Consider the following 900,630-nt stretch of genomic DNA (forward strand, 5'->3'; position numbering starts at 1 on the left):
TTAACGAGTGCCGCGGCCCGGGCGGTTTTCGATTTTCGGTGCCCCGTTCCTTCTCGGACCGATCGCTCCGGTGATTCGTGTCTCACTCCGCACAGTGGAGCTGAGAGTTCCTTTATACTGAGAGTCAAGACAATGTGAATCCAGTTCTGATTGGTTCCCGTATTTTAGGCCTTCACAGTGTCACAAACGGGAAAAAAGATTACATTTTCACCGATTGCAAAGATTATAATCTGGAATGGACCAGGGAATTACGGGTTCGGCAAGGAACAAACGGAATGAGAGAAGGAACGGAGGAAGGAATTTGAGAATGGGCCGATCAAAGATTACGAAAAATCGTTCAATTTCTGTAATCTTTATTCCCGTTTGTGACTCCATGAGCCGAATTGTCTTGACTCTCAGTATAAAGGGACTCTAGTCTGATTTAACGAGTGCCGCGGCCCGGGCGGTTTTCGATTTTCGGTGCCCCGTTCCTTCTTCGGGACCGATGCTCCGGTGATTCGTGTCCCGCTCCGCACAGTGGAGCGAGTCCATGGGAGAGATCGGACATGATTTGGAAATTTCAAAAGCCTGAATCGTAGTTGCTACGAAAAGTAGAAGTTTGAAAAAGGCTTTGTTGGTTTTTCCGTAAAGTTTCCTTTGAGAAGCATCCTAAATCAAAGCGGTCGAATTCAAAATAAAACGCGGAATTTGGAGTCATAGGCAGAGAATTAATCCCGAATCTGCGTTTGTTCCACTGTGCGCTGTTGTCGACTACCGAGGAGGATCTACCGATTTCAATCGTCAACATTCTTCTAATGGGAAATTGGCAGGGGTCTGAAATTTGATGATTTTCATGTGCAAATGGAAACTAGTTACTGGTGTAAAAGACAATAAGTTGGAATTTTTTAGCAGACGTGCGTTAAAAATCAGCATAAAGCTTAAATTCTCAATACAGAGGGTAAAAGCTCAGAGTCATAACTAGTGTTGCACCGAACATCGTATCTCTTTGAGGGAAAATTGTGCTCATTTGAGCTTTTTCCCTCTGTATTGAGATTTTCAGCTTTATGCTGATTTTTAACGCACGTCGGCTAAAAAATTCCAATCTGCTATGATACATAAAAGCGTTTCAATGGGAAATGCCACCTTATGACGTCACAACGTGGTAAATTTGTTTACATGTATGCCTATTTTCTTCCAATCCCCAAAATGAAATAAAAAATTATAGAAAAATACCGAGAACTCGGTTCAGCAAGCACGTTCATTTGAAGCAGTCGTGCAAATCCTCCCTTATAGAAGGAGAGTTCAAAACATCTCAAACTCCATCAGACCCATTGCGATTGAAGGAGGCCACCAATAAGAGGTACAGGAAGTAGAGCTCAAGGTGGAGGATTTCGTTGCTCCTCAGACGTAAGGGCATACCTCGATTCCCTCGTGAGCCCTGTTCTCCGTATAACTCTATGCTTTCCGGGGCTCATGTAGAAATTGAGATACGCTCTTTCGCCAGAGGAGCGACGATTTGGTCGAGGAATGCGAGGAAACGCACAACGTGAGCGGTGCCTGCCCCGTGCTTGCCATTAGAGCTCCAACCCGAGTTGGTCCGCTAGGCCATCTCCCCATTCCCTATTTCCCATTCGGACTCATCTATTCAATTAATACTCTCTAAACACTCTAAATGATGACTCCGACGCTGGACGAGTGGCGCTCACGCACTGAGAAAGGTAATTTCCAGCCGCACGACTCTGCTCGCACCGTTTCGGGATGATGTCACGCCTCGTTCACGCGTGATATGATGCTGTCCCGTTTTTCTGTGCCGAGGAAAAACGCCGTATCGACATTCGAACGTTGCGAAATCTCCTCCAATAAAAAATATATTTTTGAGGAAATTAATGAATTTTTCTCGTTCAATATGGAGAATTTAAACACATATTGCTTCGTCCAAGACTGCTTTATGAGCTGAGTTCGTGGTATTTTTCATAATTTTCTTCTGAAATGGGAGACTGTATAGGAAAATGGATTTAAAATCGAGAGAATGTGCCTTTTGAGGAATTCATGAATTTTTCTCGTTTAATGAAGAGTTCACGCACATTTTATTGCTTCGTTTGAGACTGCTTCATGAGCTGAGTTTGCAGTATTGTTCATAATTTTCTTCTGAACTGGGAAATTGAATAGGAAAATGGATTTAAAATTGAGAAAATGTGCCTTTTAAGGAAATTCATGAATTTTTCTCGTTCCATAGAGAGTATACACAAATTTTATTGCTTTGTCTGAGACTGCTTTATGAGCTGAGTTCGTATTTTTCATAATTTTTTTTCTGACATGGGAAATTGGAGAAAAATTTATTTAAAAAAGAGAAAATGTGCCACCTTATGACGTCATCTGGCAGAATTTCCCATTTAAACACATGTATTTTAGCAGAATCGGTTATTTTGTCATATCTCCTCCAATAATTGCTCAATTTATGAATCAAGGGTATCCTCGTGTTCAGCCCACTCAGTAGATTCCACTTAATCACGAAATTCATCAAATTTCAGACCCTCCCTGGAAAAAAAAGACATTAGATCTAGAGTCCAGATTCTTGAAAACATCGACAGGAAAAAATACTCTTGATTCAATCAGATTTTCGCTTAAATCAAAAGGAAATCCGCTCAAATTAAGAGGCTTGGTTCTTGATTTAAGCAAAAATCCGATTGAATCAAGAGTATATTTTCTTGTCGATGTTTTTAAGAGTCTGGACTCCAGATCCAATGTGTTTTTTTCCAGTCCTTGCAAATTCGTCATCGGTGATTTTAAAAAAGGAAACAGGATGGAAAGAATAATGGATACATACCTCTTCGTAGTCAAGCCGGGCGGTGAGGGTGAAGACACCGGTCTGGGGGTTGAGGGAGAAGACGTCATTGGCCCAGTCGGAGATGACCGAGTACGTGACGAGGCCGTTGACGTCCTGATCCTCGTCGACGGCCTGCACTTGTCCCACTCGCGCCCCGCGCACCCAGTTCTCCGGCACGTCGAACGAGTACGTCGCCTCCTCGAAAACCGGCGCGTTGTCGTTCGTATCCGTCACCTGTCAACATAAAACGCACGATGTTAGTCTCACTTGATAACAATAAAAATATTATTACAATCAACGGTAAAAATCCAATTACGGCCAAAAAATTTGGCTTATTTTAAAAAAAACTATAATAAATCAATTTACATTAAACATGTTTAAAAACGAGATAAGTATACTAGATGCATAGGGTATAGAGCTGGTAGCATAATTCAGATTTTGATGTTCGCAAAACAAGGAAATATTTGTGGAGGTTGGCATTAGGTTATACCGAGAACTATTAACAAAATATTTTTTTACACAGTAAACGTTATAATTTGTTTAGGATTGAGAAATATTGTCGGAAGAAAAAAACTCGGACGTCAGAGAAAGACATAGTATTTTGAAAGGAATAGTTGGCTTGAAGATCGGTTATTAGGTTGGATGAACGCATGCTTTACTGCTGATTGAAATAATTTAACAAGATAATAACTCCTCGCTTGACAAGTGCAAAAATTGCGCTTGAAACCACTGGGAAACACATTGAGAGTGTTTTCAGCGATAACAACTACAAATGGAGAAGATATCTGATTATCGATTCTGAAATCTTTATAAGTCTTAAATAGACCTGGTGGAAAGAGAAAAACTCAATTGAGAACAACTACAGATAAAAATGACATTCTTGAAAGCGCTCCATGGCATTGGCGCAAGGATGCGGTAGTATCCGAAACGATTCAAGTTCAGCCAGGCATCCGTCAAACTGGACTTAAATCAACGATGCACATTAAAGAACTCGGTAATTTCTCTCCAGAGTTGCCAAATTTCGATGGAAATTAAGATCATCGAATTTTACGAAAAATCTTTTATACATATGACGAAAAATGTGATAGATTCAAAGTGTATTATTATAGTATACCTCGTGTCACCTTTCACGATTTCGCTTTTCAAAATACCCGTACTCATCCAACGTATCGATTCCGACAAATTTTGATAGAAATGCTGACTATCTCTTATTTGGTGTGTTTGAGTCCGTAACTTTTTCTGGCTTCATAAAAAAAAAAATCCTGATTACTTGGTACATGTACCGAAATTCTGTAACGGGGCCGTCCCTAAATTACCTAACGCTCTAGGGGGAAAGGGGGGATCAAGGAGAGCGTTACGATATTTTGTGTTTACGTGTTAAGGGATAGGGACCTACGTCACAAAAGCGTTACGGAGGGAAGGGGGGGGGGTCCAAAATGACAAAAAATTGCTTAACGTAATTTAGGAACAGCTCAAATCACCATCAGCCCTCAGCTCTATGGGGGAAAAATCCCCGATCATGCATGCTTCAATTCCCTGACTACGAGAGACTTCTCTGCGGGCTGAATTTTGAAATTGATAGACAATACGATAGACCTAGCGATAGACACAGCAAACACAAGGAGTATGGAGTGATCCTATTGGTTGAAATGGGTGGTTTCCATAGACTAAGAGAGAAAATGATGGAATAACTATATATGGGATCTCTCGTGGGTTGCCGTTAAGCCTATTACCTACCTCCTTCCTCCAATGCAAACACCCGCTTCCACCAATAGGATCCCTCATATCCCTTTTGTCTTCTTTGTCTACAGCTTGTCTATCAATTTCAATAATTGGCCCGCTGGAAAGAGAAAGAGGGAGAAAACCCGTACGATTACAACATCGAGACAACACGATGGGAGTTCGACTGCAGTTCTTGATCGGGAAAGTTGCTTTTCTCGGACTTGAGGAAAACGGTTTTGTGTTTAATCATTTGAAATCTTCGCAAAACTTAATTTTGCAACCTAGCCTCTCTCGATGATCCGACGGCATCAGGCACTGGTATGCTTAATGACCAAAAAACCCGGGGTTCAAGTGATCCGGACGGTCCCCTCGTTTGCCGGATAGCGAAGAGAGCAGTAAATGGATTTCTGTATGAGCCATGCTTAGCACATGCTTTTATGTGTCTCGAGGTTCACCCTAGCATGCACTTACTGCTCTCTTCGCTATCGTGTCCCCCCTCAACGGTAGATGCTGATGCAATAATCCGCTTGTCACCGATATCGACGATAGAGCAAGTTACCGCGAATAGACATAACAGGCGAACGCGCCGCGAGACGCCACAGACGCAGGGCGCAGGCGCAGCCTCGGCGCCATTGGGACAAACTTCGCCAATCCATCTTGTCCATTTCCCGTAAATATATTATCTCCGCAAGACATCGCTAAATAAATAGAATATGCAGATTCGAGTGTTAATGGTGGGCTCCAGTGTGGCTTTTCGCTAATAATCTCTCTGCTTTGGCTTTGATTTACGGATTATGCGACCAGCGCTCCGACTCCCCTTCACCCCGAGTCCTCCGCCTCCCGTAACTAGCACCGCGCTTAGCTAGCGTGAACCGGTTGCAAAATTTCATCGGGAATCAAATTTTGAAATTTCGCAAGTAATTGAGATTGTATTTTCAAATAAGGTACCACTGTCTCTGGCTCCTCCATAAAAGCACATATCTGCATTACACTGAAAAAACAAAAGAAAACACATTGGATCTAGAGTTCAGACTCTTAAAAAGATCGACACAGAAAAAATACTCTTGATTCAATCAGAATCTAGCTTAAATCAAGAACCAAGCCTCTTAATTTAAACGGATTTCGTTTTGAATTAAGCTTAAATCTGATTGAATCAAGAGTCCTTTTTCTTGTCAATGTTTTCAAGAGTCTGGACTCTAGATCCAATGTGTTTTTATTTCCAGTGTAGGGAAACCAACGGCAAGTATTTTGTTTCTGTAATGCGCCAGAAATAGTGGTTCCTTACTGCAAAATGTGATCCAATTCATGTTCAATGGATAATCTTGATTATTTTTGGGGAAATCCACGCGTGAGATTAAAAAGGCCTTCTGACAATTTGAGAGGTAGCAGTACCCGAAAGTATCGTCAACTTCATATTTGTTTAGAAATAAAGGTGAATTCCAGGATCTAGGAGATTAAAGTTTGTGAGTATGTCATTAAATGAGGTTTCAAATCAAGCTTTTCATACCGGTCCCTGTATGTCATCAAATAAAATACACCGATTTTTCCATTCCTTTCATCTCTCTATTCCAGTCAGTGTTTGTGTCAATGGTTTTATTCGGAATTCCAAAATGTTCACCTCTGGGATTTTTATATTACGAATTCAAATCAGGTCATTTTAATTTCAAATAAATAAAAGTAAATCATTACTATACATTTTTTTAAAACATGAATTTTTAGGTCCCAAAACAAACGTCTGATGATTAAGATAGCCAACAGACGGATAAGTGTGATCAAACGAAATAATTAGTCATTGGTTTATTACAAAATGAAATTTTAGAGTGGCGTTCTTTTAAAATTTGCGGGATCATTTTCAGAAGAGTCTCCGAGAGTATCTCTGAAATTTCTGGGTCATCCATCTGCAGAGAAATCCAATCGCTAAATTTTAATTGAGCTTATAAATAGATACGTAAACCCTATTCCAAACTGTTAAATGATTGGATCCTTCAAAATAGAGACGCTAAAATTGACAAATAAAACCATACCAAAAACTTACACGAATCAGTGAGAACGAAAACACACCAACTCGGTAACTCCAAAATTCTCGCTTTTCATTAAAGAGAGTCAGTTTTTCATAAAGGTCATTGAAGTTAACGCATCTTTCCCAATGTGGACCTTTTAAGTGTTCATAAGTACGTGTGTTTCGGCACCGAAAATCTTTTCCTTGTGCTAACTTTTTCAACTGCTGCGCAGTTTTCCGAGTGTCTTGATTATTTTCATTTTTTCGAGTTGGTGTGTTTTCGTTCTCACCGATTCATACTTCTCTCGGTGTAAAATGCGCGGTTTTCTAGCCCAACGTGACAACAGTGCCTCAGCGCGCGCAGCGGGCTCAATCATCCGTAGATGTCATGTGCGCTTGACCAACATACCACTGCTCATTTGTACTCATAATTAGATCGACACAATTTTAATACTTTATTATATGATATTTTTTTCTTGTGTTTTCCTGCGTCCGCTGATTCCCTCGATTAGCATTCATTTGCATTCCGGTGCTGCTCCGCTACAATGATCTCGTGCTATGTGGGGCTCAGACTGCGTCTGGACTAAATGGACGTGCGAGGCTGCGGCAAACTATGAACTCCAATCCGACATGAGCCCTCGATATCATAAGATTGCGGTTTTTTCAAGGCTCAACCGGTGCATCCTCTGAGTCCTTTCTCCGGATGAGGTTGTGACTGACTTCAGTTTTTTGAGCTGCAAATTGGCACGGTATAAGATTCGAGACTTTATCGGTGGTCTTAAGACCACGGACCGCACGCAGACGTATGATGCAGATGCATGCATATTTATCGTTAGATGAATACTTAGAAGCATGTTCTTTTCTAATTTGTTTACCAGTTTGATGATGTTCCGAGAGGTGGTGGACGAGAATGCAGAGGAAGGGGAAAATAAGAATAATTGATGGATACAGAAAGATATGACACAAATTGAATACGGCAGGGTGGGACACTTTTTCTCATGAAAATTCGATTCTAAAACCTCGCCAATCGACTGGCATCATTTTTATACCCAGGCAAAAAGCTCTCAATGAAATTTGCTCTTTTTAGGGGGGTTTTCTACTCTAGCGCAGCGAATTAAACTTTACGCTCATAACACTTGGGTTGTGGACCCATTGAAAAAGTCATTGGCTAATGGATTACTGTTTGTACTTAATCTGATCCCTAGGGGAAAAAAATCGCTATTGTGCATTAAATTTTTGGCGGTATTTACCTCGTAGCTGCAAGTAAACATGACAATATGAATGATTACTGATTAGCACTGATGGAAAACTAGTAGTGGCTAATAGATTTCTTGAGGGTCATAAGGACGGATTCAACTAGAATCAGCCTAGCATGCAATCGGTTAAATCTAATATGGGGCCAAGGAGCGATAGAAGTGTGCATTTTTCGATTAGATAACTATTCGCGCTCTCCAGTATGTTTGTTGCCTATCCGGCGAAATTGAAGGCGGATCTTAAGTGGACGATATCTATCAAGAGATATACACATCGTCTATTAGTTCTAGCAAAGCTCAGGGAGGAAAAATCTTCGTTGCTTTTCATTTTTTCTGTTCTCTTGTTCCTCGTTGTTTTTCCTTCCTCTTATTTTAGCGTCTTTCCTTTATTGTAGTGGTGCCTGGTGCAGTCATCCCTCATCATTCGTCATCCTTAAGCCGGCCTTGCTCCACGGTGAAATATAATCCAGATTTCAAGTTGATTTCTAATGATTTCCTCGCATAATTTTTCAGGGAAATAAACAATAAAATCGAAAATTCTCGCTTAAGGCCTAAAATCCCGATCTCCAACCTATGAAAGAAACAAACGGCAATGCACACCTACTCTGTGCATAAATAACGGTGCAATGTGATCTTGGCCACTTGAAATGCATCAAAGGGTAACAATGCGCGGTCAGTGAGTCATAAAGTGATAAGGTCGCGACTCGCGGCACACGCAGTCACTCCGACAGCCGGCTAATTACCCGATAGCGCCAACCTGTTCTGCCGTCCTAAGAAAGAAAGCCGTATGCGCTTTTCGACGTTGCCAAATTTCCTTTGATAACTTGAGAAACTAGCGAGTATTTTTCCTCTAATTTTTCAGCAAATTTCATTCGCGATTCGATCTAGATTATCTCAGAATTTCAAGAAAAAATATTTGTAACTTTTCCAAAAAAGAAAGATTTTATCATGGGAAATTTGACAACGTCCGAATGCTCATACAGTATTCTTCCTCAAAACAGCAGCATTTAGCGCCGTCGCTGTCTGCTGTCGATCCAGCGCAAAAGGGTTGCGCCACGATTCTATGCAAAGAGAGATCATTCCTCAGACGCGCCCTTGTGCACGCGCAGTGTTGTCAATGAGCCAGACATAGAGACAAAATGGACAATCTTCAGCCATCTAGAAACATCTTTATTTGAGTGTTTTACGTGCTTCAATATGAACGCGCTTTTTCGAAATCTTTCATAAAAACAGAACCCATTGACTTGAGTCAAATGCCCCTTGGTTTGATGCCGGTAAACCTGATCCAGAGACGAAATAGATTTCATCAAGCGAAAATAATACACCTGCAAAAATAGTTTTAATGGTACCGCATGATGATTTAATTATTTGAGGTCGTGATTCTTTTGACGGCATAAGGTAAATTAGGAGAACCAAAACCAGCGATCTTCATTGCCCTGTCTAAAAATTGTGAAATCATTATGATTTTAATATTGGAAGAACGTCGAGAAAACCTCTATGTTCATGTTTCCATGTAAATTATTTGTTATTGAGCGAGGAAATTCAGAAACTTTTAAAAACAACTAGAAGTTTTGTTAGCTCCTTGCAAAAAATTGATATGATTGCACAATTGAATCGGTCAGTTACAAAAAGGTTCAAGCGCCAGATATAAAAATACGAAAAAAACGATAGAAACTGTATAAACCAACCCGTTTTAAATTGCAGATCAGTTAATAATGTGATTAATTAATTCATCGCTTAAATATTTCGGAGCTGAGAAATTTCTACAGGATCCATTAAAATAGTTACTACCATTTTTCTCGAAGTGTTATTTTTGGCGCTTGAGAACTTTTGTAACTATGACCGATTCAATTTTTAGACAGAGCAATAGACATTGCTAGTTTTGGTTCTCGACGCCTCAAATGATATATTTTTAGAAAATTTTCTGACTATGCGTAACGTACTTAAGTATGCGAGTGAACCTGCTGGCGGGGAACTAGTCGTGGCAACGGTTGATTCGCACACCTATTACGGACAGAACTACCCACGCGAATTTGTCGAGAAACTGCTCAGGATCCTTGAAACTTGTCTCTTGCGTCAATGTCTCCGAGACATAATCTTGTGCAGGCTACGCCCGTTTTGATACATGTAAATAGGGAATACATTCATAGACCTCAGAATTGGCATAAAATTGCACATATTTTGCAATGATTGTCCGTCACATCAGAGACTCGCGACCGAAAAATAAAATTTCTCCGCGATTGATTGCACTTTGACCCCACACTGAAAAAAAAGGGTTTGGATTTTTGCCGGAATATCGGTGTACAACACCAACTCCGGATAGCTGATATGGCCCCAGCTAGTTATTTTGGATAGTAGGCAAACCCGATTTTGGGTTCTACGCTGACTCGGAAGTTTAGCTAATATCTAAACTAGTTCGGCAAAAATCTAAACCTGGTTTGGATCGCTAAATTGAAGCATCGGCAGCAAATTTTGGGGTTTGTAGCCAGGGGACCGTTGAAAAGAGCCCCCCAAAATGGATTATTTACGGAAATAATGTCTAAAACCGCGAAAAATAAGGTCCACGAGATATTTGGAGTAACTTTTCTCGATATATACGTGTAGAATTTTTTTGGCCTACGTCGGGATTTGAACCGGGGACCTACCTAACCGAAGACGAGGATCCTACCTACTGAGCCATGCCGAGAACGTAATTACGGGGACGAAAAACCCGCATTTAGCTTCCAATTGAGAGGGCAGCCAGGATATCTCGACCAATTTACATAGCTTTTGTTCGATTTTTATTTTAATGCATTATTTTACTTCATTTTATTTTTTCACTTGATTATATTATTTTACGTCATTTGCTTTATTTAATTTTGTTTTTTTAGTTGATTTTCTTTAGACTTCAGGTATTTTATGTATTTACTTTATTTTATTAATTTCCTTTATTTTATTTATTTACTTAATATTATTAATTTACTTTACTTATATTATGAATTTACTTTAGGTATTTTATTTTTTACTTTATTGTATTTTTTTAGGTAGGTGCTTCGTTTTACTTGTTTTTATTCAACAGGGATGAAAGTAATTGTTCATCAAATTTTGTTATAATCAGCATTTCCTTACTCTCTCTAAAATAGGAAAAAATGATGAAGGTCTTAAATAAAAAAGATTAGCTACAAGGGAGGGAAAGTGGATAGAATGCCTAGTCAAATTCTGAACACACATTATTCCCTTATTATGCAGTTCCAAAAGGTCATACCAGAAAAAATATTTTGCTCAGTTTCAAGGTATTTTTTGGTAAATGATAACAATCCTGGCACGGAATAAGAACCCAGTGTATGTAGACAGCATCAAAATAATATCACTGAAATTATTGATTTCCGTTATGAATTCATTTAACAGGTACTTGTGAATTTAAATTGAAAGTAGGACAAGCATCCATCAATTTTTTTATCATCAATCGATCAAATAGGTACACTACCCACCCATTACAAATCTGATACCTAAGTAAACTCAAATCATTAAAATACAAGAAATCAGAGGATAACAGGGCTCTGGCTTTTCATCACCACATAATTCTCTGGAAATTAAAATTTTGGACATTCTAATGATGTAGCATTAAATGGATCGGTTCTTCTCCAGACTTCTAATCCTCTACTCTTGACTCCTGAATAATGGGCACAGAAAAACACAGCTTATAGGAAGACAAACCTGGAGTCATAACCGGTTCCATGAAAATGAAACATATTATTAATATTGCAACTGAAAATGGGGCTAGATATGTAAAGTTGCTAGTAGGTGTATATGTACTTAAGTACTTACGAACTTCTCCTCCGGACGGACGAATCATTGTTGTTCAGTTATCTGCGAAGTAAGTTCTGCAGGTTGGAAGTGTGAGTACATTGAAGGATATTCTGCTAACTGTCAAATTATAGTTCCGCAATTTAATTGCAGTAAAGAGCTAGAAACTATAATGTTGAACTAAGCAGGTTTGATGGATCAATATTCTAGAGAAGATGGAGAAATGAGTTGAAATAAAATGATTTCAGGGCAGCCTTCGAAAGAATTCCTCCAGAACTAATCTCTGGTTGTGTCATATGAAGTGGTAAAACTTCGAACCTCTTTGCCTGAATTTGATTTTGATGCGACTTGGTACCTTCCTACAAAATACAGTTCATTTCATGGATATATTGGATCCGCAGTGACTGTTATGAAAGACCAAGGCGGATAAAGAATGAAAATATATTTTGAGGTTAGCTTTAATGAAAAATAAACACTTGTGTTCTGGCGCTGAGCGGAGATGTGAATTGATTTCTCAGTTGTTATACGAAGTTAAAAATATTACAGATGAGTTACCTGAGAAAAAATTGTCACCTTAAAATCTATGTGCCGCTGAAAGAAACCAAAATATTGAGCTTTGATACATACATGAGGTCCTGATTCTAATTAGGAGCGACTCGTAGATATGTACACACTGTTACTATCCCATGTATTCAAACAATAGCACCGATATCGAGCGATCAAACGATGATTTGGATAATGCTGATGTTTCTTGATTTAACAAACTGATGATAAGAATCACTGGCAGACTAAAGTCCTCCGGTTTCGAACGCGAATTCTTGTCACGCAGCACGCCGCTCGAACGAACAGATTAGTTAAACATCTACACTCTTGGACAAAGGAATACTGGTTTACTTGAAAGATTAATAGAACAGTAATGATGTTTTCGGATGTGTTTCGTTTAATGATTAAAGAATTAGTAACATAATACCTTGACTCACCCACCGGGATGGTGATATCAGTTTCTGTTGACATCAACTCAACAGCACTGAGACTGAGAGTTAAGTTCTACTGCCTTCAGAGAGCGCCACTGACGATTCCGAATGAGCGGTGAATTTGAAATAGCACAGCACTTGAGATAATTAATTTTTATTACTTTTAATTCGTCAACCGACTCGATACGACCGACTCGCGACGCCATTAGCATTTCAACTGAGACTGAAAAAGTAACGGACTTTTTTAAACGCACGTGATTCGTCACTGCACCTGCCTAAACAGTTTGTGACGGTATATGGCCAGCAGTTTGGATTATAGCCGAACTAGTTCAGCTACTACCTAGAAGTGGTTTAGATACAACATAAACTTTTAGGTTTGTGATGAATCTAAAATGAGGTTTAGATAGTATATAAACTTGGTTATGCTAGGAGCTCAAAGATTTTGTTTACTACTTCAAACAGTTTGCCTATTAGCCTAATCGCCGCTGAACTGACCAGTTCGGCTAAAATCTGACCCTTTTTTTTTTCAGTGCAGTGGCAACAAGTGCAGCAGATAGTTACTGTCAGCAGTTGGCAACAATTCCTCTCCCATCTATAGTAGTCACCGTTTTCGTGCCCTCGGCAGGCCTCAAGAGGTCAAGTCAGTGTCAATATTGTCACTCTCTTCATAACCATACTGTAAACCAGGAGCGTCATTTGGGGAAGGAGCAAAGAGTGAAAACTCCTATACTCTCTTTCATTTCAAAGACCTTTTTCGGGGGAAAATGGTTAACCGCCTTACTACATCGGAAAGAAAACACATTGGATCTAGAGTCCAGACTCTTAAAAACATCGACAAGAAAAAATACTCTTGATTCAATCAGATTTAAGCTTAAATCAAGAACCAAGCCTCGTAATTTGAGCGGATTTCCTTTTGATTTAAGCTTAAATCTGATTGAATCAAGAGTCCGTTTTCTTGTCAATGTTTTCAAGAGTCTGGACTCTAGATCCAATGTGTTTTTTTCCCAATGTACTTGCGAGAGGGTAAGCAAGTCGGCATTAAAGTTTTGAAGTCTTTCGATCGATAGGCGTGTTTGTTACGTCATCCGGGACCGACATCCTCGGAGACTTAAATGCAAGGGTAGAAAAGTAGGAAGGAAGCTGTTTTCAAGAGTCGGGACTCTAGATCCAATGTGTTTTTTTTTTCCAGTGTAGGCAGTATGATAACTCTGCATTGAGAGAGGACAAACATTGAAATATCAAGCAAATTTTTCGAGCTTACCGATCTTTCTCAAAACTGCAGGCAAAAATCAAACCCTCCACGCCTAAAAGCACATTTTAGCTGATATTCAAAGGAAACACAATTTTGCAAACCGTAAAATATAGCTAAAAATATCTGAGCGCAAAATATTACATTCGGTTAGCCAACTGAACGGTTCGGCGTTGATAACTTTACCAACGTATGCGCTCCAAACTTAGACTAAAACTGAAGTATCATCATAGATAGAAAGAGCCCATCCGAGCACAAATTTTCTCCGAAGAGAGTAATGCTCGGATGAGTTTTTTCCCTCCAGTACGAGATATCAGTTGCAGACTGAGTTTTGAGCGCACGTAGGCAAAACCACACTGGAAAAAAGCACATTGGATCTAGAGTCCAGACTTTTGAAAACATTGACAAGAAAAAATACTCTTGATTCAATCGGATTTTTGCTTGCATCAAAACGAAATCCGCTTAAATTCAAAACTTCGGTTCTTGATTTAAGCTAGATTCTGATTGAATCTAGAGTACTTTTTCCTGTCGATGTTTTTAAGAGTCTGGACTCTAGATCCAATGTGTTTTTTTTTTTTTTCCAGTGTACGAATCGTGCGCCGATCCGCATTTTTGTTTGTACCTGAACGGTTGCTCTTTGCGTTAAGATATTTTCAGAGCCAGGGTTTTTCACAAAATTTAATTACCCTTTTCTCTGACGTTCCAATTTTCCTTAGCCCTTCCAGCGAGAGTTATCTAATGGTTCTTGTGGGATAATCAGTTGCTCTTCTGGTCCCTAAGAGCTCCATTTTCATGTTTCGGCAAGTCCATACTCTCTTTAATCAGGTACTCTAGTCACAGACCCTGGCAATGACGCTCTGCAGCGTGGCGCAAAGTTCCGGTCCCGGGAAATTTCGCAGTTTCCCTCACGAAAGAGCTTAGCTATATTTCACGGTTGCCAACTCCCTCCGCGTAAATTACACTTTCACAAGGAGAACTTCGGGAATTTCTTCTTGAAATTTCACTAATTTTTCTACTGATCTCACGCAAATATCATAAAAAATTTGAACTGAAATTGCACAGGTATACTCTTGTGAAAAATTGCATTTTTTCAAGAAATTTTGCGACCTTGGGGTTGAGTTACGTTCCTTCGTCGGGAAACGAGAATTTGTGCAAAATCGGGCGATTCCAATTACGACCTCGAATACGAGCGCTCATAATTGTAGCGGGAGTCGTAAAAACCGCCGAAGGATCCGGGACCCGGGACCTGGGAAGAGGGAAAGAGGAAAAGACCGACGACCGAGTTAATGTTATGATAATGAACGGAATTCAATTCACCGCCACGCCGCACAGCGGGTCGAGTCAATAGGAGAGGTCGGACAAAATTTGGAAACTTCAAACGCTTAAAACTCTATTTATACGAAACTTGTAGGTTCTAAAAGTGGTTCCACTGGTTTTCCCGTGAAATTGTCTTCAAGAGGCACTTCTTGGAATCTAAATTGAACGAAATGAACATCAAAATTTGCAGTTTTAGTCAAAAATTTCATGTCCGACTTCTCTGACTGACTCGATTCAATGTGCGCCACGGCGCGCAGCGCCGCGACGCGACGCAGCACCGTGCCAGACCAGCATCGCGCCCCGCTCTCCTCGGCGGAAACCGACGAACTCCACGCAAAATCAAGCGTAAATACGCGGTTTATGCGCCAAGTTCGGTCAACGCTCGGCGCAACAGTTCGGACCTGGGCCCGTCAAGCCACGCCGTTGTTTTACATCTTTTCCGAATGACACCGGTTTTCGTTCTCACCTCCCCCTCCGTTCCGCCCCATTGGAAAAATTTTACTTTTCCGAAAATGTAACTATGACCAGGGCCGGATTAAGGGATGGCCACATGGGCGCGGCCGCGGCCCATGGCGGCAAATCTAGGGGGCGGTAAATTTTGCAATTTTTTTAAATATAGGTATAAAAAAAAATCGAATTTAGAAAAAAAAATTGCAAACGAGAAAAAGCAACAAAATCTCTCATTTCCTGAGAGTATAGCAATTTATAATTTTGTCGTCTTTCAGTGATACAAGAGACAGCACCTTTAACTAGTCGAGTTAAGAGAGAAACCAAACACGCAATTTGGCCTGGAATGGCGCGACTTGGAGAGAAATGATGACGAGGACTTGAGATGGAAAGTCCTCGGTGTGGCGGTCGGCATGTAACACATATTAGCGCCTACAGGACTACACGAATACTTCACGCATTGCATCAAACACGGTGCGGTCACTGCTGTCAGCGTGAAACGGATAGCGCCTACAAGAATGCATGGATACTTCACACATTGCGCCAAAGACAGTGCGGTCAGCATGAAACGCTTAGCGCCTACAAGACTGCGTGAATACTTCACGCATTGCGCCAAACACAGTGCAGTCTGCGCGGCGCAGCGGCGGAAGAGAGCTTTGAGTTTCTTGTGAGCGGGCAGTTCTAAGTCCCCGTAACCAATGTGAAATAAAAACGTTAATATCTTCGTTAGGAGTTGGTGTCAGTCATTTCCGTTGCGCGAATCGTGTTTTGCGTGAAATTTTGGGTAAGAAATATGTGCCAGAATCCTTTAATTCGTACCCTGTCTGGTGGTCCATACTGACAGTTGTCCGAGAAATTGGCAGAAAAACAATCCAAATTCTGGTAGGATGAATGAAAGTGTGAACTAGTTCTTATCATGTGAGCCCTGAGTATGAAGGATCCGACTCTCAATTGCTCAGCTTCGCGGACATTCCTACAATTCGTCGCTTGGCTGACACAAGAACGTAACTCCATTTAGAGATAAGCCAGGAAAATCCTCGAGTATTGTGAACGACAGGGGCCATCGCCAAGTGCAGTTACGTCCTTTTGCTAGAAAGGCGACGAATCGAGCACAGTTAACCTTAGTCCTTCCTCGGCGGGATGGCGGAAATCGTTCAGCAGCGGACCGGAGCTGGGTCGCCGTAAGGACCTGAGTGAAGCCAAGTTGGCACGTCGCTACGATAATAAATTCCTACGGTTGTTCTGCAACACGATACACAACACATTCAAGAGCTGAGCCTCCGCGACGCTGCCCAACTTCGCCGAAACCCCACGAGACCGCGACGAACGAGGACCGGAAATTTCGGAGCATCCGACAACGTCGCGTGTGTTTTTCGTCCCATCGAAACCCATCGAGTCCCATCCTCCACTCCAGTGACCAACCAATCCGCCATTAATAAAACGTAATATAAATTTGATTTAATGCTCACCGTGAGCTCTGCGCGCGGCGGGGGAGGGGGAGGGGGCGGGGGGAAAGCGAGAAAAATCCGGGATCGTGGTATGCTGAAATCGACCCGGGTATGACCCAGCGGCGGGGTCCGAACTGTAACCATTACGAAAATGACTCGCTCGGTGTGAGTTTCCGAGGTCGCAACCACCGCCGCGGCGCCCCTAACGCTAAGTCAAAACGTCGTATGAGCATTCGGATGTTGCCAAATTTCCTCTCGGAAAATGTTAATTTTAGAAGATAATCATGTGTATTTTTCCTTGAAATTTTGAGACTCCTCGAATCGCACCACGAACGAAATCCTCTGAAAAATCGGAAGAGAAATATTCACACATTTTCCGGAAAATTCGAGATTTTTCGAGGGAAATTTGGCAACGTCTGATGGCTCATACGGCGTTTCTGCTTAGCAGGGCAGAACGGCCGACGCGACGCGACGCTCTTCGGCCGCGACTGATAACATCGAATAATAACACTGGGGTTACGATCGCTGCCATTGAGACCTCAACCGTTCTCTTCCCTGAGAGATATGTTAGTGTTTATTGGAATTTATCATCATACCGTCGGGCTTTCGTCGTTTCGCTTCAGAAAGTTGGAGAGAAAACCAGAAGAATAGATATTTTCACTTCAACTTTTATAGGGATAAATTAAATAGGGAGGCGCCGGAGGCCGTTCTTTTTGATCTTAAAGAAAAATTACTATTTCGGAAATCGGAAAAGCAAATTGTCACAGCTACATGTATATTAAGTAAGGAAATCCCATGGTTTAAACGGCTATGGTATTACATGAGTGAAACATCAAGTTTTTTTAAGCACCTTCTAGGGCAAGTTTTTCCACAACTCCCTTTACATATTTCCTTTATTCTATTTTTGAAATCCTCGAACATTTTTGCTGATCCCTGCCTTTCCTTGGCCTGCAAACGAAACTTCCAATTTTGCCCCTCTTTTATCTCTTCTTTCTCTTTAAACTCTAAACCAAATTCCGCTTTTAGAAATTCAAATTATATGAAAAGGTTCTTAGCAGTAATGCGGAAAGGTACCGACGATTTTACTCTTCAGTTCATAACAGACACAACGCGTGAGGAAAAATACTCCCTAATTCCTAAAACACAACAAGATAACTTATGAGAATTTTCCAGTTTTGAAAATTCAAGCGTTTCGTAGGAACTTACCGACAAATCAAGCGTTAATTGCGTAGCTTTCACGGCCTAGTGATTCAAGATGTTACCTTTAAGGCCAATATTTTTTAAAAAAAAACCCCTCCCTTCTAAGTGTGCCAAAAGCTGTTGCACCGGGTGGTGTTAAGATTTTCATGTGGCATTGAAGAATTGACCCCTTTGAAACACAATACATACCGCTCAACTCTCAAACGCAGCGTTACATCGCCACTTTGGAGACTTGAACGCAGCGGCAGAAAAGTAAACTGACCAACGAGTTGTTTATTTTCCTTCTTAAGTGCTACCATTATAGTGGCTTTTTTTACAGTTTATGTTCTGATGTGCTTACATCTTGCTGGTTTTACTTGTGTGGTTGTGATAATCGGACTAATTAATTGTGTCATTATGTTATCATTTCTAATTGTTTAATCTTACATCTAATATTTTGATTCTTCCTAATTTCGATCAACGCGTTTTGATGACTATACCTTGTTTTCGTCTCGTTTCTTCCCTAGCTTTTGTTTTTCGTGCTGACGATAAACTCGGTGCTCGAGAGTATATTAACGTTCAATTCGAAGTTGAACTTTTTCATACATTTGTCTTTTTCTCCTTTCTTCTTCTTGTTTCTCTTACTTTCTCCTTCTCCCTACTTCTTCCTTCTCCATCTTGCTCTTTTCCTCCCTCTCATTTCCTTCTACCTCCATCAGGGACGGACTGGCCGGGGTGGCGATGGGGCGATCGCCCCACTTTCATCGGCCAAAATGGGCCCCGGAGGGGCCCCTTTTGGCCGATTTGAAGGGCCGTATTTCGCCGTTTCGAAGAAGCGCCCGAGGGCTTTTTCGGTTCGTCCTCGAGAAAGGGCCCCGAGACTCCTGAGAGGACAGGACACTTTATTGCCGATTCGGAGAGCGCCCTGAAGGAGCTTTTTTATGCCGTATCTAAGGGCGTTGCATTTTGAGAGCCCTTTTTTCTGATTCGAATAAGTCCAAAGGGGTCCTTTTTTGTCATTTCGGAAGAGCCCTGAAGGACTCATTTATTGCCGATTCGAAGAAGACTCGATGGAGCCTTTTTTTGCCGCTTCTAAGGACCTTAAAAGAGCCCCTTTATCTGATTCGAAGGAGTCCTTTTTTGCCGTTTCCAAGGGACCATTTATTGCCGATTTGAAGAGGCCTTGATGCGGTTTTATACCGCCTCTAAGGACCTTCAAGGCACCGGGCTCTTTCTCGCCGATTCGACAAAAGGGTCCTTTTTGCCGGGGGCCCTTTGGTACTGATTCAGAGAGGCCTCGAGGGCGCATTTCTATGCAATTTTGAACTTTGGAGGCCCCTAGTAGGGAACCTTTCCTACCTTCCTCAAGGGATTTCGTAGGGGCCTTCGGCGATTTTTCCCCCTTTAGCGAAATCCATAATGGGGGCTGTCCATGTAATACGTAACGCAGTTTTTCCGATTTTTTTACCCCCATCCCCCCTCCGTAACGCATCGTAACGCAAGCTCGAACCATCCCCCCCCCCTCAAAAAAATAAATAAATACGTAACACAAGCCTCGCCCCTCCCCCCTATTTTGGTCAGTTTTTTAAATTAACAGGGAAAAAAAAGGTCTTACGGCAAAAAAGAGTTACGTAACGTTGGGCTTCTGGTCTCTTTTTGGATAATGTTTCAAAAATAATATTAAAGAATAGGGTCTAAAATAGCGTAAAATTCATTCTAAAAGGGCCTAATTTTCAAAATTTTCCGGGGGAGGCCCGGACCCCCTAGGGGCCCGCCCCATACTTAATTTAGGGCCAGTCCGCCCCTGACCTCCATCATCTTTTCCCTCCATCACTCTTCTTCTTGCTGATTCTCTTTCCCTCTCCTCTTCTCTCTTTCTCCTCTCTTCCCCCAATTATTTTCCTATCATGTTTACTTCTTATCCTTCCCTCGACTTCATCGTGTTGAATACATTCCTATGAATATCTGCGGGTTGATTATTGAAATTGATGGACAAAGCGAGAGAGAAAAAAGACAAACTGAAAATAAAGCAATCCTACTGGTGGAAGTAGGTGGTTGCAATGGACATAAGAGGTAACTAATAGACTGACTGGCAACCCGCAAGAGACCCAATAGTTAGTCCATAATTTCCCTCTTAAAGTCTACGACAACTACCTGTTCCAACCAAGGTTCGCTCCATGTTCCCTATGTCTTCTTTGTCTATCGCTTTGCCTATCAATTTCAATAATCAGTCCGCAGAAGAAACTTCAATCGGATGGTGGGCCAGAATAAGCGGCCGGATCCACGGCACCGAAAATCGACGGGTCCGAATCGATGGACAAACACAGCGATCCGTCGACGGGGGCAGTAGGCACACGGCTGACGTTCATCCTACTCCCTCGCCCCCCGCCTCGCCACCCCGGGGCCCCGCCGCCCCCCGGGCCCACCCCGTCCCCTGCGCCACCGCGGCTCCGGCGCTGGTCTCGCATCCACCGAGTGACATTGACGGATCGAAGTCGTTACTTTCCTTTAACGAATCGTTGAGAGTGGACTGTGGACTGTGGATTGTGGAACTTGGTCCGACTCCGAGTACCGGACCCGCTTCCTGTTGCCATGTTGTCGGAAAATCCTCGGCTCCGTCCACACGCAAACCTGCGGAGTGATTGTTGAAATTGATACACAAACCGATAGACAAAGAAGACATAGGGAGTATGGAGCGGTCCTATTTGTTGAAATGGGTGGTTCCTACACGGAGAAAAAAAAACTAGTGCGCGAGACCCGAAGTTTAGGTCATATGGATCTCTGAAGTTTTCAGATTGAGCATTTGAACACTTTATAGGTCTAGCTGTTTTAAGCTTTTACGAGTTTTAAGCTTCATTCAAGACTTAGGAAAAAAAGCTTCCTTCTTACTTTTCTACCCTTGCGTTTAAGTCTCCGAGGATGTCAGTCCTGGATGACGTAACAAACACTCCAATCGATCGAAAGGCTTCAAAACTATAATGCCTATCCTCTCACAAGTAGGTTATCTTAATTTATCCTTGCCATCCTTTTCGGAGTTATTGAATTTTACACATTCGTAAGAATCGCTCCTACCGAAGTTGCTCCAGTAGATTTCCCATCCCTCCCAACGCGTGGTGTTGGACGCAGCACTGATTATGTACATAGTATAAAGGAATGATAGGCGTTTCGGCAACTATGTGTCGTCCTAAGTAGCCGCGTTAACCCGAATTCTTCGAATATTTCCGGGACAACTAATAGCAAATACGAAGTCCCACACCAAAATTGGCAACGTCGGTTCCACTCCCGGCTCAGACAGCATCACAACAACGCCGACCGTATTCGCCAGACCACGTAAGATGGCTCTGCACCACTGATGGGGAGACGATCAGTATCCAGCCAATCCAGCTAATTATCGTATTTATTTCCAGTTGATTGCGGTTTTGTATGAACCTAGACCGAAATTTGGAAAACTGTTCGTTTGGTGCATACCAAAACTCACCTACTGAAACGGGTTGTTTCAGTAGCGATTTTGCAAGTTGGCATAAAGTTTTGAAGCCTTTCGATCGATAGGCGTGTTTGTTACGTCATCCAGGACTGACATCCTCGGAGGCTTAAATGCAAAGGTAGAAAAGTAAAAAGATAGATGACTGTTGTTCCTCCATTGAAATCCTTCAAAAATATCGATTTAAGGGAGGCAAAGTGCCTCACCAAGAATCGATTGTTTCACATACATTTAAATGGAGGGAAAACAGTATTCCCGACTTTGCAGAATCATACCGCTGGGTTACTTGAAGAAAGGCGTAACCGCCAGAAGTCACTCATGTTTTCAATTTTTGACCAAGACGCCGGTTTCCGTCGTGTCGTGTCTAGAAATGCCACGTTTTAATTGTGAAAATGCCGTGCCAGATGACCGAATAAACGGTTGACCGAAGCACGGATCATCGGTGCTTTGCTGTATTTCCGAAGGAAATTTGGCAGCATCTGTAGGCTCATCCGGCGTTCTTCCTTAGCACGGCAGTGTTTCTCTGATAAATTAATTTAACATCGAAGGAGGTAAGACTTCTCGCGTGTGAAAGGAGGCTAGACTTTCGATTCGAGGAAAAAATCACGTTGGCAATGGAATGGAACCGTCATGTGGCATGGACTATTTGGGAGCTGTGGGTGAATGCAAGCGGGGATACGGGGCCCAGTTATGGTGTTGCAGGCATTGCGCTTCCAAATGGCCGGCGTTTGCATAAGCCAATCTAGATGACTGCGTAGATACCACGCCGATCCGCTATCGTTATGAAGGATACACGACATTTAGTGACGCGGCTCATATTCCAGGCCAGTGACAAGGGATCCGATCCTGCGTCTACCGTGCGCCCATTACGAACAATACGAACGAGGATCTTACATACATGCACTGTTGTCATTTTTCCCGAGAAATAAACCGATTTGCATTGTGTTATAACTTGCAGGTCTTTGCTTCGTGCAAAGTTCCGCTACAGTTCTCATCCGAAGCAAATGTGATAAAATTTGGCAAATTGAGGCGTTGGGTTCAGAAATAGCAATTCTTGTTTGTAGTGTTTCAGAATCTCCACTGCTAATTTATATTTTAGAGAGGAAACTACGGGGCAGATTATCTGCAATTTTTATTTTCCAACATATTAAAATCATGAAGAAAATTCAGTAAAAGTTTTAACGAATTCCATGCATTCACTTTGATGACAGTGGGTGAAACGTTAACGGAGATCCTGAGACGAGAGAATTAGATCAAATTCGACACATTTTAGTTGTGGCTAGGTTCTTTTCCAATCACCGCGAAAAACGGTCAATTTAACGAGGAAACATTAAAATTTCTTGGATATGGATAAAAATTTGATATAGTTTTAAGAAATTTTCTGGGAAAACAAACAATTTAGACGAAGCACGTACATAGTTGTGCTGAAAATGCTTTCAATTTGAAAGAGTTGGATTAGAAGTTGATGAACTGTTAAAACATAGAGCACAGATGGATTTGATTAAGCTCAAGTGAGTGTTTTGAAAAACTAGTGATGGCTGCAATGTTCTTTAGAAATCCGTGACAAATAATTAAACCTAACTTCTGTTAGTTTGACTGAGATGTTGATCGTGTTCCACAAAAATTGATGGAACTAAAGCTCAATTCAAGAAGAAAAAAAGAATTCTAAACATATAAACGGATGTCGAGCTTAATAAACGGTCATAATAACAATAGATTATTGATATTCGGACAGAAGTGTCCACATGCCTCGGAAATTTAACGTGGGGGATTGTTCTTTATGGACAAGTATACGCAAAAATGGCAACGCTGCTTTTATGACTAATGAACCGCGGTGGCGTTTCCTATTGAGGACAAGGTAATCGCACAACTTTGCGTGCCAAACCAGCAGGGATCAAATCATTTCTTCTTATCCCCTTTCCCCCGAGTCCTTCTGTTTGTCAATTAAGATCGAAGTTAGATTGTGCGTCGAGAGAAAAGGACGGTCGATCGAGCGCATGATGTTGACGAACCGAAATCGTGGAGCTACGGCTAATTGTTTTCGTCATCTGGGGCCTTATTAAAGCGCGGAGCGATCAAAGACACGCGCTCCGGAGAGACAGCTCAATTAAGATCGTCAAATTATGAAACCGGGGGACAGTCGTGAAATAAGCGCGGCTGTCCGCTCGTGTCCTCAAACGAGAGCGCAATAAAAGACAAAAAACGGTTCAGGGTCGTTCCTTCGTATTGTCTAAAAAATGAGAAAGTTACCACGAGGAGATGTCAAAAGCTTCGTCCCCTCTTGAATTTTTTATCTTGTAAAAGATCTACACAATATTTTTCAACTACACTGGAAAAAAACACATTGGATCTGGAGTCTAGACTCTTGAAAACATTGACAAAAAAAAATAGTCTTGATTCAATCGGATTTATGCTTGAATCAAAAGGAAATCTGCTTAAATTAAGAGGCTTGGTTTTTGATTTAAGCTAGATTCTGATTGAATCAAGAGAACTTTTTCTTGTCGATGTTTTTAAGAGTCTGGACGCTGGATCCAATGTGTTTTTTTCTCCAGTGTAATTTTCGAGGGTTTCAGTTAATATTGGTTAGGTTTTTTTTATTTTTTATTTTTTTTTTTTTTAGAGTCAAACATTTTTGAAATCTACAATGGTGAAAAGACTGATAAAAATCAGTATTTGGCGACAACTTCCATTTCAGAATTTTAAAACAAATTCAATTTTTTTACTCACACCTTTCTATCATGAAACAGTTCATACTTCGTCGATAGTACACCTATCCCAAAAAATGCAGATATGTTTCGGAAATATTCTCCTTCCTTTGTGAAAGTGTAAATACACTGAAAAACTGAAAAATTAGTGGAAAATTGGTGAAAAATTCGTAGTTTCTGAAAGATCCGCATCTCGACATACGGTAATACCGCCCGGAAGAGGGTGCATTCGACTTGGTGCAATAGAGCGCACACGTTGCGTATGGCGAAGGGAGGAGAGGAAAGTGGGGAGTCGGAACGAAGCATCCAGCGAATCAAGCCGAGAGATGATCGACGTGGCATTCGCGGCCACGACACTGGTATTCAGGCACCCCGAGTAAGAACCGCGTAATAACTCCCCGCGCGACCCCTTGGAGATAGGTCGTTTTGCCGGACGCGGGGACGCGGGGCCGAGTGGGATCGTTATGCAACGAGTCCCGATAAAATAATGAAAATATTTTCAAATACTCGCCGAGCACTGGGCAAATACTGATTGCTCATCGGCACGGGCGCAGGTACGTCCATGCTAATTTTTTGTCACGCTCCGCTCCGGCGCACAGTGGATCGAGTCAATGGGAGAGATCGGACAAAATTCGGAAACTTTGAACGCTTATAACTCCGTTTGTGCACAACTTCGAGGTTCTAAAAGTGGTTCCATTGGTTTCCTGGTGACATTTTCTTCTACAAACACTCCTTAAAATTTTACACTGATATAACAAAACCTCTTGGTTCAAGAGTGCAGTTTCTTGTCGCCGGATTTGAGAGTCTGGACTCTGGTTTCAATGCAAAATCTGCTTGATACAAGAGTTCAAGACTCTTAAATCCGGCGACAAGAAACTGCACTCTTAAGTCAATGCACCGCGGCATTGGTCCAAGACGTTTTTTTTTTTACCAGTGTAAAATATAACGAAATAAACATCAAAATTCGCAAGTCAGATCTCTCTGATGGAGAGTTAGCATGCAAATTTTTTAATGCTTCATATAAAAGAGTTAAAAGAGCTGATTTCACAGTATTTTTTACAATTTCTCTCTGATATGGGAAATATTATAAAATAGATTTAAAAATGAGAAAAATCACCGCCTAGTGATGTCATCTGGCGGCATTTCCCTATAAACACGTGTATTTTGGCAGATTAGATCATTTTGTCATATCATCCCCAATAATTGTTCAATTTATGAACCGAGGGTATCCTCTTGTTCGGTTCACTCAGCAGTTTCCACTTGAACACGAAATTCATCAAATTTCAGACACCTGCAAATTCTCTTTCGACTCGATCCACTGTGCGGCACTGGAACACGGATTGTAATTATTTCTAATGTAAATTTATCATTTTCTATTTGGTGGACGCAGTTTCGCTCGCAGCGGGCGAACTAACTGAGTCCTAATGCCGGATTTTTTCCCCCAACACCGGTTAACAAGAACTCTTGCTGTGAACTCGGGGCCTCGGACATAAAGTAAAGAAATAATCTGCTTAAGCCTCGCACCAGCCAGCGCCGCACAGTGGATCGAGTCAATTAGAAAGGTCGCACATGAAATTTTCAGCTAAAACTGCAACTTTACATGTTTAATTCGTCACATTTTAAAGTGTAGGGGGTGCTTCTGAGAGAGAATTTCACGAAGAAACCGATGGAGCAACTTTTATAATGTCAAAGTTTCGTATAGACGGAGTTATAAGCGTTTAAAGTTTCCAAATTTTGTCCGGCTTCTCCTGGTGACTCGACCCTGCGTGCGGCGCAGCGTTTTTAATCTCGGGGCCCTCGTGCCGTGTACGCACTGGGAGATGGAATTTAAAGTTAGCACCGGCCGAGGCCGTTTCTCGCTGCACTTCAAAAAGCTCCATCCCCGCGCTCGCCGGTCCCCGAGCCCGGACATCCCGGCATCCCACTTAAGACTAGCGGCACAGCGCTCCTTTTCCCGGCCAGTTTGACGACTGGACCTGCTCCGACGACCCGCTCAATATTAATACAGCCCTCCCCGGGATTTCAAAGCCTCCACTATCTCCAGCCTCGCAATTTATTCATACACTGAAAAAAAAGTTACGGGCTAAGTCACAGGATGTATAGACATAACGGATTTTTTCATCGATTGTGTTCTGTTCGGCTTCATAAAAATTCGGGAAAGCAAAAGAAGTGACCCTACAGCAAGAAAAGTAAACAGAAGTTGGGAAGTTGAACTTTCCCATCCTACATCTTTGGCCGTTCATCCGGACTGAAAAAAAAATTACGGGCTACATAGACATACCGTCCGTTCCGGGCTTATAGAGGCCGAAAGTTCTGGGTGCTGGAGCCGTAGCTTCGATTATTCCGGGTGCTACGCTCGGAACTTTCGGCCTCTGAGCTCGGAACGCGGACGGTATGTCTATACTGCTCGTAAATATGTATGGCTTCCACGGCCGGAGTTTTTTTTTACAGTGTGGTAAAGGTCTCTTGGAGTTCCTTTTTTTACACCAAGGACCATACCGACATACATTCGATAAAAAAAAGGAAATTCAGATCCCACCCGACGAAACAAACGAAACCATTCTTATTTTAACATGCATCGAGGTCTGTTTTTTCGGTGGAATAGAAATGAAACGGAGAAAGAGTACTTACGGTAATAGTTATGATGGTGTCAGTCGTTTGCACCCCATCACTAGCCCTAACTTTGAGCTTATACACATCCTTGGTTTCTCTATCGAGTGCCTCTTTGAGGCGAAGCGTTCCCGTCATGGAATCCAAATCGAAATGACCGTCGTCTCCGGAGACCAAACTGTACGTTATCGGGCCCGGTAGATCCGGGTCTGTCGCGTGTAGCACTGTCACAATCTGACCACTTGGAATATCTTCCGAAACCGAATACTCTAAGAGCATGCCCTCGAAAGATGGTGGGCTGTCATTTCTGTCGAGAACTGTGATGCGAATCTGTAACAAAAAAAGATCAAACAATTAATAATACAATCTGGGAGCATTAAAACAATTCAATATGTATTCAAAGTTCGAATGAAAAACCATCGTGAATCGTTAACGCACAAAATGCCTCTCCGACGTCAATGAACGTGACTGAATACTTCCGGGAGAAATTCCCTGAAGTTTCAGGTTTTCACCAAATTAAAAGACAAAAATTTAATGACTACGTATTTTATCAATCATTTATGAATATGCGTCTAGAATAAGTCCGATTCTTTCTACTAATTTTAAAATTTCTAAACAATACTTTGGTGCACTCATAAGGGCCGAAAATATATTTGAAGTTCGCGCTCTCAATTTTAGAATCTTCCTCTTGACGCTTATACTCACAAAAAATAGTAAGATGAAGACGAAACTGGTAAGGGGAAACGGTTGAATAATATTTTTGATATTTCCCGGATATCTTTGAGCACGATATTTGCTTGAGATTCGTCCTGTTTTCCAGCTTTATGGGTACGGTTTCAACTACACAAAACCGACACAATCGAAAGTTATCGGTAAAACGCGTACGATCTGAAATTTTACCATGTTCTTGATAGACTTCTATGTAAGCATAATAAAAATTACTTGAATACATTATGACATACGTGGATGATCGTAAATAAGGCAATAAATAATTAGTGAATTTATATCGAATCACCGTAAAAACCTTTGTTTTTTCAGAGGCGGGTGGCGGGGTGGAGGGGGAAGATGGGAATTTCCTGGAAATCACGAATAAGCTCATGCAAAATTGGGCCCCTAAATCGCAGTAGAGTGTATCTACCGTTTATTCAAGTTTTCTACTGAAACAGTATTCCCACATCTCACCATCGGGTCGAAATGAAAGTCGGCCGCGCGCGTTCGAATCTCTAGAGGCGATTACTTCCTGTCATGTCATTGACACTGACTCGCATCCATGTACGGAAACTCACACAATTTCGACTCAGATATAGCTGAAAAAACAGTGAAGACATCTCGTTGATCGTTAATGAGAGGCCATTGTTTACAGTATATATGAGATGAATAAACCGTTAATAAAAAAAAAAAAAAAAAACTCCGTTGATGCTTCAAAATTCAGAATTCGGGCTGGAATCACATGATGCTACATAGTACACTTGAATTTGATCAAATGAACCTGGCATGAAGACCGAATGTTCCCGGCTGCCGTGATAGCGAAGAGAGCAATAAGTGCATGCTAGGGTGAACCTCGAGACACATAAAAGCATGTGTAAACCATGGCTCATACAGAAATGCACTTACTGCTCTCTTCGCTATCCGGCAGCCGGGTTCCGCAGCAAGAGCCTAGCATAATATGGCATAACCTAAAATACCTAACCAAGCACAAGGTAACATTACCGCTCATTTTCACTGGCACGTTTGGCAACAATGAGCCAAATCAAAGCGGACCCGCTCGGAAATAAAAACCTGCGTGACGATAAAGTTATAAAATTGCGAGTTGGCCACCACTCCGCCACCCTCTTCAGCCTGACTGCCTTTGTTGCTAAACTTTCAGTAAAATACAATTTAATACAATTTTTGGATCAGGAACCCGGTGATTTGAACCCATCGGGTGGGTTAACCTAGCGAGTTGTTCATGGGAGGCTCAACTTCCGCTCTGAGCTTTACGGTCAAATTGCGCACAGGGATTGGCCTCGAAATAAAATCTTCAAATTTTAAAATATTCAGAAACTTGACATTCCAGCTTCGCAGTGTTGCCAGTTTTCGCGCGGAATTCTCATTGCACGGCGCGGAAAATGGAAGGTGAGGGAATTTTTCACAGCCATCTGCCACTGGTTCTGCTCGTCACAGGCAAGCTTTTTACGATACATGAATTAACGAGCCGGTTGTTTTTTATAACTTTCCTCTCCTTTCATCCTTCATAACCCCCCCCCCCCCCCCCGGCCCGGTCACCGGCCCCAACTTATTTTCCTTTGTGGTTCCTGTGACTGTCGTTCCTATCCTGATAAAGCTTCGCCTTCCGTGCCCTCCCACCGCAATATCCGATCCCCATGAGTTATTGGCAGGCAATATATTTCGTTCGGGAATTAAGTTTCGAATAATAGTCGGCGGAGTTTAAATTAGGAAAACCTCATCTTCAGCCTCCATTCAAAATTTGAATAGAGGCGAAAAAGAGTTAATAGTGACTTGTGATGTTATTCAATCATTAACGACATTAGTTCTGCAAAATTATTGAGGACGAAAGATCGGTCCTGCGAGTCACGCCGACAAAAACTGCAGATACATGCAATTTATTATTGGCATACCGATTTTTCACTGTAAGAAGGGGCCACTAAACTAGGTCTGAATAATACAAAAATTCACCAATCTCTTCAAAATTTCACTTAGAAAACGATCCACACAATCGGAAACCCGAAAATCAAACTTATGGGCGAGATATTATCAAGCGCATTTTTATTACGGATCAAAGGGAAGTTAGATTATACAAAAAACGTCATTTGTGTTTTTGGAATAACTTAACCGATAATGATGGTAAGTTAATTTCTAGACTTCCGGGTGTGTGATTAGCTTTTCTCATGAGATTTTGGAAAGTAAATTGTGGCCCAGTGCTTTAATTCATACCGTGTCTAATGGCCCATTACGGTCGGCTTTTTATAAAACCGAGAAAAAAAAATAGAATAGAGTCGCTCCCAGACAGAGGCTCTTCTAAGAGGATCCAGCTAAAAAGCTCGTTACTGACAGAAGAATATAAGGGGGAAAACGATGTACTGGACCCGATTTATTGTAAAATGTATTAATTTGTTGCGGCAATATGCGAGCAATAAAAAATGAAACATTGCTCTTGAGCTTTTGCGCCATTTTACCTGTAAAAGCACCATTACAACCGCGATGGCGAATCCAAGAATATGAATAGTGAGATCCGGAAAATACAGGTGTCACGGATCGCTGTACTGCCGTGCTACGGAAGAACGCCGTATGAACCATCAGGCGTTGCCAAATTTCCTTCGATGAATTACGAATATTCAGGAAGATTTGTGAATATTTCTCCTCCGTTTTTACAGAGGATTTCATTCGTAATTTGATCTAAAAAGTCTGAAAATTTCAAGGAAAATATTCATAATTTTCTTAAAAAATTTGTATGTTAAAGGAGGAAATTTGACAACATGCGAATGATTATACGGCGTTTTTACTTAGCATGGCGGTTTAGCTGACGGAATTCGGCTGTCTACGGATCTTGTCGGCGCGGGGCGGCGGAATGCAGTCTTCAAGAGAAAGGCGACCGAAATTTTAGTCAGCACGACTCACGTTAATGCTCACGGTTTGGACCAAAGCTTCGTCTGGAAGCACACAGAGGCCAAAAACGCAATCTACAGGTCCTTGGCTTCTTAAGGAAAGACACACATGCATTCCCGGTCGAAACAACCGTGGTTCCCTGTCAAGGCCATTCAAGAGAAAGAGGAAAATTATATTTAATCGGATTCATTGTCCTAGAATTACCTTCAGGTGAAGGCGCATTCTTTTTCGACAAATTCTAACGGATCGAGTTTGTTGGAAGTATGGTTACATGTATGTATAACGTGAGCTGAAGGTCGAATCTGGCCATTTATCAATCGTCCGGACAGGTGGTTACATTTTTTCTGTTATCAAATTTCGCTATTTACTTCGGCATTTGACTTCGATGACCGGGCACTCGGGTGGATGGACGCGGATACGCCCTTCTCTCGAGAAATAAAACGTAAGACAGTATGCAGATCTGAGGCCGAAAAAATACTATTTTTCACGGCTTTTCCACGTTTTCCTGACTTAGATTTTAATAGAAACACGGGGGTGGGGGCAGGGCCGGATTAAGAGGCTGGCCACATGGGCCGCGGCCCATGGCGGCAAATGTTGTATGTTGATGGATGTTGTTTTTTTCAAAAGTAGGTATCAAGAAAAAAATCTGATTCAGAAAAAAAATCACAAATGGGGAAAGGCGAAAAAATCTCTCATATCCTGAGAGTTAAAGTATAGTCATTTCTAATTTGTTCGTCTTTCGGTGATAAAAGAGACAGCGCCTTTCATTAGTCGAGTTGAGAGAGAAACCAAACACGCAATTTGGCCTGGAGCGGCACGGCGCAGAGAGCAATAATGGCGAGAACTTGAGATGGAGAGGAGAAGCCCTATCGGCGCACCGGTCAGCATGAGACACATATTAGCGCCTACAAGACTCCATGAATACTTCACGCATTGCGTCAAACGTTGTGCGGTCAGCAGCGGTTGGCGTGAAACTCATAGTGCCTACAAGACTGCATGAATACTTCAAGCATTGCGTCAAAAACAGTGCGGTCACTTGGTCAGCAGCGGTCAGCGTGAAACGCATAGCGCCTACAGGACTGTGGGGATACTTCACGCATTGCGCCAAACACAGTGCGGAAGTGGATCTAGAGTCCAAACTCTTGAAAACATTGACAAGAAAAAATACTTTTGATTCAATCGGATTTTTGCTTGAATCGAAACGAAATCCGCTTAAATTAAGAGGCTTGGTTCTTGATTTAAGCTAGATTCTGATTAAATCAAGAGTACTTTTTCTTGTCGATGTTTTTAAGAGTCTGGACTCTACACTGGAAAAAAAAAACACATTGGATCTAGAGTCCAGACTCTTGAAAACATTGACAAGAAAAAGGACTCTTGATTCAGATTTAAGCTTATATCAAAAGGAAATCCGCTCAAATTAAGAGGCTTGGTTCTTGATTTAAGCTCAAATCTGATTGAATTAAGAACATTTTTTCATGTCGATGTTTTTAAGAGTCTGGACTCTAGATCCAATGTGTTTTTTTTTTCCAGTGTAGATCCAATGTGTTTTTGTTTCCAGTGTGGTGCGGATTGGCAACGGCGCTGAGATGGAGTGGCACGGCGCGAATAAAATTACTCGGGCTTTGCTGCTGTTATAATTACAGGTTTATTATAACAAAGCATCAAAAGTAATTTTTTCATTACAGGCGATGGCGGGCGGCGGGACGGGCGACGAAGGAATAGAGATGATTTCGAAACTACAGGTTTTCCGGAGTGGAGCGAGTCGGACGTCGGGCCCGGGACCAGGGCAGGGAGCTTTGATGCGCCTCGAAATGTAATAAGTTGTGCGGCCGGAATAAAACCGCGGCCTCGACAGGAGATGGACACGTGGGTGCCACCCCGCGAACGCAACGCCGCGCCCGGCACCCGGACCCGCCGCCCCATGCCGCCAAATCGGACCCCGGCCACTCCGGCACTGACCACCACTACGAAATATTTACCGTACTGAAAAAAAAGTTGTTGACTATATGTATAGATATATCGTCCGTTCCGGGTTCAGAACCTGAAAGTTCGGGGTGCTGGAGCCGTAGTTCAGATAACTCCGGGTGCCTCACCTCGAACTTTCGGCCTCTGAGCCCGGAACGTAGACGGTATGTCTAGATACAGTCCGTAAGTACGGCTTCCACGGCCGGAATTTATTTTTTAACTCGTCAAACTCAAGGCAGACGCCACAGATCATGATAACACACGAACTCCTACTTTTCTATTTCTGCGTTTAAGTCTCCAGACTCAAGGAAAAGAAACCAGATGATAACTCCTACTTTTCTATTTCCGCGTTTAAGTCTCCAGACTCAAGGGAAAAAACCAGATGATAAAGAGCACGCACAGCTAAGGACTGAAACGTGTATCCCATTTTAAGACATTACAAGTCTGCAATGTTGATGGAATTTTATCTTTCTTTAAGAGATTGTTCACACGTACATCTTGAATCTGTGCATTTTATTGGATTTTTTGGTGTGTATTTTTTATTTTGTTTTTTCACGCCGTGCTTTGCCGTGAGTCTATTATTAAACCTATGGAAAAGAATAGACTATCACGGTGCTCGCAACAAACCTCATTAATTGATTCTTTGCCATAGTGTCAAATGGAAAAATATAGATAGTAAATCATTCACGCCTCGCCATTGGCTTCTAGCTCCTTGCATTGAGACGCATTTTCCCGTGGACGTAGAGGATCACAATAATTGAATCACATTTTCAAGAGTCAGTTTAACTACAACTAAACAGCCTAATTTTCCTAAGTGTTGGTTTTGCAGAGGAAAACTAGACAAAATCACGCCTTGAATTTTTGTGAGTGTGTTATTTGCACGAGATAGAAAATTCATGTGAAGTTTCGAGGTGCTGTGTTGCTTAGTGCTTCTGTATGGGGAAAAAAGCTATAGGAGGAAATTGGGCAATATGAAATGCAGTTAGGTTGCTTCTGTTTATGTTTGTTCCACGAAGCGATGGTCAAAACGCAACCACGTGTCTTCATTCACGAGGTTGCATACTTCATTGTTTCCTTGGAAAACTAATCAACGTAAATTCTGAAAAAAACTTGATTTTTTCTTCTCCGTTAGCAGAATATTCAGTAAAAATTTCAGGCTATAAAGTTTCCTCGTTTCTCCTCGAAAAAATAGAATAGGAGCGGACATCTTGGACATCTTGAAACACTGCAATGGAGATACGTGGTTTTTGACTTTACACGGGGAAAAAAGTACCACAATCCCAAGTATACTCATGAGTGATTTTGGCGCCAAATATAAGAGTAGTTGCACCAGTCAGAGGTGGAATCGAGTCTGCCAAAAGTGTGGTTGGATCAACCATACCTCTGGCTAGTGCAGCTAGCTACTCTTATATGTATGTATATGCCGCTTTCACGCCGCGCTAGGACAGTCTGCGACGCCGACACGCCACAGAAATCTGTCACGGTAGAGATTCTTCGGAAGCTGGCATCTCTTCATCTCTTCACAGATGCCCTCTACCCACCACTACTCTTATGTCTAACGCCAAAATCAGCCAGAAGTGTAATTGGGATTGTGATACTATTTTTCAAAGTTGGCCATCGATATGTAAGTACATTGAATTTCGAGAAGGGTTGAGCGGCAACCAGGGCCAGGCTGGTGGTTGCGGGTGCCACTCTATCATAACTCAGATGGACGCGCAGACGGAGACGACTAGTTCTCAAGTCAGAGATGAGATGCTGCTGGATGCTGGATGTTGGATGGTGGATGGTGGATGGTGGATGGTGGATGCGCCACGGATAACACGATATAAGGATGACGAGGCGCGCGGCGCGGCGCGGCGCGGCGACCGGGGCCCGACTCCCGACAGGAGAGAGCCCGAGCCGGACGGACGGACCCAATGGGAACGAGAGAACCAGAGGGATTAGGATAATAACAGTAGAGGAGCCACTCGCCTGTCAAACTGTGACAGCTTCTTTGGTAAACTTTACAAGGTCAGTTCTTTTTATTAAACTATTTTTCAACTTTATCCTCTCTTATGTAACCCCGTGTACAGCACACTCGTCCGATTTTTACACGGCCGCTCCACCACATGCACATCCGACTTCCAAACACCTACGGAGCGGGGTTGCCACCGCCTGTATATTCCCTTACAGTGACGTTTCCTGCAAAAACGCCGGAGAAGTACTTCATCTCCAAAGAGTTTTCAGAGTGAATCATTCGTTTCACAGTTTACAGTGTTTACTATCTATCATGGAGAGTTAAATGGGAAAGCAGAGCTAACGTGCACCAACCGGGGTATTGGAAGAAACCAGCGGGCTGATTGTTGAAATTTATAGACAGAGCTATGGGCAAAGAAGAGAAAAGGGATGTAGATGGATCCTATTTGTGGAAGCGGTTGGTTGCAATGAACAAAGGAGGTAGGTAATAGACTCACTAACGACAACGTACGAGGGACCCCATACTTGGTCCATCATATACCTCCTTAGTACCACCCCTTTTAACGAACAAGATCGTTTTATACTCCTTATGTCTTCTTTGTCCATAGCTTTGTCTATTAATTTCAATAATCAGCCCGCTGGGCTCGATTAGCGCTCAGGGGCCCGGGGTGCCCCTAACCCTAAAACCATGTAACCCAAAATTTCAGTCTTTGAGCCTCTTCAGGTCTGTCTTTTGGACTTTTAAAACCCCTAGAAAATCTAGAATTCAAAAAAAAAAAAAAAAAAAAAAAAAAAAAAAAAAAAAAAAAGCCCGGTAAAATTTAAAGGCATACAGTTGTAGTATTCAAGCATCAATACAGCATGGCGCATTCATCCGATAGAGAACTCAACATGGAAAATTCGTTGATTTTGAGGCGACATCGGCAACGGCGAGCGGATGAACGCGGACATGTGCTCCGTACGTCCGTACGCAGATTCGCGGACAACGACCAGACTGGCTGGGGGGAGGTGTCCCCATGGGAAAAGGGAGCATGGGGGGGGGAGTGTGGGGGGATGGGGAGCGTTGCCCCGTCCTACCCGAGTTCGCCTAGATGTGCATGAGTCACATTTTTCACGAATCCAAACTAGATGCTTTGAATATTTGCTGTGGGCGGGTGATCTGCGTCCTGCGTCCCGCCCGCCGATCCGAACAAATCGTCGCCCTCCAGAAATAAAGATGTAACTGCATCTCGCGATGAGCCCGGAAAAGCGTTGAGTTGAACGGGTGACAGGGTTCATTGCAGGTTGTAGATACGCCCTTGTGTCAGGAGGGCGACGATGTAGAGCTCCGGACTCCGAGCACTGCACAGTCCCGATTCATCATCTTGTATGCTCGGAAAAGCCAATTAATTTAACGGTGAGGTTCCCTCTCATGACGTCATCGGGAATTGAACGGGTTATTCGAAGAAGGGCATAACCGCCAAATTTTCAGAAATTGAGTTTTCGATGGAATACTAATATTAGAACCGTGCTTAACCAAGCCACATCGGCTGTTGCCAAAGACTGGGAAATTTAATTTTTTACAAGAGAACGTTTGTGCGGATTCCTTTGAAAATTTTGGTATTTGCTTCGTACAATGGAGAAAATTCACTGAAATTTGCATGAAAATCCGCACAAGAATTTTCATGTAAAAAAATTAAATTGCCCGATTAGTATAGTCAATACTAAGCACAGTGCCAATTAAGAGTCATTGTGGAGTCCCATGAACGACAAGAAAAAGAACTTCTGCTGTGTTGTTTAACGGGGAAAAAGCCCAGAAGTTTCATTCCCTCAATTCGCACTTGGGAAAAATCCCGTGAAACGTTCCGTGGAGACAAGGCGTACGATCTATGGGAATGTATCGATACTCCTCGAAGAATCGATACCTGTCGATTGGCGGTTCATAGGTACGATCACGCTACGGTCGTAGCTAATTCTTAAAGGGACGAGGGCTGGGTGGATAGGACCGAAGGGACAGAGGATCCATTACTACGCAGGATAAATGGACCTCCGACCCGTACATTTTAAACTTTATAGTGATCCAAGCATCGATATATTTTATGCGTTTTTATTCTATCATGAAGACATTTATGCCAACAGAGCGGTCGGCCGACAATCCCGAGCACGCATCCGTCGAGCGGGCATAAAAAAAGGTTTTATCTGCTAAAACAGCCGTTCGAACACCTTTACGAAGGTATATTCATCAATAGACCCATAAAATTTTTGATTGGGAGGGGTTCCGATTTGTTTTCCATTAGACCGGGAGGGGGTGGTCGGGCAACGGTGGTCCGTCGAGGGGGCGAGGGGGGACGGGGGACGGGGGCAAGGGGGCGAGGGGATAGCACAGTAAGCCGCGTGCATACAATCTGTTTGCTACGTATACAGGGTAATCCAAAAAGTTGCGACACTTAAATGATCGCAGTTAAAGATTTGAACCTTCTTGAGAAAGAGGTTGAAGAAAGAGAAGAAGAATCTACTTAAAGGTAAAATATGGTAAATAAGACTGCCGTATGATGAGGCCAACGAGATGTTCAGTAAAATTTAAAATTTCCGATCAAAAACTTAGCAAAAACTTAAAATTCCGATTAGATAAAGAACAGGAGAGTTATTTAGGAAATACAAAAGGGAAGTAGTTGTCTTCCTTCTGCATTTTGAAGTTGACTATTGAGGGAAGGGGACGACGTCAATTTTGATCAATTTTGATCAATTTTACGGCGTTTTGGGAGATTGTATGAAATTTTAGCTAAGGCGGGTTTGCCTTCTCCTAATAACTTCTTCCTCCTCTCTTTCCTTCTCCGGCCTTGGAAGCCGTCCTTACGGGCTGCAGCCCATAATAGCCTGTAGCCAGGGTCTACGCAAAACCTCTAGAACCAGAAGAAATGACAGTAAGAAAAATCTCGTTTAACACAGCAAGTGTAGTTTTGTGTACTATTGCCATTTTATCAAGATTTTATTCTAAAGGAATTATTTTAGAGATAATGATAATTAAATCGATTGACAACATTGTAATTTTGATTGTCATTACATTTATAAAAACAACTACCACTTACTCTTTAAAAATAATAGTAACTACGATTTTAAACAAAAGTTCTTTATTATGAAAATACCCGTTGCGCCGACCTTCGATCCCGGAGCAGTCGAAGCTACGGTTCCAGCACCTAAAACTTTCAACCGCTGAGCCCGGAACACACGGTGCGTCCAAATAGCCCGTAAGTACGGCTTCCACGGCTGGATGTTTTTCTTTTTCAGTTATACGCTAAAAAGACGCCTCTGGCCCAGATTTTCGGATCACCCTGTTTGTACACGCCATATATATATATATACTGCATGTAGTACATGTATATTAAGTGGAGTTGTTCAGTCTTAGCGCGTTTCCCACTCTGGATATGACATTTATTCACTCACCAACTTTACTTTGTTATTAACGTTTGCGGCCGTGGCTCCGGCGACCGAGATTAGAGCTAAAAACGAGTGAGCGTCCGTAAACTTGGTTGTTTGTGGACCCTCTGCCTCGCACTTACTCTATAACTCGAGCGTTTTGTATATTCATATGCTGCCTATTACGGAATGAGGATGCTCTCGCCGCGCGCCCGGTGACTCCTGAACGCAAAAACCACGTAAATTTCGTTAAAATTCAATGGAGGTACGCGATTTTTGTTTGCTTGTCTTCCAATTCGCACTCCCGGTTGATAGGGGAATTATGGATGGTTGTGTCCGGTTAAGGTTGACGGGTATTTTGCGTGTCATTTTTGATGACGTCACGCGGCGCGGTGCGATACTGCCGTCCTTAGGAGGAACGCAGTATGAGCCTTTAGACGTTGGCAAGTCTCCGCCGATAAGATATTCATTTTGGAGAACAATTATGTATATTCCACCTCGAACTTTTCAGATATTAAAGATTAAATTGCGAACAAAATTGTCTGAAAAATTAGAAGAAATTATGTATTCAGAGTTTTCTCGGTAAATTCGGTTTTTATCGACGGAAATGAGGCAACGTCTAAAGGCTCATGCGGCGTTTTTCCTCAGCACGGATGGGTAGTGCTTTCATTTTTCGTTTTGAGTGCTTTTTAGAGAAATGTATGGAAACTTAGCTTTGCAAAGTTTGCTTAGGGTCAACAAATGGCCGGAACTTCTGGTGAAAGAAGAGACATTACGAACTTTGACACTTCTCACCTGTTACATTCGTTGTCATCATTGCCACTAGACAGAAATAATTAAAAAAAAAAAAAAATCCGAATGATCCAAATATCCTAGTAATGTTGGCTTATTAGGTTTTTTGCATAAAAAGGCAACTTTACGCTTTTACGTAAAAATGCAACTTTACACTCTCACGTGAAAATGCAACTTTGCACTTTTACAAATTAGTTATCACATTACTTTAGTAAATTTTAACAAAATTTTAGTTTCTTCGTTGAATATTTTGAGGGTGCGCTTGCAGCCTCAGGCCGTTAGGACGCGTAGCGACTGGAGGGGGGGGGGGAGGGCACCCCCTAGTTTTTACACAAAGGTCCTTTCACCAACCCCTACTTTTTTCTGCGATCAACATTAGGAACTTTAGAAATCGCAGCTATTATCCTTTCTCGTGTGATACTGTCCTAGCTACAAATAATGACTCTTCAATTTTGACAGACCTCCCTGCCTAGCTTCCGCATTGGCAAAAGGGTTCATGGTAATCTGTACGAGCTCCCTCACAAAAAATTAAAACACAGAGATCGTCGCTCCTCTGACGTAAGATCGTATCTTTATTTCCACATGAGCCCATAGGAAAGCATAAAGTGATAAGGAGCATACGACTCACGTAGGAATCGAGATACGTCCTTACGTCAGAGGACCGACAAGGTGGCGCCCCCGCGCGGAAAAATTTCTTACCACAAGTCGCTAGAGGTTCACCTAAAACTAAAATTTGAAAAGTCTGATACCATCCAGCGTACTATTGCTCAAGATACAAGAGAGGGCTGGAACATGATCTTGCAAGAGCGGACCTTTAGTTGGAGCGCGGACCTACTTTCACGGTGACCGAAGTGGGTTCAAGAGGAGCCTTTGGCGAAATAGTTCGATGTACGGTCGGATGGATGGATGAACGGATGAATCACGGAAGGAGCGGAAGACGGACGAGCGGGGTGGGCGGCGGGAAAAAGGCACCATCTGAAAATGTATACTTAGAGGCTAATCGAGCCAGTAAAATTGGTGAGCAGAGATGGTAAGGCATGAGAGAGATATGGGAGCATGCGCGAGCGAGCAAAGAGGCATAGGCTATATTTAAGGGAGATCCGAATAAAGAGTTGCCGCATTATACTTTTTTCGCGGCGTGGCGACGTACGCATTAGAGTCGTATTAAATCAAAGCTGTAAGAATATTATGAAACGGCCATATTGTGTATGATATTGAATACTTCACATTTTATACTCGATATAAAAGCGGGTAATAGCAATGTGCACGGCATAATGGACGTATATCGCATAGCCGGAGTACATAGGCTACGTTAATAATATCTAATATCTAAGTCGGATCCAGGAGAGCTCCGTCGGTCTGGGGCCGCGCAAAGGCCCTAGGGACCGATTCGACATCGCTATGAAATATCTTAAGACAAGTTTCAAGTTTTCATCTCGGGGACAAAATAATATGCACTCGTGCGCTTGCAATGTGCCGGGTATCTCGGCGCGCTAACGCCACAATGCCCCCCTGCCCCCTTCCCCGCCCCCCGGTGCAGCCATCCCCCGGACCCCCACAACACTCAAATTAGGTGCAGCTCCAATAACGCCTAACCCCCGGGCTCACTCCAGATTCAGAATCTGGATCCAGTTTCTCCACCATCTTTTCCGCGCATCGCTCTCGCCCCCGGTGCTTTCCGCCTCAGCCCCTAATCCCCCCCCCCCGCCTCCCGGCCCCCTCGGATTCCTCCCCGCCCCCTTCGGAGCTTTCTCATCGTCCGTCTTCGCTCGAGACCACTCCCAAACTTACCGCCCGTCAGTTACGCCCACGTCAATCTGCGTCACAATTTCGTCGCCTCCCCGACACAAAGGCGTAACTGCATTTCGCGACGAGCCCTGTCGTCCGTTTAACTCGATACTTCCCAAGGCTCATCTCGATGTGCAGTTGCGCCCCTTCGTCGGCCGAGCGACGATTTGTCGTCGTGTAATTAGGGGAGATTCCTCGCCGGTCTTTGTAACGAACCTTCCTCAACACCTTGCATATTGCGGCGGTCCCGGGCTCTGCTGGATCTTTAATACCCGGCCGAGTATTTATGGGCTTTCTGCCCTTGCACTTAATCAAGGCGGAGTGTCAAAAGAGGAACCCCCGATGAAAGATGAGACAGTAATTTGACCGCCCGTCAAAGATGGCTACGATCCCAGGTTCCTGCCATCTTCGACCGTGGAAAAGCGCTAGCCTCGCTCGCGATTCAAAGCGGGGGTGTGAGATCCGCGACACCCATGACCTCGATCCATGCTGCCCTTTGTCCATAAGGGGAGAAAATGAGTTACTGAGTAGGCTGAAATTCAGCTCTCGTTTTAGCCATATCATGCTGGAATTCGAAAGAAAACCCGTCTTCCCTCTGAGGTCAAAAAGTTAAGCTTATATAAAGACTTTGGAGCCTTATAAGGCTCCCTATAAGAGGCCCACCTGCCAAGATGTGACCCACACTTCCAGAGGACCGCTTTGCGCCAATGAACTTGTATTGCCACGCGGTCTACGCAAACTACGCGGTCATACTGCCACAAAGCGGGCTGGTCTGCAGGCATTATCATTGCCGGTGATCGAAACATGATGGAAATCGGCCTTAAATCTTAATATACTATACCTTCAATGGAAAAAAAAACACATTGGATCTAGAGCCCAGACTCTTAAAAACATCGACAAGAAAAAATACTCTTGATTCAATCAGATTTAAGCTTAAATCAAGAACCAAGCCTCTTAATTTGAGCGGATTTCCTTTTGATTTACGCTTAAATCTGATTGAATCAAGAGTCATTTTTCTTGTCAATATTTTCAAGAGTCTGGACTCTAGATCCAATGTGTTTTTTTTTTTTTTTTTTTCCAGTGTGCATACCTACAGCAAGTGTAATTTTGGGGAGTCGGTGAGCCTAGAAAGGTGATGAAGTTTTACGAAGTTTAAGTTATGTTGTGTTGAATAGTTTTAAAGTCTGGAAATCTTTCCTCTGACATGGGAAAACGACGATTATCAGTTCTGGTATTCTAGGATTTTACTATATTAGTCACCATCAGGTGACGATACCAGCTTCATTTTTTCCTTGCATTTATTTTCAATTCTCTTCGAAAAATGCGGAAATTTTTCGAACGGAGGATCATGACTCCAATCAAAAGGGACGACTTGAGTCAGGGTGACTCGAACAGTTCGATTTTTCATTAAAAGCTTTTGAGCAATTTTCATTGAAAATTTGTCAAATTTTTGCAGGAGATCAGAGAAAAAATCGGTTTAATTTTCAGTTAAGTATTTCCAACATCCTTCTGGTATAAATCAATTTATGCAAGAAAATTTGGCATTATTGAAATGCAATTACGTTCTTTGTTAAGAGAAACGACTATTTGTGTTAGTTACTACCCTGTGGTTCATTTTGCACTTTTTTCCGGCCCGATTCATCGTCATTGTCTCTCTTCTTCGACAAGTCGTTCAATCGCATTATTGAAAACCCAAGACTTACCAACCCTGCCTGATTTTATAGCTCATCAGCCACGGCAGCTTGTTGCACTTGCTTTGAGGCAAGTTGACATCTGATAACATCCCAGTAATAATTTGAGGATGCAAAGATTACTCAAATTAACATTACTGCAGAACTCGATGGAACTAGTTTCTCTCGAATTGAACAATCCGCAAGATTCCGAATTAGCGATTTGGCAAGGGTTTTGATTGCAAAAGTTGATGAATCTCCTTCGCCGACTTCATTTAATTATTTTCCCATTCTTTTACTTCCATCCGGACGTTCGAGTCACATAAAAGTCCTGTATTAAGTGGCATGCATCTTAATAAAACCTGGAGAGGCACCGATCAAAAGTAATAAACTTGGAGGGGATTCAACCCCGAGCATGAGTTTATCATTTCATAATTTTTATCCCATAATAAATCTACAGGCTTTTCTCGTTCTAGGCGTTTACTTCAGATTGTGATCAGTGCTTTTCACACCCATTCTGTCAAACCAGTTTTGAATCCAAAAGATTCATTGCGTAACCCTGAAATGAAAACCAGGGACAAGGAAATGTTTACGCACTGCTCTAGGTATTCCTGCTTCTGAGCATATGGAGAGGGAAGCATATGTAATCTTCCTCTTCGCTTTTTCTGAAAGTGGCAACAACAGCTATATTGACGAATAATTTTTAACGCCCATTACAAATTTTACGCTACACTCAGAGTTTGAGGTGTATCTACTATGGTACCGCTAATTAAATCCAGCCCTAATTTATGACTTACGAACTTGAGCACTTATTTATATCGAAATTTTTAGTGCGTTGTAAACTGAAGGGTTTTTAAAATTTCTATTGTTAAAGTTTAGAGGGAGTAAAAAATAAGGAAACCTCGTAGATTTGATGAATTTTTCTTCAAAACATTCAAAACTCGAGACTCCTCCGTCAAACAGATACTACAATGTTTACAATGCCAAACTTTAACTAGAGTACCTATATATAGGGAGAATATGGAGCTTTCAGGGCCCAAAAGGCCAGCCGCCCTTTTATACAAAAAATATTACTGCGAATCTTCAGATTCCAGTGACAAACCAGGATGTCCAAGAATGTTGCTTAAATAAGCATTTTTCCTCAAAAATGAATAAGTTCATGAAGAAACCAAGTCAAATACGTGCTTTACAAACGACGAGTCCTGAAAATTGCAATAATGAATCACTGGATAATTTGAATTCACGGGTTGGCTGCTCTAAGGGGCCCTAAAAGTTCACTGGAAAAAAAAAAAAAAAAAAAAAAAAAAAACACGTTGGATCTAGAGTCCAGACTCTTGAAAACATTGACAAGAAAAAATACTCTTGATTCAATCAGATTTTTGCTTGAATCAAAAGGAAATCCGCTCAAATTAAGAGGCTTGCTTCTTGATTTAAGCAAAAATCCGATTGAATCAAGAGTATTTTTTCTTGTCGATGTTTTTAAGAGTCTGGACTCTAGATCCAATGTGTGTTTTTTCCAGTGTTCCATGACCTGATCTCAAAATTACCGACATGTCAGTTCTCTCCCAATATAGGCACCGACATCCTTCAACTATTTACCTAAGACACACACACATTAGGCCGACCAGAGATCCCACGGAAGGAGGCCATGCGGACGAGCGAACGAGGGAGAGAAGAGGAGTCGGAACGGCGCGAGCGGGCTCGCGTGGGCGGCGCGCGAATCGATCAAAGGGCGGACAAATGGGGGATTGTCCGTCGTCGCGCTGCAAAGGCGGAAGGGCGGAAAGCGGGAACTCGGAAGGAATCGCGAAGAGGGAGGGATGAACCCGCGGTCCCGGTATCCAGAACAGTGCTCGCAGACAATTCATGCTCTGAAATGTGTGATAAATATGGAACCGCGTGCAATATCGAATCGAGCCCATATTTCAGCCCAGGCCGCGGCCGGGGCAAGGAAGCTTACGGTGCATCGCGAAACGCGCGGAGGGGGGGGAGGGGGTGGAGGGCTGACAAGGCACGGGACGCCCGGGGGTCGCTCAGGGAACGTCGATCACGCGCTGAGGAGGGGAGGGGAGGGGGCGAGTAGAAGCGGCGAACGGCGAGTCGACTCGCAACTCGCGGAACTGCCCTCCTGGGCGAGAACCGCGCAACTCCGGGTGGCAGTGGCGTGGCGTGCTTTGCGATGTATCGATTGTTCTGCCTTTTAAACCTACGGAAAAGTATCGATAAACAGCGTGTTCGCAGCGAACACCTTGATAATCGATTCTTTACCATGGGTTTAAATGGCATAACAATCGATATAGCGCAAAACTCCGGGTGGAAACCCCTGCGAAGGTACGCGATCCCGGCGGAAGGGACCGGGGTCCGGGGACGCCGGGGACCCGCGGGCTCGCCACCACTCCCCACATTGTCGGTAATTTATTTTATAACACACTATACTTAACAAACAATTTTTCTTTGAGATTTTTATTCGAGCACATCGAGCGCACGCACGCGGACGACCACGAGCGGGTATTTTATATACACATAATTATGATGCATTTTCTCGACTAGCCGGGTCGCCGCCGCCGCCGCACAGTGGATCGAGCACTGGAAAAAAAAAACACATTGGATCTGGAGTCCAGACTCTTAAAAACATCGACGAGAAAAAGTACTCTTGGTTCAATCAGAATCTAGCTTAAATCAAGAACCAAGCCTCTTAATTTAAGCGGATTTCGTTTTGATTCAAGCAAAAATCCGATTGAATCAAGAGTGTTTTTTCTTGTCAATGTTTTCAAGAGTCTGGACTCTGGATCCGATGTGGTTTTTTTTCCAGTGAGTCAATAGCAGAGGTCGGACAAAATTTGGAAACTGTGAAAGCTCCTAACTCCGTTTATACACAATTTTGAGGTTCGAAAAGTGGTTCCGTTGGTTTCCTCGTGAAATTTTCTTCTAAAACCACCCCTTGATCTTTAAAATGTGGCGAAATGAACACCAAAATTTGCAAAAATTTCATGTCCGACTTCTCTGATTGACTCGATCTACTGTGCGCCGCGGCCATCATGCCAGCTCGGGACCATCGTCTATATCATTATCAGTTCCATTCAAACGCGTCTCATTTTTCACCCTTTTTTCGCCCGACCAGCTGATCCCATCCAGATTCGGTATGATTAACGTATTTTTATTGTTTCCTCCGTTCGGTTCCGCCGACGATACCGCAATCCCGCGATAGGATCGCCCGGACACGACAACTTTACCGTCTTCGGAAAAACGCCGTAAGAACATCCGAGAGTTGCCAAATTTCCTGTCATAAAACGGGTATTTCAGAAGGAAGCCATGCATATTTTTCCTCAATATTTTAAGATATTTTAGATAAAAAAGGGAACAATATTGTCTGGAAAATCGGAAGAAAAATATTCACAACTTTCATGGGAAATTATTATTTCATCAAAGGAAATATGCCAACACCTAAAGGTTCATACGGCGTTTCTTCTTATAGCACAGAAGAGCTGTCCTCCAGTCTTACCGTCCGGGCCACGGGCGTTATACTCCCCGTACCCTCCCCCTCCCCTGCCTCGTCATCCCTCGCATTAATTCCGGTTTCGGGACGTGAACAAGTAACCCCGAGAAATTAAGATACGATCCATCCTTCTCGATACATCCTATAAATAAATATTCGTAAAAATTCCTCCGTCCGTTCATCACTCGTACATACACCACGCACGGAAGACTTCGTCGTCCTCCTGACATAAGGGCGTAACTACACTCCGGAACGAACCCCGTTGCCCATACGCTTTAATGCTATACCAGGCTCATCTTAATAAGTGGTTACGCCCTTTTGTCAGCGCAGCGACGAATTGGACTACAGTGAAGGGATCTCACAATTTTTGTATGAGCTAGCTGTCTCATTAGAGAGCCTCTTCACCAAGGCTCTCCCGAATTGCAGACGTTCAGTATACTTGCCAATAAGAAACTTTCCTGCCATATCTCAAAAACAACAGATCTACCATTGATTTCTTTACGCAGACGGTTTATGGTTTAAAAAATAGGTCAATGGTCTTGATTCCTTTCCGATGAATGCCATCCGATTGGGAAGTTTATTTATAAAAGAGCCCAAAGGGCTCGAAAGCGACAGGTGGATAAAAGAAACCGAGGCTCAAGGGTGTTGGACGTTTGGGTGGTTTTAGAACTAATCGATTCGATTTTGAATGAGGGTTATCAGACATTTCTGATCTGCAAGGCTGGAGAAACCCCAAAGGGCTCTTGTTTGTGCGCCGAAGTTCGTGTTTGTTATGCGCTGATAACGGTATTAGTTTAGGTAATTACTTATTTTCTCGGGAATTAGCATAATAAGAACGAATTTAGCGCGTACTCGATGAAACTACTTCGTGCCGGCCGTTATTCAAATTTTCGCAGCGTGCGCCGAAATATCAGAACCTGTACTGTTTATTATTCTTAGATTTGATCTGGATTGCGACAACAACCCTAGCGAGGGTTTTGGGTACTTGGATGGCGCTAATTTTGAGTATTATGCTTATAAAATCATGCATGCGAGGTACCGCGAAAAGAATGCTTTTTGATTATTAACCGCCGTTAGAGGCTCAAACGATTTCTTCGCATAGAGAAGAAGTAAAAAAATATTTAAAAAATCTAACTGACATTGAATTCATTAATTTGCAGTGAATTTTACTGTGTTGGGCTTTTATTCTTTGATCGTATGACTTTTGAAGAAGTGAGGATCCCACGGTCCATCTTCACACATCTTTTGAGTGTACAACGATTATACAAAAAGTTCAAGGACCTGGACAGTCGGGCCAATATTGACATCGTTGGCGTTAGTAAAAGCGTTGTTGTTCGTACATTGGGAAAAAAAACGCATTGGAACTAGAGTCTAGACTCTTAAAAACATCGACAAGAAAAAATACTCTTGATTCAATCAGATTTAAACTTAAATCAAGAACCAAGCCTCTTAATTTGAGCGGATTTCCTTTTGATTTAAGCTTAAATCTGATTGAATCAAGAGTCCTTTTTCTTGTCAATGTTTTCAAAAGTCTGGACTCTAGATCCAATGTGTTTTTTTTTCCAGTGTACGTAATAAGAACAGCCTCAGAAATACAACCAAAATAAATTGGATAAAATTCCAATCTTCAGAACCAGTGTAGATAGTCTGGGGTGACTATCGATAAATCCCCATTTGAAGCTGTAGTGAAGAATTGATTTTTAAAGTTTTCGTTGTGTACACCGTGTTCATCGATTCTTTTCCAAAAGTTTTAAGGACACATCAATCGATAAATTGCGATGCACGCCACGCCACTGGATTGGCCCTACCTCCCTCCACCCCCGCCCACGACACGATCTTCCTGAGCTGCTGCTCCCTCTTCGCGAACCTACTAATCGATTGCTGCAAATTAAACAAACCCATTTCTTCTTGCCTATTAGAATAATTAGGCACTTGGACGGCGGCGGATAAATGAGCGGCTACCGATATCGACGCACGGCAGTTGGCGAGCCGATTACGTTCGTAAAGAGAGCTGATGAGAGCAGCCGAATGACGAATAGGAACCGAGCTGTATTCTCAACAGAGACAAACGTTTTAGAGATCCCGAGCTTCAGGCTCCCTGCGATGTCAAAATTACTTAGGAGACCTACGGTATTTATCATATAATAGCGACTGATGAGTGGTATGTTGAGCAGTTTTTCGAAAAATTGAGGTCTAATTTGATTGAAAACTGCTCAACCTTCTTGCTGTTTCACTGTATACGGCTGTGCATTAAAATATGAATATTAAGGAATAATTAAAAATGTATTTTTAAAGGCACACATGTGGGGGATACATAGAAACTTCGTACTTTGATTAATTTGTGCCAAAAAATCCAAAAACAATGATACTAAGGGAAGCAAACTTTTCGGAGAGGTCAATTATTTTTACCTCCAAAACGAACAAATAGTTTAACGTATGTATTTGATGATAAAACAATTGGACACTACCAAAATTCTGAAATTTTTCACCTCTCTTAATTTAAAAATCAAAATTTTCGCATACACTCCCATTTTCAAAATTCTCTGTAAAGACGTTAATAGCCTGTGACGCTGAATGTCTTAAAATATACTAACTAACTAATTTTTATCCACAGTTTATGTACAAAATAACATCTTAAATGATAGTGTAATAATGGCAGTTCATCGCTTAACAAAGTATGGAGAGGAATCCAATCATTGATAGATTGTTTGGCTACCGCCAGAATGGCAAGCGAGTTGGAAGATTGAGCAACTTCGCAGACGTAATTGTTTTAAGCGTTTTGAAAGTCTTTATTACTCTCGATTTGGGCCGTAATCAGTGTAAAAGATTTGATCATCACCGGTTGAGTAAGAATACCGTACGAGGAAATTTCGAATTTGTCTCAAGGCGTGGGCCCACTTGCGAGGAACCTACATCTGAAATTTCTCCCGGTCATACCCACAGACCAGTCCTACGCCCCGGCCCCGTGGCCGCTGAACAATACAAAACAAATAGTGTCATCAATCAACTCTGATAAGGTAGTCAGGAGTCGGCCCCTGACAAAACGGATGCGCATTGCGTCTCTTAGGATTTGTTCTCTATGGCTTCTCGTGCACAGCTTTTGGCCAACCGATCTCACAACCTGTAAAGCTACCTGCGATGGGTCTGCGGACTGATTATTGAAATTGATAGACGAAGCTTTAGACATACGAGACAGAAGGAAAATGAAGTGATCCTATTGGTTGAAATTGCTGGTTGAAATGGACAAAGGAGGCACGTAACTAACGGCAACCCACAAGAGACCCTACAGTTAGTCCATCCGTCCCCCCTTAATCTACGAGAAGCACCCGTTTCAACCGATAGGATCGCTCCGTACTCCCTATGTCTTCTTTATCTATCGATTTTAGTAATCAGCCACCTGTTGCAAACTTCAGCCAGATAGATGAAGAGGAAAAAGCTTGTAGGATTCCCCGGCAATCTTCAGATTATATAATTCAGCCCAAGATGGCCAAGAGTGTTTAATAAAGAGCGTTTCTTCGCAAAAGTGAGTGAATTTATGCAAAACTGAGTTAAAAACGTGTTTTACAAACGACGGATCCTAGCAATTGTAATGATAAATCACTCTGAATAATTTGAATTTATAGATTGCTTGCCCTTTTCGGCCCTAAAACTTCCATGACCTGACCTCAATATTATCGGCATGTCCGTACTCTACTTTAAGCTAGGATACGTCGCAGGCAAATAGCAATCGCCGGCAATTTGCAAGCCACCAGTTAATAAATGTAAAAGCATAAAATTCAGAAATAGAGGAATGAGATTAGAGTACGGATGATTCTGCTTCAAATGTGAATAGACGTTTTTTCCTCCGTAAAAACATGGTAGTAACAGGCACACTCGAGAGAGCGTGTAGTGATATCCGTTACTTGGGTTTAGATCAGGCAAGCAACTAAACTAACTCCGTGACGAAGCGTGAAGTATCGCAAAAACTGAAGGCGGTCCAAACCGAGATCATGCATTTGAAGGCCATTACCCATTTCATTGTATTGATACGCATTATTGCGCTTTATCGAAAAAACACGTGGGCTACTTGCAGATTGCCGGCGACCAAGGTTGCAATTTTCCATGTAAAATAAAATCTTAAAATTTCATGCGAAATAATTCATGAAATTTCAGAAAAATATTTTTCGAACTTAAAAGCAAAATTAAATTGAAGGCGACTAGTTTTTGCTTTTTGGTGTTTTTTAGTGCGTGTTGCATACCCAGTCCCTAAGAGTTTGCTTCATATTTTCTACCAATTCGTGAAATTTCATGAAATACTTCACGGAAATTTTCCAAATTTGGACCGCGTTTAACAGAGAGGAACCAAGACACATCAACTGTCGCCAAAAACTGGGCAACTCAAGTTTTTACGAGAGAACGTTGCTGCGGATTCTTTTGAAAATATTAAGGAATTTACTCAGTACTATGGAGAAAATTCGCTGAAATTTGCACGAAAATCCGCGAAAAAGTTTTCATATAAAAAAATGATTGCCCAATTAAATTTGGCTCAGCTGATGTGGCTTGGTCCCTTTCTACTTAATGCGGTCCATTTTTTTCCATGTCACCTGTGCAACCCTGCCGGCAATTGCTAATTCTGCCGTGCTAAGTAAAAATGCCGTATGATCATTCGAGAGTTGCCAAATTTCCTTAACTAAAGTGTTTACTTTTACGGAAATAATGAATATTTTTCCTTGAAATTTACAGGATTCAATGGTGAAATTGCGAACAGAATTATCTGAAAAACTGGAGGAAAAATATCCATTAGTTTACCGGACAGTTTGTGTTTTATCAAAGGAAACTTGGCAGCGCCTGAAGGTTCATACGGCGTTTTTCCTCGGCACGGCAGAAATCCCTGCGACCTGTACTGCCATGCCAAGGAAGAACGCCGTATGAACATTCGAGAGTTGCCAAATTTCCTCCGATTAAATGTTTGTTTTGGAGGAAAGTTATGAATATTTTTCCTTGAAATTTTCAGGGACTTAAGGTAAAATTGCGAACAGAATTATCTGAAAAATTGTAAGGAAAATATTCACAAGTTTACTAGGGAATTCGTGTTTTATGAAAGGAAATTTGGCAACGCCTGAAGGTTCATACGGCGTTTTTCCTTAGCACGGCAGTATACACGAGCTCTAGTCACTAATTTTTGATTAGAGAACAGACTTTTTCAAGACAAAGAGTAGACCAGGGCCCAGTCTGACGCCGCCGCTTTATTAATAGCACCGGCCGAGGAGGACTCAGAGCTGAGAGCTGAGAAGGACCCGGGCAATGGCGCGAATAAGTAGCTCGGGTGACTCGGGCAGGGCTCCATGCGATGCCCGGGCGTCTCACGTGAAAGCTCTCATTTAAAATTGTAAAATTGTATCCTGCAACTGGTAGCCGCGATTAATCACGGCAACTTGTTATTTTATCTGCGCAAGCGCCATCCGTATTTATTGCCAATATTTTCCTTTCAAGTCCCCGATCCCCGGTTTTCTCCTGTCCGAGTCGGCCGTTTATCAACCCGCAGTCACCGCCACCACCGCGCCGCACAGTGGACCTAGTCAATAGAAGACGTCAGACATGAAATTTTTGACGAAAATTGTAAAATTTTACGTTTATCTCGTCACAATTTCAACTTCAAGGGGTGTTTTTGACAGCAAATTTCACGAAAAAATCAATGGGATCACTTTCAGAACCTCAAAGTTTTGTATAAACGGAGAGATGAGCTTTTAAAGTTTCCAAATTTCGGTCCGACCTACCCCATCGACTCGAGCCAGTGTGCGCCGGGCCGCAGTCCCGTCCCGGGCGGGTGCTTGTGATAACGTCGCCCTCTGACGTGACGCCACATCTCGATTTTCACATGAGCCCTGATTCACGTATGAGTCCATGCTTCCTGGGGCTCATCCGGGAATCGAGATACGCCGGCTGGCCGGAGGAGCGACGATAACAGAAAGTGAGCAGAGCCCGCCGCCAAGGTCGTTTAAGGAAACCTTGCTGCTATGCCAACTAAAAAGCCTCATGCAAAGTAGACAAAGTATTTTAACCCCCATCGCCCGAGTACTTCGATCGCCGTGCGGAAACGGGGGTGCATTCGGACTACATTTCCCGAGTTTTGTTCGGATCGCGCCGAGCAGAAAGGAACCAAGTCACGTCAGCTATTGCCAAATTTAACTGGGCTGTCTGATTTTTTACGTGAAAACGGTTGTGCGGATTTTTGAATAAAAATCAAAATCCGAAGGATCCACTGATCAGTGGATTTTCCTGCACATTATGAAGCAAATTCCTTAAAATTTTCGGAGGATCCGCACAAACGTTCCCTTGAAAAAAATTAAATTGTTCGCCCTAATAAAAGTGAATCAGCCTATAACGTCAGGCTGACTCATTTTTACTGGGGCAGTTAAATTTAGCAATAGCCGATGTGGCTTGATTGCTTGGTTCCTTTCTGCTAAGCGGTTTCTATGTCTTACTCATTTAAGATACATCATGTGCGCCATCGGTTTACCAATGCACGTGAGTGTTTTTACAGACAGGCCAGGAAAATTGGATCCTTTTTAAAAAATGTAGCCCATTAGACGTCACTAAATAGAACAGCGGGCTGATTATTAACATTGATAAACATACTGGACGAGGAGAAAGTGAAACGATCCTACGGGTGGAAGCGGAGGGTTGCAACCACCGGTGGGTCCTACTCCATCTTCTTCTCCCTTGTCTAAAACAACCACCCGTTTCACTTTCAACCAACAGGATTGCTCCATTTTCCTTTCGTCCTCTATGTCTATAGCTACGTCTATACATTTCAATAATCAGATAATCAGCCGACAGATCTACGGTACGATAAGGGAAATGCGCATGGGTTCTTTAGCGCTGAGGAACACCGATCACGATTTTAGCAGCACATCGTGGTGATAGCGATGTTTTTCATTCCAAATGGATAGCGTTAAGCAAATCAGTCATATTTACACTGCGAATTTTGAAAAAGAAATAAATGCAATATTTCTTATCGATACGTTTCTGCTGCTATGTCACTGGAAAAAAAAAACAAATTGGATCTAGAGTCCAGACTCTTAAAAACATCGACAAGAAAAAATACTCTTGATTCAATCACATTTAAGCTTAAATTAAGAACCAAGCCTCTTAATTTGAGTTATTTCCTTTTGATTTAAGTTTAAATCTGATTGAATCAAGAGTCCTTTTTCTTGTCAATGTTTTCAAGAGTCTGGACTCTAGATCCAATGTGGTTTTTTTTTTTTTTTTTTTCCAGTATGCAAAATCGTCAGTTATCAGATAGGCGATATTGTTGCTTAGCCGTCGATATTTGTACATTGCGTCTACGCTAAGGATCCAGTCTAAGGGAGGGAAAGAAGGATGGAGGCCATTGCGGAGCCACTGAGCATGAAACCGTTGCTAAAAAGGCCGACGACATTTTCAGCCCACGCGCGGCAACGCCACCAGCTGCGCGTTTCTTTAAAAGGGAGAGCTCACGGCGTGCGCATGCGCAAGTGGAAGCGACGCGACTCTTTTATCAGTGCATTAGTGCCAATGATAGCGGTGGTTCTGGTGGCCGCTAACTAATGTACCCAGCTCCCACAACCTCCATCATTGCACGAACACTCACTTGAGGCATTAACGCTGGCTACCGAGAAAAATTTACCTGCTCCTGCCCGCGCGGCCCAAAAGCGAACACTATCCTGAGGAAAATAGCGACATAAATGCGGACTATTCACGGAGAAAGAGACCGTATCACACATGAAATTCCAAATCAAGGTATTGATGGCGCGTCTGACTCAAGACCAATTGGTCACGGATTCAAATCCCAGTGGTGGCGACAAATGTTTAAGGAACTAAAGAGTGGATCTGAAGAAACAGATTCCACTCAGCCTTAATCCCGGAAAATTTGAAAACCTGGAGCAAGGATGTGTACTAACCCTGCCCGATGCTCATTCAGGGTTGCAGAATCTTCAAATGGATTAAAAACCTCGAATAACTTGAAAAAAAGAAAGAAAAAGAAAAAATAGGTATTAATGACACCGCATAGTGATGTGACGAAAATTTTTGGGGGTAAAAAACGGCCAAACATGTGAAATATAATGTTTCTGTTACCTATCAGATGCCTTTTCGCTAAGACTGCCTGGAGACGATAACGCAGAGTAAAGAAAAGAAACACATCCATCGAGTTCCATTCGTATAGCATTTTTCGGAGGAATGAGTTATTCCTTGGTCCTCAAAGCATGAATTAATACCCAAGGAGTACACATACGCCTCTTTTAAAGTTGCATGGAGACTTCAACGCAGAGGTAAGAAAAACAGCGATTTAGTGACCCGCGACCTATGGAGGCAACTTTCAACTCCTCCTAAACCCGATCAAAGGTACGGTACTTTATAGTTACATACTAATATCAGAGTTACCACAGAATGAAAAAATTGAAATTTCCTGACATTTTCCTTATTCCCCTGTCACATTTTGATAAAATTCCTTGAAAATTGAAGGTACGCTAGATTATTAAAAAGACACAATGTCAAATAGTTTTCACTCAAAATCTATTGTTTGAAACGTCAAACCTAGTCTAGAAAGCAAATAAAGGTGACTTGAAATTTCCAACATTTTCGTCATTTTCCCTGACAATTCCAGGTTTTCCCAGACTTTTTAAAATTCCCTGACATTTCCCGTTTTCCCGGTATTCCCTGACTGCGGTAACCCTGTAAAATGCTGTGTGAAACGTCTCAAAAGTTTAACACGTAAGGTCTTAAATTGGGTCACCGCGATGCTTTAATGGACTCGGACGGGGTATGCTTGGAAAAGTGAAGGAACTAGAGTTGCTCGCTAGGTCCTTAAATGATACATGCATACGATGTGACACCGTTTGAGCTTCAACTTGCAAGACCTCTCAGTATTGACAAAGTCATCAATTCCACGCGGCAGGTCCACATTTACATCAAACATACATTTTCAAACTACTACATCCTTGATAAAATCAGTCACTCGGGGTTGATTTGCATATCTCCAGAATGTCTACAAGTCGTCGGTCGCTGTACGTATCCGCTTTTCTTTCGCGCGAGTGGACGCCATGTTTTGAGAGCGGAACTCCAAAATTAAACGGACGCGCGCTTTCGGTCATCTCTGATTCTGATAATAAAGTCGAACTACAACTGGATTGCATTTTGCAAAAAGGAACCACTAGCATTGCAATGTTGCTAAGATTGTGCAACTTCTTTTGTCTTGGAGGAAAAACCCGATTATCCATTAATAGTTTCTATTTTACTAGCTAAAAACTGTAAATTTAAGACCAAAATTACCATCTAAATTTCATAGTTTTTCATGATTTCCGTAATTTTATTGCAACGGATGAAGTTGCACAATCTTAGCATCATTGTAATGCTAGTGGTTCCTTTTTGCAAAATGCAATCCAACTAATGGTTGGAGACCTTAGATGCGCTGTTAAAATAAAAAAAAAAAATTGACTCGGTCAATGAAACCCCTCTGATGCAAATGAAGCAATTTTCATTGGATTTTGAGACGTACCTATCGAAAGCTTTCGAATATGTCTGCACACAAGATTAAACATCAGGAATCGTTACTTCTCGAAAATGGTCAAAAGCCAATCAACTTACCAACTCATCAATTTGAAGCTTGATAAACTAAGTTGCACATATTTTTGAGCATATTTTTTTCAAATTTACGATTCCTAATTCTAACTCAAAGAACGTGAGTGGATTATATTTTAACATCACATGGAAGAAATTCGAATGCTTCTAATATCCTTGAACGCGGTGAAAATTACTAAAACTGCTAAACTTTACCATAAACTGCTTATACTTTGCTGACTTCATCTGACACGGCAAATTCTGTCTCATAACTTGTACCAAAATAAAGAGGCTCTAAAATTGCATGGCTTACGAACACGGTGAGAGGCAAAACACGATTCGATGGATTTCAGTTGATTTCGAACTAATAATAAAACTAATAAAATTTCTTACGCTGATTATGAAAGTTTGTAGGTTAAAATGAGTCATTTCTTACGGTTTCAACAGAATAATGGCAAAGCAGCGTTTTACCTGAAACAGAACGTAAAAAAGAATGTAAATAACAGTTTTAAAAATATTCAGTTTTTCAAAGCTTAGAAATTTCAGACGAGTTTTGTCCCTTGAACATGGCGGATTGGAATTTGTAATATATCTTCCCGAGACTATTTATTCAGTATTAGAAACTCAGTATCACTATAAATTCGGTTTTGTTTGACATTTTTGGGTGTCCCTCGTCCCAAAAATGCTCAGAGAGCACTTTTCTTTGTTCTGATATAATATTTCAAATTTTGAGATTCAATAGAATGAGGTCCCTTTCCCTGCGGACAGTCAAATATGCTCATATTCAGTGGCGTGGCGTAAATATATCATAGATATTTCCCCGTTTTTAACTATGATAAAGAATCTGTTATTAAGGTTTTCGTTGCGAACACCTTGTTTATCGATCTTTTTCATAAGATTAAATGGCAGAAAAATCGATACTTCGCAAAGCTGCTCGTATTGAATTAGTTTCGAAAATTTTTACCGGGATGTGTGAAATTTTCATTTCTGACCCCTAAAGACATAGTTTAGATTAATGGAAGAAATTTTTAATTTAGAGCTAAACATGTATAAAAGCGATTTCTCTATAGATTTAGATGAATTTTTCTCCTGCCTCACGGAAGCGTTGAAGAATATGATGCATTCCACGCTTTTATCTGCACGATTTGGTGACCGCGGGTTGGAGCCTTGCTCGGCGGGAAGAGGCGCTGGATGAATTGTGAGAAAAATAATGATAATAATTTGAAGCCGCGGGTAACTGGTCCTTATCAATCGCATGCTATCGGCCATCGATTCCTCGCTCTTGCTCGCCAAGTGAAAAACAAAACAACACACGCTCCGAGACACAAAATAGATGGACAGCGCGCGGAAAAAATGGATAAAAAACAAAGAGAAATAACGTTGGAGAGCAGAGCGGAAGGAATGTTCGTTAAAATATGAACCGGATAATTATAAGCTTGCAAGTGATAAAAACACGCCCTGATGCATTTCGATCAGATGCGGAATCGGAATCGCAGTCGTAAATAAACCAGAGAGATCTAGTGCATCCTCTTGGTGACCTTTCTTCGAAAACTCGCACTCCATTCTGCTCTGAGGTGAATTCATGACGTAAACTTGACAACGAGCGTTAGAGACTTATTTTTTCCGTCCTAATTTAAATCCACATGCGGCAACCATAATAAAGAGGGTCTAAGGCCTTTACGGGACGTTTTCATGGGTTTTGTCCCAAGTTCGAATCGAAGGAATGAAATTCTGGGATTTTTGCCAGTTACAATCTCCATGAGACGGGGCTCACGTGTTCCTGCGACAAGTTGGCGCAGAAAGATAAATTAATGAAAATCGAGTATTTAACCGGGAATAAGATATTAATTGAACAGGATCAGCAATTAGACAAATTATTCAAGTAAAAAAAACACGAACAATTGAGTAAACGACAAAATATCGCACATTAGACCCCTAGACAAGGTACAAAGTTAATCATTCTAATACGAGTTTCCTGGCCAAAATTTCACGTAAAACACGATTTGCGCAACAAAAATTACTTATATTAACTCCTAGTAAGATGTTTAATATTTCTTGACACGTGAATTCAAACCTCCCGCAATATTTTAAATTCATATATGATTTGAAAAATGAATATCTGAAGCACTAAATGAAGAAATGTGTGTATTTAAGGAAAGAATTGGTGAAAAGTAATGTTGCAATAAATACAGTTAAAGGCAACACGAGCTCGAAGAGAGCGAACCGTGGTATACGCGCAATGCATGAAGTATCCTGCAGCCTTGTAAGGCGCTGCTATATGCGTCACGCGCACCGTGCTGTATGCGCAATGCATGAAGTATCCTGCGGTCTTGTAAGGCGCTATGCGTATCGCGCAGTGCGCGCCAGCTCCGCGTCGGCCGAAATGTGTTTGACACGATTATTCGAACTTGTGGTGCGTATGATTTTAATTTTTGTTTCTTTTTTTACAGTTTGTTGGAATTGTTGTGCTCATCTCTGAAAATCTGGCAACCTCAATCTTGACGCTCTGGCTCAGATATAACAAATCGTTTACAATTTGAACGATAAAGGGTGGGAAAGGACCATTCCTCGATTGCTTATGGGACCAATTTCAAACTCCTTGTTCAGTAAAACGGGAGCAAAACTCATACTGATAAAATCATATTTTTACGGAAACTCTAGCACAATAATACTCGAGTGGTGGAAGGCACAGCAAATTGATAAACGATATTAACTGACACTATAGCACTTTTCTAATAATATTTACTTCCTGCAATTTTAGAGGGTACGTATGTATATAGAATGGACGCAGTTGATAGAAATTCCCCCCAATTTGAATACACAATATTAACTCACGAAAAAGGACACTTTAAAGCTAATTTTGAGCATTCATACAAACGCACATCGCCGAGAAAGGCATGATGACGTGCAAGATTATCCGTTTCGCTACGGGTACACTTTTTGACAGGGTGACTTCTCTCAGAAAAACGCAATTTTTCCAGCTTTCCCATTTAACAATAACGTTTTCAGGGCATTCTCATTTTCACTCGCGACCAGCCCGGTCGCGAGGTCAAGAAGTTTTTGCACCTCTAGAATTTTTGTCTTCCATTCTGCCTAAAACCACGCATTTCATCTCGAGGAGAACAACCGTTATGAATCACAATCCGGAGGTTTGACCCTTAGGTTGCCCCACGGAAAGTGTGAAAGTGGCGCCTGATGCGGGACCAAATGCAAATGGACGTATGGATGAAGGAACACGGTTGAAATTGGATCTCGTTCATTGGCGGGTGGTGGGGTGGGTGTGACCAGGGGACTCGGCAGTGCGGCAAAGAGGCATACGCCGATTCCCGCATGAGCCCCCGAACGCATGGGTTTATATGTATAACAGGGCTCACGTGGATACTGAGATATGCCCTTACGTCTGAGAAGCGACGAATGGTAGTGCGGAGATACATTTGAACATCAGTTTAATTACGCAACGTTGACAGCGCGTTGGTCCCGATGTCCGCGGACACTGCCCAGCAACGCTGCCGTGCTAAGGAAAAACGTCGTATGAACCTTCAGGCGTTGCCAAATTTCGATTGGTTAAACACGAATTTCGGGTAAATTCATGAATATTTTTCGTCCAGTTTTTCAGATAATGTTGTTCGCAATTTCACCCAAAGTTCCTGAAAATTTCATGAAAAAATACCCATAACTGTCCTCAGAAATGAAGATTTTACTAAAGGAAATTTGGCAACTCTCGAATGTTCATACGGCGTTCTTCCTTAGCACGGCAGAACTGCTCCTGCCTCTCGTTCTAACCTATTTTTTTCTTCTTTCGTTTGCTTTTTTTACGTAAACCCAGATAGGCAAACGGACTGTCATTATCCGTGGACGTCGAGTATCCACTGTTCCTCATCTATGACTGTCGCGGATTGGTAAGAAAAAGTAACCAAAATCCTGCGATGGTATAGGAATTAAAACACGAAGTAACACAGGCTGTTGGATTATTTTTTTGTGTTAGTTTTCCCGTGTCAAATTGACCGAAACTTTGGGTTGCGGTGACCAGTTTGGCAGGACACTTTCTTCACGATCCGATGTTTCAGAGTAACTTACGGTTTGGGCCGATTTAAACACACAATAATTGTGTTGAGTAACCGAGTCCTTTAGGCTGATCTGACGCAAAAAAGTAACACGAGACATGGGAATTTTTAACTGTGTACGTCACAGAAAAGCGACTTGTTGATGGCTGAAATAGAGTTAATCATCATCACAGCAACGTTTAAAATCCTCGATTTTGTCTTAGTCACTTGAAATAAAATTAACGGAGGTATCTCCTTGAGATATTTTACAGGTATTTTCTAATGAGGGAGGAAAATTCACGGACAATTTAAAAAAAAGATTTCTTTCAGAAAAATAAAACCTCAAATTCAATACGTTGTAGTATTAGAAGTGGCCTTTTCCATTTCAGTCATCGATACATCAATATAATTGTTGCGATGGAAGTTGGTTACCTCAAATACTTCACTGATAAAGAATATCGATGCATAAGAAACGCCTTCACTGTGAGAAGATACTTCCTGGTGTGGCCTCAGAGGCCGAATAGTTGTATCAATTAAAAACCTATGCGATCAACAGAATAGCACCGTGAATCAGGTATTGGGGTTGCTTGAGACAATTTTTTCATGAAGAGTAACGGCGCATTAAAAACGCCTTCATCGTGACAAGATACTTCCTAGCGTGGCCTCGGAGGCCGAATAGTTGCATCACTTAAAAACCCAATCAATAGTGTAAGGGAGTCACAGGGATCAAAGAAGAACAACTTTTGGGTGCTGGGTGCATTTCATTGCATAATGCACCACTGGTTCTGCCGGCGGAGCCAAAAAACCGGCGATTTCTTCACCTCCTTTTGGTTTGTGACTTTGCATCCATTGAAACTTTTGATCGAGAGAGTAAAATCTGGAACATATCAGGAATTCAGTCGAATAGCACGGAGCCCTTTACTCCATGAGGTTGAATTCCTGGTCCTTCCCCGGTTAAAGGTCGAACAATCGTTATTTTTGTTTTTAAACATTTAAATTTTTCGCTCGAATTGCGACAAAGAAGACAAAAAATGAAAAAAATTCCTGACCTACTTACGGAATTTCGGCATTATTTCAGTACTTCAGGGCCGCCCTTGAAAAATCACTACTATTTCCGGACTTGTAGACACCCTGTTAACGTACAAATAACCCGTAAATTTGGCACCGTGTGCCGGCGCGGCAGAGGCTGAGGCTGAGATTGCGGCTCGACTATGCAGTGCCATTCGCCCGTGGCCCGCCCGATGCACAATGCACATTGCACATGCGGGACCCGCGCGCTGAACTTGGACCAGTGCAAGTGTGGCTGCGTGGGTGAGTCACTCGCTGGCAGGCTTGCCATGTTTGCCAAAAACGCATCTTTAACAAATCTGCAGGCAAGTTGTCAAAGTTGCAACACTGACCCAAACAATCTAATATTGCACAAGAATATGATCATAAAATCTCTGTCCAAAATTTTGTTGAAATTTGCGAGTCATGAAAAGAAATACCGGTGAAATTTTCAATTTCTGGTAAAAATATCGTTTGCGAGTCAAATTTTGCGACCCTTAAATGCAGTTGCGTTGAACTCGTTGTTCGAGTTGTGGTTGAAATCCCTTTTTTTCAATCTTCGGTTGATCTTAGGGACGGACCTTAGTGAAACTGCAAAAACTCGCATCTTGGTTTGCAGCTGCAGTGCTGCTGACTTTCTATCATATTTCCTCTTTTAAATGAAAAAATACTAAATTTCGTGCCTTAAAAACTCCTCTAATGTTTCCTCTCCGTATGAAGATCAGTACATGCAAATTTCAAGCAATAGTGTCGGTCCGTGGATAAAATTAAATGAGAGGGGCGGTTTTGGAACACAGCACAAAACATTCTGCAGTTTCAAGTTTCTGCAGTTTTACCGCAAATACTTGGGAAATCAGCAAATCTGGCAACGTTAGATGCTAGTTTTGTTGCTTGGTTCCCGGTGCCGGTGCCGCACAGTAGACCGCACCATCCGGAGAAGTTGGACATGTTATTTTTGGCTGCAGCCGAAAATTTTGATGTTAATTTCACGAAGAAAAGGTGTTCCACGAGAGATTTTTCACGAAAAATTTGGCAGAGCCAGTCCCAAACTTTTTCTGAATAACATAAACCTTAAAGTGGAATCTAAATGGTAGAAGAAAAGATTCCCGGTTGTTGAACAGATTCCCTGATTTTTCCCGGGAATGTATCATTCCCTGATAAATCCCGCTTTCCCCGGTTAAGACACATTCCAAGGCAGCATGTTTGAAAGGTGCAATACTACGTCCGACCGCATCCATTGACTCGCTCCACTGTGTGGCGGCTCTCAATTTGTTGTTTACTTCGTTGTTAGTACAATTGAAATGAATAACAAATGGGCGTGGGCGTGTCCGCGCCCATATCCCTCGCCGCCCCCCCCCCCCCTCAGCCGGCCCCAGCCCCGGCTTCTCGCCCTCTAATCACAAATTTGCATTCGCTCCCCTCAAAACCCAACTTAAGTCCTACGTTGACCTATCGCTTGTGACCTTTCCCCGGAGCTTAAAAATAGGCCACCCCACACTCACAATCAGCTTGACTTTTGAGTTAGGAAATACTTCGCAATCAAATTTCGGTCAGTGTTCATGTCACATGCGGGTACTTGATTTACTCTGAGTGGATAGCCGACGTGAAAAAAAATCCAGCGCGAATTTCGCGCCGCACTCTGAGTGAATAGATCAGAGCGTAAATATCACCAACGCAGGGCCGGATTTACCTACTTGCCGCCCATGGGCCGCCTGTATTTTGCCGCCCCCTTCTCATTCGTATTGAAACATCAATAAAAATCATCAAGTGAACGTGCCAGCGGGGGAGGGATGCTTAAGACGCGTTTACTCGTGTTGAACACATTTTTTGGGAATGATTTTAACTTCCGCCGATGCGCCGCGCAGACCGCACCGTGTCTGGCGCAATGCGTAAAGTATTCGCGCAGTCTCGTAGGCGCCATGCGTTTCACGCTGACCGCACTATGTTTGGCGCAATGCGTGAAGTATTCATGCATTCTTGTAGACGCTATCCGTTTCACGCTGACCGCAATGACCGCACTGTGTTCGATGCAATGCGTAAAGTATTCATGCAGTCTTGTAGGCGCTGATATGTGTTACATGCCGATCGCCGCGCCGATGGCTTCTCCTTTTCATCTCAAGTCCTCGTCATCATTGCTCTCTGCGCCGCGCCGTTCCAGGCCAAATTGTGTGTTTGGTTTCTCTCTTAACTCGACTAATTAAAGGTGCTGTCTCTTGTATCACTGAAAGATGACAAAATTAAAAATTACTAATGAGAGATTTTGTCGCCTTTTCTCGTTTGTAATTTTTTTTTCTCTAAATCCGATAGTTTTTTATACCTACATTTCCTACATCATTTCACGATGATGCCTTTATTCGAGCATGCAGGAGCCGATGCTGCCTATGCTAAAAATTGAAGGCGAACTGGAATGGCGTCAAAGTAACCTTTTCCGTTTGATAAAAAGCTACTTATTGTGTGGGTTCCGAAGCACCGTGCCATTTCATGATATCTGTTCAACTACGTGAAAGCCCATGTTGCCTTTGTGAAAAGTTGTAGGGGAATGCCATGACATGAGGTCGCCTCCTTCCGTAGGGGAAAAAGCTATCTTTTTTGTGTGTTCCGAGCAAGCTTCCCGTTCAGGATGATACCATACCATCCGACCACGGGGGAGCTGGTGTTGCCTCGCAGCCATAAAATCGGCAACAGAGTTCTGTCATAACCGCGTTCTGATATGGGCTTGACTTGGCAGTCGCTTCCCCCGAGCACCTCCTGACAGGGGGGGGGAGAGGGGGGCCATTGGTCAGGGATTTAAATTCCAGCAATCAGCACACCATTTGCTACTTGGCCCACATCCTCATTATTTGCACATAAATAAATAATACCGCGCTCAGCAACGCTAGGGCTTCGACGTCGACGCGCCGCAGAAAATATATCGTCGCTCGCCCCGCAAAACCCACCAACTCCACTTCGAGTCCAGCCGCATCGCGCGCGTATCTCCACGCTGCGTTGGATCCGCGTGAAAATGCAGTTACGCGTTTTTGACGTGATACGGCCCCGCGGATGTCAAACAGCGTTTAGAAAGCGCCGTAATGCTGGTTGCCGTGCTTGGCCCAAAACCGCGTACGTCTCATGAAAACTTTACGCGGATCCGTCGTTTTTGCGAAGGGTCCGCAGATTTCCAGGCACGTCTGGCAATGCCAGACTATGGGTTCCCCTTTCTCGGCTTTAAAGGCTACGTCGTCGTCCCTCTGACGTAAGGGCGTATCTTGAAATCCGCATGAGCCCTAGAAAGCATTGATCCATACGTAAAATAAGGCTCACGTGGACATTAAGATACGCGCTTACTTCGGAGGAGGGACGGTATGTCATACACGGCGTCTTATGAGGTCAACGCGAAAAGAAAAATCGCTGGATAAGGCAAGTCTGCTGCTGCGACCATAATTTGCGCCCGCAATATCGAAGCCTCGGAATGGAAATATGCAGGCGTGTTTCCGTTAGTCGTGGTTTTTGCGTATATGCGGGGGAGGGGCTACACCGGCGAGAATAGCAATAGGCAGATTCGCTTGTAAGAATGGTCGCAAGGAAATTGTCCTGGCGTCGGGACCCATTTTTTTTTAATGGACAGAGGGCCGATCATTGAAATTGATAGACGAAGCGATAGACAATGAAGACAAAATGGATATGAAGAGATCCTATTGGTGGAAGCGGGTGGTGGCAATGGACAAAGGAGGGAGGTAATAGACTAACTGTTAGCAACCCACGAGAGACCCTACAGTTAATCCATATCAGAACCATTAGTTCCAACCGCTTTGCACCAAGAGATTTGGTTCATTTAAAAAAAAAAGATTTGGTGGATCCAACCGAAAGAAATACAAATCAAAAGAAACTGAAGCTGAAATTCGTGTTGCTGTGTATTCCGTTTCCCACATAAACACAAAAGGGTTACTTTTCCTTACTATTCGTGAATAGGCGGATCAAGACACTTCGAACGGGAGACGGAAGGGGGCCCAGGGGCTTCCCCCAGAGAATTTTCGAAAATTCACAGCATCTAAGATGTAGTTTGAGTCAATTTCGTCATGTAAAATTACCAAATAAAAGAGACCTTCCTTCTTCTTCACTCTGATCCTTCCTACTTTCTTTTTGCCCTTTTTCTTCACTTAGTGGAAAGAAAAACACATTGGATCTAGAGTCCAGGCTCTTGAAAACATTGACAAGAAAAAGGACTCTTGATTCAATTGGTTTTAAGCTTAAATCGAAAGGAAATCCCCTCAAATTAAGAGGCTTGGTTCTTGATTTACGCTTAAATCTGATTGAATCAAGAGTATTTTTTTTTTGTCGATGTTTTTAAGATTCTGGACTCCAGATCCGATGTGTTTTTTTTTTTTTTTTTTTTTTTTTTTTTTTTTTTTTTTCCAGTGCTGAAAAAATCTACGGGCTATAAGGACATACCGTCCGTTCCGGGATCAACGGCCGAAAGTTCCAGGTACTGGAGCCGTAGCTTCGACTGCTTCGGGTGCTACGCCCGGAACGCGGACGGTATATCTATATAGCCCGGAAGTATGGTGGGTGATCTACCTTTTCCCATAAACGGTCACGAAATTCGAATAAAACGCGATTCTGAGGACATTGCGAGATGACCACCATTAATGGAGCATTCTAGAGTGCATTGACCGTCCTTCCTCGTGAGTATTCAGATGAAACATCACTCGAGCCGGCCACGAGAGCAAATCCTATGCCTTTTGTACGACAGCAAAACTGCGATGCTGCGGAAAAACGCCGTATGCACATTCGAGAGTTGCCAAATTTCCCCGGATAAAACACGTATTTTTACCATCATTCATACATACTTATCCGTGAAATTTTCAGTTGTTTTAGATTAAATTGCGAAGAAAATTGTCTGAAAATTTCGTCGAATAATATTCGCAATTTTCCCGATAAATTCGGGTTTTTACCGGAGGAAACTTGGCAACGTCTGAAGGCTGATATGGCGTTCTCCCTCAGCGCGGCGGAATAACAGGTGCGAAAAAAGAATAATCACGACGAGGAAAAATTATAAGTGAAACGAAGCCGCCCTCGGGGGCGATGAAAATTATAAGCCAATTGTTCAGTGAGAGATAACGCCGCGCTACTCGTGAGGCGAAATGAAGAAAAAAGCGCAATGAAAAGCGGGAGAACCCTCGGGGAATCGGGGGGGGGGGGGGCGGTAAGAGGGGGAGAGGAGGTAAGTCGGGAAACGTCAAGTGGACAAGCAGTAGCTCCAGGCGGGTTCAACGCTTCGTTGCCACGTGAGGAGAGGGAATGGATGGATTCGGACCTAGTGCACTGATGCAGGGAGAGTGTTCCGTCTTGATACGGGAAACGCCGTATAGTATGGTGCCGTGCTAAGGAAAAACGCCGTATGAACATTCGAGCGTTGCCACATTTCCTTCGATAAAATGTTTATTTTTGAGGAAAGTTATGAATATTTTCCCTTGAAACTTTCAGGAACTTTAGGTGAAATTGCGTACAAAATTATCTTAAAAAATGATTGGAAAATATTCATTAATTTACCAGGAAATTTGTGTTTTATCAAAGGAAATCTGGCAACGCCTGAAGGTTCATGCGGCGTTCTTCCTTAGCACGGCAGTATGGACCGTGGGACGTCGTCAGATCTCTTCGGATAAAATAAGAAATTTCTGAGAGACTCAAAAATGACTCTGCTTTAAAATTTCCAGAGAATTTTATTCTCGAATCAATGGATTGTGTCTGAAAATTTTAGGAGAATCTATCTACATCTTTTCTTAGAAATAAATATTTTGTTACGGGAAATTTGGCAACGTCTAAATATTGATACTGCGTACATCCTTAACGCGAACTCCGGTGCTGCCGTGTTTATGCTGATCTTTAATCTGTCCACTAGTTTCAAGTATTTTATGGAGCTCTCAGGGTCGAATGTAAACATTCCTTAACCTGGATTTGTACTCCCCAAGGAAAAATGAATGATTCGAACCGTAGGAGGGTAATGAAGCTCTTAAATGTCATTCGAATTTGCGATTAAAGTACTTTTTTTCGAAAATTTTGCAAGGAACACAAAAGAGCCACTGATTTTTTCTGAAGAAAAAGCCTAGTCTTAAAAAAAACCTTTTAAAAATAATAGTTAAATGGAGAGGATTGCCTACGTTATGGTGAAAGTGCATCACTATGCTCATTCACGCACTTAGTTCGCCGATAGGGAAGACAATCGATGCTCAAAGCATCCGTGCTTAAACATAGAGGAGAGTTATTTCTTGGTCTTTAAAACGACGTACTGCACTGGTTTCCTCTGATGAAATTACCTGGAGACTTTAACGCAGAGTTAAGAAAAACGACCATTCTATTCCCCTCGTCGCGTTTTCCTTTCGGTCCTCAAAACCACGCTTTAATTCAATAAAGCACTTGATTGTACACATGCCTCTGCTAAAATTGCACGGAGATTTGAACGCAGAAATAAGAAAAACAGCCATGCCTTCGGCTTGGAGGCAACTTAAAACTTAAAGTCGATCTTGAAGGTAGAAGGTTATTATTTTTACCGGATACATAAAAAACATCATTTTCGTAAAGAGTGTACATGTATAAGTCTTTTACTCATGTGTCCATTTTTGAGTGCGAACTCACGCCGAAGTTTTTAGTGACCGAGAAGCAGTTCGAGACAAATGAAGTAACGAGACACGCTCGAAAAAAGGTTTTGATAACATCACAGGGGATCGTCTTGCTCAAGCAAAGCACCGGACATAATTCATCAAAAAGAACCCTGTTAAATGCCGTACGACGAGTAACGGCAAAGACAAAACATTCAATCACTTACTCATCTCCATTCATACTAATGTGCACGAGGAGCCTCCTAACGCGCACGATAGGCGGTGTTGCAAAACTGCAACAAAACCTCCATTCCTGAGAACACCTCGTATAATATGAATTATTTCGATCTATTATGCAACACAAGCGGGAGATTTTAGAGGCTGGGCGCGGAAGTTGAACCTGATTGTGTGCGGTCAAAGTGGGCTGATTCTAACTATTCGAGCGCCGCTGCCAGACGAGCTATATTTGCCTGACGACATCCGTGGTTTTGGCGGTTTTGAATATTTACTCGACAACGCTTCGTTCGACAAAGGTGGCAGGGCATAATAAAAACGTTTAACCGCTAATAATGGGAAATTCGTCCGAAACCGGCCGCATAAGATCGGTCTGGTGGACCGCTTCAATTGTTTATTACTTCAACGTTGCCAGTCCGTGCTGGAGGCCCTTAGAATACTGCCGAGCTATTAAAGAACGCCGTGATAGCCTTTGGACATTGCTCACATTCCTGGAGTAAAATATGAATTTTCTGGGAAACCCGGAAGAATTTTTCCTTCAATTTTTCAGAGAATTCTACTAGCAATTTGATCTTGTGTATATCAGGAGTTATTCTTAAGAAAAAATATACACGAGTTTCATTAAAAATTAATGCTCTATCGAGGAAGATCTGGCAACATTTGAATGTTCATGCGGCGTTGTTAGTTACCACGGTAGAATACACTGAAAGCCGATCTAAAATACGCATTTCGTATGGAGTCGTTGAAAAGTATTGACTCGGTCACATTTGATTTGGTGAAGCTGGCTGTAATCCTGACCACGCATTCCCTTACGAACGTGCACACGAACAATCAGTTGTTTGCTTTTTAATCCGCCATTATCTTCGGAATTTATGACTCGGAACGAAAGGGCTAGAATTGTTTTTTCCCCGCTACGAGAACGTGCAAGTCTCCCAAGCCGTACTTCGTATTTGAACCAATGCGTGGACTTCTACAGCCAAAAAAATGCTCGGAGAAAAAAGTTATTTTGATTTTTAAAGGGTTGTAGCTAAGAAGAACGAGAAATCCTGAAAATTTTACCTAATTTTCGCTCAATATGTTTTTAAGAGAAAATGTTTAGTATCACAACTTTTGCTCCCGATAATTTTAAACGAAAATTTTGCCACAACACAGGCCGCGAGATCCTTATCGATAAGCTAGCATTGGAAAGGAAACATCAGGTTATGTTTTTTGTTTCATAATAGTTCAAGGCAATGATTACGATTTCGAAAGAGCAAAAAATGTCAAGAACGTAGCAGAGGTGATTTGAGCGAGTAAAGTTTTCTGAACGAGAAAAAACTTTTGTTTTAGTTATGAAATTAAAAAATAATCGGATAATAAAGCCAAAGGATAATCACCTTTCGTGACAGAGCAATATATTGTAAGACACTGATAACTGGCTCCTAATTAGATCATTGTTAGAAAAAATAGGAATGATAACGAGACGAAACGCTGGGAACTTAACAGACCAGTTTCTTGCGAAAAAACACGGGGAAAGTAAAGTTGCTTCGTTAAAATTCTTTCGACTTTCATTCACCGAGAACCGAAACGATTTCATCTCAGGATGCCTTATAAATTTAATTGACGGTAATCTCCTTGACCTCCTTGAACCTGAATACCGAAACTAACTGGCATTGGGAACTTTGGCTAGCGTCTCGGAGCTTTTGAATCTTCATGAGCGCAGACTAGCCGCTAAAAAAATTGAAAAAACGCAGAGCTTTCACTACGGAAACAACCTCTCACTCTGCAAAGAATGAACTGTCATCGAATTATCAAAGCCATTTCAATTTACTCTCTGAAATTTTCTGAAAATTTACAGGCACCGTGGTTCAAATCTTGGAAGAGAAAAACATCTTGAAGTTCAAATTTTGGAAGAAAATTTTGTTTTCATTATGATTTTTCATCAAGTTCAACTTAAAAGGCCCGCGTATTCTTTCTACTCTTAAAGGGTTTCAATTTAGAGTTTTTATTTGTAGACGGCAACAAGTTATGGATGGCGCGGCGGAGTGCAGTCGGATAAAGGGGGGGGGGGGAGGGGGAGAGACTGATGAAAGAATGGAGGGTATGAACAGGGCAGACAGTATTAAAAGCCGAATTACCATCAGTTCCTCGTATTATTGATTCCATTGCTGCCGATTTTAGACGTTCCTTACAAGGACTCCCTAAATTTTTTCGAAGCACCCTCGAAACATGATAGATGCTTTTCACCTTCGTATCGATTTTTGCCTTTTATCCAATGTTCAAAGCTTCTCTTAAAATCTCGGGAGATTTGGTGACTGCGGAGGTTCGTACGGCCCTTTTTCTGAACGGGGTAAAGTAGTGCTATCCTTGAAATTTGACGACGTTTGAGGGTTTACACGGCGCTTTTCCCTACCAAGGCAGTACTCTACTCTAGATGGTTTTAGAGATGAACTAGGTCATTTAAGAATGGAGTATTTATATAGGGAGAGTAGGGACATATCGAAATACGGAGTTCCTAGGGCCCAATCCCGAAAGGGCAGCCGATCTTTAAATTCCGAAGTCAAACCACACGGAGAAAAAAACCTCATGCGTGGGACCCGAAGTTTAGGTCATATGGAGCTCTGAAGTTTTCAAATTGAGCATCTGAACACTTAAGGTCTAGCTGTCGAGGTTCGAATCACACATCTGAAACTTCAGTTCCTACATCTGAAGTACTTTGGTTTTCACATCCGAAAAACTTCGGTTCTCACAACTTGTGAGGGTTCTCACAACTTGTGAGAACCGAAGTTTTTCGGATGTGAAACACAACTGAAGTATTTTAGATGTAAGAACTGAAGTTTCAGATGTCACACCTGAACTTCGGCAGCTAGACCTTAAGTGTTCAGATGCTTATTCCGAAAACTTCAGAGATCTATATGACCTAAACTTCGGGTCCCACGCACGAATTTTTTTTCTCCGTGAAGCGGGACGCCCAGTGAGTGCTAGCTCACTGAGGGGCTTTGGGGGGATAGAAATTTGACGGCTGGGTGTCGCAGAGCGCCAAAGAGCGCAATGAAAGCGGCTATTATGTCATGTTTTATCACTCTGAATAATTTGAGCTCATAGGTTGACTGATGTTTTGGGCCATCAAAGCTCCATGACCTAACCTCAAAATTCCCGACATGTCCGTCCTCTCCCTATATACTTAAGAATTTGGGGAGGCGAAATAACGGCAACAGCGGGCGGGTTGCTTTTTATTAATTCTCCGGGCGTGCTGCACTTGTATTCGATGCGCCTTCTAGGGGTCCGAGAGCGGTCGCTCCCTCCCGCGTCCGGCGAGTCCAGCGTGGATTCCGACCCGGACTGGATCCTCGTCCCCCGGTCCCCGGCCCGATACTCGCGGTCCGAGACTCCGAGTCCAGTCTCAATCTCGTCTAATAACCTTTTTAAGAAATGGCACGCGAGTGCGAGTCCCGCCGCGCAACGCTGCCCTGCTGAGGGAAAAACGCCGTATGAGCCATCAGACGTTGCCAAATTTCTTCCGATAAAAACCGAATTTACTGGAAAAATTGTGAATATTATTTCCCAAAATTTTCAGACAATATTGTTCGCAATTTAATCTAAAATATCTGAAAATTTCAAGGAAAAACATGCATAATTGTTGTCAAAAATACATGTTGTATCAAAGAAAATTTGGCAACTCTCGAATGTTCATACGGCGTTCTTCCTTAGCACGGCAGAACGGCCGAACCCCCGATTCCAATGCCCACTCGGAAAACGTCGTAAGAGCATTCGGGCGTTGCCAAATTGTGTTCGATAGAACACAGATTCCCTGGTAAACTTATGAAGATTTTTCTTCTAATTATTCACAGAATTTTGTTCGTATTTTGATCTAGAGTCCCTGAAAATTACAAGGAAAAATATTCTAAACTTTCCTCGAAAATAAACATTTTACTGAAGGAAATTTGGCAACTCTCGAATGTTCATACGGCGTTCTTCCTTAGCACGGCAGCGCTGTCCAGAGATCCCGATTCCCGGATCCCGGGATGCGCCGCCGCCGCCGAGATCCCGGTCTCCGTGACTGACAACTCACAGCCGCAGCCGCCACCGACTGGCCTCACCACCGTTGCCGATTCGTGCGAAGTTAAGCGCCATTCTTAACTGGAATTCGCCCGATTTATGGCTGTACTTGGCAACGGCAGAGCTTTCGCCAAAGGAAAGAGAGGTGTTCCACCCTACGGTGGGATATATCGTCGTTCCTCTCATGAAAGAACGTAACTACGTTACAATGTTGCCAGCTTCATCCGCGCAGATTCAATTTTTACTCGGAGAATTACTGACTGATTTCACTGATTTTTCTTCTGATCTCAACTCAACTGGAATTCGCCGAATCATGGCTGTAGTTGGCGACGGCTGAGCTTTGGCCGAAGAAAAGAGGTGTTCCACCCTGCACTTGGGATATATCGTCGATTCTCTGATGAAAGAATGTAACCACATTTCAATGTTGCCAGATTTTTAGCGCTAATTGCATTTTTACCAGGAAGAATTTCTGATTGAAACTTTCACGTATTTCTCTGCAGATCTCATGCTGACATTGCCAACTGATCTCATGTCAACTGGAATTCACTGATTTATGGCTGCAGTTGGCAACGGCTGAGCTTTGGCCGAAGAGAAAAAAAGAGATGTTCCGCCCTACAATAGGATATATCGTCGTTTCTCTCACGATAGAACGTAACTACATTTCAATGTTGCCAGATTTATCCGCGCAAATTGCATTTTTACCAGGAAGAAATTCTGACTGAAAGTTTCACGAATTTTTTCTTCAGATCTCATGCAAAAATCAGACAAACTTTTGACGACGATTGTGCAAGTTTGTTCTCGTGAAAAATTGAATTGTTCGAGTCAATTTTACGACCTTGGAATGTAGTTACTTTCCTTGGATCTAGTGCTTTGACGATGATTCAATCCCCCAAGGTCTTGCGCTATTGGTTGGAGGTGTTGAAGCAACTTTGAGGTACATTTCTGGATTAGATTTTACAAGAATCAGTCTAAATTCTTATTTTCTTTCGTGTTTTATTTTTTAGAAAATTAGACAGAGGCCTGAATTTCATCCGTACACCTTTCACCGTCCGCCATTTCACACGTGGTTTTCAAAAGCTCGTATGTCCTGTTATTGCGTAATCTTTGTTACGTTTATAGGGTGGAAAAGGGCAGCATTTGTCGAACCTATACTTTTATCTGAGAAAAGCTCAAAAACAACGTTCATCAATGTAACATGCATTGAAAATATTTCTATGGGGTCCGAAAGGTCACCGTAAAAAGGTACTCTGCTTCTGCTTGTTGATTGTTGCGAGAACAATGCAAATTACACAGGAAAAAAAACTACTCAACGTTGAATAGTTACGTTGACGTTTAAATTTACGAGAAAAAGCTGCGTTTGAAGGAGAAGAGGTCAGGCACGCCATATGAGCCATTAGGCGTTGCCAAATTTCCTCCGAAAAATCAAGAATTTCCAGGAAAATTTTTGAATATTTCTCCTCTGATTTTTCAAAGGATTTTGTTTGTAATTTAATCTAAAACTTCTGCAAGTTTCAATGGAATACATTCATAAGTTTCTTCAAAAATGACTATTTTCAAGGAGGAAATTTGGCAACGTTCGAGTGCTTATACGGTGCTTTTCCTTCGCACGGCGGAGAAAGATGGATGTCCCCGACGAGTGGGACTGTTTGCGGTTAACCCCGCGGGACGAAGAGCTGATTGTCTCGTGCACCGAGGCAATTGGAGCCGATATTCGGACGTATTTATGCTAGAAGGAACTATGTGCACGGGGTTGGCGTGAGACATAGTTCCTTTTGGCATGAATCGTTCATTTTCAAAGATGTTAACATGGATTTTAAACGGGTCGCGCAAACCGCAAGTCCCGGGGCCGGGCGGGCTCGAAAAAAATTTAAGCCGCTCGAGTTCTCTCGCCGCGAGGAATGCGCGTCGCTCAGTTTGGTCGTGCTTCATTTTCACTCCGATGGGTTGCGCCGAGCGCGACGTGGTAGTTTTTCCACTTCGTTTAATACTTTGTGCGTTTGTGTGTATCTGGGCATAGCCGCGCTTACATGTGTGCGTACTACTCACTCATGAATGTGTATGCAAATTATTGGACAGGTTGACCGCATTTATTCGCTCAACGGTCCAATGACGTTCCGTAATTGAGACATAGAAACGTCCAGCCTCATTCATCTGCGCTGCGATGGCGTTTTCAATAATCGCAAGAATGCTGGCGTTTCGCCTTGCAGGTGCATGGGAAATGCGGAGGCACGGAGGTATGTATTCTAAAGCTGCTGAGATTCTCAAGTTCTTGTTTTTTTTTTTTTTTCATAATTTCCTTCTTCATCTGACATACTTTGGTCGTGGTGCTGAATGGAATAACATTATGCGCATTTCCATAGCAAAAGATTAAAAGTCGTCTCACTGGAAAAAAACACATTGGATCTTGAGTCCAGACTTTTTAAAACATTGACAAGAAAAAATACTCTTGATTCAATCGGATTTTTCCTTGAATCAAAACGAAATCCGCTTAAATTAAGAAGCTTGGTTCCTGATTTAAGCTAGATTCTGATTGAATCAAGAGTACTTTTTCTTGTCGATGTTTTTAAGAGTCTGGACTCTAGATCCAATGTGTTTTTTTTTTCCAGTTCTCAGTTCCAATTTGCTTTTTATGTCAACATTCTCCCCTTGCATTCATGAAGATCTGATGATCAAAAAGTCACCACAAAAATTTTAAAGCTCTTCAAATAAGAAAATCTCAAAAAAGGTCATTTCCTTGACTCCGACGTAAATAGCCGTAGTTGCTGAGTATCGTATTCTATCAACTAACTAATCTACAGTCGTCGGTTCATATTTTTTACTCTCCCTATGTACATCTTTGAATTTGAATGGAATTATTTAAGCGGACCGAAAAAGATAGATAAATGATAAAAGTTACTAGAAAACAAAACTAGTTTTTTTTTCTACTTGGAAATAAATTACAACAGCAACTTTACACAAAATCGCAAATAGAGATTTAAATCGTACATTAATTTGCTTCTTTCGAGTAAAACCATCGCTCCTCCTCTGCTGACAAAACCGTTGATAAAGCGAAAACTAAGTCTGGTGTTTCTATACCTCAAGATTAAAATCTCATCCCGGCTTGAGTTCATGCCTCCGACTGTAGAGTGTACATATTGATTACTAGAATGCATTTGAGGACTAAATCATTACTGATCTGAAAAGAGATGTCCTCATACCAATAGAATTTTATGAGCTTGACACAATTATCATCAAACTATAAAAAATGTTCGAACACGAGCTAGAGGGGATGGCTTCGGGTCGATACATACAGCGGACTGAGCAGCTTATAAGTCAGACAAAATTTATTATCCTAGATCACTTCCATAAAATTCAGTTTTCCTACACCTTTGCGGTGTCTTCTTTTATACGCAGGCAATAATGCCATCAAATTTTAACGACGGATGGCATAAATTAAATTCAAACCGATGGAGAAGTCAAAGAGCTTTGCATTGTATAAATATGCGTATTTAAAATTATCGGAGTTTGGTTAACTGTTTGGTTCCAAAATCAAATGAAGATGGTCAAGATTGTTCATAGATGAGCGGTTTCCCGCAAAGGTAAGTGAAATGCAAAAACTAGGGTAAATCAGGGTCACCACAGAATTTAGGAAATGAAATTCCCTGACACATTTTGGTGAAATTCCCTGACAATATTGAGCCTGGGATATGCCAGATGCCTAAGAAGACATGATTTAATATAGTTTTTGGGAAAAAGTTGTTCAAAACGTCAATCCCATTCTAGAAAGGAAATAAAGGAAACTTGACGATTTTTCCCTGACGTTTTCGTCACTTTTTCTGCGACATTTCCAGGTATTCCCTGACTTTTTAAAAATACCTGATATCTCCCCGTTTTCTCTGTATTCCCTGACTGTGGCAATCCTGTCAAGTAAACATGCTCTGCAAACAACGGGTTGTAATGCGTGTAATAATAAATTATACTCTACAGGATAAATTGAATTCAGAAATTACCTGCCCTCTTGGGCCCTAAGAGCTCCATGCCTCAGCTAACCTCAAAATTACCGATAATGGAGTTGTTGCATGTGGGAGGAATTTGCGATTTGACTGTTGATTCTTATGTAAAAGTTCGCGAGAAACACGATGGTGCCACTGGTTTTCTCTGAAATCAACTCCCAAGCTCAAAAAAAGCTCTCAAGTTGAGGCCAAAATGGAGGGAATATCCCACGCTGTCCTGAGAGTCCACCTCCACATCAAAACAAACTCTCCATGCAAAGATAGGGAGCAAATAGATTAGCAGGGTTGCCACCTTACTTGGGGACTCTAAAAACTGAAAACACGGCAACCCTGCTAATATATTTGCTCCCTACCTTTGCATGGAGAGTTTGTCTTGATGTAGAAGTGGGCTCTCAGAATTGCGTGGGATCTTCCCTCCATTATGGCCTCACTTGAAACTGATTATGAGGGTTGTGAAATTATCTGTGGCTGAAAGGGGGTTTGGTTGGGGAGGGTGGGAAAGTAATGCGGTCGGTTGAGTGGAGGAAGATCCAGTTGATGTTTTCGGAGCCGGTTGAAATCGTTGGTGTGGGTGTAACTCGCGATCGGTTTTGGGTATACAGCAGGCATAGAGCCAGGGGCGCTAGGTGACAAGGATCGGCAAGGTGAAAGGTAGCAGGGTGCGGAGGCGTCGCGAGATGGGGGTGGGGGGGTGGCGGGAGACAGAGCGGGAACGCCAGTGAAGGTGAATCGTTTAGAGGGAGGGGGGGCTTGCATGGTCGAAATAGGCAGGTTGGTGGGGCGAGGGCGGGGTTGGGGGGGGGGGGGGTGGTCTTGGTGTACACGTTGTGGAAGTCAGATTTGCACAATTAAATTGTAATCGGTGAAATGAGGGGGGGGTGAGGCGGTATTGAGTAAGTTTACGGGACAACAAACCGGGGGAAAATACCGTGATGGATTTGGGGGGAGTGTTATTTTACTAAGGGGGGAGAAACGTAGGGGTAGTGTTCACTGGGGTGAAAGGTTTGGGAGGGTGGGCGTTGGGGGGGCCTTATGTGGATTGGCCTAGTGGGTGGGCAGTGGTGAGTGAGCGGGTAATGTATGAGTTTTTGCGGGGGGGAGGGTGAGGGGGGGGGGGGGGTGTAGTCGAACTGAAGGTGATTAGGGGGAGTGTGGTTGGAGGGAGGGTAGGGGGGGGTAGGAGGGGTAAGGGGAGCGTGTTTGTTGTAATAGGTGTGTATGAGGTGTGTGGGTGTAGATAGGAGGGGGAGTGGGGGAGGGGGGGAGGGGGGGGGAGTGGGGGTAGGGGGGGGGGGGGGGATGGGGGGGGTGGGGGGGGGGGTGAGGGGGGAAGGGGGTGGGGGGGGGGAGGGGGGTAGGGGGGGGGGGTTGAGGGGGTGGTGGGGGGGGGGGAGGGGGGAGGGGTGGAGGTGGGGGGGAGGAGTGGGTGAGAGGGTTGGGAGGGTGGTGAGGATGGTGGGGGAGGAAGGAGGAGGAGGGGGGGGGGATGGAGTGGGGGTGGGGGGGAGTAGGGGGGTGGGGGGAGTGGTGAGGGTGGTTGGGGGGAGTGTGGGTGAGAGTGAGGGGGGGGGGAAGTAGAGGGTGAGTGGGTGTGGGGGTTGGGGGGGGGGGGGGGGGTTGTGTGGGGGGTGGGGAGGGGGGGGGGGATGGGGGGGGTTTGTGTGGGGGAGGTGGGTTGGTTAGGTGGGGGGTGGGTGGGGGGGGGGGGGTGGGGGGGGGTTGGGTTGGTGGGGGTGGGTGGGGGGGGGGTGGGTGGTGTGTGGGGGGGGGGGGGGTGGGGTGGGGGGGTGGTGGGGGGGTGGGGGGGGTTTGGGGGGATGGGGGGGGTGGGGTGGTGTGGGTGTGGGTGGTGGTTGGTGTTGGGTGTGGGGTGGGGGGGGGGGTGGGTGGGGGGGGTGGGGGTGTGTGTTGTTTTTGGGTTGGGGGGTGTTTTTGGTGGGTTTGGGGAATAGGATTGGTGAAGGGTTTTTAGGGTGGGGGTTTGATTGGTGTTTATGTTGGTGTTTTTATTTTTTGATGGAGAGGGGATTTTAGGAAGTAATGGGGGGATAAGTGGGGGGGTGAGGTTGGGGAGAATTAGGGGGATTGGGTTTGATATGGTGTAGGGGTTTTAGATTGGTGGATTTTTGGTTTAATGGATGAGAGGAGGTATTGATATTAATGGAGGAAAAGGTCGTCACGAGGTTAGGTTTATTGTCGCCTACACTCCTACAGTCGCATTGAAATTACAGGAGACTTGAACGCAAGGGTAAGAAAAAAGGAAACTATTCTGGTTCAGAAAATCTTGCCTCGTTCCAACAAAGAGCATCACGAGTGTAACTTTATTGTCACCTACAGTTACATTGAAAAACTGATTTTGGGTGTAAAATTCCTGGAGACTTAAACGCAAAGGTATAAAAAAAGAAAATCATTCTCGTTCAAGAACTTCCGAGGGTCGTCACGAGGTTAGGTCTATTGTCGCCTACAGTCGCATTGAAATTACGGGAGACTTGAACGCAAGGGTATGAAAAAAGGAAATCATTCTGGTTCAGAAAATCTTGCCGCGTTCCGACAAAGATCATCACGAGTGCCACCTACAGTTACATTTAAAAACTGATTTTGGGTGTAAAATTCCTGGAGACTTAAACGCAAAGGTATGGAAAAAGGAAACCATTTGTGGGAGTTTTTGGTAAATTTTTGTTAATTTGCCTTTGTAAGCGATTGAAACGATTTCTAAAAACACTTTAAATCCTCGCCACCACAACCATATCACTCCTATTCGTGCCCCATGTTAAGAGTGTAAATTACAGCCTTTGTTGCAACTGCGGTTGAATTCGTGATTTAATCGTTTGTGCGTTGGTCACCGTGCTGCAAGAGGATTAGAACGCGACTGGAGGGCATAAGCTTCGACCCGATGACAAACCTGTCGGCGAACTAATAGCTGGTTGTAACCTGGCACTTACTAGGAACTAATGATAGCACGTGTGCGGGTCTCGTGAATGGGCGCGCGTCTGCGCCAGGTGATAAGAAATTCAGAGCTGACTCGTAATATTCTAATGAGCCGCGAATAAACTGTGTCATTGTTAATACCCTTTTTCTTATCGCGTTCCGAATCGCTTGTTGCTCTCACTTTCCGCCCATTGATTAAGTACATCAGTGGCGTGGCGTGCTTTGCGATACATCGATTGATCTACCATTCACGGAGAAAAAAACTTTGTGCATGGGACCTGAAGTTGAGGTCATATGGATCTCTGAAGTTTTCTGATCACGCATCCGAAAACTTGAGGTCGAGCTGCCGAAGTTCAGGTCAGACATCGAGGCACTTCGGTATGTACCGGAGTACTTCAGATGTGTGTCCCGAACCCTTCGGTATACATCGAAGTGCTTCGGATGTCTGACCCGGACTTTGGCAGCTGGACCTCAAGCTTTTAGATACTTGATCCCAAAAATTTACAGATCTATATGACCTTAACTTCGGGTCCCACGCACAAAGTTTATTTTATCCGTGTTTAAACCTACGGAAAAATATCGATAATCAGGGTGTTCGCAACGAACACCTTCGATTCTTTACCATAGCTCCAGATGGGATAATATCGATAATCGATCATTCGCGCTTCACCCCTGTCTACTTCGTGTTATGCATGGACGAGGTGTGATATTAGCTATCGCACTAAGGGAGGAACCTTATAGTTTTAGATGACTTTAAATTTCGGCGTCTATAATCTAAATATTTTCTTAACGATCTATATACACGAAAAGAAGAAGGTATTCAGCTTTTTTTATCACCAACTACGACTTCAGTCAGTGTGACCAATAAAAAACCAAAAAAAAAAATTGACGATGAAGTGTGTGTGAGTAAAGGCTAAGTTACCTGTTAACATTGTGTTCTTTCGAGTGCCGAGTCAGTTTTGCTCTGGTGATTGGTATATTAGTTCAGGTGTTCGCGTTACGCCGCTGGCGTTTCTCATAAATTAACCAGGTAACGCAAGTGGAAAAAATGGATGTTATCTGTTCATCTGTGTTCATTATGAGTTGTCAACCAGGCGTTTCGTAGTATTACACGCCTCTATTTTAGCGGCTCTGGTGCTTGCACTAGAGCTGCTATTCCGGACGGTCCCAGCTGGGGAGTATCATTGGACCATGTTACATTGGAGAGACCGCGCGTTGGTTAATGGGAATCGGCGCCATTTTCGGCTATGTTCCTTGTCATGACTTTATTTTATTGCATATTGTTTTATTGTTAGCCAATGCTATGTTGTGTAGTGTATTTTTGGAATCATGGTGATACAGTCAATAATTCAAAACTTGTCTGTGCTTTAATCTCGTGATGGAAAAAATGTACTTTACGTTCAAAATTTGAAAATTTGAATTTTAAAGTTTTCGCGGTTAAGGAAGCTCCAACCACTGGGTTGGAGCTTCCTAGTCATATTACTCGATATCAGCTGATAGCAAACAAAGGTTACCAAGGAAACCGTAAACGTCTAATGCCGTCTGCCCACGTAGCAAATGGGAGGCGAAAATGGAAGTCATCAGTGCATCGTTGAGTGTTGACGCCCGATCCCATTTTCAGACATGTTCACACGTTTTGCTTGCAAAGAAAAAAGGCGGCAAATCAATTTTTATTATTGGACCAATGAGTGTTCTCCAATTTGAGTTTGTAAACATCGTGGTTTCTAGGTTAGGTTTTTGGCTGTGTGATAAATGATATTATGCCGTCTTTGATTTTGTTAAAATGACTCGATATATGTTATTTGATAAACGATTGGAGTTTTGATAAAGTAAGTTGATTTGAATTAAAAATTGTGTCCTTAAAAAATGGATGATGAGGTGATTTGGTTAACATGGGCATTTGTGGTACTTGCGGCGTATTGGGAGTTTGTATGGAAACGACGTGGCAGTAGTCCACACTTTTTACAAGAAACTATTTTGTACAAAGTTCTGTACAAATTTTACACTATTTATACAGTAATATAATACAAAAAAATTATGTACTTTATCACAACTCACATAGCTTCAAAACAAGATAGAAAATGATGGATGCTCAGCCCCGACACATCGATGATCGCGAAATTTGCGCGGCCCGCGCAATTTTCACGTTCAACACTCACCGATGCACTGATGACTTCCATTTTCGCCTCCCATTTGCTACGTGGGCAGACGGCACACAACTACCGTGGCCATCGGGGCGATTATTGAAATGACATCGACTCTATGTCGCCGCTTACGACAAGACATATAGCCCTATCTTAACCGTGTAATATATCGCAATTCGATATTCAAAACCATTACCTACAATTTCAGATATAAAAATGCAAATTTTTTGCAGCCTCGCTAAACGACTTATCAACCATGCATTCCAAAGTTTCTTATCACAGGGCTGTGAAAATATACAATCTAATAAATACAAAATAACCAAATATCTAAAAAGACAAAATTTCAGTTACAGTCAGTTTCAGTCTTATTGTTGCACAAACTAGTTATTTGACAAAAAAAGAAGATGATCACTCAATTGAAAGAAATTGGCGCCCAATCACAACGACAAGTTAAAAAAAATACTGTGGGAGAAATTTTTTAGGATGCGGACCTCCAAAGAGCCTTCAAAATTAAAAGTATACAACAAGTGATAGTGCCATGCATTCTGCATATCAAGGGCCAATACACATTTATACACCGGCTACGTAAATCTGCTAAGTTACAAAACATGAATCGACAGTTGTCGGATTGTACATCAGTGACAAAATGTGTCTAGGCCCTCATTCTTGACTACAACTACTGTCGCCAGAGCCGCTCTCCGATGCGAATGCGTTGGAGCTTCCTGCTTGTTTTTACACTCTCAGTGAAATTACTTGAAAAAGTTAACAGCTTTTTCCCACACTTTATTCCTCTCATCTTGAACAGAAGTTCCCATCGGGCTTGACGTTACTTACGTTAGCTTCTGGCCACTAGAGCACTTGGCTACACTCCATATACACCAATGAACTGAACTATAGATAGAGCTTGGTTATATGCACCGAAGATTTGGTTGCTAGAACCGAGAGTCAGGTTAAATGAGCCGAATAGTAAGGCTGGTACGACGATGCATTTTTTGCTGAGAACTTTTTTCTCACGATCAGTGCACTTCAACGTATGATCCGTACCATAACTTGAGAGGTGCTTACATCTAACTGGCTGTGTCGTTGATAAAAATAAGGGGGAAAAAATTGTATGAGCTTATAATTGAATTGAAATAACCTGAAGTTACGAGAGCTTTCAATCAATCCAGACACGGCATTCATGCATTGTTTTCTTTTTGAGCGAGAGGCACTGACGGGTACAACGCCAGCTCAACAACTTCCCTCGCACAGATTCGAAGTCGAGGTTAGGTACCTCTTTTCTGTTACTCTTAATCCTATGATTGACATTAATTCCTGGTTTCTCCGCAACAACTTTCTATACGAGCGTGAAAGGTCTTACGGATCAGGTATTTTCTCCATTCCCTCCTAGATTTTTTCACTGTTACCCTCATCGGCAGGCGACTTCAATATTTCCAAGCCGATCGAACACGGAATACTCTAGATGCTGAGATTGAATGCGTGAGGAAAGTTGAAAATAAGCTGGGAGTTATAATGACTCCATTAGGCACATGAAAATATTATTTGATCGGAAATCGGTTGAAGACGAAGGAATACCTTCAAAATCACATTTTGAAGTGGAGTGTGAGAAAAATACAGAAACGTGATGAAACGCTTGAAACTTAGATAAGTTTTGAGCGTGATGTTAATACTATCATTAAATCAATATTTATAGTGAAGTCAAGCATTACTAAAACTAGACTTTTGAGCTTATCCGCCAAATGATCTGTTTACTGTACTTCTTTTTGTATGCATGGAACAATGTGCACAGGGTTACATGCAAAATAGTTCCTTCTGATATAAACGAGTCTGTATTTCATACGCATAAGGAACTTAAATCGCGAAAAAGAAAAATTAGAAGTTTCAAAAGTTGCAGATAATTATCTTCCGTTTAAATTTCAAAAATGGAGTCCCGACATTTTTTTATGAGCAATAGGTAATATTGCAGCGCGAATATTCTGAATTAAGAGAGAGATTAAAACTAATGTGAATGAAACGAACACGATCACTTATTCGGACGGGTTTTCTCCCTTCATAATTTCCCCGGACGCAACTAAGTAAAATCAAAGGTGAAATAAAACAGAGTCACCCGGCGGGAATCATATTCATTGGTCGGAATGCGAGGCGCGGTGAAGCGCAACCGCAGCGGTGCAGTTGCAATTTGATACCGGGACAAAACGGTCAATGCGAAATCAAAAGGGCTTGGTTCCGAGATCCGAGAGCAATGCGTGACCATACGCTTCCTCGGGGTGTTTAGGCATTAGATATTTAACGATACCTAAGCAGGACCCATAAAGGTGAAAGATGGAATACATCGGGACTTCGATCACGCTGACCAAGGCTCTGACCAGTGGCGAGGCCTGAATAATCGATTATCGATATCTTCCCATTCAAAGCTGTGGTAAAGAATCGATTACTAAGGAACACCCTGTTTGTCGATCCTTCTCCGTAGGTTTAAATGGCAGATCAATCGATACATCGCAAAGCACGCCACGCCACTGGCTCTGACCATCATAAAACCCGGTTAATAAGCCCTTAGTTTTCTCACAGATCAGTAATGAACGAATGCCCTTTAAGGTGGACCCCCGGGGGCCCTCCGGACCCTCGGACCCTCGACGCTATGGCTGCGTTGTCAAACGTGGCAGAGAAATACTCGGAAAATTACAATTACATGACGATAATTATCAGCGAAAGTATACACTCCGCAAAAGTTATACGCGGGAAGTTCGGTTTATGAACAAACGCCTGAGTTTTTCAGTTCAGGCAATCAAAGATATCGGTCATCTCGAATTATGGATTGCTCTGTCATTGGACTGGTTGTAGGGACGGGGGGGGGGGGGGGACGGGACTAAAGCGCAGTGATTAGCCCTCGTGGGCTATTAGAAGTAGTAAAAAAAAATAAAAATAAAAAAAACCTATGGAAAAGGATCGGTAAACAGGGTGTTCGCAAAGAACACTTTCATAATCGATCTTTGCCACAGATTCAAATGGGAAAATATCGATAATCGGTCATAAACGCTCCACAAATGACACCTAAGCTGGCTGACCAAAATTTGGTTCATGTGACGGAAAACTTCGATTTCATCAACTGGAAAATTTTGATGTTCGATAAGAACCGAAGTTTGTTTTTCTCGATAAATGAAATCCATGCTTGAGGGACGATAATGTCACAATGTTATCGTTGGAACTTCCATTTTCTGAGCAGCTAGAAGAAACACGATATCTTCAATATTACTGATAAGAGCCAACAAACGTAAATAAATGTTCCTATTGTATTTCCTAAAAGAGGAGTTTAAACTCCTTTTAGAACTAAAGAACCAACCTATTTTTAATAAAAACCTGAAATGTATTGCTCCACGCCAAACGTTGAGGTAAAGTGGAGTGATCTATGGAAGGGATAAAGGTTGAATTCAGTAGAAATTTGGAAAATTTACTTACTGAGCGTGTTTTTATGTAACATCAAATTCAAATTTTGTGAGAAACCAGGATTGTAACTCTTACCTGGAAATAAAAAGAGAAAAACCAAATAAATTAGTGCACATAGAAAAATATCAATAAAATGGGAATATATAAACGGAACAAAGCAATTAAGTAGCATTATACTTTTATTTTTCGCAAGCCAAAATTTTAAAATAACGAACCTTGTTTTGCGACGGTATGCCATTTCCTTTCTTATTTTATTATTAAGGAGACAGGCTTTACCCTTGCAACTTTGTAAAACCACTTTGATTCTTCTTCAACAAGTACAAGAAAATATTATCCAAAAATGTGAGGCAATAAAGTTGGTTTATTCTCCGTGAAATGATTTAAAAAAATGCGGAATTGATACTGGTTTTAATAGTTAATTTTTACAAAACTCAAATAATTGAAGTCAGGTGAATCAAGACCCGGTTTTGTTCTAGATAAGCGTGCAGCTGTTTCTCTTGTTTGAAATATAGTGGCAGTGACCCAAGAATGGAAATTCCGATCAAAGAGTCAATAAAAATTATATGCAGCTATTGCATTTCGGATTTCATACAGTGAACGGCAACATTACCTAGCGCTTGAGATATTTCGAAATTCAAATTTTTAGTTTTCAGATAAAGCTGAAAAAACACCTCTGAGTTGGCAGTGATAAGCTAATGTCACAATCAAACGATACTAACAAGATATCAGTTAGGTCAAATGCTGTGATTGGTTCGAATAAGCCGTCATCGAAAAAGCCGATCACAACGTTTGACCAATGACCATGATATACATTGATAACACAATTATTTTATCGTGTGACATTAGATATACGGATCAATATGACCTAGAAAGTCTATAGAGGGAGGATTGAGGAAGAAAGCTAAAAAGTTCTCGGGAGTAGTGCTGGTGACTTCTCAAAATAATAGTGCTTAATATCAACAGAGTGCCCTGCATTTCATGCGCCATGCTTCGGAAATTGATTTTTGTGGTCAAAATAAGAATTTTTATTTGTATAAAAGTTTTGCCTAAAACTATTTTCCAGCACTAGAACCCGGCAAAATTGTCCATTTTTTCAGAAATTTCTCGATAACTGTTCTCCAGAGCGTCAAATGTTCTTTCAACTTGAGTCCTTGAGGTATTTTTTAGCATACTTTTCATTTCTTGTGGTTTCAGAGGTTTAGAGTTTTATTGAAAGGCGGTAGAGAAAATCTCTACATTGAAATGAGTGAATATTTTTCAAAACAGTTTTTGCCTGTTTTCCAATGAGAGCGTACATTTGGAGCCACAGAAAAACAAAAATTACACCCTGCTAGAGCTCGTTTCAGATTACTTTTCCTTTTTTTCTGTAGGCGTGAAATAGGGAATTCCCTGTCTCGAGCATACGAAAAAAGAGGAAATGTAATCAGAAACGTACTACACCAGTTTTTGCTAATATTTGCCGCTTTGGAAAAGAGACTTGGCCAAAGTTCAGAAAAAATTCACAACTCTGACAGTCTTTAGCACTAGACAATTTTTCCCCCTTTTTTTCTTTTTCTTTCCACAGAGACAAAGAATAGCCCTAAATTGATCCCAAAAATTAATTCCCAGGTAAATGGCTCACGAACTTCCGGACACCCTGTGTGTACGTATGTTCATGTGTTAAAGTTTCCCGAGAATGTAGATTTTGTCCGGAAACTCTCGGGAGAATTCCTACTTGGTTCCAGAGCAAAGCACACACTGGAAAAAAAGTCTCTTGGATCCAAAGTCCAGACTCTTAAAAAATTCGACGAAGAAAAAATACTCTTGATTTAATTGGATTTTCCCTTAAATCTAGAGCCGAGCCTCTTAATTTAAGCGGATTCCCATTTTGTTCAAACAAATGTCTGATTGAATCAAGAGTACTTGTTCTTGAAGAATTTCTTAAGGGTCTGGACTCCAGATCCAAGATACTTTTTATTCCAGTGCAAAACTCCCGCTCCTATAATAATAACCCAAAATTAATAATTCCTGAATAAGGAGACTGTACACTGGAATAAAAAAGAATCTTAAATTTGCCGCCAAGAAGTATTTCTTCTTAAATCAAGAATTTTTCTGGTTAATATAAGCTACTTTCTTGCTTAGCCCCCCCCCCCTTTTCTTGTATCAAGAAAAAATCAGCTGAAAGCAAGAAAAAAAAATTCTTGGCGCCGGCAAATTCAAGAATCATCATGCTTGATCCAAGCTACTTTTTTTTTTCAGTGTGCTTAAATAAAAATTTAAAAAAATAAAATAAAAATAAAACAATCCTGCTGGGTTTTCTTCGGCGCGGCAACACTGTTCCGGAGTCAGCGATCATCGGCATAATTAGATTTTTGATTTTAAACTGGGAATACAACGCCTCGGACGGTCCGAGGTCCGACGGTCTCCCCATCATCCCCATCACGCGGCTTTTTATCTGCCCGTCTTCTGGTCATAAACTCGTGAGCGGTCTTAAATCAATCTCGTCAAAGTTACGTCCTCCGTGGAAACGGTTTTCAGTCGAGAACAAGACATCAGTCAAGCGCGCACGGAATATTTGAATGGGGTGTCGGCTATGAACGCTCGCTCATGTCAGATGGTGCCCGGAAATTCGCAAATAGTTTCACGGGCCAAAATCAACCTAGCAACAGTGCTCTGCTCAGGAAAAATGCCGTATGAACCTTCAGGCGTTACCAAATTTCCTTTGATAAAACACAAATTTCCTGGTAAACTTATGAATATTTTCCTTCTAATTTTCCAGATGATTTTGTTTGCAATTTCTTTCACCTAAAGTCCCTGAAAATTTCAAGGAAATCTATTCATATCTAGCCTAAAAATATGAACATTTTATTGAGGAAACTTTGGCAACTTTCGAATGTTCGTACGGCGCTCTTTCTTAGCACGGCAATACAGAGTCTTGGTCCTCAAAACTACGCACGAATTAAAGGAATCAACCAAGGCTTAATCCGCAGTGCTAAGGATGAACGCAGTATGAAGATTCGTGAGTCGCCAAATTTCTTTCAATAAAATGTTTATTTTTAAGGAAAGTTATGAATGTTTTTCCTTGAAATTTGCAGGAACTTTAGGTGAAATTGCGAACGAAATTATCTAAAAAACCGGAAGGAAAATATTCGTCAGTTCACCAGGGAATTCGTCTTTTATCAAAGGAAACTTGACAACGCCTAAAGGTTAATACGGCGTTAGTCCTTAGAACGGCAGAAAGTATACGTATGCATGCCTCTGCTGAGATTGCCTGGAGACTTCAACGCAGAGTTAAGAAAAACAGCCATTCAGTTCCCTTCGTCATTTTTTTGGAGAGGGGTTACTTTTCTAAACTAAGAGGGTCCTCAAAACTAAGAGGACCGAGGGTTCCAATCCCCCAGACCAAAAATCGCCTATACTGAACTTATCAGTTTGCACAACCGAAGTTTTTTTCTCTGTGCAGGACGCAAAAAAGGGGGAAAGATAAAGAGACAGGCATAGAAAATACCCTTTGAGACATCGTCGCTCCTCTGACGTGCTGTCATGCTAAGGAAGAACGCCGTATTAACATTCAAGAGTTGCCAAATTTCCTCCGATAAAATTTTTATTTGTGAGGAATTTTATTAATATTTTTCTTTGAGATTTTCAGGAACTTTAGATGAAATTGCGAAAAAAATTTACTGTAAAACTGGAATAAAAATATTCATAAGTTTACCAGGAAAGCCGTGTTTTATCATAGGAGCTTTAGCAACACATGAAGGTTCATACGGCGTTTTTTATAGTACGGCAGCGTAGGAGCTCATCTCTATTTCCACGAGAGCCCCAAAAAGCACGTGGTTATATGGATAACAGGGCTCACGCAGGAATGGAGATAAGCTCTTACGTCAGAGAGGCGACAACATACCATAGAACTGAAAGGGACAAGAACGGAACAAAACGACAACACGAAGGATGCGATAGTTTTGTTCCTCTTCGGTCCGGTCGGTGAAAGGGGGCAGCGAACACCTCAAAGCATAATTAGACGGCTCGTATTCTGTTGGGAAACCACCAAGTGCGAGGGAGGCGCGCTCATTGTTCCAATGCACGCGTCGTTTGAGGAGACAGAAAAAAATCCGAACCCTCACACGGAGTTCACGGAAAGAGCTGAAAAGCTGCCTCGGCGGCTAGACTCGAGACGTCCTCGTCGTCATCGGAATCCGATTAGAGCGAATCAAACTTTTAAAGGGAAGAGCGCGGCAGTAACTTAGCGCACTTAATTACTATTTGCAAAAATAAATTACGTAATCAGAGGACGGGCGGGGGAAATAATTGCCAACTCAAAAGAACTCACACAAGCATAAACGCTTTAATTGCGCCGCGCGCGGGGCGGACGGGGGATCGGGTATGCTTTTAAAATCAAACGTTAATTCCTGCAAGATTGGTCACACAAAACGGGCGTGGGGGAAGGTTTAACTCACCGCGCTGAGGACGCAAAAAAAAACCGCGTGCTTTTCTTTTGCGCTTCTCGAGGAGGGAGAGGCGGTGAGGGGGGAGAGAGAAAAAACCCAAATGTCAGAAACATATTTCTCATTGTTTGTATTTAAACAATGGGGGGAAAAAACTCAGCCTGGGCCACAATTTTTCTCCTCCGACCCGCGACTCCTCGAGAGAGGAGAGAAAATGAAATCGGAACTCCTGACTAAAATTAAATTCCCGACATCTGTAACAATTCCGCTTAAAGGAACGATTTCACACGAAACTAGCCGGGGAGCATAATTCCCCCACTTTGATCTCTCTTCTCTCCTTCTCCCCCGGTCTTCCTCTCTCTTCCCTTTTGATTTTATTGCCGACCTGCCAACCGAGTCCTCCTGACGACCGGCTAGCGTCCCGTCTTTGAAACTCCTTCAATTACAAGTCCGGCCCCAGTATTCCATCACGGGAGGGCAAAAAAAAGGAGGACTAAAAAAATCTTAGCATTTTCATTTTACGTGACACGCATTGACAAAAAGAGAATCTGGAAGCCATCCGCGGCCGTACGGCCATTTGCAGAGGCCTTCAAATCGACGCCTACGATGCGAGTCTCTCATGACTCTGTCCTTGCTCTGCCTTGCAACGAGCGGTAGTAAACATCTACGACTTTGCGTTGTTTGAGGGCAACCGTTTAGGGAAATGATCTAATCCTCAGCTCGAAGTTTATACGGGCAGTGTACACAGTCGTTCTTTAACCAGTTCTTTCTCTGGAGGAGGTTCCAGAAGGTTTACAGTGAGGTTAGGAAGGTTTTAAGGGGAATTTTACTCGGCACAACACAAGTGTGACATACGAGTATCACACGTAAGATGTAAGTGGGTTTGAGTAAGTGGATCTTACTAAGGATAAAAAAAATTATCCTTCATAAAAATTACAAAATACCAAAGGAATGCCGCGTCTTAAGACCTTACAGAACGGTGAAACCAAAGCTCGTTTTCAGTTATTTCTTCGTTCTTGTGGTTCCCGATGTAGAGTAACGTACATTAGCTGGACTAAATATATGCTGCTGCCTCAAAAATAAACCTTGCATCAAAGGAAATTTGGCAACTCTCGAATGTTCATATGGCGTTTCTCCTCAGCACGGTAGAACTGACCCAATTTTCAATTTTCCAAAGTATCGCTCACCGGTCGAGAATGGGCCAGTTGCGCTGGTCACAGAATCATGTTTTGATGCTTGATTCTTGTAGATTAGCTAAAACTAATAATATCCGTCCAAACCGCAACTTTCTACGTTTAATAACCGAGATATCGTCCTCTGAAAAGTCGGGTTTTCGACGTGATCCATCGCGGTACATAATATGAACTACCGCGGTGGATGAAGTCATGAATCGAGTTTTTCGAGGCGCGATATCTCGGTTAATATTCAACGCAGAAAGTTGCTGTTTGGACAGATCTTATTATCTTTAGCTAACCTACAAGAACCAAGCATCAAAACAAGATTCTGTGACCAACGCAATTGACCCATTAAGAGAGCTCACAGGGGAGGATGACATAGGGAAACCAAGGGTGTCACTGCTGCGGCGGATGACGTCAAAACCCCGACTTTTCAAAGAGCGATATCACAGTTAATATTGAACGTAGAGGGTTACCGTTTGGACGGATTTTATTATTTTTAGCTAACCTACAAGAATCAAGCAACAAAATACGATTCTGGGACCAACGCAACTGACCCATTAAGAGTGCTCACAGGGGAGGACGACATAGAGAAACCAAGGGGTGGATGACGTCAAAAACCCGACTTTTCAAAGAGCGATATCACAGTTAATATTGAACGTAGAGGGTTGCCGTTTGGACGGATTTTATTATTTTTAGCAAACCTACAAGAATCAAGCAACAAAATACGATTCTGGGACCAACGCAACTGACCCATTAAGAGTGTTCACAGGGGAGGATGACATAGAGAAACCAAGGGGTGGATGACGTCAAAAACCCGACTTTTCAAAGAGCGATATCACGGTTAATATTGAACGTAGAAGGTTGCCGTTAGGACAGATTTTATTATTTTTAGCTAACCTACAAGAATCAAGCATCAAAAGACGATTCTGGGACCAGCGCAACTGACCCATTAAGAGTGCTCACATTGGAGGATGACATAGAGATACCAAGGGTGTCACTACTGCGGTGGATGACGTCAAAAACCCGACTTTTCAAAGAGCGATATCACGGTTAATATTCAACGTGGAAAGTTGCCGTTTAGACAGATCATAATATTTTTAGTTGATCTGCAAGAATAAAACGTCAAAATACGGTTCTGAGACCAGCGCAACTGACCCATTACGAGAGCTCGCAGGGGGGGATGACAGTGACGGACGCGGGGTTTCCGCGGGGACGGGGTGGGCGGCGGGGTCCGTCTGGGGCTGGGAGTGGGACTGCGCGAGGGCACCGGTCGTCCGGGGATGAAGTCCTGCTCGTAGTCGAGCAGAACAATGGCTCAAGTGACGAGCCGAGGTCATTCGGAAACCTGTTCTTCAACATTCCGGCACTGATTCTGCCCAAGCTCACTCCTCGCCGTGCTCGGAACCTCCGCGGTCCTGGATCCCGGGCCGTCCCCGGCCGTAGTCCCGGTCTCCGCAGACTCCGCTCCGCATCCCCCCCCCCCCCCCCCCCCCGCCCCGCCCCCCGGCCGTAAACCGCGCATGCGCAACGACGAACCGCGGTCGCATCCGCGGTTTCTCCGCGCGGGGCGGAATCTCACTCGTCTCTCCTCTTTCCGGCAGGCTCCCTCTCCCGGCGCTGCTTGTTTGTTATCATGACGGAAATAAAGCCCGCGATAGTTTTTACCTCCGCTTTGTTTCCTCATTTTCCTCTCATACGCATCCCCCCCCCCCCCCCCCCGGGGTGGGCTCGATGATATCGGCTCTCGCCTACTCCAGTGGGCCACGAGAACGATCCTCCCGTTCTCGCCGAAGCTCGAGTACCTATATACGGACATGGGCGGATCTAGCAATTTGGCAACACCGGATTTTCTCCCTTTAAACCTATGGTAAATAATCGATGCTTGTCGGCGCACCTGGCCCCTCCGAGAATCGATACATTTCCGTAGGTTTAAATTGAAAATAAACAATGTTGCCGATTTTCTGGATCCGCCTATGTATACGGAGAGTACGGACTTGTCGGTAATTTTGAGGTTAGGTCATGGAGCTTTTAGGGCCCAAAACACCAGCCAACCTATGAATTCAAATTATCCATAGTGATTTATTATTACAGTTGTTGCGGCCCGTTGTTTGTAAAGCACGTATTTGACTTGGGTTTCGCGTAACTTCACCAATTTTTGCGGGAGGACGCTCGTTCATGAACATTCTTGGCCACTGTGGTTTGATATTGGAATCTTAAGATTGGCAGTGATATTTTTTGTGTTAGAAGGTTGGCTGCCTTTTTGGGCCTTAAGAATTCGTCATTTCGACATTTTCGTACTTTCCCTACAAAGTTGCCGTAGCCAAAGCTCTAACGGCGTGAAATAATGGATCGGAATCGGGTATGCATCACTGATTCGTAAAATAAGAGTGACAAAAACCATTGTGTACATTTGCAGTGGTGACGGTAATTACGTTAGAAAAGAGATTTCTACTCTGCGAAGTCCTTATCGTTCAGTAAATTCTACTTAATTCTTCTCTTCCTTAGAGATGCGATAGATCAGAGGTGCAGAAATTTGAAGAGACGTTTGCGCATTCCGTTCCCATAAAGCTATCCTGAGGCCATAAAGCTACTTCTGGACAGGAGCCATCGGAGGATCCCCATATTATGAAGCAAGTCCAACAGAGGATCAAGCTAATGATTGTACCCAAATGACTCTCAATTACGAAGGAAAAGTCTCAAAACTAGTTCAAGTCGGATAAATTCCTCGTCGAGTGAAAAAGGCGTGGGTATACTGGGGTCAGAGAAGAGAGGAGAATGCAGCGTAACACAAAAATATTACACTTGTCACAGCGATGAGATACGGAGCCTTAAGACGGACGAAGGGAGAGCGACGGTAATGGGAAACCAGTGCTGCTGGATGACATTTTTTCCGAGCGACTTAGACTGCAGGTCCGAGATCAATCAGGACGAATTGCAAGCTCTCCCCGGCCTCGCTAAATTAAGTAAGCTTGAGCAACTGCGATACGTGGACATTAGATGTATCGAATTCCGACGATAAACTTGATGAATGTGCCCACGGTTGCTGGGTCGCCTCGTCATTCCACGCTCGTTGAGCGAACAGTGGGGAGGCGAGAACGATCGACTATCGATATTTCCCCATTTGAAGCTATGCACTGAAAAAAAAAAAAATCTCGGTGTATTTACTAAGAAAAGGGTAAAATTACCAAGAATTGAGGGTTCTATTTGATCCCAGTTTTTTCTTGGTAAAATTACCATTTATGAAATTGGTAATTTTACCGAGAAATCTCGGTAAAACTATTGAACTTTCTCGGTAATTTTACTGCACCTTTGGTAAAAACGCCAATACTTTTTATCGACTGTGGTAGAATTACCGAGATAAAATGGCAAAGTTACCGGGAATTGATTACCAATAAAAGTGGTATTCTTACCTGAAGAAAACAGTAAAATATACCGGTTTTTAGGTAAGCTTACCAGTCTGTCTCGGTAAAATTACGAATAAATGGTAAAAAAGTGAGATGGTAAAGGTACCAACGGACCTTGGTAAAAACGCCGAGAATTTTTTTACAGTGTGGTAAAGAACCGATTATTAAGGTGTTCTTTGCGAACACCCTGTGTATCGATCTGTCATAGGTTTAAATGGCAGATCAATCGATAAATCGCAAAGCACGCCACGCTACTGATCGAACGGTTTTCCTTCGAACGGCAACCTTGTCGAACGGACTGGGCTATTACTTGGCACATAAGCTTGCAAGCACAAGCATCCGGCACAAGCTTGGAATTAGGGGACATCCAGGTCTCAGCAACGCATCGACTGTAGCAAACTGACATCGTTCGGATGGAATGAGATGAGCGAATGCGATGTTCGGTTTGATGTGATTGATGACACACGATGTGCACGATGTACGAGTGTACGGTGCTTGTCTGCCGCCCTGAGGAAGAACGCCGTATGAGCCTTCAGATGTTGCCGGGTTTCCTCCGATTAAAACCGAAATTACTGGGAAAATTGTTAATATTATTTTCCAAAAATTTCAGATAATTTTGTACGCGATTTAATTCAAAATATCTGAAAATTTAAAGGAAAATTGAGCATGAATGTTGTCACAAATACATGTTTTAGCAGGGGCAATTTGGCAACTCTGGAATGTTCATACGGCGTTCTTCCTTGGCACGGAAGTTGTGCACTGAGCTGGCCATTCGTCATCAATGTTGTCAATGCATGATGGGCTAACAGAGAAGCTGTTATCAAAATAAGCAAATCAGAAGAACTTACAACAATTTATTTCTGACTTTCGTCAAAGGTTTCGATTCGATCAAAGAAAAGAAGCCTTTTCTTTTCCTCTTTTATAATTTGTCTTCCATTTTTGAAACCGGTGGCACAACTGCAGAGCTTTCGTTAAATCGAGATGTGAATAAAATTCTTGACCGTCTTTAAATGAGATCCACGATAACGAACTGATCACCTTGATGGTCATGCTTGCCAATGTTTCGTATCAAGCCCACCTGCCATGAGTAAAAAATCATAAGAGATGAACCAGCTCTCAATTAACTATATACAGGGAAATCCCTCAGCATTTTAGGTGGCTCGGACTCCGCAAGACGGATTTCACAAATCCATTCAGTTCAGCCCAAACGAATCAGTTGTTTTTCCTACCCGCGCGTTAAAGTCTCCGAGGTGACAGAGCCATTTGAGATCAAAGCGCTGGACCAGGAGACACCATTTTTGTCTATCCAAGCTTACAATACTACAAAATGATTTAGAAACATATATCCTATTTCTACTTCAAATTTTTCGTGATTTTTGCTTTAAGTAGATAGTAAGATGGCACTTTCTTAAGGGGATGCTGAATGGAAAGCGTCGGCTCCTAACAGTAGTGCGTTCGTCCTACGGTCATGTTAGCCAAAAATGACCAATGTCTCCAACGTCTTGTAAGTTACGCTAACGGTCAATTGAATCGGGACGTGCAAAAACCGCTAATGTCCATTTTTCCAGTCTTCAGATGTTTTGAGTCATAAAAGAGTTGATACAACCATAAAAGTGATGAAAGGACTCGTTTTGGGATTAAGATAACCCGGAGACGAGTATTAACGCTACTTTCATGGTTACATCCGACTCCGAAAAGTATTATCAACTCACAAAAACTGAAGACTGGAAAAATGGACATTAGTGATTTTCCCGATCAAATTGTCCCGATTCAGTTGTAATGCATATACTTAAATCTTCAATTGAATAGTGACTGGCAGCCCAGTCAACAAGCTAAAGTCATTATAGCTCGACCTCTATTCATAGCTTCCTAAATGGTTTCATTTTCAACAAGGTCTAAATCATTACAATGTCTTCGATCAGGAGTTACAAACTTTGAAAGTTCAGTTAAATGCCAATGATGTCACACACGTGATATAAACAGAAACACATCATCTGCGGTAAAAGACGGAGGTCTCCACGCGACGGTTCTACCCTTGGATTGGAGTTGACTATAACCTCGGGTCCCGAAGTCGGGCGGCAGAAAGGCAGAAACGTGGTTGTTGTAGCCTATCCCGAGGCGGATGGGCATGCGCATCAGTTAGGAGTTTAGACACGGGGTTAAGTGTGAGCGTGAGAGCACGCCAGCATTTGTTTTGCTAATAGTTTTAATTGTGTTGACGAGCCATGAGTTGGTGAGAGCACCGCAGCGGATCGATTGTTGAACCGCTATCGAACGAACTCGATCGGCAACTCCCTATCTTCGCATTGCTACATATCGATCGAGGTCATTCGATATCGATTTAACAATCGAGCCGCTGGACGCTCCGCTCCAGCGCTGTCGGCTTTCCTTCACGCAACGCAATAAGCTCGTAAAAAAGAGCAATACACTGGAAAAAAACACATTGGATCTAGAGTCCAGACTCTCGAAAATATTGACAAGAAAAAATACTCTTGATTCAATCGGATTTTTGCTTGAATCAAAACAAAATCCGCTTAAATTGAGAGGCTTGGTTCTTGATTTGAGCTATATTCTGACTGCATCAAGAGTACTTTTTCTTGTCGATGTTTTTAAGAGTCTGGACTCTAGATCCAATGTGTTTTTTTCCCAGTGTAAATCATGAGAATCAGGCAACGTCTGGCTAAATTGAAAGAGTTCCTGCAAAGAATCGGTACATCGTGATTTGACCGACTAATTTGAGATACATTTTTGCGAGGAAGACGATGGTGCCGCCCTTAGTTTTGGCTGGAACCAAGAAGCTGGTTTTTTTGAAAAACAAGAAATTACTTATTTTAATTATCAATACGAAGAAAACGCGGCAACACGGATGAACTATCAGGATAGACATGTGTGGGCGAAAAAAGACGCGAGATGCGGTTTGCGCCGAGGAAACGCACAATGCCACGGCGCGACCGGCTCGGGCTAGAAAAGCGCGGAACATGTTGCGAATGTTGCGCGCATGTTGCAGGAATCCCGCTTTTCCGCACACTCATCGACAACTTCGGGATAGCACCATGCACGCGCGCACGTATGTGTATGCGAAAAGCGCATGCATGTGCTAGGAGTACCGGCGAGCTGCCATTGGCGAATCCGGCAAAATAAACATGATTTATCGGGCAAAATAAACTCCAATTTGTTATACATTAACCACTTAACCAATAACTCATAAATGTTCCTTATCGTCTCCTTTGCTCCTCCGACAGTTCGTCCGGCTCTTCTCTCCCCGCAACCACCTGCGCGCGGGGTGTCCCTCTCTCACTTGGTCGACTCACCTACACTGCCGTGCTAAGAAAAAACGTCGTATGGACATCCGAGAGTTGCCAAATTTCCTTTGAATAAATGCTTATTTTTGCGCATATTCCTTGAAATTTTTAGGAACTTTAGGTGAAATGGAGTTGTTGCATGTGTGAGGAATTTGCGATTTGACTGTTGATTCTTATGCAAAAGTTCGCGAGAAACACGATGGTGCCACTGGTTTTCTCTGAAATCAACTCCCAAGCTCAAAAAAAGCTCTCAAGTTGAGGCCAAAATAGAGGGAATATCCCACGCTATCCTGAGAGTCCACCTCTACATCAAAACAAACTCTCCATGCAAAGATAGGGAGCAAATACATTAGCGGGGTTGCCGTGTTTTTAATTTTAGAGTCCCTAAATAAAGTGACAGTCCTGTCAATGTATTTGCTCCCTATCTTTGCATGGAGAGTTTGTCTTGATGTAGAGGTGAACTCCCAGGATAGCGTGGGATATCCCCTCCATTTCGGCCTCAACTTGAGAGCTTTTTTTGAGCTTGGGAGTTGATTTCAGAGAAAACCAGTGTACCATCATGTTTCTCGCAAACTTTTACATAAAAACCAGTATAGTTAAATCGCAAATTCCTCACACATGCAGCATCTCCATTGTGCACAAAATTATCTGAAAAATTGGAAGGAAAATTTCTAAAAGTTTACCAGGAAATTCGTGTTTCATCGAAGGAAATTTGGCAACGTCTAAAGGCTCATACGGCGTTTTTTCTTAGCAGAGCAGTACAGTCCCTCGTGGATCCTCTTTTGAGCGTGGAATGAATCTTCGGCCGCGAGAGACATCAACAACGAAAACCTGACGCAAGATAGATTACAAGGCTTTGGAAACTGAGTCAGAGGTTAACTCGCCGACTCTGCCGTGTTAAGGGAGGACGCCGTATGAGCTTTCAGGCGTTGCCGAATCTCCTTCGAGAAAACTCGAATTTACGGGAACATTTGTAAACTTTTTTCATCCAATTTTTTTTAAAAAATTGTGTTCGTGATTTGATCTGAAGTGGAAACAAGGAGAAATATGCATAACAGCAATCAGAGATGTATATTTTCTCAGAGGAAATTCAGCAACATTCGAATGCTCACGTGGTGTTTTTCCTTAGCACGGCAGATCTCTGCTCCGGGTTCTAAACTCATGTTTCAGGAGGGACCCTTATTTATATTATGCACGTAGGCAGTGGCGATTCTTGCGAGTTGGCAATATTATGTTTCCTCCATTTCAATCCGTTGGAAAAATCGATTTTCGTCGAAACAAGCTGCCTCGCCGAGAATCAATTGTTTAACATACATTTGAACGGGAGATGATCAGCAATGCCAACTTTCAATGATTCTCCACATTGAAAAAAAAACACATTGGATCTAGAGTCCAGACTCTTGAAAACATTGACAAGAAAAAATACTCTTGATTCAATCGGATTCTTGCTTGAATCAAAACGAAATCCGCTTAAATTAAGATACTTGGTTCTTGATTTAAGCTAGATTCTGACTGAATCGAGAGCAATTTTTCTTGTCGATGTTTTTAAGAGCCTGGACTCCAGATCCAAGGTGTTTTTTTCCAGTGCAATATTAAACCTTTTTTTTTGCTGCTTATACAATTTTTACGCAGAACCAAAAAAAGAATGAAACGGTGAACGATTATGACACATCTACGACAACATGCTTAAATTTGAAAACCTGGCTCCGACTCAACGTACCACAAGAAATCGTCACTTCGCTTCAACACATCCTAATTAACGCGCTCCCGTAACGTAAACACGAAAGGACCACGCGGGGCTCCTACCTGAATACCATAAAAAATGGCATTTTAAAACCTGACAAATTCATTGAATAACTTTTTCGCGCGTCACGCACGGGCAAATTATTATCCATCGATGCGGGACAATGGGCGATGGGCCGAAGACGCCACCGGCCGCGGACAATGTCAAATTAATCACACGCTCATAACTCATCGAAGAGGCGCTTAAGTGAAACGGTCAAAGTCGATTAATTACTCAAATGCAGCTTAAAATGGGTTGCGTAACCCACTCATTATTTGCCGCGGTTTTTTTTTGTCTCGTTTCACGCGTCCATAACTGGAATTTCTGACCTAAAATATTAATTGCTGTGTCACTGAATATTTACAGCTAATTTTTTCCCGCGGATCCGCCGTTGAGAAATCGAAATCGGTAATCGTTGCCCGCCTCCCGACAGAGATTCGGAGACGGCTTTACTGACAGCTTTCGATTTATGGCCTTCCGCTCAGGAATTACGATGCCACTTGGGGCTTTTTATCAATTAATGTATCGTAATGAATCAATTAAGCCCGGTAAGCGCCGATCAACTTTCCATACGACACTGAATCAAATCAATACAACTATTCGATAGAGCGATACAGACACAAGAAAATGGGAATCAAATTAAAAGGTCGATAGGAGCTTTAGTGTGATGCCACATCACGAACCAGTGCCGCCTATTTAATTAATAGATGTTTAAACTGGGTATTTACAACTCTTGAAAATGGAAATCGATTATTTTTTTAAATACATTTCGATAATCATTAGAGTTTAATTACGTTAATTCAGAATAGAGATTTTTTCGAGTGACGCTTAACATTTCATAGTCATTTTGCTTTCTTTCTTACAGTCTTTCAGGAGTAACATTTGATAAATACTTAGCTGAAAATGTTGAAAATCAGCATTCATTTGTTCACTTCCCTCTTAAAAAATTAAAGCCGAGCGAAGTTTTGATTGGGAAACGTCCAAATCCGAAAAATGCATCTTTCAACTCTGACCTTCGAATGGTAAAGTCAACCAAAAGTTTTAAGAGTTACATTTTAACAATATATGCTAGGATTTATATAAGAATAATGAACCTGTCTTCTACATCGAATAACTTAGAGTAGACGTTTATGTGTAATGCATCAATAAAATATAAATTGAACAATGCAATTTTTAGAATTTACGATCCTTGTACAGTTTTACTTTTAAATAGTCTTAATTGGTTCTCTATTCTTTCAATTTGATTTTTGGGTATTTTTGGCACAGTATGTCAATTTTTCCATTGGCCTTTATGGGAATGAAATCAAATTAATCAAATTTCCTGATAGGTTGATTCTTTACGGACTAAGGACCTTGGTTCGTGTAGGCTAAAGAAATAAGCCTGATTTAAATTTTAAATTCGCATTTTTGAATTAAAGCCTCGAGAAGGCGAGTGCTTTGGCAACAGCGAAACGAAGTGTGCAAGAAGTGATTTAATGATTCCGGCCAAACTTTCCTCGCCGGATGCAACGCGGGCAACAATTTATCAAACCATGTTTTCGCACCAACTTAAATTAGTATTTCGGATAATTTGTTGTCCTTCTTTTTTCCGTTTCATTTTTTCAGTTGGGTTCCTCTCACTTTCACCATTTAACGCCTTTGCCTAATATTTTAACATGCTGCTTCGACTCGATACGTTCGCACCTTCTCCTTCGACTCACCCACTCCCCAAGGACATTCACGATGACGTCACACTGAGAAAAAACTATGGTTTATAAACCTATTAGAGGTAAATATGGAACACCTATAATAGTCGTAAATAAACTAATGATTCTCGGTCTGTGAACCATACTAAGGTCTCTGTACCTAATTAAGGTACCCCGTACCATAACTAAGGTATATGTGCTATTATTATATGTAGAAGGTACTACTATTAGTGGTGTTCCATATTTACCTCTAATAGGTTTATAAGCCATAGTTTTTTCTCAGTGCACTCTGACCCCAGCTTCGGCTACCCACGGTGCCAGGTTTTGGAGATATAATATCGAATGAAACAAGAATCTGCTAAAAATCCGTCTGTAAATCATGACGAGCACGTCAAAAAGTTCTGAAATTCACTCCTGGACGCGGATTTCAGGTGGTCAGTACCACGAATTTTCAAATTGACCCACTTTCCCTTTCGTTGTTAGCAACCAATATGCCTACTGAAAAATGATAACCTATACTACAGACATGTACGAATAGTATTGCAGCCTATTCAGCCACTTTTAAACATTTGTTTTTAATAAGCACTGGAAAAAAAAACCACATTGGATCTAGAGTCGAGACTCTTAAAAACATCGATAAGAAAACGTACTCTTGATTCAATCAGATTTTTGCTTGAATCAAAAGGAAATCCGCTCAAATTAAGAGGCTTGGTTCTTGATTCAAGCAAAAATCCGATTGAATCAAGAGTACTTTTTCTTGTCAATGTTTTAAAGAGTCTGGACTCTAGATCCAATGTTTTTTTTCCCAGTGAGTGAAATGATGTTGCCCAACAGTATTTGGCAGCGTTTGGGTGATCACCTGATTTGAGGCATTTTTCCATCATGCTTCATAAATTTAGGAAGTTTTCAAAATATTTGTATTTCTCGATAGTAAATTTTATGAAAGGTGATCTAATTTAAAGGCTGTGCACTGAGATAAACATTTGTGTTATTGTATTTTTTCGGTTATTATAGGAGGAAATACACAAATCAACCCCAATTCTGTGTTGGTTTTGGTACAGTTTGCGGTGAATTTAGCGCAGTAAACAATGGAGGGATCAGGAAACCTCAGAAACAACCAAAGACTTGGGTTATGCTATATTTTACTTCCCATATTAACCAAACTTTCGTGTCGAGTTTTTCTGTGAGTGAGTGCAAGCTTGAGTGCGATGTGACAAAGATGCGAAAAATGTCGCACAAAAAAGTATGCAAAAGTCGTTGACGCTTGGATGGTCGACAACGAGTCCCACAGGGTTCGTCGAACAAACAGGAAATGCATTGTTAGCGCGCTCTACGACAAAAAAGCGGGTTAAAATGTCTTTTCCCCTTCATTTTCCTACCGAGGACGGATATCCCCCGACGCGGACAGCTCTCGACGCGGCATCCACACCCACGCACGCGGGACCAGATGCAAGTTGCTATAATATTTCTTGAAAAAACATGACAGGTTTCTTTCTCATCAATCTTCCCGGCCGCGTCTCCGCCGCGAATAGTAGCATCATTCTCATCGCGGCACGCATGTTTTGTCCGACTCGTCCGACCGGCAAAAATAGCATCAATCGACCTGTTAGAATGGCCCGTGAGAGGAAAGGTTTGGGCGGGACGATACGATGGGCAGCTTAGCGAGTCACAGAATCGTATTTGGATGGTTGAATAGATGAAAAAAGGAGAAAAAATGTCTGCTTGGATGGCATTTTTGTGCCTAAAGGGACACGACGCGACGTTGGGAACGTATAAGAATTCAATAAGCCGGTCAAACGTTTGAAAGACTCGTATTTTGATGGTTGCATCCGATAAATTAGCAAAAAATAGCAGTTTGGGCTAGGGAAGTAAAACTGAATCCTTCTATAATTTAACTATTCGCCCCATTGTATAAAACCAAATTAATGGTATTTAATTGCCAAGCCAAATGAAAGGACCAAACCCTCAATTTCCCAGGAGACTTTAACGCACGTGTAGGAAAAATGAACCATTTTGCTTTAAAATTGAATCGTTCAAAATTTAATTATTTAATACTCAAAAACTGACCTACTTTGCGCAGACGGTTGAGGATTTAGACCTCTCTCTCGGACTTGTAAAATTTTAAAATATGTCATTTTACTTACGGTCATGAATCGATTCTGAATCAAATCAGTTTACAGGATAAATCGAATAACTCTCAGCTGCTGGCTTTATAGAACGCATGCAAGAGATCGTCCGTTAAAGTTCTTACCTGCGAACACAAAAGAATAAACAATATTAACAAGAATACTTTCAGTAAAACACAGCCAAAATTATAAGCATAATACATCAAATTCACTTTGAGACGCTGTCATAATTTAAGTTTTGATTGGGGTTGAAAAAGAATCATTGGTTAAATGGCCACTAAACCTGTAACATAAAAGTGTAGACTGCTATTTTGAGCACATCCTTAAGTATTCTTGTCTTATATATTAGGCTATCGATGTTTGAAAGCTTTGGTCTGAGTGGAACTTGCCCCCGAGTTGTCGTGAACCGAAATATTTCGGTTCCTAAGAGCTAAACCTTCGGTGTGTTGAATTAGATCTCGATTCTGTCAACTAAAGAGATCGGTTCGGACAAATGAAGGCTCAGTCGTTAAAACAGAAAACACCCACAGAGTTCCTTGATCCACACGATAGAGGCTTTTCCTCTGTGAGGAAGAGTAGCGATTCTCGAAAGACAGTTTTTCCTCTATTTAAATTATGTAAAACAATCGATCCTTGGTAAGTCAGTTTGCTTTACCAAAAGTTCGATATTTTAAATGCATTTAAATGGAGGAAAAACAGGGTTGCCAACTTGCAAAATTGCCACTGGTGCAGACGGATCGGTCGATTACCTGCGTCATAGGCGGTACGATCGTTTCTGCTTTCTATCGATTTGGATCCAAACAAAAAGAATAGATTACCTATTCCAGGGCTTCGAATGAGAATAAATCGATTTATATCGATCCTCTATGACGCAGCACCAGCTAATAGATTCCAAAAGAGGTGGGAGGCTGACGGTGCGGCGCTCGGGCACTATGAGTTCCGTTGGACGACGCCGGACGGTCAAGCATCCCGGTGCGCCCAGCAAAAAGCGCATATCGCCGTAAGGATTAAATGGGAGTTGCGCGGTTGTTCCGCAAACCCGACTGGCGAGGCGTTAAAGGCGACGCTATTATATTCGCGGGATAAGTTACGAGCGGCGTATTATTCAATATTCATTTAAGCCATAACGTTGATTGTAAGAAAATATAATGCGAAAAACGCGGGCCCGGTTTTTGTGTGGGTTTCAATGCGATAATAAAACACATCTTAGAGGAACATATGACTAATGCAATAATGTATTTATGGATTAGGGCAGTTTTGACAAAAAAAGAAAGAAAATGTTAACGATTATAATCTGAAGTGATGTCCCCGCGACCGGTCGTAAACCTCTAATCTCCGATCGGGCGTAAGGCCCCGCAGGCTCGTTCTCCGTGCCCTTGATGTCACATCTTGTCCGAACCCGTCTTTTCACCTGCCAACCGTAGATTGATTTCAAAGCTGGGAAAATCAGTGCTGCCATTTTGTTTTATCAGAAGATTCCGAAATAATTCCGATTTCCGGAAACATATTCCGATTTGCCAAAGTTCCGAGAAAACTTCCGATTTTTTCAAAACTTCCGGGGAAAAATTCCGAAATACACCCGGATTTAGTTCCGAGGATCTTCAAATTTGACCAAAAAGTCCCTAAATTTGATCAAATATATGGTCAAACTGGCGAAAAACCGCAAACTTCGAGGAAATTCCGAAAATAGCTCAAAATTCCGGGACAAGTTCTGATTATTTGAAAAGTTCCGAATTTCGGAATTAATTCCGGGAAATGGCGGCACTGGGCAGAATATTTGCGCTCTTGTGCGAGAATTTACAAAATGCTGAATTTCCCGCTACAGCAGTTACTTTAGCAATGCCAGGATGTAAAACTAACTGCTGTGGCAGGTAATTCACCATTTCATAAGTTCTCGCACACTTTTCTTACATGCAGAATGTTAAATCAACATCACTTTTTTTCGGTGCGGAGGGACTATTCTTGTTTTATCACTACAACGTGCCAACGTGAGTTGAGTTTAGCTTCCAGCTCTTGTCTTCAGCAGACCTAGAGGTCGATAATCTATATTGGCTACCAAAATGCCTAAATGCCGACCATCTGACGTCAAAGCGGCGGTCGGAGGCTGCGTTGTCAAGTTGGATTCTATAATGATTTTCCAGATTTTAAATATTGCTGTTAGAATCAACAATCTGGGCCACACTATATATGGCCTCTTTCTTTCTTCCTCTTACTCTCTGTGTGTTTTGGTGCAAAAAAGGGTAGCATTACTTGAAGGGAGATGTCTCCTTTGTACCGATGTCCATTCCATGCACATAAAATGGGACAGGTGAAATCAAGAAATCGGAATGTGAAATCCTTGATAGACATTTAATTGTCGAGAAATCTCAAACCTTGGCGACTGATTTGCCAACGCTGGAAGCCAGGAATGCACTTCAAAAACCGACGAATGTCACGATTCTCTTCGGTTTGAAATTTTCCTGACTCAGTTTTATTGATTTTACTTAACTCTCAACACTTCGTGTTGATTCAAGCCACTGCACCGTAAAATTTACGACCGGGTGCACTTAACCGAACACCGAGAAATCCTACTTGGATACACCGGGGCAGGTGTACGGAGATTCCTGAAATTCGGCTGCAGTATGAACTAATCTCAAAACGCTACTAGTGTCAAAATCCACAACTAGAATAAATGCTAATAGGAAGATTATAATGAATGAGGCATTTGGCTAAGAGCAAACAAAAGCGCTTAATTTGTCACACGTTATTTACTCTTTGAAATGTTACGTAGAAAATCAGGCACAAAACGAGAGGTTTGGAAATCAACCACTTAGGAAGACGTAAATTGTTGTATTTAGCATAAATTAACAAGCATAGAAATGACGTCATTTTTGTGTCACGTTAATCAGTGTTGAGCTAATGTCACACGATCAACCAGCTATCAAAATATTAAGGTCAGGTGTCGTGATTGGCATATTCGATGACTTGGACCAATCACAGCACTTGACCTTAGTATATTGATGGCAAACGATTTGATCTTGTGACACTAGCTTTAAAAGTTTGAGTTGAAAGCTTAAAAGATGATTTCGGAACTTTTTGTTGCGTAGATCACTTTCTAAATACAATTCTGAGGCAGAAACATGCTGGCTTAATTATTACCTTATGCAGTGGCCCATTGGACATCAATCTTAGGCATGAAACGTATACTTTGGCAATTAAATTAAAGTACAGATCACCACAATCACCATTTAGCTCGGCCGGGAAATGAAAATGGTACATTTACATTCGCGCACATGTCAATTTCTTGTTTGTTGTATTGGAGAATTTTCACGAGCAAATTTTATTACTGCAACTGAGAGTGCTTGACAAACTGCTTTCGCAGTAGTTTTCATAACTTTTTTCTGATTTAGAATATTATTGTAAAATAGATGTGCAAGTGAGAAAATTTGCCCCTTTATGACGTCATCAGGCGTCATTTTCCATTTAAATTTAAACATCACGTGTATTTTGGCAAATTAGGTCATTTGGTCATATTTTATCTGATAATTCTTCATTTCAGAAACCAAGGATGGTCTCAAGCTCATTTCGCACAGTAGTTTCTTTTGAAACATAAAATTCTCCAAATTTCAGATACCTGCAAATTCTGTATCGTGATTTCCTATTTTTTAAGCGTATCCCATTTGTTGCTGAAAATGTTTTTTTCTCTTTTTTTTCATTTTGCTATTTGTTGGATTGTTTTGTTCAAAAGGAACAAAACAATGTTGAGGGAACGTGGAACGTCCTCTCAACGTATGAGAGCATTCTCGATGAACGAGTGGATCCAACATTCACGCTGCCGTGCTTAGGAAGAACGCCGTATGAGCCATCAGCCGTTGCCAAATCTCCATCGAGAAATCATACATTTTCGGGAAAATTAGTCACCATTTTTCTCGATTTTTCCAGAGAATTTTGTTCGTAATTTAATCTAATAATTCTGAAAATTTCAAAGGAAAATATTCATAACTTTCTTCAAAAATAAACATTTTCTGAAAGGAAAGTCGGCAACTTTTGAATGTCCATACGACGTTTTTCCTCGCACGGCAACATGGACGTCCACGACAGAAAGGACGAGCAGATGGGAATTCCAGGGAACTTTGATGAAAAATGAGGGGGGAGCATGGCTCGGACAGGGGCACGGGGCTGGACGCTGGAGTGGCGCACAGTGGATCGAGTCAATAAGAGAGGTCGGACAAACTTTGGAAACTTTAAAAGCTTATAACTCCGTTCATACAGAACTTTGAGGTTCTAAAAATGATCTCATTGGTTTTCTTGTGAAATTTTCTTCCATTGCAGTAGCACCCATTAAAATTTAAAATGTGACGAAATAAACATCGAAATTTGCAGATTTTGTCAAAAAGTTCATGTTCGACCTCTCTAATTGACCCGATCCACTGTGTGGCGATGGTCGGGCGTCGCACAGTGGATCGAGTCGATTAGAGAGGTCGGACATGAAATTTTTTACTAAAATTGGGAATTTTCATGTTTATTCCGTCCCATTTTAAACTATAAGGGGTGCTTCTAGAAGAAAATTTTACGAGGAAACCAATTGAACCACTTACAGAACCTCAAAGTTTTGTACAAACGGAGTTATAAGCGTTTAAAATTTCCAAATTGTGTCCGACCTCTCCTATTGATTCGATCCACTGAGCGTCGGTATGTCGGTAGCGGCTGGCGATGCGTGCAGTCGGGGACAAGCTTCCGTGAAATATTGAGCGCGTCATTTGTCCGACGATATCTCTTCGTAGACAACCAGCATTTCTCAGCCTAGTGATATCATAGCGGGCTCGAAACGGAGCAATATTTCAGATGTTAGCAACTTGATTAAGCGCCGCCTACGGGGCTGCCAGAATTCACGCACTTCGTATCACTTTGAATGCGACGCCAATAATGTTTAAAATACTATCCGAAAAGCATAATTTGAGAGTGTGCGATACGAACTACGTAAACAGTGCGTATTCAGGCGCTGAATTTCTGCCGACATCACACGCTAAAAATGGGAGCTGGAAATGGGAGCTGAAAATGGAGGTCACCGATGCAGCGTTGAGTGGTCCCCTGAAAAATGGACCAAAACACAAAATTTTCAGCGATCGATGAGATCAGTATTAATCAGCCATCAATTCACTTCTGTTCTTAAAATGGCGACCTGAGTTTTAATGTTACGCGTAATATTGTAAAAATTTGTAAATTTGTACAAATTCGTAATATTTTTCGTATCAAGTGAACATTAGCTGAAAATGGGTCTGGAGTATCAACATTCAACAGCGACACCGATGTACCCTTATCAGGACTCCATTTTCAGCGTGTAAAGTCGACTCTAGTTGGCTCTTTCACATGGGGGTGAAACATCCATCGAAGAGTCCGAACCGCACCACCGGCCAATAACAAGCGCTTAGCCGGACCCAAGTGCAGTTGAATGACTACTTTTTGGGCCCTATAAAAGCTCCATGACCTAACCTCAAATTCATCGACATGGCCGCACCCTCCCTCTAGCTTTTACTCATGAAAAGTCTAGACAGTTGGCTGTAATTATTGTTTGCAAGGAATCGCTCTGGCAACTCCGGGCGAGGGTCCGCAGAAATCCAGCGTAAAACAATAGCTCATCGCAGGTCCGAACCCGGTCGGTTACAAATCAAAATGCCGGGCTTTGAATAGGGAGGAAAGTGAAAGTGGGACTGAAATTATGATTCCCTGCAGCCCGGTTCGGGACCGTTCGTTGCAGACTCGCGCTCGGTCCTCCGCACAGTGGAACGAACTGATGGAAGAAGTCGGACATGAAATTTTTGGCTGAAATTTCAAATTTTTATGTTTATTTCCTCGTTAATTCAATTTCAAAGGGTGTTTCCGTGAGAAAATTTCACAATAAAACCTCTTTGGAACTGTTCTGTTTCATATTTCCGAAAATATAAGCTTTCAAAGTTTCCAGATTTTGTCCGACCTCTCATATTGACTCGATCCACTGTGCGGCGCGGCGCGCGTTTCGCGGCATTGCAGCAGCGCGACGTCAAATTCTAAGTTATATCTTCATAAATTTCTATTAATTACTTCATAACGCTGGAAATGACACTCGGAGCTGGGCTACGCGCCACGCTGGCGCTTGACTGCATTACGCGCAGTCGTCCACGCTCCTCACTGGAAAAAAGTCTCTTGGATCCAGAGACCAGACTCTCAAAAAATTTGACGAGAAAAAAAGATTTTGATTCAATCGGATTTTTGCTTGTATCAAAAGGAGATCAGCTTAAATTGAGAGTCTTTGTTACTCGATTCAAGTAAAAATCTGGTTAAATCAAGAGTACTTTTTCGGGTCAAAATTTTAAGAGTCTGGACTGCGATGGACGTATTTAGTGGTGACGTCACGGAACGACACTGTCGGTTTGATACCTGAAAAGTCTAAACGTGCCCCAAGAAACAAGCATAACCTCCAAAACGAGCAACTGACGAAAGAATGCTAAAACTCGCCTAAAACCAAAAAGTTAATCGATGAGACTGTAAAATTATGAAAGCTGGTCATTTTCCAAAACTTTTGAGACCACATTCACAAGAATTGATGATAAAATAAGCTCGCGCTAACGTACTTCAGTCATCTCACGAAGCCCCCCCCCCCCCTCCCAATCCTCTTGTCTATTTCCCACGGATTCCCGTGAAATTTCCTCTAATTATTCACTTTGAGGTTATGTTCGTTCGTTGGGGCACGTTCCGACTTTCGAGGGATTGAAACCATATCGAGATGTGACATCACACTGAATGCATGTATGGAAGCGTCTACTGGGGGTTGGGCCGCGGAGCGACCAAAGTGGCATGCCCCGTGGTATTTTATAAACGCACGCTTTCAGCACAACAGAGAGACTACGGCGCGGTGCTAGGTTCATCGAGTTCTTGACCGAACAGAGCCTCCGTCTTTAAAACGAAATTCACGAGGGTCACAAAACATAAGTATTTAAATTTTCTCGGCACGATACTTGCTGCCGAGGCTCCGTTGAACTTTTCAAGTTCATGACTAAAATGAGAGTCGTAAAGTGTACGATGATCCCGTGGCACTATCGTCGTTCAGGAAAGGGCAATTTCATTTTAGGCCATAAAGCGAGCTCGTAAAACGGACGCGAGCATAAGCAAAAAATAGGTTAGGAATCGATTCCTGGATTCCGTGTCGCGGTATTCCTATTGATCGAATCGTGCACGAGATCCAACAGCAAAACTTTCTTATCATTACTTTTATTGGTGCCTTCGATTCCATCACGGGCCGCCCGATCTTGCCTCTGCCATCTCGTCGCACAATGGATCGAGTCGATGTGTGAAGTTCGACAAAATTTGGAAACTTTAAAAGCTCATAACTCCGTTCGTACAAAACTTTGAGGTTCTAAAAGTGGTTCCATTGGCTTCCTCGTGAAATTTTCTTCTTGGCGCACCCCTTCAAGTTTAACATAAGACGTAATCAATATCAAAATTTGCTAATTCAGTCAAAAATTTCATGTCCGACCTCTCCGATTGACTCGATCCACTGTGCGTTGGTTGGACCGCAGAATTCTCGCTTTCATGTTTAACTGCAAATTCGTTTGCTATCCCGAAGTAGGGCAACATTGCATTGCGATCAACAACAATTCGTCGCTCTTTTGATAGAAGAACATACCTACACTTCGCGATGACCCTATCCTGCCGTACTGAGGAAGAGACCTACATGAGCCATCAGGCGTTACCAAACGTTCCAAAACAAATCGCGAAATTACAGGAAAATTTGTTAATGTTTCTCCTCCAATTTTTCATATAATCGCATTCGTAATTTAGCAAAAAAGTCTAAAAATTGCAAGGAAAAATATTAATGACGTCATTCCGAAATAAATATCCAAAGAAGAAATTTGGCAACAATCAAATACTTGAACGGCATTTTCACTTAGCACAGTAGTATTGTCGATATATCGTCGTTCTCGTGACGTAAGGGCGTAACTCGATTTCAACATGAGCTCCGGAAAGCATAGAGTTAAACCGAAAACAGGGCTCAGTTTGAAATAAATACGCCCTTACGTCGGTGTAGCGACGATATGACTCAATGATTTCCCGGGCTCATCTCTAGGAGTAGTACACCCGTATGTCAGTCAAAGAATAGTCGATTCCCGGACGAAAAACTGTTTAAAAATGCGAATTTTCCACTCCGGAATTTTAATCTTGCTGGGGAACTGTCGACAACTTTTGACTTAAAATTTCACTGATCTTCCTGCAAAATTTCTGGGGGAGCACTGCGGACGCTTCTTACGCCCCCCTCTCCTCCCTTTCAGATGTCTTGATCCGCCTATGTGCTGGTTTTGCGATTTCCACCATCAATTTTGAAAGTTCCTTTTAACCTGCACGAGGGGATTTCTCTGGGCTGTTCGGCCGGCGCGGTGATATGGTGACCCAAACTGCATTTGGGCAGCGGATCTTTCTCACGCACGAAAGCGAAGGAGTCTTCGAGCAGGATAGCTGCCGTCCTGAAATAAAACGCCCTACGGACATGCGGAAGTTGCCAAATTGTTCTCATTAAAAATCGGATTTTCTTAATAGCTTCAATACCTTTTTCATTGGTTTTTTCGTCTAATTACAGTACACTTTCGTCAAAGGTGTGCGAATATTTAAGGGAAAAAAATTCGCAAATTACCTTACAAAATAAATGATTCAAGCTGGAGGTTGCCGAAGAAGGTCCTTGATTGGGTTCCTCCTAGGAGGAGACGTAGAGGACGCCCAATGAGAGGTTGGAGAGATGAGATTGAAGTACACTGGAAAAAAAAACACATTGGATCTAGAATCCAGACTCTGAAAAACATCGACAAGAGAAAATACACTAGAATCAATCGGATTTTTGCTTAAATCAAGAACAAAGCCTCTTAATTTGAGCGGATTTCCTTTTGATTTAAGCAAAAATCTGATTGAATCGATAGTATTTTTTCTTGTCAATGTTTTCAAGAATCTGGACTCTAGGTCCAATGTGTTTTTTTTTCCAGTGTAGAAATGTTAAGGTGCTCAATGCCCGAAGGGTTATGGTTCGACGGAGGGCAGTGGAGGCTAGGTGTCGTAGAGCGCTAGGGAGTGCTTAAAAGCGTCTTATTTACAGGGTTATTCAAAAGTCACGCACCACTGGTCATGAGGGGGATGGCCATTTGAAATTTTTAGTTGCCCCCCGCCCCCTTCCTCCTGAGGGGGTAAAAAACTGGGAAGTACCTAAAAAAGTTTTCCTCTCGATATGAGAAAGAACGTCACAAACCGCGAATCGATATCTTACTTGGAACTAAAGTTATGGCCAGTGGTGCGTCACTTTTGAATAACCCTGTATATGTAGGAAATTTGGAAACGCTCAATGTCGTTTCGGCGTTTTTCTTCGCGGGGGGAGATAACGAGGCGAGGGTCGTCGTTCGGCCGTCTAGGGACGCGGCCCTGCCTGACGTGTTCATTATCATAGCGACATGAGAAAGCCAGGCAGTGAAATCGGGACGGGAGTACGGGACGCGGCGCCGGGCCGGAGATGGGAGAATGGGATTCAGGGGCATGTAGTGGTCACTGAAAGTGAGAAAGTGCGGGGCTTATCTGCGCCTATCATCTGATCCGCGGCTGGCATAGGTCACTCGGGGACTCGCACATTCTAATCCTCGGTTGTTAGTATTGTCCGAGTGCTCCGGGTCCGACGTCGAGACGTGAGTGTCGTTTCCGCGGCCCGGCCGGCGCTACGACTCCGACGTCACTGACGTCGGCTTCCCGCGCTCATGATGATATTACACGCCTTTGATTGATAGTCCGCTATCGCGCCCACATCCAAAGCAAATATTAACTCGCTGCCCCGCGTCGACGTGTTCCAATAACAAGATATCCAGCAGCCCGAGCAGCGAATTCTAACGAGGGGCGCCAACTTTCGCCTTCGAATGTGATTCACTTTCAGGATTGGTCACTGGTAAAAAAAAACCTCTTGGACCAATGCCGCAGTGCATTGACTTATTAAGAGTGCAGTTTCTTGTCGCCGGATTTAAGAGTCTTGAACTCTTGTTTCGAACGGATTTTGCATTGAAACAAGAGTCCAGACTCTTAAATCCGGCGACAAGAAACTGCACTCTTGAACCAAGAGGTTTTTTTTTACCAGTGGCATGGTCAATTCTCAGCGATCATTTTTTTCTGCATTTAATTCACAGTTCGGTTATAAAGGGACATTTGGAGTCTCGAAAATCATACACTATTTTGATTAAACTCGGCTCAAACCGACTTTTCAAACGATGACAATTCTGGGCATAAAGTATAGCATTGATAAGGTTTTCTTGGAGACTTTAACGCAGTGTTAGAAAAGTAAACTATAACATTTATATGCGTGCGGAACTTCGTCAAAAAATGTATTCAAGTGTGCTAGACATGAATGTTAAATGAAACATGACTTACTCTGGACGTGAAGCATAGAATTGATGAGGTTTTTTTTGGAGACTTAAACGCAGAGATAGAAAAGTAATCTAATATTTCTGCGGGCAGAAACTTCGTCAAAAAACTTGGTAAAGTGTATTGGACACCGATGCTAAAATTAAACACAACTTATTCTGAAAATACAGCAGAGCATTTGTGGAGTGTTACTTGGAGACTTAAACGTAGGGTTAGAAAAGGAAACTAACATTTTTGCGTGCAGCAATTTCGTCAAAAAACTGTGAACAAGTTTACTTGAAACCGAGGGCATCAAGCAGAGCATGATAAGATTTTCTTAGAGACTTAAACGCAGAGTAAGAAAAGTAAATTGACATCTCAAGAACTATTAGATACATACCCTACGGACTTAGCTGATAACAACCACCCGTTTTAACCAAAATAATCACCCTATTTTCCCTATACTTTCTTTACCTATCGCTTTGTCTATCAATTTAATCAGCTCAATGCAGGGAGAAAATCGTAAAATCCTTACGAACTCGGCTCAATAAGAAGGAAATATACTTTTTGCGAGAAAAATCCTCCATTGCGTGCACTGAACAAAAAAGTTACAGGCTATACAGACATACCGTTCGTTCCGGGCTCAAAAGCCAAAAGTTCCAGGTGCTAGAGCCGTAGCTTCGACTGCTTCGGGTGCTACGCCCGGAACTTTCGGCTTCTGAGTCCGGAACGCGGACGGTACGTCTATGTAGCCCGTATGTCCGGCTTCCAAGGCCGGAGTTTTTTTTTCAGCGTGGCCGACGAAGAAAAATGAAGGACAGTTTGGGAGAAATAATAGCCGGAATGTGAGGACAGGCGAAAAGTGAAGACAAGCAGGGGACGAGACGCAAAACCGGAGGAGACGGGTACGGGAAGGAAAGGACGGTAGCGGGGGGAGGGGCGACGGGGGCGAGGGGGTTGAAGAGAAGATGGAAGAATGTTAAACTAGATTTATGATGATCGATGACTCATAAATTACGGTAATGTCCGAGACTCGGCGAGTCCCGAGCCGGTGAGCCGCGGGTCTGCCGCGCGGCCGTGTCTCCGGGGTCCGGGACCGGCGCGGCCCGGCGCGGCGACCGGCTCGGCTATGAAACTCGAATATTTCCGCCACGGCCACGGCCATGGCCACGGCTCATGTTGCCGCGCTCCGCCGACACTCCCGTCCGCCCCTCGTCTTCATTAACCATCCGCACCACCCTTCCGCTCCTCAACTATTCGCGAATTTATCCCACCAAATAGAGAATTTGCATGAAATTTTTTTAATGCTTCATCTGAAAGTACTTTAACACTTAAAAAAAATTCTCGGCGTTTTTACCGAGGTCCGCTGGTACCTTTACCATCTCACTCTTTTTACCAATTATTGGTAATTTTACCAAGACAGACTGGTAAGCTTACCTACAAACAGGTATTTTTACTGTTTTTTTTTCAGGTAAGAATACCACTTTTATTGGTAATCAATTCCCGGTAACGTTGACATTTTATTTCGGTAATTCTACCATAGTCGATAAAAAAAATTGGCGTTTTTACCAAGGTCCAGTAAAATTACCGAAAAAGTTCAATAATTTTACGGAGATTTCTCAGTAAAACCAATTCCATTAATGGTAATTTTACCAAGAAAAAACTAGGATCAAATAGAACCCTGAATTCTTGGTAATTTTACCCTTTTCTTAGTAAATACACCGAGATTTTTTTTTCAGTGAAGAGCTGATTTTACAGTATTTTTCATAAATTTTTTCTGATATGAGAAATAGTATGAAAAAAATATTTGAAAGTGAGAAAATGCACGGCCTAGGGACGTCATCTGACGGCATTTCCCATTCAAACACGTGTATTTTAGCAAATTAGATCATTTTGTCATATCTTCTTCGCTAATTGTTCGATTCATGAACCAAAAGTATCCTCACGTTCAGTTCACGCAGTAGTTTCCACTTAAACACGAAATTCATCAGACCTGCAAATTCTCTAATATCCTACACATTTTGGTGATGAAATTCGACGTCTTGAAGGGTTTCCTGAATTTCTTCATTTTCCGATTCCCAGGTTTTCCCTGAACCTCGAATTAAACTTCCACGCATATATCTTTTTCTGTTTTTGACTCTGTTTTTGACTTGCCCACCCTCTTCCTCTGCGGACTTCTGCGAAATGCCACTGGCAAAAATCTCTAAATGTTCTTATGAATTCCAGGGTTTCCATAATTCCCTCATGTCTCGATTCCCTGACTTTGCCATGATTCCAAATTGTTGAACTCCCTGACTTTTTCTGACAATTGAACAAGACTCCCACTTAGAGCATCCTCTTACATTCTGCATCTTTGAAATTGTCAATTTTGGGAAACTTGTCTTCTTCAATGATGCAAAATGACTACTCTGCGCAATGATATAATTTCATGATTTGCATTGTACACATATGTCGTGGTCAAATCCCGAATCCTGGTCACATCGCATGTGACTGGTCAAATCCACTTGTGGGTTAGGTTAGGTTAAGTCAGGGGAGGATCGCCTAGATTGGAGTTTATTCATTGGTTTTGGACATACCCCAACCGACCGTTTTCTGGGACACATTTGAAAGGAATCAATATGAGGGGCAACTTTGTTGAGGGACAACGTGGTTGTCTAACATTGGGTAAAATCCCAATTTTACAATGAATGAAACGAAGAAAATTTGAAGGCTCGGGTCAAATCGTGTCGAAGGGTTGAATGAATCGGATGATTAAGCTATCACTCTGCCGTGAGTGGTAATTGAGGTTAGGTGGTCGGTGAATAGGTTGCGCCCGGAGTCATTGTAGCTGAATCACTGTATCGCTCCTTCGTTCAGTTTTCGTAGCTTCAAACTCGGCCTGTCAGTCCAAGATTATTTCCAATGGCAGCCAGCTTCGTTGCCAGCTTCAGAGGCTATTTTGATCGATTGTGATTTCCTTCCAATTCATGAGGAATGGGTCGTTCCGTTCCCAAATTTGACACCACTGGCAGCCGCTTTAAGTTTATTACTTGGTGTCCCGTCCACCGGCCAGCTTCTGAGTGCCGGGACGAGGAAACTGTTTCCCGACGTTGACAAATGGGCATATTTTTTTCCTTTTTGAGATAAAAATGAGGAAATTACTCGAAAGCTTATGTCACACGATCAAACCGTGCCATCAATAAATCAAGGTCAAGTGATGTGATTGGTCCAAGTCATCGAATGAGCCAATCACGACACCTGACCTTGAAAATTTGATGGCTCGATTTGATCGTGTGATATCATCTGAGGGTTAAGATAATTATGTGAGGGATCATGAAAAAGAGGGATCAAAACGAGGGTTATATACCTATTTCGTATTGTTACGATAGTAAACTCGAAAACGTACATTTTTCCAATTTTAAACTGCTGAGTGATTATACTCGATGGCCATGAAAATTTTCCTGTTTGTGATGCTGTGTTAAATGTTTCCTTTAACGTCCTTTCATCATAAAGTGAACCAATTATTGGGCCTCGGGCCTCCCTACAAGCTATTCGTAAAGAACAAATGTGAATCCACGCTTTAGCTTGACCATCAGACAATTCTATCAGGCCTAATTAGAACCCATAATTAAGGTTTGATTCCAGAGGCCTCGAGTAGTACACCTACGTGTTTTTTTTTCCTTGTTCTGATGGAATGACGAGATATGTCTTGATGTATGGCAATTTCTCCTTAGAAATTTCGTATCGGGGCTACATATCGTGAACGAGAAATTTTCTGAGCGGCTTGGAGTCATCCATCTTCGTCTTTACATCCAGAACGCACAATCTACTTGCTCAGTGGACGCACGGTTTCTAAGCCGGGTAATACAATTTATTCTAACCAACAGAAAAAAATATTCATGCATTATCAGAGGACTTGAGGAGGGTACACGGATCTTTTTCGGAACCTAAATCAAGGACTTTCAAAAAGGTTTCAATAGGGATATTAGTATAATTTGTCATTTCCTAGACGAAGGCACGTAACTCCATTCCACGAATGCAAAACTGACTCAAGCGGTTAAACCTTCTACAATAGTTGGACTTCGCATATTATGTCCAAAACTTTGCAGACTTTTACGCGTCACCAAACGAAAAAATACTAATAAAACTTTGAGTTAGAAACGATGGTCAGTTTCCTGGGGAAATAAAAATGTCTTGGTGGAATTTTGCGGAGTTGTAAGGAATGTAGCTACGTTGTTTTGCCGAGGAGACGAAACCTTAAAAGGGGCCGAAAGTTTTTCAAAAGCGGTGCTTTCGAGGTAATACAAAAAATATCAATGACCTTAAAAATGGCGCCTAAGAGCGGCAAGGCTAAATTCATTCGGAATTGGTGCAGGTTAATTTGCTCTTCGTCGAAGTATGGAAATGTAATATTCTTACGGCAATCGGTTGACAGAGCATTAAAAAACTTAGATTTCAATCGGTAAATATAAGTGAGAAGTCAGGGTTTTTTTCTACTGCACTTTACTGAACTTTATTTTCCGTCGCGGATGCAGCTATTCTTCTGTCAATTCGCAATTTTACAATGTGCTCTGTGCGACCTCGGTTTACAAAGCACGAGCGCACTTCAGACAAGCGTCAGGAAAGACAGGTCCAAGAGATTATTTTCTTCTTGTTAACGATATGACATTTAAACAAAGAGCTCATAAAATTAGTAATATGACCTATGGTAGGAAGGATGAAGGTTAACTGTGACACAGATGGTCAACCTACTGCGTTCATTGTGAACTTGGTCCTTGCTACGCCGTGAGAGAGGGTTTCTTGTACAGGAGCACATTAGTGAAGAAAATGTACTCATGCAGCCATGCAAACTTGTTTTTCTTCTCTTTCACTCTTCTCCTCGTCTGAGCTTTTGATGACATACAGGCTCTTGGCATTTATTCTCGAAAATAATAGAAAAGCACAGGAAATAGAATTTGCTGATGCTGTTTTTACTACAATAGTTATCGTGTTAGTAACAGTTACCACGTTATCGTGTACAAACGATACACATATCATTGCCATTGCAAAAACACCATGAATAACTGTATAATCGTTTAAAAAACACACAAACATCGATGAATACTTCGGTTACAATAAAATATTGGGTCTCGCTTTAAGTTAGTGGTAAGAACTCTCAGAAAAAAGCTAAAATAAAGTTCGCACAGAAAAAAAAGGGTATGGATTCGACGGCGTAAGTTCGCAATCACATATCTCGTTTGCGGTTTCTGAAAATCTTCGCCTCTATGTTATTTTTTTAAAGGAGAACAAATTAACATCATTCCTTGGAAGTTTTTGCAGAATTTTCTTTGAACAGAGAAGAAAAATCACGGCAGTTTTAAAGATTGCCGTTGAGTAGTTTTCCGTTTAAAAAATAAAGCATGACAGAAAGTCTGCGAGTTATGTGATTGCCGACTTACACCGTCAATGTATTGGGGAAAATTGTGGTATTACCCCAATTTACAATTAATGGTAGTAGTTCCGCAACTCAAGTTGGGGTAGTACCGAAACATTTCGGTTAGTAACTTAATTCATTTGTATACTACCACAATGAATTGGAGAGGCCCAAGAACCCCTCTCTTTTTTTTCCGGGCAATTTTTCAAAACTAATAGTCCCTGCCTACACTCAACTCCAGAAATGAATGATACTCTGCTGAAGCGACTTGTTTCAAAAGTAGGCTTTGCAAGGAACCGAATTTGAAGAGACGCAAAATTTTCTGCGAAAAATGTGGACGAAGAAAGGATGAAAGAGAAAGAAGAGACGAGGAAGATTGGATATAGCCATGGGTGGAAAGTTGAAGGGTAAGATTAGCGGGTACTGCTAATAAGAGCCGAGAGCTTTCCTGCATTGTGTTCTATGGCAGCTTAATGACGTGCAAAGTGGTATCAGCGAGGCAACGGATGCAAATTGCGCTACGAATGCGGCGGACGAAGGAGAGGAGGAGGAGGACGCTCGAAAAGGAGGAGGCAAGAGCTGGGCGGGGGTGGACGGGGAGGCGGGGTGAGTGGGGCGAGCTTTGTGATTGGCGTACGGAAATAAGCTCGGGGCTCTAAATATGGCGTCCGCTTCGTCATACCGTGTCAAATATTATAACATATTTACATATCTTTATATTATAATATACCTAACTGCTATAAAACAGTACTTGAGCCCGATCGTTGGATGCGTTACGGCCCGGCGTATAGCATCAGATTCTTCCCGTTTTCATCATCACATCTAATTTTGCAGCTTTATACTTCTGCTGTCGGGCTATCACGGGCCGGCCCGCTCCTTCCATAATGGCTGATAGGCTTCAGCCGCGATGTCCCGAGCTCTGTTTCCTAGCCTCACATCTTGATCATCGTCATGACTCCATCGGGAATATCTTAGCCAATGTTTTCCCAGTCTTCCGCTCTTCATGCAGAAAGGCATCCGTCAAGTAGTGGTGGTAGTAGTAGTTCCGCTGTTCGCAGGACCTGCTTTCTTGAGCAAAGTTGATCTCATGGATGGTAGTGGTTTCATAACTCTCAAAATAATTCACCAAAAGTGGGAGAGAGGCCACTAAATTACTCAAAGTTACCGGGAGTTTAAAAATCGTGAGCAACTGACTTTGACATATTATTTTAAGTAGAAGGAAAACGGGAAACAAGGCTAAAATACACAATGAATTAAAACCGAGATGTTTCGACTCAAAATTGAGTCATTTTCAGTCGGAAATACAATAAAAATTTATAAAAAACGATGAAAACCTGAGCCCCACATGGTGGTGGCTGGGATCCGAGAAAAACACATTCGGTTCGTGTGGCTGAAGATTTTTTCACAGTGTAGTAGCCCATCAGCGAATGAAAATTTTGCGACGTGGAAATGTAGTTACTTCCTATCGTCTGGGAAACTACGATAAGTGGATTGCATTTTGCAAGAAGGAACCGGGAGCAATGCCATGTTGCTAAGATGGTGCAACTTCACCCTTGGCAACGAAACTACTGTAATCATGCAAGAATATGAAATTTATACGGTAATTTTTGTCTTAAATTTGCTGATCTTAACTTGTAGAATAGAAAACGTTTATAGATGATCAGGGTTTTTCTTCCAAGACGAAAGAAGTCGCACAATCTTAGCACCAATTGCAAGGCTGTTGGTTCCTCTTTGCAAAATGCAATCCAAGTCTACTATCCCGATCCGAAATATAAATCTACTCTAGTTATGTCTTCATTAGTTAGTTCCATCGGATCCACGGGACGGAAAGAAAGTCGAATGTGGGAAGACGGCAATAGATGATAGGGTTTTTCTTCCAAGACGAAAGAAGTTTCACAATCTTAGCACCAATTGCAATGCTCTTGGTTCCTTTTTACAAAATGCAATCTGAGTCGCCAATCCCGATCCGAAATATAAATCTACTCTAGTTATGTCTTCATTAGTTAGTTCCATCGGATCCACGGGACGGAAAGAAAGTCGAATGTGGGAAGACGGCAATAGATGATAGGGTTTTCCTTCCAAGACGAAAGAAGTTTCACAATCTTAGCACCAATTGCAATGCTCTTGGTTCCTTTTTACAAAATGCAATCTGAGTCTCCTATCCCGATCCGAAATATAAATCTACTCTAGTTATGTCTTCATTAGTTAGTTCCATCGGATCCACGGGACGGGAAGAAAGTCGGATGTGGGAAGACGGCAACTGCGTGCGTGAGCGCTCTTTCGTGATGCTGCCGGGCCGGGGAGCTGGCTCATTTGGCGAGGTGGCAGGGCGCGGCGCGGCCCGGACGATATAGCTTATAAAATTTATACTAGCTAATATTATAGCCTATTTTTCTTGGTCACTGGTCAGCGCTCGTTTTGTCGCGGTTTGTTGCAGATTAGTGCCGGGGCCCGGAGAGCATGCGCATGTTCTCGTGCGCTCGTGTCCAGCTCGTGTCACGCGCAATTAATTTACGATCATGCCAAGTGTCATCCGAAAATGAATAACCGGGGCCCGAGCCCCCCGCCCCCCGAGCCCCCCGGTGCCTCATCAAACGTCGCTCGTCGTTTATTGTGCCCTCGCGTGTCCCTTGGCTCCTTTCGAGCCCCGCGACTCGCGAGCGGGCGAGCACCGTGCCCAACCCGCCTCGGCTAGAGACCTCGCGTGCTATTTTTATTTTTAATTTATTTCATTTTTTTTCTTGCTTTTTTTGCCGGTGCCACATGCATGCAAGTACGTCCTCCCTGCTCCGCTGCCATGCTGTCCCTTCAACTTTCAGTCCTGGGAAAAAGCTTTAATCTCAATAGAATCAGTACTTTTAAAGGGGCGGAAGTCCATTTTTCAAAAACTTTTTTTTTTTTTTTTTTTTTTTGCAGTTTTGAACTCTCCGGTGGTCCTCCGGTTACCCCAGAAAGAAGAGGGAGCGACAGGCTTAGAAACGCAAATGTCATGTAAAAAGAACGTCAAAAATGCAAACAAAAAAACAAAAAAAAAACCATAAAATTGAAAAAATGGACTTCCGGCCTTTTTAAAAGTATTCATTCGATAGATATCATACGGATAGAAAAAACTCGAAGTGGTGGCCATGCAGGGACATTAAAATTTAGATCCTAGAAAAATATGCTCGCGCCGAAATTCATTCCAGGATCATTATTGGATTCAGCGATCAAAACACTTGGAGTAATCCTATCAGACATCTGGGAAAAGAGGAATTTCTTTTCCCCTCAGATTCAAAACGATTTAGATGGTGATTCTGAATGAGTTCTGTGCACTCGATGATTAGCAAATTTCAAAAACTTAACGGCTAAATCGAAATTGATGATTAATGAAACAGAACAGGACAGAATCATCAAAATATACGCACGGAAAAAAAAAGAGTGAGGGGTTGTTTGATGATATGGGCATCTCCACTTAATTGCGGTGGTACTTTAATAAATTAGGTTACTAGCTTGAGTTGCGGTACCATAATAATTAATTGGATTATCATATCGTCCAAAAAATTTGGGTTCTACCACAATTTTAGGGGATAACCATAGCACTTTTTTTCCCGTGTCAACTATCAAAACACGCTCCTGCAATGTTCGCAATTCTAAATATAGTCTGATTTAACGAGTGCCGCGGCCCGGCGGTTTTCGATTTTCGGTGCCCCGTTCCTTCTTCGGGACCGATGCTCCGGTGATTCGTGTCTCACTCCGCACAGTGGAGCTGGAGTTCCTTTATACTGAGAGTCAAGACAATGTGAATCCAGTTCTGATTGGTTCCCGTATTTTAGGCCTTCACAGTGTCACAAACGGGAAAAAAGATTACATTTTCACCGATTGCAAAGATTATAATCTGGAATGGACCAGGAATTACGGGTTCGGCAAGGAACAAACGGAATGAGAGAAGGAACGGAGAAAGGAGTTTGAGAATGGGCCGATCGAAGATTACGAAAATCGTTCAATTTCTGTAATCTTTATTCCCGTTTGTGACATCCATGAGCCGAATTGTCTTGACTCTCAGTATAAAGGGACTCTAGTCTGATTTAACGAGTGCCGCGGCCCGGCGGTTTTCGATTTTCGGTGCCCCGTTCCTTCTTCGGGACCGATGCTCTGGTGATTCGTGTCTCACTCCGCACGGTGGGCGAGTCCATGGGAGAGATCGGACATGATTTGGAAATTTTAAAAGCCTAAAGCGTAGTTGCTACGAAAAGTAGAAGTTTGAAAAAGGCTTCTTGGTTTTTCCGTAAAGTTTCCTTTGAGAAGCATCCTAAATCAAAGCGGTCGAATTCAAAATAAAACGCGGAATTTGGAGTCATAGGCAGAGAATTAATCCCGAATCTGCGTTTGTTCCACTGTGCGCTGTTGTCGACTACCGAGGAGGATCTACCGATTTCAATCGTCGACATTCTTCTAATGGGAAATTGGCAGGGGTCTGAAATTTGATGATTTTCATGTGCAAATGGAAACTAGTTACTGGTGTAAAAGACAATAAGTTGGAATTTTTTAGCAGACGTGCGTTAAAAATCAGCATAAAGCTTAAATTCTCAATACAGAGGGTAAAAGCTCAGAGTCATAACTAGTGTTGCACCGAACATCGTATCTCTTTGAGGGAAAATTGTGCTCATTTGAGCTTTTTCCCTCTGTATTGAGATTTTCAGCTTTATGCTGATTTTTAACGCACGTCGGCTAAAAAATTCCAATCTGCTATGATACATAAAAGCGTTTCAATGGGAAATGCCACCTTATGACGTCACAACGTGGTAAATTTGTTTACATGTATGCCTATTTTCTTCCAATCCCCAAAATGAAATAAAAAATTATAGAAAAATACCGAGAACTCGGTTCAGCAAGCACGTTCATTTGAAGCAGTCGTGCAAATCCTCCCTTATAGAAGGAGAGTTCAAAACATCTCAAACTCCATCAGACCCATTGCGATTGAAGGAGGCCACCAATAAGAGGTACAGGAAGTAGAGCTCAAGGTGGAGGATTTCGTTGCTCCTCAGACGTAAGGGCATACCTCGATTCCCTCGTGAGCCCTGTTCTCCGTATAACTCTATGCTTTCCGGGCTCATGTAGAAATTGAGATACGCTCTTTCGCCAGAGGAGCGACGATTTGGTCGAGGAATGCGAGGAAACGCACAACGTGAGCGGTGCCTGCCCCGTGCTTGCCATTAGAGCTCCAACCCGAGTTGGTCCGCTAGGCCATCTCCCCATTCCCTATTTCCCATTCGGACTCATCTATTCAATTAATACTCTCTAAACACTCTAAATGATGACTCCGACGCTGGACGAGTGGCGCTCACGCACTGAGAAAGGTAATTTCCAGCCGCACGACTCTGCTCGCACCGTTTCGGGATGATGTCACGCCTCGTTCACGCGTGATATGATGCTGTCCCGTTTTTCTGTGCCGAGGAAAAACGCCGTATCGACATTCGAACGTTGCGAAATCTCCTCCAATAAAAAATATATTTTTGAGGAAATTAATGAATTTTTCTCGTTCAATATGGAGAATTTAAACACATATTGCTTCGTCCAAGACTGCTTTATGAGCTGAGTTCGTGGTATTTTTCATAATTTTCTTCTGAAATGGGAGACTGTATAGGAAAATGGATTTAAAATCGAGAGAATGTGCCTTTTGAGGAAATTCATGAATTTTTCTCGTTTAATGAAGAGTTCACGCACATTTTATTGCTTCGTTTGAGACTGCTTCATGAGCTGAGTTTGCAGTATTGTTCATAATTTTCTTCTGAACTGGGAAATTGAATAGGAAAATGGATTTAAAATTGAGAAAATGTGCCTTTTAAGGAAATTCATGAATTTTTCTCGTTCCATAGAGAGTATACACAAATTTTATTGCTTTGTCTGAGACTGCTTTATGAGTTCGTATTTTTCATAATTTTTTTTCTGACATGGGAAATTGGAGAAAAATTTATTTAAAAAAGAGAAAATGTGCCACCTTATGACGTCATCTGGCAGAATTTCCCATTTAAACACATGTATTTTAGCAGAATCGGTTATTTTGTCATATCTCCTCCAATAATTGCTCAATTTATGAATCAAGGGTATCCTCGTGTTCAGCCCACTCAGTAGATTCCACTTAATCACGAAATTCATCAAATTTCAGACCCTCCCTGGAAAAAAAAGACATTAGATCTAGAGTCCAGATTCTTGAAAACATCGACAGGAAAAAATACTCTTGATTCAATCAGATTTTCGCTTAAATCAAAAGGAAATCCGCTCAAATTAAGAGGCTTGGTTCTTGATTTAAGCAAAAATCCGATTGAATCAAGAGTATATTTTCTTGTCGATGTTTTTAAGAGTCTGGACTCCAGATCCAATGTGTTTTTTTCCAGTCCTTGCAAATTCGTCATCGGTGATTTTAAAAAAGGAAACAGGATGGAAAGAATAATGGATACATACCTCTTCGTAGTCAAGCCGGGCGGTGAGGGTGAAGACACCGGTCTGGGGGTTGAGGGAGAAGACGTCATTGGCCCAGTCGGAGATGACCGAGTACGTGACGAGGCCGTTGACGTCCTGATCCTCGTCGACGGCCTGCACTTGTCCCACTCGCGCCCCGCGCACCCAGTTCTCCGGCACGTCGAACGAGTACGTCGCCTCCTCGAAAACCGGCGCGTTGTCGTTCGTATCCGTCACCTGTCAACATAAAACGCACGATGTTAGTCTCACTTGATAACAATAAAAATATTATTACAATCAACGGTAAAAATCCAATTACGGCCAAAAAATTTGGCTTATTTTAAAAAAAACTATAATAAATCAATTTACATTAAACATGTTTAAAAACGAGATAAGTATACTAGATGCATAGGGTATAGAGCTGGTAGCATAATTCAGATTTTGATGTTCGCAAAACAAGGAAATATTTGTGGAGGTTGGCATTAGGTTATACCGAGAACTATTAACAAAATATTTTTGTTACACAGTAAACGTTATAATTTGTTTAGGATTGAGAAATATTGTCGGAAGAAAAAAACTCGGACGTCAGAGAAAGACATAGTATTTTGAAAGGAATAGTTGGCTTGAAGATCGGTTATTAGGTTGGATGAACGCATGCTTTACTGCTGATTGAAATAATTTAACAAGATAATAACTCCTCGCTTGACAAGTGCAAAAATTGCGCTTGAAACCACTGGGAAACACATTGAGAGTGTTTTCAGCGATAACAACTACAAATGGAGAAGATATCTGATTATCGATTCTGAAATCTTTATAAGTCTTAAATAGACCTGGTGGAAAGAGAAAAAACTCAATTGAGAACAACTACAGATAAAAATGACATTCTTGAAAGCGCTCCATGGCATTGGCGCAAGGATGCGGTAGTATCCGAAACGATTCAAGTTCAGCCAGGCATCCGTCAAACTGGACTTAAATCAACGATGCACATTAAAGAACTCGGTAATTTCTCTCCAGAGTTGCCAAATTTCGATGGAAATTAAGATCATCGAATTTTACGAAAAATCTTTTTATACATATGACGAAAAATGTGATAGATTCAAAGTGTATTATTATAGGTATACCTTTGAGTCATCCAACGTATCGATTCCGACAAATTTTGATAGAAATGCTGACTATCTCTTATTTGGTGTGTTTGAGTCCGTAACTTTTTCTGGCTTCATAAAAAAAAAAAAATCCCTGATTACTTGGTACATGTACCGAAATTCTGTAACGGGGCCGTCCCTAAATTACCTAACGCTCTAAGGGGAAAGGGGGGATCAAGGAGAGCGTTACGATATTTTGTGTTTACGTGTTAAGGGATAGGGACCTACGTCACAAAAGCGTTACGGAGGGAAGGGGGGGGGGTCCAAAATGACAAAAAATTGCTTTACGTAATTTAGGAACAGCTCAAATCACCATCAGCCCTCAGCTCTATGGGGGAAAAATCCCCGATCATGCATGCTTCAATTCCCTGACTACGAGAGACTTCTCTGCGGGCTGAATTTTGAAATTGATAGACAATACGATAGACCTAGCGATAGACACAGCAAACACAAGGAGTATGGAGTGATCCTATTGGTTGAAATGGGTGGTTTCCATAGACTAAGAGAGAAAATGATGGAATAACTATATATATGGGATCTCTCGTGGGTTGCCGTTAAGCCTATTACCTACCTCCTTCCTCCAATGCAAACACCCGCTTCCACCAATAGGATCCCTCATATCCCTTTTGTCTTCTTTGTCTACAGCTTTGTCTATCAATTTCAATAATTGGCCCGCTGGAAAGAGAAAGAGGGAGAAAACCCGTACGATTACAACATCGAGACAACACGATGGGAGTTCGACTGCAGTTCTTGATCGGGAAAGTTGCTTTTCTCGGACTTGAGGAAAACGGTTTTGTGTTTAATCATTTGAAATCTTCGCAAAACTTAATTTTGCAACCTAGCCTCTCTCGATGATCCGACGGCATCAGGCACTGGTATGCTTAATGACCAAAAAACCCGGGGTTCAAGTGATCCGGACGGTCCCCTCGTTTGCGGGATAGCGAAGAGAGCAGTAAATGGATTTCTGTATGAGCCATGCTTAGCACATGCTTTTATGTGTCTCGAGGTTCACCCTAGCATGCACTTACTGCTCTCTTCGCTATCGTGTCCCCCCTCAACGGTAGATGCTGATGCAATAATCCGCTTGTCACCGATATCGACGATAGAGCAAGTTACCGCGAATAGACATAACAGGCGAACGCGCCGCGAGACGCCACAGACGCAGGGCGCAGGCGCAGCCTCGGCGCCATTGGGACAAACTTCGCCAATCCATCTTGTCCATTTCCCGTAAATATATTATCTCCGCAAGACATCGCTAAATAAATAGAATATGCAGATTCGAGTGTTAATGGTGGGCTCCAGTGTGGCTTTTCGCTAATAATCTCTCTGCTTTGGCTTTGATTTACGGATTATGCGACCAGCGCTCCGACTCCCCTTCACCCCGAGTCCTCCGCCTCCCGTAACTAGCACCGCGCTTAGCTAGCGTGAACCGGTTGCAAAATTTCATCGGGAATCAAATTTTGAAATTTCGCAAGTAATTAGATTGTATTTTCAAATATGGTACCACTGTCTCTGGCTCCTCCATAAAAGCACATATCTGCATACACTGAAAAAAAAAAAGAAAACACATTGGATCTAGAGTTCAGACTCTTAAAAAGATCGACAAGAAAAAATACTCTTGATTCAATCAGAATCTAGCTTAAATCAAGAACCAAGCCTCTTAATTTAAACGGATTTCGTTTTGAATTAAGCTTAAATCTGATTGAATCAAGAGTCCTTTTTCTTGTCAATGTTTTCAAGAGTCTGGACTCTAGATCCAATGTGTTTTTATTTCCAGTGTAGGGAAACCAAGGGCAAGTATTTTGTTTCTGTTATGCGCCAGAAATAGTGGTTCCTTATTGCAAAATGTGATCCAATTCATGTTCAATGGATAATAAAGATTATTTTTAGAGACATCCACGCATGAGATTAAAAAGGCCCTCTGATAATTTGAGAGTTAGTAGTACTCGAAAGTATTTTCAACTTCATATTTGTTTAGAATAGTCATTGGTTTATTAAAAAATGATATTTTAGAGTGGTGTTCTTTTAAAATTTGCGAGTTAATTTTCAGAGGAGTTTCCGGGAATCTCTCAGAAAGTTCTGGGTCATCCATCTACAGAGAAATCCAATTGCTAAATTTTAACTGAACTTATAAATAGATAAGTAACTCCTATTCCAAACTGTTTATTGATTGGACCCTTCAAAATAGAGACGCTAAAATTGACGACTAGAACCAAACCAAAAACTCATACTTCTCTCGGTGTAAAATGCGCGGTTTTCTAGCCCAACGTGACAACAGTGCCTCAGCGCGCGCAGCGGGCTCAATCATCCGTAGATGTCATGTGCGCTTGACCAACATACCACTGCTCATTTGTACTCATAATTAGATCGACACAATTTTAATACTTTATTATATGATATTTTTTTTCTTGTGTTTTCCTGCGTCCGCTGATTCCCTCGATTAGCATTCATTTGCATTCCGGTGCTGCTCCGCTACAATGATCTCGTGCTATGTGGGGCTCAGACTGCGTCTGGACTAAATGGACGCGCGAAGCTGCAGCAAACTATGAACTTCAATCCGACATGAGCCCTCGATATCATAAGATTGCGGTTTTTCCAAGGCTCAACCGGTACATCCTCCGAGTCCTTTCTCCGGATGAGGTTGTGACTGACTTCAGTTTTTTGAGCTGCAAATTGGCACGGTATAAGATTCGAGACTTTATCGGTGGTCTTAAGACCACGGACCGCACGCAGACGTATGATGCAGATGCATGCATATTTATCGTTAGATGAATACTTAGAAGCATGTTCTTTTCTAATTTGTTTACCAGTTTGATGATGTTCCGAGAGGTGGTGGACGAGAATGCAGAGGAAGGGGAAAATAAGAATAATTGATGGATACAGAAAGATATGACACAAATTGAATACGGCAGGGTGGGACACTTTTTCTCATGAAAATTCGATTCTAAAACCTCGCCAATCGACTGGCATCATTTTTATACCCAGGCAAAAAGCTCTCAATGAAATTTGCTCTTATTAGGGGGGTTTTCTACTCTAGCGCAGCGAATTAAACTTTACGCTCATAACACTTGGGTTGTGGACTGGGGAAAAAAACACATTGGATCTAGAGTCTAGACTCTTGAAAACATTGACAAGAAAAAGGACTCTTGATTAAATCAGATTTAAGCTTGAATCAAAAGGAAATCCGCTCAAATTAAGAGGCTTGGTTCTTGATTTAAGCTTAAATCTGATTGAATCAAGAGTATTTTTTCTTGTCGCTGTTTTTAAGAGTCTGGACTCTAGATCCAATGTGGTTTTTTTTCCAGAGTTGACCTGCCCCTTTTTTCAATTTTACTCCTGCACCAGTTCAAAGAACGTAGGTTAATCCGATAGTCTACTGGGTGCATACTTGTTGGATTTTCGCGCAAAGGGCTCTAGCAAGTATCGGATGATGGCGCATCGTATCATATAGATTCCGTACACTCCGGGGCTGTCATCCGGAGTCCGCGTTCGAAAGGCTCGATTTCGGTCGTCAAAGGTTCAATCGCCTCGGGCACCTACCTCGCGGCCGGAGCCAGACCGTTCAACTGAATCCGGCACCGACCTAAAACCGAGTCCCTCCAATGGACGCCCAACGCGCGGATACGCGGTTCCGACTTAGGGTAGGGTTGCGGCGAAGCTTGCGGTCGATCCTTTGTACGCAGTTAGCGTCGTAACTCGAGACGAGGCTGCTTACATGCATGCGTGAGTGAGCGAGTCCGACTTTCCTCCTGCGCTTTGGAACGAAAACCTCGCATCTCCATCGGATTTCCCCCTGGAGGCGGGTGGTTCTTGGTCGGGAGGACCTCTCACCACTCGGAAACGTTATTTTACGGACAAGCGGGGGTTGTTGTTCTTCCCACCCGTTCGTTCGAGTCCCCAACTCTCAAATTGCTCCACATACACGCGGCGGACAATGTACGCGCGTGAGAGGGTGTGTGTGCCGGTGCATCGGTGCATCGGTGTGCCGGCGCGTAATGGCGCGGCTAAGCCTATCGTGGGCTCGGGGCTGGGGCTGGGGCATCTCCGCGGACATCGGACACAGTTGACTGGGATTCTTTACAAGAATGCAATCTAAGCATGACAAGTGACATTGGCCGACGTCATTGTTGCCACGTCATTTCTGGGAATCGTGGTTTCAGCGAGTGGGGAGTAGAGTACCTTCGGGAGAGTATGGACAACTCAAAACTATTTGGAGGTTAGGTTTGATCACACGGAAACAAATAGTTCTGTTCACAGGGCTCCTGCACTTCTTTTGTATAACAGTCACCGAAACTTCCGTTATGAGGACAGAACACTCTGTTCCCACGACTGAAATTCTGTTCTCGCAACAGAAAAATTCGGTAAGTGTAACAAAGTAACTGCAGGAGCCCTGTGAACAGAAGGTTCTGTCGTCAGCACCATCTATTTTTTTATGTACAGGTCATGTAGCTCTTGGGGCCCTAGAGGGGAGCTAACCTTTGAACTCGAATTATCGAGGATTCCAAAGTTGGAACCACGGCAACCCTGCTAATGTATTTCCTCCCTATCAGCGCATAGAGTTTGACTATACAGGTAGAATCTCAACGTAACGTGGGATATCCCCTACAATACGGCCAGAACTTAGGGAACTTTTCTTGAGCTTGGGAGTTGATTTCAAAGAAAATCAGTGGCACCGTCGTGTTTCTCTCTAAGTTTTACACAATACCTGGTCCTTACAAGCACAGTTTTGGAGAATTAGTTTCACGAACTAGGGTTTTGCAGATCAAGTTACAATAAATTCCTGGAACAAGTTCGCCAGAAGTTCCACGCACCTCGCCCGTGTGGACAAGGCCTTAAGCACTTGAAAAAGCACTTACACAGAAAATCCCTGACGCATGCAAGAACTCCATTGGATCAGTGGCGTAGCGTGCTTTGCATACATCGATTGATCTTGCTAAATTGAACATGACTTATTTCAAACACAACATAGTTTTGATAAGGTTTTCTTGGAGACTTAAATGCAGAGTTAGAAAAGTAAACTAATTTTTATGCCAGCAGAAACTTCGTCAAAAAATCAGTGGCGTGGCATACTTTGCGATGTATCGATGGATCTGTCATTCAAACCCGTGAGAAAGGATCGATAGACAGGGTGTTCGCAACGAAGACCTCAATAATCGATTCTTCACCACAGCTTCAAATGAGGGAAATATCGATAATCGATCATTCGCGCCTCGCCACCGCATTGGATCCTCGGCGAAAATGCACTTCGAAGCGGGATCGAGGCAACAGCGGGATATGTGAACAAGGGCGGCTATGAAATATCATATTCGAAGCGAAAATATGCGGCGCGGCGGAGGAGCGGAGGGCTGCGCAGTGGACTAGGAGTGCAGCGGTCTCCGGTCGCGACTTGCGGTGCAGCGTGGAGCGGTGGAGCGAGTGCAGCGTGCAGCGTGGCGGCTCCCGCTCCCGGCGTGCCTCGAGTGCCCGAGTGCGTAGTACAGAGACGCGAATTATGTTTTATGGCATGCCGATACCCCGCCCTGCCCCCCGTCCCCCCCCCCCCCCCACGGCCGCCGGAGCACCTCTCGCCCCGACTCCCGCCGCCTTCACAATCGACGCTCAGAACCGCGTATCTCCATCGCGGCGTTTCCAAATTTCCGCTGTTATTTAATGTTAACAGGGAAACAGGAGGAAGAAGAAGGGGAGAGGGGAAGAAAGGAAGAAGGAAGGAACGGAGGAAAGAAGCAGGAAAGAACGAAGGAAAGAAGAAGGAAAGAACGGAGGAAAGAAGGAGGAAATACGCTTCGTCTTCACACTCAACGCTTAGAACCACGTATCTCCACCGCGGCGTTGCTAAATTTACGCTGTTCTTTTGATTGTTCATAGGGAGACAGGAGGAAGAAGAAGAAGGGTAGGGAAGAAAGGAAGAAGGTAGAAACGGAGGAAAGATGATGGGAATAAGGTCCACCTTTACACTCTACGCTCAGAACCACGTATCTCCATCGCGGCGTTTCCAAATTTCCGCTGTTCTTTTGATTGTTCATAGGGAAACAGGAGGAAAAAGAAGGGAAGAAAGGAAGGAGAAAGGAACGGATGAAAGAAGAAGGAAATGCGCTCATATTTGGTAATTATTCTTGACGAAATTGACTGAAACTGCATATGTGAATGTGATGCTTTAAAATTCCCCCCCCCCCCAAAAAAATTGAGGGTAAAACCCCCCCTTCCGGCCCCTTCGTTCAAAGTGTCTAGGTCCGTCTATGTTCTAGATCCCTGCGCTGTTCTTCTGAGTGTTAAACAAAATGATGGAGTATTGATAAGGGTTGTTTCTGTGCCCACCCTGAATACCCTCGACTTGACGATTTTTTGCTTGTTACTGAAATGTTTTGCGGAATGCACCCTGATTTGATTCTTTTTTGGTAAATTACTGACCGAAACATGGATTCAAAGGCCCAATTTGACGAAAAATGAGGAATTCGAGGGTTGACGGTCGCATGCCAAAAATCCACACTCATCACAAAAATCGGCCCTCGAAATCGTGTTTAGGCCCGTGTCAGGCCCAAAAAGAGACCGGAAATGAACAAATTATGATGCATTTCGTAAAATAGAGACCTTCAATGGGCAATGAAAATTAGTCGATACGAATCGCTTTTCCAGCGCGACTCGACACTGGTCGGAACGCTTCAACAGAAATCGGGAACGTTGGAATCGGCAACGCTCGATGAGGGAACGGAGTGTGCAGTGACCCCCGAAAACTACAAACTTTAATTATTATCGGGAGCTTCAGGTGCTGGTCAGGAGGCGCGCGACCGCAGTGTCGACGGCCGGCTGGAGCGGCGCACAATGGAAAAAATCAATCGGAGCATCGGAACAAAATGTTGAAACTTTACAAGCTTATCGGTACGAAAATATAAAATTTTGATGGTTTTAAGAGCGGTTTCGTTGGTTTTCTCGTAAAATTTTCTGGTGGAAGCAACCCTTAAAATTTAAAATTTGACTAAATTGACGTGACAAGTTGCAATTGCAGTCGGAAATCTTCATGTCCGACCTCAACCTTTGATTCTTTCCGCTGTGCGGCGCGCGGACCAGAACTTGCTGTCGGCTCCATCTCTGGACTGAAAACCGATGTTGTCGGACCTCTCTCGCGATTATGATTTTCGAACCGCCTTTCGTACTGATACTCGCGCGAATGCAGATGATATAGGAAAAATTCCTATTTGAATCGGAGGGAATTTCAATTGAATATTTCCCGCCAAGTTATAGTTCTGTTGCGCATAGGTGCAAATCCCTACCGCCACGTAGTTGGCGCTAGTTTGTTAAGTTTTAGGGCTTGGCGTTAAGTTGTTTTTTCTATGTGTATTGCATGCCTAATAGGTTTTTCCTGCTATGTATGCTAACAAGATTTTCCGGTCAAATGGCATGGTCCGCCCACATACCTCCATGTGAACCGGCCCGTTCGTTTTTCATCTAAATTATTTAATTCGGAAGTCTATGAGGGGCTCAGTCCAACGTACTTCTTCCTTCTTGCACAGAAAACGACCTTGGTTGGCCAATATCAATCATAAGATGTGCTGCTGCATAAGAAATTCACCGAGCCTTTACGTCAAGATCAAAAATTGTCCATTCCGACGAGATGGCTCCAAATGTTGAGTAAAATCTGACAAGCAAGCGCTGCGCAAATGATCACCGATCGAAGATAGTGCGATAGAGAGCGAGCTCGGAATTACATTAAATCTGAATCCTTTTCTCCCATGTTACGGAAAAACGGCATATGAGCGTTTGCATGTTGCTAAATTTTCATTGATGAACTAAGCGTTTTTGGGAAAACTAATAAATGTTTTTCTTTCAATTCTTCAGAGATGTTTGATCGGAATCTTAACGGAAGCATCTTAAAGTGTCAAGGAGTATCATCCATAACTTTCCTCAAAAGTAAAAATTTTACGGGGGAAATTTGCCAGATAGATAGACAAAAGAACCACGCTGGGAACGTCGCCGCGTTGAGGCGTTCTCTGTGCTCTTCAGTTGGTGGAGGTCCATTTTTTTCACGGGACAAATTCCTACCTTTACTAATCACTCCTTGAAATGCACGGTCTTTGGTGGCTAACAACTTAACGAGAGAAATAGTAGGTATTGTATCTATATATTTAATATCCTAAGGCCTTTTTTGGCCTCCAACAGTTTGTGCTAATTCGATCTCGGAAACTACTGGACCGATTTTCCTCGGATTTGTTTTAAATGAAAGCTCTTACGCTGTAGACGTGCCAACATCCTTTGGTTTTTCGATTTCCGCGACCGACGTTGCAAAATTTACCTTGATTTGATAACGACATATTTGCATTTTTGGCGCTGGACAGTTTGTGCTAATTCGATCTCGGAAACTACTGGACCGATTTTCCTCGGATTTGTTTTAAATTAAAGCTCTTAGGCTGTAGACGTGCCAACATCCCTTGGTTTTTCGATTTGCGCGACCGACGTTGCAAAATTTACCTCGATTTGATAACGATATATTTGCATTTTTGATGCTGGACAGTTTGTGCTAATTCGATCTCGGAAACTACTGGACCGATTTTCAGAAACTTCAGGTGAAATTGCGAGCCAAACTATCTGGAAAATTGGAAGAAAAATGTTCACAAATTTTCCCAAAAATTCGTGCTTTACTAGAGGAAATTTGGAAATGCCTCAAGTTTCATACGGCGTTTATCCTTAGCATGGCAGTATGCATCGCAGACACAGTTTTAAAAAAGAGAATCAGCTTTCCTGCTGTCTCTTCCGAGCCTTGTACCGTTTCACGCGGCGCGAAAATCCTTCACTTTCGAGACACTGTCTTCCTCTCGAAAATTCCGACCGACAAAAACACATCAAAGGGAAACAGGTGAGAACGCGGCTTTGAGCCCGTCTTCCCGCCGCATGTTAACACCACCCTGATAAAATAAAACCGCGCATCTACGTGCGGTCTCAATCTCGAGCCACGCGGTTTATGCCAGAAGCGGCGGAACAGTTAGCCGGCCCGGCACGAAAACCATGCCATGACGTGCACATGAACCGGTCCGTGCTAAAACCGAGCATGACCTCCCATCGATGAGCCCCCAAGTCCAAGTCAAACCCTCGCATTAAAGGCTCATCAGATGTTGGGTCTTATTACGGACCGATTTATGCAATGCGCGCACGGTGCATTTTAATTACACCCGCCCCGCGCCGAACGGAAAGCACGTATGAACGTATTTATGCTAAAAGGAACTAAGTGCATAGGGTTTGCGTGTAACATAGGTCATTTTAGCATGAACGCGTCCGGATCAGCATTTGAAAGGACCCTGAGCGACGGAAAAAAGACGGGGGGAACAATTTCGGATTATCCGAACGGGTTTTGGGCCTCAATTAGCGAGGATTAGCAAGGTCCGGGGTTACCGGTTCGCCCAGGTTTCCCGTCCAGGTGGGTGGAGTTTTTGAGTTTTCTCTGATAACGTGTCAAGCCTGCATGAGCCCTCTGTAATTACTCCAACATTTCACACGGCTGCCGGGTGCTGGGGTGGGAATGAGCGGCGGGTGAGCCGCTCCGGCTCCTCATTTTCTCAGAGATGGATTCTGTATAGATTGATTAATTAATTAAAAGGTGGAGCAGCAAATTTTGGAGAAAAATTGAATAAGCCTATAAAGCACTGGACTTGGCCAAACCCGAAAAGGATGATTGCCCCTCAGAGCGTAATAGCGAAATTCTGCTTGGATTCTCGGAAAATCAGTTTCGAAAACTGATTGAAAACCATTAATAAATTAACGATGGTGTATGCATGGGGTGAAGAGCCGAATTGAGCATCCTCAGCCCTTCAAAGCGGCGATGGCCATACAAACAGGGTTAACGCCTACTTACTCAGAGGAAGTAGGAAAATAATTTTTTTTTTTCCTTTTTTTTTTAAACAAAAATAATACTCTTAGTGCCAGATTTATGAATTCCTCACTTTTAGTTTGAAAATAAAACCGAGTTTCATTTAAAATAGTAAGAGTAGCTTTGCTTGAATAGGGTTGCTCTAGAGCAACAGCCTCATCTCGAAGGCTTTTTTTCAGCCGTACTTTTTACAATAAAACGAAAAAAAAACTTCGAATAACTAAATTAATTACAAAATAAATTTCCTGAACCATTAAAAAAATGAACGCCTGTAAACCGAGACTTCTGCGAGGGTTGTAAAGCAGTCCGTAAAAGCAACACTTAACGAACGGATTGCTCCTTCAATTTCCGACCAAATCGCGCACCGCTCTCCGACCCACTAATCTCTTGGATGCCTGAGCTTGTTTTCGCTGCGGCCAATTTTAATAATTATTCCGAAAAATGAGAATTATTATTGGGCTGAGTTATGTGTGACCGGTTTTCGATAATTAAATAGTTTCAACTCGGGCTCCCTCACTCCCGCCGGCCGATGGCCTGACGGTCGAGTTTACAGCGCTGTTGTAAAATTTACGGCAAATGAGTTCCCACGACAACTAAAAAATGTATGAGCAATCATGGGAACTTTAACGCTGGAGTAGTAATATAGTCGATTATAGTGAAGCAAACTAATGCTGGATTAGGAGTGTGGTCGAGCATACAAGGAAGTGACTGAGGGTCCGGAGACTCTAACACTGGTTAGGAATGTAGTCGAACTTACAATGAAGTAAACGACCACTAAAAAGCTTGGGAAACGGAATAGTTGCTTCACTCCTGTATTCAACTCACCACATACGCAAGATGGTGAGGATAGTCTAACATTCTAGCTATAATAACGGTTTTACAGGAATTTTCATTATAAATAGCTCGTTGGGCGAAACTGTACAGCTAAAAAATGAAAATTCACGAATAGGAATGCTGTCAATGAATCAAATGACCGCTTGGAAACTTTAACGCTGGATTAGTGTGTATACTCAATTCTATAGTGAGGTGACTGAGTATTCGAGAGGCTCTCAGTAACCCTTGATTAGGGGTATGATCTACACTAAAGCTAATAAATACCTGGAGACTTTAAGGCTTGATTAGGAATATGGTCGATCCTCCAGTTATGGATGCGTAAATAGTCGGAATCTATCTTATAAATTGAGTTATACGAAATGCATATTTATTAATATTTGATAACCTTACCATTATGGTGAATTTTACGGGAAAAACAAGTTGACGTACCTGAAAAAGAAAGAGAAAAATTATTAGTGAAACGCGAAGAGAATAGAATTTAATTTTTAAAAAAAATATATTTTCGTCTTACAAGTCATTTCAATTATTCTGGGAGCCTGTTCTTGGAAAGAGAACAAAACAAAACCGAAAGTTCCAGGCGTAGAGCCCGGAACTTCCGCCCTCTGAGCCCGAAACAGACGGTATGCCCATCAAGCCTGTAACTTTTTTTTCAGTGTAAGTTTGTTATATTTGAGCGCATTGCGAAGTAAAACAAGTAAAGATCTTTTCAAGCATGATTTCACTAATGCCTGTGACAAGTGAGAGGAACCAATCGAAAACATCCGCATTTATGCTGAGTATGGCAGCTGCGGAGAAACCTAAACTTTAATTGCCGGTTCTGTGCTTGACTGTAATTGTTACTTTTGTTTTGGTGGGACTAACACATTTTTGCGAACAAGTCAGATTTATATCTTCCTCCCTTTGCAGACGCAATCACCTCTCGGGAAAAACACAGAACTTGCTTCCTCCAGATTTTGCTCACTGCGGGTCTTAGTCCACCGTACTTGGAGGAAAACATCCTCCCTACATTTTTCGACTAAATTTTGCGATAAGGTAATATTAATTCTGGCTCCTTTTAGAATGATCCATAAGTTTCCGTACGTAGCTAGGTACTTTTATGGAAGAGGCGGAAAAAGTACGTAGTTCCTCATTGCGAAATATTGTTCATTTGAAGAAGGCAACGTATTAATGAGTCACACTGAGAGAAGAGAAATGAAAAACCAGTTTCATTCAATTGCCTACGGATAGTTACAGATAAAAGAAAATCTCCGGAAATTTAATGAGTCCTTAATAATTTTGCCATGCTTGGTGTAAAATAAAGTTTAAAAAAAGTTTGCGATACGATACTATGTGATATTATCCAATTTGACTGCATTTTGCTATAAGGAACTAAAATGTCCAGCTCACGCATGAAAGCACCTTTCTATATAGGGAAACTAGCGGCGCATATGCTGTTCCTAAAAATGAGACAACAATATTGTAGTTCCTAATTGCAAAATGTAGTCCATACTGGGTCAAATAATAGAAAGACGAGGAAATTACCAAACATTCCCTGTGATCAGTGATCCCTATGATTACCAGTATTTTTCACAAGTCTATGAATCGTTCGATACATCAAACAGGTGAGATTGTATCGATATCGACTGGTTCAACATGTAAACATAGCCTCAAAAGTCAATTGAGCAATCCGAGGGAACGGGTTTCTTGTGGTGGATTTTTCATTCTTATATGATTACAATACTTTACTTTACACTTACTTACTACACACACACACTTTTACACTTTTTTTTACTTTACTTTATACTTTACTTTTTTCTATGGCAATGCAATGTAAACTTTTTAGGAATTTTCTCATTCTCACTTTTTCCAACTTAAATCCCAAAATTTTTGTTTGAGGATATGTTCTATTGTTTTGAACAAAACGATACATCGAACCATTATCGAATGCAAGCTATTGATATTCTCTCTGTGAAATTATTACTTTATGAGATAAAATGAGGCAATACGTTGATCTAGCCATGATATCTGAAACAAGGAATCCGAACCACCGCACAATAAATGGGATTTGGATTAACCCGGCGAGGGGGCGTATCGGTATATTTCTCCACTCACTTTGTCTTCGTACGTACTTCCTCTCGTCTCGTACCCTTGCCCCTTGGACCCTTTCGTCTCGATGTCTCTCCTCACTTGATACTCTGTTTCATGCTCGGTTCGTAGCCGTAATTAGTTGATGTATGGGTCGCCGGCTCAGCGGTCATCAATTGTACGCTGCCATCCTGAGGAAAAACGCCGTATGAACCGAGAGTTGCCAAATTTCCTCCCATAAAATACGTATTTTTGAGGAATGTTACGCGTGCATTCCCTTGAAACGTTCAGATGATGTGGATTAAATTGCGTATAAAATTGTCCGAAAATTTGGAGGAAAAATATTCACATATTCGCTTATAAATTCGTATTTTATCTGAAGAAATTTGGCAACGCTTGGAGGCTGATACGACGTTTTTCCTAAGCACGGCAGCACGGTGCTTTAGAGTTCCGGTGTTTTTGCTTTTTGTCGCTCGTCTCGAAGCGGGCTAACGCTCGAAAGGGGTACCGCTGTGAGAGAATCAGGTGTTGGGCCAGGGGCGAGACGAATCGAAATTAATTGAAAAATGTAGGGGGAGTCTATGATGCTCCCGGGAAATTATTATCGAACCCTCCCATTCAGAGGGTAGAAATTACAGCTCAGTGAGTTTTTCGGGTATTTTTTCTCTCCTTTTTCGTCTTTTTTCATTCGAGAAAAGATGGTGGTTCTCGACTAGGAAATCGCGTTTCAGGAATACGGGAGGTAATTTCCTACACAGTAAAAATGAAACCAGCAAGGTGGTGATTTTGACGGAAGTCTGGATGAGAGTGTTATTGGACGAAGTATTTTAAAGACCTTACACTCCTGTAGACCTATTTTTTTCTCTCTACGGTTTTAATGGTGTAGATTCCGTTCGGAACCTACGGCCAATTATAGACATATCGTTGAACGTCATGCAGAGGATATAGGCATATTGATACTTTGGGTTTTTCAAATTTTAAAAGATTAGGCCGAGCGGAATCGGTTGCAGAAGACCTACTCGTCAAACCGGGGAAATTTGTCGCTACTACCAGGATCCAAACCTGGAATGGACTGATCTACAATCAGGGGGACTGAAAAAATTTAGATAAAAAATTTATTTCCGGGGATTGTTACTTTTGTGCCTAAAATTGACACATGAATATTGCGTTGAGCAACTTTGTCAAAGTAAGTCTTTCCTTGGAGCAGATTCTCAAATATTTCGTTAATCACTTGTGGACTTGCAACTTAAACACACGGAAAAAAGTGTTAGAGGTCATCCCCTAAAACTGTGGTAGCACCGTAATTCAAGTTGGGATAATACCACAACATTTGGGTTAGTAACCTAATTTATTTAGGTATTACCACAATTAATTAGAATTTCTCATTCATCCAATCTTAGAGTTTTCAGAAAATTCATTATTGGCGGAGAGAAAGAGATGTAAAAGGTGTGCAATTCATCTTTCTCATCTCAAACTACGTCTCTGATCCCAAATATTTTAGAAATCTATCCATGGAAAAAAAACTTCCGATGTAAAGTTTTTTTGTCTCTCCCACCTCCTCCTCCTCCTCCTCCTCCTCTTCTTCTTCTTCTTCTTCTTCTTCTTCTTCTTCTTCTTCTTCTTCTTCTTCTTCTTCTTCTTCTCCTTTTTGCGTTCACAGACTACAAGTATATGCACCGTTTCCTGGGGTTTGTTCCCGGTGACCCGATTCGTGCGAGAAACGGACCCGCTTGTAACATAGGATCCGATGGCAAATGCGTTACCGCGAGTCAAATGAATGGCCGAGTCGCGGCGGCAATAATACGAGGAGACGAGACCTGAATATGGCCGATCGGAATTTGTCGAGAAACGGGACGATTTAAGGCGGAAGGGGTCCAGGGATAGCGGATGTTCCAGGCGCGAAACCGCTTCGTCGCGGCAGGTTGCGAGGCGGAGATGAAGGCGCACTAAAATACACAGCGAGCCGAGAGCCCGATCACAGGTGTACAAGGATCCGCCGGAGCTAAAATAGGAAAACAAATTACTTCATCCGAGACTCGAAGCCGGAATGTTTAATTTGATTGTAGGGCACGCTTCCCGCTCGTCCGAATGAGCGACACCAAAGGAAGCGCGAAAATATTCGCGAATGCGCACCGTAAAAGTAACGAGCTGCGTCCGGATAAAAATGCAAATAATCCGTCAAAAATCAGTCGCTGATTGACGAATAAATGAAGAGGGGTCGCCGCGACGGGCCAGGAATCGGGGGGGGGGGGGTGTACCGCGGACCGAAGGGGGGAACGGGGGGCGAAGAGCTTGGTCCTCCGGTGCAACGAGAAGGAACGTGGGAAAAGAACCTCAAAAGAGGAATGAAAACTAGACTTTATTCCGCTGACGACCGGGATGAAAAAATTAGCATATTAAATCATTACGGCTCTGTGTTCCTAATGTACCCATTTTTCTGCGCTATGACCACCAATAATTTATTATATAATGAATACACACATAATTAAGGCCGCTTTGCCTCGTATCAAGCACTTCCATTATTATACTGGCTCTCTTTTTTTTCTCCTTTTCGCCATGTGAACTTGAGCGCGGATCGTACGCGCGCGAAGGGTGTGAATACAATGCGAGTGCTTATAAATTTTTCCAACAAATCCATCACCTTTTTCCGTCTGGACGCTCTCCGTTGCTTTCCGTCAACACCACGCACTATTAATTCCACTTTTCCCTCCCCGTCCCCGCCTTGATTTCCCGTCGCTGTGCCCCCCTTCCTTCCTCCCCCGCCGACCCCTTGCGCTTGCCCGCGGTTCACCTGGTTGCCCCCCCCCCCACCCCCCAATATCCCGCCTATTTTGCCGGTGAGTTATTCTTCTGATGGAAGCGAATTATTTACTTTGACACTTGCAAGAAACCAAAGTCTCCTGAGCCTAGCACCGAGATTAGAGTTAGGGTAATGAGAGGCGAAATTGCCGAAAGGGGGATTTCTCAAGGGTCCGAACGTCCCTGAGTTCTGAAAATATTCCCCAAAAAGGGTGCTTTTTGCAATTCTTATCTCATTCATTTGTTGTTATCAACCACGATTGCCACAGAATTTGGAAAATTGAATTCCTTGTCATTTCCCTGATTTCCCTGACATATTTTGGTTAAATTCCCTGGCAATAGGACAAATGCCCGATTTTTAAAAAAAACACGGTTAGAAATAGTTTTCAGGCAAAAGTTGTTCGAAACGTCAAACCCACTCGAGAAAGCAAATGAAGGTGTTTAGATTTTTTCCTGACATTTCCGTCATTTTCTTTGGCACTTCCAGGTTTTCCCTGACTTTTTAAAATTTCCTGACATTTCCCAGTTTTCCCGGTATTCCCTGACTGTGGCACCCCTGATCAATATATTAGAGTGTCGCCCAAACGAGACTATTTCTAGAGACTGATTCAATAGTATATGCGATACTTGATTTCCATAACTTCAGCGAATGGAAAGCAGTCTCTGGTAAAAGAAAACATTTTCGAAGATCCTTAGAGGTACAAATTTCAACGATTAACGCAACATTGCTACCAGATTAAGATACGGTCCGTTGTTTTCATGCCTGGGAACTCGCGTGATCCGACACGTAAATTCCAGGTAAAGAAAACCAACGGAGCATATCTCAATGCTATTAACGTGTCATGACAATCATTGAACATCTTTTTGTACCTCTGAGGAGCACTATTAGTTCTTAGTTAGGATGGATGACACGATGACACATGAGGTTTCCATTTAATTGAACACCAGAATTTTACCATTTTTAAAGAAAATTTACATTATATTTAAAGCTACTCACGAACTAGAACTATTCTTTTTTCTCCATGATAAAAATTTTATCGCGGGAAATTTATCAACATTTGATGCGTATACGTGGTTACTGGTTAGCACGGCCAGGTAGAAGTCGTCACTTTGGCGGAAAAACGACGCAAGTGCAACATGACTTGAACCCTCGGAATTTCGAAGATACGTACGAAACAGGGCTCATCTAGTTGCGCCCTTGTGCCGTTGGAGTGACGATAGGCTGATTAATCCGGCGCACAGTGGATCGAGCCAATCAGAGAGGTCGGACACGAAAGTGTTTACTAAAACTGCAAATTTCGATGTTAATTTCGTCACATTATAAATTATAAGGGGTGCTCCTGAAAGAAAATTCCACGAGAAAACCAATAAAACCACTTTTAAAACATCAAAGTTTTGTATGAACGGAGTTATATGCGTTTAAAGTTTCCAAATTTTGTCCGACTTCTCCTATTGACTCGACCCACCGTGCGGCAACCGCAGGAGACATATTTCCTTCTGGGTCACGAAGAGAGCTCGCACCAAAAAAGGAGGTCTTAAAACAATAAATGTCTCGGAGATAACGAGCGTCCAAAATTTACATTCCACATTTTCTTTTTTCTTCTTTTTTTATCACCGGTGAGAACAGGGATTTACATAATCTTTCATCTTTTACGGAGCTCATCTCTTTTATAACTCACTGTTCCCGGCCTCGCGGTATCATTTTCAGCGTGACGGCGGGTTTCGAGTTTTTTCCTTGTTCTCCGCGTTCTGGCTTTTCTTCGATACTCGTCAGTTCCTAAAAAATTGAGACGGGACGACGCCTTTATGGATAAATTAGCGTGCCACCGCAAGTGGACAGGAGACAGATAGACAGAGGACTCGAGTCGCTGATGCGAACTTCAAAAAAAAAAAAAAAAAAAAAAAAAAAAAAATACTGTGATAGGTTTCATGTCTAATGAGACTAAATCGAGTCTACCGAGCATGGGGGAAAAAATCTGATAAAATATGGAAAACTAGCGAAAAACTTGTTTTTAAATAATCGTAAAATTTTGCTTGTAATTTAATATGGAGCGTTTGAAAAACTTCAGTGAAACAAATTTACTTTCCAACGCTCAAAACATTGAAGACTTTAATATCTTAATCAAAAAAATTTGGCAACGTTTAAGTGCTCAAATGACGTTTTTACTCAGCACGGTAGTACTCAAGGAGAGGAAAACATTCAAAAGTGTCGCTTCAATTTTTTATATCGTAACCTTCTATGCCTGGCTATATATCAGTTGCCCGTGACAAAGGATTGAGTTTTGGTCACTGAACCTCAGAGATTAGTAGAAAATAATGAATGATGCTCATGTCCAATAGTTACGAGATGCTAACCTCCGAATTGAACAACGGACTATGTCTCTCACACATAGGGGTGTGTTTTCGTATGCAAGTTGCAGGTAGGTTGAAAATAGCTAAAAAATAGGGCAATGATTGGCTTCCAGAGAAAATCGATGTCAACGTTCATTAGACTGGTCCCTCGCTCGATCTCGTTATTCACAGTTTAACAAATTTTGTGCATTTAAATCCTGGCTTCGTGCTCAAAACTGACAACAATGTTGGGATGAATACGATCTGCTCCGGCGCGGCGGCGCTTCGAACACCGCTACGCGACGGTCAAGTTCACTCAGTCTTCAAACAACAGTAACGACACAATTGCCAACTTTAGGTACACTTTGCAAAACGATGTCAAAAATTTTAAGGCAAGCTGTACATAACATCAGCGTAAGAAAAGGAGTGACACAAACAATACTAATTTACATTTTTTATCGTTCGTGTCAAATCAAGGAATTAGTGTTGATTGTCCTCGAAAATCCGCGTGAGAAAAGAGCATTTGTGATAAAGTATAGTGACAGAGAGAATGAGGAGTGTCTAATATTCCAGCTGTAATATAACAGTTTCACGTGAAGTTTCATTAAAATCTTACAAACTTACAACCATCGCTCCTATTTTTACCCAAATGCTTCCTTTTCAGTCATAAAGCATTCGATGATTAAACGCTAGGCTTGGAATGTAGTCGATCCTAAAGTAAAGGGTATGGGCAGGAACTCTAACGCTGGATTAGGAATGTAGTCGATTCTCAACGGAAGCATATTATCGCTGGATTAGAAATTTGGTCGATCATACAGGGAAGTGAATGAGTACTCGGAGACTTAAACGCTGGATTAGAAATGTAATCGATTTTATAGGGACGCATATTAAAGCTGGATTGGTTTCGTCGATCATACAGTGAAGTGAATGAGTACTTGGAGACTTTAACGCTGGATTAGGAATGTAGTCAATTCTATAGGGACGCATATTATAGTTGGATTAGTTTCGTCGATCATATCGGGAAGTGAATAAGTTCTCGGAGACTCCAACGCTGGATTATGAATGTAGTCGATCCTACAGTCAAGCAAATGACCACTACGAGGCATCGCAATAGTTTCTTCAATTCTGTATGCTTATGCAACCCACCAAATGTACGCATACACGAAGAGGGGCTCAGAGTTATCTCCAATTATAATAACCAGTTATAATAACGATTTGAAATGAAGTTTCATCATGAATAGCTCACTTGGGTGACACTGTACGGATAAAAAAATTGATGCCGTCAATGACCCGGCAGTGGACCTCAAAAGCGTTCACCAACACGCTCTCACACAATTTCCCCGACGGTTGGGTGTCCAATAGATGGTATTGGAAATGCTCTTTCTACACAGGCCTTATAGCCTGCATGGGTTGAAGTGTCTGACACGTCTACTCTCCTCATGGAGATACTGTAGAAAATCGAAGGGTGCTCCAAAAGCAGCGACTTCCACGGCTTGCATTCGTACGTTTCTGCCGATGCGGAGGCCGAAAGTGAGGCGGAATGGAAGACCGCTGGGTGGCGGGAGCGGCGCGAAGCGGAAAGGGGGGCAGGGGGGCTGAACGGAGCAAGAGGAGTAGGAGCCGGGAGAATGCGCGAGGTTGTATCAAGTGATAATTAAATTCAGGCGCTCACTTGATGTATAACGTTCTCTAAAGATTTGAGCATCATTTTCAAGGCCGCGCTGGATTCCTCTTCTTTCCGGAGCCACGGCGCGGTTGGGGCCGGGGCCCCGGGGGAAGGGGGGCGGGGGGCGGGTGGGCCCACTCACTCGGAACATCGAAGCTCATGCAGTTTCGACTCGACTCCCGATCGCCCGCTCCAGCGCCGGCCGCCGCCGCAGTTGTGGCTCTGCGGTCTTGGCCCACCTCGGCTCCAGTTGGCCTGCTTTTCTTTCGAGCCTCGCCCAGAGACAATGTATGAGGAGAGGAAATTGAAAATCTGGTAAGCGCCGTCAGGCGCTACCAAAAAGGTTGGACTACTTCTTCTGTCATTTCATAGGAATTCAGTTCAGTGGCCTAATAATTGATGCTTATGTTAAAATTAAGGCCAAAGTTTTAAAAAAAATATGCCACAACTAATCAGGCCGTGTTTAGCAAAAAGGAACTAAGCCACATTAGCCATTTCCAAATTCAACTGGGCAATTTAATTTTGTACAAGAGAAAGTTTGTGCGGATTCCTTTCAAACTTTTCAGGGATTTGCTTCGTATTGTGCAGAAAATTCACGGAAGTTTCCACGAACATCTGCACAACCGTTTTCATGTAAAAATAAAGATTGTCCGATTAAATTTTGCGATAGCTGATGTGGCGTGATTCCTTTCTGCTTAACGCGGTCCAGTTCTAAGGATCAGAGACACTTCTGTCCTTTCATAGTGAGATATACCGATACCATGCTCAATTTTGGCGACCAGGCACTTACCAGGTTTTGAATTTTCACTATTCATAGCATAGAAACACCGCACTCAAAATCTGAGCAAATGTAATCGGATGAGGCAACAACTACACCTAAATGGTCAACGCTACTTTTAATGATGCTTGATGAGTAACTTGTTGAGCACACTCACTCAAATAAAATTCGCCAAACGATGACTGGGTGTGAGCACTTCGCCGAGTGAGCTTTTGCAGATTAGGTTAGGATTGCTAAACCAATGATCCACGAGGTAAGCTAGGAGTTAGACGTCTAAAAGACATGTGTTCCGGTCAAAATTCCATGCAGAACTTACTGATACATCAAAAAATCCCCAAAAGAGATGATGCTCACTTTCATTAGTTTTTTTCAGAAAAAATGTTAAGGGACGACATTCCGCGACATCGCACATCGATTGAAGAGTCATTTTCACTCCTGTTACCGTTAAAATGTCGCATTTTCCGGTGGATTGCTCATTTTACCTAGCGTGAAACGTATAAGAGGAGAGGACCGGTCGTCGACAACTCCGAAACTCTATCGGAATTGGGCTAGTTTTAATGCTACTGGTAACTCGCTCCAGGAGTCGTGACGATTACTCCCCCAGGCATGACTAGGCCGATGATTGGTCCTAGCGTGGAGAGAAACACCTAATCCTGTTAAACGTTCCTGAACCTGAACCTGAGCCACTCTTCTTTGAGGTTCCGTTCGAGCCGAACAAGGGGAAGGTCGCGTCGGAACGCTGCGCTTAGCGGCGTCCCGGCGCGACGTGACGCGTCTGACCAATTTCCTCGGCGCAGACGTCTAGACGTCGCGATGATTTCACGGACGATCAAAGCGTAATGGTTGAGATTCCGAGGCCCAGCCCCGGAAACACGAAAACCGCGCAACCGAATACGATTCTCCGTCGGAGTTGTGCGGTTCGGGTTCGACGGACGTCGCGCCGCGTCGCGTCCGACGGCGGACGTTTTCATTGTGCCGTCATTATCTTATTATTAAATAGTGTTGGCGGTGCCCGGCCCGGCTCTCGGTCTCGCCGATCCGTGGATTCGAGGATTCGACCTCCAAGGCCGAACGACTCCGGAGAATGCACTTCGGTGCACTAAATTCCTCGAACGTCGGGCGTCCCCCGGCCCCGTCCGGGACGCGCCGAGATGCGGTCAGTGTAACGCACCGATCCCGCCCGCCTCGATGTCACGACTTCGAACAAAACCGAGTTATTTCGCGCGCTACTTGCGCCTCGAGTTCAAGTAGTATGGGGATAGTACGGAAATGCCGGTAACTTTGGAGGTTAGGTCGTGGAGCTTTCACAGCCCAAAAGGGCAGCACCGGAAAAAAAACACATTGGATCTAGAGTCCAGACTCTTGAAAACATTGACAAGAAAAAATACTCTTGATTCAATCGGATTTTTGCTTGAATCAAAACGAAATCCACTTAAATTAAGAGGCTTGGTTCTTGATTTAAGCTTAAATCTGATTGAATCAAGAGTATTTTTCTTGTCGATGTTTTTAAGAGTCTGGATTCTAAATCCAATGTGTTTTTTTTCCAGTGAGCCAACTTATCAACTCAAATTCTGTAGATTCGTTATATTTTGCAATGAGAAACCACTATTACTAGCTCATTTTAGAAACAACATATATGCTATTGGTTTCCCTACGCAGATAGGCGCTTTTAAAGAAGAGCCAGAGATAGTGGTTCCTTATTGCAAAATGTAATCCAATTAGTGTTGTTACGATCCGTCATTTGTAAAGCAAGTATTTGACTTCTTTTTTGCATACATTTACTCATTATTGCGGATGGACGCAAATTTTTTTATCATTCTTGACCATTGAGGTCTGAAGATGGGCAGCAACATTTTTCTAGTGTTTTTCGTGTTAGAAGGTTGGTTGCCGTTCGGGCCCTAAAAGCTCCATATTTCGACATGTCCATACTCTACTTGTGCCCTTCACAAACAACACTCTGAGCCCTCTTCATAATCATTCCTGAAACAGTTCCTTCTGTCGCGGCCCCATACGGTTTACATTTTTATTGCGGGCTTCGTCGAAGAAAACCATGACACGGAACTTTTGGTCTTAAAGCTCTTCTCTACGTTCAAACTGAGGGCTTAAAACGAGCACGTCGATTACCCGATCTTGCATTCCTGGTCAATGAGAGGGCCAGCAAAGGCATCATAGAACCACTCTGAAGCCTCCAGACTGAAATAGGTCTTTGACAATGGTTCGTTAAAAGGACAAGTTTCACAAACCTCATGTAAGTCATAGCAGGTAGATCTTCTAGACGTCTTTACCAGTCTTAGTTTCCAGACTTTCTGGAGAGTATATATTGCTGGCACTCACTACCGTTTTGAGCTCGCCCACTCGGGAGAGCTCTTTGCGATCGATTTCTTTTAGCATTGGTAGTGTCCGTGGCGACAAATGGATGGTTCTCGTTGCCGTCGGAGGAACGGCCAAAATCCCATTGATTTCAAGGTCTAAAAGTTGAATTTTCGCGGGTTACAGTTTTCCTCCGTCGAACATTTCCGTTCCCTCATTCAACTGAGGATTAATTGTTCCTCGTTTGCTACACTAGAGAGCAGCACTTTCCAGTGGCCGAGTATATCATAGCATGTTGCTATGGTTTTATAGCAAATTACCTAATTGTATGTTATCATCCTCTTATCTTTTCAATGCAGTTTTTGTGTGCAGTTGTACTTGCAATTGTTATTATTTCTTAAAATAAAAAACATGGTGACCTCGACGTGATTTAATAATTTGTTCAATTAATTTTAAGTTACTAAGACTAAGATTGAGATTTGCGCATAATTAATGGATAATCCTTAAGATTGCCGTTATTGGTACCATAGAAGGTTAATTAACCTCAAAATAATTGCATGCTTGAGAGCTCGGTTGAGACTCGCATTGGGATCCTTTCAGAGTTTGTTTAAACCTCATATTAAGAATGCTTTAGGATTCGTTTGAGCCCCTCGCATTAAGAATGCTTGGGAGTTCGTTTGAGCCTCGCATTAAGAATGCTTGAGAGTTCGTTTGAGCCTCGCATTGAGTTTCTTTAGAGTTCGTTTTAACCTTAAAATACAGATGCATGAAGTGCTCTTTCGAGCTCCGTGCTATTTATAGTGCGCGAGGTGCTCCATTGAGCCACCGCATACATACAAAGGCGTGATGTGCTCCATTGAGCCACTCGCATACAAAGACTTGAAGTGGTCTTTCGAGCTCCACGCTAAAATTCAAGTGAGTTCCTTTTCCGCTCTTAGTGTATACCATAAGTATTGTGTAAGAATTATGGCAGAAACGTTCCTCCGAACCGTGCTCAATTATAGTTTCTTTGAACTCTGTGCCGATAAAAATTCAGAATTTCAGACTGCCAGCTTAACAAAGTATAACCTTAATTCAAGTTGGCGACTTGATTTAAAAAAAAAAAAAATTAAAATTAAATCATATGGTTTCATTACATTGTTGACAAGTTAAGAAAAAGCTTATCAACGATGAAAGCCAGAAACAAAAATGCGATGGCAAAAATAGCCATTGCAACATTTGCCGCAAAATCACATTCATAAAAGATAATTCCATTTCTCTCTCTTTATTTCTCTTTATTTATTGAAATGTGAAAAATTTGACTTATGAAATTACGTCATAACATTTTGCATCGGCATGTAACCTCTGATAATTGGGTAAAGATTCATTTAATACGTATACAATTTTAGAAAAAAGCATTAATAGTTGTTAATAGTTTCCCAAAGGCGAGCTCTCCAACACAGTAGTGTTGGAACCAGCAGCTTGTTTTCATATCAAGATAAACTGAGAAAAATCTAATACACTACAAATGAGACAGTACCCTCGGGTGTTACGGAATTTAGTACCATTTTAAAATATTTTAATTGGTGCGTTTCGCATAGCTTACAAATTATTTCGCACAGAAAACCGCAGAAACCGATTTTTTTACACAAATGCAAGTACGGGATGAGTTCACGAGGACAGGAGGTTTGTTCAAACACAGCACACTCTTTGGCATAAATGAGTAATTTTCGAAATTACTCATGTGTCAGAACACCACCAGTTCAGAGACTCTACCCCGGGGGATAGATTCCGTCACTCTTCTGACGCAAGGACGTAACTCAATTCTCATGTGGGCCCTGGAGCGGTTGAAGTAATACGAACAATATGGCTCAACCCAAATTGAAGATAGGCCCTTACGGCAGAGGAAAAGCGTTATGAGGGATGTATGGAAGAGGCCAGGATAAAAAGAGGGAAGTTTGGCAACGTTGCCAGGCGACGACGGACGAAGCTCCTCCCGGAGGGGCCATTTCTCATGAAAGAATGCTATGCCTCGTTTCCGATGATGACCAAGCTTGACATAACCGGCTTGAGTTTTCCTGGATTTCTCAGGCCGCTTACGTCATTACCTGGTAACTCCGCGGGAACCGAAGCATGCAAGTTGGACATATTTTTGGGCCCCCCGAGCGACAGGCATTTAAAGAACAATAGGCACCTGAGATGCGTACATAAAGACTTTCGCAATTATACACGCTAGCTTGCTCGTCTTCGGAAGACCAACTCATGCGAGGAAGGAATGTAAACACTGGAGGGGTGGGGGGAAAAGACGGGGAGGGTGGATTGAGAGGACAGTCAAAAATTACCGATACGACTTCATTTATATGTCGTCAATGGTTTTGAAAGAGAACTGTGAGCAAAGGTGATCAGGTGAAGTGCATGTAACCCCACCGCTCTTGAGTGTGGCTGGTATACAATTCTGGGAGAGGGGAGGGACAAAGGGCCTAATTAGTAATTATCTACTAGAAATGAAAAACAATGCTAAATTACGGTAAACGAGGCTGAAAGGGTAAAAAACCCAAGACGTTTCAGCCGATTTCATAGCTATAAATAACCAGACAAAAAATAAAACAATAAACTTGAAATTTATAAAATAACCAAAATCTGTAATAGGTATATTCAGGCCTTACAGGTTTTGATCGATTTTCATATTTTCCAGGGATATTTACGAGTGTTATATATCCGAGCAGGTCTGTACTACAACAGGTTTACAATACTAAAACCGAATGATATGGCTCAGCCGCCGATTACCCTGGAGACTTAAACGCACGTGTATGAAAAACGAACCCTTTTACTAGTTCACTCTTCGCATCGTCGCATGTTATAGTAAGATGCAAGAAATACAAAAAATAGTTATTTCCTGCAAGCTGCGCTATAAGAGGGCATAAATCGTCGTTTCCCAGACAAGACTACAATTTAACGGACGCGAATCAACTACTTGTTATAGAGAGTTTCCATGGAAACTTAGATAATTTGCAACGTATCAAACTAAGATAATAGTTTTTTACATTCTACAGTCGAAGCCTGCACGGAATTTAGGAAGTATACTTTGGAGACTTTAGTGTAGAATAGAAAAAAAAAACTATTCTAGTATAATTGTTTTTATGTAATTATGAACATGAGACTTTTTTCAAATTATCTTTTCAGTTTCATCCGTTTTTTATCGAAAATAATCAACCGATCAAGTCTAAGTCACCAAGTATGTTAAAAACTCGTTGAGGTGAGTGAACTTCCTACAACTATGGATAGAATTCATTGTGTCTCGGGTAAATGACTACGAAGCGTTCGTTTAAACGATGACATGAACTATTATCTAAGTTGACACTGTCTGAACGGGTCAGTCGAACTTGCTCTTGATTACACGACCATGTCTTGATTGACAAAGCCAAAAATGGAAAAAAGCTGCTCCATATTAATAAAAGCCGTTACTCGCCGCCGTTTTTATAACAGTGCGAGTCAGTCAAAGAGGTCGGAAAAAGCCGATCACATTGATTACGCTTGACTGGCGATGCAAAATATGCATCGTAATAGGTCATCGTAAAAGGTGATACGTAAATTGTAGTCACATCCTCTGAAACTCTAGCACAGAAAGAACAGCCGGGATTTAGTGATCGGGTCTATGGGAAAGCATCTATACGCTAGTAATTGACGAATGTCCCCTTTACTGGCCGACTTCTAACGAATAATTAGCGGGATTTCGAATGAAACTTAAAAAGACAGAAATAATTTACAGATTATGTAAATGAATTTTACAATTTTTTTCTATTTTTCTTAAAAGTTGTAAATGCAAATTCATGAGGGTTTTTTTTTTTAAATTTCCTTTAATTTGCAATATCTTGAGTGTGCGTGTTACATACCCAAAAATTACAGGAGTTTTCACTTCACGAAGACTGACTGAGCTGGCTGCGGCGCTTAGATGCGACAATTCGTGTTCCACGGATGTGCGTGTTGCATGTTTAATGTTGAAGGCACTTTCGCTTTTCTCATTTCTTCAGAAATGCATGTTTGTAGTTGTTAGTTGTAGTACTCGAGTAACAGTTTGCGTACGCAGAAAAACTGGGTATTGCATTCCAATCATTTGAAAAAAATACCGTTCTCTGTATTATTAATACATTTATTAATTATAAATAAAAGTTCAGGTAAAAATAGCTTCAATGAACTGATTTATTTTAATTACAGGAAACTAACCCAGGCTCCATTTATTGTTATCTGATCTTATAAATAACCCTTAAAACTATAGGATAGATGTATTAATTTTTAAAATATCATTGCATCAACGCATATTTTATTTACTAACACACAGAAATGTCCCTAAATCACTGACCAAAAGCTTCAGCTACGCGAACCGGAAACTTCGGTAACTAAAGCTGTCCTTAAGTTTTTTCTCTGTGCACAGTCGGGCAACAAAGACGTCTGCCGCACAATAATTTATACGGAGTTCTTTCTATTTTATTTTTCTCCCCTTTTTTACACGGCGAAGAACATGGTCGTCCGTTGGTCTGCGGGAGGCTTAGTTGTCGTTTAACGATTTCGCGGCGGCACAAGGCGAGACCCGATTCGAGAGATCCGCGCGGGAATCGAAGAATCAGATCAGCCATCAAATTTGGTTTAAGTCCTCGAGTCGTTAAAATCGATACTTTATCTCCGCTCTTGATGCATTTTTCCCCGTGCAACATTCTCGTTCCTTGCACGCTCGCGCCTAGGTGATGCATGTTAACGCCGAGTTGCCGACTTCGGTAAATTCCGGAATTTCGTAGTCTCGATGAGAATGAATTTCGAAAGCGTCCGATTTGGCAACCGATATTAAACAGATGAGTTCGTCGTTCGACGGATTCGTGGTGCCTTCAGCATGTTGCCAGAATCAGAACTCACATGCGTTTAACTCCAAAAATTCGGAGAGAATCCGGGATGGTTCATGAGTTGAAACGATTGAGAGCCCAAGTAAACTTAGTGAGCTTTGCTCGAATAAGAACTTTGTTTATTATTTTTTCAATCGATTTGTTATCAAAACGACAATTTAGAAAATTTTCTAATTTGTTTATTATTTTTCCGGCCAAATCTACATAACATCTTATAACTGGCAGCGCCCTACTCTTACATCGGGTCGAACTATCTCTTATGAGATACACGAAACCTTAATGAGGTTGGTGACAGTTGGTTAAAGTTTGGTATCTGTTTGCGAGCGTTGAGAGACCTAAGAAAATACTAGAGAAGCGTTTAATAATACGTACCGATTTCCATAATATTTGTAGTTGCATTTTTACATAATTAAGTATACGTGGGCGTTGGGGCCTGGAGCCGTGAGTTTGGGTGTCGCAGAGCGTGCAGTGTAGCGCTGTAAAAGCAGCTTATCAGTAGTAGTAGTTTACGTGGGGGTTTCATAAATTTTGGTAAATTTGAAAGGTTTTCTACGACACGTCTACAAAACTTTACTCGTATTTAAAAACCACGCTTGGCAGTGAAAAATGTAACTCAAAGATTAAACCACGCGTAAAGATAAAATAAATTTGTAAACGCGCGGCTCCAGCCAAAACTCTTGTCTAGCAGTAACGTTGGCAACGCTTCTTTTCTCAGCCTTGTTTCGGTGGGTGGAACTTACAAGATCCGCCTGGTGGACAGCTAATGACCACAATAAAATGGGCCCGTAGAGGCACTTGTTTACGTTTTTAGCATCGGCGATCCATAAAAGCGTATTAAAAACTCGCCTATCTCGGCTACGCAGTCATTTTTGTGGGTCGTTCTTTCTTGACTTCCTGCCGTTCATTTTTCGCGGAAAACCAGTAAAATTCTGCGAGCCATTTGATGTGTTAATCAACTGACTCTTCCTTTCGCCCTGGAGCGATAGAGCTCAAACTTCTCTCCACTTAAATTTTCTCCATCGAAGACGAAGAAAAATTCGCGTGGTAATGGATTTGTATCGAGAATGTCACCGATACGTGTTCTATTGATTGAATTTGACAGATCAAAAACAGGAAAAAAGTTCTCTCCACACTTTAAGTTTCTGCGTCCGACAAACTCTGAAGTCTTGCCAATTGATACTTAGAATGGATGACGTCATATGTCACCATCTCATTCATGAAGTACCGGTGATATTGTTTTGTAAATTTTGCATGTACTGCCGTACCTATTAAATTCGACACGATCTACGTAATTTGCCGCGTTGTAGGAAACAATCTTAGAGATTCATGTTTCTGAGAATTACCCCATTCCAGGCTGATTCTAAACTCCGACAAAGCCATAGGATGCATACTTAGTTGAGCGGCACTCACCTACATGGCGTTCACAAAATAATAAGATAGGGCTTTCCAGGCTCCGTGGTTTGGAAAGCAGGAGTAGAGCGATTCCTGAGCCGCTAAATGGATACATTCTGGTTTCTTAGTCACTGAGAGTTTGCTAAAGCCCAAAGATGTTTGTAGACTTTTAAAAATGGGCAATGCTATTTTCCTCCCAACCACCAACTGCCAAAAATGTTTCATTCAAAGGACAACGTTTCAAAAATTACTAACCGGTGTTTTAGGTGTACAATTGTACATTCAAGGTTCAAAGATTCAAACATTTAATCAATAATAACAGAATTATCGGAGAGAGAGCAGAGTTGCTCACGGGGGCTCAGCAGGGCCTCGGCGGAGCACCCCGCACCTCAGCGGGGGTTTCAAGGGCTCCGTTTGTGACGTCACATTAAAGGGTGCAACCGACTCCCTTGAGCCCCTGTCTGACCTTCCTTCGGCGCACCACTGCTAGCAGTGATTAAGATTAGAGCGAGCGGAAGGTAGATATACCGCTGGGTTGTCAGGTTATTTATAGAAAAGCAATATCGGAGAGACTAACTTGATCCAATTAAATTCTAAGTCTCAAATCAGCGGGCTGCAGCCGGATTGTTGAAACTTTAACTGGCTATGTCGGCAAGATAAGATAAGACATAACCCTGTCTGCGCCGTGTAATATATCGATTTTCGATTCTTCTTGTGCCGACATAAATTTCAATAATCAGGCTGCTGGTTGTTGAAATTTATAGACAAAGCAATGGACAAATAAGACACAAGGAGTATGTCGCGGTCCCATTGGTTGAGATGGGTGGTTCTTATAAACTAAGGGAGAAAATGATGGACTAATTTACAGGGTCTCTCGTGGGTTGCCGTTAGCAAGCCTATTACTTATACCTTTTTTTGTCCATCGCAACCACCAGCTTCTACCAATAGCAGTACATATCCTTTTTGTCTTCTTCGTCTATCGCTTTGTCTTCCAATTTCAAAAATCAGCCCGCAGTTTTAGGACCTGAAGAAGTGGATGGACAACTTACTCGACCAGGAATCTTCAAACCAAAGCCGAGTATTATTATTCCTGAATTGCAATTTAGTTACACGCGATTACCAAAAATTCGTTTAAACCACGTTTGCGCTTGCCCTTTTTTTTCAGATTCGATACATTCATGTCGAAATAAGAAGCGAAAAATGAGGCGAAGATACGGTCAAGATAAAATCAGGACGTCATCACTTCGGGTGAGGGCCATAGGTTGAGGTTGATGACAATGATACGGGGCGGTGCGGGGAGGGGTTGCAGGGTGGCGTTCGTAGCAGGTGGGGGGAGGGGGCCCTCCTCCTCCCCCGGCTGAAGAGGCTCGGCTAATTGGTATGCCGAGCGGTAAGAGTTCCGTGCCTCTCTAGAGGCGAGAGAACCACGAGAGAAGGCTCAATTTGCATATGCACTCATGTCACGGCGAGAGAGGGAGAGAGAGACGGGAATGCAAAAAAACAAAAGAGGGGAGAGGCGAGGAGGCGGCTCGTATGCAAAACACTCGGGAGGCCTTTCCAGCGCTCCGCACTGGTTTTCCTGTTATTACACTGTTGTCTCGGAGTCGCCGCACAGTGGATCGAGTCAATTAGAGAGGTCGGACATGAAATGTTGGACTAAAACTGCGAACTTTCATGTTTATTTCTCCATATTTTAAATTTTAAGGGACGTTTCCAGAAGAGAATTTCACGAGGAAACCAATGAAACCACTTTTAGGACCTCAAAGTGGTGTATAAACGGAGTTATGAGCGTTTAAAGTTTCCAAATTTTGTCCGACCTCTCCTATTGACTCGATCCATCGTGCGACGGGGGGACGCCGCGGCGGCCCGGCGGAGATTCGGCACCCGCGTCGGGAATGCTTTCGCGACCCGCGACTATCCTTCACTATTTGCACCCCTCCGAAATTCAATTACTATTACAACCTGTTTTATTTACGCTCTTCGGATCCGACCTTTATTTCTTTATTTTCTTCCGCTCCGGGTCCCATTCATCGGCCGGCGTTCCCGTTGGAGGACGGAAATCCTCTGTCCCATTGACCGGGAGCGGGACTCGCCCGGCTCCGTGCCGGGGCGGCGCGGGCGCGGGCACGATTCCCGCCGTCCCGCCCCTCGCACTCCCTTCGTCTTCGTCCCGTTTTCCGTCTTAAGGAAGAACAACGTATCGGCATTCGAAACTTGCCGAATGGAGATGTTGCATGTGTGAGAAATTTGCGATTTGACTGTTGATTCTTGTGGAAAAGCTCGCGAGAAACACGATGGTGCCACTGGTTTTCTCTGAAATCATCTCCCAAGCTCAAAAAAAGCTCTCAAGTTGAGACCGAAATGGAGGGGATATCCCACGCTATCCTGAGAGTCCACCTCTACATCGAGACAAACTCTCCATGCAAAGGTAGGGAGCAAATACATTAGCAGGGATGCCGTGTTTTCAGTTTTGGAGTCCTCAAATAAGGTGGCAGCCCTGTCAATGTATTTGTTCCCTATCTTTGCATGGAGAGTTCGTCTTGATGTAGAGGTGGACTCTCAGGATAGCGTGGGATATCCCCTCCATTTTGGCCTCAACTTGAGAGCTTTTTTGAGCTTGGGAGTTGATTTCAGAGAAAACCAGTGGCACCATCGTGTTTCTCGCGACCTTTACCATAAGAATCCATTATTAAATCGCAAATCCCTCACACATGCAACATCTCCTTTCCATCCGGACAAATATTTATTTCTGACAGAAGTCATGAATCTTTTTGGTTGGCATGTTCAGATACTTAACACTGGATTAATTGTTACATTCTCTGGAAAATTCAGAGGAGAAAATTCGCTAGTTTTCTGGGAAATTTGTCTCCTATCAGAGAAGATTTGGCAACGTCCGAATGCTCATGCGACGTTCTTCCTTATTACAGCAACGCTGTCTCTGGACCCTGCATACAGCCGATGCTACGACTAAATCTGCCGTGCAAAGGAAAAACGGCGTAAGCACATTCAATCAGACGCAACGAGCATTGATACTAATGGGTTTTCTTGGAGACTTAAACGCCAGAGTAGAAAAGTAAACTATAATTTCTGCGTGCGGAAACTTCGTCTAGAAATTGGGATCGAATGTATTAATACAGATACTAAATTAAGTATATGACTCAGTGCAGACACTGCAGAGCATTGATAAGGTTTTCTTGGAGACTTAAACGCAGGAGTAGAAAAGTAAGCTAACATTTCTAAGTGCCGAAACTTCGTCTAAAAACTGTAATCGAATGCATTAGACACCGATACTACATTAAAAATGACTCAATTTAGACACGGCAGAGCTTTGATAAGGTTTTCTTGGAGACTTAAACGCAGGAGTAGAAAAGCAAACTAACATTTCTGAGTGCAGAAACTCCGTCTAAAAAGTGCGATCAAATCTGTTGGACACCTATACTTTTTTTAACATGACTCATTCCAGACAAAGCAAAGAATGAGGCTTTTTTGGAGACTTAAACGCAGGAGTAGAAAAGTAAACTAACATTTCTAAGTGTCGAAACTTCGTCTAAAAATTGTAATCGAAATGTATTAGACACCGTTACTAAATTAAAAATGACTTCTTCCAGACACAGCCGAGCACTGATTCAGTATTTGGTTGTCTGGTGCGGAGAAATACCCAACCGAGGGTGAATATGTTCATACGTTAAAGTCCGTTGATACAGCCTGCTCGCTTCAACCCTGATGGAGTGATGGACTCGAAAATCAGCCGGTGAGTAAAAGTGTAATTACAACGGCGTAGTTTTATAACGAGTCGTTGAAGACGTGATTCAAGGGTTCAAGGAAAGTTCGGAGAGTTCGGGAAGAGGGTGCAATCAGACTCAAGCGAGATGAAAGAGGCAGTTAAAAACTAACGAGTATGACAACGATTTTCGGTATCTGTTTGTTTTCGTACGCCATCAAAGCTCATAAAAGTGAGACAATTGAAATCGGGGATCCTCCCGTCGACCACGAAAAGAGAATAAAACGCGATATAAAAGCAGCGAAACAATGGCGGAACAGGGAGGCGAGGAGAGAGGTAAGAGAGGGAGGGAGAAGTGTTCAAATGACCACTTAGAGCTTCTTGTCATGCAGCAATGATTTATCCACACAGATTATTCAAAAACGTTCAATTAAACCATGAGCCACATTCTTGATTATTTTTCTTCTTTTTTTTTCGTTTCGTATTGTTAATCATTTCTTTTTCGAAGATTTTATCTTTCTTGGGAGCCGGGCTCACCGTTTAGGCTTTTTCTCTGAGGGAGGGCTCGAAGCTTCTAGGCGCACAAGGGATCGAGTCAATAGGAGAGACCGGACGCAATTTGGAAACTTTAAACGCTTATAACTCTGTTTATACACAACTTCGAGGTTCTTAAAGTGGTTTCATTGGTTTTCTCGTAAAATTGTCTTCTGAAACACCCCTTGGAATTTAAAATGTGACAAAATAAACATTAAAATGTGCAGTTTTAGTCAAAAATTTCATGTTCGACCTTTCTAATTGACTCGATCCACTGTGAGGCGTTTGGATCCTAGGTACGATCCGCCGCCTTCCTACCCCTCCCCCACACCTCCGCCTTCCCCCGCACAGCCCCGCCTACCCCGCAACAGCGCTGCCGTGCTACGGAAGAACGCCGTATGAGCCTTCAGGCGCTGCCAAATTGTCTCTGATAAAACCCGAATTTCCTGGTAAACTTGTGAATATTTTCCTTCCAATTTTTCAGATGATTTTGTTAACAATTTCACTGAGAAGTCCTGAAAATTTCAAGGCAAAATATTCATAACTTTCCTGAAAAATGAACATTGTATCGAAAGAAATTTGGCAACTCTCGAATGTTCATACGGCGTTCTTCCTAAGCACGGCGGATCGGGCTGCGGGTTGCCCTACTCACCGGTCCATGTCAGGCGCCTAAATGCCCACTTTCAACTTTTACTTTAATACCTCGTCTAGTGTTTCCCAAAAACCGAGCGGCGCATCGCCGTCTTACGCTTCACGTTTTTTGCGTTTCCTCCGCCTCCTCCGTCGTGAGGACGCTTGTAATCGGCTAGAAAGCTGCGCGGCCTCGATCCTCGAACCCGAGCCAAAATCCAAAAATCCACCCATGTTTTCCTCGCTTTTACGTGGAGCTGGTTATCGTAAACTTCCTTGCGAACGCTCTCCTTTAAGTTCCCGGAATTCGCATTTGAGTTCATTGGTTTCGTTCAGTGGGTCGCGCGGAAGAGTTGGACTTGTTCTCTAGGTTTGGCTACCGATTACTTTCGTGCTGAATGTCTTGGCCGAATTTCTCGTTAATGTGAGTGAAACTTAAACAACTGACACGCATGATTATAGTGGGGAAAATTCATTGATTGTAAAATGAGGAACTTTTTATAAAACAGGAACAGGCATACAACCTGAATAAAACGGAAATTTCAAAGAAATTAAAAACTCTTTTGAAATACCCACTTCTTTACGTGTTTTCTTTACGAGCAACACCCGAAACCCGTTTATTTAGCAAAAAACAAAGGGAGAGAAGTGAGTTTTTTTTAAAAAAAAAAACATTGTTAATTTTTTGTTTTTAATTTTTCGTTTCATTCAGAATTCATTGTTTTGACACGTTGATCATTCATCATTTCACCACACAATCCTTAATTCAGCCTTTAAAATTAAATTTGACCCCTCACGAACCTCATTCTTTGTAATTATATTACTGTAACTGGTTCAATTAGATTTTTCGATTGATTTTTCAGCAAGAGAAATTTTGATTTTTAAATACTAAATTCTACTTGAAGATCATTCCAATACGATTACAGATTAAATAAAACGAAATTATACAAACAAACGAACAAAATAAATAAAAACAACTTTAAATGACGTAAGTATAAAAACTAAGGTTCTCCTTAAACTTAATTTTCAAATACAAAATAATATGGAGATTTTAAAGACCGGGAAAAAACCAAGAAGCTCGACTCAAAATTCCGTGCATTCATACCTACGGAAAATGAACGATACGGTGGATACGGAAAATCCGTCGGATTTCCGTGCCACCGTGCTGAATTTTCAAAATCCGTACTTTACCAGTGTAAAAGTACCCGCCTCGAGCTTTAAACTCATTGGGAACTATACTGCCGTGCTAGGGAAAAACGCCGTATGAACCTTTAGGCGTTGTCAAGTTTCCTATAATAAAACAAAAATTCCCTAGCAAACTTACGAATACTGTGCTTCTGATTTTTCACATAATTTTTTTTTGCAATTTCACCTAAAGTTCCTGCAAATTTCAAGGAAAAACATTCATGTCTTTCCTCAAAAATAAAAAATTTACCGAAGGAAATTTGGCAACTCTGCAATGTTCTTACGGCGTTCTTCCTTAGCACGGTAGTATACTGCCGTGCTAAGGAAGAACGCCGTATGAACATTCGAGGATTGCCAAATTTCCTTCGATAAAAGTATTATTTCTGAGGAAAGTTAAGAACATTTTTCCTCGAAATTTGCAGGAACTTTAGGTGAAATTGCAAAAAAAAAAATTATGTGAAAAATCGGAAGGAAAGTATTCGTAAGTTTACCAGGAAATTCGTGTTGTGTCAAAGGAAATTTGGCAGCGCTTGAAGGTTCATACGGCGTTTTTCCTTAGCACGGTAGTATATGGATGATGAGTTGAAGCGCTCTCCGGAGATTTTCGCGTTCATGAACCATGTGCAAATAGGCTGAGGCCTCCGGGCCGTGTCGGAGGAGGGGGAAAAGGAGAGACAAGAGATTGCGCGTCGAGGAGCGCAGCTCGGCGGAATGAAGAAAATAATGGTGCGAAAAGAACACGGATTCGCGAGAACAAATTTGCATTAGGAATTATTTACTGCGGGAGAATGAGTGTTTTATTTATTTAAAGCCGAGTAATGCTGCGATGGAGCCGCTCGGATTGACTCGCTTGCAGTCGGGGGCGGTTGACCGCATTGTTGTCACTACTGTGTCGCTCCTGTTCTTCCACCTATGGTTTTCCTTCCTCTTTTGAACTTCAATTAACTTCAACAACCCTTATATTTGGACCGCGTTAAACAGTAAGGAACCAAGCCACATCAGCTATTGCCAAATTTAAGCGGGCAATCGTGCTTTCGCCACAAAGTTACGGATTTCTTTACTTAAGAGAATTGAAAACTATAAGAAGAAATTGTGTGTATTGCGTCATGGGCCCTGACATGCGTGTATGATTATGGGTCTCAGGGCCCACTTCACGATAAAAATTATTTGAATTTATAGATCGTTATAAATTAAAAAGTTGGTCTCCACCGATTCTCTGTTATAGAGGATACAATTAGTTAACGTTATCAGCCGCAGATCCAACACAGTATACATCTCTTCCTCTAACATTTGAATGGTACACAAACAATTTTGCCAATTGAAAATAAAGGCTGAGCACTGCAGAAGAGACGAAAATAAAAAACAAAAACGAGGATACAATCCGTCAATTCACACAAAACGTCGCTCCTCTCACGAGGGCGTAGCTATGATTTCAGAGATGAGCCCTAACGTCCATAAAACTTCCGACTGTCCAGAGCTCATAAGAAGATGAAGTTGCACCCTTGGGTCAGAAGGACGGCGAAAAATGAAGCTTCCTCTAAAATATAGGGTGACAAGGAGATTGCGAAATATCTCGACAGGCCATTGTAGTACACATAAATCCTGGGAAATAAAAAAGAGCCATTCAAAAACTCAAAAGAGAGGATGTCCATGTCAGAGGAGAGAGTGAATGAAAAATGAGGGGTTAAAAAACGGATGATGGCCGGCGCAGAGTCCCCCGCGAAATCAGTCATAAAAAAACCGACAGGATTTAAGATGGCTGTCCATGAAAAAAAATTATGACACAGCTAGCTCGACCGAGGAACGGGGGAGATGAACCCCCAACCCCCCCTTTGTCCCCCTTTTCTCTGCCAACAAAAACAGTAGTGATGCTTCAGTCACCACTCATAATCAGATGGCAGCTCAAGATTGTTCGCGTTTGCGCCCGGTCTTATGGCCTAACAAACGCTCATTTTATGAATAATGGTCAAAAATGTTTTGACATTTCGCACGGATGCCGGTAGGTAAAGAAAATTCGCATTGTCTTTGAAATGGTGCATTGTGAACGCTGGTGGTTGAAAATTACAGACTAGCAAAACATATCAAGATATTTTTCGCTAGTTTTAACCCCTTCTAACGCAAAATGGTTTCACACGGTGGTACAAGAGATTGTCTTACGAAATAATATCGTCCTCACAGGGACTGCTAGTATAACTTTTACTCGTAGCTGGTCGATAAGAGCGGGGTGAAAGAAAATACGTCAAGGCGGTACTGAAAAGGCTGACGTCGTTTACCCCATTTTTAAAAGGGTAACATACTCGTTGATATTGAACATGACAACAAGCAGTTGGAACAGATTTATGATTTCCGTTAATTGTAGAATTCCATCACGGAAATATGATTATGAGACGCACGCAACAGTTTATCTGAATAACGGTCAGGACAAAAGTGAAGTTTGGAAGAAAGAATTGCTTTTTAAAATTGGAAAGAATTTCGTTCACATCTCTCACTGTGCATGCATAATCATCCAACAAAATTGTAAAGACGGTTTAGAATTATTTTATCGTAAACAGTGGCACGGCAAATTTTTCTCATAAATTGCAGTGAGTCTAAGGCAACGAGGCAACACTGGGTCTGGAAGCAAATAAGGATGGACCCACGGAAATCTCCACTATAAAACTAAAAATGCGGAGACGAAAAGCAGGCGGAACTAGTTCGAATCGTAAATCGTTCCTTTAATAAGCCCGATAAAATATAAGGCTCCAGCGACTGTTTTGATAATTAAAAAGCCGTTCGGTTTTAGCTGTGACGTCTCCGAGGAACGAAAAGAGAAGGAAATGGAAGAAAATTATGACCGCATAAAAATGAATTAAAAAAATTGACCGCGCGGAAAAGAATCGATAAGATTCTCGCGATATAAATAATTTAGTTGTTTGTTTCTCCGGTATAAAATACGCGGAGAATTGGAGTTCCGTTAATTTTGCATCGAGCAAGAGATCATAATTCAATTCGAGCAGATAAAATCTGCAAGCGGAAACTTCCCTGAAATTTGATAGGTGCAAATTTGCACGATATATTTTACATTGTCTGAGGGAAAGAGCGAGAAAAGTAGAGGAGGGCTTTAGTAATTTGAATTATTCTCATTTCTGGGCTCTTAATATCACAACTTAGGAAAGGGCTAATTGCTCGACGAAAATGATTGGCTAATTTCATTGCTTCAGCAGAAACCATATTGTCGATGAAGGCTCTAAACTCATTTATCTTTTTATTTTAAAGACTATGGTCTTAACGACCATTTCATTACTTCATTTGGATTGTTTGCTCACCTATGCTGTCATGCTATGGGAAAACGCCTTATGAGCCTTCAGACGTTTCCAAATTTCCTTTAATAAAATATGAGCTTTAAGGGAAATCTAGGAATATTTTTCTTAGAATTTTTCAGTGAATTTTATTCGTGATCTAATCTAAATTATCTAAAAATTTCAAGAAAAAATAACCTTAAATTTCCTCAAGAAATTCAATATCTCATGCCAGCACTACAGCTGGCATCTCCCGAAAGCTCATAAGCGGTCGAATACTTATTGCAAGCTACAAAGATACTGCGGTAATGCAGCAAAAAAATGTGAATAAAGGACTCGTAATAAGGTTAATTAAAGTGTGGGATAATTTTCTTACCTCAATAAAATAAAACCAGCAAGAATATGTTAATTTCTCATATGTATACTACAAAGTAAGAGTGATTACTGACCTGTAACAGAATAAAAGAAAAGAATCAGAAGGTACGCTCGACGATGGTGGAAGGCAGAAACGCGTAGAAAATGTTTTGGAACTTTTACTAGACTTGGATTTGGAATCCATCAGAAAAGGAACAACTAAAGTAAAGTTGCATTAGAAGAATACGATTAGGATGGGTGACTGTGTGCAAGATGAGGGGTGTGGGTCAAGAGTCGATTATTAACCTAGAGCTAAAACCGGTTCTCTAAAATAAATGAATTAGCCAACAGACAACAGCGTTAACAATGACTTTCGCGTTTATCATTGGACTAGAACCGAGGTGGACGTCGAAATACTCCCGAACTTTAACACCCCCTCCCCCATCCCCATAAACATCCCACACATACGCGCACTAAACAGGGAAAGAGGTGAAAAAATCAATTTTTGCGCGGGGTTAGCGAATACTGCCTACGCTTACTACTCACCAGCTTAGCTCATTAAATTGCTGTTGCCGCGAGCTCCGAGTTTGGCACAGATGTTGCTTTACTTGCTCCAGATCAGCAACAGTTGTTTTTGGCTTTCGTCGGTCAAATTTCTGATTTATTTTCGCGCTCGCTGGAAAGGATTTATTATAGCTTGATTTCCCTTGCTCTTTCTCCACGGTGATATATTTTTCTCCTTCGATGAGTGGGACCTGGGACCGCCAAAAGGTACTCCGTATTTGTGAATTAGTTGCGCGTGCCTCAGAGTAGAATTTTTTCATACGTGAATGTCATTTCCGACAAAAACGAATCTATTCAGTACAACCGGAACCGGACTATCTCGATAGACAACCGATAAAACAATATCATTCACCAAATCGCTTGATAATCTCACAATCAGGTAAAGGTCATCTGAAACTAGTGAGATGAATACGAGAGGTAAAAATTGTGGGATTATTCCGTATAGACTGCTTAAACGAACAGAAAAAAAGAGCAGTTGCTACAAGCGCATTAAAGAGCATAAAAGAGCATTAACTACATTTCGCATTGATAGAATTACTATTTTTGGCTAAAATAAGCAACAATACAAGTACCCCCAGTATCCATGTCTAGAGGGATGATTTCAAGCATGAGCTGGAAATAGTGATTTTTCATTGTAAAATGAAGTCAAACTGTAACAGCCCTGATTGGCACTTACAAGATTTTGAATTTTTCATGCCCTTTGACTAAAGTAAAAGACCAGCGACAAAACCTACTAGTCGAATAATCAAATCTTTAAGATCGAGCGATAATGAAGAGCTCTAATTAAAATACGCCGAGCATAGACAAAAACCGCTCAAATGTTAATTTGATGGCCTTTGACAGCCGTTTAACAAGCCCTAACGGTAAAAATTACATCAATGCTGCCGTGCTAAGGAAGAACGCCGTATGAGCCTTCAGGCGTTGCCAAGTTTCCTTTGATAAAAAACCGAATTTAATGGGAAAATTGTGAATATTTTTTTCAAAATTTACAGACAATTTTGTACGCAATTTCATCCAAAATATCTAAAAATTTCAAGGACAAATATGCGTGAATATAGTGAAAAATACATTTTTCATCAAGTGAAACTTGATAACTATCGAATGTTCATACGGCGTTCTTCCTTAGCACGGCAGAATGGATGACGTCATCAACGAGTATTGAGAAAACGGCATATCTTTGTTGATATTTGACTACGCATGTTGGAGGAGTGGGAGAAAGTCAGAAAATAGAAAGTAAACAATCCCCCTGGCAGCCTACCTACAAATCACGATTGCACAAATATGTAAACGGACCGAACGACCGTACGCATGACCATACGTCTCTTGAAAATGTTAGCGAACGAAAGCACGCGACAATGTGACATATGGTAAAACTGTCATCGCACTTGCACGTAACGATTGCGGCGCACAGTGGATCGAGTCAATAGGAGAGGTCGGACAAAATTTGGAGACTTTAAACGCTTATAACACCGTTTATACAAAACTTAGAGGTTCTAAAAGTTGCTCCATTGGTTTTGTCTTGAAATATAATTCAAAAAGCACCCCTTAAAATTTGAAATGTGACGAAATAAACATTAAATTTTGCAGTTTTAGTCAAAAATTTCATGTCCGACCTCTTTGCTTGACCCGATCCACTGTGCGGCGTGGACAGGAATCGCGAGGAATGCGGGGCATGCCCACACCGCAATCGAAAATGAAAGTCGCGAGACAAGATCGAACCGAACCACTCTGAAGATACATGCTTGAGTAATGCACCGTTCGTCACTACGCCTTAATGATATTCCAGATCCATGCACATCGTGTACTTCTGAAATGCAAATTAGAGAGGAAAAAGGGGGAAATGTGGCATCGTTGGAGACGGCGAAGGAGTTTGAGTAAGATGCTATCTGAAATTGGGCTGACGTGATTAATCGTGGGTGTAAGTGGGTACAATTCGGCCGTGCTAAGGAAGAACGCCGTATGAGCATTCGAGAGTTGCCAAATTTCCCCGGATGAAACATGTACTTTTGACGGAATTCATGCATATTTTTCCTTGAAATTTTCAGATAGTTTAGATTAAATTGCGAACAAAATAGTCTGAAAAATTGGAAGAAAGAGATTTACAATTCCCCCAATAAATTCGTATTTTATCAGAGGAAAATTGGCGACGCCTTAAGTTTTATACGGCGTTTTTCCTTAGCATGGCAGAATACCGATACGGTGGAGCGAATTTCTGTCCGTAACCATAACCTGGAGACAGTATGGAAACCGCGTTCTGTTTGGCTAAGCCATCTTAGGCTACAAAGGGCCTAAAAATGGCGAACCTTTGTCCAGGGGACAAGTTTCTTGGATTTCAAAATTTCCTGACTTTCGAATGTTAAAAATAATTATTTTTAGCAGTTTCAGATGTGAGTGATTTGCACAAAACTTAATAGCGCGATGTCTCTTTCAATAAAAAAAAAAAAAAAAAAAATTAAATTTTGAGAGCTGAGAGACAGAAGTTCAGCCGATTCTGGCTCAATGTGTGAGGACAATTAACTCAAGGATACAGAGGAAATTGCCAAAATTTCCCTTCCATTTTACATTGTCAGCAAAAGAATGATTTTTTTTTCATGGTATGACTTTTTCACTAATCGACAAAGCACTGCGCGCCCGAATAAATCGCCCGTAAAGGCCAAGGTCACGCTGTGAGCAGCAAAAGGATATCCAGGGGGAGGACGAGAGGGAACGTGACAATGGACAGGTAGAATGGGGGAGCGGAGGAGGGGTTAGGGGGTGACAATAACAAAACAGGGGGAGATGTTGCCGTGCCTACTAAAAATTAATTATTCTGCAGAGATTTAGGACTCAAACCCAGGGACATTCTCGAGGATCTCAAGAAAGCTTGAGATCCACCCTAAAAGAGATGCGATCTATTTCAATGGTGAAACTTTCAAACCGTGTACCTCGATTTGCGACGTTGTAAGCTTCCTGTCACACATACTTGTTTAGGTGAAGAATTACTCAACGTCAATTCTTAAAAACTTCCGTGATATTTCTTATCCGTGTGAAGTAAATTCTGAGAAAACTTCAAGGAATGAAGTTTATTTGCTCTCTTAAAAAAATAAAACAGGAGTGGAGGTTTTTAAACACTGCAAACGGGATACGAGGTTTGGGAGTTAGACCGTCGATTTTTAACCTCCCCACGATGAAGGATAGAATTTAGGCCCTTTTCACCAGATTTACCAGATTTTTTCCCTCGTCTCTTTTTCAGTGCTCCCATTTCCCGGAACTAGTACCGAATTTCGGAACTTTTCAGATTTTCCTGGATTTTTTCCGGAACTTTTGAACTTTTTCTGGATTTGTTCCGGAAATTTTGAGATTTTCCTGGATTTGTTCCGGAACTTTTGAGATTTTCCTGGATTTGTTCCGGAGCTTGTTGAGATTTTCCAGGATTTTTTCCGGAACTTTTGAAATTCCCGCAATGTTCCGCAATTTCTTTTGCATTTTCCGGAACTTTCTCGAAACTTTTGAAAAATCTAAAAAGAATCCCGGAACTTTTGACAGTCATGGAGTGGGAGAAATTGGAACAAAAAAGTTCCGAATCCGGGAACTTTCGACGGACAGGGAACGGGAGCACTGCTCTTTTCGGCCCGGACTGGCAATGGTGTTGCGACGTAAGCAGCTGGCGGCTGGGCTCCGGGTTCCAGGTCCCTGGGACGGACCCACTCGGTGCCCCTGCCGCGTATCGGTTTCAACCCCGACCTTTGCTTCGAACGCATGGGTGACGCAAGGACGGAACTACACCTTTTCTACCGTCCACGCTCCAGGCTGTGATGTGATAGCATCCTGCATCCTGCATCCTGCCGCACCAATCCCGACACGAACAAATTGAACGGATTTAGCCAAACGCGTATGCTTATGCGATTTTTGTCCAATTTATTACTGATTTTCCGTGTGGTCAAAAAGGAAATCAGTGGAATTGACAAGTAGAAATTTTGAATAGTTTTATGGTGAAAATGTAATTTGCGATGAACAATTCTGCAACGATGGAAAAGTGCAGTTACGTTACTTCATCTACAATGTTAGAAACGTCTCCCTCAATCCAGTGGCGCGGCGTGGTGTGAATGATCGATTATCGATATTCCTCCATTTGAACGTATGGTAAAAGATCGATTATATTAATGTGTTCGCTGCGAACAACCTGTTTATCAATCCTTTTCCATAGGTTTAAATGGCAGATCAATCGATATATCGCAAAGCAAGCCACGCCACTGCCTCAATCCGAATACGAACGAATTGGGCAGGGAAGGTCAGGAACCTTCCAACGACCTCTGGACTTTTTGCCCAATTTTCTGCTGATTTTTTCGTGTAGTCCAAGAAAAATCAGTGTTGACAGGAAAAATTTTTGGTAAAAATAGAATTTAAGAAAAAAAATTGCAACGTTGGAAAAGTGTAGTAACGTTACTTCATCTACAGTGTTAAAAATAAGGGTCTAGGACATTAGTTAATCCAAAGTTCGAGTCAAACGTTCTACACTTAGGCTAGAAATAATTTTTTTAAGGGCATTTCATTTGTCTAAAAGCATTTGTTGTAATGTTCTTAGGTATCAAAAAAAGAAGGAAAAATAAGAGGAAAAGTTACTTCATCGGGGAAACGGCGAATGGACCGTTCCTCTTCGTTCCAAGCTTCATTATTACTGAAACTAAGTCGATCATCCTGCGCTAAAAATGACGAAAATTAACCTTGTTAGAGTTGCTAGCATCAATTTAGGCGACGAAAGGAACTGGACTATAATCAGGATCACTTTAAAAATTCCTCGCGGAGCATGCAGCGGTAAAAAAGAGCACAGGCAGTGCAGCTTAGTATGTAAATTGCCTTCATTATCAAACCATAATACAGACATACATTACGTCCCAACACATTTCACACTTTAGTATCCATTTACTTAGAGAGCTGCGCGACGTAATAATAGTTCGAAAACAATTTCCAAAGTGAGATGAACAAGGGAACTACCCGCCGCGCCGGCTTTATTATGGGAAACGACATCTGGAGAGGATCGTTCCGAAATTTTACATTCACCCGTCGAAAGTGGATAAAATAACCGTGCGAGGAAAATACTTTCGTGGCTAGTCGTTAGAAATTCACACGCGAAAGCACAAGTTCCAGTTTATAGCCTCGTTGTAATTTGTAATTGTAATGAACTTTGGACCTCAGAATTTTATCTGAATGACTAAAAATTTAGAGCTCCTCCACCTTAAAAAAGAAAATGAAAACAATTCTTTACTGTGAAATGCCATTGGGAAAGCATCATCAAATAATACAGATAAGCTGTTCACGCCTCGGCAGAGAAATGTGTGTCGCGAGCTTGACAAAAATTTGCGATACTTGGGGAAAAAATATTAACCAATCCCCCGTTATATGTGTGCCAAACCAAGCCTTTCTAATATGTTTCCATTTGACCTCAATAGAGGCATTTCCTGTTTAAAGAGGCATTAAAAAAACAAACATTTTTCCTCATTTCTCTTCCGACCGCTATGGACTTTCTACGCATTCATCTGATAAATATTCTGAATAGTATCAAATTCAAACTCTTTGTTTACAAATTTCAGGGGCCGTTAGCAAAGCACTGAGCACGTCCAGTTCTGTTTAAACGCCGAACAGTGAAACGAGCCATTGGAAAGGTTGGACATTAAACTTCTTACCGAAATTGAACATTTTGATGTTTAGCTCGTCACAACTCCAATTTTTAAGGATTTTTCAACTACTCTCCTAACCCCGTCCAATGAGCGTCTTAAAAATGATTTTATTAGAATGGAGAGGATGTGCGACAGGCAAAATTTTCACGATGCAGCAAGGTCCACGGGTTGCTCTTCAGACTACAAAGCATCTTGCGTCCTATTTTTAGGTGAGGTTTAGAAATCGACAAATTTCAAGGCTTTCAGACGTCAAGAGACTTTATGAGACAGAAAACACCGCGGAATGTCGGCGGTAAAAAAGGTCCGTAAACCTGTGCCACGGCCCGAACGGGGAACGTCTAACAATGCATGAATATTTATCGTTTCGTAATTTAGTTAACACCGCATAATAAGCAGACGCGACGAGGCCCCGCCGATCCGCCATTTTTACCGCAAAAATGACGTCATAACTGCACCGACAATGGTCGTTTTTACAAGGCCTAGGTCGGACTCGGAGGGTGGGGAAAGAATTTAATCGCTCTCACCTACCCTAACAATGGAACTATTCGGTTAGCTTTGATTTCTGTCTCAACCTTACGTCTTCGTTTTAATTTGATCGTGGCTGTCATAGTGTTGAAGAAATTCTGGTCTCACGAAGGGAAATGATTGACCACTCTTGGCACGATTTGACTATAACGTCCTAGTCCCTCTCTACAAACAATGGAGGATTCCGTGCGGTAGGGAAGGTTGTCAAATATTTAAACACTTGTACACCGAGGAGGCCACCGCGAAGCGGTGGCAAGGCGCTAATGATCGATTACCGATATTTCCCAATTTGAAGCTATGGTAAAGAATCGATTGTTGAGGTGTTCGTTGCGAACACCTTGTACATCGATCCTTATCCATAGGTTTAAATGGCATATCGATCGATATGTTGCCAAGCACGCCACGCCACTGCCGCGAAGATTCGGATGACGTGTTTGCGCCGTTGTTGTCGAACGTCAATGCTTTAAAAAAAAAAAAAAAATCCGAGGTTTTTACCTCAGGGAGGAGGGGGAAACAACGCGTGCCACTGAATTGTGTTTTAATGGTTTGATTTTTAACTGGCGAGAAAAAAATGATTAGAACTGTCTGAAAGCTAACTTTCTGCAATTGAAATTCGCGGGAATTTCACTCTTTGAAAAGGACACAGGATTACGTTATGACTGCGTTCTCCAGACGACTATTGTTCAACGTCAGAGCTGATGATTAGACAGATCTCATTGTTTTTAACCAGTTTACAAAATTAAACTATCAAAGCAAAACTTTACTGCCGACTTGAAAGCTTTCTCGGGCGATTTGCAGACACCACTCTACGAGTGGATGAAAGGAGTTAATTTATCGTTTTATTATGGCATGAGATTCAATACGACAGACTAGGTTTTCCCTTTCCTCGGTGCAAGATCTCCGCCCGTAACTGTTAACGCAGGAAAACTCAGAACTACTCTCAACACAATTTTCCACCAAACGTGATACGATTCCTCCCTACTCAACTCAGCTCTATTGTAAGCGTGAATCCAGCGAAGAACTCATTCGCGTCCGAGAAATCCAACGGAAGGTGTGAGCAAATTTCTTCGGATACCCAGGAATAATAACAAAGGGTGGATCTTATTAACAGAGTCAACAATTAAACACGCTCTTTTTACTCGCTGGCGCACGATCGTAAATCAATCAGCCTGTGGGCAGCGGGCGTTTATTCGGGGTTGAGGTCATGGTGGACCTGCCTCTCTGCCCTCTCCCCCGCCACCCGCCACTGCGGACCGGCCCACAGTGGATCGAGTCGATAGGAGAGGTCGGACAAAATTTGGAAACTTTAAACGCTTATAACTCCGTTTATACAAAACTTAGAAGTTCTAAAATCTAAAAGTGGCTTTTTTGGTTTTCTCGTAAAATTTTCTTATGTAAGCACCCTTTGAAATTTAAAATGTGACGAAATAAACATCAAAATTTGCAGTTTTAGTCAAAAATTTTATACCGTATTTCTCTAATTGATTCGATCCACAATATGCAGACGATGAAGATTTCCGTGGAGACTTTAACGCGCGTTTATGAAAAATGAAAACATGAAAATTTCGATCAACTCCATTTTATTGCATAAGTAATCGATGTGCTTGCCTTATTGAAATCTTACGAAGCTAATTTTGAATGGTTTACTTTTTCACAGCAATCAAATGATGAAGCCAGCGGTGATCTTCTAGATATTTCCTCTTCCGAAAAGTACAAGTCAGTAACGTTTTCGACGTTGACGTTTCCTTAAAAAAACACCCCTCAAAATTTACAATGTGACTAAGTAAACATCAAAATTTGCAGTTTTAGTTAAAAATTTCATGTCCGAGCTCTCTGATTGACTGGATCCACTGTGCGGCGGCGGCCACGGCCACCTCTCCCGGTTCCCGAAGAATGCAAGGCGGGCACAATGACCACCGATCGCCCAGGTGAGCGTGCCCGAAACCCGGAGCAACAGGTAGGAGAAGAAAAGGCCGAGAAATTTCTCTCGACCGAAAATAAAGCGAGTCGGTGGATGCAGTGCGGGGTTGACTGCCTTGAGTTTGAGCATGAGCACTCTTCTTTGGAAAGACTACGAGGGTGCGGAGAGGAGTTATTGTTGGTAAAAAAAGAAGGATGCAAGGATGCCATTCGTCGATCAAACACTGGAAAAAACCACATTGGATCTAGAGTCCAGACTCTTAAAAACATCGACAAGAAAAAATACTCTTGATTCAATTAGACTTAAGCTTAAATCAAGAACTATGTCTCTAAATTTGAGCGGATTTCCTTTTGATTTAAGCTTAAATCTGATTGAATCAAGAGTCCTTTTTCTTGTCGGTGTTTCCAAGAGTCTGGACTCTTTTTCCGGTGTGTTTTTCTTTTCCAGTGAATAACGTGAATTAATTGCACTAGAAAAAGAAGTCTCTGTGTCCGAGAATCCAGTCTCTTAATTAATGCAAGAGAAAATACTCTTGATTCATTTGGATTTTTGCTCGTCAAAAGGAAATCCGCTTGAATTAAGAGGCTTGGCTCTGGATTCAAGAAAACATCCGATTGAATCAAGAGTACTTTTCCTTGCCTTTTGTTAGAGTCTGGACTCTGGATCCAAGAAACTTTCTTTCTAGGGCGGAATTTCAGAATTATAGGCAACGACTAATCTTCTTTGAAATCATACGTGACTTGAAACAAAACACAAAAAGCCGAAAAATAACGACTTTCATGTGACTAAAAGAATACCTCCACACACTGTCTTAGTTGGAAAAGAAAAATCGTAACTACTTTTTTACCGGATTAAGCGTCAGCCGAGATTACAAACCATACGGCCAAATCCCCGACACTCCTGGAGACTTTAACGCACGTATATGAAAAATGATCCATTCTAAAAGTGGGAGTATTCGCCCCATCGTCTATAACCAAATGATTTTAAATTGTCAATTAACCAAACAATATGGCCAGACCTCCAACTTTCCTGGAGACTTTAACGCACGTGTATGAAAAATGAACCCTTTCCTTTCATAAGTTAAACTGTTCGCCTCATCACTTCAAACCAAATTTTCTTAAGTTTTCAAACCAGATGCAATGGCCAAACCACCGATTTTCTCTGGAGACTTTAACGCACGTGCATGAAGAATTAACCCTTTAATAAGTTAAATAAACTATTCGCCCCATCACCCAAAACCAAATGATTTTGAATTTTCAAACCAGATGAAATGGCCAAATCACCGATTTTTTTTTTTTTTTGAGACTTTAACGCACGTGTATAAAAAATGAACCCTTTTATGAATTAAACTATTCGCTCCATCACTTCAAACCAAATGATCTTCAAGTTTCAAACCAAATGATACGGCCTTTTTACCGATTTTCTTGAAGACTTTAAAAGAAATCCGATGAAGATTGATTCAATTGTCGCTGAACGTTTCTGTTGACTCGTCCTATTTTATCAACGTCATCAACGCATCTAGACTAAACTGCGACTTGGCAACCCCGGCCGGAGCTACCCCCAACTCGGGACCAGTTGAAGTCGTTGGAACTGTTTGAGGAGGCCAGATAGGAGCCTTTCTCCTCGGTTGCGTCTGCTCTGGGTCCAGCGAGTCTGCTCGCCATTTCCAGCATTATAAATAACAACCAAATAGGTAGATCACAATTCACACCTCTACATTCTGGACAGAACTCTGGGCCTCTGCCCTGCACTCGTAGTCCTCCTGTGCTGAGCCAGCCGGAGAAACTGGCTCAGCTTAACAAGACAAGAGACCCGTCGCCCCAGCTCTTCACTCTCTGCCTCTGTTGGTTGCCCTAAGTAGGTATCACACAGTGACAATTCTTGCAAGTTGGCAACGCTGTTTTTTCCGTTTAAATCTATGTTGAAAAATCGATTCCAGGTGAGGCAGCCCGGCTCACGTCATAATCCACATAGTTCCGTTTGGCAGAAATACATCCAATTAATTTTCTATCAGGGAAGATTTAGAAACATCCGAAGATCAGGGTTGCCACAGAATTTAGAAAATGAATGACATTCCCCTGATTCCTCTGTCACATTCTGGTAAGATTCCCTGACAATTGGACGTATTTCTGTCAAACGGACCTAGGCGCCAATTTGAGTTCCTTTTGAGGATTTTAGAATGCCGGATAGCGCGTTCTGTCAAACGGACTTAAGCGCCATGGAAAAGCTTTGCGAGTATAGGACGGAATGAGCCCGACGCCCGGTTCCGCCGCCAATCCAAGCCCCCCTCTACCTTCTTACCCCTATGACGCTTAATTCCGTTTGACAGAAATACGTCCAATTGAAGATATCTCAGATGCTTAAAAAGACATGATTTAAAATATTTTTCAGGCAAAATTCGTTGCTTGAAACGTCGAACCCATTCTAGAAGGGGAATAGAGGCGACTTGACAATATTGCCCTGACATTTTCGTCAAATTTCCTGACATTTCCCTGACTTCTTAAAATTCCCTGACATTCCCCGGGTTCCCTGACTGTGGCAACCCTGGAAGGTTCACACGGCGTTCTTCCTTTGCACGGCGGAATGAAAGAAGTGAACTGGTAGCCTAAATGCTGCGAGGGTGATTACAGTGAAGTCGGTGAGCCGAGTCGGCGGTGCAGGAGCGGAGGGCACGTGAAGATATGAGCCGGAGTCGAGTCGGCCACCGTCCGGGACGAATCGACGGATGCGTTGGGGCGGCACGATCGCCCTCGTCGGGAGGCGTGGGAGGAGCGTAATACGCGAAAATGAGCTAAATGAAATAATTACAAGCGGGTAAGGTGCACTGAAAGGTGCTAATCGCGGAAGGGGCGCGGCGAAACGTGGAGGGCGGAAGGCGGAAGACTCAGGCAAGCCGTAGAGCGAAGCCAGAAAGGAAATGGAAGTGAAATTGGAACACATTTTGCCATAAGGAGCAAATATTTTAGGCTTGCTTTAGAGCTAACTTAAGTGCTTTAAATGTTCCTATACAGATTGATGCTGTTGCTTCTTCTTCTTCCTCCTCCTCATCTACTTCTTCTTCCTCTTCTTCTACCTCCTTCTCTTCTTCTTCCTCCTTCTCTTCTTCTTCCTCCTCCTCCTCTTCTTCTTCTCCTCCTCTCCTCCTCTTCTTGCTCCTCCTCCTCCACTTCTTCCTCCTCCTCTTCCACTTCTTCCTCCTCCTCATCTACTTCTCCTTCTTCCTCCTCCTCTCCTTCTTCTTCTCTTTCCTCTTTCTATTTCTTTCGTCGTTTCCGAGACGAAAGAACGTAACCCATCCCGAAGTTGCAAAATGAACTAAAATAATTTAACTATTTACACGAATGTTTGTACCTGTGCAATTTGTGTCTAAAATCTTTCTGAATTTCGCACGGGACCAGTGGAAAAATCAGTGACGTTTTCAGTTGGAAAAGCCAAAGATTCTCCGAGTAAAAATGCAATTTTCTGGGAGAGATTGGGCAACACCGCAATGTAGTTACGTTCTTTCGCTTGGGAAACGACGATTAGTTCCTCCTCTTCATCTCCCTGGATTAAACCTCCTCTTCCACTTGGATTTTCCGTCCGCAGATAGGTGCTTTCACTGTGGGGCCAGAAATAGTAGCTCCTCATTGCGAAATGTAGTCCAATAGAATTGTGGTTTTATTGGTATCAGGTCTAAGAGCGGAGTCACGAACCGGAGCTTGTCGATAGAACAAATAACAAACCGAGGAGAAGGAAAGAAAGAGAAAAAAAAACCTGTGGAAATCTACATCATCTTCTTCGGGTTTATTTATTATTGCACGTCAGGGTCGGACGTCGAGGGTTCGGGCCCTACTCCCCGCGGTTGACTAATCGCTGGATCTCGAGTATTTTCCGCGGCGGCGGCGTCGCCAGGTTGCCATGGAAACCGGGGCCTCGTCCGGGTGTCTCGAGGGCCCCGTGGGCCCACCCGGCAACCGGCGACGGGGGCGATGGGCCCGCCGTTGCCGACCCGCGGTCGTGCCAACATCTCGCCCAATCCAATCCCAGTCACCAACTTCCTCTCCCGTATCTCCTTCATCCATGTGTCTATTATGTCTGTTCCTCCGTCGCCGCGCGCCTGTGTGCGTGCGAACACGTGTTCTCGCGGCTCGGCGCGTGGCTGTGTGAGTGCGCTCCCCCGGCTCCGCCAATCAGGAACACCATCCGCGAATCTGGACCGCGGACGCCGAGTCCCGACTCCGCCGGGGACCGAGATGCAAATTACTTTCAATTAAATCACAAATTACTTATCCGGTCCGCCAGAAAAAACAGGAAACTCCCGGCGTTCCGGTGACAAGACACACTCGTCCTAACGGGAATCCCACGTTTTACACCTTTCGGTACGTGTGTGTGCGGTTCTTAGTAGAGCTAGAGCTCAACACTCCGGTGCTAGACAAAAACGCCGTATGACCATTCGGATGTTGCCAAATTTCCTTCCCTGGAAGCCGACTTTTCAGAGAAACTTGTTTGTCATTATTGTCGATTTCCGGGAGAATTTTACTCCCGGTCCAATTTGAAGTATCCAAAAATTTCAAGAAGAAATGGTCGTATATATGCTACAGGAACTAGAGTCGGGTGGGGAATAAAGGGTGCGCTCGTTAGTAAACGGCCGTAAAAATGAATGGAAATTATAAAGCGCCAGTGACGTCAGCGGCGACGACAGGAGCAACTCACAGGTCTTTGACTCATGAGCCCTGTCCACATCGCTCTTGTCACATTGGCAAGGCTCAAGCATATTACGGTGCTTGGTCCCTTTTGATTCATCGTAAAATCCCACTTTTCCATTTTCCCAAAAGGAACCGCGCCCACTTATACATTGCCTCTTATCCAGCTCCCACGAGCACACTCCTTCTTTCCTAACTATCTCTAATTCCTTTTAGCATAGATAGTCCAAATATACATTTAAAATGCATATTAATTGAGGCAAATGTGGCAACATTCGGATGCGCATACGTCGTTTTCCCTGCGCACGGGAGAATAGAGGGCGGATCTGGCTCGCCTTCCTCTTATCCCGGTCCGGGGTTTCGCGGTATCGTCGCTGTATTATCGTCGCTCCTTTGACGTAAGGGCGTATCTCATTTTCCACGTGAGCCCTGTCTCCCATATAACTCCATACGTTCCAAGGCTCATGCGGAACTCGAGATACACCCTTACGTCGAAGGCGCGACGTTATGTGGAACGTCTCAATCAGGCCTCGTCCTGATACATCGGAGACCCGAATAATCTCTTCGCATGCCCGCCGCGTGACGTCGCTTGTCGCGTCCATGTCCCGTTCTGGACCCTCCCGCCCTCCCCCGAGTTCCTCCACCCTCTCCCGCCCTGGAGTCCTCTGCACAGGCTAGATTCGTATCCGGGTCAGCAGAGGAGATATCATGGATTTATGCAGATCAGTCGTAGTTTTGTTCGCATGGGATCCAACATTGTTGCTCTGCCTTATCTCAAATCTTGGACTCGAAATGCCTCTCTGAAAACTGATCGAAGGGGTTAGGGACACCTGAAATTGGGTCAGCCGGGCTTGTAACAAATTCGAACTTCCATGGTTGAAAAGTAATGATGTCCTACATTCACGCCGTGAAACTACGTCCAGGATCAACTTAAATGTCACCTTCCGAAAACCCGGTTGATGTTGACGTCATCTATGCGTTATATTGCACACCAAAATCTCTTCTTTTCTGGTCTCATTCATTCATAAGGAGCCACCAGGGATAAGAAAGATTCATTATTGATCAACGTGACTGAATACTAGTGAGTAACTAGCATTGGTGCTCAGTAAATGCTATTATAACTTGGTCAAAATGTTAATCCTTTAGTAGACTTTAACGCGCGAAAATGAAAAAAATGCATTTTTCTTCTATAATTGTAATACCCAGCCCATGTTCATAATCAACATGCATGAAATAAGTAAAGTCACATTAGCTTCTAACAATTGGGATACCATATCAAGACCACAATGTTATTTTCTTCAGAGACTTTAACGCACGGTGAGAAAAAGAAAACACTACTTCTTGAGCTCTATAACTGTAGCTCATTCCGAGACGAATTTAGCGTTCGCTGGGATCCAAACCCCCGACTTTCCTGGAGACTTTAACGCACGTGAATGAAAAATAAACCATTTTATCAAGTTCTAGACGATGGTGTAAATGAATAATTTAACATATTTAAGAAATTAATAAGCAGTTATTCCCGACAAGCTGCGTTACAAAAGCACACATAATCTTTTCCCAAAAAAGACTACATTGGACGTTCACTTGTAAGAGGTCACGCAAAAATCAACGAATTTTAGACACAGTTGCAGTCATAGTCTCGTTAAATGTAGGTTGTTTGGGTCAATTTATCAACCTCGGAATGAAGTTACCTACGTTTTTTTGTCTAGGGAACGACGAGATGACACCACACACGAATCATGTTGCAGAAACAGTAGGAGGGACAAAAACAAAATCCTCATCGAATTAGAATAAATCATGTGAGTATTCTTTTCACATCCAAATTAAAACCTAATCGAAGGCTATAAAAGTCTCGAACTACAATACTGAGCGTGGGCGAGAGACTGAGAAAGAACTACGACTGGGATTCCGTCCACGTCGATTTGACAAAATTACAACTGCTACGCAATCATAACCGGCCGGCCGGCGCGACGCAGCGCGGTGATATTCGCCACAGGCGCCATTCATAAATTATCATTCATCATTTCGTTACTTAATAAACTTATGCTCGGAGCCCGGCAGTCGACGAGCCAATGATAAACTTAATAATCAACCGACGCCACGCCGAGCAAGAAAATAACTTACTGAGCCCATCGAGATGCGGGCTTGGGGTAACCAAAGTTTTGGTAACGACGTGGCAAGGATGTCCTGATGAACGACTAAGGAAGACATCTGATTCGATAGACAGGTCTCCATGGCACTAACCTCGTCCAGTACTAGTTAAGTCATCAATACTAGGAATCTGGGAATTGAATTAAATATCGGGATTTTATACAATGAGGGACTGTCTTGACAGCTGGTGTCGGGATATTCAGTTGGAATTGTCGATAAGGCACTATCAAATGCTAATTTTTTATTGAAATTTTGCGGATTTATTTCGGCCGGTCTTGTCCTCGGGTGGGACCAGCCGATGTATTCGACTACATATTGGTCTAGGATGAGAACAGACAAGGACGTGAGATCATTTCAAGCATGAAAAGCTGTGAAGGCTCAGCCTGCGGACTGATCATTGAAATTGATAGACAAACCAATAGAAAAAGAGGACACAGGGAGTATGAAGCGATCCTAGTAGTTGAAAACGGGTGGCTCCTAAAGCCTGAGGGGAGATAAGATGGACTAACGGAAGGGTCTCTTGTCGGTTGCCTTTAGTTAGTCTATTAATTACCTCCTTTGTCCATTGCAACCACCTGCAAAGTCTTCTTTGTCCATACCTTTGTCTATTGATTTCAGTAATTAGCCGCAGAACAACGTGTTTCTCGTCGAAGATCTTCAGGAGCCAAAAGCGAGCGGACAGCAGCAGCATACTCAATCTTTCTTCAAGTAAATGAGGTCATGGGGCGAAGCTCCGTAAACTTGTTATTTAATTATTTATTTATTTATGAATGTGTGCCTATCAACTTAATAAGCGATTCGTAGACGATTTCACTCGGACTTAGACTGCCACTGCGAATACAATACATGACACCGCGACGTAAATTGTAACGTGGTTGCCAGGTTACTCCATAGGTTTAAAATTAAATTAACACTTCTCATAAAATCTCTAGTAAACTTTCGTTACTTGATATGGAGTTTGGACCTAGTTCCGTTACCTGAACCGAAGAGTTTGTTAAGGCGTATGAATGGACTTTAGGTTGTTTCAAACGATTCGCTGAGAATGTCATTATCTCCCGTTCCACAATCATACTTTATCGCATTTAACGATCTGGCGACAGCCGTTAGCGTAGGTGACGCAATGCAGTTAAGAGTGAAAGGGCCTAGGCAGGCCCTAGGCCTCGGAACGGTTGACAGAACAATGTAATATGATAAACGTTGAAGGAAGATTGGTTATGACCCATTGTGTCGCGGGCGCAGGCGCCGCTGACAGAGACCCTACAACTCCAGATGAAATCGGTAAGGGCAGCCGTTGGCCGCAGCTTTTGATTGAGCTTAATTGGTGGCAGAAAGCTCCGACAAATGCATGGAGGAAATGGTTTTCGCGCCTACTCGGATTACTTCGCGAATTGAACCCGTTCTCGACGTCGGCTGGAACCGATGCTTCAGATGATAAGCACTCACACACATAACGTATAATTATCTAATACATTCAGGTCAAAGGCCTAAAGGGCTCGCATGCGGACTTGCAGCTCGAATGAAATCGAATTAAAGCTTATCTTGAATCCTGCGGATTTTGTCAACCGCACAGTGCAAGTCTCCGTCTGAATGAATTGCATTGAACTTCGATAGCACCTCGCTGAATTAATGCGAATTAGTTTTTTAACATGAATGCTTGAGGTTTTATTCCCAGCTGGTTTATTGGTCTATGCGGAAGCATTCAAGCTAACAGCTGAAAAATGCAAAGTCGCCTATCTCTCCCTCCGATTGTAAAACTTTCAAAGAGTTTAGTAAATGTTTAGCTTAGTGGTCAGCGCGTCAGGCTCTATGTCAATAGGTCCAGCACTCCCGCGTACGAATCCTGGTAGTGGCGACAAATTTTCACGGAGCAGAATTACAATCTGCAGTAACAGATTCTACTCGGCCGTAATCCCTGAAAATTTGAAAGCCCAAACATGGACGTACCAATCCTGAGATGATGGCTACAGACACTAAATAAAATCTCTGGTTGGCTGAAGGTTCCAAATCGGAATATTAGCTAACAAATCAGCAAAAAAAAAAAAAAGGAAAAAAAATTAGTGAAATGCGAAACCTAACCGATAGATAATTAGAATCCAATCGATAACATAAGTCAATCGATGCTAACCGGTTTTGAGGGAACTCCAGTTCCAGTTACAGTTCAGATAGTTTGGTAATTTTAACCTCACTGGAAAAAAAAACACTTGGATCTAGAGTCCAGACTCTTGAAAACATTGACAAGAAAAAGGACTCTGGATTCAATCAGATTTAAGCTTAAATCAAAAGGAAATCCGCTCAAATTAAGAGGCTTGGTTCTTGATTTTAAGCTTGAATCTGATTGAATCAAGAGTATATTTTTTCTTGTCGATGTTTTTAAGAGTCTGGACTCTAGATACAATGTGTTTTTTTTTCCAGTGCAGGTCGCTTATGATGAAACATCGGAAATCTCGCTGCAAGCGCAAAGTTATAAACACAGCGCCTCGAGAGACGCCATGCTCGACGTTCTTCCCTTAAAAATTGGAATACCTTCAAGTTCCTTAACCCACGACTAATAATATTCCGAGCGAGCCGCGGTGGAAAGTCGGTTCGGAGCGAATGGCATCTGTGAGAAAAAGGTACGATATGTCCCCGGCTCGGGACGCGAGATTACATTCGGTTGATAACTTAATTAAACAGCGATGGAAAAAATAAGATAAGTAGTTCAGCGGTTCTCCGCTGAGGTCGTCCACTCATACACACGTCTCCGTCGTTGAGATTTTTCTCCGGCTGTAAATCCGCACTTAATATTCACGACTCGTTTCCGTCTGAATGGGCCGTGTTCTACGTGCTGAGTCGACGCGCGCCGATGTGATGGTGATGCGCGGCGTTATGAGTCTATCGGATTTTCATGCGTCCGCAATCGCGCATCTCCGAGACTTTGACATCACGTTCGACCACTCAAAATCTGATCGGGACATTACCTAATTACACGTGACCATTCGCGGCCAGGGCCCAAATTTTGTCAGTTCTCTCACGGAGACTTGCAACATCCATGCATCGATGCAGTGCTCCCATTCCGTATCCATCAAAAGTTCCGGAATCCGGAACTTTTTTGTTGCAATGTCTCCCACTCCATGCCCGTCAAAAGTTCCGGGATTCCTTTGACATTTTTTCAAAAGTTCCGAGACATTTCCGAAAAATTTCCGGAAAACTCGAAAGATCCGGAACACTTCACTGGAAAAAAAAAAAACACATTGGATGTAGAGTCCAGACTCTTGAAAACATTGACAAGAAAAGGGATTCTTGATTCAATCAGATTTAAGCTTAAATCAAAAGGAAATGCGCTCAAATTAAGAGGCTTGGTTCTTGATTTAAGCTTAAATCTGATTGAATCAAGAGTCCTTTTTCTTGTCAATGTTTTCAAGAGTCTGGACTCTAGATCCAATGTGGTTTTTTTTCCAGGGCATGTATCGATGCAGTGCTCCCATTCTGTACCCGTCAAAAGTCCCGGAATTCGGAACTTTTTTGTTGCAATGTCTCCCAATCCATGCCCGTCAAAAGTTCCGGGATTCCTTTGACATTTTTTCAAAAGTTCCGAGACATTTCCGAGAAATTTCCGGAAAATGCAAAAGATCCGGGACACTCCGGGAATTTCAACAGTTCCGGAATTCGGATGTCGATGGCCGATGGTGCGCGCGGTTCGAACTCACCGATGGTTGTTGCACTTTTATGTGTAAGTGGCGATAAAATTTGGCCTCTGCCGTCCGCAGAAGAAACGCTATACAAACGTCCAGACTTTGTTATCTACCAGTATGCCAGGATCTAATGAAATGCAAAATAACTCAATAATTTCAGTGAATTTCCCACAGGATTTCACCCGAGGTTGTATCCGACGTCCTTTCAATTTTCAAAGAACTTTCCTGGAAAATAAATATTTTTTAAGGGAGATTTGGCAATGTTGAAACGTTCAAACGTATTTTTTCCGAAGGCAGGGTTGGCCAGCGCGGAATTTACATCGTGACAAGTTCGCGGAACCGTCAGGCGTTCTCATCCTCGCCGGGATGACGGGATGTGACAGTCCATATTTCGCGTTGATTTTTCCTTCTCTTTTCCTCGCTGGCGTTTCCCAATTCTCTTCAGCCCCTCTTTCTCTTTCATAGTAAATACCCCTTTCGCTTCATTCTCGGCTATTCCTTTAATCTTGCGCTTTGTCTAAAAGGGTCTCACTTCCTCGAATTTTGACCGAAGGAGTACAGCTAACCGGTTGGTTCTCGAAACCTCTCCGGAGACTTTAACGCCAGGATAGAAAAATCGAACAGGACTCCAGATTCACAAAAATCAGCTGAAGAATTACGACAACGTCGCATTGCACAGGTGCCACATATCTGATCCGGTCAGACCTGTAGATTTCATTTTCCAAAGGAGGAGAATTGTTTATCTAGCCCTTAAATGAAATGGATTCCGGCAACGTTGATAGAATCAAAAAAGGGAGCGAGACTGATAATTAAAACTGGACGGCGAGGCGGCCGGGAGACGGGCAAGGAAAAGGATGCTGCACTTAATTTGGGAACAGTGACGTAGTGCCACACTGCCACATCATCTCGGTGCTTCTGGTTCGTGGTGAATGCCTATCCTAGTGCCCAAGGTCGGTTAAAAAAAAAAAAAAAAAAAAAAAAAAAAAAAAAAAAACCGCACCCCATAATAATTATGAATACACGAGTTTAGCTAAAAAACGTTTTCACGGTTGGAGTGGGGGAGAGGGCAGGAATGGGCATCCCCTTGGCTACACCCATAAGAGTTTCTACACTATGCGACACTGTTTTAGGGACATAATACCCTTTACAGTGACTCATTATTGAGGTATAGTCAGACAGGAAAAAAGCAGCATGACCCTTGCACATTTTTTTGTAAACTCCTTGAGTATAAAAAATCTACTCACAAATGAAGTTCATATTCGGAACATTTTTTTTTTATTTTGGTAATAAATATGAGAGAAAATTAGGAGACATCTCATGTACTTGGGCTGATTCTGATTGGTACTCTATATTTCGAAAGAAATTTGATGATTTTGCCAACGTGCGGTGGAGTTCGGTTTAAAACTGCAGTTTCCTTTTTGAACCGCAATCAGTTTGTACCTTTTATTCCTTAAGACAATCCACTAAAATAGGCTTTCCATCTCTTAAGTGTATCACCCTCGACTTTGCCCGTGCATATTGCCTACACTGCGGGAGTTATGCCGGGCCTCTAAAATATTCGGCCTGCGGGCTGATTGTTGAAATTTATAGACAAAGCTGTAGCCAAAGAAGACAAAAAAGATATGGAGGGATCGTATCAGTGGAAGCGGGTGGTTGCAATGGACAAAGGAGGTTGGTAATAGACTAACTAACGGCAACTCACGAGAGACCATTTAGTTAGTCCATCATTTACCCCTTTAGTCAATAATAACCACCCAAATTAACCAATAGGATCGCTCCGTACTCATTGTGTCCTCTTTGTCTATAACTTCGTCTATCAATTTCAACGATCAGCCCGCTAAGGGCTCACACTGGGTAAGCTTTCAGCCGGACGATAAGTACGGCAACAAGGCGCAAAACGTGGCTGCGGTCATGTAGAGGGTAATAAGTTGGGCTACGCCTCCGTACGGCGCGGCGGCGGCGTCCCGCATCTCGGCGGCCGGCCGCGCCGCTCTGCGCCACCGCATCCCAGGTGATCTACACGCGTAACCCGGCAGCCGATGGATTGAGAGGGTGTTGACGCAGCGCTGCCTCCGCCGCCGCGCGACACCGCGCCAACGCTCCTCAACGCCGCGGATCCGGGCCGTGAAAATAAACTGCCGAAAGAATCGTGGACGTTATTTCGTCGCCTTCAATCCGATCGCAAACCAAGGGGAAACATGATTAACTCAGACGGAAACCTCGGTTTTACCAACCGATCAGTTCAAGAGACGCTTTCAGGTTTAGAAGACTCAGCCCTCGGTCGAGCAGACCACTTCTTCGGTTGACGACCTGCTATCATCCCTTCTTAGGACGTCTTCTTCTGCGGGGTGAAAATGAACGCCCGAAAGAATCGTGGAAGCTGTTTCGTCTCCTTCGATCCGATCGCAAACCAAGGGGAAACATGATTAACTCGGAAGGAAACCTCGGTTTTACCAACCGATCAGTTCCAGAGACGCTTTTAGGTTTAGAAGACTCAGCCCTCGGTCGAGCGTCTAGACCACTTCTTCGGTTGACGCCCTGCCACAATCCCTTCTTGAGACCATTGGCGGATCCAGCAAGTTGGAAACAATACTTTGTCTCCGCTTAAACCTATGGAAATGTATCGATTTTTGAAAGGGCCAAGTGCTCCGACAAGAATCGATTATTTAGCATAGGTTTAGATAAAGGAAATCCGGTGTTGCCAAATGCCTGGATCCGCCTTTGCTTGGGACGTCTTCTTCTACGGGGTGCCCTATTCAAAAACTTGTTTGGGAGCCATTTTCTCCGAAATTTTTTTCCACGTGTCCTTACGACACTTGCTGACTTACTGACTGACTTAAAAGGACAACATTTAGCAATTTGGAACTAACTAATGGTACGTGCGTTGTTACTAAACTAAGGTAGAAGTTGTAGTTCCTAACTGCACAATTATATTCAGTTCTTCCTCTACGTCTTAATAAAGGGACTACATTTGGCATTAGAAACTAAAATCTCTCTCTTAGGTTAGAAACAACGTATGGACCATTAGGTTCCCCATGTACACGCGCGCATGAGGGATTCCACGGGTGAGCCGCCACGACTTGTAGTTCGCGAGTTGCTGAATGTAATTCAAATCTTCCACAGGAACGCCTACGCCAAGATTCATGTAAGAACTGGGAGCTGCTCCGTTAACTGCAACTAGACATCAGTTTTTGACATATTGTCAAAAAGTCAAGAATGGCAGGCTTCAAACGAGGCACTATGAGGACGCGGCGCTGGGCGGGATGTTCCTGGAGCGGCGAGTGGAGAGGACCACGAGATTAACGGGTGCGATAGTCAATGGAGCGAAGGTAAACTGGATGATGCGCCGAACGACCGGGGCGCGTCGCGACGGCCAACGGTCAATATTCAATTAACAAAGCTGGCAATTAATTGGCCGCGGCCATACCTCTGATTGATTGGCTCGTCCGATAGAGAGCGATGCGTCCTCTTTGCAACACTTGCGAACCGCGCCGCGCCGCGCGGCCGGCCCGCTCGCCCGTTCACCCGTTTGTCGTTACCTGATTGGCTGATTATTATACGCGGCAGTGTTGCCACGTCCAGGCCGTTTCCTCTGTTTATTTTTATACGAGTGAGGAGTGACCGATCGATGTATAGACTTGTGGAAGATCGGAGTACAAGGGGGGAAAAAAGTTATGTTTACTTACTAGACTGTCTGAATAAGTATGATCTATAGGAATCCTGGTAACCAGAGCCAGATTCACTACAGGTAACCATGTGTCAACTAAATCTGGTGCTGGCTACTTGATTTTGTAGGAACCAGTTGTAGAAAAGACTGCCTCACTGTTTTCATGTGCGAGAGTAAAGCACTACTTTCCCAAAGAAATGTGAACTTTGTCACCTTACCGACCTTGAAAATTCCGCACTTTTCCAGTATATTCGTGTTTTTCCCCTACGACAGAGGCCGATTTTAGTCGACGGTTCAGCGCCAAAATGCAATATCTATTAATGAGCTAAAACAAGATGTCTACTGAAATTTCATTTTTGATTTTTCTAACAAATTCCTGATATTTGAAATGAAATTCACTGATATTTTGTGCGAATACATTGACGCTTGTTTGATTGAACAAACCCACATACTTGATGAATTGGATCGAATGTTTCACGTTTACCTGTGCTAAACTACATGTAGTTGAAAAATGTTTGAAGCATTTGTATATCCTGATTCATGACCGAATTTCCAGGTATGTTTCTGATTTCTCCTGATGACATTAAATTTCTTGATATTTATCGGTTTTTTCTAACGATAGACACCCTATAAGAAACTGCACCGCCAGCAAATCAGAAGATCTTTCAGCACAGTGTGACTCATTCTGAGTTTCATTAGGAGCGCCCGTCTTCCGCAAAAATTCGGTCCCTGCTCGGAGGGCTTTCGAAGAATCGTGCCGGCAACGCCGTTGGCGACTTGATACGCACATTCGCATCTCTTACCGCTTACCGGCTTTACCGACTTACGACGGCCATTCTACGGCATTATCAGCTCCGCCGTTCGGCCTCCGCGATCCCCCGCTCGTGTGCCTTTCTCCAACCGGTTCTCGGGGCTTGATTGGGCACCGACTCCAAACTGGGCGCTCTGGGCCCCGCTCGCGATCTGCCCGTGGTCACCACATGGTCACACACCGCCGAACCCCGTACCGGTACCGCTGACATGGCGTTCGCCCGGCTTCTCCTCGAATTTCCCTCTCCTCGATTTGACCCCGGATGGGCCTATTTTGGAATACGGATCGATGATTAAAATAGGAGGAAAAATGAGGGAAAAGAAGGAGAGCCAGGAGGAATGAAAGAAGAAGAAAAAGAAGATAAGTAGGAAACAAAAGCATCATTTTCAATCACTGGAAAAAAAAACACATTGGATTCTCTGCTTCATGTCCAAAGTAAGTCATGTTTCATTTAACACTCATGACATGTCTAGTACACTTGAATAAATTTTTTGACGAAGTTCCGCACGCAGAAATGTTAGTTTACTTTTCTAACTCTGCGTTGAAGTCTCCAAGAAAACCTTATCAATGCTAAACTTTATGTCCAAAATTGTCATCGCTCACTGGGGGGGGGGGGGGGGGGAACACATTAGATCTAGAGTCCAGACTCATAACAACATCGACAAGAAAAAGTACTTTAGATTCAATCAGAATCTAGCTTAAATCAATAACCAAGTCTCTTACTTTAAGCGGATTTCGTTTTGATTCAAGCAAAAATCCGAGTGAACCAAGAGTATTTTTTCTTGTCGATGTTTTCAAGAGTCTGGACTCTAGATCCAATGTGTTTTTTTTTTTTTCCAGTCCATCATTTTCAAGCATGAAGAAGCTGAAATCGACATTGCTTTACGTGCATTTACAAAGGCTGGTGCAATTAGTGTGCAGTAAGTCAAAACACCTTCAGCATTTTGCACATGCAATGCGGCCATTCAGCGAGCACGAATAGTTGTATCCCGGCACGGACATCTTTGTGTCCGTCAACAATGACTGGTGAAAATTGTTTGCACTAAGTCAAAACTCGAGGAGGAAGGGACCGAAATGAATCTGAAAATCTAAAATGGGAGAGTTTCCATTTCTCAAAGGGTTGTGCTTTGATGGAGAAAAGTGGAGGTTATTATAGCAGGGGTCGTAGAGCGCCAAGGAGCGCTGTAAAATGATAAACATATTTATGGACTTAATTTTGCAATACGGTACTACTATTCTTGGCTCTTTTTAGAAACAGTATATGAAACGTTGGTTTTCTCCATACAGTTAGGAGTTTCTATTAATGAGTCAGAAATAGTTCCATATTGAAAAATACAGTCCATATATTAGCAGATTCCCAACGTATGGACGCAACGCACGGTACTAGTATTCTGAGGGGGACGACTCGAAATTAAGTTAGCATCATCTATGCTGGGATTGCTGGGCACCAAGGTTTGGGCTGCTAACACCCGTCTTTTTAAGGAAACCTGCGAGGAGTGGAAAAAACCCTAGACTTAGATGGTTTGTTTAAAAATAAACTGGTTTAAAAACTGGCTATCTACACGCAAACGGTTAGATAGAAGATAAGGCGATCCTGATAAGGAAAAGAGTGATGACCGGCTGATGGATAGTAGGATCATCTCTACCCAGTGGCCTTATTTTGTAGATCATTGAAAATGGGATGAACGTATTAAAATCGTGGGTTGCCAAACGTTCTTCCCCCGAGACCATCGGAAAATGCTGTCATTTTTTCGATCACTCCCCCCCCCCTATTCCACCGATCGGCCACCGGTATGTATCGCACTTTCTCTGATAAGGCCTTATCAGTACCAAGTACCTAATTTATACCAAATGGTGGCCTTTCCACCCAATATGATGCAATACTGGATGATCATGTGAGTCGTTGTCAAAAATAATCAAGCTATTAACACTTCTTAAAATTTTTGACTTACGTGAAGAAGCTGTGTTCGAATAGTATGCAGTAAATTGCTGCTTACCTGGAACAAAGAGAAAAACGAACATTGATTAAGATTCTGTGACTGACCGGGTTTTGACTGACCTTATTTCACTTGCTTGTGTTTTTGGTGAACGAACAATATTTTTTTGACCAAAGAGAAGGATAAATACACGATACTTTAAATACATGTTGTACTTAAAGGCGAATAACTTGAAACCGGTCTCAATTCTGAAGAGATTGATGTATAAAAAGGCTGAAATCCGAGATAAAAATTGTACCGAACTTTAACGACTGATAACGCCGGCTTAATATCACCCTAAAGGGAGATTCATACGTTTGATCAGAAAAAAATACGATAAAACCATGAAACATCATGTTTTATGCGCAATATCGAGGGGTAAAAAACAACGGCTCTTCCAATGTTATACTGAGGCGCAACTTGTTTGTGATATCATCACAGCAAGCAGCGCCCTTTTTCACTCGTGGCCCCATCAAATGGTAGCGAGGAATTATCTTATCAATCCGTCATGCTTCTGACATTTAGAGTTTACTTAAATCGTCTCCCGATGATTTAAGTGGGTCTCTTGAAGTGACTCGTGACTGACTAAGTTTTTCAATTAGGTATGTGCAATCTCTAAACCGCTTTAGAGTCATTCGTTACGTCGAGAGCTCGAGGTTCGATCGGTTAGTCACATTTTTAAGGAAGAACTGCAGGTCACTGACTAAAAACTACTTCTTCTAACCAGCAAGTGGCAACTCTGGACCTTGAACGGGTCTTAGGACCTCTTCTTCGTCTTACCAACCAAAGCATCTGGTAAGCAGAGACAAAATCCAAGTTCTTCCGGCTTTTACTGGTCAAAACGATTCTTAAATACTTCCAATCAACAATCTAAAGCCAACTGTTAAAAAGGAGCAATGTTTATCATACTTCCTGTAGTTACAATCAAGTTACCTCACAGGAAGAAGAAAAGTTAGGAAAATACTAATGATTAAGAATAAACATAAAAAAGAAACCTTGATGCTATACATTTTTTAAAAACAGGTGTATCTATTTATTACTCATGTGTTGCCGAAGCTTTTCTTATGATTATCTGAAAAAAGATGTTAGTAAATAAAACTCTGGGTCAGAATTCAACTGTAGGAACTGTGATCACTAAAAAAAAGTTTCTATCCTGTAAGATATGGCAACGTCATCAAGTGGACTCCCTCGAAATTCATTTACATAGTGAGCGTTTCCTCGGATTTTTCTCAACCCGCGCTCCTAGCTTTTTTCGAGTTCCTGTTTTTATGGACGCCTTTCTGCAAAAGGAGAGGAATTTCCTGCGACATTCCGCGTCCACTATCCATTTAAATTCAGCGCTCAGTTCTCACGAATGATTTTTCGTTTTTCGAATTTGCTTTTTTGTATGGTTCTTTCGTCCTGGCTTCAATCTTTACCGCCTGTCTCCCTCGGGTTCAGGCGGATTCTTGTTTTTATTGTTCCGCGTAGGGCCGGCAGCATCATTAAAATTTTGGTTTTACTCGGCTCTGTGAGTTCCCTCCGCTGTGTCGCCGTCACCACGTCATTAAAGTTGGGCGACAGCACTGCCAGATTGGCGTGAAGAATCCATTTTTTCCCTTCATTTTGTCACGAGGAGGAGGTCGGAGGAATCCATTGGTAAACGACGCCCAACTTAGAGGCTAAATGTACCTCGGACTTCAACTTTCCTAAGCTCCTGGCAGTATCAGATCATTACCAACTAAGAGCCTACAAACACGCAACTACTATGTAGAGGCAACCCGTAGATTTCTGAGATATTTTGTACCTCCTCGTCAGATACAAATTATTTCCGAATCCATGCATCTCTAGGATAATTTTTTGCTGCTCCCCAAATTCAAACTACTTCCAAGACCAAATATATATAAGATCCAAATAATGTAAACAGCCATAATAAAAATTAGAATCGATATGATGAAAAGCTGTGCTATTATGCATGGCGTCATCAGTATATTCTAGGGTATATCCAAACGCTGTTAAAAGTTTTAAATCGTTGATAGTGCCCGCGGTATATGTATGTTGGTTGAAATTAAGTTACCACTTTCTCAGCACTATGGCGCTGAATGAGTTAGCATCGTAGTAATAGTCATTTTTACAAGGAGTGGGGGACAAAGGTACTTTCGGTGAATCAATATTTCCTGACAGAAAGCAACAACACCAACACCACTCTTTTCCTCATAGTGTCGAATGAATGTAGCGCTCAGCAGTCCACCCAATAGCAATTCTGTGAAGACTTGTTTTGTTCGCTAAAACAGATTTCTGAATAAGTAGCTCATCCATCGCCATTAACCAAAAATGGAGGTAGTAGCTTCAGCACTTAAAAACACGAAAAAGTTGCGCTCACAAGTCGCGAATAGAGGCCAGAAGTAGGCTTACCGACAGGTTTAGCTTGCACGACTATCAGAGGCGATTTTTGCGAGTTAGCAACATAGTTTTTTTCTGCAACAGCAACTTTCAGCGTTCAATATTAACCGAGATATCGCGCTTTGCAAAATTCGGTTCATGACGTCATCCACCGCGGTAGTGACACCTTTGGTTTCATCAATCAGAGAGACGCACATTTGCACCGGTTACTCAACGCGGAAAAAACGATACACTGCTGAGCACCAACTGTTCAGGTCAAATGAACCCAGCTGATATGGCAGTACTACTGAGACTTACAGCCTGTAGGGCTGGACCCTGAAGTTTTAGGGCTCAGCGCTACTGCCATACTAGCTGGCTCCATTTGATATAAACAGTTAGTGCTCAGCACCATATCATTTTTTCCGTGAACGTGAATCTTGGATGAAAGCAATGTGGAAGAAACCAAGGGTGTCACTGCCACGGTGGATGAAGTGATAAACCGAATCGTTCGAAGCGCGATATTTCGGTTAATATTGAACGCAGAAAGTTGCTGTTCGGACAGATATTATTATTGTTTGCTGATCTACGAGAATGAAGCATCAGAACACAATTCTGAGACCAGCGCAACTGACACTTTGCTCAACTCGTTGGTTATCGGTTATCTTCAGACGAACCATCGCGACAAATAAAGGGGCTCTAGTCATCGAGCTCTACTCCGAGGTGGGAAACAGGTAAACGTGACAACGGCGTAGCTGGTGGCAAGCTACACCGAACGATGAGTGCTCAACGTTCATCGCACAACACTCACCGGTGCAGGAACCACTGGAAGCAGGAACGGGTACCGGGGAGGCTGGTCGGGACGGCGGCGGTGGTGGATGGTGGAGCGAGCGAGGAACGGAGCCGGAGTCTGGCCGAATCATTGACTCGGCGAGCCGAGGCCTCCTCATTCCTCATTATAAATTCAAAAAGTATATTCGTCTACTTGTTCGTCCGGAGAGATAGACACAATTATTCATGCACTTGACGTGTTCCACCATCGCGCGGCGCGACGAGTGCCAACCGGCGTTGCCCCCGCGCCCCAAAATCCCCGCATTTCCCCCGTCCGATCCCCGCCGCCCGCGACACACGCGTCCCCACAATGCTCCCGTGCTAAGGAAGAACGCCGTATGAGTCTTCAGACGTTGCCGAGTTTCCTTCGATAAAAACCGAATTTACCGTGAAAATTGTGTGAAACAATTTCCAAAATTTTCAGACAATTTTGTACGCAATTTAATCTAAAATAACTGAAATTTTTTTGGAGAAATACGCATGCACTGGTAAAAAAAACCTCTTGGTTCAAGAATGCAGTTTCTTGTCGCCGGATTTAAGAGTCTGGACTCTTGTTTCAATGCAAAATCCGCTTGAAACAAGAGTTCAAGACTCTTAAATCCGGCGACAAGAAACTGCACTCTTAAGTCAATGCAATGCGGCATTGGTCCAAGAGGTTTTTTTTTTTTACCAGTGTGGGTGTCGTCAAAAGTACATGTTTTATCACGGGAAATTTGGCAACTTCTGCATGTTCATACGGCGTTCTTCCTTAGCACGGCAGAATGCGATCCTTGAAAAAACACTCCTCGACCACCACCTCGGCTTCCTCGGGCCCCCTTCCCTCCCGCTCAGCCGCGGCCACTGAAAAGCTCATTAGGAAAAACTTTAAACAAAGAATTATGTCACTCCTGGGCCCGTGAAATACACGCCTCTTGACTGGACGCTTTTCGTCGCTCTTCTGACGTAAGGACGTATCTGGATTCCACGCGAGCCCCGGAGAGCATGCATTCATATGTAAAACAGGGCTCGCGTGGATATTGAGATACGCCCTTACGTCAGAGGGACGACGCTTCGTGACCACCCATGGGGAAAGGGACGTAGATCCATTTAAACTCAAAACTGATTTACTGGTTACGAAAGCTTAAAAAAAAAATTTCCCCAAAATTTTAAGATGAAAAAAACCGCCAAAGGCGGTGCACTGGCACACCGGATTGACATGCATCATTGCGAAATAACAGTCCAAGGCTTGATCAATAAAGTTGGGGGCCGTCCCTTGATGAAGTAACGTTCTAAGGGGGAGGGAAGGGTTGAGAGGAGCGTACGCCAATTTGTTTTTACATGTTATAGGAAAGGCACCTGCGTTAGAAAAGCGCCACAAGAGGGAAAGGGGGGGGGGGCAAAACCCGAAAAAGTGCGTTATGTGATTTAGGGAAGGCCCCTTTTGAGATAGAGCCACAGTTAAGAATGGATAAATGCCTGTAATTGCCGAGTGCCAGATGTCTAGCGGTGTTGATCATGTGTCCAATGATGACACTTACGTGTGGTTTCGTATGGTTTGTACACATGGTTTTGGTCCACACTACGGGGCATTTAGTGCTGAATACTAGATTTCCCGGACTTTATTACGAAGTTACCAGGAATCAAGTAACCACACCACTTTTTTTGTATCCCCTCTTGCAAACGGTCATCACATTAGAATGACAAACAAAATATCCACATTGGAAAAAAAAACACATTGGATCTAGAGTCTAGACTCTTGAAAACATTGACAAGAAAATGGACTTTTGATTCAATCAGATTTAAGCTTAAATCGAAAGGAAATCCGCTCAAATTAAGAGGCTTGGTTCTTGATCTAAGCAAAAATCTGATTGAATCAAGAGTATTTTTTCTTGTCGATGTTTTTAAGAGTCTGGACTCTAGATCCAATGTGTTTTTTTTTTCCCAGTGGACGTTTTGAACCATTGAATTTATCAACACTCCGTATTCTATGAGCGACGCGCTTGGAGGTCCCCGCGTTCTTGACGTCCTCGCAGGCGACAAAGACGCGCCCGAGCAAACAAATTCGACTTCTTCGACAAGCACCTCTTGTCTTGGCCGCCCCACCTTGGGTCAACACACCGTCCACGCATCCAACATCAACATCGCCACGATTCGAAGAAGCCGGCGACACCCGTGCGGTCGGTGCGGGAGTCGAGTTGGAAGCTGCTGCGAGGACAAGGACCCTTCTCCTACCCTTTTCACCGGCCGAGCCGTAGTAAGCTCTTCGAGAGCACAGGGGTTCACGATTTCTCGAGAGGGAGGATGAAGGGGCAAAATTGTCGCCCCTCTGACGGAAGGGCGTATCTCGATTTTCTACGTGAGCTATGTTGTCCATTTAACCCCATGCTTTCTGGGGCTCAAGAGGGATAAGAGATACGCCCTTATTTCGGAGGAGCGACGAAATAAGCAGCGTGAGTAAGCGAATCTCGGAGTCTTTTTCGAAGCCAACGAGCGCAGTGGCGTGGCGTGAATTGCGATGTATCGATTGTTATGCCATTTAAACCTATGATAAAAAATCGATTATTAAGGTGTTCGCTGCGAACACCCTGTTTATCGATCCTTTTCCATAGGTTTTTATGGCACAACAATCGATATATCGCAATTCACGCCCCGCCACTGAACGAGCGAAGCATCCCCGATCGATGAAGAGCCAGAGCTACCGTACTAGGGAAAAACGCCGTATGAACATTTGAGAGTTGCCAAAGTTTCTCGGGAAAAATGTTCATTTTTAAGGAACTTTATGAATATTCTCTCTTGAAATCTTCAGATGATTTAGGTCTGATCGAGAATAATTCTCTTTGAAAAATTCGAAGAAAAATATTCACATATTTCCCTGAAAATTTATGTTTTATCGAGGGAAATTCGGCAACGTCAAAGGCTCGTACGTCGCTTTTCCACAGCACGGCAAAATGGAGCTCCTCAAATAGGTATACCGATCACCCACACGCAAAAAAAGGGAAAGAGGAAGATCATCCTTCACATCAGAGTCTGGAAATGGATGTGTTGAATTCTGTCTCTTTATGACGCAAGGGAAAATATTAAGAGGAGACAACTTATGGGTGAAATTAAAAAAGTCCATCGAAACTTGAAAGTTTGGGAGAAAAATACACACCTGATCGGGCGAAGCTCTGTGAGAAAACCTTAAGTTTTTTGTTTAGACTTTTTGTCTGTGAAAATAAAAATAGTCTTGAGAGACTTGAACGCTTGGAAAGAAAAGTAAACGACCAGTTCCTGACCAATAAGTTTTGTGAGGAAACTAAACGTTTTTAAGTATGAGGCAACTCATCAGTGAGAATAAAAAAGTTGTGAGAGACTTGAACGCTCAGAAAGAAAAGTAAACGACTCAGTTTTGCGAAGAAACTATACGTTTCTAACTACAGAAAACTCACTGTGAGAATGAAAAGAGAAGTCGAGGGAGACTTGGGCGCTGAAAGAGAAGTTAAACACCCTGCAACGATCGACTAGATCTAAAATTAGTTTCGTAAAGAAACAAATATCCGGAATTACCATCAAATTGGAGAACTTTAACGGCGTCCAAAGTTGCTCTCCTTAGACTTTTTGGCGAGTAATAAAATGTCTCACACTCAAGCACATGACCAAAACACGTCTGACATCTTGTGCGGACAATTTACAAAAGCAAGTTAGACGTGCATTCAAGACGTCGAAAATGTTGATACTGCGGTTTTTGCGATCGCGGTTTTTTTAATTTATTAATTTTTGACGGTGCATGCACCATCAAACGCATTAATTTATTCGGGTATGGTCGCTCGCAGTTGCAATGACCGGTCGCAATGGGTACTAACTACCCGCTTGCTCGGTTACTTGGTTGTAGGTTGCCGGATGGACCTGAGACTAAAGCCGCCGGCTATAAATTGATGATGACCGAATAAGTGTTGCCAAATTGGTTGGAAAATCCACCAAATTCGACAAAAATAGTTGCCAAACACCTGCCATAAAAGAATAAACGGAGGGACCGACACAAATACGTCATTTGGAGAGGAGATGGGGATGATTTCTTTACCCCTGTATCTTAAAATTTAACTATTTGGGATCGGTGCTGATCAATTTTAAAAGAGTTTCAGATGTTAAATCTCCCCCACCCCAAAGAAAAGTTTTGACTATTGCGAATAACTTTTACTAGGGTCGAAGAATGCATTTATTCAGACTGAGAATTAATCTTTTTTTATTTAAAAAAAAAAAAAAAAAATTAAAACTGTGATAACCACCATTCGCCACGGCATGAACATATTGCAATGCAAAATTGAAAATTTTAAGGGATCAACCACCACGATCTGTGCTATGCGTATGCAAGATATCATTGATTATAAGGTTGATATATAACCAATTTTTGTAGCAAACTGCAAATTCATGGTAAATCTATTATGAGTTATGGTGTCAGCGGTATTTACGCGAATCACGGTTATTTTTTTCTTCGTGAACATTACATGAGAATGCAACGATCACAAAGCAACTTGAGACACCAATGAGCTCCACGACTAACCGTTTACAGTAAAAGACAATAGACTAAAGATCTGACAACCAGGTGTCTACAGATGAATGGACAGTTCGATAAAACCTGGTACACTTTGTATACAGGATAATCATCATAATAATAATTATTACCATTAGGATAATAACAGGCCTGCAATAAGACGAGGGCGAGAGTTATACCGGGTGTTCCAATAAAACCGCTTGGCGGATCCGCGGAACCACCATTCCGCCGATTCGCTCGGTGAACCGGAATTCGATATATCGATATCGCGATACGCGCTAACCTGTCCGTTACAAGTATCGCTTGGCGATACATCGATACGTCGATAGGGTACGGACATGAATCAAAACTCGCCACCACAATAAACCGTCGCACCCGTTCTTTCCTCCGACTACCCGCCCGATCCTTTTTCATATTTTATTCTGGAGACCAGGTTTGCCATTTTTGAGCTTGAGCTCACTTACTTTATGTTCGTTTCAAAGGGTAAAATCGAAAAATTATTCGCAGTTTGGCACCGCAGCGCAGATCAAATCGATCCCGGCCTCTCCCCGCCCTCCGATTTTTGCAGCGCCACCGTTCTGGCTTAACGCTGAAGGTGAGGTGCATTCGCAAAACTTGTCTATTTAGAATAAAAGTTTGAGGGGATGATGGTTCGGCCTCTGTCAAATGGGAATTTTCTTGTCTGGATTAAAATAATCCGGACACACAATATTAATAAAATATGGACAAAATTAGTTTGGAAGAAGGAGAAAAAAATCGCATTTAAAATTGAATAGTAGGTACAAAGCCACATGACTTGAATTATGAAATAATCTCAACACGTTTTCGTTTATCTACGTGAATTTGGCGATCAGACAGGAACGCGTGTGACTGAAATGAATGTGCTAGGACAGGAGTGGTGTTCCTCATAATGACAACGGTAGAAAAGGAAGAAAATAGATTGGAGGGTCATATAAATGAAAGAAAGATGGGTGAATGCTTATTTCATAGAGGAATTTAGATTTGTATTATTCTATCGAAAAATGTAAAATTCATGGTCAACAAACTAGCTGTCAGCCTGCATCTGAACATTACATGCGAAGGGTAGAGCATAATAAAAATAAAAAAAGGGGGGGGCGACCGACGTTGGTTCGAAAATCAAAAATTGGTACATCAAGTCAATGTATTGAGATTCAGTCTGCTTTGAAACCATTGATTCAAATTGGATAAACTGAAGATAGGCTTATAAAAGATCTGTGCACAAAAGCTTGAAGTAAAGAAATAATATACCATTGAAAATTACAATGTGAATTGATTCTCTGCAAAAAGATCTGCTTACAAACACATTTAAAATAAACCGATTGGACACATTGCGAGATCCCATCCTCTCATTCATCGAGTTTCCGTCGTTTCACGACCATTGAGGGGGCTCCAAATTCACACGATCGACAAACAGGTGGTCATTCATGGTGCTGAATTTAAAAGAGGGGGGGGGGGGGAGGAAGGAAGGTCATCCAAATACAACACTGACTTCAAAAAAAAAAAAAAAAAGAATCCGAATCCGCTACCTATCGATTAGTTTTTTATATACCGATAATTGGCTGGGGAAGGCATCAATTTTAATAACTCGAATCGTTTTACATGGTCGCGTTGCAGCTAACCGAACCAGTTCACTGCAAATTTGACCGAAATTTCGCCGGCAGTCAGAGTTAGCTGTGAATTTTAATGATTTTTTTCCGGGTACGACCGACCGGGACCTACTGGCCGGCACATCAGTCGGCGTACGAAGAGAAGGAAATGTAAAAGTGATAGGGGTATTGATTACTGCAGAATAAATTAGTCACACTAGAATGGGATTACTGCATTCGTTCTTACGAAACGGAACATCCACACAAACCGCGTGCTTTTAACTTTCACTTCGTTTTTATCCACAAAAACTCGCCGTCTGCTCGGGATAAAATTTGGATTCGCGCCCAACGGATGGAATAATGAGTCTTCTTGCGAAACGATTGGTGGATCAATTCCGGCTTATTGGGTCAATTAGAGCAGTGCCTCCTTCCACGCCTTTGCAAGCCTTTTTTACGACGTGTTACAGTTTTTATTTCATCGTTCATAATGATCTGACAGCCTCCTAGCACCTAAATTCGCTCGTAAATCAAACTGGTCCGGTGGTAAATTTTTACTAATTACAAGTAGTCTAAAGAATCATAAAATTTAGTTCACGTAATGCCCATTGTCGAAATCGCGAACTATGGCGTTCCGTTAGCGTTGAACCTTCAGGGAAAAATTATGCTTACTTTAGAATTACGACATGTGCGGTTTCGATTCTAGTTTCAGAACTTCCAGTGGAAACTTCCTATTTTAAATGTCTGGTATACAAAATTTCCGATGTCGAATGCCGATGACAATAATATCCGCTTCAGAATTGTCGATTTTTCCCGATTAACAAAAAATTCCTTTAAATATTCAATGTCCCAATGGTCGCTGCTAAAATTGGTAATGTTGAAAAAACCCACGCGCAGTAGTGGGTATGAGAACATTTGAAACTAATACCCGCAATAGAACATAACAACGCAGCGAAACAAAATGATGAGCGCTAGTAAGTTGTCCGGGAAAATATAAGTTCTTTAAGATGGGCTGAACTAATTTGCGGCCAGGGGGGCCTGCACCCCCCCCCCCCCCAAAAAAAAAAAATTTACTTGGCCTCTTCCAAGAAATATAAGAGATTCTGCTAAATAAGTGTGCGGCACACTTTTCACTTTTGATACAATCAATATGTTAGTGAAAATTCCTCTTTGCTCCTGAGACGACTCAATTTAAAAAAATGTTCCAATGGAGGTCCTCTTCGGGACTAGAGTACGCTTTGTTATCAGTGGCGTGGTGCACTTTTCGGTAAATCGATTGATCTGCCGTTCAAACCTATGGAAAAGTAGCGATAAGTAGGGTGTTCGCAACGAGCACCTTAATAATCGATAGTTTACCACAGCTTCAAATGGGGTTATATCGATAAATCGCGAAGTACGCCACGCCACTGTATTTTATGAACATATTATCTTGCGATTCCTTTCCCGTGGCAAAAGAGCCTCCCAAAAAAAGAGCCTTTTTTGGCCCCTTTTCTGAAACTCGGGGATTTCATTCAAATGTGGCCTAAACGAAACCTTATGATGACCTAAGACTCCAGTAAAAATTTTAGCTTGAGTATACGTCTGGTTTCGGAGATACAGCGTTGCAAAGTTTGCATATTTAAGCTTTAAAAATCTTCATAGTTTCAAATATTATCTTCCTAAAACCAACATCAGAGTGAACTTTACAATCTAAAACAAAGCGTAAATGAAGCATAATGATAAAAAAAGCCTCCATCAAAAGTTTTAGCTCATGCATGACCCCTGTTTTGGTAGTGCAACGTTGCAAGTTTACCTTTCTGAGCTTTAGATGCTCATATTTTTAAGTTTCTTGTTTAAAAACCAATTTTAGTGAATATCAAACTGCGTTTTGAGGGATAAAATTAACCCCTAGTGATACTTTTGGATGCATAGTTGCATTGATAAAAGGCTACAATGATTTCAAGTAACACAGCGTTGCACAGTTTACATCCTAAATCTCTGAAAATGTCTTTTCTCTTGTTTTCTTATGAGAGACAACTCCGATCAAACATGTTTCGATATTGTAAAGTGAAATACAAGGAATCTTGTTAGTTCTAAGTGACAGTTGGTGTAAAAAATGACACTGTTGCCTATTTATCTTTTTTTTATCTCAACATTTAATCATAAAATAAAATTAAAATTAGGATACTTCCAATAATTATCTAATTTCAAAATCAAATTCAAGAGACTTTGCCATGCTCGATGAAATGCTCGCAGCACCAGCATTGCTTTCAAAATCCAAGAAATTATGCCTCGCCATAGTTGCCAATTTAACCGTTTTTAAAGTAAAATGAAAAAAATAAACATAGAATACAGAATTTGCCGAGTTTTTTTAAGTATAAATAAATATTGATCTAGAGAATACATTTATTATGCCTTGCAAAATAGAGTACCTCCACTGTTTTTTTTAAAAAAAAATGAAAATATGAAAAATATTGAAAAAACTTGAAAAAATTAAAAATATTGTAAAAAATTGAAAAAATAAAAAAAAAAATCAAATAAAAATTAAAAATATTGAAAAAATGGAAAAAATTGATAAAATCAAATAAAAATTAGAAACAGTAAAATAATATTAAAAAAACAAAATTAAGTATCAATTATTGGAGGCATCTTTATTTTAAAATAATTTTATTATTAATTGTTTGAAAATAAGTATTAATAAACTTAGCAAAAGTATTTTTGCGAATACCAATCGTCACTTGGAACTGACATCAGCCCTCGACATTTTTCCTTGATATAAGGCCTGACACCCATTGACGTCCTCTTTAACTAGCATAAATAATAATTTCGAGAGTTTAAAGTTGTTAACTTGGCAACGCTGTGTCACCACCAATTAAAGTATCCCTATTTAAATACAAACATAGAGCTACAAATGACACATTTGGTAGATTTCATGCTTCAAATTCTAAAGAAGATCCACGAAAGTAGCTGTTTAAACGCGGGACTTAGAAATATAAACATTTTTAAAGCTCAAATGTATAAACTTAGCAACGCTGTATCATTAAATCTGTACTTACGCTTGCGGTAAGGCCTATACAAAAGACTTATCATATTATAAAGTTACATCTAAACACCATACACAGATCTGTTGGTGATCAATAAGTTCGTTTTTTCATTCAGAAACTTACAAAAATGAGCAATTTTTATAGGTCTTTGGTGTCAACTTTGCAACGTTGTATCAAGAGAATCAGCAGTATCACCGTATCAATAGGAATATAGATTTAAAGATAAGACTGACTGTAGGTAAAATGTCACAAAATAACAGATTATATCTGATGGAGTTGTTTTTTAAAGTAAGATATTTGAAAATATGCAAATTTTTAAAGCTTAAATATGCAAACTTTGCAACGCTGTATCTTGGAAACCAGACGTATACTCAAGCTAAAATTTTTACTGGAGGCTTGTCTCATCATAAGGTTTAATTTAAGCCGCATACGAATGAAATCCCCGAGTTTCAAAAAAGGGGCCACTTTTTGGGAGGCTCTTTACTTGGGGTGCGTCCGCTTATGAAAATAGTGCTTTATTGGATATTAAGATGTCTGCGAAAGGAGGAAGATGAAAGGGACAAAATTTTGTTCCAAGGCGATATATCTGTCAAAAAGTAAAATATGATTGGGCGGGGCTGTTGCACGTGAACGAATTGAATTCGTCAGTCAAGCGCCGTCACTCCGAGATTTCCGTCGATGTCAGTGATGCAACTTGAAAAAATGCTAGGAATCAAACGTTATTGCTTCATCGCAAGCCAAGAAATTTGAACGAGGGAGAGGAAATCTCATTTTATGATTCCACTGTCGATTCGAAGCTCCGACAACCAATTAAATTAATCACTTGGACGAGATTCAAACGTGATCTTTTGCTCAAAATGTTTTCATCGCCATTAGTCTAACTACACGAAATCCGTTTCCCTGAGCAGAATATTGACATTAGATGCAAGACACAAATCGTCACTCTTCTGATGTAAGAGCGTACCTGCAAAGTGAGACGGACCTCGTCCTTCGTACAACTCCATCACTTCTAGGGCTCACGTGAAAATGAAGTTACTTTCTTAAGTCGCAGGAGCAACAAAATTAGAGAGAACAACTCGTGGTCTTAAATTGACGACGAACAAAGTCGTTGACATAGTATACTCGCCACGGAATGCAAGTTTTCCTCTGTGAACATCAAATTAGTAGATGCCGATTGATGCTGGTCTAATATTGGGACGTTAAAAAGAGACATCAAGATTCCATGATATCTCTCGAGGATCAATCAAAGGCAGAAATAGAGCCACAAAACGCAAGTTGGCATTTTTCTAACCCATAGGTATGCCTTTCGTTGTATTTAAATGTCCTTAATATTTAAATCTGAAGCCATCTAAAAAATGCCAAACTATGCACGATAGCTCAAAGGCACTGAACTTAGAATAATACGACAAAATGAGTAGAAAAACTGATTCGGATCAATGCACATGAAAAGAAACTATATTTGCATCTGATTAATTGAAAAATGAATGAACTTTCAACAGAATAAGATAAAAGTAGAATGAATAAATATACGTTCAATGACTTCCATTTCGAAAATACACAAAAGACATGTACAGTGTACATACGTATTCACTTTCTGAAACGAAAATATGCAAAGACCCAAAGGAATGAGAAAAAAGTTTCGAACCCATTGGGAGACAATGCGGTAGCTGTAACCATTGGAAGCCATGAAAACCATTGCTGCATTCGTCAAAAAGGTGAATAGAAATGCATCTCTCGCGAGAACCGCTTACGTTCCAATTGAGAAACTACCTACCTAGATGTACAATCGGCCATTAAATAAAAATTTCCTCGTAATAATTAATTTTTCTAGATTCAGGAAACGTCGGGATAAAAATTCGTTTGATACCGGCTTTAGTTTTTAGTCTATGTTCTTGTATGTATTCTTTTGACAAATAATAAAATGCACTGGAAAAAAAAAACACATTGGATCTAGAATCCAGACTCTTAAAAACATTGACAAGAGAAAATACTCTTGATTCAATCAGATTTTTGCTTCGATCAAAATGAAATCCGCTCAAATTAACATGCTTGGTTCTTGATTTAAGCAAAAATCCGATTAAATCAAGAGTATTCTTTCTTGTCGATGTTTTTAAGAGTCTGGACTCTAGATTCATTGCAATGTGTGTTTTTTTTTTTTTTTTTTTTTTTTTTTTTTTTTTTTTTTTTTTTTTTTTCTTCCAGTGAGCTACTCAAAAGTGTTCATCGTGCTCTACCTATTTCATTAATAATTTGACCGTCCAAAGATCGTCGGGCAAAAATGACTCAGGGATGCAAAAATGTATTGTTGAGAGTTTGACTTTTAAGACTGGGTGCAAATTATATTCGGAACAGAAAATCAGGAACGAGCGGAGAGAAACTCAAATTTTTCAAAAAGCAAGCTGATTTGTAAAACCATCTCGTAAGACTCAAGGAGCACCACTGCTCATTCGGGAGGTCGATAATGACGGTTAAAAAACTCCCTTTTCAAAATTTGTTGTTTCCGCGATTTTTCCTGACTGCTTTAAACTTGCTCGTTCTTTTTGACGCAATATTCTTTGAGTTTCTCACCCGATAATTTCAATAAGATTCACGGATAATACTGACAAAACTAGTTTTGGAAAGCATCTCAATAACCGATACATAAACAAAGAAATAAATAAAGCACAAGGAATAAAAAGTTAGTGAGAATTATTGATCTATTTACTGAAAAAAATATAGTATCGACGGAGAAAATCCGCAACTATGTATTTTTGTTTGCGACATTAAACTGCTTGTCAAATTTGACTTTCTGAATGGAAAACTACTAAAGCTGTAACTTTTTCTGAGGCAGTATATCAGCTGTGATTTAAGATATGTTTTTAAAACCAAATGAGATGGCCAAACTCCTGATTTCTCTGGAGACTTTAACGAACATGTATGAAAAATGAACCTCTTGTATAACTTACACCTTTCGCCCGATCGCCTAAAACCTAATAGTCATACATTTTCAAACCAAATGATATGGCTAAACTCTCGATGTTCCTGGAGACTTTAACGCACGTTTATGAAAAATCAACCATTCTATAAGTTAAACTTTTCACTCCATTGTCTAAAACCAAAAGATCTTGAATTTTTAAATCAAGTGATGGGGCCAAAAAGTTTCGATTCCCCCGGAGACTTTAACGCACGTTTATTAAAAATTCACCCTTTTATAATTTTAACTGAGAATTCTGCAGTATAATTAATTTATGTGTCCAAGAGGCTTTTTAGCCATGTATTTTACAGAGTAGTCTGTTTTTTCTTATTTTTTTTGAAGCACGGTGGTTCCGTGAACTTAGAGGATTCGCATAGACATTGTCAAAAATTTTCCATTTACCGTAGGCAAAATCTTGCCTTTTAGTGATTAATTGTCGAGATCATATTACTTCTGCTAATTTTAACAAGAATTAATTGTTAAAATACGATTCAGTGACTATCACTTACGACAATTGTGCTTACACATCACGTGCTATTTAATTAGGTTTCAAAACGTTCGGACTTTCCTTGACAGGAATTTCCGGCGTTTTTAGGTCATTATTTCGATTGTTTATGTCCAGAAAATTGTCAGAAGAAACCAGAATCATATAACATCGCGATTTAAGTTTGAATTCTCGACTAAGCAGATTCAGACCCTATGTTTTTTAATCAAAACTGCTGTTCTAAAGCTGTAAATACGGCTTTCAGAAAAAAGTCGACGTATCTTTAATCCATGCGAAAAAATTGTGATACATATAACGCGTGACTGTTAAAATCCTTTAGGCATTGATATTTGCATGTTTTTGCTAAAAATTAGAAGCATTTAAGTCTGATTTTAATGTTTACAGTTGTCGTAGTCATAATTTTTTTAAATTAATACTCACGCATGTTTTTATTTTTCACTGGAAAACTTATGCACATTAATTCATTTCTTTCTGTGCAACAAAAATTTTCCTCAAATTTCAAGTAAAAAAAGATATATGACCGGTCGAAAATGAAAAAATAGAGTCGAATTTCTGGACTTTGAATGAAGCTAGTTCCCTACAACTGAAAGCAATGCCAACAGGGAATCACCCAGAAAAATTCAAATTGATTCCCGTGTTTTTGCACATAATTAATCAACCAGGCTTCACAACACTGCTACTTAGATACCTATCAAGAATGTAATTTCATAAAAAGTTTTGTGTCACAGTGAAGATATTGTGTCCTAGTAAAAATATTGTGGCACATAGTGCGTTCTTGATGGCACCAAAGACACAAAAATGAACCGTGAGAAAAACCAATCCACTGTTCTTATTGTTAGTACAGGGCTGAAATTTATTTTAAAGATCAATAAATCTTACCTTTGTTTTTTCGGTTTGAGGCTCTCTGGCGTTGGTAACGATGGCGTAAATCTCCACAATGTACCAATCAGATCCGGCTTCGCGGTCCAACACATCGGCCGTAGAGATTATTCCTAACTTGGTATCGACGTCGAAAAAGCGATCAACCTGCCGGCCTCCTTGGCCGGTCACATTCGTAATGTAATACTCGATTTGTGCGAACTTATTATCCTTCAGTTCGGCCCGAACGGTGAGGACCGAGGTGCCCGGTGGCTGGTTCTCGTAGACGTTGGCGCTGTACTCTTCGTTCTCGAAAACCAGGCCGTTTTTCGGGCCGACGGCGAAGACGGTGATGTAGGCGTCCGAGGACTTCCTATCCGACTGGACGGCTTCGTCGGTGGCTTTGACGGCGATCTGATAGCGCGGTTCCGGGTGTCGGATTGGGTTCCGGAGGGTCACCGCACCTGTCGTTCGGTCCAGTCGGAATAAGTCCGTGTTCCCGCTCACGAGATCGTACGTGACGAGTCCGTTCGTGCTCGAGTCGGGGTCACGAGCCAAAACGTTCATGACGAGCCGGTTGTCGTTGGAGGGCGATGGCAGGACGGCAGCGTTCATCGAGACGAACGAGGGTGCGTTATCGTTAACGTCGACGACGATGACAGTCACGAGCTTTTCTGCCGACAGTCGAGTGGATTCGGGTAAAGCTTGGTCAGTCGCTAAGACTGTGAGCCGGAAAGTGTCGACCAGCTCTCGGTCGATGGGCAGGAGGGTGTGGATGACCCCTGTCTTGGGGTTGATCTGGAAGTGGAATCTCCCAGGGTGGTGGATGTCTTCCGGTTCTTGCTTTGTGATTGCGTAGGTGATTTTACCGTTGATGCTCGAGTCTGGATCCTCAGCGGTGGCGGCCGTGATGGGTGTATTGATGGGGATATTCTCAGTGATCTGGCGGACGAAAGCCGTGTTCGGGAATGCGGGTGCGTTGTCGTTGCAATCCTCGACGGCGACGGTGAACATGATCGTTGTTGACAGTCGGGGGTTGCCACCGTCGGAAGCTGTTATGTTCAGGACGTACGACGTTATTTCCTCGTAATCGAGCTTCTTATGCAAGAACAGGGCACCGGTGACCGGATCGACGTGGAAAGTGTCACGTCGATTCCCAGATCCGATCGAGAAAACAATTTCGCTGTTGACACCGAGATCTGCATCGGAAGCTTGGAACTGGATCAGCTTTGAGCCGATCGGGGTGTTTTCGAGCACGGAGATTTTAGACTCGGTCTCGGTGAATTCAGGTGCGTTATCGTTTTCATCCAGAATATCAACCACGATTGTTGCCGTGGAGCTTAGCTGGCCGTTTAGTGCGGCATCATGAGCGATCACTTGCAGTACGAATCTGGACGTTGTTTCTCGATCTAGCATTTTCACTACGCTGAGCTGGCCGGTTGCTTCATCGATCGCGAAGCACTCCTCTTCATTTCCTTTAGAAAGTAGGTAGAAAACATCCCCGTTGAGCCCCTCATCGAGGTCCGTGGTGAATACTCTCACGACTTGAGTGCCGATGGAGGAACCTTCCGACAGCTGAACTTTGTAGGGCTGCCTCAGGAATTGCGGTGCGTTATCGTTCACATCCGTGATGTAGACGTTCACTCTAACTTTGTCGCGGAGCCGAGTCAGGCCGTTGTCACTAACGATGGCTTCGAACGACACAAAATTCTGACCCGAAACTTGGATCAAGTTTTCTCGATCGAAGACGTGTAGCGTTTTGATGAAGCCGTTCCGCGGGTCGATGACGAAGTCGTTTTTTGAATCCGATAGCGAGAAAGTTAGCTCGGCGTTTCTACCGATGTCCAAGTCTGTGGCAGTCAACTTGCCGACGAAAGAATCGGGCGGCTCGTTCTCTTTGATTCGGAAGTTGAACGTGGAGTTGGTGAATTCCGGGCGATTATCGTTCTCGTCGATTACGTGGATAACGACTGGAACGATGGAACTGCGAGGCGGTTTTCCATGGTCGGTTGCCGTTACGACTAATGAATAATAATCCCTCGTTTCTCGGTCTAGCGCACTTTTCACGTACATGAAGCCGTCTGGGAAAACGCCGAATTTTCCTTCTGCGTTACCTTCGGAAATGGTGTAAGATATTTTGGCGTTTTCGCCAAGATCGGCGTCAGATGCTGCCAATGCAAAAAACCTGTCGTTCACTGGAGTAGACTCCAACAAAGACGTCTCGTAAGAGGTATGGTCAAATACTGGAGTGTGATCGTTTACATCCTCAATTATAACAGAAACAGACTGTTTGGATGATAATGCTGGTTCACCGGAATCCGTGGCTGTTACCTCAAGATGTAGCACGGTGCCTGCTTCCGCGTGTATTGGCCGATTCAAGGAGACAACACCGGTCGCTTCAAAAATTCTAAACTGGTCGGCTGGGTCGGAGGATAAGCTGTAAGTTACTCTACTGTTTATGCCAGCATCTTTGTCTTTCGCTCGAGCGAGAAATACTTCCTGTCCAACGGCTGCATTCTCCGGAATTCGAATTTGATCCTTTTTCTGCATGAAGACTGGCTCGTTGTCATTAACGTCGAGCACCGTAATGTTGACTGATGTTTTGCCATACATGAGTCCCGATCGTGCTATCACATTCAAACTGTAAGCTGACACCGCCTCTCGGTCGATCAACTTGGCCGTTCGAATCAATCCGGATCGTTCATCGATTTCGAAATTCATTTTCGGATCACCGTAGACTATTTTGTACCGGGGAGGTTCAGTTTTATGCTGGCTCTCAAGTCGCACCTTCACTCGACCCACTTCGCGGTTCTTCATTGGTGTTTCTTCGTTGGAGTGATCCTCCGTGATTTGAAATGAGTATCCAGTTGGGTGATCGAACTCTAGATTTTCCACATGCTCATCTTTTATTATTTCAACCACGGCATCTTCCGTCGCCTTCTTGTCACCCTTGTCCCTGGCTGAGACCCTCATAGAGAAGAAAATTTTTGACGACTTGGTGAGAGGAGCTTTCAGTGAGATGTTGCCGGTTTTCGGGTCGATTTGAAAAAATCCGTCACTGCCGCTCTCAATTGCATAGTTGATTACTGCATTTTCACCCTCATCCTTATCAGTGGCTACAACTTGCAAAATACTTGTTCCAACTTCAGTATTTTCCTTCACACGAATTACATATAACAAGGGATAAAATTCAGGGCTATTGTCATTTACATCCAGCACATTCAAAGAAACTGTAGCAGTGGAAGATTGGGGAGGAATGCCCTGGTCTTTGGCGATGACCTTGATTTCATAGGAAGATATTTCTTCCCTATCCAGCTTCGATCTAGTGGTTAACTGGCCTGTCAACGAATCGAGATAAAACATATCAGGATACAGCTGTTCAATTTCAGGCAACAAACCGTACGTAACGCTGCCGTTTGTGCCTTGATCGTGATCTGAAGCTGTCAGCATAGCGATCAGTGTATTGGCAGGGGTGTTCTCAGAAAAACTCACGTTCAAATGTTCTTGAGAGAACTGCGGCCTTTCGTCGTTTTCATCCAAAATCATTACTTTGAGCTGTGTGAAAGACCATTTAGGGTTCGGACCACCGTCTCGTGCTGAAACTTTCAGTTCGACGGTCCCTTGCTTTTCTCTGTCCAGAGCTTTCTTAGTCACAACAAGCCCGGTATGCATATCGATATCGAACCACTGCTGATCATTCCCTGAGACAAATGAGTAAAATATTTCAGCGTTAACACCGGAATCTTCGTCCGCAGCCTTAATTCCGGCAACGTAGGTTCCGGGTGGTGACAATTCGCTCAAAATTACGGAGTACTCACTTTTTTCAAAGACCGGTTCATGATCGTTGACGTCATTCACGTGGATGATCAAAAAAGCTGTTGCAGTGCGGGGAGGACTGCCTTTGTCCGTCGCTACGATGGTTAGATTGTATTTGTTAATGTGCTCACGGTCTAAAATACCATTAACGCGAACGATGTCAAAACTCTGCGTTGACTCCAATCTAAAATGATTCATTTCGTTTCCTGACCGTATTTCAACAGTAGTTTCACCATTTGAGCCCTCGTCGGGATCTACGACTGAAACAGCAGCGACAACTGATCCATTCAAAGCGTTTTCGTCAACGGTCGCCTGACCCGCAGTCGATGGGAAGTATCTGAATTTGATCATGGGATTGTGGTCATTGGCATCGACGAGGTTCACAGTGACGTAGGTTCTGCCATCTTGCCGCGGCGAGCCGTGGTCTCTTGCGAATACGGTGAAAACGCAGCTCTTCGGGCAGCCACTGCCGGCTTTCTGCTGCAAGGTCTGGGGGCAGTTTTGGTACGGACAATCGAGCTTTTCCGAGGTAAAAATTTCACCAGAATCAGGATCTACGGTGAATTTTCTTTCACTTTCGGAGAGATAGTACGTGATTTTAGCATTATCTCCGATATCACTGTCGGTGGCCAGAACCTGCAGGGCTTTCGTGCCAGGGGGCACGCTTTCATTCAAGGAGACACTGTAATCGCTGTGGTCGAAAATTGGAGGATTATCGTTGACATCTAAAATGGTTACGTTCACTTGAAGATACCCATGGCGAACGGGCGTTCCTCCGTCCTCTGCAGAAATATTCAGCTGGTAAAAAGCCTGAGTTTCCCTGTCCAGCTTGCCAGTGGTTTGGAGATGGAGGTAGGTGAATACCTCACCTTTTCCATATGCTGTTACTTCTAATCGAAATTTTTCATTGGTGTTGCCAGCAACTATCTTATAGTTCTCCGTGACTCCATTTGGCCCACTATCCCTATCAGTGGCAGCATCAAGCAGTAGTTTGGTCCCTGCGGCTGCACTTTCAGAGAATGAGACTGATATACTAGGTTCGGGAAATTCAGGTGCGTTATCATTAACATCAATAACAACAATTCTAACCTCTATAGGATAAGTTGGCTGACTAGATAAAATAACCAGATCGAACCTGTCGTTGACCAACTGTTCACGATCTAGCACGACGGTGGTTCGTATTTCGCCGGTGGTGGAGTTCAGGGTGAATTCTCTGGGCGGTTCGTTGAACCGATAGGTGAACCCTGATTTGATGGGTATGGACCCGACGATGGTTCCTCTGGGCTGACCTTCCAAGACATCCAATTGAATCCTAGTGTCCACTGCTCGTGACTGCATTTGAGTGTCCCCCGGTATCATCGGGGATCGCTTCTTCGCCGGTCCAGGGCCGGGGCCCTGAGCCGCTATCACAAGGCATTGCACTAATATTAGGCAACCTGCAATGCACCTTCGCCGAACGCACAACATTGTACCGTGTCACCTGTTCTGAATCATGGTCACTAAATAACCGCACTTGCACCGGATTCAACAGCGACGCATCGAGCTGCATTCATGACTTTAGTGAAGAGGGAACACAAAAGTAAAACGGACGATTATTTACAGTAATTGAGGCGAAAACACCGAAAGACCCGATTTAATATTTCAAAACAATAGAACGGCACTTTTTTGGGTTTGATAAACACACTTGTAGAAAATTGAGCACGGTATCAATACAAAATCATCATTCAACATAAACGAAATGGCAAAAGAAGATCATTGGCACTGGGTTGATTTCCAAGAGATGAAACAGAGGCCGGGGTGCGGCGCGGGCCGATCGAAAACAACGCGAGGCGCAGGGTATGTTACGGCGATCACAAGACAAGAAAACAACACAATCGTTATTGATGAGAACTAAGCGAAAACGGCACAATCTTAAGCTCCGCAACTCCGAGAGGTTAACATTATAGTAAAGAGAGGAGGAAATCGGGAAAACCGAACGGGACACGAGACTGCGACGCGGTGGAAATTGTGGAGAGAGGTTAAAAAACTATGGTAAATGTGGCCGGGGTGTTGCCAGGCAGAGGCAGGAGCACAGCCTCGATGGAGCGGGAGCGATACGCGTCGCGCGTTCAACGTACGGGCCCGGGAGACTGGCGTAAACTGGTGCTCCTCACAGAGTTGAAGACTAACATTCTTGTTGCCTCTCCCCTCGCCCGCCGGGGATTTTACAGCCGCAAATAGATGGGCCACGGCACAAGAAGTATTCAAGATGGCGTTCTGTCTCTCGGGCTCTCCGTCTCTCTCGCGCGGCCGCTCTCCCTCGCTCCCGTTGTGGAAGAACCGTCCGGTCGAATTTATGCGCGGCTTTTTTTTTCTCTCTTCTCCTCCTCCTTTCTTTCTCTTTCACTCGTATGAAATAAAGAAAAGAATGTTGAGAGCCGAGAGTTATTCCCATCCGACCTGTCCTTACAACCGTAAAGGTCAGACCCTCCTTTGGCCTGGACCAAAATAAGATAATGTTATGATAATTTCCTCGTCACACCGGGCATTTTCTTCACAGGTGACTCTCTTTCAGCTATTTCCTATTATTTAGAATTGGCTGTCTCTTTTTCCACCCTCTAACCTCTTGGTAATAGCCTACTATGTTCTAGCACCTACTCGCACGCAAAGCCACCTTTCATCCGAGCTGTACTTTTCTCCTATAACTGAGTTCCGGCATTAGTGGTAACATGTGACTAGTTTTGCACCTCAGTCTAGTGAGTGGCACTGTGGTGTGCATGGTTGAGACCTCAGATAACGAAATCGACTTTTTAGAGACTAAAGAATCCAAGAAAAATTGAATTATGGAGTATGGAGACTTCAACGACTGACAAGAAAAAAGGTCCACTGATTTAAACTTTTAAGTTGCGTGTTTCATGTTTCCTTTCTTTTAAGTTTTACACGATTTTTCATGGAAACTTAAACGCCAGACAAAAAAAGTAGTAGTTGTTCCTTTTTTCTAGATTTGTGTTGTGCTTATTTATTTTTTTACTGGAAATTTTCCCGCACCCTTCGCAGAATTTTTGAAAAAAGCTGCATTGTGGATCAAGGGAACAGTGTGTAAAAAACACCATTTTTTGTGATCAAAATTAAAGACTTTATCAAAGAAGTATACTTTCGTGCAAGGTGACAAATTTTCTTGGATTTCATATGCCTTTGATCGAACAGTTGGAGAAAAATTTCTATATTCTCAGAAATAGCTACCTGACGAAACATTTCACCAAAGTGAGGTCTGTGGAAATGAGAAACAATTCTAAACCCACAGACTTGCTTTTTGGCGCAAAGAAAAAATTTCCAGGTTGGCCAGAGAATTTCCTTGACCTTTTGTGCCTTTTCACGGTTGATTCTCCATTTTATTTCGTTGATACTTAACTTTCCTATGATATAGATAGTGCCTACATATTCGTTGTTTCAATTTCGTCTTAAAAAAGACATTTAGCCATCGACTTATGGATTTTTTTTGCATTCACGAGGCATCAGTTCTGTCAGTCTGATTTTAAATCCTGCTTTTGCAACTCCGTTCTAATGCTGCAAAATTGACGCAATAAATTAAACAATTTTCATACGAATGAACCTGTGCAGTTTTCGTCCAAAAGTTTTCTAGTTTTTGCGTTAAAAATAGCAAAGATTCTCCTCGTAAAAATGCAAATTTCGAAGAAAACTTTTTTTTTTTTGGAGAGAGAAACGACGAAAATAATGTGAGTTGCGACGAAAAGGTGCTGCTGCGAGTCATTGGTGCGTTACTAAGCGGTGCCCTAAAATTTGTGCGATGCGAAGAATTTTCAGCAATCGGCCGGTCGTCAACCATGTTTGAATGTATAAATTCAAATTTAAAAATAGAACTCAGATTTAAAAAATTACGACTGACGCGCAGCGGCTAATGGCTCCAACTTCCAGCGCATGAACTCGACAAAAATAAAACTCACATCATTATGTCATAAAACGTGACAAAGATTACGCGATTTATCATTGTTGTTTGGATGCATAATTTTCCTCATCTCTGTCACATGTGTTTCACGTATGAAAAAAAGAAATAAAAATTCAGAGTTATATGAAGTAAAAAAATAGCGGTTTTCCAATTTAATGTTCTCTAGTGCTGATATCATCCCCCATCCTAAAATGAATGTATCATATTTTTCAAAAATTTCACGGCCCGATGGAATTTCATCAAATATTTCACGAACATGTCCGATCTTACAATAGTTTTTTTTTTGTTCATGCCATCCTGCCTGGGACAAATCATCTTAAAACGAGCTCCCCCGAGATCCGAGAGAGAAAAGTATGGAGGGTCAGTTCAGAAGTGTTATTGTCGTGTAAAAGTTAATATCGGAAGTTAATGCTCTGATTCGCCCCCAGCTCTTTAAAGACCAAATAAAGAGTTAAGCAATCAGTTTAACATTTCTCACCTGATTCGCAAAACGTCGCCTAGTAAAGTGCTCGCCGCGACATTCTCACTGGAAAAAAAACACATTTGATCTGGAGTCCAGACTCTTGAAAACATTGACAGGAAAAAGGACCATCGATTCAATCAGATTTAAGCTTAGATCAAAACGAAATCCGCTCAAATTAAGAGGCTTGGTTCCTGATTTAAGCTTAAATCTGATTGAATCAAGAGTATTTTTTCTTGTCGATGTTTTTAAGAGTCTGGACTCTGATCCAATGTGTTTTTTTTTTCCAGTGCATCAGTCATCATTCGGCGGACTGTTTATGTTCAGCAAATTACTCATCAGTCATCATTAGACGGAAAGTAGCGTTGACCTCAGACCTTAGCATTTGCCTCCCCTCATTACATTGCTCAGGTTTCTAGTCTATGGGGTCTCTAAAATATCGTCCCCTTCCGGCCCATGTATCACAAGCGCCATGCGACGTTTCAAAATTTCCGCCGTCATTTTATATTTTTACAGAAAAATTGTTGGTTGAATCTGTTTCAAAATTTTACTGAATTTTACCGGCAGCACAAAGAAAATTCAATGGAATTTTCGGACAGCTTCGTTGAGCAATTGGATTGCGTTTTGCAAAAAGGAACCAAGAGCATTCCGCAATGTCGCTGAGATTGTGCAACTTTATTTGCCTTGCAAATATAAACAGATTGTCTAAACAAATGTCATCTTTACTTCCAATGAACTATAGCTTCAATACGAAAATAACCTTTGTAAATTTAATTTTTTGCACGATGTCAGTAATTTTATTGAAAAAATGTAAGTTACACAATCTTAGCAACATTGGAATGCTCTTGGCTCCTTTATGCAAAATGTAATCCAATTCCTCTGTAAAAAAAATGAAATGGCGGCGGAAATTTTGAAACGTCGTGCCGTCTCTGGGCCAGTTTGATGCACTGGGAAAAAAAAACATTGGATCTAGACTCTTGAAAACAATGACAAGAAAAAATACTCTTGATTCAATCGGATTTTTGCTTGAATAAAAACGAAATCCGCTTAAATTAAGAGGCTTGGTTCTTGATTTTAGCTGGAATCTGATTGAATCAAGAGTACTTTTTCTTGTCAATGTTTTCAAGAGTCTGGACTCTAGATCAAATGTGTTTTTTTTCCCAGTGTGGGGTTCGAACGAAGAAACAAACCGGGCAGCGGGCAGATGACGGCCGGCCGTCAAAATCGCGGAAATCAAATCTAGCGGAATCCGGATTGCATGGGAGTTATATCGATTTGGATGCGGCGAAAAGTTTTTACGAGCCGAGGCACTGTCATGCGAGTGATTGATAATTTATTCCGTTTCATCGGATGATAAAAAGAAAGCTCGCGGTGAGCGGAATGAGCCGTTCTCTCACGCCGCGTGCGGCCTGACAGAGTCCCCGACGATATCAAGAAAACTTGGCGCATTCCTTCACTTTATGACAGGCTCGGTGCATTAAAGGCAGTATTCAATACGCCCTCGTAGCCGGGCCCGCCTAAGTTTTTAACGAGAGCCCTTTGCTTTGTGAGTAGGTGCGCGCACATCCTCATTTTTACGATGCAGATATTTCCATAGAGTTTTATGTTACGCGATCGGATGATAATGAGAGCGAGAGTAGAGGACATCTGCGACAGGGTGACAGTTTTTTCTTCTTTCTTTTTGATTTGCTGACTGGGACTGTTGCACAATGTTTATTTTTATTTTTCATTTTGGAACTGCGCGCGAGGAAACGTTTTTATTTTTCCACTTGCATTTTTCGCAAAATTTCTTTTCTCCTGAATATTCTTTCTTTAAATACACATAATTCTTAATATATTACTTCAAATATTCACTTTTTCATAATATTTGAACTTAATGTATTATCCTTGCCAATTTATAGAGACCATATAAACTTAAGCTTACGACCCACCTTCCCGCAATACAACTATTCGGCTTACAACTATCTGTTGGTCTATCGGTTCAAATTGTCTAGGATTAGAATTACAGGCGAGCTATTAAAGCTTTAAAGTCCCCTCTTCGCGTCTGTTGATGATCCGAGAAAGCGTGACATTTACGCTGATACCACTGTTCGACCACGTAAGAGCCCACGTTGCCTACCCTAAAAGTCGAAGGCGAACTGACACGGCGTTAGAGTCACCATCTCTCGTCTGGTAAGAAGCTATCATTGTGTGTGCATTCCGAGTAAGCGTACCATTTTACGATGATACCACTATTCGACCACGTGGGAGCCCAAGCTGCCTACTCTAAAAGTTGAAGGCGAACTGTCATGATGTTGAAGTCACTGCTGCACCTCCGGTAAAAAGCTATGTTTCGTGTGTATTCCGAGTATGCGTCACATTTACAGTGATACCACTATTCGACCACGTGGGAGCCAATGTTGCCTACCCTTAAAGCTGAAGGCGAACTGACATGGCGTTACAGTCACCGCTTCTCGTCCGATAAAAAGCTATGTTTAATGTGTGCGAATACAACTGTGCAATTTTTGTCCAGAATTTAACTGATTTTTGCCAAAGAAGGCGAAACATTAGTGAAATTTTCAAGTCAGTAACGTCCGACTCTTTTCTGGTGAAAATAAAGTTGACGAGTGGAAATTTTGCAACATAGAATTATTTCCTAACCTAGGGAACAAGGATTTGCGCCTTTGGAGCAAAAAGTTTAGGGAACAACTGTATCTTAGGCGACAGGGCGAATTTTTCAACTCATGAAAGAGTTCATTTTTCATAAACGTGCGTTAAAGTCTCCAATGAGATCGACATCGGCCACGGGTTTGGCCATATCATTAGGTTTGATATTTTAATACCATGTGGTTTTAGGAGATGGGGCGAACATTTAACTTGAAGAAGGGTTTATTTTACATACACGTGCGTCATTGATACGATCATATTCCGTGATTATTTTAGAATAAACAAATCTACATGATCTGGATTCAAAATTTTTACACTGTTATTGCAGAGCGGTAAAGAAAAACCAGAACAAATCTTTAACCTTTACCCTGATTTGTTTCTTAAGACAAATAGTATGCAAGAACTTTTGAAACGATGCAGTTCTGCGATTTTGAACTTTAGATATATTTGTGACTATCAAAAACGTTACTGACCTGTACTTTTCGGAAGAGGAAATGTCTAGAAGAACACCGCTAGCTTCATCATTTGATTGCTGTAAAAAGTAAACCATTCAGAATTAGCTTCGTAAGATTTCAATAAGGCAAGCACATCGATTACTTATGCAATAAAATCATGCGATAAAATGGAGAGATCTAAATTTTCATGTTTTCATTTTTCATAAACGCGCGTTAAAGTCTCCACGGAAATCTTTATGGTCCGCATATAGTGGATCGAGTCAATTAGAGAAGTGCGACATGAAATTTTTGACTAAAACTGCAAATTTTGATGTTTATTACTTCGTCACATTTTAAATTTCAAAGGGTGCTTACAGAAGAAAATTTTACGAGGAAACCAATGGAACCACTTGTAGAACCTCAAATTTTTGTATAAACGGAGTTATAAGCGTTTAAAGTTTCCAAATTGTGTCCAACCCTACTGTTGACTCGATCCACAGTGGGCCGTGAGTCTGAGATATTATTCGGTCTGATATTTCAAGACTATTTAGTGTTGGGTAATAAGTCGATTAGGTTAGCTTGAATAAGGGTTCATTTTTCATGGACGTACGTGTTAGTCTGCTCTTCAAGAAAATCGGGGGCTTGGCCCAGTGGCGTGGCGTGCTTTGCGATATATCGATCGATACGCCACTGAAACCTTTGAAAAAAGATCGATTATCAGGGTGTTCGCAGCGAACACCTTAGTAATCGATTCTTTACCATAGCTTCAAATGGCGAGATATCGATACATCGATCATTCACGCCACGCCACTGGCTTGGCCGTATCATTTGGTTTGAAAATTTAAAACGTTTGATCATAGCTACCGCTGAATTCGCCATTCAATTTACAGCTTGCTCTATATTTTCGAGAAATTTAAAGGCAGTACTGCCGTGCGAAGGAAGAACGCCGTAGAGTCCCTTTATACTGAGAGTCAAGACAATGTGAATCCATTTCTGATTGGTTCCCGTATTTTAGGCCTTCACAGTGTCACAAACGGGAATAAAGATTACATTTCCACCGATTGCTAAGATTGTAATTTGGAATGGACCAGAGAATTACGGGTTCGGCAAGGAACAAACGGAATGAGAGAAGGAACGGAGATAGGAATTTGAGAGCGGGCCGATCAAAGATTACGAAAAACGTTCAATTTGTGTAATCTTTATTCCCATTTGTGACTCCATGGTGTTGTCTTGAATCTCAGTATAAAGGGACTCTAGAACGCCGTACGAGCCTTCAGGCGTTGCCATATTTCCTCCAATACGAAGCGAATTAACTCGGAAATTTTGAATATTTTTCTTCAAATTTTTCAGATAATTTAGTGTGCAATTTGATCTAAAGTTTTGAAAATTTCATGGGAAACATGTGCGTTATTTTCCTCAAGAATACATGATTTATCCGAGGAAATTTGGCAACTCCCGAATGTTCATACGGCATTTTTCCTTTTAGCAAGGCGGAGTAACCCACAACATTTTTTTGGTAAAAATACAATTGACTTAGGAAATTTTAAGATGTTGAAAGAGGTGTGTGAAAAAACGGCCAAAAATGCCTCAAGGCATTTTCGAATTTTGATCACTTGGGGTGATACAGTAGCTTCCCAGACGCCCAAAACCGGTCGCCGTTTTGCTTAGAAGCGCCGGGTTGCGACGTTGCCATTTTTTAAAGTGGAAACCTTTAAAAATTCATATCTCCGCCGCATCTCAACCGATTTCAATGAACTTTTTTTTTAAAATGTTCCTCTTAAATAGAGCTTTCTAGTGGTATATAGTTTTCTGGGGTTTACTTGGCTTTAAGTGGCACTTACGCGGTTTTAGCACTTCTTGATAGACACAAAAATGTAGTTTTTATTTTACCACGATCGTGGAATCGACGGAATCTAAACAAAAACCAGTCTAAATGAAAGTTCAGATTCTCACCTTTCTAACGAGCACAAGATCATCCCGGGGAAACGTTTAGTTTCCGAGATATGACCGCTCAAAGTTGGTCACATGCGCTTTTGCGCAATGTGAATGCGCCTTATCACTAAGTCATTCGCGAACTGGGGGTCCCTTATGTTCAATTTACGTTGAAATAATTACACAGAGCAGTAAGGTGTACAACACGAGCCGTATTTTCACCTTCGGCTGCTGATGTGCGACGTTGCCATTTTTTTAAGTGAAAACTCTTAAAAATGCATAACTCCGCTGCATTTCAACCGATTTCAATGAACTTTTTTTTTAAAATGTTCCTCTTAAATAGAGCTCTCTAACGGTATTTAGGTCTCTGGATTTTATTGACTTCAGGGCGGCACTTAGGTCGTTTATATGGTTCTTTGCAGAGATTTTTCATATAGAAAATAGTGTTGCTATTTTTATTTTTTATTTTTTTTTATTTTTTTTTTCCGCGGGTTGTGGGAGGGTTTGAAATGGCAAAATTTAAAAGAAAGAACTTTGAAAAAAGGGATTCTTTTAATCACTATTCTTACGTGTACAAATATTGAAAGCGACGCTCTCATTGTACAAGGGAAGTTGGTGTTGTTAATTTACCAAGATTTTTGCATTATACTTTAAGCGATGGTGATCTTCCGATCTAGTTTGAATGTTAAAAAAAATCGGGGGAAATACAGACCCCCTTCCGAAAAAAAAAGAAAAAAAAATAGCAACTCAATTATTTATATGAAAAATCTCTGCAAAAAACCATATAAACGACCTAAGTGCCGCCCTGAAGTCAATAAAATCCAGAGACCTAAATACCGTTAGAGAGCTCTATTTAAGAGGAACATTTTAAAAAAAAGTTCATTGAAATCGGTTGAAATGCAGCGGAGTTATGCATTTTTAAGAGTTTTCACTTAAAAAAATGGCAACGTCGCACATCAGCAGCCGAAGGTGAAAATACGGCTCGTGTTGTACACCTTACTGCTCTGTGTAATTATTTCAACGTAAATTGAACATAAGGGACCCCCAGTTCGCGAATGACTTAGTGATAAGGCGCATTCACATTGCGCAAAAGCGCATGTGACCAACTTTGAGCGGTCATATCTCGGAAACTAAACGTTTCCCCGGGATGATCTTGTGCTCGTTAGAAAGGTGAGAATCTGAACTTTCATTTAGACTGGTTTTTGTTTAGATTCCGTCGATTCCACGATCGTGGTAAAATAAAAACTACATTTTTGTGTCTATCAAGAAGTGCTAAAACCGCGTAAGTGCCACTTAAAGCCAAGTAAACCCCAGAAAACTATATACCACTAGAAAGCTCTATTTAAGAGGAACATTTTAAAAAAAAGTTCATTGAAATCGGTTGAGATGCGGCGGAGATATGAATTTTTAAAGGTTTCCACTTTAAAAAATGGCAACGTCGCAACCCGGCGCTTCTAAGCAAAACGGCGACCGGTTTTGGGCGTCTGGGAAGCTACTGTATCACCCCAAGTGATCAAAATTCGAAAATGCCTTGAGGCATTTTTGGCCGTTTTTTCACACACCTCTTTCAACATCTTAAAATTTCCAAAGTCAATTGTATTTTTACCAAAAAAATGTTGTGGGTTACTCCGCCTTGCTAAAAGGAAAAATGCCGTATGAACATTCGGGAGTTGCCAAATTTCCTCGGATAAATCATGTATTCTTGAGGAAAATAACGCACATGTTTCCCATGAAATTTTCAAAACTTTAGATCAAATTGCACACTAAATTATCTGAAAAATTTGATGAAAAATATTCAAAATTTCCGAGTTAATTCGCTTCGTATTGGAGGAAATATGGCAACGCCTGCAGGCTCGTACGACGTTCTAGAGTCCCTTTATACTGAGATTCAAGACAACACCATGGAGTCACAAATGGGAATAAAGATTACACAAATTGAACGTTTTTCGTAATCTTTGATTGGCCCGCTCTCAAATTCCTATCTCCGTTCCTTCTCTCATTCCGTTTGTTCCTTGCCGAACCCGTAATTCTCTGGTCCATTCCAAATTACAATTTAGGTACGTTCTCCCAACTAGGGAACGAGAAATACAACGTTCATTTAAGAAATTACTCCACCCGCGGCCTACAAAAGCTCCGCGAGGACATTCCGTTCCAAAAGTTGCGACTCGCGCGTCTTCGCAAAGTGCTAGCTAGCAACCCCTGTATTATAAATTGATAACGCCGCGCATTTCTCGGGCGCATTGAATACATCAAGGCTCAGCTTTCTGATTCCGCGGAATCAGCCCGAGCTCGTATCAAACCGAGACTCACTCGGAAATATTGATAGGGTGCATTAGGAGGCTCGAGTGTCGACCGGAGCATTCCCAGCCGAAGTTCTGTTGAACCAGTTTAAAGCCACATTAATTTAATGGCAATTAAAACAAAGTGTAACTAAATACATATACTAAGTATGCGATGCAAATAAGTCCACAGGTGCCAAGGCAGATAATCTAATAACTTTATTTTAACTCGTGTAATTACCGAAAGCACTTAATGTACGTTATTCTTGTCCTTATCGACGGTTGCCTTCTTCGAGCTACCTCTAAGCTTTCGGCCCGATGCGCGCCACGCGGCCGCAAAGAGGTTCGACCGAGTCGCATTCCACCCACTAATAGATTATCAATTACGACCACCGCGCTGAAAATTGAAAAACCGGTGCATTCAAAGCCCAGTTTAAAACGTTTAAAATGGCTCCGCTTCCATAGGCGAGTATACGGGAGACCGTGGAGAAGGATAAACGCCAGCCCTTGAGAGACGATTCCAGAGCTTTTACCGACACACCGCGGAGAATGAATTCTTGAGCTAATACTTTAGTATACTCGAGTATACTTTAGTATATTCGAGTATACAGGAGACCGTTGAGGCGGATAAACGCCAGCCTCCGAGAGACGACTCCAGAGCTTTTACCGACGCGCCGCGGAGAATGTGTTCTTGAGCTGATACTTTAGCCAATGATAACAACTTTCTGGAACACACTTCAGAGAACGTTTGCTTCAAAATAAAGGGTGAACATACGGAACAAGGCTTTTCTTTCATTCCATTTTACTCCACTGGATTGCACCGTTTTCAAGGTGACTTCATACCGAAAATGAACAAATATCGAAGGCTATAGTCGTAAAATGCCTACATCCAATCGCAACGTTACTACAGTTTTATTTATTCATTTATTTTTCTTTTAAAAAAGAAGAAAAAATTAAAACTAATTAACAGTGTTTCTCAAAAATTTCCGGGAGTTTTAATATGCAAAAATTGGCAGCTAGTGGACAAACGAATGATGGCCCCCTCCCATCCAAAATCGCCGCCGATAATTGGCCCTACCAAGTATTCATTGGTCCTACTTTCCAAACTTTCTTCATGAAGAGATACTATACAATCGTCTTTGAAGTAACAACTCGTAAATTCTGACAATACCACTGTTCTTGACTGAATTGGTAAAGGAACGTAGTTAAGGTTAAAATTTTGCACGACCAAGACTGGGATACACCGACCTTTTAGTTGTCGTAGTTGTCATGCTAATCCGCAACCCAAAACGCCCACGGGAAATGAGGGTTATTTTTCTTTTAAACTTGATAAGAAACATTCGGAGAAGGGTCGCTGAGGATCAGCGACGTTGTCGATTCTAATTTAAAAGCAGACAGAAAACTTTACATCGAAGAGCTAGTTCGAGCCAAAGTGTTAACTATTGGTATGGGTTTAACTACTGTGCTTTGTAATCTTGGGACGTACTTTCAAAGTTACTCCGGAGAGTTTCTCGGTCAAATCTTCCGAAATATCTGACGGCCTACAGGGTGATGAAAAAATCGACAATATTTTGGTAATTGTCTCCAAATCAGACATTTTTATTATAAAATCATTGTAGGCGGTGCCTTATAAACACCTTAGAGGGCTAATTTTTGAGTACCTCGAGTAACTATGTGGAAACATTGCTTTCCATGGTCACAGTCCATTCTCACGGAATGAATCAGGCAAATACTCGCGTTTTGATTCAAGGGTTCTCTGGCCAAATAAGGTTTCAAATTCTTTATCGAGGGAAACCCGACAACAATGTGCTGTCTGCTGGAGGCTCTGCTGGGCAGAGGGTCCTGGTTCCTTTTCAGGTGCACTGTGCCGCTCCATGCGACACTTGTTCCGCTTCGACCGCATTGGAATTGAAAATTCGAAAATGGAAATATCCTCGGGAGCGGGGTGACAACATACAAGATTAACGTCTCCTCTTGGGTTGGGATTAGGACCATGGCCATCACTCCCGAAATGTGAAGACCGTGGATTTTGAGGGGCCACTTTTAACACCGTTGATCAAAAATGGGGGTAGGTAGATAGGTGCAGCCCACACAGCAGTTCGGTTATACACTGAAAAAAAAAAAAAATCTCGGTATATTTACTAAGAAAAGGGTAAAATTACCAAGAATTCAGGGTTCTATTTGATCCCAGTTTTTTCTTGGTAAAATTACCATTTATGGAATTGGTAATTTTACCGAGAAATCTCAGTAAAATTATTGAACTTTCTTGGTAATTTTCCTGGACCTTGGTAAAAACGCCAATATTTTTTATCGACTGTGGTAGAGCTACCGAGATAAAATAGCAAAGTTACCGGGAATTGATTACCAATAAAAGTGGTATTCTTACCTGAAAAAACAGTAAAAATACCGGTTTTTAGGTAAGCTTACCAGTCTGTTTTGGGGAAATTATCAATGATTGGTAAAAAAAAGTGAGATGGTAAAGGTACCAACGGATCTTGGTAAAAACGCCGAGAATTTTTTTTCAGTGTATTTTAGAGGCGGCTAGGGGCGACAAAATAGGGAAGTCGGCTTCGTGTAACTTCGGGTAAAAAGAAAAAAAGAAAAGGAGAAAGCATGTTGCAGTTTTGATCATTTCTCAAATCTGCATCTGAACATAATGTAATGAGATTGATGTATTAAGATTCGTACCTTTTTCTCTGATAACCCTCTCTTTCTCGATCAATGCAATAAACGCTTTCTTTGCATGATCATGTTTTTATGACGTTTTAGCTCTTTGGTTTTTCTTGGATGAATATCCATACTGTATCGGTATATTTTACGATAAGTTTACTGCATTTTTTCAGGAATACTCCAAAAGGGAGCCTCTTTTGGACAAGACTGAAGACGTGTGGAATCTATCTCTGATTTTCTTCCATACATGAACTGTGGCTAGCGCGAGACTCTAGATCAATAGACCCTGGGTCCGAATCCTGATGAAGGCGTCAACTTTTCACGGTATTGACGAGTGAATTTGCAGAACCAAATTCCTCTGGACCCTATAATCCCTGAAAATTTGAAAAGCCTGGACCATGAGTGTACACTCTGGTGTCCTCTGAACCCTTGGTTGGCTGATGATTCCTAACGGAATATATGTCAAATAGACAGCGAAGGGGGAGAAGAAGAGGAAAAACACTTTATAAAAGGGCTTGATGGGCTGTATAGGTTCCTGAGGGAATGTAAGCCAAATAATTAGCGAAGAGGGAGGAGAAGGAGAAGAAGGAGTAAAAGAGGAACAAAAAGAAAATAAGAAATAAGAGGAAAGAGAGGAGGAAGTAAAAGCAAAATAGAAGAGGAAAAAAGAGAAGAGGAGGAGGAAGATATAGGAAGAGAGGAAGAAAAAGAAGAAGGAGATGAATAAGATGAGAGAGGATAAGAGGAAGAATAAGAAGAAGAGAAGAGGAGAACGAAGAAGAAAATGAGGTAAAAGAAGAAGACGAAGAAAAGAGGAAAAATAAGAAAAAGAAGAGGAGAGGAAGAAGGAGAAGAAAGAGAAGAAAAGAACGAAGAAGAAAAGAGGTAAAAGAAGAAGACGAAGAAAAGAGGAAAAATAAGAAAAAGAAGAGGAGAGGAAGAAGAAGAAGAAAGAGGAGAGGAGAACGAAGAAGAAAAAGAGGTAAAAGAAGACGAGGAAAAGAGGAAAAATAAGAAAAAGAAGAGGGGAGGAAGAAGAAGAGAGAGAAGAGAGGAACGAAGAAGAAAAAGAGGTAAAAGAAGAAGACGAAGAAAAGAGGAAAATATAAAGAAGAAGAAGGGAGGAAGAAGAAGAAGAAGAAGAAGAAGAAGAATAAGAAGAAGAAGAGGAGGAGGAAGAAGAACACTTCATACAAGGACTATTGAGTTCTATGACGACCTATTTTGAGGAAGCAATGAGAAAGGGGGACACAAACGTCCATAGACTCCGTATGTGGGTACTCCGGCGAGGGCCGGAGACGTGGCTCGCGACACCGGAGCGGCCGGCACCGCGGCGAAAAAACCTTTTGTTGGGGCAGGCCGGACATTTTTTTCCTGCTCGGCGACCCGACGGCGACTCAAAGCGCATCGGCGCGGGGTTGCCGCTTTCCGCCGGGGCTGCCCGCGCCCGCGCCGCGCTCCGGAAACGCGACGGAGACGACGACGCGACGCGCGCGGCCGCGGGCGAAACCGAACGGCGCGCCGCGATCTCACGAACATGGTCGAATTAGAAGATACAGGAACCCAATCAGAGAGCGCACAGAAGGCCGCCGTTGCCAGGCCGCCGCGCTCCCCGCCCCGGCCGCCTCGGGGAAAGCACCGTTTCCCGGACGATCTAGCGGCCGCACAGAAGATAGACCACAGATCTGTGGATTCTCGTCAGGTTCTGGATCTCGAGAATGGGCCGGAGGGGCTCCCAGCACCGGGGGAGGGGGAGAGGGAGGGGGAGGGAGGCGGCGCACTATGGTGTCCGCCCCGCATTTAGCTCGACAAGGCTGCGTGCCTATACGGGGTGAGTCGGTCCGTGTCGCTCTTCGTTCATCAATTGGACTGCATTTTGCAATTTGGAACTATAGACTCTGGCTCTGGCTCTTCTGGAAGAACACTTATGTGCATAGGGAAACTAATGGCACATACGTTGTTTTTAAACCGGGCTAGACGTTATAGTTCCAAATTGCAAAATGGAGTCCAATTTTAGGGCTAAAAGGATTGAGATGACAAACTCTTTCCTGCAGGCTGATTGCTGAAATTGACAGGCAAAGCTATAGACAAAAAAGACGAAAGAGATCCTATTGGTGGAAGCGGGTGGTTGCAGTAGACATGGGAGGTAGGTAATAGACTCACTAACGGCAACCCATGCACGAGAGGCCCTACAGTTAGTAATTCATTTACCTCCTTAGTCTATAAGAACCACCCATTTCAACCAAAAGGATCTCTCCTATAATTTCTACGTCATCTTTGTCTATCGCTTTGTACATCAATTTCAATAATCAGCCCGCTCAATTTTTCCCCCTTGCGAGTTAATTTAGTAGTACGGGGTGAGTCGGTCCGTGTCGCTCTTCGTTCATCAATTTCAGGGCTAAAAGGATTGAGATGACAAACACTTTCCTGCGGGCTGATCGTTGAAATTGATAGGCAAAGCTATAGACAAATAAGACAAAAGAAATATGAAGTGATCCTATTGGTGGAAGCGGGTGGTTGCGGTAGACATACGAGTTAGGTAGTAGACTAACTAACGGCAACCCAAGAGAGGCCCTACAGTTAGTAAATCATTTACCTCCTGAGTCTAAGAACCACCCATTTCAACCAATAGGGTTGCTCCATAATCCCTATGGCTTCTTCGTCAATCGCTGTGTCTCTCAATTCCGACAATCAGCCCGCTGACATGGGTAAGCTGGTGGGTCGTGGGCGATCGGCTAAATGTTGACGAAAAGTTGAACTCTGACCGGAACGCAGGATCACACGTAGATCGCTTAGTTGGACTACCTTTTGCAATTAGGAACTACAATTTCTGTCCCATCACTAATAACACTAATGTGCATGGGGATAATAATAGTACATACATAGTTTCTAAACTAAGCCGGATATTATTGTAGTTCCAAATTGCAAAATGCAGTCTAATTATACCTCATACTGATGACCATGTTGACTGTGCGATCTTGGCCCATTAAAGGAGCAGATATTCCTCTTCTTTAGGGATTATGACTAAAACTTCTTGACCTAGTTGGTCAAAAGCCATGCAACCAACGGAGGTTCGAAAAGAATTTGAAAGAAACTTTCCTTCGTTAACTTTGAAATTAACTTCGTAGTTCTTCGCGTTTCGTCTGAAGTTTTGATTTTCCTAGGTTCATCTTCCGACGGGAGTCCAATATCATTAGATGAGGAAAACGTGATCAGCAAATTCTTGCAAGAATTTTAAGTTAAATTTCCTTCCCTTGCCTATTATCTATTTCACGTGCCCCTTCTTTCTGTTCAGACCCTGGAGCAGCATATTCAGTTTCGGAAGGAAGGAGAAAAGGTGGGAAAGGAAAGGGAAGAAGCAAGAAAGAGCGTCAATAGGGGCCAGACCCAGTGCTAATACATTGTGGAAACTTAAAACGTGATTAAAATGTGTCTTGGAAGTGGTCTCTGCTTTAAATTTGACCACTAAAGCTCAAGAATAATCATTCACGGCGAGAAACAAATGGATACAAATTGTGTTAAAAATAATGTTGGTATTCAAAATGTTCTGAAGGAGACCCTTTAACTCCCCTTCATGCTGTAGAGTATTCCTCAGGCCTCCTGATAGAACGCTGAGGGAAAATTTTCCCATCATTTGTTCGAAACGTCTCCATTCGCCGATGTGAAGCAGAGATACAAATAGGAAGATAAATAAAAGGAAATTTCACTGTATTAATGGCATATTGGTGAAGAATCTTTACACGATTTCCAATAATCAGGGTTTGCCGATGAAACCCGCAACAAACAGCCCCGAATTCGACCTGGTATCTCTCTACTCGTGATTATTATTTGTCTTTAAAATTCGGAGTTTGCACCATATTTAGGGGTTTCTCCCCTTTCTGAGTCTACGAAAAATATCATTATTTCCAAAAAAAGAAATGCACTTTACCACAAAGTCACCTGATGGGCTACTGGACTGATTAAAAAATTGAGCACCGTGTTTTCGTGTTTCCGTAGTGATATTTTAAAGAGAATACCTAGCATGAACGCACTGGAATTTTTCGAATACAATTCACAAAAGAGAAAAGGTTTTTTTTTGCGAAATTCGATTTACATTCTCCGCTGAGAAAATAGGTTTAAAAGTCAAACTTCCCTAAGGGGTGAGTCCGGATTCCGTCCCGAAGACTCCGAATTGCGTCCGGCGGGACTCTCCGAACTGCGTCCCAGATCACGTCCATTTAATTCCTAAGAAAAAGGTGTAAATGGCAACGTTGCTCACCTTTTTCTCATGTTGATACCAATGTCCGGAAAGCAGAATAAAATAAATAGGAATAGAGCGGTGAATGGTAGGGTTCGGTTGACATGAAGTTCCCATTTTACAAAAACCGTTGGGCGAATGGAGATCAAGAGAGTTTTTGGTGATTGTGTTTCGTATTAGATTCAATAATTTAGCCATCGATACTAACTTTTAAAAAACACCGGGAATTGTTCACTGAACATGTCCGATCATCATCGATTGACATCGCCTTTCAAATGCGGTGTTGCCGCATTCCCGATATATGCGCCGGACGCAATTCGGATGGAGCTCGGGACGCAATTTGGAATGGCCAGGGACGCAATTCGGATACAGCCTCCCTATGTTCTGGGAAATAAATTGTTTTTCCTGCGTTTTGGTAACGGTATGGTGCACTGAATCTCATGAAAATTGGCACGCAGGCATAACTTGGTGACGTTAGAGAAATCGAAATCTCAGTTGAAAGTGGGATTTCAGGATGGGGGGGGGGGGATGTCCGTAAAATACGATCTTTACCTGCAAAAAACCAAATTACTGACCTCTTGAAGTCTAACACCTCAGATATCCCCAAAAATCACATTTTTAAGTGACGTATCGATTTCTCTGGTCATCAATGAATTTAGCGAATCAAAATCTGGGTGCATGTCGTTTTTCAAGGGATTCAATACATAACCGTCGCCAAAATGCATGAAAAATAATTTTTTTCCGACAACTTTGGAAGCAAAATGTCTTATTTTGACTCATAGAACACTCTCGTGAGGTCAGGCGGGGGTAACTTGGGATGACCCTGAATAGATTCGCCTCATTTGGATGGCCTCATTTGACCTCCGTTGATTTTAGGTTTTTCGCGAGCGGGAAGATCAAATTTGCCGTCCATAATGTGAACTCCTGACGTTAATTTCTCACTTAGGAGTTACTGTTGAAAGTTCTCGATGTGTTAAAAGTATTCTGCAGGAAAAGATAAACGAATCAATTCTTGCAGAGGTCCATTCCTTACGTTGTCCTGTGGTACACTCACCCTCCTCCTGCGTGCGAACCACGCGGCGACTTATCCCAGGACGCGAATCCGGACCCTGGACCACAGTGCGCCGGGGGGGGGGGGGGGGGGGGGGGGCTCCGAGCTCTAGACGTGAGTATGGTATGCCAACACGGGGCGGGGAGCGGTGAACGGAAAAAGATAGCGCATCAAAATCATTCTACGCCTTCAGACATCGCGCTGCGGCACTGCAGCACTGCACCGGTTCGCCAAGTTGCCAATCACGGCCGCACCGTCGCACAATGAAGTCGACCGGTGTGTGTCATCGTCGTCGCAACGTCGCGCGTCGTCAGCGGAAGAGCACGGAATTTTCACGGCCGAATTTTTTATCCGATCGAAATCGTACTTTGATACGTACTGAGGACGGGTCCGAGGCGATATTGACTAACCTATGCTATAACAGGGGGAAAATTTCACTTCGGATTTCCCTGTTGTTTTAAAAGAAATTTTTTGAATTTTTGCGCGAATAAACTGAAACATGTTTGATTTTACGAACCAACATTCTTAACGAATGGAGATGTTGCATGTGTGAGGAATTTGTGATTTGACTGTTGATTCTTATGTGAAAGTTCGGGACAAACACGATGGTGCCACTGGTTTTCTCTGAAATCAACTCCCAAGCTCAAAAAAAGCTCTCAAGTTGAGGCCAAAATGGAGGGGATATCCCACGCTATCCTGAGAGTCCACCTCTACATCAAGACAAACTCTCCATGCAAAGATAGGAAACAAATACATTAGCAGTGATGCCGTGTTTTCAGTTTTAGAGTCCCCAAATAAAGTGGCAGCCCTGTCAATGCATTTACTCCCTATCTTTGCATGGAGAGTTTGTTTTGATGTAGAGGTGGACTCTCAGGATAGCGTGGGATATCCCCTCCATTTTGGTCATAAGAAAAAAAGCCGGTCGAAAATGCCGGCGTGGCTTATCACCTGAAGTCTCCTTGTTCGTATACTTATTGGTAGAATCATCGGTCCCCCACCTGAAGGGAAAACTCACGTATAGTGTTAGGAAAAATCCGGAGACTTAAACGAAAAGTTAGGAAAAAAGTTGCTTGAAACTGCCAGCGCAGCGTATCACCTGAAGTCTCCTTGTCTCGCCGAAAATCGATTTTAAGTTAGTTTTGACTCATATATTAGTTTCTGATGCGTGGTACAGACAGCAAAATTCTTTGTATGAAAATAAAGCCAAACGCTTGGTAAAATTGCACAATTTCTATATCATTCGACTAATTTTAGATTCGCTGCCGGACGAACGACGAATTCCACCGTGTCATCGCAGAGAACAGTTAAAATCGGATTTTCAGAATTATATATACCATTGATTTAAATAAAACCAAGCTTTCTAAAAAACCAAAAATCCTAATTTTAACTAATAAGAGTCGCCTAAGAGCAATAAGCGTCTTATCTACTCGAAATTGCTCCGAATATGCGAGTGATCGGAATCTATGTTTCTTGCGGAGTGACTTACAATATTACGGAACGGAATCATATACTATTTTCGCGGAGTGTCATACGCTTTTATGGTGCTGATTTCACTTCGCATTCATATCACTCGGGATATTTAAGCGCCATGTAGACTGAGTAAGCGTGAATTTCGCGCCGGGATTTGTAACAGTGTGATTTTCCCTATAATATTTCATTCCCTGATGAGTCCTAATTTTACCTGGTTATTCCCAGTCATAGACCCGGTCATCTTAATACTCAACTCGCTCAAGAGTGTTACCCTTTATAAGTGCTGTGGAAGGCAGAGGTGGTGCCAGTGAGCTTGTATCGAAGGAATTCCTCTACGTCATCGTCCCGGCGCGCACGGGTCGCCTTGCGAACGGAACCCCCGCACTTTTGATTTTCGCCCTTGGAGCGAGATTTTTGATTGAGAGCGAAAAAAGTGGGGCCGACTTGGAAGGGGGGCGGGGGGCGACGACGGTATTTTTCAGGGTGTGCGAACGCGGAGCCGGGCGCCGCGCCGCGCCGCTTGTTACAGCGGTCCCAGCTGCCGTGCGTGGGCCGCGCACTCTGCATCGCCCTGCGAAAAGCTCGCAGCTCGGCGTTCAACACTCCGTTGTCAGATGACAGGATAATTCTACCGCGTTTCCAAGGAGAGCCAGCACATTCAAAAATGAAGCTCTATGAAGATGGGCATAGTCATGGTTACCACAAAATTTAGAAAATGAAATTCCCTGACACGTTTGAGTAAAATTTCCTTACAATTGCGGATGTGCCATGATGCCAAAAATACATGATTTTAAACATTTTTCAGGCAAAATTTGTTGTTCTAGATGTCAACTCTTTTCTAGAAAACGAAAAAAGGTGAATTAACAATTTTTTCCTGACACTTTTGACATTTTCCCTGACATTTCCAGGGTTTCCCTGACTTTTTAAGATTCCCTGACATTTCCCGGTTTTCCCATTATTCCCGGTATTCCCGGACTGTAGCAACCCTGCATAGTGATGTAATAGCGGATTTCATTGAAAAAAGCCTTCCGTAAAAATTCCTTTTCGTAAAAATTTCAAATAATGATCCGAATGGCCACACTGATGCACTGGAAAAAAAAAACACATTGGATCTAGAGTCCAGACTCTTAAAAACATCGACAAGGAAAAGTACTCTTGATTCAATCAGAATCTAGCTTAAATTAAGAACCAAGCCTCTTAGTTTAAGCGGATTTCGTTTTGATTCAAGCAAAAATCCGATTGAATCAAGAGTATTTTTTCTTGTCAATGTTTTCAAGAGTCTGGACTCTAGATCCAATGTGTTTTTTTCCAGTGTGGCGATCGAAGAGTGAAATTCGGTGCCGGAGTCTACATGGCGCTTAAATATCCCGAGTGATATGAATGCGAAGTGAAATCAGCACCATAAAAACGTATGACACTCCGCGAAAAGAGCATGATTCCTTTCCGTAATATTGTAAGTCACTCCGTAAGAAACATAGATTCCGATCACTCGCATATTCGGAGCAATTTCGAGTAGAAAGGACGCTTATTGCTCTCAGGCGACTCTTACCAGTTAAAATTAGGATTGTTGGTTTTTTAGAAAGCTTGGTTTATTTAAATCAATGGTGCGTAATTCTGAAAATCCGAATTTAACTGTTCCCTGCGATGACACGGTGGAATTCGTCGTTCGTTCGGCAGCGAATCTAAAATTAGTCGAATGAAATAGGCACTGGGCAATTTTACCAAGAATTTGGTTTTATCATCATAAAAAGAATTTTACTGTCTGTACCTCGCATCAGAAACTAATATATGAGTCAAAACTAACTTAAAATCGATTTTCGGCGAGACAAGGAGACCTCAGGTGATACGCTGCGCCGGCAGTTTCAAGCAACTTTTTTCCTAACCTTTCGTTTAAGTCTCCGGATTTTTCCTAACACTACGCGAGTTTTCCCTTTTATGTGAGGGACCGATGATTCTACCAATAAGTATACTAACAAGGAGGCTTCAGGTGATAAGCCACGCCGGCGTTTTCGACCGGCTTTTTTTCTTACCTTTCGTTTAAGTCTCCGGCCTTTTCCTTAAGATCTAACGTGTGGGGGAAAGAAGTGGATGTCGAAGTTTCCCGTGAGAGTCGAAGTGCTTATGTAGGGAGAGTATTGCCACGTCCGTGCCGCTTTCTAATTGGCTCACCGGTTTTTGACCTTTCGTGAAGCTCTAAGGGCCAAATGTAAACGCGTTCGAATGCTAGGAATTTGTATTCTCCAGGAAAAAGAGACGTATACGCATACGAAAAGGGTAATTCTCAGCAAAAATATTAGTCAACATTTTTGTGGGGGCCGTTAATAAAATACCTAACGTTCTAGGGGGACGGAGGGTCTTAACTTGAGTTCCGGAACTTAAGGGTGCGTTACAGGGGGAGAAGGCGTTTAGAACTGCGTTATGTAACGTTAGAATGGGAACTTGGCGATGATTTATCGCAAGTCTAGGATGAAAAATCGACCCGCAGTGACACATTTTTATCCAAATGTCATAACAATGTGCCACTTTGAGGGGAGGGAGTGGGTCAAACGAAGTTTTAAGTAATCTCTTAGAAGGGTAGGGGTTGTATATCTTCAGGAGATATTTGCAGTTATTTTCGTTGTACAGATCGTGTTTTACGTGGAATTTTGATGGAAAAACATATATCATAATATGTACTCAAATTCGCACCTTCTCTAATGGCACACACAGAGCATGGAGTTCCAAATCTCTCTTTCCTACTTTTCTGGGCGGCACTCTATTTTCCCCCTGTTTGTTTCGTCTGCTTTTGAAGGGGGGCAGGGGGGCGTTCAGGTAAAGAGTACCGGTATTCTTATCCCCCCACCCTACGTCATAGTGTTTAGTTGCACCTACTATATAATTATTATTTAATGGAGGCTGATCTTACATGTTAGCTGAAAGTTATGACATCGGTTAAGACGCCGATTTTCGTAGTCGCAAATTGGCCTAATAGGGTATCTTTAAAGATAATCGCAGCAACCCATGGTGGAACAGTGCGCTAAATGCCAAATAATTACATTGATTTTTTAAAAGTGGAAATAAGGGAAGGAGCTTTTCCTTGCTTTTTACTAGATCCGTTCCATATCATAGCATTTTGATGCTTCCGACGTTTCAGTCTAAGAAATCCTTCCCTCACGTGATGTTTAGAAGTGAACTGAAGATTTATAAGTCACACGCAAGTAGAGGAAAATAGAGAAAAATTAGTTTCGTGAACGAAAACATCGATAGAACAACACGTTTTGGACGTGCGTGCAACGACTAAAATCGAAACTCCTTCAATCACTGATGATACCAAGTTATACACTTGTGCCCTAATAGTTGCATACACCAGCGGAGTTAATGAATCAACGTAAAACACGGTGAGGACACCGAAAAACTTTTAAAACTTTTTTTGGAAAAGAAGAAAAGCAAAACTCAGTTATCGAACAGAAAAAAAGAGAGGAAATAAATAACTAATGTCATAACTACCAGGGCATTTGATGGATGGGTCAGTTGCGCTGGTCACAGAATCGTGTTTTGTTGCTTTATTCTTGCAGATCAACTAAAAATAATAAGATCTGTCCAAACAACCGAATATCAACCGAGATATCGCGCCTTGAAAAACTCGATTTATGACGTCATCCACCGCGGTAGTACATACCATGTTATGCACTACCGCGGTGGATGACGTCAAAAATCCGACTTTTCAAAGGACGATATGTCGGTTAATATTGAACGTAAACATTTACACCGAGATAAATCGGGTTCATCACCGTAAGAAAACAGCGCATCACCGCAGATTTTGGTTACGCTGGAGAGAAAACTTGCTGTGCCCAGTAAGCTTTTAATTACTTATCTACGCCAAATCAATTTCTAGTTGAGACAAAGTTTCCTCACCGCGACAACATTGCTTTCACAATTGACTTGGTGAAATTGAGGTGGATTTCCAGCATTTGTGAGAACAATTCATAAGTCGATCACTTAATTGATAAATTCTGGATTGAAGAACAGTATTTCAAAAATGGCGCGGAACGCCAGAGTACGTTGTGCGAGTGACTTTAATGTCTGCATTTCAAATATCCCTAAAAACCACATTATGCTGTTTTACGTCGGGTATTTGGGCACGATATTCGATTCAGAGGCACTTTGAAATTACTTAGAAATTGCGTCCCGAATGAATATTGCAAATCGAAAGACGCAACCATTCATGACAGAGACCAACTTTCAGAGATTTTAAAGTATTTCTCGCTCAAATCTCGTGCACAGATACTGCTACTTACAGTCAGATCTGGCTTCTGGGCAGTGGCAATTTTGAAAGTTGGCACTATAGTTTTTCTTTCATTTGAATCCGATCAAAATATCGATTTTAGATGAAGCAAGCTGCCTCATCAAAAATCGATCGTTTTACATACATTTAAATGGAAGAAAATCAGTATCGCCAACTTTCAAGAATCCCCACAGCTTTCTGAGATTGTTGAAAATTTCCTAAACTGCAGAGGACATAAATTGGATCGCATTTAGCAAAAAGTAACCAGTGCGATTACAGTGTTTTCCAAAATCGTGCAACTTCTCGTTTTCTTTTAATAATAATTAATGTAAGTACAATATTACAATTTACGCACGATTATTTCCCTTTAAAATCAACAATTTTTTGGTGGGAAGCCAAAATTATTTGCTATTCTAATTTTTTAGATAATTATGAAAAAGCAACATTTTCACAACACTGTAATCGCGCTGATTCCTTTTTGCAAATTGGACTGCATTTTGCAATTGGACTGCATTTTGCAATTTGGAGCTATAAATTCTGGCTCATCTGAAAAAACACTTATGTGCATAGGGAAACTAATGGCATATACGTTGTTTTTAAACCGGGCCGGAATTTATAGTTCCTAATTGCAAAATGTAGTCCAATTGGGATCCAATCGATCGATCGACAATCGAATCGCTCTCAACACAGCACGATCCAGCTTCATCTTTTCCTTGAGGCAGCGAGTGTTTCCTTTAGCGCAGCCAGAAGAGGCAAAAGGAAAGCTGCACTTCACTGATAACGGCCATACTTTTCCTCGATGAAGGTACTTAACATCAACCCCTGTCCAATAGTCCACTAGCGGCGGAGACTAGGCAACGGCGACCCAATGTTGGGGCTCGCGACGAGATAAATTGCATCGGAGTAATAAAACTGCAATTTACATTTCGTGTCATTCGGGCGCACCTAGCGCCGGTGTTGCCGCGACGGGCACGAAATACCCCCATTTCCAACGGTTGAGACCCTGAGAAGCGACCGCGGCGGCAACGGCGGGTGGCGCTGAGTTAATGCGACCGAGTTTCGTCCGGCGCGCGCGAAGCGTCTCGAAAAATTGGGAATTTTTTCGTGGCGATCCAGCCGCCCTTGCTCCACCTTCCGAACGACACTGGTCCTGGCAGACCCACTAACCGATAAACTCCCGTTTCTCTCGGGTACTTACGCTGCACTTTACGCGGCTCCGCTGATAACGACGATGTGTGAATGTGGATTCCTCGAGTGCACTGGACGGGATAGTCCAATTATTCCAGCTGTCCTTAAATTACGTAACCCGTTCTGCCGCTGCTTGAGAAAAACGCTGTGTGAACTTTCAAACGTTGCCACTATCTTTTTTTATGAAAGACGAATTTTCCGAGAGACTTGCCGAATGTGTATAATCCAATTTTTGGGAAATTTAATTTTAGATTAAATCGCCCCGAGAGTCAGGGCCGGATTCACTTACTTGCCGCCCATAGGGCCGCATGTATTTTGCCGCCCCCTTCTCATTCGTTTTGAAACATTAATAAGAACCATCAAGTGAACGTGCCGGAGGGGGAGGGTTCATAAGACGCGTTTACTCGTGTTGGACACATTTTTTGCGAGAGCCCTGTCAACACTATACTAGCAAAAGTTCACGGAACTTAGTGCGAAAGTTATGTTCCGTAAACCTATCTCTGTGTGGACAAGGCCTTCCATTTATATGAAATGAACGTAAAAATAATGACAGAACAAACATAAATATGGTTTAATTTAACTTCCGCCGCGGCGCCGCGCCGCGCTGACCGCTCTGTGTTTGGCGCAATGCATGAAGTATTCCTGCAGTCTTGTATGCGCTATGCGTTTCAATCCGACCGATGCTGCGGCACGCACTGCGTTTGACGCAATGCATGAAGTATTCATGCAGTCTTGTAGGCGCTATGCGTTTCACGCCGCTGACCGCAGCGACCGCGCACTGTCTTTGACGCAATGCGTGAAGTGTTCATGCAGTCTTGTAGGCGCTAATATGTGTTACATGCCGACTGCCGCGCCGAGGGTTTCTCCGTTTCATCTTAAGTTCTCGTCATCATTGCTCTCTGCGCCGCGCCATTCCAGACGGTTTGTTCGGTTTCTCTCTTAGTCTTGACTCGACTAATTGAAGGTGCTGTCTATTGTATCACAGAAAGACGACTAAATTAGAAATATACTCTCAGGAAATGAGAGATTTTGTCACCTTTTCTCGTTTGTATTTTTTTTTTTCTGATTCTGATCTTTCTTTATAGGTACATTTAAAAATATTTCAAAATTTGCCGCCCCTTAAATTTCTCAAAGTGTATTCCAGAGGAGATCGGCGAGTAAAAGATCACTCTAGATCGATCAAATTCGAGTGACAGGTTCATTGCGACTCGGAAGTAGTGCTGCATTATCCAAACGTGAATCATCAGAGGGCTGTCTACGATATTTGCCCGAACCTACCCTCGACAAAGAGGATCTGACCTGCTGTCTAGCTTTGATTATATTCAGGCATTAGGCTATGGACGATTTTAAGAGAAAACCAACTGCATATTACAAGTTTTAAAGTCCTGCAATGAATTATTAATTAGGTAGAAAAATAAGGAAGAATTTCCAAATAACTTGATGTATTTTTTTTCTCCATATCAACTAGGTACAAAGGTGAATAACACACTTATGTCTAGAAGATTTTAGCGCGGTGACAATAATTGATGAGACGAAGGTAAGTAGTGTGGCAAAACTTAATGCTAAGTAAAACGCAACCTGAACGGATTTATGCCAAGAGGAACTAGGCACAAATCAGTTAAACCAAAAGGAACTATGAAACATGCAAAACGCAAATCCTACGTGAATCAGTAGTTTTTAAGAGGGGACAGGACTTTTTTTTTACGATTCCTCAAGTGCATCAGATACGTGCAAACTAGGATTTATCTGATGCGGAATTGTTCTCTTTTGAAAACAAATGACAAAAGTACAGAATTCCTTTTTACCTAATTTATTTGTGCAAGTATGTTATTGTTGTTTCATGCATTTACGTCCTTACGTAAAAATAAACGTCCAACTGTTATCGGATCATAACCTCCTGGCCAGGCATACAAAATAGGTGAAACCTTGCTGCTTGCGATTCAAATATCGCAGATGAACTGTTACTGGCTACTGGCGCGCGTCAGAGAATTGCGTGTATTGCAGTAGAGCATGAAGTATATCCAGGAGTTTGCAGGCGTTTTGAGCTGTGCGCGCCGATTTTTCGCAGCGCGATATTTCAAATTCGCAGGGTTTACATAACGGGGTATTCGCGCCGACATACGACAATTGCCGCGCCGGGGCTATCTAGTCTTACCTTGGAAATTAATTACTTATATCGAATTAGTGAATACTGCATAGCAATGGCTGTGGTTGCAAAATGCCCACATCCATTGCAAAGTCTCAAAATCTTCATGTTTTATTTTGTTAATAAGGCACTAACCATAAAATACTTTTAAGATATACTGCATACATATAAATGCAATTATATCAAGATCAGTAATTCACACAAAATTTCAAGGAAATTCGTCAATTAATTTTTTCTTATGAAAAACATGAGCGGAGATTTGCACATCTTTAAACCTTGGTCATAAATGAATTTATTGCTATTTTCATTTGATCTAAAGTAAAGAGAAATACTAAAGTCAGTTAAAACCGACAATTCCCAGGGCAAGTGATGAATTAATGATACCTTAAATAAATTTATGAAAATGCAATTGTTCCAGAAAAATTGCAACAAGCGCAATGTTATTGATGAAATGGCAGCATCCATGGTGTTCATGTTAATTACTGCAACTATGTTATTTCATGGTAAATATTTATGCTCACCAGACCTTGGAAAAATTTGCAACATAAGCCCTGGAAATGGTGGTGATTGTATACACCATGGGAGAACTTTTGCACTTCTAAATCTACCTACTGGAAGCCATCCACAAATAGGGATTATGGAGGTGCCTCCTTTCTTTTAGAGATCATGGAATGATACGATCCCCATGCATTGGCATCATTATGATATTCTCAACAAAAGAAGCACTGGTAAAATATTGCATGGGGCCAAGAACCCATTTAACCTTCATGGGGATTTACTGCTATTAAATGTCTCATACATGCCGCCACAACATTTCTGAGTAAGAGGGGAGGGAGTTAACCCTACTCGGACCTTTTTAGCTGCGTGCATGATTCTCAATAAGGATTTTACAGAGTATGTGAAGTATACTGGGTACACTGAGCGCACAGCATATCGACGGTGAAACTACCAAACCAGTATCTCGTTTGCGGTGTTTAAAAATCTACGCTCACATTTTATTTTTTTGAAGTAGACCAAATCAATATCATTCCTTGAAATTTTCACAGAATTTTTTCCGCACGAAAAGGAAAAATCACAGAAATTTTCAAGACCGGACGTTAAGTAGTTTTTCATTTAAAAAATAAAGTATGACAGGAAGTCTGCGACGTCGCAAACCGAAATACGTGGTTTGGTAGTTTCACCATCGATATGAAGTATACTGAGTTTAGTAACGGTATTTTTACCCACATTGTTAGAGTTATTTCATTTCAAAAAAAAAAAATGGGCACCAATCTTACCTGAAGACACTTTTTTTTCCTATCCTTGGCTTCCTCCAAAGGATTAAAAATATCTCTGCAATTACTTTTCTTAATTGACTTCACACTATATTAGCAGACAAATTTTATTCTTGAAATTTCTTCTTTCCCTCAAAGTCGAACTGTAAACAACGAAAATCAGGAGCAGAAGAGTGAATACATTTTTGTAGCATAGATTTCTTAACCGCTCATTTTACTGCCTGTGTTGAGCTTCCAACTCGAAAAGTTTAACTTGAATAAACAGCGCGTTTCATTATTTAACAAACTAAATAACTGCACTGACAACGTCTGATGTGTGTAAGCTTGCTAGAGACTGCACGTCTAGAATTCTTTGGTCACTTCATACACTAGAAGATCTGGAAAAGAGAAAAAATCCCATGTATTGAATGTGGTAAAAAAGCTATGAGAATAGTGGAATCTGGTATCCAAAGAAAACCATCTAACCTAGAAAAGAGGCATTAGGTAGGGCATAACGTACAAGAAAAGCATGAGCAAAAATGGTTGTGGAATATCTTGTAAAATTCAAAGAGAAATCAATTTCAGCACTCTTAAATTGAAAATTAGCGATTATTGCTTGCATAAAAATCAGTCAATGCAAACTTCTCAATTGTGAGAAAAATAAATATCTTTGTAAACAAAATCAGTCAGTAGAAACAGGCATTTCCCTCAACGGATAATTAGGATAGGATTTCACAAAAATTTTGTTTCTCCCCTGATAAGTAATACTTTCAGTCTTGTCAAGAAAAATTCAGGACGCTGAAGAAATCATTTAATTGTAAATGCATATACGTAAAAGTTATTTCAAATTGCACGATTTGATTTACGTAAACTTTAGATTTTCAGTTAGCAGGTGGCTAGACTTTACAAACTTAGAAAACGCTGAATTCTCAATGAATAGTCTAATGATTTAGAAATTTCCAGTGCATTCGCCACATTCATTAGGTGCTTATTTTTTTTTAATGGCTAAAAAGGTGCATTTTTCATGGTACATAGAGTCGTAATGTAAGTGGGAGAGCTGGCGCCACTTTTAAGCATTTTCCATGTCCCGAATTCCGAGACTCCTGTGTGACGCCGGGTTACTTTTTCGATACATAATCGATTGTTTGCGATACACGGGTACCCGGCCATCCGATGACTCCGATGACAACAACAACAACAACAACAATAACAACAACAAAGGAGATAGGAATTACCGCGTATTCCACACCGCCATTTTGGATCGAAAATGTATCTAAAAAGCGACCCGAACTCGGCGCACACCAGGCTCGGAATTAGTCAAGCAGAACATGGCGCCAGCTCTCCCACTTACATTCCGACTCTATGTACTCTATGGATTTTTCTTGGAAGGAACTTTGATGATTTTCTCTTAGTTATTAAAATTTGTTTGTAAAGAGAAGAAAAGGAGAGAGACTTCACTAACCTTTGTTCACAGGTGATTCATTTTTCTTGGCATTTTTTTCTTGAAACCAGGTTTGAATCGAATGATGTAATTTTGGATCGTTGCACTGCTCGGCTGCTTCTAAAAATTTTCGTCCCGAGATTTGCACAGTATTGGTGCAAGAGCTAATATACCTAAAAAGCATAATGATAAATGATGAGCAGTGCATGGTTTGAATTGATATTTTGAATTAAATAGTAGTTGTTGTACCAGCTATAAGACCTATTTCAAAACTTCACTTAGTAAATACCAGATTAACTAAGCAAAAAATACAAATGGTGATTATAATACAAATAATAATCCCATAGAAATGAAGTGTCTGCATCAGAATGTCAATGATTTCTCAGTAATTGAAGGTAGAGACCTTGAGTGAGTCATTGAATGGACCACTAGACAAGGTACGAATTCTAGCATTCTGATACATGTTTCTCAACCAAAATTTCACGTAAAACACGATGCGCTCAACGAAAATTACCGAAATCAACTCCTTACGAAGATATTTAATGATTCTTGATGCGTGAATTCAAACCACCCGCTCATGAAAACTCAATGCTCTGCGTGATTCACATCGTGCGCTAAACGTTATAATGACAGTCTCTGCGATATAAAAATCTGCAACCTCGATCTTGACGCTTTGGCTCAGCTATGGCAAATTGCTTGCACTTTGAACAACACATGGTGGGAAATGAACATTGCTCGATTGAGAAGCTTGCTGAAACCGTTATAGTGCGCGATTTGACTCACGTAGAGCTTTGAGTTTCTTGTGAGCGGGCAGTTCAATTTCCTCGTAATCAATGTGTAATAAAAACGTTAATACCTTCGTTAAAAGTTGGTTTCAGTAAGTTTCGTTGTAAGAATCGTGTTTTACGTAAAATTCTGGTTCAGAAACATGTATCAGATTGCTTAAATTCGTACCTTGTCTAGTGGTCCATTATTATTCAAAGCATAGCTATCCTGGCGCAATGTATGAAAAAAAAACTAAACTTTTCTTATTCCAAATTTTTTAATTCCAAGTAAGCAAAAGGGCAAAGGCCATAAAGTAAATAAAAAAATGATGAGGACACAACAAATTACCTTAAAGCTGGGACCACTTGCTGCTTAGACAGAAGAACTTCAGTTATTTCATCAATTGCTCCTTTACGATGCAACATGTCTAGGGCCAATTGATGGGCCGACGGTACAATGTTCTCAAGAGATAACAATAGGCAGGCCTGAAGAAGAAGATATTCAAAAAATTACAGACAGGATAAATGTTGACATTGAGTTAAATTAAATAAATATGTTATAGACAGGATTTTTTTGAGGGAAACGGTGTCTTGCAATAGGTTTTTCTTCAATGAAAGTTAGAACAGTCTTTGTATGGAGATTATTAGGAAAAACAATTATGTGCACGGTCTGATTTATTTTACTTTTAGAGAATACCTGCCTTAAAAACAATTTTCCTGCCCAGAGCTCTGAGTATAATCATACATGCAAGCAAGTTAAGGAGAGAGACAAAAGATATTCTTTTGAAAATTATTCGACAAAAATTGAGAGAGGGGTAGTTCAATGGGTTACAGTTCACTAGTAAACAAAAAGGTGTAAAAAAAAAAAAAAAAAAAAAAAAAAAAAAACAGACAAAAAACCAATAGAATTACTTGCAACTTACCAAGGGTTTCGAATCAGCCATTACATTATATTGGAGAAGCAAATAAAGCTGAGAGTACTCTTTATTTTGGACTAGGAAATTGATGATGAGTTCAAATAAGAAGTACTGAATTGGTTTTGCATGATCTGTAAGCGATCGAATGTACTCTAAAAGGACCCATACTACATACTTTTTCCACCCTGAAAAAAAGCAATTCACAGGATGAATTGAAAATATGGATTAAACTCACTTCATCCATTCAGTTATTGAATAAAAACATCATATCAATTAGTATAAAAATTTCATCTAATCAAATGGTAAAACACATTTTAACGTAAATGTTTACTGGATACTAGTTTTTTAGTGAATTCTTCCATGCCTTGTCATGAAGTGCATTCAGGTTCTACAGTATTACACATTCTATAATATCGAAGTATTTATTTGAAAAGAGAATGATTTGGACTTGAAATTATTTCATTACTTTTAAAATTATTTTAACTGAGTTACTTACGCTTCAGCTTTGGGCAAGGCGCCAGGTTTTGGACATGATTTACTAAACTCGACAATACACTCTTGTACACATCGATTGAGTTTATACAAGTCTCTTGAGCTGAGGCCTCTGATGAGGTGGGACTAGGTAAAAGCTGGACAGGCTGGCCTATTTGACTGTTAAGTGTTCCTTCGCAGTGCTTGCAAAACGCACCATTGATAAAGTCAAAAATTTCTGCTATTACTTTCAAATTAAAATTACCATCAAGAACTAAGTCGTGCATCACCTGCAATAAGAATAATAAAAATTAAAATCAAATTAAATCAAAGGTGCCAGTAAAAAAATTCAGAGCTAAAAAGAATTACCACATGTTTTCTCTTCAAAATCTGAATCTTGCATCGATTCAAAGAGCAGGAAGTTCGAAATCAATCCCAGACCTTGAAATGGATGCGATATGCAACTACTCAAGAAATACAAATCCAAACTTCATGTTGACTGAATTTCTGATGAATGAAACTTGAATTAATTGCCAAAAACTCTTCACCTAAGGAATTAAACTATATTTTATGTTCATCTTTTTTCCGGTTTTTCTGTCCCTCCTTGTATTTTTCTTTAAAACTTCTTTCTACTGTACCTTGATTAATATTTTTAGGTATTCACTCTGATTGATAAAGATCCAAAATTTGTGTACAAAATCTATTCACTGTTCAGTATTTCTCTTCCTCCAGTGGCGTAACGGACTTCCGCTGGGCCCCCCCGCAAAATTCTTTCTAGCCCCCCCCCCCCATGTCGATAAAATTCCAAAATTATTCCCCCCCCTCCCGCCCCTTCCCATTTTTTTGCCCGAGACATCTCAAATCACGGACTTGGAATGCCTCACCCCTCACCGTCCCGGATCCCTTACCCGATTAAATGGGGCCCCTAAAGGATCAAGGATCTAAAGGGTGGCAGGGGCCCAGCCCAGGCCCAAGGATCTACAGAGGGGCGTAGGCCCAAGAATCAAAGGGCCCCCAAGAGCCTTGGGGCCCTTTAGATTCTTGGATCTCCCAAAGCCCGAATTACGAAAAGTGACAAAAAAAGAAAAAATGTTTAGTAATCACTGAGTGGACATTGGAAGGCAGGGGCCCTCCAGCAAACAAAAAGTTAGGAACAGTCCAAAAGAGGTATAAAATACCCCGTGCTAACAATAAAAATCAGAGGAAGAAGCGCCATCTCGGTAAGTAAAGGCCCAAAGTTTGAAACCAAAGCTAAGCATCGAAAAGAGAGAGAGAAAAAAAAAAATTCCGGCGGCCGAGGGCCCCCTAGGCGCCTGGGCCCCCCTGCATAGCAGGGTCTGCGGGGGCGCCCGTTACGCCACTGTCTTCCTCCTATGTCACTTTATAGAAACATTAGATCTATTTCTGGTCCTTCTTTCAGCTCGTTATTGAAGGTATTTTTTTGTCTGAAAATTAAATTTTTTATCAAAACCAGGGGGATATTGGCTTGGCTTCACTTACAGAAAGGATGATATCCTTGGACTGAGATCGACGAAGTAGAAATCTGACTAAATCACTTTTGTCAGGAATGAGTTGTACAAAAGAATCCACACATAAATTAAGATACCTGAAACAGATTAACAGATTTTGTCAGTTGAAAACATCAAAAGCACAAAGTGAGAAGACTAAGAAAATACAGCTTGAGAGCAAAAATTAGGGTGTCTATGAGCTTGGCGAGAAAAAAAATCCCTGACTTTTCTAGGCTCTCCATGACCAAAATAATCAAAATTTTCTGACTTTTCATGTTAACAATTTGCACCAGTGGAACTATGGATATAAAATTGTTGACAATAATTTCTTTGCAAATAACAAATGAAATTTTTTTCTTCAGGCATTTATGATTTAATTGCAATTATTTATGAAAATTGTTCCTCTATTTAATGCCTGCTAAATAAATTAAGGACTATTGTAGGAGAGTAACAAAGAATAGTACAAATCTGAAAAAAAAAGGTAGTAGGGCAGCAATTGGTCGACCCTTCTAACCTGATACCTACTTGACACTCACTCCCTAGGCATCTCTCACTTTGAACTACTCATAATTATTTCATCTTTTCCCTTCAGCTTGCCTTTTAAAGAATTTTTCTAATTCTTCATTCCTCTGGAATTCATCTTTTAACGGATAAATATTTCTTCAAGCACCATATACAAAACTAAAATAGTGGACCTATTATTCCTAGCAAAGTTCTAGTGTTGGTTAATAAATTAATGAAGTAAAAAGACTTAAAACTAAGATTTAAAAGTGTTGGACTCTGTTTCAAATTACAAAGACAGGAGCATGTAACTTTCTCCAAAACCTTTTCAAATTCAAGGATACGCATGAGATTTTGATTTCCACGTACCATAAGCACCCCAATTTAACGTCCATTATTATGTTTGGCTGTAACATAATCCATGTTTCTGAATCTAGATATGGACTTAAGGATAAATTCGATTGGAATTTTGATTTAGATTCAAACTGAGCAAGAAGCACCTTTTCAGGTAATATTCATACAAAAGACAGTGTGACTATCAAAGTCGATTCAAAGACACACAAGACAATGTGTGAATTGGCGTCATACATTTTAATACTTTATGTAAAAAGCAATTCACGTGACTGGAAGTTTGGAAATCAAGTCCCGAAAGAAATTCAAACATGCATACTTGACACTGATTACATGAAACATAAATCATATCAAGTTTCAGAACATTAACAAAGTACGCTTCCACATTGACTGGGCCTCCTAGAATAGTTTTGTTATCATTTTTATTAATTATTGGTAGGCTTTTTGAAGTGAGGTACAGAAAATTGAGTATGAGAAGGATACAGAGCTCCCACTTGTGCTGTTGTCCAGTGTCAGTTTTTGTGAAAGGTTTGATTGATAGACCGGTGCCAATAGGTTTGCAAATTTCATCAGAGGTCATCATTATATCAAAGATTAAAGATGTCTGCAAGAAAAAATAATTAAGACATTACTGAAATTTTCATCATTAAAACATTTAAATTAGTGTATGAATGACAGAGCAAAATTCCCCCCCCCTCCACCAAGAAGAGGTCTAAAAGGTCTCCCAGGAATTATGCAAACACGTTACCTAAAAATTGCTGCAACTCAGCAGATTTCTGACCGAATAAACTCAACAAGGTTGCATTGGAGACCTGTTGTTCCCATTGGAGACCTGATGTTCTTTAGATCATAAAACTCATGCTTCGCTGGCTTCATTTTAATAACTGAATTATGTATTTATTCACCGAAATTTCTTCAATCCTTGAGATACTTCACTTGAGACATTTATCTTTCTGATCATTGATTCTGAGCTAAAACTGCCATTTTTAAATTTCAGCAATTTTAAAGAAATTATATAAAAGAAGATGAGATGGATGAAAATGTATGATAATATTTTAGGCTTCAAGATATAACAATATGAAGCTGCACAGGATTTTTTGAAAGATTAGACAAGCAAAAGGCTAACTGAGAGCACGTTTGTTCACAGTATTTGAACTGAAAATTGAAAAGCTTGCATCCAAAGTGTAAACCAACAGAATATAAATAAAATCCTACGAATTTCTTGCTATCAAAATTTAAAAAAAAGTACTCCTTGTGATACTGGCTGCAGCTGAGTGAATAAGGATGAGGTCTAGTCATGAGAGTGTTAAAAACTGTCAGGAATCAAAAGCTGTCTTACCATAGAGGCTTGATGATGGACCACCACCAAATTATCGACAACATTTAGTGCAAACGAACCAGATCTACCAAGTGACAAGACATGGGTTTTTTTTATTTCAGTCGTCCTAAAAAAAAGGCAGGAAATAATCATTGGAGAATTAAAGAAATGGCTACGTCATCAGCACATGTTAAAAATATTTTTTCAAACGTGTCCCATTTTTGGCATTTTCAAAACGAAGTTTTTTTGCCACTTAGGGTTCAAAAAAGTCTGAAAATGTCTAAAAGCTTAGTTCACTCTGTACTTTCAGAGGGTGAACTGAAAAATGAGTGCCACTGTTCCATTCATCAACCAGAAACTATTATCTCATCATTGGTGAGGTATGACATTTAAAATAGTGTTCCCAGGACTTTCTTATGACAATTGAGATGGATTTTTGGCGTAGTTCAGGCAGAGTTTTAATGAAGGATCACACTTGGAGTGCCTGTGTCTCCATTCAGATAAATGAACACATCATAACCAGCGATGGATAGAGTTGTTCAAGCACTAATGTAAAATCTCTTTATTCACATAATTGTGATGAATTAAAATTGAGCAGTGTTTTAATGGACTTACTTGTTTGGTTTGTAGGATATTGTGTAAACAAGAACACTAGCACCTGAGTGATTTGGAGAGTCACGAGAATTGTGCGACATCACTAAGATCCTTTGCTGTTTGTACAACATGGCTAAAGCAACATCTCTCTGCTGAAATAATAATTTCTTCTGTTTGGTTGCAGGAATTTCAACTGAAAGGAAAAATATACCAAAAGTTATGATTGAATTCATAGCTACGCAATTCCAAGACCAAAATTTGAAAAGCTCCAGGCTTTTAAATACTTTAAAGTTGAACATAACACATGGTTTTCGTTCACTGTATTTATAAAAAAGGCATTAGCTCTATTTTTGGAGTTTTACATAAGTGTCTCAAAGTTTAGTCATAATCTTGAGTTGACTCAAAACTTTATATTGGTAATAATAAGAGAGCTCTTTCGTAACCATGACTGTAACTCGTCAATGGTCAGCTAGGATGAGCCATATGCAACCCTATGTTTGCAGCAGAAGCCTCAAGTTCACTATGCAGTCTAGGGGGGCGCTAGAGGATTGTATCCGCACTTTACTTGGCCGTTTGTAGGTTTCCTGCTATCGATACGTCCAAAAGAACAACATGTTTACTCTAAAGAACCCTACATTAATGATGGCCATTCAGAAACGACAGTGCTCTTACCAAAATACCAACTTTTAGATATGCGTTCTTGAGACTGTTCGAGAGACCTCTAAAATGTTTCTAGAGATATTTTTCAAGGTGATTCTTAATTTAGATACACTGTAGCATATTTGGAGCAAACTGCACTTAAAATTTTTTCAAATTTAAAAAATATGAGCCACCCTAACTTACGGCGATACAAAAAGACCATTACAAAGTATTATATTTCTGTAAAAATAACCTTTATGCTGATCATATTACTCATACGACCACTGACAAGAACGCAATTCATTGTGAAAACATTTAAATATTGTGAACATCGATGCCAAGTTGACTGTTGGCTGATCGTCAGAGTCATAAGTCAACTAGCCGAGAAAGGGCAGTATTACTGACTGGCTGTCAATTGCCAAGTCAAAATATTTTCGGAGAGAAACTTACTTTCAAATTTACTCAGTTTGATGATATTTCCTGCTTTAAAAACTAAAGGCTGCATCGTGTTACCACAAGGACCAGAGGACACCAACATCATCATAGAGACTGGACAATAAACATACCAATTGATACTGATATTTAGAGACTGTAAGGCTTTCACATTCAATTTGACAGGGTCCACCTGGAATAAAAGGAAGCATTTTATCAAAACAAGATCAAACAGAATCGACACCTCAACATCACATGTTATGCAAAAAAAGAAATTAGTTTGACTGACAATTAAATGGATGCAGGTACAGCATCATCCCCTGCTTTACCATGGTGCGGGAGATTCTTCCATTGAATGTAAGAACTTTTCGAGCTCCATGGGACTTGGATTGTGGCCTCATTCAATTGTGAAGCATTGAAGAGAATAAAATAAAAATTTGATTGAATGTTCTTTGACAGGAAAAAAAGAAGAAAAAAATAAGGCTGAGAGAATTAAAGTCTACTTTCTTTTCCATCAATTAACAATAAAGAGAAGAAAATAAAATGAGACCGAGAGAGAGGGAAGAAAAGCTGAGACATGCAATAATTACAAGTAATACATTTCTATACATTTGTCATGCACAAAACTTGAGTCCAAAATTTAATTTCAGCCGTAAGACTAAAATTTGCCCAGAATCAATGATTGTTTTTAGGTGCTCAAAAGTACTTGTATGTGAATACAAAACTCTTGAAGGAGTAACAATGGCTCCTGAATGTGAGAATGTGAGATTAAATTGGTTCTGCTACGATAAGAGGTTCGGTGGGGCATCTGATAGTGACGCTCACTTGTCTGACAGATAATATAAATGCATTTTCACAAGAAACAAGTGTTTGACTTAGTAACAGCTTCTTGTACGTACCCTGGGAGATATTCTAAAAAAGAAATCATAGAAGTAATAATTTGGGATCTACCTGATAGAATTCAACGGATTGATCAGTTACAAAAACTATTTCAGAGTCAGAAATCCACTGTAGTCCTAAGATGTTGGCATGTGTCTTTTTACATGGCTGCGTAAAAGTATTTGCTGGTTTCCCATCCACAAATTTCAAAAATTTCTAGAAGATAACAAAATAATTGTCAGTAAAAGGCTCAGATAGAGGCAAATAGAAGTAAAACAAAATTAAAGGTTGTAAGATACTTAATAACACAAGTTATCATTGCAGATTTTAATAATTCAGTTGGAGATGATATTGAATAAATGGGTAAAAAATATTGAAAATAAATGCAAGCTTAAATTTTTAGTATTGTTATAGCTGGGTACCTGATTATTTATTTTCTTCCTTCAAGAAACATGCGTTTTGAAATTAGCAATGCAAGGCTTGCAAGCATGCCTTATTAGACTGGAAGGGAACATATATAATACTGTTCCTGTCATAAAACTTGCCTTTGACATTTATTTTGAACAAAATACTTATCCTACAAAGTGTTACCCGATCAACTCATTTCAAATGACATCATAATTAACTAAGCATACAAGATAACACTTAAAAATTACTGAGGTATTTAGTGAGACAGTGTAAATACAGACCGCTAAGGCAGGTTTTTTGAGCACACCTGAAATTGAATTGGTTTTTTGTAAGACAGGCATTAGTTCAAAAACTCATGATCCCTAGCGTCCTGCATGATCAGCAAAAGCCAAGACTTGTGACTTCTTAAACTTACGCCTGTCTAACAAAAACCGATCCAATTGTGCATGCTGTATTTTATTACTGTGCTTAGCTTTCGTTTGCTCCATTCATTTTTTACACCACAGTGACAGATCCAGCTTTGTAAAATAGAATTGATATTACTTTGTATTGAAAAATTAATTATGATGAAGTATCAATCAGATTTGAACTTTTATCAATTAATCAGGAAAAAGCATTCTTTAGAGATGATTTTGTTTGGTTTCGGTTGGATATCGTACTTATAGGTCTAAAAATTACTAGGTAACAAACAAATAGGTCTGCATCTTACTAATGTAGAATTCCTGTAAAAAGGCATTTGTTGGAAACTTAAGTTAAACAAATAGAAAGATCAGATAGGTCTTACCACTATTTGCTCCGTTTGTTGGATAGCCAAAAACTTCATATCTGGAGAGAACTTCATATACAGTACACAGGCATCATCATTGGTTTGGAACTTCAAACAATGACTGGGCAAAAAGCTGTGCACAACAAATTCGGTAACCTCTCCTGTGTAAACAGTTGTCACCTAAAATGTAATAATTAAAAAGAACATCATTAGACGACTTTACTCACGGGTGAAAAGCTATTAAAACAATATGGAACGCTTGGGTGCAAGAAATCTCCGATCATGAAAAAGTTTGTGCTTCGATACTGCGTTGTAAGTTTGAACTCTAGTGATGTTCGGGAGTCAAGGTAAACATGAGGAGATTGAAACGCGTCATCTAATGTTGGTTTGCTTTATCTCTGCCAAAAAAACTACAACGCTTGCTGATGACTAAAGTGAAAATTACTAAAGCTTGTCCTGAATGAAACTTGTCAGTGGACGGATCGGTATGGTTAGATTCTTAGCAAGATCTTAGATAGAGCAGTTCAAATTCTGAACTGTGGCCCATTTTACTCTTCGGCCGTCATTACTCAATGAAGGAGTTATTTTTTCAAAACTTGAAAGAATTATTTAAGCATACCTGTAGATTTTTCTCGTCTACGAATACCGCCGTAGTCTTACTAATAGTTTCAAATCTGAGAGGTTTGTCTGAAAGCTCCAAATAATACGGCGGAGGATCACTTGATTCTGCCATTGCTGGAACAGATTAGGAACAGATAAGGTATGACGTTGCTTTTGCTGGTAAATAAATGCTATACTGGATTGACTTTACGTGGAAACTCTTACAATTCTTCAGAGAAAACACAGAAAATAATTTATAAATATGAACTGAACATGTGTTCGGTTTGGAATAGTGTTTTATCACTTATCAGTGAATGAATGATAAACATAACCTCAAAAAGTCTGTAATCATTGCTGCCGTTTGGTATGAAATTAAAACATTTTTAAATGGACAATTTAGCTAAATTCGGCAACAGCAAGGATATTCAAATGTTTTGGTTTTAATGTTTACATTTTGAGGTTATCTGTAATCTGTTATCTACACGGTGCACAGTGATTTTGTTTGAAAAGAACATATTTCTCTGTTTTTTAAGTCTTAGTGCTCTAGAGCTTGGTTATCAATACCATTCCAGCATTTTTAGTGTTTTTGCTACTCATTCATCTTTAATCTTAGCAATTTCTGCGTTGATGATGATAATTCATGTACTTTCATGGCCAGACTGATGATGTTGATCCAATGATGAATAACCAAGGTGGTTTCGAAATCTATGTAAAATTCTTTTGTTTTTCAACTTATTTCAATTGAGACAAAGATTCTCTGACATGCCGTGCTTCACCGGGTACAAACGAATATTGTTCGACTCAGTTCTTTCTAGCATTTTAACTCCGGTTTTAATACTTTTTGCTGCACACGGTCTGATCTCTTCAGTGGTAATTTTCTCGACCATATCTTTGTGCCTCTATTACACCACTTGTGTTGTTAATAGACTGAATAGGACAGTACCATTTTTCTTCATTTGGTTCATTACGTCTATCATTTACATTCTAATCAATTTTGAATTTGTTGTTAGTCCTTTACTTTTGACAGATTCCAGCGAGAATTTTTTATTCCTATCACTGATATCTTTAGCCCTTTACTGTCTTATTTATTCCAAGTTTTTAAGCTCTCAAATATGTCAGTCTTCTCCTTGCACCAAAAGTAATTGCAGTGCTCTTCTTCCTGGGGAAAACATCGATACAGAAAGTGCAAGTCGGAAATGGTCCAGTTTGACACCTGATCCGTGTCCATTTTTTGGCATGCTACCTTTCTGCAAAACAACACGCTGTTATTTCTGCAAAGCTTTAACGTTTTCAAAACAACAGTACTGTCAATGGTGAGTGATATTCCACCTCACGGAAACATCATGAGCATTTCTTATGGAAATGCCTTATCTTAACTTATCGAAGGCCTTCCCTAGTAAAAGTGAGTCAGCCTGACGTCAGACTAAACATAGTTTGACATCAGGCTGACTCACTTTTACTAAGGTTTGGAGCACAGCTGATCAGATTTTTGTACACTGATTGACTAACCCACTAGGAGAAATCCATTGGTTGGCAATTTGCAGTTGTATCAAATTAGAGTGCATGTTGTTATTATCTTATGAACAAGGAACAAAGACCTGAGTACAATTCCTGGAGATGAGCCCTAGGCAACAAGATACTTTGTAGCTGGAAAGTGAGACTGCAGTCTCCTTCACTGAAGAATTGATTGAAAACTTCATTCTGAATTCAAATGTCAAATCATCATTGAGCATTGAAAAACAATTACCAAAGGCAGATAAACTGATATTAAATTAGGAGCGCAAATGTCTCTGAATCAGTTTTAGAGTATAGTTTTTGCTTGGTGAAATCAATGAATCCTTCTCATCATAAGAAAAAAAAAGAAAAGTATTGACGACCCTCAAGCTCAGAAAGTAGAACAAGTGGAATGATAGTATTTAGGCATGCTTTTTAAAGCCATTAAAGCTTCCTCTCAACCTCTGAAATGACTGGGTTTTTTTGGTTTTTTTCCAGGCTTGACTGTCATATCAGCTCTAAGAATTTTGACTTCTATATCATAGGTCTCAGTTTGCTGGCATGTGGACTGTTTTTCTATACGTACCTCATCATCATTTCTGCTTGTCATTATCACCTGTTATTCTCGATAGCTGGGATTGATATCTATTTTCCAGATGATTGCAGTGATGTCTATTATGATTTGTCGTAAGTAGCTCTTAAGTTTATTATATAAGTGGATGATGTATTCTGTTTGGATCAAAAGCCAAGTTCTTGGTGTTTTACCAAAGAAGTACGATTTCTTGGGAAGTACCTGTGTTTCTAAATGACAGTCAACCAAAGTTCTGAAAACTTTCTCAGAGTGCCTCCTTGAATTTCGGATGATAGAAAAGCTTATGGGACTTGCTAAAAAGTTTCTTTTTTCCATTATTGTATCTCTCCTTACCTGGTAGGTTAGGAAAACATTCATCTTTAGGGCATATGTCTCACCATATCACTAGCAAGACTAAAAAACAACACATCTCTAATTGCAGTGTTAAAGATTTCTAGTCTTACCTTAATCTAAGCAATTTCTAAAAAATATGTAGGTTTTATCTCTCTATTTGAAAAACTGAAAGAGGAAAGGAAATTTTAAAAGTCTATGATAACGCACAAGGTTTTAAAGTTTGTCTATGGAGCTATTTACAGCCTCTTTCTCTCCCTCCTCTGAGGAAGAGAGAGTGTTTTTTTTTTCTTTTCTCTTATTTTCTCTGAAAAATAAAGCATTCATGTTTCTTTTTTTCAGGGTTGCATTTTGTTTTGCTAGTGGCATATATTCTTTACTCTTAACATGCATCACAGTTTATACCCTTGTGAAGGACTTCTTATTCCTCATCAAGTCTGCGCCTTCCACAGCAAACAGACTTACAGGTAATCAAATCAGGATGTCGTGATGTGTATTTTTTTTTATTTCTGGCCAAAGACTAACAATGGTTGCTTGGGACTGGCTTGATTAGGGACTGAGGGGGATGGGACTTCAGAAATTGTAAGTGTGTAACTATTCCCTCAAGGATATTTGAAGTGGAAAAAAAAGGATTTAATTTTTTGAGAAAAAAAGAACATATCCCAACTAAAATCCTTGCATTTTGTCTTATCTGCATTTGAAGATGTATACTACATCTTCATCAAGCAGAGATCATGTAAGGAAAGTATTTCATCGTAGGGAATTGCTTCAGGTATGACCTAATGATGAGATATTCTGCCCCTGTGTGTGAAACAAATATTTTACTAAGTTTTCAAAAAAATCTTAACCATTTTAAACATTCTGTACTAGCTAGTAGCTAGTATTGTTCGACCAACATTTCCTGTTAAGGTAACCCTATATTAATGTTTTTATACTGGCTATTTTCCAACAATTGTGCGAATGCTTTTTCAAATTCTTCATTCTTGTCTTGCTCTTCCAAATTTAATTCACAATTTATTTCATTGTGTGTGTAGTATTTTCAGACATGTTAATGCTTCTCAGACCCATCTTTTTTTATTTACTCCCTTCTGTACTTCCTCTGTGCTTGATTAGGCTGATGATACTTTCATCTTACCAAAAATTTTCACTTTCTGTCCAGGTTTAAGTAACAGACTGAATCTTTCGGATGCTGATCTAAGTCAAAGTCTTGTTGACCTATAGGTTTCTTCTCTCTTGCTGTGCAAATCCGCTGAATGTCATAAAAGAAGCAATCAATAACATATCCTCTCGATCCAAGTTGTAAGTAAACCAGTAACAATTAATTTATTAGGTCCCTTATTTTTCCTCTCTAGTATTTTTCATTGAAAATCAAGCATGTATTTAGGTTTATTGTCTCTACAGGGACCCAAATCCTCTGTTTTTATAGTATATCAACATTCCCATTTTTCTTTAAAAGTAATCATTTCAGCCATTGGAAACTAAGTAAAGACAAAATTTCGTCCCTGGCCCATTTCAAACTTTAACGTTTACTATCCCTCTGCCACTTTTTTACTTTTATGCATACATTTAACTAAGTTTTTTCCTGCTTTAAGAATGTTTTTCTTACTTAGAGGTAAAAGTAATAAGTTTGAAATCAGCTTGAGTCGGTTGAGTTTATCGTATAGGAATGCTCATTATGTATAGAGAAAATTTTTCCATTAATACTTTCTCATTCCTTTCAAACTTACAATAAATATTGAGGCTCTGTTCCCCTCCTAACTCCCAACCTGTTTTTGTCTCTTGTGCATTGAAAGGAGACTACTTGTTGACTTATTAACATGTATAAGCATCAAAACCTATTGCCAGCAAGTGCAACGATTGATCTCTCCACATTTACAGTATTTTTAGTCCCTCTTTTTTTCCCTATAATTTTTACTGAGTAGGGCATTTCATCATCGGAATATTTCCTTAAGCCAGGCCTCGTTCATTTAAACTGGCTTTGTATCGCAAATTCTGAGATATCAAAGCTTTCCAAGAGTCAAATCCAAAGTATTTCAAAGGAGGGAAAAAAGTAGGCAACTTATTGAAAAGCTGTGTATTTATAAAAAGATAGTAAAATCTGAACTCAGTCTTTTCATTCTCTGATTGGTCTGAAATTTAAACATTTTGATTGATGTACATAGGTATAACTTGTATTCTTTAACATTAAGTAACTATTATACTTATCACTGTCTCCTTTTCGATATTTTAAAATAAGATTATCATGAGAAGGGCTGGGTGCACTAGCTTCTTACATTATTTGTAGGAAGACTTAGTTTGTATTTCATTTTTGTATTTTTCTTGAGATGTCTCATGAAAATTTGTTTGTACTTAATGTGACCTGTGATAAATTTTTGGTAAAACTAGCTTACCCTCACAAGATGACACTCTCTAGGTGTACACCTCAGCAATGTGACACCAACAGATCAGTTTAATTTTTGGTGAATTTATCGCCAATTTTTTACATCCAGATTTACATCATGGTTTATTTTGTGACAAAGATGACAATCATTTCTGGGGAGTACGCCTAACGGTCTGGATGTGGTTGAGCTGGCTTTAATGCTCGCATGAATTAGGATAGGCACAAAAATTAGTTTCCAAAAAACTTCGATTTTTTTTTTCTAAACTAAGATGATGACGATCATGACGATATAACCTCAAAACAAGGGTGAAGAGTTATTTGCGACCAAAGGATTAAAAAAATTAGAAGAAAGAGAAGCAGAATTTCAATGCAACAAAGGTACTTATCCAATGCAATAAAGTAGTCAAGTACATTTAATGCAACGAAATCTCATTTTTTTCTCTTTCAATTTGTTAACTTATTTTAGGTGATTCTTTGCACTTATCCATAACAACCATCTTGATCTAAACAAAAAAATCAGAATTCCTCCCGAATTTTCATGTATTAAATTGAATATATATCATTTTGATCATAATCAAGTCCTAACTTTAAAATATTGCGTCCGTCCAGTCAAATTGCTTTATATTCTACTTTTAAAAATTGGGGGAAGATCTTTTAATTTGCCTTTGTCATGATAGTAAACGCTTGTGATTGTTAACTTAAAATTAATTTGTTACCATTTTCAAACCTAAAAGGCTAAAAAATACAAGTTTTTAAAAAAATAGAATTGTTCTTTTTTGATTTCTCTTTAGTCTTCATTTTCAAATGGCACTGGACAATAATCCGGAATGAGCTCTTGAACACGCTCTCGTAGTGCTCGGAGTCGTTTCTCACGACCGCGCTCCTCAAACATAATTTTCGGAAGCTTTTTCCATTGATTAAAGTTGCTTCTCACAATACGCCTACAACAGATTGAAACAAGCTATTGCATGAACTCAACACAGTATAAGGCTTTTATGAGCTTGAAGGTACTATTATCAAGTATCATAAAACAGTTATTTTTTGCAGCCAACTTTTTAGAAAAAGTTGAGCAAATACATTGTCCTCAAGAAAAAATTGTTGCAAGATAGAAATACTTATCCATCTACTTAAATCTGCCAGGATTTTTTTCTCCCTTGAAATTCCATAGTTACTTTGTTTCAATTTTTTGTTTTAAATATTCGATTTCCAGAATTTCATTCAAGTTAAATCTAAATTAGAAGAGAGTCTCAAATTGTACATCTCCCATCTGTTTGTAACATTTCTTGAAATGTTCGTTTAGCAACATTCTCACTTATACCACTGAAAAATTGCCTCACACTTTAAGAATAGAGATGTCAAGATAATAATGCGATGAAGAAGCCCATGCAATGTAGTTTTTACAATGTTTATGTAGCTCTTTGTCAGGTGGGAATAATTTTTGCCGGAGGTTAGGAGTGCATCAAAACCGCCATTCCTCATGAGCTTCCTCCTAATTCTATTCAATTAATTTTTTAAGCCCTTTGATTCAGTCAAGTATACTCGAGTGTATCTGTGGTGTCAGCTGTGACCACAGTCATAACACTAGATCATTTATTTCCTCCTGCATCTCAACAGTGAATTGAGAGAAAGTTTTTCTCTTCACTTACATTGCAAGTCTCACTTTTGAGTGGTAATTGAGTCTGTTTGAGTATTATCGTGTTACCTGTCATGGAAGTTGGCTGCTACTTTCATCTTCTCTTGCATCTTCAAATAAGCCTGGCATGAAATGTCGTACCATCGTTTGAAATATTTACTCTGAACTTTCATGTCATACATATCATCTGCTGCTTGTGACTTCTGAATGTAGTCTTTATAGATCTAAAAAAACATTGGTGAAAAACGAGAAAAAAGGAAACATGATCAGATTGTACAATTTCTTTATCAAGCAAATATTAACTGATCATCTAAACAAGTTTTATCTTTCCTCTCAATAAATTATAAATTCAAGACCAAAATTACCCTTGTAAATTTAATTTTTTGCAAGATTTCAGTAATTTTATTGCAAGGAATGTAAGTTGCACAATCCTAGCAACATTGGAATGCTCTTGGTTCCTTTTTGCAAAATGCAATCCTCTTGTAATTTTAGACAATCTCGAAAAACCATTTCTAAAAACAAAGAATAATTGCATGCTCAATCCTTTGAGTGATATCTTTGAAAAAATTGTCCCTTGAAAACTAAAAGTGAGTCTTTATTAATGTTTTTTTTTTCTTTCTTTTTTTTCCTTACAAAAGTTGAGCTAAAGCATCCTACAACTTCAAGTGATGTCAATCTAAAAAATCCCCCCTGCCTGCTTTCACCTGTGGATTCCTACTAAACTTTTTATCATGAGAGAATCAAATTCCCTCGTAATTTTTTAGATTTTAGCTCCTGAGAAAATTTTTTGAAGGGTAATGGTAGGTCGAAGGTAGGAAGGGACTTTGCTCACCTCAAAAATTTGTTGAAAAGCTTTTCGTTTTAAACATTGATCATAAAACAGCTCTGCTTCAGTAATTTTCATAGCAACAGTTTGTTTAACATTGCGCCTCCAAGTGCGGAAACATCTTTGCTTTAATTTCATTTTGTAGCTATCATCAGCAATGAATGAATCTCGTTTTATGGTGAGCACATTGTAGTGGAGTTTGCGGAGACCCTTGGTCAAAAGTCTCCTCCTATTGGACTCCTCCGCAATCTGACAGTTCTGGTGGAAGATCTCCCGCTCTCTGATTTGCTCCTCTGCCCTCTCCCTTTCGAGCCGCTGTTTTTCTCTTATTTCTTCAATTTTCTTTTGTTTTGCCTCTATTTCTCGCCTCTGTTTCATCTCCTCCTCTTCAATCGCCTTGCGTAACTTTTCCTCCTCTAGTTGCCTCCTACGCTCCTGTGCTGCCTGCATTTTCAGTTTCCGCTCAGCATTTCGCTTCTCCATTCTTCGCACCATTTCTGAAGCCACAGATTTTTTCTCTGTATGTTCTTCCGAGTTGTCATGTTCTACAGAATTGTTGTCGCTTGTGTGATCAATGCTTCTATAACCACTGTCAGAACTTAACGCCCTTTGTACAAATGCACTTTTACTTTTGTGGCGTGGATCAAAATTCTGTAAAGTGGCTTTAAGGTTCTGACTAGATTCTCGCTGGGACATTTCAGCCTCTAGCCTCAGTTGCAGGGATTTTAGATCCTCGATAATTTTATTCTGGTCTTCAATTTTGGACTTTTGTGATGCTATGATGGATTTCTGCGCTTGGAACCGGTGTTTGTATTTTTCTCCATAATTTGTGCTTTTACTGGATGCTGAAACTTTTGAACCACTGTCTGAGAAATCAGACATGTCTGTAAGAAAACTGCTTTCCAAACTAGGACTAGGCTTGGACTTCACTTCGCTAACTGTTTTTTGTTTCGTTGCAATCAGCTCTATGTACTTCCTGATTTTTTCCTCTCGTTGTTGCCTTTCAGCTTGCAGGTGTTCCAGTTCGCGTTTTTGTAGTGTCCAATTTTTCCATTTTCTGAAAAATCTGCGCAAAGTAAAATTAGCACGTTTTTGCTCAAATAGCATGAAAAAATATTCATTCGCGCAGTTCTCCTCATCCTCATCACACATCTCATCTTCTAAAGCCTCAACTTTTTGTCTACTTTCACAAATTGAGCTTGCATCATAATCATATAATGGAATTCTAGGTTCTCCTTCTTCTTTAGAAGTAGTCATGTTAGTGCCTTGCTCTGCGTAATCAAGGTGTGTCTCATTTTCTAGAGTTTGATTGGAATTATTTTTTTTTTGCTGAACGAACTTCATCCACTGGATCCAAACTCTGTTCATTATTTTGTATTCTCCTTCAGATAGCTGTACATCTTCACGTGTATTTTTTGTGTCACAATTGAAATCAGTATTTACACCTCTATTGTTAGATTCAATTTTTCCAGGTGTTTTTCTAATTAAAACCTCAATAAAGTTTCTATTACCCTGTTCGCATTCAAGTTCCTCGTGGTGGAACTCTGAAACTTTCAGCGTTCGCACATCAGAAAACTCCTCTAGATGTAGATCTTTTCCAACATTTAAGTCGTCAGTTCGTATTTTATCAGCTGTTACCATCATCACTGGGTCTGCAGCTTTGTTACCGTTGACTGTCCATATCTTTTTTGTTGTACATCGGTGCCAATTGTAGTCGTTTATGAGTTTCTTGTGCTCTGTCTCAAGTCGTTTTTGAAATTTTAGTATCTCTCTGTTGACCAGGCGTAGTTCTTTGACCCGTTCCTTCTCTGTTTGTTCCTCATTTTGTATCAACCTGTGAACATGCAGTAGTCTTAGATAAAAATGTAAAAATTAGCAGAACCAAAAATTGGCATAACAGACAAACTGAACCAAGGATACATTGTCAAAAAATGAAGTTAATGTAATAAGTAATAATAAGTAATGTATTAAGTAATATGAAAATAAAAATTCACCGATACTGAAACAAAGATTGGCTGGATCACAATTTTCTTTGCTAATTTTTATATGTTCTCAGATTATATCCGCAGCTCAAAAAGCTCTAAAATATAAACGCTTAATTATCGTAAAGTTGACAAGGAAAAAAATTTCCCACTGAACAATTTGAAAAGGATACAACATCAAATGAGCATGCCTTTCCGGCTTGTAAAAAATTATTTATTTCCACTGATTTGGAATTTGAAGGGTGACAGACCATCTCTTTGTAGACCTTAGTGGATAATGTCTCTTCAGAATTGTCTAAAGATTCAAAACCTGACAAGCCGGTATGTGGTGGAATTGATATATCTTGTATGCAAGTCAAATAGGGTAAGTAGTATGATTTACCTCCTTGCCTCCTCTTGGATCTGATTTTTCACTTGATTCAATTTATGCTCTTCTCTGATCTGAAATCAGTCAAATCGGTCAAATATTTAACCTGACACATTACTATTTCAAATTTAACTTCCACTACTTTATACTTTGGAGAAGACTGAACAGCCAATGTTATTAAGGAAGTGTTGTCAAAATTCAGCAACAACTTAATTTCTGAATCCTCTTTCAAATATGTTCGAAAGCTACATATCGACGGCCAAAGTGCGAAATCATGTCGTGTCGTTTCAAAGTTTCTGTTCCTATTTAATTTTTTCAAACAGAAACAAGCCAACATTAAGGTATAGCTTGAAATTCATTCAAAACATTCTGCTGCCAACAAAGAGGAAAAATCAAGAATTTTTATATGTTGCCTAGTTTTTCAAAAAAAAATATGAAGTATGACTGGAAGTTTGCAATGTCGGAAACGGAGGATACAAGGTTTCGCAGTTTAGCTATCGATGTGAGAATAGATTTGGAAAAGAAGAAATTCATGAGACATGAGTGGCACAAAGTTTTGAAATGAGGGATGAACTCGAGGTGCATCAATCTTATAAAACAGGATCCGTGTCAGGAAACTAAGTACTGTTTTCTTCAATTCCTTAATATACTTAATGAACACTGTTTTTTTGGTAGAGAGAGATCCATTTATTTTTTATTTATTTATTTAGATAGATATAGATTCCTCCTCAAGACGTGTGTAATTGTAAAATAATTGACTGACTTGCCTGATGATGCCTCAGATCCATTATCATGTTTGGCTCATAAGTCTTCATCTGATCTTGCTTGAGATGATGAAGAGCTTCGTCTCCAATCACATTTTTGTTGAGCAGATCCTGAATCATATCCTGGATCAGTTCTGTCTGCAAATTCATGTTATCACCCTCCGAATTATTGACTTTTTGACTAAACATCTCTCATGTCCAGTTGAATTCGCGCAAGAAACCCGTAGAAATTGCTTCAGAATGTTATAGCACGCTTGATTCTACTTGTAGATATGAGTTCGTTTGGTTGCCAGGGCCAACCAAGTGGCACGCTGGCGCTGGCGCTCATTTCGCCACAAGTCCGTCAGTTTGAAAATCCAAGAGGTTCCCGCTCTTTTCTGCTCTTCTAGCTCGCCGCTAGGCAGCGCTGTGACGCAAACACTGAAAGTTCGAAGTTCCTTTATTTACATACCAAAATTTTTGTGATTTTCACCTAATTTTCCGAGTTTTTCCTACAGTTTTTCGCAGTGTCGCTGTTGAAAATAATTCACACAAACCCTCACATTCGTGAATGCTCTCATCTACATAATTCATTATCCATCATGAATTCAGTTCCTCCTTCCTGATAACTGGAAACTCAACAAATTGCAATGGGTATGCTCTCAGCCGTACGATTTTCTTTTATCAATTTATCGCCCCATCAGGACTGATCTTTCAGAAAGTCTCTCAGGATTCTCAAATTTTGGATCTCTTTCTAGGAAGGTCAACTTTTCCCCACTCACTCCTCGGTTTTACCCATCAGTTCTCTTGAAGCTCACTTTTTGCTTATCTGATAAGGTCATTATTGATTTTTTAGTCAAGTTCTTACCATGGTTTTGATGGTTTTCCTCCAATCCCCCATTCCGTCCTGAGGTAGCCGTCATTGCTGATCATCTGCCCAAATTTTACGCTTTGAACCGCCCAATCGCTTTCTTAATCATTCCATCCCAACCGTTAGCGGAATGTAACCCCTTGGTACATAACCGTATTCGTCTGATTCCTAATGTTTACATTCCCTGAGTAAAACATTTAATGATTGTTTCTGTAGGAATCCTAATTTCTTTTACTGGGTTCTCATGAAGCAATCAACAATGAACCAAGAAAGATCTAATAGAAACCTGGAATTATTTCCTTTCTGTCTTGTCTGAAGTTCTTTGCCCACCAAGAGCTATCAGAATCTTATTTACGGCTGGTTTGTCAAAGAGAAAAGATCCCAAAATTTTGGTTGCACAAGTTTAAAATTTGCTCTACATATCTTGTAAATGGGACCTGCAGCTCCTCGTAAATCATGGCTTCCACTGTAGTGACAGACGGTACCCGACCCATTGTGCCGTCGAAGGGAAAAGGTCTGCCACTGCTTTGCACCACTTTAAAACCAATGCCAAGCAACAATTTTGCCTGAAGGTTTTGCAAAACACAAGATTTTTACACTACTGCAGGCCAGCCGTCTAATTTTCAAGGCCACCTCTTGTAGCCTTCCTGTTTTTATGACCTGTTTTTAAGACCATCCCATTTCTGCATGACACGTTTATTGTATAGAATGGGAGTTTTAGCACCTCTGGATTGAAGCAGAAATATTTTGGTTTTATGCAGGATCAAATTCATCGTCAATCCTTTTTCAATGCAAGTAGTCTGATAATGTTAAAATTCCCTCCTTTGTTTTTTACCCTTAGGAATTAGATAGTCTGATCACGAACTGATAAATGGCGGGCAGCTGTGGGCCAATGGTCGGAGGAGGGCAGACTATGAAGATTGATAAATGTCTTGTGCCACCGCTGGAACTGTGGCCTCCCACCTCGAACTCATCAGCAGTCGATGATAAAGCAGCCTCCCAGTTACTGTTCCTGACTGTAAGTTTATCTAGACTAGTATTTAAAATTGTAAGTAGGTAGTTAACTGAACGCTCTGCATGAGCACTTGATGGTGCAGTGGTAGCGCTTTTGCCTCTGACATGAGAGGTCCAGGGTTCAAATCCCACCACGGCAGACACATTTATAACTGATTATGCGTCTTATCACTTCAGCAGTTCAACATCATTGTTCATAGGCATATTTGTTCTCAAACAACTGAAATTAAAATACAACAAATTGTAAGTCACCTTGTACAATGCCAATTATTTATTTATATCATTTATGGAAAACAATTTATCCACATTATTGGCGAACCTTGTATTTCCAATTATCTTACCTGCAAGGTATGAGCAAAATACGTAGATCCACATTTAAAAGTAGAAGAGAAAAAGAAGCAGAAATGTAAAAGATTAAAAAATTTCCCTGTCCATAAATTATTCATTTATTTGTTTCTCAGTGGTGAAAAGTATAATATGTAATTTTTGACACAGCTTTCATGTTTTTCATTTAATTTATTTATTTAATGCTTCCGGTTAATTTCAGGTTGAATATGTGGAAGAAGGAGCAGCCGTGCCCTCTAATGCCTCGTTATTTGATCCAGCTGTCTCAGAATCATTGCCTCAGTATCAACCTCGCGTCTCAAGCCCTCTTGTCTCGAATTTGGACTCGATGGCTCGATACTCTCCTCTCCCACCTATTTCAAAACCAGAAGGTACTTATCATTAGTTGTATGATTCTCAATGCAAATGAAGGAATTCCAGCATATTTTATGGAAAATACATTTTTACTGTCTTACTTTGGGAGCCCACACATCTACATGACTGTCAATATTTTAAGAGCCTAATTCGTTGACTGCCTAGCTGCTCAAAATGAAAGTGGCTGAAAGCTTCTCTATCTTGAAATGTGTGAATTTAATATCTGTGTTCAGAGCTGGTTCTTTGCAGATTTTGATAAATTGAAGGCCAATCTAAGACTGGTGTATTTAGATTTACTTATTAGAAATCAGGGTGAATGCCACAAAATCTCTTTTCTTGTGTTCATCAGTCCACAAACACCCCTTTCCCATACAGTGTGATAAATTCACGCTGGCACCCATGCGATGTATGTGTTCGACTAACTAGCACTGAATAGGAATGTGAAAATATTACTATTTTCTTGAATTTTTCAACTGAAATAATTTGATGTCAAATAAAAGGCACTTCCCTCAAAACCTACGAAAATCAAGGCATGCGGTTTTGTGATTTTACAATCCAAATACCAGTTTCTAAGGGTTTATGCACCCGTCAGTTTTGAGTACCATTTTTACCATTCTCTGCTTGAATTTAAGTGTGTGTATTCTTTTGCTAATACATACTTTTATTGCAGGAGCAAGTATTGGCTCAATGGGCGAATCGAGCTTCTCAGACAGTTTTGCTGTTTCTGTGTCTGGTGCCCTGGATGTTTTTCAAACTCCACCGACCACAACAGGAGAGTCAACGCAGGAGCAAAACACTCAGCTTATCATTATGGACACGTTTTACCAGCAGCGAGGCACTCAGCTAACTGATCTGGAACCGTCTCATGTGGAAGACTTCTCAAACCCTGAGTACATCTTACCCATCTTGCCAGAGGCCTCTGATAAACTTCTTTTAGATCCGGCCTCATTAAATTCTTCAGAGGTAACTACTTATCCAAAGTTTTTAGGAAATATTTTTTTTTTTAGTTGTTTACTCTTTTAAAGTCTCCCAAAAACTTTAAGATACGTGTCGTTCTCAAAATACATAATGTTCTACGGGAAAGGGGTTGAGCCTGTGTTACAGGTCAATTTGGAGGAAAGAGAGAAGCCCAGGGCTGCATTATGTAACACCAGAATCGCTCAACAGAGAATCTGAGCCAAGTGACAATTTTCTATCCAAAAATCATCTCAAAATGCCGCTTAAAAGGGAAGGGAACAGTTGATCAGTGTTGCATAATTTTTTTAATTATGGGAGAAGATTCCTAAGTATTTTTGACATGTTTGTGGAATGTTAGCAAAAACTTAATTCTGAATGCTAGATGATGAATGTATCTAGTATAATGGAAAACACCAATAACAAAGTAAAACAAATCTCAGTTTTTAGACTATCCTAATCCGTCCACAAAGGTTTGGGTCAAAAGTTCTATTCAATATTTTTTTTTTCTATTATAATACCTTTTTTTTCCTTTTGTGTTTAGTTGTTGATATCAGTTGAAGATGCAGCGTCCATATTTCCAACAAGCAAGTCCAATGGCCGCATAGAGTTATTGCTAAGCAATGGTAACATAGCCTATGGGCTCATAGACTCCATGCCCACATCTCGAGTGCTTCAGGTAAGTAGAATTCTGCGGTTTTACTATATTTTGACAAGTAGCGAGGGAGCCCCTTCGCAAGCATAACTCACAGAGTATCAGCTGGTCTCAATAAAAGATAGAGCAAGTGCCTAGGTGAAGCACTAAAGGAATTTACAGTTACGCATATTTTACTTTTGCAGTTGAAGTTATGTAAAAAATTAGTCATTATTTTATGATCCTAATATCTCACAAGAATGTTTGCAACCTCTTCAAAACAAGTTGTTACAAAACAAGTTGCCTGTTTATTTTCAGATTCCTAAAGAGTATTTAATCAATTCGGGACGTTTCAGTTTGGACGAAGCTGCCTTAGAAAGTGATGCGGACCTTAAATCCATTTTAGTCGAAAAATCTCATGGTAAACATTATTTTTCTTCAAATTTTTATTGTTATGAAGCATGTGCTATAGCTTTCCTTATCTTTTTCCATTTTTCCAATATTTTTTTTCAGTTTCTAACAGCATTTATGAACAGGAGCGGAGCTCTGCGATTTTTGGATGACAGGAAGGCAGTAAAACTGTGTCCTCAATTTCCCCTACATAGTCATTCTAGAATTTTTTAACATTGTTTTCGCATGTATTGAACATTTTTATCGGTTTAAGTTACAACCAATTTATAAAATTTTGGGAAGGTCATACTTATATCTGTAGTTTTGCACAGAGAATCCTTTCGTATCATAATGATTCTTTTCTAGTGATAGCAAAAGCCAGTCGGTGATCTTAGCAGACATATAATGAACAGCACACCAAGTTTGTGCCTTTATTTATCAATTCCAAGAAGTTGACACAACTTTATGTTCAGGCTAAAACAAATTTTATGATATCCTTAAAAAGAAAAAACTCAGAAGTTGCATCATTGTGTTGTCATGTTTTTAATTTTGCTGTGAATTTATTCTACAGACCCAAAATGGAATCAATCATCTAGTCTCGATTCCAGCTCATTTTCTGTAGATTCTAGAACGGATCTTTTAGATGGCTCTTTGCTCAAAGAATCCTCAGCCACGTTGAATGAAGACAACTTATCCGATGTTCTCTCAAAGAATATTTCTTTGGATAATATTGAAAGGGACAAAAATTTAGGAGGATCTCCATCAGATGCAGACCTTGGTGTAGATACCTCATCCTTCTGTAAGTGTCTTAACTAAAAATTCCTGTTCTGAATGGACCGCTAGGCAAGGTACGAATTTATGTATTCTTATACATATTCACTTCTATTTTGATGAGGAAATATGCATAATGATGCTTGAATTTGTATCTTGTCTAGTGGTTCTTTTTAAGAGTACAATATAGGTGTGTTACTGTGGAATACTGCAGTCAACTCCTGTTAAGTCGAATGCTGCATTAGATAAATTTTCTGTTAAGTCAAAGTTTTGCACAGTCCCGCCGGATTCTCATAAGATTAATGTTTATAATTTTCGCCCAAGTAATTCAAATTGTGAGCAAACTTGCATCTGTTTAACTCAAACAAATATCCTCACTTAGGTGTTCATCTCACTTGTCCTCAACTATTTCAGGTCAAACTCAAGCTTGATCCTGCTGCAATTTGACTCAGCAGGGGTCTATTTTGTAGTTGAATTCAACCCCTTCAAATGAATAAAAAACTTCTTTCTGTGCCTTTCTCAAGTTCAAGTTAAGGCTCATTCAAAATGTATTAGAGAACATAATTAACAGTTAAAAACACCTAAAGGTTTCCATAGAGCCGAAAAATACAGATGAGAAAGAAAAGTTTAGGAAATCGTTTGAAAAAAGTGGAGTAGTATATTGTCATGGAGAAAATTTTTTGGAAAAATGTCCGGAAAAACTGAAATTTCATGTCAAAATCTAGATTTTGTTCCTGATTTCCAAGTTTTCTCTATGGTGCAAGTGTTGACGACCGATGAAGCAATTATTTCAGAGTTTAATCACTTCCAGAATAATTCTCGAAATTAGAGAACCTGGTGATCAATTTTGAAATTTACCATGAAAAAGTGGGTTTTTCATGCATGTGGATGAATAATTGACTTTAGGTAAAAGCAAAATTTGCTATTTACAGTGACGTAGCTAAAATATATTGATTTATCAATTTAACTATATTAAAGGTAAAATGATTGATACTTCCTTAACTAAATTAAAATTTATTTTTCAAGGGTGTGAAGAGTGCAATTGCTTCTACGAAACCGAGTGCATCAAACATCAGTTTCAGACCATCTACGATAAGCCAGTCGTTTCAAGAGCGAGGGCTACTCTTCCTGCAACATACCTGTTCATGAATGAATTGAAAGCAGATAAACAGTCCAGTAGAAAAGGTAAGTTCTCTTAATATACTCTTTGATTTTTTGCAGTTGAAACCCTTACCTCTATCAACTTTTACTCATCTCCTTACCAACAATGGATCACTAGACAAGGTACAAATTTAAGTAATGTAATAGTTCTACCGCTGTACAATTTCATGAAGAACACAATTTGCGCAGCAAAAATTACTGAAATTAACTCCTAACTAATGTATTTAACGTATTTTGATGGGGAAACTCAAACCTCCTGCTCATGAAAAAACAACAGTCTACCTGAGTCAAATCTCGCACATAATGTTATTATAACAGTCTCAGCGGTATGAAAATATGTTAACCTCAATATCGGTGCTTCGGCTCAGCTGTTGTTTTTTTTTAACACTTTGATCAACACAAGATGGGAGAAGAACATTTCTTGATCAAAAAGCCTGCCCAAACCATTGTGGTGCACAGTTTGATCTAAGTAGACTATTGTTTTTCTTATAAGCGGGGAATTCAAGATTCCTGTAATCAATGTAAACTTAAGCGTTAATATCTTACCTAGTTAGGAGTTGATTTCAATAATTTTCATCGCGCAAATGGTACTCTACAAGGGTTCGGTTACATGTATCATAATAACATCTTGTCAAGTGGTCCAATCTTATATTTAGAGTAATTTTTTGTGCAAATAATTTTGTTGGTTATGATTTAACATAATTGCATATTTCAACAATAATCATACTGAAACCTTCTGGACTGCGTATTGGTATAATCAAAGATCATTTTCAGTTTAATACCTCATTAACGTCAGTCATATAGCAAGAAACTGATGGCTCTGAATAATTACTTGAATTTTGACTGCAGCACTTCAGTACACCAAAATGAAATCCAAATAAATTTTAAGGTTCACTGAAGTTTGTTAGTTATGATCTTTAATGAACTACAAATATTTTCATTTTCTCGCTTTTTCCTTTAGAATCAATCATGGGAGTATTTGCCCGCAAACACATTCCAAAACGAACACAATTTGGGCCGGTTGAAGGTAACTTTCTGACGACTCCAAGTGACGAAAAATCATCAGGCAGTCTGAAAAACTTTCTGAAATTTTCAATTGAGGTATCTCCTGAAAAATTCATTGATGTGGACGTTTCAGATGATGGTAAGTAAGGTTAACTTTTTCTTTCCGTTGCTACACTTTAATGCTTGAGACCTCGATTGCTTTGTTAATTCATTTTTACTAGAGTTGCTTTTTCTTCACAGGGAAGTAGTCAGGAGGTAAATCGTTCAAGCCTCTTATCACACTATCGATAGCAAAAAACACCGAAAAAGATACATATTTTTGAAGCATGTACAGGAGAATCCCACAAGTAAAAATGTTGTCGTTGGTCAGACGGTTTACCTCAGATGCACATTTACTTTTCCATAAGAAAATCCTCAACTTAGCAGAGTTTTACTACGTGCAACAAAAAAAAAAAATTCAAATTTGTATTTACATCATCTGTGCTGCCATCCAAAATTTGAATGAATTTTTTAAATGTTTTTCATGCTTGCTTGTGTTCATTCTTTGTTCTCTCTTTTTTTCCTATTTTCACCATCTATATTCAAAAGCTTCTGTAGAAAAAATGAAGTGATGATGGATACATTTAGTTAACTATTAAGATTGAAATCAAAAGGGACAGTTCAAATGGAGGCCCTTCATACAAAAGATTTTGAGATTTTAAGAATGGAAAAAAAAGAAGAAAAAGAGAGGGGGAAAAATTTCATTATGAATGAGTTCTAGAATTGTTATCCAAATTTGATATCTGATTAAAATATATTCTTAATTTCAATTGCAGAAGCGTCCAATTGGATGAAATTTGTTAGGCCAGCAGACAGTAGTAGAAACCAGAATCTGCGGTTATGCCAGCAAGGAAAAGCATTGTTCTTTATCACAACAAAAGAAATTCTCCCGAAGCAAGAGCTACGCGTGTGGTACAGCTATCTCTATGCTGTCAAAAGAAATCTTCCAAATTTAAGCAGTGGTAAGGAATTTCTTGAATTTTTTCATTCGTGAAATTTTAGCTGAGAAATCGATTTTCCAAGTCTCCAAAAATCCAACCTCATTTTAAAAAGGAAAATATTGCACAAACAGATTTCGTATCGTCTCAAAAAGCATTGACCTCTGTGTATCCTTTCACCCGCGTTTATTAATTAATTTGTCAGTCGCAATATTGTAATGAGAGGTTATGTATCCTGACCGTATTTGCTGTGTCATCACTGTTCGAAGTGAATATTTTTGCCATTTATTCGAAATGGAATAGTTTATTCATGATGTGAATTGTATTGCGGCAATGTTACATTGGATTTACAGTGGTTGAAATCATGAATCATTGCCTCATATGACGTCATCAGCTTCAAACCAATGAGAAATTCTTTTATCATTACTGCAAGTTTAAACTTCTATTTTTTTTATTATAAATTACTATTTTGACCTTTGTAAATCTTAGGAGTGCTAAAATTTACTTCAGTAACACCCAGTCTCAAGGCAATCCCTGAATCATGCAACAGTCTAAATTTTTACGTTGGGAAAGTAAGAAGTGACAGTCGCAAATTTTATTTCTTAATGAATAATTATCATACACTGATAAAGCCTAAGTCGTTTCCTTTTAACTTTTAGGACAATAAGATTTAATCCTAGAATCATGTAAGCTCCACTTTACCTCATTGACTTTATTTGGTCTAAAGAACTTTCTTTTTTGTTACAGAGGGCACTGCAGATAATCGGGAAGACCTAACTGAAGAAAATGATCAGCTCTTCAGCAATTTTGACTCTGATGAAGGACTAACCAAAGATGAAGAGGTACATGCCTGTTAAAGTAGTTTATGATGATTTAGTGCAAGGGTGGATTTCAAAGTTAAGGAGGGGTATTGATAACGACGTTTTTCGGCCTACTTAAGCTCAGTTTCTTCCATTTTACGATTTTTTGCTCATTGAGGGTCTATAGTCTAAGGAATGAATTATGCTTTGGTAATTTCTGAACTATTTCCAGATCTACTAGTGGCCTAAACAGGGATGTGATGGCTGATTTTGTCGGAAAATGTGGATTTGTTGGCAATTGACCACCTACCCGCAATTTTTGCCAGAATCGGCCGCAAAATTTTTGGCGATTTTTAGGCGTGCTTAGAGCTGTAATATAATGATTGTAATGAGTTTCTTATCATGATGATTGTGCATTGATAGCCAAATTATAGAAATCCAAATTTCGGTTGTTGAAACTTTATCAATATCCTTTATTTTCAAAATGTGTACAAATCAGTGTCATCTGGTAATAACTTGTATGATTTCTAAATTGTAACTTGTTTTGTTTCAGTTGGCAGAAACCTCTAATTCTAAGTTCCTAAGAAAGAAGAAAAATAAAGGAGTGAAATCCAAACTTGTTGGATTGAGCAATCAGGTAGTTTATCTTTTTGAATATTTTACCAGTGTAAACAAATAATCAATATCTATCTATCTTCCTCTTTTCCAAATTTTGAAATATTTCTCTTGTGAATCGTACATTGAGTGTACCTGGCTTTAATATATCAAGGTTGTATTAAAAATATGATGTAATTCATAATTTAACAAAGGACAGTGATTATCTGACAAAGAGCCTACTTTATTAATTATTTGTAACTGTAATATTTTTATTTTTTTTCAGAAGGAATTTGCATGTGACTCATGTGACTTGAAGTTCCGCCGTTACTCTAGATTGATGCAGCATTTATCCTCCCATAAGAAATCTGATAGTCGGAAGAATATCAAAGAACATAGTAAAGAAATACCTTTATCTCGCATTCCAAAAAAGTAAGAAACTAGTATTCGCTCTTAATTTTAATCAAATGATTAAAAGGGATAAATTTGAAGTCCTGTACTTTTGCTCTTAAAAGTAAAGGTGAAGGTTCTCTGAATAATCAATGTAAGGTTTCAGTGTGGTGATCTCTTCCCAAAGTTTTAACTCTCTTCAAGCTTATCAGCAACTGTTGAAATATCAAAGTACAAAATTAAAAATGAAAGTTGAAAGAAAATGGAAGGCATACAATTTTGCTTTTTGTGCGAGAATAGCAAAATCTATGTTCAACTGTAGAAAGACTCTTGTTATGTAGACCAAAATTAGAAAATTACTTCAAGGAGTTCATGAGCTTATTAAAAAAATAAGATTTGATCTGTTCATTGCCAAACAGTTCATATTAGCTGCATACTATTTAGCATTGCGCGTTCATGTCCATGCAGGCACTCACTTAGTTTTTGGTTGGCCTCCTAACTAATCATGAAATACTTCTCATGAACACAATTTAAAGATCAGCTCTTGCTTAAATCGCCATGATTGTAAATGAAGATTCTTATCTTATTCTAGCATCTAAATTTTTATTGTGTTTCAAGGACTTTGGTGGAAACACTAGCAAAGACCTTGCAGCACTGTGTATGCAATCTTCTAGAAACTAGTTTGAGTTTAAAAAAAGGGGAAGTGCATTTGAAATACATTGAATTGTATCTGAATTTTCTGAATTCAAAAGAAGGAGGTGATCTCTGATGTAGTCCTTTCTCATGTTCTCAGGAAAGAAAGCAGTGAACGTCTGGACTCCGACAAAGAAAACAAGTCGGAATTAACGACTGACAAACTGTAAGTTTTATTCCCTTCTGAAAGTCAAAGTGGTGTTGTGTCAAATCCTAAATCTAGCCACATCTGGAGCCACTGCCGCCTCACTAAACAAGAAGTTTACAGTCTCCTAAACTTAAAAAAAAATTTCATGAGTTAAGACGCTTGCATTATGCAGTCATTATGTACGCATAGTTTGCCTAATTCATATTACACAGGCTAATAAAAAAATTCTGAACATTTTCCTTCAGAAAGTCGTATATTCTTTGCTATTTTCACTCTAATTAAGTTCCAGAAATTATATTAATATCAAGAAAGAACAATCAACACCACAAATCAGCAACTTTGTTGATTTACAACAGGGTTTGAGTGTTTTTAACACCTAGTGGATGTTCGGTTGAATCTAAAATTGTTAAAAATGTCAGCTATTTCCTCCTTTACTGAGCTGAATGTCTTACCTCAGTTCTCCCAAAAGCACCCGCATCAAGAATAACCTTTTCTTTTAAACAAACCTCATACTCTCTGGTGATTTAAGAACTCTGGTAATATTGGCCGTTAGGAGGTTCTTCAGAAATTTTTTCTGTGTACATATCAATACCTCTCTTTTTTTCTGTTGTTCGATTAACTTCAATTATTCTGTGTGTTAACAGAGGTCCTGGCACAAAGAAGCAATGTAACAAGTGTTGCCTCGTCTTCCCTAATGAAGTGCTGTATGAAATGCACACAATTAGCCACTCCATTTCCAAGAAAGATGACACTTCGGGGGCTTTGTGGGTATGCCCACAGTGTCATGAGGTAACTAAAACTGGATTTTTTGTTAGCTCAAGAACAGTTACCCTACAGTTCCAAAGATGAATTCCATGATTAAACGAACTTTATAATGGACCTGTGCGATTTAGGATTTTTCAGTTCAACCAGACTTTAATCATGAATGATTGTAGAATTAAATTGCTATTATGATTAAAATTTGATTTACAAAAAAGGAAATACCACATAAGTTTAAGTCATCCTCATTTTTTTTTTTGCTTTTGTGGTAAGAAAAGAAGCTAACGATAATTTTCTTCTAAAATTTAGTTTCTTTCAGTGAAGTTGCCTTATTATCCTCCCTTCTAAAAGAGCCTCTCTTCCCAAAATAAACTTGACTTTTTCCAAACTTACCTTAAATTGGCAAGTACAAAATCCTCCAAGAATAAAGCATCCAGAGTGAAAATTTCCTTATCATTCAAAATAAAGAAGAGTCCGATTAATGGATAAAAGTTAATGTAGCTTTATGCTAAAGTGGTTTTTTCTTATCATGATCAGGAATGCAAAAGCAGACAAGAGCTATCAGAACATGTTGCAACACACTGTGTGCCTTGGAATGGCACAATTCCTTACTACTGTGTGCGATGCGATAAAACATTGGCCAACGCTGATAGGTGGAAACGTCATGAAGCCATTCACAAAAGCGAAGACTCCAAACCATTTGGCTGTTCTTTCTGCATTCGTCGCTTTTTCAGTCACTCAGCTCTTGTCTGTCACATGAACTACCACGACAGTAAGTACATTTCCTACTCTCTCAGCCTCCCCAGTCTAGAATAGCTTAGCCCTACGTCTAGCTGAAAATTAAGACTTAGTAAACAATTTTTAGGAGTTCTAAAATCGTCTGACCTTGAGCGAATTTTTCTCATAAATTTGTTTTAATTCATCCATGTTTTTGAGTACTCACTTGTAAGAAATTATGTAAATCAACGCTGCAATTGTGGAATACAAAAAAGAAATGTTGACAAAAGCTGCAGTTAGTATCCCCCTAAAAAACCTTTAATCTTTTGGTGTATGGTTTGCAATTGATAAAGTTTATTTTGGAAACTTGCCTTTGTAACACATGCAATGCAGTAACTGTGTCTGTTTTAGTCACAACACTTGCCGTAGGAGTAACGGAACTTATCACTTTGTTCTCTTGATTTTCCACTATTCAGTCCTTAAGTTAAGTTACTTCTTCAAAATTGTATGTTTTAATCAAATTGCTTGTTTTTCTATCTTTGCAGCAACGGATAAAACGTTTGACTGCCCAATCTGCAAAGCCAGTTTCCCAAAAATAACTCCTTTGAAAGCACACATTCATCAGCACCGAAGCAATGGAGTTTACAAGTGCCCACACTGCCCAAAAGAATATGAGCAGTACACACTTATTCGGAAGCACATTCGTAGCTTCCACTCGGAACCAAAGCTGGTCTGCTCTGTTTGTAATAAAGCCTTTCGCACGCCAGACAAACTGCGTCTCCACTCGCTCCGGCACTCTGATCATCGCGAGTTTCTCTGTTCTCAATGTGGGAGACAATTCAAACGCAAAGACAAGCTCAAAGCTCACATGGACCATGTCCATTCAGCTGCGGCTTGCGAAAAGTCTAAGGGCCGTTTCATCAAGACAGCCTCTAAACCTGCTAATGGTGCTAAGAAATTTGCTCCAAAACTTGTCGTGAGTATATTTTTTTGTTTTATAGAATAAAAAACCGTTCAAAGCAGCCTAAAATATTGAATATTTTAAATGACTCTCTGGTTCCTGTCAATTCCTAGTGTGGCAAACATCAAAATTGAATGAAAAATACCAGGATTTTTTCGAATTCAAGAAATACTTGTCCTTTTGTCTTAGAATAAAAAACATCTGCTCTTCCTGGTGTTATGATTTTTAGGGTTTGGGGTACTGTAAGCAAAACTTACTAGCTCTTGTCGGAAATGCATCAAAATATACATAAAACTTAAACATAATTATTGGGATTACTTGTATTAATCATTACTTTTAACCATATCTCAGGTATTAGTCTTCTCAAGAAATTCTTGAAAGTGAATACAAACATTGTTTGTTTGATTTTTCCCAGGAAATCTCAACAATCATTTTTTTTCCCTTCTCTTTTTCAGGTCAATACTGCTGATTACAATAGGTATTTTTACAAATGTCACTCATGCATGGTTGGGTTCAAGCGACGAGGAATGCTTGTCAATCATCTCGCCAACCGGCACCCTGAAATTTCACCTGACTCCGTGCCTGAATTGAGTCTACCCATTTTGAAAACTAGGCGCAATTATTATTGTCAATATTGTGATAAGGTAAGGCTCATCTGACTTATTCTTTTTTCAAAGCTGCTATTTTTTTTTCATTCTCCTGCCTTTTTGAATCTACTTCGCATTATCTTTACAGAGTCTGATGAAGGAGGATGCTATGATTTTATCTAAGTTTCTGTTGACTTTCATTCATTAAATTTTACTTTAACTTCAATTTTTATTGAATTCATTTTAGACTGCTTGTGTATCATTTTCCCGCTCAAGGTAGTTAGTAAAAATATAATCGCTCCAGTCTTCGCTGTAAATCACTTTCTATCAGCGCAACTAATGATTCATTCTGATCTTTCAAAATCTTTGATGTAACAACTCTCGGTAATCAGGCGGAAATTTTACTGTCATTATTCTGTACCTTGTCCAGTCAAAACTGGCTGAACAAAAGGTTAACATTCTTTAAGATCATTCCCGCACATTTGACAATGTGAAGTACCCTTTGGAACACAGCTGAAATTCTAAAGCCATTATTTTAACGTCTTTTTAAGTTTTGCCTTCTAAATTCTAACTTTTAATTCAAATCAATTCATACAACTTTTTAGACCTCAATTTATTTTCAGAATTTCATCAGTTAGGTGATACATCATTTTTATTATTTTTTGTTTTCTTTTCAGATTTACAAAAGTAGCTCTAAACGGAAAGTGCATATTCTAAAGAATCATCCAGGCTTAGAACTACCATCCAGCAATAGATTGAAGGTAAGCTCTCATAAGTTTCTAGGTTTTCATAGTTAGATTTTCATGGAATGGTTTGAAAGTGTTCATGTGCAGCTATGCTGTTCAGCCCCCGGTAATGCTACAATTATATGGGTGTATGATTGCCACACTATTACACAAGTTATTGCCAGTGGCGCAGCGTGAAGGATCGATTATTGATATTTCTCCATTTTAAGCTGTGGTGAAGAATCGATTATCAAGGTGTGCGTTGCAAACACCTTGATAATCGATCCTTTTCCATGCATTTAAATGGCGATCAATCGATATATCGCAAAGCATGCCACGCCACTGGTTATCGCAGAACTTGACACAACTACTCTACAGCCAGTTAGCCTCTAAACAATATAATTTTACTGGAAGGCATTGGTAGACAAGCTAAATACTTCCTTTCCTTATTCCTAATTTTCTCTTTTTTTAACAGGCTGGAAGTGTGAATGCGAACCAAGTACCAAATGCGTCCTACTCTCGTACGGTAGAGAGTGTAACATCCAATCCCCACTCATGTCCTTGGTGTCACAAACAGTACGCATCCAAAGCCAAACTGCTCCAGCATCAGAGAAACAAGCACAAAGAACTAGTCAAAATATCATCAAAACAGGTACATATATGAGACAAGTTGTTCGAAGCAACAAAATGTTACCGTTTTTTTCTTGTTTTTTTTTTAATGCAATTCTGAACAATCAATGAAAGAGCAACTTCTAATTTTAGGTTGGAAAACAGCGTTGCTTTTTTGAACAACATAAAAACGCCTTGCTTTGAGCATATTGCAGTTGTTGTACAACAATGTTGCTTCAAGGGCTCCCAAATTTTGTGCATGAAAATAAGCTCTGCCCCCCAACACAAAACAACTTCGAACAAAATGCGATTGTTGCTTGTTTTCACAACATGTTGCGAGAGTTGCCTCCGAACAAATACGACTATATTCTAGCTAGTTTCACTTATTATTTTTTCATTCTTCTTGTCACAACAATGAAAGTATTAGGCTTATTCGGATTGTATTTACATAAAAACCAACTCCTTGAAATCCAACCAGAAATCTTGCACATTCATCTTAGGAATAGCAAATAGTTTTTGTTTTCCATTTAAAAAAAATAAATAAATAAAAATAATAGTGAAAATTTTATTCCTGTTCATGCACAATTAGAATTTTTCAAAGCAAAGAATGACATGCTTGGTTTTGAAAACACTGTAATCAACTGGTTTCCCCTCTATTCCAGAGTCTATTTAAGATTTGAATTCTTGTAATACCTAGTTCGATGGAGTACTCTAAATGATAATATATGCATTTATGAGCATGGTGATTTTCATTGTTTTCGTTTTTGGTTCAGAACAATTGAAGTCATGAGGAGTTCTAATTTGTTTTCTTTTTCTTATTTTAGGAAACAAAGCAACCAAAAGATGTATCAAAACCAGTTTTTGATTTAGAAAAAGGAAGAAGTGAAATCCTTCCCAAGACGAATTGTGTTGCCGCTGAAGTTGAAACCACTCGTGAGGACTTGGCAGATCTCACAAACAGCTGCAATTTGGCAACCACAGAGACTGAGCTCACTGAGTCCCATGAAACTCGCAACGTAGCTTCACTCAAGTGTGAACTCAAGGTAAGACAATTTTACAGCGAGGAGACTTGTAAAAACTTGAATAATTTATTCAATAAGTTGTGCTGTCTTGTTCTAATTTTTTGTTTCTTTGGCATCCTGGGAAAACATTCAAGAAAGACAAATTTCATGGAGCAACCTTTAAAACTTGCAAACTAAGGTTGACTAGGTGATCCGTAATTGATGTTCTCAGGCAATTGTCACCTAGAGCTGGGAGCCTTAAGCGTTGGATTAGCCCTGACTCAATTTAAAAAAAAAAAACTAATCTGTTCAAATTTTGCTCACAGTTGGTCATTATGAGCCTCATGAGTTCAAATTTATCAGATTTATAAATCTGATGTGGCACACATTTTAAATTTGGTAACTCATTGCTTTTCAAAATCGTACAAAAATAAAATAACAAGCTAATGAAACCTTTCAAGTAAAATGATGAGTCGAAACACTTCTTATTTTATTTATTTACAATCCCTTTATAAACTGTGCAAGCTATCCACCAACGAATATTTCCTCTCTTTTGACCTTGTTGGTTTGATTTTTTGCGTACAGGATCTCTCAAGTGCAGACTGGCTGAACCATGCGTTTGCTGCCCTAGGCCCGGCTATCTCCGACCTGATCACCTACGTCACCGACAGCAATGGTCAACAAACATGTACGCTAAACCTTACGCAAGAACAGTACTCGAAGGTCATGGAGCAGAAACTGCCCCTTGCCTCCCCCTCTCCATCTTCTTCTCTCGCACCAATGCCACTGACGTCTAATTCACCAGTAACCACTTTAAACAGCTCTGTCTCTGTAGAGTCTGGCATCTCACAATCTTACGGTCTTCCTTTTTTTGATTGAGTCTGAAGGGATGTGCATTTTTATCTGTAAGCAAAATTTGGGGAGCATTTCAGTAAAATTATGTACAATCATCTCTGAAACTAAACTAGTGACAGTATCAGGATTCACTTCTGATGTTTTTAATGTTTTAGACAATTCAAGCGTGTGTCGATAGTCCACATTTTTTGGCTTGTTTTCTGAAGTTTGAAGAAATCACAACCCTTTGAAACTCGTAATTTTGTCCTGTATCAATGACAGTCTGTTACTCAGCCTGGACAGTGGGTGCGGATTTTCTGCCATATTGGTCGATATGAAGGTGGTTCCAGGACAAAAAAATTAATCTCTCCGTGCTATCTTTCATTTTTGGTGAGCTGTTATTACCGTTAAATGTCAATTAGATGTTATTCACCACCATTTTTACTCCTGTTCTTTTCAGTACTTCATGTTGCTTGTAATTTAAGGCATTCTTTTGCGTTCTTTGTGGCCAAGAGGAGAAACAAGTGTCAAAACATTTTAACTTTTCTTGGCTACGAAGAGGTTCCCATGAATCCATATTTTGGTTATTGCATTTGGTTTTTGTATTTTCCATGGGAAAGAGGTTTTTTAAAAGTCCCGAATTATGTATGACTTCTCTGTCTGAATGCACCTTAACTTTTTATCTTAAGCTCTGATTTTGATAGTTCTTAAATATTTTTTAAAGGTGTTGGACTAGGAAGTTAGGTGATTCTTTTTATTACCACAAGGAAATTTTTTTCCTTATTTTATTGTCACTCTCCGCCAAAGAACTTAAAACATAAAGTTAATGTTTCTTTAGCATTCTTTCGTTTTTGCTCACATTTTAGAGTTCATACCTCTCTTTACTCTCTGGAATTTACACCAAAATTCAAGTCTGGTCAGAGATCCTAAGTGCTTATTGAGCTCAGGTTTTTGCCAAAAGCTTTAGTCAGTAACAGATGCGTAGGGCTATTTTTCATTTATTTTTTTTTTTTTTTTTTTTTTTTTTTTTTTTTTTTTTTAGTTGAGAATTGATCCATCAATTTTCAAGTCCATTATGAGTGCAACTGAAAGTATAAGATGATCCCAAAAGACTTGCTGAAGAGATGAGGTTCATGAAGGGCTTAAGATTTAGCAAATCACTTTGAACCAACCCTGTTGAGCTACTTTCATTTTTTAAAAATGTATTAATCTAAGAAACTTTGTTGATACTTTGTTGGAAAAATATAAATTAGTAACTGATTTAAAAGTAAAGAATAAAGACTGAGTTTATAAAAGAGCTTACCCCTGTGAACTCTTTTGCGAACACTTCGTAGAAAAAATTGAGAGGTGTATTTAATAATTTAGTATTTGAACCTAATTCAGAGTTTTGCATAGCAAACTAGTGATAGTCCCTCGAGTGCTCTTACGCTTTGAGGAACAGAAATTGAATGATATGAGTTTTCGTTGAGATCGATGGCTTTTAGTCGTATTTATGGAAGAGGTTTTTTTAAAAAGGAATTACCCGACTCTTTTTTTTCTACAACGAAAGAAGAGTACTGATTGTTCTGAAGTGGATTAACCGTACCTCAACTTTAGAGAAAAAAGTCTTTTTTAAGTTCCTCTCCATTCTATTTATCTTTGTAAGAGAGTGCAGTCCTTAATGCATGGAAATAATTTTTCTAAGTGAGTTTCCAAATGGTCACTTCCTGACATTTCCTTCAGAGAGGAATGCATTTTTATTATCTGTGATGGATTTTTAGTGAAGTGTTGTAAGTAATCCTCAAGAATGTAATTATTATATGTATCTTGTATCTCTAAGCAAGTTCACCTCATGATTTGAAAACTTGTAGTAAAGTGTATAGTTTGTAATTTTTTTTCTTCAGTTGTATTCATTCTTGCACTAAAAATAAAATAGGGAAACAAAATCTAAATTTCCATGGTGTAGACAACCATCAATTATCCTACAGGGCCATCTGAATATTTTATTATTCAGAGTCGAAGCATTCAAGGAAAATGTGATTTTTCTAATTAAGTTTAGGGAAACAACAAAAAAATTCAAATCTGAAATCAAGCTTGAAATAGAATTTAAAACACTGGTTTTCATTAATTCTTAACCAGTGTTTTTATTGATACATTTAATATACTAGAGTAGACACATGTTAATGTTCGCGACTATTGAAAAATAGACTCGCAACATGATAAGCTTAACTGAAAAATATTCTCAGCTAAGGCCTCTCGAAAGAAGCATCACAAAAATTAGTAAAGTTCATTCAGTTTTGTAGCTTGCAAACTGGGACGCAGAAACGATCATTGCTTGGTTCGATATTTTGTTTACATATTACATATTACATTTCAATATGTATTACATTTATCCTCTATTGATAAATCCTGATAATTAGGCAAATGTTTAATTTTTTTATTTTATATATTTTATTATTTTTTATGTTTGAATTCCAATAAAAGAAGTCCTCAGAAAGTAACTGTGTGTTTCAATCAATTTTAATTTCAAAGCCGTATTCAAGCATTATTATCCACAGTTTGGAGAAAGCTCTCCATGTGCACTTTGCAAAAAAGGACAAAAGTGACTCGATGAGAATGAAGGCCGGCAAGTCCACACTGGAAAATTGAGCCCCAATCCACAGGTATCAAATGGTGCTGCATTTGCGGTGAGCCCAAAAAGATCGTAATAAAATTACATATTTTCTCAAACACAAATGGATATGTTGCTTGCCACTTACTAAGAACTATGTATCAAGTTTGTCGACTACCAATAAGTACTACATATCTAGGAAAATTATGCATGTCTGATGAGGGCGTGTCAAGTGGCTCTTCCATAACTCGTGTCGACTAGTTATTCAGAATATTTTTATGGCAATATCAAGATGATGTGGACGGTTGTATTATATTTTTGAAAGGCTCGGCGTATGATCCATATTTCGAATTGTTGGGCAGTTTTTGCCGTAAAATGGCAAGGAAGATTAAATTAATTTTAGGAGACAAAGTAGTTAATATCACCTTTTAAAAATATTTATTAGTCAAAGTTCATTGGTTAATATTACTAATTTACTGTTAAATAAACCATCCAAATTTTTTCTTATTATTAGAGTAGATTCAAATCTTCCGCCGGTACAAACAGCCAATCCGAGCGCTCAGTTCAGTCCCTGAACCGTTGGCTCACCATTCATCGCAATTCGCCGCAGCGTTGACCGATGACATTCTTAACTCGTGTTGACATCCATGCCAGCCTGGTTTCTTCTCACATTTTATTTAATTTTATATTGACAAGTAAGTCTTTATCTCGTAATTTTGTACTCTAAAAGTACAACTTTTATCTCTTAGTGTGCTGAATCCTCTTCTTATCCGAATCTAGCCCAGTGCAAGTGCTTAATTCTACGTATGTAAGTCAGAAAGTTACCACGCTTTGGCGCCGTGCACACCGCGTTGCGTGCAGCAACTTTCGTTTATATTTATTATTTTCTGCCTTCATTTAACTAATTGAATAGTCCGTCACCGCTTTCAGCCTCTACTCTAAGTGGCTTTACTCCTTTACTGCAAAGCAAATCATGCAGCAATCCCAATGGGGGTTGCCTTCTCTACTCTTGTGAAACAGTAAGGTTAGGCTATCTACTCTGGACCCAGTCCATGCCTAAACGAATTTCCAATGATTCCATCGCAAGGCTCGGTGCTAAACAACACCTGAATGTAGTTTCACATCTGTCAGTAGCAGTAATTTTCATTGGGGCCCTTGAGCCTTGAGGCAAAGCTAAACAGCAGCGGGTGGAATCATTGTCAACTGTTGACAATGGCTATCGGATGTGGAACATCCGTTGTGCTGACAGCTCCCATCTGATTACAGATTTCTACAACCATTCAGGAGCCCTGATGACTCTCCTCCTAGTATATTTGTTGACCGAAAATTCAATCTGCTAAAGAAGTTTACTGTCTGAATGGGAGAAACCTTTTACTTATCGAACTGGTCACGTTACAATCTCTCTTACCCTTGGTATCTTCGATAATAGAACCCAGAATAATGGCTTGATATGCTTTGTTAGCATCGAATGTTGCGATTCATTTCCATGTACCATTTAAAGTGTTTGCTCATAGCTGACACATGATTATCAGGAATAACAGATAGTACTTACTAGACAAGGTGTTGGGCGTAGCTTGGGCCGTACGCAAGGTTTGGATTTGAAAAGATCAGCCGTTCAATGGGAACTTGTCCCTTATCCATTTCTTCAGAATTCTATGATGATTTACATCTATAATCACCATCTTTCGCCTGATGTTACTTACTGAAAGATAACCCTCTCTCTGATGAATTTTGAACAAATGGACGCGAATTCTCCGCAGAGGCATGATGCCCCCAAGCAGGATAAACCAACCAAAAATCGCACTGAATCCCTCATCCACTTATCAGAATTCCATGATGATTTACCTTCATAATCACCATCTTTCGGCTGATGTTACTCACTGAAAGATAACCCTCTCTCTCTGAGGAATTTTGAACTAATGAATGCGCAAACTCCTCAGAGGCATGAAGTCCTCAATCTGGATAAACCCAAAGTTGCACTGAATCTCTCATCTGCTTATCAGAATTCCATGATGATTTACTTTCTTAATCACCATCTTTCGGCTGATGTCTCCTACTGAAAGATAACCTTCTCTCTGATGAATTTTAAGTAGATTTACTAACCTACTGAAAGCATTTTTTTCCTCTTTTTTTTTTTACAAATTGTGAACAAATTTAAATCGTAATGGAAGCCCTTTAAGTACAAGCTAGGCAATTGCCCAGAGCCTCTGTGTGTTGCTAGATTTCATAGCTGCTTTATTTGCCTAGCAGCATGGATCCGGAAAGCTATTTTCAGATGTTATCTTCGTATTTTTTGAAAGAAATGAGCCATTGGGAATTCTTTTGAAGCACAAACTCTTTAGTAATTGAATACTTAAAAACAGTGAAAGAAATTGGATGGAAGGTCAAGACCACTGACAGAACAGTATAGAGAGGCATAGTCTCGGAGGCCTGAGTTCACCTCAGTCAGTAGCGCCACTAGTCCTAGTCCCTTCAGTGATCATTTTTTCACTATGCGCCTGCTACCTACCATGAGGCAGAAAATAATGCAGCTTTTGCATTAATTGTTACAGCTTTTCACTGAATTGAAATCTCATCAACTTGAACTTCAATTCTTTTATTATTGTTAAATGATAGAAATAGACTATTCCATTTCAATAATGTCAGTGAGGGAGCTGATCATGTTTCAAGGCTTTCATAAAATCCTGTGCAGATTATCAACCCTTCGCTTGCTTGTATGTTTCTAATATGTGGGATTGATTCAATCAAAATAAATCCACTTCCAAGAAGGAAGCCTCAATATTACTTTGACGTTTTGTGAAGGAAAGAAATTTCAAGACTGAGATCTTCAGTACCATCCAGGCCTTCTAAAATGTATCAAATTAAATTTTTACCTTATATCCACTTATTTTTACAGTTTTTTGGCTGAGTGAAGTCCATTTAATTCTTTTACCGCCATTTAAATTCTCTTGAGGAGGAGGAGGGAGGAGGTTTCGAAGAGGCCGGCTGTTCGCAGACAGGTTCAAGCCAAGTCGGCAAAGAATGGGGATTATTAGGCTAAACAAAGTCAGAATTTGAAGACTAGATTATAATATCAATTTCTCTTCATCATTGTGTATACTTCATTGGTCTGAAAGATCAATTAACAATAATCTTTTTTTCCCCTCTAGAATGAGAGTAATTGAAACCAGCCGTACAGTTGAAATCCCCAAGGATGTCAAAATTTCTGTTCATGCACGAACAGTGACAGTCATTGGGCCTCGAGGCAAACTCACAAGAAAATTCAACCATGCCGTCTTGAACATTTACCTAGAAAAAAAGAATCTCCTGAAGATCACAAAATGGTTCGGAAAGAAGAAATTCGCAGCCTCCGTAGGAACAGTTGCTGCCCACGTTCGGAACATGATCATTGGAGTAACAAAGGTTCGTATACTTTTTGTATCAGTCTGTTGCACCCAATACACATTATGGATAAGATCCCCCAAAGGTTCAATGGGAACGGGCCACTAGACAAGATATGAGTTAAAGCACCATGCAATTTGTTTCCTCTTCAAAATTTATCCAGGAAAACAAATTACATCACACGAAGTCTGGAAATCAACTCCTAACCAAAATACAGGTGTTAACAATTAATATTGGTTCAAATGGAAAAATATCAATGACTTCATCTGTATGATTTGATGCCATTTTATCTGTTTTTGATCTTGTTAGTGCGTTGTTTTAGAGTTTGTTTCCGAATTTCCTGTTGTGTGAATCGCTTTTTAAGTACTCAACATTTTAAGGAGGAAACACTTGACATTTCCTTCTAGTTCAAACCTTACCTAGTCGCTCACTGCTTCAAAATCTCAATGAAAACTTTAAAAAAGTGAACATTTCACCGCTCAATCATCATTTGCATACTTTGTATGATATTTATAATCCCCTGGGTTTGCATCACTTCCATCCTGAGGGCTGAACATCAAAATTTTGTCAGAAGGACATAGGTTTAATGGCGGAGTGTGATAGGCCAGCTATGTCTTACCGTTGCTTTGCTGTGGTGGAATGGATGACATACTGTTGGAAACTCACGAGGTGCCTTTAGCTTGTTGTGCATTCTACCTGACAAAGGCGCAAAAAAGCAGTGATAGACTGACGGACCAATCACGCTAGACTATTTGACCTGTGTCATCTATGTCTGCCCGAAAAACACAAATTTTCTGGTTGTCAGCAACCAGGATATACCAACAGAGCACTTGTATTAAAAAGCGAAGGGGAGAAGTGCTACTGCTCTGAGGCCTTGGGCTTGCATAAGCTTATAAATAAGGAAGGGAATCCAAATGCAACAGATAGAAATTTGATTTGAATTCATCCACTTTATTTTAGCTTGTCTCATGTCCTAAGCTTGCTTTATATGCCCCAGACAATGTTATTAAAACTGGTCAGGTGGTTACTTTTCACCATATACCTACTTTAGCAAATTGTAATTAAATATCTCTCCATGTTGTAATAGTGCTGTATGATTTTTACGTTTTATGGTATTTTTAGTATCTATCTCTCTAAATGAAACTGATCCTTAGGCACCTTAATCCACTTAAGGAAACATCCTTTTTGATACGGACGTTCAAACAAATCCTTGATTAACTTTAGGCAATGTTTGTTCTGAAATACTTGTATTCTCAGATAAAGTTGTTCTTGTCTTAAATAGCCAGCATTATGTGAAATCTGTAACCAGACAGTGAAAGCATTATTGCCTTGCATGTCTGTCAGTTGAGCTGATTGGCCCTTATAGCTGACAGATGTGGCAACAGCTACAGGGGTGCAAAAACTTCCAGATCCCATGACCATGATCACATAAGAGCTAGCGAGAAAAAATGGAAAGGGTGTGGAAAGGAAGTCCAGCTTGCAATAGCATTAAAATTGCATGTTTCTTTGACGATTATAGTGAAAATTCCACATTTCTCACAAAATCGCAGCAATTTGTATTTTTAGGACCAAAAAAAAGGTCTATTTTGAGGGAAATATGGGTTTTCAGAATGGGACGGTCGGGAACTTCCTGCATCCATGAATAGCTCATTTTTGCAAGCTTTACAAACACTGACAAGTGTCAGTGAGAGTCCTCTTATAGTTACTGCCTTTTAATGAAGCTGCTCTGATAGCTTATCTGAAATTGTTAGGATACCTTACCTTTGGACCCCCTTTCTTGCCTAATTTAGATACTAATTTTCCTTTTCTCTTTTCAGGGTTTCCTGTACAAAATGAGGCTGGTCTACGCCCATTTCCCCATCAACTGTATCATTTCAGAAAACAAGAAAAGTATAGAAATCCGTAACTTTTTAGGAGAAAAACACATCAGGAAGGTAGACATGTTCCGTGGTGTCACTGTCACAAGCTCAACAGCAGTTAAGGACGAATTACTGATCCAAGGAAATGACATTGAAATGGTCTCCAAATCAGGTGAGAGATCCACCAATCCATTCATTTGATTTCAATTAAGCTCAGACCATTCTTCTGGGAAAAGATGCTCTAATTCTATAGTTTTTTAGTGTACTTACCTATCTTAACCACCCACGTTTGCTACCCACTTTTTAATGTTAACTCTGCTGAAAAAAAATTCCTCGCTTCATTAAAAGGTTTCATTCCTTCTTCTAATTATTGGTCTTGAGATGTTGGACTTTTCAGACAAAGATAAATGATTTTCAAGTGTTTTTAGCCCATGTTATGTGGGCAATGGTAGTAATTCTAAAATAATAGATGTGTAGGATATCTCATTTTCCTGGCAATTCTTTTCTGTAGGTATGTTGTTTGTCACCTTTGTTAATTAGTTTTAATTTTTATTGATTTCTTTTTATGATTTCAAACAAAATTTTTGTTAGTGAATGGAAATTAACAACATTGCAACCTAAACGTGAGTATTTTAATTTGAAATATCGTCACAAAAAAAATGTCCTTCAACTCCAGCTAACATCAGTTTTTATTTCTCCATTGTTTCAGCCGCTGCAATCCACACGTCATGCAAAGTTGTGAAGAAGGATATCCGTAAGTTTTTGGACGGTATTTATGTTTCTGAAAAGACGACGATCGTTAGGGATGAAGAGTAGACTTAAGGTTTTTTTAATAAATGATTTTTATTATTAACTGGTTTGTACGGTTTATATTCTTACCCAGTTCCATTTTATTTTCTCAGCATAAGCTGAATGTAACATTTATTAATTTGACTGAAAGAAACAATTTTACTAAGTTGAACATTCTCCAACATGCAGGATAGGTAACCATAAATAATGGGCTCGTTGCACATCAGAGATGCAGCAAGTAAAATCACAGGAGAATAAAGTTGAAAGCATTGGGAAATTTTTCAATGTCAGATTTCTGCAGACCAGATTTGCAGTGAAAGAGATGGAAGAAATCCTAATGTGAGTTAGCAAACTATCTCATGAGCTGTTCCAACCTTTCTCACATAGAATTTTTTTCTATTTCTCTTTGTAAGGAACCAATGCTTTAAGTAATGGAAACCATACGCAAGAAAAATCAATAACAGCTTGTTAGATTTTTTGTTTATTTCAGTCAAGTTCTCTCAAAATTTTATTTCTGCTGGCTCCAAAAAATGAGTGTCCACAGACAAGGAAAATTTGAAAATGTATTGGAATGTGGAATTTGTGGAAACTGCTTTCATGCAACGATCATGCATGATTTTTGGATGGATTCTCCCAAACATGAGTCTAGCCCAATTCACACAGTTCAACTTTTCATCTAACTTTCCTTCTGCTTTTGTCAAATAAAAAGTTGAATAATGTCATTCTGACATGAGAATACAAGAATCGGATGGAAAGTTGATTATAAACTTTTATATGATGTCACATTCAACTTTTCGTGAAATGTGAACAAAAATTGACAAATCGATTATCAAAAATTAAAATTTGACGAAATCTTTAGATGTATCTGTGCAAACCAAAAGCTGATTGAGATACCTGAATTCCGTTTGACATTTTCACTCAGCAATAGTAATTTTATCAAATTTTTTTGCATTTAACTTTCCATCCCACTTTTCGTCCGTTTTTGTAAGATGAAAAAATGACTATTGTGAATTGGGCTTTACATTATCTGGCCACACAGGTTGTTGGCAATACACCTATTTGTCTTGTCTTGTCAAATTAACAAGACATCCTGAGCAAAGACTAGTTCTGGCATCTGTACGTCTCTTAAGCAACAGACACACATACATACTCGAGTGAGCAGCAAGACGTTTAATAATCCTGAAAAATCTTCTTTGAAAGGGAAAGTTTCAGTAATATTTCCTCCTCTTCTCTCCCTTTATTTGGCTTTCATTCAGTTTTTCTTTCTCCTGTGTAAAACCAAATGGCTCCTCTTCTATGGTGAAATATTTATGTATGCCACTGTATCCACAAGTTGAAAAGCTTGGAGTTCCCTTTAAAACTTGGTTTACTCAAATCAGATGTATCTTTGCGCAGGAGGTATATTTACCAAGGATTGCCACAACTCATATTTTTTATGAACAAATTGGTCAGTTGGAGAAAGTTTGAAAGAACTGCACTGAGTCGCATTTCAAAGAGTAATAGTTGGGAGTAGTTCTGAATTCAATGGGTTGTAAAATTGTAAATTATCTCTCGCCAAAATTTCAAAGTCAAGAAAAAATAGTATATTAAAAGTAACAATTGTTGATAAAATTTGTCCTTATGAAGGATTAAAACTTCAAACATCTTGTGACTCAGTGCTGCTCTATTAAACTGGGTCCAGTTTATGGTCAAAATATGCTCATCTCATTTGTTGATACAAGAAAAAAGAAGCCAAGTTATGAACACTAAGCTATTTATTATTACAGAAATAATTTATCACAGCCTTCAGCTTGTTAGTCTCCTATACAAAAGCACTAAGTACATCATGTGGTTCCCCTCCCCCCCTTAAATCCGAATGTGAGTCACTATTCAATAATTTCGGTAATTGTATTGCGGGTACTGAAACTTAGGAACAGGTCTCTTATGAATATCGATTATTTCGGCATCAGGATCAGCCATGATAAGTCCTGCCTGTTGCTGAGCAGCCATGAAGTCGTTGACTTTGGTGTCGCCAGAGAGGTCAACAAATTGGTTGTTGTTTGAATCGAAGCTGTTGAAATTTGGTCTGTAGCTGTTGAAGTCTTGTTGGTAGCTTTTATAGTTGGGCGAATTTGTGTTGTAAACTGGTCTGCTGGTGAAGTATCGAGGTCCGTGAGCATTGAATCCTGGCTGATGGTTGTAAATTGGTTGCCTCGTCCGTTGGGGTTCATAGTAATTACCTGTAGGTCGGTATGTGTTATAGTAAGGCTGATAATCAGTATACGGCTGATATGAATCAATGCGGTTGTCGATTTCGTTCTCCCAACGTGACTCAGCTTTCAGAAGTGAATCGGCTTGTTGCTTGTTCTGGAAAGAAAGAAAGGATTGGATCAATTAATCTTGGAACAAAGTTAATTAGTAGTGAAAGGTGTATATCTTTTTCTCTAACACCTAATGATATTAATTATTTTTCTATTCAGATCAGTGACTTCGTAAGGTTTCTGAGAAACTTTTTTAACTGATCACAAAGAAATTTAAGCCTGACTTGTTATTTTCTTTGGAACGAATAAATAAAAATGAAACTTGAACCAAGTGTTTTCATTCCATTTCTGATTCAATGAAGATGACAATAATTTTGAGTATCACACAATTTTCTTGACCTACCCAAGGCACAAGGTGATCGTATTTAACTTTAAAGTATTTAAATTTCACATAACTAAGTCGTCAAATTCCCTAGTTTCAAATAATGTATCATTCTCTGAAGGTCTGTTCAACTGCAGTGTGTAAAGAATCATGGAGCTGATCATTGAAGGAATTCTCACACATACTTTTCATTTAACAAATGTCATTTATGAAAAGTCAGTATTCTTCTGTCATATCTGGCATCAGTGGAATAGGTGTACACTACAGAATTTGTTTTGAAAAACTTATTCTATCAACAGAAAATTAATTTGGTTAAGGTCCAGAGTTTACTTATCAGTCATGCTACAGTTAAAATCATGCATTTTCCAATCTGTACAACTAGTGTCTACCATACTGTTAAAGAAAAAATGAAAGAAAAGAAAAATGAACCAAGGTCAAACCAATTTTGCATCAGAGAAGACAGAAAATCAAACTCTGTTGCAAAAAGATTTTAAGAAATTAATATTAACTTACTGAAAGAAAAATGCCTTTTATTGAATATAAGAAGAGGATAAAGAACTATGTACATACAGTTACTTACGTGGCTGATATCAGGAGCCTCATTTTGAAATTAGTTTTTTCTCAGCTTCCACTGAAAAACTTTCCCTGAGGAATCCAAGTTGATTGTGGCATCCCATGTGTTCCCATTTACTTACTTAAAAGCGCCATTGAAATTTTATTAGTGGATATTGACTCTCAAACGAGTCACTCAAGGTTGTATCCTTAAAACTCGGTATTTTTTAATGCAGTGTCTGTGATATTTCCGAATCAGGGGGCATTCACAATAGTCTTCACATAATTCAGCTGCATGTCAGGCACTCATTTTTCAACTGGAATAGATTTTTAGACCCCTCGACCATCAGTGGACTGTTAGGTTTTTGACTTGTTGCATTTGCTAGCATTATATGCTGGTGGTAAATTTTTTTTTTTCTTCTTTTTTCTTTTTTTCTTCTTTTTTTTATCGATACTCAAAATGAAATTTTTTCAAAATGCTAGCATCAATACGTTCTCCTTGAAATTAGATAAAACAGGTCATGATACTTAAATGTTGCCTACAAATAAGGGTTTCTCGTCAGCTTTTATGCTCATTCTTTAATGAAAACTTCTTGAAAGGTCCAAGAATCTGTTCATTTTGAGAATCTAATGTAAAAAAATCTAAAGGTTGCAATGATATGAAATCAATTGTTACCTACAACCAGACAAGCCAAATGAAAGTATTTCAGTTCTGTGTCTTCGGCAAGGCGAATTTTGAACTGAAAATGCACACAAATATTATACCCTCAGTAGTAAAATAAGTACTTTTTCCACTTTACTCAAAATAAAGCTATTTTGTAAGGCTACACCTTATATGTGATACCTTGACAACCAAGATATGTTAACTTTATTTGCAGAGGTATGATTCTGCCTTATAAAATCGAATCCTCTTTCAAATACATTTTTATAAAAAGAAACAAGAAGTTAGAAATACCAGATCGTGCGGTACTCTTAACACCTTAACTAACTATTTTTTTCCAAAAGATTTATTTCTTTCGTTTACATTTATTTCTCAATCATCGCATTTAGTACTCTGATTTTGGTTGATGGAAAAAAAAATTAGGTACACAAATGAAGAAAAAAAACTGAATCTAGAGGACTTAGTCAATTTTTTGAAAAATTTATTTAAAAAGAACTGTAGAAAAGAAATCGGTACCTAGGGCTAAACCTGACCCAAACGAGGAAAATGAGAATTGCAAAATGTGCGTACAAAAATTAAATCTACAAATTCACCATATACTTAAGTAATTATTTACAAAGCAGTATGAACTGCCCGAGAGTATTAAATTTAAAGCTGAAAGAATCCAACTAAGTAGTGTCCCTTTCTCCTGCTTGTCATGGCTTGGCGTTAGCTTCGGAGCAGCCTCCTAATGCACGTGGATCAGCAAAATCCCTTTCTGCAAGTTGAAAAAAATTGTCAGTCGAATTTCTCTTGGTTAGTGGGTAGATAGTTGCTTGATTTGAATCCCGGAACCTTAGGCGAAGACTGCGTTTCATGCTTTGTCAAAGGATATAAGTTGTTCAAGCTTGCTGGCACATTCCATACATAAAGTGTTAGGTAAAGTTAATACCTATATTGCAATTTTTTCTCTTTTTCTTGCATTGCTAGATGTATTTGAAAAATTCGAGATCTTATCCGTAAGAGAAGAGATGAATCCTCTACTGACCTCAAAAGCGTTCATGCACCTGTAACGCGAGTCGCCATACCAGTCAAAAAGAACGGATAGTCCAAACGTGAAACTGCATGGATGCTCCTTCATGTTAGGAGGTATGCAATTTGGGCAACCTGGAAGTCGGAATAGTCTTGTGCCTCGGTGTCTTTGGCGGTCAGCGCAACTGACGTAGTGACGTTAGAAGAGGAAGTGAAAGGATGAAGTGTAAAATAACACCTCTCCTTTTGCGAGGTATCCGAGGCGTCGTCATTTATGTTCATGCTTTCACAATTTGGTTCGATTAAACAGGAGCAAAAAATATTCCTACAAACTTTTCTCTTCCCTAGGTTCCAATCTTTCTGACAATTGAGGATGTCTTCCTGAAAGAGAAAACTTCTGAAACCAAAAAAAAACCCTCTCTCTTCATTAAGTCCTCAGATGCTACCTCAGGTACCTAATATTCAGTTCCCATTTCAGACTTGAAATGAGTCGTTCAGGAGTCTTGCAACCGAAGCTACAACACAATGTAATTCACGCACGGTTACTTACATTGAAAGCGAAAGTGCCTTCAATTTTTGAACATACGACACGCACATCCGTGGAACACGAATTGTTGCATCAAGGCGCCGCTAACAACTTAGTCTAGCTTTTGCAAGGGACTTTCTTCGAGTTAGCCTTTAAAAGTAACGACCTGCTCCTTTGGCGTGGGTAATTAATTTTCAAACATATTACCGGCCATTCCGTGGACTGCCTGTCCATTTCACGCACTGAGCAAGAACTTTATAGGCCAGTTTGCGGACTGGGCAATTTTGCCAACGGTTCTAACACACTCAGGCTGAAAAGCCCCGGCAATTTCTTGAAAATTCTCTTTTTACAGGAGTTTTGGTAATTGCCGTGTTTAGCAAAAATGTTACTGTCTTTCTACCGCAAGATAGTAATTCGCTAATGGAGGTATTTGCCTTACATTTTTTACAGAAAGAAAACTTAGTGTAGAAATACAACAGCATATTCCTGAAAAATCATAATTTCACAATGTATCGACAATTCTAAAAACAATTTTGCCTAATTTTTTAAAGTTTATTTTTTCAACGAAGAATCATACATTCTGAATTTAGTCTTAGAAGAATTGGAAGTCATATGGTACCCCCAAGCATAAAGGTACTGAACCGTTCATGTTTATGGTTGATCTACAGATTAAAGTTTCGATTTTCTCAAAATAATCCATCTACTCATCAATTTAAATTTGAAAGTTATCGATTGTACCCAGAATGCATTGTACAAATGCTGAAGATCGACCATTATTGCAGTCCTCAAAAATCGAAAACTAAGTAATTAGCATCAGAGCCGCAATAATTAAGTAATCATTCAGTGAAAGTGATTAGTGCCTTTTACTCTTTTTCGCTCTCTTGATTTTCTACAATTTTGCGGCATCAGCGTTCGCCGGACGGTCCTAGTGCGCCTTCATTTTTTAGGTATGCAATACAGGCAACTTTAAAGTACGTTTAGTTGCATGCAGGCGTTGTTATGCGCGTCTTCACTTCCTCGCATTTGACAAATCGCTGTCGGCTGAAAAACAAACTGTACAACTATTAAGCTTTCGTGAAGAACTTTGCCCTTTTGTTTCATTTTCCCCTTTAGAATGTGAGGCACGCCTTTTTTCTTTTTCTTGTTACAAAGATCACAATTAGGTACTCAACGCGATATTTTTTGGCAAACTTCACTCTTCGTCGTTGGTTTTCTCTCGAATTGATTTTCTCCCAATTGTCACTTTAAGTATATTATTTTTAGATCCCATCTCTTGAAAGAAAGCTTTACTTTTTTTAGCAGTGTTGCCAAATGTAATTAAAATCACAATAACTCCGCTAAATGGAATCCAATTTCTACTGCTTAGTTTTAGCGCAGTGCGAGGGTTCGTTCATACTGCATATTAAGTAATAAGCTTGATATCAAGCAATTTAATATCAGTGAAAAAGTCGAGGAAAATTTGAAAATATATTATAATTCCTAGTAGGTATTAGTATCTTCAGAAAAACTAACAATAAGTCTTGTAAGGATGAAAGAGATTCAATCGTTCGCATACTATTGGTTTATTAAAGATGAGCCATGCATCAGCATCATAGAATTGTAACCATGCAAGAAAATGCAACCAAGTTTCATAATTGAAAACATGCTGACATGCTTTTTTTTTAAATTGAGTCATCAGTTTCGCAAAAAAAGAAGTCCAAAATCTCTCGTAAAAATTTCGCAAGGAAATAGGGAAAGGAAAATAGAGATCGTAACTCAACGTGATAATTAGTTCACAAAGAGAGCGGAAGAAGAAACACCTATATTTACGGTTATGAAAAACAGATTCTCATTTTGGCCCATTTTCAAAGAAATTCGGAACCTTCAGAGCGAGTCTCTCGATCGTTCTATCAGACCAGAGAAAAAGCTCATGCAGCATGATTTTACAGAACTTGCGCGTAACAAAGCGGGAAAAAATAATTTCAAATAATAACGGCCCTTTTTAATGTAGCTAGAGTCTTAATACCATTTATCGGCTCTCCGGTTTTTGGAGTCCGTAAATAAGAGATTTAATACAATTAACAAAAATAATGAAAGTGGAGAGTCCCCGAGCCTGGCAAATTGTCTTTTTGATGGACAAAGGCAGATCATTTTAAAAACTGATATATTCCAGCATCCACAGGGTGTCTAGCATCAGGAAAACCCGTAAAATATCAGGAATTTTGGCCGATCAGGAAAAAATCAGGAAAATCGGACGTTTTATCAGGAATTTTTCTTACGCGAATCTCCTCAGCGGAGAAAGTCTTACTGTTTTTTGCCTACCGTGCCAGGAGTCGAGAAAAATCAGGAAAATATAAGGAATTTTCAAAATGTAAAAATCAGGAATTTTTCATAAAATATCAGGAAAAATCAGGAAAATATCAGGATTTTTCAAAATTAAAAAATACTTGACACCCTGATCCATGATTATAATAATTAAGTAGTGGACTAAAAACGGTCGCTTTTTATGAGACTTTCATAAGTAGGTAATGAATAATTTAAGAACGTTCATAGTGGCCCACGCCAGTTTCTGTCGCGGATAACACTTGCCGAACTCTCATCTCTGAATTTTGCCGCTGTCACTTTTTACCTCTTCAAATCGTTCTTAAAGAATGGATAGACAAGTCAAAAAGAGCCTCCTATGTCCTGTCAACAAAAAACCACCCACTGATAAGAAGCATTGATAAAGGAAATAACTTTGGTAAAAACCTTGAAAAAGTGCGTTACGCAATAATCAAGTGTTAGCTCTTACGTATTTTCCCGTAAAATCTACAGTAATTAAATCATTGTGTGCTCCTCTCCATTTCGTGCCCAGAATTCCCTTCCCTTCAATTTCATCCTTCATGTCATCTCATAAAACGTTCAAGTCTAAAAATGGCTCCCATCGCACGCGACAATGACGTCATCCGATGACATATCAACAAACATTTACAAAACTTTAATATTTACAAATATGTACAAATATTTCAGACGAAGTCATCCGTAAATATTTCAGGCGACGTCACCGATGACGTCATCCGCGGTTCAATTAGTCGTTAGTTATGAGTGATGTTAGGACTCTAGCGGGGAAGCATGGATGTCTGTCTGAAGTTGAGTTATAGGCTCACCCTCTCTTCCAGGTCGGGGATGTCCTCGCCCTCTGGTTCATCCTCAACCCCATCGGCGACAACCTCCACCTCTTCAACGTCCTTCTCTTTGCCCTTCCCGCTCTCGGCGCGAGGACCTTTGCTCCCTGTGTCCTGCTCCTTGTCTCCGGGCTTGGGCTTTGGAGCCACTGCCGGTTTCTTTCCCTTCTCCTTCGCGACGTCCTTCTTCGGGGCTTCATCGATGTCCTCGCCGATCTCGTCGTCATCGTCCTCGAGTTCCTCCACGTCACGGTTGTTGGAGTCGAGCTCGTTGGGTCGCTGAGGTCTCGCCGGTTGCTTGGGGCTCGGAGCCCCAACGGAGGGACCTTCCCCGTCCTCGTCCAGCGGCAGGAGGTCCACGATCTGGACGTGGAAGATTGAGCCGCTGTTGGTGTCCCCGTTCGAGTATGTCGTGTCGTTGATCACAACTTTGTGCCCGTCCACGAACTGCCGCAGATAAACACACCGTCAGAGATAGGGATTTGGATTCCACTCTCGAAACCCAAAATCGACTGAATATCCACCCGACGAACCCTTCTGCAATCGGCGCACAGTGGATCGAGAGTCAAAGGGAGAGGTCGGACAAAATTTGAAACTTTAAACGCTTATAACGACTCCGATTGTTCAAAACTTTGAGACTCTGAAGGTGGATCCATTGGTTTTCTCGTGAAATTTTCTTCTAGAGACACACCTTAAAATTTAAAATGTGACGAAGTAAACATCAAAATTGCAGTTTTAGTCAAAACATAATGTCCGACCTCTCTAATTTACTCGATCCACTGCCCAAGTAGCATTTTTCAACGTAAAAATTGATATAATGTATCAATTTATAGGTATAAAGTTGTAAAAAATATTGCAATAATATAGCTATAAAGTAGCAATTCTCAGTCAACATTTGGACGATTTTTCCCGATTTCGTCAGGTCAGATCGATAAAAAAAATCTATATTTAATAGCAATGTCATTGCTATTTGTGGCGGTGCCAAATGGTTTTAGGAAAATTGAGGATTTTATCAGCCTACCCTAATTTTTACAACGTTGCAGAATCTATTCGAAAATTCGATCTTGCCGGAATTGACAGGAAATTCATGATTCACTCATCCAGCACCCTTTAAATTCTTCTGTCCGGGGCGGGATTAGAACGCGCAACCTTCGGATTACTGCCGTGCGCCGCCTTTACCGTTTGAGCTAGCCAGGCTACCTGTCGGGTGCCTCACTTTTCACACATTATATAGCTCCGACATGAAACGAAACCCTTACCGGCGCATTTGCATGAAATAAAAAATTCAAAGAATTAAAAGTAACAAAAACAGAAACGAAATAAAAGGAGGAAAGAAAGGCATGAAAGAAGTAAAATTAAATTCCCCAGAACTTGGTTAAAAGCATAGACGATATTTATTTTGATTGACTGGAAATTCAAACCTTTTAATTAAGCATTGCAATTTTTAAAGTTTCAGATTTATCGAGTTTGAGCTATTTCGAGAAGACTAAATTGAGGAAAAATGGTTGTTTCATCAAATTGTCGCGATACATTCCTGCATTCATGCTAGAGATATTTGAAAACAAGTTACGGAAAGGAACACGCGGGAGTTTTTCATCATACTTAATAGCAAGATTATTGCGATAATTTTTGCGCCTTGCAATTAGCAGATTGGCAACAGGTGACACAACCAATAATCGGAATTTATTGCTACATCATAGCAACAATATAGCAATAATTTCCGCGCCTTCAAATGAGGGAGTAGGCAATACGCATGGCAAATATAATATAGCAACATTCCTACGATTTTATGTCCATCTATAGGTATCCTTGCTACTTGGGTGTGCGGCGCTTAGAAAAAAGATAACAGTTTCTTTAAAATGGTAAACGTGGAGCTCTGCCAAGCGCTTTTACCGAGCAAATCTCTCATCCCCCAAAAAAGCTGAATCCAATTAGTTACATACTGCCCACTTGAAGCTACCCTAGTAACAAAATGATATCATCACGATATTTTGAGGATATCAAAATTCCTGAATGATGAAAAAATATGATATCCTCAGGATATTCTCAAGAATATATTTTTGTCCACGCCCTTAAGATAAAATCATTAGATCTCCCTCCGGATATCTCACACGATTTCCGCCAGAAAAATTTTACTGCTGTTCCATAGGAACCTGGTCATGATTTTTCCACACTATCATACAATGTTGTCTTAGCCTAGTAAAAAAATGATATGATCACGATATCTTGAGGGTATCAAAATTTTACATCCTCAAGATATCCTCAAGAACATATTTTTGTCCACGCCTTTAAGATATAATTCGTTAGATTTCTTCCGGATATCTCAAACGAATTCCTCCGAACATCTCAGTTTTATGCTGTCCTCAATTTGGTCCGGACTCCGAAAAATTCCTCCCAGAATCTCTGTGAGCATCCCAGAGTTGATTCCGCATGAATCGGTCCAGCGGATTGATGTACTACAACCCTAGTAACATACCGACTGATAAGTTATATCTTGAGGAAATCCTTAAAAAGATATTAGTTTTGATTTTCGGTGGGACATCTTAGTAACATCTTCAGAATATTTTTGAGATATCATCGTCTGATATCTTTACTAGATATCTTCAAATACTCTAAAAATAATTGTTAAAATATCATCAGTGAAATCTTTTATGACATTTTCAAGTTCTTAAAAATGAATGTTTAAAGTTATTTTTTACAGAAATTCATACGACAATCAAGAATGAAATTTCAAGTATTTGTTTAATGATATCCGGTGAATGTTCAGTCTGAATGTCAGCCTTGATTTTCGGTGGCAAATCAGGAGCTTATCTTTCAGATTTCTTCACTGATGTTAAGAATAATTTCTCTGAGTCAATATTAACTGATATTCTAAGAAGGTTGTACAACGATATCTTTAAGATATCTCCTGATTTTTTTCGAACGTAATTAGTGAGGTCAGCATGTAAATGTTAGTGTTTTAAATCTCCGATGATGTACTTCAAGAATAACGAAGTCATCGTTATGATGAAATCTTAGGCATCAATAATTATTTCTTCAGAATATCACATTACGATATCTACCAAATTTATTCATGATTTTTTTTCAAGACATTTAATAATGCTATTTTGAAGATAAATTCAGAAACATTTGGAAGTTATCATTAGTTCATGACATGCTCGTTTTCGCCAATAAGCCTACAGGTCATTTTAGGAACACCCGCCACGAATATTTAGCAAGATATCTTTTCGTTATTTTAGAAAAAGAAAAATGTAGACATCATTTGACTGATAACTCATTGATATTCAAAATGGCTTATTATGATGAACCATCAGGAAAGATAACGTACTTATCACTTCACACAGATTTTTTCAAACTATCGCACGCAGATTAATTTTAAAAATTTATTGAAGATATCGACAAATGATATTCTGAAGATAGGTAACTTTAGAATTATCTTAAAGTTACCATGTAGTTTCTGAATTTTCCGCCAGGGTTCTCTGCAGTCTCTTTTTTCAGGAAAATAAAAGTTAATGCTTTTGGACCCTACCATGACGTTTTTTTAAGGATTTTGCACATCTTAAATTAAAGAAAGCACCGTTCCTCTGGTTTTGAACATAGTTTCAGATAAAAAAATTGAGACTAGCATAGTGAAGTGGGGTACCGAAACGGTGACTCTCCGTAAGAGATGCCTTTTTGCAGGGCCCTAGAGTAATGGTAAGCTCAGGGTGCACTGAGAAAAAGCTATGGTTTATAAACCTATTAGTGGTAAATATGGAACACCTATAATAGTTGTAAATAAACTAATGATTCTCGGTCTGTGAACCATACTATGGTCTCTGCACCTAATTAAGGTACAGAGACCATAACTAAGGTATATGTGCTATTATTATATGTAGAGGTACTACTATTAGTGGTGTTCCATATTTACCTCTAATAGGTTTATAAACCATAGTTTTTTCTCAGTGTGTGAGTAAGGCTTAAGTAAATGCACCCATGACCTTAATAAGGAGCTTCTGTATGGCGAGTGCAATGCGCTGAGCGCTATAGCTACCCTCCGAAAGTCGACGGTGAAACTTGCGACGTCGCAGGCTTCCTGTCTATATTTATACTAGGGGGCTACGCCCCCTGGCCGCTACGCGGCCCAACCCCCTGAAGGCGCTCCGCGCCATCAATGGGCCGCTTCGCGGCCCTATTTTTACCCTCCTATCGGTGTTAGTTTTATTTTTCCCCTAAAAAATTACGAAATGAGGTATACTTTACTTTTAGAATGAAATAATTTTTGGTTTTGATGAATAAAGAAACAAATTTTTTTTTTTTTTGAAGTCTAAAGGACGCGTTTTGGAATGACTACTTGATGAAATATTGCAGTAAAACAACGAACATTGATAATCAGGTAATAATTAAGAATTTCGGGTAACGGGGATCGAACCCACACCATATTTTAAGTGGACGCTTCCGACGTCTTTGACGACTCGGCTACCGCTCGTCTTGAGGAAGTAGGGGCGAATCTTGAGTAGATAAGTGTAGAGCTGATGCGCAGGCTACCCAGCTACTGCGCAACCTCCTCGACCACTGCGCATCCTCCCGCGCATAGCGGTAGCAGTCTCGGAGCATTCTGAAAATTCACTCACTTTTATAACGTGATTGTAAAAAAACCTGGGTCCTATTTCCAAAATCTGAATAGAGCGGGCTCATCTAGGGCCAATTACCCGTCGATTACCGCAAAAAACTTGGAAATCGGCCCGGTAGAACGCTCAAACGAACTATGACAAAAAATATAAATTTACATTGTTTAAATGGGAGAATTCGCAACTTTACCACTTAATATAAAAAAACCTAGGCCATATTTTGAAAATCTGAAAAGAGTTGGCTTATCTAGAGACAATTGCCCGTCGATAGCCGCAAAAATTATAAAAATCGGCTTTGTAGAACGCTGGAACTAAGCGTTACCAGTTTCGCAAAATTAGGAGGCTTGAGAGCTTATAGTATAGATTTTCAATTAAAAACCACGCGATGTCAATCCTTAAAAACTCACATAATTTTTCTAGTCTGTGAGAAGCAAATTTTGAGAAAATTTCAAGGAATGATGTTGTTTTGTTCTCCCTTAAAAAAATAAAGCAAGAGCGAGGATTTATAACACCGTAAACAAGATACTCCAAGTAGAAGTGATCGCGATAAAGAGCGATTTTATCGGTGGCAATAATCGAGATATTAGCGCATTTAAAATTGCAATTTATGGCGATTAAATCGCTACACATCGCAATTTTTGGTTGATTAAATCGTCATTAATTTTCATCGATAAAATCGAGATTAAATCGCCATTTATCGCGATTTTTATTTAAAAAATATCGCCATGAATTGTCTGGCGATAAAAACGCGATTTTATCGCGATAAGATCAAGGATAATCGCTAAGATGTATGATAGTCTTGACGATTTTATCGATCGATTTTTCCGTTGAGGAATGCTACTTGAGACGTGGTTTGGTAGTTTCACCGTCGACGTCGAAGTGCTTTTTGCAGTTCCGTTCTTCTTCGACAGTGAGACTTGGTGAGAATTAAATGCCTCCGAGCAGTGATCCCAAAAGTGCTGTGTGCAATGTGCAGCTCGACCTTTCCCGATACTTATTTTTGATCTGACCTGGTAGAATTAAAGCCCGTGACCTTTGTAAGGAATAACGCACCACCAGACATGCTTTCATGGAAAGAAAGAGTGATGCCCAGTGGGTATTAAGATGCTCAGCTGTATACATCAACCTGTTATCTGAATGTAAATGCACTAACAATAATAGTATGTAGGTACAGGGCAGAAAGTTTGTGGTCGGAAAAGATTTTTCGGATTTTCAATCGATTTTGGGTTACTTATTGAGAAATTGTGTAATGAAGTAATTTAGTTTATCGCCCTTAGGTAGGTACTCACTTAGTGAGTTTATGTTCAGTGATGCTGAAACTTAAAGAATTTTTAAAGTTTAAGTAGGTATTTAATACCGTAAATTTCTCACTTTAGAGAAGGATCTTTGCGTGATTGCAATAATGTAACACTCAAATTAATGAGTATGACGCGCCCTAGTTTAAAATTTGGCCCTGGCCTAAAGGGCCAATTAAACATAATGGAATCACTCCCTTCGTGTCCCTTGTCCCTTAAATTAAAAAGAATAAAATAAGTAAAAAAAACTGAAAAGGCTCAAACAAAAATTATACAGCGAGTAAGTGCAAAAGAGAATTGGTAAAAACGTTTCTACTTCGGGCTGGTTTGTCCCACCCTAATAGCACAGCCCATGAAATTACGCGTAAACAATTTGAAACGGGTAAATAATTTTGAATATGTTACCAAAATCTTTATGTTAAAGAAACTCATAAAAATCGCAGATAATCATAGCTCAAGTATTGTGTGTTAAAAATTCGAGCGTAAAAAGGTAACAACAGAATTTTGGAAGAGTGAAATAAATTTTAAAGTACTCGTATTTTTCAAGTAACATGCCTGCATTGTATTTCCTTTAGGTCTCATACACTAATTTTTTACGAGTTTTTTTACAATATTTTTTGGTGTTAAATTTACGTCGTGTGCTACCAGGGTGCTACGGTGAGAAAGCGATATGAGTCCTATTTTACAGCTTTTCATTCGTAAGTAGAATTATGAAAGCATCAATGAAACGCTATAAATACACCGGTGACGTGCTCTGGTATATATTTAACATACTCACATCTACTTTGGTCGTCGTCTGATTCCTCACATCGGAGGGGACGAAACTCAACGGGCCATCGTCACCATTCATCGATTTCGGTGGAACTCGTGACAGAACAACCGACATTTGATCACGCAGGATTTTCATCATGTCTGCACAAAAAACATGATACATACAATTATTTTATTTGAATTTTTAAAAACTCTCATTTCTGTCTATCAACTTTCTAGCCTTAGCTTTGCAGTCCAACAAAAATACTATTTAAAGTCAGAAATTATGAGTGAGAAACTATGTGCTTCAATGCTCCTTCATTTTGACGTTACGTATTTCATGAATGACCCCATAAAACGTTGTGCTTAATGAGGAGGTGTCATAAAATCATTTCAAATTCTAAGTAGCTCAATTTCATGCCAGCCTAAAAGAAGGAGAATTTAGTTCTTCATTTTCTTAAACTCTTTAGAAATGCGGGAAAAGCCACGTCTAGGCGCTATGCGTTTCACGTCGACCGCTGTTGACCGTACTGTGTTTGACGCAATGCGTGAAGTATTCATGCAGTCTCGTAGGCGCTAATATGTGTTACATGCCGACCGCCGCGTCGAGGGCTTCTCCTTTTCATCTCAAGTCCTCGTCATCATTTCTCTTTGCGCCGCGCCGCTCCAGGCCAAATTACGTGTTTGGTTTCTCTCTTAACTCAACTAATTAAAGGTGCGCAGTCTTTTGTATCACCGAAATACGACAAAATTAGAAATTAATGAACTCTCAGGAAATGAGAGATTTTGTCACCTTTTCTTGTTTGTAATTTTTTTCTGAATCCGATTTTTTTGTACCTGCATTTAAAAAAATTGCAAAATTTGCCGCCATGGCCGCGGGCCGCGGCCCATGTGGCAACCCCCTTAATCCGGCCCTGCTTAAAACCCGAGATGTTTCGACTCAAAACTGAGTCATTTCCAGCCGGAAAATACATTAAAAATTAAAAAATATCGAAGTAAGAACCTGAGATCTACATGTTGGTAGCCGAGATCCGAGAAAAACCTACACCAACATGTAGGTCTCAGGTTTTTTCCTCGATATTTTTTAATTTTTAATTTATTTTCCGGCAAATAGACTTCGCTTCCTTTGCACGGAGATAGATGCGTGAGTTATGATGCTCACCTTGCATGTCGAAGAAGAAACCAGAGAATGGATCATTGAAAGGAGGTTGGTCGCCGGCACGGAGCTCTGCAGGGACAGGCGAGGCGGGTCTGCGATACCCCTTGTATTGCCCGCGATGCCCTGCGAACCCTCGCGACTCTGAATCAGGGTTCGAGCCGGCATCTCCGATCCGGGCGCTGGCTCGCAAAGGGAAACCCTCGTCGTTGAATAGGTGATCTTCTGATGCAGCGTATGCCTCACCTGCAAAATAAGACAAAAATAAGATTATCAGTGCGAAATATTTAGTGTAGGAAATCATCTTCGGCAAAACCAGAGACAACGATTCGCAATATCCGCGGTTGGATTTTTAAAGAAAGCCAACGGACGCGTAACCTATTATTCGACAATTTTACTAGATATTCTACATGTACAGATTGAAGAAATATTTGGGGTAATTCAAACAAACATATAAGGTTGAATGGTTTTCTTTCATATGAAATTGGCAAGGAATTCGCAACGTCAAAAATCGAGGTACATACGCGTAGTCGACTATTTTTTCTTCTTACACGATGGCGCCACGCAATGTTTATGTCTGTAATCAGGGCCGGATTTAGGGGGTGGCCACATGAGCCGCGGCCCATGGCGGCAAATTTAGGGGCGGCAAATTTAAGGGGCGGCAAATTTTGCAATTTTTTTTAAATGTAGGTATAAAAATAAAATTGCAAACGGGAAAAGGCGACAAAATCTTGCATTTCCTGTCAGTATCGTAATTTCTAATTTTGTCGTTTTGCGGTGCTACAAAAGATAGCACCTTAAATTATTGGTCGAGTTATGAGAGAAACCAAACACGCAATTTGGCCTGGAGCGGCGCGGCGCAGAGAGCAATGATGACGAGGACTTGAGATGAAAAGGAGAGGCCCTCGGCGCGGCGGTCGGCATGTAACACATATTAGCGCCTACAAGACTGCATGAATACTTCACGCATAGCGTCAAACACAAAGCGGTCAGCAGCGGTCGCCGTGTAACGCATAGCGCCTACAAGACTGCATGAATACTTCACGCATTGCGTCAAACACGGTGCGTTCAGCAGCGGTCGGTGTGAAAGGCATAGCGCCTACAAGAGTGTAGGAATACCTCACGCATTGCGCCAAACAAAGTGCGATCAGCACGGCGCGGCGGTGGAAGTTAAAATTATTAAACCACATTTATGATTGTCCTCTCATAATTTTGTCGTTCATTTCTTATTAATGGAAGGCATTGTCCCCACAGAGACAAGTTTACGGAACTTAACTTTCGCGCCAAGTTCCGTGAATTTTTGCTAGTAGTGTTGACAGGGCTTCCGCAAAAAATGTATCCAACACGAGTAAACGCGTCTTATGCATCCCTCTCCCTCCGGCACGTTCACTTGTCGATTTTTACTGATGTTTCAAAACGAATGAGATGGGGGTGGCAAAATACAGGCGGGCCGTGGGCGGCAAGTAGGCAAATCCGGCCCTGTCTGAAATCATCTCCTAATCTTGAAAAAGCTCTGGAGGTTAAAGTCGTTGGATTATCAAGCTACAAGAACATTCTTTCTTATGTTATTAATCAAAGTTTCTCAGTAGGAGGGTTGAATACATGAGAGGTTCCTTAATGACTGTTGGGGTCGGGTTCTAACCTTCTGATACTAGAAAATCCCTCACATAGAGAGTCAATCCTGCACATTTTGTGTCAACCCTATCTATGTGTCGCAGGCAATTTTTTTCTATCGGCGATTTGCAAGCGGCTCACGTGCTGCTCCGATAAATCGCAAATTTGCGCATCGGGGCGGATACTATAGTGAAGGTTTGACGGGTTTTAAAAGAATTATGTCGGCTTCGATCGCCTTCATTTTTTGTGATACTCTACGCATTGTCGCGGTGTTGGTTTAGTTGCCTGTCTGCGCTCTAAACCCGACTAATATAAGGTTACGGATTTCACCACTCGCTCTTCTGCGTGTGCCTGCCCCTGTCATGTTTTTACGTAGGAAAAAGTGTCAATTCACATTAAAGGCAAAGTAATCAATACTTAGCTAATATCGGTTCTTTATTTCTGAATTAAATGATTTTTAATTTATTCAATAGTGGCCAGCAAATTGCCGACAATTGCTAACTCTGCGGCATGCGAAAAGAATTCGATTAATTATAGACGTGGAACCATGCTTCGTGTGTGATAAAATATTTTTTTAATTCAGAATCGAGGAACGTGTTCGAGTCGCGTATACCTACTGATAAGCAACGACGACTTGGCGAGCGATCCCTGGTGAAGTGACGTGATCGAAATTGAAAACTCCGCAATTTGGCTGCTGTGCCAACTTTCGGCAAGACAAGCTCGTCACGGCCCCTTCGGTCCCCCAACCCTAGGTTTGGAATCAGAAAAATACCATCGCACTCCGATCGTTCCCCTCACCCTCGACGGAGCGTCATAGACACTACCAATGGCGGTTCCAGCAAGTTTGCAATCCTGCTGTCAATACTCCATTTAAATTCATTGAATATATCGATTCTGAATCGACCCAGAATCGATTGTGTAACATACATTTAAATGGAGATAAAACAGTGTTGCCAACTTTCAATAGTCGCCACTGGACACTACCATGCCGAGCCGTTCCGGCCATACTATCATGCTCATAAAACGTCGCTCCTTTGGCGTAAGGGCGTATCTCGGTTTCCGCATGAGCCCTATAAAGCATGAATTGGACTGCATTTTGCAATTTGGAACTATATAATTCTGGCTCTTCTGGAAAAACACTTATGGCACATACGTTGTTTTTAAACCGGGCTAGAATTTATAGTTCCAAATTGCAAAATGTAGTCCAATTTATGTATAGGACAGGGCTCACCGGAAATTACGGTACGCCCTCACGCTAGAGTAGCGACGAAAACTGCCGTTTTAACGGGCGGAATCGTACCCTCGCTTTTTGAATTCAATAATTAGACTACATTATGCAATTAGGAACTATAATCCTGGCTTATACGTAAAAAAAACCCATGTGCATCGGGAAACTAATGATACATATGTTGTTTGTAAACTGAGCCACTTATCATGGTTTCTAATTGCAAAATGTGGTCAAATTGTCGGAGGAGTCGTGACGGATGATCAAATCTACTAAAATACACGTGATCAAACGTGATATTCCGCTAGTATGACATCATAGAGTGGTTGCTTTTTTTACATTTAAGTGAATATTCTTTTGTCGGATTTCCCGCACCGCAAAAAAGGTATGAAAAATTTTGTAATCTCGAGTTAACAAGCACCATCGTATGAAACTATAAAATTTTTTCGAGGGAATTATACATTAAGTGCACGACTACCACTAATTTTATACTTGGTGGCTCACGGAGTCGTGGATGGGTGGGAACTTTATTGGAGGATAAACTGCCGGCGCGGGCGCCCGCAACGACGCAACGTGCGTCACTCCTGTCAGCTCGCGTGGTTCACTCGACTTCGTCTACCGGGGTCGCGTACTTGCTCGATTCCTCGAACTTCCATGACGTCAGATTTGACCATCAATTATGAATATACCTATCAACCTTACAATAACAAGACAGCTCCTCTTTTTTTGCCCCGTTTTTTTAAAGTACCCAAGTAGCATGGGGTTCTATTTTCTGTCTAGCACTAATTTAGAAATTATCTATTTTCTAGACAGAAAAATAAAATAGAAAGAAAATAGATGTATCAAATAGAAGTGAGAAAATTATTTTTAAAAAAACTTCTATTTTCTGTCTATGTTCCGGACACGAAATACAAGGAAAACAGACTATTTTGTTGTCTACATTCTGTGTTATTTCTATCTGTTTTCTGAATTTTAAATTTCTCAGAAATATATAAAGAAAATGTCCAATTTTTCTCTATTTTCCATCAGGTTTTCGGATATTTTCTATTAAGGATTCTACCTACTAAGGAAAATTACATCTCCCTAATTTTTCTTCTTCGTGCGAGGCAAATTTTAAAAAAATTTCAAGGAATGATGTTGAGTTGTTAATTCACCGCTAAAAAATGAAAATAAGAGTAAATATTTTAGAACACCGCAAACAAGATACGTGGTTTGGGAATTCCACCATCGGAGTTTTCTAGAGGGACCTTGAGTACATGTTATCCCACCCACTCAGCTTCTTAAATGACGCCCAAGTCAAAAACTGAGGAATTTCAAGACAATTCGAACGCTTTTCACCTGCTCACAATCCTCGCATGTGGTCTGAGAACTTGACACTCGAGCATTCTGCAAACGCATGAATGTCAGCCAGTTCATTTCCGTTATAGTGCGGGGGTGGAGGGGGGGGGGGCCGAGTTCGTGGAAAGCGAAATCTGCGGCGGGGGGCGTCGCGTCGCGTCGATCTGTGTGACCCCGGCCTTGCCAAATCCCGATCCGACCCCCCTCCCGCCTGGGCGAGCATCGGCCCGCGAGTGAAATGGCCGATTCGCGGAAAGCTCGTTGGGAAAGCCGCTCGGACCGCAAATTAAAAACACGTTCTTCAACGAAGTTTTTTTGCTTTTCTTTTACAATTTGTATATAAAACTTGTAAAAATGATCTAAAGCTAGTGCTCTCTCGACGCGCAGATTAGGATGAACATGCTAACAACCCTAACCCTAACAGTAGCTATCTTGCGACAACCGGACAGTCTTGCACCATCAAATTTCATATTTTCAGGAGTTTTTTTTTTTTAGTTACGAAAATGCACTAGAAATAAGATACAATCTTTTGGTAGAAAAAAAATTGTTCTTTGACAACTCATCTGAGCGGCAGCGTTTCACTTTCCACCAATTCTGACAAACATTTCAAATTTTGTCAAGTAAAGAACTCAGACGATCTTGGTTTCAGTTGATAAAATGGACTGCGTTAAACAGAAAGAACCAAGCCACATCAACTATTGTCAAATTCAATAGAGCGATTTAATTTTTTACAAGAGAACGTTTTTGCGGATTCCTTTGACATTTTTGAGGAATTTTCTTCGCATACCACGTAGAAAATTCACTGAAATTTGCAGAAAAATCCGCATAACCGTCTTCGGTAAAAAATTAAAGTGCCCAATTCAATTTGGCAATAGCTGATGTGGCTTTGGTTCCTTTCTGTTTAACGCAGTCCAAATAGAATTTGACAAGTTTCCAACATCAAGTCTTTAATACTATTTGATTTGAAATGGCAGCACCAATTCACTTACTTTTGGAACAACCTATGCGTATTATTTCGTATGCGCAAGAAGTTTCTCAGTAGCAAGAGCAACGCTCGCCGAGGGATTAAATTGCCAGTCACGGAGAGAGCGCTCCAGCGTCTCGCCATTTAAAAGTCATCTTTAATCCACACGTTTTCCGGTACCGCTATCGATGATTTTCTTTCATGAGGTGCGAAGAGCCAACAAGATAAAACGTCGAAAAAAAACATTGAAAAAAAGAGATCAATCCAAGTAATGCAACGCATTATAGACGATTTAAACGTATGTACTTTTTCCCCCCTTGGTTTTAACGTAGGGTAATGTGTTCAATTGTTTGCAAAAAAAAATATGTTTGCACCAGTGTTTATTGTCCGCTGCATATTCCGATTTGTTCTAAAAATTGAACAATTCCAAGGAAAACTTGCCTTTTTTGCTTTTTGTCTCTTCTTTTGGATGTACATACAATCGTCTATGTAATTATAACTCTAAGGCTTGTATGTCGTCCTTCGATATCGGAAACTATTGGACCGATTTGCGTCGGGTTTGTTTTAAACGAAAGCGTTGACCTGTAAATTTGCCGCCCCTAGAGCAGTGCACCTGTGTTGTATTGCAACCTGACAAAAAGTCATGTCACACATTCAGGGCCGGATTAAGGGGGTGGCCACATGGGCCGCGGCCCATGGCGGCAAAATTAGGGGGCGGCAACTTTTGCAATTTTTTTAAATGCAGGTGCAAAAAAAGCGGATTCAGAAAAAAATTACAAACAAGAAAAAGTGACAAAATCTCTCATTTCCTGAGGGTTCATTAATTTCTAATTTTGTCGTATTTCGGTGATACAAAAGACTGCGCACCTTTAATTAGTTGACTTAAGAGAGAAACCAAACACGTGATTTGGCCTGGAGCGGCGCGGCGCCAAGAGAAATGATGACAAGGACTTGAGATGAAAAGGAGAAGCCCTCGGCGCGGCTGTCGGCATGTAACACATATTAGCGCCTACGAGACTGTATGAATACTTCACGCATTGCGTCAAACACAGTGCGGTCAACAGCGGTCGGCGCGGCGTGAAACGCACAGTGCCTACAAGACTACATGAATACTTCACGCATTGCGCCAAACACAGTGTGGTCAGCGCGGCACGGCGCGGCGCGGCGGCAGAAGTTAAAATTATTAAACCACATTTACGTTTGTTCTTTCTTAATTTTTTAGTTCATTTCTTACGAATGAAAGGCCTTGTCCCCACAGAGATAGGTTTACGGAACTGAACTTTCGCGCGAAGTTCCGTGAACTTTTGCTAGTAGGTACTGTTGACAGGGCTTACGCAAAAAATGTGTCCAACACGAGTGAACGCGTCTTATGCCCCCTTCTCCCTCCGGCTTGTTCACTTGATGGATTTTATTGATGTTTCAAAATGAATGAGAGGAGGGCGGCAAAATACAGGCGGCCCATGGGCGGCAAGTAGGTAAATCCGGCCATGCACACATTTTATGAGGTTTTCTCTTTTCCCGTTAAATTTTATCAAATAATTTTTTCACGAGTCTTTGCTATTAGAGCCCACTACCAGCCGATTCCTAGTGACGTCATAATTCCAGCAGAATAACCCAATCCTGCTCTCGCAGAAAAGGGAGGGCGTTAGTGCAGTATTCGACCTCCAAGGTAACAAATTTACTTGATGGTATGCACGGAGAAAGACCCATGCAAGGTTCTCAACTCTCCTCCGGAAATAGCAGAAAATCTTCAGATTCCTAGCAAATTAAGCCGTAAAAGCGATACCGAATCAAGTCCTTCTTTTATTTCTCTGGGATTCCCGAACCTCTTTCTCATTCTTATTGCGGCGACGTTAATAATACGCACATGGGGTGTAGGATAATATAATTCGCGAAGATGTAATTTCAGGTTCATCCACCTATTCCGAGAATGGATCTGATTAGGACGATAAGTTGTTTGATTCTCGTTCTCTCAGCGGACAGAACACCTCCGCTACATCAGTATTTTTACAAATAAAATTACAAAACCACTCCCGGGTCGGTTTGGGACGTTATGTTGTAGATTTCCTGTGGTACATTAATTTGTTGGAGGATGAGTTATCTTCACATTTTGCACGATTTCTTCTTGCCAAATCAAAGATGCCCCAACCAAAAGAATTCCTTCACAATATGTCTGGTAGGTAATTGACGCTTTTCGAAAAAGGAGGAGTGAAAATTTTGAAACACCACTATTGAGATACATGTTTTGACAGTTTCATCGTCAATTCGTATTTCGAAATTTAGGCTGACAATAAGTTGTAAGTATGTGTTTTTTAGTATAAAATTGCAAGATAGGCTTACCGCATGAGAGAGTGACAACTTCTCGAGAATAAGGCATTCAAAGTAGAGAAATTAAATAAAAACTCATGACACCATTAAATTTCAAATTAGAATAGACTGATGCGCTCTTAAATGAACAAAAAAAAATAATTTTTTTCGAAAGTAAATTTCACTTGCGTCGCGACTAATATATCAATTTGGTAAACATCGTGAGTTATCTCCTTAATCTGTGATTCCCGTCAATCATTTCAAAGGAAAGAATTACATATTTCCTAATCCAAAAATTTGGAATATTTTCTAATCCGTTGTTAGAAAAATGTGTACTAAAAATGTGTGTAAATATGTTTTACCCCCGCACCCAATGGGATGTAAGTTTTTCATAAAAACAGCAGTAGATAATAACATCCAAAACTATCCACAGGAAGCGAAAATAATAAATAATTTGGCAGTTATTTCAGAGGCTAAAATTGGATCGCGCCATTTCCGGTTATCGTTGGTTTATTTCTGTTTTGCTCCGTTTTCTCAATCATTTAGAATAATTTTAGCGCCACGTTTTCTTTTTCGTTCAAAAATTCACATTTCGCCGTGACCTTGTGAACAATGTTCCCGGTATTCTATGTGTATTTCAACTCGCCACCGTTCTGTAATCTAATAATCGATAATATCTTCATATTTTAAAGTTGATGGAATGTTTATTGAGGGTGATTTTACGAGAAAATCAACGAAACCACTTCTAAATCCTGTGACATTATGACAACATTGATGTGAGCTTGTCTCTACATTTTGTATGATGCCTCCCACTGATTTGCTCTACTGAGTGCCGAGGGTGGCGGGTGAAGTAGAGTGCCTGGACAGTCGAAACGCCTTCCCTTCCGCGGGTATGCAATACGGACATCCATTAAGCTCGAATAATTGCATCCAGCGGCGCTATGATAAGATTCGTTTAGTATCCGTTGCATGCGACTTTTATTGAAACTTTGATTGTGTCTCTTAAACCTTAACTTAATTCCAGCGTTGCCTATTGTGCCAATGAAGTAAACCATTACTGCTTTTTTTCACGACACTGTCAATTTTCCGAGCAATGCATTCTTTAAATGTGTTTAAATTTAGGCAGCTCTCGAAATCTCAGAAAAGGGTCTCTAAGCAAGGTATGTGACGTTTCCTTTAACCTACTGTAATGAGTCATCCTTCGTTTGGATGTTTATTTTTATTTTTCCCCCTTTAGAAAAACTAATTTTGACGTTTAAAAGCGAAATTTTCAAAGAATAATTCGGATATGTCGCACGAAATTTGGAACAAGAACAATGACCATTTGCCTCTTTACAGAATGAAATGCGACGGGAAATCTATAAGGTTATGGGACATTTCGTCAACGATTTTTTGTCCGCGCACCTGTTTTTTCCAGTAATTTACGTCCACGCGTTTTTTCGGCACGGAAGTTTTGGTCCACGTGCCAGTTGAGACCCAAAGTTAATTGGCCCAAATGTAAATACAAACGACAATCGCTCACGACGTTTTTGGATGAAAATATATAATGTCTTAGAAGAATGAGGGTTTGCTTGTTTTTTTGTTTTGTCGGTTTGGTCCAACGGAGAATAATATATAGTTGAGAGTTTGGGTAAAAATGGGGGAGCGTCAATTCCATGAGACAAAATTCACTAAAACTCTCTACACCTTTTTGGTGTAACAGGACTTAATTATCTTTCAAGAAATTCCCACCTTGTTATACCTGAACCGGATGAACCTCTTGATTTGCCTCAGCTAAAGGCTCCTAGATTTTTCCTGTGTACGATAAGTATCTTGATTTATTTTGCGAGGAAAGATGCTGTACTTTTAAAGGATGCCTGTCATTCTTCATACGTTCAATTTCGTATAATACTGTGCAACACCTCTGTTGTGAAATAGTTGCTTCAGGCGCCGCCGCACGGCGCGGCGGGCGGGCGACCAGCGCGAAACGCGCATTGGCGCCTACAAACCTAAGTGGATACTTCACGCATTGCACAAAGCTTGAAGTATCCACTTAGGTTTGTAGGCGCCAGTGCATGAGCCTCTCGCGCTGGCAGCACGCCGCTGCGCTCCGTTAGGCTTTAATGTTTATACTCGCATAGTTAGCGTTTTTTAACTCATGATTTTGAAATGTTAGCACACTCTGCGTTGATTATTCTCATTTAAATTGATGGAGAAAAAATATGTATCAATTTATCAAAGGAGAATAATAATATAATGTGTGTTTTTTAAATATTGGTGGTTCCGTGTCAAATTTAATGATTTCCAAAGCACTTCAATTTTTTTTTTACATTTTGTGCTTTCATTGTGATGCAGCGAGGTGTACGCGCAACGAAACGGTCAAAATTTAACGTATTTGACTCTAAAAGATCGTTGTACGAATGGGTTAAAACTAAAGATTGCGTGCTTCTTAGTTTTTTCCCCTCTTTTATTCATTTTTGTAGTTTCTGTCGGCACAACTGCAGCTCATTGAGATTAATGTCGCTTGGAAAATGTTTTACAAATATTTGTCACGTTTTAAAAGTATAAATGTTTTCAAAATGAGGTAATAATTTCGTAAAGAAAAAAAAGTAAATAAATAAAAAAAAGTACCTGTACATGTATAAGGTATATTGTACATTCAATTTTTTAAGGAAAGAAATAAAACCAAATATTCACCGATGACAATTTAAAAAGATGATTCAAAAGGAGAAAGTAATAGCATTTCATTTAGAAAATGAGCAACCATAACAACACCTCCTTCTATCTCATTTTCTCATTTCCACATTGTCAAAATAATTTTACATACCGACTAAAATATAACGCTTGGACCAAGTCACTGTTGCTTATTTTATACGTGGGCGTAAACTACTGGACAAAAAAGGTGCGCGGACAAAAAATCGTTGACAAAATTTCCTGAAACCATCTGTAACAACCTAAGCCCATACACACGTAAGTGACTTTTTAAATGCAATTGGCACAATGAAGTTTGGTGAATATAGTAGTGAAAATAATATTACGATCTGCTTTTTCCCTCCTAAAATGTGGGATGCGTGTAATATAATTTTCAATTCACATTATAACATAAAATAATAGATGTTCTTTATACTTGAATAATAATCTACCTCGAGATTATATTTAACTCTTATCTGTCGATCGATAGAAACAAACATATCGTTAGTTTGTAGTAGATAGGTACGCGCTTTTTTTTTTTTTTTTTTTTTTTTTTTTTTTTTTTTTTTTAAGGAATGCTGTTCCAAAAAAAGAAGACACAAAATAAGAAAAAAAGGAAAGCAATGGCACGTAGGTGTGTTATTTCTAGAGAAACAGTGACTGCTTATTTCAAAATATAGGTCGATCGTACACAGGGTTGCAATTTTTCATGGGAAATAAAATCTTGAAACTTCATATGAAATGCAAAATTTAATAGCAGGCGATTGATTTTTGCTTTTTGGTATTTTTAGTGCGTGTTGCATACCCTGCCCCTGAAAATATGTTTCATATGTTTCATATTTTTGACAACTCTGTGAAACTTCATGAAATATTTCATGGAGATTTTCAATATTTCATATTTTTCATTTCACCCGCGCAACCCAGATCGTACATGGGAGTTTAATCATTCAGTGTTGCAGTTTCACCTTCTCAAAAATGAGGATCCACAAAATTGGCGCAGACAACGCAATGTATGCACTGTATCCGTGTCTGGGCATAAAAATTGCGCAGTTCCCGACTCCGGCGGGTCAATCAGAATCGTTATCAAATGATCCTGATCGATTAATCCCCACCTTACTAATACTTTATATCGATCAAAGTCATTCGATATCGATTCAACAATCGAGCCGCAGAGTCGATCTCGCTCGAGAGTAATTGTGGACCATCATCATACCTCGTACCCCGCGCCCTCCATATTTTTCCTCAATTCTGCATCTTTTTTTTCTTTTTACTACTCGTCTTTTTTTTGTTACTCAGAGCTCGGATCGTGAAAGTGTTTGGCTGACCATCACGATTTCGCGCCTGGTGCCCGCTCGCCGGGGATTTTCCAGTGGCGAAGCGTGAATGATCGATTATCGATATTTCTCCATTTGAAGCTATGGTAAAGAATCGATTATTGAGGTGTTCTCTGCGAACGCCCTGTTTATCGATCCTTTCCCATAGCTTTAAATGGCAAATCAATCGATTTATCGCAAACCACTGAGATTTTCCTCTAGAAATCCTTGGGCCCCCGCTCCTTCCCTTCCTCTCCTCCCCCCCCCCCCCCCCCACAACTTCTTGCTGTGCATACGGAAAGCGAAGGATTCGCGCTGCGTAGGTCCAAATCCTCGTTTTTACAGCGAATTAAGCTTCCAATAATTTGGCCCGCGTTGGAAGCCGAGATACAGAACAGAGGGCTGGGCCTTCTTGCGGTCTGCCGCACAGAGGATCGAGGCAATTGGAAAGGCCGGACGTGAAATTTTTGACTTAAACTGCAAATTTTGGTGTTTAATTCGTCACATTTTGAATTTCACGGAAAAAAGTGTTAGGGGTTATCCCCTAAAATTGTGGCACTACCACAATTTGTTGGATGATACGGACATTTCTAATTAATTGTGGTAGAACCGTAACTCAATAGGGTAGTACCGCAACATTTGGGTCAGTATAACCTAATTTATTGGGGTACGACCACGATTAATTCGTGCATTACCACAATTAATTGGAAATGTCCATATCACACAACAAACTCGTGCTTTTTTTTATCCGTGTTCAAAGGGTGCTCATAGAAAAAAATTTCACGAGGAAACCAATGAAACCGCTTTCAGAACCTCAAAGTTTTGTATCAACGGAGTTATAAGCGCTTAAAGTCTCCAAATGTAGTCCGACCTCTCCTATTAACTTAATCCACTATGTGCCGTGCCAAGGACGAACGCCGTATAAACATTCGAATTTTGCAAAATTTCCCCGGAAAAATCATTCATATTTAAGAAAAGTTATAAACATTTTTCCTTGAACTTTCCTCACGATTCAGATTAAATCGCAAATAAAATTCGCTGGAAAATTGAAGAAAAATATTCACGAACCCCCCTGAAGATTCGTATTTTATCGACAGAAATTTTCCAATGGCTGAGGGCTCATGCGGCGTTCTTTCGGAACACAGCAACGGCGGGGCACTCACGACGTCACAGACGCAGACAAAACTAAACCAACACCCACCCGATATGAGACACTCCCTCCCAGCATAATTACAGCAACTGGGCAGCATTTAGTTAACAGGATACTAAATGTATTTCAACTTGAGCCGTGGGAACAGAGTACTACCGGGCAAGTGGTAGCTCATATTGAAATGGACATCGTTAGATCTGGCTCCTCAACTTGGCTGCGAGACGCAAACAGTCCGATCAGTGTCTCTGCTTGTTTTGTGTTTGTTGATCGATGATGGACCATCAATCAGTCCAGTGACGTGGCGTGCTTTGCGATATATCGATTGATCTGCCATTTAAATGTACAGAAAAGGATCGATTATCAAGGTGTTCGCAACGAACACCTTGACCTTGATAATCGATTCTTAACCACAGCTTCAAATGGAGAAATATCGATAATCGATCCTTCACGCCACGCCACTGAATCAGTCATCAATACAACAAAGGCGGACGTTAACGATCATGTCTTGAGAGTGATTAACTTCGCAGTAGGGATGTGAGAGCAGTGAAAAATTGCTGCGATTTTTGGTGACGATAATGGCGAGTGTACCTTTTTGTGTTGGTTTTCTATGCCGTTCCAGAGACCATAAAATTTGGGTATCTTGGGGCCGATCACCCAAGATACCATCTTTCCCGTAGAATTTACGTCAATTTTATGACCAAAGCAAAATGTGGAGGGGAAATTCCTTGCGATCGGCTCCTTATTAAATCCCGCGGTCCCTGACTTAGCACGACCTGCTGATTGTTGAAACTGGTAGACAAAGCTATAGACAAAGAAGACGAAAAGGATATGGAGGGATCCTACTGGTGGAGGCGGGCGGTTGCAATGGACAAGAGACGTGGGTAATAGACAAACTAACGGCAATCCACGAGAGATCCTATGGTTAGTCCACCATTTTCTCCCTTAGTTTATAGGAGCCACCCATTTCAATCAATAGAATCACTCCATTATCCCTATGCCTTCTTTGTCTATAGCTACGTCTATCAATTTCAACAATCAGCCCGTTGAAACAACCGAAAAAAAAGCTTGGCGCGGTTGGTCTGAAACACCCTGGATTCCAGATTGAGGCTAAATGACTGCTACTTTTAGCTGTAGTCCAGTACCAATAGATCTAAAAAGGGGGGTATGAATGCAAGAAAGAAGTCAGAAGAGATTAAAGCTGATTCTCATGTGTTTTTGGTCGTTGAATCCGAATTTGATGCTTCCCACCAAATCCGCCTCGTGCGTTTTCCGGAAAACTGCCGTAAATCACGTTTTTACGCGCTTTTCCGGGAATAAATAGCTTGATATTCGTCAAAGCGTAAAATTAGTTATCAGTAAAGTTGTAGTCGAGTAAATTCCCGGAAAAGCGCGTAAAAACGTCATTTTCGGCAGTTTTCCGGCTTTCCCGGAAAATGCACAAGGCGGATTTGTAGGAAGCATCAAATTCGGATTCAGCAATCAAGATACATGAGAATCAGCTCTAACCTCTTGTGACCTCTTCATTGCATTCATAAACTACTATTGATACTGGACTACTGCGATTTTTAGATGGCAGTGAACCTGATCATTGTTGATCGAAAAGAGGCGTTCAGCACATGCCTGGTTCCGAGTGCCCCCACCCTCCCCCTACGTTCAGCTGGGGGACTACGCCTAGCCCCCCCCCCCCCCCTATCCCTCCGATTGATCGCAAAGTAAGCGCGACGAGTAGCGCCGTTTACTGCCGCCTGTAGTTTTCTAGCTGGTCTCACCTGGGTCCGAGATCACACATTTTGTAAGCCAACCATGAGCGGCAAATTATCGATGCTGATCAGAGGCAACAGTGTGTGCCGCATGACGAGAGACGAGCAGCATGTAGATCGAGACGCATCTTTCGCCATTCTGCCGTGCTAAAAAACGCCGTATGAACATTAGTCGCCACTTACTTTACGACTCTATGAACTCTATAAAATCTATAGTAAAAACGGCGCTTCTCCATTAGAATGTCTCAGAATTTACTATTCTTTTTCTCATAAACGTAGTGGGTATATCCCTCGTTTGTCATTATGACTTCAAAACCGTCGAATGGGGCTGTCACACATTTTCTTAAAGATTTATTTTCCGGAAAAACGATGAAAATAAAGACGATTTCTTGGACGTCCCTGTTCAGGCCCGAAGTAGTTTTTCCGCGTGAGGGCACATTATGATCATCTCCTTCCGCGACACGGCAGTGATATGGCGAATATTCGCGGCTTTTTGCGGTTTCGCTCAATGTTCTGCTTATGCTTTTTGGGCCTCCGCCTATATATGAGTCAATTGGGTGCGTCCAAGGACCAAGGGCTTCGAGCGACATGAAAAAGCACTCGCTCGCTTGCAAGATGCATAATGATGATGATGATGATCAATCACGCTGCAAATTGAGCCTCACTCTTGATTTCAGCTTTTCCCCCGTTATCTTAATTCCTCGAAGAGTTATGATTGGCAAACTGCCCTATATAGTATTTCATCCGGTTTGCGAGTGACTTTACGGAGGCAGCACGTTGATGCGGTCATCGCGATTGTGAGCCACCAGGTGCTACGCGACGCGGCGTCGCGGCATATTTTCTCCAGCTTCCTTATTTATAAATTTATAAAACCCACGCCCCCGCAACGCCCCCTCCCCCTCCCGACCTGCTCCTGCTACACTTAGCGATGACTTGAATGAGAGATAAAATTAGACGCATGACTCAAGAGGGACTCAAGGACTTGGCAATGGATTTATGCCGCAGTTAGAGCGCCGCGCGTTGAAAGATCTAGGGTGTCTTCATCGATGGATGATCAGGCCCCCCACATCCTGGTGTGGGCCGCGGCGCTGGATCAGCCGGCGGGCCCCTTTGCATGCGGATCTTTTGTGGGGGTCTGGGGGTCTTTCCCGAAAAATTTCCACGAGGTTTTTTTAAAAAATGACAAATGAGGAGCTTTCCGGAAGAAGGGCACATAGCAAAAAATCGCGTTTGAGAAAAATGAATTTTAAGTTTCCATTATTACTTTCTGACTACTGATTGTAACATACATCGCAGCTTGAACTCCCGATTTCGAACGTAAGTCCCAGTCAGTGGCCATAGATTAACGATGGAAACTCCCAATGCATTTTTCTCCACCGCAATTTTTAGCTATGTGCCCTTTTTCTGGATAGCTCCTCAAATGCCACTTTTTTATTGGCACTACGGAAATGATTAATATCATTGTTCACTATCTCGGTATAAACCCTGAGTGGCAGGCATTTTTTCCTATCCAGGATTCCTGAGACATCTTCTTTATTTTTTGGTTTTTCAGAGGACAGAAAAATGGAATAATCGATCACATGGAAATTTGCTGTTTGATTAATTTAATTGGAATTGAAGCATTATTCTAAATGAAAACCTAGTTTTCATACGGTGAAATCATCGGATGCGTAAAAAAAAAATCAGAACAGCAGTGCGACACAAAAAAAAAAAGAAAAGAAAAAAAAAGACAGACTGGATCAAGCCGGCAAGACTCTATACCTCTGCTGAAGAGAGAGAAACGTTTTTATTGAAATTATGCTGTGCTTTGCAGGCTTTTTGAGGGCCCTAGCCTTGGGGCTGAAATCCTAGCAACTCCTCCCCCCCCCCCCGCCCGTCCCCCCAATGTGTGGAGAACCCTGAATGCGATCCTTGTCCTTAAGAATGGAGGGGCCAAATCGACAGCGATGCATTCCGATGGGAATAGAAGGGGAAAGAATCCGGGTACATAAAAAGGGGCGGACCATGTAAATCGTCGATAATGTCCCAGACGAATTTTTCAGAAAAACGATGACCATTAAATTGGATCAGAATTATCACTTAATACAGTTTCTGATGTCTCACGCCCTCTCGCGAGTGGAGGAATCCCCGAGGGCAGTTGTTATAGTGTAGGTCTGAATATGGAATGTTCAGGTAACTTCTGGCACAAGAAGTAGTCATGGCGCGTTGAAAAAATTGGCATTAATGCTGTGTGGCTTCCATTTCCTAGTTAGGAACTATAATTTCTGGCTCATCCGTAAAAACACTTATGTGCAGGGGATTAGAGGGTGGCCACATGGGCCGCGACCCATGGCGGTAAATCTAGGGGGCGGCCAATTTTGCAATTTTTTTGAATAGGTATAAAAAAAAATCGTATTTAGAAAAAAAATTACTAACGAGAAAAAGCGACAAAATCTCTCATTTTCTGAGAGTATGGTAATTTCTAATTTTGTCGACTTTCAGTGATACAAGAGACATCACCTATAATTAGTCGAGTTAGGAGGGAAACCAAACATGCAATTTGGCCTGGAACGGCGCGACTTAGAGAGAAATGACGACGAGGATTTGAGATGAAAAGAAGCCCTCAACGCGGCAATCGGCATGTAACACATATCGGCGCCTTCAAGACTGCACGAATACTTCACGCATTGCATCAAACACAGTGCGGTCACTGCGGTCAGCGTGAACCGGATAGCGCCTACAAGAATGCGTGAATACCTCACGCATTGCGTCAAAAACAGTGCGGTCAGCGTGAAACGCATAGCTCCTACAAGACTGCGAGAATGCTTCACGCATTGCGCCATATACGGTGCGGTCTGCGCGGCGCGGTGGCGGAAGTTAAAATCATTGATCCATATTTATGTTTGTTCAGTCATAATTGTTTCGTTCATTTCTTATGAATGGAAGGCCTTGTCCACACAGAGATAGGTTTACGTAACTTAACTTTCGAGCAAAGTTTCGTGAACTTTTGCTAGTAGTGTTGACATGGCTTTCCCAAAAAATGTGTCCAACACGAGTAAACGCGTCTTATGCACCCCTCCCCCGTTGGCACGTTCACTTGAATTTATTGATGTTTTAAAAATTGATGTTTCAAAACGAATGAGAAGGGGGCGGCAAAATATAGGTGACCCATGGGCGGCAAGTAGGTAAATCCGGCCCTGCTTATGTGCATAAGAAAATCAATGGTGCATACAGAATTAGCCAGAAGTTATAGCTCCAAATTGCAAAATGTTTGCTAATTCCGACAATGTGACAGTTTTAGTATCATATCTAGACATTGATGCGAAAAATATTTCATCAGTGTCATAATAAGATAATCAAACAACTATTTTTTCCCGGTGTGTCGGCTAGCCCCAGTTCCCCAGCTCATTGAAATTGATAGACAAAGCGATAGACAAAGAAGACCCAGGGAGTATGGAGCGTCCCCATTGGTTAAAATGGGTGGCTCCTATAGACAAGAGGGAGAAAATGATGGACTAACTATAGAGTCTCTCCTGAGTTGCCATTAGTTAGTCTATTACCCACCTCCTTAAGTCCATTGCAAACACCCGCTTCCACCACTAGGATCCCTCCGTAAAGCTCTCGTCGTCTTTGTCTACAGCTCTGTCTATCAATTCCAATTATCGGCCCGCAGTTCATGCATTTAATAACTGCAATGCGTGAAGCCGTTCACTCACGGCACAGACGATGAGCCCCGATCCGATCTCATGGATATAACGATCCGGTTGGAGTAGGTCAAGCAACCGCTAATGAAAATGAAATTTTGAATGCGTCTGCGGCGGCGCGGCGGCTGACAATGAGTGGTTCAAGAAGTGTTTCAAGGCAGATTAGTCTGGACGTGAAGATGGGCGCGCTCTCGCACAGTGACACAGTTTAGTTAACTCCCCCACTTGAGAACACGGTAACACAATTGCCGTGAAAATTCGCCTTAGCTCCCGTCCGCACTGCCCCATCCCCCTGCCCTTGTTATTAATAGCACGACTAAACGGTGCTCCAGTGTAGGGTCCTTGCCTCCATTAGACTCACTTGAGTAGGGCAGGGGAAAGGAGATGGTGAACATGGGGGAACTATGGGGGCGGGGGGCCTCCCCGCTCCGTCCCCAGAAATTTACGTGGGTCCTTTAGAAAACGTAAAGATAAAAAAAATGTGAAGATAAAATGAAGGAATGGAGGAAAAAAGGAGGGTGATAAAATATTGTCTTCGGTAATTGGACTACATTTTGCAATTCGGAGCTACAATTTCTGGCTCATCTGTAAAAAGACGTTTGTGTATTAGGAAACTATTGGTAGGTACATACGTTGTTTCTGAACTGAGCCAGAAATGAGCTAAAGAATATGACAATATTGCAAAATGCAGTCCAATATTCATGACGAACACTGGAAAAAAAACACATTGGATCTAGAGTCCAGACTTTTAAAAACATCGACAAGAAAAAATACTCTTGATTCAATCAGATTTGAGCTTTAAACAAGAACCAAGCTCCTTAATTTGAGCGGATTTCCTTTTGATTTAAGCTTAAATCTGATTGAATCAAGAGTCGCCTTTTTTTTGTCAATGTTTCCAAGAGTCTGGACTCTAGATCCAATGTGTTTTTTTTTTTCCCCCAGTGAAAATGACTCAACTGCATATTTCGAAAATGCTCTGGGAGAGGCCCCTCGGGCCCCCTTTAACCTGAGGAGTATTCCATGCCCACCACCCCCACCCCGTGGATAGGGTTAAGAAAAAAGCCGCCTCCTGTCCGAAGTGTCTGGATCTGCCCATCATTTCGTCGCTTGGCTGACATTAGGGCGTAACTACACCTAGAGATGAGCCCGGGAAATCATTGATTTATATGGACGACAGGGTTCATCGCCCAGTGTAGTTACGTCCTCTATGACAGGAGGGCGACGATTTGTTGTGGGTGGAATTATCGAAATAAGCGAGTATCGAATGACGTAGTCTTTAAATCTGTCCATTGTTGGTGCCCGATGTTTTTTGTTGATCGCTAAAAGCCAATGTCCGGGTCGGCAGAAGTTTTTCGAAGCACTGCCTACCTACTCGTCCTTGACAACGAATTTCATAGACTTTGATTTCCCGCTCCATTTTCTCTGATGGTTGCCCCGCGCCCCGCCACTGCGTCTGCGCGTCAAATCAATGTCTCGTCCTCACTGCCCATGCGCGTGTTTATGCATCCACCAAATTATCATTAATTTTGCACGTCACGAGCGCGCGTAGTTGTCTTCTTAGCTACCTACTCCAGATGTGTGACCTTCGGCAAAAAAAATGCATGTCATCTACTCAAATATATCGAGGGTGTTTTTTTCCACCTTCGCGGAGAAATTTCAGTAGAGCCACCTTAGTCAGAAAAATGAACCTAGCCGGTCACGTTGGTCCAAAGGTCGGCGTGTCTGACTGTAGGTGATCAGGTCCCGGGTTCAAATTCCTGAAGCGGCTACGAATATTCTCGGAATTTACGAAGCACCTGCAGAAACATATTCCCCTTGGCATTAATCCCTGAAAAGTTGGAAAGCCTAGAACATGGATGCGTCTATCCTCTGGTGTCATAAGCACATCAAATGAAGTCTGTGGGTGCCTGAGAGGGTTCCTAACAGAATATGAGTCAATAAACCAAGAGGAAAAAAAGGGGGGATCCAAAATGTAAACCCCAATTGTGCTCTAAGAATGGGATCCGATCAGGGTCTAGTTTTGAAAGGACCAAATTCACAGGGGTGTCCCAATAAACAAGTTCCGTCATTTCCCCTGTAGTTATCATAGATAGAGCAAAACTGCAACTGCTGTAAAAAGTGTTGCGCTAATCACAATCTCAGTTCTAAAACGAGTCATTGTTGTCTCCTTCTTTTTTTCTAATATGATTCACGGGTTGTAGATTTATTCAATTTTTTGCTTCCACCGCCTCTCGCCGCGGGTCCGATTTTTCCACCGTTGGGTATAAGCGCGCGAAAGGTACGCCGCGATGGAGTTTATTCAAAACAAAATATGAAACTGTCCATCGACTTGTGCCAAGTCAATCCGATTGGAAACGAAAACACACTTAAAATTTTGCGTGCTCGATCGCCAACGAAAATACACTCGTTCAAGGCAAAGTATTTAGTTCAGGCTGGCAACTGATTCGATCATTTTTCCTCGCTGTGGGCAGCGAACCAGCAGAAACGTTAGCGCCCGCGACCAGCTCTGAAGATCGTCGTAAGTAATATCGCCAATAATCAAATCAATATTTTCAGAACTTTTGCGAATGCAGGTGTCCATGAAGCATGAAGGAGGAATCAGCCGGTGGGACATTTTAGCCTCAAAAGGCCGGACTCGCAAAATGGGAAATTCTTGAAAATGGGGGGGGGGGAGGGGGAGTTTCCATCAGAATTGAAATATTGGCTATTTTAGTTTGATAGTCATCTCACAATCAGCATAAATATAAAAGTAAATCTTCAAAATGTTGGAGAGCCCGAACCGCTCACCCTCGAGATTTATTTACATTTTTCAAAATTAGGTGATCTCATGGCAAGACGGCTGATCACGTAAAGCAACCGTTGGGTAAATTGTCTTTCGTTTATATACATCATCAATCAAAGCCGTTGAAAGGAAAGTGGCATGACTCGTAAATACGAATATTTTGCGTATTTTCCATTTATTTTTCGTGGAAAAACTGTTTTGCCATGTCTATTTAATACCACTTGTTTTTCCGGGAGGACTGGGTGGAATAACCTTGTCTTCTCGTTGACATGACCATAAACATTGTTTTTTAGCTTTTGTTTTTTTAGATTTTTAATTTTTTCTTTTTCGACGGTTGATAATGACCTGGAAGACGATCTAAACGTCCCGTGTTTTGTAAATAATTGTATTTCTTCAGTCTCGTCCCCGCCTTTTCCTGTCCTATTTTATATTTAATGAATACCTAGATGTTAGTCTCTTTTGAAAGATTAAAGGGAAGAGAATATGGGAATTTGCTTACAATTGAAAAGGGAGAGAGGAGCAATCAAAAAGTAAGAACGCAACGCGAACGCGACATTGATGGTAAAAACTTTCGAATGCAACTATTCGTGCTTCGTGGATGCCCGTGTTGCCTACCGACTGAACTGAAGGCGCTCTCATTTTTCTCGCCTCCGCATATCCGCGCTGTGCTCGTGCTTGCTTATCAAGTCGCCGCGCCGGTAAAGGCATTATTATGTTACTGAGGCATGAGCAATTTTTGGAGTGTCATAAGAATGTTTCAAACTTCTATTCATTAATATTCCATACTAAAAAAAGCTCAGTGAAAAAGTAAATACACCGGAGTCAAGCAATAAACGTAGAAATTCAAACCATCAGTGCAAGGAAAAAATTTATTTCAGGTCAAATATACAATTTTTCCATCATTTCGATTCAAACCGCATTCGAATGTACCCACGATCATTGGATCAAAATTTCAAGTCATAATTTGCATAATGAGACAATTTATTAGCGTTCCGAACTGATCATTTCTAAATATGCAAACGTGCAAACTTCATCCGTGTTTTTCTTGAATTCACGATCCATATAGTTCTTCCACTTTGAAAATTCTCTTAAAGGTCAGTTTTTTTTAAAATTGTGGTCGCGCGCTTTGTGCAATGTTGCAAAAGCTATGTAAGTATTAGTTATCTCGTGTTATTTTTCTTGTCACCGTAAGAGCTCTTTTGTCTAACTTGATTTTCACAAATAATTCTGAAAGTTTCGTATCTTGAAACTTTCGATTTTTACACGAAAAAAGTTGCATCATCTAGCAACATTTCAATGTATTTGGCTCTTCTCTGAAAACTAAGTTCATCCATGCGAAATTATTCGCAATATTTCCATGTGTGCTATGAAAAGTATACGATAGTTCATTAATTTGAAGTGCGGAATGAGTGTCGCCTGGTTGGCAAGCGCGCATTCTGTCAATTTGCCGTGTCGTGAGTGGATAGAAACAGTGCAGAGTAATAAGATCATGATCATACACACGCTCGTTGAATGAATGACACTCTTCGCTCGCTTGTTGACAGTTCGTTTAAGTGTTGCTCCTTTTGTTTTTGTTAGCTCAAGACATCACAGCACTCATGAAACGAAAATCACCGCTCGTCCATTTGAAATGTGGAATGTGACCGTATGATCGATTGAACGGGTACAGGGAGAGCTAGGAAATTTCTCAGGGACGGAGTAGAAAATTCCATCGCTAACCTCTCAGCAAGAAACGTAAACCAAAAGTTTTTGAAATACGTCTTGGAATTTTTTTTTTTTTTTTCGAGATACTTCACATAAAAGTTTACAATAATATTTTGTGGAAAAGTCAGAAAAAAACAGGTATTAAATCTTAAGCAGATTCAACTTGTATAAGTGGATACTAGGCAATGCCTGAATGCTCATAGGACGTTCTTCCTTAATACCTACGCCAGTATGATTCTTCATATGACAAGCGGATGTTACTTGATAACATTTCCGACGCACGGCTACTGGTATGGCAACGAGAGATCATCGGCCGCAACGCCGTATAGGCTAAGCCCCCCCCCCCCCCCCCCCCTCTGGTTGACATCGAAACTCAAGATTTGCCCGTGGTCACGAGAGCCAAAATTGTTCCTCTCAAATGAGACAGACATACGGAGGTCGTTACACTCATAGCATGCAATAATTAATTTTGTGCGCTTGAAAATTCATCCGAAAATTTTGAAGCTCAAAATACGTTGCGTATCTGTCTGAGGATGATCGTTGTTGAACTTTTGACATCAGTGGGAACCTCAGAGAACAGGGGCATCAGGGTTCACCTCCAGATAATTTTACGAACTAACCCATTGTATTTCAATTCGTTCGTATATCCCTATTTACATTAAATTTTTCTGTCCCTTCTTGATAAATTTAACTTTCCTCAAGAAAGGGATCTACTAATCGGAGGTAATTGGAAGAAGTTATCATTATTTCTAGATCTCATAAAGTATCACAAGGTATAATCATACCTTGTGATGTATAATCATAATAATAATCATCAATATCGACTTTTGATTAAAAAAAAAAAAAAAAAAAAAAAAACAAATTGAGTTTTGTGGTGAAATTATGATTTTTTTCTATGTTCAAGTGATTGGTGAGATACCTCTTGCATAATGATCGGAAAAAGAACAGAATTACATCGAGGAAGATGCTGAATATTCGATTTCTCTGTAGATTTCTACGTATTAAAAGTGTAATGTACCAACTTCCTATGGATCCTAACTCTTACTGGGTGTGGGGGAGGGGGCATTGATGCCCTAAAGAGTTTTGCTAAACAAAAAACGAAGAGACCCTCGTTTCCCCAATCTAGAGACCACTAGACGCTGCCCAAAATTCAATTTTTTTTAAAAAATTCTTTCATGATTTTTTCATACGCCACTCAACACTTCATCGATAGAAACAATTAATTACGAGTGATTAAATTTGAGTTGCACTCACTTTGGTCACTGCGGTCAGCACGTCTGGCGACGGGTGATGGCGCGGGGAGCGGGGTGCCGGTAGCGGCGCAGAGACACGCCGCGATCAGCGTTAGACGCACTAAGTTCTGCATTTTCCCGCCGGATTCACTCAACTTAACGCGCTTAACGCAACTTAACCGAAACATCCATTCACCAGAACACAAACACTCACTAAAAGATCCTCTCTTGGGGAAAATCGACTAGATACGAGTGCAAAAAAAATGGACCAATTGACGATGAGCGTGACTGGGGATCCGCGACCGGTGCAGTTCGATTTAGTACTGTGCAAGGTTACAGAAGCAAAACATTGCGAGCGGCTCGCCGCACCCCGCCGCCCCGCCGCGCCGGCCGGTGCGGTGGTGGTGACGCGCCGCGTCGCCAACCGGCCAGCGTGGGAGGGGACCGGGGGCTGGGGGGGCTCAGAGCTGGGGGGCACGAAGGGATTCACCGCTGCCGTCCGCAGCGTGGAGTTATAGTGATTCTTGACCATCGTTTCGTCAATCTGCACTACTTATGTGCAATAATTACGGAAGCAAATTTATCGTTCGGATCATCGGAGTTGACACGCCCGTGTGACTTGTCTTGATACATGTGTTACGCATTATAAGTCAGAAATTTTTTCACAGGGAGCGTGGCGCGTGGGCGGCTTAAAAAGGGCGCTGTGCCCACTCTGAAGAATGACTGTGCATGAGGTTTGGTTCCCATTCGCCTGAAAGGCGTCTGAGGAGCTTTTTCCTCTCTTCCCAAAGAAATATATTGTTGGAATCTTTACAAATCTTTACCGGAAGAGGAGTGCTTCGGGGGGGGGGGGGGGGCAAATTTTTTAGAGCAGAAGTGAAGCAGTGTTTTATGAAAATGATCTACATGCACCTTATAAAAAAATTTTCCCTTAACATTTGTTTTTTCGCCCTCCCCCTCCTCCACTTTCAAAGTTCAGCAGTCGCTTTTCAGAAATCTCTTAATCAGGCACCCCTGAATCGTTGCAGTTGAACTTGAAGTTGAGGTTGAGGATAAGGTTGAAGTTCAAGTTGCTGTCGCAGTTGTCGTCATTGCAGTAGCAGTGAAGTTTAGAAGTGCTGAAATGCTTAAGTACTGAAGTTCTAAAGTACTGAGGGAAGTTGAAGTTGACGTTGAAGTTGAAATAGCGGTTTCAGTTGATGTTAAAGTTGTGGTTGAACTGAAAGTTCAGAATGAGGTTGAAGTTGAAGTCAAGTTGCAATCGCAGTCGCAGTCGAAGTTAATGTGCTAAATTGCTGAATTACTGAAGTCCTGAAGTGGGGGTGAATTCGAAGTCGAAGTCGAAGTCTAATACTGAGTCGAAACCAAAGTTCGAAACCGGAGCCCAAGTCGGAGGCGAAGTCGAGGGTCATGTGAAGGAAAGTGAAATGAATCGAAACTTAGCCGGCACCCCTTTGTTAAAAGTGATTCATACAGAATATTTTGCATGACTTCCACTGATGTCCGGGGAATTTCATGTGAACTTCGACGGATATTCGTAGCATATAGTTCTAGCAAAAATCTCTCTTTTGTGCTCTTAAAATCCGACTTCGGAATCAGTTATTATTTAACCCTTAGAAGCCCAACCCGGGTGAAACTGACCCGAGACTTGCTAAAAACACGGGGCCCGCGGGTTGTTTGGGACCGGTACATACGAGCCTATAGGTCTAAAAATACATCATAAAATAAATCAGACTTCAAATCGTAATAGGTACCTGTTTATTTAGCCACGACTCGTGACGCCGCGCAACAAAAATTGTTGCGTTTAGCCACAAGTTATAGGTGCTGTGTGGCTAAATGAAACAATCATCGTAATAGATAAAAAATCTAGTGTCAACACAGCCGAAAATAGGAGAGACGTATCTGGACTTCGTTTTTCAACTTGTCTGCCGAATTTGAGCGACACTTCACTGGCAGCGTAGATCGGAGCATTGCGAGTTCACGCCTCGCGCCATCGCGCCTTCAATTTTGCAGATGCGACACGGTCATCCATCAAGTACGAATAGTTGTATCACTGCGCCTTCATCAACGCGCATCGTTTCCCTCGCTCTATTTCCATGTTGTGTTGGTTGCGCTTGTCTTATTTGTAGTGGATGCTTTAAGGGCAGCGTGAGCAACACAGCCAAAGTTAAGAGAGGCGTATTCGGCCCAATTTTTTCAAAATTTCCGCAGAATCTGAGCGACATCTTAGTAGTAGCACAGAGCGGAGCATTGCAAGTTCCCGCCTAGCGCTATCGCGCCATCAATTTTGCAGATGTGACAAGAACATCCATCGGGCACGAATTAGGGTATTTGCGCTGTCATCATCGCCCGTAAAGGTGTCTCTTAATTTGAAATTTGAGGAAAGTCATGGTTAAGTTTGATCAAGATATGCCATAATGTGTCTAAATCGATCGCATTTTGAGAAAAAAAATGTTTAGAGGTCTCAGGTGCCTTGAAGGGCGCAAGTCTAAAAAATTGGTATTTTAGCGAGTGTTCTGTCGTGTCAAGAGACTTTTTTTTTGACGAGTACCCCTAGTAATTCCAAGCCGGGCCAAGTTGACATGACTGTCTCTTCGGAAGGAGTCATATTTATTGGCAGATGATGCGGGTGCTGAGAAAATACCAGTATGCTACCAAAAAGCATTAATTGTAATAAGTTTTGGTAAAAGAATTTTCGACCTTCAAAGACATAAAAATAATATAGAGAATACTTCAAAAACTATCAAAATCAATGTATTTAAATACGGCTCAATTCGACTCGATCTGGGACTTATCAAACAAAAATCCCTCTAATTTTTGCACTAATTAGAAAAAAGGCATAGTTGACTGCAAGGACTCTACCAGGGTGACCACAGAAATCAAACTGCTGCGATGAAAAATTCCCCAATAAGTGTCGCTGAAAATACACATTAAGAATCTTTTTCAATTAAAGTAGGATGACAAAGTTTCTTGGGCAACTCGGAGCGGATCGCCGTACTGGCAAAGAGAGCAAAAACGCCTTCAATTTTAGGTTATGCAATTTGGCCTTCTACAGAGAACGAATGGTGTAATGCAGGCGTTATTATCGAAGTTGCTGCCGCGCATCCGATTCCGACGTCCGCTGAGAAAGGAAGGGGAATCAGATTAATCGGTCCGCTATTCAAGGAATCTTGTTAAAAATTCAAATATACTGTTGCTTCACCGAGGTTATGGGATTTCAAAATTTTTGCCTCATTATTGAGTAAAACAGCAGTAATTCCAAGAGAGAGTCAAAGGTTGTCAGGACTCTCCGATAATATTTACGAATATGTGTTGCTTTCATATAAATATTGTAAAATCTATTTAAAACTTCAAAAAAAAAATTAATAACTTTCAGTGGAATACTTTCAGTAGTTTTTGATTTTGACAACTTGATTTTTGCGCTTTCTCTCTCCTCATACTTGATCGTTCATCTTGATTTCGATTTTTCATTGTTCCGTGTGTATTGATTATTGGAACTAAGGAAAGTGTAGACAAAATAAGAAAAATAAAAAATAAAAAAAAATTAATGGAATCTCTTTTAAACCTCTACGTCTTGTATTAAGGACTATGTGAGCTTTTAAAGTTTCCACATTATGTCGACCTCTCTCATTGACTCGCTCCACTATGTGGCGTGAGGAGGATGACCTCACTACCTGGTTCCACCGGACCAGTTACAAACGAGCGGGAACTTGCTCGTTAAAAGCTTGAAATTGATCGAAGTTCGAAAAGACTGAACGAACTTTTATTGGAAAAGTTCACTAATGGATCGAACAGTTTAGTCTACTTATGTGAATTTCAAAATCTATGGCTAAAGTGCGAAACCACGCATCTCCGTTTGAGACGTTGTAGACTTCCTGTCATATTTAATATTTTCTTTGATAAAGTAGTCAACTTAATTTCTTAAAAAGTGTCTTGATTTTTCTACACCATTAACAGACGATTCTGTATAAGTTTCAAGTTATTTAGTTCCCTGGTAAAAATTGGCAGTAAAATCTGTGTTCCAAAATACCATAGACCTACAGCCGGCTGTAAGATTTCCAATAGCTTCTATAGCCGGCTACACAATTCTCATAGCCTATTATAGCCGATGGCGACTAAGCAAACTTAGCATCAAATCCGAGTGGAACTTCTTGCCAATGTTAACGCAAACGCAGCCTGCGACTTTAAAGTGAGTTTTCAAAACTCTTAGCCCCCTGCCCCCCTCATTTTTGGTTGCAGAGCGGGTAAAAACCGGGAAATTCACTACAAATAAGCCCGAAACTAATGTCCAACTTGAGAAGGACCCTTGAAACGTTGCGATCAGTCGGAGCATTGAAATACAGGGACTGCCGCCCCCTTAAAGTACGGAAACATCCATAAAACCCCCGCTGCCCCCCTCATTTTTTGTTGCGGAGCGGGTAAAAACCGGGAAAATCGCCAGAAATGATGCCCGAAACTACTGTCCAACTTGACGCGGACCCTTGCAACGTTGCGCCCAGTCGGAGAACTGCAATATAGGGACTGCCGCCCACTTTAGGGACGGAAACATCCATAAAACCCCCGCTGCCCCCCTCTTTTTTCGTTGCAGAGCTGGTAAGAACCGGGAAATTCGCCAGAAATGATGCACAGCCGGCTGTAAGATTTCCATAGCTTCATAGCCGCTACCATTTCTCATAGCCTATTATAGCCGATGGCGACTAAGCAACTCACAGCCAGGCGATGAGGTGTATGCTAAACGTCACTAATTACGGATGCTAGGACTTAGTGAGTTTTTGGACCACTGCTCTCTTTTTGGGCCGTAGTATCTTGATTTATTTTGCGAGGAAAGCTCCGTACTTTTGAAGGATGCCTGCCATTCCTAATATGTTGGAGCGCCTTCAATTTCGTATGATACTGTGCAATACCTCTGGTGTGAAAAAGTTGCTTCAAGCGCCGTGGTACGCTGCGGCGCGGCGGGCAGCCAGCGCAAAACGCGCATTGGCGCCTGCAAACCTAACAGGGATACTTCACGCGTTGCGCAATGCGTGAAGTATCCCTGTTAGGTTTGTAGGCGCCAGTGCTTCGCCGCTCCGCTTCGTGTTAGGCTCTAATATTTAATCCGGCGGAGTCAGCGTTATTCAACTCATGATTTTGAAATGTTTGCACATCCTGTATGGATTATTCTCATTTTAATTAATGAAAAAAAATATGTGTTAAAGGAAAATATAATGTGTGTTTTGTAAATATTAAGGCGGTTCCGTATCAAACTTAATGATTTCCAAAGCACACGAATTTCTACACAATTTCTTATAGCCTTTTATAATCGATGGCGAAAAAGCAACAGCCAGGCGATAAAGTGTAAAGCCCGGCGATAGGAACTATAGCCCGGCTGCATACTTTTTTATCGCTTCGTGTAGCCCGGCCGTAAGGTTGTTCTCCGCATTCTACAGCCAGCTATATGACTTTCTGTAGCCTTCTTTAGCCGGCTATAATAATTCCTATGGTATTTTGAAACGCAGCTCTTATCGCCAATTTTTACCAGGCTTCGCTTGTCTCTCTTCGAAAAAATTGAATTGGAGTGGAAATTTTGAAATTTTTTAGCAGAGCGTGTAGTGCGTAGTGTGCTTTACAATTCTAGGTCTAATTTAAGGGCTTGGAAGACAAGACGTATAAGTGCAGTTTTTGCTATTTCGAGAAATAGGTACGTGTTTGAACTTTTGAAATTGCATGGATCCTTATGGCGGCAAGAAGGTCTAAACTGACTTTCTGGTGCTTAATAATTGAAATTTGTAAGCTAATTTTTCACAGAATATGCATTGGGACTAGTTTTACTTGAAATCATCAATAACTCAATATTGTCAAATACTGCACTTATGCGCCTTGTCTTCCAAGCTCCTCAATGATTGTATTCATATGCTACATTTCTCTGCACCTGGAAGCTAGTAAGACAAATCCTCACTTTTTTCGTAATAATTTAAGAGTTTTATTCAACATTTTAACAATTATACAGAACCTATGGACTTAAATCTAAGTAGTAAGAGTCGGTGGGAAATTTTTCTTATCCCAACACCTTCTGAAGTCTTTGTAGTACAGAGTGTCTTCGATAGGGGCTGTGCATCGAGCAGCCCCGAAAAAGTGTATGCGTGCATGGTCATCGCATTCGATCCTCTTGTTCCTATTACAATCCTGGAAAAAGTCAAACACACTTGTAAATGAAATAATGAATAATTAAAATTAAATGAACAGACCCAGCTGAAGTAGCGTAAAATTTCACGAAATTTAGGGAGTCGTCAGATTAAAATTTTCCAGGAGAAAACTCTGTTTCTTCACGGAGAAAAAAACTTCGTGCGTGGGACCCAAAGTTTAGGTCATATGGATCTCTGAAGTTTTCGGATTGAGCATCTGAACACTTAAGGTCTAGCCGCCGAATTTCAGGTCAGACATCTGAAACTTCAGTTTTCACATCTGAAGCACTTCACATGTGAGAACCGAAGTTTTTCGGATGTGAAAACCGAAGTACTTCAGATGTAAGAACTGAAGTTCCAGATGTGTGATCCGAACCTCGACAGCTAGACCTTAAGTGTTCAGATGCTTCAGTGTGATCAGTGATCTGAAAACTTCAGAGATCCACATGACCTAAACTTCGGGTCTCACGTGCGAGGTGTTTTTCTCTGTGTGTAAAGGAAAGTGCGTACCTCTCTGGAGTAAAAAAAAAATCAAGACGTTTTCAAGATAGTACCTGCCATTATCTAACAACGTTCTAAACAATGAGCCATCATAATCCCAAGGGCCAAGTTAATAACTCATGGATCTGTTCTCAAGCAGTTTTTCAGAAAAAAGCATCTTGCTCACGTAATCAAGGTCTGACCTTGGTGACTATTTCACAATGATCTCGCCGACAAAAGTAGGGGTATTCAGAAACTTTCAAGTAGCATTGGTTCAGTTTTATCCAACGCGTGCTGTTGAGTCTAACCATTGAATTGAAGGCGCATATTATCACATTTATAATGGATTGATATGGTTGTAGATTTCCCTATGCTCGGAAGTGGCTATTAGATTCAGAATAAAGACTCGTATCCAATACTTTGAATTCAACATTGCACCGTAAATATTCCCAGGAAATTTTGAAAGATTGACTGTTCTTATCAACAAAGATCGAATTGAAATTTCAATAAATGTAAGTCGCACATTTTCTTTCCTAAATCCCTCACATTTCTAGGATATAAATGCAATGTAGAAAAATGTAAAAATTAAGGTGAGCATACCGTGAAAAATCGTGTCACGTATTGATTGACAGTCCTCGATGCGCAATAGGAGTCCAAAGTGCACGTCTCGAATGCTAGATAAGAACAATGAAAAATTCATTAAAATCAGGAAAACATCGTTCATGCGTAGTTCCAAAAAGTCAGTCGTGTAAATAATCTTAAAAGAGACAGGACTTCTCCTTAAAATAACAGAAATAACATTCAAAACGAGGATAGATTTCCTCTTGACTCAACGAGAATTCTCGTCAGGATATTATCAATTAATTAGATGGTTTTTCTCCGTGCGATAGGAAGATGCCTTGGCTGAACTTTAAACGAGAAAGGTCGATGGACTCAACTCTCAACTCTCAACTCTCTGTACTTAAATGTTCCTGGACGTAAATTTTACTCGAATAAATATTCAAATTTTGTCCTTAAACTTTAATTGTAGCAGTTTTTTTAAGCGTTTTAAGAGGTGTTTTTTAACGATCATTTGGTTTTTTCCTCGGTACAAGAATATTGTCCAAGAAGGCACGCAGTCGTAGATAATTGGACCGCATTTTACAAAAAAGAACACAGAGCATTCGAATGTTGCCATATGTAACTTACACTCCTTGCAGTAAAAGAACTGAAACCTTGTAAAAAATGTAATTTAGTAGGTATGGTGGTTTTTGTATTGAATTGATAGTTTATTGGGAGAAAAGATAAAACTGGTCTGGATGATCAGTTTATATTTGCAAGGTAAAAAAAGTTGCACCATCTTAGCGACATTGGAATGCTTGTGGTTCCTTTTTGCAGGGTGCAATCCAATTTTGAGAGGATATATTGAAATGTTCGACTTTAAAGATCGGCAGGTTGATATGGACGTATTTCTGTCAAACGGAACTATGTGCATTATGACGTGAGCACTGTTATGCATGTATTCTTATGGGTCTCAGGGCTCATGTCTTAATGCACATAGTTCCGTTTGACAGAAATACGTCCATATAGTAACGTTGGTGTAGGGAAATTGATTTACCTCCTGGTCGGGTCGGATTGTCGAAGTCAAGGACCGGTTCACCAGCGTCTTTCCAGTAGGGGTGACTGATGAGGAACATTCCGCAGTATTTGACGTTGTTGTCTTGGAGACAGCCGATCGTCTCGTTGCAACCGGACGACGCGTCGCAGATGCACGTGATGCATTTCTCCGTCCACCCAGGCACCTGGCCGCCTGCCAAGAAACGAAATAGTTTTAGAGAGGACAAGATTTTTGATAAATAAATTGCAGATTGGAAAACTGGGCGCAATTTGTCGTTTATAGAAGCTCAAAAACACTTATATCGGATTCTGACGTTGGAGATCTTTCCGGAAAAGGTCTCGAAAGCAAATGCGAGTTGATTTCTCTACGTAAAAAGTAAAGTGTATATATATACGTATATTCCGAAACGTTGCGATCAAACTGCGTTTTGTTACACCATGACTGACGTATATTTCAAGAAAAATGATCAGGTGAATTCACATAGAATGCACGCATGTACTTGCAAATAGGTATAAATCTACGTTCCCAAGTAACACAGTTAGCAATGAATTACCATTGCGCGGTAGAATTATTGCCTTATGTTATGTATGTTGCCTATCTCCTAATTGAAGGAGCGCTTCTTTTTAAAATGTAATGCAATAGCATTGAAATAAGGAACCATCCATGAATTACGTAACGCTCTAGGGGGAGGGGGGTGTCGAAGATAGCGTTACGCCATTTTGTTTTTACGTGTTAAAGGATGGGGACCTACGCCACAAAAGCGTCAAAGGGGGAGAGGGTGTCAAAAATGCCGAAAAATTGCGATACGTAGTATATGGATGGCTCCTGAGATGCATTTTTCCTTTGCGTTGCAAATTGCCTATCTTTTTGATGCACAGAATGACCTAATTGATCATTTAAAACCGGCATTCATTGACCAAATAATTAAAGAATATTGCAATTTTACCGCGAAAAATCTCAACCTTATAATTCAACATTCTTGCTGCACTATGTGCTACTTGAGTGTAAAAGGCATTCCAACAATGTATGACTATTCCACTTAATATTCAACTCCTCCAGCATCAGTATTCACACGTTGACGCGAGAAATTACGTTTGAAATACGACGTGAAAACTCAAGTAATGGCCGCCCGTGGCAGCTCGTAAAAAATTCCCAGAAATTTGCGATGCTTATCATACTGAATGGAGGCCTTGACACTGAACAGGCCGTATTTGGCCGACGCTGAAACCGACGCCGGCGCCACGCCGCGCCGCGACGCGACGGACGGTGGGATGATAGGAAGCGTGGGAGGGGTAGGGGGGACGCGATGCGACTGCCGACGAGGGAATAATGACGTCAGTCTGGTGCCAGGTGATGCACCATGCTTCCACAGAGTAGACTCTATCAATGAGCCATAGTACGATGGATGTGTCATAATAATTTTATGTGATTGTAGTCAGCACCTCGTTAAGTCATAGCATGAAGCGTGGGTTGATTCTATTACGGTCGCACTGTCATACCAGGAATCTCCTCGGCAACATTTAATTAGAAACAACAGCAGTGAGTAAGATTCTAAAAAGGTTGTTAGTGATTTAAAAATTTTCACAATTGGATACCGTGAGCAAACCAGTCATAAGAAGTATTTACTTTGGGCCTTCCTAAATTGAGCCTGTCTGTTAAGCGGAAGAGTTTGGGTTTTAAGTCGTATGAAGGCTGGGTTTGGTGCAACTCTTGACAAAGCCCTGCAGAATGGAAAATTGGACTGCATTTTGCAATTTGGACCTGTAAATTCTGGCTCATTTGAAAAAACACTTATGAACATAGGGAAACTAATGGCACATACGTTGTTTTTACACCGGGCCGGAATTCATAGTTCCTAATTGCAAAATGTAGTCCAATTAAAACTGAAATAGTTTCGATGTTGCCCTCATGAACGGACCCGTGGACATTTTAGGAGGGGAAGGGCCGGGAAACGATTTATCCTTCACGGAGGTCAATAGTATTGAAAGCTATACGTGCGACCACAACTTTTCCAGGGAGCTAACAGCCTTCCCCCCCCCCCCCCCACCCCAAGACCCTCGGCTACACCTGTGGTTGGCATTGACCAGATAGAACGTTTTTCCTTTGACAATTTTGCCAATGTGACCGTATTTCTAAACTGCATTGAGCAAATACGTCACATAGGCACAGGTAGTTTAAAAATGCCTGAAAGGCAATGGAGTTTTGGAGCGTCTTGGGTGGTTTTTCGAGTAATACCGCCTCCGACGTCTTATAGCTCTTCCTTTACCCTTCTGTTTCTTATGCACCCCTAGCCCCATTGGTATCATTTCCACGCGGGAAGCTCAAAAATTCATATAAATTTTCTACATGAAATGTACGGAGAGGAGAAAATCTCATACTTTTCTGGTGCGTCCATCGTAATTTTTGAGTGACTAAGCACAAAAAACAAATGCTTCCAAAATAGGATCCTCTACAAAAGTCTATATTGGCTCCAATATTTTAAAAAAAGCCACCATGAAATTGCATACTCGTCATTTTGAAGGAGTTTTATGCGCACGCTCATCATACAACAAAGTAATCCATTTACCTACGGTATGGACATGATTGCAGAGATGAGGACTTACATTCATGAGGGTAGGACATTCAATAGGACAAGGTAGAACTAGCCGGTGGAGGAATTAAAGGAAAGGACGTATCTTTTCACAGTAATTGATTTTTCGCGTAAGAGTAATTCATGAACGTAAATGGCAAAAGTGACAATAGAGGTTACTCTTCGGGCACTAAGCTCGCGGCGGAAACGGAAATCAGAAGTACGTAAACCAGGAGCAATGAATTCGTCGCTTCGATGACAAAAGAGCATAAACACACCTAGACATGAGCCCTGTTGTCGATGTAGCTTTGTGCATTTCAGGGCTCGCGTGAAAAAGGAGTGAAGCAACCGTCGAATTGGGTTCTGCGGCGCGAAGGGCTCGCGGGTAATTGGCTAATTGGAATCGATTGATAGAAGTTAGAATGGATATTCGTTCACAACATCTCGTGAGAGCAAATTAACCTCCGAACAGGGAGCAGGGACACAGTGCCAATTTGGACCACATTCTGTGAAGACACTGGGTAGTCGGGGTTGCCAAATGATGGAGAGGGTCTCGCATTAAATTGCGACCGGATCTGTGGAAAGGAATCTTGGCTTCCGAAAATTCAATTCCCAACTAGCATTTCTCATAGGAAAAATCGCTATACATTGCGATTTTATCGGCGATAAAATAGCCAGGATCATCAACATCTGAGCGATTATCCTCGATCTTGCCACGATAAAATCGTGCTTTTATCGCCCGACAATTTGTCGCGATCTTTTCGAAGTAAAAATCGGGATAAATGGCGATTTAATCTCAATTTTATCGACAAAAATTGATCACGATTTTATCGAACCAAAAATTGCGATTTGTTGCGATTTAATCGCCATATATCGCGATTTTTAATGCGATAATATCTCGATATAAGTAGGAAATTCGTATATCTACCAAGCCAGTGAAAGTTTCAACAATCAGGCTGCAGGTCTGAAAAATTTGATGGTGCTAATGAAATTAATTGGACAGAAAAACAAGCAGAAAAATCCAACATGAATATGTTGGAAAAGCGTGCCGAATAACTAAAATGTTGGACACATACCTACTATTTTCACGTCTTTGTTATTTGCATCAATTGGTACTTTTTGCTAAATTTGGGAGAAAATATTGATTCATGAACGTTGAATGTAAATTGATTTTAAAGATTCCGTCCAATTATCTTGATTTTAAGCTGATATGCGGCATTTCGCACGACCGTGATTTGGGCGAACTGCCGTGCATCGAAATCGCGTTGAGTTAATCTCTTTGGATTTCGAACTGTAACTTCTTTCCTTTTCGACCGATTTTTACAAATGAGGTCTCTTTTTATTTGTACTTTAACGGAAAGTAAGGAAAAACTCGCTAAATAGACGGAAAACAATTTTTGTGAAAACTTGGTGGATCCTGGCGTCACGGTGAATGGTTAATCGGGCGTAGAAGATAATAGGTTCGACGAGGCGACCCTCTCCTCGCCGTCTTTTATTGCCTTGCTCGAAACCTGACACCCAAAGCTATATCGGGAGATAACTGCAGTGGTTTGAGTGGATTTCTGCAGGGGCCACGGTTAGTACATGGTATAAAGAGTCACGAGGCTCATCACAGATTGCACTTCCAGTGCAAGACGCTCATTGGCTAAACAGTTTTGGCGGGAAAGAAGGTTCTAGAGTTGAGTCCTCCGAGCGTAAGAAAGCTTCTATGAGGTTTTTGTCAAATGAAATAATACGGTTTTGACAGGAAAATGTTCTCAAGGGTTCCCAATTAGCAGTTCATTCGGTTTTTTGGTAAGAGACCATCAGGGCTTGACAGTATAATGGTTCAAAGACAAGAAAACGGGTCCGAGGAAAAAAATATTTGGACGGCCCGTTGAATAGCATTGGTTGATCGGTGTGCTGTACTATGGTACATCCGAGTGATTTCAAAAAGCGAGCCCTACTGGCACGCTTAAAAATATGATCCGTATATGCTTCACATTACTGTCGATGGATAAGTTTGGCAATGTTGGTTCAAGCCATTGTCAATAGCATCAAGGGAAACATCGCGAGATACCCGCCGCGAAGGGAAGTGCGATAGAAAACAATAAAAATTAACAGAACAAACGCAGAGCAGTAAGGTCAAGCAAGAATGCAAGCATACACAAAGAGAGTGCGTAGGTAGAGAGGAGCAGCTAATTTTCCCTCATTAATTTGCTGCGCCCCGGCTCTCGCGAAGGCATAACTGAGGACTATAAATCATACCAAATGAGAACAAACGTTATTTGATGCGTTATTTTCAAAGGAGTAAAGCTGTGTTTCCCCGATCGAAATGGGATATCGATACCCTGCCAATAACTACAGTGTTGGTACCCGTTGGCGGATCCAGCAAACTGGCAACATTGTTTTTTCTCCATTTAAACCTATGGAAATGGATCGATTCTTGAAGGGGCCAGGTGCTCCGACAAGAATCGATTATTTAACACAGGTTTAAATGGAGGAAATCCTGTGTTGTCAAATTACTGGATCCGCCCCTGTAAATGGTACCATGTTGAGATCAGGTTATTACCGACACGGTCCGTTTTGGACAGTGTTGGAGTGAGTTTCCGCTATGTTTGTTGAACGGTCAGAGTTAATTTGAATTTTGTTTATGCATTAACAAAGCATAATCGACCCTTGAAATATTTTGACGGAAAAAATATCAGAGTAAGTCAGGGGATTACCGTGATTGTTTAGAAAATGGAGCAACGTTAAAAACAGAATTGCAAAACGGCCGAAATAAGCATTCTGCTACGCTCAAAGCGTCGTAAACGCATACTAAAAATAAGAACAAAACGAATAAACAAAAAAAATAAAGTAAAATGAAAATCTTTGTCGTCCATTATTGCCTTTCTGTAGAAAGTCTTTTTTGTAGGTACACTCCTATCCTCTTCCTGATTACATCCTATTTGTTGTTCGTTCAACCTTGCGTTTAAGTCACCGGGCCATGTGATTGTGGAAACGCAAAGCATTATCTTGATCACGGATTTGAGGCACCTCACTAGGTTATGCCGCACAGTATCACCTCACAGTCTTGGCAATAATTCCTGGGATTGAAAATGGGCATCAAGAGGACCAAAAATTTCATTGGCTGAGCTCATTTTCTTCAATTGAAAATGAATCAATGAAAATTTAATAGAGATCATTCACGGTTCCCAGCTCATCTATTTTCACAAAACCTATTTTTGCTCTAGTTTGGCCTGATTTTTCTTTTAACTCACAAATAGTAAAAATCCTCACGAATAAATGACAAAACCATCCAACTCGGACACCGCACAGCTCAGAGACTTTAACGCAAGGGTAAACGAACAACGAATTGGGTGTAACTAAGAAGGAAGTTGGGGGTATACCTGCATAAGACACTTTCTACTTAAGTTCTGTACAGGGTGGCCCAGACCTACCGTACCAGGCCTTTTTCCACGACTAGAAAAATAGATGAGGCGTGTTGCAAGAGCAACGATCATTTTTTTCTTCATGCCCATTTGAAATTTCTGAAGGGTCCATTACATTAATAACTCGTTTTGATAAAATATAATTCGAGAAAATTATAAGACACTTAAGCATTCTCTCTCTATAATAAATGAGCCTGAGCAAAGGACTACAAAATACTTGCATTATTGCAATTATAAAAGCTTACAATCCTTTAGAATATACTTTTTATGTATATTGTTATAAAATCGAGTACAATTACTAATTCTTTCGGCAATTAGTACAGTTATTGAATGCATATGCTTATCTGGCTATGACAATTCTCGAAGTACCTATCGTTTTTTCGGAAACATCGTTCTACTTTTAATTCCCTTTTTACAACGTTATAACGAAATGCGGCTGTAATATTACACCGCGGGCTGATTATGAAAATTGATGGACAAAGAAGATAGGGAGAAAATGGAGCAATCCTATTGGTGGAGCGGGTGGTTGCATTAGATTAAGGATGAACATGTATTCTATTACTTACCTCCTCCTACCATTGCAACCTCTCGCTTCACCAATAGAATCGCTCCATTTCTTTTTTGTCTTCCTTGCCTATAGCTTTGTCTATCAATTTTAATAACCAACCCGCTGTTGATATACCATTATCCTGATAAACAGACCAAGCGGATTAAGGTGATTCGATGGACGCCATATTGTGTGTCAGAACGGCATGCGGTATATCGCATCCATAGGTTCCATTTTTTCAGCTACTCGTCATTTTTCTCCAATTTTGAGATCGCAATTCTGTTGTCAGGAGACTAAAGCACTCACTTACCAATTTTAACAAAGAAATTCAACGTAATAAAGGCGTGGTTTTTTTAGAGAGAAAACATCGCATTCGATACTGATATCGAAACTGCACTCGAATGCGATATTTTCTCTCTAAAAAAATCACGCCTTTATTACGTTGAATTTCTTTGTTAAAATTGGTAAGTGAGTGCTTTAGTCCTCTGACAACAGAATTGCGATCTCAAAATTGGAGAAAAAAGACGAGTATAGCTGAAAAAATGGAACCAATTGATGCGATATATCGCATGCCGATGGCGTCCATCGAATCACCTTAAATGGCCAAAAGGAGCGTGTTCACTTACCGACGAGCTGAAGGAGAAGGAGGGAAGCGAGGGCTCCGAGGAGAGACGGAAGGAGCATGGCTGGGAAATCTCGGACGAGGGAGCGCGGCACAGAATCAACACATGCGGAATGACGCGGCCCGGACGCGGCGCGACGCGCCCGACCCCAAGCTCCAAGCTCCTCTCTCGCGGGGCTCGCGGGAGCTTTGGCAGAGGAAGGTGTGCTCCGGCACTGGACAACGGGATACGGTGACAGTGCGGCGCTCAGTGACACCCACCGCTGCCCAAGGAGCGGGTTCACTGCCGCCGACGGAGATGAGTCCATCGTTGCCATCGTCGTTGCACAATTTGACTACATTTTGCAACTGAATCAGTGAGGACGATAATACACAAACTCAGTAACTCAAAATTGCTCAATTTTGATTAAAGAGAGTCAGTTTTCATAAAGGTCATCAGAGTTAACATATCTGTTCCAACGTGGACCTTAAAAGTGTCCTTATGCACTTGCCTTTCGGAACCAAAAATCTTTTTCTTGTACTAACTTCTTCAACTACTGTGCAGTTTTGCTTGTGTCTTAATTGATTATTTTCATTTTTTCGAGTTGATGTGTTTTCGTTCTCACTGATTCAATTATTGGGAACTACAATTCCCGGCTCATCCGTAAACACATGTGTGCATAAGGAAACTTATGGTACATACGTTTTTCTTCTAAGAAAAAAAATTAGGTAGCAATCACCATATTCTGGTTAATAAACGGCACAACCAGGGAGTATGGTAACTTTCATCAAAATTATCGTAAAAGTAACAAGATTTTTCCTCATTGCGGCAATAATTTTGGTGAATGTTACCATACTTTCTGATTGTGCCGTTTTTTAGCCAGGGTACGATAAACGCTACCCAACTTTTTTCCTTGTAAACTGAGCAAGAAATTGTGGTTCCTAATGGCAAAATGCTGTCCTAATATGACTGAACTGCCCGATTCTAACGATTTTGCGGACTAATTATTGAAAATTTTGACAAAGAAGGCATAAAGGGAAGATGAAGCGATCCTATGGATTGAAAAGGGGTCTGTTAGACTAAGGGTTATTGTAGATGAAGAGAGAAAATGATAAACTAATAATAGGGTCTATGGTGGGGTTCGATTAGTTAGTGTCTTAATTACCTCCTTCATACATTACAACTACTCGCTACCGCCATTATAAGATTGCTCAATTTACCATTTGTCTTCTTTGTCTATAGCTTTGTCTATCAAAATCAATAATCAGCCCGCCGGTAAAACTCCTGGTTCCGTATGTTAAGAGGATAAACACGAAAGTGACTTCCAAACATCGCTTGTCACACCAAAATCCTTGGCGAATTTCGCGGAAGTTTTACAAGTTGTTTAAATTTTAATGTATAGGAATAATAGCACCAGAAAAATAAGAGGAACAGTAAGGAAGAAAGTTAGAGCCAAAGAATAAAGAAAAAAAGAGAAAAAAAAAGTTAACTACAGTTTTTTCTGTCAACATATTAGAAGGCGGATGCGCCTCGACGCGTGTGCGATACCTAAGGCGTTGATACAACTATTCGAACTCGGCGGATGTCCGTGCTGCCTACCGAGAAATTGAAGGCGCTCCGGCGCGGCGCAACCTGCCCTCACTCCAACGCGCACCACGCATCGCCGCGCCGCGCTTGGGGCAGTCTCCACAAATATATCACACCTATGCGAAAAACGACGTCACCCTGTCATGCCCGAAGTTAAAGGATCTCGCATCGTGGATGTTAAAATTCATTTAATCGGCAACTTGCCCACGATGTATTCATCGCCAATTGGAATAAAGTTATTGGATGCTTCGCGATTGGTATTATTTGAAACACTCCCACCTCCCTTCCCTTCCTCTCATCATTCCTCGGCTGGCTAGTGGCTACAACGCTGACACGGCGCCTCGCCGGCCGGCGCTCCCACTGCGAGCGTCATTCGAACAACGTCGGTGAGGTGTGCCCACACTGACCGGTCTTGTTTGACCGTCGCTAATCCTCATACTCAACGCTCGAATAACTAAAATAGTGACATTAACCTTTGAAAACGAGGAAGTTTTAGGTGATTTGTCGCAGGCACCGGTTATGGTCGAGCTGGCCTGTGATAAGTTTCATCGATTAGGTTGGGACTCATCGCAGATTTTGTCTTTTAGGTCCAAAAAATATATTATCGCCTTCGAATGGATTCGAAGAACCGACTGCTATTGAAAAATTGCAAAATGTTGATAAAGACGGCGTCTGAGAACTTTGAACAAATTCTACCTGTAGCCCCAAGAAAGTTAGGAACTTTCGTTATCTTCAGGAGGTCACTGATAAAATACGTAACGCTAAAGGGGTGGGGGAGGGGGGGTCGAGGAAAGCCTCGCGTCATTTTGTCTTTACGGGTTAACAGTTCTGGAGGGCGTTCCGAAATCACGGGATGGAGGGAACTTTCTCAAAAGACCGCTTTTTTTTTATTATTTTCCACCATTTTTGGGGGGGGAGAATTGTGTCTCTTCCCTGACGCAGGGGGGTACCTTGATTTTCATGAAAGCCGCGATAAGCATGGAGTTTGACAGACGACAGAACTTTTATCTCAAAATGCAATTAAGCCCTTGCGTTAGAGGAGAGCCGATTTATAGGGAGAATATACTTCATCGTTGCCAAGTTCAATCTCATGAGACATGCATCCTCTCTCGCTTAATCAATTTTTTAACCTCTTCAAAGAACTTATCAATCTTGATTAGCCTTATGAGTGATAAGGAATAACCTCTTTTCAGTGCTCGTGGCGATATGAAAGCTAAATTTCATTTGGTCATGTGTTAGTCCCGTGTCATGCCCCTCATTCAGGTGTCAAGAACTAGCACAACACACATTTTCCGAGGTAATAATCAATATTATTTTTCAAATTCTCGGCATTTTTCTCGCTAATTTTAAACAGATTTTTCCTAACGCAATCGAGATGATATACAACAATAAAAAGATACAAAAAATAATAAGAATAAATTAGACAAACTATAGTGACAACTGTGAGGATAATATCGATAGCAAAATATCAATGCCTAGTATTAACGACAGCATAACAAGCGACACCTCATCCCTGCTGAGTGGACTGATTTCAGTGTCCCTTAAAACGTTTTCCTTTTCTCTCTTTTGCAGCAAAATGACATTGAGTTGCTCTGAGATTCTCTCAATCTACTATCTGACCTTTGTGACGATCGTATCAAGTTTCGACTACGGGCAAGGGGACGGCTCAAAGGACAATGTTTTTGAACAAAATAGGAACATCCAGCAAAATCGACCCTCTAATGTGGGTTTAGATTTAATGCACAACAAAGATGCGGCGGATGTAGCGTCTTTTAAGGTAAGCGAAGCAAATGAAAGAGAGAGTGTAGAAAAATTACAGTGTTTCTTCTCGCAAGAGCCTGTAAAGGCAGAGGTAATGTACTAATGTCACGGTATTACGTATGAAAATCCCGGCATTAAAACGAGAGTACCTATCGTATGTAAATTTTTACTTTTCTAACTTCTTTGTCTCTTTAACTTCTAAATATTTTGATTCTTTAAGTATTTCTTGGAGTATCTCCAAGTTTCATGGGGTATTAATTTTTAACGCAGGTGAAAATCCAAAGCATGTACAATGAACAAACCATGTTTAACCCAAAATGATTAAACTGAGCTTATCGCTTGCATCATGTACTCAAAATGTTGATAGTACGCCAAGACAACAAACGAAAAAATATTCTTACTTTAAGCGATCTGATTTTAGAAACTTTTCGAAAATCATGAAAATGTAGCAAATATGTGATGAAAAACGGAGTAGGAAAATTGCCGAACTTCAGTGAAGTTAGGGCGGCGTGTGCGCCTTCATTTTTATGGACACTGCACGCCTCACTTGCAAACCCGAGTAGTCGCATCACCTAATATTATTTTAGCAGAAGAAACTCGTTTCTAGATCAGGAACAATGCAAAGTTAGCCCTTTGTTCACTCATTTCTACCTCTTCAATTACTCCATTCCTTTTTTTAATTAACATGTGAGACAAGCATTGAGAGGCGCTTTACACTACTGCGCAGACAAATTGCAGTTTCTGGAATTGATCCGATAAACGCTTCAAATGTTTTATCGAGTTTATCGATCACCGGGCAATACATGAAATGCTCAAAATCTCTTTAGTTTCTTCTTTAATAAATACTGCATCCGTATAATATACCTACTGTAAGATACTTCATTCTCAAACAACCTTCAAATGCGGCTCTGGTTGATACAATCGTTCAAATATTGGAGACTTCAACGCAAACATGGAAAAAACGCCCAAATTCAACTCAATTCTGGGAGGGTATAAAGCTCTAACACGTAATAACACCATCATGTTCCAAATTTTAAGGATTTTTCGCTTATATGTATATTGTACCGATAAGAAATACTTGGAGACTTAAACGCAGGCATAGAAAAAACGACCAAATTTAACTCAAACCTGAAGGGTATGAGTATCTTCTGCATGAAAATCCACTCGAATTTTTTCATGGAAAAAAGAAAAACGCATCAAGAACCATCTTTTCCGCTCATGAATACGGTTTGCGTAGGAAAAACCACGTATCTGCCGAATTCGCAACTACTCGCGAAGTCTCCCTGTGGATTTCCATACCGAAGGTAGTGCCTGATACCGTCTTTACAGCATATTTGAATTCCATGGGGATATTAAAACAAATCTTAAGAGTAACCTCAGAGACAACATATTTTTGATACCTTGCCCTGGCCGTTCAAGCCATATTAATGGGTAAGGCAGAAGCCCCCCCCTTCCCCCTTTTTTTTGTTCAATGGCAAGGAGGCGATAGTTTATTCCAGAAATCTACAGTAATTTTCACCTAATGGTCATTAAAAAGTGACTTGATTGGCGTGCCCTTCTCCTGGAGATCACTCATGAATTTCGGATTGAGTTGTTTGAAAGGCAAGTTTGTCAAATTTGATCTTCTTCGTTTAAACAAGTCGCTCATTAAATGGTATCGGGTAAAAAATAGCGTTGATCTACGAAAATAACGTCTACACTGTGAAAAGTCGTTAGTGTGGCGCCTAAAAAGTAATTTAGAGACATTGAATTTGACTGTTTATCCAACACAGCAAAAAGTCTCTTTCTAGTGCATTTACTATCCGACGCTATCTTGTTTTCTTCTTTTTTTTTTAATGCGTGGCAAAGGTTGGAACGAGATGAGGTAAAATAGACCGGCCAGCTCAATGATATCGAGCAGATGCCGAATGGTTGTACCTACTGAAGTGCAATACTCAAGTTACCTAGTGCAGAGCTTTTTCTAATATCAATGGACGAAGTCGAAGTATACGGATTTCTATTGAAGCAATTGAAAATCTCCGTCTTTTTTTATTATTTGTTAAAGACACTGACCAATGTCACATTTTAAATCATAAAACATGAGAGGAATCTTGCATCGTCGATATCGAGAATAAGCAATTTTCGACTTCAGCCCAATTTACCTATCTGTCTATCTATTTGCCAATTATTTCAGAAGTTACTTGGAGAAGCTAGGCATATTTTTGAAGACTCTGAAAATGAGTGCGACCGTGGCCAAGGCAATCATGAAAATCATCTCAACCTATTTGCATATGGCTCGAGTAAACTGGCCACAAGCGAAGGTATGTAATTCTAGAGTATATAAGGTGACTGTTGTCATCTTAATTATTATACTACAGAAAAATGTGCCAGCCTCTGATCGGTGAGTTTTAGACTTTCATGTCCAAGAAGGACAATGCAGGGGAAAAAATAATTGCAATAAAAATGCAAAGAAGAAAATGAAAATGCATTTCAGAATATTTTGCCATAAAGAAGAGAAATCGAGAAAGTTTTCAAGAAATTACGTTGAATGGTCTTTAATTTAAAAAATAAATTTAGACAGGAATTCTGTGACGTCGTAAAGGGGGATATCGACGGTGAAACTACCAAACCACGTATCTCGTTTGCGGTGTTAAAAATCTGCTCGCATTTATTTTTGAGTAGACCAAATCAATATCATTCCTTGAAATTTTCACAGAATTTTCTCCGCACGAAGAGGAAAAATCACAGAAAATTCAAGACAAAGAAATTCAGAAATTCAGAAATTTTCAAGACTGGACGTTAAGTAGTTTTTCATTTAAAAAATAAAGAATGACAGGAAGTCTGCGACGTCGCAAACCGAGATACGTGGTTTGGTAGTTTCACCGTCGATATGTGGTTCCGCACTTCGACCATCGATTTGCAATACAGAGAAAAACTGAAACCCGTTTGAATTTTATTGCAAAAATTTCACTAAAAGGAGCGCTTTCCATTGGTGGACAGGCAACATGCGAAGCGCTTCGACGAAGTAGCGATGATATCACCCTGTAAATGAAATTTATTGCAGCCTGTGCTACTTGGGTGAAGCCCCTTCGCTCCTATTGGACTGAAGTAAACGAGGTGGATGGCGAGGGGGTTCAAGGCATATTACGAATTTTTAAATTCTCAGTTTCTGAAATGAGTTCGGAACAAGGTTTAATTAGATTTTTCAGCCGAGAATTTTATCTTTACTGTGTGTATCATTACTTCTCCCTTAATGATGCAAAGTTCCTTCAGATCGGGTTGATTACGTTGCAGTCCTTACACAGCCCAAATAAAGCCCCACACTAATGGACGAATTAGAAGTCGATGTAGACATGGCAGTATTCGCCCTATAAGTATATGCATACAGGCTGTTCCATGGGGTTAAATGGCAGTACTATAAGAGCGTGGTCTATGAGTAAAAATAAGGCATTTTTCTGCTTTAAATTTTTCTAAAAAAAAAAACCCCTGAAGGAGCTACGCCCCCCCCCCCCCCCGACAATTACTTGATCGAACAGTTGAACGATAACAGATGTAACGATGAAACAGCAAAATTCGTTAGTAAAAAAGGGGTTGGTAAATAAGAAATCGGTAAGAGCGCAAAAATTGACATCATTCCAGACAAACATTAGTGATTTCAGGGAGTTCAGAGTTGTGCTCACTGATGTTTCGAAGAAATTGATACTTCTACCAATTTCGACAACTCTTACCTAAAAATGTACACAATGAGCAACATGTAATTTTTAAAGGAAAATAAACCTTTCACCGGTGCACTTTTGTCTCGAATAAAACTTAGAAAAAAGATAAAAAATTCTCCAAGTTTTCTCATGGCTGGCTTCAAAAGGAAAAGTATACAGGGTGTCCCAAAAGTCCCTTCCACCCCCTCTAAAATTTTACCTAATTAATATTTTGAAACGAAACTTTGGGGATGTTCATCGATCAATGTTAGCTACTTTTGGGGCCCCCCAAAATTTTCGGGCCCCCCCGTGGGGAGGGGCTGCGGACCCCAACTTTTTTTTTTCAAATAGCGACCCCTATCTTGTGATACCTCATTCGAAAGAGCATAAAAAACTAAGAATTTTGGCGCAAACCGCAGATCAATATCTTAATTTTTGACCGAGTTATGATAGGTCAAAGGTCAAATTTGACCTATTTTCAAAAAATCATAACTCCGTTTCAAATTATCGTAATGAAAAAAATGAAACGGGAAAATTTACCAAATTGTAAGCACTTTTAAGTAAAAATCACATAAATTACTTCAAACTAATTTTAAGGGGGGTTTCGGACCCCCAAATACGTCAATTCAAAGGTCATTCAATTTTCCCGCGAAATAAGTCAATTTCCCCCAGATTTGCCTCCACATTAGTTCAGTAAGGTCAAAATCAGTTCAACATTACGTTGGCAAGTCCCCAAATTTTCGGGAAAAGTTTAAAAAAAAAAAATTTTTAACGGTCAAATTTAATCACCTTAAATTTCGTTTTTTTTAAACTTTTCCCGAAATTTGGGGACTTGCCAACGTAATGTTGAACTGATTTTGACCTTACTGAACTAATGTGGAGGCAAATCTGGGGGAAATTGACTTATTTCGCGGGAAAATTGAATGACCTTTGAATTGACGTATTTGGGGGTCCGAAACCCCCCTTAAAATTAGTTTGAAGTAATTTATGTGATTTTTACTTAAAAGTGCTTACAATTTGGTAAATTTTCCCGTTTCATTTTTTTCATTACGATAATTTGAAACGGAGTTATGATTTTTTGAAAATAGGTCAAATTTGACCTTTGACCTATCATAACTCGGTCAAAAATTAAGATATTGATCTGCGGTTTGCGCCAAAATTCTTAGTTTTTTATGCTCTTTCGAATGAGGTATCACAAGATAGGGGTCGCTATTTGAAAAAAAAAAGTTGGGGTCCGCAGCCCCTCCCCACGGGGGGGCCCGAAAATTTTGGGGGGCCCCAAAAGTAGCTAACATTGATCGATGAACATCCCCAAAGTTTCGTTTCAAAATATTAATTAGGTAAAATTTTAGAGGGGGTGGAAGGGACTTTTGGGACACCCTGTATAATTTTGTTAGTTGGGAAACCTAAAGAATTAGGGACCGATTTTCATCAATTCCAGGTTCCTCATCCTCGTCGATCGTGCTTCTTGGGGACATATTCAACGTTCGGGACGTGGTACCGGACCACGACAAATTCAACGACAAAATCAGCTGGGTGCATTTAGTGAGCGACAACTACAAGATGGACCTCATCCTGACCGCAAAAGACCGGCCCTTCTCCATCCTTCCCTCGGACAGATTCGCGGTCACCTTCCGGGAAGACTCGAAATTCATTCGAGGCTCCAAGTTGCCTTTCCGACCGGGTAGTTTCGATGCCGTCATGAACGGCACGCTGTATAAAACACTCGTGTCCGATAACTCGATCCACCCGACCAAATCTGTCGATATTCTCTACATCTCATTTGGTGACTCTTTCCTCAAACTCCGGGCTGCCTCCGGTGAGTTTAGATACTTTAAAAATTGTAAACAACTGTTTATTTTGTTTCAGAAGCTAGCTTTCAAATAAAAAATCTGAGTTGTTCTTTTTTTTCATTTTGTAGCAATTTTAAATGTATTTAGTGCAATCCGTTGGTTTCCGGGTAGCGCAGCGGGCCTATTATTGAAATTGATAGACAAAACTATAGACAAAGACGACAAAAGGGGTTTGAAGGGATCCTATTGGTGGAACCGGGTGGTTGCAATGGACAAAGGAGGTATACCTAGGTAATAGACTAACTAACAGCAACCCATGAGAACCCCTATAGTTAGTAGTCCATCGTTTTCTCCCTTTATCTACAATATTACCAATTTCAACCTATAGGATTGCTCCGTACTCCCTACATCCTCTTTGTCTATAGCTATGTCTATCAATTTCAAAAATCAACCCGCAGGTTGTTTTAATTTGCGATTACTTGGAGAAACTATTGATACTGTATCGGAGTGTTGAATATGTTGCCTATCTACTATGTGAAGGAGCTCCTCTTAGCAGGCCCGCCACATCCCACCTCGGGCCCTGGTACCAGTTTTAAGGTCCGGGCCCCAAGCACGGAGGGGGGGCCGAAGGGCATCCCCCGAGAAATTTTAGAATTTATACGACTAATCGGACGCATTTTGAAGCTTCCATAAAGAATTTTTCCATCAATTTCTGCGGAATAATTATGTTTTTTTTTTTTTTTTTTTTTTTTTTTTTTTTTTTTTTTATACTTTCAACTCAAAAAACTTGCGAATTGTAGCATTCAAAAAATCTTGAATTTTTTTTTTTTTTTTTTGGGGGGGGGGGCATATGATACTATTCTCAGTTCTATGAGGGCCAGACCCCCCTGGACTCCCCCTTCGTTTGTCTCTGGCAAGGGAGTTGAGCCATGAGCCATTGAAGTCGAGGATGCCCAGACTGGAGACTCTTAGCATCTGACGACGGAAGAAAATGAAACGCAGTTACTAAAAATATCCATCTGTACTGAAAATCTTGAAAATAGATAGAAATTTTCCAAGAAGTATACTTACTTTTTTGAAAATTTAAGAAGAATTCTACAGTGCCCCAGCGTGTTTCTGAAAATCTATTCACCTTTTGCGAAATTTTTAGGGTAAATTTTTCATTTTTTCTCACGAAACAAGGGTTGCATGTGAATACGTGGTGGTTTTTCACGGGTAACACGGGCCCCGGTACCAGGGACCCAGTACCCCCCCCCCCCCTTGTAGCGGGCCTGCCTCTTAGGTGTGGAATTAATTGCAATCTTAATTACTCACTACAATTACTTGGAGAAACTATTGATACTGTATCGGCGTGTTGAGTATGTTGCCTATGCATTAATTGAATCCTCTCATGGAATTAATTGCAATTTAAAATTGGAGTAAGTTTCAATTTTTCTGTACATTGCAAATTATCTATCTTTCTGTGAGACATTGCAAATGATGTAATATTATTGCAATTTTACCGCATTAAATTGCACTTTATTGCAAAACTTTATTCCACGGCGCTTCTTGCGGTGCGCTGGTTACAAATTATTACTTTGAAAGTTAATATGGGTACCAGGACCTGATTTAGGGGGTGGCCACATGGACCGCGGTCCATGGCGGAAAATTTTGCAATTATTTTAGATGTAGGTATTAAAAAAAAATAACAAAAGAGAAAAGACGACAAAATCTTTCATTTCCGGTGAGGTATAGTTCCGGTGAGGGTCCTAATTTTGTCGTTTTGCGGTGATGCAAGAGACAGCACCTATATTTAGTCGAGTTATGAGAGATATCAAACACGCAATTTGGCCTGGATCGACACGGCACAGAGAGCAATGATGATTGATGACGTGGACTTGAGATGAAAAGGAGAAGCCCTCGGCGCGGCGGTCGGCACGTAAGTTGTAACACATATTAGCGCCTACAAGACTGCATGAATACTTCACGCATTGCGTCAAACACGGTGCGTTCAACAGCGGTCGGCGTGAGACGCATAGCGCCTACAAGACTGCATGAATACTTCACGCATTGCGCTAAACATTTAGTGCGATCAGCGCGGCGCGGTAGTGGGAGTTAAAATTATTAAACCACATTTATGTTTGTTTTTTCATAATTTTTTCGTTAATTTCTTATAAATCGAAGGCCTTGTCCACACAGAGACAGGTTTACGGAACTTAACTTGCGCGAACAAGTTCCGTGAATTTTTGCTGGTATAGTGTTGACAGGGCTTTCGAAAAAATGTGCCCAACACTAATAAACGCGTCTTATGCACCCAGGCGGCCCATAGGCGGCAAGTAGGTAAATCCGGCCCTGGATGGGCACAGAATATGAGGCCCTTCAAGACGCCAAATTTTCACGTCTGATATTAGACACAGCAGGGCATCTCTAGTTACATAACAGAATATTTTTGGTGACAATTTCATAAGATAGAATGATACCTTCCGAAATTTCCGAAACCGAATAACACTTATTCTGCCGTGCTAAGGAAAAACGCCGTATGAGCCATCAGACGTTGCCAAGTTTCCTCCGATAAAAACCGAATTTACTGGGAAGATTCTGAATATATTTTCCAACATTTTCAGACAATTTTGTTCGCGATTTAATCTAAAATATATGAAAATTTTGAGGAAAAATATACATACATTTCGTCAATAATACATGTTTTATCTGGGGAAATTTGGCAACTCTCGAATGTTCATACGGCGTTCTTCCTTAGCACAGCAGTATTAGGGACGTGCTCCTTCCGGAGATTGCCCTTGAAATTTCACGAAACTTTTTACCGGAAATTTTGAAAAGTTTTTTGAAATTTTGAACTTAAATTTTGCACTTCAAATTATTGAAATTTCACAGGAAAATTTCATAAAATTTCCCGTGAAATTTTATCCTTGTTTCAAATTCTTATTTTTCATGAAATTTTCCCTCTCAGGCTCCTCCTAAAAAGAAAATGCGTTTTGGAATCCGGTTCTGTTACTTGGGAGACACGGGTAGAGTCTTAAAATTTTGAAAGGCACTCAGAGTCTAAAAAATCGTAAAACGATCTTGTATTTGGTCTACATTTAGAGGCAGTTCTGCGGGCCTTAAAACTCTTACAAGGTTCTACCTAGAGACATCGCACCGTGGTTTTTTTTAAATTTCGCTTTCCTGACCAATTGATAGGTGATCTACTTAAGTTTCTCATCATAGCCCATAGCTTCTTAAACACTTTTGAAAAAGACAATGGTTTCTTACTATCACATTGGGATTTGTTGCTAACTTAACAATCCCTCCACAAAAATTGTGATAACAAAGTTTCTTCAAATCACATAACCAAGTCCACATATTTATTCAACGTAAATCTTTTCCATTTGTTTTGCATCTAAAAGAGGGATACAAATATTTTAAGGGTGTCCGCATGCAGGTAGTGCCCTCGGAGTCCAAAAATGACCCTAGTTTCGTCTCATCACATTGGTATTTTCTGGAAATTCAAATTTTTAGAAAAACAAGTTTTTCTGGGAAACCCCCTTTGAGAAATGGAAGTTCTATTAGAGCCTCTAAACGTTAGCAAATTACGAATTTGTTCTATAGCCTTTGTTTTCACACAGACTGGAAGTCAAGAAATATTCAGGGTGCTTTTTGATGCTGAAATATATTAGATCAATTTTTTACCGTAAGCCACATTTTGTTGCACCACTGTGTTCTTGGAAAAATGTTATGTATGTTAAGTTGGTTGTATTATAAAACTGAGAAATGAGAAGTAAGCAAGCTATCCATTATAATTCAAGCCTTTGAGGAGATATGCCATTTCCTTAATCTATCTCCCAACGTTATTGATAATGCATTGATGTTAAACATAGAATGAGGGAAAGGAGTGAAAAAAAAGTGATTTAAAGTCATTGATGCTATTTAGAATTTTATTTCGCAATAATTATTCATAATATTAATCTTCAATTCTTGTTTATCACATTGTTTCAAAACTAAAGTTAAGGTTTCAAATTTAACAGGAGAAAAAAAAAGAAAGAAAAAAAACTTGGAACTAACCCATTTCCAAAGAATTACTCTTTTAAAACGTGCACTTTGAAACCAACAACAGAAAACATTGATTCGAATGATGCGTTCAACTGAGCTAATTTTTAAAGAATAAAAACTAAATTTGGAAGCAAATGTTTTCGGATCTTAAGAGAAGAGTCATAGATAGTAAAGATACAAAATGTCTTGCGATACGAAGTAGAAAGGAAACACTTCACTAAAACGAGGCACTGGAGAGAGAAATACATCTAATGCCTCTAATGGATAGAGAAATTTCCTTTATTCACCTCTTCATTCAAAACAAGAAAACTTGAAGACAATTCTCACTTACATGATCACTATAAAAAATACTCAACAACAGCTGTATGTTAAAATTTTCCTGAGTCAATCATTTTGAATGAGAAAAATACAATTTGACTAATTAGATGCGGTTGGGCAGAAAAATCATTTCAGCAGCAGTAACTTAAATTGCAAAAAGGGATGCTTGTCTGAATCCATTCTTCAACTTCAGGGGAAGAGAGGACAGGAACTATGAAATTTTGAAATTTTCCTGAATACATCTGCGAGAAGAAAATTTATGTACATGCCAAATTGTAAGTACCTCTGAAAACTGGAGCATTTGGGGGTTTTCTATTTCTTGTACTTGTTTTTTTTCTTCCAGAGAGAGCAACAGGATATTTGAATGAAATAGATAAAATTAGGCTGTCGAAGACTGGTGTACGCCATAATCAAAAAGAAGAGTAGTGACATTTTAGAACTTCAGCCGAAAAAAATGCAGACAAGGAATATATAAAATTAAAAGTCATAGAATTTTATTTCAGAAAAGCACCCCTTCATTGTTTTAATACATTCGTTTTTTTGGAGCTTAGAAACAAATACCGATGGGGGTTCTGATGATCAGAAGAATCTTTTATCTATTAGAGAAAGTAGGATATTGGTAAACAAAAGCCATTAACCAATAAATAAGGGTACCCATCCAGTGTATTCAGTTTTTTGAGGGTCAAAAACAACTGTGTATTTATTTTCCAAAAATACACAAAAATCACATCTCATGCCGCAGACTTGACGTTTGGGGGCCCCTTGATAACTGAGGGTAAAAATTTAACCAGCAAAAAACAAGAAACTTGATCATCAAAAAAAAAAAAAAAATTAACAACTCTCTGATCTAAATGCAAAAAAAAGGAGAAAGAGCTGAGCATTCAGACTTCCAGCCTTCTTTCTAGCCTACAAGCACCAAATCAAGAAAATCAATATTTGAGAATTGACATGTTCAGAAACTTTTCCTTCGAGTCACATCGGAACAGAACGGTTGAGGAATAGCTGATAAGAGAGAATACTTAAAAGAGTTTAGATATCTGACGCTTAGAAAACTGCAAGCAGAAAAAAATAACTTACAATGACGCTATTCTCGTTTAAAATATACAAATTTCACTTTAATTGACTCGACAGATAACACCCTAGATGAAATAAAACAAACAACTTTCTGCTAAAAGTAATTTGGCCTCAAACAGTAGGTACAGACTGAAATTGTTGATCTCTTGACTGAGCCAAACGTTAAATCTAAATAAAAGGAAGAAATAAAATGATTGCTTGTACTACATTTAAAAGTATTACATATGCTTAAAAATAGGTACACAATTCCCTCAATATCAACGATTGAATATTTAGGAGGCAACTTAGTTTGATACCTGATGATTAATATTTTCAAAGAGAGGGCACAAGATACAAAAAATTAGATTCTAGAAACAGATTACATGGATACAGCATAAGATGCGTAAATAGAGGTATTTGATGGTAAAATTACTACTGGGAATATTTAGCCTCTTGAGGTGGCTCTACAGAGAAAAGAAAAGAAAATACCATTACTCTGATCATCAACTTTTTGACATCAATGCTCTGATTGGATAAGACACTGACATCCTCAAATTATTTTACAAGACAACACCCTCTGATTCCAAGATATTCGAAATCAGCACATTCTTTGATTTAAGCACTTTTTCTGTTCATTGCACACCAAAATCAGCATTTTTAATGATAAGTCAAAAAATAAAATTGATCATAAAAATAATGATCCAACAGTTCAGTGGTAAAAAAAAGATACCAACAAGACAACTAAAACAAATTTCCAATAAAAATTCCTTGTCAACTTATACCGAAGATGACTAGCAGTCATGTTTAGTACGTGTAAAATTATGTTTTCATATATTTGTAAAATAAAGGATACTAACTCCTCAGACAAATTGACTGATCAAGAAAAAGTAGGTGATAAAATAATGGAAAATCAAGGGAATGCCTTGATTGAAACTAGCAGCCATTGAAAGCAGTGGAAAATTGTTGAAAAAGAGACAGAAAAATGATCACCCTCAGATAATTTAGAAAATGAGGTGACTTTAAAGATAACAGACTGCAGAAAGCAAATTGCATGGAATTGTTTGACATTTCCCTTGTAACAAACTTTCTACACCATTTGACATGAATCAAGTCATCTTAAGTTAAAATTAAAAACTACCACCTACTTGTGTCTGAAACCTCAGGATCGTTGAAAGTAGAGGCCATCTAACTTTTCAATTCCTCTAATTACGCAGCTTATGACATATTGGTGAAGCAGGAGCATTATCACGGAATAAACTGATCAAGTGGACAGAAAATCTAAAAAGCCCTCCCATGTTCCAATCTAATTCAAGTATTATCAGTATCCAAACAAAACAGATATATTACAAGGATGCCACTAGCAGCAGCTTAACTACTAGAGGTGAAGATCATTGACAATTTGACAATCTTTCCAGAAAGACCATAAACCGATCGTTTCTGAAAGATCATTGACAATCACTTCTGAAACAAGCAACAGGCAAAGGTACATATGTGAAAGGAAGTAAACCGATAACAAATTGAATGATGATTGAAACTACAGACATAGCCTGGAAAAACAGGGGGAAAAAAAATTCTAAGGAAAGATTATTGATGTCATCAAATAAATTACTGACCAACGGGAAATGAGAATTTCTGCCTCGGGTTACGTTGCAAAACCATTTCGATTCAGACTTGTCAGTTTGGGCTAGGTACAGTCATAAAATACCTATAGCTCCGCAGGTTCCATGAAAAATACAAATTAAGAAGAACGATGCTCTCTTTAAAAAAATAGTGATTTAAAAACGATAGTCATCATAAAAGAAAGTTGTTTAACGATTAAAAAGGGAGAAAAAAAAAATTCAAAGTATAGAGACTAGAGGAAAAATAAATACAAGCAATAATTCATTCATGTATGGATCAAAAACAGGGGGGCAGTCAGGGTGCATTTTCCCTAAAGCTCTGAATTAAGGGAAGAACTTGCCGGAGCAAACAGATAAGAAAGAGCATGTGTGCCTTTTGACCTCATTTCAGCCTTAGAATAGTTTTGAAACTTCTCCTTAAGATGCAAAATCACCTCCTACACGAAATCATACTCGAACACGTTCACAGCATGCCCATTATGTATTTCAACCAGGCATTGATCCATTTCATGGGAGCCAACTGGTAAGAACGACCAGCGATCACTTGATTGAATTCTTTAAGTCAACAAATCTTCACATGATTTGGACTAACTGGTAGTACAAGAGAATATCTTTGAGAGGGCATCAGCACAGTTACTCCATCCACTTCCGTGAATTTAGTGGCCTGAGTGAAAATTGGTGCCAGATTACTGTGACAGCAAACAAGTTCAACAAGTTTTGCCTAAGGCATTGAATTTCGAAACCATTCTTCCTAAGGGGGTTAAGGGTACGGTTTAAGAAGGACTCATCAATTTTGCTGCAAATAAGATTCTAGAAGCACTGAATTCTGGATTTATCTGTCCTTGAAGTGTGAAAACAAATCTGTGATAGTGCATCTCTATTCAAAAAATGTCGAACTCTGATGAATTCTGAATGATATAAAATCAGACTTCAATTTAACTCCACAGAGACTAATTATTACTGAGAGCTTTGTCACTACTTGTATTACTGAGGGGCTTTACTTATAAAATGTTATCATACCTAGCGTAGCTTTTTAAACTCCAAAATTTAGTAGAGATAACTGTCATGTAGACAACATGGTATTTCAAAATTTCCTATCAAAACCATAATACGCTCACTTAGATTTGATAAAAAAAAAAAGGTAACTAGAGAGAGATTGAAATCAATGATGAATTTGACTTATAAGTCGCCACACCATTTTTTCTGGAGCTAAAATGAGCTAAAAATGCAGCTGCTGAAAAACTAAGTTCAAATCTTTACTAATCATTTTGGCTACGCTAGCGCCACCTCTCAGTTATTTTCATGATAAATACTTTGTAATTATTTCTGTAAGAGACCCACAAACAGCTACTGCAACTATTGCTTAGGAACTCTATATCGCTGCTAGACAATACAAGTATGGACTCGGCAGAAAACTCAGTATTGTCTGAGCTGCAGAGCAATTAAGAATTATTTTTTCTTGGGTCTGAAGACTTTTCCAGAAATTCTGAATTAAAAGTCTTGAAATAACACAGCTTCTCAGACACGGAAAACGAAGACCCGCATCTAGTGTTGGAGAGTTGAAATCAATCATTGATAGTGAATAGAACACCTCAACCAAAAAATATATATAAAACAAATCTAACAACTTAGTTTCTACAGAATAAATCAACAAATTAGACCAAAACTATTCTTGACGAAGTAACAAAAACTACTTACAATTTCATCTATTCTTTGCATCATTACTTGCAAACGCACTACTGAGCTTTCTCTTCACTTTTATATTTCGATTCACACTCGAGCTACCAGAATTGCTTTCGATATATAAGATAGTGTTGTTGTTGTCACTCTCACTGTTACTGCTGCTCACAATGTTACTGGTAAGGACGCTACTTTGAGTGAATGGTTTCCACTTATTCTTTACATAGTCTGCTTCTTTGTCAGTGAAGTTTTTCCACTTGTTTGGACTTGAGGAAGATTTGACTTTACTATTACGAACTATACGCGGTTTGAAAGCGACTTTGGGGTGGTTTGTGAAGTCCTCTTCCCCTGAGAGACTTGCCTTCCGCTTTCGCTTAATACCCACCGAGTCGATCCTATCTGATGCAACTTCTGTATAATGTATCCCTGCACCAGCCAGATTCAGCAAGGCGTCAGCCCCTTCCGCAATTTTCCTCTGTTCCTCAGCATCTTCGAGTCTTTTTGCAGTTGCAAATTTCTGTTCCAACGCTGAGCCACTGAAAATTGAAACAAAAAAGACCTCCTTTAAAATAATACTAGATGAAACGGCTGGTGGATGGATTGAAATATAGCTGAGATTCAATGATTATGTTTACAACTTTTCATGATTTGCTCGTTTTAAGAAATAATGGGTATGCTGCACGCAGGAGAAACAACCAACTAAAATCGCTTTCTCAGGCTAAATTTGTTCAAAAATCACCTTTGTCACATCAAAAAAGTCTAAAATCCACTCCTCAGTACGGAATCTGCAGGGTTTTTGACACTCTTTTTCAAATTTACCGCTTTTGGGGGCAGTTTTTCTTGGTGGCCAGCAGTCAGGTTTGCCTGGAAGAGGACCTAATCTAAATAACGAACTTCGCTTCAGGTGTGTAATCATAGTTTTTCTTAGCCACAGCAAAACTTGTAATCTGTGCAGATGTCTCTGATTGAATCAAAGTGGGGTTTCCACGCCTGAATTTTTCAGCTACCTGGATCGAAAACTTTAGTTCCACATGATCCAAAGTTCAGTCTTCGTAACCGAAATTTTCCGCAAATTCCTCACACATACAACATCTCTATTGCAAGACAGCGATTTGAATTGCTGGTGAGGATATTTCTCAAGGACACAAAAGATGGTGGCAGAGACGAAAAATTTACCTATGGTCTGAGTCAGTTCCATCTGCAAATGCTTCATCGGATGAGGTTGGTTCACTTCTTCCTATTCCATCACTTATCTGGTCCACGATATAGTTATGATCAGCACTTGGACAGGAAGTTACAATGGGCGGCCTTTCACCTTTAGTACATATAAATAAAATACTCACAGATTAGATTTTGTGAACGAGCATACTCATACACACTTCAACCCTATTTTACAGCGCTCTGTGGCGCTCTGCGACACCTAACCGCCACAGACCCCTATCCACCCAAGGCCCTTCTAGGAGATAGCACTGCCTTGTCTAACTTTGTGTCCCCACCCTTTGTCTTCCATACCCTAGGTCTTCTCCTAAAAGGAACCTGATCAGGCATCTATTTGGGCAACCTTTCATTTACTATCCTGCTCACATGACCATATAGAATGGCTGTTTGGTAATAACGTCCAACAGGCTGTCATTTTAACTGCCATGATCTGACGCACTTTATTACTACAGACCAGATTTCTACTAGAAATTCCGGCTACCTTTGTCCAGAAATCTATTACCGTTACACTTAGATAATCCTGTGTCCGTTTTCTCAGCTGCTACACTTCACATCTTTACATTGAAAACTTTTCACTGCAGCAATGTGAATTCTCATATTGTTCTTATTTCAGTGTACTTATGACTATGAAAAAAATTACGACAAATGAGGGTAGGTAGGAAGTTTAAAACAATGGTGCATTTTTAAAACAAAATTCTGCTACTGCTATAAGTTACCCTGCATTATTTACAGACTTTTATTTCGTTTGCCATTAAAAAGGGAGCGGAGGCCTTGGAAACGCTGTAAACGCAGCAACTACATACATACTGAAAAGAGATGTTTGATTTGCTCACTTCAGTGACAAATGCTCAGCACTGTGATTGCTTACCTGATGATTTCAAAAGGATGTTGTGCTTGAGTGTGATCATCGCCGTTGCTGCATCAACATCATCTATGCAATCATTTTCTTCTTGTTTCACAGATGAGCTTCCAGAACTGGTGTCATGAAGAGGTCTAAACATTTCAGGCATAAAGAACTATATAAGTACTAACAAGTAATTAGAGGTACAACTGGTATAAGGAATTTGGATTGTGCACAAAATATTTAATGATGCGCAGATTCCTTGACTACCCGCCCTCTTTTCATTCTTTGAAAGGGAAACAAATATATCACCTTGAGTTCTACTAGGAATTTATTTCAATACATGAAAAAAGTTCACAAAAAAATTTCGAGAGGAATTGTTTGGTTCAAGTTTAAAAAATAAAACATGAGCAAAGATTTGCAATGTTGCATACAGAGATAGGCATATTGAGGGCTAACAAACCATACTGCCTCACCGACAATTTGGGCAAAAAAGAAAAGGCAACTTACCGTATAGCTCCGCAGATAAGACGCACTTTTTTCCCCATTTTAAGCGCCCAAAATCGGGGGTGCGTCTTATACGCGAAACTCGTGCAAATTGCATACCTCACAGGCGCGCCTAAGCAGATAATCGTTCCCCCTGGCCCCTCCTTGCTATATCTCACAACCCCAACGCGTACCATCCTCTTATCTCTATAAACACACTGGTCTGAGTCTAACTGAACGATAGTGACCCATTCCTGCCAACCGACACTCTTTTTTTGCTTTTGAAGGAGTGCAAACAAAGCATAAATTGCCCAACGCATGCCTTCTTTGCAAAACCGCGAACGTAAACACCTTTTTCGACTCGCAATCTGACCAGAGCTAGAATTGAATCTGGCCCATGGTGGGGGGAAGCGTCAGGAAATAGGCCGCGTCTCCTTCGATTCATCGCCATCGAACAATCGAAAGTGGCCACCTGTTGACAAGGTCAATGGCTCACTGCATTTTCGGCACGCGCCGCATGCAGCGCTGGCGCGGCGCAGCGGAAGACATGTCAATCGCCCACTCAATCCCCGCTGTTATCGCACTGTGACTGGAGGAGGGGAGCATGCCGATGCCGATCCCAGTTCCGACTCCGACGCTGAGTCGGTGGCTACCGGCGAGTCAAGCGATGATGAGTATGACACGGAGTGCGAGGCGGAGAGCGACTGAAACCGTCAATGATCCTCTTTCATGTAAATTTTAGAAAATAAATTTGGAAATCAAGAGATTTTTCCCAGGAATGTTGTTTGTTATTTCTTTCTTCTCCTTTGCATTTTTCCATCAAAAACCGCGTCTTATACGCGAGTATTTATTTTTTTCTTTTTTTGCCCCCTCAAAATCCGGGGTGCGTCTTATCTGCAGGGGCGTCTTATCTGCGGAGCTATACGGTAGCTGGATTCTATACTAGCCATGATTGGCTCGCTATGCGAGCTCTCACGCCTAGCCTGGGAGTGCTCCTGGACCCCCTGTTTCTCCCTCCATGAGCTGCCCCTCATAGCTTTTGACTTTAAAAATAATAATAATGAGAAGACAACATCTTCGCCACTTTGGCCATGGCCACCATCTTGGATTTTGGAATTTTGAAAATCTGACCAAAAATTCGAGTTTCCCATCGAAAGGTACAAATTTTCACAAAAATCCGTCGAAAAATACCCCCTGAAACCTGACATTTTGTCTAAAATACTGTGATGTCACGCGACAGGATTGAACCTGTTCCGCGCAGTGCGCATAAACAACCTCGTATCCCCAATGCATTAGTATAGGGAGAAACAACTTTTCTTCCTTGAAGGCTCCAGCAGCATTTTTTTCTAAATTTGATTTTTCAGACATGTAAAGGTGGTTCTTAGCTTCATTCTTGCCAATTTTGAAGGAGATCGCTTTGACAGTTTTTATGTAAAGTGTTGATGAAATTTTGGCGACTTAGCTTCATATATTTAATTATAAAATTCACAAGCTGATGATTTTAGTTTTTTTCCAATTCTGTAGGGGAGCGCTTCAATAATACTGTAATCTATGAAAAAAATTGCAAACCTATACATTACAAAAATGGCATAGTTTTCTCTTCGTTCTGCAAAATCGTCAGTTTACAGATAGGCTGTATTCTTCATTAGCCATCGATATCTTGACTACATCCCCAATTTACAATAATGTTTTGGATTTCATTACTTGTAAGTGAAGAAAAGGGAATTCATTGACTTGATTGACAACTGACATCATTGACTAACAACTGGAGAAATGCTATTAAAATTTGAAGTTAAAAAAAGAGGAAGACTTGAAATGTTGTTTAAAGAGACTAATTTCAACTTGCCTGTTCTGTTTAACATTCCATGTCTTGTAAGGGTTATTAGGAGTTTTCGTGATTGCTTGAACCAAATTGGGTCTGTAATTAGGGTCAACCATCCACAATGAGCCTTTCCCTAGATTCTAAAAAATAGGAAAAAAAAAACAACTTATTAATGATTTCCTGGTATAGTAAAGGAAGTATAAAAAACGAGTATCAAATCTACAAGGGTCATTGGTAAAAAAAGTGTATATTTGTATTACCTCAAAAACGAATGAAGATAATAGAAAAAGGTAAAAACTGTCTTATCCACCAAATTTTTAAGCTTCCAAAAACGCCCTTGTTTTCTAAATTTGGTCTAATGGTTTGCAAGTGATGTCATATTTTCTATATTCAACTCTTGCCAATGCGTATCTAAAAACTCATGTCCAGTAGAACTTGTCAGACAAGCATACTTTATCACCTTAAGGTCATGACACAAGCTGAAACATAGCTATGGGCAAAGGTTCCCGACAAAATAATAAGCAAGACTTTCTTTCATAGATGAGGTTTCAATTTGCATGTTATGAAACTACGAAATAATCAAATTCAGATACGATGAGCTGGAACTTATTACATTCGAAGAGGAATGAATTATTTTACCAAGGCTGTGAGTAGATTTGGTAGCTACTTCATTCTAAAATTATGTTTGATGGTCGAAATTCAATTGTATGACCCCAATTTTACCATTTTATTATTAAGGGAGCAAAATTAGAAAAAGTCCATCATAATATGTAGAATTTGGGAGAAAAAATTACGATTTTCCTTTAATTGAAAGCATTCATAAATCAAATGATGTGAAAAAATAGGGCTGAGCAAAAAAGTTGGAAGGAGTTGGAGACTGCAAATCAAAGTATGCTGACAATACCAAAAGAAGCAAAAGAGAAAACTTACGGGAGCTTTTTCCACTTTGGTGAAGCACTTGTTTAGGGAAAGATTATGACGGACGCTGTTCTTCCATCCAGTAGGCGCATTCCTGTAGAATGGGAAGTGTTCTAGGATCCAGTTGTAAATTTCTTTCACAGGCAACGCTTTCATCGAGGAGTCATCAATTGCCATGAAGATGAGGCAAGAAAATGAATAGGGAGGTTTTGATGTGACATGGATCTGTTAGAATTGAAATTGAAGAATTAAAATTAAACGATAACTTTAACGAGTTACTGCTGCAAAATCCTGCAAATAAGAGGCCTGAAAAATGTAATGCCAATTTTGGACTTTTTCAACACCTCCAATTCTTTTTTTCTTTTTTTGAGATAATATAGCCAAGGCATTGTTAATGTTTTATTCAATTACTTACATTGTGTGTGAAAGCTTTTCAGGGCATGGTGCCCTATCATCAGCGCTTATTATAAACAAACATGGATTAGTATTCTTCTGTGACACTCGACAGAATGAAAACTCCCTGAAAAATTACATCATGCTGCTGACCCAGATCCCCCTCCCTCCTCAATTACAACACTTAAAAAAATCATTATTAAGAGGGTAGGGGTGCTGAAAGTTGTAAGTCTTCTCTCAAATTTAGTTAACCTTTCCCAAAGTCGCCGGAGAAAATGAAATTCTCTCCTTGACCAATTTCATTGAAGATCTCTGACATTTGTGGAGATGCAGGACGTTTAAAAAGACATACTTTGAAATAGTATTCACACAACATTCATTCTTCAAAACATAAAATGCATTCTGGAGGACAAGTAAAGTGATTTCACAGGTTTTTTTTTAACCTTTCATCACTGTATTCAACCTTTTGTGGTTTTCCTGACTTCTAAAAATTCCCTGACAATCCTAACATTGCCTAATTTCCTCTAACCATGGCAACCAACCTTTCTCATTTTTTTTTTCTATCAAATGTCATTCTCAGTTGCCCTACAGACTGAAGAAAAGGAAAGGAAGAAAATATAATATTTTTATCCAAAAAGTTGAACTTTACCAAACCTAAGACACCTCATGGCAAACAGTGAAACCAGAGCCAATGATCTAGCACCTCGGTGTTTCTCACAAAACTTCATAGTAGATTAGATTATTAGATTGAGAACCTTGCTACATGCAAGAGCTTCATTCTGCCACAATAAAAAGCAGTAGGAACATTCATGCGATGTCTGAGTCGACTTTTTCTTAGGAGTAAAATTGGATTTTATGACGGATATGGAATGTAAGGACATTTTTCCCCTTGAAGTTTATCAAACATCACTAAATTTTGCCTAAAATTGAATAGAAACAAAATACCTTGGGATCATAGGGTATGTGATGGGGGTGTTTTTTGGGAGTTCCTACAGCAGACATAGGGGTGGGGCTTGAAGAATTCACACTAGAACAAGTCGAATCGCTCGCTGAATCGTCTACAAAATCACTAGTCGGTGATTCTTGGGTATCGCTAGGAACATTTGTTCCAGGTGTCTTGCTGACTGCTCCCGCAGAAGCTGAGGCGTTTGGACGCAGTTTAATCCCTAGAATTGGAGAAAAGAATAGAATTAGGAAATAGAAAACATCGCTTTTTAAAATAAAGAACAAGTGATTTTGCGGAGTAAAAAAAATTAACATCCTCACATTATCACTGAAAATCGAATTAGAATTAGCAATATATATTTTTAGAATTTTACAACTCACATGGTAAGAGCATGAATGAGAGTTTATGACCAAATGCAGTTCCAGCTAAGAGGCTAGAGCTCAACAATAATGATAGCCTTATAGTCCAATTCCGTTTGATGTCTATTATTTGTAACTATTATTTCTAACGTCTAGAGAAAAGACATATTCAGAACTTGTAATTACTTTCTGAAGGAGGAAGGTTGACAGAAGAGTTGAGCTCAATACACACGAGACAGGAAGACTTTTAAGGAGGGAAAATTGTTCAATTTTGGACAATTGGGTTGTCATTATGATAAAATGTAAAAGTTGGAGTAAAAATAATGAATAAGAAACATAAGGGGAAAAAATACAAACCTTTCAACAAGTTTTTATCTTGAAGCCAAGATAAAGAAGTTAAATCATCGTCTGATTTCCCAGGCTTGTTATTAGAGTTATCTGTTGATTCCTGTTTCAAACAACCGGTTTGCGTAAAATCAACCTCAGCAGCAGTCGCTTCGACTTCGATTTCAAACTCTTCCTGCAACACAAGGTAAAAAAAAAATTAATTTTTCTTTCATCAAGCTCTTCAAATTAGAACACTTATTTTGGTCCATAGGAGATAAAAATTTAGAAAGGAGCAGATTTTCATCAGCACTGAAGGATATGACAAAGGTCAAAGGAACTAATGCATGTACTCGTGCAATGGATAATATTATGCTCTGTCTTTTCAAAGGACGATATCTCTTGTGATATTCTGGATTTTGACAATCTTGATGCTAATTTTTAATTTTAACATTTTTTTGATAATGTACCGGATTGTAACATCAAAATATGATTTTGTAACATTTATGGCTGACTACAGCATGAGTGTTGAATATTTGTATTTGTTAACTAGACAAGAATGAGGAGGAATAAAGTTATGCCATTGGTTTATTTGTTTCCGTCATCTTCTTTGTCTTCAAGACTTCTTCTTTGTTCTCAATCTTGTCTTGTGCAGTTGACAAACACAATTTTACAATAATCAGGCAGCAATTTGCATTCATTCATAGTGTGATATACCTTGGGCTACAAGGTTACAAACCCAAAAATTCAGTAAATAATCACCAAATAGCAGATGATTGACAGGTAGTTCTGACATTTTAGGTAGTTATTCTCAAAAACATTGATGTGCTCAATTTTTAAAAAAAAAAAAAAAAAAAAAAAAAAAAACTTAAAACGAATACACAAATTAACACTATCTACATGCATTTAATCTACAAATGTACAAGTAGAGGAGTAAGGAGGGTGGAAAATGAGGGCCATTTTAGCTTGTGACTTAGATATGAACATATTATCATCAAAATAGTAAACCTGAGGTAAACGTCTGAAGTAGTGGTGAAGAATCAATTTAGACTTGAAGCTTAATTTTTTCTTCAAAATGCAGCAAGGAAAGTGTGCAGTGTAGTAGCATGGGAATTAACTACTTACCAATGCTTTCATTTGAAATGAACATCACTTACTTGACTAAAAATGAGGAATGTCTCTCATTTGATAAAAAATGCGAACACTTAAAAGTCACATATGATTATTGTGAAAAAGTCGGGCAAAAGTAGACTTAAGGAGGACGGCCAAATGTGCGGTTCAGTGTGGCATAAAAATCAGATTAGGGTAAAAAAAAAAACAATTCCTCTCTTAGATGCCAGGCACTTTTTAATACTCTCCGGAACAGAGGATCAAAATTTTAGATCACAATCTGCTGTTTTAATAATATTACAGGCATTAGAGATGCATTTTTTCTGAGGGAGGCAACAGAGCCAGAATTTGGAAAACTACATATCAAGTCAAATGGTGCAGGTCCTGCAAATTCTGCACTACAGGAACTATGATTTTCCAGGCAGGGCAGGGCAGTCAATATGCTGCCTTAGATTCCGAAAGTAATGACCTCTGAAGCCTTGAAAAGCAAAAAATAAGTGAATAAAGATCATGATAACTGATTCCCTTCCCAATGTTTCAAAAAACAATGCAAAGGCAGTTCTTCAATTTGAAAATGCGAAAAACTAATGAAGCAACCAACACGAAGTCCTTGACTTTGTAGACAAGCAAATAAGTTATTATGTATTACACAAAAATTTAAAAAATTAAATTCTCTTCATGGTTTTTACCTTGATATTGAACTTATTGGGCGCAGTTAAAAAATGAGCACTGAGGGCACCATTCTGAACCATCGCAACTGCATGTTCAACTTCAGACACCAGCGGCTTTTCTGGTGCCATTTATATAACCTGCATCAAGAAGAAAAGATTTTGATTTGAAAATAGTAAAAACAATTACTTCGCATGCGATACCCATCTTAAGATCTGACAGAAGATCTTAAGAAGTGACACAAGTCCTCCAGTGCCTAAATGACCTTTCGGACCAAATAATGAATGCTCTTCTCGACCCCCCCCCCCCCCCAAAGCAATAGGTATTTACTATCACTTTACACCCCCTTACAGAGAGGGTAAAAATATTTTAGTTTCAAAAACAAATGCGCAGGGTGGAATCCAGTAACTTGGCTCTTCTTAATTATGTTAGGGCAATTACTTCTAATACTATTCTGAAAGTATGGTACTTTTGTTTAGTCATCTGTAAAGATAAAAACCAATAATAATTCAATGTAGACCCGACTAAATGGTTTCCTTGAGATTTCTCTTGCACCTTACCTATTCAAAGGCTACTAAGTTGCTTCCAGAAACTTTTGAGTTCATGCAGATCAGACACTCGAAAGTTTTTTTTTTTTTTTTTCATGTTAGGATAGATAGATGGATACTTCAAAAGGAGGTTTCAAAGGAAGTATCGATTGAAATAGTCATTGAGAAAGTTCATACCACAGACACATAGACATGTATACGAGTCAAGCAATAAGAAGGGTTTTTGGAATGTTAAAAAAAATCATAGCCTGTTGAAAAGTCACACAGCAATTATTGCATTCAATCTGTAACCAGCGGTGCTTCAAATTACTTGAAAACAGAATTTCATATTTCTTAGATGTTTCGTGATATGTTCAGGGAGGCTAGAGAATATGCAAATCTGCATGTAATTAGAAAGTGAGCATTCAGTAAAACTTATTTGATAAAAATTTCAAAACAAGATCTCTCCTTCATAGATTTCAAGATAGTTTTAACTATGGACTCCACATCCATAAAGATAGGCACCTTCGCTTGAATGCACAAGTAAGAGCCTAAGATATGCTCTGAGAGATTGACTAATTAGCCAGAGTTACTTTCTACTAGAATGAAGGGAAGGAATAAAACAGTCATTTCATGGAGGAGGGGCTCAGAATTTTCGGAAACTAAATAATCGAGACATCATAAAACAGACTAATTGGAGAATGCAGAATATTTTAGGTAATGTCACGATCACCAAAAGCAGAATAACTTTGGAAGATGCCTCTCAACTAATATGGGTGCCTGGCTCTCATTCCTGAGAAAAACACAAATGCCTACTTAACTTGTTGGTTCTAAAGCACCAAATGCAGGCCCCTAACCACATGTTACAGGAAAAGGATTGAAAATTAGCATGGATTAATGAAATTTTTAAAGACGGAAAACTCCCAGCCTCATACACGGAAGATTCTTTCGATTTGTTCCACCATAAACAACTCCCATTAAAGATGATGAGTCCTTGAAACATATTTTACAACAGGATTGAAAACTAGGACAAACACCTAAACACAAAATTCTCCACTGAGACGTATTGGAAAGGTGGATTTGTGGGAAAAGGAGATCAAACAGATACAACAAAATCAATCATGAATTATTACAATGTAGAAGAGGGGCTGATGGCTTAACGTGTGTTATGAAACTGACTGGGTGGTTAGGGTTGAAAGAATTATTCACCTACATCAATAATACAAGATGTGGATACAAGAAGGGAGAAAAACTAAAGTCACAGGAAAACACTAGGCAAACTGATCATGTGCATGATGTGTAAAACTTCCGTAAAAGTGCAAACTTAAGCAAAAAAGATGATGCTACAACAGCACATCATTGAGGTTCTGGTATTGCGAAACAAGTTCTGTGCAGTCACACAGTATTACGAGACATTTAGTTACAGAGCTTTTGAGTGGTTACAAGTTCCGGAGAGAAAACAAAATTGAAGAAGCAAAGAGTCACAAAATGCGAAAACACAGTTATTTACCTGAACTTTCACTGAACTTTAAACTGATAAGCATTTCAGAGAATCAAACTGCAGTGATCCACATCTATGAAGATCTAATGAAGGAGCGGAAAAGATTATGTATAAGTACAAGATGAAAGAGCTGAACTAAGAATATTTGTAAAATCAAGTAAGTGTGTTAGTCCCGAATTAGCTTGAAGCTGTAGAGAGCATCTTAATTTGGTACATGGATGGTGACATACCAGGACCTTAAAACTAGCTCACAGTCAACCAACTGAGTTGGATTGAACAGCCTTTAGAGCATTTACAAAATTTTTCGAAGTTTATTTGGATCGCGTGATAAAACAATTAACCGAAGTAAGAACCCGGGTCGGGAGAAAAAACATAAATGGTCCCTAACAAATTAGGTCAAGAATCAGCCATTTATGACGCGTCTTCATTAAGATAACAGTTTTACGTGAGTCGTCAGCCTAACTCAAAACAAAACAAACTTCACTCGACGACATAAACAACTGAAAATTAACGGGTAATGTGTCAGGGATTCGTTAAATCGTGATAAAAACACACTCACCTTACACACCATTAATATATTACGAATAACGCGTTATGACTCTCAAAATTTGGCGTATCAAAACACATGTACGGAAGTTCCAAATAAAATAAACAATGTTCGCTTGCAATGTCGCAGGTGTAGTCCGCCGCCGCCGCTTGGCTTGGTCCACTGACGCGTAGAATTTGCCTACCTCTCTAATTCTCGGTTAAATAATGGAATTAATATGAAAAACCTCTAAAAAATAAATTGTTTAAATAAGAGTTCATGCTATATAAAATTCAGGATTACTCCTTCAAAATTATTGTTTTTTCACAACAATTATTCCAACCACGAGGGCTCGTAGGGAAATTTTTCATTTCGAGGGACTTTGGAGTACAAATATGGTCACACTGTTTTGTTTCACCTTGGCTCGTGGTGACGTGCATGTTGCCTAGCAAAACTTTTTCGGGCGAACATTTCGAAGTTGTGAGCTGTGGGTTATGGCTTATGGAAATGGATGACTTGGTATGATATCATAAGCACTTCAAGTTCTTTATGGCCAAAGTGTTTCAAAATGGGTACATGCAAACAAATTCTCGATGAAGAAATATTTGTGACGAATTCCAATTTTAGCCGTCAACATACCTGACACATGGGCACATTGGGAAGTGAGCCTGAGCATGCAGTTGCAGGACTCAGGAGTCATAAGGGTCAAAAACTCACTGATTATACCTACTCAGGTACTTTTTGAGTTTATGTCAAAAGATACTATGGGAAGCTTTGAGCGCATCAAAAAGGTTTGTTCAGTTTATGTACTTATTATTTCAAAATTCCGGCCTTCCCCTAAATAGCGTAAAAATTAATGTAGGTATATTTTATTCTTCTTTCAGTAACAGCGAACTGTAAAGGCTTAGAAAAGCATTATTTTACTTCATCAAATTTTACTCCTATTCTTTTTCTCCTTATTTTTATGAATCTTCAAAATCAAAATAATATTGTTGATATTGAGCCAGAAAAATGTATTTTAAAAAATCTTATCAGCGTCCTCTGTTGACAAAAATGGGCCTTTGAGTCCATTGAAGAGCTTAGAAGTGGCCACAATGCCACAAAATTTTTTCGTGGTTTGCGGTGGTTGTGGTTGTGACGAGGGGTGGAGCGGGGGCTCTAAGAACTAGCTACTCGTTTTCTTTGCTGAGGTTTATTGGTATTGGGTAAAATAATTGAGTACGTGGCTAAACTTTTCCAGGACGGGCTATGCTGAGCCGTGGCACCCTCCGTTCCCTTGCATAATTTGGAATTGGGAAGTGATTTATTTTTCGGAGAATGAATATCAATACAGGGTGAGCGAAAAGTCCCCGACCCCCCCTCTAACTTTTGAACGAATTGAGCTAAGGAAATGAAACTTTGGGAATGTTCCTATCTCAAAGGGGACCATCTTTTGAGGGGGTCAAAATTTTGGTCCCCCCTCAGGGGGGGACAGGGGCCCCCCAACTTTTTTTTTTCAAATAGCAACCCCTATCTTGTGATACCTCATTCGAAAGAGCATAAAAAACTAAGAATTTTGGCGCAAACCGCAGATCAATATCTCAATTTTTGACCGAGTTATGATAGGTCAAAGGTCAAATTTGACCTATTTTCAAAAAATCATAACTCCGGTTCAAATTATCGTAAAGAAAAAAATAAAACGGGAAAATTTACCAAATTGTGTTCGCTTTTACGTAAAAATTGCAGAAATCACTTCGATTTAATTTTAAGGGGGGGCTCGGACCCCCAAATACGTCAATTCAAAGGTCATTCAATTTTCCTGCGAAATAAGCCAATTTCCTCTGGATTTGCCTCCACATTATCTCAGTAAGGTCAAAATCAGTTCAACATTACGTTGGCAAGTCCCCAAATTTCGGGAAAAGTTAAAAAAACGAAATTTAAGGTGATTAAATTTGACCGTTTAAATTTCGTTTTTTTAACTTTTCCCGAAATTTGGGGACTTGCCAACGTAATGTTGAACTGATTTTGACCTTACTGAGATAATGTGGAGGCAAATCCAGAGGAAATTGGCTTATTTCGCAGGAAAATTGAATGACCTTTGAATTGACGTATTTGGGGGTCCGAGCCCCCTCTTAAAATTAAATCGAAGTGATTTCTGCAATTTTTACGTAAAAGCGAACACAATTTGGTAAATTTTCCCGTTTTATTTTTTTCTTTACGATAATTTGAACCGGAGTTATGATTTTTTGAAAATAGGTCAAATTTGACCTTTGACCTATCATAACTCGGTCAAAAATTGAGATATTGATCTGCGGTTTGCGCCAAAATTCTTAGTTTTTGATGCTCTTTCGAATGAGGTATCACAAGATAGGGGTTGCTATTTGAAAAAAAAAAGTTGGGGGCCCCTGTCCCCCCCTGAGGGGGGACCAAAATTTTGACCCCCTCAAAAGATGGTCCCCTTTGAGATAGGAACATTCCCAAAGTTTCATTTCCTTAGCTCAATTCGTTCAAAAGTTAGAGGGGGGGTCGGGGACTTTTCGCTCACCCTGTATATCACGATCATAGACGAAATTATGAGGGACGTGGCGTTGAAACTTAATATGGAACGACATTATTGTTCTTATTTTTTTCTCCCCTGTACCTCTCTTTATAACAGGAAGAAGCGAACCCCGCCTGAGTTCCGAAAAGTTTTCGTTGTTTTGTAGCCAGGACTTACAAATGAGCCGCGGTTAAGTCTTGCCTCCACTTAAAGCCAATGGCATAATTGGGGAGGGGGGTGTCCCGCGGTCTAAACCCACCGATGGATTAAAACAATTTTCCTGAAACTCGTCATTTTTTCCTGAGCATGACTCTCCGGAATTTTTATGCCCAAAAGAGTACCCCCCCCCCCCCCCCCCCCCGTGAACACTCTCAAAATATCACGGTTTTGCGCGTAATAATTGTGAAAAGTTGCTCATGTGACACAGCGCAGGCATAAAAGACGGAAGTAAATTAGGAATTGATTCCTTACTTAATTCATTAAGGGACTCAAAAAAAAAAAGTAAAAACTGGGGTCCTGAAACCGGAAATTCCAGAAGAGGAGGAGGAAATTCGAGCCACATCGAGCACGCCCAAGTGGAATTGCCAACTCTTACCAAAAAAACCCTCACACATGCAAAGTATCATAATATCACATGCAAGGCTCCTTTGCTTACTTATTTAATTTCCGATTTTATTTTGTCTCCAGAGGTGAACTGCAATCAGAAATTTCAAGAAATCTGTTTTCTTAAATCATTTAAAACTTGAATAACTCAATTATAAGATGAGTCCAAATGCAATCATTATGAAACGTAAAATGGGATTTTTTAATTCTAAAATTTGGTACCACTGCTGTTATCACCTGAACAAATATTGTCACGTGACTAAACAGTAAACACCGCTAACGATACGTGATAACGAGTGCACGGTGCACGTGGTAATTTATGATTTACGGATTTTGGATTTTGTTAATAGTTTTTCCTCTCGTGCGCTCTTCTGATTTTGCATGAAAGTTCTTTTCCACCGTAGAAAATTCATGGTAATATCTCTTTTCATGATTTCACTTTCTACTAGGCATGCTTGACTACATTCCTCACTGAACGAATATCACCAAGAATGACTTTAGGCAAATGTCAGACTTTGCTGTTGTGCAAATTTTATTAGTTTGACAGAGTGGATTTAACCAAATGGTCCTAAGTACTTCACAGTTATTTTGGCACTTGTGGAGAATGTGCAAATTATGATGGAGGATTCTGTGAGGCTTGCCAAAATATGGCCCAAGTTCTTTAGGGTTATATCTACCTTACTACCTAAATTTGAAACGCACAAAATTGCAGGACTCCTACTGTTATTGCAATGAATAAACTTAACTCTTGAACTTTGGAAATCCCTGAAGGAGAGATCTTTCCAGACCCCTGACCATGGCACCAAGCAGAGCACTAGTTGTAATCCCTACCTCAGGCCTATCTCCGATAAGTTACGTCTATTGTTTGCGTAACAATGGGAACATATCATATGAAAATTATTTCTGAGGCCTCGTCAACATGAGTATGATACGAGGAACTTTGGGCAAAATCGTTCCAGGAACTTGTTACAACTTCCCTGTAACTTGCTCCTGAAACCCCCGGTTTGTGAAACTAATAGGTACATCCTAAGTGTGCTCGTGCGGGCAAGGCCTTATATTATTTACTTTTTCATGATGAAGAAGCAACCAATGAAAAAGCAGTTACGATAAGAGGGGTTAGAAACCCTGTATTAATTTCTGTAACCTCCTCAAAGCTGGTTATTGATTATTACACGTTGAAAAGTACGGACAATTTGCAGGGCTGGGCTATAAATGTTTTCAATTTCATAAATCCTGCCCACCGAAAGTAACATGCAAACACTGTAGAAATGTCCTGCACCACGGAGGAATATTACAGTTGTCATGCCGAATGAAACACTACCATTTTTTATCCACCCGCTATCTTTAACTTTCCTGTGAACACAGTCTACCAAAATAGTTCTGTGTAAATAGTTAAGAACCCATTTCTTTATGTCAGCTAGCTATCTTCAATTTTTAATTTTTCATGCTGTTTCAGATTCAACCTATAGAGATTATAATATCTTTGGGAAAATCACTTCTCAATTTTTCTCCGGAGTTTCTCTAAATTTTTTGAGAGAAAAAAATCGGTAACAATGGAACAGGTGATAGATTTACTACAAACCTGTTTGGAGTCATCTCAAGAAGATTTCCAGCAGATTCTGTCCTCTTTTACGGAGCACAAAGTTTTTTTACGCAAGGTAAACATGCCAACTAAGTTTCTTTCTCTTACGCATTCAACCACCACTTTCAGCGAAAGTTTTCAAACGTTCTCAGTCAAAGCGGCCTCGGGCCAACTTTTATTTTTTTTCAATTTTAAGGATAGTTAGGTATTTTCGGCATCCCTTTTATCTCATTTTATTGATAGCGTCCTCCTAGATAATGTTACTTTGATACATCAATGATGAAACTACTTATCGAACAATGAATCTAGATTATAGCGTTCGAAAATATTTGATCACATTTGATTTTTTCTTAAAAATACTGCTTAAAATGTTTCCACGAAATTCTCTAAAAATATTCTTGAAAAGACAATGGAACATTAAACAAAATGTTGTGGAAAAACAATGATAAAAGTCAAATGTGTGAAGATCGCAACTCAGGTACTTTCTCAAAACTGAAAAATACTTCTCAGTTCATTACTTTCGAGTCGAATTTAGAAGCCTCTGCAAGCTTCATGGAAGGTTACCAAGGTAATTTAGCGGAGCAAGTAAACCAAGATATTGACGTTTTTGAATGCATGAATCCTACTTCCAGTGCTTTCTGCGTTGATTTTATATGACACTTTGAATAACACCCGGTAGGAAAGGAACGCTGCTTGATTGAGAAGTCCGCTGAAACCATTGTGGTGCGCAATTCTAGTCATGTAGACTTAGGTCTTTCTTGTGGGCAGAAAATTCAAAGTTTTTGTAATAAATGCTAAATAGATGCATTAATATCTTGTAGAAGAGCCATTTTCAGTAATTTTTCTTACTTGAATCGCACTTTATGTGAAATTTTGCAAAGGAAACATATATTAGCCTAAATTCATATTTTGTTTACCTAGTTGTCCATTTCTGTTGATGAATTCTAGTGCACCTCTGACTTTGATTGCTTAATATTTTTCAGGGTTTCAAAGTGGATTCTGTTGTGAGTCAAATAAATGCTTTATTGAACTCTGATGATAACCGTGCCAAGGGTGTTTTACTTCTCCATGCCTTTTTGCCACAGTGCAGTTCTTCAGTTTTAGCAACTCATGGATTTTTCTGGATGCAGCAATGTCTTAAATCAGCTGAACAAGATGCTGCAATACTCATTCTTGAACTTCAAACCCTAGGTAAAATTGTCCTCAAACCCCTCTTGCACAAATTGACATTCCTGTAATACTTCTTTTTTCCTTTTATTTATCGTTGATGGTAGGCTAAACTGCATTATGGGAGTTTTGAAACAATAGCCTAACATGGTTCACTGGTAAATGTTTCTGTGTCCAGTTATTTTCTATGGATCTTCTTTCTTTCCTGTTCGTCCCTGAGGAAACACCAAGCTCAATTCCACTTTTTAAAGATCTGAGCATTGTTTTTGTATTATTAACTTGGTGCGGGTGGGCGCTCAAAATTATCACAACCATCAGCAGACTCCTCTAATGGCAGCATTATTATGTTTTAGGTCATCTTTTTACATTGTCAGCTGAATCTATTGACCTGAGAAAAAATGTTGTCAACACTCTGTTACCGAAGTTCTTTGATAAATTAGACGGAAAAGGTTCAAAAGAGGTAAATATTTGATGTGATATTTCTTTCATTTATTTTTTTTAGAGCACCGAAACAGTTTGCTGAAAGGATTGCTGAATCTATTTTGAGCTTCCAGATACTTAGTTAACCTTATGGTCGGATTTGAGTAAAGTTGTTATGATAGTCAATTCACTAAATACTTTTACCCCTTTTTTTTCTCTCAATTTTTAAAATGTAGCTCCTTGAGATGAGATATTTTCTTCTTTTTATCTTAAAAAATTCAATTTTAAGAAATTTTCAGAAATCGGTTCATTTTTTTGACAGTTTATGTATAATATGAAAAATAAACCACGGAGAAAAAGTATAGCTAGTTGTCCTGAGAACCAGTCCTAACTTGATATTCTCGAAAGTGTAGTTTTGCCCTGATTAACTGGCAATCTGCCAAAAATTCATGTGATTATTAAATAGCATAAAAATTGAAGAAGATTCAACAGGATGATAATATGTATTAAAAAATGTAAGTTTAAATTGAGAAATCCCCACAAGGATGCCACTAAGCCATGTGTTTTTCTTAATTTTTCTCTTATCCCCCACATAAAAAACTGTTAAGGAGAATACTGGAGAATCGGGTATTGGAATTTCTTCCTTACATCACTCAGAAGCAACAATGCTGACCTACAATCCTAAAAATTGATTTTTATATCGTACGAAGGGCGTAAGTTTGATTTAAAGCACACCGGGTATTTTGTGTGCTGTTTTGTCTCACAGATGACAAGAAGAAGTAATTGAATTTTGTCGTGAAAATTATTCATTATACACAAAGTACATACTCCTAATGTACATATTGGTAAGTGTGGATTCATCCTAGATTTAATACCTTTAGTGGCACTGATGATAGGCTGCCTGCCCAAAATGCATCTGTCATGAAATTCGTAAAAGTCGTCACAAGTGAGTTTTTTTCTCAAAGTTTTTAACCTTTATTAAATTTTAAAGTAAATTAATTCCCTAAGTTCTGCATCAAAGTTTCATAATTATAGCTCAAAAGTATATGTATTAATTAATCTGCAATTTTGCTTTTCAGATTCGAGCTGCAAAAATGAAGTGCCTAATCAATGTGATGAGTCATTATGCAGGAGCCTGTGGTTTACGTAGAGTGAGTATCATGCAAAAATAATTCATTCTTGCCCTTTTGACAATTTTCTATGCTTAACTGCCAGCTCTTTTTTTACAAGCCATTTTTTTTTAGCTGATAAATTCAAGAGTCGTATACAATGCAGCAAACTGTTTTCACAATGGGTATGTTGAACGCAAGAGATATAGTTGAGTGAATAGACTTTCACTGGAAAAATTTCATGAAAATCATGATGGGCACATCATAAAAATCTGAAATCCACCTCTTAAGTGCGCAATCTACATAGTTAAAATACACCTTTTCCAGTTCCCCACGTCTGCAGGTAGTTTTTCTCTGTAGCCTTCAATCATGTATAGTGTGAGAAAGGCAGGGAAACCTAACTTGAGTAAACAAGCAATCTTGTACGGTGTCACAAACTTTCCTTACGTGGTTTTTTAGGTGTGGACCTGTGTAATTCTAACCCCAGAAAAATAAGACCATAAGGAAATACGTTTTCTATGAGTACTCCCTGTTTCTTTTATTCAGTTTTTGAGTTCCTGAATATCAGCTTATATTTATGTGTCAGGAAATGATATAAGAATGACACAGGAATTAGATCTACCAGTTCGAAAAAATGTATTACTTTGTTGAAAGAAATAAATCTGAATAGCAGCAAAAATTAAACATGAGTAGTCTCATTATGCTTCTGTGTGAAATAATTTTCTGGTCCTTTCAGATGCAATACAAATGGACCAGTTTTATATGGAGGTACACGGAAGGGTATGCCATTTCCTTGGACAAAATTCGGTATCAGAGACAACAAGAAAATTTTGCAGGCATGCTATACACAAGTTCCCATGTATTTTAGGCTGTTGAATTCACTAATTACCTCGGTTTATATCTTTCATGCACCAATTTTCCTGAAGATTAAATTTTACTGGAAAAAGGACCTCTCAAAGTAAATTTTGATTTTCCAGAAAATTGGGTGCAGGGGAAAAACTGAGGTTATTGTCAAACTTACAGCTAAAAATTACGTCAGAAGAACTCACATTATCTCCAGGGTTCTCTAAAAAAACTTTTTTCACAAACCTGCCTTTTTCAATTTTTTTTTTCGTAGGGGATCATCGATAAGTTTATTCAAAAATCATTGAAAGTGATGAGTGAAGATGACAAGGAATGGCTAGCAGATGCATGCAAATGCTATTTACTATTGGCTCAATGTGGTGGCAGCGGGAATCAAGGATCCATTCACAAAGGGAACTGGAGTCAACAGGTCCAAGTGCTGCTGAACACCGCTCACAGCCTCCTGGACTCCCTGTTCGATTCAGTCACTGAAATACAGGTCTGTATAAACCGATTTAGATTTTTCTTCAGTATTTCCTCTCTTAATGTGTCAGTGGATTGCCTTTACAGCAAGACATCCAGGAATCCACTTCTGATTTGAGTTTCTAGAATAAAAGGGACAATGGACCACCAGACAAGATACAAATTTCAGCATTCTGATACATGTTTCTAAACTAAAATTTCACATAAAACACGATGCGTACAACAAAAATTACCAATATCAACTCCTTACGAAAATATTTAATGATGCTTGATGTAAGCATTCAAACCACCCGCTCATGAAAACTCAATGCTCTTCGTGATTAACATTGCGCGTTAAACATTATCATGCCAGTCTCTACGATATACTCTGGCAACCTTAATCTTGATGCTTTCGCTCAGCTATAGCAAATTGCTCATAGTTTGAACAACACATGGTGGGACATGAACATTGCTGGACTGAGAAGCTTGCTGAAACCGATGTAGTGCGCGCTTTGATTCACGTAGAGCTTTGAGTTTCTTGTGAGCGGACAGTTCAAATTCCTCGTAACAAACGTAAAATGAAAACGTTAATATCTTTGTTAGGAGTTGGTTTAAGTAATTTTCGTTGTGCAAATCGTGCTCTATGTGAAATTCTGACCAGGAAACATGTATCAGAATGCTTTAATTCTTACCTTGTCTAGTGGTCCATTGTTTAGAATGATCCAGGAATTGTTTGAAAAACAGTTTGTTTACTCGCCTTGTCGCCATCAGAGATGCGCACTTATTTACTTTAATTATTGATAGTCTACCTCTTTTATCTTTATTGTTGATTTCATATCTAACATTGATTTATCAGAATTTCTTTCATTTTATTTATCTTTTATCATTCTTTCATGTATCATTTTCATTTATTTTTAACAAAACAAATACTTTTGTCAATTCAGGTGTCCAAAACTTTATCAGCTGATGTCACAGAGAAAAAACTAGGCGCAATGGAATCAGTACCCACCTTTGAAAATTCCCTCGCACGATACAATTTTTATTCCTCCATGTTCTACAAAACAATGAAAGCTCTGCAGATCATGTTGCTGTAAGTACATTCAAATTCCATGTTTTATTCACCATAGTAAATACCAAGGCTGTTCAAATGGTATCTGGACTAGTGCTGTAACTTCAAAACTAATGAAGATACCCGATCTAATCTTTATTTCATTTGAAAGATCAAGTAAATATCTTTTGGTCAAACCCAAAATCAATTTATTTGGAAAACAATTAAAAGACTTATGGCGGTTTCCAGTGAGTCTTTGAAATGAGGATAATCCTTGAAATACATATGTCTATTCTCAAAAAGACTGATGCACCAATTAGTTTTCTTCCTTTTTTGGTTTGAATAATGAGACAATTTTTTAAATAAGCGCAATCCAATTTGAAATTGCTTTCTTCCTAAACCTTAATTTTCTTGAGCTGGGAGATTTAGAACGGGTGGATCAAAACAGTTTCTACTACTTTTCTTGAATTCTAATTCCTGACACTCGAATATTTTTGAGAATGACCAATTCAATTTAGTAATAGCGAGATGTTGATTTTTGAACTCAGGAACTGATTACTTTGTTACTTTTTTTCTTTATTTCAGAGGCGCTTTCCCGGCTCCTAAAAGCATCATGCCTATTGCTGTTTTCAATTTGATATGCCGAGGACTTGCTGTAAACTGCAAAACCGTATCAAAAAGTTCGCTAACACTCGACCGAATAGCTCTTGTTTCGGTCATTCCTTTCATCCATGTGGGACTCTTGGATACTTTAGACGCTTTGATTAAATGGTACGAACGTTCTCCCATAGTTTTTTTGTACTATTCGTTTTTTTATATTTTTTTACATGCATAATTTGTGGACTCAGCTTCAACTCAAATATTTTTTCTGACTTCAGTATCATAACCTTGCAAATAAGCTGAGGGGGAAAAACTTAGATGGCTGAAAAGTTACATAGTTTGAAGTAACAACTGCATAAGACGTATTTAGTATACTTTCGAGAATATGAAATTACTTCGACAGTTTACCTGGATGGCCTGTTTTGCTGAAATGATATTTTTTCACAAGCAAAAACTGCAAAATTTGAGCATTGTTTTCCTGCTTGACCCTTTCGTTCCATTATTATTACCACTTATCTATTACAGCTTTTGAACTCCTTGTGTGAGAATCAATTTTGGCGTCCTATTACATACATGGGTCCATATAATTACAATACACGGGTCCAAGCATATTCATCATATTTTTTTGTTTTAATTTCATGTTGAATAGCTGTGGTAGAAATTTGATCCCTTACGGCTCTCTAATATGCAAGTTAACATGCCAGTCCTTGAAATGGACCAATGAAGAGTGGGAATATGCCCTCGAAAAACCGTACAAATCAGTCAGAATCTCAACGTACAAAGCCCTCCAGTCATGGCTCAACTGCTCCAGATTAGCCAGTTGTATTGAGCCATTCCTTGATGAAATCATTGAGCTGTTGGAAAAAGACTTCAAGTACCAAGAGCCCACTATCAAACTTCAGGTAAGATGATAAGTCATGTAACGGTAAGCTGTAAGCCATTTCATGCAAGTAGCTAAAGTGTGAGATTATTGAATGGCAGCTAAAGCCTTTCAATTGTAGAAAATCCATGAACAATCTCCATTAATTTTTCAGAACTCAGGGTGGTGTTTCGTTGTCATTTTCGGGACGTTTTCTACAATTTTTTAAGAAGACGTTGAGATTTTTTTACATATATATATCTTTTAAAAAAAAACGAATGAATATTGTAATGAACAATGTAAAAAACAAGCATCAATAATAGTCTTGAATTTTCAAATTCTGCGTATCTCCTCGTTTGATTATGTATTTAATTTTCGCATGTATGTACCCTACAGGATAAAAATCAAAGCGGTGATGCAAAAGGAAAACGCAAGAAGATAACTTATGCACAAGACGAAGAAGTTGGGAGGAAGGACCTCTCAAAAACTATCAATTTCATGTGTAACAAAGATGTTTGCCGTGAATCATTGGTTACGTTGCAACTAATTCTTCAGGCAGCCCCTCAAAACTTAACAGCCTCTCAGCACAAAGTAAGTTTGTGCAGATTCTAAACCTTGTGTTTAAAAGAGACTTTAGGTTTTATTTCTTTTTGGTGCAGTGTAATCTTGATGGGTTGAACAATCTAAGAACTGGTAATTTTGTCGTATCCAAGCAAATCTCCGATTGATGCCAATTTTAGCTTAAAATTTTCTGTGAGAGAAAACAGCAATAATTTTGTGTTCTTGACTCATTGCTGTAATTTGGAAGTGCCTACGGTATCTTATCCACAAAATCATTGAACACTACAGGCAAAATTCATCAATGGAATAGAAAAGCTCACTCTGTTCATGATTTTGCAAAATTTCCTTTGATAACTTGATATAATTATTAGGGCTGTCAAAGCCCCCGCTCTGTGCACTTTTTCCCAGAAGAGCATTTCTTTATTCTGTGGAATAGATAAATGTACAATAACAGTTTTTCCAGCCACAAAAACACGGATATTTGCTATCGAGATTTCTCTCATCATCATCATTTCGTATTGGCAGCACTGTGGAGACTTAAAGAAAACTGATACAACAGCCCTATTATTAGTGGCTGTTAACAGTAAATTTCTTACAGCGGAATAATCCACGTACTCATAGGGACTCATAAAAATGCAGTACAAATTGACGAGGAAGAGCAATTTATAATCAGTTTTTTACTTTTTTTAAAAAAAGGGAGCAAATGCAAATTTTGTGAAAGAGCCATATCAGCTTTATTTTCTCCACCATTTTTGACTTCCCAAATGTAGAATCATCTAAAGGCCTTCACCTTACTCCTCTTTTCAGCCTGCCATTTTGAAAGAACTGAACCCCACTAATTAAGTTATCTTGGGTCGCAGGAATTACAGGTCACAATCGTTAAGCTTTTATTGGATATCCATCAATCTTCCAGTGGAACAGTTCCGCTCCCCTACTTGGATGTCTCGTGTCGTTTACAGCTGTATCGCACTCTGCATTTTCTAGTAATGGAATCTCATTCTGATAGTTGTCCACCTACGACTTATTCAGCTTTCATTTTTATGCATGGCCTCCGGGACTCTTCCCACCAGGTTAGTATATTCCTAAAATTATTTCTTGAGATTGTTTAATGATTTGAGATTGTTTTGTTCCTTATGAGATTATTTGCCTCATCTTGGAAATTCATCAAGAGTGCAAATTCTTCATGAGCCAACAATCAGAATTTGTCAGGGAATGCCATAGTAACCAAAATAGTAGCATCAGATACATGTCACATAGTTATCGTTTTTAATTAACATTTAATTTTTGGTGTTCTATACGCATCAAATATTGTATGTAATACTTGTATGTTGTACCTACGTTTTCTGCTATGTTTTGAAATTACCAGATTTAATTCAAATAGTTTTATGATCAGGTAGTGGTACTTAATGTGACTGAATTTGTTTTATTTTGAACATTTCTTTTAGCGAAAGATGTTCTTAATTTTTAGAATCATCAGCTCATGCATAGATCAGTAAATTGTGATCTTTTCATTAGATCTACAGCTATAAACATTCACAAGAAGCTTAAAATCCTCATCCTTCTGTTCTAGGTCTCGTCGTTTTGTGCTGAAGCCTTGAGCAGCATCGAAAAAATAATTCATCCCATATGCAACAGTCTTTACTTCCCGAATGAAGTGTCAGACCGTGATGATCAACACCGCAGCAGGATCATCCAAGCGCCAAGCTCTGAAACTCCCCATGAAGAGGAGTCTCTCAACGAAGTAAGCCATGTCTCAGAAAGTATTCTTTCAGACACAAATAATTTAACACGATCCTCAGAGGGTGATACAACAAAGTTCAGCATCAACACTAGTCGTCTTGAATTAGATAATACGAAAACTCATCCTAGTCCCTTGTTACAAAGATTTAGAAATTCATTAGGAAGTGCAGGTGCAGACTCTCCAAAATCTAGTGATGGCTCATTCTCTTCCGGTTCTGCGGTCACAGTCGTAGAAAATCCAGCTTTCATAAACAAAGATAAGTTGGCAACAAGTGATACAATCATTCATAGCTCTGAGGAATCGAAAAGTAACTCACTGCAAGGAGGAAAAAGCTCTATAGAGCTAAATAAGAGATCTGCAGAGGCGGAAGAAATTCTAATAGACTCCGAAGAGAATTCAAGAGAGGCGGAAGTGTCCTCCACAGAGCCACCGCAGAAGAGACCAAAAACCAAGGAATCGGATAGAACAGAGGCTATAGAAGCTCCAGCAGTTATCAGGCTTGATCAAGCCGAAACTGGAGGTAGTGATGATGAAGTTCAAGAAATGCTCGGTGATTTTGTCGATCTTGTCAATGAAGAGTGAGTTCATCTCACCGATCCATGTAATTTTTTTTTCCCCTTAAAATGTAAAAAAATTGCAATGATGCATGAATTAGAAATTGAATCTACGAGATCTGCTGATAGTGAATCATTCTTACTTGCCAAAAGTGAATTCAAGCACTGATTCTATGTAATTTTAATGTAATTTCAAATTATGCCGGTTTTTGAGTGCCAGATCTAAATTTGAAAAAATGGACAAGGTAGTGGATAAAATCTTTGCATCCTTAACTTCAAGTAAAACTAGTTACTTTTAAGTCTTGGTATGTTTCTTAAATTATAGTCTCAATCAATGTTCGGTTTAATATTCCGTAAGAAAGATTTTCTACCCATCCTGCAAATTTTGTAAGATTTTTTGTAAGAAAAGGAATTCATTCCAAATGTCCGTTTAACATGGGGTGCAAAACTACAAATAAAAATGAAATAGGGAAGTGTTACAGTATTCTCTTCTTTTTCCCCTCTTCACGATATGGAATATCTGAAAAATGTTAGCTGCTTACAAATCTTTACTAGTAATTCTTACAATAACTTTATAATTGTGATAATGACATTGTCATTATTTTGCCTTGAATTCCCTGATTTTTGTAAAAAAATACTAAGATCACAAGTATTTTGGAAAAACTTATGGAATCTGCTTTTTGTATTCTTTTCTCAGTTGTTTCATATATAGATTGGGCGCATTGGAGTTAAAAGGAAATATCTTGATTGCGGCATGGGCCCCATCGTGCATGTATTCTTATGGGTCTCAAAGCCCAGGTCACAAATTCCTTTTGATTTAATTACGTCCTATTAAGAGTTGGGTGTTCATTCACCAATAAAATATGTACCCGCTATTTTAAAATATTTCTAATATTTTATTCGTAATCAATAATTACTGTTTTGTGAAAAAAAATGTTAGATTTAATAAAATCTGTGATTTTTTTTAAAGTCTCTGGTCGCCCTGTTTATCTTTTACAAACCTAACATTTGTTTATATCTGTTTTTTTTTTTTTTTTTTTATGCATCTGTGGAGCTCAATATACATAAGTATGTGATTGTCTTTGAATCATTCCACTAACAACACTGATTGATTATTTATGTCGATCACTGATGCTAAATGAGAAGTTGAACTTTTAATTTTTCGATTATCTTAACCTATGAATACCTCTTGTAGAGAGGTTTAGAAAAACACATCACATAATAGAGCTAGTTATACTCGGGGAGCGGAGCAGGCGGAGGACTCAGCAAATCCTTGCCGGTGGGCAGCCTTGAAGACAAGGGATTGGGGTGATTTTTCCGCTGCGAGGAAATTTGTGGAAGAGGTATTGGTACAAAACCTCGTCAGTGAGGTTTCTCCCAGATGTGGAAATCACCTCCGTCTCCTGGACATGAAACTCCTCGCGCTGCTTAAAATCTACGAGCAGCGAATATGCGCGCCTGAAGCTGTCTTTGCAGGAAATTCCTGGACACATAGACTAGCAGGGGCGCGAAGGCATGCCAAGAGCCAAACTTTGGGCCTGATGCAGGCTGGAGGGGTGGCAGGGTGAGTCTTGGGGAAATCCACCAGGAATGAGGGATTGGCCTGCCGTTCGAGCAAGCTAAAACCTCGCGACAAGGAATTGGGTCTATTTCTCCTCTGCGAGGAAACTCGTGGACGAGGTATTGCACCAATACCTCATTGGCTCGTTGGCGCGCCGTTAAGGATTTCCCTTAAACCTCAAAGATGAGGCTTTACGCTTGATGAGGACAGTATTTGGCTGATTCCTCTCCTCTGCTCCCCTCCACTCGCAAACCCTGGTTTGCACTTCATCATCAGCCCTGGTTGCATCATCCAGCACTTGAGGCTTTAAAATGGTCTTTCTTGAGCTTTTTTTCCAGAGTTTCTACTGTGTTTTAATAATTTTCTATGCATTCCATGTGCTTTTAACTATCTGGTACTTTCTGCTTTGAATGAGCGTATCTTCAAAAATCAGTGGAATATTAAACTTGTTCTGTATCGTGCTTTCTGAAGCGTTTGTACACGTTCTTGGGATCTATTGGAAATAAGAGAAAAGACAACGGCTTTAACAACTAACGAGGAATGTTTATTTTTTCATCTTCTATATAAAAAAGTATTGCCACAAAACTACGGTGGTATAAAACCACTCAGAATTCACAGTCAAATGGATTTAGGTGAACAATCCTGTTGGATCATTATCTAGAAACGTAAAAAATGTAACGACTTCTCAATGAATTTTTAAGCTCATCCTTCATCTATGGGCTAACTTCTGCCAGGCCACTTTGACAAAATTATATTCAGTCAAAGGTTAACATCATTTCTTGTTTTGCCAAACCAATTTAATATTGACCAAAACTAGTGTGTCTCACTGATCTTACTCGGTTCGGGAATGTTTCCGCCAAAGTTCAGGGCAAGTTCTCCCATTTAGAAGAGGCATCATAAAGTATGAAAGCATTTTGGTATCAATGTTGCAAAAAAAAAAAAAAAATTATATTAATTTCCTCTACACAAATTAGATAACATAGATGAGTGAAATTAACTTTATTGAAGAGTTAAATAAAGGGAGGAAGGTAATAATTGGTTTTTGGCTATAACTTTCTCCCAGCAGAAGTACTTTTAGAACATACTTTAATTTTGTGGCCTGTCCTCAGTGCCTACTTGATTTTTTATAAAATTTAATATCAGTATTTCAGCTCTGTGCATAGAAGCTCACTAGAGATGAGGCTAGCTCAATATTTCAGGAGAAAGATAAGGGTTTCATTCGGGCTTCATGATCAAGGAAGTCTGACTTGGTGAAAAATGTCTACACTAGTTATTATGTTCAATTATAATTTTGGTTAAATTTTTGCGTATGTATCCCTTTAACTGTTAGCTAGAGTGCCCAAATAGCTTGGAATTCTAGAAAATGGGGGAAGTCAGAATGATTTCTTTTTCGTTTTTTCAAAAAGGGATAATCATTTTATCCTCGCTATTCTCAATTTTCCAAGTATCCAAGCTGTGTGGACACCTTGTGGCTGATAGTTGCAAATTAATGTTGACAAAAATTAGGCCTACTTTTCCTGAGAAAGCTATATTATGATCACCAATGTGAGATTTTCTCCGCAGCATTAATTTGAATTGCTGGATGTGTTAAGACAGCCAAAAAGTCAGGATCAAAATGTGAGTGCAGGATAAGCAGGAGTGAAAAAAAATCTCAAGGATGTTTTATAGAGCGCTTCTCCTAGGTGTGCCGAGTTTTCTTAATTTGAAATAACTGTACAACAAGAATAGGCATTAATCAAGATATGAATAAAAATGAATTAGATAGCCACTGAATGCTTTCAACCAAATAACCTCACTGAATAATTAAATAGCTCTTAATATGCAATTGAACATGAAAACAAAAAAAATTCTATGAAATAGTAATTTTTACCACAGTTGAAATGTTTAACTATTCAAAGTTGAGAAAATGCCGGTTGAGATATACTGCAAAAGTAAATAATAAATGAGGATTACTATTATCTAGCGATGAGTATTTTTTCTTAGAGGAGGAACGTAACAATAACTTGTTTCTCCAGTAGAGACTTAGACATGTATAAATTGGGATTTACTAAGCATCAATAAGACAGAGTTTCATCCCCTTCAAACAAGTACTGCGAGAGGATGATATCATTCAGTAAAAGAAAATTAATTGACACCTCAAAAAGATTTAATTTTAAAACAAGAGTTGCTTCAAAGGAACAGTTTTTATCAAAATAGTTTTAACGGCAAGATAAAACTTCCCAAATCAGTTACTCAATTTGAAAGTGGTCTTGCTGAGGAGTCAAGAATTTTTTAGAGGAGAGGGATCAAATTTATGTGAGCCAGTTATGCTTTAGCTCTAACTTACGATCTTTTCGGAGGGTTAAAAGGCTGTTTCGAAGAGCATAAAAGAGGCTGCTTGACAGAGAGTGCTTCATATTTTCAAGTAAAGACAAATAAGAAGTATTAATACCATTGCACTATTGAGTTAAAAATACTGCTTTCGCTTTGGGACAGAATTATTGGAGGGTGATGACTTGTTCATTCAAAAGGGATAACTCTCTGTGAGTCTGAAGTATTTTGTAAGTTGCATTCCTTTGATTCCATCATCAAAAAATTTTGATGTGCAGTTTGACTGAAATACTCAAGGGGATAGAACACCTTTTGGTGGACAGACTTATTGGTTCTATGAATTTTTGAGATAAGTTCAAATTACATTGATAATAATCTTTGGGGAATAACTTTATCAGTAAAACTTTCAAGAATACTTGAGCGATTTCCAAAAATTACAGGATTTTAGGGATCTTGAAAATTCAAAAACATAATCAAAAATTTTCCAAGACGTCACAAACCACTCACAGAGCTTTTGACACACAAAAAAATAAAAGAAAAAAAAAATTAGAAAAAATAAAAGAGGAGGTCAATCAAAAAATGACATGGATTGGTGGGAGGATAGGTTTTGAAGGCAATTGGGAGTTGCAGAACGCCTCAAAGCACTGAATAGCAGCTTAAATATTATATGGTACATGGATTAGTTTCCATTTAAAAAATTGCAAATAATGGGAAATTTGCAACACTGAAAACTGAGGCTAACATTTCCTGGGGGGAGGGGAGACAGGTTTGCTTGCAGCAATACATTTCTTTGAAGGCAGTCCTTTCCCCATTTTATCATGATATTTATTTGATTAATATCAGTTATTCAAGAATAAAAAAAATAATACCTCACAGACTTTAGAAATTGAACACCTCAAGTCTTATGAATTCCAAGTGGAGAGTCTTGAAGAAATAGAATCAGCAGTTAAAGAAATTGAAAGCTAAGACTCTCCACATCTCGTTGATAAGTGATTTGCGTGTGTTGTTTCCAAGGATGGATTTTCTTGCAATGAGCAATCTGCAATTTCTGCTATCTCTATTGGACTTTCCGCCCTTGTTTCTGAATCATTACATACGCTGCTACAATTCACTTCTTGTATCTTATTAATGAACTTCAAAGGACTTTCAATACTTTCATTATTGCTTGCTTTCATTAAGTCTTCTGATGTCACCAGGTTTAAATTGGTTACCTCCTCTAAATTTTTAGAAACAGAGGGTTCAAAAATTTCACTGCCGTTGCTAATTTTTGTTTCGCTTAATACTTCAGACTCACCACATTTTGGTTCTTCAGAAATTTTCAAGGCATCTTCTGAATTCTTCAGATGAGTACTAGATTTTGAAATTTCGTCTACAGTAACTTCAGCTCTTTCTGAAGAAGTATCACTATTTTTCACACTTAAACTTAAATTGGAGTCTCTATTTTGTGAAGTCACATCAATGGTGCCCTCATGGGGCACTGTTGGTAAACTACGATATAAATTTGATACGCTGGGAAAACTGACTCTTAGATTGGATTCAGAGGGGTCAACTTCGTCCCGAATTAATGGTAAACTTGAGTGTTGATCAGTTCCGTTGTTTGACTGGACTTGCCCTCCTTGCCATTGTAAAAACATTTGTGGTACTGTGTTTCGAATTGAGTCTTCATACGACGAGGACTGGAAAGATGAACTGATGTAACTTAAACTGCCACTTCCTTCCCATCTGTCCAGGCCTTTATCTAGAGAGTAGCTCAGAGATGAGCCTGTATTCAAACTAAACTGTGGTGAAATTTGACGATTTGGACTGAAGGATGAGGAGACTTCTGTTGGTGGTCGGGAAAACGAGCGCTTGTGTAAGTCAAATGAGGGACTGAAATGAGAAACAAAGTTAATATTAGTACCAAGTTCAACGAATAAGGAGAGGAAATTATTCTAATCCTGTTGTCCGCCTTAATTTTTTTCCCCGAAAATGGGTGAGGGTTTGTGGAGGGGGGCGGGAGACCATGTCAAATTCCACTGTTATACCAGGTGGCCTCAGGTAGTAATCGAGGGCTATAAAGCAATACCACCTAACTGACAATTTTGGCGAAAATGAGTTAGTGACTTTGCCGCATTCTTCAGTATTAAATACTCAAGCTAATGTTCTTAGTTTTTTCCAATTCCATACGGAATTGCTGTAAAGATGCTGAAATGTATAAAGGAAAATTGCGAATCCAACCACAAAATTGCAATAACAGCAAAATTTCTTCTTTGTCCTGCAAAATTGTCAGTTTGAGGATAGGTGGTTCTGTTCCTTAGCCATCCCCATGGAGCATGCCTTCATTAAGTAACAGATTCAGGAAACAGGTGTGGAACCTGTCCTCTGAGCTGGCACATGAAATCTTAAAAGATATTAAAAAAAGAAAGATGGGACTGGGTTTTTGTTAAAACTCTAAGTCGAATCTAAAGGGCACATTTTTAACCAAGCAAACTGTAGTCCTTTCGGGGATGATGGAATGACATGATTTAAAAAATTAGTAAAACCAACAAAAAAATACCGTACAGCCAAAATGAATCCACTTATTCAATTAACATGTCTATTTTACTTTGCGGTAGAGAGATGACACTGTATGACAATTTTCGTATATTCATTTTTCATTATTTTCACTATTCCAATCTCCAACGTATATACGAATAAAACATTAGGCAAGTAAAATGAAAAAAGGGAGGTTCGAATAATTATTAAAAGCTTTCTGAAAGGTATGTACCCAAATCAATTTAGTTTTATTAACACCCTTGTATATTAGAAAAAAAATTGCAGGAATGAGACAGCAATTGAGGACTTGGAGACAAGAAGAGACCATTTTTATAACAGTGTCTCGGAGTCTCTAACAATATTTTCTTTTGTGAAGAAACTATTTGATCTCCAAACTTGAGATTGGTGCTCATGGTGTTGCTGAACTATGAAGAATATTCAGCTGAATTTCTATTTCTCTATAAGTAATTTTCTTCTTCTTGAGAATAAACATGCAGAGAGAAAATCTGAGACACTGATCCTCAGAAGAGCTCTTTTCGCGATCAGAACCTCACTTGGTGTGGAAAAAAGGATTGATAATGAGAAAAAAAATGGATTAAACACAGATATGTTATATGTACTTACACAAAGCTTCCAAGTTTGGCTTGTAAAAGTGATGCTAAGTTTGGCAAGGTTGTTCGAAGATCATTGGTAGATATGCCACAGTACCATCGTAACTGGGCTATATTCTTGTTCAATAAATAAACCCCGTAGTTGAACTGAAGTTTATCTTTGCCTCGAGAAAATAGCGGAAACCTATATTTTTGGATTGAAAAGAAAAAAAATCTCAGATTAGATTGAAGCACAGCCACTTAAAAAAAAAGGTTTCCGCCCTCCAAAAAAAAATGTTGCAGATGAAATGAAATTTTGCAGCAGGATTAAAAGCACCAGAGAAAGCGAGAATGCGTCGAAAACCAATTTATCATTACAGCAACCATGTGGTATTCTCTGTCCCTCACTTGCTTTCATTTGCAATCTCTGCCTCAAAATCAGCTGAAAATTTGCAGGCTCATAAATAAAGTTCTACAGCACTTGAGTTTCAGGATCGCAATTTACCTGCAGCTTGTATTTTCTGCATTCTTCTTTTTAAAATTTAGCCCCAATTTTTGCGCTACAGATTTCTTGCACTCCTGCTCACCACTTTTGATTTAAACTCTTATAACCCCCCCCCCCCCCAACTTTTAAAGCTTTCATTTCAAAGCAGAAATTTAAAAGCTCCTTCTTGTATTCTTAAGCTTGCCCAAATAAATTTTCAAAAAACAAATGAACAGTATATACTTACTGCCTATCTTTATCAGGCATACTGGCATTAATATGATCCATGATTTTACTTCTTGAACCAAAATGGATGATGGGATATCGAGGAGGAACATGTAGAAAGTAAGCTATCATTTGGACTAGGTGAGCAACATAACCTAAGGCAGCAGCAATTTGTGTTTCATCATGTCCACCAAAATCCTCCGAGTTAGGAAGGTGGATCCCACAAATGGCATATTTTCCCTCTGACATCTGTAAGAAAGGAAATTTTACTTTAAGTATAAAAGTAAAGCTGGTACACTATGCTATTTCCCAGCAATTGCTCCCTAATTTTAAAAGTGTTCCCGATCTATTTTGCGTAGCTTAGAAGAGAAAGAACCACGCACTCTCCAGTCAGAGTACCGGAAGCCAGCTTCTTGCAAAAATGGTCTTGATACAAAATAAACACTTATAAAGTCTCTTCACTGCTCCTGCAGCTTCAGTTAGGGAATTTTTCTTGACTGATGCTGCACAAGTTTATTCTATGATCACAAACTGAATTTACTGACCAAGTTTTATAAGTAGGATATGAAGTAACTTCAATCAATAATAGGAGCACAAAATAACATGATTTTTTTTTTTTTTTTTTTTTTTTTTTTTTTTTTTTTTTTTTTTAAAGAAATTTTATTTAAATATATCGTAACTACTACAAGTGTTTCTTGTATCTATCTACGTGGCTTAAAACTAAAACTTAACAAACTGCATTAATTTTATATGTTAACGTTAGATAATACTATGATACATGATTTTTTACATACCTCTTTTGCTCTCTTAATGTGCAATGTGGATTAATGGACTTGAGAGATACCGCTGATTATGCAATTTTAAACTGGTGCATAAATCATTGGACTTTGGATCAACATTCTTTTAGGAATTGACACAAACTTTTATTTCATACTCATGCATACTTAAACTTCATTCATGACTTTCGGAGCTACTGCATTGTGTCAGCCAGATCTGTTTGTCAAAAAGTGGTGGCACTTATCCGCCATTCCAGGAAAAATTAGTATAGTCACCTTCTCCTGAAACTTACTAGATGGTACCTTGTTTGTCCTTAGGGGTCCAAGGATTTTTAAAAACATATTTTTCCAAATTTTTTTCCAACTGTAGCCACCGTACCACTTATTCTCTTCAAGCTCATTAAGTGGGAAAAAATTTGAAGAAAACGAAATTTATAAGAAATTAGTAATACCTCTGTTATTGGGTAGATGTAACTTAGCTCATTAATGAGCCTTTTTCTGCGAAAAGAAAGTTGCGATGATGCTTGAGCAAGCGCATCTTGCGTTTCAACACACTGTTTATGCCACTGCCGTGTGCACTCAATATCACGTTTTAATTCTCTATACTTTTCCATCAATTCACAGCCTGCCAGCAACAAACAAAAAACAAAAGTTAGCCTAAAGAAAAATTGCACAAACTGATTCAAATATGTATTAAGAATTCCCCTCATGGAGTCATCAGTCAAAAGTGAATATTTTAAACAAATTCAGCAAGAATGACTAAATATTACTTGAGGTTCCAAGATACGACTAACTAAAACAAATTTTAGTGCCTCTTACTCTGTCACTATTTTTATGTAGCTTTCAACTACTGAAAAAAGTGAATTCTAAGCGTTACGGTTACTTTTACCAAGGTTTAAAGTTTTATTCTATTTCTGAAGCAGAAGCAACTTTGAATCATAAGTTAGTTGAAAAGAGACGTCAGAGTAGAATATCTAAATTGAATTCACAATATGAAAACCTTTAAAATCAAGGTAAACATTCTTTCCGGGTGCAAAAAGACAGCGAGAGAGAAAGGAAGATTGAAATAATTAGATTTATTTTCTACAATTGACAGTCACCTGAAGAGAGGAGTCTCAATTTATTACAATGAAGAGTAAAGTGACCAAAATATTAGGTAATGAAACTGTACCTTTATCTTGATTTGACTCATACAGAGTATTTTTCCTTTGTGATAATCGTCGGAGTTCAGCCAACTTCCGTGACTTCTCCTGACTTAACAGTTGAACCCGAAACTTGACAAGCTCAATATCCTTCTTGACAGCGAGTATTTCATGCTGCTGAGGCCTTTGAGGTTCTGACTGATTAAGTAATTTTCGTAAAGTTCTACTAGGTTCCCGCACTTCTGTTCCTGAAAGCTGCGGACCACCCATCAGGATTTGTTTGCGTAAATTTTCAGCAACTTCAGTTTGTTTCTTTATCTCTTGCTGAACTTCATGGATTCTGAAAACAGAAATTGAAATACTTCTATACACTGCAACTGTTTTTAAGATTTTTTGTATATGCTGGAGAATAAAACTTGATATCAGAAAAATACATAGGGTATGGAATAGTATGAGCATTAATATTTTCCAACCTAAGCCACTATCTTCAGATTTGCATAAGTTATACATGCTTGATTATTTTTACCTTTATTAAAAACTGAAAGGTAGGTACATAAATTTTTAAATGCATGTTTCAGACTTTTGGGCCAAATATAAGGAATACTTTGAAAATAGTCTACTTGAGTAATCATTTTTCTTGCATTAAATGAAAATCTTTTACCGTGAACTTGAGGTATTATACCCCGGAAAAAGGATAGGATATTGATTCTTTTTGACATTTATATGGGGTAAAGGTCTTTTACCAGTAGGATGTTCGTGCAGGAGCAGAGATTCTCCTGCATATGTGAATAGAAAGTTTGTCGCAAGAGAACATTTTTTCAACCAGACTGAGGGAGGTCTTAAATTCAAATATTCTCAAACTGTGAGTGTTTGAGGCAAACAATACCTCTCGTAGAACCAAATGAATGTGAATGATTTCAAACATTGAGAACACAATCTCAGAAAGTTGAAAACTTACTTGGACATTAATGAAACAGTACAGCTTGTTTTAACATCCTTGGTGGGCAAATTAACTGAGGTTAGCCGCACGACCAAAGGCGATTTGCCTTTGAAGCATTGAGGGTCTGTGAAGTAACCACCATGCATGTAAAACACGATTGTATTGGTGGAAAATACTGCTGGATTGTTGCGAGATAGTTGAGATCCTATGTAAACAAGGCCGCTAAAACATACTCCCCAGACAGTGACCTCTGTATCTTCATTGTTGTAGTTTTGCCATACACGAATCACGATACCTGCATGCATTTTTTCATTATTAAAAGTGATGAAAAAACAATATCCAGTATGATAGTACAAAGAAAATCTCAAAAAAATAAAAAAAGAGGAAGGAAAAAACATAAAAAATAGAGCGAGAAACCAAAAAAATTAGGTAAACAAAACCTGACTGAACGTTTTGATTGATTTCATTGATTTAAAAAAATGTTATACCTGACTCCTGACTTAATTTGACCCAGATTACCTGCACTAAGACTTCATAAATCAAGGTGTAATATTTTGCAGTTGGACAGTATTGGCTTTCATTTAGGATATCAACAGAGATTTTTTTGAAATGGGAAGCTGAAATTTTTTTTTTTTTTGGCGCTGGGTAAGAGTCAAAGGAATCTAACAAAATTTTTTTTTGAAAATCCTTACAGTAAAACCAAAGAAAAAAGCAGGTACTTTAGCATCAGTACATTTTACATGGTGAGGATAGGAACTGCTGATTCCTCTTAAAAATAAATAAATAAATGAATAAAAAGCACTGATAATGAGAGGTCAAACCTGTGATAATATTCAGCTTGAGGAGTTAGTACTTAATTCATCGCTGTGCTAAATATACCTAGTGAAGCGAACTCATCTTATAAGAGCACAGCAAAGCCTTAAAATTTTGGCGCTCTTTTAACATTAGAGCAGAATCTTACTATTTTCTTCACCTAAAAATTCAAAGATGGTGATACTGTAGGGCATTAAATGTATAAAATTTTTCATGACGCTGTTGAATACTTAATTTTCCCAAATTATTTACATCACACAATTGAGGAAAAATATAAAAACCGTTTTTGTTCGCAGATCAAATAGGTATAAAACGACTCTTTTGCCTGCGTCGCTCGATTTATTCCAAGATAGAATTTAGGCTTCACTTTTCTGAAAGACGCTCTTGAAAAAAGGAGATATTCAAAGGACAAAAATAGGTACTTTTCATCTATTTTAGATTGCTTGCTTAAGTCGAGGGTTAAGAATGATAAATGTACCTGTGGCAGTTCCATGAGCGGGATTTGTTATTTCAAATTCTGACCATTTTGGGTTCTCACTAGTCAATTTCTCACTGGTGTAAAACGGGGATGACATGGTGGTAAGGTGTAGCGTGTAATAATAGCGCTTCCCTTTTTTCCGTTTTTCCTCTGCACTTATATCTTGGTTAATATTATATGCGATGACTTGGATCAGGTTTCGTAATCGTTGCTGAAAGATCAAAAATATTGAATAAGTTATTATGGGCCAAAAAAATTTGAAAACTTCTTATGCTTGAAAAATCTACCTATTAAAAATAATCAAACATAGAAGTTCTATCCTTGTATTCACGATAGGGAGAAGGAACAATGACAACTTGTGAAGTAGGTAGACCGCAAGGGTATTAATAGGGAAGATAGGATTATTGCAAAGAGACAAAATGCCCACATACCGATGCTATTCAGCAAATGTGGTGCGAAATGAGGTAGAATGTAAATTATATGCGTTCTAAATTTCAACTTGTAAAAACAAAATGAAGAGAGCGTGCACTTTTTGAAAAAGAAATAGAAAATGGAGTCAAGCACACAATTTGACCCTGATACCTAGTTCATTAGTCCCATTTTTAAATCTGCAAAAATACTTAGCTACTAATCAACAGGTTAGTTTGGTTCTGAGGCAATAAACTGCAGCAAAACTGCAGACTAAAATTAAGTGTGGTTGTATATAAAATAAAAAAGGTATATTACCTGTTGTGTAATCAGAGGTATCCACTCCTTCCAGCGCATGTTTGCTCTTGGTGATATTAACGACATCACTACAATCTAGCCAATGATACCCAGAACCCATTACTTCCTGACGTGTCAGGCAACACAATGATTCGAGTCTGAAACAGTGCCCGGATAAATGTGAAAAACAAGACAAAACAAAGATCTTTGGTGTTTCAGCCAACATTAAGCGTATTTATGTTTATTACCTCACACCTAGCATGTATCAAATTTTGGAGACAATCATTGAAACTGGATATTACACCTCTATACCATGTCTATTCTTCACTTAGAGGTTTACTCTTAGACTGATAGTCAGTCAATCAAGGGGCGTCTCTAGCTCTTGCTTCTTCCAGTGTAGTCCTGAATTAATATGAAAGAAAGTCCATGCAACAAGAATATTGGGAAGGAAAGGATCTAAATTTATGTTGAATATTTTAAAATCACTGAAGACTGTTGGGTGAAAGTTATGAAACGTTCAAGACGCCGATCCTTCGGTGATTATCTATGATCACGATAAATTGGCAACTATGATGAAAGTTTTTAGGGAACATAAAAATAACAAACCTGTAAGAAGATATTCTAAAACGGAACACAAACAAGTAATTTTGTAATGCATTAAATTTATAAAAGGTGCCGTTTTTTTTAAATCAAGACTGTTGAAGACAAGAGGTTTTCAATATTCTGTCGTAAAAAAACTTCAGGGCAGGATAATCACACGTTTCTTGAACCACGAAGAGTATGATAACTGAGAAGTGAGAACAATGAACTGGTACAATCTCGAAACTTGAACACCAAAATAAGTATGGAAAATGGACTGCAGAATCGAAAGATTTCAGCGAAGAAATTTCTGAAACTTCCTTATCAGCGACATTAAGCTTCAGCGATTTGCAGGTTATGTCATAAACACCACAATGCACCATTCACCTGAAAATTCAGCACCAGGCACCAACCATCGGAATTCTCACGAAAGCAAATACATTTTTACCGTTTTTACCGAATTCCTGTCAATTTTAATTTTATCCTTTTTACATATTTTTTATCAATCTTTCACTCATTTTATTTAAGTTTGCGTGCTAGGAATAGTCCACCCTATAGTTACCTCTTTTTCCTTGTCTTATTGTGAATAAACAAACAAGTGTGATCTGTTGCGTTCTTTGAACCATGACCAAGTGGTCACTTTCTCAACTCTACTTCTTTTGAGGACTCATAATGGCCGGTACATCCAAAGAGGTAATCGTCATTTAATTTTCCAACTTACAACTGAATAAATTATGGACCGAGGACTATCTCAGTATCCATCCATAAGTTCTGCATGATTTCGTCTGCGACAAGTCGATGCGAGGGTGTCGGGTATCCAGGTACCCTTATATTTTAGAAGTAGCCATCACAGCACTGTGCGCTTTGCAACACCAAACAAGTATAAGCACCCTTGTCTATCCATACAGAGACATTCTGAGAAATTGCACCCTCTAATTTTACTAAGAATGCTACCTATCTATGAATCAGCTGGGTGTCAGTGCCTCACACGTTACCCTCTGGTAGGAATCGAATCTAGTATCTTCTCAAGCAACCCAAGGCTATTTGCTTGGTGAGACATGTGTGGAGAATGAGGGATGGTTGGTTGCATCAAGAAATTTATGATTGGGTTTCCCATTGAAGAAGGCGGTGAGGGCAGCCAGCACTGGCGTAACTATCGCATCTGCCGCCTCTGCCAAACGGGGGTTGCAGCTTAGCAAGGGATGCCAAAATTTTAGAGAGGGAAGCACTTAATGTGCAATTGGGGAGAGACACGCCCCAGACTGGGGGGGGGGGGGAGATTCCTTTTAATGTCACTGATAGCCAGTAAGTAGCTGTTGATAAATTATTTCCAAACTAGAAGTGCCTAGCATTTTCCGTTATTTACATCTATATGCCATTGAACTGATCTGTCGAGTTTTTTGCTTGTTTTTTTCTTTATTCCTTTGTCACTTTACCTTTCTCGAACGTCTCTTCTAGTCTGGCGAACCTGAGCTGAAAAGACAAGGATCTTTACGTCGAGTAGTTCCATCTCTACCAGGTAGCGAGTCAATGCTGAAGCTTTTGAGCCGAAGTCACATTTCTCAGCCAAACAATGTGCAGCTGAAGCCATTTAACTCATTCTTTTTAGAATACAGCATCATTTCCGAATTGTAAGTTCAGCATGTTTCTCCTGTGTTTTACTTTTCAATTATCAAGTGTTATCTGCAAGATTAAATTTGACAATATGTTGGTGAGACCAGGATAATATAGATGGCTAAAGCATGAAACTTATCTCCATTGCAGTGTTTCAAAATTTCAGCTCCTATTTTTTTATTTTGAGGAGAAAGAAGCCGCCTTTATGGCTTGAAATTTATATAAAATGTTCTGCTAACAGAGAAGGAAGATTAAGAAAGTTTCCAAAAAATTACATCAATTGATTTTCCACCAAAAAAGTAAAGAATGACAGGAAATTTGCAACATTGTGAGCCGGGATATGCACTTTGGCAATCGATATATATCTTATTTTGTTGTCCCAAATTACCATTTGTACTCTCATTTCTGGAGGAAGCAGCTCACAGATTTACAAATGATATTTCGTGACAGCTTATTCCATGTTTAAGTCGAAAATTTTGCTTCTCAATTGAATAGGGACGTGAGAAAACTACTAATGTCCATTTTTCCAGTCTTTAGTTTCTTTGAAACGATAATACTTTTCGGAGTTGGAGGTAACCACCAAAGTGGCGTCAATACTGGTGTCCGGGTCACCTTAATCCCGAAACGAGTCCTTTCTTCACTTTTATGGTTGTATCATCTCTTTAAAAGTATTATCTTAACTCAAAAAAGTGAAGACTGGAAAAACGGACATTACCAGTTTTCGCATGTCCCGAATCAATTACTTTCCCACTATGAAAACTTGTGACACAATATATGACAGGCATAAAGAGGGCAACCCTCTCATCAGCATCATCTTTGGTAGTTTTGATGAAAGTTTAATATCATTATCCTTAGTGTCCAGAACAAAAATTTTGCAGGTAGTTGGAAGATTTCATATATCTGGTTTTTGAGATTTTCACCTGCATATCGACGGTGAAACTACCAAACCACGTATCTCGGTTTGCGACGTCGCAGACTTCCTGTCATACTTTATTTTTTAAATGAAAAACTACTTAACGTCCAGTCTTGAAAATTTCTGTGATTTTTCCTCTTCGCGCGGAGAAAATTCTGTGAAAATTTCAAGGAATGATATTGATTTGGTCTACTTCCAAAAATTAATATCTAAGCGTAGATTTTTAAACACTGCAAACGAGATACGTGGTTTGGTAGTTTCACCGTCGATATGTTGCATTTAACGTTGTATTCCAAGTAAAACATCAGAAAAATATATTTTGTTTTTCCCTGTGTTCTTAATTAAAAAAATTTTCTGCTGAAGCTATACCTGACTTAAAAAACTCTTTCAAATAATTCATTTGAGTTTTCTGCAACAGATGTTGATTCTATTAAGGGAAGGGAAGAGAAGGATTTCCCAGTGATTTCCAGAACAAAAACTCTCGCAAACTTTTCAAACAGGAGTCATAAGAGTAGAAAAAAACAAAAACAGGAAAATTCAGGTAATTTTAAAATGAAGAAATATATAATATAAGTATGTAAAATGGAAACCCTGTTTTACTAATTATTTTTCCTCCCCTTTACAGTAACATTGTTGCGCGGCATAAAATTCCTGGTCTTTATACGGCTCCGTCTGCAGCTTCACCCCTGGGTAAGTCACTAGCTTGTTCCTCCTTTCCACACTGTAAAATATGACTTATGTGGCCCACAAAGATACTTCTGTTTTGTAAAAAATGAAAACTTAGTTGATGTAGGCAAGGTGGATGAAGAATGGTGGTCGCATTTGGTACCCTCTTTACGTTACGAGGTATCGGTCACATGAACCGACGCCGGATCCGCCTATATTATCCGCCTATGTAGGTAACTTGCAAATCAATAAGCTAATACAGAAATGCTGTTTCCTATTAATGTGACATTTTTGACTTGTAGAGTCATTAATGAGACATCGTGTCCACTAAATCAATGATCAGGCTTGTCCATGGATTTTGAATCCTCTCAGAAGATCAGGAGTTAATATCTGCTTGCTTTCTGTGTTGGAAATAAATTCAATGCCAATTCTTCTCCATCTCTAAAGTTTTGGCGAATGACTTAAAGAAACAATTGAAAAATCAATGAATTTCATATACATCAAGTCCGATCTTTAACAGGAGAATAATTATATTACTATATCCGTTTCACTCAAATGCTGTTACAGCATGTGAATTTATTTTTTTAAATTTTAGTATGCTCTCAAATCTTTTGTTGCATTTTATCTGGAACTTTCAAAATAACTTATTATAAGGCTACATTTATGGAGCAGCCTCAAATTTCGATTACAAGTTAAAAACTACTCAAGCTGCAGCATTTAAAATCTTCAGAATGCTTTGAAATGTTATCATATCATTTCATCAGATATATTATTTTAGTCGACTTTTTGAAGCTGATTTAATGGCTTTATTATTTGATGTATCTTTATAAAATGTTGCCAATTCTAAGAAAGGAAAATAGGCAAAATCAAAACGGACACTTCTTAAGGGTTGTATCACTAAGCATCAAAATATCAAATTAATGTACCACCAAATCAGTTTATTTCAAAGGAATATTTTATTAATCTTAACTTGATTGTGTTATTTCAGAATGGTATGCTGTTTTATTTATCAGGTCAGGGCCCTATGAAGGAGCAATTTTCAGATTTACCATGCTTATTCCTGAGACGTTTCCTGATAGCACGACACCTGTACGTATAACATTCATTTGTCTATTCTGTCTTAAAACCCCATTTAGTGAAAGCATCTTTGGACAGACATGAGGAAGCGGGAGGTGATTTGTAGAGAAGGCTAGCTGTTTTGGAGCTTTTTTTCTCTTCATTTACTATCATGTCCATCTCATATTTCCAGATTTCATCACCCAACATTCTTATTTCTATTGAATGCTGACATTTTAGAAAAAAGTATTATGCATGAGCAATGACAACACCATTTTAGTACAATAACCTCCAGATAAAATAAAAAGTAATGAAAACTAATTCAGGTGTTAGGACGAAAACCTATTCTGTAGACACTATTTTCTCTTAAATTCACTGCAAAATGGACATTTGACTTCATCATGCCCCAGGGACAGTTGTAACAGTCTATTACGTCTGGAACAATTTTTGCATGTATGCCAAATAGCTGAAAGAGAAAAAAACAGGCAGCTCTTTGATTCCATATTTGCTTTACAGTTTTCATTTCTCCGATAGAAAATTACTAACGATCACTACTTGTAAATGTGAAACGTTTTCAGAAAACTTGCTCTCATTTTCCAAATTTTATTCAAATTTTTTGCAGAAAGTCATCTTTCAAAGTGATACATTTCACCCGCAAATTGACAAAGATAGTGGGGAGTTGAATATTCGAGAAAAATTTCCCGAATGGCGGAAGGATCTCAACCACCTGTGGCAAGTTTTGGACTACACTCAGTCAATATTTTACAATATTGAAACTAAAAATGCTGTCAATTTAGAATCCACCAATTTGTAAGTAATTATTGAATTATTTTCCTCATTCCTTTTACACCTGTTTGTGAGAGTTTCGAAAGATTGAGTGAAGGGACCCATGACGTTTCTTTTATTATTAGTCTGTTGTTTCAATAATTCAAGTTTAAGGTCATTTCAATGTAACTATCTTACCAAGTTGTAATGGATGATTAATCCATATCTAATGAGTTTCCTGTATCGGTAACAAAGGGCACACGTTGCCTTGTTGGAGCAGCCATTGTTGCCACTGGCATCTTACTTTTGGGCATTTTTTTCTTGATGTGCCTTTTTAGTCATTATGGCAGATCTTGATAGCATGTTTTTTAATACAGTTTTGTCAAAATGCTCATGGTACCTATGTAATGGCATGCGCATGCTTTTAATGTGTCGGTCAAAAAATTTCTACTGTCTTCATTGTTATAAACATGTCATATCTCCGTCAATTTATACCTTAACAAGCTCCCACGGTTGCATTTGAAAGGTGATTTGCTTCAAAACCTCCTATGAATCAGAATTCCAATCAGCGATTTTGTCTTTACAGTATAATTTAAGTCTCAGTTGCCTTTGGACACCCTGTTTAAAGTAATTGAGATTGAACAAGTTCTAATAATCTAAGGACCCTCTTATAATGGGTCGACGGTGTACCTAGATGATCATGTATTGATCGTCCCTGAGTTTCCATATTTTTTTTTTCTCTCCCATATTCTTTTTTTAGAGAATGATATTTGCAGGATTTTCTTACTTAGAACTTTTAGAAAATTTTCTCAAATGGACAGCAAAAGTAGCATAAATTTTAAAACAATATTAATGAGCGGTCATTCTTTGAACTAGCAGAATGTTTCAGAAATTTAAAAGTTGTTTGTCCAGATCTATATTTTTCTAGTTTTACCATCAATATATTTCCGTAGAGTCATTTCGAGAAAGTCCAAGAGTCCTCAATTCAAATTTTTCTGCAAATTCTTTCTATGTATTCAGTAAGTAACCCCTTTTTTCATACATCATAGGTTTGAAACTGATCTAGAAACCTGGAAGTTAAGAATTTCTGCTTGTGTGGATGTTAGCAAAGCAAAAATATTCGACCCACCGCCTGTAGATGACAGCAATTGTCTAAAATTTAGTCCTTATAGTGAAGAGGTGCACGGTACAACCAAGAAAACAATCTCTGCAGGCTTGGTAAGACTAAGTTAGTATTCTGACTTCACTATTGCATTACATACTTCATGAACTTTGCTTCGCTCATACAGTAACACCAGCACCTTTCAAATGAATACTTTAATCAGATGAACAAAAACTTCTCTCTGTATTTGGAGTGATTGTAATAGTTTGGATAGCTCTGAACTGAATAACTCAAATTGAGGAGCTTTCCGAAAAAGGGTACATAGCAAAAAATTGTGTCTGAGGAAAGTGCATCTTAAGATTCCATCATTACTTTCTGGTCACTGATGATAACTTACATTGGAGCTTGGACTCCCGATTTTGAACGTAAGTCACAGTCAGTGGCCGTAGAATAATGATGGAAACTTTAAATACATTTTCTTCAAACGCGATTTTTTGCTATGTGCCCTTTTTCCAGAGAGCTCCTCAATTGTATCTCAGAGTATCTAATTTTCCGTCAAGCTCTATGTTTTAAATGAACAGTAAACAATGTAAAGCCTCAAACTTCCTGTGAATTTCCCCCAGAGTTCAAAACCTCACAAAATTTCTAGGCAAAAAGTTGCCAAGCTCTGCATGAAAAAGAAAAAGAAAAAGAGAGAGAAAGAGAAAAAAAAGGAGCAGAAGACAAAATAAGGCTGATTCTGCCAACAGATGTCCAGTTTTCTTTTCAAAAAGTGTGTTTTGCAGCAAACATAGAGTGCAGCAAATCCAATTCTTGTTTTTTGGAGTATATTACCATGAATCATCGGTCGTCTAAATTGTGTAGATTTATGATGTGACTGGCATCTTCACCGATTTTACTTATTACTTTTCATCAATGTTTTAAGGCTCTTTTGTCATCTGCTGATCTTTATTTGCAGGAACCACGTGAATCAAGTATGAAACCTGCCCAAAAAATATCCTGGGTCCAACCTGGTTCTCTGCAGCCATTGTCAAGACCAAATTCTTGATATAGGCTGTCTCTTCGGTAGAGGAGTTCTCACAAGGTTTGCCTTAAATTCATTCTATTCATCCAAATATCAAGCAAAAGGTGGTTAATGAAGCAGAAAGGATTTGTTGAACAAGTGCACACATCGAAGGATGAAATGAGTACTCAAAATTTCCTGGAATGTTGCTTTTGGTTCACCCTCTACAGGTTTAAATATTTTATGAATATCAATTCAGATAGAAAATCAGTTATGTCAATGAGTAATTGTAACAAGTAGATTCTTAAAAAGTAAATTATATGGTTTAAATTTGCCTAGCAATGTCATTTGCCTGAGTTTGATTCAGTCAAATTGATTTCAGTTGTTTGTCATCCAGATGAATTTTCAGGAAATCTAAATTTCCATTAAATGTCCGAGGTAATTGAATCAACCTTCCTCCAGTAATTACAATCAGCACATTCTGTATTGGTGGGGAATACCTCTCGCAGGAAAGAAATTACTGTTGCAAAAAGTGCTTTGCAATTTGCACAATTCACTATTTTTGCTGATTTAACCTCCGCAGCAGTAAGAAAGAGAGAGAAGTCTCAGTGAGGAACCATATTACTACGATACTTCTCTGGTTCAGGTCTACTGTGTTACCATTTACGGTATGTTTCACTCCTATTGATCCGCTAATTTGGATTGCACCAACAAGAGCAGGGTTATATTCAATAAACAGACATATCACTATCATTACAAGTTTGAAGACCTAATCCTATTTCTTGATATACTAATTTCTAATATTGGTTTCTTTCCCTCACCCCCAAAAGAGAAGAAACTTTTGTTATATTGTAAATTCTCACATAGTAATCAGTTATTTTAATAGTCGATTTTGCGTATCATGTCAAGGTATCCAGGGACAAAAATTATGAAGGCTGTGTAATTTTCTGTTCTGTTCCCAAAGGCATGCTTTTTGGGTACTGCGATCATTATGGTCTTGTGTATGAAGTACATGAATTAACCTTTTCAAATCTTTTGGGTCAGATGTTCTGAAAAATGGCTACCATGTTTTTTCTGATTCATCTTTCCCAGAAAGGTAGAATAAGTAATTAAGGTCATATTGGTGGCCGAAGTACAAGACAACGCATCTCCATCACGATGTTTAAAAATTTCTCCTCCTATTTTGTTTTTTTAAAGAGAAACAAGCTAACTTTCTACCTTGAAATGTATAACAAATATACTCTGCTTACAGAAAAGAAAAATTGAGGAACTTTCTAAGAAATTGCATTGACCAGTTTTCTAGAGAAAAAATCAAGTGACAGGAAGCTTACAATGTCGTAATAATTGATAATCTCTGTGTTTTCATTTTCAATGTTGAATTGTCTTCAATGCCATATGAATAGATAAACCTCGTCGTCAGAAACAGCAGGAAAAATTTTTCAGGCATATACTATACATTTTACCCTTACAAAACGACCTTGGTTTCTCACCATCATGCGTCTATTTTTAGTGAAGTTATATTTTGCCTGGCAAAGCTGTTTTTACGGAAATCTTAATTTTCCAAATATTTGGTGGTTGATGAAGAAAAAACATAGTTATTTTTGAATTCAGTGCTAAAAAAATACATCAGAATATCCATCAATACATCCTGCATTCTTTTTAATGTAGATCTGTGTAGTTTTTACTGAGGCATGCTGCCTTTTCAATAGTCTATCTAAAGTTTGAGAGGGCCCTTAATATGAATTCTCCATAAGTATTGCATATTTATCGGTTATTTTTTTATAAAGTAATCAAAGAAGGGATCACATTTTCAGACTATTCTTTTGCTATCTCTTGTACCTTGAAGTTTTTTTTCTTTTTTGTTAAACTTTTTCAAATTGTTGAGGACCAATTTCGTCCATTTGTAACAATATTTTGATTGATAAATATGTTGAATAAATATTTAATGTTTTTCATGGTTTCTGAAATCTGGTGTCAATATCAATATTTAAACACCTTTTCCTCTCCTTTCTTTAATGCGCCTCTGCTGGTCAAAGATGAAGATGGATGGATTTGAAAATGTTGTTGAGCATTTGACTTCTTCAAAGAAGAAAAGAAATAAATAGAGTTATTTATCGAATGATTCTTGTAATCTATAAAATAATAAAAAATAAAAAACGTAGGTTAACAATATTATTTTTACTTATCACAGATTTTTAAAGCAATTTTTACACTACAGACAGAAAAGAGATTTTGCTGGTAAAGACACTGATTAAAGATTTTTACCGAACTAAACATTTCAAAAGGCTTAGAGTGAACTATGTAGCATTATTTTACGTAAACTAAAATATAAACCCATATGTAAAATATTGAAAGACATCATTCCCTTGAAGGAAAATCAATTTCTCATATAAAATGAAAAGAGATGAAGAGTTCTCTGCCATTTAGGGTGAGAACTGTATGAGTCGGTTATTCCGAAAATCCCGGCTTCTTGTTTTCTAGCATAAATTCTCCGTTTTCTTAAAAGAAACAATCGAAAAGGGATCACATTTTCAAATTGAATGTTTCAAGACTCCTACCTTTTTTTTGACATCTATAAGCAAAAAATTGAATTAATTTTTCAGGGTCTAATGGAGATGTTGCATGTGTGAGGAATTTGCGATTTGACCATTGATCGTTATGTAAAAGTTCGCGAGAAACACGATGGTGCCACTGGTTTTCTCTGAAATCAACTCCCAAGGTCAAAAAAAGCTCTCAAGTTGAGGCCAAAATGGAGGGGATACCCCACGCTATCCTGAAAGTCCACCTCTACATCAACACAAACTCTCCATGCAAAGATAGGGAGCAAATACATTGACAGGGCTGCCACTTTAATTGGGGACTCCAAAACTGAAAACACGGCAACCCTGCTAATGTATTTGCTCCCTATCTTTGCATGGAGAGTTTGTGTTGATGTAGAGGTGGACTCTCAGGATAGCTTGGGATATCCCCTCCATTTTGGCCTCAACTTGAGAGCTTTTTTTGAGCTTGGGAGTTGATTTCAGAGAAAACCAGTGGCACCATCGTGTTTCTGGCAAACTTTTACACAACAATCAATAGTCAAATTGCAACTTCCTCACACATGCAACATCTGCATTGGAGGTGGAAATGATTATTCTGAAAAAAGTTTCAATTTTGTTAAAACTAAACGGAAACATTAGGGATTACAGGCTTTGTAAGAAGCTTTTTTAAGATTTTTCATTAATTCAGGACATCGATACTTAAACAAATTTATGTTTAGCTGCTGATCACCTATTCAACAGTGCTTATAGATCGTTTGACAAAATCAGATCATATCCTTGAAGTCATGTATTTCTTAAAAATATCTTCATGCAGGTTTCCAAAAAAAACTGGAGAAGGAATGAAGTTTTTCCTAGTGAGTGATAGAATTTCATTTCTGCACATACGCTAGGTAATAGGATCACTTCTTTTTAGACCAACTTTCTGAAACCATTCACTGTCTAGATCATAAATCTGGTTGTTCCATTCAAACTGAAAAGGTATCTCACTATCCTCTTTGAATTTAAAAAGTTTACTGAACTCAATTGCTAGTTTCGATTGTATAAGTCCGACAGAGCCGTGTTTTTCTTCAGCCGGATGGTAGATGCGACCATTCTCTGCCATGTAGATTTTTGTAGGTTCAAACGGCACTTTGAGGGTATCACCTGTGTTATTGTAGCCAAACCATTCCACTTCCGTGTCTCTGATCACATGGGTAAAAACTATAGGTAAATCATCACATCTGATAAAATTTCGTTCCCGCCCGCAAGGTGATACGTATGGGAATTCCGGATAACGTCCTGTTTCGTTCCTTCGTAGACGACTGAAGAAAAACTGTAGAAATTTTTTCTCTGGAACAAAAAATCAGTTGAACTAAGTAATCGTAAGTACTGGAGGCGTCTCATTACTTAATAAGGAGTTTCATAGAAATAAAATAAGTTTCCATCAAAAAGTAAATTTCGCTTTTTAAGCTTTATTCAACCCAGGGTAAATGTGAGATCCTGAATGGTTGATGCAGTTCTAACCTTTGAATACTAAATTAGTTGAGTGTCCCTCTACTAGTGAGCCTGATGGGTGTTCTTTCACCTAAAGTTGACTTAAAAATTCTGCTCACGTATCACAAGCTGGGCTTAATGGATAGAGTTTGATCTGCCAATAGGGTCAACAAAGACCCAAACTAGTAGAGATCTCTTAGTGGGACCTAATCTAATCCATGTAATCCATCGAATCTGGCTGAGCTGAAAGTTTCCCCTTCAGTCTTTTGCTGAAACTCACTGAAGTAAAGTATATGACTCTGCTTCTAATTTATGGTTCTTTCAGGCTTTGATTTCCGTGCAAGTTTTAAAAGAGGAAGTTTGTATTAAAATTAAAGGAATCAAAAATGCATTTTATTTCTTCCCAAGCTGTTGTGTGCTTTACTGAAAGGCTCTGCCTTCATCTCTTCAACTTGGAAATTTAAGCTGAAATAAGTAAAATTTAGAAAGGAAAAGATTACATTGTTTCGATTTCATTTTCGGGAAACCTTACCTTTGAAACATGAAGTAAAATTTTTCATTTTGGCGTCATCCAGGAACAACTGAAAAATATTGAGAACAAGCATGTTAGAGAGAGTGAGAATTTGTGAGCAGACCATAGTCCATACCACAAAAAGTGCCAGATGAGGAGCTGAGTCAGTGATTGGCTCAGGATAGCCATTTGGTAAGAAAAGGCCCTAAATTTGAAACCAAATCCCTGAATCAAAAGAGAAAAAAAAATCCCTGGTATATGATTCTTAAATTAAAGTACATATTCATATTTGTCTCAAATTTATAGATTTTAATTCTGTGCAGCACTACCTCAAGTTTGCATCATCAAATTGAGTTAACAATACACCATGTTGAAGAGGAATCCCAGATTTGTATACTTTATCTTACCATTAATGTACGATATCCAACTCATTTTGAGTTTATTGAAACTCTTTCCAAAAAATCGGATTCACAAGAGGTAGATACATGTTTCAAATGTGTTTGATCAAAAGGCGTAAAATAACTGGAAAAAAGGCAAAAGCACTCATTGCAGAAAAATATTGAAATGTGAGAATATTGATATCCATGAATGAAATTTTTTCCATTGTGGTAACGCCTTCCTTTTTTATTCACTTAAAAATTTGATTGAATACTCTCAAGACATGTAAGCATTTACTTCTTGAATATCTAAAAATGACTTATTATTGCACTCTACCATGATAAACTAGGTAATCATTAGTAATGTGTCGGAATGGTAGCAATGCTTGCTACTTTCATCCCAAAATTCATCAAAGAGATCCAAGAGACAATATACTTCATGGATGAGAGAGAGCAATTTTTAAAGAAAAATCTTGCAGTACCCTACAGATGTGCTGTTCCATTAAATGTCAACTTCTGTGAAATTGTGACATTCTCTGAAACTTTCGGATCCTCCAGTGAACCACTTGACATGATGCTAATTTAAGAAATACGATACATTTTTTTTTCATCAAAATTTCACGTAGAACATGATTTAAGTCTACAACAAAAGTTATTGGAAGTAACCCCCGACTATATATTAAGGGTTTTTTATGAAAAAAATCCATATTTCCCGCTCCAAAACAGGAGAAGAAGAAAAAATTATAAAAAGTTCATGCCAAATAAGTTTACCCAGTTTTAGACTGCGACAGAAGATCGTCTGACGTCATTTTGGCAAGAAAAGCAAATGCAAGAAGGGAGATGGTGGACCTTCTGTTGCATTCTAAAATAGTGCAGATGCTCAGTAAGCGCATACTCAAATCTCATTGGGTTCGATCTGTTTAGCATTAATAATTACATTCTCTGCAGTATAAAAATACTGCAGCCTCAATCTCCGTTCTTTGGCTCAGCTATTGCACTTTGTTTACACCTAGGACAACTCAGGGCGGGGATGGAACACTGCTCAATTAAGAAGCCTGCCAAAACCATTGTAGTGTACGATTTGATCCACATAGACTGTTGCTTTTGTAATAAGCAGCAAATTCAAATATTTCGGAACCAGTATCAACCAAACACTTTAGTTGGCAAGGAGTAATTTTTGTTGTGCAAATCATATTCTACGTGGAATTCGGAAGAAGTAACATATATCAGAGTGCTTAAAGTCGTACCTCGTCTAGTGGTCTATTGGACGTGCCATGACCACCTAGAAAAATTTGGCAGTGAACATCCATTGAAATCTAATTAAAATTCAACAATATTAAACTCCAGTCTTCTCCTTCAATACATTACCATCCCTTGATGATCGATGAAATAAAAATATTCGCGGACTTTGGGTTCTGGGGATTGTCCTTGCTGATAAGAGACACACCTTTGACCAATACATGTTCTAAAATGTTTTTGGACTTGTAAGAAAGGACTGAAAATATGATCAACACGGAACACCATTAAAATAAAATTAATTACGGACGCGAGAGAAAATGGGAAAAAAACGTAATTGAACTTGGATAGCTTGCGGCTGACGGCTGACCGCTGAATAGTCTAGTCAGTGATAAGTGATTTTAACCTCAAAACAACTCATGGAACTATTTTGATTTTGCATCACAGATTAGTCCAGATCGCTAACATCCAATCTAGCCAATGCTTAGAAAGCGTGAGTAATTTTGCTTCAAGTTAGGCAACTTTAGAAAATTGATGGCACTACCAGTAGTGAAAGGACTTGACCGGATTGAGAGAAATTTCCTCTTGATTCTGATTATAAAGCTTTAATAAAGTATAGATAGTAATGTATAATGATGGTTTTTGATCAAATAAGATTTTATCAAGTACTGTTATGCTAAGTATTCTGTTTCAATATTCTTACAACAGTTGGTAGCAATTAACTGCTCTCATGGGGGCCTGGCGGGAATTCAAAACTAGGAACCAAAAGTCTCATTTTGGCAGGATTTTGCTTTAATTTTCGGTTTCTAAGGCTTTAAACTTCAAAAATATGATATATTATAATCTGCAAATTTTTTCAATAATGTTATCTACTCAGTATACTGATGAACTCTGATTTGTTTATTTCCACCGATAAAGCACAAAAACATAGCCCGATTATACGAATAAAGAAGGAGAATTAATTAAAATACGGGTAAACAAGGCTAAAAATTATTGAAACACTTAAAGGCAGGACGTTTCGAGCTGCTACCAGCTCATTTTCAGCTGCAAAAACACATAAAAACAAGTAAAAAATTGAGTGGCGACCTGACCCCAGCCGTTATTATGAGTGGTTACGTGATAACGGCTGAGGTCAGGTCGCCACTCAATTTTTTACTTGTTTTTATGTGTTTTTGCAGCTGAAAATGAGCTGGAAGCAGCTCGAAACGTCTTACCTTTTAGTGTTTCAATAATTTTTAGCCTTGTTTACTCGTATTTTAATTAATTCTCCTTCTTTATTTATTTCCACCTTAATTATTTAATCTGGAAATATTGAACCACATAAATTCTACTGAGAAACTAATTCTTGAATTCTTCGGAACGTTTCATCCCACAAAAATCTGAAAAAGAAGTATTCTCCCGCCGAAAATCTGCTGAAAATAGCCAAAATTTCAGTTTTGGTTCCTAGTTTTAAATGCCCATGGATTTTCCCGCCAATGGCGCTCACAAAACTACTCACGCTCCTCCGCCGATGTTAGCGATCTGGACTAATCTGTGTTTTGCATAATCCCCATGGTTGACAAGATCAGTTGTTTCAAAATCGCTCGCCCTGTGATTGGTTCAAAGCTACATTTTCCCAATGATTCCTCTTTTCGAACAGAAGGAATCTTAACCGCAAATTCTGAACCAGACGCTTTGATTGGTCTAGAGCGGTTCATTCCATTTATTCCGAGTTGAACCAAAATAAGCGGGAATTTCAAATAATTCCGGATATCCTGTTTACCAAATAGTTTCCGTTTCCGGTAAAGCGGTGTTGTCAGTTTTATTTATCGAATGCTCTTAAAACTGACAACACTGTTTACCGGAAACGGAAACGATTTGGTAGACAGGATATCCGGAATAATTTGAAATTCCCGCTTGTTTTGGTTCAACTCGGAATAATTGGAATGAACCGCTCTGGACCAATCAAAGCGTCTGGTTCAGAATTTGCGGTTAAGATTCCTTTTGTTCGAATAGAGGAATAATTGGAAAAATAGGTTGTAAAAAAAAATGTTTGTTTACATGCGTGTTACATCGTGGTTACATACGTTTTTTTTTAATCGTGGAACTAATCCAATTAATCGTACTTTAATCTACCCGTGAATTGTATAACTTAATCTTCATACCAATTGAAAAAATCTTGTGCTTGTGGTAAGGAAATAAACTCGTGTTTTTCTAAAATTCTTGACCGGTTCAGAGTACAGGCACAGGCACACCCCCTCTAACGCACGTGTTGGCACGTGTAGCCCGTGACAACCAACTCAAAAAAATCATACCCTCTCCTATTCCACTCCCTTTCTTTCTTTACTCCTCACCTCCGATGTGGATGATATGCGACAACCTCCCTCATTATGCAATGTACTAATTTCCTTTTCATGCTTGTATACGCCTCACTCATACCCAATGTCTCCTCTCATCTGCACTCTTGCATCAAAATTGAGTCCACGCCAAATAAGTTTGTGCACTACTAGTCTAAGACAGAAGATTTCCTGATGGTACTTTCACGTATGAATTAAATGGAAGATTCAATATGGCGAATCTTCTGTCATAGTCTGAAAGTGCGTAAACTTATTTGGCGAGGACTCTATGTTCTCCACACTCTGTGACAGACCATCTCCAGTGAATGAAGGTGGATCTACAGCACTTAAAGTTTTTGCCTAACAAGACTGCGCGTCTGTAGAGAAGGGCTTTCTCACATTTTCTCATTCCTTCAAGGACAGGCTCTTGAGTCCTATGCGCTTCGTTCATATGCTGATAGTAGCCGAGAGCACATCGTCTTCGGATGCTAAGTTGTTCTGCCCTGCTCTTTTTTCATCTATCCTTCCTTTTCCCTTTTTTTCCTCTATGTTTGCTTTACAATTTATACAAACTAAATCTCCTCTCGCTCTGCTACTCAGGTTTGGAGGTAACGAGGAGTCCAATCCATCCTCTCTTATTTGCCACTCATAAAATTTTAATACATACCTATTTGTGATTTTCTTTTTTTGTTTTTTAATGCCAGAAATGATCTGCTCATGGAAAAGACTGATTATGGAGTGATCATTGTCAGTTCTTTATTCAGTTGACGGAAGGAAAATTTTATCCTAGACTCTATCTGAGAAAGCCAGAGAAAGACCACTCATCACCATGTTACCACAGGTTGAAGATCTCATGAAAGAGCTCGGTTGGGCTGATGGATTTTGCATACCAGTAGCCAATGAAGAGAACAAAGCTCTTGAAAAAGAGGTATGTACAAGGTTAATAAAGCTCATAATGTATGCACCTCTTTCGGTGAATAGCCGTAACTTCGTCGACTTAAAACATTCAAAATGCTGAGTGTATAAAATTGTTATCCAGAAATATATCAATATTTGCACTCTTCAAACCTGGACTGTCAGACCTAGGTAAATATATTAAACAGATACTCAGCCAGTTTGAGCATGAACACTTGTCTATTAACAATTGTATATTATAGTCTTTTTGTCTATTGTCTATTTAGCGCGCACTATCTTTTATGATATCCTTTTTTATGCACCTGTCTTACCTGTTATACTACTCATTCTCTCTCTTTTTCATCCATAAAATTGACTTCCTCTACCCTGTAACCTCTGTATTATAAAAATAATTTGGAAGGGTTTCCTCATTTTGCCCTGTTTTCACAGAGTTCCTGCTGTTTTTTTCTTATTCTCAAGGGATACCTCCATTTTATGCCAGCAGGGTGGTTGCGATATGGGGAAATTTCTGTACTCGTGGTCCAGTGATGAGCAGAATGTTTCGTAACCCTGGCGCTATTTTTCGCAAAGAACCCATCATGGGTAGGTTAATCATGAAACAGGCAAGTCAGTCTTCCCCAATGGTGCATATGTCTTCTAAATATGAGAGAGAAAAAAACAGCATTAATTTTTTTCTTCAAAAATATTTTTCCGATTATCATTGCCACTGTTTTTGCTCCTATGATGAAGTATTTTTGAAATCAAATTGTATGTAAGTAGCAGTCTTCTTTTATCTTACACCATTTTTAATAAATTACAGGTTGAAGAACAGTTACGAAAAAAAGCTGAAAAGAAAATTGCCCTTGAAGAACTGCAGGAGCGTCTGGAATCACTAAAAACTCGGGATAAGCATCTACTGGAAGAACTAAAACAACTTGATGTAAGTTCAGAGGTGTAAATTATTCTAGGCCTCCAAAATTTTCTGCAATGCGCTGGGTTTCTGCAAAAAGGTGAACACAATGCGCTGATCAAAATTTTGTTAAATATTGGATTACTTTGTATGTGTGTTGAAGTTCTATGATTCGTTTCCTAGAAATACAGGATTTAGAATCATGGTCAATTCGTAAAAGGACCATTCAATTTTTACATTGTTTTACATTACATTCCTTTATTCTTTTGACTTGCAAGATTTCCCCCATTTTATCAAATTCTTTTAATGTTATCATATGTGTATTTCTTTAGGAGCTTGTAGCAGCATATGAAACACAATGTAATGCTGAAAATGAAATGATATTATCTCTGGAAAGGGAGCACAGTATCATTCTGCAAGAAAAGCAAAACTGTAAGAAGAAGCTGAATGAACTCAGAGACTCTCGACATTCTTTAGAGGTCTGTATTGAATCTCTCTTTATTTTATTTTGAAAATGCGCCTGAACTCTATGGACTCTCTGAAGAATCCTTGCCAGAGACGAAAGATGAAATTTCATTTCATACGGTATTTCAACGAATATTTGAGAATTTGGTGAGAAACTTCAGACTTTGACCCCATGATATTTTTTCAAAAGTTTCCAAACTAAGAATTTACTGTTCCTATGCATTTCATGGCGTACAGAATCCATGGCTAAAGTTTTAAAAAAAAAATCATTAAAATTCATTATAAAATTTCATGAAATTGCATCTCTGGCCCTTGCTTTGATTATACGAATATGTTGTAGTCATTGCATATTACTCATATTGGTTTTTTTTTGTTTTTTATCCTTTTCTAGAATGAGAAACTTCAACTTAGATCCAAATTGAAGGGATTGAAAGCATCGGTTGAGTGGGGTGAAGAAGCTCTCCAGGCCTGGAAGGAAGATTTGTCAAAAAACAGTGGTGATGCAAATTTATTAGAAAAATATCAACTTGAAGATGACTCTAAATTCTGTGTGAGTAAATAACAAAAGTTTAGGTTCTGAGAGCCTCATTGTACGCAGCCACAATAATTGTTTGAAGGCTTTTTTCAATAGATAAAAAGAAGAAGTTAGTCTTTGCACTACCGCTCTGGCATTTACTTACAGAAAAACATGTAGTGCCATTTCGAATGTCAGGTTCCATAATTTTTCCCCCCAATAATTATTAAAGCTACAAACGTCACAATGATACCATTGAAGGTAATATTTTCAGACTTCCAATGGACTAAGAGTAATGGAAGTTCCTGTGTGAGGGCGTTAGTAAATTGATTGGATTCTGCAAGTCATGTACTTCTCCAAGAAAGTGGAAGTCATAGATGTCAATAATGAACTTCTCTGAGCATTTTTGTTTTTTGTAACTTTTAATAGAGTGTTAAAATTCAAATCTGACTTCATGTTTCTAGGAGGTTGAAGTGAAGCGGCAGAAATTGCTTTCTGATGTAATGCAAGCCCAAAATACTCTAAATCGCCTTGTCAGTGAATTAAAAATATCTGAAAATGAACTCTGTCACACAACAAAGATGTTTCGTCAAGCCCATGAAGAACGGAACAAGCTTCTTGAACAGTGGGGAGCTGCTGTGAATTTCTTACAAGCTAGAGATGACACAATAATGAAAACTTTGATGGTAAGTACGTTTTCATTAATTTTTTAGTCTGTAGAAAGTATACATTGGGAATAAAATGTTTCAAGTCCTGAAGGTTTTCTTGAGAATGTGTTCATTCAAAATGTACCTTCTCAATCAAACAAAAAATTGTATTTTCTCACAAGCAGAATAGAATACTCTCAAGTGAGGTTTCCCTTTTAAAATACAAAGGTGGATCAATGATTGCTTTACTGAATCTATTTGTCTTTCAACAAGTTTGTTATCTGTTTTTTGAAATGATGACTTATCTCTACAACAGCCTTACCTGCATGATTTTCTCTAGCCAAGTTTTGACTTGTTGTCCTCTGTCTTCAATGCAGTTCTCTAAAGTCAATGTCAATTCTACATTGTAGTTAAAAATGCGTGGAATTGATTGTTTGCTACAACTAATATGAGAGTAATTCTCAGGCTATTATTTGATGATTCTTATGAATTCAAATTTTAAAATGTTAAACCTCAAAAAGGTAGACAAAAACAGTTAAATTCTTTAACCACTGTTTAAAGTGACAAAAATTAAAGAAATGAATAGTTTCATTTGGATAGAGAGAGAGGAATAAACAACCATTTAACTACCTGTTCATGCTCTTTTCGAAGCTTGTAATGGTTTATCCATGCGTCTGTTCTTAGGAGCTGCAAAATCTCAAGAAATCTGGCAGAGAGAAGTACAAGCAGCTTTTACAAGAAAGGCAGTTTTATGAAGAGCAGTTCAAAGATAATTCTGAATTGTATGCTTCAATAACAGAAAAATCCACAAATTGCGAACATCTACGAGAAGAAAAATTAAGGATCAATGAAGTTCTCCAAGAAATTTCTAGTCAGGTAATGGAAGTGACGTATCTACAAATAAAATTCATCCAAAAGATGAACTGTTGAAAATTTGTTCATTTTCTTGAGTTCTTTTTATCAAGTAGTAATCTTTATTGTGTAATCAGAATTTTCTTTCTCTCTTTTTTAGCTAGGTGTAGAGATCAGACTCTTTCAATGTCAGTTTATCACCGTCTGTTCAACAGTTTCATTGCGTTGAACAACTCTAATTGTTAAGCACCCATAATACAATCCTCAAACATTATTGTGCAAATTGGTTACAGGAAAATGACCTAACCTCTCGACTGATTTATTCTCGCAAAATTACTAACTCAAGTTTTAAAGTTATTGCTCAAAGTCTAAAATTTGCATACTTATTGCTGAAAGATCATCTATTTGGAGAAATGCATCCTTATTTGTATTAGAAATTGTTTATTGTGGGCTGTTTTTACGAAATTGGTGGACTTGTTCTACAGGTCCTCACATCTCAGCGAGCATTGGCAGAGTTGGAACATGAGTTGGCTCGAGAGGAAAAAGAAGAGAAAAAATTGATGGAAGAGTGTGATATCAAAGAAGCATCAGTTAAGTGTCTAACAGAATCTATCGAGGACTTAAAAAATAAACTCAAAACTTTAAAAACTGAAACAACTGAAGCTCTTGAACGGAGTAGAATCCCTCACAAAATCTATGATGTAAGTCAAATTCTATTTCATGTTTTCTAGCTAATATTATAGGTATAAGGATAACACTGAGGATACTTAAATTACTATGGTACTACTAGAGAACTCTCTGACACCCGACACCTCCAAATTAAAATTTTTTAAGACTTGTCTCAGCTGAAACTGAATCCCCCATCCACTGTTAAAATCTCTCCCAAATCAAAATATAAAATTTTCAGTATCCTCATACACTAGAACTCTCTCTCAAATCTAAGAACATATCAAAAAGAATTTGTGCCAAAATGGAATGATTCTAACTATTTTACACTTAAGAATTTTTCAGTGTAATGAAATCATGCGTGAAATTAATGTACATCAATCTGAGACGCAAAATTTTATCCCAAAACATGGCTTTTGCAATGTTGATGTTGTCTGAAATTTATATTTTACTTTTTAAAGATCTCAGGTATTTTCTATACTGAGAATAACGAATCAATAAAAGCCAATTCTTGATCTCTTGACTCCTTCTCTTTTTCCTGATTTTCTTGGTTTAGTTTTTTATTTTTTTTGGAGGAAAAAGGCAAAGTCAAATGAATCAAAAGCACTGACAATCCAATTTAGGAAAGCAGGCTTCAAAAATAATCAATTATTTTATATTTTACTGTTTAAGGACAAAGTGAAATCGTTAGAGCAAATATCTGTGAAACAGAAACGACTTCATGACTCAATGCATAAGACCGAGTCTGAATTATCTGCCATCAAAAAAGAGGGCGAACTTTGTTTCCAAGAAATCCAGTTCTCTGAAGCTCATTCAGCAGCACTTGACAAAAAGATGAAATCAATATCAAAAGAAATTTTTCACCAGGAAGAGATGTTGTACAACCAGGTAATCTTAATTTTCCATTCGTCACCATTTGCAGGAGAGAGGACCTTAATGTCAAAAAAGTCCAATCTGAAATTATGGTACCACCAGTCAGAGGAAAGTATAATGGACACTTGGGGGGGGGGGGGGGTGCAAAGCAATCCAGAGTTATGATATTTTGAAATTTGTAATTCTAAAATCGTAATTTCAAGAAAAAGCCATGTCAAGTTTTGATCTGCTATGTTAAGTTTCTGCACATGTTAAAGGTTGGTTCTTGTAAAATTCAACGAAAAATCGTTGGATTTTGCTGTACATGTTTACCCTTTATTGTCATAGAAAGAAATTGAACTGCTCATAAATCGCTGTGTGATAGAAGAGAGAGTACTGAAAACTTCAGTTCGGAATTTTAACCAACCTTGCTTAAAATCGCTCATCTGAAAAAATGTTCCTCTTGCTCTAAAGCCCCCTTCCCCATAGTTTGTTACATGTGTATTTCATCTACAATTGAATTATTTTACAGCAGTTTAATGTATCATTTAAACCATTCTTCCCTCCAGATTTACTCGACTACTCACCATTAAGGTAGTCCTCAAAGATGCATGAGCATTTTCCGTGAAGCTAAGTCTTTTTTTCTTCAGTTCTAACTAAATCTATTAATGTTTTTGTAAATTTGTACCAAGACTTGAACGGAACATAAAACTTTTTGGTGATCTTCATACAACAGAAAAGTAACTGGAAGCATTTTTAACATCCTGAATTTAGTAGACCCCATCTTTTCATCTACTTAAGCAACAAGCAGTTTCAGTATGTTCGCAAGCCCATGAAAAGGGTAAATTTACCTCAAACAGGGTTTAATGTTGTTGGCTGCTTATTATTAATTTGTTTTTTCCCTCCTCTCTCTATGTGAACTCCCTCAAGTGAACAATACTTACCAAATCTTTTTAGAATTTTGTCTCCAAGTTAATTTCTGTTCGTTGTCTTTTCAGAACTTGCAGCTGACTCAAATCAACACTGAAATTGCATTTTTAGAAGGCAAACGAGATTCAGAGTATTTGGAATCCTTGAAAAAAGAAATTGAAATGCTGGAAATCGATTTGAAGGAAAAAACTAAAGACCATGACTTTATTCTTACCCAAGTTACTCAAAGTGAAGTGAGTATCTATTTCAATCTCTGGCCGAGTCAGAAAAATATTAGCACTCAGAAAGAGCACTTATCTTTCCAATTTTCAATATATTTTTAAAATACAGATGAGTCCAAAAAATTGAGAATTATGTTCACTTGTCACGCCAAGTTGAATTTTTCCTTTAAGTGACCTTGGCCTTAGTTTAGAGACTAGCAGTAAAGGGCAATTACTTGCAACATGTTCCTGGGCAAACAATTCACCTTACACAGATGTGCATAATTGCATTTTAATCGTAAAGAAAACTATGTAGATCAGTTGCAATATGGTAAAATAACTGTAGGATCAGTGGCTTATCACATAGATTTATAATCGCAAAATGCTGAATTGAGGCCCTCCATTCTTACCTAGAAAAATGCTTTACAGCAGTCAAAGTTGCCAAGCTGAGATTCTGGCGAGTATTCGTTGAACAATTACTTCCTGGTAAGAATAGTCAGAAATCACATGAATGGCAATGCAATTATTGTGAACTTGAGAAAAACTGCAGCTCCGTACCGGGTGTTTCTAATCTGTGACTCGCTACTTTTTCTTCTGTTGTTGACTGCCTGTACTGTTGGTGATACTTTGTCGGTAACTCCGCATTTCTGTCAGACTGAGTGTGAAAATAAGTCAACAATGGGACCCAAATAGGCAAAGGACCCCGTACACCTCTTATGGGAAGCTGCACCTAGGACGGATTTGCCTTCTGAACTTATGTCATTTGATTCTCCTCAAGATGCTGATCCAAAGTTATAGGTGCGCCAACTTTCTACGATGCACAAACCGTTTTCCGCAAAAAACCTAAGAGATGATCTCAATTATTCGGCATAAAAAAGCCAGTAAGATTCCCTCATTGCAGTACGCGTGTGAACAAATCAGGGGAAACTCTCGCACTGAGCAGCATCTTATCACCGGATTCCGCTCCGCCCTGTTGCTCGTCCATCCAAATCAAATTCTTGAAGAGCATGAAGAACAGGAAAGTCTAACGGCTACCGGGCAAGGGCGGGAGGGAGAATAGCCCCTGAGTCGGCAGGGCAGATAAGAAGAACGGACACTCGCTACGCTTTTGCCGTATTTACATCGGGCCTGCCTCAAATGCTTTGTTCTTTTTTTATTCATATCGCCGAATAATTTGAATCTTCTCTTAGTTTTTTGCGAAAAGGTGCATCGTAGAAAAGTTGGCGCACATATAACTTTTGATCAGCATCTTGAGAGAATCGAAGACATAAGTCAGAAGGCAATCCGTCAATAGTGGCTGCTTCCCATAAGTGTGTGCGAGTCCTTCTATGTCCAGTCTAAATCAGATTCTAAATTTATCCCTAAATTGAATAAAATTGTTTCTATGGGAAATTAACCGGATAAGAGATCCCACTTATCAGTAAGTCAACCTATGGAGGTTATTAAAATCCTTACTTAAATCCTATTTCGCAGTCAGTAAGTTTAAGGAATCAATTTTCCAGTGGGACATTCGGAAGGTAGCATTTGACAAAGACAGAATTTTGAGTCTCAAAATGGGCCATACATGTTCAAGTCGTCATGTTGTGGTTTTCTCCTGGTTTCTCTCTACTTTCATCTTCAAGGTTATATGCCCTCAATGTTACTTTTTTCTAGGATGAGCTTAAGAGGATTAAGTCAGAATTCTCGAAAGATGATCCTGAAATATCAAAGTTAAAAGATTCCATTACAGATTTATCAATTATAGTTGAAAATGGTAACTCCTTTGTCTTCAATGCACCTCATTTCATTGCTGCTCGTTCAAGCCTAAACATTTTAATTTTTTAATCGTGACATCTGCTGAGAATAGAAATGTTCTCTCATGCACCAGTTTCTTTTCGCTTTTACTTTGCACTTTAGTCCTTTTTCTATTAAAGTAGGAGGTAGAGAAATGATGTAAAATTCATTCTGACACAAAATTTTTGTTTGCACCAAGTAGTTGTCACCCAACACAATCTAATAAGCTCTGTATAGCATTGTGTTGGTAGTTTGTTATGGCAGAATCAAACTTTCTATTATTCACTGAAAATATCACAGTTTTCTCAAAAATTAAAAAAACTACACTTTTTGTTAAAAATTTCCTTTCAAAATAGAACTATGATCTGCTGCTTTTTATGATTTCATTGAAAATCAGCTGTGCCAGACAGTTATGACCTCCTACAAAAATGAGATGTAGTAAATCGGCAGAGTATTTCATATTTTCTAGAATTTTAACCCTTCAACTATCACGTAATTTTGTGTAATTTTATGGTTCCTACGTTTGTTAGGAAGGAGAAAAAAAAATCTCATCTCTCCTACTATGGATTCAACTCTGAAACATTATTTTTTCCAATAACCTTTCCTTTTTGAGCAAAATGTTCATTCAGTCTTTTTCTTAACCAGGTCAAAGGCAGATTCGAATTGCTGAAAACGAGGTAAATGATAAACGTGTTGAAGAAAACTTGCTGAAACTTCGCGCCAGCCATTTGGAGAAATTAGTCGCAAAAGGAGGGGCTTCCTTGTGTGATCTAGAAAAACAGCGCTCATTTTTGGAAGCTGTAAGTATAATTTATTTCGCTCTCTCTTTTTCTCACTCCCCTTCAGAAGAAAAGTAGAATAAAGATACAACCTTCTGATGTGAAAGACCGAAGATAATGACTTACTTTTGATACTGATCCTTACCGAAATCCTGATCCATGAAATCATGATCCAATCATGATCCTGATCCATGTCATGGTTAAAAAAAATGAAGGACTGAAGTGCTCAGAGGTACCTTTTTGAGATGTGTTTTTTTTTTAAGTTGGGTTGGAACTTTCAAAGGGGTTTTTGATAGAATCTACTCCCTGGCAATCCGAAGAATAAGTTTTAGGTGTCCTAGTTTATTTTTTATAAAGAGCTTGCTTAAAGAGCTTTATAAAGTTGTATTTTAATCAAACAGCTTTGTTCCCTGACTCTCAAAGATTGTAACCTCAAATGTCTTTTTTTCAAAACTGATCTTTGAACTGCAAACTACAAATCATCAGAGTTCCGGTCTGGTTTGATGTACTTCTATGTGTTTGGTTTGTTTTTTATATTTGTGTGTGCCAAAATGTTTGTGAAACATTCCACTACGCAGTAATATTGGTCCTAATATCCCTTGTAAGTGTGCAACACCATTGACAACAGATGATTTCAACATAGTTTTTTTTCTTGTGTAGGCAATGAAAGAGCGTCTGATTGAAATAAAAACAATGAGGACTTTATTAATCACGCATAAGAAAGCTTTACAAGATGATCTTTCGGAGTTGAAGAAATCAGTGGAACATCTAAACATACGTATCAATCAATTGAAGAAAAGGTTAGCATAGAAGTATTGACAGGTTTGATAGTAAATATCAAAAAGTATCCAACTATTTACCTAATGTTTTGCTGATGTCCAAGCCATATGGGGCACTTACATTACCTGGATGCTCTTGATAAGTTCAACTGCAAGTTGTCTTTTTGTACCTCTGTCTGGCGGGAAGACCTTTCGCAAGTTTGTTACTTGCTTGCACAACCATATCTCAGCAAATTTATAGTATTATAGTAAATCGTGGCGTTTTTAAAGATAATACACCAGCACCCTCCACCTACTAAGGCATTAAAATTTTTTCAGAATAGGCAATTTAAGGATCTACAGAACCTCTACTTTTCTCAAACTTGAAGTTTCTGCATAAGAACTTTTTAGGTAAAGAGTGTTTATGATGAAATCAAAAGTAACTTAACATTTAAGAGGAAAAAAATGTGGTTTTTCTTAGGTTGGAAATCATACAAGATACGATGGGAGAATACAAAGGCTCTGACCAGGTGACAGTCACCCAGCTAAAAATAAAAATTGCCCAAACAAAGGGTGAGCTTCAAGAAGAAGGTGATGATCTGGATGCCAAAATCAACAAAGCTGAACAAGAAATTACTGCAATGGAAAACACATTGCAGGTGATCAATGCATCAAACAACCTCTACAAGAGAAGCTTGAGTGCTGTGGATTCGGATGCACCAGAGGTAAAGGAATTAAAAGAGATGGAGCGTCAGTATCATGCTGCATCACAAGCTCGGAAAGCTCTGGAAGAGAAACTAAAATCACTCCATGAAGAAATCGAGGTAGGTGATGTTATTGCAGTTGGAAATGAGTGGCTTTTGATGAAATAAGCAAATTAGGACCTTTGAATGAGTTTCCGATAATCCTTAATATCCATACTTCATTGATGATTTCCTGACTCCTGTATTTTGGCAGTAAGTATATTTCCTAGGAAAACACGCGCTTTTCTAATTGATTTCACCCTAAAGTGTAAGTACAAAACAACGTATCTTTATTCTGGTATTTCAAAATTTCCCCTCTGGAGAAAAACAAGCCAACTTTACAGTCTGAAACTTATGAAGAATATTCTGCCAATAGAAAGTAAAAATCAGGGAAGGAAAGCTAATAGGATTCATTGGGATCAAAGTATCTCTAAAGAAAAAAAGAGTATGATTTATAACACCTTAATCAAAAGCATTCTGACCTACGGCAGTGAACTGTGGCCCATGAAAGATCGTACCAAAAAGATTCCTAAGGCAACTGAGATGGATTTCTGGCGAAGATCAGCTGGAATCTCAAGGAGAGATCACATAAGGAACGAAAGAGTCCGTGAGATCATGAACGCCGAGCAGAACATCGTGCATGAAATTATGACCAAACAGCTTGTCTGGTATGGTCATGTTCAACAAATGGCAGATGATAGGTTGCCCAAGAAGGTGCAAGATTGGGTTCCTCCTGGGAGAAGACGTAGGGGACGTCCAGAAAAATCGTGGATAGGTGGCATTCAATTTGAAATCACAAGATGCCATTTACCAGATGACCTCTGGATCGATAGGCAAGGATGGTGATTAGGTGTCGCAGAGCGCCCGGGCGTGCTGTACAGCGACTCGAATGTATGTATGTAGAAAGTAAAAATCATAGAAGTTTTCAAGAAATTACTTTGACTAGTTTTCCTAAGAAAAAATGAGTATGAAAGGAAGTCTGCAATGTCGCAAACGGATGTACATGGGTTTTGCACTTTGGCCATGGATATAATGTGATCAGCTACAATGTGTTTTACGTAGGCCCACATCCCACTCAGTATTTTGTTCAATGCCAATTGTATTACTTAATTTTCCAAGCTTCACCCTATCTCCCTTGAAAGTCTCATGCATTCATTGCTCTTTTTCTTTCTCTTACAATATCATACCATTCTTTCCGTTTGCCCCGCCGGCCATTCCTCTACTTTGTGCCGGTGGCTGTCCCTCTTAGTCTCTCCGCTGCCATGCCTTATTTGTCTCTTTACGCATGCCGTTTTTGAGGCCACAGTAGGGGGTCATCCATTCTCAGTCGCATCAAAAAATCATGAAACTTCACAATTATTCGTTTCTAATTTTTTGAGGCCTTGGTGTGTTGTAAAATTCACCTTTAGTCTCCCAAATTTTAGATTTTTGACTTCTATTTTTCCAAGGACCGGTTCTATCTCCTCTTGCTATGGATTTTTTTTGTTCTAAGAACATAAGAGTGAGCGTTGCCAACGTAGTATGTTTCCACTTCTCACATATTTTTTTTTTTACTCTTGTGTATGATTTTCTCTAATTTTTTTTCAAACAGAATTAGCTATTTTTCAGATTTTAGAAGTATTAAGTGAGGGCCTTGATACCAATGTCAACAGATCAATAGAAGTCAGATAGATCTCTCATTTATATCTCGGTGTTATATGTTTGCTGCTTCGTCAAAGAAGTAATGAAAATGGTCATTGAAAATTAAGATATTTTATTTTTTTTCTTTGTTATTCCAGAGAATTGAAAAATCTCACTGTGAGCTAAAATCAAGTGAAGAAGAGCTAAAGAAAGTGTATCAACAGAAAGATCGAGATGCTCAGGAATTGGATCGACATTTAGAAAATCAGGAAAGAAAATTGCAGCGAGCAGACAAAGTATTGAAGAAATTAATTCGGGAAGTGCATCTCAATGTTGAAAGAGCACCTGTAATCGAATTTGCAGAGGTATTCCTAACTTATTATTTTGATGAGCTCTATCAAGTGAACACTTGTTTTAGAAATATTTTCTGCAAGAACGAGACAAGAAAATTAAGTTTACAAAAAAAATTTGCCTTTTTCTGATCCATACAAACCAAAATTATGAAACATGATGTTAAAATTTTAACAGACCATTCTGTACAAGGTGATCTAGACATCCCTTCCAAGTTTTTCTAAGGTTATTCAAGGTCGAAAGAGGTCAGGGACAGAAATAAAGTCAGGGATCGACCTCAAGGATTTTCAGTGTTCTTAAGCTTGGATGGTCTGGATCACTCTGCATACAGATGACAGGTAGGATGAAAGTTTGGCTGTTAATCTCCAAAAATCTCCTTTCTCTTGCAAAATAATGGTATTCATAACACTTATGGCTTTGGTTCGATTAATTTTTCTCCACGGTATGATCGAAAAATTTTCATCAATTTTCATTCTATCAACATAAAATGCTTGGATGTTTCTCAGCATGGGTAACTAAAAGGATATGTTCTCTTTTTTAAGCTTGGAGAACACATAATGAAATGAAAATTTAGTATTATTGCTCTAATCTTTCAGCAAGACATCAAAGTGAGGGAGCTTAAAGAACTCAATCAAAGTGCCCTTCTGCTATTGGCAGATCTCTCAGCAAGATACATAGAAACAGGCCCAACCATCAACAGGTACTTGGCGGAGAAAAGTCTTACCCTGCCATCAGTGTACGCAGCTGGACCATCTATCTCATCCCGATCAAAACCACCTAGCTCAGTGTCTAGTCATCTTCCCTCACACGGGTAATGAAAAATTCTTGGCTCAAAGCCAAAATACTATCTTAATTTAAATTCTTAAGCATTACCTTTGTTGTATTACTCCTTTCATTTTACAGTCTATTTTTTAGCTTCTTCCTCCCTTAAAAAGTCTTTCACGTAGTCTGATAAAAAAAAAAAAAATTACAAGGAGCCAATTTTTTTAAACTTTAACCATCTATTTTATTGTAATAACTCTTATTGGCAAATAATCAACAGGAAATAAGATACTTTCTTTTTTTTTACACCAAACTCCGATTTGGAAACGGTTTTTCCGGATTGGTAGCTAAAGCGCAATATTATCTTGTTTGATAATATCAAATTCGGACATAGCGCTGAAAAATACATCAGAATCTGCTTTAATACTTTCAGACAGAAATTTTGCAAGTGAGATTCCATTTCAGACCCACAGCGCCTGGACTACTCTCTGAGTTGGAAAATACATTACTGGCTCTGATGTGCTTACAAATAATAATGTGTCTCGCAATGTTTGCTTATTGTTAATTGCCAATGTTAAATTATTTTAGAACTGAAAGCAAAATTCTTTAGCTTGATTTTAAAACATCATTTAATTAGCCTACAAGATAGCAGTCAAGACAGTCCCAAAAGTTATCTAATAAATGTTTGAATTTCTCTTTCCCAAATTGAATATTTTTTTCTACATTCATCTAAAAATTACACTGATGTAAGTTTTCCTCATAAAAATCTGTATAATTTTGGTGACGTTGCGTGGTGTCAACAAACCCCAAGACTTGAAAATTGTAAGATGTTATGGAGGGAAGTTTTAAGCTTCAGTGACAATCTGGTCATTGACTTTCATAGGAGTCAGAATTTTTATTTTTGGATGATCATGGTGTCAACAAAAACTTAGAAAATCTGTTTGTTGACACCATGCTACATGATCATAATTTCCTAAATGATATTTTACCTCCTTGAGCGGTGGTATCTGACTAACATTATTTTTCTAAATCTGTTTGGAAATCGTATCTAACAACTAATTTTCTTTTCTACTGAAAGCGGCTGAGCATAGTTTACTGTTAACTGTAAAGAAGGAAAACTTTTTCTTGTGGACTCATGTGTTTTTTCCTTTCTTTTCTTCCAGCCCGAGCAATCTCTCAATCGATGGTTCTGCTCTCCATCTTGACAAAGCTCCGTCTTCCTCGGTGCCTAATGTTATGATCCTGAACCCGGATATAATCGGAACTTCCAAAGGTAGGCTTTCTTCAATTAGCGTGCATGAAAAAAAATAATTTCAAGATTGCCAACCCGGGCACAAGCAGAAGCTCTTTAGGCAGACTGTGGGATTAAAAAACTGAAACTTCATCGGGAATTACCTAAGTGGTAGTTATTATGGCAGGAACCTCTCACTCACCTCACTTCTCAAAAACTCACCACTTTATCGACCTATCCCTTTTACTTACCCGGGAATTATCTCCCCAAAATCTCTTTTCCGGGGAAATGAGGGCGTAGAATGGTGCAGTTTACAAAGGACTATAGAAACAAGTCCATCAGTCTAGTCTAGAAAGTGAGGAGACCTAACCAGAAGCGAAGGAATTGAAAAGCAGAGGAACAAAAGCAGCAACAGAGTTAAGTAGATGTAAAAGCCGAAACCAAGTACAGACAAAACTTCAGTTAGACAAAGCAGGTGGTAATGCAGCAATCCAGAAAGACAGCTGAAATTTTGAAATATCAGTACAGTAAAGCTAAGAATTTGAACAATTCGAGCCATAGCAGTGGAGAGCATAGAATGAAACAGATAGCAGCTCTGTTGCCAGTTGCAGATAAAATATTTCCGATTGCCAGCAAAGTCACAAGAAAGCCAAAAAAAGGGCTCGATTGTAGATTCCTGTGAACAAGAGCCGAGAAATCCTCGCCACTCTGACCTTAAGGGCATATCTCTATTTCCACATGAGCCCTGTTCTCTGCATAATCCTATGCTTTCTGAGGGTCATGTGGAAATAAAGAGACACCCTTACTTCAGAGGAGCAACAAAATGTCCGAACTACAGTTAAAAATTAATTTTTGCCCTGTAAGATAATCATCTGCAAGTGCAGGACAAACCATGCTCCATATTTGCGTCATGGCCATCACCATTATTAACCCACGCCACCTTCCTCCCACACTTTTCCCTCCTTTTTTCCATCTGACTACCTGTTTACTGAAACATGGAAGGAGCCTTGTAGTGTCCAGCTACCTCCGTTTACTCGTCCTCTGCACACTCACTCGTATCTAAACGCAAATCCTGGATTTTCGGCGGTCTCATTCTTCTTCTATTCCTCACCCCTTCCCTTAAATCTCCAGGACCTCCCTCCCTCCCCCACCCCCTCTAAACCCCCCTCGGAGTGCCTCCCCAGTGAAAATACTAACTAGCCGTCACCTTTGGAGCAATAGTTTTACCACAATCAAATAGATATTCTTGAAGGTCTTCTCTGTTTTTTGCCTCCAGTTCTGAGTATTTGTTTCTACTTTTCAGAAACAGCTGGGAGTCAAAAAAAGGTTGTTTTGCAAGGTGCAGAGAGTCAACGTCAGAAGAAATCAAATTATGCTGGTGCTAAAAGAAAGGATAGCAAGTCTTAAATCAGCAGACTAACTATTCTCCCCTGTTTTAGAGCTATCCAGTATAGTAAGTTAAATTTTTGTTTGTCCCTTAATTTGGAATATTTTGGAGGGGTTATCACATGAAGTTAATTAACCTTTCAGATGGGTTTAACCTAATTAAAAGTAATCTTATATATAAAGTGATGAGGTATCCTATAGAATCTCAGAAATTTATATAAACTAACTTAGTTTCAGTTTAAAATTTTTGCAGATTACTGGCTCCTTTGAATTTTTATCTGTATTATATTAATGAAATCTCTTATCAAAATTCTTTAGAAGAGAGCAGTAAGTAGATTCCCCTCTCATTTTTCTGGGCTTAAATTTTGTAATTGACAAAAGGATAAAAAAAATTTTTTTTTGGCCTAAATTTTTTTACTATATTATTATTAATTAAGAATAAGAATATCATCATTATCATCAATTATCAATCAAAGTTAAATTGTCTCCAGTAATTTGGGTGTACTAGATTTTACCTCAAGTTACCATAGATACCGAAACATATGAGCTAAAATTTCCTCACAAATTTTTGATGACTTGTTATTGTTTTGAACCACCTGGTTGTACCTAACCTCAAAATTTTTGCTGAAAAATTAACTCTTATTTTTATTTTCTTCAGTTTTCTCATGCTGGTAGTCTTCAAATTTCAATGGAGAAAAATGTGACCATACCCGCGTTGTGCACAAGCTCATGTTACATGCATTAATACAATTTTTTCGGAACCTCATCATGAGTAACCCAGAAGAAATACCTACGACAAGCAGCGGAGAATCACCAGCAGCCCAGGTTGGAAATAATCAGAGTAAAATATTGCGAAACTCCCAATATGTTTACTCATTGCGTCACGAGAACAAACGATCAACAAGTGGAGCTTCAGTATTAAAATTAAATTCTCAAAAATCTAGTGCAAAGCGTCCCAAAAAAAAAGAACAAAAGAACCCAATTATCCCAAGAATAGTAATAAAAAGGCTCAATAATAGGAAAGGTAGGCGAAAGAAAACCAGTCGAAAATCAAAAGGAACTATTAAAACAGTACAAGAAAATGTAGTGAATCTATTGGCTCCCACAACAGGGATAAGTCCTGCGAGTGAAGAAGCTCCTTCATCACCCAAAAATAGTTTAGGATCGAACAATCAAAGCATGGGAACGGCCAGTAACTGCATCGAACCAAACCAAAACAATGCTATGCCCTGCGATAGAATGGTAAAGAAAAATCCTAATGATATGGAGGTTGACAGTCCCAGTAATAACAACCCTTCTAGTGAGTATTAAATGCCTTCTTTCATCCAAGAAAACACGAAATTACTTTCAGCTTTTCTTGATTAATCATACCTTCTCTCACTTTCAATGACTTGCTAAGTTTAACATGAGTAAGTTTTTTAACACACTGACCGCTATTGACCTATCATATATTTTTGGCTGTGACACAAGGTTTCCAGTGTTGTAGATTAGTGTTAGGATTCCAAATTTGTTTTTCCTGTGTTTATTTTTATCATTTATTAAGTATTTAAGGGAAGTATCGAAACAGTAATTACAGCAGTGCTTGACTCTTACACAAACTACATTTTGATCAAAAAGGACAACCTATTAGTTTCTAATTTTCAGAGAAACTCTAGAATCTAATTCCTGACATGAAAAAGTGTCAGGTACGTCGAAAAGCGAAAAAAGAAAACAAATTAGAGCTGAACGCCTCGCCTCTCAATCACACGTTAAACTAATCCTTTGCAACTATTCGCATAATTCTTAAGATGTTGAATCGATCAATTCGAGATTCGATTAATATACCGACATGCAATTAGCACAAGTACGATTCTCTGAAATTGTGATGACCTGACTTACGGGTCGGGGCCAAACTCGACGCACTGGCCTAGAGTTGTGCCCGATATTTATACGAGGACGTAGCTGGAGCGTCGCGATATCAGCCTACGGGAAGTTTCCAAAGAGAGATATCTTGCAGCTGACGTCACAGGACTCCAGAGGGATTGTCGCGTCAGACAATGGTTGCCCATGGTCTCTGAGTGGAGAGAGATCTCGTTCAGACCACCTACACAACTTGACAGTGGTCGTTTTGGGGGGAGGGGGGCAGTCGTCGACCCTCCCAAAATGAGGGACCTAGACAAAAAGAGAAAGAGTCTGGAGTTCGTCTTTTGACTGAATCCAATTTTTTTTTCGAGTTGGCTATCTTATCAACTAAATTCTCGACAAGATCCTGAAGAGATATCATAGGGGAAAAGACTTGAAAAAGGGGGATGGTGCTGGAAACAAACCGGAGTGATTCGTCTTATTGGTAGACTCGTCAATGGCGCGCAAGTGCAAGCCGGAGTCCTGAGCACATGCACAACACGACGGTGTAGCGAAGACTGATTTCCTTAAGCATCGGAGCAAGTGATCCAGCTCCCTACACTTAGGTTGGTCGGCAGCGCGCATGCGCATTTCCTAGCGGACATCAGCGTTTTCTATAGAGTCAGTGCTCCTCCTAACGTAGCCAATTTCCCCCTCTAATGATGAAATTGTCTGGGAAATTGGGTGTCTCCTCACATTCCCCCTTCAGGGCAAAATATAATCCTCCAAAGATTATATTTTTATCAAAAGAAAGGAATGAGAGACTTCGGGCGCGCTACTGAAGAGGAAAGTCTGGTTCTGGTGCCAATCGGGTGCCAATGTTGAGGCAACCGCGCTCGGTTTTATGAATGACATAAATCGTATGAGTAGACCTCGTCCGGAATTCGTCCTGCTTATTCTGCCAGGAGAAAGAAAAAAAAGAAAGGAAAGGAAAGAAGAGTAGAAGATACGTGTTTTCTTGAGTTGGTCACATTTAATGGGAAAGAAAAAAAAGGGAAAAAAGATAAGGAAATATAATAGAGATCTTGTCGAGGAATTCTCTTAAAACTAAAATTAATAGTACACATTTTTAATTTACATGCTACTTTTTAACATTAATTTCTTACTGGTATTTTTGCAAGAGAAATGAAAGCCAACTTCAAACTCTGTAAGATTTAAACTTAATTTAGAACATGGAAGTTCGTTCTATGAGGGTGATTTTTAATTCAAAAAGCGGTTTAAAAAATCCATACTCGTAATTAACTTGTCTATCATTAAAAGAAAATGGGTAACTACTTCGTTCCTCCTTGCAATTTTATTTATTTTTTTATTTATTTAATCAAATAAGAGGCCAAAGCCCAAACAAAAATAGAACAATACATAAGATAGCACCAAAACAAAGCTTAAATGAAGACAAACAAGATAACAAGTAAGAAGTAAAGATAGAATAGAAAACAAAGTACCCTATAATACATTCTCATAGTATTTCAGCACCTCCCCTTTTAAAACATTTCTAAGGGACCATTAGGGGAAAAAATGTTTAAAAAATAGCAGAAAAATGAAATTTTTAGATGGATTAAATTAGGGGGGAGGGGGGTGTTGACAGAAAGAGGGTGGGAGAGACAAAGAATGTAGTGCATTATGTGTTGATACCTGATTTTTCCGGAGCGTCACAGGTATTCTCCATTTTGTTTATATTGTTCCAGCCTCTTTCGTTGTCTTTGCTCCTCACGTTGTTTTGCTTTCTGTCTTCTTTCTCTGCTCTCTGCGCTTCCCATTTTTTTCTCCCGGGTTATCTACGATGACCACTTGGTCCTCCTGTGACGTGGATGGTGTATCATGTAGTGGTGCTTTGTCCTCGCTCCCCGCGCATGTGATTTTGTAGATCACTGGGTGATGACACGTGATTTTCTGGGATAGGGTTATCACGGATGTCTCAGCAGTGGAAAGTTTTGGATCCCTTAATTCTGTAGAATTCGAAGTTTTGGGGTCCTCCTTTATTCCTTCTACAGGAATTTCCTTTTCGGTTTGTTTGTGGGTTGTCTGTCGGAATTCCGGCGGCAAGAACTTTTCGAGGATCTTTATTTTCACAAAACATTCTGTCAAGTCGCGCTTCGCCGGAATGAAATCTTCAAATTCGTCGTTTGGTTTTCTTCTCTTGTGATTCGCTAAGAGTGGGCGATAACTTGCTTTTTCCGAGCTGGCGTTTTCGATCAAGTGTAGTTTCCACTGTAGGTGTTGGGGTTTTTCTGAAGTTTCAGACTTGAAGTTTGTTGTAGTTTGACTTAGCGATTTGATTGTGTCGTTTTCTCTGGATTATCTGGAATATCCGACCACTCACTCATCATTTTCATGATGTCTTCATGGAAAATGTTGGAATTTTTGTAGGTAAGCTTCTTCTTTGTTTATCCCAGATTTTAGGGGGGGGGGGGAGGGTTTAGGTGCCGAAACTTGACCAATCGATGTCGTTGCTGCCCCTCATCTTTATTTTATTTTTTATTTATTTATCACATAATGAGCTTAAGCCCAACTAAAATAGACAATGCATAAGATAGCACAAAAACAAAGCTTAAATGAAGACAAACAAGATATCAAGTAAGAAGTAAAGGTAAAATAGAAAACAAAGTACCCTATAATACATTCTCAAAGTATTTCAGCACCTCCTCTTTTAAAACATTTTTAAACTGAGTAATTACAAGAGAAGACTTAGCGAGGTGCTATGGTAACTTGTTCCAGGACCTTTTAAATCTGACCACTACAGAATTGAAGCGATATGAAGTCCCGGAAGGATCATCACACAAGGGCCTGGCAATTCTTAAAGAATATTCTAGCTCTCTCGATCTGAAAAAACTTAACAAAACAGGGGACTTAACAAAACCATTTAAAATTTTAAACAGAAAAATCAAATCTGTGATATACTTGCACGACATGGCAACAGGGTGTGGAATGAATTGAAAGACTCACCTTCTTTCTGATTGCGACAATAGAATAGGAATCGTGAATGCAAGGTGTTTTTCTTGGGGTTACAACAGTTTACAAGGGCTTAATATACACACAAGTCCTGACTGTTGCATCACTCATTAATGAAGGGGCTTATATTTGATTTGCACTTTGCAGTGAAATATGATTTTTCTTTTCCTCTCAGAAGGAACAAGAAAATTTGGGTCACTAAGTTTAAGAATTTGGCCGATTCTTTACCCCTTTAAATCTGAAAGTTTTTTGGGATTTTTGCAGTTTTCTCATTGGGGTTTTTTGCAGTTTTCTCATTCGGGTTTTTTGCAGTTTTCTCTTGTCACTCATTGTACAACCCTCTTCAGTCTCTGAATTCTCGTTTTGTTCATTACTTAAATCTTCAATTAGTTTTCAATTTCCCCTCCAAGACCTTTTCCTTCCTGACTTGTTGTTATCCTGTCTTGCAAACAGACTCCTGTTAAGATCGCCAAGTAGAGGTTGTTCTTGATCATCAAATCCTGAATCCTCACTTAGACAAACCGCAAAAGTGAAGTACAAAAGGCCCTCAATATTTTTTACGTCGGTACTGAGGAGTACTTACACAGATCGAATATGAAACTAGTGAGTTCTTCTCGCGTAACCATCATTGTTTCGCTTCTTATGTGATTTTGGGGGCATCCAAGATGCTATTATTTTAACGACATGTGCAACGTTACATCTAATGAAGAAATCTGGTTTCACGACTTTCGAAGGGTCCATCAGAACATAAGCACAATTTTAGAGGTACGCTTGCAATGATTGGAGCTCAGTAAAAACTTAAATAAGGGTAGAGATTGTAAGGGGGGGGGGGTGCTCAGGTGGCTGGGTAGAGCTGAGGAACAAGCCGGTTTGGAGTATTTTCGGGTAGAGATATATATATATTTGCAACAAAACACACTATTTCGGACTTTAAACACACTATTTCAGACTTCAACACACTATTCAGACTTCAAACACACTATTCAGACTTAACTAACTACTTCAAACTCCGACTACTTACGCGTAGGGCTGCGGGCCTCTTGTATGAACGTTAGACCCCGGCACGTCGATTGATCAGCTGTTTTATAGCAGCGGACGAGGCGACCCATGGCCAAGACCGAATAATGGGCCCAATATTCGGCCCCGAGAAAGCTCGCCTCGCGCCGCTACTCAAAACAAGCTGAGCAAGAACGTGCCGGAACAGAGGTCGCAAACTCTACGCGTAAGCCAGAGTTTGACCAAAATGGGACCGTACATGAGATGTACGGCCCCGTTTCATTCCCCCTGCTTTAAATGGTCCCTTAAAAAAAACGTGTGATGAAGGATATACATGTAAATACAGAATAAATGCATAATTAATATCTAATAAAAATCCGACGTATACTGCAGATGTATCTTGTGCCAATGAAAAAGGTCGATGATCAAGCCAAAACGGTAGTTCCCCATCCGATTCGCTGTGCTCCTGCACTGGTCCCACGTTGCCCGAGAGTTGAGCTGTCACGAGAATTGCCCTCACATCTTAGTTCCTTGATGTAGCCGACGAAAAAAAAAAAACTGCACCTCCTCGCCAAGCCTTTGCATTGCAGCTCACAATCCGTGACCCCTCGACCAGCTTCAGAGTAACCCTGCATTGAGAAAGGTCCCCGACGACCGCTCCGTCATGATATCTTTTCTTCGGTCGTATCCCTGACCAGGGACTCTATTAGTCTGCCCGATAGCACCAGGGATTGAATCGAGCTTTTCAATCCGACCAGGTGAAGAACCAGTTGGGGTTGAGGCACCAATCCTCGGTTTACACTTGACTCGAAAAGTCTTGCATCGAGTGAATGCCTGGTTCACCCATACAATTCTACGGAACGGAAGGACCTAAAACTCAAAATTACACCGGATTAGAAACTAACAAAAAAAATATAACAATTTGATAAAAATATAAATATCACGGAACTAAAAGAAACATTAGGTACTTTACTACAAAGCTTCGTTACTAGGGACGACCGGGCCTCCACCACCATTTTTTCTGTGGCCAAAAAAAAATGGCCGTGTTGCGCATGAGTATAGAAAAAATAGAAAACATTCCTCATACGCTTTTCTAAGTAAAAATAAAAAATACTTGTTTAAAACGGCATAGCATTTCCATCGAGAAAAAAAATTTACAGAAAAACCCGTGAGGTGCAGAAACCGCCGGGGGCACCGGGATTTTTTCAGTAAACCCTTGGTTTCGTTTTTGCCCGCATCCAGAGACCGAGTGCAAGAATGACAATCAAAAGTATACCCACGGAAACTGTCAACCTATGCAAATGCCACTCCGTCGGCACCCACGAACTCTGCTCCCATTGTGCTGTAATTTGACCCAACACTTTGTTTAGCTCAGCGTGACTACTCACTCTCGCTACACTTTCCTTAACTCGCTCCTCTAAATTCTCTTCCCCCAACTTGACTTTCTCAAGCAAATCACTTTCTGGCTGCGTTGAGCGGCTCAGAAGAGCCACAAAAAACCTCCTTAAATAAAGTTGGATGGGCCCTTATCGTGTTTAGAAGCCCATACGCCTCCAGTCCTTTGCAGAGATCTTTGAGAATTGGCTCTAATTTTACTCGACCGTGAAAATCAAGGAACTGCTGGACGAGTTCGTCTTTTTCTGCCATAGCCAGGGGCCGAGATGTTAGGCTAGCTTGAGAACAAGACTCCTCAAGAACTGCAGCCTGGAGATCAGCAACAGTTTCTGCGTTCATAAGGAGACTTAGATGTCGGGCAGCCGTTGGGTGGACAATTGAGTCAGGAGTCGTGGTAGAGATCTCTCCTGACAAGACTGCTTCATACAGATGCGGATGAAAAAAGTTCGGACCCGGTCCTCCTTGCACCAGGGACATGGCGATTAATTGTCCGGCTAGTTCATAGTCCGTTATTGCGTTCATTCTAGCTGGAGCAGAGTAGTTGAGGTGGAAAGACATTCCAGTGGAGGACATTCCAGCGAATAATCCGGATGAATCGCGTATAGCCTTCAGCACAAGAGTGAAAAACTCCCTGCGCAGGCCCCCCAGGTCGTACCCTTCCTCTTTTCTGCCGAGTTCCGGCTGCTCTGCACCGTCTATGTTCAGCCCCAGACTGTCTGTAAAAGTTATTCTTAACGGAAGATGAACATTAAACGACTTCTTCCGCATGCTTCTCGCAGCATTTTTGAATGGATTTCTTCTATCAATGATCCAATTGGTTTTCTGATACATTGAGAGAAGGCAGGCAGATGTTGTCAATAATGATTTGAGTGTAACCTCGGTTTCTTCAGCACAGGATGGAAAATCTGCATGGTTGTCATTCTCTTCATGACTCGATTCATCGACATCCCTTTCTTCAACTTCATAGATTTGATCGAGATCACCGGAGTCATTAAGATCCGGAAATAATTCTACTTCAGTTGCGATGAAAATTTTCTTCTTCTTCGCAAAAAAAAGACGATGTATTGTTTCTCCATCGAAGGTAGTGTAAGGGGGGGGGGGGTGCTCAGGTGGCTGGGTAGAGCTGAGGAACAAGCCGGTTTGGAGTATTTTCGGGTAGAGATATATATATATTCGCAACAAAACACACTATTTCGGACTTTAAACACACTATTTCAGACTTCAAACACACTATTTCAGACTTCAAACACACTATTTCAGACTTTAACTAACTACTTCAAACTCCGACTACTTACGCGTAGGGCTGCGGGCCTCTTGTATGAACGTTAGACCCCGGCACGTCGATTGATCAGCTGTTTTATAGCAGCGGACGAGGCGACCCATGGCCAAGACCGAATAATGGGCCCAATATTCGGCCCCGAGAAAGCTCGCCTCGCGCCGCTACTCAAAACAAGCTGAGCAAGAACGTGCCGGAACAGAGGTCGCAAACTCTACGCGTAAGCCAGAGTTTGACCAAAATGGGACCGTACATGAGATGTACGGCCCCGTTTCAGAGATAAGAACAATTGAACGGTCACAGGTTGTTTCCTTTGGTGCGGGATGGCGAATAGGTATGCAATCTTTAAAAATATTCCGAGAAAGTGTTCAACAGTTACAATGTTTTGCCTCTCGGAGATCATACTATCCATGGTTACCTGGCTTTTTCTGGACCAGCCATAGATACTTATGAGACATAGGAACAAAGTTCTTGAGCTGTTTTCAATAATGGCCGAAGAATTTGCAGGAACGATTTTTATATCAGTAGAATTTGTCCTTGCTCAGTATTCATTACTCAAAGCCGTTTGCCCAGTGTGGCCCGTATATAACTCTAACGGTGGGATGTATATCTCACGAATAATAGTATAAAAAGGATCAATGTATGCCATGATCAGGAATGCTGGAAATAGGTCCCCATGCAATTTGTCCCTGCTTTTAAAGCGGGATTTTCGAACTCTGAGGCTATTCGTGGACGGAATGCAACTTGGCTCTATTTCTTTGTATCTGATTGTATTTAATAAAAATTTAGACCAAAAAGAGGAAGCTGCTTCATTCCTAGCGGCAACTTCGCGCAGTGAACTGTCTTTCGAATAAAACTTCCGTCTCTTCTGGGTGTTTGTGCACCTTTCACTATTCCCGGTATATGAGCATTGAAAAATTGCTTTGTTTCCTAATATCGGCTCTCTTTTCATCTCAGCCTTCAGAATGGATCCGCATGCATTGCATGAACCCGCAATTTTTATGAAAATGTCTTCATTTGGATGCACTGATGCATATTTAAAAGAAATTTGGCAAGCCATTTGTAAGTGAGCCCATATACTTTGAACTTTGACCGGCCGCAACTTTGTCAAAAAGACAAAAAGCGATCTGCGGCTTGCACAGAAAATTTTCCTTTTATATCCTCTTTCAATTGATGTATCACAAAAGAGGGGGGGGGGGGTAGGTTCGCCATTTGAAGAAAAATTTAGGATCCATAGCCCTCCTATGTGGGGTCCTCGAACATTTGGAGGGCCCTAACTGAGGTGTCTTAAGAATGACAGATTTTATGAGACGAATACTTTTATTCAACATACTAGGGACAAATCAACGTTTACGACTCGAATACAAAAACGGCTACACACAGTTAACGAATACATGACGATTACACACAGTTAACATCATAACGAATACCAAGCGAGTACCTCAGTCCCCGCACACACTGGCTGAGTCCAGCTGGCCACACCGGCCTCGCCAGCGCTGCCTTACGACAGCTTTATGTACTACACCCCACTAACATTAATCCTTGAAAATATCCAAAAGTGAGGGAATTGGAGTCATGAATAAATGCTGCGATGATTGCTGCTCTGGCCTGGTTTGCTTCGACGGTGTACACTTTGCGAACGTTGTTTCGGAAGCCAACCAGTTTGTGGCCACTTGGGAGATGCTTTATTAGCGGCTCTTGAGCCAGGATTACTTGGAGTCCTAGTTTCTCACAATCGACCTGCGTCTTGCAGTTCGGATCCTTCCGGTGATCGAGGTTGATCTGTCCGAACTTGAGACGCAGGCCAGTGCCAGGAGTGGTTTGGGTTGCCATTGTTGACTACTGGCAGTTCCCCCCCCCCCCCACTTCGGGGTCCGTCTCCATCGGTATTACGACGTTGTTCTGGGTGTGATCCTCACCGTCGGCGGGAAAGCCGCTGCCGTTGTTGTTATCCGATGTGTTGGGCTGGGGGGGGGGGGGGTCGGTCGGGTACCAGAGGGGACTTGTGTGCTGAAGAAGAAGGTGTGTTTGAAGATGAGATTGTGACAACTGGTGGCGCAGAGCCCCAGTTTAAATGTCTGGTGGGTTGCGGAGTCCGCGGCTCGGCGTTCGCCATTCCGCCTCCTGTCTTCGGCTGTGGCATGTGAGTCTTTTGGCCGTAGTTTATGCTACGCTCAAGGTTGCTGCGTCTGAGCTTATAATAGGCACATAGGTTTGTGTCCCCACTGGCGTGGCGTGGTCCGGGCATGCAGTGTTTCCTGCACCCTGCACAGACCCTTGGAATATTATCCATGGAGTAAATGCATATCAAAGAGGTAAAATTCACAAAATAATAATTTCTTATTTCAGATGAAATAGAATTTGAGTAAAAAATTTTTTTTTACATCATCCCAGGTAAAATTGAATTTGAGAAAAGAAAATAATTGTTACGTTATTTTAAATTAAATAGTTTGAGGAAAGAAAATACCTACCTCCAAAACAAATAATATTCTTAAACACAATACCAAAAAGCAGCTAGGGGAATGTCAAGCCACAGAAAATGCAGTCAATGTAGGAATGAAACAGAAACTACTTCTGTAAGAAACGAAAGATGATGGAGAACCAGACAAAAGAAAAGTATTTATTGAACAGCAAATTCTGAAAGCTTAATTAAGATTTTTTTAAGCTTTTAGAATATGTCACATCGTGTGGCCAAGGAACAAGAGTGAAGGAGGTTGTTGCGTAGAGTGATGTGATGTTCTATTATACGTCCGTATAATTGTGTTTAAATTTGCCTGTAAGGTGTGAGAGTTAGTTTTCATATGGGTGAGTGCTCTTTTAGCTGTTTGTACTGTGCATTCGGTCTGGTCATTATTGACAGGGTGATAGGGAGGAATGGTTTTGTGGAAGAGCGTACCTTGAGATTTGAGAAACTGCTTGAAGTAGGCTGATATGAAGCAAGGACAATCATCCGAAACAACAATTTTAGGCGAGCCAAACAATGTGAAGGAGTTGGATAGCAACTTGCAAGTAATGAAGATAGGTGTTATTTTGGGTATTATTTCAGAGTAGTCATTTTAGAGTACGTATTACATATTTTAATAAAAGAGTACAAAAAGTGTGGCCTGACAAGGAGATTCTGAGAACTAACTAGCTAAACAGGAAGGGGCAGCTATAAGCGTAAGTTCTTATCAAAATGGAAATATGAATCCCAGTATTCGCAGTATGAGTCGCCATTGGAATAACGCGACATTGTCAAGTTGTCAAGATTATGTATAGAATTCCAGGGTTCAACAGCAAGTGGCCTCACTTGTCATGGAAGAGCTGACAAAGACCTGAAGAAATGTAGAATATGCATCAACAACTATCAATAAATATTTATTATGTACAGGTCCAGCGTTGTCAACATGAATTCTTTCCCACGGATAGAAGGGGTATTCCCATGGGTGTTTATTGAATTTGGGAGGCTGCTTTAGATGCTCCAAACATGTTTTGCAAGATTTAGAAGCATCTTCAATATCCTTATCTAGGTTGGGCCAATAAATTAACGACCTCGCTTGACTTTTCATTCTAGTCATTCCAGAGTGAGTGATGTGAAGTTCATTTAAGATTCTGCTGTGCAGTTGAGCTGGGATGATGTCCACGATGTGACAGAATAAAGTTACCAAAAAAATTTTGGTGACAGGCAGTGAAACAATAGATTTTGCCAAAACCAATGGCTGCAGAATCTTTCTTCTCCTAGGATGATCCTCCACTAGCTCACTGAATTTTTTATTTGGTCAGCCTCAAATACTATTAATTGTCTTTCCTGTTTTGTTGCACGGAAACCTTAGTGTCAGGCCTAAGAGCTCGCTTTTGCGGTCAGTTTGTTAAACATGTTTTCTCATATTGTTTTATTACACCTTTCCCCTCTCGCTGCAAGTGTCTGATAAATTTAAATTTTCTGAGGAGCCTCACAATTTGGAAATTTTTCTAATTGTCTGTGTTACACCAGAAATATCAGAGTAACTGGGAGTGCACATACACAACATGTGTCCTTTCTTTGTGTCGATTAGTTCTAAGCTAAAATTATTACCAAAAAAATACGGGAAACCCCTTCAAACCAACTGTATGGATGAAGTGCGGAAAATTGAGAATCTCAGCCCTCTCCGCAATATTGTGTCACATCTTTTGGGTTATTATAAGGAGTAAATTTAAAGCTGATAACTCACTGATCACGGTGGAAACACTGCTTGAATAAATCGGCCCATGTAAAAACTTTTTATGTCTATTTCATCGCTTCAGAATTGCAACCTCTTGTCTTTGTCCATCTCTACTGTGAGCTGAAGATGTGGCTCTTTTAGTTCCTCTCATCAGGCCCGGATTTTTTATCAAGCTAATTAGGCTATAGTCTAGAGTGCAATATTTTGGAGACTTCATTCCAAAACGTTAGTAATGGTGTCTCAAAATTTCAATTTTTGAGTATTTTGTTACTTTTTATTTTCCAAAACTAGTTTTTTTCTGGAGTTCAAATCTTCATAAGTAGAACATCTCAAAATTGTTAAAAAAAATCCTCGTGTGAAAGGTGAACTTGAAGCCAGCGCTGCCCTGCCTTTCATGAAGCACTTCAAATTTTTTTGATAATTTTGGCATATATTAATTTGTTGCTAACAGTAGAAATACCCCTACAAATTTTGAAGCTATGCATAGGATATAAAGACATTAAACGTTTTTGCACTACTTAATTCCACTGAGAAATAAGTTCTGGTCAAAACTTACTTGGTAAATGAAATTACTCTTCCCAGGAGGTAAATCGAGGCCTAAACCCCTTTTTTCACACATAAAAACGCTTATTTATGTTTCCTTGCTATCCAGTTTGATTCAGAACTGTACAAGTATGAGCCTTCCTTTAAACTGCGAAGTTAGCTCGAAAAATTTGCAGACTTGACTAAAATGCAAGGTGGTTGTCCGGTCTGAATGGACCTTGTTCTTTCAACTTGTAATTAATAATAATATTCTCAGAGTTCATTAAGATAAGTTTTCATTTATTGTCTGTATATTTTATTTCCTTAATGTCGGGGCTATGTATTGCTCGTTTGTGTGAAAGTCCAGCAACTTCCTAGGCTTTTTATAGGTCAAGCTGCAACATCTCTTGGCCAAACAGAAGCCAAGATTCTGTCTCATGTCTATTCGTTTGTCAAAAATTGAAGTCCTAACAATTTTTTTTATAGAAAATATATTGCTTCATTCACTGATACCAAGTACCTACATTGTGCACATTTCTTCTGTGTTGATTGTTAATCAATTGATCTTTTTGATGTATCTATTTTCAACTTGGTTGAATCTTGAAACTATTAGCCTGTACGTCAGGAGTATCAGTTCAGCATCTGTTACATGAACATCTCTTTTTTAAGCCAAATATTGCATTTTGGAGTTTGATTAATTGAGGATGAAGAGGAAATTCCTGAAACCAGAAACATTTTTGATTTCCAGTGACATTAGACATCTAAACAACATCCTTGACCTGCGAACTATATTCGAGCCAGAATTATATCAAATAAACATGTGTCCAACCCTTTTAAGCTCCCATGTTATGCCTAGGTTTGCATTTGTGTTTTAGAGAGAACATGTTGACTAAATTCTGGGCAAACTCCAGGAAGTAAAATTTACCTTACCCTTTGCAGCAAATAAATTGCAAGTCTGCTTATTTTTTACTACTTTTTTTCTTTTCCTTTGTTTTCTGCAGAAGGTATTTTTACAGGACCTCTTTATTTTCTCTTTAACTCTCAGATAAGGGAAGAACCTTGTCTTCAAAACCATAATTTTCAAGTAAATGTATTAATGTTTTTAAAAATTCATTTCTGAGGTATTTATCTTCAACCCATTAATATCCTCTTTTTTCGGTTTTACAATGTGCAGCACCCCATGCCTCTGAATCACCTCAAATAAATGCCACTCCAGAAGCTCCAGGCACCAATTTGAACCCAGCAGGTAGAATAGCTAAACTCTTTTCCGAATCAGTAAATTTAGAGCTAAAAGAACGCTTTAATCCCATGCAAAGTGAACAAAATTCCGCCTCTTCCTCCTCCTCCACAAGAACTTTTGTTTTTGTGGAAACCGACATGGAGGATTTTTCATCAAGCCCTTGTAAGGAAGATAACCGATCCGAAAGCGAGATTCAAAACTTCACTTACTGTTCCCGCTCTGGCACTCCAAAGAAAAACTCGCCCATACAATTGAACCCGGAGCCAAATGCAAGCAAAACTAATCTTGATTCAAAATCCAGTAATTTTTCCTCGTCATGCACTAATTCTCATCCCATGGAATTTTTCCCTGTTACTTTTGTTGAACCAAATTCAAAGTAGAATCCTTATGCATAAGGACTGTTGCAAATAGAACTGTTTTCCCTTACTCTCTCTGACACAGTTATCTCTGGAAATTATCTTTGAGCACTAATTTACAGTACTTAAGTTCAGTGCATTTTTCTCTAGATGGCTCAGATATTTTGAAAAGAAGAAGCAATCACTTCAGTTACCTGGAAAAACTTAGCATAAATAGGTAAAATGAAGTTGTAAACTTTTAGGACCAAGTGCACCGTTTACTTGATCAGCAAGATTTTACCGATGATTTTAACTTCATTGAAAGTGCTTCAATTCATTCAAGCCCCCGGTTTGAAGCCCCCTATATCAGTGTTTAACCATGCATCAGTCCTAACAACTTCTTGTTTGTATGAGCAGTTTCAAATCATGTTTGCTCTCTCATTTTGTAAAATTCTTTCCAACAGTATCGTCAAAATTTAAATTAAGTTTGTCAAACTTCAGTTTCTTCTGTGTTGTAAATTAAAAGTCATATTTTCCTAAGTTCAGTGATCAGTATTTTACCAAACTATATGCTCCTTCATCGATTTGAGATCACAACTGAGCATTGGCCTTTCACACCATCTTAAGATTAACTGTTCAATTTTTGAGTGTTGCATCTTAATTCAGAAACTATTAACAAATTCTTCTCAATTCCTCTCTTTATTTCCTCTCAGTTTAGTTCTTGTTGAAATACTGTTCATTTGAAAATTAATGAGAGAGAGGATTTCGAGTGGAGGAGGATAAAAGGAGGTACCTAGATTGAAGCACAAATTGCAGGATGTATTTTTTTGTTTTGTCTGTTACTGTCCTCTGTGGAGCGCCTCCTGGGAATGAATACTCTTTAAGCAGTTTGTTAAATAAGGCTATGTTTTTTCCATGTAAATGGTGTTGATGTTTTCCTCCTTATAATATTGCAATTTAAACCCAAATGATGTTCGCAAACACTAAAATTCCATCTGGAGTCTTTCAATTTAAGGGGATTGAACTATCATCGCAGATATTCACTTGCCAAAAGCAGAACAGTTCCCCATCGTTTTAGTTGCCAACACACCAATCGAGTCCCTTTTTCCCATCCAAAGTTGTGTTCTGCAATTTCATTCAAATTGATTGGGAGCCTCCGAATATTAAGCACTGTTTCCAATCTAATTATTACATTTGAACCTTGCCCTATCCAGTTTTTAGTTGTTCTCTTGTTATTTTTTTCCCCTGAAATGTTCATGTTTTTACCTAATTTTTTTTTTTTTTTCATTGAATTATAAACTGAGAATTCCCGTCATTTTAAGTGCTCTCTGCCTTATTTGAGGTTTTGTACCACTACTATTTAGGATCATTTATCCTTTTTGTGTAGGTGAAGAATCCCGATCATTCCTTGATAAGTTGAGAGACTGCTCAATTATGTAGAATTTGAATCGAAGATTTGAGTCAAACTATCTGTTACTTACTTTTGCTGCCTCGTCAACATCTGTTCGCAGTGTCACAAGTACTGTTTAATCACTATTTTTGAAATTGTACCCGACTTTTTTATGGGTATAATGACTGTCAACTGAAACACCATTTTAAGTTGCGGAACTTTTTTTATAGTGTCATCTTTTTTTAAATAATATAAATAAAGAATAATCAACCAGTTTCATAGTTTTTTTAGTTTTTTTGTATCAGTGATGAAATGAAAATGAACCTTTTAGGTTTTTTTTTTTTTTTGTGTCTTTATTTGAAGTAAGTGTTTAATATCCTAACCATAGAGGTGCTTTAATTTACTTTTCTCCTCCTCCTTCTTAAAAAAATTTCGAAAGAGCTCAAACTAACAAAGAAATTGGTGCTCAGGCAGGCATCCTCTATGCATTGCAATTTGTGACAGTGTGAGAGGTCAAGGGATCATCAATTTGTGGTTTTTCATTTAATTCTGAATAACAGCTGTCATCTAAATTCCCTCGCTAACACGCTTACGCGTTTCCACACTCACGCACGTTGTACTTAAATAAAAATAAACCTATTTTCGCTCCTTTAAGACTCCTGCAATCAAGGGAGGCCTCCCGATAGCTTCTGTGTACCTGATATTGCTGTCTTTTCTTTTGAAGGCTGAGATATGCGGTTGGTACATTCGCTTTGCTAGATTACCTACCTCAGCATGTTTGTCGGAAAACGAAAAAAGACCGCCACTTTCAATGATTTGTCATGAAGTGCCTGAACGTAGTCCAGTATATTAAAACGTGTATGTGTTACGGGTTCAGAAAACTTCAGTATCTGTTTGAGAAATCACAATTGAGGGGCTTGGAGGACAAGGCGCATTTAAAGTGCAGTTTTTGAAAAAATTGAGATATGAAGGATTTCAAGAAAAACTCGTCTTAATGCGTTCTGTGAAAAATTCGTTGCCAATTTCCAATTTTTAAGCATCTAAAAGTCAGTTTGAACTCTCGTTCCGCCATAAGGATCTATATAATTTCGAAACTTCAAACACGTAGTGTCGTAGTTCCACGCATTTCCGCACGAAATACCTTGCCCGATTAGCCATTAATAGTTTCTATTTTTCTCGCTAAAAACTGTGAATTTAAGACAAAAATTACCATCTAAATTTCATAGTTTTTCACGATTTCCGCAATTTTATTGCAAAGGATGAAGTTGCACGATCTTAGCATCATTGCAATGCTAGAGGTTCCTTTTTGCAAAATGCAATCCAATTATTTGAAGAATTTGTGATGGAGTCCGACGAAATGTGTTTTATATGGGGGACAAAATACCTGGAGATGAGCCATTTTCTCCGAGGATCTGATCTGTGAGACCCTCGCCTTGTAAAAATTAAAAATGGAAAGGACGATTTTCGCAACAAGTCAAAGGGAAATTTTTACAGAGAGGGGAATAAGGGGTGGATCTAAGAATAGGGGGCTTAGGTAATTTTTTTTAAAGTGAGGTTTAGGTACTCTCATGGGTTTGGGTAAAATCTTAAATTTTACTCCTTACAAATTTAAGGAAAAGTCAATTTTCTCCATTTTTCAACGCCCTCTTAACGGAAAACGCAGATTCTACATTCTGAGGGATTTATGTTTGATGTGAAAAAAGTTGTGTAAACTTGAAAATAACGTTAACAGTTGATGGAATTGCACTTTTTATGGTAAAGTTTAGGAAAAGTATAAAAAGTACTAATGGCTTTTATCAGGTATTTTCCCATTGAAAGTTCAAGGAAATAAGCAAACAAAATCCATCCCCTAGCGTCTGCTCCCACCTACCGCCGCCGACAGGCCTGTTTATCTAAGTAAATACTATTTCTAACTTTCATCCTCAGGCAAATAAGTAACAGAGAAGAAGTGTTCATTGAATTTGAGTGTCATTTGATATCAGGGTGTGTTATATATCTCTGAAGTGAGCGAGGATATTCTATGGAAAAAGGCTGTAGGGACGATTATGTTGCGGGCTGCAGCTTCGCGGCGTCGCCGGCGCCAACAAGCGCCACGATCATCTGTTCGGCGGCTTCCCTCTGGTTGGAGCGGAAGGGGGAGTAACAAAGAAAGAGCGGGAATTTTTGAAGCGCTGTTTTGCCGCCAACAAATCGAGCAACACCATTGGTTAGCGATGCGAAGCAGCCGATGAACAAGCTGAAAAATGAATCGAGACGTGAAGTTGATAGATATGAAAGTATTTACGATATGATGAGTGGCAGTTGTTGCGAAACAGAGTGTTTTAGGTGTAATTAATCGCATTCCAAATCGCTTTTTCGTAATGTGTTATTTATTTGCCAGTTTTTAACATTCTGACCGGCTCCCAGTGTTAGGATCTCCGGGTGTTTTTTGTGAATTTGGGGTGACCGAACGCCGAACAAAAGACGGGATACTTGGCACTACCCTTGCTGTCGGCGACTGTAAAGTTTTTTTTTCAAGTATGTCGAGGATTTTAGTAACCGGAGTAAATGGTTGAGATGGCGGTGAATTAGCTGCTGGCTACGCCGGATTTTGGACTTTCCTTAGGACATCTGAAGTAAGTTCCTTTTGCCTTGTTTTTCTGTCACCTCTGAAGCCCTTTTTTATCACGTACGTAGTTGCCCGGACTTAAACGTGTCTCCATTTAGTTTACGTTTTAGGCCATACCGTAATGACCCGCAGGAAATATTTGCGGTAGATAATCATTTATCCTCACGTTCATTCTAGTGCTAAGTACTTTCTATGATGTGCCCTCATGAATTCCTGATCCCAGTAAAGTTGATAACTTAGAAGTGAGTTTTATCTCTGGTCTCAAAGGAGAGGTCATAGCCTCTTCTACCCTGATGCTGCTTACCTTATTAAATGATAAGGTATTTCGATCATCTTTCAATGAGATAGTTGTCTTGGAATTACTGAGGTTTTGCTCTTCACAAGGTCATGGAGAAGTCCACCTTCCTCCCCAACTGAATGTAGCATCGTAGGTAAGTGCACCATTAGACCTCACTGACCATGCTGCCCGATCTGTGACTCATTGGCTGGCTACCTTAGAACCCTACCGTGTATGATGAATTCTTATCGAATTTACTCATATATCCATCAATCCTTCCCTCCTGGATTGATAGAAATTTACCCAATACCAATGCCATTGATCTGGACTTAAATATGTCCTATCGCACCCCAGCTATGCAGCACCCAACAAGGTTATGTCTTGTCATTGGTTCAAATGAAAGTTTTTTTCAAGTCTTCTTCAGTTTATTCTTTGTATCCATAATGGTTTCTCATGAGGAAAACGGAACTCTCTCTTGAGTCGCGTACTTAAACCCAGGTTTTAATTCCTGTTGTATCTTAATACCTGGAAGTTCACCATTGGTAGCTATTGTTTCCCCATCCCCATCATAGTAGATGTTAATCAGTCTCAGTTTAGCACGTTTCTTATCTAATCTGTGAATGTGCGGTACATTGAATTCAGTTTCCTGTGACGAGAGTCAACTTTTGGAATTTATATGAGACGGATCTCTGAGCCTATGGGTTATGGAGGACTTCATTGCATACATCAATATTACTGAAGCATATTAACTATTACGAAAGTTGCAAGTCGTTCTCAGCTTCCAACATAAATTAGGTCAATTAAATTTCAGTGGTTTTCTTTTTCATTCATGCCTATTTGTGTATCACTTCTCTCCTGAACTGCGAGTTAGAGACAGTTCAATTTGCGCTGGAATTCAACATGGAGCACCAACTTCGAAGATATGTTTACAGTTACCCTGTGAGTTTATTCTATTAGATTTATGACTAAGGTTCTCAATAGAGCTGCTTTATCAAGTTCTGGTCCAAATGCTAAGCTCTGAGTAGTCCTGTATGAATATCACCCATTAAACGCTATTGTTATTCTTGAGCAACGTTTTCTATCAGATTGTAAATTTGTCACAACATGAACAAGTCGACAATCTCAATATTGAGTCACAGAGTCCTGTATAAGTCTGCCTGTATTCGCGGCAAGAATTAAGTCTCCATTAAATCATTCTGATGGCTAGAATGCTGAAGAAATTAAATTGTTAACTGCTGATCCCATCTCTTAATGGAGAATACTTAGTACATGGCATTTTCTCTGACTGCCTAGGTGAACAACATGGATCCTTCCAGCCTACTGAAGGCTTTGGCGGTCACATATTCCTTTAAGTTTCAGGAAAGATCTCCAGATGTAACAACTTGCTTGTATATTTTACCCTCAATTTCTTTTGTGGTTTTCTTTGTTGATCTCCAGCATAAAGCACTCTGTGCATTAGCAATGATGATAAAAGTACATAATGAATCAGCACAGAACAATGATCAAAATCCTCACTCTCCAAATTTTTGTCATGAAAACTGAGCAAGGCTAACAACTTTAGTAGAAAATAATATTTTTCTGCATGAAGGCAATCAAACATCACCAGTTCTCAAAACCCCATCAGTACGCAGTTGCTCTGGTGCAGTGCATGTTTATAAGTAAGGTTATTTGAAAGAGTAAATTGATCAGAATAAGCATTCAAAATGTCAAATGACTTAATGAAAACATTCCTGATCCCTGGCTGGCTGCTCCAGTCTATGATGGACAGCAGAAAGCTAGCTGTGATGGGCTCCTGCAGGTTGATGATTGGAATGTTGTGTTTCTCGGCAGGGCATAGATGAAAAAAGTGTCATGGCTTGGTGTGGTTTGTTGGCTATGTCTTATTGCTGCTTTGTTGTGTGTATGTTGTGTCTTATGTACAACAAGCCAAAGGCACATCTTGAGCTTCCAAAAGCAAATTATCAATTGTAGCATCTAAGTTTAAAGAAGGAGTTTGTCCTGATTTTTTCAAGTCATATTATGGGTTTATTAAGGACAGCATTTTATTTCACAGATCCTATGTTGATCTAATGAATAGTGCTCTGAAGGCTCTGCAGGTCTGAAAGAAGACTTGATTGAATCGAAGGCAAAGCAGGCACCAAGATTAGATGCTGCAACTGAGGTTCATGGAAAAACGTAGGGTGTGACCTATCCATCTATTTAAATATTTCAGACATTGTAGCTACTCAGTAGTTCTCTGTTCTGGTGCCCTTGGAAGGCTTATAAGAAAGTTACTCTTTATGCTTTGGATTCAGGGGATGCATATACCATCAGTCACCACTTTTTTATACAAAACATGTTTTTGGTGTATGCGGACATATATGAATGGAAGTATGTGAAGAAGGAAAGTCGTCAACCTTCAGAGCTGAGAGCACCCTCACATGATTACATTCCTCAAAATGATGCATAAATCTTTTTTAAGAGATGGGAGGTTTACAAAACGTCGTTTTGTAATGAATATAGGCGCTTTCATATTGTAGCTTCGCACAATTATTGTCATGCATATGTCTGAACGCTGTCAGCCAGGTACATTGTTTTAAGGGTCAGTAATATTCCACTAACATGTCCTTAAAACCATGCCATCAGTAGCTTATCTAATCGTCGACCTCCTGTGGTGTAGTGGTTGTAGCGCTGGCTTTGACTTCAACTCCTGTCGCAATCCTTTCACCTTTCATCATAAGCCCCCTTTATATCCTCTCAGGTGGAACTGAATCAAGAATGTTCTTTGGCAGCCCTTCCTCTTTCATCTTGTCAGTAAGGTCTTCACAGATTGGCTGTGCGCTTAATTCTTCGAGCATGATGTCTTCGGAGGTGCAGAAATTGCTCAGCTGGCTGGTTGAGTAAGAAATGTGAAGGTACTTGAAAAGGGGGGAATAACTTAATGGCAGAAGGCACTCGCGGTTTTCCTCTTAAAAAGTTTGGTAATATCTCTTCCCTACTTTTTGAAGAAAATCACCACAAGCGTCATTTTAGAAGAAAACTGCTGAATGCGTTATTTTTTGCAATGGAAACTGCAAAGACAATAGTGGAGGTAGCGCAATAATGCAGGCAATAACGTAGAGGCAGCCTCAAAAAATATAAAGGCAAAGAACTCTCTGCGCCCCTGTAATGTCATTCTCCACCCTTATGCATGGCCGTAACTACCATGGGGGGGGGGGGGGGGGCTGCTCCTCTCAAGTAATGTGAGGGTTTGCTGAACTAGTGCATGGCATATTTCACCTTTGAAATCATAACTCGATACATTTGTTGAAGAACAGCTCAAAATCGCTCCCGGGACGACTCAATTTTTCAAAACTTTCTGAGAGAGGCCTGCGAATTCCTCTTTTAAGGCTAGGGAAATCCCCTGAGCCCCCCTTTGGAGCTGAGAGAGTGCCACAAATTCCCCTTGACAGAGTGATTTTGTGTCCATAGATCTCCCTTGAGGGGGTGTGCTTCTGGCCCCTCCACAAAAAGTTTCTTGTTCTGTCCATTTCCCCATGATTTATGCATTCTTTAGGAAGAGAACCTCTAATACTAGATAGAGCCCGCTGAGAGGTGCCATCTTCTAAAATGTTTGGAACAAAGGAAATTATTTTTTTCAATTCGTTCCGGATGTTGATATCGTTTTGATTTGATAGTTCTGCTGACTTTTTACGAAAGTGTGGAAAATATCAGTATTTTGTCAGCTTCAAACCATCTTTTCTATTCCCATATTTACCATAAGGAAGAATGACTTTGAAGAATGAATAACTTTAATGTTACTGTTGTGTCAACAACAATTTCTCTCCGTCTTTCTCTCTTAATCTCCAACAACGTCTCTTTGTTTTCTCTCCTTTCGGATTCGGCCTCCCCTCCATCAGTTGTCCCCCAAAGTCAGTCCTCAGAAATATTTTAATCTCAGAAAACTCAAAAAATCTACTTTTAAACACTTGGGAGTGAGGTTTTTCCTTATGTACATATGAACATTTTTCTGCTCATGCATGGATAAAAACGGATTGGTGATTTAACAATTCAGTTGTTAAAAAAATGTGACTGCTATGTTTCAAATGTACATCTTACGACAGTAGAAAGCTAATTTAACCACGGTGGTTACATAAGCATTTTGTTTTTGTAAAATCTACCTTGAAACTTTGCAGTCACTTTTTTGAAACAACATAATTGTTAAATCAGCAATTTAATTTTTTCTGTGTGGTTCCTTTGGGTTAGTTTTCTTTTGGTGAGAATAGCCAAAGCGATTTGGTCACTCAACGCCATTTTTTGTTACATCAACGAAAGCCTTAAGTTATTCTGAGACATCCGGAATTGAAGAAAGTGTCCTGATGAACTATTGTAATCCTCTATCTCCTGCACTGGTGCTCACCAATGCTATCCAGGCTCAAAGCCGACGGCTCGTTTCTGATATTCGACGAAGTTGCAATTTCTCTACCAAAAAATTCAAACAATGCTACCTGAAGATCTGGCCCATGTGACTCAAAGAAAAATTAACCAAAAAATATTAACAGAAAGCCTAGGATACTTTGTGCTCTACCTCCCATACTAACACAAAATTCGGTTACTTTTTTTACGGTGTGCATTTATCAAAAAAGTGTTAGGATTGCACACAGATAATGAAACTACCAGATCACTCATCTCATTTTGCGGTGTTTATAAATCTCTCCTCCCATTTTATTTTTCTGAATGAGAGCAAATTAGTATCATTCCTTGAAGTTTTCACTGGGATTTCTTCTCTCAAAAAAAAAAAAAAAAAAAAAATCACCGTGGTTTTCTAGAATGGAGATGTTGCATGTGTGAGGAATTTGCGATTTGACTGTTGATTCCTCTGTAGAAGTTCGCGAGAAACACGATGGTGCCATTGGTTTTTTCTGAAATCAACTCCCAAGCTCAAAAAAAGCTCTCAAGTTAAGGCCAAAATGGAGGGGATATCCCACGCTATCCTGAGAGTCCACCTCTACTTCAAGACAAACTCTCCATGCAAAGATAGAGAGTAAATACATTGACAGGGCTGCCACTTTATTTGGGGACTCTGAAACTGAAAACACGGCATCCCATGCTAATGTATTTGCTCCCTATTTTTGCATGGAGAGTTTGTCTTGATGTAGAGGTGGACTCTCAGGATAGCGTGGGATATCCCCTCCATTTTGGCCTCAACTTAAGAGCTTTTTTTTTAGCTTGGGAGTTGATTTCAGAGAAAACCAGTGGCACCATCGTGTTTCTCGCAAACTTCTGCATAAGAATCAACAGTCAAATTGCAAATTCCTCACACATGCAACATCTCCATCGAACGTTGAGTAGTTTTCCATGTATAAAATAAAGTATGACAGGAAGTCTGCAACGTCGCAAACTGGGATACGTGGTTCGGTAGTTGCACCGCCAATATGCTGTGCAACCTGGCTTCCTTCTGCTGAATGCAGTCCAACTAATCCAATCTTCTCTCACCCCTTCGCCCTCGGCCTTGGTGGCGCAGAGGGACGGTTGACGGGGTCAACCCCGGATTGATTCGCGAGACCAACAAAAAAAACGAGTGTCGTAAGTGCAGGTCCCCGGTAAAGCCGCAATTTATTACCTGCCCTTGATTTAATGGTCCGAGTCTCGGTCGGTGCATTGGGTGTAGGGTGTAGGGGATGTATGTAAATTAAGGGAAAAGTGCAGCGCATGCATTGTTCGAAATTAGCCGCTATGCAACGGTGGCGCGGTGAAGGTGCACGGCTTAACCGCGATTAAGCTTCAGCTTCGAGTCTCGCCCGACTAGTCGAGTTCCTTCATGAGCCCGAGACAATAACCTCCAATTATTGGCCCATTCGAGAGCCGAAAATGGCTTTGGTGTTTTAAGGGTGACTTGGGATCATGAATCACTGAATAATGGACTTGGCTCGGAGCGCGAAACATTGCTAGACTCTATCTAAGTGGCAGGGGTAAAGGAACCAAAGTGGGAACTTTCACAGGAATGAAGATGTTGCATGTGTGATGGATTTGCGATTTGACTACTGGTTTTTATGTAAAAGTTCGCGAGAAACACGATGGTGCCACCGGTTTTCTCTGAAATCAACTCCCAAGCTTATTATAAAAAGCTCGCCAGTTGAGGTCAAAATGGAGGGGATATCCCACGCTATCCTGAGAGTCCCCATCTACATCAAGACAAACTCTCTATGCAAAGATAGAGAGCAAATACATTGACAGGGCTGCCACTTTCTTTGGGGGCTCCAAAACTGAAAACACGGCAACTCTGCTATGTATTTGCTCCCTATCTTTGCATCGAGAATTTGTCTTGATGTAGAGGTGGACTCTCAGGATAGCGTGGGATATCCCCTCCATTTTGGCCTCAACGTGAGAGCTTTTTTTTTGTGCTTGGAAGTTGATCTCAGAGAAAACCAGTGGCACCATCGTGTTTCTCGCGAACTTCTGCATAAGAATCAACAGTCAAATTGCAAATTCCTCACACATGCAACATCTCCATTCCCCGTCAAAATCTTTATGCTCCCGGGAATATTTTATAGAAAAACTCGCGCGTACGCTCTTATATGCATCGTAATCGTCCATTGTAGATGGATCGATAGATGCAGCTAAGATCGTCCATTGGTACCACGATGATTGAGGAGACATTTTTTTCGGGGATTCAACATCTCCTAATGAGCACCAACAGTCATTTTTAACTTATTGTTTGTTGAGCCTCGAATAGGCAGGATTCCTAAGAAGCTTGCCCATTGCCAAGCTCACACACTGAAAATGCACTGAAAAAAAGTCTCTTGAATCCTGAGTCCTGACTAAAAAATATGACGGGAAAAAATACTCTTGATTCAATCGGATTTTTGCTTGACTTTAAAAAAAAATTTGCTTAAATTAAGAGGCTTGCCTCTCGATTCAAGTAATGATCCAATTTAATCAAGAGTTTTTTTTTTCTTGTCAATTTTTTTTAGAGTCTGGACTTCGGATCCAAGAGACTTTTTTCTCAGTGCACTCACACTTTGAAGAGCCATCGGCAACTATCACTGGAAACTTTTTTTTCTTCTTTTTTCTGCTGTTTACTGGCCTTGAATCTAAGCACCTGCAGCCAACTTTAGACTAGTGTGTATCTATCGAATGGAAGTTATCACTGGAAACTTTGATCCTTAGACAGGGGCAGAGGGACACTGTTTAAGACTTTCGCGAGGGGGAGGGGGTAAATCGATGTTTTTTTTTTGGGGGGGGGGTGGAAAGAAGGGGAGGCTGGAAGTAGGGAGCAGGGTGACAAGGAGTCGTAAGGGAAGTTTAAAGAGATCTTAAACAAAACATCATCGTAGGAACAATTTTATCGAATCTTAAGTAAAATTCAACAGTAAAACGTTGAAAATAGGCCATATTTCAAAGGATAACAGTGATTTGCCGCTTCCAAAATGAAAATATTCTGAGGAATAAATTCTATGAGTTTGACAAACTTCATGGCAAGTACGAACCTACCGCAAAAATTGAGTATTTTGCAGCAGTTTTTTTTAATAAACATGACAGATTGAACTTTAACTAATTTTTGCCCGAAACTAAGTTATTTGAACCGGAAAATCCTAACTGTCCTGTTCGGTTTGATCTTTAGCGTTTTTTTTTTTCTCCAAATGCTCGTAGAGCCCCCTTTTATGCCCTAGTATGAATAACTTAATTTTGTATTTTCACAGATTGAGCTCCCTTTATCCATCCTCTCTCGTCAGATTTCCATGTTCGATATTCGTAAGCAGGTTTAAGGGGAAAATTTGAAATTTGTTTGTGTCGAAAACGTAAGAAGGTCAAAGTAGAGGTGAAGTCAGGAAAATAATTCGAGGAAACTTGACACCCAGAAAAAGGAGGGAGGGGGGTTGCTTACGACCTTAAACTGCCAAAAAAAATTGGTTGCCTCCGTTTACGCTTTACTATTGATTTCTTCCTTCTGCGTTCAAGTCACGCTGTCAACCCTTCAACTTTTTCGTGCAAAATGCCTGAGTTTTCTCGTCAAACGGTCGAGTCGAGCGGCTCTGCCCTCACCTAGCCCGCGTTGTCGAATGGCGCCTTTATGGGCGCCTTTACGCCCATCCCGGAAAAATTAAATTTTTCAGGAGACGATCAAAATTGCGTAACAGCCAGAAAGAGAGTGTTTCTACGCAAAAAAATTACTATCGTACATTTTTGGAACTGAGAGATTCAGTTTATGATCGCTCTCTTTGAACGTACGATGGCGAATTAGCACGCACAATTTTTATTGCTTCATTTGGAAGTGCTTAAAGAGCTGATTTTGCTGTATTTTTCGTACTCTTTTTCCGGTATGGGTCACGGTATCAAATTAGCGTTAAAAATGAGAAAATGCACCGCCTAGTGACGTCATCTGACAGTATTTCCCATTTAAGCACATATGTTGTAGCAGATTAAGTAATTTTGTCATGTCTGTTCTAATCATTGATCAATATATGAACAAAGGGTATCCACTTACGATCAGTGGCTTCCATTTAAACACGAAAATCATCAACAGGGTGTCTACAAGTACGGAAATAGTACTGATTTTGTAAGGGCGGTCCGGAAATACTGAAAAAAGGCGGCAATTCCGCTAAAAGTCCGAAATTTTTTTTGTTTTTTGTCGCAATTCGAGCGAGAAATTCAAATTTTTCGAATTTCGTCAGTCGAAGGTACTCAAAAAGCACTAAATTTTCCTGCTGCGGAGGTACTGAATTTCTTGGGAATTTTCTGAAAAAGTCCTGTAAAGGTACTAATTTTTGGCCAGCGTGTTTTAATAGACACCCTTCATCAAACTTGAGACCCCTGCTTCTCCATTACAATATGTATCTACAAGTCCGGAAATAGTACTGATTATTTAAGGGCGGTCCGGAAGTACTGAAAAAGTGCGTAAATTTCGCGAGTAGGTCCGGAATTTGTTTCATTTTTTTGTCATTTTTGTCGCAATTTAAGCGAGAAATGCAAAATTTTGAATTTTTCGAATTTCTTCTACTGGAGGTACTGAAAAAAGTACTGAATTTTTCTGTTGAGGAAGTACTGAATTTCTTAGAAGTGTACTGAAAAAGTACTGTAAAAATGCTGATTTTTGGCCAGCCTGTTTTAGTAGACACCCTGATGATGGACACTATGCAACGTTGCAAATGCAATTATTTGCTCTTTGACTTTTATGGGTCGGAAGCACGAAAGAATCATCCCCCGGTAGTGGCGAATTCCGGTGGAAGGAATCGGGCATTGTGATTCGCAATCTTCCCACTCACAAGATCTGCGCTCACTTCTGCGCCCTGCCTGGCCGGATTATTCCGAGATCAGCCGGATCGGGATCAGCGGATTCGCGTCTCCGGATTCCTCGAGCCCCGCGCCGCGCCGACCTTCCAAGTCGTTACATTTATTATGCTAATTACCGACTCGTGTTCAAGATAAGGAGGGATGCCAGCCCCCCGCCCCCCGCCGCCGCGCCGTCACCAACGGGCAACCCCCCTCCCCCCTCTCCGCCGTGTCGCGGGGTAGCGCATTGCAGCGCGGAGACGGCTTACGCCCCACCGTTTGGGTTTTGAGTCAACCGAAAGTGCAGCTGGTTTGCTGGTTGCCCCCTCCCCGCGCAGCTCCTTGGCGTTTCTTAACCGTAAGTTCCATTGTTTCTCGGCCGAGTAAGAAGGGTCTCGCTTACTTCCACCCCTCCGGCTTGCATCCCCCTTTTGTCCGCGGACCCGAAGGAGCTTTGATTCGTTAACCGTTACGGGGATGTTTTTTCGCTCCTCGAAGGGGGGATGGCGTGTGCTGTGTGTGCAGCGAGTCGTTGCGTTCGTGGAGGATTATCTTTAGAATTCGGGACGCTACGCGGCTTTGTCTGATTTTCTTGCCAGACAGTTTCGCACCTTTGCGAGGGGTCGTTATGAGCCGCGCCCGTTATAGGCCACTTGGCTTCGGCCGACTGCCCCGGCGCGCCGCCGTTTTAAACGTCGCCGGACGGCATGTGCCTAAAAACAAAGGGCGCTCTGGCGAATTGACAGCTTGGAGCTTTGGTGCAGCCTTGATTGCTGCCGGAACCTGATTCTGGGTAACATGTTCTTGATAGGACAGGGAAAATCTGTGCAAGGGGGTTGTCACTGCGGAAAAACTCAGGAAGATTTGGTTGCCATCCGCGATTTGTTTTTTCCTTTCGAGACATCTTGACGGATCCGATTCAGATTCTATATTTATGCCATTTATCGGCAGGGTTGAAAAGCTGGAGATTTTGCACTATGACGCGGAAAGCATTTTCCTGCCCAAAATTGAGGGGAAGTCGGCAACTTTTTGTCGAACAACCTTGGGGAAGTTAGAAGAGAAAGTCGGGAAGTTTCAAAGTTTCATGGAAACTTGTCGCCTACAGTTTCTTGCAAAATGTCCTTCTCCATCAAAAATTCTCATGGCTCCCCAAGAATTTCACATGTCCTTGGAAATAAAGCTCTAATATTCTAGGCAAGGGTGCATGAAAGACAATACTTTAGGTCTGATGTCATAGATTTGCTTTTAAAATACCAGACAACACAGTTGAACAGTTCGCCGAATTATCAGGAAAGTTTCTTAACACTGAGTGCCCCCCACTCCCCACCCTTTTTACGGAATTAAGCTTTTATTAAACTGGTGGCTGATTCTCATTGGCCAGAGCTACGACAAGTTGAAATCTAAGGTGCAATCTTTTCTTAGGATTTCGATAAACCACCGACAAAACGCTGGAAAAAACGCGGAAAAAACACTGCCAAGAAAGTTGATTTGCTTAAGGCTAACTTACTCGGATCATTTACCCCTCCCAGCTTTAAATGTAGCAATTTTTAGCTATTTGTATGTGTCACGTCATTTCTCTCTTAGGCTTACCTCATAACCACCTTCTTATTCTTTCCCCCTCTCAGGGTCATTTTTATCGTCATCTCATTAATTTCATTCAAAATCTCGCTGTTTACGCGCAACTTGTTGCTGAGACTTTTTTAATTTCCTTTTCCACTAACATTGCCAAGCCTTAAAATGTACCTCCTCTTCCAAGTTTCAAACTATCACAGGAGAACTCAGCGTTACTTAGCTCGATTGGGCTTGAATGAAAACTTCAGCAAGCAGGCAAATTACGCGTCGAATCATAATTTGGGTCGTAAGGAAGCTTCTCGCAACTGGATTCTCGGCGAAGTCAGAGACCTCATTGCGTAGGAATGAGCTGTGACAGATGAACGAAGTGCGTGACTGCCACCTTCCCTCACCCCCTCTACTATCGGTCGGTTGGTGGATGTTCGCGTCGGGTTCGGGTGTGAGCTGTCATCGCACAGTGAAGTCGTGTCACTTAAAACATGGCCGTCTCTTTTCGCTAAACTAAAATCCCACGACCCACAATCTATAATCGAATATGCCGTGCGCTCAAGGGTACAGGAAATTCCTCGGATCAAAAATCAGTCTCATAGGGAGACAAGTTCTTGAAAAAAAATTGAAAAGCCATGGAGTTTCATTTTCAAAATCTCAGAAGCCATGGAATTTTCTCCGAACACCCCTGAAAATGAGGAGGCTCTTATATTTCAAAACCCCAAAAGGTAGGGCATTACAAAATCCCATGGTCTAAAAATGACCCTATTCTTAGAAATTGTCCTCACCTCGAGTAAAAGGCAGAGTTTTGCGTCGCATGGCTCAATGAATGTCAGAAATATTGCGCTGATCCCTTTTTTTCTGTAAAGGAAAAGAATACAATAATTTTTTCTCAAAAAATATTCTCCTGTAGTAACAGATTTGCCCACGCTACGCGTTAGCGAGGACTCGTGCAGTCGAAAATGTTATGCACTATATGCACCCCTGTTGCGCAGGGAAAGGGAATAACAGGGTTGCCGTAAATCCAGGATTGCGGATACCTTAAACGGCAATTGAAGCTGTTAAATCAATAATATTCCAGATCATAACCCAAGGAAAAACCTTTAGAAATGTTCGAGCAAAACGCTGATTAGGATATCTCTAATTTTCAGAATGCACAGAGAAACTGTGTGCCCCTCACAGCTACGGCCTCAAAATAGTTGACCGATCTCTTTCGCTGACGATCTGTTCAATGCTACGATCATCTTTCTGCTTGGTAGATTTTAAGAGAATCGGCTCAACTACTCCTCTCGTGTAGGTTGTTTACTTCCTCTTGTGTTTTATTATTTTAAAAGGAACGTAAGCAACTTTCTGGCTTGAAAATTTCGTGAGCACTCGTATATTCCTCATAATCTATAGGAAATTCACAAAGAATTTCAAGGCGTTATTTTGTTCAGTCCTCTACTAGAAAAAGCAAAAGAAAGAAAGGAAATGCAGTTTAGCAGTTAGGCTGGTTTCGGTTATCATTCATATTCATATTTGTCCTTACATGCATATCGGCCCAGTTATCATTAGGCCAATGAAATGCGCATCAAGTCGCTAATAAATTATCGTCAGGCGAATTGCTGTTGATCTCCGACTCTTACGTTTGCCTCACTCTGATGATTACATTGCTTGGGTGAGAAGTGCGTAGTGCTTACACTACATTGTCGCTTTCTACGAAAGCTCTTTTCACTTCGACGATGTATGAAAATGCTGACGATGACTGTATTCTGTAATTAGCCGTCTGTTTGGCTCACTGTGCGGCACGGTTGTAATAACGCAGGTGGTGAATTGTCGAGGTAGGAGTGGATAGTTCTAAAGGGTTGGCCAGCGATGGCTCGCGCCAGATAGCCGGAAAGCGCCTGGAAACATTTCCTGTCTCTGGATATCTGTCTCTCGACTGGCCTCAGTCCATCATCGCCCCACGAAAGATAGAATGTCCTGTACACGGTTCTGTGCATCAAGGGAAAAATTCCGTCAAATTTTTCTCCTGTTTTCTAAATCTGTCATACCCTAAGCGCTGTTGTAGCTCTTGAGCTACACGTAACTAAAACTTTAAGCGATTTTAGGTTTCCAAGAAAATTTCGAATCTCTCGTAAAATCTCATTGCAGTATAAATTGATGCATGAACGTTGGCATGCCTAATTTGTACTAATGATTTTCAAAAAGGAGAAGGAAACGAACTCGTTTCTATTTTTTTTAAATTTCCAAGAACTACGCCGGAAAGCGCCGAGTTGATTGATTTTTTATTGGTTTTTTTTTATCTCATGATCGATCACTAGCAACAAGTGTCTCTATTAAAACTTATCACGCAAGGAGAGGAAATAAAATAGGACAGAGTCGATAACCCTTTCAATTTAAAACCAATTAACCTCGATCTATGTTCTGTTTTTTCCAAGAGTATATGGCTCTTGTGCACTTATTTCCGGAAATAGAGCTTTTGCATCTTTTCATTTTCTATTTTTAAAATTCATCGAGAATATTTACCAAGCTTACACAGTATTTATTCAGAGTTATTCAGGACTCTTATCTAGGACTTATCCAGGAGATTTCTTTTTTAATTTTTTTTAAGAGCGGAAACTCCCTAATTTCCTAAAAGCTAATTGTTCCTAGCAACTTCTTGCATTTCGCGGAAGCTCGCATGAGCAAAATTCGTGATGAAAAGGCGTAACATTACTCGTGATAACTGATGCAGTTTATAAATTATCTATAGCTTTCACAGCAGCTCCAGCTGTGATCTGACAATGAGCTTATAACCGAGCCTCGCAATAACTTGATAGAATGGGTCGTCTTGTGGCAATTTTTTTTTATTTCGCTGTGAATTTGTGCCTTTACTTTTTCTTTTTACCTTGTATGTGCGAGTTTGTTTCTACCTCACACAGTAAAACTTCAGAATAACGAACAGACGATCCTCCATGTAAGAACAAGTAAATTGACCTCAGATTTGGTGGGTGTGTGTGTGTATGCGTGATTCGTGTGTTTGGTGAGTCTTCGTTTATTGACAGATGAAATGACGCCAGCTAAAGTCAATTTTTGACCTAATTTCTTTATTGAAGATAGGACTCTGGATAACATACTTGTCCAGTGTAGGAGATGATCGATTGGGGGAAAAATTAAAACATCATTCGTCTTACAATTAGCTTTCCGCTTTATTTATTTATTTTATAATTTGTACAATTGAGCCTCTGGCTGAGGCTATGGCACACGTCATATTCGGTACATGGTGAACAGTTACAGCGATATACATAAGGTGCAAGTGTAAATTTTACTAGCCTACAAGTTCGTGAAGATTATAGAAGGCTTTTTCGAATAAGAAAGCACGCAGCCCCTTAAAGAACGACGTTAGGTCAGCATTTCGAAAGTGTAGCTTCACGCTCCAAGGCAGTGCATTGAACATTTGTATTTTCGTTTTCTCACCCGGTTTTTAACATCAAGTGTGTCATGTTTACTTCGGTGGGTTCGTATTCAAAAGCTGGATGAGGCAATGAATACAGCGGCTTGATAGCTCCAACAGTTGCTTTCAGGAGTTCGGCCACCCTTAATCGTATATTCCGGCTCCTGCAGCAGTCGCGTATTATTGAACGTACTTTCAACATATTGCACTCATTCTGATCAGTTCGCCTTCGAAAGCTCGACTAGGCAATCTGTGCGGCTTCGGAGTAGCTTTAGTTGCTCGATGTAATTAGATCACGTTCTATCGTTTCAATAGTAGTCGCATGCACTCCCATCGCTTTACTAGTAAGAGTTTTTTTTCTCCGTGTATGGCGCGCTCATCTTCCATCCGTTCGCCTTCAAGAATGTGTTAGGGCAATATGAGTAGCTTGAGAACGTCATTTGAAAGAGTCTCCAACTATTCACGCAGCATAAGGGTACAGGGTACACGTCACTTTACTGTCTCAATGTTAAAATTAAGCACCCTAAAGAATTAAGCATTATAGCACTGTCATTTATGATCTAAGAGACCTGTTGACAGGGTTGGTTACAGTTCATTTTTCAATGCAAACTTTATAATTGGGGCTAAAGGTCAGTGCTCCCATCCCATGTCCGTCAGAAGTTCCGGGATTCGGAACTTTTTTGTTCCAATTTATCCCACTCCACGACCGTCAAAAGTTCCGGGATTCCTTATATTTTTTTTTTTTGTATAAGGTCCAAGAAAGTTCCAGAAAACGCAGAAGATCTGGAACTTTCAGGAATTTCACAAGTTCCGGGAAAAATTGAGTAAAGCCTCAGAAGTTTTCGAATTTGGAACTAGTTCCGGGAAATGGGAGCACTGTTGAAGGCTTTTTTTTTATCGATATTTCAAGTATGCTCCAAAAAATTTGAGAATTTAAACACCCACAAGTCATGCGTTTCAATGAAACAACCATTATTCTTCAAAGGATGTGTCCCATTAAGGAGGGTATTTTGGCCTTAACTTTGGTCGAAAATTGAAACAGCTTAGAATAATGTCATGTATGGTTAAATTGACTCCTAATCATCTACCCTGTGAGAACTTGTCCTTATTTGAGGTGTTTTTGAAAGGTTTTTGCCTGATTTACCTGCGCAAAGTAGTGAAGTTTTACAGTTTCCTCGCATAATTGCTCATTTTCGGTCCTAAATTAGACTGTCTATGTATGAGCACAAGGGACTACCACTTTCATATTCGAATGTTTTAATCTTTAGTACACCCTTTACAACATATTTAAAGGAGAAAGTAGTAGTCACTCGTGCTTATAGATAGACAATTTAAATTAGGACCAAAAATGAGCAATTATTCGGAAAAACTGCAAAACTCCACTACTTTACGCTAATCAGGCAAAAACCTTTCAACAACACCTCAAATAAGGACAAGTTCTCACGGGGTAGATGATTGAGAGTCGATTTGACCATACGTGACATTATTCTAAGCTGTTTCAATTTTCAACCATAGTTAGTGCCAAAATACCTTGGGTACCTTAATGGGACACATCCTTTGGAAGTCTTTGTTGACTCAATGCTAAATTATCAGCCAAAATATGAAGCAACCCATTAAGTTTAATCCGGAACTTTCTTTGGAACATGAGGGCATGTGAGACTTGAAGAAGGCTCGATACCATGTTCTAAGTATCCGGCGCTCTAGACCACCCCAGTGAGACGCTCTCCTCTGCCGCTCCTCTCCGGCGGACGGAACTGCGGAACTCCTCGAAGAGATCCGTCGGAATCGGGAACGTTCCGAGAAAGCGAAAAGGAATAGGTGCATCCCGCGATCTGGATCCCGTTGGGCCCGGCGCAAGGGAAAGGCCTCGTCGCCGTCGGCCGGAACCGCCCCGTGAGTTGTGTGCTGTGTGCGTCTCGGCCGGAAACGGAACTCGCCCAGGACCCGGGACTCGGCTCCATCGCTTCCAGTCTGTTTGTCCCACCCAAATCAGGGATGAACCATCCGCGCGCCAGCCTACGGACCGGAATGCTGCTGTCCTAAGGAAGAACGCCGTATGAACATTCGAGAGTTGCCAAATTTCCCTTGACAGGGTGTCTCCAAGTCCGGAAATAGTATGATTTTGTAAGGGAGGTCCGGAAGCTCTGGAAAAGTGCGGAAATTCCGCCAAAGGTCCGGAATTTTCTTCATTTTTTGATCATTTTTGTCTCAATTTGAGCGAGAAATTCAATTTTTTGAAATTTTTGAATCTCGTCTAATGGAGGTGCTGAAAAAGTACTGAAATTTTCTATTGAGAAGGTACTGAATTTCTTGGGAATGTACCGAAAAAGTACTGTAAAAGTACTAATTTTTGGCCCGCCTGTTTTAATAGACACCCTGCTTGATAAAGCATGCATTTTTGGCAACATTCATGCATACTTTTCCTTGAAATCTCCAGATATTTTCGATTAAATTGCGTACAAAATCGTCTGAAATCTTTGGAAAAGGTATTCCCGATTTTCCCAGTAAATTCGGTTTTTAGCGAAGGAAACTTGGCAACGTCTGAAGGCTCATACGGCGTTCTTCATTCGACAGCAGAATGAAACCAGCATCGTGCCCAGGTTCTGCCTAGATCTCCCGATACAAATGCACTCACATTTGAAAAATTGAAGGCTCATGTCGAATGGCCCTGAAAAAGCTTCAAGCTCACCTCCTCCTCACTCCCAATACATCGCACAGTGGATCAAGTCAATAAGAGCGATTATACAAAGTGTGGAAACTTTAAAAGCTCATAACTCCGTTTATACAAAACTTGGAGGTTCTACAAGGGGCTCCATTGGTTTCCATTGGCTCCACTGGATACGTCCTTACGTCAGAGGAAGGACGAAACGTGAGGCAGTATCGCTGATTAATTGGCAGGGTGAGAACAAAGAGCTCCAAGATTTATCTCTCTTTTCTTGCCAAAATAGGCCTTCAGACCCATATTTAGGCCACTATTAGATCCGTAAAACACGGCCCTTGTCGATATCGCTCACTGGAAAAAAAACACATTGGATCTGGAGTCCAGACTCTGCAAAACATCGACAAGAAAAATTACTCTTGATTCAATCAGAATCTAGCTTAAATCATGAACCAAGCCTCTTAATTTAAGCGTATTTCGTTTTGATTCCAGCAAAAATCCGATTGAATCAAGAGTATTTTTTCTTGTCAATGTTTTCAAGAGCCTGGACTCCAGATCAATTGTGTTTTTTTTCCAGTGCTCCTTTAGATTTATAACTTATTTTTTAAAGGTTCATCACAATTCGGAGTTTTCAGCTCATAAGAATCCATAAAATCGCGTAGCGAAGTGAAATGGAAATGATTCAAACCGGAACATGCATATTTGCTCATGCTGCTGAAGTATGTTTCGATCCGAACCCCTTCTGGTGTAATTTTAGGCCCCTCAGTCGGACAAGCGTCGAAATGAAAATCGTGCTACTTATAAGTGATTGCGTCATCTCAATACAAGGTCGCTGTTTTCCTGAGCAGTCCTATTGAAATCTGCAGCGCTTTGTACTTTTCCTTCATTGCAATATTTTCTCTGTCCTGTCATCGCTTTTAAGATTTTAAGTTTCCGACTGCATATCCTGTGTTGATAAATACCATTCGTTGCTGCCATCTTATAATTCCCCCTCAGTTTGTGTCTTCAAAATTTTTGCATCTCTTTCATTCTTTTCCCTCTCTTTCCAGTAATCTCAATTTTTCACTTCGAGAAAATCCCGAGCAGGATATTTTAGAGGCTCCGCACTGCGCTGAAACAAGTTTTTCTTTCTTTTTGGGGAGTTCTGATTTGCACGTGGGTAGCAACATTATCTCTTGCTTTCTGATTGCTCGTTAATAGGATGTCAAGCGGTTTGCTGATCGTAAAGTCAAGTTTGTCCAACCGGGTCTTATTTTTAGCAGAATCGATCAATCCCCCACATCAAGATAGGTTGTTTCAGGAGAAGAAACTGACTGCTCGAACGCGTACTTTAGTTTAGTGGCAGGTAGTTATCCTCGGAAGGGAATTTTGGATCTTTGTCTTAAATTTCCGCGAGATTTTAAACCAGAAACAAGGAAACGTCCATCTGCTTAGCTTAACATCTTTCAAAACCTCTAACCTCGAACACATCGGCCTGTAAAAGCCCTGAATAATAATTTCTATTCTAATTTTCTGCAAGCATGAGCTAGATTGATGTCAGCCTCCTCGTCTTCCTCTGTGAAAATTGCAGTCTGCTTTTACACGTATCAGATACATACTGAGGCAACATCCCCTCGCCTTCTTTAGCAATGGGACGGGGCTCGAACCCGAGACCTTCTGGCTCGAAGCCAATTTTAATCCACTGGGACACGATCCAGCCAATGGAGTGGTATCGTAGCAGCGGTGCCTAGTTTTATGGATCATCCTCCGATTCTCCGGCCCTATGAATGTTCATGCGTTGTCAAACTTCTACTGAAAAATTTGATTTTCTTGATTATTGGTAAACCTTACCTTCATGTAAATTTTTGAAAAACAGCTTTTCATAATTAGGCCTGGATGTCACAAATTTCATGGAAAAGTATGAATAACACTCGTCGAAAATGGATCTTCTTTCGGAAAAAGTTTGGCAATCCTCGAGTTTTTCCATGCTGTTTTGTCTCAATAGCAGAACTGTACATACCTAGATATTACAAAATATTTTCATAAGCTCTTTTTTACCATCGGGTTAGTGACTGAACCAGAGAAAAGTAAGCGAGATTCAAACTTGAACGGAGGCTGTGGACTTGCGGAAGCCTCATTTGAAAATTTCTTGCGAAAATAACACCTACAATTTGAAGTTCTAAGCAGTCTCAACTTTTAGAGGGAAACCTATTATCGCGTTCTGACAATTAACAGATTTTGATGTTCGATGAAAAACTTTTCAGGGTCTTGGTTTGAAGGAGAAATAATAGGAAAAGCCACTCAGGCAGAGTGTTCAGCATCAGGATTTTTCAGATTTTTCCCGATTCTATCAGGATTTGAGGTTAATCAAGGTTTAATCCCGATGTCATCAGGATTTGAGAAAAAATCGGTCGTACAATCAGGATTTGAGAAGTCGGCGGTCCGATCGGTTTTTTGTTTTTACTTTCGCATACGCTTCTGCAGAAATTTTAATTTTTCTCCGCATAAAATCAGTATTTGGAAAAATTATGAAATCAGGATTTCCCTAAATGAAAAAAAAACTAGACACCCTGCCAGATGAAATGCAGAATTTTGCTTTTGCGATTTGACCTCTTTATCGGTCTTGAGTCTTGACTTGAATCAACCGTTAGTTGCGTTTGTTTTTCAAAAAGAATATTTTCCCTCTCTGCTCTTCCCTCTTCCTCTTTTCTTTCCTCGCTTTTTCTTTGTTCTTTTTCCCCCTCCCCTAAAAGAAAGGGGGCACGTCTGTCACCGTGTTCCCCCGGATCCGCCATCGCATGGGGCGAAACTGCACCACGCCAAATTGCCAGATCGCAACTGAATTCGCATTCCCCCTCAGATCCGCACGGATATTCCAGCTGCATGTGGCGTCATCGATTGCATCAAACGCAAGTGCAAGGCATATGAGACGCGAGACAAGTCCCGATTTGAGTCCTTCCTTCTTTAAAACGATACGTCTTGTTTTAGTTGTACGGTTTCTGCTTGTCTGGCACCCCCCTCCCATTCTCGCGGTGCCCGCTCCACCACCTGCCTGGAAGTAATGCGCGGAAGAAAGTAATGTAACGCTGATGAAGGTATTAAAAGCGTTGCTCAGCCCCCGCCCGCGTCTCGGATTTAAGATGCCCTTTTCTTGACACATCAGACGCGCCAAGTTCAAAGTTTTCCAATTATCGGAGTTGCCCCCGAGCCTCGTAAGTTGGAGCCCTGGCGTCGTAACTAGCTGAATTTACCGTGTTCCAGGGCTCGTCGTTTTAATTCGAGCTTTTAAAAAAACCCAAATTTGGAAGTATCGTCCACGGTGGGAAGTTCTTCGAAAATCAGGAGAAACCTCGAAAGTGTCGGTAAAATTCGTAGTTTTCCAGTTGAAATTTAAGAATGTAACAATATTTAAACGTTTCAAAATCTCTACTGGCAAATAGTAGTTTTACCGGGGAAACTTTTGAACTCTCCCAACTGAACATTTTCGGACAGAAATTGCTCCGCTATATGATTGTAAAATACGTATGATCTTAAATAAGTTGGAGTTACGTTTCATCTGAGGAGCCCTAAATTTCCGTGTTTAAATAACATGAGATTTTGCTGCTAAACTTCGAATTTTTTTGTCCTGCTGAAACTTTGGCATTGTTTCGAACACACTGATGCTTTTTTATCAGCAAAATTTGTAATGCGTTTGATCTGGCTTTTGAAATGCACTTTTATTTCCAAAATTAAGGGAAATGATGGAAAAAAATTCGCATTTAAAAACTTCGAAACGTCAAGGAAAAGTTAGGGGCATTCGGAATTTTAAGTAAAACTTATCCCCTTTTTAGCGACCGAAGATAATCTTTATGGATAGCCTTTTGGCAATTAATTACATTTTAAAAAAGGGGAGGGGAAAGAAAGAAATAGAGGCTTGTCAGATCAATCCTCGCCTTTTCTGTGTTTAAATTCAAGAGCAGTGTTAATTCATTTCGATGTTGAAAAATCAAAAATTAGTTTCTGCTGTATGCAAAGCATCATTTTCAACGCGATGTCTTGGAAATGAGGGGGAAAATTTCAGCGATCGCGGTGTGTTGGCGTCTTCATTAAATTTAAAATTTCTGCAAAGTCACGGAAGTTGATAGGTTTTGGCATTTCCCCCCATTCCATTGCAGTTTGTCCAATGAAGAATTCCAGTGGTCCCTGAAAAAGACAGCCGCACTGATTCGCTGATTGCGCATTGTCGACAATGACCCCTGTGTTGGCTCAGCGGCGGAAAAAGAAAAGGTCACGGGCAAACCAGAAGTCAGGGACGCAGGGTGAGCGCCCTTTCATTGATTGGCGAGGGGCACGGGGTACGCTGTCGTGAGTGTCAACCACCCCACCCCATCCCCCACCTCATCCCCCACCCCACCGGGCTGCTCCCTCCGTGTCAGCTGATGCAACGCGATCAGCTGTTGTCTGGCCAAATTCAATAGGCGCTATTGCAAGTTCCACCGCAGCTCGCCGAATTTGAATCCGTGTTTCCTGCTTTGTGTCCTCGGTTCTTGAGTATTAGCCATTTACACTTCCGGCCGATCACTGAAAAGAAAAGAAAAGATGCCTTAAGATCATAAGACTTAGAGTAAAGTCATTGTTCGCGATCCTAATCGGATCACTGTCCTCTATTTTTTTAAACTCCTAATTTCTTTTGTTACGTATGTTACTTCTAAATCGAGAAATGTCTGTGAGGTGTAGAGCATGTCAAAAAAGTCCCCCCCCTTTTTTTTTTCTTTTGAAAACGCGGTGTTTTCTTTCAAATCAATTCCAAACGAAAGCTTCGAAGACCCTTCGATGAGAGCTTTGGCTTGAGTTCAAAGCTTGTTTCGGCAATACAGAGTTGCACATTTTATTTTTTTTTTATTTCTTAAGAAAAATTTTGGTATTATTTTTAAGTCGTTCTTCTGTCGACGCGGGCTTAAGAGAACGCAAAGAGTCCTCTGGGGGTTGGGCCGCGTAGCTGCCAGTGGGCACGGTCCCTTAGTAATATCCTAATGTGTGAAAATTGTGCGAAAATTTGTTTTCCTGTCCATTCTCCTTAGTTTTTCTCTGAGAACTTCATATAGCAACATATTTGCACCGGGTGCCTTGCCGTGCGCTACTGCTTGCACTGCTTCATCAACTTGAGTGCCTTCCATTTTTTCTCATGCAACACGCGCGTCCATAGAGTACGAATAGTTGTATCAAGGCGATATGTTATTACCATCAGTTGAATGCGTCGCTTATTTTGATGCAAAGGTAGCGCCGCTCCGTCTTATTCTACCCGTGTGTTGTTGAAGATGTAAATTGAAAAGAATGCCTAATCATTTTTATGTATCATTTTTAGATTCTTTGGTTCAAAAAAAGAAAAAATACTTCCTCTCTACCCTATGGGAGCGAGAAAGTAAAACTTTAATCGATCATTTTTTTTTCTTTTTTCTTAGGCACACGTTCATCCGTTGATGTTACTCTAAGATGAAGACTATCGTTGGCACTACGATGTAGCCATCAGTCGTGATACAGCGTTGCGGTGTTCATTTAAGGTGTCACAGACCACTCGTGCTAGGTTTTTTTCTCGTTTATTTGAGGTCGGATGATGTTTGGGACGAGAAAAATTGGAATGCCTCGAGCTCAGCAGAGCCCGAAAACAAGGATGGAGCTTGCAAAAATCCATTAAACTCTACAGCCACCTAGGTGTTTTTAATCCTTCTGTAGGTTTGTCCCTCTGGTTTAATGCCATTTCTAGTGATCTAAATTATTCTTCTTTGTTGATACGTTTCATTGGACTTATTGGACTTTATAACTGATGCATTTCTTCATGTATACGCATTGCGGATTAGTATGGAACTCGATGTCCTTGTGGCTTACAAAAAACAGGAATGTTCGACTTAGGGGTTTTAGTTTGTCAAAATTCAGATTTCACAGTTTCTACTGGACTGAATTTCCCAATATTTGCTCCCATCAAAATCTCACTGACTGTTTTGAAAATGTATTCCGTGGATGTGCACAATAACAACACTGATTCCCATTAGAATCCACAGGCATTGAAAGAGAATGGATCTACATGGAATACTCATAGATAACTCTCCATCTTCCCGAAACCACCGCTCTGGTACTTAAACGCCATAATCTTTTATTTGCCGTTGGAATCGAGAGATACAATTTTCCGGAACCCAGCATTCATACGAAATTTTTAATCTCAATTCATCCGTCAAACAAATGGGCTAGTTTTTCAAAGACTCGATGTAGATATGTCTATACCGTGAGGAAACAAAAATTTCCCTCTCGCCTGTATCCAAGCGTAACACGGAAACACGTTCCGGCGCTTTGGTCACCGTTCCGTCTTCAGCATGCGATTCCAGCAAAGGCTGATGGTGAAATTAAAAATTGGAATTCGTTTCAGAGCCTCAAGTCACCGTTTCATTAAGTCGCGGTGTCAGCAAAGGCTCTGCAATTTTTAAAAATTTAATGTAAGGGCAGGGTGTCTACAAGTCCGATATTTCTGGAAAGTCGGGAAATAGCACTGATTTTCTAAGGGAGGTTCGGAAGTACTGAAAATGTGTGGAAATTCCGCAAGAAGGTCCGGAATTTTTTTCATTTTTTGTCATTTCTGTCGCAATTCAAGCGAGATATTCAAATTTTTGAAATTTTTCGAATTTTCTCCATCGGCGGTACTGAAAAAGTACTGAATTTTTCTGTTGAGGTGTTGCTGAATTTCTTGGAGATGTACTGAAAGCGTATTGTAATTGTAATAGCACTGATTTTTGGCCAGCCTATTTTAGTAGACACCCTAAAAGGAGTGTAAGTTTTTTTCTTATCATGACTTTTTTGCATGTAGCCCATTCGGTTTTTCTCTATTCCTTTCGGCTATCCAAATTGCGTTGATCTCCGACTTGTTTCTCTCTCGATTACATCACTCGTATAAGAGTGTGGGGTCTGTGTAATATATTGTCTCTGATCGCGTCCCCGTTACGGGTAAACTCCTCGTCTCGCCGTGAGAACGCCAGTCGCATCCTCGGCACTCGAGCCTCCACCCCAGTCCCGTATTTTTCATTCCTGGGAAATAGGCCATTGCGCGTCCACGCCGAGTCCCATCCTCCATCTTCCCATTCTTCGGGTTCGGGGCTGATGCCGCCTTGCCGGACGGCCCCGCTCCCGCCGACATATTCTGCCGCGCTAAGCAAAAACGCCGTATGAACCTTCAGGCGTTGCCAAATTTCCTTCGATAAAACGCGCATTTCCTCGTGAATCTATGAGTATTTTCCTCCCAATTTTTCAGAGAATTTTGTTCGCAGTTTAATCTAAAATGTCTGAAAATTTCAAAGGAAAATATTCATAACTTTCCTAAAAAATAAACATTTTATCGCAGGAAATGTGGCAACTCTCGAATGTTCATACGGCGTTCTTCCTTAGCACGGCAGTATTCCCGAGGCTCCGCGTCGTTTCCCGTTCACTGTGGCACGGCCGGGCGGATCCCCAGAAATGCTGGAAGCCCGCCGAGGGATGGTTTCGCCGCGACGTTGCCGCGCCGTGCGGGGACGCCGGGGGCGAGGCCGGCTCCGGCGGGACGCCGAGGGAAGTCGGGCAAGCCTGGCTCCTTGAACCCTGTCGCCGCCGCCATGCCGCGGATCGTGGATTACACCTGGAATCCTCCTGCTCGGCGAAATAAAGGCCCAGCGGCTCTCGTGCTCGGCCTCCGTGTTGCCGCTTTCGCCGAGGAAAAACCCCGTCTCGCCCACCGATGATCAAACCGGTTCGATGTTATCAACCCCGGGTTCAGACCCATCCGCGGGCACGATACATCGGGATGCGATTTATTGCGTTTTCGAGATGGGGCACTGGGAAAAAAAACACATTGGATCTAGAGTCCAGACTCTTGAAAACATTGACGAGAAAAAATACTCTTGATTCAATCAGATTTTTGCTTAAATCAAAAGGAAATCCGCTCAAATTATGAGGCTTGGTTCTTGATTTAAGCTAAAATCCGATTGAATCAAGAGTATTTTTTCTTGTCGATGTTTTTAAGAGTCTGGACTCTAGATCCAATGTGTTTTCAATCATTAGTATGTAGAAGTATTAAAACATCAGGCAATCGGAAGCAACCTGAAAAAATTAGAAAATTTAGGGTTGAATCGAGGAATAGAGCGGAGTAACTCCTCTCCGTGGTTCACGATCTGATCGGCACTAAAAACTTGCTGATTTAGGTATGTTTGTTTAAAAAATCAGGTTTTAGAGCTTTATTAAAGTAGTCTGCAACTGATAGAATTCAGATGGCTTAATTTGTGCTTCATTGTGCTCTTGATGAGGCAGAATACTCTTTTTAAACCTCGGTGGAATATATCCATCGGTTCTTTATTACCTTTCATCTTGCAGAAAATCTTGCATCTCTGGCAGAAGTAGATCGGGATGGCTTTAATTTGCTTTACTCAGTTTTTCCTCATCCTTTTGACTGCCAGCCAAACCAATTAGCACTTCCCTGTTTTAAAATATTTTTGCGAAGCTTTTCGGCTTTTCGCAATAGATCGATGGTATTAGAGATAACTTGTGTTGATGAAAGTACTTTTTCCCCTTGCTTTCCATTTTTCTGACGCGATTAAGGAATGGTTCAAATGAATTTCCGAACCCACAGTGAACCACAGACACACACTTTCGTTCGTTGACATCAGAGGTCACAAATGGGCCACATTTGCAATATGGGACCACTATTTCTGGCTCATTTTAGAAACAGCATACATGCCATTGGTTTCCTGTGCAGACAGGTGCTTTTATAGAAGAGCCAGATATAGTGGTGCCTTATCGCAAAATGTAATCCAAATATGAACATCCTTGCTTTAGGCTTTTCAAATTTTCATGGAGTGAGGCCGAGGGGTATCTGTTTCAGCAGATCCACCCACCATCTCCTTGGATTGGCCTGGAGTCGAACGCGTCGACTCCTAAACCAACCTAGCTGGTCGTCTAAGGTAATTTTCTAAAGTTGGTAAAAAAATATGAAGTACTGAAAAATGTAACCCCTGTCTATTACATCGAACTTGATGGAAGAACGCAATGGAGATGTTGCATGTGTGAGGAATTTGCGATTTGACTGTTGATTCTTATGTAAAAGTTCGCGAAAAACACGATGGTGCCACTGGTTTTCTTTGAAATCATCTCCCAAGCTCAAAAAAAGCTCTCAAGTTGAAGCTAAAATGGAGGGGATACCCCACGCTATCCTGCGAGTCCACCTCTACATTAAGACAAACTCTCCGTGCAAAGATAGGGAGCATTGAGCAAATACATTAGCAGCGATGCCGTGTTTTCAGTTTTAGGGTCCCCAATTAAAGTGGCAGCCCTGTCAATGTATTTGCTCCCTATCTTTGCATGGAGAGTTTGTCTTGATGTAGAGGTGGACTCGCAGGATAGCGTGGGATATCCCCTCCATTTTGGCCTCAACTTGAGAGCTTTTTTTGAGCTTGGGAGTTGATTTCAGAGAAAACCAGTGGCACCATCGTGTTTCTCGCGAACTTTTACATAAGAATCAACAGTCAAATCGCAAATTCCTCACACACGCAACATCTCCATTGGCAATCTTTCTTCCCTCTGTTTCAAGCTCATAGCACCCGATTGCTTCTCGCTGTAGGCCGTGGATATTTTCCACTCGATGCGTGGATCATGGCGGGTAGATCCTCGGGTTTTCGGACGGTCCATAGCAACGCTAACGGGAAGGGTCCTGGAAAGGCGCAGCCGGCGCCGACCGCGACCGGCGGCGGCGCGCGGTGCGGCGGCGGCAACTCCGCGCTCGAGGTTTCGCCCATTGTTGCGCCTTCGTCGGAAGAGCCCCGCTCTCCGGGCGAGAGAGCCGGGGATCCCGGCGCGACCTGGCAGTGTCCCCGTTTAGCCACCCCGTAATCAAACGCCGCGCCGCGCGCCACTCCGCGTCTCCTCTTGCCTCCTTTATGTTAGTTTTCTGCCCCCCGGCGCTCCCTCTCCCCGCCGCCCCGCGCCCGGCGTCTGCCCTCCGTCCACACTTCCGATTCCAATTTTCTTTTCTTCGGATCCGAGTCCCGAATCAGTCAACCTTCGGCCGCTCCCAACGACCCACGCTCCAACCCCTCGCGCGCTCCCGTATCCCAAGTCGAACCTAACCTCAAAGCTTCGCCTTCCACGTGCTCGGTCGGGCACCGCGTGGTAGTTCCCCGTTTAAATGCCCTTCGAATTCCGGATCTCGTTCGACCTCGTCTCTTGCGGCACGTGATCCTTCGTCTTGGCCTGCCCGATCTCGAAACTGACCACCACGTGGGACTCCCGAATGATGGAGGAGAAATCCCGGGTTTGGTTCCAACTCCGCGTCCGAACGAGGAAAACCGCCATCGCTTCCTTGTCGAATACATGACTCGGAGACTCCGAGGGGTTGAAAATCCTGACCGCCCCGCAGAGAACGACCCCTTGCTCGAGGTGACGCCGGTGGTGCGAGGAGGGACGCTACGCGACTCATCCCAATATGGTATGTTCTTTGTTCAGATTTTCCCAAAATGGTGTGTTCTTTGTCCAGATTTTCCCAAAACGATATGTTCCTTCGCCAGATTTTCCCAAAATGGTATGTTCTTTCCATTTTCCAAATTTTTCCATAATGGTATGTTCTTCGTTCAAATTTTTCCAAAATGGTATTTCCTTTGTCCAGATTTTCCCAAAATGGTATATTCTTTGTCCAGCTTTTTCCTTTACACTGTTACACATTTTTGAGTTAAATCCGAAGTGCATTTCACTCTCTTTCTTGGAGTGGAGAACCTACTCTCTTCGCTTAGTTTTTTTTCTATCACGCGGCAGTTTGGGGGCAAAATAGGCTCCCGAGTGAAATGCACTCTGTATTTCTCTCTGAGATTTATACCAGTGCACGTGCAAGGCCGTCGCAAGAGTAGTAGGAATATGAATTAACTTTAGCACCGTCGTGGACATTCGAATCTGGCTTTATTGCGGCTAACTGACTCCGAAATAGACTGCGGAAGTTAATTAATGTGGAACTTAATGTTCAATTCGGAACCTTGCTTTTTTCATTATCCATGCCTCATTATCATTGCCCGATACAACGGAAAGTATTATTTCATGCTCTTTTTCTTCGCGAATTTTCAATTTTGGTGATTTTTTCTCCGTGCGTTCGAACTTCGAAGTTCTCGAAAATGGGCAAATCATTTACATCGTCTCGTTTCTACATGCATCAGTAGCGGTCACGTGTTGCACGCTGAAATCACGTTTCTCGGTCCTCAGCCATCGTAACTTTGGCGTCAGACCAAGATTATCCCACTCAAATGTAGCCCTAGATTGCAATCAAAATCCATAGCTGAATCCCTGAACTTGCGATCGTCGTCTTGATCGCGAAGTTCTGAAATCGAGCTCATGACCCAAGAATAGCTCGTTGGAGTTACTATTGGCGTTCGACAGGTGATATAGGGTCTATTTCTTGGAAGATGCCCGCCCTCAAAAGGTTTTCTTTTCTTCTTTATGTCATCCATTTTTCAAAGGTTCGGTCAAGGTGGTTCGAGCGTTTTCCTCAAGTTCGTTTTTTCCTTTTTGCTTTCGTGGAATAACTCACTGGAAAAAAAACACATTGGATCTAGAGTCCAGACTCTTGAAAACATTGACAAGAAAAAGGACTCTTGATTCAAGCAGATTTTAGCTTAAATCAAAAGGAAATCCGCTCAAATTAAGAGGTCTTGTTTTTGATTTAAGCTTAAATCTGATTGCATCAAGAGTATTTTTCTTGTCGATGTTTTTAAGAGTCTGGACTCTAGATCCAATGTGTTTTTTTTTCCAGTGTGCCTTTCCAATATACTCATTATTGTTAATTTTTAACACCGATTGCCCTGGGTGTGAGCACGTGTTCTAGCGTCATTTTATATTAGTTGACCAATGCCAAAATAATTTTGAGTGTATTTTCCGAAGTCAAATACATCTTCGCGATCTTCCTGATACGAGGCTTTAATTTTTTACCAGCTATAGAGTTCTTTCCTTCTTAGAGTTTTCGCATGCTCGAATTTAACTCTATCGATCCGTGAAGACAGCTCTTGAGCGCGCACTCGCATGAAAGTAGGGAGTAATAGCCAATTAATGAGCCTCTCAAACTTCATCGATCGGGTGCGGCGACCGAGTATGTCTCTATAAGAAGGATTCTATCGGAATTTTTCTCGTTGGTTTCCGGGAAATAAAAGCTGTTGCCTCCATCACCTGAAAAAATAGCATACACTAGAAAAAAAAAACACATTGGATCTAGAGTCCAGACTATTGAAAACATTGACAAGAAAAGGGACTCTTGAGTCAATCAGATTTAAGCTTAAATCAAAAGGAAATCCGCTCAAATTAAGAGGCTTGGTTCTTGATTTAAGCTTAAATCTGATTCGGTTTGATTCAATACTATGCCGGCTCTATTGAAAAGCAGGACTTCTAATACTTGTGTTCCTCGCCAGCAGGCAGATTGTTGAAATTGATAGAGACAAGAGAAGACATAGGGAGTATGGAGCGATCCTATTGGTTGAAGTGGGTGGTTCCTATGGATGATCTCAGGGAGAAAATGATAGACTAACTATACGGTCTCTCGTGGATTGCAGTTAGTTAGTCTATTGCCTTCCTCCTATGTCCATTGCAACCGCCCGCTTCCACCAATAGGATCCCTCCATGCCCTTTTTGTCTTCTTTGTCTATCAATTTCAACAATCAGTCCTCCGAAGAGGACGAAAGTGGCAAAACCACTTCGCGCAACTATTCGTCCTCTCATGTCGCGCAAATTGCTGTCCTGATATTTGAAGGCGCACCCGATAGAGTGAGCTGCACGCAGCGAGGAGAGGAACATTATCGTAACCTCTAAGATCATTCCAGTCGATTTGGAATTAGTCTTCCTGTATTCAGACCGAGTTTATCAGAAAGGAACCAACCTACATTTTCGAAAAAATTGAGTTAAGAATGTTTTTCAGTTTCACCAGCCGTAAATTTTCTTCTGCCAAAAACTGAAAGTCTGAAAAACAATATTTTGTTGTGAAAAGAGGGATTAAAGATTTATTCTTAACATTGAGCTTCATGCAGGAATAAAACTTCAAACTTCTTTTTCTCAGTTTCGACTTAATGTGGGTCGGTTCCTTTCTGATGAACTCGGTCCATTTTATCTTTTCGTCGGATCAATACGGAGAAGCCAAATGATTTCATATCCTCCTCTTAGTTGTGAAAGACCGTCTCACTCAGCCTCACTTACTACATACGGAGCAGAGGAAGAACGCCTTATGATCCCTCGGGTGTTGCCGAATTTACCCTCTATAAATACGAATTTTCCAAGTATCCTGAGGATGTTTTTCCGTGAAATTTTCAGCGACTTCCAAACACAATTTAATGCAGCATATGCACAAATTTCGAAGTAAAATATCCATAGCTTCTTCCGAATATTAATTATTCTATCAAGGGAGATTCGTATAAATAACTGCCGTGCTAAGGAAGAACGCCGTATGAACATTCGAGAGTTGCCAAATTTATTTCGATAAATTGTCAATTTTTGAGGAGAGCTCTGAATATTTTCTCTTGAAACTTTCAGGAACTTTAGGTGAAATTGCAAGCAAAAGCCTCTGAAAAATTGGAAAGAAAATATTCATAAGTTTACCAGGAAATTCGTGTTTTATCAAAGGAAATTTGGCAACACCTGGAGGTTCATACGGCGTTTTTCCTTAGCGCGGCAGATCAAGTCGCTCTGACGGCGTTCTTCCTCAATACTGAAGTGTATCGAATGGAGCTTCATTTTCGAGTCGGGAGTTTGGGAGGCCTCGTGGCTCATTAAGCCGCTTGTTTTGATGACTGGCTGGTATGTTTATAGTTCTCCCGAAGTTGGAACTCGCCGTCGGCTTCGGCTCCCCCGGTCGATAGGAACCGCGCCGACCCTCGGTAATCGAATAACTCATGATGATACTGCCATTGGCCGCAGCCGGTGGGAGTGTGGAGCGTGCCGGGTCGCCTCGGTCAGTTCCTTTGAGTCCAAGCTCGTGGCACGGTTTTTGGGCGGCGGCGCGGCGAAAAAAATGTCGTTTTTCCGGTGGACCCGCGGCGGGAATTCAAATGGGCCGCCGCACATCGGGCTCGGAACGACCGGACCGGGCCGGCAGTTTTCTCGCGCCGCACAGTGGGTTGAGTTAATTAGAGAGGTCGGACATGATATTTTTGACTACACTGGGAAAGAAAAGAAAAAGAAAAAAAAAAACACACACACATTGGATCTAGAGTCCAGACTCTTGAAAACATTGACAAGAAAAAATACTCTTGATTCAATCGGATTTGTGCTTAAATCTAAACGAAATCCGCTTAAATTAAGAGGCTTGGTTCTTGATTTAAGCTAGATTCTGATCGAACCAAGAGTACTTTTTCTTGTCGATGTTTCAAGAGTCTGGACTCAGATCCAATGTTTTTTTTTTTTTTTTTTTTTTTTGTTTAGTGTAAAACTAAGAATTTTGGTGTTTATGTCGTCACTTTTTAAATTCCAAGGGGTGTTTGGAGAAGAAAATCTCCTGAGGAAACCAATTGAGCCACTTTTAGAACCTCAAATTTCTGCATAAACGGAGTTAAAAGCGTTTAAAACTTCCACATTTTGTCCGACCTCTGAGACCTCTTTTCTCTAGAATTTCACCCTTTTTTAATATTTTCACCTTTAGGACCTACTCGTTTACTGTGAAGACGAATTAGAAGAATAAACACGCAAAGGTACTGGGCACCTCTTTAAAAATACCAGAGTCTCAGCATATCCTTGTTTGATTTCTCGATAGTATTTGCTTCCGTCTCTCTCTTTTATTTATACTGCTTTGGGAAGCAAGAAAATTGCAACTTTACGCATTCCCGTTTATAATTTCCTCCAAAAAGGCTCTGCTAATACAAAAGCGGCGAAAACTCACCCCTTCTTCCTCTCACAATCAGAACGACTGTCATGCCGTTAGAAACTCGTACAAAAAAATAAAGAGTTCCAAGGCGAACAGGTTTTCTCTTAACGGAGCGTTTTAATCAGAGAACAATGGGTGGACAAATAAATAAAATGAAACGTTTGAAATAAAATTGTACAACGATTGCCCCGGACGGCAATATCGATCTCAAGTCTTAAGTTGCTTCGATATCATCCCATTTTGTGAACTTGCAAGCAAATGAAGACCCCAAGTTACAAACATTTCCCACGCATAAAAATCGGCACTTTCCCAAAAGTGTCACGTCTCCCAGTTTTTCGATGCCAGAATGCCGAGACACGAAACATCAATGGATAATTGAAAGAATGACATCCTGAAATTGTAGTACCGTAGGCGCAGGGAGCCTTTTGTTTGGTGAAGACATTGTTTCTCTTCTTTAGGCCTTAGGTTTTTTTACCCCAATGCGTTCGGGATTTCGGCCCTTGAGTTGGTTCGATACCTGTTAAAGAGATTCCTAGAATTGTTGGGAGCCCAGCGGCGGATGTGAAAGTGATGCTGTCTTCTTCTCAATGACTCGCTGTTGCCGCAGTGAGTAAGAAAGACTCGAATCATTCCTAGATCTCTTTCGCGGTTTTTCAAAATGTGTGCCTCTACTTTATGTCATCGGAAGAAAATAGATAATTTGAGTGTCCCTCGTCCGAGGGACTTATCAATTTTCATCCTCCTGAAAATTTTACGGTGGTATTCATGGAATGGTTAAAATTTTTCTCTGGATCTCACAAAAAAAAATAGTGATATTCTCTCACCCTTAGGTGTTATAAAAAATCTGATAATAAAGCAAGGATCATTTTCAAATCACAGTACAGATTTATCTGTTTCTACTTGCTGAACCCGAAATTTCATCTGAGTCAGTATCTTTAAATGTTTGATAACAGAAATTAATTTAATTCTGTCATTTTTCACTTTCTTCGCCAGCATGAAGATGTTTGGGGTATGTTTGGTCTCCGCTTTGAATGTTTAGGCGTATGAATTTTTCGACAACTCGATGCAAATCCTATATTATAACGTATTTATTTGCTGAAAATCCACTCCAAACTGCGCCCGGGTAAATTTCGGAGATATTTTTTTTTTCACATTTTACTGCATTTTTTCGTCCAGTCGAGAAGATGAGGGTGGTTTTTTCGTTTAAAGAATCCGGAGGAAACCTGGTGGGAAGAAACATTATATCGCCTTCTTATTCACATGACAACCCTGGAAGGTACGTTCCTCGTGACACGCTGTGAAACATATTTCCCGGCCTAAATTCTGTCTTCTCACCACTTTTGTGTGTTGATCTAGCCGGCAATTATTGCACAGCGCAGAGAGCTACTCTAGGTGGTGTACTGGCCGAATGGCCACCCTTGGGTCTCCAGCGCCTTACCCCTCCCACAAATATTTTCTTAAGTCCGCGCCGCGCCGCCTCGCGCCCTCCTACCTCTCAGGATACATAAATCCTTCCCGTGACGCATGGCGTCACTAATGTTAATCATTTCGAGAGGTAGAGAGAAAAAAACAATCTCGACCAGCATGGGAATGGGTTTTCGCGGTCCGTTATTTGCAGAAATCTTCCAACCTTTCGAGGTAAAAGATCAGTAGATACCACTTAGTACTTCGTAATCGTGTCCCAAAAATTACCTGAACATCCCTGCTCTCCAAATAATTTTGGAATGCTATAGAGCGATTCTCCTTACATTTCAAAGGACCCTTAGAGAAAACCCTATTTTGCTACGGGAAATCGACCAAAATTCTTCTAAAAACACTTCTTCGATTCTGAAAATTTTCTCAGAAAGAACTGGGGTCTTTAAGTTTTTGCCGCCCCTAAGTCCTTAAAGTATTACACTGAAGTTTCTTTTAAAAATAATTAAGTTTCCGTAATTTGCCACCATTGTCTACGGCAAAACTTGATTCAAAAGTTTGCAATTTTTATAGTTTGTCCGAACAAATTTTTAGGAATTAAATCATGGTATTTCCTGTCAATCTGTGCAGATCGTTTGTAATACTTAAATGCCCTAACTGTTTCGTGTTTTTTAAATACTTACGAATTGCCTTTTTCTTTGTTTCAGAAGGGGGTGAACGATGTCTAGTGTTAGGTGTGGTTTGTCGTTGGATGTTAGAGATGGGAACAATGTCTCTACACCCATCGTCAAAATCGGTGAGTCATCAAGCAAATACATATAATATACATGTTTTTTAACCTAAGTTTGAGATGGCGAGTCCACTCTAACGAACCGACAAAGAAAAATCTGGTCCTCAGCCTAGGATTACATCGAATCATGCAGAATAGACAAACTCTCAATTTGGATTTTTAAAAAAAAATTGAGTATGAGTAGTTTTGAGCTTGAGCTCATAGTCGTATTTCTTTTGTGAAAAATTCTTAGTCAGGGAAAACTATTTTAATGTGAAATAAGGGTCAAAATAAATCTTTAACATTTAAATAAAACAGTAGTAATGGTGCTCTGGACTTCAGAATATGAAAGAAAAATGCAAGCACTGTGTCCCTGCTTACTTTTATATTTTCAATAGATGTCGTAAAATAGTCTTAATACTCGTTAAATACAGGTTTTATTCTACTTACTATGTTTAGTGGTTTCCCTCCTCGCTCAAAAATGACAGAAATATTGTCACAATTTGAGCAATACTTGATTGTGCTTTTGGATTTCCATTCTTCGTAGAAGATTTAAACAAAAGTGATGTTATTTGTCTTCCGCAAAAGCTATCTACCTTAGGAAATCTTGTCATTCTGCAAGTCATACTTTTCTCACGGCTTAAATTGTTGTGTTCTCATGTTGTTTTTCACAGATCATCCATATACAGATTCAATGATGATGACTCATCAGACACCCTCTCCATACCACTTACTGGACCATGAATATGGGCAAACTCCGCAGAGTCAAATCATGCAACGACCATTAACCGCTCCACCCCGTACTTTAGTAAGTATCAGAAAAATTCTATCCTTTTCCTCATGAGCAAACACACTTTTTTACTCCCTCTCTTTTTTGTCAAATGGAGGAGTGCAATTAATGGTTTGGAAATTAGTTGTGATGCGCAAGTTTTTAATACATTTAATTGTGCAATGGCGGGGCTTCAGGAAAGCTTATGATTCTTTTCAGACATGGGCTCATCATTGAAAGAAAACTTTAAAAAGTCATGGCTCAATGCGAGATATTTTATTGATAAAAATGTGTCTAATTATAGAATAAGAACTTAACCCAACAACTACATTGTAATAATAGATGACAGAAATGTTTGGTTACGGTTGGAGTGTTCTGAACTTCATACGACTTCAGTATCTTGTCTTAGAAAAATGCTGGGTGTGAAAATTAGGAGACAACAGGAAGCTCTCCATTTATGCGTTCGAAGTTTTCCTCCTTAAAAGTTTTAACTAGTTGTCAAGAAATTTGTGACTTTCAAGATATCCATTCACTGAAGAACTTGACGGATCCTAGAAAAATAATTGAACTCAAGTTAACGTAAAAGAAAATTACCTTAAGTTTAACCGATTAATAACATGTGCCATCATTTTCTATTTCCAGAATGTAAAAAGGAGACTAAATTTAGAATCGGAAAACGGTGATGAAGAATTTAAAGCTCCCAGGTCGAAAAGGCCTCGGTCCAACTCTACCTCTAGCAATCCTAGTCCTGCCAAAAAAGGTGAGAACGTTTGTTGTACAAATTTTTGTACAATGTATTTGTACAATGAACTTACTTATGGTATATTTTTACAAGTATGCAACTTTTGACTTCTCATGATTTGAAGTTTTGCATTTATTCAAGTATACATTTTTTGAACGTAAAAAATTAAGTTGTTCAATACTTAAGAGGGTAATAATATGATCTAAGGGCATGACATGAGAAAATTATTCATTTAATCCAAGAATTTTGGTCTAAATTTTGTTCATTTCAAGGGATAATGATCTGATATTTCTCATTGAAACATTATTCGCCAGCCAAGAGCTAGAAAAGAAAACCCTAAAAATTCTATGTCTGTACAAGCATACAGTTTGCTATGCTGCCAATACTAATTTCTTTTCACCTATCAAACGTTTTTACTCCAAATTATCTGCTTACGTTAGTGCCTTTTGGTAGGGTATGGTCAATTATATATTGAATTTTCTATTAAACGGTCATCAATTTTCATGATAATTCTAGAATTAATTTTCAGTTGTAATTTACTTAAATTTTCATGTCCTTAACTAGCCACAAGAAATCAGGATTTTTCCGTAAGCTCCAAGGTTGAAACCATAGCCCAACGCTTATTTTTTTTATTTTTATTTCATTAGTTAGCGATGCACATATTTTGTCAGTTGTTTGTTATTACCGATGAAACAAAACTTTGTTGCTCTTGGTCTATGCTCTATTATGATTAATGAAGTCATCTCCTGTAAGAAGTTAACAACTCGTACTTTTTGGATGTGTCATCAAGAGAGGTCAATGTATCAACTATCTCTCTCATGATACTTGCAATTTTTTTACATGCATTACCTTGTAATAATTTGTAAACTCATGCTTAAAGTTTGAATGTATTGTATTCTCAGGTCGAGCAAAAGATGGACCCACTCGATATGATACATCTTTAGGTCTTTTAACGAAGAAATTTATTGGATTGCTCCAAAGTTCACCTCAGGGTGTAGTAGATCTCAATGTGGCTTCTGAGTGCCTTGATGTTCAAAAGAGAAGAATCTATGACATAACAAATGTTTTAGAAGGCATCGGAATCTTAGAAAAAAAATCAAAAAATAATATTCAGTGGAAGTAAGTATTTATTTCTGTTCTTGATTTTTAACAACTCCATCAGGCGAATATACGTCATTTCTCCAAGGAATAAAGTCTATGATCCTCTAGTTTTTCAAAACATTCTCTACTAAAGTTTTACGAGAATTTACTCTTTTTCATCACTTTGAACTGAAACACTATCGTACAAGCAGATTGAGTTTTTTTCTTGGTGGTTGATTTTCTATTTTCCCAATCAAAAGTGTGATAAGAATAATCTTGTATTTTGTTCTAATTTATTTGAATCTTTCTCCTGCTCCACCGCTAAGAAACGCATCCTGTCCTTTCGTTTTGTGAATATTTAAAATGAATAAATACCTATCAATTCTGAAGGTTTCTGCCCTGTATTTTTCTATCTTTCAAATTTCTTGGTTTTCATGCATTGTTTCTAATGGACTTTTTCCTTTCCAGGGGTGGACAGGTCTCAGGAGACTCGTACAGTTTTCTCCAAAAGGATATAGATGCATTAGATGCAAAAGAAAGAGAACTGGACGAACTCATTAAAAATGCAGGTATGTTCTCAGTATTGTAGTAATATTTACCGGAGCATGTCTGCGGTCGTTATAAATGTGGAATACAACCCCCTACAGAGAAAGTTTCGGCATTCATGGGGTATGTCAACTTAGGGCATCTAAGATGTAGCGATAAATTTGAAATTCAGTCCAATATTTTCACATCGCATTTTCTGAAACCTATTTTGCTTGCTCACAAACCCAAATTCCTACTTTACTTAAAAATATCACATCAAAGCTTCATCTACGAGCTAGAGACCCCATTTTCTTGTGATTTGTAATGACCCAAATTCTGGCTAAAAATCCCAAAATTCTCCCTAAAAACCCCCAAAATTCTGGCCGTAAGGTCTCTATCTAGGTTCTGGGGTCTCCATACAAGACCCTTAAAATATGTGTCAAGTAATTAGAATGTCCATTAAAGACCTATTGCAAGTTTTAACATGAAAGGAAAAATAGCACTAATATATTTCACCTTATTTTATGAGGTTTATCAGATAACATGTGAGGTGAATGTTACAGAAGCATTCTAGTTGTAAGAGCATCATGCCTACAGTTTAATCTAGTATAAATTTTAATACATTAAATTTTAAGCATAGAATCAACCAGGAAATTAAATGAATAAATGAGTTTTCTCTTTTTATTTCAGAGTGCCAGCTACGTCAAATGAACGAGAACAAAAGGTATGCGTATATTACGTATCAAGACATCCATGCCATACCCGAAAATCAATCTCAGACTGTCATGGTTGTTAAAGCTCCTCCAGATGCTCACCTAGAAGTGCCTCAGCCTACGAATCCTAAAGTGAGTAACTATCTGTTTTAGTCGCTTCTATGTTCAATGAAAGCCCTCAAAGTGGAGGCCCAGTTCAAGAGGGGTGCAGATGGTTGCAAGAAAAAATAATGACCTTGGCCAGCTTGCATCCTTGAAAATTTGAGACACGATAAGTTTTCAAAATGGGAAGGCTTGGAACTTTCTGCATCCTTGCATAATGGAGAAGTTTTCCTGCTCTATAAGATAGTTCATCTCTTTTTACTGTCTTACTCTACAAGTAAGAAAGGAGCTAGATACTTCGCCAGGGTTGCTATTCATGGTCGATAAGTAACAGTGACATTTTTACCCCATATTTTAAGGTCTGGGAAAGAACAAGCACCAAACACTGAAAGAGAAGGAATTTTTCTTTGTCATACATGTCAGCAAAATTTAACAAAATTTTTTAAATCTTACAGGCTCTTCAAATGTACATGAAAAGTAGTACCAAGGAGATTGAAGTCTTCCTGTGTCCAGATCCTGTCACAGAAACGCCAACAAAAAGTGTCACACCACCCACCAGACATCAATTGTCTGCTGTATCATCGTCGCAGCAACAGCAAAAGCAGCAGCAATACCAGCACCAGCAGCCTTCATCAACCTCACAACTATCTCAGCAGCAGCGATCACAGCAGTCTAACGTATCTCAAGAACCATCTACATCCTCATCTGTAAACTCTAGAGTCTCTGTAAGTATTTTTTAGTTATTGTGCTGCTCTTGAGGAGTTGAATGAAAATTTTTTTATCTCCTCCAAACCCAGTGTGTAAATCTTTACCTTGTTACTTCAAGGAGTAGAAAAAAGTTAAGATTTTCTGAAACTAGATAAACCTGACACCAACAGCAATGTGCCATGTTGCGCCAAGCTGGTCCTTTGTGAGTGGCAATCTTTTCGCGCAATAGAAAGTATTTGTAATTTGTTGGAATATTTTTGCTGATTCCAATAAATTCTCATTATAATGAGTTCATTTGAGAGGTGCCATTAGTGTAACCCTGAGGATTCCAGTATAGTTCTTAGGAGCTACATTTTAAAACAATTTTCTGGGCATCAATAAACTTACCCAGAAATCAAGTTTAATGCTTCTTTTGGCTGAACTGATGGGTCCAGAAATCTTGTCTAAGTGGTCCATTCTGTTAATTAAAAATTACTGTCCCGTTGGAGCTAGCATCTTATGGTTGAAAATATAGTTGGTCAACAAATCACTTTTCTTGATTCACACTTCTCTGCTTTTTCAGGATCTCCTACCTCCTACTCTAGATATCACCCAATTGCACAATATGTTAATCAAAACCGAAGCGAAAGATGTTGACGCCTCGCCAGCAGTTTCCAGGTTGCGTAATGCTCTCATATCAGAGGCTGATGATTTCTACAATTCTCAGCTGCAAACAGAAGACCAACACAGTTCAGGTAAACATTTAGTACCTTTTTCCAATTACAGCCTCTTTGAGTGTCAGCTCAGTTTTTCAATCATGGCCTACTAGTGCTTGCCTTAACTTAACAACAGCTATTCTGCCCTTTTTTAAACTGCTTATCTTAAGTTTTTACTCTCCCTCCGTCTAGGGCACTAAATCCTTGCCCTTGTTGTGCTTACATGGTATGACACGAACATTGAGTTTCCCTTCTCCCCCCACAGCTTCAACATCAGGTTGAATGAAAAATGCTATGAAAATGAGTTTTAAAGGAATGCTCTATTCCTGAAAGGAACTTCTAGTCACACCATTAATTTTAGTCCATTCTCAAGGTTGCAATGAACTACCTAATAGCTTCTCAATACCGGAGGTGGTTTTCCTGAAATTGTGATTTTCCTCCAGTTCCATCCTACTTGATCTATTCTTACCTCAATTTGCAATGTAACAGTTTTACACCAGTTCTTTTTGCAATGCTCCATTCGCTTTCTCATGCAAGAACTCATGAATGATTATGGGCTCTTGTGAAAATGCAAAGATCTTGTGTCCAATTAAAATACTATGTTCAATTTTTCTGTTCATTAATGTGAAATCCTCAAATTGTTTTGCCTTTATTTGTTTAGCTTTACTTTTGTTTTTTTGTACTGTTTGCTTTGTTATTTTTGATGACCAAAGAAACTACAACTTCGGATCGTGGTAAAGTTCTTGAAAAACAGAAAAAATATACCAACATCTAAAGGCTACAAAAAAGCTGTTGCAACCTTTTTCCAAAGCTAAGAGGAGAGATGTTGAATTTCTAAAACCTCGCAGAATTAACTAAGGATGAATAACTTGGTCTTAGCCCATTCGCATGTGATGAGTAATGCGGCAACTATGCCAACAGCAAAACAATTTGTTTCTCTGTTAAAATACTTGCTTCATATTAAAAAAAAAATCAAAAAGATTCATTCAGGTTAGCAACAGAATACTCCAGAATGATATTTGGAACAATGTTAAGAAGCGCTATCTATCAAAAAGTCAGTGTACAAAGACAAAGTCAATCACTTAGTAACGTTGTGAGAAGTAGGTGTGCCAAAATATTTTTTTCTTAGGTGCACCATGACGAGCACACTCGTCTAAACATGCGAATGGGTTAAACGCATATAAATATCTTTTCAAAAAGACTGCTCTGAGTTTATTTTCCTCACGACTTCACCGTGGTGCTATCCTTTTTGTGTTCTTAATTGCTTTTTTTTTCTCCTTCTGAGCCTCTTTGTTTTTCATTTATTCTCCAGAACAAAACCATCATACTTTTCATTCTATGCCAAGTTCCGCCCAAATATTTCAGCACAAAATCGTGTTCTCGGTCATTTGGAATGTTACAATGAAGAATGGAATCAAATTACATATAGATCGAGATTACATCGATAACCTAAAAAGGCGCTTCTTGCAAACAAGCAAGCTATCAGTGGCATCAATGACTGCTTAGTTTCTTTGTAATTTGATTCCGTCACAAAAGCCTCAAATTACAAAGTTATGAAAAAAGGACTTAGATGTTTGAGTTAGCTTTATTATTATTACTGTCCAGTTTTAAACTTAATAGAGATCATGTAGAAATCTAGGATTTTGCCTGTATTTAGATGAGGAGTCAGAGAATCTTTTTTAGTCATTTTTTATAAACTGATATGTTTATCATGTGCTGGACAATTCAGAAAAAGGGCATGTATCGATGGCTGAAGTGAAAAACCATGTACCTCCACTGCAGTGTTTCTAAATTTCTGTCCCATTCAATTTTTCCAAAAAGAACTAAGCTAACTTCGTAGTATGAAATTAAACTGAATATTCTGCTATCAGAAAAGAAAAGTTACAGAACTTTCCAAGAAATTATGTTGACAAGTCTTCTGGAAAAAAAACAAGTATTAAAGGAAGTCTGCTACATTGCAAATGGAGATGCATTGTCTTGCAGTTTGGTCATTAATGTGCACCGGATGTTGCTAAGATTGTGTAGCTTTCAATTTGTTTTCATAACAATCAGAAACATTTATTTTTGCCTATACAGTGGTTATCCTTTCAAATTTTCTAATTTTCAAGGCAATTTTCCAAAATATTTTAAGTAAATTGAAGTGAAATTTTATCATGGTAGAAAAAGGTAAAGTCGCTCCATCTCTACACAGTCCTTGTTCTGAATGGTCTTTCGCCATTTCCAAAAATCCTATGAACTATCAGAAAGTGGGGTTAAAGTGAGCCAGAAATATAAGCAATCAAGAGATGTGTTTTATGACAGAAGACTCTTTGTGTCATCTCCTTCTCAGGTTGTAAATATGTGCTGCTTCCTTTTATGATCATAAGAACTGAAGGACTAAGGAATCTTTGTTAAGAAGTCTACTTCACTCTTTTCTTTTTCGATCATCACTGTTCAGCCAGATATCTGTACAGTTTGTATTGTGTTAAAGGAAGTTTTTCATCTTGACCTGATTTGGGCGCCATATTCATCTACCAAAGTGTAGCTAAATGAAAGATAACCTTCTCTCACACAAATATCTCCTTAGTTACTTCAGTTTAAAGATGGAAAAATTGACTCTGATGTTTATATTTTAGTTTCTTTGGAGTTAAAGAGCAAAAATAAGTTTTTTTAGTTTTTTTCTCTCTTTTTGTTTGATGTCTCCTCATGATCCAATCATGATCGATGTCTTTAATTTTGCAGAAAATTTAGAATGTTTGCCCCCCATTTAGTTTTATAATTTAACATAACTGGGTAGTAAAAATTTGTATTGTGGCTTGTAAAAACTTAACACGTAAGTCACAGATGAATGAATATTATTTTTACATAGTTTTTTTTCACTATAAAATTATCAAATTTGTGGTGTTCCATAAGAACTCTTATGTACATATGACCATAATGTTACCAATTAATTGGTATAATTTCCTTCAACTGTAAAAATGACACCATCATGCTCATAGCCACTACAGAATTAGTTTTTATAGAATGACACTAGTTCGACAATTTTAAGCATAACTTTTTCTCATTGTAGATGGCCCTCTGATAATAGTTTTTTACCAATCATAATGAAAAAAGTTGCCCATCTCAACCCAATCAAAGTTATTATCTTGCATTTATAGACCTGCATACCAGTCAGTGACAGAAATGGTGTAGCAGCTTAAAAATTGAAATATATCTTTGTTTCCTCATTTTTTTTGCACCTATACAATATCGAACGGAGCTACGTTTGCAGTATGAGTTTGAAACGTTGCGTGCTCTTTGTCTAAGTTCATTCTTGGAGGAGAATTGGTCGCACTAAAACGATCATTGATGAGTGAAAATTGCTTGGTCTGCCTAGAGGACTAGACTAAGCTGGATTCTGTGCTTGCTGCAGTCTATTTCACATGTAGCACCATGGAATTCAGCTTAGGTTAGTTTTCTTACCCTGCTTAGCCTAACAGCTTCATCTACCTGCCTCTCCTGCTGAACCCTGGATTATTTTTGTTCATAATTGTTTCATGTGTTTCGTTTTGATTTTGTTTGTTTGTTTTGCCCCCTCATTTCCATTTTTCCTGTTCATGCTCTTCAATGCAGCAGTATCTCGGAACATTACATTTTCTTGCAGCATAAAATTTTAAGATGATTCTGTGCCTCCAGAATTGACTTGTTGACAAAACATTAGAAGTAGTCTTTAACTTGACTCCTGTGTAAATAAGGGACTAAATTTACCGTTTTAAAACCTTGTTACTCACCAGAGGATTAAACAGCTTATCCAGAAATCCTGAAATAGATTTGATGCCAAATTGATATTTTCTAGACTAAAAATGACTCATCAAATCCATACTGATTGACCCTTTTTAAAAAAATGTAAGTGTTAAATCTGGCGAAATTGAAGGACTTCTTTCAATGAAGACCAGCATTTAAAATTTCTCATCATTCTGTCAAATTTTCTTCATGTTTACCTTTTATTTTAATCCTCTCTCATAGTTTTAGATGTGAATTAATGTGCCACTGCTTTTTTATCAAAACTTAAATTCTGGTCTTGCTTGAACACTCCTTTACAAGGATTTTTTCAATTAGATATAGTAGGTTATATCCTTAGTATACTTCTCATGTTCATGATTTTTTTGTAAAATGTATGAAGTGAGATATTAACACTATTTTTGTGTAGTAATAAATAAGAATGTGTAAGAAAGAAACATTCTCTCCAAATCACATGCATTTGCCAATTTGTTTCAAAAACTCACCAGGAAAAAAACTCTCACAATCATGGGCAATTTAAATATTGGAACACTTGCTGAACAAGTTTACTATGCATATTGCACCCGCACCCTATAATTCGATACTAAATCAGATGATAAATATGCCAAAGGTGCTTACTCTAATGACTTACTGGCTGATGCGTTTTGCCCCCACAGGCATCTTCAGAGCTTATTTATGAATCCTTTATAAAACTTTTCCACTTGTTGTGGTTGTTAATCCGTAAAAACTAGATTTCAAATTGTTCATTTCAATGCGTAGTAATATTCACATTACTAGCTTGTAATCGCGTATGGCGGCAACTGATTTTTCTTAGTTTTTAGACTGATAACTGAGTTCTGAAGATGCCCAAAGGGACGAAATGCATTAGCCAGTAAAATATTTAAGTAGGTGCATTTGGCATATTTATCATCTTATTTTGTACTTGCACTAATGCAAGAATGCTAACAATTTTCGCTTCTGCTCAGTTTTGAACTATGATTTCTCTTTCATTATAAGTATGGTTGCTGAGGCGCTTCAATGTTATTGTTGCATTTTCCCCCTTTTGTATGAAATAATTTTATCCTTTCATATCATATTACCTTCGTTCAGTACCATTATTTTATTATGAACTTTGAAAGAAAGAAAGAAAAAAAAAAAAAACAGAAAAAAATTCTGTGAAGAGAAGATAAATTTTTCTTTTAGGTCTAGTGCATTTTGCTTGAAATCAAGTGTCCGTTCATTCAAAATTCTATTAGGAGAATACTTAGCTCATTTATCGCAAATTTACTTGTCATCAGTCATAACTTTTTTCGTTCTTCCCTAGAATGTGTATGAAGAATGAATCTAGTATTTGAATGTAATATTTTCAGTTTCTGTTATTTTTACTGTGCTTAGCAAAGAAGCAAGGTTTTTATAGAAATGGCAGGTTAGGGCGGTCATCAGTCAGCAACTGACAGATGCATGTTAATTTATAGATAAAATCCTGTTGACCAATAAATTACCACTGGTCCTCTGGAAACCATGATTCCTTCCTTGTTAATATAGCTCATTTTATCTGGGTGCCTAATGGAGAATTTGCACGCAATTTTTTTATTGCTTCATCTGAAAGTGCCTAATGAGCTGAGTTCGCAACATTTTTCATAATTTTTTTCTGACATGGGAAATTGGAGAAAAATTGATTTAAAAGTGAGAAAATGCGCCGCCTTGTGACGTCATCTGGCGGCATTTCCCATTTAAACGCATGTATTTTAGCAGAATCGGTTATTTTGTCATATCTCCTCTAATAATTGCTCATTTTATGAATCAAGGGTATCTTCGTGTTCAGTTCACTCAGAGGATTCCACTTAAACAGGAAATTCATCAAATTTCAGACCCTTGCAAATTCTCCATTGTACTGATTTCAATTAGGCGGACTTTCAGTGAAACTTGGCTCATTCCTTGTTGACATAGGTAGTTCATTTCAACGGTGGCGTAAACTTAAAATAATTTCCTCAAGCATTTATTGTTGCTATAATTTATCTCATTTTATTTTTCCTCTTCTTACATCAAAATTTCATTTTCTTAGCAACCCTAGTATGATTTATAGTAGAATCCGAGAAAACAACTTTTGGGGCCTTCTTTTTTCGAGGGACTTCTCCAAAAAAAGGTAAGAGTTTTAAGGTTTACCAGGATGGTGGGGGACGTTTGGATCACCCCATATACATCTGCTATTACCGTTTCACGAATTTTTCTTTACTTTTTTCATTTATTTTGCTTATCTTAATAGTTTCCATTTTCATTTACAGAAGGAGAAGTCTTTGATATGACTGGACCGGTAACAAATCTGAATGGAGAACCTTTCCTACCGTTCGAGCCTCCTCTCTCCGAGTCTGATTATGCTTTCAGCCTGGACAACGGTGAAGGTCTGGGAGATCTTTTTGGGTTTGCTTTCTAGTTCAAACGCTAAAAATTGGCCCATATATCAGACCAAACTCAGGAGCATTGTGCGTAGTTATATAGATATTCTCATCTTTTTTTTCTGTCTTTTCTTTCACTATCAAATCATATTTTAATCGATTAGTTCATCATCAGCAGGTGATTTATTAATCGTAGCTAGCTCATTTCCTTGTGTTGTCGTCAATTTTTTTTTCCTTTTTTTTCGTTGTGGATAATTTGTATTCTTAAAATGTTTAAGAAAAATATGTATAGACTGAAAATGAAGAATTTTGTGGTTGTCCACAAATACTTTTAACGTTAAATTATGACTGTACATATGTAAATTTCACCATGTACTTTTAAATACGTTCTTCTCAACACATTACTCTGTATAATTTGTATAAAGATAAAGTATTTATTTGATCAGTCAACAAAAGAAAGAACTAAGTTTTTGATTTTCTGCTTCATGGTGTAAAACTTATTATTTTACCCAGTTTTCTCAGTCGATGATTTGAGCAAAATTTTGCTGACCTCGGCTCATCATGAAGTATCCAAATTTTAAATAAAAAATTCCAAGATTTTACATCTTAACCGTGATGTAATCTTGCTTTAGTCAAATTTATCAAACTGTATTAACATTTTAGTCAAAAAATTTATTTTTTACTTTTTAACCAAAACTGGCTATCAAACTTTCTATACCTTCTCTGGCTTTGTCACAGAATATCAACATCACCATTTTATCCTTGACTTCTATCACGCCAAATCCCAAGTTCTCTCTTTTTCAATATACTTTACTTAAAAGAAAAATAGTGCATTATTTATTCAGAAGATAATACAGTGTAATCTGAAAGTCCTGCACCATTCAGATAACTTTTTTGCCGATGTAGCTATCAAGTTGTTCCTGTGATGTATCACAATGTAGGGGTTGTCATTTAAGAAACGTGATTTAAGATCTATGCCGCCCCCCCCCCCCCAGGGGCTTTTTGAGAAGAGCCGAAAAGTAGCTCCTTATGGTCCGAATACACTCATAAAGTCTCAACTCAGTAGTTTCGTCAGCAAAAAGGTTATCAGGGTGGTGCAAAACTTATGTTTCACATTGAATAAGTTACTTCTGAACCACAAAAGAAATGCTGGAATTTTTTTAGGAATTTCAGTTGTTCCTATTGATGAGAATATTGGTACCTTAAATAAGAGGATAATAATAGGCGCAGCTCTTTGTAAACCGGCAAGGAAGAGAGAAGATCTGGTAATTTCCAATCCATCCATGTGATGACATAATTTAGTAGTCTTGTGGCTAAATTGGAATTTTTTGAGAGGACAATGAATGGACATTATAGCTTAGATTTTTTACGAAAAAATCCTCAAATTTTGCATAATTATCAAAGGGAATTTCAAATCATAATGTTGACACGTTTTCCAATTCCAAAATAAAAAGTGTGCAGCAATTTTAAAGATGCAATTGAAAAATTCTTTTTAAGAGCTAAGCCATCGCATTTTATTTTAAGTCGCTACCTCAAAATGTTTCAGTATCATAAAGTGTCTAGTTGCTATCCCTAGAATGTTGAAGAATATATACTAGTCATGATTGTATCGAGGCTTACTTTGATTGCCTTATGTCATCCAACAACAATCCATTATCGTCCAACCCAACTTTAATGACAAAAACGTTCTGTGAATTTTAAATTATTTAGTGTGATTAACTGTCATTACTTAGTCTTGAACCAGTTTAAAGTAAGACTCTGATTTTTGAATCAATTGCATTCTTAATCTATTTTAATGCTTTTCCGTATTCCAAATATAATGATCGCACTACCCTCAAAAATTTTAGCACAGGAGCATAAAGGTGCAGTAACGGAAAATAGTTAGATTCACAAGTCAACAAAGTTTAAGACATTGATGCATCTTACTTTAATTTATTCATCAACTAAGCGTAACTGAAAGTCTTATGACTTGTTAAAATCTGACGAGTGTTCAGCAAATGAAAAACTAGAATTTTGCAACTTATTTGAAAACTATTCAAGTGTTTTATTACACTAGTAGCATTCATGGCTACAGAGGGTTTCTCATGTCTTCTTTATTAATTTGTATTACATACAAATCACTCAAATTATTCTTCAACATTCTTAGGGAACCTAATGTAAGGAGAGTAGCAATATAGGCCAAATAGGCGAATATTGGGAACCCTTCCTCCTTATTTAAATTTTCACCTCCCCTAAATCCGGCAATTCTTGCAGGCATTTAAATTTGAATCTGCATATTTCTTGGAACTAATGATCTTTTGGCAGATGCTGGACATTACTAATGAAGGAAAGTTGCTGAAATGTGAAATTAAGGATAGGTTTCTTTAGGAAACGCTCGTTCATTATTATGCTGAGATTTTTTATCAATCGCATTCTTCAATCAGAATGAAACCAACTTTGAAATTTTCGTCATAAGCTCTTAAATTATTTATATCAAAAGATCACTGGTTGGAGATGTTTGGAGGGTAATGTTGATGCAAACTTTATTATACTTTGGACCATGCACTTTCAAATTTTAATACATATCTGCAAGAATTGCCAGCAACCCAGTTTGGAAACTTGTGAATTACATGTAGAATTTAAAGTCATGTAGACGTGATTAAACTGGACTAGACACTATTTTCAAACAGTCCTAAGCATTGTACCGAATTTATGGATTTTAATTTCTATTTTCCAACAGAATCCTCTTGCCAATTTTCAGGCCAGCTTAAAAATGTCGCTCATCAACATCTCTTGTGAATTCACCATCAAATGTTGGCAATATGTAGACTTTCTAAAATGAGGTATATTGGTAAAAAGAGGATGGCTCTGCTTTGTAATCCTCTCCTTACTTTTTAACGTATCTGTATTAAGTCTAATGACTTAGCATCTAAATATTTATAAATTGGTATGAAGACATTACTTGTCAGCTGCCTTTTAGATCATCTGTCAAGAGGTACAGTACCTCACATTTTCTGCCTCCCTTAGTTATAAATCCATCTGTGGAACAGAATTATTTGGCACTATAATAATCTTCTTTTTAAAGGGTAAAAGTGGACTTTGAAATAGAGATGTAATATTGCACCAAATTATACTATTTTAGTATTTCTTTCTTATTTCAGGCGTAGTGTTTAAATTTATCTTTATATCCTCTGTACCTGACACTTATTTGTATCCAAAGAGCAAAAAGAAAAAAAAATAAATGTGTGCATATATTATGATTAACCTGTTTGTAAAAAGTATTTAATTAATTTACAGCTCTTAAGTTTTCATCAAAAATTCATTTCTTCAATGCACTGAAATAAGAATGTTCGCCAGAAAAACGATCATTCTTTGTTCCGCCTTAGCTTTTTTTAAGTTTTCTTTGAAATGTACAGGCTTTTTTTGAGTAATTCATTTTCTTCTCTTTAGCATGCTAGATATATCTGCATACTCAAATTTTATTTCACCTGACCCATCATACTTACTCGACAGACTGGTTGACCCTTTACAAATGATTAATTATTTACAGTTTTCAGATGACATGATACTTTTTTTCATTGACTGCTGCGTGTCTTATTTTTGAAAAAGTATGTGCTCAATCAATGCGATATGATGTATCAGAGGAAAATTTACATTTTAATTAGGAGGACTGAGCTTGTAGATTGACGCACCCAATGTAAAATCAAACATCAAAATACAGTGTTTAGGAGTAAATCAAAAGTAACTAATCTCTCTATTAAGTGGCTTGTTTTTGACAACCATTAGTACCCATTGCATAAAAATACTAACTGAAATAATATTCATCCAGTCAAACATACCTATCACTGAAAATATTTTAACCTCAGCAACTAATTCTCCTTGGAATGAGACCTGGAATTTCATTTTTCTCTTGGTCACTTTTTTGTCTTGTAAAATGAGTGCTTCTCTGACTTAGAATTTTGGAATTTTATGGAGGATGGGGGAAGTAAAGCCTTTATGCTCTCAACCACTAATTAAGTAATGATGGGCCTGCAAATCTCTACTCTCCTCTTTTGGAATTTTTTTATTTCATGTTTAAGTATCTTGATCCCTCTCTTGCTCCTCAGGCAAATAAACCGTTCCAAAACAGTAATGCAGTTCTGGGTTTTGGATTCATCTTAAAGATTCACACTCCCCCCTCCTCGACTGTTTTTCTCCCTTGAATTGAACTACTTTTTAGTGTAGAATCTCTTACCTTTACCTGTCAGTCTTTACTTTTGCCCTCGTAAGCATCAAGTCCTTGATTTGCGTAGATCGAAGGCCAGATAGTTGATGTTACACGTACCATCAAAAATGGAAATTTTGACTTGTCAAACAATGAGTGAACCTTCATTGTGAATTTCTTGCAAAATTTTTCCATGCCATAATTTAAGCTCTCCCTCAAAAAATGAAAACTTCTGCTAAATCATGACCAGTCCTTGAAAGTGACTTCAATTTCCTAGTTACCTTTCTTAAATTTTTGAACCTGAGTGCAATTTCAACACAGAGTTGATGAAAATATCTTGTAAATAATTATTTTGACTTTTATTAAAGCATTCAAATTGTATTGATTTTTGATAGATCGATTCTAGAAACATGTTAAAGAGCTCTCACTCCAGATTTTAGCCCAAGATGGGTCTCAAAATAACTACATCTTGCAAACTTACGAACTAAAGCGAAGAAAAGAGGAACATTGAGGTGTTCATTTCAATGAATCTCAATTTACTCTTTGCTAGTTTATTTTCAGGTTGAGCCGCAGATTATAAATGATTCAGTTTCATCCATTTCTTGGTCTTCTCATAGTCTCTTTTGGTTTAACTACCCATCTAAAACTTCCCTTTTTATAAATAGGTATATTTAAAGGAATAAAGATATAACGAAGGACTTGCCCTGCAGGATGAACCATCGGTAAAATTTTTCTCCTCAAGTCCAAGGGAAAGATGTTGTCATATCTTGAAGTTAAGGTTGAGTGTAGATGATCCATATCTTGTAAAATTTGTCCAAAATTCATACATAAGGTAACTGCACCAGTACCCGGAATGGTACCAGTATCCGGAACGTCGCTCAGTTTTTCGTAAAAAATAAGCGGTAGGTACATCAGTGCAAAAAGGGCATCAGGTTTTCACAAATTACACTCAGAGGGCGCCACCTTGCAATAAGTGTGATGGTCGTGCGCTCCTTTTATTATCTGTACCATGCTTCTATAGTGACGTATTCACAGAACGAACCGCTCTGTGAATACGTCACTATAGAAGCATGGTACAGATAATAAAAGGAGCGCACGACCATCACACTTATTGCAAGGTGGCGCCCTCTGAGTGTAATTTGTGAAAACCTGATGCCCTTTTTGCACTGATGTACCTACCGCTTATTTTTTACGAAAAACTGAGCGACGTTCTGGATACTGGTACCATTCCGGGTACTGGTGCCTTAATGGAGTTCAATGCAACAATATTCAAAATCCACTCAATAATTATGTGGCCATGGAGCATGGAGTTCACATAGTTGTAGTAATAATTGTGTGAGCCATAGTCAATATTTGATTAGTGAGTCTGTAGACTTCCGCGCAAGGGCTGGTGGCTATTCAGTCTGAAACTAAAGATGAGTGCAACTGTGGACCACCTGTGACAATGGATTACTAGATAAGGTGCTACTTCAAGCAATATAATGTATGTTCTCTCATCAAAATTTCATGTAGAACATGATTCGAGTAGCAAAAATTGTTGAAAGTAACTCTTAACCAATATATTAACGTTTTCTGATGCATAAATTTTAACTTCCGGCACATTCATCAGAATGCCTAAATTCGTGCCTTGTCTATTGGTTCATTGATTATCAACTGTGGTCTTCACCAGTCAGCCCTCGATAGTCTCAAGATTCTATAGTTCATATGGAATATCTGTTCGCTTACTTGATCATGATTTTTATGTTCTTTGTAATGTTTTTCTTCTCACTTGCTACTAATTTTATGGAAAATCCTCTCTTGATCAAGAGCAATATTTCCTCTTCAGCAAGTATTTTGCTGTATTTATAAAGTAGCATTTTAAGAATGAACTCATGAACAAAACAAGAGTGAACGTGGAATGTACATCCTACCATTTCAGAGTGTAATCTTGATTTTACAAAAATACTGCCTTTAATGATGTAATAACTTAATTTCATCCCAGGACGAGCGTGACTGAACGCTCAGGACTGAAATCTGCACGTGGGTCATTAACCTTTCGTTATTATTTTACATGTAAAATCAGTCCCTTATTCGTCGCTCTCCTGACATAGGGGCGTAACTATGTTCAGCAATGAACCCTGTTGTTCATACAATTCAATGCTTTTCCGGGCTCATCTCAATGTGCAGTTATGTCTTTATGTCAGTCAAGGGACGAATTAAATGTGCTGTTGCTGAAGTCTAAACTTACAGAATGCTATGATACCAAACTTTATAAATTCATCAGGATTTGATTCAACTCTTGAGACCTACAACTTTGATTTAGATGTATAGTACTGCTCATCAATTCTAATCATATTGGTGTTTTGAGTGTTGAACTTTTTTTCCTCTTGTCTTTTACAGTTTCAATTCATGTATAATTTGTCTAGTAGTTTTTACTTAATTGTTCTGACGCTATTGGTTTTTCTCAGACTCCTATGTCCGTACTATGCCAGTTCTTCATTTCTGGTCATTCATTATTGCAGTAAGTGCATTGAAAAAGTTAAATCACTATTACTTTATTCTGATTAAAATGATTCCAGTTTTTCTGTAAAATGTTTTAACTTTATGGTTTCTCTGAGCCGAAAAAATTTACCAAATTACATAAGTTTAAAATTCAGTTTGTTTTTTTTTTTTTTTTGTTAGTCATCTTTTTTGGTTTTATTTTCCATTTAGCTACTGTTTTAAAATTGAATAAAAATTGATTATTAAAAAAAAAAAATTGATAAACCATAACCTTCAATAGAAACATCCAGTTCAACCAAAGGTTGAACTTCTGAAATTGACACAGCCACGCAGGTTATACTGATCTTATCACATGCAAACCTCAGGGCACTTTACTGTTGACTTCTTGATTGCAATGAAAATTTCAGCTGTAGTTCTTACATCTCACAATTCGCTAATTATTTACTCCTTTGCAAGTAGCACTAATCAATTCACTATCCAGCATTGCCATTCAACTTGAAAATAGCAATAAAACGGCAATGTCATCTTTGATCAGAGGCTGTCATAACATATGCAACTCTAAATTTCGGATTTTTCGGCGCCAGGGGTGATATTAATATACATCTCTCATCCCTACAAATTTCCTCATAATTCGGTAAATTTTTTTCCTCCGCAAGCTTTTTCGAACATGCTTTATTGCTCCATTTCATTGGATATTTACCTTGGAAAACTACTTTTAATTATTGTCCGTGTTGATATCCTAGACTTTTTCTTTTCTCTCATGACCCAAGAGAATTCATCAAAATAGCACTGTACTTCCATCAATTTTATATCTCGAAAAATCAAAAAAGGAAATTCCAGTTTTCTGGAGCCAAGGGTTTTTCGACTTTTAATTCATAGGACACAGCTCATCTGAATGGCTGCGGCAATGTGCCATAGTTTACCTCACACAATTGACTAACTCCAACTTATCCATAAGTATAACACTGTAATTATTTCCGTCTTTATCCGGCTTTGGACTTCCACACTTTGATGATACTAATACATACTCTTTGAGTACTTCGACAGAATACACTTGTCTTAAAATTGGACCTATCTCTCAAGTTTATCTAATGATCCCATTCAAGGAATGTGGTGTTTTGTAAGTGTCACTTTCCTTGATGGTTATTGTCTACAAAGTACCATGAACAAGCAAGGAATTTGAGATCGTTGCTTTGATAGTTTCTCTGAAATACTCTCCGTTATAATCTCATTTTTAGTATTGTGAAGGAATGTAAAATTTCCAATTCTTGATTTGCCACAACTTGCGACATATTCATTTGATCATTGCTGTCTTGCAAGGCTTATTGGCTCCTTCGCTGAAGAACTTCTTAATTTATTGTAACTCGCAAACCATTCTCCTGAAAATTTTTGTCAGTATAAATTTTTGTAAAGTTGAATGGTATTACGAGAATTATTCCTTCTTTATTTATTTTTTTTCTTGGAAGTTATCAAAATTTTTAGTTATAAATTTAGGAAACTTACAGGGCTTCTGGAAAGTCGCAAATTAGTTCCCCTTTTTTTCATGTTATCTTCCCCAGATGAGATGAAACTGTCATGAATGGTATTTCCGTGCAAATTTACCAAACAAAATTTATCAGTCATTATCCTATCTGTATTCCATCTCCAGTGGATTATGTTTTTGCAATTGGTATCAGCCCCCTTGTGTGACATAATAAGATCTGGTTGAGTCGATTTTCATATGAATGATTGGCTCCCCAGAGCGATTCTGTTTGAGTGTGCTGTATACTATAATTTTATGTGTGTAGACGAGTTTATATACAATTTAAATTTAAGTATTTATAAAATATATTTTTATTTATTTGAATACAATTTTTTATGTATTTTCTGTATGGTGAAGAAAAGAAAAGAAAGCTTATTGAAAATTCTTGTTATAAATAAAATCAATCTTATTTAATTATATTTTTGGACTTCCATCATTTTTCTTTGCTTTAGGACTCCTCTTCCCCCACCTAATTCAAGTAAATAGCCAGCAAAGTCATACAAATTCCTCTGAGGTAGAAATTGCTCAAGCTTCAGAAAAATAATCTGAGGAGCCTTTACGTACAACTGAGACATCACTTTGATTTTTAATGTGTTTCTCCTGGCCTGGTTGAGTCGAAGTTTTTCAGCATTAATATAATAAAACAATTATATGCTTCTACTAAAATAAAAAGTGAACAGAAATTTAGAAATGAACTTATTCTTTGATTTAAGAGCCAATAAAAATAATGTTGCTAATCCATAGTTCTCCTTATTGAAAATTTGTCCAGTGCCTTTTACAAAAGAGGACTTTCGTGAATTTACTTTGATGAACTCTTGCCAAAGAAATCAAACATCTTTTGGCTCAGTGGAATACTAACTGAGCTTTAATTAGTTCATTCAAGATCAAGTTTTATATATGTTAACTTGAGTAAGTTTACTTATGAAAACACTAATATCAGCTCCCTTTTCAAGCATCTCATTCCCATAGGTATTGCAAAAATAATGAGATTAACCACCTGCGATTTATTTCTTATCAGGGAAACATCTAGGAATTAAGTTGATCCACCCATCCTTCCTTAGTGCAAAAAATAAGGACCTTTTGTTAGGTAATCGGAGGGATAACTGATGCTCCAAACCACAGAAAACCGCATCTATAAAGGAATAACAAAATTAACAAATGTAAACTAGCAGAAAACATGGACACATTTTCACAAAAAGTTTTGTACACTTCAAAATTAATCTTTAACTTTTTAGCTTTTTTTCTCATTTTTGTGTGTATATTTTGACCTTTGCTTCATCGTCACGGACTGCTGTGTGAAAATTTCTACAGGGTGATCCAAAAGTCCCTTCCACCCCCTCTAACTTTTTACCTAATTGAGGTAAAGATTTGAAACTTGGGGGATGTTCCTGGGTTAAAGGGAGCTACTTTTTGGGCCCCCCTAAAATTTTCAGAGGGGGGGGGATAACGGACCCCAACTTTTAATTTTCAAATGGGAAGACCCCCTTTGTGATAGCTCGTTCGAAAGAGCATAAAAAAAGAAAACTTTTCGCTCAAACTCGAAGTCAATATCCCAAACCGTTTCAAAATGGCGGCCGGTTAAAGTTCAAAATGGCCGAAAATTCACACCGGTTATTTGTCGATGGATTTACGGGAAAATCGGTAGCTAGTGGTATTTTGACACGAGAAAAACGAATTCAACGATAGATGTTCAAAGACCCGAAATTTCTAAAATGACCGCCGGTTAAGTTCAAAATGACCGAAAATTGGTTTTTTTAGAAAACCATTTTTAGTTTTAGATTTTACCGCCCCCTTCTCATTCGTTTTGAAACTCGATAAAAACCATCAAATGAACGTGTTAGCGGGGGAGGAGTGCATAAGACGCATTTACTCGTGTTGAACACATTTTTTGGGTAGGCCCTGTCAACACTACTAGCAAAAGTTCACGGAACTTTGCGCGAAAGTCAAGTTCCGTAAACCTACCTCTGTGTGGACAAGGCCTTCCATTCATGAGAAATGAACGAAAAAATTATGAAAGAACTAACATAAATGTGGATCAATGATTTTAACTTCCGCCGCCGCGCCGCGCAGACCGCACCGTGTTTGGCGCAATGCGTGAAGTATTCCGACAGTCTTGTAGGCGCTATGCGTTTCACGCCGACCGCTGCTGAACGCACTGTGTTGGACTGGACGCAACGCAACGTGTGAAGTATTCACGCAGTCTTGTAGGCGCTAATATGTGTTAAATGCCGATCGCCGCGCCGAGGGCTTCTCCTTTTGATCTGAAGTCCTCGTCATCATTTCCAGGCCAAATTGCGTGTTTGGTCTCTCTCTTAACGCGACTTATTGAAGGTGCTGTGTCACTAAGAGACGACACAATTAGAAATTACTATACGCTCAGGAAATGAGAGATTTTGTCGTCTTTTCTCGTTTGTAATTTTGTTTTTATAAATCCGATTTTTTTTTTATACCTACTCTTTAAAAAATTGCACATTTTTGCCGCCCCGTAGATTTGCCGCCATAGGCTGCGGCCCATGTGGCTTCCCCCTTAATTCGGCCCTGATACCAATAGGTTCACAACACCGTTTATCGGTTCGATAAAAGGTAATGGAGTGACGCCATTGTGATGGTTTATAATTCTCAGATATTTGGACCGCGTTAAACAGAAAGGAACCAAGCCACATCAACTGTTGCCAAATTTAATCGGGCAATTTAATTTTTTACATGCAAACGGTTGTGCGGATTTTCGTGCAAATTTCAGTGAAAATTCTCCATGGTACGAAGCAAATTCCTTAAAATTCTCAAAGAAATCCGAACAAACGTTCTCTCGTAAAAAATATAATTGCCCAGTTAAACTTGGCAATGGCTGATGTGGCTTGGTTCCTTTCTGTTAAACTCGGTTCATTTGATTCGCTTTATATGATTGCGCTTCTCTAGACTGTTTTGCCTATGTTATGTTGAAACTGAAGGGGAACATTAAGTGGCCGATCACATCGTTTCATCGTTTATTAGTTCAGTCAAAATGTGCAGCGAGATCTGATTCCAAGTACCTCCCCTGAATGCGATTGCCTCAAGAGAATGTATGATGAAGAGTGACGATGCATGAGAAACGCCTTCAAAGTAAAAGATACTTCCTAGCGTGGCCTCAGAGGCCGAATAGTTGCATCATTTAGAAACCCAATAAGCAGTGTAAACGGCACATGAATTTGCGAAAAATACGGTTGCTTCATTTAACAGTAAATCCATAACGAAATTTTTTGTTGTGCGATGGAGGAAGAAAGGAGACCTGTCTTAAATTATGTATTCTGAATAATGACCGGCCCATCGGAATTTTTTACCTATGTCTGATGCCGGATAAAATCTAACTTTTCGCGATATTATGTTGAGCGAATATTCTGCCAATATGGTACGCATTCAAGTCAGATGAGAATGCCCTGCAATAATTTTGAGCGTTTTCCTGGATTCCTTGAGGCATATCCTTGGTATAAATGGAGAAATTTATCCGAGCAAAGCAGATAGAACACCCCCTAAAACCCTCCTCCTCATGACAATTTTTTCCGTCCCTCCGAAAATAATTCAGACCTTCTGCGACGAAACCTTTATAGCAGAGGTCTAATGCTTAATTCCTGTTTCATTGGCCCTTATACTTTCATAATTGTGTAACTTTTTGTACTTCAAGAAATTTGTACTTCAAGAAAATATGTGCGCACCTAATCTGGAAAGGGGGCAAATAAAGGGGATGGATTGATGTGTAGGAGGAAGTGGAAAAAAATTCAATTTCGTAAGGGACTCTAGTGAGGCTCATGAGACAGCTGTTTCGTGATTGGCCATTTAACAATATTACCCAGATGCATTGCGCGAGCCTGCCTGAACCAAGATGTCGCATGTATAGACGAAATTGATCGCTCGATGTACAGTGTCTAAATTTCAACCTCCTAAATGGAGGATTAATTTGTAAATATTTTAATCGTAGTGAGAGTTTTAATTATCGTTGTGATATAAAATAAGTCAGTGACTGTATTATAAACGTGATCACTTATTTTACGTACCCGGGTTATGAAGTAGAAGTACTTCATTTTCGATTGTTTTGTTTGTTGTTTCATCCAGTTTCATTTATTTATTAATTTTTTCTCTCAAAAATAAAAGTGAAGGTGTTGCCGGCATTTGACAAATCATTACTACCTTGGATCGTTTCGCTTACTTTCAACATTTTTTGGTGAGGTTTGAACCATTTACGTGATTATTTCCTTGTATCATTGTGCCTAGAGATCACCCTCTTGATTGAACTCTGCATTCACCTGAAAACAGGTTCAAGCTAATCCAACGAAAATATGGTTCATTGGACTCAACTTTTTTTTGTTTTAGAAATTGTATCGTTTGCCCTAGCAGTAGCATTTAGGTCCTTGTAGATATTTTCCTCGTCTTCACCATTTCTATTATCTAATGAGGTATCTGTTTGCCTGTTCAGTATGTTCTTGTTTATCACAACTAGAACATATTGATTGATACTGCAATTTACTTCTGACCAATTTTCCACAAAGAAACCCTATGTTTGAGTAGATTTTATGATTTCTGATACCACTTATTCATTTATTTTGAGTTAGGGACTACTGCAAGAATGTAGTTTTCAGTTGAGTGCCCTTAGTCAAATATTGGCCTGACCTTATCGCTCCATATTTTAGTTTCCACTGTTCCATCTCGCTCTATTTTTACAATTGTTTTTCTATGATGAAGGTTCATCCATCCAATACATTGATGTTGAACCACTTTTGCAGGCTAATTTTGTTTGCAAACTCAGCACTGATCAAAGTATTTGACACAAAACACTAACTTGGTGCGTGACTTGCGCTGCCATGATGAGAGCTCTATTTGGAAAACACAGTTCTATAGTTATTCATCTGTATTTTATTTCATCCATTGAAGTTATTGAGTTCAGAAGGGTGTTTACGACTGATTGATTTTCGTTAACGTAATTTCAAAGTTGAGGATTGCTTACTTTATTCAATGGAAACACATGAAGGCCGATCAGAGATACTATTGGTAACATGCCTCCTCTTGGGATGAACAGTTTTAGATCAGTTATTATTTTCTTTTCAACGGAACGTTTGTAAGAGTGCTTCTTGCCTCTCAGCCACTTTGCCTCTTTGCATAATTTTGAAGAGACTAGATTCCTTTATGATGGTTAGGTGACTTCTGAAACTCCATATAGGTTAAATAAACAAAGCTGTCAAAAATTGTATTTGATTCCCCTAAAAATTATCTCGTTCTTTCTCTAATCAATCAAGAGTATTATTATTCATAGATCCAAATCAGATATTTAGTTCATCTCAGTACTGCATTTTCCTATATGTAGGATGATAATACTATGTAGACGTCATTCTAACCAATGCTAAAATTTTTTGGTCACCAATAGCTTGGGTTTTGTTGATTTTTACATTTAGGAAAATCAAAGCTTAAAACTTTGAAAAGGAACTTTTGGATGCTTTTTGGATTCTTCTGTCTTGCTTTTGTTGTAGTCGGAAACATCAGACAGACTCAGGTGAATGCTTTTGGAGTCTTGTTTTAAAATAAATTGTGTAATGTCTTTTCTATGCTTGTATGCAGGTCAATCACCTGCTGATTTTGATTTTGCTGATTCTTGCTGTTTTCTTACTAGGATCAAATTCATCAGAAGAAGGCTTCTGTGAGAATTCTGATTTTGATAGGAAAAGCCTGCACTTCCTAGAATCTAATTGCAGTTTTGAGGTTAGAAATGCGTGTTTACGACTTTGGAAGGCGCTGGTCTCAAGTATAGGAAGTACGATGCTTTAAAGTTTTATCGTTCCTCAACATCTCAAAGGGTGTCTTATTAGAGCTGAACCTTAATTTTTATGGACTTAACTTGTTTGTCTTGACAGTTTGTCGAGTCACTGCTCCCGACTATCCAACCTCTCAATCAGAACATTCTAGTGTTTCAGTTACTTTTACTGCTTACCCCTAGTTAAGAGGGGTTTTCTTTTTCTAATCGGTGGAACCACCGGTCGCCATTTTGGTACAAAATGGCCAATACATAGACGACAGTGACGATGCAGATTAATCAGACTTAGCGGCGGCACGAAATACCCACATTTTCTCCAGTTTTCTCGCTTGTTTGTTTATTTTGGCCTGAGATCATGCTGAAGTAGGGTTAGATTGTCCACCGGCGGACTGGAGGATTGAAAGTACCGGAGAAATCTTCAGTGCTCCGAGCGGTAGATTTGTGGGCGCAAATCTACCGGCGGTGGCTCAGCTGGTCGTGATGTCAGCACCAACCAGTGAGTTAAAGAACGCAGTTTGGTGATTGGTTGCACCGCCGGTCAAAAACAAAAAAAAACCCCTAAGCTCATTGTTGATGTCCTTCAACCTATGTTTACCAAATGTCCATGGAGAATAGGGTAACTTAGCCAAGATTTATCCCCCTACAATTAAGTAACAAGCCGTTCTCACATTCTGGTATCAAAATGAAGCAATGATGGGAACAAACAAACTCTTCATGAAAACAGAGTAAATTTAAGCCCTTGTGCCACAGCAATGCCGAAATGAAAAACGCAAGCCAAAAAAGCATTCAGCAAACGATCCTCTCTGCTAATTTTTTGAACTTCTGGGACCCATTAGTAAAATATAGGCTCAACAGTTACGTTAGAGGAAACTCTTGGCTATACTCATAATTAAATTTTGATGAGACACTGTGACCCTCTTTTGTAAGGGGAGCCAGGGGAAAATCTATGCAAATTGGACTTATTTCTATCAAACGGAGCTATGTGCATTTTGACAAGAGCCCTGAAATGCATATGTTCTGATGGGTCTCAGAGTTCATGTCTTAATGCACATAGTTCCATTTGTCAGAAATATGTCCAATTGAAGGTGTACCAGAGCAATAATTGGAACAATAGTAGATTTATATGAAGTTAGAACCATAATTTAGGGATGTGCAGAACTAAGTCATTAAGGTAAAAATCCAAAAGACTTAACAAAAGGCATTTTTTAAGTAGAAAAAATGAAGACAAGAAACGAGATCAGCTAGTAGGTTACTAACCCCTAAATTGAAGCAACCCTTAAAAACTGAGGGTTTCTCAATCGTAATTTTTGTCTTTCGTTTTTAATGTACGTACTTTCTATTAAACCAAGAGAAAAGTGCTGAAGTGAGGAAGTAGCGGTGCAAGGGATGCTAAATTTGAAGTCTCAAAACTCTCAAGAAATGCGATGAGAACTCTTACATTGTAAGAAAGATTAGGATTCAGTGAAGAAAGAATTTTCATGCAATTTAAAGAAGCAAATGAAAAAATGTCAGGAAAAGATCTTCATTAAATGGATACCAATATATCGCCCAAATTTTTCTCTGTATGATAATAAAAGTGACGTACGAAAGAATTGTGTTCACAATACTCTCTTGCTTAAAATAGATCTATCAATTACTCTGAGGAAAATGTCCCTCTCCCAAAAAACTTTCCACTAGTTTCACAAGATTCTAGTTCTTGTTGCAGCTAAGATTTTAACATCCTCTCAACACTATTTACCTTATTATCGTTCTGAAAATCATGTAACCAAGTTTTTTTTGTTTTTTCTCTGCAGCATCTATAAATGAAGTGGCTCGGTGGCGGAGAGTCAACAGAAATGTTGAATCAAACTAATGGACATGCACCGCAAATGATACGCCAATCTAACTCCCAGGTATGGACACCTATTTTTAACTCTCATTTCCATTTTTCACTTTGACAGATTTGATTAGTTTTTGCCAAGATTCTTCATGAGCTCTCTCAAGTAACATCTCTAGATCTATTTCAGCCAAATAACAGGATCTTCCTGATAGGATCAGAAAGTTCATTTGATCAGTTATGGTGGGCTTAGGTTTTGCTGCATCGTACTAAGTATTTGCTTGTTGTTCGAAAATTCAAATGTGTAAGTTCTCAGGTACCTTGTCATTTTCTTCAAGAGCATCCTGCACAACTTTTGCCCTAATATATGCAAATGTTAAAGAAGATTAAAATATCTTCCTTCCCTGGGTAATATATGTATCTTTTTGCAGAAATTTGACTTCTGAAATCAGAAGTGTTGCTACTGCATCTTATATTCAGTTATTTTAAGAAACAAAGAGGGATACAATGAACTTCATTTGCTTGGATTGAGACCCATAATTATGTTTCTTGGTTGTGCAGTTTATTTTCCTTTCCAGCTCAATATGTTGTCATGCAGGAGACATGGCAAGAACATGAACATAGTAGGATAAAACAAAACATTAAGATGACTTAACACAAAAACTGGCAATGAGTATATTCTCAGTGGTAACTTTACTTATCAGTCAAGCTTAAAGCGATGCTTGAAATCATTTCCATCATATATATTTAGGGAAGGTCTAGGTATGCTTTAAAGTAATTTTTGTAAGTTTGTTGTGTTTATGCACATCTTAAATTAATTTTGGAAGGGCGTTTTTAATTTGCATCAGCCTCTAATTCAATTGCCTATAAAAAAGTAGCAGCTCTGTCACTAGGTAATCAGCAGAATGTTAGGTGCAGAATCTTATTTTCTGTTTCAATAACTCAGAATTAGAACATGAAAATAATTTTTTGGAGCCTCTTAATTTGATCATCTTGCGAAAGGGTTTCTAAATTTTTTTTTTTTTAAAGTCCTGCACCACTCTGTAAAAAGTATGGGTGCACAAACGTCAACCTTTTTGTGAAAAAAGTCCTCTCATCTGGAAAATTTGGGGTACAAGTAAGAAGCCCTTCAGTTCAACCTGGGATGGCCAATCACTTTAATATCAAAATGACTGCCTTTCTTATGGCAATATGCTGTGCCCTTTTTATGAAATTGGATTAAAGGGAAGCTAATACATTTTTTTAGAATTATGGAGCATATGGCTCTGACAGTTTGAAATGTGTTGTTCTTGATTTCGAATTACAGAATATTATGGCTGCCCCATTTCTAAGTGCAGAGGTGATTCACTCGCTGATGAAAGCTCACAAATTTCAAATTAACGAGGGAAGACATCTACAGTTTTTTTTTTTTTTTTTTTAGAATGATAGACATTTTCTCACAGGGGCCAGCATTTCTTTGGTATTATCAAGCCTTCCAAATTTGAGAACTTTGAATCAGAGATTGTGTTTTCTCCGCTTAAAAAGTAGGTATCAAAATGAAGGGTTTGCCTAAAGGTGCTCAACGGAATCTCCCTTTTAATCCAAATGCATTTTTTAACCTATAAAACACTCGTTTTGTGCATTTACTTAGAACTAAAATGATTTATTTCTAGGTACCAATCGCGCCAGGTAATTCGGAAGATCTTCGTCAAATGCCAATGTCGCGCTCTCAAGAAGATGGTATGGTGAGCTACATTTTCCATAATCCTCAATCTGAGCCGGAATATTTAATGCAGCATCCTCCGCAGCCGTTTGAAAAATCGCTTCAGCAACCGCAGCTGGCTCCGATGAGATGGGCTCTCGGAGATGATGTCCTTGTTGATCATGTAAGTTCAAGACCTTCACAATAGTAAAATCTTTGATTCAAAAGCAGCGTAGGGTTAAACAATAGTAGAGTTCACAAACGGTACATTCAGGCAGCTCTTTTGCCACTGAGAGAATCATTCCTTTGATCGATGGTAAATATAGCGTGGAATAATCACACAGGACAAAGCTCTCAGTCAACTTGTGAAGGAATGAACCCAGAGCTAACACTTGTCTTGTAAGGCTTCGAAATTTTTCTGATTCTATAAAGTCAAACATCTTGGAAGGAAGATGCTGTTGTTAGAATTGAATAAGCGGTTCTGTATAGAAGTAGCACTTTAAAAGCAAAGAACTCAACCGACATCAGCTTGGAAGGAAGATGCTGTTGTTAGAATTGAATAAGCGGTTCTGTATAGAAGTAGCACTTTAAAAGCAAAGAACTCAACCGACATCAGCTGTAACTAATAAAAACCTTGACAACATGAAATATTGAAACATTCATGTGTCATGAACATTTCTTTTAAAAGAAAAAAAAAAGCAAGAAATATCCTACTTATTATAGTCTAACATATCTACATTAATTGCAAAATAAACCAAAAGAGGAGTAGTACCTAGTAGAAGTAGCTAGTTTTCTGCCCATTTCTGAACTTGGGCCTCCTTCCTAATGAACCCCAAAAAGGTATTTTACATCAACCCGACCCAGTATCAGATTGCGTTTGGACTTCTCTTCTTTTTTTTATAACAAATGGAATTTCTCCCCTTTTTATTCTGTGTTCATGAAAATACTTTGCAGCTTTTTTTTCTTTCTGATAATTGACCAATTGATGAACATTTTCAGCATCCGCAGCATCAACAGGCACAACAGCAGCATCAACATCAGCATCAACACCACAACGAGGGAGCTGGAGAACCAATGATGTTTCCTCATGGACCGCACCATCTTGGCCCACCCCCGGGCATCATTCAGCACCAGCCCCATTTGCAAATGCAACGCAACGGACAAGTAAGTGATCTCCCTTTCGACTTTTTATGCAAAGGTATAGCAGTTACAAAAACCTTAAGTGAATAATACGGCAAAATTCCAAAGGCAAAGATAGAGTATGATTTGAGTGAACAGGAAGTCGAAAAGCAAACCAAATTTAGAGCCATTAGGTCCACAGTTAACCATTTACTGACTATATTTTAGGTCATTCAGATGAAAATTGCAGTCGTTTAGGAGTTGCATCCGGTGTTAGTGGATCACCAAGAGGCTTGACAGTGCACCATCAGTGAAACTTTGAGAATCCTTGGTAAAAGTGGTTCTAATGAAGGTCTCATAGAGGCCCAACTTGGTGATATGACCTGTCTAACTAGTGAAAGTCGAATGAGAATAAAGCAAAGCTAAAGGTGTTCTAATGAGTGCTTGTCTGTAAGTCATCGGTACGCTTGCTTTGGAATGCTGAAGCACTTCGGTACTGCCGCTGTTGTCAGAAAATGGAAAATTGTGCTCCAACAAGCCTTTTTCCTGTACCATGAGAATGGGTCAGTCGCGCTAGTCTTAGAAACAAGTTTTGATGATTTCAGATTATAGATCAGCTAAAAGTAGTGAGATCTGTCCAAACAACAAGTTACCACGGTCAATATTTATGGAGATATCGTACTCCCTAAAACTTGACGCATGATGTCGTTCACCGCATTGGCGCATACCATGGTTTCTTCCACCATGGTTTCATCCGCATTTAAATCAAGCAACCATTGCAAATGTGTGTATCACTTATTGATCACTTCAAGGTGGATATAACCATGGTATTTGCTACTACAGGGGGTGATGTCATACGCCCTTTCGTTCAAAGGGCAGTGTCTCCATTTATATTCAATGCAGAAACTAAGCATTTGGATGGATCTTATTATTTTTTGCTAATCTATAAGCTTAAACCATCAAAACAATTCTGCAAGCGATTCTGTGACCAGAGCAACTAACTTATTACAGCTCTTACAGAATTATGAGCACAATGGCTAAGTCACCATCTTTTGGTCCAGATGAATTAGTGAATCAGCTACCACCTTGATTTCTAGGTCCAACTCTATTATGAGAAATTAAGGCATTTACGGCTGTTGTAAATGTTGGAATTTTAGATAGGAAGAAAATTCTCAAGGTGTTACTTTGCTCAAGAAAAGAAGGTCACAAGACATATACAGTAGATGCAACTATTTGTAAGTAACATTCAGTGAAGAGGGATACAAGAAAGTATAACGGTGGGTTCGAATGGAGCATCCATCCATGAAAAAAATTGATCTTAGACTTGGTTATTCAAACTCGATTTCAAAGGTAGCAAACCAAGTTTTTTTAGGTGAGCAAAAAGCGTGTCTCTAAGTCAGTTGGCAGAATTTTTTGTACGAGTGTTAATAAGAATATGTGGGTTTATACGCATCAAACCAACCAAATCAGGGAATCAAATTCAACAAAGAAATATCAGGTAAAACTTGGGAGATGTAGGGTGAAATCAGGAAACAGATCGAAGGAATTCTCAGTAGTTTATAATTTGCTCAGCAATATCAAATAAAGAACTGCTGATTACACTTGGGTATTTTAATGATCTGACGATGAGCTGTTCAGTGAATCTTTAACCAATTTGTTTAATCCATTTCATAATTCATTGGCCTTCAGTGGATGTAGATTTTTACTAGTTCATCACTTCACACCATAGTTAATCTTCAGTTTCTGAGATACTGTGTTGTGCTGTCAGGTTATCTTACGCACTATTCCTCTGAGGGAAAAATCAGCATTTTTAAAACTTGGGAAAGTAAGAAAAATGTGTCTTGAATCGTATCTTTGAGTCAAGTTTCTTTCTTCAGTAATCTCATTAGAACCCGAGTATCACTTAGTTTCTTTCTGCAATTTAATTTGGCTCCTTTTCAATTAATTTGAAAAAAACTATCTCATTTTAAATTCTGAGCAAATTAAAATGTCCCTACCAAAGTTTTACTTAGCTCGAAAGCAACAAAAATCCTGTGGCTCATTGTCAAGTGTTGTGGTTATTGAAGTTTTGCAATTTTCCAACGAAGACTGTGTAAATTTGCACCAACCTATTTACAGCGAACAAACCTCTCCTGTGTCATCTTTCGCTGGATGTTGTCTTGTTTCCACTAATTCATAAAAACCAATCCTGCCGTGTGACAGCTCTGTGCATTGGCTGCTATTAGATCAATATTCTGTTCAAATTGAAACTCTTGCCATCATTCACTCATTTCTTCAGAATTAAAAATATAATGCCATGTATCATCGTGGGAACCTTTCTGTATCTTTATTTGAAGAAGTTTATCCTTTTTTGGTGGAGTGATTGTTGCATTTCATCCATAGGTCTTACTGTGATGAAGTTTACCACTCTTCTGCTAGTACTGATATGTTTAATGCACTATCCTCATTGATTACAGTGTCAAAGGCCGCCATAGATACTTTAACTTTTAAACACCCCCCCCCCCCCTTTAAAGGCTAGTTAGATCCTCAAATTTTTAAACTATCAAAGACGAGGAAATTATCGAAATTTGTTTTTCCGAAAGTAATGATCCATCCATTAACACTGAGAGTAGAAAGGAATTACGTTCAGAGAAGAAATATTACTCTAACTCTTCAAAATTTGGAAACAATTCCGCCACTTTCATGAAAAGGACCGTATTACATTCACATTTTATGTGAATTTCGTTAATCTTCATTTCTCTTCTCTGGAAGGAGCTTCCCCAGACATTGGCTAAAATTGAAGTATCAGATCACCAAAGTAATAATTTTTTTTCGTCTTCTCTTTTTAATAAAGAACGTAATTTTTTTTTTTTTTTCATTTTGGTGTATTATATTAAAGAATCGTTCCGAGCCGCGAAAAGCTATCCAAAACCACTCGCAGACTCGCTCCAGTAAAGCTCATTTCGCACTGCACTCTGCACTGCTTCGTGCCGAATGTAAATGCACTGCGACATCGGCGGTCGCCTAACTCAGCGCAGCGCGGACGCGCTTAAAACGCCTTCAATTGGGGCGCTATGCAATTCACGACACCAAGACACGAATAGTGGTATCCTCCGCACTTGTGGTTGAAACAGCCGGTGAACGTTTCATCTCTCGTGAACGGAAATGACAATACATTATAGCTTGTTTCTATCCGACTCAAGGCGATTTCAGTTTCACATTCTTTGTATGAATCTTTTTATTAATTGTATTTCTTATCACTTGTTTGTCTGACAAACATCTGATCACTTTTTACCGTTGTCTAACAGAATCTGACGCTGATGAATGAAATTTTGATTGTATCTATGCATATGTTTGATACAAGTTTGAATAATATTTCAAGACTTTGTCCAAATTTCTCGGACTTTCGACCTATGACAATAAATAATAGTTTGAATTTATTTCATTTGCATACAGTCTCTCCAGTATTAATACGTCACACGTCTAATTAAATTGGTTTCTGGTTAGGGATTTACGTCTAAAAAACCAAATTTTATAAGCGAGGCAAAAAACTGTTTGTTTTTAATGCCGGATGACTATAAAGAACGGGTTAGAATTTGCTTGAAAGTTCTGAAATTACGCGAATTTCACTCTTTACTTTTTACTTTTTGCTCAAAAAGTTGCCTATTTATCAGCAATTAATAAAACGTAACGTTAACCTCCGAGCCTAAATTTTGCCTCGCCTGATTACACTGCTTAGCTTGGTAGTGCATTGTCTCGAAAATCTATCTCAGCGGGCTGATTATTGATATCGATAGACAAAGCTGTAGACAAAGTAGACAAAGGGGAAATGGAGCGATCCCATTTATTACGGGCGGGTGTTATTGACACGATTACACTGTTTAGCTTTTTAGTGGAGGGTCTCTGAAATCTATTTTTTCTGCGGGTTGATTATTGAAATTGATAGACGAAGGGAAAATGATGCAATCCCATTTTTTCTTGATACGGGTGGTTGTTGATGGAACAACTGTATAGTAGGATCCCTAGTGGGTTGCCGAATGCCGATAGTGAGTGTATTACCGACCCCCTTTGTCTTTTGCAACCATTCGCCTCCACTTATACGAACGCTACATTTCTTTCTGTTTTCTTTGTCTGTAACTTTGTCTATAAATTTCGAAAAATGAGCCTACCGGTCCATCATGAGAAAAAGTTGTGAATTTGGGGGGGGGGGGGGGGGGGGGTAAGAACCTGTCGAAATCAGGGGTGCAGAAAGTACTTAGCATTCCCATTTTAAAAACAGCCTGTCTCTCAGAAAAGTCCAAATTTTGACTTTTTACAACTGTGTAGTTATAAATTGCTGCGAATTTGCGAAAAACACGTGATTCGAGTGCTTCAATTTCCCGGAACTATTTCCAAATTTCGGAAATTTTGAAATTTTCCTGAATTTTTCCCGGACCTTTGAAAGTCTCGAAAGGTTCCGACTCCGAGTCTTTCGCAATTTTCGAAACTTCCTCGGAACTTCAGAAACAATTCAAAAAGAATCCCGGAACTTTTGACGATCATGGAATGGGAGAAATGGAAACAAAAAAGTTCCGAATTCCGGAATTTTTGACGGTCATGAAAGGGGAGCACTGCGTGATTCTTCCCGCGGTTTATCGAGAAACACGTGATTTTTAGCGCAATTTTGCGGCATTAAAATGCGATTTCGCCGGCTTTCCTTAGAGTCCCTTTATACTGAGAGTAAAGACAATGTGAATCCATTTCTGATTGGTTCCCGTATTTTAGACCTTCACAGTGTCACAAACGGGAATAAATATTACATTTTCGCCGATTGCAAAGATAATAATCTGGAATGGACCCGGGAATTAAGGGTTCGGCTAGGAGCAAACAGAATGAGAGAAGGAACGGAGAAAAGAATCTGAGAATGGGCCGATCGAAGATTACAAAAAACGTTCAATTTGTGTAATCTTTATTCCCGTTTGTGACTCTATGAGGGGGTGTTGTCATGACTCTCAGTATAAAGGGACTCTAATCGCGACCCGCCCGGTCGAGGAGTTTTTGCACCCCTGTCGAAATGACGGGAGCCCAATGTGGCAGCTATCGCGGCAGTCGGTGGTGGTATGCTGCGGATGAGCCGGTGTCCTCTGCTCTTCTGCTCCTCTCTTTCCTCTGCTCCTCTGCCTCCCCTGTTCGGCGCGTCGTGCGTCGTCCGCGACGCTCTATCCTCTCGTCCGCGGATTCCTGCCCGCGGTCGGCGCGGAGCCTGGACCCGGACGCCCGCTCCCGCTCTGGATGGAGTCGGTGTTTCGCTTTCGAGTCTCCGTTATTTATAGAAGTCGTGCCTCATGCGGGATCCCCCCGCCCTCCACCCCTCGCCACCGCCGGATGGATCCTCGGATGTCTTTTCCGTCACTCGTGCGGAGACGGGGCAAATTGGAAGGAACACAGGGAATTTGCACTGCTTCACGACCAACCGGCTTTTTTTGCTCTTTTTGGAACGGGATACTGTCATGCTAAGGAAGAACGCCGTATGAGCCTTCAGACGTTGCCAAGTTTCCCTCGATGAAAACCTAATTTACTGAGAAAATTGAGAATATTTTTCCCAAAAATTGTAGTCAATTTCGTACGCAATTTAATCTAAAATGTCTGAAAATTTGAAGGAAAAATGTACATGAATGTTGTCAAAAATACGTATTTTATCAAGAGAAATTTGGCAACCCTCGGATGTTCATACAGCGTTCTTCCTTAGCACGGCAGAATACGTGCCGTTCGTTTTCATGGGCTGCTGGAGCCAGGTGCTTTAATACAGGGTGTTCTCTTAGAGAGAACTGAGAGGAAGAGGCGGTGGCAGTTGTTATTGTTTGTAGGTTGATCGGCCTGACTCCGCTTTGCAGATAAACACTGAACAGCCACCAATAAGACCGCGGTATCACACATTAGATGATCATTTCCCTTAGGGGTGCAGCGGGCTGATTGTTGAAATTGGTAGACAAAGCGATAGACAAAGAAGACAAAAGGGATACGGAGGGATCCTATTGGTGAAAGCGGGTGGTTGCAACAGACAAAGGAGGTAGAGGTAATGGAATAACTCTGCCGTGCTAAGGACAAACGCCGTATGAACCTTCAGGCGTTGCCAAATTTCCTTCAATAAAACACGAATTTCCTGGTGCACTTATGAATACTTTTCTTCCAATTTTTCAGATAATTTTGCCCGGAATGTCTCCTATAGCTCCTGAAAATGTCGAGGAAAAAATATTCATAACTTTCTTAAAAAATAACTATATTCTGAGAGGAAATTTGGCAACTCTCGAATGTTCATACGGAGTTCTTCCTTAGCACGGCAGAACTAACGACAACCCACGGGAGACCGGATAATTAGTCCACCATTCTCTCCCTTAGTCTACAGGAACCCCCCATTTCAACCAATAGGATCGCGCCGTACTCCCTATGTCTTCTTTGCCTATCGGTTTGTCTATCGATTTCATCAATCAGCCTACAGAAAGTTCTTAGCCATCACATTTTTGGAGTCAGCCTTCGCATTTTTAAGGTTGTCTTAACATTGCTGTCCACATGGAGACCTTCGCGCTTCACTGTTTTTTCCCCGCTCAAAGAAGCGCTTTTCACTATTTTCTTCGCGTTAACAGCGCGTTACACAGTTTCCTTCGCAAAAAGCTGCGACATCATCTGTGTACCCCGCACTCCAGTGCTTGATCTCTATAATACTACGTCGTACAGGACCAACAAGGCACTGACTTCTTTCTAAAATGATTGGGATTTTCCCCCATCTGGATTTGCCCGCTAGGAAAGTTTTAAACTTGACGTGCGGTGCCCGCCAACGAGGAAACACGGTCTAGAATCTGAACTTCTGAAATCGGTAATCCTAAAGGGTTGGGGGCGTCGGGGGTGGGAGGGGGGATGGGGAGGGGGCCAGGAGAATGCGAGAGGCACGAGAAACACTCTCCATTGTTGACTCGCTGATGACTCGTTCACCTTGAGTCTTTACTCCGACATCGGCGACTTCGCCCCTGGGTTGCCGAAGTTCGTGCGGTTCACATTCTTTCTTCCGGGAAAATGTGATGATTTTCTCGTATAATGGCAACGGCGCTTTGAGCCTCGGCTGCCGCCCCGTCGTCGGATCTGACACATTTTAATCGCGGATTTTCCACGAGCTCGAAAATTTTGCGGATTTCGCATCATTAGCGAATTTTCACGATCGGCCACTGATGTGTATGGGTTCGCGAGTTATGCCGATTTGGCGCGCGAAAGTCGGCGCTGGTTTCGGGTCAATGTTTGCTCGTGAATGTGGTCCGAAATCGTGTTGCAAGCGAATGTGGCAACTCGGTGCTGATCCGCCGTTGTCACAATGCAGGGAAAATGAAGGGCACGGAAAATCTGACTCAGCTCTTTCAACCAGATTTTTCAATAAATATGACCATGTACTTTAAAAGTGAAATCGCCAGCAGATCCGATCTAAGAAAATAGTAATGAAATCGATTAGTTTGCCACCATGTTTGGCCGAGGCCGTGTCAGGTTCCATGGTGGCGACCTGGGAAAGTCAGGGAATTCATAGGAAAAGTTAGGAAATCTTGTGAGGAACATGTCGGTTCAGCAGCATCGACCAGCGCTATGCGAGAGAGTGAGGAGAACTTCGATTCTTTCTAACTGTTGCAATAAAATTTCGTCCTAAATTTAGCGAGAACCCAAGGAATCGACGAAAATAAACATTTTTGGCGTGCCCCAACATCACTTGAAGTGCTTAAGGGAACCATGGATATGGTCGTCCATGCAAATTTTGAAGGAAATTGAACCAATAGATTTTGAGATGTGGCTGTACGCAGATTTGGGGGACGCCGGACGGACGGACACACATGTTTTCAAGTATGGTTATCTTGACTCCAGGGACCTGAAAACGCCGAGAAATTATGACATTTCAACTTTTTATTTAATTTTTTTTCTCGGACGATGACAATGCTAGAGTCCCTTCATATGCTGAGAGTCAAGACAACACCCTCTCATGGAGTCACAAACGGGAATAAAGATTACAGAAATTGAACGTTTTTTGTAATCTTTGATCGGCCTATTCTCAAATTCCTTTCTCCGTTCCTTTTCTCGTTCCGTTTGTTCCTTGCCGAACCCATTATATCCTGGTCCATTCCAGATTATAATCTTTGCAATCGGTGAAAATGTAATCTTTATTCCCGTTTGTGACGCTGTGAAGGCCTAAAATACGGGAAACAATCAAAAATGGATTCACATTGTCTTGACTCTCAGTATAAAGGAAGGGACTCTAGACAATACTTCCTCTATCCGCAAGGGCGGGAGCGATAAAGTAAAAATCCAGGTGGTGGTTCTGTTCTAAGATCAGGGAATCTGGGAATTTTGAAGCAAGGCACACACAAACAGATTCAGGGAATTGAGAAATGAAGAGTTATGAAGACCATGCACCTGACCATATCGTCGGCGATAAAGGGAATTTCCCGTTCGAGCTGGTGGCGCGGCGTTCGGCGATCCGAGGAAAGTCAAAGCTCCCGAGTCGCCGTGCTGCTGCCACCAAGACCCGCGACTCCCGCGAGGGCGAGGCGGTGGGAGGGTGAGAGGCAGGGAGGGTGGGGAGGGGAGGCATGAGGTAGCGGCCAGACGAGCGATTCCGTCGTAGCCAGCCGCACTCTTGTACCGAGGAAAAATGCCGTATGAGCTTTCAGACGTTGCCAAATTTACTCAAAGAAATCTTGAACTCTCGAGAAAATTGGCGGAAATTTTTAGCGCAATTTTGCGGAAAATTTTGCTCGTAATTTGGATTAAAGTTTCTGAAAATTTCTAGGGAAAATATTCACGACCTTTCTTTTAAGTAAATATTTTCTGAGCGAAGATTTGACAATATTTGGATGTTCATACGGCGTTCTTACTTTTCGCGGCAGTGTAGCCGTAACGTAGGCATCCACCTTGCCGGTCGCTGGTGCCTGCGGTTACGGCTAGAGACTGAAAGTGAAATTTCACAAAAATCGTTGTCATCCCACTCTATCAACACAGCGATTCTGTTTTTTTTTTAAAGTTTAGAACTTTTTTTAAAGTACTTTCCCTTTAATTTTGGGAAATTGAAGTCCTTAAAATTTTTATGCGCCGTCAGTGTGTTTTCGACCCGGAAAACCCGCGCACTGGAAAAAAAAAAACACATTGGATCTAGAGTCCAGACTCTTGAAAACATTGACAAGAAAAAATACTCTTGATTCAATCAGATTTTTGCTTGAATCAAAAGGAAATCCGCTCAAATTAAGAGACTTGGTTCTTGATTTAAGCACAAATCTGATTGAATTAAGAGTACATTTTCTTGTCGATGTATTTAAGAGTCTGAACTCTAGATCCAATGTGTTTTTTTTTCCGGTGCGGGCTCAGAGGTCGAAATTTCCGGGTGCTGGAGCCGTAGCTTCGATTTTTCCGGGTGGTACGCCTGGAACTTTCGACCTCTGAGTCCGGAACGCGGACGATCTGTCTGAATAGCCGTGAAGCGCGGCTTCCACGGCCGGAGTTTTTTTTTTTCAGTGTAGTTTCAGGTGTTAACTTAGGTGCCTAGAAATACCAGAGTTTTCACTGTAGTTGGTGGAATCTCGTACGAATAAATTTCGCGTTTCAATGGATGATCATGGCGCGATTAGGTTCGTCTGTGTGAGGGGGCCTTTAGTTTAGTGCGCGGGGCGCGGGGGCCCTGGCTCGGCTCGAACCGCCAACGACCGCGCGCGCAAAGTTCATGGCTTCCCGACCAAGCTCGTTTCCTCCGTATCGTGAGCCGACGTCTGACGTCACAGCCCGACGACGTCTTAGCGGTCGGTGTAGGAAGCGCACTCTCGGAATGTTCAATTCCGCCACCTTCAGACTTTTGGTTTAAATCAAGAGCAACGTCGGGAATCGGTTCATGTTTTTTCTCTCTGGGCGTTACTTTGAATACTTATTACAGGTCCCCACTGGCCGCTACGTGGCCCGGACTTCAGCAGGCGCTTCGTGCTCTCAGGAAGCTTCAGGGTCTCTTGTAGGTTGCCGCCGATTGGTCCATCACCTACCCCATCGCCCGCTTCTATCAATAGGATCGCTCGAGTTTCTCTTCGTTGTCTATTTCCATCGCTTTGTCTATCAATTTTAATATTCAGACTGCAGCTATAACCCCCCCCCCCCTCCAAAAAAAAATGAAAATGTCGAGATTCGGAGAGCCCAAAGTAGTAAAATCAGTGAAGTGAGAAGCTTGAGTTTCTGAAATGGTTGATATATTTTCTGAACTATCTTTTCCTTGGATAAACTTTAATGCGGATCGAAAATAAGTCGAATACAACCCGCGATGGGTATTTTTATCTTTCCATTTAATTTCAGTTTAAGTAAGATTGGAACTAATCATTTTTTTCACTGAAAGGACTTCTCGTTGAGAATTTCTTATAATCGGAACTTTTACCTCTAAAAACCTCCACGTGGTAAAGATTTTTGAAATCCACGAGGACCTAACTCACATCCTTGCAACCGCTGATCTCAAAACACTCTTCCGTTTTAGGGTATAATATAAACTTTCATACTCTGTAGATTTATCAGATGGAACCAAAGGTTTGAACCGGAATATCAAAAGAAAGGGAACATTTTTACGATATGTTTTCCGCGAAGCTGAATTAATCTGCACCTGACCAAGAGCAGACATCATTTTGATGAAAAATCTGGATGTCTTACTTTTCCGCCCCAGTCTGCGCTTTATAAAGACGAATAAAATGATGAATTATTTTGAATTTTCATCATCAGCGCATTTGAATGTCAACTTGTAGGGTAAGCTGATCGCTCTGAATCTAGATCGTAGCTCGTAGCATGAGATTTTGAATACAAAATCGATTTGATCACACTTCGGAATAATCAATCAAATTTTTAGATAGTCCGTCACCTGTCAAGCTGTAGAAAATTCGAGATCTCTCTTCCGTCCGCTTCCATTTTGTATGGAGGAAAGAAGTTGGAATATGTAATTCAGAGGCAATTTATCCTCCGCATCACTAGCTTATCACACGGAAGAAACTTCTCTGTTACCATTACAAAGATCCTTGTAGTATCACTTATCCAAGACTTCCTTGGTAGCCATTCTTGACTATCTTGTTAAGAGAGCCAGAGTCTTATAAGAAATTTTGACGTCAATAAACACACGATCTTCCCAACTTTTATCAATGAGTGATTTCTGTCGTGTTAAATTACTCACCATATTTTTTATGTCAGTAGGAAACAAATGTTTGAATTAGATAGAAATCACACATTAGGAAGCCTGATAACAGTTTGCGAGATTGCGTCCATTTAGGTAAAGTCGTTTTTCACTTCTCTCTGGACTAACCTGGTTGCCGAAGACGAAGAAAAAGTGTCCGCAGACTTGGAAATTTGAATGCGCGTGGTACAAATTTGTCGTTTTCCGAACGAAGGAACGTAACTCCATTCCGAGGTTGCAAAATGGAATCAAACAATTCAATTTTTTACCAGAATCAATCTGCGCAATTTACATTGAAAATGTTTTCAATTTTTGCATGAGATCAGACGTAAAAATCATCCAACATTCGCCTGTTTCAAAAGCGATCTGCGCAAGAAAATTGGCAACATTGAAATGCAGTTACGTCCTTTCCTGGGGAGACACAAATGGAGATGTTGCATGTGTGAGGAATTTGCAATTTGACTGTTGATTCTTACGTAAAAGTTCGCGAGAAATACGATGGTGTCATTGGTTTTCTTTGAAATCAACTCCCAAGCTCAAAAAAAACTCTCAAGTTGAGGCCAAAATAGAGGGGATATCCCACGCTATCCTGAGAGTCCACCTCTACATCAAGACAAACTCTCCATGCAAAGATAGGGAGCAAATACATTGACAGGGCTGCCACTTTATTTAGGGACTCTAAAATTGAAAACACGACATCACTGCTAATGTATTTGCTCCCTATCTTTGCATAGAGAGTTTGTCTTGATGTAGAGGTGGACTCTCAGGATAGCGTGAGATATCCCCTCCATTTTGGCCCCAACTTGAGAGCTTTTTTTGAGCTTGAGAGTTAATTTTAGAGAAAATCAGTGGGGTCATCGTGTTTCTCGCGAACTTTTACATAAGATTCAACAATCAAATCGCAAATTCCTCACACATGCAACATCTCCATTATGCGCCAAAGGATTGGATGCCAGACTTTTTCCACGTGTCGTTACTTATTTTGGGACAATTTTACCATAGAGTAGTCTACTCCTTTATCTGCATCTCCAGTGTGCAACAGACCCATTCAAATGGATATTTTGGACGAGGATCGAAGGATCTTACTTCTGTGTCGACAAAGCTCCCGGAAAAGCGATTTGCATGAGAGCATGTCGATTGCGCCAAATGCGGCTGGCTCCCCGCCCCCGCCGTGGGAGGACTCGGGTCACTCATTTCGGAAGCAGCTCCTCACGCGGGTTAGTTGAGCTTTTAAATGATTTAATTCAAGGCCAATTGATGTTTCTCAGCAATTATAGCTTCAATTTTAATTAAGCTCAGTCGCTTCGTATCAGTCACGTGGCTGCCAAATCTATGAGCCTTTGCGCTCTGTCGGTGGAGGAACAGTTCATTGGGTCGGATTTTTAATATACAGCACTATGAAATCGCCTTGACTTGAAATTTTCTTGAGTTTCTGGTCAAAATTGAACTTTCTTTCCCCGAGGGAATTCAAGGAAATTCCGGGTTGAGGAAGTCTGAAAGATCTGTCTAAAATTGACGATGTGGACTATTTGGACCACGTCAAGTATAGGAAGGAACCAATCCAAATCAGCTGTATAGCCACATTTTGGGCAGTTTATTTTTTTACATGAAAACGGTTGTCCGGATTTTTTTTTTTTAAATTGTATAGGGAATTTTCTATACAAAGCGAAGTAAATTCATTATAATGTTTAAAAAAACCGACAAAATCGTTCTCAACTTGCCTTAAATTAAATTGATCCGTTTAATTTGGCAATAGCTGCTATGTCTTGGTACCTCTCTGCTCTGCTAAACGTGGTCCAATTTTTTACTTCCATAATATATTCAAAACATTTTTCGGTACAAGGGATGTAGCGAATAAGCGAGTTTCGAGATAAACGAGTTTAGAAATTTATAATTCTCTATTAGTCTGAAAATTATTTAAATTTTTCAGAAGTGTTTGACAATTAAGCTCTTAGAAGAATAATTAAGAATCGCTAGCTTTTTCCAAGGCTTATTTTGTATGTTCGTGGCACAACGATTTTTTTTTAAATTATGCTCTATTACTGTAAGGAAGGAAACGTTACTTCAAGATATCCTTTAGTAACTTCAATCCAGCCCATAGACAACTCCCCGCAGTGAGGGCAATGTAATCAAATCAGCTTCAAGTATAAGCCATTTTCGCAAATCAACACCATTTTTTACCCCATGATAAGTACCGTGCTACAAATTTTCTGGGCGTTCATGTCTGCTGAATGTTTGTTTGGGCAGTTTGCTAGAATTTGTCAAACTACGCTTTGATCTCCAAACATATTATTCAAACATTTTGGTCATCAGCCACCAATTGACGTACCTGAGCGGTGAATCCCCTGAGGAACCGTCTTACACTACGAGATATGGAGCAATCCAAGGTCTCTATATTTGTAGAGAATTGACGCTGAGTCAATCGCAGTTCCCGCATGACCTAAACCGCATGTTCAAGGTGGCAACTTTGTCATGGATGCGATACGTTGATTGGTTGAACGCACTGTAGTCATTCATTTAGGGAGTTCCGTCTCTCTTTCATTAGACTTGGTATCTTCCCCTTCCCTGTTCTTCCCTTCCTCTCCACTGCCTCTTTCTGAGGCCTCACCTGTTGTTGCTCTTTTTTGGGGTCTTTTTTATCGCATCATTTTTCTGACCGTACCTGAACTCGCGTCCAACTGCAAACGTGCTTGTCAAGTGTTTTAATTTAAGGTCGAGTTCTTGGATCCCCTCAAGATGTTCTGAAGTGAATCTTAATTAAAACGTTTCAAATGTTATCACGAAGCACCAGCTGAACCTTTAACTCCAGCAAAAAATGTCAGTAACCGACACTCACAATCAGTTAGAGCCTATCTGGTCTTTTGGGATCACGGGTCCCCTCTAATACTTCATCCACTTAAACAATCGTTGAATCTTTTTATCACGAACCAAACTTCCTCTGTGGCCAAATCATTGAAACTACGTCCGCACGAAAAGTCAAGACAACCTTATTTTAACCATGCAATATATCGCATTTCGATGTCTTTATCAGCTGCTTTAAACACCGGAAAAAAGTCGCTTGGATCTAGAATCCAGACTCTTAAAAACATTGACAAGAAAAAATACTCTCGAGTCAATAGGATTTTTGCTTAAATCAAAAGGAAATCCGCTTAAATCAAGAGGCTCGGCTCTTCGATTCAAGGAAAAATCCGATTGAGTCAAGAGTATTTTTTCTTGTCATTATTATAAAGAGTTGGGACTCTAGATCCAAGCGACTTTTTTTCCAGTGAACTTTTAATAATCGGCCCGCTGGTCCAATTGCTGTGTCGAAGTCATCATTAACATCATTAGTTAACTTCTCAAAACCCTCCATTTGGATGAGTTCCTCTAGCTCGGTGGCAGTGCAGCATAGCCATCGACGTGGTGAAGAGGGAGAAAAAAGGTCTTAGCCGTCAATACGCGAGAGAGAAGCTTACGGTTGATGGGAATGGTTCAACAAAAAGGCGACGGAGCTCGGTTTTGTGCTGGTTGTTTATTAATTTGTAAGTTCGTTTGTACCTAAGTATCGTGAAAATTGACCTTCATTAAGCAAAATGATCTACGTCAAAAGCATTTATCCAATTCTAAAGATGTGTTGAACATTTTCCTCGATATCAGTGGCGAGGCGTGAACGATCGATTATCGATATTACCACATTTGAAGCTGTGGTAAAGAATCGACTTTTGAGGTGTTCGTTGCGAACGCCCCGTCTACCGATCCTTTTTCATAAGTTTAAATGGTAGACCAATCGATACATCGCCAAGCACACGCCACTGCTCGATACCCGCACCCGCATACTTCGAGCGATGAGACCAAAATATCCTAAGGCTGCGGTGCTTATTCATATGATAACCAAAATGGATCACCAGTTAGAGAGGGCGATAATTGAAGCACCACAAGACACGCCATGCTCATTGGCATTTCACGTAGCCCAAGCTGTTAGATCTCGTAAAATCTCTAGAATAAAATTGGTAACCATAAAATAACTCGAACATCTCTAGCATAAAATTAGACGGAATGTGAAAATCGTAGTCCTTGCGCGATCAAAAATGCATATTGTCCTTGTCTTCACACATTTTAAATCTGCAACCCTCGTGAATCTTGCAAGTCGCAGACTCTAGTCAATGAACTATCTCATAAACTTTACTCAACAAAGCTCAGAAGATTTAAAAACTCTACTTTCAAATTCGAAAATTAATGCATGAGACCAATACAATATAATCACTCTTTGCCAGTCAAGAATACCTACACTGGAAGAAAACACATAGGATCTAGAGTCCAGACTCTTAAAAACATCGACAAGAAAAAATACTCTTGATTCAATCAGATTTAAGCTTAAATCAAGAACCAAGCTTTCCTTTTGATTTGAGCTTAAATCTGATTGAATCAAGAGTCATTTTTCTTGTTAATGTTTTGAAGAGTCTGGACTCTAGATCCAATGTGTTTTTTTTCCAGTGTATTTCTGAAACGGCGATGAAGCAAAATAGTCGGCCTCTGAAAGCTAAAAAGTGAACTGAATAGCCGTTCAACGCTTGCGAGAGCATCTCTGTCGGGTCCGTCAGTTATTTTTATTGGTTAATTATGCCGCTCATCCTCTGTTTTCCTTTCTTTTTTATCATTTTTCTCCTCTTACTCATCCTCTCTTTCATATTTTCTGCGTATCCCGTCCGACTATCTTCGTCCGTCAGGGATGAGTCCCTTGCCTCGTTGCCTCCTTCGATGTGTTCGGAGTGAAGGCTCAGTCTTCAACTCCAGTAATTCAACGACTCCTTTCAGGAAATTGTTAGAAAAGTTGGCATCATTCCGGATAGTGTACTTGTACGTTTCTTTTGCGTTTGTCATCGGTGCCAGCTTTGACATTCCATCCGATTCTGTCGCTGGACGTGTAAATTCGCTGCGAGGATAGATCCCGAGTCGCAGAGAATACGCAGAAAATAGCGCTCATCTCAGTGGATGTGCAGTTTCGAGTCTGTTGCCGCTTGTACCAGAATTAACGATGAAGGGGGAAAAATTGGATTTAGGAAAAATTCAGGATTGCCGGTGGTCTGGAAAACTGGGAAAATCAGGGGAATTCGTGGGAAAATTCAGGTCATCTCTCATCTCTGACACTTCTACTATTCAGTTAAACGTATATCTGATCCTCCAACTGTTTATTTTTAAGGCTTGTCATTTTTTAACCAGCCACTGAATGCCTTTTTCCATAATTTGATCTCTACAGAAGGAAAATTGTGTTCAAGGTCTAGCAAAAGTCAGCGGTTTTTTTTTTTTTTTTTTTTTTTTTTTTTTTTTTTTTTTTTTTTTTTTTAAATTTATTGTTTTTTATAAAAAATAAGATAGAAAAAAAGGTGGAAATTTTGTTCGAAGGTCAGTGATAGTCAGGAAGTTAGAACATTTAGAGTCGGGGAAAAGCGAACATAGACAGGAGAAAGTCAGGGAATTTAAGAATGACGAAATCATGGCAACCCTGAATTTTCAAAAGTAATTTTTAACAGACTACACAAATCTGTTTTCTAAGGAAACCTTTCGAAAGAAAAGTTCTCACAAATGCAGCGACGAGATCGCAAACAGTTCCTATGGAGGAGCTTAATTTGTAACAGTATGGCAACAGCACTGAAGGGACCTCCGGTCTATATGGTTTGGAATTTCGCTGATATATCTTTACTCAAATCAGTTCTCGAAAACTGCGTTCTTGGAAGGTAGCTTCGGCGAGTTTTTTTTCCTTTTCTACGTTCGCTAACTGGAAGACGAACGTCAATTGGTGACGAATTATGGGGAATGATTAAAAACACAGTGTTTGGCTGATGAACACAAGAACACACTCGCAAATAAAAACTTAAAAACTTGATAATGGACTTTTTGTAGAGACCTCTCAAGTCACCATTTCACTTGGAAATATATCCTGTCCATGCGCGTTTAATTTCATATCATTCAGCTGAAAAAAGTTTTTGTTCCGTAAATATCGGTAGCAGGATTGTGGTCTCACCAAGACAATGCGGGGCAACCCAGTTAGTTTAATCAATAATCAATCGTCGATGCACTTATCGCTGTGTTTAACCGCTGACTTCCTCAGAAAGGCCAAGAATTCCAAAGAAACACAACTAACAGAAATAGTTGAACCAACGCTTACAATCCTTAGTTCAGGCTAGGTCTCAGAGTCAAAAGCCTGAAGAGATAGAAATCTCTAAATTCTTGCTGAATTTTGAATAAACATTACTTATGTCAGTTACGTTCCCTATGCACTCGTAATAATATCAGTTATAACAGTTAATAATAGTATCTTTACCACTGTAGTGGTTTAAATTATTACTTAATGATCGATTAGTTGTATCATCGTGAAATGGCACATTCGAAACACGTGCTTTGTACCAACACGAAGAAGTGACTTTCACGTCATGTTAGATTGCCTTCAATTTTCCGTGTAGGCATGATGAACTCCTGCGTGGTCGAATAATGGTATTAGCAACAGCTGTAAGGTAATCATAACGCATCGGCAGTTCGCCTTCCAATTTTTAGTGTAGACAACCCGAGCTCCCACTTGGTTAAATAGTGGTATCACTGTAAATTCACCGTTCCTTAGAGCTCACACGAAAAATATACATTAAGCGAACTCTGAGTGGTGACTTGAACACTACGTCTGTTCGCCTTCAATTTTTGGTGTAGGCAATGCGAGCTCCCACGTGATCGAATAATGGTATCAACGTAAATCAGTGCTCCCATTCCTCGGAACTAGTACTGAATATCGGATTTGTAGATTTTCCTGTAATTTTCCCGGAGTTTTTGAAATTCCCAAAATGTTCCGGATCTTTTGCATTTTCCGGAACTTTTGAAAAAAGCCTAAAAGAACCCATCGGCCATGGATTGGAAGAAATTGGAACAAAAAAGTTCCGGATCCTGGAACTTTTGACGGACATGGAAGCACTGCCGTAAATTGATATCTCGTTGTGATCGCCAGCTCTTGGGCTTAATTTTTTTCGGCAGGAGGGATCCAAATTTTTTCGGAAGAAGGGCCTGCCGGTTAATTTCGATCATCTTACATAAATGAAAATAGTCGAAATGAGTTTTGCGAACTCGCGGGAATCGCCACTGCTTGCGCCGCCGCCGGAGGAAAGCGCGTGAAAGTTTATCGTCGCACAGTGGATCGAGTCAATTAGAGAGGTCGGACATGAAATGTTTGTCCAAAACTGCAAATTTTGATGTTAGATTAGTCACATTTCGAATTCTAAGGGGTGTTTCTGGAAGAAAATTTCACGAGGAAACCAATGGAACCCTTTTTAAAATCTGAAAGTTTTGTGTAAATGGATTTGCGAGCTTTTAAAGTTTCCAAATTTTGTTCGGCCTCTCCTATATGACTCGATCCACTGTGCGTGGTTCGCCTATCCAAACTCGGTAATTAATAACCTGGATGAAGCGACAACGTGGTCGGTGATAAGGAGTAATTCGGTTTTCACCCTCTTTCCGCTTCGGCCTCGGCTCGGCTCCGGGCCGTGTTTTTCACTTTTTGCGTCGCCCTTTTCAGTGATCAAAAATCATAGCGGCTCTCCGTTTGAGTATAAATACATTTAAGATGTGTTTTCCTCATGATTTTGATGCGCTGAATCCGAATTTGACCTCCGCTTTTCCCTAAAAAATCATTTGCAAAAGTTACTGTCATTTTTTCACAAAAATCACAAACTACCATACGATTGGCTTGTTATACTTGCTTAGATTGGATGAAAACCATGCGTTCATTGCACATACATGTACAGTTCATGTAAAATTAAGAATGTTTTGATTTTTTGACACCCCCCCCCCAATTTTTTTTTTTTTTTTTTTTTTTTTTTTTTTTTTTTTTTTTTAAGGAAAACTGAACTGAAAAAAATGAAATAGATCTAAAATTCATTTGTATTTTAAAAATGTCGAAATAATGCTTCAGAGAAGACTTTTCTTTACGTTGATTTGACGGGAAACGCAAATCGGGTACATAACAATGTTGAAGAGCGGGGGTGCAATATTGTCACGTTAAGAAAAATTCAATCAACAATGGATAAATATTCGGAGAGTAAGAAATTTTACATCAATAGGTACTTTCTAGGATTGAAAAGAGCGTTTTTAAAGATAAAACTGCGGAACGGAAAACTTCCCAAAAAATCTCAAAAAGTAGGGGGAACCAAATTTTTTTCGAAACGGTCAACCTCAAAAAGATTCATAGAAGCTACATAAGTGCGTCTCTGTAGATGCAAAAGTGCTTAGCACGTGTTAAGCCTGCAACTATAGGTGTTTTTCGGGGCAAACAATTGAGTTTTCCTGGGACAAACACGTAGTCACGTAAAAAATTCAAATTTGGTCGAAAAAGCAGGCGGAAGCAATTATTTTTGGTTCGGTTGCCTTTCTAAGGATCTGCAGAAACGACTTAAAAGTGTCTCTGGAGGTGCCAAATGTCTCAGAATATTTTTCGAGGGGCTTTCCAGGGTTGTAAAACAGTATTTTGAAAGAAACACGCAGGTACGAAAAAGATTCAAAATTCGTCCAAAAAGCAAGAAGAACCAACAATTTTTGGTTTAAAATCCTTCTTAAGGATTCATAGAGACTACTTAAGCACGTTTTTGGAGGTGTCGCATGCCTCAAAAAAGTTTAAGACGACTACAGATTGATCGATGGCTAAACTTGCTAAATACCGTTATTTTAGCCACCGACTTAGAGACCTAGTAAATTCGATTTCTCGAGAAAAAGCAAACCAAAGCACGAAATATTTCTACTGTAGCTTCCCAAGGATGTGTAGAAGCTCCCTAAAGGTGTCTCATTAGGTGACCTTTGGTGACTTTTTTTTAAAATGAAAGTTCGTGGGAAAAATCGGCATTTTTTTTATGAAAAATAGGTATCCAACTTCTACCTTGTGTGGGATGTGTCAGAATGCCTCGGAGAAAAATTGTAATTAGTGCGTTACAATCCTCTTAGAGTCCTCTACAAAATGGTATAAGCAAGAATTCTGAGAGACCATTTCATGATTCAGGAGAGGCTCCGAACGCTTTGTTAGAAATAGCCACTTCACGGGTCAGAAAATACGTATCCGACTATTTGCACAGTTTGTGACACTTTCAAAGTGACTAGAAATTTTTTTGAGGTATACTACGTGTAGTTTATGACCCGTAGATACTATATTTATCAATTTTGACTTGAAAAAAAAATGTCGTCCAATTTCATAAACATCGATTTTTGAGCGCTCCCGAGCGGATTGGGACCATGCGTCGCCTCGCGCTCGCTCCTCAGCCCGCGAATCGCAGACATGCGCTCGCTCATAAATTTAAGTCCACGCGGTTGCCCCAAAGCGGGGACTCACCACAGAAGTGGGGGGGGGGGGAGGCTTCGCTTTTTCGGCGTTGCCGCCGTCTGTTGCATCATGTTTTCCATTATCATTTATTCTGGGAAAGGTAGTCAGGATTGCCACAGTGAGGGAAAACCGGGAAATGTCAGGGAATTTTAAGAAGTCAGGGAAAACCGGGAAATAATGTCAGGGAAAATGACGAAAATGTCAGGGAAAATTTGTTAAATCTTCTTTATTTGCTTTTTAAAATGGGTTGGAGGTTTCGAACCACAAATGCCTGAAAACTATTTTCAATTATGTCTTCTTAGTCATTTGCCTTGGATATGTTTAATTGTCAGGGAATTTCTCCAAAATGTGTCAGGAAAATCAGGGAAATGTCAGGGAATTTCATTTACCAAATTCTGTGGCAACCCTGGCTAGGAGCTAACTAAAAGGTCGCTATCGGTCTGGAAAATCGGGAAAAGTCTGGGAATTTCATGGGTTTAGCGTTCAGCAAAAGTGAGTGTAAATTAAAGGGAAGCCTGATGAACTGACGGTGGCACCACCTAACTGTAAATGTAGAAGGATCAGAATCGACACGGAAAAGGTATGGAGGGATTGGAGAATATGCTCATTGCTGTTCAACATTCATATTTTGCAGTGGTGTGGCGTGAATGATCGATTATCGATATTTTCCCATTTGAATTCGTGGTAAGGAATCGATTATTAAGGTGTTCGCTACACACACCCTTTTAATCGATCCTTCTATATAGGTTTAAATGACAGATTAATCGATGTATCGCAAAGAACGCCACGCCACTGATTTTGAGGTAGGCCAGAAAAAATCCTGCGCACGTCGGTATAAAGCTTCTACAAGAGTATTGCAAAAAGTAAGACTTTGTTCGATTCGGAACGAGGGTGTGGTAGCCGAGTGACTGAAGAGAATATAAGTAAAGCTTTTAAGTAAAAAAATACTTTAATTCAATTGAAAAAAGTGCATTGATTTTTTTAGTGAAATGCAAATTGTGTCACTTAAAAACTCAATATTTTTCCTCATCCAGCACCTGCAGCCTGATTGTTGAACTTGACGTTGGCTCGACAAGAATCGAAAGTCGATATATTACACGGCGTAGATAGAGCTATGACTTTTCTTATCTTGCCGACAAAGCCATTTGAAGTTTAAACAGTCAGGCTGCAGGCTGCCACACCTTCATTCTCTAGTGGTTTGGATTTACTTAATAGGATTTGTGTCTCATGATTGCTGTCTTCAAACTTCTCTTTCACGCTGAACCTTCTGTTAAATCGATGTTTTACACTGAAGATTCTAATCAATTTGAATGTTTCTTTTGTTGCAGGTAAGCTCAATTAATTTCGTAAATTTTTGAATGAATTATATGTCGTGACAGTCAGTAAGTATCCTTTCGAATTTGCTTAAAATCACTCGTTGTAATGTATTTTTGGGACGTAAATTTTGTCCTGATTAAGCTGTCATAAAAAATCAAGGAATTTTATTAGGATTGATCAGGGAAAATCTGAAAGTCAGGGAATCCCAACTTTTTTTTGGTCAACCTGGAAACGTCACATCGCGAGCAACGGTCAACATTTTGAAATTTTTCCCACCCCTGCCACCTGTACCTAAGTGGAAACCTAGGTCACCGCTCTCAGGTTCCAGGGTAAAAAATGCTTTAATCGGTATATCTGGTAATGGGAAAGTTTTCGAGAAGGCTTTAGTGGGCTGATTAATGAAATTGATAGACAAAGCGATAGACAGAGCAGACAAAGGGCAAATGAAGTGATCCTACACAGAAGAAAATAGATGGTGCTGACGACAGAACCTTCTGTTCACAGGGCTCCTGCAGTTTCTTTGTTACACTTACAGAATTTTTCTGTTGTGAGAATAGAACTTCGGTCGTGGGAACAGAGTACTCATAACGGACGCTTCTGTGACTGTTACAAAAGAAGTGCAGGAGCCCTGTGAACAAAACTATTTTTTCAGTGTATTGGTGGAAGGGGGCGGTTGCAATGGACAAAGGTGGTAAGTGCATGATAGGCTAACTGAACGGCAACCGACTAGAGTCCTTTAGTCAGTCCATCAATTTCCGCCCTAGTCCATAACAACCACCTTTTTCAACAAATAAGATCGCACCATACTCCCCACGTCTTCTTTGTCTATCACTGTGTCTATCAATTCCAATAATCAGCCCACTGGTGCCCCTTCAAAATGCTTATATTGTAACAGTGCGTGCGAAGAGAATGTGTATTTTCCTGTAAGTTACCTAGAACGTAGATTTGAGCCGCGTATGAAAATGTTGCATGTGTGAGGAATTTGCGATTTGACTACTGATTCTTCTGTGAAAGTTCGCGAGAAACACGATGGTGCCACTGCTTTTCTCTGAAATCAACTCCCAAGCTCAAAAAAAGCTCTCAAGTTGAGGCCAAAATGGAGGGGATATCCCTCGCTATCCTGAGAGTCCACCCCCACGTCAAGACAAACTCTCCATGCAAAAATACGTAGCAAATACATTAGCAGGGTTGCCGTGTTTTCAGTTGTGGAGTCCCCAAATAAAGTGGCAGCCCTGTCAATGTATTTACTCCCTATCTTTGCATGGAGAGTTTGTCTTGATGTAGACGTGGACTCTCGGGTAGGGCGGGATATCCCCATTTTGGCCTCAACTTGAGAGCTTTTTTTGAGCTTGGGAGTTGATTTCAGAGAAAACCAGTGGCCACATCGTGTTTCTTGCGAACTTTTACATACGAATCAACAGTCAAATCGCAAATTCCTCACACATGCAACATCTCCATTACCGGGAAAGTTGCCGGTGGGATCCGTACTCGCGTTGGGCGGTGCTGTAGCGATGTGGTGGCGGTTACCATAGCCGAACCCCGTACTACAGCTCAGTGGCCACAAGCCGGCGAGCGTAGTCCAAAGCCGGGGTGATCGCTAGTCAGTGACATTGACAATGTAATTCATGGATAGTCGCAGTCGCAGAGGTGAACGCTTCATCAAGGTCCGACGCCGGCGCACCGTTGCCAGCTCCGTCGAGGCGTCAAGTTCCGTTTCAGCGGGTCTAAAGGCTCGGGCGGACTTTGCTGCCGTGCTAAGAAAGAACGCCGTATGAGCCTTCAGGCGTTGCCAAAGTTCCTCCGACAAATCACTAATTTGAATATTTTTCTGCCAGTTTCTCGGATAATTTTGTTTGTAATTTGATCTAAAGTGATTGACAATTTCAAGGAAAAATATTTATAATTTTCCTGCAAAATAAACATTTAATCGAAGGAAATTTGGTAACTCTCGAATGTTCATACGGCGTTCTTCCTTAGCACGGCAGTATGGGAGACCTGTCCCTATTTGAGAGACGTTTCAATATCAGCGTGTGACACACCTTATGTTGTTGAAATTTCAATCAAATTTCTGGCAAAAACAGTTTTAAATTACCATTGAGAGCTGAATTTCGTAGGCGCCTCTGAAAATTCTTGTCAGGCTCTTCCCCTCCTCCCCTCTCATAAGGCTAAGGAGTCTCCGTGAGCCCACTTTTGGAGCTGGTGAAGACCCCCCAGAATCTCCCTTGATAAGGTGTTCTTCTACCCTCCCCCCCTTCCAAAGTTGCCAGGACTCCCCATGATGGAAGGGTGGTAGGCAGTAGCATGGCGTGCTTCGCGATGTATCGATTGATCTGCCATTTAAATCTAAGGGAAAATATCGATAAACAGGGTGTTCACGACGGACACCTTAATAATCGATTCTTTACTACAGCTGCAAATGGAGAAATATTGATACTCGATCATTCACGTCTCGCCACTGGTGGCAGGGTTTCATAAGTAGAGAATGGGCCTGTTGCATGCAAGAGATACAGCCGCGCGAATAGATTTCTCAGAGGTTAAATGACACGAAAATTACGATGGTCACATGAAAAAAGTCTGAAATACACTCCTTACTGCGCAATTTGCGTTGTTAGGAACGCGCTTTTTCAAATTTCCCGCGTCTGGGGGCAGTTTTCTAATCACCGGAAACGAGCAAACGGCGGGCTCGGTGATTTCCGGAAGATGCCGAGTCGTTGTTGTTGTTGTTATTAATTCCTTCAGTTTGTTTACAAACCCAACGTGATCTCCTACAGTGGTCCATATACGCTTTATGCGGCAACCAAATCGATCAACTTTTAAATATCCAATGCAATCCTTCCCCCCCCAATTCAAAAAAAAAAATCCCCCCCCCTTTTTTTTCCCCTAAAACAAATTCATTTTCGTGACGTCAGCACCAACGGATCAATTAACGAACACAGTTTGGTGATCGGCGGTACCACCGATCAAAAAAAGAAAACCCCTGATGTCACGAGCTCCGATTTTTAGGTTATGTTGTCAGTTTTAGTTGACCGGAAATAGCCGCGAGTTGCCGTTAATTGTTTCTGTTAGAAAACTGCCCCCAGACGCGGGAACTTTGAAAAAGCGCGTTCCTAACAACACAAATTGCGCAGTAAGGAGTGTATTTCAGACTTTTTTAATGTGACCATCGTAATTTTTGTGTCATTTAACCTCTAAAAAGTCTATTCACACGGCTGTATCTCTTGCATGCAACAGGCCCATTTGAGAGAAAGGGAAAGGAAATCCTAAGATTTACGAGGGATTCTCCCAGAAATTAGGAAAATATCAGTGAAGGAGAAAATCTTAGAATTTTAGAGACCAGCATCACCCTGAAACGTTCCAGGCATTTTGTTCTTGTCCATTTTTAGCCTCGTTTTTTGGATTTTTCTGAGTAGCGTGTTCTAAGTGGTTGAATTTGACTTGCCCGCTTTAAACGTTCATAGCAGCATCGTTAAATTCAAGGCGTATGGCTGAAATCTTCACGAAGACTCGGAATGCTCCACAAAAATCCTTTATCCAGCGCGAGGAAGGAAAATCCGCCTCTCGGCGAAATTTGATACTGCGGTTTCCAAGATGGGCGTGGATTCAAAACTAATGGTTGCGCTAAAAATATACGGCATAGAATTTTCTCAAGATTCAAGCCCCCCCCCCCCCAATACCCCCCTCCCCTCATTACAGCGCAAATCACGCTGATCATCTAAGAATCTTGAATCTGCGCTCATTTTTTTCGCGTCTCTAAATTGATATAGATATCCCTTGAATTTCGAAATTTCGAACTCTGCTCCTTCCATCCAGTGAAATTGGGATTAATTTATCCAATTGGCAGAGCCTCTCTTTGACTGAGATGGTCTGATTCTGGATTTAAGGTGAAAATTACAATTATAATTCTCCGCTTTGCCAAATTTTTTAAATCATTCTGAATTTTACAAGGAAAGACATTTTTTATAGTTAACTCCGCAGAGGCATGTACAAAAACGCTTTTATTCCGCGTCCCCTCTCCCCGGCTTTCCATGCTCAATTTTCCCTTTATTATCATTAAAATGTAGACTTAAAATGCTGCTGTTAGCGAAACTTGGCGATGATCATTCGGTTCTTTTTGTTCCTTAATGAATAATATTTTATTATTACTTAACATAATGCGACGTCAAACGTTGTTGCGAGTGGATTCCTCAACATGTCGCAATGTGCTTCCACGATGAAAGCCGTGCAACATTTTAATATGCCCGCTCCGATAAGATTCTTCTCGCTTATTATCTGTCAGTCCGTCAGCTGATACTAGCCGCAGGTTAATTAATTTTTGCACCGCATCCCATTGAATCGCCGCTCTTTTTACACTCTAATATCAGAAGCTTTATTTAATCTACTTTGATATGCGCTTGCGGCAGAAAAATACGAGTATTCCCAGAGTGTCTACAAGTCCGGAAAGTCCGGAAATAGTACTGACTTTTTAAGGGCGGTCCGGGAGTACTGATAAAGTGCGGAAATTTTGCAAGGAGTCCGGAATTTTGTTTCATTTTTTTTTAGCTTTTTTGTCGCAATTTGAGCGAGAAATTCAAATTGTTGAAATTTTTTGAATTTCGTCTAATGGAGGTACTGAAAAAGTTCTGAATTTATCTGTTGAGGAGGAACGGAATTTTTTGGGAATCTCCTGAAAAAGTACTGTAAAAGTACTGATTTTTGGCCAGCCTGTTTTAGTGGACACTCTGATCCCAAAAGGTAAAACGACGCGACGTTGTTAAGAGGAACGGAAAAAGGTGCGAAAGTCTGGGTGGGGTAGGTGTCTGGTAATATTAAAATCATGAAGGTGACCGAAAAAAATCGTCGCATTGGCTGTTCTTGTTGTATGAAACTAATTCTCGTTGCGCGGAGGCAAGGCCGGATTTACCTACTTGCCGCCCATGGGCCGCCTGTATTTTGCCGCCCTCTTCTCATTCATTTTGAAACATCAATAAAAACCATCAAGTGAACGTGCCGGAGGGAGAAGGGTGCATAAGACGTGTTCACTCGTGTTGGACACATTCTTTGCGTAAGCCCTGTCAACACTACTAAAGTTCACGGAACTTCACGCGAAAGCTCAGTTCCGTAAACCTATCTCTGCGGGGACAAGGCTTGTAAGAAATGAACGAAAAAATTCAGAAAGAACAAACATAAATGTGGTTTAATAATTTTAACTTCCGCCGCCGTGCCGCGCTGACCACACTGTATTTGGCGCAATGCGTGAAGTATTCATGTAGTCTTGTAGGCACTGTGCGTTTCACGCCGCGCCGCGCCGACCGCTGTTGACCGCACTATGTTTGACGCAATGCGTGAAGTATTCATGCAGTCTCGTAGGCGCTAATATGTGTTACATGCCGACCGCCGCGTCGAGGGCTTCTTCTTTTCATCTCAAGTCATCGTCATCATTTCTCTTTGCGCCGCGCCGCTCCAGGCGCAATTACGTGCTTGGTTTCTCTCTTCAACTAATTAAAAGTGCGCAGTCTTTTGTATCACCGAAGTACGACAAAATTAGAAATTAATGAACTGTTAGGAAATAAGAGATTTTGTCACCTTTTCTTGTTTGTAATTTTTTTCTGAATCCGATTTTTTTGTACCTGCATTTAAAAAAATTGCAAACTTTGCCGCCCCCTAAGTTTGCCGCCATGGGCCGCGGCCCATGTGGCCACCCCCTTAATCCGGCCCTGCGCAAACGTTCGCCTTCTATTTTGCCGTATAGGCAACATACATACCAGGGAGCACGAATAGTTATTATTCTATAAACACACAACAATATCGCATTATGAATGTAGAATCATTGCTGACCAAAAAACTCAAGAGAAATTGAAACAATTTTATTTAATTTTCCATTTCATATTTCGTAATCAAGCGACGGAAAGCACTGAATGTATACTTAAAATTTCGTATGAAAGATTCTAAATTTGTAGATTTTTTTGCATGTCCTACCTCGGGTACCTCTTTAGCCTTGGGATATCCCTCAAACCACCGTTTACGGAGCTGCCAGATCAATTCCGGATGAGGGCAAACAATTTAAAAAATCTGGCACTGACAGGTGGCTTCTTATGCAAAACGAAGAAATGCCAAGGAAATAGCTTCTCTAGTCCGATGTCTCTCGGCGTTAACAGAAAAAATTAAACTGATACTTTTTAGAAAAGAAGAAGAAGAAGGGGGAAAAAACCACAGCGCCATGAACAAGATCTCTGTAAAAATACTGTATTTTTTACTGTGACTGGTCCCTAAATAAACTGCATCCAGACGTTTTTTGAGGCTTGAAAATCTAATATTCTTAAACATCGCTCTGCTGCAAGATGTATCCTGATAAAGGCATTAATAACCCAGTAAAATCTAATTTTTGAAGACGCTTATATATAATTTGAAAAATAACGGATTCGATTTCAAACCCTACAGAGCAGACAACCGCGTTTCTTTTTCTGCAGTTTACCGCACACAGCCCCTCTCGCCTCTGAAAAAAGTATCTAAAGACCGATCATGAACATTTTACAAGCGTTCTGTTTCTGTCACGAATGGGTTAAATCCGGCAGAACTGTGGCGGTCGGTGCCGAAGCTGAGGCAAGTTGAATAAACCTACGGAAAGCGTCAAACTGCCCGATTTAACGCTCAAAATAGACGCAAGTTGTCCATCGGTGTACTATGAATGGCCCACTCCCCCGCGCCCCTTCTCTTATAGCATTTTCGCGTTGCCCCCCCCCCCCCCCCCGCCCCCCGGTGGCGGTGGATTACTCACCGGATGATAAACACGTCTCTTGTCTCGCATAGGCACCGCTCGAAACTCAAAGCTCGACTAATGGACTCAACGACTTGTCGCATTGCTCAGAATAGCATAGGGGTTTTAGCATACTTCAATCTTGTCGAGCCGAAACTTCAAAGAGCTTCGAGGACCCCCTCATTTTCGGTTATTTTAGAGAAATATGTTTGCTACCAAGGAAAAAATAGTTGTGAATGGAGGAGTCACAGCCGTAGGGGCAATGGCCATAATTACATCGAAATATTGCAAAGTTTAGGCTGATAACGTGTTTCTTTGCTACTTATCGAGCACATGATTTTTGTTTAGTAAAACCTTAGCGATTCTTGCTTAAATCCTGAAGAATATTGTTTAAGAATTTCTGGAAATATTGAAATTGGTAACTGTCTACTAAAGTACATTTTCAGATGAGCTTTTCCATTCGGTACCTAAATGAGGAATTCTTGGCTTTGACACGTTCAAACGATTCATATCTTTTATCCTTCTCATATCTTTGGTTTGACTCGAAATTATTTTATACCCGCCAGCAACATTACATGCTATCATTCTATTTCTGACCCCTCCCCCCCATCCCCCCTCTTTATCGTCCTCGAGAAAATGAATACTTAACACCTGGGAGGAGTTCAAATTATATGGAGAATATAGGGCACCATCGTCATTAATTTTTTGTTGAATTTTTTATTTTTATGTATCTATTCTTTCAGTTTATATATTTATTATTTATTTTTATCGAAGATTGTAGAGCAGTGCTAGGTCCAAACCATTCTGAAGGAAATAATGTATTTATTTTTTTATTTCATTCGTTTATTTCAATGATCTATTTTCATACATTTATAATGCATTTTTATATAAATGTTATTCATTTTCATCCATTTACAATTTATAAATTTGTCTCCTTTTTTAATCAGGGATCGTAGTTAAGTACTTTCTACGTCCTGACACACTACTCTTCTCTTCCTCCCACTCAGCGACTTTAGCCCTGTAGTGTTGATATTCTAAAGTATTGCCGAGGGGTTATTAATAGGGGCACTGACAGGAAAATATCCGTGGCGTTAGTAACTCCCAGTTTTTAGCTCCCCCTGTCGGCGGCGCCCGGTTTTAAGTTGGACCCGGGACTCCCGGTCCTCCGCGACCGGGGCAGCTTCACCGGCGACAGCGACGACCCCAGAATACTAATCGCCGCGGCCAACCGCAAGCTGTGCCCGGTGCCGGCCAACGCAATGAATTATTTACTTTGAATGCTGACGTCACAGGTAATAGAGCGTTAAGTTTCAAGGATCCACAAGCACGAAAGGAGAATCGATTCGGAAAACAGCCAAAACGGCGACTCGTGAACGTCGTTGTCGCACCGTGCGAAAGCGTCACCAGTTTTCCCCCCTATACGAAACGATGTAAATGTTTCGCCACTGTTTACGTTTTTCGGACGGATTGAAGCGTTAATTTCGAGAAGGTGCCAAGTCGGATTTTTTCAAATTTGAGTTTTAGGTGAAAAAGTAATCCTTTTTCTGGAATGAGAATATTCTGGAAAAATTGTGAATTTTTTTAACAATATTTTTTATTATTTCACGCAAACCTTTTACCAGAAAATTTGTATACATTTTCTCCCTGGTATCGAGGACTTGGAAACCTGAGAACTTCCGGTATCTATGATCTATGATGAAATGAGAGGTGTTTAAAAAAAAAACCGGAAAAAATGTCAGGGAATTAGTGTTTAAAGCTGAGAATGTCTCTTCTACCCTCTTCGAGATCAAATTATGATTTTTCTCTAAACACCTTTACTAAAGTTGAAAACAGAGACTAACCTGTTCTTACAGAATAAACACTATGGCTGTAACATCATGTAAAAAAAACTTGTTTCTGGAAAGAAATATCTAATTTTCCTGAACTTGACGGAAAAACCAGTTATTCCCAGAAGCATGGAGGAAAATTAAAGGAAATGCCAGGAAAATATCCGGGAATTGGAAATTCCAGAATTTTCGACGCGGTGCTTCTCTTCAAAATCAAAATTTTACAATGGAAATTTGGCGACAATCGAATGCCGATACGCCGTTTTTCATCAGCAAAGCGACGTTCGTCTCTGACCTCAAGTCAAATGGCGGGAACGGAAATAGACGGGGCACGGCAACCCGGTCTGGCGACGCACGGCGCACAGTGGATCGAGTCAATCGGAGTGGTCGGACATGAAATTTTTGACTTGAACTGCAAATTTTGATGTTTTTCTTCGTCATCTTTTAATTTTAAGGGGTGCTTCGAGAAGAAAATTTCACGAGGAAACCATTGGAACCACTTTTAAAACCTCAAAGTTTTGTATAAACGGAGTTATAAGCTTTTAAAGTTTCCAAATTTTGTCCGACCTCTCTTATTGAATCGAGCCACTGTGCGGCATCTCCACCGCGCCTCACGTCGGCTGTTTATTTTGAAGCGATCTTGACCCTCGCAAAAAAGAAAAAAAAACCGCGGTTACGCTTCCGATCCGGATGCCCGATAAGCGGCGTCGCGTCGCCCTCATCCGGGTCCCGGCCCAAGCCCCGGACCCCCCCCCCCCACCCCCCTCCGTAGCCCCCGCGGGAAATCGCCCCCGGCGCGGCGACACCCGCATCATAACCTTCGCCCACCCTGACCAACGTCACAGGTGAATTCCCGAGGCCAGGTGCGAGCAACCTCCGAATCGACGATCTCGCGGAATTAATCGCGGGGTTCAAAGTCCCCCCAGCGGACTGATGATTGAAATCGAAGGGATTCATACCGAGTAAGTGTTGAGAAATGCTGGAGCGATCCTATGGTGAATTGGTGTTCCTTGACTAGGGAGGAGACGTATGGGACTCCCAGTGAGAGGTTGGCTGATCAGTTGGTCTAAACTGACCTCGTGTGAGTGTCAACCCCTGATGACCTGTGAGAATACTCTTGTATTCTTTGTCTAGATTTGTCTTCATTTCAATAATCGGCCTGCAAGAGCGCGAGAAACGAAGGGATCATACTATATAAGTGTTGAGAAAACAACACTTATCTGCATTGGGGCCGGCCAGGTTGGACTAGTGGTCAGCGCGTCTGACTCTCGGTCCATAGCTCCCGGGTTCGAATCCCGTCGGTGGCGTCTAATTTTCACGGAATTGACGAGTAGATCTGCTGAAACAGATTCTCCTCGGCTTTGATCCCTGAAAATTGGAAAAGCCTGGAGCATGGAGATCCCTCGATGTCTACGGACACTAAACATTGTCTGAAGTTGGCTGAAGGTGCTAGGCACGAAGGCATTAAACCAGCAGGGAAAAAAAGAGAAAAAAATCTGCATTGGGTCCTTTTACAATGAGACCATTTGTCTTGAAAAACATTTAAAATTGGAACTCAACTATTATAAAACGTGAAATAATTTGAATTGAAGCTGGCAAAGCAGTTACTTTCATGCTAAATTCTGTTTTTTGTACCCTTCCGAATCTCACAGGTGAGCTCTTAAGTCCAGCTGCGAGCAACCTCAAAATCGCCCATTATTCCCTCTGCACTATGGGTTCATGACTTCCAGGATAGCAGGGAAAATGAAGGGAATTCTAGTTGGCATGGGAAAATTGATGCGAATGTAGGAAATACGAACTTTTGCGAGAGCCGCTTTTAAACACCCCTCTGAAAGGGGTCCAGGTGCAACTCACCTGAAAATCGCCAACCGCGCGAATAAGAGCTCTCTTAGCTCAAAATTCATAGGATAACCGCTAGAAAACTAAGTTTTTTGCTTACCTTAAGAAAAGAGGCCGAAGTCAGCGGAAGTACATGCCACATGTTCGAGCTTTATATGGGGTCCATTATCAATTGAAGAAATTATGAGATTTTAAAAAGTTTTTTTGTTCTTAATTATCCAATTAGTTAATCTTGATTTTAAATATTTTTGTATTTTCCTTACATGTTTATCGAATGTTAATTACCCTGACTGGATTCTGGCAGGCGATTAAAAAGATCATTCAGTTTTAAACCGAATACTCGGAAAACTGACTTCAAAATACAGTTCGTGTTTTTTTTTTCCAACTCATCCTCCTCGAGTGGCAATCGTTTTTTCTTCTCCTTTTTTTGCGCTCGCTGTCGGAGCATACTTACGAAGCTAAAGGGACGAAAAGAACAAAGGCGATTGTGCAAAGAAGGAATCTCGTCGCAGGTGTTGGCATATCACCAATTGGCATGATCCAGGAGCTAGGAACTAAATGAGTCTGGGATACCGTTCAACATGTGACTTTTTTCTCCGCAGGACAGTTTGCATCTGCTAATCTCACGAATTTCTCGTTCGCTCCGAGTGGAAACAGAAAGTTACTTCGAGGACGGTAGAAAATAGAGAGGCATCGGTGAGCCCAAATTACCTGCAAACTAAACGTAACTTCTGCCTCCATCGGAGCGCGTTGGTTGTTTTGGTATGCCAGTGCCCGGAAAAAAATGAAGGAAAGATGATAAAAAATCTTACCAACTAAGTGGGCACTGTTTGTTGCGGTGCGAGATCGCTCATCGAGGTCAAAGTTGTACAGAAACGTTTTTTTATTGTTGTAACATGAATGTCAGCTATTTTTGAAATTTTGATTTGAGGTTTTCAGCAGGCCTTGGATCAAAAAATCTGCGCTACATCTCTGATTTCAATCCAGTGGGCTGGTTATTGAAATTTATGTCGACACGGCGATACATCAAATATCGATATATTACATGGTATAGATAAGGGAGAAAGATAGAGAGACGGGGCTTGTCTTGTCTCATCTTATCGACATGGCTTTTAACTAGTTTCTGTTTTCGTCCCGAAGAAGAGTCGTATTTTGTTCGACGCAACAATTGTTTCCTGTCACCGATTTTGTGTTATTTGCGTCACTTCTTCACAATGAGGGGGAGTCACTTTCCAACATGGGAAATTGGAGAAAAATAGATTTAAAAGTGAGAATATTTGCCGTCTTGAGACGTCATCTGGCGGCATTTTCAATTTAAACACATGTATATTAGTAGATAAGATTATTTTGACATTTTTTCTCCAATAATTGTCCAATTTAGAAACCAAGGATATCCTCGTACGCGGTATTCCTAGCAGTATCATTTTCCTTGTTGGGAATCCATCCCAACAGGGGGGGGGGGGGGGCTTAAGGGTATGAATTTCCACTCTACACATGATGTTACATGAAGTTGGACGAAATTAATAACGACTTATACTGTATACCTAGTCGAAGCACGCCCGGAAGTGTGGCAACTTTTGACCCAAGCCTGGCAATAGTGTTGCTCCGCTGTGCCCTGTGCGGGAGTGATGAACCTGAAGAGAAAGTGGACTCTAATCATTGCCAGCTTATCCTCCTATAGCGCACCATTTTCCGCTCGATTCCAAAAGTAAAACGGGTTTTTTGATCCGATCGTGCAACCTCGTTGCAAGTTCGCTCTATTTCGACTTCGGTGCAGCACGCTCGACTAAGGACCAATATTTCGCATCTCTCGAACACCAAGTTATGCTGAAATAGGAAACAGAAAGCTCACTCTATAAAATTTTGTATAGCTGCTGTAATGTTCGTTCACTCAACAACGTTTACTAATGTTCCTCCGAAAATGTTTGTTTGTCTTTAGTAACGCGGCAAATTTTCCCGCCTTTTGCTATGTAAAGCATACATCCGTTTTTGTGAAATCACCAGCACCCTTCTCATGCACCCGTTAATGAAAGAAGGAATGAGTTGTCAAGGAGCAATTCTTTGAAACGCAATGAAGCCCTTCAGAAATCCCCTTTTTTATTAGAATCTTTAGAAATTCAAAATCACCGATACACCAGGGTGGCAAAATTTCATGAAAAATAAAATCTTGAAATTTCACGTGAAATATTTCATGAAATATCAGAAATTTATAGAACGTATTGAAAAATACCGGTTCTATTTCATGTTTCACAAAATGTAAAAATTGTGACTCTCTTCTATTTTTGTGTGTCTGAGTATGCGAACTGCATACCCTAGCCCCTGAAAAATATGAAATATTTCACTGAAATTTCCAATTTTTAATTTCTTTAGTTACACCTCCGTTTCATGCCACCTTGCGACACACTCATGTAAAACTACAAAATGAGGTGGAACATTTTTCCAGTGCATGCTCTCAATATATCTTTAGACATTATGCTCCGGAGAGCAACATTTTTTCTGGGGAATAAATGCATGCTTCCCACCGAAGCGAGGAAGTTGCGAAAAATAAAACTATTTTATTCTGAGGAGGATGTTGCGGTGATTAAGCCTACTAGACCACCTGTAATCGTATTTTCCAATTAGCGGACTAGCGGACTACAGGCTGCACTGCGAGCTCACGACTTAATCCAATTTTGCTTTATCTTGTCCCGAGGGATTCTTCGTTATCAAAGTAGGGCTGTGATATCCTGCTAGCCTTGTGTCTTGACGTAGAGGAGAAATCTTCACAATCTAAGTTAGTCCCTCTAGAATGTCCCGGCATACTCCTCTCGACTAGGATGTAGAAAGAGTAAAGCATCCGAAATTGCTTAATCCATCAAAACATTGTCGATTTTTGTATGGTATATATTTAATTAAATGGGTAGAGATATCCCTCGATGCAACTATTATTTGAATCAGTAGTTTTCAAAAGGGAATAGGTCCATTCCTCGATGACTCTCAGTTAACACGCCCTTTTATGCCAGCCAAGGCTCATGCAAAAACGGACTTCTTCCCTTTTGAAAACAACTGATTCATTATTTGACTCATAGCCTAAAAATGATCCACCGGAAAAACTTTCGAAGCTAGTCCTAAATAGTGGTAAATTATTGAATCATGATAGAGTCCACTTTTGTGAGAATCAAGTGAAATTTACATTGTAGAGATAGAATATCTATAGGTATAGAAATATATAGAGATAGGCAGTTCTAAGCGAGGTTGCCGCTTCGTCTGAGGATTTCATACGATAAGAATATGATTTGTGATTGAGTTAGCTAGAGGGGCCCTCCAGGTGGACACTCAACTTTTTTAGTCTAGCGCGGAATCCCATTTAGGATCAAAAAGACTAATTATCAGTTGTTGTCTACACGGAACGATTTCTAATACTCTAAAAAACAGACTGGGTCAAATCCCGAGCTATAACTTGCAGAATTAATGATGCTACAAGCATTTAACACAGCGGCTCTGAATCTGGAAACAGCTGTGAGAAACGCTTCGTCAATTGGACCTAAAATTTGCAACCATGCTGAAAGGAACTATTTGATAATGACCCGAACAAAAAAGAACGACGTTCACAAGATTCATACGAACCAAAGTTACTTTTGATTTTATACATACCTACATAGTTCCTCATTTTAGTATCAATAAACCCAGTTGATTCACCGTAGTTGTTTCTGGATAAATTGACAATCGAGAGTTGGCAGCGTCAGATGGCGCTACATGGTCTGATTGTGAGTGCCGGTAATTGACGTCATCTCACAGATAACCCTTAACCTTACGTTACTCCTCTCCCCCTTCCTTGCTTAATCTTCATTACTAGCTGCAGATTAAGGCATCATATTAATGAAACACCACCATTCGTCATAATCTCATTCGATGAAATATCCATCCAGTATTTTGATATCATCTACCGCGATACAATTTTCTCACGCTGTAACAGCCCTTTATCCTGCTGAAGCGTAGAGTTTTCTCCCGTTACAGAATGATAGTTTTTCTGCCATGATTCTCGAAAGTACCCAAGTTTGTAATTGTTTTCGTATCGAGGTTAAGGAGAAACATCATAGCCGCCTCGAATAAATGGTCTATTTAGTTCAAAGAACGCCAGAAACCTTGTGGTAGCCCCCAGAACTTCTGTAGTAAATACTACAACTGCCTCGGTGGTCATACCATTACCAATAGGTGTTTTTGCGGTAGTCACTACAACTAGCGCCCGGTATCTGCCGCTCCGTTCATTAGCCTCTAATTGCAGCTGATATCTTACTGCGTAAAAAGACTTTGCGTCGGAGCCAGAAAATGGGTAAAGTCAGAAGGTGTTACCTGTCCTCTGGGGCCGCTCTTAAAATACGTAACGCTGAATTTTCGATATTTCAACCCATTTCTTCTCCTTGTAACGTTTTTACGACGGAGGTATTCATCCTTTAACATATAAAAACAAAATGGCGTAACGCTCTCCTCGACACTTTTTTCCCCTTACAGCGTTACGTATTTTGTAAAACCAACACAGGCGAGACAAGAAATGCGCCAGGTGTGAGACGGAGAAGAGATTCGATGTTTCCGACGCAAATCGTTATTCTGAGCCTCGATTTTTTCCGCGTATTTTAATTCTGGTGCTTTGTCAATACTTCAGATTTCCCGTGTAATTTTCTTCCTAGGTCATTTTATTATGAAGGGGCGCGTTGCTTCCCCTCGCCTCCATGAGTCCTTGGGGGGGGCGGTATCGGCGCCACCCCTTCGATTCTCAACAGAAAGTTTGTGTTTTCCTTTCTTTTACTCTTTGAACAACAGTTTATTCGAACTCTCTACTGTCGCTTGGGGACTTTTTAAAGTGAATTGAGCCTAGATTACACTGTGACGCTTTCCTCGTCCGGGTGACCGATGACCGGTAGCTCGTCACCGCCGGCGCGACCCCCCAATAACGGCGGGAAATTGATATTTGATGGCGGCGATCGATGTCTGCTCCGCGGCCCGGCTAACTACAAGCCGATGAAGCCATAAAATGTAAATCACTACGTGAAAAACAGTGACAGTCGTTCACCGTGTAATCCACCGCTCCCTATCAATGAATTTTTCACCGATCCGTATCATTTTCCAGCACGAACATTTCAGTTGACCGTTCCGAAAATATGGGTCAGTTGCGCGTGCCCATAGAGTACATAGAGTCGTTATCAGTGTTCGAAACTCACCTTTGAGCTTTAGGAGCCATGTGGCGCATCAAGCCCGATTTTTAGGCGCCATTGAAGATTTTTTAGGGGCCAAATTGACTTTTTGCCTATATATTGCGGCGCATTTAGTGAAAAGTTAGACGCGAGATGTTTTTGTAACAGAAGTAGTAAGTAGCTGTAACTTGGGGAAGACAAAAGCACTAAGAATGAAATCGTGAAGAATAGACAAAGCAAGCTTTCACTTGTAGTGCTGAAAATTCTGAGTTTTTTCAATTCAAATAGATTTGTTTTTCTTTCTTTGTGTGACTTCCTACGAAAATCCAGATTTTTAGGGGCAATTTTTAAAGGCTACCTTGGCGCAGAGCCTTCATTTGTTAGGCGCCATGGCCGATTTTTTAGGCGCATTTGGCGCGTTGGCGCCTGTGAGTTTCGAACACTGCGCACGAGTAAGTGTGCCATATAAACCAAAGTTCGGTCCTTTCAACCGGAATTTATATTTCGTCGTGCGGTTACGAAGATGCAGGGATTTCGCACGATCGCGGACGTGCGATTCTAGAACGGCAACATAGTCAGACGCCTCCGCCAGTCGTTTCGTCTGAGCGGCTTCGAACAAGCGAACTCGGTGCACTCTGTGTTCTCAGTATGCAAATGAGTTATAGATGTGCTAGGCTAGCGTGAGTCACTGGCTGTGCGCTCCTAGTCTGATCGCGAGTTCAGCGTGTAGAGCTTTTTTTGCGCGACCGGCGAGGCGCGTTTCGATGTTGCAACTACCTGACGGAGACAAACAGAGGCCCTCCACCACTGCAATGGTGGCAGCTTTTACTTTCGGGGCTACAGCATTCAACCGTCGGCCTACCTCCTTGTTGGCTGCTGAGCGACGTGTTGAGCAAATCTTCACTCATATTGAGTCCCTTTGTACTGAGAGTAAAGACAATGTGAATCCATTTCTGATTGGTTCCCGTATTTTAGGCATTCACAGTGTCTTAAACGGGAATAAAGATTACATTTTCACCAATTGCAAAGATTATAAACTGGAATGGACCGGGGAATTGGGGGTGCGGCAAGGAACAAAAATTAACGAGAGAGGGAACGGAGATAGAAATTCGGGAATTGGTTGATCAAAGATTACAAAAATCGTCCAATTTGTGTAATCTTTATTCCCGTTTGTGACATCTATAAGCCGCGTTGTCTCAAATCTCTCCATAAAGAGACTCTACACTCATATCTCAGAGACGGTGGAAGCTTTTACTTTCGGGGCGACATCATTCAACCGTAGACCTACCTTCTTGTTGACTGTCGAGGGACGTATTAAAAACAATGCTCCTCTTAAAATAAATTTCAAAATGATAGAAGCTTTTACTTTCCCGGCCACTTCATTCAACTATTGATCTCTCACCCTGTTGACTGTTGAGCGAAGCGTATACCAAATCTTTCATCAAATAATCCGATTCAGGAAAACTTGTTGTGAGAACTGCCTCTCCTCAAGCTCATTACTAACAAGAATGTTGTCAAGGTATATGGTTGTTGCTCCCTTATAACTCCTCTCGAGGCAGTGCTGAATCTACGGAAGTTGAAGTTTCTTCCTGTCGCTAAGAGTTTAGTTGAGGGTCTCTATTTCGTCTCCAACTTCGCCTTTCCCCCGAAGGAATCGCTCTTCTTCCGGATTCGGCTTTCCGAGCCGGCCGAGGTATTTCCGGATACCATTCGAGCATCCGAACGAAGTGTCAGCAAGTTTTCTATCCTTGTCGATGGATCCTCCTACAGTCGAGCCTCTCGAAAGCCTCTCGCAAACTTTACAAAAGTTTTCGGATTATTTATAAGTTGCCAACAACGGTTCGCCGACTTTCTTAATTGGGAGCTCAGCCGCTGAAGAACTTCAAAGGCGGGCTAGGTGATGCAGGGAGAGTAAATGGAAAGTATATAAACATCTCCTGTGTGGTGGGAAATATCCGGGAAGGGGCAATCGGTCTCGGAGAAAATGAGGCAAGGGTAGTGGAGGAGAGTGGAAAGAAGGGAAAAAATGTCATCTTCCTGGCTTACACAAAACGTCGTATATTAATTGTGTTGCACTCACAATCAAGGTCGCTATACAGGTACTCTAAATCAAGGGGGGTGATCTGATGTTGCGAGACGTTACGAGAGTATAGGTCCAAAACGATGAACATTTTTTGAAAGTTTTGATAAAGATATGAACACTAAGAATACACCGAATCACTTTGCCACTAAGAATTCTATTTTAAGAATCCTGAACTTGAAGGTCCAGGAAAGCGTGCAAAATTTGACTACTTTTTCCAATTAAGTAATACAATTTATCGCTCAGTTTAAGAACAACATATGTACCATTAGTTTCCCTACTCACATAAGTGTTTTTACAGATGAGCCAGAAATTGTAGATCCTAATTGCAAAATTCAGTCCAATTGTTCGGGGGACGAAAGCTTAATTAGGAGAGGAGCAGCAGCATCCAGAATCATCAATTTTAACGTGATATCACTGAACGATCCCCCTAAATGCATTTGACCACGTTGGCGTAAAGTTAGAGTGGTTTTTGTTTCTGTTTATATTGGAACCATCGTTCTGCGATGTATACCTTGATTGCTTTATCAGTATATTCGAAAGAACTCGAAATATCGGTACCGTCAGAAAACGTCATTTGTATCCATCCCTGTTGGACACTTAATTCTTTAGACCGAATTGCCATTAAAGCGGAAAACCCACTACATTCGCATGAGGGACAATGTAAACAGGGTGGCTAGCATCGGGAAAACCCGGAAAATATCAGGAAAATCGGAAAAATCTGACGTTTTATCAGGAATTTTTCCTACGCGAATCTCCTCAGCGGAGAAGTCTTACCGCTTTTTGCCTACCGTGCCAGGAGTCGTCGCGCCGTCTTCGTTTCCGATAATTTCTCAAAGAAAAATCAGGAATTTTCAAACTGAAAAAATCGGGAATTTTCAAACTGAAAAAATCAGGAATTTCTTACAAAATATCAGGAAAAATATATATAATATCAGGAAAATATCAGGATTTTTCAAAATCAAAAAATACTAGACACCCTGGTAAGGTCATGATAACTTAAATTCAATAGCTGTTTTTTAAAAAAAAAAACATTTGAATTCCTTCTCGCTTTTTCCCGGAGAAAATTCTTCCTGGCAACTGTGCGAATATTTTAATTCGCCATTAGAGGCTTGTTCACTTGTATATGAGCGGGAGTAAGTGTGAACAGCTAGAAATGCCGAACCGAACAATCGGCAAGAACGTGTCTAGCCTACTTCTTGATTTAATTCATGTATGACACATCGTCTATGTAGCTCGCTCATTCGACTTTGCTCGCTTTAAATTGCATCTTGACGCGTGAGAAATCAGGCGAGCTACTTTACCAGCTTACCTCCCACCTGTAATCTGGCATCTCCGCTGCGCGCTTGCAATGTTGCATGACCCGTGGTTATCATATTGACAACTGGTAGCACTGAACTACCACTCAATCGTTAAAAAAATCGCTAAATCAAAGACATGTCTCCTCAGCCAATAAATTTTCTTCACACCACAAAATAATTTTTTTGCCAAAAATCAATAGGTCGGTCAGGAGGTTGAAAGCGTTTGAAAATCGACGTATTACACGGAGTTTTGAAGGCAGGAAACCAATTTTCTACCATCAATGTATGGAATCGGACAGTTTTTTTCCCATCCCCCCCATTTTTCGTTGCTACCTCGATAAATAGTTATTATCAAATGTATAACAGTGACATCGAAGTTTATCGTGGATGAAGGCGCGGTAAAAGGGGAAAAAAAACATATTTTAGCTTAACTTTTATTCTCTCTTTAAACATTTCTGAAAAATTTCAAGTCTTGATCTCGGCCGTTCTCTCTTTTTAAATTGAATACCCCAAAGAAATTTTCTAATGATGGCAGAGTGAGGTATAACACGTGTTTTCTTTCGGTATTTTATCCATAAAAACGGTCACTTTTCGCTGCGAACACTCTCATTTTAGCTAAGTATCGATTAGGTGATTGAGATAAAGAGTTGAAGTGCCGAGTGTGGTTGGAGTACCGTAATAAACAGCAAATAGGTTATCTGCTGTGAACTTGACCTACGCTACTTTCGGGCCATCTACCCACGCCTGGCAAGCTGCTCTCTATAGGAAGCTGATGGTATGCTCTGTCAATTCATATACCCGCGGCAAACGTCAACCGTTGAAAGCAGAACTGCAAATGTAAAACATCCACACAAGAACTATTGAATCATGTTCTGCCAGCGAACTTTTTTTCAAGCCTCGCGCAAATGACCGTGCACTGAAAAAAAAGTGAAGTTGATTTAACATTCTGGATGTATACAAAGTGCGCGAGAACTTATAAAACTCTGAATTACCCGCTGCATCAGTTACTTTAGCAATGCCAAGATGTAAAACTAACTGATGTGGCGGGTAACTCAGCATTTTACAAGTTCTCGCACAGTTCCTTCACATTAAGAATGTTAAATCAACTTCACTTTTGTGTTGGTGTGGTATTAAATGCATCAGGAAAGATACGTGTGCATTCTGCATTGCAATGTTGTTGAAATTGTTAATTCCGAGGGGGGGGGGGGGGGGGGAATCTGAACGAAGCTCAATTTTTAAGTATTTTATCAACACTTTAACGCATCTTTTAACAAGTATTTTTATTTCTTTGTTGCAGGTAAGAATTTGACTATTCTCTCGTAAAGAAATTGCCAACACTGGTTTTCGTTCATATGTATTCATGTGAAACAATCAGTTTTAGTTCACTGAATTAAGGCGGCCTATCCTAAAATCGATGTTTTGCAATGGATTCAAATGGACGAAAAACAGTGCGGCTGATTTGCAAGAACGACCACTGTTTGTTCAAAGTAAACCAAGTGTTCTGAGTAAGTACATTCAAACCAACAATAAAGTTTCGGCTCCTATGTACGATTTGCAACGGCACTTGAAAGATGAATGAATCAAGAATGATACAGTGTTCGTAGATGTGATTCGCGTTGAAGTTCCACTGTGAGTTAAATTGTTGAAAGCTAATCACTTTCGCAGTAATTAGTGGGCGAAACACTCAGAAAAGCACATAACTAATGAAGAATTTCCTTAGAGCGCGGTTCGAGATATTTTCTGAAGTTTTAATCTTGTAAAACTTCAAATAGTATACGCTTTCACAACTTGAAACTGGATTAGCTTCGCCGGAACAGGACACACCGTTGCTTTTAAAATTCCATGCACTATTCGACTCTCAAGGCTTTAGCTCGATGTTTTGTCCCGATATGGGTCCCATATCGTGTGACTTTCAGTAATCTGGTATCGGAGCATAACTTATTGGGCTTTGAAGGAACTTTCTGCGCTGGATGTTGGATTTTAGAACAAAAAGCGAAGAAAGCGAGGCTCCTAGTATCAGTTTCGTTGCTTTCCTCGTCTACTCGCCCCCTCTCCCCTTCCACTGCCAGACTCCCCGCCAAGAGATTGTCGTGCATCAACCAATTTTTCTTGGAAGTTTTTATACTGTCCTCGTAACTGGCGAAAATATCGACGTTTTAGCCGTCAGCGTGGTACAGAAGCGTTCGCCCCTTTTTTAGGATTGGAAAGGAAGGCTGTTTCCATCGGGACAGTGTTTTCTTTTTAAGCACAACCTCTTGCCACTCCTATTATTTTATCCTTTTTTTCTCTCCTTCTCTGTTTGGCTACTATTAAACTTCTTTTTTTTCATATTGTATGCACTTGTTCTTAAATACATTCAAAATTTCGCATCTTGAAGTCAAGGATTGAAATTTTAGACACATTTGGTAATCCTACCGGCTCAACCCCTTTTCCTATCCAACCTTGTAAACTATCGATAGAAGCCCCATGAAAAAGAGATGCTAAGAGACTGATTTAGTGTCCACGTCGATTGCGATCATAAACACATTTATGATTGATCAAACACGAGAAAGTTCGATTGCGAGAGAAACACTTCTAGGCGCACTCGATCATTCCAGCATGAATATAACGAGGATGTAGGTGTTTCTGTTTATTTTGCACTCTTGGACCACATTTTTTAATCAGGAACTACAGTTGTAGGCTTATTTCAGATATAACGTATGAGCTTGCCCTATGTAGATAAGCGAGTCAACAGATGAGCGTTAATGGATGAGCCAGAAGTTGTATTTGCTCATTGCAAAATGTGGTCCAGTTCATCTCTTCATGGTTTTCCAAAAACGATCGTTGGTTTCTGAAATATCATTGAGACAAGAGACCCTCCACTGGCCTTCTGGCGACAGGTTGATACTTTAACTTTCGGGGATTCAACACTTTTCTTTGAGGGAGCAACAGTCATCACACTTTTTCGGCTGTTAACCAACGTAATAGGTGGATGATGATTGATGAGCTTCAGGTGACGTAATAAGCCGAACAAGTTTTTCCAATTTTTGGTGTGTTTGCGAAACGAAATGCCTAACACGTTGTTCAACATCCACCCAGTAAGCAAGTCAACAGTTCCGAAAGTAAAAGCTTCCATCATTGCCAAGTTAGGAACGGAGGGTCTCTCGTCTCTGGAAATATCTCATGAACGGGAAATGTTTTTGTGAATATTGGGTGAAGTTAGTCTATGTGGCGCCGAGTGGAGTTGCAAGCGGCGCTGCAGTTGGAAACGTTGCAAAAAAGCTCAAAGCTGGCTCTCTTGTCGGTGCCCCGTGCAGCGTAGGCAGATCTAATGGTCGAACTTTCTCCCGGTGAACTTATTTTCTGTTGGGCTCTTTCATCATTCTAATCTCTGGACACTGCACCGCGCCGGTCTCCAGTTTCACCTCTCGCGACCGATCGAACGGAATGGCGATTCGCGAACCCGCTGCCATTCCGAACAACCCTGGAACGGACTACATTTTGCAGTAAGGAACTTCGAGTTCATTTCAGAAACAGAATATGAGCTAGGTATTAGTTTCCCTATGGAGATATGTGCTCTTATGTCTAAGCTTGAGACAGTGGTTTATCGTCTCTGAGTGCAGTCCAAATCACGCGTAACAAGATCAGATCACCCTAATACCTGTTACAGCGAGGTTCACGGAGGATTTTGGTGGAAAATGTCGAACTTGTTTTGAGTGGGGATTCAGGAAGTTCTCAGACTCCCTATTTTTTGTATTGGCTTTCCCAACCCCTGGCTAAGACCCCTTTTACCCAAAATTTCCAAAGTCGTGACCATTTTATTGCCATGTGGGCCCAACTTGTAGAGATTTTGCCAAAAAAAGCACGCTATTCTTTAATTCGCGGATTTTAACGCAGTCGACCGAGAAACACGCAATTTTAACGTCATTGCAAGCCGGCCCTCCCAATTTTGCACAGTCTTCCAATTTTTCCATGCGAGCGGCCATGCGATCATGATCGCGTGATAAGGAAGTTTTTGAATCCCCGTAATTTTGGAGCAGCGGCGATTTTAGCTAGTTACTCAATAACACCTTGATACCGTCAACTTGAATAAATGTAAAAAAAATCGAAATCCTCTCGAGCTAGACGTATGCAAGAATGCAGAGTTCGAAGTGTAGTCGAAACTGTTGAAACGTCACAAACGAATTTCCAATCGAATGAAGTTTTTCAATTTTGTTCTCCAATCCTCAAGAATGCTCTCGGAAATTTTTTCTTTTTTTACATTTTTTCTAAATGAATTGTCTCACTGCATGTGCAGTTATACACCGGGGGGGGGGGGGGGGGGGGAGGCACATTGGATCTAGAGTCCAGACTCTTAAAAACATCGACAAGAAAAAAATACTCTTGATTCAATCAGATTTAAGCTTAAATCAAGAACCAAGTCTCTTAATTTGAGCGGATTTCCTTTTGATTTAAGCTTAAATCTGATTGTATCAAGAGTCCTTTTTCTTATCTATGTTTTCAAGAGCCTGGACTCTAGATCCAATGTGTTTTTTATTCCAGTGTTGAATGAAACTTTTCAATTTTGCTCTCCAATCCCCAAGAATGCTCTTGGAATTTTTTTTCATTTTTTAAATTTTTTAAATGAAAAGTCCCACTGTAAGTGCAGTTATGTACTTGAAAAATTTCGAAAATAGTCCCGAGAAAAACAATTTGAAAGTACTTTTTTGGCTTTTCAAAACTGAATGAACCGCGTCTGACGTAACATTAAGGAACAGATTTTCCGAGGAAGTGATTTTATGTTGTGTAACAAACGAAATTACGTTTTGTTACCTCCGCGACCGTTTTTTAGCTCCCCGGATCCTTTTCATTTTTAAGGAGAAAAAATTGCGTTTTACTTTCCACGACTCCCCGGAGCGCCCGCCGTCCGCCTTTGTTTACTTGTTTTCCCGCCCACGCTCCTGCACCCACTCAGCTTTACCCCCGCGTCTTATCCGTTTTCATTTCTCATTTTCCGGGAACTGCAATCTCCCAAGGTATTTTCGCGTCGTATTCCTCCTCCTCAGGATATTTCATCGATTCGTTTTCTATTCTTGTACGGACGAAGGATATTCCCTGAGATCTCCCTCGGTGCGTGACCGCGTCTGGACGGAGAGACTATAAGGACGGCTCTGATTTTTTCGAGGTGGCCCCGTGGATTTGAGTCGTTACTATTTACTCTCTAGGAACCAAATGAAATTGGTTTTCCCAAAATCGAGACCGTCGACCCTGAGTTCATTCTTAAGGAACCAAGTAAACTTGGTTTTTTCCAAAACCAAGACCGCCGACTCGGAGGCGTCATTTCCGTCGAATCCAAAGGGGTTGGTCATAAAAATGAATTTCTCAAAAAATTCCTGAAATTCGTAAGAAACCGCTCTTATTGCCCCCTACAAAGGTCAACTTCAAAATTCCGGGAAAGGCCGTCCAAATGCGTCGTTGATATGTGCCTGGGTTATTCCGATAGGAGCTTGCCTGGACCAACCTAACCTAACCTAACCGCCACAGTATCCCGTCCTACTGAAGCCCTTCAGGGAGTTGGCACTCCTTCATTTCATTAAAAAACCCCTGTCACCACCCTTTCATTGGGCGCCCTCTTCGTCTCCTCCCAAGAGGAGCCTAATCAAGCATTTTCTTTGGTAGCCTCTCTTCCGTCATTCTGTTAATGACCATACCAGACAAGCTGTTTGGTCAAGACGGTGATTCCGAAAGTTGTTCAACTTTTCAATAATTATAGCTAACGAGCTAACCTCACACTGAAAAAAAGTTGCAGGCTATGTAGATCTACTGTCCGTTTCAGGCTCACAGGCCGAAACTTCCGGGTGCTAGAGCCGTAGCTTCGATTGCTCCGGGTGCTACGCCCGGAACTTTCGGCCTCCGAGCCCGGAACGCGGACGGTATGCCTATATAGCCCGTAAGTACGGCTCCCACGGCCGGAGTATATTTTTCAGTGTGCAGTTGTGCACCTTTCTGTACAACCGCTGCTTTCTTTTTGCATAATGTCGTCTGAAAGCTACTCTTTTCCTTCCTTTTCTTTTATTCTGGAACAGGTGACAGGCCCCATTCACAGCCTGAACTTATGTTCGGTATAACTTTTATCACCGTGCATTTTTATCCGGAAGCGCTCTCGTTTTGGACTGGATCACGCCGTGGGCCCAGCGGGCCCCGCTGCGAGACAGGACGTCAAAATGTCGTCGCCCAGGTGACCAACGCCTTTCCCCCTCACCCCGCCACTCGTGTCAACCCTAGGCTGGGCTCGCCCTGTCCCCCTGTTGGTTTGAGATGGGGGGGGGGGGGGGGCACCGGCAAGCTCCGTCGTTGAATGACCGACATTCGCAATCCGACGAGTTGACTGTGAGCTGCCCTGGCCCTCTCTATTGTCTCGGCTCTCGGATCCATAGCCCCCAGTCATGACAACAGAGGCACGGCATCAACCTACGTTGTTGCGGAGCAAGAACGCCGCATGAGCACCAGGACGTCACCGAATCGTGCTCGCTGAAATGTTAAATTTTCTAGAGAATTCAGGAATATTGATCCTTGAAAATTTCGGCTTCTCCCGAATCGTCGCCGAACAAAAGTCGCTGGAAAAAGTTTATCAAAAAAATGCCCAAGTGTTTCGAAAAATTCTTATTTTTTCATAAGAAATCTGGCAGCTTCTGTCAGCTCGCGTCAAGTTTTCCTTCCTTTTTTCCGCGGTGACGAAGATTGCCAAATGAGCTCCAGTAAAAGGCTCTAGCCGTACGAAAAAGTACGAATTTTTGGGAAAACTTGTGAGGGTATTCTCTGAGATTTTTTTTTCAGAAAGTTTCACTTAAAATTTGCCAAGTGCGCCTGGAACTTTCGAGGAAAACTATTCGTAACTTTTCTCGAACATTAACATTTCATCGGGAAATTACGGCAACCTTAGATTGCCCACAAGCAGTGGCGTAGCCTGTACAGGTTCATTTGCGTGTCCGAGGAGACATGAGGAGGATGCAGAGATCCTATTGGTTGCAATGGGTGGTTCTTATAGACTAAGGGAAAAAATGATGGGGTAACTGAAGAGTCTCTCGTGGGTTGCTGTTAGTTAGTCCATTAACCTCCTCCTTTGTACATTCCAAACGCCCGCTTCCATCAATAGGATTCCTCCACTATAATTTTTGTCATCTTTGTCTATAGCTTTGTCTAGCGAGCTGATTGTTGACATCTGTAGACAAAGCTATAGACAAAGAAGACAAAAAGGACGTGAAGGGATCCTATCGGTGGAAGCAGGTGGTTGCGATGGACAAAGGAGGTGAGTAAAAGACTAACTAACGGCAACCCTCGAAAGACTCTTTGTTAGTCTATCATTTTCTCCCTTAGTCGATAAGAACCACACACGGAGAAAAAAACTTCGTGCGTGGGACCTGAAGTTTAGGTCTTATGGATCTCTGAAGTTTTCGAATTGAGCATCCGAACACTTAAGGTCCAGCTGCTAAGGTTTGGATCACACATCTGAAACTTCAGTTCTTACATCTGAAGTACTTCGGTTTTCACGTCCGAAAAACTTCGGTTCTCACATCCGAAAAACTTCGGTTCTCACATCTGAAGTACTTCAGATGTAAGAACTGACGCGTCAGATGTGTGATCCGAATCTCGACAGCTAGACCTTACGTGTTTAGATGCTCAATCTGAAAACTTCAGAGATCCAAATGACCTAAACTTCGGGTCCCACGCACGAAGTTTTTTTTCTCCGTGCACATGGAGGATCGCTCCATACTCCTTATGTATTCTTTGTCCATCGCTTTTTCTATTAATTTCAGCAATCAGCCCGTAAGTCAAGGGTCTCAGTTCGTGTCCGGCTCGGCATCATGGGCGACACCTCGATCAAAACCCACTGGATTCGACCCGAATTTCCGGGATGTCGCGAGTTGGAAATCCTGCCATTCCTCCTGGGGCCGAGCGGCATCGCCGCGATGCCCGAGTCGTCGGCCGATCGGTCGTTGGCAGTCGGAGTGGCTCGCATCGAGATTTATTGAACAATTGTTGTGGATGTCATAATATCAATAACTTGACGCCCCCCTGTTCCCCCGGCCCCCCGCCCACCCCCGCCCTCACCCACCGTCGACGCCACTTTCATCGGGTCCGATCCTCCGCGGCTCGACGCCGCACCGACGACCACTTTCTCGTCAAAGGTTACTTGTTCCTTTACTCGCAATTAAGTAATTGGACTTTGCCTTTGTGCCGCTGTCGCCCTCTGCGCCCTGCGTTCAGGCCTACCTGTTTCCCCACGTCCAGAATCGTATCTAGAGATGGAGTGTGAAGTTTCAAGCACCGGAAAAAACACATTGGATCTAGAGTCCAGACTCTTAAAAACATCGACAAGAAAAAGTACTCTTGACTCAATCAGAATCTAGCTTAAATCAAGAACCAAGCCTCTTAATTTGAGCAGATTTTGTTTTGATTCAAGCAAAAATCCGATTGAATCAAGAGTATTTTTTCTTGTCTATGTTTTCAAGAGTATGGACTCGAGATCCGATGTGTTTTTTTCCCCCCAGTGAGTCTTGAAATTGGATATAAGTGTCGAAGGAATTAGGGTTGCCACAGCCAGGGAATACCGGGAAATGGCAGGGAATTTTGAAAAGTCAGGGAAAATAGCGAAAAACGCCAGGGAAAATTGTTGGATCACCTTTATTTGCTGCCTGGAATGAACTTGACGATTCGAACAACACATTTTGTCTGAAAGCTGATTAATTAATGATGTCTTACTAACCATTCAGCATATCTTCACAGAAAATGTCACTAAAATGTGCCAGGGATACGTCAGGGAATTTCATTTTCTAAATTCTGTGGCAGCCCTGATGGAATTTCAAACGAGACAAGAAAGCATAGTGATAGTGAGCTTTTACTTTTACTATCTACATGGGTGAATCATTTCAGTGAAGCTTTTGTAGGAGAAAAGAACGATCACAAGGCGGCTTGGCAGTAATTTAGCAGGGAAAGGAACAGAAGTGAAGGTTGTTGAGAGTTGCCTATCTCAAGGTTTGAAGGCATTTTTTGTGATGACCCTCTTGTATTCATTTCAAACCTCCCTAGTTTTGGAGTATCTTCCCGTAGCTTTCGAATACTCTTCAGGCAAGCTATCTGAAGTCAGCAGAATAAATATTTTGTCATGGCGCTTGCAAATTCTCTGTAGAACAATTTCTTCGAATGTTCAAGGTTTGATCGTTACTTTTGCGTCGACTTTTTGAAGGCGGTGTCTCGTTACTCCCTTTAATTCGTGGATGTCGTTATTTTCTTATACCACTTCGGAGGACCGTCCATTGTTGCCACTTCGTTTAATATTTATCCCAATAGATAGGCAACTAAAATTATTTTTTACTTTCATTGAAGGAGTCCATCCCATGACCGCTCCGCAGCCCCCCCCCCCCCCCCCCCATGATTTATGTCAGTACCAGCTTGATGAGAATTGTCGAGAAAGTTTGAAGAAGTGCAATTCAGCAAAAAAGTTGAAAGCACTAATTGATGAGAAGAGGATTGACCAATTGAACTACATTCTCTGATTAGGAAATAATATTTCAGGCTCTTGTCATTTCCAAGTGAAGCGGAATAAGTATAATCCAGTCCTCCTCTTCATCAACAAATCAAATAAAGTAATACGATTTCCTGTTTAAAATGCATTTCTCAATTTTCCGTAACAAGGGATTTGAACCATTTGTGAATACCCCGTATATAACTTCCTGTAGGCTCCTCCGTTAAAAAAGATTAAGAATTAGGAACAAAATAGCGCCATATAAAGCAACCGAGATACTTTTCCGAAAAAGAAACTCGGCATCAGATTAATGCGCGGAGTGTGAAACAATAGAAGAATATACGAAGTTGGGTTCAAACCTAACATGCAACTATTTTAACTCTGCCGTGGACCGGGCTGCATACACTCGATTTTGCAGGCGAAATATGAGATCTGCGCACGGCCTTCGCGTTAGAGTATCCGTGAGACCAGCGTTTTCATAGAGCTTGACGTTTATTTCGGTCAACCACGAGAAGTTTAATCGATGCTTGTTGGGTCGAAACCCAACTTTGCGTTTATTCTTCTATTATTCTTTTCTCGTTGTTTTGTGATGAATTGCGTTCCGTTATTCATGATGTATAGGAAAAGGCTCAGATTTTATCTAAATGCTGTGTGTCCATACATATTCTTAGTTCATTCACCTGAACTGCTAATAAGAGTGTACGTGACATAACGTAAATGCAAACTTGGAATTCTAATGTGGAGTTTAAATGAAATCTATACATTTGATGGTTGACTAGATTTCACTAACGTACTCTACAATTCCCGTAATTTAAATGAAGCTCGTGCTATGTGAAGGAAGAGAGTTTTGAAGAAAGAGGCGGAACTGTGATACGTATTTGCTGTGAAATTCAACGAGCTAATACTAGTGATGGTAACAATTCTCGGTTCTTTTTGACGGAGAGTGAAATGCCGTAAAAATTGTCGCGGGAAATTTTGTTTGTGGTGCAGCCTCTCGCACTTAATTTTCCTTCATTTGAGAGGATAGGCAATACGCGCTCTCAAGAGTTTAAATAGTGGTATCAGAATCTTTTATCTTGTCTGAACGTTTTATCAGTGTTTTTACCTTTCCTACTGCAATAAGGAACAAGAGAATGCACAACAGAAATTCCACATGCATTTTGAACCCTTCTTCTTCTACTTCTTCCTCTTTTTATGAAATTTACTTTCCTTCTCTTTCCTCTCTCGTCTCCTCTTCCTCTTATTCTCCTTTTCTTCCTTCTTGTATCTTTCCTCATTCTTCCGGTTCTTTCCATTCTGATCCCTTCCGAAAATTTACATTTTAATCGTAGCAAGCTCGCATGTATTTCTCCGCGGAGCAGTAGGATTGTGAAAAAGCTAGCCGCGTTTTTTTTTTTTTTTTTTTTTTCTTTTGGCACTATGGGGGTTAAGTTCTTTCTGAAACTGGACGTCATTTATTTTCGTTTTAACTTTTTTCATGAACCCGCAAATTTAAAATTCTTCTCGTCGCAACGACGCGACGCGCCCGCGGTCGAGGAGGTGTAAAGTTTTTCTACTCTCACTATCACCGGAAATTTTATCTCGGTCTTTCGTAAGCAATGTCGAGCTCTTATCCTCGCCGCACCGCACGCGCACGGCGCCGTGAAAACCGAAAAAAAAAAAGAAAAAATTTTCTCGGACTTGTTACATCGCATCGGCCGAGACGCGCGGAGCGGACCCACGCAGCGAGCGAGGTGAGGAATCTTGAGTCTGCGCGGAGGTGAACCGTCGGAGGCACGGCGAACGAGAGGCGGCCGCCCCTCCGGCCAAACTCACCCGGCAACTAATGGACTCGCCCGAGCGTAGCCATTTTCCTCGCCGGCCCGGGCGCGCAACAAGCGCCGGCGCCGCGCGCAACGCCAAACTCGGCAACGCTGTGTCGCGACGAATCTTGCCGATCGCGGAGAGGGTTGGGTTAGTGGATCTTACGCCGTGTAACTTCTTTGTTACTCGAGAGCTATGCGCCCGTCTCGTGTTGTAAATTTCTGAATTTTTCTTGTAAATATTGCATTTAACCCTTGTGAATAGTCGGTAGTGTTACTCGTTCACGTTTTGGCGAGTCCTCTTTGCGGGTCTCGGCGGAATTGCTTCGAATTTCAACGGCGAGTGACCCGCTGCGCTGTGTCCCCCGCAACGTGCTCGGGTTTCCCGATTTGATTTTAAATCGCAGTTTGTTTATTTTTCGTTCGTGTTCGCGGAAAGTGATCGAGGAGCGTCTTCCTCACGTCGGAATTGCAGTCTGCATCAGCTCCGATCGGGTTTGGTGGTCGGCTAGGACCGACTCGAAGTGTCGTCGTTTCATAACCTACCCTATTGTTTTTCGGATGTGATCGCTCCCGGAGGAATACGGTTGTTTATAGTTTTGTATATAAGTGTATAATTTTGTGCAAAGTGCCCGATTCTGTGAGATATTCACGGAGGAGTGTATAGGCTGGAAGCTCTGTGTTGTGTGTATCATAGTGTACATAAGATTGGATAATTTTCTCAAAGTGGATGTACTGAGCAATGAAAGATATGGGTCCTGACATGGTGAGTAACGCAACTTGTTTCCTCGTGCTGAAATCGCAACGATCCATTTGAGAAGCTTATTTCGAACAATTCCACCCTTCTTCAATTAGTCTGTGCGAATTTTTTATCCCGTATATCAGGTCATGGCAGGAAACAACTTGATCTGCATTGCATAGGCCATTGAAGATTTGAGCTCATTAGATGGTTTTGAGGTTATGGCTACACATCTTTCAACCTCCAAGCTAGGCATTCAGTTGTCTTGTTGTAACTTGACTTTTCTGTGTCATCAGTCTATGAGCTTTGTCTTTAGTCCATTTTCCTCATATTTTGAAGTTATACCAGAAGGAGAAATTTCTGATCCACCAACGTTATCCAGAATGCCTCGGCTGTCCTAGTAAGCTAGCTCTTAGGCATTTGGGTAGCTTTTCAAGCGCATCTTTGGTGCGCAGTGATGAATCTTATGAAAGATAATATCAGAGATGGGGTACGTGAACTGTGGGTCGTTTGTTGCATATTTAAGATATTCCATCGGCCCAGCTCTATGACTATTTGTCTATTCAGCGATTCTGATTCTGACTGTTCGATAGTTCAGCAATTCTAACCCTCACATTGTGTGCTCTTGGCATAACCATGTCTCTATGCTGGTTTAATATAGAATCTTCGCTCCAAATATGATCTGATCAAATAATTAATCATTTCTGAGGATTACGCCGCTCTGATAATTGCTAATTGCAACCATTGTTTCTTGTTTGTTATTAAATATCAATTCTTAATTATCACTGGTAGTGAGGTATATCTTGAGCTGCATTTAAAATATTGCAGTAACCTCTTACTCAATCCTCATTGTTGATAACGGATTTAGTGTCAAGTTAGGGGAAAGAATTAATGGGCAAATATCAAGTAAACCAATTTACCGAATGGTGGTTAACAAATTTACCCAACTTTGTTGCACGAAGATTGAATCTCATCCAGTGATCACTGTGCTGCACGCAAGCTGTGTGCATGCAAGCCATCCATCATCCTCTGAAAAGAACGCAATGTGGACAATCTGCACCACATCTATATTTTGCTAGGGTTCTGTTTGACCCGTGAATGGCTCTGAATCTCAAAATCTCCTTGTGGAATCAACGTTGCTCCCTAAGTTGTATTTTACTCTTTGAAATTCCCATTGGCTTTGGCACTTGGTTGAGTTGGTTCATTCAGTCAGACGTTGAGTAACAGCTTCAAGTGCCCTGCGTGTTGAATGTTGTTGTATGTTAGTGTAAGCCCGTACATTCTGATCATTGAAGCGGATCATACAGGTACATGTGTAGTTATTTACCTTGCCTTTATCATCATGAAAGCATGATTACCTTGGTAGAACAGATTTTTTATTGGGATCATTACACTTTTGCTTTGGAAAAAGGTCCCTGTGTTCTCTGATTTTCCATTTTTTCATGTACTTACATCTGACGCTTACAAATTGACTTCTCATCCTTCCTTGTCTATGTCTAATTTGCCAAAAAATGGGTTTTTCACATAATCTGTGCTAGGTACAGAATAAGCGATGCAGTCCTAAGATTGTCTAAACTTTCTAGCCCAAGATGCTGTTCCAAAGTGCTGAGATTTGCTAATGCTGTGAGGAGCGCTCACCCTATTGGCTTGATTATTAGTGAACAATGCAACATGATGGCATTTTTAAATCTGGGTATGTGCCAATTTTGAAAATTGAGAAAAAGCTAGCCAGGGAAGATTATTTGATATTTTCTTTCAATCTCCTCAGTTCTAACCAATTTCATGCCCAACCTCATTAAAAATTAAAGTTGAAGGATCAGCGGATTTGCGCAGATTTCTCAAGTGTTTGAAGGTGGCCCTCACATTAGTTAGAAAAGCACACAATAAATTTTTCATTATATAAAGCACTTCTGAAGAAGAGTTTCAAGTAAACGAGGTAATGCCGGGTTAAGTCACTTGGTTGGAAAGCAATGCTGTAATCATCCGATTTACACATCTCTGTACTTAAAAGTTAGTCATCCTAATTAATTACGTATGTGATGTCATATTCCCTCATTCCCAGTTCTTGACGGCGTAACAAATTGTGGCTATCAACCCATTATTTTTGCTATGCTACACAACGGTCCTTCTATTCTTCCGTCAAATCTTACACCTTGCATTCAATTTAGACTTTTTACATATGAGGTAGTGTGTGACGTCCCCGGCTTGACGGCTGCAAAAACCGTACCAAGCAGATGCAAACTGCTACATTAAATGGGGAAGTTTCTTTTTTTTCCAAAATATAAGCACATGATTAGCGTCGCGTCCCCACGCGGACGAACCTCTCACATGTTATTTGCATCAGTAAAGGCCAGAGGCAGATCCAGCAATTTAGCAACACCGGATTCCCTCCATTTAAACCTATGTTAAAAAATCGACTCTTACCGGAGCACCTGGCCCCTGCAAGAATCGATACATTTCCATAGGTTTGAATGGAGAAAAACAATGTTGCCAATTTTCTGGATCCGCCAATGGTAAAGGGACCGCTTTCCGCCAATTCAAAAACCTGGGTCACGATTCGAAAATCAGGAGAAAAGTCAGGAGAACCTTCAGCCTCTTTCTGAATCTTTTACAGAAGCACAACCAGGGGATCCCTACCATCGTTGAAGAGAATGGGTTCAAAACTAAAGAACCAGCATTGATTCAACTGATAATTTTCCCAGTTCACTGAAGAAATTGCTTTCAATTTCATCGAAGAAATTCCGGGCATTCACTCGTTCTTTTAGTTTGAAAATAGATGTAGTTGTCTTATCTCGGCCGCGAATGCATTCTCGTGCTGGGTCGATACGGCGTTTAAGTATGCTACTTTTTCTATAGTGCTCGAATGTTGTAAGCGCTTCTTTTTTTCGGCCGGCGATTTCTTATCGCAAGTCAAGCTCTGATTAAGTATGTGCTATTAAGTAGTAGGCATCGCTAGCTCAAGACGTCACTGTCATAACGATTTTATTTTATTCCCCGAGGCGCAATCAAAACGAGCGTTCAATTAGTTTTCACCTCACTCGATTGAATTGAAAGACTGAATTTTCAGCGAAGTTTTCTCTCAGTGCTTCCGAACTTCCCTGTAATTTTTCTCTGCGTAGAGGAATTTGCTTTCGATGTGATAGTTTTGTCTTTCCGAGGCTACCAAGGGGAGTATTCATGCTTTATTTTTATTTTATATTGTATTTCAGGTCTATAGGTTAGTTAATAATCTGAATTGAAGGCATGTCTTGAGAGATCCTTTTATAAATTCAGATCAGTGTGTTGCGTCAGGTATTTTTGAATAGAATTTGGCAGGGATCCCTGCTCAGTCTAGGGGTTCAATTGGAATTTGGAACTTTCTTGAAAAGCTTCAGCAGGGAAACACATGCTCGTGTGGCACTTACTGTCACATTGAAAAGCCATCCGAAATATGCCTTGGCACTTTCCCGATCCTGGAATTTCGGCTTTCCCAGGAAACTATGATCCCTAGGGTATTTCCGAGTACCGACAGTTTGGCTATCTATGCTTCCCCGGAAATCTTGGAGCCTACACTTGACTTTCGTTATTGTTAACCATGTCGTTTCGTTCGTGGTAAATCTCCAGGAAACCGAGGAGTTGGTACATTGCTTTAAGTGTCCTTCGGTACATGGGTAGAAGTGGCCTAGCCATTACTACTAAAGTATTTTCTTTGTGTTATTCCAAATCGTCGTTCCTCTGTCGTAAGGGTGTATCTCAATGTCCGCACGAGCCCCAGAAATCGTCAATCCATTCGTGAAACAGGGCTCACGTGGTAATTGAAATACGCTAGCGAAGCGACGAAATTTGCACAACACGGCTTAGTTCGTTCATTCGGTCGCTGGGACCGATGGTGTGGTTACTAGAGATGGAACTGTGGTTACTTGAACCAAATGCTACCGCCGGTTTTTAGCACTGGCAAAGCCGAATCCCCCCAATGGAGATGTTGCATGTGTGAGGAATTTACGATTTGACTGTTGATTCTTAGGTAAAAGTTTGCGAGAAACACGATGGTGCCCTCTGAAATCGACTCCCAAGCTCAAAACAAGCTCTCAAGTTGAGGCCAAAATGGAGGGGATATCCCCTGAGAGTCCACCTCTATATCAAGACAAACTCTCCATGCGAAGACAGGGAGCAAATACATTGACAGGGTTGCCGTGATTTCAGTTTTGGAGTCCCCAAATAAAGTGGCAGCCCTGTCAATGCATTTGCTCCCTATCTTTGCATGGAGAGTTTGTCTTGATGTAGAGGTGGACTCTCAGGATAGCGTGGGATATCCCTTCCATTTTGGCCTCAACTTGAGAGCTTTTTTTGAGCTTGGGAGTTGATTTCAGAGAAAACCAGTGGCACCATCGTGTTTCTTGCGAACTTTTACAAAAGAATTAACCGTCAAATCGCAAATTCTTCACACATGCAACGTCTCCATTTAGGAATATTCTATGTTTCGGTGGTAAAAGTCCGATTTTCTCGAATTCTAATGTGTGGAAATCGCGTCCCACAGTGCTGTATTGGCTCGACTGAGGAGTTGGAAACTATTTTGGTGGAATCCAATGTATCATTGATGTGTGGTCGTTGTAGTCGTGAACAGGCAGTTCCCACCGCGCCACACTCCGCCGCGTCGTATATCCCAAGTTGAAGGTCAGCGCGAGATGTCAATGTGCCTCGTTTCCTATTTCGTACTCACTTGCTCCAGCCCCGAACTTTGCCGCCCACCCATCATTCGATCGCTCCGTAAGCTAATCCGATGTGGCTCATCGCTTACCGAAATTGAGGAAGAGATGAGTACAGATACTAGGTTTAGTCGAGACTTTTAGGATTCGTTAAAAAGGCAGCCAATCTGCGTGGGAGGGGGTGTTGCCGAATTGTAACGGTTTTAGTTTGTTCTACTTGTTGCCAATTTTTCCTTAGTAACACTTCGTGAGGTTCGATGTTGAGATGGATTTCTTTTCGAATGTTTATTAATTCGCAAAATTGGTTTCACGCTGAGTTAATGCATTAAACTGTGTACGCCGAGGAAGTTTTACGTCAAAATCAGCAAATAATGTATCGTTCTCTGTTATGTTGAATCACCTGCATGCATTAGTTTTTATATTCCACGCAACCTTATGCCGTCATGTTCAAATTAGAAGAGTACATCAGGGAAAATCGAATTTTACCGTCCGTAATTACCTTTCTAAGTTCGTTCGTCCAGAGACACAAACTTAAGTAAAAAACATGAAGCAACGGGAAACAAGTCTAAAAATACATACTGGAACGACTACCAAACGACTACTAGCCGAATATCTTACGTAAAAAACGAATACATTAAATTGAAATAATAATGTGTGAAAACCGAGGATAACTCGAAGTCCCTTCCCAAAGATGCTATGTAATCGAGCGAACTTAATGGTCGAATTTTTTTTTTTTAAAATACCTACATCTTTTCCCCCTGAAGTTCTCATTTTCTTTATCGGAACTTGCTTTTCTTAACTAGGAAGTATGATGGCTGAGCACATCGTAAATTGAACTCGCAGGGTTTAAAGTTTCCCTAGGTATACGCCAAGGTACCCTGCTAGGACGAGGATTTCACTGGCCAAGCAGAGGTCTCTGATGAAACACGATTTGAAAGATGATCAAGTGCCTTTCAAATCGCTGTAGGTACCCATCATGAATATATATTCCTCTTGATTCCTGTGTCGCGATTTTAGCCTTGGCGGGGTCAAATAGATTTGGTTGAATGTTATGCTTCAAAAACTTTCATTAGAAGCGTGTAATGTACCTAGACGTGGCAACGGAGGAAACATGCACACTTTTTGCGGCCAACGATCCGTCGTTATTAGAAGGGGGAACTTCTTGCGAAATGCGAGGGTTGTGCAAGGCGGCCATGCCGTGAAACCAGTCCCTTCCGTCTCCTTCTCAAGCCGGTTCTTGGTACACGGTAGACTTAGTTCGGCCGAAGCGCTGTTCTGTAGGTACCGAAAATCTTGGCAGTGTTGGTAGTTACAAGATTTCTAGCCGAAATTCTCCTAAAAATTTTAAAACCTCGGCTTCAACGGCCTTTGTGGCACTGTTCTTGCACTCGAGCTTATTACGAGGAATAATTAATGTCATGTGTACCAAAAAAGAGGGGCTTTTTTTCGCTCTCCAGACCATGGGGAATTGCTAGCGGCTGTGACCACTTGTTCGGATCTATTTTAAAAAGCTTATTTATTCCATTTTCTTGAGGAAGCTCACGTTTCATAATTGGATTGCATTTTGCAAAAAGAAACCAAGAGCATTTTATGCGGAGTATAGATAAAACTTGTTTAGATGATCAGTTTATATTTGCAAGGTAAAAAAGTTGCAAGGTTCATCACCATAAAGTCAACAGCTAGAAGAAGAAGAAGGTAAAACAAAGTTGTACTATCTTAGCGACATAGGAATGCTCCTGGTTCCATTTTTCAAAATGCAGTCAATGTACGCCTTGCATCTCCTTTTCAGTTCTCTCCTGTATTGTTCCATTCCACACACTTTGTATGGAAAAATTACATTATGAATCGGGACCAATTTTAACCGTAATCAGCCAAACTGCGTTGCACTGCGCCCAATTTTCGTTCAGGATTTATTTATTTTCGAAACAAGTGAATTGAAGCCATTAAGCTTCCTGTGATCTTACCCGAGATTATGAAGAAAACACTCTAAACAATTCTCTCATAGCCGGTTCTAGCATAACACGGTTGTTTCAACCTTTCTTCCAAAATAAGTAAATAATTTTTTTGTTCACAAAATTACGGTAAATCTCTACTGCCCTCGCTGGTTGGCTTACCGCTGAAAAAAAGAAGCAGTTCGTGGAAAATGAAACAAAAAGTATCGTTTTTTCCTCCTTTTTTTCAGACCTACATATTCAGTTGCATTCGCGCCGACCTTATTTTTCCTTTTCATGATTTTTTTCCCCTCCGTAAAATCGTGTTATTTCTCTGCGGCCTCGTCAGAAAAAGGTTTCGAACGTCGAGGCGCCAGTGCAAGCCAGTGGCGCACTTACCCGATGACGCAGCGGCGCGGCTTTTCGAGCATCGATTTCCTTCTCACATTACATCTCGGGGCAGATTATGAGTTTATCTTCGACACGAGCCTTGGTTCATCCCCCGAAGAGCGTTAAATTCCTGTTGCTCTCGCGCACCATCAGCGCCGCACAGTGGATCGAATCAGTAGGAGAGGTCCGACAAAATCTAGAAACTTCAATCGCTCACAACTCCGTCGATACCGAACTTCGATGGTTTTAAAGTGGTTCACGGTTTCCTCGTAAAATTTTCTGGTGGGAACGCCCTTGACATTTAAAATGTGACGAAGTAAAACACTAAAATTTGCAGTTTTAGTCGAAAATTTTATGTCCGACCACTTTAATTGACTCGATCCACTGTGCGGCGCGCTGCAGCGGGCTCACCTTTCCCCGGAAGCGTTGGAATTTCCGACGTCCCGAAATGGTTGTCCATGCGGAAAGCGGTGGCTCCATCTCGATGAAAACGGAAGCACAGGATACAATCGATTCATTCATCTACGTCACGCTGGAACGGTTTATCTACCCGAGTTTTGACCGGAGTTGCGTGGCATTGAGTTAAGAAATTCCACGGTAAATTTTCATCCCCCGTTAACCTTAAATTTTCAGCTCGATGTCAACGATGATCAGGATTTGTAACTCAATAGAAAGTCGTTGGATATGCTTGAATCTTTTATGAATCTTCGATTGCCTGGTCATCCTTCAAACAAAAAATTCTACAATTTTGTTCACGAGTCGCTGCGATCTGGTGTTTTCGTCACTTAATCGCCGACTTCATTTCAAAATCGTCTCATCTACCCTTTTCCCCCAGTCAGGGTTTCCACCGTTAGTAAGAACTAGACGGTATCACGAAAGTCGATGCCGTTAGGGAAATATCAGGAAAATCTGTCTTCGATCAGGAAATTCGGAATTCTTCAAATGATTATCAAAACTTTTATGAATTTCATTACAATTTTAGATTTTTTAAATCAAACAAGTGCCAATATATTCACGCCAAAAATGTGGAAACCTCGTCAAAAATTTCAGGAAAATCCAAACTAAATTTTAGCAGACATCCAGACAGTGAAGGCTTCGAAAATGTCGGTGTCTCTTGGCTCGTGTCACACGCTCGTTTCTCTGCTTATTGGAAAGCCGAATGTCTTTGAATTTTACGTCATCTAGTAGTTGCGTCAACGATCTTACGAAGGATCGATTTTTTTCGCTCTTGCGATGGAAACCTCCGAAATTTAGTATCAAATCTCTTCCCTTGCGCCGCACAAAGGTTCTTAAAAGTACTCTGCAAGAGAGCATAAGTATGCGAGACCCAAGCGAGGCTGATATTCTTCTCGTCTCGGCCGAAGTAAAATACCCTCTTGATCTACTTGTAGCCGACTGGGTTTCGATTTTCCCGGTGAAAAGCGCCCAACCCACTTTACAAGCCTCCTTAACGAGGAACTTTGCATTGCTCCTTTCCGCGAAGCAACTTCGTCGTTAGTGAGTCGCCTCAATACCGAATTCCAAGAATAACTAGGACTTCAACTCGATTTCCTGGATGTGTTTTCCAGCTTAATTAATTGTGTATCGATCGTAGTGCCAGTGCCCTTCGCCGCCGTGTCGGCGTCAAGTTGTTTCCGATAGTGAATGGAATCCACGGAGACCCCCTGGGACCCATGAAAGAAGCGTGGAGATTGGATCGGTCCGATGGTGTAATTTGCGAGTAGTTGGAAGCAGGGATATCGGGGTCAATTTCGAAGAGACATATAACAATGGAGGGTTGTGAGAATCGTATTTAATTTTTTACGATCCCTATTTATTATTGTTCATTCATTCCTAAAGCGCTATTTCACCCGTAACTTGGCGGAGAGGAGGGAGACAAAAGTTGTCAGGAGGTACTACTTTATCGTTTAAGGGGGGGGGGGGGGGGCTTTCCAGGGTGTCTAGCATCAGGAAAAACTGGAAAATATCAGGAATTTTGGCCGATCAGAAAAATCAGAAAAATCGGACGTTTTATCAGGAATTTTTCTCACTTTATCAGAAAATTGAGTTTCCGCATGCATTTATGCAATAAATATAGTTTTTACGAGAAAACTCAGGAAAATATCAAGAATTTTCAAAATGAAAAAATCAGGAATTTTTTATGAAATATCAGGAAAATATTAGGATTTTTCAAAATTGATAAATACTAGACACCCTGCTTTCCAAAATCAAGACTAGTGCCTGCAAATCGACTAAAATTGCTCCGAAGAAAGTCCGAACTCATCCGCTAAGCATCACCTTTTTTGCCCTACCTACTTGGCGCCTCCATGTTGTCGAGAAATTGCTAGATCTCCAAATTGGCCCAAGAACACGGATCCCCGGATAAGATACAAGGAAGCCTTTAACGCAATTGAATAGTTAAGGTCCCGTTTATTTTCCTGTAACTGTTTTTAAACCGAGACATTTTTTCACGTTTGGTGACTACTGTAGTATCATAACTCGTAATTTTGTCAAGGTGTTCTGTATCGTGTCAGCGCATTAATTTGTCAAAACAGAAATATCCTTCCACAGTTCTCGTTCTTCGTTTTTGTTTACATCGTTCTACCAACGTAGGCGTTGCTATAATGTCATCAAATGAATGACGTAACTTCAACGCCGTCACCGGAGTATGTGCCGGTCGATAAAGCGCCCAGAAAGAAAGAACCGCTCGTAATTGAGTAATAACTTTCATACTGATGAATTTGCAAGTTGGAAGTGAGTCGAGCAGTAAATTAGTCCGAAAACAGTCGTAACTTTGTGCAATTTGCCCAGTCCCCCAAAAGCCTTTTACCCTCCTACCACACGGAGCTCTGTCCCCGTGGAAGGGAGGTGAGGGTTTCTGGGGAGTAAAGTTGCCACCTTTTTCATATCTAACCTCTGAATTGAGTTCGAATCGTACTCCGATGGATATTTTGCCAAAAATTAACCTTTGAGTGTGATTATCGTCCATTTCTCAGCCGATAATTCGTGTTCCTCTGGATCGGGTTTGTTTACATCGGGCCAACTTTGGAGCTCCATGATAGCCTAAATCTGATGAACCGATCAGAGAGCGGCACAGATATGGCAGTCCTCTCCCGTATATAGGTGCTCTAACTTAAACGGCATCAATGGAATAGCGTGTAGCATGTAAACAGAGCACGATCCGGCAGCCGTCGTTCCTCCTGGGAGGGAGGGGGGGGGGCGCTACGCGCTGCGGCGGGCGCCGAGCCCCGGCAGACTCGGCTCGGCGCTCGGCGGAGAATCAACCACTTGTTGCGAACCTTCTGGAACCGGAGGGATCGATACTCCGGTATAACGAACTCCCATTTCAAGGTAGAGCAACGCCGCGCTCGCTGTGACGCTACGCGGCCCGCCCCCGCCTCCCCCGGCGTCAGCCCCCCCCCCCTCCCCCTTCACATGCCGCCGCGCTGGATATGCGATCTCGCGTGTTTCGCATCGCCATTCTTCGGACTCACGAGAAAATCAATCGGAGTCGATTTGAATGTCGTCGCGCGGTTACGACTTGACGGCTCCGGGCCTCTGACTGGATTGGAGCAGAATTCGGTGAATTAGTTTGCGCGCGTCTAGGGTGAGGCACTGAGACAGGCAGGGTCTGAACGACCGGGAATCTTAGTATTTATTTTCGCACGGGAGCACCGCCCATCGACCTGGGAAACCGGGATAAGGGAGGGAATGTTTTTTTATGTCAGGGAAATTTGGGATAACGTCAGGGAATCCTCAAAAAATAGGCATGTCAGGGAAATTTATTTTACTAGTGATTTTCGTGTCAAGGAAATGGGAAGAAAATCTGAGAAACACGAATTTTTTTTTTGTTGAAAATTGATGATGAATCCAGTTTAAGAGAAATGGAATCGGTACAAATGTTAACCGGAATCTCTGCTGATGTACCTAGCATTTGGCTTTAATTTGACGTCGGGAGAATCTCTTCGTTGAAGTTGCAAGTACATTATGGAAAGAGTACAGGCATATCCATCTTTTTACGTAAGAAAACTGTTCAGCTCTCGGTTCAGTTGCGTTATTTTTTCGCACCCATGGAGCCTTCCCATCCAGTGTTTGTCATCATCGTAAACAACTACGATTGCAATAGAGTACTGGACGTGCAAATTTACAACTTAACTGAATTATTTTGCCAGTGATAATTTTTTCCTCATAAATACCAATTCCTCTAAATCGTGTCTGTTCACTGCAGGCCTTGAGAGCCTCTTGAAAAATCCACAAGTGATAACCCACTGAGAGTGAGGCTTAGACAAAACAATAATTTCCCGATATAGATACTCGTGTGGATCTAATGGGCCTGTTGCAAACTTTTGCTAGAGCAGAATGAAGAGTTGTTTCTTATAGATAATGCCTCAAAAATCACGATGAGCGCATCGGCAAAGTCTGAAATGCACTCATAAATTCACAATCTGCGTAAGAAAATTGCGTTATTTTGAGCTTCCCGCTTCAAAAACGATACCACTGCACAGGTGAACATTTTGTTAGAGGAGTCGCTCCATCGTCGGCAATATTCATCATGGCCGACGCTTGCGCAGTTCCTCGCGTAATTCGAGGAGAGTTCAAGGTCAATTAAGGCGGGCGAGGAAAATATGAACGTAAACACGCCGATTGTTATGTGGTTTCAAGGCGGATGAAGAATGGTGGTCACATTTCGTACCCTCTGGACGTCACACGGTATCGGGTACATCGGGTACATGGACTGGCCGAGGCCGGGGGAGCCGACTCAACCTCGGATTGCACGGCATAACCCGTACCCTCCTGACGTCACAACGCTTCAAGATGGCAGCCAAAATCGAAATGCGACCACCATTCTTTATCCGCCTTGATGTGGTTTAATCCTGTTCAGGTGTTATCTCGTCCCATCACACGTGTTTTGGCGGATTGGCGTCGGCCATGATGAGTATTGCCGCCAATGGAACGACTCCTCTAACAAAATGTTCACCTGTACCGTAGTATCGTTTTCGAAGCGGGAAGCTCAAAAAACCGCAAATTTCTTACGCAGATTGTGAAGTTATGAGTGAATTTCAGACTTTGCCGATGCGCTCATCGTGATTTTTAGGGCATTATCTGTAAGAAACAACTCTTAGTTTTGCTCTAGCAAAAGTTTGCAACAGGCCCATTGTAAGCTCGTGCAGATGGGCTCGTATTTTCAGGAAGACTTGAGCAACATTTTGCAATGAAGAAATACCCGCATTGTAATGATACTAAGATTGTGCAATTTTGGGTTACCACAGTCAGGGAGTACTGAGAAAACTTGGAAATATTAGTAATTTTTAAAAAGTCAGAGAAAACCTGAACTGGTCAAGGAAAATGATAGAAGTGTGGAGAACCAATTAGTAAGTCACATTTGTTTGCTCTCTAGGATGGGTTTGACGCTGAAGGAACGTCATTTTCCGCTTGAAAACTATCTCTAATTGCATCTTTTTAACCATCCGGCATATCTTCAATTGTCAGGAAATTTGATCGGCGTGTGACCGGAAAATCGGGGAAATATCAAGGTATTTAATTTCTAAATTCTGTGGCGACTCCGGTAGACCTTCCCATGCAGCTAATCAAGTAATACTAGATCAACGAACGAAACTCATAGGGTAATTTTCCAGTTGAACGAAAGTTGTTCTTGTGTACAAATACCTAGAGGCAGATGAAATTTTAAGATTTTTTTTTTACAAATTAAAAGAAGCTGCAAGATCAAAGTTTGGTATTGCGATGCTCGTAGTTTCTCATTGGAAAATGCAGTCCACTTGGTGAGAGGTGACTTAATTTACACCGGTTAGGATTTTATTTGAAATTTTATTTGGATAATTACGGAGAAATATCCCTTGACAAACTCAAGCCATGAATCCCCGTTAGCTCTCCAAGAAGAATTAATCAGTATACACATGCTACACAGAGAGAAATTTCAACACAAAAGTTTGTTTAATACGGGAAGTTAGACACAAAATAACCCTAGCAGTCTGTTGACAATCTCAAGAGAAAATGCCTGCTAGTTTTTCTGAAGAAATTTTAATTAAAACAACGAGCAAATACCAACGTTGCAATCGAAAGAACGCATTTTCCCTGTTCTTCATTGTTTCCTGCGCTAAATTCCCCGCAAACTGTACCAACGTTAACACATAATTTGTGTTGGTTTGCTTTTCACTTCCTATATTAACCAGAAGTTACACGAGAATACGAATGTTTTTATCAGTGTAGCACACTGGAAAAAAAACACATTGGATCTAGAGCGCAGACTCTTAAAAACATCGAAAAGACTAAGTACTCTTGATTCAATTAGAATCTAGCTTAAATCAAGAACCAAGCCTCTTAATTTAAGCGGATTTCGTTTTGATTCAAGGAAAAATCAAGCGTATTTTTTCTTGTCAATGTTTTCCAGAGTCTGGACTCTAGATCCAATGTGTTTTTTTTTCCCAGTGCAGTTAGCATCGCAAGGTATTTACGTGGTCATTGAATTGTTCCATCGTATTCTGAAAAGGGCGAATGCTAAGGATGCCGTTGATTTTTCCCCCATCCTGCTCCTGCTCCTTCCGGGCAGAGCAGAGGGGAGGCGGCGGCGGGGGTAGGATGCGGAAGTTGTGGGGGCGGCGGCGGCGACGGTTGTATGTAGGCTAGTAGAGGGCGGCCGCCGGGCGACGGGGGTGGCGCTGGCGGGAGAAAGGGTAGAGGGAGGCGGCGGCGATTCGCATTTGGCGGGAGCGGAGCGCGGCGGCGGCGGTTGTGCGAAAGGAAGTTGGGGAGTTTCGACAATGACCTTGTGCGGGCCCTGGCATTGCGCAGACAGGGAAAGTCCTGACCTGGGTCGAGCCGCCAACCGCGCCGCGACGCGCTGCGCTGCTCGGCTCGGCCCGGCGCTGCGCCGCGGCGCTCCCGGGTTCATCCCGGATCCCCGGCCGGCGAGTCCCGAGTCCCGGCTCCCGGCGATCGATACGCCGCCGCCGCTGTCGCCCATGCCCGCCCCGGCCCGCAGTCCCGCCGAGGCGCGGTTCCCGCCTTTTCCTCGCGATTCCGTAATTACCACTGTGATTTGCGCAGAATGATTGCGGTGGACGCACGGGTCGTAAGATAGTTTTTTTGAACTGGAAAAAAAAAAAAAAAAAAAAAAAAAACACATTGGATCTTTAGTCCAGACTCTTAAAAACATCGACAAGGAAAAGTACATTTCCGCAATCAGATAAATCAAGAACCAAGCCTCTTAATTTAAGCGGGTTTCGTTTTGATTCAAGCAAAAATCCGATTGAATCAAGAGTATTTTTCTTGTCAATGTTTTCCAGAGTCTGGACTCCAGATCCAATTTGTTTTTTTTTTTCCAGTGTGGAGTTTTTTAGCCAACGTGTGAGGAAAAAGGGTGCTCATAATATGAGCTTTTTCACTCTGTATTGAGATTTTCAGCTTTATGCTGAGATTTTAACGCACGTTGGCTAAAAAACGACAATAACTGTAATTTAGGGTTCTGGGCTCAGAGTGGCACGGAACGTAAGAAATGAATGAAAGATTGGAAATTTCGGTGAAATATTTCATATCTTTCAGAGGCAAGAGTTTGTAACCCGCACTCTAACGTACAAAAATCGAAGAAATTATTCACAATTTTTGCAGTTTGCAAATTATGAAAGGGAACCGGTATTTTTCAACATCTTCCATAAATTTCTAAATTTCAAAGAGATATTCATGTATCATTTGGAATTTTAAGATTTTATTTTTATGAAATTTTGCCACCCTGTCTGGGCTTAGCGTGATTTGATGATTCAGACTTGGTTCAGGTTCCTTGGCAAAAAAAACCTCTTGGACCCGGAGTCTTGAAGTACTCTCAAAAAAATTGACAAGAAACACTTCTCTAAATTTAATCGGACATTTGTTTGAATCATAAGCAGATCCGTTTAAATTAAGAAGCTTAGCTCTCGATTCCAGCAAAAATCTGCTTGATTCAAGAGGATTTTTTCTTGTCAGATTTTTTTAAGATTCCAGACCTTGGATCCTGCAGTCTTTTTTAGTGTTTGAAAAACCGAGCCGTACTGAGTTATATCATGGGGGAAACTTTCTGAAGTTGTCTTCCTACAGTAAACATGATGTGAGAAACTATTTTTCATTCAATTTTTCGAAATATTCTTGGACTTCTGCACATTGGATTGCTTATTTTATTTTTAGCAGAAAATATCGTTTGAATGTAATAGTATTTTAAGAGCCAAACCTCAACACTTTTTATCTTTGAAAGTTCTCTTCCTTCAAAACGCACTATGTAAGAAAAGAACTTGGGGTCTATTTTTAGAACACTCACCTTAAATCCATTGAACGTAGTATCTATGGACACGCATTAAAATTAATTTCGTACTTTTCCTATCCCGAAGAACTCCCTGCAGGTTAACACAGAACAAATATTACCCTCAAAATAACGTTTTAAAAACCAACTTACTTCGCTGCTTTTCCGAAAGATATGTCAGTATTGGAATGACGCGCGGAGCGTAAAACAGGGGAAGAATATCGACGGTGCAAGTCGGCAATCACATAACTCGGTTTGCGACGTCGCAGACTTCCTGTCATACTTTATTTTTTAAATGGAAAACTACTCAACGGCAATTCTTTAAAACTGTCATGATTTTTCTTCTCAATGCGAAGAAAATACTGCAAAAACTTCAAGAAATAATGTCAATTTGCTCTCCTTCAAAAAAATGACGTAGAGGCGGAGATTTTCAGACACCGCAAACGAGTTATGTGATTGCCGACTTTCACCGTCGATATACGAAGTTGGGTTCGAACCCAACATGCAACTATTTTAACTCCACTGTGGGCCGGGTTGCATACTCTCGATTTTGTGGGCGAAATATAAGGTCTGCCCACGGCTTTCGTTGTAGCGTAAAGTTGCAAGTAGTGTTTTCCTCGAGTGTGACGTCTATTTCGGGCAACTGTGTGGACGCTCCTAACGCACAGATTTCCAACGCGATTGTTTTAACCGATTCCTGAAATTTGGGCCCGGCTTGGACATTATTAATTAAAGCCTGACGCAACTGTCAAGTGCACGAAACGTTTCCAAGTTTCTGTATCACTAACGCGGATCGCGCGTTAAAGATTTAAATAACGCATGTTGAACATCGTTTATCTCGGTATGATTACCATCGTAAAATGACGCAAAGGAAAGACGTAAAAATCATTTTAATGCTCACCGACGGTGCGGCTGCTCAATTTGCGAGTCCACAAATCGTCGCCCCTCCGACGTAAGGGCGTATCTCAATTTCCAGGTGAGCCTTATCCCGCATATGAATCCATGCTCTCTGGGGCTCATGTGGAAAGCGAGAAACGCTCTGACGTCAGAGGAGTGACGAGATCACGCTTCCGCGAACGAAATGACCAATCATGCCGAATCGCAGTGCGCTCTTTTCAGCGGAAACTTTATTTCGTTTTCGGCCAACGCAAATTGAGCGCCATTTTTCTTTTCCTTTTTTTCATATACTTGTATGCAAGAATTATATCTCTGGCGTCGCACAGTGGAACGAGTTTTCGGAAGAAGTCGGACAAGATATTTTTGACGAAAATGTAAGATTTTACGTTTATGTCGTCACGTTTTTCATTTTAAGGGGTGCTTTTTGTAGAAAATTTTACGAGAAATCCAATGAAACTCCTTTTAAAACAACATTATTTCATATTAGTTAAGATTTACGATTTTAAAGTTTTTAAATCATGTCCGACCTCTCCTTTTGACTTGATCCACTGTGCGTCGGCTGGAATCAAGTGAAACGCGAAAATCTTTTTTTTTTTAAAGTCTCGAAAAGAAAGCCTGAGTTCTATCCTTCACCGTCAACTGAGATTTATTTTAAAATATCTCGACATCTCCTCTATATCTTTTTGAAACACTGATGATTCTTTTGCCAGAAAATATCAGTGTAAGTTCTTGGTCTTTGTTCCTCCAGATTTTTCAAGGAACCCAAATATTACGTAAAGAATGACGAAAAACGTTGAGCGCGATGACTGCTGAAGGTTACAAGCGCTGAGCGTCGGGTACACTTCGTGAATTACGTCTTCACGCGGTAAAACTCACTCTCAGATCTACTCAATCTATTTTGTTACGTCATCCAGTGGCGGAGAAAAATTGTTAAAAAATTAGCTCATAAAGTATTTTCACACGGAAGAGTAATGTTTTCTCATTAAGTGTTTCAGAGCGATTATTATCGTAATTTTACGTCGGTGTTGTCAACTTCGTTCAACTTAACATTTTCATTGTTATTTGCCACCTCCTCGAATCAATGGACCTCATTCATTGGTTAAGTTTTACGTACCGCACTTTTTTCGATTTTTGACCCTCCTCTCCCCCTTGTAACGCCCCCGTGACGTAGCCCTACCCCCCCCCCCCCTTTGAATCACGTAACGCCGGCCTTTTACTCATTACCCTTGGAAGCAGGCTTCCTTGTTTTTCGTTTTTTCTTTTTGGCAACGAACTAGTGCCTTCTCCTCTTGATGCTATATTAGCTTCATTGCATCAGTCGTGCCGGCAATATTGGATGTCTAGACAAACAAAGGCTCAAATGCACCGCGTCGCGAAGGTTGCCAGTGTGTGCAATATAATGTTGATATTTTACATGGGTTTTAATGGTGAAAAACGCTGCGTTTTTTACACCATCTGGCAAGGGGGCAGCGTCGCGGCGTGTCTCGCTCGCCCACTCAGGATGACGCCTGCGCCTTGTAGTCGCGTCGCAGGTCGTCCTGGTGTGAATGTCAAAGGTTGAGTCTTCCTGTCGTTACGCAATGTTTGGGTTCTCAAAGCGTCTGGCTTCGGGGGCGCTGAAGGTGGTATCTCCAGTGGTATCTATGCGGACAATTGCCTGTGCAGAGTACCCCACAGTGGTTGTTTTATTTTGCTCTCATCGCTTTTTTTTTTATGGAATTCGGAACAAAATCCTAGACACCACCAGTCATGAGTTTTAGGTTGAAAATGTCTCTTCTGTAGGCTGCGCAGAAGCGAAACGAAGGTCATTTTCCCCCGCGAAGGTCCATAACGCAAGATGCGCTTTAATCTTCGTCCATCTTTGAGAGGAGTTTTCGAGAAAGTATTGGCTCGACTCAGAAACTTTCCCTAACATTTCGCTGAAAATTCTAAATTAGAAATGAGGACGTCACAGCGTTTAGTCGAAAATAACTTGTGAGAGACGAATTCCTCAAGCCCTACGTTGAGAAAAAGAGTAAATCGTTCACGGATACAACGTCGTGATGTTGAGGGTCAGAATGAAGGAATCGCCAGGATTCATCAAGTTATGGGGTAAAGCTGGGAAAATCGGGGAATTTCTCAAGCAATCTGCGTCAAAAACCGAGAACTTTTTCTTTTTTTTGCTCTCATCGTATTTTTAATGCGGTGACGGAAGATGAAAGAGTTTTTATTTTGCTTTTCGCCTTTTTTAGATATCTTGAAGAATACAATTTTTCTTAAGAAAACCGGGAAACATTACGGGAAGACTCTGAATTTTGTCCTGTAGAGCAGGACGAATGACGAATTCCCGACACGAGGAGCTACTTGACAGGATCCATTGGTTTCATTTTCTCATGCTATCTGTATTTTCTCCTGAGCAGGGAACAGTATACGGAGCTTTCAGCCGGGACGTTTTAAGTCGGGATTAATTCATGTTACTACTCCCAGGACGATCGTTACTGCGCGATGATTTCTAGTGATGTTTTCTGACATGCAATGGAAGAATGCTGTATCAGCTCCCAAACATTGCAAAATTTTACCGTCTATTTCATGATTTCTCCAGGAAAATAGTGCTAATTTCTCCTTTCATCCGTCATAAAATTTTATTCCCAATTTGATCTTATACACCAAAAATATCCAGGGAAATATATTCCTAACTTTTCTTTAAAATAAATATTTTATCCGAGGAAATTGGACAACGCGTATATGCACTTACAGCGTTTTTTCTCAGCATGGTAGTACATCAGAGTAAGTCTTTCTTGGATCAGTCATAAACAGGGATTCCGTCGCTTATCGTGTCGACGTCTGTCACGCAGTAGGCATCGTCCCTCGAGCGAACCGAGCGTTTACCCCGAACGATGATTTGGGGGAGCCCACAACTGGGTCAGGGTTTCTCGCACCCTCTTTTTCGGGCCGCCAAATAAATCGCCGTCCGCGATGGCCTCGCCGACGCCGCACAGTGGATCGAGTTAGTCAGAGAGAGCGGACACGAAATTTTTGATTAAAACTGGAAATTTTGATGTTCATATCGTCACATTTTAATTTCAAGGGGTGTCCCTGCGGCAGGAAATTTTACGGGGATACCAATGGTACCGCTTTTAGAACCTCACTGTTTTGTATTAACGGAGTTATAAGCGTTTAAGTTTCCAACTTTCGTCTGACCTCTCCCGTTGACTCGATCCACCGTGCGCCGCGCCGCGTGAATAGCGCCTCTCAGCAGGTCCTCGTAAGGAAGGCTTCGCCATTTTGCAAGGATGCGGCCTCAAAGCGGAATTCGTCAACCGCTGTAGTAAGGCTGAACGCCGTTTGAGCTTTCTGCCGTTGCCAATTTTCTCGAAGAATGTAAAATTTCTCGTGACGGTTCGTAAATTTTCCGTTTGTTTTTTCAGAGAGTCGCATAGCACACTGGGGGGGGAAAAAAACACAGTGAATCTAGAGTCCAGACTCTTGAAAACATTGACAAGGAAAAATGCTCTTGATTCAATCGGATTTTTGCTTGAATCAAAACGAAATCCGCTTAAATTAAGAGGCTTGGTTCTTGATTTAAGCTAGATTCTGATTGAATCAAGAGTACTTTTTCTTGTCGATTTTTTTAAGAGTCTAGACTCTAGATCCAATGTGTTTTTCCAGCGCAGTTTTATTCGACGCATCTCAGAGCGGTAGGAAAAATTACCGTGTCCTCTCTCAGTAATGAATCATCGATCAGGGAGAAAGTTGGCAACATTTGAAAGCTAAATGGCGTTCCTCTTCAACATGACAGTTCGGTCTACCGTCGTGGCATAAGTCGCGCTGGTCTGGCAGCTCCTCGATTGTTGAATCGTTATCGAATGACCTTGATCGATATATAGCATTGTTAAGATAGGGATTTATCAATCAGAAGCATTCGATAACGATTCAACAATCGACCCGCTGGTTTTGATTCGTTCAAAGTTGGCTTTCCGTGGAATTCACTCAATATTCTGATAGCTGAACAGCTCAGCAATGATGGCCTCGTTGAGATTCAGCCTTGCGTTTTTAGTACTTTATCTAAAAATGTTATTTATATTTGTGCGGTATTGAATTTGCATTGATTCACGTTCCTCTTTTTTGTTTCAGATCGCGCCCTCGGCTAAAAAGCTGTGGGGTGTAGAGGAAGTGAAAGAAGACGGTCCAAAAGGAATACTTAACTTAAATGACCATCAAATGTGGAGAAATCCAACATGGAGCACATCAGGTAAGCTTCTTTTCCTCTCTAAATGTTTCGACGGTTGAAAAAGAACTTCAGAAAAACGAACATGCGACTGCAGGACTGTGGTGTACTGGTTTCTCTCTTTTCTATCTTGCAACAGATACCACTTTCAAACGTTGCAATATGTTTGTATTTACCAAACCGCCGGGAAAATCGCTTATTCGCCACTATACATATTGCGCTGAATTCAAGTACAGTAGACTCTGGATTATCCGGCTTCGTATTTTCCGGACTCTGGATTATCCGGATCGATTTTGCAACCATGTAACTACGTACGCATTCCGATAAGTGAGCGGATCCGCGGAGAAGCGGTCGCAAGGCATATTGGCGCCTGCAAGGCTGAAGGAATACTTCAAGCATTGCGCCAAACGGTGAGGTCGGCGTGGAACGCATTAGCGCCTACTAGATTGCAGAAATACTTCTCCCATTACGCCAAACGCAGTGCAGTCGGTTAGTTAGCCTAAAACGCACATTAGCGGCTACAAGACTGCATGAATACTTCACGCATTGCGCGCTTTAATCGTTGTATTGTAATTTATCGTTGTCGGCTACCATTCACAATCACCATTGAGTCGTTCAGTTTGGCGTTAACCTTTTAAATTCGTGTTGGTATGTACATGATGTATACATAATAAGAGTACTGTGGTGTTGGTTGGTGGTGTTTGTGTTTACTATTATTATCCGGATTTCTTTTTCATCCGGATCGGGCCCGGCACCATTTAATCCGCATAATTCATAGTCTACTGTACTTTTTTTAACCCTTCACAAAACCGCTGGAAAAATCGCGCGGTTTTTAAATGTTTACGGAAACTTGCATAAACATGTTAGTTGAATCAACACTGATCAAAGCGGATACCAAACGCGTAACCTAACGCTTTAACACGTAGACATCATGGAGTATCACGCGAAAATGAAGGAAAGTCTTAGTTTTTCGCTCGGCTCAAAATCCTGACGTTTAGAAATGTAGGCATCATGCTTGTATCCATAAATTTGTAAATCTAGCGCGCAACTATTCGAACTCTCAGAGTAGGAATAAGATATCACTAAAGGGACCGAGTTTATCAGAAAGGAACCAGCCCACATTTTCGAAAAAAATTGGCCTCCGGCCAATTTATGCGCGGCGCTTCGCGCCGCGTACCGGCGCTACGCGCCGGCATTTGGGGGGCTTCGCCCCCCCATCCGCTTAGCGGATTGGTGCGGGGACCGCACGGGACTTTCTCGCTCGAGCCGGCGCTTCGCGCCGGCATAGACACTTTTACTGGAATATTTAGAAAAATACTGCCAATTTTACAAAATCATAAAGTTTGATTGGAATTTTGATCACAGGATAATAGTTATGAAATTTTTATTCAAACCACTGAACTTTATTGTAAATGTCTTCGCGATATGTGATGAATTCATATATTCGGACTCGACTTGTTCATTTTATGAGGCATCTTCAATTAAATATGTAATTGATTAACAAAGTCTCCTGTCAAAGATGGCGATCCGTAAAAATCTTAGCTTTTCTACGATTCATTAGGATCCATTAGATTCATTGACATCATACTTCAGATACGATTTTATATTATAATCTCTCCTTAAGCACGGTCAAAAGCCATCAAATATCTACTTGAATGGGTAGAATGACTATTCGATGTTCAAATAGTCTTAAAACTAAACGGTTTTCGCTTAGCATCTCCCAAATTTTAAATTTGGCGGGCGAATCTACCTGCTGGAAGGTTCACCACACGCCCGCCAGGAGCGCCATCTCCTTACTGCGTATCCCTGTAATTCAGAGCGAAAACAATAGAGAGCGCTGAGAGCGCCATCTCCTCGCTGCTGTCAACAAACCTCGGTTTCTAACAATTTATAACCTCCTTTATTAAGTAACAAGCATTAAATCAGTCATATTTGTGCCGTATTATTATATTATATTTGTGCTTAGTACCTCGTAAAAAGGAACCGCGAAAGATGGAATCTGCCGGGATTCTAAATTCATTAACAACAAACATATTAGTTTTTAATAAAGATCTAAGTGTCAGTTCTTGGCGTTAGCTTGATGATTCATAGTACCTTTGATATATTGTGAGTACCTAATTAGTTGTCTAATTTTGCTTGGTGTATACCTACGGAGTAATTTTGGAAATAGTATATGATGCATTATATAATGCATTTGAATTCCTGGGTTTCACCTGACTCAAAGCGTTCGCTGCTGTTATCTAGAAGCGTTCCGACTCACTTATCAGAGAATTGAGCGTTTCCTATCGGTCCCTCTGCAATTATGAGATTAGTCCAAGAATCCTTTAGGAACTTAAATTAATGACTCAGATGGTGCTTTTGAGCCAACTTTCAAAGAATTAAAGGCATTTTTTCAAAATCTACAGTCCATGAGCTCTCCGTGTGACCGAAGTGCTCTCCTCGCTATATGACGCGTAACCCTTCAATTTTTAGTTTAGTCCAAAGACCTCATAGGAACTTACATTATTGAACCAGGTGGTGCTCTTATGCCAACTTTCGAAGAAATGAAAGGCATTTTTTTTCAAATTTACAGTCTTTGAAAATGAGTTGTTTGTGTGATGTCGCGGAGCAAAGTGCCCTACTTTTGGGCCTCGTAATCCCTTGAATTTTGAGTTTATTCCAAAGATCTTTTAGGAACTTAAATTAATGACCCAGGCAATGTGCTTGATGCCCACTTTTAAAGAATTAAAGGCATTTTTCAAAATTTACAGTCCCTCAAAATGAGCTTTCCGTGTGATTTTGCTGAAAATGGACCTTTAACCCAATTTGACCCTAGCCCCCCCAAATTTTAGCGTACCTCAAAATCGTTGGACGTGCATAAGGAGACCATAGATATGGTGTCCTGTGCCAATTTTGAATGAAATCGAACAGATAGATTCTGAGATATCGCTGTACACAGATTTGGGGGACGCCACACGGACGGACACACATTTTTTCAAGTATGGTTATTTTTACTCCTGGGACCTTAAAACGTCTAGAAATGATGAAATTTCAACTTTTTTTTTTTTTTTTTTTTTGGAGGATGACAATACTTCCTCTCTACCCTATGGGAGCGAGAAAGTAAAAATTGAGGAAGTCAATTTTTTCTGATCCACCAGCCGTATTTTCTCCTGCCAAAAACTGAAAGTCGAAAGACAGAAATTAATGTGTTAAAAAAGAAAGTAAAGTTTATTTTCTACCTTGAGCTTTATGCAGAAATAAAACTTCAAACCCCTTTTTCTCAGTTTCAATTTGATGTGGGGTGGTTCCTATCTGATGAACTCGGACCGAATAATGTACGATCACCCAATATTTAGTGCTATGGGATCAGCACAAGAAAAGTGTCTTCATGAAATCATTTTATCGAGTCGAGAGGCGGAAAGCCGAAATTTTCCGGACAAGAGAGGAATTGTCTTTCCTCCGGAGGAAGTTACGTCTCTATTTCTAAGAAGATTTGAATCCAGCGACCACCCAATCAGGGATTTAGAGCTGAGGTTTGAGGGAGCATCATAAACGGAGCCGCATCGGCGCGCGAGGCGGAGGCCCGGCGCGGACTTTCATGCCGCTTCGATCAGTGCGCCGGGGGAGCGCATATGCCGTTGAGGCGGCTTCACCTGGTGAAGCCGACTCCCGGCTCCTTTTCTGATGCTGCATCAGTTTTGATGCTGAGTCCAGCATCAAAATTAGCGGCCTCAATTAGCAGACGCGTCGGACGCCAGCGCCCCGGCGTGGGCCACCGCGCCGATGGGAAACGTAAACAAAGGGGTGTTCCGCGAATTCATCGCCGAGTCCGAGGGTCGCGGTCTTCTGGGACAGCCCCGTCGGTAATTAAGCTGGGTGGCGGGTCCGAAAATTAAGGCCGTATCGGGCCGCAAGCCGACGGTCCGGCCGCAGAGGCTGAGGCCCGCTGAGGCCCATGAGCCAGCATCAAACCTCAGCATCAGCGCTTGAGGCTGGCTCGGTCGGCTCTCCAGCATCGGGCTTCAATGCCCGAAGCCGGCGGCCGGCAGGTTGAGCGCATCAGGCTCGGAGCCGTATGCCCGAACGGCCGCTACCTGGGCATACGGCATTGATGCTGAAGCTACGAGTTGATGCTGTACAGCATAACCTCATGAGGCGCCTCAAATGCCTGCACCCAATATTTAGTGCTATGGGATCAGCAAAAGAAAAGTGTCTTCATCATGAAATCATTTTATTGAGTCGAGAGATGGAAAGCCGAAATTTTCCGGACAAGAGAGGAGTTGTCTTTCCAAGTTACGTCTCCATTTCTAAGAAGATTTGAATCCATATCCAGCTAAAATAACAAATTGTTCCCCGTTGAAGATCTGGAAGCTAGTGTGCTAAATCGTGGAAAAATATGCGCAACTCAAATGCCGTGTCGCATCCCGTGCCGATCAATCAGTTTCCCCGCGTTATTTATTCATATGATAGCTGTCAGCCGTCACAGTGGCCTGCATTGTGAAATGACCAAGGGATCGAACGCAACGGATTTTATCTCATCATCCCAGCGGAACTTTCCCTCTACACCGATCGTTTCTACTCTGTTGAATTGAAATTTTCCCCTGCATAACTACACTGTTTCGTGGTCGTCATTTTTCTTCCTTTCTCGGGAGAATAGTTTGGGTTGAATCTCAAAACTTATCCATGGCTGATGTCGAATATTCACTGGGGAAAAAACATCGGATCTAGAGTCCAGACTCTTAAAAACATCGACAAGAAAAAATACTCGTGATTCAATCAGATTTAAGCTTAAATCAAGAACCAAGCCTCTTAATTTGAGCGGATTTCGTTTTGGTTCAAGCAAAAATCCGATTGAATCAAGAGTATTTTTTTTGTCAATGTTTTCAAGAGTCTGGACTCTAGATCCAATGTGTTTTTTTTTCTAGTATTGCGTGCTTCTACTACGACGTTTGGAAATTTCCGTTCATGCAGGGGTGCAGAAAACTCTTAGGCTTCCCCAATTTATAACTTGTCTTCCCCAGAATTTGCTGTTTTGCTAACCTAATTGCGCCTCTACATAAAGCAACGCGATATGACAGCTTCCTTTCCCGCAGAAGTAGCGCGCTTTAAAGGCTTTTAGCATACAAAAAAGCGCGTTTAGAAGTTTCCTTCCCCGAAAGTTGCGCGTTCAAAAGCATCTTTCGCACACGCAGGGCGCCTGAAAGACTTGCAGCAAATAACACAACCTGCTTGATACTTAACTTTCCCCAAAGCAGCATGCCTGAATGGCATCTAGCACAAGTAACAATGCGCTTCCCTGTTTTTTCCCCAAAAACAACTCACATTGACTCGATCCACTGTATTACGGTTCAACCGTAGTGCAAGTAAGAGTATCATTGCATCCTCGCCGTGGAATGGGTTGTTCCGGAGGCAATCGATTCGTCTACTGGCTTTTGTCAGGACAGCTCAGAAAGTTTGAAAGTTATTTCTCCTTTATACATTCTCATGGTTCTACGCAGACTCGGCGATTCCGCCGAAATGCATTTTTCTGCGTGTTTTGGCAACTGCACTACAGGTGAAAGGCGATAAGACAGGGATATGTAGCTTGGGAGTGGGAACTGCTGCCTGACAAATAGCGCCGGGAGTGGATTGCGCAATTGCGCCGACCAGCGTGTGTCGATGTGTTGTCGTTATCAGAAACCAATTCCGAGACAAGTCAACTGCTTTAGTTCCTCTCAGGAGAAGGCGTCAGCGCTTAACGACGCTGCCAGTTGGGAAATTTTTTCATCGATTGTGTTCTGTCCGGCTTCATAAAAATTCGGGAAAGCAAAAGAAATGATCCTATAGCGAGGAAAGTAAACAGAAGTAGGGAATTTGAAATTTCCCATCCTGTATCTTTGGCCGTTCATCCGCACTGAAAAAAAGTGACGGGCCACATAGACGTACCGTCCGTTCCGGGCTTTGAGGCCAAAAGTTGCGGGTGCCGGAGCCGTAGCTTCGCTTGCTCCGGGTGCTACACCCGGAACTTACGGCTTCTGAGCCCGGAACGCAGACGGTACGTCTACATAGCCTATACACGGAAAAAAATAAATTGCTGATTCAACAATTCTATTGCTAAAAACACTAAGTGCAATGTTTCAACGTAGATTTTACAACAAAAAAATGCTACTCTAACCACATTGTAAACTAATTTAACCACGGGGGTGGTAAAAGTAGCATTTTTTTGTTGTAAAATCTACATTGAAACATTGCACTCACTGTTTTTAGCAATTGAATTGTTGAATCAGCATTTTAATTTTTTTCCGTTAAGTGCGGCTTCCACGGCCGGAGTTTTTTTCAGTGCACCCAGCCGAACCGCAATATTTTAAATTATCATGTTATTCATCCCTTATTTTCTCAAGAATCAGGGTAGTTTCATCCGAATGGTGAAGAAAAACGAGTAAAAGCCAGGAAAGCATTTCGTGATAACAGCGGCACCCTCAGTTCGGTAAAGGTCGCAGAAAATTTTAAAATGCAATGAAACTTGTCATTCCGTAGCCTGCATGCGCCTAACTGAACCGATTCATCGCCGAAGACGAGGTCTGCTGCGAGTGCATCGAGAGTATTTGTCGGGAGATTCGTTTACGACTTGTTTTACGCTCGGAGCTCGTTTTTCGGTTTAGTGTTAGCACTTAAAAGCTCCTGCAATCTCTTCGGAGCCGCGAGGCCGCCCGTAAGCCGACGGATCCGTTCCCAACGAACGTGGGCACAACACGCGCGCTCGGCGGATCCAGGAAAGTGGCAACATTGTCTTTTCTCCGTATAAATCCATGGAAACGTATCGATTCTTGAATGGGCCAGGTACTCCGACGAGAATCGATTATTTAGCACAGGTTTTAATGGAGGCAATCCGGTGTTGTCAAATTGCTCGATCCATCTCTAAACACGCGCGGTTTTTACATACTTTTAGGTTTTGGCTCTTGTTCACAGGGTGTGTACAAGTCCGGAATTTCTGGAAAGTCCGGAAATAGTCCTGAATTTTTAATGGCAGTCCGGAAGTACTGAAAAAGTGCGGAAATTCCTCAAGAAGGTCCGGAGTTTTTTTCAATTTTTTTGTCATTTTTGTCGTAATTAGAGCGAGAAATTCAAGTTTGTGAAATTCTCCGAACTTCGGAAAATGGAGGTACTGAAAGTACTGAAGTTTTCTATTGAGGAGGTACTGAATTTCTCGGGAATGTACTGAAAAAGCACTGTAAAAATACTGATTTTTGACTAGCCTGCTTTAGTAGACCTTGTTTTAGCAGCTGCGTGCTTTTCGGCAAACTATTCTAGTTTTTCTAGTTGTTCTAGTTTTCCTGACAGCAGGGCGCGTTGCATCCGACGATATGATCGTTAAAATATTTTCAAAGGTGGTGTCAGTTGTGATAGACATCCTGTAGTTATTTTGAGGATTCCTGTATTACTTTGAGGTTTAAAAATTGTTTGATGCCCCAAGCTTCAGTTTTGACCGGTGTCAATCATTTTAACAGCGACATTTTGCAAAGTTAAGCAGTCTGAAATTATTATTCATCTCTATGAAGGGACCCTTATTCCGGCTGAAAGGGTTGGGAAGTGCATACCTACGTTTCATACACCTTGGACCCATAGCGCATTTTCGCTGTTAATTTTCGAATGCCCCTTACAGGATGTTTGTATAATCGCTGGTTACCCTGAGCGGGAGCTTTGAACCCGGGCGATTTCGGTCGCCCATCGCGAAAGGAAGCGAATCGGGTTTCCTGGTCGGGCAACGTGCTCGCGCGATGCGAATGCGTGTGTCGGCGATGGTCGCGCTTCCACCGATCGTCGGATCGTCCTCGGGGACGAGACAATGAACCGCCGGTGGAAGACATTGGCTTAACCTTGGAATAACCGACACCCCCCGCCCCCCTCGTCCCCTGTACCCCGGCGTTCCCCGTTCCCCCCGTTGAAGCTCGGAGCGGTCGCTTGCCATCGCCCAGCCTCCTCTTCGTCCTACTCAGACTCACACACGCGGTTTCCCATGCAGCATTGCCGCGATGGACCGTCACCGGGGTCTCCAGAGTTCCCTTCATTCGCGCGATCTCCAGATGAAGTGAATGATGAGAGAGAATTCGAAATTTAGTATACGCTCCCAGGAGGTGTAATGCTTGTGCATGCCGCCGCTACCTGAATTCGGATCCCTAGGGATCGATTACCCATTGAAACATATTATTTCCGAGCCTCTACGTCAATTTAGCGAACTTGCATTTTTGAAGAGGGGCTCTGTCCCTCATCTCCAAGGGTTAGAATTTCGGACGCAAATGGACCTATTTTTGATTTTTTGGTGTCAGTTAGGTCAAAATGTTCCTTAATTTCTGATTCAGACGAGATCATTTCAAAATTTTTGACGTAAACTTTGTACATTACATTGAGCACGGACCCCTCTTTTACTCCCGGGGAGGCCCCCGAAGTTATGAAATTTGGATGCCTTGAGGTCGTTGCCCTATTCGTCCCGCGGCCCTGGACTTGTTCGACCCATAATAACCAAAAAAAAGGTCTGGTAGGTTAAATCTCGGCTACCCTTTATAAAAGAAAGATAAGTAACTGGTGCAACCGACCCTTTGTAGTCGCGCCCTGATTTTTTCGTCGTCTATAACCCCACACTTGGCTTTTTTGATACCTTACAATCCGTGCCAGATGTCTGAGACCCAAATTGGTCCCCAGTCCGCTTACACTCGGTGTTGAGTCGGGTTGGCGAAAGCAGAGCGCCGGCCGCTCAATCCGTGAATTTATCAAGGCGAAAGTTTTCTGGACACTTCTGCCTCCCCCTTCCCCGGCGCGACAGATGGCGCTGTCGGAGTCACCGCATCCACACGGTAAAGACAGACCGATGCGATGTATCATTTCGAAACAGCCCGTTTTCCTCCCACGCGCTTTTCGCGTTGAAGTTAATCACTCGCGCCGCACAGTGGTCCGAGTCAAGCCGGAAGTCGGACAAAATCTAGAAACTTTGAAAGCCTATATTTTTCAAAGTTTGAAACAAAAAAGTATGAGAGTGGTTCCATTGGTTTTTTCGTGAAATTTCCTCTCAGAAACATCCCTTGAAATTGACAGGGTTGTCACTGTTACGGAATACCGGGGAATGCCAGGGAATTTTAAAAAAATCAGGGAAAACGTGGAAATATCAGGGAAAATGGCGAAAATTTCAGGAAAAAATTGTTAAGTCACCTTTATGCTTGCTAGAATAGGTTTGACGTTTAGAAAAACAAATTTTGCCTGAAAGCTATTTCTAATCATGTCTTTTTAACCATCTGGCATATCTTCAAAGTCGGGGAATTACACCAAAATGTGTCAGGGAAACTAGAGTACCTATATTAAGAGAGTATGGCCACTGGTGTTACCACCTCTGATTGGCTCAGCCATTTTAGACTGAATGGAGCCTTTAGGACCCAAAAATGGCGGACGTCATAAGTTAATATAATGTAAAACGACTCAAAATGTAGTTTTCTTTGCCTATCGTAACGAGAAATTCACCCAAATGCACTATTGCGACTTCTTTACATATTTTTACGGTTAATCGTGTGCAGTTTTCGAGAAAAATTATCTTAGATGTAGTAAGGTTGGCAGCAAGTGCGGTTGGGTAACCGTCAAAAGTTGGCAATGACCCCCTTCCATCCTCAAAACCAAAACAAAGCACCGCCATTTTGGGTCCTATGCCAAATGGGGCCATTGGCATACTCTTAATATAGGTACTCTAAGGGAAACCAGGGAAATGTTAGGGAATTTCATTTTCTGGATTCGGTGGCAACCCTGAATCGAATTTGTGACGAAATAAAAATTCGAAATTTGAGCCCAAAATGTCATGTCCGAGCTCTTCCGTCACTTCGTTCCACTGTGCGCTGCGCCGTTGCCGGAGGTGCGTACGATCTCACCTTTTTCGGTGTTGTGTTTTATCGGGTACTTCATGGGTTGTTCGACTACCGCCGCGTCTCCAGAACAGATAAGAAAACTCGAGTCGTGCGCATATTTTTGTGAACCGTGTTGCCGTTGAAATGTCTATTTTTAGTCGCTCTAGTTTCTCGGCGTCTCGCTCATCACTGATTTTTATCCGAGTACCGAGCGTACGCCTATCGAGAGATGCCCCACGCCCCGCTCGACTGTCGTTTCCTTCAATTTTTTCGCCGCCAATCGCGGTGAATCGTTTGATCTGACCATTTAAACTTGCGGAAGATGATCAATTGAGATGTTGCATGTGTGAGGAATTCGCGATATGACTGTTGATTCTTTTGTAAAAGTTTGCGAGAAACACGGTGGTGCCACTGATTTTCTCTGAAATCAACCTCCAAACTCAAAAAAAGCTCTCAAGTCGAGGCCAAAATGGTGGGGATATCCCACGCTATCCTGAGATTCCACCTCTACATCAAGACAAACTCTCCATGCAAAGATAGGGAGCAAATACATTAGCAGGGTTGCCGTGTTTTCAGTGTGGAGTCCCCAAATAAAGTGGCAGCCCTGTCAATGTATTTGCTCCCTATCTTTGCATGGAGAGTTCGTCTTGATGTAGAGGGGGACTGTTAGGATAGCGTGGGATATCCCCTCCATTTTGGATTTCTCAGCGAACTAACCTTCTGTAAAAATAAGAAGATCGATGTAACAAGTAAGCACTGCTTTTAGATCGATTCTTCGAGTGTCCCAATACCATACGGGAACAAGTACGCGAAAATCCCGGTGACCGCGAAGATCAGGATAATCAACGTTACCTGAAGAATGAAAATTCCCGCAATCACATTATTCCAAAATTCGTTAGCCAATGAGTGAGCTCCGTTTCTGCATTCAAGCTCGGAGTGGCACATGCTCACATGCACTCCGCGTTTCGAACGCGCCGCACGTTTTTGAACTCATGATAACCTCTTACATCCTCTCTGCACTCACGCATACTCTCTTATCACAGCCGGTGAGACGAGTGTATGAGTTTTGTCGAAGACCGAACAGAGCTTTCACGGCACTTCACTGGTTGTTGACGTGTAAAACAAGGGTCAACAACAGGTCTCGATCGGCAGTTGTCGTGTTAGTACGGATTATTTTGAAGAACAGATGGCGGAATTGATTTCCCTGCAATACGTGGGTGGAATGTAAATCGTCTGTCTGTCCAAAAAAAAAAAATAAAAATAAAAAGATAATAAAAAGAATTGAAGTAAAGTTCCGTTGTCCTCCCTCTGGCAGAACTGAATCGTCGAATATCAAGACGGATGCGAAACAGGGAACAGAATCGCTTAATAAGTTTCTGAAAGTTTTTTTCGTGCTTTCTAAAGTGTTACTTTGTTTAGCTTTTCCCTTTTTTTGAGATTTCTTCTAATCTGTCGTCTATTTTCTCTTTGTTCCAGGTGAGAATGAGTTTTCGACATCTTATCTCCGTATGTATTCTTGAACAATTTACTCCTCTAAGGTTTGAAGGTAGATGATAGGTTTTTTCTCTCATTATGAGCATGGAAGTTGCTTCCTCCACGGGAGAGATCGAACGTAAAGGTTGAATCTTTTTTAGAGATTTCATCGCTCTGGCCGTTCAACCTGAATTGAAATTATGGTGTAGGGTCGGAGAAACCCGGGACTTTCCGAGATTCCTAAAAAATCTAAGGACACCCGGTAAGACTAAGGAACGTTTCAGCAGGGGTGCAGAAAATTCTCGATAACGCGCCCCCCCCCCCCCCCCCCGGGCGTGTGGAATTGTGGAAGGGTCCTTACAAATAAGGGTCAAAAGTCAAAAATCAAAGGAAATGAGAGAGGAAAGGTCCTCACTAACTTTTGAGATTGGTAGGAAATGTTGTGGAAAACCGATGAAAAAATGTGGAAAGCCGGCGGGCGGGAGCGTAAATCGTGGGAGATAGGAAGAGTTTGCACGCCTGCGTTTCAGGGATGTGAAGGTTATAAACGGGAATTTATTTTCTTTCCGCCGTGACATTGTATCGTAATGTAAGTTTAAACGTGGTCAATGTCAACCAGGTGTAACGAATTGGACGGAAGGTGATACAATTGAAATTATTTCCATAACTTAGCGTTAAAATTTAACATTTTACCACAAGAATCGGAAGTTATACATGGAGAAACCCTGGATTGTCCATCAGGGAATCCATGGAAATCCCGGAAATTAAGAGATGGTTGTCCAGAGTGTCTACAAGTCCGAAACTTCCGGAAAATCCGGAAATAGTACTGATTTTTTAATAGCGGTCCGGAAGTACTGAAAAAGTGCGGAAATTCCGCAAGATGTTTCGGAATTTTTCTAATTGTTTGGTCATTTTTGTCTCAATTTGAGCGAAATTCAAATTTTTGAAATTTTTTGAATTTCGTCAATAATTGGAGGTACTGAGAAAGCACTGATTGTCTCTGTTGAGGAGGTACCGACTTTCTTGGGAATGTACTGAAAAAGTACTTTATAAGTAAGTACTGATTTTTGGTTAGCCGGTTTTCGTAGACACCCTGTTGTCTTGAAAATCAGGAAAACTCAGGGAAATGAGAAGAAGGAAAATACAATAACATCGTAATTGTGACCAGAAATTGAGGTCTATCCTTAAACCCCCGTAGAGTCACGAATCATTTTTCTATGTGCTTACGAACGAACTGCTCTGTCGGCGGAGATGAGACGGGGAGCACCATCATGGTGCGGACGCGGGGAAAATCCGGGCGAATCTGGGAGAGCGGCGAACGGCTAATGGGCCGAGCACGGAGCAACGTAGCTGGAAGCTCAGTGAACGGTTGTAAGTCGAAAGTGTTGCGGGCGGGAGGTACGACTGTACCGCGGGGGCACCGGAGGGCGAGGGGGGAGGGGAGGGGGGCATTGAGCACAAAACAATACTTTCACCCCGTGCGACTGTGATGCGATGTTCCTGTGCTAGCTCCCAGTGTCCCGCGTTGCCAGCTCGTCGCGCTCATTAGGACAGGACTTCCTACTGGCGCTTGGAAATTTCAGATTAGAAAACGAGGTTTCAGGCTATCCGATGACTGTTGTATTGGACCACTAGATAAGGTACGAATTTCAGCATTCTGATACATGTTTCATAAGCAAAATTTCACGTAGAACACGATGCACGTAACGAAAATTACCGAAATTACTTCCTTACGAAGATATTTAAAGATTCTTGGTGCGTGAATCTAAACCACCCGCTCATGAATACTCAATGCTCTGCGTGATTCACATCGCGTGCTAAATGTTACCATGACAGTCTCTTGCGATTTAAAAATCTGGCAACCTCAATCTTGACGCTTTGGCTCAGCGATAGCAATTTGCTTAGAGTTTTAACAACACATGGAGGGAAATGAACATTGCTCGATCGAGCGACTTGATGAAACCGTTGCTAGTGCGCGATTTGACTCACGTAGAGCTTTGAGTTTCTTGTGAGCGGGCAGTTCAAAATCCGCGTAACCAATGTGAAATAAAAAAGTTAATATCTTCGTTAGGAGTTGATTTCAGTAATTTTCGTTGCGCGAACCGTGTTCTAAGTGAAATTCTGGATAAGAAACATGTATCAGAATGCTTAAATTCGTACCCCGTCTAGTGGTCCATTGATAGGCAAAACGATGGACAAAGAAGGCATAGGAAGTACGGCGCGGTCTTCTTGGATGAAATGAGTGGTTCTTGTAGACTAAGGGGGTGAATGATGAACTAACTCTGGTTCCCTTGCGTGTTGCCGTTTTTAGTTAGTCTATTACCTACCTCCTATGTCCATCGCAACTACCCGCTTCCTCTAGTAGGATCCCTCCATATCCCTTTTTTTCTTCTTTGTCGATAGCTTTGTCTATCAATGGAGATGTTGCATGTGTGAGGAATTTACGAGTTGACTACCGATTCTTCTGTAAAAGTTCGCGAGAAACACGATGGTGCCACTGGTTATCTCTGAAATTAACTCCCAAGCTCAAAAAAAGCTCTCAAGTTGCGGCCAAAATGGAGGGGATATCCCACGATATCCTGAGAGCCCACCCCTAAATCAAGACATACTCTTCATGCAAAGATAGGGAGCAAATACATTGATAGGGGGGTTGCCATGTTTTCAGTTTTGGAGTCCCCAAATAAAGTGGCAGCCCTGCCAATGTACTTGCTCCCCATCTTTGCATGTAGAGTTTGTATTGATGTAGAGGTGGACTCTCAGGATAGCGTGGGATATCCCCTCCATTTTGGCCTCAACTTGAGAGCTTTTTTTGAGCTTGGGCGTTGATTTCAGAGAAAACCAGTGGCACCATCGTGATGTCAAATGAGACTACAGAGATATGGAGGGATCCTATTTGTGGAAGTGGGTGGTTACAATGGATAAGTGAGGCACCTTATAGTTAGGAAACCCGATAGTCAGTCCATCATTTACCCCCTTAGCTTATAAGAACCACTTATTTCAACCAATAAGATTGCTCCACACTCATCAACCGGTCTGTGTCTTCTTTGTATATCGTTTTGTCAATCAATTTGAACTATCAGCCCGCCGGAACCTTGTTTCTTAACCTGCATTTTCGAAGTTTAGATAGGGGGTCCACCGAATCTTTATTTTTGTAACTTCCACTCCTCTCTGTGCCCGTGTTCCGTTTCTCTCGGGCGACGGGGGAACGCGCGGGATGCAGCGATGCACGAGAGCACCTCGGGAGGAGCCGCCCACACGCGTGGGCGAGAGGCGCAGTCGATGCACGGAGCTTCCCGCGGTCTCTGCTGGAGCCGCGACGACCGACGAGGCCGTGCGTACCGCGTCGGGTTCCCTCGGGCTCGGAGCACTTTCCCTCGGCCCCGGGTTGCCATGGCGACCGCTCCCAGCGTCCCGGCGCCGGCCGCCAGCAGCGTCGCTCCGCCGCCTCTGCTCGCGTCGAGCACCCCGCCCTCGCCTCGCGCCCCCGTCCTACATGCTTAACGAAAAACCATGTACCAACCCTTACATGTAGTCGAATATGGAGTTCCTTTATAAGGAGAGCAACTGGACAACTACACTGGAAAAAAAACACATTGGATCAAGAGTCCAGACTCTTAAAAACATCGACAAGAATAAATGCTCTTGATTCAATCAGATTTAAGGTCAAATTAAGAACCAAGCCTCTTAATTTGAGCGGATTTCCTTTTGATTTAAGCTTAAATCTGATTGAATCAAGAATCCTTTTTCTTGTCAATGTTTTCAAGAGTCTCGACTCCAGATCCAATGTGTTTTTTAGTGTATTTTCCGAAGGAAATACACTATTGCATTCTCCCATGATGTCGGACCCAGACCTGAGACATTGTGAAGAGCACCGATCACGGGTCGTAGATCACGAAAATATATGCTATTCAAATTCATGTGTATATATATATGTATGTATGTATGTATGTATGTATGTATGTATGTATTTCCGCCTTTTGAAGATTTTTCGATTTTTGAGTGGTTATATCTTTCTTACGTTGAAAGATATTTTGACCAATTTTTTTGCATTTTGTAGAGACTCATTAGTACTACTATTCTGCAAAAAAAAATTGAAATTTGAGGCAATAGATTTTGAGGGGTGGGGCTCGAAAGTGGGGGGAGGTGAAATCTTGTCCACTCGATAACTCGAGCGAAAATGAATATTTTGAGCTGAAATTTTTATAGGTGGTAGTTCTCCCCTAGGACTGGTTTGGTATTGAATTTGAGCGAAATCGGCCGAGCCGTTTAAGAATGGCGAGCTTTGAAAGTTTTAGGCGAGGGGTGCGCGGCATGAGGGGAGCCGACCGGAGCAGGGCCGCACAGTGGGTCGGGGGAGAAAGTTTTTGGACAAGCTGATCGTCGCACAGTGGGTCAGGGGGAAGAAGTTTTTGGACAAACTTTTCGTCGCACAGTGGGTCAAGGGAAGGAAGATGCTGGATAAATTGTTCGTCGCACAGTGGGTCAGGTTAAATGATCTGTTCTTGAACAAAATCTCACCATTTAACCGTCATAACTTTTCGCAGCGCGTTCGCTGGCAACGTACGCAACTACTATTTTGTGCTATTGCTTTCTGGTGACTGCCGGTGGGTATGTTGCTGCCGGACCGCCTCCACGTAGGCAATTTCTCGTACATCGTCCGTCCGCAACTCTCGCCTCTGGTCAATCAGTGCAGTAGTGGGATTCCCGCTCGCCGCGCACTCTCGCGACAAGGTACGCAACTTCTTGCTCACAACTCAACTTCTGTTTCAATTCTTAATTCATTCCCTTACAGATTGATCCCCCCCCCCCCTTCGGAAAATACACTCTTCCCGCGGTGGACGTGCGGGTCGCTTAAGAAGACAGAACAACTGGAATGGACACTCAAACTAAAAAGCGCGCGCGAAGCGCGCGTCCTGGGGGGGCTTGGGGGAGGCGAAGCCCCCCCCCCCCCAAAAAAACCGGCGCGGAGCGAAGCGGAGCGCCGGTTTTTTCCCAATGAAGCATGGAACATGGACAACTCGAAAATTTGAAGGTTCGGTTTGATCAGGTCATGTAGCTCTTGGGGCCCAAAGAGACTGTCAACTTATGAACTCGAATTATCCAGTGGTACTAATTTTCGTACTTCTCATTACCCGTCTTGTCCTAAGTGATCAAAAATTATAAAAGCACGAATAAAACTTGATTTCGCTTAAATTTTCTCAGTTTCCAAGTCTTAATCCTGAAGACGTTTGTTCACAATGTGCTGTCAGCTGTATTAATCTTACATATCTCTTGTATTGATTAGTCTTGCAAATGCGTAGGTTGGCAGCGGCACTTTTCCAGTGATTTTCGATTTACACGTTGTCGCCTTTTTAGGCCCTAAGAGCTACATATATCAAGTTGTCCTTACGCTCCCTATAAAGTACTTAACGATGTACCAACGCTTATATGAAATCGAATGTGCACAGTCGGGTTGCCGGTGGCTGGGGAAACTGGTGGAAATGAAGGAGTTACAAGGAACTGGGAAAAGCGGGAAATTCTCCATCCGGGGAATTCTTCCATCTCCATTCTTGGGGAATTCTTCCATCTCCATTCTTGGGGAATTCTCCCATCCTGAGAGTCCCAGTGCGAGATCTAGTTGAATCGCGTTAAGCAGAAAGGAATCAAGCCACATCAGTTTTCGCCAATTTTAATCGTGTAATTTAACTTTTTACGTGGAAACGGTTGTCTGGATTTTTGTGCAAATCTCAAGTGAATTTTCTCCATAGACCGAACACAGCTGGTCTTAACGACTTTAAATTTTTTGACGAGTCACAAGCAAAAACTCTTCAGATTCTTGAAGTAGAGTGTCTACTGAGTCATTTAAGCCAAAAAGAAAAAAATTCTGTCGAGCTCCTGGAAAATAAAGTCGATTTAAAGGTATTTTTGGGCTAAAATAACCAAATTACCCATAGCAAGGCCCGTCATATTATTTAAAAAATTGTTTTCTTCCTGGGTATAATGCCCAAGTTTCTTAAACATGCATATTTTAAGCCTCCGATTACTTAAACTACCAATTTTAACCATATGGTAAATTTTGGGGGCCTAAAATGAGCCCTCGGAGCCAAAAATTGCAAACATTTTTGAAAACTTCGGATTTTCAGGGGGGTGTTTTTTTTTTAACGTTGTTTTTTCTACAGTCGTCAATGAGTAATTCTGAAGGGCATTTTCGATTATATAATTGAAATTTTGACTGTTCAGGTGAAGGGGGAAGGGGGCACCAGGCTTTGCTTTGCCATTCTCACAGTTTCTGAAAACGCTTGAAAATTCCCTATTACATTGGAAGTCCAAAATATCCCTTTTTATTCATTAATTACTGTATCTGATATTATAAAATATGCAGCAGGAGTTACTGCCCCCCCCCCCTCCTCCTCACTACGCGATGCATGGAAACCTTGATCTTACTGCGCGCGCTAACGGATCCTTGCTTTTCGCGTGATGGCAGTCCGTTGTACAGTAGATCCGGGCATTTGCAATACAACATTTGGCGGTCTTTAGCATTACATATAAATGGACATGTTTATGCTACAAGTTTATCCTGCAAATGCCCGGATGCGAAAAGCAAGGATCCGGTAGCGCGCGCAGTGAGATCAAGGTTTCCATGCATCGCGTAGTGAGGAGGAGGAGGGGGGGGGCAGTAACTCCTGCTGCATATTTTATAATATCAGATACAGTAATTAATGAATAAAAAGGGATATTTTGGACTTCCAATGTAATAGGGAATTTTCAAGCGTTTTCAGAAACTGTGAGAATGGCAAAGCAAAGCCTGGTGCCCCCTTCCCCCTTCACCTGAACAGTCAAAATTTCAATTATATAATCGAAAATGCCCTTCAGAATTACTCATTGACGACTGTAGAAAAAACAACGTTAAAAAAAAACACCCCCCTGAAAATCCGAAGTTTTCAAAAATGTTTGCAATTTTTGGCTCTGAGGGCTCATTTTAGGCCCCCAAAATTTACCATATGGTTAAAATTGGTAGTTTAAGTAATCGGAGGCTTAAAATATGCATGTTTAAGAAACTTGGGCATTATACCCAGGAAGAAAACAATTTTTTAAATAATATGACGGGCCTTGCTATGGGTAATTTGGTTATTTTAGCCCAAAAATACCTTTAAATCGACTTTATTTTCCAGGAGCTCGACAGAATTTTTTTCTTTTTGGCTTAAATGACTCAGTAGACACTCTACTTCAAGAATCTGAAGAGTTTTTGCTTGTGACTCGTCAAAAAATTTAAAGTCGTTAAGACTAGCTGTGCGAAGCTTTCTTAAAATTTTTCAAAGGAATCCGCACGAACGTTCTCTTGTAAAAAAGTTCTCTGTTCATCTCGGGTCAGACATGGAGGCACTTCGGTATGTACCGGAGTACTCACGATGTGTTACCCGAACCCTTCGGTATATATCGAAGTACTTCAGCTGTCTGACCCGAACTTCGGCCCAGCTGGACCTCAAGTTTTTAGATACGTGATCCGAAAACTTCTGATATCCTTATGACCTCAACTTCGGGTCCTACGCACGAAGTTTTTTTCTCCGTGTATTAATTTCTAACGTTTTGTCAATCGAGCCTTGGTATTAGCATTTAAATGTTGGAGCGGACGGGCTGCGAACACACTCCAACAGCTCCGAACGTCATAATGAAGGCAGCTTCAAAGCAAAATAAGCCAATTCTTGCAAGGCTTCATCACACATAGCTGATCGGATTCTTATGCACGGGTGCGTCCGATCACAGTGTAAGCCGGCGGAAAACATTTTTGTCGCGAGTTGGAAGCAGAGACGCGCCAGTCCCTACGAGAGAATCAATGAAGTTACTAGAGAGGAAAACGTAGTAAATTAAGTTGTAACCCGAGTCCCCGTATCGAGAGCCCACTCCTGTCCCAAGTGTCCCACTTATTAGTCAGATCGCCAACACTCAACCCCCTCAATCGAATTTGAATCTGTGAGTTCGAAAACACACCAACTCGGGTTTTTTCGATTTTCACCTTTTTACGGTTTAGTGACACTTATGGATAGAAACAACTGCACGCAAAAGGAAATTTCGAAATTGCAATCGGAAGTGCTCGAAACAGCGGCGGGAAAAGGGGAGAATCGTAGTATTTCATTGGAAATACAAATTTTTGGCCATTTCAAGGAAAACAGGTGACCATCCGATTTTGCGGGGGGTTTTTTTCCGGTTCAATATACCTTGTATCAACAAGTAAAGTTATACAAGTATGCAAGCGTTATTCAGGTCGGAAAATATAAATTTTTCAGGGCAGACTATGAAAAATCAGTACCTGAAAGTCGGTGAGAACAAAAACACACCAACTCGAAAATTTTTAAACGCTTAATTCTCTGTCATCAAACATGGTGTATCGATTTCAACTTGGTGCTTTAAGGCTTTAAAGCCCGAGTCCCACTATCAAATGAACTTATCAAATGCAAGATGGCGGAGATAATCAACATTGGACGGCCCGTCAACTTTTGATAGCAGACTTGCGCAAAAACCATCACGCATCTCCGCCATCTTCTATTCGATGAGTTCTTTTGATAGTGGGACACGGGCTTAAAGGAGAAAAAGCCTGAAGCGGCTTAATCGTCCCGCGTGGAACTGAGCAATTGGAATTAGCTAGGCCGGATCCACTGGATCTTGGGTGACCTATAACTAGCAGTGGCTTTATTCGAGCGACCTTATTTTGGATCGTTTCGCGGAGGGAAGCTATGTGCGATCACAAGGACCCGCTTATTCCCATTGGATGCGCGCCCAAAGGAAGTCATAAGTCAACGCTTCTATTGACTTTTATCGCTGCCGAATTTTTGTCCAAGGTCAGTTAATTACCCCTCGTCTTTTTTTCGATGCGTGGTCCAGGGTCCCTGTAGCCACTCTAATTCATCGAGTTGATCGTAACATGTTCACGCACTTGTTCGCATGTTCTCCTCTTTTCTTTTGTTCTTGGTGAATTTATTTTTGAGCGCGGAAAAAAATCAACCATCGATGGCCAAGGAACAATACTGCCTATTTGTAAACTGACAATTTTGCAGGACGAAGAGAAAAATGCGCCATTTTTGTTGTTTTGAGGATGGATCTGCAATTTTTTCATACATTACAGCGTCATATCAGTGCTCCTCTGAAGAATTGGAAACAGCTAAGAACGCTTCTGTATGTTTTACCGTGGAGTACGGTAAGGTCGCTGACTCATTATCGCTAATGTAGTTCGGCGGTATCGTTACTCAGGTCTCGATATGCAATCGACATTCATGCCCTTTTTACTGGGAAAAAGTATCCCTGATAATTGGGAAAAGAATCTTTGTAATTTTTTCTAGGATGACAACAGTCGGGGAAACCCCGAAGAAGTCGCACGTTTTTGCACCTGAAAGATAGGGAAAGTCAGGAACTTTCGTCGGAAATCAGAGTCATTTTTATCCGAAGAGAAAGCCGCAACAAGTGTGAAGTTCACACTCGAAAAAGTCGAGTTTTTTATGTCTGGGGAATTGGGTCCAAAACTAGTCCAAACTTTACTCCCCATAAACGAGTCTGGGTAGAACAGTGCAAATTTGGGGAATTTTGATTTCTGAATTCAGTCGCCACTTCCCGTCGGCGCTTCTATTAAAAGCAACGTACGCGGTACGTCTATCGCCATCTGAATCGGTGCTTCTACGCTGCCATGCTGAGGAAAAATGCCGTATAATCATTTGAAAGTTGCCTAGTTTTCATTGAAAAACATATACATTTTTGAAGACATTCTTGCATATTTTTCCTCGAAATTGTCAGATATTTTAGATTAAATTGCGCACAGAATTTTCCGAGAATTTTGAGAAAAAATATTCACAATTTATCCAACAAATTGGGTTTTTATCGAAGGAAACTTGGCATCGTTCGAATGCTCCTACGGCGTTCTTCCTTAGCACGGCAGTACGTAAGTCTATCGCTATCTGAATCGGTGCTTCTGCGCTGCCGTGCTAAGGAAAACTGCCGTATAGACATCTGAGAGTTGCCTAATTTCACTTGAAAAACATATATTTTTGACGACATTCTTGCATATTCTTCCTTGAAATTGTCAGATATTTTAGATTAAATCGCGTACAGAATTTTCCGAGGATTTTGATAAAAAATATCCACAATTTTTCCAACAAATAGGGTTTTTATTGAAGGAAACTTGACATCGTTCGAATGCTCCTACGGCGTTCTTCCTCAGCACGGCAGTACGGATGAGTAAGAAAAAGCAGTAGTTGGTTTTTATCGAAGGAAACTTGGCATCGTCTGAATGCTCGTACGGTGTTCTTCCTTCGCACGGCAGTACGGATGAGTTAGAAATAGCAGTAGTTGGTTTTTATCGAAGGAAACTTGGCATCCTCTGAATGCTCATACGGCGTTCTTCCTTAGCACGGTAGTACGGATGAGTAAGAAAAAGCAGTTGTTGGTTTTTATCGAAGGAAACTTGGCATCCTCTGAATGCTCATACGGCGTTCTTCCTTAGCACGGTAGTACGGATGAGTAAGAAAAAGCAGTTGTTGGTTTTTATCGAAGGAAACTTGGCATCCTCTGAATGCTCATACGGCGTTCTTCCTTAGCACGGTAGTACGGATGAGTAAGAAAAAGCAGTTGTTGGTTTTTATCGAAGGAAACTTGGCATCCTCTGAATGCTCATACGGCGTTCTTCCTTAGCACGGTAGTACGGATGAGTAAGAAAAAGCAGTTGTTGGTTTTTATCGAAGGAAACTTGGCATCCTCTGAATGCTCATACGGCGTTCTTCCTTAGCACGGTAGTACGGATGAGTAAGAAAAAGCAGTTGTTGGTTTTTATCGAAGGAAACTTGGCATCCTCTGAATGCTCATACGGCGTTCTTCCTTAGCACGGTAGTACGGATGAGTAAGAAAAAGCAGTTGTTGGTTTTTATCGAAGGAAACTTGGCATCCTCTGAATGCTCATACGGCGTTCTTCCTTAGCACGGTAGTACGGATGAGTAAGAAAAAGCAGTTGTTGGTTTTTATCGAAGGAAACTTGGCATCCTCTGAATGCTCATACGGCGTTCTTCCTTAGCACGGTAGTACGGATGAGCTGAAAATAGCAGTTGTTGATTGCAAAATTCAGTCCATCGGTACGATACAATACTAGCGCGGCCCGTCAGCGAGGATGTTTTGAATTTCCACTCTTGATTCGACGTCGGCCGTCCGTCGGTCCACGTTTACTGCGACGTATGCGAGCCCGAGCCGAGATGCGCATCGGGATCGGGCACCGGCGGAATACGAAGTGGAGAAGTGATGTAACCTTGACTCGGAGTGCGAGGTTAGACCACGTCGCGTCCGTGTCGGTGCTGGTCTTGGTCTGCAGTATAATGGCACGGGGGGCATCGGGGGGCACGACGGGACGGCCGCAGCCGGTGAACATCCGCGGCCCCGGCCCCATGCCCGTTCGAGTCGAGCATGTGAAGCTTGTTGCATGCTCCAGCTTTTAATTTCCCTCCGCGCGGCGTCATAGTCCCGCTCGTCACGTTCTATTGTCGACTAGTTCGGCTCTTGAAGTGAATCTGCGGAGGTTGAAAGCGAACATCACTAGTATTGAGGTAGCTCTAGGAGAGATGTATATACACGTAGAAAAAAACTTCGTGCGTGGGACCCGAAGTTTAGGTCATATGGATCTCTGAAGTTTTCGGATTGAGCATCTGAACAGTTCAGGTCTAGCTGTCGAGGTTCGGATCACACATCTGAAACTTTAGTTCTTACATCTGAAGTGCTTCAGGTGTGAGAACCGAAGCTTTTCGAATGTGAGAACCGAAGTTTTTTGGATGTGAAAATCGAAGTATTTCAGATGTAAGAACTGAAGTTTCAGATGTGTGATCCAAACCTCAGCAGCTGGACCATGAGTGTTCGGATGCTCAATCCGAAAACTTCAGAGATCCATGTGACCTTAACTTCAGGTCCCACGCGTTTCTTCGTGTGTGATCAGCAGAAAATTCCATGAATACCGTAAAACTAGTCGGTCCATCGACAACAATAGGACTAAGAATGCGTAAGTCTATCAATAGAGGATATCGTCCTCGAGATTCGCCTTCAATTTTCCCGCATAGGCAACAATCCTACCGAAGAGCGCGATTAGCAGAGTGCCCTGCAGTCCGGAATTTCCGGAAAGTCCGGAAACAGTGCTGATTTTTTAAAAAGCGGTCGGGAAGTACTGAAAAAGTGCGGAATATCAGCAAGAAGGTCCTGCATTTTTTCATTTTTGTCACAATTTGTACGAGAAATTCAAAATTTTGACATTTTCGGATTTTGTTAAATGGCGGTAATGAAATAGTACTGAATTTCTCAGGAATGTACTGTAGGAGTACTGATTTTTTGCCAGCCTGTTTTAGTAGACACCCTGAATTAGTCACCTACTCGGAAAAGTCACATCCCCCCCCCCCCCCAGCGTACCTCCCGATTTTGCCCTCGTTTCCCCCGTAAACGACCGGACTCCGATGGCCGAAGTTGGATGTCGGTGGTTCAGTACGCGGCGATCGGCGAGGCTGGAAAAGACGACTCGGTCGAGTTTCTCCTCTGGGTCGGTCGCAGTTGGGTCGAGTGTAGAAAGGAGGAAAAAGGCGCCAGCGCTGGCGACGGATTCAACGAAAGTTGCTCCGACAGTCGAGCACCGCGCGTATAAGCGCCTGACTGTCGTTGCGTGTGAGCTTGGGTGACCCGGGACCCGCGCCCGTGAGTCACACGCCTCGCGCTGCAACCGCAGCCGCAGCCTGGTCCTGTCGTGCACGATCCGAAATTCATTAACGAGTCATAATGCCGAAACGAAGCCATTGCTGCTGCCGTTTGAAATTTCCGGAAGGTTTCCACCCGGAAGATCCACAAACAGGCCGAAGAACAGTTTCACGATCGGAGGTCGTTCGTCTGAGGGAGGTCGGAGCGTACGTTACAGGCACATCCAGGGGTACAAACTACACAGTGTCTAGAGCTGTGTTGCGTACACTGGGAAAAAAAACACATTGGATCTAGAGTCCAGACTCTTGAAAACCGTGAGAAGGAAAAGGACTCTTGATTCAATCAGATTTAAGCTTAAATCAAAAGGAAGTCGGCTCAAATTAAGAGGCTTGGTTCTTGATTTAAGCTGAAATCTGATTGAATCAAAAATATTTTTTCTTGTCGATGTTTTTAAGAGCCTGAACTCGAGATCCAATGTGTTTCTTTTCCAGTGTAACGCGTCGATTTTTCGAAAATTTCAGATGGACAACTCCGCGCGAGATGACACTTTTTCATTTCAAATTGATCGCCAATTCGATTGCGCCTGTTTGAGGGATGGTGTCATGGTTGTCAACGGGAAAGGGGGGGGGGGTTTATTATTCGCATAATCTTCGAAAAATGTGTGTTTAATTGAACTGTTATCCGCATTAAATGCCTCATAATGTTCTAGAGATCCAGTTTTTCATAAATAATCCTAAAAAGTCGGCATTTCAACAATATCTGGAATTCGTCTGCATCCCCAAGTTCGCTCAGGGACTGGAGTCTATAGAATGAACGCGGCAGAAATCTGCATGTTTCAAAAATCTCCGCGGAAGACCGTAATTGACGGACAATATCCAAGGAATTTTGCATTTCTACAAGCTAAGTAGAAAAGTCGGTAAACCGCTCAAAATCTACGCGTTATGTGAAGAATTCTACGCAATTTGGCTTCACGGCCTCTTTGTTACGAGCAGTCTAATTGCGTTCAGACCCGGTGAATTTCCACCTGGAAAATTTTATCCGGGACCCAACTTTAATCTGAAATTACGGGGCCCTGCCGCAACGAGGTGTAAGTTCCACGAAATCTCAGCGGAAATCTGAAGAAGTAAATTTTACTCAGCCGTGGAAAATTAGACAGAGGTTAGTTCAATACTGGACCACAATATTGGGTAAAAGTTGGGTCCTTGTTTTAAGAAATTATTCATCGTTAACGTTTCAAGCAGCGTGCCTAGAACATATCGGAATATTCCGAAATTTACTCCCAAGTGAGAATTTAACGCATGTAGTTTACATAATAAATACTTAATCAAACTTCCTTCTCGTGGAAAACCCCCTAATCAACCTTGGTCAAGCCAGTCATCTAAAAAATCTTTACGTGTTGCACAATGGACCACTAGACAAGGTACGAATTTCAGCATTCTGATACATGTTTCTGAGCCAAAATTTCACGTAAAACACGACGTGCACAACGAAAATTACCGAAATAAATTCTTTACGAAGATACTTAATGATTCTTGATGCGTGAATTTAAACAACCCACTCATGAAAACTCAATCCTCTCCGTGATTCACATCGCGCGCTAAACGTTATCATGACAGTCTGCGATATAAAAATCTGGCAACCTCAATCTTGACGTTTTGGCTCAGCTGTAGCAAATTACTGATAGTTTGAACAACACATGGTGGAAAATGAACATTGCTCGATTGAGAAGCTTCTTGAAACCGTTGTAATGCGCGATTTGACTCACGTAGAGCTTTGAGTTTCTTGTGAGCGGGCAGTTCAAATTCCTCGTAACCAATATGAAATAAAAACGTTACTATCTTCGTTAGGAGTTAGTTTCAGTAATTTCCTTTGTGTGAATCGTGTTCTACGTGAAGTTCTGGTTAAGATACATGTATCAGATTGCTTAAATTCGTACCTTGTCTAGTGGTCCATTAACGAATGTTAGGTGTTTCACGTCTATCCTTGCTCAGGATACCTTAATCGCGTCAAAAAGAAAAAGAAAAAAACACAGCATACTAAAATACAGGAAAATTCTTCATTCGTAAAATTTACCGAAATTTCACGAGTTTGAATGTTCTGAATTTATTCGTTTACGCAACCCTTGCCTTGTTCAGGAAAAACACCGTCTAAACATCTTTTTTTCAAACATATTTTCGGAGGTTAATTATAATGTTTACTAAAGTTTTGAAGTAATTCACTCATTTTCACGAATACTTTTCCTCAAATTCCTTAGTATCTCGAATATTTTTCGAATTCTTAAAAATGCACATTTTAGCAGACATTTGGCGACATTCGATTGTTTATACGGTGTTTTTCCTTGGGACGGGAGCATGGGTAATGGGAGGATTGGACATGGGCTCGCGCTTGGAGTCTCGGACGAGCGTCCGTTACGTAAATGAGATTGCTTTCTCTTCCGCGACGCCGTGTGTCCCTGTCGCGCGTCGCGTTGTCCTGGCCCTATCCGGCGAGGGACCCCGATCCGCGATCCCCTTGCGATATATCGATTGAGCAATCATTTAAACCTATGGCAAGGATCGATAAACAGGGTGTTCGCTACGAACACCTTAGTAATAGATTCTTTACCATAGCTTCAAATGGGAAAATATCGATAATCGGACATTCTCACCTCGATACTGTTCCTGCGTCCACCTCTGATCGAGCCGAGGTGAACACTCCTCAGGGCCGTAGTCATAGTCGTTTCTTAAAAAGCTCCCTTCTTCTAGAGGCAGCGTATGGTTTACTTAGTGACTGTGGACGGTTTAAGGAGGTCCTGAACGAAGTATCATGAAAGACCAATTGTAACGAATGAATAGTAAAATTAAACCGAATTACTCGGAAATAGATCCTTGCAGGGAATTACAATGATTTTCCTCTTCAAAAAAGGAAAAAGACGAAAGAAAAAGTTTGCAGGTAGAGAATTTTAACGACTAGGGTTGCAGGCGATCTGGAAAATTGGAGAAGACTGTGAATTTCCGACCATTGGGAAAAGTAAGGGAGATCGTGGGAAAAGTAAGGGAGATCGTGGGAAAGGTCAGGGAATTTCTGACACATGCCAATCACTAGAACGTATCGCCAATCTTCCTCGAACTGTTTACCCTTCTTGTAATTTTACAAGCTTGTCATCTTTTAAACCAGCCATTGAAAGCCTTTTTCCCTAATTTTATCTTAAAACAAGGATATTTTTTCCAACTCAGCAAAAGTCAGCGCATTTTAAAAAGAAGGACAAAAAAACAGGTTAAATTTTGTACTGAAGGTCAGGAAAGACAGGAAATAAGAAAATGATGCTGGAGTTACAGGAAAAAGCCAAAGAAGTCAGGGCATTTGAAAGTGAAGAAATAATGGTACCCTGGGCGGGTTCGTACTTACCTACCTGAAAGTTTGTAAGAATCATCGAAGCGTGTTCAGTATTTTTTTCATGGCGAACCATTGTCATCTTTTGCAAGTAGAAAGAAGCAGACAGTGGGGGGGGGGGGGTGAGGTCCGAAAGCACTCCTCCTTAGATAAGTTTGCCTGTTGTTGATTGTAGGTGCTGGAAGATATTAAGCGTAGCGAAATTAACAATTTCCGGGACGTGCAGTCGGAAGGTGTTCGCCTATTTACCGCAGGTTTTCAATACGCACGCTTCGAAAGTTCAAAAGTCATGTGCTCTCCGTCAAGCACGTTTTTACGCGCTCCCTTCAGATGGCCTATTTTCGCAACGTGAGCTGCGTGTCGCATCCGTGTCCCCTGCACCGTTCCCGAAGGATCCGATAGATCGTATTCGACAGTGGTTCGATGTATCGTTTGGTTCAAAACAATAGAACATAACCTCAAACGAAAATTTTGGGATTTAAGTTGGAAGAGCTAAAAATGAGAAAATTCCTAACAATTTCACTCTTCATTGCCATTTTGTACTCAAAAAAATCATAAATCTAGGACAAAAAACCCGTTCCCTCAGATGACTCAATTGACTTTTGAGGCTGTGTTCACATGTTGAACAATCGATATCGATATAATCTCACCTGTTAGATGTATCGAATACTTCGGTCGATCGATGTTTCCCGCCGTTTGTTAGCAGATATCCTCAATGCAACAGGTACGCCGAGCAGAGGGTTCAGTGCCCCGCTGGAAACGCGTAATTTCAGCGCGAGCTCTGACGTAATAATTAATTATGAAGCAATTTTCGTCCCACTTCGGTGCTCGGTAAATTTTATTTTTCATTGAAGTTATGTAGTGCAAATGCTCAGCGCGAACTAACTCATTGCCAACATACGTGCAGAGGAGCGTTTACACTTGATCCGCAGTGTGTTATCGCTTATCAGTATTTGAACTTCAACCCGACAATTTTATGAGTCATTTTGCCGGCAAACCTACTTTTAAGGATGATTATTGATGACTGAATTTGTTACTTCTGCAAGAAGCGAGGATAGAAAGAAGTTATGCTCACATCAGACTATTTTTTAGGCGCCATGCTCTGAAAAAAAGAAAGGGAAAAAAATGTGAAACCGAACTGTCCGAGTTGTTTGAAAGGGAGTTTTGTTTGGTACACACAACCGAGCGATTTTACTCAACTACTACTGCTCAACTTTTTTATTCGATTGCGATAATCGAATTCATCATAATTAGGTCAGCGAATCGACTAGCTCGGCAGAACATACTCAAATGCATGATACCTAGTTTTGTCCGTACGTCATGTAGTTTATTTTTTGTTTAAATAGGTGAAGATAAGGTTTAGGAAATTTTCATTCGCTGATCATTTTTATTAGGCGCATTTCGAAGGTAATTTTGTCTGCATCCCTCTGAACCCTTAAAATCTGTGCTGGAATTGCGTGAAAATACCAATAGATTCCTCAATTTTACGGAGCGAAAAAACTTCATAAAATCTCAGCAAGCCCTCGAAAATCATTGACAGCATTGCCTACATGACGAACACGCCACTGTTCCGCTGTGCTAAGGAAAAACGCCGTATGAACATTCGAGAATTTCCAAATTTTCTCCGATTAAATGCGTATTTTTGAGGAAAGTTATGAATATTTTTCCTGGAAATTTTCAGGAACTTTACGTGAAATTACGAACAAAATTATCTGAAAAATTGGAGGAAACTTTTTTTAAAGTTCCCCGAAAATTCGTGGTTTACCGAAGGAAATTTGGCAACGCCTGCAGGTTCATACGACGTCTATACTATAAGCTCCGAGACCTCCTAATTTTGCGAAACTGGTAACGCTTAGTTACAGCGTTCTACCGGGCCGATTTTCATGATTTTTGCGGCTATCGACGGGCAATTGCCTCTAGATAAGCCAACTCTTTTCAGATTTTCAAAATATGGCCCAGGTTTTTTTATATTACGTGGTAAAGTTGCGAATTCTCCCATTTAAACAATGTAAATTTATACTTTTTGTCATAGTTCGTTTGAGCGTTCTACCGGGCCGATTTCCATGATTTTTGCGTAAATCGACAGGTAATAGGCTCTAAATGAGCCCGCTGCAATCAGATTTTGGAAAAAGGACCCAGGTTTTTTTTAAAATCACGTTATAAAAGTGAGTGAGTTTACAGAATGCTCCGGTACTGCTACCGCTATGCGCGGGAGGATGCGCAATGGTCGAGGAGGTTGCGCTGTAGCTAGGTAGCCTGCGCATTAGCTCTACACTTATCTACACAAGATTCGCACTCACGACTTCATGCCGAGCGGTGGCCGAGTTGTCTAAGACGTCCAATGTATCCGCTTGAAATACTATGTGGGTTCGATCCCCGACTTATGAAATCTTGATTGTTACCGGACTATCAATGTTCATTGTTTTACTGCAATATTTCATCAAGCAGTCATTCCAAAACGCGTCCTTTTAATTTTAAAGTAATTTTAAGTAAAGTTTAAAATTAAAGTATACCTCATATCGTATTTTTTTAGGGGAAAAATAAAACTAACACTGATAGGAGATTTCATGCCCTTTCACCCAAATCCAATTGCCCACGGGAATTTTCACCCAACGTTTTTTTACCCATAGACACTAAGCCCAAGTAATTTCACCCGTGAGATGTTTAATCCTATGGTATATTGATACAATTTACTTGACTAGAAATTACTGAGGTAGACATACGCCTCTTCGTTTCTATGACTACAAGCATTTTTTTTTCATTTAGTCCAAAATTCATAGAGTGATATTAAGTAGGTTATTTTATTTGCGCTTTTAATACAACAAAATTACCCAGTGTCAGTTTTCTTTTTCTTTGTTTTATACTATCCTTAAATTTATCAGTGTTGTGCATATTTCTTCATTTTTTTCTTCCTTTCAAAATGGCAGAATTAATTAATAGCAATAGAAACAAGAAGATACTATCCTTTGAAGGTTATCTATATCACAAACATTCCTCAAATTCTAATCGAACACGAACGTACTGGGTGTGTAACAAAAAACCGGAGTGTTCCGTCAGAGCTGTAACCATCAATGAGCCTTTGCAAGTGATTAAGGTAGGAAAACACGATCATCCCCCTAACCAAGATGAAGTTGTAGCAAAGAGGATTTACGCCGAGTTGAAGGAAGAAGCAGCAGTTCATCCGGAAGCAAAACCTAGCCAGTTGATCAGGGAGAAATTAGGTGAGGTTGACTCACTTGTCCTTCCTCTACTACCAGAGAGAGAGACCATGAAAAGAACTTTAAACAAGAAGAGGATCGCCAACTTTCCTACGAATCCCACCGACATCACAGCCTTAAGAGGAATCCCTCCGCAATTTAGAAGCACAAAAAACCGTGACAATTTCATCATTTTCGACTCATTTGATGCAGAAGACGAAGAAGACAGTTCAGACGAAGAAGAAATTTATCAGAATCCTAATAGAATAATCTAATAAATACGGATTTTCATTCATGGGTGAAATTTGGATGAAAATGCTGGGTGAAAATTCTTTGGGAAAAATTTTCTCGGTGAATTTGGATGAAGGGGCAATGGGGAAACTGGCTTTGGATCTTTTGACTTTTGGGGGAAAAGGTTTGGGTGAAAGGGCTCCAAACCCTGATAGGAGCGTAAAAATAGGGCCGCGAAGCGGCCCATTGCAGGGGGTTGGGCCGCGTAGCGGCCAGGGGGCGTAGCCCCCTAGTTTTCCCTAAGCACGGCAGTGTTAGTGACCTATATTTTCGAGTGTAACGCAGTGCAATAGAATGGTCGTGATAGCGTCTCAGGAGAGTTAAATGCCGGCCATGACATGGTGATAACCGATGAGATATGCGGTCAGTTTCGATTGAATTAACGGAGCTGAATCCACCGTCTCAATGACCGCGGTGACAATACGAAAGACGTCATATTGTCACTCCTCTCATTTAAGGACATAACTCAATCCTCACGTAAACCCTGAAAAGCATTGAGTTATATGGGCAATATGGCTCATTCTGCGATGAAGTTACGCCCTTGTGTCACAGGAGCGGCGATGATGTCTCCATGTCGACGTTGCGTAACCCGAATGAAATGGTCCGGTGTTTTAGGCGGTCGCTCTTCTCTCTTTTGATTCTAGTTGCGTCCCTGGGAGCTCTCGGACGCCATTGACCAACTTTGGTGACGTCCAGCGATGATTACCCATTCACGTATGAAGTCCTCGGTGGATCCATTTCGTCTGTGTGGTTTAGCCAAAAATTGTTTTTTGTAACAGGATACATGATTCTTTTGACTTAATTTGGGACTCTGATATGCTGCTGTTGTGATATAGCCAGGCCCGCCACATCCCATCTCGGGCCCTGGTACCAGTTTTCTGGCCCGGGCCCCTAGCACAGAGGGGGGTCCGGGGGGCCTCCCCCGGGAAATTTTTGAAATTTAAAATCTATTTGGACGCATTTTGAAGCTCTTATGATGGAGATTTTCCATCAATTTCTGCAGAATAATTACGCCTTTTTTTTACTTTCAGCACCAAATACTTTCGAATTGTTGCATTCAAAACATCTATAAATTTTTTTTTTGAGGGGGCAGATGATACTTTTCAATTCTAGGGGAAGCCGGGCCCCCTAGACTCCCCCTTCGTACGTCTATGGCAAGGGAGTTGAGCCATTGAAGTCGAGGATGCCTAGACATCAGGAGCCCCTTAGCATCCGACAACGGAAGAAAATGAAACGCAGTTACTAAAAATACCATTCTACATATACTCAAAATCTTGAGATTAGATAGAAATCTCTAAAAAAGTAAGACAAATTTTATAGTGCCCTAGCGTGTTTTTGAAACTTTCGTGTAATGTTTTCACTTTTCCTTACGAGACAAGGGTTACACATGAATTTTTAGTGGTTTGTCACCTGCGTCACGGGCCCCCCCAGGGCCCGGGCCCCGGTACCAAGGACCCAGTATCCCCCCCCCCCCTTGTGGCGGGCCTGGATATAGCAGGACAGTTGTGAAATCCGTGAAATTCAAGAGAATTATGAACGCATGGGAATAATAAGCCGAAAAAAGGGTGATAACTGATGTTCTGCTGTAGTTGGACTACATCTTGCAATTAGGGACTTTAAATTGTGCCTCAGTTTAAAACCATCGTATGTACCCTTAGTTTCTCTATCCAGATAAGTGATTTTACAGATGGGTCGGAAGTTAAAGTTCTGAGTTGCAAAATGAAGTCCAATTGTCCGTAAAGAAGTGGTGAATCCTCAATAGTAATTGTTCTCTCCTGTCGCCGAGAGGCCACAGTGAAGGGTCTCTATTTGTCTCTGTGCGAATCAAAAGGAAAGGATGAAAGGGACGCGGAAACTTCAGTAGCTCTTATCTTTCTTAGTAACAAAACGTGGACTATTTAATGTGGTTTTTTCGTCGAATTTTCCTCCTGAAGTTCCCCTTACAATGTTTACCGTCACAGAATAAACATCCGAATTTGCCGTTCAGGTCAAAGATTCCATGTCTAGCCCTCTCGTTCCATCGTGCGGCGCACGGTACATCGAGTCATTAGGAGAAGTCGGACATGAAATTCGTGACTAAAACCGCAAATTTTGATATCACATTTTAAGTCTTAAAGGGTGCTTTACAATGTAAATTTTACGAGGAAACCAATGAATGAAAACACTTTCAAAACCTCAAAGTTTTGTATTAATGGAGTTTTAAGTGTTTAAAGTTTCAAAATTTCGTCCGACCTCTCTTAATGCGGTCCATTGTGCGTGCGGCGGTCGGATGGGGCTTGCGATTTTGAAACCAGGAGCCCGGAATTACGCAATCGCAAATCCGCGGTCGGAAAACGAAAATGGTCTTCGACTGGACTCGCTGCCTTGAGACCGCTCCTCGCGCCCTCGTTGTCACGGTGGATGCCCGATGGCTCGTCGAGCTGCGCTACGAACACGCAACGTTCAAGGAGGATGCCTCGACGGAGGGTCACGGCGAGGGGATGTTACCGGTGAACGATGGCTCGCGGGACGCGGTCAAGGAACGATCCGCGTGTCGCGCTCGGGTTAATTCGTCGCTCCTCTGACGTAAGGGCGCCAATCTATTTCTGTGTGAGCCCTGAAAAGCACGGAGTTATATGGAAGACAGGGTTCACGTGGAAATTGAGTTACGCCCTTATGTCAGATGAGCGACGATTTGTTTTAGCTTTGCAGGGGTGTCGGAACCGCGCGACCACGCGACCGGCCAGGCCCGGCCGGGTCGCGTGCGAAAATGGGAAGGCCGCGGAAACGGGTTTTGTAAATTGGATGGATGCCCGCGGAAAGAGGTCTTGACGAATGGAAAGGTCGGCGTGCGTTAGCGTTTTCCACGTGGCAACGAGAAAATGAAGGAGGGGAGGAAGAAGGTGGAATGAGAGGAAGAGCGACCATTTCGACAATTTTTGGGGGAATCTTTTTTTTTTTAAGGCCATTTTCTGGAACGGGTGGACTGAGAACTTATTTTCGCTGATCATCAGGCAAATCTGACCTCCGAACATTATTTCTACTTTTTATGGAAGATGGCAATTTTGGGTCTTCATGGTATGCCGTCTGTAGTCTGCGCACCTATCCTCTCAAGTTGTCAATCGCGTTTTTCCTTCATTTAACGCGCATATAATACGTAAGCAGGGTGTCTAGCATCAGGAGTTTCCAAATTTTCCTGACTATCAGGATTGAGGTCAATCAGGATTTAATGCCGATTTCATCAGGATTTGAGGAAAAATCGGTCGTAAAATCAGGATTTGAGAAAAGTCGGCCGTTCCCTTATTTTCCGTCAATTATCCGCTATCCGTCCGTTAATTTTTCTCCGCAAAAAATCAGGATTTTTTCCCGAATTTTGTCCAACCTCTTCCATTGACTCGACCCGCTGTGTGGCGTTGCGGGAGCCGTGAACGGATCGGGGATGGGATCGGGTCCGAACCGGGAAGGCGACGTCGGACGTGGACGACGTCTGAAGCGTGAGCCGTGCTGCATTATTGCGGCGGTGCGGCGGCTCCACGCGGCGCGCGGCGGGAGTAGCGGAGTCAAGATGGAGGTAATGACATTGAAAGTGGTTTTTCTGCTTCTCTTTCCTTTCCTCCTTTCCTCTGTCAATGAACCGAACCGCGAGCGGCGAGCCGATACCCGGCCGCGCCACCCGTCGCACCTTGCCGGCCCGCGCGGCCGCGGCCCCCTCCACGAATCGCCGCACAGTGGAACTAGAGTCCCTTTATACTGAGAGTCAAGACATCACCCCCTCATGGAGTCACAAACGGGAATAAAGATTACATAAATTCAACGTTTTTTGTAATCTTTCACCGGCCCATTCTCAAATTCCTTTCTCCGTTCCTTCTCTCATTCCGTTTGTTGCTTGCCGAACCCGTAATTACCCGGTCCATTCCAGATTATAATCTTTGCAATCGGTGAAAATGTAATCTTTATTCCCGTTTGTGACTAAAATACGGGAACCAATCTGAAATGGATTCACATTGTTTTGACTCTCAGTATAAAGGGACTCTAAGTGGAACGAGCGTTTCGGAGAGGTCGGATATGACAGCTTTTGCGGAAATCTCTTTTGATGTTGTTCCGTCGCAAATTCAATTTCAAGGGGTGTTTCTCTAAGTAAATGTCACGAAAAAACCAGGGTTGACACAGTCAGGGAGTACCGGGAAATGCCAGGGAATATTAAAATGCAGTATTCTGCCTTCCCTTATAAATTTTAGGAACCACCTTGGCCGGATAGCCCAATTTTTAAAAGCCATCTACTATATTTTAGGAGCCAAATTAAATTTTTGCATACGGGCCATGGCGAATGAATAGCTCTCTGGCTGCGAACGGTGCGTATAGAGAGCGCTTCATCAGTTCAATCTGTCAAATTTTTTAGGCGCCACGATGGCCCAGCCCTCCCGATTTTTAGGCGCATTTGGCGCATAGCGCCCGGGAAGGCAGAACACTGTTAAAGAGTCAGGGTAAACCAGGAAACATCCGGGAAAATGTCACGGAAAATGTCGAATATGTCGGGGTGAAATCGTTAAGTCACCTTTATTTGCCTTCTCGAATAGGTTTAACGTTTCGAACAACAAATTTTGCGTGGAAACTTATTTCAAATTATGTTCTTTTAACCATCCGATTTATCTTCAATTGTCAGGGAAATTTACTAAAAAAAGTCAGGAAATCAGGGAATTTCATCTTCTAAATTCTGTGGCAATCCTGAAAATCAATGGAACTATCTAACTTTCTTATTTTGGAAGATGTAAAAGTTCAAAGTTTCCAGATTTTGTCCGACTTTTCCTTGACTCGGTCCAGTGTGCGCCGCTCAGTCGGATTCCACCGCGGTGCCGGAGTGTCCTGAAAAAGCTCAGTTTCGAGCCGTGGTGGGAATGGACGCTGTCCGTGCTACGTCGTCGCGGAAAAGCAATGCGTGTGGCTCAATGATTCCCATGGGTAGCATTGAAAGAAATTATGTCATTCTTCTCGCTTGGATCAGGGACGAATAGAAGCCTCACCGGTATCCGAGCAATTTTGAAAACTTGCAGCTGAGCAATCCAGTTTATACCAACTTCGCAGACTAAGCAGCCGTCAACAACCCTACTTTTCCGCTTTTCGCGGGCGCCATGCGCCTCAAAGTCGAGCTTTGGCGCCTAAAAATTAGGTAGGCTTGAATATCGTGGCGCCTTGTCGATTTTTTCAAACTCGCAACCGCCGTTTTGCCTCTGATTTTGATGCATTTCGTTGAAAGAATTCATCTGAATTTTATTCAGTAGGTTTCCAGATTTTATCCCCTGCCCAAATAATTTTCTTCAGATGTTTTTCGTACTCGTTCTCCGTTTCTACATTTGATCGCTTATTTTTTGTAATCATATTTTTTTATTCTGTTTACAGATCACACCGTCTCTCAACCTATGATGGTGGCTAGAAGATCGGGCAGCTTTCCGGGCAGCGAAGTAGCAAGTAACATCTTATCACCACGCTCATCCGAGACCAGCGGCCTCGGGGTGAAAATGGTCGAATACGTTTTGAGTACTTCGCCGAAGAGAGAAGACCATCTTGATGCCAGGATGCGCGGACTAGTTTTGGTAATTACTTTTTGTTTCCTTGGAACCTGGTTCCTTTACAGTGGGCTCTGGCAGAATAGCAGTCGTGTCAAGACAATTTTATGTTGACTGTAAAGTTTTATAATTTTAACGTGGTGATAGTAACCCGACAGGCAAAATATTAATACAGTAGATTCTAGATTATACGGATTAATGGGTGCCAGGCCCGATCCGGATGAAAAAGAAATCCGGACAATATAGTAAACACAAACACCGCCAACCAACACCACAGTATTCTTATCATGTATACATCATGGACTTACCAACACGAATTTAAAAGGTTAACGCCAAACTGAACGACTCAGTGGTGATTGTGAATGGTAGCCGACAACGATAAATTACGATACAACGATTAAAGCGCGCAATGCGTGAAGTATTCATGCAGTCTTGTAGCTGCTAATGTGCATTTTTGGCTAACTAACTGACTGCACTACGTTTGGCGTAATGCGAGAAGTATTTATGCAATCTAGTAGGCGCTAATGCGTTCCACGCCGACCTCACTGTTTGGCGCAATGCGTGAAGTATTCCTTCAGCCTTGCAGGCGCCAATATGCCTTGCGACCGCTTCTCCGCGGATCCGCTCACTTATTAGAATGCGTACGTAGTTACATGGTTGCAAAATCGATCCGGATAAGCCAGAGTCCGGATAATACGAAGCCGGATAATCCTGAGTCTACTGTAGAATACTAAGAAGAATCCGTCTTCAGGATGAATTTTCGAAATTTGAGGACTTTTTAACAGTATGGTGGAATCCTTGAAGTGCTTACAAGTAATTTTACACATCTCATTGGCTTCTCTTTTCGAAAGCCACTGATTTTAAGGCCATCAGCTCAGCTCTAAGACAGCATTCTAAAGCAATGTCATTTCTCTTCTATCCATTTATCGATGCAACATGCATGAACCTATGCTTCCCGACGTGGCATGTGAAATTGATACATTTTTTAAGGAGCCATTTTTAATCTCTTCGTACCTACTCATATGGCTATAAAAAATTAAAATATTGATATTGGAAACAAAAATGTTGATATTATAGAAATGATGAAATAAATTATTTTAGTTACTCTTGTCATCACCAAGCTCATCTATTGTTCTCTTTTGAGTGATAAGAGAATTACTTATGACCACTCTCTGCCTGAAAAGCCGCACAAGTGGAACATGAATAAAATAGGACTGAAAAAGCTCTGTTTTCAATTTTTGGATGGATTCATGTATTTTTAACTTTACACTTTTATTTTCAGCTTGCATTAAGGTATAGTGCCTTAGCTTTTTGAAATGTTTCTCCGCTCAACAAAATTTCAATTTTCTTTTTCTTTTTTCCAGAACAATGAAGGAGGCGTGGAAGGTGTTAAAAAAGATGACAAAAACAAAGGGCAGAAAGAACTTGTTGAAAACGGTAACTGTGGCACAACAGTTGTACAGCAGAATGGAGGCATTGTGGTTGTGCAGAATGGAACCGTTCTTGACGACGACAAAACTTTCAAGTAAGCAGATTTTTGACTCACTGAAAATCAGAGGTTTTAGTAGAACTTGTATCTGGAATCCGTGATACTGTAATTGTACAGTGTTACAAGAGCAAAAGATTTTGCTTCCAGCTCAAATCTGTTCTGTGTGGCAGTATCAGCTGCATTCTGATTAATTCTTGTCAGTTTTGCCGTTTCCTAACTGCAACATTAATTCTGCACTTCGCTATGACTTTTTAGCTGTCATGTTATTCAAGTCACGCCGTGTCTGATACAGTACTTGGTGTCTCCAAAATGTCTACAAGATTATTTAAAACTCATTAAATTTTTCTATGACATTTTAATTTTAGCTCCTTAATTTATTTCCCTACAGTACCACTTTTCAATGAGAGAAACAAAGAGCTAACTTTTAAAATCACAGGTAAAAACATTGACATCTCTAGGAGAGCTTAATTTTTTCAACCTTTGGAAAATTCTTGTCCTCTTGGCAGTATCAGCTGCATACTGATGAATCCATATCAGTTTTGCCGTTTCCTAACTGCAACATCAATTCTGCACTTCGCTATGACTTTCTAGCGTTTATGTGTTACTTAAGTCACGCCGTGTCTGAAACAGTTGTTTATGTTCTTTTAAAGATGTCTTGAACTCAAATAAATTTCACTTCATTTCCATTAAATTTTTAAAGGCCGGATGTCATGACAGCTTCACTTCTTAAAGAGAAAAAGAGAGATCTAACTCGTAAAATTAAAAGTAAAAGTCTTTTTCATCCCACAAAATTTCTAGTCTTCATGGCAGTATCAGCTGCATACTGATGAATCCTTATCAGTCTTGCCGTTTCCTAACTGCAATATTAATTCTGCACCTCGCTATGACTTTCTAGCTGTTACATGTTATACAAGTCACGCCGTGTCTGAGACAGCTTTTTATTTCAACGATAAAAAATTTAACTTGTGAAATGAGTGTTGAAATTTGAATATTATAACCCACAGGTTATTGGGAAAGTAAGATTTCCCTCTGAAATAATCACAAATTATTGACCTTTTATCGGAGAGTTGATCATTCACCTCTATCCTATTTTTCTATAACCAATGTAAACCTAGTAGTCTGTTGTCTCTCCTATGATGATTCGCGCAGGGGTCCGGAAACCAGCCAAAAATGTGGGCTGGCAGCTGCTTAGTAGTCCGAGAGTTCGTCCGAGATGAAGCTTGGGCTTCTAAGTTGCTGGATCACGCGCTATCTGAGTCAGAAACTTATCTTCTCTTGTAAAGAAAAAGTCTAACAAAGATTCTTATTTAATTCCAACCAGTACAAATAAACACTCATTTTGAATGTTGACATTTTTTATTAATAGCCGGTCGGAGAAGTGTGTAATCTTCAAAGGCCTGATTAGTTGATGAAAGAGTAGGTTGTTTTCAAAAACTTTAGAATTTATTACCAATCATCAGTTAACTGTTTTAATTAATAATTAATTCTTGGACTGCTAGTTCAGCACTGCTAAGACAGCATTCAGTGCTTGCCATGATGATTCGCGCAGGGGTCCGGAAACCAGCCAAACATGTGGGCTGGCAGCTGCTCAACTGTCTGAGAGTTCGTCTGAGATGAAACTTGGATTGTTGAGTGGCTGGATCACGCGCTTTCTGAGTAGCTATCCTTCTTCAGAGACAATACCAATCAGTTTTAAAGAGTAAAATGTCCATTTGATGATGCACAGTTACCATCAGATAAAGTGGGATACACCACTCTTTAAGCTATCAATTGAGCCCAGTAAATTTTCTGCTCCGAGTACTAATTGTGAGGCTCACTTTCTGTGAATAATTGTAATTTTCTCAGGTTCGATAATTTCCGTTAACTTCTTTTCTCCAAGCAATCAAATAATCAATGCCGTCTTCTCCTCTGTTTTCAGTGACTCATCCGTTGCCGGCCACCCTTACTCCGGGATAACTTCACTTAACAGCCACATTCTTCAGGAGCGAATATCTATGTAAGGACCAATTTCCACAGAGAACCTATTACATTAATATATTGCCAATAGAGGCTTTTCTTGGCCAAATTAGCCCTAGAACTGTCAATCCATTGGGTTTAAGTATTTGAAGTGTTATCAAGTGAGGTTCATTAATTGGACTCAAAGTTGCAAAATTTTTACAACTAGAACTTTTAAATTACAACAGAGCTCCCCTACAGCTGGTGAGATATTGCATTTTTGTGGTGAAAAGGGCAAATTCTGTAAAACCCATCCTGTTTCTGGAGGAGGGTGTGGACTTTCCTCTCATGGTTGGAAAATTGTATGAATTAAAGACTTAATATGAGTGCCACTTCCAAAAATTTTAGGTCTAGTACTTTGGGGAATAGTAAAAATGAACTTTGGTCTGCAGGTGAAGAGGATGTAGCGATGATGAGTGTCTAGGGGACCAGAAATCAGTCTGGCTGTGGACTGACAGGTACTGAACAGTACGTATGTTTGTTTGAGACGGACTACGTATTGTTCTGTAGTTGGAAAAACACTTAACTGAGCTTTAATTTCTATAATCTTTCCATTCTTAAATTATGATTACACTTCTCTTTTAAATGTCCCATTTCCATCCTAACTCTAAAAGTTATCGTTTCAATTGGAGGTCCCTTCCCATCTGGATTTCCTCCAACCTCATGATGAAAAGATGAAGGAATAATCACACCTACTATAGAAAAGTCGCAGGTCTAAAGTGAAATATTGTTATTGAGTTTTGAAAAGGGAATCTCAAAGATGAGTAGAATGACTGCTTGAAGCATGGCTGTCAGAGATGCTCTTTTTCCTCTCTTTCTCAAACAAATTTAGAAAAAGCTGTTGCTGAATTAGATTAAAAAAGTAAGTTGTACTTCTATTGAAAAAGTGATGCACAACAATGCATTTTCACAGCTCCGCAAAGCAAAAACTGCTGGATTCCACTTCAGATTTTAAGGGTCTTCAGACTAAACACTTCATGATAAGAAATCCTGAGCGTGTAAATTTTTCATTCTTTCAAGGTACTTGGTTTTCATATTGACCAAGAAAATCAAGTGGGAATGATCGTTGCCTTGTGCAAGTGTAATATGTGTTTTATCTCTGTATAATTAACTATTGCATTATGTTTCAGCCGCACTCCTGGGAGTCGACAACCATCTCCTTCAGATGAAGATTTGACTAAAAATGGTGTTGGTGGAATGATGGTTATAGATTCAGGTGACACACTGCTCGGGCAGCAAGTACAAATGGCACCTCCTCCACACCATCACTTGACAGCAGCAGACTTTTCGCATCCTTTCCATACCCCACCTCAAGGTATTAAAAAGTCAACGTCTAAGACGTCAAAACATTATAAAACACCCTAAAATTACCTACCTTCAAAGAACTCTGCACATCAGTAGAAGCTTACTGTCCTTCATTCAATATTGATGGAACTTTAATTAGTTATCATAAAAACATCATCAGGTCAAAGCCCATGTTTGTTGAAGAATTGGGGAGGCTAAATGAGGAAGGTTGAGCAGAGGAAGATAGAGAATAACTATGGGTGCAAAGTGTGATGCCTTTCATTTCAAGATATAGACAAGTTCCCTGCCAAGTCGATCAAATTTGAGACAGAATATACGATAAGTGGATGGAAAGAGTATGGTATTTGGGGTAGCTAAGCTTTTACAGACCTTACTGCCTGTAAGGTCGGGGCATTACCGCACAACAAGTAGCATGTTCAATGGCGAATATCTCAGTTCCTACTTTATTGAATCATCTAATTTTTTTGCCTTGGCGTAGTGATGAACTGTATGATAACTCATCAAAGTTTCATCTAAATTTACCGAAAACCAGTAAGATGTCACTGGTATGCAGGGCCCTTCAGGTGCAAGTTTATGATAAAAGAGGCACAGCCAAGGCTGCATTGACACTGCGCTTATAAGTCAAATTTTGTGATGACCTCTTTTATGGTGGTAAAAGAAGGTGGTGTAATGTTATTAGCTACAACCAAAGTCAAATCAGTCAGTGCATAAACCAGACGGACTAGTGTTTGACGTTCTGGAAAAGTTGCTCTATGAAGCTGTTTAGGACGATTTACTTCTTTTCTAAAAATTCAGCGAATATTAGTCGATGTATTTGCCAAAAAACAGTCTACAAAAGCTTTCTTGCGAAAGGCATGTGACTGGTCACACTCAGATGACAAGTGGGAGTCCGTTGATTTACGTTACTCCCATGAAGAGTTTTCTATCAGAGAATTGCAAGTGAGTGATTGTTGATGTCTGTAGGATCCATGTCATTCTTGGTAGAAAACTTCACTCCTGAAAATTTTTAAGTAAATTGCAATGACTAATCACCCTCGCTGCACTGCTTATTAGAAAGCATCGATTTGTAGCAGAATGACTGTTTAGATGACATTTCGCTGGATTTGAAGGAAAAGCAGCTGAAAACCAACTACTCGATTCTTATTAATTAGCAAGTGTGAATCAATACTTTTCGCTAGTTCCTCTGTTTACTTTTCAATTTTAATTCAACAGTAGTTGGAGTATGAAAGGAACAACTTAACCAAAAAGGAAATAATCTTAACATTTTTATGTGTATCAATATAATGCCCACCCATCAGGTGGTTGCCTGTTACATGTTTAATCATATTGAAATTGAGAAGCAGCTTTGTTACAACCTGTAGTTTTTTCCCTGTATTAGTAGAATCTCTTTGTCGGAAGAGAAGTATAGATCTTTTTTTGAAAGCTGGTAGTAGGCTTCGATTATTATTTCTTGCACCTCATGCCCCTCTCAACATTTGATCTTTCATGTTTGAATAAGAAAAGAGAATACGGATATTCTGCATCTGCACTGGATCTTCATTTCAACCACAATTTTGAATGGACATTTATTTTTCATTCAAATTTTGCAGGTTACAGCGGAGGAACTCAAACTTCTGGACCACCACAACAGCCAGGACCCCCACAAGAATCTCCCAGCGTAATGCAGCCTTCATTTGATGTACAGGTAAGGTCTATTTCCTTTAAACATTTCTTAAGTAATAGTTTCTGGTATCAATCTGTCTGTGGAATTATTCTCCATCCAAAAGCTCCAGGGGTAAAGAAAGTTCTCCTCTTCCCTTTTCGAACTGGCCTCCTCATCCGCCGCCAAAGCAAACGTTTTGGAATTTTGTAAACATTTTCAAAAAGGACTGGATCATTGTAGACCATGGAATTTTCTGAGATAGTCGCAAAGGGAGTTGCTAATTAATTGGGGCTAGCAAATTTTTTATTCACCATCTACTACATCAGACTAATCCCTCTTAAATTTTGTCACACATTATGCACGAATACCTAGTGAAGTTGGAACTGTTATGAAACAGTCATCTCTACAAGAAATTCAATTTTTTATTTCCTGTCTGTATCAACTACCTGAAAGCAATTGAATTCGCTTGTGCCGAAATCTCTGTTGTCCATTTTTCTCAATTTTGTCTTTTTCGCTCGAAGTATTTCCAGGAAGACTTTTTAGGAGATAAATGACTAATCACCTAGCACCAAGCACGTCAAGTTACATCTTTCAGTGATGCACTTACCTAACTGGTGCAAAAGTATTTTTACTGAACACAGCTTGATCTAACTCTTTTCGTTAGGTTAATCCAAACTCAGTGAACATCAGCACTGTCCCTCATGAATCAAAGAATTAACACTTCACCCTCGTGTGAAATATTACCATTGAGTATAATTAAAATTTTCTTTCCTTTAATTGAAGAGTTGTAAACTATAGATGGCAAATTGCATAGCACCAAGCACGTCAAGTTACATCTTTCAGTGATGTACTTACCTAACTGGTGCCAAAATATTTTTACTGAACACAGCTTGTTCTAACTCTCTTCGTCAGATCAATCCAAACTCAGTGAACATTATCACTTTCCCTCATGAATCTAAGAATGAACACTTCACTCATGTGCAAAAGATTACCATCATATAATAAACAAAAATTTAATCCCTCTACTCGAAGAGTTGTAAAAGATAGATGGCAAATGACAAAGCACCAAGCACGTCAAGCTACATTTTTCAGTGATGTACTTACCTAACTGGTGCCAAAATATTTTTACTGAACACAGCTTGTTCTAACTCTCCTCGTTAGATCAATCCAAACTCAGCGAACATTATCACTTTCCCTCACGAATCAAAGAATAAACATTCACTATTGTGCAAATGTTATAATCAAGTATCAAACTAAAATCTATTCTCTTTAATCTAAGAGTTCTAAAAGGTAGATGGCAAATTATAAAGCACCAAGCACGTCAAGTTACATTTTTTATTGATGTACTTACCTAACTGGTGCAAAAGTATTTTAACTGAACACAGCTTGATCTAACTCTCTTCGTCAGATTAATCCAAACTCAGTGTACAGAGTCTTTCATAGTTCGAACAGTACGTTTTAAGTTTGTGTCAGGTTGTCATAATTTTAAAATATACCATAGTCTGTGACTTCAAATATTACCATGATATCTCATGTCCAGTTTTTTTCACAATGGCTCCTTCAAATAATTTACTTCGCGAAAAAATTGCACTTAGGCTTTCTACTGAATTGTAAGGTGTTTTATTTTTTTTTAAATAGAAACAGAGTGTAATATTCTAATTGGTCCATATTTTTCTATGCTTTTTGAAGATACTCTGATTTGCGATCACCCCAGTAACTCTGGTCTTACTGTGATAGGAGCACTCCTCATAGGATTTATTAATGGGGTATCAATCTATTTTTAATCAGGCTTACCTTAAAGGTATACCTTTTGATCCTTTAGAAAATGACATCAGTTGTTTCTCCTGAACTCATTTTGCATTTAGATTTTACCCAGCATGAAGATTTTGTAGATAGTTCTTCAAGCAATTAAGGAGAAATATCGAGAGAAAAATTGGACCCATAAGTTTTCCATAGAGAGAGAGAAAAGAAAAAACACTCCTGACATGAAATTTATTCAAAAACTTCAGATATTCATATTGTACTCCACATTCTACCATGCTTTTGAAAATTCCTACCTCTATTCTTTTCAAGTCAAATGCAGTTCAAGAATAAAATTGATAGGAATGAATCACAGAGATTTTGGACAACTTGATTCAATCTACAAGCTTTCAGGATCATAAACATGGTTGATAAGTCTTCGTATATCATTTTAACCCAAGTCTCTTTCCGAAGAGAGCATCTCAGTTGGCATCGACAGAAGAACGTATTTTGAATTATTCCCTCGGAATGACATTGTAATTCTTCCAGTCTATACTGAGACAATTTGTAATGCCATGCAGAATGGCTGCAATCACTTTCACATCAAACATAATTGTTAAAAACATGAACCGCTCACCAAATGAGTCAATTGAAAGATTTTAAAATTTTCAAAGTAAGTGATGTAAGTTTAATGAGTGTACACGAAAAGCTGAAAGTTACTTCCCCTCAATTATGCCCCAGTTAGCTAATAAATTGTGGAGGCTATTGTGACAAACTGTTCTAAAAATATATTAAATTTGCTTTAGAAGGAAAGCAAACCGGCTGTATTTTGCTCGTTCATGCCTCATTTAGGCGGTGTATTTTTGCACTAATTCCACTTTACCTGAGGTCTTCGTTTTCAAAAATGATAGCTCGAGGTTGCACCTAATAATTATTAATCAATATCGAGTGAGACTCCGGTGCGATGTTATGTGGATTTATCGATGTGAAGTTCGAAGTCGGCCGTCGATTTGTTGTGCCCCGGACGACGGTGTGTCTCCGGAAGCTTCCGTAAGTCCACGTCGGAGAGCGCCACTGCACGACTCGCGTCCGAAGTAGTTTCTCCGTTCATCCGCCAGATCGCGTGAGCTGTTCCTTTTCATCTTTCTTCTGCCTCTCACAAATCTCATAGGGGGACTCGCGGAACCCTCTCGGCCTCCCCCCGCCCCCAAATGCCTTCAACTTACTTTGCTACTTGGCCTGCGTGCTTGGAACCATCATTCATCCAAACCCAGAGAAATTCGTTTTTTCAACGATCATGATCGGTACTTGTGGAAAAAAGAATGTTTTCGCCATAATTAACATTTTCAACAGAACTTATTTTCGGCTTTGGAAGACTCATCTCGTCCAGAATTTGATCGCCATCATGTTTGTTTACATTGGTCTGAAACTGAGGCGGAGGAGTCGTATGAACGCAGGGGCGGATTAGCACTGAGGGGCTCGGGATGCTGGTCATGAGGAGCCCCAAATCCTAAAACTTGAGGACCGGACCCCCATTAAGGACCCCTTAGTCCCCAATATTCTAGGGAACCCTGACTTACAAAATTCTAGGCTCAGAGTCTCTGTAAATTTGTCTATTAGACTTCAAGTATCCCTTAAGGATGTGGCATTTCAGAAAAAATCGCTCAGGGGGGCCCGTGGGACCGGAGGCACCCCCGCTAATCTGGTCCTGGATGGAGGGAAGAAAATGAGACATTCACCGAATGGGAAATTTTGCGTTTCCGCTGCGAGACCGTTCTGTTTTGAACTTCTACGTCTACGTTGCTTCAGCGCCAAAGAGATAGCCAAAATGTGTTAAAATCAACAGGTTTGCTCTGAATAAAAATGCAGGCTTTCTGAAGAGAATCTGAACGACAACGGGAGGAAGAGAAAATCCCATATTTTCATCAGGGAACTGATCCCCACAATTCTGAAGGATAGGAATCGAGGATCAGAATTGAGTAACTCCAAGGATTATGGACACCATAATTGGATTACATTTTGCAAAAAGGAACCACTAGTATTGCAATGTTGCTAAGATTGTGCAACTTCTTTTGTCTTGGAGGAAAACCCCGATTATCCATTAATAGTTTCTATTTTACTCGCTAAAAACTGTGAATTAAAGACAAAAATTACCATCTAAATTTCATAGCTTTTCACGATTTCCGCAATTTTATTGCAAAGGATGAAGTTGCACCATCTTAGCATCATTGCAATGCTAGTGGTTCCTTTTTGCAAAATGCAATCCAATTGAAATGGCAGCACTCTCCGTCTACATTGTGCAATGAGGGACTATCATTTCTTGCTCATCTCTTGAAGCACCTATCTGCATTGGGAAACCTACGGCACATACGTTGTCGCACTAAAAAAAGCTAGACATTGTAGTTCCCAATTGCCAAATGTAGTCTAATTGCGAGTGAAAGAAGTTGGTAACGTGGATGAGAGCGTCCCGGCGAATTGGCGTTGAGGCCCGGGGAGCCCTTCGCGGGGAAGGAGCCACGCGTCGGGGGATTGGAAGTGGAACAAGTGATGCGGAGTGTCATATTTTGGAGGAGATTAATGATTTCCCCGTGCCGGGGGAGAAAAACAAGTGACATACGTGTTGCACATTTTTAAATGAGAGCATTGAGAAGGAGAAGAGACCCGAAGATTAATTATCATCCGCCGCGAAGATCCGCTGTCGAGCAAGTGCGTCCCCCGGTCCCCGTGCCAGCTCCGATTCCGAGTCACGTGACAGAGCCCCCCCCCCCCCCCTCTAGGCGGGGAAAGCTCTCCGACCGGATGAAAAATTGCTCGTCGAGCAGGTGTGGCCGATCGCTTTTCGGCTTCTGGACCGCTCGAGCGTTCCTGTAATTTTGGACGTTTCGCATTCTCGTCTTCTGCGGGCTGATGTGTAAATCCACAGACACGGAAAAAAAGTATCACAATCTCAACTATACTCCTGACTGATTTTGGCGCCAATTATAAAAGTAGTTGCACTAGTCAAAGGACTGGTTGAGTAAGCCGAAAGTGTGGTAGGATCAACTATACCTCTGTCTGGTGTAACTACTCCTAAAACTGACGCCAAAATCAGATAGAGGTATAGTTGAGATTGCGATTCTTTTTTTTCAGTGCAAAACTATTGCTGAAGAAGACATAGGGAGTATGAAGCGACCCTATTGGTTGAAATGGGTGGTTCTTGTAGACTAAGGGGGCAAATTATGGACTGACTATAGGGGGTCTCTCGTGGGTTACCGTCAGTTAGTGTATTAGATATCTCCTCTGTCTCTTGCTACGTCCACCAATAGGATCCCTCCATATCCCTTTTGTCCTCTTTGTCTATCAATTGCTCATATCAACAATCAGCCCGCTTGACCGATCCATAGTAAGAGGAAACCGGAGAAGTAACGGGGGAAGTGAGTCGGGGGGGGGGGGTGTTGAGTCTAAGGAAACTACGGGGAAAGAGCAAAACGACTGGAAAGTGTGGGTGCAGGTGAAAAGAAAATTTTTATCTGTCGTACCACATCGTGTCAACTTTTCCTCTGGGCGAATCCGAAAATTGCAATATTATCGTTCATTATCTCGCGCTGTCTTGAAAGTCAGGGACTGCTCACTGTTCTCAATATTTGCTAGGAAAAAAATTGAGAAAGTCAGAGATTTTCAAATCAAAGGGATCACTTCATCAGGAAAAATCAAAGAATAAAGGGAATTATAAAACCTAGACCGTCTATTGTAGTTTTCGAACGCGCCTGCATTCTTTTCTGAAGAATTTCCAGTCGTTAGCTATCCTCAGAATCGAGAAATCGCTCGAACCTACTCGAAAGGCTTCAGATTTTACACACGGTAGAGCGACGAGAAACTACGAATGTTCTAAAACGGAGAGATCCGGCAGTAAGGAGGTTATTTGAAACACAGATCGGCGAAGAAGAAGCCAGCGAACATCGGGAAAAACAAATATTGGCTCTCTTGAAGAATAGTGCGAATTTATCAGGTACTACCTCGTCTATTCCCATGTTCCGCTCCGGGAATTCATAAGGACCTGCACTTGACGCTCGAGTCCGATGGCAACTCCGCCCGAGCAAGGCGGTGGTTGATCTAGTCACGTTTGTCTCTCGAAATTCCTCCTTAGTCTTCGTGACAATCGTTGCCCCCCCCCCTTCCCCCAGGTTTGGAGCCCCCCGCCCGCTGACGACGGAGTAGATTGTCTCCTGTTGCCATCATCGCGCGGCTGTCGATTCGAATCGGCCGATGATACCCCTCGTTTCGGAGCTTCGATCAGGGTTGCAAGTTCTGGAAAATTTAGTCTTGCCATCTCTTTTCTCCGATTTTCCTCGACATTGAATTCACCTGACATTTCTTCGATTTTTCCTGGGTTTTTGAAAGGGTAAGCTATCCTTGGGGTCGATTTTACATTCATCCCCGCCGTACAGTGGATCGTGTCAATAGGAGAGGTTTGACAAAACTTGAAAACTTTTAACGCTTATAACTCCGTTGATACACAACTTTGAAGTTTTAAAAGTGGATCCATTGGTTTTCTCGTGAAATTTTCTTCTGAGAGCACCCCTTTGTAATGCGAAATGTGACGAAATAAACAACAAAATGTGGAGTTTTAGTAAAAAATTTCATGTCCGACCCCTGTAACTGACTCGACCCACTGAGCGCCGTCCTGGACACAATCCGACCTAAAATGGATCGCGTTTAGCAGATAGGCACCAAGTTACATCAGCTTTTGTCAAACTTAACTGGGCAATTTAATTTTTCTACAAGAGAACGTCTGTGCGAATTCCTTTGAAAATTGTAAAGAATTTGCTCCGTACTAAGGAGAAAATTCACTGAAATTTGTGTACAAAAATCCGCACGACCGTTTTCATGTAAAAAATTTAATTGCCCAATTAAATTTGGCAATAGCTAATGTAGCTTGGTTCCTTTCTGCTTAACGCGGTCCAAATAATGAATAATTGAGGAAAAAGTCTAGTGCGGTTGCTCTGGGCCACTCGGTACATTAATTTCTCACCCGTGTGTCGCGTGAAATTTTGATAAGTACACATGTCCTCTGGTAGAAGTCTATCTCTTCCCTTGTACAGCGGCTCATTGAAGCAGCCCCCCCCCCCCCCCGTCCCCTCCGCTAAATCTACCGGACGTAAGGGCGTCACTGCTTCTTAAGCCCTTTTTTCTCGTAACTCCACTTTATCGAGGGCTCAAGTGGAATTGGACGTATTTTCACCACACGGAAGTATGTGCAATACATGAGCCCTGAGACCCATAAGAAATAACGCTTAACAGGGCTCACGCCATGATGCACATAGTTCCGTTCGGCAGAGATACGTCCAATTGGCGTCAGAGTAGCCACGATAGGTGAGAGGTCCACCTGAAAGACGCTCTCACAGTGGCGTGGCGTGAGTGATCGATTATCGATATATCGCCATTTGAAGCTATGGTAAAGAATCGATTAATAAGGTGTTCGCTGCGAACACCCTAATAATCGATCTTTTTTCATAGGTTTGAGTGGCGTATCAATCGATATATCGCAATTCACGCCACGCCACTGGCTCTCAACCGGGAGTCCCGGCGGGATTAGCTCGGCGGATCGTAAAAACGGCTCTAGTCGCCCGAGCCTTGACCCAGAGAGCGGTTATTTCATTTAACGACGGAAACGTATCCACCGGGGATAACAGAAAGAAAACAGCTTCCGAGCCGGGTCCGCGTCCGGGGCTTATAGCGATTAAAACCCGCCGCGCCGGCCGGGTTGAACGAACCCGGAGACTTTTTCAAGTGGGCCCGAGCGAATCGACGAGGCCTTGACCCAGAACCGCCAGCTTTTTCCGCGGTAATGACCATGGCGAACCGGGCGCGAATCTAACTGTCACCCGGCTCGACGCTCGTGTCGTTGGGGAGAAATATACTGCCGTGTCGGAGGAGGAACGTTGTGTGGACTTTGGGATGTTGGCAGATTTCTACCTATGAATTAGAAATTTCCGGTTAGCTTGGGTGGAAATCCAAAGCCGGGTAGTAATTTCTATCAAGTTGCGAAGAATCTGCTGAAATCTCACTCGTCTGACGAGGAGTCATTGGCCTGCGGGCTGATTATTGAAATTGACGGACAAAGCTATAGACAAATATGAGCAAAAGGATATGGAGGGATCCTATTGGTGGAAGCGGGTGGTTGCAATGGACTTAGGAGAGGTAGGTAGTAGACTAATTAAGGGTAATTCACGAGACATCCTTTAGGTAGTCCATCATTTTCTCCCTTAGTCTACAAGAACCAGAACCACCTGCTTAAACCATTAGAAGCGCTTCATATTCCTTACGTCTTCTTTGTCTATCAATTTCAACAATCAGTCTTCTGAGGATGACAGTTCTTGTCCTGAAGAAGAAGAAGACAAAACTTTATGTTCAATTCAGACGGTCGGGCCTTTCATTCGGCAAATGGGTACGAAAAGTCGAACGCAATTAACAAAATTTGATTCCATCACGGGAAAAAAGAGCAAGGGGTTGTTGGATGGTACGAACATCTCCAATTAATTGTGATTGCACCCCAATTCATTGTGGTAGTACCCCCATTAATTGTGGTAGTACCCCAATAAATTAGGCTACCAGCACAAATGTTGCGGTATTACCACAAGTAATTGGTGTCCATAACATCCAATAAATTAGGGTGGTACCACAATTTTAGGGGAAAACCCCTAGTATTTTTTTCCATGATTGCCGTCGGTTCATATGACCGAACTTTTAGTCGCGCAGATCAACCTCTTCGGTTGACAGGACAGAACTGCAGTTCAGTAAACAGAAGATTCAGTTCTTTGAACCGGAGATTCAGTTCAGCAAACCAGAAATTTCGGTTCACATGCTACATTTTGTACATGTCCCTAGGCCCTCGGTTCGTCCGCTGATCCGAATATACGACTCCGTCGACCGGACAAGAATATAACACACGGTTAAAGCTCTAATACTTTGAACCAAGAAACTCCGACTAAACTGATAATTTCGTTTAACCAAAGGGTTTTTTCACTTGTGTAGCAGCCCTTACTGTTCTTCTTATCCGTGTACTGTGATAAAGCCCACTCATTTTTCAAACTTTGAACGACACGGTTTAGAAGCCCACTCACTCCATCCTAGGACAAGCTCCATTTGGCAATACGGTAGCTTGGAGTTGACTGAGATGTTGAAATCCAATTTCGACACCCCGCGCGCCTTCACCCCCTCGTCGACGAGCCGAACGTATTACGTTGCTCTCTTGTATTTATTGCCCGATTCGACCGATATCGACACTTGTAGACTCTTGCGGGGTTGTGAGAGTCGTTCAAGCCAGTCAGATGCAATCGCACAAGCTCAACGCGGAGCCGCAGCCGTGGTGCAGATTCGCCGAGGTTTCCAGCGGCCAAGCCACGTTGCACGCGTCGGGGAGTCTACGTGATCCGGAAAAACGGGAAATTCCGGAAAAAGTCTAGAAATTTACGGTAAAAGCCTGATGACCACTAGAAAGATTGACGGATTGAAAAATCAAGCGCTATGTCTACACGATCCGAAAAACTGGAAATTCCGGGAAAAGTCTAAATTTGTAACGCTGTAAGCCTCATCACCACTAGAAAGATCGAGAAATCAATCGTTATGTCTGCACGATCCGAAAAACCGAAAATTCCGGGAATAATCTAAAATTTTAACGCTATAAGCGTGACCACCACTAGACAGAACAAGAATTTAAGCCTTGTGCCTGCATAATCCAAAAAAAAAACGGGAATTCCGGAAAAAGTCTAGAAATTTGCGCTAAAGGCCTGACCACCACCACTATACTGAATAAGAAATGAAGCTATATTATACAGCTTAATAGCAGGGAAAAGAGAGTTAGCACGGGAATGAAAATACGTATAATTTTAAGAGATGCCTGAACATCTTAAGGAATTTACACCGCTGATAGAAAGTATAAAAGAGTGCCGTGCGAGTAGAAAATTCGACATGAACAATGTCAACCGCGTGGTTTTATATTGCAGCTTCCCAGGGAGCCCTGGAATGTTGCCCTAAATTCGACTAATTGAATCGGTCTTCTTATTTTCTAGTTTTATAGTTCAGCTTCCCTGCGACCCCTAGAATGTAGATTTAAATTTGACTAATTGAGTTCGTCTTCTTTTTCGCAAATGACGGCTGGGATGCATGATAATGGTCGGTTTAATGACGGATGATTGAATGCTTTGTTGCGTCGTGCAATTAGCCGTCTCACCATCGAGGAGATCGCCACCTCCCGTCTCCATTTCCATTGTGTCCCTGCTGCTGAAACTTCCGAAGCGACTAATGAACCATAAAGAACAGAAAAAACCACACCGTAAAAACTCGAACGGGCGTTCCGGAAAAACGCGTTTAATTTTAAAAGTAATTTTTTCTCCCTAATTAAAAGGGACTATTAAGATTCTTTACGATCATCATCTACGGTCCGCCAGGTAGTGCTCCGCAGTCCCAGGTTCCTCAAAGATTAGTTTTAATTATTTCTCATTTCTTTGGCTGTTACTATCTGTGTGCCTGGTCACGAAGTCGGAGACAGACGTTGCCAAGTTTTCGCGAAGTCTCAGAACCGGAAAGGCTCGAATATTGTTTTCTTTCCCTGTTGTCAAGCCAAGTTGAGCGTATCTCAGCAATCTTCAGCTTCACCGCATTTCTGAAGAAAACACGCAAAAGCACTGAATTTGATCCGTCTCCAAACTTATGCATTTTGCATGGTCCACACGTAACATGAAAGAAACCTTCATTTTCAGCAGCTTCCTTAAATTAATATTGCCACAGTGAGAATTCTCAGTTGGGTTATATCGAATCAATTTCATCACGGGTGTCCCCTGATTTATTTTGCTCTCAATGGAAGGTATACATTTTTGGCATCTGTAAAAGAGAGTAAAATCGTAAGGTGAAACTTGAAGCATGTAGTCTCAAAAATTTAAGAACCTACATCGAACTTAAAACTCAATTTTTACGAGCCAAATTAAATGTTTTCTCACGCAACACTCAAGCAATTGGATTCCTATTGATTGCAAATCTATAAAAAGTCAGTAGGGCGCATTATCGTTTTTGGATGCCGAAGACCGATGTTAAACTGCTTTTGACGCATTGCACGTTGTGAAGACTGAACACTGGTTAGGGTCGAGATTTGAGCGCGGTACAGAGCTTTTGTTTTTCGCGAGTTTTTGCGCGCCAACCGTGATTTTCCAGTTACGGGAGGTAACACCCACAAATTTACGATAATTCCACGACCCCAAGTAGAAAACCCCGCGAAAATATGAAGAGGAGATAATAATTAAATTATAAACTCGTCTCGAGATTAATAATAAATGAAAAGAGCGTGACGAAGAAGACCGAAGGCTTCTCGGAGGACGGTTAATCCCGGCGAATAAGCCGATGACAGCGGGAAGGGGGGGGGGGGGGGCGAAATCCAAGCGGGGAGCACAGCCAGCAGATTTGAGGAAACGGAAAATGAGCAGAGCTTTTAGAGGAGGGCTTAGTTGTCATTTCGGAAAGGAGCGAGTTCCTGACGCCTTTGTGCGGGACCGCTCAAGTATTCGGGCATGCTCTCACTTAAGGCCGGGCGCCCCACCTTCATTTCTTTGCCCCGACTCCCGGCCGGAAAAATTGGCTTTTGACTCCATATTTTTATCCCTCGCTCCTCCGAGATTAGCTCCAGTAGTGGGAGGACGGACGTTTTGCTGATGCTATATTCCGCGGAACCGAGGGGCTTTTAGCGTTCAAAATTAGCGCAAGAAACTTGCGGCTGGGCAATTTAGTGACTTTTTACTTTCTCGCTCCCCTAGGGGTAGAGGAAGTATTGACATCCCGCAAGGGGGGAGAAAAAGTTGAAATTTCATCATTTTTTATTAGGTCCTTTAGATTGATTTATTTTTCCTTTAATTTAATAGCTGGCACTCTCGTAGAAGAAACGGGAAGCAATTTTGAGATGTATTCTATCACAGAGAAAAATCATGGCTCGAACAATTCAATTTTTTACAAAAATGTAAATCTGCCATTCTTTTTAATTTTTTTGTGTCTCTGCATTGAATCGGAAGAAAAATGAGTAATATATTCAGTTTCAAATGTCCGATATTTTCTCGGTAAAAATGAAATTTCCGAGGGAAACTTTTGCAACCTCGAAATTTAGTTGCATTCTTTGGGGGGGGGGGGGGGACGACGACGACGACAATGTGTACCCTAATGACGTGAATGGATGCGAATACTTGACCGGCGATCACCTTCCTCTTTCTCTCTATGATATTCTATAGAAGAAAAAGAAGGATTTATCAGGGTGTCTACAAGTCCGGAATTCCCGAAATAGTACTGATTTTTTTACGGAGGACCGGAAGTACCGAAAAAGTGCGGAAAATCCGCAAAAAGGTCCGGAATTTTTTTCATTTTTGTCGCAATTTAAGCGAGAAATTCAAATTTTTGAAATTTTTCGAAATTCTTTAATTGGAGGTACTGAAAAAGTACTGAATTTTTCTATTGAGAAGGTACTCAATTTCTTGGGAGTCGTACTGAAAAAGTACTGTGAAAGTACTGATTTTTGGTCAGCCTGTTTTAGTAGTGATTTATATAGCTTTCATTCAAAAATGAATGTTTCCCCGTGCGAAAAGGCAAGGCGGAAGGAGCGAAGAATTACTGGAACGGAGCGGCATTGTCGTAAAGCGCGAAGCACAGCATCGCTCCGAGTATTTAATTACAATATTCAAATCCCGAACGAGATCCTGCCGATCGATGCATCCTTGTTCATCCGTCCCTTCGTCCCTTATCGTCGCCCGCCCAATCCGCCCATGCATATTCATTTTCAGCCCAGCCGAGGCCAAGGGTCGGAGGGAGGGAGCTTTCCCCCGGGGTCGCCCCCGGGTCACTTATCACGGCGTCTTTGAGCGATAGTCAGATCAGATCTTCGTCCGCAGATTAAATCGCCCCACAGTTTTCTTTTCTTTTCTCGTCTTTTCCGGTTGAAAAGGAAAGGCAGGGCATCAGAAATGTAGATTTTGACTCTGTTCAAAGGTTCCGTCGTTCTGTTCGTATTTCAGTCGCGAAGCCGGTCGACTCCGTCATCGTTTTGTGATAAATGGTTTATTTAATAAGATGTTTTACGGAATAATTTTGTAGTAACCTGTGGCGAGTTTTGAAGTTTGCAATGCTGTTTTTCCTCCATTCAAATCCATTAAAAAGATCGGTTTTAGGTGAGACGAGCTGCCTCACTGAAAATCGATTGTTTTACATAGATTTAAGTGGAGGGAAAAACAGTTTTGCCAACTTTTGAGAATCATTACTGCTTGTAATCCGAAAGAGCGTTAAACAGAGTTTGAAATTACGTAATTCAGAATCGAGAATTCTTTGTACGCTGGAAAAAAAGTAGCTTGGATCTAGAGTCCAGACTCTTGAAAACATTGACAAGAAAAAATACTCTTGATTCAATCGCATTTTTGCTTAAATCGAGAGCCAAGCCTCTTAATTTAAGCGGATTTCTTTTTGGTTCAAGCAACAATCCGATGGAATCAAGAGTATTTTTTCTTGTCAATGTTTTCAAGAGTTTGGACTCTAGATCCAAGCTACCTTTTTTTCCAGTGTAAATACGCTAACTGCAAACCTTGCAAAACTGCACTTATCCCACTTGCTCTCCAAGTCCCTTTATTGGGGTAGAGCATTCAATCCCTTTCGTCTGATTAGTTCTCCCAACCTATCTGATTCGACATCATTACGTAGTAGAGCATTAAATGACATTTTTTTTATAATGTAGTGACCTTTTCGCGAAATGCTACGGATGGCAACCTCGCGCAAGACGACGCTCGGGTCGACACATGGCATTATCATTCGAGTCGACAATACTGTTATTTCCGTCAAGAAGCCGATGCATTAGCGCCGAGAACCAGACTGACAGCGCGATAACCCGGTCCCGGCGGCAAATCTCCCGTTTTAGTCCGTTTTTTCTCCCGAGCTTTCGGGGGCCTGACTGAACTTTGGCAAAGGCGGAGCGCTAAAAGCCCTTCGCACACGGAACCCGCAAAAAACATAATCGGAACATCGTAATCTGCGAAGATAGAAAGGCCGGGCGGATAGACATGCTGCTATTCTGAGGAAGACCGCTGTTTCAACGTTCTGATGTTGTCATATTACCCGCTATAAAATTTTTGTTTCTGAGAATGGTTGTGAATTTTTCATTGAAATTTTTAGATATTCAGATTGAATTGTTGAGAGGAATCTCTGGTAACTTTTTAGTTTTTTATTGACCGGACTTTCGTAAATTTTAGATATTACCAGGGAAACGTCCGGTTGTCAACATAATGTTTTTTCTCAGCCTAACAGCGTAATATTAGGTTTTCGGTCGATCAAAGGTCGCGGATGTAGTTTGAGCAGTTGGCAATTTCGATTTATCACGCTGAGTGCTAAGTGCCTCCTCCATTTTTTTTTCTTTCCCTTACTTTCTTCCTTTTCCTTCGTAGGAATTACGTCTCGCCTCCTTATGTGTCAGATCGTGCTGCAGCGGCGATTTTAGATAATTGACAACGCCGAGTTTTGGTTCTTGAAATATGATGTAAAATTGCGGATATTTATCGATTTATCTCTGTAGAATTCTAGGTGGCGGTAGCTACCCCGGCCCAATCCTAAGAAACTCCCCTAAATGTTGACGACCAAGAGGGAAGAAGGGGTGGATAAAAAAGAAAAAAAAGTTTAAAGACGGGTGGCTGCTGCCTAACTAGTTATAGTGTCGATTATTTACACATAATATAAGCCAAGGATTGGAGGATCGGCAGTTCCGCCAACTCCTGAAGATCACCAATATTCCCTCCGATATTTTTTTGGATGGGTCATGTTACCAGTTGTAACATCAGTAGAAACTCAGGTGGTAACGTCCTCATTTTTTGCTACTTATCAGTCGGGTTTGCAATCGTGAGGAATAATGAAATTGTTGTAATGGGATAAGAATACACATTCATCATGATTTATCGTAAGTATTGAAAACATACGCGGGAAAATCCGAAAGTAACGAAGAGGAAATAAACGATAACTTTCGGAATTGCTCGCAATAGAACGGAAAGCTGCTTATTTTTATAAATAGATAGACTTGCCAAACAACTCGAATTACGAGCTAACTCGATTCGGGGCACGTAGGAGAAGTTGCGCTTGAAATAACCTTTTGCGTAGCGGCCGCCGCCTCCTCTCAGGTAGGCGCCGAGGCTAGGCGAGGCGAAAATTAGGGTGTTTTCAATTTCATTAAAAGAGTAAATAAAGGGAAAACGTGAATTAGCCGCCTTCGTCTAACGGCGAGAAAATCAAACTCTTGAACACGGTTGCCTTCGAGCGCGAGCGACCGTTCCCAGGAGATGGGACCCGGAGGAGTTTGCCGCCGTGCTAAGGAAAAACGCCGTATGAACCTTCAGGCGTTGCCTAATTTCCTTTGATAAACTACGAAGTTCCTGGTAAAAATATAAATATTTTCCCGCAAATTTCTCCAGATAATTTTGCTCGCAATGTCACCTAAAGTTCCTGAAAATTTCAAGGGAAAATACTCAAAATTTTTCTCTGAAATAAACGTTTAATTGAAGGAAATTTGGCAACTCTTGAATGTTCATACGGCGTTTTTCCGTAGCACGGCAGTTCGGCGCTCGACATGTCGGCCGCCGAGGAGCGCCGGAAATCGAGCGCAATTTTCTTGATTGATTGCGCGAGTTTTCTTGGAACACGCTCCCCCACCCCGCGGACGTCCTTTCGCTATCGATCAAGAGAACTTTTGCACTCATGTTTACTCCGAGATCAAATTTCCAGCTGGGTATTTAAACAAGCTTGTTTTCTCTGTTACAGGTAAGCTAAAAGCTTTCAACGACTCCCAGTTTCGAATACTTCCTTCCTCCGACTTGTAAGTTATGAATGTTTAATTTCAATCTCGCTAATCTGCGACTTAATCTTACGTGTCATCATCAACGGAGTGGCGATGGTCGGGGATTATCTGGAAAGTTAGGGCACGGTTCGGGAATTGTTTCGTATGAAGAGACTGTGCTTAGCTCCAGGTTCACCTCGCCAAAACAAGGCTGGAGATTTATTTTTTGAAGATCGCCTTAAGGCCTGGAATTCGTTCTGATCAGTTGCGTACACTGGAAAAAAAACTCATTGGATCTAGAGTCCAGACTCTTGAAAACATTGACAAGAAAAAAATACTCTTGATTCAATCGGATTTTTGCTTGAATCAAAACGAAATCCGCTTAAATTAAGAGGCTTGGTTCTTGATTTAAGCTAGATTCTGATTGAATCAAGAGTACTTTTTCTTGTCGATGTTGTTAAGAGTCTGGACTTTAGATCCAATGTGTTTTTTTTTTCCTGTGCATTTTTTAAACTGAGAGAAGTCTTGAAATCAGGGTGTCTACCATCAGTCAAAACCGCAAAATAGCAAGAAATTTAATGTCGTCAGGAAAATCGACGACGAATATGGAAACAATAAGCGTGCATTTTTCAACTACGTGCAGTCTAAAACATGCACAAGTGGAACATTCGATCCAATTCACTAGAAATGTTGGTTTGTAAAATCAGACGAGTGTCAATTCAATCGCGCCAAAAATCAGGAATTTCATTCAAAATATATGGAAAAAATCAGGAAAATCCGAAGTGAAATTTTAGTGACAACCTGGAAATTTTAATGCTCGAGTCAATCGCCACCTCGATTACGACAGAACATTTTGCTTGTTGAAGCATGTGCGGGACCCGCTGCAACGGATGGAGGATGAAAGAAGTTGATCAACTTTCCAATTGCCTTTATGATGCCTTGCGACCGAAATCAGTGCATCAAAGTACTTGAGGGGTTGATAAATTAATCTTAGCCAAGTCGTACAATCATCGGGGTCAAAGTGTCGAGCGTCTCGATGCGGGCGAAGTCACCATGGAGGAGTCTCGACAAACAAAACTATTTAAGCTCCAATTGTGGGGCTCTCGGAGTCGTCGAGCTTAATTCAAAAGGGCAATAAATCCTGTCTCATAACTATGATTCGAGTTGAGAGGTCAGACAACATGACTCGGGTCGCGGGCTGTATCTTAACCCCTAGGCTGCGTGGAATAGCGACTCGCCTAAAAGTGAAGAGTTGGTTAAAAGATCAGGGAAAATCTTGGGAAAAGTCAAGAAACTTTATAACACTGTGAGATGATAATGAGGTATCTGAAAATTAGTGCTCTTGATCCACGACTTTGACATTGAAGTTGTGATTTTTCTCTCCTATCTTTTGGGATCTCCGTAGATTTTCGATAAAAGCTGGCTAAAGGACAGTGACTTTAAGATTAGGATTAAGTTGAGAGTAAAAATGAGATGACTGTATCAGGGTCCCAAGGGGTTAAATCTGAATCATTTGGCGCAAATAACACCAAAAATGTCCTGAACATCGACCCTTTGAGAGCATTTAAATGTCAAGAAACTCTATTTTTGAAGCAACTTTAAACGACTTTAAATTTTGAAAATTTCATTCTTAAATATCTGATCGTAATGGTTTTCAGTCCCTCGACTTACTTATCAACTTTCCGTCCGTAACAAGTGCTCGTAACGGCATGTGTCATCGCTCATCGCGGAGGCAAGGCACCAGATGCGGAGTCACGATCGACAAATCGCCTTCAACTAGGCGAGTAGGCAATACGCCTACATTCACGTTAGTTTAGTTGCCTATCCGATGAAAGCCGTTTCTCACGTGTTCGGGCAGGACTGCAGATATTGAACGCGCCGCAAATCAGCTTCTCCTGATTACAACGGTTCGTTTAGCAAACGACGACGTTTTTTTGTGTGAGGGGGGGGGGGTGTTGCGTAACAAAAAAACACCGTGACTTTTTCATGATTCAAATCTGTTTTAAGCAATCCCGAAAAGAGTCAATCCGCGGATTATCTCGCTCAAATTTGAATGGATTCGCATAATGATCGTAACACTAATAAACTCTTTTTTCTATACTGATACCATTTAACTTACACACAGTTAATAGTCCTTAAAATCAACTTTTACTGTAATTCGACTATCAATGGAATGCTGTAACCCCCTCTAGGATCGCGTAAGAGATGGCAAAGGGAACAACTTGCCTTTTAAGGTGATCCGTCACGGTTTCTGGCCTGGTCGAACTGGCATGGGATCAGAGACAAGAGACCCTCCACTGGTCTCCTAGCGACAGGTGGAAGCTTTTACTTTCGGGGTTTCAACAATTCCTTATGGACAATTATTAGGGAGCAACAGTCATCACCCTAGTTTCGACTGTTGACTTACCTACATGGTCGATGATGAGCTTCGGATGACGTCATGAGCCAAACAACTTTCCCAAACGTCGGCCATTTTCGGCTTGTTTGCAAAACGAAACTGCCAACACGTTGTTGAACATCAACCATGTAGGTAAGTCAACAGTAGAATGCTGAAGTCCCGAAAGTAAAAGCTTCCACCATGGCCAAGATACTAGTGGAGGGTCTCTTGTCTCTGCATGGGATGTATCGCATCGATTATATCAAAAATCTCGGCAGATTTTGAATTTTTAGCCACAAAAGGGAAGGTGGCCAGCCCCTGCGCATGAGCCTAGACAATAATTTGCAACCGAACAACTAGAAAAATTCAGACGGAATGAAAGCAGACTATATTTGAGAAATCGACAACTGTATCGAATGCGAGGTTTTTTTCCACACAATATTCTGCTTTCGTTTCTCTGAATTTTTCTAATTTTCGGATTTAGAATGATTATTTAGGCTCATGCGCAGGGGCACTCGTTCCTTTTCGGCTAAAAACTCAACATCTGCTGAGATTTTTGACATAATCAATGCGATATATCGCACGCCAGTTCGACCACGTCAGAAACCTCGAAGAATCACCTTAAATCTAGCAAAATGATGTGCCCGAACGGTGGCGCAGCAGCGGCGGCGGTTCCGTCGATTCCGACGCAACCTCGGCGCGATTCGTCCGGTTCGTTCCGTCGTTCCCAGATTTCGTTCGCGGAACGGTGGGATCGGCGGGGAACGGCGGTGGTCGCGGACTCGGTCGCTAATGTTAAGCAACGACGCGCACCAGCACTCGACCATTCTCCGCGCCGGTGACTTCGGGGGCCTTCGCCGGTGGTGGGGGGCCAGGGGGGCGTAGGGGGGGATCGTACGAGTACCGGCAGTACTCCTGGTCGAGCCAGGTCATCGACTCTCTTTGGTCCCGTTCCTTCAACTTGCCGTCGCGATGTTCCTCTTTCTCGCTTCCTTGCTTCCTCGCGCTCGTCGCCGCGATGCCAGCCGGTGCTTCGTCAACGGATTTGCGATGATTCCGTCAAAAGTTGGGTTTTGCCTCCTAATATCGTTTTTTTACAAGCGAGATACCAATGGCCGTTGCTGAACCATTTGTAACACAAGCGCATGTAGCCTCGCAATGCCGGAAGATTGCACAATGCGCAAATTTTATAATAATTTATAGAGAACAATATGAGCGCATGTTCTGATCAGTATGCAGATAATCCATAAAAATTATGATTTTCGAGGAGAAAATTCAGTCGGGCTCTGATAATTTGCTGCCGAACAAGATGCAGCACGTGACGCTATCGTAGCAAATTTGCGAAGATTTTTTAAGCCCTTTGTGCTCAGGACCATCGGTTAGTGAAGAAATGACAACAGAGAAAAAAAACTTTAACCCTTTGGATTTACTCCTGTTGAAAACACATTAAAACGTCAATGTTAAGTACAAGATGAATTTCCGGAAATGATAACACAAGTATTTTCATAACGTTGCCTTTTTCGTGGTGAATTCTAAAATTGAAAAAGTGGGATCTTCAAAGTCTGGGAAGAAGCGAAATATCACACTAGCAGCTTGATATTTTGCTCGATGTCGAACTTTCGATGGTTGACTTCATTATGAAGATGGATCCAGACATTAATGGACAACATTTTGCAATTTGGACTTATATACAAATTCTAGCACGGTTAAAAAACGACGTATGTGCCATTAGTTTCCATATGCACTTAAGTAATTTTTCAGAAGATCCAGAATTTACAGTTCCAAATTGCAAAATGCAGTCCAAATGTAACTCATTCAACGTTACTTTGCAAACAAATTGATGCACACCCCTCTATGATCTGAAAACTGTCATCCTTTACCCCTATTTTTTATACGGTTGCGGTCGGTGGCAACGCGGTCGAATCGTCTTCAGCCCGTTTCCCCGACTCGCCTCGCTTTTCTTCTTTCCCCGGTTCGCCCGTCCAGAGCCGCTCTCAATTCGCCGCTCCTCTGACCAACGCGCATATCTCTAATTTCACATGAGCCATGGAATGTATTGATTTATTCGGAGAAGAGGGCTCACGTAGACATTGAGGCAGTTGAGGCACGCTCTTCCGCCAGAGGAACGACGATTCGCCTCTCCAGCAAACTCGCTATCCATGAACGTGGATCCACGGCTTGGGCTCGACGCATTTTCTGCGGGCTGAGCGTTGAAATTGATAGACAAAGCAATAGACAAAGAAGATATAGGAAAGATAGAGCAACTCTATTGCTCAGAGAAAAATTTGAACCTAAACCTTGTTTCTAACGGGTTGTAAAACAGTAAATAACCCCAAAATGCCAGCTAGTTCTCTCGACGAAAAGTTAATGAAAGAACAAGTGGTGAACAACGTCGCAATCGGAAGAATGCATTTTCTCAGTCTCTCCATTATTTTCTGCGCTAAATTTACCGCAAACTTTACCAAAATCAACATAAACTTAGTATTAGTTTGTGTTTCACTTCCGATATTGATCCAAAGTGGCACAAGAACACGAATATTTTTCAGTGTGGTTGAAACGGGTGGTTTCCATGGACCAAGGGTGAAAATTATGGAACTAGCTACAGGATCTTTTGTGGGTTGCCATTTGTAAGTCGATCATCTACCTCCTTAGTCCATCCCAACCACTACCTATCTAAAATCCAAAATAATCCTTAATTTTCTCTCAGTTAAAGAAGTGGAAGCCCCAATACAATAAAACTCTTTTTTTCTGCGTCATGCAACTTAGATCGGGATGATTTTTATCTTCGATTCCCTCCTTTTCTTCCTGCTTAACTGGTCACCTACTTTCTTTCTCCTCATTTTATCCTTTGTCTCTCGACTCCTCTCAGTTTTCCGGGACGATCAAAACCGACCGCGAGGCACTCTTTTTTTCATCTATTTCTTTTTCGAGCGTTCTCTGTGGGCTATTTAGATAGACAAGCGAGAGAGTATTGGGGGTCTAACTACGTCGAGTTTTGTTGAACCCGGGGGCCGGGTCTACCGGACTCGGCACCATTCTGCCGTGCTAAGGAAGAACGCCGTATGAACATTCGGGAGTTGCCAAATTTCCCTTGATAAAACAAGTATTTTTGACGACTATCGTGTATGTTTTTCCTTGAAATTTTCAGATCTTTTACATTACATTGCGTACAAAATTGTGTGAAAATTTTGGAAAAAAATATTCACAATTTTCCCAGTAAATTCGGTTTTTATCGAAGGAAACTTGGCAACGTCTGAAGGTTCATACGGCGTTTTTCCTTGGCACGGCAGCATTGTAGTGTCGCGAAATCCTCTCTTGTGGAAACAATTAGTCGGCGCAGCGGTGTAAGTGATCGATTCGGGAGTCTTTTTTTGTTGTTTTCACTCACTCGCCGAATCGCTGTTTCACCGCCGAGTCGAACCGTCGTGGTGAATGACCTCCTTCCGACCAGCCAGCCGTCGCCGCCGCGGATGCCTGATCGCTATGGCGAAATGCTACGATGGTCGAGTAGAGTAGCAGCTCAGAGTCTCGTGAATTTGAGGAAATATGCTCAACCCAGAACCAAGAACCTGGTAGTTCCGGAATGAAAACAACGAAAGAAACCTGGAAAGTCAAATGAAAGTCTCAGAATTTAGGTAAAACTGATTTTTCAAAAACATTTAGAAATGTTGATGTTCTAGCTCTGTCGCAACTCGGTGAATTAGATAGCTCTTATACAGTGCCTTTGCTGATCTCCCTCTGAATAGCCACGGAGTTCATAGGGAATAAATAAGAAGTTGACGATTGCAAGAACAACATCTGCGCTACATATCGCACATTTTTAAATGTTCTATGTTAAATCGGCAATTTTCCGGATTAAACTTGAGTGTCTGAAAATTTGTGGTTTCTCAGGGTGATAATTTCTTGAGAAATCAATAAAAAATTGGAAAAGTCAGAAAAGTGCGTCGTCAAACTTGGGATTTTTCTGTTTGTCGAATTTGCATCATAGCATATATCATATGCTTTCTGTCGACTATGCCTGAGCTGGACTTGCGCAAGAAGCTACTACTCCAAGCCCATAAATCCGGAAAAGCTTACAAATCGAGTAAATCCATGTCGAAAACCTTGAACAATCCGAAAATTGTAAAACTGCGTGAGACTCGACCACTTGCGATATGATGTCTCTTGGTGTGCACGAAACAACGGGAATCTTGATCATTGGATTCATCCGTCCTATCTCGACGATTTCCCTCGAAACCCCACGGGACCGAGAACTTACGACAGCTTGAGTGTGTGGTGTGGTCACGGGAAAGATCCGATCTGGCGGATTGCTGGATGAGCATCGTAAAGATCGCGATTTCCTTACTCAATAACCGTGGCAACGGAGGCTTGTTCGTGGCTGTCGGTAACGCGGTCGAATTCCCTTTCGGGCCGGCGCGCAGTGGATCGAATCAACAGGGGAAGTCGAACAAAATTCGGAGACATTAAAAGCTTAGAACTCAGTTCGTGGGAAACTTTAAGGTTCTACAAGTGGTTCCATCGGTTTCTTCATGAACTTCTCTGATAGAAGCATCCCTTCAAATTTAAAATGTAGCGAAACAAAAATAAAAATTTGCAGTTTTAATCCAAAATTTCTTGGCTGACCTCTCTGATCGACTCGATCCACTGTGCGGCGGGCTCCGATGCTCTTTCGTCGTCGGCCGAACACCAATAAACTCTCATTCTGTACATTTTTAGGGCTTTAAACGATGTGTTTCGACCGCTATTCCGAGTAAGAGGCCCGATGATGTTGACCTCGAATTTTCACACGGCGAATGGATTCGTCGGCCGTCCCGTTATTCAACGAGTTTATTACGACACGCGTAATCCCATCGCGCTGGATCTTCTTTCGGCGTTTTTCGTAACAATGGATTAATAACATTATTAGGACGCTACCAAGCGGGAGGAGTCTATTTTCGAAGGCGCCGTAAAAAAAACCACCGTGTTTGTTCGTGTCGAAAGTATCAGCACGATGGAGAATACATCGCGTCGCTGTGTTTTTTACCGCGGTGTCTCGAACCGGAAAAAGCGGGATAACAGGGTTGCCAGGGGTCAGGGAAAACCGGGAAGTGTCAGGGAATTTTGCAGAGTCAGGAAAAACCTGGAAATAGGTAGGAAAATTACGAAAATGTCAGGGAAATATCGTTAAGTCACCTTCTTTTGCTTTCTCGAGTGGGTTTGACGCTTCGAACAACAAATTTTGCCCGATAACTATTTCTAATTACATACGTCTTTTTAACAATTTGGCATTTGTTCAACTGTCAGGGAATTTCAGGGATTTTAACATTCCAGATTCTGTGGCAACCCTGAATAGTGCTTTTGTCGAGACGTAACGTCGCTCCTCTGACGTAGGGGCGTATCTCTATTTTCACGTGAGCCCTGAAAAGCATGGGGTTATATGAAGAGCAGGGCTCACGTAGAAATTGAGATACGCCCTCACGTCAGTCAGGGTTGCCACAGTCAGGGAAAACCGGGAAACGTCAGGGAATTATAAAAGTCAGGGAAACCCGGAAAATGCCAGAGAAAATGACGAAAATGTGAGGAAAAATTTGTCAAATCGCCTTCATTTGCTCTTTCGAACAACAAATTTTGCCAGAGGACTATTTTCAATTATGCCCTCTTAACCATCCGTCACATCTTCGATTGTCAGGGAATTCCACCAAAATGTGTCAGGGGAATCAGGGAAATGTTAGGGAATTACATTTTCTAAATTCTGTGGTTGTGAAATCTGGCAAGAGCCGATGTGACTCGGGTTCCCTTTGAAGAAACAGTGCCAAAACGACGCCCGTTTCTAACACTAACGTTTGCCGTGGGTCCCTTGATGAGACGGCTTTGCTCGCGACTCGCCGCTGACAGGAGTATAGTAATGAGTCTGGGAGTCATCAGGAGCGCCCGCCGCCCGCCGGAGGGCACGCGGCGGCCTCGCAGAGCACAGAGCCACCGGGGGTCGCCCGGAAGTGGGTCACGCGGTCGGTCAGACTTGCATCCGGAAGCAAGCCATCTCCTACCCTCTTTTCTCCCGGGTTTCCCTCCGCGCTTGTTGTTGATGTCGCGCCGCGCCGTGCCCTGTTTTTCACCGTGGTCGGCTCTTAGGAACAGTCCTCACTGGCTACGTGGGCCCCCGGGCAGAGGTAATTAAAATTTATAGGCCGAGACAAAAAGAATCGTCACCTCGGTGACAAGTCTCGGAGACTCGTCGTCTGCTTTCGCAGCTTGGTGTCGGATCGTCCGATCGTTTCACGGTGATCTTCGAGAGGGATCGCGCCGCGAGATGGCCGGGTGGTGTTGGTTTATGGAACGTATAAATGTCTGAGAGAACCGGGAATAATCGAGGAACGAAAAAGCGTGGTGTCGAAGATTTGGATAATTCGCGGAGCACTGGAATCGATTAGAGGGCTGATAACCTCACACTGAAAGAAAACTCCGGCCTTGGAAGCCCTACTCACGGGTCATACAGACATATCATCCACGTTCCAGGCTCAGAGGCCGAAAGTTCCGGACACCCAGAGCAATCGAAGCTACGGCTTCAGCACCTGGAACTTTCGGCCTCTGAGCCTGGAACGGACGATATGTCAAAATAGCCCGGAACTTTTTTTTCAGTGCAGGGAACTAAGGAAACTCTTAGAGAAATATGCGTTCATTATCCGAAATGTATTTCTTTGCGCATGGCTCCAAGAGCCTTCAGTTTATTTTTACTATCCACGTTACCCCGACGTTTAGGAGTTACTTGCTGATTTAAAAATATCAATACAATATATTTCAACTCGGTAATAAGATCTAGCTTTTTCCGTAGTAAAATTAGGCGGAAGTGAGTAGAAATCCCAATCTTTCGTCAACGACTTGCCTCAAAGTCTGAGAACTAGAATATTCTAATATTCTTTACACCATTCTATTGCCACCATCCCTTAAGCCTAAAAAATCCGAGCGCACAACTTCGGGAGTGACCGACTGGCGCACGAGCGAGCTCGCGTCTCGTTAGGTCGTTTTTATTCCACCTTTCCGTCGCACTCCTTGGCTCGTCCGGACGGGTGGCTTTTAGTCTTGCCCGCGTTGCCAGATTTCCGTCGGAAATACCCCGTTGCTCCAGCGCGATGGGTAGTCTCGGCACGATCGGACAACGTTCTTCGCCATCCTAGCGGGGAGAACAGCGAACCGTAAAAGATAACGTCCAATAAACCCGGACGATTCGTCGCGTGAGCAGGGTGAGTCGGCGACGGCGGGAGCGCGGGGATTAAAAATAAAAATTAGCGCGCCTCCCCCTCCCACCGCATCCCCTTCGTCGAAGGAAAACGTACGAAACTCATTAGCCCCGGCAGGTAGACAAATTCGCTCTTCTGCCTCTTTGCCCTTAGAATTTTCCTGTTCGTTTTTTTTCACCGCGCTGCGATGGTAAGGTCGAGGGACCTTCTTGTGGACTGAACTGCGCGGGAATAAAAGAAGAAATTAAAAAAAAAAAAAAACGGAGCTGTAATCTGTACCTAAAGAGCCTCTGCTGCTGGGTACGATAGTATAGAAACAATAGAATAGATTTTGAAAAATCGCAATCGAGATAAGTGTTATTTGACTCAAACCAATCATATTATCTCGGGAGGAAACCGTCTGTGTATAGCCTCGCTCTTTTAACAAAATGTCCCTGTTAAAATTTACCTACCGCGATAGAAATTCTCTCTGAATCCACCGGGAATCCCTTTGAAGCGACACCAGATTTCTTTTTGAAACGATAAGAGTACTCTCCAAAACGAGGAAATTTCCTGTTTTACGAGGAGGAATTTCTGTCGCTGCATATTGTAATATTCGCAGTTTTCTCGGTAAGCAACTCTTTGTCCCGATCGACTACTAAATTTCTCTTAGATTCGTTTCCAGATTTCCAATCCAGATTTCGTTCTGAAGCACTAAGAGTACTCTTCGGAATGAGGAAATTTCCTGTTTTATCAGGGAGTATTTCCTGTTGTTGCAAATTTTAATAGTCATCCTTTTCTCGCGCACGCAACTCTTCGCCCCGATCGACGATCTTACGCTCGCACCGGTGGCCGAGGGTCGAGGTCGGATCGACTCGTGGGAGGGGGGAGGGGGGGGGGCTGATCGAGGGTTCGGGGGCGAGGCCCAGTTTTCACGGATTAACCCGACAGAGCGGGGGCACTTCTGGCCGATCTATAATTCACTCGGGAGCAGGGATTTAGCGGCCGACCTCACGATCCATTACCCCCGCTCCTCCGCGCTGAAATAATTACGCCCTTCGTTCGGACCTAATCGCGGAGGGATGCCACAATTACGCACACCCCTAAATGGAGACAATTAGAAGCACGGTGTTAGCACAGACAGGATGGCGGAAACTTTTACCCTCGGAGATTCGACGTCCTCCCAACGAACATCGTCTCGTAGGGTCCTTGCAGGATGGTTGGGAAAATGTATATTATATCATTCGCAGTTCAGCGTAATAATTGAATGTAGGTAGTGACGAATTTTCACGTGTTGCGTTTCTTATAAATGTCTCTTTGCTAGTCTGGAATGTGAGAAAATCATTTATTACGCGACAGTGACTCGAAATTCCAGAAATTCAGATCCTCAATTTCTCTGCCCCTCTCATGGACCGTATTTAGTCGTTCCTGAAATGATTTTATTAGTCAGGGGGATCCCATCATGGTTTAAATTATGATAGAAGGAATTGTTAGCATTTGCACCTTCAAAAACGTGATGTACCCCAAAAATTTTTTTATTATTTTGATGAGCTTTTTTTGAAAAACCCGTGACATTTTTTTTAGTAGTAACAAGTCTCTCGAAAGAATTTATTCCCAAAGTCGTCCTTTTAAATATTTGAAAGCCTTAATTTTCTTCAATGAAGTTATGTAAAAGATCTCTTTGAACTTCCTACACTCACAATGTAAAACTTCCAAGAGTCACCTCCATGGAAAGAAATTCCATGAAGAACGACTAAGAGAACGACTCCTGTCATCAGAAACTTCCCCCTTTGAAATGAAATTAACTAAACTTTGAATGATCTTAATGCCAGAGGCCCACACAAACGAACTTATCTTGAATTTATTGACATCATCAGCAACGTCGTTCATTTTTCGTCCCGTTTTGCGTGGGCTTAGTCTAATTCTGGTCACTGTGGCCACAATTACGAATTTAATTCGCCTTTTATAACCGGATCAATGCAATGGAGCCAGTAGGCAGCAGCTGTCGGCCGGACTTGAATTGAATGGATATTTGCTTCACGGGGGGTCAGCGAATCGATTACGCAAGGATGAGACTTCGCCTGCCAGCCGAATTAATTTTCATCCCCTAAACACTCTGACGTACTCGGCCATCCCGCTTCACGCTCGTTATCTAATATGTAATCAATAAATTACCTTGGAGCTGCCAGTTTTCCAATGGAGTACATCCGTTCAGCTTTTGAAGACTCGTCGCAAAGTTCAATTCTTAGATACTTCTGGTGCCTCTTTCCTAAATCATGGAGTCGCGCACGTAGATACTCAGTTCTCTGACGGAGGATTGCACTATGGCTAACTCCTCGTCATATTATCCTTACCCTCCTCTTATACTGATAATATTATTTACAATTTTACTCAAAACGAGGAAAATTCTCTATATCCTTTTCGATTCTGTCGAAGGCCTGTGAAACTCATAAGATTGAGAAGTTCTCGGATGAATGCACTGTATTATTTTCATGAAATGTACATTTAGATTACAATTTGCAATTCGGAACTATAATTTCTGGCTCATCCGTGAAAACACTCATTTGCATTGGAAAGCTAATGGTCATTCGTTGTCCCTAAACTTAGCCAGAAATTGTAGTTCCAAATCACAAAATGTAGTCTACTTTTTCACCTATTTCCACTAATTGCTTTATTGTAGCGTGCGGGATTGTCAAATTTTCGTCGAGACCTGTGCATTGAGTATGCTTACGCTGTTCATGGGTTCGTCCCTCCTCGCGTAGAGCTTACCGTATGGTTTTCATCTCTGGTTTGTCGTTCGAGCAAGTGACCTGATTTTTTTGTTTTGTCCCCTCCCCCTTTCGGACACATTTTTATAGATCTTCGACTGTAGTGTCTCCAAAAATCCCGACAGTCTTTAGTTTTTTCAAATTTTGGATCGTGTGCCGGATCCGGCCTGCTCATCTACAAGTGCGTTCCGTACACTGGAAAAAAATTGAAGTTGATTAACATTTTGGATGTAAAAAAAGTGTGCGAGAACTTACAAAATGCTGAATTAACTGCTGCAGTATAGTTACTTTAGCAATGTCAAGATGTAAAGTTAACTGCCGAGGCGGGTAATTTAGCATTCTGTGAGTTCTCGCACACTTTTTTTACATCCAGAATGTGAAATTAACTTCACTTTTTTTTCGGTGGGTTATTGAGTACCCTCTCAGTTTCAAGTTTCCGAGGAAGCTCAGGAATAGGCAAAGAATCCGAGCTGTTTTGATCAAGAATTTCACTAAAACCTTTCAGTTCTTCCGAACGATACTCGTGGACATCTTTTCATGCCATCAACGCAGCTAACGAAAGTTAATTCAGGCCACGCACGCAAGCGGCCTATACAAACATGGCAAGAAATGAACTCGCGCTTCGCCGTGCTTTGCGATATATCGATTGATCTGCCATTTAAAGCCATGGAAAAAGATCGATAAAGAGGGTGTTCGCAGCGAACACCTTAATAATCGATTATTTACCATAGCTTCAAACGGGGAAATATCGATGGATCGAAAAGCACGCCACGCCACTGGAACTCGCGCTTCGCCTCTTCTTCGTTGTTACTATTCTTACCGGCAAACAAATCAATATCGGACGGAGGAGGGGCCGGGGCGGAGGGTGCCTCGGAAAGGAAAAATCATTTTCACGCAACCCTGAAAAGCTCGCCGAGGTGAGGCAAGGGGCTTAAACATTTCTATAGCCCCGATAACAATAAAACGATATCAATTCTAATGAAATCCATTGTCGGCACTCGGTCTCGGAAAGAACAATCCATTTTTCTCCCGGCTCCCCGTGCTAATTTCCCGTTTCTATCCTTATCCTTTCAGGTATTTTATTAAAGTTGTTCCTTCCCCCCTCCCTCTCACGGCTTCCTCTCGAGCTTTGAGAGGGGTGGAAAGCGTGAGGGCGCGGTGCGACCGATTGACAGGTCAACGCACATTAATTATTCTACGACGAGTGATTGAGCGAAAGAAGGAGTTGAGCAGCCCCGTCTGCTTCCGTTTCCCCTCTTTCGTCCCGCGCCGCACACCTTTCCTCTTGCCGAAGAAAGTTTTCCTGACTGTCTGGTAGCAGGAATGTACCGGGGGGGGGGGGAGGAGGAGTGTTAACCTGCGTTTTCCCCGTATGATGGATATTTTCCGTTATTTTCAGCGAGCTGATGATTGAAATTGATAGATAAAGCAATAGAGGAAGAAAACAAATGGGAAGAAGAAGCTATTATGTTAGTTGAAACAGTAGAGTTGCTGGCGATCTGGAAAATCAGGGAAAGGCAGGCAATTTGCGACGACCGAGAATAGTAAGGGAAAGTCGAGGAACTCGTGGAAAAAGTCAGGGAATTTCTGACACATCTACTACTCGCTAAAATATATCACTGATCTTCCGTTTGCTTACCCTCGCTGGTTATTTTTCAGGCTAAGCTTTTTTTAACCAGCTACTGCATGCCTTTTTCCATAATTTGGTCTCAAAGCAAGGGAATTGTATCGAAAGACAAGCATACGGAGAAAAAAACTTCGTGCGTGGGACCCGAAGTTGAGGTCATATGGATCTCTGAAGTTTTCGGATCACGTATCTAAAAACTTGAGGTCCAGCTGCCGAAGTTCGGGTCAGACATCTGAAGCACTTTGATGTATACCGAAGGGTTCGGGTCACACATCCGAAGTACTCCGGTACATTCCGAAGTGCCTCGATGTCTGATCCGAACTTCGGCAGCTGTACCTCAAATTTTTAGGTACGTGATCCGAAAACTTCAGAGATCCATATGACCTCAACCTCGGGTCCCACGCACGAAGTTTTTTTCTCTGTGCAAAAGCCAGCGTTTTCAGATCAGGGAAAGTCAAGGAATCGAAAAATTTTGGAGTCAGGGAAAGCAAAATTAATCAGGGAAAATTTAGAGAAAATTAGGGAATTTGAAGATGGAGATAGAGAAATTATGGCATATGACTCAATTCATCAAATCGTTCGATTTTTAAAATGAAGAAAAGGGGGTCAGCTTATTCGCGCCAAAATAAGAAAATTCCATTTAAAATATCAGGAAAATCATCCTTAAAACGTGTTCTTGATTCTCGATCCGCTCTATAACTTCACTGGAAAAAAAACACATTGGATCTAGAGTCCAGACTCTTGAAAACATTGACAAGAAAAAATATTCTTGATTCAATCAGATTTAAACTTAAATCAAAAGGAAATCCGCTCAAATTAAGAGGCTTGGTTCTTGATTTAAGCTAGATTCTGATTGAATCAAGAATACTTTTTCTTGTCGATGTTTTTAAGAGTCCGGACTCTAGATCCAATGTGTTTTTTTTCCAGTGTTGCGAATCTGAGCTGTGTCCGGTTCTCCGAGAAGTACTCGAACGCCAAGAGACAGGGGGAGGGATGAAAAATAGCGCAGCGACCGGGCTGGTAGTTGGCACAACGGGAGCCGCCGCACTACTCGATGGCTTCTGGGTCGGGTCGTCGAGCGATCCGTGTCAACTGATTCATTAATCCAGTTGTGCAGAAAACGTGTCGGTTCCGTTCATTCGTCGAGAATTAATGTCTGTTTTTCGTGATGGTCGCTCGTCGTCCCGTCGGCCGCCCGGCCGCGCCGCTCAATCAACCGTCCTCGCCGGTCCGCCCCGAAGTCGATCCGCCATTTTCGAGGCGTGTTCGGAGACCTGCGTGGTGACAGGTTTCGGGAAGCCGAGAAAAAACCGAACGGGACAACATTTTGCAATAAGGAACCACTAAAATGCGCAAGGAGGCGCCGGTTAAGAGGATCAGTCGCTGGAGATTCTCAAAATTGTCTGAATTAATTTAACCTTTCCGTAGGTGCCCTACTGCGCATCGTTAACTAAACAGTTCAATCCTCAAAATGAACATGTTGCATGTGTGAGGAATTTGCGATTTGACTGGTGATTCTCATGTAAAAGTTCGCGAGAAACACGATGGTGCCACTGGTTTTCTCTGAAACCAACTCCCAAGCTCGAAAAAAGCTCTCAAGTTGCGGCCAAAATGGCGGGGATATCCCACGCTATCCTGAGAGTCCACCTCTACATCGAGACAAACTCTCCATGCAAAGATAGGGAGCAAATACATTGACAGGGCTGCCACTTTATTTGGGGACTCTAAAACTGAGAACACGGCATCACTGCTAATGTATTTGCTCCCTATCTTTGCATGGAGAGTTTGTCTTGATGTGGACGTGGACTCTCAGGATAGCGTGGGATATCCCCTCCATTTTGGCTTCAACTTGAGAGCTTTTTTTGAGCTTTAAAGGTGATTTCAGAGAAAATCAGTGGCATCATCGTGTTTCTCGCAGACTTTTACACAAGAACCAATGGTTAAATCGCAAATTCCTCACACATGCAACAGCTCCATTGCCGAAGAAATATCGTCCAAAGCCAGGGGCCCGCAGGTTCCGAGGAAGTTCCAGATCAAGCCTAAGCCATGTAGCTCAGACTGCTCCGAGCTCAACGGCCAGAATTTTTAAACCTAAAAATTAAACAGCAAGGCCAGCTAAGTGCCCCCACACTCTTCTTGAGAGACTTAGGTTTTCATCCAGGTCATTTTGTAAATTATTAATGCATAATGCAGTCTAATCCATTATGCAGATTCTCCCGCTCTTGTTACTCGTGATTTAAACAGCGCTTTATTTTTTAAAGGATTTTTTCTTGTTCCTTTATTCTCTTTGTGTTCCGTTGCATCAAGAGCCGAGCATTACCCCCTTCTCTCGCTGAAAAGCTGTATATTGAAATGAGGTTCATTCTTAGCAGTTTCTGTCGTTAGCGTCATCTTCGGCTTCCTCCCAGACTTGAAATCGTGCATCTTAGTTTTTTGATTTGCGTTTCGAAGGTTGGCAGTATCGTTACATCGAAATGTTTGAATATGAAGTCCTGTTTACAGAGTATCTAGTCTCAGGATTTTCCCAATTTTATCAGGATTTAATCTCGATTTCATCAGGATTCAGGGCCGGATTAAGGGGGTGGCCACATGGGCCGCGGCCCATGGTGGCAAGTCTAAGGGGCAGCAAAAATTTGCAATTTTCTTGAGTGTAGTAAAAAAAAAATCGGATTTAGACAAAAAAAATTACAAACGAGAAAAAGCGACAACATTTCTCATCTACTGAGAATATAGTAATTTCTAATTTTGTCGTTTTTTAGAGATACAAGAGACAGTACCTTCAATTAGTCGAGTTAAGAGAGAAACCAAACACCATTTGGCCTGGAACGGCGCGACTTAGAGAGAAATGATAACGAGGACTTGAGATGAAAAGAAGAAGCCCTTGGCGCGGCGATCGGCATGTAACACATATTAGCGCCTACAAGACCGCATGAATACTTCTCGCATTGCATCAAACACAGTGCGGTCATTGCGGTCGCCGCGAAACGGATAGCGCCTACAAGAATACATGAATACTTCTCGCATTGCGCCAAGCACACTGCACAGTGCGGTCAGCAGCGGTCGGCGTGAAACGCATAGCGCTTACAAGACTGTCTGAATACTTCACACTTTGCGCCAAACATGGAAGGCCTTGTCCACACAGAGATAGGTTTACGAAACTTAACTTTCGCGCACAGTTCCGTGAACTTTGGCTAGTAGTGTTGACAGGGCTTTCCCAAAAAATGTGTCCAACACGAGTAAATGCGTCTTATGCACCCCGCCCCCGCTGGCACGTTCACTTGATGGTTTTTATCGAGTTTCAAAACGAATAAGAAGGGGGCGGCAAAATATAGGCGGCCCATGGGCGGCAAGTAGGTGAATCCGTCCCCGTCAGGATTTAAGGAAAAATTGGTCGCAAAACAGGATTTGAGAAAAATTGGCCGTCCGATCGGATTTTTTTATCGAGCTATTTTTGTGAAGTTACATTCGCCTAATTTTTCTCCGCAGAAAATCAGGATTTGGTCGGGATTTGGATAAATTATGAAATCAGGATCTAGCAGTCAAAAATCAGGAAGAATCAGAATTTCATCAGGATTTCCCAAAATGAAAAAAAAACCAGACCAGTTGTATGATCTCATCATCACTTTTTGTACTTGATTTTTTTTGTTCCCCCCCCCCCCTCTCACTCTCTGAGCGATTACCAAGAAAGTTAACTGTTCCGAAGTGGGTAACTTGTTGTGGGTCGATTATTTATCCGAGCTGAACTCGCGGTGTCCGGAGCAAAGCTTCGATCCGGCCCGGTGAATGAGTCGAGAGTAATATTTCTTGGTGCTCGCGCTTCATTTTTTCTTGTTTTGGCCTTTTTAATCTGGGTTTTAATCATTTATCAGCAAGCTTTTCCAGAGGAAACTTTTAATTAATGGCTTCGGGCTCCTTTCCCTCCCCTTGCTCCGCCCGACCAAACCACAGACGTCGCACTGTGGATTGAGTCAATCTGAGAGGTCGGACATTAAATTTTTGACTGAAACTGCAAATTGTGATGTTTATTCCGTCACATTTTAAATTTCAAGGGGTGCTTCTAGAGGAAAATTTCACGAGGAAACCAATGAAACTTCTTCTAGAACTTCAAAATCGTGTATAAACGGAGTTGTAAGCTTTTAAAGTTTTTTGTCCGACCTCTCCTACTAACTCGATCCACCGTGCGTCGGAGAGATCGTTGGGTCAAATTTTTCAAGTAGAACTTGAGTTTTTCAACCTACCTCCCCCGCAGAAATCTTGTCCCGAGATTATGCTACTTTTCATCTTCGTTTCTCTGAGACTGACTCCGGTTTTCGGATCGACGCAATCTCGTGTTTCCACTTGCTGAACTTCAACGATTGAACTTTTTCTGTTTTCTCCCCCCGATTTAACTTCGTGAAATATTTGATTTCTCCCGGGTTTTTTCTTTAACCGATACATAGGTTACCAATCAATTCAGGTAAAAAAACAGTATTTAACTTGTGTTTTTTTCTTCTGTTTCAGGTAAGAATGTTAACCGTTGATTACACAACCATGCTTGCTGAAATTGTACCTTGATCATGTACGTATAAACTTCGTGTTCAATTTTTCTTTTATCACTTTCAACCGGGCGACATTTTGCAACTAGAAACTACGATCTTTGGCTCATCTGTTAAAACACTTAGACGTATAGGGGAGCTTATTGTACATATATTGTTTCTGAACTAAGCCACAAATTGTAGTTCCTAATTGCAGAATGTAGTCCAATTCACAGTCGAATTTTCTGTTGAACATTCATATTTGCATCCGACCTCATGATTCGTCTGATAACGTCTCAGCTCCATTCTTCATCTTCCTGAACATTTCGTTGAACCTCTCTTTCTCTCTCTTTTTCTCTTCTCGTCGGTCGTCGCGTAACGCGGCCAGGAAGCGGGCGCGGTGCGGCACGGAGCATGCGCAGGAATCACGCTCCATCAAACCTTGGGCGAATCAAAATCGCCGCCGGTCCAAGTCGGAGCGAGAGAAAGTATTTGCCGGTCGGTGGCGGAGAGGAAAAACAATCGCGGTGAGGAAGACCGAAGAGTAACAACGAGGGAAATGCAGTCCCGGTTTTCGGTGGAAACCGAGGAAATCGCCGCAACCGGTGAGCAAGCGCAATGCCGTCGGGGGCGCTGGTGTTTGTCAAGTGAGCGAGAGATCTTCGTCGACTAAATCAGACGACGTTTTAGTTCACGTAGTATCGATCAGTTTTCCTTTTTATGTAAGTTTGAAAAATCTGGAAAAATTAGGGAAACGGGAAACTTGCGAAAGTAAATCTTACGTTGACGCCATTTGCACCGAACTCAGCGGAGAGGCACTGAGAGTTAAGACACACAGAAGACTCCCGTCATACCCAAAATTTTGAATCACCCTGTATTTTTTCCCCTTTGACTTGTCGGGTTTGTAGTTGTTCACTGGAAAACAAGTCGATCTCTTGGATCCTAAGTAAATACTTCAAAAAATTGGACAGTAAAAAATACTGTAGATCCAATCGGATATTTACTTGAATTGAAAGCCTAGCCTTTTAATTTAAGCGGATTTCCTTATGACTCAAGCGATAATCCGGTTGAATCAAAAATATTCTATATAGCAGTGATAACCATAACACCTTGGCTAAAATCCTTTTCTTTCTCATACTAAAAATATTCTTGTCAAATCTTTAAGAGTCTGGGCTCTGGATCCAAGAGACTTTTTTTTACCCAGTGTTCAGGCAAATAAACGGTGGTAGACATTTTGTTCCTGCGCAGGTCAATGAAGTTGGTCCCTTTCTCCGGGCTGATTGTTGAAATTTATAGACAAAGCAATAGACAAAGAGGACATAATGAGTATGGAGCGATTGTATTTGTTACTGTGGGTGGTTCTTATAGACCAAGGCGGTAATTGATGAACTAACTGAAGGGTCTCTTGTGAGTTGTCGTTAGTTAATCTACTATCTACCTCCTTTGTCCATTGCAACCATCCTCTTGCACCAATAGGGTATATTCAAATCCTTTTTGTCTATAGCTTAGCCAATCGATTTCAACAATCAGCCCGCTGCTCAATGGAGAATTTGCACGCAATTTTTTTATTGCTTCATCTGAAAGTGCCTAATGAGCTGAGTTCGCAATATTTTTCATAATTTTTTTCTGACATGGGAAATTGGAGAAAAATTGATTTAAAAGTGAGAAAATGCGCCGCCTTGTGACGTCATCTGGCGGCATTTCCCATTTAAACACATGTATTTTAGCAGAATCGGTTATTTTGTCATATCTCCTCTAACAATCGCTCAATTTATGAATCAAGGGTATCTTCGTGTTCAGTTCACTCAGAGGATTCCACTTAAACAGGAAATTCATCAAATTTCAGACCCTTGCAAATTCTCCATTCCGTCCATTCCTTCGCGTTTGAGATGATGGAAGGTATCAATAGGCCGAAATCCAAGGAGTGAAAATGGCAAACTGCTTGCTGTCACGAGAGGAGAAAGTGATAGGCAAATCGGCACCGCGAATCGGGAATCGGTTATTAGCGGTCGATGCTCGCCGTTTCTTGTCACGTGAATCGGGAGTCGGGGCGACACACAGTGGATCGAGTCAATTAGAGAGGTTGAACATTAAATTTTTGACTAAAACTGCAAATTTTGTTGTTTATTTCGTCACATCTTAAATTTTAAGTGGTGCTTCTTGAAGGAAATTTAACGAGGAAACCGATGGAACCACTTTCAGAACTTCATAAATGTGTATAAACAGAGTTGTAAGCGTTTAAAGTTTCCAAATTTTGTCCGACCTCTCCAATTGACTCGATCCATTGTGCGACACCCGGAGACGCGGTGTCGCAAACGGAGATTTCGTCGCCGTTGACGCACGGAAAAGTCCGGAATCGGAATGCGCCCTCGCGATAATCGACTGTAAAACGCTCCGGTGCGCGCGCGCGCTGTGCGTTATTCCGAGTCGGCACTCGGTGCTCTTGTTTAATCGAACAATGGGGAGCTCGTGCCCGATGAATTTCTGTAACCGGTAGCCGAATTCGTTGGGAAATCTCCGGAAAATAAGACGCGCTACGAGGAATCGTTATTAGAGATGAGAAATGAACCGCGTTTAGTAGAAAGGAACCAACCCTGAAAAAAAAAAACTCCGGCCGTGGGAGCCGCAATCATGGGCTATTATAGACATACCGTCCGTTCCGGGCTCAAAGACCGAAAATTCCGGCTGCTAGGGCCTCCGAACCCGGAGCAATCGAAGCTACGCCTCCAGCAGCCGGAATTTTTGGCCTTTGAGCCCGGAACGGACGATATATCTAATTATAACCCGTAATTGCGGCTCCCACGGCCGGAGTTTTTTTTCAGTGAAGCCACATTAGCTATTGCCAACAACTGGAAAATTCAATTTTTTACGAGAGAACGTTTATGCGGATTCCTTCAAAAATTTTAAGGAATTTGCCTCGTACTATGCAGAAAATTCACTGAAATCCGCACAACCGTTTTCGTGTATAAAATTAAACTGCCCAATTAAATTTGGCAACAGCTGATGTGGTTCGGTTCCTTTCTGCTTAACGAAGTCTAAATAGTAGCGATGACTTCTTCTTCCAGGATAGCTTCACAGGGAGGGTATTGCCTCCTCGTGGTAAAGTTCTGATTTGCTTAGCCATCTCAAGGAGTGGGCTTGACGTTTCCAACAACACATTTTGTCTGAAAACTATTCCTAATAATGGCTTATTAACCATTTGGCACAAATTCACCAAAATGTGTTAGAGAAATCAGGGAAATGTCTTGAAATTTTGGTATCAAATTCCCTGGCAGCCCTGTACAAAATCACTGAAAATGATTGATTCCTAAGCGAACTTGCCATTGTTCATGGGTAACTCCTAGTTGCCGGACAGGAGCTCACGATTCGCCGTTGTACATGTGTAACAGCTGTTACGACTGCAGTAGCCCCGCGAGGTATCTGCGGTCGGAAAGTAGAAGAACTCCCGAGGGGGGTACATCCGGAGCTAAACCAATCCATTTATGCAAAGTGCTATCGCTGTAAAGTGGAAAGGTCGAAGTCGTAAAATTTCTCATAAAACGACACTTACACAGCGTCTGATTTCTACGGTTGATTGCGGAGGAACTGCAGGGCCGCAGTAGTTAGGAATGATAGGGACAGATATTGAGAACGGAATTGTCGCCGAGCCGACTCCTGTTACGTCGGAATCGCTTCTGTGGGTGCTGAGGGAACACTTAAAACTAGCGTCACGGCTTTTAATTCAAAGGGAGTGTAGCCTCCGCAATGGCAGCATTTCATCATAGCTAATCGCTTTTTGGACTAATCTTTTTTCCTAAATGAACTCCTTATTCGTCTTTACAGCGCTCCGGACTTCCTACTGGAAAGTGTAATAGTTCTTGGGCGGAGAGGAAAAAATGAGACGTCGTCAAATCTGTTGAATTAACTTCAGGTGCGGTTTTCACGCCGCGCCGCAGATGAACTTGAGGGAACAAACCGCACTAACGCAGAACAGGTGTATTCAATGAAAACTTTTAAGTTCCGTAAACCCACAAGTTGAATCTCGCCAATTGTTTTTCTAATAATTGCTCGACGGTAAAGCGTGAAGTTAAGTCGTTCACGCGGGGAAAGCGAAGTTTTAACGTCGTTTGCATATTTTATCGTACCTAAATACCCCGCTCCGGAGTTCTAAGACTTTAAAACACACAACGCGCCTGAAGATTCTGCAGGTTTGATGAATCGAATAATCTTCTCCCGAGCGTTTTCTTGCTGCTTCACAAAAAATCGTGAAAATTCGAAAAACTTGAAGGCACATCCATTATTCAGACGCTTCTCACTCTCGTATGATTGTAAAGATATCCAACCAATTTACGGTCCCTCTCTTTTTTTCTTTTCTCTGATCCTTTGCAAAGCTTAATACTTAACGCAGAATTTAAATTGAAAATTAAATGAGAAGTCTTAGCAATCAATTGAAATCTTAACACACGTAATTGGTGCCTCACAAGTTAACGAAATAATTTTGTTTTTTTTTTTAATTTAAAAAAAAAAATAGACGAAAGCTCAACTCACTTGCACTGTTCTTCAAACTTGGGACGCGTTTTGACACCTTCAGTGTCATCCTCAGTCCTGACTTTCAAGTTCGAAGACTAGTGCCAGTGAGTTGAACTTTCGTCTAGTTTAAAAAAAAAATAAATAAATAAATAAAAATTGTCCATTTTCCAAGAAAATTAAAATATCGCAGCCGCGGCTATGCTTAGTTTTCCAAGCTAGCTCAACGCCTGTGTATGATTCTTTATTTTCTGTGATCTGCACTGATCTTTTTTTTGTTCTTCTCTTAAATGAGCGCAAGGTTTAATGTTCATCGCGACGTATGAGCGGCGGGGACATCTGCGGAATGTAGAGGGGAGCGAAACTCTAATTACCGTCGCGTGCACCGAAACAAAAAGAGGTTGTCAAAGAAATGATGATCTTCCGAAAGCGAGGCTTCGGCACACTTTCCACGTGTTGTTGTCTCCTCTCTCAAATAAGCCTGAACAGGAAGCGTTGTTTCAAAGTGTCCGCAGAAAATCATCTTATTCGTATTGCCGTCCCGTTGCACACTGGACTGAGTCAATAGGAAAAGTTGAAAAAAAAACTGGAAACTTTGAAAGCTTTTATTTTCGATAATATGAAACAAAAAAGTTCTACAGTGATTTTATTGTGGTTTTCGTGGAATTTCCTTGCAGAAACACCCCTTGAAATTGAATTTGTGACTATTTAAGACATCAAAATTTGAAATTTTAGCCAAAAAATTCGTCTCAGACCTTTTCTATTAGCTGGTTCCACTGTGCGTCATCCATTGACGGCAAGGAGGTAAATTTTACGCAATTTCATGAAGAGTGGTCACAGAAAGGGTATAATTTGTCCTCAGTAACGATAAATGAAAGTCCGGAGAACCGAGAAGAAAGGGCGTCCAACGTCAGGGAAGAAGGTACCAATGGATGAAGTGCCAAATACCGTTTCTCCGTTCGCGACTTAGCAGACTTCTCTATCTTCTCCTTAGAAAAGTAATCAGCATACCTTCTTAAAAGCTTTTGTGATTCTTATTCTTCGTCAGGAAAATCTTCTGTCCAAATCTTTAGAGTTGGTTTCGTTTCTCCTCGAAAAAAAGAAAATTGGAGCAGAAATTTTGAAACAGCGCAATGGATGTACGGGGTCTCGCACTTTAACCATCGATTTACGGAAGATACTCTTCTAGAAAGACAAGATTTAGGCGAAGAAACAAACCGTTTATACGTAAAGGCCCTCGTCTCTCCCATTAAATCGAGGGACAATCAGACTAAATCCTTTCATCATAATCCGTTGCACGACAACTTTCGTCCGACCATAATTGTCATACAATGAATGGAGCCGTCGGCTGGAAATATTCTTGTCCTAATGGGTAATTCCGAGCTGTCAGGTTGTCCGCAAGCCAAAGGCCCAAAGGGTGGCGAACCGGAGGACGGACGGACGGACATCGAGCGAAAGGTGAAGGAACTCGATCCGAGCGAAAGAGGTTATTAGCGGCGATAAGCATGACACAGTGCGCTACGGTTATTGAATGGTCGGGTCTCGGGGGCGGGGCGGGGTCCGGGTCTGCTTGAATGGTGTGAGCAAATAACGTCTATTACGCACGGTGGATTAGGTCAGGATGCACATTTTGATGAGTAATTACGTCCCGATCAACTCGCCCGACCCGGCTCCGGCCGCGCTCCGAGCCTCGATGCTCCCTTCGGTTTTGGTTCGGTTCGGTTCGGCCCAGCGCACAGTGGATCGAGTCATTGGGAAATGTCGGACACACTGGGGAAAAAAAAAACGCATTGGATCTTGAGTCCAGACTCTTAAAAACATCGACAAGAAAAAATACTCTTGATTCAATCAGATTTAAGCTTAAATCAAGAACCAAGCCTCCTAATCTGAGCGGATTTTTTTTTTATTTAAGCCTAAATCTGATTGAATCAAGAGTATTTTTTCTTGTCAATGTTTCCAAGGGTCTGGACTCTAGATCCAAGCGACTTTTCTTCCAGTGAGTCAATGGGAAAGGTTGGACACGATTTTTTTACTGTAATAGTAAAATTAGTTGTTAATTTCGTGAAAATTTAAAGTTTAAGGGGTGCTTTCTGGAGTAATTTTTACGAGAAAACCTACAGGTCCACTCTTAAGACCTCCATGTTTCGTAATGATGAAGTAACGAGCTTTTAAAGTTTCAAAATTTTGTCCGACTTCTCTCATTGACTCGTTCCATCGTGCGGCGTGGCGCAGTCTTCAGATCTTCCAGAATATACACCCGCCGCGCCGCGTGGTGCCAGATGGATGTACTGCCGTGCTAAGGAAGATAGCCGTGTGAGTCATTAGGCGTTTTCAAGTTTCCTTAGACAAATCACGAATGTTTGGGATTATTTATGCGTTTTTTCCTTCCAATTTTTCAGAGAATTTCACTTGTAATTTGATCTGAAATATCTGAAAAGTTCAAGGGAAACTATTCATAACTGTCTTCAAAAATGAAAATAATCCGATAGGAAATTTGGCAACATTCGAATGCTCATACGGCGTTCTTCCTTAGCATGTTATAGTGTAGGATATGACTTTACAAATTATCCTGACACAACATTGACACAAATTATTTTGACATCCTCGAGGGGAACTCCACTAATCTTGCCTAGATATCCTCTTTTCTTTCTTTCTTTTTTTTCTCTTTTGGCGAAATCGAGGACTGGCAACGTTGTAACACAAATAAACATTCAACGCACTTTTTCGAAAATTGACGATGTCTAAATTAAAATCGATATCAGTCAATTTCATTGTTACAACAGGCGACGCTGAAATCAAGTTGAGGCATTCAAGAAAGAAGCAAACGCTTCACCCGTGTTCGAAAAAAGAAAGAAAACATTTATTGCTTGTAGTGTACGTAATTTTACCGACTAAATATCAAAGTGTTTCTTAAGTATCTACGGTACAGCTGCCGCAACGGCTAAATGCCGTTCCGTAGTGGATACCAGTTCCAAAATTTGGCATCAGAGAAGAAGGTGGGAAGTTTGGAAGCTCGGGAGATTCTGGAATTGGCAGCGGGCTCGGCGGGCAGCGGGAGATCCCGTTAACGGCGCAGCGCCCGATGTTCTGGTTTTCTCTCGGAGCCGGTTCGCGATGGGCCCGCTACGTGACGGGGCCCACTTGCCGAGGCCGCGGCCGGGGCCCCGCTCCCGATTCCGGCCCCGATAACGAGTTGGAGATCCGCGCTCTCGCAGGCCCGAAAAGCTCGCCCGGCCCCGGAATTCACTCAGGGAATGCCTAGAATCCTTGTCTTCCTAGGACTCAGAATTCCCAGGATCAAGGTTGTTAAAGTCAGGGAATACCGGGAAATGTCAGGGAATTTTTAAAATTTAGGAAAAACCTGTACATGTCAGGGAAAAAGACGAAAATGTCAGGGAAATAGTGTTCCTAGAACTCGGAATTGCTAGGATCAAGGTTGCCACAGTCAGCAGGGTGTCTGCAAGTCCGGAAAGTCCGAAAATAGTACTGATTTTTTAAGGACGGTCCGCGGAAGTACTGAAAAAACGCGGAAATTCTGCTAGAAGGCTCGGAATTTTTGTCATTTTTGTCGCGATTTGAGCGAGAATTCAAATTTTTGAAATTTTTCGAATTTCGTCACATGAAGGTACCTACTGGAAAAGTACTGGATTTTTCTGTTAAGGAGGTACTGAATTTCTTGGAAATATACTGAAAAAGCACCGTAAAAGTACTGATTTTTGTCCTGCCTGTTTTCGTAGACACCCTGTGTTCCTACGACTCGGAATTGCTAGGATCAAGGTTGCCAAAGTCAGGGAATACCGGGAAATGTGAGGAAATTTTAAAAATTTAGGAAAATCCTGGAATTTGTCAGAGAAAAATTGTCAAGCCATCTTTATTTGCTTTCTAGAACTAGTTTGACGTTCCGAACAACAAATTTTGCCCAAAGACTTTCTCTAACTATGTATTTTTAACCATCTAGTATACCTTCAATTATTAGGGAATTTCACCAATGTGTGTCGGAGAAATCAGGGAAATGTCAGGAAATTACATTTTTTAGAATCCTGTGGAATTTATCAGTGAAAAAGATGCACTGAAACAGCACGGATTTTGGAAGGTCGGCACGGAAGTACGGAAAATGTACGGATCGAATTCGCAGAAGTGGGTTCACCGCAGGCGTTTCTGCGGCCTCGCAAGCTCAACCATTCCTCGAGCGAATCACTAACGGGAGAAATTTTCGCGAGACCGCGGCGCGGCGAAGCCAGCATCCGGCGAGGAGCTCCAAGTTAGCAGCCAATGGAACCGTAGTTTAATCACGTTTCCGTTACCCGCTCGAATAGTTCTTGCATGTTTGCGGCACACGTTGCATCAAGGGGGGGGGGGGGGGTTAATGGCGCTAACAGACCAAGTCGTGGACGCTAATTAAACGCACCATCCCGCAGCCGCACAGTGGATCGAGTCTATAGAAGAGGTCGGACCAAAACTTAAACGCTTTTAACTCCGTTTATACTAAATTCTGAGGTTCTAAAAGTGGTTTTATTGGTTTCCTCGTGAAATTTTTCTTTTAGAAACACCCCTTAAAGTTTGAAATGTGATGAACTAAACATACAAATGTGCAGTTTTAGTCAAAAATGTTCGTGTCCAACCTCTCTAATTGACTCGATCCACCGTGAGCCGGGTCTCTTCAATCTCGGTTCTAACTATGATGGATGGTTCCGAATTGTTGGGCCTCTATCGTTTGTGCGTTTGACTTTGTTAAGTCGGTGTTCGAGCGAGAAGAACCGTGACGTAGTCCTTTACGTGCAGTAAGTTTGTACCGGGTGGGAAGTCCCCTCCCCCCCTCCCCCTCTAGTTACTTTCTTCAAGTGCCGAGATATCTTCTCTCAAGTTTTTTTTTATTTGTTTTGCAACTTGAGAATAACTTTTAACCCCTCTCTTCACCTCTTGAAATAAATAAGCTTAATTGACCGTAGGAGTACATGCTTACGTAACGGCTTCCGAAGTCGTGAGTAAGAAAAATCAGATTGCTCGTAAAGAAGGAAGTCAAGTTGTCTCCTTAGCAATGTTTCATTGCGCTGTAAAGCGGCTTATCAAGTAAAATTGTATTATTTATTATTTAAATATAATTTATATTTATGTTTGTTAAAATATATTTATATTTTATTGAAATTTTATTTGTAGGCAGCGACGGAATTTCCCTCGTCGTAGTTCAATTTTTCCGGTGATGGCTATCGCTGAAATTCCATCACGATAAGAAAAAAAAGCTTTATTTTTCGCAACTGCAATTTTTACTTGGTCTCGCTCACGACTTTTTCTACGTAAAGGGTCTTTTTTTATTTATTTATTTTTTTTTTTCTTAGCGAAATGAGAAACTGCTGAAAGAACAGAACGGTTCTCATGGTTGTAATGAATCTTTGTGTCAGTGCATTTGCTCGAGGGACGTTAGTGAATGGAAGATCGTTGTAAGACTTGTTACGGAGAGTCCCATTTCTCCGACTGATTTTCACTTGTGAAATTTATTTGCTTGCAAACGACGAAGACGAAGAAGAAATTTTCACGGGTTCACGATGAGTATTTCGTCGGAGCGGAATACTATTCTGCCGTGCTAAGGAAGAATGCCGTATGAGTCTGTAGAGGTTGCCAAGTTTCCTTCGATAAAAATTGAATTTACTGGGAAAATAATGAATATTTTTTTCCGAAATTTTCAGACGATTTTGTGCGCAATTTAGTCTGAATTATCTGCAAATTTCAAGGAAAAATATGCATGAATGTTGTCATAAATACATGTTTTATCAAGGGAAATTTGGCAACTCTCGAATGTTCATACGGCGTTCTTCCTTAGCACGGCAGTATGAGAGGTCTCCCTTTTTCCCAGCGCAGCAGCACCGTTTCGCCAGAACTGCGAGCGGAGATGCTCTCAGGTTTTAAATGGTACTAGTCGCTCCGACTCATCGCGCTTTAAATGTTTAAAAAGACGAAATCGACGTCGTTCATAATTCAAGTATTTCAGCTCGGAGTGGATTTCTTGAACCGCTCTCTGCTCCTCGCCACACCGTGGAATGATTGAGAATGTTTCAATTTGCGCAGTATCCTTTCTCTCGCGGGATCGAAGGCTCTTGTTCGATCGATTAACTTGCGCACAAGCTCGGTTTTTATCACGTTGAATTTCACGTTTAAAAGTTGAATTCATATTAGCACTAGACAAGACCTGCGGATAAAAAAAAGGAAGGCTGTAACAATTATGCTACACGAAGTATGGTGTAATATGTCCCCGGTCTTAAACATTTCCTCTCCAGTGTTGATCTGCCTCGGAAATTTTAAGGGTGCTGATATCTTTGCGGGGACCCTCCTCTGGGGTGCCCCCCCCCCCCCAACGAGCCTCAAGTCTTCCTTTATATGGGTTTTCAAATTTTGGGGGCCTTTATAGGAGTCCTGCTGGAGCCCCTGTGTCACTTGTTAGAAATTCTGGGGTGCTGAAGCTTCTTAGCATCCCTAGCCAGACCGCCCCTGATTCCTCTCCAACTAATTTGGAAAATAGGGCTGTCACCGGTGTCATTTCTTTCACCCCTCAAAAATTTTGATACAAATGATGGTGAGTGTTTTTGCAGTTTTCAGGTTTTTGAACTATGTCTTGTCCCGATGAAGTGAATTATTCTATTTTCTCATAATATCTGCGTCTCTAGCCCGGTCCATCGTTGCCCAAGTCAGCGAGACGAAATTGAAACAGTGACGTGTATGAACGAGACGCATTGTTTCGTCGCTGTGTTCAATATTGCGCCAGACGGCTGGACAGAAATTCTACACGTCGTTCTGTGGAACGTCTGTCTGGATCGACATGCAGAGAAAATCGGTCGCATACCACTTTTCTACGTGCCCCGTCGCAACGACTGGCTCGTGGTCGAACGTAAACATTACAGAAGAAGAAGAAGACGAAATGAAGGAAAGAAACAACATACACTGAAGCAGCACGATCGGGGCCGGGCCCCGAAGCCCCGTGTGCTTTCTTCTGAAAATCCCCCAAAACTAACTCTTTATACAGGGTGTCGAGCATCAGGATTTTCCCGATTCTATCAGGATTTGAGGTCGATTAGGATTTAATCCCGATTTCATCAGGATTTGAGGAAAAGTCGGTCGTAAAATCAGGATTTGAGAAAAGTCGACCGTCCGATCGGATCTTTTTATTGAGTTATTTTTGTGAAGTTATATCATTTTCTCCCCCAAAAAATCAGGATTGGGAAAAATTATGAAATCAGGATTCAGCAGTCAAAAAGCAGGATTTCCCAAAATGAAAATTAGTTTGAGGTGTTTATTTTGGTCGAATTTATTTGTTTCTCTACCCTCGTTCAGCTTTTTCTGTATCCATCGTTTATTTTTTGAAAGGGCAAGTCGGCTCCGAGATCGCGAAGGGGAGAAAGTATTCAACAGTAATGTAACCGATCCACGTCTCCCCTCCTCCTAACTCAGATGTCTCCCTCAGTCGCTCTGGCTCTCGAATCATTTCGATTCCCTCGCTCCCTTTCGTCGGAAAAGCTCCGCTATCTTTAGATCGCACCATTGCTTAGCATTTGCGCGCGAAATATTTGCTCTACATTGTTATGTGCGATGGAAGGCAGCATGTTGGCATCCTCGGCGCTCTCAGCGCCCTTTGTTCGTCCGTTTTCTTCTTATTGTGTCTGCTCAGTGGCCTCTCTCGTTTCGGTCCCTTTACTTTTTATTAGCAGGTGCCTTATTTGCGGGGGAGGGGAAGAGCGGATCCTCCACCTGCATTTTATGGTGTAGTTTTTTTTAAAAAATCAATTCCAGTCAATTTCAGGGCGTATTTGTAGATTTCTTCAAGTTTTAGCCCCCCCCCCCCTTTCATCCCCGGAAGCTCTTTCGGAGCTATGACTAAAGCTCATCTGAAGCTATGGCTTGAAACGACACCCGTGATTATTAGTTAACTCGCATGGATGTTGATGTAACTTCCGGGTTATTTGTGACCTCCACCGCGGTAGTTATCGTAACTACCGCACGGTGGCTGGCGCATTTTTAACCAGCCGCTGGTTGTGTCGACTACCCTATTTTTTGCCGTGTATATGGAGTGATCCCATTGGTGAAAGCGGGTGGTTGCGATAGACATAGCATGCAGGGGTAATCCACTAACGGCAACCCAAGAGAGAACCCCGCCCCGCCACTCCTTAAACCCCATCATTTTTCCCCCTTAGTCTAAGAGAACCACTCATTTTAACCAATCGGATCGTTTCATACTCCCTATGGCGTTTTTGTCTATAGCTTTGTCTATCAATTTCAATAATCAGCCCTCCGGTCACGGATCTCGTGCTCTCTTTCGCGGTGTTTCTTCGTGGCTCGACTCATCCGCACTGCGTTCAGGTAGGGGACGAAAGACACGAAGCACGCCCCGCAGCCGGAGTCGCTGCTCGCGCGAAGTCTCCTCGTTAACATAAATCTCTCGTCTAGACTAAGCCGGGGAGCTTCGCGCGGATTAAAGTTCAATTTTTAATAGGATAAGCCGGCGCTTATCACGTGACGATGTACAACCGCCGCCGCCGCCGCAGTCGTACGATGAAGAATCGATGCATCGAAACCGATCGTCGGCGAGTGCCAACTCCCGGGAAAAATGCAATTCATCAACCCGCTCTCATATGTGTCAAGGCTCGGTCAACGAAAATTAACGATTTATTTTCAAATCGAGGGCGCCGCCCCGCGCCACGCCTCCCCCGACCGGCCGGACGCGACAGTGAACTCGATCGACGCGCCCGCCGCCGGCCGGTTACGTTACCCGCCCGGCACGGCGCGTCGAGTCTTACGTCGTTTTCGAATGACCTTGATTGGTGAACAACATCTAGAGACAAGAGACCCTCCACTGGCCTCTTGGCGACGGGTGGAAGCTTTTACTTTCGGGGATTCAACAGTTCCATATGGACCACATGAGGGAGCAGGGCGTTGCGAGCCGCGGGACTGCCAGGGGGTCCGAGTAGGAGCGACCCTTCTATTGGGGGTTGAGTCTGCGACGGCCTACAGGCGTTTTTGGGTTCGTATGCGGATACCACTAATGCCACTTCAGTGGAACCGCTTTTGCCTATCTTATAAAATTCAGGCAGAACATATTATCAGCGATTAAAATTATTTACAGTCAAATTACTTTTCTGGCAAAATGAATACTAGTTCAGAGCACGTTTCGTAATTTGTCAATTACATAATGACCTTCCCTCACGAAGATGTTAATTTTCTTGTTCTTTCTTTTGTTTCAGGTAAAATACGATTGATATCAAGTATAACTGCAGAATTGTGTAGGCTATTATTTTATCGTGAGTACACCCTGATTTTTGTAATCTGTTCATACAAGTGCCCCTACTCATGACCCTGGCATCGTCAAGAAAGTATGTATGTTGTACAACAGACCTTCCCTTTCTTGAAAGTGGTGCTGAGCCAAAGAAGAAAATTAATAAAAAAAGCAACCCAATGATGCCGAGAGCCATTTGTAGCCCCACAATTTGGAATTAGAAGCTCTGATACCTTCCCTTTCTTGAAAGTGGTGCTGAGCCAAAGAAGAAAATTAATAAAAAAAGCAACCCAATGATGCCGAGAGCCATTTGTAGCACCACAATTTGAAATTAGAAGCTTTGATTTGATCAATTTTAGTCCATTCGAACTTGTGATGTCGATCTGCGTGTATTGCCAAACTCTGCGGAAGCATGAAACATAAGTTCAGTGCACTCATCCATCCATCTATCACACTCGACTATGTTTCCGTGTTGTGTGTGAACATGTCTGCACGTCATCCAAGTCCTGTCGAACGTGTTGAGCATATCGAGGCACCCATTCGTAAACCAATTGTGCACAGTTAGACACTCGTCGTCGTTGATTAAACTCGATTGACTGATCACTGGAATTGATCGAGTCCCGCGAAATAATCAAATCCACATCAGATGTCGTGTGATTTACAGTTGAATTTTGCGACGTTTTCGTCACCCAATTGAAGATCGGTGACTCGACCGTGGACAAACTGCAAACTATTGGATTACAGTACGTCGCTTCTCGCGCTAAGGAACATAACTCCATACCAAGGTTGCCAAATTGACTCAAAGAATTAAAGTTTTTACAAGAATGTTAACTGAGCAACTTTTTTCTCAAAACTTACAGATTTTTTTTTTCATGAGATCGGAGAAGAAAAATCAGGGAAATTTTTCGGTTAGGAATGCCCCAGATTCTCTTAGAACAAAATGGAATGTACGAGGGGAAATTTGGCAGCATTGGAATGCAGTTACGTTCTTTCGTGAGGGGAACGATGAGTATTCAAACGTTAAGTAGGGTCGCTGTTTTCGCTTCATGTGCGATGTCTCTGTCAGTTCTCGTATCTCTTAGTTCTGATCTCTACTAACAATCATTCAACTAATTTCTCACTCTGGGTACGAGAGTTTGTCGGTTTGGAAATCGGAGAACAAACTTTTTTTTCATCATTCCTTCGATTTAGTAGCTGGACACGAATCGTTCGTTGCGAATTCGATTACTATTTTACGATTAGTAATTTTCAGGATTAAGTCCTCGTTCACCTCTACTTACCACACAATAACCGGGGTGTAAATACTGAAAATATTACAAAATTGGTTTACGTTATCGAACAATCGATTAGCCGTACGCCGCGCCGTGATGTAACGGCAAGATCGTGCGCGCAAGTGAAGACAAGAGCTTAGCGCGAGTGTGACATAACGAGGCTGATGAAGTTCCTTCCCTTTTTTTACGCTACAGGAAACAATTGGTGTCACAGATATTTAAAAAGAGAGGGATAGAGAGAGAGAAAACATTGAGAGCTTGTCTGCTCGCTACCATTGTCTACGCCTCCGAACTGCAGAGCGCTGAATTCAGATTAGACAGCTGTTTATTCACTTTCTTCGGAGGAGTTTTCAAGAGAAAGCATAATAGGGAATAATGCTGAGACGGAGAGATTGGTCTGGTTGTTTCGAACTTTTTCATCTTCCGTGAGAAAACGTGGTTGGGGTTGTCGAGGGAAGTCATCGCCTTCACTGAACTCGAAATTTCTTCCTTTCGCCCGAAAGCCAACGGGGTTCTTGAACGCACCGATAGACCACAATCAGGGCAAGAATTGGACGTCCAATTCTGACCTGCTGATTTGTTAATTCCTCAAAAGTTCACGCAGAGTACCATGAACATGCCGAAAAATTCCAATAGTAAGCTCTTTCCAACATTCATTAAGTTCCCAGTCATTGATTCTTGTTTATTCTTCTCCTCTCTACGTAATATTTCAATTGTTTTCGGACTTGATTCAGTGCGACGGACAGAAAAATTTATTGTAATAGCTCCTCTAATTATTGCTAATCCCCCCCCCCCGTCCAACCTTCAAAGAGGAAAAAATGCTCCTCTCATAGATCTGCTCAAACCCCACTAATAAGGATAAAAACCGCAGGACGCGGATGTGAAGCTGCAAGACACGGTATACGAGCAGAAAATCTAGCGGCTCTAACAAGAGTACATCAAATTCAAATCAAATTAAATAATGGACGCCAAGAGTGAAGTGAAACGAAGACTACGAACGTTGCCAAACTTTTCTCGGCAAAATATTAATATTTAGGGAAATTTGAACTTTTGAACTCGAACTGAACCTTCGTTTTATAGCACTGATCAAGCGGTCCGATGAACTTGGCTCTTTCAACGAATGGTTTACAATTGGCTGACGGCTCGCTTAACTGTGCTTTTTTTCCGTGAAGACGAAAAATTACCGTACATGCCATACAATTGTAGAATATTTAGAAGAAATTTGGCAAAATTATTATATTCATAAGGCTTTTTTCTCGCGTACGGTAGAAGTCGCCGCGGTGCGGAGAGCAGGGAAAAATCTGTGGGTTGCAGGCGGGCAGGGGAAGGGGAGGGGGATCGCGGCGCTAATTTGATTCTCAACACAACGGATCGACGAGCCGTGTCTATGAAAAATTAAGAATTAAACATCGTTCACGGCAGCTCCCGGCGATGGATGGAGACCGCCACCAGAGCAGCGCAGCTCAGCTCAGCTCCGAGCAAGGAGCGTGCAAGGAACGAAATTACGTGACTTAAAATAAATACTTGCAGAACGGTAGAGGGTCGGAGGAGAGGGTGTTTAGCCCAGGTCACTCGTATCAGTCATGCGTCGGTCTCACTTCTCAGTGTGCTCATGCTGAGTAGGAAGACCTTTATTCGGTGATTTTCACGATGGCGTCTTGTCAGCTCGCTACCACTCTGAGTTGATACACAGGGACAAGTTCTTGAAAAATCATTGAAAACCGGGAAAAATTGTGGAATTTCGCCACGGAACCCTGAAATTATTATCTTCTACCTCGCTCTACCGACCAGGGTGTCTGCGAGGTCTGTTCAGACCAGAACTTCCCTATCTTTCAGTTCTTGAATGTAAAATGTCGTCAATTTCAAGAGACTTTGCCCTGAAAATTATTTTGCTCGGCATTTTCATGAAAAACCGTGCCGCCGCCCCCCCACCCATAAAAAATTAGCAAATTTGATTACAAAGGGACGTTTTTCAGTGAGGACCGTTGGTCGTAAAGGACATTCTAACTTTCATTGGAGTCAATTTCTCATTCTCTATTCAAACTTCCTTTAATTTTTTTTTCGAGTGATTCAATTAGCGGAAACACTAAGTGCCTCATCGTGGAAGAGCATCGAAAGGGAGGCAAATTGACGCCTGGCTGCGCTGTACACTCTCAATGAGATGCATACAGCGGGAACACCGCAGGAAGGGTAGATTTCTCCAGCGCGGAAAACAATCGGGCGGAAGCGGTTCTGTTCCTTCCGTCAATCGATTACGAAAGAAAGCATGAAAATCGCGAATCGAACGCTGCGCCGGTGCGAAAAAGACTGTTTCGCTAGTAATTTTCGCCAGTTGTCAATGGTTGTGCAAGACTCAGGAGAATCTCGCATTACTCGGTGGAGTCTGAGTATAGCGGAAAAATTGTGCATACAATTCGTTCTCGCACGTTTAAAAAACAGCGAATTCCAGAATCGTAGAATCCCACGCGGAACTGACAACATGTTCTCAACAAAGAAATCCTACGTGTGAGATAAAGGTTGATGGCCCAAATTGCACACTTCTCACTTGCCGCGAGGTGCAATAAACCAACTTCGAGAGGTTATCGGTACTCCTCTGAGAATTTAACAATACCGTACCATTGCGAAGAGGTTTTGCGAGGGAATATGCGCTGGGAACATTGCCAGACTTCTGACTGCTACATTTTACATTACGGACAAGTTCCCAGGTGAAAGAACGTAACTCAATATCCGAGTTAAATTTACAGCAAGGATTCCTCTTATTATACGAACGAAGGCGCACTCTCTGCCTGTGAAATCGCGTCGAATTTTTCTTGAAGTCTGTAGAAAAATGAGAGTAATTTCCAATGAAAAATTCGCGACAGTCTCCGAGTTAAAAGACGAATTGCGAGCGTGAATTTTACAACCATGAAATGAAATCAAGGTTTTTCGGCTGAGAAACTGAATTTGGACTATATTTTGCAATGGATCGTATTCGATAGTGGTTCGATGTATCATTTGGTTCAAAACAATAGAACACAACCTCAAACCAAAATCTAAAGATGTTTGTCAGACAACCTGATAATGAGAAATTTCGGGGCAATTTCACTACTCTTGGCCAATTAGTTCTCATGCAAATAAAGAATCAATCACAAAAATCCCGTTCCGTCAGATTACTCAATTGACGTTTGAGGCTATGTTAATGTTCTGAACCAATCGATATCGATACAATCTCGCTCGTTTGATGTATCGAGTACGATCTATTACGTACTGCAATTTCTGGCTCAGTTCAGAAACAACGTATGTACAATTAGTTTCCCCTTGCACATACGTGTTCTTACGGATGAGCCAGGAATTTTAGTTCCGAATCGCAAAATGAAGTCCAATTAGATTTTAATGTGTTGGAGGTACTCTTGGGGCTCTGTCTTTCCCAACATCCTTGTTGGTTTTTCCCTTTATCTCTTCCTTTTTTACCTCTGCCGACGTACCAACGGGACCAGCGACGCTAACTACGTGTCTTTCCGCGGTCGCTCAGGATGAGGGGGGGGGGGGGGGGGGTCAAGCGGAGGAGACAAGAAGACAGAATGAATGAGATCAGTTTTTCTTGCCCGAGGCCCGCCCGGGCATACGGACGTACGGAGTAAGCCCTATTTGCTCGCCGGCTGATGAATTACTCTCGGTTATTTATTCATCTCACGATGACCCTGCGGGGAAGGGGGCGGCGGGGGAGGGGGAGCAGACGGTGGCCAGCCTATATTTTATTACGGATTCGCTCTACAGTGTTAAAATTTGGAGCTTAGCCAGACCCCCGCCTCGCGCACCCTCCCCTGTATGAGCATTCGGACGTTGCAAAATCTCCGACTAATAACTGTTCTTTTTTTAAAAACACTGTTAAAAATCAATGATTTACTTTGAGTGAATAGCCGGCGTAAAAAAAAACCCCAGCGTGAAATTCGCGCCGCACTCTGAGTGAATAGATCAGAGCGTGAATATCACCAACAACGGACGAATTAGTTGAGCTCCCTCAAGTAGCGTGAATTCATAGCTACCTGATGTGATTTTCGAACAGCAAAGTGGGAACGCACTCGTCTATCACCTCCGCGACCTGAGTTCAAATCCATGCTGCGGCAGCTCCGTTTTACATTTGGCTGTCAGATTTTCACTCCGGCCAGAGCGCGAAATTCGCGCCGGGTCCATGCACTCAGAGTAACAGGTGGTCAAAATAGCAACTGAGTAAGCGTGAATTTCGCGCCGGGATTTTTAACAGTGTAGGTACTCTGGATTACATTGCGGTTCGAAAAATCGCAGAGGAAAATTCATTAGTTTTCCGACTAATTAGTTGGCACAGTTTGAATGTTCCTATGGCGTATCACCTGAGCGCGGCAGTGTGCCAGTCGGTCCTGCTTCAGTTTTCATCATCCTAAGCCGACAGCCAAGAAATTGGAAGAGGTAGACGCGTATATTCGAGGGAAAACTGGAAAGATCGCTCAATCGGCCGGCGTTTAAGTCATGGTGGAAAGAGACGGCGATCAATTGATCATTCGAAAGCTTCCCGCCTGCCCTCTTATTTTCTCTTAGTTTTGATGAATTAAGATGTGAAACAACTTGTAATCTGACACGTGTCAGAAAAGGAAATAAGTAAAATAAAAAAAAAATCATTGCCTTTTCGACTAAAATGAATATTCGTCTTTTTGACAGTCATGACTGCTTTTCTACAATTTGTTAAACATGCTACGATTAAAATTTCCCGGAAATTCAGAGCAGAGCTTTAGTTTTCCAGAAATTTCGCACCGCAACTAAATAATTTTTAGACCTCTGATAGTTTACATGTTTACAAGGCAGTGGACAACTGGGCGCATAGCGACAACTTGGTGTGCGACAACACCCACCTCGGAAATCCATGTGTCAAGCAATCTTTTGATGAGCGCGCGCTCTAAATTCCGTTGGCAGCAAGATTTCAGAGAACAGAGACGCTTTGAAGTTCATGGCCGAGTGACCGTTGGCGTCGAGGCAGGGTAGGGAGAGGGGGAGCGTGAAAAAGTTGTAAAAATGACGCCATGAGTGACGGCTCACTCTTTTCTGCCCACACTTTTCTCTTCCTCGCTGTTGAAGAACGCCGTGTGATCTTTCGAGTGTTGCAAAATTTTTACCGATGAAGTATTCATTCCCGAGACCGTTTGCAAAACCACGCGGTGTCTCCCTTCAGTAAAAACTGGAACAAGTTGGGAAATTCGATTTCATCAGGAGAATTTGAGGGAAATTAATCTTAGATCTAGAAGCTCTAAGTGCGTTAAGGATTTTTCAACTACATGCAGAAATGGAACATTAAGTTTTCCATTCATCTAATATGCTGGCTTGTAAAATCAGATGAGTGTCCGACTGTCCGTGCATTTGCGCCAAAAATAAAAAAATTCATTTAAACGAACGGAAAAATACCAAGAAAATCCGAATTGACTTTTCAGGAAACACCCTGAAACCTTTTTCCTTGAAATTTTCTCATTCAGTCGATGAGATCACCAGAGATGCAGTTTTCTGAATAATTTAAAGAGAAAAATTGACAAGTTTTCCGAAAATTTCGTTTTTTATCAGAAGAAATTTGACAACACCCGGACGCACATACGGTGTTCTTTCCGTAGCACTGCTTCTTTTCGGGTCGGCAGACGACCTTCTTGCGCACTTTGTAAGCGGTGAACCGTTTTGAAGTTGTGCAATTTATGATTTTATACGGGCTGTCAAACGGGTGGACTGTGCAAGTGCGGTGAAATAGGCGGGCACTGGCACTCGAAGCACCGCTCCGAAATTGTCACACCCGCAGGAGGGACCTTGAGACTCTGTTTCGGACGTCGGGCACAGTTTGCACTAGCGCAAAATTGAATGAATATTCTGCCGTGCTAAGGGAAAACATCGTATAAACCTTCAGACGTTGCCAAATTTCCTTTGATAAAACACGAATTCTGGTAAACTTATGAATATTTTCCTTCCAATTTTTCAGGTAATTTTGTTCGCAATTTCACCGGAAGTCACCTAAAATTTCAGAGGGAGTTATTCATATCTTTCCCCTATAATAAACACCTTATTTAAGAAAATTTGGCAACTCTCGAATGTTAATATGGTGTTCTTCCTTAGCACGGCGGTATATTTGAAGTCGCGTAATGTATTTAATTTTGCACGGTTCGGACCTAAATTTCGTAGGTGGAGCGTCCGGAATTTTGTTTTGAGTCACTTGTTATTTTAATGCCGTTTTGAGACTAAAGCTTAGGAGACGTGAAGGCGTCAAAAACTCGGGAAAACCGAGATTTTTGAGGGAACGGAAAGCAGTTGAAAAATATGGGAACCATTTTCCGCGTTAGCGTTAAAAACTAGGAATTTCTTCTCTTTTTTTGTCTGACACCGTCGTATTTTTTTTTTTAATTCTGTGGTTCGCGTTGAATCTGTCTCATCGGATCCGACAAAATATAATAACATTTGTGTATTCATACATTTTTCTGAATTCCAGAAAAAAAAAAAAAAAAAAAAAAAGATTTTACGGAAAGTGAGATGAAACCATCGATCTTTATGAAGGAATTTTTCCGTCAAAATCAGGTCCATTCCGAAAATTCTCAAGGAATGGAAGAAAATGAGAATTCTATGCGTGAAACCTCGCATCGAAATTCTGGGGGATTTTAGCCCGGTTTTAAAGTTACGCAGCTTCACCAGTTGATTCCCACAGAATTCACTATGCAACTCGTTGAAGTTTTAGGCGAGCCTTTGATGCATTTTTTCGTATCACGCTCCACGCATCTTGTCGCAAAGCAGACTAATCTCATTCTGAAGACTTTTGGGGAATATTTTCACGTCTCGGCACGTTCATAATATTCAGTTTTGACGCTTCGGAACGGGTAGAATCCCTTTAATCTATTTACGCAAGAATGACCTTGCGCGCGGGGTAAAATAATAAAAAAAAGGAGAGAAACCCCCCCTGGAACAAAAGGATTGATTTTATGAAGCTTACGTGCAGCGTCGCGTAACCGATGAATTCGCTGGATATTAAAATCGGAAGGAAAAGGGAAAGGCAAAAAAGTGCGAGGTGAAAAAAATGTCGCCGAGCTTAATTTGTCGGAGAAAGAGTGTAGGGACCGCGTGTTTTGCGATTTATCGATTCATCTGTCGTTTAAACCTATGAAAAAGGATCGATAGACAGGGTGTTCGCAGCGAACGCTTTAATAATCGATTCTTTATCCTAGTTTCAAATGGGAAAATCTAGATAATCGATTACTCACGCCTCGCCACTGACGGGGACTGTAAAGCGGGGGAGTGTCACCTCCACCGCGAGTCGGAGCGTGTGGGAGAAAAAAAAAAGGGGGGGGGAGGAGTGTGCGGGAACTGGGAAGGAAGTAAAATGGCAAGAGCCCTACTCGTGGTCGACGAAGTGTGAAATGAAATTAATAATTGGAGACAAGGCGCGATTTCGGGGCGCAGGCCTGGAAGCCGCGTTGTCATTTTAAGCGATGGAGTCCCCGCCTTCATAGCAGCCGAGAAAATTCTAGCTTTGACAATTTTCCCTTCGTTTCTCTCCTCGGTACCTTTGAACAATATTGCTTCGAAAGAGGCTTTGTGAAATATACATTGTCGGAAATATCAGTCGTCATTGATAAATTTGCGCTTTATCACTTGAAGTGAGTTTGAAATTATAGATGTGTTAGACATATTTGTGCTAAAAAGTCTAAATGAATCGAATTAAAAGAACTTGGCGTCGTTTTGCAGAAGGAAGAACGATTCTCTACTCTGAGGATGTAAAGTCTGCTTCACTTCTTTATTTGAAAGTATCAGCACAATTGCTGTCTCAAATCGCTGAAATTTTAGGCAATCATCCGCGGAAAAAGCTGTGAAATTTTTACTGTAAAATTTCCAGAAATATTCTAGTAAGAAGCGAACTATATGCAGCCAAATTTCTACCGGCCTTTTAATTTTGAATCCATTTTTTTCCCACGATACGCGTTCTCATGCTCAAAACCTGCGTGACAAGTTAGGAAAATTTGAAATCCAAAAAATTAGTCGCTCAGTTTTTAAAATGCTGCAGTTTTTAGCTGCGTGTAGCTGTAGCACCTTGATACCACTATTTCGACTCCTGAGAGACCCGTGATGCATACCTTAACCAAATGAAGGCACCTGTCGTTCCTTTATTTCCGTTTAGCCTTGGAACTGTCGCCAAATGAATTCAGCGATTGGTGGCAAAATCAATCGAGGCCAGCTTGGACCAATTTGTACTAATAATTACCCAACATTCAAAACTGAAGAATATTAAAAACCTACATCATTTAAGGAGTGTTTTAAGACAAACCACGATTGATTATCTCAATTAGGTGAGTAGATAGAGAGGAAGGGGCAATTTTTGCACTTTAGGGGGCGGGGGGGGGGGGGGGTAAGTGGAGGGGGTACAAGTGAGGACTTTTTGGAAAACACTTCTTTTGACGAATATAATTGATGTTAAAAAATTCAGCTTTTTTCTAGTTTGTTCCACTAAAATCCCTTCGTTGACTGGACTATAAAAACGCCCTGTAAATGTTTGACGGTGTATCAATTAAAAGCTAAATTGAAATTGCCGTTGAAACGGAATAATTTGTATATTTTTTTTTTTGTTTATTTATTTTATAGCCGTCTGCGTGAATATAGACGTGACAGCACTGGTCGATGTGTAAACGCCACGAGACTGGAAGCGACGAGCGAATTGAATCGCGCGACAAGAAGTGTGATTGATCCATTTCCCAGCGTTGCCAGTATTTCCGCGTAGTATCGTTTAGTTTCCAGCGCGCGATAAAATTAAATTCATCCTTAGAGTTGACAGTAAGAATTCCTAGTATCCGGGCTAATTAAACTCCGTCGGATGGTTTTAATTTTTATGAAATCCCATTTCATAATTCGCCAACCCTCCGCGGGGTCCATTCCCTGCGTCGCCGGGTTTTCTCTGAATATTGTCTTCCTCCTGCGAGTCGCTTGATAAGGGGAGTTCATAAAATACTCCCCGCTGTAATTAGGATCTGTTTGTGTTCCTCTTTACCCCTCACTTTGTAATGCACCCGTAGTAAAAGTACGTTACGGCATGTTGGACCCACCCCCTTCAAGTTGTGATTTTTCCAAAATTGATTTCGAATGAAAAATTGTCATCTTGTATCACTTTTTAATTTTTTCGGTGTTAATTAACGTAGTCCTGAGTTTCCCCGCCCGCCTCGCCACAGAGGTCCATACCCTACTCCTCCCCTATAACGGACCCATAATGGATGGTATAATCCTCTCCCCACTCGCGCTAGAGCATTATGTATATTATGAAGGGCCTTATCATCCTGTATTAGAATTGGCGTTAAAAATTCGTAACCAGGTGTGTCCATAAGTCCGGAAATAATACTAATTTTTTAAGGGCGGTCCGGTAGTACTGAAAACGTGCGGAAATTCGGCATGAAGGTCTGGAATTTTTGTTTTTTTTTGTCGCAATTTGAGCGAGAAATTCAAATTTTTGAAGTTTTTGAATTTCGTCAAATGAAGGCACTGAATAAATACTAAATTTTTTCTTTTGTGGAGGTACCGGATTGTTTGGGAATGTACTGAAAAAGTATCGTAAAAGTTCTGAATTTTGGTCATCCTGTTTTAGTAGACATCCTATCGTAACATTTGGAGCACAATGAAGTCAGTTCAGTGTTTTCAATTCACACGTCAGTAGTCCATATTCATTCGTTGACCTCCAACGCTGCAAGACCCGCGGACCGGCGTCTTCTATAACACGTCCGTTGCCATCCATGGCTCTCTCCAGGTGAAATAGGGCGTGAAATATATAGGCGGTAATTGAATTAATGAAAGTAGAAATACCGGGCGAGGTGTTCTGACCCCGGTTTTCGCGGCAGCAACGACGATTCTCACCCTGGACGGCTCCGAAGGAAACGGGCGAGAGCTGACCGCGGGCCGCGGTGGTGGAGTCGCTTTTCTACGGGAACTTGCAAATTATCGTGCCCAGACGTGCCCCGGTGACGATTTCACCATCATCGTTGCTTTCACCGGGATGAACCGATGAAGTGTTTCCAACCGCCGAAGCGTTTGAATTGTTGATAGTCCGCCCCGGCGGAGTGGTTTGAAAACGATCACGGTAGCCGAATCCACCTGCGGTTCTGGGAGTGTATGAACAGGGTGTCTACAAGTCCGGAAGTACTGAAAAAGTGCAGAAATTCCGCAAAAGGTTGCGGAATTTTCTTAAATTTTTTGTCATTTTTGTCGCAATTTCAAATTTGTGAAATTGTTCAAATTTCGTCAAATGGAGGTACTGAAGAAGTACGGAAATTTTTCCGTCGGAAGAGGTACTGAATTTCTCGAGAACGTACTGAAAAAGTACTGTAAAAGTACTTACTTTCGACCAGCCCGTTTTAGTATAGACACCCAAGCACAACCTGACCAGGGACCCTCCCGGCACTCGTTTTCTGAGCTCGCTCCAGAATTTCCTTGCCCCTCTTTTCTGTATCACAGTGAACAAAGAGAAGCCGAAAGAAGAAACATATGTCATCGAAGAGATACAGCGCGATAAATCCGTTGAATGAACTACGGGACAGACTGAAAATTATGTAGTAGACATCACTATAAGCGTATGTTCCCTCCAAAATTACATTCATAACGCGTTGAACACATTGAAAACTTTTAAAGTTGGGCCACAAGTGATTAATTAACGTCATCGTAGTTTGCAGTCAGAGTGAGTGTGCCTGCGTCATTCTAAGCGCCTTCAATCTGTGGGCTATGCAATTTGCGCTACGCTAGAGTCGAAATAGTCGTATCACGCAGTTTGTTCTCGTTTTGCGAGAAGTGCGGGTTCCTGATGTTCGCTTGTCCTGTATCAGAGGTCAAGGGAAACAGTGTATGAACTTTCAGGTGTTGCCAAATTCTTTTTGTTTAAAAACGAATTATTTGAAATCCTCGTGAATATGTTCCCTCTAATAATATAAGGAATTCCACTCACAATTAATTAGTCGGAAATCCGAGAAATCGAAGGAACTTGCTCAAAACCAAAGATCAGATCGAAGAAAACTTTCCACCATTCAAACGCTCTTACACCGTTCTTCTTAAATAGGGGAATATTGAATGGAGCAATAAATCTGGTGAAAATAATTTTAACTGATCGCCTTTTTAGATGTGGATGCGTAGACTTAACATTGACGGAGTTCTAAATTGCAAACATTTATCCGACCTAATACTTTTATGTTTCACTTCAATGTGACGAGTTGGGATCCTGTTTGTTTTTTGAGAAAACAATTCGACATGTTCTGTCTTTATTCGTTTAATATTATCTAATTTTGTTTGGCATTCTAAAATAATGCGATTTATACTTATCATGGAAGTGAAAACGGGAAAGCTTCGCCATATATCTTTTGAAGTGTGGAGCATTTTAACGAATACAGCGTGCCAGTAACGCTGAAACTAATGTCGGAAGTCCATTGTGTACGAACATCCATCATTTCATACCGTTCTTTAATTTTCCCTTTTTCTCGTTGTTTTTTTTTATTTTCGTTTCGAAAAAAATTACTCAGGACAGAGGAATATCAGAGTCACTCTTTTCATTGTCGCGATGTTGGCACAACTCGGATCTCGCCGTTCCTCATCGTTCTTTCAGTCTGAATTTTGTTTATTTGCGATGGACCGCAACGCGACGTTGCCGGAATTTCGGCCCTCAACGATAAGGATAAAAAAGAAAAAAGGAAAAGGTGAACGGGAAAAATGACTTTCATGAAGATCCGGCAATCCTGCCCTTTCACTCTGTGTGACATTTCTCCTGCCTCACGACCGGTCGACTTTTTTGCATAGGATGTTTCCTGCCCAAGTAGTTATTCAAATTTAATTCCGTCATCTTTTTGTTTCTGTTGCAGGTCAGTAGTCGTTTAATTGAATTTTGCCCATGCATTCGCAAGGCGACCTTTATTACTCGTGGTAAGTAAGAATCGTTTAATTATTCATCCCCAGCGCACCCGCCCCATCCGCGATCAACCCCAATTTATGTATTCATAATGCGCCCAGTATGCGACCGGCGAGACATTCGACTAACTATATTCCGAGAACCTTAAGCAGACTTCTAAAAGGTATTCCTTTTCTCACCTTTTTCTCGGAGCTGCCTTTTATCTCATATTAGGTATCCTTTTTAACGTTCTTTGAACACGGTGAGTTAGACAAATTTATTCCGTTACAATAAAGAAAACGGTTTCTTTGACAGTTTCTCCTTCTCCTCCGTGTTAAAGGAAACTACCTTACCGTGCCAAGCCAAAAATTGTGGTCAAGGCAACGAAAAATTTCTTGTCATGGCGATTTTCTTATCATAAGAAAGCGACCGTTTTTGTTCTTTCTCCTTTCTGTCGCAATCAACTCTCTACCGAATGCTTCCCCGAACGTCTCTGCGCTGCGTATTTTTCCCTGAATCAAGGGTCTCAACTTCAAGGAACCGCTCTCTGCGGTTAAATTAAATTATGTAACCGTCAGAAGTCCATCGCAACAGCCTCTTTACATCAAATTAAAGTGTCGCCCCTCCTCCTTTCGCAAGTCTACCCTCTCTTTTCAGTCTTCAAGTTCATCGTCTGCAATCCGTCTAAACTCATCAATAAAGTTTTCAGCATTTTTTCCAGTTGTTTCGTCAGCTCATACCCCGGTACGAGCGGACCAATGAGAACTGAATATGACGGAATTGTCAATTTGTTTCACGTTGCCCGCCAAGCCTGAAAGGGCGCCAATTCTACAGCGCGTTTCGTCGATTCCAGGAGATCTGTAGTGAAAGAGTTACCCGTGTTGTATTTTATGGAGCATAACTCAACTGACAGTGGCGATTCTACAAGTTGGCAACACTGTTTCTCATCTATTTAAATCCATTGAAAATATCGATATTAGGTGCCGCAAGCTACCCCTCCAAGAATCGACTGTTTTTTATGCGTTTAAATGCAGGAAAACAGTGTTGCCAACTTTCTAGAATTGTCACTGCCCACCGGTTCTGTCAGACATAACGATTAAAAAATCAAGACTGTCCGAGACGAAAGAGCCGTCTGAGTCTGTGCGGGTCGAGTTGTGGGAGGGGAGGGGGGGCGGGGATGCACGGCAAAGGGATGCAACGAGGGTCCGGACTCGGGCTTCCGAGGACATTAAAAATGGAGAGCGACTTGAGAGAAGCGGGTCCGATGAAGAATACAGCACGGAACGATTCGGTTTTTATTCTTAAAAAATGGGGCCGGGTCGAATAGGAGCGCCGAGGGTGAGGGGGGGGGGGGTTAGGGGGCTAAGAGCGCCGAGGGATTAGAGTGCTTAAACAGGGGGGGCTGCGGCAAACATTAGCCGACGGCGCGACGTCCGGCTTAAGCCGTTACGACCAGATTGTGAGAACGGGGCTCATCTTTGTAGCCTAATGGGAGGCGCAAGGAAAATCCACACCAGCTGTAATATTCATACCCCTGGAGTGACGAGGGACTGGCGAAAAGAATGATTTTACGCAACGATTTTTTAAATTTACTTCCGTGATACTCACGGAAACGTTTGTCAGATGAATTTACACGGAACAAAAGAGGAAAATTCCTATTAATTGTGGCAGCACCCCAATTAATTGTGGTAGCACCCTAATGAATTGTGGTTGTATCCCAATAAATTCTGGTAGTATCCCGATAATTTAGATCACAAACCCAAATGTTGCGGTTCGCACTAAACCACAATTAATTGGAAATTTGCAGATTATTCAACAAAGTTTGGTAGTACCTTAATTTTAAGGGATAACCCCTAACACATTTTTCCGTGTCCCACGACGTCGGTATGGAATGTTCAAACCCGACTTATGATGTGAGCTCTAAAATTTTGCCAAGTACCTAGAGAAATCTTCTGAATCAACTTTTCTTCACCAGAGAATCTGTATTCCAGGATCTGTTCAATCACTGGTAAAAAAAAAAAAAAAAAAAACAAATTTGATCTTGAGTCCAGACTCCTAAAAACACCGACAAGAAAAAATACTCTTGATCCAATCAGATTTAAGCTTAAATCAAGAACCAAGCCTCATGATTTGAGTGGATTTTCCTTTTGATTTAAGCTTAAATCTGATTGAATCGAGAGGCCTTTTTCTTGTCAATGTTTTCAAGAGTGTGGACTCTAGATCCAATGTGTTTTTTTCCTGTGTATCGGGGAAAAAGTCACGTGTTCATTCAGTTTCTTCCACGAGTTGAAGCTTTTTTATCAGGTCCGATCCGGCACCCGCGATCCGAGCGGTAGTTGGAAGTTGAAAGGACCCCCGGCCTCGGGGCAGGTATAAAGTCTACTAGAGGAGCTCGTCGCGAGTGTGTTGTGGAGTCGCCCGTCGAGTGGTTGCACTCAAGTGGATGACTACGTCGCGCGAGCACGCGAAGAGAAAGCGCCGAGCCGCGCCGCGCCGCGCGGAAAAAGAAAAGAAATTGTTTATTAATTTTTAATCTGGTCCGGCCGTAAAGCCCCGGCTCTCCGGGCGCCGGGGCCGGGGCCGAGGACGGGAAATAATTAAGAAGGAGAGGGTCGTGACGCGGAATGACCCGAGCCGAAAAAGGATTCGGAGCCGCGGCCAGGCGAGATGTTAACTCCTCGACGACCTGCCCATTACGGTTCAGTCAACAGGAAGGAACCCGCTCCGAAAGCCTCCCTTAAAAATAAATAGCCGGGACAGACGCCGGGATCCTTCGCTTTTCCGCGGGACCCCGGAGTGGCACCGGGTCGAATGGAGGCGATGTAGCCCCTCGTAAACGGCACTGTCGGAATTTTTCACGTCGTTCGTGGAGATATCTTGGAAGAACTTCGAAATATACACCGCGCTAGAACACTGCCGTGCTAAGGAAGAACGCCGTATGAACCTTCAGGCGTTGCCACATATCATTTGATAAAACACGAATTCCTTGGTAAAAATATGAATATTTTTATTCAATTTTTCATATAATTGTGTTCGTAATTTTACCGAAAGTTCCCGAAAATTTTAAGGAAAAATATGTATAACTTTTCCCATAAATTAAAAAATTAAACACTAAAAAGTGGCCCGAAACTGTATTTAACAAGGTGGAGAAATGGTGCTGGGTCCACACCATTTCGCGGGGAAACAAAGCCAAGAAATACCAAAAATTAAAATTAGAGTCAAAAATAAATTTTTAGAACTCTAATGCGCACCAGTATGAAACTGGGGGGGGGGGGGGGGGGAGAGTGTTCAGCTCAGGCAGTTTGCAATGGAATATTAAGTTGGAGTCACGCCGAGAGATCTTTACCGGTTTGGGCCTTATTAGACCTCATCAGAAGATCACACTCAGCAGTGAACCCAACTTAACATGCCGCAACTCCCATAAATAAACATTTTATCCAAGGAAATTTGATAACTCTCGAATGTTCGTACGGCGTTCTTCCTTAGCACGGCAGAATAGTATCGAGGAGTTTTTTGAAACTAGGTTGAACGAGCTTTGCAATGCTGCTAAGATGGTGCTAATTCGTGCACTGGAAAGAAAAGTTACGAGCTATATGTAAACATACCGTCCGTTCCGGACTCAGAGGCCGAAAGTTCCGGGTGCTGAAACTGTAGCTTGGACCGTTCGGGCTGCTGCACCCGGAACTTTCGGCCTCTGAGCCTGGAACGGACGGGTTGTCCAAACAGCTCTGAAACGCAGTTTTCACAGGCGAAGGTTTTATTTTGAGTGTGGAAATAGTTGAATTTTGGCTCCAAGCGCGCTTCTTCCGTTTTTGTCCTAAAATTTTAGGCGAAACTGGAAATACAGGAAAATTTATCCGACTTATGAACGTTATTGATTTACTTCCGCTGTAGATGCACTTCGACACACCCAAAATGTCGGACGATAATCCCTCCTCCCTGCCGCCCACCCGTCGGCCATGTCGGCCGTAAAAGAATCCCCCGCGGCCGCAGGATTGCCATCAATCGGAACGACCCCGGACGAATGCGGGATTGCGGGCGATGACGAACGAGGATGAGGCGAACAGAAGGCGACAACGGGGCGGAGCGTGTTCGCGGCGTATCATAACTCTGTGGCATGTGTTGCCGTTCAATTATGATGATCGAATTAACCGCCGAGCCCGTGTTTTAATACTTGGCTCCGTTCCCGAAATCGGCGACGATTACATTAAGACCGTCCCGTTTGATTTTCATTCATTCCCCGTGTGATACATTTTGCTGCTCCACTGATGGGAGGGCGTATTTCTATTTTCACCTGAACCCCGGAAAGCATAGAGTTATATGGATAATAGGGATCATCCCGAAATAGAGATACGCCCCTACGTCAGAGGAACGACGATTTGATTTCCGCCTCTCGCCGTCGTTTTGGTGGGTTTCGAGTGGGGTTCGAGCCTGAAGCGGTGGCGTGGGAATGGGGTAGAAAATTTTGAAATTTCACACTCTGAGGAAGGTATTTAGCATATTTTGAAAGTTAATTGGATCGAAGTCACCGTAGGAAGGAACCAATCCACGTTTGCAATGTAGCCAAGTTTGGAGCGATTCGAAATGAAGCTATTTCTGAAGCTTGACGGAAAGCTCAACACAGTCAGTAATGTAACCAGACCATTCAATGTGTCAGACCATTCAGTAATGTTTGCTCAAAATAGTCCAAATGTCAGCTCTTAACCGATGATCTTCACAATTTACAATCAACCCAACTATTTTGGCTTTTCTCTACGTATATTATTGTCACCGATTTTCATCAATTATTGAAGCGTTTCAACAGTGTGTTGTACTGATCAGATCAATCGAACCACATTATGCAGTAAAGGACATCCTTCACGCATGTGCAGATGTGCCTTTAGTTTCCGTGTGCAGATAGGTACTTTTATGCGTGAGCCATAAGTATTTAAGCAGTGGCTCTTAATATTTGCGTAGAACTGTTTAATTATAGCACGTGTAGTTCTTTTACATAATTCCTGCAAGTAAATTTGACCTGAGTGACCAATTTACAGCAACCCATCGGAAGCCCTATTTCTAAAAAAAATGTTTATCTCTTCTTCTATCTGGCGAAGTAGAAGACATATTCTGAGCTCATTTGACAACCATCCCGATGACCAGCCATCAGCCTGTAAACCTGTGTGAGGCAGGATGACCAAAGTTGCGAGTAGCGTGTAGTTTATCCCCCCCTTCCCACTCTTTCCTTCTCCAAAGAAAGGATCCTCGACGACCGGACCGGGCCGGCGAGAGTGGACCAACGACCAACGCACTCCACTTCCACGTTCCGGTCGTCGGAGGGGGGGATCGCGAGGGGGGCCCGATTTCGAGGGGGAGGGGGGGAGATTTCCTCGGAGCGCATGCGCGTTGGCGCTCCTCGCGCCCGCTCCGCTCCGCGCCGCGGCGCCCGGCGTCAGTCGAGAAATGAGCGTCGAGCGGCGTAGAGCCTCGCGCAACCGATTCCTGCTCGTGTACAAATCTCATGTGACATACCCGCGCGCGTAACGTCGGATTATCACTCCCCCCCTCGTCTTCTCTCCTCCCCCGCCCCCCGCGCTAGTTTATTGTTTTCTGTGATCTTGTTGTGTTTTTGTTGAGAATATATTTTTGTTAAATTTTTTTGTGTTTTATCCGTTTTAACTCCCGCGCCCCGCGTTTCGGTCGGTCCGGTTCTTCAAAGTTTATCCTTAGTGCAGTGTTTTATTCGTTAGTATTCGGCGCACTCACTCACTCTGTGTGCTTTCGCTCTTCAGTGCCTTATCTGGATTAGCCTCGCCGCTACTCGTTTGGATTATCACTCCGGATTATCTCCATGTGGATTTATTTTCTCCAGTGACGCAATTTTACGAATATAAACGGCTTATCCCCCATATCCTATCGTTCATCGTTATCACTGCGCAGAATTCTGCAAACAGCACCCGAGAGGCTGGCCGTTTGATTTCTGGCGCACTTGCCGCCGTGTTTCAACAGTAGCGATCAACTCGCACTGTGGAGTGGCGTTTAGATTTGTCACCGCCATCATCTACCCCCGCCCGTCCAGCCCGTCTTGTTATCTACTGATAATCGCCTCATAAAGCTTCTTTTATGAAATTTTCTGTCTCCAGTGCATCCCGAGAGATGATTTTGCCACATCAAAAGGAATCTCGAGATTCAGTGTGACAACTTCATGTTGTTGTCGTATATTTTTTTTTTTAAAAGGCCAGGAGCGCTCTCTGGTTTGAGTTCACTTCGGCCTTCGTCGTTAAAGGAACAACCACGGCGCTTATCATAATTTTATTAGATCTTCTAAGAGTTGGCTGCGGTTTTTACCGCGTCCACGGCTTTAGAGTTGATTCACGTGTTACGTTAAGTAACCCAGACCTATCTCTCAGTTCGAGTCCGTGAAGCAACATCAGCTGTTGTAGGAGATGAGAATTTTTCTGCAGTCTCTGCAAAGTCGGTTCCGTTGTGATGAAGAAAAACGCTGTATGAATATTCGTACGTTTCCGAATCTCCCTCGATAAAAAACGCAATAAAATTCTCCCAAAGTTGGTAGAAGAATATCCATAAGTTTCTCCAAAAATTCGAATTTTATCAAAGGAATTTAGGCAACGTCTGAAGACTCTTACAGCGTTCTTCCATAGTTCAGCAGAATTTGACACCCAGCCTCCTCATTACCAGTAGAGCTAATGAGTCGCAGTACCGTTTCGATTTGCGACTACGGAATTCTTTGCACTCTCTCAAATGCGCACTCGATGAGATGGTCTGCAGCGTGCGTTGCGATCGTAGTAAACTTTTGATTCATTGAGAAAGGCTCAGGGCAAACCAGTTGTCTCAGTCAATGAACCGAGCGGTGCAAGTGATTAAATTACCGCGTTAGCTAACGCTCAATAGGCCATCGGCTACCTGAGACCTGAGCTTTTGGCATGATTCTAACGCTCAATTTATCATTTTATTACTTCATCCGCGACACGTCGGGAATCAGCTGTCAGACTAGTAGCGAAAGCAGTAATTCGTAAGTGACTCGGAACTTACAGTAACCCGTATTTTAGTCCATGGCGTAGTTTAAAAAGTCCCCAATCAATTCTCGTGAAAAGCTTTCAAGTCGCCCGCTCGCTCTTTCTATGTCGTTTTTCTTACAAATACGGCACCGTTGAAAGTACTCTGTTCAATCCTGGATCCTACTGCGAGTAGAGTACTTATTTAGGGAGAGTACGTACGTATCGAAATATGGAGTGCTTAGGGTTCAAAAGGGCAGCCACCCTTCTAATACAAAAAATGTCACAGTCAATCTTCATTTTCCAATATCAAACCAAGATAGCCAAGAATGTTTGTAAATGAGTTTTCTTCCGCAATAAGGAGAAAATGTATGCAAAAACTAAGTCAAACACGTGCTTTACAAACAAATGGTCGCAACAATTGTAATAATAAATCCCTCTGGATAATTTGAATTCGTATGTTGGCTTCATTCAGGGCCCTAAAAGCTCCATGACCTAATCTCAAAATTACCGACCTAAGGCCCTGAAAGCTCCATGACCTAACCTCAAAATTACCGACCTGTTCGTACTCTCCCTATACAGGTTCTTAACTCGAGGTTCCTATTGAATTCAGAAAAAATGCTGAGAAATACTAATTCCATGCGGTTTTTCTCGGTTGTTCTCTGCATGAGAAGCCCTGAGGGAGCGTGTGGCTCGCTGAAGCCACTGTGTAGAGCGCTGTATTGCGAGCAGTTGCTCTGAATCATGGAATCCCCGACTCGATATTCTCCGCACTTCGCTTTCATAGTGCTCTGTCATTATACGAGAAAATGGGAGCGACAGTTATAGTAATTAGTGATTGAATGGGCGCTGTTGGTTTAGTTTCTACCTCTAATGCCCGGTTGTTTCCACGTGTCCACGCGTCGACCTTGCCCGCTCTTCGATGGATGTATTTCTCGCACCCAGTGCTCACGATATTTCCCCGGCTTGAGTTCCATTCCATCCCGGGTTTTTCTCGCTAGAATCGTCCGTAACAACCAAATTTTTGGAGTGCTGTAAGATAAGAAAAGCTCAACCTGTAAAAATGCCGGTTTCGATAAATCAGAACTGATCTGAATAATGTTAATTGCATCGCCCGAAGGGATTCGTAGATGATCCTTATCAAAATGTAATCCTAACCTCGAAGTATTCATATTTGATGAGCTTCTTTCGCTCGTCGGAACCGCTGCGCTTGAGAAAAAGAGTATTTTTTCTTGTAAAGTTTTTTATGAGTCGGAATTCGGGATCCAAGAGGCTTTTTTTTCAATGTGCAGGAAAGAACAAGGCAACAGAAATGTTTTCTCAGTTGAGCAAATAAATTTTAAGGTTGCCGGCCAGGTTGGCCTAGTGGTCAGCGCGTCTGACTCTAGGCCAATAGGTCCCGGGTTCGAATCCCGGTGGTGGCGACAAATTTTCATGGAACTGACGAGTGGATCTGCAGAAACAGATTCCACTCGGCCTTAATCCCTGAAAATTTGAAAGCCTGGAGCATGGATGTGCCTAAATCCCATGATGTCTAAGGACAATAAATACTGTCTATCGATGGCTGTAGGTTCCAACGGAATATAAGCCACTAAACCAGCAAAAAAAAAAAAAAAAAAAAATTTTAAGGTTATGTTTTTGTTTGGATCTGAATCGTGGATGTATCGAATGACAGTTTGGTTGGCTCTTTTATAATGAATCCGTGGAAGAGTTATACCATCGACGAAATCGATTTACACCTCGTCAGGCCTTACAAAAAATCCTCGTGGAAACGGAACAGCCGGCAAGCCTGTTGGGCTTTTTCAACACACAAAAAAGAAAACACCCTAATTATTCTAAGAGAACCTTTCTGGTTAGCTAGGCAAATCCTCCGCACGATTCCAAGCTCGTTTGGCCGACCTCTATTTAACAAGCGCAACCCCCCGTTGTCCGAAAACGCCGGTTTCTTTTCGCCGAATGAAGCTCGATTGGCTAGCACTCGTTACCGGTGAGAGTAATTCCCGCTTGTTCGGCCGTAAGAACGTATCGAAACTTCGGGAAGAGCCATATCGTCCGTTTAACTCCTCGTTTTTCAGGGCTCTCGTCGAAACGGGAGTTACGCCCCGCCGTCGGAGGAACGACAAATTCTCCACCGTAAAGCAGGCTCAAAGGACGATCCCTAATTACGTTGTGTACAATTTTGACGTGCGTAGTTGCCGTTCCGCCTGGGATTGGCATCCCTTGAAGAAGGTGAGGGCTGTATTGCCGTTTTAAGGAAAAACGCCGTATGATCATTCGAGAGTTGCCAAATTTCCCATGATAAAACATTTATTTTTGACGGCAATCATGAGTATTTTTCTCTGAAATTTTCAGGTATTATAGATTAAATTGCGTTCAAAATTGCCTGAAATTTTTTGGGGGAAAATATTAACAATTTTCTCAGTAAATTCGGTTTTTATCGAAGGAAACTTGGCAACGTCTGAAGGCTCGTACGGCGTTCTTTGTTGAATAACGCCGTATGAGCATTGGAATGTCATCAAATTTCCCTCTAACTAATATCGATTTTTAAAGAAAGTTTCAAATATTTTCCCTGGAAATTTTCAGACTTTTTAGATCGAATTACGAACGAGATCCTCCGGAAAATCGGAAGGGGAATACCTAGCCACACATTTTTCTGGAAATTAGTTATTTGTAGGAGGAAATTTGGCAACGCCTGATGGTTCATACGGCGTTTTTACTCAAGACGGCAGTATAATTGGATTTTTCCGCCCACAGATTCCGTTTCGAACATGATTAGTTCGCGCGAAGACAGGGTTACTTTAGCGGGCCGTGACCGCCTCGCACCCCCCACCCCCATTCCCCCCGAAACTTCCCTCGTTACGTTAAGCCCGTGCAGTTATAGAACGGCGTTCGCAATTTTCCGCCGCGCGGTGCGGTGCGGTGCCATCGCTCAATTTTATCTCCGGCGAGCGAGTTCTCGGTGCGAAATAATATGAAGTCGTTTTTCCGGTGGCGAGCTCCGAGGTGCGCTCCGGTTTCTGGGCGTAAGAGCCGCCCCTTTATTTCCCCCGTGGCATTGTGTAGCCATCGGCCGAAGCCAAGAGCTTAATTGAACTTCTTCCCGAAGTTGGGTAACGATCGATAAATTATTTCTGCACCGCGCGAACTGATTCGCCGCGGGTTTCTGTCCCGTCCATTGTACCCTCGCGTCCTTAGTCCCTGCACTTTTTTTCCCAGCGTGTTCTGAAATCGCGTAACCGAAGTTTTGGAGCATCGTTAGTCCTCCATGAAATGTCCTATAACAATGATTTTGGTCATAGTATATGGATGTATCCTCGAGTTTTTTCCCCATTTTAACACATTTTGCCAGCTCCTAAACTTCAAAACAATTTACTGTAGAAAAAAAACCTGTTTTGGGGTAAATTTGACTCAGAAATCCTGTTACCTGCGAGAGAACTATGTTTTCGTGCTAAGGAAAAACGCCGTATAAACAAAAATTTCGAGAGTTGCCGAACTTCCTTCGATGAAATGTTCATTTTAAGAAAAGTTACGAATATTTTTCCTCACAATTTTCAAGAACTTTAGATGAAATTGGGAACAAAATCATCTGAAAATTGGAAGAAAAATATTTCTAAGTTTATCGACGAATTGGGGTTTTGCCGAAGGAAATTTGGCAACGCCTGAAGGTTCATACGGCGTTTTTCCTTAGCGCGGCAGTATGGTCCTGGCGAAAGTAATGGGTCACCAGGCTTTTTTTCTCGTTTTTTTTCGTGCGTTCATGACCCCCATTGATCCAGGTCTTTTCGATCGTGGTCGCGCCAATTCCAAGAATTCATTCCTTTTCTTTTCTTATCATTAGTTCAGGTGCCGCCTATTTGTTACGATGGCAACCGAAACTGTCGATTCTTTACCTCCGACCTTCCCGCGGGTTTAAGGAAACCGTCGAGGATCGAATAATGAAAAATCTGATGCGAGCGGCTCCATCTTTTCGCCTCATCCGACCGCCCCCCCCCCCCCCCCTCTCGTTGCCCCGCAGTCGGAGAGACATCGCCGGGCTGGATTATTCCGGTTCTCGTCAAATTGGTTTTCGTGCTTCTCCAGCCGCACGCCCTCCCGTTTTCACCCCCACCCCCTTCCTCGCCCCCCGTGCCCCCCTCATCTTGAAAAACCCGGGGCGCATTATCTCGCGAACCCGCCGTCATCTTATTAGTTCCGTTGCAGTGTTCCTCTCATCGCAACTTTTAATACCGGCAGCCGAGAGCGAGAAGTCGCGGAAGACGCGGAAAAGCCGTAGAAGACGCGGAAAAGCCGTCTCTCCGCGCGGCTTCCCGCGTCTTGACGGCTCCTGATGATCGCCAACTCCGACCGAGATGAATGTCACTCGGAGGCGTTTAATAACAGATCGCGGAAAAGCGGGTCTCTCACTCCGAGAGGACCTTCCGCAGTTTCTTCTGCTCGTTCGACGTGAATTACGGGTGGCCGAACCTCTCCAGGAATTACGAGAGCGAGGTTTCCCTGACGCCAACTCCGATGAGGGAGGTGGAAGGGTTCCTGAACGAGGTGTCGCTGAGTGGTTTTTAAATTGAGAATCTTGGCCGACTCGTTCCCACGGAATCCCTAATTGGGCCGTTTTAGTCGGCGGTTCGGGCTCTCGCACCTCGTTCCCGGTGAAAGTCGATTATAAGTTTCGGCGACTTGTAATCGGGGTTGCGACGACTGTGTCGCAGTTTTATCGGCGGCGGCGGTGCTAACACCGCTGGTCCGGGTGTTTCGCCCCTCGAAGTTTCATCCCTCCCGAGCTTTTCGTCAAAGTTCTGAAAGTCGGAACCCGACGTCGGAAGGCGACTCGGTGTTTCCCTCGTTTGAATCCACCGTGAACTGTTGATCGTCGATAATGATACGTAGTATTATTGTTTTACATATACTCCAACGAAGGAAAAACAATGTTGCCAACTTGGTAGGATTGCTACTGGACTGCGCATCATTTGGACCGCGTTTTGCAGAAAGGAACCGAGGCACATCAGCTATTTACAAATTTGACTGGGCAAGTTAATTTTTAATAAGAAAACTTTGTCGCGGATTTCTTTGAAAATTTTGAGGGATTTGCTTCGTGCTATCTAGAAAATTCACTGAAATTTTCATGAAAATCCGCTTAATTGTTTTCATGCAAAAAATTCGATTGCCCTATTAAATTTGGCAGTTGCTGATTTGCCTTGGTTCTTTTCTACATAACGCGATCCATTTCAGCAACCGGAGTGAATGAAACCAAGTCGTATAACGTTGCGGATGAATGCCATCTACCGCGTTCTTCAAAGGGCGATGCTTTTAATGACACCAGGCGCTGGAAGGACCCTATCATTTTTTTATTATTTGTGAGATTCAACGACTGGACGACGGTGATGAATGTGGATTTTCGAGGTCTTCCGGTTGCCGCCGAGCGAAACTTCTCGGGTCGGTCGAGGTTGATGACCGGTGCATTTACGACGATTCAGTACCGGTCAGCGATCAGCGCTGCACGCTCTCGACCAGGTCGGCCCGTGTTACTGACTCATGGAATATTAAAGCCTCTCCCCTTGAGACGCTTCGTTGCGGTCAGCAGCGTCTTGCTCCTTGCTTCCGTTTTACCGGCCGCTTTTCCCACGTTTCCTGCCCCCGTACCCTGTTGCCAAATCATTCATTTTAATCGGGATCAACCGATAGTCGCCCCTAGCCGTTCCACGAGACTTAGGATGTCGTGAAATTTGCGTCACTGGGGAATCTAATCCGAGCATAGACTGCTCCACTTCTGAGTCTAACCTCGCCTCTTTTCTTTTGTTGCAGCATATAATTTGAAACCAAATATTTTAATTTTATAACCGTTACGAAACCCTGTGAGCTAAACATACCAAAGATATCTTCCGAAAATTCCTCCCAAATAGATAAAAAAAAAGCAAGTCAGATTATTTTTGTCTAAGAAAAATATCGAAGAGTGCCTTCACGTGATCGTATCTGGTTTGCGTCTTCGGTGCAGCACAGCGTCGCGTTCCTCTAAGTCTGAAACAGTTTTATTTTTAACAAATTTCGTAGTCTAGTTGAGCCAGTTTTTCACTCAATTCTCACGGTGGACCAATCCTCTTCCCCCTCGTTTTTTACCCGATATTTTTGTAAAGTTCTACCCCGGGCATCGGTGCAATTACTCGCGAGTCGATATCTATTTTAGAAGCTTATTTTTAGTGCTTTGGGAAGTCGGCCGCGGCGGAGCAGTCAGCGGCGGATGATAGATAGCCTCCCGTCGGTCGGGACAGTTGCCGGTCGATTTAGCCCCCGCGACGACCCGGGTCGAAAATGAAGTGTGACAGTGCTACCGTCGTGTGATCGCCATCGCGTTCCGATCGGGACCAAGAATCTATTTCTGTGATCCATCGACCCTACTCTCCACACCTGTTCTCCGGATATCATTAGCTCTTCGAACCATTTTAGTGTCAACCCAGTGTGATCATCCCTGACGACTCGTCTGGGTGATGTTGGTATCGTTTTCTGTCGGGAGTGTGGACCTGTGATTGGATAAGTGGTGTCTCTTGTGTGATATGCCGATCTGGGCCGATTCGGGCGCGCGGCTGACAAGGTCGAGCGCCTCGCCCGGTGACCAGTGATGGTGGTTTTGGAGCCGGTGACGCAGGAGGCGGTGTCGGCAGCGGCGGCGGCGGCGGCGGCGGCTGCCGTGGGCCTGCTGGACCACCCCCACCCTCATCACGCGCACGCCCAGCACCCCGCGGTGGCGCCCGTGCCCCAGGAGACGAGCGCGGCCAGCGCCGTGTCGCCCGTCGTCTCGGCCCGCTCGTCCATGAAGATCCTCCCCAAGCGCTTCATCAACCTGCACCAGTGGCTCACGCCCATCTGCCCCAAGCAGCTCAAGGAATCACTGGTGAGTCCCCCACTGACCAGTCGGTCACACGCTCAGCTTATCAAAGCGGAAGCTCGGATTCCAAGTTCTGAACAAGTTCAAGCCTGCATATGCGTATGATACTCTAGATAGGGTGACTGATGCGACTATTAGTCGCACAGTTGGACTGCATTTTGCAATTTGGACCTATACATTCCGGCCCGGTTTAAAAACAACGTATGTGCCATTAGTTTCCTTATGCACATAAGTGTTTTTTCAGATGAGCCAGAATTTATAGGTCCAAATTGCAAAATGCAGTCCACTTCGTCGTTTCTCTGACGTGAGGGCTTATCACCATGTTCTCCCCCTGGTAAAAGTGAATCAGCCTGACGTCAGGCTATGCTTCATTAACTATCCCGAGTCAGACTGATTCAGGCTGATGTCAGACTGATGTCAGCCTGATGTCAGCCTGAATCAGTCAGACTCAGGGTAGTTTATGAAACATAGCCTGACGTCAGGCTGACTCACTTTTACTAGGCAATTTCCACGTGAGCCTCCGAAAATAAGGAGTTGAATTGACAGAAGGGCTCGTCTCTGAAAAAAGTACGCCCTCACGACATAGGTGCGACTAATCGTAGAAATGCTGTACTATGTCGTCATATTTCAATTTTAGTCTTAAAATCGTCGTTGGAAATGCCGGAGCCATAATTTTATAAGTTAAAATGCACAATTTCGCATGATATCGTAGTTTCCTTCAAAGTGTATCGTAGTCACGTCCAATGTTGCTAAATTTTCCCGCGCAAATTGCATTTTTACCAGAAAGATCTTAGGACGTTCTAACTGGAAACGTAACTGTTTCCTCTTCTGATCTCATGTAAAAATCAGGCAAATTTTCAACTAAAACTGCACAGGTTCATTCTTGCGAAGCATTGAATTGATTGTGTCAATTTTGCAGCCTTGGAATGGAGTTAAGTTCCATCGTTCTGGAAACAACGTTATAAGGCTGTACACTACTATGAAGTTAGAATTCCTCTCACCCGGAATTCCGTCAATCAGCTGACGAAGCTGGATCATGTTTTACCGAGATAACGTTCGCTTAGCTCCCGACGATCTTACAGTCTAATTTTTGCTGCCTTTTCACTTCACTTAAACTCGGAGACAAATCGCTATCCAAGTGCTCCTAATTAACATGTTAAGCGCTCCATTAATGTGAGAATGCCGAAGACAAATGCCCCGAGGCATAATAAGCGAGATATTCGTTCGGTAACCGCTCTCTAGCGTCTCCGGTCGAATATTCATGAGCCTAGAATAATGGCGCGCAGTTGCTGCGACGTTCGGTAGTTCCTCGTCGTCGAAAGAACGGAACTCGGTCGTCAGTCGAGATTTTTCGGCTGTTCAATGCGACAACAGCGCAATTGGAGCTTAGTTTCCCTCCGGCGCAGCGTAGCTCTCAAAAACTGGAAAAGGCCTCCTCGCCCATGATTTTACGCCTGTTGACATTTCAACTGGTCGTTCTAATTTTTCAGATATTGTCATTTCCTCCTCAAAGGTCAATGTATTCGGCTTTTAATTTCGTTGGCAACGATTAGACTACATATTGTAATTCGGAAGTTCGGAACTACTGTTTCCCTCCTTCCAAAAGGAAGCGTCTTTGCATAAGAAAATCAATGGATTTTAAGTTGTTTCTATAATTAATCAGAAATAGTAGTTCCCTATTACAAAATGAAGTTCAACTGTTCCGCTTAAATTCGGGCATAGTGGACAGTGCTCAGCGAAAATGAACTTAGTAACATGGACTTGGAAAGGGCAGAAGTTGGTTCCAAGTTGCATTCCACCATAATGCTCAGTGTAAAAAATTTACATCAAGGCAAGTTTCCGCGTCCTTAATATTTTTGTGGGCTCAAATTCTTTAGCAGCTTATTGAGTGGACGGAATTGAACAGGCTGGAGGCTAGTCACATTTGGGGAGAAAAAAATTTGGAGTAATTTGTTCCCTAACTAGTCGCACATTTTCTTCGGAATTTAAAATCGATACAAAATATTTTGGAATGTGAATAATATGCATTGAATTTTGTGTTTATGGAGGAATAACTGCTAACCTCCTTTTTCTCGTTCGATCTTCATCTTATTTGGTTCTTTTCTATTGCGCTTGGTCCAAATATGCTCCAAGAGAGCCAGCCCAACTCAGGTGTTTTTTTTTGTTGTTGTTAGTTTGTGTTTTTAATGTCACATGGTTTACTGTTGCTAAACGCTCTAAGTGGTAGGCAATTTCTCAAGTCGATCAAAATTCTCAAGTAATTACAAAAAAATACGATCCATCAAAACTTAATTCCTGGTTTTTTTTTTTTTTTTTTTTTTTTTTTTTTTTTTTTTGCACGGAGGACGGTTCGGTTCTCGATCGTCTCGGACTGATCCACGAGGCAGCGCGCGTTTCCTCGGGAGAAAGTGGTGGAATTTCGAGTGCGGAGCCGTCGTTTCGAGTATCATAACGCTCTAAAAAATGACGGTGCGTCCACGTATGTAATTTATCCCTGTTTGGGCGTGGGTTGCGTCGTATGAGAACGAGCGTTTTGCGTTACGGTTGAGTAACTTAATTGCGTCGGAATGATGGTGTTCTAGTATTTCCATTTACGATGAATCCGGCCGGGTATCTCGATATCCCACAGCCGATTTCGTAACGACGGTGACCCCGCGAAAACTTGGGATATTCAGGCCCGTCCTCGCGTCCGTATCCGGAGCATCGCGGCTACGTTTTCGTGAGCTTTTAGTACTTACTCATTGTGGGATACCCACGCTCCTTCTCGAGGTGCGATTTGATGACGATAGGCCTCCAGCACCAGCTCTGGTGCGCCCGTCGACTTAATTGTTCATTATCGTTCTCTCTAATGTTGGACATGCTTATTTCCAACTCGAAGGAAAAAAATGCGGCGCGTTGAGCCCTATGGCAACGCCTTTCTGCGGTGTTTTAGGAATCCTGTTCAACGAAGACCTGGCAAATGGAGTTCAGCACTCGAAGTGGTGTATTGGTTGCAGCGGATGATTATCTCTCAATCAGAGCTCCTGAAAGTAGCAATCCATCGATTTCAAACTGTACAAGGATCAATTTAAAAAGAAAAAAAAAAAAAAAAAAATATGTTGAACTCCCGATTTGCCACTACACTTGATCTTTTACTAGAAACCGTGTATTTCGCAATTATTCATTCCCGGCATGTGTGCTTTCTGATTCTTCCGAAATTAGACTTTCCTCATGGGATTTAGGTCAACTGGACTACATTTTGCAATTTGAATCTACAATTTCTGGTTCAGTTTAGAATAACGTATGTTCAATTAATTTCCCCTATGCTCACTAGTGTTTGCACAAATCAGTCAAAAGTTGTACATCCTAATTGCAAAATGAAAGTCTAATTTCAAGGTGTTTTTGATTGTTTGAGTTCGCCCCTCGAGTAAATCCCCCCTTACCCCCTCGATGACTGTACTGCACTCCTCGGCCCCCTCCTCCTCCATCCAACTGTGATGGAACCCTTGTGCTCGGCCGGCGAAACGATAAATCAAAGCCGAATCGAAGGGACACATCGTGAGGCGTCGCATTCCACCGGTTTCAACTCACGCTCGGATCGGCTCTCACTGGGTCGATCAACCCGGTCCGATCTCTGCAAAACCGCTCGTAAATTGCACCGATACGGGTTTCGCAAGGTGAGCGGTGGGGGCGAGCTACGAGCTCTCGCGGATCGGGCCCTGCATCTCCGGGATCGGGCGGGGAGGGGGGCAGGGGGCGGCGTCCCACCGGTCGAGCGCTTTTGCATTAACCCATTTCTGCTCGGCTAACGGCGAACCGGTCCCGGCCGGCCGCGGTCGGGGCGTTTGCATCACCCGACGGGTGCACTCTTCGCCGCCGCGTCGAGCCGGCCGGGAGCTCCAAGCCGAAAACCGCGTATCCGGAGTGGTTTAACTGCTGGCAGTTGCGGGGTTTCGGATATTGGCGTCGGATCTCGGTCATCCGACTCTCCGACGAGCGAGCGGATCGCGCGGCAGAAGTAACGCTTTTTCGACTGATTGCCCCACTTCTGGTTCGTCTTCGCGCGGGATGACGACTTGGGCCGACGCCAAGCGCGGTGGCGGTCGAGAGCTTTTTTCCGAGATGGAAGGAGAGCGGCTCGGGGGAGAGGAGACTTCGCGTGGCATTTCTTTACCCCGCGAATATTCTTCCACATCGAAAAATCCTGGTACTATATCAAAGAATCATTGAAGTTTCTAGCGGGCTGATCTTCGAAATTGATTGACAAAGCGATAGACAAAGAAGACTTAGGGAGTATGGAGCAATCCTATTAGTTGAAATATGGGAGAAAATGATGGACTAACTGTGAGGTCTCTCGCGGGTTGCCGTCAGTTAGTCTATACCTCATTGTCCATTGCAACCACCCGTTTCCACTAATAGGATCCCTTTATACCCCTTATGTCTTCTTTGTCTTAAGCTTTGTCAATCAATTTCGATGATCGGCTCATTGGTGGTGTTTTTTAATGTCTAACATGTTCTTGTTTTTTTACCTGCTCTAATCTTCGCCCCTCTGACGTAAGGGCGTATCTCAATTTCCTCTTGAGCCTTGTTTTACATATAAAGTCATGCTTTCTGAGGTTCACGCGAGAATCGAGATACCCCTTTGCGCCAGAGAATCATCGAAATGCATGAATCTTTGCTTAGAAGATAGGATTGTCTTGAGCATCATCAGCACAAGTGCGTACATCGTTGCTTTTAAAAGAAACAAAAAATGAAATCGAAATTCTCCAAAAAATATGACTTCAAAATTGAAGAAAGGTTTATCTAAGGCTTGAACCCGGTCCTCGGTCTCAGATGCAGCACAACGAGCGGGGTTTTGTCATTTGTGTGCAGATATTTTTCGATTCCTAGATCCACCCTCTCGGTACAAGGGAGCAAGGAGCAGCAGACTACCACGCTGCGCACCTTAGCCTTGGCCGATGTCGATGTTATTAAGAAAATTAAAAAAGGTCCCAAACTTGGCGAAGAAAAGTCAACAGTTTACTGGAACCGTGCCAGCGTCATTCCCGACGAATCGAAGCAACGGAACCGCCGAGAACCAGACGACGCTCTGAATCGGTGGCAAAAATCGAACGGAGCGGTCTCGCCTTAGCCACCGACGAAAAGACGAAACCGTTACCAGAAAGCATCTTTTCATTCCCTACATTAGATCTTCGGATGCAATTCATTTAATCAAGGTAGAGACCTACATTGGCAGTTAGTTACATACGTGGAGTTACATATATATGGAAGAAAATAGAATAGTGTACCTGTCAATAATCTAACAATAATTTTAGTTGGGCAAATCAAGATAATTATTTTGATAGATGTGTTCACAATTTTTTTTTTATTTTATTTATTTTTCCCCTCTTCATTAATTCAGTACAAGAAAAAATTGGAGACGAGGAAACGCACCTATCAAATTTTCCGGAAATCAATTTTCCGGAATCAATTTCCCGGAATTTTGCAATCAAAATACTACGGTACCTAGTATTGAAAATGTTCACTTCTAAGGTGAGATTTTCAGTAACCCTCTCAAACCTAATACGACCCTGTAGTTACTTTGGGAGACGTAGACAGTACTAGAATAAGCCCTAAAAACCGTTTGACTTCAACATTGGACAACATTTTAGATTTAAAAACCACCACTTTCGGCATATTTTAGAAACAACTCGCAAAAACTTTTTCTTCCATGCAGATAAGACGCTTTTATGAACGGACGGTGAAAATTACTGCAAAAATGAGGCCACATGTTCCCCACTCCGCGAAGGATTACAAACAGCTCTATTGTTATGAGGAATTAGTAGCTTCGCTTCTTCGGTCAAACATTAAGTGTAGCTTACTGAATTTTATTATCATTCGAAACATTCGTAATTCGGCAAAAATATGTAAAATTATACATCCAGATAAGCCGTAGGGGTTTTCCTTCTCAAATCCAGATGAAAAAAAGGAACGATCCGAACAATACAGCGAAGGCAACCTGACCCCCGTTCCTTCTCGCCTCTTTCCCGGCGATTCCGGGAGCCGAAAATTCCGGACAGCCGATGGGATCTCCGTCACCGCGCGACCGGGGCCAGGCGATCGGGGCACCGAAAATACGCCATCCATCACTCCTCGGTGCGACGATGGCCGGTGAGGAGGGCGCGCGGGGAGCCGGGGCGCTTGGCACGCGGGTCCCCGAGAAATTAGTCTCGGAAAAATATCGCCCGAGGAGCCGAAACAAAAAGAGACGGAAAAAGGGGGAAAAAACGTTGATTACACTTGCACGGGGAAGGAAACCGGGATAAAAATAAAAGCGTGACACACGCCCAACTTCGCACTCTCGAGTTCTGCGTTTCGAACACGAGTCCAGTCCCGAAGCGTGAATTATCGCCTATCGATATTTTCCAGTTTCGTGCCCCCATCAGTGGCGAGGCGTCAAAGATTGATTATAATAGTTCCCTATTTGAAGCTGTGGTGAAGAATCGATTATTAAGGTGTTTAGATCAATCGATATTTCGCGAAGCATGCCACGCTACTAGTGCCAATTGTAAAGAATCGATTCGAAAAGTGATCGCTGTGAATCTAGATAAGCGATCCTTTTCCACAGGTTTAATGAGAGGTCCGATCGATAAATCGCAAAGCATGAGTTGCGTCGCCTCGCCTTCTCTACGATGACAACGTTCGCAACTTTTCTGCCGAGTTCGGGCCTGAATTATTTACACCAAAGAAGGAGGAAGTTTTAGGAAGAAACAAAATGAAAATATAGAAAGAGAGCGATGGAAGTTGGTTTCGTCGTCAGCGTTTGACAAGACAGGAAGGTGACTGACCCGTCCTACTTTGGAGGACACTTGTTGCGGTGAGCGAACGGCACTAGGCTTTGATTAATTGGACGCCAATTTTGGTCAGCATTTCGTACAGAAGAAGAAGGGGGAAAAATGAAAGAAAACAAAATCTGCCGATTTTGTGGGAAACAACCGTCAGTTAGCTGCGTCAGCTTGGAAGTGCTTGCCAACTTGATCTTTGATTATCATTTTCTGACGCTCCGTGGAATGGCCATAAATAGGAAGTGTAATGTGGTTTACCAGACCTACCATCTCTCTCTCTCATATTCCTGCAGTTGACTTGGTTCTATTCTTTTTTTTCTGTAATTGAATCAGCGAGAACGAAAGCACACCAACTCGGTAACTCGAAATTGCTGAATTTTCATAGAAGACAGTCAATTTTTACAAAGGTCATTGAAATCGGCGCATCTGTTCCAACTTGGTATCTATCGGCACCAAAAGTATTTTTCTTAGACCAACTTCTTCACCTACTGTGAAGTCTTGTGTGTTTTGATCATTTTTCTTTTTTTCGAGTTGCCGCATGTGTTTTCGCTTTTACTGATTCATTTTCAGACAGGATTCCTCTTTCTTCCCTGGCCAGGAAAATGATCTAGCTAGTAGAAAAGCCGTTCAAACGGCGCAAAAAGCTCTTTAGCAGTAAAATCTCTCTTGTTTCGACCGTATCGCAGAATCAGATCCCGATCTTGAGTAGCGCAGCTTTTTGCGATAATGAAAAAGTCAGGTGTCAATCCAGCGCTGCACCTAAAGTTCTGTCCCCAGCCTGAAAGCTCCTAGCGTCTCTTTAAAATTGTAACGCACGATGGCGAAATCACCATCTCCCCAGCTCTCAAAGTGCAAAGGTAATCCGTCAATTCGGAGTAAACGCTGGTGGTAAAAGCTGCCGCGAACGATTCAATTTTCTAAAGGCCGAGTCAAGTTCTCTCGGGTCCCGACGCACAACGGAACGAGTCAATGGGAGAAGTCGGACAAAATTTTGAAACTTTAAAAGCTCATAACTCCGTTTATACGAAACCGGACGTCTACAAGTCCGGAATTTCCGGAAATAGTACTGATTTTTTAAGGGCGGCCCGGAAGTATTGAAAAAGAGCGGAATTTACGCAAGAAGGTCCGGAATTTTTCCATTTTCGTCGCAATTTGAGCGAGAAATTCTAAATTTTGAAATTTTCCGAATTTCGTCCAATGGAGGTACTGAAAAAGTACTGAATTTTTCTGTTGAGGAGGTACTGAATTTCTTGGGAATGTACTGAAGAAGTACAGCAAAAGTACTAATTTTTGGCCAGCCTGTACTAGAAGACACCCTGACAAAACTTTGAGGTTTGTAAAGTGGTCCAATTGGTTTCCGCGTTAAACATTTGTCTAGGAATACCAATCAATACTGAAATATGATAAATAAAAATCAAAATTTGCAGTTTCAGTCAAAAATTTTATGTCCGTCCTCTCTGATTAACTCGATCCACTGTGCGGCGCTGCGTTTTCTCGCGATCCCTCGGCCTCCGAAACGGGAGGATTTATACCGGATTTGACAGCGCCGCGACTGCAGTTAGTTCCCCGCGACACGGACTAATGTAAGCGAGTCGGAGCGGTGGAGGTGCAAATTGAGAACACGGATATTGCGTTAAAGTCTCCTCTCCCGAGCGGTGGCGAGGCGTCAACGCTCGATTATCGATGTTTCCCTCTTTGAATCCATGAAAAAGAATCGATTATCAAGCGAACACCTTTTTATCGATCCTTCTCCGCAGGGTTAAATGGCAGATCAATCGATGTATCGCGTCGGGTCATACGGGAAGCGTTATCGGTTTGGGGGAAACGGAAGGTCGAAGCGACTGGAATTTTTCGCCCTCCCGTCGAACGGTAAAAGCACGCCACCAGCCCTCGACCCCTGCCCCCTTCCCCCTCTCGACTACCTTTTTTGCAGCCTCCATTCGCAGCACCTCGCGGCCTTACCCTCATTTTATAGTTTCACCTCTTCTCTCCCGCTATTTCTTTCACAACAAGTTAAATGGATAATTTTTCTATCAGTAGCGACTGGTATTATGTATTTTTTTCGTCCAGATTGAAAAACCATTTTATTTTTTACTTCGAGTTGATACGAGAGGATCAGAGCTGACGGACCTTAATTGCAATGTAACGTTGCAAATTTTCCCTTTAAATCTTCCTTAATTATTCATTAACCTTTGCTCGTATTAGAGATTAAACTCGCGGCGAATTTCGATACATCACGAAGAAAATTCACATATATTGTGAGAGAGAATTTGTAATCGTCCTATAAATGAATCAAAGCATTTGGCAATATGACCTTTTGAAAAACTGTGATACAGTTAGGCTTCTCACCGCTTCATGTATACATCCACGTTTCCGCAAGGGTAAATGAGGCTCGAAAGTAGCTCTGTTTTTCATCTGCAGTTTTGCTGCCGCAATTATTTGCAATTCTTCATCAAGTTTCGTCCAGTCAAGTGGACACGCATTACGTTAGGTTTTTCCCTCATTCGTTATTTTTTTATACATTTTGGTCATTCATCAGGTTAAAAGCGGCATGGTCCTCGGAACCTACATAGCCTACATGGTCCCTAGAGCCGGTCCATTGAAACACTTGAATGATGATAAACTGCGCAAAAGAGTTGCGAATAGCAGAATGGCGGTCGCTAACTCTGGTCCAAGGTCGCCCACTACGGAGGGAACTGGAACTCTCATCCGACACAGGATAAGTGAAACTGAAGCGTTCGGCCGGCCGGCATGGCATACCCTCTTAACTGTGCAATTGAGCTTCAATCTTTTTCGCATTGATTCTTGCTCGAATTTCCAACGGATTTTTGCCAGACTCGACAACGCCAATGTCTGGCCGAGCTTTCATCCGCTCCGAAGTCGGCCGGAAAGTTGGCGGAAGTCATGTCCACTCGTCAAAAGCGGTGGCATGAAATGGTTCATCCACAATCCACGGTGATGCGTGCCGATGTGTGTTCGTGTACGAGCGAGAGAGGGGGAGAAAGGGCTCATTTCTCTCGCTTGCATTCATTGACGAGGCTAAACTTCCTGTCCCGCGTTCTACCGTGCTAAGGAAAAACGTCGTATGAGCCTTTATACGTTGGCAAATTTCCTTTGGTAAATCACGAATTTTCGGGGAAATTTGTGAATTTTGATTTCCCTCCAACTTTTCAGATAATTTTGCTCGCGATCTCACGTAAAATACCTCAAGATTTCAAGGAAAAGTATACATGGCTTCCTCAAAATAAACATTTTATAGAAGGAAATTTGGCAACTCTTGAATGTTCATACGGCGTTCTTCCTTAGCACGGCAGTATTTGCGGCGAGGGAGAGCGAGTTCATGAACGCACCGGTCGTTGAGTCTGAAAATGTTGCGTTCTGTACAACTACGAAAATATCATTCTCTCTCGGTGAACCGTTTCGTTTTTGTTTGACATGTTTCGCCTGACCTCGACTGACGAAATCAAAATTGCAGTCCTGGGATGCTCAGGTATTTGTCTCATTGTCAGTCTCGCGTAATGATGCTTGGTGAAAAGAAGATAACGATTATGACCTCCACTCACTAATTATCCGCTCAGTTCGGATAAGTGTGAAATCTGGAACTCTAGCCAGTTCAAATTTTCTTGACTCGAAAATCGGCTAAGGACGCTTCGGCGAACTGATCGTTTTCGAGATGATTTGATGCTATCGGTGTAGTATCGATATCGATGAATACGAGGTCAAGGATCATCGAATTCCTCTGCATCGATAACACGGATTCTATCGAATAGATTCGATAGTATAAAAGAAAAGTTCGGGGTGAAAAAAGGCTTTTTAAGTCAGACCTCAAGTTGTGTTTACGAAGTTGCGAACTTTTCGTATCGTAAAGCTTCAATTTTCCTCTCAGCTAGATCCCTATCAACGATGTTGAGCAACGATAGCGACGGACCCTTAAATGGACCAATCACAGAGATTCCAGCCAGATTCACCGAATCCCTAGTATTTCACGGGGCACAGTTTGAATCCAACGTTGACCCCGGTGAGCACCGACCATCCGTTTGGTGATCCCTCATAAAAATTGCGGAAAAATGCCAATTTACACAATCCTTTCCATCCAATGTGAAAGGAAAGAAAAAATACTCCGAACGTCGTGATATTATTCAAACCACCACCACCACCCCACCCCCTTCCCAGCCCCTCTCCTCACCCCCCGTGGAATTTTTCGGCGAAGGAGGGCGCGGTAGTAAACCCGATCGGGAACCTAAAATCGGAACCAGTAACGAGCGGGGCCTCGGAATGGGAATTCGCGCGAGTGTTGTTGTTTTTTTTTTCGCCAGAGATTCTTCTCGATATGACAACAGGCCCGGCGTTGCGAGAGTGGAGCCGCGGTTTTTGGAGGCGCTTTTTGCCTGGCAGCCGGGCCTCGGCGGGGCAAGTTTGGCAGCCCCCGCGACGGAGCGGGGAGCGCCATCATCTCATCAACTCGGCGTTCGTTGACTCAGAGTCGTCTCGTCCTTGAGCCGCGACCGATGCCGATGCGATGGAGCCGGGGGTTCTCGCGGTTCCTCTCGATTGTGCTCTCCACCTCGCGGATCCAGCCGTGACCGACGGACCGACGCGCTTCGCGGGATTTCTGCGTTTCGCCCGTCGCGGCCGTGCCGTGCCGGTGATTCGTCGTGGAAAGTCGGTGGGGAATTCTGGATGCCCGGGACGTTGAAGAGTGGGAAATTCTAGATGTCTGGGACTTTGAAAAGCGGGAAATTCTGGACTCCTGAGGCTTGGAAAAGCGGGAAATTCTGGATGTCCGGGACTTGGTAAAGCGGAAAATTCTGGATTTCCAGGACCTTAGACGTCCGAGGCTTCGAAAAGCGGGAAATTCTGGATGTCTGGGAATTGGAAATGCGGAAAATTCTGGCTGTCCGAGGCTTGGAAAAGCGGGAAATTCTGGATTTTCAGGACCTTGGTAAAGCGGGAAATTCTGGGTGTCCGGGAATCGGAAATGCGGGAAATTCTGGCTGTCCGAGACTTGGTAAAGCGGGAAATTCTGGATGTCCGGGACTTGGAAATGCAGGAAATTCTGACTGTCCGAGACTTGGTAAAGCGGGGAATTCTGGATTTCCAGGACCTTGGTAAAGCGGGGAATTCTGGATGTCCGGGAATCGGAAATGCGGGAAATTCTGGCTGTCCGGGACTTCGAAAAGCGGGAAATAGCGGTAGGATGGCGACAGTCAGGGGGAGTCTTGAAAATCAGGGAAAGTCAGGAATTAAATGAAGAAATTATGAAAACCACTCTGAGCCTAAGATTTCAGCCCGCCAGAAAATTAAAAAATTCAAAATTCTAGCCACGGAGTTCAACGTTTGCACACACGCTGTATGCTAATGTTCGAAGGAAGGACTCATCAGCGAATGATTCATTTTTTCAGTAGTTTTTCCTCAATTAAACGTCGAGTGAGCACGAAGCACAATGTGCAATTTCCAAGATTATTTTCACCTCGATTTTTTTTCCAAGATGTAATGACGAGGACGAGCTTCGTTGTGCATAAAATCGGCGAACGACGAGCTTTCTCTCGTCTCTCCGAATTTCGCAGATTCACCGCGCGAGACGCGAGACGAGACGTTTCGCGCGTCTGAGGAATGTGATCCTGTAGAAATTTCAAGCCGTACGGAATCGTTCTCGGAACCGATGTTTTCTCGTGAAAGTTGTTGTTTTGCCGAAAAGTCCTCGGCCGGGAGGAAGATCCGAGTCATAATTCGGAGGAACCGCGATGGTGGGGGGGGAGGGGCTGTTTCATGTATGATGTCGCTTGAAACGCCGCGAGCTCGCCGACGGACAATGGGCTCGTCGGTGAGACACGATAATATGGCTCCATTACATTCCGTCATGGATTGCCTCCTGTTTCTGTCTGCTCGTTGAATTGTCCGCGTTGTTCGAGAAACGTCCGAGCGTTTTCTTGAAATGTGTCATACGTGAGACTTTGAAAATTTCGGACGTTCTTAATCAGGTTAGAAACGAAGCGTCGAGCAATATGCTGCCATGCTAAGGAAGAACGTCTTATGAGCATTCAGATGTTGCCAAACTTTCTTAGACAAATCATGAATTTTCGGGGAAGTTTCTGAGTAGTTTTCTTCCAAATTTTCAGGGACTCAAGTCTGTAAGTTGATCCAAAGGGTCGGAAAATTTCAATGAAATTCATTTATATTCATCCTCAAAAATTGGTATTTTCTGAGAGTAAATTTAGCAACATTTAAATGTTTATACGACGTTTTTCCTCAGCACGGCCGTATGCACAGTAGCACTTTGTTTCCGAGTTGATTTTGGAAAGTTGCAATGATTTCTCCAGGTTTCTGTTTGAACCACTGACGAGGAAACAAAAACAGTAGCTTGGATTTAGAGTCCAGACTCTTAAGAACATTGACAAGAAAAAGTAATCTTGATTCTATCCGACTTTTCCTTGAATCGAAGAGCCGAGCCTCTTGATTTAGGCGGATTTCCTATTGATTCAAGCTGAAAGTCCGATTGAATCAAGAGTATTTTTTCTTGTCAATGTTTATAAGATTCTGGACTGCAGATCCAAGCCACTTTTTTCCAGTGAAATATCTTTTGCGATGCTGTATTACCCTATCGAGTGCTCCATTGCAACTTCATCCAGACTTCACCGCCTCAATTCGTTTCCATTCTCATTCGGACGAAGCTCATTTCGCACGGATACGGCAACGTGAAACGGATTCCGGCTTGACCGGAAGTTCACGTATCGCCGTCACCGGAACCCTCTCACCCCCGCAGCTCCACTCGTAATCGCGGTTATCTCGCACGATGCTTTGCCCCCCCCCCCCCCACTATTTTTACATGATTCCTGTCGATTTTTCCTGTTTATTTCTCTCCCCTACCCCTTCCCCATTTTCCGCGCGGCGAGTGGTTGAATATCGGAGCTTTACGCCTGATATGATATAACCGCAGTGTTGTCACGTGTATTAGTATCGCTGCTTACTCGTTTCGACTCTGTGGTGGAGCCCCGATGAAGTGGACCATATTTTGCAATGAAGAACGGGTTATCGTTAAGACCCCCTATCTGCATAGGGAAACGGATGGGCATCGTGTTGTTTCTGAAAATGAGCTGGAAGTACCTAGTATTTTCTCTTATAAAAGTGCCTAATTGTATACTATACTGCCGGACTAACGATAAACGTTGTATGAGCCTTCAGCAGTTGTCAAATTTCCCTTGGCAAAATACGGATTTCCGAGAAAATGCGAAATTATTTTTCCTTCAAATTTTGAGAGAATTTTTATCTTACTCTGACTTCAAGTGTCTAGAAATTTCAAAGAAAAATATTCCCAACTTTCCTCAAGAAATCGAAATTTTTTGATTGAAAGTTTGGCTGAGTCAAATGTTTACACGGCTTTTTTCCTGAGTATGGCAGTATATAGTCCAGCTGTTAAACCGTGCGCCTTTCGTCCGGTGGACGGCCTCGGAGTCGTAAGCTTTAAAATTGGAAAACTTTCGTCGCGAAATAAGTAAACTTTTACGAACATCCTCGGGCTGAGAATGTGTTTGTCACCTTCATCTCACCAGGATCCAGCTTATTATACACTTGAATTAGGGTCGATTACTCGCTGACAAACACCCCCCCCCCCCCTCCAGCGTTAATTTTTATTCGTTCCTTCCCGTTTCAGAGTAACTCCGTGATTAAAATCGGATTACTTCATTTACATCACCGTCGCCAATTTGCTAGCTCTGCATCCTTGTTTTTGCTTCATCTCGCATACTACGTTAAAATACTTGGATTTTTTTTTTTGACAAACCACTGAAGGCTAAAGTGCAAGCGGAATAGTCTTCGTGATTTTCGGGCAAACTTGCGAATCACGACACCGGCGAATTTTCATTCGTTGCGCCACACAGTTTCAGCTTGTTTCTTAGCCGGATCAGGATACTTCAATATTCACGGCCGACTGTCCGATTTTTTGGCTAAATGCCCGAATCTATGATAAAACGTGTCAATTTTCTCAATTTTCTAAAGTTTTGAGAGGGAGAAAAGAAATCGTCATAATATTTGAAAATTTCCTGTTGACCGAAAATTTTCTTCCCGTTTACTGCAATCATAGGATCGGGAGATCGAGCATTTTCTGCGTCCCTCCTTGAAACTATTTCTTATCATCCCTTGGTCTCTCAAATTCAGACAATTTTCTCTCATATATTCTAGGGAGACCTGAAAACTCTGAGGACTTCAGTTCTTGATTTCCTCGGCCACCCTCTGTATTTACATGGGAATTCGTATTTCATCGGAAGGAGTCGGGTTGCGTTAGAACGTACGTATAACGGTTTTCGTTAACAGGGCAAACACTGCTGTGTCTCCAAAGAAAAATACCCCGGTGCAGATCATAGCTGGGTTCAAGAACCGACGGCGCTCGTGGTCTGAGCTCTGGGTGCGGTTTCAATCGCTGCAGGAAATACAGAGAAAATGAAACGTGTGCCACTTTCCGCGAATCCGCTGAGCTTGGCGTTTGATTCTATTTTCCCTCTTTTCCCCGCTTTGTATAGAGCTTCCTCTTTGTTGCATGTATACTTTTTGTCCCACCATTGTCGTGTACGCCCGACTCGGCGAGACTAGGCTGTAGACGTTGTATTCCTCGGCCGATTTCGGCTCTCTTCAAGTTTTAGTCCGGCTCGCTGCACGAAATTTTCCATTCGGATTTCGCCGGGCACTCTTTCAAGTTTTTATTCATTCTCATCCCTGGATGTATAGTGAAACACATCCGCAGCTCGAGAAATTGTATGTCCTCTACGGTTAGATATTGGTTTCAAAATCGGTGTGTTGCAATTTTTAGCTAGAGCGAAAAGGAAAAGTCGCGTCCGCTGGAGAATGGCCCCAAAAATTAATACATTATCAAGTTGCCTGCTTCGAAAATTCTACCACATATTTCGATACTTTTTTTTTAAAATAGACAAGTAGCCATCACCTGCGGGGCAGAGACTCGGAAAATGTTCTTAGTTTGAATGAAATTTCTACTAAAGTTCTCAGATTTGAAATGCGGGAGAGGCAATGTCCCTGCTCAATTTTATGGAACAGCTGGCTTCGTCGGTATGACCAAGTAAATATTGGAACGAAAAAAGTGTCTCAGTAGTGGTTTAATGAATGTTAAATAAATTTCCAATTAACTTGAATTTACTTGTTAAGCTTCAGCTTCGAGCGACAAAACTTTTCCCCTCTTTTCTTTCTGTGGCGCCTCGGAGTTTCTGAAAATTTAAAAAAGATTGGTTGAAATTTCACGCCTGAGCACCAAAGCGGAAATCGGTTTACAGAGAAGTTCAAGGGATCGTGTCGCGATCTTTACTCCGCGTTTTGAACTCGAATACAGATCAGCCCAGAATAGCGTTGAATCGCAACCATAACGACCAGAAATCTCCTTAGATAATTGAATCTAACGGCTCTTAATGACTTTCTGCTCGTTCGTTATCAAATATTTCGTCCCTAAATGCAGTCGGAGTTGAAACTCATCGCTATTACTAGCGCTCAGAGAACTGCATCTTGCAGGAAGGAAGGGTTAAGTAACGTGCATTTTGTGGAAACGAAATACCAGCATTCTAATCCGGCAGAGATTTTGTAACTTCTTGTATTGTGCGTTTATAGCCGGAAGATAACATCGGATGTTTCTATTCACACTCCAAACAAAATCGTCCTGTAAATATTATTTATTGATCCGCTTTTTGTTGATGTATTCGCACGAGCGAAAAAGTCACGCAATCCCATTGTCAGTTCAACTGTAGTGTTTCTCGGTGTTTTTTGCATCGTACACCCCAGGCATCAGAATTTTTAACCAAATTTATTAATTCTCGGCTAAAAATTCCTCGCTGCCGAGTCGGAACGCGCCAACGGAACAACAGCTCTCGGATCAAAGCAACCCCATTAAAACGGCGGAGCCCCGAAACAAACCGTCGAAAACCGTCGTAAATTTGCAGCCTCGTAACGCGAACATGTAAAGGCGGCGGGCGGAGGGATTTTTCTCTAATCCATCGCGGTATTTTCACGCTCGCACCGCGCGGGGGTAAACGGGAAAATAGTGGGGAAAAGCCGCCCCCCCCCGCCCTACCCCGCGGCCCGCGGAGCATTTTTGAATCAAATGCTCGGGCTCATTTTTACGCGTATTTATTCGACTATGTTTGCTCGGCTGGTCCCAATTACGTGACAAATGCAACCCCCCGTTCCGACCCCCCGGTCCGGCGCCCGTCAATTGACGTGCGACGCGGGATCCCGGCGTTGCCACGCTGACGATGATCGTCCGTGAGGCTCGAGTAGGGTAGGAACTCAGAAAAAATTTAGATATTTTAAGAAAAATCTCGCGGTGATGGCTTGATTCCACACGGAGAAAAAAACTTCGTGCGTGGGACCCGAAGTTGAGGTCATATGGATCTCTGAAGTTTTCGGATCACGTATCTAAAAACTTGAGGTCCAGCTGCCGAAGTTCGGGTCAGACATCTGAAGTACTTCGATACATACCGAAGGGTTCGGGTCACACATCTGAAGTACTCCGGTACATACCGAAGTGCCTCGATGTCTGATCCGAACTTCGGCAGCTCGACCTGCTCAAGTTTTCGGATGCGTGATCAGAAAACTTCAGAGATCCATATGACCTCAACTTCGGGTCCCATGCACGAAGTTGTTTTCTCCGTGCAGGAGCGGGGTATGCAACCTGTACCAAAAAATACCTAACGACACAAAAGCGTTAGTTGTAAATTCATGGTGGTGCCTGTAACATAGCGAACCTTTTACGCCAAGAAGTCTCGTGAAAATCCACGAAAATTCATTTGGTGCAGTTTTGCATCCCTGGTGATTGGTGAGGTGCTATGTGGTGCCGGGGGGGGGGGGGGGGGGGTTCCGAAAAGCGCACGAATCGAACGTGATTCCGTTTCGCTTGGCGATCCGCCGCCATTTTTTGTTTTGTTTGCATTAAACTGAGCATGTTTAACGCGATCCGCCCGCTGAAGCCAGCACACTCGACGATCCGGGGAAACGGGTGGAAGTGCAATTTTGATTTGATAATAACTCCACTCCTCAGTCCTCACTCACTGAATCGTTAAATGAAAAAAGTAAAAGTTCGATTGCGGAACAAGTTTTGAAAGTCTGCTCGCACGGGGAGAAAAACGAAGCAAAAACTCATTCGTACTACTAGAAATTTCATATGATTTGAGCGTTCCTCCATTGCTGTTGCAGCTCTAAATTGAGGGAAGTAGACGATTCGTTTAGATTCTTTCGGGAAACTTTTCGGAAATATACTGAAGGGTATGTTTCTGAAAAGTCAACCCTACGTAACTCAAGAGGGGGGGGGGGGGCGGCTCCGATCATGCAACTTTCCCACCCCTGCGTCTGCCTCAGCTCTCGGTGACGTCATCCACAAACCTCGAGGTAGGTTAGCCTAGTCGAGTTAGCTTCCCCTAGCGGCGCCTGTACAGGATATCGAGGATATCAGCACTATTCGTCGCCCTCGTGACATAAGGGCGTAACTACACTGGGCGATGAACCCTGTCGTCCATATAAATCAATGCATTCCCGGGCTCATCTCTAGGTGTAGTTACGCCCTTATGTCAGCCAAGCGACTTATTACTCCATCGAACGATTTTCAGGGAAGATGCTCGGCCCGGAATCAGGGCTCGGCCGTCAAGCCGCCTCCCCGGGTCGGTGCATAAAACGGAGATTTTGTCGAGGCGATGCAGCGGAGTCGGTCTCCTTTACGGTCGCCCGCGCGTCACCGGAGCTCAAAGGCGCTCTCTGTGCGCTCTCGTCGCACTTATCGGACCCTCGGAGCGTGTTATCACGCTCAAATCACTCTCATTACGGGCTCCGCGGGCTCGGGCTCGGATCAGGGCTCGGCAGATGTTTCCACCGACGGCGGCGGGCGACGGACGCGGACCGTGTAATTTCCCCAAGGCCGCCTCGCATGCGGGATAAGTTACACTTGTTCGCTCGTGAGGAGGCGTGCAAACAAGTGACGTCCGCCTTTTCCAAGACTCACAACCCCGGCTGGGAGCGGAAACTTTCGGAGGCGCGGGTCGGACTCCGGGCGGTCGCGGCCCGGGGAACCGCCGAAAGTCGCGGAAAAACGGGGCTGTACTATCATTCCCGTAAATTTTCCGCCCGAGAGTTTTTACCACATTCACTGAAAAAAAAAACACATTGGATCTAGAGTCCAGACTCTAGAAAACATTGACAAGAAAAAGGACTCTTGATTTAATCAGATTTAAGCCTAAGTCAAAAGGAAATCCGCTCATATTCAGAGGCTTGGTTCTTGATTTAAGCTTAAATCTGATTGAATCAAGAGTATTTTTTCTTGTCGATGTTTTTAAGAGTCTGGACTCTAGATCCAATGTGTTTTTTTTTCCAGTGTACATTTATTTTTCTCCTAAGAATCGAAAAAGTCCGAGAAATTCTGGTGTTTCTCGTGAACAAAATGTCGTTTGCGGGGTGGCTACAGTTAAGGAAAACCGGAAAATGTCAGGTAATTTTCAGAAGTTAGGGAAAATCTGGAAATATCGGGTGAAATGATGAAAGTGTCAAGGGAAAAATTGTTAATTCACCGTTATTTGCTTTTTATAACGGGTTTGAAGTTCTGAACAACATTTTTTACCTGAAAATTATGTCAAATTTTGTCTTTTTAAGTATCTGGCATATCTTTGATTGTTAGGGAATTTTACTCAGATGTTCCGGGAAAATATCGGGGAATTTAATCTTCTAATTCCTGTGGCAATCCTGAATATAACGTATGGCAACGCAACGCAGGGGTCGATAAAGTTCCCGCGCTCCACGATTTCGCGCGAGCCAAAAAAGTTCTTCCACAAAAACTAAGTGCGTAGGATTTTTCGGTCGAAATCGGAACCCCCCATCAAATTTTTGGAGACAGTTATTATGGGATAATATCAGTGTGAAGTCGGCGCACTTTTTAGTTATCCTAGAGTGGGTCATTCTTACTCCGATTTTTCATTTTGTTATTTTTAAATGACTAGCCGCACCGGTACCCCCCGCCGCATTGTTCTGCCAACAGACTGCACACACGTTGTATTTTATTAATGATGAAAGTTCCCAAGTCATTTCCTCGCACAAATCAAAATCCGAGAGCTCTCGTCGTGTGAAAGCTGAAAACTTCAGTCTACCCTTCGCCGCCCATCAAAACTTCAGACACGGATGATGATGTGAAAGTTGAAGTAATTTTCCGCTCATGCATGTGAGATGAAGGCGAGGCCTACACACGATCCTGCAGCGCGCGATTAAATTGAAGGAGAGCTCTTATTGCCTAGAATGAAGGAGGGTGTAAATGCCTCTTCAATTAAGCCTTCCGAACGGAACAAGGCTGTGCGGATCTCAACTCATACATTTTGTCTAGGTCTTTTTTGCGGTCCCACTCCAACTGTCAACGATTTATTATTCCATGAATTTTATGAAATGCTGGAGCTTTTTCGCCTCTCCGACTTTTAGTGTGTGTTTCATTCATCTTTCAGTTGAGTAATTTTCTTTCTCTTTTTCTGTTTCAGGTAAGAAAATCAAAAATCTTGGTCCGCTCCATCTTGTGAACGTAATATCGGGTTGTGAGTATCAGAATTCATTATTTTTGAGACGTAAACGAGAAGCTAACGAAAATCCACCGTCTACAGCACTCCCGGGGGTAAGAGGGGGAGGGGGTTAAAAGTTTTGTCGCTCTCACGTTTGTTCGGTATATTCAGGTGATGTTTTCACCCGGAAATTTTCGCGAGGATTTATTGGGCGACGCGCGAAGTTCTTTAAAAACGCACCCGAATGGCATCTCGCTTATTCTGGTTCTGAAGTTTTATTTTTATATTAAAATTCCCACATTTTATCGCTAGCTTTCAGCCGCTGCGTCAACTTCTTAACCACCACTCCCTCTTACCCCCTAGCCGTCCCATACCTCCCGTTCGGTTCAACTCTGTTGAATATCGTTTTACTTTTGCATCGGTAAATAGGAGAATTTTTTGAGGATTCTGTCGGAATTTAGCGCGGGAAGAGAATGGTTCTTTGAAAGGGTAACACGAAATGGAGCCCCCCCTCCCCCGTATTATTCCCTCTCGCTGAGTTTGCCCCCCGAGTGCTCCAATTTCGAACAGAAGAAGATGCAAAGCGTGAAGACTCTGCGGCAGTAATAATGCTGCTGTATGCTTGCTTATGCTTAAGCTAGTTCATGTGAGACAAAGCTGCCTTGCACTTCCGGTTGCTGAAATGCAATTAACTCGAGCTCATCTGTGCAGAACGCGCCGTTCGCGTTGGTCGCTCTCTTTATGATCTTACGTTTTGGCGGAGCGTTAACTGTTCTGCCATACGTTCTCCACTCTGAAATATCGAACGGAAGACCCCTGACGCCAGCCAATGTTCGACCCGAAAGTTAGGAGTTCTTTGCTCTGTATCTATTCAGCTATTTTTACTCCTACACGGAGATAAGGTAAAAGAACGTCATGCTCGGTTCAAAAACGAAATATATCGGGCGGCACCATCTCTCCGTGCCTACGTCATTTTTCCAGCAGACAATTCTCATGTTGATTTTATTTTACCTGTTTCTTTTTTACCCGAACGTCACAGTCAAATAAAATGTAAAATCAAAGCAAGTTTAAAAAAACGGCATACATGAGAATTATGCCTGTTGCTTTCTTACTTTTCTTCTAGATGGAGGGGGGCGGGGGGCTTTAGTAAGCCGTGAGTAGTGGCAGTTAAGAAAAACTTTGAGAAGACCAGGGAAAAAACTTCGGAAGTTGGAAGGGGCTCGAAAACTGTTTTCATGTTTGGAAAAAGCTGTACTGCGAGTGAGGCTCACATTTCTAAAAATATAGTAGTGAGGATTATTTTTGGTTTTGTTTTTAAATCAGGCAAATTCCAGAAGTGTCCGTAGATTAGTCAGTATAAATGATTATGAAAGTCAGGAGATGTTTGAGTTCAGTCCTTCGCTACTCCTAAGTTCTCGGGTATTATGAGCGCTCCCGAGTTCCGAGCAAAAGTTAAAACACACTCATTGTCAGTTTATGGTTAGGGGGACCGCCTTGCCATGGTAAGGAAGAACGCCGTATGAACATTCGAAAGTTGCCAAATTCCCTTTGATGAAATGTTCATAAATGAGGAAAGTTACGAAGATTTTTCCTTGAAATTTTCAGGAACTTTAGATCAAAATACGAAGAATATTCCCTGAAAAATTGGAAGAAAAATATTCATAAGTTTACCAGGAAATTCGTATTTCATCAAAGAAAATTTGGCAACGCCTAATGGCTCGTACGGCGTTTTCCCTTAGCACGGCGGTGTAGCTCGCCACGCGAAACCGGGTTAGGGCTCCCAAACGACCATCCCGCTTGAGGTTTCCATTAGTAACCGTGCCGCGCCGTTTGTAAAACCCCATGCATACGAGAGGGTTACAAAACTGGGAAGAATAAACGGAACGACTGCCGGCGAGGGGGTATCTCCGGTTTCACACTCGGTTTCGCTGCCTCATTTGCATGGAACGGCGTGTAAACACTCGTGTAAACTTAGAATGTAATGCGAGAAAAGGCCCGAGACGCGGGTCGCCGGGGGGCGCATCGCCCCCCCCCCCCCGGCCCCCCCTCGGAAACTCGCGAGAAAAACAAAAGGCCCGCGGGGGCCGCGCCGCTTCAAATTTTGTCACCGCTCTGCGCCCCGTCATCGCATCTCGTTTCGTCCCGCCGGTTCGTGACAGCCTCGGTTTTTCTGAAAACTTCGGGATCGGACTCGAGGCCGGAGAATGGTATTCTAGATTTATTGCATCTTCTCGTTCCCTCTTGTTTCCGGAGATATGGAGAGGCAAATTTTCTGATCGATATCAACATAGGTCATCGCTCAATTCAGTGTGGCTTTAGTGAAAGAAAATTTGGAAAACCGCCAAAAAAAGACAGGGTTAAAGGCAAACTGACCGAAAAGAGAGGAATAAAGTTGTTTTTACGTATTTTTTACGTGTTGAGGTCGAAGAGGATTCCAAATTTTTCGTAGGAGGGGTCTAAAAATTAGTCACGGAAAATTTGGAAAATTGAGGCAAAAACAAGAAAAACCGGTTTATTCGTTTTGTTGAACATACGCTGGGGGGAAAAAACACATAGGATCTAGAATCCAGACTATTAAAAATATCGACAAGAAAAAATACTCTTGATTCAGTCAGATTTAAGCTTAAATCAAGAACCAAGCCTCTTAATTGAGCGGATTTCCTTTGATTTAAGCTTAAATCTGATTGAATAAGATTCTTTTTTCTTGTCAATGTTCTTCACTAGAGTCGGACTCTAGAATTAGAGTGTAACTTTTGTTCAGTGCACCTTTGAATCAGAAAATTTACTAGTCAATGTTCAGAGCGCAATTAAAGATCAATATGATTGATTATATCAGAGAAACAATTAAAGCACGACGATGGTCTTCGACTATCACCAATAGAGATTGGCGCTTCCGTGATTCGGAAAATAATCTGTTCAATTCTGATTTGCGTCTTCGAGATGTCAGAGGCTCCACCTTCGCACCTGCTCCGAAGAACAAACGGATCCGAGGATCCGGGGCTAAGTCGATCCGGCGGCGGCCTAATCTCCGGCCTAATCCGTTTTTACGACTCGGGATCGGAACCGTCATGAATTATCGCCGCTGGCACATGATTTAGACCGGCGCGGTCGCTCGCGATGCCCGAATTTCGGACCGGAGGAATCCGAGCCGATTAACGACTAGCTGGGGGGGGGGGGGGGGGGGGGCGTTCTTAAAATACAGCCGTCAAAGTTGAGGCTGCGAAAGCGGATCGGACGAGAGTCGTCAGGGGTGCCGCGCGGGCCGCGCACGGATCTCAGAATTCTCGGCGACGTCTAAGGAATAACATTGTAAGAATATTCAGATGTTGCCTAATTTCTGTCGTAAAACTCGAATATTTTTAATAGTCTAAGTGTAATTTCCTTGATTTAAGTTCAGGGAGCCAGCTACTAGTTGCTCGAACATTTAAATTCAAGTCCAACACCTTTGTTGGACCATTTCCCGAACGTGGATTATCAAAATTTCGTCCGAAAAAAATTTAGCAAGTGAAAAACATTGTCAAACTGTTGATTATATGTAACAGGGCATTCCACAAGAAGAAAAACACCCTAGTGAAGGATCTGAAGGATCTCATGAGGTTACTGTTGCTGCTGATCTGCTGGTTGTGAGCTAGAAAGGTTTAAAAACCGGCTAAATCGGGAAATTTCAAATTTACGAGATATGTATCACCTCTTAATTTCAATTCGTATGAAAACCTTCCTAACGTGGATGGTAAAAATTGGATGGAAAGAAATGTAGCAACCGGAGAATGTTGGTTGTCCCATCGCCAGGCCGAGGGTCGGCTGTCCGGGATGACGTGCGTGAAAGATCGCTGGCGCGGCGACCGCGGTTCCGACGTCGTCGTCGTCGTCGGTCGGACCCGATCGGACGTTGGACGCGCGCGACGCCCAAAGATGCGTCGCATACCTCGACGACCGGAGGTGCAGCGGTGCGGTGGAGGTGGCGTCGTTTTGGCAGGTGAGACCGGTGCACGGGAGGACTGCTGCCCGCGCGACGCCGCGAGCCGATTTATTTTCGACGGCGGCGCGCGCGTCGCGGTGCGGTGTGGCATCCGACCCTTGTTCGGTCCCGCGTCCGTCGCCGAAAATAGGACAGGTGAGAGAGAGCCTTGCGAGAAGGGAAACCTCCGGATCGGATACGTGTGAAAGAAATGCCGGGCCAGGCTGGAGACCGAACTGAAGGTTTCCTCCATATGATCAGAATCTCCGTATCTAGTCACTTGGAGAGAAGATGATTCTTGGTGATCGCAAAATATGAAAAATTACTAGGATTTGAGAATCGGTCTTGAACATGCGGCATAATCTCGTCTACCGTTCCGGGACTATTTTGTTTTTACTTTCTCGCTCCCCTAGGGTAGAGAGAAAGTATTGTCATCCTCCAAGAAAAAAAAAAGAAAAAAAGTTGAAATTTCATCATTTCTAGTTAATTTTGGTGATCCGTTGAAGTTCGGTTCTGGAAAAATATCCGAAACATGATACAGAATCTCTAAGTTTGCTCTTCCATTCTTTTTTTTTTTACCAAGTAAGAAAGGACCCGTCTATTTTCATTGGGAATGTTGTTCCTAGAATCAAGGAAATATCAGGAAATGGAATAACTTCATGAAGTTTTTCCGTGAAGTCCACGGAAATGCTAGATGTTTCCTCTTACTCTGTATCCTCGGTTTTACAAGTTTTCTCTGACCGTCCGGGCGAAGATCACGGAATGATTCACTGGAAATATTGAAAAACGTGAAAATTACGCCCTTTTTTTCTTACCAAAGTCTGTAAATAATTGATCGACTAAGTCGGGGAGTCTAGTTAGTTGACATTTTGGCCACGGAAACTTGGTGTAAGTCATGAAATTTGTCATTCTGAACTCCGAATACTTCCTAGAAGAATGGTCCGGAGGCTGTTCGTTGACCTCTCAATCTGTAAAATTACTCATCGGGCTCCACGACGATTTTCACCAAATAATGTCTCGTATAACTGACTGATCAGCATGTTCAGCTGTCTTTTTCGCTCCGGAAAAGACTTCGCCAATAATTTTGACATCGTCATTTTGGAGAGGTTTCATTCATTATTAAATCTTCGAGAGGTCGGCAGCTCCGTGCAACGAATTTAAATTCCACTCCTCCCTCCATCAACGCAAAAAATTTTCAGATTAAAGTCTCGAGGTGCAGTACTTGCCATCCGTCATTTCCCGGTGCACTCGCCTCCCCCCGCTCCGTCCCCGACCCGAGCGCCATCCGGTGGAAGCGCAATTATTTGCCAAAGCCCCATCCTCGACTCCGACGAAAATTTTGGCCCCGCCCGGGGATTGTGATTAAGTGCGAAGTTCATTTTTGCAAGTGTCATTAAAGTCATTTCGCCCGACGATCGAGAGGAGGAAACGTCGGCAGCGCCTCCGAGTCGACGCACAGTGGATCGAGTCAATTGAAGAGGTCGGACAAGATTTGGAAACTTTCAAAGCTCATAACTCCGTTCATACAGCAATTTGAGATAATAAAAGTGGTTCCTCGGGTTTTCTCGTAAAATTTGCTCCAGAAACACCCCTTAAAGATTTTAATATGACGAATTGGACCGCGTTAAACAGAAAGGAACCAAGCCACATCAGCTATTGCGAAATTTAATCGGGAAATTTAACTTTTTACATGAAAACGGTTGGGCGGATTTTCGTGCAAATTGCAGTGAAAATTCTCTATATTTTGAAGTAAATTCCTAAAAAATTTCAAAGGAATCCGCACAAATGTTCTCTCGTAAAAAATTTAATTGCCCAGTTAAATTTGGCAATAGCTGATGTGGCTTGGTTCCTTTCTGTTAAACTCGGTCCAATTAAACATCAAATTTGTAAGTTTTAGTACAAAAATTCTTGTCCGATCTCTCTAATCGACTCGATCCACTGTGCGGCGAGGGGAGGGGGCGGAGGTACAAGATGCCTCGCTTCAATTCTCGAAATATTAAAGCGACAAGTAGTCTCCGGCGTGCTCGACTTGCGCTTAATGTTCCATCAAACGATGACTTATCGCAACCCTCGTTAACGGTTCTACCCCCCCCCCCCTCCGGTCTCCTCTCCGCGCTAATTTCCAATCGTTCGTGGGGAGGAAGGGGGCTCCGGGTCAATTTTCCGCGGGTCATTAAAAAAAGGCGACACACTTTAGCGGTAAAATTTGAGAAAAACGCTATCTCGTAGTTGGATCGGAGGCGTCGGTATTCGTCCGTAACATCACAGAAATGGCAATATTTCAGCAAATCGTGTGATATTTCTTTGGGTAACATCATGTACACTTTATTTGAGTAATATCATGCAGGGCGGGATTTAGGGGGTGGCCACTTGGGCCGCGGCCCACGACGGCAAATTTTGCAATTTTTTAAATGTAGGTACGAAAAAAATTGGATTCAGAAAAAAATTACAAACGAGAAATTAAAGGCGACAAAATTGCTTATTTCCAGAGAGTAAAGGAAGTTCTAATTTTGTCGTCTTTTGGTGATGAAAGAGACAGTACCTTTAATTAGTCGAGTTAAGAGAGAAACCAAACACGCAATTTGTCCTGGAACGGCGCGGCGCAGAGAGCAATGATGACGAGGACTTCAGATGAAAAAGAGTAGGCCTCGGCGTAGCGGTCGGCATGTATATAACACTTATTAGCGCCTACAAGACTCCATGAATACTTCACGCATTGCGTCAAACTTACTTAGTACGTCAGCAGTGGTAGACGTGAAACGCTCAGCGCCTACAAGACTGCATGAATACTTCATGCATTGCGTCAAACACGACGCGGTCAGCAGCGGTCGACGTGAAACGCACAGCGCCTACAAGACTGCATGAATACTTCACGCATTGCGCATATCATGTTATTCGAGCAATATTCTAAGTCCAAGCAAGGTCCTTTAAGATGAGGAGCCTTTTTTTTTTGTAACGTTTGCAACGGCCTGTTTTGGCAATATGGCAAGGTCTGAAGGCTCATACGGGGGTTTTCTTTACCACGGCAGAGTAAGAGATTGCATAGTCTTTCACAGTTTCGTGATCGCTCTTTCACAGTTTCGTGATCGCTCTAAAGCACTTAGCGTCCACGAGCCGATTGATTCCTCGGAGACTCAGCGTCGAGTGATTTCGGCGCCATCTTAAACTCAAGAAAACGTCAACGAAACAAGGGGAAGAATGAGAAAGTAGGAACTGTTGATTAACTTGACGGAAGAGATTTGTCGAAGGCGTTTTAGTTCCCGAATCGAAGTTAGCATTCCAAGAGGAGCACGACATCTCTGAGCGATGCACGCGTCTCATCTCTCAGCGAAATTCTGGTCAAAATGTATCGTCACAAGCGAGCCAAAAAAAGCTCAGCACGTATGTAACTGTTCGTTCAGTAGAAATCGCATTCTCCAGGGTGTTTACCGCCAGTAATAACTGGGAAAACCGGAAAATATCAGGAAATTCAATGTCACGCGGAAGAATTAGGAAAATCGGTTATGGGTCAGGAAATTCTGAGTGCTTCAAGGATTTTTCAAACATTTGACTCAATCTATGATTTTACAAATAAATATAAATGGTTTTTTGTTTATATGAAATCAGACGAGTGTCGTTTTATTCGCACTAAAAATCAGGAAATTTTATCTAAAATATCCGGAAAAATCAGGAAAGTATCTTGAAAATTCGAAATGAAATTTTCGTAGACACCCTGTTTTTACACTCATTCATGTCTAAAGCTTCATCTTAAGTGTGTTGCCCTCTTTGAAATGGATGGTCTAATTTACTAATCGAATAATAAGGACGGAACTGCACACTGGAAATTCGCTTAAAAATCGGAGTTCCGGATAAATTAATTGGAAGCTCCCAGTTCGACGATAGCAGGGTATGGGTGCTTGATGGAGGGTTCATTCTGGAAACTTTTAATTGAAACCCATAAGTACTCCGCTGGAACTTCAAACGAAAATGAACAACACAGGTCCGCGGCAGCGCTCGCGGTCTTTTTGCGATTCCTCCGCGTCTCTTCTCGTCCTCCTCTTTCGGCGCATCCCGAAATCGAACGGGAAACGGAATTTCAGAATTTTATAATCGCAATTCGCTCTCAAGCAATGTGCTCTATAAGAAATCACGCTGACTTGCAGTCTGGTTCTATGGCTCATCGGAATTAGGCCGTCCGATCGAAAGCTCACCAATTTTTTGCATTATTCAACCTGAAATGTGTAAGAAACGTTCGTAGATGACCGTGCCAAATACATTTTTGAAAATTACCATGGGAAAGCTCAATGACCTAACCTCAAAATTACCTTCATGCCCGTACTCTGCCTATCCAGGTGCTCCAGTTTCCCCCGTATGATTCGACTGCCGTGCGAGAACTTGGAAGCTCGACAGCGGTGGCCGTTGGCGATCCCGTTACGCGATAAAGCGCCGGGGCCGAGGATGGGTGGTTATGGGGGGGGGGGGGGGGGTAAGGGGAACAGGTTCTGCTCCAGAGTGCTCCCGTCGTGCTCCTGTTTGTTTTTAAGCTTGAGTCAGGATGAGCAGCGATCCCGGTCGGACGAACGGACGCCTTGCCCAACCTCCGAGTCGCTTCGTTCATCTTCGGCGACTCCATTCGCTTGCAGACTCGGATCCAAGAGACTTATTTTTGCAGTGAACTGACACAAATGGAAATATTCTTGAAAATTTTGCGGAAAATCAGCACACTTAATTCGAAAAAACCGTGAAAAGTAAAGGGGGAGCTTCGATATTCATACGCGAAGGAAACTTTACACCCTGCTCAATTTTTCCTGTGATAACACTGGTAAAAAAAAACCTCTTGGACCAATGCCGCATTGCATTGACTTAAGATTGCAGTTTCTTGTCGCCGGATTTAAGAGTCTTGAACTCTTGTTTCAAGCGGATTTTGCATTGAAACAAGAGTCTAGACTCTTAAATCCGGCGACAAGAAACTGCACTCTTGAACCAAGAGGTTTTTCTTACCAGTGAACCCCTCGATTATCGCCGAAGCGAGCGACTCGCGAAAACGGCCTTTTCCAGGTAGCGAAACTTGGCAAAGCGAGATGGCGAGTACCGAATCGGAGATCGTAAGTTATCCGAGATTTGGCCGATGGTCCCCAGGGGAGTTATTTGTAATCTGTAGTTCCGCACTCGAGCATCCACTCGCATCCTGTCCCTAAGCGAGCCGGTTCTGACCGGGGCTCGGTTCTCCTCTTTTTCCTCCCCCCCCCCCCCCCCCCCGGCCACATCCTCCCTCGTCCGACCCGGCAGTCATCCTACTTTAACTTTATAGCTTCTCCAACTTTTTTTCCGTGAGATATCGGACCCTCCTCGTTCGGACCCGGGATCGGGAAAATGACGCGATCTCGCCTTTTTAATGAGATCCGTCCGGCACAAACTCTCTCGCCATTTCAATCGTCGTCTGTACTTTTCAGCCTGATGAGTTGTAGCATAGTAATTGTCCGACAGATGTGCACATCAAGACTGGCTCTTTACCGTACGATGGGGCACAGTATTTTGTACTTATCATCGTGTGCAATGAACTTTAGTTTAGCATCGTGCCCGGCCGTTCAACTGTGTTCGGTGTCCCCCACCCCCTCAATATTGTTACATACTTCCTCAAATCAGTGTGGAGCCACAGTGCCCAATGGAATGGATTTTTTTTTTCATTTGGGCATTTTGAAGAAAGTCGAGAGAGGTGAGGTAGGGGAAGAGCATCTACGAAGCTTCGCTATCCCATTTCCTGTCCGTCCGAAGAGGTTTTGATGTAATTTACCGAAACCGGTTCAGCGATTTCGGCCGCACCGTACCATCTCGATCCTCGGGAGAGAGGAAGGACGGAGAACCGGTATTGCGATCCTCGGTTTGCGGGTCAAATTCAGCGGGTTGAAAAATTCCTGGCGTTGAGACCTCGTCCCCGACAGAATAATCGGAGGTATCCGTTAATCAATCGATCGTTTATCTTCGATCTCTCCGTGTTTTCCTTGGCTCAGAATATCATCTTCGAAACCCAACTGAAATTGTGGGATTGCAATTCTTGACTGAAGTGCCGATCTACAGAATTTACACCTCTTCCCTCCTCCTATATCGAATACTCGGCATGTAGCGATTGAAGGAGCCCAGGGAACATCATAATGCTGCCGCGCTAAGGAAGAATGCCGTATAAACATTCGAGAGTTGCTAACTTTTCTTCGATAAAATGTTTTATGAATATATTCTCATGAAATCTTCGGATGGCGTGGATCTAATCACGAAGGAAATTCACCGAAAAATTGAACGTAAAATATTCACAAGTTTTCCTCGAAATTCATATCCAATCAAAGGAAATTTGGCAGCTTAAAAAGGTTCATACGACGTATTTCCTTAGCACGCACTGGGAAAAAAAAAAAAAAAAAAAAAAAAAAAAAAAAAAAAAAAAAAACACTTTGGATCTAGAGTCCAGACTCTTAAAAACATCCACAAGAAAAAAAAACTCTTGATTCAATCAGAATCTAGCTTAAATCAAGAACCAAGCCCCTTAATTTAAGCGGATTTCGTTTTGATTCAAGCAAAAATCCGATTGAATCAAGAGTATTTTTTCTTGTCAATGTTTTCAAGAGTCTGGACTCTAGCTCCAATGTGTTTTTTTTTCCTGTGCGACAGAATGCCCCTTTTAAATTTCCTCCGCTGAAAGCCAGTCAACGGCGAGCACTGCACACGGGCGAGTCATTGAGGGACCTAAAATAACACATGCACCTTTCAACTTCACGCCTCGTGATAGCATCACTTTCACGCTTAACCTTCCCCAACGGCCCGAGTGACTTCTGCCCGGCTTCGGCTTTGCATGGACTGTAATCTCGGCAAAGGGCCAAACAATGCTCTCGTTGCACACTGGCAGCTCAATGACTCTCTAGATTTGAGATTTCCGGCCGCGACCGACGGAGTTAACCGTCTGCCGCCCCGTCCGTCCGTCCGTCCGGGCCCCTTAACAGATCCGAATTGATTGCATAACGCCCTCGCGCCCAGCACCCGCATTCTGCCCTCCTAAGGAAAAACGACCTACGAACCTTCAGCCGTTGCCAAAATTCCTTCAATGAAACCCGGATTTACGGGGAAATTAGTGAATGTATTTTTTTCCAATTTTTCAGACAATTTTGTTCGCAATTTAATCTAAAATATTTGAAAATTTCAAGGGAAAATACGCATAACTTTCCTCGAAATACACGGTTTAATCGAGAAAATTTGGCAACTCTAGAATTTTCATACGACGTTCTTCCTTTGCGCGATAGCATTGAGGAGCTTCTCGGCTCTGCGTCGCCTCTTCTCGGGTTCAATGAAGATCGCATCGTCCAGTCTCGGAAAATAAATAGGATTCTCACCTCACTTTTTCCATAGTTTGTCTGTCTCTGACGTAAGGGCCTATCTCAATTTCCTCGTGCCCTGCGGAAAGTATGGAGTTACGTGGACCACAAGGCTCGAGTGGAAATTTAGGTATACCCTTGACCCTAACGTCAGTTGAACGCCGAGCTGTGAACGTGTATGGGTAAAGAGACCCGCACGCAGAAAAAGGTGATATTAAGATAGTGGTTCCCACTATGCTCACAAGTTAGGGTAAGCTCTTAACATTTTGGTGTATAAAATCCAGAGACGTGTTCTGGACAACACTACAGTGTCTTGCAGGTTATTGCAGTTTGAATTACTGAAATTTTCTACAGTTCGAGTAAAGAAATGTCAGGAAAAATGACGAGACATTGTTTCTGGAACAATGTCAAGTCACTTTATTGCCCTCTGGAATGTGTTTGACAGTTCGAACAACAGATTTTGCGTGGAAACTGAGTTCAAATTACGACTTTTAAATCATCTGGCATGTTCACAAATGCCAGGTAACTGTACCAAAATGTCTTGAAATTCAGGGAAATGTCAGATTTCATTATCTAAATTCTGTGGCCACCCTGAAATTAGCAAACTGTTCAATTCTGCAGAAATTGGTCTCCGCGATTTTCATCCCTTGGTGCACAGACCCATAGAGAAAAAAAGGAGGTGTTTGCATCTTGAGGTTTGTTTACCAGTGGACGTAGTTCGTACACTTGGCCAGCGAAATCCGGAATTCGAAGTATGAAAAACGGACCACGATATCCGCTATTTTTTTTTTTTGCTCAAATCAACTCATGATATAATTTCAAGCACTTTTCGTAGAATGAATTTTTTCCATAAATTACACCATTTCCAAGAAAATCGATGACAAACTCGTTGTACCGACCTACGTCATCCAAGATGCCCGAAATGCAAACACCTCCTTTTTTCTCTCTATGCTACAGACCATTTTTCCGTAGACTACCACATAAGTTTGAGGATTAAAAGAGCGCAGAGCTAAGAATCGCAGCACTCAGGCTGCTCGGAGCTGGGATTGACGCAGTGCTCTCGAGTCTGGTCCTCGTCTCGACTCGGGCTTATTGACTCTGCCGGTCGCCATGTCGCGGGTATTTGTCGCAAAACCCCGCTCCGAATCGGCGGAAGCGTCGGCTCCGGGCAAGGATACTCGCGCGGCCCCTTCTCGACCCCAACCGCCTTAACCGGAATCGGCCAAGTTTACAAATACGGTCAAGTTACATGAAAGCTCCACGCGTGGCCTAAGCTGCCGTGAGATCGCCTTGTTGCCCGTTCCTCCGCCACGTCTTTTGACGTTGCAGTTTGTAAAGATATCTTAAACGTTGTTAGGAGTGCAGGGTTACCACAGTCAGGGAATGCCGGGAAATGTCGGGGAATTTTCAAGAGTCAGGGTAAAAGACGAAAATGTCGAAAATGTCTCGGAAAAATTGTCACGTCATCTTTGTTTGCTTTCTAGACTAGGTTTTCTGTTGGCGTTGCAGTTAGTAGGGTTCTCTTAAACGTTGTAAGGAGTGCAGGGTTGCCACGGAATACCGGGAAATATTTAAAAGTCAGGGAAAACAGGGTTGCCACAGTTAGGGAAAACCGGTAAAAAAGAGAGAACTTGCGTAATTTGTACATTTTTTATTCTGCGTTTCTCTTCTAATACTTATATACTTTTACTAATTGATTCCGTTTATTCTGTTACAGGTAAGAATCAGTTGCCCTTCTTGTCGTGCTCCCTTGATCAATCATAAATTATTGTACGTAAGTTTTTATTTTTTCATCGTTGAGTCTTCAATGTCCCTGCGTTCAAATCTGAACTTTTCGTATCCTCGTATTTGTTACCCTCACTCTGATTCTTTCGGGGGAAGACTCTCGATTTTTTGTCCGATTTTAGCCCTTCGTTCAGGATAAAATCTGGATTGCTCTCTAGTGTTCAGAGCAGACCTGCTTTCCAATTCTGATTAATATCTCATTTGTAAGTCGATGCAGGTCCAAAGCTCGAAAAGCAAAAGTTACGATTCCCAGATGGATTTACTGCACTTCTCAAAAATGTTGTGTTTCGTGAGGAGCCCCAGCATTTACCGGTGTTTCGGGTCTTTGACTTCGTGTTTCGGACGCATGAAGTATGTGTCCTCTCATCATTTTCAATAAAATCGTCTTCTTCATCACATCAGAAGCTGTTTCGTTTCACTGCCCTCCGTGATGCTGTGAAGAAAGCGATGAGGAATCGAAGTGATCGGTCTTCGGTCGTCTCGTCTGACAGCAATGTGCGCAACAGGAGCTCAAGCCGGTCGCCGATACACGAAAGATGCTGCTGCCCCATCCGTCCTTAAACCGCGCAACCCGCACTAAAATCCCCTCCTAGATCCGCGGTTTTCGCGCAGCGGGGCCAAGAGGTTCTGCTACCGTATTCCCTCCATCCTCATGCCCACCTGGTCCGAACCATTCTTACGTCGCTGCACCAGTACCTGCTTTACCTTTTACGGCTTGCCCCTCCTCTCCTGTCTTTCGCGGCCCCAGTGACACTGCTTTCACCGCAATGCCGTTCTCAGGAAAAACGCTGCATGGACATTCGACGTTGCTAAGTCTCCTCTGATATAACGCGTATTTTCTTCCGAACTTTGGAAGTTTGCCCTTTGACATTTCTTGCAAATTTTGTCTGGGCTTTTTACTGCTTTATCGGAAAATATAAAAATTAATCATTTGTAAGTTTCTTCTGAAATGAATATTTTATCGGGGAGGGAGAGTCTGGCAATACCCGGCTGCTCTTACGGTGTTTTTCCTTAGCACGGAAGCGCAACGATCCGCGATTATTTTCCGAGAACGGCTATCGCCATACTCCGGTCTGCTCGGTCGTTCAACTTCTCCGTCGACGAAAGTTCAGAGCGTGATCTCTCGAATTGCCGTGGATCGGCATCCATGAGTGTTAAAGGAAAGAGGGGGAGTGTAGCTTTAAATTATCTTTTAAGAATCATGGGCCTCAGATCATATAGAAATGTCCTCAGGTCTTGGAAATTCAGTCTACATCGATCTTCTGTTCTGAAAGTCCACGTTACGGTAGTTTTCTTGCCGTTTCATTCATTATCAGCTTGAGTGTTACGGGGCCGCCAGTAAATGAATCGCTTTCTGTTAGACGGGCGTAAGTCCAAAACCTCGTGAGTACTTCAGCGTCCTCCGTGATCAGTGAAAGCCAGGGCTCTCGGTTTCCGGGACCTACGTCCGTCCAACGTTTTTGTGCTTTTTCGTCCGTCTAACGGAAACCGATTCAAATAACGCCTGATTATTGTCTCGATATTTTGAGCCACCCCTATTTTCCTCCCCTAAATGTCCGATGTCAGGCACCTCTACAGCTTCCGCTCCCCACATTCGAAGTGTCTGACGTCATTCATATACAGCCCTTGACGTTGGGGCCATGCTCGTGTGTTCCCAGAGGGCGGAGGGTTCGGAACACTGCCGTGCTAAGGAAAAACGCCGTTTGAACCTTCAGGCGTTGCCAAATTTCCTTCCATAAAACAAGAATTTCCTGGTAAACTTATGAATATTTTCCTTCCAATTTTTTAGATAATTTTGTTCACAATTTCACCTAAAGATTATGAAAATTTAAGAGAAAAATATTCTTAACTTTTCTCAAAAAAAAAACATTGCATCGAAGTAAATTTGGCTATTCTCAAATCTTCATACAGCGTTCCTCCTCAGCACGGCAGGACAGCTCTCGCCCAATTCGTGTGGTCTAAATTCACGCGTCACGGTGATTTTGAATAAATCGACGAAGGAGCGAGCGGATGAGCGAATGAATGAATGAATGAATAAATAAATAAAAGCGGAGTGTAATGGTGGCGGTCGGTTGTTTCGAGAACGGCCGGGGTCGTTGAGCCAGTCGACCAGGATCGAGGAATCCGAGGCTATCGAAGAGCGCGGAGTATGCTAATCCGCGCTTCCAAGCTGCGCCCGGCCGATCCGATCGGGGACCCGGGGGTCGCGGGCACCGCGCGGCGACGACGTTGCAAGGAGCCAGAAACACGAGCAATTCGGTCAAGTGTCACTGTTGCACCTTTCGCCTCTCGTCGACTCCTTCAACCTTCATTTCCCCTTGTCCAGGCGTCGTTACTCTCTTTCCAGCGTCGTTGCCGCGACGCACCTTCGTCGTCGGATCATTATCGCGTTTTACACTGGAAAAAAAAAGAATCTTAAATTTGCCGCCAAGAAGTATTTTTTCTTAGATCAAGAATTTTTCTGGTTAATATAAGCTACTTTTTTGCTTAACCCAAGCATTAATTTTCTTGTATCAAGAAAAAGTCAGCTTAAAGCAAGAAAAAAAAAATTCTTGGCGGCAAATTCAAGAATCATCATGCTTGATCCAAGCTACTATTTTTTTCAGTGTAAGCTTCAGGAAAGACGAGTAGAGACCCTCCACCAAGCTTCCCTGCGATAGGTGGAAAATTCTGCTTTCAGGGCTCCGCCGATCGGACGTAGAATGACCCTCTTGACGGCTGTTAGCCGCGTAAGTTCGCTGAAGTAATGGAATCTGCTTATTCAGCGCACACCACGTCGCTGGGTCGTCTATTCTTCAATTTCAGTTTTGCTCAGCAAATTCTTTTTCACTCGGAGCATTCTTTATTCTTTTTCGAATGAGATTTTTACTTTTTCTAAAATTAGTTGTATAATTCATGACTTTTCGAACAACCCATTTTACTTGAAAACTATTCTTTTAATGTCTCAATAGTCATCTGGCATAATTATCTTCAATCGTCAGGGAATTTCACCAAAATGTGTCGGGAAAATGTCAAGGAATTTCATTTTCTAAATTCTGTGACAGCCCTGTATCATGTGGAAAAGAACGAATAAAATCCGAGCTAGGGTCATGTTCTAGGTATCCCTTGAGAAACGTAGTAAATCAGCACTGAGAAAAAACTATGGCTTATAAACCTATTAGAGGTAAATATGGAACACCACTAATAGTAGTACCTCTAATATAATAATAGCACATATACCTTAGTAATGGTCTCTGTACCTTAATTAGGTACAGAGACCTTAGTATGGTTCACAGACGAGAATCATTAGTTTATTTACGACTATTATAGGTGTTCCATATTTACCTCTAATAGGTTTATAAACCATAGTTTTTTCTCAGTGAGGTGCACATGATTATCATCCTCCCCCTCTTTCTTCCTTCCCCTCTCTCCTCCAGATTCCCTAGACTACTTTCATTTTCGAAAGAGCCGGAGACATCCACTTATTTTTTACCCTCACTTGTACACTAATCCGAGTCGGGGAAGTGAGGAGCTCGGAGCAAATCTGCATTTCGCTCCAGAACGGAGTTCTCGCATCCAGGAAAAAGGCGGCTGGTGAATCATGGGCGGTTGACGTGGAAGCAGGATTTTTATCAGCATGTTGAGTAGGCGAAGGATATGGTGTCTGCTGATAAAATTATGGATGTGCCTTGCTTCCCCACCCTCCCTCCCTCGCCGCGACCGATCTCCGTTTATCGTTTCCATGTTTTCCCTCGTGTATCGCTGTCACTGGGGTCCTTATCCTGAACCGCCTCCCTCGGTTTCAAAAAGTGATGCTAAACGGGGCTTTCTCTGCCGGCGTTGGAGAGAAACGTTCACTAAATTTCTCTGCAGGAACTCGGGATTTTCCTCCCTCTTGTTCCCTCGGTAAATAGGTCAGTGAAACAGAAAACTTCAAAACCAAATCCTTCAAGAAACGGCCACAAATTTTGAATGGGAAATGCTAAAAAATGTTAGAAATGCTCTGAAGTTTCTATTCTTTCCGAATTCACCCGTCTTGTCTTTGCACATTGATGCTATTTTTCGTGCAGCAGGATTTTTCTCGCTTTTGTTTTCTCGGTAAATAGGTCAGCGAAACAATGAACATCGAAACGAATTCCTTCTTGGCTAACTGTAGAAACGGCTACAAGTATTTATTGGAAAATATGGAAAAAAAAATGTCAGAAATGCTCCGAAGTTTCAATTCTTTCCGAATTCACTCGTCGTGTCTCAGCATTCTGATGCGATTTTGCACGCAGCGATAACGTTGAGAAAACGACTCTGGGACCTCCCTATATTCAAGGCTTTAAAAGACAGCGGCAACTGTAGTAGAGACAAGGGGATAACCCTTCGACTCGTTTTTTAAGCTCGAACATTTTTTCAAACGAGATCCGTCGAGTCGAAATTCAACCAACACCAACGGTCGCGACGTGGATACTCCTGTTAATGGAGGATTAGTGTGTGTGCGGAGCCGGAGAAATGCTCCATTGGCGGAAGTAGGACAGCAAGTGAGTTGACAACTTCAAATAATGAGAACCGAAACAATGTGCGCTTACAGCAAAGCGACGTATGACTCGGTTCATTGCTTCTTTGCAGATGGATGTCACCGTGGGAGCCGTTGCCAATTCTCGCTCCCCTTAACCATTCGTCACCTCGGATCGTCTTGTTTCTCGTCTGGAAAAAAGACGATCTGGAAATTCTATTCTGGAAATTCTAGAAAAAAGGGAATGCTCCCCACGCCAAGTGTAATTTTAGTTGTGTCTACTAGATTTACTTTATCACGACAAGTGTACTCTCATTGTCACAGCTCAAATCGTCGTTCCTCTCACGAAAGAACAACTACGTTTGAATGTTGCCAAATTTCCACTCCCGAATTGCATCTTCTTACGAAATATCTTGAGCATTTCTGGCTGAAAATGTTGTTGATTTTTCCTCTAATCGCATGTGAAAATCAGAAAAAGTTTGGTAAAAAAATTGCCCAGGTTTTTTCCTGTAAAAAATTGAATCGCTTTAGTCAATTTTGCAATCTTGGAATGAAGTTACGTTATTTCGTCCCGAAAACGACGATATTTCACTTGACGTATCACGAGTCTTTTCTTCAGTACCGTAAGAAACAGTTAAGGAAACTGTTTTCACCCCAATTTTCTTAGTATGAAGACGGTTATATACTAGGCCTACACCTATCTTGTTATATGCCATGAGCATGTGCCTTGTTTCCTCGTGTTAATTAATTAGCCTCATTCCCAAAACCGTGCCAAATTCGGCAACTTCTTCCGACCAGACGACTTTACAATCGCGAGAAGAGATAGCACTCTACAAAGTGTGTCAGCGGTGAAATCCGCGAATGCGTTGTGTCGCTAATCGTAAAAGAACGACAAGTTAGAATTTTTTCCTAGAGAAAACATTTACGCTCACTTATAGTCGACATTTCGCTCGTACAAATGGCGTGAACGATCGGTTTGACAGTTTACGACGGCCTCTTAAGTTATATCGCCTTTATTGTCATTTGAACTGTCGTTTGCTCGCTCGTCTCATACACGGGCTCAAGGGGCTTGGTCTTTTCGTTCGAAATTAGTTTGTCCAATTATGTTAGACGTATAAACCGGTGAACATGTATAGTGGATGAAAAAGGGAATGTCATTTTTAGGGGGAAGGGAGAATTGTGGGGTTTCCGTAGCAAGTTGTGTTTGGACAGTACACGTCATGAATGGCAGTAATATCATTCCAAATCATAGATTAAAAAGCGAAGAAGGCAACGCGTATAATAGGCGCACACTTTAGACATAATTTGATACTCCACTACCAAGAGCCTTCCTCTTCTGCCGGGCTGAGGAAAAAGGCCGTATGAGCCTTCAGACGTTGTCAAATCTACTCTGATAAACTACGGATTTTCCGGGGAACTTGTGAATATTTTCCTTCCAATTTGTTGTGTATTTTTATTCGCAATTTCATCCAAAATATCTGAAAGTTTCAAGAAAACATATTCATAGCTACTCTCAAAACTAAACAATTAATGACGAGAGACTCGGCAACATTCGAATGTTCATACGGCGTTTTTCAACTCCGATCCTACTCTGCGGCGACGAAATCAGCGGAGGAATTTTACAACTCGGATGACACGAAAACACTGACCAGTAATTTGGTGTTGTGTTCGCAGCTTGTTTTCCCGCCCTCCTCTTTCTCGTTCTCCTTCTGCCAATATCCGGAGCGAACCGCGCGAAACCGAACGGACGGATCGACAGTGAGAGAGAGGGAGAGAGGAAAAATATGACAAAATTAATAACGCAAAATTCTTGAATGTTGTGACTGAGACACAGCTTGCTCTGCGAATTCCTACGTTTCTTTTCCCCTTTTTTCGAGCTAACCGAACCGAGTTTGTAATGAATTGATTTTCTGGAACACTGCAAAGTTTTCCACTTACACAGTCCATTACGAGCTATGATCGGGCACTTCCTACTTCGCCTCTTTGGTGACTGAAAGTTTTCCCATCAGTTCGTCATCACCGCTGCTGGTACACCCTTCCCGCGGAACCGTAATAATTCCAAAGAAAAATCCAAGATGTAACCCCTCTTGCCCTGAAGTGGCCCTTGAAGCGCCATGCGCCACCTCAAATATAAGAGAAATGGAACCGAAATAGAGCATGGGAAAGGATGCGCGTTGATGACGGCGCAGAGATACAACTATTCGTACTTGATGGATGTCCGTGTTGCGTGCGCATAATTGAAGGCGCGATGGAACGAAGCGTTGACTCGCAATGGTTCGCTCTATGCGGCCAGTTATGGTGTTGCTCCTATTCGGGAGAAAAGTTTAAAAAACGGGCTTACATCTCTTCTGTCTTCGGCGGTGTTGCTCACGTAGCCCTTGAAGCACCATACTATAAAATTAAGACGTTCGGTACCATCACAACATGGGAATAGAGCAAGAGAAAATGACGCGTGTTGATTACGGCGCAGAGATACAACTATTCGTACTTGTTGGATGTCTGTGTCGCATCTGCAAAATTGAAGGCGCGTCGGCACGTGGCGGGAACTCGCAATGCTACGCTTTAAGCAACTTATGCAGCTCTCATGCTTACGTGAATCTCTTCTAAAATCAGGACATTCTGGCATTCAACCTGAATTTTTCTCTCACGTCGAAATTACTGAATAATTTTGATTACACTCTAGCTTGCTATAGGCAGGGCTTAGAATGTGCTCCGAATAAATCCCTTGAAACTTATTTTGATGTTCAAAATCTGTGACAGGGTAGGGTAGAGATCGGTAATTTTTATTCAAAGACCTTGATAATCTGAAGGAACTTTCGTTAATTTAAAATCTAAGGAAACTTGTCATCCCTATTTTCTGTCGTTATCATCAAGGAAGAGAAGTTATTCATGCGAGGCCAGTAGTCTAACCCTTTTTAGAGTGAGGGGAAAGGGGAGTTGGATTTTGTGCAGTTTCTCCACCTAGCAAGAAGGCAATTTGTCCCTTTCGTAAACTATTCGAAACACGGGCGACGCCTCTCCCAGCGAGGCTCATCATGTCATCGCTTCTCGGACAGAGGATCGTAACTCCATAGCAAGGTTGCAAAATTGACTCTTTCAACAAGCAATTCCTGAATTTTCTGAATTTTTTTGAATTTTCTACAAGCAATTACCTGCGCAATTTTCGTTGAATTGTGTCTAATTTTTTTACAAGATCAGAAGAATAATCTGTGTAATTTTCAGCTGATAATTTCCAAGATTGTTCCGGTAAAAAAACGATTCGCGTGAGAAAATTTGGCAACGCTAAAATGTAGTCACGTTATTTCGTGAAAGGAACGACGATTAGAGTACCTATATACGAAGAGTATGGACAACTCGTAATATGTAGCTCTTGGGGCCAAAAAAGGTAGGTAACCTTTGAAAACGAAACATGTCACTGTCAATCTTCAGACTCCAATATCAAACGAAAATGGACGAGAAAATTCATGAGTAAGCATTCTTACGCAAAAATGAGTAAGTTTATGCAAAAACAAAGTCAAATACGTACGTAACTAACGATAGTTCCCAACAATTGTGATTATGAATCACTCTGGATAATTTGAATTCATAGTGGGGTCTAAGAGCTCCATCACCTAACCTCAAAATTTTCGACTTGTCCATCGATGTGGCATCCGCGGTGCATCGCCGGGCGAGCTCTAACCGGATTCCGGAAAGTCGGACAGTATCCAGTGCAGTGCAGTGTGGCGATATTAATTATGTGACGTCATAACGATATCAAGCCGAAGCGCGTCAAATAATGAAACCATCAAACCCGAGCAAACCCATTATTCATCCGCGCTCGCCCCCGGTCGCGCTGCTGCCAGACTCGCTCGCGCGTTATTGCGCCCGCGAACCGCTCCGTTAATAGTCGCCATCAGTCGTCAAGTCACCGGAGGGATCCTCCGTTTTATCCGATTGGATCCAAACAATATCAATGACATAACCTCTTACGATACTGGCTACCAACGAGGATAAATCGATGAGTGTATCGCTTTCGCGTGATGAAGTACCGAAAGCGCCAGTAACGCTGGCGTCTTGCATTCGTCTCACGTTTTAGTCGGACAACGTTTCGCAACTGGGAACTACTATTCTGCCGTACTAAGGAAAAACACCGTATGAACCTGTAGACGTAGCCACGTTTCCTCCAGTAAAGAACGAATTTACTGGGAAAATTGTGAGTGTTTATTGAAATTTCTTGAAATGTTTTTCACGATTTGTTCGGAATTTAATCTAAATTATCTGAAAATTTCGAAGAAAAGAAAAGTCGGCCTGTATTTCCTCAAAATTAGTATTTTATCATGGATGATTTGGCAACGGCTGAAGGCCTATACGGCGTTTTTCCTTAGCCAACAGTGTTTCTGGATCATTCCTAAAAACACCCATCTGTATAGAAGAAATAATGGCGTGTACGCTGTTTTTAAAATGAGCAAGTCCTTTTCGCCAAAAATACAGTCCGATTCAATTCCGACGCAGTGCATCCGATCAGAATATTTGAGTTCACCGGATCACGGAAAGGGAGTCCCAGAAGTTCATGCTTCACTTTCCAAAATCTGAGAATACTTGATCGCAAATATTGTTTGATTCCGCGTAAGATTTCTCATGCAGCATAAAAACTTTTGGGTTAGAATAATGTTCGTAATCTCAAATGACCTTGAGGAAAACAGGGAGGAAGGCCATGAAACTACACATTTCGCTCAGGAAAATCGCCGCACAACGCGGCAACGGGGCCCAAGTTCAAAAGTCATCGGGGTTGGATTTTGTAGCGTGTCACGGCGATGAGGTTGATGAAGATGAAGGGGTAATTGGTGGTCGGGAGATGGGGGGGGGGGGGGCGAGCGTGTGTCGGAGGTGCAAACAGAGCTCGGGACCGGTGTGTGCGGCGAGAGGATCTTAGGAAAATATTTACTCTGTCGTGAAGCAGATGAACTCCACCCCCGACCCCCCCCCCCCAAACCGTTGTCGCGGGGCGCTCGGGGGTGGCTCCGGCTCCAGGACGAACCAGAGCCCATTCCGACGTGCATCTCATCGGGGCTTAATTATTTTGCCCGTCCCTGCTGCCGCCGCCGCCAGCGCGACGGCGAAAACCCGCGTCCAAGGGCGTCGTTAAACGGAGACGAAGGGCTCCGCGGGGCAGGGTTGCAAGCGCCCGTGAAAAACTGAAAAAAAATGGGCAATTTTATCTTCAGTAGGGAGTTACCTTTTTTGGGGGGCGGGGAGAGGGGAGTTTTCAAGGCGTTCGCCGTAGCGGAAATCGAACTCCGTTGTCATCTGAGTATGGTAGAAGGGATTTCATTTCTGCCGGGTTGGCAGGGAATTTGTGTGTAAGAAGTCATGAAAAATTGACAAAATCAAGAAATTTCCGTATTTGAATAGCCTGAGAGCTGAAAATATGAACAGGAATTGAGAACCGTAAGATAATTTTTGGAGAATCCATTGCAATAGTATAATGGAACACAGTTGTTGTTTCATTAAGGTGACGGATATTTTTATTTTCTTCGAAACTGTAAAGAATTCCGGCGCACATCGTAGAGGATTTTCCCTATGAATCGGGTAGTTACGGAAAAGTTAAGGATTTTTCATTTTTGGATTCTCAAAACGCTGAGAATGTTTATTGGGCTTCGAGATTTTTGGGGAAAATTTTTATAGAATACACTGCTCTGGGAATTTGGATGTCCTTTTTTCTGATTCAGGTATGATGAATCTCATTTTCTCCAAAACGTCAGATAATAGTAGTCTGCAAAGTCAGATGAGACGAAACAGATACTCGGAAAATGCCGGGACCCTTTGAATAAGAGAAGCCCATTTTACAACGAAAAGTGGAAAACTCCGCGCAAAACAGCCGGTTCTTGAGAGGGCTAATTCTTTCTTGTTGTTTAATAACTTTGGCGTAGGTTGTGACATATTTTGTAGTAAAAGTCGGAAGAATTGGGAATTATTCCGAACTCGCAACCCTGCGTATGCTGCCAAGGTTTCAGTTCTCAATGCTCGATGAGTTCCCAAAGACCCAATTAGGAGAGCGTTAAATATTAAACGACGAAGAATTTTAATACGAGTCAGAAGCGTAACGCGTCGTGTGAAGTCTGCGGCGGAATTAAATAACTCGGTTTGGCGACCGGGCCTCTTTCCGAGTTTGATGAAATTAACGCTACCCACAGCCGCAGGCCCGGGATCAACCGCCGCGCCGTAGGTACACACAATTAGAAGAATCCGACGCCCGGCTGCAATTAAGGGTTTCCAACAACCTTGGTTAAAAGTACATCCATCGCTCGCTGCGAGAAAATAGAGACCGTGCCGCTTTCGCTCCCAGTCGCTCTTCGAAAACGTTACCCAGGGAAATAACCTCCACATTTTTATTATTTTTTTTTTTTAATTAAATGAAAAATCAATTTAAAAATTCTTGTTTTTTTTTCAAATTTCCAAATGACTAATTTTGTTCGAGTGAACCCAACAACATGCACACAACAACATGCATGCAACATGCATGGGGATCTCACAACATGCACTCTCAAATGCTTTTGTACGGTTTGAAAGAAAGTCGCTTGTCAAAACGTTATTAGGGCAATAATCTCATCATTTTTTTTTTTTTTTTTTTTTTTTTTTTTTTTTTTTTTTTTTATTTTTTTTTATTATTGAATGAAAAATCAATTAAAAAATTATGAGTTATTTTTTAAATTTCCAAATACCTAATTGCTTAAGTGAACCCAACTGGGATCTTGCAATTAACAATGCAACATACACTCTCGAATGTTTTTGTACGATTTAAACGAAATTTACCAAACGGTCGCAGGTTAAGGTCGAATACAGGGTGTCTACGATCGGCTAAAACCGAATAATATCAGGAAATTCGATTTTATCAAGAAAATATCGGGAAATTCTGGGTGCATCCAGGATTTTTCAAAAATTGTTTTCATTTTATTAAATATTTTTATTTTTTTACCACTGCCCATTCGTTCGCGCCAAAAATCAGGAAATCTCGTCTTAAATATCAGGAAAATCCAAAATAACATTCTAGTAGACATCCTGTAATACGTTCGAAGCCTCGATCTCCCGCTCTAATTGGAAGTTCAAATCTCAAAACTTCGGGAAGTATGGCGAGAGTTTGAAGGGGGTGGAATGGAGGAGGGGGAAGAAGTGTTGTATTTTCCGACTTTTCTCTGCAGAGTTCATCTCGAAGCTCACAATCCACCACCGGCTCTCGGTCGATGAAAGTTGGCGCGCGATCACGCTCCGTCGAGAGGTTATTCACACTCGAGGAAACGTCCACCACGGTGACCGACCACCAGAACCGGTGCTGCCGTTTACGGTCCAACCGATTCTAGTTTCAGAGCGTGCTCTCTGCGCTGCTCCTACCGGCCCACAGTGGATCGAGTCAATAGGAGAGTTCGGACAAAATTTGGAAACTTTAAACGCTTTTAACTCCGTTTATACAAATTCTTTGGATTTATGCAAGTGGTTCCATCGGTTTTCTAGTGAAATTTCTCATTGCAGGCACCCCTTGAAATTAAGAATGTGGCGAAATAAACGTCAAAATTTGCAGTTTTAGTCCAAAATTTAATGTCCGACCTCACTAATTGACTCGATCCACTGTGCGGCCTCGCAGTGAACTCAAAGCATACGTCAAAATGAAAATGCTCTACGGCATGTCTTAACATCGCGTCTTCGAAACTCATCGAAAACCGCTGTTGCTCCATCGACGTTAACGTATCAGTTGTGTTGGTCTCAGGATCGTGTTTTGATGATGCTTGATTCTAGTAGCTTAAGTTGCTCTTTTGTCTTAAGTTGGAGAAAGCACCGGGGCCGAATTTTGTCGGCTTTTTCACACGGAGTGCAACATCCATCGATGAGTTCAAACTGCGCCTCCGGCCAATTAGAAGCACTAAGCGGGGCTTAAGTGCAGTCGAGACCCGTCCCATGTATATTTAAGTACGGCGGAAGGACCGACAAAATTCGGCCCCTAAGTTTAATACAGTCGTGGGAAAATGGTGCTACATTGAATGTCTTAGAATGCATGCAAGATCAACAAGTTTTTAATATTACACACTTGCACGAGTAAAACGAAGATCATCCTGAAAGTTTCATTTCCTCACGTGCTGTTGGTCTTTTTTTAGCATTAAGTTGCCCGATCTCAGGAACCCGCCTATGCCTTGGGCATGAATTTACTAAACTGTGCGCTCAATTATGAAGAGCTGTTCATTCAAAACAAAACCGTGAAGAAGTAAACAGAAGACCATCACTGATTAGGGTGCTTTACACTCAATACCGAGGGTCTAGCGGTCGAAGAAGTTTGAGGATAATTGTCGCGGATTTCTTCATGAAAAATGATACGAGCCACGTTATTACGGTAACGACTTCGGAAGTGGAACTTTAAACGAGAGATAAGAGAAGGGAAGCACAATCCCATGAATTGGTTTTCTCAACAAACTTGCAGCGTTTCGAGAGTTCACTAACACGGAATTGCGCCGGTCTCACCGCGAGCTTCTGCCCGGCTAGTCTCAACTTCTTCAAATCCCACTTCAATCCTGCCGAATAAGATTTTCCCGACGATTGCTTTTTCTATTTACTCGTTCGAGTCGCCCGAAACGAAATTACGGTGATTTTTCAAGAGCAGCTGAACTCTTTGAGTCACTCCGTAACCCGCCATTCATTTTCTCGAGTATGAAACAAAGAGCGGTTAACGACCTTGCGTAGACGTCGCGGTTCTAAAATACCGTCCATTGAGACAGAACATGAGTCGATGCAAACTTAATAGTTTTAAGCCAAACGATTGTCGTAGGATTCACCTTACGAGTTGGAACGGCATCTGCTCACAAAATCCTCCAAGCAAATCAAATGAAATGTACTGCAATCCAGTTATCGTTACGGAATCAGTATGTAGATCCAATGAAGGTTGTGATTATTAAGAGGAAAATGCCTGTAAAAGCTACTGTGTACTTGAGAAGAAAATTAATCTTACACTGGTTTATTATTAATGAGAAAGCCGATTATTCCCCTTATTAAAATCGGAGGAACTCGATGTATCGTGTAGATCCAAGTCGATTTAATCGATAGGTACTTCAATTAAGACAGAATCGACATGGTATGGATAGTGAACTCTTTCGCCACGATAAATGAACAGGTGTCACTTATTTGCTCGGCCATATCATTTCGTTTTTATTTCACTCGCGTTCGTTAATGCTTGTGGGTGGAAGCGGCGGCGTGCGTTATCCTACGGAAAGCGAATACCGCATGGTCATTACATTTGTATCAAATTTCCTCTGATGAAGAATGTAATTTTTTTTTCCAAAATTGTCAGATACTTGAGATTATTTTGCGGATAAGATGGTAAAACATAGGAATGAAAAGTGACATGTGTTACGAGAAATTTAATCTTCTGTTGAGCAGCGATTTTCCTGCACATGGCAATGCGCGGTCCTTTTCATTCTCTATCTACGGCCTGCAGCGAAATCGTGCGCCCACTTACATGCAAAAACTATACAGGTGCAACCCGTGCACGCTTCGTAAACGGTACAATGCGAGCTTTCAAAATCCGAACTGCACCTTCAAAGGACACTCTCTGCCCATCTTGAGATCGCACCTGTTTATTCTGCTCGGAGCGCATACCGTTATCTCGGTGTAATTGGCAGTTGCAGCTCTGGCTAGTTGAGCGAGCGCACGGATTACATTTGCTCCGTCCGTGTTTACTCGGAGCCGACGGCAGAGCGCGCTGGAATCGACGAGTCGTCGAGTATCGGCCCCGGCCGGCGACCGCGTTACAACATTACACTTAATTATCACGCCGTTACGACACGAGAGCCCGGCACGGCTCCGTTGACAATAATGAAACAATTTTCCGCAGTTAAAACAATTATCACTCGGAAAATTACGCTGTGATCTATGGCCGTTGCACAAGTCAGCCGTCCGAGTGGAATGCCACGGTCGGTTTCAACCCTCTTCGCTCCCGGGCACACGGAGGAAAGAAATCTTCGGATCAAGCGAACTCCGCTGTGCTAAGGAAAAACGCCGTATGAACATTCGAGAGTCGCCAAATTTCCTTTGATAAAACGTTCCATTTTAAGGAAATTTATGAATATTTTTCCTTGTAATTTTCAGGAACTTAAGGTCAAGTTGCGAACAAGATAATCCGAAATATTAGAAGAAAAATATCCATGAGTTTACCAGGAAATCCGTGTTTTGTCGAAGGAAATTTGGCAACGCGTGAAGGCATACGGCGTTCTTCCTTAGCACGGCAGAACTGATAACTTTAGTTGGCACCTTTCTGTTGAGAGGATTGAGCCTTCTATTTGGCGAACTATTCTCTTTGTTCGACAGGAACCGAACTTCAGATTCGCTAGACTCTTAGAGGGGTTGAAAACTATTCATTTAAAACGAAATATCGAATGCACCGTGAAACTTGGCGCATTCCGATCTTTCCGTCGCTTTGACGCGATTTTCTCAGAATTTTCAGTGGGCAGACGTCCTTTCGCTTACGCCGCGCCGCCGTGACCTTATTTTCACCGTTTTCCCACCTCGGTCGCCTCGAAGGGATCCTTTTTATCATTTCGTCGGTTAAAATATCCTCTTTCCTCGAGTCGCCGAGGACAGTGTATACGTATGAAAGATGATACTCCTCCAAGCGCATTCACCCCTTCCTCCGAAAGCGCGGAGGCTTTTTCCGACGCGACGCCGCACAGCGAATCGAGTCCGTGCGAAAGGTCGGACAAAATTTGGAAACTTTACAAGCATACAACTCCGTTTCTACAAAGCAGTGAGGTTTTTAAAAATGGTTCCACTGGTTTCCTCGTGAAATTTTCTCTCATTAGCACCCCTTAAAATTTAAAATGTGACGAAATTAGCATCAAAATTTGCAGTTTTAGTTGAAAATTTTATGTACGACCTCTCTCTGATGGGATCGATCCACTGTGCGCCGCGCCGCGGGCGAGCCATGCCAGAAGGGAAGAATAAAGGGCATGCTCGCTTGCCAAGAACGAATCGGAGCTTCTTGTGTCATTTTCGGAACCACACCAGCCACGGACCCGATCGTTCACTTCTTGAAGCTCCTCTGGCGTTAGGGCGTATCTCGATTTCGACCGCATGAGCCCTAGAAAGTACGGATTCATATATAAAATACTAGGGGGCTACGCCCCCTGGCCGCTACGCGGCCCAACCCCCTGAAGGCGCTCCGCGCCATCAATGGGCCGCTTCGCGGCCCTATTTTTACCCTCCTATCAGCGTAAGTTTTATTTTTACCCTAAAAAATTACGATATAAGGTATACTTTAATTTTAAACTTTACTTAAAATTACTTTAAAATTAAAAGGACGCGTTTTGGAATGACTGCTTGATGAAATATTGCAGTAAAACAATGAACTATGGTAAAGTCAAGTAATAAATTAAATTACTTGAGTCAGGGATCGAACCCACACCGAGTTCACAGAGGACGCATTCGACGTCTTAGACGACTCAGCCACCTCTCGACATGAAGTCCCATGTGCGAATCTTGTGTAGATAAGTGTAGAGTTGATGCGCAGGCTACACAGCTACTGCGCAACCTCCTCGACCACTGCGCATCCTCCCGCGCATAGCGGTAGCAGTACCGGAGCATTCTGTAAACTCAGTCACTTTTATAACGTGATTTTAAAAAAACCTGGGTCCTTTTTCCAAAATCTGATTAAAGCGGGCTCATCTAGGGCCAATTACCTGTCGATTTACGCAAAAATCATGGAAATCGGCCCGGTAGAACGCTCAAACGAACTATGACAAAAAGTATAAATTTACATTGTTTAAATGGGAGAATTCGCAACTTTACCACGTAATATAAAAAAACCTGGGCCATATTTCGAAAATCTGAAAAGAGTTGGCTTATTTAGAGACAATTGTCCGTCGATAGCCGCAAAAATCATGAAAATCGGCCCGGTAGAACGCTGGAACTAAGCGTTACCAGTTTCGCAAAATTAGGAGGTCTCGGAGCTTATAGTATAGATATAGATGGCTCACGTGGCACTTGATGTACGCCCTTTCGCCAGAGAGGCGTCGTTTTGTCGCTAATGAGCTGAACCAGCATCCGGACCCGCACCAAAGGCCGACCGAATTTCCACCGGAGGTTTTATGACCGTGAGAGCTTGTCGTTTTTCAGAAAGCGGTGAGCGGTGGTGATTCCCGCAAGTTATTACGACTGTTCATCAGTGTCCTTCTGTTTAAATTATTAGATTTTAAATGAGGTACCCCTATAAATTGTTGACAAACATTTAAATGGGTGGATTGGCGCGCTAAGCAGGAAGGAACCAAGCCACGTCAGTTATTGCCAAATTAATTGGGCAATCTAATTTTTTACATGAAAACGGTTGTGCGGATTTGTGTGCTAATTTCAGTGAATTCTCTGCGTATAACAAAGCAAACTCCTTAAAAATTTCCATTCTCTTACAAAATTAATTTGCTCGGTTAAATTTGACAACAGCTGATGTGGCTCGGGTTCTTCCTGCCAAACGCGGTCCAATGGTGTTGCTAGCTTGCGATGATCGCCACTGCCTCCGGAGCGTGAGCAACTTTCACGACTTGGCAGCTTGGCCGGCATAATGCAAACCGCTCGCCTGAATGGCTGGCTTTATTACGTTTTTACACTCCCATAACGGTCTTCATTGTTATTTCTTCTTTTTATTTTAGTCTTTATCGCTGTGTGCATTGCATTTTACTCGGCCACGACCTCAACTCAATTTTAACATGGTTTTAATATTTTTCGTTTTTCTGTTTGTTTCAGGTAAGGGAAATTCAGAGTCTAGTTTTTTACTAACTGAAGCTGAACGCAACATAGTGAGTATTAACGAATCTCCTGAATTACAGTCTGAAGTGTTGGCGAAAGGAGCAGTAGTGACCGAATATCCGGAACAGTAGCGTGGCGTGCTTTGCGGTGTATCGATTGTTATGCTGTTTAAACCTTTGGAAAAGGATCGATAATCAGGGTGTTCGCAGCAAACATCTTAGTAATCGATTCTTTACCATAGGTTTAAATGGCAGAACAATCGATTTATCACAAAGCACGCCACGCCGCTCATCCGGAATTCAGTTCTCACACAAATTCCACTGTATGTAATGCATTATTTCGCATTAACAATCAAGTTTGTCGCATTTGCCAAAATCGATAGTTGCGATGAGAGGATATTGAGCACGCAAAAAATCGCTTCTCGACTATACAGCAGTAAGTCATATTATCCTGCGAGACATTACTTCCTAAACCGTCAATCTTAAATGAAAAAATCAAGTCCCTTATTTTTATAGTCCGAGACAAAATTCCTCTATTCTCTCACACCTGAACACATAACTAATCTGAGTATTGCGCATGATAATAATTTTACCACATTACACAATAAAGAACCACTATTTCTGACTTACTTTAGAAACAACATATATACAGTCGGTTCCCTTTTGAAGAAAAGTGCTTTTGTGGAAGAGCCAGAGATTGCCAGAGATTGGTGGCTCCTTATTGCAAAATGTAATCCAGTAGATAGTTTCACGGAAAAAGGAGAATATGTTGAACGAAAATTTCCGCCATGACTTTACTAGGTCAATCCTTATAAGTTTTCCTTTTTGTCTTCACTGCTCTCAGTAGTAACACGGCAGCTCTCTCCTTCTATGCCCGCGAGTTTTGCCAGTCTATTGACGTCAAACGTCGGCGAATCACAATTGATGATTTCGTCGATTGATCGTGGAGTGTGCGCCCGAGGCGGTGGGCACAATACAATTGCTCCGAACGCTTTTTAACACAAGTTTGATCGCGTAATCAGGGCCGATAGACGCATAGTTAATATCCACCCGGTCTGAAATCGACTTGAAAGAGGTTCGCGGGTCGGACCCGCAGCTGTGGGAACACCAACACAACGTGCTAATAACGAAACGAACATGCGTCCCGACGACTCGCCGGGTCGATTCCTCATTTTTTACACATGATTCTTTTCATCTGTTCTCCGCACGAATCTAATGGCGTTGCTACGGAGCGTTTATTTGATCGCACGCGCGGTTGCCTTGCCGTCAGGAAAAAAACATGATTCCCGGTTCGGACACGTCGAAGTCGAATCGAATCGGATCTGTTCATCGAATGAAGAGTTGGGGGAGGGGGGGGGGGGGTTATAGCGGGCTTGCAAATTAAAACACGAGTAATTTCCTCCGAATCCAATTCAACGCTTAGCTAAAACAGCTTACCTTCGGGTAAATAAATAATTTGTAGCCCCCCGTTTGTTTAGTACGTGTACATGGGAGAGTATGAACATGTCAAATCGAGGAGCTCTCAGCGCCCAATGAGGCAATCAACCTCTCAACACGAGAAAAACTAGATAAATGCCGCTGCCAATCATCAGATTTTAATATCAAACTAAGATAGCCAAAAATGCGCATAAATGAGAGTCCTCCCGCAAACATGAGTAATTTTATGCAATATCTAAGTCGAATACGTGCCTTTTGAATGGTGGATCGAAACTGTATAATAATTAATCATCCTGGTCAATTTGAGGTCTTACCGGTTGGCTGCCCTTTTGGATGACCTAACCTCCAAAATTACCGACGTGTCCCATGTTGGTACTCGACCCGGTTTTCCTCGTGTACGATAGGCGTATTTACGGAGTGGAAAACTGACTGTGCGCGCGATGGTAGTTTTCTTGAGCGCCAACTAGAATGACAGGCCACTCGCATCTTCTTCGAAACTCTAGAAGAAGTGAGCGAAATCATCGCTGAGATAGTTTCTGATCACCAACTCGGATTGAAATCTATTTTCTCCCGATCGTTGTCCCCCACCGCCGCACAGAGGATCAAGACAAAAGGAGAGGTTGGATAACTTTCGGATTTGGAAACTTCCAAAGCTGAAAACTCAGCACTTACAAAACTTTGATGTTCTGAAAGTGGTTCCATTGTGAAATTTTCTGCGTAAAACACCCCTTCAAATTTAAATTGTGACGAAATAAACATCGTAAATCGTTGTATTAGTCAAAAAGTTCTTGTCCGACCTCTCTAATTGATTCGATCTACTGTGCGCCGCTGCAAGGTGTCGAGGATCGGTGGGAACCGATGAGGATGCGGCGGTGATGGTCCGTCCCCCGCAGTTGTTGGAGGTCGTCGTCGACGCCGTCCGTAAGCGATGCTAAATGCACCGGGAAATCGAATACGATCGGCTGCGTTACCGAAGAGAACAGGATCGCACAAATGTTCAAAATCAAGTTTCATTCATCGAACCACTAATTGAATTTTAATGAACTTATAGACACAGTTAAAACAGTAACATTCGTTTTACTTGCGAAAAAAACTTAAAACTTCCCCTTATAACATCTTTCAACTGTCAAGCCTTGTTTTTCTTGTGTTCTAATCTAATTTAACCAACCATACGTGATCCAGACCTCTCCTGTGCTCTTAACTTTTTAATTTTACTTATAAGGAAGATATTTTTTTGTTTGTTGACACCATGATCAGGGCCCATTTTTGCGTTTTACTGCCTGAGCACGACGTCAACAATTTGTTGACTCCATGATCAGATTTTAGGTTTGTTGACACCATGCTCGTTGACACCATGCAACGTTACCTCGTGGAAAGGGAAGGCGTTTTTCGGGGTTTTCGATGAAATCCGGCAGTGGTGCGAAGTAATGAGTTTTATTTTCCACGGCTGCGGACTGTACGTCGACGGAGGAGGGGGAGGAAGCATGACGGTGGCCGGAGTCTGCGCCGGAGCCTGGTGGCTGATGGCGAGTTCTCTTCGCACCGGAACGCTGACGCTGATTGTGAGCCGTATTACTCAACCTGGTTTGTCAATCCGACACATTTTGAGTCTATGCGAAGATCAAAAGTTTGGCATAAAAACACCCAAAAATGTCGAAGCGAAGCGGAGCGAAGACGCTTTGAAATTAGAAATAAAACCTTAATTCTGCGGCTTACATATAGATAGTTTTGATCCGCCGTGTTTGGTTCTCAAAGCTCTGATGGGAGGAAATGTTTTGAATTGGAATTGTGCTTCGATTTGCCATAGTCAAGGAATGCCGGGAAAACGTGGAAATGTCAGGGAATCCCCCCTACAAAAGGAAAAGCCTGAAACAGTCAGGGAACATGACGAAAGTGTCAAAGAAAAATTTTCAGATCACCTTCGTGTGCTTTCTTTTAATGGATTTTACGTTTCGAACTACAAATTTTACCTGTAAACAGTTTCAAAATGCTTTTTTTACCATCTGGCTCATCTTCAGTTGTTCGGATATTTTACGTAACAGTGCTAGGAAAATCAAGAAATGTCAGGGAATTAATTTTCTGAATTCTGCGTCAACCCTGAATTGCTTGGACGTGGTTTAGTTGATACAATGAAACACGGCCGGAAAAATCTCAAGGAATTTTGGCGAATAGGTCATCCCATCAAAATTTATTTCTAGGCCCAAGTTTAAATGGGTTCAACGGTGCTTTCTAAATAGCTATCAGGTGAGCTCAACGATGCTTTCCGAACAGCTATCAGGTGAGCTTGGATGAAGTGACGCAATTCTTCCTCGCGGGAGTGTATTCAAGCTCGAGACAGTGAAAAGTCGAACGAGCCCGTCGAACGATTAATATGAAAATTTCGAGGGTCTAGCAATCCGAATGGGACGGACGACGAGGAGGAAGCAAGAGCCAGTATTCCGGGCTCATTTTTCAAAAACCGATGACTGATGGATCGACGCCGAGGGGTCGCCGGTGCCAACCGGTGCCTACTCTCCCCCGCCCCGCCCCCTCGCGGTCGTCACTGCGGTGACGTTGACGTCCGCACAATAAGAGATGCTCCGCGGCACCGCGTATTGTAGATGCCCGACGTCGATAGGACGTCTGGCCCGCGGAGGGAAGGGGGGGAGGGAAGGCCGGATCGGCCGGGGCGGATCCGATTCGAGATTCGCTCCGATTTCGTCCGGTCGGCCATTGCCAGTCAGTGGGGCCCAAATTTGAGTCTACGTGCGGCGAGAGTGGATCGCAGAAAAATAAATACGTCGAAATCAGAGTCTCTCCTTCATTGGGGAAAAAAAACACATTAGATCTAGAGTCCAGAGTTTTAAAAACATCGACAAGAAAAAATACTCTTGATTCAATCGGATTTTTGCTTAAATCAAGAACCAAGCCTCTTAATTTGAGCGGATTTCCTTTTGATTTAAGCAAAAATCCGATTGAATCAAGAGCAATTTTTCTTGTCAATGTTTTCAAGAGTCTGGACTCTAGTTCCAATGTGGTTTTTTTTCTAGTGTTTCGTCTCGTATTGTGCCAAAGACCCAGAAAAATTGGGTTTCATCGGGAAAATGGTACCGCTAACTGGAGATGTGCTTCTCCTCCGATGCCATTTTGTTCGTAAACTTAACTATCTGCGTTGGTCGTTGATTGGACGCTACTTAATAATCCATAAGATTGAAAAATACCGAATAAGATGACTCGCTTTGATTTGCGGAGGGGGTTTTTTTCCTCCCATGGTAAATTTTTGAGACAAGCGAGGGAGAACTCCGAGTTTCCGTCGATAATTCGTCAGGGAGACGAATAAAATCAGGGAGACGCCATAGAAAGAATAAATTTGAGATTTTTGGACTGAAGATCTGAAAGTCTTCCGGAAAAGTCAATTGTCGGAAACAAGAAATCACCAGGGAACTATTGGTGACTTTTCGAAGATGAGTGGTCATCGTGCAATGGGTGTGTCTTGCCGTCGAATTTTTTTCGGGGTCGGAGATTTTAGCCGAGAATTTCTGGGAACGAGAGAATTCCCCCGTTTATTCCCGTTCGAGGCACCATGATCCCAACGTAGATCGATCCCTTTGATGTCGTAGCTCGAAACGCCGAGGACTTCCGAATAACTGAAAGAAGTACAACGTGAGTATTTTCTTTCTCAAGAGTCCTCAACGCTATCACACGAAAGTTGTCATCATTTCCTCACGCCTTGTGAACCTCTCGAGAGGCAAATAGATCGTTTGAAAACTCGGGAAACCCCGCCGGAAAAGCCTTCGGCACTAGAATTTTAGGCACCCTCGAGGAGAGAACCCGAGTTGAAGTGGCGGAGGCTGAGCTCCGGTTGTTAGCGGACGCACAGTGGATCGAGTCAATAGGAGAGGTAGGACACAATTTGGAAACTTTAAAGCTTGTAACTCCGTTTGTACAAAACTTTGAGGTTCTAAAAGTGGTTCCATTGGATTCCTCGTGAAATTTTCTAACTAAAGCACCCCTTGAAATGTTAAACGTGAAGAAATTAACACCAAAATTTTCAATTTTTGTCACAAATTTCTTGTCCGACTTCTTCAAAAGACTCGTTCCACTGTGCGATGGTGAATGGAAGGTGAGACATTGTTACGGCGTGTTTATAGATCTGGGACCGGGCGCGGCGACATCGCACCGCGGCATATCGCCGCGCGGTGGCGGCAGGAGCGAACACAATAAGTCGTAAAGGAGGGCGCTGATGCTGAAGAGGTCGCCGGCTAAATAGCGCACCAAAGGAGAGCTGACAAGGTTAAGGACGTAACAACGTAACAACCTTCGTTAATGTAAAGCACTTGGGTAGTAGCGATTTCAAGCACGCTTGGAGCACTCCCCGAGTTCGCAGCCCGTTTCGGCGCTTGCCGCGCGCTCCGTTGCCGCTCTTGGCTCTTTCTCTTTGTCGAACGATGCCACGATGGAATACCGCATAAGCGGATCCAGACACTGTGAACCGGGGGGGGGGGGGGCACTACCCCCCGATTTTTTTTTTCAAAATATTGAAGCATCTAACATGCAGTTTGAGTAATAGGCGTCCCTCCTTCTTCTGTCCACCGTCCTTTCCTTCTTTCTATTCCCCTTTTCTTCCTTTGAGTGAAGGGGGTGGGGAGGGAGCAAACGCCTCCATCGGTCGGTATGGACAGTATTGCCACTGTCAGGGAATACCGGGAAATGAGAGGGAAAATTACGAACATGTTAGGAAAAAATTGCCCAGTGACCTTCATTTCTTCCCCAGAATGGGTTTGACGTTTCAAACATCAAATTTTTCCTGAAACGTATTTCAATTCATGTCTTTTTAAACATACGGCATGTACTCAATTTTCAGGGAATTTTACCAAAGTGTGTCAGAGAAATCGGGGAGATGTGAGGGAATTTCAATTTCTAACTTCCGTTGCAACTCCGGGGATACCGCGAAAACCCGCCCTGTGAATGTCATTGTGTCAACTAGTGCCTAGTGATGTGAGACAAATTCTTCTCTGAGCTATTTTCCATGATGGTTTGTCAACATTGCTGCAGACTTTCAGTGTCGATCCTTGAAAATAACTGCAGAGGCCGCCATGAGCCCGCAGAATGTTTTATTTTATAATTCGGTGGTATTTTATGGGATCTGAAGAATCTCGCGGGGCCCCTGCAAGTAGTTGAGTGGAAGAGGATAAGTTCATCGGATTAAAAAATGTTTTCCTATGATTTATACCCCTGGATCGTCACTCCTTCTGTTTAGGTCGTATTATGTTTTCAAATAGCTTTCATTGCTTTAAAAGGAGAACGGTTCTGCGCTTCTTAAATTTCATCGCTTTTTATCGGTCATCTGGAAATTTAGGTACATAATTTTTTTATCATCCAAGCTTTACTTTTGAAACGTCATAATTTATAGCGTGGCATTTATAGAAATGTTCAGCTGACAATTCGCCCACAAAAAGAAGAAGAAATAAAAATTAATCTGATAAGCCTCTTCAGCTGAAATGCTCTACACATTCCGTAACCATTGAATTCTTGGAATACTATATAGTTCACGAGTTTTTTGATTACTCGCTGTAACAATATTTTGCTACTGATCTAGTTCAGTAGGGATTTACACCGCGCAAGGAATACCGCCGCACGATCTCACTACTTGCCTGTGCCGGCTCACAAAATGCACGTTTCGCGAAATGAAAGAGAGCTCAAGAGCATCTTAGCATTGCAAATCAAGCATGCTAAAAAGTGTGCCCGTCCGCTGAATTTTAAATTTGCGCAGCAATAAAGTAGTCGGTATTTTGAACACCCTTCGATCCTCCTCCTTGCAACCCTCCTTGAACTCTCCTTGCAACCCTCCTTGAACTCCTCCCAGTCTTATCGACACTCTCACACCAACGTAGCTTCGATCAGGTCGCGCAGTAACAACACCTCTCTCATCTCCTGAATCGTGCAGTTAACGATATTTAACTTGAAATAGTAGAAAATATAGTGCCATGTGGATTTTAATTCAAAATCAACTGCGCTAAGGACGATTTTACACGTCAGGAACGTAACGTCTAGAATAGATAACAATTGCAGCACGGGGGATATCGTCTGCATGGCCTATCTGAAAAATGAAAGGCAATTCATAGCAATGTGCGTATCCTTAAAACTACCCTCTTCCTCCAAATTTTGAGCCGGAAAACTCCGTTGTCATATGGAGCTCATAATTCAATAGCACTTAGCAGCGTCGCACGGTGGATCGAGTCAATTAGAGAGGTCGGACATGAAAATTTTGACTAGAATTGCAAGATTAGATGTTTATCTCGTCACAATTTCAGTTTTAAGGGGTGTTTCTGAAAGAAAATTTCACGAGGAAACCAATGGAACCACTTTTAGGACCTCAAAGTTTCGTATAAACGGAGTTGTAAGCGTTTACAGTTTCCAAATTTTGTCCGACCTCTCCTATTGACTCGATCCACTGTGCGTCGTCACAAGCTTCAATCTCTACAACCATCTTCTCTCTTTCTTAAGTTACTCAAATACGGACGGTTGACTCGAATCGGCAACCATGTCGTCACATCGGTGGCTCTCCGCGTCCGAACTTGGCGCGAAAGTCCACCCCCCCCCCCCCGGATCCTCCCGATCCCGAGCTTTTGCGCTTCCTTCTGCTCCCGTCGTCGTCTTGCGGAGCCTGGAGTCCGTCACGCAGCACGCTTAAACAACGATAAACTTTTGATTTAAGCGCTTCTCAAGACCTCCCTCCCTGCCTCCGCGCCCCCGGTTCCTCCGCGAAGCTATACGCGGCTCAGGACACAATTCCATTTCGCAGTGGATCCGATCCCCCCCCCCCCCCCCTCGCTCCGACCATTTAACTCGCATTAAAGCCGGCGCTTTTCAACGCCATTTCCGCCGGCGCTGCTGCAGCGCTGCACCACTCCACTCCTCCGGCGGGTCGGCGCTCAGCGCGAAATTAAAATACGACTCCGGGAAGTCGCCACTCGGCGGCGCGGCGCTTGGAAGCTCGGGAGCTTGTTGAAAGCTCCGAGTTGGCGACGAAGACGGAAGATGGTGCTCCGGCTGACTAGCGGTGTCTTGGCTGTGTTGCGTTGGCTCCGATACTTGAGCCGAATCTCTGCAAAGGTTCTCTTCCCTGAAAAAAATAGTCAAAGAACATTTTCCTCATGAAAAGTTCCTTCTTTCTTGAAGGGGGGAGGGAGCAAATAATTATTTGAAGGGAATTTTTCTTAATTATGTGAAACGTACCCCCTCTCCCACTAACAAAATTGAATTGACTGCGAATAAAGAGAACTAAGATCTTCAACATTCTGAACCCCGGTTTACCCCGAACAAGGGGGCGGGTAGTACAAGGGATTATTAGGAGCAATTCATCACGAAAATAAAGAAGGATTTATTACGAGCCTCGAATATGCTATGGTCACAAAAAGCCCGAACAACATTCAGTTAATGGAACAAAAAAAAGCTGTTGTAATATGGTGAGAGTTGAGCCTCGAGCGGATTCAAAGCTCTCCGAAACGCCAGCGACGAACGTCGATTCCGACTCTCGAACCATGTTACAGGGCCAGGAATTGTAAGAGTAATTTCTCCACGGATCGGATCGGCGGAGAAGCGAATTGAAAAACGAAAGGAGGATAAAATCCCACAAAGAAATATTATATAATCCCCCACGCAAACGATTCAAATCTCCGACCCAGTTGGCCCCACCAGTAGGACAGTGGGATAAAAAACACGCACCGCGCGTAGTGTCCTACGTTCGGGTCTGTACGTACACCGCGTCCCACACGGGATTTCGGACAAGATTCGCACCGCGCTGACCGTTTATGGTGCGACGATCGTATTCGCGCGGAAAATTCACGACGAATGGAACTGGTTTTTCTGCGGCCCGACGCCCGCCACCGGTTTGGATGTGCGCAGTTACGCAAGTTCCGCGGGCGTTGGGCATTTTCGGAAGGATCCGTGTGGGAGGACGCTCGGCGTGGGCTTGGATTTCAATATCAAAAAGAGATCCGCGAGCGCTCAATTTTGAAATGTAGCACCTCCTCGCTGCCCGTGAGCCCGCGGTCGGCCGTTGCGGAATCGTAAAGTTGAAAGCTAATAAACTTTACGACCATCACCGCCAAGAGTTGGTTCATAATCAAGAGGGGATATGTGAGAACCGATCCTGTTCTCGCCGCGCGGGACATGGGTTATTAATGCGTGAGGCGACACGCGTACTCTGCCTTCATTTCGCTACTTCTGGCGTGACCTGAAAGTGAGGTGGGTGCTTTAAGTATCCTTCCGTCCTTCATTGATGCTAATAAAATGACATCAATCCACACGGATGAAGAAAAGAAAAAGAAAAATACAAATAAATAGACCATGATTAATATAACAGTTTTGTTCATTGGACTACACGTGTCGCAAATTTCAGCTATCTTCAACGAGTCGACTATCAACCATTTGGATACTTCTGTTCCGTCACCGATTACCTGACTCAACCGTCAGTTGAAAAGGTGTTAAGAATTGAATTCTTGAAGAAAAAATTGAATGTTAAGAGCTAAAAGGCATAAAATCAAATCGTAGATCATTCTGTTTCTGGTAGTAAAGAACGAGGTATGCGAAATTAAACAATAATTCTGTCTTAATCTCTGCAACTCGACTTCTTCAAAGGAGCTCATAATTACCCTCCAACGATTTTTAACGGGGGTCGAACAATTCAATTGTGCTCTTTCTATTCTCAATTGATGGACATTCAAAAAACAAAACATACAAATGGAACTTGAACGAGCGGGCTGCGTTATTGACGTGTAATTCGAGGGTGTACAATCAGGGGCTTTATCTAAACCAAATTTTTGGACACGCTGTTTTCAAGAGGAATGATCTGCTTCAAAAGAAAACTCTAGAAATTCATTGAGAGTGACCCAAGTTGACTTTAGTCCTACCGAGGTCAAATACATAAAATGCAATGGGAGAAAATTCTCCCTTGCATTTCTACAAATTTAATTACATCGGTAACACCGGCGTGTAACTTTGTGGCGCCTATCAGCTCAATTTTTAAAACCGCGGTGTGCCAGAAATAATACGCCTTTTTTGCATGCATTGCAGGAATACCAACTACCGAGGAGCGCGTCATTTCAGTGTAAATACTCGGGAGAGGAGCATTTTGATCCGCTGAAACGTAGACGTGTCCAATTAACACCTATGTACACCCGTCGAGGACGTGAGTGACGCTCTAGGGAGCGTCTTGACGCCGCGTGCGGCGCCGCGACGCTGCTAATGGACGCGAAGGGCGGTCTTGAAGCGTCGTTTAAGCGCAGCGACGATCGGTTCTGGCGCGATGACGGAAAGGAAACAGGCGAAATAAATGTGTTTGAACACAGCGGGTACTATGTAAATTTATTGGCACCCCCTCCTCACGACCGCGTCCCCCCCCCCCCCCCCAGCGCTCCCCGGCGTCAGGTTCACCGCCTCGCGACTTGGTTGACGATTTTAGCGAAACACAATATTTGCAAACAAAATTGCGGCGCGGAGCTCGGAAAAACCCGAGTCTGTATACACGGGGACATTAGGGCTGAGTAACTGTGTGGCTCCGTTGTCGCACTGTAGAGCTGAGCGTTTGGTTTTTAAACGAAGGAAGAAAAACAAAGGACCGTTTTATAATTTTATAATTGGTGTGAAATATTCATGAAGCCTTTGGACTTTTTTAACTGGAATCAGCGTAACTACAATAGACGTTGTCCAATTTCCAGATATTCTCACAAATAGGTCCTATATTTTTAATCCCTCGCGCAAAGGTATCGGCGCAAGGATATTTTAAACAGTTTACTTGGCTCTCTGACCTTGTCAATTGCTCAAATCGAGAGCTAAGGGACAATACCGCTTACCTGTCAATTTTGGCGGAAATGAGCCAGCGTTTTTGCCGCACTCCAGAGTATAAAAAAACGCTAGTTGACGTTTTTAGTTTCTTCGAATTCCACATGGGAGCGTTGTAATAACGCTGTGATGTATTAAAAGAAAAAATTGGAAACCTAATCTCGGAATTTCAGAAATGGCATGGTTTTTCTCGTTCTGTAAAAAGTCTTCGTTCGCAGACGAGCTGTATCGTTCTTCAGCCATCCTAACGGTTCTTGACTCCTCCAACACCATCCGAATTCTTGGCTTTGTCCAGTTTTTAAAGTCAGCCCTGATTCTTACACCTCGGACATTATTTTTCGTAAAATTTTCATGCATTACAGTGTTTCGATCCAGACCTCGTTCAACGGTCCTCGATTCGGTTTCGCGTCGGCGAGGTGGCGAATTTTTCGGATGCGGAACCCCACAGTGCGGCGCGCGAAGGATGCGGAGGCGGCGGCGCGTTTTGTGGCTGCAGTTAACCAAGAAAATTTAATGGTTCCGTCGCGAAATTAGATAAAAGTCGGGGCTGCTGCTGCTGCTGCTGGTGCTGCATCCCGATCCCGTATGGTCCCGGGCACGTTCCGCGGAGCTTTTACGATTCCTCCAGACTGCTCGCGCCGCTGCCACCGCCCCCGCCCCCCTCTCCCCCCCACACGTGAGCTTTAAGCTCGGCTCCCGCACCTCCGCAGGCGCCTTCTCCCTCGGAGCGCCGCGACGCAAGGCTGCCAAACGGTGCGATCGAAGGTGGATATTTAAAAGGGTTTGAATGGGGGAAATTGTGCTTTTTTAGCACTGTCTGGCAACGAGGCTGCGATGCCTTCGACGGCGGGCAGGAAGAGGGAGGGTGAGAAGCGTAAAACGGCTACAGTGTATAGGATGCTCTTTACGTACTTCACCGACATTTACGTTTGATTTCCCGATGATGCTCGAACGACTCGGTATGGAACAACGTGGTTTATGTCGTTTGATAATTAAGACTTTTTAGCCCATTGAGTCGGGGGAAATTTTTGGCGCCTTTTTCGCTTAAAGATACGTTATAACCTTAAAACCAAAGACATAAAGACGGAGTGCTCGTATCTAAAAGCACGGGAAAAAAGTGAAGCCTGGTTTGGCGCTGGGTGCTTGTGTGAGTGTGTAAATGAGCGCGGGAATCCATGGCGGCAAACGGAAATTTGATTTGAACTTGTCCTCTTGATTTTTCCTTATTTCTTCTTCTAAACGTGTTTTAAATGCCTAAAACGATTATATCAAGAAAGTTCGGTCTGCGTCCTAATATAATACACCTACTTTTGCTCAGTAACAGGCAGTAATCTCAGATAAAGTTAGTTTTTCTTCTGCTCATGGTGGTTCTGCAGGTTCAAACAGGTCGTTACAGTTCTAGATGACCGTCACTCCCAAATGAAATTAATCGGTCGACGACGGACCAAAGCTAACCTAAAGTTAAAGAAATATGAGTGGGTAAGTGAATTTGGGCAAAAATCAACCTAGAATACTTTGTTTCCGCAATTATTTTACTCAGTTCCCGCCCTATATTTGAATTCAAACTTGTCCCGATTTCGCCGCCAATCCTCTAGCCAATAGTAGAGGTGGTTGAAAAGAAGCTTCATTTTTTGCTTTTAGCCCTCCGTCTTTATGTCTTTGCTTAAAACGTTGCGTAGGATGAGCTACAGAGCCAGACGAGGTACAACCTCATGTGGTAGTGGAATGGCTCGGAAGGCGTAGAGTCAGCGTCGCGTAATTTTTATTGGATGCTCCGGCTCAAAGTTATAAAATATTTAATAACCTTTACTGCATAAGTGTTTCCGACCACCATTAAAAAAAGGAGAAGAGACGGGCCCGACGCAACATCGTGATAAAGCAAGGGAAAGGTAGGTCGCGCGTTGATAACGGCGCAGAGATACAACTATTCGTACTTGATGGATGTCCGTGTGGTATCTGCAAAATTGAAGGCGCCATGACGTGAAGTGCGAACTCGAAATGCATTGCTTTATGCTGCCAGTGATGTATCGCTCAGATTCGAGCGAAAAGTTAACAAATAAGGTCGGATTTCATATTGTCTAGCCTCGGCCGTGATGCTACGTAGGCCTGAAAGAACTACACAAAATTAGACAGACTGAAACGAACACACTATGGAAATGAGCAAGGAAAAGGTCGCGCGTTGCTTACGGCGCAGAGATACAACTATTCGTACTTGATGCATGCCCGTGTTGCATTTTCAAAATTGAAGGCGCGATGCGCGTAGCTGGGACTTTCGATGTGAATCTTCTTTGAAACATCACAAGTTACCAGCAGTATGTTCCATCGGCTTGTACCAAAGTACATTTAGAGTAATATAGACGACTTGGAAAATCAAGTTAAGTAATTTTACCATGTTAATTTTTCTTATCATTTTCTGACTTACGTTATCCCGATGTTTGTATTACTGTCATTTTAACTCCGCCTCGAAATTCGGCGCAGTCAAGTTTTCGATTTAATCTGTTCATTCCTTAAACCCGTGTCTTCCGTTAAATTATCTTGCGTCAATTAACTTTTATGGCGGGTCCTTAATTCAGACATGAGAATTGTTTCTCTTTAAGCATTCGAGAAACCAAACGGGAATGAAGAATTCAAGACTTAAACCCAACCGAACCGCTCTGAACTTATCAAGGCACTAAACGGCATCGTAAAAGTCGTCTGATCGTTTCTGAGAAGATCATTCATTTGAGTTATGTGCTAGATTTTCGTTAGTGATAAAACGCGAATGCAGCACTGCCGTCTTTTGATGAGTAGAGAATGTTAAGATGAATCAGTGCGCGCGTGCTCAGATGAACATCAAGAAAATCTAGAATATCTTCCCCAGGAAAGAAGGAAAACGCCAGTACCTCTTGACCTCTGCAAAAGAAAGTGTGAAAGGATGGTTTCATCCAGTGCGCTTAGTATAACAGGGTGTCTAGCATCAGAAAAAACCGGGAAATATCAGGAATTTTGGCCGATCAGGACAAATCGGACATTTTATCAGGAATGTTTCTTACGCAAATCTCCTCAGCGGAGAAGTCTTACTGTTTTTTGCCTACCGTGCTAGGAGTCGTTGCGCCGTCTTTGTTTCCGGAGAAAAACCGGGAAAATATCAGGAATTTCCCAATTGAAAAAATCAGGAATTTTTTGTAAAATATCAGGAAAAATCAGGAAAATATCAGGATTTTTCAAAATTAAAAAATACTAGACACCCTGTATGAAATCTGATTTGAAGGGATGTAACTCATGATTCTGGGAGCACAAATATGACTGTCTCACCGTGCTCTAGTCGGTGCGGTCAAACCCGAGTTTTGGCGTGGTTTTGACGGCAGACAGGAAGTGGGACGCAGTTCATGACCACTGCAACAAAGATTCGGATTTAAATGCGGGGGATGTGAAGGGGGCGGGGGGCGGTGAGTAAAATCACGGACCGCTCGCGTCGGCTTGCGGTTACGTAGCAGCGCCGGATTCCTAAGCCCGTCCATTGATGGGACTCCCCTGGCTCCCTGTTCCCACCCCCCCCCCCCCCCCATAGGACCCACTTGTGGCCGCACCCGCTAATCCTTCCGTTCCTCGACGACTACCGGCCAACCCCTCAAGTTCCCCAACTCCGCAGAATTAATGACGCGTGGAGCAACTCGCTGCATCGATATGAGGATTCTATCGTGGCGTTAAGTCCATACGAGTAACTGGGAATCGACTGGATCCCCGTGGGAGCGGGGAAACCTCTGAAACAGACAGGTAATTTGTGTTATGAAAATCGGGAACTTCCTCCCTTTTTGCCAGGAGAGCACATCGTTTTTACGTGTGTTGATCCTCGTCGACTCATGTTTCAAAGATTAGCTATAAGATGAAAAATATTAGCGTTCGCACTTGGACAAAATTTTAGTTTTTTAGAAGGAACTTTAGTTTTTTAGAAGGAACTTAAGTTTTTTAGGAGGAACTTTAGTTCTTTTAAAGGAACTCTAGCTTTTTAAAAGATACCCTAGTGTTTTTTAAAAGGAACTTTGGTCTTGGAACTTGGTTCCCCTCAGGTAGGCGACGGAGGGGGCGTCCAGCCATACGGTGGGTAGAGGGCATCCGTGAAGAGATGGAGAGATGCCAGCTTCCGGAGGATCTCTACCGTGACAGATTCCTGTGGCCGGGTAGACGTCGCAGAGTGCCCTAGCGCGCCGTAAAAGCGGCTCATACATACACACATACTTTGGTCCCCCCCCCCTATTAGAGAAAATAAAGAAGTAAATTTCTGGTTTTCATAAGGGAATTTCTCACTGCTCACCGCCAGTAGGGCGTCCGTCGGTGTGAACCGGCAAGCGCGGGTCGGCGGGAATTTTCCTCGATCTGATCTGCGTGGCGGGCGAGGGAAATGAATGGGTTCGGGTGGCGGTGCGGCGGCGTCACGGTGGTCACCTCATTGTCACCTGCGGCCGACAGTGGTGGCAACCGTGCGGACGGCTCCGGCCGCAGCACTAATGCATCGGACCTTCACGGATGGCCGGCCGCGCCCGCGAATGAATCGGGAAACGCGCGACGCGGAATGTGGAACGGGAGCCGCCGATGCCGTCCCGCAACGGAGGCTGCGAAACGGAAACCCGACGGTCGTCAGACGGGACCGAGTAAGAAATCGACAAGTTCGATCGATAGTGCCCTCGGCAGGCATCTTTCAGCTGACTGACATGCCCATCTTAGCTGAAATCGCTGGAGAGCCATGGCTTACGAAATTGATCCATGTAGATTTGGGCTTATTGCAGTGGGGCCATTCATCAAACACGTAACGCTCACTGGAAAAAAAGAAACACATTGGATCTAGAGTCCAGACTCTTGAAAAGAAAAGAAAAAGGACTCCTGATTCAATTAGATGTAAGCTTAAATCAAAAGGAAATACGCTCAAATTAAGAGGCTTGGTTCTTGATTTAAGCTTAAATCTGATTGGATCAAAAGTATTTTTGCTTGTCGATGTTTTGGACTTTAGATCCAATGTGTTTTTTTTCCCCCAGTGAACGCTATATGTAGGATCTTTCGGAACCTCCCCCCTTCCCCCCCGGTAACAACCTTCTGGCACGTCAAAACAACACGGCACGCTACATTATGTGTATGTGACGCTTTCCTCAGCCCCCTCCTTCCCGCAACGGTTACGTTTTTTACGGAGTAACCCGGGAATTCCTAGGGTGTATTAAGGGAAACTCGTATTTTAGGGGAAAAGTATATAGGGTGAAATTATGAAATTAGCTCCCATTACAAATCCTATCATTGCTCATCTTACAGATCTAATCATTAACGTATACAATTCTCTACGACACGCTGAACTGATACACACAACATGCTTTCGACGGGACTCCCTAAACTGATCAATATCGCAACTCCGCGATATCTGGAGGGATTATGTGGTCTCCATCATGATTTTGAAAGCATATTGTGACACCATAAACTTGTCCAATTATTCATGTCGAAAAACGTTTCCATCCTGTCTTCGATCATTTGCATCCGTGGAAACAATTCCACGGCTCTGCCGGAGAAAAATGTGAAGTGGTGCTGGATGTATAGCCTCTCGAGCGAGGGAAGGGAGGAAAAGGATTCGTGCATGAGAGTAGGTGGCGCCGGTGTAACATTATCGAAGCATTAGCCTTTGCTCCTGCCCTTTTCAGTGTCCCCCTTTTGACCCCGGTCCACCCGCCGCACCGCGCCGCCGGTATCGATGAAACTTCCTACTGGCGCAGCGCCGCCCCGCGCCTGTGTTCTTCATTTTAATACGTAATGCGATTTGTATCGATCCGCCCCGATCGCTTTTATTAACTCCAACTTTTCTTTCTTTTGTTACAGGTATGTACTTTTTTCTCCCGCGCCTCTCTCGAATCTGGGGACTTAGTCTTCTCCGGCAAGTATGTTCTAGTTTGTGTTTCTCACGAGCTTTTTCTCGTCTTCCCGCCCCTTGTTTTGTCGAAAAGTGAGTTCTTAGACTTCGCGAGCTTCGAGATGAAATATTTTAGAAGGACTCCTATCTCTTGTAATGCTCTCTCGTCTTTCCGCCCCTTCTTTTGTCGAAAAGTGAGTTCTTAGCTTTCGAGCTTCGAGATGAAATATTTTAGAAGGAATCCTATCTCTTGCAATGCTCAATAAGGCTTTCGGACCCATCCTAAAAAATTCTAGTTTAAGATGAAATGTTACCTGTGTGGTTGCACAGAGACAGCGGGCTGATGATTAAAACTGATAGACAAAGTGATAGACAAAGAAGACTTAGGGAGTACGGAGCGATCCTATTGGTTGAAATGGGTGGTTCCTTTAGACCAAGGAGAAAATGATGAACTAAAAAAAGGGTGTCTCATGGGTTGCCTTTAGTTAGTCTATTACCTACCTCCGTTATCTACTGTAACCACCCGCTTCCACCAATAGGATTCCTTTATATCTCTTTTGTCTTCCTTGCCTATAGTATTGCCTATCAATTTCAATGATCGGCCGCCTGAGATCCGAATTTGAAGTTGCGTCCGAAATCAGCATCGGGCGTTTCAAATACAACGCTTTCCTTTTGCTCATGCCGGTGATTCTGAATCTTCTCACGCGATCCATATTTTTAGATTCATCTACGACAGGTTCACGAACTTCATCCCTCGTAAAGATAACTCTCAAGGAATGCGATTCATCTTCAGTAAGTCATCAAAGTGACGTGTTCGTTTCCCTGCCGGTTAACCGTTTAATGACGTGTAATACGATTAATTAATTGTCACGCGTGGCTTAAAGGCGTTGTTTTCAGATCGTTTCCCACTCTCTGCAGAACCGACCGTCGAATAAAGTAGATTTTTTTCGACTCGAATTTGGCAACGCGGCTTTGACGAGAACAAGGCGAGAATATCAACGAACTAATTAGACGGGGCCTGCTCGCATCGGATACATCAATGTTGCGTGTTCATTAATGCACGCGGAAATGCACATTTGTATTATTATTTTTTCCAGCCCCGAGAGCGCGGCCGAGACCGCTGATAATCATCTGCTAATCGTGAATCGTGTTGTCAGGTTGTTATGCTCTAGTTGACTTAGCATCATCGAGGTCGAGTCAGTTTTTTTTTTCGATCGCTATTTCTCCCGGGCGCTAGTGAAAATATCACTGTTTCTCCTCAAAATACGTTACTCTTCAGTGAAATGTCAATGAAATTTATTTCACTGAATTTACAAAAATTTCACAAAATTTTACAATATCTGAAGACGCTTACGCAGGGTGTCTACAACTCCGGAAAGTCTGGAAATAGTGCTGATTTTTTAAGGGCGGTCCGGAAGTACTGAAAAAGTGCGGAACATCTGCAAGAAGGTCCGGAATTTTTTCATTTTTGTCGCAAATTTGAGGGGGAAATTCCAAATTTGGAAATTTTCCAAATTTCCTCAAATGGAGGTACTGAAAAAGTACTGCATTTTTCTGATGAGGAGGCACTGAATTTCTTGGGAATGCACTGTAAAAGTACTGATTTTTGGCCAACCTCTAATAGACACCCTGTTACGCATTCCTTGGTGTTGTCATATTAATTGGTTTTTCAAGTCATTAACGTCACACTGGAAAATGAAGTCTCTTGGATCTAGAGTTTACACTCCTAAAATTTGAACAGAAAAAATTATCCGGGATCGATCGGATTTTTGCTTCAATTGAGAGCCTAGTCTCTTATTTTAAGCGTATTTTCTTTTGCCTCAAGCGAAAATGCGAGTGCATCAAGAGTATTTTTTCTTGTCAAATAACTTACGGGTCCCGACTGAAGATCCAAGAGGTTTTTTTTCCAGTGCAAGCCTTGAACATGGGAAGCTTATTAAATGCAGCCTTTTGTCTTACCTATAATCTGAAAGCATACGGTAAAGCTTCAGAAAAAATAGGGAATGTGGAAGTTTAAAAACAATGAGCTCTGGCTAAGAGTTGTCAAGGACTCCTCCCCCGAAACTGAGGAAGCGATACTAATCAGCCTGACGCAATTTTTTTGGAGGGGTTTAGAGAAGAGGTGCCAAGGGCGTGCCCCTAACAAGAGCTACTTCGGGCACCCCCGCCTTTGTCAGGGCACTGAGGATAGGACCCAACAAGTGCAAACTTTAGCTGCAGCGCGGAAAGTACTCTGTTAATCAATCGTCTCCTATAAAAGCTGCGAAATTGAAAAAGTCGTTCGTCAGCTCCGTCGCGAGACGTCTAAATGAATCGGGGGCTTCGTGCAATAAAACAACCATAAATTTAAAGTCCAACATTCAATGAGGTAACTCGCCTCCGACGACAACCAACCGAGAAGACGAATGGTCACTTGATTAAATTTTTCTGCTGACACGATAGACGTCGGATAACGTCCTGATCCGACTGATGCAAAAAGTTAAAATCGAGTGCCTGCAATCACTCTTAGTTAACAGCGATATAGACCGGCAATATATATTTAATTCTTATTTCTCGGAAGATAAGTGGAACTGTCACCATTTTATATATAATTTAACTAAACTAGAGAATTTCGCCATTTCAGCGCGACGTCATTACGTCGAGAGTGATTTTTAGATTAAGCATTGCATCTCACCAACCAACGTCAGATTTTATTCTTGCTTCGTAGCAGGGTGTGTATGGCTGCATAACGTTTGCGCACACTTTTCTTACCGATAACGTTTGCGCACGCTTTTCACGAATATCATTTGCGCACACTTTTTACCGATAACGTTTGCGCACTTTGCACTATTTGGCAACGCTTCAATGATGCGTCAGTAGTAATCGTGATAGTAATCGTGATATCGCTTCGTGATAAGATAATTCAACGGACGGATAATTTATAAACGGACGAGGAGAAATTTTCATAGAAATAAATTCCAATAAGCAATCAATAAGTAAATGAATAAATAAGTTAATAAGAAGAAAATAGAAAATGAAGAAAGTTAAGAAAATAAGGTATTTGGATTTTTCGCTGTTACTTCAGCTAAAAATGCTGTCACTGTCTTCACCGGAATCATCTTCAGTGCAAGGACGGGTTTTAGGGCTGTTTTTAGGGCAGGTTGCATTTGAAGAGCAAGTTTCATCAGCACCATTTTCAGAAATGGATTCATCAGGCTCGTCTGCATTGAAAGAGTCATTTACAGCCTCCGGGTTATTTTCTTCGTCTGAATCATTTTTGTCGGGGTATTTAACTTCACGAACCATTTCCAGAAATTCCGTAATAATCAGGTCCTTATCGAGATACAAATTGGTTAATCCATCTATGGCTGCGTCAATGTTTTTAGGTATGGGTTTTTTAAACTTTTTCCGAGATCGCCAACTCGCCTGTAAGAGTGACAGAATATCTGAAAAGGTTACCTTTTCACAAGATGGAACCTCCTGCCGTATTATTTTAAGTGGCGGTTGATGAAGATTTTCTTCCGCTTTTCCCTTCAAATTTGTTCTAACTTGCTGCAGTTTTATTTGTTTTTCGGTCGGCGAGTCATGTTTCTGTAAAGGCTAAATTCAGGTTAAAATACTTTAAAACGCGATGTTCTGACCACGGCGAACGACCGATGACTGGGTCACTAATTGCCAGACAATGCATTGCAAGAAAATGTCTTATCATGAAGCGATACTATGACCGCCCGGATCAAAACAAACTCCGGTTTTCGGGTGACACGCTCAGCATCATTGCAGCGTTGCCAAATAGTGCAGTGTGCGCAAACGTTATCGGTAAAAAGTGTGCGCAAATGTCATTCGTGAAAAGTGTGCGCAAACGTTATCGGTAAAAAAATTGTGCGCAAACGTTATGCACCGGTGTGTATAAGTCCGGAAATAGTACTGATCTTTTAAGGGGGGTCCGGAAGTACTGAACAAGTGCGGAAATTCCGCAAAGAGGTCCGGAATTTTTTCATTTTTGAGGGCGAAATTCAAATTTTTCAAATTTCGTCAAATAGAGGTACAGAAAAAGTACTGAATTTTTCTGTTGAGGAGGTACTGAATTTCTAGGGAAAGACTGTAAAAGTACTGATTGTTGGCCAGTCAGTTTTAGTTTGACACCCTGCATAGAAAATGGACATTTTAGCGAAGAGGCTTACGTCCGTAAATCGGTTCCCCAGTAAAAACCACTAAAAACAACTATTATTTCTACCGAGTTTGTCTGCGGCGTCAAAGATTTCGATTCAGCGAAGCCTGCAGCATAGTCGGATCCTCTGTAATCAAAGGAATACTCTCGTTATGCCACATGCAAATATATCCGATTGTGAGTCTACAATAAGAAACCGATCATCCGGAATGGGAAACCATCTACTTAAAAGCAAACGAGCCATGCTGCCTCCGCGGGAGGAAGTAAGAACAAATCAAAGCGGAAACCTCGTTTTCCACCCGATCGGATAAATGCACCCGTTTCGGATTCCCCGAGTTCACTAACCACTATCGGAAAACAAACGACTTATCTTTGCAATCTCATTAGGGCATTCACGACTGCATTTTCCTTAGAAATTCCTCCATAGTAGGCGTCCACTGTAAGGCAAGTACTGTAGACATTTTTTTTTTTTGCGAAGCATTATTCATCTCATGATTTGATGATAATCGTTCTTCAAACGCGTCAGATCAACTGAGGCAGTTCTCTTGCCGTTCTTCGTCGCTGCAGATTCTGCGTAAAATAAACAATGTCCGGCTAAAGTAGCTTCAAACGGAGTTTTCTGTTGATCATGATGTGTCCTCGTTGATTTCGAAATCGTCTGTTCAAAATTATAGCCTATGATTGCACATTCAATGCGTGACAGTTAATCATTGTTCACTGAGAAAAAACTATGGTTTATAAACCTATTAGAGGTAAATATGGAACACCTATAATAGTCGTAAATAAACTAATGATTCTCGGTCTGTGAACCATACTAAGGTCTCTGTACCTAATTAAGGTACCCCGTACCATAACTAAGGTATATGTGCTATTATTATATGTAGAGGTACTACTATTAGTGGTGTTCCATATTTACCTCTAATAGGTTTATAAGCCATAGTTTTTTCTCAGTGTTAATCATTATTTGAAATTTAAAAAAGATTAGGAAAAAAAGAAGGGGAATACGTAAAATTCGCATTCTACCCTTACAATCATTTCTCCGGAATAAAACAAATTTTGGACATTTTCGAAGTTGGGTTGTTTTTCAAACTGGAAGATTCGTCTGATCCCATCCTTGGCCGCAACGCACGGTCGCGCTACCGGAAAAGCGTCTCGACGTGGGACGAGAAACCGCTACATGTTCATGGAAAATCCGACGTGACGGTGAGCACACGAAAACTTCTTACAGGGGCACACGTCCCGGGCGTATCTCGACTCCTACATGGTCTACGGAAAGCACGGAGTTCAACGGAGAACAGGTACCACGTTGCAATTAAGATACGTATTTTAGTGAGAGGAGTGGCGGCACGAGGCTCGTCCGAAAACTGGCTCATTCCGCGGTTTTAATTCTGAAGTGAGTTCACTCGGGATGTTGCAGTCGCGGTGCTCATCCGGCAAGCTCGGAGGGTCCGTCCGGCGCGAATTCCGGCGGTTTCGGCGCGACCGCAAACTTCGCGACTCGCCACGCTCGCGAGCAGCTATTTGGCATTCAAATGAGCCTCTTTGCTCCGGAGAATTCGAAAGCTCTCACGCCTCTTCGTCGCTCCTCTGACGTAAGGGCGTACCTCGATTTCGACATGAGCCCTGGAGAGCATGAAGTTGCATGGATAACAGGGTTCATGTGGAAATCGGGATACACCCTTAGAGGAGCAATGTCTTGTCCGATTCACGCGCGGACGTGAGGAAGGCGTTGCGTGAACTTTAACGGACGGGGATGAGAAGTGACCAGACGTTCCAGGCCTGAAGGCGCCATTTTTAATGTGTTCGGATAAGTGATGAGAAGCAACTGACTGTTCATTCTGTAAATAACTTGTTATTTGCGTAAGATCAAATGATACTTTTTTTTACCACAAATAAAACGCAATTTGGCAAAGAGTATTTCTTAATCGCGGCTTCCGTTCGTAAAAATTCTGCTCGTAAATGTCGAATTCCAATTCTAGGCTAAATCTACGTCGAGAATTTTTTTCTAAAATAAAGAGAGAACCTTATTAGTGGCGAATCTAGAATGTCTCCGCTTACAGATCTAGTCCCTTTTTTTTAGTGCACTGGAAAAAAACACACACATTGGATCTAGAGTCCAGACTCTTGAAAACATTGACAAGAAAAAGGACTCTTGATTCGATCAGATTTAAGCTTAAATCGAAAGGAAATCCGCTCAAATTAAGAAGCTTGGTTCTTGATTTAAGCTTAAATCTGATTGAATCAAGAGTATTTTTTCTTGTCGATGTTTTTAAGAGTCTAGGCAGCAGTATCGAACATTCGAAAAAGGGGGTAAAACCTATACCTCCAATGTTGAGACTTCGAAGTAACCCCACGGAATCGTGACTCGTGAGCATCCGTAAATCTCAGCGTTGAATCAAAGCGCTGGGTTTATCGGCGTTAGGGGTGACACCAATCAAATCGAGAGCGAATCGAGGGAACTGTAAGGAGGAATGAAATAAGATCAGTCGTCGTGGTGTTTTAAAATTCGACGTGCCCGAATTACCCGTCAGCGCCCGCGGTCTATATACGGCGCGGCGCACGGTGGATCGAGTCGATCAGAGAGGCCGGACACGAAATTCTTGGCTAAAATTTCAAATATTATGTTTGTTTCGTAACAAATTCGATTTCAAAGGATATCTCGGATAGGTAATTTCACAGAAGAACCAATGGAATCTTTCTGAATCTTTTTTGTTTCATATTTTTGAAAATACAAGCTTTCAAAGTTTCCAGATTTTTCCCGTTTTCTTTTTTTGACTCTGACCATTGTGCGGCGGCGGCGACAGCGAGTGTACTCGCGGGATCGACTCACTTACGCGTTACGGTCTAATCCAATCAATGTCGAGTACGTACCACCCGATTGGATCGAGGACGAAGCCAACGAACGGGGTCAGGATATTTACATTGTCCCCCTCGAATCACCGAAAAGACGAACGAATGACGGACCTCCCCGTCTCCTTTCACGCCCGAGTCTCGTTCCGTCGATGATAGGATGACGAGGGCGCGGCTTCCACCGAAAACCGCGGCGTGATCTTTTCTTTCTTTTTTCCTCCTCCTTTTTGCCAGTTTAATGGCCTTATCCCGTTTGAAACGGAGAAAAAACCTATTTGGACTACATTTCGCCGCAAGAAACCACTACTTTTGGCCCATTCATCAGAACATGTCTGAGCACAGGGGAACTGATACCGTCGTTTTTCATACGAAGGAACGTATGTCAATCCCAAGGTTGCAAAATTCACCCCTAAGTTCTGTTTTTCACAAATGACCCAAAGAAAATGACGGCCCGATTTCTGTACGAAATTTTGCTAGTTTTTGACGCTTAACCACGTGAAAATGTGTCGGATTTTTTGTGAGGAGTATCCACTAGTTTCCTAGTTTACATAATTTTTTTTGAAATGAAATTTGACAACGGTGAAATATATTTACGCTGTCTTGTCCTCTGGGAAACGACAACATATGTATCCAGAATTCAGGACTTTATTTCAAACTGAAAATTTCACTCATTTTTGTTTCCGATCCCATGCAAAAGTAACAAAAAGTTTGAACCAAACTAGCGCAGGTTCATTTTTGTGAAAAATTGAATTGTTTGAGTCAATTTTGCAACCTTGGGATGGAATAACGTTCCTTCGCCCGAGAAACGATTTCTGTCATAATTTTTTTTATTTTCCATGTATTTTATTTCCCTTCTTTTTTCGGAAACTCGTATTCGTAACGGAAGAAATCCGTCAGCGCTGGAGTGTCGATACGGAGTTTTTCGGGAGAATCGAGTCCGTCCCCGGCGGAAAAATTTAATATCCCGCGAATTTTCAACGGAGCGCGACACCGCCGTGGCCGTGCGCCGAGCGCGGATGAGAACCGTCGTCATCGTCGACGTCGCCGTACGTTCCATTCTGTTTGCTTCTCGTTTTTTGACGTCGTCGTCGTCGTTTCGCCCGGCGACCGAACGACGAAGAAAGGTGCGCATTCCGAGCGAGCTTTGAGGACTTCCCCCGTCCCCCTTCGTCGCTTTTCCTCTTTTTCTTTTCATCCGTCAATTTGAGTGCCTCGTTTATTTTGGTCACGGGCGTCCTACTCGACGCATGTGAAGCGCTCTTGTTTGCCTATGGTTATGAGCTCGCGACGTAGCGGCGCACAATGAATCAACTCTTTAGAAGAAGTCGGACAAAATTTGGGAACTTTAAACGCTCGTTACTCCGTTTATACAAAAGTCTGAGGTTCTAAAAGTGGTTTCATTGGTTTCCTCGTTAAATTTGCTTCAAGAGGCATCCCTTAAAGTTTAAAATGTGACGAAATAAACCTAAAAATTTGCAGTTTAAGTCAAACATTTCATGTTCGACCTCTCTAATTGACTCGATCCACTGTGCGGCGCTGCTGCGCTTCTGCAAAATAGATTAACGCCGTCGGCACCGAGAACCACGTTAAGGGAAAAACGTCGTATGAACAAACGTAGGTTGCCAAATCTCCTCTCACTAAAGTATAAATCTTGAGGAGCGACATGAATACTTCCCTTCGAAATTTTCGAGCGAATTAGGTAGGGTGAATCGTGGCTAAAATTCCGTCGAATAACCGAAGGAAATATTCATGCGAATCGACCCGAAAAGTCAGGGTTTCCGCAGCGGGAACTTGGCAACGTTTGCAATTTCTTAAGGCGTTATTGTTCCTCCGCGGCCGCCTCTGCAGTATACCTATGCGAGGGTTGGCGGAAACAGAGAGCCTCTCGCGATGGGTTTTATTTGCTGAGGGCTTCATCCGAGGGCGGAAGGAAGCTCCGGCTACCTTACCTTTGTAAATAACGCTTTAATTACACCATGGAGGGGTGTTTATTCCGATCTGACTCCTCTTGGCTGTCTCGTAAATTACGACGCAATGAAGACTCTCGCAAGTTGGCAACGCTGATTTTCTTCCGTTTACATGCATGGAAAATAATCGATTCTTTAAGATGCCAGGCTGTCTCACGTAATTTGATTATTTATTATGTATTTAAATGGTAAGAAAACAGTGCTGCGTTGACTTGCTTATAGCCAGAATCGCATCTTTTCGTGCTAAAATTATTGGTTAAAATTACTGCACGGTCCGCAAATTTCCCGACCTCGCCGGAGGGCAAATATTACACGATTGTGCTGGGAAAATGCGGACATTGGGCGAGGCTTAGGGTAAGGGGAGGGAGGTCGCCCTAAAGCGCAGTTAAAATTGTCCCTTGATTATAGAAATGTTCGTCGATTTTACCAGGTTTTTTTTAAAGTCCTGCCCTGTTAGAAGTGTGTGCTTCTTTCGCAGCTCCTCCTCCTCTCCCCCCCCCCCCCCGACAGTTTTGCAAAGGAATTCTGAAATTTAAGCCTGCGACTCGTATAAAATCAAAACGAAGTTGCAGAATGAATCCAAGTGTTCCTTAATGCGACTGGCCTATGTTAATCGTCCTGTTTTTCCAAAAGACGACACCTCCGTTGTTTCCATGTCAAGGATAGAAATCTGGAGTTGGGACAGAACTTACGATTTATCGCGAATTTATTTATAATAATATAACTATATGACAGGCGTGGCCAACCCAATTCAGGAAAGAGACTTCGATGAGGATCCAAGTTCTCAGGAAAGCTAAGTGCAGGGAATGGGAAAGGAAAAGTTCCCGGTGGATCTTCAAAGTGCGTATGTGTATGTGTGTTTCTCCGTCCAAGTTTCCCGGGACAAAAGACGTTATCCGGGAATCCCAGGGAAAGTTCCCCCCTGAATCCTTCGGCACCGATAATTATCGAGATGCAAGTGGATGTCGTTAACGGGGGTACCTCACTGCCGCGAGGGAGGGAGTCTGAGTAACTTTGGAAATCCAACGCGGTCACTGGATTAGGAGCTTGGAAGTTCAAGCGGAGGTGTTCTAATCCAACGCACAGTGGATCGAGTCAATCGAAGAGGTCGGACATGAAATTTTTGACTAAAACTGCAAATTTTTATTTTTATTTAGTCTTATTTTAAGATTTAAGGCGTGTTTTTTTCACGAGGAAAGCAACGGCATCTAGGGTTGCCGCAGTCAGGGAAAACCGGGAAATGTCAGGGAATTTTAAAACACTGGGAAAAAAACACATTGTATCTAGAGTCCAGGCTCTTAAAAACATCGACAAGAAAAAATATTCTTGATTCAATCAGATTTAAGCTTAAATCAAGAACCACGCCTCTTAATTTGAGCGGATTTCCTCTTGATTTAAGCTTAAATCTGCTTGAATCAAGAGTCCTTTTTCTTGTCAATGTTTTCGGAAGTCTAGACTCGAGATGCAATGTGTTTTTTTCCAGTGAAAGCCAGGAAAAACCTGGAATTGTCAAGGAAAATGACGAAAATGTTGAAAATGTCGGGGGAAAATTGTCAGGTCACCTGTATTTGCTTTCTAGACTAGGTTTGATGTTTCAAACAACAGATGTTGAGTGAAAACTATTTGCATTTAGTCGTTTTAACCATCTAGCATATGTTCAGTTTTCAGGGACTTATACCAAAATGTGACAGGAAAATCAGGGAAATCTCAAGGAATTCAATCTCTTCATTCTGTGGCAACCCTGGGTGGGGTGGTGAAGTGATTCCCAAATCACTTTCAGAATCTCACAATTTTCCATATTCACAGTTAGAAGCTTTTAAAGTTTCCAAATTTCGTCCGACCTCTCTCATCGACTCGATCCACCGTGCGACGCACCTTTAACAAGCCAAATCGCGGACGCATGTTTCCTTTTACCGCTATCGGGTGCTGCGGTGGAGCGCGGGGGTTGCGTAAGCTGCAACTCGAGTCGTTGAGCCGAGCGTATCGCATTTTTCGGATCCTTTACCCATACTTCCAGCCGGTTGCGCAAGGCGGGACGTTGGGCAGGCGGGCGGTGGCCAATTAGTCATTTTGTCCGACCGCGTAAGGTGAGCCATCGCCGCTGCCACAGTTACCCACAGACCCACGTTCTCCGTTTCTCAATTTGTCGGAATGTAGAATGGTCGGAATCCACTCAGATATTCCGAATATCGATCGGGTACACACGCGCACACGCGGGCCGGCTGTCGAGCCTTTATTTGTCACTTATCGAATGACCTGAATTAATGAGTTCCACTTGTTTGTGCTCGACCAATTGCTGATGCGGAAAGCTGGGAAGTTGTTTTCAAGATGTTTTTCCGGAAGCCGATCGTGAATCGGACGTATTTCTGTCAAACGGGAACTATTTGCATGAAGGCATGAGCCCCGAGACCCAGAAGACTACATGCATAACAGGGTTCACGTCATAACGCACATAGTTTCGTTTGGCAGAAATACGCCCAATTGAAAAGCAAAGGTCCTCCGAATTTGAGTTGATTGATTGGAGCTCTCTGGGTTGATTTTAACGGCAGCGGTCGGTTACGTCGTAGGAATCAGTCGAACATATGAAGTGGTCCATCGATTATTTCGTGCCCAAAGCAGAGGGGCTCCATTATTAATCACCCATGGGAAATTTTGCCTTACCGGGGAACTGGGGATCATCTCAGCGGCTCGATGCGCTTGCGATTGATTATCAACACCGAAATTCATGTTTGCTTCTCATATTATGGCACAGTGGAAACATGAAAGGGTCTCTTAAAGCCTATCGGATGCACATGAATGATCCATGTACGGAAATGGAAGTAAATTGTGTTGTTCTTATGGGTCTTTTGACTTCGGAAAAAAATTCTGTTGCTGGTGAAAGTATTACCATTTATGCGAAGTCCACGGTTTTCTCCCTGCATGTATCTCATGTGAATTTTGTAAATACAATCGCTTAAATGAATTCGCATTCGCAATTTCCCTCCACTAAAAACACTTCTTAAGATTTTAATGATTTCAGTAACAACAAGTAAATAAGTTAGTAGTCTCTTGCCAAAAACGCAGCGTAGGTAAATCAGGTATTTTGTCGAGACAAAGCTATCAAGTATGTGCCGGGTTTGATTTTACTACAATTGATGCAGTTTTTGCCCTTCATTTTCTTTCATTTTTTACCTGTATCAGTCAAAAGTGAGCTTGCGCTCTCTCTCTTTACTATAAAAGTGTAAAGCTGGGTCGACTTACGCGCGAGTCAGGTGAAATCTTTTCTGCGAAGTCGTTTTGCCATCGATCGTCTCACCGTGTGATGCGACTCGTCCAGTCAGCTCGTGTGAAAGTCGAGACCCGTCTGGAAATTAGCATGCCGCACACAGGAGTGGTTTTGCCTGGAAACCAAATGAAGTTTCATCCACGAACAGGTTGTGGACCCGGTGCTTACGACGCGCCATCGGTGGCCGCCAAATGCACCGCCGGATTATCATACCCATCTGAAATTGTTTTACAAGTGGTTTTAAGTTGAAAGTAAAGTTTTAATCATTTGCGAGTAAAAGTTCCCGAGCTGCTCCAACTTACCGTCGCCGACGTGTAAAATCGTCGTTTGTCTTACGGACCGTCAGAATTTTTTCTCGGCTTTAAGGTGGTAGAATAAAATTCGGAATGGAGCTTGCTGCACGGTTGCCGGCGGTCTGAGAAACCAAGGAAGTTGGGGAATTTGCAACGATCGCGAAAAGTTTGGGAGTCTCTGACATATCTACTAATCACTAAAACTCGACTTCATTTTGCAATAAGGAACCACTGTTTTTGGCTCATTTAAGAAATGGCGTATGTACCATTAGCTTCCCAATGCAGATAGGTGCTTTTACGTATAAGTCACAAATTGTGGTTCCTTATTGCAAAATGAAGGTACGCAGTTATGCTCGAACGGACAATCCACCCTGATTTGCTCATCTTAGGACGTGAATTTATGGTCCACTGTATTACGACTTTATCGGGGGTTCCATGGCGGCCTTGGCTCTAGAATCGAGAGCTGCAGACGAGTCAAGTTCAAGATCGACGTGCCCAGCACCACACCGAGCACCGGTTGAGAACGGTCTCGAACGGCCAATTGCATCAACTACTGGTTAGCTTCCGTCGGATGACTTCAGCGTAATCGTCCCGCGCTGATGAACCTATCTGCTGCGTAGTTAGAGATCGGTGTGGGAACTTTCCTCAGAAACTTTTGACCGCGGAATGTACTTTCAAGTAATACTCGTGATTCGACGAGTTCTTGGGGAACATTTTGGGAATCCCTGTTGTTGGCCCCTTATTTTTTTTCAGGGTGACTGTAATTACCAGCTGTGGTTCCTTAAATCTCACCGGACAATCACTTTGTGTAATTTGACTCGATGCACACATTTTTATTGAATGTTTTTAATCATTAAATGCATTTGTAATTTTATTAGTCGAATTCATTTGTCAATTTTAATTCTTTTTTCTTCGGTGATCACTTTAGAGCAATTCCTTACACTGGGAAAGAAAAAAAAAGAAAGAAAAAAACACACACACACACACCCTCACACACACATTAGATCTCGAGTCCAGACTTTTGAAAACATTGACAAGAAAAAATACTCTTGATTTAATCAGATTTAAGCTTAAGTCAAAAGGAAATCCGTTCAAATTTAGGGGCTTGGTTCTTTATTTAAGCAAAAAGCCGATTGAATCAAGAGTATTTTTTCTTGTCTATGTTTTTAAGAGTCTGGACTCTTGATCCAATGTGTTTTTTCCCAGTGTAGGCCCTTCCTCCTATACTCCCCCTCGCAAATTTTTGACACCTTCCTATTACTTTTCCCCGGGAGATTCGGCTGACAGGATACCTCCGTTTATCTCGGTGGGTTATTTAGCCTCGTGCAAGCGCGTTCTCCGCCGGTGAAGGTGGATGAACCCTCCGGCGCTCGCTTGTGCAGCAGCCGAGCGCGGAGCCCGTTTCAATGAACGTCGGCGGGTGCATCAAAAATTCAAAGGCCGGGGAGGAGTCGGCACCCCCCCCCCCCTCCCTTTTTTCGGGGAGGCCTGCTCCAGAAGATCGAGAAAGCTCGGAGAGAGCACGGCGGAATCTTGATGAATACCCGCGAGGGGTGCGATGAATACGCTCTCTTCGGCACCCGGCTCACACGAGGTGATACGACGCCGTGGGTCTTCTTTTTCCTCCCTTTTTTTCTTTTTTATCAAGTTCTTTAACACGTGCGACGAGCGCCTTTGATTCTGCCGCCTCTGCTCCTCCCCTCCCGTCCGGTTTCATCCCTCGCCTAAGTTCAGGGTTAAGTGAGGCGCCGACTGCATCGAAGTAAGCTTTCGGCCTCCGGTGAAACCAAGTCCTGAATTCATGGAACTTGCACGCACTTAGGACAACTCAGACGACGCGGATTGTATTCGTTAGAAACAAAGCTGTTCTCGGTTTTCCTGGGAAACCCCTTTTTCGGATGAGCTTAGTGTATTTAAATTTCATTTTAAGACAGTTTTGTGAGCACTGCATTCGAAATGTGAAACTTGGCAATGGAACGTAGCCATGAGGAGTCTGTGGCGGGTTTGCCAAACAGATGGCCCTCATCTCGGCACTCCCCCTCCTCCGGCCGAAGATTGAAACACCTAATTCGACAGTGATACAGAACGTACGACAAGGAAAACTCCCCGGCCGCGGGAAGCGGGGCACGAGGCTAACGAGCCTGACGGAAGGGAGCGAGCTTTATCTGGAGCAACCCCCATCGCTTCCTCTTCCCTAACTTGGTTATTATTCTATCGATTAGTTCTAAGAGTAACAACATTCAACAATGAATTAAAGAGCCTCTCGCACGCTCGCAAGGGCTCCCCTTTTAATTGCCAGATCTCCTGTACCAGCGGTTTCGGATTCATCACTCCACCGTGCTCCCGCTGTAACAGGGTTTCGGCGATCTGGAAATTCAGGGAAAGTCAGGGAATTCCGCCAGCAGTCTAGATCTAAAGTCAGCGTAATTAAAAGTGTAATTAAGTTTTGTCGAAAAGGGCAAAATTTTAACAATTACACAGGAGGAAAGAGAATCCGACATTTCGTGTTAATGTAAGAATTAGAACACATAATATTCTTAACGTGTCGTCCATATTTTTTGCTTTGGATCTCTTAACTCGAGGTTAAATTGACCAAGTCTCTGTGTTGAGAATTCGCCAACTTTTTACAAAGTAGGTGCGAACTTCCGCAATCGAACCTCATCGCAGTTGTGCGAGCCCTTTAAGCCCCTTGCAAAGTTGCAACTTTCGAGAGGTATCGAGAAGAACCAAAGTACATTCATTCAGCAGGTCATCGCCAGATGTCTCAGAGTGACCCACGATTTCGGTCAATTGAACTAATAATTTGGTCGATCGATCAAATCCTCTCGGTTGATCAGACCGAGAAAAAGGTCTGTCCTTTTCCTCATCCCCAAATGTCTCGGAGTGACGTGCGGTTTTGGTCGATCGACCGAAGCTTTTTTGTCAATCGAACCGGAAAATGTAACCATAAACCGGAAGGTTTTAAGTGTGCAGGCTCCTGGAAGCTGCTTTGAGCGTAGAAAGAAAAACGATTATTTTCCCTGGCGCACGGGCGTTTTATCCGGAAAGTCGTGGGAGGAAGGTGGCAACGGGGTCATTTGAGCTCATGAACGTCACTTGCGGTTTTTCTCGCTTTTCTCGCGGTGCCGGCTCCTCGCCCGGGTGCGGGGCGTTAATCCGGCTACTGGCCTTTTCCTCGTGATGCGCTCTCGCCGCTCCGGTCGCCGCCGCTCGCACTCGGCTTTAACCGCTCGGCTGTCAATTCAATCTTCACTCTCGGTCCTCGACTCTCCGCACTCCAGCTGCGATGTTTTCCCCCCCTCGACCCCGCTCCTGCCCGCCGACTTCGACGAGGATCCGACCTTCGCTTTCCCACAGCCTCTGGCGCCTGCGGTTTCTGACTTTTACACTTTAATTTACAATCAGCGGAAAGGTGCGAGTTGATGCTGTCGTGCTCAGGAAGAACGGCGGATGAACCTTCGGGAGTTGCGAAGTTTCCTCCGATGACATGTGTTGCATCTCCATAGCAACGTCAATGAGACATAAAAGAAGTTCAATATAACAAAATCACCCTCCCCGTATTCCGGCTGTTTATCTCTTGTAATTAATTGTTTTTAAATAATATTCTATCTTATCTTCTTAATATTCTATGTTTATTTTTGAGGAGATTCGAGGTATGAATATTTTCTCGTGAGATTTTCAAGAATTTAGATTTAGTCACGAAGAAAATTCTCGGAAAAATTGAACGGAAAATATCCTCGAGTTTTCCTGAAAATTCGTATTGTATTTAAGGAAATTTGGCAACTGATAAAGGTAGGTTCATACTTCATACAGCGGTTTTCCATAGCACGGCAGTATGTGCTTGTACTGTCTGGTGTACCACCGCACCGACCTTGCGTATATTGGAAAAAACGGTGAAAGCAGCCAGAGGCCCGAAAGCAGTGCTCCCATTGCAGGTCCGCCAAAAGTTCCGGTATTCGGAACTTTTTTGCTGCAATTTTTCCCACACCATGACCGTCCATAGTTTTGTCATTCTTTTTAGAATGTTTCCAATTTTCCGAGAAAGTTTCAGAAAATGCAAAAGATCCGGAACATTTCGGGAATTTCACAAGTTTCGGGAAGAATTCAGGAAAATCTCAAAAGTTCCGAATTTCGGAACCAGTTCCGGGAAACGGGAGCACCGTCCGAAAGTTGGTCCATCATTTTCCCCCTCACTCCCTAAGAACCACCGACTCCAACATAAAGGATCGCCCAGTTTTCTTTTCGTCTTGTTTGTCTATAGCTTTGTCTATTCAATCTCAATAATCAGCCGGGAGATGTCACCGGGCGCGAGCGAGCGGGGTCGGCCGTTAATTCTCGGGTCCGGGTCGCGGCGGCGGGTTGTACCCAGGAGGAAGGTAGCAATTAGCTCGGCGGCTCCCGCTCTGCTGCGTTACGCCAAAGAGCCGCAAGTGCAGTCCGGGATGAGCCTCGAGACACATCATAAGAGTATATGTAAACCGTGGCTCATATAGAAATGCACTTAGGGCTCTCCTCCGTGACACGCGGGCACGATGTCAGCACTAGTCGATTGCGCGAAACTCAGTCGTCGTCGCCGCCGGCACACAGTGGATCGAGTCCATCAGAGAGGTCTGACATGAAATTTTTGACTAAATCTGCAAATTTTGATGTTTATTTCGTCATATTTTAAACTTCAAGGGGTGCTTCGGGAAGAGAATTCTTCGAGGAAACCAATGAAACCACTTTTAGAACATCAAAATATTGTATAAACGGAGTTATGAGCGTTTTAAGTTTCCAAATTTTGTCCGACCTCTCCTATCGACTCGATCCACTGTGCGGCAGGACAAACGGAACGGGCCCGGCAGTGGCGTGCTTTGCGATGTATCGACTCATCTGCCATTTAAACCTATAGGAAACGATCGATAAATAGAATACACCTTAATAATCGATTCTTTACCGTAGCTTTAAATGGGGAAGTATCGATAATCGATGAGGGGCCCCGGCGGGCGGGTCGGCATCCATCATGCGAGACTCCGGTGCCCCGCGCGGGGGATTACCGGCCCCAGCCCCGACCGCGGAGGAAATGAAGGAAACGATAACGGACCAGGAACGTCCCCCCGAGTTTCCCGCTTGCCGATATGTCCCACAAGTGCTGACCTTTCGTCCGGGGGAGATACCGAGCGGCCGGCGCTGGTGTCGGATCGCGCGGCGCACTGCTGGTTGAGTATTGCGACTCGTCGCCTGGCTGAAAAAAATGGTGTAACCGCACTTGAAGATGATCCCGGGTAAGGATTGCAGAGTGTCTACAAGTCTGGAATTTCCGGAAATAGTACTGATTCTTCAAGGGCGGTCCGGAAGTACTGAAAAAGTGCGGAATTTTGTTTAATTTTTTTTGGCATTTTTGTCGCATTTTGAGCGAGAAATTCAAATTTTTGAAAATCCTCGAATATCGGCATGTGGAGGTACTGAAAAAGTTCTGAATTTTCCTGTTGAGGCGGTACTGAATTTTTTGGGAATGTACTGTAAAAGTACCTTAGTCTAAAAGACCTTTAGTGACCTTTAGTAGTCCCTTTAGTGACTTTCATTTTCTCGCAATTTATTTTGTTTCAGTGGATACGGATTACATTACACGGTTTCATTCGGAATTTTAACGTGAAGACTTCGAGTGAGCTTCCGTAGAAAAAATAATACAGCCTTATGATTAAAATGAACTAAAAAAACCTAAAAAACTAAAATCCAGGTTTCCGGGAAGGAAAACTCGGGTATCCTAGTCCTTCGGCTGTAACTACCACTCATCTAGCCCCACGTGTATGCATTTAGTTCATCGAAAGCTCTTCACGAGTGGTTCTCTCCATATAAATTAGGTTCGAAGCACGTTAAGTTTTAGCCGGAAATGTTCACAGTGTGGCAACTGGAGTAACTCGGCGTCGAGAAGCCAAAAGCGAGCCGTGTATTTCCCGGCGGATTCGTTTTGATGAATGCCACGGGAAATTGGTCCTACCCCGGGTGCCATAGCGCGCTCCTGACATTTCCATCGCTGTCGCGGTCCCTCTCGTCTTTGCCGGCTCGCGCGTCCCTTCAAATTATTTCCGGGTTCGGTGTGTGACGGAAAACTCGAGGATCTGCCGGAGGGGAGCGGGTTGATCAAACAGATTTTAAACTTCAAGTGAAAAATCGAACCATTCTAATATGAGTTTTTCACTTTTTTTTTTGTAATTCAAAGCGGAATCACTGGAAAAAAACCACATTGGATCTAGAGTCCAGACTCTTAAAAACATCGACAAGAAAAAGTGCTCTTGATTCAATCAGAATCTAGCTTAAATCAAGAACCAAGCCTCCTAATTTAAGCGGATTTCGTTTTGATTCAAGCAAAAACCCGATTGAATCAAAAGTATGTTTTCTTGTCAATGTTTTCAAGAGTCTGGACTCGAGATCCAATGTGTTTTTTCCCCAGTGATTGTTTTTATGTAACTATGCATTATTGCATCTATAAATTGACCATACAACAAAAATGAATGTTAGCGTATATGCAAACTAGGCAAACATTCATTTGCATTCAATAGTCGAAATCGTTTGTTGATTGTCTTGAATCTGTGCGATCACCATACCTCAAAATTGTTTCGTTTTCTTACTGATTATATTTTTGCACATTTTTTCCCCCTTCTTTTTTGTGCATTAATAATAATTAATGAGTTTTGGTTTCTTTTTGTTGCAGGTAAGGCAGTTTTCCTCTGCTCAGTTACAAGCACTTTAAGATCCCCTAGTACTGAGTAAGTACACATCGTACTCACCTTCCATCTTTCAACAATGTTTCGGCAGTGCTAAGCGAAAGGTAATCCAGCGAGGATTTCAAAAGTATGGGGGCAGGGATCATTTTTGAGCGCGTGAAGAATCATATTTTCTCCTGCCAAAAATCCAGTGTCTGCGAAACAAATCCCGTTTTTCAACACTTGGGACTTTACTTAATAAAGCTTCTTCGAATAACATTTCCAACTGCGATGGGACTTTCCGTAACTATTGATTTTCTTTTCCGAGTTAAATTCAACAGGCGCTCGAAAATCCCTGTTGAATTCGAACCGGGGATGATAGAACTAGGCCTCGCTGGCTGAAGAGCATTACAAGAGCTTCCCCGTAATTTCGGCAAACCTGAGAAAATCTCCTCGGTTAGTGAAGGGATTGGGAGGAGAAAGGGGGGGGGGTCATTGTCTTATCAGTTGTTGTATCCTTATGATGGGAAGCAGACCGAAGCAGCACGGTAACCTTTAAGGGAAGGAAAGTGGCCCGGAAGGGAAACGCCGCACAGTGGATCGAGTCAGTGAAAGAGGTCGGACACAATTTGGAAGCTTTAAAAGCGTATAACTCCGTTTATACCAAGTTTCGAGGTTCTATTAGTGGTTCTATTGGTTTCCTCGTAAAATTGTCTTCCAGAAGCACCCCTTGAAATTTAAATTGTGACGAAATGAACATCGTTTAAGTCAAACATTTCTTGTCGGATCTCTCTCATCGACTCGATCCACCGTGCGCCGAACACACGGTTCGACAAAAGCAGGAATGCGAAAAGAGTAAAAAGGTCATCCTCCTCGCGTTCCTGTCGAGCTTAATTGAGCGACAGGCCATTAAGCAGCCCCTCCAAGCCGTCCCCAGTGGGGTTTTTCGCCGGTAAAAATCGAGGGGGGGGGGGGGCACTTGACGGCGTTGTCGGAGGAGACGGATCTGCAACTGTCAAGGAAAATTGGGAAACCCGGAAAATAGCAGGAAATTGTCGAAAAGAGGAAAGGGAATTCGAGGACTGCTGTACTTCAATCAAGGGATTGAAATGATTGTTGCAGTGCGAATCGAATCGAATTTTAGTGCCTTGACTACGGCAACGTTGATGTATTTAATTTTATCGGTAAACAATTTCAGAAAATCGTTTCGGGGCTTTTCCGTATGGACGGATGTTATACGAGAGAGAAAGGGCAGCGGGTTGATTGTTTAATCGTTATCGCATGATCCTATATCGATGCAATTGTATCCTAGCAACGCTATCCATCGATCAAGGTCGTTGGATAACAATTGAACAATCCAGGCGTAGGTATCGTAAAATGGTCAGGAGGTTTGCTTCTCTTTTTTCTTCTTTTATCATTGTTTTTCCTTGCATTTTCCCCCTTTTTTCTGCAAAACTAGGAGAAATCGTGATTATGAAGACCTCGGGTGGTCATGAATTTATGAGTTAAACAAGGAGAAGTTTAAAATTTTACAGAACTTGCAACCGTGTTACTGATGGATGTCGAGCCGTGTCATCGTAACTCACCGTTTTAATAAAGCACACAACCAGACCCGAGATCCGGACGGGGCGAAATAGGGTTTTCGAGTGGTTCGCCACTCTCGAAAGCTCCGGCCCCCGAAGTCCTCGATCCGGATCGGTCAGCGTTGCTGCAGCTCGATCGTTGAATCGATATCGAACGACCTTGATCGATAGAAAGCATTGCTAAGATAGGGATTTATCGATCAGGATCGTCTGATAACGATTCGATAATCGATCGGGGGCCCATCGATCGCTCTCGATGCAGTTCCGAGGAAATTCGGAGGCGGGTGACGCTCTCGTGCAACGATCGTCGGTCTTCCGCACTGCCGTCGTTTTAAGGATGGGATCTTTCTGTCTGGCTTTCGGTTCTCACTTATCTCACTGTTGGTGCCATTGGAGGTTATCCGTTATCTGGCAACATCGGGTTTTCTCTATTTCCAGCCAACACAATCACGATTTCAGGGAGGTGAGGCAGCTGACCTCCATTTACTCCCGATCCATACCTCTCACTCCGCCCACAATCGTATGTACACTGAAAACTTTTGTTCCTGACATAAAGTCATCGTTTCGATTGAAATCCGGGAGATTTATGCGTGAACAACAGCGTAGGAATGATGGTTAATGATCTTCTCTGATCCATGCCCTGATCTGCCTCTTTTCTTCCATCCAACTCGGACACTTAGTTATGCAATAAGGCTAAGAATGAAGAAAGTTAGGCTTTAAAATTTCTTATCTTCGTAGGGCTAATTGAACACAACGAACTTTAAAGCAAATTTTCCTTGAAGACATTTTCATGGGGGACCTCGTGAACATCGCCCTAGGGTAGACTGCGGTGATTAGAAAGGTGCCCTCCTACTGTCCCCGGCTGTCCGTTCCGAAATCGAATTTTATTGGGGGACGTAAAGAAATGAACAGACATTCAGTATCTCTCGGTTCAGTTCAATTTTCTGCCATAGCTCGGCGGGAATTGCTGATTACTCCGGTCTACCCTATCGTAAAATTTTTTTTAGTAAGAAAGTGCATCGGATCAAGCTCAAAACGATCATCAACATGTTTTTTGAAAGCTTCAATTATCGCTCTCCTCTCGTTGAACGCCGCCCAATCAATGTCTCCACTAATGTTTTCAACGGATCGAGAAATCGGCGTTAACCTCATTCCGGAGGCGCTCGTTATTTTTCTGTCATGTCGCAGGAATAAAGTTCTCTCCCCTGTCTCTCCAGATAACCCGATACTCTTGCGAGCTATCCCGAGCTGACAATGCGGTGCGGTTCGACATCAAATTCGACGTCATTTATACGTGGAAGCTCCCTGAATTTAATGACCGGTTTATTTTTCATAACCCTCCGGTCGCCCCTCCGAGTTCAAAGTTGATTCTGCACCCCCCCCCCCTCTCCACCCCCGGTCCCTTTCTTTTCCGGGCCGTCGGAGATGTGACGCGCCGGACGTTTCATTTATCCTGGCGGGGATCATTATTGCGCCCGGAGTGTCGCGTCGCGTCGGCCGAGTGAAATTAACCCCGCGCCAGGCGTCGATATTACTCCGCGCACGCATATTTTACCGTCACCGTGGAGACGACGCACAGTGGATCGAGTCAATCAGAGCGGTCGGACATGAAATTTTTGACTGAAACTTGCGAATTTCGATGCTTATTCTGTCGAATTTTAAATTTCAAGGGGTGCTTCCAGAAGAAAATTTTACGAGATAACCAATGGTCCCACTTATCGAACCTCAAAATTCTGTATTAACGGAATTATGAGCTTTTAAAGTTTTCAAATTTTGTCCGACCTCTCTCATTGACACGGTCCACTGAGCGCCGTGTATACCTCGTCGAGAGCTTTTTGATGCGCTCAAACTCAAGGTTGCCGGATTGTATGAGGAAATCTGAATATGTTTTGTTGAGTTAAATGGGGATGCGTTGAATATTCAGCTCGATTCGCAAACAGCGGCTCAACTTTACGATCGCACTCGTCTCGTACGCACGGAATGAGCAAGTTGAGGTTTTTCGGATGCGCATCGGTATCTCGTAAAGATTTACCGACCCTAGTTGAATCGGGCTCTCGTGTGCACCGCTACAATGTTAAGGAAAGAGGCCGTATCATATGAAACGGCGGTATAAAATATTGCGAATTTCTTTCATTGGCATTTTCAGACACGCTAGATTAAATCGCGAATGAAATACCATAAAAGATGCATCGCACGACGTTCACAAGTTTTCCAGGAAATTTGTGTTCAAGAGAAACTTGGCACCGTCCGAAAGTTCATACGGCGTTTTTCGTCAGCGCAGTAGATTCGGTGTTTGGCCGTCTATTATACCTTGACTAATACCTCATTTATTGTTTGTCTGACTATCTGCCGCAAGGGATGTTAGTCAAAAATTGACTCAACTTCGAGTCAATCCGACTCAGCGTGAGAGTATGGCCTCGCAGAATCAATGAAGAGCCGAAGTTTTTTGGAGAAGGCAAGTCCTGATTTGCGGGGGCCGCAAAAAATCTCCCGAAAATCCTCAAATTGGTTTAAAATGTCCCAATTTGAATCTCGATCTTCAAGTGATCTTCAACTTCTAGTGCGCACTCCATAAATGCCACCTCTGGTTCATTTGGGGGGGGGGGGGAGAGTCTCTTGTATCCATAGTCCAGGCTCTTTAAACTTTGATTTGAATGACAAGAAAAAAATACTCTTGATTCAATCGAATTTCTGCTTGAATCAAAATGAAACCCGCTTTAATTAAGAGGCTGGGCTCTCGATCCAAGCAAAAATCCGCATGAATCAAGAGGATGTTTTTTTTGTCGAATTTTTTAAGAGTCGAGACTCTGGTTCCAAGCGACTTTTTTTCCATGTAAGTGAGTATTTCAGTCGAACCGCCCGAGGGTGCCATGTTAAGGTCCGGCCGGTGTAATTGAACGATCTGTTTACACGGGCTTGTCCGCGGTTGGCAGCCGCTCGGCGGTTTAGAAAGTCGTCAGCGGCAGCACCGACCGCGCCAGCGCTGTACTCGCGAGCGCCGCGGTGAGGGGGAGGGGGGGGGGGGCAGCTTTCAGTGAAAGTCGCGGCCGGTACGGCGAGGCCCCTCGCGCAATCGCGCTACTTTCTATCGGCTTTTATTTTTTCGCCGGACGAGCCCGTTGTTATTACGGTTACCGGCCGTTCGCCAATACTTTTTACGACCGCGCATGATAAGTGCGGCCGGCGCTGCGCTGCGCGTCAACGCGGCGAGATTATTAATTTTTTATTGGCTCCGTTTTCGTCGCCGGTGAAAAGAAGAGACTCGTCGCGACTCGGACGGACGGATGGTTTGTCGGGCCAATAAAAGTTGGGAAGAGGCTTGTTTTTCGAAATCGAATGTTATGATCTAATAATGGATTTGCCCGCGGTGGAACTGCTAAGTGCGCGGCGAGAACTACGATGTTGACCGAATGGACGGCTGATTTTAAGCTGAAATCGGTTGAACGTTAAAATAACCTAAAAAAATATTGTCATGGCATTAGAGAGTCCAAACAAAACAAAAAAAAATTAAGGAAATGCGCTGATAATACTGTGCTAGGTATTCGAGTTTTCTCTTGTAGGCGTTATTTGTTCTCTCTTCATCTTTTTGGCAGAGAAAAATCATTAAATAGACGTACCTATCTATGCTAAAACGAAGTATATTGCACGCGAACCCTATCAACATAGTTCCTTTCAACATTAATACGTCCGATCGGACTCAATTTTGCAGTAAGAAGTCAATATACCCTGCTCATCCATAGAAGCAACTGTGTTACTGCACTAGAAAACTGATGGCACTTTTATTGTTTTTATAATGTGATCTAAAAATAATGGGTTCTAACTGCAGGACATAGGCCAACTTCACGTGTAACATTAGTTGGACCGCGTTAAACAGAAAGGAACCAAGCCACATCAGCTATCGCCAAATTTAATTTGGCAATTCAATTTTTTAAATGAAAACGGCTGTGCGGATTTTTGTGCAAATTTTAGCGAATTTTCTCCTTAGTACAAAGGAAATTCCTTTAAATTTTCAAAGGAGTCCACAGAAACGTTTTCTCATAAAAAATTAAATTGCCCAGTTAAATTTGGCAATAGCTGATGTGGCTTGGTTCCTTTCTGTTAAACGCGGTCCAACTATATCATTTGGTTGGGAAGAGAGGGATTTACCCAAGACAGAAATGCAAAACTGAGATTATCTACTACTCCAATATTTCACATACTTTCGCCAGCCTTTACTAAAGTTCTTATAATCCAGTTGCGTGTCCTACATGCACCGTGATCCAAGATCAATTTAAAGAAGAATACTATGTCCTTCTCCCATCTTTTCTCTTTCTTTACCCTTGTCACATATTCAACCCAAGAAGAGTACTCAAAACAGGCAGCCTTAATGAGTCGTGTTAGGGCACGGCTCACAATAATTATAATTACTTACCAATGCGGCCTTCGAAGTTCATACGAAAACGTGCGAAATGGCGCTAATTTTTCGGTTGACACCGACTGACGAGGAAAAACTCAAGTTGCGAACATAGAGTTCTGCCGGATTTGCATATCTTCACGCTTGAATGACCAATTGGCTATGTGCGAAAGTAGGCCATCTCCCCGCTTGTTTTTTCAAGCTTGCTTCGCTCATTCTTTCCTCTCCCTCCGCCCCCTGTCCCCCGTCGGTGAATTTTCGCGGCGGGGTATTTTTGCGTTATTCGGATGACAAGCCGGGCAGACATGCAGGCAGCCGCCCGGTTTTTAGGTTTTGACGAGTCGAATTCGTTTCGCATTGTCGACTCGTTGCCTAATTCTTTCGAAAAAGTCTCGCTGGTCGGTTTTATTCTCTTCTTTTTAGACTTGAGGTCGACTTTGAATGTTATTGTCCTATTTTAATGAGGCACTATTGCAGGGAATTCCAATTTCCACCTTTCGATTTAGATTTGTGCGGTGTGCAAGCCTTAAATTCTCCGCCCGTGTTTATTCAAACCGAAAACCATGTTCACGATTGAAAAGTTGTCAGCAGTTGAAAAGAACAAGAGGACTAAACTTACTAGACTTTATATCACCCAGAGTAGCAAGCCACCTGAAAATTTTAATTCCTGTAGGAACAGCAATAATCATAGTGGCTGAGGTAAAATACGCCCGAGTATCAACATCTATGCCAACAGTAAATATAATGATGTTCTCAAACAGTAACACCTAAAATGCCGATAGTTACCATGGCATAAATTATGCCTAACCTTCCGATTACCATACCAAAATATTAGGTAATTTCGTTCGTTTTCAGCTATCATAAAAATCAGGCACAATATATCGATGGCCAAGTGCAAAACCATGGATCTCCTTAGCGGTGTTTGAAAATCTCCGCTCCTATTTAATTTTTTCCTAGAAACACAAGCTAACGTTAAAGCTTGAAATTTACGCGGAATATTCCTCTAACAGAAGAAAAACACCAAGGAAGTTATCAAGAAACTATGTCAACTTGTTTTGCAAGGAATAAATGAAGTATGGCTGAAAATCTGCAGCTGCCATAAAGGAGATACGTGGTTTTGCACTTCGGCCATCGATATTTGGACTGCATTTTGCAATTAGGAACTATAAATTCCGGCCCGGTTTGAAAACAACGTATGCGTCATTAGTTTCCCTATTCACATAAGTGTTTTTCTCAGATGAGCCAGAATTCATAGCTCCAAATTGCAAAATCCATTTAGGGACGTGTGAAAGCCTTTGCAGTCAACATTAATCGTTGCATCCTCTTCGATAGCTTCCAATGAGCTACCAATCAATATTCCCAAATCTCACCGGGAAGCAATAACTAATAGCTTCTGCATTACGCTTCTCCTGACAGGGCGAAAGCGAATAATTGGCCGTGAGACTTCCACCCACTCGGGGGGAGCGAATTTCGGAGCGAGGCGGGGCACAATGGATCGAGTCGACAGGAGAGCTCGGACATGAAATTTTTGACTAAAACTGCAAATTTTGATGTTTATTTCGTCACATTTTAAATTTCAAATGGTATTCTAGAAAAGAAATTTTACGAGGAAACCTATGAAACCAGATATAGAACCGCATAATATTGAATAAGCGGAGTTATAAGCGTTTAAGTTATCCAAATTTTGTCCGATCTCTTCCAATGACTCGATCCACTGTGTGGGGTTGACGAGGCAACGGTGGAGGCTCAACCACGGCCGAGCCGGGTCAAGGGATAAATCAAATCTGCCGATAAGATGAATGTCAGTTTGAGTGTCAATTCATTTGTAATGACGGACGGATATGACTGGGAGAGGGAGAAAAGCTCGGGGGGGGGGGGAGGTTTCGTGATTGAGACGTTTCCCCCGCTCAAAGGGCAGCATCGCCGAAACACGACGACGATCCCGGGGAGAAATGAAATCACGAATGTTTAAATTAAGGATCCTTCGAATTCAATCATCGAGTTTCCCTCGCGACCGAACCCCCCTGCTGAAATAATCAAACCGCTCCGCACAATTTTCCGGACGGCTGAAGCTCGGGAAACTCCCGCCCTTTTCCTTCGGGAGAGTTCCGAGTTCCGAGGGGCGCGCCGAGTTCACCGGCTTCGATGGCACCACGAGGCCGTTTCCAGGAAACGAGAAGACGCCGAAACTGATGGAAGTAAGATGGTCGGGTCTCGCTCGGGTTAAATGCATCGGTGGCCGAGAAGGGGCTCTGGGTAGTCTGAGATCCGCCAACACTCAATTAACTTGAAAGTTTTCGTCATTCTCCCTAAGTTTCTTGGATGATTCATCTTCGTAAAATTTTTTCCAGGAATAATTAAATGCTCCAACAGATATTTATTTTAGATTTATGTTATTGGATCCAAGGCACTATTATTGACCTGTTGAATGACATTTTTGAATCTTTAAATCACCCTAATAATTGAGAAGCTTTCATAAGCCAGAAAACAAATTCACCAAGAACATATTTGGAATGAAAAACTTAAATGTGCCCCAAACGTCGTCCGAAAGATGAAAGAAATTCGATAGTTTCTCCCCAAAAAATCTTGGGGAAGCGGGAGAATACACTGGTTTCTCACGTACCAGAGCACGGCGCAGAGATACAACTATTCGTACTTGATGGATGCCCGTGTGGCATCTTCAAAATTGAAGGCGCGCTGGCGCAAGGCGGACGTGAATTCTCAATGATCCGCTCAAAGGTGCTAATGAGGTGTCGATCAGTTTTGGGAGAAAAGTTATGAAACGAGACCGTACGTTTTATTTAGATCTTCGGCTGTGTTGCTCGCATAGCCTTTAAAGCACCACCACAAATAGTATGAACGGAAACGAACACCGGATAGAAATAGAGCAACGGGAAGATAGCGTGTGACGACGGCGCAGAGATACAACTATTCGTACTCGATGGATGCCCGTGTTGCGTCTGCGAAATTGAAGGCGCTCTGGCACGAGGCGTGAACTCGCAATGCTCCACACTATGCTGCCAATGATGTGTCGCTTAGACTCAACAGTCTAAAAAACGATGCCCGATTATGTCTCCTCTATCTTCGGCCTTGTTGATCCTCGATTGTTCTCCTTTTTTTTCAATTCGATGTCTGATTCTTTCTCTACGATGTATTTGTGAACTTATCTCCAAAGCTCGCATGCACCGTGCCCATTCAACCTTTAGGGCACGTGTTTTTATCCAGTCTCGGGTCAATTTGACCCGATTCGGGCATTTAAGTAAGGGGTTAAAATTTAAAAAAATATGATAGGGAATTCGCAACGCTTCAATATTTATAAGCTGTGTTAAAACGGGTAAATCCGTCAGAACGACACGGCCGTCTCGTTGGCAGCACAGTATTATGCCGTGGTAAGAAAGAACGCCGTTTGAACATTCGAGAGTTGCCAAATTTCCTTCAATAAAATGTTTATTTTTGAGGAAAGTTATGAATATGTTTCCTTGAAATTTTCAGAAACTTTAGGTAAAATTGCAAACAAAATTATCTGAAAAATTGGAGGAAAAATATTCTTAAATTTACCAGGAAATTAATGTTCAATAAATTGAAATTTGGCAACGACTGAAGGTTCATACGGCGTTTTTCCTTAGCTCGGCAGTATTCGAGACTGGAAGGCCCCTCGCCGTCGGGAGAGAGAGCGGCTTCTCTGTCTCAATCTCCCCGTGTAAGTGCTTGTCGGAGTGCCTGTAATGAATTTATAATAGCAGGCTTTTCGCGCCGGCTTTAACTCGGAAATTTCGTGACTCGGTGCAAGTAATTCAATACCTTCCGTGGGGTCACGTCGGCATCGCTCTTGCCACGTCGTGCATCCCGGTGATCGACCGTTTAACTCGAGGATATACTTCAGAAGTGGAGAGTTCGTACCGTAACAAAGCGCGAAACTGCATTAAACCGCTCATGAAGTTTTTATTATCACTCGCAATTATCGTGTGGACTTTAAGTCACAGAAAGTAAGCTGCTTTGTACTTGCGTGCTTGTATGGTGCTCCTAAGAAGAGCAGTATTTTTCGTAATCTTGTAGAATTTGTATCTGTTATAAATCGTGATGTTTTACGCTGGAAAAAAACACATTGGATCGAGAGTCCAGAACTTTTGACTCTTAAAAACATCGAAAAGGAAAGACTCTTCATTCAATCAGATTTAAGCTTAAATCAAAAACCAAGAGAGCGGATTTCCTTTTGATTTAAGCTTAAATCTGATTGAATCTAGAGTCTTTTTTCTTGTCAATGTTTTCAAGAGTCTAGACTCAAGATCCAATGTGTTTTTTTCCAGTGTATCGAACCAAAAATGGATTGCTGCCTGTTGTATTGTCCATCATCTTTAGTGTACGGGATAAAACGTCGAGCAAAAGCGGCTCAACGACTTCGATTCTTCTTCTTCGTGACGTTTCATTCTAAGATCAAGCAGCATTTTAGGTCGATTTTTCATTTTCGGCCTCCAAAATTTATAAACCTAACCTACTTGAGGTTTCCCTCGCAATTAAAGTATCATGAGTGTCGCCCAATTTTTCTCATTAGTCTCATAGATACCACCTGGTTAACTCGTGTTTGAAAGGTAAAAGGTTGAATGAGTTCGACTGAGAGCATGTCACATTGTCACATGGTGTTTTAGACCTGGAAAACCCGCGAAATGTCGGATTCATCAGGGAGTGAAAATTCTCAAGATATTCACTCGGAAAGTGGTCTTCGAACCAGATGATTTCTATTTTTCCGCTCGGTGACTTTTCTATTGATTTGGTGGCTCAAGTTTAATCGGTGTTTCTATTAATGTATCTCATTAGATGGAACAAATTAAAGAATAGGCAGCAAGCGTTAGATGGAATTCTAACTTTCCCCCGCAGAATCTTGTCTAAGGGCCAAGGGACAGGGAACTTCGAGTTTTCATGTGGGGTTTTCCCCAAAAATCAAGGAAAAGTTGGAAAATATGAGGGAGTAAGAAAATTCAAGAATGCTATTCACCACAACTGAAGTCTCCGATCACTCATGAGCCATCTACCCCGCAACACGAGTGGATTCAATAAGCTCCAATGCGACCCCCTCGTGGGTCGAATTCGAACCCCCTCCTCTGCCGCAGCGCGCCTTTTCCCGGAGACGCGATCCCTCTTCCGTCGCACAGTGGATCGAGTCAATTAGATAAGTTGGACATGAAATTTTTTACCCAAACAGCAAATTTTGATGTTTATTTCGTCACATTTTAAATATATAGGGGTGCTTCTTGAAGAAAATTTTACGAGGAAACCAATTAAGTCACTTTTAAAACATCAACGTTTTGTATAAACGGAGTTATGAGCTTTTAAAGTTTCCAAAGTTTGTCCGCCCTCTACTATTGACTCAATCCTCTGTGCGTCGCTGCGTCTCTCCTCCGGACGACGAATCCGAGTTGGCTTTTTTAAGCACCTGCCACGTGTTGCAGCTCGTGGCCCTCCACGCGGGTCCTCGAAAGTTTCGGAGCTTTCCTTTCTTCTCGCCCCCCGGCCACTCGCCGGAGCGGAATTTTAATTTCCAGGATAATGAAACAACTCGACGTGATTGATTATCACCTCCGCCGATTTCGGAGGGTTGATTTTTGAAGTGCCGTCGCTCCTTTATTCGTTTATTTATTCGTTCATTTAAATTTCGCTCCACCTCCCGAGAGTCGATGAAGTGGGAGATTTGAGGGTGAGTTGTAATAACTTTTCACTTTTCACTTTTGAGTTCCGCAGCCGGAGCTCCCGTTCCGTCTTGAGCTTAGAGAAGTGTCGAGCAGGGAGCTTCGATTTAGAAGTAGAGGGGAACAATAATTATTCCTCCGGATTGGATGATTGTCAGGTTAAGAGTCAAAGTTAACAGTCAATCTATGGTGGTTTATTGAGCAGGAAAAAGGATTCCGAGTTTTTACAATACACGTGTTGGATTTCTGGCCCAACCTCAAATTCAAATTTCAGTCAGAACGTTTCTTCGGTCATGGCAATTCCTTTTAGTCTCAGTAAAAAATGACTCACCGAAAGAAGTGTCAATTAATTATAGAGAAGTGCCTTTGCACGTAGGCTTAGGTATACTAGAATTTTTGATTGGGTTTGAAATCCACCTAGCATCGTTTAAGCTGCGAATCATGTTTCTTCATTCAAGCAAAGATTTATATGGATTGCTCCTGCACTGGAAAAAAACACATTGGATCTAGAGTCCAGACTCTTGAAAACACTCTTGAACACAAGCATTGGTGGGTCGTGTAACTGGGTTCTCTTTTATCGGGAAAACGACCGGAAAATTTTCGAATTTCAATACTCTTCAATACTCAAGAAAAAATACTCTTGATTCAATCGGATTTTTGCTTGAATCAAAAGGAAATCCGCTTAAATTAAGAGGCTTGGTTCTTGATTTAAGCTAGATTCTGATTGAATCAAGAGTACTTTTTCTTGTCGATGTTTTAAAGAGTCTGGACTTCAGATCCAATGTGTTTTTTTTTCCAGTGTGTAATAAAATATTTATTTCCGAGAAAAGTTTTTCCTCGTTTGCAGATAATTTAGATGAAATTTTCAGAATAATTCTCTGTGAAATTGGAAGAAAAATATTCAAAAGTGCCTCAAGAATTTCGGTTTTTGCCCAAGGAAATATGGCCACACCGTGAGGCCCGTACGTCGTTCTTCCTCAGGATGACAGAGGAATGGAGAAGACTGCGGCTGAAAAATGTCGGATTTTGATGAAACTGTTTTCGGCTCCCGAAAATAACAGCTTCCGCCTTTTTGATCTCGCAATACTGCCCCCGTTTCGAACTATCGGAGCGAAACAGACGCCGAAACAGCGTTGGGTCGTTTCGTTTCCGAAGCCGGGTCCTCTCGCGACCGAACTGGATTATTTTTCTCGGCGATCTCGCGCCGCGCCGGAGTCTGTTTTCGCCGGCACCGCGTTTTTCAATTTCCGGAGCCGCGCGGACAAACAGCGGCGGTGACCCCTTGACCCCCTCGAGGACCCGCATCCCCGCCCAAATGACCGGAATCTGTGATAGCGTTCGGCCCGGTCCACCCCAACCAACACCGATAAAGTGGCCCCGCGCTCGGCGCCGCCATGGTCTCGGACGGGAAAAACGCCGTATAAACATTCGCACGTTGCCGGATTTCTCCCGATGAAATTCGAATTTTCCGGGGGCATCTGGATGTGATTTTCTCGCTCAGAACACTGGAAAATAAAACACATTGTATCTTGAGTCCTGACTCTTAAAAACATCGACAAGAAAAAGAACTCTTGATTCTATCAGAATCTAGCTTTAATCAAGCACGAAGCCTCTTAATTTAAGCGGATCTCGTTTTGATTCAAGCAAAAATCCGATTGAATCTAGAGTATTTTTTATTGTCAATGTTTTCAAGAGTGGACTCTAGATTCAATGTGTTTTTTTTCCAGTGAAGTTTCGGTCAAGTTTAATCTAGAAAGTCCTCGAATCCTTATTTGAGATCAAGAAGGGGTCCTGGAATTTCCGACCGCGCACGCGGCTCGTCCCTCAAGGAAGGGTGAAAGTGGTGATTTTATGTTGGATTTTATCGTAGTTAGCGATTTTATGGCGTTTTAGCGGTAAAAAAAGTCCAATTTTTGACCATTGACTCTGTTTTTTTCCGTTAACAGTTTTAGCCCTCCGTTGGAATTGAATTTCGATGAAAAATGGGGGAAGTTCAATTACATTCGGATACTGCTTGGCATTTTCTGCGCCCCTGAAAAAACCATTCGTGACGTAACCAAAAAATACATGTTTCAACGGAAGTAACTTCACAAGGATCGAGTTTTCGTATGACACAGGGGAAAAAAAGTCTCTCGGATCTAGAGTCCAGTCTCATTTCGCGCTGCGGATCGCCTTGGTTCCTTTTTAAACTCGTAAACCTATCCTACCTGCAGAGAGATTGAAGTTTGTAATCCGAGTGTATGTTGGACTTCATTTCAAGCTCCCAGTGGTTTTTTCGCCTGTTTTTTTTCTAATGATGAGCTCTAGAGGTTTTCCTGCTCGGCCCGTCGCGAAACGTGGAAACGGGGACAACCGGCGGAAAATCCGGCGAAGCAAGCGGAGAGTTTGGCGAGTCGGCGCACAAGGGTCGAGTCATCAGGAGAGGTCGGACAAAATTTAAGACTTTTAAACGCTTAAAACTCCGCTTAAACAAATTTTGAGGTTATGAAAGTGGTTCCATTGGTTCCATTGGTTTCCTCGTGAAATTTTCTGCCCCTAGCACCTCTTAAAAGTTGAAATGGGACGAAATATAAATCAAAATTTGCAGTTTTAGTTGTAAATTTCATGAGCGACCTCTCGAATTGACTCGATCCACTGTGCGGCGGCGGCGCTTAATGAGGCGGATTCCTACACCGGTCCGCGAGTCGCGACACAGAGTTCCCATCGGAAACCGTACAAGTAACGGATTAAAACAGAAATGCTCAGTCGTTGCTTGCACAGACACACGCGGTCCGCCGAGCCAAGCCGCAAAACAGACCGGGACTGCCAGGATGAAAACATGCTCCCCCCGGCCCCTGCCCCCTACCCTTTGCCCCCTTTACCCCCTCGTCGGGCCGGCTGAGGGCAGCGTAACGGGCACGAAAGGCAGCGTTGCCGGATTATGAGGGGAAATCCGTGATTTTGAATGCGGATTCGAAGGATATGTTGGGCAATTTTCCCATGATGAGAGGAGCGAACGTGAGTGCGGGTGCAGTGCGCATCGCCGCGCAGAGCCAAAGTCGTGATCGGTTCCTCGGCTGATTTCGATCGGGACGAGACCGGTCCTGGGCACCGTTGCCAACCGAACCGGTTGATGGGACCAACCGGCCCGTGAGTCAGTACCATCAATTGTTGGCTCAAAGGCCCTCCAAGTTTAACGAAATCGGATGGCCGTTGCTGGAAGCTGGTTCTTACGCGCCTGAAATGCGGCTTAGAATCGTGTTTTGATGGTCGAATCTTGCAGGATAGCTAAACATAGTGCGTCGCCAACCGAACCGGTCGAAAGGACCAACCGGCCCATAAGTCAGTACCATCAGTGGTTGGCTCAAAGGCCCTCCAAGTTCAACGAAATCGGATGACCGTTGCTGGAACTCCAAGTTCAACGAAATCGGATGACCGTTGCTGGAACTCCAAGTTCAACGAAATCGGATGACCGTTGCTGGAAGCTGGTTAGAATCGTGTTTTGATGGTCGAATCTTGTAGAATATCGAAACATGGTGCGTCTTGTCCCAACAGAAGGCGAGACGTACCGCTTATTAGCGCATACCACAGTCCTTTCACTCTGGTTTCAGAACCGAAAGCGATTACGTCCCACGATACATGGGACTTGACTCTGGTTCTTACGCGCCTGGAGTGTGCCTTAGAATCGTGTTTTGATGGTCGACTCTTGTACACTGAGAAAAAACTATGGCTTATAAACCTATTAGAGGTAAATATGGAACACACTAATAGTAGTACCTCTACATATAATAATAGCACATATACCTTAGTTATGGTACGGGGTACCTTAATTAGGTACAGAGACCTTAGTATGGTTCACAGACCGAGAATCATTAGTTTATTTACGACTATTATAGGTGTTCCATATTTACCTCTAATAGGTTTATAAACCATAGTTTTTTCTCAGTGTAGGGTAGCTAAAATCAGTGGGTCTTATTTCGACAGGAGGAGATGCGTACCGCGCATACCATGGCCCTTTCACTCTGGTTTCGGAACCGAAAGCGATTACGTCCCACGCTGCATGGGACCCGACTCTGAAAGTTGACCGGAAGCAGGAAATTAAGACCCTGCTCTAGATTCTTTCGTCTGAGACAACGGACATAAAATAAAATATCCATCAACTCGTCCTCCTCGGTCTTTTCCTTGAAAGTGTTCGAAAATTGAAGCATGCGCCCAGGGCAACGCTTTGATTTCCTGTGTTTCCTTGACTGCGTTTTTCGCAACCGTGGGATGTAAGATGGACAATTAACGCGCACCATTCAGGATGAGCGTACGAGAGAGAGAGCGTGATTGGGACAACTAAATTAATTGCTTTTACTAAAGAAAGGTGCTCAGAATTTCGATCAGCTTTCCTCTGTTACTCCGTGTTAGCACGAGGGAACGTGGTCGCACGATGTCACCCTCGCACATCGCCAAAATATTAAGGTTTAAGGTTCGTAACAGTACCAACTGGGAGTATGTTTTCAAACATTTTATACCTATATCAGGAATCTTATCAAAACCCAACACTTTCAAGCAGTGGCCTCTTCTCTTTCGAATCAGGCGCATACTTCCCAGTTAAAATCAACCAGTTGCAGACAATCAATCTACAAAATACTTGCGGAAAAAACTCTGAACACCCACGTTTACCGTTTAAGACGAACATTCTAGCTGATGTGATTATTGTGCCGTGACGTCTTTAATAACTTCTTTAAGTATCAGTCAATTGAGAAACCAAGGATACGCTCATGCTTAGTTCTCTCAAGACCTCCCATTCGTAGTCAGAATTCATCTAACTGAAGCCACCTGAGAAGTCTCATTATCGGAAAGAGTTGATGTGGAAATAGTGAAATAATTTTCCAATTTTTCAAATCGCCCTCCCAATGACCGTAATCCAGACTTCACGATTCGCACGTCAAACAGAAGCAAACAACTATTTGAAATTTATGAGCCGATAGAGCGCTGAGACCGGTGGAACTGACCTCTTTAGGCGCAAGCGAGCACCCATTTTCACTGCGTCACGCACGCGTCCCTGGAAGGTGTGTACAGCTGTGCTCACCGCTCGCTGACGAGCTCCCCGGCGAAGAGACAACTTTCTCTGCCCCCAGGCCGGAGACAAATTAATCAAATCTCCACGCCGGGTAAACACAAACCGAGCACCAACAGCCATCGCTGAATTATACATGAGTGTCGAAGATACCAGAAAAATCGGTCTTGTAATTTATTTTAAACTCGTGTCGCTTGATCAGTCAGCGCACCCGAGCATTGAACAAAATGAAAAAATGAACATCAATCATAATTCTTGGGTAATTATGTTCGGAATGTCACTTGCGACATGACGGTTTGCTTGCTCCCGGCGAAAGAGGGCGTAAATTGGACGTGTTTCTGCCAAACGAACTATGTGTATTAAAACATGTGCCCTGAGACCCATAAAAATATATGCATAACAGGGCTCACGTCATAATGCACGTAGTTTCGTTTCTAATATTGGCCAGAAAAATAGGGTTGAAGGACGATTTTGGTATAAAAACTCGAATTTTACGGGTTTGCGGTCGAGTGCCGGAAAATCCGCGTTTATCGCGCCAAAATCTGTCTTCAGAGACCAGTGATTGGTCTGATCGGCCGTTGGTACGGTTTGGACTCATCGATGGATATCGCATCTTTATGGGTAAGTAAGAGCCGACAAAATTCGGCGGCTGAGCTGGGTAATACGAATATTTGCACGGAATGGAAACAAAACACAGCACCGTGTTATACGCTGCGGTTTGGGTGGCAAGTCTGGTTAGTTGTGCGGTAACCGTTATAGTCCGGCGCTGCGTTGCCCCGTCGCACACTGGATCGGGTCAATAGGAGATGTTGGATAAAATCTGGAAACTTTGAAAGCTTATTTTTCCAAAATATGAAACCAAAAAGTTTAAGAGTGGCTCTATTGGTTTTATCATGAAATTTCCTTTTCGAAACACCCCTCAACATTTAATTTATGATGAAATAAACATACAATTTTACAATTTTTGTCAAAAATTTCATGTCCGACTTCTTCCGAAGACTCGATCCACTGTGCGTCGTGTTCTTGGTGGACTCGTGCGGAGGGCGCATCGCGTCACGACGTGGAATTAATTAACGTTACGATTATCCTCGGCTCGGACGTAGTGGACCCGGACGAGTCGAAATAATGAGCCAGACCTCGATTCATCTCTCCACCTTTTCTTGCCGGGGTCCCAGAACTCCCAGCAGGTTTTCGTAGTTGACGAGGCGCTGCCCAACATTCCGTCTCCAATTAGGCCAGCCACCGCCGCTAATCGTCTCCTTTCCGTCCGAGGAGAGGAGAAAGTGTGCTGGGTGTCCACCGGAATCCTGAAGTGAGAAAACTTTATCCATGATCCACAGAAAAAGCGGTTTATTTGGTGTATCTATACTCCGGTAAAAATTTTCGTGTTTTTGGTTGTCGAGGTTAGGTTTTCTTTCGGGTGGATCATTCCAACCGATCTCCCTGATGAATTAAATTTTTAAGGATTAACCTCAAGATTGAGGATGTTTCTTGCTGAAACCTCACTCTCGTTTTTTCCTCACTCCTAATTTGGTCAATTTAACTGAACCAAGGTAATGTAACCCAAAGTTTGTGTTATTTAGAGTTTCATCTCTAACTTAAACACAAAATTTTGGTTACTTTTTCTGATTGTGTACTCTATCTCAGGGGTTCGTCCCAATGAAGAGAATGTTTCCTTAAGTTAAGTAGGTATTTTTTTACTGGGAAACTTTTCACCCTGTCTAGTACTTAAATTTTTCAAAGCAAATGAAGAGATGGAGAAAAAAAGGGAATTTTCAAAATTCAGGGAAAATGACAAAATTATCAGAGAAAAATCGTCAAGTCTCCTTTATTTTCTTTCTCGAGCAGGTTTAACGTTTCGAGCAACAAATTCTTAACAACTATTTCTAACTGCACAAGTCTTTTTATCAATTCGGCACTCGATCAATTGTTCGGGAATTTAACCAAAATATGTCAGGGAAATCGGGGAAATGTCAGGAAATTTAATTTTCCAAATTCTATGGCAACTCAGAAAAAAAAACTTTAAAGAGTGCCAAGCTTGACAACCGGCGTCCTGATTACGCCGAAAGTCCAAGTCTTGCGGTTCCCATCGCGAAGCGCTCCCGATGCACGATTCGCGGGCGTTAATAGCGCTTTTGTGACGCGTCTTCGACCCTCTCCATCGGTCGGCTCCCGAGCTCCGAGGCTCAGCAAAAGCAGCAGCCAGAGCGCACGGATGCGATCCTTGGTTTCTTTTTTTTTTAATTCACTCGCCAGACTCCTTTTGTTGCGCTCTTTGTTTCGGATTAATTGAGAAAAACAAATCCCCCGAACGATTAACGAACAAAGCCGCGCAGCCGTGGATTAGAGCCGAGGAAAGCGGACTGTTTTCACTGCTCTTCGCGCGGAGCCGAGTTTATTTACGCGATCGACCGACGGTGGCCAAATAAGAGGAGTGCCCGCATCTAAGCGAGATGTCCGCCCATGTCCCTGAAAAGCTGAATCTGATGCATTTTGTACTGGGTTTGTGAAAACAGAACACTGTGAAAGAGGCATGGTTTGAGGAACATCGGTTGCCATAGTCAGGGATTACCCGTAAGTGTCAGGGAATTTTAAAAAGTCAGGGAAAATCTGGATATGTCAGGGAAAATGACTAAAATGCCAGGAAAAAATCGTCAATTGTCTTTCCTCAAGTGGGTTTGACGTTCTGAACACTACGTTTCTACGTTTCTCTTCATATTGATGTACTTATACTAATTGATTCCGTTTATTTTCTGTTACAGGTAAGAATCAGTTGTACTTCATGTCGTACTTTCTTGATCAATCAAAAATTATTGTACGTAAGTTTTCATTTTCCTATCGTTGAGACTCTCTTCAAAGATACGACGTGGACGTAAATAAATGACGAGATTCATTGGTTTTTCCTAATTTTCTTTTAAATCGAATGTACCATTCCTCTATTTAACTCTAGCAGCTGAGGCTCCTCAGCGTTGAAAATAGCGATTAGGGAGAAGCTATCTAATTTTTAAGACCAAAGAAGCACTTGAACGTTAGAATGTCTTCACAGTAAAGATGCAGCAGCAAAATTTCATTTTCATTTCATGCAAGCATTAAACACGTTGATAATGTTCGTATAACCACGTCAATGTCAATTTTCCTCCCTTTCTCTTGGTCTGGGTTTCTTGGCTCGAGCGCACAACAAGTCAAGAGGACTTTGAAATTCAGATGGGATGTGAAGAGAGAGAGAGACCGTGAAGTCTCGCCGATACCCCTTGGCTAAATAACAGCGTGGTTATGTTATTACCGAATGGCACTAAGAGTCCCTAATGGTCTCGCGGCGATAAGTATACGTTATATTTATCGTTGTAACTGCACTAACTACAGTCTCTAACTGCCCACTTGAGAATTTTCCGGCGTTAGTCCCTCCACACTCCACAGCTGCCCAGTTGTCAGCGCTGATGAGCAAGATCACAGGTCAGCTGCTTGAAATGTTGAGAAACAGAGAGAGCCCGTGTAGAAGGGAATTCTGAGTCCCCTCCTCAATACTTTCAATAATAAGAACAAGTTGTGATGGGCTCATTTTCTCCATGATTTTTTCTTTGTCTTCTTCTTCAGTTTAGTAAGTATTAGTTTAATTGCTGTCGTCCGTGCACTTAGCTCCTACGAAAAAGATCGGTTCAAAAATGTATCACTCGATACGTGGGTAGGTCGAATCGCAACCGAAACCTCCCTTTAATGGACCTAAATAGAGCTGATTGCTTGGCGATAATCACGCATTTTTAATTCGCCTATGATGTTTTTCGATTTCAGTTAATTCTTACCGCAACTACTTTTTGACCCACACTAAAAGGGACTGTGCACAAGTGAACTGAATTAAAACGAATTTTCTGTTCAAATGAATTCCATCGAAGTGATGCGAGTTGCCTGCCTCACAGGTCCTCTTGTTTCAGTTCATTTGCACGTAGTGCCTTTTAGCCTAATTAAAACTAATTTCAAGAGTATTTAAATCGCCGTCGAAAAAAGTGGACATAGTCAGCACTCAGCAGAATAAATCCAAACGCATCATTTCTTCGGAAAAATTGTTTGACTGATAATGAGAGGAGACTACTTTCGACATCCAAACTTCGTAAAAAAAAATTGACTCCAAGTGGAATCCTCTGTCGGAAAGCTTTTGTCTAAATTACTCCGATCCAGAGACAGCTCCCGATATATCGAAGATAATCTAGGTCGAATCCATTTCAATTTTCATAGCTAGTGTCTTCCGTGCAAATGCAACCGGCTGTCAACTCGTCGATCGGCTTCAGTGTTTGGGATTTGTAGTCAATTTTTTTTGAAAAATCTATGTATCTTTTAACCGAAAAACTCTATTAAATCGCATAGATTTTGTGGGATTCGATTAATCGTGTAATCGATATCTTCCCTCAGAATTGAAAATTTCGATTTTTGCTGCCCGAATGTATTAAAACGACACACAAGCCGATTTTTGGATCAAAATTTCAGCGAACTTCCCGGAATTTTTCCTCGATTTTTTGCGAATAGCGGCCATTTTGAGCCTCCAAAATTTCCAATTTTTTATAATTTATTTTTCGGAAAATCCATCGTTGATTTGTCACGTTGATTCGATTAATGGATTTTTTAAAATAATAAATCCCCAACACCTCTGTGGTTTCCTTGAACGCGATGCCGAAGCGGCAACCCTCGAGTTTGTGGGGGCTCATCCGTCCGAATGGCCCTTAGGAGGGAGCGTCGTCATGAGAATGAGAGGGCACTCGGTTTCAGCCGGCCGTCAACAGACATGGCGACGGTTTTCCATAATAGCGATCCGCGCCGTGGCCTCGCGCCGCCCTGGGCCCTGGGGCCGAAACGCGTTGCCGCCGCTTCCAGGCCCGGGCTAATTCGTGAGTAACGAGATGATCCTCTTGATTACCATCGCCGCGGTCGCCGGTTCCCCGGTCCCGCCACAGATTAAAGCTCTGTCCCCCGCAAGCTCCGCCGTTGCCAAGATCGGCCCCGAATTCAGGGGCTCTCTCGAAAATTGGGAACCGAGTAAGACCCGGAAAAAGTGGGAAATATCCAGGGAGCGAGGAATCTCCGGGTAGATTGGAGAAATAATTTGGGAATCTGTGTTAAGACCCAGGAATATCCGCTCCATCGGTGATTTTGTTTCTTGACAGGGTGGCCATAGCCGTTGAAGATAGGGAAAGTCAGGGAAAAGGAGAATATGACCCTAAAGTTGGGGGAAAATTGACTTTTTAAAATTGGGAAATGTTATGTGTAGCGTTACGTTACCGTAGAACGAGAAATCTCAGGGAAAATTGGGAAACATCGTTTAAGAATCTGTGCTAAAACCCAGGAGTTTCGGCTCTGATCGTGAGTCAATTCCGTTTTCAATGCAGGGTGGTCACAGCCGAGGAAAACGGGGAAAAGATAAGAAAAAGAACCATATAATCCGAAAGTCGGGGTAAATGGATTTTTTATAAGTGGAAAATGATGTTTACGCGTAGTGTCGCGTAAGCCTCTCATATTGTCCCGAAGTCCAATCGGAAAATTTTCAAGTGATTATTTATTGTCCCGTGTCCTCCCTAAAGTTCGGAATTACTGTCAACGTTGATGAGGAAAACCGTAGAAGTGTGGGGAGTCAGGGAATTCGAATTCGTGACTCTGCCCTACGGAATTACCCTTGATTAAAAAACGAATCAATTCGTTTGCCATCAACGTGGGGGTGTATTCCAACTTTCTCCACAGAATCTAGGCAATCCTCATGAGGGGTGCGCCTGAAATCTGAAGTGCGGTCTGGGTTCTGACACGAGAATAGTGGATGCCCTAAAAATCATAATTATTGTCGGTGGTAAATTATAGACGGCCCTGGGGATACAGGTGCGACCGAAACTTCCCAGACTACAGTTTCACATTATTAGGTACTAAGCGACCGGCCCGAAAGTTTTCCGTATCAATGACCCGCGTCGCCAATCGAGGGTGCTCGAAAGCTAGGAAGTTGAAAATTGAGGACTTGGAAAGTTCAGTTTGAGGGAGGGAACGCGGAGGTCGGTGGATGCACCGTCATTTCCTCTCCGTTTACCGACCTCTACTCCGTCGGCTAAGTAAGAACACCCCATGAGCCATAAGGCGTTGCCAAATTTTATTCGACAAATCACGGAGTTTCAGGAAAATTTATGAAAATTTCTCCTCAGATTTTACAGAGGATTTCGTTCGTAATTTGATCTGTAAAGTCTGAAAACGTCTAAGAAATGTATTCGTAACCCTCTTCGAAAATAAATATTTTCTGAGAAGAAATTTGGCAAAATTTGAATGCTACTACGGCGTTTTTACCAAGCGCGGCAGTATCGGGGTGTTCATCAAAATACCATAGTAACCGACGGCGGCGCCAACGGTGACTAATTACGGGGGTGGGCGAGAACTAGTTCATTGGGGAATTAGCGTGCTAAGACCACCTAAAAATCCCCCCGAAGCGATCCACCAGCCGAAAGGCATTCGGGCCGTCGAGTTGATTAGCGTTGCCGCTCCGCACCGGGTCTCGTCGGAACGAAAGTCAAAAGCCCTTCGTCCCGCGCTGTGGAAGAACGTCGTATGAGCCTGCAGACGTTGCCAAACTTTCTCCGACGAATTACGTATTTTTGGGGAATTTTTAAATTTTCCCCTCCAAATTTGCAGAAAATATCGTTTGGAATTTAATCTGAATCGTCTGAAAATTTAAATGGTAAATATTCTTAACTTTCTTTGAAAATAAGTATTTTCTGGGGGTGAATTTGGCAACGTTGGATTGTTGATACGGCGTTTCAGCTCAGCACGACAGCGCGTCGGCCGTACACATGCAAACGAGGAATAAAGGGTCGAAACTCGTGTAATTTGTACGCGTCGAGGAAACGACCGATTCGGGCTCACGACGAAATTAGGGGGCTATTGATCCCTCCTCGGAACAAGGACTACAACGAACCCCCCGCCGACCCCCTCGCTCTTTCTCGATTGTGCCGTGGATCGAGGACGACTTGCCAATGTACACAGTTTAATTTGAACCTTGGTTTAAGTCTATTTATATGGTTTTCGGGGCTCAAAGCGAGAGGGGGATGGGCTTTTTTTTCGAAGGGACGCGCCAAGAGAGCGAGGCGGAGTCCCGAGTCCGGCGCCGCTTAATTGTGTGAAACAAAAATTTCTGCATGCAAAATCGGGGAGAAAACGAGCGGGACGCAACGGAACGCAAGATTGATGACTCCGAGTCACAACCAGCGCGGGGATCCCTAATTTCCAACCCTTCGTCGCCGCCCCGCGCCCTCCCGGGACTTGATTTTCCGAATGGAACGGAAGTCTCCGTTGCCGAGACTTTTCCTTCGCGACTTTAAGCACGGGTCCGGCCGGTACGCCGGAAGAGGCTCTCGGGTTTTAAATTATTCCATCTCGACCGCACTACGCACTCGTAGAAAAATTTGGTAGTCCCGAACTGTTCGTATTGAATGGAACCTGTACTTTTTTTGGTGTATGCGTTCGGATTAACCGGTCCCATTAACCGAACTAAACGGTTGGAATAACAGAATCTCTAAAATTCGGTTGAGTGGACCGAGAGGTGCAGAAAGTGCTCGATCGCCCGATCGCAGACCGGTCGTGCAGCGAATGAGAAGGCACCTGAAAAGGTGTAAAACATGTGAGGGCATCTGGTATGGGGGAAATGTGAAGGCTGAAGGCATGAACCTGCTAAACGCATTTTTTTCAAAGAAAATTGTAGCGCGGTCTATGCGAAAATGCTATAGTCAAGCGTGCTCTTTTTGGCGAGGGAAATATTGAAGTGCGCAAGTCTTCTGTGGACAGCAGTGTGAGGGCGAAGAACTTTCTGCACCCCTGAGTGGACCAAATAGTTGACTTGAGTGTAACGTATTTTTCAGTTGTGTCGAACAAAACAAAACCGAACAAGAGAAGGTTACATTGCACCCGATCAGTTCTGTCTACCGACTTTTTTTTTCTATGTTATCATTCTATTGTTGTCATTTTTTGCCCGACAAATTTTTTCTTTGTGAGACAAGTTTTGAGTATATCTTTGGAAGTTTCGCTTACATAAGATCAGGTAGCGAACAAAACGAACAGCTTTCGCAGAAAATTCGTACTTAATTCGAAGAAATTTGACTGCATTCGAATGTTTGCACCGCGTTCTTCCCAAAATCGGCGGACTTGCTCTGAAATCGAGCTGTTCGCTCTTTTTCGACATTCGGCAACGCCGCAACGCGTCGGAACGTCTATTCCCTCTCGGGCTCCCGACTGAAATTTCAGGCAGAGCTCCCGATACCCTGAAGGTGATTACCTATAAATCTGCCAGGCGGAATGGCTCCATGCACCTCGAAAGTTTAAAAATTCTCCTCGGCTAGAATTGAATAGCATTTTTGTGTTTCAGAAGCGGGAAACACATGATGCATCGCAATTCGCGTTCGATTTGCTTTGCTTTTAGGGACCGGGGATTTTCAGCAAAGCATTAATTTCGGCGACTGCAACTCTACTGACTGAACATTTTTTATTATTACCTCCCTTGTGGACAGTCGGTCGCCTGCTGAAAGGACTCTCATTTCGATCCAATGTAAGCCTACGATGAAGAGAAATTTCGCACCTTGTCTCACACTGCCGCATCGTGCGAACCTTTTAAATACTGCTTTTTAGTAGAATCTACGGACGTTTAAGCCCTCGAGAGACACCTTTGAACTGTTTCAAACACGATTCCCTTTACTTTTACGTCGATTCCTCGAAGGGAAATCCATGTTAATCCTTTCGCATACATTACCCTTTGAACGCACCCGTTGATATCAAACACGGACGGTTCGTTTAGTAAAGTTGATCCGATGGAATAGGCAATGAAATCGAGTACTTAAAACTCGCAGCTCAATTTTCGGCGATGCACTCTCGTTGCTCCCGTTTCTCGTTGGCTTTCAGGGACGAGTGGCTTGTGCAATTTCAGCGAAATGCAAAATCATGAAATGTCGAGTGGAATATTTAACTCTTCATTGGTCCCGACACGAAATATTTCTCGTTTTCTGGGAATTTCATTAAATCTACGTGAAAGGTAAAGCAAGCGACGAAACCTCTAAATGTTCACTTTGTAACGGCTGAAGTCGGCCATTTTGAATATTGCGCAGCATCCGAGTGCGCAACGGTTGCGTGGAACAACCCCTCTAACGAAATGATCTCCTGTCCTGTGTCGTAGTATCGTTTTTGAAGCATAGGGAGCTTTAAAAAACGTAAATTTCTTACGTAGATTGTGAAGTTTGGAGCGTTTTTCAGATTTTCCCGTTATTCAGATTGATTTTTCAGCCATTTACTTCTAAGGATAACTCTTCTTTTTACCATAGCTATAACGTTTGCAACCGGCTCACTGACTTTTTTACCAACTTTTCGGTGGAAACCCCCCCCCCCCCCCAAACAGCGATTTTAGGCCTAAAACCCCAAGATATCGGCTATTGCCGTACTTCAGAAATGGTACAAAATTAACCCCTCTTTAAGGACCTCATAATAAGTAATTTAAACCAATTTTCCGCATTTAATCCAATATTCATTCCCTCGGTGCCTGGCCTAACACCTTTACGGTACTTTTTGGAACATCAGGCACCGCTCACTGGAAAAAAAACACATTGGATCTAGAGTCCAGACTCAGGAAAACATTGACAAGAAAAAGGACTCTTGATTCAATCAGATTTAAGCTTAAATCAAAACGAAATCCGCTCAAATTAAGAGGCTTGGTTCTTGATTTAAGCTTAAATCTGATTGAATCAGGTGTATTTTTTCTTGTCAATGTTTTTCAGAGTCTGGACTCTAGATCTAATGTGTTTTTTTTTTTCCATTGCTACCCTTCTCTTCCTCAAGTGGCCTTGACGTCATCGACGGGCGGCCCCCAAGGCTCTGCCGTCCGCCCGCGTCCAGGTGCGGCCGGACGGGGGCCGCGACGGGACGGGAGCGACCGATTTAACCGGCTCGTTCATTAAATTCGCGATGCGCGAATAATGAATTGCAAATTCATCGGGACGAAACGACGTGCGCGACGCTGCTTACGGGGTTCCCAGGCCCCAGTCCGCGGCCCCGGCCACTCCGCGGGGCGGCTTTTGATTAATTGCACGCAATTTGCCGCTAATCTGAGCCGCCGTAGCCGGACCGGGCGGAAGCATCCCCCGCCCCCGATCCCGGGGGCGGAAAACTCGGACGGAGCGGCAACCACTCCGCCGTTTCGCAGCTTCCTTACGCTGCCCAACCGAACGGTTCGGCTCCCGTGCTGAGGAATAACGCCGTATGAACATTCGGGAGTTGCCGAATTTCCTCCAATTAAATGTTTATTCTTGAAGAGGGATATGAACAACAGGGTGTCTACAAGTCTGGAATTTCCGGAAAGTCCGGAAATAGTACTGATTTTTTAAGGGCGGTACGAAAGTACCGAAAAAGTGCGGAAATTCCGCGGAAAAATGCCGTATGAACATTCGAGAGTTGCCAAATTTTCTCCACTAAAATGTGTATTCTTGAGGAGGGAATTGAATAACAGGGTGTCTACAAGTCTGGAATCTCCGGGAAGTCCGGAAATAGTACCGATTTTTTAAGGGGGGTACGAAAGTACTGAAAAAGTGCGGAAATTCCGCGGCAAGGGGTCCGGAATTTTTTTCATTGTTTTTTCATTGTTTTCTCAATACGTGTAAGAAATTAAATTCTTGAAATTTTTTCTAATTTCGTCGAATGAAGGTACTGAAAAAGTTCTGAATTTTTTGGGAATGTACTGAAAAAGCACCGTAAAAGTACTGATTTTTGGTCAGTCTGTTTAAGTAGACACCCAAGAATAATTCCTCTTGGAATTTTTAGACGATATTGATGTTAGTACCAAGGAAAGCCTCTGAAAAATCGAACGGGAAATATTATCGATTTTTCCCGGAAATTCGTATTCAATCAAAGGAAATTTGGCAACTGATGGAGACTTATACGGCGTTTTTGCGTAGCACGGCAGTTCGGCTGTCGGAAAAATGCATTAGCCGGCGGGAATTAATAACAGGAAAAAGGAGAGCGGAGCCGAGATGGGGTAATTAAATGAGGAAACATCAATTACGCCGGGAATAAGATACTTTCGAATAATTTTTACATCGACGAGGGGCCCGGGATGGATCTCAACGGGAGGGGGAGGGGGCGCGAAAATTGATGATAATCGATGACAGACACGGTAGCGAATAATTAATGGAAACGGATGGCGATCGAGGTGATGCTTGCGCAGAGTGTTCTCTACAATGCGAGCAGTATTTTATTAGGACGAGTGAAGATGGAGGAGAGGAGGAGAAAGAAAAGAACCGTCTTCGTGGAGATCGAAAACTATAAACAAGGGGGAAAAATTACCATGAATTTCTCCTTGTTCAAAATAGATACGATCATAATTGCCATAATTATACTTTATCCAAAACCGTCAACCACAGTTAAACGAATAAATGAAATACGAGAGATGCTGTTATTCGAAAGAGGTTAAACATTTATAAAATTCGCCTTATAAATTCGCCTTATAAAAAAGAAACCTAGGCATTTGCAGAGGACAGAATCATTTGCCAAATCACATATCTGTGGAGGAAAAGCAATCGGACCGTGTTATGCAGAATCAGTCACATAAGCTATTTCCAACTTTAATCGGGCATTTTAATTTTTTACACGAAATCGGTTGCTCGGATTTTTGAACAAAGTTCAGTGAAATTCCTGTAATGTACGAAGCAAATTCCTTAAAGTTTTCAAAGGAATTCGCACAAACAATATCTTGTGAAAAATTAAAGTGCCCAGTTAAATTTGCCAAAAGCTGATTCGTCTCTGCTAAATGTGGTCCAATAGCTGCAGTAACGTCGAGTTTTGAAGCAACCAAAAAACTTAGTTTTGCTCTTTTTGAATTTATTAATTATTAAACAGATTAAATAGAAGTATTCGCTCTTTAGAAAATAAGTACTCAAACATGCACTTTTAAAATTGGTTCAAAATATAGTAGTCGTGAACTCGGCCGTGTGAGGCACTAAAAATCACCTCATTGCCCGTTAGGTTCAACCTTAGGTTGCGGGCGAAGATCGAAAGCTTCAAGTTCATTCAGAAGCAGCCTCTCAAAGGCATCATCCGCGCTACCGAGTAGCAACCGTCTAATCTTCAATACATAACCCGCGTCGATACGCGGTTTTTCTCCGAGTTTATCATGAAAGGACGAGAAAGTTACCCCGAGTCTCTCGCACCGAGGCCGCTTCTGCTCTCGCAGCGGGCCTCGAACGCGTGAAAATGGCGGTTTTCCCGATACTCGTGACAACCGTATCGCTCCGGCTCCCGATAAGTTGGCGAAACGTGTTTAAAGAGACGGAACTCGTCTCGTAATCCGATTATCGGCCGGCGACAGGAATTGATTTTTCCGAGTTTGAAGCAATATCATGCAAACTCCTCGGAGACGCTTGTTCCTCGCAAAGGGAGACATTATTGGTTTACCCCCCGCCCCCGCGCTCTCGTTGTCAAAGGTTGCCGGGATCCATGTCCCTTGATGTTTTCGCCACGTCGTGCCCGGCACGAAAGGACGTAACTGCATGCCAGTGTTGTCAGATTTTCCTGCACGAATACTATTTTTACTCGGAAAATTTTCAATTGAAAATTTCACTATTGTTTCTTCCGATCCCATGCTAAAAGCAGACTAATTTTCGACGAATTATACAGGGTTATTCTCGTCAAAAAATGGGATTATTTGAGTCAATTTTGCAACCCTGGAATGGAGTTACGTTCCTTCGACGAATCGGACTACATTTTGCAATTTGGAACTATAAATTCTAGCCCGGTTTAAAAACAACGTATGTGCTATTAGTTTCCCTATGCACATAAGTGTTTTTCCAGAAGAGCCAGAATTTATAGTTCCAAATTGCAAAATGCAGTCCAATTGGTGTCACCGTCATATCAGCTTGAAACTTTCAATCGTCACAACTAGACAGTTTATCGGAAAAATCAACCGCTAGGACAATGAAACTTGTTTTGCTCGCAAAATGATAGCATGTGTAATGAAAATCGCATTTTCTAACCGACCAATCAAAATACGCAGCTTTATGGACGTGGAAGGGGTATCTGGAGGTGGGGCACATGGCTATTTCGCCTTCAATTTTCGCGGTAGGCCAGAGAACATCCTACATGTAGCTAAAATTATCTATTTAAGTAAGGATGTGTGCTCAGTGTTCCCGTTGTTGGGTGAATGAACCATTAGGGAAGAATAGGGTCAGTTATGTCCTGAAATTGCACGCGGAAAATGTAGAATTGGCACCGGTAGTCACTCGATCTGCTCGTAATTTAATCGGCTAATAAGGTCTTCTCTTTTTAAACTCCCAGGGGCTGGGTGTAGTACATGTAGCATTTATCTCTCCCCTCGGGTAAAACCAGTCATGGTCATCGCAAATTGGAACCTCGTTCTTTCTCCATTTACATCCGTTGTAAGTAATCGATTTCAGGTTTAAGAACCTATCTCGATGAAAATCGATTGTTTTACATAAATTCAAATGAACGAACTCCAGTGTTGCCACCTTGCGTGAATCATTACTAAAGGCAAAACCGGAGGAAGAAGTTGGTCGTTGCCGCGTCATGCCTCTCAGTCGTGATACTTGTTAGCTGGCAGCATTATTATTCTACTCGATTTCGATCGATTTCAAACAATCGGCACTGGACAGGTGAAGCAGCCTGCCTCTATTAGAAACAAGATATTTCAGAGATCCTGAGCCTTGCTATCTTCCCACCAACGTAAAAGTTATCCTCGGAAATCAACCTTCATATTCGCCTAGTGATGACTGATGACCAATGAGTTGATCAGTTGGTTTAGTGATTCTAACCTGATGTGCGAAAACTCGCCTAGCCAAGTGCTCACCCCTTAATTCATCAGTCATCACCCGACGGAAAGCGGTGTTGATCTCTGATCTCAACTTTTGCCTCATCCTGTTTTTATATCGCGTAGATCGTCTCAAAAACATATTGTTTCAGTCTAGTCAGTTATCGATTGTTGCACGTGCATTGAAGTGGACGAAACGGCCGGAGTTGCCGCCGGTTCCTCGATGGAAGCGAAGAGCCGTGAAAACGCGGCGGGACGGAAGGGGTCGGTGCCCGGCGGCGCGGTGCAAGCTGTCAAAAACATGCTGGAAGTGAGCGCCCCGCCACGAGCGGGTGCTTTCGTAAAAGTTTGGGGAGTGCGCGTGTCGCGAGGCGTGAGGTGGCGGCGAATAACGTGACTGGGAGCCGAGCCGATGCCGCCGCCGGTGCACTCGCTCGCGCAGTCCTCGTCGCTATTAGGCGCCCTACGAATTGCCCGCCTTTATCCGATCTCGCAGCTTTAGCTTTCCCTGGCGCCACACTCCGTTGCCACAACTTGCCGCCCCATTTGACAGCAGCGAGGTCAGAATCAGAGACGAGAGACCCTCCGAAGGCCGCTTGGCGACACACTTGGAAAAAAAAACACATTGGATCTAGAGTCCAGACTCTAGAAAACATCGACAAGAAAATGGACTCTTGATTCAATCAGATTTAAGCTTAAATCATAAGGAAATCCGCTCAAATTAAGAGGCTTGGTTCTTGATTTAAGCTTAAATCTGATTGAATCAAGAGTATTTTTTCTTGTCGATGTTTTTAAGAGTCTGGACTCTAGATCCAATGTTTTTTTTTTTTTTTTCCAGTGCCCTCCTATGGCCACTGGGCGACAGGTGAAAGCTTTTATTTTCGGGGATTCAACACTTTCTTATGGACAGTTAAAGGGAGCAACAGTCATCACTCTTTTTTCGGCTGTTGACCCACCTACTTGGTTGATGGTGGATGATGAGCTTCGGGTGAAGTCATGAGCCAAAGAATTTCCCCAAACTTCGGTTTGTTGGCAAAACGAAACTGCCAACACGTTGTTAACCATCAACCAAGTAGGTAGGTCTACAGTTGAATGCTAAAGTCCCGAAAGTAAAAGCTTCCCCCATGCCAAGTCACAAGTGGAGGGTCTCTTGTCTCTGGGTTCGAGTTTTGTTTGTCCCCCCAGAATGCTAACCTGAACCGGTAAGCGGAAGACTCCTAAGAAACAGAGCTTAACTTTGCCGAAGCACAATTACAATAACTAATCTCAACTAATCAATGCGTAAAGTCAATGGAATTCTTATATTGAGATTTGCCCCTTGACGAAAGTAAGTCTTTTTAATTTTTGGGGCAATTCCGTCAGTTTTCAAAAATACATTATTCACTCCTCCAAGGCAATTTCCATGTAAAAAAGTGTTTGTTTGAAAATTGATCATATTTTTTCTTGTAAATAAAGCTCTTTTAAATCACTTACGACTCCGTCAACCACCTCTGTCGCAAGTGGCATCAATGGGGGATGGGCGTGGATAGGCCGTTGGAGGGATCGGCGGAGGGGGGCCGACTCGTAAACCGGGAGCATGCAGAAACCGATTCCGGTTTCGTGACGTCCCGGCGCACGCTATCCTCCAATTCACCCCCCGAAATAACAACGCTGCTTTACTATGTTCTAAGCGGGAGGTTCATTCGGAATAGTTGTAAAAAATGTTATCTCTTCCCGCCCTCTCCCCTCTCTCCCCGCCCGGTTTATTGCTTTCGTTAATTAGTGAATTTTAGCGCTATCTCTCGTGCGATGTCGAGGCAGGATAAGCACCCGCGGCCGAGCATCGATGTTCGTACAAATTGGACGTATTTCTATCAAACGGAACTACGTGCATTATGACGTGAGCCCTATCATGCACATATTCCACTGGGTCTCAGGGCTCTTGTCTTAATGCACGTAGTTCCGTTTGATCGAAATACGTCCAATTGAAGTTCAGCGGGAGGGGGAAAATTTTCCGACTTTTCAACACCGGCGAAAAATCACTATGCGGTCGTCTCGTCACAGCAAGTGTTTCCCACTTATTTTTTGTGTCCGTTTAGTAACCGAACAAATCAAATTCAAAGAGATGGTCGGGTTTCCATTTTGCTCGGTCAGGTCTCCCGCCGGTGATAAATTTACATCAAGAGCACATCCGACCGACTATTTTCAGCTCCTTAGGAAATAAGCGGAAACTGCGGTTTTAGGTACGTGGAAAAGCAGGGAACTGAAATATCCCTACGTCTGTGAATGAACCCTGGAGGTTTTCAGACGGCTTAGTCCGTCGTAGAAGAATATCCCTTTCGAACCAACCGGATCCAGCATATTTCCTCGACTAATAATGCGCTAGACGTTTTTGGCACTCGCTTCGTCCTAATAGGGTTCTCCTTCTAGGATCAAAGGGTTCTCCCTCTCTATTTCCTCCTCCCATCGGAAGAAAAATGGGAGTGAAGAAATGAAGAACTCGCGAGTGTGGAAAAATGGAAGTCGGTCGGGAGTCGTCGAGTCGGTCGATGGAGAGGCGCGGAGGTGGACGATTTGCATCAGTGGCGTGGCGTGAATTTCGATACATCGATTGTTATGCTATTTAAACCCATGGAAAAGGATCGAGAAACAGGGTGTTCGCAGCGAACACCTTAATAATCGATTCTTTACCATAGGTTTAAATGGCATAACAATCGATGTATCGCAATTCACGCCACGCCACTGATTTGCATAAGTAAAGGGAGCAGGAGTTGCCGATTCGGAATTGCTCCCTGGGGACGGGAGCGCGATAGACCCGACCGGAAGACGAGGCCGCGGAGGGCGCGAGGGATGGAGGCAGACGGGCTTCCTCCGGGAGAGGGAATGAATCAATTGATCCAATTTAGGGTCGACTCTTATCACAATACCGGAATAACAAGCGTAAGGACTCGACTCCCCCCCCCCTTCCCCCCCGCCCCCCAATAATCCGATCCTTGACGCCCTTACCGGATCGTGCTCGTGCGGTCTCTGATCTGTTTTTTTTTTTCCCCCGCGTTGTTTATATGGACGTATTTCTATCAAATGGATCTATGTGCATTGAGACATGAGCCCCGAGACCCACAAGAATACACGCACAACAGGGCTCACGTCATAATGCACATAGTTCCGTTTGATAGAAATACGTCCATATTCGAGAGGAAGGTCCGGCCGTTGACGGTGTCGGTGGCTTTTGACAAACGGTCGTCAGTTAACTTCAATCTGTCCCCAAGCAGGGTTGATTGCTCGGCCTCGTGTCCTTCCTCGCGCGAGTAATAAAGTGGCCTCTCGCTCCAAATTTCGAATAATCAAAGGGCGTACCTTAATTTCTACGTGAGCCCTAAATTTTCGTTTATCTGCATGCTCTCCAGGGCTCATGTGGAAATATATGTAGGTACGTCATTGAAGCGATGAGATGAGCGAGCGACGAGCTTGGACCCTCGCCGTACGGAGGGTCGTAAGTGCGCAGGGAATCGCGAAATAACTGGAAATGCCGAGAAGTTCTCCGACCAACCGACGGGGTTTTTTGTTCCTTTGTGAAAAAATCATAATTTGATCTTTCTACCACCTCAAAGAATCTCAAAAGAAACATATTTCTTTTTGCAATATACAGTACTCGGGTCCCTTTATGCATACTAAGAGTAAAGACAATACGAATCCTTTTCTCATCGAGCCCCGTATCTTAGGCCTCCAGAGTGTTACAAACAGGAAAAAACATGTTCATCAATTGCAAAGATTACAATGGACCGGGGAATTCGGGGCACGGCAAGGAACAAAATGAATGAGAGAGGAAATGGAGACAGGAATTCGGGAATGAGTTGATCAAAGATTACGAAAAATGTTCAATTTGCTTAATCTTTATCCCCGTTTGGAGCATCCACGAGCTGCGTTGTCTCAACTCTCCCTGTTAAGGGACTCTATACAGTGCAGTATATCTGATTGCAATGATTCCTATCGGGTGTTTCTCACAATTAGACTCAAATGTGTGTCGATCTAATCAATTGAGATGACTGTTCGACAGTGAGATATTTTAACCTCCCAGTAATAAACCGTCGGATTGAACTTTCCAGCCCAAGTCCACTCCCACTCGCCCACCGCTCTGTAATAGTTTTTCCATAGTTGACATGTATTAAGAATTAAACGGACGTAATGTTGTCTCGAGCCCCATCACGCAGCCGCTGAAGATTGGATCTCAAGCCGCGTATCGTGTGGGTCTTCTCAATTTTCGTGGTTCGTAAGCCGAGAGGAGAATGGACGGTCCGAAAAAGGGAGGCTGATCCGATCCGCCCGGACCGCGGGTTTCGTTTCTGTCCATCTTGATTACGCGACTTTAGGCCGAGATCGATATCTGCGCACCGGCCGGGCCTTTCGCGTCGACGTCGCGCGACGTCGACCCGCGTCTGAAAGAGCGGCTCAGGCTTTGCGGCGAAATTGAATTGATTACGTAGGTAAATTGACAGCGGACGGAAATTGAATTATATCGACGGAGAGCCGGCCCGAGTGGCGTGGAGTGCTCGATCGCCAAGGTGGAAGGCGAACGCGACGAGCGGCTCTCCGTCGAACGTCGGACCGGCGTGTGTTCTCTCTTGTCCTCGCTTCGTTCCAGCGGATCAATAGATCCTCCTGAACTGCCAATTTCGAGAACGCGGAATATCGCTCATGTTCGGGAGAAAGTACCCGAAGAAGTGGTAAATGCAAGAAAAAGCCGAGTGTGTCGCCAGTCGTCGTGTGTGGTCGAAGAGGAAATGAGGAAGTCGGTGACGAGACACTACGAGACAGCTGTCTTGAAAAGCCGTGACATTGAAACTTCAATAATTATACACGGAGAAAAAAACCTTGTGCGTCGGACCCGCCGTTTAGGTCATATGGATCTCTGAAGTTTTCAGATTGAGCATCTGAACACTTTAGATCTAGCTGTCGAGGTTCGGATCACACATCTGAAACTTCAGTTCTTACTTCTGAAACTTCAGTTCTTACATCTGAAGTACTTCAGGTGTGAGAACCGAAGTTTTTCGGATGTGAAAACCGAAGTGCTTCAGATGTAAGAACTGAAGTTTCAGATGTGTGATCCAAACCTCAGCAGCTGGACTTAAAGTGTTCAGATGCTCAATCCGAAAACTTAAGAGATCCATATGACCTAAACTTCGGCCCCACGCACGAAGTTTTTTTCTCCGTGTACAGGTTCTCTAAATGAAACGCGCATCGGCTTATCATCCGATTAGAGGGGGACTAAATTAAGGCGTTAACACTGCTTCGCTCATCAGATGGACACTGTTTAGCATAACAAAATCATTCTGAACTTAAACGCGATGGATGACGTCATTTCGCCTCTTACCAGCAACACCTTCGAAATAGGTTTCACCAAGTCGCAATAATTAGGTCAATTCAGTGACATGAATGAGTTCGGAAGAATGTGAGGACAAGAGAAAGATCGAAATGTCACGGGGAAAATTTGCATGTTTGGCGAATCATCGTCCTCCCCTCGCGGCTGAGCGAGGGGGGCGTCGCCCCCTTCGTCCGCGCCTCCCGAAGCAAGTGTCCCAGTCGACTGTTTAATTGTTTAATCACCTCTCCATTCCACGCCTGTCACCGTGAAAGGCATGGATCTTTGCGACACCGTGTACCCATTGTTTCCATCCGTCATCAATTTCAGATGCTATCTCTCCCCCATTATCCCTTTTTTGCTCGAGCCAATTGGTAACTCATTGTGTGCGTTTCTGTCGGTCGCGTCACGCCTATTGTTGCGGCGGTTTCGACAAATTATAAACACGGGTCCCATACAGAGTGTTTTCGGCCCGATATCGATCGGAGCACGCTCGGGTTCGTGGTGAGCTTTTGTCCATAAGTTCGGTACCCGATGCGATTCTTGACCGGAGTCGCTCTCTCCCGAAATGCCTCCCGACGCACGGTGGATCGAGTGTATGGGAGAGGTGGACAAAATTTGAAAAATTTAAACGCTTATAACTCCGTTTATACAAGATTTGGGTTCTAAAAGTGGTTCCATTGGTTTTCTCGTGAAATTATTCTCCATGTGTTATTCCCTTTAAGTTTAAAATGTGGCGAAATAAACTTCAAAATTTGCGGTTTTAGTCGAATATTTCATGTCCGACCTCTCTGATTGACTCGATCTACTGTGCGACGGGGCTCGCTTGCCAATCGAGCTTCGATCGAATAATGTCCTCCGCGTGGCGCAAATCCTCTGTTTGATTCTCAAATTGCGTTCCAACTCGATGAGGGCGCGAAACGACCCCTTTGCTATTGGCGTGGGGTTTTTAGGTCCTCCAAACACACATTGTCGTCAGCAGCGATCGGCATGTAACACATATTAGCGCCCACTAGACTGCACGAATACTTCACGCATTGCGCCAAATACAGTGCGGTCAGCGTGAAACGCATAGCGCCTTCAAGACTGCGTGAATACTTCACGCGTTGCGTCTTAACACAGTGCGTTCAGCAGCGGTCGGCGTGAAACGCATAGCGCCTACAAGACTGTCGGAATACTTCACGCATTGCGCCAAATACGGCACGGTCTGCGCGGCGCGGCGGCGGAAGTTAAAATCATTGATCCACATTTATGTTTGTTCTTTCATAATTTTTTAGTTCATTTCTTATGAATGGAAGGCCTTGTCCACGCAGAGATAGGTTTACGGAACTTAACTTTCGCGCAAAATTCTTGCTAGTAGTGTTGACAGGGCTTTCCCAAAAAATGTGTTTATCACGAGTAAATGCGTCTTATGCACCCCTCCTCCGCCGCCACGTTCATTTGATGGTTGTTATCGAGTTTCAAAACGAATGAGAAGGGGGTCGGCAAAATACAGGCGGCCCATGGGCGGCAAGTAGGTGAATCCGGCCATGCCAGCCCCTGAAAATGTTTCATATGTTTCACAATTGTGTGAAACATATGAAACGATCATATGTTTGATCAAACGATCATCATCACAATTGTGATGGCATGAATAGTCGGTAATATTATTCTTGACAATGGGAGCGGGAAAATTCCGCATGGCATACTCAATTTGAACATTTTTACCGCTGCCGTGTTTAGGATTAAGGCCGTATGAGTCTTCAGACGTTGTCACACTTCCTTCGGCAAATTATGATCGTATGGAAAACATTTGTCAGTATTTTTCCTCCACATTTTCAGAGAATTTTGTGCTGGATTTGATATTATAAAGTGTCTGAAAATTTCAAAGAAAAATATTCGAAACTTCTCCTCGAGAAGGGGTATTTCCCGAGAGTAAATTTTGCAACATTCGGATGTTCATACGGCGTTCTTTCTCAGCAAGGCTGAAAAAAAGGGGTCGGGAAAAAATCCGAATTGCCGCCGGTGGAAGGGCGTAAAAAATGCTGAAACACGAGAGTGCTCGGCCACCTATTTTGACCAGTGGCGAGGAGTGAAAGATCGACTATCGATACTTCCCCATTTAAAGCTATGGCAAAGAATCGATTCCTAAGGTGTTTGTTGCAAACACCCTGTTAATCGATCCTTTTTTATGGGATTGGATGGCAGATGAATCGATTTATCGCAAAGCACGCCACGCCACCGCTATTTTTTATTCGCGTTGACTTTTCCCTCGATTGGAACGAGACAAGAGCGCTACGTACCAGAATCGGAGCCCATGAATGGGCGTCTGATGTGAAATTCTGCTGTCCCTGAAATCGCTATCCGCTGTTCCGCATCCCTTCGGCCTAATTTAATTAACAACTTGATTGTTAGCAACCCGCCGCGGAGTAGGGCATCGTCGGACCATAAAGTTCGTTCCAGTGTGTGTATATAGGTAATTAGAGAGTTTTTCCTGTCACTGTTTTTTTTATGCGGGCGCCAGTCGGAACCTCGGTTGTCGGACCGTGATAGTAATCGAGCGTTATTAATCTTGAACAATGTTTGAATTGGAACCGGCCATTTCGGAAGTGAATCTTTGATTTTTCAGTTTGTCTCTTGCGGTTGGTTTTTTTTTCAACTATTGTTTGGGAATATTCGGGAAATTTTACCGTATCACCCATATGTTACTCAAGATGACCTGAAAAACCTCATTTTCTCAATTGTCATAACGAGGACCTTCAATAAAGTGCTTATAGGGCTTGCTGTGCGGCTAAAATTGTCCAGTTTCACCAATAATTGTTTGTAGAAAAAAGAATTTTTGTACAGACCACTTATTTTCTTTAAAAAAAAAAAAAAAAAAATATTGGGGGAAAATTCAAAACTTACTTTGTAAAAAGAAAAAGCGTAGCAGAGCTTTTGGATAGGTCGGTAGCCCGTGAAGAGATAAGTTGCACCATTATAGCAGCATTTTATGCCTTATTAAAGGCCCGTTTGCGGTAGATGTCCTCAATTTTGCCTCAGTTTTTCTCCTCAGCCATGATCGTAAACATTTTCGTTCCGCCTTTCCGAAAATCAACATCGAACACGCGGAACTTGCCCGGTATTCTGCCGTGCTAAGGGAAAACGCCGTATGAGCTTTCAGGCGTTGCCAAATTTTCTTCGATAAAACACAAATTTCCCGGTAAACTTATGAATATTTTTCTTCCAATTTTTCAGAGAATATTGTTTGTATTTTGATCTAAAGTTCCTGAAAATTTCAAGGAAAAATATTCTCAATTTTCCTCATAAATAAACATTTTATCGAAGGAAATTCGGCAACTCTCGAATGTTCATACGGCGTTCCTCCTTAGCACGGCAGTATTATAGGAACAACCTTGAAAAAGCTGAAGAGACAAACATTAACCGTGAGAAGGGCAAGAGACCCCGGGGTAAAAGCATCAGCTGGCTCGAAAATTCGCGGTTACACAGAGGAATGAAAGAGAGTGGGGTTAAGTCAAGTCATCCGTATCAATTTATCACCGTAGAAAGCAGTTGATCGACTACCTGTCCTTCAGGACAACACTCTTAAACGCGGGGGAGGGGGTGGGGGAGGCTCGGTGGCTGCGGGGATGAAAAATGAACAAAATGGACCGATCAATCCTTTCGTTTAAGCCGGGGCCGCGACTCCCTCGTTCGTTTGCAGGCCCCCCCCCCCTTCTCTCTCTGGGAAAAGTCACCTCGATGTTCGTCCGGTAGTTGCGCACGTACGTACGACCTTCAGGCATGCTCCCATCGCGCAGTGGAGTGTGTCTAAAGAATAGACATGCATTTTTGAACTAACACCGTTAATTTTTATGATTACTTCGTCAAATTGCAAGGGGTGCCTCTAGTAGAAAATTTTACGATAAAACCAGTGGATCCACTTTCATGACAATAACATTTTATATCAATGAAGATGCACACTTCAAAGTTTTTAAATCATGTCCAACCTCCCCCCGACTTGATCCAATTGCCATGTGTGTGTATCGCTGTTAAAAATAAATTTAGAAATAATATTTAAGTGTTGCTTAAACTCATAAAATCAAGTCAACACATAATTTTCCAAAATTGAAGTGCACTGGAAAAAAAACACATTGGATCTAGAGTCCAGACTCTCAAAAACATCGACAAGAAAAAATACTCTTGATTCAATCGGATTTTTGCTTAAATCAAAAACCAAGCCTCTTAATTTAAGCTGATGTCCTTTTGATTTAAGCTTAAATCTGATTGAATCAAGAGTCCTTTTTTTTGTCAATTTTTTCAAGAGTCTGGACTCTAGATCCAATGTGTTTTTTTCCCAGTGTGGGTTGTATGTAAGTTAAGTTAGTGGGGCAACTTAATGAGGAGAGTTGCTTCGTGTTCAAGTAAAACAAAAATCATAGCAAAATCATAACGATATTGAAAATCTTCCGAGATAATTTTGTTTTCTGAAACGAAATGTTGCAACGTCCAAGGGCTCTTAATGCGTTTTGCCAGAGGACTTGCAGCTTGCAGCTCGCTGCCTCGTCGACCTCGTGCGGGGGCGGGGTGGGCGCTGAACCTCGTCAGTTGGATCCAATCACACGGGACATCGACTTACATTTAAATTCAATTCTATCTCCTTTTCACATTGTTTAACCTCTCGGTAGAGCACGCCGGTTATGCCAAGTATCCGTTCAGTTGTAACCAGAAGTTCAGCTTTTTTTTTTCACAAAACGCCCCTCTTGAGTCAGACGAGTTATTCCGGTATAAATTTAGTACCCCAGCCTAAAATTCACCCCTAAACAGTATTCAAAGATTTGAGTCGTCAAGAGGTCGTTGAACCTAATCTAACGGAGATAAATGCCAGTTAAAGTATTCCGTCTTTGTAACTTTCCACGACCCTTCGTCGGGTCTGTTGATGTTCGATACATTATCAAAGATTTGAGGTTGATTATCAAAGACTTATCAAAGCTTTGAGAGTGAACTGCCTCTCGAAAAGTGAGGTGCTAAAAGTGCCCCTCACTACTCTTTGCAGTACATTTCAAAAACTTTGTGTGTTGACGGCATTTCTGCCAAATTTAAGGGAAGGATAATGTATCGGGGGAGAAACATCTGTTAGGGGGTGAACAGTTTCTCGAAAAGTGTGAAACTGAAAGAGCCCCTCACTACTCTTTGCAAAAAAGGCGAAAGCTCTAATAGTCAGGAAATTATGCTTTCAAACCTTTTCATTCCTTATCTTTTCAAAATTTTTGAGCTCTCTATCGGTAAAGCTCGAATTTTGTGGGAAGCATCATCATACCGAAAACTCTCAAAAAGTTAGGGACCTTCAGAAAAATGAGTCACCCTGCCAAATATCACTGAAGATGTATCTTGATATTTATCCATATTGTGTTCCATTGTCAACAACGCATTGAATAACCGACGTTTTGTAACAATCTGTTTTATGCTCTCTGTTTCAGGTGAGATATCTTTTCAAATCCCCAATGGTCGTTCGGTTTCATGGCGCTCAGTAAGTGTCTTGATAGTTTTACCTCGCCTTTGGCATGTTTCGATCAGAAACCATCATCATTATTGCAGATCCCATATCCGAGATGCGGGTCTGCCGTTCGCACAGCTCCATTTTCAACTATATCTCTGTGCCATATGAGCGTATTTCTATCAAACGAAACTATGTGCATTATCACGTGAGCCCTGTTGTGCACATATTCTTGTGGGTCTCAGGGCTCATGTTCTAATACACATAGTTCCGTTTGGCAGAAACACGTCCATATGATGCCATGACGCACTAAAGAACGTCGAAGCGCTCATTTGAATACAGCAAAATTTCTCTCCACAAATTTGCAATCTTCCGGACAACTTGTTTTTACTTTTCCTCGAATTTTTCAGAAATTTTATTCGTAATAAAATCTTGGTATGTCCCAAAGGTTCCGGGAAACTTTATGCTTCAGAATAAACTATTCGACAAATTAAATTTTTAAAAAAAAAGACAAAATTGAAATTCGTAACATGTGGATGCTTCTATGACTCTTTCCCAACATGTTGCAGTAAATGTTCTCTTGACATTAGCAGAAGATTTAGATCTGATCGTGAATGAAACTTTCTGAAAAGTTGGATGAAAATATTATCAGATTTCCCGGAAAATTCGTATTTTATCAAAATCAATTCGGCAACGTCTGAAGGTTCATACGGCGTTTTTCCGTAGCACGGCGGAATTAGCCTCTAATTGTTTTGTTCTTTGTCGCGAATCCTCGCCGCAAAATAAGGAGAAAGTAATATTTTTCCCTCTTAATTATTGGCGAGAGTTTTTTTTCCTCGCCGCAATTACACCGGTCCTGGCTTATCTCACCGCCTAGAGAATATGCATTCACCGTGCGAAAATGTCTGATGTCATAGTGTGATGCTCCGAGAGAAAGGAGAAGAAAGTTGCAGCTTTTTATTGGCGCGCCACGTGGAGGAGTGATAGACCGCCGGTGTTATTTCAATTTTATTCCGATTCGATTGGCTTTGTCGAGCATTTTAATCGCTTCACTGGAGAGCGGAGATGCGCCTCGCGAAGTTGTCCTGCACTCCGCATGAAGCTCATCGAACGCAAATCTGTAGGTGACAGTCGATCGATTCTCTCATCTTGTTTTGAATTGCCTCTTAGGAGCTGCGCGCCCTACTCGGCCCACGGTGGAGCGAGTCTTCGGAAAAAGTTGGACATGACATAAACATTGTAAAATGTTTCGTTTATCTCGTTACAATTTTAATTTTAAGGGGTGCTTTTAATTGATAATGTCGCAAGAAAACCAATGGATTTACTTTTAAAACATCAACATTTCATACTAATAAAGATACACTCCTAAAGTTTTTATTAAATCGTGTCCGATTTCTCCCGTTGACTCGATCCACTGTGCAGTGCGGTTCTCCCTTGTGCTAAGGAAAAACCTCGTATAAACATATGGATTCGTTACAGGGATTCGAGCGACGAGGGAAACTCAGGTCATTCAATTTGGCAGGGGAAAATCGTGGAAAATATGTGGAATCGAGCAAAACCCCCCAAATGTATGTAATCTCGGTCTTTTTCAGTATTGACTGTTGAAAATTTTACCTCTCGACTGCCTGAATGATCTTATCACTACATTCTACCTTTGAAAAACCTAGGCCTAGAAAACCTGGATAAAACTATAAGCAAAACACAAGGGATTTCGAACGTCGAAAATACTGTGAGCCTCATCGTTGTCAAATCTCCTCTGATAGTAAGTCAGTTTTCAAAAAAAAGGGGGGGAGGAACCCTACAAATTTTTCTCATCGAATATCTTAGAGAATTCTATGATTTTATTCTGACGTATTTGAAAATTGCGAGGAAAGGTAAAATATCCCTAAAATATTTTCCTCGAAAAGAAACTTCTCATCAGAGAACCTGTAATCTGTGGCAGTAATTGTTTGCGCGTACAGTGTCAGTGCATTGACATGACATTTCTCGCCCCGTTTTGTGCATCAGTGTTTAACGGGCCCTCAGCTGATGCTTACCGGGGGGGGGGGGGGCGTTCCCTTCTCATTACGCAACCCCCGCTGCTGCAGCCGTGCGTGATCCTGGGTCGGGATTTTCAGCTCACGTACGGTAGCGGTGCCTCCCGGGAATCTTGGCTCCGGCGCTTACGCTAGATCTTAATCTGCTCGTCGAGATGAAAGTAAGGATCGGTCTCGTTAGCCGGCCGTTGGAAATCCACCTGTTGAGCCGGCCCCCCGCCCCCCGGTGAGTGCGGAAAGTTGCCGGCCACGGCCGCTTACCAGCGTTGCCGGATCGACAACGGTTCTCATCGGATTTTTTCGATCCTGTCAACGGTTGAAGTCGGAGGTAGGAGACATTAATGGCCATGGTGTGGAAAACCCTTTACCAACACTGCCGTGCTAAGGAAGAACACCGTATGAACCTTTAGACGTTGCCAAATTTCCTCCGATAAAAACGAATTTACTGGGAAAATTGTGAATATTTTTCCCCGAAATTTTCAGACAATTTTGTGCGCATTTTAATCTAAAACATCTGAAAATTTTAGGGGGAAAATGCATGGATTTCGTCTAAAATACATGTTTTATCAAGGAAAATTTGACCACTCTCAAACGTTCATACGGCGTTCTTCCTTTGCACGGCAGAACTCTGCTTTCGGCAAGTTGATCCGTTTTGCATGATGTAGGATTTAAAATAAATGTGTTTTGCTCAGAAAAGAGCGGGAAGTTGAAATATTCGTATTGAGACATGAAATACCTGACGTATGATCTGTCGCGTTTGGTATCAACAGGTTTCATTCACAGTTGATCCCGCTAAAAGTAGGGCGTTGAGCAAGGCAGGACCGACTGCAGCGCAGAAATTGCTCTGGCGTCGCGTTTGACTTTTTCCATTTTGAAGCTTTAAAAGAAAAGGTGTAAGGAAAATCTATTTCAAGTTGTGATCTGCCCCACTGTAATCCAAGAATTGTCTGATTAAAATACGAGCATATACATCCGTATCGCAAAAATGATTACCTTATTTTCCCTTCTACCTTACCTTTTAACTTACACGGAAAAAACTATATAGTGCTGAGCACTAACTGTTTAGATCAAATGGAGCCAGCTAGTAAGGCAGTAGCGCTGAGACCTACAGTCCGTAGGGCTGGACCCTAAAGTTTCAGGGCTCAGCGCTACTGCCATACTAGCTGGCTCCATTTGATCTAAACAGTTGGTGCTCAGCACAATATCGTTTTTTTCGTGTAATTTAAAAGGATACTCGAGGGTATTTTCCTTCTTAAACTCAAGTTCTAATGTTTCGACCCAATTCAACGCCAGTGATTGCTCTAGTAGCAAAATTGGCGCTGTGTAAGAGCGGTCTCATTTTCCCTGAACGGTCGCCGATTTCGATTATTTATTAGGTCTTGTCGCCGATTTATAGCTGCGGAAAATTAGGCCCGGTCAAGCTTGGCTCGTTGCTGGCTGCATTTCGATCAGTGGCGAACTGTGAATGATCGATCATCGATTTTTTCTCATTTGAAGCTATGGTAAAGAATCGATTACTAAGGTGTTCGCTGCGAACACCCTGTCTATCGATCTTTTTCCACAGGTTTAAATGGAAGATCAATCGATGTAGCGCAAAGCACGCCGCGCCACTGATTTCGATTCACCCCGTCGAGCGGCGCTAATCATCGACGACAGCAAAGGGAAAAAATAAAAAAGTGGGAAAAATAAATCAGCTGCTGGAAATTTCAATAAAAAGCGTAATCGCGGCCGAGATATTGCGTCGTGCCGTACCCTGATTTCCTCGCTTTCATCCTGCCAGGTTAGTCGGAGACCCGGTGAGTATAAAGAGAGAGGAGAAGGCGGAGGAGAGGCAGGGGAAAAGAAGACGAATGAAACGAAGCATGCGACGGCGAGACGTGTAACAGCTTCCAGTTTTTTCCCAACTCCTCGTTCCAGTCGTCAAAGCGTGGAGGGAATCGAACACGTCATCATAACTTGCAGCGGTTATCTGTTATTATCTCTCCGGTTATTCAGTTATGCATCCACAACCTCCCGGATCGCTCGACCACTTTGTTTCTCCCGTGAATGCTGGGGGTTCTTGCCACATACCTTCGGAGATATTCACGGAGGGAAAGGTAGCTCCAGCAATGATCATGTTCGATGATTGTTGCTGAGACCGATTTATTCAGGGTTGGATTAAAGGTGGGCGAAGGAGCGACTGCGCCAAATGTCATTGCAACAAAGTGAGATGGAAGAAAGAAAGATGATAACGGAACCATTTCATTGAACGATGTATGATTCTATGTCATCCACTTGAATATCGCCTTCATTTTGCCGCTTAGGCAACAAACATACCGGGGTGCGCGAATAGTTGTATGTTCGGAAAATACACATTCCGATCGCGCTACAAGCTTTGAATCGGATCTGTAAACGATACAGATGTCAGCCTAATGGGCGGTATCATCCCCCTAAAGGTTGCCTCAAGTTTTGCCGCAACGAACATACCGAAGAGCACGATTGTCATCTAGTCGCTGAAAACCTTTTTCCAATCGCTTGGACAAAATTCGTCGTATATGTTACAAAAGAACGTAACTCCATTTCAATGTTGCCAAATTTCCCCACGGAAATCGCATTTTAACCGGGAGAATTTTGGGAATTTCTAATTAAAAATTTCGTTGATTTTTCATCTGAAGTCACGTATAAAATCGAATTTTCGACAACAATTGGGCTAGGCACTTTCTTGTATATCACTAATTTGTTTGAATCAAGTTTACGAACATAGAATGCAGTCACGATCCTCCGTCCGGGGAACGACGAATCGGAAACTCGGTCACGGGCAGAAGCAATCAAGCGACTTGGCAAAGCGTCTCCGGTCCTCTGATACCCTTCGTATTATTTATCCGGAGCAATTTATCAGGCCGATTTAAGTTGGCTGAATTTTGAATGTGCGCCGCTTTATCTCAATCCCCAAAACGCTTTTCCCACCTGCCCCCGCCCCCCCGCCGCCTCATCGCCCGACGCATCTTCGGATTTCCTCCGAACCCACGCACCGATCCCCCCCCCCCCCCCCCCCCCCGCTTCGGCCTCGAGTCGTCCGCAGTGTGCCGTTTAACGCGCTAACGCCGCCGCCGCCGCTCCGAACGGTGTGATTTATGGGATGGTTTCACCGTTTTCCCATTTGAGAATTGTCGTTGGTTATATTTCATTTATTTATTCGTTTTCATCATCCTAATGTGCTCAACTCGCGCGCGAGTCTGTCAGGCTGCGCTTTTGCGGGACCGGATGGGTAACTGAACTTCTAGACCTCTCTCGTCAGTACCATGTCAGCCTCTTTCTCTCTCTCCTCCCCCCCCCCCCCCCCCCACCTTTATGCTGAAGTCCTGTTACGCAATTTCAAAGGTCGATGAGGTTCGCTGCTTTCCACTCTTTCGCGCGCGCCGGAAAAGTGCTTCCACGCAGTAATGACCTTTTTATTTATTTATTTTTGTTTTCAAGTCATCGGGTTTTGTAAGAATGGTAGTGAGACGGGCTTTATCAACGCATACTTGACCGTTTGTATGCCGGACGTCGCCCAAAACTGGTATGATGGTAATGCTATCACTGGAAAGAAAACACAGTGGATCTAGAGTCCAGACTCTTGAAAACATTGACACGAAAAAATACTCTTGATTCAATCGGATTTTTGCTTAAATCAAGAACCATGCTTCTTAATTTAAGCAGATTTCTTTTTGATTCAAGCAAAAATCCGATTGAATCAAGAGTATTTTTTCTTGTCAATGTTTTCAAGAGTATGGTCTCTAGATCCAATGTGCCTTTTTTCCAGTGCATCCTGAATCACGAACTAGAGGTGTATTTCTCTCTTCTGACACCATAAAATATAAAAACATCAGTTAATTAGCGAATCGCGAAGCATCATAGATTCATCCCAATCGTATCTTTTAAACGAGCTGTTACTTGATATTATCAACGCGGTTTAAGAACTGCGATAGAATAGCGTCTGGCAATTCTCTCCGTCATTTACTCGCTCCCCGCTCGGCGAGAGGAAGGAAAAATTGGTTTTGCCACTCGCAGCAGATCTGTTGGGCTTCCTCCAAGTTCAGTTGCGTGGAAGCAGATTGCAAATAACTGCAACGGAGCAAAAAATCGTGTGTCGAAAACGGAATCCGAGGCTTTTTCATTTCCGCTCGCAGTCGCGTCCCGTCCGTGCATGGCGTTCGTCGCGCTGCACGGGGGCATCCTCGTCGAAAACTAGTGAGTTTCCGTGCATTTCACCGTGTCCCTTGTCTGTTTTGTTCTATGTTTGAAGCGTTCATATTTACGGTCAAAACTCTTCTGCTTTTTCTATGAATTAAAATGATCAGCCCGCAGGCGTATACCTCAAAATCAGGTATGCCGACTGTCTGAAACCTTGAGAGTCAGAGGATTCAAAGGAAAAGCAGGAAATTCATGGGATGAACCAGGGAACTCGCGGGAAAAGTCAGGGAATTTTGCGAGCAACATTCAGCAGAAGCCGCTTTAATCCAAAGAAAAAAGAACTCTGAATGGAAGTTTCGTTTGACAATCAGCGGGCTGATAATTCAAATTGATAGACGAAGCTATAGACAAAGAAGACAAACTGGAAATAAAGCGATCCTATCGGTGGAAGCGGGGAGTTGCAATGGAATAAGGAGGTGAGAAATAGACTAACTAACTACAACTCACGAGAGACCCTACAGTTCCCCCCATCGTTGTCCCCATCGTTTCCCCATTTAGTCTATAGCAACATTCCGTTTCAACCAATAGAATAGCTCTCTACTCCCTATGTCTTCTTTGTCTATCGCTTTGTCTATCAATTGCAATAATCAGCCCGTGGGGAATTCAAAAATTTTGGAGTCGGGGAGAAGCAAACAAGTCAGGGCAAGTCAGAGAATCGGATAGTGAAGATGTTATGAAAACGTGAAAATCCGAAGACAGAATATGCGAACGCCCGTACACGGTTCGTTTGAGTAAAAGTTATATGAAATTTTCTATCACTCAAAAAGTCTTTTCGGATTCGAAAAGTAGAGTGAAAATGGAGTCTTTCTAGCTAAAAATGAAAATAGTTGTCCGAGCTCCTGAAGAAATATACCGTTTTTTTGTACTTTTTAGGGCTTATTAGAGGCTGATACGAAAATTGACTCAAAATTACTCAAAGTTTCTGTTTTAATTTCTAAACTAAGATAGCTATTGAAATGATCTTGATTTTATTATAAAGCTGGTGTAATTTGCCGTCGATTGAGTGGTCTGCAAGCTAATTTGGTTAAAAATTGAAAAAGTTATGATAGCTTGAATGAAGGGTATCCAAAATAAGCTTACTTGTTTTCCTTACCAAGTAAGGCTCTATTTCTTCTTTTTTTTCCCTTCAAGACCAAAAACACTAGAGTCAATCTGTAAAAATTACAGCATTTGTAGTACCCTCAGGTCTGTAACGAGCGTCAGATTTTTAAATTTGACCCATCGGTTCCGGAGAAAATAAATTTTTGGTTTCTGTTGCGTTCTATATTGACGTCCGGCTCAAGACGCGCCACTGACGAGGAGACCAAGTACAGAAAATCGATTTTATCCACTTTGACAATCGATCAAATTTAACATCTAAAGCTCGTTAGAAAGTTGAAAATATGATAAAGAACATTTTACTCTTTGCGTATTTTCCCTAAGCCCCCTTTTTTTGGAGTTATTGGGCATTTTCGGGGCAATTTTTCAATTCGATGCTACAAGCGACCAAATTATTCAAATTTCAAAATCTAAAAGTCTCCTGTGAGGAGAGGTCAATACCTTTTTATTGATGTGCCATATGACCCCTGCTGCTCCAAAATTTTGGGGGCTACGACCCCCCAAAAATTTTGGGGCTTTGGAGGGCTATAAGTCGAAAATTTCAAATAGCAAGGGTATGTTTTGACTTCAGATATGGATTCTAAGCGTGAAGTTACGTAGAATTGATACGGCGCACAGCCTGTTTACTCCAGATTTTTTTTGCCCCTTATTTTCTCCAAAAATACTCAGCTTCTTACGGAGAAATGGGTTTCTTTAGTAATTTGGAGCAAACAGGCCGTGAGCCGTATCAGTTCTACGTAACTTCACGCTTAGAATCCATATCTGAAGTCAAAACATACCCTTGCTATTTGAAATTTTCGACTTATAGCCCTCCAAAGCCCCAAAATTTTTGGGGGGTCGTAGCCCCCAAAATTTTGGAGCAGCAGGGGTCATATGGCACATCAATAAAAAGGTATTGACCTCTCCTCACAGGAGACTTTTAGATTTTGAAATTTGAATAATTTGGTCGCTTGTAGCATCGAATTGAAAATTGCCCCGAAAATGCCCAATAACTCCAAAAAAAGGGGCTTAGGGAAAATACGCAAAGAGTAAAATGTTCTTTATCATATTTTCAACTTTCTAACGAGCTTTAGATGTTAAATTTGATCGATTGTCAAAGTGGATAAAATCGATTTTCTGTACTTGGTCTCCTCGTCAGTGGCGCGTCTTGAGCCGGACGTCAATATAGAACGCAACAGAAACCAAAAATTTATTTTCTCCGGAACCGATGGGTCAAATTTAAAAATCTGACGCTCGTTACAGACCTGAGGGTACTACAAATGCTGTAATTTTTACAGATTGACTCTAGTGTTTTTGGTCTTGAAGGGAAAAAAAGAAGAAATAGAGCCTTACTTGGTAAGGAAAACAAGTAAGCTTATTTTGGATACCCTTCATTCAAGCTATCATAACTTTTTCAATTTTTAACCAAATTAGCTTGCAGACCACTCAATCGACGGCAAATTACACCAGCTTTATAATAAAATCAAGATCATTTCAATAGCTATCTTAGTTTAGAAATTAAAACAGAAACTTTGAGTAATTTTGAGTCAATTTTCGTATCAGCCTCTAATAAGCCCTAAAAAGTACAAAAAACGGTATATTTCTTCAGGAGCTCGGACAACCTATTTTCATTTTTAGCTAGAAAGACTCCATTTTCACTCTACTTTTCGAATCCGAAAAGACTTTTTGAGTGATAGAAAATTTCATATAACTTTTACTCAAACGAACCGTGCGTAGCGTCTCGTGTTCATTGGTGTTGGCTAGGCAGCGCTGTTGGAGTGGCGAATCATGTAGCAACGTTTCACGGGAATTGCCCAAACATCGCGAAGAGCCAATCGCTCGACGAATGTTGCAGGGCGGTCACGTCGGGTCGGTGCATTCGTGCATCGCGGCGTCACCCCCTCGTTCCCCGCCGTCCACCGTCACACCTCCACACCTTCACGACGGTTTTGAAAGTTTCGCGACTTTCCTCATTCCACCGCGGCGCCGATAGTGTTCGAAACGTAAATCCTATCCATCAGCCGCGGATTTGCGCTGCGCTGTCGCTCATTTTGAGCTTTACGACTTGCGAGCTTTCGAGTATCGGTCCCCGTAGGGATCTCGAGCTCCGAATCGCCGATTCGTTCTTTCAGAGTTGTATGCCGTAAGGCGCTGGATTTTGCCCTCCATATATTTTTGTCTGTGTTGTCACGCTTCTTTGAAGTATTTTTAAGCGTTTGGGATGTTATTTTACGTATTGCAGGGCAAGGTATAGGAAACCTGGAGTATTATAGCATTTGACGTCACAAAGATCGGAGGATTTTAACGCATGTAGGATTTTTCGGTACATTCAAGGAAAGGCAGGATTTAGGCTTAAACTTTTCCGTAAGATTATAGTCCACGCCACGATAAGTGGCGGTTGAGGGGCGGAGCCAGTCGGCCGGTCCAGTCTATAGTCGAAGGGTTGAAGCGCAGTTATTGGCTCGTTGTTGAGACGGGGTAACGACTGGGCCAATACCTGCGCTTCAACCCTTCAACGATAGACTACACCGGCCGACTGGCTCCGCCCCTCACCCGTCACTTTTAGTGGCGTGGACTATAGTAGAAATTCTAACAATCAATATTCGGAGGAGAATTCTGCTGTTCGGCCGGAGCTGAGGAACGCCAGGCGAAAGTATTATTTCGTCAAGGACTTTGTCTTTTTCGGCGCAATTAATTAGCTCAAAAGTCAGAGGGGTAGCGGGCCATTGCGCAACGCTGCCCTCGCAAATCCAAGTGGGCTCGAACAGAGGCTCCATTTCGAAGGGTGTCGGTGAAAGGCGTCGCCGTCGCAGAGGCTGCAACCTTTCCTCTGCACCGTTAATCGTTGATAATGCGCCGTGAACACGGTCGATGCCACCGGCTAGACTCGAGTCGAGTGCCCCACATCAAACCCCGCGTCCGCAATCCCTCGCCGCACAGTGGATCGAGTCAATTAGAGAGGTCGGACATTAATCATTCAACTGAAACTGCAAATTTTGATGCTTTTTCCGCCAAATTTTGAAGTTTCATGGGTGCCTCTTTCAGCAAATTTTACGAGGAAACCAATGGAGCCACTTGTAGACCCTCAAAGTTTTGCATGAACAGAATTGTGAGCTTTGAAAGTTTCCAAATTTTGTCCAACCTCCCCCGTGGTCTCGATCCACTGTGCGCCGGCTGTGTACTTAGCGCGTGAAATCCGATGAAGCTCTTAATGCGTTGAATTTTCCCGGCTGCTTTTAACGCGGCGCGGCGCCCGGTCGCGGCTAGCCGCCCTCCCCGATGTTGATTTTGGCGTTTTAAGCCCGTTGCCTGCCTCGGTGTCTAGCGTAAACGACTTCGAAGGAATCTCGGCTCGAGCATGCTGCCGCACTTTAACAGCCGACTGCGCCAAAGAGAAAAGAGGAGGTTTGGCTTTTTGGAGGCACGCATGCAGCGTGTAAAATATTAAAATTTACTCCTGTGATGCTGTGGGGGGAGAGAGGGAGAGAGAGAAGACGAATTCCAGGAAGGAGGTGGTAGAGCAATCGGCCGCCTCTTGAAAATCACATATAATATGGTCAGGAGCAAATGAAATATGGTTGGAATGGGAAATTGCTCTGGACTTTTTCCTACCTTAAGCATTAATCTAAACTTGAACTCTTTCTCTTCAAATTTTTATCTCCTTATTTATCTTCCATCATCATTGAAGTTCTCCCGAATCTTCAAATTGTCATTCCTTCAGCATTGATTTTTCCCCCCAAAACTTCCCATGTTTTTCCAGCTATCCCCGGGGAAGAAAACACATTGTATCTACCAAGTCCAGCCAGACTCCAGTCCAGAGTCCAAGTCATTGTCCAGACTCTTGAAAACATTGACAAGAAAAAATACTCTTGATTCAATCGGATTTTTGCTTGAATCAAAACGAAATCTGCCTAAATCAAGAGGCTTGGTTCTTGATTTAAGCTAGATTCTGATTGAATCAAGAGTACTTTTTCTTGTCGATGTTAAGAGTCTGTACTCCAGATCCAGTGTGTTTTTTTTTTTTCCAGTGATTGTCACGAAGCAATAATCTAAACTTGTGCTTTCTGTCCTTGAATTTTCGAACTCATAGAGGTACTCTAGTGCCTCTCGTCTCATTACGTCTCGGCCATCGTTTTCAGCCCTTTCCGATGGATTTACGCCTGCGAGGATGATGAATCACAGACGGAAGCGTCACCATTTCGTCGTCGAGAACGGACGCGGAAACCCGGTCTCGGCAACGAACGACGCCGGCGGTGGCGGGGGTGACAAAACGGAATCTAATTAAACCTCTCCAAGTTGACGAAACAGACGGAGTGACGCGACCCCGACAGACGATACCGGTGACTGGTGAGTTCGACGACTGAAACCTCAACCCGGCGCCCCGTTGCCCTCTCTTCGTCAAAGCTCAAAGCTCGGAAAGCCACCCCCGCCCGCGTCACGAGCCGGCAGCGCCGGTGACTCTTGGGGTCGAGAGGGGGAGGGGGGGGGGGGCACGCGAATCCAAACAACTGACAGATCCGACTCAAAGTAAATCCGCACCCGCAAACTTGACGGCTCTGCCAATTAAAACTTGTGCCCGGCCCCCGGAGCTCGGCGACGCTGATTGAGAGCCGCGTCTCGATAAGCAGTCAAATCGGGCTCCCGGTGGAATCCTGACCCCCTGCCGCCGCGTGTCGTCTCGGTAACGGGAGTCGTTGGGGGCTACGGGAAAAGAAAATCAAACGATGAGGAGATTGTAGTGCGCTTATAATTAGATCGTCGTGGCTAGAAAAAACAAGTATTAAAAAAAAAGAAGAAAAGACGAAGGGGGAAAAAAACCTGGGGAACACCCGATGAAGATACGCCCTCTCAAAATTCTCGGTGAAAGACTTTTACTTTCAGCAATGGGCCTGTTGCAAACTTTTGCTAGAGCAAAAATAAGAGTTGTTTCTAATAGATAATGCCTCAAAAATCACGATGAGCGCATCGGCAAAGTCTGAAATGCAGTCATAACTTCACAATCTGCGTAAGAAATTTGCGTTTTTTTAAGCTTCCCGCTTGTGAACATTTTGTTAGAGGAGTCGCTCCATCGTCGGCGATATTAATCATGGCCGACGCTTGCGCGCAGTTCCGCGCGTAATTCGAGGAGAGTTCAAGGTCAATCGATTCGGGCGTGGAAAATATGAACGTTAACACGCCGATTGTTATCTGGTCTAATCCAATTCAGGTGTTATCTCGTCCCATCACACGTGTTTTGGCGGATTGGCGTCAGCCATGATGAGTATTGCCGACGATGGAACGACTCCTCTTACAAAATGTTCACCTGTGCCGTAGTATCGTTTTTGAAGCGGGAAGCTCAAAAAACCGCAAATTTCTTACGCAGACTGTGAAGTTATGAGTGCATTTCAGACTTTGCCAATGCGCTCATCGTGATTTTTGAGGCATTATCTTTAAGAAACAACTCTTATTTTTGCTCTAGCAAAAGTTTGCAACAGGCCCATTCAACATTACCCTGTGGACAATAATTGCAGGGCAGTAACAGTCATCTACCTTTTAGGTACTTCAACTATGTCGGAGCTAAATTATTTAGCTTATGCGAAATCAAAGTCGTGTTCTCACGTTGAACGATGTTAAATTTGCAATGATGTATCACTAAAACCATCTTAGAGTTCAAGATTGAATTGTAAGGAGATAATTTTTTCATCTTAGGGTTCCATTCCAGCCACAAGACGTTGAAGATTGTAAGGTCCTTCCTTTTGGGAGCGGCACTACTGAAGTACTTGAAATCTTTAAAAGTTAATGACTTTGATTTCAACTCGAATGAAAAATTAATTTTTTCCATAGAATCTCAGAGAAAGTGAGAGGGAACTACTAATTTTCCTTAGGGATTCACGGGAAAATCAGGCGAACCTGAAGTCCACGCCAAATAAGCTTACGCACTTCTAGACTTCAACGGAAGATCGTCCGACGTCTTTTTCGCCAGTAGAGCGAATGGAAAAATGAAGATGGCTGATCCTCTGTCGCAGTCTAAAAGAGCGTAAACTCATTTGGCGTAGACTCTGTCAGCATGCGAGAAAATTCTTGAAAATCATGATCGTCTCCACGCGCGAAAATTAGCTATAAACAGTCGATTGAGGCGAAAATCAAGCGAGTTTCCCGAGGCAGCGGCTCCTATTTTGATTGGCCACATTATCGCGGCTTAACCGCGTTAACCGGGGAGTCGTAAACTCGCCCGACGGCCGTAAACCTAAAACCGTCTAAAATAAAAGCACGGAATCGAAATCGGATCTAATTAAAAACTCCTGGCGCGTCATCGACGGCGATGATGATGATGATGATCATCATCATCATCGGCGCGCCGTCCGAGTCCCCTCCACCCGTCTCCGCCCTCGTCCTTTTTTCGGACGGCAAAGGCCTTTCCACCCGTCTCCCACGCGCCAAAGGTCAAAGCTCTGCAGTGGTCGACCACGCGCGGACATTCCGTCACCGCTAGAGTCCTCTGGGCAAAAAAAAAAGACTCTCTTAAAAACATCGACAAGAAAAAGTACTCTTGATTCAATCAGAATCTAGCTTAAATCAAGAACCAATCGTCTTAATTAAAGAGGATTTCGTTTTGATTCAAGCAAAAATCCGATTAAATCAATAGAATTTTTTCTTGAGTATTGAAGAGTATTGAAATTCGAAAATTTTCCGGTCGTTTTCCCGATAAAAGAGAACCCAGTTACACGACCCACCCATGCTTTCAACTTAGACCAGCGCCGAATTTCCACCCTTAAAATGAAGAAAAGAAACGTAGAGAGACAATAGGAGCAACAAAGACGAATCACGTGTCACAGTTTTTTTTTCATGTGAGCGACTAACGAGGTAGCAGGGTAAGAGAATGAAAAGCTTGCCTTGGCCGTTTCAAAGGAGCGCCAAAAATAAGCACGAGCTGAAATTCGATTTTCCCAGCAGCTCGCCACTCACCGCTCGACTTGAAACAAAAATAAAGCAAATAGCTCTTAATTTTCTCCCCGGTTTTCTGGACGTCAAGAAGGGAAAATAATCTCAACGCTGCCAACTGGCCGAGCACACAGCACAGTTCATCAATAAGTCATCACGCTATCGGGCCCTCCAATAAAACTCGACTCTTTCATGACCCTTCTCGGAAAACAGGACAGTCGTCCGGCGAAACTCGGGGAGGAGAAATAGCTTCCTGTTGATTATTGATTCTAACAACCCAGGTTGATCGAGTTCTCCGGAGCTCCAGCATTAACTTTTCAGGGGAATGGGGCTCTTAAGATGCTCTAAAAGAGGCGTTTTTGACGTTAATTCCTTCAAAATGAAACTACGCGAAATCAGCGAACTAGTTGCAACTAAGGGCTCAAGTTCTCACTCGTAGTAGTTTCGAAGTTTTGATAGCAAATTTGACAGACTAATCGTTTCGGTTGAAGGGTGGCGTCATAGAAACGTCATATGCGCATCAGAACGTTGTCAATTTTCCCCAAAGCAACACGGATGCTGGATTTTGAATTCCCATCGTATTTTAACTCAGTACTGCCTCGTTTACGAACGTAACATTCTTCCGAAACATATTTAAGGTGAAAGATGGTTTCGCGTCAACTTGGAGCGGCGATGAAATTAATTGCAAGTCGAATTGACACCCTATTATACGGATTCAAATGAGGGACGTCGTGCCGTTTCTCGGGAGTCTTGGCGGGATCCTTTTCGAAATCCGGGGTCGTTTCACTCGGCAGAGGCCCCGGAGATGGCCCCGCGCGCTCCCGGGGCAGCGGAGGGTGTTAACGCCGACGGAAAATTGCGGTGGTGGTGGCGTGGGGCGGCGGGGTGGAAAGTTGAGTGGAAAGCATTAAGATAACATTAAGGTGAAGTATGAAAACTGAATGGCCTTGATGGAGCCCGACGCGTGGGGCGTGGAGGCGGCGGGGGTCTCGATAGGCCTTTTGGCCATTTGTTGGGCGCGATGGCCGGAAAAATGGTCCCGTTCCGCGACCAGACGTTGCCTCGTGGGTTTTTTCCCGCGAGGTGTCGACGCGGCTCCCGGTACACTGGAAAAAAAAAAAAACACATTGGATCTAGAGTCCAGACTCTGAAAAATATCGACAATGGGCCTGTTGCAAACTTTTGCTAGAGCAAATATAAGAGTTGTTTCCTACAGATGATGCCTCAAAAATCACGATGGGCGCATCGGCAAAGTCTGAAATGCACTCATAACTTCACAATCTGCGTAAGAAATTTGCGTTTTTTGGAGCTTCCCGCTTCAAAAATGATACTACGGCACAGGTGAACATTTTGTTAGAAGAGTCGTTCCATCGTCGGCAATGTTCATCATGGCCGACGCTTCCGCAGTTCCGCGCGTAATTCGAGGTGAGTTCAGGGTCAATCAAGGCGGGCGAGGAAAATATGAACGTAAACACGCCGATTGTTATCTGGTCTAATGCTGTTCAGGTGTTATCTCGTCTCATCATACGTGTTTTGGCGAATTGGCGTCGGCCATGATGAATATTGCCGACGATGGAACGCCTCCTCTAACAAAATGTTCACCTGTGCCGTAGTATCGTTTTTGAAGCGGGAAGCTCAAAAAACCGCAAATTTCTTACGCAGATTGTGAAGTTATGAGTGCATTTCAGACTTTGCCAATGCGCTCATCGTGATTTTTGAGGCATTATCTATAAGAAACAAATCTTAGTTTTGATATAGCAAAAGTTTGCAACAGGCCCATTATAAAAATACTCTTGATTCAATCGGATTTTTGCTTAAATCAAGAACCAAGCCTCTTGATTTGAGCGGATTTCCTTTTGATTTAAGCAAAAATCTGATTGAATCCAGAGTATTTTTTCTTCTCAATGTTTTCAAGAGTCTGGACTCGAGATCCAATGTGTTGTTCTTTCCAGTGCGGTTCCCGGTAGTTGCTCGGGGGACCGGGGTGACGACTTCGAAGGAAGTCGGGATCGGACAACTGAACGAAGTTGTGTTGCTTCATTAAAGGTTCGCATAAAACAGTTCGAAAATATCGAAAACTTCTGAAAATCATGTCCGTAAATGAAACGGGAACGTTTATCGTTGACATTAGAAACAGTCTCTGGCGAACAAATTTAATTTAACGCAAGTTATCAATATTATTGAGTCGGTCATAAATGATAGCTTATCCATTTGGCAATTATCAGTGTTGGGTTTAAAACGACTTTTCCCCTCTCTAATATGCAAGATCTTGGAACCTTTTAAGATAATTTCAGCATCCAGGAAGAGTTATCTCATCGTAAAACGTACATATTATGGTAGACCAGTGCCAGAAACTGTTTTTTTTTTTCGTTTTTCAATCGATGGATAAGACCAACGCTCTCTGCCTAAGGTGTTGAATACTGGACAATTCATTTGTTCTCTACACTCCACGTGAAATTTCAATATAGGTTGTTTAGCGAGGTCCTTGACTCCACACTCAGTTTTGTGGAATTTCTTTTTCGACCTCGAAAAATCCGTGAACTTATGTAATACCCTCCCCGTGGAAGAATTCCGTGAGCTCCGTTTTATTTAGCCTTACTTCAAAGGCTTCAACTTTTATAACCTCCCTGGCATTTTTACACCTAGCAACGCTAAAAATTAAAGGCACTCCAAAACCGTACGTCAAACTCGTCATCCTGCATAAAGATGGACTTACCGAATCGTTCAATTGCAAGATTTTTTATCTCAATCGAGATATATTGGACGCATTCGATATAAATTCATGCCGAGAGATGAGCAATGTGCTGTCTCGACGAAAGAAAAGGAGAAGAAAAAAGGCAGTTGCTTTCTCATAGGAAGGTTTTGGCAACTGCTCTCGGCCAGAAAAGCCTCGCGAAGTCCGCCTAATGCGCCTGCCGCGGTTACGGATGTTTACCGATCCAAGCCCCTTCTCCTCTCCTCTCTTCATCCGCACCCGTGTCCATCAAATTAACCCCCACTTTTTTTCAAATCCCCCATCCCCACCCTTCCAGCCTATCGGGTCTCTGGAGCCGTGTCGCATCGGGAAATATTCGACGTCCAATCATGGCGGAGGCCCCAGTAAATTAATTAAAATACTTTCGCGTCGTCTAACGACCTTATTGTTAGTTGAAAATTTTGTCTCATTTTTGTACAGTATTTTGTGCACCAGCGAATCACCAATATGCATTGGATTTATCGTTAGGCGCAGATTCGATCTGTTCCGTTTATCATCGCCAGAATTAACGGGATGTGATCCGGAGTGTAGTTATCCCTCCTGTTACGGAGTGGATCTCACCTCTTATTCCTAGCACTCGGGTTTTCTGGAAGTTTCATGTGCTCCGGGGCTAAATTCACCCAGGGTTTCTGTCGTGTTCTTCCCTTTTCCCGATCCTACTTCTTCACCCTCGCCAAAAGATGCCTTGTGTGCCATTTTCTACATGCTATCGTCAACTTGCATAGTTTTATTTTCGGCACATGATCAAATATGACGGTCAAATTTGGCGAACGAAATCGGCAATTTTCACACGACATCAAGAGATGCTGCCATCTCGGTGGGTATACTGCTGTTATGTCGGAAATGACGTCAACTTTTATGCTTTTCTTGCTCTTGGACTACTCGTCTCTCGCTTGAAAAGGGACAGTTGTCGTTACAACGGAATTCTTCAGTTCATTCGTTCATTTGGTGAAATTTTGAAGTAAACTCACTTTGGCTTTAGTCATTTCTTTCATGTATTACGACGCGATGGTAAATGAGTAAAACAGGTAGCCTTGGCGTAGAATCGGTAGTTTTCGGCGACTCCGTGTTGGCGTGGGAGTAGGAGGGGGGGGGGGGCGATTTCACGTCGGCAATAAAATAATAACGCTATTAATGGCAATAGACGCTTGTTTCTCACGATTGCAGCTTCGGTTCGGTTCCCCACGCCCCCCTCCCTCCTCCCTGCTGCCTCCTCGGTCGCGGCTGGCGCCATCACGAGCGAGACGCTTTTCCTATACTGCCGTGCTATGAAAGAACGCCGTACGAACATTCAAGGGTTGCCAAATTTCCCTCGATAAAACATGTATTTTTGACAACATTCATGCATATTTTTCCTTGAAATTTTCAGATATTTTAGATAAAATTGCGAACAAAATTGTCTGAAAATTTGGGAAAATATGATTCGCAATTTTCCCTGTAAATTAGGTTTTTATCGGATGAAACTTGGCAACGTCTGAAGGCTCATACGGCGCACCTCCTTAGAACGGCAGTATAGTGATGTTCTTATGACGGCGCGGCGTTCCCACTGGTGAAGTATCGACCGTTGGCCGTTGACCATTGATGGCCTGGAACGGCCGAGTCGAGTCCTCTCCGACCCCGCAGCCCCCCGTACGTTATTCCCGTCTTGTTCATATACGTCCTCCGTCCGTTTTTTCCGAGTACCCTCAAACGCGTCTTGCGAGTTCTGCGGTGATGGACATGCATTTCTTCGAGTGAACGTGGCATAACGCACACGGAGAGAAATTTCAGTTTAAATCGAAATGATTCAGTACCTCCTGCGAAAGAAATGCAGTTTTAAGTATTTGAGATATGAATGAGGGAGTGTTCAGAGCAGGGTTGCTAGCGGTCGGGAAAACCGGGGAAATCAGAAAAAGGTCAGGGAATTTTTGACGCATCTGCTGTTCTTTAAAATCGCTGATCTTTTTAACCGTTTACCCTGTATCATCTTTTTAAGGCTTATTATCTTTTAAACAGCTACTGAATGTTTTTTTCCTGCAATTGGATCTGAAAACAAGAAAATTATGCCCAAGTTTAGCGGAAGTCAGGGAAAAACCACTTAATTACCCACCTTAAAATCGCGCTAAAATTCAGTTCATGGTAGTGGCGAATAGTTGCGTTTTGTGTTACGTAGCTTCTGCACCCTTGCCGAACAGAAACATCGTAAAAGTTTTCGCATCATTCCGCATTGGCTAAACATTTAGGAAATTCCTCAAAATTGAACAGGGTAACTATCGAAAATCCAGGGAACTCGAATTTGTAACTCCAGCGGTCACCCTAAAGAAATCCTTCGGAAATATTCAATAGATTTTTTTTTTTTCCTTTTTTTTTTCAGTCTAAATAGAAATTTGTTATATTACCTTAGGGATTAATCCGGAGGTCCGATCCCCAGGAGCACCGTCGAAGTCGATCGACATTTTCGAATTTCTAAGCGAGACAACTCGAAGTTAGAACCTTGAAAATTCAACATCATTAGGAAGAATTACTCCCGAGGTGCCCCGGAACATTTCCGTAGCGCCTAATGGTTATTCTACCTCCTGCCTCCGCGATAACGGAGTTTTAACGGTCGATGAAACCGCGAAAATTAGGCCACCCTAAAATCTCACCTTTTACCTCCCTCCTGTGCAAGGTGATTATGACAGCGGCAACTCAGTCGAGCCGCTTATCTGCGCCGACCGGAGTCGAACCGTCTAAGATTTCCTTTTTTATCGTTAATTATCGCGGTTTCTTTCGGGAGGAGAGGGTTTTCTTGAGCGGGAATAAGGCGCGACTGCGGATAGTCCCTCGAGCACCAAAGCTCATACTTTTTTCTCCCGTCGCACTCAGGATCGCGTCAACGGAAGAAGTCAGATAAAATTTGGAAACTTTGAAAGCTTTCACCTCCGTCATTACAAGATGTTGAGGTCTCAAAAATAGCCCTATTGGTTTTCTCGTAAGACTTTCCTCAAGAAGCACCTCTCAAAATTCAAACTTAGACGAAATGAACCGCTTCTAAATTTGCAGTTTTAGTCAAAAAATTTATGTCCGACCTCTCCCTCAGACTCGATCCACCGTGCGTCGCAGCGCATCAGAGAGTCAAAGTGGACGAGAGTGGTTTTTAATGAGCTTTTTTGTATGCTGGACCACTTAGCGGGATTAGTAAGCAAATTGCTTTTGACCCTCGAGTTTCTAGAATTTGTCGGATTAGCATTTTTAGAGCGTCTTAAAATGGGGGTGAGATCAAGAATTTTGCGCATCGGCCTGAATTAAGGAAAACAGAGGTGAACTTTCGCCTTTTTACCAGTTGTGTCTTAGTCGATGACAGAGAAGTTTACAGAGTTTCCATTAGCGACCGTGAAAATAGGGGCAACCGGAAGAACACAGTGGATTCAATTTTATGACCCCCGAAAAACTTGAGGATTTCGATTTTTTACCGTAATTATGGTTGAGAATTCGAAGTTTTGAAAGCCTGGTATTGCTTAATTTTGTTCCCCCTCTCTTCCTCTTGCGTACCTAGGAAAAACAGAAAATCGGAAACTTTTCAACAATTTTGACCCCCTGAGTTTAGCCGTAGTATACTGTATATAACCTCATTGGTTTGGGTACACATACGCGACAAGATTAGATTGGAATCTGATGGTAAAGTTTTCCTGCGGTGAAAAGACGTAAGGGGGGAGGGGGGGGGGGCTGGGGGCTAGAGGGAAAAGCAAACAAGTCCGCGGAGTCAATTAGCGTTCGGCCCTGTCAACGAAGAACAAAGGGAAAGAGGATTCTTCGGGGGGAAGGTAGTAAATTTGCCGGTCTGAAAGTGTAAACATTCGATATTGTGATCAACCCAGCGTTGCAGATATAACCGTTTTATACTCTCCCCTTCGCATTTCGAAATATATATTTTCCTCCCTTGCCTTTCACGAATCGAGACTGTGTCGTGGAAGCTTTCGAGAGACCTTGCCGGCATGCAGAGCCTTCAGCTTGGATTTTTCGCACGCTTAATGCGAATATATTACATAGTGTCCAGCGCCTGGAGAGAACGGGGGAACATTGGGATTGATCAGGGAATTCATCGGAGAACCGGGATTTTCATATGTTGCCGCTCTGAGACCATTATGTCTATAAATTCGGTGGACTGCTTTGACTTGGCGCTTAAGTATTTTTTAGGTGATTGAAAGTGAATCAATCAGTTTGCTTATAATCTGCATATAACTCCGAACATATTCTAGTTATATTTCAGAAAATCCAAAAACGTGAGGGCTTTTTTTAAATAGAGGAATTTGCCTCTCAAAACCTGGGAAGTATCTGAGAATGAGAAAATTCAATAATTCCAGAAATCACGCTGAAATCTGTGTCAGGAAAGCTCCCGGTAAAGTCAGTGCGCGGTAAGTGAAGCGCTCAAGTGAGATTCTTCGCGCACTCAACGCAGATGCATTACCTCGAAAAACGTTGAATCTAGCTCCAGGCGAGCGGGGCAACCCTTCTAAATGAAGCATACGAAGGTTTATCAGGGAGGTTGCAGTCAAGGAACAAGGTTGCATAATAGGCATTGTGTGGATGATAATTTATTAAAGCTAAAAATGATGTAGTTGTCAATCCTGGGCTTTTATGTAAGCGTTGTTTCGTCAAGCTGAACATGGATCGAAATTTCTCGGATTTCAGCAGCAGTCTAGTTGTGGTCAGGGAGGAGTCAGTGAGCTTATCAACCTTTTCAGTGGTCGCGAGGAATCCTTTAGCCGCGGAGCGATATCGCTCGAGCGGGGGAAAAAGTTGTGGCTTCCTATTTCCCTTTAACGCCGCTGACCTTTTTTTTTTCATTCATAGCTCCCCCTCCCTCCTTCCTTTTCTTTTTTTTAAATTCTTGTCCGAAAAATCGCGCGGAATTTCCGCGGAACAAAAAGCGTATCAGATTCATCGGATTTACAGCGCGACCTCCTCAGCCATTTTTCATTCTCTCCGAGTCGGGTCGGACCGTGTCAGCGGAAAGCTCCGGGATGGGGTTCCTTAAAAAAATACGGGTCCCTCCCGTTTCGTTTTATTTCGTTATCCCGTTTCATTGCTCTTCCAAAAGTGTCATAAAATGCTCATTTCCTCAACTTTTCCCCCGCTCTTATCTTTAATGTAGATTGTATTTACGATGGCTCTAGTAGAGCCTCCGGGGAATTGAGTCAAGCTGTTATTGTTGCTGCCCCCCGCCCTGCCCCCTCTGAATCCCTCCGAAAGTATGCTCGCGCGATGACGAATTCGTTTGAGCTTTTCGACGTTTTGCGAATGGAAGATCATCCGCTCCGCCTATCGTGGAAACGACCAGTAATCCCCTCCCTTTACAAATAGGATCGGAATTCAGGAGCATTTGGACTGAGTTAAAGGGAAACGCTCCAAGTCGCCTTTTTGTGAAAAAAAGGAGTTGTTTCGAATTCAGCCAGTCAATATACTAAATTCTGCTCTTTTATAACTCTCTTGTTTTTTTGGTCTATCGTAGATCAATGACTTCTCAATTTGATGACATTCTCAGTTTCCAATGATGCCATACTCAGTTTCTAATGGCACTATTCTCAGTTTCTAATGATTTGATTTTTCTTCTGTTTCAGGTAATTTCCCTTGCATTGCTTTCCTCATAGAGCGTTCTTTATTACGTAAGTTACCGTCCATGTATTCATTCAAAAAATATCGAAGTGTAGACAGGATTCAGCCGTAACGAATCATGCTGCATGAAAGTTGGTCAATTTCCCCGGTAACTGTAGCACGGATGAGAAATTTTGCTTAAATCTAATGGAAATCCGCTGTAATTGAGAGGCTTGGCTCTCGATTCAAGCGAAAATCCGATCGAATCAGGAGTATTTTTCTCGTCAAATTTCAAAGCGCCTGGACTCTGGACCCAAGAGACTTTTTTCCAGTTCATTTAAGACAGGAAGCACCCCTTGAGAAGTGAAACCCTATATGTTTGTTTTTTTAATCACAAAATATTGATTGCGGCCGGCTCTAGAGTTTGACACCCCCCCCCCCCAAAAAAAAAAAAAAATCGCACTCATAGAAATTCTGATATTTATCGAGTCAGTGAAGTACCCCAAAGTCCCTTTTCTTTCATCGGACGGCTCCTCAAATTCATCCGAGACGGAAGTGAGCTTAGCTCGGCAACCGCCTACCCAACGGGGCTTAAGGAAAAAATGGGTTTGCTATCGATTTCGGAGGGGGAGAAACACATTTGATTTAATGCTGAAACGATCGTTGCCGAGTTGTCCTCGAAACAATGGGCATTCGCCGCGCGGTCCCAACGGACGGATTTTTCCCCCCGAGCAACTTTGACGCTATCATTTCCGAAAGTGGTTTCCGAATCGATTAAGTCTCATCTCAAGTCCCGGTCGGCCCCCGAAAAGATATCTTTAGCTGTAGCGGTGGTCTGATCCGTAGGTTAAGTGAAATGATACCATTCTCTGTATCGAATGAATCACTTAACCTGGTTTTGATGATTAAGCATGGAGATCGTTACCAAGCAATGAGATCCGTCTTAATTCCGTTTATTTTAAAGAATTAGGGGTGAAATATGTATCTCATATATATATATCACATCGGGGTATATCACATCGGGCATATCACATCGCCTTATAGAAAACCCCAGCCTTGCCGTGCATACCATTGTCGATTTCTTCCTTCTTGGTCACCCTCATCAGTTATACATCAGGCACTGAAAAATATTTTCATGCTTGCAAAAAAGTATAGGACTAAAGTGAAGAAACTGTAGTACATGCACAAAAGCGGGTGATGATATCATCAACTGGGTTTATGAACCCCAAATAAGAGAATGTCCATCACGAATTCAGCTTATATTATGTATCCGAACAATGAAATAAACCCATGAAATCGGTTAATATTGGAATGTTATGCGCAACATTTTAATTACGATTCTCAACGGGCTCCCACGCACCTGGTCAATAACCCGATTTGGCGATCAGATTTCGTAAAGCATGGGGAAGATTTTCGCTCAATTCGCTTGCCGCGACCAGGCTGCTTCGATCTATAAAGGTTATTATACATGCGTCTGCGTGGCCCCACTGTTGCCAGCTTTCAAGAATCGATACCGCGTTGGAATCGGGTGGTTTTCCAGGACGTTGTTTTCGAGACAAGAACGTGTGTGCAGTTCGACAACGGCGCGACAGGTGGGATTTTCCGGGCGGAGATATATCATGAAGAGATTCGTTCCCCGCTTTTCTATTCTCAATTCGTTTTCTTTTGTTGAGACATCAAGACGTAAGATGGTAAGCTGCTGCGGTTGCCGGGAAGAGATATTGCGCCGCGTCGGGAGCTCGGCCGGCCGGCAAGAACAGAGCCAGAGCCACTCGAGCCAGAAAATACTCCGATACGTTTAAAATCACAACAAACGGCATGCGAGTGAGTTTCCGCGATGCCAAGTTACTCCTCTCGGGGTCGCTAAGCTCGTTTCTACCACCTCTCGCAGAATCGGAACTTTCGATGCTTTAACATTTTAACATTGAGCTTGTGCAGTAACCCTGGTGGAACTTTTGGATAAGGTTCGAGAACCCCAATGGAAGGAGTATCTACTCGAAGTGAACTGAATCCACAGTGCACTGGGAAAAAAACACATTTGATCTAGAGTCCAGACTCTTAAAAACATCGACAAGAAAAAATAATCTTGATTCAATCAGATTTAACCTTAAATCAAGAACCAAGCCTCTTAATTTGAGCGGATTTCCTTTTGATTTAAGCTTAAATGGACGGAGTTAAACAGAAAGGAACCAAGCCACATCTGGATCGAACCGAGAAAAAGAGGTTTAAAGTTGGGCTCCTGCATAAGACTCAATGTGAAAGATAAACTTCAAGTTCAATTTCTGCAAAATTTGCTCCAACAAAAACTTTGAATTTTTGGCGATAGATAGTAGAGCAGTGGTTGAGTTCAAAACCACTCATAACTCAATTTTTCCCAAAATGTGGGTTGGTTCCTTTCTGCCTAACTCAGTCCAAATCTGATTAAATCAAGAGTATTTTTTCTTGTCGATGTTTTTAAGAGTCTGGACTCTAGATCCAATGTGTTTTTTTCCAGTGTTCGCGCGCGCCTTCATTTTCTAGAGTATACTACACGGGCTCCTGCGTGGCGGAATAGTCGTATCCACGCGCCGTGCATTCGACGGACTCCCCATCGGCCATCCCTTCAATTTTCGTCGAAAGCTCGTCGGCCGGCGTTGGATTTTATCATTCCTCGCACATTTCGTCGCCACCCACACGTAAGGGCGTATCTCAATTCCCGCGTGAGCTCTGTTTTACATATAAATCTAAACTTTCCAGGGCTCATGCGGAAATCGGAACACGCCCTTACGTCGGGGGAGCGACGATTCGGGGCGTTGGTGGGCCTGATACGCGTTGATCGGCGGGCGCTCGGCGTTGGTTGAGGAAAGTCCGTCGAGCCCAGGCCGCGGCTGTCAAAATCTATCAATAACAGTGAAGGACTCGGTGTCAGTCTCGTCTCCCGCGGTAATACTCCGCTCTCGTTTCATCCCGTCATAAACTGGAGCACCCACGCAACCACACCGCAGCCTCGGAGCTGGACGCCTCCCCCGCTGAAATTCCGCGCTTAAAAATGGGTTGTTACATGCAACGGGTGGATTTGATCGTTGTTTGTGCGGGTAGTTGGAAGTACGCAAATACGATCGATTTTTTTTTTTTTTTTCCCCCTTCTCTCTCTGTAAAGTTGAAATTAAAATTATTGCATTCTGAAAAATATATTCAGAAACTTTCGTGGAAGTATGAAATTAGTGGAGGAAATTCTTGTAGAGAAAGCATCTGAGCGCAGGGGTATTTTTGTAATTAACTTGGAAACTTGGTTTGTGGGGCATGGTCAAGTTCATCAAGAAGCTGAAAGATGAGATACTTCAAAATTAGTTTTTTAAGGGAGTTACTAGAGTTTACCTGAATGCTTTCTTACTGCTTGCAATTCATGCTTAAATTTATTATACGCTTGAAAAACGAAAGTAGCACTGAAAACATTGAAGTTTTCGGAAAGTAACTCCGAAGCCTACGAGAAGCCTCTGAATTTAAAGCCTTGATAAGAGTAAGAGTACGTCGCCTGAAAGAGGTTTTACCTCTGCTGAACGTAATTCTTCTTGCAGAGATAGGGCTAAATATTTCAGCATGGTTGCCGTGACCGACTGTAGTCTAAAAATTACAGTCTTAAATTTTGAGTTTCAGAAGTTGCGCACTAATTCAGCCGTTCCAATTTCTGCATTAAAACTTCGATAGAATCGATAAAAACCAAATAGTCTGGTGCTTCCATTCATTTTGGCCTCAACATCGCGAGCTTCTTTAAGCTTGGAAGTTGATTCCAAAGGAAAATAGTGGTGGTCATACCACTCACACAATCATCGCATGTACCATCCCATCATGTATTTCGCAAGATTCTTCGTCCGAGGAGATGGTTTTATCGTTTCTCTTCTCCCCGCCCATTTCCCCCTCCTTTGTCGCACCGTGTACTCCGTTCATTCCCAACGGACTCCGAAAGTTCTCGACCCGACGTCAAAGCTAGCGATGACGATTCCGATAACGGAGGTGTGCGGGCTCACTCGGCACCACCGTCGAAAAGTTGCCCTGATGAACCCTCGTGTCATCCCCTAACAAGCAATTCATTTTCATTTCGCCACATAACATGGCCACACCTACTTTGACCCCTTTCGACTCCCGGTTAAACACCCAGCCCCCGTTCGTATTTCCAACGCACTTGCCAGACTGGGCGTCAATCCAATGTTCTACGTAAGTTGAAAGGTCACCCCATCGTTGTTGTTCTTTGCGGTGAAGTCACCTCTGGTTCCATGAAATGCGAGCACATATCTTTACTCATTTGACCCCCATGTATATCCTGTCATCTTCATAATCGTGTAATGAGTGCTTTTCTCCCTCATATTTTTGCGCATTTCTCGCACAGATGCATAGTCATCGATTAATGGAACAATTCTGCTCAATTAGACTACATGTTACAATTAGAAACTGTAATTTCTGGCTCGGTTTGAAAATGAGGTGTGTACCATTAGTTTCCCTGCGCTCACAAGTGTTTTTTCCAGATGAGCTAAAAATTATAGTTCCGAATTGCAAAATGTAGTCCAATTCATTTTGATGCCTACAATTAATTATCATCATGGATTAATCATGGAATTGCTATTCTTAGGGGCTTATTGAGAGCAGAGGTGAGAGAGGGTGAGAGAGAGAGAGAGAGAGAGAGAGAGAGGATTTTCTCCTAAGAAAGAGCCTAATTGGCATCGGTGCCGGAGTCATCAGCGGCTTCCGTTGACTTGAAAGAGACTATAATTTTTCACGTAATCTTCGAAAACTACGAATATTGATCCATGAAAAAGTTGTTAGACATTGGCTAGTTCGATTTTTTTATCATCCACACTCACATTGATTGAGAAGTGGAGCTGGAAGAATGCTTCCTTGACACGTTATGCGCCACACAAGTACCTATCATTTCTAACGTTCTAAGTAGGTTTATGGTGGACGGTTCTCACTCGTACTCTTCCGTTGATTGATGGCGAGTCCTGACTCCTGGAAGGAACCGGACATATTCGCCGTCGGAAGTGCACTCGATGTAATGCATCAGTGATGGACGCGAGAGGTTGATTCGGGTTCGCCCGGTCAGATTTATCACCTGCGGTATGATACTCATTTCTCGCTATCAGATTTATTTGTTTCGTTTTTAGTCGTCTTCGCGCGGCCCGAACGGAATTCCGCACCCTTTTTTACGGCTTGGTCTCAATCTCGAAATAGCTGTATACACTTATACAGTGTGATTTATCGATTGTACTGCCATAACCTAAGTGAAAGGATCGATAAATGGGGTGTTGTTCGTAACGAACACTTTAATAATCGATTTTTTATCGCAGCTTCACGCCTCGCCAGTGGTTGTATACTGTAACGAGTAGTTTAAGAGTACCAGGAATGTTCCGAGTCGGTTATCGCAATGGAAATCCGGGGAAAAGCTGCCGCAAGAAGTTTCTTTCTCGATCCGACAGTATCTTCATTATATTTTACTATCGCATGTCATCGCGCAAATCAGGAAACTTTCTCGAAATTGGCGAGGGAAGATCTGAAAAATGTCGAAGAATCCTAATCTAAATATTCCGTTGCCCTCACTGGGAAAAAAAAAACACATTGGATCTAGAATCCAGACTCTTAAAAAAATCAGCAAGAAAAAATACTTTTGATTCAATCAGATTTAAGCTTAAATCAAGAACCAAGCCTCCTAATTTGAGCGGACTTCCTTTTGATATAAGCTGAAATCTGATTGAATCAAGAGTATTTTTTCTTCTCAATGTTTTCAAGAGTCTGGACTCTAGATCCAATGTGTTTCTTTTTCCCAGTGCTTGCTTACTGCAAGCTTGAACTGCGAGTAAATTCCTCTGAAAATCCTCTGTATATTTTCGAGAAAATCCGAGTATTATCCGAGGAAATTTTGCAACATCCGAATGCTCACGCGGCCGTCTTCCACGGCTCGGCAGAGTCGAAATTAAGAATCGGAGAGCTCAATCGAAACGAGTTCTCGGGAGATGCGTTTTTCCGACGTTGGACTGACGTGCTGGGGGGGGGGGGTGGGGGTGAAGCGAAGGAGCCCGGGAGCGCTGGAGAGTGATTTCACGTTAGTTGGAACCACTCGGAAGCAGATCTACATATCAGGTTTCTTTCTCGAGGGAGCTCGGGAAAACGAAGCGTTTTGGCGAGCGTTCGGAAACGGAACAGATGAGCGATGCCCCCCGACCCCGCCTGACCCACCCGCGCGTCCGGCACGCCGCCCCGCCACGCGGAAAAACGCCGTAAATTCATTCCGCCGTCGCCGAATTTCCCGTCGTATGTGTGTCAGGGGAAACTGGAGAAAGAGTTCGGGAGTGGGGTCGAGGATCTTGACGGTAAATTCATGGAAAGTTGGGGGATAATCAAGGATTTTTTAAAATTTCGTGAAACCAGCGGGCCGATTGTTGAAATTGATAGACTAAGCTATAGGCACAGAGTACAAAAGGGATATCCCAGCGGGCCTGTTATTGAAATCCATAGACGAAGCTACAGACAAAGAAGACAAAAGGGATTTGGAGGGATCCTATTGGTGGAAGCGGGTGGTTGCAATGGACAAAGGACGTGGGTGATAGACTAACTAACGGCAACCCACGAGAGACCCGATAACTAGTCCATCATTTTCTCCCTTATTCTACAAGAGCCACCCGTTTCCACCTATAGGATCGCTTCTTACTCTCAATGTTTTCTTTGTCTATCGCTTTGTCTATGAATTTCAATAATCAGTCCACAGGAGGGGGATCCCATTGACGGAAGCGGGTGGTTGGAATATGGACAAAAGAGGTAGTCTAACTAAAGGCAACCCAAGAGAGATCTTATGGTTATTTCATCATTTTCTCTCTTAGTCTCCAGGAACCACCCATTTCAACCAATAGGATCGCTCCTTACTCCCTATGTCTTTTTTGTCTATCAATTTCAATAATCATCCCGCGGCAATCCTGAGTACTCGACTTTAAAATAAGTGTTAAATCGATGGAAATTTAGCAACGTCAGGGTGGTTTTACGGCGTTTTTCCGCGGAGGTTTCGGATTCCGGGACGAGCGCGCGGGGAACCGAGACGGAGGGTCAGAGCGGGAATAAATTCGTAAAGTGAATTTCTTCTCGCGAAACATCTGTCCCGACCGCGAGCCTCAACTTCCAGCTCATTTTTCAAACGTGCAATTTCTCTCCGGGGACCAGCTCCGGCGGGCAACTATCCGGGATATTATAATTTCATACTTCGGATCCCCCCGGAAACCCCCTGTACTTTTCCGACGAAAAAAAAGGGACGGAGAAGATCAGCTTGTCCGAATCTCTGATTTAGTGGTGATTACGGGTATGGCTTTTGAGGCGCGTCAGTCTGCCGCGGTAAGTGGCGATTGAAGATGGCACACTGGAAAAAAAAACACTTTGGATCTAGAGTCCAGACTCTTGAAAACATTGACGAGGAAGTGGACTCTTGATTCAATCAGATTTAAGCTTATATCAAAAGGAAATCCGCTCAAATTAAGAGGCTTGGCTCTTGATTTAAGCAAAAATCCGATTGAATCAAGAGCATTTTTTCTTGTCGATGTTTTTAAGAGTCTGGACTCTAGATCCAATGTGTTTTTTTCCAGTGCATAACGATATCATCAAAGGAAATTTGATCGAGTCGAATTGACTACCATTTGGGTTATACGCCGACTTCGGTACTGTTGAAGTTATCTGCGTGGTTTCTGTTCAATTTTGCTGAAAGTACAAGTTTCGCGCGCTTTTACCCTCATGTCAAGTTTCCCTAACCAAATTAACTCGATTATTTGTCTGAGGCTTCAGCTGAAACTTCACTGCCGCAATTTCACTTTGAAGTTAGTTGCTGCTGCAAGGCTCCACATTAGTTCCTCTGTTGAACTAGATTCGACGATTGTACCGCCTAAATTTCAGGGTCACTCGTTAAAGTTACAACGTAATTTAATTTTACGAGTTTGAATTTGCAACGTTAGTTTTAGCCTTGTTGAATAGAATACTGCAAGCACAAACCGTTCAACTTTGCGTGATCGAGGACTAAAAAATGCCGATGCGCAGAAATATTATCAGTGTTCAGTGCTGTAATGGTTTCGATAAGGTTGATAAAGAGGGTTGCCTAATCAAAGTACCAGTTATCAGACTCAGGAACTAGAGTTTCCATATAAACCATTGATTTTTCATATTGTATAAATAATCATTGGTTATCATCCTCTTCAGTGACATCACGAATTAAAAGTTGCTTGGATCTAGAGTCCAGAACTCCAGATTCTTAAAAAATTTAACAAGAAAAAGAAACTCTTGATTCAATTGGATCTTTGCTTGAATCGAGAGCCAAGCTTCTTGATCTAAGTGAATTTGTTTTGATTCAAACAAAAATCCGATGAAGTCAAGAGTTTTTTTTCTTGTCAAATTTTTCAAGAGTCTGCTCTCTACACATCCAAGTGGCTTTCTTTCCAGTGTGTCCATATTGAAAGATTTGATATGATCTCGCGAAAAGTTCAGAGAGGCCTTCTAAGGCCTATCTAGTATCAATTTTCCGATCGTCTGATCCGCAAGTGTCGTTTATTTACCATTCGGGAGCATTCTCATCAAGTGAGGAGCGACTTAGGACACCACACCAAGGAGTGTTAACCCCGTTGGGATTTTTGTGAGCGCCGTCGGTTGGGTGGAGACGCAGTAATAATTCTCGCGATTTACCGGGCGTCACGCGAGGTGGTTGAGCCTGAGGGTGTGGTCCCTTCGCGTCGGGGTTGCCAACGCTCCCACCCCTAAGTGAAGATGGTGGGGTGTATCCATACCGGAAGCAATCTCTTATCGATATATATTCAATCGATTTATATTTAATGAATTACTGAATATATTTACTAAATTACTAAAAATAAAAACCTAACCCAATTGCTGATCTCTCTTCAGGGTGCCTACCGTGATAGTAACGAGTAATAACGTACGGAGTTTTCGTAAGAATGTACAGAATGAGGATTTTTTCGCGATGAACAATGAAACATTTTACTGTTGCGCGGAATATGGCGAAAGCTCATTCGAGCACTCTCTCCAATTTCCAATTGAACGGTGGATTTACGCGTTCGGATACTTACAGCTTTAATCCATCCGCACCGAAAGGGATTCTTCGAAATAGCCGGCTAAAATATGCTTCCAGCGCTTTCATGTCGAAAGTTACAAGATCTCCCGGGTTCAGATTTCGTCGTGAAATCTGTCGTAAACCCCTCTATTTTTATTTATTTCTGCTGGCAAAAGCTAACCGGAACAATATTTACAGCAATATCGCCGGGGGACAGTTTCAAAGTTTTACGTCGTTGACTGAGGTTGAGAAATGCGTATCTCCATTGCAGCGTCTCAAAATCTCCAATTTTTTTTATTACCAGGTGAAAACCGACGAAATTCTCCATATTATAGAAATTCTCTCTACATCAGGTGGAAAAAATTCAAATCAAATGTTGAAGAATCAGCCAAAGAATGTCATAGTAGTACACAAAAGGAGACTTGAAACGTGCCAATGAGTAATACGCTATTTTCGACTCTGGTCGTCCTTAATGTGGTATGTTGTTAGGAATCAAATTCAGATCTCGGATCTTTCGCATTAATCACTCAATATATGATTTTACTATTAATTTACTAATTTGTGTAGCGGGGTGTTCCGTTAATATTTTCCTCAGAACCGGCAACCATGGCTCTTCAGTCGTCCTCCCCCTCTCCACCCCCCGGGTTTTCCGGCCCCCACGCGGTTTTCAGATAAAGTTGCCTTTTTATTATCACGGCTGTTGTTTTTAATTTTGTTTCCTGCCAAGCTTTTTACGTCGGGAGATATTTCTTGAATCCTAATGAAAATTGCGCCGCTTATTATGAAAGTGAGAAGCGGGTGCAAGCCGGCTTTCCACCCCCCACAACATGGCCCGAGCCCCGTTCCTGCGGTGCCTCGTCGCTGTCGACTCGAGGATTCCGCTCTCATTAGGGTGGACAAAAGCTCGAGCTTTCCGCCAGAAGCTCGCCCAGAACTTAATGAACGTCGTTTTCTTTTTGAATCATAACTTCTGGTGTTGTGATCCTCACAAATTAACAACTTTTTCGTGCTCTCTCCATTTGAATAAGTTGTCAGTAATCAATCCTAGGTGAGGCAGCCTGTGTCGTTAAAACATCGATTTTCCTGGATATTGGTGGCTGAAGAACAACCGATGTCCTAATTGGCAATTTTGGCGAAAATGAGTTATCGACTTTGTATATAGTACGCAAGCTGATTATATATGAACAAATTGCTCATGGAACCACAAAATTACAAAAATGACGGAGTCTCTCCTTTGTACTGTCAATTTGCAGGTATGCGATATTGTTCTCCAGCCATCGATGTGTGTTTAAATGGACGAAATTCAATATTGCCTACTTACGAGATAGCCATTGAACTCAATCACGTTTTGATCGATAATCGATATCGAGTCGGTCCATGAAAGGCCGTTTTACGTTTCCCGAGTAAGCTCCAAGGTTACTTTATCACCAGGCAACTTCGTCAGGAGCCAAAAAAATTCGGGGAAATCAGGGGATCACCAGAGAACAAGGAAAATCAAGGATTTCAGACAGACCTGATTTAGAATTCGGGAAAAATTCTCTCGAAGCGCGTCTCCCGCCTTTGATGAAACGATAACTGGATTGCCTGAACTTCCGACTCGGCCCGAGCTAATCTCCGCTCCGGTCTCTGTTGTACCTTCCGACCGCAAACTTTGAAGTCACAACAAGGGGCAGCTTTAATAAGTTTTAATACAGTTGTCTGGCTTCGTGTTTGGCTTGGTCAGGGGTTGACTGACGCCGGAGCGGTAGGGGTCGCCAGAGACCGCAAGGTCGGGGGTCTGTGCGTATTAATCCGCCGTCAAAGTGCGCTCGCGTTTCAAAGCTCTGAGCCTAGGACAGTTTCGCTAGGAAACCTACATTGTAGGTATATCTTGGGCTTAGGCCTTTATCAAATTAAAAAAGCCCAGTAACTTAGAGATTTTTTGATCTCAGCGAAATCATCAAACACCTAAGATCATCTGAGTCTCAAGGTTCTGAGAGTATAGTAGAAACCTAACAATCCAAGTGCATTGTATGGGATTTAATGGTAAGAAGGTCTTGGAAATGTTCGAAAAAATGCGATGAATCAGAGAATGACCGATTTTTTAAATCGTTATCCAACGAGGTGGATTACAAGCTCTCAATTCTTAAGAAAATCGCGGAGCTATCAGCACGCTTTACAGAAGTAAGAAAATTTGTTGTTGTTGTTTTTTTTTTTTCTTCTTCTTCTTCTTCTTCTTCTTTTCAAACGCCAATTAGATTCAAAGGCGCTTGAAATCCTCGACAACTCAACATGGTCTAAGAACAATGCCGAATTTCCGCTGATTAAACATGCATTTTTTGTATAAGGTATGGAGTTTTTTCGTTGAATTTTTAGAGGATTTCCCTCGCAATTTATTCGGGCTTGTGTACACAATTTCGAAGAGAAACATTCCTGCATCCTTTCAAAAGTAAAGATTTTATTTGGGGAAATTCGGCAACATTTGAAAATTCACACGGAGTTTTCTCCGAGCACGGGAGTACTCTTGTGTTGTTTTTCCGGGAACCCTGCCTCACCTGCCGGAATACTTGAGCGAGAGAGTCCCGGGTAGCGAGTCGACGAGGGGTGGCGGCGGAGGGCGTCAAGATTCTTGTCGATCCCCCGGGCGAAAGATTAGTTTCGAATTGTCGTGAGAGCAAATATTTTGTCTTAGTTTTATTGAGTCTACCCCCGGAAGCGGCTTCGCATCGGCGGCGAGTAACCACCCCCTATAGGCGCCGTTCGACAGCCGTCGCGTAGCCAAGGGGGGTCGCAAGATTGATAAACAGTTTAACCGCGTGCAAAGTCGAGTCGTTCGCCGCGGCCGGGCTTTTCTAGAGAGCCTCGTTTAGTAGCAGAACAGGACATCGCAAGTATTATAAGACACCCTTAGTCTCACGTCACAAGAAAGCGATAGTTTACACTACTGGAAAAAAAAGAATCTTAAATTTGCCGCCAAGAAGAATTTTGCCGGTTAATATAAGCTACTTTTTTGATTAACCCAAGCATTATTTTTCCTGAATCAAGAACAAGTCAGGTTTAAGCATAATAAAGAAAATTCTTGGCGGCAAATTCAAGAATTATCATATTTGATCCAAGTTACTTTTTTTTTTCAGTGTATGGACGGCGTTTAACAGAAACGAACCAAGTCGCATCTGCTATTTTCAAATTTAACTGGGCAATTCAATTTAACGTTCGTGCGAATTCCTTTTTAAATTTTAGGGACATTGCAGAAAATTCACTAAAATTTGCACTAAAGTCGTTGATGCCGATGGTCTACATACCTGAAACTGATTCTTTGGGGCTCTAAAAAGAACCCTAAAGAATCTGTTGCGGTGAGAATGCGGCACTCGAAGCTGCACGAACTATGTTTTATCGCTTATTTCTTCCGCTCCTCGCCGTCGTTAGTCGCTTCCTCTACGTCATCGCTGCACCGCTCGGCATGGCTGCCGTTCCTGCTCAAATCGTCGATTACTTGCCTCTTATCAGCACCGGTTTTGCTACATAGTTGCATCCTGGAACCCTTAGAGTCCCTTTATAGTATACTGAGACTTACGACGTCTTAACTTTCTCTCTATTATGAGACTCGAGGATCTTTTACCGTACATAAATATCTTCAGAGCATCCTTCCAGGTATTTGCCGAAGTCAGGTTTTTTTCAACAGTGGTCATGCAGTGAGCGTGTCAGAAGACCGTGTTTTGGAGATTAAATCTAGGAGAACAGAAATCGGATGACTTTTACTAGAAACGGTTTAGCGTGTGTCGCCGGATTTTCCCTACCATCTAATTTTCTCCCTCAATAAAAAGTAATTGTAATCATACCTACCTTACATGAAGTTTCTGTAATAATTGAGAAGGGATGCTGCTACGTCTAATATGTTTATGCCAATTTTGGTCTCTAGCGTTCAACAAATAATTTTTCTCTCCTACATAACGTATTCATCGAGTGCGGCTTTTGTTTATTTGGACGTATTCTGCCAAATGGAACTATGTGCATTAAGACATGAGCCCTGAGACCCATAAGAATATACGCCTAACAGGGCTCACGTCATAATGCACATTGCACATGGTTCCGTTCGGCAGAACTACGCCCGTTTTTAGTTCACTGCGCACATATTGTTTTTTCCTCAATTGCATGATGTTGTCGGAGCATCTCGGACAATGTTATTTCAGGAAAATTAAGCTGTGCACATAAGTTTTTCCTTTCGCTTTTGACTCGAGAAATGAATATGTCGCCTCCACTACCTTAGCTACTCTAGCACCGAGAAAACCCAATAACAACAGTCGGCATGTGCATGCAATTGAAGTATGAATTGAAGTATTGAAGTATGAATTGAAGTATTCCACCCCAGCCTCGGAATTTCGATGCCGTCGTGCGTATTTTTCATTCTAATCTCAGAAAGGCAAAAAAGAATAAAGAATCAGGCGAAACATAACGACCCGGAGGAGAATGATTCCAGATTGTATTCTCGGAAAAATGCGAGGTCTTAAAATGATGCCAGGTCCTTCCTTTCTTACCCAGGAGCTATACAGCTCTGCGAATCAAATTATCTTCCGTTCGCTTATGTTTGATCCCCATATAATATTTATCCGAAGCACGTGCGGAAAACCTCGTTCGTTTTCAGACTAGATTTCTCTTCATCGAAGCGCACTACTCTCCGTCAGTTTTGACGTCACCGTGGGGATTCGCCGTCGAATCGGATCGGATCCAAACAATAACAATGACATAACCTCTTTCAATTCTACCAATTCGAATAAATCGATTCATATCGTTTTTCTGTTACCGCCTAACCGACCATTTTGGCAAAAATGAGTTAGCGGCTTTGCCACATTTTACAATATAATATATGCAAGCTGATGATTTTATTTTTTTTTCCCCCCCCAATTTTTTACGAGAGTTCTGCAATGATGCTAAAATGTTTGAAAAAATTGCAGATCTAACCTTAAAATTACAAAAATGGCGAATTTTTCTCTTCTCTCTACAAAATTGTCAGTCTTCAGGTAGGCGGTATTGTTCGTTCGTCATCGATAACCTCTTCCAACGCTACCAATGCAAATACATCGATTTATATTGTTTTCCTGTGACCAGGGTGTCTCAAGTCCGGAAATAGTACTGATTTTCAGGCTCTGAAAAAGTGCGGACATTCCGCAAGAAGGTCCGGAATTTTTTTCTCCTTTTTCATTTTTATCACAATTTGAGCGAGAAATTCAATTTTTTGAAATTTTTAGAATTTCGTTAATCAACGGCACTGAAAAAGTAATGAATTTTTCTGTTGAGGAGGTACTGAATTTCTTGAGAATGTACTGATAAAGTACTATAAAAGCACTGATTTTTGGCCAGTGTATTCTAGTAGACACCTTGTTGACGTTTAGCTCCTTTAAAATGTGGCAACAAGCTCCTTTTGTCCTCGCGATGTCACCAATAACCGTTGCCGCCCAACATCCATCTCGAAACTTGTCCCTTGCCCCCTGCAGTTTATTCTCCCGGGCTTTCAACCCCTCTGCCCGCGCGGGGGTGGCGGCGGCGTCCCCCATCCTCGAGAGGAGACTCCTTCCTGCGGGGCTTATCACTGCAGCTCGATTCTTAATCATTAATCACCTCCGCTCAATACCTTGCCCCCTCGGTCCCTCCCCTTCATAACATCCCTTCTTTTTGCGTTTGTAAAAAGTGTTTATAAGCGCTTTTATTTCGGAGTGTGACCCATCCGAGTGATGGATTGAAAGCTTTCGAGCTTTCCTCTCGCCGAAGCTCGTTCCCCTCAGCTCGTGATGTATCGTCGTCTTATTTTCCGCTCATTTCATTTTCTTATAACTGACCTCATTTCGCGGCCGCCCTCCCCCTCCTACCGCTTGGCCTCTTCTTTTCTCGTCGTCGACAATTCAGTCCGATGAGTGGAACTCGCGTTTAATGAAGTATCGATTGATTCATCCTCCTCCTTTTAATTTTTCTCCGCGATTTGATTAATGTGCATTAGGCGGACGCTTTTCGTCCCGACACACAGTGGATCGAGTCAATGGGAGAGGTCGGACAAAATTTGAAAACTTTAAAAGTTCATAACTTTGATTTTCTCATAAAATTTTCCTCAAGAATCACCCCTCAAAGTTTAAAATCTGACGAAATGAACATCTAAATTTGCGGTTCTAGTGAAAAAATTTATGTCAGACCTCTCCCATTGATTCGGTCCATTGTGCGACAGATCTTCCGTTCCGCTTTTCTCACGCAGCTTGATGGACGTCTACGACAGTTTTTTGTTGCAATTTCTCCCGCTCCATCACCGTCAAAAGTTCCGGGATTCCTTTTGGATTTTTGCAAAAGTTCCGGAAAATGCAAAAGATGCGGAAAATTTCGGGAATTTTAAAAGATCCGGTGAAAAATTCAAGGAAATCTCGAAAGCTCCGGAATTCGGAACTAGTTTCGGGAATTGGGAGCACTGGTCTCGGTCCGGGACGAAAAATGCGACTCGAGTGAGTGGCTTGGCTCAATCCGGGAGCCGCCGGTTGAAGCAGGGGGGGATTAAATTTAAATCGTCTGGATGCATGATGCACGGACCAAGGTGGGAGGGTGCAGAAGGCAACTTCCCCGGCGGTTGTGATTAATTACCGCGCTCGGATCCGCGCCCGGCGTGCAGTGCCCGATCGATGCGAGTCCCGCGCGCCCGCCCGGGTGCCGGCCCCGATTTTCCCGGGCCACTCGGCAAGGGGGCGCGCCGAGGTTTGTAACCCGGTGTCGTCGGAACATGATTTAATTAATTCAACGTAATTAACTGTTTACGAGGGAACGGCCGAGTGCCGAGTGGTGACTTCAAGTGAAGTCTCGTATCGTCGAGTCGGTAACTTGTAACTCGGAGTCTGGCCCCCGCCCGCCGAGAGAAAGGAGGGACCCCACGTCAAGAATGATTTCATGTAGCTCCAGTTTCTTACCTGCCTGAACGACGCCTCCTGGGTGTCCAGGAATCTGGAAGACCGAGAACGTTGGCAATCATCATCCGAGGATTTTACGGCACGATGGGAAACGTGTATAATTTCGCGGAAAATTTGGGCATTGTGGGATTTTTTCTGAGGAACCATCAAGTTTTCAAGTTTGCCTATGGAAATTTCGGGGAGTACGCAGAAAATCAGGAAAAGAGATCGTCTTTACTTCCGCAGAAAATTTACTTATCTTGTGAATTTTTTTTTTGCAAGTCTTCAATTCTGGAAACACCAGAAACAAGATTGTATAAGTACCTCTTCGAAAGATATAGTAAATTTTCCCTGAGGGTTAAAGTTTCTAATAATTAAATAATCAGACTACCTTGATTTTCTGTGCCGAACAATCATGGAATTACATTTCTCCCTAAAACCGACTTACAGTCTGGGAATTATTTATTTTTGACGCCGGGAATCATGAAAATACCATGGCCATTTTTTTCTCCAACAGTTGATAGTCTATAATATGATTTGCTCTTGGTTCATGAAAGTCATGGTAGGTATTTTCTGGGAATATTTTTAAATGATAAAAGTAAGTGCTGGACGCCGGCCGTGGTCTGCAGTTTCAAGACATAGCGCTCGTACACACACAGATCTTGTGAGAGTCAAGCCATTCAAAACGCCTTCAATTTGGGCTGTATGCAACATGGACATCCGTCGAGTACGTATAGTTGTATGCAGGCGCCTTAAGTTCCGCCGCAAGTACCCTATCAGTGGAGCAAGATTAAGATGACTGGACCGAATGAAACGGCAATGAACCAAGGCGTATTTTGTAAGGAAGGAAGTTCGAAGTAGCTTTGAGATTAATTAGTTGCAAATTAGTCGCAAATTTTCTCGTTTTAATGATTCAAAGTGGATAAAAAAATTTTACGAGTGTGAAAATAAGCGTCGAACTTTATCTGTAACACTGAGTCTTACAGAAGAATAAATATTCAAAAGCCTCTTTCTCTTGGGTCGAAATTGATATGTAAGTTGGTCCTTTCCGATTAAAATACATCCAACTATGCCATTAAATAATTGATATTTTTAGTCATATATAGTTATCAGATATATAATTAATATTTTAGAAAGTCACTCCGCTCGTTCTACATGAAATTCCGCACTTTATTAGTCGGATGCCAAAATGATGCAATAGTCAAGCTTTTCCCTCCATGTGCTCTCAAGTGCATAATTCATACCTGACAACCTGCCGCTGTTCCAACTCCTGTCAGTTTTAATTTTAATATCAAGCATGAAGAAAAGTAAATGTTTGCTTCGTAAACATCATAGATCATTCGAGTGAAACTGTATACGACTTGCAATCGTTTTGCACGTAACCGCTACCGCTCCTCAATGAGAATATGCAGCACTTTCACTTACGTTTTACAAAATGTCTTAAAAATTGTTGAATTTTATTTCTTTAAAAATAAAACTCCTTGTTCGCTCATTTTGTGCCGCTGGAAATCCATATCTACGTGTTTTCTGTACTTGCATCCGTATTCACGCGTCTGCTGTTCAGCGCTCTACGAGGCAACAGAGCTATTTTTTCACGGCCCCAAACCCCTCCCCACCTCGAGAGCACGATGTTGAAGTCAAGACTAAATTCCATACATTTTCCGGTCGTAAATATATATCGTTCCTAGCGTGACGTCCAATAAGATATGTACAAAATTCGGCAACATTGTTGAACGGACGCGACCGCGCCGATGTGAACGGTTCATTAAGAAAGCTCTTGAGTTATGATCAGGGCTTGCGATTCGCGTGGGCCAGCAGCGCGTTGACGTACTCGTTTGACGCCCACGATACGCAATCACTTATCAAACGCGAATAAGCCGCGAATGGGGGGGGGGGGGGGGATAAAAATCGTCGCCCGAATAATAAGTCCGCGTTGGCGAACCGCGGTCAAATAGAGCGACGAAAATTCGGAACCGACGAGGAAAAATCAGAAAGTGAAAGGCTCATTGGCGTGCGTCCCGACCGGGATGACGATGATGCTGCCACTGGCCGTTTACTCCGCTGTGGAATCGGAAATTCTGTTTTTCGCGAGTCAGCTGCGCGATGAGATTCGTGCGTCTTTTTTAGGGATTGTTGTCACTGAGGCAAGTGAGCTCGCTTTTTTGTCCGGGATCCTGAACTTTTTTGTTCCAATTTCTTCCACTCCATGACCGTCGATAGTTTCGAGGAAGTTCCGGAAAATTTCAAGAATTTCAAAAGTTCCGGAAAAAATTAAGGAAAATCTAAAAAATACCGGAATTCGGAACTAGTTCCGGGAAATGGGAGCCCTGGTGATCGGAGATTTTCCACTGCCGAGGATGGTGAATTATTCAAATTCTACAATGGTACTAACTCAGGCTCCGGCGTTTCGTCGCTCATTTCGATTTCGCCGTACCTGACATTTGACCGGGAGTTATTTGTTTTAAAACCTCTTGAGCTCAACAAAAGCCGAATCCGTTGCAGTGTGCATTTTGAGAGTAATTAGTAGATACCGAGGGACATGCACCGGATCCACAGGAGGAATGCGAGTCCTCGTCCCGGATTACGCTTGAATTCGCGTCGAGGGTTGAAACTTGCGCTTCGTCCTATTCTGCCGTGCCAAGTAGAACGTCGTATGATCTCTCAGGCGTTGCCAGATTTCCCTTGATATAACTCGAATTTCTTGGTGAATTTATGGATACTTTTCACCCTATTTTTCAGATAATTTTTTTCGCAATTTTACCCAAAGTTCCTGAATATTTCAAGGAAAAATATTCATGCCTTTCCGCGGAAATAATGATTTAACCGGAGGAAATTTGGCAACTCTCAAGTGTTGATACGGCGTTTTTCCTCAGGACGGCAGTATTAGGTCCAGGTGGCACGGTCCGGCGTTGAGCTCCGGCTGTAGCGAGTTTGCGAGTGGAGCCAACCCCGAGTGCATTGTTCTCGGTCGTACACCGAGTTTAATTAATTAATCTACTGGCAAACTAACTAACTTACGAGATGTCGACCAACTGTGTTTAAAATTCAAGTTCATGTCGTGTCGTAATAAACCCGAGCTACGCGCCCGGCCGGTCGCCGTCGAGGGCCGTTGTCAAATAGAACTCACCTCAGTTCAGATTTTTCGTAGGTTTCAATTTTTACAGCGCGCCCTGCGAAAAATGCGCCTGTAAGTCAGGTATTTGCGCTCTAAAATGCCAAAAGCTGGCTAAAAATGGTGCTGGAAAGGTGTAGCATTGATACACGTTACCTTCCATTTCGCGGGGAAACGAAGCCAAGAAGTTCCAAAAATCATTCCATCTATGGAGCTCCTTGGCTTTGTTTTCCCCGCGAAATGGTCTGGACCCAGCACCATTTCGCCACCTTCTTACATCAGTTCGGGCCATTGTTTAGTTGGTTTTTTTTCTTCTTTTTTTCACGTGACCTTTCTAAGGACCATTTAAGTAAATCTCCTGCTGCACTATTTTAAATTTTGTAGACTTCCTATAAGATCAGCTTTTCTCGGATGACTGCAAACTTGTGACTTTTGTCTAGTAAACCCGTACATTGCGGACCATTATTCGAAATACCCCCAAAATTCAAGGAGTCCTCAAGAAACAAATTCCTCAAATTCAAGGAGAAGACCTTTTCATTGTTTGTTTATTTATTTATTTATTTTTTTTTTTTGGGGGGGGGGGAGGGGGAGGGGGGGAGCTCGAGTAGTAGTCCGTTGTGTGGGTTCATTAGACAAAAATCTAAGTTCGCCGTCAGTTCCGTATCCGTTCCGTGAAAAGATCTCGATAGCTGAAATACACATTTGAGAAACGGACGACGAATGGGACATTTTCGCAGAAAACACATCAGGGTCCGTTTGCTTAGTCGAAGGAGTTGTTTTGTCAGGCTTTCCATTCAAGTGACAAAGGGTAATAGTACTGCCCAGAGGTAAATTTTCCAGTACACAGTAACATCCTAACCCACGGGAAAATTTTAATGCCCATCCGTCCATAAAAATGGCATCAGATATGAAGGAAAATATTTGCTTGCCCTGCGGACCCTACGAAGCGCGTTTTGGATAGCTGTAACTGGGAGCGAAGAGCCGTCCGGCTGGTGCCGTGCCAAAAACGGGTGACTTATTGTTAGGCTTGACTTCATTAATCTTCAATCTCCGAATGCGATTGTATGGATTGTGTAATTCGAATGGACCTCCCAGTTTTCGTGCATTGCAGATAAAACGAATAACGAGACTGCGTCTCGTTTTTGAACGTCTCAATTTATTTGAATCTGTAAGGCTCGACGGAACCGCGATATTAGAGCGGATGAACATTTATCGTCATTCACTGAAAATGTCTTAAATTGAGCTCGCATTGATCTGGAAAATATATACCGAATAGAGCTGTACAACAACCTGTAAGAACTTATGGTTTTTTCCCTCCCTTTCTTCATCGACCACTGGAAAAAAAAAAACAGTGGATCTATAGTCCAAACCCTTATAAACATCGACAAGAAAAAATACTCTTGATTCAATCGGATTTTTGCTTAAATCAAAAACCAAGCTTCTTAATTTGAGCGGATTTCCTTTTGATTTAAGCTTAAATCTGATTGAATCAAGAGTATTTTTTCTCGTCAATGTTCTCAAGCGTCTGGACTCTAGATCCAATGTGTTTTTTTTTCCCCGTGAATGTGTCAGTGTATCATTAGATTAGATTGTATGCATTTACAGTGCTCAATGTGAAATTACCCGTGCATGTGAAATTGTGTGCTCCCCGTATTTTACATTCTAATTCAATTTCCTCTTTTTTATGAGAAAGCACAATGATCGTGCGACTATTTTGAATCGAGGCTACGTTTTTTAACGACATTTTTCAGGTTTACAGTTACGGCGTTTTACAATGCGATAGTAACAAGGAAAAAAATTTAGTGCAGAGATTTAGCTTGAAAGCTTCTAATTGCTGCGGAATGAATCGCATCCATCTTAATTCATTACTACCTTTGATTTCACCCCCGTTAAAACAAAAATACTATTTAATGATGTTCCTTTCTTCCTTTCAAACACTCCCCGCGGCTTACTGGAATTATTAAAACATCGTTGAGCTTTGAGGTTCCTGCGAACGGTCCCGGAGCATCCAGACCCGACAACAGGGTAGAGAGGAGATTAACAAGTCAGAGCAGTCGGAGAAATTGAATAGCGCTCGCGTTTTTCCCGCCCCTCCTCCCCCCTCCCGGCATTCCTTCCTAATTCCCCCTTGTTTTTTTGCCCTTTTTTTTCTCCGGTGCCCTCTCGGCTCTCGGCGCGGGGCGAAAAAAAACAACCATTCATCTCTCTCTCGGACCACATCTGGACGGGCTCAAGTGTCCTAATCTCTCTCTCACTAGAGGGCTTGACTTTTTAAACCCCCGCCCCCACCCCCTTCACCACGAAACGGAGGTAGGAAGGAAGGAAGAAAAAATGTCGACCTCGCGACATATCATAAGCACTAACCACCGACTAATCCAAATCACGGATATCAAGGGAGGAAAACAATTTTTTCTCTTTCGTTATCCTCGAATCTTAAGGGACGGTGGTTTTGTTTTTTATTTGTTAGGCCGAAAACGTCTGATAACTTGAATATCAGAAAAAATATAGGTTGCCCAACACTTTTTCTTGGAGTATCTCGATTGACCAACTGGCGCTGCTGGAGGTATTCATCTGCGCCGATGTAACAAGGTCTTGAAAAATCAGGGAAAACTGTTACAATTTTCATGTATTATTGAAACTACTATGAAACTACTATACTGGACGGCTCTAATCGCATCCATACTGTTTACAGACAAATAGGGTTCTGAGAGCCATAGGAAAAACAGAAAGTTCCGTTCGGCAAGGAAAAACCACGATTTATACGTGGAATTTGGCAGGAAAACCCGTATAACCCAAGTTTGACACTTATCAGTAGTGATGAATTTTTGACCGCCTAAATTCTGTCATTTCTGAATTCAGCGCCTAGTTTGCCCCCGCGAGCACAGGAAACACTACGGCTAAAAACAGAGGATTTGGAACTCCGAAAATGTTAAAAGTACCTGCGCAGCGCTTCAGCATTTGAGCGTGGCACCAAAGTATTTCTCGTGACAGGCATTTTAAAACCTCACTCCCTTGGAAGTCGAAGGAAAAGTCAGAAATTTCTTCGGCCGTTAACCTGAAGCAGTCGAGGGGAAGTAAGGAATTTTTAAATTTGACGGAAACATTTCACCCCAACGCGCGTTGAACCGACAACGCGCGGGACATATCGGGCTGTCATTCTATTTTTCGCCTCGGCTCTAAAAAAAGAAAATAATAGAACGGAAGGGGGCGAGGGCGAGGAGTCCACCTGACGCGCACGTCGTTGTCGACCGGGTCTCCTCCGACCCGAAAGTCACGCGAATCCGAAACGGCCCCCGTTGAGTAAGTCACTGGGTTTTTTCTGTCCCGACGGGATTGCGGGACATGTGAGATTCCTACGCCCTCTTTATTTCTGACCCTCGTGAGTGTATGTTTTCGCGGCTCCTTTTTCGTTGTTTGCTGTCAGCAATTCACGTTCCTTTTTTAGTCATGAGCTCTGCTTTACCAGGATGTCTACAAGTCCGGAAAGTCCGAAAACAGTACTGATTTTTTTAAAGATGGTCCGGAAGTACGGAAAAAGTGCGGAAATTCCGTAAAAAGGTCCGGAATTTTTTCATTCTTTGTTATTCTTGTCGCAATTTAAGCGAGGAATTCAAAGTTTTGCAAGTGTTCGAATTCCTTCAAATAGAAGTCTTGAAAAAGTACTGAATTTTTCTGTTGAGGAGGTACTGAATTTCTTGGTTATGCACTGAAAAAGTACTGTAAAAGTACTGATTCGTGACCGGCCTGTTTTAGTAGACACCCTTCTTACCTATTCACTGGAAAAAAACACACATTGGATCTAGAGTCCAGACTCCTAAAAACATCGACAAGTTTAAGTACTCCTGATTCAGTCAGAATCTAGCTTAAATCAAGAACCAAGCTTTTTAATTTAAGCAGATTTCGTTTTGATTCAAGCAAAATCCGATTGAATCAAGAGTATTTTATCTTGTCAATGTTTTCAAGAGTCTGGACTCTAGATCCAATGTGGTTTTTTTCCGATGTTCGACAACTAAAAAGAGCGCTGAGAGAGACGATAGTCTCGAAAGAGACACAACAACATAATCATAACCGGTTGAACTTTAATTCTCTGAAACTTTTCAATTTCGACCGGACGTTCTCGTCCCCCGCCGTTGCGACCCTCGGTGAAAGCTCTGCAAGATGACCAACGCTGACGCCCTCCGGAGATTGCGTACGGTGTGCCGAACAACGGTAAACACAGCGGAGTCACCGGACGTGCGACACAACGTGGACGTGAACGTGGGCCACGGCGTCTCGGCGCGAATGAATCACGGCCGGTGATAATGGATCGGCGCTTGCATTGAATGCAGGTTGCAGATGTTGCACGCGGCCGTCCGTCGATTGTTCGTCCGCCCGACGGCCGTTCCTCCTCGCGCGAATCGGGCGCGTGTTGGCGTGCGCCGCGTCAGAGCGACACCTTGTCGTCGGGCACCGTGGGTTGTGGGCTGCCTCGCGGCCGGGGGAAGGCGCTCCGGCCGGTAGAAAAGTGATACGACGCGGAAGGTCGTCGTCATTCCCAAGGACGCCGCGCGCTGTGAGTGCGACCACGGGGGCGGATTTCTCTGGCCGGCCAAGTCTTGAAAGACGTTCGACAACGCCTCGAGATATCTTCATTGAAGTTCAACCAGTTATGATTATGTTGTTTACTGATGTGTCTCTTTCGAGACTGTCGTCTTTCTCCAGGATACTAAAACAGGCTGGCCCAAAATCAGTACTTTAATAGTGCTTTTTTAGTTCATTCCTAAGAAATTCAGTACCTCCTTTACAAAAGAATTCAGTACTTTTTTTTCAATACCTTCAACTAACGAAATTCGAAAAATTCCAAAATTTGAATTTCCCGCCAAATTTCGACAAAAATGAAAACAATTCCGGACTTTCGTGCAAAATTTCCGCACTTTCTCGGTACTTCCGAGCCGCCCTTAAAAATCAGCAATATATTCGGACTTTCCGGAAATAGTACTGATTTTTCGGACCGGAATTCTTTTTGATTTTTTGTCATTTTTGTCGCAATTTCATTTGAAATTTTTCGAGGAGGCACTATATTTCTTGATAAGGTACTGAAAAAGTACTGTAAAAGTACTTATTTTTGATCAGCCTGTTTTAGTAGACACCCTGGCGAGACTTCGAGTTTAATAGGAAATCAATGGGGAAACTGTGGATTCCGAGAAAGGTGTAGACATTCCAGTTCAATCGCTTGTTGCAAGTGTAACTTTGAAATATTTTTCCCCAGAGTTATTGTTTTTTAATTATAGCGTTTTTTACAGTCATATTATGTTTCTCTTACGCTCAAGTCACCGAGTTCGTGGTTTTGTGCATGAGCGGGGAGTTTGAATTCATGCATCGAAAAACATTTAATATCTCGGTTAGAAATTAATTTCAGCAATTTTCGTTGCCCGACTCGTGTTCTACGTAATATTTTAATCAGGAAACATGTATCTGAATGCTTTAATTAGTACCTTGCCCAGTGGTCCAGTGCATTTCAAGTTGCCAAATGTTCTGTCATGCTTTATTTTTTTAGTTTTTCTATTGTAAAACTAACTCATCGGATCTTTCCGAGAATGTTCCCAACGAAAAATACACTCGTACAATTTTACGGCCGAATACTGATAAATTTTGTCGTGGTGAGCCGAAAAATGAGAGATACCAGGTAACGTGCTATGTAGTCGGACCAATTATGATAAATCCGTCCATTTTCCACTAAACATGAAATACTAACTTATGGAATCAACCGGGGATTATTATTAGTTATGTTAGCGAGAACTGACAATTTATTCAGAGGTAAAGTTCTCGTCATTAAAAATTAAAATTCCATAACTCTGAACATGCGATTCCATACAACTTAAAGCTCTGTCTCGTCCGCCCTTATTTCAAAGGAAGGAATGCGTCTCGTAATTTTCGCCCTCGAAAATTATCCGTTTCTTCCTCCGAAATTCTTGAACTGCCGGTAGCTTTTCATCGCTATGATCGCCTACGAACGGCCATGATTCAAACGAGACCCTTGCGGTGATCGCAGTCGTATTATGGCCCATTCGCGATCGCCCACTTTCATTCATATCCAGTGTCACCAGCCGTCCGGCCAAGGTGAAATCCTACGCCCATTCATCCGACTAATCGCGGCCGTGTTAGCCCCCCATCTCTCCCCTCGACCCAGCGAGATTGCCGCACTCTGTCTCTATATTCGCAACTTTTTAATGAGGTAGGACTGCGTCATAATTAATTACTTGCTTCGGCCATGTGCTGACCTTCGTTTCGGACCCCCTCGAACTTGAATGAAAATTCTTGCGAATGAATATGATGTAGATGGAAGTGTATTCGTTGACTCACGTTGTAGAGATGTGTTTTTTCCGAGTCAACCGATCGATTGAAGCTTACGATTGTTTGACCATGGTGTATTGGAGTGATTCTCTGAGTTCAAGCTTATCTTCCCGCATCAAACAATATCAAGGAGTCAAATTCTCTCCCTTTATTTCGTCACATAATACTTTCAATTTTCTGCCATTTTTTCATGGAGGCAAGTGCACTTAATAACTTAGCATACGCATCTCATTGTGACAATCGCTTAACGATTAAGGAAATAACGAAAAACGCTTGATCATCCAAACAACTCGGAGAATGAAGAAGTTAAAGCATTGCACTGTTTTTGATTACTTGTAAATCAGTGGTGTAGCGTGCCGTGCGATTTATCGATTGGTGTATCGTTCAAACCTATTGAAAAGGATCGATAAACCAAGTGTTCGCAACGAACGTACAACGCATGTATAATCGATCCTTTGCCATAGCTTCAGATGGGGAAATATCGATGATCACGCCTCGCCACTGACTGGAATATTGTGGCTTTTAGACGAGTGGAAATGTGTGGGGTTCAGAAGTTCTCGACGTTGAGAGGCACCGGCGGGAATATGCTTGAAACTTTTTTTTTCGTAAGATTACACAAGTTGTAATAAATCGATTTTCGGTGCCTTGACGTGGCGATAAAAGTTTAAAAAATGAGCCTGTCGGAGCAGATGGCCGACGACGCGTAGCCACGTGTTTCACATGACAACAGAGCTTTTTCAGCTTGGAGCCGGGAGTCCAGCATATCTCGTTCGCTCGGATACTGCCCGGCCAGCTCGACCCACTTGATCTGTCACCATCCCAAGCCAATACGAATGACACGATACGCAAATATGCTCGCCTTCAATCCAAGCATTCCCCCGGATCCCCGACCGTTTCCCTTCCCTCGCACTCCTCCGGAGTGTCAGTGGGTCAAACCACTCGAACGGAGGCGAACTCGGGCGATTTTCCGCGTTGCAGGTGGACTCGCAGGTCCACCGAGAGGAGTTCCCCTCACATGGAATTTGCACTATTTCCGACTCATCTTTAAAATCACCTATCTGCGAAGGGAAACTAATCGCGTATAAGTTGTTACTGAAATGAGCCGAAAAAATTTGGTTCCGAATTATTAATTGCTGAATGAAGTCAATATTCTACCCTATTCCGTGGTCGTATTTGAGCTGAGTCTGAGAAGAGTGTCCCCTGAAAAAATTCCTCCTGTCCCATATTTAATTTATTGGATTATGGCAGAAATCTGTCCTCCTCACTAAGAAAAATCTACGGTTTTTAAACCAATCATTGGTTCATGTGGTAAAGGCACTATATAATATTAGCATTTATACCTTAGTATGGTTCACAGACCGAGAATCAATAGTTCATTAACCACTGTTAGTGGTGTTCCATATGAACCACTAATCGGTTTATTAAGCAGATTTTTCTCCGTGCTTGAATCGTTTGGTAAGTTAGGACTTAGTCTATCTCGTTTTTCCGTGCGCAATGGACAAAATTAAAGATTTGTCAGAATTTCCCATTTTGAATGAACCTCGAGGTGATGCGTTACATTCCCCACACATGATATGAAGTCACTGTCAGTAAAGGGAGAACGTAGACATGTCGAATGCGGGGGAAAGCTTTTTACGTCAAATTTTAATGAGCTCTTTCCTCCTCCCGTGATGAAAAACTCGGTTTATCACTCGGAAAATCGTTTCGTTTCAATACCGTTTAGTGGAGGGGCGAAGTTAGACGCGCTTCCGCCACTTCTCGCAACCTACGCTCCTGGTAGTCTAACTCGGACCCGGTGGTAATAACACGGAAAGTTGCTCCAGCGACGGAAAAAGAGTGAAGAGTAGGGGGAGGGGTAGAGAAAGCTTTTTCAATGTTTAGCGGTGTTGATTTTGTCCCCGCCCAAGCAGCTGCTAACGCGGCGAAGTTCTTTTTTCCAATCTGCGGCTACCGCACGGGGGCCGGTGAAAGTGGACGCGCGCGGAGCTCCCATCTTTTTCTCCCGCGAAGTTTTTACGCTCGCCGAGCGCCGCGCCGCGTGGTTGCGGAAAAAACGCCGCACCTGATCCCGAACCGCCGGAGCGTGTGAGGGATTTACCGAGCGCTTGATGGATGCGAAATAATTAATCAGCTCGTTTGCCGGGGACGCAGACGCCGTGTCTCGCCGGAGCGCTCCGAAGCCGAAGGGAATCGAGGGAGTGCATAATAAATATATTTTTATTATCATTCCGTGTAGTTTCAACCTGACCCCGTAAGTTTTTTTCTTTTAATTTTAATACCACCATAAACAAACCGCATTTTCAACGACATTTCCCGAGGGGTTTTTCATTTTCCTCCCCCTCGTAGTCGATAAAACGGGAGCCTGTCGCCGTTTCCCCCTCGAAATTTTGTGTTTTATCTTACTCTTTGTTTGCATTTTATCGTCTTTTTTGAACTTGATTTTAATAGACGATGCTCGTTTCTTTTGTTGCAGGTAAGCACTCGGTTCTACACCTCGCTGCAGCCCTTCTTTTTGTGTCTCGTCGTGGAATTCTGCTTCATACGTATGTACTCGTTTCATTTCTGTAATATGCGACCTCGGACCTCGCAGTTTCGCATCCATGTGTAAGTTGCTACCGACGTTAGATATACGAAACACTGGAAAATTTTAAAGAATTCTCGAAAACGTTAACATTGAGTAGAGCTTTTTTTATTTTATCCATAACAACACTTATTTGCATAGAAAAATAATGGCACATACGTAGTTATAAACTGAGCCCAAAGTTGTAGTTCTTATTTGCGAAAAGCAGTCCATTTGGTGATGTCTTTGAAGAGTCGGAGCAGTGCCACTAAACCGAGGGCACAGTGAGCGAAGTTGAAAACGTAATGATGATGGAAATCCGGCAGGCTAGTTATTGATTTTGATAGACAAAGAAGAAATAAGAGTGATCCTATTGGCGAATGCTGGTGGTCGCAATAGACAGAGGAGGTACTCGATAGACCAACCAACGACAACGCTTGGGATACCTTAAAGTTAAGTCCACCATTTTCTTTCCCTCTTAGTCTATAACAACCACCTGTTTCAACCAAGAGCATCACTCCATTTTCTTTTTCTTCATGGCTTTGTCTATAGCTTTTTCTATGGAGATCAATAATCAGTCAGCTGAATAGGACACATTCCTTCAAGTTGCAAGTCTGTTACTGGTTAATGAGCTCCATCGGGCGAGGAGCGTTGCGTCTGGCGCGGATCTCGGCTGCAATCCGCGCGGACAGATCGGAAGGAAAACACTCGTCTGCCATGTTACGGAAGAGAACCGTAAGTGCATTTCTGTTTGAGCCACGGTTATCACATGGTCTTATGTGTCTCGAGGGTCATCCCAGAATGCACTTACGGCTCTTTTCCGCATCACGGCCGTCGTGTCGCGCCACGCGCCCAAGCATTAATCATCCTCGCTCGGCCACGGCTTTCCGATTGAAGTAGGCGAGCCTGGAACCGTCAATACGCGACACTCGTATTGGAGGAAGAACGCCACATGAGCCTTCAGACGTTGCCAATTTCCGTCGATGAAAAGCGAATTTACTGGGAAAATTGTGAATATTTGCCCCCAAAATTTTCACACAATTTTGTACGCCAGGGTGTCTACAAATCCGGAATTTTCGGAAAGTCCGGCAATATTACTGATTTTTTTCAGGGCGGTCCGGAAGTACTGAAAAAGTACGGAAATTCCGCAAAAAGGTCCGGAATTTTTATTAATTTTATGTCATTTTTGTCGCAATTTCAAATTTCGTCAAATAGAGGTACTGAAAAAGTACGGAATTTTTCTGTTGGAGGAAGTCCTGAATTTCTTGATAAGGACGATAAGGTACTGAAAAAGTACTGTAAAAGTATTTATTTTTGATCAGCCTGTTTTAGTAGACACCCTGTTCGCAATTTAATCTAAAATATATGAAAATTTCTAGCGAAATATGAATGTATGTCGTCATATATACATGCTTTATCGAGGGAAATTTGGCAACTCTCGAATGTTCTTACGGCGTTCTGCCTCAGCACGGCAGCGTATCCGTAACCTCGGCGGACGAATCAACGCACCCAGTTACATGCTTTACGATTGGCGCCACGCGCGTGCCGTGGCTGACCTCCTCGTAACGCCTTGCTCGCTCGCGCTCGTGGCACCGTCATCATCGCTGCCCACGCGTGTGCTTTGCGATATATCGATTGATCTACCATTTAAACCTATGGAAAAAGATCGATTTGCAGGGTGCTCGCAGCGAACACCTTAATAATCGGCTCTTTACCATAGCTTCAAATAGGAATATATCGATAATCGATTATTCACGCCTCGCCACTTACGCGGCGCACCCCGCCATTTATACTGTCGTGTGTCATTCGCGGTCGGTGACGATTTCGTAAGTTCGTCAGTAATGGAGAATTTGCAGGTGTCAGAAAGATGAATTTTGTATTCGAGTGGTAACTACCGAGTGAATTTAACAGGAGGACGCCTTTGGTTTATAAATTGAACAATCATTAGAAGAGAAATGGTAAAATGATCTATTCTACTGAAATACATGTGTATGAATGGGAAAAAAGCCGCTAGAAGACGTCACTTACTAGGCGGTGATTTTTCTCAATTTTAAATCAATTTTTGTAGTATTTTCCATATCAGATAAAAATGGAAAAATCACTGCTCAATCGGCTCAACCAACAGTTACCAACAGATAACCATACAGATAACCAACAGTTGAACAATTAAGCGGAAGTATTAGGTGCATTTAACGCTTTCAACCGTTGGAAGGAAGGTGAGAAGGAATGCGCGCGGGAAAACGCCTTCAAAAATGAGCACGCAACCGCGCACAACGCCGGAGCTTGAATAGTTATCGCTCAGCTTGAAGGGGCTTTTAAGAGATAACTCGTGCATACTTTCGTGAATCTCAACTATATACGCGATGCACCTGTTAGGTTTTTCATGTGGACGAGAAGCACTTGAACAATCGTGCTAATCCATTTGACGTAACTAATGATTTGAATCAGTACTAGTGCAAATTCACGTTAATCTGAACGCGTAATCAATAATAATTAGTAATAATTCTTCCATCACAGCGGCTTTTACACAGAAAAACTTTCTGTTCACATCAATCATCAAAGTTCTTGCTTTAGATTATTACCTGAGCTTTTAGCAGCCCTAATTGAACCCATTTTTTCCTACTTTTTGGGGGGCCTAATTATCCATTAAATTAACCGAACTTCGGTTTCTAGATCAGGACTTCAGTTACTTGGGCGGAAAATAGTAGCTGGTGTTTCAAATGAGCGGACCATAGCCTACGTTTCTTCTCTTTTTCTATGCATACGCGGTAATCATTATTTACACTGGGGGAAAAAACACATTTGATCTAGAGTCCAGACTCTTAAAAACATCGACAAGAAGAAATACTCTTGATTCAATCAGATTTAAGCTTAAATCAAGAACCAAGCCTCTTAATTTAAGCGGATTTCCTTTTGATTTAAGCTTAAATATGATTGAATCAAGAGTCCTTTTTCTTGTGTGTGATCTCTTGAAAAATCTTTGAAAATTTCATCGTAGCTGCGATTTTAGAAGTGATAAATCCTCCGTAACGGTACTCAAGTCAATTCTTTGTCCGTGATTTGACCGTTAGATACGGACACGTACTCAACGTCACTTAGCGTTATTCGAGTAGGTGCCTGGCTTTATTGTGCATCACAACCGAAGTGCAACTAGGTGAAGCGGTGAGCCGGTGAAACCCCGTTCTTGATCCTCGGTTGCACCCGAATCGAGAACGGAAAAGCGGGAGGCGGCGCGGCGGTTGCGGCCGAGCTTTGTCAATAGACCGGTAAGCGAATAAGAAGCAATAAACAAGGCGAAGTCATTAAAAAGTCGAGCTTGTAACATTAATACGCCGCGAAACGACGCGTAACTCACCGGGCGGGAGGGGGGCGGGGGTGCGGCGCTGCTGAAAGACTGAAAGAGGGGCCGCGATGAAGATGAATGAGGCTCGAAAACAGTAATTGACTCGGCTGAATTTCGGCTCCGAGCCCGCCACCGCGCCGCTCGGTGGGCAGTGTCGCCTCCGGCTCATCGCTGAAAATTATCGCTTCGACTCCACTGTTCACGAGCTAGCGGCCTGGAAAACCCGCAAAAATCTGGAATCTTTTTTTTCTTTTTTTTGAAAAGAAATTTTCCTAAAGTAAAACGTAACTACGACAAGAATATGTCTCGTATCTAAAACCCGCAAAAATCTAGAATCTTTTTTTTCTTTTTTTTTGAAAAGAAATTTTCCCAAAGTAAAACGTAACTACCGCAAGAATATGTCTCGTATCTATCTACATGATTTTAATGAACTAAATTAATTTTATTAAATCTACTAAGTAACGTTAGATAATGAAATCACCTGGAATCGTCAAGGGGACAAAGTGACGTGGAAACTTGGAGGTCGGGAAATTTCCTCAAAAACCACGAAAAGCCAGGGTTTTTTCCCCTTCGGCTGTAAAGTGTAATATAAATGAAATAAAAATAAAAGGAGAACCTGAAGATTTCTAGTGTCCAATTTTTCATTTTTCGTGTGTTCGAATTTTTCGTTACCAAAAGAGGAAATAATGTATAATGGCAGTTGTGTGACAAGTGAGAGAATGAAGACATCTCTGAGGTGGAAAAATTCAAAAATCGGGCATCTTTATCAATACGACGATTGGCGTCTTGGTATTCGGAAGGTAAAATTCCATTCGGCATCGAAGCTAACCTACAATTCATTCGGACAGCCTCCCCTTTGAGAATCTTCCGCTTAAAAAAGATCCTTTTACACGCCCGTAAGATCCTCCGCGTCATCGCGTGGTCGGTGTTCCGTTTTCGGCCGAATTGGGTTCCACGTGCGGTAGCCGGTGGCCCCCGAAAGTGTGTTAATACACCTATCCACTCTGCTTTCTACTGCGGCGCGATGGTGTTCAACACTGATGGGGGACTGGAAACACGGTTTCGCCGTGCAGCTAATTTTCGCGGGTGCATTGTTTCACTCTCGGATCTAATGACTTTTCAATAGTGAGGATACGTCGTAGTGGTACAGCAGTTTCCAGAACCTACAGCCCTGCCCGGGAGAAAGACATTATTCAGTGAGAATGGCTTTGTGGCGCTAAACTAACCGATTGGTCCCTTTCTTTGAGTCATCGGAGTGTGTTTTTCCTTCTTCTAAACACATTTTCTGTTTGTGTATCTCGAATTTTCCTCCACGATATGCTCAAATTTCCAATTATGGCTATTCGCATTTTACCCTACGTACTTTGACCATTTTGAGTTTTATACACCGTATTTCGAATACCATGTTTCGCTCTAAAGTTTCTGATGAACTTATAAATAGTTTTATTCGCAATTTGATCGGAAGTTTCATCCGAATCTTCAAAGAATGATATTCATAAATTTTCTCCATAGTATCGGGGAGAATTTCGCAACTCTCTATGGTTCGTACGATGTTCTTCAGATGTGTTAACACGAGTAATAAAAGTAGGAATGATGCTGTTTGAGATAATGTTGTATCTTAGCGATGAATAGTTTTATTCGCAATTGTATCGGAAGTTTCATCCGAATCTTCAAAGAATGATATTCATAAATGTTTTCAATAGTATCGGGGAGAATTTGCGCAACTCTCCAAGGTTCACGCGGTGTTCCTCAGATGTGTTAACACGTGTAATAAAAGAGGGAACGATGCATGCCGTTGGAGAAATGTTGCATCTCAGCGCAACATCTCGCGGCGAAGCCAATAAATTGCACGTTCATTATATTTTGTCAGACAAATGCGCGCTTTAATGAATACGTTATTGAGGGAAAACACCGTTCCGGAGCCCCGGCGTCGGTTATCATAGTAATGAACGCGAATTCGCACGATCTCAGAACGACCGGACTCTTTTTCACGAGTAATGAATCAATTTTATATTTAGCCGCAACTAATAATGCCCGCGGATTATCGGCCCCGGAATTTCAGGACTGCCGCTTGGCGCGGGCCCAGTCGAGCACTTATTTTTATAGGCAATCGATGTGTTTCACCGAACGAGAAAACTCGGGTCGCGATCGGAGGACGGGAAAGCTCAACTAGTAGAAGAAACAGAGTCGCCTGTCACTCGGAATAGTGTAAATCATCGCGGGGCGGCGCTGGTGGGGGGGGGGGGGGCTTCCCACCCCCCTCGTCGGCCGCCGGTGGTCATGACATCATATTTTGTGCACATGTCTCAATTCATCTTCATTTTCCGAGTAGCTCAACAAGTATAAGCTGTGTTTGTGTTCTGTTCCGCGCCCGCCGCCGACGACATGAACCCGACCGGCACTCGACCGCTAATCCACTCGAGCCCCGCTCTCGGCACCTGCACTGCCACTGCCGCGCTAAGGAAGAACGCCGTACGAGCTTTCGGATGTTGCCAAGTTCCCTCCGGTGAAAACCGGATTTCCTGGGAAAATTGAGAGTATCAAGGTTGCCACAGTCAGGGAAAATCGAGGAATGTCGGGGAATTTTTAAAAGTCAGGGAAAATGACGAAAATGTCGGGGAAAATTCATTTAAGCACCTCCGTTTGCTCTCAAGAATGAGCTTGAGATTTCGAACAAGAAATGCCTGAAAACTATTTTCAATTATGCCTTCTTAACCATCCGTCACATCTTCAATTAATTGTCAGGAAATTTCACCAAAATGTGTGAGGGAAATCTTCTTAACCATCCGTCACATCTTCAATTGTCAGGGACTTTCGTCAAAGTGTGTCAGGGAAATCGGAAAAATGTCAGGGAATTTAATTTTCTAAAGTCTATGGCAACCCTGGAATATCATTTTCCAAAATTTTCAGAAAATTTTGTACGCAATTTATTCTAAAATATCTGAAAACTTCAAGGAAAAGTATGCGTAAATGTTGTTAAAAACAGATGTTTTATCGAGGAAATTTTGGCAACTCTCGAATGTTCATATGACGTTCTTCCTTAGCACGGCAGTGCAGTATCATCGCCGTTTTGCGCTCAAAAAAACAGTAACTCCACCCTGTAGTGAGCCGCCGAGTGCGCGAGAGTGCGGTCTTCCCGCGGCTCGCGACCTGGTGGAGTTACGGCTGTTTTCCCGGAGTTACGGCCGTGCTTAGCGCAGTCCGGCCGCTAATTAACAACCGTTCTCTTGTAATATTGTCGAAAAGTTACGCGTGTTTTCCGCCCCGTCGGATATTCGGTATTCTTCGTCGAATCCTGCGATGGAGTTTAAATTTTGTGAGCTGAATTCTTGGGACTGTCGAGATTCTTCATGGGTGTAACGATGGGGATCCGGGAAACTCGGCAGATTTTCTAGGAATCGGGAATTAAAAACCGGGATGTTTTTCGTCTTCCGCTGTTCCGTTCCGAGTTTCCATTAGTTTTTAATTCGGTAGTCTGCGTTGATGAGGCTCTTTAGAAGTGCGAGGGATGAAAAATTGATAGTTTTATCTTGCTTTGTTCTCTGAACCCTAGAGAAATTTTTTCAGTGTTTTTTCCGTATGAATCGGGACCAACATTAGAAGAACCCTTAGGCCGCTTCTGAAGGAGAAGAAAAATTTCTGTTCGTATGGAACATCGAGTTTCCTCCGACTCTCAACCATGCGTTGATGGCCGCGGATTGGGAAAGCACAACTACACGAGTGTTGTAAGAAAGAGACTGCTGCGTATTTTATGAGCTTCCTTTATTCCCGGTGCCGTTTTTCGTCGAGATTAAGTGCAGGGCGACAGGCGCTGGATTTCCCACGTTAACGCAGCAAGCGCTAGATTTTGGCGTCGGGCGTTAGACGGGGGACGGTTCCCGCGTGTGAGGCGTTTTCGCGAGGCGGTTGCGGTTGTGCCGGTTGCACCGCCCGTGTTCGGGTGTCATTTTTCTCCGCTCGTAAACGGCGCCCATAACTCAGCCCCCGGTCCCGACCGCAGCACTGCCGTCCTTAAGAAAAAAGCCGTATGAACCCTCAGGCGTTGCCACATTTCCTTCGGTAAATCATGAATTTTCGGGAAAATTTGTGAGTATTTTACCTCCAATTTCTGAGAGAATTTCATTCATAATTAGATCTTAATTTCCTGAAAATTTCAAGGACGAATGTTCCGAACGTTCCTCAAAAATAAACATTTTGTCGAAGGAAGTTTGGCAACTCTGGAATGTTCGTACGGCGTTTTTCCTCAGCACGGCAGAGCAAACCCCTCTCGGCTCGGTGCGAAAGTGTGTTCAAAGCAGCGCGTCTCACGCGGAAGGAAAAGACGGGCCGTGGAAAACGGCTGGAAATTGGATGGAAAGAAGTATATTATGTTCTCGCGGTCCGCTTACCCCCACCCCCGTCTTCGTTGCCTTGTTTCCACCCCCGTATCTGTTACCGTCCCGGAGTGATGCTCGCCTCCTAACATTCTTGCCTCATGCCAGGGCTGACGGAAAAGCCGGGGAAAGTGGAAGAAGTCAGGGAATTATTGAAAAGTGAAAAACACCCTCGCAGAAGTCAGAGAATTTTTAACGTGCATCGTTAAAAATCTTGGAGTGAAATTCGAAGTACCTGTCTCTTCCAAGCTTTTTTTGCTGCCTTTAGAGTTTAACCTAAAATTCATAATGAGCAATTAGTTCAATTAGATAAATATTGTCGCTTATTATAGATACTTGCGCTGAGTAAATACAGCGTGTAAAGTGCAGCGTTTCCAAGAACAGGTGCTTCCTTTTCGCTGAGCACTGCCTTAATAATGTAATGTATAAACATCTCCTTTGAGAGATATTAACATGCACATATTCACTCCAAAAATATAGAAAAATGGCTTCTCGTTGAGCTTTTAGTGTGCAGCTACCGCTCGCTTGAAACTTCGCTTCACTCCGAACTCACCTTGAATACTTCCTGGAGCGAAAGGAAAACGGAATTGGTAACGAGTGAAGGACTCGAGACTTGATATCCATATTACTATGTGTAAAAGTACAGAAGAAAAAGAGGTCGTTCGTAAGTGTTTTGATAAGTTCCCTCCTGGATGAAACGAGACAGCCCTCCCCTAGTATTTAATGCATTAGCGCAGCTCCGTGCTAAGGAAGAACGCCGTATGAACATTCGAGAGTTGCCAAATTTCCCTCGATGAAACGTGTATTTTTGACAACATTCATGCATATTTTTCCTTGAAATTTTCAGATATTTTAGATCAAATTGCGTACAAAATCGTCTGAAAATTTTTGAAAATAATATTCGCAATTTTCCCTGTAAACTCGGTTTTTATCGGAGGAAACTTGGCAACGTGTGAAGGCTCATACGGCGTTCTTCCTGCTGCGAGTTTCATTCCCTGCGGAGCGCGCCCTGCACACTTGACAGCGACGAGCTCGCTTTTACGCGGGGGTCTGGAGTGTCCGACGTCCGGTCAGCGCGTTGGCGCTGGAGGCTTTTATGCCTTTGCACATCTTTTCATTCGTGAAAGGGCACTTAAACGCTGAAAAGGTCCTCTCGCCGACTCGTATCCAGCGCGAGTCGCCGCGCGCAAAGGTTATTGCCGTCGCCGCTTCGTTTCCGACGTGCCAGACCCCGCGATGCATTTTCACGGAGCAGAATTTTTTAGTGCCGTCGCAGCTCTGCGATGGAGTCTTCCGAAATGTGGCGTTGGACATTATGAGTGTGTTTTTCTGCGCAGGTAGGAAAGAGGAAAAGTATAAGAAGACTAAATTCTGATTTTTCAAGCTTTACACGAGGGATTCGAATGTAACAGTAAGTCCGCGGAAATCCATCAAAAATCAAAATCTATTCTGGAGTCCATGACAAGGTACACTGGAAAAAAAAACACATTGGATCTGGAGTTCAGTCTCTTAAAAATATCGACAAGAAAAAATACTCATGATTCAATCAGATTTAAGCTTAAATCAAGAACCAAGCCTCTTAATTTGAGCGGATTTCCTTTTGATTTAAGCTTACATCTGATTGAATCAAGAGTCCTTTTTCTTGTCAATGTTTTCAAGAGTCTGGACTCTAGATCCAAGCGGTTTTTTTTTCCCAGTGTAGTTTCTGAATCCTTTATAATGAGGATACTTATTTGCCCTTTAATTATTTTAAAAACTGGAGCAGAAAGTCAAGAATGATGACACGCAGTCCTACAGTATTTCTACAGTCTCGTATGCGCAAAAATGCGTTTCACGCCAACTGGCCGACTGCACTGCTTTTGGCGCAATGCGAGAAGTATTCATGCAGTCTTGTAGGCACTAATATGGGCCGTAGGCCGACCGCACTGTTTGGCGAGTCTGGATTCTAGATCCAATGTGTTTTTTTTCCCCAGTGTATCTAACAACCTGGAAAACTGGATCATCATACAGGATTTTTCTTTTGACATGAGGGGAATCCGCCGTTGAACTGGCAATTTTGATCGTAGAATTAGTTTTTACATTCTTGTTTGGAAAAGGCAGTATTTCTTGGAAACTCGAAAAACATATACCATGAAGAAACGGCTGATAATCTAGGAATGTTATTCTTTATCGGGCATCCCCTCGAACCTCTAAGTCTCCGAGGACAGAGCCAGGAGCCTCGCTAATTAAGTCGCCAACCAGCGCGTTCAATTCAACCTCGGGTGAAGGAACTCGAAGCTATTCCTGGTCGCTTTTTTTACATCGTCTCCTGCTCCTGGCTGGGCCGCCTCGGTTACACCTGACTCGCCAAACGGAGCAGCGTTGACCGTAATAAGCGAGAGGAAGGAGGAAGGATAATACTCGGGATAGTCTCTTAATGAGAGCGCGCGTTTGTGGCTTGCTCCGTCAACGGGTTACGGTGCTTCCCGCAGGCGTCAGGTCGCACCGCTGGCCATTCTTGCAAGTTGGCAACGCAGGAGGCCGCCCATTCAAGGTGAATCTATAGCAACAGCGAGCGAACATCGAATAGTTTTGTTAAGATACTGGTTACATCGTTCATTTTCGGTTTAAAAAAAAGAAAGAAAAAAGTGGTGATATTGGTTTATTTTGAGACGATGCCTCATATACGCAAGTCATATTTTAGAAGGAAAAACTACACTGTGTGAGGGAGAGGAGAACGAAACCTGTCATTGTTTTGATTGCCGAGGTAAGTGTGCCGCAGTACAAAGGCATTCTTCGTGGCGAGTGTGGTTCTCATTAAGCTTCCGACCGAGGCGTCGTTACCTTTAAGTCGAAGTCGGTACCAGAAAGTGCTTTGGTCTCAGGTCCTAGGCCGTAGCCGTAGCCACATCTCCAGAAGAATTAGAGAGAGGCCATCAAGACGAGATGAACGCTAACGCATGTTGAGGATTTTTGAAAAATTTGGAAGCTGTGACGAAAAATTGAGACTGTACAATCATTATTTCCTAATACCCAAAAAGTAAATCCTCCTACATCCGTTGCAATGTATTATAATGTTGTGTTCATGTTTTTCTTCTCCTTCTTCCCCAGGGCAATCGTACAAACATATAGATTTATTTTTCAGTGATCGCCCAGGGTAAAAAATCGCTGCGTAAAGTTGGTCGGCGAAAAGTCGCCTTGATCCACTGTGAAAATCCAGGATAATTTGCTGTCAGCCATTGAATTTTCCCTCCCAATTTTGAATGGCTCGAATCCAAATCTTCAGCGCCATTTGCTGAGCTCAAGTTTTGCACCAGATGTGTCTCGTAGAAAGTATTTTCGCAGGGTGTCCACCGTCTATAAAAACCGGAAAATATCTGTAAAGTAGCTTTTATCGAGAAAAATGAGGAAAACACCAGGAAAATCGGTAATGGATCAAACAATTCCTTGAATATTTGAATTTCTAATCAAACGAGTGTCACTTGATTCGCTCGAAGAATCAGGAAATCTCGTTTAAAAACGTCAGAAGCACCCAAAATCAAATTTTTGTAGACACCCTGTAATAATTTAAACTTTAAATCCGCATAAAGTCGCGGAAAAGTCAGGATACTTTAAATTTCAAGAGAACTTGTCTGCTGTCATCATGAAAAATACATCCGAGTGCGTACGATTGTCCTGAGGGTGTCAAACACAACGCGATAACGTTGGGATGTAGAGAAGGGTTCGCCTCCAGGGTCCTTAATTATTACGCTCGTTTCGTCTCAATTCGCCCGTCAGGGCGTCCGGTTTTCAGTGTTTTTCACGAGTGACAAATGATTCCTGCCGCCGGAAAAATTAAAATTTCCGGGATGAAACGACACTCGAGGGAGCCTTCCCGGCGGTCAATCGGGAGCCCGAGCCGGAGTCGTCGGGATCCCTGGCGATTGTCCCTGTTGAGCCCGGGATGTGTCACCGATCCTGCGGCGGCGACGCACGGTGGACCGAGTCAATGGGGGAGGTCGGACAAAATTCGGAAACTTTAAAAGCTCGTAACTCCGTTTTTACAAAATTTTGAGGCCTTGAAAATGGTTCCATCGGTTTCCTCGTAAAATTTTCTATTTGAATCGCCCCTGAAAATTTATAATTTGACGAAATAAACATCTAAATTCCAGGGTGTCTACAAATCCGGAATTTCCGGAAAGTCCGGAAAAAGTACTGATTTTTTAGGGCAGTCCGGAAGTACTTAAAAAGTGCGGAATTTTAGAAAGAAGGTCCGGAATGTTTTCATTTTTGTCGCAAATTTAAGCGAGGAATTCAAAATTTTGAAATTTTCCAAATTTCGTCAAATTGAGATACTGAAAAAGTACTGAATTTCCCTGTTGAGGAGGTACTGAATTTCTTGGGAATATTCTGAAAAAGTACCGGAAAAGTACTGAATTTTGGCCAGCCTGTTCCAGTAGACACCCTGAAATTTGCAGTTTTAGTAGAAAAATTCATGTCCGACCCCTCCCATTGACTCGGTCCATTGTGCGACGTGAGTCCTTGTTTCACGGACCAGTGATAAACGATGAGTTACGGGTTGACACCCCGCAACGTCCGTGTCCGGGGATAATTTTTCGTCTCCTCCGACCGCCGACGCAACGCAACGCCACCGCGCCGGGTTTTCTTTCGGGCGATCCGGGCATATTTCTCTCGAACCGGCATCGGGGTTGTCACGAACTTTTGACCCTTCCAAGTTTCGCCATCTCCTCATTCCGCCCCAGTGGTGCGTTGATAAGCGCGGCTTCCGAGAAATGCCCCCCTCGAATCGGTTACATCCGGATTCCGACCAGCAGCGAGGTGTGAATGATCGATTATCGATATTCTCTCCATTTGCAGCTACAGTGAAGAATCGATTGTTGAGGTCTTCGATCCGAACAACCTGTTTATCGATCCTTTACCACAGGTTTAAATCGCAGATCAATCGATGTATCGCAGAGCACGCCACTGATTCCGACGGATCCCCGTGGCAGGCTGCTCTAAAAAATTGGTCCCTATTTCCCTCTCCATGTTTTCCCGGTGAATAAAACAGATGTACGTATGTCCGGAAAGCACTGGGAAAAAACCACATTGGATCTAGAGTCCAGACTCTTGAAAACATTGACAAGACAAAATACTCTTGATTCAATCGGATTTTTGCTTGAATCAAAACAAAATCCGCTTAAATTGAAAGGCTTGGTTCTTGATTTAAGCTATAGATTCTGATTGAATCAAGAGTACTTTTTCTTAGCGATGTTTTTAAGAGTCTGGACTCGAGATCCAATGTGTTTTTTTTCCAGTGAGTTTGGTATACAACTGCTTATCGCACCTAATTTTCCGTTAATTTTTATCATTGCATACGTGACCCCTGAAAATTCCATAAAATGTTCAAAATTTCCCTAACGAAAAGAAATTCTGCCAAATTTTTCCCCGTATTTTTCATTTTGAATTTCGTCAAGTCCCAGAGTTGCTGGAATTACAATGCGAAAACTAGTGCTTTCAAAGCTCGTTACGTAACTGTGAAGAACGCTTGATCCTCGAGGACAGAACCAACAGAAGAAAAATAAACGAGCGTCAGTTCCAGGAACTCGGAACCTCTGGGGGCCCCGAAGCCTTTGAATAATCAAATGCTCCCCAGATTTACAACTTACGTCATCATTCCCTTTGATCCTTCATAACCACGCGTTCAAGCAAGAAGGATTTTTTTTTTTATCAACTTACATACGGCACATGCAATTTTGAAAGAAGCGGATCTTTTTCCCCGTGCCTTATTCTGTTTTGTCCATTTTCATTTCTTGTTGAACTGTGGCGTTCGTTGGAAACATCGTTTTCGTCGTTATCCTTACGACAATCTTATTTATTTCAGCAGAAAGTTTTTAGCCTTCCCATCCTGAAAATCCCCTTCTCCTCAGAAATTTCCAAAGTATGACTCTTTTATGGTTCTGTGCGTATTAATTGCCGCCATTTTGCCAGGAACACGTGATTTTTATTGGGACTTTACGAAAAGGACGGATTTTTAGAGCAACCCCCCCCCCTCCCCCCAAAAAATAAATAAAAGCGGGTGGTCGAAAAGTTTTTGCACCCCCGTTACGCTGTTTAATCCAGGAATTCGTGAGTAATTTCTAGAACGGTTAAGTTTTGAAAATCCGACGACCCTGCCCAGAGTTGATGGCACTAAAAGTGAAGATCCACCTCTATTTTTTAGCTAATTCAGGGTGTCTAGCATCAGGATTTTCCCGATTCAATCAATATTGAAAATCGGTCGTAAAATCAGGATTCAATAAAAGTCGGCCGTCCGATTGGATTTCTTTATCGAGCCATTTTTGTGAAGTTACATTCGCCTAAGCTTTCTCCGCGAACATCAGGATTTGGGAAAATGATGAAATCATGATTTAGCAGTCGAAAATCAGTAGAAATCAGGATTCCCTAAGATGAAAAAAATTATTCACCCTGTAATTATCAATGAAGTCAAGCGGAAACTGGGTGGCTGTTCCGCAATTGCGCACGCTATCTTGAAGACTGCGCTGGCCGGTGGCTAGTCCACGTGTCGCGAGCAGACCCCGCGTCGTCGGTCAGCCGTAAATGAGCGTTGCCTTTTCGCCGCCGTGAAACGGGCCCGAGCCCCGGTAACCGCGGGTGGTGCGTCAACGGTGGTGCGTCGGGGCTTGGTCGGGCGTAACGTGTGCGTCGAAGCAAGAAGGAGCCCTGTCAAAGGCAGCCAGCGCTGAGCCTGATGAGCCCCATCTATCGGGAATCGGATCGGATCCGTCCGGCAGGGATTCCGGCCCGGCGCTACGGCGCACAGTGCAGTGTCCCATGGACAAAAATCGAAAATTCGACTTTGTCGGATAATAAAAATGACCGCTGGATTGAAGAAATGGATGGATGGGAAGAAAAAATTCGTAGTTTCTTGACACGAAAACGCTACTGAAGGGGAGGGAGGGGGAGGGGAAATCACGGAACCTGCGCGGATGCACAATTAGCAGAGATCCAGCAGCGGGCATCATGTGTTATGACGGGTGATAACTGAAATTACTCTACTCAGAACGGAACAAGGTAAAATGTTTAGGTATAAGGTATGTTTGTCGATACAAAAACTATGTTGATCGTTATAAAGTCTTAAATTAAGGGCCTCTTAGTCCGGTCTTCCGTTGATGATGCCAAAAATTCGATTTATTCTATATACGCATCTTCAAATGTAGATTAAAAAAATATATCAAAATATATCAACGCAATTTTTTGATATGTTGTTCAGAATACCTTCCAGATTCAGAATATGTTTAGTTTTTAGCCCTAAAGACCCCTAAATCGACGGAATCGTCATTTTTGTGACCTCAAGTCAGGGCTTAGGCGCGCACTGAGCGGCATATTGGCTTGTTTTTATAACAGCCATACGTGAAACCAAAGAGAGCCAGTGTGCATGCATGAGTTCAGCCGTGTTTTTTGATAAGTTGTTAGAATGATGTTTCAAATCCATAATCTATTTGATTTCTACTCAATTGGACCTCAAATTTAACGACAATTATGGTGTCCGTCCTTTCATGTCAGAAATCAACTACGTGATCGATAAATGAGATGTGATGATATCTTTAAACAGAGATTAAAAAAATATATCAAAATATATCAACGCAATTTTTTGATATGTTGTTCAGAATACCTTCCAGATTCAGAATATGTTTAGTTTTTAGCCCCAAAGTCCCCCAAATCGACGGAATCGTCATTTTTGTGACCTCAAGTCAGGGCTCAGGCGCGCACTGAGCGGCATATTGGCTTATGATCATGTCTTTAAACATAGATTTAAAAAATATATCAAAATATATCAACGCAATTTTTTGATATGTTGTTCAGAATACCTTCCAGATTCAGAATATGTTTAGTTTTTAGCCCCAAAGTCCCCCAAATCGACGGAATCGTCATTTTTGTGACCTCAAGTCAGGGCTCAGGCGCGCACTGAGCGGCATATTGGCTTATGATCATGTCTTTAAACATAGATTTAAAAAATATATCAAAATATATCAACGCAATTTTTTGATATGTTGTTCAGAATACCCTCCAGATTCAGAATATGTTTAGTTTTAAGCCACAAACTGCCCCAAATCGACGGAATCGTCGGTTTTGTGACCTCAAGTCGGGAATTGGGTATACTCGTTGAACTGCATATTCGCCCCTGTTTAAGGCGAACTTTATGATTCCTTTCCGATAAAGAAAAAAAAAAAGTTACATACACATGTGGTTATTAGACATTATGTTCATTCTGTACAATACTCTAATACACCCCCCCCCCTCGCCCCGAAAATTCTATCCGTCTTTCCGCATCGTCCTCTAGTTTTTCGGAATAGCCGATTTTCCCTCGGATAATCACAGTTTTTTACCACTTTTTGTTTTTGCGACTTTTTTCTCACACAAAAATTTAAAAAAAAATACAATACGTGTTAAAAAGGTTTAATCTGGGTAAACGTAACAGGGCCTGTTGTTAACCAGTAATTTCAGATCAAATCATGAGGAATGTGCCATGACCGTCTTTTTCCGACCAGAATCGATCTCTCTATAATTGTTACAGCCCTCCCCCCCCCCTCCAGGTGCTGCTTTAAGAATGTAATCCTATCTAACGATAGACTATATGAATAGGAGGTCTCATGTCAAATTTTCCTTCTCTATGTCCATCCGTCTTTGAGCTACGAGTTCAGTTCCTACCGCCCGAACGCTCACTATTTAGTAACTTTGCGACCGCTCCACCCCTCCCCGCCGCAAGTGTCATTTAAAAAATTTGACCTCATCTAACGATGGCCTATCGGTAGAAGAGGTCGCACCCAAATTTCACTTCTGTATGTGCTACCGACTTCGGACTAAAATGTTTGTCCCTACCGCCCAAACGCACGTCTTCAAGTATCACTGCTTCCGCCCCCCTCACCCCGCCACAAGTGTCATTATGAAATTTTGACCCCATCCGACAATAGCACATATGTAAAGGAGGTCTCATATCAAATTTCACTTTTCTATGTCTTTCTGTCTTTGAGCTATGAGTTTGGTCTCTACCGCCCAAACACTCGCCTTCAAGTATCAGTACTCCCGCCCCCCTCCTCCCGCCCCAAAGTGTCATTAACAAAATTTGACCTCATCTAACGATAGTCTATATGTTCAAGACCTCTCATACCAAATTTCACATCTCTATGTGCTTTTGTCTGCGAGCTATGATTTTTGTCCCTACGCGCCATAAGGA

At 41.5% G+C, this 900,630-nt stretch overlaps 18 protein-coding genes and 1 long non-coding RNA gene across 46 annotated transcripts; 11 read left to right on the forward strand and 8 right to left on the reverse strand.

Annotated features, from left to right (window-relative positions):
• Positions 1-1,925: 1,925 nt before the first annotated feature.
• On the reverse strand, positions 1,926-211,073 carry LOC140225081 (cadherin-related tumor suppressor-like). The gene is made up of 5 exons (XM_072302583.1): positions 205,812-211,073; positions 123,782-124,015; positions 26,998-27,306; positions 2,807-3,040; positions 1,926-1,976 (listed from the first exon to the last, which is right to left on the reverse strand). The coding sequence occupies exons 1-5, from the start codon at positions 211,071-211,073 to the stop codon at positions 1,926-1,928; spliced, it is 6,090 nt and encodes a 2,029-aa protein (XP_072158684.1).
• Positions 211,074-238,006: 26,933 nt separating this feature from the next.
• Positions 238,007-251,511, reverse strand: Bulli (regulator of MON1-CCZ1 complex protein bulli). The gene is made up of 14 exons (XM_019060595.2): positions 251,191-251,511; positions 250,590-250,751; positions 249,470-249,613; positions 248,537-248,711; positions 247,469-247,640; positions 246,875-246,980; positions 246,019-246,139; positions 245,554-245,617; positions 244,676-244,781; positions 243,201-243,465; positions 242,711-242,889; positions 242,137-242,273; positions 241,045-241,196; positions 238,007-239,980 (listed from the first exon to the last, which is right to left on the reverse strand). Exons 1-14 carry the CDS (start codon positions 251,302-251,304, stop codon positions 239,946-239,948), a joined length of 1,932 nt encoding a protein of 643 aa, XP_018916140.2. The 5' UTR covers positions 251,305-251,511; the 3' UTR covers positions 238,007-239,945.
• Positions 251,512-251,626: 115 nt separating this feature from the next.
• GABPI (zinc finger DHHC-type palmitoyltransferase GABPI) lies at positions 251,627-255,152 on the forward strand. Its single transcript, XM_019059622.2, has 4 exons — positions 251,627-252,484; positions 253,164-253,352; positions 253,930-254,054; positions 254,747-255,152. The coding sequence occupies exons 1-4, from the start codon at positions 251,934-251,936 to the stop codon at positions 254,806-254,808; spliced, it is 927 nt and encodes a 308-aa protein (XP_018915167.2). The 5' UTR covers positions 251,627-251,933; the 3' UTR covers positions 254,809-255,152.
• A 1,375-nt stretch (positions 255,153-256,527) lies between these two features.
• LOC109042711 (uncharacterized) lies at positions 256,528-261,477 on the reverse strand. Its single transcript, XM_072302593.1, has 4 exons — positions 260,791-261,477; positions 258,433-260,260; positions 257,670-257,824; positions 256,528-256,908 (listed from the first exon to the last, which is right to left on the reverse strand). The coding sequence occupies exons 2-4, from the start codon at positions 260,068-260,070 to the stop codon at positions 256,755-256,757; spliced, it is 1,947 nt and encodes a 648-aa protein (XP_072158694.1). The 5' UTR covers positions 260,071-260,260; positions 260,791-261,477; the 3' UTR covers positions 256,528-256,754.
• A 482-nt stretch (positions 261,478-261,959) lies between these two features.
• On the forward strand, positions 261,960-281,292 carry LOC109042696 (PR domain zinc finger protein 10). 2 transcript variants are annotated; one of them, XM_019059588.2, is made up of 22 exons: positions 261,960-262,172; positions 263,231-263,407; positions 263,951-264,119; positions 264,773-265,065; positions 265,601-265,735; positions 266,009-266,111; positions 266,652-266,879; positions 267,878-268,036; positions 268,974-269,156; positions 269,833-270,018; positions 270,742-270,836; positions 271,348-271,431; positions 271,675-271,820; positions 272,572-272,637; positions 273,264-273,408; positions 273,916-274,150; positions 274,641-275,071; positions 275,512-275,700; positions 276,321-276,404; positions 276,844-277,020; positions 277,802-278,020; positions 278,564-281,292. In XM_019059588.2, the coding sequence occupies exons 2-22, from the start codon at positions 263,261-263,263 to the stop codon at positions 278,855-278,857; spliced, it is 3,768 nt and encodes a 1,255-aa protein (XP_018915133.2). In that variant the 5' UTR covers positions 261,960-262,172; positions 263,231-263,260; the 3' UTR covers positions 278,858-281,292. The 2 variants fall into 2 exon arrangements, with proteins under 2 accessions (XP_018915133.2, XP_018915142.2); XM_019059597.2 differs by having other exon boundaries at positions 271,678-271,820.
• A 654-nt stretch (positions 281,293-281,946) lies between these two features.
• On the forward strand, positions 281,947-287,495 carry RpL9 (ribosomal protein L9). 2 transcript variants are annotated; one of them, XM_019058915.2, is made up of 4 exons: positions 281,947-282,097; positions 284,552-284,804; positions 286,601-286,814; positions 287,352-287,495. In XM_019058915.2, the coding sequence occupies exons 2-4, from the start codon at positions 284,553-284,555 to the stop codon at positions 287,456-287,458; spliced, it is 573 nt and encodes a 190-aa protein (XP_018914460.1). In that variant the 5' UTR covers positions 281,947-282,097; position 284,552; the 3' UTR covers positions 287,459-287,495. The 2 variants fall into 2 exon arrangements, with proteins under 2 accessions (XP_018914460.1, XP_018914469.1); XM_019058924.2 differs by lacking the exon at positions 281,947-282,097 and adding an exon at positions 282,192-282,210.
• Positions 287,496-289,167: 1,672 nt separating this feature from the next.
• vir-1 (virus-induced RNA 1) lies at positions 289,168-327,837 on the reverse strand. Of its 2 annotated transcripts, none has more exons than XM_019058902.2 (5): positions 327,522-327,837; positions 303,764-304,003; positions 302,630-302,763; positions 295,929-296,393; positions 289,168-289,777 (listed from the first exon to the last, which is right to left on the reverse strand). In XM_019058902.2, exons 1-5 carry the CDS (start codon positions 327,685-327,687, stop codon positions 289,301-289,303), a joined length of 1,482 nt encoding a protein of 493 aa, XP_018914447.2. In that variant the 5' UTR covers positions 327,688-327,837; the 3' UTR covers positions 289,168-289,300. The 2 variants fall into 2 exon arrangements, with proteins under 2 accessions (XP_018914447.2, XP_018914453.2); XM_019058908.2 differs by lacking the exon at positions 289,168-289,777 and adding an exon at positions 294,584-295,467 and having other exon boundaries at positions 327,522-327,835.
• Positions 327,838-333,437: 5,600 nt separating this feature from the next.
• On the reverse strand, positions 333,438-343,152 carry LOC109043426 (lysozyme). The gene is made up of 4 exons (XM_019060627.2): positions 342,896-343,152; positions 335,741-335,932; positions 334,744-334,817; positions 333,438-333,664 (listed from the first exon to the last, which is right to left on the reverse strand). Exons 1-4 carry the CDS (start codon positions 342,951-342,953, stop codon positions 333,506-333,508), a joined length of 483 nt encoding a protein of 160 aa, XP_018916172.2. The 5' UTR covers positions 342,954-343,152; the 3' UTR covers positions 333,438-333,505.
• A 2,481-nt stretch (positions 343,153-345,633) lies between these two features.
• LOC109043418 (DNA-directed RNA polymerases I, II, and III subunit RPABC3) lies at positions 345,634-351,806 on the forward strand. Its single transcript, XM_072302816.1, has 4 exons — positions 345,634-345,755; positions 346,031-346,235; positions 348,393-348,519; positions 351,335-351,806. Exons 2-4 carry the CDS (start codon positions 346,035-346,037, stop codon positions 351,778-351,780), a joined length of 774 nt encoding a protein of 257 aa, XP_072158917.1. The 5' UTR covers positions 345,634-345,755; positions 346,031-346,034; the 3' UTR covers positions 351,781-351,806.
• Positions 351,807-355,583: 3,777 nt separating this feature from the next.
• Positions 355,584-372,272, reverse strand: LOC109042580 (uncharacterized). Of its 3 annotated transcripts, XM_019059429.2 has the most exons (10): positions 372,056-372,272; positions 371,506-371,579; positions 369,489-369,608; positions 367,723-367,885; positions 367,006-367,226; positions 365,680-365,892; positions 364,774-364,889; positions 362,469-362,593; positions 361,559-361,697; positions 355,584-360,918 (listed from the first exon to the last, which is right to left on the reverse strand). In XM_019059429.2, exons 3-10 carry the CDS (start codon positions 369,597-369,599, stop codon positions 360,405-360,407), a joined length of 1,602 nt encoding a protein of 533 aa, XP_018914974.2. In that variant the 5' UTR covers positions 369,600-369,608; positions 371,506-371,579; positions 372,056-372,272; the 3' UTR covers positions 355,584-360,404. The 3 variants fall into 3 exon arrangements, with proteins under 3 accessions (XP_018914974.2, XP_018914956.2, XP_018914965.2); XM_019059411.2 differs by lacking the exon at positions 371,506-371,579 and having other exon boundaries at positions 372,056-372,271; XM_019059420.2 differs by lacking the exon at positions 372,056-372,272 and having other exon boundaries at positions 371,506-372,019.
• On the forward strand, positions 367,233-369,484 carry LOC140225127 (uncharacterized). Its single transcript, XR_011900292.1, has 2 exons — positions 367,233-367,897; positions 369,103-369,484. It is a non-coding gene; the product is annotated as an uncharacterized lncRNA (long non-coding RNA).
• A 3,126-nt stretch (positions 372,273-375,398) lies between the features above and the next one.
• LOC109041885 (proline-, glutamic acid- and leucine-rich protein 1) lies at positions 375,399-386,485 on the forward strand. Its single transcript, XM_019058388.2, has 12 exons — positions 375,399-375,557; positions 376,600-376,801; positions 377,709-377,916; positions 378,246-378,352; positions 379,392-379,463; positions 380,539-380,763; positions 381,671-381,816; positions 382,360-382,545; positions 383,024-383,276; positions 383,630-383,824; positions 384,655-384,864; positions 385,365-386,485. Exons 2-12 carry the CDS (start codon positions 376,697-376,699, stop codon positions 386,115-386,117), a joined length of 2,460 nt encoding a protein of 819 aa, XP_018913933.2. The 5' UTR covers positions 375,399-375,557; positions 376,600-376,696; the 3' UTR covers positions 386,118-386,485.
• A 1,687-nt stretch (positions 386,486-388,172) lies between these two features.
• Positions 388,173-399,538, reverse strand: Uvrag (UV-resistance associated gene). Its single transcript, XM_019058399.2, has 9 exons — positions 399,234-399,538; positions 398,649-398,785; positions 397,923-398,133; positions 396,650-396,926; positions 395,721-396,031; positions 395,002-395,174; positions 393,796-394,022; positions 393,099-393,269; positions 388,173-391,829 (listed from the first exon to the last, which is right to left on the reverse strand). The coding sequence occupies exons 2-9, from the start codon at positions 398,712-398,714 to the stop codon at positions 390,923-390,925; spliced, it is 2,343 nt and encodes a 780-aa protein (XP_018913944.2). The 5' UTR covers positions 398,715-398,785; positions 399,234-399,538; the 3' UTR covers positions 388,173-390,922.
• A 96-nt stretch (positions 399,539-399,634) lies between these two features.
• On the forward strand, positions 399,635-408,292 carry LOC109041901 (ubiquitin E2 variant domain-containing protein pendolino). Of its 2 annotated transcripts, none has more exons than XM_019058414.2 (7): positions 399,635-399,899; positions 400,665-400,837; positions 402,359-402,423; positions 403,388-403,488; positions 404,078-404,265; positions 405,270-405,448; positions 406,281-408,292. In XM_019058414.2, exons 1-7 carry the CDS (start codon positions 399,879-399,881, stop codon positions 406,289-406,291), a joined length of 738 nt encoding a protein of 245 aa, XP_018913959.1. In that variant the 5' UTR covers positions 399,635-399,878; the 3' UTR covers positions 406,292-408,292. The 2 variants fall into 2 exon arrangements, with proteins under 2 accessions (XP_018913959.1, XP_018913954.1); XM_019058409.2 differs by having other exon boundaries at positions 405,270-405,438.
• Positions 408,293-408,432: 140 nt separating this feature from the next.
• LOC109043600 (UPF0598 protein CG30010) lies at positions 408,433-412,873 on the reverse strand. 2 transcript variants are annotated; one of them, XM_019060863.2, is made up of 3 exons: positions 412,595-412,873; positions 410,871-410,919; positions 408,433-410,194 (listed from the first exon to the last, which is right to left on the reverse strand). In XM_019060863.2, the coding sequence occupies exons 1-3, from the start codon at positions 412,748-412,750 to the stop codon at positions 409,752-409,754; spliced, it is 648 nt and encodes a 215-aa protein (XP_018916408.2). In that variant the 5' UTR covers positions 412,751-412,873; the 3' UTR covers positions 408,433-409,751. The 2 variants fall into 2 exon arrangements, with proteins under 2 accessions (XP_018916408.2, XP_018916416.2); XM_019060871.2 differs by having other exon boundaries at positions 412,474-412,644.
• Positions 412,874-414,454: 1,581 nt separating this feature from the next.
• Positions 414,455-425,639, forward strand: LOC109042318 (coiled-coil domain-containing protein 39). Of its 2 annotated transcripts, none has more exons than XM_072302818.1 (12): positions 414,455-414,631; positions 415,482-415,705; positions 416,492-416,611; positions 416,914-417,060; positions 417,438-417,596; positions 418,025-418,246; positions 418,892-419,083; positions 419,545-419,760; positions 420,398-420,613; positions 421,576-421,740; positions 424,126-424,280; positions 425,499-425,639. In XM_072302818.1, the coding sequence occupies exons 2-11, from the start codon at positions 415,607-415,609 to the stop codon at positions 424,159-424,161; spliced, it is 1,572 nt and encodes a 523-aa protein (XP_072158919.1). In that variant the 5' UTR covers positions 414,455-414,631; positions 415,482-415,606; the 3' UTR covers positions 424,162-424,280; positions 425,499-425,639. The 2 variants fall into 2 exon arrangements, with proteins under 2 accessions (XP_072158919.1, XP_072158918.1); XM_072302817.1 differs by lacking the exon at positions 425,499-425,639 and adding an exon at positions 424,920-425,059.
• Positions 425,640-431,418: 5,779 nt separating this feature from the next.
• On the forward strand, positions 431,419-447,549 carry LOC109042334 (uncharacterized). Of its 4 annotated transcripts, none has more exons than XM_072302820.1 (3): positions 431,419-431,437; positions 431,769-432,410; positions 445,485-447,549. In XM_072302820.1, exons 2-3 carry the CDS (start codon positions 431,840-431,842, stop codon positions 445,928-445,930), a joined length of 1,017 nt encoding a protein of 338 aa, XP_072158921.1. In that variant the 5' UTR covers positions 431,419-431,437; positions 431,769-431,839; the 3' UTR covers positions 445,931-447,549. The 4 variants fall into 4 exon arrangements, with proteins under 4 accessions (XP_072158921.1, XP_018914580.2, XP_018914572.2 ...); XM_019059027.2 differs by lacking the exon at positions 431,419-431,437 and having other exon boundaries at positions 431,568-432,410; positions 445,485-445,556; positions 447,273-447,549; XM_019059035.2 differs by lacking the exon at positions 431,419-431,437 and having other exon boundaries at positions 431,565-432,410; positions 447,273-447,549.
• A 1,950-nt stretch (positions 447,550-449,499) lies between these two features.
• On the forward strand, positions 449,500-504,131 carry LOC109042413 (E2F transcription factor 1). Of its 4 annotated transcripts, none has more exons than XM_019059127.2 (10): positions 449,500-449,890; positions 483,997-484,085; positions 484,733-484,866; positions 485,470-485,587; positions 486,472-486,688; positions 487,118-487,218; positions 487,865-488,019; positions 488,445-488,714; positions 489,260-489,431; positions 495,416-504,131. In XM_019059127.2, the coding sequence occupies exons 2-10, from the start codon at positions 484,010-484,012 to the stop codon at positions 495,562-495,564; spliced, it is 1,392 nt and encodes a 463-aa protein (XP_018914672.1). In that variant the 5' UTR covers positions 449,500-449,890; positions 483,997-484,009; the 3' UTR covers positions 495,565-504,131. The 4 variants fall into 4 exon arrangements, with proteins under 4 accessions (XP_018914672.1, XP_018914692.1, XP_072158920.1 ...); XM_019059147.2 differs by lacking the exon at positions 449,500-449,890 and adding an exon at positions 449,966-450,314; XM_072302819.1 differs by lacking the exon at positions 449,500-449,890 and adding an exon at positions 463,871-463,889.
• Positions 504,132-507,554: 3,423 nt separating this feature from the next.
• On the forward strand, positions 507,555-883,781 carry LOC109041486 (pumilio homolog 1). Of its 14 annotated transcripts, XM_072302964.1 has the most exons (13): positions 507,556-507,907; positions 511,282-511,380; positions 512,957-513,169; positions 513,985-514,149; positions 587,177-587,294; positions 623,503-623,696; positions 625,034-625,194; positions 627,077-627,154; positions 628,284-628,468; positions 630,048-630,142; positions 811,356-811,412; positions 833,180-833,229; positions 855,780-855,798. In XM_072302964.1, the coding sequence occupies exons 2-13, from the start codon at positions 511,291-511,293 to the stop codon at positions 855,781-855,783; spliced, it is 1,410 nt and encodes a 469-aa protein (XP_072159065.1). In that variant the 5' UTR covers positions 507,556-507,907; positions 511,282-511,290; the 3' UTR covers positions 855,784-855,798. The 14 variants fall into 14 exon arrangements, with proteins under 14 accessions (XP_072159063.1, XP_072159061.1, XP_072159062.1 ...); XM_072302966.1 differs by lacking the exon at positions 811,356-811,412; XM_072302962.1 differs by lacking the exons at positions 811,356-811,412; positions 833,180-833,229; positions 855,780-855,798 and adding an exon at positions 883,632-883,781 and having other exon boundaries at positions 507,555-507,907.
• Positions 883,782-900,630: the final 16,849 nt, after the last annotated feature.

The sequence above is a fragment of the Bemisia tabaci genome, chromosome 7 (genome assembly GCF_918797505.1).
Source record: "Bemisia tabaci chromosome 7, PGI_BMITA_v3".
In the NCBI taxonomy this organism is placed as follows: Eukaryota; Metazoa; Arthropoda; class Insecta; order Hemiptera; family Aleyrodidae; genus Bemisia; species Bemisia tabaci.

What these genes read in the sequence shown, in the direction of transcription:
- LOC140225081 (XM_072302583.1), bottom strand. Translation starts at nt 211,073, where the DNA reads ATGTTGTGCGTTCGGCGAAGGTGCATTGCAGGTTGCCTAATATTAGTG. An exon ending in ACACCATCATAACTATTACC is followed by an intron (nt 3,041 to 26,997) that starts GTAAGTACTCTT and finishes TTATGTTGACAG; the next exon opens with GTGACGGATACGAACGACAA. An exon ending in CCCGGCTTGACTACGAAGAG is followed by an intron (nt 1,977 to 2,806) that starts GTATGTATCCAT and finishes TTTCCTATACAG; the next exon opens with TCTCCCATTTCAGAAGAAAA.
- Bulli (XM_019060595.2), bottom strand. Translation starts at nt 251,304, where the DNA reads ATGGCAGAATCAAGTGATCCTCCGCCGTATTATTTGGAGCTTTCAGAC. An exon ending in TAGACGAGAAAAATCTACAG is followed by an intron (nt 250,752 to 251,190) that starts GTATGCTTAAAT and finishes ATTACATTTTAG; the next exon opens with GTGACAACTGTTTACACAGG. An exon ending in GTTAAATTGGGGTGCTTATG is followed by an intron (nt 244,782 to 245,553) that starts GTACGTGGAAAT and finishes AATCTGTTTCAG; the next exon opens with GTATCTTAATTTATGTGTGG.
- GABPI (XM_019059622.2), top strand. Translation starts at nt 251,934, where the DNA reads ATGCCGTGCTTCACCGGGTACAAACGAATATTGTTCGACTCAGTTCTT. An exon ending in AAACAACAGTACTGTCAATG is followed by an intron (nt 252,485 to 253,163) that starts GTGAGTGATATT and finishes GTTTTTTTCCAG; the next exon opens with GCTTGACTGTCATATCAGCT. An exon ending in GATGTCTATTATGATTTGTC is followed by an intron (nt 253,353 to 253,929) that starts GTAAGTAGCTCT and finishes TCTTTTTTTCAG; the next exon opens with GGTTGCATTTTGTTTTGCTA.
- LOC109042711 (XM_072302593.1), bottom strand. Translation starts at nt 260,070, where the DNA reads ATGATGGTAACAGCTGATAAAATACGAACTGACGACTTAAATGTTGGA. An exon ending in CTTTTCAACAAATTTTTGAG is followed by an intron (nt 257,825 to 258,432) that starts GTGAGCAAAGTC and finishes ATGTTTTTTTAG; the next exon opens with ATCTATAAAGACTACATTCA. An exon ending in GCAGCCAACTTCCATGACAG is followed by an intron (nt 256,909 to 257,669) that starts GTAACACGATAA and finishes AATCTGTTGTAG; the next exon opens with GCGTATTGTGAGAAGCAACT.
- LOC109042696 (XM_019059588.2), top strand. Translation starts at nt 263,261, where the DNA reads ATGGCGGGCAGCTGTGGGCCAATGGTCGGAGGAGGGCAGACTATGAAG. An exon ending in TGTAGATACCTCATCCTTCT is followed by an intron (nt 266,880 to 267,877) that starts GTAAGTGTCTTA and finishes TTATTTTTCAAG; the next exon opens with GGTGTGAAGAGTGCAATTGC. An exon ending in CATCCAGCAATAGATTGAAG is followed by an intron (nt 276,405 to 276,843) that starts GTAAGCTCTCAT and finishes TTTTTTTAACAG; the next exon opens with GCTGGAAGTGTGAATGCGAA.
- RpL9 (XM_019058915.2), top strand. Translation starts at nt 284,553, where the DNA reads ATGAGAGTAATTGAAACCAGCCGTACAGTTGAAATCCCCAAGGATGTC. An exon ending in TGATCATTGGAGTAACAAAG is followed by an intron (nt 284,805 to 286,600) that starts GTTCGTATACTT and finishes TTCTCTTTTCAG; the next exon opens with GGTTTCCTGTACAAAATGAG. An exon ending in TGAAATGGTCTCCAAATCAG is followed by an intron (nt 286,815 to 287,351) that starts GTGAGAGATCCA and finishes CCATTGTTTCAG; the next exon opens with CCGCTGCAATCCACACGTCA.
- vir-1 (XM_019058902.2), bottom strand. Translation starts at nt 327,687, where the DNA reads ATGTTTCGGTTAAGTTGCGTTAAGCGCGTTAAGTTGAGTGAATCCGGC. An exon ending in TGCTGACCGCAGTGACCAAA is followed by an intron (nt 304,004 to 327,521) that starts GTGAGTGCAACT and finishes CTTATTTTGCAG; the next exon opens with GTGAGGCATACGCTGCATCA. An exon ending in AGACGACGACCAAAGTAGAT is followed by an intron (nt 296,394 to 302,629) that starts GTGAGTATGTTA and finishes TATCTGCGGCAG; the next exon opens with TTCGTGGACGGGCACAAAGT.
- LOC109043426 (XM_019060627.2), bottom strand. Translation starts at nt 342,953, where the DNA reads ATGCTCCTTCCGTCTCTCCTCGGAGCCCTCGCTTCCCTCCTTCTCCTT. An exon ending in CCTTCTCCTTCAGCTCGTCG is followed by an intron (nt 335,933 to 342,895) that starts GTAAGTGAACAC and finishes GTTTCTTGGCAG; the next exon opens with GCGGCCAGGTGCCTGGGTGG. An exon ending in CAATCCGACCCGACCAGGAG is followed by an intron (nt 334,818 to 335,740) that starts GTAAATCAATTT and finishes GTTCTTATCTAG; the next exon opens with CATTCGAGACGTGCACTTTG.
- LOC109043418 (XM_072302816.1), top strand. Translation starts at nt 346,035, where the DNA reads ATGACATTGAGTTGCTCTGAGATTCTCTCAATCTACTATCTGACCTTT. An exon ending in CGGATGTAGCGTCTTTTAAG is followed by an intron (nt 346,236 to 348,392) that starts GTAAGCGAAGCA and finishes CAATTATTTCAG; the next exon opens with AAGTTACTTGGAGAAGCTAG. An exon ending in TAAACTGGCCACAAGCGAAG is followed by an intron (nt 348,520 to 351,334) that starts GTATGTAATTCT and finishes CATCAATTCCAG; the next exon opens with GTTCCTCATCCTCGTCGATC.
- LOC109042580 (XM_019059429.2), bottom strand. Translation starts at nt 369,599, where the DNA reads ATGGCACCAGAAAAGCCGCTGGTGTCTGAAGTTGAACATGCAGTTGCG. An exon ending in CCAATAAGTTCAATATCAAG is followed by an intron (nt 367,886 to 369,488) that starts GTAAAAACCATG and finishes CTTGTGTTGCAG; the next exon opens with GAAGAGTTTGAAATCGAAGT. An exon ending in TGGAATGTTAAACAGAACAG is followed by an intron (nt 362,594 to 364,773) that starts GCAAGTTGAAAT and finishes TGAAATGTTTAG; the next exon opens with ACCTCTTCATGACACCAGTT.
- LOC109041885 (XM_019058388.2), top strand. Translation starts at nt 376,697, where the DNA reads ATGGAACAGGTGATAGATTTACTACAAACCTGTTTGGAGTCATCTCAA. An exon ending in ATTCAGTCACTGAAATACAG is followed by an intron (nt 380,764 to 381,670) that starts GTCTGTATAAAC and finishes TTGTCAATTCAG; the next exon opens with GTGTCCAAAACTTTATCAGC. An exon ending in GCTCTGCAGATCATGTTGCT is followed by an intron (nt 381,817 to 382,359) that starts GTAAGTACATTC and finishes TCTTTATTTCAG; the next exon opens with AGGCGCTTTCCCGGCTCCTA.
- Uvrag (XM_019058399.2), bottom strand. Translation starts at nt 398,714, where the DNA reads ATGTCGTTAATATCACCAAGAGCAAACATGCGCTGGAAGGAGTGGATA. An exon ending in CGCTCATGGAACTGCCACAG is followed by an intron (nt 396,927 to 397,922) that starts GTACATTTATCA and finishes AAATGCATGCAG; the next exon opens with GTATCGTGATTCGTGTATGG. An exon ending in ATGCCTGATAAAGATAGGCA is followed by an intron (nt 393,270 to 393,795) that starts GTAAGTATATAC and finishes CCAAAAATATAG; the next exon opens with GTTTCCGCTATTTTCTCGAG.
- LOC109041901 (XM_019058409.2), top strand. Translation starts at nt 399,879, where the DNA reads ATGGCCGGTACATCCAAAGAG. An exon ending in TACAGCATCATTTCCGAATT is followed by an intron (nt 400,838 to 402,358) that starts GTAAGTTCAGCA and finishes TCCCCTTTACAG; the next exon opens with TAACATTGTTGCGCGGCATA. An exon ending in AATTTAGAATCCACCAATTT is followed by an intron (nt 404,266 to 405,269) that starts GTAAGTAATTAT and finishes CATACATCATAG; the next exon opens with GTTTGAAACTGATCTAGAAA.
- LOC109043600 (XM_019060863.2), bottom strand. Translation starts at nt 412,750, where the DNA reads ATGGTGTTCCGTGTTGATCATATTTTCAGTCCTTTCTTACAAGTCCAA. An exon ending in TCATCGATCATCAAGGGATG is followed by an intron (nt 410,920 to 412,594) that starts GTAATGTATTGA and finishes AATATTTTTCAG; the next exon opens with TTGTTCCTGGATGACGCCAA. An exon ending in TTTTACTTCATGTTTCAAAG is followed by an intron (nt 410,195 to 410,870) that starts GTAAGGTTTCCC and finishes TTTTTGTTCCAG; the next exon opens with AGAAAAAATTTCTACAGTTT.
- LOC109042318 (XM_072302818.1), top strand. Translation starts at nt 415,607, where the DNA reads ATGTTACCACAGGTTGAAGATCTCATGAAAGAGCTCGGTTGGGCTGAT. An exon ending in AAGAACTAAAACAACTTGAT is followed by an intron (nt 416,612 to 416,913) that starts GTAAGTTCAGAG and finishes GTATTTCTTTAG; the next exon opens with GAGCTTGTAGCAGCATATGA. An exon ending in TCCCTCACAAAATCTATGAT is followed by an intron (nt 419,761 to 420,397) that starts GTAAGTCAAATT and finishes TTACTGTTTAAG; the next exon opens with GACAAAGTGAAATCGTTAGA.
- LOC109042334 (XM_072302820.1), top strand. Translation starts at nt 431,840, where the DNA reads ATGTTACATGCATTAATACAATTTTTTCGGAACCTCATCATGAGTAAC. An exon ending in CAGTAATAACAACCCTTCTA is followed by an intron (nt 432,411 to 445,484) that starts GTGAGTATTAAA and finishes TACAATGTGCAG; the next exon opens with CACCCCATGCCTCTGAATCA.
- LOC109042413 (XM_019059127.2), top strand. Translation starts at nt 484,010, where the DNA reads ATGTCTAGTGTTAGGTGTGGTTTGTCGTTGGATGTTAGAGATGGGAAC. An exon ending in AAAAATAATATTCAGTGGAA is followed by an intron (nt 486,689 to 487,117) that starts GTAAGTATTTAT and finishes TTTCCTTTCCAG; the next exon opens with GGGTGGACAGGTCTCAGGAG. An exon ending in CGAACTCATTAAAAATGCAG is followed by an intron (nt 487,219 to 487,864) that starts GTATGTTCTCAG and finishes TTTTTATTTCAG; the next exon opens with AGTGCCAGCTACGTCAAATG.
- LOC109041486 (XM_072302960.1), top strand. Translation starts at nt 511,291, where the DNA reads ATGAAGTGGCTCGGTGGCGGAGAGTCAACAGAAATGTTGAATCAAACT. An exon ending in GGATGCGCGGACTAGTTTTG is followed by an intron (nt 623,697 to 625,033) that starts GTAATTACTTTT and finishes TCTTTTTTCCAG; the next exon opens with AACAATGAAGGAGGCGTGGA. An exon ending in AGCCTTCATTTGATGTACAG is followed by an intron (nt 630,143 to 772,650) that starts GTAAGGTCTATT and finishes CTTTTGTTACAG; the next exon opens with GTATGTACTTTTTTCTCCCG.